The following is a 1,087,913-nucleotide window of genomic DNA, read 5'->3' as shown; positions in this document are numbered from 1 at the left end:
CTTGATTCCAGCAGAGCCCCAGGCCTAAATCTCATCGGCAGACGTGGGTCATGCGCTCCCCCCTGAGCCAACCACACGCCAAGCAGCTGGAATCCAGCAACTGGACAGGCCACGGTCACAAGCCCACACCCGGGCCGCGGATGAGTCCGCTGCCCTGACGAACTGAGAATGGAGGGGGTCGTTTCTCCAAAGAATATTGGGATGGTCTTACTACATGAAGAAGGGATGGACAATGGATGCTGGGCAGGCCCAAACGTTAGCTGTCTTCCATATGTTTGTTTCCTGATTAGGAGCATAGATGGTGAAATAAAGCGTTAACATATGCCAACTGGAAATACCATCATTTGTTGATATATAAATAGAAAAGGGAGACCTCGTTATTGCTGGGAAATATGTTTCAAAGTATTTTCTTTTTGTTTTCCGATTACGGTGTCTGATTTTGTCAAAAGAAAAACCAATTCCGGAAGCAAACGTTTCCCGCTCTGTTTCCCGCGGTGGAGCAGGTCCCGGGGTGTGAAGGCCCCCAGCCGTGCGGATTTCGGGATCTCCCGAGAGTGAGTGACTGTACCCGAGTGAGTTTACAGGGTCAAGAGCGAGGAAATGCGCGGCTCCGAAAACGAGGGACAGGAGGTGAGGACAGGGCGCAGGAGGTGGCGGGAGTCAGCGCGGGCTTCCAGGTGGAAGGGAGGTTGTGGTTTACTGAGCCCTGAGACGTGAGCAAACATTCGCTCAGACGGCAGATTGGGGCAAGAAAGAACGTCCCAGGCGGAGAGCAGAGCACACAGACCCCGCGGGCAGCAGCTCGGACAGAGGCCGGCGCGACCCTCGACCAGACAGAGCGGCAGCCCGAGGCCGCCAGGGGTGGCACGTGCAGGTCACCGCCTGCTCCCTCCCGGGGGTTCTCGGGCAGCACCCGCTTCTCTTTCTAGGGCGTTTCCTAGGTGGATGTCTTCTCTCTCCGGAAAACCCTTTCGCCTGGTTGACCCTGCGCCTCAGTCCTGCCTCTGTCTGCCCGGGGCCGGAGGAGTGCCTGGGGGCGGGGGCGGCTGCGTGTGACCCCCGGGTGCCCCGGGAGACCGCGCGCCGTGAGCTGAGCGCCGCCCCGCGATTCCAGACTCGCGGTCCTTCCCGGGCCCAGCTTCGCGGCCACATGCCCCTCGAGTTGGCCAGCAGATGGCAGGCTCTTCCCAAAAATGCCACGGAGGCGGGCCAGTTTCAGATGTAGCTTCACCAAGAATGCGCTCGGGAGAGCGTGGGCACCTGGGCCGGAGGGCGGGAAATCGAGCCATTTCCGACCGTCTTCAGGGCCCCATCACACCTTCCTCGAAACCGTTTCTCTTCCCGGAACACTTCTCAACCTTGACTGCATGCTGAAGTCACCCAAGGAATCGAAAATACTGATGTCCGCTCCTAGACTTCCTCACTTCAATGGTTTGGGGGTGGAGACTGAGCACTCGGAGTTTTAAAGCTTTAGGCGAATCTAATGTGCAGCCAAATTTGAGAACCATTGGCTCTAAGCAGCGATAAGCAGAATTTTTTGAAAAATAGTATTTGTTTTTTTAACAGTGTTGGTAATATTTTATTCCTTAAGCTGAGTGATGAGTATATGACTTTGTTTTCTTTAAATAATTCTTTATATGTCTTTGGGCATCTGAACTATTGGCTAATAAAATTAAAAAATTGATATTTGATGTTTTAAAAATAATGCAAAAACAATTTTAATGAGAGAATGTAGAACTTGGTTCTACTTTCTTATATTTATTTAATGGTTTGCTATTATTTGTGTTTTCAATTACATCCTGGTGGGAAAAGATCTTACCGTTTTAGTGCCCAGGGGTCTAAAGACCTTGATCTGTCCTCAGGCCCTAGCCCTCCTCCTGGTCAAGTGCAGGGACGACTTCAACACGAGCTGTGTGAAGTGGTCGGTAGGGACAGCAGGTGGATGTACAGAGCAAAGGAGGCAACAGTCTCACTGGCCCTGGCCCTGCCCTGCCTTTGTCTCCAGCTGTGGACACTCCATTTTAAGAGAAACATTGCTAGATAGAGGCTCTTCAAAGGACAACCAGTGGGGGGCTTGAAAACCATGTCGTGAGAAGGAGGAGAAAGGAAAAGGGAAGGGCTCAGATTCAGTCTTCACTTTCCTGAAGGGCTTCCAGCGGGCAGCCCCAGGCCCAGCAGGCATGGACATTCAGGTCATTGGAAAGGTCCCACTAGGGAGTGGCTGTCTTGGGGGGCAGGGAGTGCCCCATGGCTGGGAGCCTTTTGTGACGCTGACGTCTCTCCCTGGGTGAGGGGCACGGCTGATAGCCCTGGGCTCGGAGAATGCTCCCACAAGGTTGACGGATGGCTGGGATTCTGGTGTGTGGGAAATTGGATTGGATAACTTCCAGGGGGTGTGTGACTCTGGCATGCAATTATGAACATAATCATGCCTGGGTCCTTAAGCTTGAATGAGCATCAGCATCGCCTGGTGGGCTGAAGCACAGCTTGCCAGGCCCAGCCCATACTTTCTGTTTCTCTGGGTCTGGGGTGGGGCTTAAGAATTTGCCTGACAAGTTCCCAGAGTTGATGCTGCTGATCTTGAGAGCACACTCCAAGATCCCAAAGTTGGCCAAAATCGCTGTGTCCCACACGATCTAGACAGGAAGGGTTCAAACCCTCATTCTAATGTGATCCCCGAAGTTTCTGGGCATTTCCAGGGCACTTTTACTTTTATGACCTCTTTTTGTTCAGACCTCCTGAGCATCTCACGAAGCCATACAGACTTTCCTTTTCTCCATTACATTGGAGAAGGAGAAACCAGCACTTTCTCTTATTTCCTGTAATGTAGACAACTTCAGTGAAGATTTGGGCCGAAGGAGGGCTTTCCACCCTAGGAACTCAGCAACTTCCAAGTGAATACCAAGCACCCACCTTCTTTTGGAAATGGAGTCTCCATTTCCCCTCCTTCGGGCTCCAGGCTCTTCTGTGCTGTGTGCCATTACCCTCTGGGTTCTCCCTGGCCCCACTTCCCAGTTCCTGGACGTGTGTCATGCAGAGCAGTTCAGTTCTTGCTTTAGACACCTTTTCCTGTCAAACAAATCAGCGGGGTCTCACGGTCTTCCCCAAGAGATGTATCAAGGCAGTTCTCTCAACAAAAATGGGTTCCTCCATATGATACACTCTGCTGTTCAGAAGGTAAAGTTTCACCCCAAAGGTTAGCTGTCTGTAGATGTGTGGTTTTAATTCTTAGCTCTTATTTCAGTTCCATTTATCTGTGTGTCTTTTTTTCTGCCAGTACTATGCTGTTTTGATTACTGTAGCATTGTAGTGTATTTCGAAATCAGAGATTGTGATGCCTCCAGCTTTGTTCTTTTTTCTCAGGATTTCTTTGGCTATTTGGGGTCTTTTTTTGTTCCATATAAATTTTAGAATTCTTTGTTCTATTTCCATGAAAAATGTTGGTAGGATTCTGATTGGGATTGCATTGAATCTGTAGATTGCTTTAGGTAATAGGGACATTTTAACTAAATTTATTCTTCCAATCCATGAGCCTGGAATGTCTTTCCATTTCTTTATGTCTTCTTCAGTTCTTTCAACAATGTCTTACAGTTTTCAGTGTCCAGGTCTTTCACCTCCTTGGTTAAATTTATTCCTAGGTATTTTATTCTTTTTGTTGTGATGGTAAATGGGACTGTATTCTTGATTTCTCTTTCTGCTGGTTGGTTGTTAATGTATAGAACTATGACTGATTTTTGTATGTTGATTTTGTACCCTGCAACTTTGCTGTAGTTGTTGATTATTTCTAATAGTTTTCTGGTGGATTCTTTAGGATTTTCTATATTGTCTGCAAATAGTGATGGTTTTACCTCTTCCTTTCTAATTTTGCTAACTTTTATTTCTTTTTCTTGCCTAATTGCTCTAGGTAGGACTTCCAATACTATGTTGAGTTAAAGAGGCAAGAGTGGACATCCTTATCTTCTTCCCGTTCTTAGAGGAATACCTTCTAGTTTTTTACTGTTGAGTATGATGTTGGCTGTGGGTTTGCCATATATGGCATTTATTATGTTGAGGTACTTTCCTTCTATACCCATTTTATTGAGAGTTATTTTTTTTATCATAAACGGACGTTGGATCTTGTCAATTGCTTTCTCTGCATCTATTGAGATGATCATGGTGTATAATCCTTCTAATATATTGTTGTATTCAATTTGCTAATATTTTGTTGTGGATTTTTGCATCTATGTTCATCAGCAATATGGCTTTTATTCTGGTTTTGGAATCAGGGTAATGTTGGCCTCGTAAAATCATTTAGGGAGTGTCTCATTTCTTCAATTTTTTGGAAAAGTTTGAGAAGGATAGGTATTAAATCTTTTAGAGTGTTGGGTAGAATCCATCAGAGAAGCTGTCTGGTCCTGGGCTTTTCTTTTCTGGAGGGTTTTGATTACTGTTTCAATGTCTTTACTTGTGATTGATCTTTTCAAATTCTGTATTTCTTCTTGATTCAGTTTTGGGAGAGTGTATGATTCTAAGAATTTGTCTACTTCTTCTAGGTTATCCAATGTGTTGGCATATAGCTTTTTAAAGTATTCTCTTTTAATCCTTTGTATTTCTTTAGTATCTGCTGTAATTTCTTCTCTTTCATTTCTGATTTTATTTATCTGAGCCTTCTCTCTTTTTTTCTTAATGCGTCTAGCTAAGGGTTTTTCAATTTTGTTTATCTTTTCAAAGAATCAGCTCTTAGTTTCACTGATCCTTTCTATCTTTTTAGTCTCTTCCTCATTTATTTCTGCTCTGATTTTTATTATTTCCTACCTTCCACTGACTTTGGGCTTCATTTGTTCTTCTTTTTCTAGTTATTTTAGATGTAATGTTACATTGTTTACTGAGATTTTTCTTGTTTCTTAAGGTAGGCCTGTATTGGTATATACATCCCTCTTAGTACTGCTCTTGCTGTATTCCACAGATTTTGGTATGTTGTGTTTTCATTTTCATTTGTCTCCAGGTATTTTTTGATTTCTCCTTTGATTTCTTCATTGATCCAATAGTTGTGCCTTAGTGTGTTGTTTAGTCTCCGCATATTTATGACTTTCCTAGCTTTCTTTCTGTGGTTGATCTCTACTTTCATACCATTGTGTCAAAAAGGTGGTTGATATGATTTCAATCTCAAATTTATTGAGATTTGTTTTGTTTCCCAACATATGATCTATCTTTAAGAATGTTCCACGTGCACTTGAGAAGAGTGTGTATTCTGCCGCTTTGGATGGAATGTTCTCTAAGTCCATCTGGTGTAGTGTCTCATTTATGGCCAATATTTTCTCATTGACTCTATATCTGGATGATCTATCCACTGGTGTTTGTAAGGTATTAAAGTCCTTTGATATTGTTGTGTTGCTGTCAATTTCTCCCTTTAGGTCTGTTAATAGTTGCTTTATTTACTTTGGTGCTTCTATGTTAGGTGCATATATATTAATAAATGTTATGTCTTCTTGGTGGAATGTCCCTTTTATCATTATATAATGATATATATCTGCATATATATATATATAATGAGATATCTTTGAGCTCTCTAATTCTCCCTTCCACATGGCCTGCTCTATTTCCAATGCTTTCTACTTTATTTTTCATCTCGTTAATTGTGTTCTTCAGCTCCAGAATTTCTGTTTGGCTTTATTCTTTTAGAGTTTCCATCTCTTTGGTGAAGTGCTCTTCTGTGCATTAATCTTACGTCTAAGCTCACTGAACTGTCTTTCTGAGTTTCCTGTAACTCACTGAGCTCTTCCTGGCAGCTAGTCTGAATTTCTGTCGGTTAGATCACAGTCCTCTGTGGCTTCAGGTCTGGTCTCTGGAGAGGTCACGTTCTTGCTGTGCTGCTGTGTTACTGTAGTTCTTCATGGTGCTTGATGAGCGGATCCTCTGCTGGTGCATTTGTGCCAGTAATCACCTTTCTTATTCGGGTACGGCTTAGGTGACTCTGCTTCTGAGCTGCTTCTGGCTGTATTTGAGAACCTCCACTGCCTCTGCTAGAGGCAACTTCAGCGCCCTCCTTGTGCTGCTTGTGCCTCCAAGGTTGCTGGTCCTTGCTGCTTATGATGTCACTGCATCTCAGGTGTTGCCACAGGGGTCATCAGGCTGTGAGCATCTCTGCTGCTTATGGGGCTGCCTGGGTCTTGTGCTCCCCTACTGGCTCTCTGTGGGTTCAGATGCTGCTGCCACAGGCACTAACTGCACTGCTGCTTCCAGGTTATCTGAGGGTGCTGGCAGCACCACTGCTGGGGACCCTGTGTTCCTGGATGTCACTGCTGCTACCAGGTGCCCAGGGTCTTGTATGCAGCCCCTGGTGCTGGTGGGACCGGTGTCAGAGGTGCTGACAGTGGGGTCTGGGTCATGGTTCTGCTGTGACTCCTGAACTGTCAGGTCACAGATGCCACCTGTCACTGATGGGGGAGGGGTAGTGGCTAAGCTATGAGTGCTGTTGCGTTTCCTGAAGCCTCAGGTTGTGGGCACCACCCACCACCACTAAGGGAGGGCTAGGGGCTGAGCTGCCAAGTGTCGTTGCTGCTCCTGCAGCCTCTGGTCTCCGGCACCACTAGTGCACTTTTCAAAGCCTCAAGTCTGGGGCACTGCTGCTGCTGGAAGTATCTGCATCTTGGATGCTGCCCCTGCCACAGGAAGGGCCAGTGTCAGAGGCACTGCATCCGGGGGCGAAGGTGGGGCTGAGTCACAGGTATCCTACAGTTCACAAGTCTCCAGTCACAAGCCCAAAGTGATTCCTGCTACCTCCAGGAGCATGCGCTGCCTGGATTCCTGGGGCCTCCATTCCTGGGTGATACCTCACTTCCCAGGGTCTCTGTTTGCAGGCAGGGTCACCGATCCTCGAACCTCTGGTCTCAGGAGCTGCCACTGCTGCTTTCCTAGTTCCACTGCCTCCTGGGGGTCCAGTCCACCCACCTGCAGATGTATAGGTGTGTGGGTCTCTCAGGCATTCAGGAGTGCTGTGCAGCGTCCTCTGTTGGTGAATGGAAGTCCTACTAGTTGTAACTTAGAGGGGAGAGACAAAGGGAACAACTCACTCCATCAGGATGCTGACGTCACCTCTCCAGTTTTCTTTTATACATATTTTAATAATCGTGTTTCAGTATAATTGGTTTACTTTGCAATCCTGTGTACTTTATTTTATGCTTTAGAAACACTATTCTGAGAACACACTAGAAATCCAAAGACATCTATGGCACAAAAAAGTTAAGAACCCTCATCTAGCTCAGTTCTTTGATTTTATAGAGAAAAACTGAGTCCCAGACAGAGACGATGTCTTGCCCACAACTATACCACTGGCTTTTAACAGGCTGGTGGGGCCTCAAATCTGAAACAAGGAGGAAAAGAAGTGAGGAAGAAGAGCAGACAAGCAGCAAGCGCTGGGGATAAAGGCTTCCCCCAGCACTGTGACCAGGGGCAGTCTGCTCAGAGCAAGGGGCAGGCTGGCCCCTTCCCACAAGTTCTAGATCTGAGGCCTGGCCAGCCCCTACCCAATTCTTGCCCCCATTGCAGAAATTCTGGGTAGTTTCAGGGCAAAACTGTTTCTCATTACAGCAAACAGTAGTATAATTTTCTGATTTAACAGTGATGTTCATTGCTAAATCCTTGCTTCCTAAATGCTTTGTCTTCTGGTGACAACTGTACTAATCCAGAAGCTTCTGTTCCAATACAAGGGACTCAGTCCCACTCGGCATTCACTGAAATGCTCCCCACACCCATCCATGTACTTCACGATTCTGGAGTTGTCCTAATTCTACAAACATCATTTCACGTAAAATGCATGCCATGAGATTTTGTACCATTGCTAGAGATTGCTAACAGTTTTCACTCTGAGCTCCTTAACAATGTGGAGAAGGAAATGAGATGTGAGATGTATTACAAGATCTTCATGACCCAACCATTTAAAGAAAAATTTAATTGTTCACAATAAGCATAGTTTTCCTGGTCCTGAGAGTGGGCGGTCATCTTTTCCGCATGTAGGGCCGGTTTCTATTCGCAGGCTCAGCTCTGAGCCAGAGACCTTGCTCAGGTCCTCAAGCTGCAAATGGTGGAGCTCAGGCCAGAACATGTTTTCTGCCTGAGAGCGTGTTTGCTCTTTATTAGAGGGCTTGTTCTCTTATGGTTGCAGCATGCATTTCTGGTCCACTAATCTGTGTTTCTTCCACTTATTGCTTTTAAAGCCCATTCAAATTCCAAGTTACTTTCCAAAATCATTTGACATCAACTTCGTCCTCCTGTATCTCTCTCCTTGGTTCGTTAGGCAAACAGCAAAACTGAAAACCCGAACCCCCTCCTTCAGCAGACACTCTGTGTGCTTCTTCTGGACAGAATCCAAAAGCAACCCCCAAGGTAGAATTCTTATTTCTCGTAAGATCCTGCTAATTAAAAAAAATTATTCACGAATGATAGCTACCATTTATTGTGTTTACTATGTTTAAGACACTATGTTAAGAACTTCACTTACATTTCTAATCCTCAATTAATTTACAATGCTTTGAAGTTAATGTTCCCATTTTGTAGTTTGAAATGGAAATTTAGAGACTTTGAGCTCAGATTTGATTCCGGAGTTCCTACTCTTAACCGCTACATGCTATTGCTTCTGTGCAGCGCCACACACTGATTTTCGTGTGTGTCTTGGGGTCTTTGAGCCAGGTTTCTCTCTGTCCGTGTTTCTCTGTCCCTTCCCTTTCCCTCCCCTCTCTCTCTCTCTCTCTCTCTCTCTCTCTCTCTCTCTATTTCTACACACATGCGTATATATTTTTAAAAAATTATTACAATAATTTTTTGCGGTTGATTGAGCCCGTGTCTTTATGGTTTACTGAAGGTGTGTTGGTGAAGGGCAAGAATAGGGAGGACTCAGACAGAGACTCACTGTGGAGCAAGGGCCTCACAGAACCTCAGAGCTGGGCAAGTTCTCTAGAGGAGTGGTCCTGAAACCGTCCGCTGAGCGCCGCCCTTGTCTTCGGGCACACAGACTCCTGATGTTTGCACACGTACTTATCTACAAATGATGTACAGAGTGTACATGTATATCACTGTACTAAATATTTGTAAACAAAAAACAGAATTTTTCTAAGGATGACAACAAACATAGAAAGGATTTCTAATATTTTCTTCCTGTGCTCCAGTGGATTCTCTTGTCCCCCACTTCCTCCTGGAAGGTGTACACCCTGGTTGGACCTCAGTGCACTGGCCTTCCGCGAGTATATACCCTGTCTGGCACAAGACTTGTCTTTTCTTTTCTTAAGGACTCCCTTGGGCAGAGACTGCACAGCCCCTCTGCATCACTCACTCTAGAATCTGTTACCCAGTGGGCCAAATCATCTTTATATAGTGCCACGATACTGTGTGTCTCGGTAGACTTTCATCTCTGCCAGACCTTCCATGAACATGGAGAAAAACTGCTCAAAGTTCTCCTTCCGTAAACTCGACAGCATTTGAATCTGTTTGGAATCGTAACAGTGCATCTGTGCTGTTTCTGAGACATCCTGGGGTGGTTGTGAAGATCAAGTGATCAAGAACGAAGAACTTTGGCATACGCCAAGTGTTCTAAAAATGTCAAGTGATATTATTAGCAGTGATTTGCATTTGCAGAGGAATAAACTGGGACACCTTAGACATGCACCAGGAAAGCCTCTGCTGGCCCAGCCCACTCCTGAGGCCAGGGGACCTTCCTCATAGGACCTGTTTTCCCATACTGCAGGTGACTACAGGCCCTCCCCATTGCCCACCTCCCTTTTGGACACAAAGAGAAGTATCCCCTTGGGTGAGGGCAGCCTCCTCCGTGAATTACATCCCCAGGAAGTGGAGGAGCTAGAGACAGCCAGCAGGGGGAGGAATTGACTAGGATCAGAGCAGACAGAGCATGGGCAGGCTTGAACGACTACAGCAAAATTTGTCATGAAATCCACGTGAGTTAGGTGGAGAAGGTCTTCCAAGTTATCTAAATAATTCTTAAAAATGAATCAATATGTGTTATTTCTGAATTTAGAGATTTTGCTCCCTCCACCCATTCCCTGGCCACTCTGGAATCCTTCAGACAACTCTGAGCTTGAGCATGAGTTCTGAGCAAGCCACCATGGCCTGGCACTTTGTTAAAGGGACTCAAGAAATCGGAAAAGATCTGAGCTCCAGGGTGTGCAAAGTGTGAAGTGAGATGAACAGGCAACTTTTATATGCTAGCGTTAGCTATGAGTGCCAGTCCCAGATTTACCTTTGATTCAGTTCAGGAGAAACACAGATGGAACTCAGATTGCCTTTCAATTTTGGTTGAATAAACGGGGACTGAGGGAATGAGGTTATCTCTGTTTGTGTGTTGGATTCTCCTCCCATGCCCTGGCCTTTGAGTTTATTTGCCTTTGCAGGAACGCGGAGGGGAAATGCATGCCTTCCGGGAGGCGGGTGCCTGGAATGGGCCAGGGGACTTGGCTCTGCACGCAGCCCGGCCCCAGGCCATCATGGAAAGCCTTCTGTTCCTAGGCTTCCTTATCTGTAGAATGTGGACTGGAGGAAGATTTCCTCCTCTTATACAAAGCTGTGGTGGGACAGGCTGTGCAAACACATTGCATGAGCTCTGATTGTCGCCGAAGGAGCTGAACTGTGCCGCAGTCCCATCCTGAGGGGCAGGGCACTTTAATGTGGGCAGAGGGAATGTTGGCCCCCCAGAGTTCCTTCCGTGGGCGTGGTAGGAGTGGCAGTTGAGTAGGGCAGTTGGAGAGGAGGGCTCCACGCCGGTGCGACAAGGGAAGCCGAATCTGAGGTTTGTGGAGAGAAGGAGGCCCAGGCAACATGGCAGCAGGCAGTGCCCTCCCAGCCCCGTGGCTCCTGAGCCCTCCCCTCTCTTTCTAGTCCTCAGGCCACTAGTGTTTCCTCCCAGGGAAACCTGCTCTCTGCATCGATCTGCCCCAGGTAGTACTTGTGGACTTGGTCTCTAACCCTCAGGACAGGCTGTCGTAGGCGACACGGTGTCAGATGTGACTGCATGTGAACCTGTGAAAGGAAGTAGGGGCCTGGAGCCTCCCAGAGGGTGAGGGAGGCCCGGGCACTTCTGTTTGTGGAGCCCCCTGGTATTGCAAAAGAAAAAGTAGAAATGCCAAGGCAGGGTTTCCAAACCTGTGATACACAAAAGCTTACATTAAGTAAATGAAGCCTTTTCTCTCTCTCTCACACACAAACCACACACACACACACACACACACACACACACACATACACACACATACACACACACACACACTGTACTGGTTCACAATTTAATCAGAGGATTTTATTTTAAAGACACTTGAATTCCTGGTGCACCACGGTGTAGCTCACACTTCTGAAATGGGAGTTGTCACCTTTCTCCAATCTTGTCAGAACATCACTGCGACTGAATGGGTGGCCTCATTTGAAGACATTGTCTCAAGTCACCATTTAGGACCCTCTGGGGATGAGAGGACTTGACCAAAACTCCCCACTTGCCTTTCTGCACCCCCAGGCTGGCATTCTCTCACTAGCACTTGCTTCCCTCTGCCCTCTCTCCGCCTCCCTCTTTCCCCTCCAACACCAGCCCCACATCACTCATGGCTCCTTCTCCCAGGTCAGGCTGCCCACATGGGTGTGGACAGACAGGAGTGGACAGCTGGAGTGGACAGACAGGGGAGGAGAGGGGCGGGGGTGGAGGAATGCTCCCCACATCTTCTCCTCTGAGCTGAAGGCTGGTCAGGGGCTAAAGGAAGGGGCTGTGGGAGTGTGGGGGAGGGCATGAGATCATCAGATATTGGTAATTTTGGTGGCTTTAAATTAAAAGTGGATTTATTAAGAAGGGAACGGGGGCCATAGTCTCTTATCTGGGAAGAATTTTATGATTAAAAGTGATCTGTGTTTGCTTGACGCAGGGAACTCCTAAAGAAGGACTAAGGGCACCCAGGCAAACTGAGAACCCAATTGTTGAACAAGGCATTGTTAATTGCTAATTGTCTGGGTTAGAGAGGCAGACATGGAACATAAGTGAGCCAGGCAGGTAGGTGTGGAAATTATTTCTTCTTGAAATGCCTTCTAGATATCTTTGTTCTCTGTCTTTAGAGAGAGACAAGGATAGAGCAAAATGAATCTACTCTAAGGAGAACAGCAGTGCAGAGGTAGTGATAAATGCTAAGTCACCCAGAGCCCCAGAGTCAGGGAGACAATAAAGAGTGGTGGGGATTGTGGCTAACTAAAGCTAGTATGCCCTCCCAAAAGGGGTGACTGCTGCTCAGCATGAGCTGCGTGTAGCTCGTGAGCATACAGAGCTCCCGAGGTTTTGGCACCAGCCAGAGGTCTATCTTCTTTTAATGTAGTATCTCCTAGTTCAAATTCAAAAAATTTTAAAAACTTTGTAGGTCAAATCAAATGGACCTGCAGGGTGTATGTGGTCTGTAATCCACAGTTTGTGTCCTCTGCTCTAAACAGAGACCTTCCTGTTTCTGCCTTGTCCAGTCTACTGAGATCAGGTTAGGATCACCCCCCAGCAAGCAGAGAAATGCACCACGGACCTCTTTCCATCTTCTGCCGACCCTCAGATGCTCTGAGTAGAGACAGGCATGCCAGGAACAGAGTCCTGATGGCTGCAGAGGCCGTAGCCTCGTCAGGTTCTCACCCCTTCCAGCTCTCATCAGTGACTTCCTACCCCCACTCGATGACAGCCAGCAAGCAAATTTGTGACTCCAGGCAGCTCGTCACTCCTGGCAAAGGATGGCGTGACAGACGGGGACAGGGACGTTAGCCAAAGCACACTTCCTGATTTAAAAATTCTCACTTTCCTCCTGGGGCTGCCAAATTTAGCAAAGTGCCATTCCAGCTGCGTGCTTCCAAGCTGCCGTAGGTAATCGTAACTCTGCACTCCCTGTGGAGTGCTCAGGAAATTACCCCCAGCACAAGTGTCCTGTGCACTCTGACTACCCGAGCCTGGACAGGGAGGCCTGGTCTCCTGTGTTTGGCATCTTGGAATCTGGACTGCTTAAAATAAGCTGATGACAGCTTGCTGCCAGGACTCCTTGCCATCAGAAAAGTGATAAAAATAACAGAAGTCGGAGGTAAGGGTTCTCCAGGCACGGTGAGGCCCACCCTCTCGGAAAAAGGCTCAGGATCGGAGGGGTGGGGCCATTTAGCCTGGACAAGAGAGGAATCGCAAATGGGTTGCTGGGGTGAGCATAGGGACACGACAATGATCTTCAAGTATCCGAGGGAACATAAAGAGGGCCTGGGCCCTGGGAGCAGAGCAACTCTTAGAGGAAAATCACCTTCAGTCCCACAGAAGGAAAGCAATTCTTCCCCTTTAGAGCTATTTCCTTAAAAAGGGTTCATTTTTATTTTGGAATGATTTCAAACTTACTGAAAAGTAACAAGAATAATGCTAAGAAATCCTAACTACCCTTCTCGCTGATTTGCCAAATAACATTTTGCCACATTTGCTTTAACATGCTCTCTCGATGCATAATTGTTATTTTTCTGAGACATTTGAGAGTCAGTTGCAGACATTTTGCTCCATCATCTCTAAATACTTCGGTAGGTACTTCCTAAGAATAAGGACATTCTCTTACATAGCCATAATTATCAAAATCATTAGTTATCAAATTGTACAATTATCAAAATGAGGAAATTTTACTTTGATTTAATACTATTCTGTAACCTCCAGTCCATATTCAAACTTCCCCAGTTGTCCCATTCGCATCCTTGGTTTTGCTCCTGGTCCGGGATGCAGTGCAGGATTGAGCTGTCATCTCTCTCGTTGCCTTTGATCTGGAACGTTTCCTCACCTTTCTTTGTCTTTCATGATACCAACATTTTTGGAGGGCACAGACCAGTGGCTTTTGGATGTTCTTCTGGGCTTGTCTGATGTTTCCTCACGACTAGATTCAGGTTATCCACGGTTTGCGAAGATGCTGCATGAGGGCCATCCTGAGAAGAAGTGACGGGGGCCTGTGGCAGAGTGTGTTGAATAACAGTCTGGCTGGCCAGAGGGAAATGCCCACTTGACGTGCTGTCGGCCATGTCTGACGGCTTTTTGGATTCTTTTGATTCTTGGATGCTGGGATTCTTTCTCCTCAAAATGATTTCAGCTGGTTTCAGAACTTGGCGCGAGCTCTTTCTTCTTCATCGACTAATCTGCTTTCCTACGTCTGCTTAGACCAACCTGGGCAGCTCTTGGCAGCGCAGGCAGGGAAGCGGCCCAGGGGCAGTGGGAGGCCACGGCAGCTGCTGAGGGACCACAGCTTGGCTGCTCACAGCCCGTGTTGTGGCAGGAACAGGGAGGAAGGGAACGCGATAGGGAGACTCTGTGTACACGGCTGTGCCCGTGCCCAGATTTCCCCTCCTCCTGCCTCTCTGGTCAGGGGTGGATCTCATTTGTTCAGGGACCCAGGGACCCACCGAGGAGCAACAGGCCAGTTTCTTTACTTTTCTCAGTCTGAGTGTCCCTGCCGTAGCTCTCAGCCTTCCACTGTCTTCCTGCAGCAAATCCAGGAAAACCACGGGGCATGGCACTCTGGCTGGAAGAAGCTGTCATGGGCCCTCTGGTAAACGGACAAATGGAGGTCTTGTTGGGAAGGCTGGGGACACCTTCAGCAGGGCTGGGCCATGCAGGGGCCAGGGGACTGCTGGCTGCATAAGCAGGAGAAGATTAAAGGCCGTTCACCGCTGTTCCTAGCCTCGTCACTCTTGACTCTCTGGCCCAGGCCTCGCACACCTGGTTCCCTTAGGAGCCTCACTATACAGCAGCCACACACCCAGTGTCAGCTGAATGTCTCCCCTGGGCTTTCTCTCAAGCTCTCCTTCTTTCCTCCCGTCTCTCTTCCAACCACCCAGCTCTAGTCTCACTTCCCGTAAGAAATCCTCCCTAACTTTGTGCTCCTCCCAGGCCACACTGATCTCTCCTTCCTCAGAACTCGGGTGGCGCAGGTGGTCTGCACAGAGCACGGACAGCCTGGCTCCTGGGCGTACGTCCCCAAACATACGGTTCAATAGTACAACGTCATGAGACAATCCCTGTGTGATTTCCCAGAGTTCATTCCTCTACCTTAAAGAGGTAACCATCAGCTTGAAGTTGGTGTATATTTTTCTCATTCGTTTTTTAAAAATAAACTTGAATTTTTAAGGACAGCTTTAGGTTTACAAAAAAATTGTGAAAATAGTACAGAAGATTCCCACTATTATTAACAATTTGCATTAGTATGGTACATGTGTTATGATTAATGAACATTATTAACTAGCATACATACTTTATTTAGCTTCCCTTAGTTTTTACTTAATGTCCCTTTCCTGTTCCAGGACCCCATCCAGGACACCACATTACATTCAGCCATCATGTTTCCTTAGGCTCCTCTTGGCTGTGACAATTTCTCAGACTCTCCTTGTTTTTGATGACCTTGACAGTTTGGAGGAGGACTGGTCAGGTATTTTGCAGAATGTCCCTCAACTAGGGTTTATCTGATGTTTTTCTCATGATTAGGCAGCAGTCATGGGTTTTGGGGAGGAAGACCCCAGAGGCGAAGTGCCCTTTTCATCCCATCATATCAAGGGCACACGCTGTCAACATGACTTATCATTGTTCATGTTGACCTTGATCACCTGGGTGAGGTAACATTTGTCAGGTTTCACCACTATAAAGTTATTTTTTCCCCTTTTCCATATTGTGGTATCTCTTGGAAGCACCGTATTCTATTGGATTCAGTTATTTCTCACAGGGCTGTGTGTTGGCAGTCCTGATGCTGCTGTCTATGTTGACCGGAATTGAATTAAGTGAACGGCGGGTGGATGCTGAGAGCCGGGTTGCTCACGTTTGCAGTGGGATTTACAGATAGGCAAGGGAAAGAGGCTGGAATTACGATAGTTATAGTAACGGGTTACAGATGGAGAGTCAGTGGGAACTCATGTTTTAGACTAAAACAGATTCAGATCATTACATACAGAAATAATTTTAGGTGTGTCTATATATACTAGTTAATATAAACACGTATATTTCCTTGCTTTGTCAGCTGAGAGAACCTAGAGGCAGTAAATATCCCAGTAACAAAGGACACACCTAGTGCCCGGATCTTTGTTTTGAATACCATTCTCCAATAAAAGGAATCAGGGCCACTTGGAGAAATGAAATTCTACTACAAATATATTTATCAGTAAGTGAATATATTGTTCTGCAAGGATGTGAACTTTACGCAAATGGTGATCAGAGTGTATGAATTTTCCCACAACTTGCTTTTTCTCTCTCAATTTATCACGTGTGGTATTTACATAGGTTGATCTGTGGATTGAGTTCATTCATTGTTACTGTTGAATAGTAATATACTGTAATTATATTATACAATTCGTCCACTTTCCTATTGATGGATGTTTTTGATGTTACAAATAGAGCTGCTGCAAATGATCCTACAAAAGAGGCACAGAAGCATTTTCACATGAGATTCCATCCTCTGGATTATTTGCTTGTGTTTTTCTAGATTGAACTTCAGTGTTGACGCCCGTGAGTATGAGGGGAGAGAGGCTAGCAGAGGTAGGGAAAATCTGTGTGGATAATGGAAGGGAGCATGCAAGGTTTGTGCCCACTCTGCATAACTTCTTGAACAGGCAGAATTTGTTCACAGCATGTATATGCCTAAGGAGGAGAATTGCTGACTATGTTAGTAAGATAATTTTCAACTTGACTGGATAACATCAAATTGCTTTATAAATTAGTTGTACAATTTTTACTCCCATCAGCAGAGTTTAAGAGCTGCTGTGCTCCATACATGTGCCAAGACTTACAATTTTTAGGCTTTTAAATATCGCCCGTCTGAAGAATGAGAAATAGCTCTTACTGTGGTTGTGGTTTTAACTCACACTTCCCTAATACTCAAACATTGAGCATTTTTGTGTGTGTATATTTGGCTCATCTGTGAATCACTTGCCTGTTGGTATCTTCTGTCCACTTCTCTGATTGACTGTCCTTAGTTATGGATGTATTGAGCATTCTCTGTAAATTTTGTACACTAATTCTTTGTAGTCAAATGAATCACACTTATACCACCATGTTGCTTCTCTTCTTAATCTTAAATTTTTAAAGAATTTTGTAATCTTTGTAAAAATTGAGTCTTTGATTAATACAATTTGTCACTCTTGATGTTCACCTGATTGAGGTAATGTTAGTCAGGTTTCTCCACTGTAAAATTGCTCATTTTTCCCCTTTTCTGTCTTGTGCTATACTCTTGGAAGCACTATATTCTGGTTGATAAAGTTGTTTCTCAGAGGAGTATGGGCTGACAATTCTGATACTGTTAACATGGTCTTTTTTTCCATCCTTTTACTTTCAACCTATTGGTGTCTTTATATTTCAAATGCATCTCGTGTAGACAGCATATCACTGGGGTTTGCTTTTGTATCCAGTCTGACAATCTCTGCTTTTTAATTGAAGCATTTACTGCATTTATATTTAGTATAATTATTGATATGGTTGGGTGTAAGTCTGTCAGCTTGCTGTTTGCCTTCTATTTGTCCCTTCTGTTTGTTATTCCTGTGTTTCTCCTTGCCTACCCTTTCTGGATTAATCTACTATTTGGCGCTCCATTTTATTTTCTTGACTGACTTCTTCCTCTTGACTCTGTGTGCCTGTGTTCTCTAGGGCTAACATTATGCTGTGGTTTACATTTTCATGTGTGTTATTGTCTGCTATTTCTCCCTTTCTGGAAAGAGGAGTTGTAGCTTAGACTTCTCTCATACTCTTCACTATTCACTCATTTTTCAACATATTACTGTGAAACATCTACTATGTACAGGGACCATCTAGGTATTGGAACACACCTGTGAACAAGACAGACATGAAGCCACAGTAAGTGGGGAAGTTTTCCTAGAGGAAGAAATATCTGAACTGAACCTTGAAGCCCAACAGGAACCAGCTAAGTGAAGGGGGGATATTAGATTGTTCCAGGTTGTGGCAAGGGTGAGTACAAAGACCCAGAGGCAGAAGCAATTGGCAGTTTGTTCAGGGAGCAGTAAGACGTTCAGCGTGGCTGGGGTGCAATGTTAGGTGGTGCAAATGGAGTGTGGAGTGCAATGCAGGTTGCTAAGAAGCTTAGGGAATCCCTGTTTGGTAACTTCTGATTTTTTCATTGAATTGCGAATCTAGAGCCTAGTCTGTATTATTCATGTCATTACATTCATTAATTGAGTAATTGAAGAGATTTTGAGCAGAATTATTGCCTATAAAACACGTGCCCCCTCCAGCTGTCTATAATGCCTCAGTTTCCATTTTGGGGGATTTGTCTTTTAGAGATGAAGATGTTTTGCTTTTCAAATTCTGTTGTAAGAAAGAATATATTATTCCAGAGGAGCGCTTCCTGTAACATAATATAAGCAATAGATTTTCTAGGGTTGTTGGAGAAGAGAGGGGGACTCAGCTGACCTGCGTCTAGACTGTCTGGATGAGATGGTGCCACCCGTTTACATAGACTCTTTTCCCCAGCTTTATTGAGATATAATTGACATATGATATTGTAAAAGTTTAAGGTATACAATGTGTTGATTTGGTACATGTATATATTGCAACAATTCTACCCAGTCACATAATTACTATTTCTCTTTTGATGTGAGAGCATTTAACATTTACTCCTTTAGCAACTTTCAAGCATATAATACAGTATTGTTAACTATAATCACCATTACATTGGATCCCCAAAATTTATTCATCTTATCACTGGAAGTTTGCATCCTTGGACCAACATCTCCCCATCTCCCCCACCTGCAGCCCCTGGCAATCACCATTCTACTCTCTGTTTCTGTGAGTTCAGCTTTTTTAGATTCCACGTATAAGTGATATCATACAGTGTTTATCTTTCTCTGTCTGTCATTTCATTTAGCATAATGTCCTCAAGGTCCATCCATGTTGTCTCAAAGGGACAGATTTCCTTCTTTCTCATGGCTGAATAATATTCCATTATACATATGTATATAAATATATGTATGTATCTATATGTATGTATATGTACACACACACACACACACACACACCCCACATCTTCTTTATTCTTTCACCCATAGATGGACACTTGGGTCATTTCTACATCTTGGCTATTGTGCTGCAATGAACATGGGGGTACAGATATTTCTTCAAGATCCTCATTCCATTTTCTTTGGATACATGCCCAGTACTGGAATTGCTGGATCATATTTTAGATCTATTTTTACTTTATTGGGGGACCTCCATATTGTTTTCCATAGTGGCTGTACCAATTTACATTCCCACCAACAGTGCGCAAGATTCCCTTTTCCCCAAGTCCTTGCCAGCACTTGTTTTCTCTCACCTTTTTGATGGTAGCCCTTCCAATAGGTGTGAGGTGATGTCTGCTGTGCTTTTGGTTTGCTTTCCCCGATGATTAGTAATGCTGAGCACCCTTTCATGTATCTGTTGGCCGTTGTATATCTTCGCTGGAAAAGTGTCTATTCAGCTCCTCTGCCCATTTTTTAATCACATGGGTGTGTGTGTGCGTGTGTGGGTTTTGCTAGTGAGCTGTATGAGTTCCTTATATATTTTGGATATTAACCCGTTATCAGATATATTATTTAAAAATTTTTCTCCCATTCCGTAAGTTGCCTTTTCACTTTGTTGATTGCTTCTCTTGCTGTGCAGAAACTTTTAATTTGATGTAGTCCCTCAATTATTTTTGCTTTTTATTTTGCTTGTGCTTCTGGTATCATATTAAAAGAAATTGTTGCCAAGAACAGTGTCAAAGTGCTTTTCCCCTATTTTCTTCCAGGAGTTTTATGGTTTAAGGTATTATGTTTAAGTCTTTAATCCATTTTGAGTTAATTTTGCCAGTGGTGTAAGATAGAGGTTAATTTCATTCTTCTGCATGTGATTATCCCGTTTCCCCAACACCATTTATTAAAGAGACTATCCTTTCCCCATTAAGTATTCTTGACTCCTATGTGATATATTAGTTGACTGTATATGTAAAGGTTTATTTCTGGGCTCTCAATTCTGTTCTATTGGTCTATGTATCCATTTTTATACCAGTACCATACTGCTTTGATTACTATAGCTTTGTCCTAGACCTTGAAATCAGGAAGTGTCATGCCTCCAGCTTTGTTCTTTCTTAGGACTGCTTTGGCCATTCAGGGTCTTTTGTGGTTTCATACAAATTTTAGGATTTTTTTCTATTTCTGTGAAAAATGCCATTAGAATGTTGATAGGGATTGAACTGAATCTGTAGATGGCTTTGGATTGTGTGGACATTTTCACAGTATTTTTTCGGTCCATGAACATAGGATATCTTTCCATTTGTTTGCATCTTCAATTTCTTTCCTCAAAGTCTTGTAGTTTTCAGTGTACAGATCTTTCACCTCCTTGGTTAAATTTATTCATAAGTATTTTATTGTTTTTGATGCTATTGTGAATGGGATTGTTTTCTTTATTTCTTTTTCAGATATTTTGTTGTTAGTGTATAGAAACACAACTGATTTCTATATGTTGAGTTTTTATCCTGCAACTTTACTGAATTCATTGATTAGTGCTAATAGGGTTTTTGGTGGAAACTTTAGGATTTCACAATATATGTAAATCAAACCGTCATATTGTATGTCTTAAACTTATACAGTGATATATCAATTATTTCTCAATAAAACTGGAAAAAAAGAATATTTTCTATATATCATACACCTGCAAACAGAAACAATTTTCCTTCTTCCTTTACAATTTGGATGCCTTTTTTTTCCTTTCTTGCATAATTGCTATGGCTAAGACTTCCAGTACTGTGTTGAATGAAAGTGTGAGAGTGGGCATCCTTGTCTTGTTCCTGATCTTAGATGAGAAGTTTTCGACCTTTCACCATTGAGGATGATGTTAGGTGTGAGCTTGTTGTATACAGCCTTTATTATGTTCAGGTGCATTTCTTCTATACCCAATTTGTTGACAGTTTTTATCACGGACAAATGTTGTATTTTGTAAAATGCTTGTTCTACATCTATTGAAGTGGTAATATGATTTTTATCTTTTATCCTATTAATATGGTATATCACATTTATTGATTTACATGTAATAAACCATTCTTGCATCACAGGGATAAATCCCGCTTGATCATAGCATATGATCCTTTTAATGTGCTGTTGAATTCAGTTTGAAAATATTTTTCTTGAGAATATTTGCATCTATATTCAGAGATATTGGCCTGTGGTGTCTTTTTTTTGGCAATGTCCTTGCCTGGCTTTCGTATCAGGGTGATGCTGGCTTCATAAAATGATTTTGCGAATATTTCCTCCTCTTCAACATTTTGGAAGACTGTGAGAAGAATTGGCATTAACTCTTCTTCAAATGTGTGGTGGAATTCTCTAGAGAAACCATCAGATTCTGGGCTTTTCTTTGTTGGGAGGTTTTTGATTACTGATACAATGTTTTTACTAGTAATCGGTCTGTTTAGGTTTTCTATTTCTTCATGAATCAGTCTTAGAAGGTTGTATGTTTCTATGAATTTACCCATTTCTTCTTGGTTATCCTATTTGTTGGTGTATAATTGTTCATAGTGGTCTCTTATGATCCTCTGTATTTCTGTGATGTCAGTTGTAATGTCTACTCTTTCTTTTATGATTTTATTTATTTGAGTCTTTCTTTTTTTCTTAGTCTAGCTAAAAGTTTGTCAATTTTGTTTGTCTTTTCAAAAAACCATCTCTTAGTTCCATTGCTCCTTTCTGTTGTTTTTCTGGTCGCTATTTCATGTATTTCTGCTCTGATCTTTGTTATCTCCTTCTTTCTGCTAATTTTGGGCTTAGTTTGTTCTTTTTTTAGTTCTTTGAGGTGAAAAGTTAGCTTGTTTATTTGAGATCTTTCTTTTTTAATAATGTAGGAGTTTATCACTATAAACTTCGGTCTTGGAACTACTTTTGCTGCATCTCATAGGTTTTTTTTTTTTTTGAGTTCATAGTAGTTTACATCATTGTGAAATTTCAGTTGTACATTATTTCCTGTCTGTCACCACATTAGTGCTCCCCTTCACCTCCTGTGTTCACCCCCCACCTCCTTTCCCCTGGAAACCACTGAACTGTTTTCTTTGTCCATGTGCTTGTTTATATTTCCACATATGAGTGAAATTATCTAGTGTTTGTCCCTCTCAGTCTCACTTATTTTGCTAAGCATAATTCCCTCCAGGTCTTTCCATGTTGTTGCAAATGGGATGAATTTGTCTTTTTTATGGCTGAGTAGTATTCCATTGTATATATATACACCACATCTTTATCTGATCATCAGTCAATGGACACTTGGATAGTTTCCATGTCTTGGCTATTGTGAATAGTACTGCAATGAACATGGGGTGCATATGTTACTTTGGATTGCTGATTTCAAATTGTTTGGGTAGATACCCAGTAGTGAGATAGCTGGGTCATATGGTATTCCTACTTTTAGTTTTTTGAGGAGTCTCCATACTGTTTTCCATATTGGCTGCACCAGTTTGCATTCCCACCAGCAGTGTATGAGGGTTCCCTTCTCTCCACACCCTCTCCAACATTCATTATTTTTAGTCTTAGTGATTATAGCCATTTTAACAGGCATAAGGTGGTATCTTAGTATAGTTTTGATTTGCATTTCCCTGATGATTAGTGATGTTGAACATCTTTTCCTGTGTTTATTGGCCATCTGTATATCTTCTTTGAGAAAATGTCTGTTCATATCCTCTGCCCATTTTTGTTTTTTTATTGTTCAGTTGTGTGAGTTCCTTACATATTATGGAGATTAACCCCTTGTCAGATATATGATTTGCAAAGATTTTCTCCCAATTTGTGGGTTGTCTTTTTTGTTTTGATCCTAGATTATTTTGCCTTGCAGGAGCTTTTTAGTTTGATGAAGTCCCACTTGTTTATTTTTCCTTTTGTTTCCCTTGTGTGAGAGGACATGGTATTTGAAAAGATCCTTTTAAGTTTGATGTCAAAGAGTGTACTACACATATTATCTTCCAGGAGTTTTATGGTTTCAGGACTTCAAGTCTTTGATCCATTTTGAGTTTATTATTGTGTGTGGCGTGAGATAATGGTCTACTTTCATTCTTTTGTATGTGGCTGTCCAGTTTTCCCAACACCATTTATTGAAGAGACTATCTCTTCTCCATTGTATGTTCTTGGCACCTTTGTTGAAGATTAGCTGGCCGTATATGTGCCGTTTTATTTCTGGGCTTTCAGTTCTGTTCCATTGATCTGTGTGCCTGTTTTTGTACCAGTACCATGCCATTTTGGTCACTATGGCTTTGTAGTACATTTTGAAGTCAGAGATTGTGATGCCTCCAGCTTTGTTCTTTTTTTCTCAGTATTGCTTCAGCAATTTGGGGTCTTTGGTTACCCCATATGAATTTTAGGATTCTTTGTTCTATTTCCGTGAAGAATGTCATTGGGATTCTGATTGGGATTGCAGTGAATCTGTAGATTGTTTTGGGTAGTATGGACATTTTAACTATGTTTATTCTTCCAATCCATGTGCATGGAGTCTCTTTCCATCTCTTTATGTCATCATCTATTTCTTTCAATGATGTCTTTTAATTTTCATTGTATAAGTCCTTCACCTCCTTCGTTAAATTTATTCCTAGGTACTTTATTCTTTTGTTTGCGATTGTAAATGGAATTATATTCTTGAGTTCTCTTTCTGTAAGTTTTTTATTACAGAAATGCAACTGATTTTTGTAAGTTGATTTTGTACCCCTCGACTTTACTGCAGTTGTTAATTATTTCTAATAGTTTTCCAATGGATTCTTTGGGGTTTTCCATATATAAGATCGTGTCATCTGCAAATGGTGAGAATTTCACTTCTTCACTGCCTATTTGGATTCCTTTTATTCCTTTCTCTTGCCTAATTGGTCCCGCCAAAACCTCCAGTACTATGTTGAATAAGAGTGGTGATAGAGGGCATCCTTGTCTTGTTCCTGTTGTCAGAGGGATTGCGTTCAGTTTTTCCCCATTGAGTATGATGTTGGCTGTGGGTGTGTCATATATGACCTTTATTATGTTGAGGTAATTTCCTTCTATCCCCCTTTTGTTAAGAGATTTTATCATAAATGGTTGTTGGATCTTGTCAAATGCTTTCTCTGCATCTATTGAGATGATTATGTGGTTTTTATTCCTCATTTTGTTGATGTGGTGTATCATGTTAATTGATTTGCAAATGTTGAACTATCCCTGTGTCCCTGGAATAAATCCCACTTGATCATGATGTATGATCTTTTTGATGTATTGCTGTATTTGGGTTGCCAAAATTTTGTTGAGGATTTTTGCATCTATGTTCATCAGCAATATTGGCTTATAGTTTTTCTTTTTGTGTTGTCCTTGTCAGGCATTGGTATCAGAGTGATGTTGGCCTCATAGAATGCATTAAGAAGCGTTCCATATTCCCTAATTTTTTGGATTAGCTTTAGAAGGATAGGTATTAAATCCTCTCTGAAAGTTTGGTAGAATTCCTCAGGGAAGCCATCTGGTCCTGGGCTTTTATTCTTTGGGATGCTTTTGATTGCTGTTTCAATCTCTTTACTTGTGATTGGTCTATTCAGATTATCCATTTCTTCTTGATTCAGCTTTGGGAGGTTGTAAGAGTCTAATAATTTATTTCCTCTAGATTGTCCATTTTGTTGGCATATAATTTTTTGTAGCATTCTTTTATAATCTGTTGTATTTCTGTGGTATCCATTGTTATTTTTCCTCTTTCATTCTAATTTTATTTATCTGAGCTTTCTCTCTTTTTTTCTTTGTAAGTCTGGCTAAGGGGTTGTTAATTTTGTTTATCTTCTCAAAGAACCAGCTGTTTGTTTCATTGATCCTTTCTACTGCCTTTTTTGTTTCAATAGCATTTGTTTCTGCTCTGATTTTTATTATTTCTCTCCTTCTGTTAACTTTGGGCTTTGTTTGTTCTTCTTTTTCTAATTCAGTTAAGTATAGTTTGAGATTGCTTATTTGGGTTCTTGTTTGTTAAGGTGAGCCTGTATTGCGATGAATTTCCCTCTTAATACAGCTTTTGCTGCACCCCACATGTTTTGGTATGTTGTGTTTCCATTTTCATTTGTTTCAAGATATTTTTTAAAATTTCCCTTTGATTTCTTCTTTGACTTATTTGTTGTTCAGAAATGTGTTGTTTAATTTCCACATATTTGTGAATTTTCCAGCTTTCCTCTTGTTATTGATTTCTAATTTCATACCATTGTGGTCTAAAAAGATAGTTGGTATGATGTCGACATTCTTAAATTTGTTAAGACTTGTTTTTTGATCTATGATGATCTATCCTGGAGAATGTTCTGTGTGCATTTCAGAAGAATGTGTATCCCACTGCCACTGGATGGAATGTTTTGCATGTGTTTGTTAAGTCCATTTGGTCTAAAGTATGTTCAAGTCCAATGTTTCCTTGTTGATTTTCTATCTGGATGACCTATCTAATGTTGAAAGTGGGGTGTTGAAGTCCTCTAGTATTATTGTATTACTGTCTATTTTTCCTTTCAGATCTGTTAGTATTTGCTTAATATATTTCAGTGCTCCAATATTGGGTGTACATATATATTTACTATTATTGTATCTTCTTGATGAATTGACCCCTTTATCGTTACGTAATAACCTTCTTTAACTCTTGTTATAGTTTTCAGCTTGAAGTCTATTTTTTTTTGTTTTGTTTTAAGTGTGACTACCTCTGCTCTCTTTTGGTTTTCACTTATAGGGAATAGCTTTTTCCATCCCTTCACTTTGAGCCTATGTGTGTCCTTAAAGCTGAAATGAGAGTCTTGTGGGAAGCATATAATTGGGTCTCATTTTTTTAAATCCATCAAGCCGCTCTGCCTTTTTATTCAAGAATGCAATCTATTTACATTAAGAGTAGTCATTGCTAGGTAAGGACTTACTAATGTTGCCTTATTGTTTTCTGGCTATTTAGTAGTTTCCTTGTTCTTTTCTTCCTCACCTGCTGCCTTCCTTTGTGAATTAATGATTTTCTGTAGTGGTATGCTTCAGTTCCCTTCTCTTTATCTTTTGTGAATCTACTTTAGGTTTTTGCTTTGTAGTTAACATGAGGCTTACATAAAGCGTCTTATAGACATAATATTCTATTTTATGCTGATAACTTAATTTTGATTGCATACAAAAGCTATACCCTTTTAATCTCCCCTTTTATATTTTTGATATCACAATTTACCTCTTTTTATATCATGCATTCATTCACAAATTATTGTGGCTATAGTTATTTTTAATACTCTTGTCCTTTAACCTTTATACTAGAATTGAGTGGTTAAAATGCATTAGAGTATTCCGGATTTGACCATATACTTACCTTTACCAATGTGTTGGATATTTTCATATGTTTTTATGTTACTAATTGGTGTCCTTTAATTTCAACCCGAAGAACTCCTTTCAGCATTTCTTGTAAGGCAGGAACATGGTGATGAGCTCCCCCAGCTTTTGTGGGAAAGTGTTTATTTCTTCTTTATTTCTGAAGGGTAACTTTCCCAGATAGAATATTTTTGGTTGGCAGTTTTTTTCTTTCAACTGTTTGAATATATCATCCCACTCTCTCCTGGCCTGCAAGGTTTCTGCTGAGAAATTCGTGTCTAGCCTTATGAGGGTTCCCTTGTAAGTTACAAGCTTTTTCTCTTGCTGCTTTTAAGATTCCTTGCATTTGATTTCTAACAGTTTTCTTATAATGTGTCCTGGAGAGCAGCTCTTTAAGCAGCATTTGTTTGGTGACCTATGAGCTTCATGAACTGGGACATCCAAACCTCTCTCCAGACTTGGGACATTCTCAGCCATTATTTCTCTAAATAAGCTTTCTACTCCCTCTTCCTCTCTTCTCTTTCTGGAACTGCAATAATTTTAAAATTAATTCTTCTGATGGTATTCCATAGGTCATGTTGATTTTCTTCCCTCTTTTTCATTCTTGTTTCTTTGTTCTCCTCTGACTGGATATTTTCCAAGTTCTTTTCTTCTAACTCACAGATTCTCCTTGCTGTTGATACTCTTGATTACAGTTTTCACTTCATTTGTTGTATTCTTCAACTCAAGTATTTCCTTTTAATGATGTCTTTCTCTTTGCTAAACTTTTCATTTTGCTCACGTATTGTTTTCCTGATTTGGTTGAATTGTCTTTCCGTGTTTTCTTGTAGCTCATTGAGTTTTCCTTAAACAGTTACAGATCTTCCTCAGCTTATAATGGGGTTACATCATGATAAACCCATTGTAGTTGAAAATATCATAAACAGAAAGTGCATTTAATATACCTCACCTGCTGAACCTCATAGCTTACCCTAGCCTACCTTAAACATGCTCAGAACACTTACATCAACCTACACTTGGGTAAAATCATCTAACACAAAGCCTATTTTATAATAAAGTGTTAAATATCTCATGTAACTTATCAAATACTTTACTGAAAGTGAAAAACAGAATGGTTTTATATGTCCGAAATGGTTGTAAGCATATCAGTTCTTTACCCTGTGATCACATGGCTGGTTGGGAGCTGTGGCTTGCCATTGCTGACCAGCATTGTCAGAGAGTATTGTACTGCAAATCACCAGCTGAGGAAAAGATCAAAATTTGAAGTACAGTTTCTATTGAATGCATATTGATTTCACACCATCATAAAGTTGAACCATCGTAAGTCAAGGACCATCTGCGTTTTGAATTTATCAGGTGATTTCCATGTCTTTGGGATTGGTTAATGGAAGACTGTTGCTGTCCTTTGGTGGTGTCACGTTCCTTGAAGTTTTGCACTGCTGTCTTTGCGTCTGAAGTGCAGTCACCCCTCCAGTCTTTACTGACTGCTTTTGAGAGAGAAGTACCTACTGTCAACCCTGCTAGGAATTCTGAGGCTTCCTCAGACCTTCTATGGATTCATCTGCTCCATGCTTCTTGCTCTGTCTTGTGACAGAATTCTTAAGCTTGCATGATTTCTCTCCATCCTGCAACACACCAAGCCAGGTGCTGACAGCCTCCCTTTTGTTTTTCCAAAGCTGGCACTAAAGCTCAAGTTTATGGTCTCTCCCTGGCCCAGAGATTTGCACCAGCTTTCTGTGCATACTCACTAGTTGTCTGCCAAGGCTCACTCTTGCTGCTGCCATTGGGATGCTCAGAGGCAGCCGGTGACAGGGTGGGCAGCATGTGTAGGTGTGATGAGCAGAGTGCTGAGGGTGCCCATGGGCCAGTTTGGGGCATCCATGGGTCCAGTGGCTTGTGGGCAGGCTTCTTGATGGAGTTTGTGATGAAATTAGTAGAGTTTGTGTTTAATGCCCTCCAAGAGTCCTATTTGCCACTCTTCTAACCTCTTCTTGCTCCCCCCTGACTAGTCATGTAGCCCACAGTTCAGTTCTCTGGATGTGGTGAAAGAGAAATGGGCTTCTATGTCGGTGTCTTGCACAGCTGGGGAAGCTGGGTGCTCACTCATATGCTTTCACACTTCTCTACTGGAAGCTGGACTTCCCCAAAGCTTCTCTCATCCATGGGTGACTGTCTAAGACAGTGTTTTCTAGGGGCTCCTGGACCATGGCTGAGAGGGACTCGAGCCGGTTCATGGGCCACATCTAGGTCCACATCTGGGACTGAGGTCTGTATGCATATTACCTGATGCATGCGTGGGTGAAACTCCTTCCACGTCCTTTGGCATATGGTGTTGGATCCCACAGCTCCCAGAAAGGCACTTTTGTTCATGGATGGGTGCCAAATTGTAGTCATTGGGCATGGGTGGTGGGAAACGTGAATGAGGGAAATCTTAATCAGCCATGAAGCTGACGTCGCTACTACTCTTGAGTAAGTTTCTTTCCCTCTCTGGGCCTCTGTTTCATCTTCTGTACAATGAGGAGTTTGTAAAAGATTGCATCTGAAGACACTTTCAACTCTGACATGCCATGGGTTTATCAACCACTAAAATCTTTATGGGAGTTGGTTTATTTGATGTTTTAGCCATTAGGCCTGCAGAGAGAAATCACGGGATAGGACCCTCATTTATTTGTAATACTGAGGCCTCTGGTTACAAATGATAGCAACCAATTCAAGATAGTTTATGTAACAAAGCAGAATTTATCTATAGGATATGGGAAGGGTGATGTCATGGCACCCAGAGGAAAGAATAGAGCTGGGACTCAGGAAAGGGTTGGAACAAGGGGTAGGAAAACCTTTAAGGACTGTTCTCTCTTTTTCAGGTTTAGGTGATTTGTGAGTAGGGTGGTTGGTTTATGGATTGGACAGGTGCTCCAACAAATTTCCTCTCCACCTGGATTGTTAGTTTTCCTTTTAGGGGGCGGTCACAGAAGTGGGAGGAATGTGGGATTGTTCAGATGTGCCTTGTCCTGACATGCGGCCTCGTTGAAGTTCTCTGACCCTTGGGTATGGCGCAGGGGTATTTAGATGCACGAGTTCCTGGGTATCTGAGAGAATAAGGGAGAAAAAGTGGTGTGTGTGTGATGAAATTCACCCTGGATCACACTAAGACAGCAAATCCAGCTTCTTGGGGATCTTTTGCCAGACTTGGCCTTAGGCTTGGCCATGGGCTGGCTCCTGACAGGAAACCTATAATAGGCTTTTCTGCTCCCAGTCAACCCAAAAGGGGAAAGAAGAGGGACTGAATGTCTTTGCTAAAAAGGAAGTCTCATGCTGGAGTTGAGGGATGTGGCAGGGCTTCTGGCCACAGTCTCCCATAACTGTGGAAAGCTAATTGGTGAAACCAGCTCTGAGAGATTGGAGCAAGGGAGCTGGTCTGGATGGAGTAGAGGGGTCCTGATCCTACTCCAGAGTATCCTCATCTCTCTGCTGCAGAGTGAAGGTGTCCATAGTTCAAGAGCCCAGGGGTCCAGACTACTATCAGGATGGTGGGTGAAGGCCCCTACCTCATCTCAGATCTGGACCGGCGAGGCCAGCGGAGATCCTTTGCAGAGAGATATGACCCCAGCCTGAAGACCATGATCCCATTGAGACCCTATGCAAGGTAAGCCAGGAGGAAGATTGGAGGGAGCCCAAGGCAGAACCTCCAGGAATGGTTTCCAGTTTATCAGGAGAGTGGTCACTACCTCTGCTCCCCATGCTGCTGCTCTATATGCTTGTCCTTTTGTCTTTCCATGCATCCATCCATCCATTCAACCATCCATCCATTTATTCATTTACTGACCACACACTTCTTGACTCCTCCTGTCCTTTGGTGAGAGGGAGAAAATAGCTAATGCTTAAGGAGAGCTTTCCACGTGCCAGGACCTGTCCAAGTGCTTTATAAACGTCCTCTCATTCACTCCTCACAGTCACCCTGAAGGTACTGTTATTATCTTTGTCTTAGGGTAAGGAAGTGAGGCCCAGAGAAGTTAAGTAACTTGCCCAAAGTTACTCAGACAGATTTTGCTATATAACAAACCACCTCAATGCTTAGTAGCCTAAAACAATTGCCATTTATTTAGCTTACCATTTTATGGATGGGTCAGCAACTTGGACTTAGTCTAGTTGAGTGCTTCATCTGGTCTTGACCAGGCTTACATATGCATCTACAGGTCAGGAAGGTGGCTTTGCTTCTGAGGGTTGGCTGGGCTGTTGACTGGTACAGTGGGGGCAAGTGGACCACAGGGTTGTCACCCTCCAGCAGGCTAGCCTGGGCTTGATCATGTAGTAACGCAGCAGGCTGCCAAGAGGAGGAATCAAAGTACATAGGGCTTTTTGAGACTCAGGCTCATAACTGGTACACCATTTTTTCCCACTACATTCTCAGTCATAGCAAGCCACAAGTCAGACCAGATTCACGGTATGAAGAAACAGACTCGACCTCTTGATGAAAGGAGCTGCAAGGACACATTCTAAGGGCCCCGAAACAGACAGTGAGAAGAGGCACGGCATACATTTGAGATGGGGCGCTGTCAACATGAGCCTGAGCTTGTACAACACTGTCCTCCGTAGCTGAGATCAGAGGTGGATGTGACAGGAGTCTGTGACTCAGGGCATCTTGACACCATCTTTTACAGATAGAAAGCTCTTGCAGGGCCTGGAATATGATCAACACTCAGTAACTGAGTAGATAATACTCTGTGTCTCTGACTTTTATTCCATCTTAGGTGGTTAATTCCTCAAGGGCAAAAACATGTTCTTTTCCTCGTTCTTCTTTTCTTCTTCCTCTTCCTCCTATTCTCCTTTCCCCTTCCTTTCACCTCCCCCGCCCTCCTTCTTTATCTGCTACCTGATATTTATGTAGCACTTTACATGTATTAATCCATTCCACCCTCACAATAAACCGTGAATTTGCCTCCAGCTCTTGGCTCCTGGGGAAGCCTCACCCCCACTGTGGCACACCCTGCTCCGGACCTTCCGCATCCTCCTGAGAGCACACGACACGCACCCAACTCCTCTGACAGTCAGCACCCAGGTCTCCATTTCCTCACAGCAAATGGAGCAGGTGTCCTCTTTCCCATGGGATGGTCAGGAGTCTCCAACCTTGGTAAATGTTCTCCAACTGGCTCACTGAAAGAATTCCCTGGTTGTAGCATTTATCAGTTTTTAGGGGGTAAATACTTCTACCATGGCTGATTTTAAGCTACTAATGTGATGTCCCTGAGGGCAAAGTTGGGAAGAGATGCTCCATAGCACCCTATTGTATATGGTATTTCCGCCACACACGTACGATAGACTTAGATGATCAAAAGAGCATAGACACCAGTAAAATAATTAGGAAGTGATGAGTTTTGAGTATTTAATGCCTTTGTTTTTAAGATAATTTATCTGAATTTATATAATCTAGTTTGTAATATTGGCTGTGTTTAACAACTGATTTGCAAAATTTTTGAAAATTTAGCGATCGCCTCTTTCAAGCTGGTATGGCATGCTGCTGCTCGAAGTGCTGATGGCCGCGAGTCACAGGTTCTGAGAGCGGCTGTGGTTATTACTGCAGTTACGAATTCAAGTCAGGGACTCAGGGCAAGGACTCCAATGTCCTGGAACACTGAGCGTCTCATTTGTCTCAGGTTGGCGCCCAACCCCATAGACGATGCAGGGCTCCTCTCCTTCGCCACGTTTTCCTGGCTCACACCGGCCATGGTCAGAGGCTACAAGCACACGCTGAGTGTGGACACCCTGCCCCCGCTGTCGCCGTATGACTCATCTGACACCAACGCCAAAAGGTACCAGGATTTGCTTGGGTCACCTCTGGAGGGGAGCCCACCCTAGGTAGGGGCCTGTGAGCCCTTTTGTGTGCCCATTTCCCTGGTATGGAAACTGACACCCATGAATCCTGAGATGGGGGCAGGGCTGACTATACTTCTGGGTCCAAACTCTTGGGAGGTAAGGATTGGGGAGAGCTGTGGGTAGAAAGGTCTGCTTGTGAGCTATGGCCTGAGGCTGAGGACCATGTGGCAAGGCTGTGAGCAGTTTGTAGGAGCACTACGGCAGGACAGCGGTGGAAGGGTCTCACTCTGCTCGTGCTGCTCCGACCCCCCAGCTGCTGCACATGGTTCCAGGTGTCAGGTTTTGTTTCACTGTAAAAATCATTATTGGACTTTTATATTATGAAGTACGTCTAGAGTGAACCAACGAAACTGCCAACGTGTGACAATTTTGACCTGCAAAAATGTAAATTTCATTGGTTCAACCTAATTCACGTTCACTACAAAAGTGTTAGGGCAAGGGAGGTTCCAGCAGGAGAGTCCCCACCATGCTCCCACTCCACTCCACGGAAGTGGGCACCGTTAAATGCTCTGCGCTTCTGTCCAGAATCGTTTCTACTCTGATTAAGCGTATCCTGTGCTACCACCTTCAGCAGATCAATGCCTCTTCTTCTTCCGGCCTTCTCACAGGGTCATGTTTTTTTCCTTTATACAAAAAATGAAGTGTGCTAGATAATGGTTAACTATTTTGCTATTTTCAGTTAAGAGTTTATCAAGACTTTTCCATATCAGCACAAAGACATCAACTCCACTCTAACAGCTGTGTTAAACTCTGAGGTTCTGATGAACCACAATGTCTTAAACGCTGGAAGGGTCTCAAAGCCCTCTCCCTGTGTTTACTTCTTCTGGAACCCCTGTTCTTTGTCCACATGAGGTAAATAAAGTACAAGGCCTAGCCTGGAGTCTATGCTTAAAGGCCTAGGAGTTTCAGTCACAGTCTTGCAATTGCTTCCACGGCTGTGCTTCTGCTCCTCTGTGCCCTGCAGGAATCTCAGGCAGTGGCACTTTGTACAACGCACAGTCTGGAGAAGTTGGCAGTGAGCCTGGAGAAAAAGGGACCAGACCATTAGGGAGGACTGGATTTTCCTTCTACCTCTCTGGCCAGGACTTACTTCTCTGTCTGTTTTTAACGTTTCCTTCCATCCACCCCAAACAAATGAGGTCCTCTTCTCTTCCATGCTATGTTTTGCTCCCAGTGATCTTATCCACTCCAAGGCTTAAACACCAAACACATGCTGATGCCCTGAATAACACACTGTCTTCAGTCCATGCCTCCCTTCTAGACTCAGAACTCGTACACCCAGCATCCAACTGGACAGCTGCACTTGGATAACTCACAAGCATCTTAGATCTAAAGCAAATCTATGCACACAGTGGGTCAAGCCAGAAAACTGGGATCCTTGATTCTCCTTCTCCTTTTCTCCCCATCTAATTCATCAGTAAGTCCTATTGTCCCTCCGTCTGCCTTTCCTTAAATCCAGCGTTAAGCCACTGCCACTACTCACCTGGATGCCAACACCACCTACTGTGGTCGCCCTGCTTTTGCCTTGGCTCCTCCCACAATCCACCATTCTCACAGCAGCCAGAATGTTTTTTTAGATATGTAAAATGATCTTGTCACATCGGCTTAAAAACTTGCCATGACCTCCTTTGCACTCGGAATGAAATCTAAACTCCTTCCTGAGAACTACGTGGCCCCGTGAGATTCGGCCCTGCGTGGCCTCCGGTGTCACGCCAGCCCTTCTTCACCCAGCACACCCCTGTTACGCGGGCCTTTTTCGGATCTTTGATATGGACAAACTCCTCTGCGCTCTGCAGGAGAGTTTTCTTGTGATTTGCCTGTTGTCTCTGTCTTTTTCTCAGAACTGGTACTATGCCAGAGGTGGGCAGCAGGAGCAGGAAATGAAGGCCTGGAAGCACGCAGATGCCAGGTGCCAGCTCATGCTTGCGTTGGGGCCTTCCCTCCTGCTCACCGTGCCCCATCCACCCTGCGAAGGAAGAAAGGAGAGCCAACACTGCTCATCTGAAGCCACTGCTGCCCGGGATGAGGGTTGTGCTGAGCATCCTTGCAAGAGTCTGTCCCTTAGAGTAGCTTCAAATAGCAAATGGAAATTTAAGTCCTTTTCTTCCTTCTTGTTCTCTCATCACAGATTTCGAATCCTTTGGGAGGAAGAGGTAGATAGGATGGGTCCTGAGAAAGCCTCTCTGGGCCGCGTGGTCTGGAAATTCCAGAGGACACGTGTTTTGATGGATATAGTGGCCAACATCCTGTGCATTATTATGGCAGCTGTAGGGCAGGTGAGTAGGGGTAGCCCTTCTTCTGCCTTGTCTCCTAGGTCCCCAGACTGGCAAACAATGTCGTTAGTTACTTTCTCTACGAGCTGGTAGGTTTAGTACATTGTCATTATCTTTGAGCTCCTTGGGGGAGAATTTTCATAAAGCTAATCTTTGTCAAGCACAGCAGCAGCCACTGAAGTTAATTTCAAAGTTTGCCTCATAAAGTCAGCTTGCTGACATTATCTAGGGCCTCCGATGCCACCTCAAGCCCCAGTGGTCCTCTCCTCTCTCCACTGCACTGTTTTACAGACAGTTCTCATTCACCAAATCCTGCAGCACACCGAGAGCATCTCCAGGAATGTCTGGGTTGGCACTGGGCTCTGCATAGCTCTTTTTGCCACCGAGTTTACCAAAGTCCTCTTTTGGGCCCTGGCCTGGGCTATAAATTACCGCACGGCGATCCGCTTGAAGGTGGCCATCTCCACTCTGGTTTTTGAAAACCTGGTGTCCTTCAAGACGCTGACACACATCTCTGTCGGTGAGGTAAGCTGGTTCAGAAGGAGTCTAATTTTAGAAAACTGAATCCTGAGTTTTCTGAATATGTGTGAGATGTGCTTCCTGGATGAAGCATCTGCCTTCCTTTTCTTTGTCAACGTCCCGCTTATTATGTCCGAGCTTCCTGCTAAGTCACGTGGTAAAAACTCAAAACACCACAGGAATTCAGAGATAGCTGGAGAATTTGGAAAGGCTTCCCTGTTCCAGTTGGAACAGGGCTTAGGAGAGACCTCATCCAATCCCTTTCATTGTCCACGAGAGCACTGAAGCATACAGAACAGACTATAGGCATTTAATAAAATTGATTGACCCATGGATCTGATCATTCTAATTGTGTACTATTTGGGATGCCAAAGCCATAATAAAGACCCTACCTGTTGGACTTCAGAGTTGACATTTTCTTAAGCCTTTAATCCTTAGCAACAAAATCCTCACTGTTTATACAAGAAAATTTCCCTAGTCGAGGGAACCCCAGGCAGTGTGAGGTAAGAGAAAGGCTCGCTTCTTTCTTACAATTGCTCTTTCAGTACATTCAAAGCATCCTGCATCAATTACGATTAGATACAGTTGCATACAACAGAAGACCCAAAATAACAGTGGATTAAATAAGATGAATTTACTTCACTCTATGTGAAAGGAGTCTGGAAGAGAGCAATCCAGGGCTTGTGTGGGGACTTCCAAATCTTTCTATCTTTCTCCACCACAGTCCTAGCACCTGACTCCCATATGGTTCAAGATGGATGCTGGAGATCCAGCCATGCCAACCATGATTCAGTTAGCTAGTAGGAGGAAGGAGAGAAGAAGAAAAGGACTATGTCTTCCAAGTTGAGTTGGCTCCCTTTAGGCATTCATCCCAAAGCCCCATTTGACACTTTGGCTTATATCTCATTGCCCTTAACATAGTCACATGCCCACACTCCTCCCACAAAAGAGGCTGGGAAATGTAGTCCTTTAGCTGGGCGTGTGGCTGCCCTGACTAAGCAGAGTTGTGCTAGTAAGGAAGAAGGAGAGAGAGATACAGGATAGGCAGTAGCAGCCTCTCCAGCATGCTCCTGGATGGTAACAATACCCTTTATGTCTTTCTTCATGGATTCTCAGTTCTAAAAGACTGGCCTTTCCAAAGTCATACCAGAATGAGACCCACAAAACTTATGCTGGTGGTCTCCTGACAAGCCCCCTTCTCTCTTTAAGGCAGTTTTCCTCTTCTTTCCTCAGAGCCCTCAGCCATTCTGAAAGCCTTCGGCTGAGGAAATGTTTGGGTGATCTTTCTAAAGCTTGAACCTGTGTGCTTTCTTTCCAGGTGCTCAATATACTATCAAATGATAGTTATTCATTGTTTGAAGCTGCCTTGTTTTGTCCCTTGCCAGCTACCATCCCTATCCTAATGGTTGGTTGTGCAGTGTATGCCTTTTTCATTCTGGGGCCCACAGCTCTCATTGGAATATCTGTGTACATCATATTCATTCCCATCCAGGTAATGACAGGTCTTTGTAATTGTAAGTTCTTTACACTTGCATTTCTCACACACACTCTCGCTGAATTGGCTAGAAGGCTTTGTTTCCAGGGCATGGACCTGAAGCCTGTGCCCCCACCTTGTGCTCACAGATGTGCTTTCTTTTGCTGGCACAGTATAGTTTTGTTAAAAAAAAAACTTCAATTTGAATGCCTTTGGGGAGGGGTCATGCTTCTTCAGTTTGTCAGTGTCTCCAGCATGTCCCTTGCATCCTGGCAATTCTTGGATTTGTATCACCTGCTCCAGTGGTGTCCCCAGACCATATCAGCTGCCACAACTCATGGGGAGAACTTGACTGAGAATTTCAGGCCAACTTCTCTTAGAACTTTTCCTGACATTTATACTCTGACCTCTGGATTTTTAGGCCAACTGTAACTCAGCAATTCTCTCTGAACACAGTGTTTGTACCTTGATTTCAGATGTTTCTGGCTAAACTCAATTCAGCCTTCCGAAGATCAGCAATTTCAGTGACAGACAAGCGAGTTCAGACAATGAATGAGTTTCTGACCTGCATCAAGCTGATTAAAATGTACGCCTGGGAGAAATCTTTTACCAACACCATTCGAGGTAGGATGAGCAGCAGCTTAAACAACCACTTATGCTGTAGAATGTGCTCTTCTAAGGGATTCTTAAGGTTCCTGGGGCCAGGCATTCCAGAAAGGGCCTGAGAAGACCCCCTGAGCTGCTCTGCAGCCTTTTTGAAGAATTACGGAGATTTTATAATAAACCCAGGCATCTGCTCTGGTGAACCCAAGGGCTTAGCAGGTGAGCGACATATGGTCACCTTTACTGGGGCATGAGGATGCTGGTACTGACCTGTTACCTTTTACAAAAATAATCCACTAAAACATTATGAGCAGGAGAAGAACTGTCTCAAGCAATTTCCTTGTCTTAGAAGACGTCTGCATGTACACAATCATACACTCACACTTACACATATCTCCTCCCTGCCTGCCACAGCCTCACCGGGATTGGATGGCCCAAGGACTTGACATTCCTTGGGCAGATATGAGGATGCATATATAGCTGGATTTTTTAAAAGAGGATGTTAAAACTATTTCAATCAAATATAAATGCAAATCTAATTGAGGGAACATTTACATAATTGCTGACACAGACTCAGGTGGTTGGCCGGTTAATGATCTGAACCACTGTTAGAACTGACTCTCTGGACCCACAATTACACTTTTAGACCAGCATGTAATTGGGCCTGAAGTTGTGTATCCACGTTTTAGGGAGCGGCTTTAGAAAATCTTCTTCTGCGCTTGCCAAAGGAATTACCCCAGGTTGGGACACCAGTAGTCCTAAGGGACCCTCTTTGAACCCCAGAAATACTTCTTCACACACTGAACTCAGATCAATACAATTTATTTGACTTAATTAAATTTGACTCCATTTGACTTAATGCAATTTAACTCAAGTCAGTTTAATTCAATCAATATTTACCAAGTTCCTACTATGTGCTATGTGCAAGGCCATGAGACCTACACAAAATGATTAGGAAAAGGGTCTCTGCTTTTAAAATTAAGGGAGGATGCTAACTAAGCTCAAAAATAGCTGTAAGCTTCTTGGCTCTACCCCTAGAATATATCTGGAATCTGTCTGCTTCTCCTCATTCCACTGCCACCCTCATCCAAGCCAATTCTCTCCTTTCTGGACTGTGACAACTTCCAGATGCAACCCCTGCTTTCTTCCTTCCCCCCAAAATCCATTATGCACCCAGCATCCAGAGTGATCTTTTAAAAATGTCAATCAGATCCTGCCCTCCTTGCTAAAAAATCTTTAGTGGCTTCTTATCACATTTAGATTATTCAAATTTAGGACTTTTGAATGAAAGCCAAATTCCTTCATATGACCTGTTAGGTGAGCATGATCTGGCCCCTGCTGAGCTCTCTGACCTCATCACATCTTATCCTAACACTTGATAATGCCCCTTGAGCGACGCAAAACTTCTGCCTGTTTTTAGAACAGCATCCGTGCTCGTTCATGTCTCAGGATCTTTGCAGTTGCTGTTCCATCTACCTGGAATGCCTAGGATGTTCATGGTGGCTTTGTCTTGACGTTAGGTCTCCTCTGAATGTCACTGACTCAAATAGGGCTTCTTGACCACAGTGCTGAGGACTGTTTTCTATTTCGCAGATCTAAGGAAGAGGGAAAGAAAATTACTGGAGAAAGCTGGATTTGTCCAAAGTGGCAACTCAGCGCTAGCCCCCATTGCGTCCACCATAGCCACTGTTCTGACCTTCACCTGCCACGTCCTCCTGAGACGCAAGCTCACTGCCCCAGTGGTAAGAAGCACCCCGAGAGCCGGCCACTCTTGCACCCACACTTCGGCAAGTGCCCCTCCCGACTTTTGCCTGGCGCTGGCATCAGCACAGCCAATCACAGGGGCGAGGCCATGTCTCGACTTTTAAAAGGAGGCGCTTGGGCTGACAAGGAGCCTAGGATATCAGCAGTGATTCTCATTGGGTCTGTGGCAGGGCAGAAGTAGCAGTTAAATTTGGAACACAGTTTTACGTTTGGAAAACAAAATTGAAACCAAATGAGCACTCGGTTGTTTTACTCATACATATACTACAAGAGTGGGTGTTTGTAGACAGTCTCTGGGTGGGTGGAGTTGGAAGTATTGGGAGGGGCAGTGTGGTGTTAGGGTCAGAGCCCTCCCTTGTTTAAGTCCTGGTTGTATTACTTACCAGCTATGACTTACGGCAGCTCACGGAACCTCTCTTGCCTTGGTTTTGTTGTGTCGATGGGGTGACAGTAGTCCCTGCGGCTGGCTGTGAGGCCTGAAGGAGCTCTTTTATGTAAAGCACGCTGAACAGTGCCTAGTGTGCAATCAATGCTGTGGAAGTGTTTGCTGCTCATATTGGCCTGATGCCCACTCAGGCCAGGCAAATTTGGGTTGAAACCCTCGGAGGAAGAATTGGGATGAATATGAGGTGCTCAGATTCTTGACAAGGGGGCCTGTGCATTCAAAGGTAAAGAAACTCTGAGCTAGAGGGAAGCTGGCCCCTGGCTGAAATAAAGAACCAAATAACTAAGATATTAAACCCATTGTCTGAAGGGCAAGTGGTTGGAGGAAAGTTACCAAAGGCAAGAAAAAGAGAGAGAGAATGAAATAAGCAAGTCTAGGTATGCATAGGAAGAGTGCACCCAACCAGGGATCTTCTGGGCAAAGAGGGGTGGCTGAGAAGGCAGGATGCTCTTGCCCAGCATCCATTGTGGGGTTGTCTGTCCCATTACTGCTCTGTTTCTTCAGGAGGTGCCTTTGCCCTCTCAGGTTCGTCACACACAGGTTACTCCCAAGCACTCTAGGGGCTTGACCCCAGCCATGAACCAAAGCCAGAACGAATGGCAATGGTGTTCTGAAGGGGATGATACCTGATTATTGTGACTGTGTTCTATGGTCCAAAACAAACAAAAAATTTTTCCCCAGCAATACACCAAGCAAATTAATTTGAAACCAAATTGAGCACACACCATTGATATTTTCTAAATTGATGATTTAGAAGAAAGCTAAACCAAAAACAAATTCCCTGAATGCAAGTCTCATATTTCTTTAAATTCAGAATCCCTTGCAGTTGCTTCCTCTGCCAGGGCCATGTCAGTGGGAGGTCGGCCCTGAGACCCTCGGTCACATCAGGAACGCTGGGTGCTTTGTCAAACAAGGCCTGGGTTTTCTGAGCCAAGATGGTGCTTTGCGGCCTGGGGGAGCTGAGTTCTCTTTGGGGATGTATTTAGGATCAGATGTGATGAAGGGAGCATCCTTCATCATCCTCTTAATGAACTAACTAGGATCACTTGAAGCCTGTCCATGGGGCCTCTTCAACAGCAGGCCGGATCACTCTGGATTTGTCGATGGAAGTTGTGTTATTAATTTTTCAAATGGGTGGTTAGGGAGGTGCTGCTAATTAGATGTCAGACAGATGAGAAGATGAAATCTGAAAGATGAGGTCATGCACCCCTGGGGCACCAACAGAGCGTGGAAACTTGTCTTCATTGAGGCTATATGACGTTAACTACCCACCAGGCAGGGCTGAGTGAGGAAGACTCAGTGAAGACGGGAGGGGATTTTTTTGAAATGGCAGTTGAACGAAGGCTCTCAAATCTGCCCCTGGTGTGTGGGAAGGTAGGTCATGGAGGGCAGGCCTTGGGGGCAGGCGAGCCAGAGGTCACTCTCCAGTAGCCAGCATGGGCCAGGCAGGTCCAGGGAGCTTCCCCCTTCAACCCTGGGGCTGTGTGTGGTGTGGAGAAGGATGCTCTAGCTCTGAATGGTCAGACACCTCTGAAGCAACTGAGAGAAGGGGAGGATTAAGGAAAATCTGCATAGGATTTTGAGTGAATGGTCTAGGCCAAGTAAAGATGTAGCGTGGATGGAGATTTCCAAATGCATCCAGTTATCGACCTTCCTTGGGCCTTAAGCTCTCTGGATTGACAGGGACAGGAAGATGCATTTCCCACCATTTTGGTGAAAATCCAAAAACAAAATAGATTAATATGTTGCTATCCTTAATTTGCCAACCCATGATTTCTGAGCCATGAAATGCAAAAACTTGTTCCTCTGAGAATCCCAATGGTGCCACCATTTCTCATCTCAGCAAGTTTAATCCCCATGGATATAATGGTTCAGAGACAAAGCAACATCCCATCCTAAACCCTATACCTCTCTTTTGTTCCTCAGGCATTTAGTGTGATTGCCATGTTTAATGTAATGAAGTTTACAATTGCAATTTTGCCTTTCTCGGTCAAAGCAGTGGCCGAAGCCAAGGTCTCTCTAAGGAGAATGAAGGTATAACTAACACTGGGTGAGTAGGGAAGAGAGATCTCATTTTTGGGTGGAGAAATGCTCAGATATGGGGAAGCTGTGTCAACCCATCAGTGGGCTCGCGCACATTGAGAGAAGGCCTTCCATTCAGAGCTAGATTGATAAATGTTCATCAAGGATGATATAGGTAGAGTTTTATATGTGGTCTGCCCTTTCAGTAAAAATAAGATAGTCTGCATACATGAAGAGACAATGTTCCTGACCCTCTACTCTTTTTCCAAGCCACAAATCTTAAGTTGTTCCAGGAGTAGGGTTGGGTTTGTGCTGAACCATCCCCCCTTTACCTACCTAGTTTGTCCTATAATGGGTGTGGTGATGTGAGTGATGACGAGGGTGGTGGGGACACCACATTTACGCAATCAGTTAGTCATTTTATTCATTCATTAAAGATTTACTGTGTGCTCCCTATACTAAAGGCATTGTGGGAAATGCAAACATAAGGAAGAAAGAGTCTTTATTTTCAAGAGCCTCCCACTAGGACCAGTAATTGCTATACTCAGTAAAGTTGTAAGTGACATGCAAGAAGGGCAGATAAAGCGGTTTTGAAACTGAAGCAAGGAATGGTGACGGAGAAAGGCATTCCAGTCAAAAGAACAGCATGTTGAGACATCTGTGAACTGATTGAATGGTCTTCTTCACCCAAGCCAGAAATCTGGACGTTATCGTAATCTCCTAGGTGCCTGTATCCCTCTTCTCCCTTACCATCCACATCCAACCAATCAAGAGCTCTGTTGACTCACCTCCTGATCGCTGTATTCCCTCAATTTGAAGAGGCACTGTTTGTAAGATTGGATTGGAAGGTACACTGATGAGTTATCACTTTATCAAGACCATCACATTAATTGTATATGTTATGATGTCAGATATCTTAGACTAGAGGAACAATGCTATTTCTTGACTCCTCAACTTCCACTCTGTCCATATTGCCATCACCTTCATTCAAGGCCTCATCATCTCTCGTCTGAACTATCACAGTGGCTTATGAACCAATCATCCTTTTCCAACGTTTTCCTCCTCAAATCCATATTTCACTCAGCCCCAAGAGAGCTGTTGAAATATTGGTTTGACCACTGATACTCATCTGCTCAAAACCTTTGAATCCTTGTCCCCTCCAAGGCTGAGCCTGAGCCCTCCATCAGCAGGTCCCCAGTTATGTCTCCACCTCATTTCCTATCCCTGTCCTACCTTGAACGCTGGGCCTCAGTAACCCTGAATTGCTTGCTTCATGCTCCTCACCCAAGCAAACCATGCTGTTGCATGTTTCCTTGCCTTTACTCATGCTGTCCCCTCTACTAGAAAGCTCTCAACCTCTCTCCTCTCCCTTACCCTTACCTGCCCGGCACCAGTACAGACTCAGCTCAGGCATCAATTACATGGACCTCCAGGTTTGGGAGCCAAGTGTCCCTTTTCTGGTCGTTACAGTGTTTTGTCCCTATCACATTTTGCTGAGATGATCTGTTCATGTTCCCATCTCCCCCAAGACTCTAATCTCTTCAAAGACACGAACCATGCCTTATTTATATTTGCATTTCTGCTGTTTACCCCAGAATCTGGCACAGAATAGGCACTTAGCAAATGTTTGATTGAACTGAGCTGGGGATCTAGGAAGAGGACACAGTAGAGACTGAGCATGTGACCTTAGTTTCACAAACATTAGTGCTAAGCAATGAAGCCTACCACCCAAAGACTGGCAAAAGCTGACTATCTTAAGCATGAGGGTAAAGCGTAGCTGGGATCAGCACTCTCCAGTGTGGGTAACCCACATAGGCCTTGGGATTAAAGAAGCATCCGTCCCAGACAGTATGATCTAGGAGAGTATTTCTGCTGCAGCTTCCCTGGGGAGAATATCTTCAGAATATCTTTCTTGGATATCCTAGGTAGAATTGCCAAGATTATGATTTTGGGTCATTAGAACATATATTGGGATGATTCTTGCAAATGGATGATGTCTGCCAAGTTAATTTTGTTTCTTTGATCTTAGAAAATTCTCATAGATAAAAGCCCCCCATCTTACGTCACCCAACCAGAAGACCCAGATACTGTCTTGCTTTTAGCAAATGCCACCTTGACATGGGAGCAAGAAACCAGCAGGAAAAGTGACCTAAAGAAAGTACAGAGCCAGAAAAAGCATTTTCTCAAGAAACAGAGGCCAGAGGCATACAGTTTGAGTCCACCAACCCAGGGAGTCACTGGCCCAGAGGAGCAAAGTGGCAGCCCGAAATTGGTTCTGCACAATATAAGCTTTGCGGTGAGAAAGGTATGTGTGTGTTCTAAAGGTGTGGCCTCCATCCTATCTCCTTGTATTCATGGCTGTGGCCTTCTCAAGGTCTAATATATCTCAGTTTGAGCCGGAGGTGGTGGTGGGATGTCTCTAACCAGGCTGCTTTTCTCCCCAAATTTTAAAATTCTGTACATGAATAATAGAGAAATCTCCTCAAGCCTGAGAGAAGATGGTGGTTATATTAGTGCTGATCTTCAAATTCCAGAGGAATTGGGAGTCAGTTGCAATGTTGAATGGACAATCCATTTCAGGTGGCTATGCTCAAACTGACTAACTTTTGTAAATCTTTTCAGATTTGTTCTTAATTTCACATTGGAGTACCATTATAGGAAATAATAACCAACAATTATGAGCACTTACTATTTATCAGATACATGATTAACTCATCTAACCCCAATAACCCTCTGAGGTAGGTGCTATAGCTACCCCCACTTTATGATGAGAAACCTGAGGTGCAAGAAGGTGAAATGACTCGCCCGAGTTCACACAGCTAGCGGGTGGCAGAAGAGAGCTTCAGACCCAAGGTGCATGGCCCCAAAGTCTGCATTCTTAACCACCATGTGATACTGCTCTTGTAAAGAGCAAGACGAGATCAACAAGCAACCCAGTTAAGGAAGCAGCCAGAGTCTGTTGGCTGCTCTCCTCCCCTCAGGATTGGGGGATGGAGTCTGTAGACAGAGCTCTGCATTTAGAGGATGTTTGGTCTTCTCCTGCATGCGGGTCCCTTGCCCTGGGAACTTAGCAGCAGCACTCCCAGCTGGCAGTGTTAATTTTGCTGCAGCGGGCTCAGTATTAATCTTGTGCCCAGTATTTTAATCTCCCATCTGTTGACTCACCCCTTCCCCAAGTGAGTACCAGAGAAGGAGAGGTTCTTATTTATTATGTAATGCTAAGCTCACGAGCTGGCTTAGAGTGGTACCTCTCGTAGCTAACAAGACTGCAATGCTCAGATTGCTCCAACCATGCCTTCAGAGCTGCTTCAGAGAGGCCTCGGTGAACTGCTCACATGTTATAAAGAAGCTGCCTTTTGGCCCACCAATTGCTTTCCCCCTTTTCAGTACACTGGTGACTTCTGGACTTGTGCATCAAGGACATGGTTGATGTTTTGTGAAATAAGTTGAAAATATAACAGGGGCAGCACAGTGTCATGTGGATTAAGGGGATGTCTTTGGACCCTGGTGGACCTGGGTTCTAGTCCCAACCACTTACCAGCTGAGTGACCTTGAGTATATTGCCTAACCTCTTGAAGCCTCTGTTTCTTTACTTGCTCCATGGATATTTTAATAATAGTACCCACTTCACAAGGTAGGTGTGAGAACGGAAAGAGACACCATACACAAATGCTAAGCCCATAGCGAGTCTCTACTGATGTCACCTATTGGTTTTGCCTTTTTCCTCTGAAAGTCATGTCCAGTGTAAGTGCTGCCCTCAAATGTCCTAAATTCAGGGCATCCATATTTTTCCAAATTTAATCCTGTGATTCCATTAGACTGTAGCCTCCCTGAGGTCAGGGCCTGTATCTGTCTTATTTACAGTTGTGGCCTTACACTGAACACAGTGTCTGGCACAGAGTAGTTCCCAATAATGTTTTCTGAATGAACAAAAGAACAATCAGAAACTCAGGGGGTGGAGGCCTTGTGGATTTTCTGCTGAAGACAAGGATGAATCTAGAAGCCTCAGACCCAGCCTCAAGTAGTAGATTGGACTCAAAGGAGAGCCAAGTGCCTAGGGAGGCTGGATCCATACCTTTGGTCTCTTTGTCCCAATGTCCATAATGCCCCAGTTCCTTAAAGTCCTTTTAGTGGAATTAAAATGGATCAGCTTCACTTACCTGCAGCTTCAACCACAATGTGGGCTGCATAAGGCAGGGACCATGTCTGCCTTGATCACTGCTTTATCCACTGTGCCTAGCATCATGCCTCGTGTTCAGTAAAGTCTTGTCAAGGGCATTAATGATGACAGGCAGCAACCCTCAAGTGCTGGGAGTGGCAGGCTGATGATGGGCCCTTCTGGTTCAGCTCAGGTGGGAAAAGAGCCATATTTGACCCCATACTGGGCGTCTTTGCTCTAAGGGATTGCAAGGAGCAGGTGTTTATGAGAATGTTCTTACATGTTTCAACTGTAGCAATGCAATGTCTGCGTGAACCCAAGAGTGGGCATGGGCCCACCTCAGAGTCTCCATATAGACTCTTGCTCTGCCTACAGTGGCTCCCCCAGATATCCACATGGTCCACTCCCTCACCTCCTTCTGGTCTTACTCCAATGTCACTGCCATCTTCTGACTTCCACATCTGCGTCTGTGCCTGAGGGCCCTCCCTACCACTCACAAAGAGCCAAGATGTCAACTGCCAGGGGAGTAGCTCTCAAACCCTGACTGTTGGGTATTTATCCCGACTCCCTCAGCCATTCAGAGGGCAGAACTGCATTCAGCTCCCCAGTTTCCTTGAGTTTTACAGCAGGATTGAGCTCCATTTGCGCCTCATGGGAGCTGACCAAATAGTATACCTGTGATGGGCCACCTTTCCTTTCCTGTATAATTTCCCCTCTTCCCAGCTGCTGTTTCCTGCATCTCCCCAATGGACTACCTTCACTAAAATCCTTGATTCAGGGCCTGTGTTTGGGAGAACTCAAGCTAAGACATCTGCCTCTCCAGTGAGGCCCCGCCCCATCTCCTCCCTGCTTCATCCGTTTCCGTGGGACGCATCTGACATGCTCCTTATTTTACTTACTGACCTTGTTTTCTGTCTGTCTCCTTAACTAAAACATAACTCCATGAGGGCAGACCCAGATTTTTGTCCCTCATGTTCATTGCTATATCATGCTATTGCTGGTGCCCAGAACAGTGCCTGACACATAGAAGGCTCTGATTTGTTGGTTGAATGAATAAATCTGCAGCTGGGGGACAATCCATGATCCCAACACGTTGGAACAGCGTAACTGCTCAGTAATTTCAGATTGAGTTGTTATGATGGAAGGATACTTTTAAAATGACTTTTGAAAAGCATCCGGCTCTCCATGCTTCAGAGGCTATCCTTGTCCCCCTAGGTTGTGCAGCCTTTAGATTTGCTTTCCTTTAGGTTTGCTTTCCATTTGATTTCCATTAGATTTGCTTTCCTGGAGTCTGGGCACAGGACAATGCTCATGTCCAGGGCTTGTGTGTCCCAGACCAATGCAAGACTTTGTTCCTGCATCCTCCCAAGCTGTGAGGCAGGGTCGGGGTCTGAGGCTGAAGCTGCTATCTCATAGAGCCAGTGATGACCTGTTGGTCACCGCCTGACTTGGCCAGCATAGTTTGGGGGCAACACCTTTGGCTCCAGACCCTCTAGGAACTGGGAGAATGACTGTGCGGTTTTTTTGTTTGTTTGTTTGTTTCTCTGGCAGGGGAAAGTCTTGGGAATATGCGGGAATGTTGGAAGTGGAAAGAGCTCCCTCATTGCAGCTCTCCTAGGACAGGTAAGCTGTGTGGTGAGTGCTGTGAAGATGGAAGGCTAACGTGACAATGAAATGGTTCCCTGCCTGCTATGTTTGGGACCCTGTGAGGACAGTGGACCCATCAGCTGGGTTCGGTTGCACTGGACACTGTGCACACAGTTCACGATGATTCCCAGGAGGTTAATACACTTGGTGTCTCCAGGCCCCTTGGCCAGGCCGAGCTGAGCTTTTCACATATTCTTGGGTTTGCTTCCTGAGGACTGCTTCTTTGCCTAGAGCTCTATCTCGGTCAAAGGAAGAGACGAATCGTTAAATCCATGATTTTTCCGGTGACTTGGGCTGTCCTGATTGGCAAGGCCAGCAAAGTGGCTTGGCGGGGAAGGACCCAGGAGCTTGTGTCTCATGATGACTTTAGATATGTTTTCCCTCATCCACCTCCACATCCCAGCGTCTGCCCAGAGTGCTCCTCAATCAAGCCTCCTTTGATGAAGGAGAGGCTGAACGAATGCATGAAATAAAGCAGCGTGCCCCTAGTGCTCTGGAAACCTCACGGTAGGAGGAGGGAGGAACCCAGGATTCTTGTCCCCTGTCTGCTGTTTAGCTGTGTGACCCAGGGAAATGGTCAAGCCATTTACTGTATTCATAGGCCTCTAAGTTGCTATGGTTTCTCATCCCAAATGAGTGAGAAACTTTCTGGGGAAAAAATATTAAATCCTCTTTCTCCTACTCTGTGTTCCTAAAGAGAAGTTTGGGCACCTGTGAGTGCCTTTGCCTGCAGTGGGGAGAGCAGGCACCTCTGAAGAAATGAGGACACCAGGCTCAGAAGAGCCTCCCAGACCAGTGACTTCTTTTGACTTAGTCGACTCATTTGTAGAAAGAATGACAACTTCTGTCCCTGATGGCAGAGGTGGGAGCTGACTCAGGTGAACTCCTGAGGTCACCCATGCTCTGGGATTCTGTGTGTGCACCTCTGTGCTAACCCAAGAGTTGGCAGTTGTGTTACAGGTGACCAGCACAGTTCTCCACCTGTCAGTGTGAACCCTGTCCACAGCATCCTATAAGAGATGAGCCAACCTCTGCTCAGATATCTCCAGTGATGGAGAACTCATTATTGAACAGCCAGTTCCCTCTTTGGAGAGTTTGGATATATATGGGCATGAAATTTGCCTCCTCTTAACGTCTACCCTTTGGCCTGCTCTTTGGAACATCCCAGAGAAAATAGAGTCTATCTCCTGTGAAAGTGGTGGGATCAGGCCCCTCACTGTGGTCACCGGGGAGGCAGCGTGGCAGCTTGCTTAAGCAAGTGGGCTCTGAACTGCCTGGGTTCACCACCTGTCTCAGCCTCGTGCTCACTGATTAATCTTGGACAAGTAGCTTAACTTCTCTGAGCCTCAGTTTCTTCGTCTGTAAAATGGGCCTACGGAGGGTCGTGGTGAGGATTATGAGATAATGTGTGTAGTAGTTGGCTACAGGCTAATTCCCTGTGCCAGGCCTCGTGATCAGCTTTTAAACAATGCTTGGCATACACCCTATTCTTTTGAGCTTTTATTGTTCTTACCATTATTCGTATTATCATATTCTCTTCTCCACGTCTAATGTTCTCTGTCCCTTGGACCATGCCTGAGGTAAAATGGCATCCCATCCCTTGACCGCCTTGGCTCTCCTCCTTCCCTGTCCCGACACGCTGCTGCTGCCTGATGCGAGTCAGCCCTGAGCACCAAGGCTTGCCTCGCGTGTCCCCTCTCCTGACAGCTTTGAGTACGGCCTCACCATTGGTGTCTACCGTTATCTGTCAAAGCCCACCAAGTGGGGCCATCATAAATGAACTTGTGTACTCAGGGCCACAGACTGGAGCCCATGCATCTTTTAATTGGATTGCTCAATGTTTTAAAATTCCAAGAGTTCCACATGAAACTAGATTTTTCACTTCTCTTGAAAAATTAGAAACTCTGGCCACACCAGGCCAGCAGCCTTGCATGGCACCAAATGAGTTGAGGCTGCTTCCTTAAGATGGGTCCTGCAGGGCCACCATCCACAGCACTGCATACTATGCCCTGCCCCTGGGGCCGGCTGAGGAGGGTGGGATCCAACCAGTGCACCTGGAGGGAAAGGGAGCCTCCCCTGGAGGGAAAAGAGCCTAGAGGGCATCTTGTTCTCATTGTACAAAGTTGCCGTGTGTGGTGGTGGCAGCTCTGCAGCCTGTGCCTGCCAGCTTGTGGCAGGGCTCACCACTACCTCTTCTAGAATGTTCCTGTCTGACCCCTTGCCGATGTTTGACTTTGACACCCTTGATCTGCACAGTTGGGCTTTGCAGTGTGTGAACAAGACATCCTGCAGCCTTCTTGGACCTTCAGAATTGGTGCTCATGGAATAAGTGGGTGGCGAGGGTGCATTGGGCCCCTGAGGAGAAGTCCGCAAGGTTTGGCTTCTGAAGCTTCTCTGGTATTGTTGATCCAGATGCAGTTACGACAAGGGACCGTGGCAGTCAATGGGACTCTGGCCTATGTTTCCCAGCAAGCATGGATCTTTCACGGAAATGTGAGAGAAAACATACTATTTGGAGAAAAGTATGATCACCAAAGGTAATATTTATTTTGAAAGCATGAGGCACGTTAGTATTTGGTACACTGTCCTACAAAGGCTGGTGACACTGCTAATGATTGCTGAGTTTCCTTAAAGAGTTCTGATTAAACATTCATCAGATCCAAATGGGCATTGATTTTCTCTTCCTGAACCGAGTTCAGGAGAGGCACCTTCTGCAGACCTGCGATCACGCTCTGAGAAACGGATGGAATGGGCACTTCCTTCCCGGGGCAGACTAGCTATGTCATGAGGTTCTCTGAAACAGTGCATATGTTGTGTGACTGGAGAAAGATGAATCTGACAATTTTGCTTTAGGCCAAGTAACCAAAACTTTGCTTGAAATCGTGAGCAGCAAGTATGCAAATTAATCAGCTCTGAGATTATTAATTGACATCAGAGCTATCAGGATATATTGCTGTTAGTGTCCTCAATATGATTTAATGGAATAAAAACAAAATTCAAGTCATAATTTTTGGGTACACTTTGGACCATTACCTTTAAGCTCTGGAAAGTAACAGCTTCCTATGGTACTTTTCCGAGTTGGGTATGCTGCTATGTACATTCACTCTTTAGAATCCCATAACCATCCATTTAGGGAGATCCTGGAGTCATGTCCCCATTTTACAGATGAAGAGGCTGAGGCTCAGAGAGGAGAGCTGCCCCTCCTAAGGTAAAAGCTATTAAATGGCAGAGTTGAGTCTTGAGGTGTAGCCAGCATCATTTGCTTCCACTGGAGCTTCCTGAGAGTTGGGTCATCCTGAAGCCTCCTCAAGTGCCTTGATGCTGAAATAAAGAGAAATGGAGTTGGTTCACAAATCTGGCTGTCAGCTTTCCAGTGGTCTGGACTTTCACATTTTATTGTCTGAACACACAAACTCTGTCCTTGCTGGCCAGCACCAGCCAGCATGTGGCTTCCCAGCACGAAGTCCGTTACTTCTCCTCCTTTTCCCTGGCCATGACATCCTGTCGCCAGGAGGCTCAGGAGTGGCAGGAAGGTCTGATCAGTGCGGGAGTCCTTGGCACCAGCTGAACTGCTCTGTCTCCTGGCCTGCCTCTGCCTGTGCCTCCTCCCAGCCCCACCTGGAATGGCTTCTCTTTCTGTGGAAGCAGGCAAAAGGAGAGATTCCTGTCTTTATCAATCAGGTCATCAGTGGGCAAATATTTACCAAATACTTGCAATATGCAGGACTTGGGGGATGTAGGGGAGGCTCAGATGTATCTTTGCCCTCAAGGTGTTCAAGTCTAGAAAGGGCTGTGTGAGATGGACAGAAATGATAGTGCACCAAGAGGAATGCGCCAAGTGGCAGGAGACTGTGCCAGATTGTTGAGAAGCAGCAGAGGTCACGAGAGGGAAGAGAGGATGGTGCTTGAATTGGGCCTTGAAGGATGGATCGAGCACCCTCTGTACATGGCATCTCTAGCAGAGATTTTGCCCCTAGGGTGGACACTGTGGCTCTCAGGGCCACAGGAGGTAGGCGAGTGGGAAGAATTTTAAGATGAGGGATGATGGGGGCAAGGGGAGGAAGATGTGCTGAAGATTGATGAAAGTAATAGTATTGATATAGCTGCCACTGATGGCGAATTTGCAATGCACCAGACATTGTTCTGATGGCTTTACATCTGTGTTCCTGCTTCACTCTCACAACCCAGTGAGAGCTGTTAGCCCAGTTTTGTAGAGTGAGAGTGAGGATCGGGGAGGTACAGTCACTTGTGCAAGGTTGTCCAGTTGGATTCAAACCCAGATTGTTCTGATTCCAAAGCCGCTGATCTTAACCACCATGTATACCAACTCTGAAGTTGGCACATGAGTGTGGTGCTCAGGGCTGTGCCCAGCTTCTGCTCCAGGGCATTGAGGGCTGCCAAGGGCCAGCGTGCCACCTGAAGGGCAGCTACCCATGCTCTGCCTGCTCATTCTCTTGCTGGTGTCCTATCTTGCAAAGTCTGAGTTGTGATCATCATGCACTGATAAGAGAGGATCCCAGTGATGATAAGGATGGTGATGATATCAATCAATCAGCCAACCAATCAACCCCCATGGAGCCAGGCAGCCCATCAAACAGGACAGAAGGCTAGGTCCCGGTGGTGGGGCACAGCAGCCCCTTGGATAGGGCCACCAGGCACACCGGGGAATTCAGAGCAGGAGCCAGTTCCTGAGGTGGCTGAGTGTGGTACTGAGATGCCCTGGGGAAGATTTTGCTTACAGTGAGGGCTGTCTGAGTGGGATGGAGGTGCAGATAAACCAAGAAAGAAGGGTGTGAGATTCTCTCATAGCTTGGGACCTGGCCATCTCCGAGTTCCTACCCACCAACTCATTACTTTCCTGGATCACTTGGTGTCAGAATTCCCCAAGGAGTGGGACTGGGGTCATGCCCAGTGGGTCACAGTACTTACAACTCTGCTTTCCTGTGCAGGACAAGGTGCTGGTCCCAACAGTATGGCTGCTGAGAGTTGATTAGGGCCATGCCCATCAGAGTCCCCACAGACTGGCCTACAGAACTAGACAGTGGGGGATGCTGAGGGGCAAAACCGAGAGGTTGGGAGGTTCACGGAGCTGAGAGATCCAATTCCCGATTGGTCTCTCTGCCCCTCAGTGGCATTCTCTGTGCTTCGGTGTCCTCAGGTGTCTCAGGGGGAGAAAACCCTGTTCTCTCCAACCTGGTAGAGTGACTGGTGGATGGAGAAGCATCGTGGACAGATGTCAGGGTCACTGTTCATAATCGCCCCAGCCCTCTGCTGTTACCCGCCACCTGCACAATCTTCTCTTCCATTCACGGTCTTGCGTCCTCCGGGCAGCCTCCCCAGCATCCTCACCCCGCATTGGTGACTCCCTTCTCTGACTCCCACAAACAGTGCCAGGACTCGGCACCCTCAGTTTTTCCTTCAGGAGTTTCATGTACACTGATTTCATCTTTCTCGCATGGTGGGAAGCCTGTGAGGGGAGAAGCCATCCCCACGCCAACTTTGCATCGGTGGGGGGGGGGGGAGGCCCAGGGGTCCAGGGGAAACTGCCCTTGGACATCAAAGATGAAACAACTGGCCACCTCCTCACCTCGCCCCAGTGACACCAGTAATGCCTCTAAAGGCTACCCCGGTGGCCATGGCTGTGGGGCCTTTCTCACCGTGCTGACTTCTGACCCTTGTGCCCACAGGTATCAGCACACAGTTCGTGTCTGTGCCCTCCAGGAGGACCTGAGCAGCCTCCCTTACGGAGACCTGACTGAGGTGAGCAGAGCTGGGAGCTCAGCCCCACGGCAGCCCGACTGCCCAGGTCCAAAGGGCTGAGGCTCAGGAGGTCCCAGTCCATCCACATCCAGATGCCCTGAGGACAGAAAGGTCCAAGGAAATGTGGGGGGAAGTCAGCTTCTACCATCCTGAATTCTCCATCTTGGGCGATATCACAATGACGTGGCACCATCTCCGCTTGTGTTGGTTTCAACATGGTTACTCCTGGGCCACTCCCAATTTGCCTGTCATCTCAGGGAAGGTTTCTAGTAAAGTCTGCTTCCTCACCTCATGGGTCAGCTGTGTCTGCCAAAGACAGATGTCCAGGGGTGCTACATTGTGGCTGGAGTTTCAAGGGCCCCTTCGTGCCTTACTGGCTTTGCCCAGCCCAGGAGTGTAAGGGTCACTTCCAAACATTGCCCTGGGATGCTTGCTCAAAGAATTGGCTGGGTCCTAGGCTGAGCCTGCCAACTTAAGTGACCCAGGGAAGTCACCATGCCACCTTCCTGTCTCCCCATCCCAGTGTTCCCTCTGCACAGTCTTCCCACTTTGCCTGGGAGCCCAAGAGGAGACCTGAGAGCTAAAGCCTCCTGAAGAAAGGCCACTACGGAGCTCATTGCCTTTCTCTGTTTGTGCCCTCCATGTACCTGTGTCAAGGAAATGGCCACCACAGCCTTCCTGGCCTGGCATTTGGGATCCCGCCACTGCAGCCCCAGCCCACCCTTCCAGGGTTGATGTCTACCTACCTCTACCTGCCTGTCTAAGTGTCCACTCACTTCCCAGCCTCGAGATCTCTGCTCCTGCTATTGTTACCACCCTTCGAGTTCCAACCTCAAATCCACCCCCTTGAGGAAGACTCTCCCAAGTCCCACTGTCTGAAGTAATTGCCCCAAAGTACTCGGTTTATGCTTCTCAATTGGCACTTGTTAAATTCTGCTCTGTGCCATTTCTTGTATAACTAACCGGACACCCCACTAACAGGTGAGCTCCCAGTAGACGAGGACTTTTCTAGTCCAGCTCCATGTGTCCTGCCCCAGTGCTTAGCCCAGGCCCAGCTGAACATGATGGGGGCTCACTTTAGGGTGAGTGGATGGAATGACCTGCAGGAGGCAACGTAGGCTTTTCATCCTTTCAACAAGCACTTGCTGAGCCCCTGCTCTGGGCCAAGTGTGGGCCACGCCTCAGGGATGCAGTGAGGAACAGGCAGACATGCGTCCCATCTTCATAGAGCTTAGAGTCACCTAGTGAGGGTGGGGAGTTGATCCACAAGTAAGCAAGTAGAGAGCCCCCTTGTACCTCTGCTCCCAGCCTCTTCTCCCTCCCGTTCCCTTGTCCATTCTCCCAGAGCTTTTTCCTCAACAGTTCCCTTTGGTGTTAATGGTCAAGATGTAGCCCCTCCCTTCGGGATATGCACTGGGATGGGCTGTTGTGAGCCAGGAACCCCTCACTTGACACTGGAAAGAGCTTTTCCCTAGTTGCCACTGCCCACCAGGCTTCCTGCAGAAGTGGAGTCTTCCATCTCCCGGGGAACCTGATGGGGTCAGGGTGTCTCTGAAGGGGTAGAGGAGCTGGAACATGGTGATGATCAGTCTGCAGGAGTCTTGAGAAGCTTCGGGAAGCTCATGCTCCCTGACGACAGCAGGGTGATGAGTGGGGTCCGGTGATGGACAGTAGTGTCGTCCCTGTCCGCAGATCGGGGAGCGGGGCCTCAACCTCTCAGGGGGGCAGAAGCAGAGGATCAGCCTGGCCCGTGCCATCTACTCGAACCACGAGATCTATCTGCTGGACGACCCCCTGTCAGCTGTGGATGCCCACGTGGGAAAGCATGTCTTTGAGGAGTGCATTAAGAAGACACTCAGGGGGAAGACCATCGTCCTGGTGACCCACCAGCTGCAGGTGACTGGGACCAGCAGGACCTATGAGGTCAAGGCATAGGTGTGGGCCTGAGTCCCCTCTTCTGCCTAACCTGCATGTCCCAACCAAGGCTGTCCTCATCTGGACAGGTTTGGGGAGGGAGCAGGATATGCAGGAGACACTCATGATTCTCCCCAGCCATCCTGGCTTCCACATAGCCCTGCCTGCTGCTCTCTCTGCCTGGCCTCTTTTGGTCCTACCTTTGGCCTCAGTGGGGCCAAGACCTTTCACTGCCAGATGGTAGATTATCCAAGAACAATTGACCTCTATTTGTGGGGCAGACATGGGGCACCTCCTCCAGCTTTGGGCCACTGGTGGTGAGGAGATGGGAAGCCAGGTGGAAACAATTCAGACCCCACCCTTCCTCCAGCAAGGGCTGGGCACGCCTGAGGCCAGGGGTGCCTGGGCTGGGACAACAGAGTGATGGACTCCTTGGAGGAGGGACCCAGATGTCCCTGGGATCACTGCCCAGGGGAAAGGGACTCGAGGCCAGGGCTTGGGGCTAACACAGAAGCTTCTCCCTGCTCAGAGCCACTCTCTCAGGCTTAGGAACGTGAATCTTGCTGAGGAAAGTGACTGGGCTTGCCCTGACTGAGCTTGAGAATTTGGCGGGGGCAGTTCTCACTGCGTCAGCCTCACTTAAAAGGTTCTGAATTCCTGGTGGGAATCCAAGACCCCCCTCCACTTTGAGAGAAGCTCGATTTTCCCTGTCCTACACTGCCTCCACCTCCCCTCTCCACAATGAGTCCCCAGAAGTGTGCAGGGTGTGTGTGTGTGTGTACACGTACGTGTCTCTTGCTGGGGGAGACCCCATGGGACTGACCTGCATTGAGAGGGCTGTTGGAGCAGAGGGAGAAGAAGTCTTGTCTTCTTTACTCTCCTGCTACTTGTGGGGAAAATGTTAACCAGGGGCTTGGTCTGGGGGTCAGAGGCCAGTCTCATGGCCTTTGCAAGGGTAAGTCAAGCCAGAGGAGGCAGGCGGCAAATGAGATTGCCATGGCTACAGGATGCTCTGCCCAGCATTTTTAGGATCTTCGGTCAGTGGCCAGAAGAAACAGGCTGAAGAGAGGGAAGTTTCTTAAAGACCCAGGAAAAGCAAGTCTTCCCATCGCTGTGGCTCTGCCCCCAGCCTGTGCCTCCCCTTGCTGAAAGCTAGAGGTCTCAGAAGAAGCTCTAAGCATCGGAATTTTGCATGTGGGGACTGCCTGGGTTTCCTCTGAGTGGGCTCGATCACCTCCACGAAGCATCAGGCTGGGCTAGTGTCCGACAAGAGCTCCCAGTTCCTCTGCTGGCCAGGGGCCAGGGTGCAGGAGAAGGCTGGGTTTCTTCTGGACCCCCGTGAGGTGACTGGGGGGCTCTTGCCCAGTCAGGGTGCTCTGCACCATGAGGGTCCAGTCCCTGGAGACCACCCGCAGTGGGGAGGCCTGTCCTCCTGAGGGTCTCAGGGATCCAGAGGGGAACACCTGGCACCCGACAAATGTGGATCGGAGCCGTCCTTGTAGGAGTTCTCCAGGGGGAGAATCATAACCTCGGTCTGGTCCACTCTGTGAGCCTCACTAACCAGCAGTGTGACCTCAGGCAAGAACTACCTTTTCCCCAGGCCTCAGCCTCCTCAAAGATGCTACCTTCCACCAAGGTCATTTTCTCTCTTTTTGAGTGTTAAAAAAACGCAGGCAGCCACCAGATGGCACTGGAACCTCCCTCCAGCTCTCTGCTGTTGGGGTGGGGGGCGCTCAGAGCTCCAGATCTGGAGACGCTGGGCTTTTCCGGAACATGTCACCGCTGGTTTTACTCTCAGGCCCACAGGAAATCCGGATGCTTCCCAGTGCTGGGCTGGACAGTTACTCTTCTATTACTTGAGGAAACCAATGAAATGAGGCCTGCGGCCGCCACTGAAACCCACCCAGGGTCAGATTTTGTGAGTTTGCAGAACGAAGCTGCTCAAATCACATGGAGCCCCACCGGAGTGAGCTGGGGGCTCGCTGGCCAGAGGGGCTTCACCAGGAGCTTCCGGGTCTGGAGCGTGTGTCCACACAGCCAGAGGAGGCTGTGGGGCTCCCACAGTGCCTCAGTTTCCCCATCTGGAAAACGAGCTGATAATAAAGCTGCCTGGTTTCTTTACTGGGTTGTGGGAGATTGCGAGATAAGAGACAAGATCAGGCTTTGCAAAGTTAGAAGATGTTGTACAAAGTTGAGAGGTTATTTTCAGGAAAAAGGATCTGTCAGAAAGTGTCTTGACTGCACACTAAAAGCCAGGCTGTTCCTGCTTGGGCTGTCCAGGAGAGTGGACAGGGAGTGGGCAGTCAGTCCAAGGGAGGCAGGCGGAAAGGCTGGAGGTGTCCAAAGCCATCCCAACTTGTCATTTGGCCTTTGGGGCACCACCCCGCCTCCCCTACACCCCCATCAGGTGTTCAATGACTACGTGTAGCTATTTCTCTCGTCCTTCCAACCAAGAGCATCAAAAGTTGTCTTGACTTTGGCTGGACCCTGAAGTACAGGGCAAGACCTCTGGCCCCTACTACAAAGGCTTCTTTAGGTTGAACCATCTTAAATCTCACAGCGTCTTGTCCACTTCTAGGAGGGGGCTTCCTGTCCTTAGATAGGTCGATCCTATGGGGAGAACTCTGGCTTGCTCCAAAATGAAAGGAAGCCCCTCTTAGAAGAACTCTTCGAACTCAAGAAAGATAAGGAAATGAAGGGAATTCAAATGAGAAAAACAGCAGTGCTTTGGGCTAAACACGGAATACCGTGATGAAATTCAGCTTTGTTTTTATCATATAGATAAAGCTGGTGTAAACTCCCCAGGCCAGGCAGTGTGGCCTGGTGGCTGGGGACGGCACGGAGTCTACGTCTCCTGGGCTAGATGAGGACAATGAGGTGGGCTTGTAATGTTATAACAGAGAGAGGCTATTGCTGAGATATTTCCCCTCTCCACCAAATCTTGGCTATAATAACTGTCAATTTCATATTCCAAACCTCCACGGTCAGATTTCTTAGCAGGTCAGCTCATGTAGGGAGCAATAGCAGAGGAAGCTCCAATGTGCTTCACTGTGACAGCGAAAGGCCCCCTTTGTACCCATGAGATCTGTGAGTACCAGATCAATGCCTCTCAGTGGGGCCATTTTACCCCCTAGCAGGCATTCGGCAATGTCTGGAGGCTTTTTCGCTTGTCACACCTGGGGGAGGGAGTGCTATTGGCATTTAATGGGCAGAGCCTGGGGAGGCTGGCACACATCCTCCAGGGCCCTCCACAACAAAGAATGATCTGGCCCTCAATGTCAATAGTGCCAAGGTTGAGAACCCCTGTACTGGATTAGCCGGGAAGCTGCTGAGTGGGAGGCTGTCATGGCACTCTCCTCTCTTTTATCAAGGCAGAAGTTCATGTGGATCTCTCATATCTCCACAGCTCTTAGAGTCTTGTGATGAAGTCATTTTGTTAGAAGATGGAGAGATTTGTGAGAAGGGAACCCACAAGGAGTTAATGGAGGAGAGAGGGCACTATGCAAAGCTGATCCACAACCTCAGAGGGTTGCAATTCAAGGTAACTGCATGCCTGGGTGCGAGAGACTGGGTGCCCTCCCTCATGATTTCCAGCCTGGGAGACGTTCTGGCATTAGCTTCCAGAAGGAATTTCATTTTGTCTCTAGGATCCTGAGCATATTTGCAATGCAGCCATGGTGGAAGCCCTCAAGGAGAGCCCTGCTGAGAGAGACGAAGACGCTGGTACAATCAGAGTTCAAATCACGCCTCTTATTGCCCACGGCTCACGAGTGGACACAGATCTCTCTTTATTTCTCACCCTAGTTTTGGCTCCAAGAGATGAGAAAGATGAAGGAAATGAACCTGAAACAGACTCAGAATTTGTAGACGTAAAAGGTATTTACCATTCATCAGTTACAGACTCTTAGGGATTTGTTGGGCATCTCCAACTTGGGGTGGAGAAGTGTGGGCACAGGAGGTCCTTTCGGGCAGCTAGAATGCATGGTCTACTGTAGTGGCATCCTTGGCATTCAACTCCCTGAGTCCAAATGCCTGCTCCACCACTTAGTAGTTTTGTGACTTTGAGCAAGATACTTGGCCACTCTGAACCTTAGTTTCTTATTCTATAAGATGGGGAAATAATAGCCCAAAACTCATCAGTCCTTGCAAAGACTAGATGAGAAATTGTACATAAAGTGACTAGCACAGTTCCTGACATATAGTAACTCTCAGTAGTTATTATTTTCATTGGAAAGACCAAAGCAAGACACAGAGATCAGTTAGGGGCGAAGCACACACAGGTGTTTCCCACTCTTTATGGGGCGTGTGGGGAGAGGACTACGCAGCACTGAAGGGACTCAGGTGGGGTAAGGTTATTTGTTCTTCCAACAAAAAAGGATTAAGCATCCCACTATGTGCCAGGCACTAAGCTGAGCTGGGGAGAGAAAGAAAATATGCCCCTGTCCTCAGGATCTTATGGTCTTGCGGGGGTCACAGACAAGTGGATAATCATGGGAAACTGTGCTGAGAGTAATGGGGAGCTGGGATGGGAGGAACAAGTCAGGGAGGGCTTCAGAGGGGGGGTGACTTTTGGACTGGTCCTTCACGGATATGTAGGAGTTTGCCTGGGACCCCCGTGGTGAGACTGTGCGGAAGGGGGATATCTGGAGTGGAGGGCAGCGAGGAGCGACATGGGAGACGAGCCTGGGGAGGACCGGGCTGCTCAGCTGCCTCCTCTCCTGGGACTCTACCTCCCATCCCTTCACCCAGCCAAAATTTACTGAGCACCTACTCGGATTTTGCTAAGTGCGGGGCACTGAGAGGGCAGAGATCAAAATCCAGTCTTTTTCCTCAAAGTACCCACAGCTAGGTGGCTTTCCAAGTTTGAGTTCTGCTCCTCAATAATATAGAACTGAAAAAAAACCTTAGTATGTTTCTCAAATTTAAGGTACCATCCATTTTTGAGATCACTGTCATTGTTTTTTTTTTTTGAGGAAGATTGGCCCTGAGCTAATAGCCACTGCCAATCCTCCTCTTTTTGCTGAGGAAGACTGGCCCTGAGCTAACATTTGAGCCCATCTTCCTCTACTTTATGTGGGACGCCTGCCACAGAGTTGCTTGATGAGCAAGATCACCGTCATTTTATGAACCACTTAGAAAGAAAACTCTCTGCCAGTTAGATGATATGGCACACTACTCAATGGAAAGCACACCCTGATTTCGGAGATTAACATCTAAATGTGAAAAAAAGTGTGAATCTTTGTATTGATGAAACCTTGCACCATTGATAGTGCTTATGACAGATGCATGTGTGTTTGGAAAGACAACATATTTTTCTGGCTCTGGAGGCTGCCGAGGCTGAAGTGAGGTACCAGCCATCTCTTCCACGCTTCCCCAGAAAAGCTCCAGGCTGCCCAGGATTTGGAACCCTGTGAAGAGAGTAAACTCTGCCCCTCTTTTCCTCCTCAACCCCCTTCTCTGGAGAGGAAAGTGAAAGTGTGGCATGAAATGCTCTCAAAGCTATAGGAAGGGAATCTGTTGAAGGTGCCACTGCCAGCCATTCCCAGCACCAGGGCACTTTCTAAAGTGCAGCAAAGTTGAGCCCAGCATCAGCAGCACTCCTGACTGGGCTGGCGGGCTGCACAGGTTGTGACCAGGTCCTCTGGCGGTCCAGGACGCCACTGCTCACAAGGTGCTACCGGCCCGCTGAGGCGTCGCCCTCATTTTGCAGTCCCAGAGGAGGATTCAATGAGCGAAAGTCAGGCTGAACATTTTCAAAGAAGCACAAACGTTCCCAGGTAGAGGGTGTAGCAGTAGGTCTCTTTGTGGAGGCGCCTTTGAGGTGTGACAACGTTGGACAACCAGGACAGGGTGCAGAAAGCCCATGTGCAGGGGTGCCGCCTTGTCTAGCTCTATTTGTCTCTGCTTAGAAAAGTCGAATAGAGTTTGGAATTCTGCTTTGGAGCTGACATTTGATGCTTCTCCGCGGAGGAGAGGGCACAGACATGCATTCCGTCCTGGCTGCTGGGAGCTGCTTTACCCAGCGTCCCTGTATCTCTGAATATTGTTTCATGAGAACTTCATGGTAATTTTCTCTTCTCCTCCGGAAAATGGCAAGGGCTTGGGCAGCCACGTGGAGGGAATCAGGAATCCATGCAGCAGGTGACCTAGGAGGATGCCCTGGGTTTCTTCTGTGTGGTGTGAGCTCTAAGAGGACAGGCACCTCCTCCTTCTTGCTAACCCTGTAGCAGTAGGCCCTGGAGGTGCCCTCAGCACTGCAGGGCACGTGGCCCGACTCCCAGCTGCCACATGTGCATTCCTTTGCCTGGGGCTCTCTCTGGCAGCTGCCAGCCACAGGTCGAACTGGACGTTCTGGGGAACTAGCCCCCCAGGGAGCAGCCCTCCCCCAGTGGCCAATGGGAGTTGGTGTAGAAATAGCCAGACCCCTCTGGTCCTGTGGAACCTCTGACATGTGCCCCCCGCCCTACCTTGAGATTCCTCTGTGTTGAGTTGAGCTCCAAGGGTTCTTGGGGGTCCCTGGCTTGATGAGACGCCGTTCATGGTTCCCATTCCTTCCCGACACCCTTTAGCTCCAGAACAAACTGCATGCATTCCTATCCTCTTCTTAGGAGCTGCTTCTGGAGAACTAGACCGAGACAACCCCATGTCCTCAGGGCTGAGCACGTAGGAGGCGCTTAATGAATTTTTCTCAAAAGAACAAACGCCTCCTGCCTCTCAGGGCTGTCATAGGATCAAATAAAATGAAATGAGCAAAAGCGTGTTGGGAATTTTAAAGCGTGGGCAAATGGAAGGAAGGATGATAACTGCCCCTAGTGGGGGCATGGGGTGTGCAGAGGGGGCGCCCACCCACCCGCGGGTGCCCCAGGACCTGTGTTTGTCTCCACAGTTCCTCCGCACCAGCTTGTCCAGACTGAAGGCTCCCAGAAGGGAGCTGCGACCTGGAAAACGTGCCACACGTACATTCAGGCTTCCGGAGGTCCAGTATCAGGCCACGCATTTCTTGATTTAATTTGCATTAAAAAATCCTTTCTTAAACTGTTGGGTTCACATTTTACGATTTCTTTAACAATTGCTCTCTTTTTGTTAGGGCCATTTATCAATGCTTTTACTTTTTTCCCCTCTAAAAATCAAGGCTGATAATAGAGCCTTTAAATGGAATCGTCCTCTATCCCAAGTAAGGCTGCAGACTGTGTACTGAGACCGAGGGAGCAGCAGCACGAACCAGCTGTGGTGCTTCTGTGACCTCGCTCTCTAGTCACCAAGTTCAACAGCAGTCAGCTCATCGCCTGCCTTCAGGGCGAGATTCCCACCTCGGTGTGCGAAACACGCCTTCTAGATTCATTCCCTGTCCCCCCTCAGCGAGCGTTAAAGAATATTGAGTCGCTTCTATTAAAGTGTATAGTAGTTTTTCCAATATGTTGACAATTTGGACCAATTTTTCAACAAAGTGGAACAGATGTTGCCATTGGGTTTCAGGGCTCCAACGCCCAGATTTGTCACGTTAGCCTAGAAGGTTGTTCCCAAGCATGGGGGCCATTTTCCTGCAGGCTTTGAACTTCCCATCAGGGTTGGGCCCTGAGGGAGATAAGCCCACTGCAGCCCCCTCGCCCCTGTAACCCCCTGGGACCTCTCCCCTCCTCTTGCAGGGTACCTCCTCTCTCTCTTCACAGTGTCCCTCTTCCTCCTGATGATTGGCAGCTCAGCCTTCGGCAACTGGTGGCTGGGTCTCTGGTTAGACAAGGGTTCACAGGTGAGTTTCCCTTTGTCACTGGAAAATGCTGAGTCAGTTGCTGATGGAGCCTGAATGTGCCCAACACCACACAATGAGCTCATTTGCCTCCTGCAGCCCCTTTTCGTAAAGTTGAGGTCAGTTGCTTACAACACACGATTCAACTCCTGAAATCCCCTTTGATATTTCAAGACAAACAGGGCACCTGGATTTTTGTGTGCCACCTTCAGATTTTTAAAGGATTGGCTAGAAAGATTGTGCAGCGTGTCTGTGGGGTCAAACCTATGCAGGATAAGGTCAGTTTTGCCGCCTCTGTTGCTAGGTGCCTCCGAGGAGGGGCTGGGGACACCTAACAGATTTCTGTCTTCCCGCCTCTAAAGAGAAGCTGGCATCTTGTCGTTGACATTGTCTGATGTCAGAGACTTCCACCGGGCTCTGCTCCTCAAAGTCCCTCTACAGAAATGAGACATGCAAGCAACAGCCCCTGGATGTGCTTCAGTGCCACTGGGTGTCTCTCTGCCTCCCAAGGCTCTTTTAGGCCAGGGCCCCTCCTGGGAAGGACTGATAAGTCGGCTCTCACTAGAGTTTGCTGGAAGCCCTCCCAGCTTTTAGCCAATGATTTCAAAGCTTTCCTGGAGCCCCAGGGAATTCGGTGGGGTTGCCTGCCCATCCTCTAAGATTGCATTTTGGTACAATTCTGTTGCTATGACAACCAAAGTAAGGAAGCGCTGGGGGGATACGGGCAGGGGAGAGGCCACTACAGCTCTCTTGGAGTCTGGCACGGCTTCCTGAGACCATTCCCAAGGGGAGAAGCCAATGAGTGGCCTGCTCTGAACAGCAAGAGAGCCATCTCTGGCCTGTATGTGTTCTGCCAGATTCTCACTCGCTCATGAGGAGCCCTTTCCTCAAAGATCCTGAGGTTTCAGGTCAGGGTGGAGCCTCCTCCCAGGGGTGATGAGTCCCCAGGAGACTGGTGCCATTGGCTAACTGAGCAGGCAGCAGTGACGGCAGAGCCCTGTATTTGCCCCGCCCGCCAGACACTGTGGGCACAGCCTAAAGCACAGTAGGGCCCCCTCTGCTGCTGGGTCTCTCATCAACAGCTCCCCGGGAGGCCTGTGCTTTTGTGGATGTTCATCCATCAGCTGCCACCTCTGGTTTACATTTCTGCTATTGCTGTAATCAGCAAAGTGGCATTTAGAAGAAAGCTGTCTGTTTGCTCCCCAAAGGCAGTTTTGACTTTTAGCATATAGCACAGAGAAAAATGAAACAGCCAATTTCTCAGGAGGGGGAGATGGTTTCTCCCCAGAAACGGTGGCAAAACTGTCCGTTCTCCCTGGGTAGGATGGAGTCACATGTGGTCTCTCTGAATCTTCCCAGAGCCCCTTGGTCACTAGGCTCCCTCCTTCTCACCTGGGACTCCAGCACAGTGGACTACTGCCTCCTAGGTGGCCTCAGAAAAGGAAAGGAAGGGGGCTGTGGGCTGGAGCATCATACAGAGAAGCCCCCCAAGCCTCCCCAGAGGCCTTGTGGCTCCTACCAGGCAGCTCAGCAGGCTGGAGGCGGGTCCCCGATCCCTGTCCTATCTGGGCTGCCTGAGTGTTGCTCAGACAGCCTCATGGAATGCAAATTTCCTCTGCTTCTGTGTTTTTCCTGGCCCAGTATCACCCTGGTCTCCTGAGGCACAGTTGGCTTCTGGGACAGCTGCCCTGTGCCTGCCTGCTTTGTTGTCCCTTTGCTGTGCTGAGTCTTATAAGTCAGATGACCTTTGGGGTCATGGTGGCCCAGCAGGAGGACCCATGCAAAGCTCAGAGGCCCCCAAGGGGAACCAACTTGATTTTACCACCTGACTCCTTCTTTGCAATTGTGCACCTCTTTTTAGTCTCTTCTCTGTGGAAAGGTTTTCTGGAAAATTCCCATTCTCCTAATAGTACCAATTCTTGGTGCTTCTTCTTGTTTTCCTCCAAAGGTGACCTGTGGGACCCGGGCCAATAAGAGCACGTGTGAGATCGGTGCGGTGCTAGCAGACACCGGGCAGCATGTGTACCAGTGGGTGTACGCAGGGAGCATGGTGTCTGTGCTGCTGTTTGGCATCATCAAAGGCTTCATCTTTACCAAGACCACGCTGACGGCATCCTCCTGGCTACACGACCAAGTGTTTGACAAGGTACAGCCCCGGGGGCTGCATGTACAGCCAGTTCATCAGTCAACAGGGTTTCTTGAGCACCTGTGATGCGCCAGGCACTGTGCAGGCTCTGGGGACAGACACAGCACTCAGGGAGCGAAGGCAAACTCCAGGGAGCTGTGGGGGTGTGTTCCAGACCCTCAGGCTACCCTGGGGGTGATCAGAAAGGTTTCCCCGGAGAAACTGGAGCAAAGATGGCCTCTCCTGCTCCAGAGAGCCCTGAGTACCCCGACGGCCTCAAGAAGTGCTTGTGGACTCATCTTCACCCCACTGCTGTGGTGGGTGGCAGCCATTGGCTGTGAGGGGCAGCCAGAGTGCACAGGTGTGGCCCGTACCCCAGGGGCAGACAGACACAGTGGAACTTGGCTTCCTATTGCCCTGGGCACAAAGTCCATCCCTCCTCCAAACGTAGCCCAGGCTGCCTCCCAGCCTTCACTCTCACTCATGGCCGTCACAGGAATGGAGAGCACCCTCACTTTCCCAGCATTGCCTGGCACATCGTGGGGGGCCCTGGGAAAAGCCAGGTCCTGCACTCAGAATCCAGCCCCGGCAGGGCAGCCAGGGTTTACCAAACACACACCCGACGCTGACTCTCTGATTTTACCCACAGATCTTAAAGAGCCCAATGAGCTTCTTTGACACGACTCCCACTGGCAGACTAATGAACCGTTTTTCCAAAGACATGGACGAGCTGGATGTGAGGCTGCCGTTTCACGCAGAGAACTTTCTCCAGCAGTTTTTTATGGTGGTGTTTATTCTCACGATATTGGCTGCTGTGTTTCCTGCTGTCCTTTTAGTCTTGGCCGGCCTTGCTGTAGGCTTCTTCATCCTTTTATGGTAGGTTGATGCACCATTTAAAAAGGAGCAAACAAAACCCATATTTATTTGGTTAACTCTGCACAATGACCAGGTAGTATCAGGTGATATTGCAACCTTGCTGTCTTCTCTGAATAGTGGAGCACATTGATTTTTAGTGCTGATAGGAAATGCCGGGTGCTGTGCTAAGTGCTTTGCATACATCTGGCATTTGAGCCTCAGCGCAACCCTGAGAGGTGGATGTGATTGGGAGGCTAAGTCACTGGTCCCAGGCTAGGAAACTAGTAACCGTGGTTTAACTGTGGTTGCCGTCTGTCTGCTGTTATGTTCTCAACCATGGGGCTCTGCCACTGCTGGTGCTGGAGAAGAGAGAGGAGACCAGTCCTCAGTCATTCTGAGCTTGGAGAAGTAGCCCCACCCTAACCACTGATGTAGAGAATTAGAGAAGGGCGTCAGCTGCTCTGCACTAGGGTGTCCCTGTGTCTACCTTCACGCCCACCCTAGGGGAGAGCAGGAGGGAGCATTGATCTCAGCCTTCTGGGAGACCCATCTCCTTCCTGTTCCTGGGGCAAGCTGGAGTTCTCAGCAGGTGGCGTGGTGGGTATGGCATGAGGGTGAAGCATTGGAAATCAGAGAAATTTGACCAGAGCCTCAGCTCTGCTGCCAAACTACCTGGAGGACCCTGGAGAAGTCAGAGGAGTGCTGCCAGCCTCGGGTTGCTAATCTCGATAAGGGTAATCATTAACACAGATGCCTCATCTGTTCTGGAGGGGGTCCTATGAGGGTCAAATGAGACTACAGGATTATAAGTGTCATGTAAATTAGAAACGGAATATAATGTTATACAAACTTAGAGTTTCCATTCAACTCAACAAAGTGTTTATCACATGCTCCTATAAGTGCTCAGCCCTGGGCTGGACACTGAGGATCTTAAAGAGGGACTCCGCCCACAAATTGCAAAGGATTTAGCCTACAAATCTTGGCCTGCCTCCACTTGTAAACAGAGTTGTTTCTTTTCATCCAGGGACACCACACTCAGAGCCAAGCTTTAGAACTATTGCTTTGGCCACAGTGTGGAGGGTGGCTGGAGCTACAGAAAGATCAGGACAGGGCTACGGGATGGGAGACTCTTGAAATGTGGTCTGAGTGAGAGACGGTGAGGACCAGACACAGGCAGCGGCAGTGGGGACAGAAAAGGGAGGTAGATTTAGCAGGCATTTTCAAGATTGTCATTGGCATTGGGGGATGGGAGAGGCCAAGTGTGAGTCCAAGGTGGGGAGTAATGTGAAGAGATACAGGTGACGTGGAAGGTGGAGCAGCTTGGGTAATCAAGATTACGGGTTTGGTTTTGGATATTTCAAGTTTGCGGATCAAATCTGCAGGTGGTGCCAGCCGACAGTGGGAGTGGTGAGTGTAGGGACGCTTCAGGGCTGGAGAGCCAGACTCCGCATCCGCAGCCTGTGTGAGGGAGCTGGGGTGGCTGTGGGAGCTGGCACTGGTGCCCTGGGAGTTGGAGGAGCTGGGCTCTCACTTCACTCTCCTGCTGCCTCCTTGGTGACTCTGAGAAAGGACACATAGCCTCAGTGTTCAGTCTCAAGAGTTTATTGTGATGCCCAAATAAAATAATTTCTGAAAGTCCTTTCCAAAGATAAAGCAGGTCCCAGGGGCCACTTCCTACAGTAACTCCTTGGGCTAGTGTTCATTTCTTCAAGCCCTACATGTATCTGACCATTGTTCACGTCTGTTCTCTGTCCATGCTGTTGATTCACATGGCAAAAGGTTTTTCTCTGCCCAGCACCCCAACTTCCTGCCATAGCGACAGGCCAGATCAGGGCTGGCCCTGACTGAATGACCAGAATGTTTCCAACTGACTCACTTGAGATCTGAACAAACAAGATTTTCCCTTCGTCTCCCCTGGGTTGCTTTTAGCTGAGTCTAGAGGGCAGGTAAGATTCACTGTCATGGGCCATCCTACCAGTGTGTGCGCCAAGGGCAGTGGTCTCGCGCTCACCAGCATCCTGGAGCTTCAACACCTGGGGAGTTCATCCTGCAGAGGTTTCATTCTAAAGTCAGCTCCGGAGACTTTGATGACCTTTCTTCAAAATTACCTTTGAAAATGCCGTTAGAAGACCACGTCCTGGCAGTTAACACACCAGATTTTCCTACAGAATTGGAATAGATTACTTTTTCTTTGATTGGGTATGAAAAAGTGGTTGGTTTGCATTTAGGGGCTGTGCTATATGAGCAGTTCTGGTCTTCAAAGACTGCAATCACATCTTGTGCAGCGAGGACACTCACACTACAGGAAGCACCGAGAACGGAGACCACAGAAAGGAGTGGCTCACATTTCTGAGACTCACATTTATGAGACCCCCACCTCTCACACAACTGGGGTGGCCTCTCCTAGAGAAGAATGTCGGCCAACCCCTTCTCCCTAGTTAGACAGCACCCATCTGACCTAAACTTGGTGTTGAGTGCACAGTCGGATCTGCAAGTGCTGAGCATGAGCCCTCTGAGACCCTACTTTGCAGCCCTCTTGACACCTCTTGATTTCCTCACAGCATTTTCCATCGAGGCCTCCAGGAGCTCAAAAAGGTGGAGAACGTCAGCCGGTCCCCCTGGTTCTCACACATCACCTCGTCCATGCAGGGCCTGGGCATCATCCACGCCTACGACAGGAAGCAGGAGTGCATCAACAAGTGAGTCCTGTGCTGGGCCCCTGCTCCGGGGGCTCCCTACTTCATGTCTGACCCTAAACCTGAGGTTACAGGAACAGATGGCTTCTCTGGCCCTGAGAAGGGAAGTCTGGGCTGCTGGGAATTGACCATAGATGAAGAGCTGGCAGAATCAAGGAGGAACACTCTCAGACAAGTGGCCTTTCTTCCTAGTGTCTGAATGTGAGCTCGTTCAACAACAACCTTGGTATGGGGTTTTACATGTTTTATTTTTCACTCTAAAAGTAAAATGTGTTCAATCAGGAAAATAGGAGAATGCAGAAAAAAAAAATCACTCACAGTTTCCCAACCTAAATCCTATTAATATGTTCATGTATTTCCTTCCAGTCTTTTCTTTTTTCTATTTCTTAAGTACTTATAATCATTTTTGCCTGTTTTAGTTTTACATAACATTTTTCATGTTATTACATATTCCTTGTAAAAATAAACTTTAAAGGCCATATTGCATTCACTTAGTGGATAGACCAGTTTCTTTCTTTTTAAAATGTGGGCACTATATTAGTAAATTTCTCTGGAGTCTTCCAGCTACGAACTTCTAAAATATCGTATAAATTATATCAGTCACAGTAAGCTTACTGTGCTAACAAACAACCTCAGATTTTAGGGGCTTAACATAATCCATGTTTATTCTTCCTCAAGTCACAATTTAACGAGGATCCATGGGACAGGGATACGGGATTCTGCTCCACATTTGGGTGCACAGTCTCTTTCCATGGGGGGCTTTTTCATCCCGAGGGCCTTGGGGACTTCTCTAGAATCCTTTGTGTTTAACTGGAAGATAAGGGAAGAGAGGAAGGTGGAGGACGCCCTGGGAAATTTTTATGGGTCAACCCTGATGGAGACACCCATCATTTCTGCACATCCATTGGCCGGATTTCAGTCACGTGGCTCACCTAACTGCAAATAATGCTGGGAAAGGTAGACTAGCTGTGTCCATGGCAAGAAAGGAAAATGGAGTTTGGTGAATCTGTAGCAGTCTCTGCCACATAGATGTTCTTTCCCCCCCCACCCCCATCTTTTTCTTCCTTAAAAACCTAAGACCCACTTCAAAGTTTGCATCTAGTTTTCGCTCTCCCTCTGCCCGCACCGCCACCCAGGATCTCAGTGTTGACCTGGCATCACATCGTGTCTTTAGTTCAGTCAGCAGCTGGTCTTGTTACCAGTTTGATCTGAGCATCATCTGTCGAGAGTCCTAGAGCACATATAGATTCTTCCAGTGTCCTGGTGTGAGCAAAGGCTCCTGTCCGTGGAGCTATTTATTGACTTTCTCATGGCAAACATAACAGTTTCAAGCTTTGTCTTCCTGCAGATTCTCTTCCAAGAGAATCCCCCATGATCGAGGGGGGCTCCCCTCCTTTAACATTCTTTTTTCCTGTCAGGGACTTTCCCAAGGGCTTGGGCTTCTGACATGTGCTGCTTTTGCCACCAGCCGGAAATGCTACAGCATTAAAAAAAAGGTTTGAGGTTAAATTCCAGTTTGATCCCAGCCAATGATTTTGCTTCTGCATAATCTAACCAACCACACAGATAAGACCACAGATGACTTCTAAGTCACTTATGCTGCCAGTTGAGTTTGTCGGCTTTAAAGCTATGCGATAGAATATTTTTGGAAGTGTTTGGAAGAATATTTTAACTAAGCTCTGGGGAAATTGGTTAAGGTGGAAACAGATGGGAGGAAGGTGCTACAGAGGCCAGCCTGGCTGGCCAGAGGTGCTTCCAGACAGAATTCTTTGAGGAATTTTAGAACATAATGGAACAGCAATGCCTGAGGATGTTCATGACTGAGCCAGTGGACAAATCTTAACTCTTTAGGGGTTTAAACACTGAAAGATTTTCATTTTTTGGCAACAATTTCTACCAGTTGTAGATGAAGCCCCTTTCCCGGTAGGACAGGAGAACCTTCAGTGGCAATTGAGTCTGGTGTGTCTTGTGGTTGATGGTTAGTTCAATCCAGTTAAAATTTCAATCTTGCGTGTATATAAGTCACAGCCCTCTCTATCCCCTAGAGGCTTGGAGTGGTCGTGCTGTGCTGTGTGTATGTGTCTGGTGTTGGGGGCAGGTTTGCCCTTGGGAAGCACCCAGTCTGTTCTCTTAAACACCTTCTCCGTTTTCTCTGAGTCTGGTTCTCTGAGGCTGGTGCAGGGGAATGGAGGTGGAGAGGACACATCCTCAGGTGACTGCCTGTGTCTGGGTCATTCTGTCCTTTCTGTTGCTCATTCCTGCTGATCCCTGTGCAGATGGGGTGTGGCAGGGTGGAGGCCCCAACAGCACCAGATCCCAGCAGCTCTGCTAGGCATTGTTGATGGGCAAGGTCTGCCTGGGTCTTCCAGTGAGCTCTGCCTGGCAGCCTTGTACTGTGTTCCTTTGATGTGGGGCCTCTTTGCCTCATGCCCAGGAAAGTCTCATCAAGACTGTAGCCCCAAAGGTCGTCTTCCCTCTGCACTCTCAACTCTAAGAACTGCAAGAAGGGGCAGGATCCGCTTTCCATACATCTGGGGAACTGGTGGTGTCATCCCTCTGTCGCTCTGCCCTATCCGCCTTCTCTTCTTTGGCTCAATGGAATGCAGCAGGGGTACAAGATGTCAAATTCCTCTACTTGGAGAGACCCCTAGCTTTATAAGCAATTGCCTTGGATCTTCTTTCTCTGATTTGGGGAGGTTACTTGATTGGTACCCCTCCTCTACCACCACAAACATTGATTCTCCCTAAAGGCAACCGCCTCCACAATGCACCCCACCCTTTTTACAGATCAAGGGGGCCAACTGTCAGTTCCACAAGACCTTTGAGGGGTGGCGGACTCCAAGATAAGGATCCTTTGAAGGCAGAGCTGAGGTGCTCAGCACCTTTTGTTCTCAGCTGTGGGTTCCAGTTGCCAGCGCCGGGAAAGATAGAAAGAGCCCACACACCATACTCTCCTGCCACATGGGATTTCTCAAAATGTGTGCAAATCAAAGATGTCTATGGCGGCAGGTTTCCAAGAGCATGGATAAATGCTCATCTTTGTAAGGGATTCCTCTGTAAGAGCGTGCTGGCCCTTGATCAAACATTCCCCTCTCCTTATTTCTCCAGTAGCCCTAACTCTAAGGCTATGCAAGCACAACCTGATCTCCTGTTTTGTCTGATTTCTTAATTTTAGGTTTATGGTGCTAAATGATGAAAACTCCAGCCACCTCCTGTACTTTAACTGTGCTCTCAGGTGGTTTGCTCTAAGAATGGATGTCCTCATGAACATCGTCACTTTCATTGTGGCTTTGTTGGTGACCCTGAGTTTCTCCTCAATCAGTGCTTCATCCAAGGGCTTGTCATTGTCTTACATCATCCAGGTAACACTTAGTGTAAGGTTGGGCTTGGCCGGGAGGCTCTGGCGTGGAGTGTACCAGGGAGGTTGGGTGTAACAGAAAACCCAGCTTGCATTGGGTTTAAACAGTAAAGGGAGTATCGTGGCTCACAAAATTAAAAGATCTGGCGGTTGTGTGGGCTTCAGGCATGGTTGGGTCACGGCCCTTGGCTTTGTCCTCCCCCTGTGATGACTGTCTTCATGATTGTACAATGGTCACTGGCCAGCTCTGGGGGCTATAGCAGGAAAAAGGCAGGAGGAAAGCTCTTCCTACCCTAGCAACTGAACAAAAGCCCTGAGCTTTATTCTTACTGGATTAACTTAGGCAGGCCAGAACTAATCAGTGGCTGGATGAAACTGAGATGATTTGTTTAGGCCAAAGGATGGAGTCCTGCTGCATCCTACCCCAAAGTCACACAGCTGCCCCACAGTGGGAGGAGGGAAAGGATGCTGGAGACACAACCACGATGCCCATGACAAATACTTACTGACTTGTCTTTTGGTTGCTTTGGTGTTTTTCTTTTGAAAATAATTATAATAGGAAAATAATAATAATAACAATGGTAGGGAATAATAGTAATGGGGAAACACATGCCATTTTAGGCACTGTTGTAAGTTCTTTACGTAAATTGTTTCATTTATCTCCACAACAACCCTATGAGATAGGTATGGCCACAACCCCCATTCTACAGATGAGGGGACTGAGGCCCAGGATCACACAACTGCCATGTCTGAGAACGGGATCTGAACCCTGGTCTGCATCTCATTCCTTGATATATGCCTCACATTTTCTCTTTGGAAGCTTTTCCAATGCAGTCTTTGTCCTCGGTGCTCTGAAATTCTGGGACAATGTGTCTGAGTGTGGGTCATTTTTCATTTATTCTGTGCAAGGCTGTGGGTCCTTTTATATTAAGGTCAAATCTCTCTAAAGCTCAGAAAAATTTCTCCTCCTTTCCTTTCTCTCCTCTTGCCAATTTCCTCCTCTCCTTTCCCTCTCTTTCCTCTCTCTGGGACTCACTTTAGTTGAATACAGGGTTTCTTGGATCCATCCTCTGTGTTTTCTTTCCTTTATTTCAAAGTTTCCATGGTCTTGTGTTTTTATCTTTATTCTGAGAATTTTCTTTAGCTTCGTCATTCAACCATTCTTTTGAATTTTAAGTTTGGCAGTCTTATGTTCATATACTTAATTTCTACAAACTCTTTCTTAGTCTCTGAGTTTTTAAAAGAATCATTTTTAAATGACACAATATATTTTTTAATCTCTCTGAGGATGTAATTAAAGTCTCCCGTCCTTAATCTCTCCTCTCTCCTTTGGCTGATACCTGTTTTTTCCAGAGTTGATTTTTCACTTTGTCTACCTGATGCTTGCTCTCTCATGCCGTTGGTCTTGTTTGTATGTCTCTTGGTCCATTTGTGAGGGACCGGGCTGGGTTTTCAGGGTCTCCTCTGCCTTTGAATATGCCTTGCTAGGTCTCTCCTGCAGGGACGTTTTGTGACTATGGGTGAGGGGGTCGCACTTTTCCTCAGGCTGGCTTCACTTCAGGAAAACATCCTGGGAGCTGGCCTTCAGGCACCCAGAGGATTTAAAGGGGTTTTCACCTGGGGTACTATTCTGGAGCTCCATTTATCCCCAGGCAGTTCATTCAGTTTCTTTAGAGAAGTGTGTGTGTGTGTGTGTGTGTGTCTTGGCCTAGGGAGTATGTGCCCAGCTCCCTCTGGCTGGAAGAAAGCAGAGGGCTGTGGTAAATGGCTCCTCAGGAGTAGCTGTCAATTACTCAGACTGCCGGTTACTCAGTCTATTTGGGGCCCTCCTCACGCCTGGAGCCTCTCTGACTTCTGCAGGACAGAGGGCTCTCCATGCCCCCGTAGAACATTCTGCCTCCATTCTTTCAAAAGGCTTTCATCCTCTTTTCATTTTCCAGAAATTTGTAACTCTCTCTTTCAATAATATCTCTTCCCAATCCCCTTGCCATTAAAGGTCTATTCCTTTTGTCAAATCTCTCTGATATCATTTTAGTGGTATTTTGGGAAGGAAGAGGAATAAAAATATGTTCTCAGGACTCTAAAGTGGGAAAAATGAATTTTCCTTGGGTAGCCAATTTCCCACATTGATGGATGTTTTTATTTGTCGTTGCCTAATAAAATATAAAACAGATGAAGTTGAAGAGATTCCCTTACTTGATCCAAGTGAAACAGCGTTCCTCAACTGAGGGCATGCTTTCCGGGGATATCATCACCTTTCCATGGGTTGTTTTCCAACACTTCTGTGAGGCGGGAGGATTTGCACACGTGAGGTCTGGGGAATGCTTCTTCTCAGCTGGCTTTGTGGCTTTACTGAGCGTCAGCCCCCTTTTGAGAACAGAGAACTCGAATGACAGAGCTTCCCTGGAGAACAGGGGAGACTCCCCAGATGGATGAGAAACCGTGAAGACCCACAGAGCAGGAAGTGAATGCAAAGTAACATCACATGACATCACAGAGGAGAAGGAGCACCTACCGGGGCCAGCACTGTGCTGACGTGGGGATTCCAGAAGTGTGGAGGGCTGCCCAGGTGCTCAAGGCTTGACACCCTTGAATTTAACAAAACCTGGGCATGCCCTTCGCAAGGGCGGGGCTCATTTGCTCACTCACCAGATATGCACTGAACACCTACTGTGAGCCAGGAGCCAGGCCAGCAGTGAACAAGCCGGACAGGGCCCTGCCCTCAGGAGCTTATATTCTAGAGGGATATGAAGTGGGATGGAATAAATAAGTGCTCAAGTAAATAAAGAAGTCAGAAATTGTTTAAGTGTTATGAAGATAATAAAGCAGGGTAATGGGACCGTCAGCGAGGAAGCAATATTAGATCTGATGGTCAGAGGACGCATCTCTGGGAGGTGACTTCCAAGCTGACGCCTGAATGATGAAGGACGGGCCAAGGAAGACAGAAGGAAGAATGCTTCAGGCCAAGGGGCTGGGGAAAGGCTCAAGGGTAGGAGGAGCTCGGTGCATTTGAGGAACTCAGAAGTTCGTGTGGCTTGAGCAGAGCAGGAGAAAATTAGGTCTGAGGGGTCAGCAAGGACAGACTGCGCAGGGCATGTCGGGCACAGGCAGGCGTGTGCCTGTATTCTAAGAAGGGCTTCTCCACTGCGGGGCTGTGGACATGTGGGCCGGAGAAGCCTTTTTGTGAGGGGCTGTGCCGTACATTGTAGGATACTGGCAGCCTCCACGATCTCTAACCAGGAGACGCCAGTGGAACCTCCCTCCTCCAAGGTCACGACAACAGAAAATGTCTCTAGACATTGCCAAATGTCCCCTGGGGGCATAATCACCCAGACTGAGAGCCACTGCTGTGAGAGAAATGGGAAGCCAGTGACATCTTAAGCAGGGAGGCAGCAAAGGAGGCCTGCTGAGGGAAGCTCTCTGAGGGTCTGGAGCCATGTGGCTCTCCGCCTGCTCGGGCCACACTGCCTCCTTCTTGTTAAAGCCATTCCCTGCTGCCCAGAGCTTTCTTACCCTAAGTTTGCCTGGCGGACTTCTTACCAAAAGCGCCTCAGTGCGCAGTCTTCCCTAACCGTCCTAACTGAGGTAGCGCCCTGGCCTCAGACTCAGCCCCTCTTTCCTATCATCCTGCTTTATTGACATTGTTCTCATTCCTGGGAATTGCCTGTGTCTCATCCTGCCGGCCCACAGTCACGGCGTCTCTAGTGGAAGAAGCCTGGCCCTGCCTCCAGCCCACTCTGTGACTGAGGCAGCTGCTGCTCGTGCCCCACCCCTCCAGGGCAGGCCAGTTGGCCTCCTGCTGCAGGAAGGTGCTCAGTCCAAGCCCAAGGCCGACTGCAGGTGCGGGTTCTCCCAGCTGGGAGCGGCCCCAGCGATGACTGAAGGGAGTTGTGGAGGTGTAGCCCAGCTTCCACGGGACAAATCAGGCGTGTTCCGTGCAGTCTCCCAGAGCCCCAGCGGGAGTGAGCTTCAGCGGCCCACGATTGAACCTCTCCTGACTCACCTTGTCTTCCACGCCTCGCTTCTCCCAGCTCTGACTGGCCCTTTTTGGGTCTAGCTCCTAGATTAGATTCCTAGGGCTTCTCAAACTAATTACCTTATACTAGTGGTTAAAACCAGAGAAACTTATTCCTTCAGAGTTCTGGAAGTCAGAAGTCCAAAATCAAGCTGTTGGCAGGGCCATGTTCCCTCTGAAGGTTCTGGGGGAGAGTCCAGTCCTTGTCTCTCCCCGCTTCTTGGGGCTGTTGGCTTTCCTTGGCTTGGAGCTGCATCCCTCCAATGTCTGCCTCCGCCTTCACATCTCCTTTTCCTCTTCTCTGCGTCTTCCTCTCCTCTGTCTCTTGTAGGGACACTCATCATTGGATTTAGGGCCCACCCAGGTGATCCAGGATGATCTCAAGATCCTTAATTACACCTGCAAGGACCCTGTTGCCAAATGAGGTACCATTCACAGTTTGCAGGGACTTGAATGTGGACATATCTTTTGAGGGGACCACCAGTCAACCTGCCCTAATACACTGCTTGCCCTCAGATCCCATGGTTGGCTCCCAGGAGATCCTGGCCTACGGTGGGTGATTTTTCACACGCCCCAGTGTGAGCCTAGATTTCTCATTTCTGAAGCAAGCTGATGGGCTTGATGGTTTTCTCCCACCTCTGATGATCTGTGGTGACTGGATTTCAGTCGCTCCGTGGCTGTGGATGAGGTAAGTGGGGAGGGCATAGAGGTGCAGGACCCCACCAGGTGGCAGCAAGGGGCTGGCACCCAGCAGTTTTGCATCCCTTTGAGAATTCCTGCTCCACAGCACTTCCCCACCGCTCAAACCAAGAGGTGTGTGATGGAACGGTGCTGGCGGGATGACTCTCACCATCTGGAGTGCCAAGGAAGAATGTAATTATCATTTGTTTCTGAACACAAAGGAAGTGTTTAAAGGCAAAACACCGCACCAGGAGTATCTTTACTTCTCGGAACTTGGCTGGGAATGCAGCTTACTTTTTGTGTAGTCCTGAGAGAGACCAGGAGGGATAATGCCCAAGGGCTGCCCCTGCCGGCGGGAAGGGCTCTAACCGTGGCTGCTTGTTCCTCATCCACAGCTAAGTGGACTGCTCCAAGTGTGTGTGCGAACAGGAACAGAGACCCAGGCCAAATTCACGTCCGTGGAGCTGCTCAGGGAGTATATCTTGGTGAGGAATCAGTGCGTGCAACAGCAAGGACTGTTAGCTCTGGCAGAACCTATGCAAACATTTGATCTTTTTACGTTTGATCTTTTTTCTTTTAAAAAGAAAGGGATCTTTTTAAAAACCGAAATCAGACCACAATCCTTCTTCTTAAAACCCATATTTATAATACAATCTAAAGCCCTTGAATTGAGGGAGAGGTTCTTTTTAAAAAAATTTCCTCAAGGGCAGTTTCCATACACAGAAAAGAGAATTCAGTGGCTTACTTTAGTTTCTAAAAATTAATGTCTGATTGATTAAAATTGTAAATTGAAAAAAAGCCAGTCTAATTCTTCTTTAAAGGCTTTTATGTTCAACTTACAAATTCTGCTGTTCTTCAGAAAGATGTCTAGCCAATTCAAGCCATCACTTTTAAGGGCGTTTGATTAGCATCTGGCCCCATTTGCAAACTTAATTAAACACTTTCAAACATTTTAAACCGCATTTTAAAACTTAATACATTCCATTTCCTTTTTAAGTACCCCGATTATCTGATTTAACAAACAAACTTTCCTGAGGTTATATAAATCTAACAAATTAAACATATAAATATAGTGAGCTTTAAATTTGCATAACGATCACAATGCTGTATATAAACAGTAAGATTTTAACTTAAAATCATGTTTACAGAAATTATTCAATTATACATTTTAAATTAGAATCACAAGCTCAAATATTGCTAATATGATGAGTACTTAGAAGACCAGATATGCAGATTTCTTAAACTAAAAATATTACTGTTGCAATTCTACTTCTCTTAAATATTTTTATTATTAATTCTAAATCTTTTAGGGGTTAAAAATACTCATTGTCTAGGAATATAATTATTTTCTCAGCTACTTGTGTTGCCTATCAGCCAGAGATCCGGGCTGGTCAGCCACCCTAACAGGGCACATGTGAGCCCTGTGTCTCATTGCCAACAGGGACTTCATAGGGATTGGTCTTGTAATGCAGCCAAGTAGCTCTAGACATGGCATTTCTTGGGCTCTTAGGAAACTTAAATGTCTTTTCCACGTACCTCTAAAGACCTTTGAACTTGACACCATGCATTCTTGTTATTGTCCTACTTCTAACACCCTGGTGACTCCTGTAGATACTGAGATTGTATCTGATTGAATTCTGCAAATCTCAAGGATTGGTCTGGACTTGTCACACAGCTTCCAGCTCACATGCTGACACTTGCCCAGGCCCACAAGCCCTAGTTTAAGCTGTCCTTTATAGTTGTCCATCTCTCAATTCACTAAATTCTAGCCACGTGAATTTTCTTTCTATTCCTCAAAGAGCCCGAGCTTGCACTGGGCTTGTGACTGACTAAAAGGGCCTGCTGCCCAACATGCATAGAAATCAATACTATGCCACCGGCTTTTCTTGTTCTTTTTTTTTTTTTGAGAAAGTTTAGCCCCGAGCTAACTACTGCCAATCCTCCTCTTTTTGCTGAGGAAGAGTGGCCCTGAGCTAACATCCATGCCCATCTTCCTCCACTTTATACGTGGGATGCCTACCACAACACGGCTGTTGCCAAGTGGTGCCATGTCAGCACCTGGGATCCGAACCGGCAATCCTGGACTGCCGAAGCAGAACGTGCACACTTAACTGCTGCACCACTGGGCCGGCCTCTATGCCACAGGCTTTTGAGAAAAGAAAAGTCTTTATTATGAAGTCAATTGACAAGGAGGCAGGGGCAAGGCTCTCAAATATGTCTCCCTGATCCAGAGTTTGGGGTAAAATTTAAGAGATTAGAGAGGGCAGGCTGGTATGTGGAAGCACTGAGAGAGCCTTCCAGGCAGAGCGGACTGCTAGTGCAAAGGTGGGAGGCTGTAACCACAGGGCTGGTTTAAACTGACCCCATCTTATCAAGAACGAAATGCTGAAGCTGTCTTGCAGGGGCAGCAGGCTAAACCTGCAGGTCATGTAGCTGGAGCACGCACAGAGGAGCACACACAGACCTGTTATTTCAGGTCAAAATTTGATTGGAAGGACTCCAAACAAGACCATTCATGGTGAGGCACGGAAGGGCTTTGGCACCAGTCTTCCTGGATCACGGACCGCTGGCTTCTGAAAAGGGTCTGTCTTTTGAGTTCCGGTCATGTCTCAGTCCTTTTGGTTCCATGGAGGGGAGAATCTTTGGTTCCAAGTGTTATTTCAGGTCAAAGTTTTCTCCTCTGTGCGTGCTCCAGCTACATGACCTGCAGGTTTAGCCTGCCGCCCCTGCAAGACAGCTTTGGCATCCTGTTCTTGATAAGATGGAGTCAGTTTCAACTGGTGCTGTGGTGACAGCCTCCCGCCTTTGCACTAGCAGTCCGCTCTGCCTGGAAGGCCCCGGACTCAAGTCTTCTTGTAGCTGGCATCTTCTCAGCTTTCTGTCTCGGCTTGACTGTCACATCCGCATAGATGCCTTCCTCAACCCTCAATTACTTTCACTCCTCCTACCCCCTTCCACCACACACACTCAGATTCTGTTACAACACTCTGTTTTATTGTCTTCATTTCTGACTTCTTTTCTTGTTGATTATCTGATTTCCTCACTGGAATGCGAGTTTCTTGCCTTCAGGGTCCCTATTGGTAGTTCACCACTGAGAACACCAGCACCTAGAACTGTGTGAATGAATGAACGAATGAGTGAAGTGAATGGAAAAGCAAGTGACTATTAACCCACCATTGGTTATTCTGCTTTTCAGACCTGTGTTCCTGAATGCACTCACCCCCTCAAAGTGGAGACCTGTCCCCCTGACTGGCCGAGCCGTGCGGAGATAAGGTTCAGAGACTATCAGATGAGATATAGAGAAAACACTCCCCTTGTTCTCCATGGGCTGAACCTGAACATCCAAAGTGGGCAGAGAGTTGGGATTGTCGGAAGAACAGGTTCCGGTGAGGACCAGCTAGGATTGTGTTTCTTCCAGGTTGTTTCTTTGCGTTTCCAGTGGGTGTGGTAGTTAAGCCACACGAGAGGGCAATGCATGTGTGTGGCAGATTGGCTCTTGTTTTCCCCTCAAACCTCTTCACTGTGAATTAGGATTTCGGGTCGAACGGGTGTGAGGGGTTGGAAGCAAACACACGTCAGTTTTTGAATTAATTAAATGAGAATCCTTCTGGTGAAATGAGGCCCAGAGGGTGAGTCATGCGCTAACAGCCCCTGCAGGCATGGGCAGGGTAACTGTGTTAGGGCAGCTGAGGGCCCCTGAAGACTGAGGAGTTTCTGTCTGCACAGAGTCATTTTCATTGCATTAAAAATTCCCTTGATTAGACGTTGGGATATGATAGAAGTACAAACTGATGTTTGATTTGCTGTTGTTGCGTTTGTCATTCCCAGGAAAGTCGTCGTTAGGAATGGCCTTGTTCCGTCTGGTGGAGCCGGCCGGCGGCACAATCTTCATTGATGAGGTGGATATCTGTACTATTGGTTTGGAAGACCTCAGAACCAAGCTGACTGTCATCCCCCAGGATCCTATCCTGTTTGTAGGTACAGTAAGGTAGCTGTTTTTGATCATTGTGCATTCCTATTTTTGGTTAGTGAAACCAGAAACTTTGTGAGGCGCCCACAGTGCGACCGGCCTGGGGCTGTTCTTTCTGAGGGGAGCAACTCGGGGTGCTCATGGCACTGCCGGGACCTGTTCTGGAGGAAAACGTTGGGAGGAGATGAGGGCTAGAGCCCTGAACATGACTTGCATTTTATAAGCCATGTTACTAACACGCAACGTGCTTATACGTGAGGGAGCAGACATCCCCGCTGGCCCCGGAGAGCCCTGTGTCTCGGCATCCTCTCAGGTTTAGCAATGGCCACTTGCAAAAGCGCTCCAGTTTTCACAATAAAATAGATAGTTGTCCTTTGCATGTAGCCATCTATTGGGAAGTGTCTCGATTCATTCCCACGAAGGAGTGAACAGAAGCTGTCCAAATACAAGAACAGTAGGGTTGCAACTTCCGCAGGGCTTAAGATCCGACATCAAGGCACAAGGAGAAAACCACAGTTTCTCACTTAGTCCAGTGCAGTGACTGCCCCTCTCTTGAGATGGATGTTTCCCCCAGTCAGCACCAGACGAAGCAGGGGGCTGTATTTAGAGTTGGATGAAAACTACACTCTGTGTCTTGAAGTGCTAGACTCCCACCCCTCAAATGAGATGCTCACCGTCTGCAAGGCCTTGGGAGCTACAGCTGTACCTCCTGCTTCTCAAGGCAGACTGGATGCAATGGCAGATTGAATGGCTTCCTCTCCCTCTCTCTCTGCCAAGAATTTGCATAAGGTCAAGTCTACTCTGCTACACATAGCCACTGAGAGGGCCAAATGAGCCTTCCTGAGTGCCTAGCTCTGGCTGTCTCTTGGCAGCGTTTCACATATTCCTGCCTGTCTCGGTGGTCTCTGCACCATCATAGAGTTGTGGGTCCTCGGTCTCTTGGCCTGAGATTGGTATTTAATTAAGCCACAGGGTCCTCACGTACCACCTCCTGCTCTTCCCCACATGCTGTAGAAAACATGCCCCCCCATCTTCTTACCCTCAGAAATCCAGCTCCCTCTCCTTTCCTTCATTCCAGGTACAACTTGGATCCCTTTGAGAGTCACACCGATGAGATGCTCTGGCAGGTTCTGGAGAGAACATTCATGAGAGACACAGTAGGTCTCTGGGGCTGTCGAGGATGAGTCCATTTCCCAGCACCAGTGCCCCAGATACCTGACCCAGGTTTAAATTAGACAAGCACTGGGCCAGCGTTTGGCCAGGTTTATTTGTTGGCACCACATACGTTAGTAGAATACAATCCTTATTTAGTCTTTATTATTAAAAGCAACCATAGATAATATTTCCCAGGTCTTTGCAATGATGTTGTCAAGACCTCTATATGCATTATTTTACCTGGTCCTGACTACAAGCCTCTGAGGTTGGTACTCCTGCCCCCATTTTTAGAGATGCAGAGTTAAGACTCAAGGAAATAACACATGCAGGCTAGGGAGTGGCAGAATGGAGACTGGAACCCACGTCCATCTGACTCTCGAGCAGATGGAGTGCCCTACTGCTCTGCCAATAGCCTCATTTGCTTATCAGAACAGAGAAGCCACAGGAAGGTGAGGGATGTGGCCTGCTCCAGGAATGGCAAGTATGGCTGATTTTGAGTGCACTGAGCCATCTGTGAGATGGGGTCCTGTCCTGTAAGAGCTGCAGCTGGGGTCAACAGGTGAGCATGGCCCCCTCTGCAGCCCAGAGAGGATTTTTTTCCCTGGGACTTGGTACCGAGGTAAGCATCTGCCAAAGACACTTAGACCTGTGATGCTGGATCAGTCAGACCCTGTCTTATCTTTCCTTGATGACCAGAAAGCTCTCCCATCCCATCTCTATTTTGTCTATGGAAAGAGGGACCCTGGAAGCCAGTTACACTTGTTTGTGTTTCTCCGGAGCCATATGTGCATTATTTGTACTCTTTGGGTGAGGTGTCTATAGCGTTCTGTGAATCATACCGTGATTTTAAATTATTAATGTCCGCCCACTCCCTGGTCTTTCCCTGATGCCTGTTTGCAATTCTGAAATGATTATTGTTTTGCACTTTCCTTTCCACAGTAAGATAAAGCCAGCTGATGAAGGCAGGAGAAGAGGGCAATCAATACAGATGATGCAGGACAATTTTATAGATCATCAGCACAAATGCGGCATTTTCCGTGTTTTATAGATATTGAAACTCCCAGAAAAATTACAGGCGGAAGTCACAGAAAACGGAGAAAACTTCTCAGTAGGGGAACGCCAGCTGCTTTGTGTGGCCCGAGCGCTTCTCCGTAATTCAAAAGTAAGGAAACAGCACGGAAAATGGGTTGGTCAAATTTTGGATATTTCCCACAGTGCCGCTCAATCCAGGGTGTACAGCCGTGATGCATTTGCCTTTCAGCAAAGAGAGAGCAATTGAGCCATTTAAAAATCGATCACTTTCTCTTAAGACAAAGTTGTGAGGGGTAAAAATTGAAAAAGAACAGCCATTTACAGCGATAGCACCTGCCCCCCGGGCCCGCCCTTGGCCGTCTTGTTTACGTGTTCTCTCTATCCTCTTAAGTGCTCTGAGCTGGAGAAATCTTCCTCTCAGCTTCTTCCCTTTGTCCCAGAACAATCCTAGGCCTGATAAATAGTACCCAGGACTCTAAAGAAAGCCTTCAGAATGCTAGGATAGGACAACTGTAAAATGTATACTCATTTTTCTTAGTGACTTAGCCTCCTCGCTTACTGATTTCAAGGAAGGAATTGCTGTTGCTTTAGCAACCCCGTTCTCTGAACACTGATCAAAGCGTGGTCCATAGTGAGTGTTCTTTCAGGGGTGCCAACAGCAGGAAAGGGAGCCAGCACCACACCATGCTGACTGTGACACTGCACACTGCTAAGTGGTTTACGTGTTGTCTTTGCATTTCATGCTCATAATAAGATATAACGCTTTTACAGACAAGGAATTGGAGCCTTGGGGAGGTTAAGTAATTTAGCCAAGATCAAGCACAGTTAGAGCTGAGCTCAAGCCCCGCACTTGTAAATCAGCACTGTGGTAGACAGAATTTTGCGTCGTGTTCCCACCCCCCCACCCCCCCCGCCCCAACTCCACCCCCTGCTGCCAAAGATGTCCATATCTGGGTACCTGGAACCTGTGAGTGTGTTACCTTACCTGGGAAAAAGGGGCTTTGCAGATGTGATTAAGTCAAATATCTTGAGATGGGGAGATTATCCTAAGTTACCTGGGTGAGCTGCTCAGTGTAATCACACAGGTCTTTATGAGAGAGAGGCAGGAGAGTCAGAAAGAGAAGGAGATGTAAAGATGGAAGTAGAGGTTAGAGCAATGCCAGGAAGGGGCCACGAGCCAAGGATGCAGGCGGCCTCTAGAAGCTGGAAAAGGCAAGGAAACAGATTCTCCCCAGAGCCTCCAGAAGGACGTGGCTCTGACAGTCCCTTGACTTCGGGACTTCTGACCTCCAGAACTGTAAGATAATAAATTTGTGTTGTTTTAAGCCTCTAAATTTGTGCTAATTTGTGATAGCAGCAATAGGAAATTAATACAAGTGCTGTTATTATACCTCATGCTGACTCACGTTAGCACAGTAGAGAAATCCTGTGGGATGTTTCTTCCTACCAGCTTGTAGGATTAGAATAAACCACTTAGAAAGAGGAATAAAGGGGCTGACCCAGTGGCACAGTGGTTAAGTTTGTGAGTTCTGCTTCAGTGGCCCAGGGTTCGCAGGTTTAGATCCTGGGCACAAATCTACACACTGCTCATCAAGCCATTGTGGCAGTGACCCACGTAAAATAGAGGAAGATTGGCACACATGTTAGCTCAGGGCCAATCTTCCTCACCAAAAATAACCCCAAAAGAGGAGTAGAGAATATACAACCTTGTTTCTCTAGCCAGTCCCTCTGAAGAAGATGAAAGTGGTGTGATGTGGCTTTTATTTTGCTGTTGTTTTTCTAACTTTTTGAGATGGAGAATTAGTCATTACTTTTCAGCTCTTCTCTTTTTTTCATAGATAGAACTAAGACTATAAATTTCCCTCTAGATACAGCTTTGGCTTAGTGTGACTTTTACAACACTCCTTCCTCAACAGATCATTCTCCTTGATGAAGCCACTGCTTCCATGGACTCCAAGACTGACACCCTTGTTCAGAACACCATCAAAGATGCCTTCAAAGGCTGCACAGTGTTGACCATTGCCCACCGCCTCAACACAGTCCTCAACTGTGATCTCGTCCTTGTCATGGAAAATGGGAAGGTGAAGGAAGTTGCCGGCATCACCTCCCAGAGGCTTCAATGGTCTGGGCTCTCTGGTGGGTGGATATTTTTCTGACAATTTCAGCTCTTCTTCTCTTTCAGGTTGTCGAGTTTGACAAGCCTGAAGTTCTTGCTGAGAAGCCAGATTCTGCGTTTGCGATGTTACTAGCAGCAGAAAACAAAGTTCGATTATAAAGGTCCCTGGGGGGGCCACATCAGCTGATTTTAGAGGAGAAGGAGGATGCATGAGATGAGTGGATGAGCCTGAAAGAGGAGGGGCTGTCCTGTCTCCCACCCCTGATGCACAGATTGAGCTGGGTCGAAGGCTCCTTTCCCACCTCACCCAGCCCATGTCTCCTGACCTCACTTGGCGAGCTTGGGTTGGTTCTGGGTGGTGAACAGAGGTAGAAAAAACTAGTGGGTTAAAAACTGTCCCTCACCTCCTAAAACCCCGAGGGTCCCTCATGTGTCCCCACCAATACCATCTCCGTACCTGGGAATGGAAACATTGTAACCTTCAGTTAAAACTGGTCAAAGTAAACAGAATGGGAAAATGCCTAAGGATGGAGTTGGTGAAGATTCCCTGCCCTGTTATCAGAAGGAAAAACAGCAGAGTCTTCTTCCTGTTGAACTCCTACTCACATCTATTTTGAGTGTGTGACAAGCAATAACCACACAGATCTGTAGCATGAAAGATTGATTACAATGTTTGGCAAAAAAAAATTTTTAAATCATATTGCATGTTCCATTTGATCTATTACAATAACCAGGAAAACAAAGTGTAGTTTCTCTATAAATGACATTTTTATATCCTCTATAAATGGTCATTAAAATGCAGTAGGAAATTAAACTACCCTGAAATGTTGCCTTACAATTATTTTACTGAAGACATTCCAATTTCTGTACTTATTTCCTCTCACAGACCCTCATTGCTTTCTCCATTGACTCAGTGATAAACCTGCACAGTGTTTCCCCAATGAAAGGCTTTCTTTCCAGCCTCCAGGTTTGCTATGACAGAGGCAGAAAAGACATATTCCCAGTAGCCCAGGAGTGAGAACTGCTAATTCACAGCGATATTTGGGGGAAAAAAATAGAAAATTTGACAGGCTCCCGTGTAGTGTTTGCCAAGGAGACACCCACAATCTGGCTTTCTCATTCCTTAGGATCGAAGGGCCCAGAATGTTTCAGGGGTGTTTCCTGGACTCGCCTCCCGACCTCCAGGCTGAACTCTAGATGTGACACAGGGTGGTAATGGCCGGTAAAACTTGCATCCGATGTCTCCCACTTCCCTCCCCTTCTTAGTCTGGGTCACATACTTCTCCCCATCCTTCCAAACATGGAAGGCAGTGCCTGGCACATATTAGCACGTAAGAATGGGTGGTGTGAGTGCATGACACCATGATGAACTCATTCAAACACAGGCCAGAGCCTGACAGGTGTATTTGTATGTTGAGGGCTTAATCTGGAGAGGCTGAGATTTATAGCAGACAGGCTATCAGCCAGCATCTCAAAGGCTGGGCTGGTGGGCTTTGCTTCCCAAAAATCATCCTCCAGCTCTCCTCTGACCAGGCCCGGGCAGACGTCTGCAGGAGTGGAAATGAAGCAGGTACATCCAGCCACAGGTAGAACTCCCAGTCTGGTGAGTGTTAAGGTGCTGGCTAAGGCAGCTAGGCAGCGACTCTGCCATCAGCAGAGTGTGTACACTGTGAAGGACATGGTTGAAAAGGACATGAGTGAGGCGGCTCCTTTCGCAGGCAGCTCCATGCCAAGTTCAGATCGCCCTGTGAAAGGACACAGTGCATCTTTAGATGATTCACTGCCCTGACCTGAGCCTTCCTCCATCATGGTATGGGACCCTGATCTGAGGTCCTCAAACCCGCATCCAGTGGGCTCTGGAGCAGCCACCTCAGGTTGAGTGCAGCCATCACCTCAATGGATGTCAACGACTCCCCCGTGTGGCACCCTGACCTGGCAGGACTTGCTGGCCATGGGGAGAGGGGGAGAGGTGCTTTATTTTCTTTCAACTTGGCACCAGCCAGACAATCAGTCTATGATTCCAGGAAGCTGTCTCCATGAGGACAGGGGCGAACAGGGCTACATGATCCCCGTGGGTCATTCAGAGGTGCTGAAAGATGAATCACCTCCTACCACTGTTTCTGCCCACACTCCCTCTGGCTTGTACTGTCCAGGAGGGAATACCCAGCCTGCTACCTGGTGAGCCCCTGTGGCCAGCATTTTTCATGAATAATTTCACTGAATCTTCACCTCATCCCATGAGATGGACACTTTCATTATTCCCATTTTACAGAGATGGAAACTGAGGCTCATCGAGGTTAGTAACTTAGCTGCAAATGCACAGGAAGGAAGAGCCAGAGACAGGATTGGAACCCTAACCAGTCTGACTCTAGGGACCCTGCTCCTAACCTCCCCTCAATACCCCCCCTCACTCCCCTTTCCCTCTGCCTGTAGCAGGGACAGTGATGTGATGGCGGTCAGCATCACACATGGGGGACAGCTACTTCTGAAGGGATGGCTGTTGTTCGCATGTGCAATGACATGAAACAGTCTCAGTGAGCACCCCCACCCCACCCCTTACTGTCACTGAAATGTCAGCCAGGGAGAGACTATGTTGAATAATAACAACCAACGTTTAGCCGATATTCCTCAAAACACAGGCTTAGTTCACTGAATCCTCACCATCCCTGTGGGGTGGGTACTTGTGTTGTCCTTGTGTTACTGATGAGCAAACTGAGTCACTGGGAGTAACTTGACCAAGGTTACACCGCTAGTGAAATCTGAACCCAGGCGGGCTGCGTCTGAAATGTATGCTCTTCAGTTCCATGTAACAGTGCTGGAGACCAGAGATTGCCAGGTGAAAAAGAGCCCAGGGTTCAGACTTGTGAAGACTGTGTGTTGGTCAGGATAGACTCACTTGTGCTGTGAGCTCCAAATCCCAGCGGTGTATTTCCTGTTCGTGGGACATGTCCATCACGTCAGCTGTGCCTGTGCTTTCCCTCTTCCCTCTGTGGCCCAGACTGGGAGGGCACCCTCTGCCCAGAATGAGACTAGTGAGTCTTGTGGCAGAGGGAAGACAGACATGGAGATCAGAAGTGGCACATGCCACTTCTCCCACGTTTTGTGGGCAAAACATGGCCACTTCAAAATTCAACAGGGAGGGGAATACATACTCTGCCTGCATGGAGGGGTACCACAAGGCACATGGTCGAGCTTGTCACTGAAGGACGTTGTATATTCCACCTCCTGGGAGGAGTGGCAGATATTTTGAACAACACTACAACCTGCCACAGTTTGGGTTTGGGTGTTGGCTTTGCCACTGAGCGGCTATGTGATCTGGGGAATGTAGCTTGCCCCCTCTGAGCCTCTATTCTCCTAACTCTAAAATTTGGGGTTTGGACTGAGTGCTAAGGTTCTTTTAAGTCCTCAATACAGAAGAAACAAAAAGCAGATATGGAAATAGTTTCTAAAGCATCAAGGATGGAATTTAGACTTACAAGGGGATTATAATGAGCCCTAAATGTAACTGAATCTTTTCATAAATGTTAAATTTGTAAAGTAACTTGAACAAAGTTTGAGTTCTGAGTCTTCCCCGAGTGTCTACTTTGATACTCAGTAGGACATAAGAACTTCTTTGAAATTTTAGTCTCATTTTATTTTGATGCCCCAGTTTTGCTCTCTTCTTCTCATCTACCTGCCCACTCGGGGATCTTATGTTCAATGTCATGAATTAGAACCTCTTAAATATCCTTTGATAGGTGCCAGCAGAGAACAGAAGAAGCCACTAAAAACATTGTTAGTATAAATTAATAACAAATTGCCTGTGACGTGTTTCACAGTCAATTGTGTCCTGAAGCTAATTGTGAAGGTGGCTGATCTTGAGGGGTGGGCAAACTACAGCCTATGGGCCAAACCCAGCCTACCATTTGCTTTTATGAATAAAGTTTTATTGGAACACAGCCATTCTTATTTGTTAATGCCTTACCTATGGCTATTTTCACATTCCAATGACAGTTGAGTGATTACAACCAAATGTATGTCCTCAAAGCTAAAGGTATCAGTATCCTGGCTCTTTACAGAAAAACCCACTGACTCCTGGTTTAGGCATTGGTATGTGATGCAGTTCAGGTCAATGAGGTGTGAGAGGGAGTTGGCCGGGGGTGGGGGTGCGTTCTAGAAAGCATTCTCTCCCATTGCCTTGTGTGTACGTGGTGGTGTCTGAAGCTGTGGCAGCCATCTTGTGACCATGGAGGAAGTGGAGAGATGGACAGAGCACAGATCCTTGCTGGTGACATCAAGCTGCTGGGTTACCAACCCTACAGTCATCCCACCTCTTGTCATGTGAGAGCATGCATTTTCCTTATTGTTTGTGCCAGCTGGAGTTGGCTTGCTGTTACTTGCAGCCAAAAAAATCATAAACGATGCAGAAGACAGTGACGTCTTTCTTCCTGGGAAGATGCTGATACTGACCTGAAGAAAAGAGAACCCGGGGCCCTGCCCTGGGAGTTACACCCATCTCCCTCCACCTTAGATGTGGCCCAAATGAGCATTAGCTCACATCCAAGCAAGGAGGAGTTTCCAATTCTCATCTCCCCCCAAGGATTCATGCCATTTATGAATATTTCCCTCACCTTCTCTCCCTGCTGCTGAGGTCAGAAGGACTCGGAAAGAACTTACAGATTTTATTGTTGCTATTCAAGTGAACAGGTATGAAATTGGCCCAAAATGTTGGTTAAAATGTGAATATTCTTTGCTAAGAGTTGGAATCACTTTGGTCAGAACAGCATGATTTAAAATGAATTGAAAAACGCAAGAGGTCAGTTTGGGGTCAGATGGACGATCAAAGAAATCACTTTTCTTTTGGCCCTGTGTAGAAGGTCACCTCTGGGTGAGGCTAAATCCGACACTGAAACCTTCAAATAGATGCTGATTTCCACAGAGAGGGTCTGCCCGACTTCATCATGTGCACGTTCACGGCTCCTGCTGAAAAGCTTTCTCTCTGGGGGGACTGGCATTGAAGGGCCAGACCAAGTCTGTGTCTATGATTTCAGCACAAAACACGGCAGCAGGCAGGCTGAGCTCCACCCTCAGCTCCAGGAGCCTCCAGAGTGCTGGGCCTCCTTCACCTGGCAAAAATCACATGCAAAGAGACCTAAACTGGGTTTATGGCAATTGTTTTACATTTCTTAAAAAAAATTTTTTATTGTGTTAGACTATATATAACAAAGTTCACCATCTTAATCATTTTCAAGTGCATAATTCAGTGGCATTAAGTACATTCACGTTGTGCGACCGTCATGACCACCCACCTCCAGATCTTTTTCATCATCTCAAGTTGAAACTCTGTCCCTATTGAACAATAGCTCCCATTCCACTCCCCTGCAGCCCCTGGGAACCCCATTCAAGGTACCTCCTATAAGTGGGATCACGTGGTATTTGTCTTTCTGTGACTGGATCATTTCTCTTAGCATAATGTCTTCAAGGCATGTGTCAGAATTTCATTTCTTTTTAAAGGCCTCATTTTATAAGCGTGAAGTAGTATCTCATTGTGGTTTTGATTTGTCCCTGATGTTTAGTGACAGAGCATCTTTTCATGTGCTTATTGGCCTTGAATTTCTTTTAAAGGGAAATTTGCATGACATATAAGAATCTTGGGGCTGGCCCCGTGGCCCAGTGGTTAAGTTTGCACGCTCTGCTTCAGCAGCCAGGGTTTCGCTGATTCGAGTCCAGTCCTGGGCGCAGACACAGCACCGCTCATTAGGCCATGTTGAGGCAGCGTCCCACATGCCACAACTAGAGGGACCCACAACTAGAATGTACGGCTGTGTGCTGGGGAGATTTGGGGGGAAGAGGCAGAAAAAAAAAAGAAGATTGGCAACAGTTGTTAGCTCAGGTGCCAATCTCTAGAAAAAAAGAGTCTTAACCAAGAAATAGTGTTCTACAATCTTGCAAAGTTCTTTTCTCTAGTATAGCATCCTGAGGGAATCCTCTCACTGTGTCGGAATATGGACAGGAACTTAGAGACTATGGTTGTTAGCTATGGGCTAAGCACCTGACATATATCATATTAAGTCTTTAAAACAATTCATGCAGTAGAAATGGTTCTTCCTGTTTGCTCTGGGAGATTACGTAACATGCCAAAGGCTACCCAGATGGTAGGTAAGGAAACAGGATTCGCATCCCAGAGCTCACTCTCTCACTCCAATCCCTTCACTTTACAGATTAGGAAAGTGAGGCCCAGAATGCCTAAATGTGGTCCACATTCATCCAAAAAGTGGCAGGGGGAGGATAAGGGTTCTGAATTCCAGCTTAGTGCTATGTCCATGACGCCTCATTGATTGATGCACAGACTGTTCTGAAAAAGGCTGGCTGTGGCCCAGTTCTGTGACCCAAGCCATAAAGGAAATAAAATATAATAGTTCTTTCCTCCAGGGAACTTATAATGTTACTGGGGAAATGACTTAAAAGTGCCAAAGAGCATACAGTAAGATGCTGGAGGCTGGAGTGTAAGGTTAGATGTGAACTCATTCATTCATTCTTTCATTTATTTACTCATTCACTCACTCAGTATTTCACCTCATCATTCACTCTTTTGATCTTTCCTTCCATTTAAAAAAGGGAGAGGTGAATGAAGGTTGGAAGAGGTTAGAAGGATTCTGCAAACAACCAGCAGTCCTTGTAGGACAAGTGGGGTTGATGGGGACGGGGAAGGGTGTTCCTGGCTGAGGAAATCACCCAAAGCCTTGGAAGTGAGGATGAGCCTGGCTGAGGGAGACAGCGGGTGACTGCTAACTAGGGCTGAGAAGCACTTGGAAAATTGTCAGGTACTCTGCTGTCTGCCTCTCCAAACACAGTTGGAGACCACCAACAGCTCTCGGATACAATTGGTGATGGGAGAAGAGTTTGTTGTAGAAACAATTAGGACGGGCGCTGGGAAGAGCTCATTAGCAGTCAAGGGAGTGGGGCCAAGAAACAGCAGAACCTCCAACAATCCTGCTGCAGCGGAGCCATCAAAGTATGGGGGACAGAAATGGGTGGTTCTGCCGCATTACCTACCCTCCCGAGGGCAGGATGGGCGTCCTGAGGACAGACTGCCAGTGACATGTAAGGGTCACATTTGCCAGTCTGTAATGTGCACGCTGCCCCCACCAGCAGGAAGCTCTCTCCCGGGCATGAGGTGGAGGTGACCAGAGAGCCAAGGTCCCTCCAGTGCATCCGTTTCAATTGTGTGTCTCTCTGCTTCTGCGACTGGTAAATCAGAGCTCATCTGCATAGCAGGATCATTTAGGAAATGATGAGGCCACTCTGTGCAGAGAGCTCACTCGGCTTGGCAACCAGAGGGGCTCCTTGGGAAGTGGCTGTCACAACACTACAGCACTGATCAAGTCCTCAGTTAATTTTAGAGCCGAGCGTCCTCGCTCTGAGCAAAGGCAGCATGTTAATACCTGGACTGACAAACTGGAGGATATGGACGTGTGGCGCAGAGAAACAATCCCGCTCTGGGATTCTAGGAGACGCTGTCAGGACTCTGCCCAGAACCCCCGGTCACTCATATGTTTCAGTGTGCTTTTTGTCCCTACGTTTAACTCTTCTTCCCAGAATAACCTCAGGTTACTGGAGTCACTCTGTTCACACAGGGAAAGGCAGAGGAGCCTAGAAGTTTGCATTCCTCCTAGGCAGCACTGAGCTGACGTGCCCAGCTCCCTAGCCTCAGGGTGGGACCATTCTGAAGTTCCCACGTGGGATGAGGCTGACGGTAGCCCCGCAGGACTCTGCCAGAATCTGTATATAGGCTTCTCTCCTTCCTTGTCCTGCTTTCCTCTGGCCCTTACAGATTTTCCCGAGGAGCACTTCCTTGATAAATCACTAGCATAAAAATCCTTGTCTTGGGGTCTATTTCTGGGGAATCCTACCTAAGACAGGGGGTCAAAGAAATCTGAGCTCAAAACCAAACCAATCAATTCCAAGATCTGAGCACCCCTTGGAGGACCACCACCCACTCTGTTCTTAGCTCAGCCATGACGTAGGCGGTTCAGATGATGAGTCTCCCCTCCCCCACTGCAGTTGTCTCCAGCAGTGAGCCTAGGATGAAGACCAGGCCCATCAGAGACTCACACCTCTGTGGTGCTGTGAGAGGTTTGGGGTGGGAACATGACCCAAGTGGGGCTAGTCAGAGTCAAACCCAGGACTTTAGCTGGAACTAAGTTGGAGAAAAGGGGAGTTCTCTTTCTTGGATGGTAGGGACCACAGATCTCTTTAGCTTCAGATGTTATTTTAGATATCACAAGGAGAGCGTCTGCCTGAGAACGAAGCTAGCACAGAAGAAAGTGGAACCAAGAGAAGAAGATGTTACTGTGTGTCCTGGGCATTCCTCATCTCCTGCAACTAGCACAGTCCCCATTGGGGGATTTTCTGCAGGGGTTCTGCCGGCGGTGCTGACTCCTGGTGGTCCCAGAGCTTCCTAACCCCTAGAGTATCCAAATGTTCCCACCATGACAGAACCACACGGCGTTGTACTCTGAATGGGGAGAAGGCCCCTCACCAGATGGCCCCACTCCAGCCCATGGGGCCAGGCTGGGAGCGTGATGCTCTTTCAAGCCTAGGCCTCCCCTGCACAAAACCTCCTCCTGCAAATCAGTCTCTGAATCATGGCTAGGCCCGGGGATCCCCTGCTCTGCCACACTGTCCTACTAGCATCTTGAAGCACACAAATAAATAAAACATTTATTTAGTGCTTGTCATGTGGCAGACCCTGTTTTATGAGTTTTGCTGGGAGGGCCTCCTTTACTTCTCATAAGAGCTTGATGAGCACACGTGGTTGTCATCCACATCTTCCTGAGGCATAGGCAAGTGCAATGACCTGCCCAAGCATCATGCATTTTTAACTGCGGACCCTCCAGGACCACTTCAACTGACCCCATCTTAACAACAGAGTAATTACGAGCAGTTCTCAGGAACCAAGACCCCTTGTCCAGTTCAGGTCAGTTGAGACCACCAACCCATCAACTGGACCTGCACAAATGCCCAATAAGTGACCCTTTTGATGTCAAGGGGCTGAAAACTCCACCCTCAGATCATATTCACACTGCCGTTTTGTGAACGTGCATCCTCTGAAGTCGTGGAGCTTGACCACGCCTGTGCAGATCATTGATTACCTCACCTCTCCTCACCTGCAATCATCCATCTCCCCATGTCAGCCGTCCTGCCCTTCATCCCATAAGTTTTACCCCAGGCCCTGGATCAGGGAGACAGATGCCTCCTGTCTCCTTTCAGACTGATCTCACAAATAAAGCTAATTTTCTTTTCCCAAAGGCTGATGCCATAATAATTGGCTCTTTATGCGCATAGGGTGGCGAGCGCTTGCTCAGTAACAGTACTGTTAAGTTTTTCAATGATTATACATCTTTAATCACCTTTTATCATCACAACAGTTTCCTGAATTGGGATTATTACCTCTCATTTAGAATTAAAAAATAAAAACCCAACCCAAAGCGTAAAAAGTTGAAACAAATTGCCCATGGTCAAAAAATAGCTCTCAAGTCAGCATTCATTCACAAAACCGTAGAAGCTCAGACTCAGAAGGAACTTCAGAGACCACACAATTCCGCTTGCTCATCTAACTGGAGGGGAGACAGAGGCTCAAAGGAGAGAGAGGTTTGCCTAAAAGCAAGTTGGGATCTGGATTCTTAATCTTATCAGTTCTTTTATTCTACCATGCTCCTCGGAGAGTGTGTGACTCTCTCTCTCTTTGTCTCTCTGCATCTCTCTGTCTCTCTGTCTCTCTGTCTCTCTCTCTCTCTCACACACACACACACACACACATCCTGCACCTGCCAACCCCCTCAGAAACTACTCACCTCCACCCTCAACCCCCAACTCTCCACCCCAGGACAACCTCCCTCTAAGTTCAGAAGGAGCAGAGGGTCTGGGCTAGCCACAGTCCTCTGAAGTGTTTCAGCTCAAACACAATTGGCTGTATTTCCCCTGAGGAAAAGTCCTCAGAGTCTAAAGGACTTTCAAGTTTCCCTGAATTTTTAGGGAAAGACAAACTGAGGGGGGGCAAGTACGTGATGAAGGGACCAACATCCCTGACGGATGGTCAGGGCTTCCTGTGCCACAGGGCTGCTGTGAAGGCTGTGATCTTCTTCCATCACTGTTGACCGTGAGTGTCTGGGAGAGTGAAGTGGCACAGGATGGCAGAGGAGTGCTTGACCAGTCAGGCAGGCAGGCTGTTGAACAGCCATAGCCAGCAGGCCTGTGAGCTATCACCAGCACAGAGAAGACATGGAAGGAGACTTCAGCCATGGGGAATTCATGGGCAGAAAGAGAAACCCATGTAAATGAAAAGCATCAACTCTACTACAGAGGTTATGAAGAAGGCAAATCAGCAGAGGCAATGCAGACTCCGACTGCTGAGCCAAGCCGCTCTCTTCTCCTTTCCGGAAAGCTGACACGTACAGATTGATGTACTATATCTCTTGAGTTGAAGTTGGCAGCACAGGTAGAATTAATGAAGGCAATAGCATGGAAATGCATTGTGTTAATAGACCCAAGCAGAGAACAAATTAAAACGACTTTCATAAATGAGTCCCAGCTAGGAACAGAAAGAAGATGCAGAGAGGACAACAGAAGGTGTTGGCGGAGGGGGAGACGTGTTGCGGATGGGTGGGAAGACGCTTAAAATGATTACCAAAAGTTATTTATTTGAAGCCTTTGGTGTCGGCAACCCTAGAGATGAGCTATCTGATTAAACTAAAACATGAAAACATGGCGGTAATTCAAGGGACTGACACCAGACAGGAGAATGAGGATGAGAGCAGAGGAAAATTTGAAAATCAAGAAAGTGAAGAGCATGACTCCACAAAATTGTGTTTTGCAACTGTGTGCAAAGAAGAGTCCCTGGAGGCAGAACTCCATTGGACCCCGGCGGATGCAGTGTCAGAGGAGCACTGCTCAGTGGGCTTCCGGCATCTGTGCTGAGATGGAGAGCTCCTGATGGTGCCAGTACCCACACTGGGGAGGAAGGCCAGGGACCAGTCAGATCTGGGCAGTGCTTAGCATTTCCAAGGAAAGATGAACATAACTCGAATGTTTCCTAAGGCTTCAGGCTTCACAATTTCCTGAGGATTGACTGGAGCCAGGGCAATGGGATCTCAGGCCGGGCAATGTGGGTTGGTGACTTTCCCACAACGGTGCCTATTTTCCACATCTGGTGAAGAAAAGGCGGTGGGAATTTTAGTTTCTACCTGGAGCAGAATCAGTGGTCTCACCAAACATTCCATCTGCTCCGCCCTTACCCTCACCATGCCTAGCCCCCTTGCTTTTAGGGGAGGGATTTTTACAACTCCCTTGCAATTTTGGTTAATAGGCTTAAACAGGAGTGACACGTCAACATGGACTGATGCATGGAAGAGCCAATGCAAAACCCTCTAGATGTCTCTTCCACTATTTTGGCTACAGATGGCATTCCAAATGGTGGAGCCTCCATCATCTTGCGTTCCTGAGAAAGTATGTGAAGAGGAATTCTCCCTTCCACTCCCTACTCCTATTACCAGCTGACCTGAATAGAAGAGGTGGTACAACACGTAAGAAATAAACTTCTGGCATGTTAAGTGAAAGACAAATCTTCGTTGGGTTGATATTTTGTTACAGCATGGCCTAGCATACTCTGGCTAATACACTACCTAATAGGCACCAACCACTATACAAACTGACACTTGCAAAAGCACTATGATGCCAGTAAGCTGTCTTAAGACTTGATCATTTAAATTCAACAAGCATTTATTGTGTACCTACTAAGTCCCATTTACCTTGGGAGACAGGTTCATGGGTACATAATAAGGATGCAGTGGGAGAAGTTTTATTGTATTGGGTTCAAAAGTATCATGGGGAAACCAGAGAGCTGACTCCCAGGAGCTGAGTTGTGGGTGTGGGGTCAGGAAGATCCTACAGAGGTGGCGTCCTTTGACCTGGGCTTTGGAGGAAGAGTACAGATGCACTGGTAAAGAAGGCTGGAAGAGCACTCAAGTCAGAGAACTGAGGAAGACTAGAACACCTGCCTTCCTTTTGCTTCTCTATTGGACTAACTTACCTGCTGCCTAACCTTTAAAATGTTCTCAGGCACTGCCCCTTCCTGAGAGCTGTTCTCATCTCCGTCATCACCCACCAGCACACACAGAACCCCAACCCCAGGTTAGGTTGGGTGGCCCTCCTCTCCGCCTCTGCACCACTCCAACCCCATCACAACAGTATTTTGTAGTTCTCCAATGTCTTGTCTGTCTTGTCCATTATGTTGGAATCTCTTGATGTCAAGGACTGTCACTGTATTTCCAGAGCCAAGCAGGGGGTTTGACCCATAGTAGATAAAAACAGGAAAGGTGAATGATCCAATCAGAGACAACTCAAGATTTAATCACAGACCTAAGGAAATCTGGGTTCAATCTGGCTCCAGGTTCTAGGTGTAAGGAGGAGGAGGAGGATGGAGGGGAGAGGCTACACAAGGCAGGAGTCTACGCAGTCTAGGGGTCTTGAGAAAGTGCCATCCAGCTTGGAAAAACCAGCTGAGGCAGGAGAGGACCGACCTTTAAAAGCAAAACAACAGGAAGCAATTCAATGTGGTAAGGTCATGGAGGTGCCATGAGCTATTCACTTTGTTAAATTGTTAGTGTATTGGCTGTTGACCCAAAAAGAATACCTCTCTTGCCTATGATTTCTAATTTATCAATGAGCCTCTCTGGCTTTCTGGAATTTCTGTTAACACATGTAAGCATCTCAATGGTAAATTCCAGGTGTCACAGTTCTTATTGACATTTCTCCCAGGGTTAGACCTAAAGCTGATCCTGTGTCTGGACATCAACAAATACTTGATGAGCCCTTGCTCTGGATGAGACACAGGGCTAGGAGTGGGGAGGACAACACGATAGTACATAACTCAGTCTTTGAGTAGTTACAGTCTACCAGGGGAAACAGACACATTCTATCCTGTCTGAGGACCCCTCAGGGTGAGGATGGGGTATGGAGCAAGCCCAGCTAACAGCAGGCATCATGGTGGTCCAGGGACTGAAGACTGGCTGGGCTGGTGCTTACTCTAGAGGCTTAGGATAGGAGAGAGCCAGAAGGGGAAATAAGCTGTTTCCCAAGGTCAGTAAGAATCAATACCAGAGGAGCCCACTTCTATGCTCAAGTTTAAGGAGGAAGCACAGGGCCAAAATGGGAGAACTTTTGAAAAGTCAGAAGTCAAGCAAACTCAAGCAAAGACTGGAGTGCAGTAGACAGCGAGGGACAGAATGAGAGGAGAGAGAAGATCTAAGACACTTTGCCGTGAACTGGGCTGGAGGTCCCCATGCCCACTTTTGTTAGCCATTAGCCATACCTTTTGTAGGTGGGTAGATTTGTTTAAAGGCTCAGGGTCTGGATGTACATTTATGTAGTGCTTTAAGCCATGACCCAGAAAACCCAGTCCCAAGGTAGATCTGAGGTCAAGAGAATCCAGCAAATCCAGGGTAATTTCAAAGGAAGCACTCCTGGCCTTGATTTCTATTCTTCACACACCAAGGAGGGCACATATAGACCTCAGCCATTCTTAACACATTCCAGTTTTCTCTTCTATCCACTTTGCTCGCGGGCTGCAGCAGCTCCGAACTTGTTCATTCCCCAAACCACCGTGAAAAACCGCATCCTCTAAACCCTGCCTCTCAGACCTCGAATTTTCCTCACTCTCGTCTCCAGATTCTGTGCTTCTGAGTCTGCAGAGCTGGTCTGCTGAGTCGTCCCCTTCTCGGAGGGTGGGGGCAGGCACGGCCATAATGCTCAATAACGGGAAGGGGGTCAGGAGAGACTGGACACATTTCTCTTTTAAACATTATGTCCCATCACCTATGTAACAGACCACCCAAGCCGAACGTGAAGCAAATGCCTAGCAGAGGCCTAAAGCTGTGTGCGTGCAGGCTGAGCCAGCATTCCCCAACCTCACAGAGCTTTCCTGGCACGGTGCTGCGGGGTGTCCCAGAGAGGACATTTCAAGTCTTTCTAGGGCAAGGTCCAGTCTCCTGGTCTGTACTGACATTCGAGAGGCTGTCTCCCTGTGCCTCTGTGATGGTCTGGACTTCAAATGCAGGTTTGGTCTAGTGTTTCCCCGTTGATTTTCCTCCTCGCTGCTTCCATGTCCTCAACCAACATTATTAAATGCCTGTGCTTTGATGGTGGGGCACACCTTAGATTTTCCAACCATGAAACGATCCTATTCTATAACACGGCAGGCACTGCCTCGCTCAAACGCCTCTGAGTCCTGGAATCAATCCTGCCAAAGCCAAATTGTTGAAAAAAACCTCCCTAGCCATTTCCCATTCATCTCAAATGCTGAATTTCCTGACACAATTGCCCAGTCCTGGGTGTCTCGGCCGCTCTGTCTCACAGCTGGAGGAGGTTGGGATGATTTCCTCTCAGAGAGAAGCAGAGCAGGACCGACAGTGCCTCACAGGCAGCGAAAATAGAAATTTTTTGTGAAGTGTGAGTCCTTTAAGAATTAGCCTAATCCATAGACCGCACTTGAAGTGTGAGAATGGGAATTCAAAGTGGGTCCTGTAACGGCTGGTAAAGCCATTTAATGCCCACGTCAGCCACTTCCAGGCAGACCGGGCCTCCGAGAGGGCTCTGTCCCTGAGGAGTCCTAACCCCACAGATCTAGGGGGCTGAACATCCCCTAGCCAACATCGTCCCTGCCTCACACCCCGGTCAGCCATCCTATCCTTGACCTCTTCCCTCCCAACAACTCTGCGACAGGTCTGTGTCCTTCCCAGGAATTAGAGCTATGCTTCCCAAAGAGCTTTCTCCGGAACCCCAGTCCCTCAAGATGAACTGTGAGAAAAGGGTTCCTCAGTCAAATACATTTGGGAAAGGCCTCAGACTAGAACCCTTGTTTGGAGATTTATAGTGCAAGTTGGCTGTGTCTTAGTGTGGGTTTCCCAAAAGAATCTCTGAGATAAAGATTCTTGTTTCCTGAAAGATGTATTATAAGAGGGGGGAAGTGAGACAGTGAAGGAAAAGCAGCCCATAAAGGATGAGTTAGAGAGCCAGTGTACCACTGGGAACTGGAGCTTAATCCCACTGGGGAACTCTGCAATCAGTTAGAACACAGGCCTGCCGACCACCCCTGCCGAGGGCAGTGTGGGAAAGCCAGGGTGGTTCCATGCCACCTACTGTTGCTCTCTTGAGGGCTGCTCCCGGGGAACGTTCGTTCCTTGGCATTTCTTGCTTGCCTTGGGTGGGCACAGTGGGCTCAAGTGTCAAACCAGCCCTCAGGAACCGAAGTGCAGGTGCTGAGGATGGAAGCAGGGCTGCACGCTCTCAAGTGGGAAGAGCGAGGGGTGGGTGGACACCGACAGCGACTGCCAGTTTACTAACCCAGCATTTTCAGAACTTATTTGATAACAGAACTTTCTCTCCCCACCTGCCCTACAAAAGAACATCAGTTTACACACTGACAAATTTTGGATAAACCTGGCTCAAACACTTAGCAGGCAGACACATAAAACTAAAAGCTGGATGCGGTGCTTCTGTTATAAGAATAACAGGCTTTTTGGCCAGGGGAGAGGACACCTAAGGAGCGGGGTAAGTGCAGGAAGTGTTATCAGGCAGGGAGCCCACCAGCCCTTCTTTTCTTGGAAGCCTGCGGACATATTTGGCCCAGTAAAAGGAAGAAATGTCCTAACTGGCCAGCTACCAAGAGGATGGAAGGACAGTGAACTCGCAGCCCCAGACAAGTTCTCACAGCATCCAAGTTCTGGGGGAGGAAGTGCAGGGGACAGCATTAAGGGAGGGGATATTTGTTTGAAGGCCAGACATTCCAGCTCTGAGATTGTGTCATTTTAAAGTCTTCATTTTGATTCTTCAGACTCCAGGATCGAAGGGTAGGAAGAAGGGAAAATCCAGGGTTTTCTCCCCTATTGCTGGGCTTATTTGGCATCTCCAGCACTAGCTGTGGCTCCCAGCGCCCTGAGCAGCCTCTGCCGTGGTTTAGTTTCTGCTGGTAGGTACCAGCTTCCGAACTGCAGATGGAAGACGGACGGCTCACTTCTCTCACAGCAGAACTGCCCCCCCGCCCCCATTATGCATTTCCCCATTGGCTGAGGGGAAACCTGCCCTTTTCACAGAACCAGGGTGGGAGGAGGGTCCCATGTGGCAAAGGCCATTCTCTTTCTTCCTTCTTTTACCACTTTGTTAAAAGTCCCACAAGAAACTCAGCCTGTGCTGATTCCAACCTTGCCTCAAGCCTCTAGCTTACCAGGGAGGCAGGCAAACTCTGGGCTCTTAACTCAAAAAGTTGTGCCTTTCTGTTGGTAAGAAATAGTAGTTGTCCTTTGTTCAAAGAATCATAAAAATGGATTAGCCCCTTGGGAACCTACAGATTTGGTTTAAATTAATCTTCCAAAAATGTATGGGAGAACACAAAAGAAAAATCCCAGATTAATAATAAAAAAAACTGAGGCAGAAGAAAATTAAAGAAAACGAGCAGATTTAATTCCCTGATTCCAGCACCATTCCCCTGTCTGCTCTCTATAGTATTCTGTATCCTAACAGAGTGGCCCTGGGTATGTGGTGTGGTTCCAGGACCCTTCTAACTCAGTTTACTCAGTACCTTCTGACACTTCCCAGAGGAGAAATGCCCTTTTGCATTTTAATTCACCCAAAGAGACAAAGTTCTGGGCTGGCTCCAGGGGAGACAGTGCGTTAGGAAGTGGGGAGGAGGCTATGCTTGTCAACGACCTGCTTTTCTCAGATCCATTCCATGCATTTTTTCCCCCCTCGGTGTCATGGGAAAATGCACTTCACAGACTTCCTTGCTCCCTGGCTGGGATGAGAGGAGGAGAAAAGCCAACGTATTTCTTCCCACCTCCCTCTGTTTACTATGGCGTCTGTGGCAATGGCTATGTCTCCAACACTGCTTCAGCCTCCACCAGGCAGTCCCTCCTTCCATTGTCCCAGGTCCTTCCCGGCAGCGGTGCCATGGTTTTAGCTCCTACCAGAGGCCTGGCTTCTGGACGCTATAGACTCATCTCTTCCCACCGTCCTTCCAGCCATCAGGTGGTAGTGACTTCCTGCCTTTGCTAATTTTGTGCTCACCTCACTGTCCTTGGGTTGGCTTCTTGGCTCTTGCATTGCCTGTGTCACCAATTCCTTGTATTAAGCTGCTTCTCTTTGGAAGATCTAGAGTGATTTCTGCTTCTCTGACTTGATCCTAATTAAGATAGCGGTCTGTCCTACGGCTTGGGGACAAAAAAGTCCCTATTACCCTCCATGGGTCAATCAGATGAGAAGCTGACTGCCCCAAATGAGGAGTGTTCTTAACAGCAGCCAGGCTGCAAGAAGCCAGGCTTTGAGCCAACATCATTATCACACAACAGCTACAGAGGCCCCTCAGTGCCATAGTTTCCACAATTTCCCTCTGCCCTGACCCAGAACATTCTAGGATTGTTGCTATTACTTACTATTATTATCCTATTTTAGAAATATGGAAGTTGAAGCCTGAAGAGCTGAAATCAATTTCCAGAGGTCAGTGTGGGGTTTGAACCTGGGCAGTCTGTCTCCAGAGCCTGTGCCCCTGACCGCTATACTGCTTTGATCCCCAGACTGTGGGGGCTGCTTCACGGATAAAGATGCTCTCTCCAATCCAGCAGTAACGAGCCAGCCATCCTCCACACTCCCTTACCATCTATGTGGACGCTCTGAGGGCATTTGTGAGATGCTTGGTTAGGTTAGGGTGGGTGCCACTCACAGAATGGAGCAAAGCTCCTTACTCCATGAGCAGATGGAGCTGTGACACCACCCTCATTAGCAAATTCTCTGAACAATTGGTGACAACCATTGACGCAAACTTCTTTTCTTCCAAGAACGTTTTAGGCCATAGACTAAAAGGTATGTCCCTCCCCTTTCCCTTGGAGCCAGGCCTCATTAAGAAGAGAACTTAGTTGTGTCCAAAAGTTCATCAGAATGACAAATTAACTAAGCTTTTTATAAACTGTAGCCTCGGGAATGAGGAGGAACTGGGTTATTCCCCATGAGTCTGCTCCACTGACGCAGTTGTCTTGCAACAAGCCCTGTGTGGGGTGCCTGGGAAGGCACAAGGTGCCTATTAGGGAACAAGAGAGATGGAACTGAGGCTGACCTGATTTCTTACTGGGGAACTGTCAAGTGGCGTTGAGACTAGAAACACCAGAGGGAATTTGTTTCAGGTATTTATCATCATCACTATCATCATCAATGACAGCATCATCTTCAGCCCCACACAATATTTATTAAGTCTGTTGGGTTATACACTTTGTTATAGCAGTCAAATAAATTTGGGGTAATTAATTATGAAACTTGGGCCCACATCTGGACTCAAGTCTATCAATTAAACATCCATCAACCATTTTCTGAGCATGTGTGATATACTGGCTGCACATTAGAACCACCCAGAAAGATTTACAATAAATCCTGGGCCTAGGCCTCACCTCAGGCCAGTTACACCCAAATCCCTGGTCAAGGGACCTGGCGTTTGTATCTTTTAAAAGCCCCACTGGAGAGTCTAATGTGAAGCCGACATTGAGAAGAGCTGAGAGAATAAACGTGGTAGGAACTGTGGACAGATTAAATAAGCCCCTGACCTCTAGGTACTCACTGCCTCGTTTGGAAAACAAGATGCAGTTAAATAACAACGTACGTGTTAACTCATGAAACAAGACAACAACTCAAGAAGGGACAAACAAGTCCAGAGGGATGGAGATGAGAGCGGGTTCAAGTATTCAGGAGTGCTTTATGGAAGAACTGAGAATTGAGAAGGGACTGCAGGAGAGGCTGATAGCAGTTGGATCATGCCAAGCTGAGGCGGTCCCGTAGTTCTAGAAAAGAAGATTAAATTTGTTATGTCCTGAAAGTGGTAGCTAGATCAAGACCATATTAAATGGTGGGTCAGTAAGAGAGAAGATTAAAAGGCTGGTCATGGGCTGGATTGAAAATGGCCTTGACTATGTTGCACAACAGAGTTCTAGAACTTATTCATCGTGTATAAGTGAAACCTCATACCAACTGAACACAGTGCCTATAGCTAACACTACAGTATTGTGTACCCAAAAATTTGAAATTTGTTACCAGGGTACATCTCATGTTAAATGTTTTTACCACACAGACAAAAAAGGACACAAGGAAACTTTTAGAAATAATGTCTATTATCTTGACTGTGGTGATGGTTTCACAGGTGTATGCATATGTTCAAACTCATCAAATTGTATACATTAAGTATGTGTAGTTTTTGTGTATATCAGTTATACCTCAATAAAGCTGTTTAAAAAAAGAAAGAAAGAGATGAAAATGGTCTTTACTGCAAACTAAGATGCTTGGCTTTTATCCTGTACGTAATGGAAGACCTGCTGATTTCTGAGCAGGCAAGTGGCAAGATGCAGAGATTTTTGATTTTTCCTCATTGGTGGTTTGGATTTATAATATAATGAAGTTTGGTATGAACTGGAGTGGAAGAGAAGGACGTGGGGAAAGAGAGGGCATTTAGAAGGCTATTGTATTATCTCAGGAATGAGAACTTCGACCACGACAAAGGCTTTGCAGAGAGAGAAAGATGGAAGAAATGCTCTGGAAGAAGAGTCAATGGGCCCTAGTGACCTGCGGGTCCTGGCCTGGGTGACTTGGGGGTGGTGCTATTAACCAGACTGAAAGGCAGCCAGCCAGGCACAGTGGAAGATTTAGGATTTGGGGAAGCTGGCAGGATGTCAAACTGTGGCTCAGTCACTTACCAATCAAGTGAGCTTGGACTTTCAAATTCAGTTTTCATATCTGTATAGTGGATCTTATAATATCTGCCTTGCATGTTGGTTGAGAAGATCACAAATAATGTATATGTAATGCCTACTACAGGGCCTTGCACAGAGTAATAGCTCAGTTGGTGTTATTATTTCTAGTATTATTGTGAAACATAGGAAAAGATATTTGGGGGGATGAGGTTACGTAACAAGTTGTTCGTTTTTAAGACACGCTATACTTGCAGGATGTCTCAGCAGAAATGTCCAGAAGGCAGTAGGTAATATGTGCCCAGTGCTAAAGTAAAGGCCTGAAATAAAGACAGGAGGATCATCTGCATAGACGTGACCACAGAAACTTGAGGTGGATGAGAATGTCTGGGAAAGGTATGTAGAGTAAAGAGAAAGGAAGTTCAAGAATAAGGTTGGACTGTACGGAGGTTCCTCAAAAAATTAAAAAGAGACTATGGTTCAGCAACTGCACTTCTGGGTATCTATCCAAAGAAAACAAAAACACTAACTCGAAAAGACTTATGCATGCCTATGTTCACTGCAGCATTATTTACAACAGACAAGACATGGAAACAGCTCAAGTGCCCATCAATGGGTGAATGGATAAAGAAACATCACATATATACAGTGGAATATTACTCATGCATTAAAAAAGAAGGAACTCTTGCTGTTTGTGATTACATGGCTGGACCTCTTGAGGGCCAAGAGAAACAAGTCAGACAGAGAAAGACAAATACCATATGATCTCACTTCTATGTGGAATCTAAAAAAGAAACGAAAAGCAAAAAGCAAAAATCAAGCCATAGATACAGAGAACAGATTGGTGGTGGCCAGAGGTGGAGGGTGAGGGGTGGGCAAAATGGGTGAAAGGGGTCAAAAGGTACAAGTCCCAGTAATGAGACAGTCCTGCCACGTAAAGGGACAGCATGGCGACTATAGTTACCAATACTGTACAGCATATTTGAAAGTTGCTAAGAGAGTAGATCTTAAAAATTCTCATCACAAGAAAAAATGTTTGTAACTACCTGTGGTGACAGATGCTAACTAGACTTATTGTGGTGATCTTTTTGCAATATATAGACATATCGAATTATTATGTTGTACACCTGAAACTAATACAAAAAAAGATATGCTAATAAAAAAGAATGGGTTTGGATTTTGTATCAGTCGGGACTCTGGTTACGAGTGACAGAACTCTAACTCAACTGGCTTAAGAAAAGAAAATGTAGAAGGGAGGAACAGTTATCGACTTCAATAACCAAAGGGACAGGGGGAGACACATATGGCTTCATACATGGTTGCGTGGTTGAATCAAGTGCTCCAAGATGTTATGGATGACATGAGGATTCTTCCTTCTACTTTCCTTCAGGATGGCTTCATTATCAGGTGTGTTCTCCCTGTGTTATGGTAAAGATAGCCCCAGGGCTTTATTCTGTTGGCTTAGAATCCCAACAGAAAGAGGGCATGTCTTTCCCAACAGTTACAGCAAAAGAACCAAGTCTGTTTCTCATCAGTTCATTGGTCTTGGGCCCATCCCTGTGACAATCACTATGACTTTGCCCAAGTCTGGGTCACACAACCGCCCTCAGGCCTGAGGAGCGGGCTCAGGCCCAACCAAACATGAATGGAGGGTAGAGAATGGTGTCTGCCCAAAGGAACATTGGAGGTGCTGTTAGTCTACTAGAACTGGGGTCCACAGGCCAGATCCCTTCCTCCTACAACTCATTTTTGTAAATAAAGTTTTATCAGAACACAGCCACCTGCATTTGTTTATGCATTGTCCGAGCGGCTTTGAGCTATAGCAACAGAGCTGAGTGGTTACTACAGAGACCATGTGGCCTGCAAAGCCTAAAATATTTACTATCTGGTCCTTTATGGAAAAAGTTTGCCAACCGTTGCCCTAGGATCAAAGTCCAAGCTCCTTCTTTTTTTATTTCATTTGTCTGTTTGATTCACTCTTGTATCCCCTTTGCTGGAAGAATGACTGGTAGATGGTAGACACTTAGTGAGTATTTGTGGAATGAATGGATGAAGGGAAAGTGGGTACTGGGTTGGTATAAAGACTGGATGTCTGCTACCAAATCAGCACTTCATGGGGGATGGATTGAGGGACATGAGGAAGAGCAGAGGAGGAAAGGAGACTCACTCAGGAGCCACGTCTCTGGAGGCCCATGAGGAGAACAGCTCGGAGAGAAAGGTCAGCTGTGGGAAGGCCTGAGTGGTTTCATGGACCTGGCTGGTAAGAGGGCGTCCAGCATGCTGAGCTTCCCCGAGGCCGGTTCAGTGCACGCAGCCTGCAGAAGGGCTGGTGAGGAGGTGGAATCAGCTCATGTGTGCCACATCTGGGGACTAGGGAGGAGCAAAGCCTCAGCAACCAAAGGCCATGTGGGAAGGGGGACAATCTTTCACATCCAGATTGACAGGAGGGATGAAGGGAGAAGGCTCAGCTTCTTAAAATGCCTAGGTCCTTCTCTCCTGATCTTGGCTTGGAAGTTAAGCCGTGAGAGCCCAGCCTGTCTGCTCTGACACCCATCCTTCAGGCGGCTGAGAAGCAGACCACACCAAGTCCAGCGTCACACAGGGTTAAAAGGGTCTCCTGTCCGCCTACCGACTAACTCATGTTTTCCTCCAAGGTCCAGAGCTCTGGGCTTTTCCCGTGGGTTTAACAACTTCCAAGTCTTTGTAATAAGCCCTGGGGGAATTGTCCTGTATGCGATATTAAAATTTAAAGCAGGAAGTATAAGGGCTGGTCTTTCTTCTTTTTTTCTCTTGAACTTAATTCAAACACCTCTTCTGCTAACTTTATTAGAGTATATTAGTTGATCACCCAACATGGTTTCAGTTGTATTTGAATCAATTTTAACATTTGCAGAGAATCCTTAAAGGCAAGATCAAGAGTTACAATTCATTCCTCCAAGCGTCCATTCCCGCCCAGAGAAGTTCTTGACGCGCTGGTTTTCTCTGCGCACGTCTGGAGTGAACTAAGCTTAGTGAAAGCAGCAGCCAGCAGTCTCAGCACTCAGTAGGCGTTCGCAAATCCATTTCCCCTCCCTTCCCAGCCCTCCCAAGACGCGCCAGCGAGCGGGCTGGTGCTGCCCACCGGCCTTTGATGCTCAGAAGGGGAACTGCGGGGACTGTTTAGACTCCCAGAAAGGACAGGAGTCTTCGCATCAACTCACGGCCTGGGGTCAGGTATGCAAGGACTCCCCTGGGATGCTGTTTCAAATAAGCTTTTGCAGTTAGAGTTTGTTAACAAGGTTGTTTATGTTGTCATCCCAGGTAGGAGTTCGAGGTTTCGTTAAGTGATTGCCTGGGAAGAGAAGAGATATTCTGCCGCCTAATGGAGGGCTCTCTCTCAAGGGTGCTGTGGTGCTTTTCTCACTTGGTTGGTGGCAGCTGCTGGTGAGGGCATGAGGATAAAAGGAGGGATCGTGAGGCCCCAGGTGAGGTCTGCTCAGCCCACCCCTCACTCTTTGACAGTTGACTCTTCTGGACAAAAATCAAGTCAGAGCTGGGCCCCAGTTTCACAGGACACGTTGGACAAGTGAATTTGCTGAGTCACACCCTCTTCTCACCCGTCTCCAGCTCTGCACCTCCCACCCAGGGGCTCCCTGACCCGGCTGCCTCCCCCACCCCACACAGTGTCGGTGTGAGCCTACATTTGTGTGCATTTGTGTGTGTTGAAAACCAAAAAGCTAACTTCATCCTCCAAGAAGTAAAAATTGGATCAATGCAGGTGAGCAGGGAGGGAGGGATGGGGATGTTTAGGTTCCTATTCATGTCTAGAGACATATTTAGAACAGTTGAAACTCTTAAAGCCCTTCCTTTTGGGATCCTTTTGTGGTCCTGCATGTTCCAGCTTGCTGCCACTAGGGGCCGCTGTGGTCAGGGAGTAGAACCAAGAACGAGAGAGCTGTTTACAGAGAGGGAAAAAGAGAGAAAAGACAAAGCAACGATTATTTCAGTCCATGAATATTTTTGTGATTTCAGAGGATTTGAGTAGTGTGCTTGGCCCCTTGCCCCCATTTTGCAAGCATGTGACTCCTTTCTTGCAGAGTGGCCCTGCCAGGTCGGCCCCATCAGAAGTTCCCCTGCATTTGATCTGCAGGCCCTGTGTTGAAAAGGCTGCCATGGCTGCGATGGGCTGGGCTAGATGCCGTGCTTCATCTCCAACATGGTACTTAGGGGAAAAAGCTCTTCTGAGGATACAGAGAGGAGGTGGCTTCTCCATAGCAAGTCGGGAAACGATCGTGGCAGAGAGAAAACCAGATGGGGGCTGAGGGGAAGGTATGGTCAGCACCTCTACCCAGATTCTGTAACTCTCCACGGGGCTAAGACCAAGATAAGGAGCTGTCGGCACGTCTGTTTAATCCCACACAGCATTTATTGAGCGCCTACTACATACAGGACACCTTACTCTAGTTCAGCAATACTTATATGAGCCCTCTTCGGGAGAGCCAAGTTAGAAACGTGGAGGGATAGGTAGGGGAAGAGCTGAGAGGCTTTTGAAAACAGAGCTCACAGGAGCAAGGAAAGTAAGAAAAGCCTGTAAATTGCATCTATTTAATTTGCCAGGAAATAGAAACTGGATGGGGTAAATGGTGAATTAAAGGGTAGTGTGTGATGCTTCCTTTATTTCCTGCAGCTAAAAAGCAGGAAAGCTAGAAAAATGCATCCCTGCTGAGGGAGTGATTTCCTGCGTGTTGCTAAAAGGTCATGGTGGCATTGTTATTATTACTTTTGTCATTCTTATCTTGGACATTTTTTGCCAGTGTGAGCAATTGTCCACAAAGGACATGCATCATTGTTTATCAATTTAGCCCTTTCACTTTGAAAAAAAAAAAAAGCAAAAACTCATTTCTCCCCGATTGGAAATAGACCTGAAATCAGACAGTCTTCAAGTCACAGTATTTTGGTCTGGGCGTGGGCACTCATACTTTGGCACCTCAGGCTCCAGAAGAGGATCTGTAATTTCAGTGAGGGCAGCATCCTGGCAAGACGTCTGCGTTTGCTCTCTGCAGCCCTCCCCTGGGAGCAGATGGCTCTGGAGGGAAATAACACAGTTCGGAGCCATCATCCCTAGATTCTCCTCGTGTAGCCAGGCAGCCTTGATCTGGGCACGCTTTGGTGTCTAGCCTGGTCCCCCAGAGACAGTGGGAGATTTCTGGACATAGTCAAAGTTGGACCTGTGTGTAGAGGTATGGGGAGCACGCTGGGAAATGCTTACTCGTACTTGGTGTCTGTGCATATCAGTAAACTTCTGTTTCTATCTTCCCCTCCATTGCCCTCTGCCGATGGTACAAGAAGCATTAGGCAACATGTGTGCGACGAGCCTGGTCCATTGTCTGGCAGGTTTCATGTGCTCAACTTTGTGATTCTCTCCTCCTCTTCTCCCTTCCCCATCAGCTTGCACCTCCCCTAATCAGAAGCTGTCAATCCAGTGACCGCTGGTGAGGAAAGACTGGCCTCCTATCTGGTGAGTCAGGAATGGCCACGGCGGTCAGTTCAAGGGACCAGAGGACAATTTTCTCGGGCTTTCCAGGGCCAAGTGGAGGAGCATCATCAGGGTGAAAATCTGGATGGGAAGCTGATAACTCAGAGAAACAGACCTAACAGAGACACTGTGGGAGTCTGAGAGGCCTCCTTTTGCTGAGAGCAGAGGGCTTTAAGAGTCTTCTGGGCTCTGCTTGAGTTATGTGTCTTCTGCCTGTGAAGCATTTGACAGGTTTAAATGCGTTAGACTGAGCGGGTTTGTTGTGAAATGCAGTATACATATGCTGAGTATTTTAGCAGAATCATAGTCACCAGGAATGCCTTCTTCTGGTGTGAAAACACAAATACTTCCTCCCTCCTTTGATCACAATTCCCAGCACAGAGACCTCTGGATTTACATAAATGTAAAGATGAATTTGAATGTCTAGGAATCACACCCTACCAGATTTCTCAGTTTTGTCTTTTTTGTGGAAGGTTCAGCACTCAAGGACTCTTTGAGATGGAAGTGGCTACTGACACTAACGTCTCTGAGGACTTTCATCATTGTCCTCCCTGCCCAAAGGGTTACTCAGGAACAGCAGCACCAGCATCCCTGGAAGCTTGTGGACGAGCAGAATCTCAGCTCCAAACCAGACCCAAGGAATCAGAGGCTGCAATTTGACAAGACCTGCAGGTAGCTCACGAGCACGTGGAGGTTTGGGAAGCACTGTTCTTCAGCTCCGACATGTGCCAGCCACTTCCCCCAAAGACAGCCAGCTCTTCGAAACTTTTCTACTCATCAGCTATCATTGAGCTTTCTGAAGCAGCATGTAGTAAGTCAGCCCCTTCTTTTCCAAGGAAACCTATCACTTCACTCACCCCGTAAATATTTTTGGTGTGCCCACTTGGTGCTCAGTGTTTGCAGGGGAGGAAAGATAAATACGTGCAGAAGCAGTTCTGAATCCCATTATTCCTCCTTCAGGCTCCCGATTCAGTTGTTTCTCAAATGATACGGCGTTCAGACTCCTTTGTCAATCTTCTTCAGCTCATCCAGTTGTCAAAGTAATTCTTTCAACATTAATTCATTCAAAAAGATTGATTAAGTCCCTCTTAAAATCTGGGAGTTAAGACCATCCATTTCATTTTTCCTTTTTTCTTAACCATAAGATCCTGCAACCCCACTGCTGGATATTTATCTAAAAGAATTGAAATCAGGATCTTGAAAAGATGCTAGCATCTCATGTTTACTGTAGCACTATTCCCAATAGCCAAGATGTGGAAACAACCTAAATATCCACCAGCAGATGAACGGATAGAGAAATTGTGGTAGGGGGCTGGCCCAGTGGCGCAGCGGTTAAGTGTGCACATTCTGCTTCTCGGCGGCCCAGGGTTCACCAGTTTGGATCCCAGGTGTGGACATGGCACCACTTGACACGCGATGCTGTGATAGGAGTCCCATGTAAAAAGTAGAGGAAGATGGGCATGGAGGTTAGCTCAGGGCCAGTCTTCCTCAGCAAAAAGAGGAGGATTGGCAGTAGTTAGCTCAGGGCTAATCTTCCTCAAAAAGGAAAGAAAGAAAGAAAGGAAGAAATTGTGGTATATACATGCAATGGAATATTGTTCAACCTTAAAAAAGAGGGAAGTTCTACAAATGAACTTTGAGGACGTTGTGCTAAATAAAATAAGCCATCACAGAAGGACAAGTACTGCATGACTCCACTTGCATGAAATATCTCAAATATTCAAATTCATAGAATCAAACATTGGGATGATGGTTTCCAGGGGCTGGGGGTGGGGTTGGGGGGTGGGGGGTGGGGTGGGGAGATGGAAATGGGAAGTTACTAACCGACTGGTATAAAGTTTCAGTTAAGCAAGATGAATAAGTTCTAGAAATCTGCTGTACAACATTTTAGCTATCATTAGCAATATTGTATTGTACACTTAATTTGTTAAGAGGGTAGATCTTGTGTTAAGTGTTCTTGCCACAATAAAATTAAATTTAAAAATCATATATTTCTAATATAGCCTGAAAATTTAATAATTTAGAAGGACTTCTATTTCTGTGGTCTGGACAGAATTATCTGGGAGTCTCTAGTTTGAGTGCCATCTCTACAACTAACCAGCTGTGTGACTCGGTGGATGGGGAGGGCGCAAATTCTTTTACTTCTCTGGTCATCTTCATCATAAAATGAAGCCTTTGGAGCACATCACTAAAGTCCCTCCGTGGTCTACGTTTTATTCCAGATGCTAAGAAAATCAGGAAAAGAGACACTTTGCCACTTCACACCACTTGGTGCACACCACTTCCTTTCTACCGTATTTGTTGAGCCCCCCCTTTGTCAGGCACATTTCTAGGCCATGGAGAGGCAGCAGCAACTGGAGCAAACAGCCTCCATTCTAGGAAGGAAAGACCGAAAACAGCGGGGTCCCTCTCGTCGAACAGCTCTCTGGCCCACATACTGCGGCTCAGACTGAGAGTTGCTGGAAAGACAATGGGGGGAGTCAGGAGAGAAGCATTTGCTGCTTCTGTTGCTGTAGACCCGACAGTTGTTTCTCATCTCTATTTTGCAAGCAGCCTTCTTAAGAATGAAAGAATGAATAAAGTAAAATAAAAGCTTTTGGGTTTCGGCCAAATTGGCTCTTTCATTTAACACCGACTCCCACAAGGAGAACTATGTTGCTTTTCCTGTACAGCAAGAGGAGGAAAAGAGGAGAGAAGCAGAAAACCCACAGCATCAGGGAAGTGGTCGCCATTCATCCCGTGGGCAGCAGGAAAGAGCCTGAGTGAAGTGTGCTCCTAGGCACGACTTACAGAGGCCATTCCACTGAGTGCTCTGCAAAGAAAGCTCAGCCATAAGATGGAAAGTGCAGGTTTATGGGCAGCCCAAGGAGTGGACGCTGCCCTGGTGAAGGGTCGGGGGTGAGTGCTTCAGACCCAACTGGTTGACATTTCTGGGCAGGCTCTCTCAAGGATCTCCGCTGCACACAGCAGCAAGACTTGGAGGACAGCCTTTCTACAGGATGCCTGCCATTCTGCTGGTGCAAGGAATCATTTGCAAGAGCAAATGACACCTTGAACAAGCTTTGTGATGGAGAGGCAACTCCGGAATGTTCCTGAACAAAGCCTGTGTCCTTTCCCTCAGGCAATCCCAGCTTAATGCAGCCTTTTGTCCCAGAGTCCCCCCAGAACTCCTCTGTTTGGCCATGAATCCACCATCCTGGAAGCTCCAGGGTCCCCTCACTCTGATTCACCAGTGACTGCTGAATGTCTGCCAAACTCAGCATCTGCTCATCTGTAGCTGCATGGCCCAAGGAGGATCTAGTCCTCTCTACTCCTTTTACAATTTTTTGCCTGTCCATCTAGGGCCTCAGTGACCAAGTAGGGGGCTGGAACTTGGGAAAGATTATAAGCCCTGCCAAACCCTTTGTGTCAGTTAGGGTTCTGGGCAGCACGCAACAGAAAGCAACTTTGGCCTCTTGACACAAATGGAGATTTACAGGAAAGATAGAACAGGCAGGAGCTGTCCTCTCTCAAGCGTGGATGCCATGGCCACCAGCATCTCCACCACTGCCATGATGAATGCCCTTCAACCGTTTACACTGTTCCTTTCAGCACTTTTCCAGATTCAAGGTCTGGGGAGAGAGCACCTGTCCTATCAGCTATCCTGAAGTGGATTTGGCTTCCTTAGTTTTTGTACTGAAAAGCGATCACCTGGAATTATTTTTCACCAAGACTATCTCCAATGGGCAGAAGCAAAGGATAATTCCCCCAATAGGGAATAGGGAATCTTCCACAGAAAGGGATGGATGTAAGGCAGCCAAAGCTGATGGATGTTCACTACAGAATCGGCCCAGCCTCCAGCTTGCAAAAGACAAAAGAAAAGAAAAATACAATGGAAGGTGTCTAAAGCTCTTCCAGTTTTACCCGCCTTGTGTCTTTTGAATATACCAGGGGTAGCACATAGGAAACCCCACCCGGATTAGCACGTGGGGACCTAGTTCCAGCACCACCGTCTCCCAGCTTGGTGTCCTCGTCTGTAAAACAGAGCTAGTCTTGTCAACCTTGCAGGGTTGCTGTGAGCACTGAATGAGAAAATGAGTGTGAACGTTCTTCAAGAGCAGAGCTCATCCTGGAATTGAGAGATATTCAGCTTGCTGTGAATGGACCAGCTGTGCCTGATCAGCAGCTTTTCATTCCCTCCTACCCTCACCGCCTCTTTTCATTTGCTTTTGCTCCATTTAGGTAGCTGAGTTTTACGTAGCTTTATTCCTAAGGGGGTTTGGATTTCAGGTGGCAGAATTTCCTCCTTTGTTCCCTGGCAGGCTGGTTTTTGCTCACATCCTGTCCTGTCGTGGGGGCTTTGTCCTCTTCCTTTGGGTTCCATGTGCAGCTGATGGAAGAGCTGGGACAAGTACGGGGATCACCCTCTGATGGATAGCCTTTCCTCAGCAACCACAAAGGATCAGGGTACCTTTTCCTCATCCAGCTCCCAGGGAGTCATTCCAACCCCCTACCCCAGCACATTCTTCCTCCTTTTCCTTCTTTTTCTATATGTGACTGCAATGGGACCACTGAAACCCAACAGTCTGAGTGAGATGTTGCCAGCATCTCTGTCCAAGGCTTTCAGGGTCTGGATTTAACACACCTATTCTACTCCGACAAGATGTCAGTCAGCTGTAACAGTAACAGATTGAGATTCTCATTGAAAAGAACCATGGAAAAAACAATACCCTCAGTCCTCTGGGAATGAACACCCAACAACAAAATACAGCCAATTAAGAGAAGTCAAAATAAAGAAGTAGGGGCGGAGACGCCAAGGAAAAAGCACAGGTTCTGAACGTGAGAGTCACTTCAACACAAACCAAGACTAAATAAATTGGGAATTATAATTATACAACAGCCTGCAAATGTTAAGCCTTGAAAATTAAAAAAAAAAAAGCAAAACTAAAAAAATAGGGAAGGGTAGTACTGATTTCTAAATCTTCCATAGAGTGGAGTAAATAAATGTGATTTACAATTGACATAGCTAAAAAAAAATATGACATTTTCAAGTTTTAATTATCATTATTATTTTAATCTAAAAACTCTTTTAGAAATTAATACCCGTACTGGTACAGTAACTTTCACTTGAAATTCATAAATTCTTTTATGAATTTCTTTAATGTCATTTTTTTCGTACTAAATTCAAGTAAAACTAAATTAAACTTCTTTTTTAAAAATAGCATGAAATGTAGTTTACTTGATTTATCTGGCCTCCCATCTGTGTATATACAAAAAAGAAAGAGAAATTTGGAATGATGTTCTTGTAATTTTAAAAATATTCACCTTATTTTAATGATATCCATTTCTAGGGGTTAGATTTGGGGTAATTCTTTTACTTCTCTGTAGATTTGGCATTGCTTAAATTCTTTATAATAAACACAAACTGTTAAAAAAAAAAAAAGGCCCAAAACAATCATTACTCTCAAAATAAGCATCTTGAAGAAAAGGACTCTGGGTTAATTGGAAAATCAGCTGTAGAGATGAATAATTTAATGTGGATTCTTAGGATAACATGCATGATTATTCTTGTTTACATAGATTATTTGAACATATCTATAAATCCTGCTGATTTATAACTCAGATGCATATATTTTAAGCTTAAAGACTTCCAATTTGAAAATTTCTGTGTATATTAATATATGGCTATGTCATTGTTGACACCCGTGTTTTCTTAATCCATGTTGGGGGGCAGAGCTGGTGATATAGCTGGGGCAGAGGGTGAAGAATGAGCCCCTGTGTTAAAGGCAAATGCATTTATCATGCTCTGTGCTACCAGAGTGAAGCCAAAAGTCAAGACAGAATAAGGTGAGGATGTGAAAGAAGGGCTGAAAGGAAAGCCTCCTGTCAGTGACAGCAAGTTGAACACTGTGACTTAAGGCCCTCTCTTCATGCCTCCACCACCTCCAGTTTGGGCTTGTTATAGTGACAGCCCCATGCTTTAAGGCTTTCTCTTGTTCAAGTTATTTTTCCCTGGGTGGCAGTTTTTCTGTTCTCAATTCAGGGAGCATGAGCTCAGAACAAGTGTGTAGTTCGAGAGGCTAGCTTGTGGAAATCAGCGTGGTGATGGGCTGCTTTTCCCAACCCCCAGCCCCTACTAGGAAAAGACCCGGGGAAAGGTGATCACGTAGTACCCTCTGCAAAAGCGAATGGTTTTAAATTTTAATTGATCTAGGCAAATTATATTTCTCTAAATTTATGCCAACATTCTGACCTGAGCCCAGACACTGCTGCCACCTGAAGCACTGATATTTAACCATGATCTTCCACATTTATGCCCAAAAGCAAGGAATAAATGACCCAAGTAATGTTCATTTCTACTGAAACTGTGGGAAATTTTTTAAATTGCTTGCCATAAAAAAATCAGGGAATGCATGTATTTTTATCTACCAATGGAGAAGTATGTAGCCCTGTTTTGTGTGTATTTAATAAATTCCTCCAAGATGGTCTGCAAACCTCATCTCATAACAATGGTGGCCTTTAGAGAGAAAGGAGGGGACGCAGACCCGGCACAGGGAGCAAAGGGGCCTTAACACAGGGACGTCTGTAATGTCCTCACATCTCCTCTTCTCCCCTCTTCCTCTCCCTGCTTTTCTTCCTTTTGTTTTTCTTTTTAAGAAATCTAGTCATACTTTACTTCCATGACTAAACGTTACTTCTGCAGATTTGGGAATAGTACTCTCCAGAAGCGTCCAGTTATACACTCAGTGACTGCCCGGCGAGCCGCTTCTTCAGTTGTTCCAAAACTGATACCCGTGCTGTGTGATGCCGCTGATTCCATGTGGTCACTGGGATTAATTGAGATATGAAACAAATGGGTATATGATCTGATATTTTGTCCGAGGAAATATTATTTGCAGCTGGAAAGAGTAATGACACTGTTCATGTGAGGCACACAGTATTCACTCAACAAAATGTTTGTTAAGTAGCTGGTTGGCTGGCTGGCTGGACAAATGACTAATCCGGTGTGAGAGACAATCACTTGTTAGATTGAGCATGACCTTGAGCATAGGTTATAAATTTGAAGAACTTCGAAGAAAATGAAAGTTAAAACATTCTCATTCACTTTTGGCCAACAGCTGAATTTGGTAAAGGAAGTATTTCTTGACTTGAAATAATCAGCAAACTGAGAGTTTGGACAAGATGATCTAAAACTCAGCTAAGCTGAGACTCGGCGAGGATGCGACCGGGGAGCAGTAAACCGCTTCTTCCCTCTTGGCGAAATGAGAGGAAAACATATAAATGAACACCAAAATCATTGCGGAATGTAGCAGGGTGATCACACAGGCTGCAGGGAGGACAACTGTGCCCAGAGGAGCCGCAAAGCCGTCGGGAACACGGAATTGCTCCACAAACACGGGCTCTATTCCACAAGGGACGGCGGAAGGAGACAGCCAGCACCGCAGCCGAGTTTACTCTCTGCCCCAAGCGTGATAATGGAAGCAATAATCCCGGAAAAGGAAGCAAGAGACTCATCCTCTCAGGGGTGCTCAGTGAGAGGGGACTAGGAAGAGCCACTTTTGCTTGACCAATGTGATGTCTTTTCCTAAGTGATTACCTCCTACTCCCTCGCTTTCCACTTCCCAGCTCAGGGTCCGCCCTCTCCTTCCCACCAAAGCTCTTTATATTTTTTACAGCTTCGGATGTGGAGAAAAATGAACATTGGATGTGGAACATAAAACTTTCATCCTGTGTTTCCACTACTAGCCCATTCCGTCCCAGCCTCTCAGGGAAAACAAAATCTTTTCTCTAAGCTCTCAAAGTTTTTCAATAGGCATCTGGCTAGAAAACGCCTCCGGTTTATGCAGCAAAGACTCTCCAGAACTATATTTTGAAAGGCTCAGCGTTGTAAGATGCCCCGGGGCCCCTGGCTTTCCAGGAGCTGCTGGGCATTTTCACAAAGGGAATGTCAAGGTAGAGAGCGCCCTGGAAATTTGTGGGAACAAGAGGGAAATGGGTTTTCCTATTTCATGCAGCCATCTAAAGAGGGCAGACTGAAGCTCTGGGTGGAAAGAAGAAGGGAGAAAGAGACAAAGTCCCCCTCCCTCCCAACTCCCACCCCACACAAAGGCTGGCACTGATTGACTTTCAAAGTGCCATGTACCCATCTCTGCTTAAAACGCACACTGTCAAACTTGTTTTTCTGCGCCTTGAAAAATTCTGTCAAATGCCATAAGCCATTCTGTCAAGAAAACTCTTGTTTTTAACTGCCAGTTCCTTTGTCTTGCCTCTTTCTTATTCAAAGAATTAGCTTTCTTCATGGGCTGTTGACCAAAGATGATGGAGGAAACGGATGTTCCAGTTGGTCATCCCAGTGACTGACTGTGCTATTTGGTGACACACTAAGCCACTCGCCTCCAACTCAAATGCCTACAGGGATAAGGCAGGCCACATAAATGAGCAAAGCAGTCTTGATGGCAGCTTTGGCCAAGTGGACTGTCCTCATGCCACCTAAAGGGAGCGCCTGGTCCTCAGTTCCAGCTGACCGTTGACCTGCAAGTCTGGTGCTGGCAGATCTGTGGATCTGTTCTATCCACTTCAGGAACAACTAGAAAACTCAGAGAAATATAAAGGGTAAGATAACTGCTGTTCCTGAAGCTGTTCAGCTTGCGGTAATTATTCCGGTGGCAAAACTCTGCTCTCCCCCTTCTAGGGAATTGTCTTGTCTTTCTCTTATTCCACGACTCTAAAATGTGATTTGCCAGAAGCTACTTTATCTCTTACTCCACAATAACTTCTCCAAGGATGGGCGCTTAACCCAGGCTGAATGATCCTGGTACCTCACCCTCCTGGCCACAGTGACTGGTCCAGGGGCTGGGCATGTGACCCAATCTGGCCAGTCAATATCCTTTCCTGTTTGTTTTCTTTTTTTAAATTGGAGCATGGAGCTAAGAGCCTTCTTTTCACTGTGAAGCTGGGCTGATGTCAGCTAAGAAATAATTGGTAGCCCTGAATCCTGCTTTGCAGAAGAAACCAACCTGAAGGAGATATAGAAACACCTGGAGATCAGAGATAGAGTCCTGAGGGCAAAGTTCCCAGCCTCAGTTGTCTCAGAGAGAAACTCCCTTCTGGTTCTTTTCAAGGAGTGGTTGTATAAGCCCTTTTTGTGTAGCTAATTTGAGTTGAGCTTCTGTCACCTGTAACTCAAAAAACCCTGACAGATATGTGGACTCTGTGGCCAGACTGCTTGGGTTCAGTCTGACACTTGCCAGCTGCGTGATCTTGAGAAAGTCCATTAACCTCTTTGCCTCAGTTTGCTTATCTGTAAAATTGGAACATAGGGTTGTTGTGAGGACTAAGAGTCAATAAATCACCCAGAACATGTGTTGTCATCAAAGTGTGATCAAGTGGCAAAAAATAATTAAATACCCCAGATGAAGGGACTCAATTGTCTGCAACTGGACCCAAACTGTCTGTACTTCTGCTCAAAGAAAAATATAAAACCTGAAAGGTGAGTTGTCTTCTATCAGGTTCTTGCCCTTCAAAGAAGAATGGGAACTCTGCATAAGAAAGATGTTTCTCTTTTCCCTTCCCAAAGAGAAGGAAAAAAGAACCTTATAAAATCAAATTCCTATTGCATCAAGAAATTGGAAGACAAACTAGACAGGAACTCTAGAACAAGGTGGAATTCATTAATATTCTGAGAGGGATGGAAAGTTGGAGAGATAGGATAGTCATTATAAGACATTTAAACACCCACTACAAAGAGAAGTTACTAATGGATGAGTGTAGGTATAATTTAATGCTTGCATTTATGAGAAAATCCAGGAAATGACAGGCCTGTAATTTTTACTTTAGCAGAGGAGGTAATGGAAATGCTGTTCAGGCTTAGAGCAGCAGAGTGCTGTGAAAGTTATTATTTAATTAGGAACTGTAAGTGCACATTCAAACATGGCAAGAACTGTCACTTTGCATGCAGTAGGTTCCTTGGCATCTCGAAGAAGTGAAGAGGCAGCAGAGAAGCGAGCTACCAGCTTTCCAAGGGTGGATGTCTGAAAGGCAGCCCAGGAGGAGGATCTGGGGCCACGAGTCCAAGGAAACCTTCCCTGCAAGCTGCCTGTACCCTCGAGAGCCTTTGGTGCCGGTCGCAACAGAAACAGTGGTCATCTGCAAGAACGCAAGGAGAGGAACAAGGTTGAGCAGCCATTTCCTTGTTTTAGGGACTGACCTGAGAAAGGAAGAGAGTAAACGAATGTTCCAGGCATTACAGTTTTGGCAGGAGAATCAGCTTTGTGAAGGTCTAATGATAAAGCATCAGGTTGAGGCCACAGAGTCAAGGCATGGTGTGTCCCCTCCTGGACGTCTTCAGGAAGGGATGTGATAGCTATCTGAAGACAATGCCGGAAGAGTAAGTGGGACTGGTCCATTTAGGGTGGTTCGATGGCTCTTTTGCTCACCTCCACTGCCTCCACAACACAACATATCACCAATGGTTATGTTGACATTAACAGACTGTCATGGAAAATCCAGCCCCAAATCTCTTTGAAAGACAAACAAAGATTACATGCAAAGTTCATGATGTCTGGGAAGCCCTCTCTGTTAAAATGATGGCGGAAGGCAGGTTGCAAGTTTGAGGAAGCCCAGGGCTATGTTTGACATGACTTTTTTGCCAAGAATGGACAGCAGTCTTAAAAAAATGGTTATTTCCGGGCCAGACATTTTCTCTTGGAGGATCAGAAAAAGGGAGGCTTATCAGTCACAAAATTTATGTCATTCACTTGTGTTTGAAAAGGATGAAAAAAGAAAGCAAATCAGAGACTGACTTGGAGAGTCCATGGAGAGTGCTTTCCAAAGGTCAGTTTAATTGACCCCAAGACAACTGAGTTTGGTTGCAAACCCCAGGGCCCCATGACTGAAAGTATTCCTGGATTGTCTTAGGGGACATCAATCTTCATTCAGAGGGCCATTGTGTCTCTTCTTAGTGTCTGAAAGCTCGTGCTGCTGTGTAGTTGTCAGCTTAATCTCCAGGTTATACCCACAGGAGGTGGCCAGGTACAGAGAAGCCAGTTTACCCGAACCAGATGACACAGACTCTTCTTCCAGCTTTGGCTCTGATTCCAGTGACCTTAGGCAAGTCGCTTTTCCTGTGTAAGCCAGTTTCCTTTACTCTGAACTTGAAGAAATGAAGAGTAGTTGGTTTATGATGTCCCTTTCAGTGTTAAAGTTCTCTAAGATAAATTTTTCCTATGATAGAAAGAGAAGCTATAGTATGAACATTTGAAAATGTATTTTGAGAGAAGCAAATTTAATAATGAAAGAAATGTTGACTGAGAAAGCCAGACAGAGCAAGGCCAGTGCCAAGATTGCTGGGGCTCAAGAGGGAGGAGGAGCACATGTTATAGGGAACATGGTGGCAGAGAAAGAAAGCAAGGAACCTTGAAAAGCAAAGTGACAAGACAGAATTAAGAAACACAGGGAGCAGAGTGAGTGCAGATAGCAAGTGAATTCTACACCAAGCTCTGCTCTGAGGTTCATTCTTCAAAGTCAAGTTTCAGGTTCACCTCCTCGAAGCTTTCCCGGGCCAGTCCCACATGCAGTCCTCTGGACAGGTCACACTTCTCCCAGAAACCATCGGTGGCTCTTCATGGCCTGGAGAATAGAGTCTAAAATCCACATCCAGTCTCCAAAATTTGTTTACTAATTATATTTCCAGATCTCTCTCTAACCTGTCTCTGGCAAGGGCTGAATACTTTATCCTTTCTAGGCTGTTCCTGAACATCCTCCCACTGTTTGCCTCTTCTGGAAAGCCCTTCAGCCCCCTCTCTACTGGTGGAGATACCCTTTGCTTTCGAGATCTATGACACCATTCCTGACTCCAGGAGTATTTTTATCCATCAGGCTCTCAGGGTTTTCATGAGCCTATGACAGTGTTTGAGACCTGCAGTGGAGGGGAAAAAATAATGAGTTCCAAAATATGAAAACTGAAAAATCAAAATAATATTTTGAAAACAAACTTTGACAACAAAACATTCTATTTAACATGAGAACTGGATGTATTTTAATATGATTACCATGTCTTGGGGTGGGGTCTTCAAAGGAAAGAGGGCCTGCAGCTTACAGATGTCTCATAAGAGGAGACCCATGCTTGGAGGACTCCACCCTCCTTCTTGCTTCTTTGGGACTTTGGAGATGCATCTGTCACACCGCTCATCTCACTCTGCACTGTGTCACAGTGACTGTGTCTGCTGCTGCCCGCTCTCCTTGAGGGAAGGAACCCTGTCTCTACCAGGGGCTCCCAATTAGCAGCCCAGAGGCCAATAGACAGGCTTTCGAGTCAGGAGATTTCACCAAATGCCCAGGTTTTTGGCTTCTTTTAAAAGTTTAGATGATCTGGCCATACCACATTATCTTACCTGTGTGCCGGCTGCTAGGTAACGGGAGCTGAGCGGGTGGGGCCTGCCGCCTCCTGTTTGCCGAGCCCTCTCTTGCTCACCTCAGCTGTTCCCGTCAGTCAGCAGCTCAGCAACTGCACGTGCTGAGACTGCGGCCCTCCTGTCTTACTCCTTTTTGTGTTACTCCTCTGCCTTCTCTGCCTAGTGTCTTGTGTAGTGCACGGGATCAGTATGTATTTATTGAGCACATAAGTGATTACAGGGTTTGGCGCTTGATGTCCCCTGGAATTCACTGTCAAAATCAGACTCTGAGTTGCACAAAGCAAGCTTTAGCCATTAACTCATAACATGACACTATTTTCCCTCTTTCAGCTGGTGGAGGGAGAGAGGCTGATAATAAGCCATGTGGAATATAATTGGATCATTTTACTGAAAGTGATCAGAGCAGTAGCAAATTATGTCTGTATGATGGATCTCCAGCCTTACCGAATTTTCTGTCAAATTTGCAGACAGATTACCTTAACTCCAAAATGATGTATCTGAAGATTTTTTTAATGCAAGAGTGTCAGATGCAATGGAAATTCATAATGAAACATAAACTGAAAACAAGGTGACTGCCTCCCATCTAGTGCTTTTATTCTTCTTTCATTGAACAAAATTAGTCTTTTCCATAAATTGATAAAAATACCCTTTATAAGGTGAGAAATTCAGCTGAAAGGAAGGCCAGAGAGGCCTGCGCATTGCTGAGCAGAGATTTAAACCCATCATTTCAGAAAACAGAAATGTCTTCAAAATTTCAAATTTGCTTCTGAGACCCAAACTGCGGAGGTCAGGTTTGAGAAACATGTGCAAAAACATTCGTTCCATAGCCCAAACTGTGGAACGTAAGGTGATATTTTCTGTGACAGCCTGACCTGAGTCGCATGTACACTATAGGCTGGCAGGGCTAGTCTATGTCAACGTGGATGAGCATCCCAACTTCCCAGCCACACTCTAAGCCCCTTGAGGGTAGGGAGTGCCTCCCTCCACTCAGTCTGTCTTTGATCCCCTGCCACAGCACTCTGTGCATAACTGGCACCTGGATATTTATGATTACTTGGCTAATGAACATGCCAAATCCATTTGCCATTAAATGCAGCAAACCTTCATGCAACGCACTCAGAAAAGTAGCAAGCTCTAAAATCTGTGAAGGCCATGGAAAAGTGAGTAGATTTATAAGGAGAGCCTTTGTTGTGAATAATTCATGCAGGAAGAAAACTACAATTGGAGAAGAGTGCTCACTCCTGATGCTATGGGTAAGTTTCTTTACCACCTTGGTAATGGGAAATGGGATTTATACATTGGCTGATTGCATGAAATCAAATGTAGTTGTTCAGTTTCAGAGATGGGATTTGACTTTGTGAAATACTCAAATCAAGGAAGTAATGAACTAGAATGCAATAGAAATCTGTTGTAGCATTATTTCACAAATCAAGAATATACCCAGTATTATCCTTTAAGCATGATGTGTGTTTCTAACTTTGACCAAATAGTCATTGAAACCAACAGTCGTTGAGGCCCAGATAGACAAAGGAACACAGTAGATAAGATTGCTCTTAAGGAATATTTCCTCCTACCCACCTCATCCAGTCTCCCTGCCCCTTGACTTTGAGCTGAGCCATGTGACTTGCTTTGGCCAATGAGATGTTGGTAGATGGGACTACAAGCAGAGGCTTGAGGGATGCTTGAGGGATTGGTTTTACCCCCTTGTGCTCCTGCCATTGACATGAGAAGAACATGCCCTGGGTGGCCAAGGCCTCTTTGGTCAGGGTTCTGAGCTGAGATCTGTGAGGCAGAAGCACATCAGAGATCTTCATGCATGTGAGTGAGCATCTCTTTGGGGGCACTTTGTAATGCAGCAATAACTGACCGACACAGGTGGTCTACGTGCCAGGTCAGACAGCCGACAGATGGTGTTTTACGTATGTGTACCAGGAAACTTGAACATGCATGACATCTCAGCTCTCCATCTTACAGAAGGGCACGGAGAACTGGGAAGTGTTATGCTTGGGGACCCACAAAGCCAGTGATTGGACAGAGAGAGAAGTAACTATGGATGTTGATTCTAGAATTCCGGAACTGGGCTCCTGTCACATAGCTGTGCTCTGAAACAGAGCCCACCTTTACTGCTTTGAAAAATTCTAGTATCAAAGAGCTACACGAATAAACCAACGAATCACAGACCTCGAAACTCTCTCTGTCTCCCTCCCCACCGCTTTCCTCTCTTCGTCTCTTCCTCTCTTCCTCTCTCCGTCTCTCTCTCTCTCTCTTTCAATTGAGGGATAGAGACAGTGTGGTATAGTTAAAGTACACTGGAGAAAGGGTCAAGAAAACTATGTTCCACTGCTGACTCTGCCACTCTCCCTCTGAGACTTTGGCTAAGTTACTTTACCTCTTGGAGCTTCGCTTTCCTCATCAGGAAAGCAGAGCTGGTAATACTTCTGCCTCGCAGAGGAATTGAAGGGATTTATGAAATAACAATTCTAGAGCGCTCACGAGAACGTCTGGCTCAAGCTCTGCCTCTGGGGAGAAGCAGGTATCTCTTCCTTTTACAACATCCTGCAGCAGAAAAGTTTACGTATTTTCCCCCTCTGTCAGGTAAAAACGTGCTGAGCCGGCAGACTCTAGCATCTTCCTGTCAAGAAAATTGGCACATAGCAACATCCCTGGCTGAGCAAAACAGGTCAGGGTGCTGCCCTTCTTCTGTAGGAGCCCTGTGTTCTTCTAAGACCCTCTTGCGAGTTATCCTTAATGGGAGGCAATGGCGCTTACTCTCCAGGCTGGTCTTCTGACTTCTCTTCCCATTTCACACATCAGGCCCCGCCAGGTGTCGTTTCTGGAGCCTCAGTCAGGCATGCACCTCCCTGACGACCTTCATTCAGCAAACACATGCCATAGGCAGCTCTCGCCCTGCTTGAGAGTTGCGTACCCACACTACCTGTGAGGCAGACAGAGGGTCCCTGCCTTCTCCTCCAGGAGCTTGTGATCCCCTGGGGAAAAGACCTAGTAGGAAGTGTTTCTTTAGTCAACAGGTATTTACTGAGCACCTACGACAGACCGGGCTCTGCACCAGCCCTGGGAATGCTGCGGCAAATGAAACGACACTCACGGAGACATTTAGTCTGGAGCAGCTCTGTCCAACAGAAATCCAATGTGAGCCACATATGTAATTTTAAAGCTTCTAGTAGCTATATTGAAAACAAACAGGAGAAATTAGTCAATAATATATTGTATTTAACCCAATGTACCCAAAATGTTATCATTTCAACATGTAATCAAGATTTTTACATTCTTTTATTCACACTAATTCTTTGAAGTCTGGTGTGTGCTTTACACGTACGGCACATCTCGGTTTGGACAGCCACAATGCAAGTGCTGGATGGATAGTGTGGCTAGTGGTGACTGCACAGGCCAGCACAGGTCTAGAGAAATAGGTGAGCAGTAGGAGCGATGGGCACGTCTGTGAAGAGGAATGATGAGGGTAAGAAGGCTGCAGACGTCAGAGAGGCTTCAGGGGGAGGCAGGTGGAGCTGGGTCTCAGGGGTAGGAAGTTGGGAGAGATGGCAGAGGCACCTGCGGATGAAACATCACTGCTGTGCCAGGAGTGCAGCTGGCTGATGGGGGAGTATGGGAAGAGAGGGTGGATCAGAGGTCCTAGAGGAGTTCTAATTCTGGAATGGCACAGATCATCCCAGCTGATTATCTCTCAGCATTCTGAAGGGAGAAAAACCAGCCGGGAGTACCCTGGGCCTGAGCATGTGTTTTGGCTTCTGAACGTGAATTCATTTTTTTCCATGCATAAATATTTATTGAACACCTACTATGTGCCAGGGACTGTGAATATAGTGGTGAATAAGATGGTCCCTTCTCCATGGAAATCACATTATTCTGGGGGGAGGTAGACAGTAAACACACAATAGATGAATAAGACAGTTTCAGATAATGGTAAATGCACGATGGGGTGGGGAGAAACAAGGTGAAATGATAGACTGATGATAGACACAGTTTATGTTGGGTAGCGAGCTGGGCATTCTCCATTTGCCCCTGGAGACCCATTCTCCATCCTTCTCCACCCTGCCCTGTATCCCAGGAGGCTGACCTCTGTGGAGCGCAGCAGGCTTGTCCTCCAGCTCTCTGTTGGGTCTGACCAATGGGGAGCACTGACAGGAGATCAAAGAGTAGGAGAGAAAGGTTAATACACTCCAAGACCTACCACTGCCCCAGCTGGGACCACGGTTTGGACAGTGGTTGAGATTCTCTACCTGTGGCCCCAGCTCTTGCTAGCACTATTAACACTGTTTCCTCCTCTTGCCCCTTCAAGCCAGGGATTGGTAACAGCCCCTGTCTGGCTCCTCCTCAGCGCTTCACTCTTCCTTCCTGGTTCCCGTGAGCCCCTCCACACCTCTGTAAAATGTACCTTCATTAAACTCTCTTCATTTGCCCTTCTGAGTGTTCCTGCCACTTCACATGTGATCAGGGAGCTTTGGCTTGAAGGACAAGGAGTCAGCCAAGATGAAACCTGGGCAAGGATGCTGCTTGAGGCAGAGGGGATGCAGGAGCAAAGGGCTTGCAGAGAACAAACTAGATGTATCACAAGAACAAGAGGAAAGCCAAAGGAAGCCGAGGTCAGCAAGAAACAAGAGAGCGGAAAAAGTGAGATGGGAGATGTGTGGGGCCAAATCACGCAGGGACTCGTGCTAGAGGAGGAACTCTGCAGTTTATTCTAAGCACAGTGGAACCCCCTGCAGGGTTTGGAGTTGGAGAGTAACATGTCTGACTGATGCTTTCAAAATCCATGATCTGCACCAAAAAAGAGAAATAAAGCATAGCAAAACAAAACCAAAAACAAATGCCAAAACGATGGGGACATATTAAAAAGTCTCAGGAGCCAAGCTGAAAGAACTCTTAATGGCCAAACTGGAACGTTGTCAGCAACAAAATACGTAATGATGGTGTTGGATTATAACCAAAGAGGAAAATACATATTCATGAGCCTATACTCATAAATGATTGAATAAGTAAATAAATGGAGGGGAAAGGCTGACACTTCCTTACAGAAGAATTCCAATTAATAAATAGAGAAGGAATGAGGGAAATAGAATATCACAACCATCCTTGCTGAAGGCGAGGTCCCCCGATGAATGCTAACATGTGAGGGAAAGTTTAAGAAGAAATAGGATATTTGCATAGCCTCAAAGTATCTCCTTTCAAATATTTATTAATTGATAAAATTAATTATTAAATTTATTGTTTATGTACTAATTATATATGGCTTTAACATCTCTCTACAAGTTCTTTGACATGTCTTCTTCCTCCAGGAGGAGATTACCTCCCCTCCCCTGGAGTGTGGGCTGGATTCTGTGACTCACTTCTCTTTTCTTTTTCTTTTTATTTGGTGAGGAAGATTGGCACTGAGCTAACGCCTGTGCCAATCCTTCTCTGTTTTGTCTGTGGGATGCCGCCACAGTATGGCCTCATGAGCAGTGTGTAGGTCCACACCAGGAATCTGAACCAATGAACCCTGGGCTGCCAAAGTGGAGCACACGAACTTAACCACTACACTCCCGAGGTGGCACCTGTGACTCAATTCTAATGCCTAGAGTGTGGAGAGGGGAATATAGTAACTGTTCAGTGGAGAAACACAAACGACACCACATTAACCAAGTGATGGATGCTAGCAACAGCAGCAATAAGACATGCTGATCTCACCTACCCCCTGATCTGATGGGATGAGAAGTGTTCCTCTTTGTGGGTGTACTTCCCCAAATCTATAACCTCTGTCTGATCATCAGAAATCATCAGCCAAATGCAAATTGAGGGGCAGCCTACAAAATGCCTGACCTTCAAAGTGTCAAAGTCATGCAAGACAAGAAAGGAATGAGGCAGTGTCAGATTAGAGGAGATTAAGGAGACGTGATGACTGAATGCCATGTGGGGTCCTGGATTAGATTCTGGAACAGAAAAAAGAAATCCAAATAAAGTCTGTAGTTTAGTTAAAAGTGCTGCGTCAATATTAACTTCTTAGTTTTGGTCATTGTATCCAGTTATGTAAGACATGAACACTGGGGAGCCTGGGTGAAAGGTGTATGGAGACTCTGCTATCTTTGGAACTCTTCTATAAGTCTAAAATTATTTCAAAATAAAAAGTTAAGCTAAAAAAATACATAGCTGTATTAGCCAGGTTTCTCCAGAGAATCAGAACCAATAGTATATACATAGATAGAGAGAGAGATTATGAGGAATTAATTCACACGGTTATGGAGGCTGAGCAGTCCCAGGACCTGCTGTCTGAAACCTGGAGGCTGGGAAAGCCATTGGTGTGATTCAGTCTGAGTCCAATGGCCTGAGAACCAGGGGAGCCAGTGATGTAGTTCCCAGTCCAAGGGCAGGAGAAGACCAACGTCTCGGCAGTCAGGCAGAGAAGGGACAAATTCTCCATTCCTCCTCCTTTGTTCTGCGGAAGCCCTCAGTGGATTGGATGAGGCCCGTCCACACTGGGGAGGGCAGTCGACCTGACTGAGTCCACTGATTCTAATGCTAACCTCATCTGGAAACATTCTCACAGACACACCCACAAATAGCGTTTAGCCAAATCTCTGGGTACCCTGTAATCCATTCAAGTTGGGACATAAATTTAACTGCGACAATAGTCCAAGATGAAAATACATATAACAGCAAGAAATTTACATTTAGTCATATCCACAAAAGAGTCACTGAAAATTTTAGCATCATTTTTACACTGCAGGTTCTGGTGCTTGAAACTCACCTGTCCCGTCAAGGCTGTGTTGGTGCGGAAATGAAGTTAGCAGACCCTCAGAGCTCTCCCCTCTGCGCACACACTCGTCTGTGTTGAAGAGGCAGGAAGGGGCAGGAGGTTGAATCCAGTGCTCGGCACTGTTCTAAGCATTTTACTTGTATTCACTTACCAAACCCTCAGCATAACTATCATCGTCATCATCTCCATTTTATAGATGAGAAAGCTGAGGCACAGAGAGGTGAAGGGAGTTGCCTGTTAGAGGTACAGCTAGCCCTTGAACTCTGCATGATGGTACGGGGGCACATTGCCCTGTGCTGGAGGGGGCAGGATATGGGCATGGAGAAGACGATGAAGTCCTGGTCGGGGCAGGGACAGAGCCTGCCTCCCGTCCCAAAGTGGGCCCAGCGTGTGCCAGCTGGCGTCTGCCACCTCTGTACCCAGGACCGAGGGGCCACGTTCTCAGGCCAGGCCTGGCTCCTGGCACAGGAGCACATGGCAGAAGGAATGCCTTAGCAGCTTGCTCCCTCCAGAAGCAATTTGCTTTCAGCTGCCTCCCCTGGGGACCTGGGGAATGTCCATCTCTGCCATGGACCCTTGCCTACCTGCCCTGTGCCTCCTCCCAGGCTGGCTCCTTGTAGATGGGGTGTGCTTGCACATGCACGCAGGTCATTTATTTTGTTCCCTCTATTGGTTTTACAAAACTACAAAGTGGCAAATACTCACTGTAAAATATTCAAATGGCACAGACCTGTCTAACGGAGGAAGTGACAACAGCTTCCTCCTTCCCGCGTGCCCCTGGCCCGCCCTGCAATCCCCTCTCTAAGGCCGGCTGCTGTAAGTAGGCATTTTGTGAGGATGTGGCACTAAATTTTTTTATGCCAAAAATAGGCCCCATGAAAACCAGGACTGTGTCTCTTACTCACTCTTGTGTTCCCAGGAGAGGGCCAGGAGAGGTGGCCAATCTCACTTGTTGAATGCTGAATGAGTAAGTGATATGTTCTGCAACTTACGTTTTTTTCAAGAAACCGAGCTATGAACCTACTTCATTCTTTGTAAGGCCTGCCAAGCGTACCATAATGCAGGTGTACTTTAATGCATTTACGTCTCTCCTTATTGATAAACATGGGGGTATTTTGCAGCATTTCTATGACAAACGCCGTACAGCGAGCCCCCTTTGAAGCGCGCTGAGGCATGCAGGAATGAGCGCTTCAGCGAGGGACAGTCCCTTCAGTGGAACTGCCGCATCAGAGGATACAGAGGGTTTAAATTCTGTCCTAGAGATGTTAAAGGACCCCATAGGAGTCGGTCAGAGGGCATCTGAGGCCTGCAGAGTTTTTGAGGCCACAGCCGTTTCCGGCAGTGCGCAATCAGCATCTCCCTGCTCAGGCTTGGGTGGGGCTCCCAAGGAGAGTGAGTTCCTTCCCCAGGGCGCTAGCCCATCAAACTCGCTCTGGCGACCCTCAAGTGGCTGCAGGGGGCCGACAAGGGTCTCTCTGCCTGGACATTTAGGAGTCTTTCTTGTAACTCTTACTCTCCATGTTTGTAATTTTCAAAATACCTTCACTTGATTAGCTTCCCTGGATCTAACGATTCCCATGATGCAGGCTGGAAAGCAACATCATCCCCATTCTACAGGAGAGGTGACCGACAGTCCCAGGTCACACACTCGTCAGCAGGAGTGACAGCGACTGTGCTCAGGGACTAGTACGGGGACAGCTGGAACCTATTGTTTACCTAGAGTGACTTTCTAAGGATGAAAATGTCGTAATAAGGAAAAGAGAGTAAAACCTTTGTGGTGTCAAATCTGTAATAAGTTCTGTTATTACAGCTCCAAACGGCTCCTCGGAAGGGCCTGCACAGTTGGAGAAGAGCCTTCAGAAAATGGAAATGAGGTTGCAGAGAGCCCACTAAGAAATGAATGTCCTGTGGGTCTCCTCAGCTCGGGGCTCGGGGCAGTTAAAGTATTGCCTCACACAAAGAGACCACCGAGAGTGTAAAAATTACTCAATTTTGTCAGGTTGGCTCTCAATTCAGTTAAACCACTTCATTTAATTGTCCTCCTCAGAGGGTTGATAACAAGATCAACAGCGACAACAACAAAACATGCCTGAACTGAAGCCGTTCTGGACTGACGTCTGGGGAGCCCCCACCTTGTTCTTTATCTGAGATCACTCCTCAAGTCAGACCCAGGGCTTTGGCAGGGGTGGTCGACAGAGGCCACCCCCCGGCGCAGGGCTGCCGAGCTGATCGTTGGTCAGTCTGGAGCTGCTGGCAGCCCTCTGGCCACCATGTGGCAACAGGCTCCCTGAGAATGACGTCGATGCGGTAGGAAGCCGCCTGAAAGATGAAGAGGCATGGCCTCTGAATCCAGCTGTTCCTGAAGCCAAACTATTTCTGATCTTTCCAGCTAAGAGAATTGATAAATCCCCTCTTTGTTTAATCTAGTTTGGTCTCCATCACTGAAGGACTCCTCATTAAGGTTTATCTTAGGACACAAAATGTCCAGCACAAGTAGAATAATAATGATTTTTACTGGTAATTTTTAAATGATGGTATAGTTTATAAACAGTAAAATTCAGATCCTATGTATTCAGTTCAGTGAGTTCTGACACATGCGTGCACACTCCTACCAACATGTAAAACAATTCCATCAGCCTCGGAAGGTCCCCTGCGCCCCTTCCTAGTCCGTCTGTCCCCACCTCCCACCTCAGGGGCAACTGCTGCTCTGATTTCTTTCCTGGACTAGATTTGCCCGTCTGAGAACTTCCTCTCCGTGTAATCGTGCAGGGTAGCACTGTTCTCAGTGTCTGACTTCTACTCAACATAACCTTCCAGGTTCATCTAATTCTTACAAATAACACCCAACATTTTTGAGCCCTCACAGTGAGCCAGGCCCTGTGCTCAGCACCTTACCTTCCTTCTGTCTTTGCAATAACCCCGTGTTGTGTGGTTCTCATCCCTGTTTTGCAGCTGAGGAAACTGAGGCTTAGCGAGGTTAGGCCACTTGCTCAGAGTCGCGTTGCTAGTCAGTGGATCAGTCCGAATATGCGCTCCTGTGTCTGACTGCAGAGCCCGAGGCCAAAGAACCTGGCTCTGCGTGTCCTGCCCTGGGCAGATGGGACGCGGCAGAACATTGACCACCCGTGCACATCCTCCAGGGCCACTGAGCTGCTCCTGCCCACTGTGTTCTCACTCTCCTTGTACCCGGGCTGCAATTTCATCCTCTATGCCTCTCCGGAGGGGGTCACCTTCGCCCGCCCTCCACGTGAGCGAGCTTGGGGAGAGAGACTGGAGTGCGTGAAGGAGCCACGGCTGTTCCGGTGCGTTTCTGCTCCATCTTCATCCTCTGAGGGATGCCTGCGAAGCCTGACCCATAAATACAGCTACACTTCTGGGCTTGTCTGCAGAAAGAAAGATTATCTACAGTTGTGAAAGGGTAAGGTGACGTTAAAAGAAGTGACTGCCACCCAGATAACCCAAATTAAACAAAAACGTTTTCCGTCTAAGGTGACCCCTGATTCAAAATGGAAGTTGTTGTTTTTGCTAAGGAAGATTCACCCTGAGCTAACGTCTGTGCCAATCCTCCTCTCCTTTGTATGTGGGATGCCACGGCCACCCACGAGGGGTGTCAGTCCAGGCCCAGAACCAAACCCAGGCCCAGCAGAGCCAAACTTAACCACTAGGCCAGGGAGCCAGCCCCCAAAATGGAAGTTCTTTGAAGGGTGTGAAGTTCTTAGTCATGACTTACAGATAAGTCCTGGAGCTGTGCCCCCTGTGCACTGAGCCCTCAGACCAGTTGGTGCCTCCCTGCTCGGTGGCCGCCGGGTCACCCAGTGGCTGGCTGTTTCTCAGTGTGATGAGAAGTGGGGACAAGCGCAACCTTTAGGAGCCCTCTGCTCAGAAGAGTAAAACCCTTGCTGCTGGTCCTGCAGAGCGGGCTTCCTTCCACACCCTCTCCAGACACTTCCTGAACTCTTTGAGATCAGGGCCGAGAAAGGATCATTCGGGTTCTCTGGGAAGGGGCTGGGGTAGAGGGGAGAGCAGGCCGCTGTGGGCAAATGAAATTGGGAGGAAACTCAGCCAGTTAACTTGAGCAAATGAAACAGGGAAGGACAACAGCTCCTTTGGCCTTGAAGGACACAGAGCATTTCCTGGCTGTGTGCTCTTGAGCAAGTTGCTTAACCTCTCTGTGCCACTGTTTTCTCAACTGTGACATGGGGATAATAATAGTACACGCCTTATCAGGTTGTTACGAAGCATAACTGAGTTAATACTTTTAGCATATTTAGCATGGTTTCTGGTGAACAATAGGTACTCAATAAATCTTTATTATTTTGCTATTACTTTTATTGTCGTTGGAACTGTGGAAAGAGCATTGTGGACTGGGAGTTTGTCAATGTCAATTCTCATCTTGGCTCTGCCACTAACTTGCTGTGGCCTTGAGCAAGTCACTCTCCTTTCTGGGTCTCAGTTTCCTTATCTGCAAAGCCAAAGGGCCGTTCCCGCTCACATATTTTACAGTCTACACTTATGGGAAGGATAGCCTTCAAGCAAGCCATCCCGGCTCTCCTCCCTGTTTCTCCTCATTTGTCCCCAACGCCTGAACCTGTCTGAAGATGTCACCTACCCCCTGCATCTCAAGATGGAAAAGCTAGGTCAGCTTTAAGCCCAGCTTGGAAGACTGCCTTTTCCCAGATGGAAAATGCATCTATTGGCCACTTCTGTGAGGATGATGCTTTAAGTCAAACTGTCCGAGTCCTTGCTTGGCCACTGACCAGCTGCTTGACCTTGGGCTGGTTGCTTGACATCTCTGAGCCGCAGATTTTTCCTCTGGAAAGTGGGGGTAATAGTCACAGCTGTCTCACACGGTTACTGTGAAGAGCACAGGTGATTTTGCAACTAAGGAGCTTAGCACCATGCCCGGTGCAAAGAAGTGCTCAGCCAAGATTAGCCATTTCTCTCTTACTATGAGCATCAGCATGACTATTCCTTCCTTTCCAGTCCTGGTTTTTAAGTTCAAGCCACAGTCTGGGAAGAAGCCTCCTCCTTCACTGCTTCTGGGAGCTGTCTGTTTTTTACTGCCCTCTACTTGGCCACATGCGCACACACATTCACATTCCGGCGTGCACATCACGTGCACACCCGCACACGCGTCTCTCCCTTGACCATGTGGCTCTAGGAGTGCCTGGCCTGGCTGTCCTGTGGGGCAAGGGCATAGGTAAGGAGCCGGCGTGCCGCTTCTGGCCTGAACACAATGAATGCAGGACAAATGGGACTGTTTCTGCAGGTTCACCAGCACTTTGGGGAGCTCAGTAAACACCATGTGAGTCAGGAGTTGGGTGAATTGTGTGCTCAGACCCATATTTAAGATCATCCTTGGACAGCAGTTGGCAGTCAGAAAACCAAGTGTGCAATTTTTGATTAGTACGTCACAAGCTTCCAGGTTTGCCTAGGCCACAGCAGCCTCTTCTGGAATTTGTTTTGCAACTGGCTGTAGTCTAAAAGCAAATGAGCCCTGGACTGTTGCAAAGGAGGAAAATTATTTTGTACATGAAGATTTCTGAGGCTGCCCTCGCCCTCCCCACCCCCGACATGCACCCAGCCTTGTCGCGGGAATAGCGCCTCTTCTGATCCACGCTGGGGCTCCTAGCCTTGTTGCTCTCTGTCTCGGGGGCCCTTTCTTCCTTCTTCTTGCTTCCCTAGGGCACGTCCTCCTCTCTCTCTGTGCCAGGCTTCATTTCCACTGCTGCTTTATCCAGCCTTGAACTCTCAAATGTCCACAATTTGGCGAACACTCCTCCTTCTACATTCTTTAAAAGCAACCACCACCACCACAACAGTAATAATGATGATAATTATCACTTAGTGGCCACCTTCTATATGTCAAGCACTGTGCTAAGTGCCTTACAAGAATTATTTCACTTAATTTCAAAGCAGTCCTTGGGCCTAGGTACTACAGACATTCCTGCCTTGCTAATAAGGAAACGAGGATTAGAGAAGTGAAGTAACTCGGCTGAAATCTCCACAGCAGTGACTGGTAATCTGGGAGCAGACCGCAGGAGTCTGACTCCAGAATCCAAGTTCTTAACTACTCTGTGTCACCGCCTTAAAGAATGACGTGGTCATTGACGGTGTTCTTCAAATGTTGGCTTGTGACCCGTGAAGTCATTGCAGTGAATCACGCTCCCTTTAAAATAGACTACACAAGGCTACAATAGGGGACATGGGAGGGCACCATCCGTGTTAAGGACAAGTATTATTCCTGATGCTTTTATTTCAGTTTGACGCTGACATGTGTGCACATACCTGTTGACAAGGTACAGTGTGTCTCTTGAGTTTAGTCACAACCCAAATCAGTTTGAAGATCTCTGGTCTACAGGGTCCTCAGGAAAAGCTGGATGTTTCCAGTCGAGGCCCCCCGCCCCCCCCCTTTCCTGCCTTTCCTAACTGTGCTAACATCAAGGCAATGATTTCTCATGGCTCTGACGGGGTCAAATGGCTTAGCAAATCATAATATGCTGCACATTGGTAAGTTCCAGGCTGACTTGTACTTTTGCTGAGTGGTTTTGTTCACATGGCGGTTGGAGGGGAGCAGGTGTTCTGGGGCCTCATCACAGGCTCTGGGGAGTCCCTCTCCCCCTGCCCCGTGGCTGCCACCGCCTGCCAGGCCTCGCTCGGGGCACCATTTCTTCCGATTAGAAGCTCAATGCCAGAGGTTAGCTGCTTGGGCGACAGGGATGAAAGGCTTCCAGTCCTTTAGGCAGGGTTTCCAGCAGGATTTAGTTCTGTCAGCCTTTTCCCAGACATCTGAGCGCTAGCCAGGCCCTAAACTCACGTGTCCTGGCAGCTGGCGCTCAGCTTCCCGGGGAGCTGGGGCAGGTGTCTGCCGGATCCGCCCTCCAAGGACTCGGCTGGCTATCCTTTGACAGGTCAGAGAAGAGCTTTCGGACTTGATTCCCGTGATGATCTCAGACTGCACCATCAGTGCTGTGAATCAAACAATCCTATGGATCTACACAGGGCCCTTCTTCTAACAAGTTCGAACTAATTTCTTGGATGTTAGGCTCGTTTCTTCCAAGCTCACTATGGAAGGTGTGTTTTTTTCTGCCAGTGCTTGATCCAGGCTGGGGTGAAAGGATGACACTTCAGAAGTTCTGGCCTTGACCACCTGTAGAGGGTGTGGGCCGGGGTTGAATTTGCCTGTAGGTTAGCTTCCCAAACCTCGCCGTCTGATTTCCGATTCCTCAACCCTGTTTTCATTATCACCTCCCTAAAAAGCCTTTTTAGATAATATCCCTGCTTGCCTCAGCCCATGGAATAATTCCACAGATACACTGGCCCTCTGCGTACGTGCTGTATGTGCCTCTCTGCCCGCCTTGGGGGTGATTTTGCCCTGTTGGGAATGAATGTTCTAGGGAGATAGTACTGATGGGACCTCACCTCTCGAGAAGTCGGCTCCTCGTCTCTACACTAGCGCAGGATAACAATGGGACCATGCTGCAAGTAAAGTGCTAAGCACGCGCTCGGCCCCAGTGAAGCACTCGTAAGAGCTATCTCATCATTGTCGGTGATAACCATAAGGGTTAACAATTGTTGGGGGATTATTGTATGATGGGATTTAGAGCTTTTCATAAACTCAGTGATTTAACTCTCATGGCAACATTGTGAAGTAAGGACTATTAATTGTCATTTTACAGGTAAGAAAATTAAGGCACAGACAAGTTGACTTGTCCAAGGTCACACAGCCAGTAAGTGACAAAGCCAGCATTTGATTCCAGAGCATCTGGCTCCTGAGTTCGCTCTTAACCCTGATGCTATGTGTATTAGCCATATAAGTACAATGCTAGGAGAAACATCGGAATTAGTCTTTTAATTTTTTCAACAATAGCCTCCCTGGTAGTATGGCTTCAAATGGGTTCTGGCCCATATGGTCATCTCAGAACTTTGAAATGAACTTTTCTGGCTCTTCCATCCCAGGCAGAGCTGCCTGAATTAGTGATAAGTATCCGTTATTTGTGTTCTCACTTCCCAGCCTGTGGAAACTGCCCAGGCATCCCCTACAACCATTCCGCCCTCTTTAGAATCAAGATGGCACTGAGCGTGGGCTGCTGCTGTGGAGATGCGTGTTGCTATGGCAGCAGCTCATGCCTCCTTCTTACCCTCTCAGAGGTGCTCTGACACAGGCAGCTGTTTCTATGGTAACAAGCTGAGTGGAGGGTCCACGAAGAAAGGACTGTGTGTGTTCTGACATGGGGGGAATTGAAAATGAATCCTGGGCATTTGGAGGGCTACCCTGCCATATGTCAAAGGAAAACAGCATCCTCACTACAGGAATGGGCCCAGCAAGTGGAGTGTTAAAGATATCAGGATTTCTTAGCTTATTCTCCCCTACAAGTTCACCTTTTGTCTTTCTTTATAAGGACAATTTAAGGCTTCAGAAAATAAGACGGAGAGAACGAAATTGTCAGTGAGAGTGAATTCTCAGGGCTGCAGCATTCAATTACTATGCAGGCAACAGACCCGCAAATAAACTTTAAACGTGGTTCCAAACCCCTTGGAGAAGCTTCCAAGGAGGAAGGGACCGATCCTCTGTTCTATCTGAAGCTGTTCAATGCCCAGCCGCAGCAACCCTTCCCACCAACTGACAGCCTCCACCCTGCAGGCTGCTGTGCCCATTCAGAGCCCATGCCTTTCCTGCTGCCAGGAAGGCTGGGCTGCTCCACTCCCATCCCTGGGCCATGGCTGGCTGAACCCCAGGATCCAGGCAACACATAACACTCACTTTGTCCTTTGCATGCGTTCAAGGTAACAAGAGGTGTGGGAGGAAAGCCAACTTTGTGTCAGCCGGCATTCTAAGAGCAGGCTCAGCCAGGAGAGGCCATTTGGCAGCAGCAACTGTTTTGCATGTCTTCCTGGGTCAGCACATGGGATAAGAAATGCGACCAGTGAGCTGATGCTTATTGAGAGCTTACTATGTGCTAGGCACCATTCTAAGCTATTGACATCTATTGACTCATTTAATTTCCCCAAAACCAGGTGAGATAAATAGTGTTATCATCCTCATTTTACAGATGAAGAAATAAAGCACAGAGGGCTTGAGGAACTTACTCAAGGTCTTACACGTAGTAAATAGCAGAGCTAGGATTCAAACCACCCGCTAGGACCCTGGGTTTGGGTTGTAGCCATGGAAAGAAACTAAATTGGTATACTCAGGGAAAGCTGGGCAGAAGGTGAACTTGCTGCCAGAAGAGATGGCAGCCATATTAGGTCCTTTCAGTGACAGAAATCCACCTCAGGCAGTCTTAAGGAACAAAAGGAATTTAGAGGCTCACAATACAGAGATATCCAAGGATGCAAGCTTTAAGCACAGCTGACTCTAGCTAGTAGCTTAGTAACCCCAGGAGAAAGAGGGAACCTATCCCCCCATCATTCCAGCCCAGTCTTGGAGATGATAATGTTGGTGTGAATGGTCCAGTTTGGGCCAGATGCCAACCCCCAAACCAATCGTTTGGTAGATGCTGTATTCACATTAGCCAAACCTGGCTCATGCACCCAAATGTGGCACAATGTAATGGTGGAAAGAAGCTAAGCATTGGTAAGGAAAGTCCCCAGATGAAAATCAAGGTGCTGTGAGCAGAAGAGGGTATGGATGCTGGATAGGCAGGAACAGTAGCTATCTTTTTTAACCCTTGCTGTCTGGCATATACTGAGAAAAGTTGACCAGACACTCATCAGCCAAATCCTGCACCCATTGCTTCTGCCTACTCTTGAGTCCCCAGATTTATAAGGCACAGGTATGAACCAATCTCTCCACTCCCCAGAGAGGGAGTGGCCAGCCAGTGGCAGCTGCCAATCTGTGCTCCGCTAGGCACTGCCCCCTCTGATTTGTGGGGACACCCTGCTCTTTTGATACCTACTCTCCCCTCACCTGCACCTGCACTGCCTCATGACCTTCTCTTTCTGGATCTCTCATCCATCTCTTTTCACCTTCACCTCACTCGGGCTCTTTCATCAGAAATGCTTCAAGTCTTTCATCTTCCCCTTTCTGCCCCTCCTTCTCCTGGCATTCTCCCACTGTCATTAAAAACCAAAGCCCCAGCTTCTCCACTGCCTTCTGAGCTCTTCTCGTGGCCCCAGCCTGGGTACATAAGAGCCCAGACTCTTTTCTTGGTGGGTCTCTGAGCATTTTGAAGCATGTTTTCTAAAAACTGAGATTCAGGGAGATGAAGCATCTTTTGTTGGGGTTTTCATTGCTGAGGGAGGGCAGCAGCTGAGAGGTCTGGGATGCCAAGTTTGCCTCTTTCCTCTCATACATCAAACACTTCCTCCAGACTCAGGCCAAGCCAGCCCTCAGTGTGCATTTACTTCATCCCTTGTGGATCCCTTGTTTCTCTGAACTTTCATACAATCTCATGATTGCTTTGGATCCCAGGAACTATCTCCCTCTGTGGCTCCTAGGATCCTAAGGTTACAGACATTAAGGCACATGTGTTTGGCTGCAGAATCTTTTGGGGATTTTATTGTCTACAGTATCCTTTGTTTCAGGGGAATTTGAGATGTTTAGAAGTAAAGCTGGCTCTGAAAGACCACATGACAGGAGCGCTGCGATGAACTGAATGCTTGTGTCCCCCCAGATTTCCGTGTTGAAGTCCTCCCCTCAATGTGATGGCATAGGAGGGGGCCTTTGGGAGGTGATTAGGGTTAGGTGAGGTCATGAGTGTGGCGCCCTCACGATGTGATTGGTTCCTCTTATAAGAAGAGGAAGAGACACAAGAGCCCTTTCTCTCTCCATGAGCATGCACCGAGGAAAGGTGTGTGAGGACACAGTGAGAGGCGGCCAGGATCTTGGACTTCCAGCCTCTCGAATTGGGAGAAATAAGTTTCCCTTGTTTAAGCCACCCAGTCTGTGGTATTTCACTGTAGCAGCCTGAGCAGACTGAGACAGGGAGGTTATCAGCAGAAGCTGTATGTTGTCAGCAGGAGCAGAACAAAGTGTTGCTCCTTTGTTCAGAAAGCTCGGATAAGCTGTGAACAAAGTTCTTGGAGCTAATGCCAAACTTCCGAATCTTAAAGTCTTGATTTCATGTATCAGATAAGGGAGAAATGTACATTCTTTACCTTCCCCGTGTGAGGTAGTCTTTAGTGCTTTCAGTAAACATTCTCATTTCTCATTCTCCTAGTACAATGTAGGACTGTACTGCACTATCCCCTTGGAGTTAGGTGTGCACATGTGTCACTCCTTGGCCAATAAAATGTGCACAGTCTCTTCCAGGTAGAGGCTAGAAGAGCCAGTGTGCGATTGATCAAGGTCTTGCTTCCTCTTTTTCCCTTTTCCATGAGAAGTGGCACTGAGACATGGGCTGCTCCGTCAGCCTCAGTCCTGGGCTGAAGACATGAAGCAGACTCCCTGCCCTCTGTTTTCTGTGGACAGAGCACAGCAGATGGACATGTGGACACGTTCCATGAGCACCATGGAGGCCCATCTTGCTATAAATCACTGGTATTTGGAGCCACATTATTGTAGCATAACCCAGTCTGTTTTGACTGATGGTCAAATCCTTTTTACATGGGGGCTGTAAGTGGATCAAGGCCTGAAGTTAGATTTATTTAATGGAGATTTCCTAACTCCATTAGCCTAAAAGATTCTCTTCTCCACCTGCTAACTCTCCATACAGTTCAGTCCTTATGTTTTAGGTCTCAGCTCAAACATCACCTTTTCTGGGCGGACTTCCTTGACCAGAATGTATTAAGAAGCTCCTCCCAGTCACTTCATACCCTCATCCTTCATGGCACTGGTCACAACTGATAGAATCTTGTCTATTTGCTTCCCCGCCTTCTGGGGTGGTCGTCCTCAAAGGCAGGGGCTTCATCCTTGCACCACTGTATCCTCAATCCTTAGACTCCTGCCTGGAACCTAGGACTTCAATAAAGTTTGTTGAGTAAATAAATAAATAAGTGAATATGAAAGAAAGCAACAAAGAAGAACCTTTGTGTATACATGTGTCCTTTAAAGCCATTTTGGCTTAAGATGTCTCCTCCAAGTGCTTGAGGTCTTGGCAAAGTTTGAAACTCTTCTTCCCCCTTCAAACTCACTGTTAGTGCTATTTTGACATCACGCCTCAATGTAATTAGAACATCTCACGAGAATACCTCAATAGCAGTTAATGGGCCCAGCTTCCCCCCTGTGAACTCACCCCTCCCGTGTCGTCCCCTCTGAAAGGCTGCCTGGCCTCCGATGGGCTCATTATTTGCTTCATCGGGCAACCACAGATCTCCACTGCTACAGTTTACCACACTCTTTCAAGGTAAGTTATGTGTGTACAGCCCTTAGACCTGAGCCCCTGGAGGACTGGGACTGAGTCTCTATACCCGCATTTCCCAGGACCTCCACAGCACTGGTCTTACAGGAGGAGTTTGGCGGATGCTTGTCGAGGGCACAAACAGTTGTCTGCTGTCTGTAGTTATTTCCCAGGCGTTAGTTTGGTCACTCCAGCAAGACTGAGGTAAGGTTGCTGGAGGACAGGTCTTTGTTTTCTCCTTGCATCTCCTTTATTTTGCGCGTGTAGTAAATGTTCGACAAACATTGACTGATGTCCTTTGCCTTTGTTAGGGCTCACTGTATTTTGCCTTTCTCACTACACGCAGAGACAGGAGTTCACAGAGGAGCTGGAAAGCTTTCCGTAAACTCCATGAGCAGGGTCTCTGGGCTTCATAGAGGGAGGAGTAAGTTGGAATGGGGAGGCAGCTACCACAGGTGGATAATACAGTGGCTTTATTTCCAAAATTTCTAAATCCCACATTACAACACTCTGTCTGAATAAAGATTTTTGTGTCATGTTCAGGTGCATGGTGTAATTTTGGAGTTGAATTTCAGATGGCCAATAAACATTAGCCAAATGAGTAAATGAATGAATGACAAAAACTAAGATGAACTGAAAAATTAAAATTTTCTGTCTCATATGCAAATGGCATCAAGAAAATCACTTATACCTGGACAGGAATCTCCTCATTTCCAAAACTCTCTGGAACATCAAAATGTTCTTTTAAACAAATCTGAAACAAACTGATTCTGTTGGTTTGAGGTCTTGCTATGAAGCCCTTAGAAATTCTCATAAGATGCCAGAAGGATCCTGGTCACTTCTGTGCTGACATTACAGTCAAATACTCAATTCACACAAATTACACCCCACAGATGGGTGCCTGGGGTCAGTTGCCATCCTGTGTTAGTGTTTTGCTCACAGCTGAATGCTTCATTCCCTGCACAATGCAGACTGGTGGCCATAGGAGGGCCTCTGGTCTGATGGAATTCCTGCTCTCACTCAGGCAGCTGGGGAGAGAAACATGTAAATAAACACTGGTTATGAAGCTTGATGTTCTATCAGAGGAGGCTACAAGGTGCAGTGGACCCCAAGGAAGCAATAGGTAATTGCCTCCTTACAGTCAAGGAAGGCTTGAAAGAGATGCTTAAGCTGAGCGGTAAATGATAAACAGGAGAGGACATTCCAGCTAGTTGAGACTTGATTGCAAAAACAGAGGAGTGTGGAACAGCATGGTGCCTTGGAGCCTTTCCGGCAACAGAAAGCAGTTCAGCCTTGCTGGGGAACAGGGCGTTTCTATGCTGCCTTCAATCTGCTTTCACCAAGTTTTTATAGTCCTGCCAGCATATAGCATCAAGTACACACATAAGCACACACACACAAATGTGCACACACCACACTTGATGGCATTGACCTAAAATCCACTTTGTGTGCTTCTAGTGCTCCACGAAGTCTGCTTCAAAGGCTTAAGACTCACAGACACATGCACACACAAGCCCAGCCTGTGCCCCTCTCAGTACGTAGGTTGGCACCTCCATTCTGCCTGTGTAACCAAGGGAAGTAGACCCGGATCTTGGTCCAGAGAAATACTGGAGAATTGTCTCCACAGATACAGCAGACACGTAATTCCCTGAACAATACTCTGGGTTCTGCTGTTAAATTTAACAATCTACTCTCCTCCACATCTTTTCGTCATATCAAATAACGTAGCAATGTCAGCTGCCAATCCCAGACCTTCCCCGCTACCTGAAAGCCAGACAAGTGCTAACTCCATCCTCCTCCTCTTGGAACTAGTGATTGCAAGAACCATCACAGCACATGCTTTACCTTGCCAACAATCAGGAGTCATTTTGAATGACAGCTTTATGGTTTTTCGTATAAATTCGTGCCCTCCAGAAAGATTACAATTGTCATGGTCAGTGATACAGATCTGTATGTCACCTCAGCATCAAAAAGACAGGCTCTAAACTCCTTTCCTGGTAGGCTCGCTCCACACCGGCAGTCTAGAGGTGGACAGTGGAAAGACAACGGTGAGGCCACACCAGCTGGAAGCCAGGCGGGCTGATGGGCATGGTGGTCCCGCTGCACTGCTATCCTTGTGGTTAGAGGTAATAACGCTTGCCTTGTTTAAAATATCAAGCAGTTACTTTTGTCTTCAGCAAACCCATGAGCAGAAAAGTGAACCAGCATGGTCTGGAGAAAAGGAAGTCAGTCAAATATCAAGATTTAAACCTAATTCCAGGCCCTGGACAGAAATGGTGCCACGACACCCAACTGTGTCCCAATCTGCTATCTCACTGGACACCTGTTGTGTTTTAAATATTCTCCAATACGACTAGTTGGACTGTAAGGACTTTCTAAAAATGTACATTGTAGCTAAATTATGGATTTCTTCCCTTGAAAGGTAACCAAGTCGTGTTCATTATCTGGTAACTAAACCATTATTACCTCGTATTTCCTAGAAAAGAGAGGGATCTGAGGAACAGAATACACGTTTGGGAGAAGCTCTAGAGGTCAAAGGGTGCCAGAATGGGCTGTGGGAAAGAATACCAGGATGGTCATAGGAGGGCGATGCCGACGGGAGTTATGGTTAACGTGACTGAGACGTACCTTGTCTATTTCATAACTTTGTCTAAGTCCATTTGTAAAGATTTTTGTAAAGAGCAGAATATATATTTTATCAATTTTTCTGAGCCTTAAAAAACTTCTTCCAGAGCAATTGACTCTCTTGAAAAGGTGAATCATTTTCCAAGAAGCAGTTACAGATGAATTCCAGGGTATATGTATGTCCTTTGAAACAAAAGAAAGGAAAGAAAGACGAGCAAGGGCGGAGTAAGGGCTGGTCTGGACCCCACAGCACTGAGAGCGCTGAGCAAAGGTGACAGCAGCAGGACGGGCGGCTCCAGCAGAGAGAGCTGGCGGAGTTGCTACAGCATTCCAGTAGGAATGCTCAGAAGGGAACCGTTTTAATTTTTTTCACGCTGCACAGCCTCACGAATCTCGCCTTCCCTCAAAGTCCAGCAGCCAGCACCCACATGATGGTGATTTATTTCAATTCTGCTTTTATTAATAGCTTCTCATATTTGGTAAAACCAAATCGTTTTGCTGCCGCCCAGCATGTTAATGTGCAGCACAGGCAGCGGGGCTGGCTTGTCAGGGCATTCTCATGGATACGTACATGCGTCTATTTAAAGCCAAAGGACTTGGTAAAATTTACACTTTGCACTTTAAAACATCTTCTGCATTTAGCTCAGAAACAAAAATGTGTTTCGTTAGGCAGGTCTATTACCCCCCACCCCCACTGCTTCTTCCACGTCTTTTAACACTCAAACTCACCCTCTCCAAGGACTTTATAAAGATGTTTTCTATTTTCACCTCTGTGGGGAGATTTTCATCTCTACAAGTCAATTCCCTTTAAATAAGTTTTGAAGATTTTTGTATTTTTAATAGCATATGTTGAAAAGAAAGGGATTTCTTGGTTTGCGGATGAGAATATTATACACACAAATACTCACAAAACGTTTTGGGATCTGGAGGACGAAGCTATGCATTTGTGTTTGATAGAGCTTTTCAACAGGCACGGGGAAATCTTCTCTGGAGTTCTCTTTATTGAAATCCTGTCTTTGTTGATTGCTTTGCCTCTGGCTGAGCCCTTGGTGAAAAGCTCCTCAAAGTGGAAGACGAGCTGCTCTCCCTTTATCATCCTTGTCCAGCAGACTTGTTCAGGAGGCTGGCAGAGAGTGTGTTGCATGGATTGGGAACCAGATCGCGTCCATTAGAAACCACTCTCCCCAATTTCAGCCACACAAAAGGATTTTAAAATCTAGTGTGAGCAAAGCCTTTCTCTCATTCTTCGTGAGACCCACGTCTAGACTGAACACCTCCCTCCCACACGTGTGCATTGGCTCAGGCAACTCTTAGCTATCTGTGCCGATGGAGGGTGGCAGCAGGCTGAGGACCTCTCATCATTCCTACACGGCTTTGGAAGGAATTGAAAGAGCTTTGTTCTAAGGGAGCCAGTGTATTTTCTAGATTACTTGTTACAGCTTAGCATGATAGAATCTGTGTTATTAAAAGGAGTCATGCAAAGCAGGGTGACCAGCGATGGGATCTAGAAAGGGGCAAGGAAGGGTCAGACCGGGGTCCAAAGAGTTTCGAACTCAGTTGCAAAGATATGAAGAAAATAATTTGCAGCCCAAATCCACAGTAAGGCTGACCCTAGACTCAGATTTTTGGGAGGTAACAAAAACACACCTGTTCTCCTCAGGATCATTTTTTAAAAATTGTGATAAAATACACATAACATCGAATTTACCTTTCTAACTATTTTTAAGTGTATAATTCAGTTGTGTTAAGTACATTCACGTTGTTGTGCAACGAATCTCCACAACTCTTCATCTTGCCAAACTACTTCCCATTAAACAATTCCCCATTCCCCTCCCCCAGCCCCTGGCAATCACCCGTCTACTTCTTGTCTTCTCAGGACCATTTAAGTGCCTGTGCTGTTAGGGCTCTTTTAGCTGTAAGTAACAGAAGCCACTGGAAACTGCTGAAGCAATAAAGGAAACTTATAGGCTCAAGAGAATCCAGGGAAAGGTTGGGCAGTCAGCCACAGAAAGTCTGGGATGGGCCTCAGGAGAAGGTGGATCCAGGCCTCAAATGCCACCAAACTCATGCATCCCTGCTTCTTTCTGCATATCGGCTCCGTCTGCCCCCTCTGCAGAGGTGCTGTCTCCACACTGCAGAGAATGTGGCTACCAGCAGCTCCATGTTAACTTCACCTGCTACAGACATTGGAGTGATAAACTCTGTGCTTCCAATATAAATTCCTAGGGAAGAGGTTTATTGGACCAAGTGTATCAAAGGCCCATTCCTGGACCATCAGCCATGGACAGGATGGTAGGGATACTATCATTGGCCCAGCTTGGGTCAGGTGCCTTCCTCTGACCAATAAACTATGGCTAAGCGAGGGGCATGGAAGATCATGACAGATCCTATGGGTAACGAGAGAGGCTGAAGGAGTTCCAAGTAGAGAGTGCCAGTGGTGTTGGGCAGATATTCATTAGCATGCCCTTCATTTCTCTTCTCCACCAGATGTGCCTGTGTTTCAAAGCCACTCATGCACTGTTTTTCTCCCACCCACTCACTGCGATGAGCCTTTCCCAGGAGGTGCCCCTGTCTCTAGATCTTCCTTTCTTACTAGCAACAAGAGATAATGAAGCAATCATCTTCGTAGTGCCTGGCACACGTGCACATATGTTCTCTCTCTGTCTCTGTTTGGCTCTCTTTCTCTTTTCAACAAAAGTTTACTTGTTAGGATCTTAAAATACGATTCTTTCCAATAGTATTCTTGTACTCTAAAAAAAGAGAATGAAGACCAAAATCTTTAACAGTTCATTGCCCCAAATTCACACCTCGTGGTGGAATCCAAGGTCACCTAGTAGAATCATGGTGGAATCTGGTCACCTAATCTCCCCTCTCTGAGCCAGCTTACCAGCACTCCCTAGCTGGAACAGCCTCGGAGATGCTGACAAGAGGACATTCTTGTTATTATCCTAATTCCCTTACTTTGTGGCATTTAACCAGGTGGGCTCCATCAGTGTTTTTATATTGGTCAAATTATCCTTGCCTTTAAAGAATTATCTCGGCATTTGGGGTGAGCAGATTTACAGGCAGGGAAACACTCCTCCACAGCATATTAGCTGAAGAGCAAAACCCAACTGTGTCCTGGGAAGCCTTCTACCCCAGGCTGGCCAGGGCTGTACATTTGCTGCAGCAGTGCCCCAACAAGCGTCCCAGAGAAACCTAGTACTCATTGGCCCCTCGAGGTGGGTCAAAGTCCCTACACGGTATAGGCCTATTTAAAGTTATACCCCTTGGCCTGGCCAGTCCCTCATGTATTTAAAAGACCATTAACCCCATCTTAGAGTCCCCAAAGACACTTTTGAGGTCTGCTGCTCAGTCTGAGGCTGTCGAGTGCCATTCACAACCTTGAACAAAGTAAAAGAACGATTTTTTAAAGTATTTATGCTATATTTCTGGCAACAAGTATTTCCCTAGGGTTTTCTTCCTAACAACCAAGATGGAATCATAGCATTTAAAGTCAAGGAGCTTTTTATATGAGTCAGGCTTGGTGATAGCCAGGGTAAAGGAACAACTATTTCTTGAGCACATGCCATGTGCTTGTAGTGCCTAAGAGTGTGCTCAGAAAAACATGAGCTGTGATCTCTACCCTCAAGAGGCTCACAGTCTACCACAGGGGAGCTGTGTCCATTTGCCTTTATGCCACCCAAGGAAAACTGATTTCCTTTGAGGAACCATCTCTACTCCACTCTCAGATCATGTGGCTTTTCAGCACTGCCCCTTAAACTGGAATTGAGGATGACTTTTAAAAGCCCACTTGAACATTTCCTTACTACTTTGCACAATTAATATTGGAGACAGACAGCCCTGGACAAGACTAATCTGATCTAATATGTCCTCTGCACAGATGCCAAGCTAATCTATTATAAACACTGTTTCATTATAATTCTCCATAAATGTCTAGTGCTCAAAACTACACATGATGGGATCCACTCTCCTAAAGCAATCTCATTGCCAACTATTCCATCTGGGGTTGCCTCCTCAATTCTCCAAAGTTTTATGCTTATTTTCACCCCTGACATCCTCATCTCCTCCTTTCTACTTATTCCAAACATCCTCCATTGTTTAAAGCTTGGTTTGATTTCCACCTTTTTGGAGGACTACCAAGTGGCATAGAATATGCTAGTCATTTACCTTTTGTTCTTCAATTCATTGCCACCTTTCCCCTGTTCCGCTCTGTATGCAGCAAGCTGCACCCTGCAAACTCTGTTTCCCAGGCTCGCTTGGTAATTGGCTTCCAGGAAGATTCACCTGATAGGAGGTGAGAAGCTAGAAGACATCTATGAGAAGTGACATCTCTGGTAGCAACTAGTCACCTCCATGGTCAGCCCTAACTTCTGCTGTTACTAATGTCTAGGCTGCCTCACTAACCTTTTTTGGCTTCTCAGATCTTCCAAACGCCTTTGTGCCTTTGTAAGGAGTGCTCCAAATTAAATTCTCTTTATTTGGACACCTGTGTGGATTTAGTCTTTGTGACTAGACCTTTTCTGAAACATAGGACCACCTCTCTAATCTCTCTCTTCTTTGATTTCCCATAGTAGATATTGTATACATTGCTTGTTTCAATATATTTTTTAACTTTTAAAAAGTAGTACAGTTTGAATTATTTCAAACAGTACAAAATAATAAACAATGAAGAGTTTATTTCTCATTAGAGATGGCTAGTTCTTTGTTTAAAGTACACTAGAGTTAGAGCATGACGGCAGACTAGGAAGCTCCAGACCCTTCATCCCCTAGAGAAACAGTGAATTAACAACAATTTATGGACCATAATGCCTCTGTGAGAGTTCTAGAGACAGGTGGGAAGCAACAGTACCCAGGAAATGTAAAACCAAAAAATATTTCAGAGAAAGAGGTGGGAAAATTCATGGTATCTTGCACAATCCTCCATGTCCTTCCCTCTATACAGCATGCCAAGGCACAATACTCCCCCACGTATCCAAATACCGAGGATCCTTCACTGGGTCTGAAATAAAAGAGTGGACTGTGCATCCAATATTCTGGCTTGTCTCAGGGCTGCCTGAGAAACTGGTTTCTGTTTTGAGTGACTTCTGATTTGCCTGTTTTGCCTGAGCACTGACAGGACTGGAGCCAGAGTTTGGAAGTTGCTGAAAACAGAGGCAAGAATTGCAAGACACTACATCTACAGTTCTGCAGGCAGACATCAAGGAGACTAAGAGATCAGAAAAGGTTTTAGAGGTCCTAGAACCTCTAGCCAGGCTGATTGTGAAGGTCTTCCCCTGCACGAAGCCAGACTGTAAAAACTTGGAGAGGTGGATGCTTATGAAATGCCCAAGTCTCAAGAAAAGATCACAAGGCATACAAAAAAAGAGGGAAACATGGCCCAATAAAAGAACAAAATAAAACTCCAGAAACAGTCCTTGAAGAAATGCAGATCTATATAAGCTGCCTGACAAAGAAGTTAAAATAACTGTCATAAAGATGCTCAAGGAGTTACAAGAGAACACAGATAGACAACTAAATGAAATCAAGAAAACAATGCATGAACAAAATGAGAATATCAAGAAAGAGATAAAATCTATTAGGAAGAACCAAACAGAAACTATGGAGCTGAAAATTACAATAATTGAACTGCAAATTTTATTATAGGGGTTCAATAACAGACTTGATCAGGCAAAAGTAAGAATCACTGAACTTGAAGATAGGTCACTGGAAATCATCAAGTTAGAAGAGAAAAAGAAAAAAGAACAAAGAAAAGTGAAAAGAGCCTAAGGGACTTATGGGATATAGAAAGTAGATCAATATATGAATTATGGGGATCTCAGATGGGGAAGAGAGAGAAAAGGGAGCATAAAGCTTATTTTAAGAAATAATGGCTGAAAACTCCCCAAATATGGGGAAAGAAATGGACATACATATTCAAGAAACTCAAAGAACTCCAAATAGGATAAGGCCAAAGGGATCTATTTAGTGAGTTACATTGTAATCAAACTGTCAAAAGTCAACAACAAAGAGAATTTTGAAAGAAGCAACAGAAAATTGACTCATCATGTATAAGAGAGTCTCTATAAGATTATCAGCAGATTTATCAGCAAAAACCTTACAGGCCTGAAAGCAGTGGGATGTTATATCCAGAGTGTTGAAAGAAAAAAACTGTCAACCAAGGATGCTGTATTTGGTAAAACTGTCCTTCAAATGAAGGAGAAATTAAGACTTTCTCAGATAAAAAAAAGCTAAGGCAGGTCATTCTCACTAGACCTGTTCTACAAGAAATGCTAAAGGGATTGCTTCAAGATGTAACAAAAAGATGGTAGACATGAACACAAAGCTGTAAAAAAAAAATAAGATTCCCCAGTAAACATAAATACATGGACAAATATAGTAAACTGTATTATTATAATTTTGGTGCATAGAATTGGAGACAAAAACATAAAAATATAAATCTATGTTAATGTGTACAGAATGCATAAAGATGTAATTTGTGACATCAATAACATAAAGTAAGGAAGAAAGGGTGGAGCTATAAAGGAGTAGAGTTTTTGTATGTGATTGAAGTTAAGTTGTTATCAGTTTAAAATAGAGTGCTGTAACTTTAAGACGTTTTGTGTAACTGCAAAGGTAACCACAATGAAAATATCTATATAATATACACAAAAGAAAATAAGAAGGAAATCAACAATGTCACTACAAAAAGTCAATGAAACACAAAGGAAGGCAGCAAGAGAGGAAGGGAGGAACAAAAAAATTATAAGGTATACAGAACACAGTTAACAAAATGGTAATAGCAAGTCCTTCCCTATCAGTAATTACTTTAAATGTAAGTGAATTAAACTCTCCATGAAAAGGCATAGACTGGCTGAATGGAATGAAAAATAGTATCCAACAATACACTGCCTACAAGAGACTCACTTTAGATCTAAGGACACATAGGTCAAAAGTCAAAGGATGGAAAAAGATATTCCATGCAAACAGTTAGCAAAAGAGAGCAGAGATGGCTATACGAATATTAGGTAAAATAGGCTTTAAGTCAAAAACTATTACAAGAGACAAAGGAGGATATTCTATGATGATAAAAGGGTCAATTTAACAAGAAGACATAACAATTATAAATATTTATGTAGTAAACCTCAGAGCTCCTAGCTATAGGAAGTGAACATTGACAGAATTGAAGTGAGAAATAGACAGCAACACAATAATTGTAGGACTTCACCCCACGTTCAATGATGGATAGAAAATTACACAGAATATATTTATTGAAGAGTATATCTTTATTGCAAAGAGGATATGAACAACACTATAGACCAATTAGACCTAACAGACATATACAGGACACTCCACCAAACAATAGCAAAATATATATTTTTCTCAAGTGCACATAGAATATTCTCCAGAATAGACCACTTGTTAAACCACAAAACAAGTCTTAACAAATTCAAGAAGATTAAAATCATACAAAGTATCTTTTCTGATGATGATTAAATAAAATTTGAAATTAATAGCAGAAAGAAAATGTCAAAATCCACAAATATGAAAATTAAACAATAAACAACAAAAGGGTCAAAGAAGAAGTAATAAGAGAAATTAGAAAATACTTGGAGACAAATGAAAATGAAAATATAACACCAAAATTTATAGAATGCAGTGAAGGCAATGTTAAGAGGAAAGTTCATAGCTGTAAATGCAGACATTAAAAAAGAAGAAAGATCTCAAATCAACAACCTAACTTTACACCTCAAGGAACTAGTAAAAGAACAAACTAAACCCAAAGTTAGCAGAAGGGAGGAAATAATAAAGAGCAGAGATAAACAAAATAGAGAGTAGAAATAACTCAACCAAACTAAGAGTTGGTTTTTTGAAAAGATCAACAAAATTAACCAATACCTAGTTAAATTAACTAAGAGAAAAAGGAGATAAGAGTGATGTCAGCATCATGGTGGAGTGAATTGTCTCCTTTGTTTTTACTCTCTAAATTACAACCAGTAGGACATCCATTGACCAACAAAGAACTCCCTGCATAGCACAACAGGCACCTGAGAGAGCCATACATCTGAGGGTGGGTGCACTGGACCTCTAGGAGGCAACGGAACTAGGGGAGCAGCCAGTGGTGATCCAAAATGCAGATACCCCTGGCAGTAGTGGTGGTGCCCTGACCTGAAATTTCACGAAACACAGCAGTGCCAAGAAACAACCCCCTCCCCCTCCACAGGTAGTGACAAGTTTGACCCTGTTTTTTCCAGCAGCAAGGGCTGCCTCCAAAATACAGATACCCCTGGCAAGAGTGGTGGTGACCTGACCCGAGGGTTTCAAAAAGCACACCTGAACTGGAGACCAGAGGCTGCAGGAGAAGCAGCATGCATAGTGCAGCCCCTACCCCTACCTCAGCTATGGCAGGTGGCACTTGTGACCTGAGGCATCAGGAGCCACAGAAGAACCCATGACCCAGACTCCAGTGGCAGCACCCCCAACACCAGCCCTACAAGCACCAGGGTCTGTATACAAGACACCAGGCCCCTGGCAGTGGCAGCGACACCCATGAACCCAGCACCCTTGGTAGTGGTGATGCCAGCACCCCCAGATAACCCAGGAGCAGCACAGCACATGTGGTACACGGGGAAGCATAACCAGATCTCATGAAGAGCCCACAGAGACCCAGTGGCAGAACACGAGACCCAGGTAACCCTCAAAGCAGCAGAGCTGTTCACAGCCTGGTGACCACAGTGGTGACACCCATGACTACAGCAACACCATAAGCAGCAAGGACCAGCAACCTCAGAGGCACAAGCAGCACAAGGAGGGGACTGAAGGTGCCCCTAGCAGAGGCAGTGGAGGGTAAAGTGCAGGTTCTCAAATAACTTGAAGCAGCTCAGAACCAAAGTAACCAAAGGCTTATGCAAGTAAGAAAGTTATTTACTACCATGAATGCACTGGCAGAGGATCAGCTCATCAAGCACCATGAAGAACTACAATAACACGGTAGCACAGAAAGAAAATGACCACTTCCAGAAACCAGACTTGAAGTCACAGAGGACTGTGATCTAACTGACAGAGAATTCAGAATAGTTGTCGTGAAGAACACAGTGAGTAACAAGAAAACTCAGAAAGACAGTTCAATGAGTTTAGAAGTAAGATTAATGCACAGAAGAGCACTTCACCAAAGAGATGGAAACTCTAAAGAAAAAAACACCAAAGAGAAATTCGGGAGAGGACGAACAATTAATGAGATGAAAAATAAAGTAGGTGCTGGCCCCGTGGCCAAGTGGTTAAGTTCACATGCTCCACTTTGGCAGCCCAGGGTTTCACCAGTTCGGATCCTGGGTGTGGACAAGGCACCACTCATCAGGCCACGCTGAGGTGGCATCCCACATAGCACAACCAGAGGCACTCACAACTAGAATACAGAACTATGTCCTAGGGGGATTTAGGGTAGAAGAAGAAGGGGGAAAAAAGAAGATTGGCAACAGATGTTAGCTCAGGTGCCAATCTATAAAATAAATAAATAAATATAGTAGAAAGCATTGGCAATAGAGGATACAATATTGAAGAGAGAAATAGCAAGGTCAAAAATAGAAATTTAGAAATGATTCAGGTGGAAGAGTGAAGAACTAATATTTTTTAAAAATGAAGAAATTCTATGAGAAATACCCAACTTAATTAGGAAAAGCGACACAAGGATGGAGGGCATCCCAGAAGAAGAAGAGAAGGAGAAAGGAGCAGAGAGCTTATTCAAAGAAATAATAGCTGGAAACTTCCCAAACTTGGGGAAAGAACTGGGTATATGAGTACATGAAGCTAATATAACTCCTAATTATCTCAATGCAAAAAGACCTTCTCCAAGGCACATCATATTAAAATTGTCAAAAGCCAATGACAAAGAAAGAATAGTAAGGGTGGCCATAAAGAAGAAAATAACTTACAAAGGAAATCCCATCAGGTTTTCAGTGGATTTCTTACCAGAAACTCTACAGGCTAGGAGAGAGTTGAATGACATATTCAAAATATTGAAAGATAAAAACTATCAGCCAAGAATACTCTACCAGCAAAGTTAGTCTCTAGATATCAAGAAGAAATAAAGGCTTTCCCAGACAAACAAAAGCTGAGAGAAGTCACTGCCACTAGACCTGCCTTACAAGAAATGATGAAGGGAACCCTGCTATCTGAAACAAAAAGGCAAAGATAGACAGAATCAGAAACTTGCAGCTCTATGTCAGAAAAGGTTAGTAAATGCTTGATTACAACATAAAGGCTAAAGGGAAAGAAAACGTCAAAAATAACTATAACTACTTCAATTTGGTAACAAACTCACAACACACAAAAGAAGGATAATTTGTGACAACAAAAACATAGCAGGGGGGCAGCTCCATGCTGAGCAGTTAAGTTTGCGTGCTCTGCTTCAGCAGCCCAGGGTTCATTGGTTTGGATCCTGGATGCAGACCTACACACCACTCATCACGCCATGCTGTGGTGGCATCCCACATAGAAGAACTAGAAAGACTTACGACTAGGATATACAACTATGTACTAGGGCTTTGGAGAGGAAAAAAAGGGGAAGCTTGGCAACAGATGTTAGCTCAGGGCCAATATTCCTCACCAAGAAAACAAAGCATACCTTTAAAAACAAAAATAAAAAACATAGTAGGGGAAGAAGAAAAGGACAGAACCTGCATAGGCTAACAGAGATAAGAGGCTAATGGAGATAAGAGGCTAACGGAGATAAGAGGCTCTCAGCAGAAAAAGGATTATCTCATCTATGAGATCTTTCATACAAACTTCATGGTGAGCACAAAACAAAAAATTTGAGCAGAGTCACAAAACATTAACAAAGAGGAAACTGAGAAAACATCATAGAAAACCACCAAACTGAAATGGCAGACAGAAATACAAGGAAAAAGAAACAATGGAAACATAGAACAACCAGAAAACAAAAGATAAAAGATAAAATGTCAGTATTAAGCTCTCATATATCAATAATCACTCTAAATGTAAATGGATTTAATTCACCAGTCAAAAGACACAGAGTGGCTGGATGGATTAAAAAACAAGACTCAACAATACACTGTCTCCAGGAGACACATCTCACCTCTAAAGACAAACATAAGCTCAGAGTGAAGGAATGGAAGATGATACTCCAAGCAAATGGCAACCAAGAGAAAGTGGTAGTAGCTATACTTATATCAGACCAAACAGATTTCAAGACAAAAAAGATAACAAGAGAGGAAGATCCAAGATGGTGGCATGAGCGGACTTCTTTGTCTCTCCCCCTTTGAATCTACAACTAATTGGACATTCATCGCTTGACAAAGGATATCTATATAGCATCTCAGGACGTTGGAGAGACCCACACTGCTATACATCGAAAGGCAGACAGACTTCCCTCCGGGAGGAGGTGGAGATAGGTGAAAACTCTCCGACCCCTACCCGCGAACAGCCTAGAGCCTGCGGGTGGCTTTCTTGCAGCGGACGCCCCCAGAACATCGCCACATGCCAAGGGCAGGAGGGAGCACACACCAGAGGAGCGACGGTGGAAACAGGTGAACAGAACCCTACCTAAGCCCCCCACAATTACACCTGAGCCCAGAGGGAAGCTCCAGAGTTACACACAGGAGGCGGTGGGGAAAACCCCTACCCGCCATTAGCGGAGAGGTCCCACCCAGCATCCACAATGCGGGGGCCCCCAGAGAGAATCCCAAGCAGCGCGCCAACCCACCAGCTGCCGCTGCCAGCTCCTCTGACAGGGCTTTCGCCCAGGAGGGGATCGGGACTACCGGAGATCTCCTGGGAGAGGTCTGGGGCTGGGTGGAGCTCCAGCGGCTGTCTACATGGCCTGGAGGAGAAACTCTGAAGTCCCGTCCGGGCAGCAGGCAGGGTCTTTGCCTGCCATTATTGGAGAGGCCCCGCCCAGCACCCACAATGCCTGGGGGCTCCTGGAGAGAATCCCAAATGGCACACCAGCCTGCCAGCTGCCGCTGCCGGCTCCACTGACTGGGCTTTCGCCCGGGAGGGGATCAGGACTACCGGAGATCTCCTGGGAGAGGACTGGGGCTGGGTGGAGCTCCAGTGGCTGGCTACATGGCCTGGGAGAGAAACTCTGAAGTCCCGTCCAGGCAGCAGGCAGGGTCTTTGCCTGCCATTAGCAGAGAGGCCCTGCCCAGCATCCACAACACCAGGAGGGTCCCAAAGAGGAGAATCCCAGGCAGGGCAGCAGCTGACCAGCTGCCGCTGAACTCAAGGTATCCGGCTATCCCCCAGACAGGGCAATGGGCTCCCCAAGATCCTAGGGGAGAGGACTGGGGCTGGGTGGAGTTCCAGCGACCTGGCTCTGTGGCCCAGGGGGAAACTCTACAGTCTCACAGAAGCCTCAGCAATAGCCTCTGCACGGCAGTAGTAGAGAGCACCCATCTGGCAACCACAAGGCTGGAAGACTCTGGGACAAAAGTAGCATAGCTAGGCGAGCTAACCACAGACTGTAGAAAATGCCCATAGCTCTGCTGTGACCCATAGTGGACAAGCGAGATTTTGTGGGCACCGACAGTGACAGAGCTGCAAATATAAGTGATCCTGCCCCTAGCTGCTGGGAAAGCCCATAAAACCGCTGCAGAACCTAAGGAGGGAGCACGTCTAGGTGGTCTGCAACAGTAGGCACAAGCAGTCTGAAGCCCCCCTGTGATGGCCTCCACAGCTGAAGAGGGAACCCACAGGATCACTGTGACTGTGAGGAGGGGCCCAGGCCCAGTTAGCAACAGCTGATAGGGTTCCTGGTTGGAGCAGTATAAACAGCTGTCCCCCCACCACACCAGTAGAAACAAGTGGAAGCAGTAACTAAACTCTATCTCTATGTGGAGGCACAAATCTACACCATCAAGCAAAATGAAAAAATATATTAAATCTCCAGAACAGAAGGAAAATGACAAACACACAGAAAACAATCCCAAACACAATGAAATATACAACCTAAATGATGATGACTTCAAAACAGCCATCATTAAAAAACTCAATGAGTTAAAAGAGAATTCAGATAGACAACTCAACGAGTTCAGGAGCTATGTCACAAATGAGTTTGATACTATAAAGAAGAACTAAACAGAAATACTGGAAATGAAGAACACAATAGAGGAGATTAAGAAAAATCTAGACACACTGAACAGTAGGGCCGATAATATGGAGGAAAGAATTAGTGATTTGGAAGATAGGAATATAGAAATGCTGCAGGCAGAGGAGGAGAGAGAGCTAAGACCAAAAAGAAATGAAGAAACTCTCCAAGAATTATCTGACACAATTAGGAGATGCAACCTAAGGATTATAGGTATACCACAGGGAGAAGAGAGGGAGAAGGGGGCAGAAAGCCTATTCAAAGAAATAATGGCTGAGAACTTCCCAAACCTGGGGAGAGAGATGGAACTTCATGTGACAGAAGCCAATAGATCTCCAAACTTTATGAATGCAAGTAGATCAACCGCAAGACATATAGTAGTGAAGCTAGCAAAAGTCAACGACAAGGAGAGAATACTAAGGGCAGCCAGGCAGAAGAAATTAACCTACAAAGGAACCCCCATCAGGCTTTCAGCAGATTTCTCAGCAGAAACTTTACAGGCTAGAAGAGAGTGGAATGATATATTCAAAAATCTGAAGGACAAAAACCTGCAGCCGAGAATTCTCTACCCAGCGAAAATATCCTTCAAATACGATGGAGAAATAAAAACTTTCCCAGATAAACAAAAATTAAGGGAGTTCATTGCCACCAAACCTCCTCTTCAAGAAATGCTCAGGAAAACCCTCATTCCTGAAAAATCAAAAAAAGGAAAGGGACTACAAAACCAAGAGCAAAGGAGATAAGTAGAAGGACAACAACAGAGAGTAGCAGCTCTACATCAGAACAGACTAAACCATGGGACGAGAAACAAAGGAAATTGAAGAGAACCGGAAAACAAGACATAAAATGGCAGCGGTAGGCCCCCACCTTTCAATAATCACTCTAAATGTAAATGGATTGAACTCTCCAATCAAAAGACACAGAGTGGCAGGATGGATCAAAGAACAAGAGCCAACAATATGCTGCCTCCAGGAAACACACCTCAGCCCCAAAGACAAACACAGACTCAGAGTGAAGGGATGGAAGACAATACTTCAAGCTAATAATGAACAAAAGAAAGCAGGTGCTGCTATACTAATATCAGACAAAGTAGACTTCAAAGCAAAACAGGTAAAGAAAGACAAAGAGGGACAGTATATAATGATAAAAGGGACTCTCCACCAAGAAGACATAACACTTGTAAATATATACGCACCCAACACAGGAGCACCAAAATTTGTAAAGCAACTCTTAACAGAACTGAAAGAAGACATCAACAACAATGCTATAATAGTAGGGGACCTCAACACCCGATTAACACCAATGGATAGAACATCCAGACAGAAAATCAACAAGGAAATTATAGAATTAAATGAAAAATTAGACCAGAAGGACTTAATAGATATATATAGAACAGTTCATCCAAAAACAGCAGGCTACACATTCTTCTCAAGTGCGCATGGAACATTCTCAAGAATAGACCATATTTTGGGGAACAAAGCAAGCATCAATAATACAAGAGAGTTGAAATAATATCAAGCATCTTTTCTGATCACAATGCTATGAAACTAGAAATCAACTACAAGAATAAAGCAGAGAAAGGTGCAAAAATGTGGAGACTAAACAACACACTACTGAACAAACAATGGATTATTGAAGAAATTAAAGAAGAAATCAAATATTATCTGGAGACAAATGAAAATGAGAACACGTCATACCAAATCATATGGGATGCCGCAAAAGCAGTCCTAAGAGGGAAATTCATTGCAATACAGGCTCACCTCACTAAACAAGAAAAAGCTCACATAAGCAACCTCAAACGACACCTAACAGAATTAGAAAAAGAAGAACAAACAAAGCCCAGAGTCAGTAGAAGGAGGGAAATAATAAAAATAAGAGCAGAAATAAACGATATTGAAACTAAAAAGACAGTAGAAAGGACCAATGAAACAAAGAGTTGATTCTTCAAAAAAATTAACAAAATCGACAAACCCTTGGCCAGACTCACCAAGAAAAGAAGAGAGAAATCTCAAATAAATAAAATTAGGAATGAGAGAGGAGAAATCACAACAGATACCAAAGAAATACAAGGGATCATAAGAAAATACTATGAAAAACTATATGCCAACAAATTGAACAACCTAGAAGAAATGGACAAATTCCTGGACTCTTACAACCTCCCCAAACTGAACCAGGAAGAAATGGAGAATCTGAATAGGCCACTCACAAGTAAAGAAATAGAAACAGTAATCAAAAACCTCCCCCCAAATAAGAGTCCAGGACCAGACGGCTTCTCTGGAGAATTCTACCAAACATTCAAAGAAGATTTAATACCTATCCTTCTCAAACTATTCCAGAAAATTGAGGAAGATGGAGTACTCCCTAACACATTCTATGAAGCCAACATCACTCTGATCCCCAAACCTGGCAAGGACAACACAAAGAAGGAGAACTACAGGCCGATATCACTGATGAACATAGATGCAAAAATCCTCAACAAAATTCTGGCAAACCGAATACAGCAATACACCAAAAAGATTATACACCATGATCAAGTGGGATTTATACCAGGGACACAGGGATGGTTCAACATCCGCAAGTCAATCAACGTGATACACTACATTAACAAAATGAGAAACAAAAACCACATGATCATCTCAATAGATGCAGAGAAAGCATTCAACAAGATCCAACACCCATGTATGATAAAAACCCTCAATAAAATGGGTATAGAAGGAAAGTACCTCAACATAATAAAGGCCATATATGACAAACCCACAGCCAACATCATACTCAATAGACAAAAACTGAAAGCCATCCCTCTGAGGACAGGAACAAGACAAGGGTGCCCACTTTCACCAATCCTATTCAACATAGCACTGGAGGTGTTAGCCAGAGCAATTAGGCAGGAAAAAGAAATAAAAGGAATCCAAATAGGCAATGAAGAAGTAAAACTCTCGCTTTTTGCAGATGACATGATCTTATATATAGAAAACCCCAAAGAATCCATAGGAAAACTATTAGAAACAATCAACAGTTACAGCAAAGTTGCAGGGTATAAAATCAACATAAATAAATCAGTAGCATTTCTATACACAAACAATGAACCAACAGAAAAAGAACTCAAGGACTCAATCCCATTCACAATCGCAATGAAAAGAATAAAATACCTTGGGATAAATTTAACCAAGGAAGTGAAAGATTTATACAATGAAAACTACAAGACTTTCTTGAAAGAAATTGACAATGACATAAAGAGATGGAAAGACATTCCATGCCCATGGATTGGAAGAATAAACATAGTTAAAATGTCCATACTACCTAAAGCAATCTACAGATTCAATGCTATCCCAATCAGAATTCCAAGGACATTCTTTACAGAAATTGAACAAAGAATCCTAAAATTCATATGGGGCAGAAAAAGACCACGAATTGCTAAAGCAATCCTGAGTAAGAAAAACAAAGCTGGAGGCATCACAATCGCAAATTTCAAAACATACTACAAAGCTACAGTGATCAAAACAGCATGGTACTGGTACAAAAACAGGTCCACAGATCAATGGAACAGAATTGAAAGCCCAGAGATAAAACCACACATCTATGGACAGCTAATCTTCGACAAAGGAGCTGAGGGCCTACAATGGAGAAGAGAAAGTCTCTTCAACAAATGGTGCTGGGAAAACTGGACAGCCACATGCAAAAGATTGAAAATTGACCATTCTTTTTCACCATTCACAAAAATAAACTCAAAATGGATCAAAGACTTAAAGATTCGGCCTGAAACAATAAGTCTTCTAGAAGAGAATATAGGCAGTACACTCTTTGACATCAGTTTCAAAAGAATCATTTGGGACACTATGACTCCTCAGATGAGGGAAACAATAGAAAGAATAAACAAATGGGACTTCATCAGACTAAAGAGTTTCTTCAAAGCAAGGGAAAACAGGATTGAAACAAAAAAACAGCCCACTAATTGGGAAAAAATATTTACAAGCTACTTATCCGACAAAGGATTAACATCCATAATATACAAAGAACTCACACAGCTTAACAACAAAAAAACAAACAACCCAATCAAAACATGGGCAGAGGACATGAACAGACATTTCTCCAAAGAAGATATAAGTATGGCCAAGAGACACAGGAAAAGATGTTCATCATCGCTAATCATCAGGGAAATGCAAATCAAAACTATAGTAAGATATCACCTTACACCTATTAGAATGGCAAAAATATCCAAAACCAAAAGTGACAAATGTTGGAGAGGCTGTGGAGAAAAAGGAACCCTCATACACTGTTGGTGGGAATGCAAACTAGTGCAGCCACTATGGAAAACAGTATGGAGATTCCTCAAAAAGTTAAAAATAGAAATACCTTATGACCCAGCTATCCCACTACTGGGTATCTATCCTAAGAACCTGAAATCAGCAATCCCAAGAATCCCATGCACCCCTATCTTCATCGCAGCATTATTTACAATAGCCAAGATGTGGAACCAACCTAAATACCCAGAAACTGACGACTGGATAAAGAAGATATGGTATATATACACAATGGAATACTACTCAGCCATAAAAAAGGACCAAATTGCTCCATTCGCATCAACATGGATGGACCTTGAGGGTATTATGTTAAGCGAAATAAGCCAGGCAGAGAAAGACGAACTCTATATGACCCCACTTATAGGTGGAAGTTAACATATAGACGTGGAGAACTGATTGGTGTTTACCAGGGAAAAGGGGGTGGGGGTGGGGGGAGGGCACAAAGGGTGAAGTGGTGTACCCACAACATTACTAACAATAATGTACAACTGAAATCTCACAAGGTTGTAATCTATCATAATCTTAATAAAAAAAAAGAGTAACGTCCACAGAAATAAAAAAAAAAGATAACAAGAGATATAGATAGACACTATATAATGATAAAAGGACACTCCACCAAGAAGACGTAACACTTATTAACATATATGCACCTAATACAGGAGCACCAAGGTAAGTAAAGCAACTATTAACAGACCTAGAGGGAAAAACTGAAAGTGACACAATAATAGTAGGCGACTTTAACACCACTTGCACTAACGGATAGATCATCCAAACAGAAAGTCAACAAGGAAACACTGGCCTTAAATGAAACCCTAGACCAGATGGACTTAATAGATATATATAGAACTCAGCATACAAAGGCAATAGAATACACAGTCTTCTCAAGTGCCCCTGGAGCATTCTCAATGATAGACAATATGTCGGGAAACAAAACAAGCCTTAATAAATTTAAGAAGACTGAAATCATATCAAGCATCTTTTCTGACCACAAGGGTATGAAACTAGAAATCAACCACAAGAAAAAAGCTGGAAAAGTCACAAATATGTGGAAGTTAAACAACATGCTATGGAACAGCTATTGGATCAGTGAAGAAATCAAAAGAGAAATCAAAAAATACTTGGAGACAAATGAAAGTGAAAACACAACCTACCAAAACTTAAAGGATGCAGCAAAAGCAGTAGTGAGAGAGAAGTATAGAGCAATACAGTCCCACGTCAAGAAACAAGAAAAGTCTCAAGTAAACAATCTAACGCTACACCAAAAATAACCAGAAAAAGAAGAACAAATGAGGCCCAAAGTCAACAGAAGGTAAGAAATAAAAACCCAAGCATAAATAAATAAACTAGAGACTGAAAATACAATAGAAAGGAACAATGAAACTAAGAGCTGATTCTTTGAAAAAACAAACAAAATTGACAAACCGTTAGCTAGACTCACTAAGAAAAAAAGAGAGAAGGCTCAAATCAATAAGATCAGAAATGACTGGAGAAATTACAATGGATACCCCAGAAATACAAAGAATTATAAGAGAATACTATGAAAAGCTATATACCAACAAATTGGATAACACAGAAGAAATGGATAATTTCTTAGACTCATACAACCTTCCGAAACTGAACCAAGAAGAAATTTAGAATCTGAATAGACAAAGCACAAGTAAAGAGATTGAAACAGTAATCAAAACCTCCCCAAAAACCGAAGTCTGGGACAAGATGCCCTCTCTGGTGAATTCTACCAAATATTCAAAGAAGATTTAATAGCCATCCTTCTCAAACTCTTCCAAAAATCTTACAAGGAAGGGACACTTCCTAACGCATTTTACAAGGCCAACATTACCCTGATATGAAAACCAGACAAGGACAAGATGAAAAGGGAAAATTACACGCCAATATCACTGATGAACATAGATGCAAAAATCCTCAACAAAATGTTAGCAAATCAAATACAACAATATATGAAAAGGATCATACATCATGATCAAGTGGGATTTATTCTAGGGATGCAGGGGTGGCTTAACATCCACAAATCAATCAATGTGATACAGTGCATTAACAAAAGGAAGAATAAAAATCACATGATCATCTCAATAAGTACAGAGAAAGTATTTGGCAAGATCCAACATCCATTTATGATAAAATCTCTCAATAAAATGGGCATAGAAGGAAAGTACCTCAACATAACAAAGGCCATATTTGACTAACCCACAGCCAACATCATACTCAACAGTGAAAAAAGGAAAGTTACTCTCTAAGAACAGGAACAAGACAAGGATGCCCACTCTCACCACTCTTATTTAACATGGTATTGGAAGTCCTAGCCAGAGAAATTGGGCAATAAAAAGAAATAAAAGGTATCCAAATGGGAAAAAAATTAAAACTATCACTATTTGCAGACAACGTGATTCTATATATAGAAAACCCTAATGAATCCACCAAGAAATTGTCAGAAATAATTAACAAATACAATAAAGTTGCAGAGTACAAAATCAACATACAAAAAGCAGTTGCATTTCTTTACACTAACAATGAACTAGCAGGAAAAAAATCAAGAATATGATACAATTTACAATCACAACAAAAAGAATAAAATACCTAGGAATAAATTTAACCAAGGAGGTGAAAGATCTATACACTGAAGACTATAAGATGTTACTGGAAGAAATTGAAGAAGACATAAATAAATGGAAAGATATTCCATGCTCATGGATTGGAAGAATAAACACTGTTAAAATGTGCATATTACCTAAAGTAATCTACAGATTCGGTGCAATCCCAATCAGAATCCCAACGACATTTTTCATGGAAATAGAACAAAGAATCCTAAAATTTATATGGAACAACAAAAGACCTTGAATAGCCAAAGCACTTCTGAGAAAAAAGAACAAAGCTGGAGGTATCACAATCCTTGATTTCAAAATATACTGCAAAGCTATAATAAGCAAAACAGCATGATACTGGCAGAAAAACAGACCCACAGATCAGTGGAACAGAATTGAGAGCCCAGAAATAAGCCCACACATCTTGGACAGCTAATTTTCAACAAAGGGGCCAAGAACATACAATGGAGAAAGGAAAGTCTCTTCAATAAATGATGTTGGGAAAACTGGACAGCCACATGCAAAAGAATGAAAGTAGAACATTATCTTACACTAAACACAAAAATTAACTCAAAATGGATTAAATACTTAAATGTAAGGCCTGAAACCATGAAACTCCTAGAAGAAAACATACACAGTACGCTCTTTGACATCGGTCTTAGCAGCATCTTTTTTGAAAATATTTCCTCAGCTAAGGAAAACAGAAGAAAAAAATAAACAGCACTACATCAAAGTAAAAAGCTTCTGTACAGCTAAGGAAGCCATCAACAAAATGAAAAGACAACCCACCAATTGGGAGAAAATATCTGCAAATCATAAATCCATAAGGGGTTAATATCCAAAATATATAAAGAACTCACACAATTCAACAACAAAAAAAACAAGCAACAGACCAAAAACTAGGCAGAGGATAGGAACAGACATTTTCCCGAAGAAGATACACAGATGGCCAACAGGCACATGAAAAGATATCCAACATCACTAATTATTAGGGAAATGCAAATCAAACCCACAATGGGATATCACCTTACACCCGTTAGAGTGGCTGTTATTAAAGAGATAAGAAATTGAGGCCGGCTCGGTGGTGCAGCAGTTAAGTGCGCACGTTCTGCTTTGGCAGCCCGGGGTTTGCCAGTTCAGATCCCGGGGTGGGGGTGGGGGTGGGGGGGGACATGGCACCGCTTGGCAAGCCATGCTGTGGGAGGTGTCCCACATATAAAGTAGAGGAAGATGAGCATGGATGTTAGCTCGGGGCCAGTCTTCCTCAGCAAAAAGAGGAGGATTGGCAGCAGATGTTAGCTCAGGGCTGATCTTCCTCAAAAAAAAAAAAAAAAAAAAAAAAGACAAGAAATAACAAGTGTTGGAGAGGATGTGGAGAAAAGGGAACCTTGATACACTGCTGGTGGGAGTGCCAACTGGTGCAGCCACTATGGAAAACACTATGGAGATTTCTCAAAAAATTAAAAATAGAACTACCATATGATCCAGCTATTCCACTTTTGGGTATTTACTCAAAGAACATTAAAATACCAATTTGTAAAGATATATGCACCCTGGGGCCGGCACAGTGGCACAGTGGTTAATTTCATGTGCTCCACTTCAGCAGCCCAGGGTTTGCAGGTTCAGATCTCAAGTGTGGACCTACATACTGCTCATCAAGCCATGCTGTCCCACATACAAAACAGAGGAAGATTGGCACAGATGTTAGCTCAGGGACAATCTTTCTCACCAAAAAAAGAGATACATGCAACCCTATTCATTAGAGCAATATTCACAATAGCCAAGACTTGGAAGCAACCTACATGCCCATCAACAGATAAATGGATAAAGAGGATGTGATTTATACACACACACACACACACACACACACAGAATGGAATACTACTTAGCCATGAAAAAGACAAAAGCATGCCATCTGCAACAAGATGGATGGACCTTGAAGGCATTATGCTAAGCAAAATAAGTCAGAGCAGGAAAAATTCTGCATGATTTCACTCATATGTGGAAGATAAACAAACAAACATGTAGATATGGACAACAATTTGTTGGTTACCAGAGAGGAAGGGGGTAGGAGGACGGTGCAAGGTGAAAAGGACACATGTATGTGGCAATGGATGGAAATCAGACTTTTGGTGGTGAACACGATGCAGTCTATATAGAAGTAGAAATATAATGATGTACACCTGAAATTTATATAATGTTATAAACCAATGTGACCTCAATAATATATATTAAAAAATAAAATAAAAAGAGATGACTCAAATAACTAAAATCAGAAGTGAAAAATGGGACATTACAACCAATGCCACAGAAATAAAAAAGACTGAAAGAGAATACTGTGAATAATTGTATGCCAACAAGCTGGACAATCTACAAGAAATGGTAAATTCCTAGAAACACACAACTTACCAAGACTAAACCACAACAATTTATTTGATCACCTGCTGAAAGGTTCTTTAAGGAGGCAATATTTCTGTTGAAATACAAATGAATGAAATGTGAATGAAAGGAAACAGCCTGGCAAAGGTTTAGAGCTGCTCTGTCGAAAGGGGCAGCCACTAGCTAACCAAATTTAATTACTTAAATTAAATTTTAATAAGTTAAAAGTGTTTAATTAAATTTAAAATCCAGTTATTCAGCTGCTCTCGTCACATTTCAGGTGCTCAATAACTACACGTGGCTAGTGGCTGCTGTGTTGGACAGCACAGATATAAAACATTTCCATCACCACAGGATGTGCTATTGGATAGCGCTGACCTGAAGAAGCAACTTTCAGGGAGAAGAAAAAGTGGAAGCTAAGATGAGAGTGACCTTGGCACTCTGCCGGGTGTAAAGAAAGGTGGTGTGGGGGGAGGGGCTGGCGGCAGGGAGAAAGGTAAGTGCTGAGGCTTCCAGGCAGAAAGACAAGCTATGTAGGCGCATGAAGCCTGTAGGAAGAAGTCTGGATTTTTATTCCAGTAATTTTATTTTAGAAATCCGTTGAAGTGTTTTAAGCAAAAGGGTGACATTCTGATTGTACTTTAGAAAGATCATTCTGAAGGTTTTGAGATAAATAGTTTAAGTATCTTTAATCCCAAATAAATTTTAACTTCAGTTGTGATTTTTTCTTTGAGCAAAAATTATTTTAAACTTTCCTTTTAAATTTCAAAGTGGGATTTTTTTGGTAAGGAGATTGTGATTTCATTGATTTATCTTTCTACTGTACTATAGTCCAAAAACGTGGCCTAAAATATTTGTAGTTGGAGAGTTTATTAAGACTTTTATTTGTTTGTAACCAAGTAAAGGGCCAATTTTTACAAATGATTTATGGAAATAAGCAAAAGAAAAAGTAGGACCATGTATTCTCTATTTGTAGTATGCCAAATGTACTTCAAGTTTGTTGATTATGTTATTCATATCATTTATACCCTTCTTGTGTTTTGTTTAATTGACCTGTCAAATTCCAAAAGCTCTGGATCAAAGCCTCCCAATACTAATATAGTTTTATCAAATTCTTCATACATTTCTATTTTACATATTTCTGGTTTTACTTTTTTTTTTGGAACCATGCACATTCTCCAAAGCCCCTCCCATTCTGCTGTCTACCAGCTCTTCCTCTCTTTTTTTGGTGAGGAAGATTGGCCCTGAGCTAACATCTTTAGCCAATCTTCCTCTTTTTTTTTCTCTCCCCAAAGCCCCAGTACATAGTTGTATTTCCCAGTTGTAAGTCATTCTAGTTCTCTACGTGGGATGCCACCACAGCATGGCTTGATGAGCAGTGCGTAGGTCCACACCCAGGATCCAAACCGGTAAACCCCAGGCCACTGAAGCAGAGCACATGAACTTAAGCACTTGGCCATGGGGCTGGCCCCTATTATACATATTTCTTTGCTTATTTGTTGCATAAAGATTTATATCTATTATTTTCTTCTCGTATATTATAATTTTGCTAACAAAAAGTTCATCTACCCCTTTAATGCTTTGGACACATTGCATTCTCTCTAAGGACTGTATGTCCATAGCATGGGCTACTATATTTGTTTGACCAATTCTCTATAGATAAATATTTGAATTATGTCCAGTATTTGCTATCTTCAAGAATGCTCTTTATCCTAAACCTTCTCAGGCACATTACTTTCAACTCTGTTCTGTTGGTGGAGATTAAGAAAAAACATAAACCAATGTGTTTTCAGACATCATGAGATGTTTTCATTAGGACCCTAAGGGATATGTGTGATGCTTTCTAAAATCAAGCTTTCTTCCCTGTTGGTCTGGCTGTATAGTTCTTGACACTTGGGAATCAATTTCACTCCATGTTATGAAAACTAGAGGCAGCAAAATAAATTATGTTGAACAGCTTCCTTTAAGTTAGAAATTTAATACGAGTGAAAAATGCACAGAACGATTCACCAGATATCTGAGAGCAAATAAGAGTATTCAGAATAGAAGAAATCTTGCAGATGGTACAAAGACAACTTTGACATTTAATCCGACAGCATAAAACTGAACGAGTTCAGAGGGACTTTGAAATTACAGTTCCATATGGCTGCTGTTAAAGAAAATCACCAGGGACTGTTGTTGAGTTTGTTGAACACCACTTATAATAAAAAATTATTGTTGCCCAAGGAAGGAAGAAAATCATTGATTGCAAAGGTAGACAGTCCATTGCTGCAATTCAAATGAAATCATTGGCATATTTCTCACACTGTGGAGAACGCCATCTCCAGGCTTTTCCCATCGAATTATTAAGGGGGGATTGGAGATTATTTGATAAAAGGCTGAAAGGAAGTTACTTTAAGCAAAACAAGCATCCATGACACTCAGAGAAGCAGGTGCTGATGAATAAAACATGGGCGTGGTGGAGTACAAAGAGGTGTGTAGATGATTCGGACGTGCGGCGTGTGATTTGAGTGACAGCCCATTCTGGGTGAAGAAAAATAAAACAATCATAGGCTTCAAAACGGAGATTTCCTGCCAGGGAATCTTATAAACGAGTGTTTTTAGACATGGTATTTCTTTTATAGTGATTCCTGCCTTTGAGATGCATCTCAGGTCAACAAAGTATTTAAGATGAGAATAGAAATGTTCCTGGAGAAAGTACCTTCCATCCTTATATTCCGGGATAAAATACACTGAGACCCTCCCCGCCCCCCGCTGGTCAGAAATATCCATGGGTCCCCATGCTGAGAGCCCGTCCGCTTGTAGACGTCCATCAGGCGGGGGGAATTGTCTCAAAGAACAATTAGAAAAACTCACCTACCCGCCAAATTGTTCAGTGTCCAGTGCCTTTGGTGGGAAGATTTCTCTGAGTTAGTGAAATCCCTGTCATTTTCTCGTTGATGGATGTACATTGGCTCTTTTTCTTACATAGTTGATTTGGCAGTAATTTATTTGCCAGGCTTGGGTGGCTGTGATACACATTTAAACAGCAGACCATCACAATACAGGTACCGCCCCAACGCTAAGGCAGTCCCACTATCCTTGGAGGCCAAAGCTCCCACGTGTGAAGGACGCGTGAGCTGGGTGGACTCTAATGACTCTTGTGGCTTTTACAGTCAACCAGAATAAGGGGCGCCACACTGCAGCAATATCCATTTCTCTCAAACTCTGAAATATGAGTAAAAGCTCTTTTTCTTCTGTTCACTCTCAATGTTGAAAAATCTTGAGATACATTGGTCAAAAGGCCTTAACTTAGATTTAGTACCAAATATCCAGTTAACTAGTTCTTGTCAGCAGTATTAACATTGTTATTTTTCCAAGCAGAAATAACAGAAATGGCACGAACAGTAGTTGACCACGCACCTTCCTGTATACGTTATCTCATTTCATCCTTATAAAGCTCCTATTACCCCCATTTTTTTGCATTGACAACTTAAAACTTTTCTTTCTTTCTTTCTTTATTTATTGTGGTAAGAACACGACGTGAGATCTACCTTCTCAACAGATTTTTAAGTGTACAATACGGTATCGTTATCTATAGGCACAACGTCATACAGCAGATCTTTAAAACTTACACGTGTTACATAACTGAAGTTTTATACCTGTCAATTAGCAACTCCCCATTTCCCCCTCCTGACAGCCCCTGGCAACCACCATTCTGTTCTTTGCTTCTATGAGTTTACCCCATTTTACATATGAAAAAACGAAGGTTCTAAGATGTAAGTAATTTACCCAGACCATACGACCAACAAATGGAGAAGCTGGGATTTGAACCCATACCGATTCCAAAGGCGAATATTTCCATGACACCCCACCACTTACTAAGGGAGGTGGACTGCTGTACAAATACTAGTGGATAAGTTTTAATGAGGAGTTTCTATGTGCCAGAAACTGTGGTAGGAGCCATAATGTGTCAATTCCTTACCAAAAACTTATTAAGAAAGTAGTATAATTGGCCCCATTTTACAGAGGAGGAAACACACTTGGAGAGGTAGAAATTCAGAGCTGGGGATCAGATCACGCAAGTCGGCTCCTAAAGTCCAGTCCCGAAATCCTGAGAACGCTGCCTCCTTTCCCGGGTGAGGAGAAAGGAAGGAGCTTTACTTGCTCCAAAAGCACTTGAAGCCATGGTGTTTACACTAAATTATCACCAAAAGAAAACTGGCCTAAAGCCATGCCACTTTGGTATTGACCCTGAGGACACAAGGCTCCATTGAGGCTGCAATGCCCATCTTGGACCAGAGTTCCATGGCTCTCCCTTCTAAATGCAGTACAGAGTGGAGTTCACCATATCTCAAGGAGAAAAAAACACGATGGAGTTTAAGTTCCAGGGAACAGCAGAAACAGAAACCCAAATGATCACAGCTTATGGAAGGAGCCTGGTGTGTAAGAGGCCTATTCAGTCAGGAACAATGAAGGCTGTGCTGGATGGTGGAGGTTGCCTTATCACCAAATCCTGCTACAAGATTTAGGGGATCCGCAAAGAAAGGAATCTCACTGTACAATCTTGCCACTTTGGATGTATGTGCCTTCTAGCTGCAATACTCTCCATACCACTTTGCCACTCCCTCTGTTTCTCAGTCATTTCCAGCCTTATTCGTTGATGACTATGGTATTCAGCTCAAATGAGCCATCCTTTCCCATCGTCCACTCTATCAGATCAAAGGTTCAAAGAGCTCTCTGTACACGCATGAAGATCTATCATTTAAGCTGGTTCGCTCAACAATCCCTTAACCGCTCGCCAGACCTAATCTCCAACCTCATGGAAACTTTCAGCCATTGACTCTTATCTTTCTTCTCCCTCTCCATCAGTCTCCTCCTCTTCTCCCTAGGCCAGCTAGACCCTAAGGACCATAACTAGTGCCTAAACTTCCCTTCTTTTCTTTCTTTTCAAAGCACCTACCCTGACTCCTGCCCAAATGAATCTAACTGCTTGCTCCATGGCTGTATCTGGACTGCTGGACATCACTGGAGAAAATTATGTGAGGTGGCTCATGGTGCCACTAGAAACTCATGGTCACTGACCCCAACTGTGCAGGCAGCCTACTACATTTTCCAGGTCAGTTACTCCTATTATTTTCAAACTTTTCTCATCTTCTTAAATCTCAGATTCCCTTGCCTCCTCACTTGCTGTTTATCCTTGAAACCAAATATGCAAATCTTCCTGCACCAGCACTATAGCATCTGCTACTGGGGCTCCTCCGAGATCTCCTTTACAGGTAGGTGCACCCATTCCTCCGCTGCTGTGGGAGCTGGTTGCTAATGGCTCACACCTGCACCCTTCTCTGGATGATTGCCCTTGGATTAGGGAAGCTGCTTCACCCAAAGATGCCTGGGAAATTACGCAACCCATTCCGCTTCTAAGAGGACAGCCGATGGCTAACGGCTGAATCAAGGATATAGAAGTTCAGCCCCCTTGCCTCAAAGACAGACAAACTCAGTGGGAGCAGTTCACATGCCAGAGCTCCCTGAGGGATCACTTAAGGCTGGATTTCTGAAACCACACCTTTGCCTATCCTCTGCCCTGTGACATCCTGCTTTCTGTACTCCCTTACACTTTCTTCTTGAGAATACTCCCTCAATAAACCACCTGCACAAAAATCCCCATATCAGGCTCTGCTTCTGGGGAACTTGACCTAAGATACCCATCGGCTTTTTCTCTCTCCTTTCCGCCTGTTGGAACTGAGTGATCCCTGCTCCTCTTCAAGGCCAGTGCCTCCTCCTGTGTTCTGGACCCCACGCTGTTCTGTCTTCCCAGGAACCTTGCATGATCAATAACTTTATCTTTTTCTCAGCTCCTTTCCGTCAGGACTGACACAACCTCAGGCCTTTCCCTTCTTAAAAAAGAAAACTTCCCTCAACCCCACCCCTTTTTCAGCTACCCCCTCCCCCGCCTCGGCTCTTTCCTAGCCAACCTTCAGCAGTAAGTGGTTGGAGTTTATAAATAATTTTTTCACGGTTACGTTTCTCCCTCATATGTGGAATATAAAGGGTCTACATTACGGAAAGATTAGAGATTTTGGAGGACTCAAGATACGGCCGGAAGGGAGCCCTTCAAGGATGTGCCTGCTCCCCTTATTGTTATTTTGAGCTTTTCTGGCATATGAGCTGGTGAATGCTGCCCCATGGTGCTGTGTACATGTATCTCCTCCATTCCCTCACCTCCTACTCTGTTCTCCACCCACTTCAATCTGCTTTCTTCCCCTGCCACTTTACCTCCGACTTCCATGTTGCTAAATCTAAGGGACACCTTTCAGTTCCCATCCTACTTTGACTCCTCTCCCTCCTTTTTGGTACATTCTCTTTTCTTGGCTTCTTTCTCTTTGTATTCTCCCTGCCTGTCCAGATGCTCCTTTTAAGCTCCTTTTTCAGTTCCTCTTCTTTTCAACACCCATTAAGTGATGGTATCCCTCAAAGTCTGTCTGGAACCTAATTTTTTTCACTCCGCGTGCGCCCTAAGCAACTATATGCATTTCTAAAGCTTTAAGCACCATCTCTATACAATGGATTCCTAAATATCCAGCCCAGGCCTTTCCCCTGAACTCCACACTTTTATATTCAACAGCCATTGTCACATCTCCATGTAGATACTTTAAATATGCCTTAAACAGAATATGTCCAGAATTACATGCATGAGTTTTCTACCCAAACTTCTCCAACTCCAATCTCGGTAGCCTTAAGAAATAGCACCACCACCCACATAATTTCTAAAGTCAATAATTTATGCGTCAGTTGTTATTCCTCTCCAACTTTGTAGTCAATCAATCATGAAGTCCTATTAATTCAATCTCTTAAATATCTTTCATATATATCCCCTTCTGTACATCCCCCATGACAGTACATTGGTTTAGCCATCACTTCTTGTCTGAAGTATTGCAATAACCTATCTATATCTATAATCTCTATACAAAGTGAGAGTTGGTTGCAGGAAGTAGAAATCACTTTAGCTCTTAAGTATAAAAGAATTTAATACAGGAAACAAGGAGTTCGCACAATCCTGGAAGGACTGGAAAGCTCTGAGTTAGGCTTCCAGAAATAGCATCGAGAACAACACGACAGAATGAGCCCAGCAGGGGAACTGCTCTCCTACCACAGTCAGGAAGGTGGAGAATCAGGGAGCCATCACTGAAACTGCTGACTTTAAGAACGTCAATTTAGATGAGATCCAGGGATCACAAAGCCAGTGAAGCTGTCTCTTGTCACCATTTTGCTGATGACTGACGCTGGACTGCTGCTTCAGAAAAAGCCAATGGCCATGACCAATCTTGCCGGCTGAGACCATCTTCTGAATCTCCAAGATTCATGCAGCTCATGGAATCTTATCTGCTCCAGAAACTGAACTGGAACCTGATCTTCTGCAGTACAAGAAGGCATATTTGAGGGAGACGAATTAGACACTGAACATGTCAACCCCTCATATCTACCACAACCTTCTCATTGGCCTCTCATATTTCCTCTTCTCCTCCAACCCCCTTTCCTCTCAGCTGCCAAAATAATGCTTTTAAAAATACAAGATAGACCATATGGGAGCTGGCCCCATGGCATAGTGGTTGGGTTCAGCACACTCCACTTCAGTGGCCCCAAGTTTGTGGGTTTGAATCCCAGGCACAGACCTACACTACTCGTCAGCCATGCTGTGGCAGTGACCTTCTTACAAAGTAGAAGAAGACTAGAGAGATGTTAGCTCAGGGCTAATCTTCCTCACACACACACACACAAAAAGCACAAGACAGACCATAAAATATTTCTTAAAATTCATTGATGCTTTCCCATTGCCTTGAAAACATAATCCGAATTCCTCGTTGTGGCTATAAGACCATGCGTAGCATTTCTCGTGTGCTTACTATGTGCCAGGCACTGTGCTGAGTGATTTCTGTGGATCATGTCATTTAATTCTCAGAATAAGGCCATGAGTCAGGTACATCATCCTGGTTTTACAGATGAGCCAACCTTGGAGAGACTAACTTCTCAAGGTCACCCATTTGGGAGGCAGGCAATCAGACTTTCTGACTCCATAGCCTATGCACTTAGCTCTGTGCTACCCTGTCATCAAGGCAGGCCCTGGCAGTGTCTATAGCTTCACTTCTTACCACTGCCCCCCTCATTCCCTAGGCTTTGTCCATGCTGGACAGCCTCAGTCCTAGAAGATGCTGTGCTCTCTCTTGCCTCCAAACTTTTGACTTATTGGTCCCTTTTCTAGAATGTTCTTCCTCCTCTTTTTCCCTAGCTCATATCCGCTCATCTTTCAGAACAACTCAGTCAAATACCCTTTCCTCTGAGAAGCCTCTCCTGACCCCTTGGAGGATGATAAGTCTCCTGATTACCTCCTCCAGGCACCCCGACATCTCCTCTACTGCAGCACTTCACACATACAGAATCCACTAAATTGTCTAGTAATTCTCTTTTTTTTTTTTATTAAGGTTATAAAAGTTAACATCCTTGTGAAAATACAGTTGTACATCATTATTAGTCATGTTGTAGGTACACCACTTCACCCCTAGTGCCCTCCCCCCCGCCCTTTCCCCTGGCAACCACCGATCAGTTCTTTTTGTCCATATGTTAACTACCACCTATGAGTGGAGTCATACAGAGTTCGTCTTTCTCTGTCTGGCTTATTTCACTCAACATAATACTCTCAAGGTCTATCCATGTTGTTATGAATGGGATGACTTTGTCCTTTTTTATGGCTGAGTAGTATTCCATTGTATATATATACCACATCTTCTTTATCCAATCATCAGTTGCTGGGCACTTAGGTTGGTTCGATGACTTGGCTATTGTGAATAATGCTGCAATGAAGATAGGGGTGCCTGGAACTTCTGGAATTGCTGATTTCAGGTTCTTAGGATAGATACCCAGTAGTGGGATGGCTGGGTCATAAGGTATTTCTATTCTTAACTTTTTGAGGAATCTCTATACTGTTTTCCATAGTAGCTGCACCAGTTTGCATTCCCACCAACAGTGTATGAGGGTTCCCTTTTCTCCACAGCCTCTCCAACATTTGTCACTCTTGGTTTTGGATATTTTTGCCATTCTAACAGGTGTAAGGTGATATCTTAGTGTAGTTTTGATTTGCATCTCCCTGACAATTAGTGATGATGAGCATCTTTTCATGTGTCTATTGGCCATCCACATATCTTCTTTGGAGAAATGTCTGTTCATGTCCCCTGCCCATTTTGTAATTGGGTTATTTGATTTTTTATTGTTGAGTTGTGTGAGTTCTTTGTATATTATGGAGATTAACCCTTTGTCGGATAAATAACTTGTGAATATTTTTTCCCAATTAGTGGGCTGTTTTTTTGTTTCAATCCTGTTTTCATTTGCCTTGAAGAAGCTCTTTAGCCTGATGAAGTCCCATTTGTTTATTCTTTCTATTGTTTCCCTCATGTGAGGGGTTACGGTGTCCGAAAAGATTCTTTTGAAGCTGATGTCAAAGAGAGTGCTGCCGATATTCTCTTCTAGGAGACTTATTGTTTCAGGCCTAATCTTTAGGTCTTTGATCCATTCTGAGTTTATTTTAGTAAATGGTGAAAAAGAATGGTTGATTTTCATTCCTTTACATGTGGCTGTCCTGTTTTCCCAGCACCATTTGTTGAAGAGACTTTCTTTCCTCCATTGTAGGCCCTCTGCTCCTTTGTCAAAGATTAGCTGTCCATAGATGTGTGGTTTTATTTCTGGGCTTTCAATTCTGTTCCATTGATCTATGCATCTGTTTTTGTACCAGTACCATGCTGTTTTGATTACTGTGGCTTTGTAGTGTGTTTTGAAGTCAGGGATTGTGATGCCTCCGGCTTTGTTCTTCTTTCTCAGGATTGCGTTAGAGATTTGGGGTCTTTTGTTGCCCCATATGAATTTTTGGATTCTTTGTTCGATTTCTGTAAAGAATGACATTGGGATTCTGATTGGGATAGTGTTGAATCTGTGGATTGCTTTAGGTAGTATGGACATTTTAACTATGTTTATTCTTCCAATCCATGTGCATGGAATGTCTTTCCATCTCTTTATGTCGTCGTAGATTTCTTTCAAGAAGGTCTTGTAGTTTTCATTGTATAGATCTTTCACTTCCTTGGTTAAATTTATCCCAAGGTATTTTATTCTTTTTGTTGCGATTGTAGTAATTCTCTTTTTAATGTTTGTCTTCTCACAAAACTACATGGGGACAGCCACTGTGCCTGTTGTGTTCATTGCCCTCTCCTAGGCTACCTGCTACAAAATGGGCATTCAGTAAATATTTGCAAACTTGCTAACTGATAAAGGGAAAGAAATTTTAAAACTTTGTTATCTGAAAGAAGGGTGACAAACATAAAAACAGCTCAACAAAAAGTATGGACAAATTCCCCCTGCAAAAAGAAAGAGGATCGATCAAGGGAAGCAGGAGTGTTTGCAGACCTCCTCAATCTCCAGAGTTCATTTAGGTGCAGAACACAGGGAGATGGAAATGGGACTGCAACGTGACTGAATGCCTACGCGTGGCCCTGGCCCTCGCTCCATGGTCACCCTGAAGCAGAGCCCAGCTGCCACACTTCCAGATTAGATCCAAATCCACAGTGCTGTGTCACCAGATCCAAGTCCACAATGTTCTACTTCCAGGACGTGGAGGGGGCAGTTCGTGTTTCACACATGGAGCCACACTTCACAATGCTCCCTTTAAACATCTCCGCTCTGTCCTCAAAGTCCTCTCCTGTCGACAGCCAACTGATTTCCTCTTTCTCCTCCAGAGCAGCCCTTCCCACAACCTCCCAATCATGCCAGACCTGGCCTCCTTCCCACCCACAGCTACTCATGTTCTGTGTGTCCCTGTCTTCCTTTCCTTAGGAAGGGCAGTGAGAGTCATGCTCTCAGCTTCTCCAGGGAGCATCCTCACACTCAGCCCCTGCTCAGTGACAAAGCTTCCTCCTTGGGATTCATTTCCCCTAGAAAGTAAGGCAGATTGTAAATACAGTAAGGAGGTCCCTATGGGGAGTCATAGGCTCCCACATCAAGAACCACACCTGATAGGCTCAGATCATAGAATTTCTTCCATGGTGTAGCAAGGATGTTTCCCCTTCTGCTATTAGGTTTGCACCATGAGACTCAGGGACCTGGGAAATAGGAAAAGGACGTTTCAAAGAGAAAGTGTGAGATGAAACACTCCATCTACCATAGTAAAGTACGGGAAGAAGAAATGTGAAGATGTCACACGTGTCCCCACTGTCTTCCTCATTGGGTGGAAGCTTTGCTGAGGTTGGTAGAAATATCCTGATAGGCAAGGAGGAGCCAAGATCACCATGAGGCTGGGGGTTGGAAGGTAGCATATGTCAGTGGGCATTGCCTGGGGAAAAACTAAACATCCATGGCCACACCCAATGTGGCATAGGGGGATGCAGCATCTCAGAGTGAGGGGTCAGATAGGACACCCTGTGGTGGCATACCTGGCTCTTTCAGGCCTGTGTGTGGGCTGCAGGGAACCCAGAAGTTTCTACATGTTCTTTGAAGAAGAGAAAGATACAGAGAGGACTATTGGTAGAGCAGAGACCTGGGTTAGGAAAAGGAGGCCATCAAGGGTGGGACCTTGATGACTGGAGGCAATGACAGTGGTATCTAAGCAAATACCTGTTCAGCCATCAAACCAGCTCAGCCACCCAACAGCAAAGATCAGAGAAAGTGGAAAGCATGTGGACCTAGTGTCATGATCTCCATGCCAGGAGGACTCAAATCTTTCTCTACACCCAGAAGTAAGTCAGGAGGAGGAGGAAAGAGGAAATGGCTTTGAATTGACCAAATATTTACCCAATAGAGACTGTTCCAAACTAAAAGAGACTCTTTAAATGACTTGAGTTGGAGAAACCATTATTTGGCAAGTTTGAAGTTTGTTACCTGCCTTCTCCTCTCTCCCTACTATCTAGCGCATTCTCAGCAGAGAAGGTTGGAGAGCTCTTGGATACTTAAAGGGACCTCGTCCTTCAGGACTGAGCCATAAGTCATGGGATAAATCCCAGCATCCACACGGTCTCAACAGGGATTTGGAAGGAAGCCGCGGTGAACGAACACACAGCCCAACTTCACCTGAATGATCTGGTGATTAGCAAAACAGCATGGCCTCAGATCTCTCCATCTAGTTGCTGCCTGTAGCTGGAAGGCTATAAAACAAGAAGCCCAATTACATCTTGAAACACGTGTCATTGTTTTTATCAGTGAGCCCCCTATCCCAGGAGATGATGAGGGATGCAGTCAGCTGCCATTTCACATGGAGAACACAGCCAGCCAAAGACCCCCAGTGGAATGGGACAAGCATTTTGGAGGCCATGAGGTGGCAGCCCATCTGCACACCATCCAGTGAAGACAAGTGAAGCCAGAGTGAGGAACCCAGATATGGGCTTAGTTTTAACGCAGTTGCTGTGGTCTACTGTTGTGGTCTTTAAAAAATGGTAGGTGATGGTAGGGGAGGGAGAGGGCACAGTTGGGAAGGGCTGAGCTCTTGGAAGGACAAAACTTCCAGGAGCAGCAGCTTTGGAAGTGCCACTCCAGCTGTTTAAATGCTGTGGTTGGTTGTACAGAATGCGTGTTGTCTTGAGGCCTAAATTCTACTGATTCAATTTCTCTTATTTGGATTTTCGAATTATTCCTGACAAGATAATAAGTCTTTTTCAAAACATTAAATCTGATAAATCTCCCAGCTGGAGGTCTCCAGTTCAATTTAATTTTCTGCAGATATTCTAAGGATCTAATGAGAAATCAAAATGAAAGGGTTTAATTGGAATTCCTCTAACTCCCCAGCCCGAGGTCCCCTGTTAAAGGACTTGGATGCGGTCGTGCAGCAAGATGCTTCCTCTCTCTCTGTGTTTAGCTGAGTAAGTCTCACTCCTGACCTTTAGACCATCTTGTTAAACTTCACAGTCTACAGAAGCCTGAGCATTAATTACAGAGCTTGATTTTTGCTTGTTTTTGTGGCCAATTTTAACATACTTCTCAATTTTCTCTAGATCTATTTAAGGCTGCGTGTTATGTCTTCAGCTGAGCCACACAGACATAGCAAATAGGATGGGAATTTTCAGAGCTTCCATTCTGCAAAATGTGGAGGGCTGAGACTTGAGCTTGTGAAGCCCCCTGGAAGTGGTTTGCCAGAATCCATGTCTTTGATTCTCAGGGGTCCCTCGGAGAAGCACTTCTGGGTGTCGTTCCATCCACACTAGGTGATAACACTGTGCCTTACTGAGCACTGACTGTGGGCCAGGAACTTTGCTAAGCTTTGTGCATGCATGTTTCATTCCATCTATTTCCACACAGCATGCCGATGAAGTAGATGCTATGATTATACCCATTTTATAGATGAGAAAGTAAGCTCAGAGAGGAGAAGTCATTTATCTGAGGTCACACACTTAGTGTGTGTATTGGGGGATGGGTGGGGGGCACAGATTTGAGTCCAGATCTGTCTACCTCCCAAACTCACATTCTCATTACCCCAAGAATAGACCATCTAAGTCACATAAAAATCACTTTGTATATGTGTGAGGAAGATTGGCCCTGAGCTAACGTCTGTGCCAATCTTCCTCTATTTTATGTGGGATGCCGCCACAGTGTGGCTTGATGAGCAGTGCTAGGTCTTTGCCCAGGATTCAAACCTGTGAACCCCAGGCTGCCAGAGCAGAGCACACAAAGTTAATCATCATGCCACCGAGTTGGCCCCAAAAGTTGCTTTTTCTCAAAGATAGGCACCTGGGCTAACAACTGTTGCCAATCTTTTTTTTTTTTTTCCTGCTTTTATCTCCCCAAACCCCCCCGTACACAGTTGTATATCTTAGTCGCACGTCTTTCTAGTTGTGGGATGTGGGACGCCGCCTCAACGTGGTCTGACGAGCAGTGCCATGTCCGCGCCCAGGATCCGAACCCTGGGCCACTGCAGCGGAGCATGCGAACTTAACCACTCAGCCACGGAGCCGGCCCCCAAAAGTTGCTTTTAATGAGGATCCAGGAAAGCAAGTTATGTGTTTAGATAATAGAGCACAATCCTTGTCATATGTCCATCAACATATCCATCTGTAGAGACTAACTCTTCAATTGCTTCTAGGACCTTTTACAGAGGTGGACAATGAGGCAAGAGGAGGGAGAGAGCGATGTTCTTTCCTGGAGAATGGGGTACAATTTCCTCGATAACGAAGTCTGCTGTCACTCACATTGGGAGAGAGATTGAGGTGAGAGTAACTACCTTCACGTTCTCAATGTGAGACAGAAGACAGAGAAGTCTCAGCAGCTGTTCTTGGCAAAGCCCCCACCTCATTAAAGATGCTGTTGGCCACTTTAATGGTCCTGGGACGAATACAGAGAGAGTGCCTCACTAGAGAACCAAGTGGACAGACAGAAGAACACCTACCCACAGGCTTTCTTTTCTCTCCTTCTTGCTACCTGGACTGACAATTCCACCCTTCCCCTCGCCTCATGATGACAGATGCTCCTGTAGATGTTAATACACATATTAATGACCATCCTAGATTAATGGAACTAGGAGGGTAAAGACCAGTCAGCAACCTCTTTGAATGGTAATTTTCAGCGTGGAGTTCGCACTTGCCCTATCCCTTCTCCTCCTTTATCACCAGCCATGACGATACTGCAAAAAAGGATGCTCTGTCAAGGACACTCTTTCAGACTGGCCTTGCTCACAAAACTTCACTGTAAATATCAAATGGCCTGTGCCCCTTGCTGTTAAATCCACAGGGAAGATGTGCAGTGAGAATAGATGGAAGGAGCTTACTTTGGCTTAATCAACCCAAAACTTACAAAATGAGGAAATTTGCCAGGGACTTCAACTTAGGGGATAGTGGCTTCCTCATAAATGGGTGACTGAGACCTCAGAGGACTCAGCCCCAGTGTCTAGACTTCTAAGAGCAGCGCTGTCCCTGGTACCTCCCCTCCACCTGCAGCTCCTTCCCTCGCACCCTCTGCCCTGCACCCCGATTTTCACTCATGCTCCACTGGCTTCGAAGGCATTTGAAATGTAAATAAGTTAACAGACATCCCCTTCGAAAAGTTTGACTGCAGGGCCTAGAGTTTAAGCCCTTCAGTGGAGAGAGCAGGTTCTCCTACTTTTCTGTACCTATCCAAGAAGCAACCAGAATGAACGATTCAAATAGCAACCCCGCAGCCAGCCAGGAGCTCCGAGGGAAGGCACCGCATTCACGAGGGGCTGTGATGCTGTGCGTTAGGGCTGATGTTGTTGGCATTCACACCGTGCTGGGTCAAACTCCTTATGGACCATTTATTACTTATACCCCTGACTACTTTCCAAAAGATGTGACATAGCTTCCACCAAAAGACACATCCATTAAGCCCATAAAACCAAGACTCAAGGATAAGGAACAGACATTGAAAGAGACAAAACAGAAAATAGTATTGTAGAGGTCTAGACTATAGTAAATATGAATCACTACTTTGAGCTTCCTGACATCCAAGGTGAAAAAGGAACCATGTTAAGTTGCATACTTTCCAAAATCTGATTTTAAAAGCATACCACATTTGGCAGCGTATAGGGACTACTTAGTTTTACTCTGTTCCATGGCCCCCCGCCATACCTCAAGCAAAGGCCAGACAAAACAAGACCTGGGAGATGCATTAGGCAAACTCTCTGCCTTAAACAAAACAATCTGGCCACAACAATATCCTTTCTCAAAGGATATTGAGACATCCTCTAGTCATTTCTCTTATTTATGGGGAAGAAAGAGTATTTGTTCATTTCTTGATAAACTCTCAGTAGGATTCTGGATGGTAATTAATTTCATTAAAATACCCACTGCAGGAGTGGATAAACAGTTGTCTGGCAGCAACAGCTGAAGTTCATTTCTCTTGAGCCTTGTGAGAAGGGGAAAGCAGAGGTTAGTTACTATTGCCAAAGGTCTGGTTACGATAGGGCATGATGCTATTCCAGAGAACATTGACATGGGAGTCAGAACCCCTGGGTTCTTGTCCCAACTGGACAATCAATGTAACTGTGTGACACTAGGGGAGCTCCTTCTCGTCTCTGAGCCGCACTTTCCCCATCTGTGCCATGAGAGGGTCGACAGAGTTCAGAGGTTCTCAATACCGGCTACACATAGAATCACCCGGGGGAGCTTTCAAACATACACATGCACGGCCCCTCTACAGATAAACTTAGAATTTGTAATTTCCTAGTGCAGAGCCCAGGCATCAGAGTTGTTAATAACACCTCCAGAGATCTGCTGTGTGGCAGGACTGATAACACTGGATGGGATCTCCAAGAGACCTCTCTGGAGCCCTGCCCATGGAGATATGCCTCTTCCGAGGAATACCTTGACTAATGACTCCCTCGGCATGGAGCTCTTTCTCCTAGAGTCAGCCAGGTTCAAAGGAAAAACAAGAAAGATCCTTATAAATCATGCAAAATGAGCTGCCTGCTTATGCAGCTGCACGACAAAAATACCTTAGTGCCCAACGTCTATTTCTCCCCTCGTGTTGATGATAAACAGCAGCCCTCTAACGAAGAGCACAAGTTCCATCATCTGTGACCTCAGTCTACCTTTCTGGCTTCCTCCTCTCCCCACCTGGGCCCCATTACCTCACTCCAAACTCCAGGCCCTTCCTCCAGTAGATGCTGACAAGGAGCTGACAGCAGGCCCTATCCCTCAAGGACTGGCTGATTAACGTGGATGAAACACTAAACTGTTACTTCGACTTGCATTCCGAGTAAACATTAACTCAGCACCTATGTGGCCAAGACTGGGTTAGGCACGTCCACTGCCTCATTTTAAACGTTTTTTTGGCATTTGTAGAAAAGATGAGATATCCCCCCTCCCTTCTGACCATCACCATTAAAAGAATAACATATTGACAAGGAGATTTGATCGGTGGTTACCAGGGAAAAGGGGGGGTGGGGGGAGGGCACAAAGGGTGAAGTGGTGTACCCACAACATGACTAACAATAATGTACAACTGAAATCTCACAAGGTTGTAAACTATCATAATCTTAATTAAAAGAAAAAAAAGAATAGCAAGCATCACCAAGCAATAAGTTTAGGAGTAGACCGGATAACAACACCTCACAGGGCCCGCTCAGCTGGCCTTGAAGAATAGCCTCTTCCAAGGGACTTGGTGAAGTAGGTTGAGGATGGAGTCTACCAGATGGTCCTCTCCAGAGAATGTGGCAGCCAATGGCTTCTCCCAGGACCTGGAGCACAACGGGCCATGGCTGTGGTTGACCAGTAGGCCTGTGCTCATGCCCTCACCTGCATTCCTCAAATAATGTGGTCAGATTACATCCTAACCTCCCATCCATTGGCCCAAGGACTTTGTGTTAATATTTTGCGTCCCCTGGACCACTTTAAAATAATGTAATAGTATCCATATCCTGAGACTCCTGTCTACTGTCTCCCACAAAACTGACTTCTGATGAAACAGAATAAATACTATAAAAAACTTCTAACAAGATTTCACCAATATAGAATAAACATTAAGTTATTGAGGGGATTGTGGTTCCAGTATAGAATATAAACATACAACATTCTGATAAACTGAACCAACCAACCATGTAACCAACAAAAATCGAGTTGTGAAGGGAGGAAAGGGACAAAAATATAGCAGGATGATCAGCTCATTTTCTACATCGAGATCAGAGGCCAATTAATCGAATTAACAATAGAGTTAACTCTTAAAGTTTTTATAATATTTTCTTTACCATCAATTAATCTTTTAGAAATTAAGGATACCTACAATAAAAAAGCATTTAATAGAAGTTTGGAAATTCCATCAATTTTGCATCTTTCCCTTCTATTAAATTTATACAAAATTAAATATAAATACTTTTATTTTCTAAAAAGCATGTATTCTACAGATTTCTCTCTCTTGCTACATATATATATATTCATACAGAGATGTCTGGAAACGTTCACCAAGTGTCAATATCAGTTATTTCCAGGCAATGGGAGTTTAGTTAGTCTGTTGATTCAATATTTGTTTTTTCTGTCTCGTTTGCATTTTTTACCACGATCATGTACTTACGTTTAAAAAAATAAAATCACGACTTGAAAAGAGTCAATGAGTATGGGTCCAGGGATAGCTTCAAGACGAACTCTGAAGTTATAGTGCAACTTTTATGTATAATATGTATGTGTGTGCTTTTTGTTTTCCAGAAAGTGTGTCTTATTCTCTTCCAATGATCAGAGGTGTTTATGAACTCCAGAATGTAGCTCTGTGCCCTCTGCCTTTCTTATACCCTCAGTTTTTAAGCTTTTGGCTAATAATACAGTTGCTCTCAACTGTCAACTAAATACCAGGCATGGTACCAAGCACTTTATACGTATCATTTCTTGGGTTTTGCACAACTTTTTAAGATAGATATTCTAATTTCCATATTCTAGAGGGGAAGGAACAAGAAGGAAGAAAGGAAGGAGGGAAGGAGAGAGTTCTGAAGCCACACCCAGGTTTTTATCTGAAGCTGATTGCATTATATGTACGTGGGATCCTTTTATGATGTTATTCTAACTCACGAGCAACAAGTTTGGATTAGTCAGAGGGACACCAAGATCAGATTCACTATTTCCCACACTTTCCTCATTCCCGTTTACAATTTAGTGACTTTGGTAAGACAGAGAGTAACAATGTCCCTCCTTCATGACTTCTCTGATGCCTGTGAGAGCCCGTGAATGTGCTTACGGCCACTCTCTCTTGATTCTGGAATGCAGTCTGGCAGTACTGTTTGCTTTTTGCCATTCAGTTTTCAGGTGCTTGCTTGATACTCCAGCACGATGCAGCCCTGATAATAGATCAGATAAGGTACTTATTATGTCTAAACTGAGACAATCCACTTGCCAACATGCCAGAATTTGACTTAGAACTAAGGAAGACCAATGCTTTGAGGCCAGAGAATCCCTACTCACGCCAGAACTGTTTAAAATACTTTGCTCTGTATTTTATGTAGTTGGAAAGAACTTTAAAGATCATCTAGGTCAATCTCTAAACCAAGAATTAAGTACCAAAAAACAATGTCACTTTATCTTTTGGGGGGCCTTGGTTTCTTCATCCGTAAAATGAGAGGACTGGACAAGTCAAAGTCCAAGATTCATTCTGGTTCCAACAGAATGTCGTAAGTCAAAAGGAATATCTAAGAGCAGTAAGCAGACACAGACCCTCTGGTGCATGATGAAACATACTGATTAAGAAATGAGAATTATGGCTCTCTTCTTTGCTTCCAGATATCAACTTATAAACACTAATTTTAACTTGAAGAAAGACAAATAGCATTTAAAGGAAAACTGGTCTAGTCTAGAAGCTATGTCTAGATACATCTAGAAACGTAAAGACTTTCATTTCTTTCAGGATGGTGAAGGGTTAATTGTAGGCATTGATTGATAACCTTTTATTTTCATGTTTTTATCTCACCTCTTACCAAATGTGCAACCTCAATTGAAGTGTCAAAAGGGTAGTAAAGTTTCCAAAGCTAAAAAACAAAGGGCAGGTCTTCTCAGACTTCCACAAATGCTAATTACTCATAATGACAAGTCATTACCCAAATCCATTTCTGGAAAGTCACAAGAACTCGACAGGTCAAAGCAAAAATGTCATTTCAGGCTCCAGCAAGAGACTGCCAAATTAACCCTCACATACCCATATTTACACCCTCTTTTTCCAGGGAGAAACACAAATATTAAGAGAGGTTGAGTGCCTTGGAGAGAGGAAGCCAATTCAAGGTATACACCTGGGAGGTGGGGGCAGCAGTCGAGCCCCAGGGGTAGGCGCTTATATCAAGGGCGTCCTGCAGCACAACTGTCACTACGGGGCATAACTGCGGGCTTCTGCAGAGGATGGTTCTCACAACAGAACACAACAGAAATGCAGCTATCTGGAATTTGGAGGCCGGGATGGAGAAGGTCAGAGCTCTTTTGGAGGAACAGGGAGAGGCTGAGAGACTTTGCTGCTTATAGCAATGGATCTCGTAAACAAATGCTCATTCCATCTAGGTTCCTATTAATACATCTATTCGTTATCTCATTTACGCATTCAACCATGTATTCAGTCCACAACCATTTTCTGAATATCTACTTTTCGCCAACACTGTTCTAGGTTCTAGGAAGGGGGTGGCAAACAAGATAGATAATACTTGGAAAACAGTATGGAGTTTCCTCAAAAAAATTAAAAATAGAACTACCATATGACCCAGCAATTCCAATTCTAGGTATTCATCAAAAAAAACCCTACTAATTTTAAGATACATGCACCTCTATGCTCACTGCAGCATTATTTACAACAGCCAAGATATGGAAACAACCTCAGTTTATTGATGGATGAATGGATAAAGAAGATATGGTACATAAATATACAATGCAATATTATTGTCATAAAAAAGAAGGTAATCTTGCCATTTGCAACAACATGGATGGACCTTGAGGGTATCATGCTAAGTGAAACAAGCCAGACAGAGAAAGACAAAAATATGGTATGATTTCTCTTATATGTGGAATCTAAAAAACAAAACAAATGAACAAACAAAACAAACCCGACTCACAGATACAGAGAACAGATGGGTGGTTGCAGAGGGGAGGGGTGTTGGGGGGTGAGAAAGTAGGTGAAGGGAATCAAGAGGTACAAACTTCCAGTCATAAAATAAATAAGGCATGAGGATGAATGTACAGCATGGAGACTATAGTTGTTCATAGTGTATTAACTCTGTACGATGACAGAGGGCAACTACATTCACTGTGGTGATCATTGCTCAATGCATACAATGTCAAATCACAATGCTGTGCACCTGAAACCAATACAATGTTGTGTGTCAATTACACTTCAATAAAAAAAAGATAGAAAGTGCTTGACCTCCTTGAATTTCCAAAAGGAAAATGAACAGTAACTAAATAATCACAGAAATAATTAAACATAATTAAAGTTCACACTTTGTTGAGTACAATGAAGAGAATGATAAGAGCAGGATGAGCGACTTGGACACGGCCACTCCATCTAGTTAGCACAGAGGGTATGGCTAAGAAGGCAGGGTCACCCTAGCGGATAGGAGATAACAAGATCAAGAATAAGGAACCATGGCACTCCAGGCAGAAGGTCCGTTGTGTGCAGAGGCTCTGAGATGGGCATATAGGAACTGGAAAGAAAGGGCAGTATGGTTGAAACATAAGACAAGTCTAAGAGTGGGGAGAGCAGAGACTGGAGAGGTGGGAGGGAGCCCCAGAATTCCCAAGGTCAGTTAGGGACAGGAGAGAGGGAGCAGGAGAAGGTAGGAGACAGCACGTTCCAAAATCCACAGGACCAAGAGGCCAAGACTGGCCTGGAGAAGCAGATCCCTAGAATAAAGGAGGCTGCCTAAGGACTGCAAATACCTGAATGAATCACTGAGAGCCTTGTAGTGGAGGTAGAGAGTGCGATTTGCCCTAAATTCAGAGGGAGGCCGCTGAAGTATTCTTAGTCAGAGAGGGATATGATTTTGATAATTTTTTAAAGATCACACTGGGTATACGATGGTAAAAATGACAGAACAAAAACTATCCACAACAACATGTGTTGTTACACACAATACACAACAGCAGCTTAGAAAGATGACGAATTTAAAAAGCAACCTCAGAAGACCAGGCTGTGAGATACCATCTTTTTAAAGCTCAAAAACAAGCAAAACTAAGCAACATGTTATTTGAGGATATAGATGGGATGAAAGAGTACTTTTCTTTTTTTTTTCAAAAGATCCTAGGGTAAAGGGTTGTTTTCTGTTTTTTTTTTTTTTTAAGATTGGCACCTGGGCTAACAACTGTTGCCAATCTTCCTTTTTTTTTTTAAGGATTGGCACCTGGGCTAACAACTGTTGCCAACCTTTTTTTTTTTCTGCTTTATTTCCCAAACCCCCCGCCCCCCACCTCCGCCCGCCCCCAGTACATAGTTGTATATCTTAGTTGCAGGTCCTTCTAGTTGTGGGATGTGGGACGCCACCTCAATGTGGCCTAATGAGAGGTGCCATGTCTGCGCCCAGGATCCGAACCCTGGGCCGCCGCAGCGGAGCACGCGAACTTAAACTACTCGGCCACAGAGCCGGCCCCAAGGGTACTTTTTAAAGAGAACGATAGACATGACATTCAGGATGGTGGTTGCCTCTGGGAAGAGGAAAGCAGGGGTGTGGGTACAGGACACACAGGTAGTTACCAGGTTTGTGTTCTAGTCCTTAAGTGGGATGGTTGATTTTGAGTGCTCACTTAATTATGTTTTATCATACACACACACACACATTGTAAATATGTGTAAAATAGGTTATATATAATAAATAGGTTATATATATAATGTATCAAATATTATATTGAAGAGAAAAATAGACCATTTGGTCTGTCACGTGGAGAATGGAGTTGAGGGAAGCATGAGCAAGTAGAAGCAGTAGGACGAGTTAGAGGCTGTTTCAGTCCCCCGGACACTTCACACCTTCCATTGGGCACACTCCAGGAGGCCTGAGACGGGGCCCAGCGCCCACCAGTCACACCTGCTCAGCACTCGACAACTCTGGGTACAAAGGAGAGACTCAATAAAATTCTCCTTAACAATATCGTGAACAAGTACAAAGAGTGGCCAGCTATCTTGAAACTCAAGGCATGGACTCACAATGGTTACTGACCTATGGACTCCATGGCAATTACACGTTTACAAATCACCTTTGCATTCATTATCTGTTTTTACCCAGCTGTGGGAGACTCATATATCACATGGCAGATAAAGTGACGAGTTCCAGTTCCCACAGCAAGGTGAGTGTCAAGATGGAACTGCATCTCTCTAAATTGGTACGCTCTTCCCACTATATTTTGATGGCCCTTGAACACCAAATATAAACAACCACCTTGAATACTATGCCACCTCGGCCCCCAAACTATTCTGTTTCAGCTCTGTCACATTTTGTCAAGTATCTTTCAAACTCTGTAGCCTTTAGAGTTTGTTACTCGTATACATATACAAATATATACTGCATACATATTCTCTATATAATTATCTGATTCTTTTTGCCCATCCCCAACAATTTCATCAGCTTATTGAGGGTGATATGGAAGCGTTTTCTTTTTTTGCAACCCATAAAGTACTGGGTCTGTGACTATGTTGAGGCATTACCACCTGTCACCCCATGGGTCACCAACATTGATCCTGTTACTCTAGTGGTGAGGTGGGTCCCCTTCTCTCCTCGCTGCTGTAGGCTGAATGCTCTATTAGTGATGAAGACTTTCCATATATGAGGAGACTGGTCTTCAGACAAAACTATTCCAGACCAGCCATACATTCATGCTAGAAGCTAAATCCTAAAGCCCGACACCAGGCACACAGTAGTTGATTAACACATTTTCCTCTGCATTCTGGGGCAGCCAGCCCCAATTCACCCCATGCTCAGATATCTGATTTCTTCCTATGAGGGCCCTACATACCTTCCACAATCTTGTTAATTATAATACACTATACAGTTCACCATCAAGAATGACAGAAATTTATGGCTGAGCAAGGTAGCAACTAAGATTCAGAATCTAGCCCTGGCTCCAGGAGCAGAACCACAAAAATCAGGATGTAGAACATTGAAGTGAGTGGATGCAAGGATTAAACAAGGGCAGAAGCTTGAGACATCAGAGTCTGAATTACCAAATCCAGGTAGGATCCTAAAAGAGAAGCTGCAAGAGGAGTTGGGAAACGCCATATTCCAAAGTTCGCATGCTCAAACTGGCTAAGACTGACTGAAAGACGCCAACCCCTAAGGGAGAGGAGTCTTTCTGACGACCTGAAACACCTAGTGGGATCCCTTTTTCAAGAATAAAAACTGCTAATATCTGCTAAGCATTATGCACCAGGTACCACCATAAACTCTTTACATGCGTAGTCTCATTCAATCTGCGCAAAAGGTGATTTACCGTTATTCTCCCCATTTTGCAGATGAGGAAACTGAGGCTTAAGAAAATGAAGTGACTTATCCAAGGTCACACAGCTATTGGGAGATAGAAGAGCTATTGGGAAAGGGAGAAAGAGAAGGAGACAGAGGGACAGAAAGAGGTTGAGCTGGATTCAAATGTAGACAGTCTCACAAACCATCATCTTAGCCAACAATGGATACTACTCTCAGACGAACCTTTGCCTCACTTCCCTCTAAGATTTCCTGATAACATACATATATATTATAAAAATTAAAAGTGAGTTTATATTCATTTGGCTTTGACAGTTGAGCGTTTTTTATGTTTTTTGAGATGACTAGAGTGAGCTCAGGACTGAGAACCACTGCTTCAGGCTTAAGAAGACTTCACCGATGGGGAGGCTTGAATTCTCCTTGGAGAATTCAGTGCCTCCACCAGAGCTCTGCTTGGGGTCTCCAGCCTGCTGTCCGTGACTGTCATGGCCTGGAGTGTTAAAAGGTGGAGAGTGGGGGCAAATTAGAAGATGCACAAGGACAAGTCTAAGCGTTATAATTCCAACAAAAAAAATCAGGACACCATAAAAACTATTTCTGAAGATTTATATTCCACTTAATGCCATGAGGACTTGGGGTGGCTAAAAAATGTCTACTTGGAAAGCAAATGCAACTATTGGATTGTGAAGTTGAGAGCCATAAAATTTCAAACAATTTTATATAAAGCTTCAATTTTGTTGTATTTCAGAGTAACAGAGCCAGACAGCCCCATGTCAATTTGAATCCCATAAGGCTTAAGGACGCAAGGAACAGGGAGAGGAGTGAAAGCTTTCCCTTTGCTGAGCAACCGAAAGGCTGCCCTCAGTGGGAGGTGACTTCGGTTAAATGCCTGCTCTGGGCCGGAGCCTGAACTTGACCCTGATTTCTGCCGTATTAGATTTGCTCCTGGATCTCGCAGTGTCTGCAGGACCCTCCTTCTTCTTTATCCCTGTGGAAAGTCTGTTATGATTCTGTGCCTACTCCAGCCTCTTGGTGAACACGGCACCTGAACTTCACACTTAATCACGCCCTGTGAGGTATTATCTTCTCCTTTTTGCCCCTTTGTGTTAACTTTCTTTTTCCAGTTGAAGAGTAAGCCCTTTTGGTGCAAGAACACTCTTGGATGCTTCTCTCGTTTCCCCTGGTCTCGAGTGAGTGGCAGCTTAGTGCAGTGATTAAGATTTGAGTTTGAATTCTGAATCTGTGTGATATTGAATAGGTTACTTACCCTTTCCTTCTTCTGTGAATTATGGATTAAATGGACATAAAGTGCTCAACCCACTGCCTACCACATATTCATTACCCAACAAGCTTTGTTTACAATCATTATCCTTTACTGATTGAGAGAAATGGCTCCGGTCCCTGACACATAGCTGAGGCCCTCTAACGGATGATCTCCCCATTCCTGCCTCTCATTCCTCCCTTTTCAGGATTAGGAGCTGAACCCTTCTTTCACTGTAATAAGGAGCCGCCCCCCCTCCACTCCCACCGCCGCCACCACGGCTCCTCTCTATCTGATTTGAGTGTCTATTAACATCTCATTGAGATGCCACTTAGACAAGGTCTTAACATGTGGAGCTGTGGAGAGGGGCTGGGTGGAGGCTGGGATAGAGGACTGCCCCATTAACATTCAATCCACAGTAGAGAATATTATCCTGGCAGCAAAATACCCCAGCGGTAGTGATGTGAGGAAATGGGGGTGGGTTACCAAAGCAACAGAGACTTGAGCTGCACTGTTTCTATGGCAACGGAGAGCAGGCGCAAGCATTTTCCTAGTTGGAACGATGGTTAGTTAGACTCTTGCCAACAGTATGGGTGACTCATCAGGTGGATTGCATTGCAAAGGGTGGATTAGCACAGAGTTTCTCTTAGAATCTTGGCCAGAATGAAGTCCACAGTAGACATCCCAGCTCTTCAAGCTGGAGCCCAGACTCCTCTCTTAGGAATCCGTGTTATCTCTGGCTACTGACCGATCAATTACCTCCCCAGTATATCATCAATTCTTGTTTATGATCTGCAACCTCCATGAGTGGCCTGCTTGAACGAAATCCATTTATGGAAGTCCAACTCATAAGGTACATAAATGAAGTAGCAGGTAAGTAAGTGCCCAAGCAATTTCTCCCTTTGTCCTCAATTTTAATTTATCAAAGAAATACACTCACATCAGTAAAAATTAATTAGTACTTAAAAGCTTATGAGAAAAAACAGCAATCCCCCCAAGTATAATACTCCTGCCTCATCCGGGTCCCTCAAGGCGACCATTTTTAATCATTTTAGCTCTATATCCTTTATTTACCTCAACATTTCCAAATATTTTCATGTTCAATACAATTTCCTGTTAAAGTGAATAGATAAAACTCTCTCACGACCTACCTCTGTTCAACTCAACCTCCTGATACGACTCCATCACGACTTTTGAATAAATCCATATGAAGTGTTTTCAACACTAAGGACACATAAACATTGGCCCCCTGCTGAGTCAATTAGTGAACGACAATGACACGATTTCACCTGGCCAAGGGGCTGGAGGCGCTCCTGATGCAGATGCAGACCGTCCCCCAATCCCTGGTCTGGTCTGGTCTGGCACGGCACGCCTGCCCTCCTCCGCACCCGGGGAGCCCACATCTGGAGGTCGTCTCTTTACGTGCATAGTCTCAGTTTCACTCAGTCACACCAGAGAATTACCTGCTTCTTGGCACTAGGAGTAGAGTTCTGGCGGCTCTGCCTGTCCCTTACTCAGACTTGCAGATAACTCTCTCGTCTTCAGCTGCTGCCTTTCGCTGACCTTCAGCAGTAGCTGGTGCCTCGGACTGCCAACTCTGCCTTCAGGCATCCGGGTCTGACGCTCCTCCCAGGCCCTCTGCTGATACAACGGGGGTTCGAAGTTACAGGTGTCTTCTGCTATTGTCCAAAATGAAGTTGCGTTTTTAGTTCTTACTCCGTTCCTGTTTGGGGTGATTCTAAGAGAAGACAGCAGAAACGTACTTTTGCCATCAGCAAGCTGGAAGTTTTCTTGAAGAGCTTGGTTGCCTGGGAAGTGACCTTCATTGGAGTGATTTGGGGGTGGAGCTAGATTATAAGGAATGTCTTCTTGAATATTTTAGGTACTATTATTTTAAATGTTTGACTATCTAAACCCATCCAGAGAATGATTTGGTCCAAAAAAAATTTGGTTTGGAAAAAAATGTTTTCTGCTCTGTACATTGTAATCAAATCTAGGTGATTTTACCTTTTGTCTGACTGAGGCTTTATCCTAAGAAAATTTAAGACAAGCACTAAATGAAGTTGATCATTTGTGTGTTAACTATAATTGTGAAAAGTGGAAATTACCTAAATGTCCAATGAGAAGAAAACCGTGATACATGAATGCAATGGGATAGCGCATACAAGATGGAAAATACGCCATGGTGCTGAGAAGCTGGCTTTATGCTCTGGTACAAGTGTGTGAAAGATCCACTACAATTTCTTTGTGTTGCAAATCCCCACCTGTAAAATGGGCTAGTAAAGTAGCTACCTCATGGGGTTGCCACGAGGATGGAAGGAAAGAATGTCTCGAGTTTTAGTTCATGCCTGAGGCATAGCAAGTGTGCAATAAATGTTGGCTACCGCAGCTGCCGCTGTTGTGCAACACGATGGCACGTGTGTAAAGGTCGTGGGATTATGTGCATTCCATTCCCATTTTTTTTCTGGCATTATTTGTTCAACAAATTTAAAAAATCAAAACAAAAATTTACCTCCATAACAATAAACAAATATTTATAAACAAATTGTTGTATTATAATGGAATTTTTGTAAACATTGAGGTCTTCTGGCTAAATTGTTGGTTTAGGGCAGTGGTTCTCAAAGTGTGGTACCAGGATCAGCAGCATCAGCATCACCTACAAGGTTGTTAGAAATGCAGATTCTCAGGTCCCACCCCAGACCTTCTTGATCAGAAACTCGGGGTGAGGGGTGGAGTCCAGCAATCTGTGTTTTAACAAGCCCTGTGGGGGATTCTATTCTGATACCTGCTAAATGGTTCTCAATATTGGCTGCACATTGGAATCATTCTAGGGGCTTAAGAAATAATAATGCCTGGCGCCACCCAGATCAATTCAACCAGATGCTCCAAGGATAGCGCTCAGGCACCGGGAATTTTTGAAAGCTACCAGGTGATCCTAGTGTGCAGCCCAAACTGAGAACCACTGATTTAGAGAGATTACTATACAGAGAGGCCAAATTAGATGGACGGGGCAGGTAGCCTTACTGGCAACATTTTAACCTTATTCCATCATCCTTGGTTTCCACAGGACCCTGTTGTGCCTATTCTTAATTGATTCCAAATCCAGGAGAGAAGAGGGGTGATTGATAAGGCTCTTCCACGCCTTCCAGACACATGTGGATAGATCTTTAGATCAGGCAGAAAAAGAGAAGAGAGAGGTTTGATGTGGTAATGTGAGCCAGTAGGATATGATTCTCTCAACCTTTGAGAAAACTTCCTCTTTATAAAATGAGGTCTGGGTGCATTGGATCAAGGAAAATGTGGTATTTTCTTAGGAGCCAGACCAGAGAGAGTCCTGGATTCTCTCAATTTTCAACCCATACCCTCCTCTCCTTTGAGATTCGAGCTGGGTCTCATCAGAGGCCAAGGAACTTTCTACAAGTTTCAGTTCTTGGCAGATTTTCTGGGTTCATGTTGGCTACTTGCTGACAAATTTCTATCAAGAAATGACAAAGAAATAAACACTCCTGATTTGATTTGATTTCCCTTCACTCCAATTTTCTCACTTTGCTTTTATCCTGTCGAATCGTTCATATTTTTAAATCCTCCTCAAATCCTCTTTTAGAATTCAGTGGGGTAAAATAAATAAGAACTTATAAAAGCCAATCATTCATGTTCTACATTTGTTTTTTTTTTTTATTGAATCCTTCATTTATTCAACCAGGAAGCATTTATTCAGTTCATTTTAAGAAATTTCTATTGAGAACCTCTAGGTGCGCTCTGAAAGCCACAAAAGAAACACAAGTGGTAATACCCTTCCTTTCTTTAAGAAATATAGTTACCATTGTTATTGGATGGAAAGAGAAACACCTGAAACCAATAAGGAACAGTATGCGATAAAGTACTGAGCTGAGTACAAGCAAATGTGAGAGAACGAACGTATGTTGAGCGCTTACTGCAAACCAGGCATGGGCTAGTGTTTTCCGTACACCGTCCCACGTGTTTCTGATGCCACCCTCTAAGGAGTAATTAGGGCAGTCCAGCTTCGTGGGTCAGAACCTGAGCTCTGGGGTCTGCCCGAACAACTGACTTAACCTCTTGGTGCCTCACAGGTACGATGGGGGCAATGATAATCCTACTCAGTGGGCTGTCCTGAGTATCAAATTCAAGTACAGCCTGTGGCACAGTGTTCAACAAATGTAAGTAATCTTAATTACTTAACACACTTCAGTGCCTGGCCCATAGCAGCTGTTTACTATTGCTAGATGGCGTTTTAATTCCATTTTGAAGATGTGAAAACTGAGGTTGAGAGAAGTTAATGCTATCATGTTATCATGACATAGTTAGACACCAAAACCTGTGCGCTTTCTTCTCTTTTGCTTGTAAAATCAAGTGCTGAAATATTTAGCATAGGACCCAAGCAATTTACTGTTTTCTTTGCCTTATAAAAATACTTAACAAACTGAAGGTCAAACTCACATGGTAAGTTTTATTTCTTTCTTGATTTTTAGTAAAGGGATCGGTTGTAAGAAACATCCAGTTCCTCTGGTGACAGATCAACCCAGACTCCCCAGAGCAGGAACTCTAAGCCTCTGCAGGTGTGTTCACCGGGCCTCCAATGCTCCTCCCCTCCCACCAAGGCCAACTCCCTTCCTGCCTCTGAGCAGGAAAGCCCACTTCCCCCTCTCTTTCTTGTTCCTCCTCTTCCCAGTCCCATACCTCCCCATACTCCAAGGCCCAGCCCAGGCCCTTTCTTCTGTGACTCCATCTCCCCCACTCCTCCCTCTCCACTTCTCAGAGCCCACGCAGCCCCAGTCAGGGCTTGTAACTACAGCAAACCTTTGCTCACTGTGCACAGCACCCACTGTATTATCTCATTGAATCCTCAAACCCACCTTGATTTTGTGATCCCCACTTCACGGATGAAGAAACTTGGCCTCAGAGGGGTTAAGAAACGTGTTGGAGGTCCCATATCTAGAGACTGGAAGCACTGACCCTAAACCCGCTTCTCTCGCCTCGTGACGCAATGCCCGCATTTTGTGTTCATTTGTCCTGGCCCTCCCGCTAGACTTGGTTCCTTGATTTCAGTGAGCACAGGAATGGGACACAGTGGAACTACACATTTAGGACCTGACAGAGCAGTCCCGCTGACAGGGCTCTATGCTCTGACAGAACAGTCCTTCCCGTCACAAACCCAGCTTGTACAATTGAAGGAACCCCACTGGGCGCTGACATTGGGGATACTACAAAGACCTTCATGATAAAAAGCAGAGACCAGTGTCCCCCAGCCCCAACCCAGCCTTCTAAGTTGCCCCCTTTCTTCTCTACTTCTATCCAAAATCTGAGGTCTCATGAAGGCTTATCTGGTTTAATTCTTGAGCAGCACGAGTTCATTCTGGACTTCCTTTATTTATTTAAAAGTATTTAATGAGCATCTACTATGTGTGTGGTCTGTACTAGGTGCAACAACATAACGATGAGCAAAAAGAGACACACTCCTTGCCCTCCTGGAATAGAGCCACGTAATCAGGGAATCCCGCAAATCCATTATGATAAGGGCTGTGACTGAGAGGCACGAGGTGCTCTGAGGGGGCTCACAGAGGGACTTGGCTTGTCTGGGAGGTAAAGGAAAGCCTGCCTTGAGGGTGGGATAACTGAGCAGAGATCTGAACAAGAGTAAACATCATCTAAAACAAGGGAGGTGGTACAGAACGCAGAGCAAACAACGTGTGCAAAACCTTTGACGCGACCTCACACAAACAGGCTAAGGGAAGGCAAGGCAGGAGGTGTGGCTGGAGAAGCAGGCCGGATTGGGATCAGACCAGGAATGGCCTTATGGACATGTTAAGGATTTGGGTTCTTTTCTTAAAATCAATTGGAAAATCCTGAAGGTTCTTAGGCAGAGGGTAACATAGTTAGATTTATGTTTTGGAAAGCTTGCAACAATGAAAACAGATTGGGGCCATGCACAAGGCAGACCAGTAGTCTCAGGCAGGAAGATGATGTGGCCCAGGGTACTGGTGATGGGGTGCAAACAAGCAGACCAATGGGAGATATTCAAGTGATATAATTGCAGTGATTAATGATAGAGTGGATAGGAGAGGGCCCGGAGAAAGACTTGTCGAAGAAGACACCTGGATTTTTTGTTTGATTGTTGGTGGATGGGGCCACCATTCATGGAGATGGGAATCTTGGAAGAAGAAAAGCTTCTAAGGGGAAATACTGAGTTCAGATTTTGACAGGCTGCATTTGAGGAGCCTTTGACACATCCTCATGGAGATGTCAGGAAGGCAGTTAGGCATACAGGTTTGAGGATCTTCAAACTAGAGTTTGTGAGTCATCTGCCATGAGGAGGTAATTGAAGTCATGGGCATGGATGAAATTCATAGGAGATTAAAGACTGAGAATGGAAACTGGATTGGTCTAAGCCTGAGTTTCCTCAATATTTAATGGCCAAGAGAAACCTGTAAAAAGAGACATAATTCTTAGAGTAGTAGGAAGAAAATGAAGATGAGGAAGGGAGCATTTTATGGATGATCTCTTAATGCAGAGTCATTGGGGCCTTACCTGAGCTTTGCAGTGGAGTGATACCAAGAGCAGTAGAAACAGAATCTGTTGTCATCAGTGATTTTCATGGCTATGAATGTCAGAAACCCCACGTTGCAGTACCCACCAAACTCTAATAACCTTGGTCTTGGTATCTGAGTCCAAGCCAAGCTGTTTGAAAGAAAGCTGGTTTCACCTGACCTATTTCTAGCATTCCAATCTGGCAGAAGAGGAAAAGACAGAAGAATTTGAATTGGTTGATAATCTTTGATCTAAGGGTCAAGACAAGAAAGCGAGGAATTATCTGCAGCTGAAACGAAATCACTCTCTAAACCAAAGGTGGTGAGTTCCCAGGTAGATGCAATGTGTACACCTAATGAAGAGTCCATCTGTTACAAGATGAATTGTGGCAAAGCTCTGAGAGCATCGCAGCAGCCTGTGACAAGACCACTTTGTCCCTTCAAGCATGTTATAAAGACCTGGGAAAGGCTTCATTTTGCACCTGACATTAAAGCACCATTAAAGGATTCTGAATACAATCTCAAAGCCAGGCAATTCTGAGGATGGCAGGAGTCGCGAACTCATCCTATCACTCTTAGAGGGACAGAAAACATAAGAAAAAAGAACAAAGGTCTGTTTAAAGAACAGAAAGGTCCAGGAATGAAAGAGGAGGAATGTAACTGCATGTGGAATCTCAGCTTAAAATAGCACACAGTGTGCCTGGCATCCTGTGAAGGAGCAACAGGCTGAAGCATCTGTGCTCAAACATGCTGTCACGTGGCTGTGAGGATCGAGCCCCTCCTTCAACAACTCTGGGTGCAGGCAATTACCAGCAACCTGGGACAGGAAGGGGCTCTCTGTCAGCCATACTCTCTTCCTGGTGTGTTCTGAGACTCCACAGTTCACACCCAATTCATATAACAATTGGGCTGAGCACCCCTCCCTTTTGGATGGCTAATAAGTTCATCTCCCATCATGGAGGAAGGGCAGATGTCCCATGGTGGTGGTGAGAGAGAGAGAGGAGCAGGGCCATGGCTGCTCCATCATTAAGAATGGTGCAGTGGCTACCATTTATTAAGGGTCTACTGTGCACCAGAAACTGTGCCAAAGACTTTATATAGGTTCTCTCTAATCCTCATAAGAACCCTGAGAGTTAGGCACTATTTGCCTCCATTTTGCAGATAAGGAAACTGAGTCCAGGAAAGATTAAATGATTGTCCAAGTCTGGCTCCAAGGTCCAGCCTCCATGGACTGCACTCTAGATTGATATCTGTCTGTGGATGCAGTGTATAACATCAAGAAGAAGCATTAGAAAGTAAACCCAGTGGAGAGGATGTCCATTATTGTCTGTTAATTCAGCATCCATTGTCCCTTTTGGAAAATTGCCTCTCCCCCACTGGGTTAAATCAGGCTGGAATGGAAATCTAGTCACCTGCCCTCCACCATGGAAGCTGTAAGAGGAGTCTATAGGATCTGCCAGATCTCTCTTCCACTCCCCACAGACGAGGGTTAGGCTCGGGACCTAAGCGTGGCCAGCCAGGGTCTCTCCTCTGGGATATTGACTCCTGAGTTGAGGAGCAAGGACAGAGTCAGTTGTAGAGTTCATTCATTCCAGCAGTAGAACCCAGGTGATACTACTGAGCACTTCCTTGCTGTTCCAAGCCGGATTTCTCAACCTCTCCTCCTCCAATAATTTCTCTATTCCTTGCAACCAGTTTCCGTTGCTCGGTATCAAAGAGACCTAACTAAAAAAAACTTGGTATGTAAAAGAGTTTTGATGTTTTATAAAACAAAAGGAGAATTTTGGAAAACATTTCAGAGAACATATAAGGGAGTGGGGGGCATATAGGCCCTTGGTGGGAGGGCGCACCCAATGATTGCTGTGACCAATAGAATACGGCAGAAGTGATGCTGTGCCAGTTCTGGGCATTGCCCCTAACGGGCCCGGAATCTCCCATTTTTTGCCTTTCAGAACACTTACTCATGAGACACTCCCTCTTGGAACCTGGCCACGAAGCTGTGCAAAACCAATTCACACGAAGAGGCCATGTGAAGTCGTCCAGTCAACAGCCCCAATGGAGCTCCCGGCTGCCAGCCAACACCGACTGCCAGCCATGGAGAGCACCGTCTTGGATGTCTAGCCCCAGTGAGCCTTCAGATGGCCCAGCTGCATCTGACTGCAGCCATATAAGAGACTGTAAGTGAGATTCTCCTGGACAACCTACGGAAGTGTGAGCGATAATAATAAGTTTTTGTTTTAGGCCAATGGTTTTGGGGCGGTTTGTTATGCAGCAATAGATAACCAGAACAGAATGTTTAGAATCAGGATTGCTGGATGGAAGGAAAGGAAATCTTATGGTTTGACAGATACTGTCAAATCTCCTCCCTGAAGCCTGTACCAATTCACATCTCCACCAAGGGTAGACGACAATGAAGATGGGATTCTTTAGCCAAGTCCCTTGTCTTTATCATAGCTGTAAGCAACAAAGGGCACTCATGTATCACCTACCGGCACTCATTATTTCAAAACTCTTGTCAAGAAAAAAAAATGGAAGAAAAGATATTTGAAAAGAAGGGCAGGCTGTTCTGAATTCCTTTTAACACCTACAATATATTTTTGGTCCATCACTCAAGTTACTTGGGGTCCTGAAAGTAAATTATGCCATCATTTGTGACGAGGGTAACTAAGCAGTGGCTTCTAATAAACTCCATTTGATATGACAAGTGCTTGCTTGAGGGGCCATAGGGATGGCTGAGATAGGAATGGAGCAGAGTCGACAGTGCCTCCCATAAACAGATTAGGCCTGCTGCTGCTTTTCTGCAAACTTGGAGAAGCTCAACATTGCCTCCGCACGTTGATCTTAAAGCTGGGCCATTCCTGCACGTGCGTTTCTTTACTTACCAGCCTTTGTCTGTTCCAGGAGACTGCCTCCATCCCTGTTAACTTCAGTTCCCAGCTCCTTTATGATATGACTCTGCAGGAAGTAGGAGTTTTTCCTCCCTTCCTTCTTTACATCTCAATACACTTCCCAGATGGTTTCATTACCATAGTGTGTGTGTGTGTGTGTATGTCTTCATGTGTGTGTGTGATTTCCAGATGCTGAAATTCCTAGATCTCTGAAAGAAAACTGGAAATTAAAGTAGTTGAGGCAAGGAGGAGGGTGAAGTGGGGCCTGGGAATGGAAGGAAGGGGAGTGAAGAGAAGAGAGGTGACCCCCATAAGAGGAAGCAGACAGTTCCTTCATCCCAGCCGCCGACTGAGATAGCTAAGGAGAGAAGTCTTTCTTACACAGAATGATTAGATAATGTTGCAGGACCTGGACTACGACAAAGACTCCCTCCTTGACCAAACTTTAGGCAGGCTCCTCTAAGCCTTCTTTTCCACTCGGCCTTGACCCGGCCCCATCCTGTCTTTGGCCTGCCCAGACCAGTCTAAGCAAAGAATCCTGTTATGTCAACCCCCTACCCTTGAAATACGATCCAGTTCTTCATCCCCCACCTTTGATGTCTAAGTCCTTGGCCTACTTTCAGAAAGAATCCCACTAGGTCATTCTAGCAAGAGTCTCCCTGTGCTTCACGTCTCCTCTTAACAATTTTCCATCCGCTGATCCTTCACCCTGCTCCTTGGTTATGAATCCCCACTTGTCCTTGCGGTCTTTGGAGTTGAACCCAATCTCTCTCTCGCCTATGGCAATACTCCTATTGCAACAGTCTTAAATAGTCTTCTTTACTGTGTTAACAAGCATCAGAATAATTTTTTCTTTAACTAAACATTAAGGTGTGGAAGGTCCTGTGCCCCCTTGTGCACCTGGCAAAATTTCATTCATCCTTCAATTCCAAGGTCACCTTGTTTTCCTTCTTTCCCTGAGGACCCCACACCTCCCCCAACAGAAGGAAAAGCTCTCATTTTAGCACTTGTCACATAGTGCTATGGTTAGTTTTTTTTTTTTTTTTTTTTTTGAGGAAGATTAGCCCTGAGCTAATATCCACTGCCAATCCTCCTCTTTTGGTTGAGGAAGACTGGCCCTGAGCTAACATCCATGCCCATCTTCCTCTACTTTATATGCAGGACACCTACCACAGCATGGCTTGCCAAGCGGTGCCATGTCCGCACCTGGGATCCGAACCGGTCAACCCCAGGCCGCCGAAGTGGAACATGTGCACTTAACCACTGCACCACGGGGCCGGCCCCAGTGGTTGGTTTTTTTACAGGTCTGTCTCCTCTGCTGTGAGCTCCTGGAGGAAAGAATGTGCCTCTATGTCTTTGTGTCCCCAGCACCCAGCACAGGCCTGGCACAGAGAGTAGGCTCACTTCACGATTGTTAACTGAACTACTTTACTGCGGAGTCAAGACCTTAGGCTGTGCTATGGACTGAGTGTTTGTGTCCACCTAAATTTGTGTACTGAAACCTAATCCTCAGTGGAACAGCATTTGCAGGCAGGGTCGTTGGAAAGTAATTAGGTCATGAGGGTGGAGCCTTCATGAATGGGATTAGTGCCCTTATAATAAGAGACATGAGGGGGATGACCTCTCTCTGCCGTGCAAGGACAAGACAGCAAGAAGGCAGCATCTGAAAACCAGGAAGAGTGTCCTCCCCAGGAACCAAACTGGCCAGCACCTTGATCTTGGACTTCCCAGCCTCCAGAACTATGAGGAGTAAATTTCTGATGTTTAAGCCACATAGGCTAAGGCGTTTTGTTATAGCAACCAGGACGGACCCAGAAGGCTCAAAGCACAGGGAGACCTTTCTTGGTTGGGGGAGTAGCGGAGGGCTTCATGGACGATGCAGAGGGATCAGGTGGGCAGAGAGCAGTGAGAAGGACACCGCTGAAGTGGGGGCAGCATAAACAAATGGGAGACAGTGAAATAGTCATGTGGGGAAATGGCTCATCACACATCATTCAGTATCTACAAACAGCAACCCATTCAAGATTTGAGCAATTTGCTTCATATAAATTATAACAATCAAAAGTGGACCTATTATAAGATTATTTCCTGATATCCAAGTTAGGGAAACATGGTGGTTGTCATGACAGACAGAAACAAGGACCTGAAATGCTGGCAAGATTGTAGACATACGGCCTGTTGTCTCTGCACATGGTGCAGTCTGGACATCCTCCGCTCACCCCACAGCGCCCCAAGTCCTTAAGACCTTCCAGTCTAGCTCTGCAGCTAACTCAAGTCTCTGGGACCCCCCAGCTGGGTGTGGAAAGGAGACATCTACTGCAGGGATCTACTCCATGGTGGTGGAAGGCAGTTACCAGGCCTTGGCAAGGCAGGAACTCCACAGGTGTGTCAACTCCAGGACATCCTAAGGAAATCAGCTGGACTAGAAAAGAGGGTCTGTGTGATAAAAATTTGGGATGGGGTTGGATCACTGAGGTTGACCAGATGAAGGCCCAGCAGGGTGCCTGTACAAGATATGACAACAGCTTTCAGGCAGGAGAGAGCCTGTATTGGACAATTCCTTTAACTTGGGGCTCTGGGTTCCCTAGGGGTGTATCTTGCACCTCTGCTAGAAATGCCTTCCGAAGGAAGAGGACCAGAGAGAGCAAGTCCAAGCAATCTGGGGCTCAGTTGCAGAACCGCTTTCTATGCAAAGATGTGCTGTTGTGAGCAGTTTAATGACCTGCCTCCTCTCATTACAGAGGCTGCCCTTCCTCACCACCCAGAGGAGCAGAAACTTCAGCAGCTCCTGAGTACGGTGGCAGGTGCACATCAAGATTTCCAGGCCTCCAGATGGGGCTGTGCCGACTGGCCCTAATTGCCATTTTGAGAAGTGGAACAGACCTGTCTCATCTCAAAGGGCCTATGCTGGGCGATGGAACATGCGCCCCAGCTGCCTCTCCTGGCAATAAGCTATTAGAGCAGCACACAGGGGAGGGAAGGAAGGGGAGCTGGCAAAGGTGAGTGTTTAACAGTCACGCCAATCTCGTAGTACGAGATTTGTACGAGTTACAACTCTTCTGGCTGCAATTACTGATCCTCACTGGAGTGAGCATTGGCCAAAAGAAGAAACAATGGGAAGAATATAGAAGTGTTGTATGGAACCCACCGGATTTCAGGGACAGAACAGAGCCAGGGCCTGAAGCCCTGTAGGGAGCTCAGAGGGCCCTCTCTCTCTCAACCTCATCTCTGCTTCTTTCGGCATGTCTACTTTATTCTTTTTTCCCCCAACAGAGTAGCCAACTCCGCTTTCCTGTCTACAAGGCAGAGTGGCAGTCACCAACAGCTCCTCAGTTCACATGGCCTCCTTTCGACAGAGCAATCCAACTGAGCTTGCCCTCTCTTAGTCCCAGTCTGTGTTTAGAGGGATGCAACCGATTGGCCCAGCTAGCTTAGGCCACGGTGGACCAACCACCAACTGTGGCCTGTGGGGCGTGGCCATGCTATATGAAAATGACTCCTCTCACTGTGAAAAAGAAGCTGGGAGTGGGGAGGGGACAGTTATGAGAGAAGGGTCACTACACAGTGAACTGGGACATACCCAAGATTGTCCTCTATGGCCTCACCATGTAGGCACCTAGTACATAAAATCCTCTTCTTTGATGTCACTGGATGATTATCCTATATTTCCCAAGCTGCATTCATTCACAAACCACCTTGACAATTCTTGCCATCTCTGAGTCCCACGTCTCCTGTTATCTACATAATTTTTTTAAAAATTAGCTCTTGTTTTATTAAGTAAGTTTTGGCCTTGACCTAAACAATAATGGTCATAAAATTGTGATTTTGGTGTGTTTTAAATATTTTCTAGCATAAATTATAATAAGTGCACGCCATTAAAATAAAAAGGGTTTGTCCATGAATTCCTGAAATGGTCCCATGTACCCCGCCGACATGAGTACCACCCTTTGGGATGTTGCCCTCAGAAGTTCTCAGTAAGAGGCTAGCAAAGAATGGTGGTTCTTAGAGCCAGGCAGGCCTGAGTTCAACTTCCCTTTCTAGGCTATTCAATATTTGGCAAGTCACAAAACCACTGTAAGCCTCAATTTTTTCATTTCTTAAAATTCTTTTCAACTGAGATATAACTGTCATATACGTTGTGTAAGTTCAAGGAGCACAAAGTGTTGACGGGATACATCTGTACCGTGCAGTGTGATTACCACTGCAGTGTTAGCCAATGCTCCTATCACATCACATAATTATCTTTTTTTTCCTGTGATGAGAACATTTAGTTCTAGTCTCTCCGCAACTTTGAAGTACAATGGATGAATGGGTAAAGAAGATGTGGTAAATATATACACTGGAATGTTATTCAGCCATGAGAAAGAAGGAAATCCTGCCATTTTCAACAACATGGCTGGACCTCGAGGGCATTATGCTACCCGAGCAAGTCAGGCAGAGAAAGACAAAGCCTGTATGATCTCACTTACGCGTGGAATCTGAGAAAGCCGAACTCGAACGTGGAGGAACTGGGACAAGAAGATGGTTTCTGGGGCCTGGGGGTGGGGGAATTGGGGAGCTGTTGTTTAAGGGGACAAAGTTGCAACTAGAAGATGAGTATGTTCTAGAGAGTTCATGCACAGCACGGTGATTATAGCTTTTGCACTTGTAAAGCGAGGGCAAACAGTACCCACCTCAGAGGGGCTTATGAGGCTTAAACGGGCTGAAGCTTAAACGGGGCTCCAGCCCACTGCTGCTGGCAAGGGAACGCGGGCCCCTGACAGCTCACCACGGCTGGCTGCACCTCGGCACCATCCTGTGCCCACACCTCAGAAATCACCCCCCAGCCCTCAAGGTGAAGCCGACTCCGGGGGGAGAAAGCGCTCCAAGAGAAAGAACACTGGCACAGCAGCTCCGCGTGCTGGTTCAAGTGTTGGGAGTTGGCAGAGCCAGATATAACGACCAGTTCTGCCATTTACTGGCTGGGTGACCTTGGGAAAGTGGCTTCAGTTCTCTGAGCTTCTGTTTCTTCATCTGTAAAAACAATGATAATAACACCTACTCCCGAAAGTTTTTTGTGAGGATCAAATGAGAGCAAGCCGGCCCTCCACAGCCTCACACCTGCCTTCATGCCAGCAGGGTAGGCACAGTGGTCACCTGCCTTTGGCTGTCATAACTGTGACCTTCCTGTACATGCCTTGACAAGAGCTGCCACTTCAGGGACGTGACAAGCTGAGCCGGCTGCTGGGGAGGGACTCCATGGGAGAACAGGCCTGACCATCAGCTTCAGGAGTTCTGACAGTAATGTGTCTAGCAATGAAAACAGTCATCATTTTCTACAGCGAAAAAGGAAGGAAAAAAAGCATCTCCCAAACCTTTGTAAATGAGAAATAATTGATGCATGAAGAAAGTCATTCCAGGGCGATATTGTTAGAATTCTATCCTGTCTGGCTATCAGAAGAACAGAGCAGGCAGAGAGAACTGTGGGGGGAGGGGATTCTCTCCTCCATCTGTGGCTTCAAAATAAACAGGAAATGGCTTCTCTTTAAATTTTGAAGCTATGTCCCTTCTCACTCAGGACCAGATGGGGAGGGAAAGAGATGGGAAGGCTCTGACCTGCTCACAGGGACCTGTTTCAATATTTTATTCTTATTTATAAAACCACGGGGGTGAGGGTGTTCCTTTTCTCTCAGATGCAAAGCTGACGCTCATGGGTTTGCCTTGGTGGGGGTAGGGGTCGGGGGAGAAACTGTACAAGGAAGGGGCTGTCAGCGGGGGGGTCCCTCAAAGATCTTGGGATTGGGCAGATTTAAGTCAGGACTGCAAACTTGAACGCCAACAGGGCCAGGCAGGCAATTTAAATAAATGAGCGAAGAATGCTACCAACTGGAGAGTCCATTCTCCGTCCACAAGGGGCAGCTGGGGCTCAACTCAGCCAGCTCCTCATGTCAGAAAATAGGCCCAGAATTGTCAGATCTTCCGATCTTTCCAGAGAAGGAAAAAATCTGGATTTGTACTTGTAATCTCATTTTAGTTCACAAATCAAGTATTTTTTAAAACACTAAACTGGCCAAAAAAGAAAATAGAAATCCATGGGCAACATTTGCTCCGGGGGAAACCAGTTTGCCGCCTCTGATTTAAGCATTTTGTCCTTGGCCTACTCTCCTGCTCACTGGGGTGTTTCCAGACTGTTCTGCTAGTGCGGAGTCACAGAGTGTTTTTCAAGAAGCCCTGTCTTGTGAGCAACACACACAGCACTGAAGGACACCTGCCCCTGTGTCATTAATAGGAGGATCCACATCCATACCTGCCCACCAGTCCTCTCCAGAACACCGGCGCCTCAAACACGCTCCATTTTTTAAGGAGGAATATTTTTCAGTCTCAGATGTGTTTTCAGCCAGGGTGTTCTTTTTGACACCAGCATAATCTACTGTGACATCAGCTGTTTGCTTGACAAATGACAAGGCAGGGTGGGTTCCCAGCCACAGGCTGGCCCACGGCTCCCTGCGTGTCCTCTGGAGACGCCAGGGAGCACTGGCCGCCTCCTCCCACCCTTGCAGGTTGCCTGATACACGGCTCTGCCCAAGGTGAAAGCTTTCGGCTTTTTGTCATAAATCCAAGAGCTGTATTTTTCTGTTTTAGTCATTTAAACATGCAACCTTGAGACGGCTGCAGCCTCCCCAGAGGGTGATGTGTTTTGACATCCGTATTTAAGGCTGACATGAGAAGGCTCCTGAGAAATAGGCCTGACGTGATCTCCACTGGAATGGACGGCACGCAGCACACGGCTGCTCCCTGGCTCAGCTTTCCACCAAGACTGTTCCCCTGAGTGAGGGACTCAGGCGTCTTACAGACATAAGTGACTGGAGGCCACGAGCACCTCCATAACCGTAATGGTAAAATGGGGGCGGTAATGCCCATTCTTTGGGGTCCTTACTGGGGTTAACTGGAAAAATCTATGTATAATATGTGGTTTTACAAGAGGATATCAACCATTGGTTCCGTTCTGTTTCTTATCTAGAAAATTATATCCCCAAATCATGAAACAGATGGAGAAGGAAGAAGTATATTACATTTTAAACTTAAATATTTTAAACTTTAAACATTTTAAACTTAAACATTTTACACTTTATTATTAGAGTTTGTATAAATATCTTTTCATAAAATCAGAGTATCTTGGATTTATCCAACACCTTTCTTCATTAGGAACTCATAGTTTCCGTTTTGTTCGTTCGTTCATCCTCACACAGTCACGGCTAAGTATATGCCCTGGGGGGTCACTTCTCTTCTCCAGGTTTCAGTTTGCTTCTCTGGGAAATGGGATAATGTGGTGCTCTATCTAATGCCCAGGAGCGGCCTAGGAAGAAAAGTGTGGTAGGCTATGTGAAAGCACTTTAAAGGATATGAAAAACAACATACAAAGACAAGCTATTGTCAGTTTGATTCCCCGCGTCCATTTGAGATTCTGCACAGTATCCTGTCCTCTTACATGACCGGCATGACTCGGGCCCTGCTCATCAGAAGCTAAGGTTGAATCCTTCTCGGTAACAAGCTGACAGTGGGGCGGAGGGGTGTGAGCGCTGGACCAGGGGCAGAAGGGCTGGCCACAGGGCTCCCTGGGGGCTGGCCGGTGAGCACCTGTTAGGCTTGTCCACCCCGTAACCCACTCTTGGCTCCGCTCCTTCTCTTGAATCCGCACCACTCAGTAAGCTCTGTTGGCTTCCCCTTCAAAGGGGATCCCCTCCACGACCACCTCACTATCCTAGCCACCGCCGTCTTTCACGACAGCCTCCTCACTGGTCCCTGCTTCTGCCTTTGCCCTGACAGTCTGCTCTCCATGCAACAGCCAGAAGCACTTTTCCCAGCATAGGTCAGATGAGGCCCCTCTGCTCTGCTCACAGCGCTCCAGCGGTCCTCTGCCTCCCTGAGCACGCAGCCAAGTCCACCGAGGCCCTCACGGACTTGCCTGAGCTGACCCCCAGGCCCTCTCCACCTTCTCTCACCCCAGCTACACAGACTACCCACGCACCTTGTATTTAATCTTCACAGCAGCCCTCCCAGGCGTAGATTCTGATATCGTTTTACTGATGAGGAAATTGCAGCTCAGAGAAGTAAAGTAACTTGTCCGACGTCACACAGTTAGGAATAGATGAAGTAGAGATTTGAATTCAAGCATCCCTTTACACTGGTCTTATTTATCTTTACCCTGTGTATTTATTTTATAAGCCACTTCAAATCCATTTTGGAATAGACAGGGAAGAAAGGAAGAAAGGCAGTGTAGCAGGCACAATTTGGGGCCTCGGACGAGCCATGTCTCTAGACCAAGATTCTTCAGAGTCCAGAAAAACCATTAGCTTGGTAAAAATCAGTCTAAGTGTAACCTGGGTCTGTCCATTGCTTCGGGAATATCTGCAGTCACTTATATTTCAACCAGCAGAGAAATCCTGACTCAGCAGACCAGCATTCAAGTTAACGACACAGAACTTGTAGTTGAGCCATCAGAAAATTGTCTTAATGTCCAGATTTTCTGCTATTGCCCTGCCATTAATATGATGCTAATGAAATGTAATAACATGTGGCTTGGAAAGGAAATCCATCTGCTCTGAAATGTCAATTAATATGATTGAGATACAGTTCCTACACGACAACCTTGCATCTGACGCACATTCCGTGTGTCGCCGGTTACTCCAGCAGCGCTAACACAGTCACAGGAAGTTGAGTTGTGCCCAGTTCACACCTGCAGCCAGATCTACAGCCCGGGCCTCGCTGAGGAAGGGGGAGCGGCAGTGCTGTGGGCTTGACCGCCTCCCCGCGTGGCGCGTCACCTCTCCGCTCCGCTCAGCTCCTCAGGACAGAGCGGCACCCAGTCTTCTCCACCTTGTGCTCCCTTCCGTCCCATAGAGTCCAACACGGTCCTGCCCAAGAAAACAATGCAGGGCTCTGGGGCCGAGGGAGGAGTGCCCTCCCTGCTCTGACCAGAAGGGGCTGGCATTCAGTTGGCAAGGACTGCCTTTCTCTGCTTGTTTCCCTCAATATTCTACCATCAAATTCAACAAGTTTTTCTGAGCATCTACTATGTGTAAGTCACTGGGGGAAAGGAGAAAAGATACAAAGGGAAAAAAAACAGCCCTGATCTTCAGAATACATGGAGAGTCCTCAGGAATAAATACAGGCCACTATGAAAAACCTAATCTGGGTCTCGTGCTCTCCTCCTCCCTTCTTGCGAGTTCCAGCAGAGTTCACTGGGCACGGGTCAGACAGCGGACAGAGCAAGCGGAGAAGGAAGGCCAGCACTTCTCCTCCTTTGGTGGTGGGAAGGCGCTCCCCCCAAAGCCAGACGCTGTAAAGCCGTCTGCCCTGGGTTAAGTCCCTACTGTTTGGTGGGACTGATCCCACCCTGCCCTCTCTGTTTCCCAGGCATGGCCAAGCAGGGCTGTCCATAGCTCTGACCATGGTCATCAGCCCAGGGGTGTGCATGTGAGCAGGTCGGACCGGCAAGAATCAGGCCCAGGACTTCCTCTGGGAACTCTTGGAGAGGAAGTACACCCCTTCGGCTGTGAGTGCTAAGCTGGAGAAAGCAGGCCTGGGGCTACTGAGGGCTGTGTTTGCATCATAGGGGTGAGGGGAAGGAGCCTAACAGGACAGCAAAGCCAAGTCACAGAGCGCTGAGGACACGGTCAGAGCATCGAGATGCGGTTGTGCCTGGCGGCAGTTTATCCCCTACCTACCCAGTTGCCAAGCTTGTGAATTCATCTTTTGAAAGGTAGTTTTAAGTTAACAGTTGCAGCTGAGGAAGTCTTGCCTGGTACCAAAACACATGCCACAAATCTACCAGAATGTTCAGGGCTCCGGTGCTGCTGGAGGGGCTTCCACAGACACCACAGATGCTGCCGAACTGAGCTGGGGCCTCCGGGTATCCAGCTGACTGTGCTGGTCAGTGGGGTCTGAGCGGACTCCGCAGCGAGCCCCCCTTCTTCTTTCCCTCCCCCACCTGCTCCAACCTCTTCCTCAACTCTCTCCCGGGGAAAGAACCCATCGACCTTGAAACTGCTGCAGGGACTTCGCTCTGCTTGACTCACACTTTGTGAATCGGTGGGCCTATGCTCTCTCCCCTGAGTCACGTTTTCAGGAAGCTCGTGGCTTGTGAGCCCCAAAGCAGCACTGGCTGCCTTCCTGGGCTGAACTTGGCCCGGCTCACGGCCTAGTGTTCAGGACATCTTTCCAAGTAGGAGAAGGAGGAAAGCAGGGCCTGCTCGGCACAGCGGGGTGTGACTCTCCGCGTTAGCAGAGGGCGTGCCCAGGCCAAGCCCAGTTCTGCATTTGACAACAGGGTAGTCCTGGCAAGTTACCTAACTTCTCCATGCCTCAGTTTCCACCTCAGCAAAATGGGAACACCTTTATGGTGTCATTATGAGGATTCCCTGAGCTAAAGTTGTCTATTGGTTATCCCAGGACTTGACACATACTAAGCTTTCTGTAAACTTAGTTTTTATATTCCAACCTCAAGCTAGGAGTGTTGGCATGCTTTCTCATTCAATAAACACAAAATCCCTGTTAGGTAGATATTATTATTCTTGTTTAACAAGCAGGGGCTGTGCCAGTCAGACTGATGGCTGCAAAAAACAGAAACAGATTGGCTCTCTCAGGAAAAAGAGAATGTAATGAAAGGATATTAGGGATTCAAAGAATCACTGGGCCATAGGAGGACGAGGCTTGGGGCTGGGTGGCAACGAGGGTCATGCCGGAGGACCTATCTGGCCCACACGCCCTACCAGCATGGGCAAGCATCCGACCTCCCGATGGTCCCTCCAGCTTTTACCATTCGGCAAGGTCACAGAAGGGAGCAGCTGATTGACTGAGCTTCCATCAGCTGCCTGTCCGGTGGCTGGGATGTGGGATAGATGGGCGGTACAGAAAGGATTCACGCCCCTCCACTTCCATGGTAAGAGGTGGGCGTAGGAACTGTCCTACTTCAAAAGTATACAATGGGCCATTTCCCAGGTGGAGATCAGGGTGTTAACAGGATAAAGGGCGTTTGATTCAGAACAGCATACAAGTCCAGAGGATCACTCAAGGGAAATGGGCTTAGAGATCTTTAATGACCTGCTCAAGCTCTCCTCTCCCCACCCTCAATGCACACACATTAACACATTAGCAGCAGAGAATGAGGACTTCAACCCGTGTCTTTTGACTCCCAGTCCTTTATTTGCACCCTTCTAGGACAGACTCCTGCAAAGTGAGGGAGGTGTGGTGGGCAGAGGCACCAAAAGGGAAGTGGATATGGAATAGGGTGCTCAGATGAGCCTCACAGTTGTACAGAGGAGATCCAAGACAGGTCAGACCAGCCCAGCTGAAAGGAGGTAAGGCGGCTATGTGGGGAGGGTGTCTCCCCCAGAGAGAGCCAGGAAAAACGGAGAAATTCTGGAAGTGAAGTGGGTAAGGAGTGAGAAACAGAGCACTCCTGGGGTTCTGTGTCTGGACAGTGACTACACAGTCACTGCGAGGAGAGGCTAGAATATCAGGACAGCTGCCCTTGGGGTGCTGAGTTAGCACAGCCCGGACCAGCCACTCCTCCAAGCTCAGGAGCTCATAAATCACTGCTGACAGGGCGGGGGCTCTCTGCTGTGCACACCTTTTGTTTCAGGGACAGATGGCCACTGGAGCACGTATGTGGATTTTGTGTGGTTGGAGAACTGCATATGCATCCTGGAGTGGTTATTAGACCAGAGAGTTGAAATAAACAAAGAAAGAGGTTGGTTCTGTCCCCACCCATCTTGGGCTTCAAAAGTGTCTCCCAAACTGAAGCTATTGAATATCAATTGTACGATTTTTAATACTGTTGTCCTTTTATTCAGACTCACTTTTTAACACAAATAAATAAAAATATTTAAAAAAAAATTTTAGATTTCCATGCTCCTTCAAGCATGTAAGGAGCTTGAAAGTTGTCACTGCATTCCAACGACAAGTAAAAAGCTGAAAAGACAGAAAAAAGCAATGACTCTTCTTAGATCTGTCAGAGAAGTAAAGTCACAGGTCAAATCGAAGCCACCAAAATAGGAGGGACAGATAAGTGAACACAAGGAGTCACAGCTTGCTAGGGCAGAAACCTCCCTGGAATCCAGTGCCGGGGCAGGAAAACTTAAACTGTAACTGACAAACTGTTGGAGGTTAAGAGTGGACAAGGCTGAGAGTCAAAAACTCCAGGGGAAGCCAGACACGAGGGCCTCCACAGGGTTACCTCCAGGAGCTCAACCAAATTCCCACAGTAAATGTCAGAGAAAAATCCTCACCTTCTTCCAGCTGGGGGAGGGGAAAGGAATCATTTGGAAATAGGTCAGAGCACTCTGCTCTCCCTAACAGGGCCTGCCCTCAAGAGAAATCATTTTACCAGAGCCTAAACTATTGGGTCTTGTCAGACTAATCAACCTGGGGGAAGGGAAATAGCCAACTCCAGCCCACTCTAGCCATCCTGTCCCACTTAAGGGGGCAAATGCCTAAGAAGCATTTGTAAAGTTCACAGTCCAGAGGCACAAGCTCACCAAAAGACTGAGACCTAATCACAGGACTATAGGAAGATTCCCCTCTCCCCACACCTCACTATCACATTACTAAAGACCTGTTTACGATAGTTCCTTTTACCCAGTACGACATGTCTGGCTATGGAGAAAAAATTAAAAGGCACACTAAAAGGCAAGAAGCATGGTTTGAAAGTGGCAGAGCAAGCATCAGAACCAGATATGACAGTGATGTTGGAATTAACAGACCAGGAATGTAAAACAACTATGATTAATATGCTAAGGGCACTAATGGGAAAAGTAGACAACAAGCAAGAAGAGATTATTAATGTAAGTGGAGAGATGGAAACTCTAAGAAAGAATCAAGAAGAAATGCTAAAGATCAAAAACGTTGTAACAGAAGTGAAGAATGCTTTGATGGGTGCATTGGTAGACAGAACACGACTAAGGAAAGAATCTCTGAGCCTGAGGATGTGTCAATGGAAACTTCCAAAACTGAAAAGCAAAGAGAAAAAAGACTCAAGAAAAGAAACAGAATATTCAAGAACTATGGAAGAAGTACAAAAGGTGTAACATATGCGTAATGGGAATATCAGAAGGAGAAGAAAGAGAAAAGGGAAGATTTGAAACAATAATGACTGAGAATTTCCCCCAAATTATCCCTTTATCAGGGATAAAGAGGAACATCACATAATGATAAGTAGTCAATTCTCTAAGAAGACATAATAATCCTTAATGTGTGCTCACCTAACAACAGAGCAAAAGAAATACATTAGGCAAAACCTGATAGAACTGCAAGAAAATTAGATAAATCCATTATTATAGGTGGAGACTTTAACATCCCTCTATCAGAAATGGACAGATCCAGCAAGCAGAAAGTAAGTAAGGATATAGTTGAACTCAACAATGCCATACATCAACTGGATATAATTGATATCTATAGAGTACTTAATCCAACAACAGCAGAATACATATGGTTCACATGGAGCATTAACCAAAATAGAACACATTCTGGCCATAAAACATAGGTTAACAAATTTAAAAGAATAGAAATCATACAATATCTGTTTTCAGACCTCAATGGAATTAAACTAGAAATCAATAACAGAAAGATAGCTGGAAAATCCAAAAGTACTTGGAAATTAAACTCTATGCTTCTAAATAGCACATGTCAAAGAAGAAATCTCAAAAGAAATATAAATATATTTTGAACTACATGAAGATGAAAATAAAACTTACCAAAATGCAGCAAAAGCAGTGCTGAGAGGAAAATTTATAGCACTTAATGCATATATATATATATATATATATATAATGCATTTTTATATATATATATAATGCATTTATATATATATAAAATAAGAAAAAGATCTAAAATCAATAATCTAAGCTTCATCTTTAGGAAATTAAAAAACAAAGAGCAAATTAAATTCAAAATAAGAAGAATAAAAGAAATAATAAAAATTAGAGCAGAAATCAAGGAAACTGAAAAGAAATCAATAGAGAAAACCAGCAAAACCAAAACCTGGTTCTTTGAAAAGACCAATAAAATCAATAAGCCTCTAGCTAGGATAACTAAAAAAACAACAAGAGAGATAAGATACGAGTTATTGATATCAGAAATAAAAACGGGACATCACTACAGATCCCATGGACAAAAGTTAATAAAGGAACATCAAGAGCAACTCTATGCCATCAAATTTGATAGCCTAGATGAAATGGACCAATTCGTTGAAAGGCATAGTCTGCCAAAACTCACACAAGAAGAATAGACTATCTGAATACCCCTATATCTATTAAAGAAATTAAATCAATAATTAATAACCTCCCAACACAGAATGCACCATGCCTAGATGAGTTCACTGGTGAAGTTTACCAAACATTTAAGGAAGAAATTATGCCATTTCTGTAGAGAAATCTCTTCCAGAAGATAGAAGCAGAGGAAATATTTCTTAACTCATACCATGAAGCCAACATTACCCTAATACCAAAACCAGACAAATACATTACAAGAAAAGAAAATCACAGACTGATATCTCTCATTAACATAAATGTAAGAATCCTCAACAAAATATTAGCAGCTTGAATCCAACAATGTATACAAAGAGTTATACACTACAACAAACTGAGATTTGTCCCAGGTATGCAAGGCTGGTTGCATTGGAAATTCCAAGGCAATGTTGGAAATCAATTAATGTAATCCTTCACATCAACAGACTAAAAAGAAACATCACATGATTATGTCACTAGATGCAGAAATATCATTTGACAAAATCCAATACCTTGGGGGCCGGCCCCGTGGCCAAGTGGTTAAGTTCGTGCACTCCGCTGCAGCGGCCCAGGGTTTCCCCGGTTCGAATCCTGGGTGCAGACACAGCACCACTCATCAGGCCACGTGGAGACAGCATCCCACATGCCACAACTAGAAGGACTTGCCACTAAGATAGACAACTATGTACCGGGGGGATTTGGGGAGATAAAGCAGGAAAAAAAAAAAGATTGGCAACAGTTGTTAGCTCAGGTGCCAATCTTTAAAAAAAAAAAAAAAATCCAATACCCATTCACGATAAAAACTCAGTAAACTAGGAATGGAGAGGAACTTCCTCAACTTGATAAATAACATCTACAAAAACCTACAGGTGACATTATACTTAATGGTGAGAAACTAGAAGCTGTCCCACTGAAATCAAGATCAAGGATATCCCCTCACCATTCCTTTTCAGCATCATACTGTATGTCCTGGCTAATGCAATGAGACAAGACAGGAGATAAAAGGTATTCTGATTGGGAAGGAAGAAATAAAATTCTTTGTTCACAGATGACGTGATCGGCTATAGAGAAAACCCAAAATAATTGACAAAAATACCTCCTGGAACTAATGAGCAATTGAAATTGAAATTAAAAACACATTACTCATTACTAGTTATATTAACACTCCCAAAATGAGATATTTAGAGATAAAGCTAATAAAATTTGTCCAATATCTATACAAGGAAAACTACAAACTCCAATGGAAGAAATCAAAGAAGAACTAAATAAATAGAGACATGTTCCACATTCATGGATAAGAAGACTCAATATGACCAAGATGTCAATTCTTTCCAACTTGATCTATAAGTTCAATGTAATCACAAGCAAAACCCCAGCAAGTTTTGTGGATATTGACAAACCGATTCTAAAGTTTATATGGAAGGGCAAAATCCCAGAATAGCCAACACAATATTGAAGGAGAAGAATGAAGTCAGAGAACTGACGCAACCTAACTCCAAGACTTACTAGAAAGCTACCTGATCAAGACGGTGCCGTATTAGTGAAACAGTAGACAAATAGAGCAGTAAAACAGAATGGACAGCCCAGAAATAGAACCACACAAATATAATAGACTAATCTTTGACAAACGTGTAAAGGCATTGGAAAAAAGGTAGTCTTTTCAACAAACGGTCCTGGAACAACTCGACATCCACATGCAAAAAATTGAATCTAGACACAAACTTTACACCCTTTACAAAAATTCACTCAAAATGGATCATAGAATTAAATGTAAAATGCAAACCTATAAAACTCCTAGAGGGTAACAGGAGAAAATCTAGACGACCTTGACGTTGGCAATTACTTTTTGGACACAATGCCAAAGGTGTGATCTGTGAAAGAAATAATTTATAAGCTCGACTTCACTATGGTTAAAAACTTCTGCCCTGTGAAAAACAATGTCAGGAGAATGAGAAGAGAAGCCACAGACTGGGAAAAAAGTTTGCAAAAGACACATCTGATAAAAGATTGTTATCCAAACTATAGAGAACTCTCCAAACTCAACAATAAGAAAGTGAACAACCCAGTTTAAAAATGGGCAGAAGACCTGAACAAACACCTCACCAAAGAAGATACACAGATGGTAAATAAACATGAAAAGATGCTCCACACCATGTCACTAGGAAAATGCAAATTAAAGCAAGGAAATCCCATTACATACCTATTAGAATGGCCAAAGTCCAGAATACTGACAACACCAAATGCTGGTGAGGCTTTGGAACAACAGGAATTCTCATTCATTGCTGGTGGGAATGCGAAATGGCACAGCCAATTTGGAAGACATTTTGGCAGTTTTTTATACTACTGAACATATTCTTACCATATGATCTAGCAATCAAGCTCTGTGGTATTTACCCAAATGACTTAAAAACTTATGGTCACACAACAACTTGCACGCTGATGTTTATAGCAGCTTTGTAAGTAATTGCCAAAGAACTTGGAAGCAACCAAGACGTCCTTCAGTAGATGAATGGATAAATAGACTATGGTATATTCAGCAACTGGGTATCATTCAATGCTGAAAAGAAATGAGCTATTAAGCTACGAAAAGACATGGAGGAACCCTAAATGTGTATTTCTAAGTGAAAGAAGCCAATCTGAAAAGGCTACACACTGTATGATTCCAACTATATGCTATTCTAGAAAAGGCAAAACTACAGAGACAATAAAAAGATCAGTGGTTGCCAAGGGTTAAGGGAGAGAAAGGGATGAACAGGTGGAACACAGAGGATTTTTAAGGAAGTGAAATTATTCTGGATGATACTATAATAGTGGATACATGTCATTATACATTTGTGAAAACCCATAGAATGTATAAAACCAAGAATGAACCCTAATGTAAACTATAGACTTTGGGTGATAATGTGTTGATACAGGTTCATCAACTGTAACAAACATACCATCCTGTTGCAGGATTTTGATATTGGGGGAGGCTGTGCATACGTAGGGGTAGCCTATATATGAATCTATGTACCTTTCACTTAATTTTGCTCTGAACCTAAAACTTCTCTAAAAAATAAAATCTACTTAAAAAAAGAAATTTTATTCTATATATCCAGTAAATGAAAAATCAATGTTAGCCTTGAACTAACTAGTTAGCAGTAACTCTAGCTTCCTGCTTTCCTTCCTTCCTCCTTTCCTTCCTTCCTTTCTTCCTTCTCTCCTTTCATCCTGAAAAACTCAGTTCAAAAGTCATCAGGCGGTTCCAAGCAAGATTAGTCTGTATGGGTCATGAAGCAGCCTAGGGTAAGGTGTCACAAGTGAAGGGAAGAGGACATCCCTGCAGCATGGGGCAGAATGTAAGGGTCTGTGCTCAGGGGTCGGGGTCAGGGGTGGTGATGACCCAGGGGTGGCAGGTGTTGAAGTCTGAGAAGAATGAAGAATACATCCATACATAGGGAAGGGGGCAGTAACGGTGGACATCATGGGGTAATGGGTCGCAAGTGGGATGAAGAAGGCAGCTGTGTGACCCAATGTGGTATGTTGGAATTCCATCTGGGTAGAGAAGGCATCCATGGGGTGGGGTGGCAGCAGCCAGTACATGATGTCAGGTCCAAGAGAGATGAGGAGGGCAACTGTGTGTGTTGAGGGGTGATGGCAACAGCAGCTGGTGTGGGGTGTTAGAGCCTGAGCAGGGTAAGAAGCACAAATGCAATGGGAATGGAGGAGGTATGGCCCAGTGTGAGATGTCAAAGCCCAAGTGGGGTGAGAGAGGCATCTGTGCATGGGGCAGTCATGGTAATTGGAGACTGGCTATACAAAGGGTGGATTGCTGTAGAAAATAAATAGATGGATGCTAGTGGGAGTCAGTTTTCTCACATTTGGAGAAGAGAGTTATGCATATGAGAAGGGAAAAAACTAGAATAAAACCCATGGTGTTGGGCTGGAGTTAGTGTAAAGTCATACTAGGTAGAGAGACAGAGAGAGAGGAGAGTTAAAAACAAATAGCAACATTGAGAGGTCCTGGGAACACTCCAATAGCAATGGGCACATTCAACACCCAGATCTTGGTTTCTAAGACCATTCTCCACTAGAATTAAACAGAATCCCTCAGAGAAATGGCTGATTCCAGAGCTATGGCTGAAAAGCCTGGAGAATCTTGTGCCAGGAAGCAAGGAAGTGCTCAGAGAATGATAGGAACACATCAAAAGGAGAGAGGACAGGCTTTTACTGTCCAAAGTGGGGACAATTTGAATATCAAAATAATAATGATAGTAAGAGATTATAACCAAGTGAATAAAATAGGAATCTGTGAGTCCACGCAGACATAAATAAATAATTGGGAAAAAAGAAAGCTTTATCTCTCAGTAGAAGGAATGATAGAATGAGAAATTCACCATTTGGCAACCATCAGAGTAATGATTAATTCATTCAAGAAACATCAGTGGATGCTAAAACTAGTCTTCAAAATTTAATGAGAAACAGAATATTTACATAGTATCAAAGAACCTCCCTACAAAATGCTTACAGATTATAAAGGATAAAAGAGTAGCTTTCTTTACAGTGGTAAAACCTGGCAGACATCACCCTAATCAAGTTATGAGAGTTCACATTAGCAGTAATGGGACAAGTCAATATCATACGCCATTTGATAGGATGGGATGAAAGGAACACAACATCACTTCTGTGCTATTTTGCCAAAGATTCATAATCTGGATCTAATAATGAAGAAATGTCAGACAAATGCAAATTGAAGGACATTCTACAAAATAACTGACCTGAGATCTTTAAAATTGACAAGGTCGTGAAAGTCAAGGAAAGACTGAGAAACTGTTCACAATAAAGAAAATTAAAGAAATATGACAACTAAATACAGTGATCTTGGATTAGATTATTTTGCTATAAAGGACATTCTTGGTGCAATTGGTGAAATATAAATGGCATCTGTGGCTTATATGGTAGTTACATATCAGTGTTAATTTCCTGATTTGTGTGGTTGTATTGTGGTTGTGAAGAGCGTTTCCTTGTTTGTGGGAATTCCTTAAGCTTTTCTGTAAGTTTGAGGTTGTTTCAAAATAAAAATTATCCTCAGTATTTAAAAAGAAAGTAACTGTAACAGAAATGCAATGAAAACTAAATAATGCTTTAAATAGCTAGATTTAAATAGCCGGATTCCGTTGCCTCCCAAGGTCTGGAAGCCTGAGGTTTACTCTCTCTGTTTGAAATGGAGATTAGCAAGTGTTCAACATTAAAGCATGCTTACAACAAACTGAGACTTTATTCTATCAGCAGAAGAGCGAAAGAAATTAGAAAAGCAAATAACTTTCTCATGATATGTTTTCCTGTTATTTAATGCTATTTTTGTGTTTATCGAAAATCATCCCTGTACCACTAGAAGTGTTTGATCTTCACTTTAGGAAACATTGGCATGCAGTGGCCCAAATACACTCTTAACAAATGCTTATGCCTGAGTAGATGTATGAGGATAACTTGCTTCTTCTTTTATTAAAGAAGCACTAAATACTTCAAAATAGAGGAACGTGAGCAGAGAGAATATTGTTAATTGAAAGCCTCGACTTAACCTCTAGACTTGACTCTATTTCTCTCAAATTCGTTCATACCCAACCAATGTAATGTTTAGCCTCCTTCTCTTAATACTCAGTCTCTGAAGCTCAGAGTGTCCATAGAATGTTTCCTGAGCTCCAGGCTCCAGTATCCAGCAGTCTTTTGACATCTCCGTTTGTACATCCTACCAGCATCACAGTGGTTAAATATTCACAACTAAACATTTTCTGATCTGATCCCAACTCTCAAACCTGCCCCCCTTCCTCCCACCCTGTCCTGGTGATAGCATCCTTCCACTAGTTTTCAAACCAGAACATTGGGCATCATTCTTGACACCTCTCTACCTCAGTTTTTCTTGCCATCTTGACCCTCTCCATGACTGAGTCCTGTGATTCTATCCCAGAATATATCACAGATGCTTCCCCATTTCCCCATATCCATTGCCTCCATCCAGCCCAAACTCCTGACTGGCCGCTCCACTTCTATTCCTGCCCTCTCCAATTCATCCCCTGACCTGTAGCTAGAGTGATTTAAAAGATAAATCCAACCTTCTAACTCTCTTTCATAAAACTCTTTAAAGCTGCACTAATGCAATAGCTATTATCCACATGTGACTATTTAAATTTAAATTAATTAAAATTAAATAAAATTAAACATTCAGTTCCTTGGTTGCACTAGCCACATTTTGAGTGCTCAATAGCCACACGTGGCTAGTGGCTGCCATACTGGACAGCACAGATTATAGAACATAGAAACATTCAACTGGACAGTGCTGCTTCAGAGTCTTCCCACTGCTTTTGGATAAAGTCCGAACTTCTTGAGGACGTCCACAAGGCCCCTTTTGACTGGATCTGAGCACCCTTTTCGGCCTTCTTATGTGCTTCTCCCTCCACCAATCACCACACTCCAGCCACATGGGCCTTTTCTCATTCCTCAAATGGACTGAGCCCTTTGCCACCTTCAGGCTCTATTTATGGTGTTGCCCTGCCTGGAATATGCCCGCATTCTTTATTTCTATCCCTACTCATCCTTCAGATATTCTGAAATCCCCAATCTAAATAATTAACGTATTATTCACTCTTTTTGCACCCTGACTTTTAAAAATCATTTATTCTTTATTAGATTTTACATTATCACAGGGCCTATGAAATCATAGACAGTCAAGAAACATTTTCTAGAGAAGTTTAAGGTTTACAACAAAATCAAGAGGAAAATACAGAGATTTCCCGTATACCCCCTGCCCTCATACATGCACAGCCTCCCCCATTATCAACATCACTTGATACAGTTTTTCCAAGGATGAACCTACATTGACACATCACGGCACCTAAAGTCCCCAGTTGACCTTAGGGTTCACTCTGGGTACCTTTCATGGGTTTGGACAAATGTAAAATGACATAATCCATCATTATAATATCATACAGAGCATTTCCACTGCCCTGAAATCCTCTGTGCTCTGCCTATTCACCTAACCTCCATACCCCGGTTCTTATCTTTTTACTGTCTCCATAGTTTTGCCTTTTCCGGAATGTCATATAGTTAGAATCATACAGTATGAAGAAGATTGCTTTCTTTCACTTAGTATATGCATTTAAGTTTCCTCCATGTCTTTTCATGGCTTGCTAGCTCAGTTCTTTTCAGCACTGAATAGTATTTCTTTGTCTGAATGTACCAGTTTATTTATCCATTCACCTACTGAAGGACATCTTGGTTGCTTCCAAGTTTTGGCAATTATGAATTCAGCTGCTATAAACATCTGTATGCAAGTTGTCGTGTGGACACAAATTTTGAACTCCTTTGGGTAAGTACCACAGAGCTTAATTGCTGGGTCATATGGTAAGAGTATGTTTAGTTGTGTGAGAAACAGCCAAACCGTCTTCAGTAGGACCGTGCGCACCCACACCCGCTCTTCTTCTTCTCTGTTATTTACCATATTCACAATGGTGGTATGTCTACTTCCGTGTTTGCTTAATATCTATCTTCCTAACTCGGTAAGGAAAGATACCCTAATTTTTGGTTCACCACTCTATTTCCATTACATAAAACAGTGTCTGGCACAAAAAAATCCACTCAAACATTATTTTCTGAAGGAAAAAAGAGTGGTTTGATAGCAATTTAGCACTCTAATCTACAGGCCTCTTTGGGAGTTAGGCTGGGTGTGGAGCGGGTAGCAGAAATCAGGAACACACGATTTTCCACTCACGTTCCCTCCTTATCACTTCTTAACCATGCGTTCTTTGTCTTCAAGACAAATCTTTCTACTGAGACAATGCAAGAAAAGACGCTTTCTTCTCTCGGCTTCGTAATCCAGTATCAGTTCCTCATCTTCAAAATGGGGATGCATCTTCTCTGCCCCATATCTGGGGCCACACTAGAAAATCTCTTGAGAGGCACTCCTGCCCCAGACTATAATTATGTCATTTCCTGTCCAGATGGCTGGTTTCCCCTACTGGCAAGTTTGTAACTAAGTAGCTTACTATAGAGGTTAATTGCACAGAAATGTAATTTGTGCACCATCAACTTTTTTTCCCCTCTTCTGTTTCTGCTGTTAGGCTACCATGAATGCTTCGGTTAAAAATGTCATTAAAATACAGTAAAGGAAAGGAAAACTAGGAGAAATCTAATACTGGAAACACTCATAATCTGGATCATTCGCCATGTAGAAGGGAGAGTTGATGTTGCCCTGGCAGGAGAGTGCCTGCTGATTGGAGCCATTGCCACACAGCTGGACAGTGAAACAAACCATCTCTCCTGTAGCAATTCCCACCCCATGGCAGGGGAGAGGTTGGAGTCAGATAGGTCTCCTACTTAGATTCCTGAAACAGGAATCTGGGGGGGACTTAGCAGTCCTCAAGTCCAAGCGCAAGTGTTCGTATTCGCAGGAGCAAGCCCAAGCTCTGAGGACCTGAACTTAGGTCTCTGCACTTGCCATCTAGAGCCCCTTTAGGGCAGCATTGCCACAGCAGCAGATAACAGGGGGTTGGAGCTGATTTTGCATAACGTTTCTTTATTCTTACCCATACCCAAGTTTGCCCCATCAGGAGTGACAGGCAATGTATATATGATCATGATGCTGTCAGTAGCATGTCAGGGGAAAGCATCCATCCACATCCTCCCTTAGGACCTAACATTTGAATCTTCCTTTGAACCAAATAAGAGAGTCAGAGGTGCTCCATTTTTAAACCACACACCTACATCAAGTCCTCAGTCAGCAAGACCCCTCTCATACACTCCAGGACTAACTGTTCCTGTTGCAAATGAGTGAGGGTGTAGGATCCCCATTTGGTCACAGGTCTCCTCCGTCATGACGTATTTCATGCAGGCACAAACTCCTTCCCTCTACACTCTCAGGACCCTGACTTGATGCAAGGCGCAGGGCGGGAAAGCGGCTGGCTCTCTCCTGTCACCATATCCATCCAACGGGGTGAGTGCACTTTACCAGGTCTCTTACTTAGAGACAGAGGATAGGCAAAGAAAAGACATTTCTTTCTTTTCCTTCCTCCCCTGGGAGAATTGAGTTAGGCACTGGGGGTGGGCAAAGGAGTGGCTGGAACATGAGGAAATAAATATTGGAATAACTTCTCTACTGAGATCTCACCCATCTGCAGTCATTCTGATACAAATTAGAAAATCACTAAAGTTCCAAAAATATGGTTTGGGAATCATGGTCAAAAAGTTCCTGATTGAAGGATCACAGATCTGAGTGGCTAGAGGAGAAAAGTCACTAATGAACCAATCTCTCCTTCTCTCTCTATTTCTCTCTGTCTCTGTCTGTCTGTCTGTCTCTCTCTCACACACACACACACAAAGTTATTCTCACAGGACATGACAACCTAGGAAATGGTTGCTCCATTGAAGAAATCTAACCATTTTTCTCAAAAGAAATATATTAGGATGCATGAGCCATCCAGAAGGAATAAAGATAGCCTAAATTAAGCACAATGTGGTCAGCATCAATTCAATTCTACATGCCAGGGTCACTGGTTAGAGATAGACAGCTAGAATCCTTTATTCTGCTACATAAACAGCGGCTTCTCATTGGATTTCCTGCTGTCGGTTTGTGAAAACCATCACTTAAGCCACCAGCAGGGCTGCTAATGAAGAGCTGAGCAGGTCTTTCCGTAAAAGTCAGGATGACACAGTGAAACTGGGCACATTGCCTCCGCTCCTCAAGCATCCTTTGGAAAGTGTGCTCTTCTTCACAGAAATGAAACTTGCAAGGCACAGCAGACAGAAGGCTGAAGGTCAAGTGATAAGTTTCAAGTGCTAAGACATGCTTTACTAACTAACTGTGTTCCACCGTGCCTCTGCTTACGTGAGGCAAATCTCCAGTAGAGAGCAGAAATTCACAGACTTGGGAAGAACTGAAGAATTTACATCAGGATTGAGGAAAAGATGCTCCCTGGCTGGAAACTATCCACTATTTGTCGAACGCCTACAGCATACCAGATAGATAGATAGATAGATAGATAGTTTAATTTCACACAGTAATGTGTATATATACATATATATCTGTTTGTATGTGTATATGTGTGTGTTTGTATATATATATATATATATATCTTTCCCTTACTGATGAGAAAATCAAAACTCAGATAAGTTGAGTAAGTGTATTGACTTGTCCCCAAATCAGAACTTGAGGCAAAGACTTGAGTGCAGGTAGTTTATTTCAAGGACATCCTTGTAAACAAGAGTGAAGTTGTGGGGAGGGTGATTACAAGGAAAGACGAGAGAGCCAACACAAAGCACTTTATTGAGGTGATTACTGATATGGGCAACTGGGCTCAATCCCACCGGAGACACTTTGAGGATCTATGTAGAATGTACCTCAGAATTGTCCCTTCAAAGGATGAGAGGCTAAGCATCAGTCCCCTGTGCTTCTGGGCTGTACCTGCATGTGAGCTGAGAGAAGGCCCCTAGCTTTGGAGGAGACCTTTGAGGCAGGGAAGCTGATGGACTGATTGGGCTGGACTTTGAGGGAAATGTCTGCATGTATGGACCTGTCCACCACAATTACAGCTGAAATCAAAGGTGGGCTGAGTGAATGATGCCGAGCACAAACACCTCTTAGAGTGACCTATCTGCTCGACTCCAAACCCAAGCTCTCTGCATTCTATCATATTATTTTTCTCGACTGGGCTTCAGCAGTGTAAAGACACCCATTCTTGCTAGGTATCCAACCTATAGTTCATTCCTGCAGGTCCTTCCTCTTGGGTGGATGTCAAGCCTTAGTTGAAGACAACTTAACATTTTCCCCATGCCAGCAGTTCTTAAGTTTTAAGAGAGGTCTCTGGCACAGCTCTTTTGAGATACACTAAGTACACAGGTAATGAGATCTCCACCAATAAGATGTTCCATAAGCCCAGGGCGAATGATAGAAAGTCATAATGTTAATGTCTACACTGGATGGTGAATTAGACTTAGATACATGCCTAATGTATCTAAGGAAATGTTAAGGGAATATTAAAGGAAATTTCAGGATTAAATTCCAGTTGCAGGATTCCACTTCACTGTATCATGGGTAGATTCATATTTATGCTTGTATGTGTAGAGTCACGCGTCACTTAAAGGGCATACATTCTGAGAAATGCACTGTTGGTGATTTCCTTGCCATGTGAGTAGCACAGAGTGCACTTATACAAACCTAGATGGTATAGCCTACTACACACTTAGGCTATAATCTTATGAGACCACCATCATATAGGCAGTCCTTTGTTGACCAAAATACTATGTGGTACGTGACTGTATATATGAATGTTGACTTACATGGGAGCAAATTATAGTGTTCAATTTGCTTTTCATCCAACAATATACTTTACAGATTATCTTGGTCAATTTGGGCTGCCATAACAAATATACCATAGACTAAGTGGCTTAAGGAACAAACATTTATTTCTCAAAGTTCTGGAGACTGGGAAGTCCAAGATCAGGGTACCAGCAGATTCGGTGTCTGTAAGAGCCAGCTTCCCAGTTTGTAGATGGCTGTCTTCTCGTTGTGTCCTCACGTGGCAGGGTGCAGAGAAAGAGGAGGCTAACTCTCTCTGTCTCTTCTTATAAGAGCATTAATATCATCGTTTGGGCTTCACCCTGATGACCTAATTATCTTCCAAAGGTCCCACCTCCAAATAATGGGGACTAGACTTCAACATACAAATTCTAGGGGGACACAAGCTTCCAGTTCAGAACATAGATTAATCATTTCATAGCAACATGTATCTATTTTAACATTATTTCACTATAAATATTTTTATTATATTAAATATTAAATTAAATTACTGGTCAATCTATTATTTATTATTAGACATATTCACTATAAAGATTACTTCAGTATAAATAGTGCATGATTCATTTAATCAGGTACTTCTTAAATTTACATTGTTTCCCTTTTTTGCTTCAATGAACATGCTTACACATATATCATTTGTGAAGTATGTGTGTAGGATAAATGCCTAGTAGTTGTTGGGAAAATTTGCATATGATTTAAATTGATGAATATTGGCAAATTATCATCCAAAGATGTCATACCAATTGATAATCCCCATATAAATATATGAGTATGTATTTTATCATCTCCTCACAAAAAATCATGTCTCATCAATCTTTTGATTTTTAGGGAGCCTTCTTTTTAATCTGATATATTTCTACTTAATAATAAATGTTACAAATTGGATGAAGGCATTGCTAGTCTTTGTACTAAAAATCATAGAATATGATCTTCACCCAGTATTTTAACACTATTTCTATTTGCTTGTACATCTACTATGGTACCAGTTAGCTTTTGCTATGTAACAAATCACCCTAACTCAGTGGCTGAAAACGACCACCATTTATTTAATTCAGCTCTTAGGCTGACCACTTAAGATAGGCGTGGCTGGGCGGTTCTTCTACCCTGGGGGAGCTCACTCACTAGGTCATGCTAGGTTGGCTCATCTCTGCTCCACAGGGTCTCTCATCCTCCTGGAGGCTGGCATGAGCATGTGCTCATAACAGCTGGCAGGGTTCCAATAGAGAGAGTGGAAGCATGCAAGATTTCTTGAAGCTCAGGCTTAGAATGGGCACAGTGTCACTTCCATCACATTCTATTGGTTAAAGCAAGTCCCAAGGTCAGCCACTTAAGAAATGAGAAAAGATCTTTCCCACTGATCTTTTTATAGGAGAAGCTACAAATTCTTAATTTTAAAATGAGGACATGCATGATTCTCTTGAGCAAGTCCTTCATTTTATAAATGAAGAAATGAGATTCAGAGTGGATAGGCGACTTATTCAAGGTCACACAGCTTGTTAGTGCGTCTGTCCTATTCCCTGTGTGTGCTGATCCAACTTAACACTATGGTAAAGGAGTAAAACCAATGAGACAATCCATGGAGGAGGGGACGATGAGTCAGGGCTGCTGAGAATGATGAAAATTTCTCTTTTATCTGCTTGCCCAGGTAAGTCATGAAAAACTCCTCTGCCTACACTTCAAGCCACATTACTGCAGCATTCCCTCAGTAAGCCTACTCTTTTTTTTTTTTTTTTTTTTTTGAGGAAGATTAGCCCTGAGCTAACATCTGCTGCTAATCTTCCTCTTTTTGCTGAAGAAGACTGGCCCCGAGCTAACATCCGTGCCCATCTTCTTCTACTTTATATGTGGGACGCCTGCCACAGCATGGCTTGCCAAGCAGTATCATGTCCACACCCGGGATCTGAACCAGTGAACCCCAGGCTGCCAAGAAGCGGAACGTGCGCACTTAACCGCTGCGTCACCAGGCCGGTCCCAGTAAGGTTATTCTTTACTGAAAATTAAATGATTTATAGCACAAAGCCTGTAATTATAGGTATATTTTAAAGACCTCTTCAAGACAAATGGCACAGGTGTTGCAGTACTCTGCTAAGAGCCAATTTGGGTTTTTCAAAACAGAAAAAAGACACAAGAGACAGAAATTTTCAGTAAAATAGCCATTTTTCATTAACAGACCAAGAAGAATGCGCCAGTTCCTTGCATGCATTTCATCTTTGTTTTTTTGTATACGTTTTGATGAGCTTTCTCGAATTCCCTTGGTAAATAGCAAATATTATGGGCCTTTATTAAAACTTGGAAGCAACTAACCATAAGATGAAATATGGCTAGTTTACAGCAAGCCCAACATTACCCTTAATAGGAATGTTTCACCAGTACATGCTGACTTGTAGATTTTGCTGAGTTATATTTTTATACTTCACAGTTCTGTTTTGAGATAAAAAGAACAAGTACCCATTAGGCAGAGTACATAATTCAGAACAAGAAATAACAAAGGTCCTTTGTATTAGCTATTCTGCAGAAACTGCAGCCTTTGACCATCTTTGTAGCTAGCCTCGGGGTTGAAAATGAGTGTGTGAGCAGTTTACTGTACAAGTTTTGCCTTTTTTTGCAATTTAAAAATTTGCCTGAGCGCCGTCCCGGTGGCGCAGCAGTTAAGTGTGCACGTTCCGCTTAGGCGGCCCGGGGTTCGCTGGTTCGGATCCCAGGTGCGGACATGGCACTGCTTGGCTCACCATGCTGTGGTAGGTGTCCCGCATATAAAGTAGAGGAAGATGGGCATGGATGTGAGCTCAGGGCCAGCCTTCCTCAGCAAAAAGAGGAGGATTGGTGGCAGATGCTAGCTCAGGGTGAATCTTCCTCAAAAAAATAAAGAAATAAATAAAAGAAATAAAAATAAAAGAAATTTGTTATTAAAACAATTTGCCTGACATCTGAATTGTCAGGATAAAAATTAACAAAATATAGAAGTAGGAATACACATTAAAAATGACCTTCACCCCTATATTCCTACTCTAGCCACTTCAAATGCCACTCACCTCCTTAAAGGTAGCCACTATTTGCAATTTAGCATATAATTCCCTAGATATTTTTCTATGACTTCACATTTGTAACATAAACATAAAAAGGGAGTTTGTTTGTTTTTTGTTTTTACGTAAACAGCATTCTTCTCTTCATTTTCGTGCTTAAATTCACTTTTTACATTTAATCCTATGTCCTAGAGATCTTTCCATACTATTATATATAAATGTACATTATTTTTTTACTGATACACAGTATTTCATAGTGTGGAAATATCGTGATTTTATACTCTTCCTATTGATGGAACTATAGATTATTTCTGACTATTTTTTGCTATTACCAGCAATGCTACAGTGAATATTCAGGTGTGTGTCTTTGGGCCAATGCTTGAGTATTTCTGTAGTAGAACTCTTTGAAATGGAATTGTAGGGTAAAGGGAATAGGTGTGTTGAATTCAATAGATTTTGTCAAATTATGTTCCAAAAAGGCTGAATAAATTATGTTCTCTGTTTAGTGCAGAGAAGATGGGGCTCAGAAAGCCCTGGAGTCAGATAGGCAAAGCTCTCCTCCAGCCTCCACCACTTCCTAGGTGGTGACTTGGGAAGTTACTCAAGCTCTTTGTGCCTCAGTTTCCCCATTGCAAACACAAGACTAACGCACATCTTTAAAGGGTCTTTGAGAGTTTTAAATCATAGTGAATTGAAATAGAAGTTCCTAATCTGTGGCAGGCTTTTACCTTTTTCCAAAAGCAGTAGTCTAGTTTTCAAACTTTAACGTGAATAAAAAGCCCCTGGGGAGCTTGTTTGCAATACAGATTCTAGGGCACCGCCCCCAGAGATGTGACTGGGGTGACCTGAAATGTGGCCCAGAAGGTCATACTTTTTAACAAGCCTGTTAGTCAGTCTTTGGACCGCACTTTAAGAGTCACCTCTTTGCTAGATAAGTCCCAATTCCACTAATGACTTCTTCCCGCTGAACAGAATCTCACTTAATCTAGATACACAGACAATTTCCTGTCCTTATTTCTTGCTGTCTGTCACTGTCCTTGCCAGCATGAGAGAGTGAGGGAGCCAGGAGCAGCGGTGGGGATATCTGCGTACAAAGTTTGTTAACCAGGCCTTGGAACCCCATGGACTTTGAGATATTTTTGATTTTGAGACGGAGAAAATTTTACATAGTAAGTTTATAATAATAATAATTGCTGCTGGAGAGAAATAGCCCCATATTCAGCTATAGGAAATGCCATGTTTAACCAAATCTAAAATGTTAAGAATGAAAAATCTCACTTATAATTGTAAGATGTCTTCTATTGTATGTAGCATTCCAATTTCAGAGATGTTAAGATATGAGAAACAGTCAGTCTTAGCACTGATAAAATATGGAGATTTGTATAAGCTATTTGACGTGCAAGGAGGAAAATACCAAATCACGTGCAACTACAAAAATGATCACCAAGCCACCTTCTGAAGGAGAGGGTCCCAGGGAGGCCGTTTGATTTGCTGAGCACCTGCAGGAGTCTGGGGGTACAAGTTGGGGAATGAGCAGAATTGCTATGCTTCTTGGAGGACAGAAAAGAACGAAATTCTGTGAGGAAGAGCAGGAGGAGGAAGAGAAGAGAGGATTCTGGGTACTGCAGGGAGGAAGAGCGAGAGCCTTTAAACACACATGCACGCGAGCATGTGCACATTCACACACGCGCCCGCCAAACACACACGTGCGAGCATGTGCACATTCACACACGCGCCCGCTCAAACACACGCGTGCGAGCATGTGCACATTCACACACACACCCGCCAAACACACGCGTGCGAGCATGTGCACATTCACACACACGCCCACTCAAACACACGCATGCGAGCATGTGCACATTCACACACACGCCCGCTCAAACACACGCGTGCGAGCATGTGCACATTCACACACGCGCCCGCTCAAACACACGCGTGCGAGCATGTGCACATTCACACACGCACCCGCTCAAACACATACAGTCCCTTTGGAATACTCCTTAGATGTGGAAAGTGCAGTGAAATCCCTTCTCCTTCTCCTTACCAGATCTTCAGTGAAGTCAGCACGGCTCATTCATATTCTTCATGTGAGTGGGTTCTTTGGGTATATTTAGGTTTTATTTCCACTGTGGCAGTAAGCAAAAACAGAGAAATCTCAAAATGAAGGATCTGAAGGATGAGGAAATAGCTGGTTATCAGCATCGGGTTTCAACTTAGTTCAGAAGTAAGGAAATCTCATCAGAAGAGCTAACTGGCTAATCTGACATCGTTTGACATATCTGAACCCCAGTTAGAACGCAAGACCCCTTGAGTCCTCTCTGCTTCCATGTCTTGAGCTCCTTCCCAAATCAGGAAGGTAACTTCTGTAGGCTACAGCTAATGTTTGCTTCATTAAAATTAACTATGGGCTGGAAATTTCTGGACTCCAAGAGACCCAGGACATTCTGTGGGTTATTCTGCTGCCCCTTTCTCTGCTCAAACATTATACAACTTTCAGTCACTGATGGTGGCTGCAGTCCTCAGTGAGCTCTCTCCCCTTTTTCCATATGTCCACAGAGCTATGCTACCCATGACCCTGGCATAGAGGCATGTGTGGTCATGGAAACAGAGTTTTGCTCACAATTGAGTATCTGCTACAAAGAAGGGGCAGCATGTTAAACTCTTATGACACCTCTTAGAGGAGAAATGACTGGTCACGGTGAGGGTCAAGCATCAGTCCAGTTGTGACATCTCTGTGAGTGGACATATCACTCTAAGTTAGATGTGCCGCAACTCTTGGTACTCTGGGTGCCCCCAGTTTAAGATTCAAACTGTCTTAATAGAGAGGACAAGACCCATAGGTACTAATATGGAGTGTGATTCTCAGCATTCATCCCAAAAGAGCCAAGCCATCAAGAAAACCTGTTCTGCCTTTGCAAATTAAATGGAATGCTTAAGAGTTCACATGAAGAAAATACAAAACATGTAAACAGCTCTTTGAGGTTTAACAAGCTGAAGACTTAGCTGAATGTTTTCTGCAACTTGACAATCAGAAGTGACATCCACACAATAGAATGTCCTTCTTCTTAGCAGATCCATTGTTTCTCTGCTAATAAATGCAAGCGTCACATGAAATCCACTTCTCGTTTCATTTTCTGCAGCATAACGTAGAGCTAAACAACCAGCACTCCAGCAGACCTCCACCATGCTCCCACACGACGCGTAAAGTCTCTACAACAGGATATGCCTGCACTTACTGAGTCCCTTTTCTTGCTAGGAGGACAGCAGAGAGAAGAGTCTCTTTTAGACAGCCATCACTAGTAAGTCTGTGCCTGTTTGTTTGCTTTGAACAACGTGGCCGAGGTATAGTGTGCATTCAAAAGATTGCATCCATTTCAAGTGTCCAGATCAATAACTTTGACAGATGTATATACCCATGTAACCACACAATCAAAATATAGACCATTCACATCACCCCAGAAAGTTCCCAGCTACCTCTTTGCAGTTAACCCTTCACGATCCACAGCCCCAGAAAATCACTGATCTGTTTCTGTTGCTCTAAATTAGATTTCCCTTTTTTACAGTTCATATAAATGAAGCTGTGTCACATATATTCTTTGGTGATCGTCTATTTCACTCGGCATAGTGTCTGTGAGGTTTCTTTCTGTTGCTAAGTAGTGTGCCTTCATCGCATGGATGTATCACGGTTTGTTTATCCATTCATGGGTGATGAGCATGAGGATTGTTTCATTTGGGGCTATTATAGATAAAGCGGCTATGAACACTTGTGTACAGGTCTTTGTGGGAACACACGTTTCCACTTCTCTTGGGTAGCATCTGAGAGTGGAATGGCTGGGTCACACTGTGGTGCCTGTTTAACTTTATTTAAAATATTGCCCAGCAGTTTTCCAGCGTGTTTACACTACTCTCTTGTTCTATACTCTCACTAAACCTTGGGATTTTCACTCTTTTTAACCCCTTCTAGTGGGTGTGAAGAGGTATATCACTGTAGTTTTAACTTTCATTTCCCTGAGGACTAATGATATTGAGCATATTTTCACGTGCTTTTCGACCATTCTTATATAGTGTTCGTTCAAATATTTTGCCCTTCTATTTTTTAGTTGTGTCTCCCTATTATTGCGTTTTAAGAGTTCCTTATGTATTCTGGATGCAACTACTTTTCCAAATACATTTTACATAGGCTTTCTTCTGATCTGTGACTTGCCTTTTTAAATTCCTAAGGTTCTTTTTTTTTTGAAGGGCAGACTTTTTTAATTTCGATGAAGTCAAATTTGTGAGGTTTTTAGAAAACACTTGGGGAAGAGCATAAATGCCCAAGAAATCTTTGTCTATCCCAAGGTCATGAAAACTTTTTCCTACGTTTCTTCTAGAGTTTTCATAGTTTTAGCTGTTAGCTTTAAGTCTATGACCCATTTGGAAAACACTTTAGTAGTTTCTTATAAAGTTAAACCTACACTTTCCATGTAACCCAATAGTTCCCTCCTGGGTATTTATTCAAGAATAATGGAAATATACGCTACAGAAAAAATTGAATACAAATATTCATAGCAGCTTTATTCATAAGAGCCAAAAGCTATAAATAATCCAAATGTCTATTAACAAGTGAATGGATAAATAAATTATTTGTATATCCTCATGTATATTCAGCAATATAAAGGAACAAATGACTTGGAAACACATCATTGAAGAACCTCACAGATACTAGGCTGAGTGAAAGAAGCCAGACACAAAAGAGTACATGCTATATTATTCCATTTATATGAAATTCTAGAGGAGGTGAAAGTAGCCTGTGGTGACAGGAGTCGGATCAGTGGTGGCAGGCAGGATTTGGACAGCAGGAGGTTGACTAGGAAGATGTATGGGGAAACTTTTGAGGAGATGAAAATATTCTATATCTTAAGTGGGATGGTGGTTACATGAGTGGTTACATTTGTCAAAAATCATTGACCTGTACACCTAAAATGTGTGAATTTTATTGTGTAAAATTATATCTCAACAACATTGACTTAAATTTGACACATTAAATTTTGTGATTGTATTAATCAGGGTTTTCCAGAGAAACAAAATGAACAGTTAGATGGATAGATAGATAGATAGATAGATAGATAGATAGATAGATAGATGATAGATAGATAGACAGGTAGATAGATAGAGAAATATATGAGGAGATTTTATATAGCAATTGGCTCACGTGGTTCTGGAGGCAGAGAAGTCCCACGATCTGCCGTCTGCAAGCTGGAGACCCAGGAAAGCTGGTGTATAATTTAGTCAGAGTCTGAAATCCTGAGAATCGGGCAGCAGGTGGTATAAGTCCTAAACTGAAGCTGAAAGCCTATGAACCAGGTGCAGGAAAGTCCAAGAACAGGAGACGATGGATGTGATGGGGTTCAGGGCAGGCCACTCCAAGATGTGCCACTCTGGTATGCGGACTATTTCGAGCTGAAGCCAATAAACGCTCAAAAGACTCAGGAAGAGCGTCCGACCTTTCCCCTCCAGACTGCCTAAAAGACTTTAACATAGAAAACCTGTTCCAGGAAGGAGCTCGTACCACATGATAGCTATAGTATGATGCAAAGTGGGTGTGATAAAAGGACACCAACATTGGGTACCGGCCCAGCGGTGCAGTGGTTAAGTGCGCACGTTCTGCTTTGGCAGCCTGGGGCTCGCTGGTTCAGATCCCGGGTGCGGACATGACACCGCTTGGCAAGCCATACTGTGGTAGGCGTCCCACATATAAAGCAGAGGAAGATGGGCATAGATGTTAGCTCAGGGCCAGCCTTCCTCAGCAAAAAGAGGAGGATTGGTGGCAGATGTTAGCTCAGGGCTAATCTTCCTCAAAAAGAGGACACCAACAAACCAAAACCTGTTTAACAAACATTGGCATTCCATCTCTATGTACATTGTCTTCCTCCCCTTTGAAGTCCCAAATCACTGTCGCCAATGTCCTCCTTGTCTGTAGCTGAAGGTACTTAAACAGGTGGCCTCAGCCAGATGGCTAAGTTACTCAGTTTCTTCTGGGTTTCTCCCACGGACACATGCTCTTAAACTTTGCTTGCTAAACTGCCTCTTGAATTATTTGAAGAGCCTTAAGAAAAAGCGGGGGAGAATTCTCCCACTTCCCCAACAGACGTATCAGCTCAAGCAGAGAGAGGAGAATTCGCTCTGCCTCCACCTTTTTGTTCTTTTCAGGCCCTCAACGAATTGGATTATGTCCACCCACTCTGGGGAGGGCAATATGCTTTACTCAGTTCACCAATTCAACTGCCAACCTCTTCTGGAAACACCCTCACAGACGCACCCAGAAATAATGTATGCCAGCTATCTGGGCACCCCTTAGACTAGTCAAGGTGACACATAAATTGAACATCTATTTATTTGAGTGAATACTATTTATATGTCTTCCTTATTAGCCCTCAAGCTCCATGAGGCGAAGGACCAAGTCTACTTTGCTCTCCATTGAATCCCCAATGGCTACAAAGCCCAGTACGTAGCAAATGGAAGGTATTCAACAAATATTTGTTAAAAAAAGGAAAGAGGAGGAACTTACAATCATATTCAGAAGAAACAATGCAGGGAATTCAATAACTGAGTCCAGAGTCGAATTCATCAAGTTAAAGGACAACAGGAGTTGAGGGAGAAGAGAAATAAATCTGTGTGTTTTAAAGCAGTTAAAGAAGAAATTTTGAAATAAGTGAGTTTTTAAAAGTAAGATAACTTGAAGAATAGGAGAGATGGAATTCTTGGTGGAGAAACCTTTATGAATAAAGACATGGAGATAAGTGACTGATAAATGAGGAGGGAACAGAGCTTCATGAATTTTCATCTCACTCCCAGAGGATGCAGACAAAGAAACCCAACTTGCTACTCTAGCCCCACACCCCAAATCCAGGCCACTATCCTTCTCTGCCAACTTGTGCCATGCAACCTCCATCCCTACCCTGGAGGCTGCCGTGACAAGACCTGCCACCCATGCTGAGAGTGAGATGACCTTGAACCTTCTTGCTGATGCTTTGTGAGTGTCTGGTGCTCCATGGAGGTCCCCAGCCTGGGGCATGCAGCAAACGGGATTCAGAGAGAGCATCTTGGGTCTTCTCAGCACTGCGCACACCGGAGACAGCAAATTACAGGCTTAAATCACTACATTTGTGAAAAATCTGAATTTATTTAGACAAAAGCAGATGGAGAGGATGGATAATCTCGTTACATTTCAGCACACTACACTTTATTCAGAAGAAATGAAACATAACCCGTTATATATTCCTTTCTTTCCAGCTGCTTTCCCTTCCCTAAGTTTAGGTTTATTATTAATATATGAATTCATCTTGCCTCCCTCTCAATTCCATTAGCCTGTACTCCTAATTAAGTTTTGTTCACGTTGTCCTTTTTAACAGCTCAGAAACTCTCTTTCAATGTAGCTATTTTCCCCAGACCTCAAATCGTTTCTACATATGAACTGCTGCTATCAGCATTTGAAATGTCTTAATCAAATTATAATTTGTCTCAAATGTTAAGAAATTATCGTGGCCCTTCTGTTCCCTGAAACAGGTCTGACGGACCGAAGGACAGTGTCTTCCGAGGACTGGGACGGATTCTTGACTCGGGTGTTTGGGAAGCGGAGGGGGGAGTCGCCTTCCTCGGATTTCGAGTGTCTTGACCTTGGTCAGTTCACTATCAGCCAGAACAATAATTTCCTCACTGCCCCTTGGCCATTGCACTTTTTTCCCAAAACAAATGTAATGGGTACAGAAAGTCTCAGGAAAAGTCCAAGCTTCAGAGACAGTAAAGGCAGACGAAGGGTTTATGAAGCAGTGCTGAGAAAGATGCAGTGACTCAGAGACAAACCTCAGCGCTCCCTACACTCAAGCCCAGGCTTAAATAGTTTACGATTTCTAACGTTTCTGTTCCCAACTAAGGCAGATGTGTGTGTGGTATTGCCACCAACTGCTCTGGTCTGGGGGGTCAGGCACTTTCCAGACCCAGCGGAACATTCCCAGTCAGGCACCATCTGATCCCAGTGACCCTCAGCCAACATTCCTTTGGCTCAGGTGGGTCTGCCTGACAGGGGGTCCAGCCTGGGGGCTAAAATACCACTCCCTAGGATCAAGCTTCATGTTCAAATCCCAGCTCTGCCCCCAGCTACTAAAGTGAACCTGGTCAAGTTAGTTTGTGCTGGTTTCCTCATCTCTAACACAGAGAGAATGATTCAAAGCCCCTTTACAGAGTTATTGTGAAGATAAGATGTAGGAAAGTATGAAAAGCACACAGCACAGTGCCTGGCTCATGAGTGCTCAACGAATGTTGGCTGTCACAACTATGGCAACCACAATGACTCTGCTACCCTTCAGAGACATCTTCAGGTCTCCAGAATTTGACGCGAGCTCCTGCCTGCATTCTTATTCATGCACCCAAAGATTTAGGAAATCAACGTATATCTAAAACCACAGCAACTTACACCAAACATTAAGGAGACTAGCATTTCTCTCCGGGTTAGTTCCATCATCCATTCAACTGAGGAATTGTCCCTATGATGGGATTACGAGGGAGATTCAAATCTCATCCTGATTCTCTTCCTGGAAGCCAAATGGCAAAGGAAGTTACTCTCCGTTACCTATTTCAACCATCCTGAGGTTATTTATGGTTTTGGTCAGAACTGCCTTCTTGGCACATTGCATTCTTTAGCTGATAACACTGGGTAAGGCTGGTTTTCTTTTTTCTTTTTGTTCTAAAGCTTTAAGGACGGGTCAGGGAAGTCTGCTATTGGTTTCTGAAAATCGGCAAGTAAGATCCGTTCACCTGTCTTCACAAAGCTAGGATCTGGATCACAGAGAAGCCAGCCTGGCCTCTGGTCTTTCTTTCTAATTCACTCTGGGTCCCCCCATTGCTGACCTCTGAAGACGCCAAGCTGTGGCAGCCTAGACCTTGCAGGCTTGATTAACGAGCTTTGTGGAGGTCTTTTGTGGCTACCTGTCTTGTGCCTTGAGCATGACACCTCTCTGACCAAGTACTGCTCTTCCTCAAAGCAGGGGCAGAGCAAGCTGCCCTGCTGACCCCTGAGGCCAGCCGACCCTGCCATGGGTGAACCGCTGTCACTCTTGCCTTTTTTATTACACCCGTTGCAAGCGTCCAGAATGAACCCACATAAACCACTGCTTGTGGACAGGAGAGCGAGTTTTTTATGACTCTGCTCCAGGGCTCTTAGGAGAGAGCACATTTTCCAAAACTTACATCTTTTAAATTGGAGTTGTCACCTTTACAGGGTGAGCTGACCCAACATCTTTGCTGGTCCAAGAAACGTCTAAGTGCAGAGGAAAAATTAACACCTCCTTTTTCATATACTGAATGAGAGGTCACAGACAGGTCAGAACATTGGCTCAAATCAAATTGTTGAAGTAGCTGGAGTTTATTTTTATAGATAGAAAAATTGCAAAATATTGGTCTCTCTCTCCTTTCTCTGCCTAGGTCCCTCAGTCATCCATCAAGTGTCTATGCGCTGGCACCTGAGAGCCCTCCTGGATGGGCCTGCCCTCACCCGCAGCGGCAGACACAGTCTGGCCGCACTAATCCAGAAAAACTGCATGCCTGCAGGAACGTCAGGTCCAGAGACGACAGGGAGTAGGAACTAAGTCAGGACAGAATGTCACGATCACCTTTTACCAGCCCCTGTGCCTCTGTGTGCCCAGGCCTTGCACTCGCACAGTCCAGCCGGCTCCCTCGGGCCACAGCAGGTGTGAGCAGCACTGTGTGCTGCAGGAGGCAGAGAGAAAACGGAGGGACACCCCTGACCTGGGAGTGTGCCATCAGGTGGGGACGCAGGGCACAGTATTAGGGAAACAGCCTGAGGACTTGGAAGGCAAACTAGCAAGAGGTCCAGGGCTCTGGAGCCAGACTCTCTGGGTCCAGGTCCTGCCTGTGTGTGATAATTGTGTGACCTTGGGGAAGTCGCATACCCTCCCATCCCTAAAACCTCATGGGGTTGTTACAAGGACTGAAAATCAGAACATGCACAATGTTTTGTACCCGCTCGATTAAAAACTCTTTGAAAAGCTTAACCAGCTCCCATGAGTGCCCTGACAGCTTCCTGTCACAGAGGGAACGAGATCCACCCGGGCCTCAGAGCTGAAGGCTGCACAGCCTCACCCTGCCTGTCTCTCCAGCCTCAGTGCCCCCACCCCTGCTCACTCACCCCCAGGCCCACCGGCCTCCACGTTTTCCTTCCTCCCACCTCAGGGCCCTTGCCTGGCTGCTCTTCCAACTAGATTGTGCTCACCACCCACCCCACCCCAAGCTCTCTGGGGTAACTTTATTCAGTGTTGCCTTTCCCTGGTCACTTTGAAGTAAAACATTTTACCTTCTTACTCTGCTTCATCTTTTTTCATAAATATCCCCACCTGAAATTTACTTATTTTGTACCGTTCACTGTAGTATCCTCAGAGCCTGGAAGAAGATCTGAGAAATAACAGGCTCTTGATAAGTGTTCGTTTGTGAGCAAGTGAATGACTGACGTATAAGCACTCAGCATGTGTTAATCTCCTTTCTTACTTCCGTGGCAGGTGCCTTGGGCGACCCTCTTCCCAGTGCTGCCACCTCTGACTGCAGCCACAGCTGGGTGCTCAGTCCCATGGGCACCCTGACTCGCCTCCTGCTGGCTCTCACCTCAAGCACTCACAGATTTTCATTCTGCCCTGGGGTCGTCTCTGCTGCCCTGGGATTACACAGGGTCAGAACCCAAGTGTTGCCACTGAGTGGGAGGTTAGAGCGCCCAGGGGCAACATACAACCAGTGAGGCAGGAGCTTTCCTTTCTCCCTCCACCTACCCTTCAGTCAGACACCCCTGGAAGGAGTTCTGCAGGCTTCTCTGCAGGTCCTGGTAGAATCCAGGCCCGCCGCACATGACAGTGACCTCAGGAAACATCCTCATCTCCTATCTCACTGTCCCCAGCCCCTCACTTCTGCTCCCCAGGATCGCCCCCCAAATGAAGCACTCACTCCTAAGTCCTTGCCTCAGGCTCTGTTTTGGGGGAACACCTGACGCTGAGTCTAAAAGTGGCTTGAAGTGGGGTATACAGAGCATGACCAGAGTGCAGCAGACAAGCAGAGAGGGCTTCCTGGAGGAAGCAAGCTCTTGATTTAATTTCAGAAGAGAGGAATGTGATTGGTAACCCAAAAATCCCTTTTGGGCTGCGGGGTTTTGACTTCCAAAGACTTAGCAGCAAAGAGAGAGAAGTGAGTCCACACGGACCACAAGGATTTCCACCCTGGGAAGATGGCGACCACGGCTGCCAGGTTCTACACTCTGCTGCCTTCAGCCCTTCTTTATAGAGACAACTTCTAGGAATGCTTTTGCCTTCCTAACGAAAACTTAGCCTTTCAAGTCTTATAAACTGTAATAGGGAAAGAAATACTTCAATCTCTTTTTTTTTTTTTGGAGGTAAATCAATGATATTAAGTGATCCAATTTACCCATTTCTCATACCACTCTGATCACTAATGAAGACGCATCTGCGACATAACATGTGGTTCGCACACAGGGCATGACTGTTCAGATGGAGAGTGCGCGGGCCGATTGTGCAACTAGGAAATGGTGGATGCAAACTAAATATTTGGGAATCAGATATTGCTATTTGCATTCACAAGATTGTTTAAGAATCACCGTTTCTACTGGGCAGGGCCTCAGCGGAAGGCTCCCCAAACGCCACGTCTCCATGCTGCCAGGCGGCTGACAGCCGGGGGGGAAAACGTGCGCGAGGGAGAGCTTCTCTGTGACGCAGCCGCACGGAGGGGGAGCTGGGGCAAACGATAGAACTCCAAGCACTGTGCAGATAATTGCTAAATTAATGATAATCCCGAACATGCTGCATGCTTTGCTGGTAATCCCTCATCACAACAGTCTTATGACGTAGGTATATTATTACTCCGTTTTTATAGCTGGAAACCTAAGGCTGAGAGGTTAAGTACGTTGCCCAAGGTCCCATAGCTAGGCCATCTGAGCTCAGCACGTGGACAGCACACACGGGGTCTAAGTTCACTCCATTCTCACCATTAAACACTGAAAGAGTTTATGTTATCTTCCATTTCCTGTTCATTAATTCATTCGTCAAATAGGTCTTGAACAAGTACAAAATGCCGGGTGTTGGTATACAATTGTTACCTTTGACTGGCATTCTTTAGATGCCTCTTTATGTTATATGCCTTATCTCATCTAATTCTCACAATCACCTTACAGATGAGGAAGCAGATGTAGAGAGGATACATTCACGATCACAGTCACATAGCTAGTAGCTGAGGAGCTGGGGTTCAAACACAGCTTCATGGACCCCAGAGCCCCCTTCTTTACCTCAACTCTAAACTCTCTCCCAAGTAAAGGAATTAAAATTCAAACCTGAGTCTTATGGTTCCGAAACCTGTGTTTTTGCTAGTATGTTACGCTGTGACGTAAGATTCACAAATGGTATTATACCCTTAGATCTGTTCACACTGACATAGACAGTCACAGCTGCATTAGCAGATGCTCAGGACATGTTAAAATAGCAGCCACAATCTTCACAACTGGTCTTCCACACGGTTTAGTGCCATCAAAAGTGAGAATTCTGACCCCATGTTTTTTATGCCCCTTTGTTCCACTCATCCTGGAAGTGCGTTGAATAAAAATGAAAATAATGGTATAGGCAAAATTCTGGGAAAAATACCCAGTCCACATGAGCTAGGGGTATATACCAAAACTTTGACCCATTGGGGCATTGGCTTCCTAGAGAGAATTGTAGGGGAAGAAAACATTGCCTCTACTCACTCTGGATCCTTCTGGCCAGACAACAAATTAAATTCACATGAGACAGAATAACAGGAGAAAATTAAACAAAGCTTTATAATATGTATACATGGGAGAGGCTCAGGCAAACTGAGCAACTCCCCAAAATGGCGGAAGCTCTCACCTTAAATACCATCCTCAACTAAAGACAAAGGAGGATGTTGGGGGTTGGGGGAGACAGTTACGGGAGGTTACCAAAAAAGCACAGTAAACAAGAATAAGGTTATTATGCAGATTTAAGTCCTTGCCTTCTGCATTGATAAGAGTTTCTAGAGATAAGATCATCCCCCCTTCTTCCTGGTACAGAGAGGGAGACACCTGTACAGATGGAGATTTCCTTTGCAAATGTAAATGTCTCTTAACAAAGGGTAAGTAAGTTCTACTTTTCAGAGTTTCTCTCATGTCTGCAGCTTTTAAAAGTAACCAGCCCAAAATAATTCTCATGCCAAAGAGACGTACATATCTTGGGGTGGCAGATTCCAGTCCCCCACAGAATCCAATATCCCAAGAGCAAGGTAAGAGAAATGAGGCAGCTTCTTGAACTCAGGCCCTATACATTTCTCCCTGCCTCAGACAAATCTTGCTTCCATGAGGCGTCCAGCTTCCTTTGTGGTTCTGGCTTGCGTGGGAGCTCTGCATATATTCTTCTCAAATCTAGCGTCTGTGTAACAAACCCCAAGGGAGCACCATTTTAAATGCTGGTATGTGAGGTGAACAAATTAAAATAAATAAAGAAATTCATCTGAATATATTTATTTGTAACGATGCATGAAGTGTGGTGTTTAAGGGAAACAATTCTCTGAAGAGAACACTACCTACCACAGTGTGAGTTGTCAGGAGGCTAAGGCCAAAGCAGAAGAGGCACAGGGTATTTCTGCATGTTGCATGCACAGTCATGATGGTAATGATTGAAACTGACAGACAATTCCATTAAGTATAATCTTCAAATTGAGACTTTGAGGAACATCATGCAAGATGAGGGTATGTTAAAGATTTATTATGTTTGTGAACTATTTTTGTACAATTATTCAAAACAGACTAAGAGTAAATTATTTCATAAAATGTACTTGAAATGAGTGTGTACATTAGGTCTTTAGAGTGTATGCGTTTATTAAAGAGCTCTTAAAATCCTGCTATTTCATTTGGCAGGCAGTTTGTGCTTTAAAATGCCAGATAAGTATTTCTTTGTTTAGGGATATTTTTCAAGCATTTCTATGAGAAAAGGAAAACACAATAGGCTGTTAATTCAGTAAAATTTTGTCTGGAGTGGCAGTGAACTCTGGATGTGTGCTCAACCCATTTTGTAAATGGTGCCATAGGAAACAGTAGAGGCGGTTGACATATTTCAAATATGGATGGGAAATAAGTAAGACAGGCACTAATATCTTTGTATATTATTTATAATACCCTAATCGCATGCTTTCAGAGACTTTTATCCACACTCTTGTGCCGTAATTCAAGCTACACTTCATTCACTTTCATATCTGTCCTCCTAGTGATCTTTCTTGTCCCTTTGTTTCTTCAGACAGATTCTGACACTTCCCATTACCTCCTTCACTCCATCACTTTGATCTTGTAAGACTTGAGGGTAAGGGAACCTATTTCTCCTTCCTCTGAAGAGCTAGCCCTACAACATCTGGATGTGATATATATATAATTAGACTCTTGAGTCTGGTCCATTGCACACCTTCTGAGAGCATGTCTCTTTCATAGGGGAAGGCCAGTGCCAAGGAGAAAGGTGGGCTGCATGCTATTTCTACTGTCATAGCCAAGCAACATTTAAGAGTCTCTTGTATCCTTCGCCCTCCCCAGCTCCTGCACTGTCAAGGAAAGGGGGAACAGTTCTTATGAGTCTACCTTTTGGCAAACCTTCTGGAGGCTTACCACTAGCTATAAAATAAATTCTCCTAGAATCAAATATCAGCTTAACTAATAGAGAATGAAGAGGAAAAGTGAATTAGGGGTTGTTGTACATCAGAGACAGACATGAAGAATGAGCCAGATTATTAGTATTTTTTTTTGTTTAATATTTAACAAACCACAGCTCTCCCCTTGCCAAAACTACTCCCCGGGTATGAATCTGGCCCAGATGGAATGGAAGGTTTCTTTTCCCCACTGCAAAATCTGATTTTTATTGTTCTCTCTGAAGTCCTAGAAATTGTCATGTGCTCTGAATTTACTCTCTTCTCTAGCCATCCAAGTATACCGAAACTCAACTTGTCCTTCACTTGCCCTTGACTTAAGCACATTGCCAGTCATTAAAATAGTTCGGAGCATTTCCCACAGAACTAGAAAGTCTCCTGCTGTGTTTTCCTCCTTTGTCTCACAGTGACTTCAGAGGCAGGGAAAGAACAAGGGCTTGTGGCCAAATCAGAATGTCAGAGCTGGTGGAGGCTTTGTAGAGATCAGTCGGGGAAACTGAGGTCCCGAGAAGCAGTGAGCCAGGATCACGTGGTCAGCATGTGCAGATCCAGGCAGATGAGCCAGTGTGGGGAGGGATGGGTGACCCCTGCGTTCTGGCTCCCAGAGATCTGAGCCTGCTTCTGCCACCTGCTAGCTGAGCGTCCTCCTGGAGCCTCAGTTTCCCCACCCATAAATTGAGGGCAAGTGTTGACGTCTACCTGCTGTGAGAATTCTGCGGGATAATACAGGAATGTAAGAGGAGCCCAACCAGTGCTAGTGATTAGTTTTAAAGACAGAGTGACTACTCATCCCATAAAAAAATTCTTTCTTTACCCAAATATGGCTACTATAGAACTCAAGTTTTCTTCTTACCACCATGGGATTTAGTGAACCCAATTACTCTTCTGGCTGTAAAATTTGGGAATAAATGCTGGAGAGGCAATCTGCCATTCCTTCTGACCCAAGTGTTCTCAAAGACGTTCAGTAATGCTCTCTGTTGCTCTTAATGACTTCACAAATAAGGGGGCAACAGGATCAGGTCAAAGAAAAGGGGAGAGGGAAATGAACTTCGTGGGACAAGAAGGGCACAGGATGGGGAGGGGAAGAAAAAGAGGGCTCCACGGGAGCAGACAGAATTACCTCCTGGATAGCACTTAGGAAATCATCTAATCCAACCCCTTGCATTACATTTGAGGAAACTGAGGCACAGAGAGGAGATGGGTCTCCATGGTGGTAGAGGTAAGATAAGAACCCAGAACCCAATTTTCCTTCTGCCTAGAATGCTTTTCCTCCTGCGCTCCCCGCCATACTACCTTCTTGCCTACGTAATGCCTATTAATTTCAAAATCTCAGCTCAAACATCCTCTCCTCTGACAATTCTTCCCTGACCTTCCCCTACTCAACCTCACGTGATCCAGGCCCGGTTATATGCCCTCATAGCATCTGCCAGCATATTTCTTCCCCATCTCCTCAATCTCCACCCACCACACAGGGCTTTTAATCTCCACCCCATAAACACACCAGCCATCAAGGAGCAGGAAACATGGAGCGTGTGGTCCACGTGGGATGCTTTTCACCATAGCAGAGAAATGTCTCCATACAATTCATTCCTAAAGCAACAGACAGAAATAGTTTCCATTGACGCATCTTTCAATGGCAAGGTTCACCAGAATTCATTAAAGGAAACTTTGTTAATTGGGATGCTCCCTCCCAGAGGCAGGTGGCTCTTTCTTTCCAGCTGGCTCCGCCTTTCAAGGCAAGCAGTGCTGGAGAGGACAAGGACCACTAAGCAGATTCTCTCTCTTGTTCTAGTGCTTTATTTTTTTCTAACACTTGTTCTTATCACCCCAGACATACTTTATGTGGAACAAATTGATTAAAACATAAAACGAGGGTTCACTTTCTGTTAGGCTCTGCCATGTGTGGCTATTGGGATGTGAAAAGATCCAAGCAGCTTAACTAAATCCAAAAAAATCCATCTCCTACTGTCTTATCTTCGGCTGTAAAGTTTAAGCTTCTTGCTGAGAAGTGCAGAGGAAGAGAACTGACATTTATTTATTGAGTTCCTACTATATACCAAGCACTGGGTGAAATGACTCTCGTCATTTACTCGTTCAGCAAACATTTGAGTACTGGGCACTGTTCTAGGAACTGGGGAGTCAGCAAAGGAAAAAGTAAAGTCGCTGCCATCACAGAGTTCCCATTCCAGTGCGGGGGGACAGACAGTAAGCAAATAAAAAGACCGCATCATGTCGGATAGGAATTATGGCTATGAAGAAAAATAGAGCAGATTAAAGAAGTAGAAGTGATGGGAGATATTTTAGGTCAGGGGTCAGGAGAGGGCTTTCTGGGGAGGTGGCCCTGGAACAGAGACCTGAATGACGTGAGTGGCAAGGCTTGTGACTATTGGGAGGAAGACTATTCCAGCTGGAGGAAGCAGCCAGCGCAGAAGTCCTCAGGTAGAAATGTGTCTGAGCTGCTGGAGAAACAGCCGGGAGGCCAGCGTATTGGAAGCACAGGCAGCGAGGCAATGAGGCTCAGGAGCTGTGGACAATGGGGTGGACCAGGGCCGGACCACGACCTGCGAAGGACTTTGAACTCCATTCCAAACTTCACAACAACCCTTTGGGGGGTTCTAAGTGAGGGTGTGCCATGATCTGATTTACATTTAAAATGATTGCCTCTTTTAATCCTCGAAACGATCTTAAGTGAGAAGTATCATTAACCTCACTCTATAGATGTAGAAATTGGGGGACATCAACTATCTTGCCCAAGTTGATGCTGCTTGTAAATGGTAGATTTGTCCCTCCGGCTCAGGACTGCACAATTCCAAACCTGAGGCTCTTCACACCTCGCCTGCCATCTGAGCCACGACCGTGTCCCGCATGATACTGGCACATGGGCACAGCACCATAGCTGGCACCTGGTGGGTATTTTCTAAATGAATGCATAAGACTCAAACTCTGCCAAAGTCCTGCGATGCTTGGGTATTTGGGGGATTGAGGAGGTTGATATGGAGAATAATGGGATTTTTACAATCAGAAAAGAGAATGAAAAAACTTAAGATATTTTGACCTGCACTCTAATTTGGGCAATATGCTTCCACAGAAAAACATGATTTTATTTTCAATGCTTCAATTTTTACCTCATTTGATATTTAAAATTGTATCTTCTACATAAACAATTCTGTGCTTGCACACACATCAACGCTGAAATGGACAATCTGCTCACCGTTCAGTCGAAGGATCTATTGGAAATGACTTCCATTAAGATTTAGCTGAGTTTTGAGTTTACTCCTAACAGCTCTTCGCACACATAGATCATGTCAAGATGAGTAAACTGTGACGGGATCGTGTGCCCTTTCTTCTTTCTCTACCCAGATAACCCACCGTGTGAAGAGGCTCCTTTTTCCATCCTTTTTCCTAGGGGTGGACTGAAAGAGAAAAGATCATTTTCAGGTGCATACACATTACGTACCCCACCTCTGACTCAAAACCCCTTACGGACAACCCTAGGCTGGTCCCTCGCAGTGGTTCATGCCATAAAGATTAATAAGTCCAGTAACTCCGGGGTAAAGACCTCTCCTTGGCGCTGGAGTGCCGGTGAGCTGAGCCAGGCTGCCTGGCTCTCGGGAGCCCCTCTGGCTTATCCGGGGGACAAGGCCAAACACATTCACGCACAAACAGTATGTGGCAAACGTGGAAAGGCACTGAAGGAAACAAACCAGGAATTCTAAGAGCTTCCAGCAGGGCCTCCCCTGCCTGGGGTGGAGGTGCAGAGGGCTCGCTCACGGACTTGCAGAGGATGGATGGGTACTAAGAAGAGGAAGAGGAGAAAGGAGGAGCAGTCTAGGCCAGGAGCTTTCTCAGGGTTCTGAAAAGGGCAGAACTGAGGGACGCTCAAGGACCTAAAGAGGGCGAGTGTGACAAGGGCCCAGAGAGAGCACCGGAGGACTGTGGGAGGGAGGCAGGGACTTATCGGGTCTGATCTCAGCATCTCATTTGCCCCCTATCCTTCACCATACTGGGTGTTGACACAATCTTCAGATGAGACAGCACAATAAACAAGCAAAAACAGGCTCACGACTTCCTAGAAGCTCCTAGGCGTCTAGACATAGTGGTTCTCAATCCTGCAAAGAGACAGAGGGTGGAGAGGGACTTGAAAAGAAAACCACTAACGTCACCTCCTCAGGGAGAGGAGCTCCAGGCCAGGCTCTCAGGGAGCTGGCTGTGAGCACTGGGCAGTGTTTACATCCCCCGGCATCCAAGCAAGATGGGAAACAGTGATTAGCACATCAGGCAGCCCTCATCCTTCCTTCTCCATAATAACGCTGTCAACACAGGACAGAAGATTGCCCTGACGTCTCTCTGTCTCCAAACTGCACGTTGGAGACAGGCTGTTTAAGGCAAACGGACCCCCAGTGGAAACTTCCTGGCTAGACTTCCAAGCCAAGGACTAAGAAACAACCCTGAAATACACAGTCTGTCTCTGGCCTCGCTCTATAGCTCATGGCTTCTGCCCTACTCTCGGACCATGAATTGCAGGGCCTGACAGAGGCGTCAGAAAAGTGGTGTCTGCCGAGTGAGTTGAGGACCTGTGAACTAACCCCATGGTGGTGCTCTCAGGACAGGTCGGCCCGCCGAGGCAAAGTCTAACCTCTGAGAGAGGCGCAGCCTGAAGGCAAGGCATCCTGTCCAGGAGTCAACGCCAGCCCAAAAAGTGCGGAGATGGGACACCCGCGGGAATGAGGGCGCCCTGCGAAGCACAGGACCTGGGAAGGCAGACAGGATTTCTAGCGGTGACTGAAAACGCTCATTAGGAGAGAGCCTGTGTGGCATGAAGTGAACCCAATTGAGAGGTGTGAAATTTTCACAGTCTATATTTTTCTTTCTCAGTCAAAACCACCCTCGATTTGCCAAAGCACTTTTGCAATCGTTTGTAAATTGGCCTGCCAGGGTCTCCACTAGAATGTTAAATGGCGAGAACAGTCCATAGCTCATTGCTGCCCGCAGGGACAGGCGTCAGTGTGAAAAACAAGATTCAAAGCACTGACAGAAGGATGCAAGGATGTCAGTCTCCTGGGATGAAAACTACTTCAGCAAAAGGTGCCAAATGCCAAACTAGACAGATGATCTAAATAACTAATGCAAGGAAATCCAGCAGAAGGCAGCTATAGATGTTGAGGCTTTTTTTTTTTAATTTGCTTTTGTCAGGGACTACTGATAAGAATTATATCAAATTATATCAAATAAGATTATCAAGAATAAATTGAGTTGCTTAAGCAATGGCTGCCAAAAACAGCTGTGATGTGAATTATAAGGAACACGTGTGACGTGAGTAATGAAGAAAACACATGAACAACTGTGGGAATGGGAAATGTATGGAGTTGAGGACAAAGACTGCATCTTGGAAGAGACACTGCATTTGGGGGTGGGGGAGCCAATAATTGTTAGCATTTATCAGGTATTAACTACATACTGAGTACTATTGATGCGGGGTCGGTAAGCCAAGGAGTCGAAAGAAAGATTTCTTGGACTCTCAAGGTCTGGCAGTAGTGCTCTTTTATTTAGAGAATAGTGTAGAATAGCATGGGGACAGAACCCATGGGCAGTCAGAGCTGCTGCTGCCAGCACGGGGACAGGACCCATGGGCAGGCAGAGCTACTGCATGGGGACAGGGCCCACGGGCAGGAGGAGGTGCTGCTGCCCCCGCTACTGCTGCAAACATGGGTGAAGAGTAAGGCTAAATTTAAGGCATAGGTATGTGAGCCATCTCTTTACAAGACAAAGGAAAGAACATGTAAAAAAGTTAAAATGGTATCAGTTCAGGTGGGGTCTGGCCATTGGGTGGTCCCACAACTTTTAGATAAGAATCAAATCGGATTAAGTAAAGGCCAGAAGCCACCACTCTAAATCAGTTATATGAGGTTGCCAGACAGTAACCAACTTAAGTTTTTGCCTTTGGCATTGATTAAGAGTTTCTAGAGATAAGGCCATCCACCTTCTTCCTGGCACAGAGAGGGAGGCATCTCCACAGATGGAGGTTTCCCTTACAAATGTAAATGCCTCCCAACAAAGGGCAAGCAAACTCCACTCCTCGGAGCCTGCTTCTCCTCTGCAGTTTTAAAATTAACCAGCCTAAAATCCTCATCACTATTGTGGGGGTTTTTTGTTTGTGAATAAGCGGTTTTGGTGAACATTCAAGAAGCCCTATAAAGTATGAAGATTATTATTCCCATTTTGCAGATGTGGAAACTGTGGCATAGAGAAGTTATCTGTCTTATCCAAGATCACACAGCAAATTAGAGCTTTGATTTCAGTGTCAGTCTCAGAGAAGTTGTTATTTGGTTCTACTTTTTACAATTATCTACCCATTTGGCTGAGGAGAAAGGGAACGTGGGGGAGGGGAGACTACTGACATCCCTACAAGAACAAGAAGGAATTAGCTAGATAGCTTTACCAAGCAAACCTGTTTTCCGAGAAGAGACTGAAGTGGCAGCAAGAAGAAGGAAGACAGACGTTGCTTGAAGGACGGCCCTCACCCAGCCGTTTCCTCCCCTTGATGCCATTTCAGAGGTTTGAAGCTTCTGGCTGGAACTACAGAGAAATTTGGGGTTTTCTCTAAACACAGTTATATCTTGCAAAATAAACAAATAAAAATTGGGGCGCAAGAGAAAGTATTATTCTCACATGTTTTTCTCAAGCTCCTACAGGAAAAGGAAATTCAGTAAAGTAATCATTTGAAATATTTTTAAGTAATTACACAACAAGAAGCCAAAAAGCCAAAACATCTCTTCTTTTTCAAGATATTCTGACTCCTTTTGTGTTTCTGCTTCTTAGAGTAACAAACCATTCTGTTATTATTTCTTGTCTATTTTAGAAAAGCTACACAAACTCCTCTCAAGTTCATGTCTCCTGAAATTATCAGTGTCCCCTGAAATATTTTCCTCAAACATTGCAAGGCTGTGTAGGGGAGGAAGACATTTCCTCTAACCGCTCTGGGTTCTTCTGGCCGGACATCGAATTAAATTTATGTGCAACAGAATAACAGGAGAAAATTAAACAAAGCTTTATAACATGTATACATGGGAGAGGCTCAGGCAAACTGAGCAACTTGCCAAAATGGCAGAAGCTCTCGCCTTAAATACCATCCTCAACTAAAGACAAAGGAGGATGTTGGGGGTGGGAGGAGTCAGTTACGGGAGGTTACCAAAAAAGCACAGTAAACAAGAATAAGGTTATTATGCAGACTTGAGTCCTTGCCTTCTGCATTGATAAGAGTTTCTAGAGATAAGATCATCCCCCCTTCTTCCTGGTACAGAGAGGGAGACACCTGTACAGATGGAGATTTCCTTCACAAATATAAATGTCTCTTAACAAAGGGTAAGTAAGTTCTACTTTTCAGAGCTTCTCCCCTGTCTGCAGCTTTTAAAAGCAACCAGCCCAAAATAATCCTAGTGCCAAAGAAACCTATCTTGGGGTGGCCAATTCCAGTCCCCGACAATATGGAGAAGGCAGGCCTGCCAAACGGAGCCGACTTGGTGTCCTCTTTCCAACCAGCAGCCCACAGCCTCTTCTAGGAGGTCATGGCACACTCTCTCCTGAGGGTCTTTCTTTCTCCTTCTCTTTTGTTTCCTCAGCCATTTGGAAAACCTTTTCCTTCACTCCCCCCTCCCCTTTCCCACTACCTCTGTCTCTGTCTCCTTCTCTCCCATCTTCCTTTTGTCACTAACGTTTTATAGGAGGCCCTCCACTTGGCTGGTACTTTTTCCCCCAGGGAACTGGTGTTTTGTTCTTTCAAGCTGTTTTTGTTTCCAAGAGACTAAATACCTACTTTGTGTGTGTTCTCTTGTGTGTGACTAATGAAAGCAGAACAGTTATGAGCTGTATATTTATATTCTTAGAAAGGTTAAATTAGTACCATTTTTAATATAACAATTATATTAGCATAAATTGTTTGCTTCTAAAAAAACCAAACGTGTGAAAGCAAGTCATATGGCTGAAATTACAGATGTCCATTGACTGCTACGCCCTTAGACAGTAGAGCTGGTTTTCTCAGTCCAAAACGCTGAGTTATTTTTGTTGCCTGAATGCTTATAAGCTGACTTCCTCTGCCTCCTAAGAGCAAGAGAGTATCTGGGGAGGAGGAAACAGCAAATGTCATCAGGCCAATCATCTTCACCTGCTCCCGTTTCCGATAGCCACTTTCTATGCCGATTCTCTCCACGTTTTTGATACAGTAATTAATATTGGTCATAAGATAGAAGAATTTTAAAACTACAAATTTTGCCATAATTGAACTTTTTTTCTTTTTTTTAAAGATTTTATTTTTCCTTTATCTCCCCAAAGTCCCCAGGTGCATAGTTGCATATTTCTTTTAGTTGTGGGTCCTTCTAGTTGTGGCATGCAGGACGCCGCCTCAGCATGGCTTGATGAGTGGTGCCATGTCCACATCCAGGATCTGAACTGGCAAAACCCTGGGCCCCCGAAGCAGAGTGTGAGAATTTAACCACTCGGCCATGGGGCCAGCTGGTGGACTAACTTTTAATAAACTTCTCCTGGGGAATGAATGAAAGGATGAATGGTGGACTAGTAGATGGATGGATGGTGGACAGAAAGATGAATAGATGATGGATAGATGGATGGATGGTGCATCAATAGAGAGGCATGAATGGCGCATGGATAGATGGACATGTGGTAGTTGGATGGATGGTGTGTGGATGCATAGCTGGAGGGATGCTGGATCGACAGATGGATGAGGGTGGATGGGTGGTGGATGTAAGCAGACTCTTGTAGTCAAAGCACATCATCTGAGGCACGTTAGGTTTGCTTCTTTCCAATTAAGTAAGTGCCTGCTTTATGTAAGACATGAAGGTGGTGGATGTTTTGAGACAAAGAAGTAGACGATATGGTCCAAGCCCTCAAAAAAGTTGCAATCTAATTCAGAAATAAGACAATGTATAACTAAACATAAAATTATGTGGTACAGATTGTTCAGAGAAAATTCAGGTGGGAAAAAAAAGAATTCCAAGTAAGGAACGGAGTATTCAGGAAAGGTCCTATGGAAGAGACCTCATCTGAGCAAGCGTGTAAAGGACAGATTAGCTTGGACAGTGGGGAGGAGGGGCCATTTCTAGGGAGTAACAAATGCAATTTGGTGGCTCCAAATCACTTCTCTTTTATTATAGCTTTCCACTGTTCAAGGACTTTCAGCAAGAGGAATTATAATTTTATATTTTCTTTAATTGTACACTCAGGCCCTAGCACAATATCTTGCACAAATTAGGATCTCAATTAACAGGAAGTAAATGAATGAGTTTAATTAGTAAACGAAGAGTTAAGCCCAAAGTCCCTACCCAGACTGTGGTCTCTCCTGGAGATTGTTGGCGTCAAACAAAGTTCAGCTACCACTCTAGTACGGGTTATATCTGATTGGACTTTCCTGCATGAAAGAGCCCTGATAGCAAGTTTACAATATGCATTGGGGATAGGTTGATTAAATAAAATTTGTACCTTAGCAATAATAGAGACAAACCAGTTTCTTTACATTTTTTCCAAGAGGAATCCTTTCATATTTGGAATGGAAAGAAAAGGGCCAAAGGGGAAAAGAGAGTCATGCTTTGACACAATCTTAATTAAATAACTTCACTCCCAGCTTTTCCGAAAAATCAAATCTAATAATATTTTGCCCACGGATTGTTCTTCAAGAGGATAATAACAAATCACTCCACTGGCTTTAGCCTTGCAACCAGCAATGCACAGTAATTTAATTAGTGGATTGCTGCATCAGCAGTTTAGAGAATGCGAGTGACTATTCTCTGAACTAAACAGGCAGCTCCGTTGGGAAGTGGTAGCTGCCTCTAAAGGTCCAGGACAGTAAGTGACATGGGGAGTTTGCTGATGACTTCAAGTCTTCTTATGTCGTTGAGCCCTGGATTTCCCAAAGTCCATCTGTTCCGTAAGTCCTGGGTCATTGGAAACTTCTAGTCTAAGGCTGGAGAGAAAATTGAGAAAACAATGGAGACAAAGGAAGGAATGTTATAGTCTCCAAGAAGGTCCTGCCTCCATCAGGCCTTTGCATTTACTCTTCCCTCCATTTAGAATGCTTGCCCAGCCTCCTCTCACTTACTCACTTTCGTCTGGCCCATGCTCAAATGTCACCCCAACAGAGAGACTTTCCCAGGTCACCCCATCTATTTTAACACCCCCCCCCCACCTCTCCTGACCTCCTTTACTCTCCATTCCCTTACCCTGCCTTATTGTTCCACAGTCCTTATTACCACATGGTATAGATATTTGCCTGTTTGTTGTCAGTCACCTCCCATGAGAGCAGATGGTATAAGAATCTCGGCGCTTGTCAATTGTATTCAATACTTTACCTTTGCCCGTGGCCAGAATGGTGCCTGACACACAGAGGCACCAATATTTGTTTCATGAATATTGGGGTTTTACTTTGCATGTTTAAACTTAAAGAGCTAAGCTGAGAGCAAGAGCCCACTAAGACTTAGAGTTGGCATTTCCTGAAGATCTGTGTGTGAGGCATTGTGTTAATCGCCGCACACTCCTTAGCTCATCCAACCCTCACAACAATGCCGTGAAGCAAATATCATTATTATCCCTTTTGTAGCTGAGCAAACTAAGGCGGTCACTGCCGTCTGTATTTCGCGTTCCTGTAGAGGGATTCCACAGGCGGGGCATCATATTCTGGATCATTCCTTTGGCGGCCTGTATATGTTGAAAGTGAGGAACCACCTGAGTAGAGGGGGATGATGATGGTTGTCATACAAAGTACTTACTATGAGTTGGGTACCCTTCTGAGTACATTACCTGTGTTCGTTCATTCAATCCTCACCATAGCCCTGTGAAGTAGACCCTGATGAAGTCTTCATTCCGCAGATCAGGAAAATGAGCCAGAGAGAAGTGCTCTGTTCAAATCACACATTCAAGCGAAACGTCAGAGTCCGGCTCCAGGGTCATGTGGAAATGCCATTAAAGATAAGCAGTGGGAGCCTGAAGAAGAGAGCTGCTCGGGACTAGAACCCCTGCCAGCTCCGTAGATCCACCAGGTGGGCCTCAGCAGGCGCTGTTGTCGGCAGGGGTTATGGAGGATCCAGACGCAGGAGCATTACTTTGCCCTGAATAAGCATATGCAATATTGACAGAAAACTGCCCATTGAAAAGATTTTTAAAGGTGGAATCTCTTACCAAAGGGGATTTTGATGCCCAATAGTCATCAGAAAAGTGAAAAAATTCACGCTCCATGGAGCTAAAAACTGTCTCCCTAGGGAGATGGGAAAAGCAGTCCCCAAAATAAAAAAGGACACGAGGATAATCATTATGCTAAATAACGTACGTGAGAAAACAAAATTCACCCATTCCCGTGCTTCGAGCTGAGAACTCTTTTGTTTGAATGAGGCTCTTTCACGTGCATTTAAGCGATTTTGTTTTCCACTTGAACTGCCTCGAAAAGAGCAAGTCAAAAACAAAAGTTACTGGGGATGGAATGCAATAATACTTGGGGAAAAGTGAAGTTAAATATTATTTAATGCTCAATTCCCGGGTGGCCACACATAGTTCCCAGCAGGGAGCTCACTTAGCTAAGCTTCAGGAAGCATGTCCAATGGGTTGTGATTCTACACACACACACACACACACACACACACTCTCTCAATCACTCACGGGGGCGGGGGGGGGGGGGGGAGGAGGTGGGTGTAGTGGGAGGGGAGACACAGAAAGGAAAAGAACAAAAATCGTCTGAGTTCTCTGGGAGCTCCCGGAGTGCAGCTCAGAGACTCCAGCTCAGATGTGTCTGTGCTCTTACCACCTTTCTTCAGCCAACTAGAATCTCAATAATTTAAATATTACCAGTTATTATTTGTTGAGCACTTTCAAAGAGCCGAGAGCTATGCTAGGTGCTTTCTGCTTATTACATCATTTAAATTCTCACAACAAGCCCATGAAACAGAGGAAGGAATTAGGGCTCAGAAAGGTGACCAGGACTTCCCCAGCCTCATGGCTGGTAAGAGGTATGGCTGAGATGTGCACTGTGGCAGACCTCACTGCCAAACCTGTGTTGTCAGCCAGCCTACAGTAGTGGTTAAGAGCCCTTTGGGAGTAGCTTTACCTAGGTTCAAATCTCACCCCTGACAAATAGAAATGGCAAGCAATAGGACATATTGGAGTATATGAGGAAGCCATTTGGTATAAACCTAATCCGGCCTGACTGTGCTTTTTCCAAAAGGGCCTGACTGTGGGCATTGAGCACGCATTGCATATCTGCTTTAAACATTTACTATGGCCAGAACAAATGGCCTTAAGATAAAAGTGCAACTTGCCCCCACATTGGCATTTCCTTAAGGATAAGCATCTTTCCTTAATCTGGGAACTGATTGCTGTGCTCACCTGTGACCACCCAGCTCGAGACAACAGACCTGCCACCCTGCTGTGGCCACGAAGATAGCAGCCCTACCTGCTGTGTCCATCAATCACTGTGCCGACAGAGCAGTCTCGAGACTATTGTAAAAGGGACATTTCAATCATATGTGAAACATCCTCTTTGAGGGTATATAACCACTCTGTACACCCCACTTCTTCGGTGCCCTTTCTTCCTTCGTGAAGAAAGGCCCCGAGCCATGGTCCTCACATTTTAGCTCAGAATAAACTCACCCAAATTTTCATTTATAGATTGGTTATGGATTATTTTTGTCGTCACCCCCAAACATTACAGAATGAGGCCAGGTGAGAAATGATTCCTCAAAATGAAGAGGGGGCCTCTTGGAACAGAAAAGATTCGGAATGCTGGGCGAAGCGACAGAGCCTTTCCAGCAGCTGTTGTTCACACGTGGCATGGATGTGTTCAGCAGGGTGCTTTTCTCCTCATCACCAGCACTGAGATGCTTGAAGGCTAGTCAAGGGACACTGTCCAGATGTGATGGCCCCCTGAGAGTCCTGGGCCTTGGGGGTGACTATCTCAAGGCACAAGGACCCTAAAGACAAGTATGCTGCTCAGTGATGTCCCAGGCCACGTCTGCACTGGAAAGAGTGGGTTTTTGCGCATCACCAGAGATGTGATCTTGGGGATGCTGGAATAGGAAATACCAGGCAAATCAAGGAAAGTCAGCTACAGGGTCTTCTTTTCATTTCCTTTTTGGGATGAAGGCAAGCATACTGTCTTAGGTTGAGACCTCCCAGAAGCAAATCCTGAGACGATGATTTAAGTGCAAGTCGCTTATTTGGGAGGCGATCCCAGGAACACCAGGAGGAAAGGGAAGAGAAGGGAGTGAAGGCAGGGCGTGTTTGTGAGCAGGTTCCACTGGGGGCACCTGGAGTTCACTTCTGCTGAGGACCCCAGGGACCACCTAGACTGTGCCTTAGAGTCAGATACTTATCCACTAAGGCCCAGCCATCATTTTTTGAGAGCTACTCCCAAGGGCGGCTCGCTGACATTTCTGGCTCATGAAGAAAGCTCAGAGGGAAAGAAGGACAAGTCAGAGCAGTGTGGGGTATGTGAGGACTGGATGGGCCTGGGGGGTGGGCTAGGCACCAGCAACGCCCACCACACATACAGAAAACTAGTTCTCTACTATGACAAAGGCAATAGCTTTCACGTCAGTAAGAAATTGCTGCAGCTACTTAGCTCCAGCCAATTGTTGCCCGTGCAAGAATGTGGACTGAGTGTTCGAGAGAAAAATTCAAATCTAAGTTTTATTTGAAATCTCTCGATTTTCAAATGTGTTGGTAATGAATTCAAAAATTTTAAAAACACCTTGCAGGTTAAACAAAGTTCATCTGCCGGTCCCACTTTACAGTTTCTGCTACAATAAGTAAGGATGCCATTGCCTGGAGTTCGTAAAGCACTTGACCCTTTCTTCCATCTGTCACCTCACAAGGCCTTTATCACATCCTAAGGAAGACCCCGTTTCTGAGAGAGCTTCCTGCGTAGAGCTCGTCTCGGTGTTGTCCCACCTGAGAGGCAGAATTCAGGGTGAAGGTCTTTGCCGATACAAAGTTCTGCCAGCTCCACTGTCTTTTCTGCTAAGCCAGCCAATAGTTTTGTGACTCTACCACCCCTTGCAGGTGTGCCCTCTTCAGAGGGGCTGCCTTCGATCAGGGGCTTCTCAAGAGATGAAGTTTTCCTCCTTTTTCTTCACCCACCACATAGAGACGGGAATTTCTCAAGGGCAGATGGCAACCATCACTTGGTACCTCTCTAGTAGCTCTCACACTGGGAAATTCTGCTTTTGTAGCCTTTCAACAGCATTTTAAAAAGAAGGGTTTAACAGTCGCCATGTGAACAATAAAAATGACAGTATTGTTAAAAATGATTCTCCGAACACCCACAAACCACCTTGCACCTCTTTAAACGTCTGGAGAGCGCAGGTCAGGGACAGACTCATTCATTCATTGAACAGATAACTACTAGAGCCCACTGTGTGCTGGCACCGTTCTGGGCACCAGGCTGAACAAGATAGACAAGCCCTCTTCTCTCATGGTGCTTACATCCTTCAGGGAAACCACACCCACACTGGAGGAATTGAGAAAGTAGCCCCAGCTCAGCATTGACTGGCTATGGGACTTCCTTGACCAGAAGAGGGTAACATCCCCTGACCTGCCCATAGTCCATATCTGTGTCAAGTTCAGATGAGGTCACAGGTGTGGAAGGAGGGAGTCGGGAAACTGAGGTAGCCTTCAAGGTAAGGCGTGTTCATTACTTGCCCTGGCGGTCTCCCCAGCCTGTCCCAGGTGGAGAACAACGACAACTTCTAATCCCCAGAGAGAAGTGGTTAGGTGGCTCACCAGTGTCTGCCCAGGAGTCAAACCCGGATGGGATGTCTGCTTGATCAGTGTTTAGAGTTCATAAGAAAACAGACTCCCACCCGCAAAGACTCACTGTTTCACAGCAAATTAAGGTGATTTACCCTAAAAATTAGCACTGGGGCATCTAAATCAAAGCCTGCAGTCTTGTGTTTGGATGTTTCTTATAAAAGTGGGCTCAGTGAATATTAGCAGTGTTTAAAAAGGTGAGAGTCAGAAAGTGTCATCTTGGCCACTCTCCATTTTACAGCTGGGAGAATTGGGGTCTGGAGAGAGAAAGTGACTTGTCACAGACTGCCCAGCTGGTGAGAACAGAGCAGAACGGGAGCAGGACTTAGTCCCAAGCACTCACCACGACAAATCACAAAAATGACCTTCCATATGAATTGTCTGTCTCCTTCAGTACATTTCTACCAAGCACCTTTTCCACGCACCGTCCTTGGATAAGCACGTGGGACAAGAGCTTTCTTAAAATAAGCTTCCCAGGTGTTTTCAGGGCAATTCTGATTCAGGAGCTCCAAAGTGGGGCCTGGAAATCTGTATTCTAACTAGTGCCCCTGAGTTATTCTGGGAGCCAGGCAAGCTTGACAATACCAACCCAACCAGCCTGGGGTATAGTTCTGAACCAAAGCTGAGAATGACCATCTTAGAGCACACACCCCCGGGCTCTCCCCCAGTGACACTTCATAATCATCTCATTGTATTTCAAAGCCTTCCTGTGTGAGCCTGCTGCAGCTATGTGCTTGGGGACTTCGTAAGGCCACTGCTACAGAGGCCCCCACCGCTGAGCTCAAATCCCAGCTTCCCATGATAGCTGTGTCACCTGGGGGAAAGTCACTTATCTGCTTCAAACCACAAGGGGTCATGACAGTGGAACGACCTCAGAGGGTTGTTGTGAGGATTAAATGGGATGATTCACGTTGTGCACTTAGCACAATTCCCAGGACATGGGCACACAATGAATGTTCGCTATTGTTTTTATTATGTGCAGTCTGGCAAACCTACGCTTATCCAGCAGCCTAAAACTCCTTGTAAAGCTACAGTCCCATAGCTTAATGAAGGTAAATAATGTTGGAGTAGAGCATGTCATCAAAAGTTTGTACTAAGCCAGAAAATAAATGCTAAGAGCCCTGTAAATGTAGACTTCCAGTGTCAGACCCTAACAAAGGGAGCCCATTCCACACTGTGAAAACTTCACTCCCCTCCCCATGTCTACACTCCATGTCTTCCTGTATTACTCCCAACTGAGGGATGTTTCCTAGAACAAGCATTCCAGTAAAGGAAGAACTTGGAGTTACCCTTGCAAGCAAGACAAGGCACACACTGTGGATTTCTCAGACAACCCCCACATCTTCCAAGTCTATCCAAGAACCATGCTGAACTCACAGAAGTACTCTGAATCAGGCCACCATTTTAGCGATTTCCTTGGTTAGGGGTTACCATGAGCCATCAATTTTGGTGTTCTGCAAAAAGATTATTCTATTTCAGGGGGTAAGACTATTTCAAAGGAACTAAGAAAATAAACCTACTTTCCCTGTATTGAAGCCTCTGCTTTCTTTGAACTGCTCATTTTTAGAATATCTTCACTGATAAGGACAAATGCAATTTTCACCATCAGTGGATCTGAACAGACAATTACATTAAGGCAAATAAGACAGGGTGAAGCCAATGATGTAAATCACATTGTGTGCATCTAATGTGCAAACAAAACCCTCAAATGAAAACGAACCCTCAAAAAGCAGTCAACAATTATTGTCTTGTTTTTTTGCATCTAATCAGGACATACGTTGCATAAACATTCCTCTACCTACCCCTCCACAGAATCACTTGTTGGCATTTGGAGGTCTGCAGAGAGGGGAGAATTCAGCCAATTTTCAAAACGTTTTCCCTAAAGAAACTGCTCGACCCCCCCACCTTGGAAAGGGCTTACAGGGCCTAACAGAAAGAACGCCCTCATCATTACAGTGTTTCAGGTTACGAGTCTCCTTCTCCAGCTGGTCCTCACCAAAACCCTATGAGCTTGGCAAGAGCACAGTTTCTTCTCTTTATAATGGAGACAAACCCAAGGTTACAAGTGGTCTCAGCAAGTGGAACGACTGGAATTGGAGTCTTACTTCCCACTGCACCAGGCTGGGTTTGCCTCTGAAGTATTTGCCCAGGTGATGAATGAGTATTAGCCCAAACAGTGGATTCTCCAAGGCCTGATCCACTCTGACTCTGAGCTGCACAATGATTTAGAGCGAGCAGGGGCTTGGAAAAGGGGCAGCAAAAACTGCACTCAGCCTAGCTGAGATTTGCATTTTTCCAAGTGGCGTTTGAGCCAGCCAAGCGGGGGAAGCAAAAGGTCAGGCTCACAGAATGAACTCCATATTGAGCTTTTGTGTGCAGGAGAAAGGGAAAGAAATGATATTCAGGAAAGGAGTGTCGGGGAGACCACGGGGAGGCTAAGATGGAGTGAGGCATGAATGCACATGCAGAGAAAAGCAACAGCCTGCTCTTTAAAACTTCCCCAGTGCTTGGTATCAAAGAGAGTAGAGAGATCCAAGCTGATGTGCCTCTGAAAGGAAGCTGGTGGCCCGTAAGGGGTTATTTGCAGGCTTCTCACACATGGCTTTTAAAATCTGATAAGGCCTGGGGTGCTATCCTACGTTGGGGTGCACTGGTGTCACAAAGCAGAGTAGGCTCTCCATAGCCCACCCCACTGCTTGGCTTTTGCGAGCTTCTGCCTCCTCTGGCTGCCAGTGGGGCTGGTGGAGGACATGCATGCTGCTCCTCTGTAGAAGGGGCCAGCATGGGGCCAGCACGGGACGGAAGGAGGAAGAGACTCAGGGAGAGGTTTTCAGACCGGGTGTCCGGGGATATTTGATTACCTTAGAGAAACAAGGGAGAATCCGCGACAGGGTTCAGACAGAGCAGCCCTGTTTTTTGCTGCTTTATGTATCGTTTCCAGCTAAAAAAATAAAGAGTGGAGAGATGCCAAGAGGGTATCACTGGTGGGGAAAAATAGCTTGCAAACCGCTGTCTACATGCTTACTAAGGCCCCTTCTGGCTCTAAGGTTCTAACATTCCTCCCTTTCCAGTAGAAATGGGTCCGCTTCATTCTCTAACCCGATACTTTCCCAAAGTGGGATAAACTTATTGTCAGGGATTTAACATGGTACTTGGAAAGCATTGTTTAGCAATTACGCGTTTATTTTAGTGGTGTTTCGTGTTTATAGCAACTGATGCCAGTTTTGCATTTATGACAGTGACATGAAATGTCTTTTAAAGTTAATTTATTTACACCTTTAAAAAGCGAGTTGCTTCATTATTAATATTTAAGTAACAGTATGTATTGGACAGGAAGATGGCCAGGAGCACGCAGCCTAACTTGCAGCAGTCTGAAACTTGCTGTGCTGACCCCGTCAGTGTAGTCAGCCCAGCACTGTTAGGGAAACCAGCAGAGTGCCCAGCAGGCCCCCAGACCCACAGAGTCCTAGACCAAGTCACTGTGAAGCAGTGGCCACCACATGAGAATTCACAGGTGGCACTTCATGCCTCCCATTCTAGGGCCAAGGACAGGCTACAGAAGCGAGTCGGAAGAGGAGATGGTCAAGTTCAAGATCCTGCCCACAAAGGGTGGAGTCAGGGAGGCACCATGGGGGGAAGAAAGGAAGAACGACCTTTTGTGAGCTTGTGTCCAACACAAACTCTGCCCTCTAGCTGGGCCCATAACCCTACTATTAACTTTTACCCCCATATTTTTATCTTTTATGTTTTCCTGCCAGAAATGACCTCTGCTTTCCTCTGTCTTTCGGAGCTCAAGCTCTACCTTCTCCATGAAACCTCCCCTGGTCACCCCAATAGGGCAAATGTCCTGGTGCTCCTTTGGCATTTTCCATGCACTGACCCATACTGCTTTACCCTGTTTTTCCCATTGCAGGAAATACACCCCATTGATGAAGTGTGAGATGATATAAGGGTAAGCTGACTCAACTTTAAATAACATTAAATCATAGAGTAAGTCTCTCCCTTCTTGCTTTTACTTCAGCACAGCTGATCAAGTCAAGAAGAAAGTCTCAGGGCCGGCCCCGTGGCCGAGTGGTTAAGTTTGCACACTCCGCTTCGGCGGCCCAGGGTTTCACCAATTAGGATCCTAGGCACGGACCTAGCACCACTCATCAGGCCATGCTGAGGCAGTGTCCCACATAGCAGAACTAGAGGGGCCTACAATTAGAATATACAACTATGTACTGGGGGACTTTGGGAAGGAAAAAAAACAAAAATAGAGGAAGATTGGCAACAGATGTTAGCTCAGGGCCAATCTTTAAACAGAAAAAAAGAAGAAGAAAGTCTCAGTTTGGTACTAAAATGTCTTTAACAACTATAACACTTACTAATCTCCCTTTTTTAACAAAGAGAGTTCCGGATGAGAACCTTCATCGCATAATAATATCCATCTAGAATTTAATAACATTATTTTGTTTTCGTTATACCCATTTTTAATTAAAGTAAATCATTCTGGGGTTTTGCTTGAAATCATGATTTTTAAGTCAATGTATTTAAATGAAAATCTAATCAATTTAGAGAAAACTATGTGGTAGGTAGCACAGAATAATGCATTTATACATAAGGTACTGGGTGGACATGGCAAGTATTGGTAAGGTGGAATCTGACTGACTGAAGTTTAGAAAACACTGGTCCAACTTTTCTGGGTATGATTAATCTATTCAGCTCCATATGGCAGAGGTCAACCAGGAGGACCAGGAGTCAGTCTAGCACCAGCCTCTCCTGGCTTCTTGAAGCTATCCCTCACCAGGAGACTCCTTGCTCGCAGAACACCCCCTTTCCAGTCCCAACAACATGTCACTCCTCATTCTTCTGCTAGGCATAGTTAGGGTGGAAGTAACAGAAATGAGTACTATCTCAAGCAAAAACAACAAACAACAGCAACAAAAGACAAACAAACAGGGAGGTGAAACAAATTTACTGGAAGGAGAATGTGGACTCACAGAACCGAGAGGAAGCTTCTAATCAGGGCAGCTCCTGAGGACCAAAAAGAGGAAGTGCGAGTTGTCTGACAGGATGGAGCCATCAGTACGTGAAAGAGTCCTATTGGACTACCATCTGTGTGTCCCTCTGTCAAGATTCAAAGTCTGCTAGGGGGTCTAATTGGCTAATTGTGACCAGGTCACAAGCCGGTGTGCTGGCTGCCAGGGGGAGGGACGAGGAAAATCAGGGCCTCAGCGTCCAGAGCTGGAGGCAGGGCACTGCCTCCTGCAGGACCACACTCAGTGGGGATGGCTTCCAGCACAGGAGGGGAGAAGCTGAACCACTCAGACGTGACGAGTGTTCTTAAGCCCTCCACACCCCCAACTATGCTCTGCATCTCATCCCTGCCCGGCTTCCTAACGTTCCTCCCTCTCTCGATCACCCTCTCTTGCAGCTGTATTCAACCCCTCCTTCTCTGCCGGCCCTTTGCCTTTAGCCTGTAAACATGTTTGAATCTCCCCCATCATTAAACACCCTCCTTTATCCATACCCTGCTTATAACCTACCACCTGATCTTTCTGTACCAAGAGCTGAAAAAATGATCTTCACTCACCACCTACATTTCCTCGCCACCCACTCACTGCTCACCCCACGGCAGCCCAACTTCTGCCTCCCTCGCCCGGCACTTCCCTGAAACTATTTCCAAAGTAAGCAATGAACTTCTACTTATTCAATCAAGAAAGCACTTTCCAGTCTTGGCGTCTCTCAGGTGTTGATTACTCTGCTTTCCTGAAACATTTCCATCTTCACTCTGGTGCCCCTTCATCCAATGTTTCATTCAGTAACTGTTCATGAGTCATCATTACATACTGGGGTTCTGTGGGCAGAAGTGGGGATTAATAATAAGCAGGATGGCCAGCGTCCTGCCCTAAAGGCACTAAGAACCTAGTGGGAAGACAAGGAAAAAGGCCAAGGCCATAATATTTGATACTGATGTGGTGGATTGGACTGCTGTCCACACTTCTTCACTCCATTCATGCCCTCTGCCTTGTGAATTTGTGCAGCGGACTATGCTTCCCGGCCCCCTGACTCTGCGCTTGGCCGTGAGACTTGCTTTGGCCCAAGGACTGTGAGCAGACATGACGAAGCCAAGGCTCTAATGAGCTAACACAGCATGGCTCAGCCCCTTGCACTTCTGCCACCTGAAATGCTAAGAGCATGTCCTAGCACGAGAGACATGAGGAACAGAGCTGCCATCTGCAGCCTGCAGCAGAGCTGCCCCAGGTGATGCACCTACACGTGAGCAAAGAAATTAAATGTTTGTTATAGTGAGCTACTGATACTTGGCAGTTGTTTGTTACACAGCATTGTAGCAGAATCCTGCCTCACTGTGTGGGATCACCGACCCTGTGCGAGCAGAGAGGTTGGGATCTAATCTTACTGTGGCTGATCAGAGAAGGAGTGTTGATAACTCAGACAAATCGAGAAGGATAAGCAAGAGTTGGCCAAGGGAAAGTGGAATGCGGGGAGGTGGGCCTCTGGTGGAGGCAGTAATTGCACTGGGATGAGAGAATGCAGCAGGCTTGGAACGGACCCATTGTTCACTCTAGCTGGAGTGTGGACGGCAGGATCCTTTTCATCTGCTTTTCTGGGCAATTTCAGCTACCCCTGTGGCTTGCTTGATCATCTTTATCCTGACTTCTAAATCTACGTCTCCAACTGAGACTTCTCTCGAGCTTCAGGATCTCTTCTCTGATTGCCATTCAAGGGGGCTCTGGTAGTCAACACGTCCTGTGTTTACTTTCTCAGTCTCCTCAGACTTGCTCTTGCTGTGCCCCCAAGTTCACTAACAACCCTCCTGCTCTGCCTCTGCCTCTGCCGGGTGCCCAGAACAGAAAGTTTCACCTCATCTTAGTGTCACTCACCTCTCACCCGACCCGCATCCAATAGGTGATAAGGTTCTGTTGAGACCACTTCTTTATCGCCTCAATTTGCTCCCAACTTTCCACACTTCTCTCCACTACAAACAGTCACAGTGTTAGTGGGCATTTTTTCCCGTGTTCCTGATTTTAGTGAGAATCCTCTAATATATCACCATTAGTAGGATGCATGCTAGAGGTTTCTGATGGCTACTCTTTATCAAATTGAGGAATTTTCCTTCTATGCCTAGCTTACTGAGAGCTTTTTTTTTTAAAGACATGAGTGTGAATTTTATAAATTGGCTTTTTCCTGAATTATTTGAAATGATCAGATAGTGTTTATTTTTCAATCAGTTACTGAAGTAGACATCCTGAAGGCATTCATAATCCATACTTGGTCATTCAAGAACCATGCTTGACATGGTTTTCCTTTAACTTGATGCTTACCTTCATGGAGGAGTGGGTTCTGTCATCATTCTTGCATTGATTTCTCCCAACCAACGTCTCCAACCCTGACTTTCTGCATCTATGTCATAACTGATACTGACTTAGGTCTTCCATTCTTTGTATTATTATAAAACATTACACAAAATACTTTAGTAATACTATAAGCTCATTCCATGAGCTAGAACTCTTGGCATCATTTTCTATAATCCTGAAATTGTATGTATACTGGATACTGATCATTGTGTATACACAAGAATGGGTAATGAAAATTATCTATTCCTTAATGATTTAGTAGAACTGACTTATGAACTGTTTCTCAAATTGCTTTTAAGGCTATATCTTTTATTGCCTTTTCAATTTCTTGCATGATTATTGGTCTTCTCAGGTATTTTTTTAACCTTTAGTGAATTTGATTTTATTAATCAAGTTTAATTAGCTTATCTTCTATTTAATTAATAGAAATTAATCTTTGTTAATTTTATTTAGCTTATTTACTTTAACTTGTCATTTTTTCTAGCTTCCTATGTTGAAGATGAGTTCATTAATTTTTAATATTTCTCAGCTTCCAGTACGTGCACTTAAAGCTACACGTTTTCCTCTGAGTACCGTATTGGCCATCTCCCACTGGCTTTGATTTGTAGCGCTTTTATTATCATTCATTAAAAATGGCTTGTAACGTCAATTTGGCTATCTTCTAAGGCACGCCATTTCTCATTGTTTTTTGGCTAGTTTTGAACATGTTCCCCTTCCATATATGTAATAGACAAAACGTTTTAAGCTTCCTATTGTGATTTTAATTGGGATTTTATAATTGAGAGTTTACAGTCTAATTGAGAAGAATTAATATTATATTTCCTAAGAAGATGGTATGTTTCTATTTGTTTAGATCTCCTTTTATGTCCATCAGTAAGTTTTAGTGTTTCTTTTACATAGGGCTCATGTATCTTATTAGGTTTGTTCTTGCTATTGTGAATAGAATCCTTTCCCCTTTGTGTTTTATAATTCGTTATTAATGATATATAGGATAACTAACAATTTTTATTTATGGTTCTTGTATTTGACCACATTACTTAACACTCATGAGAATTAATAGTTACTTGGCTTATTCTCTTGAATTTTCTAGATAGGCAATCGAAACATCTGTAAACTATTGCACAAAACAAGTGCTCAATAAGTATTTGTGGAATGAATATTTGTTGAATTTCTGAGCTTACCTTCCAGGTAGTATAGACAATCTTGTGCAACTTGGATGGCCCTCCAGAATCTTGCCCTATGTGAATCTCTCAACTTTTCTGAATACACTCTGAATTTTCTCTACAAATTCTTCGTACCTCCGTCATTTATTTCATCACATTATACAAGCTCTACTCTGCTCTTAAATAATTTAGAAGAACTAGAGTGTAAAAATTCAAACATGTTCTCACAAACATTAGGACCTCGGTGGCAAATACTCTCATATTTCTGAACCACCTTCCGAATCAAACCTAAGCATCAGGAGTAGGAGTAGCCGTATCCTTCCAAAGCGCAAAAGGACGTTGTGGGAAAACACTTTGCCTCCTCTCAAAAAGCACAGACTGACTTTTTGGCTCTCCCTGCCCTTTCACACACAGACTCTTTCCCCAGAGAACGAGCAGAGAAAGGAAATGCTGAAACTTGCCCCAGCGGCAGCCCCAATCCAGAAGGACTTGAAAGATTTGAGAAATGCAAACTGTCCTTCAAGAGACAAATTTGCTTTTTCTATGTTTGATTTAAGCAATCCAAACTTTAAAAAAAAAAATCAATGAGGGCCAGGGAGGAGAACGGAGGCTGGAAAATGAGCCCTTTGAAAATTCCTCTAGAGAGCCAACTGCAGCCTATTAATATTAACACAAGGTACCGCTACCCTTGGAAGCATTTGGAGATTCACAGACTGGCTCTCGGGAACCCTGCTGTGCATGGCTCTTTTTGAATGTTAGGAATAAAACCCACAGACTCTGAGTTAGGCAGGAAAATGTCCATTTTCCTTTGTGCACACACTTTCATAGGAAGCTGCCTCGGGCATAAAAAAGAAGAAGGAAAATGATGAGCATTCTTAGCCACAGGCTGTTCCTTGGCCAGGAAAATCCTTATTTAAGAATCTTATGAAGTGAAAGATGAACAGAAGACAATGAAAATAAGCTCAAATTCACTGTGGAAAATTATTTCTTTCTGAGATAGACTCAATTACTGATACTGCTTGTGGCTTGCAACTATTTGTACCCAAAGTAGTACAGTGAAAGCAGCACCGAATCTCGGGCTCTGAACAGAAAATGACTGCAGAGAAGGAAGACTTTAAAAAGTTAGAAGAAAGGAAAATAAGTGCCTCAGCCATTCCCTTCGATACCTAAGGTTTCTTACTAGAAATTCAGACTTGACCTTAAACACAAAGAGATTCTCCCCACTAGGCAGTGAGAATGGGACAGCACTTACTGAGCATCAGCACACATGGCCAAACGGCTCCATCGTGAGTTGTCTCAACAAGGCTGCTTGTTTGCACATCTCTGCCTGCCGTGCTTCCGACTCCCTCTCAACCTGCTAACTCCTCCCAGTCCTTAAGATCAGCTCAGATATCACTTCCTCCAACAATTCTCCCCTTATCTTCCAGACCCTGCGACTGCTGCTACTGTAGCACCTATCACACAGGGTTATAACTGTCCATTTCATCATCTATCTTTTCCCTGTAGACTCCGTGTCGGCTGGCACTGAGTATAGTTCACCTCACACAGTGCCTGGTGCCTGTGAAAAACTCAATAAATATTTGTTGAATGAATGAACAGGGTATAGACCAGAACAGCATTTCTCGGGGCAAGAAGTCACCCTCTCACCCTAGGGCTGCATTTCTGTTTGAAATGAAAGCATTTTCAAGGTTAAATATATTCTTGGAGTCACATTTAATTGGCCAGCATCCCAAACACTAAATCGTTTAGTTCCAGGAGGAAGATTTTTTCCTCCCTAGGCAAACATTTCCCAAAGAAAAGTAGATGAGGTGACTGTCAGAAGGAAATAAAACTTTATGTGGAACTGCAAAGATATCCAAACCCTGCCAGAGGGGTCCCACAGGTTTGCCCACTCAGGGATATCTATAAATATTTTTCTCAGTTAGGCTGTTAAGACTAAATTATCTTGAAAACACTTTCTAAACATTGTCACAACTGTTTCCTAAGAATGTGTTGCCCTTCCTTCCTTACTCTCCTTTCCAACACAACTGGAGATAAAGGGTGTCCTCTACCTCAGGACTATGTTAGAAATCTTTGCCTTCCTTTTCATCTCTCATAAGAAAAGGCAAAACAATTAAACTTAAGAGTTTGACCAAAAGAATCTTTAACCCTTAAATCAGGTATATTAGTTTGCTAGGGCTGCCATAACAAAGGATCACAACAGAAATGTATTTTCTTAGAATTCTGGATGCTAGAAGTCCGAGATCAAGGTGCTGGCAGGATAGTCCCCTCTAAGACCTCTCTCCTCAGCTTGTAGATGGCCGTCTTTTCCCTGTGTCTTCACATGGTCTTCTCTCAGTGCTTGTCTGTGCCCAAATTTCCTCTTCTTAGAAGGACAGTCCTGTTGGAATAGTACCCACCTTAATGACCTTGTTTTACCTTAATTACCTCTTTAAAGACCCTATCTTTGAATACAGCCACATTCTGAGGTACTAGGGGTTAGAGCTTTCAGCATATGAATGGGGCTAGGGAAACACAATTCAACCCGTAACATCAGGAAATAGTTTATTCCCTCAGATGTTTGTGGGCAGAAATGGAAGACCCAGAAGCATAGACTTGTTGGCCACTTTTCTTCAAGAGTAAAAAGGGAAATGGAACCTGTCCATTCGACACAGATGGTCTCCAGTGGGAAGTCCCAAGATAGGAAAATCAGTGATCTGATTCTTCTGTGGTTTCAATGTTCCTCCTCCCCAGTGGAGCAGGAACAAGATAACTACAGACTTTCCTGGACTTCGATTTTGGTTTCCCTTTTCTTTTCCATTTCCACAGTAGCAGGACACTGAGGACTCGGGGATGTGAGGGCGGGCCTTTCCGGCCTGCTCCCCAGGACCTAGATGCCTCTGCTGTCAGTACATCACTCTCCTCTAGGATCCAGGGTGAGGGTGAGGGGCTGTTTCTCTCTCAGGGAGAGAAAGCAGAATGAAAAGTGACTTTTGGGGTTTGCAAATCGTGTCTTCCCTGACTTTGATTAAACACACTCCTGGCGGCTTTGAGCTAGCCCAAACACACCATCACTCTTCACCCAGACACGGAGATTTTTCTGAGCAGATGGGAAAGCAGTCTGTCAGGAACATCACTTACCCCATTTGATGATTCAGGAAGACTTAGAAAGAAATGTCAGAGATGCCCAGCACGTGGCCCTGCAGTGAACCTCCCTGGTGATTTCTCGTGCCCATCTCATTTCCACCTCTTATGTTCAGAACACCCCGATTTTCCTTCTGGGGGAAAACTCCTCATGTTCCTCCTACTGAGAAATTCCCACAGTTCCTGTCTTTTCCAAAAAGATTTGTTTTTTTTTCAGAATTACCTTGGATTCTGTGAACTATTTATATCTCCCACCCTGCCTTCTCTTTCAAACTTCACTCATATATCCAACTGCTATTTGATACCTCCACTTAAGTATTTAGCAGACACCTCCAACTCTTATCTAACTGCTGCTCTTCCCCCTAAACTTGCTCCAGCGTGGCCTTCCTCACCTCAGTGGATAGGAGCTCCATTGTGCCAGTTGCTCAGGCCAAAAACCTTGCAGTCATGTCTGACTCTTGTCTTTCCCTCACATCCTGCTGGCTCTCCCTCCGAAGTGCATTCAGAACCCAGCTCCTCACCACCTTCTGGCCACCACCATCTCTTGCAGGATTCACTGCAACTGCCTCATGCTGGGCCTCCTTGTTTCTACAGTCTGCTACCCGCGGCAGCCAGAGTATATCCTCCAAAATGAAAATCAGAGCGTGTCATTCCCCCGTTCAGACCCTTCAGACTCTCCATTTAACTCAGAGTAAAATCCAAATTCCTTGCCATGGTTGACAAGAGCCCGCAGGGTTTAGAGCCCGTTTACCTCTCTGACTTCCTCTATCGCCACTCTCCCCCAGCTCGCTCTGCTCCAGCACATGGTCCTACTTGCTGCTCCTGGAACATACCAGGCTTGTGTCTCCCCTCAGGAGCTCTGGCTGGCACAGCTAACCCCTCACCAACTTCGAGTCTCCCCTGTCACTGCGGCCCACCCCGCTCACACTATTGAAAGTGCTCCCTCTGGTGCTCCTGATCCCTTGCCTTGCTCTGCTTTCATTTGTCCCATATAACTTATCACTTCTCATATATCCTGTAACTTACTTATTTTTCTTTATGGTTTACTGTCTGTCTGCCCACCACTCTCCCCCTTCCTCAACAAGAGACTAAATTCTACAAGCTCAGGGATCTTTGTTGTTTCTCTGAACTATCCCAACACCTAGAATAGTGCCTGGCACATACTAGGTGTTCAATATATAGTTTTTCAGTGAACAATAATAAAGTATATATCCTTCCAATGAATCCCGTTTAATTCAACTAGCCCATATCTGTTACTGTTGCTTGCAAGCAAAGCACCCCAACTGAGACGATGCCCTGTTCTGAGCACCATGGCCCACAAGGAGAATCAGATATATTTTTATGCATTTAAGAAAAAGGATCAAAAACAGAAAGAAACAGCAAAGATACAGGCTTTCTGCTTGTCTCTGTATTGAATTCAGTTCTGGACCAAACAACTGGTGCCTTTTGTCCTCCCTGTTGGTAAAGCAGTGGGAAAGTACTGGACTTGGAGCCAGAAGTTCAGCTGGGCACCTTGACCCTGCTGTCTGTGGACGGTCTGAACTTGGGCATTACTCGAACTTCCTAGGCCTCAGTTTCCCCATCTGTAAAGCAGAGCTAATAATCCCCATACCTCAGGGTTGTTGTGAAACTTAAATGAGATAATGAGTGTGACTTGCCCAGCACAGGGCCTGGGACTGGGAGGAGGGACCCCTGCTCCTTATAGTCAGAGCTGCTCAGCATTGCAGGCGCGAGTATGGGCTCTGAGCCAGGCAAACCAATTCAAATCCTGCCTCGACCGCTCACTGCGATGAACCTTGTGGGCATCACCTGGCCCCTCTGAGCGTCCGTTGCCCCATCTTTAAAATGGGGTCATGAGAGCAGCCTGCCTCAGAGGACGAGTGGAGGAATCACTGAGTTCATGCCAGGGAAGTGTTGAGTACCGGGCCTGGCACATGCACAGTGCTCAAAAAATATTTGTAGTTGCTGTGTCTGGCACTCAGGAAATGTTCCTTTTCTTTCCTTGTGATGAAAGGTTCAGCTCCTGAGCCAGACCTGTTATTTCTTTTTCTCGGTTGATGCAAATAGTGACATACAACTAGCTCCAACAACCTGGCTCCCCTGGGATATTTTGATGAGATAACAAAAAATTTGTTTCTTGTGTTTCCTACAGCTACAGTCCTATGACTCCTGGCCTGGAACTGTCATAGCCTGAAACAGGCTTTATGCCCAGTCTTCTTTGAGAGGGAGAGTTTTAGCATGCAATCCTTCCTTTCTCCCTGCAGGCTCCCCCTGCCCCACCCCAGCCCAATTCTTCTGCTGCTGCACACTGTGTCCCCATGCTTGAGCGGGCTGCTGAAGCAAGGGCTTATTTTAGCTCCCTTTGGCAGAGCACAGGGCTGTGTATGGAGAAGGCCAGAAGGTAGAGACGCGTGAGAATGGCTCAGGAATGCCTCTGAAATGCTGGCAGCCTGCACCAGGTGCTGTAGGCAAAGGTTACGGCTGCTGTGCCCTCGTGGCTGACTTGGAGTCACAGCTCGTGAAACCCTGCAAGTTGATGAGGAGTCAGAGAGCTAAGGACAGACAAGGATCCCTGTCCATCTTGGATTAGGTCTTTCAGGCTGATAGGAGATGCCAGAGGCAGCAGTTGGCTGCCAAACCTTGTGGCAGCAGCATCATAGCTCCTTTATCACTTCTGGTTTTGATATGAATCTTGTAAAACAGAGACCCTCCAGCTTGCTAAGGTCTTGCAGTCAAGAATCTACAAAAACAATTTCACCTCAAGCTCATACAAACATACCATTTCCACAGCCTCTGGCCCCCTGTTCTGACAAGAAGCTTGGACTCTCATAGTCCTCTGCGTGAACAAATTGGACCCCTTTGAAAACCACTGTGTTCCATCCATCAGCCGTGCAAATGTAGATCTCTGATTGACACAGCAATCATTCATTCAAATCCCCACCAAGCATGTACTTTAAGAAATAACTCATTGTCTTCCTCAGATCCCCTTTCTCACTTAGAGAGGTTCATATAGTCAGGACTCTTGGGTGCGGGTGACAGAAACCCAACGGAAATTGAGTTAAGCGAAAAAGAAGACATAGTCGTCCTTGTGACTGAAAAGCTTAGTGGTAGTCCAGCTTCAGGCAAGCTGGATTCAAATGTCCAAAAAGCATTATCAGACATTGGTTTTTCCACTTAGGATCTTTCTTCCATGCCCACTTCTTTCCCAGTCAGGCTGTTTTCATGTGCTATGAGGGTAGGTCCCAGCAGCTCCAACTCCAAGCTTATATCTTTCCACTTTAGCCTCCCCAAGATAGAGAGGTTTTCTTTGTCAATATTTCTAGCAAAACTCCCAGCAAAGGATGGCCATGGCTCTGACTGACCCTGCGTGGGTCACACACTTACCCATGAACCAACCACTGTGGCTAGCGGCACCTAATGTTCTTGAGCAATCCACATTTTAATAGCTGTTATTAATTGTCTTCTACGTGCCAAGACTTTAACTACATTATCTGTTTATTATCCCATTTTCAGATGATGAAGCAGAATTAAAAAGATTAAATAATTTGCCAACTTCACATCCCCAATATGGAAAAACCAAAATTTTGGCCCAGTTCTCTTGTACTCCTCAGAGCAAAATCTCCCTGCTGCCCTAGAACTAGTGAACTTGCTCATAGAACATGCATCCATTCCACAAGCATTTATTAAGCACCTTCTGTATGCCAGGCACTGAGCTAAGACACCAGTTATGACTGGAAGAGCACAAGGGCACCTCAGCACTCCAGGAACTCACTTTCTTAAGCCCCACATGGGCCCCTCTGGAAAGTGACCTGGCAGTACTAGGATGACACGGCTCATCAGGTGCTCCAGGGGAGTAGAACGCTCCCAAACAGGACTATGTCATGTTGGCAGCTTCAGCTCCACCTTTCTGACTCAACCTCAAGGAGCTTGCCCTCTCAGGGAAGACAAAAATGAAGACAGCCTCACAAACGTTTTCCTTGTCTTATATGGTATGTTTTTTCTAAACTGGATTTGTTGCCAATATTAAAAAGACAGGACATTTCGCATTCAATGCCACATTTCTGGCTTCTCCTAAACAGATCCAAGGTGGCAGGACTGAGCCCATATTCCCACATGGAGACAGTCAGTGAGAACGGACAGGCGGGCTGGCTGCTGCTGCGGAGTGGGGCATGTGCTCACCAGTTTCCCTAGACCCCTTCATTCCCTATTGCTGCCGCCCGCCCCACCCCCCCCTCCCCCGCCGCCAGCCTGCTGTGCTCATTGACTTTACCTGCTGGGTGAGCAGAGTGAATTAAGCGGCCGAAGAGTACAAACATGAGTCTGTGGGAAGCAGAGAAAGAAGCAATGGATTCCCCGGGGGGAGAGGAAGGAGAAACCGAGAAAAGTTCCCAGGAAGAATTCGAATTTGAGCCAAGCCTTAAAGGATGGGTAGGATTTTAAATATAAAAGTCCTCTTCATATGCAAGGTGGGTTATTATTGTTAGAGTGGATGACATGGGGAAGGGGTTTGCCCAGGTGAATGAAGGGCCTGGGGAAAGACACAGGCAAAATGTTCAACTGAGATTTTGGGGAGCCCTGACTGCAGAGGTGGACAAGCAAGGTAGAGACCAGCTGGACGGAATTCTGCAGCCTGTCCGGAGTCTCAGAAGAATTGCAGGAGCTCCTGGGTCCAGAGATGCAACGGAGCCCAGCTGGCCAGCCCTCCGTGTGGGCGTTGGATGAAGCCTCAGTTTCGGGAGCTGTACTCCAAACTCAGCAGCACCCTCACTGCTCCCCATAAATATGAGAGTATCCTCAGCAGGCCTGACAAGCATCTTGACCAGTATTCTACTAGGATCAGGGCCTCTTGCTTCTTCTCCCAGCTTTTCTCCCTGCTGTGCTGGCTGCTTCTGAACCCTTAAGGCTCAGACATCCCAGCCAGACACTAACCTCCTCTCAGAAGGGAGAGAAGACCCCCAGCTGAATCTGGGTCCCCAGGGTTCTGTATTGCCGGGTGGGGGTCCAGGGCCAGCGAGGTAGATGAGGCAGGGCAGGGAAACAAGCACCAACGTGCCCAGCATGGTTGGGTGCTTCCTCCAGCCCCTTTGAGGGTTGGAATGATGATCCCAACTTTACAAGGGAGGGAGCTGGAACTTGGAGATGTTAATGACTGTGACCCTGGGCAAGGCCTCTCAGCTTCTGTTTCATCCTCTCTATAACGAGGATAATTTACAAATCATCCAGGGTTTTTGTGAGATTTAGAAACAGTGTGTAAAGTGCTGACCCTGTGCCTTGCATGTGTTCATTTGTTTAAAATAATTAGGGAATATCTTATATCCAGGCACGGTGTTGGGCAGAGTCACAACAAGATGGACACAGTTCCTGCCTGCAGGGAATTATAGTTGGTGCGTGTGTGTGCATGTGTGTGCGTGGGGCAGGGGGGACCGGGGAGAACGAGTGATAACCACCGACAGTGCGGGAGTGACTGTTGAAGGGCATCCAGGAGGGTGGCGGGAGTGCAGGGAGGATGCGCCATTCCAACGCCGGGGTTCAAAACAAAGAATTCAGTGTGACTGAAAGAACAAATGTGCCTGGGAGAGAGGCAAGTAAGGAGAATGGAGAGGAATGTGGGCCTAGAGGGAGGTCAGGTCGGGCAGGACCTTATAAGTTGTGTTGAGAGGCTGTCCATTCTGAGGGCGCTGGGGAGTGAAGTGGGTGGAGGGAAAGGGGAGTTCCATGCAATAACCTTCCCACTGCTCCTTTGGCCCCACAGTGGATCTCAACCCTGTAGGCGAAGCAGTTCCGTTAGAACGTCAGTCAGATCACATCATGCCTCCGCCCAGTAACTTCCAATGGCTCCGCATTTACCTCTGCATAAAAGGCAAAGTCCTCACAGGGCCCTCTGTGACCTGTTACCTCTCTGCTCATTTCAGACGACCCTCCTGCCCACCAGCTACAACCACACTGACCTCATTGTGTCTGGAATGGCACCCTTCCCCCTTAGGGCCTTCTCTCTGGCTATTGCCTCTGCCTGGGGTGCCTTCTCATCTTCCTCTCACCACCTCAAAACTTTGCTCAAATCTTACCTTCCCAGGGATGCTGACCGTGACCACCTATTTAATACTGAAACTTGCCACACACACCCCCCCCCCGTACCTACCTCTAACACTCCCCTCTTTTTTATACCTTGCTTTGCTTTTTCTACTGCACTATCTTCTAACAGCTGTCAATGCCCTCTGGCCAAAGACCACCAGGAACGCACCTGCAGTGGGACATGCTCAGCTAATTACTGTTGCAATGACAGATGACATATCAGGGGAACTGTGGGGCATCTCCTTCACTGCAATGAGCACTAAACCCAACTTGCTCAACTGCATCTGTGTTCCTAGTGGTCTTTGCCTGGAGGACATTGACAAAAGTATAGAAATTACTTCTTTGTTACGTTTATTTTCTGTCTCCTTCTTCTAGCTTCATGAAGGTAGGGATGCTTTGACTGTTCTATTAATGGACATATCTAAGTGCCTAGAACCATGTCTAATACACAGTAGAAGCCCAAAGCGTATTTGTTGAAGGAATTAATTAATCCAAGAGCTGACAGGACATGGTGATCCGTTGGGAAAGGGAGGCGAAGAGAAGAGTTACAGATGACCACCAGACTACTGGCTTTGCTAATGGGGTAGGTGGATGTGTCATTTGCTAAGATGGGGAAGACTGGAAGATGGGCAGGTTTAGGGTAGGGGTGGAGGTGGGGAGGGATTGACAAGCCTGAGCTATTTCCGGTCATAGAATCAGTAACTCATCTTCCTGTGCCAGCCTCACGTACCTCTCGGCTGCGTTCACAGCCCCGGCCCCCATCCTTTCTTACCTCCAGGCATGCCTCAGCCCACAGTGAACTGCCCTGCAGCAGGAATAATAATGTCATTATCACATATGCTAGGTACTGTCCTAAACACTGGACACAGATCATCTTACCCAGTCAACATCCTTATGATTTAAAAAATGAGGAAACTGAGGCATGGGATGGATAGGAAAGTCATGAGTGACCAAGCTGGGATTTGAAAATAAAGTTGTCCAACTTCAGAATCTGAAGTGCTGCAGGGCACTCAGCAGCCACGAATTCAGACGCCAGGAAACAAGGCCAGTTGAGAAGGTGACATGGCACCAAGACAAACTTGACTTTGGGATATAGCAAAGAAATCCATTTTTTGTCTGTTAGGAGGGGACTGTTTGCAACAAACACTGTTCTGTGTCCCACAGGGAACCCCAAAGACTGTTCAAAGCCCTCTCAGCCACCAAGTCCCTTTCAAGCCCATTGAGTCAACCCTGCTGAGTTACATAACAGGAAGGGACTGGCACCTCTGACATGATGCATCAGCTGGAAAATTCATAAAAATTTTAAGCAGATCCAAGCCCAGCACTTCTCTCCCCTCCAAAGGAGAGCAGCCGAGATCTGAAAAACATGGTCACTAGCTCCACCAGGCCCCCGAGTTGCCATGGATACCACCAGCCCAGGATGACGCTGCTTCTGCGCCTTGGTCCTGAAACTGCTTGCTCTTCAGCCCTGACATGCTGGCAAAGAGGATTTCTCTCCCTACCTCTCCAAAACTTGTCCTAAAAGTACAAAAGGCATTTGAGGACTCAGCACTGGGAGAGCTCATTCTGTTCTATGTCATCTTTTTAATCATTGATGTCTTTCAAACTCTGTTGCGCATCATGCTGCCTGCATTCACATTGACGTGAACATGTGTGTGCGAGCACAACTGTGCTGTTTGAAAGTCTGTATCTGTGTACCTATACTACAACTGAAGATTAAATACCTTGGAGGTCTGAAGAGAGGGAACTAAGAAGAAAATTAATGAGTTCAAGTGTCTGTGTCTGTGCCTGTTGCAGAGATGGTCACCGGTGATTCTGAGGCTATATTAGCACAGTAACATGAAGCCTGAACTTTGTCCTCACAGTGAAGTCCCCAAGTTCCTTCAACACCAGCACAGCCATTGATCTTTGTGTCCCCAAGACCCCATTCGAAACTGTGCCAGCCACTAACATTCTCAGTGAACATTTCTCAGATAAGCATATTTGAAGCTGTTTTAACTTTTTGAATATTCCTTATGTCATTGGAGCCTCACAACTACGTGTACAATGGTCCGGCCCAGGTCCAAATGAGTAATATAAATGACAATCGTTTAAAGCGCTACCGTGGAAGTTTACCCAAAATGCATCAGTCTAAAGTGGATTGAAGGTTGGACAGTGGGAAGATAGATGGAAAAAGATGTGAACAAGAACGTATAGCAGAATGTTGATGGTAAAATACTTGGGTTGGACAAATCTCAAACGTCCTTTCATTCTCCCAAATTCTATGCATATATATAGATTTCCTAAGCACTTATCAGATACTTACTATAAAATGAAAAGAAGTTAACGTTAGTCAGCTAAGATCCATTTAGGATTAAGCTCTGAGGGCCAGCCCCGTGGCCAAGTGGTTAAGTTCGCATGCTCCACTTCAGCAGCCCGGGGTTGTGGACCTACACATCGCTCATCAGGCCATGCTTTGGTGGCATCCCATATAGAAGAATTAGAACGACTTGCAACTAGGATATACAACCATGTACTGGGGCTTTGGGGAGAAAAAAGAGAGAAATATTGGCAACAGATGTTAGCTCTGGGCCAGCCTTCCTCACCAAAATAAATAAATAATCTTTAAAAAAAAAAAAAAAAGATTAAGCTTTGTAGCTATTCAGAATTGGCCCAAAGTGTATCAGTCAGGCTAGTTTATGCTGTAATAGCAAACATCACTAAGATCTCAGGGCTGAAAATCATAAAGGTCTGTCTCTCGCTCACACTCTGTGTCTACCACAGGTTAGTGGGGGCTTTGCTCCAGCATCGCCGTTTATGTTGTTATCTTTGTTGTTCTCACTCAGAGTCCAGTTGACAGAGAACCGGTGTACTTGCCAGAGGGAAAGAAGAGAGTCCAGGAGAGCACAGATGTCTCTTAGGCTTCTTCCCATTCTGTAACCACAGGCCCTCCAGAACCAGTGCAACTGACCCCATCTTACCAACAGAGCAATTAAGAGCAGTTTTTCAGGAACTGAGACCCCTTGTCCAGTTCAGGCCAGTCGAGACCACAAACCCATCAACTGGACCTGCATGAATGCTGAATAAGTGACCTTTTTGACGTCAAGGAGCTGAAAACTCCACCTCAGATCATGGTAATGCCACCATTTTGTGAACGTGTGTCCTATGAAGAGCCATGAAGCTTGACTATGCTTGCCCAGATCATCAATCACCTCACTTCTCCTCACCTCCAATCATCTGTCTCCACCATGCAGACCGCCCTGCCCTTCATCCCATAAATTGTGCCCCAAGCCCTGGATCAGGGAGATAGATCTGAGGGCACATGCCCCCTGTCTCCCTGCAGATTCATCTTGCAGAATAAAGCTGATTTCTTCTCCCAAAAGCTGATGTTGTAATTAATTGGCTTTTTTATGTGCATTGGATAGGAGAACCCCATTTTTGTGCAGTAACAATTTCATCTGCTAAAGTGAGTCATATGGAGTCACATGGGTAAGGGAGAGGAAGCAGGTACGTTGAACAGCAGTAGAGTCCTCAGGCAGAGTACTTCACGTGCTATTTTGTCATTTCCTTTTATTAAAGATTGACACCTGAGCTAACATCTGTTGCCAATCTTCTTCTTTTGTATTTTTCTTTCTTTCTTCTTCTTCTCCCCAAAGGCCCCTAGTACGTAGTCGTATATTCTAGTTGTGAGAGCCTCTGGTTGTGCTATGTGGGATGCTACCTCAGCATGACCTGACGAGCGGTGCCATGTCCGCCCCCAGGATCCCAACCAGCAAAACCCTGGGCAGCCAAAGCAGAGTATGTTAACTTATTTTTTAATTTATTTTATTTATTTTTTTTATTATTTCTTTTAAAGATTGGCACCTGAGCTAACAACTGTTGCCAATCTTCTTTTTTTCCTTCTTTTTTTTTCTTTCTTTTGTCAAATCCCCTCAGTACACAGTTGTATATTATAGTTGTGGGTCCTTCTAGTTGTGGCATGTGGGACGCCGCCTCAGCATGGCCTGATCAGTGGTGCCACGTCCGTGCCCAGGATCCGAACCAGCAAAACCCTGGGCCACCAAAGTGGAGCGCACGAACTTAACCACTCTACCACGGGGCCGGCCCCAGGGCAAATGAACTTAAACACGTGGCCCTGGGGCCAGCCCTTGTCCTTTCCTTTTAGACTGTAAGCTCCTTGAGGTCAGTCTCCATGGGGTTTTTTTCCCTAATTACGCAAACTGCTGTGCCTAGAAAATTTCCCTCTCTCTGACATTCAGTAAACATTTGCCATTGAAAACGATTGAATTTCTAGTACCCTTACCCTCTGAGAACAACTGCTCTTTTTTATGTGCAATACCCTGATTTTGCCAGCTCCAGGATGAAATCCCATGACTGTTTAGGTGGGTCTCAGAACCTGTGGAACAAAGGCCTTCTATGGTGTCTTTGCCTGGTTGAGACTCGAGGCTCAGAAGTAGGATAGTCTCTTTTTCTAGAAGCTCTCAACCTGACACTCTGCTACTGTGCTGTTGCAGCAGGCAGCAGGGAAAGAAGGAAACATTTAAGGACCCAGGCTCTTGTGGAATTTCCAGAAGATGCAGGTGGTAATAAAACTCAATGGAGTGGGATGATTGGGAGGGAGATAACTATTAGCAGTCTGGGTGGGAGGGGAAAAGGGGCTTGAAAGGAATGCCAAGGTTTGTTTCCAAGGCAAAGATTGCATGTCCTCACTTGCACAGCCCTCTCACCCCCATGCCCTCCCCTCCAGAGACATCTTTGAGGCTACTCCTTGCAGTGCCATACAAGGCCAAGGCCCCTCCCCAGAGGCCATGGAGCTCCATGATTCATGCTGTACAACCTGGTACGTTCTGACACAGGTTTCTGTGAAAGCCAGCTTGGCTCTAAAGCTGCACAATACAAAGCCCTTACAGCGAGAGCCAAACAGGTACCCAGACAGATCAATACTCAAGCACTCAGCACATTCACACATATTTGTGCAGAAACGCACTGACCCAGGCCCAATGCCTTGGCCCCTCACTGTGCTAGTCAATACCACTTGTCAATTAAAAACTAAAGGAGTTTTATCACTCCTCCTGACACTGCAGACTCCTGGCTCATAAAATGGATTTCAAGTCAGTGTAAATAGCTTACTTTGCCCAGCAGCTGTGTTCCTGAAAAGTTTCTTGTAAATCAAATCCTCTTTTGAAATGCATGAAACTTTCTGTTTAAAAGGAACCCTGTGATTAATTCTTTTGTAAGGCAAAGAATATTTCTGTAGCATAAAAATACCACTACCACGCAGGTCTCCCATCTCGTTCTTTCTCCCCTGCCCCTCCACCCCTCCTGGTGGCCACCTACCCCCACCCCCTCCATTCTGTATGGTCAGCTTTTAGGCATAAAGAACATTTTTAAAAGAGGACTGATATCTTTGTGACTTGGAAGCAAACCAAAGACCCATCTTTTTAACATGTATCTTATAAACATCCTGATGGAGAAGGCTGTGGAATATATATCACTTGTTTGCAGATACCACAATGCACAATCACCAGAAATGCTGATGAGCTTGGCTATGAAAGGAGCTGGCTGATGTTCTCTGTGAGAATTGCTCATGACCCCTCACTCAGAACAAACTGAAGACAGCATTGCGGAAGACGGATGGAGACACAGGGAGGATGCTTTTATTTCCCCCCCCACGGCTCTTCCCATGCCTTCCTGCTAGTGAAGACTGAAAAATAGAAGGAATGATTGAAAACACTGTTCTGCGAAAGTCACTGGGAATGTCAGACCATAATTTTGCCCAAGAGTGAGGCCAAAGACTAGCCCAGTGTTTTTCAGTCTTTAGCTACTTGGGATTTTTACCATGTCCACATGCTACCTGAAGTTTTATCTACTCAATAGTTCTAGTTAAATTGACTCATTGCTTTTTACTTAGCCTCATGAGAAGCCAGGAGATGCATGAAAGCACTGGTTTGAGATCTAGTTATATTTTTTGGACACATCAAAATAAACATAACTATTAAAAAATGTTCATCTAGGTGCCACCTAAAGTCATCCTGTGGGCCACTATTTATACACACACCACACTTTGCCAAGACTGGACTAGGTGGCCTCTCCAAATCTGATTGGGTCGTGATAGTCGCAATTCACTTACCATTGGTTACATATCTGTGCCTGCACTCATTCAACAGACATTATTGAGTAACTACTATACATGGGCATGTGCCAGGCATGGGTGACAAGAGAGGAAGAGGCTTTGTGCCTTTGGGAGCTTACAATTAGTCAAGGGAGTAGGCTGGGAGAAAGAGAGTTGTAACAGAATGGGTTGTACAAAGAACTAGGGGAGGACAGAAAAGAAACGAACTCTCCCTCAGGAGAGAGCTCTCCCTAGAAGAGAGCATTTTGGCTGGGCTTAGAAGAATGGATGAGATTCCATTCTTCCCCTCTGATGGTGAGAGTGAAGGAAAGACACTCTGGGAGAGCAAACAGCCATGTGCAAAGGCCCAGGGCCATGTGACAGGACAGCATGTGGTGTGGAGGTGTGAGTACTCTGGGTGGCAGGGAAGAGGGCAGACTTGAAGACCAAATCACAGGAGTGTTCTGTATAGGACATCAGGTGATGACGTCCTCAAGGGTCACACATATTGTAGCATGGGACAGGATTTCCTCCTCATTACGGCTGAATAATCTTCCATTCTATGTTGTTGTGGACTGACTTGTGTCACCCCCAAATTCCTACATTGAGGCCCTAACCCCCATGTGACTCTATTTGGAGATGGGGCCTTTAAAGAGATAATTAAGGTTAAATGAGGTCACAAGGATGGGGGCCTTGATCCAATAGGACTGGTGTCCCCACAGAAGAGGAAGAGACACCAGGCAGGCACAGGCACAGAGAAAAGGCCATGTGAGGATACAGCAAGCAGGTGGCCTCTGCAAGCCAGAGAAAAGTCTCAGGAGAACCAACCCTGCTGGCACTTTGATCTTGGACTTCCAGCCTCCAGAACTACGAGAAGTTAAATATCTGTTGTTTCAGCCCCCGTTTGTGGTGTTCTGTTATGTCAGCCCTAGGCAATTAATACATTCCACATTTTGCTTATGCATTCATCTGTCAATGGGGATTTGGCTTGCTTCCACCTCATAGCTATTGTGAATAATGCCAGTACGAACATGGGGGTACAAATAGCTCTTCAAGATCTTACTTTCAACTCTTTTGGATATATATCCAAAAGTGGAATCACTGAATCACATGGTAATTCTATTTTTAGAATTTTTTTTGAGAAACCTCCATACTGTTTTCCATGGTGTCTGCACCATTCTACAATCCCATTAATAGTGCACAAGTTCCAATTTTGCCACATCCTTACCAACATTTGTTTTCTGTTTTGTTTTCATAGCAGCCATCCTAATGGTCCTGAAATGATATCTCATTGTAGTTTTGATTCACATTCTTCTCACGTTTAGTGATATTCAGCATCATATGTTTTCAGGTTTGTTTGCCATTTGTATCTCATCTTTGGAGAAATGTCTACTCAAGTCCTTTGCCCATTTTTTAATCAGGTTGTTTCTTGTTATTAAGTTGCAGGAGTTCTTTATATATTTGGGGTATTAATCCCTTATCAGATATACGATTTGCAAATATTTTCTCCCATTCAATATGTTGCCATCTGATTCTGTTGACGTGTCCTTCGATGCAGATGAGTTTGAAGTAGTCCCATTTGTCTATTTTTGCTTGTGTTGCCTATGTTTTAGGTGTCCTAGCCAAAAACTCATTGCCAAATCTAATGTCACGAAGCTTTTTCCCTATGTTTTCCTCTAGGAATGTTATAGGTTGGGGTCTATGTTTCGGTTTTTAATTCATTTTGAATTAATTTTTAAATGTGGTATAAGTTAAGAGTCCGACTTTATTCCATTGTATGTGGATATAAGGTTTTCCTGACACCATTTGTCCTTTCCCTATTTAGTGGCCTTGGAACCCTTATCAGAAATCATTTGACTGTGTACTCAAAGGTAAATCTCTGGGCACTCTATTCTGTTCTTTGGTCTATATGTCTGTCTTTATGCTAACACCACACTGTTTTTGATTGCTATAACTTTGTAATATGTTTAGAAATCAAAAAATGCAAGACCTCCAATTTTGTTCTTTTTTAGGATTGTTTTGGCTATTCAGAGCCCCTTGAGATTCCATATGAATTTTAGGATGAATTTTTCTATTTCTGCAAAAAATGCCATTGAGATTTTGGTAGGGCTTGCACTGAATCTGTAGATTGCTTTGGGAAGCAAATACGAAGGTTCCCAGTCCGTAAAGAAAGGGTGTCTTTCCATTTTAGTTGTGTTTTCTTTAATTTTTTCCTGCAACGTTTTGTCATTTTCAGTGTACAAATCTTTTATCTCCTTGGTTAAGTTTACTTGAGTATTTTATTCTTTTTCATGCTTTTGTAAATGGAATTGATTTCTTAATTTCCTTTTCCTTTTTTTTTTTTAGAAGATTTTATTTTTCCTTCTTCTCCCCAAAGCCCCCCATTACATGGTTGTATATTCTAGTTGTAGGTCCTTCTAGTTGTGGCGTGTGGGATGCCGCCTCAGCGTGGCCTGACAAGTGGTGCCATGTCCGCGCCCAGGATCCGAACCAGCAAAACCCTGGGCCACCAAAACAGAGCACACGAACTTAACCACTCGGCCATGGGGCTGGCCCTAATTTCCTTTTCTGAGTGTTCATTTTTAGTGTATAAAAGTACAACTGATTTTTCTGGGTTGATTTTGTATCCTGCAACTTTGCTGAATTCATTTATTAGTTCTAACAATATTTTGTGGAATCTTGAGGGTTTTTGACATGTAATATGTCATCTGTGAACAGGGGTAATTTTACTTCTTCCTTTCCAATTTGGATGCCTTTTATTTCTTTTTCCTGGTTAATTTTTCTGGCTAAAACTTCCAGAACTATACTGAATAGAAGTGGTGAGAGTGGGCATCCTTGTCTTGATCCTGATCTTAGAGGAAAAGCTTTCAGCCTTCACCATTGAGTATAATGTTAGCTGTGGGCCTTTCATATACTGTCTTTATCATATTGAGCTTGTTTCCTTTTATTCCTGATTTGTTGAGCGTTTTTATCTTGAAAAGGTGTTGAATTTTGTCAACTGCTTTTTCTGCATCAATTGTAATGATTATTTTTTTTCTTCATTCTCTTAATGTGGGTATACTAAATGGATTGATTTTTATATGTTGAACCATCCTTGCACTCCAGGAATAAATCCCACTTGGTCAGGGTGTATAAACCTTTTAATATGCTGTTGAATTAGGCTTGCTAGTACTTTGTCGAGGATCACTATTCCTCAAAGATATTTTTCTGTAGGGGCTTTTTAAGGTTTGGGGAGGTTTTTGTTGTTTTTTATTTGTTTTTTCTTGTAGTATCTTTGTCTGGCTTTGGTATCAGAGTAATTCTGTCCTCATAGAATGAGTTTGGAAATGTTTCCTCCTCTTCAATTTTTTGCAAGAGTTTGAGGAGGATTGGTGTTAATTCTTCTCTAAATATTTTGTAGAATTCTCTAATGAAGTCGTGTGTCCTGGGTTTCCTTGCTGGGAGGTTTTTGATTACTACTCCAATCTCCTTACTAGGTGTAAGTCTATGTTCGTTTTCTATTTCCTCATGCTTCAGTCTTGGTAGGTTGTGTTTTTCTAGAAATTCATCCATTTCTGCTAGTTTTTCCAGCTTATTGACATTTGTCCATACTAGTCTCTTATAATCCTTTTTATTTCTGTGGCATCAGTAGTAATGTCCATTCTTTCATTTCTTACTTTATTTATTTATTTATTTTAGAGAGTCTTCTCTCTATTTTAGTTAATCTACATAAGGGTTTGTCAACTCAGTTGATCTTTCCAAAAAACTAACTCTTCGTTTTATTGATTTTTTCTATTGTTTTCCTATTCTCTATTTCATTTATCTCAGCTCTAATCTTTATTTTTTCCTTTCTTCCATCAGCTTTGGGTTTAGTTTTTTCTTATTTTTCTGGTTCCTTGAGGTATAAAGTTGGATTGTTGATTTGAGATCATTCCTCTTTTATAATGTAAGTGTTTACAGCTATAAACTTCCCTCTTAGCACTACTTTCACAGCATCCATAAGTTTTGGTATGTTGTGCTTTCATTTTCATTTGTCTTGAGATATTTCGTAATTTCCCTTTTTATTTCTTCTTTGACCTGTTGGTCACTTAGGAGCATGTTGTTATATTTTCACATATTAGTGGGTTTTCAAGTTTTCTTTCTCCTATTGATTTTTAATTTCATCCTACTGTGATTGAAAAAGATACTTGATATAATTCCAACCTTTCAAAATAACTTAAGATATTAAGATGTTAATTAAATTTTCAAAATTTGTTTTGTGGCCTAGCAGATGGTCTACCCTGGAGAATGTTCCATGTGCACTTGAGAAGAATGTGTATTCTGTTGTTGTTGAGTAGAGTTTTCTGTACATGTCTGTTAGGTCCGACTGGTTTATAGTGTTTTTCAAGCCCTCTGTTTCCTAACTGATATTCTATCTTATTGTTCTATCCATTATTGAAAATAGTGTATTGAAGTTTCCTTCTATTATTGTAGAAATGTCTATTTCTCACTTCAATTCTGCCAAGTTTGCTTCATATATTTAGGAGCTATGATGTTTGGTGCATATGTATTTATAATTGTTATATTTTCCTGGTATATTGACCCTTTTATCACTATATGATGTCCTTCTTTGTCTCTTGTAATAGTTTTTGACTTAAAGTCTATTTTTCCTCATATTAGTATAGCCACTCTGCTGTCTTTTTGTTAACTATTTTCAGGGAATATTTTTCTATCCCTTCACTTTCAGCCTATGTGTGTTCTTCGATCTAAGGTGAGTCTCTTGCAAACAGCATATAGCTGAATCCTGGGTTTTTTTAAATCCATTCAGCCAGTCTATGTCTTTCGTTTGGAAACTCTAATCCATGTACATTTAAAGTAACCACCAATAGGGAAGGACTATTACCATTTTGTTAGTTGTCTTCTCTATGTCTTCTAGCATCTATGCCCCTTCTTTCCTCTCTTACTGGCTTCCTTTGTGTTTTGTTGTTTTTTTTTTTTAAAAAACATAGTGACATCTTTGATTCTCTTCTTATTTCCTTTTTTGTATATTCTATAGATATTGTCTTTGTGGTTATTATTGAAATTACATAACACATCTTATAGTTATAATAATCTGTTTTAACTCATAACAACTTAACTTCAATCACACACAAAAACGCTCCTCCTTTACAGCTATACCCTTTCATGTTATTGATGTCACACATTACCTCTTTATATATAGTGCCCATTAATATAGATTTATTGTTATTTTTATACTTTTATCTTTTAAATTCTATACAAGAATTGAAAGTAGATTTATGCACCAAAATTACAATAATACAGATTTCTATATATGTACATATATTTACCTTTACCAGAGAATTTTATATTCTCATATGGCTTTACGTTACTGTGTAGCATCCTTCCTTTTCAACTTGAAGGATTTCCCCTAGCATTTCTTACAGGACATGTCTAGTGGTAATGGACTTCTTCATTTTTTGTTTATCTGGGAAAGTCTTAATGTCTCTTTCATTTTTGAAGGACCATTTTGCTGGACATAGTATTCTTGGTAATATTTTTTCTTCCAGCACTTTGAATATATCATCCCACTGCCTTCTGGCTTGTAAGGTTTCTGCTGAGAAATCCCCTGATAATCTTACAGAAGCTCCCTTATATGTGATAAATCACTTTTCTCTTGCTGCTTTCAAGATTCTCTCTTTGTCATTGGCTTTTGACATCTTGACTATAATGTGTCTCAGTGTTTCAGTGTGGGTCTCAGAGTTTTTCCTAGTTGGAATTCATTGAAACTATTGAAGTTTTATGACTATTTATTTCCTCAAATTTGAGAAATTTTCAGGCATTATATCTTCAGATAAGCTCTCTGCTCCTTTCTGTTTTCTCCTTTTGGGACTCCCATAATTCCTTTGGGACTCCCATATTGGTCTGCTTGATGGTTCCCCATAAATCCCTAAGCTCCCTTCACTTTTCTTCACTCTTTTCTTTTTCTGCTCCTCTGACTCAATAATTTCAAATGAACTGTCCTCAAGTTTGCTGATTATTTTTCAGCCTGGTCACATCTACTGTTGAACCCTTCTAGTGAATTTTTTAAATTCAGTTATTGTATTTTTCAGCTTCAGAATTTCTGTTTGTTTCTTTTTTATAGTTTCTTTTGGTTGATATTCTCATTCTGTTCCTGTATCCTTTTCCTGATTCCGTTTACCCATCTGTGTTCTCTTTTATCTCATAAAGCATCTTTAAGACAATTGCTTTAAATTCTTTGTCAGATAATTAAGAGATCTGTGTCTCCTTAGGATCAGCTTCTGAAGATTTATTCCACTCCTTTGATTGGGCTGAGTTGCCTTGTTTCTTTGTACGCCTTGTGATCTTTTGTTGAGATTTGGGCATTTGCATAAACAGCCAGCTCTCCAGTCTTAATAGGCTCACTTTGTGCAAGGGAGAACTTTCACTAATCAGCCTATCTAGAGGTTCCTGGACCTCTCAAACTTTTTCTTGGCATACGTCTTCTTTGGAATTGTGTGTGTGCTTTTATTTCAGTATATGTGGCTGCTTTTGACTATCTTAATTTCCCTGAAAGTCTCACCCCTGCTTTTTCTCAGAGCTTTTGGTTTCTGCTTTGTTGTATTCCCCTGCTCATAATCTCTTGCTTCCCTGATGCCTGTCTACCGAACTTCAGATTCTCTACTGCTTTAACATTCTGCAGTGCTTGCCTCTGTTTTCAGTGTGGCCTCCAACCTGGTATCTAAACTATGCTACTGTTGCCATTGGTGCCCCAAGTCACAAGACAGATGCCAGTACCTCAGGCAGCCACCAGAAAAACCAGAATGTTGAACATAAGTTCCACTCTTTCCTTCCTCTCCCAAAGGAGGAGCCAGGAATTTGGAGGTTTCTTCCCAGCTGGGCTGTGCCACACTGGGTAGGGGGAAGGACAAGGGTATGCAAAATGCCACAAACTTTCCTACCATTTTTAGTGGGTTTTTTTTTCTTGGCTATGCTTTCTCCTGGGTTCTCCACTTCCCAACTGATTTCTAGGATATTCACAAAGGTATTTTGGTTGATATATTGCTACGAATTTGGTGTCTCTGTGGGAATAAGGGCCTAGAGCTTCCTAATCTTCCATCTTGCCGATATCATCCTCATCCAAAGATAAAAAGGCAGGGCTGGCCTGGTGACATAGTGCTTTAGTTTGTGTCCTCCACCCAGGCGTTCCAGGATCCACCAAGGCACAGATGTAGCACTGTTCGTCAAGCCATGCTATGGTGGCATCCCACGTAAAATAGAGAAAGATTGACACAGATGTTAGCTCAGCGACAATCTTCTTCAAACAAAAACAAAATAAGATTAAAAGGCAATTCAATGGAGAAATTATAGTCTTTTCATTAAATTCTCTGGAATAATTGGATATACATATGCAAAAAACAAAGGAATCTTTACCCATACTTCATACCATATACACAAATTTGCAGGTTGGATTATAGGCCAAATTGTCAAACCTAAAACTACAAAACTTCAAGAAGAAATCATAGAAAATCTTTGTGATCTTGAGTTAGACAAATATTTTTGATACGATACAAAAAGCATGATTCATAAAAAAATTGATAAGTTGGACTTCATCAAAATTTAAAACTTCTGTTCTTCAAAAGATTCTGTTAAAAAGAAAAGACACTCAAGATGGCAATTTTTATGTTATGTGTATTTTACCACAATAAAACAATTGGAAATAAAAATGAAAAGACAAGCTATAAACTGGGAGAAAATATATCCAAAGCAAATATCTGAGGAAAGACTTATTTCCAGAATATATATAAATAACTTTCAAAACTCAATAATAAGAAAATATAGAACCCAAAGGAATGGCAAAAGATATGAACATATACTTCACCAAAGAAGATAAATTGTTGGCAAATAAATGTATGAAAAGATTCCCAATGTCATTAATCCTTAGGGAAATGCTGATTAAAACTACAATGTGATACCACTACATACTTATTAAAATGGCTAGAATTTGTTGTGTGTGGTTTGAGGAAGATTCACCCTGAGCTAACATCCATTGCCAAGGCTCCTCTTTTTTTTTTTTTTCTTTTTTTTCACTTGAGGAATATTAGCCCTGAGCTAACATCTGCACCAACCTTCCTCTATTTTGTATGTGGGATGCCTCCACAGCATGGCTGATGATTGCAGTAGGTCCATGCCTGGGATCCAAACCCATGAAACCAGGCCACTGAAGCAGAGCATGCAGAACTTTCACCACTCAGCCATGGGGCCAGCCCCTAGGATTTTTTTTTTTAAACGTAATATCAAGTGTTAGCAAAGAGGAAGAGCAAATGGAACTCTCAGACATTGCTGATGGGAATGCAGAATAGTTTAGCCAATTTGGAAAATAGTTGGACAGTTTCCTTAAAGTTAAACCTTTACCTACCATATGACCCAATACAACCATTCCTAGGTATTTACCCTAGTAAAATTAAAATGCTTGTTTACCCAAAAACATGTACGTAAATGTTTATATTGACTTTATTTATAATCATCAAAAACTTGAAACAACCCAAAAGTCCTTCAACTGATGAATAGATGGCCAAAGAATGATTAATCCATACAATGACTCAGCAGTAAAAAGGAATGACAATTGATTCCCACAGCATGGATCAATCTGAAATGCATTATGCTAAGTGGAAAAAGCTAAGCAAAGGATGTACCATTCTGTGTGCCTGATTCCATTTATATGACAAAAAATAGGTTGGTGGAAAATTGAGAAGTGGAATGGCATGAGCTTTGTTTTAGACTTAAGAAAGAGATTGGAGATGAGAGGCCACTTGAGAACTTACCACAGGGGAATGGCATGTGCAAGATGCTGAAGCCTGAGGAGGATGATGGGGGGCATTCTGTGGGGACAGACCAGCTCAGGGTCTCAAAGCCTGATGGGAGGGTGAGAAGGACATCCACACAGAAGACATCCAGGCACAATACGTTGGAGCCTGTGAAGGATGAGGAGGCTTCTGTGTGGTTTGAGGGAAGGGCAACCTGGGATGGAGTGTCAGTTGGACAGAGGAAGGTGTATTTTCACATGAGGCGGCAGCCCTGCCTCGGGTCAGATCCTGCTGAGTGAAGAGGCTGCCACGTCGGGGGCAGCAGGTCAGCAGCCCAGTGTGTGGTGTCAGAGATTGAATGGGGTGAGGAGATGTCCATGTTGGTGGGAAGAACAGCAGTAATAGGAGATTGGTGATGTTCAGAAAAACTGACCATGTATGATAAGAATAATGAGAGGTAGGTTTCTTTCTTAGGGTTTCCCTCTCTCTGCTTACACTACCCATCTGTTCTTGTATGCTTTCTACTTTATCCATTAAAGCCCTAGCATATTAATCATAGTTGTTTTAAATTCCCAGTCTGATAATTCCAACGTCCCTGCCTTGTCTCATTCTGATGCTTGCCTTTGTTTCTTCAAATTGTGTTTTTTGCCTTTTGCTATGCCTTTGTCAGGGAAGTGGGAGAATTTACCCCCCACCCTTTTCCTTAAGGTTCTTATGGCTGGTCAGATAATTTAAAAGGCAGGTTAGCAGGGGAAAATCAAACAAAGTTGAATAGCATGTATACAAGGGAGAAACTCAGGAGAAACTGAGTAACTCAGCCAACTGGCTGGTGAAGTCAGAAACCAGAAAGGCGTGACGAGTGTTAAGGGGGCCTAAAGACACTGGAGTGGGCTGATATGGGCGGTGAAATAGGCTGCCCAGGGACTCCAACAGCTTGAATAGAATCAGAGGTGACAGGTAGAGATAAATCCTTCAAATAGATAGAAGAGAAAGTCGCACCAGTATCAACTGAAATACCCAGTTTCCGATCCTGTATTTTAAGGTTAATGGTGGCTCAGGGGAGCGACTGAGGATCGGCTGACCCCATCATTTAAGGGGGAAATGCCCCTCAGGATGAGAAAAACAAGGCTTCTGGGGGTTCTGGGGGTTCTGGGGCCAAGCGGGGATATTTTTTAAACTTTCCCTTCTCTTAAGAGTGGGACATTCTCTTTCGCAATGCCCTGGTTCCTTGCAATGCCTGCAGTTGTCTGGAGGCCAATAGGGAGCTCTGAGCGAGCATTAGTTTGCTCTGAGTTGCTTTTTTGTTTCTCAAAGCATTCAACTTGTAAAGCGAGAACAGTTGTCTTTAATTCTCTTTTTCTTTTACTTTCCTGCTGACTATTTTCAAAGAATTGTGCAGTAGCCTCCATTATTATGCTTCATGGTTGCCCTGACCAACAACCACACTAGTTTGGAGGTTCCCCCTCATTCTGAGTGCATAATTCAATTTTTGACCAGTTAACTTTGGGAGGAAATGCTTCTAAAATCGCTCCTATTAAGCCTTGAATATGAGCCTCTAGTTGCGCCACTTCCTGCTCATTTGCAGGAGGGCCGGGAGAGGATCTGACCCTCTATCTCCCCTGTGAGGGGGGTTTTCTCCAGGGGGTTGTCTGGCCTGTCTGATAACTACAGTGTAATCATGGGCTGGAAGAACGCCCCTTAGCAGCCAGTCAAGATCTCTGTGGGTGGGGTTGTGAATGGCCACTAATCTTTCTAATTCCTCTCTAAACTGAGTGGGATCTTCTGACGATGAAGGCAGGAGAGTTTTATAGTTCAACAGATCGGCTGCTGTCCAGGGCACATGAATTCTCTGCAGCGGGGGTCCAGGAGACATCCGCAATGGACACTGCATAGGAACCCCTGAAGCTGGCAGAGCCTGCTCACAGAGCCCTGGAAAGTAGGAGGAGTTGTAAGGGTCAGCAAAACAAAGCTTTCTGTTTTCCTGGCTGCTTCTACTAAGTTCACTTCCCGGCTTTCAGCATTTACACAAGTGACCTGTATGCCTCTCGCTTGGAGGTCAGGCTTGAGTGCTGCCTGTTAGTCTTCTAGAGAGAGAGAGAAGTTTAAACAGGCAGCTGAATGCCCTTTGGAGAAGTTGGTGTTCTAGGATCTAAGGGAACTGGCTGAGGAGCTCAGTCCTGAGGGGGAGGGTGTGAACCCGGGGCCCAGAGATCCAACAGATCTGGGGAATCAGGGAGCTGGGGACACAGGCGAGCACAGGACGGAGAAGGGGAGTTTTCATCGAATTTACTTTTTAATCTTCACTCTAAGTCTGACTTCTGCTCTCTCAATTTATTAAGAGATTCCTTAAGGCTAGCCATTATACTTTTTTTGGGTTTTCTTTTCAATTTGATCTTCCCATACATACCAATGAGGCAGCTGCTTGTTATGAGAGCTCTCTAAAATATTTTTCAAATATAGAAGTTTTTCCAATTCAAAAGATCTGTCATCTGGCCGTTGATGAGTAGGATCTCCTTTGTGTATTTACTCCAACAGTGACTCAACGCAATGAGCCTTTTTTTTTTTTTTTTCAGGAAGATTAGCCCTGAGCTAACATCTGCCACCAATCTTCTTGCTGAGGAAGACTGGCCCTGAGCTCACATTTGTGCCATTCTTCCTCTACTCTATATGTGGGAGGCGTGCCACAGCATGGCTTGACAAGTGGTGCCTAGGTCCACACCCAGGATACGAACTGGCGAACTGTAGGCAGCCAAAGCAGAACATGCGAACTTAACCACTGCACCACCGGGCCGGCCCCCCAATAAGCCTTTTTAAAGAAAGATCCAGAGGTAGCTTTCCAGGCTCAGAATAAATCTTTACTATAGACACAAGAGGCGTCCCTGGAGAGGGCGCAGATGATGTAGTCCCATGATCCACAGATTCACTCCCAGAACTAGTCAGAGAAAGGAAAGACCTTCGTTGCACAGGCGGTAAGGACGGTGTAGTGAAAATGGTGTCTCCGGTCTCCCACAAGAGCGTGGGACGCCTCCAGTCACAGACCCGCTAATCTGTGACACCGGGCAGGCGCTACTGGAATGGGACTTCTCCAGCATTATCAAGCAATGAAGGTGGGGACAACAAAGCCCCTTATGGACTGGGCCCTTTATGACAAACTCCCCTGAGAGCTTGGCACAGCCGGACAAAGGGAGTGCTCAGAATCCCAGAGTATTTGACTGGCCACCAAGGTGCACCCCAGTAAATGCACCTTCTGTATAGTGGAGAGCAAGGAGAATATGCTCACTGGTCAAGAAGCCAAATTCTCAGGACACGGAACAAGACCGGATGAGGTTTTTTCTTATATTCACAATGACAGCTTTAGCTAAGCCTTGGGTCTCTTGGAGCCAGAATAATAGCTGGGAGAGAGGTGCTGCGGGGTTGGGAATCATGTGTGCTTTACAGAGTGCCTTGTCATTACACAGACATTTTCTTGAAGTTGGTGGGGGACCTGTGTCATCTACCCCATTCTGTGACCAACTTATGCTTTCAAGGGAGACTTCTTGAGGTGGTGAGCATACAGCTCATACAAATCCCTTGTTGCCAAATGTTCTTTCAATGGCCTGAGCAGTTGAAGAGACTGAATGCATTATGATTGCACAAATGTGTCCTTTGATTACTCATTATTTAGTCCCCTCCAAAAGGTAACTCATACCCCAATACCTTACTTGAGGCTCTCTCCAAGTGTAATTTTGAAGCCCCGTTTCTTCTACTCTCCTGCCTGATTCCCCACTCCAGCCAGCCCTGTCTCCTTTTCATTGTCAAAGCTTGTCATGCTCTTTCCCATTTTTGAGAGCACTCATCTTGTGAGTTGAAATTCAACGCACTGTGTGCAGAGGGAGGACCATGCTAGGCACTGTGGAGGCACCGAGTTAATTAAGACACGACCTCTGTCCTCAAGGAATTTGCAGTGACAGTGGAAATGGAAGGTGCCTCTATGAGGGAGATGACTCTTCTTTATGAAGGCAGAGGTGGGACGAGCAATAGGCGTGTGGAGCTCAGGACTGGACACATGCTCCCACTGCCTGTAGAGTACACACTATGTTTTGCCATCCTCACTGTCCCTTATTCTTCACACCTCAACTAAAAATAAACATTTCCCTTAGAGTGGCCTTTTGTGATCCACCCCTGACACCAACTATAGTGCAATGAGAAGGTCCACACTCACCCTTCCTTTCTATCTCATCAGAGAAAACAGCCAGATGATTACAAAGAATTGGAAGCAAAAAATCAGTCTCAGAATCTCAAAGTTTGAATAAACCTTAGCCAGCCCAGCTCCTTGTGTGGCAGATGAAGAAACTGAGGTTCAGCTAGGGAAAGTAATTTACCAAACATCACACAGCAGTTCAGATGCTTTTGGTTGCAAGAAACAGAAATCTCAATCCAAACTGATTTATGCAGAAAAAGAATTTACTGATTCATGTAATTGAGCAGTACAGAGGTATATGTAGCTTTAGATAAAAGACTTGATCTAAGACCCCAATGATGAGATGGAGATTAATGTGCACTCGCTCGCTCTCTTTCTCTCTCTCTCTCTCTTCTTGGCTCTCCCATTGTGGTACCAAAATGTGCCCTAAGACACTCCAGAACTACGTTTCCTCATTGGACTCAATTTCCCCAATAATTCAACCTAAGCTCCAGAAGTTGGTCTTGTTGGCCCTGATTCACCTGCCTTGGTACATGTACGTCTCTGACCCGTCACTGTGGCCTTTGGAAGGGGACATGCAGCCTGCATTAAGGCAAACAGGGCCTAGCCCTACAGCTGGAAGTATGATCAGTTCACCCAAATCTCATGGCTGAGAAATGTGGGATGCTCTTGTGAAGGGGAGAGGACAACGGATGCCAGGGATATAATCCACAGACAGTCACTGGCAAAGTCAGGGCTAAAATTCAGGTCTCCTGACTCTGGTTCAGTGGTTTCGTTACATTCTGGAAAAGCCAGCTAAGGTTCTGTGGCACAAGACATAGCCATTGGAGCTTTGCATTCAAACCATTCTGTGCTGACTCTGGAGTGGCAATGCTAAATTCACTATTCTTTAGGCAAGAAGAGAGGAACTCTACGATCTGAGTCAAGACAGAGATGGAGTGATGTGATTACTGGAATAATCTGTACATTTAAATCACGAATGAGAAGAAGAGAACCTGAGTAATAAGTGTCCCACATGTGCTGCCAATGAAATTGAATCAGCATAATTGATTTAGTCTACACTAAGTGAAACAGGTCTTCTGGAAAACTGCCCATGAGCAGATTAGCAAAACCCATAATTGGCATATTAAATGAAAATAAAGTGAGAACTAAAGGTGGCGTTCTTCCAACCTGCAATATCCAGAGTAATACAGGCTGGCTGGTTGGAGGAGAGGAGGATGAAGTCGGCGGGTGTGAGTTATTCCAAGGGAGCCATAGTTCAGAGCCAGCTCCTTCAGGGAGCTTTATTTGTGTACTGTATTAAAAGTGAAACTCATACAGAATACATTTTATTCTCAATAACATACAATTTAATATGTGCTTGATTCTTGATTTAACCACAAAAATATTGTATCTGCTAATCCTCTTGGGGTTTTCCCAGTTGCATAATGATAACCCCTCCTGGCACATAATACTGTCACCAAATAAGCAGGAATGACTTGAATCTTTTGATAATTTTCACCTCCATAATCCTTTTTTTTAAAGATTTTTTATTTTTCCTTTTTCTCCCCAAAGCCCCCTGGTACATAGTTGTGTATTTTTCTTAGTTGTGGGTCCTTCTAGGTGTGGCATGTGGGACGCCACCTCACCACGGCCTGACGATCAGTGCCACGTCCGCACCCAGAATCCGAACCGGTGAAACCCTGGGCCACCAAAGCAGAGCGTGCGAATTTTAACCACTCGGCCACGGGGCTGGCCGCCATCTCCATAATTCTTAAGGTGTTCTCTTGGAGAGAAGGACTGGAGCGTTACAGGACAGTTCTGCTTTGCAAGGACCCCTTTAGGGTACATACTCAATAAGCAGGGAAATTCAAATTCCTTGGCAAGGCTCTCTAATCTAGTTCTGGCCCACCTTTCAAATCCCATCTCTCATTTCTCCTTTTCAGTCCCTGTTGCAACAAGCCTGGAATAAAAAGTTTTTCTATACATGCCCATGCTAGTTTGATGTGCTGCTTTACACAGGCCGCACCCTTTGACTTCCCACACATCTACCGGCTAGATTCAGATGGTGGCCTCCAGTTTGTGACCTAGAGATTAAAATTCCACTTTCTTGGTGAAACCTTCTTTGATTCTCAACAAGATGAGATGACTACTCTCTCCTTTGGCCACTGCAGCAATTTGCTTCTCTCTCTCTTACACCACTCATTGTACGTCTCGCTTTGTATTATCCTGATTTGTGCATCCGTCTTATCTTTCATGTTGATCTCTGGATTTCCAACACAGAAATCACAGGTGATTCATCTCTTTCAGCCCATGATGTCTAGCCTGGATGGATTTCTTGAAGAAAATTCACAAGGCAGAAACTGTGCATTTTACTAACTACAGCACCTTGAACAAACATAGTCAGATACTTCAGGAAGGCTTTGTGGGTAAGAAAATTGGGAGGGATCCTGGGTTCATTCTCTGATGTGGCTCACTAAAACTTCCCTTTCATTGCCCAGCCCTGAGTCTTCCACTGGGGAGGCTATTTATCATCCTTAGCCCAGAAGAACCTTCATTTATTGAATTGCTGTGACCCTGGGCAGTTACTAATCTGTGAGGCAATTTCAGGCCAACATTCTTGGTGGCACTAGTCATCTGTAAAAGTTATTGTGAGGTGTCATCCAGCTGGTAACATGCCCTGAAGCAGGATGTTCCCAGGAAAGTTATCTAGATTAGAAAAATAGACCCTGAAACACCAGTCTTAGAACTAGATTCTGGTACTGGAGACTGTTTGGGGTTTTATTTTGTTTCTTTCCCCTCTGCTGTTGCTACCAACTTACCCCAAGACTCTAGCTACCCAAACTGCCCTTCCCCATCCAAGGTGATAGTGAATCTTCCAGGAGTCGATGGCGCACAAGAAGATCTGGAGACAAAAGACTCTTAGCTTCAGGCAAAACTAACCAACAACCCATATGTGTCATTAAAATTAAAGTAGAATGCAGTGTAGGGTTAACCACTAAAAATATGGGTGCTAGAGTTAAGATCCAAGGTTTGAAATTGGTTCCCTTAGTTGAGGGAGCTTGAGAAAGTAATTTGACCTCTCTGAGCCTCAGTGATGACAGCAATGGTGTCTACCACACAGGATAGTTTTGAAGATTAAGTGAGATCACTCAAGGGAAGGTCCTAGCACAGTACCTGGCACATAATGGTACTCAAAAATGTTATCTATTATTTTATCTACTTTATCATCATCATCAGTAAAGCTGCTTGTGCTGAAATTCCCAGACTAACAGCCAAGAAGAGCTATAAGACAGGCTCTTGACCACCATTCTTCTTGAAGCTGAAAACTCATAGGTTACCCAGGAACGTCTTCTGCCTGCATGAATGTCCATCCGCTCACATCTTTGGAAGAATGTTCCTCATCCTTTTGTCAGTCCCCAACTAGATCTTTCTTTCGTAGATCCCAAGAATCAGAGCGAGAACCATCGGTTGGAGTTTGGGAGGCTAATTTCAGCTCAGTGTAACAGAAGAACTTTCTCACAGGCAGGACTGTCTAAAATATGAGACTAGAGGTAATGAATGCCTCATCACAGGAGATATTCAGGTAAAAGCTGGATGAACACTGGCTGGAAACACTGTGAAATAATTCAGGTACCACATCCGAGAATTGAACTAGAACACCTTTGAGGACTCGACTAACCCTAGGATTCACTGCTACCTCTTTTTTTATTCTTTGCACTTCCTTACAGAAAAATAATTTGATAACATTGAAAAGCATCCAAAACAGCCATTTCAACTGGGGGCCTGCTTTGTGGAGCAGAGCATTTTGCAAAGCAAAGATCTCAAAACTGTTATCTTTGGATAATGAAAAATAATTTCTAGTAAACATGCTACCAACACCTAGAAAACTTACACTTGAGAAGTCAAAGAAAATTCTATTTGGCAAACTCTTATTTTAAAAAGGCATTCACTGAATTACTTAGCTATGTGCACCTTGAGTTGAATTAAGTTCAGGAACAAAATGTATTTGAAGATGTGCCTGCCTTCTCTCTTTTAGTACACCACCACACCTTCTGGCTTCAAAATGTGTCTTTTATCTCCTGGGGAGGATAGAATCTTTTATCCTAATCAAAGAGCACTTACTAGATGCTGTGGTATAATAAAGAATTTGTTTGATCTTTATCCCGCGTTCCCAGCAGGGAGCTTCTAAAATCCTTGGAATTTCTCGAGTGATAGAAGTGTCTCTGTTATGCTAATAAAGTGACTCATGGTGGGTCCTTAAATAGCTTCAGGATGGGGTCTGGTCACCAGAAAGACCAAACAGGTGATTAAAGGGTAGCTACATCAGACCAGACCAACTGCTGGGGAGGAAAAAGGGGCTAGAGATTGAGTTCAACCACCTGGCCAAGGATTTAATCAGTCATGCCTATGTGATGAAACCCCAATAAAAACTCTGGATGCCAAAGCTCAGTGGAGCTTCCTGGTCAGTAAACACACTGAAGCCCCAGGAGGGTGGCATGCGCTGACTCCATGGGGAGAGAGCGTGGAAGCTCCCCATTCAGGACCCTCCTAGGACTCACCCTATGTGCAATCTTTATAATAAAATTGTCATTGTAAGTACAGTGCTTTCCTGAGTTCTGTGAGTCATTCTAGTGAATGATCAAACCTGAGAGGCTTGTGGGAACCCTCAAATTTATAGCCAGTTCGTCACAAGCGCAGCCCGGGGACCCCCAAAGTGTGGCTGGTATCTGAAGTAAGCACAGTCTTGTGGAAGACTGAGCCCTTAAACCTGTAGAACCTGAGGCTAATTCCAGGCAGCCAGTGTCAGAACTGAACTGTAGTACATCCAGTTGGTGTTGAAGCAGAACAGATGCCTTTAACATAAAGTTATTTCACTAGATAGGCTGTATCTTGGCGCTCTCTTCAATTCAAAGAAAGTTTGGAAGAGATCAGATGAGAAAAACTGGGCTACTGGAGGATTGTGAGGAACACATGGGTTCTTGGGATGCTACCCCACAGGCAAGAAGACATAGGCAGAAAGATTAAGGCCTGGTCATGAAATTCAGGAAAAGTGAAAATGTGGACCAAAAGGAATGTTTTTACAAGTTCTTGTTTAATTCTCATAAAAGCTTAGAAGATAGTCATCACAACTTTCTGTATGCAGATAAGAAAAATGAGACCCAAAGAGGTTAATAGGACCGAGCTGGTACGTGTCAGAGCCAGGAGCTTTAACCCACTTCTGTTTGACTTTCAACCCCTTGCCCTGTGCAATATGCCACACTGCCATTCCCTGTAAGAGTGTGGGCAGGGTCTCAGCAGCACTGTCTGTGATAGGGAGTTTCTGAGCAGGGGCCTGGGACATGCTCACTCAGCTAAGACTAGGGAACAGGCCTTTAGTGGCAGGAGAGGGGAGACCTGGGGAGGGTTTTTGGAGAAATTGAAGCATGTGGCAAGGTTATAATGACAAGGATTCTCACTTGCGGGTGTCATATTGTAACTGAATGACAGGGAGGGCCTCCATCCCAGAACCAAGGCAGAAAAGAAGCAAGAAACACCCAGAAGCTTCTCAGTATCCTCAATGACGGACAACCCAGATTCCTCCTGTCAGAGGTCAGAATTAATCCCAAACCCCAGCTATAGGGTTAGACAACTATAGAGACAAGGATTGGCCAGACAATGAGATTGTTGGTCTAAAAGGAGCAGGTAACATGAGTTCAACAGGCGGAATGTGCTTGTATTATGATGAAGCCTAATACCAACTTGATTTATAAGGAATCAAAACTCTTCTTAAAATGCAGAGTAGGCCTAAGAAATGTATCCATAGTTTACCAGTGTGTGGTCCGAGGCCAAGTGGAAGGTACAATATTCATTTGGGGAAGAGAAGGGAAGTTAAGTGAGCTGATTTCTCCCTTCAGAGATGTTACAGGCAGATACAGACCAGCTTTTTTCTAAATTGAAATAAGAAGAACATGTACTGATATTACAATAGAAAAAGTTGCTTTACTGTCAAGGAGCTAAAGAGAAATGGAAGCTATATCAAGAAGACAACAAACAAGTCTACCTTTCTTTTGGTTATCAACCTTTCAGGAGTTTTGTCAAGTTCTAACATAACTTTATCCAGCGTTACAAAAACTCTCATCATATCAAAAACTCTAAATTAACTTATTTATCTGAATTTAAATTAAAGTCACTTCTAACCTCTTAAATAATATTGCACATCTGAGGTTTCATAAAATTGGAATCTAGACATTAATCTGTTCAAAGGCACGTCATAAAGCACCACTGACTTATTGAGTTCCCTTTCAGCTCTGTGATTCTTAACTTTACTTATTTTTCATTTTTTAACCTTTTTTATTGTGACATATATCCATAGGAAACTACACTATTTAGATTTTCTAATTTTTCTTGTGGTAGTTTTAGTGAGCTGCATTTTTCTGGAAATTTGTCTGTTTATCTATAGTTTTAAATTATTGGCATAAAGTTGTTCATAATATCCACTTCTTGACTTTTTTTCTATCTATGGGATTTGGATTCATGCCCCCCTTTTGTCACACTTGGCATGGGTTATTTGTGCACTCTTTCATTCGTTTCTTGCTCAGCCTCAAAAGAGATATCAAGGGCCGGCCGGTGGCACAGCAGTTAAGTGTGCACGTTCTGCTTTGGCAGCCCAGGTTCACTGGTTCGGATCCCGGGTGCAGACATGGCACTATTTGGCAAGCCATGCTGTGATAGGGGTCCCATATATAGAGGAAGATGGGCATGGATGTTAGCTCAGGGCCAGTCTTCCTCAGCAAAAAGAGAAGGATTGGTAGCAGTTAGCTCAGGGCTAATCTTCCTCAAAAAAAAAAATTTAATTGAAAAATAAATTATGATTTTGTTATTGGGATATTTCTTTCCATTTTATCTGTTATTGTTTGTATGTTATATGTTATTATACAGATAGGAGTAGATTATATTTGCAATTTAAAATCTTGACTTTTTTTTACCAATTATGCCATAATAATTTCTTTTTTTTTTTAATGTTCCATCTTGTGCTTTGGGAGCTACTCCACAAACTCTGAGCACAAATCTCAGAGTTGATTTTGATGGTTTGTTTTTTGTGGGGTTTTTTGCTGGGAAAGATTCATCCTGAGCTAACATCCGTTGCCAATCTTCCTCTCTCTCTTTTTTTTCCCCTCCCCAAAGCCCCAGTACATAGTTGCATATTCTAGTTATAAGTCCTTCTAGTTCCTCTGTCTGAGCCACCACCACAGCATGGCTATTGGCAGATGAGTTCTGCCCCTGGGACTTGGACCCAGGCTGCTGAAGCAGAGAGAGTTGAACTTTAACCACTAGGCCATCAGGGCTGGCTCAATATAATTTCTTTATTTAAAAAAACTTTGCAAACATCTTCAGTGGTTGCACAAAGGCTCATCTGTATAAGTATGTTATAATTTACTAAACCATTCACCCCTTATGGGTACTGGAGTTCAGTTTTTCTTCCTTGGAAGGAAAAATAACACTTCAAGGGACGTCTTTGTCAACATTCTGTGCTATTTCCTCAAGTTAAATCCTCAGAAGAGGAATTAATGCATTGGAAGGTATTAACATCGCTAAGGCTCTTGATACATTCTTCCTTACTTTCCTTCAGAAAGATTGGGTCACTTCAACCAGCAACATAAGAGAGCGTCTTGACAGTATTAGGAAGTTTTGTTTTTTTAAAAATTCTCTAATTTCTTTTTTTATGTTTCTCAGGAAGAATTCCATAAAACAATCCTTTAATTTGTCTAAAATATAGTTTCACTATAGGGAGAGTAAGGAGATGTCGGAGTAGGGGGAGATGCAGAGAGCGAGAGCATTGCTCTTCTAGCTAAAATATGGCAGTGGGCAAACACTGAGTGAGTCAGCACCCAGGAAAGGCAAATAGAACAAAATTAACTTTCTTCTTGATAGAAAACTGAGTTTTTCAACTGCTTATTGCTGCAGTAGTCATGTCGCTTCTCTTAATCCTAGGACCACCTTCTAAGCCCCAGCCGTATATAGGCAAGACTAAATGTCACTGGTAATAGCACCTGAACTTAGTCTGCTTGCTCGGTCCTGCAGAAGAGTGGCAGAAACTGGAGCTCCAGTCTTGCTCAGCAGAATTAACCCCTGTTATTAACCCAAATAACACAGGATATTCATTTCGTCTTACAATGAGACATTTCAGATCCCTTGAGAAACACTGTTATTAAACGGTTGAATTAAAAACATCATTTTATATTGCAAAAAACAGCTTTTTGCCCCTGGGAAATACACTTGCAGGTTCTTTTTGAAATATTCAAATCAAATTAAAACATAAAAAGTAGTCACATAAAACAATTCCTAATTCTAGAAGCTGGTGTTAAACACTGACCATAGACCCACTTTGCAAAGGTGGAAATGATCTGTGAGTTCCCTAATGAGAATTGTTTTACAATATTACTTCCAGTTTTTCTATGCATATTTTTAAGTTATTGAGATAATATCATATAAATAATTTTTATCATGCTTTTTTACTTAACTTTTTAATGGAAGCATTTTACCTGCCATTCACCACTCTCCATAGCATTATTTTCTATAGCTGCACAATATACTACAATTTTGTGGTGTACTGTACTATAACATACTAGTTGCCTTTGGTCATCTGGAGAGTTTTTATGAGGCAGATACTATCATTATCCCTATTTTACAGATAAGACATTCGCACAAAGTCTGGTACCTACTTCAGGCATGAAAAACATCACAACCTAAGTGCTGAGGCTTGGCTCACTGTGATTCCATAGAAACTGAGAGTCCAAATAATCACTGTTTTAAAACTTCAGTTACCTTGTTTTAGCTGAGCTGGCGTCCGCTGCCACGGAAACAGATGTAGGAGCAGCAGAGGAGTGAGCACTTGCTCTGATGAGCACCAGAAACCATTGCTGGCTGGGAGCGGGACTGTCGCTTCCTAAGTCATGCCTGCGCAGCCCAAGGCAGATGACCCTCGGCTGGAGCCTGACGATGACCGACTCTGGAAGGTCAAAAGATGAGCTCTGCCTGACCTGACACCCAGCTCCCAGCCAGGCCTCACCAGTCAGGCCAAATAATTCAGGCAAAGCTAGATTTTTTTCTTTTACCCAAAGTTTACAGAATGATTACCTAGTTGTCTCCAACCTTTTTTAGATAATTGCTGAATATCCTACTTTATTCATGCAGAAAAGGCTTACTTTTACCAAAATGTGATTGCCACTAAGCGACCTGTGCTTTGTGCATAGCAATAGAGGGTGAGAATTTTGTAACCATGGCCTCGCTCCTTAAGAAATTATCACATATAACTTCAAGCACAAATATTTTAACATTTTACTATGGAAAATTTAAAACATCTACTAAACTAGACAGAGTGAAACGTGGGTCAGCAAATCTAGGCCATGGGCCAAATCTGGCGTGCCACCTGTTTCTGTAAAGTTGTGTTGGAACACCGCCACGTTTATTCACTTACCTACTGTCTGTGGAACCCAGCTGCGTTTATCCACTTACATACTGTCTGTGGCTGTTTTCATGCTATCGCGGCAGAGTTGAGTGGTTGAGTGAGAGACCATATGGCCTGAAAGCGTAAAATATTTACTATCTGGACCTTTAAAAAAATGTGCTGGCCCCTGATCTAATGAACTGTCATATACCCATCACTCAGCTTCGGCAATTGCCGGCTCATGAGAGGCATACATTGGCAGGTGAGCTTTAGCGTTTCGTCTCCCTACGTGCCCCTCATAAAGCATTAAATGTTTTATAAAACGTAAATATCAACAGTTAAAAATAGTTGCAACTACGGGCTTGATAACTAAATCAAGCGAATGTTTAGATAGCAACAAGGTGTTGCTGTCCTTTCTCTGTCCCTCTCTTGGCTGTGTCACCCTGACTTGGTACTGAGGAAAAGACAGGAGAACAGAGGTCAGGGCTGAGAAGATGAAGACGGTGCTTCAGAAAGGTGTGTGGCAGCTCAGAAGAGAAGGGAGGACTGAAGGCTGACATGAAATCTCCACAATCCTCAACCCGCCACCTCAAGCCCTTGGAGTTCACCCAGCACACCCTGCTGGCACTGATTGCAAGATTTTCTTATACCAACACTTAGTTTAGGTGCAGTGAGACTGCGGGGTATGGAGAAAGAACACAGAGCAACAGAGGAGGGCTCTGCTCTGCCGCTAGGTGGCTGCACAATGTTGGGCCGCTCACTCACCAGTTCTGAGCAGATGAGTCCACAGCAGACTCAGTTTACCCAGAAATCAAAGGACATCATCCTAGCTCTCAAAATTCTGAAGCTCAGATTGGAGGATGTACATAAATATGCTTTTCAGAACACCAAAGTTCACCTCCACGGTGGGTATGAGAGAGAACTTGTTGAAACCACCCAAAAGACAAGAATTTGGAGTGAAACAAATGAACAAAAAAAAGACAAATGGGGAAAAAAATCCTTCCTTTCTTTTCCCCATATCTTTTAGCTTTTTTCAATATGCTTTCAGATTTATCCATTTATTTTATCCTCAGAAACTGCCTTTAAGATATGTAGGCAATTTATCTAAACCCACACTTTATAGATGAGAAATATGAGGTACTGAGAATTAAATGCCATTTCTCAAGGCCACATGGAGGCATAACAGTGCTCACAGCACCGTCGGTGGGAGGTAACCGGCAGGCTGAGATTTCTGATTTTAACACATGTCATCTCTGTCTCCTTGGACAAATTTCTTAGCCCTTTTTACTTCTTTTTTCTCCTTTGTAAAATGTGGGTAATACCTACAGAGTGTTTAACAAATGTTTTTTTCCCATAATGTGTCTCCTGGGGGGAAAAACCTCAACACAGTTTTTGTTTCTTTTGGGGGGCTTTTTCCAGGCAAGGTATGTAAGAGCGAGAGGAAAGCAGAGCCTGTCCTCACTCGGGTGGGGAGTGAACGTAGAACATCACTGTGAATGGCGGAGAAGGGTCAGTGCTCAACGTTTGAGAGAACGCTCGCGTTCTGTTCTCAGACACACTTTTCAAAACAGCAGCAGCTCTGAACGATGAGACTGCTGAGCCTGAGCTGTTAGCCTTGGCTATAGAAACTTAATCGTCACCCAAAACTTGAGTCAAATCCCTTTTGGGCTGGCTGAGTAAGGTGACATCTCCTCCAGAGGCTACTAGGGCATTAGGATTCAAGGATGTCCCTGCTCACTGGCTGCTGCCGACTGCGCCTCCCCGGCCGTGGAACCCTCCTTTTGCAAAGCAGAGATTCTGCAGGTTCCAACATGAGGATGCCCAAGGCAAGCAAAGGCTAAGATAGACACACAAGCGCTGCGGCACAAAACCAGCAGGGCTGCAGCCTGGTGCATAAATGGCTGAGCAGTCAAACCATCACAGTCATTCCTGTCACTTTCCAGGGTCACGCCTCTGCATTCTGTTTGCCAGGGTGAGATTTTCTCCTCTTGAGCCTGTTATCCTAGCATTCGTCTGTCCTGTCAACACATCATAAATTGTTTATAATGCATCGCTCCAGAACAACACTGAAGTAATGAAAATAAATAGATCCTGATAGACATATTACTACCCACCGAGATTGAATCATTAAACAGCTCATGAATATGTAATAGGCATTGACTGGCTTCTCACCTCATAAGACATTTGGGAAATTGTGCCACAAATAGGGGTCTTATGTTTGGGGAGCCGTGGAGAAGCAATGAATAGAGAGCTGTGAGTGGCGCATGTGCTAAGCCCTGTCACTAACTGGAGCAACTGGCTGTGAGTTTTTTTAGCAAGTCCCTTAAACTGTCTGGATTTTAATTTGCTTATGTGAAAAGTATCTCTGAGGTCTCTCCTTGGTTTGGCCCTCTGATTCTGGGGGAAATAGCAGAATCTTATACCAGAATCTTATGCCTCTTGCGTGTCACTTCCCTCCCCTCGGCCTCACCTACCTCAGGCCTTGGGCCGATTGTTCCACCTTGGCCAGCGCTGTGATTCCCAGCTCAGCCTGACTCAGCCTCAGCCTCCCATGGAGACGACCTGACAGCGTCTTGCCTCCAGCCTGCACCACCACCTGCAGCCTCTTGTCCTGGACTTCTCCATTTGACGCTGATGTATGAATGCCCACACTGCACGACCTGAAAGCACCAGGGCATTCAAGGCCTGCAGGTCAAACATTTGACTGATGGGAGATGCAATTGAGCAGAAATTCTCCTCCCTTCCTCAGCCAGATGGACTTTTCTGAGAAGCATCTTTTGATTTGACATTGCAGTGGATGGTCCCACAAGATAGAGCAACCAGTTATACTCACCAAGTGGTGGCCAGCTTATCAAGGCACCCTCACGCTGGCTTTTCCTCCTCTTTCCCACTCCCTTTGCCCCTCACACCTGCTCCCTGGGACTTTACTCCCTAATAAACAGGTAGCACATGAGCTTTGCCTCAGGCCTGGCTTTCCAGGGAAACGGAGCTAAGACACTGGGAATATTCATGGACCAAATTAGACAATGCGAAATTTATAGTCCAAAAGAAACACCCAAAGTCCTACACTTGACTCATGACTGTCTTTAGAAAGTAGAGTATCATTGGGCAATTATTTTTATCTATCTGCCTGTCTACCTAGAGAAAGAGATAAAAATTCCCTTTAGAAATGATCTTTAAGCGAGGCAAGAAAAAGGTAAGACATGGACCTCCCCAGCAAGAGGACTTCTATCTGAGTGGCGGAAAATAACCAACATTCTTTCTTCCATGGCTGCCTTGCTTGGCTTGAACCCAACAAGACAATAACTTCTACCACTGGCTCCCTGAGGCCTTGCCTGTCCTCACATATCTAGGGTTTCAATATTGGCTTTCTTCCGAAAATAATTCTGCCTGAAATTCTTATGCGTTTCCATGTGGTCTCAGTAGGGTCCTGGTCATGAGAGAAAATACAGGTTCTGAGAATAGAAAACTGAATTCTAAGATTCTACACAAAATGACCTTACTTCAGTACACTTTGGGTTATTCTCTTGGGCCCTGAAGATGCTCTCCGAGTTTGCACAAAGTCATGCTTGGGTGCTTTGGTGCCGTTGCTGTCATCTGCCCAGCATGCTTTCTCCTGCCCCAGTCCCCACCTTATTCTGGTTACAAACCTTGTTCCCTCAACAGGTTTGGGTAAATGACCCAGGCTGGACCAGTCTTAGTACCTTAACTTACCCCTAAAGCCGGAAATTGGTCCAGGGAAGGTACTTGACCCATCAAGGTCAATCAGAGGCGTTCACTGTTGGGTTTTTTCGTTAGCAGAACTAGCATGGAAGACTCCCTTTTTCCTTTGATAGAAGCTTCAGAGATGTGACTTCAGAGTCTCCAGTAGCGGTGGTCACTGCCACATGGAGAAAGCTTCTCCGGTGTACAAAAGAATGAAGCCAAGGCAGAGAGAAAAACAAAGATAAGAGAGGGACAGTGGGAGACGATCTTGGAATCAAGTCTCCAGTTCCAGTCTCTGAGCTTCACCTTTGCCTGTATCTCGTTTTCACTCTCTGAGATGCCCCAGTGTCAGGTTACTAGATCCCTTCTCTGCTTCAGCTCCTGGAATTGGGTTTCTGTCACTTGTAATTAGAAGAATCCTGGTTAATATAGATGTATACAAAAAGCAAAGCTCTTTCCCTACTTTAACATGCCTTACTATTCTTTTCTTCTCTGTGTTAAAGAATGAATTTGATGGGGAGATAAAGCAGGATGCTCCAGCCACCCTGGGTACTGGTTAGTGAAGCTGGATTGATGGATCATCTTTGGACCCTGGTCCATTGCTCTTTTTTTCCATGCTATAAAGAGGTTTTATTTGGACGTCTGCACAAACCAGAATAGGAAGCCATAGCTTAATATGACCAAAAAATGTCAACCAAACTAGTTTGTTCTACTGCACTAATGTTAAGTTTTATTCCTGTGTACAGCAGCTGGAGGAAAAACCCAAAATGTTTAAATTTTGTTGTGTCTTCTTCTGACACACTGTCAGGTAGGGGGAAAGCCCAGGTTCAGTCTTTGTGTGGAAGGGTTTCACCATGGACTTTCACAATCATTTGTTTCCTATCTTTCAGAAGCACAGATAGCTGAGTAATTATGCAGCATGGGGACACCTAATTGCATCCAATAATTACACAGGAAGCTGCAGTGTGGAAAATAAACAGTTACCAAAATAACACATTGTTTCTGATCAAATGAGAGGAAAGCATAGTTCTGGCTCCAGCAGGAACAGCTGCCCGACATGAGGCCAGTGCCCTTCCTCCTCATCAGGCAGCGCTGCCCCCCATGTGCACGGACGTGAAACCGCCCGAGACATTCTAGGAGCTGACTCTCGGGGCTGGCACGTGTCTTTCTCTGAAACAAATTATTCGGGCTCCTTTCATACTTGAAATAAGGCTGTGCTTCAAAAAATGGATTCTCAGGCATCTGCCATTCTAGCTTCTGAAATATTTTCTTCAAAAACGTAGTCATCTCAGTATGGGGCCTCACAGGGACACATCCTGATGTCTTAGTTATCGAGCTCTGGTGGGCCTGCCAACCAGGCCCTCTGGATTCCTGTGTGAGCCCATTTACTCTAATAAACAGCAGGAAATCAAAATCCTTTGCACTTACATAGCACTGTCTTCTTCTCAAAGTCCTTTCATTTTAAACTTGACTTCCACCCTATTAGGTTTATAAGGCAGGGATTATTATCACTGTTTGATGGAAAAGAAAACCGTGGACCCTAAAAAGGTCCAGGATGAGTTACGACTGATCCCAACTCATATAGAGAATATCACCTCCCTGTTGCTGTGCACAAACACACATGCACACACACACCAGTGGAAGGCGTGTCAATTGGTAGCGATCATCTGCTGCCTAATTATTTCCTCCTGGAGATATGAGACATTTCTAGTCCTTCCTTATCTTGACCATGGTTAATCCACCACTGGATAAAAGAATTTAACTGTATTAACCAAAGTAAGGATCTATCTATGATCTCCTTCTTTCTTGTAATCACCAGCCAATTTAGAGTTCATGGTGTGTCAATCCTCACATCTTTGTAAAAAGAAAAATTCATAATGCTGTACCATGCCAGTCTACTTTGAGTCTCAGGATTTCTAGCATCAGCGTGTTAATTCCACAAAAATTAAAGTACCAACAAAGACCTTTAGAAAATTCTTCAAAAGATGATATAGAGATGAGCAAAGATAATATAGACAGGACACTAAATGGTCACTGAAATAAGCAATTCTCTTCAATCATTCTTAAAAGAACACCAGCAAAATATCGCCAAAACTTTTTGCAAAAAAACTGCAAAGTCCCCTCTTCTAAAATGTTTAAAGTCATTATGGTGAAATCTATCAGGGAGAAAACCAAGGCAGAGATGGCAGTGGAAGGCCAGCATCCACGGTGAGGGAGAAATATACCCCGGAAGGGTCTTGACACCTCTTTGCGATTTTGTACAATCTGAAATATCACCACACAATAAGCGCACTGAAGAGGTGGTGTTCAGAGACATCCCTGCCTGCTCTGATGAGGCATGGTGTCCGCCCACCATGGTGTCCAGGGTGAGTCTACCGCAAAGGGTCTGTGGGCCGGGGAAGCGGTGAGAAACTAAGCCTGAGTTCATCAGACGGTGGGTCAGCAGAGGAGAGCTGTCCCCGCTGCTCAGTGTTCTGTAACTTTCTAGCTAACTGCTTGCTGTTCTTCTGGGCACTTAGGGAACACTTAGTAACTCTGAGAGGCACTTAGTAACTCTCTGACCTCAGAGAAAAAGGGAAAGAGGCTCTGAGTGATTTTGTGAAGAAAATGGAAAAACAGGTTTCTGCACATCGAAGACAACTTAAAAATGAGAGAGAGGGAGAACCTGCCTCTATTTTCTTTATATTTTTGGCACTACATTGTGCATATTCAGATTGTCACAGCTGGTATTTCAAGTCAACCCACACTGAGACAGAGGTGGCAGGACCATGCACAGATGAAGTAGGTGGATATCCACACAGTGTGGATTAAATTAAGGGGTGGGCCGGCTCCAGACCCTAAAATAGTTCTTCCCCCAGCGTGATGGGGCACATTAAATAGTGATTGCTTCAGGTTTCTCTATTTAAATGCAAATAACTCTGGAAAAGATAAGACATTATGAGAGTCATTAAGCATCAGTGTGATTAGCTTATCAGCTCACTTTCCCGCTAGACTCTTGAGATGCTGGCGCAGGATTTACCTTGATTTAAGTACTAGTTTGTGATCTTGGCCTCAATGTCCTCTGCTATGTAGATGCTGTGGTTTGCTGCATCTGCTTCTCAGGACACTTATAAAAACGGAATGAGATAATGTATAAGTAATAAAACAACACAGACACTAGTGAGTCATCGCAGTTAGAATTGGAACAGCACTGGGAGCCTGAGGGGGAACAGCCTAAAAGGAAAGGTCACATTACAACCTAAGGACCAGTCCCAGACACATGCCTGTTTTCATAACAGCTGCGCTTCCTATTTCAAAGACAGAGCATTGAATTTAGTCAGAGGACCTAGATTTCAAAACTGTCAAACAAGAAAGTAGGCAAAGATTATGAGAAGGAAGTTGAGTAAAGAGAGATTCAAATGGCCAAAAATGCTTGAAAAAGTATCCCATCTCACTAGTAATATAAGAAAGGCAAATTAAAACAGCAAGATGTCATTTTCACCCATAAAATTTTTTTAAATATGTTTTTAAATAATAAAACTCAGAGTGTATGAGTATAGAGGAAAGCAGGCTGCCGATGTTTGTACGAATTGGATCATTTGGGGGCTGGCCTAGTGGCATAGTGGTTCACGCGTTCTGCTTCGACAGCCAGGTTCGGACCTCAGGTGTGGACCTACACACTGCTCATCAAGCCATGCTGTGGCAGCATCCCACACACAAAATAGAGGAAGATTGGCACAGATGTTAGCTCAGGGACAATATTCCTCAAGCAAAAAGAGGAAGATTGGCAATGGATGTTAACTCAAGGCCAATCTTCTTCCCCCCCAAAAATAAAAACAAATTGGATTATTTAGCAATATGGATCAAAAGACCTTAAATTATGTGGTCCAGGAATTTCAAGTTCAGCAGTTTTCTTGAAGATATAAATAACAATATGCATAAACATTTAGCTAAAAGAGCTCTTATTACAATATTGTTTATAATAACAAAGACATTAGAAATTATCTAAACGTCCTACAAAAAAACTGATCACAGGGGCCGGCCCCATGGCAAGTGGTTAAGTTCACACACTCCACTTCGGCAGCTTGGGGTTTCACCGGTTCGTATCCTGGACGCGGATATGGCACTGCTCATCAGGCCAGGCTGAGGTGGCGTCCCACATGGCACAACCAGAAGTATCTACAACTAGAATATACAACTATGTACCGGGGGGCTTTGGGGAGAAGAAGAAGAAAAAAAAAGAGAGAGAAGGTTGGCAACAGATGTTAGCTCAGGTGCCAATCTTTAAGAAAAAAAAATTGGTCACAAATTATGGTACAAATTCACAATTATATACTAGTCACCTGTCTCTGAAACACTATAGAAGTATATTTATTAACACAGAAAAAAGTACCTGATAACCTTCTAAGTGGAAAATATCATTTTAAACCAGAATACACAGTATTAGATCATGTATTTTCTTTCCATCCGTTTATCTATCTACATTAAGGAATATTTATCAAAACGTTAATAGCAGTTCTCTCTGGGTGTGGGCCCATGAAGTATTTTCATTTTCTTCTTTATCTGTATTTCTGAAGTTTTCCATAATTAATGATTTTTACGTATGTAAGAAGTATTTGCTTTAAAAGATATCTATCAAAATGAGAGAAATTCTGATAGGCGTGAAGCTTTTTTGATTCCAACCAACGATTCTCAGTCTATAAAATGTGGGAAGAAGGAACCTCCTTCCCTACAAAATTTACAAAAAGACACAAGATACGTGTGAAAAGAGTTTTGAAACCCATAGATCTCTCTGTAGCGTCAAAATGAAAACGGCAGGAACGTTATTTCCGCTCAGTTGCCCGCTGTAAGGAAGATTGTTTCAGCACCATGGACAGCGAGGCTACCCAGTTAGTGGGAAAACTTGGCCCACAAAAGTAAATGAAAGGAAAGAAGTTTTAAACCAGCTTTTAAGTGCAGACACGTGTCAGTTAATGCAAGAACTTATCATTTCATTAAAGTGGCTGCAGAGTGATTAGTCAATCCACGCAGTCACTAAAATACCCCTCTCCATAAGTATCTGCTCCTTCTGCCTCTGGTGAGAATAGGTAACAACTGGGGAGAAATCCTCTTATCCAGGGCTTCCTGGGAGCTTCACAACAGAGAGGACAGAATGCCCTCAAGGGCATTGTCTGCTCAACAACGACAGCTACCCTTCCTGCTTTCTTTAACTATCTTTACCTCCTCAACAAAATTTAGCTCATTACTTCACATGAACACAACACAATGATGGATTCTAGATTACAACACAGCCACTGGTCTTGTACAACTCTACCCACTGAGGGGCCCTCAAGCACCTTTCAGGGAACAGCCACACAGGTATCAGCTCTCAGACTCCAACCATAACTCCAGGTCAGCGAGGGGTCTGGGGCCAGAGCCAAGAGAGGGTCTTCACATCTAGAGACTGGGAAGAGGTGCAGGGCTGCCTTCAGAGGTGTTCTCTGACCCCAAATCCCCCTCCCCATCCCGCTTCTATAAAGATCTGAAGTTGACCTTGGAAGACACTCATTCATTTTACAGATATTTAATGGGCACGTACCGTGTGTCAGGCAGTGTTCTAGGCATGAGGAATACCAACAATGAAGAAGGAAGATGAGGTCCCTGCAATCAAGGACTTCCCACCCTAGTGGTGGTGACAGACAACATACAAATAAATAAGATAATGGTAAGTTTTGTAAAGAAATTAAAACAAGATTATGGGTTGGAGAGTGACTAGAAATTGGGGGCAACTTTGGATTAGGTGATAAAGGAAGGCTTCTCTAAGAAGACCTAAAAAATGAGAAGGAGGCAGACATGGAAAATATCTGAGGGAAAAGCATCCCAGGCAGAGGGAACAGTGAATGCAGAGGCTCTGAGCTGTGAATGAGCTTGGTTTGTCCAAGGAACCACAGAGTTTAGTAATCAAGGAGAGAGTGGCATGAGATGGAGCCAGGGAGGCGGGCAGAGGCCAGATTACAGTGAGCCTTGCAGGCCGTCGGGTAGAACTTGAATTGTATTCTATGTGCAATGGGAGGCCAACCGGGAGATTTTAAGCTGGAGAGTGACACTTGGATTGTTAAGTGAACATACTTCAATGACATAAATGTCCATTTTTCCAGGTTCCTCATTTAAAATGCAAACATCCTTGGTGGGGGTAGCATCTTAATTGGAATCTATTGATCATACCCCTTTTTCCCATTCCTATTGCAGTCCCAGCAGGGTGAAAGCACAAGTATCTGACTTGGAGGCTCTGAATGCAGGGAGGAATGTTTCAAAAGGCAAAAACACACACACAATTGAAACCAAACAAAAGTACCAAGGGAAGACCATTAAAATAGATCCTCCAGCATGGTGAGAGGGAGAGATTGTAAACTTTGGAATCAAACAGTGCTAAATTCAAAATCTGGTTCCTCATTTCCTCTACCTACTAACCTTGGGGAAAATTCCATTCTTAGAAAATTGGTTACAAAAGCACATGGAATGGGCATTACTGGTCTTAGGGACTGAACGTTTGTGTTTCCCCCAAAATTTATATGTTGAAATCCCAACCCCCAATGTGATTGTATTAGGAGGTGGGCCTTTGGGAAGTAATTAGAATTAGATGAGGCCATGAAGATGTAGCCCTCATGAATGGGATTAGTGCCCTTATAGGAATCACAAGAGAGCTTGTTTCCTTTCTCTGTTCTCTGCCTGTGAGAACACAACGAGAAGTCGGCAGCCTGCAACCCAGAAGAGGGCTCTCACAGGAACCCGACCACGCTAGTGCCCTGATCTTGAATTTCCAGCCTCCAAGACTGTTTCAGAAATTTCATAAATTTATGTTGTTTATAAGCCACCCAGTCTATGATATCTTATTATAGCAGCCTAAAGTGACTAAGACACTTGGAAATATACTGAAATTTATCTCAGTCATCCCTATGAATTCCTGAATCAACTACTGCACTATAAGAACATATTAGGATTTAATTCAATATCACGACGACTGAGTATTTACAATATGTGCAGAACTATGCTGGGTGCTGGAGTTTCAAAAATGAACCAGACAGACGGTAAGAAAATCCACATGCTTCCAGGCACACTATTTTTCTCAGAAAGCAATGAAATTTTGGAAACAGACTTTGGCAAAGAGATCTCTTAAACTAAAAATAACAGGATAGATATTACAAGCATTTTTAAATGCCTATGTGACTCTCCACCAGTATGAAAGAGTACTGTTTTTTGGCACATCCTCTCATTCTGAATTAATTAGCAAGGTGAGTTGGAACCCACATCTAATTCTTGGGGGATTTGGCAAGACGGCAGGAGTTCTGCAGTGTAAATTGTTTACATCTGACGCTAATGCCTGCTCATGTGACTTAATGTGTGGTGTGCTACTCAATTGCTGCAGAGGAGGAAGGAAGGGGGGAGGATTTCTCCTAATAGTCAATCTTGTCCATAATCGCAATGTCTGCCTGCCAAATGAATTGACAAATATTAAAAAACATTTCTAATAAACAATGAATTGGGGAACCTGGAGAAAATTTGCCACAACACAAACAGGAATGTGGATGAAGAGGCAGAAGCTGCAGAGACTACTAGAGACAAGGCCCCCTGTTGGAGCCGAAGGTCCAGAGTGAGGACCAAGTCCCAAGAAGGATTGGAGACAAAAGAACTGAGGGCAAGTCCAAAGAGAAAGGACGAGTGGAAGAGGGCCTGGCCTTCTAACAAGAACTCTTCCACAGGTTCTATCTGCCTTCCGATGCACTGCCACCGCCATCCACATCCTCAAAGCAAGGGAAGGGTGTCGTTGGAAGGGAACATTCAGGGTCAAACACCACCATGGTTGGATGTCTGACCATCTCTACCTTTGCTGTTTCAAATAAACAACTGGTATCTCAGGCTATGAATTAAAAATCTCAAACATACTCTGGCCAGGTCTCCCAAACCACAGCCTTGTCTTAAGGGACTTTCACTGATCTTAAGTAAACAGACTCTCATCCTTCTAACTCAACTAACTAGGAACAAAAACACTTCTAGTTAAAGCAGTCCTTCCTTTAAAAGTTGGAGTTGTCCTTAAAAGTCAGCTAATAGAGAAGGGGATCAAAATTTCAAAGTGTTCTATCCCCTGCTGTTTCACTGATAAATCTATTCTAATTTCAGATACCTACATTACAAAATATAATATGACTTAAAAACTAAAACCTTATCAGTCATTACCAAAAAATTACTCAGGTCATGGGTGAGGAGGTGGGATCATTTGGCAGTAGCTTTGGGGCCACTAACAAAAATGACAGAAGGATCTTCAAATATCTAGGGAGTGACCTTAGTAGCTGTCTCAAAGGAATTATTTTCCAATCTAGGAAAACACTGGGATGAAAATGTAAGCCCTTGACGTATCATTTCTCTCAGGTCAGTTCTCTGGGAAACAGACTCAGAGATGGAGATTTGCGTACTGGAAATGTATCAGAGAGTGACTTAGGAATCAACACCCATTTGGGAGTGAAGAAAATAGAAATGGGTCAGGGGAGAAGCTGAACTGTGCTGCAGACACAAGAAAAGGCTGCATGTGCTCTGGTGCTGCAGGAGCTCTGGTGCTGGGATGACCCTTTAGAGTTGTCCAGTCTGTACTTCAGTCCTTTTTATGCCTGAGCAATATTCCATTTTGTTGATATACCATATTTTGTTTATGCATTCATCAGTTGATGGACATTTGGATGGACATTTTGGGGCTATTATGAATAATGCTGCTATGAACATTCATGTATAAGTTTTTGTTTGAATGTATGCTTTTAATTCTCTTGGGTATATGCCTAGGAGTAGAATTTCTGGGTCATGTAATAACTCTATGTTTAATGTTTTGAGGGACCACTACTTTTACTCTCACTTAACAGCTAAGGAAATGAAGGCTTGGATTGTCTGGGTCAACTAGCTATTGTAGCTAGTAAATTGCAGAGCTGGAACTCAGGCCCAGGGCCTCTCCAGAGCCCGTGCACTGAACCCCTCCATCACATTGCCTTAGAGGGGATGCTTGAGCTGGCTCCTGAAGGACTGCAAGTTATCCCGGTTGATGGGGTAGGAAGGGCATTCTAGGCAGATGTGTTAAGTCCTAGGAGTATGAGAGCTGCTTTCATGCAGGGAGAAGTAGTTAAAGACTGCATTTCTGTGGGATGAATTGCCAGGGGAGGAGTGGAAGGGGGGCCAGACCCTGAAGGGCCTTGCATACAATGCTCAGAAGTTGAGTGCAGAAAGATTTTAAGCTAAAGACTAAGTATGAAAAATGTATGCATGTAAAACAACAATAAAACCCACAACTCAAACGAAAAGCAAACACACTGAGAAAAAATATTTGTAGCTACGTGACATTGGGTTAATAGCTTTGTCATATAAAGAACTCCTAAAATGAATTATGAAAACATTTAAACCAAGCTAGATAAATGGGCAAAGGACACAAACAGAAGATTCACAAAATAAGAAATACAAAGCATTTGGAAATGTGCAACTTCCAGTATAATCAAAGACAAGCAAATCTAAACAACAGTAAGGGAACTGTTCTTCACCTATCAGATTAGCAAATGTTTGTTAAAATGATAATAGCCAATTCTAGCGAGAACGAGCTATGAGATGAATTCCTGCACATCCTTACTGTGTTCAAATCCTGTTTGCCAATTGCTCCTTTCCCTGTAACTCTGTAATTCCAGTTCTGGCAATCAATTCACCCAGAAGTTTCATCTCCTATGTTCACTGCAGCACTATTCACAATAGCCAAGACAAAATCTGAGGACAGATTAAATGAAGGAGAAGAGGATTATCTTCGTCCATTCAGGCTGCTGTCACGACAGACCTCAGACTGGGCAGTTTATAAACAACAGAAATTTGTTTGTCGCAGTTTAGAGGCTGGAAGTCCAGGATCATGGTGCCAGCAGATTCGGTGTTTGGTAAGGGCCCTTTTTCTGGTTTATAAATGGTGCCTTCTCACCGTGTTCTCACATGGTGGAAGGGGCTAGGGATCTCCGTGAGGTCTCTTTTATAAGAGCACTAATCCAATTCATGCAGGCTCCACCCTCATGACTCAAACACTTCCCAAAGTCCCACCTCCTGATACTATCATCTGTGGATGTTAAGATTTCAACCTAAGAATTTGCGGGTTGGGGGCAGAGCACACATTCAGACCACAGCAAGGAGGAAAGGAAGGAAGGGCAGCTCCTAGGTTTTAGCTTGGATTACAACTTAGCCAGTGGCTCCATTAAGGAAACATGAAAATGGATGTGGCAACGCAGATTCAGAGAAAACAATAAAGCGTTTGGCTTGGGGTGGTTCTGGAGCTCCAAAGAGAAGTCAGGGCTAGAGCAACCTCCCTGCTGTCTACACAGGAGTGATGTTCTGAACTTTGGTCACCTGTACCCTCTGGCTTCTTGTTTCCAAATTTTTCTTTATTGTAAGCAACATATAGATGTAACTATTATGACCTTGATAAAACTAAAAAACATACATATAAAAAAAGTGAGCTTTATGTTATATAAAATTTATCACAGTAAAACAAGTAGTACCTATGCCCTAGTGAGATCGTGCCACTAGAGGAGATGGTGTGCACCTGGGGCACATGACGTGCTCGGTCTCCTGCGTCAAGCTGACAGGGTGCTCGGCGTAGGGAATAGCACAGAGTATGTGCTCCCCCCATCTCACCAAGCAGGAGCTGTGCCCCTTTAGGCACCTTTTCCCCTCCTCTAACCCAGTGCTTACACATGTAGCAGACTTTGCTTTACCTGTCTGGGGGCTTCTTAGGAGAAGGGCTGGGTTATGATCAGCTATGTGTCCCTGGTGCCCAGCACAGGGGCTGGAATATACATTTATTATTGGGTAAGTTGAGAGTTGTCTGAGGCCTCAAAGTCAACTGGGAATAAACCTGTGTCTAAACCCCAGGAATGTAAATGTCTAGTGAGTATGAGTCTGGACCTCAGAATTGAGACACATCATAAACATCACTTTGTAATTCCACCTTATATTACAGGAGGAAACCAGGGTTGTGTAATACACTCACTCAGGCCACATGGAGGATGGAAGGAGAGGATGGCTTCAAGACATCTTTCTGTGGGCCCCTACTCAGTACCAGTAAGACTGTGATCACTGCCTGGGATGGAACTGTGTCCTCCCAAAGTCCATATGTTGAAGCCCTGACCCCCTAGTGTGACTGGTTTTGGAGACAGGGCCTTTACAAAGGTAACTAAGGTTAACTGAGGTCATGAGTGTGGGGGTCCTGAGCCAACAGGACTGGTGTCGTTATCAGAAGAGGAAGAGACACCAGGGGTACACACACACAGAGGAAAGACCACGTGAGGACACAGTGAAAAGGCAACCATCTATAAGCCAAGGAGAGAGGCCTGAGAAGAAATCAAACCTGCAGACACCTTGATCTTGGACTTCCAGCCTCTGGAACTGTGAGAAATAAATTTCTGTTGTTTAAGCCCCCAGACTGTGGTGTTTGTTACGGCAGCTGGAGCACACTAATACAGGCAGCAAGAGGCTGCCGGATGCCTGCTCAGAGCTGTCCTGCGCACAAGAAGGAAGAAGCCTCAGATGACGGATCAAGGTGAAGGTGAACACAAAGGGAGCTGAGTCTCCAGGCCTCCCTCCTCCCATCCCTCCCTCCCCCCTCCTGTCTTCGCCCACGCTGTGGCCTCTCCGGCTGCAGGAACGTTTCTCTGACCTTGTTTAACAACAGAAGAGCTGGGTCTGTGAAGAGCTAAGGAGGAGTAAAATCTGAAGGCCAAAACCAAGGTCTTGGCTTGTCATTCAGAGCAGCCTCCTCCTTCTCCCAGCCCCAAGGTGACCTTTTCCTGCAAATTAATCCGATGAATGGTTTAAGATACAGGCACTAAATTAAACGAGTCACTTTCTATTGCAAATTCTCCTTACTGTCTTAGTTACTTTATATGTCTGAAATTATTTTATTTTTAGTTAACACATTTTTTAAAAGATAGAATTAAATGCAAATCCTTGCAGAACTTGTCCAACTCCTGTAATATTCAACTACATGAAAATTTCAATGTATTATTTATACCCAGATATGCTGCAGCTGAATTTCACATGTGAATGTTCAGAATTCCAAGCTGCTTAACCAAAAAAAAAAAAACCTCTTCACTGCTACTTGCTTCCTCCCAGCTTTTATTAAAGACTCTGTTAACACTTTAAATGTGGCCCTCTTACACACCAGAGACCCCAAACAAAGTTAACGTCTTGTTTTAATTCACAAAAGAATGGAAATCCAATACATCTGGAAAATGTTCAACCTATTTTTAAACACTCTAAGAAAAATCTACAAGAAATGTCCTAGGTTCTGAATAAGTTCTCTCCTTGCATTCAGGGGACATAAGAGAAGCTTGGCTTCTTCTAATAGCGTCTATAATCTGTGAATTTGTACCTTAAAATCAATTATTTACTCCTGAGCATGTGGTGAGACTCAGAGAGAAACCAAACTGATAGCTCTGAGCCTCAAAATCTTCAGGCCAATTATGATCATGGAAGCAGTGATGGGCATGGGAGGCTAACCCAACTCATAAAGAAGCACCAGGATGCAGGGCAAGGGACACATCACGCCGCTAGCAGAGGCGGAGCCATGTTCCAACAACCAGCGAGCGGGGCTAGTGTTTCAGGGGAGGAAGTCAGGAAGTCCCCACCCCACCCCCACTCGCCTTCTTTGGGTTCACTCCATCAGCCTGTTAATGTCCCCGTTGCGTGTTGGACAGACTGACCCTTGCTTTGAAAGTGCTAGAGAGAGAGAGAAAGACTCTGAAAGAGAGAGAGAAAGTATCAAAGCCACACTACTTTGGAAGAACGGGCTTGCTCAGAGAGAAAGGCTCTTCTAGCAATGCTTCTGACCAGGAGGAAGAAGACTCAAGTCTGGTTCCTCTTTCTGCTCCAGCCATGTGACCTTGTGATGTCCACATGTCTGAACAACAATATGAGTCTATCTTCAGAGAAGGTAGGTGAGCATTGGATGCTGCTTGGAATTCTGAGTTCTAGGGTTCTAAGGACTTGCATGAGGACTGCAGAACATTACAATATGAAGGGGCCTGGGAGCCTCCTTCTCCCCCAACAGGTTATGGTACCCAACGGGTCCCAGGAGTTCCAGTCTCCCGAGGCAATTTCCTCCCCAGCCCACGAAGACAAGAAGAGCGAGTCACCTGTGAGTAGGTTGTGTCTCTGGGGAGAATCGTCACCATGCTGTCAACTACTCAGAGAACCTTTCCTGGCGGAGGTGGGCTGCAGGAGCAGGCAGCCGGAGAACTTTCCCTGGGTGAATGAGAAAAGCTGAGAAGTTACAGAGAAGCCTGAAGTTCTCAGGGGCTAAAGGGAGAGGACTTTTTCACAGATGGTAGAGAGGCTAAGAGGGATAGACACCAGCTACAGAGCGCGGCCTCTGGGGTCTCTGTGCCCTACACCCAGTGCAGGGCACTCCAGAGGTGCATGGGTTCACAGGAGCTGTTGATGTGTGGCCTGGCTGGTGCACAGAGGGAACCTTCAGTGCCAGGGTGGGAAATTATTCCTAAAGGAAGAGTGGAGACAGGTGTCTCACTCCCAAGGGTCTGGGCGGTGGGGGGAGGGAAAGAGGGCTGGAAACAGACCTTCCTAAATTGTCAAAGGTCATGGGTAAGGGGGAATGAAAGACCCTACAACTACAAATACTACTCAAACGGTAATAACAGGCATATCACAGCTCTTATTTGTTAAGTGCTTATACGTGAAGCAACACACTAATCACCTTACGTTTGTTATCTCATTTGATCTTCACAAGACTCCTAAGACACAGATATTATTACTCTGTATTTGAGATGAGAACCTGGAGGCATAGACAATTCAGTAACTTGCCCAAGGCAACACAGTTAGGAAATTGCCAGACAGGGGTCTGATCCCATAGGATCAAAGAAAACTTGAGTTTTAATCCGTTTGAAGATTCCTTAAGCTTATTATTGTTGTTACCTCCTACTAATAAGAGTGTATAGATGTCTGTCTTGAGAAACCAGAAGGTGGCAACCAGAGAGATGCTCCCTTTAGGCAGCCCTCAGGCAATGTGAGGTGGTAAGGAAAGCACTGGAGAGAGAATGGGGACATTGGGACAGGAGGCATGTTTGCAGTGCCTGGAAGCTGCATCCACAACACTCTTTCCTCCAAATAAGTCTTCAAGCAAAATGGCAGAGAAACACTGTTCCCGCCAGGCTGCTGTAACATACTAAGCCTGGGGATTTGGGGGTTGGGTCAGCCCTGGTTTGTTACGGGCTGAATGTTTGTGTCCCCTCAAATTTCATATGTTGAAGACCTAATTCCCAATGTGGTGGCATTAGGAGGTGGGGTCTTTGGAGGTAATTAGGTTTAGATGAGGCCATGAGGGTGGAGCCTCATGATGGGATTTGTGACCTTAGGAGAAGAGGAGGAGACAAGAGAACTCTCTCTCTCTCCACGTGAGGTCACGTGAGCATGCAGCGAATAGATGCCTTCTGCAAGCCAGGAAGAGAACCCTTACCCAGAATCAAATCTGCTGGCATCTTGATCTTGGACTTCCAGCCTCCAGAACTATGGGAAATAAATGGCTCTTGTTTAAGTCCCCTAGTCTGTGGTATTTTGCAGCCCAAGCCGTCTAAGCCTGGCTTCTCGGCTATGAGCAACAGAAACAAAGGGAATCTATTGAGGACATCAAGGCACTCATGGAGTTCCTGGGGCAGTGGACTTGGGAAAGGGCAGGAAACAAGAAGGCGTCGTGATGTCAGGAGATGGGCATCGGAAAGCAGAGCATCTCCTCACACTCAGACAACCTGCACTGGGCACTGACACCAGGGGTGGGGAGAGGAAGGCTGTGTCCTTAGTTTCTGCCGTGGGAAGCAGGACCTGGAACGGGCCTGCCCGTAAGGCAGAAAATGCTGGGAGAGAGGAAACTCCTGGAAGGAATCTGGGTGCTGCTGGACAGGGAGATGAATTCTGGGCGGGCAAGAGTGAGAATGCACATCTAGGTGCAGATGCAAAGGAGACTGAGACAGGAGAGTCTGCAGGAAGCAGGGCACCAGCCTCCCCTGGCCACCCCTACCAGCAAATCCCCCCTCCCGGGTGCTCTGGGACCACAGGAAATCCCAGCACCCAGGGGCACTGCTGTCTGTGCAGGGACAGATGGCCGCGGGGAGTGGAAGCAAGGGCCAGGGAGGCTCTGGTCTGCAGGAAGCAGCAGGCAGGTCAACAGAAACCCAAGGAAGGTTCACCAAGGTGGGGTGAATGAACCTACTCCGGGGGAGCAGAGTGAAAAGAAATCACCAAATTACCTTTCAGCCGCACCAGGCAGGGCTCCAGGAACTAGAGGCATGTCTTCTCAGGAAGAGTTCCATCTTCCTCCATTTGCATACATTTCTGTCCCTGCCTACCGGAGCCACTGATGCTTTTTTAAAGCTCATTACATTTCTGTTTTCACTCCCATTTGACCCCCTTTGCATCAATCTTTTTCCTTCTCTCTCTAAAGCAGTTGGATTTAGACAGCAGGGTCGGGGGTTACAGGCAGAGACCGAGGATAACTGACGGTGGGTAGGGACAGAGCGCATGGACAGTGGGTAATACAAAGGAGCTGCGAGAGTTTGGAGACCTGGCCTCTCTCCCAGCAATGCCACTGACCCACCTCCCTGCCCGGGGCCCTGGGCTGCCCCAGCCCAAAAGGTACGTTTCACAAAACAGGAAAAGGCATCCCTTCCCCCAGGCAGATGTAGCCCGTCGACAGCTTGGCTATCTAGCACTCATTTCTCTGCTGGCTTCCTTACACAGTGAAAAACCTGCACAACTGTATGTGGCAGCTCTGTTTAGTCAAATCAAATAATTTCTGTGCCTCTGTTTTTCCATCTGTAAAAAGGGAATAACACCAGCTGCCCTGCTTGAGTTGTGTGCATTCTTTTATCTTTTTAGTGTGAAATACAGTGTTTAAACAGAAAAGCGGATGAAATAAATGTACAATGTCCCAGGGTTATTTCAGAGAAAAATGAAATAATGACAGAGAAGGGACCTTGGGAGTTAAAATTGCGAAGTAACCTGACTGGTTATGAGTCAGAGACGAGGGTTTTACACCTTCAGAGGGACAGTCTAGGTTGAGTGTCTGCTTCCTGTTCTGAAGTGAGTTCCTTCTGGGCTTTCTTAGGTGACTCCTGTGGCTCCTCCCACCTTCAGGTGCTGCTCTGTGGTGCTGGGTTCAGGGAGGAGATGCTGCAAGTGTTGGCTGGCATCACGCCCTCCCGTCCTCCTCCCTTCACAACCCGGTATGACTCACCCTGAGGTGGGGAGCCTGAGTCCCTCGACCACCTACACAGCCAGTAACTCTCAGCTTTGCAGATAAGAACTTATTTGACGCGTCAGCTTGGCCTGACGCACTGCTTCCAAGCTGTGTGACCTGGGGCAAGTCACCTTAACTCTCTGAGCCTCAGTGTCCATATCTGTAAAATGGGAATAATAGGACCTATCTCATAGGCTTGTTGCAATTTTATATGAGACAAGCAGTTGACAGGTGCCAGCTGTCACCGTAAATGTGCAGGACTGGAACTCAGGTCTGTTGGCCACCAGGCTCACTGCTCTCCTGACACCACGTTACTCATTCTCCACCCTCTCTGAGGAGTGGTTCTAATGAAAGCTAGCTCCATACCCTGGCCCTGGGAGGAAGCCACTAGAAGAACTTCTCCCCCAAGTTGGAATGGTGATTTTTAATGGAAATCGTCAACATCTTGAGAGGGTAAGTGGCCACGTGCTGAGAAAAGCCACATCCTGGCGTCTTGGAAGAGCCCCCTTCTCCTTGTGACACTGAATGTGGCTGGGAAGAAGCTTGGCTTTAGTGGTTTTTTTTTTTATGAGGACAGGAAGCAGCTCAATTGTAAGGCCTGTATCCAGTGTCCATTGGGATCTGGCAGAAGTCAATCCCTTCCCAGGTCCCTGGGAAAAAGTGCCCAGGGCCTTGGGGCCGCTTCTGGAGAGAGTCAACTCAATTCCCTTCATGCCTGCTCCACGTGGGCTCAGACATCCCCTTCTCTTGAGGACGTGGGCACAGGGCCTTGCACATGACAGCCACATGGGGCACTTTCCCACGGACTGAGTGCACTCCACCCTAGAGAAGCGGAGGATTGCAAACAATCCTCCAAATCCAGCCTACCAACAGGGCTCTGAGATCATTTAGAGGAAGGGGCCCATGCACCTCTGGGAGAGGGTCATCCATGGATAGATCCAGAGTGTTTCTAAGTACCCTGAAATCCTATACAAAATTGTATCTATGTGTGATATGTGAGTCATTTTAGGAAAAGGGTAGAGACTTTCCATCGATTTTCAAGAAGATCCACATCTCCCAAAATATTAAGAATAAGTGAACAAGGATTGGGAATCCAGAGCACACACCCAAAGGGACCACGAAGCCAGTATGAGTGCATGACGCAGGCCAGATAGAGCATGCAAGGCAGGGTAGGGTACAGTGAGCTGGAAAGCACAGTCACACTTAAGAACATATATAGTGAAAGCACTTTTTAGGATAACAGGACATGCTGGGCCAGATCTGGTCCACTGGTCACCGATGTGCAAACCCTACCACCTAGAGAAAGGACTTACTTAAAGTCCCAGAGCCAGATGGGGCTACGTCATGCCAGACCCTTCAACACCCAGGCCGGGGGTATTTCCACAACGTCACACACTGCTCTCGTGTCCACAGAAGAAGAACAAGAAAAAGCCTGGGTTTGGATGGACATCCACCAGAAAAGAAGCAGGAATCAGGGTGGCCCGAGGGAGCCCATCACCAGAGGTGAAGCTTCAGCTGGATTTTGGAGGATAGAGAAAAACTATGTTTGGCCAAGAAAATTTAACTGAAACAGAGGCCTACAAGGCATTTGGCTAAAAGGGCTAAGAGTAAAGGTGAAAAATGCCATCAAAAGCTTTCACTGAAACCCGCCACTGGCTAACTAACACGGAAGGACAGAAAGGAAGTGCTTTAAGGAGAAGAGGCTTTTCCAGCCATCCATGCTCTCATGAGCATTGCATGGAAGGTCTGAGGCACGTGGGGTTTGGAAAACAGTTGCACCCAAAGATGCCAAGGCCTGCCCCACACCTGTGACCGACAGACAGCAGCCCAGGCTGAGTGTTAGCTCCCACAGTCTCAGTCAGGAAAAGAGAGGTGGATTTTATCCAGGGGAGAAGGGCAGGCCAGTTAAAGCCTTCCGCAGGGGAATATGGCCTTTTCATGGTACTCCAGGTCACTGGACTGGCTTTGGACAGAAGGAGGGGTGGCCTGAGGAGCAAGTGGCTGACAGCTGAAGGACGTCACTGAAAAGTTGATATCCCACTTAGCCCAGCCTTCGGAAGAGGGCAGGGATGGTGTGCCTTATTCAGGACTGCAAGGAATCTGTCACAAGTCACTGATGGTTTGGGTCACCCCCTCCCTGTGGAGGTGGGAGGCAGGGATGTAACGCAGAGACATTGATGCGGCTGCTCCATGAGTTACCTGACCGAGCAGGAGGAAGCGATTGTGGGATCCACCCCTGCTATGACTACTCCTCACACAGCGGCCACAAATAGTGTTCTTGTCCCCTCGCTCCAGTCTCTCTGTGCTGGATACACCGCTTTTGCCCTTCCGGGTCTCCTCTCTGCCCTGTGCTCTGTGCCGCGAGGCTGGCCTGCATGTGCCACGTCAACATGTCCTCTCAACCAGTGGGCGCCCCAGCAGGAGATGAGCAGGAGTGGGGAGTGGGGTCAAGGTGTTGACTCTCCCTCTCCGCTGGTCACCATGCTAGCTGCCAAGATCTAGTAGCCTAACTTTTATGTAAGAAACTGGTACATACACACATTTACAAATGCATAGGAAATGACTTGGAAGGATTAAAAAACTGGTGACAGTTAACTATGAGGAGGTTGGTAAGATTTGGGTGGAGTAGAAGGTAAAGATAAACCTTCTTTTTCCTTAAACATTCATATTTGATTTTTTTTTTCATTAGCATGCATTTGCAAATTCTTTTATAACTTAAACATTAAGTAACTGCATTGGACATTGCCGTTCTCTGATACCAACGACCAACCTCCTTCCAACATCTCTCCAATCGCCTTTCAGGGCACTGTGGCTTGCTCCAACCATTCCAAACTACGGTCTGGCAGAACTTCTCCTTCCTATATTGCAGAGATTGGAGACATCAAATCCGCTCCTTGCAACTCAGGGTTCTAGACATGCCGTAGGTTCTGTCAGTTAGATGCATTCACTTGAGACCAACTCGGAAGAGGGTTTATGTGGAGATGGAGTTTAAAGGAGCAAGGCACCCGTTTTACTTGACATAGGTAACAGCAGAGGACGCTGCAGCTTTGGTGGCAGCTTCCTGATTGTGGCAGGGGTGGTAGCTGCTTGGTTGTTCAATGCTACAATTTAGTTTTCAGAGTCATTCCTGGAAGCCTAGAGTCTTGTATTAGTTAGGGTTCACCAGAGAAACACAACACAGATACAGATACAGATACAGATATAGATATATGGTTACATGATCATGGAGGCTGGCAATTTCCAAGATCTGCAGGGTGAGTTGTAAGCAGGAGACTCAGGAAAGATGATAATTTAGTTCAGTCCAAGTCCAGAAGCCTGAGAACCAGGAGAGCTGATGGTGTGGCTCCAATCTTTAGGCCCTTGGACTGAAGACTCAGAAAGAGCCAATGTTTTACTTCAAGTCCAAAGGCAGAAGAAAGCCGATGTCCCAGTTTGAAGACAATCAGACAGGAAGAATTCTCTCGTATGTGGGGGGAGGGTCAGACGTTTTGTTCTATTTGGGCCTTCAGCTGACTGAATGAGACCCGACCACATAATGGAGGGCGATCTGCTTTACTCAGTCCCGATTTAATGTTACTTTCATCCAGAGGCACCCTCACAGAAACACCCAGAATAATGTTTTACCAATATCTGAGGACCTTGTGGCCAAGTCAAGTCAATGCATAAAATTAGTCATCATAGTTCTGTTCATTAAACCCTCTGAGATGTTCTGTGATCCACCTACAGCTCTTACTAAACGTCCTTAAACTAGCTTAGGCTAAGAATTTCAACCAATAGAGTAAACCACAAAAGTGATTGCTTTAAGACCAACAAGTCCTCAAGGCAATGAGAATATGGAAGTGGCGAACCGACACAGTCGGATCTGAAGACAGTGAAGATCTGATGACCATTAGGAGGCTGCACCTAGTGGTCCTTGGCTCCAAAGGTAGAAGTTATGTGATCACTTGGAATCCGGGACCTATTGAAGTCAGGACTTAGGTGGACAGAAAGGCTGACGGGCTGCATCTTTGTGTCCTCATGAAGAATGCAAGGCGTTTCTCACTTTAGGAAAACTTAAAAGAAAAACATTATAGGCTCTGAGCTGTAAATTTTTGGCTCAAGACATGATAGGAGTTTTTATAATTGGTACAAAAGAATCTTTTTTTTATATCCACAAGGCAGACATAAGCAAAAGTGAGAAGCAAAGGCCGACCCTGCGGACTGCTGAGTTCATACTCTTTTTCTAATCCTTTATGTGAAAATTGGGGCATTGAAAGGGGTTGGAAACGGCACCTTGAGAATTGGATTTGCAATATTTGGGAGGAGCAGTTGACTCTGGGTATTCTAAACCTTCAAACCCCACTGACACCCCTTGTGCTGCAGAAACGGCCATTCCTACTCCATCTGAAGGTTGTGATGCCTTGGTTGAAGAGTTCGTAATGGCCTCTCCTGAGGTATTTACATTGCAAGGGGAAATTAATTCTCCTCATATCCCATAGCCAACACCTCCCATTGTGTTTAGGCTGAACTCCAGACCTATCATATCAAACACAAAGTCAAACCCAGGAGAAGGCCAAAACACTAAAAATAATTGCAGGATTTTGCAAATTTATCAGCAAAAACCTGGGGGAAATGTATGAAATAGATTCTGAAGGCACTGAGCACAGGAGGCAGAAGCAATTTTCATTCAGGCTGCACCTCTCAATGTGGATGTGCTTATCAGAGGCTCTGGAGTCAGCGTGCCGGCTGCAGCTCAGTGGTTCTAAGTGTTTGCTTATTTGGTTGAGTAAAACCAGACTAAATGGTGACCTGCACTGAATGTAGTGTAAATGCCAAAAATTTCTTCTTATAATATAGAAGAAATCCACAGACATAGAAAAATAGGAGTGTTGGAATGGATTTAGCACGTGTGACCTGCTCACCCAACCCTTCACTACATTTTTCAAGAAAGCTCAGAGGACACTTCCTTCACTAAGGCATTGAGAAATATTGAGAAATACGTTATAGTTCCACATGCCCAGACCTTGAATCAAGCTCAGCTCCTCTTTCTCTCCCATCCCACATCTAATCCATCAGCAAATCATGTTGGCTGTGCCTTCAAAAAACATCCGTAATCCAGACACTCTTCATCACGGCCACTGCTGTGTCTCTCCTGGCTTATGACACACGGCTCCCTGCTTCGTCCACTGTTGATCCCCTCCATGCTGTCCTCCAAACAGCCAAAGGGATTCCATCCATTTTGAGTCTTTTTTCTAACGATAACCAATTCTCCAATTCTCTGACACCAGCTGGGTGTCCTACAATTCTATTCAATTCTGACACTAACTACCCAGAGTTAGCACAGAGCCTACAAGCTGGGGGTTCCGTCCCACAAGACTGTCCCCACTTCAGAAGACATCTATGAGTAGGGTCCCCAGGCTACATGCACTTCTGCCAGGCCAGCTACAAATTTGAGGGTTCCCATAACCCAACCACCCCTCTCAGATTTGATAATTGGCTGGAATGACTCACAGAACTCAGGAAAGCGATGTTCTCACCATTGCAGTTTTATTATAAAGCATACAACTCAAGAGCAGACAAATGGAAGACATGCATAGGGCAAGCTATGGCGGCGGGGAGAGGTGGGTTGGCGCAGAGCTTTCCAGGCTCTCTCCAGACACTCCACCTTCTCAGCACATCAATGTGACCACCAACCTGGAAACTCCCCCAGCCTAATTATATCAAAGGTTTTTTTAATCTTTTTTTTTAAAGGTATGCTTTTTTTCTCATTTGTTTTTTGGTGAGGAAGATTGGCCCTGAGCTAACAATTATTGCCAATCTTCCTCTTCTTTGTTTTTCTTCCCAAAGCCCTAGTACCTAGTTGTATATCCCAGTTATAAGTCATTCTAGTTCTTCTTTGTGGAACGCTGCCACAGCATGGCCTGACAAGCAGTGTGTAGGTTGGTGTCCAGGATCCCAAGGGAAGAACCCTGGGCGGCCAAAGTGGAGCACACAAACTTAACCCCTTGGCCACAGGGCTGGCTCTGATATATCAGTTTTTCAAAGATTTTATTTTTTCCTTTTTCTCCCCAAAGCCCCCCAGTACATAGTTGTATATTCTTCGTTGTGGGTCCTTCTAACTGTAGCATGTGGAACGCTGCCTCAGCGTGGCCGGATGAGCAGTGCCATGTCCGTGCCCAGGATTCGAACCAATGAAACACTGGGCCGCCTGCAGTGGAGCACACAGACCTAACCACTCGGCCACGGGGCCAGCCCCCCTGATATATCAGTTTTAATAAAGGTTTCATTATGTAGACATGACTGATTACATCATTGGCCATTGGTGAATGAACCAGTCTCCAGCTCCACTCCCTCCCTGAGGTGGAGGTGGAGAGGTGAGCTGAGACTGGAAGTTCTAGCCTTCCAGTCACACGGCAGCCATCCTCAGCTGTCTAGCCACCCCATTCCCGGCCCCACTCTCACCTCCCACCCCCACCCTGTGCCATGAGATGTCCCATTCGCATACAAAAGACACTTCTATCACTCAGGAAATTCCAAGGGTTTTAGGAGACCAAGACCAAATATATTTCTTATTATACCACATCCTTTTAAACTGCAAGCAATTCAGCTCACAACTCTGTTCAAAATCCTCATTTCTTTCAGAAAAAAAAGCCAAAGTCCCCACAAAGGCTCACAAAACAATATATTCTGGCCCCACCGCCCTTCACTTAATGAACTCCCTTCCGGCACAAAGGCCTCAAGTATGAAAGGCAAGTTCCCTCTACAGGCTTCTCCATAGTTGCTGTTTCCTTCGACCAGAATGTTCTTTCCTCAAATGTCATCTGAGTGGTGAGGCCTTATCTGACCTCCCTATTTAAATGTGACTCTCCCCCAACGCTCCATATTCGCCTTTCCTACTTTATTTTCTTCCAAAGCACGCGTCACCCACCTGCATCCTGTATGCTCCATTTTGTTTGTTGTCGGCCCTCCCTACTAGAGTGGATCTATTTTTCCTCCCAGTTCTTTTTTTTTTTTGCCTCATGTATTTCAACGCGTTGTTGTTAGGCACATACACATTAAAAATTGTTATATCTTCTTGGAGAATTTTCTCCTTTATCATTATACAATGCGTCTCTTTATCTCTGATGATTTTCCTTGCTCTGAAGTCTGCTTTCTCTGAAAATAACATAGCTGCCTCAGCTTTCTTCTTCTTCTTCTTCTTTATTTTTGTGGGGAAGATTAGCCCTGAGCTAACATCTGTTGCCAGTCTTCCTCTATTTTATATGTGGGCTGCTGCCACAGCGTGGCTTGATGAGCAGTGTGTAGGTCCATGCCTGGATCCAGACTTGCAACCTTGGGCCGCTGAAGCAGAGCTCATGAACTTCACCACCACACCACTGGGCCGGCCCCTCAGCTTGCTTTCGAATAGAGTGTTAGGTATATCTTTCTCCATCTCTTTACGTTTTTTTTTCCTTCTTTTTGATTGTGGTAAAAATACTTGACATGAAATTTGCCATCTTAACCATGTTTAAGTGTACAGCTCATTAGTGTTAAATATATTCACATTGTTATGCAACAGGTTTTTCATCCTGCAAAACTGACACTCTGTATCCGTTAAACAACAACTCCCCACCCCCTCCTCTCCCAAAGCTCCTGTCACCATCGCTCTACTTTCTGTTTCTATAAAGTTGATTCCTTTAGATACCTCAGATAGGTGGGATAGTACACGAGTTGTCCTTTTGTGTCTGGCTTATTTCACTTAGCATAATGTCCTCAAGGATCATCGATGTTGTAGCATGTGACAGAATTGCTTATCCATTCACAATTTCTGAGTATTTTATTCTTTTTCATTCTGTTGTAAATAGAATTAATTACTTAATTTCCTTCTCTGATTGTTCATTATTAGTGTACAAAACACAACTGATTTTGACTTGTTGATTTTATATCCTGCAACTTTACTGAATTCATTTATTAGTTCTAACAGGGTTTTTTGGTAGACTCTTTAGACTTTTTTACATATAAGCTCATGTCATCCTCAAACAGACAATCTTACTTCTTTCTTTCGAATTTGTGTGCTTTTTTTTTCTTTTTCTTGACTGGTTGTTCTGGCCGGGACTTCCAGGACTGTGTTGAAAAGACGTGGCAAGAGAAGCTTTATTGTCTTGATCCTGATCCTACAAGAAAATTTTTCAGTCTTTCACCATTGAGTATGATGTTAGTTGTGGGTTTTTCATATATGGTCCATCCCTTTATTTTTAATCTATCTGTGCCTTTGTATTTCAAACAGGTTTTTTTGCAGACAATATATAGTTGAGTCTTGGTTTTTTTATCCACTCTGATAATCTCTGTCTTTTAACTGGTATATTTAGACTACTCATATTTAAAGTGATTATTGATATAGTTTGATTAATATCTACTATATTTACAGCTGTTTTCTGTTATCCTTAATCTTTGTTTCTTTCTTTTTTTGTCTTCCTCTCTTTTCCGACCTTTTGTGGTTTTAACTGAGCATTTTATATGATTCCATTTTATCTCCTCTACTAGTGTATCAATTATACTTCTTTTTACATTTTTGACTGGTTGTTCCAGAGTTTGCAATACACGTTTTTGACTAATCCAAGTCCGCTTTCAAATAAGATTATACTAGTTCACAGTAGTGCAAGTACCTTCTAATAGAGCATTCCCAATTCCTCTTTCCTGTCTCTTATAACATTGCTGTCATTCAATTCACTTATCTACGAGCAATGATCACCAAACGCATTGTTGCTATTATCATTTTGAACAAACTGTTACCAGTTAGATTAAGAATCAGAAGATTTCATTTTACCTTTATTCCTTTTCTAGCACTCCCTCTCTTTGTGTAGACCTGTATCTTTTTCCTTTTCTCTGAAGAACTTCTAACATTCTTTTTACAAGGCAGGTCTACTGGCCACAAATTCCCTCAATTTTTATTGTCTAAGAAAGTGTTTATTTCTCCTTCACTGTTAAAGGATAATTTTGCTCATGCAGAATTCTAGGCTGGTGAGGGTTTTTTTATTTCAACACTGTAAATACCTCACCTCACTCTCTTCTTGCTTGCACGACTTCTAAGAGAAGTTCAATGTAATTCTTATCCTTGTTCCTCTGTAGGTAAGGTACTTTTGTCCCCTGGTGTCTTTCAAGATTTTCTCTTTTTTTTAACTTTTCTGCATTTTGAATATGATTTGCCTAGGTGTCACTTTTTTGGTACATATCCTGCCTGAGCTTCCTGGATCTGTGGTTTGACATCTGTCGTTAATTTTGGAAAATTCTCAACCATCATTGCTTCAAGTATTTGTTCTGTTTCTTTCTTTCTTCTCCTTCTGGTATTCACATTACACGTTATACCATTTGTAATTGTCCCACAGTTCTTAGATATTCTGCTCCGTCTTCATTCTCTTTTCTTTTTACATTTCAATTTTAGAAGTTCCTATGGACATATCTTTAATTTTTCCTTGCTTCTGCTTGATTTGGATTTATTTTGCTATTTTTTTCCAGTTTATTGAAGTGGGAAGTTAGATTATTGGTTTGAGACATTTCCTCTTTTCTAATATACATACTTAGTGCTATAAATTTCCCTCTTGGCACTTCTTTAGATTTGTTACACAAATTTTGAAATGTTATATTTTCATTCAGTTCGATGTATTTTTTGATCTGCTTAAGGACTTCCCCTCTTACACATTAATTATTTAGAATTATACTGCTTGGTTGCAAAATGTCTGGAGATTTTCCTGTTATCTTTCTCTTATTGATTAGTAATGGATTCTGTTGTGGTTGGAAACACACTCTGTATGACCTCAATTCTTTTAACTTTGTTAGCGTGTGTTTTGTGTCTCAGGATATGGTTTATCTTGGTAATCGTTACACAGGCACTTGAGAAGAGTGTGCATTCTGATGCTGTGGGTGGAGCCTTCTATAGATATACATTAGTTCCTCTTGGTTAATGATGTTGTCTAGTTTTTTAATCTGCTTACATATTTTCTGTCTAGTTTTCTAGCAATTGTTGAGAAAGAGGCATTGAAATCTCCACCTATAACTGCAGATTTTTTCTTTCAGTTCTGTAAGTTTTTGCTTCACATATTTTGAAACTCTATTGTTTGATGCATACACAGGATTGCTATATTTTCTTGGTAAATTGACACTTTTACCATTTTATAATGTTCTTCTCTGTCTCTGAAATCTACTTTATCTGATATTAGTATGGCTACCAAAGCTTTTTATAAATTAATTTTTACATGATATATCTTTTCCATCTTTTTACTTTTCACATGCCTATGTTGTTACATTTGAAGCAAGTTTTAGCGGACATTATATAGTTAGGTCATGTTTTTAACCCACTCTGTCAATTTCTGTCTTTTAACTGGTATTTACAACAGTTACTTTTATTTTTTTATTTGTTTGTTTGTTTGTTTGAGGAAGATTGGCCCTGAGCTAACATCTGCCACCAATCCTCCTCTTTTTTGCTGAGGAAGATTGGCCCTGAGCTAAAATCTGTGCCCATCTTCCTCTACTTTATACGTGGGCTGCCTGCCACAGCATGGCTTGATAAGCAGTGCATACGTCCATGCCCAAGATCTGAACCTGTGAACCCTGGGCTGCTAAAGTGGAGCATGTGAAGTTAACCACTACGCCACCAGGCAGCCCTTGGAACACTTACTTTTAATGTAATTCTTGATGTGTTAGGGCTTAAGTCTATTTATTTTTTTGTTTTCTCCTTGTTCTTTCCATTTATTTCTCTGTTTTCTTTTCCCTGCCTTCTTGTGGGTTACTTGAACATGCTTTTAGAATTCCATTTTGATTTATCTATAGTGATATTAACTTTATAAGTGTGTTACGCTCTCAGTATAAGTCCTTTAGTGGTTGCTCTCGGTGGTACATTCTCTCTATATCATTTCTCACAGTCTACTGGAGTCATTGTTTTCCCGGTTTCAGTGACATATAGAAACCTCACCTCCTTTTCCTTCCCTTAACCCCCCATGTGGAATAGAATTGTTTCAGATATTTCCCCTATATACATTTAAATCCACGTCAGACAGTGTTATAGTTTTTGCTTCAAAAGTCAAACATAATTTTGAAAACTCAAGAGCAGAAGGAAAGTCTGTTGTTTCTATTCATATGTTTCCTCCCTTATGCTGCTAGATTCTTGCTTATATCATTTCCTTTCTATTTGGAGAATTTCCTTTAGCCATTCTTTTAGAGCCAGTCTGCATGTAACAAATTCTCTAAGGTTTACTTTATCTGAGAATATCTTGATTTCCCCTTCATTCCTGAAAAATATTTTCGTGAGATATAGGATTCTGGGTTGATACTTCTTTCAGCTCTTGGAAAATATTGTGCCACTTCTTTCTGATCTTCATGACTTCTTTCGGAAATCTGCTGTCATTCTAATTTTTATTCCTTACAGTTAAGCTGTTATATTTCCTCTGACTTTCAAGATTTTTTCTGTCTTTAGTTTCAGAAGTTTAATTCTGGTGTGTCTTGGCATGGATTTTTTTGAGTTTATCCTGTTTGAGGTTTGGTTAGCTTCTTGAATCTGTAGGTTTATATCTCTTCCAAACTTGGGGAGTTTTCAGTCATTATTTCTTTAGGTACTTTTTCAGCCAGGCTCTTTCTCTCTCCTTCTGAGACTCTGATGACACAAATGTTAGATCTTTTATTATAGTTCCATAGACCCCTGAGGCTCTGTCCAATTGCTTTCATTCTATTTTCTCTTAATTTGTTGTTTAGATTGGGTGTTTTCTACTGTTCTGTTTTCACATATTCTTTCCTCTGTTCCCTTCATTTTGCTATTGATCTCATCCACTGATTTTTTTTTTGTTATTGCATCTTTCAGTTCTAAAATTTGCATTTAGTTGTTTTTTATATTTTCTATTTCTTTGCTGATGCTTTCTACTTTTTCCCTTATTGAAAACGTGTCTGTAATTGTTCATTGAAGTGTTTTTATCATGGCTGTTTAAAAATCTTTGTCAGATAACTCTAAAATGTCTGTCATTTTGGTGTTGACATGTATTGATTATATTTCCATTCAGTTTGGATTCTTCCTGGTATGATGAGTGATTTTTTATTGAAAATTGGACATTTTCATATTGCACTGTGAAACTCAGGATATTATTTTAAAATATTTCTGGTTGTATTTTCCTGACACTGCTCCAGCTGGGGAAGTAGGGGCACTGCCTTATTACTACCAGATGGGAGCAGGGGTTCCCCACTCAGCCTCCACTGACACCTGTGCGTTGAGGGCTCGTCAGTGCTGAGCAGGGGTGGGAGTTCCGGTTCCCCATGTGGTCTCCACTGACACTGTGGTGGAGGCAGGCTCATTACCACCAGGCTCTAGTGCAAGTCCTGACATTCCACTAATCCTGATTTGACACCCATGTATTATGAGGGGTGCCTCATAACTGCTGGGCAGGGTGGGAGTCTCAGCTCCCCACATGGTCTGCACTGATACCACGTAGGCTGGGCCTCATTACCTGCTGGCTGGCGTGAAGTGCCACATTCCTACTTGGACTTTCCCGACATCACCTCTTTGAGATGGTGTTGGGGTGCCTCTTTACAGCCTCACAAGGGTGGAAGTCTAGGCCCCCTACTAGGCTTCCCTGTCCTTTGATGGCATGGGTGGGGATTGAGGCCACAATTTTTCCTCTGGTGTTTGGCTGGAGTGGCGTAGTTATTACCTAAATGCTTTCTATCTTGCTGCCCCTTTCCTGGACTTTTGCTGGGAGTTTTTTTTGGTCTGCACCCCTTATTTTTTCCAGGTTGCCGACTTCTTCAGCTCCAAGTCTAGGGTATATGAGGCCAAAAGAAAACTCAGGGAATTCATCATCACATTGTTCACTAGGTCCAGAGGTCCCTCACTGGCCTGCCTTCTCCTCTCTGTGTCCCTGAGTCTTCTTGTGTCCCCTTTGTATATAACATTCAGAGACTTTGGCTGTACTTGAGAGAAGAAGAGAAAAAAGTACATTTATTCCATCTTCCCAAAAGTAGAAGAACCACTTTTGACCATTTAAAAAATTGAGTCTGTCTTATTATTGAATAATAATTTTCTGGATAACAGTTCTTTTTTTCATATTTTTTACTGCAAATTTTTTCTTTCACTCTGTAGTTTACCTTTAGTTTTCTCAAGAATATCTTTTGAAGAGTGGATGGTTTTAATTGTGGTGAAGTTTAGTTTATGATTTTAGAATTTTTTGGGTGTCATACTTAAGAAATTTTCCCAAACTCAAGGTCACAAAGATTTCTTTTTATACTTTCTTCTGCAATTTTATCAATGTAAGTTTTACACTTAGGTTCATAATCCATTTTGTGTTATAATTCATTTTTATGTATTTGTATATGGTGAGAAATAAGAATCTGGGGTCTGTGTTCCCCTCATCCGTGAGGACGTCTAATTCTTCCAGCACCTTTTGTCAACAGTTAGATGGTCATATGTGTTTGGGTCCATTTCTGCACTCTGTTCTCTATCATTATTCTACATATCTTCCTTTAGGCCACTACCATACTGTTTTGATTCCTGTAGCTTTCTAAGTCTGGAAATCAAGTAATACCTTTCTCTTTGTTCTTTTTCTTCAAAATAATTTTATTTGAGGCCCTTGCATTTTGACATATACTTTAAAATCAGTTTGTCAATTTCTACAGAAGATGCCTAGAGGTTTTGATTGCAATTGTATTCAATCTATAAATCAATTTGGGAAGAACTCATGTCTTAATAATGTTGAGTCTTCCAGTGCATAAGCATAATGTATCATTCCATTAATTTCTGTCAGCAATGCTTTGTAGTTCTGTACACAGGTCTTACAAATCCTTCGTTAATTTTGTCCCTAAATTTTTTCATATATTTTGATATTGTAAGTTGTATCAGTTTTTAAATTTCAATTTTGATCATTATATCTATACAGAATTACAGTTGATTTTTCTATATTGATCTTGTATTTACATCTTTGCTAAACTCACTTATTCTAATGGTTTTTTGGCACATTCCTTAGGATTGTCTGCATAGATGTCATGCCATCTTCCAATAAAGACAGTTTACCTCTTCTTTTTCACTCTGGATGCCTTTTATTATTACTTATTTATTATTTTACTATCTTACCTTTTTGTGATGGCTAAGACCTCCAACAAAATGTTCAATAAAAGGGATGAAAGTGGACATCCTTGCTTTGTTTCTTATCTTAGGGAGAAAGTATTCAGTCTTTCACTATTAAGTATGATGTAAATTGCATGTTTTATAGTTGCCTTTTATCAGGTTGAGAAAATTCCATTTATTACAACTTACACAGGTTTTTTTTTAATCATAACTAGATGATGGATTCTGTCAAATGCTTTTTTATGCACTTAGTGAAATGATTGTGTGGTTTTTCTTTTTTAGTCTGTTAAGAAATCATACATTGTTTATTTTCAAATGTTCAATGAGCTTTGCATTTCTGACATAAGAATATATTTATTTTTGAAAAAGGATATAGAAGTTGTCCTTTGCAGGCAGGAGATTAAGATGGAAAAGACCACCCTTCAAATGAGATCTTCCTTTTTCAATTAGGATGATGTTATCCAGGAGTGACAGAAGACAACTGGTGGCACTTATAAACCTGCTGCAAGCTGGGCATAGTTTCAGTAACAGCCAGCACAGCCCAAGTAGGAATTAGAAATATGTGAAATAATACTTATTGGAAGTCAATTAATCATTGGGGTCTCTGGGACCAAAACAGATGAGCAAATCTGTGGTCTTACCTGCTCTGTATGATTGATCATGCTATGGGTCTGGCAAACAGGACTTACTTAAAACATTATAAAAAGAATCACAACCTATTGCTCAATTCCAAGGCCTCAATCAATTCATAGACCCAGAATCCCCGGAAGAAGGGAAATTCACGTAAACACTGAGTAAGAATGTTGAGATAACACAGATGTGTACTGGAAATCTCCCCTCTTCCCATGGCCAATGGGACCAAAGGCCAGGGTAACTGATCATTATGGAAAAGAAAATACTAGGATCATTCAGGAATTACTGGACTCCAGCTGTTAGCCAGCACTAATTCCTGGGGACCCAGAACGTACTATGATCCAGCAGTCAGAGGGTGGACTAACAAAATTTTCTTCCCATCTCTGTAAGTTTGGACTTTGTTAATTTAGAGGTTTTAGAATTAGAGAAAAAAAGGCTTCTACCAGGGGCTTCCAACATGTTTACATTGAACTGGAAGTTGAAAGTTCTACATGATTATTTGCCACTGGGTAGACAACCGAAAAACAGTTGTGTTGGTTTGGGTGGTTGATCCTAAATATCAAAAGGAAATGGGGTGCTGCTACACAACAGGAACAGGAAGGAATGTTCAGAACAAGGGGGTCGTTTGAAGGAAACTCCTGACCAGTGCTGCATTGGGAACAGTCTTGGTGGGAATGTGAATGCAGGTACACAAAGAGGTTCCACCATCCTTCTCCTGCCTTCCCAACAGCTACCAATGGGGGCACACATGGCCTAAGCCTAACTGATCACAAAAACCTTCCTCTCCCTCTCTCATCTTCTGGTGGAAAGATACGTGGATGGAAGAAAGAAATTGTTGTAGCTCCGTCATTCCAGCCGCTCGAGCCTGCAGAGGAAACCACCAGCTGTCCACTAATATCCATGTGCCCATCTTCTGTAGTAACGGAGTTGAACGTAGGATGTAGCAGCCCAGCTTTCCGTATTTCCCAGCTCTCGTGGTGACAAGTGACTAAGCTCTCATAAATAGAATAAGCAGAACAATTCCTGTCTCACATATTAAGAACAAAAACCCCAACCTGGAACTTCTATACTTTCTCCCTTCATGATAACTAGAATGGCAATGAGAAGAGGAACCTTAGAAGCCACATATTGAAAGTAGAAGCACTATCATGAACCCGGATCCTTGATTATGTGCATAGAGTAAAGCTTCACCAACATTGGAACACGTATCTTGGACTCTTAGGTGAAAAAGAAACAAATTTATTTGTTCAACTAATCACTAAATTGGAGGGTCTTTGTTATAATCCTAAGACATACTCTAATGGGCAATTAATTTCTGTTTTGATCTCAGATCTGATGTTCAGTCTTTCTGTAAATTTAGTGATCTCTATAACTAGTATAGTAATTGCAGTTTTAAATACCCTTGGGGGAGTAAATACCATAATCAATCTTCAACCATTGCACTAACTGAAAGGCAATTAGTTGACAGTCCACTGAAAGCAACAGTCCGTTGGAAGGGATGCAAGGCATGACAGAGACCACTGGTTGTTGCCAGTGTCTGTTCTCCCTTCTCCCATAAGGATAGTTCACCCACTTTTAGCTGATCACATGGCTATCCAGCTTCTCTTGAAACCAAGTGTGGTCAAATGACTAGGGGATGTAAACAGAAGTGAAATGTGCAGCTTTCAGATTGTGCTCTTAAAAGGTGTGGGAATGTGCTCCCGTGACTCTGTGTGGAATGTGCAACCTCCTGTACTAGCCGATGAGGGCAACACAGTAGAGATGGCAGAAAAAGAATATGGAAACAGCCTAGGTCCCTGACACCATGGGCTGTGTTGACAGAGACACAAACTTCTATCTTATTTAAACACTTGTTTTGAGGAGGGATCTTGTTAGACCGGTCAAAGCAATGTCTTAATTGATCACAAATTATGCTCTTCAAGTAAAACTAAGACATTAAAGGGACACTGAAATGTGTGGATTGGGAGTCAGGAGAAGGGCCCTGGCTTCACAGGGCTACTAACTTGCTAGGTAACTGGAGCGAGTCAGCTCCCTTCTCGGAGCCTCAACCTCTCCATGTGAGGATGCAGCCCCTCCCAAGATGAACAGCCAGTGAATAACACGAGAACATGCTGTGCCAAACGCAACAATGGAAAAGAAAAAGAATAGACAAAATCAAGTCCTGCCAGAGGTGAAGAAATCCTGGGAAAATATCAAAAACAGAAAAACAAATATAAAAAATATTATAGGGGCAACTCTATACCCTTTCTTTTTTATTTTCCTTGGTGTTATTCTCTAAGACATTTGTGTTTTTGAATAAATCTTACAGATTAAGTGCCAAAATTCCATCTGCCTCCTCCTGCTGAGAAGTCACAATGCCTTGTTTATGACACCAGGCTCTGTTTCCATGGGGATGACTGTGTCAGTGTAATTCCAGCATTATGACTTCTGGGTATATTTGAGAAGATGGGTGAAGGCAATGAAAAATCTTTGAATACACACATTTGTTGTTATTCTGATAACTCGCAGCTACAGGAATGATGAAGCTGAAAATAGAGAGTAGGAACCAGACAGATGCCCATTAAAGGCTGAGATCATTTTTCTGACTGCTGAAAAGGACACTTAACCCTTCAGCCCTTCCTTCTTGAAGTTTTTGGTCTGCTTTATTTTCAATGGTTTGTTTAAATTTTTAATATAATATAATTTGCACGAGGCAGCTGCAAGGCTTTTATATGATCCCTTTCTTTGCCTAAATCTTTCTTCTGGGTGGGGACTGCTTTAAGCTCATCCTGAATAATGGCTTCTATTATTTAAATCCATCATTTAAATTCAATTTTGCCAAGAAGCTATTATGCCTACTCTATGTGCAAATATGGAAACTTAAGTGTAGAGTTTCCTCCTGAAATTTTCCATAGGGGAAAAAAAGTCATCCATTTAAATGCACTCTTTGAGTCCTGCAAATTCTGTGAGCAAACAACTTTAAACAACCTATTTCTTTTTCATGTCAAAATAGAGATTTTAAAAAATTTTGCTGAATATAAAAGTAATTTGTGTTTACTGTAAAAAAAAAAAAAAAATCAAACACCCAGGAATCTAAAGTAGAAAGCATTGTCTACTCAAAATTGCTGTGCCCCACAGAAACATTGTTTTATCTCTATATTTTTTCTAGATTTTTAAATATAAAGAAACATCAATATTTACATAAGTTGCATCATATGATACCGTGGCAGACTGCGTTTTCCAAAGACAGCGACAACAATATACCCATCCTGCATGCTATTCTGAAAGTGTCCTTGGCATTCTCTCGTCAAGAATTGTTATTTCTTCACCTCCTGGAATCTGAGTAGACTTTGGACACCTTCAACCAATAGGATATGGCTGCCATAATGTTATACTTGTTCTGTGCATAGCGCTTAACTGGCCTGGCAACTTCCACTTCCTACTTCTTAGAAGTTGACCACCCTGTAAGAAGTAGGACTATTCCGAGATCAACATGCTATGAGGAAGCCCAAGAAGGCCTCAAAGATGAGATTCCATGTTGAGAAGTGAAGAAACCAAAGTTCACCAAAACCCCAGACATGAAGAAGTCATCTTGGAAGTGGATCTTTCCAACCCAGCTGACCCACCCAATCTACACATGGGTAGTTCAAACACAAACCACCCAGCTGAGCCCTTCTTGAGTCCTGATCTACAAAACCAGCAGTAGAGTAAAATAGTTGTTGTTTTTTTTAATTATTACCAATAATTTTTAAATGAAATGGGAAAATAATAAGTATGGAATATTAAGTGAAAAAACTTAAGTCCCAAACCGTAAATACAACATGACGTTGCCCATGCCTTTGCTTGTCTCACTTAGTCATTGTGACAGCCGTCTAAATGGGCTCCCCCACCAGGTGCAACCCCTTCAGTTCGTTCTCCACACCCAAGCCAGAGATGTCTCCTAAAGTAAGATGGTTGTTTCAAACTCCAAAGTTCTGGGGTCGTTTGTAACATGGCAACAAATAACCAAAACATATTCTTTGAAAATTTTTTATGTTAAAACAAATTAAATCCACCTCATCTCTGTTAGTGGTTCTCATATTATATGCCTTTGCCATATGCTAATAACTCATCCCTAGTAGTTGTACTTTTAGACTGTTTTCCCTATGATTAGTATAAATAATGTGCAGTGAACATTTCTTTACACATGCACCTGTTTGATTGTTTTCAAGGGTGAATTCTTATACGTCGTATTACTGAGCCAAAAGGTAATTCAAAAATTACATTTTGATATGTTCAGCCTGATTATATTTCAGAAATGTACAAATTTATTCCATACCAGGAGTGTATGAGAATTTCACTTTTATCATCACTGGGGCTTATCAACCTTTTTAATCTTAGCTAATCTGCTAAGAGATACATAATTTCATTTTTATTGGTCATTTCTTGTATTTTGTAAATTGCTTGTTCATAAAGCATAAACCATTTCAAAACCATTTTAAAACTTAGTTTCTTTATATAAATAAATAATTTCATAAATGTATGTATTGTAGACATTATTACTGTTCACCAGTGTTTCCATTCCTCCTCCCCTTCCAGAGGAGCACAAGAGGAACCAGTTTCCCTAACTCTGTGAACTTGTGTATGGCTATGTGCCTTGGGGAAAAAAAGGATGAACATGACATGCATCAAACCGCTGGTGCATGAATCTCCGTGTTCTTTCTACCCCTGCTGCAGCAATCATGAAAACACAGGTTGGTAGGAAGATCCCACGAGATCTAAATGGCCTGGAAGGCTAAAGCAACCTGTTGAGAAAATTGTCTGGAGAGTCTCCCAGATGCTCAGGCTTTGTGTGAGCAAGAAGTAAGTGTTTTCTTTTCAGGTTAATGCATTGAGATGTCAGATTGTTTACTACTGAAGAATAACCTAACTTATCCTGACCAATACAATACAATCTGATTACAAGTACGCTTTCCAAATGCAGACGCTGTCATTGGGTTTGTTAGTTGCTTGGCTTCACCCTTATCTACACATATGGCAACATGCATAACTTGGGTCACCTTGGTAGAACGATTTAAAAACCTGGTATGTACCCTTCCATATTTTTCCTTCATGCTCATAATACTATACAAATATATCCATCACATATACATAGAAATATATGTATGTATGTAAAGCAGGATTTTAGCCTTTGTTTTCCAAAAATAAGAAAGTGGACTATTGTACACCCTTTTCTGCATCTTCATCTCGCATTTCTTACTCAGCAATAACTTATGGAATAAAGTCACCTTCTATAGCTCTAATTCATTCATTTTACTGATTGCTCAACAGAATGTAGTACGCACGCAATAGGATTTATTCAACCAGTCACCTCTTGACCAGCATCCTCTTTGATCTAGTTTTGTGCCATTAGAGACAATGCTGCAATAAACACTTTAGTGCCAAAGTCCACTAATCGTCTGCTTTTGTTTCTATTGGCATTCTTGGGAGAAGCCTAGTAAGGTTAAATGATACATGCATTTTTTTAAAAAATAAATACCACTTTTATTTTTGTTATAATAAATGGCTTTTCAAAGTTGAGTGAAAAAAAACAAAAAATGATCCAAAAACACCCCATTATACATATTTTCCTTAGAATTTATAAAGTTTCCAGTTTAACAAATAGTTTTTTTTTTCTTTTCCAGATGTACGTCATATTTCGAATTCTGTGTACATTACATCATGTTCACCACCCAAACACTAATTATAGTCCATGCCCTCACATGTGAGCCTAATCACCCCTTTTGCCCCCCCCTTCCCCCTTCCCCAATGGTAACCACCAATCCAATCTCCAATGCTATGTGGTTTTTTGTCATTGTTTTTATCTTCTACTTATGATTGAGATCATATGGTATTTGACTTTCTCCCTCTGACTTATTTCACTCAGCATAATACCCTCAAGGTCATCCATGTTGTCACGAATGGCCAGATTTCATCATTTCTTATGGCTGAGTAGTAGTCCATCGTGTATAAATACCACATCTTCTTTATCCATTCGTCCCTTGATGGGCACCTAGGTTGCTTCCATGTCTTGGCTATTGTGTATAATGCTGCAATGAACATAGGGGTGCAAGTATCTTTATGCCTTTGCATTTTCAAGTTCTTTGGATAAATACCCAGCAGTGGGATAGCTGGATCATATGGTAGATCTATCCTTAATTTTCTGAGGATTCTCCATACTGCTTTCCATAGTGGCTGCACCAGTTTGCACTCCCACCAGCAGTGAACAAGGGTTCCCTTCTCTCCACACCCTCTCCAACATTTGTTGTTTCTTGTCTTGTTAATTATAGCCATTCTGACGGAAGTGAGGTGATACCTCACTGTAGTTTTGACTTGCATTTCCCTGATAGCTAATGATGTTGAGGATCTTTTCATATGCCTGTTGGCCATCTGTATATCTTCTTTGGAGAAATCTCTGTTCAGATCTTTTGCCCATTTTCTAATTGGATTGTTCGTTTTTTTGTTGTTGAGCTGTATGAGTTCTTTGTATATTTTGGATATTAACCCCTTATCTGATATATGGTCTGCAAATATCTTCTCCCAATTGTTAGGTTGTCTTTCATTTTGTTGATGGTTTCCTTTGCTGTGCAGAAGATTTTTAGTTTGCTGTAGTCCCATTTGTTCATTTTTTCTTTTGTTTCCCTTGCCCGGTCAGACATGGGACTTGAAACTATGCTGCTCAGACCAATGTCATGGAGTGTACTGCCTATGTTTTCTTCTAGAAGTCTCATGGTTTCGGGTCTTACATTCAAGTCTTTAATCCATTTTGAGTTGATTTTTGTGCGTGGTGTAAGGGAATGGTCTACTTTCATTCTTTTGCATGTGTCTGTCCAGTTTTCCCAACACCATTGATTGAAGAGACTCTCCTTTCTCCATCGTATGCTCTTGGCTCCCTTGTGGAATATTAGCTGTCCATAAACGTGTGGGTTTACTTCTTGGCTCTCAATTCTGTTCCAGTGATCTGTGTGTCTGTTTTTGTGCCAGTACCATGCTGTTTTGGTTACTATGGCTTTGTAGTATATTTTGAAATCAGGGAGTGTGATACCTCCAGCTTTGTTCTTTTTTCTCAGGAATCCTTTGGCTATTCGGGGTCTTTTGTTGTTCCATATAAATTTTAGGATTCTTTGTTCTATTTCTGTAAAAAATGTTGTTGGAACTTTGATAGGGATTGTGTTGAATCTATAGATTGCTTCAGGAAGTATGGACATTTTAACGATGTTAATTCTTCCAATCCAAGAGCACGGAATATCTTTCCAGTTCTTTGTGTCTTCTTCAATTTCTTTCAACAATGTTTTATAGTTTTCGGTGTACAGATCTTTCACCTCTTTGGTTAAGTTTATTCCTAGGTATTTTATTCTTTTTGTTGCAATTGCAAATGGGATTGTATTCTTAAATTCTCTTTCTGCTACTTAGTTGTTAGTGTATAGAAACGCAACCAATTTTTGTATGTTGATTTTGTATCCCGCAACTTAACTGTATTCGTTTATTATTTCTAAAAGTTTTTTAGTGGACTATTTAGAGTTTTCTAGATATAAAATCATGTCATCTGCAAAGAGTGGCAGTTTCACTTCTTCTTTTCCAATGTGTATCCCTTTTATTTCTTTTTCTTGCCTGTTTGCTCTGGCCGGGACTTCCAATACTATGTTAAATAAGAGTGGTGAAAGTGGGCATTCTTATCTGGTTCCTGTTCTTAGAGGGATAGCTTTCAGTTTTTCTCCATTGAGAATGATATTTGCTGTGGGTTTGTCATATATGGGCTTTATTATGTTGAGGTATTTTCCTTCTATACCCATTTTATTTAGAGTTTTTATCCTAAATGGATGCTGTATCTTGTCAAATGCTTTTTCTGCATCTATTGAGATGATCATGTGATTTTTATTCTTCATTTTGTTAATGTGGTGTATCACGTTGATAGATTTGCAGATGTTGAACCATCCCTGCAGCCCCAGAATGAAACCCACTTGATCATGATGTATGATCTTTTTAATGTACTGTTGTATTCAATTTGCTAGTATTTTGTTGAGGATTTTTGCATCGATGTTCATCAGTGATATTGGCCTGTAATTTTCTTTTTTTGTGTTGTCTTTGTCTGGTTTTGGTATCAGGGTAACGTTGGCTTCGTAGAAGGAGTTAGGAAGCCTCCCCTCCTCTTCAATTTTTTGGAAAAGTTTGAGAATAGGTATTAAGTCTTCTTTGAATGTTTGGTAGAATTCACCAGGCAAGTTATCTGGTCCTGGACTTTTATTTTTTGGGAGGTTTTTGATTGCTGTTTCCATCTCCTAACTGGTGATCGGTCTATTCAAATTTTCTGCATCTTCTTGGTCCAGTTTTAGAAGGTTGTATGTTTCTAAGAATTTATCCATTTCTTCTAGATTATCCAACCTGTTGGCGTATAGCTTTTCATAGGATTCTCTTATATCTTTTGTATTTCTGAGGTGTCTGTTGTAATCTCTCCTCTTTCATTTCTGATTTTATTTATTTGAGCCTTCTCTCTTTTTTTCTTGGTTAGTCTAGCTAAGGGTTTGTCAATTTTGTTTTATCTTTTCGAAGAACCTGTTCTTGGTTTCATTAATTTTTTCTATTGTTTCTTTTAGTCTCTATTTCATTTATTTCTGCTCTGATTTTTATTATTTCCTTCCTTCTGTTGATTTTGGGCTTTCTTTGTTGTTCTTTTTCCAGTACCTTTAGGTGCACTTTTAGATTGTCTATTTGGGATTTTTCTTCTTTGTTGAGGTAGGCCTGAATTGCTATAAACTTCCCTCGTAGAACTGCTTTTGCTGTATCTCACACATTTTGACATGTCGTGTTTTCATTTTCATTTGTCTCCAGGAATTTTTTGATTTCTTCTTTAATTTCTTCATTGACCCAATCATTCTTCAGTAGCATTTTGTTCAATCTCCACATTTTTGTGGCTTTTCTGGTTTTCTTTCTGTAGTTGATTTCCAGTTTCACACTTTTGTGGTCAGAAAAGATGCATGGTATTATTTCAATCTTCTTAAATTTATTGAGACTTGTTTTGTGGCCTAATATGTGATCAATCCTGGAGAAAGTTCCATGTGCATTTGAAAAGAATGTGTATTCTGTGGTTTTTGGATGGAATGTTCTATATATATTCACTAAGTCTATCTGGTCTAATGTGTCCTTTAAGGCCAGTGTTTCCTTATTGTCTTCTGTTTGGATGATCTATCCATTGGTGTAAGTGGAGTGTTAAAGTCCCCTACTGTTATTGTACTACTGTCTATTTCTCCTCTTATGTCTGTTCATAATTGCTTTATATATTTAGGTGCTCCTATGTTGGGTGCATAGATATTTACAAGTGTTATATTTTCTTGTTGGATTGTTCCCTCTATCATTATGTAGTGCCCATCTTTGTCTCTTGTTACAGTTTTTGATTTAAAGTCTATTTTGTCTGATGTAAGTATTGCTACCCCCTCTTTCTTTTCTTTGCCATTTGCGTGGAATATCTTTTTCCATCCTTTCACTTTCAGTTTGTGATTGTCTATAGGTCTGAAGTGTGTCTCTTGTATGCAGCATATACATGGGTCTTGTTTTTTTATCCAATTGACCACCCTATGGCATTTGATTGGAGCATTTAGTCCATTGACATTTAAAGTAGCTATTGATAAATATGTATTTATTGCCATTTTGTCACTTTTTCTTTTTTTCTGGGTGTTTTAGTAGTTCTTCTCTGTTCCTTTCTTTTTCTCTTGCTCTCTTCCCTTGTGGTTTGATGGCTATCTTTAGTAATATGTTTGATTTATTTTGTCTTACTTTTTTACCTGCTTGTTATAGGTTTCTGATTTGTGGTTACCATGAGGATCCTATTTAATATACTATGCATATAATATTCTATATTGAGTAGATAGACTCTTTAGCTTGACCTCTTTCTAAAAGCTCTACTTTTTCACTCCCCTCCTCCCACATTATATGTTTTTCACATCATATATAGTCTTTTGTTTAGTGTGTGTCTATCCATTACCCTCTTATCATTGAAATAGGTGATTTTAGTACATTTGTCTTTTAACCTTCATATTATTTTCACAGGTAGGTGATCTGCTGCCTTTACTATATTTTTACCTTACAAGTGATTTCATTGCCTGTTTTTTCATTGCTGTTGTTTTGTTTTTTTGATAATTTTTTTTTATCTCTATTTGTGGTCATTGCTTTCCCACTTAAATAAGTCCCTTCAGCATTTCTTGCAGAACTGGTTTCTTGGCGATAAACTCCTTTAATTTTTGCTTGTCTGGGAAGCTCTTTATCTCTCCTTCCATTCTAATGACAACTTCGATGGATAGAGTATTCTTGGCTGTAGGTTTTTTTCCTTTTAGCACTTTAAATATGTCATGCCATTCTCTTCTCGCCTATAGGGTCTCAACTGAGAAGTCCACTGATAGCCTGATGGGCTTCCCTTTATTTGTCACTTGTGGCCTTTTTCTTCCTGCTTTTAGGATTCTCTCTTTGTCTTTAATTTTGGACATTTTGATTATAATATGTCTTGGTGTGGGCCTCTTTGGACTTGTCTTGTTTGGAGCTCTCTGTGCTTCCTGAACTTGGATGTCTATTTCCTTCCTCAGGTTAGGAAAATTTTCCTCTATTATTTCTACAAATAAATTTTCTGCCCCTTTGTCTCTCTCTTCTCCTTCTGGGACACCTATAATACGAATGTTAGCACGCTTGATATTGTCCCAGAGTTCCCTTACACTGTTCTCATTCTGTCTAATTCTTTTTTCTCTTTTCTGTTCTGCTTGGGTGATTTCCTCTAGCCTTTCGTCTAGCTCGCTGATCCATTCTTCTGCTTCCTCTACTCTGCTATTGAGTCCCTCTAGTGAATTTCTCATTTCAAGTATTGTATTCTTCACTTCTGATTTTTTTTTTTATATCTTCCAGTTCTTTGCTGATGTGCTCACTGTGTTCATCCATTCTTCTCCCCATATCTGTGAGCATCCTCATGATATTTCACTTGAATTCTTTGTCGAGTAGGTCACTAGTTTCTGTTTCATTTAGTTCCTTTTCTGGGGTTTTGTAGTGTTCCCTTGCTTGGAAAGTATTCCTTTGCCTCCTCATTATGCCTCTTTCTCTGCACTATTTTCTTTGTAGTAGGTGAGTCCAGTAAGTCTCCTGATCTTGGAGAAGTGGCCTTATGGATGAGATGCCTTATGAGGCCCAGCAGTGTGCTTCCCTCTCGTCACCAGTCCATAAGAACCAGGAGTGACCCCTTTGTGGGCTACTTGTGTTCTTTTGCTGTGGCAGGGTTGCTCCCACTGCAGGTACCCAGGGAGTCTGATCTTTCCTTCCCTGGTCAGCTGTTTGTAAATCCAGTTTGGGGAGCCTCAACACTGTTGGCTACAAAGTCTATCAGCACACTCATATTGCAATTGTAGTCTTAATTGGGTTGGTACCCAGTGTAGCTGTTTGCTAGGCTCAGCGGTGTGGAGTTGTGATAGGCCTGAGGCCAACAAAGTTGTTGTCAGTTCTCTTAGGAGTGCAGCTGAGTGGGGCTGGCCCTTGGCATGGGGGCACTCAATTGTTTCAGGTTTTGGAAGGTGGGGCTGATCCTTTTTATGGCTATTTGTGAAGTGCAGGTCTTCTGCTGCTGATAAGCCTCACCCCCCACAGGACCACATACACAGTCAACACAGTCCTAGTCCGTGCACACTTCTCAACCCCCTGGAGCGTACCCCAATGCCACACTGCAGAGGCCCCCATCTCTCCCCCAATGCCTCCCACAGTTCACCTGGTCCTCACACAGGCCCTGCCCCACAGAGGCAGACACACTCTCCTGCCTGTAGAGGATCAAGGCACCCAGTCAATGCAGGCTGAAAAGCAGCCTGAGGGCTTGGTGTTAGGTGGGGCCAGTCCCTAGGGCAGGTTGCCTGCTCTGGCTGAACTGGATTAAATCTGTGCTCTAGTGGGTGTGGCAGACCCCTGGGCTAACAGCCCAAGGGATGCGCCTCAATGGCCCCCACCAGTGTCTGTATCAGCACGCCTGGACCAGGTCATAACAGGGGCCCCCACCAATGTCTCAGTCTCCAGAGAGGTCCCTCCTCTCGCGAAGATGCCCCCAGGGCCCACCAGGTGAGTCTGGTTTCACCAAAGGACTGTCAGCCTTCTCTCTGGTGATTTTAGGTTGCTGCAATGAGCGAGTGTGTGCGTGAACCCTTTAAGACCCGGGTCTTTTTGGCTTTCGGCCGATAGCTTTTCTGGGGGTGTCATCTCTGCAGTTAATAGCCAGCAAAGCCAGACAGTAAGACCCCCATCTCAGCTGAGCTGAGTCTGAAGGATGGTTATAGCAGTATTGCCCCCGTTCCGGACCTCACTCCTCCAGGGAGGGCTCCTACCTTAGGGTGGCTCCCGCCTGGCCAGCTGAGAAGCTCCACTGCTCCCAAGATGGCTTTTTTCCTCTCCGGCCAGAATTACTGACTCTTCTGCCTTCCTCAGGACTGTCCCTTGTCGTGGGGGTTCTTTTTATCCAGTTTTCAGTTTTCAATCCAGGGTAATTCTTCCAAAAATTGTTGTAACGTGGTTGTGTTCATGGGAGGAGGCAAGTTCAACATGTGCTCACACTGCCATCTTGATGAGATCCTGCATTTTTATTTTTAATAAATTCTGCTAGATTACTTCTACCAAAAGCTGTAACATGGCACATTCCACTAGGAATATGGGAGTATTTCTTCCTTTAATTCCCCAGGAGTCTTAAGTGTGTAATTCTTTCTGATGAACGAACCTGCTATCTCATTGCTCCTTAAATTTGCATCCTCCTGGCTACCCGTGAATTTAAGCATCTTTTCATATATCTGTGACCATTTACCTTTGCTCTTCTATGACTTTTCCTTACTCAATTGTTTAACAGCGTTGTATTTTTCTTGTCAGTTTGGAGAAGGACTTTGAATAATATGGACAACTTACCCCTTGTCTGCCATTCACATTGGACTAATTTGTCCTCATCTATTTTGTCCATTGATTTTAGTTGTTTCTATAGCTACATAAAGGTTATTATCACTTCTTTCACCGCATCTAAGTTCCTGATCTTAGTTAAGAAGTTCTCCCTGACTCCTAACTTGTAAGATTTTCTTGCAAGAGCATTGTTTTTCAGGATTTTTTTCTTACACTTGAGTACTCAAGTCATGAGGAAACTATTTTTTTCTTTTTAAAAGTTAAGGTACTATTTCTATTTTTAAAAAATGCAGTTGTTTAAGTGTACAATTTGATGAATTGTGGTAATTATATATGATAAAGTAATCACAAGGAACAGTTTCATCAGCATAAAATGTTTTCTTTCCCTCTCTTACACCCCCAGCGCCAGTTCCAGGCAAACACTGATCTTCTTTCTGTTACCATAGTTTTGCAGTTTTCTATAATTTTGTGTAAATAGAATCATACAGTATAGACTTTTGTGCTTGTCTTCTTTCACTCAGCATAATGTTTTCAAGATTTATCCATGACGGTGAGTGCATTAATCTTTTATTACTTCTTATTGCAGTGTGGAATTCCACGCTATAGATAAACCACAATTTCTTTATCCACTCACCAGTTTTCGTCTTTATGGAATGTTCTGCTATAAACATGTGAGTACATGTCTTTGTGAGTATAAGTTTTTCTTTCTCTTTCGGATGAATATCTAGGAGTAGAACTTCTGGGTCATATGGTAGGTGTATGTCATACAGTCAGAGACATTTACAGACTGTTTTCCAGAGTGACTGTACCATTTTGCATTTCAATCAGCAATGAATGAGACTTACAATTGTTCTGTATCCTCACCAACACTTGTACTCAGTATTTTTCAATTCAGCCATTCTAGTAGGCATGTCGTTGAGATTTTTAATTGGCATTTCTCTGATGATTAGTGATGTTGAGAATCTTTTCTTATGCTTATTGTCTATTTATATATCTTCATTTGTAAAATATATGTTCACAAATTTGATCTTTGTTTTAGAAAGACTTTAATTTTTATTGGGATGTTTGACTTCTTATTCTTGAGCTATAAGAGTTCTTTATACATTCTAGATACAAGTCCTTTGTCTGATGTATGCTTTGCAAAACAATTTCACCCAGTCTATGGATTGCATTTTTATTTTCTTAACTGTGTCTCTTAAAATCCAAAAGCTTTTAATCTGAATGAAGTCCATGTTATCAAATTTTTTATTTATATTTTAAGCTTTTTGTATCCTGTAAAAGAAAATATAAACAAAAGTCACAAAAGTTTCCTATTTCCTATTCTAGAAATTTTGCAGTTTTCGTTGTTACATCTGAGTCTGTCATCCACTTGGAATTAGCTTTTTTGTATAGTGTTAGGTAAGGGTATAAGTTCATTATTTTGCATATGAATACACAATTATTCCAGCACCTTTTGTTGGAAAGACTATCCCTTCTCCATTGGCTTGCCTTGGCATTCAATTGACTGCAGAAGTGTGAGTCTATTCGTGGACTCTGTTGATCCATTGGTCTACGTGGCTGTCCTGATGCCAGTCTTGATTGCTATAGAGTGACAGTAAGTTTTGAAATCAGGTAGTGTAAGTCTTCCAAATTGTTTCCTCTTCTCCAAAAATGTTTCGGCTATTCTAAGTCCACTGCCTTTCACATAAACTTTTACGTCTGCTTGTCAATCTCTTCAAAAAGCCTATTGTTTTTCATCTTCTCAGACACTGGCGCATGCCAGATGCAGAGCCCATAAGTGGGGGATGTGACGACTGAGGGGGCCAGAGTAGATGGAGTAACAGGGAACAGGTTAGCCTTCCCGCCTGAAACAACTAGAAAATTGGACAATACATTAAAGAAAGTTTCTCAAGACATTGGACATCAAGTAATGAAGGACACTGACCCCTGAGAGATGAGAAACAAATGAAGTGAGCCCTAAAATTGCCCTGGCTATGACCTGGAGAGAATTTCTAGGCGGCAGCACAGGAAGGGGCAACCCAGGCGGAGCACAGCAGTCTCCCTAAGTTGAAGAGGAAGAGCTGGGAGCGAGGGAGGCTAAGGCAGCTAGAACTAGCAGGGCAGACCATTGAAGAGGACAGCACTATGAGAGTCCTAGTATCCTTCAGCACATGTGTGAGAGAACTATCAAAAGGATTAGAGGGGAAGGTCTTCAAGGTTTACAAAAGGCCAGAACAGTGCCTGCTCACACCATTTGGAGTGGAAAATCCTCATAATTATAAGGATTGGTAGAATACCGAGAAGAGATTTTCCTCAGCAGTGGAGAAAATTTTACCCTAGATTAAACATTGCTCTGTTCCCTCCTAGCAAAGCTTAAAGCAAAACCCAAATAATCAAATTGTTTCCAAGTAACTTAACTGCATCCCAAAATGAAGCTGAAGTCTATTTATAGGAATATTACAGTGTACAGCACCCAACAAGGAAAAATTCCTACAGCCTGTTATTTTTCTCTTAGAGTGTTTTAGCAGATAATGTTTTTGCCTAGACTTCAACTTCAAACTCATGTCTTAAGCAGTGGCTCTAGTCTAAGTTCAGATCTTTTGTCTTTACTTGCGCTGCTTCAAGTTTTCCGCATATGTGTAGTTTGAGAGTCAGAGATACGGGTGTACCCCATTTTCCCGCCCCCTGCCAACTCCCTTCAGTGGTCACAGCACTCCAGCTTCAATTTCCTGTTCCCACATGCACCACGACAGTTGCCGTGTGCACCTCGATGTGGAGACACAGAGACGGTACTTGTAGAGCTTCTTATCCTCCCTCCTCCTTTCTGTTCCTCACACTGAATAACCTCGATTGACCTATGTTCCATCTCACTGATTCTTTCTTCTGCCTGCTTTCATTTGCATTACATCTTATATTGAGCCCATCTAGTGAGTTTTTCATTTCAGTTATTATAATTTAACTCCAGCTTTTCTGTTTGGTTTCTTTTTATAATTTCTGTCTTCTTATTGATATTCTCTATTTGGTGACACATTTTTCTCCTGATTCCTTCTGTTCTTTAAACATGGTTTTCATTACCTCTTTGAACATATTTAAAAGAGCTGACCTAAAGTCTTAGTCTAGTAAGTCCAACGTCTAGGCTTCCTGAGGGATAATTTCCATTGGATTCTTACGTATGGGTCATGTCGCATAATATTTTTTGTTGAAAACTAGATATTTCAAATAATATGTATGACAATTTTGAAAATCAGATTCTCCCCACTACCCAGGGTTTACTGTTGCAGCTTGTGGTTTTTATTGTCTGTTTAGTGACTTTTCTGAAATAATTCTTTAAGCCTGTATTTTTGTCATGTGTGGACACTAAAGTCTCTACTTATGTAGCTTAGTGATCAGCCAATGATTGGACAGAAATTGGCTTAAACATCTAGAATCAATAAGTCTAGGGGTATTTGCCAAGGGATCTGTGTGCATGCTGGGGTATGTCCTCAACACTCAGCCAGGTGTTTATAGCTCTGCCTAAGTTGGCACTTGCTGCTTTCACAGAGCCTCAAAGTCAATCAGAAGGGAGAACTTAGGACTTTCCTCAAGTGTCAAGTGTTTCCTGAACATGTGTACAAGTGACCCTCAATAAGACTAATAGCTGATTTCTCATCAGAAACTCTCAAGGACAGAAGGCAATGGAATGACATATTGAAAGTGCTAAAAGAAAAAAAAAACCTGTTAACCAAACATTCTATATCCAGCAAAACTATCCTTCAAAACATGAAGAGGAATTTTAGACATTCTCAGATAAGCAAAAGCTGAGAGATTTCATCGCTAGCAGTCCTGCTCTACAAGGAATGCTAAAGAGAGTGCTTTGGGCTGAAATGGAAGAACACTAGACAGCAATCTGAATCCACATGAAGAAATAAAGAGTGTCAGTAAAGTTAACTGTGTAGATAATATAAATGACATTGAAAATACACTTTTTGCTTGTAACTCCTTTTTTCCCTCTTTGACTTAAAAGACAACTGCATAAAGCAAGAATTATAAATCTACGTTGATGGGCACACAATGTACAAAGATGTAATTTGTGACAAGAACAGCACAAAGGAGTAGAGGAATAAAGCTATATAGGAGCAAAATTTTTGTATACTATTGAAATTAAGTTGGTATTACTCCAAGTTGATTGTTATAAATTAAAATGTTAGTGGTAGTTTTCAGGGCAACTACTAAGAAAATAAAAGTATATAATAAAAGAAATGATAAGGGAATTTAAGTGATACACTAAAGAATCTATTTAACACAAAAGAAGGCAGTAATAAAGAAAATGAGGAACAGAAAGACATGACATATAGAATACAGATAGCAAAATGGCAGACAAATCCTACCTTATCAGTCATTACATTAATTGTAAATGGATTAAAATCTCTAATTAAATGTAGAGAATGGCAGAACAGATAAAAAATATATAATCCAACTATATGCTGCCTACAAGAGACTCATAATACATCTGAAGACACAGATAGGTCAAAAGTAAAAGATGAGAAAAGATACACCTTGAAAACAATAACAAAGAGAGTGGCAGTGGTAACATGAGACAAAATAGACTTTAAGACAAACACTGTTACTGGAGACAAATAAGGACATTTTATAATGATAAAGGGTCAATCCATCATGAAGATATAACAATTGTAAACATGTATTCACCTAAAAAAAGATCTCTAAAATACAAAAAGGAAAAAATGACAGAATTATGGGAGAAATAGACAGCTCTACAATAACAGTTGGAGACTTCAATATGTAACTTTCAATAATGGATAGGACAAAAGATAAACAAGGAAACAGAAGATTTGAACAACACTATAAACCAACTAGACATAACAGACATCTATAGAACACTCTGCTCAATGACAGCAGAATACACGTACTTCCCAAGTACTCATGGAACATTCTCCAGGAAAAAACATACGTTAGGCCATAAGACAAGTCTTAGTAAATTTAAAAGGGTTGAAGTCATGCAAAGTATGTTCCATGACCACAATCAAATAAAATTAAAAATAAGTAACAGAAGGAAATTTTAGAAATATGCAAATGTGTGGAAATTAAAAACACACTACAAAATAAATGATAAGCCAGGAAAAAAAAATATCACTAGAAAAATTAGAAAGTACACAGGGCTGGCCCAGTGGCTCAGTGGTTAAGTTCACATGCTCCACTTTGGCGGCCCAGGATTCACAGGTTTGGATCTCAGGCACAGACCTATGCACCACTCATCAAGTAGTGAGCTACCATCATGTGGTGGCATCCCCAATACAAAAATAGAGGAAGATGGACACAGATGTTAGCTCAGGGTTAGTCTTCCTCAGCAAAAAGAAAAAAAGAAAGAACATATTTTGAAGTAAATGAATACAAAAACACAACACACAAAAACTTAAAACTTTCATTAAAAAAGAATGATCTCAAATCAATAACCTAAATTTCTGCCTTAAGAAACTAGAAGAAAAAGACTAAACTAAACCCAAAACAAGCAAGAGGAAGGAAATAATAAAGTTTAGAGTGAAAACAAATGAAATAAAGAATAGAAAAATAGAAAACTTTGAAAAAATCAACAAAATTGAAAACTTTTAGCTAGACTGACCAAGAACAAGAAAAGACTCAAATTACTAAAATCAGGAATGAAAGAATGGACATTACTATTGCCCATACAGAAATTTAAAAAATGATAAGGGAATACTATGAACAATTGTACACCAACAAATTATGTAATTTAGATGAAGCAGGAACAGGTCTAGAAAGAGACAAACTACCAAAACTGACCCAAATCTGACCCAAGATGAAATACGAAATCTGAATAGGCCTGTAGTAAGTAAGGAGTTTGAGTCAGCAGTCAAAACACTTCCCACAAAGCAAAGCCCGGAACTGGATGACCTCACTGTTGAATTCTACTAAACATTTGAAGGATATTTCACACCAGTCCTCCACAGTCTCTTCCAAAAAGTAGAACAGGAAAGGACATTCATTAGTTTGACATCAAATCCAGACAAAGACACCACAAGAAAAAGAATACATGAAAATAGGTGCAAAAATCCTCAACAAAGTACCAGCAAACAGAATCCAGCAGCATATACAAAGGATTATCCATCATTACCAAGTAGAATTTATCCTAGGAATCCAAGGTTGTCTCAACATCTGAAAATTAATCAATACAATATACCATACAATAGAATAATTTTAAAAAATGATCATCTTACCAGATGCAGAAAAACATTTGACAAAATTCAACACTCTTGGAGGCCAGCCTCGTGGCCAAGTGGTTAAGTTCATGCGCCCTGCTTCGGTGGCCCAGGTTTTCGCCAGTTTGGATCCTGGGCGGAGACCCAGCACCACTCATCAGGCCATGCTGAGGCGGCATCCCACATAGCAGAGCCAGAAGGACTTACTCCTGGAATATGCAGCTATGTACTGGGGGGCTTTGGGGAGAAGAAGAAGAAGGGGGAAAAAAAAGGATTGGCAACAGATGTTAGTTAGCTGAGGTGCCAGTCTTTTAAAAAAAAAAGAAAATCAACATGATAAACTAGGAATAGAAAGGATCTTCCTCAACCTGATAAAGGCATCTGTGAAAAACACACAGCAACATAATATTCATGGTGAAAGGCTGACTGCTTTCCCAAAGATCGGGAACAAGACGCGGGCGACTGCTCTGCCATGGCTATTCAACACTGCATGGAGGTTCCGGCCAGGGAAGCTGGCCCAAAAAGAGAGAAAAGGCATCCAGATTGGAAAGGAAGAAGTAAAACCATTTCTATACACAAATTACATGATCTTTTAGAAAATTCTAAACCATTCATGCACACTAAAAACTAGTAGGGCTAATAAATGACTTTATCAGAGTGCAGAATACAAGATCAATATGCAAAAACAGTTGTATTTCTATATACTTTCAATGAGCAATCTGCAAGTGAAATTAAGAAAACAATTGTGTTTACAATAGCATAAAAAAGAGTAAAATGCTTAGGAATAAATTAAAAGAAATGCAAGACTTGTACACTGAAAACTATAAAATATTGTTGAAAGAAACTAGCAGTAGTATTTATAACAGTCAAAAAATAGAAACCACTCAAATGTCCATCACCTGATGAGCAGATAAACAAAACATGGTGCCTACAACAATAGAGTGCTACTCAGCCACAAAAAGGAGTGACGTGCTGATCCATGCTACAACATGAACAAATCTCGAAAATATTATGCTAAGTGAGAAAAGCCAGTCACAGCAAGTCACATATTATATGAGTCCATCTATATGAAATGTCCAGATTAGACAAATCTATAGAGACAGAAAGCAGATTAGTGATTGGCTAGTGCTGAGGGGACGGGGACTTTGGGGCTGATAAATAAAGGGAACAGATTTCTTTTAAGGGTGATTTAAATGTTTTAAAATTGATTGTGGTGATGGTTGTACAATCTCTGAATATACTAAAAAATACCAAATTGTACATTCCAAACAGGTGAATTGTATGGTATGAGAATTGTATCTCAGTAAAGCTGTTACCTCCCAAAATAATAAACTGTCGAAGTCATCCAAAACAAGGAAAGTCTGAGTAACTGTCACATCTAAGAGGAGCCTGAGGACACAAGTGACTAAATATAATGTGGTGTCCTGCATGGGATCCTGGAACAGAAAAAGGACATTGGGTTAAAAACTAAGAAAATACAAATAAAGTATGTACAGTAGTCCCCTTATCCGGGGGGGTACGTTCCAAGACCCCCCCGTGGATGCCTGAAACCACAGATAGTACAGAACCCTGTGTACACTATGTATTTTTTCTATACGTACGTAACTACCCATAAAGTTTAACTTATAAACTAAGAGATTAACAATATTAACATTATAAATTATATTATAGTATAAATTATTGTTATATTGTAAATTAACAAACAGTGAGATTAACAGCTAACAATAAGGTAGAATAATTATAACAATAAATTGTAATAAAAGTTACTGTAGATCTCAGCAATCTCAGCACACAATTTTTTTTCTTTCCTTGTTAAGTTGAGGACTTTCACCTTTTCACTTAAAGGAAGCACTTTACGGCTTCTCTTGGGCATATCCGAATTGCCAGCGTCACTACTCTTGCGCTTGGGGGCCATTTCTGAGTAAAATAAGATTTACTTGAAACACAAGCCCTGCAGATACCACGACAGTCCATTCACAACAGAGATGGCTACTGACTGGCAGCGGGTGGTGTGCACAGTGTGGGTACTCTGGACAAAGGGATGATTCACGTCCTGGGCCAGATGGAGAGGGATGGCCTGAGATTTCATCATACTACTCAGAAGCAGGAGAATTTTAGAATTCATAAATCATTTATTTCTGGAATTTTCCATTTAATATTTTCAGACTGCTGTTGGCCGCTGGTAACTGAAACCCAGGAAAGCGAAACTGTGGATAAAGGGTACTACTATATTTGATTAATAATAATACATCAATGTTTGTGAGTTAATTGTGACAAATGTACCATACTATCGTAAGATGTTAGTAATAGAAATTGCATGTGAGGTATATGCGAACTCTCTGTACTATCTTCACAAATTTCTTTTATCTGAAACTGTTCTAAAATTATAGCATATTTTAAAAACTAACTTTACAATTCTGAGAGAGTTGATTGAGGTGCCCACTTTAAATTTTTACCAATTCTCCCTTACTTTGTGTATTTAATTGCTATTGCTTTTGGTGCACACATGTTTTATTTGTCATCACACAATATTCCTTTTTATCTTGTTAGGTGCTTTTACCCTTAAATCCCGCTTTAATTTTAACAGGGCCATGTTAGTGGGCCCATGGCGCACGTGGTTTCTACGTGGCCACGGTACAGTGCGGTCTGTGATACGCTTTTACTCATCACCTTCACTCCCTCTGCAGTCTGCTCCATAGTCACCACCACTTTATGACTTCTGGAACTCGCTTCACCTGCATCTCACCTCCCAGCTTGTAAACTTGCTGAGTATTTATTAGAATCTCCCCATCATTACCCTTTGTGTTTGAAGAATTTTTGCCTTGTTGTCTCTTATTCCACAATGTTGATCTATCTATATCATTTACAGATATTCTGTTGTTCGCCTCATTTTCCTGGTTTTCCCCAACTTAAGTTCTTTATTCTTTTTTTGTGGTCAGTCATTTCCCTAGTATTTTCTTTAAAAGAAGCATGTGGGTGATATACTCCAACTTCTTGCATAAAAAGAAATATTTCTAGATCCAGTTGTAAAGCGTTCACCACTTCAGAAGTCAGAGGGATCTGAGTTCACGAACAATTTAAGAAGTCATTAATGAAGTGAGAGTGATTCAAACTCTCTCCAGCCTTGATTTCTTCAGAAGGGCAGGAAGACGCAAGTCCTGTCCAGGAAAGGGGGAGGCTTTCTTTTCCGCAAAAGACCCTCAGAAATCATCAGGTGTGAAAGCAGAAATGGGAGGTTGCTTGAATTTACCTGCCTGGAGCAGCCAGGAAGTATCTGGTGCAAATGTAAGTGCAGTCAGCATAACTGAAAGGGCAACTTGGCCTGTTGGCAAGGGAGAATTTAAGACAGAGCCAGTCGCACATGCTGGCAAAGGGAGCGAGCCAGCCAGCCAGCCCAGATGTTCTCATTGCAGAGGCCTCACCAAGCAAGATGTGGCTTTCCAAATAGCCTTCCTTGTAGAAAGAAGCTATGCCTCAATAAAGACAAATTCCTGGTCCAGGAGCACGCCGATTTACTTTAATGCACTGTTCCAAGGGCCTGATTCCACAATAAAGGACGGGGAAAGGAGGCAAGCACAAACAGAGAGCCGGGCAGGGGTTTCCGTGTCTGCCTCCGCGGGATCCACTAGGCCTTGGTAGGAATTGCCTCAGCTGAGGTTACTTGGCAGAAGGTACCACTTTTAGTTTTCCAGAGAGAATGGCCAGTAGCTGTAGATTTGAAAGAGTCAAAGACAAACAGATAAACTTTAGGTCCCCTGACAAGCCTGAAACTGAAGATTGTTCCCCAGGACAAGGGGATGAGTTCCTTCAATGTTTCCTCCAAGCACATTGACGTGCATTCTCTTGGCTTTATAAGGCAACTTTCAAGGACCACTGGACTGGGTCCCAAGGACTCAATGTAATTTATCGGTACAATCGCATCTTTTTGGATCTCAAGGAAGAGCCATAGGGTTTATTTTTAATTACAAGGCAGACTCAGCATTTGGCCTTATGTCTTATGAAACATCTCTGCCAAAGTCAGACAGTGAATCCCAGGACCGGGGGGGAGCGTTCAGATATTCTTCTATTAGGCACTTCAGCTCCTCTTATCCTCAAACCTGCTCTCACCTTGTCACTTGAATAGACGACATCTGTGCCATTGTTCTCAATTGAACTCTCTAACGGGAAGCTGTATGACTTGCTCGCTTACACATTATAGGTGTTTCATTAGGATTATCATTTAAAATGTGAGGAAAAGGCACACTCCAGGGTGCCACATATTAAACATTTTATCTTTTCTCTTTAAAACAATCAGAGCTAAATGTTTTTACAGATAATCCCAGATCTCATTATAGGGGAGTAAATGCACACTTTTATGAACCACTTTTAGATTCCTCAATAACCTGGCTTATTAACATTTTCCTCTTCTCTTTTCCCATTTTATCATTTCACCTAGTTTCCTCATCTTTTGAAATTCAGCTGGAGAGTCTCCGTCTTGTGTACCCTTGGCTGTGTTCCCCTGACTTAGCTTCCAGAGATGATCTCTGTGTGTTATTTACTTAAATCTGCCCACACAGTCACACTCTTAACACAAAAGTTTGCCTCTAGTAGGCTGTCAGCTGTTGATGGCTTCATGTAATTTTCATGCTTTGCATTGTGTTCTGGAGAGAGAAGAAATCAGTGAAGCTAGTCACTGCTGTCCTTGCCTCACTTTCAGGTATTATTATCGTTATTATTGAGAAACATTTGAGACTGCAATTGGACAGACTCTCCTCCTTTGGAGGGCAAAGACGCCTCCTGAGTGGAGGAGCCCGTTGATTTTCTTGTCTATCCTCCTGACTCTGGGATGGGCTGGGGTCATTCTAGAGCTCCACGGCGTTAGTTCTCCCTCCCTGCACGGGGGGGGCTCAACTTCATGCTCAACCTCAAGCTTCAAGAGTGTTTCCTTAGTGTGGCAGAGGCTCAGGTCACCCGCCAGCCCCCCAGGCTGAGCCATCGTAGTCCCTTCCTCAGGAATACGGATTGGGACTGCACAGCAAGATCCCTAGCGTGTAAACCCAGGTACTGCCGGTGGTCGTGCTTCCACCAGGTGACCTGGAGAACAGAGGAAGCAAGGTCGTGGGATGAGGAAGATGTGCAGAGAGGAGCTGAAGTGAAGGCCAAGGGAGGCTCCTCGTTGGGGAAACCCGTGTCCCTGGTTCCATTCTTTCTGAAACACAGATCCATGACGGACCCATGAGCTACTCTCATCCTTATGACGACTCCTCCTCCTCGCTTACTGTTTGCCTTAAACAGCTCTAATGGGCTTCTAATAAACATATGTAAGTTTTAAAGAATGATTTTTATTCTCCTCTCCTTTTACCCTTTCCCTCTTAATTGATTGACTTTTGCTGTCATGGTTTTTGCTGAGCATCCATATGTGCATGTGTAGATAGGTCAGTGCATGTGGGAAAAAGACACATTTATCCTATTCTCAGACAGGTGTGGAAAAGCATTTCAGAGCAGCCCTTTGTGAATCACCTGCGCCTCTTCTCAGGGCAGTCACTCTTCAGCACTGGTCCATGTGGAAATGCAAAGCTGGTGTCGTCGGATCTTTCACTTTTTTTATGAGAAATCAGAAATCTGGAATTTTACGAGAAATCTCTTGATTTTGAAATATTGACTCAATTAGTTTTTAAATTTGTAACAGACCAACCAAAAAAACCCCCACAAAACAGTCTGTGGGCTGCTGGACATCCTGGCTGTTCATAGTTTGCTCTGAAAGCCAGCAGCAGTGATGCTGCTCAGGAACTTACTAAAAATGCAACAGCTCAGGCCCACCCCAGACCTGATGAATCGGAATCCGTAGGTTAACAAGGTCTCCAGGTCATTTGTTTGCACATTATAGACTGAGAATCCTGGCTTAATTCACTAGTTCACAAACTGGGCTGCATATTAAAATGACCCAAGGAACTTAAAACAATACTGATGTCTGGGTCTCACTCCCAGAGATTCTATTTTAAATAGTGATTGCAGCCTGGGCATTTTTGTAAAACTCCCAGGTGATTTTAACCAGCAGCAAATGTCAAGAATGGCTGGTCGAGCACAGGACCCCCCGCCTCCTGTTGCCTCCCAGAGAACGTGCCCAGCGGCCCCCTGAGACCTTCTCCACCCTGGCCTGGGCTGGCGACCCCCCGGCTGGAGTCTGGAGAGTCTCACAGAAGCTGCAAATCAAAGGTCCACAGACATTTTCAGAAGACTTATTGGTTTTGGCCCAGAACAGTGTTTCAGAAAAATTTCAATTTTATTGTCTAAATTAGAAGACAGGATTTTATTAAATGCCGCAAAGAAACATGGAGTATGAATGTCTTAGAAAAATAAACTATTAGGGCCAAAAGGACTCAATTACACAGTACAGAGATCCCAAACACGCAGAGCTAGCTAAGGCCTGCATCTTAAATGGTCTCAGACATCTGAACATCCCAGTCCTTTGAAAATGTAGCCGAATGAGGAGAGAGGGCGACAGCAGCAAAGCCATCAAGGTAGAAACCAGAGAGAACGGACCCCTAATGTCAGAGCACAGGGAAGTGTCTTCTTTTCAATGTCAACACCTAATCTTGTACTCTGATCATTGTTCCTACATTCCAGCAGCTCAAAAGAGCTTTTTTTTTTTTTTACGGTGAGGAAGATTGGCCCTGAACCAACATCTGTTGCCAGTCTTTCTCCTTTTGCTTGCAGAATATTGTTGCTGAGCTAACATCTGTGCCAATCTTCCTCTATTTTGTATATGGGACATTGCCATAGTATGGCATGATGAGTGGTGTGTAGGTCCACTCCTGGAATCTAAACCCACGAACCCTGGGCCACCACAGCGGAGCATGTAAACTTAACCACGTGGCCACCAGGCCAGCCCCTCAAACAAAATTTTTTGTTTGTATCTGTGCATATGTATAAAATTCTCCCAGTGTGATAAACTGCAAACAAAAAACAAACCCACAATTCTTTACCCTCCCCGTATCTGTGCTCTTTGCAATGTGACTTTGTGGCTCCTGCATGCAAGCGGTAGAGTCCGTTACCCACCGTTGAGCCTTGGCCGGCCGGGTGCATCCCAGGGCAGTTCTAGAAGAGCAGAAGTGACCTGCAGTTCTGAGCCTAAGCATCAAGAGCCGCGTCGAGAGCCCTTGCTCCCTTCCTCTCTCTCGTTTGGAGCCCTGCTCCTGCAGCGCGAGCAAGCTGGGTTAGCTGAGCTTGGAGGAGACCCAAGGCCGCCCCAGACCAGCTGCCAGCCAGCGGACTCCCAACATTTGAGCAAGCCCAGCCAGCATATCTAGAGTCACCACCTGACCCACAGCTGAGCAAAGGCGTGCGAGCAAGCCCAGCCAAGACCAAGGACTCACCCAACCAGCCCACAGCACCATGACTCACATAAACGCTTCATCTGTTTTGGAGTAATTTGTTAGTCAGCAATAACTAACTGACATACCCGGCCTAGAGAATTCCAACTTAGACATTAAATTTCTAAAGAAACAACTAGAAAATAGTTACACTAAACTGGGAAAGACTAAGGAAGGAAAGGCCTCTTGTCAACTTTGTTCCTGCCACTGGGCCACATTGGGACTGCTGTGTTACTGTGCTGGGTCAAGCAGGTGAGCAAAACGAGGCCAGCAGGTTGGAGGTGGTGCTTATTCAGAGGATGTCTCTAATGACAAGCACCTGACAGTGATTTCCTATCTGCTTCCTCATTCTACCGCCACTGTTGCCCCTTTTCTGTTTCCATCCCAACGTTATTGAACATCTTAATCCAAAGATCAAATTTAAATGTGAACAATGGATCATGTTCTGAATAACACCAAGTATACAGATTCAGACTTAGATAATTCTCATGACCTAGTAAGGATCACCATCTGAACCACATCTGTTGGCAGGATTGATCTACACACCATTGTTCTCAGGTATGCCTATCTTATAAGATTCGTGTGATTTCCAAACGACAGCAGCACTGCACATCCTAAAGGTTTCTGCAAACTTCCTAAGAAAACTGAACTGTTTCAGAAAAAACCTTCTTCAATGTTCTTCCTCGTTCTGAATATCAGTTTAAAATTTACCTCAAATAGCAAAAGAAAATAGGAAAAGAAAGTCAGCATTTAAAAGCTACCACGTGCACCTCAGATTCAGTCCCCTCCCTCCTCTGACAAATGAGGAATGGTGTTCAATCACTCGGCAGTAGGCAGCTTTGTAGAAAAGAAAATTATTCTTCGTGTTGCTCCCTGTCACACAGGGTGAAGGCCAGATTTCTACCAACTCCTTCCTGCCCTTGTTGCTCACTTGAGTCTGCCAAGAAGGGAGCCACAGGCCCTCCACGGCTTTTGAGGAAGGTTGGTGGCTGCATACAGTAAGAAGCAGCCCAAAGATTAACAAGATCCATGTTAAGAAGCCAGATCTACACCAGTCTCACTTCCAGGAAAATAGAAGACTAAGGAAATTGCTTTTTACTTTTAATAGTGATGCCAGCAAGCTAAGTACGTGACATGTATGTGGATCTTTGTCCTAGACGTTATGAAGGCTAAAGAAGCCATCTCTCACATAGTTACTGCTGTCAAGGAGCTACCAGTCTGATTGAGGAGACAAGACGGATAGCGCTGACAACAATGGTGTGCCCATCACCGCGGCCAAGAGGTGTGGGTCAGATGGAGAACCGTGCCAGAGTTACCAGAGCCGGAGACAGAGGAAACTCTGTGAGCTGGCCAGTCAGGGAATGCCATGGAGAAATCAAGTAGCCCCCGATAGAGGGATCAAGGACCCTGTTTATTTAATTTTGACAGCATTATTGAGACATAATTGACAGATAAAAATTGTATATATTTAAGATGTACAACTTGATGTTTTGATATACATTGTGAACATTGTGAAATGGTCACCGTGATCGGACATATCCAGTGCCTCACACAGTTAGTATTTTCTATCTTTTTTGGTGTGGTGAGAACACTTAAGATCTATCCTTTTAGCGAGTTTCAACTATACAATGCCGTATTGTTAAGGATAGTCACCCTGCTATGCATCAGATCTCCAGGAGTTGTTCCTCTGCATAGCTGAAACTCTGTACCCCTCGAACAACATCTCCCCGTTTCCCCCTCCCCCAGCCCCTGCAACCACCACTCTACTCTCAGTTTCCATGAGTTTTACTATGTAAAACATGTAAAACACATGTAAGTGGAATCATGCACACTTTGTCTTTCTGTGTGTGGCTCATTTCACTTAACATAATGTCCTCCAGGTTCATCTACATTGTCATAAATGGTAGGATTTCCATTTTTTAAAAGCTGAATAATATTCCAGTGTGTGTGTGTGTGTGTGTGTGTGGTGTGATAAAACCCATTTATCTGTTGGTGGACATTTAGGTTATTTCCATATCTTGGCTACTGTGAATAATGCTGCAATGAACATGGGAGTACAGATATCTCTTGGAGATCCTGATCTCATTTCCTTTGGATATATACCCAGAAGTGGGATTGCTGGATCATATGATAGCTCTAGTTGTAAGTTTTTTGCAGAACCTCATACTATTTTCCATAACGGCTGTATCCATCTACATTCCCACCAACACTGTACAAGGGTTCCCTTTTCTCCACATCCTCACCAACACTACCTTTTGCCTTTTTGATGATGGGCATCTTAACAGGTGTGAGGTGATACCTTATCATGGTTTTGATTTGCATTTCCCTGATGATTAGTAATGTTGAGCATCTTTTCATGTATCTGTTGGCCATTTGTATAGAAGATCCTGTTTATTAAATACTCCTTTAGTAGTGTGTCCTGGATATCTCTCTCTCTCTCTCTCTCTCTCACATACACACACACACAGTGACAATGCTATATTTGTCTCATTGAATTGTCCCTGTGTCCTGAGAGTCTCAGGAGAGACAGCTGTGAAGTGGGTCACGGCTGTCATTTCTTCACATTATCTTGAACTAGACACCACCCAGGACAGGTGAGCTCACAGAGAAAAAAATGGTCCCAAGTGTTACCAATGAGACAAGAGCAACCCAGACATGTGAACTAGGAACACACAACAAAAGCATCTTCTGATAAGTTCCCATGAATAGCAATTCTTAGGAAGCTTTCTATGGGATGACATCTGGATGCCTAACCACCACCACGATAAAATAGCTCTTGCTTCCACTCTAGCCATGCACGTGTCTTATGATTATCTATACTCTCAAGTTTTCTGAGCCTTTATTTTTAAAAATTAAGGGAAACTTCATCTTTGCACATTTTGTTTTCAATACAATTGTAGCACATTTTCCAAAATGCCAAGTAATCTAAAAGTAATTTGCATCTGAGCTTTTGGAATATGTTGGAGTTTTAGGATATTTTCCTTATTGCTTCCCAAATTGTGCTCTGACTAATCTAGTAGTAAAATTAGTTAAATATTCAACTAGGCACAAACTGCATGATTAGAGAAGATAGCTATGAGGGCTGGAAGGAAACTAGACTGATATAAAATTTATCAAGAGGTCATTTAATTCCATGCAATGAGCATTTCCTGTCCTACCAGGGAACCAATCATCATTATTCATTAAGACACAACCCACATGGAGCCAGATTAAAGGGTGATCATTCAGAGAACTCACTAGTTTTTGCATCCAAATCCAACCCCACAGTCTTAACAGCACAGACCAGCCACAGACGGCAATTTCACCTTGTGGGTTGTTAAGATGAGCCTCTCCTTCGAGTTTTATGTGGCAGACACCTGCCCAGCCTTATTACAGCCAGCCTGAAATGTGCTGCAGGTTGCCTCTTGCAGCCTTAGTTAAAGTACACCAATCATCCAAAGACACTGCGTGATTTCTCAAGCCTCTCTTGAAACAGGCCCCTAGAAAACCAGGAGGAAAACTCAAACTGAAGAAGGAAGCCCCAGGATCTCAACAGGCTCTAACCACAAAGGCTTCAATTTGCTCCTAGGTGTAGAAGCGTAGGAACGAAACAAGATTCTTCATCTCCTGCATGGTCTTCACTGGGCAGGGGTCTCGGTTCAGCCAAAGAAGGTCAGCGTGAAGCTGCTCACCCCTGCCACACTGTGCACTCACATCTGGCCTCTCATTGTTTCTCTCCCTCGAGCTGACCACACTGGGTGCCCTCGTCCTGGCTACTGGAACATAAATCTTTGAAACAGCTACTTCGCTGACTGTGTCATTCACAAGCAAGACCATTCTTTATATTTGATAAAGGGAGCTGCGAAAGACATCTTCTGCAAAAGGCGTACATCCAAACATCTCTTCACAAACGAGAACCAAGTGTCCCCGTAGAGACTCGTCTGGAGAAATGTAACTGGGCCTTTCTGAATGCCTGCTCTGCGGCTGACACAACGCAGAGGACTCAGTGTACGTGACCTCAATCTTAACCACTCTGTGTGGAGACCTCGAAGTTCAGAGTGGGTCAGTAATTTGCTTACAGACAGGCAGGAGATAAGATGCAGAAAAATAAAATACTGTTGGACAATTTGAGACAACAAGTTCAGGCTCCAGTTCTTCCCAGGGGGCAGTGAGACATGGCTGGGAGTGTGGACTCTGGAAGCAGACCAACTTGGGCTTGAATTCTAATTTCACACTTTATAGCTCCATGACCTTGACAAAGCTAGTGACCCCCCTGAGCCTTGGTTTCTTCATCACAAAGATGGACGTACTCCCCTCTGCCTTATAAAGTCAAAAGGAGGGTTAGATGAGGTGACGATTCATGCAAAGTTCTTAGCACGTTATCTGACACTCGAGGTAGTCAGCCAGTGATGAGGATTATTATTTATTATACTATTTTTCTTGGTTTAAACTTCTTTCAATCCTTACTGGAGTAGCTTGAGATCTTTAGCTAAAGGAACTTTTAACAGAGGGATGTAAGAAGCAACCAGAGATCATTTGCCATCATGGTGATAAGCAGTAATTAAATCAGAATTACCACCCAAACTCAATCAGCCAGGAGGGATCCAGTAGGAAATCCGGTCTTTTTTTTTTTTTTTTTTCCTTTTTTTATCAGAGGAAGAGCTGTGCTCATGGTAATGCTGGAACTGGAGGCAGAGGAATGTGGAGCTGAGAGGAAGTGGGGCCCTCATCACCTGTGGCTTCGCTTTGATTAAGGCTCCCTTCCACGCGCTGTGCCCTTGAACAAGATGAACTCTGAGCACAGGGTAGGCAGCAAGAGACCCCATTTCAATCAGCTGGCTCCCTGGGTCAGCCATCTGCCACATCTGATTGGGGAGCAGAGGTGAAATTAAACTGCCGTGGCATCACTTCTCCACTTCCTAGGAAACCCAGTGAAGGATGGTAGGCTGCTGGCCGTGGCCTTTTACAGGGCAGGCTGTTCTGTGTTAATAGAGCAGAAATAAGCAGGACAGCAAAACCAGGAGAGAGGCATTTAGGTTTTTTTGTGGAGGGACCTCAAGGAAAGACAACATCTCATAACAAAGTGAGTCAAAGAAATCAGAACCATGTCGGTATGATGACGTCTCTATCAGCTCAAGATTTCCCAGACCAGAGGAGCATGGAAAACTTTGAAAAGAGCTAGGAGAAGAGCAGCTGGAAATAAGGAAAAGGACTTACGCGTGAGACCACCGCCCAAACGTAAAAGCAGCACAATTCACCCGCAGCGTGGCGATGAAAGGGTCAGATCGGACCCCAAAGCCTTCCTAGGGCCATGAGGCACGGCTGAACCAGGAGCGAAGGCGCCTGAGCGGTAGTCCTGCCCAGAAGCAGAGGGGGCAGGCGTGGAGATGGGGCACATTCTACAAAATCACTGAGCTTTTTCAGCAGTTTTTTCATTTTTTTCGTTGATGTAGATGAAACGACATGAGCGGGCATAAGTGTGAAAGCAAGACTGTGAGAGGCACAGAGGAAACAGTCCAGGCTCTCAGCCTCAGCCCCTGCCCTGGTGTCAGCGCCTGCTCACACCCACACCACCTCATCGCGAACCGACTAGCAACTCAGAGACTCACGCTCATCTCCCAGCTGGCGGCCGCTGCTCATTTTGCCTCTGAAACGTCGTGAGGTAGATTTGTTTAGGGCTTTTACAGAAAGGGTGTTGTCAGCGTGCTGTTCATCTCCAGAGAGGCACACACAAGAAACCAGCAAAGCCAGGCTTGGGAAATGAAGGCAGGATCATCTCACGCCCTTCCTCCAACCTCTTACAGGTGAGCCAACCACGGCTGACTGATTTCTCTAAGCTTACACACCAACATTGGGGTGGAACTAGGACTAGGGTTACGCAGGTTTAGAGGAATAAAACTTCTCATTGTTAGGAAGTTAAACACTGAAGTATGCCTGAATTAATGGGCAGCTCCTTTATTAAAGGCATGAAAAACAGGACTGATTTTCTTACAGTTGTGACAGCTCATGAGAAGCAAAATCCTTCCCAGGCATAAGAGTCCACAAACACAGGAAACAAAACAAAGGACAACTGAAGGACAAAGCCAGCCAGGTGTGCAGCACAGGGTGGACATGGGGCAGCGGGTGCAGCTGGATGACGTAAGGTAGCGGGCAATTTCTCAGAGAACACGGGCTGAGGTGGAGATTTTCCCACAGTTTGGCCTCATGCAGAGAAGTATGAGTTTCCAATATGCAAGGTGACCTCTAGACACCGCTGAGATGTAAGAAGGGGCTGGGAGGGGACTAATGCTGCAGTGCTGGGACCAGATCTGACGAGCGTCACTTTCAAGTGTGTTACCTTGCAGCAAGCCACAGCGCTCAGCAGTGCTTTTCCTGTTTTCCAGAGAGGAGCCTCACCCAGTGGTGGAGGAGTCAGTGTGATGTGTTTCTGCCTCCTCTCCCTACGCCTCCCCAGAATTGAGCTGGAAATGGGTAAAGACACAGAGAAACTCAGGTGTGTTCTTGAAGCTGACATTTCAATAGATCTAAAGATTGTAACATGGAAAAAGGAAATCAGCATTCTCTGGCGTCCGCACACTTTGCCGTGGCCGAGGGCAGTGCTGTCTTGGCAGCTCCTTTGCTCTGCTTCGGGACCCCAGGGGCTGCAGGACCTCCCACAGGCAGAGAGCTAGTCCGTTGCAGAGTACAGATTTGGGCCTTTTCCCTGGACACAGTTTGAGACGTCTGGACTCTATTCTGTAAGCAGTGGGGAGTCAAAGAAGGTTTCTGAGCAGAAGAGGAAGTGGATTGGATGCCATGCTTGTAGGGGAGCTGGGCTGGAAGGACAAAACTCAGGTTTGTGGGAAAAGGTACTTGGAGCCGTCAAAATGAAAGGTTACGAAGAGGTGATAAAAGTGGAAAGAGACAATGGGTCCAACCATTAGACAGCCTGTATGATTAACCATGTAAATGTGCTCATATGATGTGGTCCCTTAGTCAGAGCGCGCACTTAGCAGGGATATCCTAGGGATAATGGCTTCCAGCCAAAGGGCTGCTCCCGTTGGCCGTGCACCCGGGGCAGCTGGGGAGGGGTGCTTCTGGGAAGGGAGGCACCGGAGGCCCTGAAGCCTGGTGGAGCGCCTCTCGCTTTACTCAGCAGCGGGAGGCCCATCACCAGACAGCAGCTTTTCCAACCAAAGACTCCTGAGAAATGAAGAGAGAGGTGTTTTTGCTGTGCCATCGTCTGAGTCCTTGTCCTTTCCCCGTGAGCCCGTCTTTCGATACAGTGGTGGTGTTTGGCAGGCAAAGCCCCCTTGCTGGCTCTCTGGAAAATGGGCAGGGTCACGTCTTGCTTCCAAGAGACTATTATAAAAGGACCTTGATGATTGACTTTTTTTAGTGTGCAGAATAGGTTTTAAAATTGCCAGCCCTGTTACCTGGCCCTACCCCTGGGCTTCACTCGAAGCTTACCCTGTGCCCTGCTTCTCCACCTATCGCAAACATAACAGCTGGTTAAAGATCCATTTCCTCCTCCTGCCTCCTATTAGTATTACCTTAGTTCTAGCCGTGAGAGATCCTGCTAAAGAAAAGAATGCCATAACTCAGTATTACTCTACCCAAAAACACTAGTGGGAGTCAAAATCACAAGCAGGCAGAGGATAGAGGAGAGGAGAACCCAAATCCATCATGAAGCCATCTGGCCCCCGGCTCCACCGCGGCCAGACGATAACCTCCATGTGGGAAGGACGTGAAAACTTGCTCCCACACGTTGCAGGGAGCATGTGGTGATGGTTGCTTGCTGCTATTTTTTTAAGTGTCAAGATTGTCATTCTTCCCCTGAAAAAGAGCAATTTTAGAAGTTTAGAATTTTAGAAATGCTCTGATCTCTTATCTACAATCAGCAGAAAAAAATTATAATTTAGCTCACTTTAAGGAAATGATGTTTGGACTGGATTCCAAAAGCAGGTGACGTGGATGATTGGCGATTCTCTGCCTCCAAGACCCGTGACAAACGTGCAGAAGAGCCTTGGCCAGCACGTCAAGCAAAGGTCCCCCGGAAGCCCAGAGGTGCCTGCCCATCCCCGACTGGGAGGCACAGAGGAAGGCAGGTCTTGGAGGGAGACAGCTGGCTTCAGGCCCCCAGCCATTTGGTGACCGCAGTTTTAAAGGTGAACAGCTATCTCTGCTAATGTGGCCAAGTCATTGTGGTTAAGGCTGGAGCCTCTTCATGAAAAAGAAACAGCATTGAGTTTGGAAATCAAGGATAGGCTGCTTCAGTGTGTTGGGAAGAACGGAGGGCATGGCTAAATGTGTTGCTGAAGCCGCCTTTTCCTAAAGCTAGTCCCAGATTCAAGGCCAGTCAGATAGTCCCAAGGGAGGCAGCTCAGCGAGAGCTAGTGATGGGTGCTTGGCTTAGATGCCACACCAACCCCCACTGGCCTGGACCTCACCAGGAGCTGCCTTCTTTGTTTCCAGCCCTGCGACAAGTGCCCCAAATTCTTCTTCACTCCAAGGCATTCATATCACCCCCTGCTTAAAACCCTCCAATGTCTTCCCACTGCATTTAGACTAGCAGCCAACCCCCTAGCCAAGGCCTGCAGAGTTCCTGCCCTCCACACTCACACCTAGCCATTTCTGTGTTCCCTCCAGTCCAGCAACACTGGACTTTCTGTTCTGTGAACAGAACAAACTTGTTCCTGCCTCAGGGCCTTTGCACTTGCAGTTTCCTCCTCCTGGATTGCTCTTCTCTCTAATCTGCATATGGCTGGTTCCTTACCATCATTCAGTTCAAATGTTAGCTGCTCATAGAAGCCTTTCTGGCATTCCCTGTATGAAATATCCCTTCTTCCCTCCACAACTTTCTAATCACTGTCCTGTTTTTGTTTCTTTTTGTCATCAATCTCTGACATTACTATATTTCTTTACTTGTTTATTGTTCTGTCTCTCCACACTGGAATATAAGCTCCTTGAGAACAGACACCTCACTTCTCTGGTTTGCCACTCAATCCCCAGCCGCTACAACAGTGTTCAATCAATATTTTTGAACGAGTGAATGAATTTGTGAGGAGACTCACAATTGTTAAAAATCTAAAAATAAATCCTTAAAAACCTCAGCAGTCAGGTGACTATGTGTGCAAAGATGCCACCCTGGGCCTGCTGCCCAGGGACTCCTGCGCCCTCCCCATCAGAGCCACCGCTGCAGCCCCAGCCACCCCTTGCTCTGGGCTGGCACCAAAAGAAGAGGGAGGGGACTTGTAGGAAGTCACTTCACAGCAGAAACCAAAGGTCCTAGTTCTGACTCCCCAGAACCACTTACACTCATTCATGGGTATTTTTACCCAGAGATGCGTCCTGCAGTCAGCCCGTTAATATCTTACACAAACAAGCCACAAGGGGCATCCGTTGGAAAGTCTTTAAAATAATATCTCAAGCAGTCTGCACAGGAGTAGTTTCAGAGTCAGAGTGCCCCTGGCGCTGGCGAGGGCAGCCCGGGAGCAAGGGGCAGCTCGAACCAGGCTGGCCCTCTGAAGGCCACTTGCATACCTACTCTTCTCACACATCTACTTAGACGTTGTCCTGGGCGGCCACACGCCCCTCGGAAAACATAAATAAGGCAGTGTTCTGGCAATGATGCAGATTGTGGCATGCTCCCTGGAGCACATTTTGCTTCATCTGAAGTCAGTGATCCAGAAAGGAAGGCAGAAAGAGCTGGAACCAAATGGGGCCAAATTCACTGGTCGTGTTTGGTTCCCTTTAGAGTAATTCTAAATTACATAAAGTTCAATGCTTTGTAGAGAGAAGGGCATATGGTCTGTCTGAATTCTCCGCTGTGGTTCCCTCCATGACTAACTGATTTCTATTGGTTACAAAATTTCATCAGTGGTGACACAGGTATATGTGGCACCTCTGTGGAGCCGTACCAAACAACAAAGAAATTGCTCAGGAGACGTAACATAATGATGATGATAGTAATAATAACACGAATGCAGCTGTATTTCCCCAGGAACTGTCAGTAAGAACTCTAGGGCACAGAGCTGTGCACAGACCTCGCTGTGAGGACTGAGGCGCTTGGCGTCATTCGGCTGTATCTGCACGGATGGAGCTGGCCTAGTGCTCAAGAGGCAGGCTTTCAGAGGGAAGCTAGAAAACTCCAGGGTCTGGTGGCCTTGGAACCTCTAAGTTCAGGGTCACTGCTTCCTCTTGTAGCATGACAGAAGTCTAAAGGCATTTACATAAAAAGCATTAAAATAATTAGGGTGGAATAGATCAAAGTCAACCTTTCTTTCCCAAATCTAGGAAAAAACAAAACATTTAGAAGGTCAGACCCTCTCAGAAGGGCAGCCCTGAGGTTGACTCACCCTTTTCACCACCAGTCAACCAGTACTTGACCACCCACCGTGTGCAAGGCCCTCTGCTGTGTGTTAGGTACTCCCGGATAAACAAGATTGACAAGCTCCCTTCTGCCTCTGGAGCTCTCATTCTAGTGTTAGCCTGTCTTTTTTTAAAGACAACTTTATTGAAATATAATCCACATACTGTACAATTCATTTCAGGTGTACAATTCAATGGCTTTTCGTATATTCATGGGGTCGTTCAACCATCACCACATTCAATTTTAGAACATTTTCATTATCCTAAAAGGTAGTGTTGGGTCTTAAGGAGCTAATCACCTGGTCAATTTTTGAGATTCAATTGTGATCATTGCTTCCACATCTTTGAAAGGATGAAGCATGTAACATGAGGTGCTCTCTGGTCTTAGGGCTCCAAGAAGGCTCCCTGCAAAGTGACATTTGAATTGAGAGCTGATGGATGAGTAAGAGAGAGCCAGGCAGAGGGAATGAAGTGAAGAGGAGGCAGAAAAAAACAGGAGCAAAGGCTCTGTGGTGAATCTGAGGAACTGAGAAGAGAATTTGGGGTTTTATCTTAGAACACCTGGTTTTCTATTTTTCAAGACTTGTAAGTCTCCCTGCTCTCTCCTCATCCCCACTCCCCACCCCTATGCTCAGATTTTCATTTCAAAAGTATATCTCCTGCTACCAGCTGGAGAATGGGTCAGAGGGAGGCAGGCATGAAAGCGGGAAGACCACTTAGGAGCCCATCAGAGGGATCCAGCCACAAGATGAGGTGGCCTAAGTCAGAAAGTTGGCAGTAGAAACGAGAACAGTGAGTTGATTTGAGATTTGTTAGGACCTGAACTGAAAGACCTTGGTAACTGATTGACTGTGGGAGTGATAAATCCCAAATATGATGCCTCCACAGCTGGGTGTATGGGTTATGGAAGGAAAACTGGAAGAAAACTGGGATTTTAGGGGTTGAGAGAGAGATTATTACAGATGCAAAATTGGATAATGACAATAAGGTGTCTACAGACTGAGCTGTCAAGTAGGTAATTGAGTATGAGTCTGACGTCAGAGGTGAAATCTGGGATCATCTAAGGATGCAGACACAGGAGTCACTGTTGTATAGTAGGCTGTTGACCATTGATTGACGTCCTGCAAGCAGGCGAGACCACCAGAGTGAGACAATGAAGTACAGAGGGAGACCTCAGGCAAAGCTAAGGGGAGCGCCAGCGTTTCAGTGGTGGACGGAAGAGGATGAGCTGGTAAAGGAGGCTGAGAAAGGGCAGCCAGCAAGGAGGAGGTAACCCAGCAGGGCATGGTGGCCTGGAAACCCAGGGAAGACGGTGCTTTAAGGCGGAAGAGGCTGTTTGTTTAAACACTGCTGAGACATGAGGCCTAAAAAATGTCCTTTGGACACGGTGACATGAAAATTATTGGCGACTTTAGTAAGAGTCATTTTAGTGACAGACAGGGAGGTCGAAAAGTAGAACATGTGCGGATTGTTTTGAGAAATTTGGCCGTGAATGGGAGAAGGATGGTGTGATGAGGAGCCATGTGGGGTGAGGGCGGAAGGTCTGTTTTCAGATGAGAGAGACGTAAGCAAACGCTAGTGCTAATAGGAAGGATTCAGTGAGGAGTAGAAAGGAGAGGAATGACTGATGGGTAAGGCGCCTGAGAAGTCAGGAGCCAGTGGGATCCCAGCACAGCTGCAGGACCAGACTCAGCTGGCAGGGAAACCTGCTTCTGCCCTGAGGAGCCTGACGCAAACTCTGATCTCAGTTACAGCGCGGAATGAACCCATGCGGCAGTGGGAGCTGGGGCCATGTTCTCAAAGAGCCTCCCTGGGCATCGTTTGCTCTTCACTATGCACTGGGTGACAGATGAGAGTTCTTCTCTTCTTGTCCACCCCGCCCCCCAAACCCAAACTCACACACACACACTCACGCTTATTAAACACGCATTTTGGAAACAGGAACTGCACAGAAGGAGGCCCTACCTCTACTTCCTGCCTGAAGGCTTTCTCTTTGCCCAGCGGAGACCTCAGTTTACGCTTCACACATCAAAACACGCTGTCTCCATCCATCCTGCTCTCAGAGTTCCTCCTTCGTCTTCTCAGGGTGATAATGTATGGCCCAGTCCCATGGACAGGTCAGTTGAGACGCAACAAGAGGCAAAAGGAAAGTCAGAAGAATAACAGCTCTCTGGGGAGGTGGAGCCTGGTTCACTGCAAGACATTATTTTCCCAAAGGCAACAAGATCGGCACTAAAAGGAACAGGGGCGACAGAGAAGAGCGCTGTTGCCTGACGCCCTGCCCTGCTGACTGAGACAATTCACCAAGCCTCAAGGCTGAGATATGACAGAGGAAGCGGCCCCCATCTCTAGTCAGAGAGGGCAGACAGAGGGCCGTAGGTGCAGCTCCGGAGTGGTCAGCAGGGGTGAGGACAGGGCCTGGCATTGGGCCACTGCTCCAGGAGGAGAGGAACCACCCAGAGCAGGGACTCAGAGCTGTCAGGATAAAATGGGATGATGGCTGGGAAAGGTCCTTGAACAGGTGACTAGTATTATCATGAATCATTGATGTTGGAAGGACTTGGCGAAGATTCATGTGGACCTCTGGCCTGTAAGGGAGCTTTGAGTCAAAAGCCTGTGCGGTCACTGTTGTAACACCAGCATGGACATATTAAAGTCAGGCTCCCATATGTACAATAATACAATGCCTGTATATAGTTAAAGCTTCATTTTATACGTTGTGTGATGGAATAACTACTATGCAGATGCTTTGTTTTAGACCAAGCAGCCGTCAATAATGATATACTATATATTGAAGTGTTACGCTTTTCAGTGCTCTTTCTCATTTATCACCCCAGTTTTTCTTCACAATGACCCTCTGAGATGTTGTGGGTAACTACTGGTTTCCCTCATGCATCTGACAAGGAGGGGGAGCCAAGAGAGACCTCCAGAGGAGCACATCTTTCTTCCAGTTGATGCTGGCCCCGACATCAGTTCCCCATATTAAACCCAGGATATATGGGGTTAAAACCCAAGCACTCATCTCATATCTCCGCTTACTCCCTGGCTTCCTGGCACCAGAATCTCCTATCCTCCACGGAGACAACCAACCAAGGACACCCACCTGCAGATTTCCTCACAAAGCCAAATGCAGGTTGGTGGGAAAGCACTGACAAGCAAGGTCACAGACTCCCTTCTCCCCACAAGCAGCCACAAACTTTTAAAACCCCTGGCCTCCCATCTTTCGTGGAGATGAGACGAGATGAATTGGAGGGCTCACTCCCCCCTTGTGGCTGATGTCACCCTGTCCTTGCCGCAAGGCTGGCATTCCAGTTTTTCTTTGACCCCTCTTGTGTGGTGGGTAAAGAACCTGTGCACGTCGCTGGTAACATAGTGACTAGTAAAGCAGAGTGAGTAAAGGCAGCTTTGCTCCAACTAACACTGCGCACTGTCACCTCGGGTGCCTTCTTAGTTAAAGCAGCTAAGGAACATACCACTGGTTATAATGCATTTTGTATATTGTGTACGTTTTGTATAATGCATAAATTTTGTATAATGTATAATGTACATTGGTTATAATATATTTTAACCGAACAGTTGCCAACTAAACGCCTATCAAGGATTTGGGGCACTGGGCAGAAAGCAGAAGGAAGCGCGTTGGGACCATCCTCCGCCTCCACAACAGAGAAGATTAATGGCGCGACCCTTGATGCATTGAGAGACCCACTTAACTGCTGACTTTTCTAGTTCTAGTTATTTACTTCCCTGTTCAATAGAAGTTGAAAAATCACTTGTATTATTAATTTGCAAAAAACCTTCCAGCTTCAAAATGTGACTCTAAAGCTATTTTTTACAAAGCAAAGTTGGAATTCTCAGCTTTTTGTTTTCAAATGACTGAAGTCATTCATCAGTGGTTCTCACAAACATTGAGCTAACAATTTTTTTACCTTCCGTTTTCTAGACGACATGAACATGTACGAGTTTACTGAATTTCTCTAACTCTCACTGCACAGTACTAAATAAACTACCAAAACAGCCCTTCATCCCTTTCCTATTTTCAGACGACCAGACAATTACACATCCCTTTGGGGAAATCCCCATTCATATGAAATATTTATTATCCGCTGTCTTTTCTGTCAATCAACAAGCATTTATTCAGCTTCTGCTACATGCTCAGCACTGCAGTGAGCAGTGGGTGGAGATGCTCAATTTATTTAGCCTTTCTTGAGTGCTGGGCCTCAGCAGGCTTCTATTTCATCTAAAGAAAGCATTGGCATCAAGAAATAATGAATATACCAGTGGATATCCTGTAATTGCATGGAATTACATGGCATCCTTGGGCATTTGGAGACAGAGACTAGTAGGAGGAGGAGGGGACACGAGGATGGAAGTGCTGAATAAGAGAGAAGGATAGGAAGTACGTTTCAGGCAAGGGGACCATGTCTGTATCTGTTTTGAAGACCATGAGTAGCCTGGACTGACTCAAAAAGGCAGACACTAGGGAACATGGAAGGCTTATTTACAAGATTAACAAGAAGTTCAAACACATTGCTTTGCAATGGCTGGAAGGGAACAGATAACTAGACTTGCGTCCTGAACCGGATGGTGGAGGATGTGGTCAGACAAAGTGTTTGGCAGTGACATAGTTCTAGGGTCATAAAGGGACTCTCTTATCTCCCGCCAGTGGAGGAACCCATGAGGAAGAAAAGAACCCAAAAGGCTGTTTGGGGTATGAGATGGAGGGGGAAGAAACATATTAATTCAGAGCATTGTCACTGTGGAAGCAGTCCCACAGTTTGATTACCTTTTCCTTCAAGGATTCTTGACTCCCCAGGATAGCATCATTTTTCTCCCAAGGCAGCAAGAAATATATCTTGATAACCCCAGCAAGGTCATATTCTTTTTTTTTTGTTTTTTTTAATTTAGAAATTATTTATTTGTTTGTTCATTCATTCACTGGTCTGCTGGTATACAATGAACTTTATAAACCATACACCACAAAAGATGAAATAATAACAGAATTTCTCCCTTTAGAGATCGCTGCTCTAACACCTTGAAATACAAGTGTTCCTTCTCTTTTCTTTTATGAACGGTGAAGCAAAGAGGCAGACTCAAATGAACCACAACAACTGCTGCATGCCAAAAAATACCATAGTGTCTTTCAGGATTAGGAAATTCTGCCACGGCAGATGAATTGTTGCCTTTGGCACTAAGGCTGGTTCTAAGGTTGGAAGTCAGCATCTCCCACTTAGCAGCAAGAGGAAGGGATACCCTGTCTGAAAGAGGAAGGCACCTCCTGAGTCTATTTGCATATTATGGTGTGGATTAGGGATGTAGACAAATGAAACTCCCCAAACCTGAGAAAAACCACCCCATCCGCTTACCCTTCCCCCAAAACACACACATGAAAGATTCCAACCACTTCAGAGTAGTTCTTGCTTTTCCCTCCACTCAAGGCAAGTTCTTAGAAATTACCATGCCACTCTCTTGACTGATGCCCGATGCTGAGGGATGCTTGCCTGAGCCCAGCATCCTTGCAGGCAGCTATCCTTGGAATCTTGGAACTATCCAGGTTTTCCTGCTTACTCCAAATGCAGAGTTTCACACGTGTCTACATTATCATTGTGGTGACAATTATTTAGCTCATAAAAATGAGCAGAAATAAATAGGCAGGGAAATTAAAGAAGCAAGCGTGGACACAGGGGTGAGCGGGCTGCACAGCGACATGCAGAGAGCTTCCTCTGTAGTGCCTGACTGGGGGGCAGATTGAGAGCAGAATTGTCTTCAAAATTTAAAGATGTATTTCAGAGCATGGCAGGTGAGTTGTAGGCCGATTTTAGAATCTTCACCTGAAAGTTTCTAGAAAGTTTCATTCGAAGACCTATGACTTGTTTGTTCCCAAAGCAGGGAACCATGTTAGCACACATTCTCCGAAGCTTCCTTGTGGGTTAGAAATTTTCCAAATCAAGCACTTTGGATCAGAACCTTTCAGCACTTTGTCTTTGAGCCTTTTTTTTGTTATTAAGTTATGATGGTTTACAACCTTGTGAAATTTCAGTTGCGCATTATTGTCAGTCATGTTGTAGGTGCACCCTTCCCCCCTTGTGCCCTCCCCCACCCCCAAGGGCAGATTCTTTTTAGAAAGGAAGGTGTGCTGTGGCTATAAAGCGAAAGTAAAACGCGCCTTCCCTCACAGAAGAGGTGTGCGTCCAGGTAGTCCTGACCTGCTAGACCCTGCACCTCTAGATTCAAAAGACCCACTCCGCCTAAGTACAACCCATCCTGTTTCAAAAAACACCACTCTAGTCAACTTCTCCTACAATCTTGGGAGGTGGGCTAGAGACTGGGAGAGGCTCCTCCTGGGATCCTTCCAGGGCCTGGCTAGTCTCTGCTTCCCACCTCCCGACTCCTTCGCAGTGTCAGGAATTTGAGCTCCACGTGGGGCCTCCCCAGGATCAGGGCAGAGGCAAGGGTGGGAAAGCTTCTGTCCCATTGTTTCCTCCTCATGGCATACAAACACCACAGTTTAAACCAAATCCAGGGCTTTGCTTTGAAACCATGAATCTTAAGAGACGTTAAGTTTCAGATAGGGAGAGAGATTTAAAGCCCTACTGTCCTAGTCAATCAACTGTACTGTGTCCATGGGAATTCTAGCCTGGGAAGAGCCTGCCCAACAGACAAGCCCCCAGGTCTCCCGGGTTGTAAGGAGAGCTGTCCTTAACTGAGCTGGGGATTCCATTAAGGGCATGGGGGCGGCGGGAGGATGCAATGGAGCAGAAGCCCAATAAATGGAAGAGAGTTTCCATTCTTCCATGTTTAGAACAGGGAGGACTCACCTCTCAGGTTTACAATGGTGAGGACACTACTGCAGACTCGCTTTTTCTTAGCCACTATTGTCACTGAATAAAAGATAGACAGATGGTTAAAAAGTATAATAAACTAAAGCCAGCTGTTCAAGAAAGTGAGGCAAACTGGTGTAGTAAGAGCCCAGATCTGAAATCAGGCAGATTTGGGTTCTAACCCTTGCTCTGCCACTGACTTGGCACAGGCTGTTTAATTCTCAGCTCACTCAGTACCTCATCTGTAAAATAGGAGTAATGACAAGACCTTTCTTATGGAATTGGTGTTAGGGTTAAGTGAGATGAATCCTGCAAGGAGCTTAGCGGAGGTGGAGCCAAGACTCCTGAGGGGCCTGGTAGGAGGCGTCTCAGGCTCTGGGCAGGGGAGGGAAGTCTCTCGAGGCGCGTGGCTCCCTGGTTCTTCACTGACCCGTGGGGCGGAAGCCTCCTCTCTCCTGGGCTGAGGTCTGAGTCGTAAACCACATTCTCTCTTTGTCCCATTTGTGATTTTGTGATTACAGACAGTACGACAGGCAGGGAGCAATCTCCACTCCCTGCTGAGGAACTATCTCCTGGGTCAAGCCAGATATCAGGTGGGCAGATACAGAGAAACTAGGTGATCTGGGTCCTGCAGTGGGAACAGAGAGGAGATTCAGACTCTGAGGACAGGAGTAAGGAGACAACAGGCCCTGGGGATTGATGGAGAGGGCTGTTAAGTATGACTGCAGGTTTGGGAATAGGGGGTGCCGTAGAGAAGAGGCCTCGACGCCAGAACTGGGAACTCTCCACAGTGGGAGGGAAGAACAGATTCTACATAGTTTGGATAGGAAAGGGGTTTGATGGAAGATGGTAGGACGTAGGACAGGTAAGTGGAAATTTCCAGTGGATAACTAGAGATACACAATACATATATGTATATATGAGTTATGAGGATAGAGGTGATATTTAAGGCAAGAGAATGGAGGTGCTCTTTGAAAGACAGCACCTACCAACACAGGGGAGTGAAAGTCTAAAGGAAGGGGATGTGCACACTTGCATAAACGGAAGATGAATTGATAACATGGTAGAGTTGAAGGGAGCCTTGCAAAAATCGCACCCAGCTCCATCACTTGCGGGATAAAGAAACTGAGGTTCAGAGAACATCAGTGATTTGTCAAGCAGTTCACAACATCTAGAGAGACCTTGGGACGGAGACCAAGTTCCCAGACTCCCAGTTTTCGTCCTTTCCCACAGTTCTAAGCTGAACACCAGGAAATGGCTGTGTGCAAGGTGAATTCTAATTAATGTTGACCACCAGGATGAAAGTGGCCATTGGGAGCTTCTAAATTGGGGTAAAATAAACGTATGAGTCAAGGAATTGGGAATACTAAAAAAGTGAATATCCTTTGTCTTTTAATAGGTCAATAAAAAACAACAAGGAAAAAAGCCAAACCAGAAAACTATCTTAAAATGAAACAGAATCTCTTTAATTTTGTTTAATGTCTGTAAAAGAGGGCAGATTAATCATTTCAAAGCCTGGAGATTCATTCCCCTATGTTTTTCAGGATAAGGAAGTGGCAGAAAAAATCCATTCAAAACATTTCATTTCGGCTTGGATTCATCCTGCTCCTTTTCAGCCCAGAGTTGTGCGTGAAGTTGACCAGAAAGAAAATTTGATTGCACTGCCAAACTTCTGGGTTATGAGCTGTGCTTTTGTAATTTGCAATGTCTTCATCAAAAAACAATTGAGGTGCTGGCCTGGTGGCACAGCGGTTAAGTGCACACGTTCTGCTTTGGCAGCCTGGGTTTCGCCGGTTCGGATCCCGGGTGTGGACATGGCACCACTTGGCTCGCCATGCTGTGGTAGGCGTCCCACGTATAAAGTAGGGGAAGATGGGCACGGATGTTATCTCAGGGCCAGCCTTCCTCAGCGAAAAGAGGAGGATTGGCAGCAGTTAGCTCAGGGCTAATCTTCCTCAAAAAAAAAAAACAAAACAAAAACAATTGAATCTGAAGAGCTAGAATCGCATGTTGCACGAAATTCTGATTACAGCATCCACTCTCAGGCTCAGAAAACAAACACTTCTCTAAATGATCCGAACACCTTCTGAACCTATCATCTTCACTGGTGGCTCAGCCAGTATTTGAACCAAAATTGCCACTTACACCTGCCCCTGCAGTTCACTGTACTGAGAGCACAGATGGGAGAGTGAATACCCACCTCGCACTGTATTTCTCCAGCAAACACAGGAATGTGGCAGGGTGGGCACTTGGTGAGTTTCTTCATTCTCATTTTATTGTGGGCTCAGAAAAAGAGTGAAAGATACTCACACTGTGACTTCTGTGCTTATTGGGTACCTTCAGGGCTTTCAGCAAGATGGAACTGGCCTTTTGTGTCAGACGGATATGCCTCGGGCAGCCTCTGTGCAGCGGGGAGGGGATTGAGGCAGGCTCAGGGCCCCTGTGCTTCTCAGAGCGGCAGTGTTGCCAGCTGCCTCGTTTAGGAAACTGCTCTCTTGCGTCCCCATCGTGCTGCTCATTAGACGCCTACACATCGCAGAGGAACCAGTGCTGTAAAGTGGGCCGGGGCGGGGCACGGGGGAGACTCTCCGAGCGCTACCCCCGATTTCTCAAATCTTCAAAAATAGATGAGCTTGTTTCTTCATGAAGCATCTCTGAACCAGTCATGTTATAAGTTTGAGAATTTTCTAATAGTAACACATACTATTTAAATTTTAAATTTCCTCTGTGTTTGTGAAATGACTATCTCATCTTTCTGAGTTGTAATTTGTGATCTGGAAGCTGACTGTTCAGTCACTTAATATTTGTGGGACCTTGGATAAGATGCTTCAACTCTGTTCCTCAGTTTCCTCCTACGTAAAATGAGGACACTGACAGTCCCGGCCTCACCAAGTAGAGCTAACAGAGCACGGAGCCCAGTGCCTCCTATATTAAGGGCTCATTCAATGCCAGCTATTCGTAACCCTCTTTACCACTCGACTAGGCTGACTGGTGGGATCGCTATCTAATGTTTTTTTCCAAAAAAACAGCCCTTGGATTTATTCTGATTTTGGTTTTGAATTAATTGTTTCACTTTATCATTTTCTTTTTTGTACTTTCCTTATGTTTATTTTGTTGCAATTTAAAAATTTCTTGCAATGAGTATTTAATTCATTTATTTCCATTCTATCTTGTTTAGTACTGTTTGAAACTATGAATTTTTGTTGAATATGGTTTTAGCCATCTTGCTGTAGTAATTTGATTATAGTCTAGATATTCTGAATTTTCAGTTTTAGTTTCAATTTACAAAGGAATTTCAAAATTTCCAAGAGGTTGGCTTTTTTCCTTTTTCTTTTGGTTATTCAGCTGTAGGTTTTTCTTCTTGACATAAGAGAACGCAGTCATCACCATTCCCGATTTGAAATGCATGGAGGAGGCTCTCTGTGGCATCCAAAATATGGTCATCTGTGAAACGTTTCGGGGGACTAGGAGGTGTCATCATGGTTGTTTGGATATGGACTAAAATATTTATATATTAGTGATTATTGTACTCCCCATGCTGCATTATTTATGCTTGTGGACTTCATTTGTCACAATAAGTTGCTCTGATCATGTTTTTGTTTCTCCTTGCATTTTCAGACACTTGCTTTATATATCCTGATACTTACACAGGTTAGAGTAAACAGCTGGAATGAACATAATGGCTCATACACGCACACTCTTTCAGTTTCCTACTTTATCTCTGGTTAAACAATTATTTATATGACATTCTTTCTGTCCAAATAACTGGGCTGGCTTCTGTCTCCAGACAGAATGCTGGCTCAACAGCCAATGATGGGAGTTTGAGTAAGCAGGGGGGTGTGGAGGTGACAGAGTTAGTCAGGAACTGAGAATGAAGCAGTTTGGCCATCTTCAACACATGGCTACCACATTCACCTAGCTCACTGTCATCCCTGCCCACAGAAAGAGGGAAGAGCACAGAGGGGCAAGCAGGGAGATTTATGGGCCAGGCCTAGAAGTGGCACTCCCTACTTCTGCTCACATCCCATTGGAGAACATTCCATTGAAGTCACAAGGCCACACCCTAACTGTAAGAGAGAATACAATGTACGGTGTATCTGAGCAGTCACATGCCCAGCTGTAACTGTTATCATGGAGGTGGAGAACAGACTGACTGACAACTAGCAGTTTCTGCCACAATGCTGTTTTGTTTCGTATATAGATTTAGGCTACTTGATCCTAGTTATAGATTTGACATTTTCACTTTTAATTCCATGTTGTCTGATATTAAAGTGGAAAGTCATGGTTATAATGGATCTGGAGATTGCCATTTTTCTTTTTCTATCTTGTGCTATATGGTCAATTTTCTGAATATCCCCCGCCCCCAGCAACCTTCTGGTAATTTAAAATTATTTTCGTATTTCAAATGGTAAACTTTAAAAACCCTTATTTCCTGATTTACTAACTTTAAAAAATGAAGTAAATATTGACTTCTTGCTATGAAAGACAAGGAAATTAGCTCACTTCCTTCTCAGTACCTACTGAGCTTTGTCATCAAGCTCTAGGATTTTTGTCCCAGTCCGTTAATTATATTAAATTGTACAGTTTTTCTTTCAAGTCATCTTCACATTCTTTTCTGTAACTATAAATCACCTTGTTGTTACTATTAATTTTACATTTTAATGATTAATGGTTCATAAACAGTATTACGTTTTCTCCATTACTACATTCTTTACATTGATCCTCTTGGTTAACTGGATTTAGTCAAATACTATTTTCAAGAAAGGTTCACAGTTGTTATGATTCCTGAGTTACTGCATATTTAAGAATTCTTCATTTGCCTTTGTAACTGGTTGGGAAAAAAATCTTAGGTCACACTTACTGTGTGACATTGAACTGGCGTGGAGCACTGAGCCCTCTAAGATTGAAACACCTCCAAGGTGTTTCAATGTCGCTCATTCTGGAACAGTTTTCTGTAACATAATATGTTCTCTTTATCTGCTGACTGAGTTCTTTCTTATTTAGGGAACATTTTATCATATCTTTGAATTTTTTCTGAGCCAAACGTAGACTTCTCTCCCTATGGATACCAACTTTCTTTATGTTGGGTCAACCTTGTCCACGACCATCTCTATTCTTTTCCATCTGCATTCACTGTGATTCTCTCTCTGATCACATATCACCGTATCAGAGGCCCTTCCACAACCACAGGAAACCTAAGGACCTTTGTCACTCTTTGCCCCCAACCTGTCTTATTTTTCTTCACAGCATTTATTACTACATGTCACCTCATGTCCCCAACCCCAACTAGAACATGAGCTCCATAAGGAGAGGGAATTTGTCTCTTTTTTCCCCATTACTGTGCCAGAATAGTCTGGCACAGAATCAATGTTCAGTGTTTGAATGATCTCAAGCTTTCCTTGTATATTAGCAGTTCAGTTTTCAGCTGTGTATACTTTGTTTTTTGCTGTTTCTAAATTATGAAACTTGCTTGCTCAGCTCTATTTTTCTTATTGTATTATCTTGTCTTTGATTTTTTCTTTATTGATTCCTTTTCTTTTTAATTTTTTTTAGAGTATAGGGCATTTGTTGTGGAGGATGTCCTATTTCCTAAGTAAATTTATTTTCAGAATGAGTTCTGTATCTGTTTTTTTTTTGCTATTTTTACAGTTTACAAGCAATTTTCTTCCATCTTTCTCATGACAGGCACAGCAACTTTGTGGGTGACCAGATACAGTGTGGGTGGTCTTCTGGATCTTGTCCCAGCCTGAACTCTTTTGTTCTCTCCTGTCTGTTTCCAGCTGAGTCCCTCCCTCTCAGGCAATAGGTAAGCGCCAGAGTTTACCCTGTTTGGAAGAACAGTATCATATTGCAAGACACCGTACTTGGAAACAGGATATGTCCTTAACTAGACAGAGTGAATTCGAGTCTCATAGTTCTAAACCAAAATTATGTGCAGTGAAAAAAAAGGTAGTCATCAAATCCAAGCACTGCCCATAAGGTCCCCTCTCAGGCAACAAGTCATAGGTCAGGGGTCCCAGCTCTCAGACCGTCTATTGGAGATAACTAGTTCTGTGGGATCATGGGTACCCTTCCTCTTCATCTGCCTCCTCCCAGATGAAAAATCGAAATACCTACTCCCAACAGCTATTCCCTTCCTTGGGGAGCAGCACTGTGGCAGTGGTGCAGTTTGTGCACTAAACAAAGGTGCCAGTTGAGAGGGCAACAGGGGGCTGAAATACAGTTTATGCTTGGCTTTCTGAGCTGTGTGTCCTGGTATGCCGTTGTATCTGCTCAGAGAAAGGACCTTTTTCTTTGTACAAAGGTGCTAAACCTTGTGCCCAGTGGGCTGAGTGTGTCCAGCAAGGGGACCTTTTTCTAATTCACACAGGCTTCATGTGAGCTGGCAGTAGCCCCTGCAGGAGAATGACGTGTAATGGTGGTCTGTGTGGGAGGGGAAGAACTTCCACACTGGAAGGACACTTTCTGGCTTTTTCCCTTAGAGGTTGACTCAACGCTCATCTGACTCCCCTCAAATGCAGTAAGTTTTTCATCCTTTATCTACTGCCCTGTCCTCACCCTGCACAGCTTCGGGGAGGTTAGCGCACAGGAGCCAAGGACAAGTCCCAGGAGCCTTTGTGCGGCGCTCCAGTTTGTGGAGGCGGCTGTGCTGCTGCAGTTGTCTCGCTGATACCTTCTCCCTCATTTTTCATTTATGTTTTCAGTTTCTTAGAGGAGTTTTACGATCTGGCTGCATACTACTCTGCTACTTCCAGCCTCTCCTTGACTTTAAATGTGGTCTCTCTGTGCAGCTGTAACTGTGTCTTCACATTGTGTTGACTCTTCCACTTTTACACGCCACCTATTTAATATGCATGATCACGATGAGCTAAAAGCACATCTGGATCTACTCTTCAGATTTCTGGGGAAAAGTTACACTCATTCAGATAGCCTATAAATGTTACTTGGTGTCCATAAGGCATTGCAAGCTTATCACATATTGAAGGGGATTCCACATTCTGATTTTTAAAAATTGAAATATGACTATTTCAGACTTAAATAAAATGAAAAGAAACCTGGAAAACACGATGCTTCTTAAAATGATGCTCTGGAAATGTAGCTGAATTGATATTCAGTCAGGAGTTTCCAACAGACGTTGCTTGTACAATAAACTTACACAGTGAATCTGCCATTATGCTAGAGGAGCTTTAAATCAGATTTAAATCTTGTCATGCCTGGCTAAATGTGCTAATATTTTCAGTCAGTCTCTAGCACAGCTGTTAAAACATTTCGACTCTGTAGGCCAAGTAGGACTTCTAAAATTCATATGAGTTCGTGTTCTACTTCTTATTATTTTTGCTTTTCTGATTAGAAAACAGACTTTGGCTTCTGTAGAGGTGAACGTCAAGATTTACTGATCCTAATACATCTTTCAGAACAACAAATTTTTAATTTCATTAAAACACAAAGTCGATAGATATGTCACAGATTCTGAATGCCTTCAGCAGCACTGGAAAACTTTAGAATTCCGTACATGTAGCATTTAAGCAGGAAGCTTTAACACTCATTCAGGAAATATACATTTGCAAATGAAGGCTGATTTCAACTAAGACAGTGGCAGATTTCTGGTAACTTTGCTCAGCTAATCAGACTTTTTTAAAATTCTTAAAAATACAACACAGTTTACTCTCCTCCAGATTTCAGCAAATATTAACTATTTCAAGGATTCTTTTTCTCTTTCTTTCCAGTTTCCCCAGCTATGACGTGTCAGTCCTCAATACTCTCTCCATGGGCTTCACGTTTAACTTTTTTTCATGCTTGTTGTATAAACTAGCTTCATTATTATCTTTTCATAAACTTTCTAAATATACCAAGTCAAGTAATTATCTTCTTTGTCATACCCCTCTCCTTAAGATATTCTGTAAGGTCAGACTTTTAACTCATTCTTCTCAATTTTCCCAACCAGGACATATATGATTTCTTATGCAAGATCTAAGCAGTGTATCTCAAAGTTATAAGAAATATGCCCGAGCCTTCAGATTTTTCCATGTGCTCATGCATCCATTTATTTGATATCACTTTAACTTGTTACTGAAGCCACTTGTCCTTTCTTCCTTAGACCCTTGAGACCCTACGGTGGGTTGTATTTTTTTATGTGACAAGTCTGACTTCTCAAGTGAAACTCCATATAAGATTGATCAGAAAAATGACTCTCTTTGGGGCCAGGGCTCAAACTAATGGGTTGCACTGTAACATTCAGTATGAAATAAATTCATAAAATTTAAAAGTTTAATCTACTTCCTATTTTTATTAAAGTTTGCTTAAGTAGTAAATCTGGTAGCAAAATATGTGTAATGGTAGATACCATAGATTCTCTTCTATTCCATCTCCTGATCAATTAAATGAAAATATTCAGGAATAATATACTCAATATTGTGAACATGAACAAAGAATGTACCCAGATAAATTCATTAATTCAGAAATAAAATTTAATGACCTTTAATTTTGTTTTTACTAGTATAAACTAGGTTAACAGTCCATACTTAACAATCTTACACATGTCCAATTTTTTAAGAGCTCAAAGAAAATGTTTGATCAGGTATAGATTTATTACACTGTATTTTAGCCCAACCTCTACAGTTAGCACAAATACAAAACCATAGTCATGTTTACAAAGTAAAAATTGTACAATAGCTATACATACTAAAATATCAATAATGCAGTTTCTGAGAATCAAAATATCAGCTGGCTGATTTTGCCTTTATGATATATAGTAACATTTCTTCTAGTATGACAATGCCACTAAAAACGGTTCACCACTCTTTCAATATCTTTTCATTCCTAGTATGCATTACTAGTTGGCAAATTCATTTTAATGACAGTAAGGTGGGAATTTAGTCCAAAGAGCAAAGATTCATTTTGATGAGCTATTTGATGATAAAACACGCAGCAGTGAATTTTCAATTCATAAACTATTTCTATCATTCAGTAAAGATTATTATTGTAGCTGGCATACTCATGAGAACTTCTCTCCACTTGAGAAGAACTTCTTGCCATTAGATTGGCTGTGGCATGCAAGAGCCCAGTAGCTCTGCCCAGGGCGCGGCAGCCCTCACAGCACCACCAGCCCATGCACTAACGGCTGCCCTGATCAAGCTTCAGCACAAACCTTAACACACTTCTAAAAAGTGAGTCTCATCAGAGCCTCTTACACCTTCCTCACTAGCTAACCAGACAGGGGTCGTCATTGCTTGGCTTGACTTCTCCTTCCAGCAGCAAATTCATCACGACCTTTGTCAAATAGCTGCACGTTCCTCTTTTTCCCAGTGGGGGAGTGTTGTAAAAGGAAGTCATGTCATCCTACAAAGAAAAACAGTAAGCAAGTTGTTTGATTTTTTGTTTATAAAGAGTTGACAGGTAAAATCAGTGTCAGCCTAAGGGGAAAAATAAATTCACAGAAAGATTTCCTCATAGAAAATATGAGCTTCTTGAGCTTTTCTTTCATTTTCCTGAAGCGTCTTCTCAGCACATAAAACAAAGACAGGCATTTTTTAGAATTCTCTCTGCTGGTAATTTTTATTTACTTAGGGAACCTTTTTACAGACGAGCATAAAATATTAAACAGAGAGCCCAGAAGGGACCACATTAGGTAGTACACAGCACCAACGCAGTGTACTACCTATTCCTTCCCTCCTCAGGTTTTAATTTCATAGGCTTCTGGAATCTATGGCTCCTCTCTGGTACAAGACATTTTGACTGCCAACTGTATGAAAGAAACTTATCTCTTCCTAGATTTCTTTTAAGTCAAAACTTTACAGCTGAATTGACTAGTAATTAACTAAAAAGTAAGAATAATTCTCCAAATAAGCCAGACTTCCCTCCGCCCCTCGAGTACTCTCTTTTGTGCTCTGTAAATCTGTTTTATAAGTTAAATGATAAGAGACTAGGGATATATTGAAGAATTGAGACAACGAAACAATTCTACAAACAGCTATTTTTTCTACTTACTTGTTTTTCAACTTCCTTCAGTCGACTCTCGTCTTTCTGAAATTCATAAAAGGCTTCTTTCACGAGTTTGTCTAGATCTACTTTGTCTTGAAATCCTAGCTCAGGGTTTCTTTCCAGTACAATGGATACAACCATTAGTAACTAGAAGAGACAGATGTTGAAAGCAAATTATATGGACCACAAAAGTGACACTGTCTGGACATGTTACCATTCTTTATTCATATTAATAGATGATTCTCGTATTCCATAGTATGTTCTCTACAATGACACACTTTAGGATCATCTATGGATGGAATCTTCCTAATCTTGCAAATTAGTAGCATAAGTTCTGATTGGAAACTGCACTTTTTTTTCATTGAATGTATTGTTGGAGCTGTACAGAAATGTTTTTAGTCACTTAAATAAAACTAATTACTTAGAAAAATGACTTCCCTACTCCTCTCTATAGTATATAGTTGTCGTATTCACCCAAAGTGTCTGAACTCTTCCTGGCCTTTGGGCATTAATCCTGTTGTCAAGACACCAAAAACCAGAGGCTGCCCCAGAAAAGGCAATGGGCAACAAGCCAGAGAAGGTAGGTCAGTTCAGTGGAGACTCTGGATTCAGGCTCACGACCAAATGATTTGGAGCCCAGCACCCCAAAATGGGTACAATTCTGTGACATCATAGTAGTTTCTCAGGAGACGGATATGTTTTAAAAAATACATTTAACTCTGATCTCTTTATGACATAAGTATTATTTGGTCTATATAAATATCTTAGTTTAATGCATCATCCTATTGTCTGGCTATCCCGCACATTTATCCTAAGTCATAATGTTCATTTTAGATGACAAACTGTTATATGCAAAGATTGTGTCTGAGACTTTCTGACGATGATTATGACTCCAACTTTGTATACGCAACAGGAACAGGGCTTCATAATTCCCAATTTGGGAATCTCCTTGACTGTACTTTATTGAAATGCTTCCAAAACAGAACCTGAAACAACTAAACGTAACAGTCTCAGAAAAACCCCAGAGTCACAGTGTGGGAGACCTTGGAGTAGGGCTTCAGCCAGGTTAACACAAAGGTTTGCTCTAGTTCGGAAGGAAAATTTCTTCTGCAAAGGGAATGACCTCACTTTGGTCAATAAGAACTTCTACATCCATTGTAGGTCCCAGATGCTGGGCAGTAGACACCAAAAGACTAACAGCACAAGGAAGGCATTTACCCCTCTACTAACCCTATCTTTTCCTGACCCCAGTCTCTGCCTCATTCGCACATGCTATGAAATGGGTTGGCTAATCCTGTTTCCAAATTCTGGCACCACAGAGATAAGGCTGAATCTCATTCGGCTCCGACTGTAGCTCCAGACATGCTGGATTTCAGGAGGTGCCACATCCAGTTCAGCACTCACTGAGAGCTTCTGTATCTATGACACGTTACCCACCCTCAAGGAAAACAAAGTCTGGTAGAGACATTTCCAGAGAAAGAGGCAAAGTGAAGATGAGCTACATATTAAATCCATTCATTTGGGGAATTCTCCATGTATTTGGTACAATGTTTTAAAATGGCAAAACAGCACATGTATACATGTGCATGCATGTGCATGTATCTCAGCATTTCACTTAGTACAGAGCAATGATGACACAGCACAGAAATTTCATGTCTTCTCTATTCACAGAGAATGTTTGGAAAGATGTCCCTCAGAATACCAAGAGTGATGACTTACTGCTAGTGGGTGTGGGGAAATTGTTTTCTTTATTTTCTATAATTTTTTTGAGTTATTGAAACTTGCTACAATAGTCATGCATTATTAGTGTAAACATAAAAAACTGAAAATAAACAGAAAAAGATCACTTCCTCTCTTTAATGGTGGTTGTGATGCACTCACTATTGAGAGGTAGGTGTGTAGCTAAAAAAGTCAGACCGTCAGTCTTTCCGCCCTGAAGGACTGAAGATGTCTGAATTGTGCCTGTGCCTTGATTTGGGTCAAGGATGGTCACCTTCTCCAGAATGTGGCTGGAGGAGATTCGGGCTAGGTGAGGAGTGGAATTCCTGGTCTCTTTGGCAGTTTCCTTTACACTAGTTTTCAGGGAGCAGAGAGAAAGCACTTCTTCAGCAATCTACATTTCTAAGTACAAACCTCCACAACGATCTGTCTATACTGCGGCTGGTCAATATTTCCCAACATGTCTTCAACAAGGAGGGAGAAATTCATCTCATACATGGTCATATCCGACAGGGTTGGTTGCTGAAAAAAAGACCTCAGCGTTAACATGCTGCACTGTTACACTCCGGTTCCCACTTAACAAAGGAATTTCATTTTCTAATCAATAAACTTTCTCAGTTCCTATAAAACCTTAGAGAGCTTTTTCAGCTATATGAGTGGATTTTATATATGTCAAACTACTGAAGCCAATCAGCTGACTATTGTGATAAATTAAACCTCCTGTTTTTAGTAGTTATCTTCACTGTATTAATGTTTCTAGGAGAAAGGGACTATATTAGAACGCTACTTCAATACACAAAAGGAACAATCAAAAATTGAGACAATAGAGTACACACTGCTTTCATAATTAACATAAGAAGTTATGCTTGCTGTCAGACTTTAGCGTATAAGTCATTTGCTATTGAATTTACATCATTTCTGCGACAGGTCCTTTCTGAACTGGCAGCATAAAAATGCATACAAATAAGCAAAAACAACAGTATGTGGAAAAATGGCAAGTAAACACAGAAAAAAGCAAAACTAAGGATGGAAAACCCTCAAAGGATGGAAGAGAAGGCTCTAAATGTTGGACTTGTGTGGTAGAAAACAGATGGAGCCACCAGGTTTATTACCAGAGATGCTGAGACGATGAGTCATACCTATCTGCTTCTACTACCATGGTGATTTATAGTGAACTTAACCACGGCCTCAGAACAATGTGTGGCTACTTACTACTCAAAATGGGACCCAGCACGAATGTCCCCTTTCAATCAAATGGCAGCAAAGTTATTTTGCCCAGTATAATAATGCCTCAGCCCTATATTCAATATGGTCCATCTATTGTATTCTATATTCAACACGATCCAATATATACTAATATGGGGAAAATGAAGCCCAGTTGCTGAACATAGTAATTATAATTATTTAGATGTCTAGCAATGGGATTAATGGGGTTACAGAAGGAAAGAAAGACTCTTTCATGGTTTCACATTAATTTCCTTTTAATATATCTCATTTGAAAAGTCAACCTAGTTACTATGCAACTATGATAATTAAGCCTAGAGAAGAGACATCCAGCTTGCCTTGGTTGGCACTCTCTGAAACGACTCAGAATGGGCAGTGTAGTGGGGGAGTTAAGAGAAAAGGCTCAGAAGTCAAACTTCCAGGGTGGGGTGGGTCACACTCTGGGTCAACTACTTGTATGACCTTGGGAAAATCACTTAGCTGTGCTTGAGTTTCCTCATCTGTCAAATAGGAATAATAAAGTACCTACCTCAAAATTATTGCGAGGATTAAAAGAGCACTTGGAAAAGGGCCTGGGGCATAAAAATACTTAACACACATTGTTGTTATCAAAGAGAGGATACTAAATAAGTGGCCCAGGCAATCAGACGATTAAATGAAAATCTGGTAGCAACTAGAGGGGTCTGGGAAAGAAGCTAACAAAAGGTCACCCTAGGCCACTGTATGCAGAAGCAGCGGGACAGGACAGTGCAGGCCTGTGTTCTGCCCGCAGAGACGGAGCTGCCCACACAACGGGCACAGAGCATCTGGGAAAGGGCTGGAGCACCTCTACTGGCAACCAAAGAAATCCATTCAATAGTTTGTGAGCAGTAAAAAGAACACTTCCAAAAAAGTTTTTATTCATTTTTTTGAATAAGTAACAGATTGACAAAGTTCAAAATTTGAAAGGTTAAAAGGGTTTTTAGTGAAAAGCCCACCCTGTCTCCTAGACCACATTTCCACAATTTCTTGTGGGTTCTTCCAGAAACACTCTATGTACATATAAACAAAATGAGTATGGGTGTGTATATTTAAGAACACTTTATTTGTATAAAGACCTTCAGCAAAAATAATCTGGTTAATGCTTCAACACCAGAAACAAATACAGTACTCCACTTCCAAAAGGCCTAATTATTCACATCTGTGTATAAGCAGAATGATTTAGATGTCAGGATCAAATAAAATAATCAAATCAAAGAAGCAGGCTAGTTTACATAACGTGGGAAACCATCTGAAGGAGGGGGCATCAATTGAATCGAACCAAAAGGCGGTTACATTTCGAGTAAAATAAGTGATTGTCTAATGACCTAAAAAGTTGCTGCATTTTTTTGCATTCAGTGCAATGTATAAGCAGCAATTCCCTCAACCACAGCATCATTAAGTCACCTGCTTCTGAGGCCTGACTGGTTCTGTCTTTTGAACGTCCATTTTACTGTTGGTGAGGTCTCCAGCACTGGCCCCCAGCGCCTGGCAGTGGAGGAACACCACCACTCACAGTAATGCTAACATACGAACCCTAAGGTCACTAACAAGTAATAGAGGAAGGACAGCTTGCTGGGCAAAGGTTTGGCCATGTGGTTGATTTAAACAGAGCCCTTCCTTGAAATATTTGAAATACGATAATACAAAAAATTGTTGATTTTAAATACAACTTTTCAGTAAAATATCCATTTCTATAGAGGGAAGCTAAAACTTTGTATAAAGCCTTTGTATAGAGGGAAGCTAAAACTGAAAAGTAAAAGTAACTCAGATTGAGAAAAAATATTTCCAATCCAATTGATTAGACTTCTTATTTTCCAGTATTTTCTCCCTCCAGGTATCTGGACATCCCTTCTTTAAGTACTCTTACAAATTTGAATAAGCAGAGAGGTTATTTGCAATGCAGAGAGGAAAAGAATTCTCTACTCCTTTAGGTCTCTTTAGAAATCCCTTTTACTGACATAAAGTAAAGGCTGTACCTGTGGCAAATGCTTCCCAGCTACAATGATACCATTGGGTGTGCGCTCCAGGATCTGCCATACTCGGTCGTAGAACCCAGGGGGAGTTCTATTCAAAGACCCATCGATCTGACGCCTGTTCAGCCAACATCTGCAGACCAAAAGAAAATGCCTCAGATTTGAAAAAGAAGCTTGTTCTAGTAGAAAGCAGGGCTTTCAATTTGGATTAATTGTTCCAATAGGGGGAGCAATAAAAGCCAAAATCTATAAATGATGCATATCTACCATGTGTTACAGAGATTACTAAATATTCCATAAGAAAAACAGAGCTTGCAAGAAAGGAGAAAATCCCCAAGATTTAAAAAAATTTAATAGGCAAAACTTATTCTCTAGTAATCTATAAGGTTGCTCACTATGAGATCAAATGACTTTCTAATATGCAAAGCAGCTCCATTTAAAAACACAGGAGCAGCCAATTTCAAAATAAGTTTATGTGGTCCTTACATACAATAAAATGTAAGCTCCACAAAGGCATGGACACCATATAGGTTGACCACTCCTATACACCTCTCCCAGAAAGGTGCTTAATAACCAGTTCATAAGAGAATCAATGCTCAAAAAAGCATAATGTATCTAACGAAATTACCTTACAGTAGTCCTCCCTTATCTGCAGGGGATACATTCAAAGACCCCCTCCAGCGGATGCCTGAAACCACAGATAGTACTGAACCATGTATATACTATGTTTTTTCCTATACATACACACCTATGATAAAGTTCAATTTATAAATTAGTCACAGTAAGAGATTAACAACAGTAACTAATAAAATAGACCAATTATAACAATATACTATAATAAATTGTCAGCATCACTACTCGAGCTTTGGGGTCATTATTAAGGTAAACAAGAGTTACTTGAATACAATATTTATGAATTGTTTATTTCTGGAATTTTCAATTCATGTTGTTGGACCTTGGTTGAACACAGGTAACTGAAACCATAAAAAGCAAAAGCATGGATAAGGGGGAGCTACTGTATTTTAAACTTTATATTTTAATTTCAAACTTTATATTTAGTTTTATATTTAACTACAAAGTACCAATACTAAAAAATCAGCTACAAAATCTTTCATGTCATGATAATCAGAATGTAGTGATAAACTAAAATTCTTGATCTCTTATTGATTAAATATTAAATCTTAAAGATATAATACTAGGGTGATGTCAGCAACAGGGCAGAATGAGCTGTTCCCTTTGTCTCTCCTCCTTCAAACTACAACTAAATGGACATTCACTGATCAGTGGAGGATACCCACACAGCACCTTAAGATGCCTGGGAGACTTGGATGGACTACCCTCAGGGAGGTAGTGGACATATGTGAGCCCTCTCTGGCCCCCAGGCAGACCAGTACCCATGTGCAACTGCTCTCCCAGCTGAAGTGCTCATAGCACCACTGTGGCCCCAAGGATGGGAGCACACCTTGGTGCGACTGTGGAAACAGGTGACAGCAGCCCTGAACCCTCAAATGATTGCTTCCCTGTCCAGTGGGAGATTCTCCAGGGCTGTGTGGTCTACAGGGAGCAGCTCAGGCTTGGACCCAGTGGGGAGGCCCTGCCCACCAAGGACAAAGGCTGGTGACACCTAGGAGCAGACTGGGAGACCTAGGAGTGGTGGAGCTGTGAGTCTGGGCAAACAAGTTCCCAGATGCCTCAAATACCCATAGTACTGTTGTGGCTGCGAAGCAGGGAGCATGACTCTGGGGGACTGTGGGAGCAGGCGCCGGCAGCCCTGAGGTCCTCCATGATCACTCTCTGGTTTGGTGGGAGAGCCCACAGTTCCATCATGGTCTCAGGGAGTGGCTCTGGCTCGGAGCCACTGGGGGGTCCCCACCCACCAAGCACAACAGCTGATGCAACCTATGAGCCGACCTACAAGCAGTCAGCAGCATTTATCTGTAGCATGGACGGATGAGCTCCCAGTTGCCATGAACACCCACAGTATCACTATGGCCCCAAGAGGGGAGCACTTCTTGGCAGGACTGTGGGAGCAGGTGGCAGCAGCCCTGAACCCTGGTGTGATTGCTTTTCCATTCAATGGGAGACCCCACAGGGCTGCCAGGATCCCAAGGAGTGGCCCAGGCTCAGAAAAGCACAGCTGCAAGGGACTGCAGAAGGTTCATATATCACAGCCCTTGCCCTTCCCAGTGGTGGCAGGTGGAACCTGAGACCAGATACTATCACTATGCTATGGTACAAATCCACTCCATGAAATGGTATGAAGAAATATACTAATACTCCAGACCAGAAGGAAAAAGACAAACACACAGAAATCAATCCTGAAGGCAAAGAAATTTACAATCTAAATGTCAGAGAACTCAAACCAGCCATCAAAAAAACCTCAACGAGTTACAAGATCACTCAGAAAGACAGTTCAATGAAATCAGGAACAAAATTAACGAACAGAGGGAATTCTTCACAAAACAGATCAAAACCATGAAGAAAACCAATCAGAAATGTTGGAGATGAAAAACACAATGGATGAGATAAAGAAAAACCTGGAGTTCTTAAGTAACAGAGCTGATATTAGAGGACAGAATGGGCAATCTAAAGGATAAGAATACAGAAATGCTTCAGAAGGAAGAGGAGAGAGAAGTAAGACTAAAAAGAAATGAAGACATTCTCCGAGAAATATCCCACACAATTAGGAAATGCAACCTACGGATTATAGATATTCCAGAAGCAGAAAAGAGAGGGAAAGGAGCAGAGAGCTTGTTCAAAGAAATAATAGCTGAGAACTTCCCAAACCTGTAGGAGGAGCTGGAATTACATGTAAATGAAGCTAATAGAACCCCTAATTACATCAATGTAAAAAGACCTTCTCCATGGCATATATCAATAAAGCTGGCAAAAGTCAATGACAAACAAAAAATATTAAGGGGAGCAAGGCAGAAGGAAATAACCTACAAAGGTATCCCTATTAGGCTTTCAGTGGATTTCTCAGCAGAAACCTTACAGGCTAGGAGAGAGTGGAATGACAAATTCAAAATTTTGAAAAACAAAAACTTTCAGCCAAGAATATTATATCCAGTGAAGATATCCTTCAGATATGATGGAGAAATAAAAACTTTCCCAGATAAACAAAAGCTGAGGGAGTTCATTGCCATAAGATCCCCTTACAAGATTTGATGAAGAAGGCCTCCATACCTGACAAAAAAAGAAGACAGGGTTTACAAAGCCTTGAGCAAGGAAATAAATAGGCAGACAAAATCAGAAAATTGCAACTCTCTATCAGAACAGATTAGCAAACAATTAGAACTCTAAAGATAAAGTGAAGGAAAACGTCAAAAATAAATATAATCACTTCATTTTAACCACAAATTCACAATATATAATCGAATAAGTTGTGACAACAACAACTTGGAAGGGGAAGAGGAATGGGATGAAACCTGCTTAGACTAAGGGAATAAGAGGCTATTAGAGAATGGACTACCTCGTCTACAAGATCTTTTATACAAACCTCAAGGTAACCACTAAACAAAAATCAGAACAGGCACACAAATGAAAAATGAAGAGAAAGCTGAGAAAACTACCATAGAGAGGCACCAAACTGAATTGGCAGTCTGAAATACATGGGACGAGAAACAAAGGAAATACAAAACAACTGGGAAACAAGTGATAAAATGGAAGCATTAAGCCCTCATATATCAATAATCACTCTAAAGGTAAATGGATTGAAGCCCCTAGTCAAAAGATACAGAGTGGCTGGATGGATTGAAACAAAACCCAACAATTTGCTGCCTCTAGGAAACACACCTCAGCTCTAAAGACAAAGACAGGATTAGAGTGAAGGGATGGAAAACAATAACTCCAAGTTAATGACAAACAGAAGAAACCTGATGTTGCCATACTCATATCAGAGTAGACTTCAAGATAAAAAAGACAATGAGAGACAAAGAGGAGTACTATATAATGATAAAAGGGACACTCCCCTGAGAAAACATAACACTTTTAAATAATATATGCACCCAACACAGGAGCACCAAAGTACACAAAGCACTATTAACTGACCTAAAACGAGACATTAACAGCAACACAATAATAGTAGGGGACCTTAACACCCCACTGTCATCAATGGATAGATCATCCAGACAGAAAGTCAACAAGGAAATAGTGGAACTAAATGAAAAACTAGACCAGATGGACTTAATAGATATATATAAAACACTCCATCCAAAATCAGCAGAATACGCATTCTTCTCAAGTGCACATGGACCATTCTCAAAGATAGATCAGATGTTGGGAAACAAGGCAAGCCTCAATAAATTTAAGAAGACTGAAATCATATCAAGCATCTTTTCTGAACATAATGCTATGAAACTAGAAATCAACTACAAGAAAAAAGCTGGGAAAGTGACCAACAGGTAGAGACTAAACAAAATGCTACTGAACAACCAGTGGATCATTGAAGAAATTAAAGAAGAAATCAAAATTATCTGGAGACAAATGAAAATGAAAATACACCATACCAACTCAAATGGGATGCAGCAGAAGAAGTCCTAAGAGGGAAATTCATAGCAATACAGGCCCACCTTAACAAACAAGAAAAATCTCAAATAGGCAATCTTAAACTGCACACAAAAGAACTAGCAAAAGAAGAACAAAGCCTAAAGTCAGCAGAAGGTGGGAAATAATAAAAATTAGAGCAGAAATGAGTGAAGTTGAAACAAAAAAAAAAAAACAGTAGAAAGGATCAATGAAAGTAAGAGCTGGTTCTCTGAGAAGATAAAATTGACAAACCCTTAGCCAGACTCACTAAGAAAAAAAGAGAGAAGACCTAAATAAATAAAATTAGAAATGAAAGAGGAGAAATACACAGACACAACAGAAATACAAAGAATTATAAGAGAATACTGAGAAAAACTATATGCCAACAAAATGGACAATCTAGAAGAAATGGATAAATTCTCAGACTCATACAACCTGCCACAACTGAACCAAGAAGAAATAGAGAATCTGGAAAGACCAATTACAAGTAAAGAGACTAAAACAGTAATAAAAAACCTCCCAAAAAATAAAAGTCCAGGACCAGAAGGCTTCTCTGGAGAATTCTATCAAATATTCAAAGAAGATTTATTACCTATCCTCCTCAAACTATTCCAAAAAATTGAAGAAGATGGAACACTTCCTAACACATTCTATGAGGCCAATATCACTCTGATATGAAAGCCAGACAAGGACAACACAAAGAAGGAAAACTACAGGCCAATATTGCTGATGAACATAGATGCAAAAATCCTCAACAGAATATTGGCAAACCTACTACGACAATACATTAAAAGGATCATAGACGATGATCGAGTGGGATTTATACCAGGGATACAGGGACGGTTCAACATCCACAAATCAATCAATGTGATATACCATATTAGCAAAATGAGGAATAAAAACCACATGATCATCTCAATAGATGCTCAGAAAGCATTTGACAAGATCTAACATCCATTTATGATAAAAAAAAAAAAACTCTCATTAAAAAGGGTATAAGAGGAAATTCCCTCAACATAATAAAGGCTATATATGACAAAGCCACACCCAACACCAAACTCAACAGGGAAAAGCTGAAAGCCATCCCTCTGAGAACAGCAACAAGACAAGGGTGACCACTCTTGCCACTCCTATTCAACATAGCACTGACCATAGTTTTGACCAGAGCAATTAAGCAAGAGAAAGAAATAATAGGGAGTGAAGAAGAGAAACTCTCACAGTTTGCAGACAACATGATTTTATATATAGAAAACTCTAAAGAACCATCAGAAAACTATTAGAAATAATCAACAACTACAGCAAAGTTGCAGGGTACAAAGTCAACTTACAAAAATCAGTTGCATTTCTATACTCTAATAATGAACTAACAGAGAACTCAAGAATATAATCCTATTCACAACTGTAACAAAAAGAATAAAACATCTCGGAATAAATTTAACCCAGGAGGTAAAAAACCTATACAATGAAAACTCTAAGACATTATTGAAAAAAATCAATGATGACATAAAGAAAAGGAAAGATATACCATGCACATGGATTGGAAGAATAAATATAGTTCAAATGTCCATACTACCTAAAGCAATCTACAGTTTTCATGCAATCCCAATCAGAATCCCAATGACATTCTTCACAGAAATAGAACAAAGAATCCCAAAATTCATTTGGGGCAACAAAACACCTCAAATAGCTAAAGCAATCTGAGAACAAAGAACAAAGCTAGAAGCATCACAATCCTTCACTTCAAAATATACTACAAAGCTATAGTAATCAAAAGAGCATGGTACTGGTAAAAAATAGGCACACAGAGCAATGGAACAGAATGGAAAGCCCAGAAATAAAACTGCACATCTATAGACAGCTAATCTTCGGCAAAAGAGCCAAGAACATAGAATGGAGAAAAGATAGTCTCTTCAATAAATGGTGCTGGGAAAACTGGACAGCCACATGCAAAAGAATGAAGGTAGACCATTATCTTTCACCATACACAAAAATTAACTTAAAATGGATTAAAGACTGGAAGGTAAGATGTGAAACCATAAAACTCCTAGAAGAAAATATAGGCAGTACACTCTTTGACACTGGTCTTAGAAGGATCTTTTTGAATACCCTATCTACTAGGGCAAGGGAAACAAAAGAAAAAATAAACAAATTGGAGTTGATCAGACTAAAGACCTTCTACAAGGCAAAGGAAACCATGAACAAAACAAAAAGACAACCCACCAACTGGAAGAAAATATTTGCAAATCATATATCTGACAAGGGGTTAATCTCCAAAATATATAAAGAACTCATACAACTCAACAACAACAAAACAAGCTGATCAAAAAACAGGCAGAGGATATGAACAGACATTTTTCCAAAGATGATATACAGATGGCCAACAGGCACATGAAAAGATGTCAACATCGCTAATCATTAGGGAAATGCAAATCAAAACTACAATGACCTATCACCCCACACCTGTTAGAATGGCTATAATTACCAAGACCTAAAACAACAAATGTTGAAGAGGATGAGGAGAAAAGGGAACCCTCACACACTGCTGGTGGGAATGCACACTGCTACAGCCACTATGAAAAGGAGTGTGGAGATTTCTCAAAAAATTAAAAACTGAAATACCATACGATCGAGATATTCTACTACTGGGTATTTACTCAAAGAACTTTAAATCATCAATTCAAAGAGACTTATACACCCTTATGTTCATGCAGCATTACTCACAACAGCCAAATTAGTGTTTTCGTATTCTTCAGATAAACACCCAGAAGTGGAATACGACATATCAAAATCTACAGGATGCAGCAAAACTGGTACAAAGTAAGAAGTTTATAGAAAGACAGGCCTACCTCAAGAAACAAGAAAAAACTCAAACAGTCTAACATTATACCTAAAGGAGCTGGAAAAAGTAGAACAAAGCCCAAAGTCAGTAGAACAAAGGAAATAATAAAAATCAGATTGAAAATAAATGAAATAGAGACTAAAAAACAATAGAAAAGATCAATGAAGTCAAGAGCTGGTTCTTTGAAAACATAAACAAAATTAACAACCCTTTAGCTAGTCTCACTAAGAAAAAAAGAAAGAAGGCTCAAATAAATAAAATTAGAGATGAAAGAAGAAATTACCATGAAAATAACACAGAAACAGAGCGGGTTATAAGAGAGTACTCTGAAAAGCTATAAGCCAACAAATTGGAAAACCTAGAAGAAATGGATAAATTCTTAGAATCATACAACCTTCCAAAACTGAATCAAGAAGAAAGAGAGAATCTGAACAGGCTGATCACTAGTAAAGGGACTGAAACAGTAATCAAAACCCTGCCCCCAAATCAGAAGTCCAGGACCAGATGGCTTCTTTGGTTAATTCTAGCAAACATTCAAAGAAGATGGAATACCCATTCTTCTCAAAGTCTTCCAAAAATTCAAGAGGAGAGGATACTACCTAATTCATTTTACGAGACCAACATTACACTGATTCCAAAACCAGACAAGGACAATACAGAAAAGAAAATTACAGGCTGATATTGCTGATGAATACTGACGCAAGTCTTCAGCAAAATATTAGCAAACCGAATACAACAATACATTAAAAGAATCATATACCACGATCAAGTGGGATTTATTCCAGGGAAGGAGGAATGGTTCAACATCTGCATCAATCAACATGATACATCACATTAACAAAATGAAGAATAAAAATCACATGACCATCTCAATAGATGCAGGGAAAGTTTTTGACAAGATTCACCATTTATGATAAAAAGTCTCAAAAAATGTGTATAGAATAGGGACATACCTCAGAAAAAGACATTTTTGTTCTTGTGAAAGAGGACTAATGAAGTTTTAACACTAAGTGAGAGAGGCATCTTCTCTGGAGGTACAGTTTCTTTTGGGATACCCAGACTCTCGTGACTGGGTTCAGTGCTATGCTACAGAGAAGAAACCCAAAGGAGCAGGGTTCCTTGGTGATGTTTTACTTTGAATAATGGGTGTGAAAACTGAATATCCTACACTCTGCATTTTATCTTTTTTTCCTATTCCCTTCAAAAGATGTTTTCAGAGTTCTATAAAGTCATGATTAATACTATAAAAAGGAGATGTTTGCTTAGAACAACATAAAAGAAGAAATGTGTGAATACTCACAATGGAGGTGGAAAATTATTTTAGAAGATCTCTCTTTTATTTATTTATTTTTTGGCTTTTTATTTTGAAAAATTTTAGACTTACAGAAAAGTCAAAAAGATAACTCATAAAGGTCCTATATACTCTTTACTCAGCTTCCTCTACTTTTGTCATCTTACATAACCAACAGTAACTATCAAAACCAGGAAATGAGCATTGATACCATACTCATCTATGGACCTTACTCAGATTTTTCTAATTTTACCACTGACGTCCTTGATTTGGTCCCGAATCCAACCCAGTACCCCACACTGCAGTTAGTTCCCATGTCTCCCTAGGCTCCTCTAATCTGTGACAGTTCCTCAATCTTCTTTTGTCTTTCATGACTGGTACTTTAGAAATGTCAATTATTTTGTAGCATGTACCTTAATTTGAGTTTGTCTGACATTTTCTCATGATTAAATTTAGATTATGCATTCTTGGCAAGAATACCCAGAAGTGATTGTGCCTTTTTCAGTACATCACACAAGGGTATGTGATGCTGATATGCCTTATTACTGGGATGTTAACCTTGATCATTTGGTGAAGGTGGAGTAAACTGAGTTTCTTCACTGTAAAGTTACTATTTTTCCTTTTGCAACCAAAAGGTACCTTGAGTGGAAATACTTTGAAATTACGCAAATTTTCCAATTCTCATCATACTTCTACCCACTAAATTTAGCATCCATTCATGGTTCTTGCCTGCAACAATTATTACTGCTGTAATTGTCTAACAGTGATCTTTTATTTCCATCTTTCCACCTACACTTAGTAATTAGAATTCTACTGTAAGGAAGAGTGCCTACTCTCCCATTTATCTATCTATATCAGCATGGCCTTATGGGTAGTCATTCTATGGGTTATAATCCAATACTATCACTACTTATTTTTTTTGCTCAAATTGTCCCAGCTTTGGCCATTGAGCCTCCTTCAAGTTGTCTCCAGTATCCTTCTAAGACACCTCTGTAATTTTTTGGAGCACTTTCCTACTTTCTGGCAGCATAAGATGCTCCACGCTCATCTTGTATTCTTCTTGCCCCAGCTCTGGAATCAACCATTTCTCCAAGGAATGCTGGTTCCTTTTATTAGAAAATGGTATTTAGAAATCAATATATCAGCACTAAGTTTGCTCATTGCTGTTGGGGTTTCATTGCTTCTAGGTCCTCTCAGTGGATAGAGCTAGGGAAGATACGGATAAATACTCATATATACATGTACACATCCATATTCATTTCTGTATCTATCCATCTGTGTAAAAACCATGAATTCATACTGATAACTTTCAACTCGAATCCAACACCACAGGATAGTCTAGCCTTTCCCTCTTCCTCACCTGTACCTACACTCCCAACAGGGAGAAACCCAGCTCTCACTACCCACAATGCATTTACTTATGTATTCAACCTTTGTGTGTGTGTGTGTGTGTGTGTGTGTATTTAAAGCAATTTCAGAATTGCTAATACCTAACTCCGTGAAAAAAAATGAACTAGAGTACAGTATTTGTGTGTAGTCCTTTTTTTCTTTAGCTTTACAGTATCCAATGTTTTCCCAAGGTACTTCAGTTACCTATTCTCTTCCCGAACCCCTTCAGAGTAAGAATACTACCCATTTGTAATACAGCTAGGTTCATTTGTTACTGTTTGTATTCTCTTTTGCTTCCTTCCACATCTGGATTAATTTTAATTACTGACTTATGTTTTGGGTGTATAAAACATTCCCACAGTTTAAGAGTCAGAGCTGCACTAAAGGCCAGGCTCAGGGAGGGTGTACTGCATGCTCTCCTGCTCCACCCACTGCCCTGGACCTCTTTCTCCATTCTTTGCACCCTGTTCTCTCCCACCCCTGAAGGTAACCAAGCTCATTAGTTTCTGATTTATCCTTCCTGTATTTCTTTGACATAAATGAGCAGATATCCCCTTCTTTCTTACATGAAGAGTAGTATACCAGAGACGCTTTTTTGTACTTTTCTGTTTTCATGTAACAATATAGCCCAGAAATTACTTTATATCAGTTCATAGAGACCATACCCGTTCCTTTTTTTTTTTTAAAAAAACCATTTTTTGGTGAGGAAGATTTGCCCTGAGGAAACATCTGTGCCAATCTTTCTCTATTTTGTATGTGGGATGCTGCCACAGCATGGTATGATGAGCAGTGTATAGGTCCATGCCTGGCATCCAAACCCGTGAACCCAGGCTGCTGAAGCAGAATGCCTGAACTTAACCACTATACCACTGGGCTGACCCTTCATTTTCTTTTTTAACAGCGGTATAGTACGCCATTGTGTGGATGTACCACAGTTTATTCAAATAATCCCCTACATATGGGGATTTAGGTTATGGGCATTCCAAAATATGCAATTATAAACAACGATGCAATGAATAACCTTGTCCATATATATTTTCATATTATTGGAGCCATATCTCCTAAAATCTCCATAAATCCTAAAAGTAGGATTGCTGGGTCAAAGTGTAAATGGACAAGTAGATTTTTTTGGATGCTGTCAAATTCCCATCCAGAAGGGCTGTACCTTCCAGCTTATATAAGAGTGTCCATTTCCTCACAGCCTCAGCAAATGTTTGTCATACTGTTTAACTTTTGCCAGTCTGACAGATGAGAAATGGTATCTCAACATGTTTTAATTTATATTTCTCTAATTATGAGTTAGTTTAAACATCTTTTCAAATATCTGAGGTCCATTTTTTATCTTTTAAATGAACTGATTAATCATGTTTTCTCCCCATTTTTCTCTTGGGCTTTTGGTTCTTTGTCCCTCAGCTTTTAAGAATTCTTGGATATCAGCTCTTTGTAGCATTTTGTTCCAGTTTCTCAGCTATCTTTTGATATTTTCTATTTTTTGCCATGCAAAATGTTGTTTTTAATTTTTACATTGTCTCTTTAATCTTTTATTGCCCCAGGTTTGTGTCATGGTCAGAAAGCCTTTCCCATGCCAAGGTTAAAGAGGAATTTGGCACTATTATGGTTTCATTTTTTACATTTAGATTCTAATCTATCTGGAGTTTATTCTTGTGTATGGTATAAAGTATGGATTTGATTTTACCTTTACCAAATGGCTATCCAGTTGTCCTATCACTATTTATTTAAAAAGTCCAGTGATTTGAGATGTCACCTTTGTCATCCATTAAATTTCTATATGTGCTTGGGGTCTATCTCTGGACTTTCTATTCTGTTCAACTGGTCTCTCTGTCTGTTCATGTAGCAGCACCACACTGTTTTAATTAGAGGCTTTACAGTATGCTGGACTGTCTGTTAGGGCAAGTCCTTCTGTTACGTTTTTCTGATTTCTCTTGCATGTTTGTTTTTGCACATGAAGTTTGGTATTAACTTGTCTAACTCCATAACACAGCTTGTTGGAATTTTACTGGGACTGCGTCACATTTCTAACTGACATCTCTATAATGCTGAGTGGTCCTGTCTAAGAACAGGGATGCCTTTCCATCTGTCCAAATCTCCTTTTGTAGAAGATTTCTTTTCTAGGCATTTCTAAGCATATAACTATACTACCTTGGAAAATATCAGGCACATAAATAGTGCTCAATAAATGCTTGCCTAAATAATTATATTAAAGCTTTTTCTGTAATAAAAAATATTCTTCAATTCAATGTTATCGACAAGTATTTGTCTTGCTCTTATTCTAAGGTTAGCATTAGTTAAGTCTCGGAAAGGGTTTAGCCCCGAAGAAACTGACAGTATACTTAGGGAGACAGAGTAACAGGCAATACACTTAAATAATGTTCCCAAACCCAAACTTTTATGCCAAAATGTCAGGGGGAGACAGTAAGTGCTACAAAGATTCAGAAAGAGAACTGAACAAAGGGGTATGAAGTGCTCCATTCTGCACAGAATAGTAAAAATTAAGAAATGTTTATAAACTATACCTAAAAAAGGATAAAATTCAAATTAACACAACATCACAACTGAAGACAGGTATTTTAATTAGTATCTCTGCATACTGTTCATCTACTAGAGTGAACTCTGATGCTCTGCTGCATTTTATTTCTTGTTAATATCTTATTAAGTTCATATATGTATCAAAGTTATGATATTTGAATACATCCAGGTGTCCTGTAGGGAACAAACGGCCCTCATTACCTTCCATTCTGTTGAGGCTGGAGGATATCCAACAGAAGCTGTTTAACTTCGCTAGGTGACAGCTGATACAAGTCCACGGCTGGCTTGTTCCTGCCACGGATCTCTAGTTCATACTCCATAGCATGGATGATCCACCTGAAGCAAACAGGGGAAGCATGAATCAGTAACTCTTGAGATAAAATTACTTTGTGCTTCTCATGGCAATGCCCTTAACAGCACCGACCTATCCAAAGGGGAATGAAGAAAAGGCCATTTGAATTTCCTGAACTGTTGATATAATTACTTCTACCAAGGTTATATGACATGATTAGACTCTTAAAAATGAGGCCTGTTCTTGCCTATGTGGTTAGGTAGTAAACATGAAAACAGGTTGGTACTTAGGTTCCTGGCAAATGAGATTCTACCAATTCGGTAGGATAAAATAATGTACACAAACAGCTGTCACACCATTGTTTTCTTAATACTAGAATATGCAAAAAGCAAAGAGAACAAAAACAAATCATTTTAAGAAATAGGCTGAGATATGCCATTATAAATGCTCCTTTCCCAAGAAGGATAAGAAGTTTTCACCTCTTTCTTTTACTCTGCAGTCATTCCCTTGCAATTGGAGGGAACAGAAGAGAAGTACCTGCCTTTGACATACAGGAACACAGTTAGTTATAACTTAATTACACTAGTATGTTAGAGAACACACTTTAACCAACAGATTTCAGAATAATCTTCTTTATAGACATTCAAATACAGATATTTAAGTGCTGCTCATGTACCTATTCTTAAAGAATCAATTCTTTAATAGTATTTAATTGCTGCTCACAAAATAATTTTTTATCACAGAAAAAGCTTTAATATAATTATTTAAGCAAGCATTTACGGAACACTATTTGTATGCCTGGTATTTCCCAAGGTGGTATAGTTATATGCCTAGAAATGCCTAAAACATTAATTATTTTATGTGAAAGAAATTTTATTTTCTAATTTGAGAAACTTTTAATAAGTATTTTTACAACATCATCTCATTTCTTTCACTTACTGTGTTCTGAGGAAAGACTCAGATAAACTAGTTATGATACCAAAGAAAACTCGGGAAAAAATATTTTACCTTAGGGAAGCAGAACTCTACACACCATTAGGAAAAGCTAGGGAGTTAGCTCTACACAGCAGATTCCTACGCTTTATCCTTAAGTCCTTTGGTGAACACTGAATAACAAACAGAGACAGAACAGCTCAGCATCTGGAAAGAATGTGGCTTCATTTGCCCATGCCGCTTTGTCTCTCAAAGAGGGGCTGTGTAGCCAGCCCACTGGTAGAAAAGTCTAGTTACAGCAACTAAGATTTAAAGTGGCTAAGTTACTGCACCCAAATATGTCATTATCTTTCTCTTGATACACTTCTTTGAAAGACAAGGGACAAGGCTATTGCAGATACAGAGATTAAAAAGTTAGGTGGAAATAATCAAAAGATTAAAGTCCTTCTTTCTGCCAAGGCTAGTTTGCAAAACAACAGTGATGCATCCTCATGGGATGACTTTAATGTCTCTCAATGGAAAAGAAGGTGAGAAATGTTAAGCCTTTCCAGGTGAGCCAGAGGTGATAGCAACGAGACTTCTTTGCTTGTCAGGCGAGGCCATAGGCCACAGGCAAAGTGTGCCTGCTCTGTGTCTCTTCCAATCTCACTCCCCTCTGCTAAGGCAACTTGCTCTTTTTCCTACCCCCTCCTCTATTCTTTGTTATTCCCAATTCTAGAAGTTAGGGATTTAGTCTACCAGTCAATTGCAGGGTTATGTGTTGCAAAACACTGGAGAGATTACAGAGGTATGAGAGAGAGACGAGAAGGGAACATAATTTTTAAAATGTATAATCGTTATTACTACCACTGATAATACATAATAAATATTTCATAGTTGCTCATTGGTTAAGAAGAATAAAGACGACAAAGTATTTGCAAACAATAAAATAAATGTTTATGAGCTTCCTGATAATGTACAACAGAACACGTAACAAAATTAAGATTTACAATTTGTATTTCTCTAATCAGTTGAAAAGAAAAACTAGACGAAATCCGTGCTATTGCCAAAGACTAGAATTTCTTAATTGTTCATCATTATTATTAACTATATTTAGTCAGAATGTTATACAAGCATAAAATTCACAAAGATATAGTCCCTTTGGATGCTTTGATGTTAAAGTTGTTTATGAAATTAGCTGTTAAAGAAACATTTCAGTTACAATAAACTGCTCCATGGAACTCTCTTTATTTTTATTTTTTTTTGAGGAAGATTAGCCCTGAGCTAACATCTGCTGCCAACCCTCCTCTTTTTTGCTGAGGAAGACTGGCCCTGAGCTAACATCCATGCCCATCTTCCACTATTTTATATGTCGGATGCCTGCCACAGCATGGCTTGACAAGCAGTGTGTAGGCCCTCGCCTGGGATCTGAACTGCCGAACCCTGGGCTGCTGAAGCAGAACACGTGAACGTTATTAACTGCTGCGCCACTGGGCTGGCTCCATGGACCTCTCTTTAAACAAAAAATTTCTATTTTTAATTTTATAGGTTAGACAGAGTTGTCTCCTACTTATTCTTTTCTTTCTTTAACATTTAAAATTTATATTTGAGGCAGCTTAGTATAACAGAAGGAACACCAAATTAAAAAGCTAAAGAACTGCCTTTTGGTCTCCTCAGTGAGCCAATGGCATCAAAAAAAAGTGAGGGTAGGGGGTAGATTAAAAGTGACTTAAGAGACGTAACAACTAATGGCAAGTGTGGGCCTTGTTTGGGACCCTGATTTTTTTTTTTTAAATCATTTTAGGGACAACAAGAGAAATGTGAATAAGAGTTGGGTATCAGGTGGTATTAAGGAAGTATTGCCAATTTTTTGGGGTGTGATAACGGTGCTGTGATTACTAAGAAAATATCCTTTCTAAGAGATACATACTTACTAAAATACTGAGGGGCAAAAGTCAAAATGTCTGGAATTTGCTTTATAATCTACAGCAAAAAAGAAAAGCAGCAAATATGGCAAACGTAAATTACTAACAATTGCTTATGCTCATTAAAATAATGGACATTTGGGGGGCTGGCCCCGTGGCCAAGCGGTTAAGTTCGCACGCTCCGCTGCAGGCAGTCCAGTGATTCGTTGGTTCGAATCCTGGGCGCGGACATGACACTGCTCACCAAACCACGCTGAGGCAGCGTCCCACATGCCACAACTAGAAGGACCCACAACAAAGAATATACAACTATGTATCGGGGGCTTTGGGGAGAAAAAGGAAAAAAAAAAATCTTTAAAAAGAAAAATAATGGACATTTGGGAATTTACCAAATCATTCTATTATTATACATTTAAAAATTTTCATACTGAAAAGAAAAAACATGAAGACAGGCTTGAATATCAACTCTGTCACTTACCAATAGTGCCCCATTGGTAAGTTATTTTTCAAATGGGATTATTACTGTTATGTAGTCAGCTCATTTTATGGAATTATTTTGAGGAACAAATAAGACTGCCCGAAAAAAGGATTTTGAAATTACGGAGCTATAAAAATGTTAGCAAACTCCTTTTATTTGACTTCTCAGACTCAAGGTGGAGGAAAGGTAATACAGTATTTTAATTCAAGTCTTGGAGTTACTTACGCACGTGTTGCGTCCATTTAACTGCAGGATGCATCCTCTTCTAAAGTAAGTAACTTTTTCATTTTTGAAATGCTTACTTTTTAAAGTCCTCTCAAACTTGAGTTATTAAAACGAAGCATCATCTATTACATTTATCTTTTAAAATCTTCAGTATCATAAACAAAGATAGTTGGAGATTTAAAAATTCCCCCTCAGGCTTTTTCCTTCTGACTGTAAAATCTCAGCAGTTCTTTGAGCTAATTATAGAAAACACGGTACTCAACAGCAACCAAAGAAAGAGGAGTGTTTTTCATTCAAGCACAAATGAATATAACTTATCTGTCAGATTACTAAAACACATTTATTCATTAAAAAATATTGGCCAAACTAATATTTTTAGCTTGGAATTCTTCAAAAGACTAAAATAAAAACAGCAGGGGCGGGCCCCATGGCCAGGTGGTTAAGTTCGCGCACTCTGCTTTGGCGGCCTGGGGTTTCGCAGGTTCAGATCCTGGGCGCAGACATGGCACCGCTCATCAGGCCACGCTGAGGTGGCGTCCCACATGCCACAATCAGAGGCACTCACAAATAAAATATATAACTATGTAATGGGGGGATTTGGGGAGAAGAAGAAAAAAAAGAAGATTGGCAACAGCCATTAGTTCAGGTGCCAATCTTTAAAAAAGAAAAAAACCAGCAGAATAGCTTTACATATAAGCTATACTATACTATATAGCAGTCATAGAGACTTAGAGAAAGTAAGTTACCAAGTGAGTAACACAGTTAAGAAAATGAAAGACATTTTATGCATTTTTAGAACTACTAATACAAAAGGGCATGTCCTTTGTATTATCCCTTTGCATGGGAAAATCTGACCTCTTATCCTCATTCTCACTGACAAAGTCATCATATCTAATTTGACAATTCCAGAGTAAAAGCCCTTAAGGAAAAATGGGGAAATAAAGCAAGCAAGCAAATGTGGAAGGTCAAAAGAACGACGTTTATCCTTGGACTAGAACCTTACAAATTCAGGGACATGCTCTACTTGCCAATAAGCAAATGAGAACGTGGCAGATACACACGACTGACCAGATCAACCTTCAAATGTATCACGGTTTGGCTTAAGGACAATGAAGGCCTCAGCACTCCTGGAAGAGTGTGAAGAAGGGGACTAGGATTCCTATATAGTCCTGGGAATAAGCTTATCCTTCTAAAAACTCTCCGGTTGTGAGGTTAGTAAGCATATCGTGTAGATATTGGCATTTTTCTTTTCAACGTGCCTCAATCAAGGTGTGAAATATAAAACAAAGTGCAGGGAAATCTGACATCATTGGTAAACCAGAATGGCTGACATTTTCTGAAACAGTGCCATAAAGAATAGCACTGATCCATAGCAAGAAACAATTTTTTTAATAGTCACTTTGAGGCTATTTCAAGATACTAAGGAGAGGATCTTGTCAAAGTGATGGTGGAAACAAACTCTGAACTCATCTCCTCCTTTGAACACAACCAGGTTACAACTATTTTTGGAAAAATTACCCTGGATAGAAAACTGTACAAAAAGAACCCCCACAACAAGGGACAGTCCTAAGGAGGAAGAGGCAGAAATTCCTCCTGGAGAGAAAAAAAGCCACCGTCAGGAGCAGCGGAGTTTCTCAGCCAGTCAGGCGGAAGCCACCCTAAGGTACGCAGCCCTACCTGGAGCAGTGAGGTCCGGAGCGGGGCCAATACTGCTATAAGCATCCTTCAGACTCAGCACAACTGAGACGGGGGTCTTACTATCTGGTTTCACTGGCTATTAACTGCAGCGAGGATAATCCCAGAAAAGCTATCAGCTGAAAGCCAAAAAGACCCAGGTCTTAAGGGCCCACGCACAAACTCACCTGTCTTAGCAAACTAAAATCACTAGAGAGAAGGCTCACAGTCCTTTGGTGAAAAGAGACTCAGTTGGTGGGCTCTGGCTGCATCTCGGTGAGAGGAGAGACCTCTCCAGACACTGAGACATTGGTGGCGGCCATTGCCGTGACCTAGTCCAGGCGTGGTGACACAGACCCTGGCAGACGCCCCTGAAATTCTTCCCATGGCCTGTAAGCCCAGGGGCTACCACACGTACTACAGTGCAGATTTAATCCAGTTCAGCCAGGGCAGGCAGCCCACCCAAGGGACCAGCCCCACCCAACAGCAAGCCCTCAGGCTACTTGTCGGCCTGCACAGACTGGATGCCTTGATCTTCTACAGGCAGGTGAGTGTCTGTCTCTGTGGGGCAGGGCCTGTGTGAGGACCAGGTGAACTGTGGGGGGCATTGGTGGAGAGGTGGGGGCCTCTGCAGTGGGGCATTGGGGTATGCTCCAGGGGGTTGGGAAGTGTGCACAGATCAGAACTGTGTTGACTGTGTATGTGGTCCTGTGGAGGGTGAGGCTTATCAGTGGCAGAAGACCTGTGTTTCACAAATAGCTGTAAAATACATCAGCCAGGCCTTCCAAAGACTGAAACAATTGAGTGCTCCTGTGCGTAGGGCCAGCCCCACTCAGCTGCACTCCTAAGAGAACTGACAACAGCCTTGTAAACCTCAGGCAAATAGCAGCTGGAAAGCCCCTGAGCCTAGCAACCAGTCACACTGGGTACCTACCAAATTAAGAGGAAAAGTGCAACAGGAGCGTGCTGATAGACCTTGTAGGCAACAGTGCAGAGGCTCCCCAAGCCGGATTTACAAACAACTGGCCAGGGAAGGGAAGACTAGATTCCCTGGGTACTTGCATTAAGAGCAACCCTGCCACAGCAGAAGGACAAAGGAGCCCACAAAGGGGTCACTCCTGTATCATTAGGACTGGTGATGAGACGGAAGGACACTGCTGGGCCTCAAAAGGCATCTCTTAAATAAGGCCAAGGCCACTTCCCCAAAATCAGGAGATATAGACAACTCACCTAATGCATAGAAATAAGCGCAGAGAAGGAGGCATAATGAGGAGACAAAGGAACACATTCCAAGCAAGGGAACATGACAAAACCCCAGAAAAAGGACTAAACGAAACAGAAATAAGTGACCTACCCGACAAAGAGTTCAAACAAAAACTCATAAGGATGCTCACATATACTGGGAGAAGACTGGATCAACACAGTGAGCTCATCAACAAAGAACTGGAAAATATAAAAAAGAACCAATCAGAAATGAAGAATACAATACTAGAAATGAAAAACTCACTAGAGGAACTCAATAGCAGAGTAGAGGATACAGAAGAACAGATCAGCAAGCTAGAGGAAAGATTAGAGGAAATCACCCAAGCTGAACAAAAGAAAAGAGAAAAGAATTAGACAGAATGAGAACAGTCAAAGGGAACTCAGGGACAAAACCAAGCATGCTAACATTTGTATTATAGGTGTCCCAGAGGGAGAGGAGAGAGACAAAGGGGCAGAAAATTTATTTGAAGAAATAATAGATGAAAATTTTCCTAACTTAAGGAAGGAAACAGACATCCAAGTACAGGAAGCACAGAGAGGTCCAAATAGGATAAGCCCAAAGGGCCCACCCCAAGACACATTATAATTAAAATGACCAAAATTAAAGATAAAGAGAGATTGCTAAAAGCAGCAAGAGAAAGGCAACAAGTGACATACAAAGGAAAGTCCATAAGGCTATCAGCAGAATTCTCAGTCGAAACCCTACAGGCAAGAAGACAATGGCATGACATATTCAAAGTGCTAAAAAGAAAAAACCTACAGCCAAGAATACTCTATCCATCAAGGGTGTCATTCAGAATGGAAGGAGAGATAAAGAGCTTTCCAGATGAGCAAAAAGTAAAGGAGTTTATCACCAAGAAACCAGGTTCACAAGAAATGCTGAAGGGACTTATATAGTCGGAAAGCAATGACCACAAATAGGGATAAAAAATTATCAAAAAAAACCCCCAAAAACAAAAAACCCCAGGCAATAAAATCACTGATAAAGGTAAAAATATAGTAAAGGTAGCAGATCAACCACCTGTGAAGACAATATGAAGGTTAAAAGACAAAAGAAATAAAATTACCTATTTCAATGAAAAGAGTAATGTAAAAACACACACAAAACAAGAGATTAGATACGATTTCAAAAACAAAATGTGGGAGGAGGGGAGTGAAAAAGTAGAGCTTTTAGAAAAAGGTCAAGCTAAAGAGTCTATCAACTCAATATAGACTGTTATATACATAGAATATTATATAGGATCCTCATGGTAATCACAAACCGGAAACCTATAATAAGTAAGCAAAGAAGTAAGACAATAGAAATCAAACACATTACTAAAGAAAGCCATCAAAAAACAAGGGAAGAGACTAAGAGAAAAAGAAAGGGACAGAGAAGAACTACTATAACACCCAGAAACAAAAAGTAACAGAATGGCAATAAATACATATTTAGCAATAGCTACTTTAAATGTCAATGGACTAAATGCTCCAATCAAAAGGCATAGGGTGGCCAATTAGATTAAAAAACAAGACCCATATATATACTGCATACAAGAGACTCACTTCAGACCTAAAGACACTCACAAACTGAAAGTGAAAGGATGGAAAAAGATATTCCATGCAAATGGCAAGGAAAAGAAAGCGTGGGTAGCAACACTTATATCAGACAAAACAGACTTTAAAACAAAAACTGTAACAAGAGACAACATACATAATGATAAAGAGAACTACACTACATGATGATAAAGAGAACGATCCAACAAGAAGATATAACACTTGTAAATATCTATGCACCCAGCAGAGGAGCACCTAAATATATAAAGCAATTATTAATAAACATAAAAGGAGAAATACACAGTAACACAATAACAGTAAGGGACTTTAACACTCCACTTACACCAATGGATAGATCATGCAAACAGAAGATCAATAAGGACACACTGGCCTTAAATGACACATTTGACCACATGGACTTAGTGGATATATATAGAACATTCCATCCAAAAACCAAAGAATACACATTCTTTTCAAGTACACATGGAACTTTCTCCAGGACTGATCACATATTAGGCCACAAAAGAAGGCTCAATAAATTTAAGAAGATCGAAATAACACCATGCATCTTTTCTGACCACAAAGGTATGAAACTAGAAATCAACTATAGGAAGAAAACCAGAAAAGCCACAAAAATGTGGAGATTAAAAAAAATGCTACTGAAAAACAATTGGGTCAATGAAAAAATCAAAGGAGAAATAAAAAAATTCCTGGAGACAAATCTCAATGAAAATACAACATGCCAAAATCTGTGGGATACAGCAAAATCAGTTCTAAGAGGGAAGTTTATAGCAATTCAGCCCTTCCTCAACAAAGAAGAAAAATCCCAAATAAACAATCTAACAGTGCATCAAAAGGTACTGGAAAAAGAACAACAAACAAAGCCCAAAATCAGCAGAAGGAAGGAAATAATAAAAATCAGAGCAGAAATAAATGAAATAGAGACTAAACAAACAACAGAAAAAATTAATGAAACCAAGAGTTGCTTCTTCGAAAAGATAAACAAAATTGACAAACCCTTAGCTAGACTCACCAAGAAAAAAAGAGAGAAGGCTCAAATAAATAAAATCAGAAATGGAAGAGGAGAAATGACAAGTGACACCTCAGAAATACAAAAGATAAGAAGAGAATACTATGAAAAGCTATACGCCAACAAATTGGATAATCTAGAAGAAATGGATAAATTTCCTAGAAAGATAGAACCTTCCAAAACTGGACCAAGAAGACGTAGAAAATTTGAGTAGACCAATCACCAGTAAGGAGATCGAAACAGCAATCAAAAACCTCCCAAAAAATAAAAGTCCAGGACCAGAAGGCTTTCCTGGTGGAATTCTACCAAACATTCAAAGAAGACTTAATACCTATCCTTCTCAAACTCTTCCAAAAAATTGAAGAGGAGGGGAGGCTTCCTAACTCATTCTACAAAGCCAACATTACCCTGATACCAAAACCAGACAAGGACAACACAAAAAAAGAAAATTACAGGCCAATATCACTGATGAACATCGATGCAAAAATCCTCAACAAAATATTAGCAAATTGAGTGCGACAACACATTAAAAAGATCATACAGTGTGATCAAGTGGGTTTCATTCCAGGAATGCAGGGATAGTTCAACATCCACAAATCTATCAATGTGATACACCACATTAACAAAATGAAGAATAAAAATCATATGATCATCTCAATAGACGCAGAGAAAGCATTTGACAAGATACAGCATCCATTTATGATAAAAACTCTCAATAAAACGAGTATAGAAGCAAAATACCTCAGCATAATAAAGGCCATATATGACAAACCCACAGCAAACCTCATTCTCAATGGAGGGAAACTGAAAGCTATCCCTCTAAGAACAGGAACCAAACAAAGACGCCCACTTTCACCACTCTTATTTAACATAGTATTGGAAGTCCTAGCCAGAATAATCAGGCAAGAAAAAGAAATAAAAGGGATCCATATTTAAAAGAAGAAGTGAAACTGTCATGATTTTATATAGAGAAATGATTTTATATAGATGGCATGATTTTATATAGAGCAAACCCTAAAGAATCCACTAAAAAACTTTTAGAAATAAGAAATGAATACAATTAAGTCAAAGGATACAAAATCAACATACAAAAATCGGTTGCATTTCTATACACTAACAACGAAGTAGCAGAAAGAGAAATTAAAAATACAATCCCATTTACAACTGCAACAAAAAGAATAAAATACCTAGGAATAAACTTAACCAAAGAGGTGAAAGATCTGTACACTGAAAACTATAAAACATTGTTGAAAGAAATCAAAGAAGACACGAAGAAATGGAAAGACATTCTGTGCTCTTGGATTGGAGGAATTAACATCATTAAAATGTCCATACTTCCTAAAGCAATCTACAGATCCAACACAATGCCTATCAAAGTTCCAACAACATTTTTTACAGAAATAGAACAAAGAATCCTAAAATTTATATGGAACAACAAAAGACCCCGAATAGCTAAAGGATTCCTGAGAAAAAAGAACAAAGAGGGAGGTATCACACTCCCTGATTTCAAAATATACTACAAAGCCATAGTAACCAAAACAGCAGGGTACTGGCACAAAAACATACACACACATCAATGGAACAAAATTGAGAGCCAAGAAGTAAACCCACACGTTTATGGACAGCTAATATTCCACAAGGGAGCCAAGAGCATACGATGGAGAAAGGAGAGTCTCTTCAATCAATGGTGTTGGGAGAACTGGACAGACACATGCAAAAGAATGAAAGTAGACCATTCCCTTACACCATGCACAAAAACCGACTCAAGATGGATTAAAGACTTGAATGTACAACCTGAAACCATGAACCTTCTAGAAGAAAAGATAGGCAGTATGCTCTTTGACATTGGTGTTGGCAGCGTATTTTCAAGTACCATGTGTGACCGCGTACGGGAAACAAAAGAAAAAATGAACAAATGGGACTACATCAAACTAAAAAGCTTCTGCACAGCAAAGGAAACCATCAACAAAACGAAAAGACAACCTAACAACTGGGAGAAGATATTTGCAGACCATAGACCAGATAAGGGGTTAATATCCAAAATATACAAAGAACACATACATCTTAACAACAAAAAAACCAACAACCCAATTAACAAATGGGCAAAAGATCCGAACAGAGATTTCTCCAAAGAAGATATACGGATGGCCAACAGGCATATGAAAAGATGCTCAACATCATTAGCTATCAGGGAAATGCAAGTCAAAACTACAGTGAGGTATCACCTCACTTCCGTCAGAATGGCTATAATTAACAAGACAGGAAACAACCAGTGTTGGAGAGGATGTGGAGAGAAGGGAACCCTCGTACACTGCTGGTGGGAGTGCAAACTGGTGCAGCCACTATGGAAAGCAGTATGGAGAATCCTCAGAAAATTAAGGATAGATCTACCATATGATCCAACTATCCCACTGCTGGGTATTTATCCAAAGAACTTGAAAACACAAATGCATAAAGATACATGCACTCCTATGTTCATCACAGCATTATTCACAACAGCTAAGACTTGGAAGCAACCTAGGTGCCCATCAAGGGACGAATGGATAAAGAAGATGTGGTATATATACACAATAGAATACTACTCAGCCATAAGAAATGATGAAATCTGACCATTCGTGACAACATGGATGGACCTTGAGGGTATTAGGCTGAGTGAAATAAGTCAGAGGGAGAAAGTCAAATACCGTATGATCTCACTCATAAGTAGAAGATAAAAACAACGACATACAAACACATAGCAATGGAGATTGGATTGGTGGTTACCACAGGGGGAAGGGGGAGGGCAAAAGGGGTGACTAGGCTCACATGTGAGGGGATGGACTATGATTAGTTTTTGGGTGGTGAACATGATGTAATCTACACAGAATTCGAAATATATTACGATGTACATCTGAAAGCTATATAATGTTATAATCCAATGTTACTGCAATAAAAAATAAGTAAATAAAAAGATAGCAAGAAGTATTTGCCAAGTTTGCTGTTAAACAAGTGAAGGAATAACTCCCTGTGCAAGCATTTTACTAAAGCCATATAATAGGAGATGGGAAAGCCACATAAGGGACTTTTTTGCTTGATTCCTATTAATACAGAGAGGGTGACAATTTGATAAGGCAAACTGAGCTTCCTGTTTGGTAACTAGAGAAGAAGGACTCACTCACTCTACCCTCAATCTAATCATAACAGAATACAGGTAAGAGAGCTCCATCAGGGGCTGGCCCCATGCCTTGATGGCTAAGTTCACACGCTCCACTTCCGCAGGCTGCGGTTTTGCCGGTTCAGATCCTGGGCACGGACATGGCATCACTCATCAGGCCATGCTGAGGCGGTGTCCCACATAGCATAGCACAATCAGAGGCACTCACAACTACAATATACAACTATGTACTGGGGGGATTTGGGGAGAAGAAGAAGAAGAAGAGAAAAAGAAGATTGGCAACAGATCTTAGCTCAGGTGCCAATCTTAAAAAAAAAAAAAAAAAAAAAACAGAGCTCCATCATCTCACTTCCCTACCTCACATCAAATGTCAAAAACACAAAGCTTTGAATGAGTATCAAACTTTGCTAATGAACTCAGAACTGTGATAATCTCCTTTCCTAGACTGCACAAGCAATGTTATTGTCACAGTTCCTATGACACTAGCAGCCTTCTCTAAGCACTGGATATGTGATCCACAGACGCAGTTGTGGGCATTAAAGGACAAGACACGGCTGGATCATAATTGCTTACAGAGGATGTCTTGGCAGTATGGAAAGCAGAGATGAAAAAGGCTTGATAACACACATCCTCAGGCGTTATCTCCCACGAAAGCCTGACTGACAGACCCAGAGCAGAAAGCAGTTGATTGGAGTCTATAGTAATGGGCCTGTCAGAAACTTGATCTATTTCAACATGAGAGCTGGAGCACAAATCAATAACGAGACAGCAAATCAAATCATTATCAGACTAGAATACCATTCCTGTGAGCAGGTTAATTTTGTTCCCCACAGTGCCTGAGAGCAGTAACACTGAAGAAATTGCATTGGCGGGACTAACCTTTGAAACGAGAAAAGACACATGGTGGTATTGGTTTAAAGCAATGGAGGCAATAGGTGATATAAATAAATAAATTTTAAAAATCCAAAAACCTCAGAGAGAGAAGTTAAAACAGAGATAAAAGTATACATAGTACATGTACTTATGTTCTTATTTCTCATGTCCATTCAGCCTAGGGAATGTTGGCACTTCAGGAGGTATATGGTATTCAAAGCTGACCAAACTATCAATCTCTTTAATCATAATCAACATTTAAAAGAGAGAAACAATAGTAAAAAGTCAGACATGAGTAAGTCTAAAGTGCTTTAACCTATAAGGTAGTGAAAAAGGAATGTTTTCTATAAATCCCCTCCCTCCTTTCTTTTAAAATTATGCTACAATCACTACAATACACAAGAGTGACTTTCTAGAGCAACAAGTTTAACAATTTATAAGAAACTTAACATTCAAGGACTTTATAAATGAATAATCTGCTCATCAATTTTAAGCAAACTAAAACCTTCCAGGGACTAATTCAAGGTAAATTTTGTAAAGAAATATATTGAGGATGCATTTGCTGCTAGCAGTAGATTAACATGTAGGGAAGATATTCACTCAAGGAGCTGAGGTCTCAGTAAAATTTATCAAAAATTTATTAAGGATGAAGTGCAACAAAAATATATTAAAAAGATACAAAAATATATTCTTTCTTTTCAGAGGGACACTGTCACAAGCCCCATGGGCAGGACAACTGCAATTCTCTGAAACTGTCTGACATCCCTAGAGTGGAAACAGGGTTCCAACACCTTTTTGTTAATGTGCTGGAAGAGCACCAGGGGCACAGGTGTAAGGGGATTTCAGAGTGTCTGCCATGCGTTTCACGAGGTCCCACCAGGTGATGGAGGGGCAAGACCAGGTCAGATAGCAGTGGAGAATCCAAAAGGGTTTTGAATTAAGGTTTTTGTATGAAATGCTTGGGGATTATCCCACTGGGCCCTAAAGGAGACACAACCATAGCGCAAAGAGATACCTTCAGGGTGAACGTCTTTTGTGGGAGCAGAGGGTCTTTGCAAACCTAGGACCGGAAGACAAGAGTGAGTGTGTGTGTGTTTGTTGGGATGGGGGGAGGTTCCTGCTTCTTGGGATTTGTATTCTGTAAAAGGAAATCCCCAGAGGTACTTGTTCTCCAAAAGCCACAAGACAGGAGCACAATTTACCAAATTTAACAGCAATACTGTTGAAGCTTTATCCTTTGTAAAACATCTTCACATTCCTTACCGAGAATCCCCACAATCCAAGCGGGAAGCCAAAGCAGGGAAACCTTCCTTATTTGATAGACAAGGGAGCTGGGGGAGGGGATGAGGAAGCCTGAACTCTGGAGTCACTAACCCTAGGTCCAGATCCTGGTTCTTGGTCTTGTGACCTTGGGCAAGTTCCTTAACTTCACTGAATTTTCATAGTATCTTAATATATCTCTTGTAGTGTGCAAGGGGCTAACTTAGAATCAGTTCCAAATCATGCCCATTTCCTTGATCTCATATTGAATAAAAAGGGCAAAATCTCATTTCTTATGTTTGTTACCTTGTTAACTTCAGGCTCCCTGGTATGCCTTGCACTATGCAACGGTGATCCTAGATTGGAGGACTGACAAACACAAGACAAAAAAACATCTGGAGCCAATGCATATCATAGTTGTTACATAACACCTGAATACAAAATGGGTTATAAGTTGAAATCACATAGAAGGGACCATAAAGGTCATAGGGTTTAGAAACAAAACAGTAAGACTCCTTACCCTGAGAAAACAGTAGGAGTATACATAAGTGAACGGACACGTGCAAAGTACTTAAGATAGAAGAACAAGAACTTTGGAGTCAGGCACACCTGGTATACATTCCAGTTCTTTCATTTACTGGTTTCACTAAGACAGGCCATCTAAGCTCTCTGAGTCTCAGTTTTTTTACTTTAAAATGGGGTCCTAGTGTCTGCCTCAAAGTCTGTATAGATTAAATCAGATAATATATGTGAAATATTTTTAGCATATTGCCTACATAAAAATTGGTGTTCAATAAATATTTGTGGTTATGTTGATGGAGGAAAAGCAGGAGAAATAGTTTACCAGAGTAAACTTTTGAGCACAATAACTATGTGTTATTCCTATTTGCACACCAAGATCCTTCCTGGGAATGCTGCTTAGAGAGGCAGCATTGATAAGACACTCGTGGCACACTCTGCTATGATTATCTGCACTACTCCATTAACAAATGAACGGAGAAAAGTGCCACATCCTTTTATCCCCTTTATCCTTCATATAATCAAGGCCCTGTTTAACTTGGTCTTTTTCTGAAGGTCATGATTTGTACAAATGAAGTCCATTTATCAAAATTACAAGAGTCCTTTACTTCTCTTTCTAATGAGTACAGGATGGGCTATCTTTTGTTTTTCCTAAATTCTCAATTACTAGTTCAAGGCAAGCTACCTGAACCTGCTTATAACCTACAGATTAAACAATCTGTCAAATTTCATTGGGCAACTCCTGTGAGCTAGACACTGATACAGACAAAAAGATAAGATCTAGCCCCTACCCTCAGCAGAAGTAAATTTCTTAAATAAATTATTCCTTATTAAAAAAAAATTAGAATTTTCTCCAACCAAAAACATCCCAGTGTTTAGAGCTGACCCTGTGAGTCCTGGATAAGACAGAAATATCCATAATGAGTTAGGCAGGGACACTGTTAATACTCACAATGGAAATATAATGCCATAATTAATTCCAGGATGAGTTTCAGGACAGTGAATAATGAAAATTTCATGGAAAATTTCTTCATTAGGAGGTTTTTTTGCTATTGTTAAATACTAAGTCATATGCTGCTGTACTGACGTTCTTCTTTTGGGTGGCACAGTTTAAGGAAAAAGAGAATATTATTTCTCATAGAAGGCACTGAACATATGGAGTAGCAGATACAGAAACAGGAAGAAAACTATTTTTAGAAGAAACTAAACATACTTCATTCAGAGAGAAAGAAGCTTCAGGTCATATTTGAATTCAAGAAAGAAAATTACATTGGATTTTTGAGAGAACATAAATCTCAAGAAAACATAAAATGCTAAATAAGCAGTAAAGGGAAAACTACCAGGGGCTGAAAAACACAGCATTGTAAAATCCTGGGAAACTGTTAAATTTTACTCTAAGGCTTTGTTTAAATCTCTGCAAGGATGACTATCATTGAAAGAGGTTCTCATGAATAGAACATTTATTACAAAGAATGTACTTTGGAAGAGTTATATCCTACACTTCTCAGTCAGCCTGAGAGAAATGCCAGAGTCTATGACAATAGAGTACTTTCAATACCGTGGATGGATACGGAGAATCACATTTCTTTTCATTTAGAGATAACTCACATGAAAGACCCATTTCTGTATCCTCATATTTAGTCAAGAGGTTGGAGTTGAAAATACTAGAGCAGAGATCAAACAAATCAGGGTATGATTCAAAGTTCTTATAACTGATTCAGAATACCTTTAAATCTTTGCAAGTAACACTTTTAAGGGATAAAAATGAAGTTAAAGTTCCATGCGGAGTGAATTCACTTCTCGATCAAAAGAAAAAGAAGGTAAAGAATGGGAAATTCACGGGCTGGCCCTGTGGCACAGCGGTTAAGTTCTCACACTCTGCTTCAGCAGCCCAGGGTTCGCTAGTTTGGATCCTGGGTGCAGGCCTACACACTGCTTGTCAAGCCATGCTGTGGCAGGCATCCCACATACAAAGTAGAGGAAGGCGGACATGGATGTTAGCTCAGGGCCAATCTGCCTCAGCAAAAAGAGGAGGACTGATGGCAGACGTTAGCTCAGGGCCAGTCTTCCTCAAAAAAAAAAAAGAATGGGAAATTCACCTGAAATATACTATACAGTCATGTGCTTCATAATGATGTTTCGATCAACAACAGACCATATATACAATGGTGGTCCCATAAAATTAGTACCACATAGCCTAGATGTGTAGTAGGCTATACCACTTAGGTTCATGTAAGTACACTCTACGTTCGCACAAAGACAAAACTGCCTGACGACACATTTTTCAGACCCTATCTCTGTCATTAAATGATGCATGATTGCAGTTGAAATCACACAAATAGTTTAAAAAATAACAACCTCAACTAAAAAATTTTAAATAAAACTGAAAAATATAACTTACAAAGTAGACATGTCCTAAAGAAAAGAACTGACACCAATTTTACATATATTTTCAGACATTTTTCCACACATACATTACACCTATGTATGCACAGTATTATTATCATTCCTTTACAAAAAAAGGGAGCAACACATTTGCAACTTGTTTTCCTTAATCTGTCTTGGACATTTATAAATGTTGGTACATAGACTTCATCTTGTTTCTTGTAATGGTTGTAACCATTTTACTGTACTGCTGTAACAATTTAAGCTATTTCCTACTGATGGATACCTAGGCTGTTGCCAGTGTCTCATGATTTCAAACAATGGTGAAATGAAGACTTTTGTAAAACATGTCTAAATTCCTAGAATGAGAATTGCTGAAACAACAGGTATGCAGATACTGCCCAATAAGCAACTAGTTTTTTATATGTAATTTTTTGAAGGCAAAAATGGGTAGTCATTTCCCATAAAGTGTTTCATACATATGTGCAAAATTAAAACTAAAAAATGAAAAGAAAATCAATCCAGCAATAAAGAAGAAAGGAAAAAGGTAACAACAAGAAAGCATGGCAAATAGAAAACATAAAATGGTGGGAATAAAGTAAAAATAATAAGCAATGGTACAAATATGAAATATGTATTTCTATTAAAAGATCAATTCAGATTGGATTAAAAATAAATATAGCATAAATGCTGAATATATAAGATATAGCTATACAAAATGAAAAAAGAACATTGAAGGTAAAGGGATGGACGACAGTTTACCAAGCTAATAATGACGGAAAAAGAAAGCAGGCATGACTGTAATATTAGACAAAAAAATAATTTAATTGTTATATTTTATGCATTGTAATGGTGTCATGGTTATGTAAAAAGGCCATAACTCAGAGACACACACTGAAGTACTTACAGATTAATGACATGATGGATTTGCTTTAAATCTAGAGGGGGTGGGTGTTGGTGGGGGTGGGTAGTACTGGGGAGAAGAGTGAAATAAGATCGTCATATGATGACAGTGTTGAAGCTGGGTGACAGTATGACCACACAAGGCTTTATTATACTATTCTCTATACTTCTGCAAATGTTTGAAATTAAAAAAAAAATTTTTAGAGAATTCAAGTTGAAAAGGAATAAATGACACAAAGATATAGTGAAAAAACTTTAAAGTATCATGAAACAAAACGAAGCTTTAAAATATATAAAGCAAAACTGATAAAAATGCAAAGAGAAATGGACATCTATAATTATGATGAGAAAATTTTAAGACTTCATCAGCAATCGAGGATCAAGTAGAACAGAAATAGTAAAGATATGGATCCCATTATACAATTAGCAAGCTACACTTATTCACACTCACACACATTCACACACATTTGTTCCCAACAGAGACTGTACGTTCTTTCCAAACACTGAGGAACACCCCCAAATTGGCCACATGTTAGGTTACTCTATATGCTCAGGTATTGCTGACTCTTCGATAATTAGAACATATTCATGTGACACTTGTACAATCAAAAATATACTGAAAAAAAGAAAAGACTTTATCTGGTTGTGATCGGCTTTTAACGAACTTATCTCCCTTCATGTCACGTAATACGAGAGGGCTGGGATGAGAGTGCTGGGGAGAGGCTCAGCCACGTGTCCCAGGTCCCTGAGGCGGTCAGTTCTGCTGAACGCCAGAGCCTGGCCGACGCCCCTGACCACGCTGCCTCACGAGACCCTTGATCAAGAAGACGGAAGTCACCAGAGCCTTACAACTTCTTCTCCAAACACTCACAATTTTAATGATTAAAAATTAGATTTTGGTAGAAAATGGATGCAGCAGAATATTCTTAAAAGGACCAAATTTTTATCTGAGTGTGTCCTCTTGATACCCTTTTGACTGAAAAATCATTCTTAAGGCTTATCCAGTTTATTTACAGGATCTTTTACAAGTATCATGCTTAGACTTTTTTTAAAAATTTTACCAGAGAAAGAGTTACTTTACTATGTCTAACATAGGAGTTAAATAAACAGGAGGAATCTTTCAGGGCACTAGTATTTATTTCTTCATATCTCCAGACACTGCCTCTATGACTTAGGGGAAAGATGCACTTTCCTAAATACCCACCAGACCTGGGGCAGCACTTCACTTGGAGAGGCTGAGTCTGTTAGAGGACATCTTGAACAATTCTCTTCATGCAAATGCAAAGTATTTTACTTACCCAATTCGTATTTTCAGCATGCCATTGAATAACTCCGGGTTATTGGAGATGATCCAGCCAATATGGATAACCAGTTCTTGCTGAATGACTGCCTCCCTCTCATCATGGGTATTACACTTGTAATAGATGATGTTCTTAATCACTCTCGGAGACAAAGGATTAGAGATAACCTCTTCTTCATGCCCAAAGGCACCCAGAGTTACCTACAAGTGGCAGATTTTTATTGTAAAAATTTCCTAGTTACTAAAAGATAAAAGAAAGAAATTCAAGGCTCAGGATGACTGGCAGGTGGAAATTACTCTATGCGAGCTAGGGAATTAGCTAGAATAACTGTTCCTGCTATTTATTAAAATGGCTTTCAAAGCATGACTCCCACTGGAGTTCATGATGGTTCACAGTCTGGTCTAAAATATAAGGGCAGGTGAGGGTCCCAGTTAGGGGAGTGGAGGTGAGTAGATAAAAGCATGAAAGGAATATAAATAACTGTTAAGGTAAAACTATTCTGAATAACTTTAGTGCTACAAACTCCCCAGAGAAACCAGAATACTTTAAATAGCTTTACTTCACTGCACAGCCTACACAATTTAGTATTTGAGAGTATGTTTTTCACATCTTTATAGTTTCTCATGTGGAACTTCTTGCTCTTTAACAACACTGTGACCTTTTCAAAGGCAGGTGTGAGGTCACATGCTTGTAGGGCAGCCACTCCTCCTGGCCTAGTGCTGGTACCTAGTGAGGCTAAAATACTGTTGATGTATGTCTCACCTGTGGAGGGGAGTAAACACAGCTGCCTACAAGCCTGGGAAACGAGGAAGCACAGAGGTAAACGGCAATGAACAATTCAAAGCAGCAAGTGCAGCTGAAGCTGGCAAGAGGAATATCCTGGTCTCTCCCTCTCCTCTTTCCTTGGATTTCGCCTCCCAGAAGAGTCTGCAGCCCTTCCTTCCTCCTCAATATCCCCTCCCTCTCTCTTCCATGTACAGTGCACGTTTATAAGAAGCAGGAAAAAGAAGAGCATATAAAAGGGCCCTTGTGTTTTCAGAGACGAGAGGAGAGTGCAGAACATGGGGTCTTTTGCCCTAATTCTGTGATGGAGTGAAAACTGAGAACTACTGTTTATTATATCAGTGGTACCAACCAGTTAGTCCAAGTGCAATTACTTTTATTAAAATGTCAGTGTGTAAAGAAGACAACAAACAGAAGGCACATCATTGACTCTGGAAGCAATGATGACTAAACCACTCATTCATTCCAGAGAGCTTGAGCTGATTTGAAACTGCTCTGCAGAAACAATGTTACTTCAATTCTCAGGGCGGCATTTCACTAATGAGCAAATGCAAACTTTGAAGGCTCCGTTCTCATTTATTTTTTGTAGAGGGGTAAGATATGGTCAGTGAATGGACTTCATACACCTGAAGTGGAGCTGTCAGCCTCCCAGGCGTACCCAGCTCCCTAAGTGACTGTTTCCTTGGGAGATGTGCTGGTCTGATTGGCAATTGTCCAGCCACAGCCTCAGGACAGGCTTCCAGGATGTGGGGAGCAGAGTCTCAGGATCACAGGGTGCAAGCCCTCTTTAGACAGTGTACAGAATGGAGATGAACACCCTAACCTACTCCCTCTCCAAGTGTCAGGTGCCGGAGACTCCAAAGATCTCCAATGCCTTCTCATATGCTTATATGAAGGAGAATTAACTGTATTTTCAGACATACTACAGGGGCCTAAAAATCCAATAAAAAATAGCTTCCCAGAGCCTGTTTACTTTCTTCCAGAGGTGGCTCATCCAGGCAAACAACACAAAACTCTGAGCTGGAGGTGAGGATTGCGAGGAGAAAAGGCACTGGATAAGTTATCTCCTGTGCCCTGGTCTATTTAGCTGATGAATGAGGATGAAAATTCTACCTCTTAATAATTTGGAAAAAACAGAAAATAATTTAACTTTTTCTCAGGAGTTTATTAGTACTATCATTTTTCATTGTTATTAAACATTACAGGATAAAATAAACAGCTTATTATTCTAACATTTAAAAAGCTAGATGAAATACTTTTCATTTTAATGAATTAGGAGTCCTGAAATATGAGCAATGGGTTGATTCCATTAAAGAGGGTTAAAGTATTTCATATTATTAAAGCTTATTATCTCCCTAGGTTATCTGTCAGGAAGACACAATAAAGCACACATGTTCCCAAAGAAGAGAAAGAAAGCAAATAGGTTTTCATTCCAACCAAACGATGATTCAGCCAGGTAATTAGAGCTTATAGAACACAAAACAAAAAATGCACAGCCACATCCCACTCTGCACACCCACATGCACAGGCTTAATTCAACCAAGTGCCTATTTCAAGGCCCCATACTGGGTACACTGGGACAGGTGCTGGACAAGACCTGGGCCCTGACCTCCAGGGGTCCACAGCATACCCTGGGGTGAGAGACACACCTTCAAGTGAACTTGGATCCAAGGCAGATGGTGAGACGTGTCACAGGCCTATTATGAGAACCCAGAGGAGAGAGAAACTGCTAACTGGAGATGGCTCTGTGAGGAGGAGCTGACAAGAGCTGGCCCTGGTGGGAGGGGAGGAGCTAGAGGGAGAGCAGATCCAGAGGGTTAAGGATCTGGGGAGCCAATGCATTTCTAAGGGGAGAAGAATCTCATGTGGAGAAGGGAAAATGTGCCCTTAACTATTCACCTGTCTTTGCTCCTATACCTGTCTGGAGTACTTCAGCAGGTATGATTCCATTTTCTTAGCATCTTCACTGACCTCAAGTAAACAGAGGAGTTGAAAATCAAAGCTCTAAAGTGCAGCAGGAAAAGGGATGGTCTAGTTAGTATCTGTGCATCTTTAAGACTAAATTTTGCTTGGGGAAGGAGCCTTCTGTGGAAATGCCTGAGGCCCTGCTGATGTGCTTGTGAGAGGCCTAGGACACTGAGGCTAGTCAGATTTAAAAGCGAGGGGCTTACCCAGAAACCTTTGTGGCTGTGACCAAGTGAAAGTCTGAAAATTAGATACTTACCTGTTTGCCCTGCACTAAAACATTAGTAATGGATGGGGCCAGGCTGTCCACTAGTTTACTTAAAAGACTTGCTGCACGGCGCACAACCGACCTGGGGGCAAAGAACAAAGCAGGCCAGAGGTTGACAAATCTAAAAGATGATGAATGAACAGGGCCCCTGAATGGGGAGACTTAAAAATATATACAATCAGGTCCTCACGTGATAATGTGGAGGAAACACTGAGCCCAAGACATTGGACCCTGCAGCCAAAATCTCCTAGACTGTAGGACCATCCAGAATTAGGGAGGGGTCCCTTATCCTCACTTCCACACCAGCATTACTCCTGTCATTATTAACTTAAAGAAAAGGGAGCCTAACTATCCCTTTGATGGGGCGTGGGGTCAGAGGAAGAATTGAATACTCTGATTTTGCATTGAAAAATTGATTAAGTCTGTCACTGGTACATGTCACCTATTTCCATAGCCACGTTAAATCATGTTTATTTTGGTGCCTAGATAACCAGATCTCTGGATTAGGGGACTCACTTAATATCCAATTTTAGGAAGTGATACAATGAAATATCAGTATTTTTTTTCTTGATAAACCCAAAATGTTGGAGGAAGGAATTCACACCACTACTTTTACATTTCTGAAAAAGTCTCAGACTATAGGGAGAACAGAGTTTTTTTTTAAGCACAGCACATGCAACACATAGGACATTTTTTTCCCTCAAAAGTAAAAATTCATGTGGAACTTTTAGATGGAGAAAATACAATAAAAACGTAGTTTTAAAACTGTTTGCTTGTATTTCAGGATATCCATGGAAGCTGACCTATAAAAAACATTTATATTCCTTAATCTCAACATAGACCGACTAGTAGAAAATTAAGTCAATATGTGATAAAGTTAGTGAAACAAACACTTCCTGCTTTTAGAGAAGCTTTCACCCCAACACTGTAAGACCAAAACCATGTTTAACCCTCAGAATGCAAATAAGCCCACACGTTTCAAGCAGCTGGAGTTTCCACATTCTGTGCATGTTACCTGTTTCCCATGTACCAGAAAAGTAGTAATGTGTGGGGCTATAGAGGAAGAAAATTTCTGGGTAAATGCAGCCCCGTAGCGCACCGCCAACCTGGGTGTGTCAGTGGAAAGCCATAAAAGGGAAAATACAGTGAATGAAACTTCCAGGAGTCTGTTCTTTTAAACATAACATCACTCTACATGTCTGCTAGTTAATGGTTTATCTAAAATGCAAGTCTAATACATAAAGCAAAAACAAGTTTGCTTAGAAAAAAAATATGATTATAGACCACATTTGAAATTTACTGGTTAAAAAACAACATCTATCAGCTTGCATGCCTTACTGTGCTGAGAATTTACAGTGAAAATCTGAGATTGAATCACAGGATTATTACATTATTTCTTCTGGGTTGGAATGGTATACTTACTATAAATCACAGAGTTGAAATACTAATAAGAGATTGTTTTGTCTCATCCCCTTACTTCAGACAGTAGAAACCTGAGGCTCACTTGAGGTTAAGGGAGTTTCTCATGACCCTGTTTGAGACTTTTTTTCAAAATTAGATAATAATGGGTCATTTAAAAAGTATATATAACTCTTACTTTCAAAATGTTAGATTCTGCTAGAAAAACTGTTAGAATTGCTTCAAAATGCAGAGGGCCATGCACTTAGGCATACCTACCCAATTCCGAATTTCAACAATTTTATCTCAACCTACCTAATTTTTTTTCAATCTCTAGCAGGAGACTACCTCTGCAGAATATCAGTTATTTTTTATGAAGCAACTACAATCACTGGGATTCAGTCCACTTAAGTGGGAAGAGAACTACCTTCTAAGTATATTATTTTTTGCTTATGATTAAATTAACCATTGGTCTCTTTTCATGGCCTTATAACAGAACAGGTTTCCTGAATACAAATTAGAACCTAAAACACCTTGCTGGGACAGAGCGGGTGCGGGGCAGCAAAGAGCCATTAACATATATCGTTCCTGTGAAAACTCTCCAGGTTCTATTCCAGTGGCAGTCTTTATTCCCAGACATTTTAAAAATATCTTGAGAGAGCCATGATAAAAATGGAAAGTAGGCAGATCCTTAGAAAGTAGACAGAGTCACGGTGCTGTAACCTTGGAGTTTAAAAGTAAAAATTAGGATGAATAATCATCTTTAAATTGGCCCATTATCTTTAGGCTATTAAACATGACAACACAAAAAATAAAACATAATGACAACAACACTAATACGAACCAAAGTTTTTTGCTGCCAGCTCTTCTATAGACTCTCTCAATGTGATCAGAAACGGTACCTAGACATTGGATAATAGAGTCTTTGTTGAAAAAAGCTTTTAATTAAATGCATAACATTTATTCTCCTTTAAAAAAATGACTCTTGAATTTTCACTTTTTTCCACTAGAGTTGATACATCCATCCATTAATGTTCTGAACCACCTGACATATTTCAATATATAATCCATACATATAATGTGATTGCCCTCAGCCCTTGTTATTATTTAGTTTGAGTATATGATTTTAGGAAGTACTTTATTTCTGGAAATTCATTCTTTTCTTAATTAATATGCAATCTAAGTTTTCAACAAATAAAAATGTCATTTTAATCTACTGCAGAAAAGAAAAAATAGAATATAGCAAACTGAACAAATACTGTAGACTCTGAATATATATGATTCTTCATCTATTTGTTCAACAAAACTTTGTGGGCACACTGCTATGTGCATGATCATCCCAACATACACTAGTGGGCAAAAGACATCCCTGGGCTTCATTCTTTGGCAGCAATTTACATGCGATCTGGCCTCATGACTGGTTTGTTAATAAACTAAGCCTGTGACAGAACAGAGCACCAAAAAGGAAACAAAGGTAAAGAACAAGGTCTTTATCATTTTACCCTGAACTTATTTTTATAGCTTTATAACAAATTGGATAAAATTGTATTCAAATTCTGTTAGATGCTTATGATTTTCAATGTATCATAAAGTTTTACAGATTTAAAACATTTAAAGTCTTTCAAATATCTAAGTAAAAGATGAGTATTATTCCCCAGTTTAGAAAAATGGTTTAAAAATTAATTCTTTCAGCATTTTCACTATAAACTATTTTATATAAATTTTATCTTAAAGCACTACTAAAATAACCATTGTGAATTCCAGCTTCCTAATGAAATGTTTGATTTTTAAAAATCCTATTGTTTTAGTCAAAGCATAAATTGCAATGAATGTTCTCAATATAATTGGGATTCTGCTTATATTTATAGTTTCAAGACTAATTAGAAACATGAAGGATTCTGTCAGAAATTTGCTTAGAGTTCTTCTGCCTTTAATCAGTTAACAAAATTAAAACTATTCAATCCACATGTGTAATACTGGATTGAAGGTTATCTCTTAGCTATAATAACGCAAAACACTAAGTAGACCTTATCTGAATAAACAATTTTGTCTAGTTTACTATCAAAACTATAAATCTTATAAACGACATTACTGTTTAGAATACTAACTTAATTTCCAATTCTAATCAAATCAAATCCCTCTCTGGACAGAGGACTTTCAGTTGAGCCAAAAACTCTGAGTAGCTAGACATTAAGTACTTGAAAAGTATTCTACATTATTCTGTACTATAAAATGCCAGAAGCAGGCCATGATGCAGAATTCAAAGATTCCTCAGAGCAGTGACTCAATACACAAGCGTGGATTTCAGGGATAACTGGGTTTCATCCTTAATGCAGAGTGGACATGGATGCGAATACCAATGATTTATTTTTGTTAACAATCTATAAAGCACAATTCTATTAAATACCACGTTCCATTCCAAGTGACTGCTACAGACCATGAGGGAGCTAATTTTCATAGCTATAATGATTCAATATTGTTCTCGAAAACGTACAGAAAATAAAACTGGAAACAGAAACTGTCAATAAAAAACTAGGGCGTTATCAGAGGTTAACGGTCACAAGCAGAATCCAGGCTCCAACACTATTCAGACAATCAGAGAAACAATCAAGCATCATTGCACAAAGGCAATTAGGAGTTCAGACATCAATCTATTCCACTCTAGGGGTATGAATGAACATTTTCCATTTAAAAGTTAAAAAATAAAAGAGTTTAACGAAGGAGAAAATAACTTGTAGTATTTTAGTGGATGTTCATGATGCATATTTGATACATGTTCAAGAATACTGAGGTCTTTATTATTTAAAAATGTTCTCTTAGACACGAACTCTTACCTTCCTTTGTGATAAAGTTGGGGCCTTCTCTTTTGAGCAGTATACCCAGCAGGATGGCTTGGCTAGCCAGACAGCTGCAGTCCTGAAAATATACATCACTGTGAATAACTGGAATGAAATGGGTACGAAAGTCACCACAGTGGGTAAGTAATCACGAAATTACATGGTGCAGAGAGGAAATATTCTGCTGTGGAACTGAGGAAAGACAAATGCCACTGAGATACTACCAGGAACAAGATGACATTATACAACCATTTATCTTAGATATCTCAGAGACAGAGGGTAGGCAAGCTGGCTTCTTGGGGCAGTAGGATTTAATAATCAAATTTTCCAGGAAACAAGGTAAGTAATGGATAGAAAATGTGTTGTCGATAAGCATGAATACTGATTCTGCTACTCTGAGAGATTTGGCCAAGTCATTTAATCATTCCCTTCTTGACTTCACTTATTCATGGGAGACCATGCTGCTTTCTACCCACTGTGGAGAGATGGATGAAAGGAGGGGACATGAGCAGAGTGCTTATTATATATTAGGGCACTGTGCTATGTGCTTTATGCCTTTATGCCTCTATATCATCTTTGTGCTTATGTAGATCAATAGATAATATCGATCAATAACAAGGACCGATGGTGTCTGGCAGGATATATATTTAGACTATATGCTCAAATTTTTATGGCACAACAAGATGTCACCATGCTTAGAATTTCATTTCCTTGGATAAGTACTACTCTCTCCACCTCTCCTCTTTTAAAATGCAAATAACCTTAAGGAAGGTAAAATATTAGTTGCCAAGATAAAATATTCACATGGATGTGGTCATAGGATTGCGTTCCTCAGCGACTGGTGAGACTTAACACTATCAGTCCTAAATACAGGGTCAGGAGAGAGGATCCGAGCTGGGAAAAGGCACTGAAAGAGAAATCAGGAGACCTCAAAGGCAACTATCACTGGCTTCACTTCTTTAATGGTCCAGACAATACTTCCATGCCTAAGACAACCCAATTCATCCGCACTCCTTAACCAACCGTAAGACATCCATGCTAATGTTAGACCGTGAGAACCACCTCTCATTACTGCCCTGCATATAGACAGGCCATCTACCTCCAGGTTAACTGCTATCTTCTCTGAGAGGACAAAAAGAAATATCGCTTGCCCCTGGGAGTTCCTGCTCTGCCAGCCTCACTCAGGGCCATGTGGGAATTGCATCTTCCTCACATTCAGTTTTTGAAGAATTTCATGGGTGGGTTTGTTTTTCCACTCAGCAATGACCACATCCGATTGCTGTTCCACTTCAGGAGCACTGGCGGTACTGCTTTGTCGTTTGACTTTTGAATGTTTGGGAAGTTCTAATTCTTCAAAACTCTTAAATTCTGGAAGCCTAGAATTTAACAGAAAAACCGTCAGATTTCCTGCATTTCTAATGTATAATCTCAAGAAACACAATAATAACTCAAAGGGACTTACTCTTCTGTGTCACTGATTCGTAGGAAGTCAAGTTGTTCGACCACAGCTCCAGATATTAGCGTCTGAAATGTGATTGAGAAAAGGTTCACACCTCTTAAATTTATCAAGCCATACCTTTATGATCTGTGCATAAACTTTTCTGTAAGTACACAATACTTCAAAAAGAAGAGTTTACTTACAAAATATACACAAGTCTTAAGTTCTTAAACGAGCATTCTGAAATCAGACAGGTTTTCACATACAACAAAACTCCCTGAAACAGAGCATACACATCAAGTTCCAAGCTCATGAGTCATAATAAATGTGAGATGAACTGTATATTCTCTCTGTTCTTAGAATCGTGGGTATTTATTTTTAAGCTGGAATTAAAATTCAGTACCTATTAAAATGTTAAAAATTATTTTGAAATTAAAAAAACATGAAATACTAAAATTGTTTTGGGTAAAGACAATGTGAAATCGCACTTAGGGTTCTGCTACCAGAGTGTATTTCAGGGTTCTCCAATAATGGGATACTGCCAAGTCTCCATTTGTCAGGATCGTGAAGGTGTTGATTATCTAGGCCAGGGCTTTCTACATTCTGGAAACCAATTGGTCACTTTATTTTCCCTTAGTTCCTGATTATAGGTTGAGCAAACCAAATGAGGCCAAACTCATAGTTTTTGTTTGTCAGTGGTTCATGATGAGTAATAGAAATGAATGATAACCCACAATGATTTTTAGCAGTATGTGTCACTTCTAATTACCTGATGAATTGTCAGATAAAACTAAGAAATGTACTGCATAAAAACTAAGCCATAAATTATTATTTTAAAAATAAGTCAATTCTTCAATCAAAATTGTCTTACATATATTACTTTTTCTGTTTTCTCACTGTTCATTTCAACTGTGAAGTGACAGGACAAAGGGAATGGTGCTCTTGTTGGCTAACCACCCAGAGCTATGCTGCCCTCTCCTCTTGTGGAAACTCATAAACAAAGTGGATCAGCAACAAAAATACCTACTACAAATGGCAAGATGGCCATGTTACCAGCAGTCACGCTAAAGCCTCCTTGCAGAGTTTGCGTGAGGAAGGCCAAACATGCAACTGATGTGCACATTGTTATGTGGCCCAGCCACGGTCAGGGTGTGAGAGGAGTCTGTGCCTGGGCAGACAGCAGTGCTGAGCACAGTAAAAGCCCACTGAGTGATGTTTCCCAAGATGTAGGCTCACATCTACACATCTGGCTCTTGAGTTATCTAATTTGTTAGACAAATCTTTACTGAACACCTAGCATAGGCCAGGCACTATATTAGGTATTGAGGATCCAGCATGAACAAAATACACAAAATCCTCGCCCTCTTGAGACCAACTTTAGGTGTGTGTAGGAAGTGGACAATAAACAAACAGAAACCTAAACAGTTATGTCAGATGCTTATAAGTACAAAGTAGAAATAAGAAAGATAGGGGATAGGGAGTGCTAGGGCAGGAGAGTAGGAGGAGGCAGACGTGCAATTTTATACAGGTGATCAGAAAAGACTTCTCTAACAGGGAGACATGTAAGTAGAGACTGAAGGAAGGATTGTAGTCAGTGATACGGATCTAAGGGAAGAGTATGCAGGGCTGAGGAACAGCAAGTGCAAAGGTCCTGAGGCAGGAGCATGCTTGGTGTGCTTTAGGAGTAGTAAGGAGGACAGTGCAGTTGAAGTAGAGTAGACTGAGGGAGAGTGGTAAAAAGATGAGGTCAGAGAAGAATGTCGATATCAGGGACAGCATGTAGACTACTGGCTTATGGTCAGTAGGAATTTAGGAGACTACTATAAAAATCTAGGTAAGAGATGATGGTAGCTTGGATCATGATGTTAGTGCTAGAAGTTTCAGGAAATGGTTAGATCCTGGATATCATCTGAGGATAGAGAAAACTGGATTTGATAATGGATTATAATGTGGGGTATGAAAGAAAGAGGAGTCAAGAATTATTTAATTCTCAAACTTGATAGCTAATACTGAAAACATTAAAAAAAATTTTGATTTAATATTTTCTACTTTTATTAGCCTACCTACTCTTACGTACTAATTCAGTCCATAAAGTAAATGTTCAATCTGAGTTAACAGGCAAATGCTAAATTCCATTAATAGTCTCTAGAGCTTTTGATAAAAAAATATTCAGTTGGTTGCAGAGGCTCCTAAATTAGTTTTATAAAAAACATGATACTTATGATTAATTTGCTAGGCATTAATACCTTATTCCTGATGGTAATTAAATAAGTTAATATTGTAATATATGTGGCAAATGCAATATAATATTCAAAAAGGTACCCTGCTCTCTGATACTCAATCACATCCCTCCAGGCCCTTTCCAACTGAGCACCCCACCTGCGCCTGCACGCCATCTCGTCAGTCTGCACCTGACCTCGCTTGGTTTGGGTTTGGCTCCCCAACCAGAATAAGTTCCGTGAGACCAAGGACCTTGTATATTTTTTCACACTATATCCCCAGTGCCTAAAGGGAGCTCAATAAACGTTTGTTGAGTCAATACACTAATATTTATATATGTCCCACAGAGAGAACAGTAGTGGGCAGAGTACTCTGGGAATACAGAGATTGTAAACCTTGGCCTGAAAAAGTTTTCAATCCACTGAGAGAAGCAAACACAAGAAACTAACCACACCTAAAATAAGAGCTTCAGCAAAGGTTCAGTAAAAAGCCACAGAAGCACACTGGCAGGAGAAATTACTTTCAGTCTTGGAGACTTCACTAAAGAGGTGACATTGACCTAAGTTATGAAATTAAAGTATGACTTAAAAGGAAAGAAAAAGAAAAAGGCAACTCTAGAATAGGGTAACAGCATGAGCAGGAAAAAAACTCCAATTACAATCAGAGATTTTCAAGTATGCGGTATACTCGGGGAGTGGAAAGCAGGGCCAGGAATGAACTGCATGGAAAGAGTCCTGGGTGATGAAGCTGGGAAGGGAGGCCGAGGCCCAGTGATGAGAGAGACTGCGGATCAGGGGCTAAAGAAATTTGAAAGGGCTTGAAATAAAATCCAAAGGAAGCATACAGCTGCCATTTTCATTGCTATATTAGAGAGAAGATGAAGGCTGGGGTGGGGGAGGAGGGCTGTTGTTTAATGAGTATAGAGCTTCAGTTTTGCAAGAAGAAAAGAGGCTTATTCTCTGATTGAAGACTCGGTACTCAAGAGTGCAGGGTGCAGCAGAGAGCAGGAGATATGAAGATTAAACAATGGATTAAGCGAAAGACTGTAATACAGTGCAGTGGGACCCCTGGCTCCCTTCCCTGACCTTGTTCTCAGGACATGGAGACAAAATGCATGTCTTTCAGGCTGGAGGTTAGATGTTCATTTTCTGGGAAACTGAAGAGCCCAGGAGAAAAAATCTTCAGATACTGGCACTGAGGTTTCCCCCAACAAAAGGCCCTTGCCACCAGACCACCTTATAAATGAATTCATCATGGAAAGAGTCCTTATTCCTAAACACATAGCTTCCAACAAACTTTTTACTCTTTCATTCTTGAAAATGAATGGGTAGCTAAAGATTACTATACATCTGACAAATGCCTCCAACATGAAAGACTGAGGCCAAAAAAACAGAGAAAAGAAACCTAAAGGAGATAATGCAGAGAAGAAAATTTCAAAAACTGTCTTGTTCATATTCTCAGAAAGATAAGATAAAATATAATACCCAGAAAATAAGAACATGATACTATGAAAAGTGAAAATTGAAAACATGATAGCTAAAATACAAAACTTAATAGAAGAGCTGCATGATAAATATCAAAGAAATTGCCCCAGGAAGCATTACAAAAAGACAAAGCAATAGAAAATAAGGGGGAAAAGATAAAAAGCTCACATAAAAATCAACCAAATATGCAAAACACAAGCACTAGTGAATGAGTATATAAACATGCCATTTATAACGTTGCTGCGTAAGTCTCTCTATACGAGTTTTCTTCTTTCTTACTCAATATTGAGCACTATCTACGTGAGAGACTGTATGGGATGATCACAATTTTTTGAAGGAAATAAGGCATTTAAGTCCATGATGGACTACAATCTGAGCAGCTCACGTCAAAGGTCACAAAAAGATGTCAAAGAAGAAATGTGTCATTTCTGGTCTGGGTGATTTTGTAGAATTGGCCCTTAAAGTCTGGTAAGACTTCAAAGCCGAGATCGTGAAAGAAGGAAGGATATTCCAGGCAGAGGAAACAGTGTGAGAGGGGCAGAGCCTCACAAGGTTCAGAACGCAGTAATCAATTTGTATTGGCAGAAGGACAAAGAGTGTTTAGTAGGCCATAACTGTGGGCAGAAGTTGTTATAGCTAACAGGGAACCACAAAGGGCTTCTGTTATTAGGAGCTGTGAAGACAATGCTGTGAAGTTCTAAATGGAACAAGGATTATTTCCAGGTTAGATGTTACTATGGAGCAGGGAAAAGAGCACTGGACCAGGGAGTCAGGCCACTTAATCTGTACCTACCAACTCAAGATTATACAGTAGGTCACTTCACCACTCTGGACCCAAGCTTCCTCAAATGCAAAACTGAGATTAGAGATGAGCTATTAAAGTCTAAAATTCCGGGTGGGAAACCACTGCGATTGTTCAAGCATCTGATTGGAGGGATCAGATAAACAGGGTGGTGACAACAGGAATAGGTAGGAAGGTACAGAATAAACCTTAAGACAGAAATCTTAAATAGAACATATATTTAAAAACACAGCTATATCTGTGGATTAACTGTCCTGAAAACAGAAACACACTGAAATTCAGAAGATTACCTGTAGACGATCAACATGAACTTTGACTCCTCCAACTATTCCTTTTTTAAAGGCTGCCAGCATATCTAACACGGGGGTGAATCGGCTACCTCTAAAAAATATAAACAGATAAACAAAATGTGCATATTAACAACAGAATGAGAAATTAATAACCTAACACTAAGTGCCCTTTCACATATGCAAAGCACTCTGCCACACGCTGAGAGGGATACAAACAACGCAACACCTTGCTTCCAAAAGGCCCACAGTGTGAACTTCTCTCATCAACCTACCTTATATTGTCTTCCCGGATGAGAACAAGGAAAATTGGACGTCCATGCATTTTCCAGTATTGCTTAATGAACTGCAGTGCATTCTATCAAAACATAAGAATGAGGTAGGAAGTAATGGCACAGTATCTGAGCTGATCAGGATACTTAAGGGTTTGTTGGCAAAGAGCCAACAAAACTCATATACATTAAGATAATTCAGAATCAAACTCTGGATAATATAAACTACTTAGGGTAGAAATGTTCTAATACATACAAGTTAAGCTAGAAACCATTTTGATTTTAAACTTTGTTCTTAAAACTAATCAGATCATGCATATATTAAGGCTGCTTTTTTTTTTTTGGTGCCCTAATAAGTACAGTTCAAGAATGGTCCCAAGGAGGAAAAACCAACCTGGGGTTATCATCCAGGAGATTAATTCTCACTCAACGTTACTGAGGATTTATATTACAGCAGGTAAAAGAGAATGGACTGAATCTATACAGACTATTAGAAAGGTGGAGCGATTTCTTTATTTGACTCAGTTTCTACTGCTGTCATCATCATCATCATCATCATCATCATCATACCAAAGACTTATATAACACCTCACCATGTGCCAGGTGCTACTTTGAGCACTTTATAAATATTAACTCATTTAATCCTCAGAATAGCCCTATTATTATTCAGTTATACAGATAAGAAAACAGAGACACGGAGAAGTTAAGTAACTTGCCCACAATTACACAGCTGGTAAATAGTGGAGCCAAGATTTTAACAAATACAGTCTGGCTCCAGAATTCATACTCTGGACTATGACTCTAAGCTTTTGTACTCTGCAAATGGAAAAGGGAGTAGAGGAGAATTTAACTGACTGAGAGTTATGAGTTAGCTGAGGTTTTACTTGGCATTCTTCATAAATAAAGTTATTTTGCTAACTCAACTTTTATTCAAAATGAGATAAACTATTGCTGTCATATGAACATGGTTTACAAAATGGTTCTCCCTCTGCTTTTACAAACTAGATCCTTTCATTCCATTCGTAGAAAGGTATATTAAGCAAAGTCATACAGCTTTATATAAAACACACTCCATCTGTTATTTCAATGCTGCAAGTAATTTAACTCTTTCTCCCATGCAGATGTTGTTTTACTTTCATATTTTACACTGTGTTAACCCAGTGTCACAGACACCCAGGAGCACTCAAGTTAGTAACACGTGATAAAATCAGTAGAAACAAAGTCATGCCATTTCAGTAAAAAGATGTTCTGAAGCTACCTTTATGTCATCTATCAGCAGTAAAACATCTTGAGACATGTAGAAATCACTTAGGTCGAAGATGATAGGGTAACAAACCACAGTCTTTCCTAAAATGCGATAAATCTGTAAGGGATAATTAAAAAATAAATAAGTACAAAACAGACCAAAGGCAAAGGAGCGTAAGTCTTAATAAAAATTAAAACTCATGTTTTAATCTGAATAAACAAATAAAATAATATCTTGTGAAATCTGCCTAATATTAAGAAATTTCAAAGTTTCTTGATTGGATCAGTATGCTAATAAACTTAAAGTAGTCCTCCTCTACTCTGATGGAAAAAGCCCCTGATTGCGTAAATACTGTTATAATCAAGTATCTTAGAATGCTTAGAACTGATACAGCAGTGGGATGCGTATTCATTCCTAGAAGATGTCTGCAATATTACACAAGACAAATAAGATTCAGTTGTAGAAAATAATAGTTCAGATAATTAGTCCAATTATACAATGAAACATGAGAATGGATGAACAGCAGGTCAAACACCATTTCAGTCTGTGTGTCATAACCAGAACACTGCTCTACAAGGACGTTTCGTGAGCACCTTTGATGTACCGAGGCAGCCAATGGGCCTATCTGGCCTTCCGGAGAGTCCTAACTTTTCATTGATACCCAGATGGAAATAAGCCTGTAAGACACAAATTTGTAAACCAGAGTTAGGCAAGAATCCATGCTTTTCCTTTTTTGCGTCTTTTTCCCCCCGACTACTGCCCTGATAACTTCTGATCTTTCCAGAGAAAAAGAGCCTAGGGAAACCTTATTCAGTGAACTTGTAGGGAAACAAGCTGGCCAAAGATGTCAACTAAGATTTTTGGGGCCCTGAGAGATTTTAGAGGAAAGCTTTTGCAGATCCACTTAGCAACATCTTAAAATTTGACATTATTCTTACTCTGTCATAAATGTACAACTTGGATAGCTCTGTCTGATTCATAAAAAAACAAAAGGAGATAAATACTGTGTGATAAAAAATCTGGCTATTCAAAGTTTTTAAAAAACAGGGCCACACATCTCCTACTAGATTCCCACCTTCAAGTATTTCCCACCAAAATGGAAATTGTCTTTATTGATTTTTCTGATTAGAAGAATTTTATGAAAAACTTAAGCCATATGTTACAAGTGAATGCTCCCATTTACTCTCACAACACCTTAGGCAACTTTTATATCACTTTGGTGTTATGTTGAAAGGACTGTTAATTTATTGTGTGATCCTTAAGAAACACCAAAGTATAAGACAGAGTTACAGATTTTTAAAAGTACATAGTTAAATATTTACATAAATGGGTTCATACACTAATCTGTTTGGTATTCCATTTTTTAAAACTTTTTAAACCTAATACTGCCGTGTTCCAGTTTCAAGATGGTAAACTGAGACTAAGCGTTTACTCTATATTTCAATGTTGAAATGACTGAAGAAATATAAAGGCTGGAAAAATATCTTTAGAAGTATCAGAAAAAGGGGAAGGTACCACCGTGGAACAGAAACTTCTAGAATTTCTATAAGGTAAAAGCAGACAGACTTGGAATGAATTAGAAGTTAATCAGTGCCAGAGCTGAGCACTTAATCCAGTCAGGAAGGCTCTTTACCCTATTTAATACCTATTCCCTGATGAAGGCAGCTCCCGATATTTTGTTATTTCAAAACTAATTCAATAAACACCTTTGAACAGTATAACATTATTTCTGCAGGATAATTTCCTAGACTTCCTGGATCAAAGAGAATATACACTCCTTCTGAAACATAATGCCAGGTTGGTCACCCTCTAGAAATAATGGACCAATTTATATTGACATTAATAGTGCATAGGCCCTTTCTGTCATTCTCTTGGGTCAAAATGATATTTCATTCCAGTTTTATACTACCATATTCAAATGTTTTCTGGTTGACCATTTTCCCATATATTTAATGGCTATTTGTATGTTCTATAAATTTTTTCATTTGTTTCCTTCTCTACTGGGTATTTATTATTCTTTTTGATTTGTAAGAGATCTTGGTATATTAAGAACATTACCCTTTGTATCAAATATTTTACGCAGTTTGCTCATCTTCAATGCTGCTATGAAATGTGAGAATGACTGCACAGGAGGTCAAACATAATTTCAGCATGTGGTATTTCAATCTAAACATTTTTCTACTAGGAAATTTCACAAGCAACTTTGATATGCTAGGTTGCTTATGCCATCTTCAGCTATATTTAGTTAAATTTGTTAATCATTTCCTTAATGACTTTCTGACACTGGTATTATTCTAAGAATGGACTTCTCCTCCCAACAGTTATAAACTGTTCTCCTACTTTTTCTTCTAGTGATTTTATAGTTAAATCATTTAAAAAAATATTTAAAATTTTAATCTGTCTAGAATTTATTTTTGTGTTTGATGAGAGGTAGAAATCTAACCTAAATTTTCCTAAGTGGAAAATCCAACCATGTCTACACAATCTACTGATTATGATTTGAACTTATTTCAAATATCAACCTGATCATGCACAAAATTACTGTCATCACCAGAGCTCTCTATTTATTTTGCAATGGTGTACACATCTATGATAGAGTAAGCTCTCTGTCTCTTCCTTCTTCTGCATTGTATGTGCCTAGAGAACAGCAACCCGTCAATTGGCACTGTGCCTAGCATAGAGCTTGATGGATGAATGAAGGAACTGAATGTCCTCCTGAGCCACATGTGCTGTGTGAATACTGATTCTAGAACAGCAGTGGTTTTAGACAGAGTCAACTGGCCAGAAAAGTATTCTATGAGCATTATATTATATAGCTGCCCGGAAACTACAGTGTATAACACTAGATAGAACCCACTTTCCTTCAAATATTTTCAATTTTTCAGAAATAAATGTATGTCTAAACTACATAAGACTTCTTCTTTTAGACAAGTGATTATATTAATCCACCATGCACAAGTTAAAATGTACAGATCTAGGTAGATTCCTTTAAATATGACTCCATCACAGTAAAAGGATTTTCCTTAAATTTCTGAACCAAGGTACAGCAAGTCTATGACAATTAAGTACTCAGACATGGAATGCTCCCTGCATTTCAGGGTGCAGATAATACTGTCCTCACGTTGTACCCATTCACACCATTCAATGCACTGAAATATATAGTAGGGACCAAACCACCCAGAAGTACAGAAATACTTCATTCCAGATCTGCACTTACGCAGATCTCCTATGAGGCAAATCACATCACAGTCACGTCATGCAACATTAACTACAGACAGTAAAAGCCCTGCTCTCAGCTGTCTGCCCTCACGTTCTCTTCAGTGGGCTGAAAAAGGGTGTAGCTTCTCAGAACAGAATCAGCCACTGGCATAAGAATATGTGTATTAACTAAGATTTGAGGGGACGCTTTCAAAAGACAGACTTATAAGAAGCAGTATACTAGGCAGTGTATCTTAGAGGATGAATCCCAAAGAGCAGCTAGCTTGGAACACAGAGACTGTAGCCACAGAGAATCTTCCATCTTGACATATGTACAGGGAAGCTGGGCTCTTGGTCATAAATCTTTGTTTTTAGCCATACCACACACCTAAACTGTAAATCATTTGTTAACACCATCTTTAAAACAACAAGATATGAAGTAAGTAGGACACGTTATAAGTCTTCACCTTACTCTGTAAAGAAATGCTTCCTACCGCCTCTGTGATTCCACAGAGCCTTGTACAAATGTATACAATAGCACTTATCAAAGTGGATTGCAATTAAGTATTTTTTCTGTCACACCACTAGACATGGAGAACAGGGACAGAGTCATTGTATCTGAGGGCCCCACGTAGTGCTCTGCACATAGGAGGTGTTTGTTGATAAATGAATGAATAAAATGCCACATTCAAGTCATCTGGAACCACATTGGTCTTTTAAATCTTGATTGCATGTTGTCTGGTAGAGTAAGGCCTCACCTACCACAAAAAAAAGTTGCTAAGGAGGAGAGGGTAGAGGGAAGACAAGAGGGATAAGAGCACACATGAATGGTGACAGATAAAAACTAGACTATTGGTGGTGAACATGATGCAGTCTATCAGAAACTGAAATATAACAATGTACACCTGAAATTTACACAATGTTATAAACCAATATGACCTCAATAATAATAATAAAAATAATTTTTTAAAAAGTTGCTATTGTAAATTAGGACTGAAAAAATAGATTTGGGTTAATTTTCTTTGAGAGTATGTTCATCAAAGAATAATAACCTTTGTTATCATTTTCTGGAGCTTTCAGTGAGAGACCATAAAAGTGTATCAGCAAATATAGCCTGCACCTGAATGATAAGTGCACAGTATTAGAGCCTTCGATTTTTGCCCCTTCCATGCTGCCTCCTTTCCTTGCCTTGTGGATCATCAGTTCCTTCTTGGTGTCATTTACCCTTTTCTACCATAAAAACCAATCATTTATGTCTTCAGTGATTTTAAAGTGTTACCTACTCCAGGGATCCTTGCATTTTTAGTCTTCTCTCTTTAATTGGGAGAAAAAGAGCTCTAAATTTGATAGAGGAAGTTTAAGTACTCTTGAAGAGCTGGTGCTCTGGGTGACCCAACACCCAGGTGCTGGTTTGGTTGCCAATGGGTAAGGTCCAGTCTGATTAGCAGCACTCTGAGGCCCTGCAGTTTCCCATGCACTGTACCCCTCACTTCTCTAAGCTTTTATTCTTTGTTGTAGTATCAAGGCTTTGACCACAACATTTACACCAATCTAACCAACTTAATCTTGATCACTTGAGAGAGACTATTCTGAACACTTCTACCAAACACCATGGAGTTTGCGCCTATATTGAATAATTACTAAATAAAAGTGGTAGTTTATAAATAACCAGTGAAAGTCAACAATTTCTTGTCCCTAATGAGCAGGAATACTCTTAAACACAGGCACTTTCGCACCTACCTGCAGGCAGTGCATGAAAAGGCCTCAAAAATCACCTTTTAAGCTAATCCAAATAGGTATGTAATTGTACCAAAGATAAACTCAGATGTTACTTTATAATTACTTGAGACTCAGCAAACTGAAGGGGTAGAAATTACTTTAGATTCCAAATAGTAAAGGTAAGGGAAAAAGGGAAGCAGTTATTACCAATACAGAAATATTTAGATGAGAAGGTTACTTTAACAGCTAAGAAAAGGGAAAATAATCAAATCAAATGGAAAGGTTAATTTTATACACAACTACTAAAATTAAGGCTAATTTGTTACTTAAGTGCTCAGTCCAGGTTTTAGCAAGGAGTAAAAATCAAGACCTATGAATATAATATATACACCACAACGCAGTCTTTTTTTTAGTAACAACGTCTGATAAAGCAGGTTTCTCAACATAATTAGAAAGACTTTTGGATCAATGACCCTACCTCAGAATTGGATTGGCTATGCTTCTGACTGTAAACTAAGTCTAATGAGCCTGCTCTAGGACCTCCACAAAGTAGACAGTAAAATGGCAGAACCACTTACTTTCACAAGCTCCTGCTGAGCCCATATCTGGATGGGTTCTACCTGCTGAGGAGTCTGAGTCTGAATACCATACGTGTTGAGGAAAACTTGAAGGCTAAAGAACATAGGGAAAAAAAGAGAGAGACATTTTGAAGCAATGCATTTATAGTTTGGAAAATGGTGAAGGAGGAGGAGAAAATGGAAGAAACTATGCTAACTTGGAGCACATTATTGATTGTTAATGTCAGCAATATGCCTTCTGCCCCGGAATCCAGAGGCCCTCCTGGCTTCTTCACAAAGCATTAGATGGGCACCGTGGGCGCTGGGAGAGAGGGTAAGCACTGATTTTTGGAATCCCTATAATTTGTTTGCACTAATTTCTCAAAATTACACCCCAGGCAACACTGGTACTGGTCACAGTCTCTAACATTTATTTCAACTAAAACAAAGTTATTTTTAAATATGAAAAGAATGTTGTTCTGGCACTTAAAGTGACATTAAAGACTTCTTTGAAACCCTGTCAAGGGGTCTATGAATTAATCTCTACTACCACACTTAATATTGTAAGCGTAAAGCAATCAGTCCCCATCCCTTCCCCACAAAAGAACACACCACCATCTGGATTTCATACCGTTGGCTTTCTGCTACGAGTGCTACATGAACTACCAGATCATTTTCCAGTGGGCCCTGTAACACAGAATAAGGGAGGGGAGAAAATATTTTAAAGGATCTGGTCATCACCAGCTACAAAGAGAATCAAGGACAGTATTAACCATCTCTAGGCAGTTCATTAAAATGATGGACACCAGCTGGCTCTAAGCAGTTGCCTCTCTTTCTTTGCTTTCCATTGCCTACTAATCAATTTGATGGTGTAGACAGAGTAATGGAACACCAAGGAATGGAAAGTCATAAATCTCATCACTACCAGAGAGGCTAGCCTGTCAGGGCTATTTTGAATGATGTGTAAGAGTAGTTTGGGGACTGAGAGTCATTTTCAATCATTTAACTCTGAAGGGAAGAGGAAGAACTAAAAATAAAAACCCAATTTATGTATTCTCCGTAAAAAATGATTGTGAGTTAAAATTGTTCATTTGACATCTTAACCACATATAAGGCTATTCCCTTTCTTGTTAGCCAATTTTCCTTTGGCACCTTATACATCAAAACAGCTTTATTTGAATATATAGTTCCTATGGTAGAGAATGAACTACTCAGTTGACTATATAATTAACACTGTGTTCATTAAATACAAGCTGTTGGGCTTAATAGTTCTAATCAAAGATAGTGTTGGATTATTTGCTACTCTTTTTTCTTGTGGAAAAGATTCACAATGGCATATATTATACATTGTTAAAATGAACCAAGTTTTGAGCCTGTATATATAATTAACAGAGAACATTAATAAATTACCATATTAGGAAGCTCTCAAAATACTGAAAAAAATGTAATTTCTTTAGAGTAATGAATCCAACATTCCCAACAGTATGCTGTAAAATGTTTGATTTACCATCAACCAGTTCTGCTCAATGGTATTCAACATGCCACTAGAATTTATGTATGATGAGAGGCAAGAAACACTAGAATACATGTATCAGCAATAAATATCATACAGTCAAAGGGGAGAGTTCCCAGAATTATCGTGAAAATGCCATTTCAGGCAGAATTCCAAGTGATTTAAGTGAATATATAGAAGAAAATATGATACAACCACGCAAGAAAAATAAATACACGCTAAAACTACTATAAATTCTATTTTTATTTGATAAAGACTTTAAAGTTAATGTTAACTCAAAAGTCTGAGGAAAAATCAATTATTCAGTCTCATCAAGATTTTTAACAACAAATGAAAACATTAAGCCTTATTTCTTTTGGATGAAATCTAGTATTCTAGCACTCATCAAAAGGACGAATGGCCCTTAAAGTGGTCCATTATCGAAAATCTTCAGGACAATTAGAGATCCTTAAAGGAAAAGCAAGTGAACACAAATATCAGAATGCAGATGATATTTCAATAACAATAAATGAGGCAGCTTATAGATCCTAATTGGCAAATTGGTATCTTCTTTTTAAATCATAGGCCTGTTTAGGACAATTTCGTTTCCATTTGTATGACAGAGTATTCAGATCTAAAACGTCCACTACACATGCTGAATCATAGTGAGCATCTGGTTAGGGGACTATTAGATGGCTGAAGAACTCTTTCATCGTAAAAACAGCATTTCACAAAGTCCCAATTCACAACTACCTACCATAATGAGCTTAGGCTTTCAACCACAGCCCAAGCGGGACCCTCCACCCCATTTCCACCCACAGAAAGAATTCAGCATGGGCAGTCAGACCCCAATAATTCTCTTCCTTTCACTGCCAAAGTTAGAACTAGCTTTTCTCTATTTTCACCATTTTCTTCAAACCAACAACATTGTTGTCTAAACCCATGAAGTCTCTGAAAACTTCCTAATAGTAATTAATACCTTCTATTTCTGACTAGTATTTTCCTTAAAATATCGTAACATTTTCTGCTTTTAGGTTCACAAAGTACACATATGCACATATATATACATATACACACTCAAGCCCTGTGTGGTACTAGTACTGTCCATTTTATGCATTTATGCACTCACAAATTTGACCAATAGTTAAGGCATACTAATCCACGCTACACCCTGATGTTTGCAAGATGAATATGATCCAGTCACACTCCTTGAGGAGTTTAGAGTCTACTGGGACAGATGGACACGACATAAGTTTTCAAATATGTGTTTAATATCATGTAAACGTATTTCACTGATATCTTTCTTTGGCAGTATCACTCTATCTCATTTGAAAAACATGGCTGAAGGGCAATACATTGTAAGGACATACCATAATTTATTAAAGGAATGTTTATTTTGATTTGACACTTCACTTCTGCAGAGAATATAACTGTCCTTATCTCAAAGAATTCCCAAGGACTGAGGGAGAGAATCAAGTGCTAAGCACAGTATTTGACACGTAATAACAATCATACTTGCTGCAGTTGTACTTACTATTTTCACATGTACCCTAGGACAGCTGCTCCTCTCTTCCTTGTTCAGATTTGCTGTAATACCTATGCTGCCCTAGATGCCATTAGCTTTGACCATTCTAAGACATTGGGACCATCCATTATTCCATTTTTTATGTGCTAGTTAGTTCTTCCCCAAAGAATTTCAAACATCTTTTAAAAGAAACCTTCAAGTGACTTACCACCTTCCTAATTTTCTTCCTTTTATTTCTCAAACATAGACTATTACTATTTCCTCACCTTCCCCGCCTCTGCAGCTCTGTACTCTGCCCGCTGACCTGCTTTGCCTTTAGAGATGGAAATCCTCACACTTAAGTCCTTGGTCTCCTATTGATCCTACTATTTCTCTTTCTCTCTCACCAAATGCATTCACTCTGGGAGCTACAATTCTTGCCTCTAAGCAGATGATTCCATGTTTATATCTCTAGTCTTGAACTTCCTCTTGAGTTCCAGTTCCCACATTTTTAAGTGCTTTCTGGACATTTTCTCTTGGCTATTTCCAAAGTTAATAGTTCTAAAACTCAATTCCTCAACAACCCCACCTCCACCTCAAACAGACTCACTCCAGCTCAGAACCTCAGAATCAGCTGTGCCTCTTCCCTTTTAGCTTCTATAATGCAATTTGTCACCAAAATCCTGTTAATCCTTCCTTCATAAAGTATCTTGAATCTTCTTTTCTTTTCATTTCTACAGCAACATTAGGATTGAAAAGTAGCAACAGCAGCAACAAACACTTTACATATACCTTACATTCTATGTGCGAAGCACTGTTCTCAGGGCTTTAACAAACCATTATCCTCATTTTACAGATAAAAATGAGGCACAGAAAGCACACATAACCCATCCAAGGTCATAGAGTCAGCAAACAACAAAGCTAGAATTCAGATGCAGGCAGTCTGACTGCTGAGTCTGTGCTCATAATCACTCACTTATTCCGCCTCTCAGAGAGTGGAAAGAGGGCAGGTTTTAGAACCAAAAGACCCATATACAAGTCCCATCTTGTCACTTCCTCCCCACATGATCCTGGTCATCTAAAAGGTACCTTAAACTTATCATGGACAAAACTGAACTACTGATTTCTATCCTTAAACCCACCCACCCTCAAAGTATTTATCTCCTTAAGACCCCACACTATGTACCCATTTGATCAGGCCAAAAATGTGTAAGTCCTCCTTATTCTTCTTTTTCCTTCAAATCTCATAACCAATAACAGTTAAAAAATAGATAGCACTTATTGAGCATCATGTAGCCATATTAAATTTACTCATCAAAACACTCCTATTAAGCAGGTTACTATAATTATTCTCATTTACTGATGAGAAAACTGAGGCATGGAGTGGCTAAAAAACTTACCCAAAATCATACAGCTAATAAGTGGCAAAGTAGAGATCCAAACCTGGGCAATCTAATCTATCTCCCTCTGGTAACCACCAATCCAACCTCTACCTCTCTGTGTTTGTTTGTCGGTTTTATCTTTGACTTATGAGTGAGATCATACAGAATTTGTCTTTCTCCCTCTGACTTACTTCACTTAGCATAATACCCTCAAGGTCCATCCATGTTGTCGCAAATGACGAGATTTCATCTTTTTTATAGCTGAGTAGTATTATTGTGTATATATACCACATCTTCTTTATCCATTCATCCCTTGATGGGCCCTTCGGTTGTCTCCAAGTCTTGGCTATTGTGAATAATGCTGCATACACAGGGGTGCATGTATCTTTATGCTATGTGTTTTCAAGTTCTTTGGATAAATACGCAGCAGTGGAATAGCTGGGTCATATGGTAGATCTAGTCTTGATTTTTTGAGGATTCTCCATACTGTTTCCCATAGTGGCTGCACCAGTTTGCACTCCCACCAGCAGTGTATGAGGGTTCCCTTCTCTCCACATCCTCCCCAACACTTGTTATTTCTTGTCTTGTTAACTATAGCCATTCTGATGAGTGTGAGGTGATATCTCATTGTACTTTTGCTTTGCATTTCCCTAATAATCAGTGATGTTGAACATCTTTTCATGTGCCTGTTGGCCATCCATATAGCGTCTTCGGAAAAGTGTCTGTTCAGATCTTTTGCCCATTTTTTAATTGGATTGTTTGCTTCCTTGCTGTTGAGATGTATGAGTAATAAGCATTTTTTTTAAGTATAAATCAGACCACCCCATCACCACCCCACCCCACACACATGCATATACACAGACACTCTGTTTAAAACTCTCCAGTCGCTTCCTATGGCCCATAGAATAAGAACCAAACTGCTTACCATGGCCTACAAGGCCCTACATGATTTAGCTCCAGCCTAACTCTTCTTGCTCATTCTCCCTCTCCTTCTTCACCATGTGTCAGCCACACGTGGGTTCTCTCTGTCCCACGAACATGCCAACAGTGTTCCCATCACAGGGCCTTTGCACTTGCTGCACTTCTGTTAGGAATGTTTTCCTTTAGATGGTTGCACGCACGCCTTCTTGTTATGCAGGTCTCAAACTATCATCCCTTCCTCAGAAAGGCCTTCCCCCTCCATCATGGCCAGCCCCTCTCTACCACTTTACCTTATTTTGTCTACTTCATAGTACTTGTCAGCTCCAGAAATTATATTACATTATTAAATTGTATGTTCATTGTTACTCATTCCCACCAGAGAGTAACTCCCTAGAAGCAGGGACCTTGATCTATCTCGTCCACTGCTGTGTCCCCATTGCCTAGAAGGGTGCCTGGCCCATAGTCGGTACTTCCTATTTGATGAATGACTGTCCAGGCAAGTTTCTCAATCCTGTATTTATCTGTAAAATGGGAATAGTAATAATTAGTCTGCAGTTGCACAAGGGGAAGAGCAGACAAAAGAGGGCATATAAAATACTTACTAATTTTGATCTGCTAAACAAATAATTTTTATACTATTATTTGTCGTGTGACTGATGTCAATAAACCTTGCGAAGCCTCAGTGTTCTCACCGGTAAACTGGGATAATGAAAGTATCTACTTCATCAGGTTATGAGAATAATACATAACATATATAAGCATTTAATACAATGTCTGGTATAGATGCTTCAGTGTTCAAAAAACATTAGCCTTTTCAGCAACTCCAGTAACACAACCACAACCCTCAACTGCTGTGATAGGCTTCCTTGGCTTTCTGCTCCACATCTGCCTCTGCTCTTCTTCTGTACTTTACAGTTAGGTTAATTTTCTTACACCAGTGATTTATACAACACAGGTGGTCAAAAAATTTATTTGTTGAATGAATGAAGAAAAGGGAGGGAAGGCAGGTAAGTAAACACATACATTTATGTAATGTTTAAGACTTTAATTCTCTACTCCAGGACCAGTGTTTCCCAAATAAAGCAGTGTTTCCCAACTTCTGAGGACCTTAAAACTTCACTGCTACATGCCGTTCCCTATTTGTCTCCCATCTGTTTGCCTTAGAACATTCACTAAACAAACAGCTCACTCACGTCCATCTCGTTTCTGTCCACTGCCCTTCCACATTTGTGTGCTCCTCTGTTCCTTTTTGTCTATCCAGTTCCTGACTCACTCTTTCAACTTCATCTCCTCCATAAACTCCCTCAAACATCAGAGTGTCTAGATCTCTTCTGTCCGTGTCAGCAAGAGCAGGCACGGTCTGCATGAGTCACTCAGGAATACTCACACCAACTCTTTGCAAGGGCTTTTTGCATGCTTATGAGTGGTCTGTATAACCAGAGAGTGAGCCCCTTGGGTTCCTCATGCTCACTTTCTCACCTAGCACATACATAGCACCTTATACTAAAAGAAAGGCAACTGGTTCTCACTTGATGGTCTGGAAGAAGAATCTTTTTGTTTCTCCAGTATTGCTGATTACATTTATTAGCAACACACAAATCTTTCCCTGAGTAGAGATGATAAATATTTTCAAATACAAACAGGATATTTTTAAGAAAGGGAAAGAATCATAATTAAATGCATACCTATTTATATAAGCTATCAAGTAATGTACACAAGTCATTTTAATCACATGATTGGGGACCAACAATCTGTAGTTGAAAATATTCTGATTTAAAATTTTTATTTCTACAAGTTAATAAAGTAAGATTGAGGGGTTTTTTTACGTTATTTTTTTATTGTGATTAAAAAACCACGTAACATAAAATTCACCTTCTTAATCATTTTTAAGTGTACAGTGGACGGAGAACTTTTATAGCATAACTTGCCCATAAACTGGGCACTACCTGTATTAATCTTGCAACTTACCTTGCTCAAAATGTAAAATATGGTAACTAAAACACTGCATGTACAACTGTCTGGATTTTAGTTTTTAAATAATCCACATCAGGACAAAGTAGCAAGGCGAGAAGATTTGGAGCAGGGAGCTATAAATAGTGTGCTACAACTATCAAAGGGTATACAGAGAAACTCAAACGTGAATCTGCCTTACTGGTTTTCCTTCCCCTTGTTCTTCTTTTAACTTAATTTTTTCAACAGATAATTAATTCATATAGTTCAAAAATTTAAAAATTATGAAAAAGTTTTCAGTGATGTCTCTCTCCCACCAGTCGTCCCTGTACGTACTCAGTTCCCCACCGTCTACCAACGAGGCAATTGCTAGGATTATTTATGCTTCTTTCCAGAGTTTCCTTTTGCCTATAAAAGCAAATAAGAATCTATATTCTTACTTTCTCATATTTTTAGACAAAATGCAGCACACTAAAAGCACTTTTTTCCATTTAATAATTATATATTCTTGTGTTCTTTTCATATATATTAGTATACAGAACACATCCTCATTTTTGTAATAACTGCTTAGTCTTCCATTTTGTAGATGTACCACTTATTAATGCCATTTTTTCACATCTTTTATCATTTAAGGCTAGTCAACCTTTTGTACTGAAGTCTCTGGACATGGTTACGGTTATACGGTGAAACCATTAAACATCAGGTTTTAATTTTGCTTATAAGAGTGGAACAAATACTCAACCTAAATCATTCAGAGGCATTACTACCACTGCATTATGTGGGTCATTAGAAGACTGTTATCAGAAAAGATTAGTAGGATTGGATTTTGGGAGGGGGGCAGTGAGAGGAATCTGAATCTTTTCTAGAAGAATAGCACAGAAAGACGCACAGATGTCCATTTACAACTTATTCATGGAAATAACATGACAGCTTATTAATAAGATTTATATTATTTTATTGATTACATTTGTTTTGTAGTCCAGTTTAAAAATATTAAGGAATTAATATATCTCAAGAGCCTGCCATGTGCCACATATTATTTAAGCACTATGTTATATGTACTGTCCCAAGAACTCCCATTTTTAAGGATCAGGAAACTGAGGTGAAGAGAGATGGAATCATTTTGAAGGTCATACATCTAATCAGTGGTAGAACTTAAACCCGACCGCAGGTATGTCTAAGTCTAAAGTCAAAATGGCACATGTCATAGTACACATTCCATTCATTATGTGCTGGTTGCTGTTGTGGTTTGTATTAGTCAAGGTTCTCCAAAGAAACAGAACCAAAAGGATGTGTGTGTGTGTGTATAAAGAGTAGAAAGAGATTTACTATAAAGCATTGTCTCAGGCAATTACAGAATCTGGCAAGTCCCATGATCAGCAGGGTGAGTTGGCAAGCTGGAGACCCAGGAGATGGTACAGTTCCAGTCCAAAGGCCAGGAGGCCGACACCCAGTTCAAATCCAAAGGCAGGAAAAAGCTGATATGAAGGCCATCAGGCAGGGAGAATCCTCTCTTGCTCGGAGAATGGTCAGCCTCTGTGTTCTATTCAGGCCTTCATGGATGAGGACCACTCACATTAGGGAGGGCGATCTGACCTACTTGATCTACTTATTCAAATGTTAATCTCACCCAGAAACACTGTCACCCTCATCCAGAATAATGTTTGACCAAATATTTGGGAACCGTGTATCCCAGGCAAGTTGACACATAAAGTTAAGCATGACATGGTTGGAGGGACATGTTACAAGCATAGAGGGTACAGTGGTTAGCAGAAGTCTTGTGTCCCAACAACAGGCCAATCTTCATCCACATGAGATCAGGTTTTAAAAAAGCTCAACTCCAAGTGTTGTCTATAATACACCTTTTTTCTTATCTGTTTTTTGAGAGAACCTAATTCTTTAGTTCTTGGCAATTAAATTTAAAAATTACCTCTTGTATTAAATAACGTATTATTTCTGCAACACTGTATTGAGCCCAGGTCTAAGTAGCTTTATTTTTAATATGCCCTATGCTGCATAAAATAATATACTGTGGTTGGCTTGAATAGGTCTTTTACAGAAAGAAGGGCAAGGGAGGAGGGAGAGAAAGAAAGAAAAAAAGAAGCCAACAAATAAATGGATCACACCACATCGGAGGCTGGTCTCGCCTCCAGGCCGGGGCGTCTGAAACATTCCATGCCTCTGCTTTTGGGGCCTTACAGAAGCTCATTTATGCTCATTAGCCTTCCTCAGTAGGTCCTGCCAACAGCCAGCATTTTCTCATTACGTTCATTTTTCAGAAAAACCTCATTAGCTGAAGAAACCAGGCAGATGCTTTATACATCTCAATTCCAATTGGAGACACCACACCCGCAGTATTTCTCCTGTAGGAGCCAAGTAACAGGCTACAGCAGTTTGAACACAGGTGCATCCTGACTGGAAAACATTGGCATCTTGTTCTGACATTTTCAACCAGGCCAAAGAAGCAACACGGAGAAAATTAATAGAGAAGCAGAGGAAAGGTAAGTGGAAATATCTAAGGAATAACAACATCAAGCATGGGTAAAAAGCTAAACTTGGCTCAAGAGCAGAGCTAGCCAGGGAGAAAATGGCCCTTTAGGAGGCTTGTATTTATAAATTGCATTAGTGTTTATATAAGCTTTCATTTAAGGAGGAAAACAAATGAATTTTAAAAAGTATTCCTGACCTCAAACACATAGTTTCAAATGCCCAAATGAAAAACTCAGGCAATGTTTTCTGACAGCAGTCCTTTCAATGACTGCAAATATCTTGGAAGAAAAACACTGATCATCACTTTGTCACAACATATTGATTTGCAAAGCTGTTCTTATCTCTTTCTAAGCACTTGCTGTAACTGGATGTTTCTATATTTTTGTCTTAAAGAAATGGCAGTGCTAAAGGTCTTGCCTACTTCCTGGAAAGAATGCTAAAATGACTATATAGGTCCAGGAGAATGTGACCATAGTGTTCACACAGCTTTAATCACAGCCAAAGGGAAGAACAAATGATGAAAAACTTATGTAAAGATAATAGGAAAGATCAACATCTGGAAAGATTGGTAAACTGAGGGTGAGACAGGCAAAGAAGAGGCAGAAGGGGAACTACGGTTTCCAAACATCTAGTCATTTCACACTCTGGGTTTCTGTGTCATTTCAAAGGACCTCAGGTGGTGGGTTACAACCAATGAAAGGCCTCTAAAGGTAGATGAAAGGAAACCAGCTAGTTAGAATTACAGGGAAAAGGAAGCAAGTCAAGTGAGCCAACTTGTGTTTGGTTTTTCTCCTTTGCGGGCTTGTACTGACTAGCTCAGTCTTGTGGTGTCTGAGCGGACAATGTCAGAGATGGAAGAGGACATTTTTATCATGTGGGAGTGCATGGGTAATGGAAAAGGTGTGAAGAAGTCTATGTGAGAGACTGGGTGGCAGGACTCCACTTTAGCCAGAGCAGCACAACTTTGAACTATTTTTTATGCTGAAATTCCACCTGAGATTTTGTCTGAAAAAAGGATTTCCTTGATAAAAATCAGTAATCTACTTGATGAAGAGACTGATGCCCAGACAGGGGAAATGATCCAGGTCCTGTAGCAAGTTAGTGGCAGATCCAGAAGCAGAATCCAGGTCTCTAAACTGACTTGGTCTAGAGTTCTCTCTACCAAGGCAGACTGACTCATCTTACAGGCTGTAAAAATCTCAGTACACTAGAGAATTGCTAAGTGTGTGACTCTATTTATGAGTGGAATTGAATGGATAGGTCACATATGCAGTTATTACAAGATGAAAGCCACCTGAGAAAAGTGTCCTTGAAGGGGGAAGAGTACAAAAATCTGTGCTACTTTCTCTTTCAGCACTAGGTCCTCATGCCAAGGACAAAAAGACAGGGCTGGTAAGACAGTGCAAGGGAGAACTTGTGGCAAGATGCATAGCTGCTGGGTTAGACCAAACAGCTACAGAGGTTCCCAGCAAGCTCTATAATCCAACAAGCCTTTAACTATTCATTGGTTGAGACCAAACTGCTCCCAGTATGGATTCTCACAGGGAACCCCACAGTGGAAAAGACACTCTACCATCACTCTTAGCAGAGTAAACCTAAATGTTCCATATTGATGAGCTCACAATTCACTAGTTTTGTGTACTAGAAATGCTCCAGGCCTTAGAGGGTTTGTTCATTTGTTCATTCATCCAGACACCACGATAGGCACTAGGGATGGCAGAAAGATGAAACATTATCCCTACTATAAGAGAGAAGAAAAACTATATATGGAGTTCAGCAGGACACTAAATACAGTGCTCTTAATGGGTGCTTTGAGGGCAAGGGAAGGAGCATCTAATTGAGCCTCAGAGAACTGAGGAGGATTTTATAGAAAAGTGAAGAAAAGTATAATAGAGTAACTGAAGATAGAAGTTACTTTAGATTGACGGTCGGAAGAGAATTCTCTTGGGGGTGTCATTGAAAGGAGCGAGACCTGGTAATGAGCACTTTAGGCAGAAAGAACAGCACGTGCAAAGACCCTGAGATAGAAAGACTTGAAATCTTTGAGGCGATCAGTGTGTCTGGAGCATAACAGGCAAGCAAAAGACTGATGACAGATGAAGGTGGAGAGGGTTAAGGCCCAATAGGGCCTTATAATGCAACAAGCCATTTGTGGAATGAAAAGCTACTAAAAGAGTTTCAAAAAAGGATAAGATTCAATTTAATTCACATTTAAGAACAATAGCAATAAACACATAGATAGTATTTACTGTGGGCTAGGCCCTGCCTAAGCATTTTATATACAGTCATGCATACTTAATGATGGGGATATGTTCTGAGAAATGCATCTTTACATGACTGCATTGTGTGAACATGATAGAGTGTACTTACACAAACCTAGATGGTACTACACACCTAGGCTATATGGTACTGATCCTTATGGGACCACCGTTGTATATGTAGTCCGTGGTTGACCGAAACACCGCTATGCGGCATATGACAGTATATATTAACCTATATTATGATGGCTGCTATATAGACATGGTTTGCAGAGGGCAGAGTAGACACAAGGAGATTAGCTGGCGGTTACAGTTGAGAGATGATGGTGTCCTGGGCAGTAGTGATAAGAAGGAAGAAGGAGCAAGTGAAGAGATTTCAGGAATATTTAGGAAATAAAACTGACAGGATTGGATTTGGAAGGAGAGAAATAGTGACAAAGGCAGAGAGGAATCAAAGATTACTTCTATGTTATTACAGAGTTTAAAGGAAGAGGTAGTGTTCAATGGTGCTGAATATCTTTGAGGTCTAAAAAGAGATCATTGGATGTATCACTTAGGAGGTCACTAGTAACCTGCTGCATGTGATTTTAGTAGAGTGGTAGTATAAGCAGCCAGACTGGGTACAGTAAGGAGTGATGGGGAGCTGAGGAAATGGAGATGGTGCAAGTATCTTCCAAGATGTCTGAAAGGTGAGGAAAGAAGGGAAGTGAGAGAGGACCTTGAGAGAGGAGCACAGAGGAGAAAATATTTCTTGTTTTCTAGGTCAGGGGATAATTAAACATGTATATAGATTCAGGAGAAGTAAGTAGAGAGAAAGAGGGTGAAATATAGAAGAATGGGTATCAAACCAGAAAGCTTAAAAGTGGAGGGGAAAAAGTTGGGTGAGTTAATGCCTGGGAATGGGGTTTTTCTTATTCTTCTGGGATTCAGAAGAAAAGATTCATTCATAATTAGAGGCAAGGATCTCAGCATATACTAGAATCCTTTAGTCTACTTTTAATCTTTATGTTTATAGATCCCCTGAGAACTTAAAACTCTATCTCCTACTTTTAACAATTTTGACCTAGTACAAGGAAGGAATCATGCTCTGCTAGAAAGGAGTATTCATTCTTCATTGCCACATTTAACTCATATTCTTGGACTGACTTTATTAGTTTCTTCAGTCTCTGATTAACGATACGATTAGAAGAGTCATAATCAGTATGCAGTTATCTGACCATGCCACAGTGCCCTTTTCAAGTCATCTTCATAAACCATCTGGCTCCAAAAGCACAGACTCCCATGATGGAAGATGTTTTAAATAAGGTAGGGGAAATAATAAGATTCACACAAAAATAAATAAAAAGGATAATAAAATATGAAGATTTGCTCATGAAAATTTACAAAACTTATAAAAATTATCTATGAAAGTATATGAGAATTCTATGCATTATATCAATGTAGCATTTTCCTAGCTTCTGAAAGTGATTTTCAAAAGATACATTTCTTGAGCACTATATTCTGACATTTCTAATTCAATATCATTCTTAAGAAGTATGGGATGCAACAGGATAATGTAACCTGAGTAAAAACAATATACAATTAAGTTGTTTCTATACCAAATAAAAACTATCAATTTATGGCTATTTTTTTAATGGAACTATATTCCAAATTAAGAAAAAAGAATTAGCCCAAATTAAAATACTGCTTGCATATGTATAGGGACAGTCTAAATTAGAGACATACAAAGAGATAAAAGGAATTTAACAGGTCAAATACTCAAAATTAATTTTGTCTAAGTTGAATATAATCTAAAAAATATATTCAAATGACTCCTTACTTAATAAGGCTAGTGATTCCTTTACACTAGAATTCCTTCCCAATTCTTCCAAAATTCAAATCTTATCTTCTGCAAAATAGCCCAACCATAATGTTTAATCAATAGAAATTATAAAAGTTTGTACAAGAAATATTTTAATATATAATGATCATCAATAAGGTCAAACTCTCTAAGTATTCAAGAAACAAAAATAAATGAGAAATTTCCCAACTTAGAAAAAAGCAAAGGAATGAGAGAAACTACATATTGGTTTCATATTACTGGTAAGCAAGTGGTTGATAAATGAATATTTGTTGGCCTAGCTATAGAAGCACTGTGCTAGTTGTTGGTGTTGGCGATGCAATAATATAAGACATGCTGCTTATGACTAATGTAGTTAGTCATAATTAAGGGATGATGAGAATATAGGAAAAAGGCATTAATAATATAAGCCCCACTACAATGATTCTTTGCTCGACCAAATTTTAGTCAGGCTCCTAAACCTTTTCCTAGGCTCATCTGTAAGTTTCCTTGTAAAATTCAGTTTTAGGAAAAATCTGCTAACTGAGTTTAACCAGAATCTCCCACCCTCAATATCTGATCACTCTCAATATCTGATCAGGTTCCTCACCCTCCACCATCCCCCAGGTGATGCCTGACCACCCTGGCCTGTCTTCAGCACAGAATCCTGTTAGGATTGTTTAGCCAGAACCCTCCTTACCCATGATGTTTCCGCTTAGTAGTTTTCCATCCACTGACCCCCACCTTGCTCCTTGGCTATAAATTCACACTTGCCCATGGTATTCTGAGTTGAACCCAATCTCTCTCCTGCACTGTAAGATCCCAGTGCAGTGGTCCCTATACCTATCATTATGGTCCTGAATAAAGTCAGCCTTATTATCTTTAATAAGTGTCACTGAATATGTTTTTACTTAATAGCATGCAGTAAATGCAAATTTTTCACCATACTGTACCCACCACGTACACCACCATTTACCCATGGTGTACATGGCTCACCAGGCCACACTTTTAGGACATCTGGTTCCAGTTTTGGATCTGCACCCGTGTCATCTCAGACATGTCACTTCTCTTTGAATCTCAATTTCCTGCTCTATAAAGTGAGGGGGTTAAATAAGTTTGCTCTCGATAATCTTAATATTCTCTTAATATTCTAAGATGTATGTGAGGTACAGGCAATAAATATAGGGTGTGGCAAATGATTTTGAATTTTATCAGTGTGCAACAAGAAGAAATCAGCTCCTTTCTATTACAGAGCTATAGGCAGTTTTATAGCTTATACATACACATTTGATTTAAAAAATAAAACATTACCTGGCAACCAAAACAAAGCAGGTGGAGTCATACTTCGATCTGACAAAATAGACTTCAATCCAAAAAAGATAACAAGAGACAAAGATGGACATTATATAATGATAAAAGAGGCAATCCATCTAGAAGACATAACATTTATTAATATAATGCACCTAACGTAGGAGCACCAAAGTATATAAAGCAACTATTAACAGACCTAAAGGAGAAATTAACAGCAACACAATAATAGTAAGGGGCTTTACTATCTCACTTAGATCAATGGATAGATCATCCAGACAGAAAGTCAACAAGGAAACACTGGCCTTAAATGAAACACTCGGCTACATGAACTTAATAGATATACAGAGAGAACATTTCATCCAAAAGCAGCAGAAAACACATTCTTCTCAAGTGCACAGAGAACATTCTCAAAGAGAGAACAAATGTTAGGAGACAAATCAAGTCTCGATAAATTTTGGAAGACTGAAATCTTATCAAGCATCTTTTCTAACTACAATGGTATGAAACTAGAAATTGACTACAAGAAGAAAGCTGAAAAAGTCTCACATATGTGGAGACTAAACAGCATGTCACTGAACAACCATTGTGTCAATGAAGAAATCAAAGGACAAATCAAAAAATACCTGAAGACAAGTGAAAACGAAAACACAGCATACCAGAATCTATGGGATGCAGCAAAAGCAGTACTAAGAGGGACATTTATAGCAATACTGGCCTACCTCAAGAAACAAGAAAAATTTCAAATAATCAATCTAACACTAAACCAAAAAGACCTAGAAAAAGAAGAACAAATGAAGCCCAAAGTCAGTAGAAGAAAGGAAATAACAAAAATTGAGAGCAGAAATAAATAAAATAGAGACTAAAAAGGCAATAGAAAGGATCAGTGAAACTAAGAGGCGCTACTTTGAAAGATAAACAAAACTGACAAACCCTTAGCTAGACTAAGAAAAAAAAGAGATAAGCCTCAAAAAAATAAAATCAGAAATGAAAGAGAAGAAATTACAACAGATACCACAGAAACATAAAGGATTTTAAGAGAATACTATGAAAAGCTATATGCCCACAAATTGGATAATCTTGAAGAAATGGATAAATTCTCAGAATCATACAACTTCCCAAAAATGAACCAAGAAGAAATAGAGAATCTGAATAGACCAATCACTAGTAAAGAGATTCAAACAGTTATCAAAAAACTCCCAAAAAACAAAAGTCCAGGACTAGATGGCTTCTTTTGTAAATTCTAGCAAACATTCGAAGAAGACTAAATATTTATACTTCTCAAACTCTTCCAAAAAATTGAAGAGGAAGGGATGCTTCCTAACTCATTTTACAAGGCAACATTACCCTGATACCAAACCAAGAAATGACAACCCCCAAAAGGAAAATTAGAGGCCAATATCACTGATGAAGATAGATGCAAAAATCCTCAACAAAATATTAGGAAATTGAATACAAACAATACATTAAAAGGATCACACACTACGATCAAGTGGGGGATTTATTCCAGGGAAGTTAGGATGGTTCAATAACTGCAAATCAATCAATGTGATACATCACATTAACAAAATGAAGAATGAAAACCACATGATCATCTCAATAGCTGCAGAAAAAGCATTCAACAAGATCCAACATCCATTTATGATAAAAACTCTCAATAAAATGGGTATAGAAAGAAAGTACCTCAAAATAAAGGTCACATATGACACAGCCAACATCATATTCAACGGTGAAAAACTGAAACGTATCCCTCCAAGAGGAACAAAACAAGCATGTGAACTCTCACCACACTTATTTAACATAGTATTGGAAGTCCTAGCCAGAGCAAATAGGCAAGAAAAAGAAATAAAAGGGATCCAAATTGGAAAGGAAGAAGTAAAACTGTCACTATCTGTGGATGACATAATTTTATATATAGAAAATCTTAAAGAATCCACCAAAAAACTATCAGAAACAATTGACAAATACAGCAAAGTTATAGGGTACAAAATCAATATACAAAAATCAGTTGTGTTTCTATACACTAACAATGAACTAGCAGAAAGAGAAATCAAGAACAGGATCCCATTTACAATCGCAACAGAAAGAATAAAATACCTATGAATAAATTTAACCATGGAGGTGAAAGATCTAAACACTAAAAACTATGTGACATTATTGGAAGAAATCAAAGAAGAGATAAAGAAATGGAAAACCCTGATGGTCTAGTGGTTAAGGTTCCACGTTCTCACTGCTTTGGCAGCCTGGAATTGCTTCTCCAGTCACAGAACAACACCACCTGTCTGTCAGTTGCCATGCTGTGGTGCTGGCTCACAAAACAGAACTAGAAGAACGTATAACTAGGATATACAACCATGCACTGGGGCTTTGGGGAGAAGAAAAAAAAAAGAGGAAGATTGGCAGCAGATGTCAACTCAGGGTGAGTCTTTCCCTGCAAAAACAAAAACAAAAACAAAAACAGAAATGGGAAGATATTCCACACTTCCACACTCATGGATTGGAAGAATGAACAGTTAAAATATCCATACTACCTAAAGTAATCTACAGATTCAATGTAATCACAATCAAAATCACAATGACATTCTTCATGGAAATAGAACAAAGACTTCCGAGATTTATATTGAACAACAAAAGATCCCGAATAGCCAAAGAAATCCTGAGAAAAAAGAACAAACTTGGAGGTATTACACTCCCAGATTTCAAAGTATACAACAAAGCCACAGTAATCAAAACAGCATAGTACTGACAAAAAAACAGTCACACAGATCAATGGAACAGAATCGAGAGCTCAGAAATAACTCCACATATCTATAGATAGCTAATCTTTGACAAAGGAGCCAAGAACACACAAAGGAGAAAGGAAAGTCTCTTCAATAAATGTTGTTGGGAAAACTGGACAGCCACATGCAAAAGAGTGAAAGCAGACCATTATCTTATACCATACACAAAAATTAACTCAAAATGGATTAAAGACTTGAACATAACACCTGAAACCATAAAACCCTAGAAGGAAACATAGGCAGTACACTTTTGACATGAATCTTAGCAGTATCTTCTTGAATACCATGTCTCCTCAGGCAAGAGAAACAAAAGAAAAAATAAACAAATGGGACTACATGAATCTAAAAGGCTTCTGAATGGCAAGGGAAACCATCAACAAAATGAAAAGACAACTTACAAATTGGGAGAAGACATTTGCAAATCATATATCCAATGAGAGGTTAATATCCAAAACATACACGGAATTCATACAACTCAACAGAAAAACAATCTGATCAAAAAATGGGCAGAGGATCTGAACAGTGTTTCAAAGAAGATATACAGATGGCCAACAGGCACATGAAAAGATTTAAAACATCAGTAATTATTAAGGAAGTGCAAATCAAAACCACAATAAGATATCACGTCATGCCCGTCAGAATGGCTGTTATTAAAAAGACAAGAAATAAGTGTTGGAGAGGATGTGGGGAAAAGAGAACTCTCATACACTGATGGTGGGAAGGTAAATTGGTGCAGACACAGTGGAAGATAGTATGGAGATTTTTCAAATATCTATGATCCAGCTATTCCACTTCTGGGTATTTATCCAAAGAACATGAAAACACTAATTCAAAAAGATATGTGTATCTGTAAGTTCACTGCAGCATTATTCATTATCATCAAGACTTGGAAAGAACATAAGTGCCATGAACAAATGAATAGATAAAGTAGATGTGGCATACATACATACATACATACACACACACACACACACACACACACACACACCAGAATACTATATACAACAGAATACTACTCAGCCATAAAACAGATGAAATCTGGGGCCGGCCTGGTGGCGCAGTGGGTAAGTGTGCAGGTTCTGCTTCGGCAGCCCAGGGTTCACAAGTTCAAATCCTGGGTGCGGACATGGCACCACTTGGCAAGCCATGCTGTGGTAGGCGTCCCACAAATAAAAAGCAGAGGAAGATGGGCACGGATGTTAGCTCAGGGCCAGTCTTCCTCAGCAAAAAGAGGAGGACTGGCAGCAGATGTTAGCTCAGGGCTAATCTTCCTCAAAAAAAAAAAAGATGAAATCTTGCCATCTGTGACAACACAGTTGTACCTTGAGGGTATTATGCTAAGTGAAATAAGTCATACGGAGAAAGCCAAGTACCGTATGCTTTCACTCATATGTGGAAGATAAACAAACACATAGACACAGAGAACAGACTGGTGGTTACCAGAGGGGTAGGAGGTGGGGCAGGGGGCAAAAGAAGTACAGGGGTACACTTGTATGGTGATGCATGGCAACTAGACTTCTGGTGGTGAACATGATGCAGTCTATACAGAAGTCAAAATATAATGATGTACACCTGACATTTATATAACGTTATAAACCGACATCACCTCAATAAAATTTTTTTAATACAATAAAATATTCCCAAATCAAGATCTGTAACAATATGTTTGGATCAAGTATGTCTTAGGGAAGGAAAGTTTTTAGAAAGTGATTATCATTTTTATGATTTTTATATAAGTGTAAACTTAAATTGCTTATCTTATAGTCTCTTGCCTCATTTTCATTAGCTAATGAACACTATGGAACATAAAATACTTCAATGAGAAACAGAAAAGCTTTGAGTAAGGAGAGACTTTTTAATGAAAAGCAAGTTAGCCACATCAACAGTCTTAAAACTGCTATAACGCTGCAGTAAAAATATCAAATCTTAATTGGCTCTTATTAGGATAAACTTCTAGAAAAGAAATCATTATATTAAAGGGTGTGTGGTAAAGGAAACTCTGGTATAGCCTAATGAAGAAACACAATAGAGACATTTAAAGTAATATTTATAGAAATAATATGAAAAATAACTATGATAGTATGAAGAAATGTTAGTGAATGCGAAAGTGAGTATCCAATAACGGCTGTAGCCACATAATGAGAAAGCCTGTGACTGTTAGGAATAGGCCGAATGTTGGAAATACCATGTTTTCCTGCAGACTTTTCAGGATTTTTCATATTCTCTTTAATGAGAAATTACTATTATTTATAAAATGTTATTTGGAATAAAATAAAAATAGCAATAATATTTATTTAGCTCCTATAATGCGTCAGACATTTTGTTAAGAGCTTTACATATATTATCATTTAATCATACAGAACCACCATGAGTTAGGAATTATTATCCCTATTTAAGAGATGAAGAAAGAGGGGCTTAAAGAGATTAATTAAAGTGTCCAAGGTCACACAGTTAAGAAGCAGAAGAGACCGGGCCTGTATGATGCAAAGCCACTATAGTATATCATCTTCTTAAAAATAAAAATTTATTACTTATATATGTGGTCCTCTTTAATCTTCAGGAAAATAATTTGTGCAAAATTTTGTGGACCTGTATTTTCACAAAACAAAGTACAAAATCCTGTTTTCTTTATTAATTTGAAAAATACGACATCAACGAGGGTATATGTTTTTAGCTCAGATCTGTATAAGTATGTACATGATTTAGTAAATAAGTACTGACTTTCATCCTAAATTTATCATCTTTGCAGCTTGGAAAATAAGCTCTCATTAATAAAAAGCATCACTTTCATATTAGCCTTTTCTCCAAAGACTGTCAAAGTAGATCAATCCATTTTAATTGGCATATTAAATGTACTAGTCTGCTTCTCAGATTTAAAGCTTGGGTTCACTGAAAATGACAAATGTGACACTGAATTTTCTCAAGCATGCTTCAACACACATGATCTGCTCTATCACAATAATTATGGCATAAAGGTAAAATATTGCTTTAAGTGGCTGACCAAAATTACTCATATTGTATTCACCAGTACGATGGCAAACATACATAGAACTCTCCAAGAACCTCACGAGAGAACATCACTCCTCAGGGCAGTCGGGTTCCCAAAGCCCCATCCTCTGATTTACAAGAGGGCAGCTCCTTGTAACACAGCTCAGCAAACAAGAGAGGTCAGAATAAGGCTAAAGGATAGGCTTTTCTTCAAAGATCAACAGACCTTTAAAGACTGTTAATAAATTCAAAATAAGAAAAAAAAGCAGGGGAGGGAAGCAGGGAAGTCCCAGGTAAGTTCATAAATTTATTTATATTTACAAATACATATGATTTTTTTCTTAGAGCAAAATGCCAGGAATACAGTTAGGCTCAGTGGGTTGGACCAGAGCAGGGGCACAAACTGAGAACTGAAGTAGATTCATTAAAACAACAGTAGATCATAATAATCCTTGTACATCTTTATTCTGGACCATAAACCTTGCTTTCTTACTTGGATCTATTTTTCCTCTTTTACATTTCAGCTGTGACTAGAAGAAGTCTTCATCTTGTAGATGAAATATTTCATTATCTCTCATGACTACTACTGGAACTTTTAATTTTGGTAAGTTCCATGGGTTAATTAGAACGATGCTATTAAATGTGTATAAGCTCATTTTTTTACTTCCAGTTTCACTTTTCTCATTTCTGGAAATTGTTGATCAAGGCATTTAACTTTCATTGGCTCTGGTATAAACACCAGTTGACAGGAGACTCTCATTTCCCTCCAAGATTGCAGACAGCATTACCTGAAAGATCCTCTGTGCAGCCGTGGGATGTGCAGGCTGGGCTTCCAGAAGCAGTTTCGATGCCTTAACTATGCATTCCATTTTATTATGATAATCATAAGAATGTCTGTTCAGCATTCAAATTCACTCCCACACTTGTAGATAAATTTGGCTTTTGGTTCCTCAAACTTTCTTTCTTCGCCAAGCTAATGAAGTAGAGTTTGTTTTCAATCCTTTAAGTAGAAATTATGCCTCAAAAGGGTTAATCTATTTGAGAGCATTAGAATGAACTGAACCAAATAAAACTGAGCCATATGCAAAATTTCCTTAAATCACCTGAGATTCATAAACCTTTAAGAACCGTGAACAGATATGAAATAAGAATAAAAAGGGAAATAGGTATAAATTCATATTGTAGGAGTGCTATACAACAAATCTACTAAATTTAGGAGAGGCTTATAACCTTTCTTCAATTGCAGCAAACTCACTTCCTGAACAGATGGGCTTCCAACATTTAATAGCTCTTTACTCCCTACAATCTGGCTTCTGGGCACACTATCCACTAAAATCACTCAAAGGTTACCAATAACCTAGATCATGGAAGCCAGCAACAGAAGTGCTAGAAAGAGATTTACGCATCAAACCCAGCCAAATAATTTTATAGATTAGAGAACTACATTCCATACATGTTAGGAGACCTTCCCCAGGTTACACTGCAGGTGAATCACGCAAGGTCTAAAGACCAGCACCTGCATTTCTGCCAGTGCTGTGCTGTTCCTCCCAGCCAAATAGGTAGTCAAAAGCCTTCTTGAACCACTGTCTCAAAGTCAAAATTCTCCACACTTTGACATCCATCGACACTGTCTTACCTTCTCGTGAGATTCCTTTGTCCTGCCCTTCCTTTCACATCCCTTTACTCTAGCATGTGCATCACCCACACCCTGGCAAAGAACTAAGCCTCAAGCCTGGCCTCCCAAGAACTGTCTGCTCACTGTTTCAATTTCCACCGTGAGCCATGTTCAACAGCAACATGACCTTGTACTTTTTCTTTTCATTATCTGCTAGGGACCTCAGTTAACTACCATGTCTGCATTGGAACGATCAAAATGCAAATATTAATAATAGTTAACATTTGTTGAGGGCTTGACTACAAGTTAGGAGCTGTTGTTTCAAGCTCTTTAGCTGTGTTAACTCATTTAATCCTCACAACTCTATGAGGTGCTATTCTGATTTTACATGTGAGGAAACTGAAGCATAACAGAGGATAACCCACTTGCCCAAACTTGGATTCAAACCCACATAGTGTGCCTCCAGAGGGTGTGTTCTTCACTGTTTTGCTAGGCAGAACGTCCAGCAACATGAAATCTCTATTTATATTCTTGAATATTAAGACAGCATTTTCACATCAGAGTGTTTTTTTCTGTGACTCTTCCTTTGATATTAGAATGGCTTATTTACGTAAAAACTCTGTTGCATTCAACATCTCTTTCAAGAAACAATATCAATTTTTCACAAGTTGGTTTAAAAATGAAGAAACAAAACCCAATTCCTGGCTGGTCTTATGCTACTGCCTGTTAAATATGTGAGTTTCAGACAGAATCCAGCAAACATTTAAAAAGGTATCAAGTGTGTTTTCCTCTTTAACTAGGAATCTTCTGTATTTTGATTAGTGTAATACACATTTCAAAATAAAGTCCATTTGCTATAGAACTCCAGAACCCCCTCCCCCGCCCCCAGTTGCTATAAGTGGGTGTCCTCTATAGGGTCACCTTATCCCCAGTGGACAACTGTAATATAGAATCCAAAGAATCAGTGAAATGTACACAGTCAGCTGCTTACGGTTTCTGTACCAGTCAGATCTCTTCCAAATATGAATGAGCAACAAAAGCTGGCAACAAACGCAGTCTTCAAATGACTATTATCTCACACTAACATGGCAGAGGCACTGCAGTGAAAGTCTCATTCACACATAATCAGTAGGTAGCCAGCACCAGAATTACCTAGGCAACAGAAAATGACGGACACCTAACAGGAGCAAGTTAGGGTGAAAGGAGAGGGAGAGTAAACACTCAAATAAAGAAGCTTGCTAGCCTCCTAAAAGTGTTTTCCTTTGGATAAGGAGGAAGAATATCCCTAAAAAAATTACTAATTATTAGACTTGTGGTCTTGGTCTCATCCTAACAGGGAAGAAGAAAGAAGCGAACAATCAGACCCTTTTAACATGATCAATCCCATCACACATTTTGTACTGATGTGACACCTTTGCATTTGATTTTTCAGATAACTTCCACAGGCCTCCCAGTGTTCTAAGGCACAGGTACAACTATTTTTCTGTGATGTGATATTGAGCCAGTCTGTTCAGTTAATAAGCTCTTTCCTTTGTTAATTTCTTCACACCATTATGAAAATCATTGCTTTCAAATGCTTGATATCCCCTCCTCCTTTCCTTCTTCAGGTAACACCTTCATATTGGTCCTGCCACTTGTCAACTGTGTGACCTTGGAAAAACTACTTAACCACTCTGAGACTCACATTATCTATCTGTAAAATGAGTATGATAATATTTATTTCAGAAAAGTGTTAAAATCAGATATAATACATATAATACATATAAAATATCTGTACAGTAGGAGCACAATCAAGAGTAGCTATTCTTATTTCTCTCATTTCCTTTCTCTTGCCCTGACAAATACCAAACTAGGCTGACTGAAGACAAAGAACAAGACACATTCTCTGACTCTGAGGACCCTTGCCAAGCAACAACTACAACAGCATGACAAGTGCTGTAACACGGAATATGTGAAGAGCGATAGGAAAGCAGGCTTAGTGGGACAGCTTCTAAACCCACATGACTTGTTTTTAGGGAGTAGTTTATAGGATGACTGGATAATCTGGTCTTTTGTAGAATTTATCTTCTCTAAATCAAATGCAAGATAGGAAAGTGGGAGTAAGAGGAGCAGGCATTGTTACCCTACTTATAAGAATATAGGACAGATTAACAGTTTGGGGTAAATTATTTTCTTTCAAATATTTCTTTGCCAGACAATATGAATATTTTTGGCATTTAATTTACCTGGTTTGCATCTACTTGGGGCCATCACAACTGTTTAATGAACATCTATTCTACTTAAATCCCAGTGTTACATTTATCGACCAACATCTGTAGAAACATAGAGTGTAGCTGGAGAAAAGACACTTAACAGAAACAATGAGATAAGACTTAACTCTAGGAGGTGAAGCCTAGGCTTCCAGTTCCAGAGAGAAAAGTGAGCACAGGCACTCAATTCTCATTTCTTCTCAGACCCCACAGAAATGACCATAAAGATGTTAAAAATAAATAAAAAAGACTAAAGCCACAGCATTGAAGAGAAAACATCAAATAAGATATTTCAGCACATTTCTAGTATGAAAGATGGCAAAAGGAAGTGCATTAATGCATAAAGCAGAGCAGAGGAAGCCCATATATCCCAAACTATGCCACTTACAGTATCACCAAAATGCTGCCACAGGCGTGGTAGCTGCTCCACTAAATAGAGGGGGACTCCAGAGGGGCACTTGGTTTGCAGATACAATGGAGGGCAGATGGGAGAAGTGGGGCGTGACACACAACGGATTAAAGGCCACAGTGGCCAGCCCCATGCCCCACGTAGAGAATCACAGTCAGCAAGAAAACAGAGTTTTTCTCTTAATACACTGACCAAACTGGCTGGGGTGAGTTATGCTTCCAGCGGAGGCAACAGCCTCCTCAAAGTTCTCCCTTCACATCTGGCATTTGGCAAGGGTGACGAGGGTCTAGTCCGTTTTCCACAAGATCCTGAGAGACGAAACTGCTCACTGCATCTCCCTAACCCTTGTGGAGCTGGTGGGGAGAGATCACTTGAGACACTAAGAATAACCGCACCATTTCTCACACTGATACGACTGGACAAAGGAGGATCATCAGGTAGGTGACAGAATAACCAGCAGGAGGAAAGAGAAACACCACCTTAATGAAACACAAAAATTACTTTGGATACTATGTTTAGTGAAATAAGCTAGACACAAAAAGGTAAATATTGTATGATTCCACTTACATGGGGCACCTAAAATAGGCAAATTCATAGAGACAGAAAATAGAATAGAGGTTACTAGGACGTGGAGGGAGGGGAGAAGGAAGAGTCATTGTTTAATGGGTACAGACTTTTTGTTGGGGATGATGAAAAAGTTTTACGTACAGATAGTGGTGATGGTTATACAACATTGTAAATACATTTAATGCTGTGAATTGTACACTAATGAGTGGTTAAAATGATAAATATTATGTTATGTATATTTTGCCACAATAATAAAAAATTAAATTACTTTGGAGATTTAACAAATGGTATTATTACAACTAGACATCCATATGCAAAGAATCAAATTGGATCCCTATCTCACAACATATACATAAATTGACTCAAAATGGATCAGAGACCTAAATGTAAGAGACAAACCTATAAAATTCTTAGAAGACAATATCAGCATAAATCTTATGATCCTGGATTAAGCAATGGTTTCTTAGCTATGACACCATAAACATAAGCAACCAAAGAAAAAATAGATAAATTAGACTTCATCAAAATGGAAAACTTCTGTGTTTCAAATGACACCATCAAGAAAGCAAAATGACAGTCTACCAAATGGGATAAAACATTTCCAAATCATGGGGCTGGCCCCGTGGCCGAGTGGTTAAGTTCACGCACTCCGCTGCAGGCGGCCCAGTGTTTCGTTAGTTCGAATCCTGGGCGCGGACATGGCACTGCTCATCAGACCACGCTGAGGCAGCGTCCCACATGCCACAACTAGAAGAACCCACAACGAAGAATACACAACTATGTACCGGGGGGCTTTGGGGAGAAAAAGGAAAAAATAAAATCTTAAAAAAAAAAAAAAAAAAAGGGAAGAGGAAAGGAGAATGATTTAAAAAAAAAAAAAACATTTCCAAATCATATAAGGAACTCATACCTAGAATACATAAAGAACTCTTATAATACAATAATAAAAAGACAAATAACCCAATTTAAAAATGACATAGACATTTCTCCAAAGATAAATATGCAAATTGCCAATAAACACATGAAAAGATGCTCATCAACATTACTAACTAGGGAAGTGCGAAAAAAACCCCACAATGATATACCACTTCCCACCCATTAGAATGGCTATAATCATAAGACAGATAATAACAAGTGTTGACAAGAATGTAGAGAAATTGGAACCCTCATATGCTGCTGGTAGGAACGCAAAATAATACAGTCACTTTGGAAAACAGCCTAGCAGTTCCTCAAAATGTTACAAAGAGTTAGCACATGATTCAGCAATTCCATTATATCCAAGAAACATGAAAACATGTCACAAAAATTTGTACACAAAATTTCATAGCAGCATTATTCATAATGGCCAAAAAGCGGAAACCACCTAAATGTCCATCACCTGATGAATGGATAAATAAAATGTGGTATGTACATACAATAGGATGTTATTTGGCCATAAAAAGGAATGAAGTACTGATACATGCTACAATGCTGATGAATTTTGATAACATTATGGGAGTAAAATAACCCAGTCAAGAAATATCACATATTATATAAAACCATTTATATGATATGTCCCAAACAGGAAAATACACACAGATAGAAAGTAGATTAGTAGTTGCCTAGTCTTGGGGTAGGTAGAGAGAGACAGGCTGAGGAAAGTGGAGAGTGACTGTTAAAGGATACAGGGTTTCTTTTAGGTGTGATGAAAATGTTCTAAAATTGATTGTGGTGAATATACTAAAAACTATTGAATAGCACACCTTAAATTAGTGAATTGCATAGGATGTAAATTATATCTCAGTAACGCTTTTATAAAAAATAAATGTTCAATAAATGATAGCTATTACTGTTTTACAAAATTACCCTGGAGAAAAAAGATGCTTCAAGGAACAGAAGAAATCTTAAATCTAAACTTTACTTATGAAAGACTTATGAAGATAAATTATCCATTAAAAAAGGGAAGTGGGAGGCAGAAGGATCCAAGATGGCGCCGTGAGTAGTCCTCTTTGTCTCTCCCCCTTCGAGTCTACAATTATTTGGACACTTATCGCTTAACAATGGATATCCAGACAGCATCTCAGGACGTCTGAGAGACCCACACAACTATACATCGGAAGGCGGATGGACTTTCCTCCGGGAGGATGTGGAAATAGGGGAAAACTCTCCGACTCCAACCGAACAGCCTAGTACCCACAAGCGGCTTTCTTCCAATGGACGCCCCCAGAAGATCAACACACATCTAGGGCAGGAGCGAGCACACAACAGAGGAGCCACGGTGGAAACAGGTGACCAGAACCCTACCTAAACCCCCCGCAATTACTCCTAAACGCAGAGGGAAACCCTAGAGCTACACACCTGAGCCCGTGGGGAGAGTCTCTCCCCGCCATTGGCGGGGAGATCCCGCCTAGTGTTCACGGCGCCCGGAGGGTCCCAGAGAGAATCGCTGAGGGTACGGAGGTCCCCCGGCTGCCACTGCCTGCACGGTGGGGCTAGGGATTGCCGGAGATCTCGGAGCGGACTGGGGCTGGGTGAAGCTCCAGAGGCCAACTCCGCGCCCTGGAGGGGAAGCTCCAGAGTTCCGCCCAGGCAGCAGACAAAACTCTCTGTCTGCCATTAGCAGAGGGGCCACGCCTAGCATTCACAACTCCGGGAAAGTCCCGGAGAGAATCCCAGAGGGCGGGGCGACCCCCAGCTGCCGTTGCCCGCCCCGTGGGGCTAGGGATTGCCGGAGATCTCGGAGAGGACTGGGGCTGGGTGAAGCTCCAGAGTTCTGCCCGGGCCGCAGACAAAACTCTCTGTCTGCCATTAGCGGAGGGGCCATGCCCAGCATCCACAACTCCGGGAAAGTTCCGGAGAGAATCCCAGAGGGTGAGGTGACCTCCAGCTGCCGTTGCCCGCCCCGTGGGGCTAGGGATTGCTGGAGATCTCGGAGATCTCGGAGAGGACTGGGGCTGGGTGAAGCTGCAGAGGCCGGCTCCACGCCCTGGAGGGGAAGCTCCAGAGTTCCGCCCGGGCAGCAGACAAAACTCTCTGTCTGCCATTAGAGGAGGGGCCACTCCCAGCATTCACAACTCCGGGAAAGTCCCGGAGAGAATCCCAGAGGGCGAGGTGACCTCCAGCTGCTGTTGCCCGCCCCGTGGGGCTAAGGATTGCCGGAGCTCTTGGAGCGGACTGGGGCTGGGTGAAGCTCCAGAGGCCGGCTCCGCGCCCTGGAGGGGAAACTCCAGAGTTCTGCCCGGGCAGCAGACAAAACTCTCTGTCTGCTATTAGTGGAGGGGCCACTCCCAGCATCCACAACACCAGGAGGGTCCCGGAGAGGAGAATATCAGTCAGGGCAGCAGCTGATCAGCTACCACTGAAATCAGGATCTCCGGCTATCCCCCAAGACAGGGCAAAGTGCTCCCCGAGTTCCTGGGGAACAGGACTGGGGCTGGGTGGAGTTCCAGTGACCCAGCTCCATAGCCTAGGGGGAAACCCTACAGGCTCACAGCAGCCTCAGGGAAAGCCTCTGCACAGGACTAGTAGAAAGCACCCATCCGGCAGCCACAAGGCTGGAAGACCCCGGGACAAAAGTAGCATAGCTAGGTGAACTAACCACAGACTGTAGAAGATGCCAATAGCTCTCCTGCGACCCATGGTGGACAAGTGAGATTTTGTGGGTGCCGACAGTGACGGAGTGACAAATATAAGTTATCCTACCCCTGGCCACTGGAAAAGCCCATAACACCGTTGCAGACCCCAAGGAGGGAGCACGTCTAGGTGGGCTGCAACAGTAGGCACCAGCAGCCTGAAGCCCCCCTGTGACGGCCCCCACGGCAGAGGAGGGAATCCAAAGGACCACTGTGACTACGAGAAGGGGCCCAGGCCCAGTTAGCAAGTGCGGACAGGGTTCCTGGTTGGTGCAGTATAAACAGCTGCTCCCCCACCGCAGCAGCAGAAACAAGTGAAAGGAGCAACTAAACTATATCTCTATGTGGAGGCACAAATCAACAACATCAAGCAATATGAAAAAATACATTAAATCTCCAGAACAGAAGGAAAATAACAAACACAAAGAAAACAATCCCAAAGAAAATGAGATATATAACCTAAATGATGATGACTTCAAAACAGCCATCATTAAAATACTCACTGAGTTAAGAGAGAATTCTGACCGACAACTCAATGAGTTCAGGAGCTATGTCACAAAAGAGTTTGATACGATAAAGAAGAACCAAACAGAAATATTGGAAATGAAGAACACAATAGAGGAGATTAAGAAAAATCTAGATGCACTGAACAGTAGGGCCGATAATATGGAGGAAAGAATGAGCAATTTGGAAGATGGCAATATAGAAATGCTGCAGGCAGAGGAGGAGAGAGAAGTAAGACTAAAAAGAAATGAAGAAACTCTCCGAGAATTATCAGACACAATTAGGAGATGCAATGTAAGGATTATAGGTATACCAGAGGGAGAAGAGAAGGAGAAAGGGGCAGAAAGCCTATTCAAAGAAATAATGGCTGAGAATTTCCCAAATCTGGTGAGAGAGATGGATCTTCAGGTGACAGAAGCCAATAGATCTCCAAACTTTATCAATGCAAGAAGACCAACTCCACGGCATATAGTAGTGAAGCTAGCAAAAGTCAACGACAAGGAGAAAATACTAAGGACAGCCAGGCAAAAGAAACTAACCTACAAAGGAACCCCCATCAGGCTATCAGCAGATTTCTCAGCAGAAACTTTACAGGCTAGAAGAGAGTGGAATGATATATTCAAAAATCTGAAGGACAAAAATCTACAGCCGAGAATTCTCTACCCAGCGAAAATGTCCTTCAAATACGATGGAGAAATAAAAACTTTCCCAGATAAACAAAAATTAAGGGAGTTCATTGCCACAAAACCTCCTCTTCAGGAAATCCTCAGGAAAACCCTCATTCCTGAAAAATCCAAAAAAGGAAAGGGGCTACAAAACCAAGAGCAGAGGAGATAAGTAGAAGGACAACAACAGAAAGTAGCAGCTATTCATCAGAACAGATTAAACCATGGGAAGAGAAACAAAGGAAATTGAAGAAAACCAGAAAACAAGACACAAAATGGTAGTGGTAGGCCCCCACATCTCAATAATCACTCTAAATGTAAATGGATTGAACTCCCCAATCAAAAGACACAGAGTGGCAGGATCGATCAAAGAACAAGACCCAACAATATGCTGCCTCCAGGAAACACACCTCAGCCCCAAAGACAAACACAGACTCAGAGTGAAGGGATGGAGAACAATACTCCAAGCTAATAATGAACAAAAGAAAGCAGGTGTCGCTATACTAATATCAGACAAGGTAGATTTCAAAGCAAAACAGATAAAGAAAGACAAAGAGGGACAGTATATAATGATAAAAGGGACTCTCCACCAAGAAGACATAACACTTATAAATATATATGCACCCAACACAGGAGCACCAAAATTTGTAAAGCAACTCTTAATAGAACTAAAAGAAGACATCAACAACAATACAATAATAGTAGGGGACCTCAACACACCATTAACACCAATGGACAGAACATCCAGACAGAAAATCAACAAGGAAATAATAGAATTAAATGAAAAATTAGACCAGATGGACTTAATAGATATATATAGAACACTTCATCCAAAAACAGCAGGATACACATTCTTCTCAAGTGCACATGGAACATTCTCAAGGATTGACCATATTTTGGGAACCAAAGCAAACATCAATAAATACAAGAGAGTTGAAATAATATCAAGCATCGTTTCTGATCATAATGCTATTAAACTAGAAATCAACTACAAGAAAAAAGCAGAGAAAGGTGCAAAAATGTGGAGACTAAACAACACGCTTCTCAACAAACAATGGATCATTGAAGAAATTAAAGAAGAAATCAAATTTTATCTGGAGACTAATGAAAATGAGAACACGACATACCAAATCATTTGGGATGCAGCAAAAGCAGTCCTAAGAGGGAAATTCATCGCAATACAGGCTCACCTCACTAAACAAGAAAAAGCTCACATAAGCAACCTCAAACGACACCTAACACAACTAGAAAAAGAAGAACAAACAAGGCCCAGAGTCAGTAGAAGGAGGGAAATAATAAAAATAAGAGCAGAAATAAACGATATTGAAACAAAAAAGACAATAGAAAGGATCAATGAAACAAAGAGTTGGTTCTTCGAAAGAATTAACAAAATTGACAAACCCCTAGCCAGACTCACCAGGAAAAGAAGAGAGAAATCGTAAATTAATAAAATTAGGAATGACAGAGGAGAAATCACAACAGATACCAATGAAATACAAGAGATCATAAGAGAATACTATGAAAAACTATATGCCAACAAATTGAACAACCTGGAAGAAATGGACAAATTCCCAGACTCCTACAATCTCCCCAAACTGAATCAGGAAGAAATGGAGAATCTGAATAGGCCAATCACAAGTAAGGAAATAGAAACGGTAATCAAAAACCTCCCCAAAAACAAGAGTCCACGACCAGACGGCTTCTCTGGAGAATTCTACCAAACATTCAAAGAAGACTTAATACCTATTCTCCTCAAACTGTTCCAGAAAATTGAGAAAGATGGAGAACTCCCTAACACATTCTATGAAGCCAACATCACTCTGATCCCCAAACCTGACAAGGACAACACAAAGAAGGAGAACTACAGGCCGATATCACTGATGAACATAGATGCAAAAATCCTCAACAAAATTTTGGCAAACCGATTACAGCAATACATCAAAAAGATTATACACCATGATCAAGTGGGATTTATACCAGGGACACAGGGATGGTTCAACATCCGCAAGTCAATCAACGTGATACACTACATCAACAAAATGAAAAACAAAAACCACATGATCATCTCAATAGATGCAGAGAAAGCATTCGACAAGATCCAACACCCATTTATGATAAAAACCCTCAGTAAAATGGGTATAGAAGGAAAGTACCTCAACATAATAAAGGCCATATATGATAGACCCACAGCCAACATCATACTCAATGGACAAAAACTGAAAGCCATCCCTCTGAGGACAGGAACAAGACAAGGGTGCCCACTTTCACCACTCCTATTCAACATAGTACTGGAGGTGCTGGCCAGAGCAATTCGGCAGGAAAAAGAAATAAAAGGAATCCAAATAGGTAACGAAGAAGTAAAACTCTCGTTGTTTGCAGACAACATGATCTTATATATAGAAAACCCCAAAGAATCCACAGAAAAACTATTAGAAATAATCAACAACTACAGCAAAGTAGCAGGGTATAAAATTAACGTGCATAAATCAGTAGCATTTCTATACACTAACAATGAACTAACAGAAAAAGAACTCAAGAACTCAATCCCATTCACAATCACAACGAAAAGAATAAAATACCTTGGGATAAACTTAACCAAGGAAGTGAAGGATCTATACAATGAAAACTACAAGACTTTCTTGAAAGAAATTGACAATGACATAAAGAGATGGAAAGACATTCCTTGCACATGGATTGGAAGAATAAACATAGTTAAAATGTCCATACTACCTAAAGCAATATACAGATTCAATGCTATCCCAATCAGAATCCCAAGAACATTCTTCACAGATATTGAACAACCAATCCTAAAATTCATATGGGGCAACAAAAGACTGCGAATTGCTAAAGCAATCCTGAGCAAGAAAAACAAAGCCGGCGGAATCACAATCCCCGATTTCAAAACATACTACAAAGCTACAGTGATCAAAACAGCATGGTACTGGTACAAAAACAGGTCCACAGAGCAATGGAACAGAATTGAAAGCCCAGAGATAAAACCACACATCTATGGACAGCTAATCTTCGACAAAGGAGCAGAGGGCCTACAATGGAGAAAAGAAAGTCTCTTCAACAAATGGTGCTGGGAAAACTGGACAGCTACATGCAAAAGATTGAAAATTGACCAGTCTTTTTCACCACACACCAAAATAAACTCAAAATGGATCAAAGACCTAAAGATTAGGCCTGAGACAATAAGTCTTTTGGAAGAGAATATAGGCAGTACACTCTTTGACATCAGTTTCAAAAGAATCTTTTCGGACACTGTAACTCCTCAGTTGAGGGAAACAATAGAAAGAATAAACAAATGGGACTTCATCAGACTAAAGAGCTTCTTCAAGGCAAGGGAAAACAGGATTGAAACAAAAAAACAGCTCACTAATTGGGAAAAAATATTCACAAGCCACTTATCCAACAAAGGGTTAATCTCCATAATATACAAAGAACTCACACTGCTTAACAACAAAAAAACAAACAACCCGATCAAAAAATGGGCAGAGGACATGAACAGACATTTCTCAAAAGAAGATATGAATATGGCCAATAGACACATGAAAAGATGTTCATCATCGCTAATCATCAGGGAAATGCAAATCAAAACTACACTAAGATATCACCTTACACCCGTTAGATTGGCAAAAACATCCAAAACCAATCGCGACAAATGTTGGAGAGGTTGTGGAGAAAAAGGAACCCTCATACACTGTTGGTGGGAATGCAAACTTGTACAGCCACTATGGAAAACAGTATGGAGATTTCTCAAAAAGTTAAAAATAGAAATACCCTATGACCCAGCCATCCCATTACTGGGTATCTATCCTAAGAACCTGAAATCAGAAATCTCAAGAGTCCGTTGCACCCCTATGTTCATAGCAGCATTATTTACAATAGCCAAGACGTGGAACCAACCTACATGCCCAGAAACTGATGACTGGATAAAGAAGATGTGGTATATATACACAATGGAATACTACTCAGCCATAAAAAAAGACAAAATTGGCCCATTCACAGCAACGTGGATGGACCTCGAGGGTATTATGTTAAGCGAAATAAGCCAGTCAGAGAAAGACGAACTCTATATGACTCCACTCATAGGTGGCAGTTAGTATATTGATAAGGAGATCTGATCGGTGGTTACCGGGAAAAGGGGGGGTGGGGAGAGGTCACAAAGGGGGAAGTGGTGTACCCACAACATGACTAACAAAAATGTACAACTGAAATCTCACAAGGTTGTAATCTATCATAACATTAATAAAAAAAAAAAAAAAAAAGGGAAGTGGGAACAAGATGCCTAGACTCAGTTTTCCCTGCTGCTCTAAATACAATTATTTGCCCCAGAAATAATCAATGAATGACAATTAAAGGACTCCGAAAGCTGTAAAGAAGAAGGCAGACTGGACTGGCTAAGAACCTCAGGACTTGAAGAATGGCAATGGAGTGAGACTCCTGAGATCCCACATATGCTGGGCTGAGCACCGGAGAGGCCTGCAGCCGAAAACAACCAACAGGCATAGACAAAAAAAAAAATAAACAGAAAAACAAGAAAAGTCTGTTCTCTCTGATGAAAGGACTGGGAAACAGGAAGCACAACAGTGACCCAGTGGGGAGGCCCAACCCTAGCTCCTCAACTGAGGTACTTGTGGGTCAATTTGCCTTTAGCAGCAGCTTCAAAGCCCTAGTGGGCCCACCCAACCTCTGCTTCACAACCAGGGCACTGGTGAGCCAATTCAACTGTAGCATCAGCAAAGAAGCCCCAGTGAACTGTCCCGACCCCTGCTCCACAAATTAGGCTTCAGTAGGCAGTCCAATTCACTTGCAGTAGCAGCAGTAAAGTTCCAAGAGCCATCCCAATCCCCACTTCACAACCACTGCACCAGCAAGCAGTCTGATCTGCCAGCAACAGCAGCTTCACAACAGTGACAAGCCCACCCAACCCCTGCTCCACACCTGGGGAAACTGTGAGGGGGCCAAGCCACCCACATCAGCTGAGCCCAGCTGGAGTCAGGCCAGAGAGAAATGGCGTATTACCCATAGAAGAACACAAATTTGAACTGACAAGGGATTTCTCATCTGAAACTATGGAGGCTAGAGGAAGTGGCACAATAATTCTTACTGCTGAAAGGAAACAATTATCAATCAGGAATCCTATATCTAACAAAAGCACCCTTCAGGAATGAAGGGGAAATAAAGACATTATCAGACAAAGGAAACTAATAAATTTGTTGCTAGCAGACCTATTCACAAATGATATCTAAAGAAAGCTATCCAAACGGAAAGAAAATGATAAAATGAGGTATACACTTACAATGGAATGTTATTTGGCTGTAAAACGAATTAAGTACTAATATATGTTACCAGATTGATGAATTTTGAAAACATTATGCAAGTGAAAAAAGTCAGCCACAAAATACTACATATTATATGAAATCATTTTCCCAGAAGGGTGAGATATTCAGACAGGAAAGAATAATGGAATGGTTAAGAGTTGAGATAAGCACAATAGACTCTCCTTTACCTTATGAGTTTCTTTAATCAAATTTTACAGTTGAAGCAAAAATTTTCGCACAATCTAATGTGCTGGTCAATGAACGCAGAGGAAATACTTAAGAAAATTATGCTTAAAAAGTGAAAAAAGGAAAGAAAACTAAATGGAAGTAAAGTTTCTACACTTCACTTAAAATGGTAAAATTTTGATACTAGTAGGCTTTTGATAACATTAACTATGTACATGGTAATTCCTAGAACAACCACGATGAAAATTTAAGAAAGCAATATACTAAAAAATAGTATAAATAAATCAAAATGGAATTCTAAGAAATGTTCAAATAATCCATAAGATGTCCTTCAATGGACGAATGGTTAAACAATGGTATAGTCATGCCATGAAATACTGCTCAGCAATAAAAAGGAGCAAACTTGACAGCATGCAGCAACTTGGATCAATCTCATGGGAATTACGCTGAGCAAAAACACTCAATCCAAAAGGCTATATACCATATACTTCCACTTATCTAACATTCTTGACATGACAAAATTATAAAAAAAGAGAAGAGATTAGTGATTGCCTCGGGTTAAAAATGGGGGTGAGGGAGTGGGTGTGGTTAAAAAGGGTAACACAAGGAAGCCTTATGATGATATGGTGATGGTACAATTAAGTATCTTGACTGTGGCAGAAGTTACAGAAAGCTACACATGTGATTAAAATGGACAGAGCTCTACACACACATGCACACGTGAGTGTGTGCGTAACTGGTAAAATCTGAACAAGTTCCACGGATTGTACCAACGTCAGTTTCCTGGTTTTCATGCTGTACTATGCTATATAAGGCATTAACATTGTAGGAGGTTGTGTGAAAGATTAACAGACCATCTCTAGACACTTTGAAATTTCTTGTGGATCTGTACTTATTTTAAAACAAAAAGTTTAAAAAAAACTTTTTATTCAATTGATACCTCAAAAATTTTTGACTCTCCAAATCTGTAATATTGTGATAATTTTAAATAAAAAACAAGGAAGCTTAGAAAAAATAATTAGAGAACAAGAATGAGCTATTAGATATTAAAATATGACTTTCAAAAGAAATTCAACAGAAGAGCTGGAATAAAAGTTAAGGAAGATTTCCTGAATGTAGAACAAAACACCCACAAAGAAATAGAAACCATACGAAAAAGAGGGAAGAGATTCAGAGGACCATTCCTATAGGTCTAAGATCTCACTAACAAGAATTCCAACAGCTGGGGCTGGCCCTGTGGCATAGTGGTTAAAGTTCAGTGCGTTCCACTCCAGCAGCCCGAGTTTGCAGGCCCAGACCTACACCACTGATTGGCCATGCTGTATAAAGTGGAGGAAGCTCAGGGCTAATCTTCCTTAGGCAAAAAAACCAAACAAACAAACAAAAAACACACACACAAAAAAACAGCCCTAAGAGAAAGCATAGAGAAAATAAAGAAAATTATCAAATAAATAATTTTAAAAAGTTTCTCACGGCTGAACAAAGTCACAAAATGAAAGGGCCCACTACATGTGTAAAAGTAAAACATCAAGCAAAAGAGTTACATCTACATTATTCAGAAATTTGGTGAAAACAGATATGGAGTTAAAAAAAAAGGCTTTTCTGGAGATGGAGAAATGGCAGACTGGTTAATGCTTTCAATGGACTGCAACGCAATTGCATCGTAATCTCATCTGTATTATTTCATTTTTTACAATATGCATTTATGTAACATTTATTTGTATTCAAAGAAAAAGGCACTGCATGGCGCTTGGATTTTAAGGATTCTGACTAAAAAGGAAGCCCAGGTTTCAGGACAGAAGTTGCACTAAATGTAGAGGTCTGGGGGTGGTCGAGGGCAGGGTGTGACATTAGATCAACAAGTCTGTGGAGACTGTAGTACAGGGAGGGTTGGGAGAAAATGCAGGATTATAGGTGAAAAACAAGGAATTGAGGTGATTGTAGAGGGCTGTCAACGTCAGGATACGGAGTTTAGAATCTATCTTGTAGGTAGTTGAAAGTCAGGGAAGGTTTTAGGCAAAAAAATAACATGAATTGAACCATGCTTTATAAGATCATGTGTCCTCAAGCACAAAGAATCGACAGGAGGAGAGGCTGAAGACAGAGAGATTATAAAAATCGTCTCACTGAGGAGTAACACAGTCTGAGTGGTACGTGGCAGTGGGGATGAACATGAAGAGACAAAGGTAGATGTTACCGTGAAGACAAAGCCAATGTGACCATCGACTGAATAGAGAAGCTACTGGCCTGAGAAGGAACTAGTGAAGACTGTCCCTATCCAAGACAGGGACTATGGAAAGGAGGGCAGGTTTGAAGAGAGAACATAACAAACTTGGCATTAGAAATCTTGGGTTTTATTTTTATTTTATTTTTTAAACCACTTTATTGAGATATGATTGACATGCAAAAAACTATACATATTTAATGGATACAACTTGATAAGTTGGAGATAGTACACAACCAGAAATATCGGGTTTTAAATACTAGATTTGTGGAGAGATGATCACTAGGTAGTTAGAAATTCAAGTTTAAATATTAGGAAAAAGGTCAGGATTAGAGAAACAGATTTAGAGATATTTGCATAAGTTCACTATTTTCCATAACATACCTTCCTCCCACACATACCTTCAAGTACACTCAAACATTCAGGTTAAACATTGAGTACCTCCTCTACAACAGGTGTTATGGTACTACGACAGGTACGGAAGCTATAAAAATGAATAAAACATAGCTTCTTATCTCTAGGAGCTTACATTCTAAGATCTCTGAAAGGTTTTTTTTTTCTCTTGGTCAGAATCTCACAACACTGTATTTCACCAGTCCATGTCACCCAAAATAGCAATGGACATGGGCATGCCAGGTCTTGGCTACTGCCTAAATGGCTGAGAAAGTGACAAGGGCACCTCACCATTTTATACACCACCACAACCAAGCTGCCAGCAGGGTGGGGCATGACAGCTCCCAGCAATTTTCTGCTGCCAATCCTCCCCATCATCTTCCTCTCAGGAACCATATGCAACTCTGCACAGATATAATGTACCACATGGCTGCAGGAGAGAAGCCCATGTCTTTACCCTAGAGCAAGTTTCTCAGCTGGGATGTGGCTCCATCTGGAAGGCATGTCACAGATAATTTAATAGCAACATCAGAAAATGATTTCAATATGAAAACAATACATGTAGAGTGAATTCTCTATAAATTTCACTCTCACTTATACTCTGATAAGCTTTCTCAAGTGGGAGAGAAAAGAGTTGCAAGTATATTATCTGTTCAAAAATAAACACAACCCACAGCCTTCCTTATATGTGTCAAGCATTAAAAAACTGCTTATACTGTTGATTTTGCTAGCCATGGGCTTTGATGTTCTCTGGCTCCTGTCCCCACACCTCAAACCTGTGACCTATTACTTTATTTTCTAAGAAAAGGCTTTGAGATTTCATCACCCTAGAGAAGTAGATCACACATGTGAAATGCTATGTAAATGATACATGCTAGTCTTAAAATGGCTCAGAGTCACAGCACTGGGTAGTATGAAGTTAAACATATTCCCTATTTTATCATTTCTTGAAGTGAAACTGCGTATCTCAAATCTGTACAGAATGTACACTTGTACTACACTGACCCGAGTGGTAACTAAGATAAAGGTTAAATCCTCATCTTATATAGGAGCTAACAGGCCAGTGAAAAATTTCTATCACATCTTAACATAGGGATTTTATGTTCTTGAGAAAATCTTAACATTTATTTATAAGTCTTCCAAACAGCTTCCCATCTAACCACTCAGTGTAATTACATGTGTTGTTGAAGACCAGCAAAAGACTCAGAAATAGTGATAGAACCTAATAGAGTTGGTTGGCTCTCCTTTCTCTCATTAAAACAAGCATCTATTTGCATGTGTGTGTATGTGTGTTGAGTGTGTGCGTGGTATATGTATATATACGTTTTTTAAAATAAAAGGAGGATTTCAATTTTGTAAGCATATTTTCTCTAAGTGCTGATGCTATTCTTATTAAACAAATGATAACTGCTTGGAATCCCAGCCACACATTCAGGTTCATTCTCTTTCTCCTCAGGCAGTTTCCAAAATTCACATTTTCATTTCAACAGCCCTCATTACTGGTATCATTTAATAGTGGAGAGTTTCCTCAAGTCAATACCAATCTTGCTGATCCTGCAAACACTTAATGTTGTTGACATAACACAATCTGAATCCATAGCTACTAAATGCAAAAAATTAAAAACCATTCCTTCATCCGACAGGTATCAAGTACTAAGAACAACTCTGTCAGTCACTTAGCCTTGTCACGGAGACACAGCATTGGAGAGACATCAAGCACAGGGCCTTTCACGGGACCCCACTCCCTTCAATAATAGTGCCATCTCATCTATCTCCTGGCCACCCATATATACTGCATCTTCTCAAAGACATTTGACACCTTAAACTCAACCACTACGAAGACGAAAACGTGTACCTGGAAGACATCTTGTTGGACATATCTGGCTCATACTTCCTCATTAACAAAGAGCCCTTTACCACAGGTAAATCTTAACTAACCAGAAGAGGGAGAAACCTTGCCCTCAGAAGGAGCAATAAAAACCCAATCAGAACTAAATTATTCTTCAATTAAGCTTTTAATGCCTTCGGCTGAGTCTAAATTAAGAAATAAAATATCTCTTTACCTGATTGGAAAACCTCATGCTCACATTACGTTGATTCTGTAGTGGGACATAGCGTTGGACAGGATCAATATCTTTAGGACTGATTAATTCATCAGCTGAAAAAAAAGAAGGAAAATGACATTATCAAAATTACAACTGTACAACACAATAAACCAACTAGACCTAACAGATATCCATAGAACATTCCATTCAATAAGAGCAGAATACACATCCTTCTCAACACACATAGAACACCTTCCATATGCTAGGCCATAAAACAAGTTTCAATAAATTTAAAAGGATCAAAATCATAGAAAGTATGTTCTCTGATCACAATGGAACAAAATTAGAAATCAGTAACAGAAAGAAGTTTTAGAAATTTACAAATATGTGGAAATTAAACAACATACTACTAAATAACCAATGGGTCAAAAAAGAAACCAAAAGAGAAATTAGAAAATACTTTCTGATGTACTTTCTGATGAGATGATTGAAAATGAAGACATAACATACCCTAACTTATGGGATATGGGTAAAGCAATGCTCAGAGGGAAACTTGTATCTGTAAATGCCTATATTAAAACAGAAGAAAAACCTCATATCAATAATCTATGCTTCCACATTAAGACAGTGGATGAAAGAGAGCAAACTAAGTCAAAGTCAAGCAGAGGAAGGAAATAATAAAGATCAGGGTAGAAATTAATGAAGTAAAGAAAAACAATAGAGAATATAAATGAAACCAAACGTAGATTCTTGAAAAGCTCAAAAGTTGACAAACCTTTAGCTAGACTGACCAAGACAAAAAGAAAGCTTTGACTCAAATTACTAAATCAGGAATGAAAGAAAGAACATTACTACGAACTTTAAGGAATATAAGAGAATACCATGAACAGACATATGCCAACAATTCAGATAACCCAGATGATATGGACAAATTCCTAGAAATACACATATTACCAAAACTGACTCAAGAAGAAACAGAAAATCTGAACAGATGTATAACAACTGACTGAAACTTCCCACCCAAAAAAAGCTCAGAACCAGATGGCTTCATTGGTAAATTTTCTCAAACAGTTAAAGAAGAACTAAAATCAACCTTTCACAAACTTTCTCAAAAAATAGTAGGGAGAACACTTCCCAACTCATTCTAAGAGGCCAGCACTACCCTACTTCCAAAATCAAAGACACCACAAGAAAAGAAAATTACAACCCAAAATCTCTTCTGAATATAGACACAAAAATCCCCAACAAAAATACCAGCAAACCAAAGTGAGTAACATATAAAAAGGATTACACATTATGACCAAGTGAGATTTATCCCACAAATGCAAGGATGGCTTAACATCCCCAAATCAGTAATTCTAATACACCATTTCAAGAGAATAAAGGACAAAAAACTACATGATCATCTCAGTAGACACAGAAAACACACTTGACAAAATTCAACATCCTTTCTTGATAAAAAGCATTCAATAAACTAGGGATAAAAGGGAACTTCCTCAACCTGATAAAGGGCATCTATGAAAAACCAATGGCTAATATCACACTCATAGTAAAAGACTGAATGTCACAAAGATTAGGAACAAGACAATGATGTCCACTCTTGGCACTTCTATTCAACATTGTACTGGAGGTTCCAGCCAGTGAAATTAGGCAAGAAAACGTAATAAAAGGCATCCAAATTGAAATGAGGAAGCTACAGTAATTAAGACAGTGTGGTCCTGGCATGAAGACAGATATAGAGATCAATGGAATAGACTCAGGAATCTGGAAAAAAACCCTTATATTTACAGTCAATTGATTTTTCACAAGGGTGCCAAAACAACTCAATGGGGAAAAGAATAGTTTTTTTCCCCACAAATTGTGCTGGGGCAACTAGATATCCAAATGCAAAAGAATGAAGTTGGATCTTCATTCCTCACACCATCTACAAAAATTAACTGAAAATAGAGCAAAAAGTTAAACGTAAGAGGGGCCAGCCCTGTGGCCGAGTGGTTAAGTTTACGCACTCTGCTTTGGCTGCCCAGGATTTCACCACTTTGGATCCCGGGTGCAGGGCTAGCACTGCTCATCAAGCTGTGCTGAGGCAGTGTCCCACATAACACAACAAGAAGGACCTGCAACTAGAATATAAACTATGTACTGGGGGTGGGGGTGCTTTGGGGAGAAGAAGAAGAAGAAGAAGAAGAAAAGAAGACTGGCAATAGATGGTTAGCTCAGGTGCCAATCCTAAAAAGTAAAACTGTTAAAATATGTTTATGACTTTGAATTAGACAAAACTACGACATCAAAACATAAACAACAAAAGAAAAAATGAGATAAACTGGATTTTGTCAAAATTATAACCTTTTGTACCTCAAAGGACACCATCAACAGAGCAAAATGACAGCCCACAGAATGGAAGAGAATATTTGCAAATCATATATGTTGTAGGAAACTTCTATCTTGCATATGTAAAGAATTCTTACAACTCAATACTAAAAAGACAACCTAATTTAAAAATGGCCACAGTAACTGAACAGACATTTCTCTGAAGAAGATTTACAAATTACCCAATAAGCACATGAACAGATGTTCAACAACAGTAGTCATTTGGGAAATGCTTATCAAAACCACAATGAGATACCACTTCATACCCATTAGGATGGCTATAATCAAAAAAACAGACAAAAACATGGGTTGGAGAAAACGTAGAGAAATTGGAACCCTCATACATCACTGGTTGGAATGTTATCGCCACTTTGGAAAACAGTCAGCCATTGCTCAAAATATTAAAGGAAGAGTTACTATATGTCTCATCCCTAGGTATATACCATACATTTCATCTATTTACAGTTTACAGTTCAGTGCATTTCTATCCATAGGTATATACCCAAGAGAGAGAAAAACATGTCATTTTAAGAATGAAACAGCAACTTCTACAAGAAAATTCATAGCCATATTCTTTATAATAGCAAAGAAGTAGAAACAATCCAAATGTCCATCACCTGATGAATGGATACATCAAATGTGGTGTATACAAATAATGGAATGTTATTCGGCCATAAAAAGGAATGAAGTGTTGATTGATACATGGATGAACCTTGAAAACAGTGAGAAAAGTAAAAAAAAAAGCCAGTCACAAGAGGCCACACATTATATGAGTCAAGGTATATGAAATGTCCAGAATAGGAAAATCTATAGAAAATAAGAAGTAGATTAATGATTGTCTAGGGCTGGGGCGGGGAGCCAGTGCTGGTGGTCTAGTGGTTAAGATCAGGTGCTCCTCTGCTGTGGCCCAGGTTGCTTCGCCAATCAGGGAACCACGCTACCCATATGTGGGTTGTCATACTGTGTGTTGCTGTGATGCTGAAAGCCACGCCACGGGTATTTCAAATACCAGCAGGTGGAGAGGTTTCAGCAGAGCTTTCAAACTAGGACAGCTATGAAGAATAACCTGGCCACTCACTTCCAAAAAATCTGGCCACGAAAACTCTATGAATAGCAGCAGAACACTGTCTGATACAGCCATGATGCTGGGGGGGAGAGAGAAAAGGTGAACTGATTAGGGGGAAGTGAGCAGTGACTGCTAAAGGGTATGAGGTTTTGGGGGGGATGATGGAAATATTCTAAAATTAATTGTTTGTAGTGACAGTTGCACAAATCTCCGTGAATATACTAAAAACCACTGACTTGTAAACTTTAAGTGAAATGTATGGTATGTAAATTGTACCTCAATAAAGTTTTAAAAAAGAATGCATTTGCCTTCTCAAGGAAGGAAATCAGTTCACTAAGGGGAGTCAAAGTGTTTCCTGACGCTACATTATAAGAGACTTCTGAGACAGGCGTTTCCTCTGGGGCACTGATCGGCACGAGGGTAATGTCTTGAACTGCTGCTGTACGGTAAACATGGAAGCTCTTTTCATGTGGTAGTTCCTGGTGGCAAATTTTGATAAAATCCAAGGATACCACAAGGAAGGCCATTTAGATTTTGGGAGGGCAGGGTGAGAAGAAAGTCCTAAGTTGTGGTTCCTTGCTGTCTTCTGCTCTAACACACCTCAGAGAGACCCATCGGCACCCGAGGCTCACTAAGGCAGGGACTCTCCGTGAGCCTGGAAGAAATTAAGCTGTGAGGGGTGGTGGTGGGAAAACCCAACTCAAACGTAATTCTACATATCTCATCAGAGTACAAACTGGCAGTATTACACAAATTTACAGCAAGCATCCTCTGACCCAGCATTTGTATATCTATAAAGTTATCTTATTATACTCAGACATGTGAAAGTTAATTAAATAATAACAACAAAAAGGGGATCCAACTCTTCTAAAGTGAGTCAGCACACTTTATTTTTACTGCACTTAAGTGATGAAAATGTGCTCATTTCATTCCTGATCTTCAATTCTATACTGACCATATAAAAACAACACCATGCTGAGTTTTGTATAAATTTACCTGTGTGTAGTATTTACTAAAAAAAAGAAAAAATACTACAACTCACTTTCCATATCTTTTTAGGTACCATTTTTAGGCAGTGAATAATTCTAAAACACAGAGCAGGGAGTTAACCACAAAAATGCTTATAAAAGTCTTTGCAGCTTTGGGAAAGTTTCTCATTATATTTCTATTCAAGGGTAACTTCAGGGCACATGTGCAATGTTATCCAACAGACAAAATCACCAAAGGCGTTTATTGTAACTCTTGGAAGATGTTTTTAATAATAATAAAAGTGATATTAAAATAGAATAATAAGAAAGAGGAGGAGTGGCAGCAGCCACAGAGCCACTGCTGCCTCTGCAACAGCAGCTGTAGCAATACTGAGACGGTGCTCACGACATTTCTGCCGCTGTTTAAGCATTTCACATATAGTAATTCATTAATCCTCACAATAAGTTTATCATTTTACAGATGATGAAACGGAGGCACTGAGTAGTTAAGCAGCTTTGCACACAGCTATAATTACAGAGCTTAGATTCAAACATAGGCAGTCTCTCTCTGGAGTCTGGGTCCTAAACCACAAACAATCCTGTCCTTTAAGAACACTGACATTCTATACAACACAGATGGAACAGATAGCAGGAGGGAGAAACAATAAGCAAACAATTTAGACCTTGATACCTTATATTTTCCTACCCAAATCAGGGAGCCTATTACAGAACATTCTTCTCTCTCTCTGAAAAAAATACACTTTCACAAAATTTAAAACAAACCAATACAGGCTTAATTATGGCAAATATCCACATATAATTTTAATTTACTAATATCTGTTTAGCTCATGATGCAAGGTTGACGGTCATAGTCTAAAGAGCAGCAAATTACTTCTCTGTCTCATTTGTCTGATCATTGAGATGTGAAAAAAATTTCCACTACCAACAAGCATTTTACATAATAAATGTTTCACTGTCATTCTATAGAAATGAAATAATATATTATTTTGTTATTTATAAATTATGACAGATAAATTAAGAAATCTTATATCCTTGGAAAGCATAAATGCTAATCTATTAAAATTGATATGAATCAAACAGTTAACCAAGTCTTTTGAAAAAGTTTATTTCTTCACACTTCCTTCCTATTTCTTCCTTTGTACTGCACCTGCATATCTGGCTTGATGTTCCAACTTATACCATGTACTTATCTATGACTCCATGGGCCGGATGCTTCTTACTCATGGCTGCACCCCACTACCCAGCACAGCATCTGGCACAAAGTAGGTATTCAAGAGACTTATTAAACAAAATAATAAATTGGGGGTTAACAAATGGAAACATTAATTGCCATAATCATTACATGAATTCCCATAATGGTAAAAGTGACGAGCACCTTAAAACGTCAAGTTAATAGACTTTTTTTTTTTTCACTGCATTGATTTTTAGCATTCAGAAGGCAAAAACAGAGCACCTCATAGTGCTAATTCCATGGTGCTGGTTTTCTGGTGAAGAGTGACGAGCCTGAAAGAACTTATACCCAACCAATTACAAAACTGTTAAATGGAAAATGAAAGAACAGGATAAAAGAGCAACTGGCTTTCTACATTTCACAATACAGTACCCAACTGCACAGATAATCAAGCATTTCTATAAATGGGGATAGCTGACTTTAAATCCTTAGAAGACAGATTAGGGTCACTAAGATTTGCATTTTTTATGCACAGAAAGGCTTACAAAATATACCCTGAGTTTACCTCTAACAATAATTGTTGAGAGTAAAAAGAAAATATTAAGGAGTATTTTGGTTTCTTTAATCAAATGACAATTTAAAGGAAATTTAACAGAGTGGGAAATTTTTTTATCATGACACAAAATTACATAGAACACACTAAAATAGGCTCAGCAGCTAATTTACAGAGAAAGATTACGTGATTCAAAGCCTAGTTGATTCCCAACTGCAGTGACACATATTAGAGACACACGTATTAAGAGAAGTGAGCTATGGAGAAAAAGAAAACATAGATCTTCAACGTCATACCTTATACCAAAAAATCCCAAATGTATGTTTTTAACTCAATTGATTAACAGTGATGAACTTTCAAAGATTAGATGTTAAATTCTATGGCAAGAATTTAAATATAAAAACAATGAAAGACCTGAATATATAAAGACTGTAAATTTCGTTCATCAAAAAACAGAACAAGCAAAGTTCAGAGGCAAACAAACTAGGAAACTGTCAGAAAGGTTTACTAATATATCTAACATATAAAACATTTATGCAGACTGATAAGAAAAACTGTAAAACCAAGGTTAAATGGGCAAAGCAAATAACTAGACAATTCACAGAGGACACAGAAATGACTAAGAAATATGTTTTTAACAACCAATCAGCATGTAAATGAAAACAGGATACAAATTAATTCTTACTAGCTTACCAAAGTTTTTAGTTTTTATTTTTATTTTTGCTGAAGATTTTCCCTGAGCTAACATCTGTGCCAATCTTCCCCTATGTATGTGGGCCACCAGCACAGCATGGCTGGTCACAGAGTGGTATAGGTCTGTCTGCACCTGGGAACCAAACCTGGGCCACTGAAGTGGAGCATGCTGAACTTAACCCCTAGGCCACCAGGGCTGGCTCAAAAGTTTTCAGTTTTTTTTTCCCCCTGCTTTTTTCTCCCCAAATGCCCCCAGCACATAGTTGTCTATTTTCAGTTGTGGGTCCTTCTAGTTGTGGCGAAAGTTTTTAGTTTTAATAAGCATATTTAATGCCACAAAGGTCACAGGGTGACACAATCACCTTGCAGACTCCTGAATAAATCAATAAAGTCTCTGTCAGTCTTGGGCTGAATGACCTTGGGTGAGTTGCTAAACTCTTCTGAGCTTCAGTTATGACACAGAGTACCCATCTCATAGAGAAGTTAGCAGGATTACTTAGGATATTATTTGTAAAGGGTGGAGCACAGAATCTGACTCGTTTTAAGGCAGATATTATTAAAATTTCTGGGAAACAGTTTGACAATACATATGCTTTTATATTTAATTTTACTAACATATTTGAGGGTGGGATCACAAATTTTTTATACAAGTTTTCTAGCCCTAGTAGTAATTCAACTAAAAATCTTAGTTTCAAGAAAGCCAGTCGTTTACACAATGAAAGAAGATCTTTCTAGGTGAAGCTTTTTTGAAGAAGATTTGCCCTTAGCTAACATCTGCTGCCAATCTTCCTCTTTTTTTTTCTCCCCAAAGCCCCCCAGTACACAGTTGTAGTCCTAGCTGTAGGTTCTTCTAGCTCCACTATGTGGGACGCCGCTCCATCATGGCCTGATAAGCAGTGAACCCCAGGCTGCCGAAGTAGAGCACGTGAACCTAACCACTTGGCCATGGGCCATGGGGCCAGCCCATAGGTGAAGCTTTTAAAGTAATACTGTATTACATGTGCTCTCAAGGTGTTTATAATGCCTACTGCACAGAAATCCTACCGTAGGTCACTAGCAATCACATGAATACCACAAAAAGGATGACAAAAGTGCTCAGAAATTGATGTCTTTCTGCTTGAAGTTTCCTGAAGTGTAACAGCTGGGAAATCTTTTAGCAACCACAATTTAGAAATTTATCTGTACATTCTTATCTATTCATTTTGTCTTTGAGTTAAAGACTGATTTACTGATGCGTTACTGATGAGTATCAGTAACAAAACCACGTGCTATACTGAGTAATTGAGTCAATTGCATTTGGAGTCAACAGATGAATGAAAATCAAGACCTCAGTTTCTTACGACCTCATGCACACTAGAGGGCACTTGATCACTAATTGAAAAGCATTAGACTTTCAGGCTTAATCAGTGGCTTTTATATTTGAGGTCAATTGGGCAAGAAATATCATGAATGAAATCAAATGCAAATGGACTTATCTTAGTTACAAACACTGGAATTAGGAGGTAGTACATCAGAATAACTATGCTGCCCTCAGAGGGCAGAAATATTTCCCAGATTGTCGCATTTCCTGCTTGCTGTAGAGTGACTGGCTATCACAATGACTAGCATAGAGCAGGCCTCTACAAATAGTAGCTGAATCATCGAGTAGATTAACGGTTAGGGAGCAATGAGGGAAGCATTTTCTTCCAGTGATATTTTGTGGCTATGGGAGTACTGGCAAGGAGGGTCCATGAGCATCCTGAGTTGCCAGATTAACAAGAACTATGAAACCTATTTTCACAAATACTATCTCCTAAATGGTGTCTGAGAGAGGGAGGGAAGGAAAAAGGAAGGACAGGAAGTAGAAGAATCATTTAAGTATGTATTTGTCCCACAGTAAATGCTTTATGTGTATTTCCTCATCAGTTTATCCTTCTTACATAAAAATAAAGAAACTGATGATCATAGAAGTTAAGAAAATTCTTCAAGTCATATAAGTAGTAAGTAGTAGAACTTGTATTCAAACCCTGAACCGCTTATTTCCTGAGTTTATAACTAAAACTCTTGATCTTTCCACTACAGTCCAAGAAAAATATGAAGAAAAAAAAGGAAGAGAAACCAGGGGAGAAGGAAGTGGAGAACAAGATGATCATGTCCAAGAAATAACCTATATCACATGGCTACAAGTTTGCCAGGTATTAATACTCACTTAAAATACGGTGTCTATTGGAAAATAAATTGAGTTCCAAACAATGACTTACCAAAGAAATTTAGGGACCCAAGAAATTAAACTGGGAACCGTTTTTGTACATAACATTTTGGATATTTTAAAGTACTTGCATATCTATTTTATCTTAAAGGTCTCTGACTAAAACTCCCAGAAAATTAAATAATACCCATGCCAAAAAGAAAAAATTCTTTGTAAAATTCTAGAAAATATTTTGGGAGTTTGTGTGTATTGGAGAGAAAGTTGTAGTTAATTAAAATTGCTCAATAATTCAAGCTTAATCAAAGAACATGACTTTAACTCCTGATGTTTACTAATAATGTTTTCAAAGTATTCATTCTAAAAAAATCCTTCATTCACCTGTCTTAAGTCATACAGTATGTAAAGCTCTAATCTTTAATGATTTGGGATCTTACAGTAGTACCTAAATGAAGGTCATCACCTTGAATGTCTGAGGTACAGGGCAAGGAAAGTCAGTTGCATGTACATTGGAAAAAAAAGCTAAAATCTACAAGTCAGATATGTTTTAAAGCTAAACAACCGATCTGTTAGTTTCTCTTTTAAAAAATATTAAGTAAGAAAATACGTTAAAGTTAAGTAATGGCTTTGGGAAAGTTTTAGAGTAAAGTTATCATTAATCTTATGTTATCTCATATTTCTCTAGTTTTCTTAACCTCAAAAAAATCAGAATCCAAAGATCATGATTTTCAAACAACGTATATATGATAAATACTTTTATAGTTATTTTTGCAAAGAACTCAAAAAGTACACTGCTTTCTACAGACTGATCATTTCTTACATGGATAGTTTCTAAACTCCCAAATTTAAATAATAATTGATGATGTAACAAATGATCACTTTATTCTAAGACACGTCAAATGTTATATCTTAAAATATGTCTCTGGTTTAAAATAAACAAGTTTATAATTTATACACCTAATTTATAGCAAATACTGATTTTCTAAAAGTCTAAATTTTCCAAAGGAAAAGAAAAATAAATACTGTAATAATTAACTATTTTCTAAGAACACAATGGGTAGTTCAGGTCTTGGGCCAGGAAACAGCATATTGAGTCTTTTTGCTCTAACAATGGAATAAAAGCCACATAGTTCTGTTGTATAATTATTCACTAAGGCATACAAAGAACAAAATATTCTTAGTAGATTTCACTGGACACAAATTGGCCTGAATTAGTGAAAGACATATATTACAGAATATTTTTAAAAATTGAATGTTCTAATATTTTCACGTAACTCCAATTAACTGCCCACAAAATTACTGAGGCTTCTTTAATGAACAAATAAGACTTTGTCAGTAAATGTGGTGTGTGGACTCCTGATGAACATCCATAGAAGTTTGCAGGTTCTTGGGGCAAGTATACAATAGTTAAGAGTGAGTTGTTAACCAGATGACACAGCTAGGTCAGAGCGCTAACGAACACGCAGCCTCTCATTTTTCAGTGGGAGACAAGCATGTGGTCTCCTAGTTTGCAACACACCTTCTGCATGTTCTCTACTGCCTTTGCAGAAGGCTCAGCAGGGAAAAGAGAAACTGACTCTTTCTTTGAAGGCTCACTCTTCCAGAGATCAAGAAATGACCTACACTATTTCTGTTCATTCTGGTCTTAATATAAGAAAATGCTACCTACCACAAAATCTGTCTACACCGAATACATTTATTTTGGAATAAGGAAGGTCCAGTGCTTTTTTACCGATGGATATTGGTTCAGTCTTTTTCTTTTTTTGTTAAAGGTCAATTTGCTTATGTAGAGTATAGTCAATTCTGCATTCCCAATTCATCAGCCTTCTCAATTGTATCCAGAGGCTTTGTTCAAATAGCACTCTTTCTAGCTGTATCAACCTCAGGCTGAACATAGAGCAAAAAGCAAAATGAAGAAGGTTTAGATCTCAAATCCCATATCCCAGGTACCAGTTTTCAGCCTCAGAATCACAAAAAGAATTTCATTATGATCATTTGTAATTTCCAAGTGTAGTACGTAGGATTCTGATGTTAAAATTCTTGCCCTTAGATAGGTTAGCTAATCCTCTACTGTAATATGTTTTATTTAGCTATGAGTATCAACAAGCCTTTTTCGTATTCACGCTTAGTGAGATGGAAATAACATTCTAACCAGAGATAACCTCACCATCATGGCTTGATTCTAAGAAAACTACTTCATCTCATATTTTTGTCTTTTGGAAAATCTAAAAGCAAAATCTGTGTAAGTAACATCAACTCCTTATCAAAAAACTGTCCCTTTAAAGGAAGAACATTTTTCTAGAGTTTTTAAATTGGTATTAAGTTTATATGGAGACCCAGAAAATGCAGTTAGGCAAAGAGCAAATTGAAAACAGCATTAAGCTAATTTTCTCTTCTTTGGTTAGCTTCTATTTGCTCTTATATATCACCTGTGAAAGGCTTGAATTGGAAATCTGGAATTTGAAATATTCTTCCCTAATGGAATGTACAAAGAGAAACCCAAGATTACTACTCTTACAGCACAAACAAATTTGGCATTTATGCAGTACTAAGAACAACAAAGACAGTAACAGTATTTCACATAGTCAGCAATTCTTTTAGTGCAGGTACAGTATTTACAATCAGCCTGTTTCATAATCTTTTTGCCATAAAGGAATTCTGCCTCTAATAAGATAGACTTTTTGATGGAAATGCTAATAATATTTGAAATTTTAGCAAGGAATGGCCCAGGAAAATGCGTAATGCTTCTTTGTGTTCATTAAATTAGGCTTCGTTTCAATGAGTCCAAAGAGTACTTTTATTTGGCTGAAGTTTTAGGAGAAGCTGAAGAAAAATTCTTCAAAGAATTATGAATAATAGTCTCATTAAGGCTCTAGATAATTGAGTAAATTGCCAATATGTATTTATTGGAAAGAAGAAAACTTTGGGATAACTAATCTCTTTTGGCAAGTGGCTTACTAAAGCTATGACCAAACATGATTGTTACATTAAATCAGAATTTTACTACATTATATAAAAGTAAGTAAAGTTCCCACTGGCTTCTGCTAGAAACCTATCCACTAAGCTGAATGCAGCTCTCTAAATTATCAAAATGGTACCCACACCTATCTGACTTTCTTCCCAGAAACTGTCCATCATCATTCAGTGAAACAGACATGTTAATATACATTTACACACTAAGAAATTCTCCCAAGACCTCTTAACAACATGAAACACCACCCAAATCCAAGAAAAATGTCTGCAAAGACATATTTATTTCTAACGGTTTGATAACAAGAGAAAAAACTGTTCCCAATCTTTTCTACTTACCCAAGAGTTTTGCAATGATATAAAGGGCTTGTCCCCAAAGAAACAGTTTTCCATCACGCCCACAGTTGCTAGGAAATCGCTTTTGACTACCAGGGTTTCTTTTTTCAGATTCTACAAAATCAGCCGGGACATAATAGTACTTTGGTACAACAGGATAACCTATGGAGTTTAAAAATAAATATTTAAAATATAACAAATCAGTGTCCTTCCTGAATTTTCTCTTTGAGAAACTGCAATGATTAGAAAGCAAAGGGAAAGGTATGTAGCAGGTAACCAATTTGATAGACTATAGAAAATTGGATATTTTGCCTCCTTTCAGAAATTGCCAGTGCAAAATGTGGAAAAAGTTTCTTGACTTGAAAACACTAATTGGACAGCATATGCTATACTTTAGCCGACAATGTGTACATAATCTCCTTTAACAACATTTAATTTCAACAACTTTAAATGAATCAACAAATATACAGCATGCAAATATTTAGAGTCATTGAAGAAGCTATTTTTAAGACGATTAGTCTGTGGAAGCTTTGCAAAGGAGACACTGAGTAATCTTAAATGAAGAATTATAACCCTGAGCCATTGCTTAGAGCAAAGAAACCCTCATTTTAATCATTAAGCCCATTATCTACCATTCAATATCACTGAAGAGAACAAATCCATCTTCCCCTGTGAGCAACCTGTTTAAAAATATTACTTGGTAGGAACTAAAAATTATTATTTAAAGACTAGAATCTTTGTGGATGATATAAAGGGGGAAAAAAAACCCGACTCTAGTAGAGTGCTACAGAAGTCTTTTTGCAATATCAGCCCACAGTAAACTTAATTTTCCTAATAATATTTCACAGATTTCCCTAAAATTTGCTTCCTTCTTCATGCATCAATTGTGCTATCTGTGTCTAAAACTAGTAAAAAGGCCTATATTCACAGGGAATACTTTGAACACCACTCTCTGAATGCGATGAAGCCTAAAGTCTGGCACACTAAACTACCACCTCAATGCATTAATGATCTACCACTGAATACTGAAAGATCTCATTCAAGGGATTTCTATATCATATTCATCACAACATGCATTACACTACTTCCCACAGTGGAAAAGTAATTATTTAGAGTGTAAAGACATAACTGGTTTAAAAAATTAGTATTTATTTCAAATTCAATGTTTATCCATAAACATATCACTACTTTAACATTAAAAGTATTTTAAAGGGTGAGCACATAATGTGAAGTATTTACTCTAGGGTACTTGTGGAAAACCCTAAAGAATATTACAAACTTCACATGAGATAGGAATGGGCTCAGTGCTGTAACTGTTAGTGGATGGACTGTGTCCATAAGACCCTCCATTTTTTTTTTTTTTTAAAGATTTTATTTTTTCCTTTTTCTCCCCAAAGCCCCCCAGTACATAGTTGTATATTCTTCGTTGTGGGTCCTTCTAGTTGTAGCATGTGGGATGCTGCCTCAGCATGGTTTGATGAGCAGTGCCATGTCCGTGCCCAGGATTCGAACCAACGAAACACTGGGCCCCCTGCAGCGGAGCGCACAGACTTAACCACTCAGCCACGGGGCCAGCCCCAAGACCCTCCATTTTTACCAACACATAATAATTTTGTTGTTGTTGTTGTTGCTGAGGAAGATTAGCACTGAGCTAACATCTGTGCCAATCTTCTTCCACTGTTTATGTGGGTTGCCACCACAGCATGGCTGACGAGTAGTGCAGGTCTGTGCCTAGGATCCAAACCCACAAACTTGGACTGCCAAAGTGGAGTGCACCAAGCTTAACCACCATGACACGGGGCCAGCCCCAAGACATCATTTTTTAACTTTCAGATAAATGTTTTCAAAGCTGTTCACTCATGAGAAAATATTGTTATTTTATTAATATTTCCAAACCCAAAGATACTTGGAATTTCTCCTTTGGAATTCCTTTGATAACTGGTTTTCTAGTCATACAGAAAAATCAGTTATGTTCTTTTATGGGCCCTGCCAGTGTTTAACTGAAACCAACATCCTACTCATAAGACAGGGCCTTTTGACCATTTCTAAAATATTAAATCCATCCTCAAAGGATGACATTTTAGCTCACAGCTGATCTTCAAAATAAGATGCTAAAAGCCCTAGAGGCAGGTCCAGAAGGGAGGCCAGAAAGTTCTTGACCATGAGAGTCCCTTTAGGCTAAGGAGAGCCACTAGGTGACCCTCTGGAGGGGCAGCAGTCACCTGAACAAACCATTTCTGGTGAGCTGAATAGAAATCAGTCACTTTATATACCGTCACACTACACAGAGTGAAGAAGTTACATAGCAGCTAACGGAGGAAGAACCTCTGCCTATCTGCCAAACTATTTTGCAGTTACTATAGCCATGACCACTGAAACTCATCTCCACCCTTCTACTGCCTAATGAACTCCTTTTAGAAAAACAAATTTACGATGAAAAATTAACAATTATTCTAATTCATTCAAGATCCCACTCATTTTTTAAAATTTAATATAAACTGCTCTGTTTAAAAAGGAATCATTTACACATTTCAAAGGAACATGAAGGAAATACTAGTAGGAAGATTTTCTTGAGAAAACAACTGTACCTTCTGTGGTCTGATGGAGTACTGGAGTCAGAAGATCCTGATATTCCTTTACTTGCTTGGGATTGCCTCTGAAAACTCCTAAAATGTAAAATATAAAATCCAATAGTACCTGAGCTCAATAAGCAACATACAAATTTTACCATAGGAAAGTCTATTAGCCCAGTTATAATTATTTTGGTAATTTTCTACGTAAAAGATAAAAATAAAATGGAAAAAGGTAACACAAATGTGTGTGATATTTTTTCAGGAAATCGATTTTACAAGGTCATGTCAGCATTTAGAATCGAAAACTGAATTTTAGTCAAAATTTCTCTATTCTTAAGTGTAAATGTTATGGATATTCATAATGCTATGGATTACAGTATTCATGATTTCTATTCATAGAAAAATTCTTTGCAAATGTGAAAATATATTTGTATTATTTTTTAAATACTTAAAGTTTTTAAAAATTCTTCTATATTAAATGATTTAATATTCACTCGGAAAGCAGAAGAGCAGCATAGGAAAATGCAGAGCAGTTAACATCACGGTAGTGCAGTCTATTTTGCTAGCTGAAAGGAGCCATATTTCATTTCTCTCTTCTTTAAACCACTTATATCCTATAGCTTAAATTTCAGGAGAAAAGCTCACTTACCATCAATCATCATGTAAAGGAAAAATATGGGAAATTCACATTCAATGCCATCAAATAGCTAAAACAGAAAATAAAATATTGAAAAGTTCACTAACAGAACAATTAGTACAATTATATGACTTAGAACAATTATATTTAGGATGTACATAAAAGATTCATTTATAGTAATAACAAAATTGGACTGATTTACCAGAATTTTCCTTATTCTTTTTTCAAAAACTTTCTCAGAACTCATTCGAATGCTCATTCATTTAATCCGTCACACAGTAGTTATTCATTCAATAAGCATTTACTAAGTACTTAGCAATACCTAGCACCAACCAGACAGAGGGCTAAAAAGACAAGAGAACCTGCCCACAAAGGCTCACAGCCTAGCGGGGAGGCAGGCACGTAAACGAACAACTGCAGCACCTGATGAAATCTATACACACAGCATATCAGAAACACAGGGAAGGAAGGACCCGAGTCTGCCTAGGGGGTCAGGAAGGGTTTATAGGCCAGGAGATGCTTTAACTAATGCTTGACGGATTTCTCTATGGAGATGAGCTAAGGAAACTCTACACAGAGAAAGCAACTACAGTATAAACTACAGATGTATGGAAGCACAAAGTTTCTTAAAGAAACTACCAACAATTCAGTATTTCTGGAACAAGCAAGGAAGAAATAGTGGAAGCTGAAGCCCAACAGTAGGCCAGGCCAGCCAGATCAGGAAGAGCCTGGGAGGGCACGCTAAGAGACTAAGACACTGATTTGGAAGCAACAGGGAACCACAGTTGAATACTCAGCAGGATCAGATTTACTCATTAGATTTACTTGCTAGATGGACAGTTTACTGAAGAGACTTTTAGGGCAAGAGATGAGACCATTTGGAAGGCTGCTGGGAATAATCTAAAGAGAAAAGATGATAGCCTAACCAAGGCTTTTCAACTTCAGCACTTATTGATTATTTTGGGCCAAAAACTTCTTTGTTATAGGGGCTATCCTGTGCATTGCAGGATGTTTAGTAGAATCCCTGGCCTCTACCTTCCAGATGCCAGTAGCACCCACCACATGGTGACAATGCAAATGACTGCAGATATTGTCAAAGGTCCCCTGGGGACAGTTCTTGGTTATGAATCGTTAGCCTAAACCAAGGCATTAATAGAGAGGAAAGCTAAATCTGTCAGCCCTGGGGAATGATAAATAGAGTTGAGTGAGAGTGAAGCACCTAGGATGACTCTCAGGACTGGGACTTGGGAAGAAGGGTAGGAGATGAACATAAGCAGACTGCAAGGCATCCAAGTGAGGATGTCCGAAAGGCAGTTGGATTCATGGTAGGGCACTCAGGGGGAGAAGCATGAGTTAGGGATAGAAACACTAGGGTTAACAGTGACAGCTGAAGCTATGACTGTGTGAATAGCAGAAGAGAACTGAGGATGGAACCCAGGAGAAGAGTAATATTTAAGAGGTGGAAGAAAAGGAACCTGCAAAGGAGACTAACAAAGACAGTGAGAGAAGTAAGCAGAGAGTCAGGAAGAGAACTGGGTCACAGAAAACGTTTCAAGAAAGAGAACTCAGTTAAGACACTCAAATGCCAAAGAAATAAGTGAAATAAGGTCAGAAAAGCATCCAGGGTGACCAGTGACCTACACTGACTGAAGCCAGCACAGCTACCAGAAGTACTGGGGAGAGGAGCAGGGTTATAAAGTGAAGAGTAAGCAGGAGGCCAACAAGGCACTACACCAAGAATAGACCATGCTTTTCAGAAGTGTAGCCACAAAGACGGAGGCAATGGGAGGCAGAAAGAGGTGAGGGTTGAGGGAGGGTTTTTGTTGGTGTTTATTTTTCTTAATTTTTTTCATTGTAGTCATAATAGTTTATAACACTGTGAAATTTCAGTTGTACATTATTATTTGTCAAACACCATAAAAATGTGCCCCTTCACCCCTTGTCCCCATCCCCCACCTCCTTTCCCCATGGTAACCACTAAATTGTTCTCTTTGTCCATAAGTTTATCTTCCATAAATGAGTGAAATCATATGGTGTTTGCCCTTCTCCCTCTGGCTTATTTAGCTGAACATAATACTCTCAAGGTCCATCAATGTGGTTGCAAATGGAATGATTTTTCTTTTTTTATGGCTGAGTGGTATTCCATTGTATATATATACCAGATCTTTTTTATCCAATCATCAGTCAATGGGCACTTGGGCTGTTTCCACAACTTGTGTATAGTGAACAATGCTGCGATGAACATAGTGCACAAGTCTCTTTGAATTGTTGATTTCAAGTTCTTTAGAATACCCAGTAGTGGGATAGCTGGGTCATATGGTATTTCTATTTTTAATTTTTTGAGAAATCTGTATACTGTTTTCCATAGTGAGTACAACAGTTTGCATTTCCACCAGCAGTGGATGAGGGTTCCTTTTTCTCCACAACCTCTCCGACGTTTGTTATTTTTTGTCTTGGTGATTATAGCCATTTTAATGGACGTAAGGTGATATCTAAGTGCAGTTTTGATCTGCATTTCCCTGGTGATTAGTGATGTTGAACATCTTTTCATGTGCCTATGGGCCATCTGCATTTGTTCTTTGGAAAAATGTCTGTTCATATCCTCTGCCCATTTTTTGACTGGGTTCTTTGTTTTTTTGTTGTTGAGTTGTATGAGTTCTTTATATATTATGCAGATTGACCCCTTATCAGATACATGATTTGCAAATATTTTCTCCCAGTTGGTGGGTTGTCTTTTCATTTTGTTCTTGGTTTCCCCTGCCTTGCAGAAGCTCTTTAGTCTGATGAAGTCCCACTTGTTTACTTTTTCTTTTGTTTCCCTTGTCCGAGTAGACATGGTATTCAAAAAGGTCCTTTTAAGCCTGATGTCAAAGAGTGTACTGTCTATATTTTCTTGCAGAAGCTTTATGGTTTCAGGTCTTACCTTCAAGTCTTTGGTCCATTTTAAGTCTATTTTTCTGTATGGCAAAAGATAATGGTCTACTTTCATTCTTTTGCATGTGTCTGTCCAGTTTTCCCAGCACCATTTATTGAAGAGGCTTTCCTTTCTCCATTGTATGTTCTTGGCTCTTCTGTCGAAGATGAGCTGTCCATAGATGTGTGGTTTTATTTCTGGGCTTACAATTCTGTTCCACTGATCTGTGTGCCTGTTTTTATATACCAGTACTGTGCTGCTTTGATTACTATAGCTTTGTGATATATTTTGGAGTCAGGGATTGTGATGGGTCCAGGTTTATTCTTGTTTCTCAGGATTGCTTTGGCTATTTGGGGTCTTTTTTGGCCCTATATGAATTTTAAGATTCTTTGTTCTATTTCTTAGAAGAACGTCAATGGGGTTGCACTGAATCTTTAGATTGCTTTAGGTAGTATGAAGATTTTAACTATGTTTATTCTTCCAATCCATGTGCATGCACTATCTTTCCATTTCTTTATGTCATTATCGATTTCTATCAGTAATGTCTTATAGTTTCCCTTGTATAGGTCTTTCACCTCCTTGGATAAACTTATTCCTAGATATTTTATTCTTTTTGTTGCAATTGTAAATGGGATTGTATTCTTGGGTTCCAGTTCTGTTGGTTCATTATTAGAGTATAGAAACACCACTGATTTTTGTAAGTTGACTTTGTACCCTGCAACTTTGCTGTAGTTGTTGATTATTCCTAATAGTTTTCTGATGGATTCTTTAGAGTTTTCTATATATAAAATCATGTCATCTGCAAACAGAGAGTGTTTCACTTCTTCAGTGCATACTAGGATTCCTTTTATTTCTTTTTCTTGCCTAATTGCTCTGACCAAAACCTCTAGTACTATGTTGAATAAGAGTGGAGTGGGCACTGTTGTCTTGTTCCTGTTCCCAGAAGGATGGCTTTCAGTTTTTCCCCATTGAGTATCATGTTGGCTATGGGTTTGTCATATGTGGCCTTTTTCATGTTGAGGTACTTCTATATCTATTTGAGAGTTTTTATCATGAATGTATGTTGGATCTCGTCAAATGCTTTCTCTATGTCTGTTGAGATTATCATGTGCTTTTTGTTCGTCATTTTGTTAATGTGGTGTATAACATTGATTGGTTTGCAGATGTTGAACAACGCCTGTGTCCCTGGTATGAATCCCACTTGATGTATGATCATTTTAATGTATTGCTGTATTCGGTTTGCCAACATTTTGTTGAGGATTTTTGCATATATGTTCATCAGCAATATTGGCCTCTAGTTTTCCTTCTTTGTGTTGTCCTTGTCTGGCTTTCATATCAGGGTGATGCTGGACTCATAGAATGTGTTGGGAAGCATTCCACATTCCCCAATTGTCTGGAATAGTTTGAGAAGGATAGGTAACAAATCTTTGAATGTTTGGTAGAATTCTCCAGAGAAGTCATCTGGTCCTGGACTTTTACTTGTTGGGACATTTTTGATTACTGTTTCAATCTCTTTCCTTGTGATTGGTCTATTCAGATTCTCTATTTCTCCTTGATTCAGTTTTGGGAGATTGTAAGAGTCTAACGGTTTATCCATTTGTTCTAGATTGTCCAGTTTGTTAGCATATAGTTTTTCATAATATTCTCCTATAATCTTTCATTCTGTGGTATTGATTCTAATTTCTCCTCTTTCATTTCTAATTTTATTTATTTAAGCCTTCTCTCTTTTTTTATTAGTGAGTCTAGCAAAGGGTTTGTCAATTTTGTTTATCCTCTCAAAGAACCAGTTCCTTGTTTCATCGATCCTTTTTGCAGTCTTTTTTGTTTCAATTTCATTTATTTCTGCTCTAATTTTTATTGCTTCCCTCCTGCTGAGTTTGAGCTTTGTTTGTTCTGCTTTTTCGAATTCTGTTAGATGTAGTTTAAGATTGTTTATTTGAGCTTTATCTTGTTAATGTGAGCCTGTATTGGAATAAACTACGCTCTTGGGATTGCTTTTGCTGCATCCCATATGAGTTGGTACTATGTGTTTTCATTTTCATTGGTCTCCAGATATTTTTTCATTTCTCCTTTAATTTCTTCGATGACCCATTGGTTGTTCAGTAGCATATTGTTTAGTCTCCACATTTTTGTTCCTTTCCCAGCATTTTTCTTGTAGTTGATTTCTAGTTTCATAGCACTATGGTCAGAAAAGATAGTAGATATGATTTCTATCTTCTTAAATTTATTGAGGATTGCCTTGTTTCCCAACATATGGTCTATCTTTAAGAATGATCCATGTGCGCTTGAGAAGAATGCATATTCTGCTGTTTTTGGATGGAGTCTTCTATATCTATCTATTAAGCTCATCTGGTCTAGTTATTCATTTAATTTCCCCTATTTCCTTGTTGACTTTCTGTCTGGATGATCTATCCATTGATGTAAGTGTGGTGTTGAGGTCCCCTACTATTATTGTGTTGTTATTAATAGCTCCTTTTAGGTTTGTTAATAGTTGCTTTATGTACTTTGCTGCTCCTGTGTTGGGTGCACATATATTTATAAGTTTTATGTCTTGGTGGAATATCCCTTTTATCATTATAAACTGCCCCTCTTTGTCTCTCTTTACTCGTTTTATCTTGAAGTCTACTTTGTCTGATATAAGTATGGCAACATCTGCTTTCTTTTGTTTGCCATTAGCGTAAAGTATCATCTTCCATCCCTTCATTCTAAGCCCATGTTTGTCTTTGGAGCCGAGATGTATTTCCTGGAGGCAGCATATTGTTGAGTCTTGTTCTTTAATCCATCCCACCACTCTGTGCTTTTTGGAGAATTCAACCCATTTACATTTAGAGTGATTATCGATATATGAGGGCTTAATACTGCCATCTCATCCCTCATTTTCTGGTACTTCTGCATTTCCTTTGTTTCTCGTCTCATGCATTTTGTACTACCAATTTGATTAGGTAGTTTTCTACGTTGGTTTTCATGATTTTCTCCTTGTTTATCATATATGTCTCTGTTCTAATTATTTGTTTAGTGGTTACCATTAGGTTTATATAAAAAATCTCATAGATGTGATAGTCCATTTTCTGATAGCCTCTTATTTCCTTAGACGATACTGATCCTATCACTTACCTCTTCCCCTTCTAAGTTATTTTTGTCATATCTTATTCCATCTTGTGTTGTGAGTTTGTGGTTAAAATGACGAACTTATTTTTATTTTGGTGTTTTCCTTCTCTTTATCCTTAATGTTAAAATTAAGTATTTACTAACCTGATCTGAGAGACAGCTGCCATTTTCTGATTATTGCCTACCTATTCATCTCCTTGCTCAGGGTTTTGTAACTCCTTTCATATTTTTTTTTTTTTCAGGTATGAGAGCCTTCTTGAGGTTTTCTTGTAGGGGAGTGTCTTGTGATGATGAAGTCTCTTAGGTTTTATTTATCTGAGAAAGTTTTTATTTCTTTGTCACATCTGAAGGCTATTTTCGCTGAATAGAGTATTCTTGGCTGAAAGTATTTGTCTTTCAGAATTTTCAATATATCATCCCACTGTCTCCTAGCCTGTAAGGTTTCTCCTGAGAAATATGCTGAGAGTCTGATAGGGGTTCAGTTGTAAGTTATTTTCTTCTCCCTTGCTGACCTTAGTATTTTTTCTTTGTCATTGACTTTTGCCAGCTTTACCACTATATGCCTTGCAGTAGGTCTTTTTACACTGATGTAATTAGGAGATCTATTGGCTTTGTTCACTTGTATTTCCAGCTCTTTCCCCAGGTTTGTGACATCCTCAGCTATTATTTCTTTGAACAAGGTTTCTGCTCCATTCTCCTTCTCTTGGCCATCTGAAATACCTATAATCCTTATGTTTCATTTCCTAATTAAGTGAGATATTTCTCTGAGACTTTCTTCATTTGTTTTTAGTCTTAGTTCTCTCTTCTCCTCCATCAGAAGCATTTCTTTATTACTGTTCTCTATGTTGCTAATTCTGTCCTCCATACCGTCAGCTCTGTTGTTTAGAGAATCCAGAATTTTCTTTATCTCATCCATTGCATTTTTCATCTCCAAACAATTCTGACTGGTTCTTCTTTATACTTTCAATTGCTTTTGTGAAGAAGCTCTAAAATTCGTTAATTTGTCTTTCTGTGTTTTCTTGTAACTCACTGAGCTTTATTATGACAGATGTTTTGAATTCTTTGTCATTTAGGTTATGAGTTGCTGTGCCTTCAGGGCTGGTTTCTGGGTAACTGTCACTTTTCTTCTGGTCTGGAGATTTAATATACTTTTTCATACTGCTTGATGGCGTAGTTTTTTTCCTTCCACATAGTTATTATCTGGTTGCAGCTGCCATGTGCTGCAAAGGAGTGGGGATCAGGCGCTGTGTATTCTGGGCCTAGCATGATCCATGGTTCCTCAGCTCAAGCCGCTGACTCCTTTTCTTTCCAGGCACAGGGATGGGTGCTTTCTTTCACCTGTGCTTCCCCAGGCCTCTGCTTTTCTCTCTGTATGGACCTCTGGGTGATCGAAAGGCTGCAGTGCTGGGAAGGGGAAGGGGCACCTTCTTACACCTGTGTGCCTCCTGCAGCCACTTCCTCTCTCTCTGTGGAGTGCGCTGGGTGGTCAGAGGACTCCACCAGTTGCCACCCCTCTCTCCACGCCATGCTCTCGGTGATCCCGGGGCTCCACCAGTTGCCACCTCTCTATTCGCACAGTGCTTTCGGCAATCACATGGCTGCCCATCTCCCCAGCCAGCAACTCTCTCTCTGTGTTGTGCTCTGAGTGATTGCGGGGCTGCAGTGACAGGCAGAAACGGGGTATCTTTCTTCATCTGCACACCTCCCCCAGCTGCAGCCCCTCTCTCTGTGTTGTGCTCTGAGTGATTGCGGGGCTGCAGTGACAGGCAGAAACGGGGTATCTTTCTTCATCTGCACACCTCCCCCAGCTGCAGCCCCTCTCTCTGTGTTGTGCTCTGGGTGATTTGGGGGCCAGAGTGCCAGGCACAGAAGGACCGCTTTTTCTCGCTTGTGCACCTCCCCCAGCTGCTGCCTCTCTCTCTCCATGGAGTTCCTGCCAACAAGTTTCCACTTCCCCCAGAGGATCTAGTCACACCACCTTCAGACATATGGCTGCTTGGGTCTCTCAGACATCTTTGGTGTTGTGTGAATGTCCTCTGTTGGTGTATGAATGTCCTTTTAGTTGTATTTTAGGGGGGGAGAGTTCAGCCTGCCATGATGCTCATGTCACTCAAAACTTGTTTGTTTTTTTAAGGATGAACATCAATGTGTTTCCGAGAAGTAAAAGCAGCTGATTTGAGTTGGGGAAGCAAAACAGAGGGAAAGAAGAAGTGGGGAAGATATGGAGAAAAAAAGAAAGAGATAAAAATAGACATCCATCTATCAGGGAAGAAAAAAATGATACAGCAAGAGTCCTAGGAAGTAAAAGAGAACAGGATGGGGTGTACTTATCGAGGGTTAGGCTTAGAATGAAGAACAGACAGCAACTTCTGTGAGGCAAGAGAGATGGAGGTAAGTATGGATGAAGGATAGATGCAGTAGATGAAGCCAAACAGGAATGAAAGGCTATCAAGTAGAAAGTAAGAAGTCAAGTCTGGGAACTTGAGGACAAATGGAAAAAAGTCAGAAAAGCTTGTAAGAGGAGTCCCTGGCAGAGTCACATAACAGAACTAACAACAGTGAAAGCAAGGATGAGGACTGAACCAAGATGGATGTCCTAAATCTGGGGTGGCATCAGTTCACACTGCTTGTGACTTTCCTCAGTGCTGCTCCGGTGCAGAAATACAGAAAGTCTACTGGACTTACATAAAGTTGAAAGTATATAGGGTTGTAATTACAGGAGATCCAGTTCAAATATAAGTGCTATAAATCAGCACAGGAAATGGATTATATACAAAAGAAACATCTGAAGGTGTTTAAGAGATAAATGGATCTTTTGGCCCAATCTAAGAGACTGTTATAAAGTTTCAAAGATGCCCATAATAAAATGGCTCCTAATGCTCTGAAATGATAGTCAGTTGTCAAATTAAATAAAATGATAAATAGCATGTCTCATTGTCCTGGAAAAGTAAGTGTATATTAAATTTTAAAGGAGTATTTAATTGTCAAACAAATAACAAGGTACAATGTTGCCTAGACATTTTTTATACATAGATTCATGGGATTCAACCTATCTACAGTGAGTGAGTCAAAATTATAACATAGATTACAAAAATAAATTTTCAATCTACCCCACTAAAGCAAAATCTTCAGCAATGTGGATGGATGCTTACCTTTTTTGGGGAGTGTTATCGTTTTTTCGATAGCTTAAAAACATCAGATATAGAGTGATGTCAGCAACATGGCAGAGTGATCAGTTTTCTCTGTCTCTCCCCTTTCGAACTACAAACATTCATCGGTCAACAAAGGATATCCACAGAGCATCTCAGGACGCCTGAGTGACCTGTGCTGCTATACATGGGAAGGTGGACGGACTTCCCCCCAGGAGGACGTGGAGATAGGTGAAAACTCTCCGACCCCCAGACAGCATAGTAACTGCAAGCAACTTTCTACCAGCGGACATGCTCATAGCATTGCCACGGCACCAAGGGCAGGCGTGTGCATGCATCGGAGAAGCAATGGTGGAAACAGGTGACTACAGACCTACCTAAGCCCCCCACGATTGCCCCTTAGCCCAGTGGGAAAATCCACGGTCCCACAGCAGCCGCAGGGAAAGCATCTACTCGACATTAGCAGAGAGGCCCTGCTCAGCATTCAGAACACTGGGAAGGCCCGGGACAGGAGAAGCCCTGCCCAGCACAGAAACCTGGCGGCTGCATCTAACACACAAACTCCTGCTGTGGCTCAGAGGGGGCAAGGGAGACCCAGAGAGACCACGTGAGTGGGCAGCAGCAAGTTGGAGCCCCAGCGAGCCTGCTCCGTGGTACAGGGTGAAAATCCACAGTCCCATAGAAGCTGCAGTGAAAGCCTCTGTGCAGCGTTAGTGGAAAGGCCCCACCTGGCAATCACAAGGCTGGAAGGCCCTGAGGCAGAAGTAGCACAGCTGGGTGAGCTAACCACAGACTGCAGTAGATACCCATAGCTCTGCTGTGGCCCATAGGGGACAAGTGAGATCTTGCAGGCCCTGATTGTGACAGAGCTGCGAGTCTAGCTGAACCTGCTCCCGGCCACTGTGAAAGCCCATAACACCGCTGCAGACCCTAAGGAGGTAGCACATCTAGGTGGTCTGTGACAGGAGGCACCAACAAACTGAGGCTCCCCTGCGACTGTCCCCACAGCTGATGAGAGACCCCACAGGGCCACTGTGACCACAAGGAGGGGCCCAGGTCCGGTCAGCAATTAGAAGGTGCAGCCCTTCCACTCAAGTAGAAGCAAGGGGAAGCAGTAACTAAACTCTATCTCTATGCGGAGACACAAATCAACGCCATCTAGCAGTATGAAAAAATATATTAAATCTCCAGAACAGAAGGAAAATGACAAGTACCCAGCAAACAATCCCAAAGACACTGAAATCCATAACCTAAACAACAATGAATTCAAAATGGCCATCATTAAAAACTCAGTGAGTTAAAAAAGAATACAAATACACAACTCAACCAGTTCAGAAGCTATGTCACAAGAGATCTTGATAGTATAGAGAATAACTAAAAAGAAATATTGGAAATGAAGAACACAATGGAGGAGATTAAGAAAAATCTGGACTCTCTGAACAGTAGGGTAGATACTATGGAAGAAAAAATTAGCAATTTGGAGGATAAGAATATAGAAATGCTGCAGATGGAGGAGGAGAGAGAACTACGAATAAAAAGAAATGAAGAAACTCTCCAAGGAATATCCGACTCAATTAGGAAATGCAACATAAAGATTATAGTTATCCCATGGGGAGAAGAGAAGGAGAAGGGGGCAGAAAGCCTGTTCAAAGAAATAATGGCTGAGAACTTCCCAAACCTGGGGAGAGAGACAGAACTACATGTGACAGAAGCTAAGAGATCTCCAAGCTTTGTCAATGTAAAAAGACCAACCCCAAGGTATATAGTAGTGAAGCTTGCAAAAGTCAATGACAAAGAGAAAATAAGGGTAGCAAGGCAGAAGAAAATAACCTACAAAGGAAGCTCCATAATGATGTCACCAGATTTCTCAGCAGATACCTTACCGGCTAGAAGAGAGTGGAATGTTATATTCAAAACTCTGAAGGAGAAAAACGTGCAGCCAAGAATACTCTATCCAGCGAAAATATCCTTCAATATGATGGAGAAATAAAAACTGTCCCAGATAAACAAAAGTTAAGGGAGTTCATTGCCACAAGAGATTCCCTACAAGAAATGCTCAGGAAGACCCTCATACCTGAAAAATCAATAAAAGGAGAGGGGTTACAAAACCCAGAGCTAGGGAGATAAGTGGAAAGACAAAATCAGAAAACTGCAGCTCTCCATCAGAACAGGTTAGCAAAGGCTAAGTATAACATTAAAGATAAAAGGAAGGGAAACACCAAGAATAAATATAAACCTGTCATTCTAACCACAAACTCACAACACTAGAAGGAAGAAAAAAAAAATCTGACAATAACAACCTAGAAGGGGAAGAGGCAAGGGATGGAACGGGTTAATCTAGGGAAATACGAGGCCATCAGAAAATGGACTATCTCATCTATGAGACGTTTTATACAAACCACATGGTAACCACTAAACAGATAACAAGAATAAAGACACAAATAACAAATAAGAAGAAAGCCAATATAGAAATCTACCTACCTAAATTGGCAGTCCAAAAATCATAGGAGGAGAAAAAAAGAAAATGCAAGAGAACCGGAAGACAAGTGATAAAATGGCAGCGTTAGGCCCCCACATTTCAATAATCACTCTAAATGTAAGTGGATTGAACTCTCCAATCAAAGCACACAGAGTGGCAGGATGGATTAAAGAACAGGACCCAACAATATGCTGCCTCCAGAAAACACATCTCATCCCCAAAGACAAACACAGACTCACAATGAAGGGATAGAAGACGATACTCCAAGCTAATAATGAACATAAGAAAGCAGGTGTCGCCATACTTAAATCAGACAAAGTAGACTTCAAAGCAAAACAGATAAAGAGAGACAAAGAGGGGGACTTTATAATGATAAAAGGGACACTCCACCTCAACACTTCATTAACACCAATGGATAGATCATCCAGAAAGTCAACAAGAATTATAGGAATTAAATGAAAAATTAGACCAGATGGACTTAATAGATATATATATAGAACACTCCATCCAAAAACAGCAGGTTACACATTCTTCTCAAGTGCACATGGAACATCCTCAAGGATAGACCATATCTTGGGAAACAAAGCAAGCCTCAACAAATTCAAGAGGGTTGAAATAATAGCAAGCATCTTTTCCAATCATAATGCTATAAAACTAGAAATCAACTACAAGAATAAAGAATAAAGCTGGGAAAGGAGCAAAAATGGAGACTAACCAACATGCTACTGAACAAACAATGGATTATTGAATAAATTAAAGAAGAAATCAAATATTACCTGGAGACAAATGGAAATGAAAATATGCCATATCAACTCATTTGGGATGCAACAAAAGCAGTCCTAAGAGGGAAATTCATTGCAATATAGGCTAACCTAAATAAACAAAAAAAACTCAGATAAGCAATCTCAAATGACACCTAACAGAATTAGAAAAAGAAGAACAAAAAAAAAACCCAAAATCAGTAGGAGGAGGGAAGTAATAAAAATTAGGGCAGAAACAAATGAAATTGAAACAAAAAAACCAGCAGAAAGGATCAATGAAACAAAGAGTTGGTTGTTTGAAAAAATACACAAAATTGACAAACCCTTAGCAAGGCTCACTAAGAAAAAAAGAGAGAAGACTCAAATAAATAAAATTAGAAACGAGAGAGGAGAAATCACAATGGATACCACAGAAATACAAAAGATCATAAGAGAATACTATGAAAAACTATATGCCAACAAATTGGACAACCTAGAAGAAATGGATAAATTCTTAGACTCTTACAACCTCCCAAAACTGAAGCAGGAAGAAAGAGAGAATCTGAATAGACCAATCAGAAGAAAAGAAATTGAAACAGTAATCAAAAACCTCCCCCAAAATAAAAGTCCAGGATCAGAAGGCTTCTCTGGAAAATTCTACCAAACATTCAAAGCAGATTTAATACCTATCCTTCTCAGACTATTCCAGAAAATTGAGGAAGATGGAGCACTCCTTAACACATTCTATGAAGCTAACATCACCCTGATCCTCAAAACTGAGAAGGACAACACAAAGAAGGAAAACTACAGGCCAATATCACTGATGAACATAGATGCAAAAATCCTCAACAAAATTTTGGCAAACCAAATACAGCAATACATTAAAAAGCTTATACACCATGATCAAGTGGGATTTATACCAGGGACACAGGAATGGTTCAACATCTGCAAGTCAATCCATGTGATACACTACATTAACAAAATGAGAAACAAAAACCACATGATCATCTCAATAGATGCAGAGAAAGCATTAGACAAGATCCAACATCCTTTTATGATAAAAACCCTCAATAAAATGGGAACAGAAGGAAAGTACCTCAACATATTAAAGGCCATATATGACAAACCCACAGCCAACATCATACTCAATGGACAAAAACTGAAAGCAATCCCTCTGAGAACAGGAACAAGACAAGGGTGTCCACTCTCACCACTCTTATTCAACATAGTGGTGGAGGTTTTGGCCAGAGCAATTCAGCAGGAAAAAGAAATAAAAGGAATCCACATAAGTAATGAAGAAGTGAAACCCTCATTGTTTGCAGACGACATGATCTTATATATGGAAAACCCCAAAGAATCCATTGGAAAACTATTAGAAATAATCAACAGCTACCGCAAAGTTGCAGGGTATAAAATTAACGTACATAAATCAGTAGCATTTCTACACTCTAACAACGAACTAACAGAAAAAGAACTCAAGAACTCAATCCCATTCACAATCGCAACAAAAAGAATAAAATACCTTGGGGTAAACTTAACCAAGGAAGTGAAAGACCTATACATCGGAAACTACAAGACTTTCCTGAAAGAAACTAATGATGACATAAAGAGATGGAAAGACATTCCATGCACATGGATTGGAAGAACAAACATAGTTAAAATGTCCATACTACCTAAAGCAATCTACAGATTCAACACTATCCCAGTCAGAATCCCAATGACATTCTTTACAGAAATAGAACAAGGAATCCTAAAATTCATATGGGGCAACAAAAGACCCCAAATCTCTAACGCAATCCTGAGAAAAAAGAACACAGCTGGAGGCATCACAATCCCAGACTTCAAAGCATACTACAAAGCTACAGTAATCCAAACTGGATGGTACTGGTACAAAAACAGGTGCACAGATCAATGGAACAGAATTGAAAGCCCAGAAATTAAACCACACATCTATGGACAGCTAATCTTAGACAAAGGGGCTGAGGGCCTACAATGGAAAAAACAAAGTCTCTTCAACAAATGGTGCTGGGAAAACTGGACAGCCACATGTAAAAGAATGAAAATTGACCATTCTTTCTCACCATTCACCAAAATAAACTCAAAATGGATCAAAGACCTAAAGATCAGGCCTGAAACAATAAGTCTTCGAGAAGAGAATAGAGACACTCCACTCATTGACACCAGTATCAAAAGGATCTTTTTGGACATAATAACTCCTCAGATGAGGGAAACAATAGAAAGAATAAACAAATGGGACTTCATCAGACTAAAGAGCTTCTTCAAGGCAAGGGAAAAGAGGATTGAAACAAAAAAACAACCCACTAGTTCGTAAAAAATATTTACAACTTATATATCTGACAAAGGATTAATCTCCATAATATATAAAGAACTCACATAGCTCAACAACAAAAACTCAAACAACTCAATCGAAAAATGGGCAGGGGACATGAATAGACATTTCTCCAAAGAAGATATACAGATGGCCAATAGACACATGTAAAGATGCTCATCATCACTAATCATCAGGGAAATGCAAATCAAAACTATACTAAGATATCACCTTACATCTGTTAGAATGGCAAAAGTAACCAAAACAAAAAGTGACAAATGTTGGAGAGGTTGTGGAGAGAAAGGAACCCTCATACACTGTTGGTGGGAATGCAAACTGGTGCAGCCACTATGGAAAACAATATGGAGATTCCTCAAAAAATTAAAAATAGAAATACCATATGACCCAGCCTTCTCACTACTGGGTATCTATCCAAAGAACTTGAAATCAGCAATTCCAAAAGTCCCAAGCACCCCTATGTTCATCGCAGCATTATTTACAATAGCTAAGACATGGCAGCAACCTAAGTGCCCATCAACAGATGATTGGATAAAGAAGATGTGGTATCTATATACAATGGAATACTACTCAGCTGTAAAAATGAACAAAATCGTCCCATTCACAACAACATGGATGGACCTTGAGGGTATTATGTTAAGTGAAATAAGCTAGATAGAGAAAGACGAACTCTGTATGACTCCACTCACAGGTGGAAGTTAAACATATAGACAAAGAAAACTGATTGGTGGTTACCAGGGGAAAGGCGGGGTGGGGGGAGGGCACAAAGGGTGAAGTGGTGCACCTACAACATAACTAACAATAATGCACAAGTGAAATTTCACAAGGTTGTAAACTATCATAATTTTAATAAAAAGTTAAAAAAAAACAGATATAAACCTAGATATAGGGTATGTATGTGTGTTTGAAATATAAAATATTTTGAAACTAATTATTTAGAGGACTGTATTTCAAAGGGAAGTGTCTAAGCGAAACAGCAAAAAAGAGCATTTGCTTAATAGATTGAAAGCTGGATCACAAATAGATATTTTCTCTTATATGAGACAAATGGTACGAGACAGGCAGGCAGAGTACTGAAAGTGCAAAGGAAGAATCATTCACCTGATGAATAAACACAGCCCCACACGAGCAAATGGGCTTCACTAGAAGTAAGAGCTAACACTTATCAAGTGCTTATGATGTGCTTGGAGCGATGTAAGCACTCTTATATATTAACTCATTTAATCCTCACAAGAACCTCAGTAATAGGACCAATAATAGTAGGTACTATTACTTTACCAATGAAGAATATTAAACACAGAGGTTAATTAACTCGCCCAAGTCCAGACAGCTAATAAGTAGCAGAGCCAGAATTCAAACCCAAGAAGTCAGTCTCCCAAATCGGTCCTTTTGATCACTCTCTTATGCTATGTGATATGGAATATTTTTTGATACCTTAATTTCAGCTGGTTTGTAGTAGCGTCTGTTGGGATCTTCCAATGATGTTCTATAGCCATCTCTCAAGAAACGCTTAAATCCGTATTTTCCTTTTAATTTTCTAACCACTTTATCAAGTGTCTGGCTAAAGAGAACTTCATCATCCAGGGCAAATGCAGGATAACTGATGCAGGGGAGCAGGGCAGCATCTGTGTTCTGGTGGCAATAAAAAAACGAAGGAACTGTAAGTGCCTGTAGTGATATGATCAACACAGCCCAAGGAGAATCATGGAGATGAAAAGCCAATAAAAATAAGTCAATAAACAAGGAATAAATAAGTAAATAAGTAATAAATGAGTCAATAAAAGTCACTAACTGATGGAGAGATCGCTGTGCAGCAAAGCACAGATAGACGTTTATATGGTAAAACCTCACAGAGAGGATAAAACTTTATTCAGCAATAAGGAGTATTTTCAAAGTTCAACACTGAACTCAAACTTTAAGATATTAATTAAGGCAGAGTGTAAAAATTTAACACCAATAATTAGTCATTACAACTTAGTTTATCATAACAATTTGTTCATAATAGTGGAAAACACAAAACAATCTAAATGTCTAATAATTAGCTGAGTAAATTAGCAGCCATTAAAGTTGTAGAAGAAACTACATACTGAAGAAACATTTATTGATATGGAAACATCCACTCACAGAACCAGGTTATCAAACATTATGAATAATATTCTCCCAGTTTTACAAAATTAAAATCCTATATACATATATAAAAATATATACAAACATATAAACACAAATGTTGTCACCCTAAGATTATAACTGAGTAGTGGAATGAGTGGATATTATATTATTATTATTTGGTCATTTGTGGATTTTGTTTTTCTTTTATCATAATCTCACATAACTTCTATAAAATACTTATCTTAAAATAATTAAATTATTCCATTTTGGGTGTTTTCTAAGAATAGAGCCACATGTAACCACTAGAAAAATCTGCAATTGAGAACTATAGCCATATAAAAGTTTATCTGACAAAAAAAAAAATGGTGACTCAAATGAGAGAAAAGAAGCATGAAAAGTATTTTTATTCAAAAGAAATACAAATTATGAAAAATATTTTTCTAATATTCTATGACAAAATAATTCATTTTGGTATAATGTTGCTATTCCTCCTAAAAAATATACATCTATCTTTCCATTGTTCTACCAAAGACTCAAAGAACAAAGCAGCTTTGTCCACAGTTCCGCTCACATCCTGAACAAGACATCCACAGACCAGGGGAGTGAGTGGCAACATCTGTTCTCTGTTCTCATCTCTTCTGGCAACCTCTAACATTTTAGAGCACGTTCTTAGAAAAGTAAACAAAATTACGTAACAATCATAAATGATAGCTCATATTAATTTATTATAAAAATATCTCACATGAGATCTTGATTCTCTGGGTAACAGTGAGCACAAAGTTTGCCTATTGCGATTATGAGCATCGAGATCCACAAATATAACCGACCAAGAACAGCCCTGGAATGAGAAAGAGAAAAATATTTCCAAAATTAAGAAAAAAGGACTTGTAGAATATTGGGCATTTTGACTGTAAGAAATTACACAAAACTACAAACAATGGTTGCATTTGAGAGCGGCATTACAGAAGATTTTAATTTTTTATACTTTCAGTATCAAATTTCTTACAATAAATATTAATTTTATAATCATAAAAAATGCTATTTTTACATTTTTCCTATTTCTTAGTTTTCTTATAAATCAAAATGTATTGATTATAACTAATCAATTAAGGATATTTATGTTAATAAAAATACAAATCGCTTACTTACATTTTTGACAAGGAATAAAGAACTAATTTGAATTCACAAAATCTGAACTGTACAGTCCTGATAAAGAAGGTTGATTATATGATCAAACTAAGCAAATTTAGATACAATCTAGAATTATAGATATAAAAACTACTTGATTAAAACATGGAGATAGGAGAATCTCAAATAATAAAAACGCAAATAACATTAGCTAATATTCACCATGTGTTAGGTACTGTGTTTTATGCTCCACATGAGTTATCTCATTTAACCCCAATATGTAGATTATTAATACCCCATTGTACTGAAAAGGATGCTAAATCTTAGTTTACAGAGCATGGGTTCAAAATCAAGTGTCTAACACAGAAGCCCACACCTTAACCATTTAGTTATACAATTTCCCACAATAAAAAATATTTTTCAAGTAACAGTCAAAAACTTGAACAGAAAAATAAGTATAACAAAAAATGTCAATTGGATTGCTAACCAAGTCGAAAACAATTTACTATTTAGCCATTAGTGCATTCCATATTCAAGAGCATAGTCCTAAGTAAACATGTCTTTGTTCTTTTATTGGGGAGCTAAATATTTCGAAAACAGAGAATGAAATTGGAATACAAAGGCTACTTCCATTACAAGAGAATACTGAGAAAAAGACAAGAGGAAAGGAAGAAGAGAACTATTATCCCAATTTTCACCAACTTCAAAGATGCATTCGCTCTGAAACTAAAATACCTTGAATCACCCAATCACCTAGACTGAAGTTCAAAGTCTAGTAGTACTAGACCCTAGATCCAAATATCAGACTCATGATATGTACATTTTTCCTGATAACTCATGTTCATACATGAGTATTAGCTCATAAAATAGAAGGATTTCTCATTCATAATGTCATCTCTTAAATCTCTTTTAACTCTGACAAGTAAATTAATAAATGAACAAGGAATGAGGCTGTCTCTTAACAACCAGACTAATGCTAAACTGTCCTTTCTATTATTTGAAATTTCCTACTTCTCATCTCAACTCACAAAATTGAACTCAACAAAGCTTCATGCAGTATCTGCCAGTGTCAGAGTAATGTGTTCTCTGCTTTGAGGAAAACAAGACAGAACTTGACCTCTGCTCTCAAGGAGCTGACCTAGGCGATATAGTCCTAACCAGATGACTATTAAACAACACAAAAAGACTGCACACGGCAATACATGACTATGTACCAACAAACATGATTATGTACCAAGTGAGTGGCTTAGATGAGAGAATAATAACGATCATGAAAAAAACAAAATAGGAACCTGGGATACTTCAGAAGGTGAGGATCAGAGCCAGGGATCTGAATTTTTGGGGAAAGGGGAGTAGGTAGAGTAGTCGGAACAAAGAGCAGAAAAATGAATAGGTACAAGATGTTGGGAGCCTGTGAATACACAAAATAACAGACTTATAATTTATCCTTAGGCTGATAATTAGTAAAGTTAATTGCATGCCAAATCAGTCTGCCTTGAATTGAATTTTCAAAAGATATAATCTAAGTAGGGTAATTTATAAATAATGAAGTGAAACAGCAAATTTGGCAATTCTTACCATTATTTAATATAAACAAGCCAACTTCCATTTTCTGGCCACAAATGAATGGTTTTATTATCTAAATTCATGAAAGTATTAGTTCAGGTTCTTCCTCTGTCAGCCTCTAAGAAATATGTGCAAAGGGAAAAATAATCTCATAATATTACTGTATTTTAACAGAGAGCAAAGGCTAGTTAACTTACATTGTGAGCCTGTGCTCTTAAAAAAATATCCCATGCTTGGGGTCGCCCGGTGGCGTAGTAGTTAACTTCGTGTACTCTGCTTTGGTGGTCCTAGATGCGGACCTAGCACCGCTCGTCAAGTCACACCATGGCAGCATCCCACATAAATAGAGGAAGATTGGCAACAGATGTTAGCTCAGGGCCAATCTTCCTCACACATGCGAAATATATATATACACCATGCATTAGGCATATGGCCCAGATTCGCAGGAAGATAAAATTCACCCAAGGCCATGGGCACTTATTCCTATTCATAAGCAAATTTTTAAAAAAGTCATCAAAGAGAACCTACATATGGAATTAATTATCACCAGCTTCAAATCATCAGACATTAATTTTAGGCCTGCAAATTTCAAAGGAAGTTAGATATATCTGCATTGCTTCGAACGCTTTGCATAACATGAGCAATTTCTCTAGTCATTACCTTTTAGATTCTGGCCTCAGCTCATTTGTCAGTATTGTGATTTCTCCAATTAAAGACAGGCATATCAAAGGATGTTTCATATGTATACATCACTCCAGAGTATCTGATTAACTCTGTATATTTTATTTTCATCTTCCATTTCCTGAAATCATCACAACTCTACCATAATATCCTGAGTCCACCTAAAGAGCATACTTTAAGACTGCCAGCTCAAATTTTACTCCCAAACTGAGTTACTATGACTATTTTCGAGTAAACACACTAGAAGATGATTCAACCTGACCACTGTCATGGGGCCTTGCATTCCTATGGTGGGGAAAAGCTGCACTGAACCATCTACCCCAGTTTCCATAACCACAACAAACACTTTTGAGATGGTACCTAAGGCCAAGGGTGATTTCTATGACCATAAGACACTGCTGATCTCTTTAGTCTCAATTCAAAGTGAAATGATTTGAACCATTGTCTGGGCCTTTCTTTTCCCCATTAATCACTTTTCTGAAACTGAGCTAATGGGCTTGCTGCCTTCTAGCATCAAAGAATAAAACAAGATGAAACTAGTCAGTTTATCTACCATATACGATCTTTTCTATTCTTCTGAAAGCAAAATCATACCACAAAACTATGATCAGGAGACTTTCTTCCCCAGTTCAGCATTAAGCTGTTCTTTAGCTCTGCGGCAGAACCTGGAGAGCAGTATTCTTAAAGAAAGGATATTTACTGATGGGAATTATCCCTCTGCACCATGGCTGTGGTAGCAATGGGCACGTAAATAGTCAACTTTTACTTACTGACCCAACAGTAGCTTCCAGCAGCCCCTCTCACAAGCCATGCTTCTCTTCTCTACAGAAAATCCTACTGGAGTACTGTTAAAGGAACTTTCAAACTACACAGAGAGATGAACCTGAGTGGTAATTCTCAGGATTTCAGAAGAGCAGAGCTGAGACTCACACCCAAGAACCACAAAACTGTTGCTGAGCATGTCTATGACATTTGCTGAGTGTAAAGTATAATTTATTTAAATATTATTTAAATATTGTCAAATATCACTTAAATAACATTGATACATGTCACTATATTTATAGAGAATATATTTGAAACCATGATGAAATATGTGATTCTCATATCGAGGATTATATGAGTATGTTTCTAAATGCTCCAAATTAGCCTTTATTATAGACATTGCTGAAGAAATCAGGCTATTTTATCACATTTTCTTCTTAGATATTTTCTGCCAAAGAAAATAACTTGTGAAAAATAAGTTGGTTTCAAAGCAAAGATTTAAATGACAAGGTTTTTCCCTTGAATAATAAGGCAAGTCTGATATTTAAAAAAAAAAGAAGAAAGGAAGTGTAGGAACACATAATCATTATCAAAGCTAAAGGCTTATTCCACCCAACAATTTTCCATAAAAATAAAAATTAACATTTGTCTTATCTCATACACTGAAGCACAAAAACGACAAAAGGTAAGCCTTTCAGGCTGTTGGTCAAGTGGATACCTCCTTCAGAAGTTCAGCAATTAAAAAGAAAATGGTGTGGTCAAAAGGTACAAACTTCCAGTTAGGAAAGAAATAAGTCACGGGGATATGATATTCAGCAAGGTGACTACAGTTAACAGTATCATATTGTATATTTGAAAGTTGCTAAGAGAGTATATCTTAAAAGTTCTCATCACAGGGGCCCGCCAAAAGTGGCATAGTGGTTAAGCTCGCACGCTGCACTTCAGCGGCCTGGGGTTCACTGGTTTGGATCCCCAACGTGGACCTATGCACCATCTCACACAAAATAGAGGAAGATATGCACGGATGTGAGCTCAGGGACAATCTTCCTCAGCAAAAAGAGGAGGATTGGCAGCAAATGTTAGCTCAGGGCTAATCTTCTTCAAAATTAATAAATAAATTTTAAAAAAGAACTTAACAAAAGTTCTCATCACAAGAAAAATAAATTTGTAACTATTTGTGGTGTTGGATGTTAACTAGACTTATTGTGTTGATCATTTCGTAATATATACAAATATCAAATCATTACGTTGTTTTAAAAAAAGAAGAAAATGGCTTAAAAATTTTCACAGAAAATGCACAGTTCTAAAGGTAGAATTCATTCAAGATCTAAGATTTCCTGTATTGACTGTTGATATTCCACATTCATTACCAAGTGGCTTTGATTTAATTCTTGTTCTGCCTCCTTGTTGCATGACCTGTGAAAAGACACCTCAACTCCGTGACCACTCATTTTGAGAGAAGGGCCCTTCCAGCTCCAAAGATCTAAGACTCTTTGAGTTGCCACCAACAGGAGATGAACTTTGTCAAAGCTCTAGATTAATTTAGTTAAAGATACATGATCGGGTCTTCTGAAACACTCTATCAACAGTCTTCAGAAATAACAGAATACTCATCTGACCTAAAATCCCTCAAATCTTCAGGAGGTTTCTTTGGGTTTTCATTTGAATAAAAACATTTCCTTGTTATATCAGTTCTTTTCCAAGCCACTGACTTTTAGTGAGACCACAGCCCATTGAAGTACATAGAGCAATATAATAAAATGATTAAACACTAAAATGATCATATGCACTTGTAAATGTGCTGTTTAGCAGGTACATTTTTAATTTAACTGCTGTAGAGATGGGAATTTTAACATTTTCAAAGTCAGGTTTCTGTAATTCTCCACATCAGAAACAAAGATCAAAGGGAACTGGTAAAACTAGGATACTCTTGACATTATCCAAAAAAAGGGAAAATGGAGAGGCTCTACTTGCAAGATGTGACACCCGTGTGGCTAAAGGACTAAGACATTATTTGTCCATATTTCTATCTGAAATACTCAAGGAATAGTCAACTCAGCAAACATTTGGTACATAGCTCTGCTGGAAATGGATATGAGCTAACCAAAGTCAATATTGACTCTGCTTAGAGCAGTTGTTCTCATCCTTGTCTCAACCTGAACATTACACTTCCTGGGCAGTCTGGAAAAATCTCAAGGCTAAGGCCTCCCCCTAGACCAATTAAATCAGAATCTATATGGGTAGAGCCCAGCTATCAGTACTGCAAATGCTTCCAATGTGCAGCCAAGACTGAGAAATCACGAAGGAACAATTCCAGCAGTATATTTATAACTCAGAATCAGAAAGCACAGTAAAGCAATTCAGTGCTTTTAGAGTTATGGCTAAGAGGTCTATGAAAGCTTCCCAGGAAAAGCAAGCTGAAGACAGAGCCCTGAAAGATGGGTAGTTAGGAAAGGTACCATATATATGTGTGGGCATATATGTATGCGGAGGGAGTGCATAGTAGATATGTATGCACACTAAGACTCAGGTACATTTGAGCAGAGGGCACAACTGCAAAAAAGAGCTGACCACTACTTTATAACATCTAACCTAGACACGAAACTCCACTCAGCTCACTATATGGTGTGCCACGGAAGGCAGAAGGACAAGACCTGCATCTTTCCAGACTGCTGCTGTAACACTACTGATTTGGTCCGTGACTCCTCTCAGTCCCCTTGAGATACTCTAGAGGTTTTTCAGTCCAATCTCTTCATTTCCCTTCTTTAGTATGACTAGTACTTCGTTAATAATAACAAGTAATAACATTTATTGAGGGCTTAATCTTTGCCAAGCACTATGTTAAGCTTATTTGGGTGAAAACCTTCTGAGTTAGGTCCTAGCATCATTATCTCTATTTTTTTAGATGAGGAAGCCGAGACAGGTATATAACTAGCCAAAGTTATAGAACTCATTGGTGGGAGTACAGAGCATACAGTGGGTGTCTTGGCTCTGAACACAATGCCATTCTTCTTTTTTTAATTGAAGTATAATTGACATATAACAGTATATTAGTTTTAGTTTCAGGTGTGTAACATTAATGATTTGATATTTGTGTACATTGCCAAACGATCACCACAATAAGTCCAGTTAACATCTGTCACTGTACATAGTTACAAAATTTTTTTCTTGTGATGAGAACTTTTAAGATCTACTCTATTAGCGATTTTCAAATATGCAACACAGTATTATTAAATATAGTCACCATGCTGTATATTACATCCCCATGACTTATTTATTTTATAACTGGAAGTTTGTACCTTTTGACCCCTTTTTCCTATTTCCCTATCCTCCACCCCCCACCTCTGGCAACCACCAATCTGTTCCCTATATCGATGAGCTTGGTGTTTTGTCTTTTTAGATTCCACATGTAAGTGAGATCATATGGTATTTGTCTTTCTCTATCCGACTTATTTCACTTAGCATAATACCCTCAAGGTCCACCCATGTTGTCATAAATGTCAAGATTTCATTCTTTTTTAAGGCTAAATAATGCTCCATTGTACAGTCATGCATAGCTTGATGGTGGGGATATGTTCTGAGAAATGCGTTATTAGGCAATTTTGTCATTGTGTGAACATCATAGAGTGTACTTACACAAACCTAGATGGTACAGCCTACTACACACCTATGCCATGTGTTACTAATCTTATGGGACAATCATCATATACATGGTCCATTGTTGATCAAAACATCGCAACAGAGTGCATGACTGCACATATATGCAGCACATTTTCTTTATCCATTCATCCATCAATGGACACTTACATTGTTTCTGTATCTCAGCTATTGCAAATAATGATTAAAACACCATTCCTTTACGCCATGTCACCCTCATACTCCTTTTTTTCCTTCCTACCTACCTCTCTCTCTGATACATGTATATTACATACACACATACACACACACACACACATTCACACATACACATATACATGCACATTTAAATAAATGTATTGAGAGTGAGGCAGCGGTGAAAAGGAAATGAAAAGTACTGAAAGGTAGATGTAGGATTTTCATGAGTATGTTGACTTTTCCAGTGAGAGAGAAACGTTGATATAAGCCAAGAGATCAGTGCCAGAGGCACCAAGAATCTCCAGGAGAGGCATAAGATTAATAACCATGAGTTTTGACAGGCTCATACTCCCCAAATCCCCATGAGCTCTTTTCTCTCCATTTCTCCAGTTAGAGGTCTTGAGAGAGGAGGAAGAGTGTGAAGTGGATAATTTAGTCTTGGGCACCCAAAATGAGGTACTGCTCTCCTCTTCCCAGTCTTTTCATGTCTATGGTCATTCTCTACTCTTCATGTCATGGATGGAACCAGAGTCCGTGCTCCAAAAGGAAGTTAGAGTGAGAAGAGAAGAGAGTTTGTGGACGTAAGGAGAGGAAGAAAGGCAGTTGTTCTATGATACTCCAACTTGAAACTCTTAAATTCAAGATTTGAGGTACATAGTACATACAATTCTTTGGCTGCACACATTATACAAATTCCCTTCTACATGAAATATACGTTGATATACATTAAATTGAAACCAACATGAGCACTAATAAGGAAAATATATGACATATAAGGTTAGGAATATTTAAAATTGTGAAAGCTCAACAAAAGACTTGAGGGAAAAATTACTGACAAAGAAAATGAGAATTCTTTATCAAGACATTTTTTCTCTTAAAGGAAGCAATGTTTTTCTGTTAGAAAACTAAAATTTAACTGGCAAATCACATTCAAAGGAAAGTTTGCTCAACCATGGGCTGCTACATAAATTTCAGACATTCTCTGATCATCAGGAGTGATTTGGTTAATGAATGGCCAAATTAATTAAAAACGTAATTCACTAAAATAATCAAAGTTGTTGTTGCTATTGCTGGTTTTTTTTACCTGGTTGCCAAAGAGGTTGAATCCATTAATTGCTTCCAGAGCTGCTTTCGCTAAGCCAACAGAGCTAAAAGAGAAAAGGAAATACTTTATAATTCTGATACAACTGGCTACAAAATAAGAACAATTATCTGATGAATATTCACAAGGAAGTCTTTTAATTAACACTTATAGCTAGTGTAAGAAGAATAATGTCTAAGAGCCTTCAGTCTGACATTTCACTATTTTAATTTTTCTTTTTCATAGTTAGTGATCTTCCGGGAAAAATATTTCTAAGTTCACCTTGATCCAGGCAAATGGTCATACTATTGATGGGAGTAGTTTTAATTCCAGCATCATTTATATCCACTAACTTAAGGAGAAAAAAAGATGAACTTTAGAGGAAGGTATAATTATAATGATATGTGCACAGTAATAATCAACTTGGGCATCATTAGCTCAGATCAATGTAAAAGAGCTTTTCTGACGTCAATCCTGAACCTTAAAAAAAGATCTCACACATCATACGCTTACCACAGAGTGTGGTTTAATATACTCGTTCAAATACTCTTTGCTTAGAGTCCAATAAAATAGGCATTACTTTATGCTCACAAAACAACTGATCATCATACCTCTCATTTTTTGCTATATTCTTCTCTTTGTAATAAAATGTATACTCCTTTGGCCTCTCAAATGCCACATACAATAGTGCTGGAAAATGGGAAGACCCAAATTTCATTAAAAATATGACACAGGCATCTTCTCAACCTTTAAATATTTTAGATCTAATATCCAGTTTATTTTATTTATTGCAATATTTTGTTTTTATTAAAAGCAAATGCATATGTCATTAGCATCATTTAAAATTAATGCTCTGTCATGATTTCAGCATTTCTTTAAAGGAGTGATTATCAGAGTGTGGTCCCTAGAGCAGCAGCATTACCTGGGAACTTGTTAGAAATGCCAGTTCTCACTCTTCTCTGGGAATGGGGGCCCAATAATCAGTGTTACAAAGCCCTCAGGGAGTTGCATGCACTTTAAATTCGAGAACTACTGTTCTAAGCTATTCAAATCATTGTTATCTACATTTTCAATGAGTTGTTTACATGAAATGTTCTCAAGTAAGCATTACTTTTATTACAGGATAGTAAAGAGATGGGAAACTTATTTTAAAATACATGGATGGGGAGGTAGAGTGACATAATTTTCCCTATTCCTCTCACTAAGTACAACTAAAAACACTAGATATTACATAAACAAAAATAAAAAGGCTCAGAAAGATAGAAAGGTAGACTTTCTATTAGGTTAGGAACCTTAGGATTTTAGCAACAATACTGTGGTAAGTTTCCTGAGTTTCCTTTTTGCCTCCTATATACCAGACTCAGAGCTGAAGAAGCCAACAACCAGAAAATGCCAGTAAGCGCACAGAAAAGCCCTAATAAAAGCCTGCTTTCTCTAGCCAAAGGACCAAGAAAAGGGAAGCCTAGCAAAATGCGACAATAGCCACTCAATATTTAGACAATTTAAAATTTAAACAATAACCACTCAAAAACAAAAACACCCTGGGCCCCTACCCCCACCCACTCCTGAAAGGGTTAAACCTAGACTTCTACATTCCTGAGTCTATAATAAGGAACTGCACCCAACCTGCAACCCTCTCAGCTATGGTGTGGTGTCAGATAAGTCCAAGGAGGAACCAAGACCTTCATTCCCAAGGAATGGTAAGAAGTCTCCCCCTCATACCTCAGTGTCAGTGGAGATCACATGGAAAGCCTAGACTTCCACCCCTGCTCATCAGCAATGAGTGAACCAACCCTTCCTGCTGCGATGGCATCAGAGGAGGTCGAATGGGGCGTCAGGACTTTCTCTAATGCCCAGCTGTAAAGAGGCCATACCCTGGGGCCGGCCCTATGGCCGAGCAGTTAAGTTGGTGTGCTCCATTTAGGAGGCACAGGGTTTCGCTGCTTTGGATCCTGGCACAGACATGGCACCACTCATCAGGCCATGCTGAGGTGGCGTCCCACATAGCAGAACCAGAAGGAACTGCAACTAGAATATACAACTATGTACTGGGGGGGCTTTGGGGAGAAGAAGAAAAAAAAAAGGCAACAGATGTTAGCTCAGGTGCCAATCTCCAAAAAATAAAATAAACAGGCCATACCCTTTCCCTGTTATGTTAAGTAGAGGCCAATTGGGAATCAGTAATGAGACACTCCTATCTTTCCCAGCCAGGCAGGTATCAATGGAAGCCTACCGGGGAACTAGACATCCCAACCAGACCCAGCAGTAATGAAGAGTCTCCATCTTGGGTGTCAACAAAAGACCCAGCCTTACATTCCCACCTGGCAGTAATGGGGTGATGCCCCTGTCTGCTTCCCCTCCCACAGTGGTGCCAAAAAAATTCAGCTAAAATAGAAAGTTAAAGTAAGTTTCAGGGTCTTATAACATAATACTCCCTTGCATTTCCCTGTGAATTTTAGGATTAGCTTATCAATTTCTGCAAAAGAGATAGTTGGGTTTTTGATATACATTACACTGAACAAAGATATATTTCCATTTTTGCATGTCTTTAATTTCTTTCAACAATTTTTTGTAGTTTCCAATGTACAAGTCTTGTACTTCTTTTGCTAACTCCCTCTACTTTTAAGATGAGGAATCTAAAGTCCCAAAAGATGAAGTGTAGTGGATTTCAAATGCATCCTGACCTTCTCTTTGGTGAAAACTCTGTTCCCTACTAGAATCTATGCTGACCGTTTTGCCCTGATTTTCAAGAACAAACGAGCCAATAATACGGGTTTAAGATATTGGCCTACTGCTTCAAATCTGCAGCCCTGCATTTTACTGGTAGTGAACAAAGTGCCTGATGCTTCCACAGGTTAAACAAATTCCATGACAAGTCAGCTGGTACTGCTAGTATACTCAAGACAAGGGCAGCAGTCTCTTTTCATATCCAAAGTCATTTTAGAGAAACGATAAGGCCTAGAACCTGAAGGAATCAAGTCCAAGTGAAAAATATATGCCAGTTTAAAACATGTCTGCAAATTCTTTGACACTTCTATCAAGAGGTGGAGTCTTATTCCCCTCACTAGAAGATGGCCTGGTCTTACTGACTCTAACAAATAGGATGTGGTGGAAGTTATACTGCACGACTTCTGAGGCTAGGTCATAGCAGGGCTAGGACATAGCCCCTGGCTGGCTCTCTTTTTTGTGACGCTGGACCTTGGAACCCAGCCACCACGTTGTGAGGAAGTCTGTATGAAAAAACTTCATCTAAGTCTTCTGGCAGACAGCTCCTGCCAAGGCTCTAGTCAACACTCCAAAGCCAGAGAGAGGAAGCCTTCAAGCTGACTCCAACGCCAGCTACAACTGATGGCAAACACATAAGAGACACTGAGCATGAACCACCTAGCTTAGCCCAGTCAACCCTCAGAACCATGAGAGCTAATAATAGTAAAATATTGTTGGTGTTTTATGCCTCTAAGTTTGGGGTGGTTTATTTGCAACAATAGGTAACCAGAAGAGAACCTAAGTCAGGTTCCTAACTCTATCACGTACCCAGAACAAGCAGGGCAATCATAGTTAGCCTTACATACTCCAAATGGAAACCAAATAGTACCTGCACAAGAACTCTAGACTCTTGAACCCAAGGGTTAGGAGAGCCCATAGGAATCATATATTCTGACAGTTCATGCAAAAAATTCACTGTCAACTGGTTTTCTTGCTTAAGAATGTGTTCCTGATGTCCTAGGAGTTCCCCTAAAACCCCCAATGCACAAACATTTATCTGCATTTAACTGAGTAATACCAGAAAACCTCCACTTACAGTATGAGGTACATGTATTATGAAGACTGTTTGTAGTATTTTGAGAAGTGAGAAGAAATAAATTATTTAAAAGGCAAATACATAAGAAATTCTGTACTGGAGGAGATACCATGTAGCCCACTCAAGGCTCTGTCTTTAAGACACGTAAGGAAGCAATTTGGAAATTGCCTTCTAAATGAAGTGTTACAAAAAACCGAACACTGTACCTGGACTAGAGTAAATGTGGCATTCTTTCCATTTTAACTTTCTTTCCCAATGCAATTGGTTAAATAATTGGACTTAATTGAAATTCATGAATACACTGGTTATTTAAATCTCTGGCAACAGCAAGCTATTTAGAAACTCAAATACACTCCTAATGTGATCTTATATTTTACTGGCAAATATAAGAATGTTGTAAGAATTGAAAATATTTATTAGCACAGGACATTCTCAGAAAATTACATTATTCATACTTAGTTATTGAATATATTAATATTAGGTGACTATTATCAGTAGAACATTCACCAATTTGATTCTTGCAAGGTGTTACCTCAACATTCACTTAAGAGGGCTAAAACAAAGCAACGTTTGCTAGGGAGATAGTTTGTAATAAAAGTGATTGATTGCATAAATCAAAGCTTTTCTAGAAAGATGATGGGTTTGGACCAGATGATTTATAACTCACCATGGAATTGAAAAAATTAATTGGCATGCATGGGAACTAAATTCACAATCTCCTGCTCACTAACACTATGCTTTAACTCCCTGAGCACCCAATCATACTTCCTGAAAGAACAAAGTCTTTACAGTACTATAGTTTTCATGGATGTTCAGGAACTGTTCGGTATGGCAAAAATATATAAAATGAAGCAGAATGGATGGATAGTTGCTTCTATCATAATTCAATGACTGGAACATCAAAAATGACTTAAGAAGACTATGTAGTTACTTCAAATAACAAGCAGTGTATGGAATAAAATGGTCACTAAAAGCATCTTAAACAGTGACATGATGGTTACTTATCTGATATTTTAGTGATGCCTTTCTTTATTGAAAAAGGCAAGATAATAGAACATAAAACCATTGGAAAAAACCATGAAAAATCAGATTTAAATTGTCTTTGTTTCTATAGTCTTCTTTACACTGCAAATACAAGATTTAACAAAGTAAAAAAGGAAATTATGCTGTTAAATGGAAAGTTCTATTTAGGAGTTAACATTTCAGAAACTTTTCTTTCCATTTGAGCATATAGCCACATTACTAAGTTATTAAGTACCATTTTCCTTTTTGCTTCCCAAGAGCCAAAAAACTCAAAGTTAGGCTTGGCATTCAATTCACAGTTTATAGAAGACTCATCTCTCCTCAAAAACAAAGAGTTTTGGTTTACAGGTAGTCCCAAGGTGTATGAATATCCTTACACAAATGAGGAAGGGGAAATATAAAGACTAAAATACTTTAATTAAACTTGGAGCAGCTGAGAAGACTACTTGAATACGTAATTTTGGGAGTTAAGAATTAGTGCTACAATAAATAGGTACCAAAAGGATATATGGAGGAAAATGTAATTAAATCAAATAATATAGGATTTTAAAATATACTGGCATTTATTAAAAGACTTAGAGACTGAACATTGTCCTGAAAGAGGACAATTATCTGACAGTTCCAGACACCCTGGGAGAAACTGAAACGAGCGTGTTGCTTGAGGAAAGTCAAGTCAACAGAAAAATCAGCAGAACAGGGAACACTTGCTCAGGAAACATTTCAAGAAAATCACAGTGAGCTTAGAGCAACAGATCCTTTCACTACAGCCCTGAAAAGCATGAGGCTGCTGCTAGAATTGGGCTCAGATAAATGTAATGAGATCATCTTTCAGAAAAAAAATTCTAAGACTTATCTAAGAAATACTAAATAATTCAAAAACTTGGACTAAAAGGGATACCAGCAAACTTGGGGCTGAAAAGGGCAGATCAACAAGGTCTGACCAAAGCATTAAGCTGAATCAAGCTGTACTGAGTACTAAACAAAGATACCCTTGAAACTTACCACAGTTTCACAGAGAGCATACACCCTACTGTTCTTTCAAACTTTAGAATAACTTTTTAAGACTCTAAAATACAATGTGAGGGGGCCCTGGCCCTCTGGCTGAGTTGGTAAGTTCGTGTACTCCTCTTCAGCAGCCCAGGGTTCTCCACTTCGGAACCCGGCACAGACCTACACAACCCTCACCAAGCCACGCTGTGGTGGCGTCCCACATAGAAGAACTAGAATGACTTATAACCAGGATATACAACTATGTCCTGGGGCTTTGGGGAGAAGAAGAAAATTCAGCATGAAAGAGTAGAAACTTTCCACTTTCAGCGGTTGGATTTGGAGGCCAACCACCTGGAATCTAGTTCCAGTTCTACCACCTACTGGCTTGTATCATTTAAGGGCAGGGTTGGGGGGAGAGCACTAAACCTTCTAAACCTTAGTTTCCTCCGGTATAAAGGGCAATGATGTTCCCTGCTTGACCTAAATAAAATTTATTCTGTAACTGTACAGTGCCACAGACTGCAATTATTGCAGGGCCACTGAGCATGGATGCTGAAAAGGGAGCCTCTGACCTCAGAATACTATGTGTGTGTTTTGGGGGACCCGGGTGGGAATCTTCTTTGATCAAGTTGCAGCTTAGAAGGGATGTGCCCAGTGTGGTAAGGGAAGAAAGGGACATTCACCAAGCCAGTTACTTTGGCCAAAGCCCTAGTGAGCACCAAGGCAACAGTCAGAGTGTACTCTGTCCCTTCTCTGACTCCTGCTAAGCAGGACTGCATAGTATAGAAATAGAAGGAGAATGGCAAAGAACGTCAAGAAGGCAAACGGCGTACTTATAGCAAGTACTTATAGCAAGAATTATTGTACACTACTTCAGGCTGTCTGAAATTATGAGAACAGCTTAAAGATGTAACAAGGATACTGCATTAAGCAATAAAGATCAGATCCAACTAGGCACAGATAGTTCTGGGATGTCTTACAGCAGCAATAGATTAAAAGGTGTGACTTAATCCCTCACTGGTAGCAGCTCTACATTCTACTCCCCAGGCCTAAGCAAAGAAAGATACTGGCCTCCCACCACCACTGCTATCACTGTGCCCATGAGCGCCGAGTCCTGCTGCAGTTTCAAAACAGACTCCTTTGGCACCAGAGGTGACAGACCCAAAAAGGCTTGTGGAGATCTGAGCTCAGAAACATTTGAAAAAAAAAATGTTTAAAATTCTTTTGGGGAATTGTAAAGTGTTATACCATGGAAAACTAGAAGATCAATGTTAAATGTATAAAACCCATCATCCAAATCTAAACGGCAAATTTCATTTCCCATCCATTTGAATATAACTGATCTGCTACAATTAAGATTAATTTTGCATGCAAAAGGTAGCAAAAAACTTCATATCCTCCAAGCCTTGAAATAAAATCCTTAATGATTCAATCTAAAGATTAGCATCTTAGTTACAAGAAAACAACTTGGAGACTCTGTTTTTTTCACTAGAAACCTTCCAACACCTTAACTTTCTAGCATTAATGGTATCTTTTACCCAAGGCTCATTCTGAGTTTAACACAGTTTTTATAAACAGAAAAACCCCTACTCCAAATATTTCATACTGAAAATAATGTCAGTGGGATAACAGTGGCATATATTAAATGGTTATTAAAAAGCAGATAAGAGGGGTTGGCCCCACGGCCTAAGTTAAGTTTGGCACACTCCACTTCAGCAGCCCAGGTTTGGATCCCGGAGTGGACCTACACCACTCAGTGGCAGCCAGGCTGTGGCAGTGACCCAGTGACCCACATACAAAATACAGGAAGACTGGCATAGATGTTAGCTCAGGGTGAATCTTCCACAGCAAAAAAAAAAAAAAAAAAAAGCAGTTAAGAGGTCTGATAAATCAGAAATGCTGAAAAGGTAAAATCACCTTTTCTAATCAAATCCACTTTCTTTCTTGTAATTTGACTGATAACTTGGAATCTTGAGAATGTAATTTGGATGATGGCTGAAATATAACATTATCTTCCTATTTTTAATATTTGTCAGAATTTGTTTAATGTCTGCTCTGAACTTTCCCACAAATTATTTCTCCACTTCACTGACTGCTACTGTTCTGCTGTGTATTATAAAAATGCCTCATATGAATCATAAAACTTATAGAAAAATGTTTGTATTTTAGTTAACCAGAGTTAACCAAAAAGTCCTTTTTGTTTCAAGCTTTGTTATCAAAATAGTCTTAAAGAGTACATTTGTATCCTAGTGCTTACTTATGCCAGGTATTCAAATGCTTTACAGAAATATTAACTCAATCATTATAACAACATTATAAAGTAGAAACTATCATCTTCATTTTATAGATGAAGAAACTGAAGCATAGAAAGGATACATAGCTAGTGATCTGGAGCCAGTTTTTCGTTTACATAACAACTAAATTGGCCTAATTTTTTGTGTGTGATTAGTTCTTCTATCCAAAAAAGTAGAGAAGTGTAGATTCCTCTTAACCAGTGTTTTCTAAACTGTTTCTCCACTTCATTTAAGTCTCAACGACCTAAACTGACCTATAGGTAATCACCTTTAAATTCTTAAATCTTTTAGTGTGAAATAGATAAGACTAATTGAGCTACACTGTTTAGTTAAAAGATCACCTCCTGGGCAAAAACTTAGAATATCTGAAAGGTGCAATTAGTCACTAAAGCTGTTTCCCTAACCCTAAGGAGTAAAGGAAAGTGATAAACTACTAACATCAGTCATCAACTATTGCTGTTTATTCAAACCCCCTAAACCACAGCTCAAGATGTTGACCACACCTCTTACAGAAAACAATGAATGTTGCGTCTTATAGGAAGGGTATAAGTATCTCTGAATAGGAGAAAAATCAGCTCTATAACTTGGAAGGGAATTTTACATGCAATGTATATACACTGGTGTTTGGCAATTTTAATGTACTTCATTCTTCAAAGAGCATCACGGTAAAGGGGAAGAAGAAAACCACGTGGCTGAGCAGAAAGTCCAAGCCGTGGACTGGAGGCTGCTGCACGTGGACTGACACCTGGGAGGCTGGGAAGGACACTGTGCCTTTCCTGCATCTGTTTATGGGCACTGAGAGCACACCCTTAGCTTTAATTTTAAGTGAATTTCATCTGCATCATATAGAAAAAAAAAGAGATGAAAATTAACATAGAAACCATAGTTCCAATCTAATACTTCTGATTTTTATTCATATTCAAATTCTACACATTTAAATTTTTAAAAAAACACTCAGAAATCAACAAATTACCTCGAATGTAGCTCTGTGCTGCCATTATTATATTTGCTTCCTCTTTCCCAGACACCAAAGTCAGGCACACGGTAAACTCTTTCTACACAAAATACAAGGTTTTGAATAAAAGAGACCTAAAAGAAAATAAATGAAACATAAGGACACATGCAATAACAGGATCTTTTGATACTGATAAGAATAATTAGATACTATTTGAAATCCAAATACATACTTGCCTACCAGCACTTTTTTACCATGTTGAAACTCTTGTGATTATTACATTACTATGAATATTTTGTTATACCTGGCTTTTCTAATATAAAGCCTAAAATGAGAACCTAATATTATACTGTACAGAAACAAAATTTAAATCCTGTCAATGCTCCAACTATAATACTTCAGTGATATACCTATTACTGTTCACGAGGACTGTGCATCTTAAGAAGTAAGAAAAATATAAAGCACTCTTGATACTGGCTCAACACAAGGTTGACACAGGGAAGCCATATTACAGAAAAGAAACCACATTGTAACTTTGAATGACCGCTGACTAACTAACCCAGCTGGGTAACCACCCTCCAGGAGATCCAACTGCTCTGCGGATTCTATAACCCCCGCTTGTACACATACCTCCCAGCTGCGATAAGACAGTAACTTCGTTATTTTGAGCTCCTTAGGACTGTGATGACCCCCGAACAGAGAGTCTATGCTGACAGCCATCATCAATGACAACTGAAAGATCTAGTGCAGCCATTCCCAGTCTGCAACACCAGAGGGTCAACATTCCTAACTCCCTCCCCTGTAACCCACTGGCCTGTATAACTGCTTCAAGATTCTGTGCCCACTTAAAATGGTTCTTTTGGACATTAGTTGGCCATCTTCCCTCTTGCTGGCAAGCTGTGATAAAATGCCCTTTGTCTGCCACCAACTTGCCTCTTGACGACTGGCTTTTGTCTTGCAGCAAGCAGATCGTGCCCTTTGTGTGGTAACACTGTTTTATATTAGATAATAATATTTCGAATCTAAAATGTCCATATGAAATGTTAAATAAGTCTAAAACTTCAGAGATAAAAAGCTGTTTCTCAGTTCTGTAACAAGCCAGTCCCATGTTGAATCAACCTGGAGTCTTGAGTCTATTACTCCTGGAATCTAATCTTCCTCCTGCCTTTTCGATAGCTATAGGTACCCATTCTTATGACTCAAAGCTTACACTTGGAGGTGGGCTCCCAACACTAGGCCAGGAGTCACAGCTTCCATGTAAAGATTTCAAATACTTGATGAAATTTACACTCTCATAAGGAACTATGGAAAGCAAAGATTATGGTCAGTTCTTATTTAATAAAACTTTATTCATTTTAATGAAGGCAATTTCTTAAGTGGGTTAGGGTCCTGATTACAGGATTTTTAATTTAGTCATCATGTTTGGTTCCATATGACAAATTGAATAAGTCTATCTAGCCTACCCTTCATCTCAAGATCCCTCTCAAGTGGCAATACACATCCCCAACCTCTACCCTACACACACACAATTAATGTAATGTGTATACTTTTAAGATTGAAACAATAACAACACTGAAAACCAAGGTAAGGTTCCATCAGTAGACCAGAAACTTTGAGAAATTACAGAAAGACAGAAAGCAGTAGAAAGAAATTGATCAAGAAAATAGCAGAGGAAACCACAGCCTCTCAAAATGTTTCTTTGTAATCTAGGGTCTCTGGAAAGTCTCTAAGGCCAGAGTCAACATATACATTGATCAAGAGTTGATCAGGGAGGTGTCTACCCAGATTCTCTTACAAATGATCAATAGCTGGGGCACTTGACATCTGACCTTTCCATTATCCATCCCAACAGATATATTTGCCCTTGGGGCCAAGAACAACTCACACACTTCAGTGGATTAAAAAAGCAACTAGGGTGTTGGGGCCTCCCAGAAAAAGAGCCGAACATAACATAATTCCAGGTTTCCACAAAACATGCATGTATCCCACAACTTCTCTAGCCAAGAGTGGAGCAGTACATACCTACAGTAAACTTTTGTTTTTACTTTGAATACTGGTGATGGTCTCCCCAGCTTTCCCAACCTCTTGCTACCTTGCCCATAGACCCTAAGGAAAACCTGCCTGTATAAAAACCCTGGTCCATTTTCAGAAAACCTAGTGTGTTTGGCTTCCATGGTCCATACAGTTATTTAGACTCTATAATACATACAGGACATACACTATACTTTGTTAGGTCTCCAAGTTTAAAGCTTTCAAATGATTCAGATCCTTCTTCCTTTCATGACAAACGTCTCAAGTGTATAACCCATAAACGTCTTTCTTACTCCTCTTAGAAGAACTTTAGGACCAGGGCTAGGCCCAAGTAAGGCAGTCTGGTCACGCTGTATAACTGGTATAATAGGTGACTAAAAAGGTATTTTTGGCTAACAAGCACTGTGGGGAAAACTAAAATAACATTTACATTACAAGTAACTGCACCTGACCTGCTGGGCTATTATCAGAGCCTAACTGAACTGGGGAAGGGAAATACCCAATGCCAGCCAGCTTTAGCCATTCCACAAAAGGAACGGAAATACTCAACTCCAGCCCACCATACCCATCTTGTCCTATCTAAGGGGAGAGAAAAAAAGCTAAGAAACACTTGCAAAGTCCACAGTCCAGACATAAGGTAACTAAAAGACTGAGACCTAATCATAGGACTATAAAATGCTTTGCTTCCCTCCCCATCACACCTCACCACCAGAATACTAAAGGCCTATTGACACCAGTTTCTTTCACTTTGTCATTGTGTCTGGCCATCAAGGCATACAAAAAGGCAAAAAAAACACAATTTGAAGAAACAAAGCAAGCAGAGCACTATACATGGCAGAGATGTTGGAATTACCAGACTTAATTTTTTAAAAAACTATGATTAATACAATAAGGACTCTATTGGGTAAAGTAGACATCATGCAAGAACACACGGTTAATGCAATCAGAGAGTTGGACATCCTAAGGAAGAATCAGAAGAAATGCTAGAGACAAAAAATTGTAACAGAAATTAAAAATGGCTTTGATGGGCTTATTAGTAGACTGCACACAACTGAAGAAAGAATCTTTGAGCTAGAGGATATGTCAACAGAATCCCTGAAAACTGAAAAGCAAAGAGAATGAGGACTAAAAAACCCAGAATAGAATATTCAAGAACTGTGGAACAACCAAAGAAGGTGTAACATACATAATGGGAATACCAAGGGAAAACATAAAGAAAGAAAAGAGAAGAAATATTTAAAATGATAATGTCTGAGAATTTCCCCAAATTAATATCCAACACCAAACCACAGACCTAGGAAGCTCAGATAAAACCAAATATGGTAAGTGCCAAAAAAACTACATCTCAGCATATCATTTTCAAAATATAGAAAATTAAACATAAAGACAAAGTCCAGAAGGAAGTCAGAGGAAAAAATTACCTTACTTGTAGAGAAACGAAGATAAGAATTACATCTGACTTGTTCTCAGAAACCATGCAAGTGAGAGTGGAATAAAATATTTAAAATGTAGAGGAAAACACCGTCAACCTAGAATTCTGTACTCTGTAAAATTATCCTTCAAGAGTGAAGGAGAAATAAACACTTTCTTAGGCAAATAAAAGTTGAGGGAATTTGTTGCCAATAGGCCTGCTCTGCAAGAAATGTTAAAAGTTCTTTAGAGAGAAGGAAAATAATATAAGACAGAAACTAACAGAGCATCAAACTATGTAAGGCAAAAACCAACAGAATTGGAAAGAGAAATAGATGAATACCCTATCAGATTGGAGACTTCAACTCCCCTCTATCAAAAATGAGCAGATTCAGCAGAGAATTAAGAGGACACAGCTGAATTCAACAACACCATTAATCAACTGATATAACTGACATCTATAGACTATTTCACCTGGCAACAGCAGAACACAATATTCTCAAGCTGACACGAAACATTTACCAAGACAGACCACATTCTGGGCCATAAAATATACCTTAACAAATTTAAAAGAATACAAATCACATAATATCTGCTCTCAGACCACAAAATTAAACAAGAAATCAATAACAGAAAGATAACTGGAAAATCCTAAAATAAATAGAGATTAAACAACACACTTCTAAATAACACATGGGTCAAAGAAAAAAACCTCAAGAGTAATGAAAACATATTGAGATAAATGAAATATAACTCTTCAAAATTTGTGGAATGCAGCAAAAGCACTCCACAGCAGGAAATTTATAGCACTGAATGCATATATTAAAAAAGAAGTGAGATCTAAAATCAATAACCTAAGTTTCCAAGTTGGAAACTAGAAAAAGAAGAGCAAATTAAATCCAAAATAAATAGAAGAAAAGAAATAAGAATTAGATAAGAAATCAATGAAATTGAAAACAGAAAATTAATAGAGAAAATCAACACAACCAAAAGCTGGTTCTCTGAAAAGATCAACAAAACTGATAAGCCTTTAGCCAGGCTAACAAAAAAAAAAAAAGGAAAGGACACAAATTACTAATACCAGAAACAAAAGAGAGGACATCACTACAGATCCCATGGAAATTAAAAGTAAATAAAGAAATATTATGAACAACTCTACGCCCACAAATTTGATAGCCTAGATAAAATGGACCAATTCCTTGAAAGATACCATCTGCCAAAAGTCACAAGAAGCAACAATCTGAATAAACCTATATCTATTAAAGAAATTAAATCAATAATTAACGACATTCCAAAACAGAAAACACCAGGCCCAGATGGGTTCACTGATGAATTCTAACAAACATGAAAGGAAGAAATTATACCAGTTCTCTACAATCTCCTTTCAGAGGAAAGAAGCAGAAAGAATACTTCCTAATTCATCCTATGAGGCCAGCATTACCCTAACATAAAAACCAAAGACATTATAAGAAAACTACAGACTAATATCTCTCACGAACATTGATGCATAAATCCTCAACAAAATATTAGCAAATTGAATCCAAGAAAGTATAAAAAGAATTATACACCACAACTAAGTGGAACTGATCCTAGGGATGTAAGGCTGGTTCAACATTAGAAAATCAATTAATATAACCTATCACATCAACAGACTAAAAAAAGAAAAATCACGATCATATTAATAGATGCAGAAAAGCATTTGACATAATCCAACACGTATTCATGATAAAAAGTCTCAGTGAACTAAGAATAAAGAGGAACTTTCTCAACTTGATAAAGACTATCTAGAAAAAATCTATAGCTAAAATCATACTTATGGTGAGAAATTCAACGCTTTCCCACTAAGATCAGGTACAAGGCAAACATGCCCCTCTCACTACTACTTTCCAATATCATACTGAAGGTCCTTGCTAATCCAATAAGGCAAGAAAAAGAAATGAAAGGTAGACATATTGGGAAGGAAGACATAAAACTATCTTTGTTCACAGATTACATGATCATCTATGTAGAAAATCCAAAAAAATCTACAAAATAACTGGAACCAATAAGTGAATATAGCAAGGTGACAATACATGTTTAATATACAAAAGTCAATCATTTTCCTATATACAAACAATGAACAAGTGGAATTTGAAATTAAAAAGAGCACCCCTCAAAATGAAACTTAGGTATAAATCTAACAAAATATATATAAGATCTATATAAGGAAAATTGCAAAACTCTGATGAATGAAATCAAAGAACTAAATAAATGGAGAGATATTTCACATTCATGGATAGGAAGACTCAATAGGGTCAAGATGTCAATTCTTCCCCAACTTGATCTACAGATTCAATACAATCCCAATCAAAATACCAGAAAATTATTTTACAGATATTTACAGACTGATTCTAAAGTCTTTATGGAGAGGCAAAAGACTCTAATAGCCAACTCAATATTGAAGAAAAAGAACATAGTTGGAGGTCTCACACTACCCAACTTCAAGATTTACTAGAAAGCTATGGTAATCAAGACAGTGGTATTGGTAAAAGGACAGACAAATCAATGGAAGAGAAGAGAGAGCCCAGAAATAGACCCCCATAAATACAGTGACCTGATCTTTGACAAAGGACCAAAGGCAGTACAATAGAGTAAAGATAGTCTCTTCAACAAATGGTGCTGGAATAACTGGACATCCACACACACAAAAATGAATCTAGAGAAAGACCTTACTCTCTTTACAAAAATTAACTCATAATGGATCATATTCCTAATCTAAAAGCAAAACTATAACACTCCTAGAAGATAACATAGGAGAAAATCTAGATGACCCTGGGTCTGGTGATGACTTAGATACAACACTAAAGGAACAATTCATGGAAGAAATAATTGATAAGCTGTACTTGAAAAAAATTAAAAACTTCTGCTCTGTAAAAGACAATGTCAAGAGAATGAGAAGACAAGCCACAGATTGGGAGAAAATATTTGCAAAAGATACTCTGATAAAGCACTGTTATCCAAAATGTACAAACACCTTTTAAAACTCAATAATAAGAAAACAATCAACCCAAGTAAAAAATGGACCAAAGATCTTAAGATGCTTAACAAAAGAAGATACACAGATGGCAAATAAGCATATGCCAAAAGATGCTCCAAGTCATGTCATCAGAGAAATGCAAATTAAAACATCATTAAGATACAACTACACACCTATTAGGATGGCCAACATGTAGAACACTGACAACGCCAAAAGCTGACAAGGATGTGGAGCAAGAGGAACTCTCAGTCACTGCTGGTGGGTAGGCAAAATGGTACAGCCACTTTGGAAGATAGTTTGCAGGTTTCTTACAGAACTAAACATACTCTTAACGTATGATCCAGCAATTGCACTCCTTGCTATGTACCCAAAAGAACTGAAAACGTATGTACACATAAAAACCTGCATTCAGATGTTTATAGCAGCTTTATTCATAAATGTCAAAACATGGAAGCAACCAAGATGTCCTTCAGTAGGTAAATGGATAAACAAATTGTGGTACATCCAGACAATGGAATATTATTCAGCAATAAAAGGGAATTAGCTATCAAGCCATGAAGAGTCACGGAGGAACTTTAAATGCTTACCAGTAAGTGAAAGAAGCCAATGTGAAAAGGCTATAACTGTGTGATTCCAACTATATGACACCTGGGAAAGGGAAAATCATGGAGACAGTAAAAAGATCAGCGGTAGCCAGAGATGGGGGGAGACGAATAGGTGGAGCACAGAGGATTGTCAGGGCAGTGAAAATACTTTGCATGATATTATAATGATGGGCATATGTCATTTGACATTTGTCCCAACCCACAGAATAAACAACACCAAGAGTGAACAGTAAGTTAAACTACGGACTTTGGTGATTACGATGCGTCTCTCTAGGTGCATCCTTGTAAACAAATGTAGCCTTCCCTTGAGTGATCTGATAATGCGAGAGATTATGCATGTGCAGGGACAGGGGATATATGAGAAACGTTTCTACCATCCTTGCAATTTTATTGTAAATCTAAAACTGCTCTAAAAAAATAAAGTCTAAAAAAAAAGCATTTACATGTTTGTTACTTTATCCCTTTCCCCATGTAAGCTCCATGAGGGCAGAGACTTTGTTCTGTTCACTGCTATATCCCAAGAAAACAGTGCCTGACATATAGCAGATGCTCAATGAACATTTGCAGCTTGACTTCCACCCTCATCACGCCAGAAACTGTAGTTGTAAAATTTTCCAAAATAACTCTCATACAAGTCTAATCATCCATCCTCATCTACCTGTTCTTAGCCCTATGACGTTTTATATAACTGATCACTTGTTTCTTCTTCAAAGTTCCCATCCCTTTGACTGACACCACATCCTCTACTTGCCTCCTCTTCTTCCTTCCACCCTTACCAGTGGATATTTTACAAAGCTCTGTCTTGTTCTCTCTATACTCATATCTCATGCCTCCAGCAAGCTCATTCACTATCAATATTTTATCCACAGTTAGCAGTATGAGACAGTACAATGTTTACAATACATGTTTACAACACTGTGATTTTTACATCCTAGCCCTGAATACTTATAATTCATACCTTTGTTTCTATACCCAATTATAAAATATTTCCACTTGGATTTCCCATTAAATGCCATGTTCTGATCTCTTTCATGACTTGTAAATACGCCTCAATTGTGTTTTTCTTCATGAGACCAATGGTTTTCCATGCCCTCAGTCTAGAAATCTGGAAATTATCTTTGGTTACTCTGTATCCTTTATCCCCAATATCATTCTGATACCAAGTCCTGTTTCTTGGGTCAAAAAAGTTCCCTGAATCTTGACACAGTAGCACAACTCTCAGGTCTAACATTCAAATTCTTCATAATCTTTCCACCCCATCCTCTTATGTCTTTACATACTTCACAGTCTGACAGGAACCGTAGGTTGCTCATTTTCAACTGAAACGCTTTTCTATGAATCTTCCTTCAGTCCCAGTTCAACTTCGCCCCTTGGTGAAGCCTCTGACTTCTTTCTCTTAACTCAAATTGCATTTACAGCCAAGACCACAGCTCTTAATTTTTTTTTGTTTCATGTTATTTTTTCCCCTACCTCTAATTAGTATATAGGTCTACCATCCCTTATTTGCAATATGAAAAGCCCGCAAACTCTGAAACCAGTTGTTTTTTCTTAACTCATTTGTCAGCAAAACCCAGAATTGACATGAGGTTATCTGCTTTATCTACCCTTTGTGTGAATATGCATGTCTTATGCAAAAATATTAATATGCTGATTATGGGGTTTTGTGCTAACCCTGCTGGGGTTATTACATAAACAAACAGTATATCCTTTGTAAAATCAAAAAACTCTGATATCTAAAACATATCTGGTACCAAAGGTTTCTTTAGACAAGGAATTATAGACCTGTATAACTTCTCTGAACTCAGAAACACGTATTTCTTGTATTATGCACACAAGCAATACCGAGGTTTAGTAAGGGACTGGGCACGTGGGGGAAATATAAGATTGCTATAATTATGAAAATAAAGATCACAACCATTTCCAAGGTCAGGGTATTTTGTGTAATAACTTCAATTCTGACTCTAATTTGTGTGTCCAATGTTGTTAACCCTTTGTTCTATCTTTATACCAATTCCTAATTTGTGTTACTTTGCTTTGAAGACATATATCTTTGAAAGTCACTTTTGGAAAAAAGACCCTAAGGAAAGATTCCTAATCTGAAAGAGCTAGAACCATCAGAATCAATGTTGTCTGCAGTATTTTCTGGATATTTTTAGTTAAATCTATAAAATAATAATTCAAATATCTGAAATAGTTTTAAAGTAGAGTTAAATGCCAATGAAACAATCACATTTTGGGAGATAGTGAATTGGAGTAATACTGTATTAAAAAACAAAATCTTAATGGATTTCATAAACCATGTGTAATAACAAAAACAATGACAAATTAGAGATTAAGAGGATCTCATATTGAATAAACAAATATAATTTTAACTAGTTTATCATAAACTCCAAAGGCAAACAATAATTTAACTCTCTCTCTACATAGAATTGAAAACATCCAGTATAATAAATCAGTGTTAACCAAATAGTACAGTAACCCCTTCTCAATATAACAAAAAGTAATTTTTATCGTATTTTATTAAATTAGTAATAATGAGTACTATGGAATAAATTTCTATTTACTGTTCCTTTCCCATATAGAACATTTCAGGATCTCTTTCCCCATGGTTTCAAAGATATTTGTAAAGTAATTTTGTGCAAATGAAGATAAATGCATATTTGAAGGGCTTTGTTTCCCCTGCATCTGGTATTCACCTAAATGTTTAAGGCTTTTATGATTTCACACACTCTTTAGCAGGACTGAGCCCTACCTTCAGTCAATGGTTGCTAGGGAAGGAAGAAGCTGTGGAGTAGTGTTAATTTACTTCGCAAATACCCTCCCTGATACCCAGGGCAATGTGGTTTTCGTCCTGGCACAATAGCTACCGGCCAAAGCACATGTACCAAACCGCCCACACAGCAACCCCCAGCAATGGATGCAGGCCTGGGCGTGAAGGTGTGTTTCCATCTGGTTCTCTCTCTTTTGCAGTACTTTCAAAGCAAAAGCCTCCATTCTTGCTTTGACTTCTGTTTCCTCTTTCCACTTTTTCTAACCTTTAATTCCTTCTTTTGCTAAGTATCCTCAACAGAAGTGATTCGCAATTCATGTTAACTAGAACCCCAAATTCTCACAGCAAAAAAAGAAAAAAAATGTTAGAGACTAAATTCAAGTATCTTAGAATTTCCTATAACAGTAACTTGATGCTGGGTAGGAGAATCTTGGCAAAAGGCAAGTCAGCTTTCTTTTTTCAAGAGAATAATAAACATTCTAACATACAAATAATACTTTTCCCTTGAATTAGCCTGGGCTCTATGCACTGAACAAAAGGTTAAAGTTCAGAAGAAGAAAGAACTCTACTTTGGGGCATGGATTTTCCAGCAAAATTCTCACTCCTCAAAATCTTCACTCTAACGTACTAGATACGTAAAATTTAGCTATGCAGTTTCTTGATTGCTACAGGGAACTCAGCTGAAGAAGTAAATTTTTTAAATTATGCAACATTACACACATGCAAAAAGTGCAAAAAATAAGTAACAGACACCCATGAACCATCAACTAAATTTAATAAATGTTAACATAGTGCATTCTCTGTTTTAGATCCTATTTTAAAGGCATAAAACAGAAACATCTGAAGCTCTTTTTCCACAACCAAGTTCCCCAGCCCAAGGTAACAACTGACAGAAATGCTTTCTGTCATTCCCATCCACTCCCATTACTTCTTGTCTAATTGCTTTGGCTAGGTCATCTGTACAACATTAAATAAAAGTTGGTATAATCAATATCCTTACCTTGTCCCTGAACTTAAAGTTAAAGGGTCTTCTTATAACATTTCACCATTAAATAGGATATCTGCTGTCGATTTTTGGCAGATACACTTTGTTGTTGTTGTTGGCGCCATCAAGCCAATTCTGACTCCTAGAGACTCTGTGCACAGCAGAGCAGAACCCAGCCCCATCTTTTTGCACCATCCTCTCCTTCCAGTGCTATATCATACCGTGTTGTGCTGTCATTCATAGGGTTTCATGGCAAATTTTTTCAGCAGTGGGTGGCCAGGTCCTTCTTCCTAGTCTGTCTTAGTCTGGAAGCTCTGCTGAAACCTGTCCACCATGGGAGATCCTGCTGGTATTTGAAATACCAGTGGCATAGCTTTCAGCATCACAGCAACATGCAGCCACCACCATGTGACAACTAACAGACAGGTGGTCTGGTTCCCTGACCTGTAAATGAACCTGGGCCACGGCAGCAAGAGCACAAATCATAACCACTAGGCCACCAAGATACTTTTTATTGGGTAAAGAAAATTGCATTTTCTACTTATTTTACAAGAATGTTTTTCAAGAGTAGGTGATGAATTTTTACCAACTATCTCTTCTGCATCTATTGAGATGAACATACGGTTTTTCTACCTTAACTTGCTAATGTGATGAATCAAATTACATGGATTTTTTCATTTTAAATCATCTTTGCATTTCTGGAATTAAACACAACTTGGTTCCAGCACATAATGCTAGTAGATCACCAATATCTACTTTCACTTTCCTTCTTACTAACAAAACACTGATTTTAACTTCACAAGCAGCAGGAGTGATCATGCAACCAACTTCTGGTTGATGATATTAAGCAGAAGTCACTGGGTCAGGCTTCTAGAAACTATTTTTAAAGTCCCTTCTTCTTTCTCAATTCTTACTTACTAGTGTAGACATAATACCTAGAAGAACAGCATCTATATTACGATTATTTGGATAAATGTCCCATGCTAAAGATGGCAGAGTAGGAGAAAAGGAGTCTATATCCTCAATGACACCCAATGATCAGACACTGTTAAAGCCCAGGACTTTGAAACTCCATGAAGAAGAAATAACACTTTTAAATATCTACGCACTCAACAAAGGAGCACCAAAGTCCATAAAGCAACTATTAACAAATCTAAAAGGAGATATTAATAACAACACAATAATAGTAGGCAACCTCAACACTCCACTCACATCAAGGGAGAGACCATCCAGACAGAAAATCAATAGGGAAACAACAGAATTAAATAAAAGGCGAGACCATTTGGACTTAACAGACATATACAGAACAATCCATCCGAAGAACAGCAGAATGCGTATTCTTCTCACGTATGCCCGGTACACTCTCAAGGATACACCATATGCTGAGAAACAAAGCAAGCCTCAATACATTTAAGATGATTCAAATAATAACAAGCATCTTTTCCAATCACAATGCTACAAAGGTAGAAATTAACTACAAGGAAAAAGCTGAGGGAGGGACAAAGATGTGGAGACTAAACAACATGCTGTTGAACAAGACTGGAGCATTAAAGTCTAATTAAAGGACAAATCAAAAAATATCTGGAGACAAATGAAAACGAAAAGATACCATACCAAATCATATAGGATGCAGCAAAAGGAGTAATAAGAGGGAAATTCATGGCAATACAGGCTCACCTTAACGAACAAGGAAAATCCCAAATAAGCAATCTCAATCTACACCAAACTGAATTAGGAAAGGAACAAACAAAGCCCAAAGTCAGCAGAAGGAGAGAAATAATAAAAATCAGAGCAGAAATAAATGCTAGTGAAACAAAAAAGGCAGCAGAAAGGATCAATGAAACAAAGAGTTGGTTCTTTGAAGAGATAAACAAAATTGACAAACCCCCAGCCAGACTTACAACGAAAAAAAGAAAGCTCAGATAAATAAAATTAGAAATGAAAGAGGAGAAATAACAACAGATACCACAGAAAAATCAATGGATTATAAGAGAATAATATGAAAAGCTATATGCCAACAAAGTGGGCAATCAAGAGGAAATGGTTAAATTCCCAGACTCTTACAACCTCCCAAAGCCGAATCAAGAAGAAATGGATAATCTGCATAGACCAACCACAAGGTAAGAGACTGAAAGAGTAATCAAAAGCATCCCAAAAAATAAAAGCCCAGGAGAATTCTACCAAACTTTCAGAGAGGATTTAATATCTATCCTTCTCAAGCCCCCAAAATTAGGGAAGATGGAACGCTCCTAACGCATTCTATGAGTCCAACATCACTCTGATACCAAAGCCTGACAAGGACAGCACAAAAAAGGAAAACCACAGGCCAATATCGCTGATCAACATACACACAAAAATCCTCAACAAAACATTGGCAACTCGAATACAGCAATACATCAAAAAGATCATACATCATGACCAAGTGGCATTTATTCCAGGGACACAGGGATGGGTCCACACGCACAACTCAATCAACGGGATATACCACATCAACAAAATGAGGAATAAAAACCACATGATCATCTCAACAGACACAGAGAAAGCATTTGACAAGATCCAACAGCCATTTATGATAAAACTCTTAACAAAAGGGGGCTAGAAGGAAATTACCTCAACATAATAAAGGCCATATATGACAAACCCACAGCGAACATCATACTCAATGGGCAAAAACTGAACATCATCCCTCTGAGAACAGGAACAAGAGGAGGATGCCCACTCTCACAACCCTTACTCAACATAATACTGGAAGTTTTAGCCAGAGCAATTAGGCAAGAGAAAGGAATAAAAGGAATCCAAAATGTCCATACTACCCAAAGCAATCTACAGATTCAAGGCAATCTCAATCAGATTCCCAATGACACTGTTCACTGAAATAGAACAAAGAATCCTAAAATTCATATGAGGTAACCAAAGATCGAAAATTGCTAAAGTAATACTGAGAAAAAAGAACAAAGCTGGAGGCATCACAATCCCTACTTCAAAATGTACTACAAAGCCACAGTGATCAAAACAGCATGGTACTGGTACACAAACAGGCACATAGATCAATGGGACAGAACTGAAAGCCCAGAAAGAAAACCGCACATCTACGGACAGCTAATCTTTGACGAAGGTGCCAAGCACATACAAGGGAGAAAAGATAGTCTCTTCAATGAATGGTGTTGGGAAAGCTGGACAGCCACATGCAAAAGAATGAAAGTAGACCACTATCTCATACTATACCCAAAAATTAACTCAAAATGGATCAAAGACTTGAAGATAAGTCCTGAAACCATAAAACTCCTGGAAGATAATATAGGTAGTACACTCTTTGACCTCGAACTTAAAAGGATCTTCTCAAATACCATGTCCTCTCAGACAGGGAAATAAAAGAAAAAATAAACAAGTGGGACTTCATCAGACTAAAGAGCTTTTGCAAGGCAAGAGAATCTACGATCAAAACCAAAAGACAACCCACCAATTGGGAGAAAATATTTGCAAATCATATATCCAACAAGGGGTTAATCTTCATAAAATATAAGAAATTCACACAACTGAACAACAAAAAAACAAACAGCCCGATCAAAAAATGGGCAGAGGATATGAACAGACATTATTCCAAAGAAGATATCTAGAAGGCCAATAAACACAGGAAATGATGTTCAACATCACTAATCATCAGGGAAATGCAGATCAAAACTACACTAAGATACCACCTTACCCCTGTTAAAATCGCTATAATCACTAAGACTAAAAATAACGAATGTTGGAAAGGGTATGGAGAAAAGGGAACCCTTATACACGGCTGGTGGGAATGCAAACTGGGGCAATCACAGTGGAAAACACTATGGAGATTCCTCAAAAAACTAAAAATAGAACTACCATATGGCTCAGCTATCCCACTACTGGGTATCTACCCAAACAACTTGAAATCAACAATCCAAAGTAACATATGTCCCCCTATGTTCATTGCAGCACTATTCACAATAGCCAAGACATGGAAACAATCCAAGTGCCCATGGACCCATGATTGGATAAAGTAGGTGTGGTATCTATATACAATGGAATACTGCTTGGCCAGAAAACAAAGACAAAATCATCCCATGTGCAACAACATGGATTTACCTGGAGGAAATTAAGCTAAGTGAAATAAGCCAGACTGAGAAGGACAAACACCATATGATTTCACTCATATGTGGAATATAAACAAATATGTGGACAAAGAAACAGTTCAGCAGTTACCAGGGCAAGAGGGATAGTGGATGGACACAGGAGGTGAAGGGGAGCACGTACGTGGTGACAGACAAGGAATAGTGTACAAATGAAATTTCATAATGATGTAAACTATTATGAACTCAGAAAAAATCTTTAAATCTTCTTAAAACACAGGTTGGTATGGCAGATTAATTCTACAATGTCATTTAGCAACCCAAGTTTCTTCTCTCACTTGACCTATAATTTCCCAGGGGTTTCCCAGTGAGGGATGCAGAGGGGAGGGGTGGCTGGAGTGGAGAATTTTGTTATCTATTCTGCACAAGGACTCCTGTTTTCCTCAATTAAGATTATGAGTCAACTACTGCCTTTTCCTAATTCTATCCTTTTTTCCCCGTGAAACATATTTTGGATGTTTTCATTCTATCCTCAATTACTCTTAAACTCTTTCATATTTTCTATCATTTTACTTCTCTGTTCTATATTCTGGCTAATTTCCCCAGGACTATCTTTCAGTTCATAAATTTGTTCTCCAGCAATGTCCAATCTACTCTTTAAAATGTCCAATAACTTTTTAGTTGTTTATATTTTTATTTCTACTCATATTTGGTTCTTTTTCATTCTTTATTTTGTCTCTATTAATATTTAAGAATTTAAAAATTTTTATCTTAAGAGTCTCTTTCAAATAGTTATTCTATTATCTAAAATCTTGGAGTGACAAGCTTTTCTATTTGCTGTATCTGGTTATTTGCTTTGAATAACGTTCTTATGCAATTTGTAATTACTATTTGTATTATTTAACTGATTTTCAGCAAAGATTTTCATTTGTGGATATGTACCTAAAAAGCAAGTTTATCTTTGTTTCAGACCCCACATCAGCATACAGCACAGGTTTTAGGTTTCAATCTAGGGTCCTAGACAACAGTAGCTTCCTGTTCTCTAGGCCAGTGGGCTGAAGTGTTTTTGTCTTCCTTCCATAAGGAGCACAATTCTGTTTAAATTTATGCACAGCACTCACAGGAAATACCTTATTTTGAGTAAGCCCAAGAGAACGTGTCTTATTCCAATGTGAGCTTTTTGAAACTCGAGCTCCTGGCCCATAAGATCTATGGTACAGTGATCACAAAAATGGCCTCAATTATCCACCTGTCTCTCTATCCACATGCTTTGAAACATTATTTAACACTTTTTTTCCATCAAGAGGTCAGAAGCATGATTTTGCTTTGGCCAGCAGAATGTGGCAGAGGTGAGCATGTACCAATCCTGAGGTGAGGCCTCAAAAGGCCTCATGTGTATCTGTCCCCTCAGATCCCTAACTTTACTATAAAAACAAGGGTAGCTCCTTTCTGGAGGATGACAGACTATGTAGAGCAGAGATGGCTTATATTAGTCAATGCCATCCTAAATCAGCTGTCAATCTGTCAAGTGGCCACAAATTGCGTGAGCAAGCTGAGCCAAGATCAGCTGAGCCTGGTCACAGTCAGCAGAACTGGCCAGCCCTTTTATAGGCTAGGAGGGGGAAAAAAGCTGTTTATAAGACATTAATTTGGGGGTGCTTTTTAAAGAAATTATAATACCTAAGTGATACAATATCAGTGAATCCATTAGGCGCCTGGTCTTACCCATAACACCAGATCCAGTGCTAATTTGCTAATTCTCTCTCCATTGCTGGCATCTAGGGATTTCCTTTTCTTTCACTTGTGCTTGGTTACTTAATTGGTTTCTTAAAATAAATTTTGTTTTAGTTTATCTAGTATTCCATATTTTTGCAGTGAGAGAGGCTAAACAATAAGCTTATTTGGTTTTATTGTCAGATTTACAGAAAGTTGAACAAATTTCTGTTATGGCGGGTACCCCACTAAGTTTCTGGTTGCCTCCAAAAAGTTAGAAGTGAAGCTTCTTCCAGTTCTTGGAATAATCTATACTCTCTCCCAAGTTTGATTATTTCTACATACCTCTTCCTAGTATGCTCTTATTCCACTGCTTCACCTAGCTAATTCTTTCGCTGCCTTCAGAAAACAACCTGGATGTGGAAACTTCCTGAAAGAGAAAAACTTCCTTGATTCCCCAAGTCTAGATGAGATCGCTATCTTATTCACCATTTTATCCTATCACCTATCATAGTTTCTTACACATGGAAGGTCCTCAAATGTTTGTTGAACAAATTGGAATACATTTACACATCTATAAACACTGACAGAAAATCCACTTATCCTTGTAATACTCTGGAATTATTAAAAAAAGACATCCCCATCCTAAAACAGTGATCATTTGTATGCATAAATTCCAGATATATTAAAAATCAAAGAATAAGTCTTTTCTTGACAGAACTACCTCCTGTTTTTTTCCCAAAATATTAAAATAATTTGTCCTTGATGAGGAGTTATTCTTCTAACTCTTTCATACTGTAACAGGTGACAAGTGCAGGTGTGTTCAATTCTAAAGAATTTTCATATCGGGATTTCAGGGAAAAAATTAATTATTTATGTCATCCTAATAAAAATTCTACTAAAAAAAACCCATAAACTTTGCCAGATCCAGGATACTGCAACCAACAGAAAAATAATACCCATTTTTCAATATCATTAAATACTAAATAATACAACTTGACTTAAATGCCCATAAAAGGTGTTTACAAATTTTTAAGTAAGCCAAGTGAAATTTTCATGATATAGTAAAAAAGAAAAGACTAAAGTCTTCCCAATCAGACAACGTGGGGACACTGAATAACAATAAAGAATTTCAGAAGTGGACAACAATATCCTCAAAGAATGTTATGCTAGTTCATTACTTTGCCCCCCCTCCAACAGATTAAGTTAGTTTTCTCCATTAGTAGACAGAAGGACTAACTTAGATGAACTTTATATTTAAGTAATATAAACAAATATTAACTATATAATATTTATAAACTTATACATATTTATAAACTTATATTAAAAATAAGTATATTCATATATTCACATATACATAATATATATTTATATTTACACATAAATATTTATATTTTAATGCCTATATATTTACAAACTTTTATTACATAGACAAATATATAATACATACATAATATTTCTAAACATACATATATAATATTTATAAACTTATATTAAAAATGTTTAAGTTTAACATATATTATGGGTTTCTCTCCAGATAAAAAAGAGAAAGCAAATAACAGCATCAGGGCAGAACTAGAGAACTCTGTCTTTTTCACAGTTTTTAATAAAAAGACTTTTTATTTTTAATAAGAAACCACTATCTGTGCATTGCACTACTTTCAGACACCAATGCAGACATGAAACATGATACGTGTGTGGAGGAAAGATGTTTGAAAATGAGTGTATACTACTGTTCCTGCCCTTAGGAAGTATGTTCCCCAGCAAGGCTCATCCGCACAAACACTGGCACTCAATCTGTTCACTGCACCTTAGGGAGGTTACACACGACTGTTAAGACAAGGACCTTTTCCTTAAGAAACTACAATGTGGGCATAAAGTTTACAAAAACAAGAGAATCAGTGAAGATATGATCAATTGTCAAAAGAAGGAAATGGCTCATTGAAAAACTCAAAGTGCTGACAATATAATATGTATATAACATTACATGTATGTGTGTGTGTTACACGTGTATGTATATACATATATCCCCAAACTCTGTATTTTCCAATCCTAAGAAAAATAAGGATTTTGGCAAATTACAACTTTGATAGTAAATAGAAAAAGAAATGAGCGGTAGCCCCACTTCCTTCCCAGGCCCTTAGATTCCCCTGAGATGTGAGTGTGGTTGTGAAGTGAAGAACAGAGATAGGACTAACAACTTCCCATTCCAGGGCATAAGATACAATTAGGAAAGAAAATGGTTCCAAGTCACATCACCTTTCAGAGGATTCATTTCTCTGAAATATCTTGATACAAGGAACTTCATTTACTGAAAGAAAATGCAGGCCCATTTACTGCCCTTCCATGTGATTCCTGGCAAAATATATGGAATCTCAAAGAAAAAGCTAGTGAGCAGCAAAAACATATTTTATTATTCCAGGATTTTAAGTGTACATCTTGAATTCCTATTGATATTGTTTATATAAAAATTATATATGTACCAAAGAAAACCTATAAGGTCAAGAAATAACAAATAAGAAAAAAATAGAAAATACCAAAATTGCCTAAGTACAGTTAAGCAACAGAAAACAATAAAAAGGTTAAAACAATATCCTATTTATGAAAAAATGTCAGTTGACAAATGAAGATTTAAGATGAATATGGTAGATACTGAGAAAGCAAAAAATAAATGCTAAAAATTAAAAATGAAAATGAAATACCAAACAAGACAAAGGCACCACTAGCCAAGGCGATTTTACCACTACTATTAGTAACACCAATGGGAAATCACTTCCAACCATCAACGTTAGTTGCTACTTATTGTAAATGGTTCTCATACTGTGTTCTGCTGGGACCTGGGATACTTCTCCCAGTGCTCTGAGGTTTCTATGGGTGAAAAGAAATGAGAAGCTAAATGAGCTGGTTCTGGGAGCTCTCCTCTCCCCAGTCAGAGTAATGCTTCTTTTATTTGTCTTACATTTTCAGATGTCTGGTTAAGATTGGTCTGAAATAGAAGTCTCCCAACCCCACCTCTACCCAAAATATTTGAATACTTGTATTTCATAAAAGTATAAAAACTGAAATGAAAACATGTAATTCTTTGATGAATCAAACAGAAGAAACCTTAAGTGGGTATTATTAATTTCTTCTTATCATTGTTTCTTCTTTATGTTCACTTCTAAATAGACTTTACTTACTGTATTTAAAAAGCACAACTGGAAGGACGCACAAGACTATAAACTACTAGACAGCAGGACTACAAGTACCAATTTCAAGCACCCTCAATCCAGTCCACTGACGATTGTGGTGTTTGATATATGATACAATTATTCTCCTGCAGGGATCACAGGACAGGAATAATAACAAGTATAGACAGCATGCCTATTCTTTGACAGAATTCTCATTGTATATACCATCTCAATAATAAAAGCTTTTCGCTTCCACTGTGACACATTTCAAAACATGTCAGCATGTGCGTCTGCACATTTGTTCAAGCATTAGTGTCTATGAAAAAAAGTCTCTCAACTTAGATATGAATTCTTTTCAAATTTCCTAATAAGAATAAAAACACAGCATTTATCTTTTAAAAAACATCAAGAACTCTACTGAGGTCCCACAAATAAAAATAATACAATATGATAAAAGTATATTTTTACTTTTAAAAGGATGGGTTACAAAAAGCAATGATTTGAAAAGAGACATCATAACTCCGAGAAAATCTCCGAAGCTATTTATTTTCATCGTTACTAAAATTTTCAGAAAATTACAAGCTTTTATTTCAGATAACCTGAAATAGAGCCTTTTCATAGGAGTAAAGTTTTACAACTTGTTATATATTTTGTTCATTTTTAAAGTGCTTTGCTTTGAAAATACAAAGACTTTTTGATCCAGTCTCAGATTATACAAATTTAAGAATAACCCATTTTTATGAAGCTAAAAATGTTTTAAAAAGTAAAAAGAAAAAATATGTTTTCAGAGATTAAATTTGGTGCTAAAGAATTTGAGGAAATCATACCTCATCAGTGTTGTAGATAATCTGCAGCCCCGAGGAAATCATTTCCACAAGGTAAAGGAGATAGAGTGACACTGCGTTTATCTGAAAACAAACACTAATGTTAAAAGGTTAAAGGAAACAACAAAAATATTATGTTATGAAATTAAACGTAAAAGTTAAAATTACAAGTCATTTGCTCTAATACAGCATAAAAAACTATTTCCTTTTCTATTGAGAAATAAAGAAGCTGTGGATTTAGTTCACAATAAAACCCTAGCTTTGCATATAAAACTCTAAAATCTTCAAATTCATCATAATGGTTAACACCTGATTAGGAATACAGCTGCAGTAGGACTGTTAGCAGGTGTGTTGTAACATTTGTTTTCAAAGATTTCTTTCTTTTTTTTTTTTTTTAAAGATTTTTTTTTTTAATTTTTTCCTTTTTCTCCCCAAAGCCCCCCGGTACATAGTTGTGTGTATTCTTCGTTGTGGGTTCTTCTAGTTGTGGCATGTGGGACGCTGCCTCAGCGTGGTCTGATGAGCAGTGCCATGTCCGCACCCAGGATTCGAACTAACGAAACACTGGGCCGCCTGCAGCGGAGCGCGCGAACTTAACCACTCGGCCACGGGGCCAGCCCCCAAAGATTTATTTCTAAACTCTAGGTCTAAAGTACTCCTACTCTGGAACAGTGCTGCCCCACAGGCAGGTACGCAATGTTAATCCATCTCAAACGTATGTAAATGAAAAACGTATTTGGCAAGTAAGGCGATAGAATGATGCCAGGACACCATAAATAAGAGGCAGTGCATCTTGAAAACAGTCTTATTTTCAGAGAATACAGAATTTATGAAAGGAACTACAGGGACACATTACTTTTAAACAATGGTATAGCATATAATTTAAAATATATTTATTAACAAATGAGTTTTATAAACAAGTGAGTTATTTTCTTCTTTTAGTATACTAGTCTATTAAAGATAGACATTATATGACCTAAGCAAACAAAAAAAATGAAGACAATAATATCCACTTTAACAAAAAAAGATTCTCACAGGATCCTGAATGGGATGTGTAAATTGTTTCAAGTAAATAGGCAGTGAAAGATACATTCTACGACATGGACAAACCTTGAAAACATTATCCTAAATGAAAGAAGCCAGTCACAAAAGATTATATATATATTGTATGATTCCGTTTCTATGAAATGTACAAAATAGGCAGATTCATAGAGACAGAAAGCGGACTGGTGATTGCCTAGGGCTGGGGTCTTGGGGAAGATGGGGAGTGACTGCTAATGGGTGCAGGATTTCTTTATGGGATGATGACAGTGTTCTAAAACTGATTGTGAGAGTGGTTGCACAAGTCTATCAATATACTAAAAATCACTGAATTGAACACTTTAAATAGGTGAATTCTATGTCATGTGAACTTTATCTCAATAAGGCTGTTATTAAATAAATAAATACAAAGTAGTGAAAATGTTTCATTTAGGTAGGAAATTGCTAACAAGTTAAAAACAAAGAGAAGGCAAGATGTAAATTTGCTTGTCTCCCTTGACTCTCCTCCAATCCTTATTGAGTAACTGACAGAAAGTTGGGGCACAAAATTATTTGTGCCTTAGAGCCCTTGGACAAAGCAGCCCTGTGCCACCAGGGCCTAGCGTTGCTGGCAGCTCTCTCAGGAACCAGGACTATGCTGGACATCTCCTGACTTCCAGCACTCAAAGTCCAGTGGGTATCAGGGTCTTATTAAGATCCAAGTGGGGCACAAGATAAGATATAGGATTCTGGTTTTAGGTTCTTTAGACTGAATATACTTTTCAGTGACCTTCTCAGAACATGGTGGAGAAGTGCATCATCCCTCTGCCAGGCTCACCCAGATATTTCTTACAGCAGTGACACTGGCCTGTCAGAGTGATTTCAAAGAAATTTCATTCCTAAGGACAGCCACTGAAAACTACACCTCCAAGCCCTCTGCTCTGACTTTGGGGATGCTTCTGTGAGAAAGCATCAGTAAGCGGCAAATTGTAAAGGGACAGCCAAATAACAGGGTGACCAGCATGTACCAAACACCTACTATGTGCCAGGTACTGAGCTTAAATCCTGGGATACAAAAATAAATGAGCTGTTATCTTCTGAAAACCCTATTTCAGACAGTAAACATATTTGTCAAAGCAAAAGGTACAGAAATTCTAATTATGTGATAACTAGAAGGAGAAGGTTAAGAAACTACCTATTCACATAACACTAATTCTCCAAGGAACTGATTACAAATAAGAATGAGTTTCCGCTGTATAAAAATGGGGACACTGCACTCTCTGTGCATGAAGGAGTCATACTAAATTAAGACATTTCAGATCTCTAGAGAGAGGTAGCATAAAAAGGAGACACTCTTATTTTAGTAAGGAATATATGAATAATAAGTAGTCTGTCCTAAAGATCACAGAACCAAATGCAGGAAGAAAATCCATGAAAGACAAATAGCATGTATAATATTTGTATCCCGGAAACGCAGCTACAGGATCTCCAGCTAAAAGCAGTACACAGATGTGAGAGAAAAAAAGTAAAAACATGAAATCCTACAGTGTATTCTTAGCATAGGATACAATTTAATATGTTAAATAAGAGAAAATTTATAGACTCCAGAAATGCCTTTTGGAATTTCATTTTACTGGTATGCTTTTAGCTTTATAGAAAGTTGATAATATTAAAAATGAACAGTCATGTAACAAAAACTTCTGATTTGCTGTTACATCACTGTCAACTGTCTTTTATTCCCTAGTTCCTAAGTGTTGAAATTCTTCTAAATTTGATAACAAGTACAAGCTTTTGTCATTGAAAGAACTGTAGGATTCCTTCTTCTAGATAGTAATACTATAATCTATCCAGTTGCCCTTTTTGCTTGGAGACCAAGAACTCAGTCAGATTTAATGTTCACTCACAATGACTAATTCAGCCCTGGTGCTTGGCATTTCACACCTTCATTTCATGGTTGATTTCCTACTTCTATTTTGAACAATCTATGAAATCTACTTTTTAAATAGTAAGTAGTAAATAGCCTCAAATCTTCCATGACGTAGAGTGTAGAGAAGAAGAAAACTTGTAATCTTCTCTTTTTACCTGAAGATGACCATAGTCCTCATAGGAGAGGATCTCATCTCCTGTATGCACATTGAAAACGGAGTGAAGACACGTTGTTGGGCGTGGATCCTGCTTAAACTGCTGAACCTAGAATCAAATATAAAATTTAAATAATGCTAGTAATTCACATTCTCATCCAAGATTAGAGATTATAAATTATTTTTCATGAAACTTTTTAATGAGGAAAGCTATAGCTTATAGGCAGACTACAGAACAAAGCAGAAATGTTACTTTTTCTAAAGAAACAGAACACAGATAAAACTCGTAACTACTAACTTCACAGAGTTAACATGATTGTTGAATACTTAATTGATATTTCACAAACATATCAACTCAAGTGTAATAGAGAGCATGTTAATGGAGTAGCAATGGCTTTTTCAATGTTTTGCATTTTATTTTTGAGTCCAATAATGGTTTACTCTGTGGGACAGGATTTCAGAGATTGTACCCACTGTACTGCTATCGGGTCATGTTTACAAGACATTCAGTGAAAAAGTGCTTTAGGCCACATTCTAATCAAGTGTTCAAACCTCAGGTCTATTTCTTTCTCTAAGGATCACAAATTGTAACCTATGCTCTTGTCAACATGTTTTCATTCCTTTTCCACATAAATTCTCAATTACTAAGGCATCAATTCCAAGAGAACCTAGGCCAATCCTTTACTTATTAATTGAACATAAAATTTAACTATTTTAGAATACTAAGTAAATAGTAAACAATCTAACAGATAAACTCCAAGGACAAAAAAATCCATTTACTCTTTTAGGTCCTACTCAATTCAATTTGGCAAACATTTACCGACACCAAGTGTATGCCAAGTACCGTGCTAGTCTCTGGAAGTATGAGATGAATAGGATGACACATAGCTCTATAAAAGGCAATGATTTTCTTCTCTCTTTGAAAAGATATAAGCGATTATAATATCTGGGTGGTTATGATCTTGCCTTGCTTCACTTGGCTAAGAAACCACATAGAACCATATTCTCTTCTCTATCTTCAAAATTCTTCTCATCCTTAAAATCCCATCTCAAAAAACCTTGTCTTTTATAAAGTCCCTTCTGAACTCCCACTGAAATTCCTTTCTCTGGACTCCTACATCAGGGTGCTTATCCCTCAATTACTTCTCCTGTCTTTTATTCTTGTTAGTTGTCTGTATCTCCCACTATCTTATAAGCTTCTAGAAGCTAAATTATGCATTATAATAGCCACTAGCTACATGTGTCTAATTAAATTACAATAAATAGTTAGAAATTCAGTCCTTCAGTCATACTGACCACATTTCAAGCGCTCAACAGCCATATGTGACTACGGGCTTCTGCGCTGCTCGACACACTAATGTAGAACACTTCTGTCATCACAGAAAGTTTACTGGGCAGTACTGTGCTGAAGGATTAATGCAACTTTCCACCCTCCAGGAGCCCAGCACAAACATACAGCCCTCGCTATGACTGAAGTCAACAAAACGAAAGTTGGGACCCATGACTAGGTAATCAAGTGTGAGAGAACAAGGGTAAAAGTAGGGATGTATATCCTCTGTCTGTAAAGTGACCAAGCCATCCAGCGTTAACTCAGAGAAGGAGAGAAGGCTATCTTTCCCACTATCTGAAACTGCTGGCAACAGTCTTAGACTACACGCATAGAAATCACTGTGGTCACTCCTTTCACACTACCACAATTATTATCTCAAGGTGTTGAACATTATTCTGTAGTCTTAGACAAAAATACATTTTGCCCATTCAATAAGGTTATAAAAGGATAAGGTTTTATTAGTTTAATAAAGTGATTGCTGCAGTTGACAAGGCGGTATTTGTCATTTGTCTTCAAAACATGCAAGTACCCAGCAAGAGAATTTATATTCAATCACCGTGTCAGGGGAAAGGCAACTACTAAAGATGCTCAAATGGGGGAATTACATAACTATGTTCTGGGTCTTAAAGCCGTTAAAAGACAAATAATATAAAATTTCAGAAAAAAATAAGACCTAAACTCTGTAAGTTTTGAAAATTAATGGGGCGTGTTATATGTGAATTATAGACAAAAAGTACTCTTAAAAGCAGTAAAAACAAGGGGACAGTGATTCGTATTTTATATGATGTCTGGCATCTGATAAGTAAAAATAAAGAATAATTAAAGCAAAATTTTCTAGACTAAAAAAAATCCTGAATAATGTTTTCTCTGCTTGTATGTTATTTGGACTTTTCCTGAAAATTTTAATCATTGTGAATAAACAGCTAATGATTTAGGAAAAGGTAAGTGAGTATTTATCATCTATTCTTGATTTATAGCCTTAAAATAGGTACTTAGGTGGGAAAAATCATCTCATAAGGGAATCCTGAAAGAATACATTTTATAAAAATTTAGTGATTTCTCATGAATTAGAAACTACTTAGGAGCATTTTAAACAATTTTTTTAAGTAGATAAGTAGGGACAGCAACATTCATAGCCTATTGTAAAGCATATCTCTGCCCTCCAAACTCCTAACGGCAGATTGAGTCAATTTTGAAAAATTCTGAGTACTTCTCCTTAAGGAGTATTAGAAAAGAGAGTAAATGAGAGAACAGGTATACGAAGATTTAGAGGTAAAAAATACATAACATTAATAAGTAGGAATTAAGACAAGTGGCAAAACAGTAATAGAAATCAGACTGCTATACATTCTGCAAATCAAGGACAACTCTATTCAAATCCATAATAAATTAAAAATATCTCTTTTAGGTAGGATTTTTAGAAAATATGTCAGGAAGCATGTTTCACAATGAGAAATCAATAAAAGCAAGGAGCCTTAGACATTCTAAGTCATGGTTTTACTTCAGAAGACACAGAAGATGAGCCTTCGGTTCATAAATGAACACTATAAATATGCCTCACTTCAGTCTAAGGAAAGGCCCACAGATGTTTCACATTTTAAAGTATGCTAACATTCTCTATTGCTAAGGAGTCATGAAGGAAATGGTGAGCACCAATAAGAGTGAAGGTTTGGTGGGAGGCAGTGAGAGGGTGCATGGTTCAATCTCCCTGAGTCAAGCCCTCTCATTCATATGCGGATTATAGTAATATCCTCCACTCTGACTCTAAAAAGTTACTGGTATGAACAAAGATTATAGCAATGAAAACACTTTAAAATTTGTAAAACCCTACATTTTGTGGTATGCATAAATACCCAATCCTAATGTGATCCATACCTTCTTTCAATTCACACTTGTTTTAATGGTCAACCACTGCACCTACATAAGCAAAGAAATGCTAATCCTATACTTTAAGAAATTCAAGACAGCTTAAGTGAAACTCAAGACAGCTTCAGACACATTCAAAAGAAGACATAAGTGTCAAGACTGTTTAGTAAGGTTGAATAATATTTAGAAAGGGACATTAACAATGGGCTAAACAAGCCACCAAGAAAAAACTTCATATTACATCATTTCCTTCCGTCTGAGAAACAACTCTAATTTAAGTCTGTCTGCTTGTTTGGCAAACACATGAAATTCACGGCTCCCACAATGTTTCCTTGAAAGAAAAGGTGAATTCACAGACATTAGGCATTCATGAAATGATAAATGTGAAATAAATAGTAAACTTCTCACACTTAGGAAAAAATAACTTTAATCACAATTACTTCAATATATATGACATACTAATTTAATTCAAGTATGTCAATGTGACATACTACTTTTTTTCAAGCATTGAAAAACCTCTATAATGATTTACAAAGTCAAATCTCAGTAGACAAATTATAGTTTTGTCACACATCTATTATCAGCTTGTGAATAAATTTACTTTTTCTGCCAACTAACATTTTCTTGTTGCCATAGTCTGGTGCAGAATATAAATGATTTTTTTTTCAGTTTTAACTTTTAGATACAGATCTCAAGAAGAAAATGTGCTATCACAACTTTTAGATCCTTTTCAAGCATAAAATATAATATGCAATGACAAAAACATACAAGATATTAGGTGATCAAAATTGCCTGCATAATTACCAGTGTGCATCTTTGCTAAAGAATCATCAAACCTGGGGGTTGTCCTGGGGACCGTAGACACAGTGATGTAAATATATGGATGCATTGTATTAGGATCAGGGGACACAGAGATGCAGTTAAGTAGGGGGAATATCATATGTATATAGAGCTTTACAGTTTAAAAGATTTTATTATGTATATTATTTCTTTAATTTCCACAATAATCCTGTAACTGTAATAATGCTGTTAACTAACTCTATAATTGCTGAACTCTTTACATTTAAATAAATGATTATATTTTTTAACTAAAGTTGACTTAAGCCAGAGCATTCACATGTGCCAAAGGAACTTTGATAAGGATTTCCTTAAGTAATATAATAATAGTTAGAATTATGAATATTGTGAGGTTCCTGAGAAACTGAGTCTTTATCAAGCAAACACCAGATGCAAAATACAAACAAATTCAAGCCTATATACCAATTCTCAATCACCTCTTGCTTAAAGTATTTCTTCAAATTTCAGTATTCAAAACCCTGAACTAGGAAGGCAGAAGCTGTTTTAACCTATCTAGACTGCCCTAGGATGTGGTTTTACCTTTTGCAAGTAAATTCCTCCTCAGAAAATTCTATTGCTATACTGGTTAAATTAATCCTTCAGAACGAAATGAGAATTCCAGTCCACACCACAGTGTTTTACCTTATCGGCCTGACGCATATAGCAGTACAGAATTCCTCTCATACATTTTATAGCCGAGTGCTCCAGCTCATGGGTCCTTCCCTTGTCATCATCAATGCGCCTGGGTGAGAGAGATAACTCATGAAACAAATTGGAAATGCATTTGAAAAGGAAGCAGAGCTTTTGATAATTAAGTATTTAACTATCTGGCTAATCCTGAGTTCTGGCAACATCTACTAATTGTGCAACAGTGAAACTCCATTTTCCCGGCAGATGTAGAAATGCCGCAGTAAAAAAAAAAATCCTGTGATGAAACTTCTGCAGATTCTTCCTTCTTGTAAGGAAGTAAGCCAATTTCTTTAAAAATAGCATACAATATTTTCTACATTGACTTGCCTGAAATTTTAAAGGATATTTCTATATTGGAAGAATCTACCAAAAGATTTTTAAAATTCACTGTTACAACAAAACGGCAATTTTTAAAATCAATCCCTTTAGGTTACAGCAATACCATTTCGATTCAAGGAAGCACAGATTAAGGTAGCCACATGCCTGCTTTGCTCTGCCACGTGTTTAATGATGCCAGGGTGGGCACACGGTCAAGGAGGCCTTCAACTAAACACACACGCAGTACGAGACATGATGGATTTGGGCGTGAAGTTTTGTACTCTCAGATCTTAGTTTAAAGTCGATTGACGATTGTTTAAATCTCTTGCTTTTAAAAAGAAAGAACAGCTAAAATCTAACTATCAAACTAGGTTAAGATATTCTTCTCTTCTTAAGTTCCTTTTTTATTATGGATCAGTGACCTTCAAAAGGTGGATGATTATTACCCACTACTGAAAAATAAAAGTAGCTTATCCATTGTTTCACTAAATCTTAACTAAAATATCTGGCAATCATCCTCACTTGATAAAAAGCATAACCTGCCGCCTTAAAAAGTATACTATAATTACCTCCTCTTCTAACTGCAGGCCTCATACACCACTACTAGGAAGAATGATGATCATTTTAACATAGTATGGTGAATGTCAGTAAAAAGTAACTTATTCAGCCCCGTGGCCGAGTGGTTAAGTTCGCGCGCTCCGCTGCAGGAGGCCCAGTGTTTCGTTGGTTCGAATCCTGGGCGCGGACATGGCACTGCTCATCAAACCACGCTGAGGCAGCGTCTCACATGCCACAACTAGAAGGACCCACAACGAAGAATATACAACTATGTACCGGGGGGCTTTGGGGATAAAAAGGAAAAAATAAAATCTTAAAAAAAAAAAAAAAGTAACTTATTCATCATCAGAATATAATTCCTCCTTTCAAATACAGACAATGCAGCAAAACGAGCATGATTTTGCTCTCTGCTCCATTATACCCCCTGTTGGGAGACACAAGCGTTTTCACAGGCAAATTATGGTATGAATAACAGTGGACCAAGCATTGATATAAGGAGTAAATACCACAACTGGAGTATAATGAACTCACTGAAATGTTCTATGTACATTTCCTACTTCATCTAAAAACAAAAAAATAATTCAGACAAAGACGAAATCAAGTCATTAAAATAATTCTCTACCCCTAATGTCAATAAGTATTAGACCACAACTAAAATATTCTAGAATCTTCCAATTCCAATAAATGATCTTTCTATTTTAAAGAAGTTCTGCTGTTTGTTCTTTCTTCTGCAAATAATACAGTAATCAGAAGAATATGTCTCTTCTAACTGAGAAAATAAAGGAGCAGCTGCATTTTAGTAAAAACATTTAGGCCATTAGGGTATATTTATTACCTTTCCTAAGATTAAAGTGAACCTTGTGACTCAAAATAATTCCTCTATTTTCTACCAGGAATTGGTAATATTCTACTCTCTTTAGGAAGTTCTATGGATGCAAAATCAAATTTTAATATGATCTGAAGAATACTTTTAACTTTAAAAAATAAATGAAAACTTTAATTTAATTCTAGACAACGTATTGATACAGGCTATATGCAAGTGTTGATCTGATATTCCTATAATATGAACTCTTGAATTTATATCTAAAGCAGAATTCCATAATTAAATAACAAATGAAGAAACTAGACATGTGAACCCTATCATTGGTGCATTATTTCCCCACAGGCAAATTTCAAGGTAAATAAAACCAGAATATTGTTTGGTATAAATAGCTAGATGACATAATTGTTTACTCGCACTAAGCGAGGACCACCTATTTTGTTCAACTCCTAAAATGGTGATGAACCTAGCACTGGAAGGGAACGGGTTGATTTCTTGGGAGAAAGCATCCTTTCTCTCCATTGGACAGTACTGCAAGGTATCTCATACACATTTGCCTGGAGTTTTTGTTTTTCCAGTATGTACATTTAAACACTCTGAAAATAGTCTTTCAAGTCAATATTCTGTTAACAAATGAATTGCTATTCTCAAAAAAGAACAAGCCTGGAGGCATCACAATCCCTGACTTCAAAATATACTACAAAGCTAAAATAATCAAAACAGCATGGTACTGGTACAAAAACACACACACAGGTCAATGGAACAGAATTGAAAGCCCAGAATTAAAACCACATATCCATGGACAGCTAATGTTACACAAAGGAGCTAAGAACATACAATGGAGAAAGGAAAGACTCTTCAATAAATGGTGTTGGGAAAACCAGATAATCACTTGTAAAAGAATGCAAGTTGACCATTCTCTTACACCATACATAAAAATTACATCAAAATGGATCAAAGACTTGAAGGTAAGACCCGAAACAGTAAAAGTTCTAAAAGAAAACATAGGCAATACACTCTTTGACATAGATCTTAAGGATCTTTCCAAATACCATGTCTACTCAGGCAAGGAAATCAAAAGAAAAAATAAACTAGTGGGATTCATCAGACTGAAGAGCTCCTGCAAGGCAAAAGAAACTAGGAACAAAATGAAAAGATAACCCACCAATTAGGAGAAAATATTTGCAAATCATATATCTGACAAGGGGTTAATCTCCAAGATATATAAAAAATTCACACAACTCAACAACAAAAAAACAAACAAGCCGATCAAAAGATGGGCAAAGGATATGAACAGACATTTTTCCAAAGAAGATATACAGATAGCCAATGGGCACATGAAAGATGTTTGACATCATTAGTCATCAGGGAAATGCAAATCGAAACTACACTAAGATATCACCTTACATCCATTAGAATGGCTATAATCAACAGACAAAAAAATAACAAACGCTGGACAGGACATGGAGAAAAGGGAAACCTCATACACTGCTGGTGGGAATGCAAACTGTTGCAGCCACTATGGAAAACAGTATAGAAATTTCTCAAAAAATTAAAAACAGAAATGCCATATGACCCAGCTATCCCACTAATTAGCATTTATCCAAAGAACCTGAAATCAACAATTCAAAGAGACTTATGCACCCTTATCTTTATTGCAGCATTGTTCCCTATACTCAAAAAGTTGAAGCAACCCATTAAGTGCTCATCGACTGATGAATGGATAAAGATGTGGTATATATATGCAATGGAATACTACTCAGAAAAAAAGTGAGCTATTCACAACACGGATGGACTTTGAAAGTTATGTTAAGTGAAATAAGCCAGACAAAGAAAGACAAACACCATATGATTTCACTCATTTGGAAGATAAATTAACACAGACACAAAGAGAACACTTTAGTGGTTAGCAGAGGGGAAGGAGGTTGAGGAATGGGCACAATGGTTGTAGGGGCACATTTATACGATGACTGACAAATAACAATGTACAACCGAAACTTCACAATGTTATAAACCATTATAACCTCAATAAAAAAATACATTTATAATCAAGCTGATAAATATAAATAAAAAATGATTCATCCTCAAAAACATAAAAAAGACTCTTCTCAAATATTAAAAGCAAAGAAAAGGAAATTCCACCTTTAAACTCTCATTTAAAGTCATGTTTGTCTCTAGAAGTCATATTAGAAACAAATAAAAACTGTAAAAAACCTGCACAATACTTTTTAATATGACATGAAGTATAAGTTCAACTTTCTTTTAACAGATTTTACATAGTTGAGTACATTCAGAAACAGTTTTAACTTGAACCATGTAGGTCAAAATCACATAATTATTTCCAAAATAATATAATCATAATAGTTGTAATTATATAACAACAAAATGTAAATATATTACATTTGTTTATCCTAATTATAGTAAGTAGATAATTATACTGCAATACAATTACAAGTAATGGTGCATTTGGAACTACAACCTGATACATAAACATTTTAAAAACTCACACATATTAGTAAGCTTTTCTTCTGTTCTTTAAATTAAAATAAAATGATTAAGTAGAACTGAATATTACATTTTAAAAAACAATTTCAAAAGCCAAATTATAGTGATGTCAGCATCATGGCAGAGTGAGTTCTCCCAATGACCTCTCCCATCCACAATACAATGAAAAAGACATTCAAACTCCAACAGAGGACATCCACACAACAAAAATGACATCTGAGAGACCCACACAGCCACAGGTCGGAGGGTGGAGAGGATGAAGGCCACGTCGAGGAGGTGGAACAGGGTAAGAGAAAAGTGTGCTCCCTCCCCAAAAGACTGCGATGCAGTACTGCACGAAGCCTCCGAGGGGGAAGGAAGGAGGGAGCACACATTCGTGGGAACATCAAAGATCCCCAACGGCCCTCGAGCCCAAGGTAAAGCCCCTACTGAGGTGAAAGCTAACACGGCAATGACCTCATCGAGCCAAGACCCCAGTGGAGCAGATAGCAAGGACAGAGCAAGTAAGCACAGAAATGTACACAGAAGAAAGCGTCTCCTCACCGAACTGCCTAATACTGGCTGCAGCACCTGGGATCCCAGAAGATCACAGATGGCTCAGATACGTGGCTCTTAACCCCCAGCCAATGGCGATAGGTGGGAACTGCAACCAAATAATACCAGGATGTAAAAGAATAAAGCCACGCCATATAGTAGTATCAAAAATTATATTAAATCTCCAGACCGGACAGAAAAAGACAAATTCACACAAATCATTCCAGAAGACACAGAAATCTGTAATCTAAATGACAGGGTATTCAAAATAGCTATCATCAAACATTCAAGTTTTTAATTTAATTTAACATCAAGTTAAAAGAGAAAGTACAGAAACAATTTAACAAGCTCAGGAGCTACTTCACAAGAGAAACTGAAATTATAAAGAAGAATCAAACAGAAATACCGGAGATGAAAGACACAATCAAAGAGAAAAAACAAAATATGGATTCCTTGAATGCTCGAGTGGACATCAGGGGAATGAATTCGCATAATCGAGGACAGTCATATTAAAAAGCTCCAGACAGAGGAAGAGAGAGAAAAAGGCTAAAAAGAAATGAAGAAAGTCTCTGAGAAATATCTGACTCAATTTGGAAAAGCAACATAAGAATTGCAGGTATTCCAGAGGGAGAACAGAAGGAGAATGGAGCAGAAAGCTGGTGCAAAGAAATAATAGCAGAGAACTTCCCAAAGCTAGGGAAGGAGATGGAAATCCATGTGGAAGAGACTACCAGATCTCCAAAATACGTCAACGTGAAAAGACCTACTGCAAGGCATATAGTAGTGAAACTGGCTTAAGTGAATGACCAAAAAAAAAAGGGCAGTGAGGCAAAAGAAAATAACTTACAAAGGAACTCCTATCAGGCTTTCAGCAGATTTCTCTGCAGGAAACTTACAGGCTAGGAGAGCATGGAAGGACATATTCAAATCTTAGAAGGACAAAAACTTTCACCCAAGAACACTCTATCCAGCAAAAATATCCTTAAGTTATGATGGAGAAACAAAAACTGTCCCAGATGAACAAAAGCTAAGGGAGTTCCTAGACACAAGATCTGCACCCTACAAGAAAGCCTGAAGATGGCCCTCACGCATGAAAGAAAAAAGGGAGAGGAGGGTTACAAAGCATGGAGTGAGGAGATAAACAGGTAGACAAACTCAGAAAAGTCTGGCTACACATCAGAATGAATTAGAAAATATTCAAGTATAACATTAAAGATAAAGGGAAGGAAAACACCAAAAATAAAGATACTCTCAACATTTTAACCACAAACTCACAACACAAGATGGAATAAGACGTGAGAAAAACAAATTAGGAGGCAAAGGGGAAAGGGACTGAATCGGTTTAGTCTAAGGAAATAGGAGGCCATCAGAAAATGGACTCCTGTCTTGAGATTTTGAATACAAACCTCATGGTGACCACTAAACTAAAAAGCAGAAGAGAGACACAAATAATAAATAAGGAGGAAACAAAGATACACGACACAAAAAACTACAGAACTCAATTGATAGACCCATAACACATGGGACGAGAAACAAAGGAAATGCAGGAGAACCGGCAAACGAGGCATAAAATGGCAGGATTACACCCTCATATATCGATAATCACCCTAAATGTAAATGGATTGAATTCTCCAATAAAAAGACACAGAGTGACAAGATGGATCAAAAAACAAGAACCAACAATACGCTGCCTCCAGGAAACACATCTCAGCTCCAATGACAAACACAGGCTCAGAGTGATGGGATGGAAGACGATACTCCAAGCTAACGGCAAACAAAAGAAAGTAGGTGCCACAATACCTATATTAGACAAAGGAGACTTCAATATAAGACAGGTGAAGCGAGACAAAGAGGGGCAGTATACAATGATCAAAGTGACACTCCACCGAGAAAACATAACACTTATAAATATCTATGTACCCAACACAGGAGCACCAAAATCCACAAAGCAACTATTAACAAACCTAAAAGGAGATATAAATTACAACATAATAAAAATAGGGACCTCAACACTCCACTCACATCAATGGATAGGTCATCCAGACAGAAAATCAACCAAGAAACAGTGGAATTAAATGAATGGATAGATGACTTGGACTTAACAGACATTTATAGAACACTCCATCCAAAAACAGCAGAATACATATTCTTCTCACATGTGCCTGGAACATTCTCAAGGATAGACCACATGCTGGGAAACAAGGCAAGCCTCAATAAACTTAAGAAGATTCAAATAATAACAAGCACCTTTTCTGATCACAATCCTAGGAAGCTAGAAATTAATTACAAGAAAAGAGCGGATGGGGCAAGCCCCGGGGCCAAGAGTTTAAGTTCGCACGCTCTACTTCAGTGGCCCAGTGTTTTGCCAGTTCAGATCCTGGGCGAGGATGTGGCACCACTCATCAAGCCATGCTGAGGCAGTATCTCACATGCCACAACTAGGAGGACCCACAATGAAAAATATACAAATATGTACCAGGGAGCTTGGGGGAGATAAAGAAAAACAAAATCTTAAAAAAAAAAGAAAGGAAGAAAAAAGCTGAGACAGGAACAATGAGGTGGAGACTAAACGACAGGCAATTGAACAAGAATGGACCATTGAAGAAAATACAGGACAAATCAAAAAATATCTGAAGACAAATGAAAATGAAAACATCCCAAACCAACGCTACAAGATGCAGCAAAAGCAGTACTAAGAGAGAAATTCATTGCAATACCAGGTTACATTAATAAACAAGAAAAATCCCAAAAAAGCAGTATGAATCTACACCTAATTGAATTAGAAAAAGAACAAAGCCCAAAGTCAGCAGAAGGAGAGAAATAATAAAAATCAGAGCAGAAATAAATGCTACTGAAACAAAAAAGGCAGTAGAAAGGATAAATGAAACAAAGAGCTGGTTCTTTGAGAAGATAAACAAAATTAACAAACTCCTAGCCAGACATACAAAGAAATAGAGAGAAAGCTCAGATAAATAAAATGAGAAGTGAAAGAGGAGAAAGAACTATGAATACCACAGAAATATAAAGGAGTATAAGAGAATACTATGAAAATCCATATGCTAACAAAATGGACAATCTACAGGAAATAGATAAATTCTTAGACTCTTACAACCTCCCAAAGCTGAATCAAGAAGAAATACATAATCTGAATAAACCAATCACAAGGAAAGAGACTGAAACAGTAATCAAAAGCATCTCCAAAAATAAAAGCCCAGGACCAGATGGCTTCCCTGGATAATTCTAACAGACTTTCAGAGAGGATTTAATACCTATCATTCTCAAACTACTCCAAAAAATTAGGGAAAATGGAAAGCTTCCTAACACACCTAACATGTTATCCTTCTATGAGGCCAACATCACTCTGATACCAAAGCCTGACAAGGATAGCACAAAAAAAGAAAACTACAGGCCAATATTGCTGATAAACATAGATGAAAAAAATCCTCAACAAAATATTGGCAACCCGAAAACAGAAATACATCAAAAAAATAATACATCATGATCAAGTAGGATATATTCCAGGGACACAGGGATGGTTCAACATCTGCAAATCAATCAATGTGATACACCACATTAACAAAATGAGGAATAAAAACCACATGATCATCTCAATAGACGCAGAGAAAGCATTTGACAAGATCCAACAGCCATTTATGATAAAAACTCTTAATAAAAGGGCACTAGAAGGAAATTACAACACAATAAAGGCCATATATGACAAACCCACAGCCAACATCATACCCAATGGGCAAAAACTGAACGGCATCCCTCTGAGAACAAGAACAAGACAAGGATTCCCACTCTCACCACTCTTATTCAACATAGTACTGGAGGTTTTGGCCAGAGCAATTAGGCAAGAGAAAGGAATAAGAGGAATCCAAATAGTGAGGGAAGAAGTGAAACTTTTCAGTGTTTGCAGATGACATGATCTTATTATAGAAAACCCTAAGGAATCAATTGGAAAACTATTAGAAATAATTAACAACTGCAGTAATGTTGCAGGGTACCAAATCAACTTACAAAAATCAGTTGCATTTCTATACTGTAGTAACAAACTTACAGAGAGAGAACTCAAGAATACAATTCATTTACAATCGCAACAAAAAGAATAAAATATCTAAGAATAAATTTAACCAAGGAGGTGAAAGACTGCTACAATGAAAATTATAAGACCTTATTGAAAGAAATAGATGATGACATAAAGAAATGGAAAGAGAGTCCATGCACATGGATTGGAAGAACAAACTTAGTAAAAATGTCCATACTACCCAAAGCAATCTACAGATTCAAGGCAATCCCAATCAGATTCCCAATGACATTCTTCACTGAAATAGAACAAAGGACACTAAAATTCATGTGGGGCAACCAAAGATCCCAAATTGCTAAAAGAATACTGAGAAAAAAGAACAAAGCTGGAGGCATTACAATCCCTGACTTCAAAAGGTACTATGAAGCCATAGTTATCAAAACAGCATGGTACTGGTACAAAAACAGGCACACTGATCAATGGAACAGAACTGAAAGCCCAGAAAGAAAACCACACATCTACGGACAGCTAATCTTTGACGAAGGTGCCAAGCGCATACTAATGGAGAAAAGACAGTCTCTTCAATGAATGGTGTTGGGAAAGCTGGACAGCCACATGCAAAAGAATGAAAGTAGACCATTATCTCACACTATACCCAAAAATTAACTCAAAATGGATCAAAGACTTGAAGATAAGTCCTGAAACCATAAAACTCCTGGAAGATAATATAGGTAGTACACTCTTTGACCTCCAACTTAAAAGGATCTTCTCAAATACCATGTCCTCTCAGACAAGGGAAATAAAAGAAAAAATAAACAAGTGGGACTTCATCAGACTAAAGAGCTTCTGCAAGGCAAGAGAATCTACGATCAAAACCAAAGGACAACCCACCAATTGGGAGAAAATATTTGCAAATCATATATCTAACAAGGGGTTAATCTTCATAAAATATAAGGAATTCACACAACTGAACAACAAAAAAACAAACAGCCAGATCAAAAAATGGGCAGAGGATATGAACAGACATTATTCCAAAGAAGATATCTAGAAGGCCAATAAACACAGGAAAAGATGTTCAACATCACTAATCATCAGGGAAAAGCAGATCAAAACTACACTAAGATACCACTATACCCCTGTTAAAATAGCTATAATCACTAAGAGTAAAAATAACAAATGTTGGAGAGAGCATGGAGAAAAGGGAACCCTCATACACAGCTGGTGAGAATGCAAACTGGTGCAGCCACAATGGAAAACACTATGGAGATGCCTCAAAATATTAAAAATAGAACTACCATATGGCTCAGCTATCCCAGTACTGGGCATCTACCCAAACAACTTGAAATCAACAATCCAAAGTAACACATGTACCCCTAGGTTCACTACAGCACTATTCACAACAGACGAGACATGGAAACAATACAAGTGCACATCGACTGATGATGGATAAAGAAGAGATATGATATATGTATACAATGGAATACTATTCAGCCATAAAAAAAGACAAAATCATCCCATTTGCAAGAACATGGATGGACCTGGAGGCTATTATCTTAAGTGAAATAAGCCAGACTAGAAAGACAACACTATACAATTTCGCTCATATGTGGAAGATAAACAAACATTGGGACAAAGAGAACAGTTCAGCAGTTACCAGGGGCATGGGGGTGTGGGGTGGGCACAGGGGGCAAAGAGAAGCACTTACTTGGTGATGGACAAGAAATAATGTACAACTGAAATTTCACCATGATGTAAACTATTATGCACTCAATAAAAAAAAACCATTTAAAAGTGCATTTTTAAAAATAAATTACTTCAGTCTCTAATAATAAAATAGAATATATCTAATCAATAAAATAACACCAAATTATACTCCTAAATGTGTGTGAAATATAATTGTGCATAAAATAATCGTTTTAAGCTCTCAGTACACATACACACAGACAAATTCAAACAGATGTCAGGTTTAATGAGATTGCTGACAAGACTGACAGAAAACTAATGCCAGCAGAAAAACTAAATTACTCATAATTTTTAAAAACTAATAACTTTATATTATGCATTCCTTACCAAAAAGAGATACATATAAATTCCTAAAGAGAAAATATTGACAGCTTAATTTTTGGGAAATTCTTCATAACGTAATCTTATATGATTTCACCGGCATTTACAAGTAGAATTAGCAACAAAAATTCTATTAATTTTACAACATGAGAATTCTCTAAACAAATCATCACAACTTAATACTGTGAAACTAAAAAGGACTTCATTATAATTCTGTGATAAGTACCCTTGCATTTCTCCAAATGGGAACTATTTCCCTTGCTAGTAAGATGAAAAATCTGCTACTTTAACCACATAAGAAGGTAAATTTCCCAGGGAGTTTGTACATAGCGTGCCCAGCAAAGAAAGGACTTTAAAATCTCCATCATATGTTTAAAGGCTTCTGTATTTTTTAAGCGATTTTTCCCACAACATTTTATTTAGAAAAATTTCAAACCTCTAGAAAAGCTAAAAGGATGCTCCAATAAACCTTTTACTCTCCACCTGGATTCACCACTTGCTAAAATTAGCTTGCATTCTCTATTCATAATTTACTTTCTGTGCTATTTGAAAGTAAGCTACAAACATCACCATCCCTAAACACTTCAGAAGTATCTCCTATAAACAAGGACATTCTCCTACATAACATCATCATTATCACACCCAAGAAATTTAATATTGATTCTATATTATCTAAGATATAGTCTATATGTAATTTATCCAATTATCCTCAAAACATACTTTATGGTGTTTTTTAATGCATGGTCCAATCAAGGACCATGCAATGCATTAGTTGTCATATTTCTTTAGTCTTTCTTAATCTAGCGATCTTCGTATCTATTTTCTAATCTTCTTTGATAGCTACGTTTTTTAAGGGCCCTAGTAAGTCGTCTTATAGCAGCCACAATCTGGCTTTGTCTGATTGTTTACTCACAGGTAGATCCATCTAAACATTTTGGTAAGAAGTCAACATGGGTGATGGGTACTTACCATTGTGTCACATCAGGAGGCACCTGATGTCAGTCTACCCCATTACTGGCTTGACCACTTGGTTAAAGTGCTATTGCTGCTCCTTGTACTCCTAAGACATTAGTAGCTTCACATTTAATGGAGGCTATACTGTGCTTACATAGAATATGTAAAGAAAGGCTTGTAGTGACATTAGGAAACAAGCATGCTGAAAGTGACTACTCAGTCAGTAGTATTTGATTTTCTTTTACAAATGCAACACATCAATGATTTAAGACAAGGAATCATGTTCATCTGAAAGATAGAATTTTCAAATCAGAAGGATACGCATGTGTCACCCTCAGAAAATTAATATTCAGAAACCCAATCTTAATAATGGTTCAAATGTGTCACTATTGACTGATGTGTCAGGACCCACATTGGATGTTTTCCATATATAATGAAATTTAAAAAGTAAGGAGAAATTTTGTATAATGAAAGAATTTTTTTTTACTTTATAAAATAGTTATTTGACTTACAACCAGATTTAACAAGTGATACCCAATGAAGTGCAATGGGCAAAACACTAAAGTGGAGAGAGAAAAAAAAAGGAGCCCAGGGGCCGGCCCAGTGGCACAGCGGTTAAGTACACACATTCTGGTTTGGCGGCCTGGGGTTCGCCAGTTCGGATGACAGGTGTGGACAAGGCATGGCTTGGCAAGCCATGCTGTGGTATGTGTCCCACATATAAAGTAGAGGAAGATGGGCACGGATGTTAGCTCAGGGCCAGTCTTCCTCAGCAAAAAGAGGAGGACTGGCAGCAGTGAGCTCAGGGCTAATCTTCCTCAAAAAAAAAGGAGCCTTGGCCCTGACTCTATCATTAACTAGTTGCGTAATTTTGAACAAATCCTTTTAACTACTCTATGCCCCAGTTTTATCATCTGCAAAATTCAATCACCATCAATTCTCTCTATGATTGAAACCAACCAACTCAATGAGAATGGTCAGTTCATTCTGCCAAAGTCTAATGCTGATTTACAAGCCTAGAGATGAAAAGTTTTGGTCACAAAGTCATAAAATGTTAGAACTAATCTCACGTAAACCCTTAGGAAAACTAAAAGGTTTAGAGGCCTAAAAGGAGATGTGAGCAGTCACAGGTCACACAGTAAGTCAGCAGCAGAACCAAAAGACGGCTGCCCAATTTGTCTTTGGCGAACAAAACCCTCTTACCTAGACGTGAGTTACCAGTAGCGCACACACCAGCTCACCTGTAGGCAAGAGCCAAAGCCCACGCACCGGCAGCACAGTACAGACTGTCCTGCACCTTGGCCTTCTGGTCATCACCACACGTTTTAGTAGGAAAGAGACCTGTGGTTGGACTTTGATACAGCAGCAATGTTGACTTGACTGAAATTGAAGACAAGAAAAAGAAGGAATTGTACAGCCATTCATTCTCCTTAGGTTTCCTCATCCTCATCCCACGTCCGATAATTTTGTTGTTTCTCAACTTAGCTGTAGTAGAAAACTTTATAAAGATGTAGAAACAATGTCACTTAAGTTACTCCAGATGAAGTGGGAATCCACCCTGCACGGAGGAGTCTCCCACTTTTGAGGAAAGGTCTCAGCTAATTAGAACTTTAAGCCTTTAGCATACCCTGGTTAATGCCAGTAAGAGCTGTAAGGCAACATCAGGTACAAAAGAAAAGATCAGCCAAAAAACCAAGCATATTTTCAACAAATCAGTTTAATAAGGAAACATAAAGCAAATGTACAACAAAGACTGGTACACATTCACTCAACCCAAAGCCAATTCAATTGGTGAACAGGCCAGAATCCTGTTTTTCACAGATGACTATTTTGTGCCTGGTCTTCAGAGGAATATATTCATGTTACATATTATATTGTACAGGTTAGGGATATGTTTAACATTTCAAAACTGAATCCCTTCCATATACGACATGAAAACAGCAAGTAAACTATTTTTGGAATGTTTCACTTAAATAAAAGATTAATGTTTTATGAACTTTTATAAAAGAGTAATAAAATAGAAAATTAAATACACTAAAACTACATTTCCTAAAAGCTATCTTATTCTTGTCTATACACAGATGAGTAATGTTTTTCCTAAAAATATACTAATCTAATCTGGATTGGCATGTGTCAACTACTTTTAGGACAGTTTTTCAAAGGTCCAAAGCAATCTGGTCCTTCACAGAGATTAAAGAATTAAATTTAACTTATTTTTCTTTTTCTCAGACTGAACTGACATTATCATTACCATTTCTTTCAGAATATGAGGGTATTTGCTATTTTTCCCAGAGTAAAGAATTGGTCCTCATAGTCTGAAGTAAACAATTGACATCTCTAAAAAGGTAGTTAAATCTCTTTAGCTGGTTATGGCTACAGAAATAATAAAAGGGCAACATATGAATAGAATATATACTAGAATCTTGACCAAAATAAGCTGAATTACAGTTTTACATGAGGTTGAAACAAACAAAAAAATCCTTATCTCAGGGGAGACAAATAAATCAAATTGTCTATTATTTTCCATAGTAGGCCAAGTAAATGGCACAAGAAGCAAACTGACAAAAAATTAATAGGTCTTTCCAACTTACAGTCTCATGAACAAAGAGAAGCCCTATACACACATATCTCAAAGCTGCTTACTCATATCGAAAACCAAAATTTGCCAGGCTGATCTTGGCAAAAACAAAACAAAACAAACAAACCAAAAATATCAGGGGCCTGATTTTAGTAACAGTAATCTGAGATTACTTTCTGTACCTCAATGAATGAGAAATGGATATAAAAGCTTCAGAACCACCTAGGAACCATGTATAGGTAAATGAGCAATGAATACTGCAAAATCTTTGTCTGTGTAAGCATTAATCAAGAATAGCCTCTGGTTCCAAATCTGGTGATGTTTATGAAGGCTAAAAGGACACAGAGGACACTGGTGATAGTTTTAAAATTATTCAGGGACAGATATGACTTGCTAGATTCCTTTTATAGTCCCCGTATCAATATGCAATTGGAATATATAGCTGCCAAGCACTGAAACTACCCCAACATCCAAATGAGGGACCAACATCATCACCTAATGTGCGCAATGTAACGAAGGCAGAGTAAATACTAGTCACAGCTACCTAAGGACATGTTTACCTCAGGTTTTGCTTACCAATTCTGTAATAATGATCCAATTTATCCCACAGAGTTTCATTATCAGGTCTTGGAAGATTAACGCTTTTAAGAGGTTCATAAACTGAGCCTAAAAGAAAGATGAAAATCCATCAAATTCAGTCATTTTCATCCAGATAAACAAAGAAAACCAAACAAATGAAGAAGTACTACTTAGCAAACTAATTTTCATTTTTATACGTAAACTATCATATTTCCCACTGGTCAAATTTTTGGTGGGGGAAGGAGAGAGCAGAAAGCACTCTTGTACTAAGTACAGAGGGTTCTAAGTGCTATGAGACACCCCTACCCTTACCCCCGGCAGTCAATCCAACTAACTCACGTGTACGCTGGTCCTTGCAAGTGAAATATCACTAGTACTCAGGTGGTAGTCACTAGCTCCATAATTTCAGTTCCCTTTGAAAAATATACCTAGTTACATGCCCTGCAATCCAGACCTTATTCCTTATGCTCATGCTTCATCAGGCAATTTTCTGTCAAACGATCATACCCCAAAAGTCTCAAGGAAAAAGATAATGCTGACATGTTCCAAAATCATCCACTTCACGAATATTCAGATGGTTTTCACACTGAAATTCTGCCAAGTCTCCAATTTCTCCTAGGTAGATAATACTCTTGCCTTATTATCTGGACTATAAGCAGAAAGATTTCTACTTCTCAGCCATGAAAACTACTCCAAGGTGTTAGCAGAGCACAGTGCTCCAAAGCTACAGAACACATACTAATCACGGTAATTTGCCACAAAATGGATACAGAAAATTGTTCACTTGACTAGTGCACTTCTCGACTGCGGACTGAAAAGAAGACATCTGAACCTTCAGCCATCAGACTAAGTACTGTCTCTCATTCTGGCTAAAAGCACCCAGAAATCATAAACATCTCAAGGTCACAATTAATCCACCTATGGATTCAGGTAATGCGTGTCATATAGTCTAACAACACAGCACAAGAGTGAACCTATAATTTACCTGGAGGGGAAATCATGTTGGCATGCTTTAAGCATCTGTTTTTAAAGAAAATTAAAGTATTTATGTTCGTAAAATTATGACCAGTATGGTAGTTTGAAGCCAAGGTATTAGGAATCCCTTTATGCTTAGGGAGATAAACATTACAAAGGAAGTAAGAAAAGGATCCACACATTCAGGCAATACTCCCATTATCTTCGGTTGGAAAGAGAGATGATTTGTGGATAAAAACAAGGAATACAAAATGACCTGCTCTGAGTGAAGAGATTTTTCTAAAAAAAGAGTCTTCACAATGACAACAATCAGAATGACCCCATGGTGAAGAATGGGGAGCCCTATCAACACAGACAGGAAAGCATGAGGACTCCCGTACAGGAGGCAGACGCCCAGCCACGCCCTCTGCCTCCATGCATCCACTCAGCTCTGGGTGGGTATGAGTATCTGGGCAGCCTGGCAGTTGGGAAGAACAGTATGGCCACGACTTGCACTTTAGGTATCAAGTACTGGGAATTTACAAATTCTCAGTGAAGCTCATCTAATAATTAATAAAATAAAATCAGGTACAAATCTTCACAGTTTTTAAATTGTACATACATATATACAAAGATTAAAGTGAACACCTTTGCTGGTGTGGAAGGGTTGTAGATGAATAATATTTGTTTTTATTTAGAGCTCTATTAGTAGAGCTAACATTTTGCTTTCTATAAGAAAAATAAAATCACCAAAAGTTGCATATATACTTTCATTACAAGTAGGAAAACAATAATGTGCATACGGATAAAGATTGAAATAGAATATGCAAAACTGAAATCCATCTGCATTATAAGGGTGGGTGAATTTATTTTGCAAGATTGTTTTAATGACATTGTATCATGGTTTCCGGAGTGAAAAAGTATTTATTTTTCAAAGTGCTATTACATTAAGGTGATCCTCCCCTCCCAAAAAAGATTTAAATGATTCTGTCATCTGCTTCTCAATAAAAATCGCCAATGGAATGTCTTAGAAGCAACAATAAATAAACAAAAGGAAAACCAGACGTTTCAATAAAATAAATACCTACTTAGAGCTAAACAAGATGTTTAAAGCATAGGAGAAAAGCATAAAAGTAAAATCACCTAATTCACCAAGAATCAATATTTTCTTATACTTTCCTGTATCTTCAAAGAAAGCCCATGGTGAATTAAGAACAGCCTGGCTAGATCAACGGTAACATTTTAGTGATCACCATTGCACTGCTCCTGAAGTAACTGCATACAATTAAACAAGGATGTTCCACACAATTTATGGTGAACAGTACCACAAACCTGAAGTCAAAGGAAAAGTAATCGATGGCAACATTTTAAACAAGAATTGGACATCTGAAAAGCATCAATACAAATAAAAATGAGCAGGAGAAAGCAATCAATGGAGCATGATTTCCCAAAAACGGGGAAAAAGACGCAAAATGACAGAAAACTCTAATGTTTAGAGTTCAAAATGAAATGAATTTTTAAAATGTAAGTTTTTCCTTCTATGTTTTCCCCATTTGAATTACGCCTATATCCAAACATCACAAAGTAAAAGGAAACTTACCAGCTATCAAGTTTGTAAAATGAGTTTAAATATGTCAACCTTATACCTGTCAGTTCCCTTGGTATTAAAAAAAAACAATCTACATCTTCATTTCAGAACACATTATTGTCAAAGAGATACAGTGACAGAGAACAATACAAAAGAAGCAGTAGCAGAAGTTGCTACTTGAGAAGAAATATTACAGCTTTGGAGGAAAGGGCTATTTTCTATCAAGATTAAAGAAAGAGTTTCCGAAGACATTTCTATGAGACAGAAACAATATTAAAAAAGAGTATAAACTTGAGGAAGATGGGCACGGATGTTAGCTCAGGGCCAGTCTTCCTCAGCAAAAAGAGGAGGATTGGCAGTAGATGTTAGCTCAAGGCTAATCTTCCTCAAAAAAAAAAGAAAGAGTATAAACTTAACAAAGGCATAAATTTTCTGAATTTTGCTCTATAAAACACCAAGAAGGTTTCTGAGTGTTATGGGGGGGGCTCTTAAGAAATAACAACAATGGTAATTCAAACACCAACTGTTAGAAGAATAAAAAAAAAGATCCAAGAGGAAATTCAAGGTAGAAAACTGATCAGCAAACCAAAACATCAATAGTCTATTATTTTGGCGTAGTACTTTTCCTTACATGATTCAAAGCTCTTTAATACATATGAAAATGTTATTAATCAAGACTTCGATGATCCTGGAAGTAGTTTTATCATTTTTCCACGTATGATGATAGACTAAGATAAATACTATTATTTATTCATTCAATTAATACATACACTGGGTGCATAAGACTCTGGACCACACATCTAGGAGGTTACCAATGCCTACAGATTAGAAGGAAAAGTAGGGTTTTGAATAAGAGTAACACAAAGTAGAGTGGCAAGTTCCTTAAAAGACAAAGGACATGAAAATTCACTCCCCCTGTGGGGCTTGGAGAACAGGTAACTCATGCACTGCAATCTCTGAAAACAATAGTAATTTCAAAAAATGAGTGCCATTTAAATATGAAGATAACTGAAATCTAGGAGGACATGAAGTCATATACATATGTACATACATGCACACATACTTAATATCATAGTTGTAAAACTTATACACGTCTTATGAAACAAGATGCTACCTATTAAGATTTTTTTGAAGTGATACACATGAAAAGGTCTAGGTAAGAAAGTGTATCACCAACGGTAAGTTTTATTAAAGCACTGACCCAAGTATGCCCTTTCACAGGATAGAAATTTTATTATAAATCTAAATCCTTAAAAGTCCTATAGGATGTTCATTTTCTCATTCAATTAAAATAATTTATTTTCAGATTACAAGAAAAAAGACATGGGGCTGGTCTCATGGCCAAGTGGTTGAGTTCACACACTGCTTTAGCAGACCAGCGTTCGCCGATTCAGATCCTGGGCACAGACCTACACACCGCTCATCAAGCCATGCTATGGTGGCATTCCCACATAGAAGAACTAGAAAGACTTACAAGTAGGAGGTACAACTATGTACTGGGGCTTTGGGGAGGGGAAAAAAAAAAAGGGAAGATTGGCAGCAGATGTTAGCTCAGGGCCAATCTTCCTCACCAAAGGAAAAAAAAAAGGACAAAATTTCATCACCCTAAAACAGGCATCATTAACATTTTGGTACATTACTCTCAGGCATTTCTTTAGGCAGTATATATAAACATACATAAAATTTAGCACACAGGGAATTCTAACATACATGCTGGTTTTATCATAGACATTATTCTTTTTTTCCCTTACCTCACCTCCTGTCCTCTTCTGTCCTCATTCCCAGGTAACCGTATGTTTTTCCATGTTTATATAATCAAACACATATGCATAAATGAGGAGAGAGTCTGTCATTGCTTGTTTTATAAAAATGGCATCATGAAATAGACTCATCCTTGCAACTTGCTCCTCTCATTTAACAATACATACGGACAGCACTAAAGGCAATGGTTCTTTCTAATGGCTTCTATATATTGCAGGGTGTTGATACAGTATAACATATTCAGCTACTCCCCAACCAGTAGATACATAATTTGTTTCCTAGTTTTGCCATTATAAACAATACCACAAAACATCGTTACACATAGATACAGCCAGTAGTACACTACAGCCAGATGGTACCAGCTAGAGAGAGTCAACTGTGAAATTTCAGGAATTTGGGGAGCTGGTTATGAAACAGTCATAACTGAAAATTAAATTATGTAAATTTACAACTAAATAATTATTAAAAACAAGGATAATAAAGATTCAAAACATTGCTTCCTAATTTATTTTACTACAGGTTACTATTAAATATGCTCTTGAATTTATTTATATCTATATCTATACGTTGGAAATATCCTATAACAGCATGCTACAACACATCTCTTCCCAATTCTGCATTCAGCGACGTCACACAAAATTGAGCAGTTGTGACAAAAACATATGGTCTGCAAAGCCTAAAATATTTACTATCTGGCCTTTTGTAGAAAACGTCTGCCCACCTCTGCTCTAAATTCCCAGAAGCAGTATTGAATTAGACGATAAATGTACTTTTTACAAAATAAGGGGAAACGGCATTTTTTAAAAAGGCTAAAGCAACTCACATTCCTACCAGAAATGTAAGTGCTCCATTCTTTTAAGAGTTTTCCCCACCTGACAGGAGTCAGGCAGTATCCCATTTTTACTCACTTTTCACTTCCCATGCTGTTGGTGAGCTTGAGAACCTTTTCATACTGGCCATTTGGATTTGCCCTTCTGTGAACTGCCTACATCCTTTTGCCATTTGCTATTGCTTTCTTAGTGTTTTTGTCATCAGTTTCTAAGAGCTCTTTGTATATTTTGTTTGCTATTTAAGATTTCTATTTCAAATATTTTCCCAGGAGCTTTCATTAGTATACCAATGTTACAATATAAAAACTTTTAATAGTCAAATATATCTATCTTTCCTCACTTGGTTCACATTTTCCTTTCTGTTTAAAAAGGCAACCCCTCGATTACACATACAGTCACCTCAATTCTCTGCTAAGTTTTTTATTATGTAAAAAATAAATTTTCCCATTTAGGTATTTAATCCATTAGAAATTTGCTTTCTAAACTGCTTTTTTTTTTTTGACGAAGATTAGCCTTCAGCTAACTACTGCCAATCCTCCTCTTTTTGCTGAGGAAGACTGGCCTTGAGCTAACATCCATGCCCATCTTCCTCTACTTTATATGTGGGACGCCTACCACAGCATGGCTTTTGCCCAGAGGTGCCATGTCCGCACCTGGGATCTGAACCGGTAAATCCTGGGCAGCTGAGAAGCGGAACGTGCGAACTTAACTGCTGCACCACCAGGACGCCCCCTAAACTGCTTTTAAAGTAAGTAGTGATTTTCATACTTTTTAAAAGATCCAATTGGTCCCATCATCTTTTTTCTTTTTTTTTTTGGTGAGAAAGATTGGCCCTGAGCTAACATCTGTTGCCAATCTTCCTCTTCTTGCTTGAGGAAAATTGTTGTTGAGCTAACATCCATGCCGATCTTCCTCTATTTTCTATGTGAGACACTGTCACAGCATGGCTTGATGAGCAGTGTGGGTCCACACCCGGGATCTGAACCCACCAACTTCAGGCTGCTGAAGCAGGGTACTTGAACCTAAGCACTACACCAGCAGGCCAGCCCCTACCCTTTTTTTTTTTTTTTGGTTACCAAGTATTGACAAGAAAGATCCATTTATCCTAAATTATAAGCATGGAACATCCAAAATTATGTGATTCAATAGACTATTTCCTCTTGAAATAATACAACAATTTTTAAAAGCTACATAAAAACTCTAGTATCTAATAATGTAGCATTTGGCCTACTTATATTTTCTCACAGATATAAATTTTATGCAAGATTTCAAACCTATCATGGACATATGACGTTTACAAATAGCTTAATCCTCAGTTTTATGTGTGGTTACACTAATGTCCCTAAAAATCCTCATTGCCTGGAGTAACACAGATTCATTTTCTTAGAAAAGTACTCTATGTAGCACTCAACACTGGATATTGACACAAAGTTAAAACATAAAGTAAACAGCATACTTTCATGTTTCTATGGGTCTTGGTTTCTAGAAGAAAAATACTTAAAATTTGTGAGAGTAGAATCCTAGCCCAAGGAAAGAATCACTCAGTATCCCCGCTGCGTTTACTAGCGGTTGCCTAACTGGGAATCGAGCAGGTTGAAGTCCAGCAGTTCTCACGACCGCGACTTCAGAGCCTGCTCCTGCCTCAGCTCTCAGAGAGCAGCTGGTTTCACAGACGGGGCACATGTGAAGAGCTGTGATTTTCAGTCAGAAACCAGCCTCTGAAAGCCTGAGGAGTCCAGCTTTTGAAGGCTGAAGTCCAGCGGCTAATAAACGAAGAAGAGAGTATGGACAAGGAAGCAGTAAGAACCAAACTCCCTGAGCCAACATAGCCCACACAAGATTCTCCGGAACTAAGCAGAATCTGAAGACTTTGTATTGTGGAAAGTCAAACAGCCCCACAGTTTCACGAGGTGTGTATGTTCCTTGTACTCATATACGCATGCAGAGAAGGTGAGGCAGGCAGGAAGGGTGCCAACCAGGTAGGCATGGGAGAGCAAAGACACAGCCTTGTATATGAACATACAAAATATATGCAAACCACATCTGTGGTTTATCAGTATTAAAACATTAATTTTTGAGTTGCTAAGATAGCAAGTGTTTCCAGAATATAATCTATATGTTTATCCTACGTATCATCTAAATATGATACAATATATTTTCAAGCAACTTGGAATTTAAATTACATCATTAACGTCAGATAATAATTTCTTCATCTTAAAATTCCCTTTTATTCCTCCACCTATAAAAACTAGAACGACACTACTATAGAAGGGACAAGGTATTCCAATACATTCTCAACTTTGTATCCCTAATGCTGGCACCAAGAGGTTCTCAGTAAATATTTACTGAATTGAACTAGGTGATGCACATGACTGGGGGTAAGCCTTCTTGAATTCCCACAGGCAGACTTAATTGTCCGGTCTTCTGCAACCATATAGCACTTCGCAAATACCTCGATTACAGCTCTTGCTTATCACAACGCATTTTATCTTCACTATTTGATTTGTGTGTTATACTACACTGGAAGCTGACCAGTAACAGGGACCATATCTAATAATAGTAGACGGCAGTCAATGTTTGGTAGGAAGGAACGCAAAGAAAGAGAGAAGCTGACAAAAATAAATTTCAGGAACCTTCTGATAACCAGTTTTCAACTTGATTCTCACAGGCGATCTCCTGATCCTACCCCATCCACACCCTCTGTTTAACGATCAAGCGCCACTTCTTCAACTTTCACGATCAGACAAACTGAAAAACTTATCTTACTAACTTTAGAATGGATATAAGTTAACTTTTATAGTTAAAGATATACGCTATACATAACGCAGCACTTTGAGGATCTTCAAGATCATATCTCCTAACAAAAGAAAGAAAAAACACTTAAACCATGATTTTCTATACTGTTCAGTTCCACCATGCACAAAAATTTAAAACATTAAGGAATAAATGTGCCTCCAATGCAGGAACAAATAAATTATGACACCTCCACTCAGTGAAGTACTTTGAAACAGTTAAAGGAAGGAGGTAGATCTATTTGTAATATCACGAGAAACCAAAAAAAATAGTGTGAAAAAGTAATGTCATAAAACAAGGCATAGAGTATACTATGTGTTGCAAAACTAAGTAAAAATAACTATGCATGTGTGATGTTTATAAATGTATATGCATATATGGATAACTAAGTACTTTAAAAAGCCTAGAAGGAGTCATGCCAAACTTTTAAAAGTAATTACTACTAGGGAGAGCACAGTGATTTTTACTATATATTCCTGATATCTAAATATTACATAAGAAGGTATTCATTTACTACTTGTATAATTCTTTAAAATGGGAAAGGTTGAATGCCTACTCCTATGCGTTATACAAGATTATACACTGTCTCATTTCATCATCATAACAAAGTTAGGAGGTTGGCAGTAAATTGAGGCACAAAGAAGTTAAGTTGTGAAATATTGGTCTGAATTTGAACACGGGCCTCTCTGAAAACAAACTGTATATGTGCTCTTTTCCCAATACCATGAAACCTCATAGAAATGCTTGGCTGAGAAGAGTTAAAAGCCCTTAATCCTTGCTTTCATTTTCTGCCTTAAACAACAGACTGCTCCAAAATTATACGTACATGTACATATACACAAACATATACTTTTACTCACTTAACCATAATTTATGATCACAGTTCATCTGAACCCTTAACTTTTTAAGTCTGTAAGTTTCTCCATAGCAAGCTGGGTAAAAAAACATTTTAAATGTAAAATATGAAATGGCAAATATGAAATAACTTTGTAAAAATGAAGTAAAATTTGCCTATTCAACTTATACAAATAAGATGTGAAAAGGCCATTCACTGTTCCCACTTTATTTTTAATAAAAAGGTATTAAGTTCTTCCAGTGACCTTTAAAGAAGGAGTATGGCCTATAAAATCTATTTAAAGATATTAAATCTGGTTGATGTTTCATGTGCTGACCTTATGAATACCAATCACTCAATTAGCTGTTTCATTTTCCTTTCTTATTTATAGTCTAGTTGAGTACCTTGCCACAATGTACCATAAATCTGTATTTCTGTGAAGTCAGAGCTGTATTCCAGCAATTCTAATCTTTCTAAAAAGTTTTTGGAACTCCTCTTTAAGGAAAAAAAATGCATTCAGAAACAGTACAAGCTATGAAATGTTCTCAGTAGCAGTTGTTTCATTCACTGCTATAACCCCAGTGCCAACAGTGCCTGCCTGGAACACAGTGAGGACTTAATAAATATTTATTGAACAAATGGAATTAATACCCTCTGACAGCTAAAATTTGCCAAAAGTTACTCAGAATCAGCTGCAATGACTAAGATAATTCATCAGGGCAGATGACGTTAAGTAAGACTCACTCATCAATAACATAGGCTATGACTACAAAGTAATTTAACTTGTTCTATTCTATTTTATTCTATTCTGTTCTGTTTTTCTATTGTTCCTTTATGAGTGATATTATATTTCATCATATTATATTTATAATTATATATTTATATTATATATATTATTATAAATATATATTTCTATCGCTCATAAAGGAGCAACAGAAAAACCTGAATGAAATCACAAAAGGATATTATTAACAATGATTTGATCACGAGCATAAATGTGTAGAGCCTTACACGGGGCCACTTTATAAAGCATAATACTAAGCTGAATATATAAGATTTTTCAAGAGAAACCCAGAGTCATTATTTGATACCTATACTACAGTGAAAATTTTAAATTCCAAACTTCTAAGACTTAAATGATAGAGTCTTAGGTTAATATCAACTGAATTACATGGAAGGGCAAAAAAATTCACTATACATCATTGCCAGTTTTTACAAGAAATATTTAATTTTTTTATGTCTTCTGTTATTGTAGTGATGAAAACATGTGACATTAGGCATACATTACTCTACACAAGTCCTACAGAAATAATACTTTCAATCCATTCAGCATTTGAAAAATGGAACTGAACCATTTCCATTTATCATCTACACTTTGATGAAGCCTGGTCTGTATTTCCTTTCTTGGCAAAGTTCAGCAATGTATTTAATATGAATGTTATTACTACTAATTAAAAATTGCCCTGATGACACTCTGTAAAGTAGGCATGAATAGAGGAAGTCTTGAATGTTAATCAAAAAAATCACAATAAACTATGCATTAGCAAAGTAAGCTGATCATAGGAATAAAAATATTCCCACCCAAAATAAAACTAGAAATACTTCTGAAAGACAGCATAAAGTTTGTAGATCATGAATGCTAGCTAATTTTCTTCTCATCAAAATGCAGTGAAGTTTAGCATACTGGCTAAGTAAAACAGGGCAGATATGGCGTTGCCGTTTCCTGCCCTCTACCCTCAGACTTCAGATATGGCGTTGCCGTTTCCTGCCCTCTACCCTCAGACTTCAGATATGGCGTTGCCGTTTCCTGCCCTCTACCCTGACTTCAGCAGTTTGCTCGAAGGCTGTCCTGAGGGTCTGTGTGGATGACCTGCATTCTGTAAAGACCCACCTACAATAAATTCATTAACTGACCAAACTTTCTTGCATAGAATTCCAGCTACGTCTTTTACAAGCCATCTTTCACTCTATAGTGAGTATCGTTAAACCCAAGCTTCAATCAAGTAAAAGAGAGGCCTCTCTGCTCTCTCCCACCGTCTCCATCAACCCCCGGAGGGTAAAGAAATTCCTGGATGGAGACTGTCTTAAAACCTAAGAAGCCGTGAACAGAACATGGGTTCTGAAGACAGACAGCCCTGGCTCAAAATCACAGTGGTATCACTTCCAGGACTTGGGCTCTCTCTGAGCTAGGTCTGTTCATCTGTAAAGTGGGGAAAATTATATAATCTCACAGGGTCCTTTGAGACTTAAATGAAACATTTTAAGAAAAGAAACTAACACAGGGTATACTAGATACTAATTGCCTCCTTCCCCATTCTTAAACTTTTGAATCTCCTCCAACACTTAGCATAGGTCTGGTCACAAAGTAAGAAATCAAGGAGTTCTTGATTAATTGATTTTTGTCAGGTTAACATCAGAATCCTCTTGATCAAAGCAAGAATGGATGCCCCACATAGTGATTTTAAATCAGCAATTTAAATAACGAGTAATTTTTAAGAAACAGAAAAAGACAACTGAGTGGAATTTAAGCTATACGTGTGATATTAAAGTATCCTAGGGCTGCTATACATAGCTTGGTGCCTCCGTGCAGGAGCCGTCAGAAACCAAGATCACGGCCTTCTCTAACCCTGTCAGAGGAAGGATCTTGAGGGTAGAAGGGGGAGGTGGCACTGAAACGCGACCCTGCGCTAGACAGGAGTGATGCTGACAGGTCGTCAATCAAATTTCATAACCAAAATGGATAATTATTTCTGAAGCATGACTATTCAGAGCTAACCTTAATTTCACTGACAAGTCACTAACAATCTCCACGCCTAATCAGGCCCAATTGTGAAACATCTCAGAAAAGCGTGCTGTCTCTGTGGGGAGACAAAGTAAACTCAAGAGCCCTGGGGGGAGAACCGAATCTCTCATTAAGAAGTATAGCATAGGTATTAGGCTGCCACACTATGCTAAATTGAAAAGATTAAAATGGAAATTAATCTACCTTCTAATAAATACATTTAAGATTGTAGAAGTGGAATACTATAATAGGCATTCTTTAAGGTCTAACTACGTCATTCATCAAGCAATACACTACCCAAACCATCGAGTTTGGCTTAAAAAATTTTCATGTCTATTCTATGTGTAGCTTAACTTCACCATATTTTTTATGGACTATCAGTTTTTTTATGTAATACAAAACTGAAAAAATGTAACTCTGGGTGAACACTAAGACTACTAAAATTTTGCTGTACTAATTTGCATTATAATTTAGTCATAAGGATTTTACTAGAGCAAAAAATTGAAATGAAAACTAAAGTCACGACAATGGATATTTAAGGTATTCAGCTTATACTATTGCACATGAAACTAAACTACTACTGTAACAGGAAACCATAATGGAAATCAGCCTTGAACTTGCTAGATCTTCGAAAGACTGCTTGTTTCCCCTTCTTTTCACACAAAATTACATTCTACTACTTGAAGCACCTATTCTCATTTTTATGTTCATTCTATAAGATGGCTGAATCTTACCTGACAAGGATGACTAGGACAGAAAGACTTGTAAAACCAGTCTTTACTAGCATCATTCAGATAAGGTGCATGAGATATGAGAGGCCAGATTCTTCAACCCCTCCCCCCTGCCCCCGGCCCCACAAAGATCTTCAAGCAATCAGCACTTCAGTTTCTCAAAGAAATACTTGCGGAAAATAAACTCGGCTGGGGGCGGGGGCGGGGAGGAGCAGCTTAACTTCTAATGCTGACCAATTATGCCTCTCAATTCCATTCAAATGGCTAGGCAACTCCTTGAAAATGGAGGCAGTCGTCACGTCGTGGAGCAGAGCTGCCTACTGAAATGGAGACTACATGATCCTCTAGACATAGAAAGGATCACTAAACATAATTACTGAAATCATGTATGGTAAAGAGACTGGAAGGAAATGTGAATAATATGCAGCCATTTCTAATAACATCTGTTGGAAAATTTAACTATTAATATACAGCAATGGCCTCAAAATGGAAGCCCTAAACTGGCAACCCAACTGCAGTGGCTCAGCTGACTAAAAGGATTTGGTCCAGGTGAATTCAGGCCAGAAGTCAGAGACTGCAGTAGACCAGCAAACTGGTACAGAGGCAGAGAGCCACACTAGTGAAAGGCAGCTTGCAGAAACAGCCATGGTCACACACAGAAAGTGTGAGATTGTGCCTAATGGGAATCGGGGATGCCGATAATGACATATTTATCCAAAGGCTAAGTTCAAGATTGGGAACATGAGGAAGCTTAATTTGGAGCCCAAGATCTAGGGTCTAAAATTCAAGACAGAGAAGAGATGAGGATGCTACAAAGGACTGCTGCTGTCACAAGTACGGTGCTATAGATAGACTTTTGCTCCTCAGGGTGCAGTCCATCCACCAGCAGGAGGGCCTTGCATGGGAACTTGCTAGAAGTGCAGACTCTCAGGCCTCATCCTAGACCTGCTGAATCAGAATCTGCATTTCAAGGACATCTAGGGCTCTACAGAGGTAGTAACTCCGTCTTGTAAAAAATGAGAGAGGGAAGGGGAAGGGAGGAAAAGAGAGGGGATCAAAATCAAATAGCAGCTTTGTTGTCTTAGGAAAATCCAACTCTATAAACCACAGAAGGTAAAACTGTGAATAAACCAAATAGCTTAACATCAAGACTAACATCTTCTTCATCGAGGCTTGCTTCAAGACCTTAAATACTGTAACAATCCAAAGATAACATGTCATCAACTCTCCCCAATCCCAACCAGTTCCCGTCTTGTAAGATCTGCCTTAAAATCACACAGCATAGGCCCTAAAACTCTATAAATATTCTCCTCTGACTACCCCGACAGTCAATGGTCAAGAGCCATAATATTCTGAAGCAGAAAGGAAGATGAATAAGCATCTGTCCAAGAGCCTTAACTCATGGAAGAAATTCACAATTTGCTCAGGAATGCAGAGCTATTAAGAGCAGGATTAACACCAGAAAGGAGATCTCCTGATTCCCTCTTCAGGGGTCTGATGGTTTATTTTAATTTACCTCATTATTTTGTCCTTTATGTCCCAGAGAAGGACACAGCTCAATGTTAATATAATTTACCAGTACACCCAGACCACCACACTTAATGGGAGCTGTCAATATACAGCAGGCCAGATTGAACATAAACATGTAAATCCACTTTTCACCAAAGAGATCAAAAGGGAAAGAACAATATAACAATCTCATTATTACCCACATCATAATAAAAACAGCTAACATTATCGAGGCATTTACCATGTGTAAAGTACTGTGCTGAGAGCTTTATATGCATGATTTCCTCACAATCCTATTATGTAGGTACTATTATTATTCCCATTTCACAGATTTAAAAAACTGAGCTTAAGTGACTTATCCAAGGTCACACTGCTAACAAGTAGAAGAGCAAGAACTTAAACACTGAAGAATGCCTTTTTTGTTTTTTGATTTTTTTGGTGAAGAAGATTTGCCCTGAGCTAACATCCATTGCCAATCTTCCTTTTTTTTCTCTCGGGGAAGATTAGCCCTGAGTTAACATCTCTGCCAATCTTCCTCTATTTTGTATGTGAGACGCCTCCACAGCATGGTTGATGAATGGAGTAGGTCCACACCGGGGATCTGATCCCCCAAGCCCTGGGCCGCCAAAGAGGAACACACAGAACTTTAACCACTCGGTGACAGGGCCAGCCCTGCTTTGTTTTTTTTTTTTTTGGTCTCAGGTAAAACAAACAAAAAAAAAGAATGAGTATATAGTTATTATTTTGGGTCTTCTCTTGAAAGTTTCATTTCTTATTATGAAAACAATGTAGATTCACAGCAACATATAACCTGCTTCCAAGGTTACATTTAAATCAGCAATATTGCTTTAATGACAATTGTCCCCAAAATACTAAGTTGTTTTCTAAGCAATTCTAGTATTGCTTACTGCACTCTGTCCACGTCAGCAGTGTAAATGAGGTGTTTCTGCCATCCTATACTTGATAACCTGCCCTTTACCTAGCTTCCACTTCCTTTTACTTCTATTAGTTCAAGTCAACTGCAAAGCACAAGAATAAGAGCTCTCATCTATAAATTAAATATGCAATAACTGCTAGTCTCTGATCTGAAGAGGTCTAACACAAACACAGAGATTTTTCTCTAGTGCAATATTTAGCATTGTATTTAGGACTTTTATAGAAATAGATTTTATATCATTTCTTATTCTGAAAAATTTTGAACTTTCTCTACATGGCAAGATTTAGGAAGCTAATTTTTTATCACTTCATTTAAAAGTGTATCATTTTACTCTCCTTCATTACCATATTCCTGAAATTTAAATGCCAAGTTCAAATTTCTTGGTATCTTAGGTAAAGTCTATCCTGTGATAGACAAAGATCTTTTAAAATGTGTTGACCTTCTCTATGTGTGAAAGACTAAACATGTTACTGATAACTTACATTTTGATAACAATGTAGATGACTAGTCTATGTGATTTCCTCCACTTTCCCTTCAGGGAAAGCAAAAGTCAGTACACAGATCACTGGAGCAGAATAAAAGATCACGGGAGTGCACCAAGCTTACAGAGAAAGGCTATTTAACACAGGGAACCTCACGATAAAGGTGCAGAAGGCAGAAAGAGAGTGACCGGCCCATCTGGGAGCTGCAGATAGCTTAGCAGCACTGCAGCAGAGAACGTAAGTGGAAGATGAAGCTAGAAAGGTATCCAGAGGCCTAACAGAAGAGGATGCTGAACAGCAGACTCCAGGTCTTCATTTCATCCTTTGAACGACAGAGATCCACTGGGGAGGCTGAGGCAAGGACGTCATATGATCCAAACTTTAGAAAGATAATTCTGTTAGCATCGTGACGGACTGCTAGAAAAGTGGTGAGTCCTAGGCACAAGAGTCCACTTTTGGTTAAAACATTCATCATAGGGCCTTGAATTAAGATAGTGACAGCAGGGACACAGAGGGGAGGGAATACTAAAGAAATATTTAAAAAGTAGAATAAATAAGACTGAGGAGAGGCTTAAATTTGGTACCATCTTTGGTACAAATATCAATATCGTATAGTGTAATGCAGCAGAAGAAAGAGTCCAGTGATAATTTCTAATTCTCAAATAGTTTTTTATTCCTTCAAATTACAATAATTAACTATACAGCCTGCTAGTCTATTTTTTTAATCCTTGTGGTCAGTGAGCAAATGACTATCATCAAAGCTACATGACTACTGAGAATTGGGATTAAGTGGATATAACAAATTGAGCTGCATTGTGTATTCCCACAAAAACAAGATAACATATCCAAACATGAGGATCTCTGAACTGATAGAAACAACTTTAAAAACTCATAGAAAGATTCCACAAAGCAAAGATAATTACTCACAGAAATATGTAAATTAAGAAAACATGCTCTTATTTTAAATATCTCTTCGCAAATTATTCCTCAGAAACAGAATGGTCAATCTGCCACTTCAAATATGAACAGAGATAATTATAATAATATAAGATATAGATTTATAAGAATTTGCCATATATACACACAGGAAATTTTCCTCTGTTGACTGGGCCACATTTCAAAGTTAGTCTGTAGAGCTGAAGATACGTTAGAAATTTTGGATAGATTCTAATGCGTAATAAAGGTGGCCACATTTTCTAAATCCAGACAGATGACAGAGTCATTATCTGTGCTTTCACAGACATTCATTATTTAATATGAAACATGGATTGAGTGCCCCTGTGCCAGCACTGGGCACCGTGCTAAGTGTTAAACATAGAGACAGAGACATGTAACACATGGCTTCTGCCATCAGGCTACATCCTGCCTTCTCACCACTTTCCAATTTATTTTCATAGTAGTCAGAGGATCTTCATAAAATATTACTCAGGTTTATCACTCCATTACTTCAAATTTTCAATGGCTTTCCCTTCCATTTATAATAATATCTAAATATCTTTAAGGCTCCCAATGCCCTGCCCATCCCAGTCATCCTCTCTCTCCTAATCCTGTCATTCACAATGCTTTCTCCTTTGGCCTTCTCAGTACTCCTCAAATATCCAGCTCTATCTATCCCCAAATGCTAGCCTAGAACTTTCCTCACTCCAGCTTCTCACTTGACTCCTATTTCCTCCATCAGCTCAAATGTCACTTTCAGAGACGCTTTCCGTTAAGTCACACCCTAATCCTACAAGAGACAGGGAGCTGACAAGTGGTGTTAAGCAAGGAAGTAACAGGATTAGTTCTCTTAGAAAAATCACCCAGACAGGAACTTGTAGAATGGACTGGCTAGAGAGGTGGTACAACGGGAGGCGATGGCTATAGGCAGGAAAGTTACCTAGGAAACAACTGGAAGGAATACAGTATGTATGTGAAAGTACTGAAGTCACCTCTAGCTCTGCACGAAGTTCCATCAGGCTACGAGCTCTCTAAGACCAGTATCATATATTACAAACTTCCTACGACATCAAAGAGGTCCAATAAACATTAATTAATTTGAAATGAGTGAGAGAAGAGCAGCAAACACTCCCAAGATGCAAACAATCACTGCCATTCGTTTATGGAACACCAGGCACTGTACACGATGAAGGGGAAGGCAGCTGTGGTTAGGAGCAGCGGCTCTGCCTGAGTCTGCACCCTAGCGATGGGACTTTACGTAAGCTACTTTACTTCTCTGGGTTTCCATTTTTTTCATCAGAGATAGTCAATAGCACCTATAGCATAGGATTATTGTGAGATTTAAATATAAAGCACTGAGAACACTACTTGTCTTATACTATGTACTCAACGAAAATTAGCTACTGAAATTGTCACTGATGTCATCATCAACCTTATAATTGTTATCATTAGTACCACTACTACAACCAGTAGGTACTTCTCAGACACTATTTCATCTTCACACTAGAACTTACAAGGGATATACTATTATCTCCACTATATAATGAGGGAAAGTAGGTGCAAAAGTGATTCACACAGTTTGTAAGTATCATACTGGGATCTAAGCCTGGCTGTATGAGTTCACAGTCCATATACCAACCACATTACAACACTCTTTCAAAAGGGGTGGGAAGGAGTCAGACATGATAAGAAATAGGATTTAGTGAGCATTTATTATGTTCCAGGCACTCTTCTGAGCTCTAGGGATACAGGAGTAAACAAAACTGATGAAGTCTATTCCATCATATGGGACAGGGAAGCCAAGAGAAAAATATCAAATAATGAGAAGTATACGACAGAGAATTAAAATCAAGAGTGATGTGTCTGAGGGCCACTTAGATTGAGCAGGAAGAAAAGGCCTTTCTAAGGAGGCTAAGTTTAAGATGAGAACCTAAAAGACAACCAATAGGAAGAAGCTCCCCAAACAGCAGGATAGAAAGCTTTCCAGGCAGAAGAAAGAGCTACTATAGAGAGGCCAAATGAAAACAAAACTGTGTCTTAAGGAACCAAAGCAAGTCAGCATGGCTGGAGAGCAGTAGGGGAGGAGACGGGTATTCCATGAGGAGAAAAGAGACGCAGGCTTAGGGTCATCCAAGGGAGGGAATTGTGGATTTTATGCTAAAAGCAATGAAGGATCACAGGAAAGTGACATGATCTGACTTACATTTTTATAAGATTCTTCCCACTGTGGGGCAGAAAACAGACTGCAGTGAGGCAAGAATGTGATGACAAGAAACCAGGCTATTTCAGTAGTTTAGACCAGAGATGAAAGTGGCTTAGACTAGGGAGGTAGGAGTACAGCTGGAGAAAAACACAGAGATTTTGGTATATGTTTTTGGAGATGGAGCAGAACAGATTTACAAAAGAACTGAATAAAAAGGGTAAAGTCATAAGGAATAACCTCTACATTTTTAGCTTGAGTAGCTGGAGGAACAATGGTTTAGTTCACTGAGGTGGAGAAGATTTAGGAAGGCACATATTTGGGGTAGAAACAGGATTAGAAAATAAGAGTTTTGTTTTGGCCAGGTTACTTTTGAGATGCCCATCATATACACCCATTTGGAAATGTTCAGTAGCCACCGGGATCAGAACCAGGAATTCTGGGGAGTTCCTCTTACTATTTCTCTGGCTTCACAGAAGACTGAAGATAAAACAGCAAGAGGAAAACAGCTTTCGAGATGCACAAGGTGAGTCTTCTGCAGCAATCTAAAGCAGTGAGACAAGCCACGGTACTCTTCACGAAACCATTTCACTTACAAGATCTGAAGCATTATCTTTTCTGAGGATAATGACACAGAAAGAAAGTAAGCTTTAAGGTCAATGAGATTCATACCAAGGGAGCTAAGCCGTATCATATGGCTTCTATTTCCTAAATTTTATAAGATTATAGGGCAGGACCTAGTAAGAAGAGATCAGAGCTCCCAGCAGGATACAATTTACAATTGCTTCTGAAAATTCCATTCTAGTTGCAAGGAATTCATCGCATACCCAATATAAGACAAAAATATCTTCTAACTATACATAAAATAATGACTGCTCTTCCTGCTGTCATACAGAAGTTTCCATGGAAACTACAGAAACAATTTCTTTAGACTTGCAGTGATTATTGATAACGAAACGGACTTAGCGTAAAATGAGAGCTAGATTCTGGGTAATCTGATTCTAGCTAATTATATTTTAGCATGACAAGTTTTCTTAATCAAATGGCTATTTTGAGGGTAGATACCAAAATGAAAGAAAGAGATAAGCAACCATGTCTGTTTTTGTATAAGCCCTACTCCTAAATATATACCAGCAATATTGTAAAAGACACATTTTTAGGAAAGATAAGATATAAAATTTATTGGGCCGCTACTAAATATCAAGTGCTTTACCTACAATATCTTATTTAATCCTCACAATAATCCCTCCAGGTAGGTTTTACTACCCTTATTTTTACAGAGAAAGAAATCAAGTCTCAAAGATATAAAGTAACTTGCTCAAGATCAAACAGGCACTAAACAACAGAGCCAGGATGAGATTCAGGTATAGCGGAAAACAAATGTGTACTTTTTCCGTAGGCTCTTAAAGGAGGCCAAGACACACAACAGTCCAGAAGCCTCGGGCCTATGGTCTCTTTAACCCACAAGAACCTTTTTGATTACCTGAGTGTTAAATTAGGGTGAAGACAAGGCTGCTATATAAATGCCTAAAAAGAAGAAATTGTCAGTCACATAAAATAAAAAGTTGAGTTTTGCCCAGAATAGACAACAAAACTTTACCAGGTATTGATATGTCCATCAAATCAAAGAAAATTAATCAAAGAACCTAAAAAGAAATAAGGAAAAAACTCAAGTCACATGCTGATAAACACAGAGAGATGCTGATAAACTTACAGAGCCAGCATAGAGATAAGCTGATGATTCATTTTAAGAAGGAGTAATTTTAAAAATAATCATCTAAGAATAAACGTGAAAATGCCGAGACATTTCTTACCTCACCACAAAAATGCTACAATTACTATAAATAACTGAACTATAGTACCAATGTGACTGGTATAGCTGACCAACTCTGCTAACCTAATATATTACATAACTGTAGTAGTCAAATGAGAAATGAAAGCGATCTCAGGTACTGGATGCTACACTCCTTCCCTAATAATTAGTTAATTCATTTTGGTTGTGGAATTTGCCTATAAGTTGATTGTCTTGTACATTTTACGTCAAGGTTCTTTAAAGAAAAACCTGGACATCCAGATCTCTTTTTGGATTTAAGCAATCAGAACTGAAGAAATTATATTCAACCACAGCACATACCGACACAGTAGCAGTTAGAGCACAGCTCAAGCATGCACGCATAGAAACGCAGGACACACACTAAATTCAAGAAAGAGTAGAAACAAAGAAAAAACAGCAGAATCAAATCTAGGAGGAAGAAAGGGAGTTAAAATCCATAAAATAATCTGGGTACTTTGGAAACTAATTTTCCATAACCAAGATACTGGCTTTCATTTTTGGTAACACTGGATAGTTTCTAGCCAAAAGTACCAGGGAAAAGCTCAGCTGTGAACCCAGCACACGCTTTAAAATGACTTTGAAATGAAATTACACCATAAAACACTCTCTTACAATGATAATGTCCAAGGAAACACAATAGAAGAAAACAAATCATTTCCAACATAAATGCAGTATTTCCAAATTAGTAAATAAACTATATATGCAAACCCCTCTGAGTATTTATTTTAACAGATAAAAGTTTTAAGTATTTCTTTATAGTCATTACTAAATTTTTAGTTAGAGGAACACAAAAGTATAAATATTGAAAAGTAGTATTTAAGGAATCAGTCTTTAAAATGGCTTCAACATCAAGTTTGGTATTTTTCTATTTTGTTTCTTGAGGCATTCTATTTTGATTGAATAATATGGTACTGGAAAAGTTCCTTGTATATTCCTTCAAACACTCTATGTACTGTTAAAGCACAGTGCTTAAATTTTGAAATTTTCAGGACTATTGGTGCATCACAGCATATCTTTAGCATTCTATTTCCCCATAACTGCTGAAGGACTTTGCTAATGCTGAAAACCCACTGAGCCCTTATTATGAAAGCCTAGATGGAAAAGAGCCTGGTGCTCAAAAGAAGAACAGACTGCCTAAAGTTTTCTGCCCTTGTTTTCTCTCAGTTTAAAGATCAAACGAGAAATCACTGGGCAATGTTACATATCCTATTTTGTCATTTAGCAGATGACAACTAAAAACAAGGATCATTTTCACTTCTTAAAGTGTAAGCTTTGTTTTCTCCTGTTGAACTGTATTCTTCTTTAAGCTATTTCCTATTTCTTTTCTTCAAGATTTTCCTCCTCCAACTTGCCAAAAAGAGGACTTGAAATATAAATGAAAATAAAGGGGAGAACCAATTCTGAATGGTTATGGTGAAGCTAAGAGATTTTTCACTGTCACTGTTTGGGCTGGCTCCTCTCACATTTACCTGTTCATGAGTTCTGAGATTGAATATTCTGCTTAAGGCACATTAGAGTCAAAGCAGCCTCTTGCCAACAGTCTTCTCCCTGAGTGCTCACACACACCACAGGTTTTAAATGGCCCAAGGTGGGTCACGACTTGCAGAAAAAAGCCCTAAAGACTTCAGTCTTCAGTTCAGCTCTGTGGCCACTTAAGGAAGCCTTTTCTTCCTCTGTAAAGCAAAACTGGACACATCCACAGGCCCGGGTTCCTAATGGGAGTCCATACATGGTCTTTCCTGGATGCAGGAATCTCCTCAAAATTGTTTTCAAAATCCTGGGCACTCCTCTGGGGAGCAATTCCACAGCTTTCATCCAGCTTGCAAAGGGTCCTACCAACATGACAGTGTAAGAGCCATTGTGCCAACATCCCCTCCAGCCCTTACACCAGGAAGCCATGGGATTGAAGACCAAGCACATGGCCTTGAAACACAATAGTCTCAAGATTTGGGGCAAATTGCTTCACTCTGTGAGCTTCCCTTTCCTGTCTACGAAAATGTACATAAAAATATCTACTTCACGGGGAGTTGATGAAGAGTAAATAATTGGGATGCTGACCAAAATTTCTAATGTATAAAAGTTATTTCCATTATGCATGAAGACAAAAATAATTCAAGAGACTTTTTATGTACCCATTTGACAACTGAGTTTCCCAGACACTGAGAAACTGCCCCTTGTCAAACAGAGCAAGTACAAAGGCACGGACTCCACTCTGAACTTCTCATGACCCACATAACAACACAACAGGTCACATTCAACATACAATGCAAATTGGAGCCTAATAATAGCAGAAATGATGCTCAGGCTTGGGCCCACCAAAGAAGAAATAAAACCAAAAAGATATCATATGGTGACAAGAACTTTCAGAAACAAAGGTATTTAAAATTACCAGTGACCCTTTTGGGGTCTACACACTTACCAGACCTTAAGAAAGCTGGTGGAGAAGAGACGACCGCATCAGGTGAGCTGGCCATTTCAAATTGTTGACTCTAATCATAAGCGTCGCGGGCTAAACTACAGCAATTTTCAAAACTGTTTAGTGAGGGTTAGAGCAATCAGCATTAGATTAATTGAAAGCAGTGTGAGTAGTTATTAAGATGATGCAGTGTGCAACAAAGGCAATAATTGAGGTTCATTATAATTTTATTTTCTCTTTCATGAGTTGAAAACTTGATTTTCTTTTCTTTGATAAATTACATTTGCTTATATAAATGAGACAGGAAATATATCCGCTTACTACACATTACATAAGAGTGACATCCTTTATTGAGCAGGGAAGCGATTATGCTACTATGTAACAATGCTCAGAATTTTGCAGCAGCATCTGCATCAGAGTTAGCTTAGTCCAAGTTTAAAACAGCACAGTGTATATACTCTTCCAAAAGTAACAGGAATCAGGTTGACTGTTTTTAATGACAGTCAGTCAATGATTCACTCAAGAAACCTTACAGTCTACACCTCAGTTACCAAGGAAGAATCTGAAATCTCAACTCACTTGGAGGGATGACTTCAAACGGTCTCTCCTTCTACTGTGATGTGAACATGAAGGAACACCCCACATTTACACCATGCACTTAACTACTTTGCGCGTGAAATTGCATTTAAGTGACTGCAGTCAACAATAGTTAAATAAAATTTCAATTTTTTTCTAAGTTAAAAAGAGAAGGTAGGTTTTCAAAGCTTACTGTTATGACATGCATTTCAGAGGAAACAAAGACTGGAGAAGAAAATGAACCAATGTGCTTATAGAGGAAAGGAGAAATTGCTGTAAAAATATATGTTGAGGGCAGAATTCAGTTCCCTGTAAGAAAACTCCAGTTACTCTCTTTGACCAGATATTATCAATCCAATAACACTTTTTATAGCCATATTGACACACTGTTAGTGGTCAACTCAAACATGACACAAAAATTTCAAGAAAAAGTGTGAAATAAAAATATATGTGACCACTCCAAGTAACTGTATTGACTCTAAAATGTACTAGGGACTATTTTTGAAAAATGCTCTCATACTTTTGTGGTAGTTTTGCTATAATCCTACATAAATAAATGTAAAACTTTTTTTAAGGTTTAAAAATATTAGCAACAAAGATTGGGTGAATTTCTTCTGTATGATTTATGAAATTAGATACTTTATTCAAAATTCAACCAAAAAAAAGGCAGAATGCAGAAGAGACAACTAAGAACTTCATAAATGGGAAAAGTCCAAAATATAATGGGGGCATATTAGCTGAGGGGAAAAAAAAACCCTCTTAATATCAACCAAATGCAGAGAGAATTTTCCTAGGCCTAAGCTTTCCCGTGTTCTTAGATTAGACACATAGACATTAGCATCTCTCAACACGGACATATAGTAACATCAATCCTTTAAAAGAGAAGAGTCTTAGCTGAAGACTTTTCATTCCACCATCTTTCCTGTTTACAGGCACACTTTGAGCTCAAGATTATATCCAGCCAGCCAGGAATAAGGGAAGTTTCAATCCTGTCTCTCAGAAGAGTTACCAGCTACAAGCGCTAACTTCGAAGTCGTGACTTTGCAATTTGAAGAAGTCAGTTTAGGACACTTGAAGTGTTCTAACTGCCTGCGCAGCGTCTTCTGACCTCGGCGGCCTTGGGTTTGGGAGCCGCGACCGGGAACTACGCGTCCCGGGGCCGCTTGCCCGGGGAAGGGCCGGCTTCCTTCTGAGCCCTGACTATGCTCAATGTGACCCACTGCGTGGCCTGACGCCCTGTCCCCCTCAACTTCTGCCACACAGATAACTGGCTCGGGCTCAGAACTTCTGAGAAATGTAAAAGGGAGAGATGAAATAAGGCAAGGAGCAGCGCCGGTTTTCTAGGACCAGATTATAGTCACAGCTAACAACGAAGCTACCTGACTTTTGAGGAGAAACACAGGGAGAACACACTCTTTCCTAGGGATGTGGCCGCCGTCTGATTTCTAAGACGACGACTCCGGAGAAGTCGGCATCACTGCCATCTTTCTAGGGGGAAACACACACGGAGTAAAGTTGGGGTCACTGTCCAATTTCTAAAGGTATGGGAGTCAGCAGGAGGAAGGCCGGGGCCGCCGCCTGCTTTCCCAGGCGGTACACGCCAGCACAGCTCCATCGCAGGGGCTGCACCTGCCTCCCGCCCGAGGCGCTTGAGGAGGAGCACTACCCACGGTGCAGGGGAAGGGGTGGCGCCCCAGCCAGCCAAACCTGAGCGCTTGGTCCGGGCTCTTCGCTCCAAGACCTTCCAGCTGACTTCGGCCATGAGCCCCGCCGCCCCCGCCATCGCGCTCTGGCCGCCGCCCCCGGGGCCGCCCGTCAGCCCCGGCCGGCCCCGCCCCCCCGCGCGACACTGTCGGGAGGCGCGCCGGCCGGAAGTGAGCGCGAGGGCGGTCTTCGACCTAGCTCCACGGCCTCCCAGGCGTCAGAGCGGCAGCCCCAGCGGAGAGCCAGCGGGGAGCCGGCGGCGGCTCGTACGAGCGCCGGGGCTGTGCCATTCTCTCTCGGCCGGCGGCACAGTGCTTTCCGGCTGCCGTCAAGCGCGGCACCGGGCCGGCGGGCGGGGGCCATGGCGGCGGCGGGCCGGCTGCCGAGTTCCTGGGTGCTGCTGGCGCCGCTGCTTGGAGGGCTCGCGCTGCTGGGAGTCGGGCCGGTCCCCGCGCGGGCGCTGCACAACGTCACGGCCGAGCTCTTTGGGGCCGAGGCCTGGGGCACCCTGGCGGCCTTCGGAGACCTCAACTCCGACAAGCAGACGGACCTCTTCGTGCTGCGGGAAAGTCAGTGCTTGCCCGGCCCTCCCTCTGTCCACTGTCCCCGTGCCCCTCCCGATGTTCCCCACACCCCTTGCTCGGATGGCCAGTGCTCCTGCGTTTCCCGGCCCTTCTCTCCCAGCCCTGTGTCTCTCCCTTTATCTCCAGCATCCTTGACAGCTTGCCGGTTTTCTCCATCTTTTCCAACGCCAGGGCCTGGCCTGGCCATCCCACTGTTTGACCTAACCCCCAAAAGCAATGGAAACACCCCAGTTTTTTTCCTAATAAGCTCTAGGCCTTCACCCACGCACCCCCTCCTCCCCATAGAATCACCAGCCTTCCAGAGTCCCTCCTGATTCCCAGGAGTCTTTGTAGCTTGCCTATACATTCCCTCCCGAGGTCTCTCCATCCCCTACCTCTTTGCTTCCTCCAGTATTCCTTCCCATTGATGAACTGATGCAACTTGTCAAGTTCTTCTCATGGGAGACTTCTCCCTGCCTCGTTTGTCTAATTCACCCCCTACTCCCGCTGTCAGCGTCCCAGCTTTCTCTGAAGCTCCTGTGCCCTCCCAACGCCCTGAACACTCCACAGTTCACACATGCATTTTGCAGGGACCACTGATAAACCCATTGTCTCCTTGGGAAAGGATTCTCAAACTGCAGATTCTTCTCTTTCCTAAGCTGACTAGTCTTTTGTGTGCACCTGATCCTTTCTAGCTTTGGTCACCACCCTAGTCTTTCACATCTCTGCTTTCTTTGCCAACTCGTGGTTCTTGAGAGTTCCTTTTCCTAACCATCACTAAACAAAGTTTTTTGTAAATCTTGATGCTGACAATGGGCTTAGAGGGTCTTAGTGTTCTTGAGTACCCACAGAAGCAGGTACTGTTTAAGGTCAAGGCGGTGGAAGGAAGGAAGAGATGTGCTTATACAGACCTTGAATGACACAATTCTGGCTCAGATATCTTGGGGTCTTTGCCTGGACCCCAGAGCCTCTTGTGGATCCTGAATATTGTTCCTCTGTTTGTATGACCCCTTGTATTGCAAGACGAGTGCATACTGCCAAACTTGGAACTACTGTATAGAGAGACTTAACTTTAAAGGTGGATTGCGTGTGCTTAAACAATTTCAGAAGTCTGTCCCAGTGAGCGCTTACTGTGCTCCAAAAATGCATCAACCTGGGGAATGGTTCCACAGGAGCCACAAGAGGAAGGTCTTAGGCAAGCAATTCAGGTTTTTCTGATTAAATACATAATCATGTCCTTGTTGCTAATCCAATACCCACAGTGGGTGTTCCTGTGTCCTTGGTGTGATGCATCTGTGTGGTGAACTAAACAGTCGTATAAGGGGCTGCATTCTTAGGTTTAGGGAGGACAAGGCTTGATATATAATATAGTTATAAGGTATGTCCTTTATGTGGTTCTTTTAAGTCAACCGATCTGACTCCTGGCAGAAGCCATTGGCTTTAATTTATCTTGACCTACTAGGTTTTCCATGTTCATCCTTCCTGTTTCTCTGCTGCTTTGAACATTGAATTTGTGATAGAGTTAGAAATTCCCATTCCATAGATTAGTAGGACTAACCTTGAGAGGGCAGATGAACTGGAGTAAAATAAAAGTTTTCTTGTTGAGAAAAGTACCTGGAAAACTTCTTGTGACCACTGATTGGATATGTTACCGGGAAACATTTTTCTAATATCATGTATTTGCTTTTTTTAGGAAATGATTTAATCGTCTTTTTGGCAGACCAGAATGCACCCTATTTTAAACCCAAAGTAAAGGTATCCTTGAAGTAAGTACAAATACGTTTCTGTAAAATAGTAGTCATTAGTGTAATAATGGTATGCAGTAGCTAGTTGGATTGGCTTTGAAATCAGTTTTACTCAACTGTGGTATTGACACAAAACCACTAGTTATGAGCTATGAGTAGCAGGCATTTTGTTAGGAAAAATACTAAATGTGCCAAAGCTTTAAAGTGATTTACTTTTTAAAAATATAAATAAATTTGAGTGGATCCAGATGTGTTCCTGCATAAACACCCTTTATTCCCTTGCATCAGATATGCTTTCTTGAATGTGTTAGGGATTGTCCCTCATCCTGAGTGTGCTGTGGGAGCAGCTCACTTATGGGCTCGTCAGGTCAACTGTGTGTTTTGTATGAGGTGAGGGAGAGTAGTTTGCAAGAGGGGAGAAGGTCAGTGACTTCTGTTCTGATTTTTTGTTGTTTATTGACTGGTAGATGGTGAGTTTTTATGGTTGATTTTGAAGAAATTCAAATCAAGCTGAATTTTTTAAATGTTCAGATAATAGTTGTTATTTTTCTTTTATGTAACTAGCCTTGCTTGAAACACAGTGACCCCTATCAATAGTGAGCAACACAGTTTTGAACCTACAAGAAGCAAGTATTGATTGTTCTCTGATTCAAGGAAGAAGAGATGAGTCCGTGCAGGCTAAAGTGGCATAGAAGGCCATGAGACTTGAGCTTGACCTTAAGATAAGTAAAATTTAGGTGAAGGCTTTCAGCTTTAGGATACAGCATTAACAAGAGATGGCATTAAAAACAGTATATTGTGGAAAGGAGGCCGAAAGATTTGCCTAACAAAAGTGGAGGGTACGCTTTGGTGAGTTATGGACTAGGAAGAGATCAGTGCAGACTAGGAACCTTCATAAATATCAGAAAGAGTTAGAACTCAATCCCATGATAAGTGGAGAATCATTACAGGTCCTTGTTTAAGAGAGAGATGATAGGGCCGGCCACATGGCAGATTTGTTAAAGTTCCACGTGCTCACTTCCACAGCCCAGGTTCGTGGGTTCAGATCCCAAGCACGAACCTACTCCACTCATCAGCCATGCTGTGGAGGCATCCCACAAGCAAAGAATAGAGGAAGATTGGCACGGAAGATAATTCAAGGCAAATCCTCCACAAGCAAAAAAAGAGGAGGATTGGCAATGGATGTTAGCTCAGAGCAAATCTTCCTCACCAAAAAAAAAAAAAGAAAGAAAGAAAGAAAGAAAAAAAAAGATGATGAAAATGGTATTTAAAATTGATTTACTTGTTAACCCCGTGCAGGATGAATTGCTATGTAGAAAGATCAGCAATTATTTAGGAAATGGTTTGAAACACTTTTAAAGTCCCCAATGAGCTAATGAGTGCTCAGATTCTACAATATTTAATTTAAACTCAGACATATATTAAAAAAAAAAAAATTGGCCTTGAGTTAGAACATTGAGAGGAAAGTTATAAATGGATAAACAGGAACTTATCCCTCTTGAGAAATGTTCCTGGGTATTAGATGTCAGCATGCTTAGAGTGGAAAGGGAACAGAAGTTGATAAATATTATGTACAAGAATTGAACTATCCAGAAGTGATTTTTTTTTGGAAGATTAAAAGTTAAGGAAATTTGTGGTATATAAAGGACTTGGGTTCCACTAAGTTAAAAAATAAATAAATTTCTTTTTCTTTGATTAATGCAGTCTTGTTTTATATACTTTTAAATTTTAGAAACTATTGTTTTTATTTATTTAGAATATTTTTCAAAGTGAAAATAATGATTCTTCACCCTTTTCTCCCCCCACTCCCCTGTTCCTCTCAGATGTAACCACTTTTAAAACTTTTAGCTGTTTCTTCTGGTGTCTATTTCCATATTTTAAAATAAGTTTTTACACTGTAATTTCTTAAGTTATTATTTCATCTCTTGAATTTTTTTTGTTGGCATGGATAAGGATTTAGCATCTTGAAATTATCTCCATCATTTTCATATAGTTATATCACATTTTTTACTTGAATCAGTAGTTGTTGCTTACATTTTGACCATGTAGATTCTGTGTACTTCAGAACCAAGCAGTATACAGTATTTAATTTCTGTACAGTTTTTCCCTTCTGGAGCAAATGATTGCTTTTTAAAAAATAAATTGCCCAGTTTTCTGTGTACCTATCCTTAACTTCTTTGCAGATGTTCCATCGTATCTGCCATATACCTATTGTGCATTTGTGTTTTCCGTTGAGACCTCTGCACTCCTACCCAATCTGGATTCATTCTCTAGGCCTTCTACAGAGCTACAGTTTGGGGCCTTGCCCTTTGCTGTTCTTTGTTTGATCCCTGTTTCTTGGATCCAATGCCATTTTGTTCTTTGCTTCTTCATTTACTTGACTGGAGCGCATCCTTCAGTAAATTCCTGAGAAGGATACACAGTATGTCCTTCCACGTCCAAAAACTTTCCACTCACCCTTAATGCTTTGGTTGGCCTGTAGTCTTCTAGCTTCGTGGGTTGCTATTTTAATCCAATGTTCTTTCTCCTAATCCTTCAGATGTAACTTGTTTTATTTTTAATTTGGGAAGCTATGAGGGTCTCTTCTTTATCTCTTTTGCTCTGAAATCTCATGATGATCCATCTTGGTGTAGATTATTTTTCATTTATTATAGTGGGCATTAGGTGGTCCCCTTCAAGCTACAGGCTTCTATCTTTGGGGCTTTTTAAAATGTTTCATGTTATTTCTTTGATAGTTTTTTTTGCTCTCTTTCAGTAATTCCTGTTAGTTGTTTATTGGACTGCCTGGGTCCATTCTTTCTTTCTTTCTTTTATCTATGTTTTTGTCATTTTGTTTTGTTTTCCTTTCCAGGAGCTTTTCTCAATTTTATCTTAAGTTTTCTATTGGATTTTTTATGTTAGCTGCCATATTTTTTATCTTCAGGAAATTTTCTTTGTTGTCTTAGTGTTCTTTACTCATAGCATGCTGTCATTTTTTTTTATGGACATACTTTTTTACATCTTCAAGTATAATTTTAAAGTTTTATTCTGTTCCCTCTATTATCTCTGTTTTCTTCAGATTCCTTATTGCCATGTGTTTTGGCTCTCTTTAGTATTCATAGTTTTCTTCCAAAGGGAGGTGTCTGTTCACATTTAAGATTTGAGTAAGGCACTCAAGAGCTGACTAGAAACTGCGTGCTGGGCCTTGCCTCCTGCCTTTAGCCCCGTGGGTGTGTCCTGGCTGGCTGGCATCCTGGGAGTAGGGTAGAGCTGGGGGAAGGGTCACACTGTTTCTTGTGTAGACTTCCCATTAACTCCTTGTTTTTAGCTTAAGGCCAAAACCTTACCCTCTGCTGCAACTTAAATCTCTAATGCCTGAAACTTGCCAGAAATAAACTTCTTGGTTCTTGCCTTGGGAAGCAAGAGGAAGAAGGGACCATCACTCACAACACAGACTTAAATTAAACCTCTTTTCAGCCTTGTGCCTCACTCTTGTCTTCCACTGTTTCTGATGACTCCAAATTCTGAGGCTCTCAGGGGTTCTTCAGGGCAAAAAACGTTCCTTCTTGAGTCTTTATCTTCAGGCACTTCAGCTTACAGTTTCCTTGCCCTTCTGAGTCGATTAGCATCCCTCCACCTGCTATCTCCTTTCTTAGCTTTTTGTCTTTGAAGGTTATACTTCTTGTTTTTAATTCATTCCATATCATTTGAAAGAAGAGATACGTGCATGTGTCAATCTGATGTTGTTAAAAGTTCTGCTTCCTATTTTTAAACCGTTAAGAAGCTGGGCAATTGTAGGAGTAAAACCTGATTAGATTAAGTTCCTATCTAATCCTTTGTAAGAAATTCCTATCTATTTCAGAGTACTTCCAGCCCCCAAATCATGAATGTTTTTGGACAAGTATGACTTCCAAGGATGTACAGTTTGTGTTACTGTACATCCATATATACACACATACACATGCGGAGGCATGCACGTTAGGTGCACTTTGCGGCATAGTAGTCTGTGTGATTGCTATATCATCATTTCTAAAGACCAGGTATTTTTCATAGAAAGGTTAATGTATTGTTGGAATTCTTTGAGGAAACTGACATTACCAAAAATATTTTATTGTCATCAGGATCAATTTTAGAGGCCAGCACAACTGAATTTGAATTCCAGCTATTTCATTTAACTAGCTCTTTAAAGTGTTAACACTGAGAGCTACTTAATCACTCCAAACCTCAGTTTGCTGGTCTGTTCATGGAGAATAACAATGTCTGTTCCTGGTGATAAACATTAAATTATCAGATAATAGCTTTTAAGCACTTGGTATACTATCTGGGACACAGTAAGTAGATGCATTATGATAAAGCTATTATTGTTTTTCTTCACTATTCTTAACCTTTTCTGTATTTTCTTCATTTTCATTTCTTATTTTGAAATAAAACATAGATTTCTATAGTCTCAATTCCATTTAGAAAATAATTATTCATAGTCTATTTGGAAACTTGCTGTGTTGCTATTTGCTCTAAGTAGAATTAAATATAAGTTGAATTTAAGACCTATTTTCTGGTTAGATCACTCAGATGACATTATGACAAGACTCCAGAATGTTTTTGTTAAGTTTTCAACGTTAATAATTTTAGAATTATTGTTAAAAATATAAAATTAGGTATGTATGATTTGATAGTATATTGCCAGGTTTGGTAAAAGAACTTATATTCTATTGCAAATCTTGAGTAGTTTCCAGAAATAACATGATTACTTAGTTTTCACTGTAAATTTCAAATCTTCATTAAAATCCACAATTAAATATTTTATGTACATCGTTTAACCGTTAAAATGACAGTGATACTCGTTGCTGCTTTAGCAATTGGTTACGAGCCTCCCTTCCAAATGTCCTGGTGTCCTTGACAAGAGAACTAAGTAAAAAGACGATATTAGCCAAAGCTTGAACATAAAACTGAGCTTTCTCTTGATATATGTCTGCAATTTTTCTTGTTTCTGAAGACTACTCTGCATTCACCCTGAGTTCTTTTGTAAACCAAAGAAGGCTACATACATAAAGGATGATAAGATATTAAAGAAGAGAATGAAATTAATCAGTTCTGTGAAATTTTAAATTTTGTGTTTTTTTTGTGTGGTACAAATATAGAGGTGTCCTTTTTTATTATAACTTGACCGACTATCTTAAAATGCTTGTTTCTTTTAGGAATCACAGTGCACTGATAACAAGTGTAGTCCCGGGAGATTATGACGGAGATTCACAAATGGATGTCCTTTTGACCTATTTTCCCAAAAATATTGCCAACAATGAATTAGGAGCTGTTATCTTCTGGGGACAAAACCAAACATTAGGTGAATTAGTTTTAAGAGTTTTTAATATTCGTCATTGGATATTAAAGGAAAAATTTGCCTGGTATTCTTAGGTAAATGTAACAAAAATATTTCTCTGAAATCAGTTCAGAAATGCAGTTCTTGAGTATCAGTAATTGTCTGTAAAAACTTTTTTAAAGGTTGATTTTTATTTTTCAACCCAGAACTGGTCTGGGATCAATTCCAGAGAACAAAATCCACTCTTTCTAGCTTGAGGAAGAGAGAGATTTATCAAAGGGTTCTTATGGCTTACAGAATTATTGGGATGGCTGAAGAACTCTTTAGTTCTCTGGGCTGAACTTTCAGGAAGCCACTGCCTTTTCATTATCAGCAAGTGGCCAGTTGCACAACTGCTAGAAGGACACTGTCCTTGCTGTGATTCTCACCAGCAAGATGAGTGCCCCGCACCCTGCCTCCTGATGCTCACAAGGTCAGCCATCCGACACTGAAGCAGAAATGGCGGCAGCACAGCCTTCACCTCGTTCCCGCCTTCCAGAACTCACAGGATAGCTGATTGGCAAGGCTTACATTTTCTCCAAAAGCTCAGATGCAAGGATATCTGAGAAATGCTGTTTTTGGTTTCTAATCTTCCCAGTGCAGGCAAACACAAAAAAGTTAGAATGAGGTTGAGAATCAGTCTATGACATCCACTCACAAATCTTCAAGTCTTATCTGAAAAGCCAATTAATTATACCTAAATAGACAACTTTATTCATGGAGCCAGATTTCAAGGCCAGGATGGGGGAGGCGGGGGCAGGGCATGGACATTTTAGAGTCAAGTATTTTTGTGTATCTTGCCTTCTTTACACCAAAACCTTAATTGTCAACTGCTCTAGTACTAAATTGGATATAAAGAAAACTAACCTAAGTGATTTTCAGATTGAAGCCTCAAAAAGAAGTTATTATAATGCTAGTCTTCACTGTGGAATGAATTATCCCGATATTTTATCTTTACAAACTTGATGTCCATTTAAGTTAGATTCATAGTATCTCATTAATGGTAATAGTTGGAATTAATTACAGATAAATCTTGAAAAGAGTAAAAGAATATCTTTCCCTAAGTGTTGATTTCAAAAATAATATAAAATGCCTGCTAATTTATATATTTTCTTTCTTCACAGATCCTAACAATATGACTATACTCAATAGGACTTTTCAGGATGAACCACTAATTATGGAGTAAGTATATGCTTACTTCCCTTTGAATGATTTAAAACTTAGAAGCATAAAATAAAATCTATCACTTAAGAAACTACTTTGCTAAGACAGTAAGTTCATTCTCCCTTTAAAACTGATACTCTTGATTATATTATATTAGCCATGATGGAGAATAGAGGAAAATGAAATTCAATATTTTGGAATGGGGAAGAAATTTGTGTTTTTGTTTTGTTTCACTAGCTTTGAATGTATCCATTATGGATCTATTTTGATTCTAGCCATGTTATTACTCAGAGAATTAAGATAACTCTTTTTTGGGTAAAACTATTAGTGCTTGATTAGCAGATATGAAGGCTACAGGGTTTCCTCTAGAAATTTAGAAAGATTTCTATATTAGGGAGAAGCTTTTGGTTTTTTTTCACAATTCTTCCTTAGTGTTATCATTTTTTTCCTCAGAATAGACTCATGTACCAGGATAAACTGAATCCACATTTCTGTCAGGAGTTTGGTAATGAGGTAGAGAGATCATTTGGGGACTAAAACACTGTGCAGCCACCTTCTCACTTCCAGGGCTGCCTTTTGTACGGTTACTAACATAATAGTCAGACTTCAGTAGGTCAACGGCCGTTAGAAGTCTGAACTATAAGTCCATGGATTAGTCGTCTTAAAGATGTTCAGCTTGATTTCTTTCATAGTTGGGTATTTTTTCATTGTTGTTACAATATTCAAAATTCAAATGTGACTTTTTTATACCAGGTAGGGATTATTTTTGTGGGTTATTTCTCCTAAACCCATCTAACTAAGCAAGTTGGGTTATGATTCTGAAATAAGTGCTGTCTCCTTATTATTCAGGAATAGTCTAGGTTATGCGCAAGTTACAGACAACCCCAAAATCTCACAACAAAAGTTTATTTCTTCCTCACACTACATGTCCAGTGTGGGTCAGTGATAGGCTCTGCTCTATGCCATCACTCAGAGTCAGGCTGTTGGAGCCCCATCATCTGTGGAGCTGGCCCATCTGGACCACATACTCTTTTCATTACCATGGCAAGCTTAAAGAGGGCTGGAGAGTGCAGTGACAAAAATTAAACACTTTAGCCTGGAAGTGACACGTGTCACTTCTGCTGACATTTCATTGACTACAACAGATACTAGTGAGCGTTGTAATGTCTACCACATCTCTCAAAAGTTATGTTTCTTTTAAAGCTAAGTTACAAGGGAGAATTTAATAAAATAGTTGCTTAATGTTTTTAATGTTTCCTTTTCAGCTTCAATGGTGATTTAATTCCTGATGTGTTTGGTATCACAAATGAATCTGATCAGCCACAGATACTATTAGGAGGGTGAGTAAATATGATTATAACCATGTAATTAATGGCACATATTGCTGCTGCAAGGACTGGGTGTCTGTGTGATTTGATTGCTTTACCCATTGGGAAGAATCCCAGCTCAGTGGAAATCTTTGTTGGTAAAGATTTTTAAAAGGGCATTTGATCAACATAAAAGCTTTCTCAAATGGTTGGATTTCATCTGTAACTGCTTTCCATGTAGAGCCAGCTTAATCCGTTTATCCCTCTGGAAATTAGAGATACAAACTTTACAGGTCCCCATCTAAATATTAGTTCGTTAGATGTTTTTAGAAATGGAATGATTGAATTTAAATAGGATAGATAGCTGAGTATCTTGGATGGATTTTCCACCTTAGTCATGTTAGCTCTCAGACTTTTGTTAATAAGTCTTGTTCCTTCTTTCCTTTATTTGTTCAGTGAGCAATCACTAAATGCCTGAAAATGTAGACATTCCTTCTGTAAGCTCTGGAAACTGTTCTGTGTATACTTTATCCTTGACCAATATGTGTGCTGGGATTCTTATTATCCAAGCATGGCGTTCTTAAGAAAAACTGCCTGGAATCTTGCAATTCAAAAATCTCAATTATAATTCTTCTACATTTAAATAGAATGGTCCTCCTAGCACAGGAATTCGTGGTAGCAAGATACTTTCACGAGCTACCTTCAACTTGGTTAATTTTCTCTGTATTTGATAAGGCAAAAATTTAGTTCAAGAGTACAGAACACATTTATTAACTTTTTTGACTTTCCAGCATGTGCAGGGAGCCATTGTGATCAATCTGCCTTCCCCAGGTACTTGAAAATCTAATGAATTTTCCCTCTGTGTTTGGAGAAGTAATGTATTTTTATGATTGGTTTTTGAAATGTGATTCACAGGCACACGGAAGAGTAAATTGTTAAAACTTAAGGTATTCTGTGGAGAAACTGTCGCATTTCCTATTACTTTCTCTGAAGGTTTTCCATAAAGAATATGGGTGTTTTGATGCTAGTCATGGTGACCTCTGAAAGAGTTATTGTGAATCTTAAATGAGAAACCTGTTTTTTCCCTAAACTTTGAAAAATGCCTGGAAGAGAGTCCTGCTTTGGAGACCAATTGGATGGAGATCCTGCTTTGCGTTTGTGGCCATCTCTAGGAGGAGCTGAGTGCGAGCAGCATTGGGGAAACGCACAAGCCACTCCTACAGGGGCAAGCCCTGCGAGTTTTGGGGACTACTTAAGAAATCCTGTTCTTTCCTTTCATCTCCTCCTTTAAAGGCAGTCATGTGATTGAGAATGTGATGGTGACTTCTGGCCTGGTTCATTTCATGGTAACCTCCATTTTAGTCAGAGAAATACTTCAAATATCTTTAATATGATATAGTGTGATCTTTAGAAATTAAAACTTGTGAAATAACTATAATTGGTAATTCAGAAAAGTAAAACTAATATCTTTATGGATTTTCTACTTAATCTACAAGAAAACTATTTAGAATATCATGTGATAGTGTCATAGACATGTTTGCTTTTATTTTTTATACATTATACTCTGGTATATTTAAGTATACTGGACTAATATTCTGGTATTTTATGATATTTTTCATTTAAACTTCAGTTATAGATTGAACAATAGTAGCTAACCACACTGTACATGACAAGTTTGTATTCTGGATTTCGACATTCTAGTCTGGTATACTTCAGTATACTGGAGTAATACTCGTATTTTATGATATTTCTCATTTAAACTTCAGTTATAAACAATTGTAGCTAACCATATTGTATGTAACAAGTTTGTATCCAAGATTTGTTCTGATGCCAATTTAAAAAAATAAGTTAGAAAGATTGACAGAAAAGAATCTCTGTCAGTTGCGTTGTTGGATGACTGTGGCCTAGTGTAGGGGAGACGACAGTTCCTCTGCCCCTGGTCCTTCTGGCTGCTCTAAGAATTAAAGTGACATGAGTCAGGACAGCAGGAGAAAATAAAATGCAGTCTAATAACATGTACATGAGAGAAACCCAGGAGGGCTGAGTAACTTGCCAGAATGGCTAAAGCCACCACCTTAAATACCATCTTCAGCTAAAGACAAAGGAGGATGTTAGGGGTAGTGGTTTGGGACTTCAGAGGGTGGAAGACAATTTTCATGAATATGGAAATGTAAATGTTTGATAAACTAGTGTTTGCCGGGCTATCTATCAACAGTGTGACCCAAGAGACAGGACTTTGATAAAAATGGGCTTGCCGGTGACTTCCTGTCTATCATACCTGTTTTACATTATACTATAGTTACGGCGTTAGTTCCTTCCTGGAACAGGCCTTCTGTCTTAAATTCTTTTAGGCAGTTAAGGGAAGGTCAAAGTTTCTTTCATAGTCTTTTGTTCTTAAAAACAATCAAGCTGAAGAGACACATTTCAGGGTGGCCAGCTCTGACCCCCCACACTAGCAATATCATGATTTAGACTGCAGAAAGCTGAATATTTCCTTAGGGGAGCAAGCATTAATATGTTACTAAAATAAGAAAAATAGATTTAGGCCATATCAGTTTTATAAGTTACAGACATATGCATAGGTGCATAAGTGAAAAAGTTATCAGCGTTGACATTTTGGACTATTCGCATGACCTCTGATTGGCAGTCCAATCCTATTTATCAAAAGATTTAACCTACCTTTTGCAACTTAAATATTATGCTTTATGGGTATGCCAGACCCAAGATTATCTTAAATTTAATTAAATTTGGCCAGTACCTTAATTTTATGGGAAATTTGCAATGATCTTTAAATAGAGTGCTGAATGCTCCCATAGGATTGTGCTGGAAAGCCCAGGGCTGTAACCTGGCCCAGTACAGGCATGGAAGTAGGAGATTGCCCACAAGTCGAACTAGCATGACCAGTTTGGCTGGAGTAAAGGTGCAGTTGTTCAGTCTAAGCAGGCGGTGGTAATAGGCAGAAGAATCCCTTTTATTGGTACAGTAGGGGTTATCTGACAGGGGCAGAATGGGTGCTAAATCTACTGAGGCGCCAGAGATCATTGAAGTGTGTTAAATGGTCAAAGGTGAGGCTTCAGTTTGTGCCTCAACCTCACTTTATAATGATGTGAAATAATATAATAATGTGCTGCAATACTTAGAAATAACACCTAGCTAATAAGTGTTAGAAGAGCTTTTGCAGTGATGTGAGGTTATCATTAATGAGCATTTTCTATAAAAGGATGTTTGAAACTGGTGTTGCATAAGCATTCAGAATATTGTTTTTAGTATTGAAATGAAAACACTTGTACCTGTAGCTCTTATCAAAGCCAAATGTAATGTTGCTCTGCTCAGATTTTTTATGATTCATATGCTGAGTTCAAACACAGTTCTGGGTCAGGTCCAAGTTGTGTATACTTGGGAATGTTAATGTAGCTATGGGTATGTGACAGATAAATATTTTGCCATACTCTGTTTACTTCATGAGTGATCATGAAACTTTTTTTTTTTTTTTTTGGTGAGGAAGATTGGCTCTGAACTAACATCTGCTGCCAGTCTTCCTCTTCTCACTTGAGGAAGATTGTCACTGAGCTAACATCTGTATCAGTCTTCCTCTGTTTTGTATATGGGATGTCACTACAGCATGGCTTGATGAGCGGTATGTAGGCCCACACCCAGGATCTGAACCTGCAAACCCCAGGCCACCAAAGTGGAGTGCGCAAACTTAACCACTGCGCCACTGGGCCAGCCCTGAAAATTTTCTTTGTAATATTATTGGCACTGAAAGCACTCATTTTATCTGTTATGCGGGTGGGTATTTTTACCAGAAAAAACTAGATCTTCTATTTAAATATAGTTAGCTACTCTTGACCCAGAAGGAATAAATCCCTGTTCTTCCATGTAATCTTCTGTCTTTTCTTACATTATAACCAATTATTGGTTTATTAAACCACCCTTCATTCTTACTGCTGATTTTGTTAGAATTATAGAAAATACTGCAAATGCCTATCTTAATGAAATATATTGTATCACTTAAATCTGTTGTTTAGAAAAATATGAAAATTCTGATGAGATTTATAAGACAAAGGAAAACCAAATAATTATCAAGTCGACTTTTAATTTTGTGATCAGCCTTGTGCTCATAATCTTAGCAGAAACAGGTGGCTTTGAGATGATTCACGTTTTCTAGAATCCTGCTAGCGAGCCCCCTTCTAACCTTGTACGCCATTTATGCTTTGAACGTTGCTCTTTAAAGGAATCTGTTAGAACTTGAGACATAAGTTTTTTACTGGTGTTTCCATAGAATAAGTGCGTCAGTTTTCTAACTTTTCTCTTTTCCTAAGAAAGCTTTGCTGTTGGGGATAAAGTCATTTATTCTCCCATTGTTGCTCACCTTCAGCTTTTTCAAAACTCAGCCACAGAAATAGTGAGCGGCTTTAGCAGAGGACTGAACATTGCATGTGCTGTGATCATTGTGAGTGGCGTGTTACTTAGGATCTGTAATTTTATTTTCTGGAGTCCCACTGGGAGCTTTTGAGGGGTCAGTGAGACGCCCGGGAGTCCCTGGTGGTGTCTCGTACTGCTCGGTTTTGGGTTCTGGCTGGCAGTATTGGATGTAAGTGAACTTTTGTTTGTTTCTTAGTGAATGATTTAACATGTTATTCTCAAAATTTACTCACTTTACTTTTAGTTAAATCTTACAATTTTTAGATATGTATTCTTTGTAGTAATAAAGATAAGCTTTTGAGAAAAGCATAGTTTTATAGTTTCTGTGCAAAGAAATTTGACAGTAACATTTCATCATAAATGTTGATGATATTTAAAACTGTCTGAATTCAGCATATTTCTATTAGCATGTATCAAAATTTTATTTCATTCTTTGAGGGGAAGGTTTTGTCTTGTTTCATTACTATTTGCATATGTATTGAAAAAAGTCCATTTTAAAATGAACGTAGAATACCACTGAACCCCTTAAAATTGTTAAGATGGTAAAATTTATGTTATGTATATTTTACCACAATAAAAAAATTGCAGGGGCCAGCCCAGTGGCATACTGGTTAAGCTTGCATGCTCCACTTCGGCGGCCTGGGGTTCACAGGGTCGGATCCAGGCATGGACCTTGCATCGCTCATCAAGCCATGCTGTGGGGGCTTCCCACACAAAGTAGAGGAGGATTGGCACAGATGTTAGCTCAGTGACAATTTTCTTCAAGCAAAAAGAGGAAGATTGGCAGGGATGTTAGCTCAGGGTCAATCTTCCTCACCAAAAAAAAAAAAAAAATTGGAAAAAGAAAAACAAGCATAGTTAGAGAAGCTGTGTATACAGAAGAGTTTGAGTAAGATTAGTGTACATTATCATTTCCATTTAGAGTAAGATGAATCATAAGACTTTATAATTCCTGAAAATACAGGTTAAGTCCTCTTTCATTAGACTCCTCTTGCATTTTTTAGAAATATATGTGCTTTTGAAAATACCCTGAAAATACTTGGTTTTTAGCAGTCTGGAGGCCCAGGCTCTGAGCTGCAGTTCCTGAGCTCCACACTAGTCCTGAGCAGAGGTGTGAGTTGAACAGAGGGACCCTGTGCTGCTCTTCAGACTGCCTGCTCTTCTGTTAGGTCTGCCTGCCACAGGAGCCAGTGCTGCCAAGCACGTCTTAGGTGTAACATTATTGTTGTACACCCTGTGGAGGTAGGAATATTGGGACAAAGTAAGGATATGACTCAAAGAAATCTCCACATTTTCTCTTATGAATATGTTGTTTCTGAGAGGTCCTTAACGTTTCTGGTCCATCCCACACCTTTGAGTTCTAATAAGGGCCCAGATTGAGTGAGTGACCCATCAAGTGTTTACCAGGGTGGCTTTTCTTCTCCAGTGAGGCTGCTTTTCCCGCTCTTCTTCGTATATGCCCCTCTTCACTGTGCCCCTGCAGAAGAGCCATACCACAGGGCTGCACAGCGGATCTGTCCTTTGAGGCACAGGGTCGGATAGGGAAGGAAGAGAAGGAAGAAAATCTTAAGACTTTTTGCTTTTTAAACAACTACTGAGTAACTTTGGGGTTGGCGCTTTATATCAGTTCTCTCATGTTTTTTCTCATAACAGTTAGCTTGTATGGTTAAAGATTTTCTCTCAAGGAGATGGCTTAAAGAGGCTAATTCAGAGGTGAAGTGACCATCGCAAGCTTGCAGTGTATAAATAAATGGTGGATCTGGACTTTGAATCTTAGTCTCCCAGGGTCTAAAGCCTGTGCCCTTGCCTTCAATTCTGTACAGCCATTACCATTGTTGTTGTCACAGAGGGCCTTTGGTGGTGCTCCTATGTGGCTAGCTTGGACTTCCTCGTAGCGTAGTGACTGTTTTCCAAGAAGGAGCATTCCAAGAGGTGTAGGCAGAAACTGCAGATCTCTTTAAGGCCCAGTCCTGGAAGTTAAACAGCATCACTTCTGCTGCGTTCTATTGGTCAAAATAGATGGAAGAACTAGCTAAGACTAAAGGGAATTAGAGGATTACAGACTCTCCCTGTCGATCTGGGCACAACAAAATCAAAATGCAAAAGAGCATTGGGATGGGAAATAATGTGGCCATCTTTGCAAACACAACACAGTAGGCTGTGTTTATTTCCTTTACCACAAGCAGAGACTTACAAAGGAATATGCAAACACAGATCATTTAAGGAGATCACCTTCTGGATCCTCAGGTTTCATGGGCACTCCTACCTAAGATTGACATCCCTGAGAATGTACCTGTTTTCACTGTAACTTTCTCCTCCTTCATATAAGAATGCCATATTCCTTACCTCCCTAAATCTTACTAATGATGCATTTCCTGGAGAATAAAACCCTGCAGGGCACCGAACACAGACATACTAAACTAATAGAATTTCCAATCTTTCTCTTTCTTAATACATATTTCTTTTAAGATGAAGCTTGCCTGCACAACGGAGCATTTTGATCCACATTGAGATATTCTGAATTCAGATGTGCTAGAGTGCAATTGTGGGAGTAACCAGTTTTTGTTTTAATGACTTTGCCTCTCCATTCCTTGACTATTGTCAAAGAATTTGTTATTGTTGAAAGAGGGCCCTGGGAGAGCAAAGCAAAGAGCATCCATAAGAAACACCAAACTCCACAAAGCAGACTTTTCATCTATTTTTAGTACTCGATCCCTGGGACACATCATGAACTAGAAAGAAGATACCCTTTTGTGCCAATGTAGTTTTGGATGATGACAATGATTGTTCAAAATGTGACTGGAATGTTCTCTAGAACTACCAAACCCATACATCAAACTTTTACATAATTTCTTTCATATTTAGGATGTGTTTTTCTATAATGTAGATAAAACCTATTTTATCAAATTGCATTGAGAAAATTTCATTTAAAGTCAAGCATCTTATTTTTTTCTTATGAAATGTTTACTATTTTTTTCTTCTATTACTAGAAAATAAAATTATACACTGTCTCCTGAGCCAGATAATTTCTTACAGTATATACCTTTCCCACTTGTTAAAGTCATTGGAAAAATTCATTATGTCTAAAGAAATAAGAAAGAAATGGTGTTGTTTCTCATTTATGTAGTCTATTTTTATTTAATTACTCCAAAAGTCAGACACCAGAGTTCAATATTCACTGCCGATGAGTGGTGTAGGTCTGCGCCTGGGAACCGAAGCTGGGCTGCTGAGGCAGACCGCGCCAAACTTAACCACTAGGCCACGGGCCAGCCCCAGACTGTTATGTCTTTTATCATACTATTTGTATTGTAAATTATTTTAGCTGTATTACATTGCATTGCTATAAGTTCATTAGTGATAAACAGCATGTTGCTTTACTAGCTTGGTTTTATAACCTATTTTATAAAAATAGATAAATCAATTTTATGAGAATTGCATTATTTTATTTTTTTTAAAGAAAGTAACATTTTTTTTAGTGATTTTTATGATATACTTTTTTTTTTTAGATTTTATTTTTTTCCTTTTTCTCCCCAAAGTACATAGTTGTATATTCTTTGTTGTGAGTCCTTCTAGTTGTGGCATGTGGGATGCTGCCTCAGCGTGGTTTGATGAGCAGTGCCATGTCCGCACCCAGGATTCGAACCAACGAAACACTGGGCCACCTGCAGTGGAACTCACAAACTTAACCACTCAGCCACGGGGCCGGCCCCAAGAATTGCATTATTTTAATCTTAACTGCTTTTAGTGATGTGTCCTACAAAAAATAGTATACTTTTCTCAGCAGTTTTTATAATATTCCTTGAAACACATATTAACACATTTCTTGAATTGGAAAAATGAGGGCAAACTCTTTCTGACAGAAAATAGCTTTCATTTGGAGATTGGTTTGACAGTGAGGACTAGCTTTGCTAATTGGATTATGTGGCAGACATTTTCCATAAATTGAATGAGCTAAAACAGTAGCTCTACTTTTTTTTTTTTTAACTTACATTCTGGAAAATTTTAAACATATGCAAAGATAAAGAGAATGGGACAGTTCATTTGCACATAATGTATCTGACATCCAGCTACAATGAACAACTCTTGGCCAGGCTTATTTCATTCACACCCTGTTCCTCATTTCTCTCTTCTTCTAGCACCTCTCCAGACATTTTTAACCTATAAATATTTCAATATATGTCTCTAAAAAATAAGTATTTTTAAAAATAAATAATCACAATATATTTATCATACCTGAAAAATTAAGGAAAAATTTTTAATATTAAATTTCCAGGGAGATTTTAATGAAAATATATGAACAAGATTTCTTAGCATTTATTTCTATAAAGATGAAGAGTAGGAATAGACTTTCTGCAGAATCCTGTCTCATTGCAGCAGTGTCATATTCTAAGAATAAATAAACTAGTATATTTTAAAGCTCCTTTTATCTCTTCAAAAATGCGTTTTCAATAAAATTTTACCTTTGGTTTAGTAAGTTATTGAACTATATAATATGTGTTTTCATCAGTTGTACACTAATAGTTAAAATAACCCAACCTCAAACATTTTTTTAAACACTTGGATACATAAACAAAAGCAATTTAAGTATCAATTTTAATTTATATACCAATTTGTAGTCATACATTTCTTTGGAGACATATGATCGAGTGATCACTAAAAAGACTTCAGATATAAAAACATTTTACATCATGATAAAGTTCTGTAAGGGAAATTGATATCGAAACTGAAGTGGGTTCGTTCACCCATTGTGCAGCAAGCAAATCTCTGAGATGGGGTGTAGTGGAAAAAAGTAGGATTTTTTATTGCAAAATGCTAAGCAAGGAGAATGGGCATCTAAAACTGTAATCCCAAACTCCCCAGAAAGCTACAAACAGGGATTTTTATTTAGGGTTTTAGGTAGGGGAGTGGGGCATGTAGCCTTGCTGGCCAGTGTTTTCCTGCCAGCCTACACTTGACCTTGAGAGGCTGCTTGCAGGAAGGAGGAGATAAGGAATTCCACAGGTGGCTGCCCTTGGTGGATAGTAGATTCCAGTCCCAGGAAACTCTGGGAAGCTTCAGTTTCTTGATATTCTCTGGACATCAGTTTCCCTGTGATAGACTTCAGGGGCCTGTGATGAGTCGAAACTTTAGTGTGAGCCCCATCTGCAGCCACCTGGGCTTTAACAATTTGTATCTTCTATTTAGTTGTAAAGCTCAGGGTAAAGGTTAAAGAAATGTATTTACATATGAGTGCTTTTAGGTTTAACCCCATATATGCTGGGTTTAATGTAGGGGAACTGATATCAGGGCTGGTATCAAAATGGAACAGGAGTACAAGTTCAAAGATGAAAGATGTACAATTAAAGAAGAGCTTGTTCATGTGGTTTTTGTGTGTATGCAGATGATGGTGGATAACAACTCACTATGGTATTTATGTTCCACTGGATACATTTTTTAAGAGTAATCATTTTATTTTAAAATCTCAGTAATTCTAATAGCTTTGAAGATTACATATTTTGTGGCTATTTAAGCTGATGAAAACATTTAGGTTACTTTCTTAGAAATGAACTTAAATGTGTTGAGGGATAAATAGTTCTTCATAATTCTTTTAGCACCCATCTAAGCAAAAATGTTTGAAGACCACTGGATTAAAGAATTAGGCAGCTTGGCAAGGCATGCTAGACCCATGTTCATGCTAGACCATCTCCTAGTAATTGCTTGTACCTGGATATCTTAAATAATGATAAATCAATATAGGTTGATCATTGAAAAGTGGGTGGATTAGCAGTCAGTTCAAAGAGAAGTTACCATAGGCAACCAGAAGCTACAGTTGACATTAATTACATTTAAATTCATCCTTTGATAAATGCTATTCTTTGAGATTAAGGTGATGATGCCCGCAAATTAGAACACCTTTACATAATTATGTTTCCTGTGGGAGGAAAAGCTAATAATTTGAATTTTCTACAGAAGTCAAGAAATGTCAACAAATAGACTCAGCATGGCTCAGAATTGCCCACTTTTTCACCTCTGCTGTGTCTTCCTTTGTAATCTAGAGCAGTTTGTATTTGTGACCTTGGCCTTCAAATGGAGTTGAGCATGTATATGGGAAGATTATTGTTTATATGAGTATACTTGCTTGAAAAATATGGTTGTCTGCTTATTATTGAAAAACTATGATGCGTACAAAGAGCAACATTCAAGGTAGAAGGAGAAATGAATTTTATTTTCAACTGTGAATTTTTAAACAATTTAATCCTGATAGACAACTGTATGTATGTTCAATTTTCGACCATCTTAAAATGCATCACAAAAAGAAACAACAGCTCTCTCTTTCACCCAACTTCGGTAAGCGTCAGAATAGTAAATAGACACTGTGTGTAAAATAAACTATAAGGATCAGCTAACTACCTTTTAAGAGATGTTAATGTAAAATAGCAGACTATAGATAACAAGTATAAAACTTAAAATACTGTGACGAACTTGAACATTGATTTAAAATGTTCAAGAAAGCAAGATTACAGTTAATATTCTGTTAGGAGTTGCAAACTCAGATGTCTGCAGGGGCCCATTAGGAAACCATAGCGAGTGAAGCAGTTGGGGAGACTGGGACTTCAGCTGCCTGCAGGCACTAGATCTGTCTGAAAAGAGCCACTTGGTTCCCAGACATTCAGATATTTCAAGAGAAGCTGGAAATCCAGATTTTCATGTGAAATCTGATTTTTTTATTTAGGTTTTACCAGTGAATTCAGAATTTTCAAAACAATGTGTGGGTCAAATAAAACACATCATTATGATGAATTTGGCCCATGGTCTGCCACTTTATGACTTCTGCCTTATCACTATTCTAGATTTCTTCATTTGAAATGTGCATCTTGTTAAGTAGCTCCTAGGATAAAATGTCACAAGTTAGTGGAGATTTTCCAAAATTCCAGATGTAGCTTATTTCAAACTATAAAAAAACTCTAGGGGCCAGCCCAGTGTCATAGTAGTTAACTTCATATGTTCCGCTTTGGCAACCGGGATTTGCAGGTTCAGATCCCAGGCGTGGACCTAGCACCACTCATCAAGCCACGCTGTGGCAGAGTCCCACATAAAATAGAGGAAGATTGGCACAGGTGTTAGCTCAACAACAATCTTCCTCAAGCAAAAAAACAAAGAGGAAAATTGGCAACAGGTGTTAGCTCAGGGCCAATCTTCCTTATCTGCCCCCCCAAAAAAAATTCTACAGGGAATGAGATCAATAACTGTTCAGGTAGTAATTAAAGACAGCCGCATGATTAACTTCATTGAGCCGAACTCTGTAAGAGCTTGTGTTTTTTTACTCACTTTTGACCTGTAATTACAAATTTGTTGGGAACATTAGGAAACTTCTGAAATGACTTTGGGTTAAACTTGTCATAGAATCTCCAGGGTGAGTCTGATTATTTTGTTAATAATTAAAAATACTTTAATGCATAGAATTTAAAAACTGATGAATAAATGGCCTGTCTTAAAAAGAAGTCAACCGGCCATTATTAAATTGGACTTAATTGCAATTATTTTAAGCATTTCTAACCTTGCATAGTATGAGAGAAGAACATGACATGAATGCTTGGCGTTGGATTACTTTACAACAAAGACTAAATACAATTTCTCAATTTATTTTAATATCTTATTGTGGTGACCTAAAATTATGGGGTTTGGGTTAAAATAATAAAATCAGGTTGTATAAATACTGCTTGGTTTTGTTTTTACGATCTCGTTTAGGTTACAGATCAGGCCCAGTGAGTGCTGGAAAGAGTGTGGAAAAAGGTTATCGAGAAGTTAGTGTTTGTAGAACATGGACCCTTTGTGTAGGGAAAATTTTCTCCTGATGAACGCTTAATCTTTTCTCAGATTCCAACTGCCAAGAACAAATTAGTTAATCGTTTCTCTCCACTTTCCAAACACATCAAAACCAAATTCAGGAATAAAGTTTGTTTGCTGTCCAGTCAATTGGATACTACGTTCACAATTAAACTGGACTTAATGAGCCTTAAATTGCTCTTCAGAGGTGACATATCTGTGCTTTCATATTGGACTGGAACATAGTACTATGAAAAAAATAGCAAATTCTAAGCAGAAGTAGAGAAGAGTAGGACATTCTGCTTGAGAATATAACTCAGTCCAGCTAGTATTTGCTCACAAGACTGTAATTCACGTCCACCAGTGTTTGGGAGCCAGGTTCTGGTTAGACATTGTAGATACAAGTATCTGTGAGTCAGGGGGCTCTAAAGGAGCTTACGCTCTCGGAGATAGTTCCTCAAGTGACTTTAATGCAAACCACAGTGCTGTCAGTGAGAAAAATGTTAATAGGAAAACAGTAAGAGAAGAGCAAAGGCCTTTTAAGGAGGAAGCTGATGTGAGTAGGGTCTTAATAAGTGGGAGGGAGTGCCTTTGACACTGGAGTGTTCTCTACTCATGAGGAATTGTGGGGGAATGATTTTATTTAAAGTTGCTCTTCTTTCTATAGTTCATAATAGTCAACCAGTGTGACCTTCCTAGTATTTATAATTGTACTCTGGTTATCTTAGATGTTAACGTTAGGGGAAACTGGATGAGGATATATGAAAACTTCGTACTATTTATTTTTTTAATGAGATAAAATTTACGTATCATAAAATTAACCATTATGAAGTGTACAGTTCAATGATACTCAGTACATTTACAGTGTTGTACAACCCTGTCACCTAGTTCCAATAGCTTTTCATCTAGTTGCAATAGTTTTTTATCACTCCAAAAGGAAACCCTGTACCAATTAAGAAATCACTGTCTCTTTACCCTACCCCATCCTTGGTAACCAATAATCTTCTTTCTGTCTCTATGGATTTGTCTGTTAGGGGTATTTCATATAAATGGGATAATACAGGATGCGACCTTTTATGTCTGACATCTTTCACCTAGCATAATGTTTTAAAGGTTTATCCGTTTTATACCATGTGTCAGTACTTTGGTCCTTTTTCTGGCGGAATAATATTTCCATTGTATGGATATATGATATTTATCCGTTCATCCCTTGGTGGATGGATATTTGCATTATTTCTACTTTGTGGCTATTGTGAATAGTGCTGCTAAGAGCATTCAGGTACAAGTATTGTTTGAATACCTGTTTTCACTTATTTTGGTTATATAGCTAGGTATAGAAATGCAAGGTCATATGGTAATTCTATGTTTAGCTTTTTGAAGAACTGCCAAACTGTTTTCTACAACTGATGCACCATTTTGTATTGCCAGCAGCAATATATAAGAGTTTCTGTTTTTCACATCCATCCAATACTATTTTCTGGCTTTTGCTTATTGCCATTCTTGTGGTTGTGAAGTGGTTTCTCATTGTGTTTTTGGTTTACATTTCCTTAATGACTAGTGGCGTTTAGCATCTTTTGATGTGCTTGGTAACCATTTGGATATGTCTAGTCCTTTGCCCGTTTTTTAATTAAGTTGTTTGTCTTTTTGTTGTTGAGTTGGAGAAGTTCTTTATATAGTCTGGATGCTAGGCCCTTATCAGAAATAAGATTTGCATATCCAAGGTCATGAAGATTTACCCCTATGTTTTCTTCTGAGAGTTTTATAGTTTTAGCTTTATGATCTGTTTTGAGTTAATTTTTGGTATACAATGCAAGATGGGATCTAAATTCATTCTATTATATGGCTTAAAACTTTGGAATTAATATTCCTAGAAGATAATCGTTGTCATTCTCCACAGACTTGGAAAAAACCATCAGTGATAATATTAAATCATTTCTTATACTTAAAACAAAGTATTGGGGCCAGCCCCATGGCCTAGTGGTTAGGTTCAGCATGCTCTGCTTTGGCAGCCCAGGTTCGGTTCCCAGCGGGGACCTACAGCACTTGCTGGTGGCCATGTTGTAGCAGCAGCCTACATACAAAATAGAGAAAGATTGGAATGAATGTTACTTCAGGACAAATCTTCCTCAGGGAAAAAGAAAAGAATCAAAGACATAAATATAAGAGCTAAAACTATAAAGCTTAGAGGGAAGCATAGGGGTAAATCTTCATGCCCTTAGATTTGGAAATGGATTCTTAGATATGACACCAAAAGAACAGGTGACAAAAGAGAAAATAGATGATTCAGGATCATCAAAAATAAAAACTTTTGTACATCACAGGACACTACCAGGGAAGTGAAAAGACAGTGTACAGAATAGGAGAAAACATTGGCAAATCACATATCAGATAAGATCTAGTATTCAATCTATATAAAGAACTCTTACAACTCAAAAATAAAGCAATAAATAACCCAATTTAAAAATAGGCAAAGGATTTGAATAGACATTTCTCCAAAGAAGATATATAAGTAGCTGATAAGCACATGAAAACCTACTCAACATCATTAGCCATCAGGAAAATACAATTCAAAACCACGAAATACTATCATACTTTTTAGGATAGCTATCATAAAACAAATGGACAGTAGTAAGTGTTGACAGAGAAATGGAGGTGTTGGAACAGTACTACGTTGCTAATGAGAGTGTCAGATGGTGAATCCACTTTGGAAAAGTGTTTGACAGTTCCTCAGAAAAGTGAACATACGGTTGCCATGTAACCCAGCAATTCCACTCCTCAGTGTATACCCAAAACAATTGAAAACATATGTCCACAAAAAACACGTACATGAATATCCATAGTAGCGTTACTTATAATAGCCAAGACTGGAAACAAGCCAAATGTCCATCAACAGATGAACAGATAAACAAAAAGTATAGTCATACAATGAAATGTTATTCAGCCATTAAAAGGACTGAAGTACTGACACATGCTACAACATGGATGAACCTGAAAACGTTATTCCAGGTGAAAGAAACCAGACACAAAAGGCAATATATTATGTTACTGCGTTTACACGAAATGTCCAGAGTGGGGAAATCTATAGAGACGGAAAGCAAATTAGTGGTTGCCAGGGGCTCCAGGGAAGGGAGAATGAGAAATAAGTAATGGTTATGGGATTTCTTTTTGAGGTGACCATCGTGTTTTGGAATTAGATAATGGTGATGATTATACACTGTGAAAGTACTAAAAATCAACTAAATTATACACTCTAAAAGAGTGAACTTTATGGTATGTGAAATATCTCAGTAAAAGTAAATGAATTTTAAAAATACCTTGCATGCACAGATTTTTCTGTTCTAGAACAATGGTCATTTTTATGTTTGCCTTAATAAAATGATTTTTTTTTTTTTTTTAGGAATTTGTCATGGCATCCTGCATTGACCACTAAAAGTAAACCTCGAATTCCGCATTCTCATGCATTTATTGATCTGACTGAAGATTTTACAGCAGGTGAGTTGCACATAAATATATTTCTTTTAAACTGCCAAAGAATTATGAGATTTGATTTGATTTGATTTCTTAGTAGTCATTTGCTATTGAATTGAATGTTAAAACTAAAGGGTTATAAGGAAGTCGGTGATATTGGATACATATAAAAAATACTGGATATAAAAAATAAGTCTTTAGTTGTGGTTTTTGGATTCTCCACTTATTGTGAATTTACGGTAATTTAGACACATGTTGCCTGATGTTTCTTTCTCTTTCCATTTAAAAATTTTTGACTAATGTGATAAACTTAATTATAAGAAAAATATTTGGCTATGTATTAAAATATTTCAAAGGCTTTTTAAAACTTTTTAATATGGAAAATTTTAAACATAGAAAACTGGACAGAATAGTGTGATATATGCACTTTTGATCATCACCTAGCTTCAACAATTATCAGTAAATGGCCAATCTCATTTCATCTGTACAGCCACCCACAAGCCGCTCCCACCCCAGATAATTTCAAAGGAAATCCCAAACATAGTGTCATTTCATTAGTAAATATTTCAATCTATATCTCTAAATGATAAGGACTTTTTTATTTTTAACAATCACAAGATCATTTTCAAAACTAAAAAAATTTAACAATAACTCCTTAATATCATCAAACATTTATTTACTATTGAGAATGCCCCAGTGTTTTTATCAAATCAGGAACTAAACAAGGTACGTACATGGAAAAAACATTATCTGTGTGGTAGAATTTCTCAGTCTGGATTTTGCTGATCCATCCCTGCGGTGTTAACATGTAACACTGTCCCCTGAATTTCCTCTAAACCAGGAGTTAAATTTGGAGCCTTGATCAGAATCAGACTCTTTTTTTTTTTTTCTTGGTCAAAAATACTTCCTAGATGTTGCTGCTTGTTTCAGCCAATTATGAGACACATGATTTAGGTTCTCTCTTTTGTGATGTTAAGTCTGATCAGACTTCAGTTTTCCTCACCGTGGACCATTCGTTATAATGCTCTCCTAATCGTTTTGGCAACTATTAATGAGCATTGTAAGATCATTTCAAAAGGAGTTATTTCAGTAGGAGTTACAACAGGAGTTACAAAATTGTGGCATGCTAAATCTCTCAGTCCTCTGTGTATGTTATTAGCTGCAATTTTCTATTAAAAAAAAAAAAATAGGGGGCCCGGCCCCATGGCTGAGCGGTTAAAGTTCCTCATGCTCGGCTTCGGCAGCCCGGGTTTGCGCATTCCGATCCCAGGTGCGGGCCTGCTCCACTCACCAGCTACACTGTGGAGGTGTCCCACATACGGAAAATAGAGGAGGATTGGAACGGATGCCAGCTCAGAGGGAGTCTACAGGGGGCGTTGGGGAGGGCATGGGGTGGGGAACAGGACACGGACAAATGGACTTATATCATTATCTCTTTAGTCACCTAAAATACAGTTGAAACAGGGAGGTTAAATGCTTTATTTCTTTCCCCTCCTTTTCCCCAGTTTTTTCCCCACTTTCTTTTAATGTGGTAAAATATACATAGCAAAATTTACCATCTTAACGATTTTTCAGTATACAGTTCAGTAGTATTAAATACATTCATAATGTTGACCTACTGTCTAACACTTCAGCTTGTGAAACTGACACCCTACACGTATTAAACAGTAACTCCTCATTCTCCCCTTTCCCGCAGCCACTGCTAACCACTGTTCTACTTTCTCTCTCCGATTTTGACTGCTCTAAATACTTCAAATAAGTGAAATCATCCAGTATTTGTTATTTGTGACTGGCTTATTTCACTTAGCATAATGTCCTCAAAGTTCATCCATGTTGTAGTATGTATCAAAATTTCCTTCCATTTTAAAGCTGAATAATATTCCGTAGTATATGTGGCACATTTTGCTTCTCCATTCATCCGTTGATGGGCACTGGGTTGCTTCCACATTTTACCTCTTGTGAATAACGCTGCCGTGAACATGGGTGTAAAATGTCTCTCGGAGACCCTGCTTTCAGTTGTTTTCAGTATATACCCAGAAGTGGAATTGCTGGATCGTATGGTAATTCTCTTTTTAATTTTTTGAGGAACCACAATCACAGCAGCTTTACCATTTTACATTCCCACCAACTGTGCACCGGGGTTCTAGTTTCTCCGCATACTTGCCAACATTTGTTATTTTCCATTTTTTTCATGGCAGCCATTCTGATGTGTATAAGGTGGTATCTCGTAGTTTTGATTTGCTTTTCCCTTCTGTTTAGTGATGTTGAGCGTCTATTCATGTGCATATTGGCCATTTGCTTATCTTTTTTGGAGAAATGTCTAGTCAAGTCCTTTGCCCATTTTTTAATTGGATTTTTTGTGTGTGTTGTTGAGTTTTAGTTGTTCTTTATTAAGAATGTTACTCCCTTATCAGGTATAGGTCTTGCAAATACTTTCTGTCATTCTGTGGGATGTCTTTTTACTCTACTGATTGTGCCTTTAGATGTAAAAATTTTTTTAATTTCATAAAGTCCGGTTTGTCTGTTGTTTCCTTGTTGCCTGTGCCTTGGGTATCCTATCCAAGATATCACTGCCAAATCCAATGTAATGATGCTTTTGCTCTATATTTTTTATAGGAATTTTATTCTTCACATTTAGGGCTTGATCCATTTTTAGTTAATTTTTATATACAGTGTTAGATAAGGGTCCAACTTCATTCTTTTGCATAGATATCCAGTTTTCCTTTTGTTGAAAAGACTTGTCCTTTCCCCATTGAATGGTCTCAGCACCCTTGCCGAAAATCATTTGACCATATATACAAGGGCTTATTTCTGGGCTCTTGTTCTGTTCCACTGATCTATATGTCTGTTTTTATGCTAGTACCACACTGTTTTGATTACTGTAACTTTGTACTAAGTTTTGAAATCAGGAGTTATGAATCCTCCAACATTGTTCTTTTTCAAGGTTGTTTTGGCTTTTGGGGATCACTTGAGATTCCATGTGAATTTTAGGACAGGTTTTTCTATTGCTGCAAAAATTCCCATTGAGATTTGTGATAAGGGTTGTTCTGAATCTGTCGGTCACTTTGGGTAGTACTGCTTTCTTAACAATATCAACTTCCAATCTGTGAACAAGGAGTGTGTTTCCATTTGTTTATGTCTTCGTAATGATTTTTTTCAGCAGTGTTTTGTGGTTTTCACTGCACACGTTTTTCACCTCTTTGGTTAAGTTAATTTCTAAGTATTTTATTCTTTTTGATTCTATTGTAAATGAAACAGTTTTCTTAATTTCCTTTTTGGATTGTTCATTGTTAATGTATAGAAACGCAACTGAGTTTTGCATGTTGGTTTTGTATCCTGCTATTTTGCTGAGTTCATTTGTTAGTTCTAATAGTTTTTTGTGGAGTCTTTAGGGTTTTCTGCATATCAAATCATATCGTCTGTGAGCAGTGATCATTTTATTTTCTAGTTTTCATGTCTTTTTTTCTTTTTCCTATTCCTCCCATTTTTTACAAGTTTTCAAACACTTCTAATCTGCTTTTGCAGTTACAATTTTATACAGTGTATTAATTGCAGATGAGTAAAGCATGCCTGGTGGCTGCTAACAGTAGTCAAACTTCCTTCCTTTGCAAGTATTCCATGATTACACATCTAAACTTTATTTGAAAAACAGGTAACAAATAATACTGTATAGTTTAAGCATTTTATTAATTCTGGATGATTATGGATTTCACCAGAGCATTTTCTTTATTTAGATAGAATTTGCAAAGTTAAGAAGATTTTAGTGCTCAAGTTTACTTCAGATTTTACTGATTTAAAACAAAACCACAAATGGTGCCTTTTGTCCAATAAGATTTTTTTTTTTAAGATTTTATTTTATTTCCTTTTTTCTCCCCAAAGCCCCCAGTACATAGTTGTATATTCTTCGTTGTGGGTCCTTCTAGTTATGGCATGTGGGACGCTGCCTCAGCGTGACTTTGATGAGCAGTGCCGTGTCCGCGCCCAGGATTCGAACCAACGAAACACTGGGCCGCCTGCAGTGGAGCGCGGCAACTTAACCACTCGGCCACGGGGCCAGCCCCTTGTCCAGTAAGATTTTTATGGTTCTAAGAGTTAAGGTTCCTGAGTATTTGTTCATGTTGGAAACAGAAGAGAGAGTTTAAAGAGAGAAAAGAGGTTATTTTTAATGTGGCTTACCTGGTATGCTAAATCACGTGAAAACAAAATAATAAGGTTTTGAGGACATTGCCATTGAAGTTGTCTTAAAAGTTTGTTTTTCAAGATAAGGAAATTCTATAGTCATAGGCTCATTTTCTGTTATCTCATTCCATATATATGGACACACACACAGAATTATTTTTTACAATTCCTATCTGAGGAAATTCCTATCTTATGAGGTTTTAGAAACTTAGTTTCTATTAGTTCAGTATTAGACTTCCTTAAACAACACTGACTTTGCATTTACATAATGTTTTAAGAATTTGGGGGTATGGTTTTATAGTTGGCAAAATCTACCTTAAAAGTTTTGTGATGAAACAAATCAGAGCCATTTTTTCATAGGAGTTGTCATTTTGAGGTAGGTAAACCATCTGTTGTATAAAATGTAAAGTAATTCTCTTTGATGAGTAATGTTTTGGAAAATAACTTAAAATACTTGGAGGAAATATTAGAAATTGTAATTGTTATTATTTTTAATCAAAATGCTCTCTCTGCTTTTGAAGTCATTTCCACACACAGTGAGTACCTACTCTGTGCAAAGCCCTCTACTCTATTATGTGAAGCACAAAGATGACAAGAAGTGCTTTCAGCCATTACAAGAGCATTTAGTTTACTGGGAGAGGTGTACAAGTCCAGCCGTGATGTGTAGCGGAATGAAATGAGTGCGCATGAGTTACACACTGCTGTATGATCACGAGGGAGGGCGAAGGAGGAGGCAGACTCACATTCTTGGGACTGCAGAGTCCTGCACAGCTGAGCTGAGCGTTTGGCCAAATGAAAAACTAGTAACTTCTGTGCTTCTCATTGTTCATAGTATCTCATGCCTTAGAAAGTAAAAAGTTTTCCAAACAATAAGCTCTACAAGAAATTCTCTTTTTTTTTTTTTTTTTCAGAAAGATTAGCCCTGAGCTAACATCCCCTGCCAGTCCATCTTTTATATGCCTTATTTTGTATGTGACTCTCATAAGTTCCTCAAGGAGAGTTCCTGGAAGTAAAATAACTGGTTTTAAGGAGGGTCCGGCCCCGTGGCTGAGTAGTTAAAGCTCCGCGCACTCTGCTCAGGCAGCCCAGGTTCAGGTTCGTGGGTTCAGATCCTGGGTGTGGACCTACTCCACTCATCAGCCGTGCTGTGGAGGCATCCCACATAGAAAAAGATATAGAAAAAGATTGGCACAGATGTTAGCTCACGGCAAATCTTCCTCACAAAAAAAAAACAAAACTGGTTTTAAGGAGGTGAAACATTGCCACGTTACCCTCCAGAAAGGCCACGAGCGTGCTTATTTCCCCAGCCTTTGCCACTCTTGAGTATTACCTTTTTTTAAGTCATTGTTATTTTGATGGGTGAAAAACATATTTCATTATGATTTTAATATGCATTTCTCAGATTACTGAAATAGAATTTTTCCTTTTCATAGGTGAGTTGACCTTTTCTGTTTTCCCTTATGTGTAGCAGACAGTTGTCAGTTAATTAAGGCTGTCTCTTACAGAGTGAAAGCTTAAAAAACAACATGAAACTAAATGAAAACTAAAAACATAACACGAAAAACCAACTCAATGAAAGCAGTTCTGCAGGAAAACCAAGTCAGTAGCAATCCATGTTATAGCCTAGACCAAGGACCAGCCTTGGAAGGTCAAGAGAGAAGAATGGTCCATGTGTCCTCAGTCATTCGCCTGTAAATTATCTTCTTTCTCAACTGGACTTTTGATACAGGTTTCATTTTATAACAAGGACCTGGATTCTGATATTTTTCTTTATTTTTGAAGGCAGATTCCTTTTCTTTAGTTATCAAATGAGGTGAGCAGATGGTAAACAGATGGTAAAATTGATTTTCTTCTTTAGGAATAAATGACTGTAACAGAGTCCACTCTAGGTGATCAATAGCCATTTCTGCTGTGCATGGCGGGGTGGGCCATGAGACTAAAAGCTAGACTTTATTTTCTTAACATGGATTATTGAAGAAAATGAGATTATCAGAGTAATGTGTTAAGATTAATATGCAGAATGTTTTGGAGTACTGAACTGGAACCCTTGAAGACTATTTAGAAAGCTGTAGCATTCATGAGTTAGAATTGCCAGTGGTGTGAAAGTCCCATGGTTGACAGAATAACAGAACTCTAAGCCAAAGTAGAGAATTTAGGAAGAGCATTTGATTTCGGAGAATTTGACTTTAGACAAAAATGCTTTTGAGGCAATGGGTGGGAGATACATACAGGCAACCATTGTCAATTTTGCCCTAGAGCTTCAGCAAACAAGTCAAGGTCAAAGCCTTGGTTTTGGGATTCTTCTGCATTGTAGAGGCCGTGGAAATGGCTGAGCTCAGAAAAAGTGAGCTTGGAGTGATAAGACAGAGGACTGTGAACTCATTATTTATCTTATTTTCTTTTGTTTGATTGTTTACTCATGTGTGTATTTGTATCCCTTTTAAAAAAATTATTTAAAAGTAACATGATTCTAGTAAGAAGCTCAAACAGTTCAAAAGTTTATAAAGCAGAGGCAACCACTATTTTCAGTTTCTTCTGTGCCCATCCTGAAATGTTTTGTACAGATACATACACACTTTCCTTTTTCACCCAAATGGAAGAAGGTTTTGTATATACAGTAGTCCTCCCTATGCACAGTTTTGCTTTCCACAGTTTTACTTACTGTAGTCAACCACAGTCCAAAAATAACACTATGTCACAGTACTTATGTCATTGACCTCACTTCATCTCATCACGTAGGCATTGTTTCATTCCACATCACAAGAAGGGTGAGGACAGTACAGGAAGATACTTTGAGAGAGAGAGAGAGACTACATTCATGTAACTTATTACAGTATATTATTATAACTATTCTGTTTTATTATTGTTAATCTCTTACTGCACCTAATTTATAAATTAAACTTTATCATAGGTGTGTATATATAGGAAAAAACATAATGTATATAGGATTTTGTGCTGTACACAGTTTCAGGTGTTCGCTGGAGGTCTTGCAGTGGATAAGGAGACTGTAAGTGTGACTCTGTCTTAATTCAGGTGTGTTGGCGTATCAGCACGTGTAGATCTACCTCAGGCTTTTAATACATTCGTGGTATTCCAATATATATACTATAATTTGATTAAATATTCATCTCAATGGACACTTGTATGCCGCTCTTTTCTGTTTGCAACAGTGCTCCATTAGACATTTTTGCACGTACATCTCTGTGTTCTGTGCAAACATGGGGGTATTTGATATTTCCAGCGCTTTAATTAAGGTTGTGCATGTGCATTTCTTTCCCTTAAATATTTTTAATCATAGAATATTTCAAATATACTGAAGAGAACAAAGAATAAACTAGAATAAACAAAGAAAACTTTTATTTTTAATTCTAATAAATATTGCAATTTCCCTTCAGAGGCTATAGTGATTTATGTTCCCACAAAAGGTATTATGGAAGTGCTTGTTCTTCCCAATATTGAATATTTTCTATCCTTTGTTTTGTAAAATGTATATTTATTAATTATGGGTTATTTCAGGAATGTAGAAAAATTAGATTAAACATTTCATATTTTAAATTGTTCACATTTTTGCAAGTCAGGTAAAAATTCATATTTTGTTATGATTTGCATTTCTTGAGGTCTTTATTAATGTTAAACAGCTTTTCATATAATTATTAGCCATTTATAATTCTTTTTTTTTTGGAATTGTGTGTTCATATACTTTGCCATTTTTTCTGTTAGAGTTTTTCTATGTCTTATTTTAAAATTTATGAAAGTTCCTTGTACCTTAAGGAAATTATCTTACTTTGTGATACATGCTATACTATCTCCAGCTTCTTGTATAACTTTTTATTTTGTATATTGTATTTGAGGAGGGGGGGTCATAGAGAATTGTTAAATATTTACTAGTCAAATTTTTCTTTCATGGTATCTGTTTTGTGTCTTGCTTGGAAAATGCCATTTGTATGTAAAATTTTTTTAAACAAACGAGTTTTTAAAATGTTTTTATGCTTTTATGATTTTGTATTTAAATCTTTGATTCAGTTTCCTGTTGATTTTTTGGGGGGGTTTTTTTGGTTTTTTTGGTGAGGAAGATTGGCCCTGAGGTAACATCTGCGCCAGTCTTCCTCTATTTTGTATGTGGGACACCACCACAGCATGGTTGATGAGTGGTGTGTAGGTCCACACACAGGATCTGAACCTGCAAACTCCGGGCTGCCAAAGTGGAGCGTGTGAATTTAACCACTATACCACCTGGCCAGCCCCTCTTGTTGATATTTTTGTTATACCTTTAGATATACATCTGCCTGTATTGGTGGCCCCTGAAGAGTCCTTATTCAGCAGCACAGACGTCCTTATAATTCCTGCCATGCTATTGAGGAGTTAATTCCTACCCTTATTGTTTACCTGTGTCTTCTTTTATAGAGCATTTGGGTCACCTTTTCCTGCTATAAGCAGGAAAGGTTTACCATAAATAAAAGGAACTCTCCCAGTCATGGGTCATTTAAACAAGAGATTTATTATAATAAAACCAGACTCACTTTAATATCATAAATAGTGGATTTAAAATTTTAATAAATTACAACATAGATATACACAGCAAAAGTAGCCTCTTTATTTTCTAAAATCAAAGCTCTGTGCCTTGGGTAGGTATGGGAGAAAGGGAATTTAAACTTCTCAATTAAAATTATCTTGGTCTCTTTAAGATTATAATTTGTTGGTTAAATTTTCAGTTTTTGTGGATCTTGTGTCGTTTCTGCTTCTTCTAGCAAAAATGGTAACTGGCTGAGCCTAAGGATAGGCTTATATGTCCTCAAACGATTGGAAGGAGTTCTTTGTATCTGCCCTGAGATCCTTGTGCCACCACATTGATGACCCTTGTGTCCTATGTCCTCTGCCGGCATTTGCTGCTGAAGTTGGCAGCTGGAGACTTCCTAGTCTCTCTTCCTGGCTCAGTCAGAGCCTCATGGTCTGCCCTGTCTGACTTGATCCTGCCTTGAATCTCCCGTTCTGATGGATTCTTCTGAAGCTCCACCTCCTCCATCCAACCGTCTGACTTGGACTGTCCATCGCCCATCCTCTACCATGGGGTTCATTTGCCTTGTACCGTAGCAGCTCATGGAAGGTCCATTGGCCTTCAACTTGGCTACCTTTTATGTTTACCACAGAGGATCTTCAGTTCCTTCTCTACGTGTAAAGCTCAAGGGAAGTTTAAGAATACTGGGTTAGACGATCTGCACTGTCTTATGTGTGTGTCACTAAGGATAACCCTTGTATGTAGCTATCATCTCAAAAGATAGGCTCTGCCTTAAGTTCCAACGGGAAGCCAGGCTCTTTGTGCCATGTTTCCCTTTACTTCCCCAGCTTCTGTATTCTCAGTGTTACCCCCTTCCAGGTTGAACCCTGAGACTGAGACCGGGAAGGATGCTTGGGGAAACTGGACTTGAACCACTTCCATCTTCTAATAATCTGCAACTCCTCCTCTTTGCACTAAGCCTTCTCATTGCCTCCATAGGTAGCTGACATCCAGACTTGAACTCTTTCTCCCTGTGACTTAAAGTAAAATTTGTTCAGATCCCAAGATTTTGCTTTTTGTTTGTAAATAAAATTCTGGGGATTTAGGAATCTTTTCTCATTCTCAATAAAGCCTGACTTTTAATACTTTTTTCTGAGTAGAAACTCAAAAACTGCTATTTTGGAAGCCAAAAGCTGAATATTGACTCTTTTTTTCAGTCCTGCTATAATAATCCTAATCTTCCCATAGGCTAACAGTTCTGAAAGTGTGGTGTGGGATTCCTGGGGGATCCCAAAGACCCTTTTGGAGGGTCCATGAGATCAAAATAATTTTCGTAAAAATCGTAAGACATTATTTGCCCTCTTCACTCTTATTCTCTCGCGTTCTCTTCACTGTCGTTCTCTTTGCTCTCCTTCTCTCACAAGTATACAGTGGAGTTTTTCAGAAACTTTAAAATATGTAATAACTGCACTGCTCTGGTATCTTATGTCTGTGCTTATGTATTCTCGTGTTTTAAAAACCAGCTTTAATTTTTAATATAATAAATTATATCAGTATTATATCAGTAGATATTGCTCATATAAACAAAAGCTCTTTGAAGTCCTCAGTAATTTTTAAAACTGTAAAGAAATCCTGAGACCAAAAAGCTTGCAAACTGCTGCCCTAGGCAAATGGATGCCTCTGATTGGCTCTGGTCACTGTACAAAGTCATGAGAAAGAGCAGTATAGTAGCCTTGATACATACATAGATTGATCAAGCAAAGATAAGATCTCTGCAGTGACACAAGTCAGATAGACTATAACAATCTCTGTAAGCACCGCCCTCACCACCCCACCACCCCTTTCTTGTTCCTGCCACATAGTTGTCATGGTTCTGGCATCTAGACCTGAAAGGCAACCAAATGAGCAAACTTAGAGGCTGGTCTATTGGTGAGGTGGTATAAAACATATAGCCCTTGACTCCAGGGACCCTTTACCATTTTCTTTGTGAGGTCACTTGTCTGCTTATTACATAACTGGAAGGCTATCACTTTACATGGCCATTAGCTATGTATTTTACTTTTAGAACTTGAAAGTTCACACTGAGAATGCCTCCCTAGTCTCTTCACTGAACATGGTGGATAGAGCTTGTTAGGCATTTCAGGGGCATGTGTTATGACATTGGGATGGCGAGGGAAACATGACCTGAAAATGTCTTTCCTTTATTTCTCGTTTTATTGAGATGTAACTGACATACAGCCCTGTGTAAGTTTAGGGTGTCCAGCATAATGACTTGACTGACAAATATCATGAAACGATTACCCTGATAGGTTAACATCCATCATCTCCTATAAATATAGAAAAACAAAACAAAAACACACACACACAAAATATTTTTTTCCTTGTGATGAGAACTCTTAGGATTTACTCTTTTAACAACTTTCATATATATCATACAGCTGTCTTAACTATAGTCATCATATTGTACGTTACATCCCTACTATTTATTTATCTTATAACTGGAAGTTTGTACTTTTTGACCAGCTTCATCTAATTCCCCCTTCCCCTACCCCCCACCTCTGGTAACCACAAATCTGATCTTTTTCTATAAATTTGGTTGCTTTTGTTGTTGGTTTTTCTTTTTTTTTTTTTTTTAGATTCCATATATAAGTAAGATCATACAATATTGGTCTTTCTCTGACATATTTCACTTAGCATAATGCCCTCAACGTCCATCTGTGTTGTTACAAGTGGCAGGATTTCCTTGTTTTTTAAAGCTGAATAATATTACATTGTGTATATACATATATATGTACCACATCTTCTTTATCCATTTATCTATCGACAGACACTTTGATTGTTTCCATGTCTTGGCTATTGCAAATAATGCTACAGTGAACATGGGGGCGCAAATATCTCCTGAACATAGTGTTTTCATTTCTTTAGGATATATTCTCAGAAGTGGAATTGCTGGGTCATATAGTAGTACTTTTTTAAAATTTTTTGAGGAACCTTTATATTCTTTTCCATAGTGGTTGTACCAATTTACGATCTCATCAACAGTACCCAAGGATTCCCTTTTCTCTACATCCCTGCCATCATCTGTTATCTCTTGTCTTTTTGATGCTAGCCATTCTAACAGAGGTGAGGTGATATCTCATTGTGGTTTTGATTTACATTTCAAGATAACCTGAAAATTTCTTTAATATCACAAATGCCTCTCCACTCATTCATCAATTTCAGTAATTATTTACTAAGCCTCTCCTCTGCAAGGCATTATGTTAAAAACCAAGTGTTCAAAAATGAAAAGCAAGATAGACTCAAGAGTTACAGTAGCATGAATCTCAAGGATGTCATTATACCAAGACATCACTCTATTTATGCTATATTTAGAAGTTTAAGCTTGATTTTTAAATACACTGGTTCATATCTTAAATGTTTTAAAATGCAGCAGAATTTCAGAACCAGGTGTACATTAATACTCAAGAGTATCATTTGTAGTGCATTTGGATGGAGCTATAGAAGATTCTTCTCTTTCTTTCCTTACACTCCTGTCCTCTCATGGCTTTAAGCATCATCTACATGCCAAAGACCCCCAAATTTATATATCTCCAGGCTGGACCTCCCTTCGAGTTCCAAAGTCACATATTCAGCTGCCTACCAGCCATCTCGACATCTCTGTCTGTGTCTGATAAGACATTTCAGACCATGTTTCCCAAACTGCATCCTTGATCTTTTCCTTCAAATCTCCTTAACCCATAGTCTTCCCGTCTCCCTAAATGGCAGTCCCATCCTTCCAATTCCTCTGTCAAATGTTGGAGTCATCCTTGCCACCTCTTTCTATCATACCTAACATCAAGTCTGTCAGGAAATACTATTCATTGCTTTCAAACTGTATCCACAGCCTGACTACTTTTCACCACCTCCGCTGTAACCGTCCTGGTCTAAGACAACGTCATTTCTCACCTGAATTATTCCAGTTACCGTTCTCTGCTTTTGCTCTTGTTCCCCTATGGTCTGTTTCAACACCTGAGCTGCTGTGATCCTCTGACAGTGTAAATCAGGTCATGTCACTCTTCTCAGAGTTTTCCAGGGGCTTCTTTTTTATGTTTAGAAAACTAGCCAAAGTCTGTAAAATGGCCTCCCAGGCCCTGCATACTTTGGCCCACCATTACCTCTCTGACTTTCTATTCGATTTTCCCACTTGATGTTTTGCACCAGCCACACTGACTTCCTTGTTGTTCCTTAAACACTACAAAGCAAGGTCCAATCTCAGAGTTTGGGTCAAGTAACTATTTTCTCTGCCTGGAATATTATTCCTCCAGATAACCATATCACCTCTTTCAAGTTATTTCTCTAAATATTTTCACTTCCTTCACATCTAACCTCAAATTTCATCTTATTTCTCATTGATGCCTGCTGTATTCAAAATTGCCACTCTCTAGCACTTCCCTTTGCCCTTGCTCTGCTTAAGTTTTTCTCCAAGGCCCTTTAACTTGCTGAAATACTGTATACTTATTATTTTTATTATAGCTTCTCTTACTATAACACAAACTCCATGGGAACAGGGATTTTTGTTCTGTTCTGTGTCATTTCTCCAGTGCCTAGAGCAGTGCTGGCAACAAATGGGGACTTGGTGGATATCTACTGAATAGTCAAGTTTTTTGACATCAGAACAGAACCTGAAGACAGAACATGTTTTTAAGTGCTCAAACTGTCCCGAATGGATAGGCCTCTTTCAGGTAAAGATTTAACAGCTAACAAAGGTAGCTCCTGATGAAAATGGTGTGTGTTTGTAGACGTTCCAGCATGTATTATTGAGTGGATTTTCTTTAAAAAATCCACAAGAGGGTTCTCAGAACTGTATACAAAGCTTAGGAACTTTGGCTGTTGGCAATTTTATCTAAGCAGATGTAGAAAATAATGGAGACTTTTTCAAGAATTCTGTCCATTTTTCTAAAAATACAAATTAAACCATTCCAACCCTTAAGATATCATAAGGTTATCTTATAAATCCCTTGTAAATGCATTCAGTTTGAACTGATTCAAATTCTGTTGTAAATAATAGTTGATCTCTATCAGCAAAGATGAAGAGACCTGTTTACTAAAAACTGCTGTTGTTTCTGATGTTATCATTCTGTTCTCTGATAAGGTTAGGGCTCCAGGGAGACAAAGTGATAGGGAATATTTTTGTAAGCATCCCATAACTTCTCTGATACTTATACTTGTTTATTCCTAAAGACTTCTGAGAGAAACTTTACAGAGATATTAGTCTGTTGTAGCAATATTACACTTGCTTATTTCATAGCTGTTAGTACCCATTATTGGTACCTGGGCTTAATCCAGGGATGTCCAGTCCTTCCTCAGTCCCTCCCCAAAAATGTAGTGAATCTGCCATAAATTTTTCAGTCTTTATCTGAAATAGAGTCAGGAATTAATAGTAAGAAGAATCGCTACCATTTATTGAGCACGTAGAGGAGCCTGGACCTGTTCTCAGTAGTGTATATCCATTCACTTATTTATTCCTCACAACAACCTTATGGAACAAGTTCTTTTATGAACACCATTATGCATGTTGTGAAGCCAACATACAGAGCTTAAGTAACTTCCCCAAGGTCATGCCCTGGAAACTGAGAGCCTCTCTGCCTCTAAACTTTCAGTGTATTATACATTTTACATAACTGTGTAGAGCTGTATTCTTAACATTGTTGTGATCCCAAACACCTTTGAGAATCTGGGGGAAGTTATAGAACCTTTCCCAGGAAAAATGCCCATAACAATTTTATGTTCATGAACACCATGAAACCTCTCCATAAACTCCCTAGGATGTCCCCCAGTGAAGAGTGAAGTAATATAGCTCGTTTTAAATACATAAACATTACAGGCATATGTGATGCAGAAAACAAAGTCGCACATTACCTGAGACCCTAGATATTAGAAATCAGAGAAATTAAGTAAAAACCACAAGATAGCATTTTACATTCATCGGATTTGCCAGAATTATTGGACTGCTCTTATTACACAGTGAAAAAATTAAAAAACTGAAGCTTGTATATATTAACATGAATGAATCTCAGAAACAATGTTGAGCAAAAACAAAGTCTCAGAATTGTGATAGCATTTAGGTAGAGTTTAAAAGTATACAAAATTAAATAATTTGTATTGTGTACTTGTGGGTGTGTGAAGTAAAACCATAGAGGAGTAGGGAAATAAACAGAAAGTAACCTTTGTGGAAGAGGAGTTAGAAAAGATTCAGCAGAGAACGCTGGATTTGAGTTGCAGAATGGTGATCTGTTCAGGGAGCAGAGGATATTTGAGTGTTTATTTTATTATTCTTTATATCTTTGATAGATTGTTTTTGTTGTGTGAGTTATTTCACAATTTTAAAAATGATTCCTAAAATAGAGGGTCCAACTATGCATCCATTTTCTAACTTTTTTTCACTTAATTTCTTAGAAACCATTCTATCTCAGTACTTAGATCTACCTCATCTATGTCATAACTAAATTATATTCTCTTATGTGAACATATATTTCTTTTAACGTACTAATTCTTGCCACTAAAAAAAGAGTGGAAGGGTCCCCAGTAGTAAATACGTACTTAACATATTCTGGTTTGTGAACGGATTCCCTGCATTCATGAGGATTTTGTGTATTGTTTTTATAGATATTACTAACCATCAGTGTATTTAAGGCTGTTACTTTGTTGATTTAAAATTTAAATTTTACCTACAACTGTGTACTGGAGGGCTTATGGGAAGAAGAAGAGGAAAAAAAGAAAATTGGCAACAGATGTTAGCTCAGGTGCCAATCTGTAAAAAAAAAAAAAAGGAAAGGAGTCTTGAAAAATTTTAAATTTTGTTGGTTTAAGCTTTATTTAAACTTTAAGGAAACACATGCTGTAAGGCTAGTATACCATTATATGTAATACTAACTCTGCTTTTGGTTTGCTTGTATTTGACACAGCACTCTGCATTCAGCACTGACTTCTTTTTTCTTTTCCCTACTTTTTATTCTGAAAACTTTCAAGCATTCAGAAAATGTTTAAAAGATTATTAAAATACTCTTCACGCAGATGGAACAATTTTTAGCATTTTGCTGTATTTTCACATATGTACATACATGTGTGCATGCATTCTTATGTATGTGAAGAGAGAACGTTTTCCTGAACTATTTAAAAGTGAGTTATGGACATTTTGACACTTCATTTGTGAATACCTTAGCGTGCATCTTTGAAGAATAAGGATGTTCTCCTACGCAACCACAATACCATTATTCCATCTGAGAAAATTAATGATTATTGTACAAAATCATTTAATAACCAATCCATATTCACATTTTCACAGTCATCTCAAAAATACCTTTCATTACTGCTTTTTTTTTCCCTATTTAGGACCCAATCAGAGCTCACGTATGCATTTGGTAGTTATTTCTTTATGATCTTTCTTTATCCAGCTGTATATACCCTTACTTTTTTTTTTTTTTTTTTTTTGGATATTGATGTTTTTGAAGTGTCCAGGCCACTTGTATTATAGAATATCCCACATTCTGGATTTATCTGGTTGTTTCCACATGGCTTTAACTTTTGAGCACCAACTTCTTATAGTAAAAAATAGAATAATAAGCTCCAATAAGCTCAGTGTTGTTGGCTTTGTATGTTTTGACAAAATAGATGAACCCTTTTTGTTTTCATTATGAAGAAAGAGAAGGAACAAATGGTAAAAGTACCACAAATATTGTCTTTTTTAAGAAAATCGAAGTATCAAATATAATAAGTGCTTATTATATCAGTTGTATTTCCACAGAGAAAACAGTATATTGGCCATAAGCAATTACAGAGTCTCGTAATCTTTTAAAAAATATAAAATATCTCTGTTACTTTTTTTCTCATTATATTAGTGCAATATGTTAGTTATTGTATAGAAATAACAGCATGGTATTTCCTCCTTTGATTCAAATAGTTTGTGGTATTTGTTACATGAAGTATGACTTTTTTCCCCATGTATTAAAAACCAGCTATATTTCAGTACATGAGATATTTGTATTTTGTACATCTCTTCTTTGGTTCCATGCAAAGATACTTGACATTCATGTTTTATGGTTCTAGAAATAAGAACATAGTCTCCTTATGTGCATAATCAATTTAGTTATTTAAATCACTAACTAATACATTGTGTTTATGTAAAAGCTATTGAGATCAGACAAGCAGTTGAAGTCAGTTGGGCATTTGGTACCAAATGGAAATATATTCCAGATATTTGTAATCACAGAAAGGTGAGTGAACGTTATTTAACACCATGCACATGCCTCTGGGTGGCAAGAGCCAAGGTTCTGTAGGGGGCGTTGGCTGTGGCATTCAACCAGGTGAGGCTTTGGGTTCTGTCCCTCACAGCTTGGGTTTTGGGTAAATCCCGTTTGTTCTTTGAGACTCTGTCTCTTCCTTTGTAAAAATGGTGATAGTTCACATAGCCTGATGCAGTGGCTTTAGAGTGTGAAATATGGATTTGTGAGAATGTGAATATGGATTGGTTATTAAATAATCTTATGAAATAGCTATTAATCTTCTCAGATGTAATAGTGGTGTTGTGGTTGGGTAGGACAACATCCTTATCCTTCAAAGATTCATTTTAAAGTATTCACAGGTAAAGTGTCAAGATGTCCATAACTCACTTTCATGGAAAAGATGATTGTATTTGAACATGAATACTCTTAGATCAGTTTGCTATAAATATTTTTATAAGACTTCGTGTATGCTTCAGAAAGTATGTCCACTTATATTAACAGCAATGGGAACAGTATAAAAAGAAAATCATTCATTTATTTTCTAACATGAATGAAATTCAGGTTATAAGTTTAAAGATAATGTAACTGGCCAATGTATGTGTCAATTTTATATTATTTTATTATTGTTCAATTTTAAAGACATATGACGTGGCTAGAAAAAGTAAACTATGTATGTATATATGCTTTTCATTTCATTATTTATAAAATAATGAAATTTATGAAATTATTTCATTTCATTATTTATGAAAGCTACTATTCCATTACATTTGTTTCATTTATAATGTTGTTTAATTATGTTGAAATACGAGTTAAAAGTGGACAAATGAACTCAGTATAAACACAACCTGGTTATTTAATTTTCAGGTTTTTTTGTTTTTCTTTTTTTTTTACGCCATCCCCTCACATGTGAACCTAATCGCCCTTTTTGCCTTCCCCCGCCCTTTCCCCTCTGATAACCACCAATCCAATCTCTATTGCTGTGTGTTTGTTTGTCATTGTTTTTATCTTCTACTTATGAGTGAGATCATATGGGATTTGACTTTCTCCCTCTGACTTGTTTTACTCAGCCTGATACCCTCAAGGTCCATCTATGTTGTCACAAATGGCCGGATTTCATCATTTCTTATGGCTGAGTAGTATTCCATTGTGTATAAATACCACATCATCTTTATCCATTCCTCCCTTGATGGATACCTAGGTTGCTTCCAAGTCTTGGCTATTGTGTGTAATGCTGCAGTGAACACAGAGGTGCATGTATCTTTATGCATTCGTGTTTTCAAGTTCTTTGGATAAATACCCAGCAATAGGATAGCTGGATCATATGGTAGATCTATTCATAATTTTCTGAGGATACTACAAACTGCTTCCCATAGTGGCTGCACCAGTTTGCACTCACACCAGCAGCGTACAAGGGTTCCCTTCTCTCCACATCCTGTCCAACACGTGTTGTTTCCTGTCCTGTTAATTATAGGCATTCTGACCAGAGTGAGGTGATACCTCATTGTACTTTTGATTTGCATTTCCCTGATAGCTAATGATGTTGAGCATCTTTTCAGATGCCTGTTGGCCATCTTCTTTGGAGAAATCTCTGTTGAGATCTTTCGCCCATTTTTTAATTGGGTTGTTGGTTGTTTTGCTGTTGAGCAGTATGAGTTCTTTGTATATTTTGGATATTAACCCCTTATCTGATACATGGTTTGCAAATATCTTCTCCCAATTGTTAGGTTGTCTTTTCATTTTGTTGATGGTTTCCTTTGCTGTGCAGAAGCTTTTTAGTTTGATGTAGTCCCATTTGTTCATTTTTTCTTTTGTTTCCCTTGCGTGCTCAGACATGGTACTTGAAAATATGCTGCTAAGACCAATGTCAAAGAGTGTACTGCCTTTGTTTTCTTCTAGAAGTTTCATGGTTTCTGGTCTTATATTCAACTCTTTAATCCATTTTGAGTTGATTTTGGTGCATGGTGTAAGGGAATGGTCTACTTTCATTCTTTTGCATGTGGCTGTCCAGTTCTCCCAACGCCATTTATTGAAGAGACTCTCCTTTCTCCATCGTATGCTCTTGGCTCCCTTGTGGAATATTAGCTGTCCATAAATGTGTGGGTTTATTTCTGGGCTCTCAGTTCTCAATTCCATTGATCTGTGTGTCTGTTTTTGTGCCAGTACCCTGCTGTTTTGGTTACTATGGCTTTGTAGTATATTTTGACATCAGGGAGTGTGATACCTCCAGCTTTGTTCTTTTTTCTCAGGAATTCTTTGGCTATTCAGGGTCTTTTGTTGTTCCATATAGATTTTCGTATTCTTTGTTCTATTTCTTTAAAACTGTTGTTGGAACTTTGATAGAGATTGCTTTGAATCTGTAGGTTGCTTTAGGAAGTATGGACATTTTAATGATGTTAATTCTTTGAATCCAAGAACACGGAATATGTTTCCATTTCTTTGTATTTTCTTCAATTTCTTTCAACAATGTTTTATAGTTTTCAGTGTACGGATCTTTCACCTCTTTGGTTAGCTTTATTCCTAGGTGTTTTATTCTTTTGGTTGCAATTGTTAATGGGATTATATTCTTTTTTTTTCCTTTTTTTTGAAGATTAGCCCTGAGCTAACTGCTGCCAATCCTCCACTTTCTTCTGTGGAGGACTAGCCCTGAGCTAACATCCATGCCCATCTTCCTCTACTTTATATGTGGGACGCCTACCAAAGCATGGCTTGCCATGTGGTGACATGTCCGCACCTGGGACCCAAACCGGCAAACCGCCGGCTGCCAAAGAAGAATGTGTGCACTTAACCGCTGCGCCACCAGGCCAGCCCCTGGGATTGTATTCTTAATTTCTCTTTCTCCTGCTTCATTGTTAGTGTATAGAAACGCAACCAATTTTTGTATGTTGATTTTGTATCCCATGACTTGACTGTATTCCTTTATTGTTTCTGAAAGTTTTTTAGTGGATTCTTTAGGGTTTTCTATATATAAAATCATGTCATCTGCAAAGAGTGACAGTTTCACTACTTATTTTCCAATATGGATCCCTTTTATTTCTTTTTCTTGCCTGATTGCTCTGGCTAGGACTTCCAATACCATGTTAAATAAGAGTGGTGACAGTGGACATCCTTGTCTGATTCCTATTCTTAGAGGGATAGCTTTCAGTTTTTCTCTATTGAGAATGATATTATCTGTGGGTTTGTCATATATGGCCTTTATTATGTTGAGGTGTTTTCCTTCTATACCCATTTTATTGAGAGTTTTTATCATAAATAGATACTGTATCTTGTCAAATGCTTTCTCTGCATCTATTGACATGTTCATGTGATTTTTATTCTTCATTTTGTTAATGTGATATATCATGTTCATAGAATTGCAGATGTTTAAGCATCCCTGCATTCCTGGAATGAAACCCACTTGATCATGATGTATGATCTTTTGAATGTATTGTACTCAATTTGCTAGCATTTTGTTGAGGATTTTTCCATCGATGTTCATCAGTGATATTGGCCTGTAATTTTCATTTTTTTGTGTTGTCTTTGTCTGGTTTTGGTATCAGGATAATTTTGGCTTTGTAGAATGAGTTAGGAAGCTTCATCACCTCTTCAATTTTTTGGAAGAGTTTGAGAAGGATAGGTATTAAGTCTTCTTTGAATGTCTGGTAGAATTCAGCAGGGAAGCCATCTCGTCCTGGACTTTTTTGGGGGGGGATGTTTGATGGCTGTTTCGATCTGCTTACTGGTGATTGGTCTATTCAAATTCTCTACTTCTTCTTGGTCCAGTTTTGGAAGGTTCTATCTTTCTAGGAAATTTATCCATTTCTTCAAGATTATCCAATTTGTTGGCATATAGGTTTTCATAATATTCTCTTCTTATCTTTTGTATTTCTGAGGTGTCCATTGTCATTTCTCCTATTTCATTTCTGATTTTATTTATTTGAGCCTTCTCTCTTTTTTTCTTTTTGAGTCTAGCTAAGGTTTTGTCAGTTTTGTTTATCTTTTCAAAGAACCAGCTCTTGGTTTCATTAATTTTTTCTATTTTTTTTTTTAGTCTCTATTTTGTTTATTTCTGCCCTGATTTTTATTATTTCCTTCCTTCTGCTGATTTTGGGCATTGTTTTTTGTTCTTTTTCCCGTACCTTTAAATGTGTTTTAGATTGTTTTTTTGGGAATTTTCTTCTTTGTTGAGGTAGGCCTGAATTGCTATAAACTTCCCTCGTAGAACCGCTTTTGCTGTATCCCACAGATTTTGGTATGTTGTATTTTCATTTTTGTTTGTCTCCAGGGATTTTTTTATTTCTCTTTTGATTTCTTCATTGACCCAATCGTTGTTCAGTAGCATTTTGTTTAATCTCCACATCTTTGTGGCTTTTCTGGTTTTCTTCCTGTAGTTGATTTCTACTTTCATACCTTTGTGGTCAGAAAAGATGCATGGTGTTATTTCGATTTTCTTAAATTTATTGAAACTTGTTTTGTGGCCTAATATGTGATTAATCCTGGGGAATGTTCCAGGTGCATTTCAAAAGAATGTGTATTCTGTGGTTTTTGATGGAATGGTCTATATATATCTACTAAGTCCATCTGGTGTAATGTGTCATTTAAGGCCACTGTTTCCTTATTAATGTTCTGTTTGGATGATCTATCCATTGGTGTAAGTGGAGTGTTAAAGTCCCCTACTGTTATTGTGTTTCTGTGTATTTCTCCTTTTATGTCTGTTAATAATTGCTTTATATATTTAGGTACTCCTCTGTTGGGTGCATAGATATTTACAAGTCTTATATCTTCTTGTTGGATTGTTCCTTTTATCATTAGGTAGTGCCGTTCTTTGTCTCTTGTCACAGTTTTCATTTTAAAGTCTATTTTGTCTGATATAAGTATTGCTACCCCCACTTTCTTTTCTTTGCCATTTGCATGGAATATCTTTTTCCATCCTTTTACTTTCAGTCTGCGAGTGTCTTTAGGTCTGAAATGTGTCTCTTGTATGCAGCATATACATGGGTCTTGTTTCTTTATCCAATTAGCCACCCTCTGCCCTTTGATTCAAGCATTTAGTCCATTGACATTTAAAGTAGCTATTGCTAAATATGTATTTATTGCCATTTTGTTACTTTTTGTTTCTGGGTGTTTTAGTAGTTCTTCTCTATTCCTTTCTTTTCCTCTTGCTCTCTTCCCTTGTGGTTTGATGGCTTTCTTTAGTGATATATTTGATTTCTTTTCTCGTGCTTTTTTGCTTACTTATTATAGGTTTCTGATTTGTGATTACTATGAGGATCCTATATAATATTCTATGTATGTAACAGTCTGTGTTGAGTTGATAGACTCTTCAACTTGACCTCTTTCTAAAAGCTTTACTTTTTCACTTCCCTCCTCCCACATTTTATGTTTTTGAAATCATATATAGACTCTTGTTTAGTGTGTCTATCCGTTACCCTCTTATCATTGAAATAGGTGATTTTAGTACATTCATCTTTTAACATTCATATTGTCTTCACAGGTAGTTGATCTGCTACCTTTACTATATTTTTACCTTTACAAGTGATTTTATTCCCTGGTTTTTGCGGGGAGGGGGTGGAGTTGATAATTTTTTTATCTCTCTTTGTGGTTATCACTTTCCCACTTAAATCAGTCCCTTCAGCATTTCTTGTAGAACTGGTTTCTTGATGATAAACTTCTTTTTTTTTTTTTTTTTTTACACATTCATTCATTTATTCAACAGATATTTATTGGTCATTTGAAATGTCTCAGCCACTTTCCTAGGCACCTGAGATACTTTAGTGAACAAAACTGAGAAATTGCCTGCCCTCATTTAGCTTACACTTTAGTGGAGTGAGACAATAAATGGAAAATATAATCAGAAAGTTATAAGATGTGTTCTAAATAGAGAAGTACTAGGAAATACATATACCTGTACAGATTCGTATACATTACATTGGCACTGTACCCGAGGAAGCATCTGGTGTGGAGGGAACACTTTTGAAAGCAATTTTCTGGTGAGTCCTCAGGTGGCGGTGGTAGGTGGATGACTGGTGGTAGCTTCTCTGGCAAAGGGAACACACATAGGGCTTCTCCCCTGTGTGGATTCTCTCATGAGCCCGAAGGTTGGTTTTGTGGCTGAAGGACATTTCACATGTGCTGCATTTGAAAGGTTTCTCTCCTGTGTGAATCTTCTGTTGCACGCGTAGGTCTGATGCCTGGAAGAAGCCTTTGTCACACTGGCCACAAATAAATGTCCTCTCATTATTGTGTCTTCTTTGATGGGCTTTTAACCGAGACAGATACCTAAAGATCCTGGGACACTTCTCACATTTGTATGATTTGGGGGCTCTGTGGGATCTTTCTTGGTGTCCCCCACATGCTGAGTTTCCCTCAATGCTCTGGTGGGTAGGAACACACTCAGGCATAACCTGGTTTGCCCGGGAGAGAAACCCTGGTCCCACCTCTATAACGACATCTTGATAAGGGGGTCCTTTCAGGGACTCTTCCTGGGACCTGCAGGTGCCTAGACCTGCTCTTCTGGAGCTGAGTGGATTCTCCAAAGGAACACCTCCCTCTCCAGGCCCAGGCCGGTTCTCTCCCTGGATGATGAGTAGGGAAGGCGTTTGATTGTCTTGACTAGTCATACTGTCATTTACTTGACAAGTTTTCAAAGAAATGTTGCCACCATTTTCTTTATCTTCATCTCCTTGTTCTGTTTCCAGGGAATGATCTTTGGGAGTCCCGAAAGGGGTCCCCATGTTCTCTCCAGTTGGGGTTCCTGTTAACAACTGTTTTGTGAGGTGAACGATGACTTCTCTTAAGGGCATGTTCTCAGAAAAGAGAGCGTCCTGCCCCTGCATGCAGACGTGGACTAAGCAAGGTGGCTTCATGCCATCATCGGTCAGATCTTCCATGAATTTCTCCAGGTTTCTGCCACTTGATTCCCATTTCTCTTTCAACATGGACCTGTCACTGCAGTAGCCATTGATCATAAATTGTTCCAGGACCAAACAAGAAATCATTTCATCCTTGCTTTGTTTTTCTGGCTGTAGCCAGGAGTGAAATAACTTATAGAGTCTTTGCAGTTCCTTCCTTGTACATGAGTTCTTGCCAATTTGAAATAAGCTGTGTTGAGTGCTCGGGAACTCAGAGATCCCCTCCCCCTCTTGGACAGCAGGTACTTGACTGGGATTAAACTCGTGATTTTCTAACCCAGGATCATTCCTGGATGGTTCACCTTGAAATGAGATTCTGAGATCTAAAGCCATTCTCAAAAGAATTCTCGGAGAGACACAACTTCAGGCATTCAGTCTCTGATGACTTGTTTCTCTGGGAATCTGTTTCAACAACTAGCGGATGCTTACAAACTCCTTGAATGAACGTCAAAGCAGGGAATCCTGGGCTGAAGGCGGAACTGCTGTGTGACTGGCTTTCTGTACTGGCTTCATCTGGTGATAAACTTCTTTAATTTTTGCTTGTCTGGGAAGCTCTTTATCTCTCCTTCCATTCTGAATGACAACCTTGATGGATAGAATATTCCTGGCTGTAGGTTTTTTCCTTTTAAAGTCCTTTTAGCACTTTAAATTCATCATGCCATTCTCTTCTCGCCTGCTGGGTTTCAGCTGAGAAATCCACTGATAGCCTTATGGGCTTTCCTTTGTATGTCACTTGTTGCCTTTCCCTTGCTGCTTTTAAGATTCTCTCTTTATCTTTAACTTTGGACATTTTAATTATAATGTGTCTTGGTGTGGGCCTCTTTGGGCTTATTTTGTTTGGAGCTCTCTGTGTATTCTGTACTTGGATGTCTGTTTCCATCCTTAGGTTAGGAAACTTTTCATCTAGTATTTCTTCAAATAAATTTTCTGCTCCTTTGTCTCTCTTTTCTTGTTCTGGGACACCTATAATACGAATGTTAGTGTGCTTGACTTGTCCCAGAGTTCCCTTAGACTGTTCTCATTCTGTCTAATTCTTTTTCCTTTCTCCTCTTCAGCTTGGGTGATTTCCTCTAGTCTTTCATCTAGCTCACTGATCCATTCTTCTGCATCCTCTACTCTGCTGTTGAGTCCCTCTAAAGAATTTTTCATTTCCAGCATTGTATTCTTCATTTCTGATTGGTTCTTTTTTATATTTTCCGCTTCTTTGGCAATGAGCTCACTGTGTTCATCCAGTCTTCTACCAATATCTGTGAGCATCCTTATGAGATTTTGTTTGAACTCTTTGTCAAGTAGGTCGCTTATTTCTGTTTCATTTATTCCTTTTTCTGGGGTTTTGTCCTGTTCCCTTGCTTGGAATCTATTCCTTTGTCTCCTCATTACGCCTCTTTCTCAGTGCTTGTATCTATGTGTTAGGTGAGTCGGCTATGTCTCCTGATCTTGGAGAAGTGGCCTTATTTATGTATGAGATGCCTTATGAGGCCCAGCAGTGTGCTTCCCTCTCATCACCTGTCCAAATGATCCAGGAGTGACCCCTTTGTGGGCTACTTGTGTCTTACTGCTGTGACAGGGTTGCTTTTACTGCAGGTACCCAGGGAGTCTAATCTTTCCTTCCCTGGCTAGCTGTTTGTAAATCCGGTTTGGGGAGCCTTAGCACCGTTGGCTACAAAGTCTATCACACACTCCTATTGCAGTTTTCCTCTTAATTGGGTTGGTGCCCAGTGTAGCTGGTTGCTAGGCTCAGGGGTTTACAGTTGCCATAGGCCTCAGACCTACAAGGCTGTTGTCTGTTCTCTTAGGAGTGCAGCTGAGTGGGGCTGGCCCTAGGCATGGGGCACTCAGTTTCTTCAGGCTTTGGAAGATGGGGCTGATCCTTTTTATGGTTATTTGTGAGGCACAGATCTGTGGCTGATAAGCCTCACCCCCCATAGGACTACACATACCATCAACACAGTCCTGGTGCATGCACACTTCCCAGCCCCCTGGAACATACCCCGATGCCCCACTGCAGAGGCCCCCACCTCTCCACCAATGCCCCCCACAGTTCTCCTGGTCCTCACACAGGCCCTGCCCCACAGAGGCAGACACACTCTCCTGCCTGTAGAGGATCAAGGCACCCAGTCAATGCAGGCTGACAAGTAGCCTGAAGGCTTGCTGTTGGGTGGGGCCAGTCCCTAAGGGGGGCTGCCCGCCCTGGCTGAACTGGATTAAATCTGTGCTCTAGTGGGTGTGGCAGACCCCTGGGCTACCAGGCCAAGGGAAGAACCTCAGTGGCGTCCACTGGGGTCTGTGTCAGCACGCCTGGACCAGGTCATAGCAGTGGCCCCCACCAATGTCTCAGTCTCCAGAGAGATCACTCCTCTCACCAAGAGGCCCCCAGAGCCCACCAGGTGAGTCTCGTTTCGCCAAAGGACTGTCAGCCTTCTGTGTGGTGATTTTAGGTTACTGAAATGGTGAGTTTGTGCGTGGACCCTTTAAGACCCGGGTCTTTTCAGCTTTTATGTGATAGCTTTTCTTGGGGATCCTCGCTGCAGTTAATAGCCAGCGAGGCCAGACAGTAAGAGCCTCGTCTCTGTTGCGCTAAGTCTGAAGGACGCTTATAGCTGTGTCCGCCCCTACTCTGGACCTCACTCCTCCAGGGAGGGTGGCTCCCGCCTGGCCAGCTGAGAAGCTCTGCTGCTCCCAAAGGTGGCTTTTTTCCCCTCCAGCAGGAATTTCTGCCTCTTCCACCTTCGTCAGGACTGTCCCTTGTTGTGGGGGTTCTTTTTATCCAGTTTTCAGTTTTCTATCCAGGGTAATTTTTCCAAAAATAGTCATAACCTGATTGTGTTCGTGGGAGGAGATAGTTCAGAGTCTGCTCACGCTGCCATCTTGACGAGATCTCCTCCATAACTCACTTTCAAATAGTTTCTGACTGAGAACTATAGTAAGAAAATATTTTATCTCATAACCTGTACACAAATAGTTACACCATATATGTTTATAGGTGTATACCTATATGTGTATAAACATTTTTACATAACAAGGCTTACTTGTGTGTGGGGTACACTTTACTTTAAAATATTAATGATACTGATTTTATGAGCCACTAGAGGGTAATGACTCTTGGTTTGAAAACACTGTATAAAGATTCAATCAGTTTCGGATTCTACTACCAAAATGATTCTGCCACTTTGGTCATTCAATCAGCAAACATTTATTGAGCGATTATCTTGTACCTGTGTGCACAAAACTGGCAGTCCCTAAGCTTGTGGAGTTTGTAGCCCTTGGGGAAGAGAGAAAAATAAACAAGAAAATGTGTCATTGTGAACTCTCATCTAAGCCACAAAGAAACTCCTAGGCAAGGTGTTTCACATGGGCATGTGAAAGATACCAAGGAGAATCAGCTTTAGATCCGGCATAGGAGCTTGCACAGTGTGAGTTCAGCTGAAACTGGAAGGAAAGGACTCAGATAACCAGAGCAAGAATGAAGGAAAGCTTCAGAGGGGCTCTTGAAACTTGTCTTGACTAGACGAGTTTGAAAATTGTGCTTTAAGTTGTGCCTCAGAGGTCACTGATTATTTTTTAATGAACTAATTGTAATTAACCACATAAATAATGCTTTGCATAAATCATTTTCCCAAATGATTTTAATCTTCTTTCTGTTTAGTAGTTATCCCCATGGTCCACCACCCTCACCAGATTTCAGGCTTTGGTCGCATGGACATACCTAGTCCTTGTCTCCCAGAACTCCCGACCACAGCTCCTGTCCTCTGGCTCTTATTTAACCTCTTGGCAGCATCTGACGCAACTTTTCTGTTCTTATAACGCTTGCTTTCTTTAGCCGCTGTGAAACCTGGTTTTCTTTCTTTCAGAACCCTCTGTGGGCTCCTCTTCCTCTATCTAACCCATAGATGTGGGTAAAGCTCAGGATTTTGTCCTCAGCCCTCTCCCTTTTTGCACTAAACGCTCTCTTTGGCCACTTCATTGATTTGCCTACTTCCACGGCTGACATCACTTACGTTAGTTATGCCACCAGCTCCCAAATTTCTCTCCTATCCCAGATCTCTTTTATGGATTTTAACACTCCTGTAACCCACAAGCATTTCAAACTCGACATGTCCAAAAGAGAGCATGTTCTCTTTCCCTCAAAACCTCATCACCCTGCTTTTCTTCCTCTCACAGTGGGTGACAGCATCATCACCCCAGTTGTCAAGCCATTTACAAGAGTTACTCTTATTCGCCCTCTTTCTCACTCCTCACATCTAGTCAGTTCCAAAATCGTCATGATTTTGCCTCCTGAAAACCTTTTGAAACCACTATTTCAACTACTCATGTTTAGACCATTGTTAGATCTTGCTTACTTTACTGTGGCTGTCTCCTGACTGGTCTCATCGCCACCAGTCTCCTCCTCTTCATAACGTCTAACATAGAGATTTGATCTTATTACACCCTTATTAAAATCTTTTAGTGGCACTTGATTACCAACAGGAAGAATTCCATGCTCCTCATCATGTCACACAGGCCCTTCCTGGTCTGGTACCTGCCTGGCTCCAGCCTTAGCTCTCTCTCACCCTCATCTCTTTCTCTGTGCTCCTGCCACATGGAACTTACATGCTATTTCTTCTGCCCAAGACACTCTGAACTCCTCCACCTCCTTTCCCCTGGCTGACTTTTACTTATCCTTTGGCTCTCAACTGAGACTTCTCTTTTTTCTGGGAAGCTTTCTCTGACCCCCCAATGTAATGGATACTACTCTGTTATAATTGCTCATTTGTCTTTTCCCTCCAGTACAGTGTCAGCTCTTAAGGAGAGTGGCTCTGTCTGCTCTGTTCACCGTTTTAGCACCAGCTCCTGACACAATGCTGGTGCCTAGTGATACCTATTTGATTGACAAAGGAAGGAATGAAAGTGAGAGAAAGCCAGTTACAAACAAAGACGTGTACCGTTGTGGTTAAGAATGCAGGCTTTGGAGTCCACTGGATCTGGGTTCCAGTCCTGGCTCTACCACTGACCAGCCAAGCAAATTATTTCACCTAAGCTTCACTTTCCTCATCTGTAAACATGAGGATGTTAATACTTTCTACCTTGCTGGGTAAGTAATAAAATTAGAGAATGCATGCAAAGTACCTAGCACAGTGCCTGTAGCATAATTAGTATACAGTAAGGCTAGCTATGATTTCATTCCATTCTAATATATGAACAGAAAGAAATAAGAAGGAATCTGATTATCACTGTATTCTTTTTGACGATAAAAGCACGCATACGTAGAGGGCTACATGACCCCACAGCCAGAGATTGCTTGGTTAATATCAACAGACGTGATGCAAACTATTATGTGTGGCCCTCAACCCCTGAAAATACTAGTAAAAGGTAACTGTCTTCCCAGTTGGATAAAAATACAATTATCGTATGAGGTAAAACAAAATCTTTACTTGTTTAAGGATCTGTGAGCCTAACTACAGTATATTAAAAATGTGCTTTATACATGTGTGCTGCATGAAATAGAAGGGCAACTTCATTATAGCTGATAACAGATGGAAAAGATGTAAGGTTTCTGAACTTTTTCTCATGGAAACTACTGCCTACTAAGGTACCTCTAAAAGTGTTCTTTCTTTAAAAAGGAAAATAAAATGTAGATTTCTGTTAAAATTCACTGAACAGTATTGCTCCATTTACCCTTTATCTCATTTTCACTGAATTATGTATTAATAGATGATACTGATTAATTTACTTACACCTTGGTAACATTTCTTATACTCTTGCGATCTGTCAGAGAAGGCCTGGCCTACTCAAAATTTCATCTCTGTAGAGAGGGAAACACTTACCTGAGCTGACTCAAAGCACAGGGAGAGAGGCTCTCTTTCTCCTTCCTGATGTGGAAAGTTCTTCCCATTATGGGTTTTATCTAGTCTGATCCATGTGTGTAGTTTGGAGAATTGAGCTTCTCTCTCTGATTAATGTTAACTAAAACATTGTCTGGTGAATAAGTTTTCCCTGAGTATAGAAAGAGCACCATTGAAATAGTACTAGCTCTTTAATGTCATTAGGGCCCTATTTAGTTTGCTGGAGGAAGGAATAAGTGACACTTTGGCATTATGGTTATCATTCTGAACAGTATGCCTGCCAGTGGATTAAATCTTTACCTGTCAGAAAGGATCTGATTTATTTGGGGGCATTATTGCCTTGGTGACCCTGTTTGGTGTCTAATTTGTTTTTGGAGAAGAACAAAAAAGGCAACCTGAATCAAGTTAATATTTTCTTCTTAGAAACAGATTGCCTTGGTTATATTCAGGCTTTTATAAATTATCCTCATTTTAGAAAGTAACTGCTAACTGAAGCGAGCCAAACAAACTTGTTGAACAGCTAAAAACTGATAGAAATTCAGAAGCTTGAGTTGTTAATGATTTCCTTCTTGAAGAGATTGAAGAAGTTTAGTGACCCATGTTTTAGTTTTCATGAGTATTTCCAGAATTCAGCAGTACAATTTGCACTCAATTTTTCGGGAAAGATTTAGGTGCTTCTTACATTAATTCATGCCTTTTTTTCTTTTCCTGCCTCATGCTTCCTTCTATTTCATTGTTCCTCAGCACCCCTAAATAGACACTGGGAATGAAGAGAGGAAATTCAGGTTTTTTGTGTTTTCTCTATTTTTAGTGGTTGAAGGGTGCATGTGGCAATGCTGTTAAAAGCAGTCTAGCTTCAAGTCTGAATTTCAAGCTAGCCTACCATGTGTGCCTAGTCAACTGTGGAACATGCCGTCTCTATCCAGGGCCTTACTGTTCTGTGAGGTGAGACATCAATGAAGCATTCAAAAGTGATTAAAGTCATGCTTAAGTGCTGGTAAAGTGAAAAGACAAATTATTGGTAAGACTCTAATTGTAAAGCCTCCCAACTTAATGGTGTTTGTGTCCTTTCTTTGCTCAGAGACCTTCAGTGGTTCAGAGGATGAAGATCCTCTAAATTAGATGCTAGGTCCTTGGCCTGCGTACACTGTCAGCCTAGCCTCCTTTCCACCTTTATCTCCTGAGTTGCCCTGCTGGTATCGTATGCTTCAGCTGAGCTAAGCTGCTTTTGCCTGAGTGTGCTCTAGTTTTCCTCCTTGCTGTGCCTTTGCTTATGCTGCTTCCTCCACCTCAGGGTTTCTCAACCATGGCATTATTGACATTTTGAGCTGCATAATTCTTTGTTGTGGGGAGCTGTAATATGCATTGTAGGGTTTTTAGCAGTATTCCTGGCCTCTACCCTCTAAATACCAGTAGTAACCAAAAATGTCTCCAGACATTACCAGATGTCCCTGGGAGGCAAATTACACTTACAATTATTTCTGCCCTATCTTTCTGAAAATCTCCTACTCCTTTGAGGGTTCTGTCACCAAGCTACACCAACCACTTTTCATTTTTTATTACTAACACCTACCAGTTTTCTAGACTATTGGAGATATAAAGCCTCCCAGACAGTTGTCTAACTCCTGCCATCATTTTAGATGATTTCATTATCCCCACAGATGACCCACCCCAGCACCATGACCTGTTCGCCTCACCTACCTCAGTTCACTCACTGTACCTTGTAGGTACCAGAAAATATACCGTCCCAAAAATCACTTATCAAATATCCCACTCGTCTACCACCACCTGCTATCCTTCTAGGCTGCCTGCTCAGGTGCCTTCCCTGCAGCGCTTCTTAGACTTCTTTGAGACCTCCAGCCCACTGAAACTGACTCGCTCTGCTACTTTATGTCCACTCCAACCCTCCCGCCTCCAGCCTCCACTTCCCTCCCTATCCATGGTGCGTCATTATAAACAGTCTCTTGCAAATACACTTGACTTCTCTCATTCTCCCACACTCAGACACTCTACTCACTGGTAAACCCAGCCACCTACAGTTTTTCTCCAAGAAAACCACATTATAATCATTGAGTTCGAAGTCTATCCCTGATCTCAGTCTCACAGTCTAAAGTCAAGCCTCCGTTTTATTCCATGTCATAGTTTCTGAACTTCTTCCTCACTTTGTCACAGTTTGAAATTAAAGTCTCCTTTCTCATCCTGATTTATGTCAGGTGGTCTATCTCACTCCCTTCCCCTCTTCCCTTCCTGCTAAACTTGGAGAAGAAAACAGTGCACACATTTCAACAGCCATTAACAGCTGGACCTGTTCTGTTTTGGCGTTTAGCAATGTACTTGCTCTGAGTGGCTTCAGAGACAAATGTAGACCTCCCACCCCACCCCATATACTTGATAACAAGGGAGATGTGAGTGTTTTCTGCTACTATCAAGGAGACTAAAGTAATGAAATATCCTTTGGATAACTGAGTAGATGTAAATTGGGTCATCAGATATCTAAAACTTTAGGCAGTCTTTTGCCAGGAGACTGATATGACATTTAGTAGCAGGTTGTGTTGCATGGTTTGATATTTCTTCACACCTGCTTTCTGAATATAGTTATGTTCTTAATCTGATACCCAGGGTTGCATACTGCTGACGATAGACACAAGGCAATAATACTGTATTTTCCACATAAATGGAAGGAATTTTTGGAAACTCAGCTTTTTTGACGTTTTGAAATTGAGTATTTTTATTATTAATTGAACTGTAGAATAGAAACTTCATTTTAAAACGGTAATTGGTGCCCTTAGATAGCCAGCTCTTACTGACTGTATAATAATGAAAATAGAATTACATGTTTTGCTTGTATAATACAGTGTTTTCCATATATTAATGTACCCCAAACAGTGATCTTAATCACTAAAGATTACTTTCAATCTTTGTCTATAATTATCAGAATTGTGCCGACATTTTAACTGTTACTAGTTACCTTTGCATTGGTTTAGATTGTAATACAGACTGTTAAATCAAGTTTGTATGCCTGGGCACTTTGCCTGAATTAGAATGTGACACCTGCTATGTTTTTTAATCTGAGTGACAGCTTATGGCATCCCTCAAGCAGCACACATTCTGCCAATAAACATAAATGATTATGATAGCTCAGCATATTTTTAAAACCCAATGTGATGCATATAAAATAAGTAGCTTAAATTGTTTGAATTATTATCTAGTCTTAATCAACATGAACTAGGTCAGGTTCTATCCATTATAGTTGGTTTACTATGAACTTAAAGTCTATAAACATTAAACACTCTGGACCTTGAAACTGTTACACTGGGTACAGCTAAGCAGAATATAAAATTAACATGTAACTTAAGTCATTCAAAAATGTTTTGGCAAGATGTTTACATTTCTCTTAGTAGAAACTGTCTATAGTCATAACACACTCTCACTTCATGTTGTATATTGGCCTGCAAAATAAAACTGTCCAAAGGGACATATTTAGTTGCACCATTCTTAACCTTCCCCTAAAACCAAAAGAGTTAATTTTCCATTAATGTTTTTTGAAGGCTAGCTGAAATCATGGAGTAAGAAGAAACTTTAGCTTTTAATGACCGGAGATCTCATTTCCACTCTTTTAGCACCAGAGATCTCAGGTATCGTTCATGGAGCTTGGGCACTTTGAGATTTTTGAGAGTGCTTTTAATATCCAAAGTTATTAAAACATGGGGTAAAATGAGCTAAAAACATACAGGAGGACTTTTTACAAATTAAGAGATCATCTTTTTGTTTCCATTTGATTTTTGAAAGAACCTTTGTTGCAGTGCTTCTATCAACTAATGGGACCTGAGCCCTTGCGCTCTAGGAAAGTGCATAGTGCCTGGGACATGGCATCTGGTCATAATTCTTAAAAGTGTGCTTTTTCTTTCTGTGGCCTCTACCTAAAGTGAAATAGAATTTTGTTTCTGAAATAAACTTTAAAGTGGAATTAATTTGTGTCAGTGAGTCACTTCAAATTTTAAAACAAAGCTATCAGGAAGGGCGGAGCAAGCTGAGGTAGAGGGCATTTTTTGACTCCTGAGAGTTGTAAGCTATCAGCTGACTTAAAAGTCTATAATGTTTCCCATCAATTTAGTAATGATGATCAGTATGCCAAACACACACACACGCACACACACACACACAGTTTTTTCCCTTAAAAGCAGCACAGAATATATCTGCAAAACAGTTCAGTTAGATCTAACTTTAAATTTCTCTATCCTGTTAGACCAGAGTTAATTTTTTATGATCATTAGAAATAATACAGATGAAGGAAATAAATGAGTTCTCTTACAAAAACATTTAGAGTATGAACTACTAAACATAAAATGAGTTCTTAAATCCTGCTTCTATTGAGTACATCCTTTCCATTGCTCACAAAAGCATTTCTAGTTGTTGCTCTTAGAATAAATGGAAATTCCGGTGTACATAGCAAAGTATGGTATGTTACATGAAATGTTTAATAACCCAAAGGATAAATCCTAATCTATTTTCATAATTGATAACTCAGTGTACCTAAAGAGACTTAAATTAAAAGCTATATATTTTAAGTGACACTGACCTGTTAATGTGTTATGATTGCCTATGGTTTTATTAATCCCCAAAACATAAAACAGCGAAATGTTTGATGAAGTTTGTTGTGATTCCATGATCTTGTATTTAATGACTGAGTTTACATTTATGGTGATATAAGGTCGCTCTTCTTTTTGTTTATAAGAATTTTTAAGATTTTATTTATTTTTTACTTATACAGCTAACAAGATTTACCACCTAATCATTTTTAAGTGTACAGTTCAATGGTATTAGATACATTCATAGTGTCCTACCATCACAACCATCCTTCTCTATAACACTTATCATCTTCTAAAACTGAAATTCTTTACACGTTAAACAGTAACTTCCCATTTTCTCCTTCCTCCAGCCCCTGGCAACCACCATTGTACTTTATGTCTCTGATTTTTTTTGAGAGGTGGGGGGTGTGTGAGGAAGATTGGCCCTGAGCCAATCTGTTGCCAATCTCCCTTTTTTCCCTTGAGGAAGATTATCACTGAGCTGCCATCTGTGCCAATCTTCCTCTGTTTTATGTGGGATGCTGCCACAGCATGGCTTGATGAGTGGTGCTAGGTCCGCGCCTGGGATCCAAACCCACAAACCCCGGGCCATTGAAGCAGAGCACTCGAACTTAACCACTTTGCCACCAGGCCAGCTCCTATGTCTCTGTGATTCCGATTACTCTAAATACCTCATATGATTCATAAGTGAATCATAAAGTATTTGCCTTTTTTGTGACTGGCTTATTTCACTTGCCATAATATCCTCAAGGTTTATCCATGTTGTAGCATATGTCAGAATTTCCTTCCTTTTTAAAGCTGAATAATATTCCGTTGCATATGTACCGCATTTTGCTTCTCCATTCATCCATTGATGGACACTGGATTATTTCCACATTTTAGCTCTTGTGAATAATGCTGCCATGAACATGAGTGTACAAACATCTTTTGGAGACCCTGCTTTCAAATGTTTTGGGTATACACCCAAAAGTGGAATTGCTGGATCATATGCTAATTCTATTTTTAAGTTTTTGAGGAACTACCATCACAGCAACTTAACCGTTTTACATTCTTTGCAGTAGTGCACAACGTTTCCAATTTCTCCTCATATTTGCCAACATTTATTATTTTCTGGTTTTTTCATAGTAGCCATCCTAATGGGTGTAAGGTGGTATCTCATTGTAGTTTTGATTTGCGTTTCCCTAATGGTCAGTGATCCTGAGCATCCTTTTATGTACTTACTGGCCATTTGCATATCTTCTTCAGAGAAGTGTTTATTCAAATCCTTTGCCCATTTTTTAATCAGGTTTTTGTTGTCGAGTTGTAGGAGTTTTCTATATGTTCAGAATATTACTCTCTTATCAAATACATGATTTGCAAATATTTTCTCCCAGTCTATGGGATGCCTTTGTAGTCTGTTGATATTGTCTTTTGATGCAAAAAATTTTTAATTTTTATGATGTCCAATTTGCCTATTGTTTCTTTGTTGCACGTGCCTTTGATGTCCTATCTAAGAAATCATTGCCAGATCCAATGTCATGAAGCTTTTGCCCTATATTTTCTCATAAGAGTTTTATACTTTTGAGTCTTACATTTAAGTTTTTGATTCATTTTGAGTTAATTTTTGTATATGGTGTTAGATAAGGGTCCAACTTTTATTCCTTTGCGTTTGGATAACCAGTTTTCTCCGCATCACTTGTTGAAAACATTTGTCATTTCCCCGTTGAATTGTCTTGGCACCCTTGTCAAAAATAATTTGACCACTTATACAAGGGTTTATTTCTGGCTTTTCTATTCTATTCCATTGGTCAATATGTCTGTCTTTATGCTAGTACCACACTGTTTGGTTACTGTAGTTTTGTAGTAGGTTTTGAAATCAGGAATATAAGTCCTCCAGCTGTGTTCTTTTTCAACATTGTTTTGCCTATTTGGAGTCCTTTGAGATTTCATGTGAAGTTTAGGATGGGTTTTTCTGTTTCTGCAAAAATTGCCATTAAAATTGTGATAGAGATTGCACAGAATCTGTAGATCACTTTGAGTGGATTCACTTCTTAAGAATAGTGTCTTCCAATCCATCAACATGGAATGTGTTTCTATTTATTTATGTCTTTTTAATGATTTCTTTCAGCAATGTTTTGTAGTTTTTATTATATACATTTTTCCCTCCTTGGTTAATTCCTAAGTATTTTATGCGTTGTGATTCTATTGTAAATTAAATTGTTTTCTTAATTTCCTTTTTGGATTAATCATTCTTAATGTATAAAAATGCAACTGATTTTTGCATGTTAATTTTTTATCCTACTATTTTGCTGAATTCATTTATTAGTTCTAACAGGTTTTTTGTGCAATCTTTAGGGTTTTCTACATATAAGATCATATCATCTGTGAACAGAAATAATTTTACTTCTTCCTTTCCAATTTGGGTGCCTTTTATTTACTTTCCTTGCCTAATTGCTCTGACTAGAACTTCCAGTATTTTAATAGAAGTGGTGATAGCTCTCATCCCTGCTTTGTTCTTGGTCTTAGAAGAAAAGCTTTCAGTCTTTCACCTGTATGTTGTTCATTTTGGGTTTTTCATGTCTAGCTTTTATTATGTTGAAGCAGTTTCCTTCTATTCTTAGTTTGCTAAGTGTTTTTGTCATGAAATGCTATTGAATTTTGTCAAATGCTTTTTCTGCATCAATTGAGATGATCATGTGTTTTTTCCTTCATTCTGTTGATGTGATATATTTTATTGATCAATTTTCATTTGTTGAACCATCCTTGCATTCCAGGAATAAATCCTAGTTGGTCATGGAGTATAATCCCTTTGGTATGCTGCTGAATTCTGTTTGCTAGTATTTTCTGAAGGACTTTTCCATCAATGTTCTTACAGGATATTGGTTTGTAGTTTTTTTTTCCTTGTAGTGTCTTCATCCAGTTTTGGTATCAGGGTAATGCTGGCCTCATAGAATGAGTTAGGAAATTCTCCCTTCTCTTAAATTTTTTGAAAAGTTTGAGAAGGATTTGTATTAGTTCTTCTTTAAATGTTTAAGACAATTCACTGGTAAAGGCACCAAATCCAGGAATTTTCTTTGTTGTGAGATTTTTTATTACTGATTTTAATTCATTACTAGTTATAGGTCTACTCAGATTTTCTATTTCTTCATGATTTAGGTTCATAGTACTCTCTTACAGTTTTTTCTTTTGTTTCTGTAAGATCGCTACTAATGTTCCCATGATCATTTCTGATTTTAGTTATTTGTGCCTTCTCTATTTTTCTTTTGGTCCATGTAATAAAGGTTTGTCAATTTTTGTCAATCTTTTCAAAGAACCAACTTTTGGTTTCGTTAATGTTCTCTATTATTTTTCTATTCCCTATTTTGTTTATCTCTACTCTGATCTTTATTATTTCCTTCTGCTAGCTTTGGATTTAGTTTGTTTTTCTTTTTCTAGTTCATTAAGTTGTAATATTTAGGTTGTTGTTTTGAGATCATTTTTGTCTTTTGATGTAAGCATTTACCAAAAGATTTCCCCTGTAACACTGCTTTTGCTGTGTCCCATAAGTTTTATAATATTGTATTTTTGTTTTCATTCATTTCTCAGTATTTTCTAATTCCCTTTGTGATTTCTTTTTGATACATTGGTTTTTTAAAAAGTCTCTTGCTGGATTTCCACAAATTTGTGTATTTCCCAGTTTTAATTCTGTTGTTGATCTCTAACTTCATCCCATTGTGGTCAGAGAAGTTACTTTTTATGATTCTATCTTTTTAAATCTTAAAAAGGAGTTAATTTGTAGCATACCATATGGTCTGTCCTGGAAAATGTCCCATGTGCACACAAGAAGAATGTGTATGCTGTTGTTGTTGGGTTAAGTGTTCTGTGTATGTCTGTTAGCTCTAGTTGGTTAATTTTCTTTTTTAAGTCCTCTCTTTCCTTACTTATCCTCTGTGTGTTTGTTCTATCTTATTATTAATAATGATAACAGGGAATTGAAGTCTCCAACTATTATTGTAGAACTGTCTATTTCTCCCTTCAATTCTGTCAGTTTTTACTTCATATCTTCAAATATGAAATATATTGTATCGTTCTTTACATTTTTTGCTCTGTTATTACGTATGTAAATGTTTATAATTGTTATATCTTCTTGCTGTATTAAATTCTTTATTAATAGATAATGTCTGTCTTTGTTACTTGTAGCCTTTTTTGATATAAAGTCTATTTTGTCTTGTATTAGTATAACCACCCTGCTTAGTTTTGCTTACTATTTGCACAGAATATCTTTTTGCATTTTTTTACTTTCAATCTATTTGTGACTTTGGATCTAAAGTAAATCTCTTATAGACAGCATGGAGTTGGGTCATATATTTTTATTCATTCTGCCAATCTCTGCCTTTTGATTGAGAGTCTAATCCATTTACATTTAAAGTAATTACTGATAAAGAGGGACTCTTGTCGTTTTGCTATTTTTTTTCTATATGAGTTATACCTTTTTTGTCCTTCATTTCCTAAATTACTGTCTTTAGTGTTTAGTTGATTTTTTGTAGTGAAATGTTTCAGTTCCTTTCTCATTTTCTTTTGTGTATATTCTTTATCTATTTTCTTTGTGGTTGCCATGGGGATTACATTTAGCATCCTAAAGTCATACACTCTAATTTGAATTTATATCAGCTTAGCTTCAAAAACATACAAAAACTATGCTCCTTTACTGCTCTGTCCCCACCCCTTTAGTTTTTTGGTATCACAAAATTACATCTTTTTTCATTTTGTGACCAAAAACATAAATTAGTAATTCTGTTAAATGCATTAGTATCTTAAATTATGTAGAAAACAAAATATGTTATTACAAACCAAAGTTGTGATAATACTAGTTTTTAGAAAAATTAGTTTTTTAAATAATGTGTTCTTCTTTTACATCATGTAGAAAACAAAAAAGTAGAGTTACAAGCCACTGTTACAATAATATCAGTATTATAATTGCCCATGTATTTAGCTTTATCGATTTCTTTATTTCATGAGACAACTTCAAGTTACTGTCTAGTGTCCTTTCATTTCACCCTGCCAGACTCCTGTGAGCATTTCAGGGCAGGTCTAGTGGTCACAAACTCCCTTAGCTTTTCTTTACCTGCAAATGTCTTGATTCCTCTCTTACTGTTGAAGGACAGTTTTGCTGAATATAGGATTCTTGGCTGACAGGTTTTTTTCTTATAGCATATTGAATACATGGGTCCACTGCCTTTCGGCCTTCAGGATTTCTGATGAAAAATCTGTTTTGAATCTTATTGAGGATCCTTTGTATGTGATGAATTGGTTTCAAGATTCTCTCTTTGTCTTTCAAAAGTTTTCATTATATTGTCTTGGTTTGGGTCTCTTTGAATTTATCTTTTTTGGAGTTCACTGAACTTCTTGGATGTTTAAATTCACGTCTTTCATCAAATTTGGGAAGTTGTCAGCCATTAGTTTCTCAAATATTCTCCCTGCCCCTTTCTCTCTTCTGCTTCTGAGACTCCCACAGTGTCCCACAGGTCAGCTAGACTCTGTTTACTTTTCTTCTTTTTTCTCTGAGTTCTTCAGACTCAATCATTTCCAGTGTCCTATCTTCAAGTTTGCTGGGCTTTTTCTTCTGTCTTCTGAAATCTGCCTTTAAATTCCTCTAGTGAATTTTTCATTTCAGTGATTGTACTTTTTAGCTCCAAAATTTGTTCATGATTTCTTTTTAGATTTTCTTTTTCTTTGTCAATATTTCCATTTTGTTCGTGCATTGTTTTCTTGACCTTCTGCACATCTTCCTTTAGTTCTTTGAGCATCTTTAAGACGATTTGTTTTAAAGTCTCTCTCTAGTAGATCTGCCGTCAGGTCTTTGAGGGAGGGTTTCTGTTGATTTATTTTTTTCCTTTGGATAAGCTATACTTTCCTTTTTCTTTCTATACATTGTGATTTCTTATTGAACATTGAACATTTAAATCTAATAATTTGATAACACTTGAAATCAGATTCTCCCTCTTGCTCAGGGCTTGCTGTGTTTTGTTATTGTTTTTGTTTATTGTTTTTGATTGTTGTAGCCTCTCTTAATACTGAAGATCAATCTGAGGTCTAAATTTAAGGTCTTCTCAGGTCTTTCTGGGCTATGGCTTTCCCTGGGCATGTACAGTCACTTTCTAATTTTTCCATATATACAGTTGTTTTTTAAAGAACTAGTCTTTATGTCTTGCTCCTAAATGACGAAAAGGAGAAAAATGGTAGGGGTGAGGCAACTGGCCTTTTAAATCCTCCAGAAGTCACTTCAGCTGGAAGGGAGGGTTACATCAATGGGAGAGGTACAACAACAATGGCTATCTTCCTCTTTGTCTTCTCTTCTCTCATCAGAAGAAGCAATCGGTGATCAGAAAACAGATCCCCAATATTTGGAGGCCAAGGTCCTTTTTGCTTACCTTGACTCCTGCAAACTGTGTTGATGCTGTTCCAGGAACATGTGCATGGCTGCCTTCCACGGAGCTGGGGGTCAGGGCTGGGTAGCTGATACTGTGCTAAGAACTGAATTAGATCAAAACTAACTGCAGTTTATGATCCACACCTTCCCCTGGAAGTTGCAAGCCCTCAATAGGCTACAGAATTCCAAAATAATTGCATCAGGCAGACTCTGCCAGTGCAGTTGTTGTCTTGGTAGAGAGACAGATTCTTGGTGCTTTCTACTCCACTATCTTCTCAGAATCCTCTCCCCTAAAGTCACTCTTGACTGTGAGAAACTCAAAAAGATCAATCCTGTAAGCACTGTAAAAAAAAAAGCCAAATTTGCCCGTTATCTCTTTGCCACTCATTCTTGTAGGATCTCTCCAGTCTACCACAGACCCTTTCTTGAACTCCCAGAGCACTTCAGTACCAGTACAGCCCCTTGGATAATGTGTTATGCATGCTGCATACCATTACACTATTAGTTAGCTAATAACACCAGAGGAATAGAAGCTCAGGCACCCTCAAGTGTGATGTAGTCAGAAAAGGAGCAAATACGTTAGGTGGTGTCCTTGGCTATTATTAGATATCCAGGAAATTCTGGGGACCTGGTAACCTTCCTTATTTCTTCCTGAGCATCTAAGCTCCAGTTGTCCTAAAATGGCAGTACCAGTGCCACCACTGTTCTAGCTCTGCTTTTCTATATATATTGTTTTGTATTTCCCTCTCCTGGTTGGCTGATATTGCTCCTCAGAGGCTATAGCTTTAGACATGTGCACAGTCACCCTGGGCTGACCGTGGTTTTAGCAGGGTTCGCTTTGTCTCTTTCCCTGATCACACTCAGCTGTTAGGCTTCAGTAATTGCCAGCGGATTGCTCTATTATTAACAATACCTTGGGGCATAAATTTCTCCATACTCTGATATACTTAAGTTCAGACTCCTTTGCAGGTTAGTTTTTTAGTTCAGTGTTTTAGGTTGTTCAGACCCCAGAAAGGCTCATCTTATTTCTTCTTTCCCTGGTCCTCTCTGGTAAGCTATCCAGCCTGTGCTTTAGGTTGTTTCTTTCATGAAGCTGACATCGTCTGCTTAATTGCTTTCCCTCCAGTGGTTTGGAGTGTGCCCTTAGGCTTGACCTTCCTCCCTTTCTGTTTCAAGTGAAAATCAGTTTCTTGTACAAGAGTTTTGGAGCCGTCTTTGTTACAGCCTGCCTCTCCTGTCCAAAATCTCTGAGCCATCACTCCAGAGCTGGGAGCCAGGATAATGATGTACTTCTTCTGAGTGACACACCTGCTTTAGGAGCAGAGTACAAGGTGAGGGTGGTAGCTTTTGATCCTTTTGGCTTGCCTCTCCAGTGTAGAACCAATAGCCTATAGATGACCTGGGGTGCAGGTATTTTCAGTGGGCCCCAGTATTTTCAGTGTGTCGTGCCTGAGGTTGATCTTCCACCCTATGAGTGGGGTCTGATTTAAAGAAGGGATTCCCTGACATCTCAGCTACACTTGCTTGGAATTTAGCCTCTGCAGCACGTTGCTGGGGGTGATGAGAAATGCTGGTGCCTACCACTCCCAGGAATATATTATAGCCCTTGATTGTACTAGAGGAAGATAATGGTCTAGAAAAATAGCTTGATTGGTAGCTAGGGAGAAAGGGAGCCCTGTATTTTTGGCTACACCTGTCTGCAGCAGAGTTTCCATTGCACTGAGCTTGGAAAGGAAGGAAGAGAGCTTGTTGTGGTTCAGATGCCACAGACTCTCACTATTCTTCCTCAGTTTTAGTATATTTTCTTGAATAAATAGTTCTTCATTTGCCATAGGCTCTTAGAACAATTTCCAGAGGCTTTAAATGGTGAGATTTTTTTTTAATTTTCCCCGTTTATGCTTGTTTTGCTGGGGAGCAGGTCTGCAGCACTAGCATCTCACTGCCATTCCAGAGATGGAACGTTTGCATTTAGTAGGCGTCTGCTGACCTAAAAGTAGTCCTTCATAATGCCAAGTGGTGGTTTTTGTTTAAGCCTACGGTCTTGAATTTTCTTGTTCACTCTTTTTAGTGGAGCTTTTTCAGGAGGAAGGTTTATAATGGATGCTGCATGGGATTATTCTGCCATGTTAGAGATTATTCTATAAATTCAATATGATAACTTTACAAAACATCATTAGAACTTTCCTATCTGGCTGAACAAGCCATTCCTTTCTTATATTTGGTACAATATTTTAATTAGGTTTTCAGTTTTAAATGATGAAGTGTTGATTCTTGTGTAAGGCCCTTGGACATTAAAAAAAAAAAAGGTTAAGGGCCAGACCCAGTGCTGTAGTGGTTAGGTTCATGTGGTCCACTTCAGTGTCCCGGGTTTCACAGCTTGGGAACCCTGGCTGTGGACCTAGCACGACTTGTCAAGCCACGGTGTGGTGGCATCCTATGTAAAATGGAGGAAGATTGGCAAAAGATGTTAGCTCAAGGTGAATCTTCCTTGCAACAAAAAGAAAGGTCTCTTCTTCTTGAAGTGAACACTCTCCATTTTTTTATCAATTTCTGGATAGACTTCATCCTGCTTGCCACCAGTAGTCTAATTTTTGTCCATCACCCATACATATGTCCCCCTTTATCCCTTTCACCCAACCCCCAATGCCCTTCCCCTCTGGTAAACACTAATGTATTCTCTTTATCCATATATTTATCATCTTCCACATATGAGTGAAATCATGCAGTATTTGTCTTTCTCTCTCTGACTTATTTTGATTGACATCATACCTTCAAGGTCCATCCATGTTGTTGTGAATGGGATGATTTTGTCTTTTTTTATGACTGAGTAGTAGTCCACATCTTCTTTATCCATTCATCCACAGAATGGCACTTGGGTTGCTGCCACATCTTGCCTATTGTGAATAGTGCTGCAGTGAACATAAGGGTGCATAAATCTCTTTGGATCAAGGATTTCAAGTTCTTTGGATAAATACCCAGTAGTGGGATAGCGCAATCATATGGTTTTTCTATTTTTAATTTTTTGAGAAATCTCCGTACTGTTTTCCATAGCAGCTGCACCAGTTTGCATTTGCACCAGCAGTGCATAAGGGTTCCCTTTTCCCCACATCCTCTCCAACATTTATGTATTTTGGAGATCAACCCCTTGATGGGCAAATGATTTGCCAAAATTTTTCCCAGTCGATAGGCTGTCTTTTCATGTTGTTCATGGTTTCTGTTGTTCTGCAGAAGATTTTTAGTCTGATATAATCCCATTTGTTAACTTTTTCTTTTGTTTCCCTAGCCTGGGTAAACATGGTATTTAAAAAGATCCTTCTAAGACCAATGTCGAAGAGTGTACTGCCTATGTTTTCTTCTAGGAGTTTTATGGTTTCAGGTCTTACATTCAAGTCTTTAATCCATTTTGAGTTAATTTTTGTGTTTGGTGCAAGATAATGGTCTACTTTCATTCTTTTGCATGTGGCTGTCCAATTTTCCCAACACCATTTTTGAAGAGACTTTCCTTTCTCCATTATGGGTTCTTGGCTCCTTTGTCAAAGATTAACTGTCCATAGACGTGTGGTTTTATTTCTGGGCTCTCCATTCTTTTCCATTGATCTGTGTACCTGTTTTTGTACCAGTACTATGTGGTTTTGGTTACTATGGCTTTGTAGTATATTTTGAAGTCAGGGATTGTGATGCCTCCAGCTTTATTCTTTGTTCTCAGGATTGCCTTAGGTAGTCGGGATATATTGTTGCCCCATATGAAGTTTAGGATTCTTTGTTCTATTTCTGTGAAGAATGTCATTGGGATTCTGATTGGGATTGCATTGAATCTGTAGATTGCTTTAGGTAGTATGGACATTTGAACTATGTTTATTCTTCCAATCCATGTGCATGGAATCTCTTTCCGTTTCTTTATGTCTTCTTCAGTTTCTTTCAATAATGTCTTATAATTTTCAGTATATAGGTCTTTCACCTCTTTGGTTAGGTTTATTCCTGCATATTTTTTTCTTTTTGTTGTGATTGTAAATGGCATTCTATTCTTGATTTCTCTTTCTGCTAGTTTGTTCTTAGTGTATAGAAATGCAACTGATTTTTTAAAATTGATTTTGTGCCCTGCAACTTTGCTAAAGTTGTTGATTATTTCCAGTAGTTTTCTGTTGGATTGTTTAGGGTTTTCTATATATAGAATCATGTCATCTGTAAACAGCAAGAGTTTCACTTCCTTTCCAATTTGGATTCCTTTTATTTCTTTTTCTTGCCTAATTGCTCTGGTCAATACCTCCAGTACTATGTTGAATAAGAGTGGCAACAGTGGGTACCCTTGTCTTCTTCCTGTTCTCAGAGGGATGGCCTTCAGTTTTTCACCATTAAGTATGATAGTGGCTGTGGGCTTGTCATATATGGCCTTTATTATGTTGAAGTACTTCCCTTCTATAGACATTTTATTGAAAGTTTTTGTCAGAAATGGATGTTGGACCTTGTCAGATGCTTTCTCTGCATCTTCTGAGATGATCATCTGGTTTTTATTCCTCATTTTGTTAATGTGATGTATCACATTGATTTGCGGATGTTGAACCAGCCTGCATCCCTGGTATAAATCCCGCTTGATCATGGTACGTGATCCTTTTAATGTATTGCTGTATTTGCTTTGTCAATATTTTGCTGAGGATTTTTGCATCTGTGTTCATCAGGGATGTTGGCCTGTAATTTTCCTTCTTTGTGTATTGTCACTGTCTCGTTTTGGTATCAAGGTAATGTTGGCCTCATAGAATGAGTTAGGAAGGATTCCATCGTCTTCAATTTTTTTGAATGGTTTGAGAAGGATAGGTATTAAATCTTCTTTGAATGTTTGGTAGAATTCTCTGGAAAAGCCATCTGGTCCTGCACTTTTGTTTCTTGGGAGGTTTTTGATTACTGTTTGAATCTCTTTACTTGTGGTTGGTCTATTCAGATTCTCTATTTCTTCTTGATTCAGTTTTGGAAGGTTGTATGAGTCTATGAATTTACCCATTCTTCTAGGTCATACAATTTGTGGGCATATAGATTTTCATAGTATTCTCGTATAATCCTTTGTAGTTCTGGAGTATCTGTCGTAATTTCTTCTCTTTCATTTCAGATTTTATTTATTTGAGCCATCTCTCTTTTTTTCTTGGTGAGTCTGGCTAAGGGTTTGTCAATTTTGTTTATCATCTCAAAGAATCAGATCTTAGTTTTAGTAATCCCTTCTACTTGTTTTTTAGTCTCTATTTCATTTATTTCTGCTCTGATTTTTATTATTTCCCTCCTTCTGCTGACTTTGGACTTTGTCTGTTCTTCTTTTCTGGTTCTATTAGGTGCAGTTTAAGATTACCTATTTGAGGTTTTTCTTGTTCGTTGAGGTGGGCCTGTGTTGCTATGAATGTCCCTCTTAGGACCGCTTTTGCTACATCCCATAAGAGTTGGTATGTTGTATTTTCATTTTTCTTTGTCTCCAGGTATCTTTTAATTTCCCCTTTGATTTCTTCATTGATCTAATGGTTGTTCAGTAGCATGTTTAGTCTCCACACATTTCTGACTTTCTCAGTGTTTTTCTCATAGTTGGTTTCTAGTTTCATAGCATTGTGGTCTGAAAAGATGGTTGTGATGATTTGAATCTTCTTAAATTTATTGAGCTTGCCTTGTTTCCCAACATATGGTCTGTCTTTGAGAGTGATCCATGTGCACTTGAGAAGAATGTGTTTTCTGCTGTTTTTGGATGGAATACTCTATATATATCTATTAAGTCCATCTGATCAAGTTTTTTGTTTAAATTTACTATTTCCTTCTTGCCTTTTTGTCTGGATGATCTGTCCATTGATGTAAGTAGGATGTTGAGGTCCCCTACTGTTATCGTGTTGCTATTAATTTCTCCCTTTAGGTCTATTAATAATTGCTTTATGTACTTCAGTGCCCCTGTGTTAGGTGTTATATGTGTTAATAAGTGTTATGTCCTCTTGTTTGAATGTCCCTTTTATCATTATATATTGTCCCTCTTTGTCTCTCGTTATCTTTTTTAACTTGAAGTCTACTTTGTCTGATATAAGTATGGCAACACCTTCTTTCTTTTGTTTACTATTAGCTTGGAGTATTGTCTTCCATCCCTTCACTCTGAGCCTCTTTAGAGCTGAGATGTGTTTCCTGGAGGCAGCATATTGTTTGGTCTTGTTTTTCAATCTATCTAGCTACTTTGTGTCTTTTGATTGGGGAATTCAATCCATTTATATTCAGAGTGATTATTGATATATGAGAGCTTAATACTGCCATTTTGCCTCTTATTTTCTGGTTTTGTGTTTCCATTGTTTCTCTTCCTTTATATTTCTGACTAAAATTTAATTTTGGTGGTTTTCTGAGGAGATTTTCTTACTTTTTGTGAATTGTGGCTCTGCTCTGATTTTTTGTTTAGTGGTTATGAAGTTTGTATATAAGATCTTGTAGGTGCAGTAGTCCATTTACTCATAGCCTCTTATCTCCATTAACTTAAGCATGTTCCATCCCTTCCCTCTTCCCCTTCTGAGTTATTGCTGTTACAAATTATTCTGTTTTTAATGTTGTGATTTTGTGACTAACCTGAAGTGTTATAGTTACTTTTGATTCTTTCTTTCCCTTTACCTTTTAATTTATAATTGAGTATTTGCCTCCCTGTTCTGATAGAGAGCTGTAGGTTTCTGATTATGTCTATCTATCTCCTTGCTCACAGCTTTGTAGACCTTTGCCTTTTTGTTTCCAGTGTGAGGGCATCTTTAATTATTTTTTGTAGGGGAGGTCTAGTGGCAATGAACTCCATCAGCTTTTGTTTATCTAGGAAAGCTTTTATTTCTCCATCATATCTTAAGGAAAGTTTTGCTGCACAGAGTATTCTTGACTGAAAGTTTTTGTCTTTCAGAATTTTGAATACATCATTCTGTTCTCTCCTAGCCTGTAGAGTTTCTTCCAAGAAATCCTCTGAAAGCCTGATAGGGTTTCCTTTACAGGTTATTTTCTTTTGCCTTGCTTCCCTTAATATTTTTTCTTTGTCATTGACTTTTGCCAGTTTTAGTATTAGATGCCTTGGAGAAGATCTTTTAGTATTGATGTAATTAGGCATTCTATTATCTTCGTGTGTTTGTAAATCTGCTCCTTCCCTAGGTTTCGGAAATTCTCATCTATTTCTACGAAGAAGCTCTCTGCTCCTTTTCCCTCTGGAATACCTATAATCCTTATGTTGCTTTTCCTAATTGAGTCAGATATTTCTCAAAAAATTCCTTCGTTTTTTTTAAATCTTATTTCTGTCTCCTCCACCTGTAGAATTTCTGTATTTTTATCCTCTAAATCACTAATTCTTCCTCCCGAACATCAGCTCTATTTCTTAAGGATTCTTGATTATTTTTTATTTCATTAATTGTGTCTTTCATATCCAGAATTTCTGCTTGTTTTTTTTAATAGTTTCAGTCTCTTTGGTGAAGAGATTCATTTTATTCCTGAGCTCATTGAAATGTCTGTCTGTGTTTTCTTGTAAATGTCTCAGTTTCTTTATCACATCTATTTTGAATTCTCTGCCATTTAGGTTGTAAATTTCTGTGCCTAGGGTTGGTTTCTGGAGAATTGTCATTTTCTTTCTAGTCTGAATTGTTGCTGCAGTTTCATGAACTAATCTTTTGTCAGGGCATTTGTGGTAATGTTACACCACAGATTCCACTTTTATCACTATGGGGAAGCAGGGACAGAGTTTCTGGTCCCACCCTGTCTTCTAGAAGCTGTGGGGTACTATGGGTGCTTGCACAAGTCTGGGGAGTGCTCAGGTGCTTGTGTGGACTGTATTTGATGGGCGTGGCTTCCTTGCTGGGACCAAGCCAGGGCCACTCCTTGGGGCTGCAGGGGCAGCATGGGTTCCCCTCTCACCCCGGCCAGGAAAGCCATCACAAGCAGGCTAAGGGCTGCTGCCACCTCTTCCTACTGTCGCTCCAGGGCACATTCCCACTTTTGTGGTTCAGCAGTAATATGGGCACTCATGCAAGCCTGGAGTGCACTTCCCCGGCCGTGTGGATCTGCTGCCATGAGTGCTGAAGTGAGCACTCTTAACATGACATATAAATAGCATTCTCCTATTATGACAGAGTTAAAAGACTAATTAGAGGTTCATTACTCACTATAAGGTTTACTGTTTGCATTACAACCGTCTGCATACTTTCCACATCAATAAAGATGTACTTTTGGAGTTAATGTTAAGTTTCTTAAATTATTTCATGTAGCTATTTGAAAGGAAGCTTTAATGCATTTAATATACACTTAATTTTCATGCTTAATCACTATTGTACTTGTTTCTGCTTCAAGAGAAATATATTTTTAATTTTACATGTAAAGTTTAGGTACTACTTTAATCAAATTCCATAATCTTGAGGAAATTATTTACTTCTCAGAATTATCACTAATTTCAGATTTTGTACAGCTGGACTGGGCATTTGAGCAATTTTTGTTATTGTCAAGTGTACTCACTGTGTATATTACATTAATAAGATAAGCTTTACCTAATATTTGTTTTTGAATGAGTTAGAGGCCATGAGTATGTCTTATTATTTTAATAAGTTGCTTTAACTTGATGTTTATTAATGATCTGATTGTTTGGTTTTAACTTAGTTCATATATAAAGAGCTTTATACTATAAAATGTCATGTGTTGGTAGTGTTAGCATTTCACTAATGTGAGTATCATAACTTGTAAAACTAATCATCTGTTGAGTTTCTGACCAGCACAAATGTCACCTTCTCAGTGATGCCCTCCCCAAATTCACCCAAAACTTGAGTACCTCTGCCAACTCAGTTCCCACAATACATGTTCATAATTCTGGCTGAGCCATTGCCAGGTGGTATTTGTCTGTGTCCACATCCCTCTTCTCCAGAGATGCAAAGCTCCTCAAAGGCAAGGAGCACGCCTCACTTGTGTTCAGCTAATACCTAACTGAGTGCCAAGCACATAGCAGGTGCTTAAAAGATGTTGAATGAGTGGGTGACTATGACATTAAAGAAATCTTAAGGATCATTTCATCTAACCAGATCGTCTTATACACAAGGAAATGAAGCCCAGAGAGATTAATGCTTTGCTGTATTTTTTCTAAGTTATTTGAATTCATTACACTTCAAGGATTTTATCACTACAGTGCTTTAGATTCAGCAAAAATATTCCCTTCCAGTATGTACCGGAAATGGTGCATAGAAACCATGTAGATAAATTATCTCATTAAGGCCACTGTTAGTCTAGTCTGCAGAAAGTTCCTCTCTGGTGTTAGAAAGGGACCTGAGACCAGTTAAAAAGAGGAGACAGTACACAAATCAAAAGTTCTTTGACTAGATGGGGTATAACTGCCTACTGTTAGAGATTTGTTTTTGAGTGACTGTGAGTTTAAATCATTCCAAATAACTCATTTTGTATATTTAACTGTCCTGCCCTTGGATTTAGAAGAGGAATAATCTGCTAAACTTTGCTTACCATATGTATTGTGTTTTGCATTTCAGTCTGACATAGCAATTATCAGAGAGACTGACATCTTCTACTCATAAATTTTATTTTATCATTTTTTTTTGAGGAAGATTGGCTCTGAGCTAACGTCTGCCACTAATTCTCTTTCTGCTGAGGAAGATTGGCCCTGAGCTAACGTCCGTGCCCATCGTCCTCTATTTTATATGTGGGACACCTGCCACAGCATGGCGTGCCACACAGGTCTGCGCCTGGGATCTGAACCAGTGAACCCCAGGCCGCCGAAGTGGAGCACATAAACCCAACCACTATCCCACAGGCCAGCCTCTACTCATAAATTTTAGAGCATTCATCACCTTAATTGAATCTTGCCACTTAAGAAATAAATTACTTTCAGGTTGAATTTGATTTTAAATGTCTAGCCATTATTTTTGTGAGCAAAATTGAGGTTTCTTCTCTAACTCAAACCCCTTGAGTAGGAGCCCATGATATAGTAAAAATTAAGAATTCTATTCAAAATGAAACAACTCAGGGGGCAGAAATGCATAAAAGATACATTTGGGGGGAAGTCCTTTAACATCTGTTTAGACTAACACACAACCTAGACTAACACACAATCTTTTCATTCAGAGAAAGTAAGCACTCAGAAGTCCAGCCTGCTGTGTTTCAGCTGCCAGAAGAACAGTGTTTGGATGGCAGTGCTTGTGTAGGCAGCTGTTGAACAGTTCGCAGGGATGATGTCTTTATATGTTTGTAAATGAACACATAAGTGGACATGATAAGAAAGGATCCGGATTTGGGCATGTAAGGGACTAATGAATACACTAATGGAAGCCTTATTATATAAACCAAATGGATGCAGACTGACTTCATTACCTAAGGAAAAAAATCAGGCCATATATGGTTCTAAAATTTGTATTATAAAACCTTCATTTAAATAAATTTACTATAATGAGAGTTGATGGAAAATCTGAAAATCTTAGTGATGATTAATGCCAAGTTCTTGTTCTCCACTTCTTTCTGTCATTAAGGCTTATCATCTCTAATGAATTCTTTACCTTCTGGAACATAGAGGACTCTTCTAGAAGATAGAAGTCCTCTTCTCATATTGGAATTTTGAATTATAAAGTCAGTTAACCCATAGAAACATTACAAGATTTAAAATATTAAAACTGCAAATTCCCTCAGATTCCTTAAGAACCTAATCTCATAGGAGTAGAGGAAATGTGTAACTTCAACTGAGATATACGTATAACACTAGAATTCAAAATATTGTTGTCTTTGAAGATCATTAACTTAAAATAATTACCTTGAATATATTTCTCTTAAAAATTCAACATACAAGTTATGAAAAATAAATTCCCTATGATAAAAATGTAGTAATTAAAATATAACCGTTCCTTACTTGTTAATAATCCTCCTCAAATGAAAATCATAACCCCTTCCACATTCAGTTTCAGGACAGTTAGGTTCCCATCATCATTTGCTGCCAGCAACCTGTGACTTGGATTTGATTGTTTTCACCTGAGATTTTCGTGTGCATACACTATCTGAAATAAATAAATCCAACCTTTTTTTTCTTACAACAAAAGTGCTTCTGATAATGATTTGCTTGCTGAAGGAAGGCAAGGCAGGAGTATGTTTGTTGTTTACCGAGCACTAACGGCTTTCAGTCTTGTGATAGTGTGTGCCTGTGTTATGGAATATGGTGTCTGAGTCTCTCTGTATCTTGTGTACACTCTCTGAAGTTAGAGGTGGTCAGAGCTCTCTGCTAAGCATAGTGAGTCTTCATTTGGGACCCAATGTTTCGGGATAAGAAAGAGAAAGAAAGGAAAGGGAAATTTAGATGGAAGGTTATGAACTTAAATAGTGAAATTTTGAAATGATTCCTAGAAATTTAGATTTCTTCCTAAGAATAGTATCTTGTGAATGGGGACCCATTCAAACAGCTTCCTCGTGTCCTCTTACCAAATTAATATTATTTGGCAGTATTATTGGTTATTGGGAAATATAGGAAGTAGGGTTGGTTCTCTGCGAACAAATATGTAACCAAAGCAATAATCTATCAGATACCTGTGCCTCAAATTGAGTCTGCAGACATATATTTAATTTTTTTTTGCCCATACTGCTTAGAATATTTTAATTAGATTTCAGTATTTTTTTAAAATGTGATTTTTCACATTTACAAAATCACGTTTCCATAATAACAACGATTGCCGGGAGCTAATTAGTTGCTGTCCTCTTTGGTCGGTGATGAGCTCTTTTTGGTTCATCTGAGTCCCTACTTCCTACTATCTCCTCTATCCTGAGACCCTTAGTCAGTTTGCGTGCCCTGCACCCTTTTGCTATCTGATCATCTTGGTTGTGCCAGGACCTCTTAACTTATTTAAGTTAGGGCCTCATGCCTGACAGCGTTTGAGTTGACCTCTGAGCTACAGAATGCAGTTAAACTGCTGCTGCGAAGGGCAAGAGTTGTTGGCATTAGCTGGTTCATCTTAATGATTTCAGCAGTCATATGGCCCTCAGTGTACTTTTTCTGAACAGATGGAAGCAGGTGAAAGATATTTTTATTCTGCACTCTTATGCTGCTCTTTCGCTAATGTAACTAGGCCTAAGCAAAACTGGGCTGTACTGTAGAACAGACGTAAACATGAGCTTGGCATCTCCTCCTGGCTCAAGCATAGAAACAGTACAGATTATGATACTGCTTTGAATCATTCTTTATGGAAATGTCTAAAGCTTCCAGAAAACACTACAAAGGTTTTATTAACTGTATTTTCCAAAATGAACCATAGTACTCCTTTGGAAATACAGTGACTATCATCATTTAAGGAGAATTTCTTCGTGCAGGAACTCTAAATGACGTTATGAATGCTTTTTAAAAATTGTCATCAGAATATTTTTCTTAAAATGTCGGGACTTCACACTGAAATGATACAGTACCAAAAATCACAATGTTTAACATCTTTCTTCAGACTATAGTATATCAAAAGGGTGTTAGGTACCCATTATCATTAAACTTTAAACTTTGATCATAATCATAAGACTTTGTTTTGTTTTTCCTAATATGGTTTAGTTCACATAGTCCAACTTCCAATTTAAGTTTCTAAAACTCCTAAAGCTTCCTTTTGATTCCAACTTTAACCAAAGGGCTCTTCTCTTGAAGGGAAAGCTGTACTGCACTTGGCAACAATTAAAATGCCTTACCTTAATCCTCTCAAGCTATGAATGGAAATAATTGAAGTATAAAGTTATTTTTGTAAACATAAACATTTACTGTTTTTGTACACACTTGACTATGTGTCTGCATTTTCTGGGGAGGAAACTCCTTGCACATTGAATATTTTCACTGTTCTACTTGTTAGAAGATTCTAATGAAAAAGGATTTAACTGAGTTTGGGGTTTATATCCTGAATATTTTACTAACTCAGAATGTTATCTTTTGTTAAGGATTATTTCTTCAAAGAAATACCAGTGATCTCAGCTATCATCATAGTGTTTCTATTAGCATTTTTAAAATTAGTTTTCAAGACAGGAAAGGCAAACCCATGTACAGAATATGTGTCTACTCCTTAAGATGAATTGCTGCCACTTCTAGGGTGGAAGAGAACCAATGTAATCACCTTGCCCCCAACTCTTTATTCTCCTCCACGCTGCACCCCATCCTTCCTACCCCACCCCTTACCCCCTGCCTTGATCAAGCACCCTCAGAATGTAGTCTCATGCAGACTTTCCTGGCTCCTGCCAGTCAGTGTTATCTAGAACCTGGGCTTCCTTTACATGTCTGTCACAATCCTGGTCAGATTATTTTGTAATTTAACCCCACTTTTTGGCATGGTAGCCAAGAGAGAAGGTGAGGCAGACTCTAGGAAGTGGGAAGCATGTTGCCTAATGGGAGCAGAAATCTGTCATCGTCAAACGAGAGAGAACACTAGCCTTCAGAAGAAACTTCTCCATCATCTTCCAACAGGAGCAAACACCAGCCTTTAACAGTGAAGAGTGGGCCACTTCTGCAGGCTCTGAAGGTTCAAGTGAATCTGGGGATTCAAAATTTTCAGGTTCCTCGGCAGGTGTTCCTATCCCATGGGTCAAGTATCATTTTTTCCCAACTGGGGCCCTAACCTTAGCACAGCAGACCTGCTTAGGTTGAGAATTCAACCTTCTTGGGAGCTCTTCTACTCTCAACATTATTACATCCTGGTCTTGACCCTCAGCTTTCTTTGCCCTCCTGCTGCAGGAGATGAGAACTTCTTTATGTGATGCCCAAGAGGCCCTCTGGCTTTCACACTTAGCTTTTAATTTCTGATCAATCATGCTTAGCTTTTGTGACTTTTCTATATTTCCTCAATTGAGCTTAGCAATAGCCATCTAATTCCACTATCCTTATCGTTAGTGTTTACCTTTTACTTCTCAAAAATCTTAAAAGCACATCCACTACTACATTCCCTTCCACCAGAATAGCGCCAGTAAAACGTTTTGCAACTCGCTGTGCACTACTTACCCCCAAGGAACGAGTCCTTAACGCCAGCCCCATGTTAGGTGATACAACTCCAAAATCTTAGTGTCCACCTTCTCTGATCACTTTTGGTATCAACTGTTGTAGACTGGGTTCCCTGGCAAGCAGACTGAGGTGGAGATTAGTATGCAAAAGTTTACTTTTAGGGAGTGCTCTTATAGTCAATACCACTGAAAGGGAAGGGAAGGAAGGAGAGCTGGGCTATGATTCAGTGTCGGTAAAAGCCTCAGCTGACCCTAGGACCTCTGTATGCGGGATGGCCCTGCGGCGTTTTCCTGAGTTGTGGTGAGGGGGTCTAGTTTTTATTCCTCTGAACTGACCAGTTATTGAATACAGGTTAGTGCAGAAAGAAATGCAAGCTTTGGCAAGGTAGCTCTGTTCAGCCAAAGCTGTTCCGAAGAGGGTGACTACTTAGGGCTGTCTGCCAGCAGCATTTCCAGCAGCTGAGGGAATAAGTCCTTCATTCCGAAGAGGGGATCTGGGTGGCATGTCACAGCACCCATTACGGTTTCATTGAGTACATTTCCTTTAATTTTATTGTGCGAATTACTCTTTACCATGTGGGAGGGTGAGAACTTTATTGCTTTGTTGACTAAAATTTTTTTCTTGTTATTCTCCTTTCATTCAAAATCTGAGGCATGATTCATCGTATTGGATTGTTAATAATTGTCTCTTTTTATTTCTCTACATAATGAATCATTTATTTTCCTATAACCTCTTTACCTCTTTACATTACATACATTATATAGTTGAATTCAAACATTACATAATTGAATAGTGAAATGAAATTTTTTTAAATCTGTTTTACAAGGTACTTCCAATCCCTTATCTCACTTTACTATTTTTCAAAGTCTTAATAATAGTTAGTGAAACTATGAAAATAGAATTCAGCAAACATTGTGTGTTATAGTTCTTAAATTTTCTAAATATGAGTGAAACAATAGGAAGCTCATTATTTATCACCTTTTATGCAAATATATTGAGACTAATGCAACACCGATAGAAAAAAACATTTTGTGTTGTTTTTCCAGGAATGGTGATAGATGGCTGGTAGCCATCTACCTCTCCCATCTAACTATCCCTACTTGGTCATTTGTGATAACAGACGAGCTCTTGCAAATCCATGAAGCTAACTGGCTTATCAAGGCAATGAGCCTTTGATCCCTTGTTGGAAAGATGCCTTCTCATTTATTCTCAAATGGGTTAAGAATTTCAACAGTGTAATGTTTTCAGTTTAAACAAATTCACCTGTTATATAATTGCATAATTGCCCCTTTTCTGGATTTTGCTTCTTTCGAATAGCTCAGAGCTTACATTGACGTGGCTCTCAGTGATTCTTAGAAATTTCTGAGGCTATTAATCTGTTATCACTTTCTTATGGTAATTATCCACATTTTCAGGTAGTATAAAAAGATAAGAGCATGTTTAATGCTTAATACAGTAGTCACTGTGATCAGTCATATTTATTTTGAATGAAATGCTTTAACATAAGACTTTTCTTTTCCCTAGACTCTGTTTAAAGATGCAATATATTGTATTTTTAGACAGTTCAAGCAAATTTGCAAAAACCACAGTATATATAACATGGTATCATTTAGTTATTCAACAGTCATTTAAACACATACTATTTTCAAGCACATAGGAACCACAAGGATATAAAAATATTAGGCATGACTCCTCCCCTCAGGAAGCTCAGGAAAGACAGATGTGAAACGAGAATATCATGGTGTATTGTAATAACTGTGACGATAGAGATATCATAGTGGAATAACAATGGAGGGAAAGATATTAGGCATAGGGAATGGAAGGGCCTCAGGAAAGATGGGAACGCTTGAGCTCATTTTGAAGAATTAGTTCACCAGGTGACTGTGAGTTAAAAGGATATTACAGAGAGTAAGTTTCTTGTGAAGGAGTAGCAGGAAATGAGCCTGGAAACGCAAGTAGGTAGGTCTTCATATAAGGAAGAGAGATCCTAGGAGAGAAAAAATGAGGTCATATTTGCACTTTTGTTTTTTAATCATGCTGATGGCAATGTGGAGAAGACGCAAGAGAAGGAGAGGAGATTGGCTAAGTTACACCATCACGCAAATCTCAGATATTGTTTGGGAGTTTTCCTACATAAATGTGGAAGTAAACACTTCGTTGGTAATGTGTGTTTGACAGAGTAAGGAAATTATCTTTGTCAAAGGCTACATTTCTATATCTATAGGCAAAGTATCCTTAGTGTGGGGGAAATAAATGTGGAGATATTTGTACATTGACATAAAGAGTGGTTCTACCAACTCGGAGTCAGGAGTTTTGAGTTCAACTAATGATAAAATTGAACAAATTACTTAGCGCTCTGGGGATTCTATGAAAATCTTTATTATTATAGTTATAAATTAGCTTCAATTCATATGAAACCTTTACAGAAAACACATTAAAACGTGAATGAGAGTGTTCTAAACATATATAATGGGGGGAAAAAACCCTTTTCTTTAAAATAGACATGGCATTCACATCACTGAGAATAATTTCTATTTTTTTAAAGCATGAAAGACTAATATCATGACTCAACTCATCATTTTACAACTTTATATATTCCCTAAGTAAAATTGCCATTATGCGAACATCATAAATGCCGCTACTAGAATAGATTTGCAGTTCACCTGGCCTTTGCATTAATAGGATGTTTGATTTGACTGTCAACCTATTGTTTTTCAAAAAATTCTATCAAAATTCTTGCGCTTTCCAATAAAACAAACTTTCTTTATTTGGAATATCTAAAGACAATTCTGCTACTCAAAATTTGAATATAATTTATTGTTCATTCAACATGAGTTCTAAAGATTCTAGATGCTGTAATACTGTGATTTAAAATTATGCTGAAACTTGACTATGATATGTAGGTTAAGTGTAGCTTTTAGGGTGAGAAAGCAAAATGTGATTATAATCAGAATGTATTTTTTTTTAAAAATGTGTAAGATAAAAAAGTAGTGCACCTAATTGTTCTTAAAAATAAAAAATGCTTTTGAAGGACTAATACCAAATGCTCTCCTTAAATACATTTTCCTTCATTGCGCTAATACAGGATCATCGGCTGTTTTTTCTTTGATGGATCAAGCTTGTTAAAATATCATTTAAAATATGTTTAAGTGCAACTATATTAATAACTATTTTTATGTATTGCATTTCTTCCTCTTTTTACAAGTACACATCAGTAACAAAAATTTAAATTCTATTATTTTCCTTCTAGATTTATTCCTTACGACATCGCCTACCTCTGATACATTCCAGTTTGAGATATGGGAAAATTTGGTAAGAAATCTTATCTTTGAAGCATTTTTAACTGATGGCTTTCAGTAAAAGCACACAATTTTAGAAAATAAAATGAAAGTAATCACTTGGTCGGTTGGTTTCAGCAATAAATAGAACAGCTTTAAGAATCTTTGGTTGCATTGCTGCATTCAAACTGCTGAATATTACTGAAGAAAATGATTTATTCAGCATCAATTCCTCTGCAGATTTTTAGGCATGACTGCAAATTAAACCAATCAGTCTGCCCTAATGCACATGTTAACAGGGCCCCCACCAGGCTGTCAGCTGTTGAGAGAGGTTACTGTCATTTAATTTGTCAGCATGATGGTTTATTGAAGAAAACCCTTTTAGAACAACTAATTTTTTTCCTTGACTTCAGGCTTATCTAAAAAAATAAGAACAACATACACTAAGGTTCCTGCCAACTTGACCAAAATTAAGGAGTCTTTCCCAATATGTTTTTTTAATTGCAAGTAGAAGATTCCCAAACTGATGTCATGATTTTATTTTATTTTTAGCTTGATATAGATTATATGAAAGATTAATTAATGAAGAATAAACCACTTGAAATCTTAAAGTTGAATTTCAGGCTACTCAGTAAAGGACAGGATTTGAAGACAGGCCAAATTGGCCAACTGATTGACATTCGTCTAGTAACGGTCAAGTATTAAGCCTCACTAAGAGTGTCTGCCTCATAGAATGTTTCTGAAGCTTAAATGAAACAATGTGGGTAAAGCGCCTGGCACACAGTAGACACTTAACCAAATTTTAGTTTTAGATCTCTTGATTTCCCATCTGCTTATTCTTGATTGTCTTTTATTCAGTCCACATTAAACTTATAACATAATAGGTTTTTATTAAAATATTGATGAAAATTAAGCAGATTTTTAAAAATGTAAAGCACAAGCTTATGGAAGGAGATTATTATCAGCTATCTCTTATAGCATAGTCAGTGATGTTGGTCATGACTCAAATTTCTTCGTGGAAGGAAACTAGGATGAGGGGAGGAGCTTTGTTTAGACAAGATCAGGGTTTCTAAATACTACTACTTCTAAACTAAGCAATTTGATCTTTTTTTTTCATTTAATGGGGCAAGGAAAAGGAAGAAAGACATCTAAACCAGAAAGATTTATCTTTCTTTAATGCTCTACTTTTTAAAAAAATATAATTACATTTGTTTTTCAGATGATGCAAATATGATTGTTATATTCTTAATGATTACATAAATTAAATCTCCTACTGCTGGAGATATTTGTTTTCAGGTGGACTTGAAAACAATACCTCAAGTAGATCTTGACATATTAGAAAATTAGAAAATAAGAAAATCATTTTGATTGATTAACTGGTATCCATCTGGGGGAAAAAAGCCTCATTACAAGTAAATATAATGCATATATAAAATTATGAAACACTTTTAAGTATATAATGTCCTCTCAGCCTAGGCTAATTAAAGGTAATAAAATGATACAACTCAATAGGAGAAAAATCTTCATGAAGAGACTAGATTTTGATTGGGATCTTTTTTCCTTTTATTATTGTTTTCTTTAAAGAAAATTAATAAATTGGCTATTGGACAATAGAGACTAAGAGTTGTACTTGCTATAAAACAACTGGGTCAGATACCCACATTCACAGTGAATAAGTCATTAGTACAAATTAAGGATAATATAGACTCAAAGTTAACTAGTTCAGATAAAATGTAGGCTTTGTAAAATGGAGGATCATTTTCAGTTGGAGATTGGGCAACCAATTTGCAGTAGCACACTAATTGACAAAAAACCCTCAAAACCTATAAAACATGTTAGCTAGTAGAAGAATGAGCTGCCACAAATGTTTTCAGAGTGTCAGTTGTGTGCATAGCCCCACAGTGGGTGCTCTGGGAGATACAGAAGTGAATAGAGCTTCCGGGGCAGGAGGAGGGCTAGGAAGTGAATGTGGGCAACTCCGGCGATAATAATGAGAGGCACAAACCTCATGCTACAAGCAATTAAAAGACAGAACAGTTGCTTCCATTTGATGTGCCCAGGCTCATCAGGCAAGGCTTCCAGAAAGATGTGGTATTTGCAATGGCTAGTAGAGATGAGCAGGATTTTAGTGATCGAAATTAAGAAAAAGGAAGAGAAGGGCAAGGAAGTGCACAGGGAACACAAGGTATATTCAGAGTAGAAGTGGCTGGCTTGGGCCAGAACATGAAAAGATAGTGGAAGGTAAGATTGGAAGAATTGGTTTAGATAAGATCAGCAAAGGCCTCAACTTCTAAACTAAGTAAGTTGATCTTTTAAGAATTTATTGAGAAGCTTTTAAAGGTTTTAGGACTGAGGGTGAAATGAATAGAGATTTCCTTAATTGCAGTTAATGTGGCTACTGCATATCAGATAGGTTTGCATGGAAAATCTGGAGGTGGGGACATAGGTGGAATTTACTATAACCCGGGAAAGAAGTGAATGATTAAAAGAGTAAAATGTTGGAATGGACAAGAAGGGATAGATATGAGAAGACAGGATGACCATTACTGCAAGGGTAACTTGTGTTTTATACTGGTGACCAGTAAGAGAAAAGGCAAAATATCTAATTTGGGGCAGGAAAAAAATCAGGTAAGAGACACATCAAGGAATTGGTTAGAAATGGAGAAGGTAGAACTCTAGGAAGAGAGTAGATAAGCATCATGAAGGGAAAGAGTAAAGAGAAGAATCGCAAGGCCAGAGCCTTGGACAACACCTGTGACCCTTTACGTCAGAAATTTTCAATCTTAGACTATTGCCACTTGGGGCCAGATAATCCTTTATTGTGGGAATCTGTCCTCTGCGTTGTAGGTTGTTTAGCAGTATCTCTGGCCTCTACTCACTTAGATGCTGGTAGCCACCCCCTAATTGTGACAATCAAAAATGTCTCCAGGGTCTAACCTGGTGGCGCCCCAGTTAGGTTTGCACATTCTGCTTCGGCAGCCTGGGTTCACCAGTTCCGATTCTGGGCACAGACCTAGCACCGCTTATCAAGCCATGCTGTGGCAGGCGTCCCACGTAGAATGTAGAGGAAGGTGGGCACAGATGTTAGCTCAGGGCCAGTCTTCCTCAGCAAAAAGAGGAGGATTGGCAGCAGATGTTAGCTCAGGGCTAACCTTCCTCAAAAAAGAAATGTCTCCAGACGTATATAAACAAACTTATGGACAAGAAGAACAATTTAGTGGTTACCAGAGGGAAAGGAGAGGCAGGGGAGACACAAGGGGTGCAAGGGCACATTTATATGGTATTTGACAAATACTAATGTACAACTGAAATTTCACAATGTTATAAACTATTTAAACCACAATAAAAAAAAATTTTAACAAAACATGTCTCCAGACATTGCCCAATATCCCCTGGAGAACAAAATCACCCGCAATTGAGAATCATTGCTTTACGTGAATAAAGACGTGGACACGTGATAGTTATTGTAATTGATTCGTGATCATTTTTTTAGCATTATAAATACAGCAATTTTAACATGAAATATTAAGACACGCAGGCCAGAAAAGGCAGTCATCCGTGAAAAGATACTTGTTACAACCTAGCGCTTGTGGTTAGAATTCAAGTCGAAAGTGGCAGACAGTCTCCTCTGTCCATGGCAGTGGGTTAGCTGCTTCAGTGGTGCTTGTAGTAGTTGTGGTAGCAGAAATAGTATTGCTACTAGTGTTCCTACTACTACTAATAGTTAATGTTAACTAAACACATACTGTGTGCATATACTGTGCTGAGCACTTTATATGGCTATCTCACTAATCCTCACAAAAACCTTGTAAAAATACATTTTAGAGATAAGTGAATGATGCTTAGATTAGAACGAACTGACTCAGACCTTACCGCTAGCTGGTACTTGAGCTAGGAAATCTGGATCTAAAACTTATACCCTTGTCATTGTACAATCATTCCAGAAACCAAGTAGGCAAAAGAAAAAGTGAAGGACGTAGCTGCAGCAGAACCCCAAGTGAGGTGGCCCAACTCTGGACTGCAGGAGTCCCGTGAAGGCCAGTAAGAACAGCGTGGTAAGGAGTGGGCCAGGCTAGAGTGGATGAGTCTCAGAAAGCAGCCCATGAAAAAAGTGCTCGCAGCTAGTAAGCACAGGACTGCCATTACAAAAGCACCTTGTCATTGCCTGATAACTTTACATTTTGCAGAACACTTTCTGATCTATCATTCCATCGATCCCCTGCAGAACCCTGCAAGTAGACAGTTCATTTATTCCCTTGTAACATTAAAAACCAAGACCCAGAGTAAATGGCTGTTCCAAAGTTTTACAACTTATCAATGAAAGCAGGACTGGAACCCATGTCATCTCACTCCATGTCTAGTGCCCTTTCTTCCAGTCTGTTCTGCTCTCTCAGTGTAAAGAAGCATTGGTCACATGTTTATCTTTCCTACACTAAATGGGTATATAACAGCTTCATCTTTGAAAGTGTGTTGTCATGCATCACTTTAAAATGTGTTATCTAGTAAGAGTAATAACATTGATGATGAAGTTTATTGAATCATTTTTAAATGACACTAATCCAATTGGAAATGAGCATATAGGTTTGTACTGCCAAATGAAGTAAAGAATAAGTAATAATAATGATGGGAAGCTAAATTTAATAAAGTATTGTCTTTTCCCCTATATGTCATACATATAATGTATTCTGCATGCTTTCACTCTAGCAAGAATATATTCTCTTTCTCCAGCAATTAGAAGGGGGTATTGCTTTTCTTCTGTTGAGGTTCACGGTGAATGTAGCGTCTTAGAGATGGGAGGCCATCACCTGGAAAGTACTCATGTTTCTTTTCTTTTCTTTTTCTTTTTTTTTTTTTTTTGAGGAAGGTTAGCCCTGAGCTAACTGCTGCCAATCCCCTCTTTTTGCTGAGGAAGACTGGCCCTGAGCTAACATCCATGCCCATCTTCCTCTACTTTATACGTGGGACGCCTACCACAGCATGGCTTTTGCAAAGTGGTGCCATGTCTGCACCCGGGATCCAAACAGGCAAACCCCAGGCCGCCAGGAAGCGGAATGTGCGCCCTTAACCACTGCGCCACCGGGCCAGCCCCCAGTACTCATGTTTCTTGATGGAGATGCTTCATGAGGTTATATCTGGAAACATTTCTAGATATATTTATTAAGTTTAACAGAACTGCAGTGGGGTAATTTGTTCATTTGAGTCAGTCTAATAGGTTGATATTCAGCTGTATGTTATATGAGGCTGATGTATTTTAAGAGAGATTTTTCCATTCATTCTAGAATCCTTCTGTCCACTCTGTACCAAATACTGTGATCTTTCTGAAACACAAAAGCACCTGATACTTCAGTCAGAAATTTGTCAACTTTGATACATCTGTAGTATAATCTCAGGTACTCAGTAAGACTAGAGAAGATCCTAAGGTTCAAGACACTTGTGTAGATCAGATTTCTATAGAAAAATCATTCAAAAGCTACATCATGTACTTTAATAATGACAGAGGAAACACGTTTCTGCATGTGGATAATGCAGTGTTAAAATGGTTGGAAAATTGCCTGTCACAAAACAAGGCTTACTCTCTTCCTCATGGTCCTCAAGCATTTGGTCTGCATGCTTTCAATGTAGCACTGCCTTTCTCTGGAAATGTCAGGCATGATTTCTTAGAAATTAACTTGCAGATTTGCAGTATCCTTAGAGGAACAAAAATGGGGAAATATCTTAAAATTTTTAAATATTTAAAATATATAGGGATTTTATATAAAGTATATAGGAATCAGAGTCAGTATATCAAATAGTGAATAGATGTGTCAATGATAAGAAGAGAGTACTATATAAAACTGAGAGGTCAAAATCTTAAATTCGGTGTTTTGGTTTATTTTTCTTGTGTAATAATCTAAAATTATAGAAAGGAAAGGCAGTAATTTAAAGAAGTACATATTATTTTTGTAAGTCAGATGTGTACTACTACATTTTGGAAAGAGTAACGGAGATGAAGAATGTCTAATGGGTTCTCCTTTTTTGTTTAACTTAGCTGCTTCTGACTAGTACATGCCAGCTGTTGTAATCTTTTGCTCCCCTTCTCATTGATACATAAACTTGAGTTAATAATGCATTGGCCCTTTAAGGATCAATATAATTCTCATCTCACTTGAATATCTTCTTACCTGTCCCCAACAGACTCTTCTTCCCTTGAAATGTATAAAACATAGTGTCTTTGCTACTTACTTGTACCACTTACATGTTACCTTCAGAAATTCTATTTTCCTGACTTATATCTTATCTCCCAACTGGACTGTAAGCCCTTTGACAGTGGGAAATATTTTTTATACTTCTTTCCATTTCCAAAACCTTCCATGGTGCTTGAAAGTAGAAGACATGCACTATGTCTGAAATTATGATGATAATTTAGTAAAGGATATCATACCAGATTTGAGAGCAAGGAAAACATTCCAGATGCACATCTTCATCAACTCACAGCAGTTTCTTTTGTTTTATGGTAAAAGTGGAACAGGAAATTAGAATAATTTTTATGCAGTACAACAAAAGCCTCAAATTATTAATTTCCCTGCTTCAGTTAAAATGCTTTGTTTCACACTTGACAAATGACTGAATTATGATGGTCTAATCCAAAATCTTCTGCCTTTAACAGGATGGAAATTTCTCTGTCAGTGCTGTATTTGAAAAGCCTCCCAATATGATGGTGGTTGGACAGTCGGCATTTGCAGACTTTGGTAAGATTGTTTTCATCTTTCAAATTCTCCCCCTCTCTCTGACCTAGTGATATTAATTCCCCATATTAGAAAATAACGTTAGTGTCTTCAGAACTATTATAGATTTAAAAGATGCCTCTTCTAGTAATCTATATGACATGTGGTCAATTATTTGATACAATAAGGAGCAATGTATCACATGTATGTTAAATTATAGTTTGAACTTAAGGGACTCCTGTTTGCAAGAGTAACATGTAAAACAGGGAAGACTACTGAGGCTGTTCTAGAGAATACCAAATAGTAATTATTGTGGTGTCTCCACCACAACCATATATCCAGGTTATGGAACAAAAATAATTGTAGCAGTTAACCTAACCTCTTGAAACTTAAATACTAAAAACCATTTTTATTTACATTTAATTCCAAAGGAGATTAACATGTATTATGAATTCGCCACAAGAGAACATGTGAATCTGTTTTCCTTAAGATTCTACACAGTAAACAAGTTCACATTGGTTAGAAATTTCCAAAACAATGTATGTCTCTTTCATTGTTTGTTGGGGTTATTATTAAAAGGCTTTCGGTATTAGACAGGAATGTAGTCTAGATGGCCACCACCTAAGAGGGCCAAGCTCACTCCCAACATGCTTTTCCTTCATTCTGCCAATAAACACCTCAGCCTGTCCCTCAAAATGCAGATGACATTCCACCACGTCCAGAGACCTCAGTTTCCTCATTTATAAAATGATGATGATGATCATATCCACCTTAAAAGGCTATTTTGTGAATAACACAATGTGAGTAAAGCATGATGTCAAGTACATAGTAAGAGCACAAGAAATTATTGTATAGTTTGAGTCTTTTCATTGCTACTGCTCTTTGCTCAGTTGAATAAATCAATACATCATTCAGTGTCATAGAGACGATCCCAGGGCAGATAAGTAGCAGGTTTGATAGTGTCATTTGATGGAAATTTCAGCATGAATCTCTATGTTGTAGTGTATTTTAGTTTTGTTACATTGAATATTACTTTGATTTTGAGCAGATTTCTGGTGCCTGCTTTATAGTCTTTAATGCGAATAGTCAAGTGATGGACTACCATATGAAATTACTTTTTTTTTAATTTGCTGATTGACTTGATTAGCTGGATTAATGAGAAATCTCATGCAAGTCTCTCTCTAGGAAAAAAAGTGTGTATACGTTATATAATTCTCAGGGAGCTCTCAGACCTCCCCTAACACCTGGCTAAGAACCTCTGAATTAAAGTTACTTCTTTTGTGACTGTGTGTTTTGTATGATAAAGTACCTTGCTTTTAACAAAATTATTAGCAGCGTTACTTAAATTTTTTTTTAATTATGCTGACCATAACCGTAGACATTTACTTGTTGGGATTTTTAAAATGTGCACAATATAGGATATAGTCAATTAAGAAACATGACTGTATTTTCTCCCCTATTTTTGATAACTTTAGGTAAATATCAGTAAACTTTTTTAATATATTAGTAAACCTTAAATAAATGTCCTATGTCTTTTTAAAGTCCATGTATTTTTAGTTGAATATTATCAAAAAACAAGACTGCTAATGAGTCCAAAAAAGTAGATTGTATTCAATAAGGTTATGAATATTAATATATACAAAATATACATTTGAATACATCTGTGAATTGCATCCTGCACTCCATCCTCCACTCATCCTACTCCCTTTGAAGCAAGTCACAGGAAGTGACTGACAGCCAGGAAGTCAGCATGATTTCAGAAATTCACCATTCATTTGGTAAAAAAGCACATGCGTGAATAAATGATATAGCTCACAGGAAGAATCCTGTACCAAAAAGAAGCATTGAAATGGCTCACAGCTCCCCTAAGTTGTCTTGGAACAGAAGTATTTTACAGCTGTGATGAAGTTTTTAGCTGCTAACTCAAAATATTTTTTAAAAGATAGCAAAAAAATCTACTCTAAACTTAGGCTGTTCTGGTATAACCAAAGAGAACTAGGTAGGGTGGTCTGAAATCAAACATGTCAGGAACGTTTAGCAAATAAAGCAAAGAAATCTTATTCAAACAATTATAATGTTATTTATTTTTTATAAGACAAAGAAATACTTTCCTGAAAATCAGCTAAATAAAACTCCATGGAACGTTACACAGCCAATAAAAATGATGGTTATGAAGATTTTGCTGGAGAAAAGAGCAGAACAATATGTTGTACAATATGATCATCTTAAAAAAGCCAGACTATAAAGAAGTATATTGAAATGATAATGATGGCCATATTAAAGTAGGATAATAGGTTATCTTGTTCCTTGTTTTCCAAATTTTCTGGTACTTAGATTACTTTAATATTCTGATTTAATAATGAAAAAGTAAGTTATAGAAGAAGTCAACAATGGCAAGAAAAAACCAAAGTGTGTATTTCATGTGATGTTGGATTTTTCTTGTTGTAGTGCTTCTAAATTCATATATAATTGATGCTGTCTTCTGAGTTGCGTGAACAACTCCTTTGGAGAAGGTGATGTACTTTCGCATGACCTTTAACTCTTACGAACAAAATGCAAAAGTTAGACCTCTGTTATGCTTAAAATGTGCTGAATAACATGTAAGAAAGCAGAGATTTTTAAGGTAAGGTTCTTGCCTTTGAGAAATTCACAGTCTAGTTGGGAAGACAAAAGACAAATATATAAAAAGTACAAGAATAAAAAAAATAACTGCCACAGTATAAAATAAACCAGACTAAATTTCATTGTTCATTATGAAATTAATGCCATAGACCAGGTGCAAAATCTTGTGGCAATACAGATCAGTCTAGGTTAAGAAAGGGTAGGAAGCCTCGTGGAAGAAGTGAGATTTTAGAGGGCCTTTGAAGCCATTTTGAGGTTTGGCTAAAAATATCTGGAGGTGTGAAAACAGAGTATGATAGGTAACTAGTGAATAAACCAGTTTGGCTTGAATAGAGAGTTACTATAAAAATGTAGAAACATAAAAATGGACTGTGAACACATTGAATTACCAAATGAATAGCAGATAAACAGATGTTCATTTTATTCTGTGAAAGTAGCGGGAAGTAGTAGAACAATTCTGATCAGCTCTTTATGAATACCTTTTTAAATTAATTTCTGAAAGTAAAGTTAAACAGAATCTTCTGATCTGTTGAGATATGCAGAAGGTAATGCTTCTTGGACATGGAATAGGAATTCAGAGGAAGATTGTTAGAATCTTTGAGATGCTCAAGATTTTTATATCAAAAGAGAGGCAGATTTAAACAGTTTTAAAATACTGGATTTTCTAGGAATGGAAACCATTCAGGGCATGAAGTGGTGAGAGCGTGAGCTACTTACATCAGTAAATAGAGGGACAGGTGTGAGTAACTTTGCAAAGACAGAATCAATAAATTTAGTGATTGGTTTGACACTAGAGAAAGTAAGAAAAAAATTTGCCTCTGAATTACTAAAAGAATCATTCTTTTTTCTACCATCTTCCGTAGAGATAGGTAATCAAGCGAGAAAGCTGGTTTGAATATTATTTGTGTCTTACCCTGCTATATCATCCTTTTAAACTATATATTAGAGTTGAGTCTTTTTCTAGGTAGGCTTAGAACGTCAAATTCTAGAATGTCTACAAATAAGGTGATATCTCTTTATTAAATTACATAAGACAAAAACATCAAGAAAAATAAAATGCATTTATTCTATCAAAAAAAATTACATACAACCAGACTTAATGAAAACATTGATTTTGTATGCAATGTGAGATGTAGTGGAAATCAATAAAAAAACTACAAAACTGAAGGAAGGACAGAAACCTTAACAGAATGTCAGCATTTTCTTCAGTTTGAATCATATTTTAAATCTCATAATACGTAAATTTACATATCCAAAACAGAGGGTAACTCTCATGTATCAGATCATTATAAGATCACATTTTATTCTTCAAGTGAAGGAAGAATACCTGGTATGTTGGTGAAGCCTGAGAATTGCCAATCAGATCTCCTGAATAATCCTATAAAAAATAAAGGAGCTAATGAAAACAAAACTTTGTCATCCATAAGAATTATTAACATATTGGAAAATATCAAACTCTTTAAAGATGGTGTCATTGATGGTTGAGACCAAATTTTGTTCAATTGAGTATCCCCATTGCCTAGCACAGTAGGTAATCAATGATATTTATTAAAGTGAAGGATAAAGGGAGGGCAACCTCACAATCAGGTTATTTTATGAAGTCTTTATGATGCTTGATAAAAATTCAGATTTTAATTCCAAATTAACCCTGGTAGAGCTGAGTGCTTGGTTCAGAATAACTCAGCAGTTACGCTTCCTCTTATTTTACAGTTAGGGGTATTCAACAACAATCTGACAAGTTAAAATTCTTTCTTGTTAGTGCCTGATCTAGAAATAAAAGTCAATCAGATCCATGTATGGAAATTTAAATTTTATATTTAGCCTGAATGCTAATGGATAATTGAATGTTCATATTCTCTTCTACAAAAGAATTTTAAAAGTCTAATATCTTCAAATAGACAGATGATTATATTAAAAGAGACTGTATAAGGGAAAGTTCTAGGTGTTAGGATTTCTGGACTTAGTCTTGTTATGTGAGTCATTTAAGGCCGTCTTTTATTCCAAAGACTTAATAGTGGACTTTTGTTTGTTTCTTATAGTTGAAAATTGGCTTATTTTTTGTTAAGTAGCCTTATTTATTTTTTCCATTAAAAAGGGACACTGAATTCCAGTTGAGAATAACCAATAAAACAGAAAACATTTCAGGTTTCAGATATTCTCCCTTAAATGTACTATTATAGTACCTTCGTCGCCAGTCAGAATTTATTAAGCTAATACCAATACAAATTCCTTGAATTTGAAATATAATATTTGTATTTCCTTTGACTTAGTTTTATGGTACAGACATATCAGTTCAAATAGTTTGATCTATTTTTTAAAATTGTTTAATGATCAGTGTTTCTTCCATTCCGTTTTATTCCTATTTTGTACTGAAAGATGTACCAGATGTTAATTAACCTATTCAAAAAATACTTTTTAAGTGCCTACTGTTAGGACTGCTTTGTTCTAAATGCTTGGTATATAGCTATGAATGAAGCGTCCAAGAACCCTGCTTTCATGGAGTTTAAATTCTGTTGAGGGAGGAAAGACGACAAGAAGTAAATTGGTAACTTATTTTTAGAAAGTGGTAAGAACTTTGAGGAAACAAAACAAAATACTGTAGTGGGAAGTGAGAAGAGCTATTTTCTGCAGCTGATTGGAGGTCATAGTTGACCTGACGCTTGAATGAAATTACAGGAGGTCTCAGGAGAGTGTTCCATTCAGAGAGAATACTTAAGTGACACGTAAATGTTCCAGGAACGAAAGGAAAGCTGGCACTGGGCCAGGTCTTTGGGGCCTTGTGGACCAAGGTAGGGAGTTTGGATTTTATTCTAGATGTAATTGGAAGCTTTAAGGAGACTTGTTAAATAGGATACGCAATTTACCATGCAAAGGCTGTGATAACTTGGACCAGGGCAATTGCTAGGAAATGGAGAGAAGTGGGCATGTTGAGGATATATTGGAGACAAAGTTGACGGGACTTGCTGATAGGAAGAGAAAAAGAAGAACAAAGGATGACTTCTAGATTTGGGGCTTGAACAACTGTCTGGATGGTGACACCATTGAGGTAGGAAAGGAGTAGGAAGAGAAACTTTGGAGTTTTGTTAATTAATAGCTCTGTTTTGGATATGGTACGTTTGAGATGTCCATTTGACACTAAAACGAGATACAAGCTCTGAAGAGACATAGAGCTGGATATCAGTATATCCTCGTTTAAATGCTTTTTAGAAGATAATGGGTAAACGAAGGAATACCTGCCCCAAGTATCCCACCTTTCTTTTTAACGTTATAAATGTAACTGCATTCCAGTCACACTGGCCTCTTTGGGCTCTTCACACGCTCCAGGCACAGTCCCCCTGAGGGCTGTTGCCCTTGCCCCTTCCTCTGCACGGAATGCTCCTCCTCCGGGTATTCCTCAGGGCTCCTGCCCTCACCACCTTCTAGTCTTGCCAAAATGTCACCCTCTCCAGGAAGCCTTTCCTGGCCGCTCTGTGGAAAATTGTAACCCCTCCCTCCAGCACTCTTGACCCCTTTCCCTCTTTTTTTTCTCCATACATTTATCATTGATGTACTGTGCATTTTACTTTTGTGTTGTCTCTAGAGTATTCTCCATTGGTTGTGTTTTGTTCACTGCTATAGCTCATCCCTGGAGCAGTGCCAGTCACACTGCAAATACTCAATGAGTAATTTTGAATGAATAATTTCATTAAGTGAAAAAGTATTCTAATTGATTTAACTAACTGGTTTTTAAGAATTGAGCCCAAATTTAGGACATGTCTTAAATGTATTCAATCATAATCCTAAACCAAAACTTCTGAGTGTCATTCACATGATGAGAACTGATCTAACATTACTTTTGCTCATTTTGATTAAAGTTAAGTGATTGAACTAAAAATTGTTCTGAATCTGTAAAATAGATGGATGCTGATTTCAGTAGGAGACATACTGAGTCCTTATAAATTGTAATTCTTAGTGTTCATATTTCCATTTTTCTAATTCCTGAATTCTGACAACATGCGTTATCTAGAGTATTTATGTTATTTAACATTTAAACAGACCACTGTATCTGTACAGCTTCTCAACATCTTTTTGAATCTTTCTAGTGCTAATTTGTTATGATATGATCAAAGTAAAAGCAACCAATTTAAACAGTTCTCCTTCTAACCTGCTGGAACTTTATCTTCCTCAGCCTGACCTGTCCTTGTCACACCAAAGAAGGACAGTACTATTATAAATTTTTGGTAAAACTGAATTATTTTATAAGCACACATTGCCATATGGCATGTAAAGTGATTAGACATTCTTTGAGTATTCTTCTAAGTCCAGTTCGTGAGTGTTTCTTCTCCATTCCATGTCACTGTGGCAATTGCACTGCAGTGGTGCCCATAGCAAAAGTGATTAGTCCCTGAGTTTTCTGCTTTCTAGCAAAGACTGAGGCATCTATCTTGGTGAGTCATGGATGCCAGATGTGATTCTGGGAAATTTTTTGAATGTTTTTTTATTCGAAATGGTAATTTATATACAAATTACAAAATTGTTACTTTAGCATCTTGGTTTTATACATACTCAGCATTTAAAGTAGACCAGGCTGCAGTCATTTCTTTTGAGAAATACAAATATAAGGAAAAACTAGGATCCTAAATTCCTGAAGCCTTTAAGTACCGTTTTATATATGATAGATTCTTCCCTTTCTAGGTAAGAGGTTTTATTAGTAAAGCTATACCTGTGACATATTGTATTCTCAAAACTATGCTATTCTTTTAATTTTTTAATGGTGCATGGTATTATGAATGTATAATTAGCCCTTTGAATATTAAATTTGAAGTACTCAAAGATTCTACAGGATAATGTTATATTTTACATTATTACATTGCTATTTTATAATTTAACAAGTGATAGTTTTAAGACTTTAATATAACCCACAACTTAATCAGGACACTTCTCTCTCTAAGCCTGCCTTAATTAATAGAATGGATCTGTGATAAGTGAAGCAACTCATATAACTGCCCTGTGAACTTCACCATGCGTTCATCTCATTATTATTTGATCGCCACAATACAAGGAAAGTGATTATTGCAGGATCTTGCCTATTCTTAGACCTTCCAGATGCATACAGCCTGAGAAAGATTAAAAGACAGTGAAATTTATTCCTGTGTTACATTATACCTGAGTGTAATTCCCCGCTATCAGTCAGAGCAGTATAAAAGCCTGAGAATAAATTATGAAGAGCCCAATGTCACCCCCTTTCTAAATGTCCTGCTTCATTTTCAGACAACTCTGACTTTCACTTCAAGCCCATTTTCTTCCATCTGCAACTCTGCATTTTCATTCTTTGTAAATGCCCCATCCATTGATAAGCAAAAGCAAAGATGTACTTCTTGGATGTAAAGAGTTAAGTGATGGATTGGGTAGCAAGGAGGATGGTGGATGGGTGGTGGATGGATGGAGGAAAGTGCTCTTTTACTTATCCCTTTTCCAGAGCAATCCCTTCCCTCAGTGGCTCTAACAAAGCAATCCCATTTTCCTGTTCTTTTCCACAATAGCAAGGCAGTTCCCTTGTATTCCCTGTTACACATAGAGACAAGTGGACATTATATACTTAACCTGCTTAACCTGCCCCTGCCTATTATCATATTACCCCATATAACTAGTGTATTCTTAATTTAATCAATAGTAGAGTTTGTGTTATTGGTGCCATTTAAGGATTTAGGGGTTTAGTGTTTTCCAAATGTTTGTTTGCTGCTTTTTCATGATACTTAACAGAACTTATATTTGGTAGGAACTCTTTTACAGGATGTGTTTTACATTTATCTTAATTAATCCTCCCAAAACTCCCTGAAGTGAGCAGTGTCATTTATCTTTATTATACAGATGTGGTAACAGGGATTCAGAGAGGTTAAGAAACGTGCCCCAAGGGCACAGAGCTGGGAAGTGGCAGAGCTGGAACATGATCTTGGCTGTCTTTCTTCCTCTTTCCTGCCCCTGTACTCCTCCAGCCACCAAATGCCGTGGAGTCTTCCCTTCTTCCTCCTCTTACAGCAGTCCTTCCCCACGGGCACTCGTTTAGCTCGTCTCTCTCCTAGCTCACTGAAAGATTACTGATCTTCTGACTCTGCTCTTGTGCCTCTCCAAACCATCCTCCAGTCTGTAGCGCTGCTTCTACAGAGAGTAAACCTGAAATACTCAACTCCTGTAAGAGCTGCCTGTGCCCTTAGGGACAAGGTCCAGTCTTCACTGTGGCACGCCAGGCCCTTTTAGATCTGGCTTCTCTTTATGTATCTACAACAAGACTTTACCGATAAGCTGATTTATGTACAGTTCTCCAAATATACTCTTTTTTTCTATTTCTCTTCCAAGCCTTTGTGTGTGTAATTCCCTTTGCCTGAAATCCCCTTCTTCCTCTTTTTACTCACCTAATCCCTACTCATCTTTCAGGTCTTTCAATAGTTATTTTTAACAACAGTAACTGACCACAGTAACGGCTCTCTGGAAGTGTTTGCTGGATGGATAAATAAACTGCTTACTTGATTGATTAGATGATTATGTCAGGTGCGGTTTCAAGTTAGACTGACTTGCCAGTTCCCTTTTGTTCTTGTCTGCCTACTCTGTTTTATTGCTTGCTGTACTCTGTTGCAATTATTTATTTACTTCTATTTTTCTCACGTACCTAAGAATTCCTTGGAGATAGAGAGTGTGACTTTTCACATTTATATTTCAGTGTCTAGAATAGTGGTTGCACATAATAAATGCCCAAGAAATGTTTAATGAATGATTCCTTTGAAAAGAGTATGCTTAAATAAATTCTTTTACATTTTTAACAATTTTATTTGCAGTATAATTTGCATACCATGAAAGTCTCCTATTTTAAGTGTACAGTTCAGTGAGTTTTGATAAACTCCGAGACAGTTGTGCAGCCATGACCATGGTCCCAATTTTGGAACTTCCATTAACCCAAAAAGTTCCCTCATGCCCTTAGGTAGTGAGTATCCCCTCCTACCCCCAGCCCCAAATAACCACTAATCTACTTTTTAAAAACTTTTGGTTAAAATATATATAACATACAATTTCCCATTTTAACCGTTTTCAAATGTGCAATTGAGTAGTGTAAATTACATTCACACTGTTGTGCAACCATCTCCACTATCTATTTGCAAAACTTTCATCATCCCAAACAGAAACTTTATAACTGTTAAGCAATTATTCCTCTTTCCTCTCTTTCCCCAGCCCTTGAAAACCTCTAATTTGCTTTCTCTCTCAATGAATTGGCCTATTCTAGGTACTTCACATAAATAGAATTGTACAATATTTGTCCTTTTGTGTCTGGTTCATTTCCCTTAGCATAGTGTTTTCAAAGTTCATCCAGGTTCTAACCAGTATCAGAACTTCCTTTTTGATTATCCATTCATCTGTTGAGAAACTTTTGAGTTGTTTTCACCTGTTAGCTATTGTGAATAATGCTGAAATGAACATTGACATACAAGTATCTGTTTGCGTCCCTGCTTTCAGTTCCTTTAAGTGTATACCTAGAAGTGGAATTGCTGAGTCATCAGGTAATTGTATGTTTAACTTTTTGAGGAATCAAAACTTTTCCATAGCATGCTATGCTGAACCATTTTACATTCCTGCCAGCTATGCGCAAAGGTTCCAGTTTCTCCACATCGTCGCCAACCCTTGGTATTCTTCTTCTTCTTATTATTATTATTATTATTATAGCCTTCTTAGTAGATGTGAAGTGGTATGTCATTGTGGTTTTCATTTGCCTTTCTCTAATGGCTAATGATGTTGAGCTTCTTTTAATGTGCTTGTAGGCCATTTGTATATCTTCTTTGGAGAAATGTCAATTCAAATCCTTTGCTCATTTTCTAATTGGGTTGTCTGTCTTTTTATTGTTGAATTGTTGGAGTTCATTGTATATTCTGGATATTAAACCCTTTATATGGCTATTTAAACATATATATGTTTAAATATGAAAATCTGATTTGCAAATATTTTCTCTCATTCTGTGGGTTGTCTTTTCACTTCCTTGATAATGTCCTTTGATGCACAAAAGATTTTAAATTTAATAAAGTTCAATTTGTCTGTTTTTTCTTTTCTTCCTTCTTTTCATTGTCATATATAAGAATCCAGTAGCAAAGTCAGGAAGATTTTCCCTTGTGTTTTCTACTAAGAGTTTTATAGTTTTAGCTCTTGCATTTAGGTTGATCCATTTTTAGTTAATTTTTTTACATGGCGTGAGTTAGGAATCCACTTGATTGATTTTTTTTTGCACTTGGAAATCCAGTTGTCCCAGAACCATCTGTTGAAGAGACTGTTCTTTCCCCATCGAATGGACTTAGGACCCTTGTCATTTGTCCATAGATGTGTTGTTTACTTCTGTACTCTCAATTCTATTCCATTGGTCTATATGCCTATCCTTCTGCCAGTACCGTATTGTGGTGTTTTTTGTTTTAATTGAGATATAATTGACATATAACATGGTATTAGTTTTAGGTGTGCAACATAATGATTTGATACATATATATATTGTGAAATGATTACTACAGTAATTTTAGTTAAAATCCATCACCACACAGTTACCAATTTTTTTTCATGCAATGAGAATTTTTAAGATCTACTCTCTTAGCAACTTTCAAATGTACAGTGCAATATTCTTAACTATAGTCACAATGCGGTATATTACATCCCCGGGACTTATTTATAACTGGAAGCTTGTACCTTTTGACCCCATTCACCCATTTATTCCAACTCCACCCCCCCGACCCCCTGCCCCGTGCCTCTGGCAACCACTAATTTGTTCTCTGTATCTACGAGTTCAGTTTTTTTCAGATTCCACATATAGGTGGATCATATAGTATTTATTTGTCTTTGTCTGACTTATTTCACTTAGTATAACACACCCAGGTCTATCCATGTTGTCGCAAATGGCAGGATTTCCTTCTTTTATATAACTGAAAAATATTGCATTGTATGTATACATATTTTTTATATATATATATATATATATATATATATATATATATATGTATATCACATTTTCTTTTTCCATTCATTCATCAATGGACATTTAGGTTGTTTCCATGTCTTGGCTATTGTAAATAATGCTGCAGTGAAGATAGCAGTGCAGATAACTTTTCGAGATAATGATTTCATTTCCTTCAGATAAATAACCAGAAGTTGAATTGCTGGATTATATGGTAGTCCTATATTTCATTTTTTGAGGAATCTACATACTGTTTTCTATAGTAACTGCACCCATTTACATTCCAACCAACAGTGCAAAAGTGTTCCTTTTCCTCTACATGCTTGCCAACACTTTCTTGTCCTTTTGATAATAGCCATTCTAACAGATGTGAGGTGATATTTCATTGTGGTTTTGATTTGTGTTTCCCTGATTAGTGATGTTGAGCACCTTTTGATGTATCTGTTGGCCATTTATATGTCATCTTTGGAAAAATGTCTATTAAGTTCCTCTGCCCATTTTTTAATCAAGTTGTTTCTTTTCTCGTGAGTTCTTTATGTATTTTAGATATTGACCCCTTATCAGATGTATGATTTGCAAATATTTTCTCCCATTCTGTAGGTTACCTTTTCATTTTATTGGTGGTTGCCTTTATTGTACAGAAGCTTTATAATTTGATGTAGTCCCATTTGCCTATTTTTGTTTTGTTGCCTTTGTTTTTGGTGTCAAATAAAAAACAATTATTATTCTTGATTATTCATTGCTGGTATACAGAAACACGACCAGTTTTTCTCTATTGATCTTGTACCCTGTACCTTCATTGAATTCATTTATTATTATATCTATAATAATAGACATATTTCTTTTTTTCTGGGATTCTTTGGGGTTTTCTCTGTATAGGATCATGTTATCTGCAAATAGAGACAATTTTACTTCTTCCTTTCTAATTTGGGTACCGTTTATTTCTTTTCTTGTTTAATGGCTCTGGCTAGAACTGCCAGTACAATGTTGAATAAGCAGTGGTGAAAGTGGGCATCTTTGTCTGGTTCCTGAACTTAGCTGGAAAGTTTTCAGTCTTTCACCATTGAGAATGATGTTAGCTGTGGGTTTTTCTTAAATGCCGTTTATCATGTTGAGGAAGTTCTCTTCTATTTCTAGTTTTATGAGAGATTTTATTGATAAGATAAACCCTTTCTTGAGAAAAGGTATTAGATTTTTGTCAGATGCCTTTTCTGTGTCACCTGAGATGATCATGTGGGTCATTATTCTTCATTCTATCGCTGTGATATATTACCTTGATTGATTTTCTTATGTTGAATCACCCTTGCCTTCCTGGGATAGATCCTACTTGGTCACAATGTATAATCATTTTAATACTCCATTGGATTCAGTGTATTAATATTTTGTACGGGATTTTGCATCAGTAATCATAAAGAATATTGGTCTATAATTTTCCTTGGATGTCTTTACTGACTTTGGTATCAGGATAATGCTTGCCTCATGGAATGAGTTAGAAAGTGTTCTCTTCTGTTTTTGGAAGAGTTTGAGAATTTGGTGTTAATTATTATTTAAATTTAGTAGAATTCACCAGAGAAGCCATCTGCTTGTACTTTTCTTAGTTGGGAAGTTTTTGATTACTGATTCAATCTCTGCTTGTTATACATCTGTTGAAATTTCTATTTCTTCTTGAGTCAGTTTGGATAATTTGTGTGTTTCTAGGAATTTTTCCATTTCATCTAAGTTATCTGATTTGTTGGTGTTCAAACTGTTCTCTTATCCTGCTTTTTATTTCTCTAAAGGTGGTAGTAATACACCCACTTTCATTTTTTTTTTTTTTAGGACGATTAACCCTGAGCTAACTATTGCCAATCCTCCTCTTTTTGCTGAGGAAGACTGGCCCTGAGCTAACATCCATGCACATCTTCCTCTACTTTATACGTGGGACGCCTACCACAGCATAGCTTTTGCCAAGCGGTGCCATGTCCGCACCCGGAATCCCAACTGGCAAACCCAGGGCCCCCGAGAAGCAGAATGTGTGAACTTAACTGCTGCGCCACCGGGCCGGCCCCCCACTTTCATTTCTGATTTTAGTGTTTTACGTCGTCTTCTTTTCTTTGTCAGTCTAACTAAAGGTTTGTCAATTCTTTTGATCTTTTCAAAAAAGTCACTTTTACTATCATTGGTCCTATTTTCTAACTTGAGAGTATAGTCTTTACTATTTTTTCTTTTTCTTGCTTTGGGTTTAGTTTGCTTTTTTTCCTAATGCCTTGGGTTATTGATTTGAGATCTTTCTTCTTCTTTAATGCAGGCATTAAATTTACAGCTAAAAATTACCTCTGGGCACTGCCTTTACTGCATCCCATAAGTTTGGGTATGTTATGTTTTTGTTTTCATTCATCTGTTAAGTAATTTGTTTTCCCTAGTGATTCTTTTTTGCCCCGTTAGTTGTTTAAAAGTGTATTGTTTAATTTGCATATATTTGTGAGCATTTCTGTTCCTTTTGGTATTGATTTCTAGCTTCATTCCATTGTGGTCAGAGAAGACAGTGTGTATGATTTCAGTCTTTTTAAATTTATTGAGACTTGTTTTGCGGCCTAACATACGATCTACCCTGGAGAATTTTCCATGTGCACTTGAGAATGTGTATTCTGCTGTTGGTGGTTAGAGTGTTTTACACATGTCTATTAGGTCTAGTTGGTTTTTATTGTTAAGTCCTCTATTTCATTTTTAATCTTCTATCTAGATGTTCTATCCATTACATAAAGTAGAGTATTGAAGTCTCCAACTATTACTGTAGAACTGTCTGTTTCTCCCTTCAGTTCTGTCAATGATTGCTTCAGATATTTTGGGGCTCTTTTTTTGATGCATGTATGTTTACAATTGTTGTATCTTCTTGGTGAATTGACCCTTTGTCAATATATAATGTCCTTTTTTGTCTCTTGCAACAGTTTTTGACTTAAAATGTATTATCTCTGATGTTAGTGTAGCCTCCCCATCTTATTCTGGTTACTGTTTATGTGGACTATCTTGATCAGTCCTTTCACTTTCAACCCATTTGTGTCTGTGGATGTACACTGTCTCTCTTATAGATAGCATATAGTTAGACCAAATTTTTTTTAAAATCCATTCTGCCAATCTCTGCCTTTTGATTGGAGAGTTTAACCCATGTACACTTAAAGTGGTTTCTGATAAAGAGGGACTTTTTATACCATTTTGCTATTTGTTTTGTATATGTCATTTAGCTTTTTGTCCTTATTTCTTCTTTCTTTTGTGTTTGCTTGATTTGTAGTGAACTCTTTTGATTCCGTTCTCATATCTTTCTGTATATATTCTATAGATTTTGTGTTTGTGTTACCATGGGGATTACATTTAAGTACCTAAAGTTAAAACATTCTAATTTGCATTAAAACCAACAACATAGCATACAGACATTTTGCTGCTGTGCAGCTCTCCTTCCTTATTTTGCTGTCGCAAATTACATCTTTATACAATGTGTGCCCAATAAAAAAGAGGTATAATTATTTTTATGCATTTGTCATCAGTCATAGAAGAAATAAAAAGTAGAGTTACAAAAAAAAAAAAAACCAATAATACTGGCTTTTATATTTGACCTGGTATGTACCTTTACCAAAAATCTTTTTTCTTTATATGAGTTTGAATAACTGTCTAATGTCCCCTCATTTTTCTCATAGGGCAGGTCTAATAGTAACAGACTCCCTCAACCTTTGTTTATCTGGGAATGTTTTTAATTCTCCCTCACTTTTGAAGGACAGTTTTGCCAGCTATAGAATTCCTGGGTGACAGTGTTTTTCTTTTAGTGCTTTAAATATGTCATCCCACTGCCTTCTGGCCTCCTTGGTTTCTGATGAGAAATTGAGTGTTAGTCTTCTTAAGTATTGCTTGTTTGTGATGAGTTGCTTTTCTCTTGCTGCTTTCAAGATTTTCTTTTTCTTTGGCTTTCAACAGTTTTATTATAGTGTCTTTCAGTATGAGTTTCTGAGAGTATCCTACTTGGAATTTGTTGAGCTTCTTGGATTTGTAGATTCATATCTTTCCTCAAATTTGGGAGGTTTTTGGCCATTATTTTTTCAAATGTTTCTTCTCTCTCTTTCTCTTCTTCTGGCACTTCTGTGATGTATATATTGATCCACTGATGGTATCCCACACATCCTTTATGCTCTGTTTACTTTTCTTCATCCTTTTTTCCTTCCATTGTTCAGTCTCAGTAATTATTGTCAATTGTCCTATCTTCAAGTTCACTGATTGTTTCTCCTGCCTACTCACATCGGCTGTTGAACTCCTCTGGTGAACTTTTCATTTCAGTTATTGTACTTTTCAGCTCCAGAATATCTATTTGGTTCCTTTTTATAATTTCTTTATTGATATTCTCATTTTGTTTATACATCATTTTATGGATTTCCTTTAGTTCTTTGTGGGTTTTTTTTAAGCCAGCTGAGCATATTTAAGACAGTTGTTTTAAAGTCTTTGTCTACTAAGTCTCATATCTGGGTTTCCTCCAGGATGGTTCAATCAGTTAATTTTATTCCTTTGAATAGGCTCTCCTTTTCTGTTTCTCTATATGCTTTGTGATTTTTTTGTTGTAAACTAGACATTTGAATACTATAATGTGTTAACTCTAGAAATCAGATTCTTATCCTTTCCTAGGGTTCTGGGCTATGGTAGTCCATTTGTTTGGGTGTTTTTCCAAACTGTTTTCTCCAAGGTGGTATTCCTTATCATGTACACTCACTGAAGTCTCTCTTCTTTTAGCTCCTGTTCCACTAATGTTTGACAGAGATGTCCTTGACTACCAGGAGCATTAAAAAAAAAGCATAGGAAAAAAAGCACCCCTTATACTTGTCTGTATCTTGACTCTGCACTGAGTCATTCCTTCAGAACTTAGCCCATCTTCCACTGAGTCTAGGGAGTGATCCAAGGTGAAACTTAGGGTCTTCCTGGGTCTTTTCTGGCATATGTCTTGCTCTGGGCATGTGGCTTCCTAAATCAACCCCCTCATCCATCCTCATACACAGGTGTCTTTAAATGTCCTAATTGCCCAAAGAATCTCCCTCAGCTTTTCCTCCCATGCCTTAGGCAGCCAATTATATGTCTTGACTTATAATCTTTTGTCCTAAGCATCTGTGAGCCTTGCAGTGTTTTTGAGCAATGCCAATTGCATTTCTGGCCTGAGTTTCAAGTTAGCTGGAGAAAACACAAGCACCTTGCATCTGTTTTTCAAGTAACTCCTAGAAAAGAAATATACACTAATTTGCAAATAAGGTCTGCTCTGTTCCCTCTGGGTCCGGGGTCTCACACTGAGAACACAGGCCATCATTGTTTTAGCACTGCTATCACGCCTGAGAGGGGTAGGGCAAGGGCACATACAAGTGCTATAAAGTTTTCCTGCCATTTTCAACTTGCCTTTTTTTAGTTCAACATTTGCTTAGTTGCTACAGACCTTTGACTGTTTTCAGAGTTCTGACAGAGTTGTTTCTGTCAGTTTCTGCTTGGTTTTTTTTTAACGTCTGTGAGGGAACCAAAGCCTGAGCTGCCTAGCCTGCCATTTTGCTGATGTCACCTGATGTACTTTCCTCTATAGTTTTGCCTGTTTTAGAAATTTTATATAAATGGAGTCATACAATATTCCTGACTTTTTACAGTTAGCATTATGTTTCTGAAGTTCATTCAATTTGTAATACCTATTAGTAATGGTTTCTGTTTATTGCTGGGTGATATTCCATTGTCTGAGTATACCACACTTTGTTACACATTGATGAACATTTTAGAATGTTTCTAGTTTGGAGCTGTTGTGGATAATCCTGCTATAAACATTTGCTTATACAACTTTGTGTAGACATATGGTTTCATTTTTCCATGGTTTTGACTAGGAGTGAAATTACTAGGTCTATGTAGTAAGTCTATGCTTAACATTTTATGAAATACCAAACTGTTCCCCAAAGTGGCTTTTTAAGTTATTACCAGCAATGTGTGAGGATTCCAGTTTCTCCACGTCCTTGTCAACATTTGGTATTGTCATTCTTTTTTATTATACCCACTCTGTTGAGTGTATACTGATATCTTAATTTGCTTTTTATTTGCATTTCCCTTATGACTGATGGTGCTGAGCATCTTTTCATGTGTTTATTTGCCATTTGTGTATTTTCTCTCTAGTGAAATGTCTATTTTAGTTATTTGTCCATTTTTTTAAATTGGTTGTGTGTCTTCTTATTATTAAGTTCTATAATTCCTTGTGTATTCTAATTATAATTCTAATGTAGAGTTCTAGTTCTTTGTATATTCTTGACATAGATCTTATATCAGATATGTGACTTGCAAATTTTTTCTCTTAGTCTGTGGCTTGTCTTTTCATTTTCCTAATAGAGCCTTTTGAAGAGCAAAAGTTATAAATTTTTATGAAGTCCAGTTTATCAGATTTTGCTTTAATGGATTGTGCTTTTAGTGTAATGTCTAAGAAATCTTTGCATAACCCAAGAACAGGAAGATATTCTGCTATGATTTCTTCTATACATTTTCTAATTTTAACTCTTACATTTAGGTCTATGATCCATTTCAAATTAATTTTAAATAAGTTCTTGAGTGTTATGTGTTATCAACAACATGTATTTTTTCTCAACTCAGAGCATTGTATTATTTAGAGTATTTTCTACTTGTAATATTTGTATGTAAGGAGAGTAATATCACATAAAATGGAACATATTTAAGAGATTATACTAATATTGACTGATGGTTATTTGCTGTAGCTCAGAGTGAGGAAGAAGCTGCAGGAATTTCTCAGTTGTCAGAGTTGAAATTACAGACTCAAGTGTCAGTATTATAATATAGCTGACAGTTCTTCACCCACATAAAGATGTATAATTTGCATAGAAACAAGACTTTAAGAAATGAATCATAGACCAAAGAAAGAAAATCTCTGAAATTACTTGCTGTAGGACTTTTTTTAAGTTTCTTTGCACCTAGATTCAACTGTTTGTTTAATATAGAACAAAATGTATTTTCTGTAACCTTGACTCATCATACAGGGAAATAACATGATTTATCAAGGAACTAAGAAAAAATTATACTCCTGTGTTAAGGAGATGGCCTTTGGATGAGAGTAACATTAGCAGATTTTATTGTACTTAGCAAAAATGGTGATTAACCAAATGAAATGGAACATGATTGAAAGCTTTTTCACATACTAACACTATTATTTTGCAACATTTACTGGTAGGCCAATATAACAATATGGTGAATGGTATGTCTTAAATGTTTTTGTGGATATCTAAATTAATAAGGCACTATTTAATCTGCAGTGAAGCCACACAGATGTGAATATCACAGTTCATTGACTTTTGAAATGTCAATTAAGGCCTTTGTGTGATAAAGAATACATTTGTTTTCCTGTTGGAGGAACACAATAAAGAGAACCATTTCCTTAAAGCAACAGGGAGGCCACTCTACTTGTTTTGTGCATTAGAAAACTGAGCGTATGGACTAAAGCAGCTTGCCTGTGGTCCTGAAGTTAGACCGTTCTTGGTATGAATCCAAGCTCATCCCTAACTAACTTTATGAACTTATGAAAGTTACTTGACCATTCTATATCATGGTTAGTAAATACAGTGTTAATATACTTTGCTAAACGAAAAATTTTAGAGTGAATGTTCACATTTCTCACACTTGAACTGATCAACTCAGAATAAGATAAAAAGTCCTATTTGAGGATATATTCTTCATTACTGCTTACTCCCTTTAAATCCAGAGGAAAACGATATTCTCCAGCTGTTTGCTAGCTCTCTAATTCTAGTTGAACCCTTCAAAAACACATGTCAGTTTCAATAAGGGAAGGAGATAGCCTTGGATAATAAACCTAGAGAGACCTGAATTCAAAGCCCAGGTTTACCTGCCACTTACTGGCTTTTCACCTAGATGATTAATATCACCAAGCATCAGTGTCCTCATCTGTAAAATGAGAATAATATTATTTACTTCATGGTTTTTGTCAGAATTAAATGTGCAAGTGTGTATAAAAGAACCTCTACTAGGACTTAGCAGATGTTAAGGAATTACCTGTTCTCTTCTTCCAGCCCAAGTCATCCCCCTCCTGTGTATCAGACTGGAAAAAACTTGAGAACCGCAGCTCTAGGTATCATATATTTATTAAAATTGAGACAACTCCATGTCTAGATATTTCCTCCCCTTTTTCTTCTGTGATTTTTTTTCAGTGCTTATGAACACAATTGAAATGTGTTGACGAAAATAATCCATAACCAATCTATAAATGAAAATTTGGGAGAGTTTATTCTGAGCTAAAATGTGAGGACCATGGCCCAGGGCCTTTCTTCCCAAAGGAAGAAAAGGCACCAAAGAAGTGGGGTGTACAGAGCGGTTATATACCCCCAAATAGGATGTTTCACATATGATTGAAATGTCCCTTTTACAATAGTCACGAGGCCGCTCTGTCAGCGCAGCGATTGATGGAAACAGCAGGTAGGTCTGCTGTCTCGGTGACCACAGCAGGGTGGCAGGTCTGTTGTCTTGAGCTGGGTGGTCACAGGTGAGCTGGGTGGTCAAAGGCGAGTGCAGCAATCAGTTCCTAGCCTAGGGAAAGATACTTATCCTTCAGGAAATGCCAATGTGGGGGGAAGTTGCACCTTTATCTTAAGGCCATTTGTTCTTGCCATAGTAAATGTTTAAAGCAGATATACAATGCATGCTCAACGGCCATGGTCAGGCCCTTTTGGAAAAAACAAAGTCAGGCCGAATTACGTTTACACCAAATGGCTTCCTTGTATACTGCAATATATACTATTGCTTGCCATTTCTATTTGTCAAATGTCTATATAAATGTGATAGTAAATGATGTTTCAATTATTTTGTGGATGAATAACCCTTTAAATCTCTCTGGTATCCAGAGATAAACTGCTGCTCTAATGCAGGAGGTGGTTGGAAAGCCTTACATCAGTACTCTGACGTTGTGCAGTGACTTATGCCTAACAAACTGAATAATTACCTGGTTCTGGCCATTCCTAAATGAGAACCATTCCTAAATAGAGCCGACATGGTTGAAGGAACATGTGACTGGTGTCAAGTTTTGGTTCTTCCTCACCATGTGATCCTGGACAAATAATTTAAGCTTTCTGGGCCTGAATTTTCTATCTATAAAATGATGGCGGTAAGGGACATAATTTTTATGGCCCTTTGTATTTCTAACATTATATAATTTGAAATCAGTGAGAAATTAATGTAATCAAACCTGATTGTTATGTTTTGTTGACTATTTAAAATAAAGGGATTAATAGTTAGGAAAGTATGTGAAAAAAACACTAGTATTAGGAGAGATCCTTATACTTCTTTAGGTAGAACATTTTGTTTTTAATTAATGCCCATGGAATAATTGCAGAGATCACAGCTGCCTTAGAATTCAGTGTTCACTTTGCTTATGAACTTAACAAGTTCATAAAGTTCCATTTCCTATTTCTGCTTTGAAAAGGGTAGATAATAAAGATTTTAATCTTGAAAATGAATATCTTGTAAGAGTGATGGTATTATCACTGTTACCAGCTGTTTATTTCATCCATCCCCGTCCTTCTGACAAGAAGTTCACAGCCAACCAGTGAAACAGAATTCAGCCAGAGCTAGAAAAAATGAACACTCTTTCAGACATTCCGTACAGAAGAATCTTCTATTAATATTTTGAGAGAGGAAATGCAGTTCTTAAAGACAGGGAGCTGATACCTGAGAGCTTGGTGTCCTAATAACTCGTTGGGTATTTGTAAAGTTGCACATTTGGTTGTTTAATAACTGACCTAAGTAAATTGTCACCCCACTGGAAATTATGACTACTCTACAATTGTGAAGGGAATTAAAGATGTTTAGCTTCTGAGAAAAAGTGCTAATTAGCTCATTGATTGTACAATCAAATGCCTAAAAACTTCTAAAGTACTTTTTTCATGGAAATTTTTAAATTAGCACTACTAGAATATTTACTTTTCAAAAGAATATTTCAAATTAGTCTACATACTTCTGAAATTTGTCCTTTTTTTAATACTTTTAAATAACCCATGTTTATTTAAAATGTTGCCAATTATAAATGGATCTCAAAGTTGAATCTCCCAAAGCTACATATTTCAACAAAAGATGAATATAGGCAGAAGCTGTAGGAAAACCCTAATTAGTGGTTATTATCAATGTCCATTTTTTTTTTTTTTTTTTAAGATTTTATTTTTTCCTTTTTCTCCCCAAAGCCCCCCGGTACATAGTTGTGTATTCTTCGTTGTGGGTTCTTCTAGTTGTGGCATGTGGGATGCTGCCTCAGCGTGGTCTGATGAGCAGTGCCATGTCCGCGCCCAGGATTCGAACTAACGAAACACTGGGCCGCCTGCAGCGGAGCGCGAGAACTTAACCACGGGGCCAGCCCCTATCAATGTCCATTTTAATTCTGGTCGTTTTCCGCTATCTTTGGAGGTAACACCCTCATTCGTGCTCTTCACAGGAAACTAAAGGACCACAGCCCTTCCCTGCTCTTTTGGAGTGGCCACTCTTGGCTTATGTAAATACAGCTATCTTTGACATCATAGCATCACATTTGACAACTTTGAATATTCATCGTCCTAACAATAACTACTATTTATTAAGCTTGTATATGCCAAGCACGATGCAAAGGGCAGTGGTAGAATGTAGGTTCTGGAGTCAGGCTGCCTGAGCTGTATTCTGGCTCTGCCTCTTACTAACTCGGTGATTATGGGCAGTTACTTAACCTCTGGGTGCCTTTGTTTCTTCTGTTAAATGGGGTAATAGCATAGGATAATAACACAATAGGGGTTATTATGAAGATTAAAGGAGATAACACATGTATAAAACATAACAGTTTTTGAACATAGTAAACACTCAGTGAATGCTTCCTAGTATCATCATCATCATTCAACATTGTCAAGATAATGTTGGAATGCTGTGTGCATTTTACAGATAAAGAAACTAAGGCAAGAAATGGAAAGTAACTTGCCCATGGTCAGACCGCTAGCAAGTGATAGCTGAGATTTGAACTCAGGTCCTTCTGACACCTCAGCCCATGTTCTAAAACTGTACTGTGGCCTTAGTAGAAGTGGACTCTTGATAGCGTTTTAGAATGATATATGTGGAATCTTGTCTTTTCATTTTATGGATGGAAAAACTGAATTGACCGAACACCTTAGTAAGTGAACAGTTCAAAAGCACAATCTTTCCCATTCCTGATCCACTGGCCTTTCTCCTGGCCCCAGACACATGCACATATCCTGAGAATTCTTTGGGACAGCTTTCATGATATCTGTATTGATTCTGACCTCTGCCAAAATATAAAATACTGGATTGTTAGCATGTAATTAAAGCTTTTGAGTCTAAAGATTTCATCCTTAAACTAATTTTACTTGTACTGTCATTTTATGCTTCCTTGTTCTTATCAAATAAGAGTTTGAGCCATTTTGCTGCCCTTTTTGCTTAAATGTGGATTTTCCTGTTTAAATACCTTTCTGTTCTTTTGATGTTACAGCCTTATTTTGGATGCAAGATTGTATTAACGGAAAGAAACTAGCAGCCACTTTTCCCTACCCTGTTGGGTGGATATTAATAAATGTATAAAGCAAAAAATAGGATTTTGTTTTAGCTTCTTGTTTATTTTGGAATTCAGGTTATGGATTTAACTTAGCTGGTAATTTGTCTTAATAGGTTACTTTACTAGTAGGATTAAAGACCACTGAAAGAAAAAAATTTAGTCTCTTTCATTGAGATGAGATAATCTTAAAATGATCCCACACACAGTTTCATGTTATATTGAGTGCCCTCAGCAAGCAAATACACAAAGTAATACTCTTTGACTATCACTCAACTCTGGAAAATAAGAAGGGTTTCTAAAGTAAGCTAACCAGTTGCACAACAAGTAGAATAGACTTAAGTCTTTTTTTGCTGTTTTACCAACATGGTCTTAAATAATGTATGGTTTGATTTTTAAAAATGTGTTCAGAAATTTTAAAGCATTGTTAATAGAGATATTTTCTGTTCATTTTATATGATAGATGAACATTATATAAAAATTATATCCATGCATAGTGAAATAAACATACAGTGTTTATTTTTGGTAAGGAAAGCTAAAAGAATTATAATTTCACAGCACATTTGATAATTAATAAAAAATAATAGACATAGAGTTTTAGATTTAATCATAAGACTCTTAAGAACGTCTAGTCCAACCTTCCTCTTCTCACCCTCTTCCCAGCTTCAGAAAGTAAGACAGACAAGGCCTTTGCCATGTAGAGTGTGGAGGAGACATTTCCACCACCATCTGCCCTACTGGTGCCTGGGCTGGATTTGGGCCTCTTTCCCCCAGTATTTCCCAGCTCACGGAAACAGTTGGCTTTTGCCTTTATTCACATAGTAGAGAGAGCAGGGAAAACTCAGAACGCAAAGTTGAATAGGTCATTACTTTGCTTTGTAAAATTCTTAATTAGGAAAAAAATCATTAAGACATAGTAGTCAAAGAATCAGTATATTCAGCAAAACAGAAAAGCATCAGCAGGTAAGTATCCTGGAGACATTATTGAAGCCTGATGGATATTTAGGATTGAAATGACAAGAAAAAATATTTCATCATTTCAATAAGAACAATAAATAGAATTGACAATATAAAAAGAAGTCATCGTGAAAGTCCTGTTTCATGGCCTGCTACTCACAAAGCCTAAACTTATGTGAGTAAAGCAAATTTGGTTAGCTTTCTATATCCTTGGCCCCACCTCGCACTTTCCAGGATTACCATGTCTGATAGTAACCAGCAGCATCTTAAAGAATTATAGTTTTTCTCTTCTGATCATGTTCATCTTCTGTGACAATATGTGTTTCTTGTCATTGAAATCTGTTAAGGCCCTGACACTTTGTAGACTTGTCTTCAATGGCATTTGTTTATTCATACTATATTTATATGGGTATAACTTAAAGATCAGCCTGTGTGCTATTTAATATCTGAAGCAAAATAAGTAAACTGATGTACATATTCATAATTCTGTCTTTGATGTCATTTAAAAATGAATATTGTGAAGAAATTAAGTTTATCCTTTCCACATGATAATGTGATAATATATTCTTTTTCCTTTTTTTTCTTGAATTTCTAATTGATATAGCACCTGTTTCTCATTGTCATAATTTGGTTTATGAGCATTTTAAAAAGCTAAAGAAATCTAAATATTTTAAGGCATGCCCTCTATTTTTTATACTAATCATCATTTATTTTAAAATTATGAATTTTTTTTTTCCTAGAAAAACTAATCTGGCTATTATATTGCAGTAGTTTTTATATCATATTTAATTAATTTTTGTGCCATTTAATTCTCTTATGTTAGTGATGTGTTCTTCTGAAAAGTGTAAAGTGATATACTTTATATATTACAGTGAAAGTAAAAGTGAAGTGGATTTTTGGTAAATTTTTTTTATTTTAGTGTGTATATTTCTAGCTGTTTATTAATAATGAATCACAAAAAAATGTAGTTTTATATGTGAATACATTATCTGTCATATGTCTTACATATCTCTTGACAAATGTGATGGGAAAGCTGTTACTTCTACGTATATTCTGGGTCTATTTTAGTGAGAAATGAAGTTTTAGAAATCCTGTGTAGAATTCTTTTAGTCTTTGGTCCTACATGTTAAAAGAAAGCCTTGAATTCTGTTTAGAACTTTCTACTGTTAATTAGTTATGTCACTTGTAGTATTTATATCTTGTATATGCTATAGCCACCATGAGTAAATTTTCCAGATGGTGGAAGGAGGCATTTTGACTTATTCCCCATGTGAGCTGTCATGACATGTTCTACTCTATAATTCAGAAATCACTGATGTATTTTTGTTACTGAACTCGCAGTTCCAGGTTACAGATCAAAATATTTAACCATTCTACTTACAATAGTTTTTTCTCCACCTATGGAGTAGCATTCATCAAATCCTAAATTGTTGCTTTCATTTTTCATGACCAAATGTTTCAGTGTTGCCTACTGGAAGCACTACAGTGGGTCCTGGAAGTGAGAACTCTGAAGAAAAAGCATCCTGTCTTTCTGGGAGTTACGCATTTTTTCACTCTATTGTCCACCTGCTGAGCACAGTATAACGCTCTCTTAAGTACATACAGCAGCATACCACAGTGATGGAGGGGATATACAGGGATAATGAACTGCTTTACAATTTTTTCCAAATTCTTTCCCCCACATTTAACTTTCACAGTGCCCCCTTGCAGTAGCCAAATTATGTTCCTTTTGATCATTTTACAGGTAAAGATAAATAATACAGGACATATTGAATTTCTTTTCTGAAAACTATGGATCAATCATTCAGTAGTGGTGTGGGTCAACTGGATATATGCATCTGTAAAAAAAGTACAGTTAGGATCATAACTGACATCTTATGCTAAAATAAGTTCCAGGTGAATCCAAGACTTAAAAGCCAAAACAATAATAATATCCCAAAATACTGTGAATTGGAAAAGCCTTTATAAGTTATAAGCAAAACCTAGAAGCTGTAAAGGAAAATATTAATAAATCACAGGCAAAAGAATAATTTACTTAATGTAGAAAAGACTCCTACAAATTGATAAGAAAAAGATCCACAATGTCATTAATAAGAAAACTAAAAATTAAAACCACAGTGACATACCATTTTCACTTATCAGAGTGGCAAAAATTAAAATAACTTGATAATTCACTTATTGATGCAACCTCTCTGGCAAAGATTCTCAAAAGCATGGTCTAAAGTGTAGACCCAGTGGGGGCGGGAGGGCTTCCTGCAACTCTTTCAGGGGGTCCACAAGGTCAAAACTATCTTCATAATAATGCTAAGATACTATTTGCCTTTTCCACAGTGTTGACACTTGCTCTCATAATGTAAAAGCAATGATCTGTAAAGCCGCTTGCCATTTAGCACAAATCAAAGCAGTGGCACCAAATTTTATTAGCATTTGTTGTATTCTTCACCACCATAGTGTTATTCTTCACCACTCACAGTGTTAAAGAAGAAGAAGGAGAAGGAGGAAGGAAATAAGAATAGTTTCACTTAAGAATGTTTTTGATGAAACAGCAAAAAACAATGATTTTGTTAGCTCTCAGCCCTTGAGTACACACCTTTTTAAATCCGTGTTGGGAAATAAGAAATATGCCTAAAACACTTCCGCAGAGTATTGTGGTTGTTTTGATGAAAAGCACTGGTGTGTCTGAGTTGCCAGCTGAACTAACCACTTTTTTTTTTATGTAATACCATTTTTTACTTGAAAAAACAACTGACAGCCAAACTATGATTATTCTGACTTGGGGATTTGGTAGACATTTTCTCTAAAAGGAACAAAGTAAGCTTGTCAGTTCAAGAAAACAACTGACAAGAAGGTGCCAATGATAAAATTCGATCTTTCAAGCAAAAATTGGAACGTTGGAAAACTTTTATCTACTTCCATGAACTGAAAGCTTCCCACTACCTAAAGACTTTTTGGGTGGGATTGGTGGTGATATTAACAAATGTGAATTTGTGATATTGTGTAGTGAAATGTTTCAGCATTTGGAAGATCTACATAACTCGGTGAACCAGTATTTTCTAAGTCAAAGTTGTAATTGCTAAAACACTCACTCAAAGTGTAAGACAGACTACTGGATTTTAACTAGCAGAGTAGAAAAAGTTCGTTGATATGGCTTTAGATTCTTCATTGCTTTCTTCATTAACCTTTAAGGACTTACCACTTACTGAGTTTTGGTGGTAATATGGAAGAATATCCAGAGTTATCTGAAAAGACTGTTAAAGTACTACTTCCAGCTATATATTTTCATATTTCTCAACCAAATCAACAAATTGAATACAAAAGCAGTATGAAAATCCAGCTTTTTTCTATTAAGCCGGATAATACCACACTTCTTGCAAAATGTTTTTGTTGAGAGTATAAAGGATTCTTGAGACTAAAAGTATGAGAACTACTCTTCTATGGAGATTAAACTAAAAGCTTTAAGTTCATATAACTATTGAAACAGTCATTCCCACTTTAGGAATTTTTACTACAGATATAATCTCACAAAGATGAGATAACGCATGTACAAAGTTATTCATTGTTGAATTGTTTGCATTACTAAAAGGTTGGAAACAACCCGGTGAATGCACATCAGTTGAGAATTGTTTGTATTGAGATATATCCATACAACATAATGCTATATTATATATGAAGCAGGTGTGAATTTATCAATGTGGAACAATCTCAAAGATATATTAAATCAAAAATTCAAAGGGCCAGAAAATGTGTAGGGTACACTACAGTTTGTGCAAAATTATATGTAGTGTATGTATGTGCATAGACTACGTGTTGAAGGATATACAAGAAACTGCTAAAGTGGTTGCCAGTGTGGAGGGGAGCTGTGGGTAAGACTAGGAGGAAGACATTTCTAAAAATCTGAATACCTCTTGAGCTGTTATAAAAAATACAAAAGACAGCTGTATCTGTTCCCCCAAAAAATCCTAATATTTTAAAAATTATTTTTTTATTTCTTTCCTAAAATTAGATGGCTAATTACTTAGTAGGAGCTAAACCAGGTTAAAAATCCAAATCTAACTCATCCTGGTTCTACCTTCTTTCCATTACATTAAAATTGCCACACGCTCTCACGGAGTGGCAAGACATTCACAGAAAACAATTGTTTTATGTAGTGGTAATTGTTTTGTTGCCGTAATGAGATGACCTGCCCAGGAGACCCAAGAATTTGCAGATGACTGGAGTCAGTCCCAAGAGGCTGGAGCAAAGCTCCTGAGGAAGGGGTACACTGAGTTTTAAAGAGGTAGTGAGAACAGTTTATTCTAAATGGAGGAGCGTGATCAAGACAGAAGTAGGAATACATACAGCACCCCTGCCATCAGTGGGAGACCAGCATACAGCATGGTCCCCACACCTTACCATGCATCTGAATCAGCCAGAAAGTTGATGAAAATATAGATTGCTGGGCCCACCCTTAGAGGTTCTGGTTCATTAGATCTGGACAGGGGCCTAAGAATTCACATTTCTAACAAGTTCTCAGGTGATGCTGAGGCTGTGGGACTGGTGACTACACTTAGAGAATCAATATATTGAGAAATTGTGGTTAACAAAGGGATTTTAGCCTGCAAGAAAACTTGAGATATGTAATATACTGAAGTCCTGAGGAGAGACAGTCCGAAGTTATTAGTTCCTGGGCCTTCTTTAAGGAATGTGTGCCAAGTTCACAGATTGGTACCTCCATCAGCATTAATTTCTTCGTAGTCTACTCAGAAGGTGACATTATTTCCAAGAGAATTTTCTTAAATGAATCCTAGTTCCTAGCCTTGTGCCTCTGGTTCACGTGAAATTTATTTTTCTGAAACTACTTTCTTCCCTAGGCATAATAACTTATTAGAAAGTAAGATTCCTGTAGTCTGAGGTAAAAAAGATATGCAGATTTTTATAGACAAAGAAAGGCTATGGAAATATTCTAGATTAAAGGAGGCTAAAGATTAAAACTAAATGCAATTCCTACCCCTAGACTGGATCCAGTGTTAGAGGGGCAAAAACGCTATAAAGGACATTATTAGGTCAATGGACAAAATTGGTATATAAATAGTACATTAGATAAAAGTATTGTATCTGTGTAATTAATGAATTGATTACTGTGGTTATGTAAGAGAATATCCCTATTCCTAGGAAATACACACTCAAGTATTTAGGGGTAAAGGGCCATAATTATGTGCCTAATTATGTGCATGGTTCAGAAAAAAAATTGATTTCATAGAGCACGTAAATGGTAAAACAAATGGGATAAAATGTTAACAACAGGCAAATCTGGTTAAAGGGTTTGCAGGTGTTCCTTGTACTACTTTCATTACTCCAATTTTAAGTTTAAATTTTTTCAAAATGAAAAGGTTTTTCAAAAAACATGCAGAAAAGTGAAACAAGTAAGATGTAGAAGGTTGTTTTCTTTAAGAGAGAGAAAATTTCCTTTGGGCATGAAGTTGTACTCTCAGAAAGCTTTTCTATCACTTCCCCTAAATATCAAGAAATAGCCCTTAGAGTCAGCCTAATGAGCACATTCTCTGATTGAGTTCTAGATTTCTATGACAATGTCTGTAAAATATTACTGATAATTTATACTAAGAGGCATGATTATGATTTTATCATGAGTTGGTTATATTTTTATTAGATGATTATTGCCAGTATTAAATATCAGCTGGGTCTTGATCGAAATGCTTGTGGGAAATAGGAAACTACTTGGAAGAAGGAAACTAGGGGAAATGAAGAGTAAACCAGAATCTAATCTGAGTATTTTGCCATTGGGGTAAAAATAAAGGGCAGAGACTTAGTAACGTTCTTCTAATTGGTCCCCCATTAATTTGCAATCAAATGGTTTGGCTTTTAATGAAGTCTGTGATGTTACTAGAGTCAGCTTATAAATCGCATTTTGCATTTAATTCTTTCTTACTTGGCTAGCTCTTTTTTATTTACCTTTTTGACCGTGATATATGTTGATGCCCTTGGAAACCGTTCTCCTTTCCAAGTATTCCTGCCTAGAGTTGCATCTCTCTCTCAGCTTCTTTCTCAGTAGTCCAAATTGATAGACTGTCAAATCACAGATGTCCTCCAACTTTCAGTTATTAATTCGGCTATTTCATTTAATGTTATTCTCCTCTAAGTAAGAGTTTATTATCACAAATGATTTTAATAATGAAGGTCATAAGTAATTAAACCATGAAATTAAATGAAAGAAATTAATTTTTCTCCATGCTGTGCCTTTTACTTCACCTTGCTAAGGTCAACTTCCATTGGCTAAATTTTCATCCCACTCAGGCTAAAATTCTTTTTTTTCTTTTTGAATACATTATTGGAGACTTGATAGGCTTATTATACTTATATATCTCTATTGTGTAAACCTGCTCAAGGAAGAATATTTCTTTATTGTTAATTCTATTTTTCTTGCCATCTGAAGTTCATGCTATATAAAAGACACAAAATTATGTGTAAAGATACATTTCAAATAAGCCCTATAATAATAGGTTGCTATTAACCTGCTTACTTTCTTCTATGAGAGCAATGATTATTAAGTAAATAAGTCAAAAGCCACATTTTTAAAAATTGATGATTTTATTTTATTTTTTTTTCCTTTTTCTCCCCAAAGCCCCCAGGTACATAGTTGTATATTCTTAGCTGTGGGTCCTTCTAGTTGTGGTATGTGGGACGCCACCTCAGCGTGGCTCAATGAGTGGTGCCGTGTCCGCGCCCAGGATTCGAACCGACGAAATCCTGGGCCACCTGCAGCGGAGCGTGCGAACTTAACCGCTCGGCCATGGGGCCAGCCCCAAAATTTATTTTAACATTAGAGCCTGAAATGGGCTCTTTTTCCAACATTGGATACATATCTAACCATAGAAAAGTGAGCAATTTAAAACAAGACGTAGTCCGGGTAATAGGGCCAGAGTAATTTTTGTAATGAATCACGTTCATTACAAAGCCGTACATCAGATTCTTCAGTTTACCCAGATTGATGCACACTTTGAACACATAGGAAATTTAATCTGCCATGCAAGGACACTTTATTTTGTGGCTGTTATGGACTCTTGAAGTTTCTTTTGGCAGATGGAGATGGACACATGGATCACTTACTGCCAGGCTGTGAAGATAAAAACTGCCAGAAAAGCAGCATTTACTTAATGAGATCTGGAACAAAGCAGGTATATCAGCCTGTGTTTTGTTTTTTACAGGGGAAGATTTGTGCTAAGCTAACGTCTGTTGCCAATCATCCTCCTTTATTCTTTCTTCTCCCGTCCCCCAAAGCCCCAGTACATAGTTGTGTTTAGTTGTCAGTTCTTCTGGTTCTTGTATGTGAGCCACCGCCACAGCATGGCTACTGACAGACAAGTGGCATGGTTCCACACTCAGAAACCAAACCCAGGCCACCAAAGCCGAGCACGCGGAACTTTAACCGCTAGGCCATCAGGGCCGGGTCAGCTTGTTTTTAATGTAAAAAGACTTGAGTGCTTGAAAAACATCTTCAGAGATTAGAAAAGGTATCTGAAGAATCAGAACAGAGAGAAACCAAAAATAATTTATTGGCTTCTTCATTTTAACTTAATTAAATCTATTTTTTATTGCTTTATAGATGAAAAAAGTACTATTATGATCATTTCTGGTGAAGAAGCCCATTCTTGGTCTTGTAATTAAATATCTGTTAATCATTTATGGGCTGTGAATATGGTAAAACACACTATAACTATAATAAAGGGTTATGTAGAAGGACATTGTATCCATTTTCAAGGCTAATGTTGTTTTTATTTGGGGTATCTAGATCTGTTTCATACTCTCCTGCTAACTTTTTACCTGTATCTTGTAGGTAAACAATGTAGAATCCGATACACACTGTAAAAGATTAATATGGGAACAATAGATTATGACATTGAGAATTTTTCCATGTTGATAACACCTAAAAGGAAACCATTAATATACTAGTAGAATTAATCAGTTTTATTTTCTCTTTTGGGATAATAAATGATAGAACAACATATTGACTTCTATAGCCCTTATAGGTAGGAAACATCACATGTTACACTAAGACACTAAACAAAACACATCTTCATACAGTCAGCATTCTAAAAACATTTGAGTAATACACTCGTAAGTTTTATTATCTTGAACTTTTAAGTTTTGCATCACTGAAAACATTAGGTCAAATAACACTTCATCATTGTTTCATAGGTATAAATAAACCTAGTAATTACAGCCTGTCTTCAAGTGACGGACTACTGAAAGAATATTTTCAAATTAGACAGTCAGCTCTCTCTGAGAAGATAAATGTCACAGCTCCTTGGTGACTGTTAAGGATATCATATTAATGAGAAACCTTTTTACTTTTTAGACCTTAGTACATTTACCTTAACAGGAATACTTTATCCTCATTAATATACTGTCATCCTATTCAGAAATTTGTGATAACTTGACATTTTGTAAAATTTCTTATCTTCTTCTAAAACAAAACCAACAGTTTTTTTTCAAAGTCAAGTGAAACATTAAAACATTTTGATGATATATAGTACGTACTTTTTTGCTTTAAGAAAGATTGAAAAATTGATTAAAGATGCAGATGAGTTTTTTAAAACAGCCCATTTTCTGTAAATATATTTTTATCATTAAGCTGTTTTTTTTCTTTTTGCCTTGGCAAATTATGCTTTCTTTGGAAACCTAGAAAGTGTTCGGGATACCTGTGTTCTAAACTCTTTTCAAGAACCCATTTTTAATATGGTTCGGCTTGGGACCATGTAAACGATTCACCTGCTTATAAGAAAAAACACATCTGCAGGCATATTTGGCATCCTGTCATTTCAAGCCAGCTGCACCTGCTTCTGTTTGGACATCTCCAGGTTGTGTCGCAATATCCATACTCTTAGCTAATTATGGACACATCTATAATTTTAATGGCATATTTTCTGCTCTTTCAGATTTTCAGTTTGCGTTAGGTTATTAAAAGTGAAAATTCAGGGCCGGCCCAGTGGCGCAGTGGTTAAGTTCACATGTTCCACTTTGGCAGCCCAGGGTTCACTGGATCAGATCCTGGGTGCAGACCTACGCACCACTTATCAAGCCATGCTGTGGCAGGCATCCCACATATAAAGTAGAGGAAGATGGGCACAGAGGAAGATGGGCGCAGATGTTAGCTCAGGGCCAGTCTTCCTCAGCAAAAAGAGGAGGATTGGCTGCAGATGTTAGCTCAGGGCTAATCTTCCTCAAAACAAAAACATACTGAAGATTCAGGCATTCAGAAGAGAAAGGGATTTCCAAAAGCTCATTTTGAAATTAACATAGTCTCTGTTCTTTAGAATCAACGTAGAAAGAGAAAATTTACTAGAAATGGAGCTTCTGGCTGTTTTAGTGAAAAAGCTTGTTCTCCTGAGGCGGCCGAGCTTGTCAAGGCTGTTATCATTTGGAAAGCCTCAGAGCTTCTTGCCTCTGAGGATGATGACTCAAGTCATCATCATGTATAGGAGGCACAGCAGGAAAACAAGGGAGATTGTCATGTTCTAACTTTCTTCCTAAGCTGGTCCTCCTGAAAGGACATGAGTTTAGATGATATTACACTTTGCTTTAATTTTTAAAAATATTCATTTGAGGTTATATGTCCACTCAACACAGATTTTTTTTTAAAGATTAGTTTTTTTGTTTTTTGCAGGGAAAGATTCGCCCTAAGCTAACATCTGTTGCCAGTCTTTCTCCTTTTTCTTCCTTTTTCCCCCTAAAGCCCCAGTACCTAGTTGTGTATAATGGTAAGTTCTTCTGGTTATTCTCTGTGAGCCGCCACCACAGCATGGCTACTGACAGACGAGTGGTGTGGTTCTGCACTCAGGAACCGAACCCAGGCTGCCAAAGGAGAGCACACTGAACTTTATCCGCTAGGCCGTCAGGGCTGTCTCTCAACGCAGATTTTAAAATGGGAAATTCATCTATGTGATTATTAACATCAGTTCATCCTAAGATTCTGTGATTCCATGAAGAACCTTGTAAGGCTCCTTCTACCAGTTCAAGGGAAGATGACTAGTGATAAATTTCAAAGGAGACTGTTTTTTTTCCCGGTGTTAGTTACCTATTCATCAAAGTTAATTATTATAACATCCTACCATATTGTAGAGATAAAGAAGTAAGATGCTGCTTATCTTGAAGAGTTCTAATGGATCATCTGTTTTGCAAATGGTGAATTCTTTTTCTAAAAGAACTGTAAAATCTAATTTTTTTCCTCTAAATCCATAGTGGGTTCCAGTCTTACAGGAATTCAGCAATAAGGGCACCCTCTGGGGCTTTGTGCCATATGTGCATGAAGAAGCAACTGAAATAGAAATTCCAATTACCCTTCGTATTGGAGACTACAACATGGATGGCTATCCAGATGCTCTTGCCATACTGAAGAATACATCTGGAAGGTATGGAAATTAAGTCAAATGAGGAATATTTTTAAAATGTCTTCACTTTGACACTTTGTAAATGAATAGCAGTTAAATATGGGTTAGTCTCTTAAATAAGGAACACGATGAGCTCAGTTCCATACATGGTTCCTGAACTTTTCATAACTGCTGAGAATACCTGTTCTTTTTCACAGAATTATTTTCTGTAGAATGAAATGAACATCTAATCTAAACTACAAAGCTTATTTTTCATTCAACAAAACCTGATCTTTAAAAGATCAAAATCTTTTATTAGCAAATGGCCCAGTTAGATTTTGAGACTGAAGACCATGATGCTTAAGAGCTGAGCCTAGGCTTCAGTCTCAGTCTCGCCACTTACCACCTGTGTGACCTTGAGCAAATTACCTAAACTCCTCATCTATAACATGAGAGTAATGTACCTCTGTTGGAGAGTTGCAGTGAAGATTAAATGAGGTAAAAATAAACGAAGCGATTAGTAAGGTACTTAGCACGTACTGACTTTACTCTCAATGAATGCTACCTTACTCTTGCTTGTTTTGTAATGGCATTGAAAATTCTAACGTGATTATTGATATTGTTGGTATATATAAAATGTATGAGTACATTGATTGCGTTATTTGTGATTTTGAATGCTGTAGATACTTTTCTTCCCTTAAGCAGAGGTAGATAAACCAATATAGTGAAATTCAGAATTAGCCTGAATCTTGGGATATTCCATAAATATGACTCTTCCTAAATTTTAATATCGGATTGTTTTATTCATATCATGATTAGTTGTATTTCTTGGTCCTTATTCCTTCTTGCCTGCTGTATCATATCTATCCATAATTTTTATTCTGAGCATTAATTCATTTGTTGACCCTGGAATTAATGATGATTCAGCTCCACATTTACTATCAGGCTTATGATGCAATACAACTTCTCTGGAAAAAATCAGACCTGTTGTTGATTTTTAACACCAAATTGTCTAGAAATCTGATTTTTAGAGAAACATACATTATCAGTGAGTATCCCTAAGTATTTATGGAAAATGATGGACAGTCTGTACCTAAACTTTTCTAAAGACCTTGATTTGAAATTATAATTGCTCTGAACTGTGTTTGCAGACTTTTCCAGGGACGTAATTATCATGCTCCGTAATGCAGAGTGTATGTACTCACAACCTGTGTGTGTGAAGCAAAGCTGACGTAACCAAAAGAAATCTTTGACTTGAATGTGACTGTTGTTCCTTTTAACTTTATAGTGACACATAAAAGAAATGTAAAATTGCTTTATTTGGGACATTAACCCTATTCAAAAGAATAAGAAATTACATCTTAAATTCATTTAAGTCTATGATTACTCATCCTTAGAAGAACATGCAATTTTATTTTTGTCATAAAAGTTTATCAATATTTTCTCTTCTAAACCTTCACATATTTGACTTAAGTTTCTTCACCATTTAGTAATAATGATGGTACCAACAGCTAATTCAGCAGGGAGCACTATAGCTCTACAGGAAAAATCAGACAAGAGGCAGTCATAGACTCTTGATGCTTTTATAGAAGCAGTTGTTTAAAACCCAGGGTTTCTTTTTTGTTCTTCTGAGATAGAAGAGAGGTGAAGGATAGATTTCAGTGCATCTGAGTGTTCGTTAAATCACTAGATGAGAAATGGGCCTATACTTGAAAAGGAGATGTGTCTAGGAGAATTCAGTGTAATAAAATTTTTGAAACATAGAAGAAGGAAAAAGAGACATACTGTGCATTATAGTTCTTTCCTACATGAATTCACTTTTGTTGAGAAAGCATTTTATAATTTTTAATTGATTTCAAGACTGCTACATTGCTGAGAATTAGTTCCGGGTTGATGTTTCTAATTTGAAGCGTTGCTATCTGGAGAACTCTGTCTCCTTTTTTCCTGCAAGTTTGAAAATCAGGTAGAGATTAACTATGCCGATGAGAATAAACTCCGCAACATGTATTTCATAAAAAGAAATTTTGAAGCCATGGTTTGTTAACTTGTTTTGTTTTTTTGTTTTTGTTTTCAGAAGATAGCTGTTGTTTGGGTTTCTATTTGTACTTTATTTTATAGTAAAAATCTAATTTGTCTAAGTTAACCTTTAAAATCATGTTACATGAAAATCATCTCTATTAATGGCATTTGAGAGAGGCAGCAAGTGGTGCTAAACAAAACAACGTGGTTCAAGATCAGCTGTTTACATCTGGGCCACCACTAACGGAAAGCCTGTTTTGTTCCTTGGCTGTCCCATTGCTACTCACTTGCCCTGTGTTTAGTTATGTTGTCTTAATTCTCTGAATTTTCTTTTTTTTTTCAGAGAAAAAAGGCAAACTTAACATGATATTGTTCTAATCGTGTACTCTTAAGCCAATAATAATTCTATTTTTAGAATTTTTTAAAATTTCATTTATAAGGTAACACTGAAAAGATGTTTTATGTCCTAAGCCTTTAGTATAGAACTGAAAAACTTTTTAAAAGAAACTGAAGGACAAATTATAATAAATAGGATATCTAAGCCTAAAATTAGATTTAAAAAATTTAAAACAAAGGGTTTCAGCAGCAAAGGGGCAGATTCTGAGTATCAGCCATAATAGCACCCAAAACCTGTTAAATGGTAAGCAAATCAATTAATGTCCAAATTCGATATATTCCTTGTTAGTTAATGCCAGGAAGAAACAACTTTAGTTATAAAGTGATTTTCATACATATTACTTGACAGTAACTTTTTATAGGGTGGTATTATCTTTATTTTATAAATATGAAAATAGTCTCAGATAAGTCAGACAATGTGTCAGAGATCACACAGTTGCAGTCAGGACTTTAAGCTCACGAAATCTAAATCTTTTTTCTTTCCCTGTAAGAAAAAAATTTAGAAGGAAGGAAGTAGTAGATAAGCAAAAATAACATGTTTTTGCCAGAGGTTAAAAGTGATAATTTGGTCAGATAGTAAATATCACTCTGACAAGAGAAAAAAGGAGCAAGCTGGAGACAAATAAAATTCAGAAGTTTTGTGAGCCCTGAAGAAGAAAAAATAAGTATCTGTCTATATATTCCGTGGCAATAGTTCCTCACCACAACTGCTTGCTGTCAAAGGAGATTATGTGCAAGCAAGTGGTCTCTTATGTTAGTAATTCAGAAACCAGAAACCAAACTCTTGTCAGGAAACTAATTGCTGGGGACTTCTGCTGAAGGTGTTAGCTACTTATCCGTTCAGTATAATCTGCGTTTGCATCTTCACCCTTGGCTTTATAGAATAATTTAGCTTCACATTGATACACTGACTCACCAAGAAAAGTTTACGTTATGTTCCAGATGTTCTGCTTTAGAAAGCAAGGAGAGTCATAGTACAGGAACCTATATCTACTGGAACATTTCTAACCACTGTTTTTTTCATTTTCATTATGAAATGTATCAAAGGGTTTCATCATCATTTTAAAATAAATCAACCCTCTTACCAATTTTATATTTTATACTTCAAATGATTCACCATAATTTTTGTTTAAAATAAAGTTATTCATCATCTCTTTCATGGAGGTAACAATGCAGCAGACTTCCTAATTTGCAGCAAAAGAAAAAAATGTCCCGTGACTATTCTACCTGTGAATGTTTAGTGGTAGTTTGCAAAATAAATCTTGATTTGCTGTGTCACATACCATATCAGTGCTGCTCTCTCTTCAGATGTTACTGGAGAGGATTGCCTGTGTCTCACCTTATAACCTTATCATTGTCTTGTGACCTAAATCATTAACTAGTCTTTAGTTAATGAAGGTAACTCTGGGTAGGGAAGTTATCTGCATTCATAGGTTATTGAAGACAAAAGAATATCTTTGCTTAGAGTATTTTAAAATTGCAGGTAGAGGTAGAGCAGGGTTGTTTTTGTAAAATATTTGTTTTCAAAATTGAAAAGGGTGTTGAATTCAAGAATCATAATCATTTTACTGCTTGGATTTAAGAAAATTCATTGCTTTCTCCTCTGCAAGTTATCGTAAAGCCTCTGGGAGTTTCAATATGTGATTTTTTAGTATCAGTTTTTACAATACAGAATATCTTATCAGGCTTAAATTTGCTTTCATTTTTACTCTATTTATGATCACATGTCTTGTTCAGTAGTCTTGAAGAACTCATACTGTCTCATCATTGAGGAGCTCACAGTGCTGTGTTAGCTCACCTTCACTCGCCGACCAGCTCCAGCTTCAGTAGTTGGAGTATGTAACAATCATATTTTTTCTACAATAAGGTTGCCTATTCTTTTGTCCTGATGAATCCCATATTAAAATCCTTAATCCCCTACTAAAATGAGAAGAAAGACCTACTAGTCAGTTATGAGGGAAAAAATTATGTAGTTATTGAGCTAAAACACTGGCAAGCTCTGTTAATTCCAAAAGGAGATATATTAAATATTATTTACTCTATCACCAATTTTTAATCAATCTATTAATAATTACTCCTGCACACTAAATTCATTGGCATAACATTGCATTCTTCTATAATTTTTACATTCCTCTGAATGTAGGTATAGCCCCTTCATATTTCTAATGTTATTTGCCGTTTTTGTTTCATTCATCAGACTTGATAAAGGCTCCATTTTATTGCTTCATTCATGTCTTTGTTTTTATTGTTATTATTGTAGTTGCCCAAAGAATCACTTGTACTTTCAATTATAAGGTGAATTTTTCCATAAACATTTTACCTCTGTTTTTATATTTAATTCCTTCCTGTTTTGCTTTCTTTAAGTTTATTTTTTGGTTTTGTGTTTTGGTTTATTTCACTGAATGCTTCGTTAATAGATTTTTGCCCTTTTCTTATTTTCTAATAAGCATTTTTAAGACTAAATATTTCCTATATACTTGGCTTTATACCACATATTTTGATAATTGGAGCTTTCTTTGTTCTTTTTTTTTTTTTAATTTTAAGTTTCTCTTAACCTAAGACTTATTTAAAAGATGTTTTTAAATGTGCACATAAATATGTTTGAGGAATTGTTTTGTATTGTTTTGAGGTTTGAGTCTGTATTTTTATTGTTTATTCTTAAAGTTATTGCATTGCAAACATAAATGTGTCTTGTGCAATACCTTTCAAAACTTGTTGAGATTTTTCTTGTAGTTTTAACAGATAGCTCAATGAATGGTTATTTGAAATATCATTCATGTTAATTATGTTATTTAAATCTTCTATATACCCTTACATATTTTTTGTGTTCTTTTAAGGGAATCCTTCACTATGAATGTAGACAGTTGGTCAGCTTCTCTTTTTTCATTTATTTGCTTGCAACCTTGATTATTAGGTGCGTAAGGTTTTATGACTGTTTTGTCCTCCTCACTTCTTTTATTAATCGTGAAATATCTCTATTTTTCCATTTAATTCTTTTTGCTTTGAATTCTTTTCCTATAATATTACAATTTCTACACTGTTTCTTTTCTCAGCATTTACCAGGCATGTATTTCTATCCCTTCATTTTCAACTTTTATGTGATATTTTATTAAGGAAAAAATTGCATCTAAGTAAATTGCAAAGATTTTAAATATATAACTTGTTGAGTTTTGCTAGTGTTTATCCCTGTGTAACTAGAACTCCAGTGAAGATATCACACCAGAAAATTCTCTCATGCTTCTTTTCTTATTAATCCCCAGCCTTATAGGTAACCAGTGTTTTGATTTCTGTCAGCATAGGTTGGTTTTGCCTGTGCTTGAACCCCAGAACACTGCTGAGAGTAATTAAAGAAGATCTAAAAAAATAGACAGAGATACCATATTCATGCATCAAAATACTCAGTGTTCCTGGAAGGTCAAGTTCCCTCCAGCTTGATCTACAGACTGAGTGCAATTCCAATCAAAATCCCAACAAGCTGCTTGTAGAAATTGACATGCTCATTCTAATGTTTATATGAAAAAAACTAGATTAGCTAGATTAAAAACTTAAAAGTCAAAATTATCTTGAGGAAAGCAACAAAGATGGAAGACTCATGCTACCTGACTTGAAGACTTACCATGAAGCTGCAGGAATCAAGACACTGTAGTATTTGCAGAAGAATACACACAGAGATCACTGGGACAGAACAGGGAGTCCAGAAATAGATCTATATAGATTATGGTCAACTGAGTTTTTTACATAGGTGCCAATACAGTTCAATGTGGAACATATACAAATGACCAATAAATATACGAAAAGGCATTCAACGTTATTGGCAATTAGGGAAATGCAGTTAAAGCTATTATGATATAATGGCTTTCACGCCAACTAGAATGGTTGCCAGCAATTAAAAAAAACCCAATAACACCAAACGTTGGTAAAGATATAGAACAACTGGAACTCTTATACGCTTTTTGATAGGAATGTAAAATTGTACAACTATTTTGAAAAACTCTGGCAGTTTCTTATGAAGTTAAACATGTACCTCCTGTGATCTAGCAATTCGATTCCTAGGTACTTATGCAAGAGAAATGAAAACTTTTAAGTTCACAAAAAGACTTATAAAAGAATGTTCATAGCATCTTTATTCATAATAGTACCAAATTGAAAGCAAATCAAAGGTCTCTAAGAAGAAAATAAACAAAAGACAGTATATTTATACGATTTAATAATACTCAGCAATTAAAAAAAGTAAATTACTGAAGAAGGGTAGTTGGCAATATGGATGAATCTCAAAAAATTTAGGTTAAGTAAAAAAAAGGAGTACCTGATGAGAGTTTTAAAAACTGAATATATGAGTCTCTGTCTCTTAATAGTAGAATTTAACCCATTCAAAGCAGTATAATTTAGTGGTTAAAAGTTTGGACTGTGGAGCCTAGATTCAAATTCTGGCTCTACAGTGTATTAGCAATGTGATCATGGAAAGTAACAACCTCTCTGTGTTGCAGTTTTTAATATCTGCTAATGAGAGTAATAATAGTGCCTCCCTCATGAGGTTATTGTGAGGACCAATGAGTTAACATATGCAAAGGACCTAGAACAGCGCGTGGCACAGCATGTGTTCTATGTGAGTGTCTACTATTATTTTGATTATTTAATAATAATATTTTGTGGTCACATGGCTTGATTTATTCTTGCCAATTTATGTTTTGTATTCATTGTGTTTTTTTCTCAGTTTTTTCCCCTCTTTTCTGCCCTCTGTTGGATTGTTCAAATTTTTCTTTTTTCATAGTTTTGTGTGTGTGTTTTGTTTTTTGTGTTTCTCTGTGAGGAAGATTGTCTCTGAGCTACCGTCTGTGCCAGTCTTCCTCTATTATATATGGGATGCCACCACAACATGGCTTGACAAGTGGTGCTTGGTCCACACGCGGGATTGGAACTTTCGAACCCTGGGCCATCAAAGCAGAGCACGCGAACTTAACCACTGGGCTGGCCTCTTCTTTTTTATAGTTTTAAGATGATTTGTATATTATAAGTTTCATTTCTGCTGTGGCGGTTGCACTTAGATGTTTAGTACATATGTTTAAACTTTATTTTTTAATGAACTGTTAGAGACATGGTAGTACCTAAGACAAGAATCTAGGATGCATTCAGTTCTCCCCCGACCCCAGTCACTCCCCATTCAGTGATCTCACCACCATGTTGATATCATCCAATATTTATTTATTTATGTACTTATTTTTACATTTTGTTGCTATAATTGTTTACACTTGGGTACAAAGTTCACTAGTTTCTTTGATCACCATTGAACACTGTCTTCCATTCTTTCTTTGATTTGTGTATTATTTTTCTGGATACATTATCAAATAATTCTATCATAGAGAGAGTCTGCAGACTCTTTCTGTTACCTTGCATGTCTGAAAATTTCTTTATTTTTCTCCAGCGGGGATGCTAACTTGGCAGAGTATAGGATTCGGGGTTTAAAATGATTTTGTTTTACATCCTTAAAGATACTTCGCCATTAAATTCTAATACTCGCTTTTGCTAGTGGCAAGTCTGATATTAGTCTGATTGCTCCTTTGCAGGAACCCTCTTTATGTTCTAAGATACGGCTTTGTACTTTATCCACAGTGTTCTAAAATGTTACTAGATTGAGTCTAATTGTGGCTCCTACTTCTATAAATTTCTTTTTGTTCTTTATGGGTTTTTTTAATTCTCTTAGGTTTTTCTTGTTTGTTCATTTTTTCTGAAGCTTATGTTAGAACAAACAAGAGAGCTTCTGGATCTGTCCTCTTTGTCTCACCCTCTCACCCCCTCCCTTTTTTTTATCTTTTTTCTTTTGTGCTACGTTCTAGAAGAATATTTGGGTCTACTCACTACCTTGATTATAGAACTGAATAAGATAGAATTTTGGGTTTAATCACTATAAGTTACCTGTCATCACTGTGAAAACAACTCAGAAGATATGACTTACTAGCAGTGGGTCAGGAGCATCATCTTTGTAAGCATTTTGTTTGTATAGGACAGCCCATCATTAATTACAGAGAAAGAGTAGTGAATGAAATATGAGTGTATATGCTAGTCTTTCCAAACAGACTATTTTGATAAATTTCATTACTTGTACCCTGTTGCTACCAAGATAAATTCCAATAAGCATTTTCTGTATAATTGATGAGTGCTTTGCTAACTTTGTTTTTGCATAAAATTATACTGTTATAAAGTAAACTAAGCTTTTTAGCTGTTGATTCATCAGCATATACAGTTAGCTTTTGTAAATGGAGGGGAGATGCTGGGAAAGGAGAAAGGCATTCTGGAATAGTATGATTAAATCCATTTTATTTCATTTTAATCAACTTTCTTACAAAGTTTTATGGACTCCCAGGAACAGTGACACTGTTCCTTCAGAAGAACAGTAACATGGAAGATTTTCAGCTTTTATTTTTGTAATTCTTACCAGCTGTATGAATCAGACTAATGATGTTAGAAACTGGCTTTATGGAATCTATTTCCCAGGATGACAGAGTGGAAAATGGGTCTCCTAACAGTCCATGAACAAGACAAGACTTAGATTCAGACCTCTGTGTTATGTGTGTACTTGCAGTAGGTATGTCAGTCAAAGAAGAAATAAAACACAAATGGAGTTGAGGTTTTTTTTCCCCAAATTTTTGGACAGCATTTATGCCAAAAAGAATTTAAGTGAGAGTACATTGTGAAATGTGTTTCTTCCACTACATTATATATCACATAAGATTAAAAGAAATGTTTATTTCTAAATGCAGTTTAGGAGAGAAAGAAAAGAGCGTGGACTTCGGACTTGAGTTTAAATGCCCGTGCTGCCACTTAGGAGCTCTGTCTCCTTCAGCAAGGCATTTAGCCTATTTATATATCTATAAATCTATAAAATAAGAATGGTTATACCTACTCTGCAACTTTCTTGTGAGGTTGAGTGAAATACTGTTCCTTCCCCTTCCCCCTCAAGCTTACCTTATTAAGAAACCTATGCGTATTTAAGCTAGACTGTCAACAGCATGAATGTTGACTCTAGTTCCAAGATATCTATGACAGCCAGGTGACCTCTGACCACCTGTAGACCCCACAGATTATTGTCAGGGAAAAGTCCGATGGCTATTTTATTCCTGTTACTTTTGAACCCCATAGAGCAGTTTATTTATATGTTAGAAAATTTAAAACATATCAATCTAAGCATCTAAGTATTTTGTTCAAACCTAAGTAGTTTAGTCAGATTGGAATTTTTTTTTTTGAAATACAGCATATTTATTTGGAAAATAGTAGTTTCAAAAAAATCCCACAGATTGGAATATTTTAAGTAAGGATGGAATCAGTTGACACCTTCCAAAGGAAAATGAGTAACACTAAAAGAGAGAATTAAAAGATAATTAGCCAAAAGTTTTCTTCTATTGATTTCAGGAAGCAACTTAAAATTTTCCAAGTATTTCCAGACCCTCAGTTTGCAGCCTTTTTCTCTCTGAGGCCGATAAATTAAATGCTGTAGCAGATCACTGTCCAGTGTTGTTACACATGACTTTAAAAAAATAATAATAATAGGTCTGTGGTAGCAAGATCTATCTTTTTATGTATGTCTGTCACATTTTCTCACTTTATCAGCAAAGAGAGAGGGACAGTCATAAAGAATAATATATATAAAGAATACATAATGAAATTATAAATTAATTTTATCATCCATTGCCTTTTTATCTTTGTCACTAAATTAAATATAAATAGAATTTTTAAGGGCTCGGCTGTTTTTTACACAGGACAGTCTTGATTCGGAATAATTGTTCTCTTCATCCTCAGTATCCACAATATGCAAACATACCAAATAGAAACGAGGTAGCAGGGCAGTATGGCACAGTGCAATGAGAATTAGATTTGATGTAAAAAGATTTGCCTTAGAGTCCTGACTTTCAGTCATAAGTTTCTCACCTGTAAAATGAAGCAGATATTTGTGCTGCATTACAGAGGAGTTGTCAATAAAATGGATGACATATGCAAGAGGAAGCTTCCAAGTATTTTATTAAATTAAGCCTCTATTTTAATCTTTAATTTCTTGATAACAGTTTTTGACCACTCAAAGTATTTACAGTGATTAAATTTACTACACTTAGAGATTACATTATTGAGATCTTGCGTATAGTATGATCTCCTTTAAATATACTTTATATTTGGCATTAGCATTGCTGAAAAGAAATAAGACCAAGAAGATAGGTCATAGCTAAAGAAGAGGCCTGTTCCTTGGTGTAACACTTCTATTAAGTGAAATATTTGGGAGAGATGCTTATGAGTTGTTTTAAAAGAAAAGATTCAGATTTCTCTAGCCTGATAAATATGAACACAAGTTTTGACTCTAACACTTCTGTTAATAGGAAAAAAAATTAACACAACTTCCTGAAGAGCAGGATTCTTAATGAATCAGAATAATAACCTATATATTTTAGAAGAGGTTGCCTTTTATTTTATTTATTCTTGTGCTTCCTTTCCAATTTTCTGCACCACAGCATTCTCTTTTAACCAAAAGAAACGTTATTTTTTTTTTGAAGAGTCACTTGGAGGAAGTGGACATGATCACATCCATATGGTTGGCTGCCTCCTCAGTGTCTGGCATCCATGTGAAAATACCTAATGAAATAAGTTGAGAGTTAGGGCAGTTCTGAGCTTATCAAATCCTATAATCTGTTAATAAAAACTCTGGCTGATTCTCGTCAACCAATAAAGTGAGACCTAACAAACAAAATTTGAACTGAGATCTTTGAAAAGTTTGTTAGAAACATGCAGCAGCAGAAGATGAAATGGTTCTCTGATACTCTGTCAAATCATTCAGTCATTCTCTAAATTTTTATCATTTATCATTTGTCAGTTTTATAAAATATTTGGCTAGGGACCAGCCCGGTGGCGCAGCAGTTAAGTGCGCACGTTCCACTTCTCAGCAGCCTGGGGTTCACCGGTTTGGATCCCGGGTACGGACATGGCACCGCTTGGCACACCATGCTGTGGTAGGTGTCCCACGTACAAAGTAGAGGAAGATGGGCACGGATGTTAGCTCAGGGCCAGTCTTCCTCAGCGAAAAGAGGAGGATTGGCAGGAGTTAGCTCAGGGCTAATCTTCCTCAAAAAAAAAAAAAAATAGGCTAAAGAAATTAGAAATATCACTACTCCCTAGTAGAATTTATTTACTTTTGCTCTTAATTTAAAACAGACTCACTAAAGCATTTATAGATTTGACTTTATTTTAATGTATTAATCCCCATTTTCTCCAAATCACGTTTGCAATCTCACTTCTAGATGTGTATCCAATAGAATTGAAAACATGTTTATGCAAAAATATGTGTATGAATGTTCCTACGTATTATTCATAAGAACCAAAAGTAGAAACAACCCAAATGTCCATCAACAGATGAATGGATAAACATACACTGGAATATTATTCATCTCAAAAAAGGAATGAAGTACCACATTGATAAATCTTGAAAACGTTATGCTAAGTTAATGAAGCCAAACACAAAGGCCACATATTATATGATTCTACTTATTTAAGATTTCCAGAATACCTATGGATACAGAAAGATTAGTGGTTAACAGGAGGTAGGAGCAGGGAGGAATTAGGACTGACTGCTAATAGGTATGGGGTTTCTTTTTGGGGTGATGGAAATGTTCTGGAATTAGTGGTGATGGATGCACACCAGAGTGAATATACTAAAAACCGCTTAATTATACACTTTAAAATGGTGAGATTTTATAACACTTGAGTCATGGCATGGATTATGCCATGCACATGAATTTTTTTCAAAGAAATATATCAAAAATAGTACATTTGTTTCTCTCTTGGCTCTCCAAGGAACACAGAAAATAATGAGAGCAGCAATGAGGAAAGTGATCATAGTTTACCTGTCCGCTTCTGAAATGATCTGACAGGCAGTTGAAGACTCTGATGAAACAGCTGTTCGGGTTTTGTTTCTTTGTTTGAAGAAAAAAATTATTATAAGAACATTTATCTGTTATCTCTTTAGATGATGGCTACACTGTAACTGAAACAGATATTAGAGAAATTAAAATTGTTTCATCTATCCGCATTAAAATGCTTGTGAATATGAGAAAAGAGTACTGTTTTCTAAGGTTACTATGTAATGAACAAAGCTTCTGCTTAAATAAGTTGTATATATCTGTGACTAGAGAGAAGCGGTGTATCTTACAGGTGCTCTGTTTCTTGCTAGGATATTGGAATACTTTTGTACTACTTCATAACTAATTTTTTTATAAATGTATAATTCTTTCACACCCTTGAGATATAATACACATACCATAAAATTCACCCATTTAAAGTTTACAATTTAATGACTTTTGGTATATCCACAGAGTGGATCCCCAGTTTTAGAGCACAATCAATTTTTGTTACCCGAAGGAGAAACTCCATACCTCTAAGACATCACTACCTCTAAAACCCCCAACCCACCCCCAGCCATAGGCAACCACTAATCTACTTTCTATCTCTATAGATTTTCCTGTTCTGGGCATTTGACATAAATGGAGTCATACAATACATGATCCTATCTGGCTTCTTTCACTAAGCATAGTGTTTTTAAGGTTTACCTATGTTGTAGCATGTATCAATACTTTTTTCTTTTTATTGCCAAATAACCTTCCACAGTATGGATATACCACATTTTATTTATCCAAGCTTCAAGTGAAGAATGACACAATATGACACCAGAAATGACATTGGATTATTAGTGTACTACTACAGACATAGTATCTTATAAAAACACAAATACCTGCTGTTACAGTTCTGGAGGTCAGAGTTTGAAGTCAATTTCACTGGGCTAAAGTCATTGTGTTAGCAATGCTGGTTCTATCTGGAGGCTGTAGGGAAGAATCTGTTTCCATGCCTTCTCCAACTTCTGAAGCCTGCCAACATTCCTTGGCTTGTGGCCCCTTCCTCCATTGTCAAAGCCAACAGTGTAGCATCTTCGTATTAGTCAAAGTTCCCCAGAAAACCAGAAGCAATAGGACGTATATAGAGAAACATTTAGAGAGAGAGATTTATTATAAGGAATTGGCTCACATGATTATAGAGGCTAAGAAGTCCTAAGATCTGCTGTCAGCAAGCTGAAGACCCAGGAGAATCAATGTGTAGTTCCGGTCCTAGTCTGAAGGCCTGAGAACCAGTAGAGTCCATTGTATAAGTTCCAGTCCAAATTCCAGCAGACTTGAGACCCAAGAAGAGCCAATGTTTTACTCTAAGTTCAAAGGCCAGAAAAGGCCAGTGTCTTAGCTCAGCAGTCAGGTAGGAGGAGTTCCCTCCTACTCAGCCTTTTTGTTCTATTCTGGTCTTGCATTGATGGGCTGAGGCCCACTCACATTAGGGAGGACAATATAGTTTACACAGTTTGACAATTTGAATGTTAATCTCATCCAGAAACACCTTCACAGATAGACCCAGAATAATGTTTTAACCAGAGCCAGCCCTGATGGCCTAGTGGTGAAAGTTTGGCTCTCACCACTTTGGTGGCCCAGGTTCGCTTCCCAGTCACGAAACCACTCCACCCATCTGTCAGTTGCCATGCTGTGGCAGCAGCTCACATAGAAGAACTAGAATGACTTACAACTAGGATATATAAACATGTTTGGGGGCTTTGGGAAGGAAAAAAAATCAACGGTCACAATCTTCCCTCCTTTCTGACCTCTGCTTCCATCCTTACATCTTCTCCTCCTACCCCTGCTCCCATCTTCCAACTTCCCTTTTATAAGGAACGTTGTGGTCTTCTTTGGGGGGCCATTATGCAGCCTACCACCATCTGCCCTCTGGCTTCCCAAAGACTTACCCTTATCCTGCATGCAAAATCCATTTACTCCATCTCATCATCCCCAAAAGTCTCAATCCATGTTAGTATCAACTCAAGTCTAGAATGTCATCTAAGTCTATCAGTTCTAAAGTCCCAAATCTCATGTTGTAAATTATCTAAATTAGGCACATGTAAGGCTGTCAGTATGATTGATCCTAGGGCAAAATCACTCTCTCTCTGTGGGTCTGTGAAACTAGAAAACAAGTTATTTGTTTCCAGAATACAATGGTGGGACAATCATGGGATAATAATTACAGGCATTCCCATTCAAAAAGCGAGAAAACTAAAGGAAAAATGGAGTTACTGGTCTCAAGCAATTACAAAATCCAACCAGGCAATGAGGTTTCAAGGCCTGAGTTTAATCCTCTATGACCCTCTTCTCCATCTGTGGGCCCATGGCTCATCCTTGGAGTCATCCTTTCCTTTCCTTAGAGGGCACCACATGTATGCAGTTGAGTAGTTTCATCAGCCTATTTCCTACATGTAGAATTTTGAGAGTCTAACAGCTTTCTTTCATTTAATCCTCTCTGTCCAAGTTAGCAGTGTTTCTGCTGGTATAACCTTCTCAAAAACCTTGTGGGTCTCCTGTGTGTGTCTAAGAGATTCTCTCCATTAGACAAGAGGCTTCTCCACAAATCTTTCTTGGGTAAACCCATCTCGATTTTTGGCTTCTGAGATGGTTAAAGGGATACATGAGTCACATACCTAATCTTCAAAGAGCCCTGTTTGTGATGGAATACTTTTATCTTTTGATCCTTCCAAGACACTAACAAAATATTGTCCAGTCATGACCTTGACATTTCTCCAGAGCATGCTTTCCTGACGGTAATCTATTACTCTTTGTGTCTTTTGCAACCTGCATAGGCAGAAAATTTCCCAAATTATCATCTTTTTTATTAGCAGTTCTTCTCTCAATTTCTCTCTTTATCCAATTTGTCATTTTATCCTCTCACATGTTACTGTAAGCAGTAGAATGAAGTTTTACCTTCAAAACTTTTCTTCAAAACCTTCTCAAACATCCACATTCATCACTTATAATTCTGCTTTCATGTAATTGTAGGACGCAAGTCACCTAAGCTTTTTGCCACTTTAAAACAAGGTTTCTCTTTCCTTCAGTTTCCAATATGTCCCTCATCTCTCTCTGAGCCCTTACCAGCAGAGCTTTTAACATCCTTATTCCTACCAACAATCTGTTTACAATGATTAAAGTATTCTCTATGATGATACAGATTTTCTTGATCATGTTTCTCACATCCTTCTGAGCCTTCACCACCGGTCTTTAACGTCCATATATTTACAAACAGCAGTCTGTTCAAGGCAATTTAGGCTTTTTCTATCATATTTCTCAAAATTGTTTCATCCTCCACGAGTTACCCAATTTCAAAGCCACTTTCACATTTTTAGATATTTGTTATAGCGCCACCCCACTTCTAGTGCCAAAATATGTATTCGCTTGATATTATAACTTAACAAATTACCACGAACTTAATGGCTTAAAACAACACAGATTTATTCTGTAACAGTTCTGGGGGTCGACATTTCTGTATCGGTCTTTTTAAGGCTACAACCAAGTTGTTGGCAAGACTGGTTCCTTCTGGAGGCTCAAAAAATTCATTTCTTGCCTCTTTCAGCTTCTAGAAGCTATCCTCCTTCTACTGAGGCCCACATGAGCAAATCTGCTGGCCCCACATCACCATTTTTTCCCTCTGCTTCAATCCTCACATCACCTTCTGGCTCTTACTTTTCATTTCCTTCCCCCTCTCGTAAGTACCATTGTGATTACATGGGGCCCTCCCACACAACACAGAAGAATCTCCACACTTCAAGGTCCTTAACTTGGTCACTTCTGAAAAGTTATTTTTGCCATATAAACTACCATATTCAGAAGTTGTGGGGATTAGGGTTTGGGCATCTTTGGGTGGCCATTATTCTGTCTCTTACAGGTTGTGTATTGATGTATTTTTCTCAGAATAGTTGCTAATATTTACTGAGCACTGATGATGTGTCCTGGTGCTTTGCAAAAAGTTTTAAATATGATATTTCATTTAATCCTCACTACTATCCCAGTAAGCTGGTACTGTTTTTACCCCGTTTTATAGATGAACAAACTGAGGTTGCCGTATAATGAACTGAACACAAATGACAACATGTAAGAGATGGTGGAGGGGGTTTAAATGCTAAACTTTGGAACCCTTGTGAAATAGCCAAAACAATCTTGAAAAAGAACAAAGTTGGAGGTCTCAGACTTCCTGATTTCAAGACTTACTACAGACAATAATAATTAGAACAGTGTGGTACTGGCATAAATACAGACAATAGAATAGAATAGAAAGCCTAGAAATAAACCCTCACATATATTGTCAAATGATTTTTTACAATGGTGCCAAGACCATTCAGTAGGCAAAGGACAGTTTTTTTCAACAATTAGTATTTCCCCATGGAAAAAAAATGAAATTGGCCCCCTACCTTAAACTATCTACACAAATTAACTTGAAATAAATCAAAGAACTAAACATAAGAGCTAAATCTATAAAACACATAGAAGAAAACATAGAGGAAAATCTTCGTGACTTGGGTTTTAGCAATGATTTCTTGGATATGACACCAAAAGCACAGGCAACAAAAGCAAAAATAGACACATGGAACCCCATCAAAATGATAAACTTTTGTGTATTAAAGGATGCTATCAACAGAATAAAAACACAACCCACAGAGTGGGAGAAAATTTTTGTAAATCATATGTCACATAAGGCATTAATATCCACAATGTATAAATAACTCCAACCAAAGAAAATTTTTAAAAAGAAATTTTTTAATGGACGAATGACTTGGATAAACATTTCTGCAGAGAAGATATACAGATGGCTGATAAGCACATCAAAAGATGCCTAACATCCCAACCACTAGGGAAATGCAAATCAAAACCACAATAAGATACCACTTCACACCACTTAGGATGGGTATTATTTGAAAAGAAAGGAATGGGAAGAAGGAAAGGAAGGAGGGAAGAAGGGAGGAAAGTGAGTGTGGCTGGAGGGAGTGTCCAGAAAATAATAGGAAATGAGGCCGGAGAAGTAGCCAGGGGCCAGGTCATTTACAGCTTTATGAGTCATAGTGAAGACTTCAGATTTTACTTGAAGTATCATAGGAAAACTTCAGAGGGTTTGAACAGAGACAGGATTTCAATTTTTAAAGAATCATTTCTAGTTATTCTTGCTGCTGTTTGGAGAATGGGTTTGGGCAAGATTTAAGTAAGCGAGGCCAGTTAGGAGGCTGCTGCACAGTTCGAAGCAAGAGATAATGGTGACTTAAGGTGATAGCAGTGAAGGTGTGGGAAAGTGGTAAGTTTTGCTGTATATTTGAAGGTCAATCAATATGCTTTCTTTATGAGTTGAATGAAGAGTCCAAGAGACTGAGAGGAGTCAAGAATGACTCCATGATTTTTGCCCTGACTAGCTGGGTGAATGGGGCTGCCATTTCCTGAGATGGGGAGCACTGGGGGGAAGCAATTCAGGCACTGGAGAAAGGAATGCATAGAATCTGTTTTGCATATGTTTTGGTTGGGATGTTCATTAGCACATCAACACCTCAGATGACTTGTTGTATAGATAGTTGGATATGTAAATATGAAGAGAGATAATGTAAAGCTGAAATGAAAAAATGAAGAAGGGTCAGCTTATATATAATATTTAAAACCTTAAGACTGAATGAGATAATTTAGGAAATCAGTATAGATAGAGAAGGAGTCTGATAACTGCTATAGGGCACTCCAACATTTAAAAGTCAGGAATAGGAAGTAGCCGGCAAAGGAGACTGAGGAGATGTCACTGATGAGGAAAACCATCACAATGTAGCTTCCAGAAGAGTTTCAAGGAGTAAGAAGTGATCACCTATATTAAATGTTGCTAAAAGTCTGGATAAACTGAAGACTGAGAATTTACCATTAGACAGTAATACAAAGCTCTTGTTAATTTGGACAAGAATGTTTTCAGAAGATTAAAATCCAGTTGGAGTGAATTCAAAACTAAATGGAGGCTTCTAATTTCAGAGAAGATAGACTAATCAAAATGGACCTTGTTCCTGCTAATTATAACTAAAAATGCATAAAGTACATAAAACAATTATCATAAGACTCTTAAAGAAGAAAAAAAAAGAAGGTGGACTGGCTGGGGACCTCAGGACTAGAGGGACAACCCAGTGATGAGTTCCCTGGTCTTTTTTAAATATTGTTTGGCTAGTTAGCTGGGTTTTTTTGGGTTGATTGATTGTTGCTTCTTATATATCCCGGCCTGGACAGTAGGGTAGCCTGCAACTCTGAAATGAAGTTGAGCAAAGACAAAACAAAAAGCCCTAAGAAAAGACTTTGAAGCTGGAGGACTTTGAAGATGGAGAACTATTGTACAACAAAAGTCCTTTTGACCAAACCTGCTGTTATTTCTCACAGTTTGGGAGTTAGAAGTCCAAGATTAAGATTCAGGGTTGGTTTCTGGTGAGACCTATCTTCATTGCTTATAGACAGCCACCTTGCTCTGTTCACACATGGCCTTTCTTCTGTCTCGGGTGTCTCTTCTTATAAGGACACCAATCTCTTATCAGATTAGGGCCTCACCCTTATGACCTCATTAAGCCTTACTTACCGTAAAGGCTCTATCTCCAGATATAGTCACACTGGAGGTTAGGGCTTTAACATAAGAATTTGGGGAGGACACACTTCAGTCCCTAGCACCTTCTCTACTCTAAATGAACACCCCCACTGGGTGCCATGCAGACTGGAGAGTGGAGCCTTGCGGAATATGCCAACTGTGCATTAACAGGCAGAGGAGCACTCTGCCCCTCCTCACCTGGTAACGAGATTGAGGCAAAGCTGACTATTCCCACCCTCCACTAATAAAGTGGCATCGCACCCTCTCCCTCTTAAGTGCTTTGCAGACTGTGGGAATGGAGAATTGTTGACCATCTCCACCCTCCTATAAGCAAATGTCAGCAGAGAGCCAGTGCCCTACCACCTATCAACAAGAGAATGCAAAGAGGATTAAGGAGAAGAGGGAGCTAGAGAAAGAGATTGTTTAAATCTGTTTTGGAAGTCCTGGGTGTGCCCTTAAGTGGGCCATGCATGAAAATGACCAGGGTCAAAAGAGGATAGCTTTTGATAACGGAAGTACGTTGTGGAATACTGGCTAGGTTTCAAAATGGCCTCTGGTAGTAAACAAGTGAGGCAACCAGAGAGCATTGCAAGGGCTTCAGAATCTAAGTTGACATTCAAACTGAAGTCCACAAAAGTGAGTTGGGATGTGCATTCTGATTGACTCCTCTAAAATAAAAGATTTAAATAGAAACTAGAGTCTTGTAACATAAAATGTCAAAGATACAATGCACAGTTGCTCATCATACCAAGAACAAGGAAAATCTCAACTCAAATGAGAAAAAACAGTTGACTGGTGCCTACAACAACACAGATATTGGAATTATCTACAGTTTAAACTGCTACTATAAAAACACTCCAACAACAATTACAAACCCTATTGAAATAAATACAAAAATAGCAAAGAAATATAAGGGAAAGTAAATCAAAATGGAAATATTAAAATTGAAAATTATAATTGAAATTAAAAACTCACTGAATGTCTCAAGAGCAGAATAGAGATCACAAAAGAAAGAATCATTGAACTTTACAAATAGAAATTATCCAGCCTGATAACAGAGAGAATATAGATTGAAAACAGAATGAACAGAGCCTTAGAATTCTGTAGGACAATAATAAAAGATCTAGCATTCATGTCGTTGGAGACCCAGAAAGCAAGAAAAAAGAATGCAGCATTGAAAAATAAGGAACAAAGGCTGAAAACATCCCAAATTTAGTGAAAGACGTAAACCTACAGATTGAAAAAAGTGAACAAACCTCAAACAGATCAAACCCAAAGAAATCCATATATCATAATCAAATTTATGAAAACTAAAGATGAGGAAAAAAACCATGAACGTGATGGAAGAAAAAGAAGCATTGCCTTTAAGGGAACAGTGATTCAAATGACTACATGTTTCTTATCAGAAACTGTGGAGACCAGGAGAAATGGACACATTTCTCAAGGGCTGAAAGAAATTAAGTGTTAACCCAGAATTCTGTGCCTAGCAAAAATATCCATGAGGAATGGAGGTTAAATAAATACATTCTCAACAGAAGCCTGAAAATTTATAGTCAGCAGACCTGCTTTAAAATCATTGTTAAAAGAAATTCTTCAGACAGAAAGAAAATGATACCAGAAAGAAACTTGGAATATCAGTAATAAAGAAAGAACAATGAAAAGGGTAAATACAATAGATTATTCTTTTCTTCCTGAGTTAAACTATGGGATGGTTGAAAGAAAATAATGTAACATTTTCTGATAAGACTCTCAATGTATACAGAGGTAATATTCAAGATAATCAAGGGTAAATAGACCTAATTGATAAGTTTTCTACATTGCAGTTGAAGCAGTAAAATGATACTAGTAGATGGTGATATATGCTGTGTTGTGTGTGAATGTAATCCGTGGAGCATCCACTAAAGAAAAAAAACTATACATACAGAGATTCTCAAAAACATAATAGATAAATTAAAATGCAATATTTTAAAAATATTCAAATAACCAACTTGGAGACAGAAAAGGGGATAAGAATGAAAAACATTAGAGACAACAGAGGAATTAAGAACATAGCCAACTTAAACCTTATCTTATCAATGCTTACGTTAAATGTAAATGGTTGAAACAGTAATTAAAAGACAGATTGTCAGAATGGATTAAAAATTATGACCCAACAGTATGCTTTACAAGACAGTCACTTCAAATATAAGGATATATCAAGTAGGTTAAAAGTATAAGGATGGGAAAAGATACCGTGGCAACAATAGTCAAATGAAAACTATAGTAGCTATTTTAATATCAGTAAAGTAGACTTCAGAGCAAAGAAAATTACCAGAGACAAAGAGTGATATTACATGATTATAGGAGGGTTAATTCACCAAGAAGATATTGCAGTCCTAAATGTGTATGATCAAACAACAGAGCTCCAAATAAGTGAAGCAAAAATTAATAGGACTGAGAAGAGAAACAGACAAATCCACAAATATAGTTGGAGACATCAGTACCCCCTCAAATAATAGAACCACTAAACAAAAAGTCAGCAAGATTTAAAAGAACTAAGCAACACTATTAACCAAAAAGATCTAATTCACATTTACAGAGCGCTCCACCCAGCAACAGCACATGGAACATTTATCAAGATAAAACAAACCTTAACGAATTTACCTGTACAATATATTACTGCAATTAAACTGAAAATCAGTAAAAGATAACAGGAAAGTCTCTAAACACTTGGAAATTAAACAACACAATCTAAATCATATGTGGGTAGAAAGTCTCAAGGAAAATTTTAAGATAATTGAACTAAATGAAAATGAGGCAAGACTATATCCAACTCTGTGGGATACAGATAAAGCAGTTCTTGGGAGAAAATTTCTAGCACTAAATATTTACATTAGAAAAGGATAGCAGCCAGCCCCATGGCCGAGTGGTTCAGTTCTCGCACTCTGCTTCAGCAGCCCAGGGTTTCACCAGTTCAGATCCTGGGCGCAGACATAGCACTGCTCGTCAAACCGTGTGGGATGGTGGCATCCCACATGCCACAACTAGAAGGACCCACAACTAAAATATACAACTATGAACTGGGGGCCTTTGGGAAGAAGAAGGATACATACATACATACATACATAAAATCTTTTTAAAAAAAGAGAAGAAGAGAATAGCTGTATCAAATCAATAATCTAGAAAAAGAAAGCAAAATAAATTCAAAGCATTCAGAAGGAAGGAAATAATACAGATAAAAGAAGAATTCAATGAAATTAAAAATAGAGAAACAATAAACAAAGTCGAATCAAAAGCTGGTTGTTTGAAAAGAACAATAATTGCTAAACTTCTAGCAGAACTGACAAAGAAAAAAAGGAAGAAGATAAAAAGTACCAATAAGTGACAAAGAGGATATCACTGCAGACCTCACAGACTTTTAAAGGATAAAAGTCTACTGCAAACAACTCTACATGCATAAACTGACAGTTTAAATGCAATGGACCTTGAAACCACAAAATACCAAAATTCACCCAAAGTGAAATAGATAATATGAACCATCATATAACTATTTTAAAAATTAATTATTTTGGTAGATACCTTCTGAAAAAGAAATCTCTAGACCCAAATAGTTTCACTGAAAGGGTCTACCAAACATTTAAAGAAGAAATAATTTCAATTCTACATAATCTCTTCCAGAAAACAGACAATGAACAAACTCTTCTCAACTCAGCTCATTTTAAAAGGCCTGCATTACCTTCATATCAAATCACACAGAGTACAAAAAGAAAACCACAGACCAGTATTTTTCCTGAAGAGAAACAAAATTGCCAAAGTATTAGCAAACTGAATCTCTCTGATTCTCCGACACTTATTGGGTGCCCACCAATTCAATCCTGTTCTAATACTAACTGCCCGGAACTGGTGTCAAATTCCACAGGTTTAAGGGTTTAGGCCCACAAGAATGCCCTCACTCCAGATTCCACTTGCAAGTCCAGCTCTCCAGGCCACCTGCACTTTCGTCTGACATGGCTGCAAATTCAGGGGTTCCCACAGTCCCGCCTTTCAGGTTTGATAATTTGAGAGAACCACTTACAGAACTCATGAAAATGTTGTACTTACTATTACAGTTTATTATAAAAGATGGAAATGAATAGCCAGATGAAGAGGTACATAGGTCAACATCCGAAAGAGTCCTAAGCTTGGGAGCCCCTGTCCCTGTGGAGTTGATGCACACCACCCTAATGGCACATGGATGTGTTCACCAACCTGGAAGCCTCCTGAGCCCTGTTGTTTAGGAGTTCTATGGAGGTTTCATTGTGAGGCACGATTGGTTAAAGCATCGGCCTTTGGTGATGGAACTCCAGCTCCTGTCCCTCTCCTCTCCCGAGAGGTTCCAAGGCTTGCTTGGTCTCTCTGGCATCTGACCCTCATCCTGAAGCTGTTGAGGGGCCCAACAAGTCACCTCATTAGCATAAATTCAGATATGGTTGAAAGGGATTTGTTTTGAATACCAAAAGACACTTCTGTCAACAAGAAATTCCTAGAATTTTAAGAGCTTAGTGCCAGGAGCTAGGGACAAAGATCAAATGTATTTCCTATTATGCCACATAAATTCTTTTGAGACGACCACTACCAAGGAGAGTTTACTCTATGAATGCAAGATTAGTTTAATATTCAAAAATCATCATATTCTTCCATTTAATACTCTAAATTAAAGGACAAAATCATATCAATTAACACAGAAAAGTCATCTGACAAAATTCAACATCCATTCATGATAAAAACTTTCATAAGTATGGGAATACACGGAATTTCATCAACTTGATAAAGAACTACAAAAAAATCTACAGCTAATCTTATACTTAATGGTGAAAAACAAACTATTGCTTTCTCCTTAAGACTGAAAACAAGGCAAGTGTGTATATTCTCACCACTCTTACTAAACATAGTACTGGAAATCTTACACAGTACTGTAAGGCAAGAAAATAAAATACAAGAAAATTGGAAAGGAAGAAATCAGACTTCCTCTATTTCAGATGATTTGATTGTATAGAAATTTCAAAGAATGTAGGAAAAAAAGTAGTAGAACTAATAAGTGAATTTGGGAAGATTGCAGGATACGAGATCAATGCACAAATCAATCTTATTCTATGTACTGGCAAAACAATTGGGAATAGAAATTAATAACACAATACAGGTTAAAATAGAAAAATGAGATGTTTAAGTATAAATAAAACTTGTATCTGTATGCCAGTAACTCCAAAATGCTGATGAAAGAAATCAAAGACGAGTGAATGAAGAGACTACCACATTCTGAATTGGAAAACTTAACTCAGCAAACATATTGTTCCTTCTCCTCTGTAGATTTAATGTCATTCCTATCAAAATCCAGTAGGATTTTTTGTAGATATACACAAACTGATTTTTATAATTTATGTAGAAAGACAAAAGAACTAGAATAGCTAAATCAATTTTGAGAAAGAAGAATAAAATTGTAGGAATCACACTACCTGAGTTGAAGACTTTACCATATAGCTACAGTGGTCAAGATAGTGTGGTATTGGCAAAGCTCTCTCAGTGGTGAAATGATGGTCTTCTCAATAAAAGTAGTGGAACAATGGTACATGCATAGGCAAAAAAGAAGCACCTCAACTTAAACTTCACACCGTATACAAAAACGAACTCAAAATGGAACACAAACTTAAATGTCAAATGTAAAAGTATAAAACTTTTGGAAGAAAACAGAAAATCTTTGTGACCTAGAGTTAATTGAAGAGTTCTTAGACATGACGTCAAAAACATAGTCCTAGTAAACAAAATAAATTGAAAATTTTATCTTTATCAAAATTCAAACCTTTTACTTCTGCAAAAAACATTGTGAAGGGGATTTAAAAAAAAAAACCCACAGACTAGGAGAAAATACTTGCAAGTCTCATATTCAAAGAGGACTTGTGTCCATAATATATAAAGAATTCTAAACTCAACAGTAAAAAAATAACAAGATTCAGAATGTAGCCTGGTTTCTAAGTTTTCATGAGGGTTAAATTTGGAATAAACAAGAAATGTGAGAATTTCAAGGTTTCATAAATATTCACTATTTCTTAAGTTACTTTCTTTTCGTAGATTGTACATAGCTGTGCTGTCAATGAGTAATACTTAGTGTGATCTTAATTCCTATTAGCTGATAATCACTATTTCTACTCTCGTTGCTAAGTGATTTTCTCCTCACATGTGATGTCACTTGCCTTTCTTCCTCATTGCCACTTCTGGTTTTTCCCTGCAATAGCAGCGTCAAGTATTCCAGAATATCCGTTTCACAACTTTTTTCTATGCACAAGTATTTTTTATCTAAGCCTGAGTGTGACAGGCCTGTGAAAGAATGGCAGCCAAATCGCTGTCCAGGCAGAGGTAGGAAAACAGGTCTGCCTTCCTCTCCTTCCTCCTCTTTTGTCAGTCTCTCTCCCATCACGTCTGGGCCCTGGGCGTTTGTGCATAATGCTCTGCCGTCTGAAATAGGGAGTGAAACAGCACTACTTGCCTGGTCTGTTCCTGAACCAGACTGACTAAGCCAGTTCTGTTGTCTGGAAAGAAACGTTTGTAAATGACTTCTTCCATTCATCCTGCAGGCCTCCACCGCCCTAAGAAGTCCTGACTCCTTGTTATGTTTGCATCACATCCTTCAGACATAACTGAGACCTCTGTGAATCTTGTGTTGCCCTCTCATCTTTGTATCTCTGTTTTTACATGAAAATATGTATTATGCACTGCCACTTTTATGAACAGAATCTTCATTTGTAATCTCTCTTAAATAAATTTGTTTGCTTTAAACAAAGACTAGAAACAGTACTCAGGACCTGCGAATGGATGGATGTAAACTTTAGCTCCCTTTTATACAGTTAAGAGTATCAGGAAACAAAGAGATGAAGATATTTAAATAAATATTTGGTATAAAGTTGAAACAAATTTCTCCTACCTTATTCATTATATATAATTTTGTGACATACTTTAAAGGTGTGCCTCACTGGCTAGAGGCAATTCTGAGCTTGAACTGGAAACATCAGCTCCCTCCCAAATCTATGAGCTAAAATAAATATGCCTGCACGTCACATGCAACCATCTCTTGCAGAATAAGAAATATAGATAGCATATTCTTCAAAGTATAGTTTTATTGAAGTATGTATTTTATGTATGTGTACTAATTCTTCAAAATCTACTGTGTATTTTACACTACAGCACATCTGAATTTGGTCCAGCCACACTTCAGTTGCTTAGTAGCCACATGTAACCTAGTGGCTACTGTATTAGATAGCGCAGGTTTGGACTAAGTCATCTCATTCTTAACAACCTGAAAATTCAAATTTGTGATTATAAATTTAATTTCATATGTTGTTACCATTTAAAACTGCATATTAAAATAGCCAATATCTAATTTTCTCTTTAAATTTCCAGCTATTATGTTCATTGTAAATATATTTTCATAATTTGGAAATAAAAATGCATGGGTTGTATTTCTTTCTTTTTTTTTTTTTTTTAAGGATTGGCACCTGAGCTAACAACTGTTGCCAATCTTTTTTTTTTTTTTTTCTGCTTTATTTCCCAAACCCCCCTGATACATAGTTGTATATCTTAGTTGCAGGTCCTTCTAGTTGTGGGATGTGGGACGCCCCCTCAACGTGGCCTGACGAGCGGTGCCATGTCCGCGCCCAGGATCCGAACCCTGGACCGGCACAGCAGAGCGCGCGAACTTAACCACTCGGCCACGGAGCCGGCCCCTGGGTTGTATTTCTAATAAAATAAGAAAACTGGTTTTGGGGGCCAGCCCTGTGGCCAAGTGGTTAAGTTTGCGCACTCCGCTACGGGGGCCCAGGGTTTCGCTGGTTCGGATCCTGGGTGTGGACATGGCACCACTCATCAGGCCACGTTGAGGCGGCGTCCCACATGCCACAGTTAGAAGGACCCGCAACTAAAATATATACGACTATGTGCTGGGGGGATTTGGGGAGAAAAAGCAGAAAGAAAAAAAAAAAGATTGGCAACAGTTGTTAGCTTAGCTGCCAATCTTAAAAAAGAAAAAAGATTGGCAACAGTTGTTAGCTCAGGTGCCAATCTTAAAAATAAAAGAATCAGTTTTAAAAAAAAACTGGTTTTAACATAATTTTATCTTTTTTATGTCCTATGTAGCTCAATTGAATATATGATCTAGAATGTTTTTATATATCATTGCATGTAAGCTACCACAATGTTAATGATAACCACTGGCACACACAGACTCTTCTCATGTGACAAAAAATTACAGAGAATAGAGATCATTATATCTAATTTAATATCAGAAATACATACGTAGAATAAATACAGATTAAACTTTCTTAATCTTGTTTTGGTAATACCGATATGTCTTGTGGTCATAACAATACTTTCCTGTATTTTATCATAAAAGTTTTAAATTTTTCCTTTTCACATCTAGACTTTTAATCTACCTAAAATCTGTTTTTGAGCAGATTTTTTTTTGAGGAGGAGGATTAGCCTCTGAGCTGACATCTGCTGCCAATCCTCCTCTTTTTGCTGAGGAAGATTGACCCTGAGCTAACATCTGTGCCCATCTTCCTCTGCTTTGTATGTGGGATGCCTGCCACAGCATGGCCTGACAAGCAGTGCCATGTCCGCACCCGGGATCCAAACCAACGAACCCTGGGCCACCAAAGTGGAATGTATGAACTTAACCGCTACACCAGCAGGCTGGCCCCCATAAAATCTGCTTCTGTATATTACATCAAAGGGATTTGATTATATTCTTTTCTTCTTGGATAGCTAATTGTCCCTGTGTTTATCGAATTGTCTGTTTTTTCTCCACCGATTGTAATGCCGCCTTTGTTCTCTATTTTTTCCCCACTGATTGTAATGCTACCTTCTATTCTGGTGACTTATCTTGTTTGTCAGTCTGTGTATTGATTTGATGTTGTGTTAATTATTATAGCTCTAACATAAGTTTTCATATTTGGTAGAGAAAATCTCCCTCATAACCTTTTCCTTTAGAATTATCTTGACTATTCTTGTCCCTTTGTTCATAAATTTTAGAATTAATTTTTGTTATTTGACCAAGAAAACCTCTGTTGGACCTTTGATTGATTTCATTAAATTGTATTTAAAGATTAATTTGTGAGGAGTTGGTATATTATTATGTTGAATCTTCTAGTTCATGATTTCTTTAAATATTTTTTAGTAAACATTTTGTCATTGTTTTGTCATTATCTTCATAAAACTCCTAATGAAGTATCTTTCATTAGATTACTCCTTGATAACATGGAGATTTTGTTGTTGCTATGAATGAGATTTTTCTGTTAATTTTCTAATGATTGTTATTGGTATGTGAGAAGACTGTTGTTTTGATATGTGGATCTTGTATTCACCAATCTTGCTTTATACTCTTATTCTAATAGTTTGTATATTCTCTTGGATTTTCCATGTATATACTCACTTCATTTGAAATTAAGGATAGTTAGATCTCTTACTATATGATTGTTATAACACTTCTTTCTTCTGCTCTCATTGCATTGGCCAGGACTTTCATTACAATGATGACTAGTAATGGTGTTATCTGGCATCACTGACTTGTTCGTGACCACACATTATGTTTTTATTCAAAAGAGTCATTTATTTTTTAATATATAACAGAAGCTGGCATGATTTAATAAGAATGAAAATATGGTGTAGTATATTTATGTTTTTCTAATAAACACAAATTGTAGAAATTTAGAAGTATAAATGAAAAAATTCATTAAAATCACCCATAATCACATCACCCAGAGATGATCACTGTTGCATTTTGGTGTATGGCTGAATCACAGTTTAGGTTGCAAAATCAATCTAAAAATGGCAAAATTACTCTTAAAAATCTATTAAATCACCCATAAGTTAAAAAATTTATGTATGGATTTGTATAAACCTCCCTATACATATAATATATACTGAGAAGTGAAATAGAGAATACGTATGAAAATACAATTCTCTAGCCTTTTTACTATACTTCTGGAGTTATTAAACAACAGATTATATATTATTCTCTCACAGTGTGCCAAGCATTATACATAGAGTTGAATTCAAATGCATATGGATCAACTCCAATATGTACATGATTTTCACCTTACTGGCTTGAGCACCTATACTTGTGTAAGATGCAACTCGCATGTAAAGTGTACCATATTTTGAAAATACCTATATTTGTGTATTTACTTGCTAGTATTTTTCTTAGGCCCATAATTGGCCTTTCAAAAATGGTGCCCTTTGCAATACAAAAACAGCAGTTGCAGAAATTTAGTAACAAGGGAGTGACCTGGGATTCTCACATTCCAAGAAGATATATTTTTCATTCTAAGACCTTTAAGGAAGTGTACAACTAGTGTCAACTAAACAGAGTAGAATAACAGATTGATAGATGCTCAGGCACATGTGGGAAATTTAGCAAAAAATTTGTGAACATGAATCCAAGCAAGGGAAACTGTAATAATAACAGAAATCTGATAGATAAAATCCACGTTAGCCAAGCTTTTAAAATGCTGTTGTTCATAGGTCTTAGAAACTCCTTCCCTCCCTTCTCAATAAGTGAATATAAGACTAAGTAGAACACCAAAGTGAGGCAGACTGGTGCATAACTGTCATTTTTCATATGCCATAGAGTTTGAAGTAGACTTCTAAAGAGTGGAGGAGGAGTCATGGACTGACTGAATTCAATCTCCTCTTACATTATAGCTGGGGTATTCAAACAGACTTACCAGGGCTTTTTTCCCACAGAATGTAAGTTGAACTCATGGTCTTTCCCGCTTGTAGTTCCAGTCTTTCTACATCTTCAACAACTTATTATTTGTTAGCATGAGTATCCTAACAGAGGAGTCATGATTTATTAGTGATATTTTCTATAAATTTTCATTGTCGTAAGTGTGCCATTACTTGGCATTTTTGAGGCCGTTGTTACCCCAAGAACAGAGAGTTTTATCTCATCTTCAAGTAATGGTAGAAAGTAATTTAGGATGATGAACTCAAATCTTAAATTGACTTAGGGTCACTCAAGGCCAAGAAGGACCTGACGAGGAAAAAGTTTCCAGTTTTACAGAAGCACTAATTCTATTACATCTGCTTTTTGTTTCAGAGTTTCAGTTAATTACCTAAATGTTTTGGCCTCTACTTAGTAAAGGGTTTAATAGGTGATTATGTATGCATTCCTGGTTTGATCTTATTTTAATGTATTTTCATTAATGGGATAATACCCTTTTTTTTAAGATACATAATTACCTTAACTCAGCATGTTGTCAAGCTTTTCCCAAGAAGATAAAATTGAAACTTAAATATGCTTAGTTATTTTGTCTCACAGGTATTCAAGTACATAGGATTTCATAGCTTTCATGAACGAATGAATATTTCATAGAAGGTGGTCTTAGAATATGATGTAAAAACAAAATATGGCTGGTGAGAAAACAATTTGTTTTCCTTGATTGAATTTCACTAGTATTTCCAATTATAAATGAATATGATGATATTTATCTAAAAATAATATATACAGATGAATCAGTTCTCCGCAAGAGTCACCTTAGTAGAATAGGTATTTCTCTAGTAGTATTTAAAACACTTTAGAAATTCTTCTGTAAATTGTATGGGGAGTGACTGCTAATGGATATGGGATTTCATATGAGGGTTATGAAAATAATCTGGAATTTAATAATGGTGATGGTTGTACAACCTTGTGAATATACCAAAAACTGCTAAATTCAACACATTAAAATGGTGAATTTTATGGTATATGAATTATATCTCAATAAAAATAAGCCATTTAAAGAGTCAGACTCACGTAAGTCTCACTGCTTAATATATACTTTGATTTTGTACAAATGTTGTACTGACCAGCCTATTTACTTAACTTAGCCATAACACTTAAGTTCACATTTGCTGCTCACATTGAAGGTTTCCATCACTGAGGATATCAGAAGACCCAGCAGCTTCTGAAGGCATCCTCAAAGAGGAATCACAAAAATACTGTGAGCAGCAACATTGAAATAAGTATGGACATCACAAGGAGCTGGCTTGAGGACACAAGATTTGTGTGTGTTCTCGGATTATTCTTTTATAAAATGAGTCATATCAACTGGTTGCACTCAGTCTTTTCTTGTGCAGCAGTGCAGGACTGCTCTGGGCCTTGTGATGTGTCTCACTAGGCTGCCCAGAGAAGTAGGTGACCGTCCTCAGAGTCAGAGTCTGTTGGCCTCTGTGTGCTCATGAGTGTGTTTATGAGTTCTTTGTGATGTTCTGTTTGTATTGCAAAACAAGATCGTACCATTAGTACTGTTTTAGGACCTGCTTTTTTCACTTAACATATTATGAACAATTTTATGTCAGTAATATTACTTTTATGATATCATTTTAGTAATTGTAAAATATTCCATTATGTCAATTTAAGCAATCTTCAATTATTGAGTGCTTAGACTGGCTTATAGCATAACTCAAAAAACTCACATTGGGGGGCCAGCCTGTGGCACAGTGATTAAGTTTGTGCACTCTGCTTCAGCGGTCCAGAGTTTGCAGGTTGGATCCTGGGCACAGACCTAGCACCACACATCAAGCCACACCGTGGGGGCATCCCACATAAAATAGAGGAAGATTAGCACAGATGTTAGCTCAGCGACAATCTTCCTCACAAAAAAAAACAAATCACATGGGAAGATGTCATATTTAGCTAAAGTTCACATATTCAAAAAAGTCATTTCTAATGTCAGATGACACAATTTTCTCTCTCTCACTGTGAGATACGTATTTTCATGCTTCTAACTTGTTGTTTTAGTTTTAAGTCTTTTCTCTGCTCCCTGAGGACATTCCACAAGGTAGAATCTTCAGCTATTGCTAGTTTTTCCTTTATTTCGTCCCTCAGCTATTTCATTCAGATTTACAGCACAAGTTGTCTTAACTTCTAGGTGAATAACTCCCAGATCTTTATCTCAAACCGTGTGTTCTCTGCCGTGTGGATGTCCGACCATCTCCTCAAAGTTGCCTTGTCTAAAACCAAACTTAATCATACCTTCCCCTCTCTTCAAATCCGACTCTTTCTCCTGGTTTTCCTGTTTACTACAAAGAGGCCCAATCATTAGAGCCTAGAAGGGTTAAATTACCATTGACTCTTCTCCCCCAAGCAAGTACAATCCGTTTTAATAATGTGATTTTCAGTCTTCTTTTCCATAATCCTGCCACATCCCCAGCTGAAGTCACTTCCTCCTTACCCTGAATTATTGTAACAATTTCCTCCTTGATTTCTCTGTCTCTACATGAAACCCTCTCCATTTCACTTCTGCCTCTATCATCTGGATCTTGCTGCATCAATTATCCCCTCTCCTTTGCCTTCAAAATATTCTCATTCCACTCTTGATTTAAATATATGCAAGTCTCCCCAAACTTTAAAAAAAAAAAATTGTGACTCTGGACAGCTGTCTTTACTTTGTTACCTCAAATTCACCGTTAATCTGCCAGTCTGGCTTCAACCCACTCCACCCTACTAAACCTCTCATTCACTCCCGGAGACTTGTAACTGGCAAATCCCGTGGACACGTCACAGTCTTCATGTCACCAGATTCTTGCCTATATTTGGCTATTGATAATTTACTCCTAAAACTCTTCTAGTTCCCTCTGTATCCTCTCTAACTGTTCCTTTACCGTCTCCTCTGAGAACTCCTTTTCATCTTGGCCACCTTAAACGTTGCTGTTTCTGAGGGTTCCATTCTCATCCCTTTGTCCTCACTCTGGTTGTTCTCCATCTACTTTGGCTATTTTATAGCCACTGGTAAGCTTAGGACTTTGAAATCACTGTATCTGGGCCTCACACTTGTGTATATAACTTCCCCTGGATGCTCTACCTGTGTCACCCCAAACTTAAAAGTGTCTTCTCTCTCCTAAGCCTGTTCTTAGTGTACTGTGTATCTCAGGTGGTGTGCCATCATTCACCCCATAACTCAAACCGGAAATGTGGACATTGGCCTTCATTTCCATGTCTCTTTCATCATTGCTTCTCTCCCTTTCCCCTTATCCAACTCATGACTGCATCCTACAGTGATTAACAACTGAACGAGAATGAGTGTAATTTCCTAACCAATCTTTGTTCCTTCTGCATGTGTACTTTATAAGTTGTGGTATGTCCCTGAATTTCTCACTCTAAAGTCTGAATATCCTGTTTATACCATTATCCAACTAACAAATAAATGACTGTTATATTTCATTTTACATAATAAAAAACATATTATAATCCCTGGAAAGAAAGTGTTGGAGAGGCTACCAAATTGGCCAATGTAAGGAATACCTTTGAATAAAGATAAATTAAAACCTGACAAAATCTTTTCTAACCAGTTATTTGACAGGACCTTTTAGCATCCAGTCTTTCATCTAAGTTTTGCCTTTCAGTTGGCCTTGTTCTACAAAAGATGGCTAGCCTCCTCCTTTTATTCAAGAAATATTTACCACCAACTGAATCTTAAATCCTAGATACTGTCTAGGGAATAAATGTATTGCTTTTGCCCAGAGCTCAAATGAAATTTATTCTGGATATCAAGTTTATCACCTTTTTGAACATTTCTAATTGTCAGTAGTCTGTATTACAGAAACACTTCAGTAATTTTTAGTATTTCAAAGTGGAAGTTTTATTTTGTTATATTAGCTTGGCTGAGAATTCTGCATTTACCAATAGCTGGCAGCATGGGTTTTAAAGCATCAATTCAAACAAAAACTGTTTCATTTTTAGAAGATTCCTAATGGACTGACTTGTGTTTCTTCTTAATTTGTTTTTCTTCTGTGTGTAAAACTGCCTTTCTAAGGTTTACACAGAAAGATAGACATATCCCCAAATTGAAGCTCTTCTCCTTCAATTTGAGCCTAGGCTGATAATGAAATTGGGGAATTAAGAGGAAGAGAGTTAAGGACAATCTAGAAGAGCACAACTCACTGGAGATAGAAATGACTAAAGTGGACACACAAGCTCTAAGATCAGCCAGGGAGAAAATCAAACTTCAAGTTAAATGATCCATCAGCTACCTTTCTTAACGAGAAATAAGACAGATACACATAGCATATTAACCTAGAATAACCCAAACTTTGTCAAGTGGTAGTGTACCGAGAAACAACACTTAGTTTATAGCCTTTGAAGAGAAATTAAAACCAGCCTAAAAAGGCTGCACGCTAGGTCTTTAAATACTGGCCTACTCAGAGAAGAGGCATTTGATACATGCATTTTACATGTTATGTCACTTAAGCATTTCCCATGGGGTTTTCTTGTCACTTAAAATTTTCTGCAATTACTTCTGTTTTTTTATTAACAGCTTTTTTAAGATATAATTCACACACCATACAGTTCAACCATTTACCATATACAATTCAGTGGCTTTTAGTATATTCACACAGTTGTGCATCCATCACCACAATCAATTTTAGAACATTTTCATTACGCTAGAAAGAAGCCCCACTCACCTTAGCTATCACTCTCCAATCTCACCAGCCCTAGCAAACCACTCATCTACTCTCTGTCTCTGTAGTTTTGCCGTTTCTGGCCGTTTTATGTAAATGTAATCAAACAATACACGGTACTCTATAACTGGCTGTTTGATTTAGCGTAATGTTTTCAAGGTTCGTCCGTATGGTAGCTTGTATCAGTACTTCATTTCTTTCTGTTGGTGAGTATACTCCGTTGTAGAGATATACCACATTTTCTATCAGTTGATAGATGTTTGGGTTGTTTCTACTTTTTGGCTATTTTGAATCATACTGCTGTGAACATTCACATACAAGTTTTTGTGAGGACATGTTTTCGTTTCTCTTGAGATTTACGTAGGAGCGGAAAATACTTAGGAATGGAACGCTATGTTTAACCATTTGAGGGACTGCCGGACTGTTTTCCAAAGCAGCTGCACCATTTTACATTCCAGTCAGCTATGTATGAGGGGTCCAGTTTTTCCGCATGCTCAGCAGCGTTAGTTATTACCTGTCTTTTCTGTTGTAGCCATCCTAATGGGAATGAAGTATTATCTTGTTGTGGTTTGCAGTTTCCTGATGAGTAAATGATGCTGAGCTTCCTTTTATGTAATTATTGGCCATTTGTGTATCTTTCTTGGATAATCGTCTGTTGAGATCCTTTGCTCATTTTTAAAATTGAGTTATTTGTCTTTTTATTATTGAGATGTAAGAATTCTTTGTATATTCTAGATACAAGTCCCTTGTCAGATATAATGATTTGCAAAAATTTTCTCCCATGCTTTGGGTTGTCTTTTCATTTTCTTGATGCTGTCCTTTGAAGCACAGATGTTTTTCATTTTGATGATGTCAAGTTTATTTTTTCTTTTGTTGCTTGTGTTTTTGATGTTTTTCTTATGAAGGGGTACCATATATTTTTAACAGCTTTGTTGAGGTTTAATTGACATAGAGTAAACTGTGTATCTTTCAGGTATGTACATTGATAAATTTTGACATATACCACCTATGAAAATATCACTGCAGTCAAGATAAGGATAAGATATCCATCACCCACAGAAGTGTCTTTTTAACCCTTTGTAGTCTGCCGTTCTCCTCCTTCCACCTGCTCCTCATCCCACAGGCAAGCGCCAGTCTGCTTTCTGACACTGTAGGTTAGATTGCATTTTCTGCTATTTTATGCAAATGGAATCACGCAATATCTGCTTTTTTATGTTTAGATTCCTTCACTCAGCATTATAATACTGAGATTCATCCATGTCGTTATATGTATCTTTAGTTCATTGCTTATTATAGCTGAGGACTATTCCATTGTATGGATATATCACAATTTGCTTATTATGCCCATTTATATATTGATGGACATTTGAGTTTTTATCAGATCCAGTTATTACAAATAATCTGCCATGAACATTCCTGTAAAAGTCATTGTCTGGACATAAGCTTTCATTTGCTTCGGGTAAACCTGGGAATGGAATGGCTGCGTTTTTGGAAGGTATATGTTTAACTTTTTAAGAAAATGCCAAACAGTTCCACTTGCTTCACATTTTCTTCAACATTGGTATGGTTAGTCTTCTTTAATTTTAGCTATTTTGTTTGTAATGTAACTCTTTGTAGTTTTAATTTTGATTATTTCTGTAATTGATGATTTTTGAATATCTTTTTATTTGATTATTTGGCTCTCACACATCTTCTTTGGTGAAGTGTCTGCTCAAGTCTTTTGCCCACCTTTTATTTGGGATATTTCTTTTCTCATTATTGAGTTTTGAAAGTTCTTTATATACATATTCTTTATTAGATATGTTTTTTGCAAATATTTTATCTCATCACTGACTTGTCTCTTCATTGAACAATGTCTTTCAAAGCTCAGAAGTACTTAATTTTGAAAAAGTTCATCCTGGGCATTTTCTCTGAATTCTAGGATGAGTTTGTCAATTTCTGCAAGAAAAAAACATCTACTGAGATTTTGATTGAATCTGTAAATCAATATGAAGATAATGACAACTATGTTGAGTCTTTGGATCCATGAACACTGTGTGTGTGTGTATCCTTTTATTTTATTTTTGGTCTTTAATTTTCTGAGCAGTGTGTTATAGTTTTCATTGCTCAGGTCTTGTACATCTTTTGTCAGATACCTAAGTATTTCATTTCTTTTTTATTTTATTAAGGTCACATTGGTTTATAACATTGTGTAAATTTCAGGTTTACAGTACTATATTTCAGCTTCTGTATAGACTGCATTGTGTTCACCACCAAAAGTCTAGTTTCCATCAGTCACCATCACATGTGCCCCTTTACCCCTTTCACCCTCCCCCTGCCACCTTCCTGTCTATTAACTACCAATCTGTTCTGCTTATCTATGTGTGTGTTTGTTTATCTTCCACATATTAGTGAAATTATATGGTATTTGTTTTTCTCTGACTTGTTTTGCTTAGCATAATACCCCTAATGTCCATCCGTGTTGTATCAAATAGCATAATTTTGTCTTTTTTATGGCTGAGTAGTACTCCATTGTGTGTGTGTATATATATATATATATATATCACTTCTTTATCCATTCATCCGTCAATTGGCACTTGGGTTGCCTACAAGTCTTAGCTATTGTGAATAATGCTGCAATGAACATAGGGGTGCATATATCTTGTCGGATTAGTTGTTTTCGTGTTCTTTGGATAAATACCCAGAAGTGGAATAACTCGACCATATGGTGTGTCTATTTTTAATGTTTTGGGAAATCTCCATACTGTTTTCCATAGTGGCTGCACCAGTTTGCATTCCCACCAGCAGTGTACGAGGGTTCTCTTTTCTCCCTATCCTTTCCAACACTTGTTATTTCTTGTCTTTTTTAATAGCCATTCTGACGAGCACGGGGTAATGTCTCATAGTAGTTTTGATTTGCATTTCCTTAATGATTAGTGATGTTAAACATCTTTTCATGTGCCTACTGGCCATCTGTATATCTTCTTTTGAAAAATATCTGTTCGTATCCTGTGCCCATTTTTTGATCGGGTTGTTGAGGAACTTGCAGACTGTCTTCCAAAGCACCTGTACCATTTTACATGTCCCTCAAAAATATGTAAGGGTTCCAATTTCTCCACGTTGCACCAACACTTGTCATCTGTCTTTTTTTAGTATAGCCATTTTAGTGGATGTGAAGTGGTTTCTCATTGTGATTTTGATTTGGACTTCATTGTTGGCTAATTATGTTGAGCGTATATATGCATGTTGGCCGTTTGTTTCTCTTCATTGGAGAAATGTCTCTTCAGTCCATTTTTGAAAATGGATTGTCTTTTTATTACTGATTTATGAGAGTTTTTTATATATTCTAGATACAAGTCTCTTATCAGATACATGATTTGCAAATTGCTATTTGTGTCTTTATATTTAAGGTGGATTTCTTTCAGAAAGCCACAGCATATAGTTTGGTCTTTTTAATCTAAGCTGACAATCTGTGCCTTTTTATTTCATGTCAATATTGATATGGTCAGGTTTTAAGTCTAGGGTCTTGTTATTTATTTTCTTCTTTGTTGTCTTTTTCCTCTTTCTGCTTTCATTTAAATTAGTTGAGCATCTTTCATTATTCCATTTTATCTTTTTTGCTAACATATTAACTGTAAATCTAGTTATTTTAGGGGATGCATCTTTAACTTACCCTAGTCTATCTTCAAACAATATTGTACCACTTCACTTATAGTTTAAGAACCTTACAGCATAAGCGTATTTCTGTTTCTCCCCTCCTGGCCTTTGTGCTATTATTTCACACATTTTACATCTACTTATATTGTTAATACCACACTCTGTTGTTTAATTATCAATTATCTTTAAAGAGGTTTAAATAATAAAAAATATCTTTTGTGTCTGCCTACATATGTAACATTTTCACTGCTTTGCATTTCTTTCTGTAACTGTAGATATTCATTTGGTGTTATTTTCCATCTGCCTGATGGACTTCCTTTGACATTTCTTATGCGCCATAAAGAAAAATATTGTTATAAATGGCTATATAAATATTATAAACCTTCTCTTGAAGGACACCATAAATTTTAAAAACAAAAGGATGGGGCAAAATTTTTGCAACATATTGGAGTAATAGTAACAGCATATATAATAATAATAATAATAGCAGATATTGACGCTGTGCTGTGCTAGTACCAGGCACTATACTAAATGCTTTACCATGTATTTTCTCATTTAATCCTTAGAACAGCCATTTGAGGTAATTTCCACCCCCATTTTACAAATAAGGATATGATAACAACAAGTAGGGGGCTAATGTCCATAACAATCAGAGATGTCCTAAAAAATCAATCAATAAACAGAAATCTGTGCCAATTCTCAGAAGAAACACGAATAGCCGATAAATGGAAAAGTAATTCTCAGCTTCTGTCGTAATCAGGAGAATGAGATCATTTTTTAAGCTACCCAACTGGCAAAAATAAGAGGCAGTGATACTAATATTGGCAAAATATGAAGAAGGATGTGCTCGTACACTACTAGAAGTATTAATTGGTGCATTTTTTAGAAGGCCATTTAGCTTTACCTGTTGGTATTTAAAATATACATATCCTTTGCCCAGATGACTGTCGTCTGGAAATCGTTTTACAAATTCCCAAGGAAAAATGACTTTTACGTGTGTGTGTGTGTGTGTGTCTGTGTGTGTGTTTGTAGTGGAGAACAATTGAAGATAACCTGACTGTCAATAACATGGTGTTAAAATGAACGATGGCTTAGCCATATAGTAGAGTAGCCGTTGAAAAGAATGAGTGTGTGGGGAAACAGGCAATTTGATGGGCTGCTGCTGAGAGATATAAATGGGTACAACTTCTCTGGGGAGAATTTTCAAAACAGATATCAAAAGTCCCCATTCAGACTATATGCCTTTCCCCCATGTGTATGCTAGATTATTGAATGGAAAGAAAAAAGTTACAGAAAAATATGTTGTAAAACCCAATTGGGTGTTTTCTTAATGATATGGGTACTCATATATTTGTACATTCCTAGAAGAAGGTTTAGAAAGATGCACATCAAATCTTTAACAATAGTTATCTCCGGAAAGGAAGGATTTCAACTTTTTAAATGTCTCCCTTACTTGAATTTTACAACTTGTGACATAGTTTTGAAAAAACAATCTTAAAAAAGATATATTGGTTGTAATTGCCAAGAACACATAGTGAAACAGACTCAAAAGAAGCAAGATTGGGGGCCGGCCTAATGGCAGCGTAGCAGTTACGTTCACATGCTCCTCTTTGGCAGCCCAGGTTCGCTGGTTTGGTCATTGTCACGGATCTACACACTGCTCATCAAGCCATGCTGTGGCAGGCGTCCCACATATAAAATAGAGGAAGATGAGCACAGATGTTAGCTCTGGGCCAGTCTTACTCAGCAAAAAGAGGAGGATTAGCATTGGATGTTAGCTCAGGGCTAATCTTCCTCAAAAATAAAACAAAAAAAAGAAGCAAGATTATTTCTCCCCATGGGTCTCCAAGCCAGATCAATCAAGGTTCTTCCTTCCTAGGTTTAAATGGAATTTTATTTTTAAAGCTAAGTGTTGGGCTCTAGCTGTAGAGCTCAGTAGAACTTAAAAGAACTGAAATTTTACAGACCCCAAGTTCCACAGTGCAAGACTAAGCTAGTTAGTGAGCAGTGAGACGAGAACCATGGCACATGGCATTTATAATCTTTACAAACTCATATCAAAATTAAAATATTTTAAATTGCACAACTGCAATTAAAGTTCTTGTTCTAGGTTGTACATTGTGAATTTGAAATTGTGGTCCGAGTTATAATATGGTAATGAGATGCACACATTCCCCTTTACAGGGAAAGCGGCAGCACACACCCACTCAGAGGGCTGGCCAGTGCGGGCCTTGCCTGTAGGAGACCATTGGAAGGCTGCCTTCGCCACCTGTTGCCCTGCTTCCATATAATATCCTAATAACAAAATAGAGTGTTCTTCATTTCTGTGAAATATGTAGTAAAATTGTTTAGCTAAAAATTTCCTGGAAAACACTGTAACTCCTCAGATGAGGGAAACAATAGAAAGAATAAACAAATGGGACTTCATCAGACTAAAGAGTTTCTTCAAAGCAAGGGAAAACAGGATTGAAACAAAAAAACAGCCCACTCATTGGGAAAAAATATTTACAAGCTACTTATCCGACAAAGGATTAATATCCATAATATACAAAGAACTCACACAGCTTAACAACAAAAAAACAAACAACCCGATCAAAAAATGGGCAGAGGACATGAACAGACATTTCTCCAAAGAAGATATAAGTATGGCCAATAGACACATGAAAAGATGTTCATCATCGCTAATCATCAGGGAAATGCAAATCAAAACTACACTAAGATATCACCTTACACCCATTAGATTGGCAAAAATATCCAAAACCAAAAGTGACAAATGTTGGAGAGGTTGTGGAGAAAAAGGAACCCTCATACACTGTTGGTGGGAATGCAAACTAGTGCAGCCACTATGGAAAACAGTATGGAGATTTCTCAAAAAGTTAAAAATAGAAATACCCTATGACCCAGCTATCCCACTACTGGGTATCTATCCTAAGAACCTGAAATCAAGAATCCCATGCACCCCTATGTTCATCGCAGCATTATTTACAATAGCCAAGACGTGGAACCAACCTAAATGCCCAGAAACTGACAACTGGATAAAGAAGATGTGGTATATATACACAATGGAATACTACTCAGCCATAAAAAAGGACCAGATTGTTCCATTCGCATCAACATGAATGGACCTTGAGGGTATTACGTTAAGCGAAATAAGCCAGACAGAGAAAGTCGAATTCTATATGACCTTACTTATAGGAGAACCGATCCGTGGTTACCAGGGAAAAGGGGGGGTGGAGGGAGGGCACAAAGGGTGAAGTGGTGTACCCACAAAATTACTAACAATAATGTACAACTGAAATCTCACAAGGTTGTAATCTATCATAATCTTAATAAAAAAAATTTCCTGGAAAGGGTAAATTTCCAGGAAAGAATATTACAAATTAGAATTTAAGCATCAGTTATTAGACAGGAGACAAGAAATCATTGCTTCTAGTGAAAGAATACTGTTGTGTGTTAGGTCTTAAGCAAAGTCACCTCAAAGTTTTCCAGGTAAATGTTAGAACCTGGGAGGTGTTTTTCTTTGGTAAAGAATTGTTGTTATAAACTGTTTGTGTTGGAATTTTTTTATCTAGAAAAGTCAATCATATATTTAGTACATCATGCAAATTGAATATTTTGTACATAGGTATCCTTACTATATTGAACACTTAGAAATTTTCCTATCTTATAATAGGACTTTTTTTTCTTTTCCAAATTGCCCAGACCCAGAGTAATATTTTCATGTGGAAAAAAAGAAATCTGTCTTTATCGTTTTTTTTTAAATAATTATTAGAGAAAATTGAATGTAATGAAATTTAAGCCAGTTAGCCTGTTATTTTCTATGTACATAGAGGAAAATGAAGGAATGTATTTCTTGGAAAATGCCTATAAATGGAAGCCATTACATAAAACTACACTATTTACCAAAGTTACTTCTATCTCTAAAGGAAATCTTTTTACATGGCATGATGTTGCACTACATAAATAAGAAGGACGATAGTACAAACACTTCTCCTGAGAGCTAACAGGATAACAGGAATTATTCCAAGTACTTTGCATTCAGTATTTCATTTCATTGTTGCAACAATCCTATAATATAAGTATTCTCATTACTCAATTTACAAATAAGGATCTGAGTCTTCAGGAGGTTAAATAACTTGCTTAAGGTCACAGAGCTTCTAAATGACAGAGCCAGGGTTTGAATCCGTGTAATCTGGCTCCAAAATCTAAGTTCATAAACTCTCTGTCTGCAGAGTAGGATTCAAGAGGGAGGACTTGAGAGCTATACAAATACAACGCTGCTTTTATCTGAAGGGTGCCCAGCAATGTCTATTCTACTGCCTGGCTGGGAAGCTGAAATTCTGTCATTATGGATTCACTGCTTTGGGTTTACAAGACTTGGGGATATGAGGGGTCTCCAGTTAAAATGCAGATATTCACTTGAGGAGTTATACACATCTAAAGGGATAATGACAGGGTCCAGGAACACAGTCATGGAACACAGGGCTGATCGCTGTAGAGCAGCAAGGGAGGAAGGAGATAGGGACTTGGAAACTCCACATGAGGAGAGAGAGGCCAGCAGCCAACTAGCCTCAGAGGATTTTTGCCAAAGGCTGACAAAAGATAGCCAACAATTTAAGTTTTTTATGACACAGTACAGTAATCAATAAGATGTGGAGTTTGTAAATATCATTTCACTATATACCATTTACCATCTCTTTGATTCTAGGAAACAGCACAGCTGATGCCACACAACACTGACGTGTTATATTAACTAAAAGCCTTTCCTTTGTCTTACAGCAATCAGCAGGCCTTTTTACTGGAGAACGTCCCTTGTAATAATGCAAGCTGCGAAGGGGCACATCGTATGTTTAGAGTCTACTGGGAGCTGATGGACCTAAATCAAATCAGGGACGCCGTGGTTGCCACCTTCTTTGACATTTACGAAGATGTGAGTACAGAGCTCTCCTGTGTGTTTGGCTTCTAATTGCCAGCTACCTCATCTCACTTTCGCTACACCCTGTTTGACCAGGAAATGTAGACGAGATAATGAAAGCAAATGAGTTAAAGCAAGCCCCTTTTACGTTAAATGGCAGAGGGAACAAATTTATTGACACCATTGGCTGATCAGTACAGTGAAATATGAAAATGCCTTTATCTCATTTTGTGCTTATTTAGATTAAACCTCTAGAGAATCATCTTCTGAGACTGCCAAATGTACATGTGCATCAGTAGACAAAAGCACAGCCAACAGGCAAAGACCCTGCAAAGAGCAAGGAGCATGAGTTCAGTGCTCTCTTTTAACTTTGTGAACTAGAGGACAGATTCTTGTGACTCTGTCTTCATGTGCCAGGTGCCCTTGTGAAAGGCACTCAGGGCCCAGGTTTCCACCTTTCTAATGTGAAAAGCCAGTCTACCACTCAGAAAAATAATAAATTCTAATAAAAATGTGTTAAATTCCAGAGTTAATGTATCACAGTATATCCTTGTAAAATAACTTGAGTATTTTAAAAAGTTAAATATCCATCAGGACATTTATGTCTGCCTCAACCCCGTTTTTTATTTTCTTTTGTTTTTTATAAGAGGCCAATTTTCAATTATATGAATTATGCAGGTCCTTATTTTCTTCTGTCTCTCTGCTACAAAATCTTATATTATTTCACTTTTTATTAGCAGTTTCCAAGCATAAAATTAATTGGCAAAAATATCACCAGGAAAAAATCAAGAGAATTGACTACAGATCAATTTTTAATTTCTGTACATAAAAAAATCATAAATGAAATTTAAAATTGTTTTTAAATCTGGGAAATAAAGTTGCTATGAAAGAGTCAAATAATTAATATCCTTAATATAAAAAAGGGTTTATACAAACTGATATAAGTCACCAAAAATTCCCTCTGGAAAAACAGAACATAGTCAATTTAGAGAAAAAACACAAGTGGCTAACATTTGAAAAAATACCATAAATGATCAACCTCATTAAGAGTCAATGGAATGGAAATGAACACACCTTTTTTTCCCACTGATAAAATTAGCAAAGCTTCCCCGTTTTTTAGGAAAAAGAAAATGATAATATGCTGTAGTAGCCAGGACAGATGAAAAGATACTCTTCTTTCTCTGATGTTTGGAAATGGTTTGGCAGTCCATATCATAGGCCTATAAAAATTCATGCAAATACGAATGGAAGGAAATATGTTAAAATGCTAACAATTATCTCCAGAGATTAAAATTACAGATTTTTTCATTTTATTTATATTTTACTATTCAACTTTTTATATATTTTGAATGTTGAATTGAATAAATAAGGTTTATATTTACATGATAAACATGCCATGCTTTTTCATCATTTTTTCTCAGTCAGTTGAGTAGTTTCTTCTTACCTTTTTTATGTTTTTTTCCAGGGAATCTTGGACATTATAGTACTGAGTAAAGGATATACAAAGAATGATTTTGCTATCCATACACTAAAAAATAACTTTGAAGCAGATGCTTATTTTGTGAAAGTTATTGGTGAGTATTTGTTTTATATATTTTATTATTAAATATTAACCTTAAGTTTGTATTCTCTCTCTGTTAACACAAATTTTCCAAAGAGTGAGGCACACTCCTACATAACCTATTTACGACTCTCCAAATCAGGAAATCAACTTCAATACAACGCTACCGTCCTGTGCTCAGACCCTGTTCAAATTTCAGCAACTATCCCAACAATGACTTTTTTCTTTCTGGTCCAGGATTCTGTCCAGGAATACCTATTGCATTTAATTGTCATATCTTTGCAGACTTCTTCAATCTGGAACAGTTCTTTTTCATGTTCTTATCAGTTTGAAAGAATACAGGGCTTACATTCTGTAAGATAACCCTCTTTCCTCATTACCCGACTCAGGTCGTCCGTTCTTTGCAGAAATTCCCCTTACAGAATTGCAGAACCAATGCTGTGCACTTCTCCATGCATTATGTCAGGAAGCAGGAAGTGTGATGTTGACCTGCCCTGCCACCATGTTGTTGACCTTGATCATCTGGTCATCTTGATGACCACCAGGTTTATCCAGCTTAAATTCAATATGTTCCTCCTTGTAATTGATTAGTGTTTTTTGGAGAGGTATTCTGATACTACTTTAATCTTTTTCCTCCTCAAATCTCTACCTACTAGCCAGAGTCCATTGCCCGCTTCTGCCTAAATCAACCAATATGATAGTTGTCAAAGAATGTTGTCTATTTCCAACATTCCTTCTACATTTATTAGTTGGCATTCTACCATAAGAAGATCTTTCAGGGCTGGCCCCATGGCCGAGTGGTTAAGTTCATGCACTCCACTTCAGTGGCCCAAGGTTTCACCAGTTTGGATCCTGGGCATGCACATGGCACTACTCATCAGGCCATGTTGAGGTGGCATCCCACATAACACAACCAGAAGGACCTACAACTAGAATATACAACTATGTACTGGGGAGCTTTGGGGAGAAGAAGAAAGAAAAAGAAAAGATTGGCAACAGATGTTAGCTCAGGTGCCAATCTTTAAGAAAAAAAAGAAAAAAGAAGATCTTTCACTTCTCTCCCATATATTTATGTATTCATTTATCAGTATAGATCTGTGTATTCATATTTTATTTAATAAATAAAATCTTTTAATTTTCAAATTGTTCCCTATGGAGGCAGTAGGAGCTCCTTTAGGTTGGCTGCTATATCTTTTTGACATGTTTTCTGGCATAGCAAGGTACACCAGATTCATCCTTTACCTCCCTTGCCCTAAGTGTAGAAGTGGATCTTTTTCCAAGGAGCCCTGCTTTCTTTTAGTAGAGGTTAATATTTAAAAACCAAGTTTTGCATAGTCATTGTGCTGGTTGCTACTGGGTTGTCCTTTCTTCTAGGTTCTCTCAATGGACAGAGCTAGGAAATACAAGTATGGCTTCACTCAGATACAACACACAAATACACACATCTATATTATTTATACACACACACACACACACACACACACATGCATATACATATCCTATAAAACCATGAATTCATACCGTTAACTTCCATTTCTAATCCAACATCACATTTCAAGGGTTCTTTCTAATCTTTTCTGTTTGTAGATATCTTTGCTAGCACTGAGAAACTCAGCTCCCATTTTCCTCAATATATTTACCTATTTGTTCATTGTTACCTGTTGCCAACCATGCTAGTCATGTCCTCCACCTGCCACCCATGTTCATCATAGAGACCCTGCACATGTTTTATTAACTGTATCCCTAAGTATTTTATTTTTTTGAAGTTATGTGTTACTGTGTTTTTAAGTTTGGTTTCCACATGTTTGTTTTAGTATATAGAAATGCAATTGATTTTTGTGTGTTGATCTTGTATAATGCAACCTTGCTCAACTCACTTATTGGTTCTAGGAGGTTTTTTTAGATTGCATGCAATTTTCTACGTGGACAATCAGCTCATCTGCAAAAAGGGACCGTTTTATTTCTTCCTTTAAAATGTATGCCTTTTTTTTTTCTTTTTCTTTCTGGCTGGAATTTCCATCACTGTGTTGAATAAGATTGGTAAGAGTGGACATCTTGTGTTGTTTCTGATCTTAGGGGGAAAGCATTCCGTCTTGCACCATTAAGTATGATGTTAGCTGTGGATGTTTTGTAGATACTCTGTTTTCTGTTAAGGACGTTTCCCCTATTTCTAGTATGCTGAGTGCTTTATCATGATTTGGTGTTGGAAGGTAACTTTTTGGGTTACTCTTATTATAGTTGACATCAAGACAGTCACATCAGTTCATCTGTTAATGAGATGACATGTATTTCATATAAATATTACCATTTTGAAATGGGTACAAGTAGCTGAACACAGAAAAGCAACAGAATAATGAAAGATTATTGGGAGATTTATTTGAGAAATAAAAATGGCAGAAAATCTAATTCTTTCTAACCAGCAAATTCACTCTTACTTGAATGAACTAGGAGTAACTCTTGTCTTCATTACTGTTGCAGCCACAGAATAGATATTATGAGTCTAACCATTTCTATAGTTTTTATCCATGTGACTCTCTCCTTCTCTTTGCCATTTGAAGGAGGTATTATTTGACTGTTTTACAGCTAAAAAAAATTTAAATATTCTATATATTTGGTATGCTATTAGCTTCTTTAGTTTGAAGTGTGTTTTTTTCTCAGTGGTTTTCCTTGAACTTTTAATTTTCCAGATAAGAAGACTAGGAATCCTTAAAACTTAGCAACCCTAAATGTATATGTAATTAGAAAAACCTGGTTCGATTCATTTAATTGATACAAGGCTGTTGGAGTAACAGTTTGGAATTTGATCCCTTCCGATAAATACTAAGTACAGCCATTGACTAAGGCAGGCTTTGGTTGCCAACGGGAGATTCAACAAAAGCAAACATCTCAACATCTGCTCTGTGCCCTTGGATCACTAGAATCATCGTCCTTTGTGATGACAGCACGCTCTTAGTTCCCATATATTTTAGTGTCACACATAATCGTCTCCCCTCCCTGCCTCCATCCATCCCAGGATATTTGAGAAGCACTCTGAAATAATGTATTTATTTAGGTCATTTGCTTACCATCTTTCTCTCCGAGTATATTGTGATAGTCTAAGCAGCTTGGGGGTTAGTGTCTATGTCTTATTTGTCTGTGATTCCCCAGTACCTAACTCAGGGCCTGGCATAAGAGGAGGCATTCAGGACATATGTTAGACAAATGACCGGCTACTTTTTGAGGCACAGATTGATTGGCTATCTTGATTTAAAAGTGTTTCCTCTAGTACCAAAGCAACACTTGATGCCTCTCACCCCATGTTCTGTCTCTAGGAAGCATTCCACCAAAATATGAACTCTAATTCAAGGACACATTCCACCTTTACCCATTTTCTGATATCAGGGACACAGCTAGTCAATACTTTGTTTCTTAAAAAGAGAATTTATTGAGCCTTAGTGAATGAATTAACCCTGCCCTGGTTTAACTTCTCAAGTCTACCCATCTTTTCAGACTCTCTGTGACTGGAAACTCTAACTTAATTTCCCAGGCTTACAACACCAAAAGTACACAGAAAGAATAACGTGTAGTGAGTAAGAGCAGGGTTCTCTCTAGTTACCTTAGGAGATGCTGTGAAAATGACCATTTGCTCCAACCTAGAATAAATGTTATTTGTTTCAAAAATGCATTTTGAAATTCAAGTTAATTCTCTTTCAAAGTATCTTCTTTCTGTTTAATGAGATAGCTGTAAGATTTGTAGCTGTAGGAGTTTTGCCAGTGTGCTTTAAAGAAACTATTTTCTCAAGTTTGAAGCTTTCAAAAAAACACAGATTTATTACTTAGTTCATCTGAATTTGGTGTGTCCATGTGTCTATCTGTATGGATTGAAGATTAGTGCTTTCTAGAACAGGTGTTAGTCATTGAGGGGTAAGGAAAAATTCAGGTGAGAGAGATATTAATTTGTATGTGGTTAAGACAAATCAGGTTCACCCTGCACCCTTTTATTCAAGCCTTAAAACTACTTTTCTACTAAATATTCTTTGTTTTGTACTCTTAAAAAATTTGATTGTCTTCATACTCTACTTATCACAGGTTTGTCAGCTGCCACGAGGGCGTGCAATGCCGCTGTGCCCTGCTTGAGTCTGCAGGCCCTTTCCGAAGCAGAGGTTGTCAGTCATGGGAGGCAGAAGTGAATCAGAGCATAGGGTTTTCCTAACTGAGAAGGGATTCCAATTCCCAGCTGTAATAATAATAATAATAATGAAATGCTAAAGAGAGAAGGCCGTTCTCAGTGTGAGGCAGAAGCCAGTCTCACCTTTTTTGTTTTTAATTGATCATTTGGAAATTGTCCATGTAGAAAAATGCATACATATAATTTAGGATCCTCAATCCTTCCTTGGTATTTGTTCATTTACATTTTTAAAAATTACAAAAAGATGAGGGAATTTTAGAGATGAGAAAGGCCTCAGAAGGCATCTTGCCCAAGTCCAACCCAATGTGCCATCTCAGCCAGCTTCTCTTGAATGCCTTGCAGTAAAGCTCACCTCCTCGGACAGCAGCACACACTTCTTCTGAGTCAGTTTAGTTGCTGGAAAATTTGTTCTGTATGAAATCAAAATGTGTATATTTAGTTACTTCTGTCTGTTGACACTAGTGTCTGATATGTTGTAGACCCTTGATAAGTATCTGTTGAATGAAAAACAATTAGTCCTAATAAAACTATGAACAGTTTTTGTCCTTAAAGCAGACCATAAATTCTAACTGTAGTAACAGAATGCTTATAAACACATTATGGTCCTGCTTGGGGATAAAGCAAACTTACTTAAAGAGTTAAATAATGAGACAACAGACTACTTGAAAATGAAAAGACGTGTCTGAGGTGTTTCTTTAAAGTAGTCCAGGGATGTAGGAAACGGAATATAGATGTTGTTGACAAGTGAAGTCGTGTGAAGTGTGAGTGGGGTTCTTTATACTGTTCTTTCTGATTTTGTATATGTTTAAAAAATTTCATGTAAAAAGTTTAAAATCCACAGAGTCTCTTGAGAATCTGTGGCCTGTGACTTCCTCGTCTAAGTCAGGATGGGTACCAATGGGCAGCACTGCCCTCTGAGTAACAGTAGCCTAGGGAAAGTTTTCTCACGTCTCCACACTCAGACCCAGAAATAGCCAAGTTGGTGCAGGAGGTTTTAGTTTTAGAAAACAAGTAATTATATTTCCATTATATATATTATATATAAATTTTACATTTATATAAATTATATTTGCATTATAAAGATGTTAACATAAATAACATACTTTACAGAAAGGTCATGGGGAGTGAGATACCAATTTAAAGCAGTCATTTGGGAAAAATAACCTTCTAGCTGTTTTGAGGTACCGTTCCACTCTTCCTTTCGATTAGTAGTTGTTTGCCCTAAGTCAGACAGTTACTAGTATGTAATTACCCTTAAAAAGCTGTCTATGATGTCCAGGGTTGATTTTGATCTGAAATTATTCTGTTACTCTAATGCTTAAACCAGCCTGTGCTAAATGTCAGTGTTGTTCAGTTGAGGAAATTTGGGTACTTAAGCTTTTATATGTGGCTGGGGAAGGGTAAAATTATCCTTCTGCCTGTTTCCCTGCTGATTCCCGCAACGCCACAGATCACAGAACGGTTTCCCAACACTTGTGTGAAGACAGGGGACCCTGTGGACTGCAGAATTGTGGGGTTCCCTAGCTCCCTTGAATCAGAACTAGTTCCTAGCTCTAATTTTTTTCTCATTCCTGCCAGCTACACTTGGAGGTTCTGCATTCTAATTCTATCTTACTAATACTGAACTCAAATTTCTAAGACGCGTATATGAACCTATATTTCCCTGGCACTTTTAAAATTGTAACTGCATCTTCACCTTTTACTTCCCAAATAAGATGAGACCTTTAAAACATTTTATTCTTTTGCCTGCTTCCAGATTTTATTGAAACAATGTGGAAGTTTATTTCTGGATGATTTATTTTGTTTTACCTTTTGTGACTTCTGTTTTGCAAATCCTTTTTGACAATTCACAACCATATTTTCAGTGGTTATTTAAACTTAACAAGTTTTACCAGCTTTATTGCCACCATTTCACTTAGATACCACATCTTTTCCTTTCTTCATTCGAATTCCTGCTTCTTTTAGTGGAGTGCTTCCTCAAGTGACTTTCAGAAATTTGTACGTAGGTTAATATATTTCTGAGTACTGGTATGTGTTAAAATATCTTTCTCTTGCCGTTACATATCAACACTAATTTTGCTATATAAATATAATACTGTTCCATTTTCTTCTTGCAAATAGTATGATAGTCTTGAAATTCTCTCCTTTTCCCACATATTGTCCTATTTAGGTAGGGACCGTTTATCTGATTACTCACTTTGGTCTTCCTTCTTTTAAGCTGTTGAGTTTTTTTCATGTGTCTGAGAATTTTTCTCTGCTTATATTTGTAAACAGAATCAGTGTTGAAGGGTAATGTGGGTAGCAAAAGCACTTGTGTCACATGCAGTTCTGCCCAGCAGACAATTCCCACTACTCCTTTTCTCCCCTGCCCGTGCAGGAGCTCCTCAGGGCATGCAGGCTGGGAGCTGAGCAGAGGTGGACGTATTTGAGCAAAATGGTGGCTTTGAGGTTCTCACATAACACAGCAAAGTGATGCCTTGGTGCTGAACTGCAGCCACTCTGTGAGATTCACTAGTGATGGGCACCCCAAGAGCACCTGACTTACCCACGCCCATGGCCTCAGCGTGGGGCGTCATCAGACTCTGAGTCTGAGCAGAGTTGTGCTTTCCAGTGGGAGGAAGAGGAGGAGAGTTACGGGGGGCACAGTTTATTAGGCAGTCTCACTGCTTTGCTGAGCCATTTTGTATTATTGCACCATACGGGTTCAGAGGTTTGGTTTTTTTGGCAATACTCTAAAATTATTTAGGACCCTATGTATAAGTACCAGCAAATTACCCATTTTACTTAGCTAGCAAGAACCTCCAAGTGACAAATGTAGCTCCCCCGTCTATGAGCCTCGGCACAGTTCTGGGAGTCCTTCGGCTCCGCTGTGTTCCCCTAGCCCCGCCATGGCTTGCTCTCAGCTGCCGCAGCTCCGAGGTTACAGGCTTTCAGTGGTCTGCTGGGAGTCCAGCCACTGTGGCCCCGTTGACTCTCTGACCTGCTCAGCGCTAAGCGGCTGTTTTCTCAATGTTATTTACCTATTTAATAACTTTAGAAATTACTTAAAATATCTGCCATTGATGACCACACACTTTTATTTTCATGCTTTTTTAGTCATTGTAGTGATATTTAGAGAATTGAAGTAAATATTTATGTTTTGCATTAAAATGCAGATTATTTACTAAAAGTTTTTCAAGTATATTTACCATGAACCAAATATGTTTTTAAAGGTCAAGACTCGCCCGAATTTAGCAAAAATTTTAACATTATATGTGTATAAAAATATACTTATGTGTATAAAAAATTATGTGTGCATACAACATATACCTCTCACATTTAATATTTGATGTGTTTGCACATGAAGAGAACAGGGTCAAAATTACTTGAAAGCTGATCCACTTTTTGCTTCATATGTTTCTGTATTTGTTTTTTACGATGAGCATACAATTTTTTAATTTAGAAAAATATGTGAAAGATAGGTAATCAATAACAGACAAAAAGAGGTTTCCATATAGTGTCTAAAATAATGTCTAAATGACAAGAATGGGGGGCTTTATTTCACACATATTTGATTATGATATTTGCTTTGTATTCATGTGTCTTAAGGAAACAAAAACTAAAAACGTTTTCAGAGAATGAATACGAAGAGTGACCCATAATCCAGACAAGGATTTTTTATTTTAAATGCTCCTAAAACCATTATACAGTATTGACCTTTACTACTTTGACTTTCTTCTACTCATCTTTTTCCCAACCTGCACATTGGCTTGGTTTTTACAGTATTTATGCATGATTATTGCTATTTTTTGGTTCTGGCATTTGTGAAAAGTAGCCAACGTAAACTGAATGACAAAGCTGGACGTACTTTAAATATCTGTAAGAATACGTGGGCTATAATGTATAGTGTGGTTTAACATGAAATGTCAAGATTCTAAGCTTTGTCACTTTAAAGAAAACTTATGAATTGCACATCCCAGTAGTCATGTTTTAAACTAATGTAATCTACTAATAACCGGTAATTCACATAGCTCATTAAGAATTTTAATTACAGTTTTTCATTTAATTCTGTGAATAGCCTATCTTCTTTTATTGTGTAAATCTTTTGAAAACAACTTTGTTTTTCAAAGTCTAGGAGTATTAGAAATTACTTTTTATAACAGTTTATTTAAAAGGATATTATAAAATGTTAAATCTATATAGAATTTTGAATATGGTTACAAATACTAATAATTTACAAAAGTTTATGAAATGGTTAAAAATCTTTAAACTTCTAAAAATTAGACTCTGGTTCAACCAAAATCAAGTAGATAGTAGGAAAACATTTATTGATACTTGAAATGAGAAGCATAGAGGAAACTTAAAAACCAAACAAATGAAAACAGTTCTTGACTTCAAGAAACTCACAGTGGCAAAAAATCCAAATAGTGGAAGGCTGGAATTGTATACTGGTATCCGCCCCATTAAAGTTCCCTTTTCCATATGGGCTCTTTATGCATTTCAGCACACCTTCCCCGTTGTTGTTATAGGTGCTTAAGAAAAATGTTTTACTTCACTCACAACCATATGCTTTTCTAGAAAAATGTATAACTTCCCACTTCTAGGAGGTGAGCTTTTGCTGTAAAAATAATAAATTCTGTCTTAGAGCGTTTAGTAGTGGGGTCTTTCCTGACTAAAGCACAAAGGATGGAATGTTTACTCTGATGTCACTGGGGAAATTACATTCTTGCACTGATTTAATAGACTGCCGGTACTTTTTACTTGTTCGTAAGTTTAACATTACAGGGTATTAAAATTGTAATTTCAGGGGGACATTTGTAGAAACGCCATGACAGTCTACCCTTTTACTTCTTTGATTATGCGAGAGAATTTTAAACCATTATTCCTTTTTTTATTGGTAAAGTTTTGGTTTGGCATTTATTTCGTTTTGTCTTCTGATTACAAAAAAAAGGGCAGCCTATTGCAAAGCATTTGGAAAATCTGGAAAAGTATTTTAAAAATCTGTACCCTTTGCCAATTATTAGATATAAATGCAATAAGCACTGAGCATTTTCTGCTTGCTTCTGCTGGTTGCCAAAGTTTCAAGAACACCAAAAGAAGCTGCAGCAGTGAAAGCTGATAGTTTTAAATCCTGGAATCCAGAATTATAGAATCCATAGTTTATTTCAACAACTGAACAACAGGAGCTAATATTTATCATATTTCCTGTGCCAGGCCCTCCGCCAGGTGTCTACGTGGGTTGTCTCATAGAGTAGTATCTGTATTTGATAATTTTGAAATGAAAATATGTGAGAATGTGTAACTTTTAAAAATAGTATAATCTTACATTTTGTGTACAGAGAAAGGAGAAAATTAGCTTATAAAATAACAAGTTATACTCCTGGTTCTCCTCTGCATTTCTGACTTTAGAAAGTATGCATCATCCATGATCCAGCCTCATTCATTCAGACCCTGCCTATTCAAGGCTTCCACTTTTCCAGATAATTTTGTCATATATGAGCAAACTTACACAAAAGGGCCCTTTAAAATCAAACCACTTCCCTCTGTGCTAGGGTGGATGTGAAGTGCCTAACACTACCTAATAGCAAGATAGATCCCAGTTCGGAATTATAGGATTTGGGAGTTTGTGTAAACCTTATAAATCATTTTATCCAACCACATTGTTTTAAAGATTTTTCTAAACTGTAAAACAGAGAGAAGTGAAGAATCTCATGCCCACCATGCCCACACTTCGCGTTGGTTCACACAGCAGGAGATGGCCCTAGATAGAATTTCCTGTCTCCTGTATGAATAGGGTGCCAGAAAGGAGCTAAGCATATGGTTTTTAGCCAATGTTGGTATCAGATAGTCACTTTGGGATTTATTCTTGATGAACACTCATGGTCTGTAGACTTAGTATAATTAATCTAATATGAATAGAAACTAACAGAAAAAAACTATTAATAAGATGAACTAACGCATCTATAAACACATATATAAAATATATGCTATATTGTGTTTCTCAGCAACGTTTAGTTCACTTCTTTCTTTTTGAAGTTGTGTCTAATTTTAGTAAGCTGTGATTTAAACTGTACTGATAAGCCTGTCACATTAATGCACTGAAAAATATGAGAAGTGAAAATAAAAATTTTCTTTATACAACCTGTACATTTGAGGAAACCTAACACTTTTCAGATTTTTTTTAATTTTGTTAACTCAAGAGGGGAAGAAAATAGTAAGAAGTGCGGATGTGCCCCTTTTTTTCCGATAGGAAAACTAAAGGGTGAGTCACAGGGAGATTTAGGGATAGAGCCAAAGCTAAAAGTCAAATTCTGCTCTTCTGTAGTATTCCCTTAAAGAGCCGTGTAATTACTGAACACAGCTAAAAATGTTCTTTTTCTGTCTTATATCTAATATACACAGCTAGTTGAGCCCAGAAACCATGCAGTCTGAGTCCGCCTCACCTGCTGCGGCAGCCACGCCAACAGCGCTGGGAAAAGTTGGAGTTGTCTGTGGCTGAAATAATAATTTCAGGCTAAGAACAGTTTAACTTTTATGATAGTATTTGGGAGTTCTGAATTCCTAATTAAACAATATTATCAACCGGAAAATTAATTAAGCTCAAGGATTAGTATCATTGCTTCTTGCGTCTGTGGTTGCAAAAACCAAGGAAATGCATATTCTATTTGTATTATGTAGACATCTCTTTTTATAAAACATATATTTGTATAATATATATGACAAAAATGTGTGATATGTATATATGTATGATACATTTAAGTCTTATCATTTTGATTGTATTGCTATAATATGAAACTTCAAATTTGACAGAAGAAGTCTTGTAAAAAACAAAAATAGACACAGGAAACCAATTTTTAGCTTGCTATATACAAACTGAAAGACACTGTTACATAATTTTGAGTAAATACTCTCAACTATGCTAAACAAGACACAGACATTTTATCTTACACAGAAAATAAAATAATCCAATGGTTCATTGATTTCCCATCTCCCATAAAAGTAGGGTAATATGTCTTTTTAATGAGTAGTGGCCACATGGTCTTTCAAAAGAGTTCCATTTGCTTTGTGACTTTGAATAATGTATGGGCCCAAGCTTCAGTTTCCCCTTCTGGAAATAAAACGAGGTGCGGGGCAATATACATCCAAAAGCTTTAAGATATTTCTATGAATTTATCTCGAGGAAATTATCAGAGATGTGCCAGAAATTTGTGTATAATGCACCAAAGATTTATCCATAACGTACCATTTCTATAAAGGCGATCTTTCAGTGTTTTTAAGAGGAAAAATTTAAGTTGACTTATAGAATGGAGGAGAACCTAAATGTCCTAATGAGGAGAATGGGCGTGCGTATATGTGTGTATGTATCCATCCATACATACAATGGAATACCATGCAGTTATATGGTAGAGTATATTTAATGATATTAGAAAAGTTTGTTACATTAACCAAAAAGATTACAAAATTGTGTGTAGCCTGATTTCATTTACTTAAAACTAAAAAGAAACTAAGTATGTGTATTCGTCTACTCTGCCTGTCATCACAAAGTGCCACAGACTGGGGGGCTTAAACAACAGAAATTTATTTCTAACAGTTCTGGAGGCTGGAAGTCCAAAATCAAGGTGCCTGCAAGGTAGATTTCGTTCTGAGGCCTCTTCTCTTGGCTTGTAGATGGGCACCGTCTCGTTGTGTGCTCTTTGTGCATGTCGGGAGAGAGCAAGCATGCAAGGACACTAATCCTTTCAGATCCCTTATGATCTCATTTAACCTTACTTTCTTCCTTAGAGGCCCCACCTCCAAGTACAGCTACACTAGGGGTTAGAACTTCAACATACGAACTTTGGGGAGACACAAACATTTAGTCTATGACAATGTGATACTTACAGCAAATTGATGACAATATCTGAATGGTTGGATCACAAGTGATTTTTATTTTCTTCCTTTTACTTATCTATATTTTTTAATTTTTTCTACAATGACGTACTCAAAATATTCAGAAAAGTATATAGACACAGTAGGTGATTAGTAGATTAGTGGCTGCTTTGGGCTGGGTATGGGAATGGAGGACTGGAGCATGACAGCTGAAGGGCACAAGTTTCTTTTTTGAAGTAATGAAAATTGATTCTGGTAATGGTTGCACAACTGTAGGAATATACTAAAAACCCTTGCATAGGACACTTTAAATGGGTGAATGGTATGGTATATGATTTATATCTCAATAACGTTATAAAAAGTAGGTGTGTGTGTGTCTGTAAAGGGGATTTTGGAAACAGATCCATTTCTTAGCACTTCCAGTCACTAGATCCAGTATGTTCTCCCACATTGCACATTATTGTTTTGGCTTTTGAACATTAATTACTCAGTTTTTCTCAGTGAGGATCTACCCATTTACGTAGCAGGCATTTATTACTATCAATAAGCATCTGTCTACTTGGAAGAGGAAGATGTATGCATGTAAAATAGCTAAAGGACAGTGAAAAGTGCTTTGTACTCAAATGTTGAAATGGAATTATATCTGCTATAAAATTATTAAAGTCAAAGAAGGCTTCTTTGGAGATGGTAGGTGAGAACCTATATCCAGAAAGATGATTAAGAGTTGGAATGACCAAAATGGGTAGTGGCGTAACATTCCAGGTGGGAGGCCATGATCACAGTAATAGAGAATGAGCAGATGGTGAGAAGTAGAAACTCACTTTCTTGCACTAGGTTGAAGATTACTAAGGGAGAATATTGATGGTATCCATTGCTGAAAGGGCAGCTATGGCAAAGAGAAGATTTTGTCAGTGATGCAATAACTGCAAATACTTACTGTACTACAGAATCAATAGAGGAGAGAGAGAGAGATTTATTTTAAAGGATTGATTCATACAGTCATGGGAACTGGCAAGTCCAAAATCTGCAGAGCCAATGTCCCATTTTGAGTCAAAAGGCCATCAGGCAGCTATGGAACCAGGAAAAATCAAAGTGCCAGTTCATCAAGCAGAAAAAGCTGATGTTTCACTTCGAAAGCCATTAGGCTGGATAATTCTTACACAGGTCTTCAACTGATTGGATGAGGCCCACCCACATTATGAAGAGCAATCTGTTTTACTCAGTTTACCAATTAAATATTAATCTCATACAAAACAAGCTCACAGAAACACCTAGAATAATGTTTGACCAAATATCTAGGCACCCTATGACCCAGTCAAGGTGACATATAAAATTAACCACCACGATTTACTGTTTAAGTTCTTCATAGAGAGAGCCTGTGGTCAACTGTGTGGTTTAAGAAGATGACTTTTGCAGCAGTGTTCAAAGGGAGAAGCTAGGTGTTCGTAATTAAGAGGTCGGCCCTGGGGTGACCACCTCGGAATGCAGTCATCCAGGCATGAGGCGATGGGACAGTGGAGAGAAGGTGGTAGCAGTGGGTGTACAGAGTAAATAAGGTAAAGTATACAGCTTGGTGCAATTTTAAATAAAAATTTTAAATAAAAAATCACAGCCACACCCAGATCAAGATATTTACAGTACCTCAGAAGGGTCCCTCATATCCCCCCACTCAGTCAGTACTCCCTACCAAAGTGTAACCACTATTCTGATCTCTGTCACCATAGATTAGCTTTCCCTTTTCTGAATGTCCTGTAAAAACAATCACGTAGTATGTACTCTTTGTGTCTGGTTTCTTTTACCTAATTTTATATTTGTGAGATTCATGCAACACATACATCTGTAAATAGAATCTTACTAAACATATTTGCCTACGTCTTGTTTTTTCACCTTAGCAAGAGAGTATAAACACCCTTTCAAGTCATGACTTACAGGTCTCCCTCCTTCTTTTAATCGCTCCATGTCATTCCATACTACTATAGATGTTCCACAATTTGTTTAGCATTTGCTCTTTTGGTGGACACATAAGTGGTTTCCAATGTTTCATAGACATGAAACTGATGAGTTGAGGGGCTACGTTCTTTTTCTTAGGATTTTATTTTTTCCTTTTTCTCCCCAAAGCCCCCCGTACATAGTTGTATATTCTTCGTTGTGGGTTCTTCTAGTTGTGGCATGTGGGATGCTGCCTCAGCGTGGTTTGATGAGCACTGCCATGTCCACACCCAGGATTCGAACCAACGAAACACTGGGCCGCCTGCAGCGGAGCACGCGAACTTAACCACTCGGCCATGGGCCAGCCCTGAGGGGCTATGTTTTTAATGTTAGTAGATAATACCAAATTACCTTTCCCAGAAGTGGTAGGCATTTATATTCCCACCAGCGTATGACACTGTCTAGTCTGCCACATGTTCAGCTGAGAGCTCTAAATTTTTCTCAGTAATTAGTTTTTAAAATAGGTAGTACATGCAAATGATGAAAACAATACAGAAGAGTATATAGTGAAAAGTATGTCTCCTTTTCATGCCTGTCTCCCAATGGTCCAATTCTTCTTCCCAAAGACAACCTTTTCTTAGTGTCTATCCAAGATATTTTATGAATATACAAGCATATATGTGTATACAATTTTGTTTTACATAAATGACAGTTCCAGACCTTGCTTTCTACACTTAACAACATATCTTGGAGATTATACCATAGTAATATAATCTAGAGCCGCCTCATTATTTTAGCTACTGAATAGTATCACGTAGTATGGCTACATTATTTTAGCTACTAATAGTATCACATAGTATGGATACAACACAATCTAATAAGTTCTTTATTGATATCAAGATTATTTTCAGTCTCTTGTTGTTATAAATAATGCACAGTGAATATCCTGTAGGATAAATTCATAAAAATGAAAGCATTAAAAATAAATGTGCATTTTTAAAATGAACATATTATTGAAATATAACATACAGAAAAGTACACATAAGTACACAGGTCTATAAATTTTCACAAAGTAAATGCACCCATATTATTACACCCGGATCGAGAAACACGTGTTACCAGCAACCAGAAGCTTCCTCATGCCCTCTTATTTGTTACTAACCCACTTCACATAAAGGTAACCACTAATTTCCAACACTGTAGATTAATTCTGCCTGGTTTTGAACTTTATAGTATAAGTATTATTTGTTTTAACAGATGTCTCTTTGTAGACATCGTGTCACTTTACACATCCACCTGCAGTATAGTATGACAGTGCATGTTTCCTAACACCTTCACCAACCCAATGGGTTATTAAACTTTTTGATTTTTACCACTTACCCAAGTGGAAAGTATTGTCGCTTTTATTTTGCATTTTTCTTATACTGAGTAAAATTCAGCATCTTTTCATATGTTTAAGAGCCATTTATAGTTTTACTTCTATGAATGATCCTTGTCCGTTTTCATTTTCTTATTGATTTATAAATGCACTATAATATATATTAGGGTAATTAATCTTTTGTGATATATGTTGCAAATATTTTCCCTAGTTTATCATTTATCTTTGATTTTATTGTTTTTCCTACAGACATTTTTATCAGTCTTTTGTTTTTTGCCTGTTTGTTAGGTATAACACTGATTTTTTTCGTGACTAGTGAGATTGAGTGTCTTTCTTCATGGTTTTTGATTATTTGCATTTTATCTTCTCGATATTGCTTCTTTGATATCTTTTGTTTTCTATTGGATTATCATCCTCTAACTCATACCTAGAAGCTCTTTGTATATTAGTGATAGTATTTCTTTGTAATGTATGTTTAAAAAAGTTCACCCCCTTGGGGCCAGCCCCACAGCGTAGTGGTTAAGTTTAGCACACTCTACTTCAGCGGCCCGAGTTCATGGGTTCGGATCCCAGGCACAGCCCTACACCACTCAGCAGCCATGCTATGGCGGCGACTCACATATAAAGTGGAGGAAGATTGGCACAGATGTTAGCTCAGAGCAAATCTTCCTCAGCCAACAAAAAAAATAGTTCACCCCCTTGTCATTAGTTTTTTTAAATTTTATGGTTTCTTTTTTATTTTGTAACAGCTTTGAGATATAATTCACATACCATACCATTCACCCATTTGAAGTAACCAATTCCATGGCTTTTAGGATATTCACAGAATTATGCAACCATCACCACAATCAATATTAGAACATTTTCATCACCACAGAAGAAACCCTGTGCCCTCTAGCTATTACCCTCAGTCTTCCCAGCCCTAAGCAACCACTCCTTTCTGTACCATAGATTTGCATATCCCGCACATTTCATATAAGTGGGATCATATAATGTGTGGTCTTTTGTGACTGACTTCTGTCACTTAGTAAAATGTATTCAAGGTCCATCCTTGTTTTAGCAGACATCAGTGCTTTATTCCTTTTAATTGTCAAATAATGCCCCATTATATAAATATACCAACATTTTGTTTATCCATTCGCCAGTTGATGACATTTGAATGGTTTCCACCTTTTGGCTATTATGAAAAATACTGCTGTGAACATTCATGTACAAGTTTTTGTGTGGACATATATTTTAATTTCTCTTGAGGTATACCTAGGAATGGAATTGCTGGGTTAAATGGGAACTCTATATTTATCCTTTTAAGGAATTGCCAGATACTTTTCCAGAGCAGCTGGACCATTTTACATTCCCATCAGAAGTGTATGAAGGGTCGAATTTCTTAACATTCTCACCAGCATTTGTTATTATTTGACTTTTTTATTATACCCATCTTAATGGGTATGAAGTGGTATCTATTGGTTTGTTTTGTTTTTTACCAGTGTAACCATTTTTTTTTATTGTGGTAAAAAACATGTAATATAAAATTTACCATCATTAACCATTTTTAAGTGTACACCTCTGTAGAGGTGAGTACATTCACATTGTTGTGAAACAGATCTCCAGACTTTTTCATCTTGCACATCTGAAACTCTGTACCCATTTAACAACAACTGCCCCTCCTCCCACCCCAGCCTCTGGGAACCACCATTCTCCTTTCTGTTTCTATGAATTTGACTACCTCCTATAAATGGAATTGTACAATATTTGTCTGTTTGTGACTGGCTTATTTCACTTAATATAATGTCCTTAAGGTTCATCCATGTGTAACAGGTGACAGGATTTCTTTCCTTTTTAAAGCTGAATAATATTCCATTGTGTGTATATACTACATTTTGTTTCTCCATTCATCTGTCATTGGACATTTATTTGGGTTGCTTCCAGCTCTTGGATATTGTGAATAGTCTACATTTCATTGTGGTTTGGTTTGCATTTCCCTGATTACTGATGATGTTGAGCTATTTTCGTGAGCTTTCTATATCTCTATATCTTCTTTGGAGAAATACCTATTCAGATCCCTTGCTCATTTTTTTAATTGGGTTGTCTTTTTATTATTGAAATATAAGACTTCTTTGTATTATTTGTGTCTTTCCCAAATGTAATTTTTATGTTATGAGTTAAAGTCTAACTTCATTTTCCTCCATATAATAAATTATCTCATACCATTTATTGAATAATCTATCTTTTCCCTTCTTTAACAAGTATTTATTGAGCAAATGCATTGGGTTAGGCCCTGAGAAAATAAGGATAAAATGATGCAGAGCTTACATATAGTTCAAAGGCAGACTTGTGATTAAGTAATTACTGTTCAGCAAGATAACGGTTTAAATGAAAGTTCATGAAAACCATTTTGGGACAAGTGGAGAAGAAGCACCAGTCTGCCTAGAGCTGAGAGAAGAGGAGCAAAGGAGAGGGCAAAGTCAGGTCATGGACAGTTTGAGAAGGAAAGGATGAGAACCAGACACTACTGGGCTAGGACACTTAAACTTTGGAAGCCGTTCTTGCAAGTGTAAAACGTTTGTTTCACTGTGTCCTCAGTTGTTCATGTAAACATGCTATGGTAAAGGAACAGCTTCTTCTTTTGTGATGATATGCCATGCTCCTTTCTTGGTGTCTGTACTTTATGCTCTGCCCAGGTATAATATTTCTATTAGAATGATTGTCATGTCACATTCATAGACTATAAATAAGAAACCATTTTCCTATGGATATATTTGAACAAATATTCATAATTATTATTGAAATAATTCATGCTTGAGCAGAACGGTCAGCTGTCTTTCTTTAACTTGTAACATAGCATATTTAATAGCACATAGTGTCCACTTTCTTACAAAGGTCTCACTTCACGGGAAGTGGTGGTAATATAGCTATGTTTTAAAACTCATGTTGCTTACATAAAGAATGTTCAGATATTCTGTCTTGTTTCTTTGTTGTGATTATAGAATAAATGTGTCATTGTCATTTTTGTATATTTGTTGTAGACCCATCAATTATTTTATAGTTATGTTTTCCATAATAGTTATCAAGGGTGGCCAGAATCTTTGACCCAGAAACTGACTAGATAAATGGAAAAGGTTTAGTTTGAGATATAAAGTGCTAAATGTTCGATTTGTTTTTCTCGGTATACTTTTTTTTTTTTTGGTGAGGAAGCCCTGATCAAACATCTGTTGCCAATCTTCCTCTTTGTGCTGAGGAAGATTGTCTCTGAGCTAACATCTGTGCCAATCTTCTTCTATTTTGTACGTGGAATGCAGCCACAGCATGACTTGCTGAGCAATGTGTAGGTCTGCACCTAGGATCCAAACCTGTGAACCCCAGGCCACCAAAGTGGAGTGTGCAAACTAACCACTACTCCACTGGGCCAGCCCCCTCACTATACATTTTAATTGGCGCTTTTCTGTTAGATTCTAAGTCATCCTTGGAATTTAGCTAACCACTTAGAAAATAGAACCAACAGTAGGTATGGTATGATGTAACTATCAGTAATTATCTCACCTATATATTTCACAAAATAGCATCTTGACTGTTTCATAAAGGCTTGTGAAATATTGGTATAAAATGAACAACAGAAAACTTAATTTACTCAGATCTAAAGAAATCAAATTGGTTTCTGCTTGTGTTCATGAATCAACAGAGCATATTAACAGATTTTAGGTGAAAAGATAGAACTCACTTTAAATATAGGCTTACATTATAACAGTAATAATAGCCTTTTCTTTATTTTTCCACAGTTCTTAGTGGTCTCTGTTCTAATGACTGTCCTCGTAAGATAACAGTAAGTAAACTTAACTCTTAGTTGTAAATATTTCTGTGAAAATTCTCTGCATGATAAAAGATATACACAAAATAGTTGTTATAGGTTATAATCAAATTGTTTTTCCTCTTTAGAAATTATTAAAGTATCCTTCAGGGCTCAAAAAAACTTTACTGGGAATAAGGTACCTTGCCTAAAAACTTCCTCACCTCACAGTTCACCTCCTTTATGAAGCCTTTTCTGATACCCTTCAAAAAATGACTACCCCTCCAATTATATTTGTACATACTACTGCCATTTTGGCATCTGTAAAACTTGATCACACTTACCTGTTTATATTAAATGCCTCTCCACACTAGACTGTAATTCTTTGGGGGCAACCATGCCATCTTTGTATACCTGTTACATAGCACAGGGTCAAGCATATAGTAGACAATTATTAAATTTTTTTGGTATAGTCTTGATATTGACTTGCCGTCTAATAGAATTTTTCAGTGAAATAACAAAATGTGAAATGTGAAAATAATTAGGCTTAGTTTTCAAAATTGCCAGTTCATATAAATTGTAATAAGAATATTACATTATATTTGAAAGCGTGTGTGTGTTGGTATATTCCTGCTTGGGTCCTCAAAGTAACTCTTGTTTCATAAGGAATTATCCCCCATTTAAAGATGAGGAGGGGCCGGCCCAGTGGCGCAGCGGTTAAGTTCGCACATTCCGCTTCCTTGGCCCAGGTTCTCCAGTTCGGATCCTGGGTGCAGACTTGGCACCACTTGGCAAGCCATGCTGTGGCAGGCATCCCACATATAACGTAGAGGAAGATGGGCATGGATGTGAGCTCAGGGCCAGTCTTCCTCAGCAAAAAGAGGAGGATTGGCAGCAGACGTTAGCTCAGGGTTGATCTTCCTCAAAAAAGAAATAAATAAAGATGAGGCAGCTGAGGCTCAGAGAAATTCATTTATCCAAAGTGATAGAGCTTTTAAGTAGCGAAACTAGAACACAAAGCTAGGTGTTCTGATTTTAGTCTCGTATTTTTACTCTCCCATTAAAGCGTTGCATTACCAACATTTTATGTATGGTTGGGAAACTTCCCATATTTAAGATGTGTGGGAACAGATCCTGACCCAGAGATTTGCATGCAGAGATTTACTCTGGACTTGGGAGCAACACCTCTGAAGTAGTGAGGAAGGCAGGATTGGCAGGAGAAGTTGGTCTCTGATGCATGGAGAGCTGTGAAGCTAGGATGGTCCTTCAGAGATGGCCCAAGTTGATGGAAAGGAGCCATGCCTCTGTATTCCTAACATCAATCAGGCATTGCCTGGAGGCAGTCCCCAGGGAGGGGTTATGATTCCTGAGAGCCCGCTTCCTTGGCTGAGAACAATTTCTAGGTAGGAACCTAGCTGGGAGCTATCAGCAGCAACACTTGGAGCGACTCAGGGAATATGTGCCTCAGTCCTGAAGGGAAGTTCTGGACAGTGCGTCACCACCTTCACTGGGAACGGCAACCCCATCTGCTCTTATGTCATAAACGTGGATGTACGGTGGGGGAGGCTGTGAGAGGAGTGATGCAGAGGATATATGAGAACTCTCTGTACTTCCCACTCACCTTTGCCGTGAATCTAAAAAATAAAGTATTTTTAAAAATTTTAAAGTGTAGATGGGATTAATTGGAGGCTAAAGGTTAACTTGGTTATTCAAGTATTGTCCACCCAGCTTGTGAAATATTCAGACCCTTTGTTCCTCTTCCTTGCTCTTACTGACCATATCCCCACTGTGTGGCTCTTTCATTACATGATCAATCAGAGAACTTTAAAACATTGAAATTGAACCCACTCATTTTACCCACAGAAATTTTTTTTACCCGCAGAAATTTTGATAGAAAGGCTATATGATTAAGGCAGATTATACTTCTAACATGAATAAAGCTCCCATTCTTTCTATCTTAAAATAAAAGCCACCTCTATCATATGGAGAACAGAATCGTGGGAAGTCCCATAAGTGGAATCCCGCGTGCAGAGCTGTTGTTACAGTGGTTACTCTAACGGTCCAGCAGCTTCGGGCTTTTCTGCAGGTGATACGTCTGCCTCCCATTCATCTATTCATTACTTTCTTTGAACTTCAGATTCTCTTGAATTGCCCCTCACATATTCATTTTCATTCCCCACTGATATGATAGATCACAATTTTATGACAACCTAAAAGAAACGAATGCACGCTGTACTTCCCCAGTTTTCCATATATGAAATGTATGTCCACTTGTGAAATTATTTCATGAAAAAGTGGATCTTCTTCATATTGTTTTGACATCAGATCCATTTGATCATAATAGAAGTGTTATCATGTTAGTTATGACCCAGTGTGAGACTGAGAGGGAAAATGTAGTTATTATACGACATTCTCTACCTCGAGTTAATGTAAGAGTTAAATAGCTCTTCTGCTGCCTATGTGTTCCCACCTGATGCAGGCAACCTGTCTCATACATGGAGAGAGGAAAGAATTATTCAGGTCAGCAACTAATCCCACCCAGATTCTTTCATCTCCATTTCAAAAATCCCAGAGTTTTTCATTCTTAATCAACTTTAGCTGCTCAGTCTCATGGCCATACTCTAGACCTTATATACCAGAATTGTTTTACTTTTGAAATCTCAGTGCCATCCGTTCACCTCTCTGACCACAGCCTATTTTTCCAGCCCTCTCTCTTATTACTCTACCTGTTCAACGTTAAGACCATTAGTATCTTCACCTGTATCAGGCCCCTCTTGTCTTTACCTCCCTCCTTATTTAGCTACCATCCATCAACCATCACTTCTGCCACTACCTTTAACTCTCAGAAAGCATTCTCCTTCTACTGCACCTTCCTGGCAAAATTACAACCCTGGGTTAGTCGAGCTATCCCTCTTGTTCACTCCTAGACCTAGGCTACTGGGCATTTCTGAAGAAAAAGATATATACAGCCCTGCATATTGGTACCACCACTGATTCATACTCTTCAACCTCAAATCAGTATTCATAATTATAGCATACTCTTATATGGACCTCTGGTCATCTTTTCTCCCATTCTTTTTCTCTGGTTACTTTCAGGATTTTCTCTGTCTTTGATTTTCCACTGATTGACTATGACATGCATAGGTTTAGATTTTTAGGTATTTTTCCTGTTTGGTGTTCTCTAAGCTTCCTGGATCTGCGGTTTGGTGTGGAGACAGGAAGCCTAGAGGGTGTTGAAGGTGGGTGTTTCCTTTCTGCCAGGTTGGTTAGGTTTTGGTAAAACCCAAGTCACTTAAGCTCTGATAAAATAGTTTTCCTTGAGGGCGTTTGTTAAGGAGAACAAAGAGCTCTGGGCATATTTCAAAATGGTTTTTTCCCTTCCTTGTGCTAGAAGCTTGAGAGTTGTATTGTTTGTTTGTTTGTTTGTTTCCAATCTTCCCCCTGAGAATCTGTTGCACTTCTGGAGGTAAAACTCACAAAAGCGTGGGGCTCCTCTAAGACTGCCTCCCCCCTCCCCCCAAGTTTTGAGCTAACTAGTTCACACTGATCCTCTAGCAATTTCTCAATTACAGTTCAGATGTTCCAACCAGCACTGGCTCCAGTTTCAGTCTTCTGCTCCTGGGCTTTTGCTCTCAGGAGGCTCTGACTCTGCGCATCTGCCTTTCTTGCTCCAGTTTGGGAGTAGTTTGCCCTATGACCTCAATTTTCTGATGAATCTGAGAAGAGTTGATTTTCCATTTCTTCTGCTTTTTTGTTGTTGTTGTGAGGATAGGACTGATGATTTCCAAGCTCTTTACATGTCAGACCAGAAAGCAGAAACTCTCCTTGCATTTTTATCAGTATTGCTTTATTTTTCTTGTTTATTTTTGCACCTTTATTGCAGTGCAATTGACGTGCAGTAAACCGCACATATTTCATATATTCAATTTGATGTCATGACATATATTGTGTGTGTGTGTGTGTATATATATATATATACACAATATATTTTTAATGGCTATATATATTATAACAAACAATATATCATATCCAAAAGTTTTTTTGCACCCCTTGGCTATCCCTCCTTCCGATCTTCCCTGACTGTACCCCACTGTTCCTCAGGCACCACTGAGGTTCTTTGTCAGTGTTGCTTTATCTTAAAAGTTTGTGTCCATGTTACTTCAGGGCTTTTATCAATGTATCATCCTCCATGTCATTTATTGCTCTTTACCTTGAATTCTTCCTTTAACTTCTTTTTTGCAAAATTTTAAGCATCTGTAAAAGTATAGACTAGCATAATAAAACTCCTTGTGCCCGTACTACCACCCAGCTTCAACACTGTCGTCATGTACCCAATCTTATTTCACCTATACCCCCACCTCCTGCTTATTCCACTCACAGCCCCCCTTAGATTATTTTAAGGCGAATCCATCATGTCTTATATTCTATAGATACTTCAGTGTGTATCTCTAAGAGATAAGTAAGGATTTTATATTGTTGACCTTAAACAAATAGCCAGTTATTTTGCCAGCAAAAATGGGTTTATTTGAGATCAGTAAAGACTTGCAAATCAGGATGTGCATGCTATGGTGAACCGCAGGCAAATCCAGAGGGACAAAGGAAGGGACTTGCTTTTATGGAGCAAAAGGGTGTAGGGTGGGGCTGCTCTAAATGAAAGTTCTTTGAGGGAAAATAACGGTTCAGGGTGACAACAGCTTCTCATTGGATGAGCTGTAGCACTTCTCACTGGCTGCGCTATTGCCAGGAGGGGAGAGAAATCTTCCTTCAGTAGTAAAGTAGTTGCACTTCCTACCAGAGATGCGCTTTGAGAAAAATAAAGTCCATACTGTAAGTCAGCTATTTTTCTGATATTTTAGAATCATAAATTTATATTGCATAATTAATATTTATTTTATCTAAAATAATATTTCTTATAAGTTCTTCCAATTTTGTTTTACCATCCAGAGCCAATGTTGTAGAATATACTTGGTCTTCATTGTAGGAGCCCCAGACCTTGAAACAAATCGTTAGATAATCAGGTACTTGACACTGACATAAAAACCACCAAGATTTGTCCAAGCTATTGAAAAAGATAGTCTCTGAAGAAAAAACAGGTATGCCAACCCTGATTATATATAAGTCAACAGGCATACAGGGGACAGTTGGTTAAAAAGAATCTGTATAATACAACACCTAAACTGCATTAAGTATGACACAACCTAGAATAGAAAAAAAGGAGCCAAATGTAGTCCCTTTTTTACTTACAGTGTGGAAAAATTGAGAGATTACTAATTTTTTTCATTCAACTTTTCTGAATTCTTTCAAACAAATATTAGAAATGACATTTAAGGGGCTGGCCCCGTGGCCGAGTGGTTAAGTTCGCGCGCTCCGCTGCAGGCGGCCCAGTGTTTCGTTGGTTCGAATCCTGGGTGCGGACATGGCACTGCTCGTCAGACCACGCTGAGGCAGCGTCCCACATGCCACAACCAGAAGGACCCACAACAAAGAATAGACAACTATGTACTGGGGGGCTTTGGGGAGAAAAAGGAAAAAAATAAAAATCTTTAAAAAATAAAAAAAATAAAGAAATGACATTTAAAAGGAAAGGTAGACAATATGTGAGAGATTTGTACTCAGATTTTCACACAGAAAGTGAGCTTGCTAGATGATGTGGTATAGCGCTCGGCATTCCATGGGAATAGCTAATGTCTTAATCACTTCTTACCAAAATGTATTGTCATTTTACTAAATGTTTTCCATGGAAATATGTTTCTGCTTCATTAAAAAAAAATTCAGAGAGGGGCTGGCCGCATGGCCGAGTGGTTAAGTTCACGCACTCTGCTTTGGCGGGCATGTGTTTTATTGGTTCGGATCCTGGGCGCGGACATGGCACAGCTCATCAGGCCATGCTGAGGTGTCATCCCACGTGCCACAACTAGAAGGACCCACAACTAAAATATGCAACTATGTACTGGGTGGGATTTGGGGAGAAAAAGCAGGGGAAAAAAAAAAAAAAGATTGGCAACAGTTATTAGCTCCGGTGCTAATCTTTAAAAAAAAATTTTTTAATTTAAAAATTTAAAAAATTCTCAGAGAAAACAGTTCATTTTATAGAAACTCTAGTATGTGTTCACTTCATTAAGCAAGAACTCTTTGCACTTAGACAACTAAGATTACCATACCAGTTACCATAGGTTGTATCCTCAAAAGTGGGTCTGGAAAATTCAAATGAAGCTAAGGACCACAAGAGCAGCACCAAGTCCGTGCCTAAGCACCTTGACATGCCTGTTCCCACCACTTACAAGCCAGGAAAATAACCCTGTGCCTTTTTCTGTTCAACTCAGGGACTTAGATGTCTCTGTATAAAGGAGGAAACTGTGTCATGACTTTTTGAAGAACTTCATAATTATTCACTTACTAAAGGAAGTTAAAAGAAATTTCTTATTTTATATATTATTAAAAGTATCCCTGTGTATATTAAGTACCTTTTCCTTACCCCATGTATGTGGAAAACATTTCTAAACATAAAAACATATGATCAGCTTATTAGCCTTGTGTAGAGGGCTAAGTCTGTATCAGACAAACTAGTTAGAAGGTTATAATTTCTGCCTTATTGCTTCTCCTGTTGGATAGAATAGGGGCTAGAAAACTCCAACCAATGGGCCACATCCAGCTTGCTGCCTGTTTCTGTGGGTAAAATGTTATGGAAACATAGCCCACTATTTATTTATTTACGTATGTATATGTTTATTTACACATGTATATGGCTGCTTTCATGCTACAACATCAGAGTTAGGTAGTTGCAGCACAAGACCTTATGGCCCACAAAGCCGAAAATATTTACTGTCTATCTGGCTTTTTAGAGAAAAAGTTTGCCAACTCCTGGGCTGAAATAACAACTGCAAGAGAAAGTAAAATCTGCTTCATCTTTCTCTGATCTGCTACGTGTTCGACTAGCGCACCTGCCTTTTTAAGCCAGCACCCTAATTATCCATTTAATCAGATAGGTTCCTTTTCTGAGATGTTCCCTCTAAGTTGTTTTTAAACAGTCTTTTGTGATACTACATAAACTACAGAATTCTTTCATTTGAAATGCTCTGTATTTATTGCTCAAGGTAAGACTGCCCCCCTCTTCATGTTTCTTCCCTTTCTCTGAATTTGTCACTTGCAAATTAAAATTTGCTTGTAAATTTTAATGAAGCCTATTTAATGCTGAAATATCTATATTTTCTGGTGTATTCGACTTGCCTCTTTGCTTGTCAAGGCAATTCTGCTCCCACACCTAATCCAACAAGATCCTACAGCTCACTTAGATACCTACCTAGCTGATAGACAGCCTTAAGTTTGCCCTTAAGAGGAAAAGATCATGCTGTTTTATTGTGTAGTTAAGAATGAAAAATGAGTATGCTGATGTTATAATAGTATAGAGCATGTGAAAACAGTTATAGAATAAATGCTTTTAAGAGCATACCTTTCAGAGGGAAATAAATTAAAATAAATCTAAACATTGCAGATGATATCTCACAATTCAGAAAGCTTCCTAATGATCCCAACTTGAATCTCTCTCTAACTGCCTTCCAAATCTGTGAAATTTCAGTTCTGTGAACCCTCATTTCACTCCTTTGCATTTGTGTTGGTTGACAATGGAGCATTGCTACTAAGACGACAGTTTTCTGCACCACTAAAATCAACTGAAAAGAATGAAAAGTGTTTCGAACATTGTTTTTTGTGTGCTCAACTGAATTAATGGTTTTATTCTCTTGTATGTAGTCAAATCTAATCATTATAAAAATATTTCGGTTACACTGAATATTCTCACAAGCTGCCAATTTTTATAAAGTATACAAACTGTCATCCCAATAGATAGTGGGTCTTACAAAGGGGTCCCCAAACCAGCATCAGCATCTCCTGGGAACTTGTAAGAAATTCACATTCTCAGGCTCCACCAGACCTACCAGATGAGAACATCTGGGATATAGCCAGTGAATCTCTAGTTTAACAATCCCACCAGCTGGATCTGAGGCATGCTAAAGTTCGAAAACCAGAGCACTGGACCTCTAGAAAAGGGCTTTGCTGTAAGCTACAACCTTGTCTTCTTACACAGCGATTGTATATACTCAGAAGTTGGATTTCATTCTAAACATAAAACATACATTCATGCAAATAAATGATTCCTGTAGTTTTAGAATCCTCCAATACATTAAAGAAAACGAGAAGGTAAATGTTTCTGGTTTTGATCGAAATGATTTTGCTCACTCAGTAGTTCAACAAAATTGAAAATGAGATTTCATTACCAAAAAAAGACATTAACTTACTTTGCCAAAATAAAAAAATAATAGTGCATATATATTGAACACTTACTACGTGCCAGGTACTGTTCTACTTATTTTACACATTTACTCAGTCTTCACTCCAGTCTTATGAGATAGGTAATGTGATTATCCCTAATTTAAGATGAGCAAACTGAAGCAGAAGAAGTTAAATAACTTGCTGAAGGCCACACAGAAAATAAGTGGAAGAGGAGAAATTTGAAGTCAGATTTTCTGACTCTAAAAACTACATTCTTATTTTCAGAATTTGGAAAGCTAATACCTAAAATATTCTCATGACGTGAAATATATGGAATAACTCATAGTCCTTAGATTATTGTACTAGTCAGCTCAGGCCACCATTACAAAATACAATCCAAGTTTATTTTCTCACAGTTCTGGAAGCTGGAAGTTCCAGATCTAGGTGCCAGTAAGGTCAGGTGCTCATGAGGACTCTCTTCCTGGCTGGTCGAAGGCCACCTTCTCACTGTGTGCTCACATGGCCTCTTCCAGGTTTGTGCACGTGGAGAGAGAGCAGAGCAAGCTCTCTGGTGCCTCTTCTTATCAGGGTACTGATGCCATCATGAGAGCCCCCCTCATGACATCACTAACACTGCTGACTTTCCAGATATCATCACATTAGAAGCTGGGGCTTGAACATAAGCATTTTGTGAAGACAAACATCCATTCTATAACAAATAAGTAAATTATTTCAGAGAAGTGTGAGAAAGATGTTACATGAAACTTTGACAGATGTGTTGTCATCACTGCTGATTGATACCATAGTTTGAGTCCTGGCATATTAGTATTTCAGGTTTCACATAAAGGAATTTAAGATGTGTGCATAAATACTTAACTAGAGGAATTAATTGTTTCAGAAATTCTTAATCCTTTTAAATTGAAAATTCCTCAAGGATAGAAATAATCACTCCCCAAATTATAAATTTCTAAAAATTGAGATTTTCTTTGGAACACACTAATGTAACCCAGGTATGTTAGAGGTATTAAAGATATGGCAGGGGCCGGCCCCATAGCCAAGTGGTTAGGTTTGTGCGCTCCGCTGCGGCGGCCCAGGGTTTCACCAGTTTGAATCCAGGACGCAGACATGGCACCGCTCATCAAGCCATGCTGAGGTGGCATCCCACATGCCACAATAGAAGGACCTACAACTAAAAATACACACCTATGTACTGGGAGGCTTTGAGGAGAAAAAGAAAAAATAAAATCTTTAAAAAAAAAAAGGATACAGCAATACTCGTAGCACCCCAACTGTATTAGAAGAGACACAAAGTAAAAATAATTCTACATGTCTTGGCACTTGGTGTAAGCATCACCATTTTTAGTACATTTTGTACTGGACATTCATAGGGAAATAAATGGCACTATTTGGGGGGGTAAAAACAAACTCTGAAAAATGTAATGCTATTGACATATGGGGTAAGAAACCAAAAGACTTACAGGTACAAGTACCAGTCATATCATTTCAGTTGGGAAGGGCAAAGCAGGAATCAAATTACTCATTATGTACATGGTACAGGGCAGCAGTTCTCAAACTTCTGGGTCTGAGGACCCCAAAGAATTTTTCTTTATGTGAGTTATGTCTATCAGTATTACTCTATATGAAATTAACACTGAAATAATTTTAAATGGTTTTATTAACTCTAGCAATAACAATAAACCCATTACATGTTAACACAATCTATGTTTTATTTTAAAAAGCCCTGTATTTTCCAAATTAAAAAATTAGGGAAGAGCAGCACTGCTTTACATTTTTTCAAATCTCTTTAACACCTAGCATAATAGAAGACAGAAGATTCTTACATCTCTTTTTACATTTAGTTTTTTGTTGTTTGGGTTGAAACATATGGAAAAAAATCTAACTTCACACAGATGTATAGTAGAAAAAGGGAAGATTTCATATCCTGTTCAGATAATACTATAGCGAAACTCAGCAAGTGGCAGTTACTTAAAGGTTAGTTGTAATGTGAGATCTGAAACCTTACCAATGAACTTTTCCTTCTCTAATACATTATCCCCTGGTTATTTAGAAGTCTGTTGTTTCATTTCCATACATTTATGAATTTCTTAGATTTCTTTCTTTTGTTGATTTGTAATTTAATTCCATTGTGGTAAGAGAACATACTTTGTATAATTTCAGTACTTTTACACCTATTGGAGCTTGTTTTATGGTCTAGTATATGGTTCCCCCTGGAGAATGTTCATGTGTGCTTGAGAAGAATATGTATTCTGCTGGAGTTGGGTGTGCTGTTCTCTAGTTGTATCTGCTAGGTCTAGTTGATTTATAGTATTGTTCAAGTCTCCTAGTTCCTTGTTGATCATCTGCCTCATTGTTCTATCCATTAGTGAAACTGGTATATTGATCATTAATAATGATTTGAGGCTGGCCCAGCGGCATATTAGTTAAGTTCATGCACTCCGCTTCAGCAGGCTAGGGTTCGCAGGTTTGGATCCTGGGCATGGACCTAGCACTGCTCATGAAGCCATGCTGTGGTGGCATTCCACATAAAATAGAGGAAGACCAGCACAGATGTTAGCTCAGCAACAGTCTTCCTCAAGCAAAAAGAGGAGGATTGGCAACAGATGTTAGCTCAGGGCCAATCTTCCTCACAAAATAATAATAATAATTAATAATGATTATAATAGTATCCAACCATTATTGTTAAATTGTCTGTTTCTCCTGTCAATTCTTCATGTATTTGGGGGCTCTATTGTTAGGTGCACTTATGTTTTATGTTTTTGTTTTTGGGGGTTTTTTACTTCCTAGATTATTGGTTTATTATAAAAGGATATAGCTCAGGAACAGCCCGATGGAAGAGGTACATAGGTCAAGGTCCAGAAGGGCCCCAAGTGCAGGAGCTTCTGTCCCCAGGGAACTGGGGCTGCATTTATGTTTATAATTGTTATGTCTTCTTGATGGATCGACCCTTTTATCATCATTAAAATGTACTTTTTTGTCTCTAGTAACAATTTTTGTCTTAAAGTCTATTTTGTCTGATATTAGTATGGCCACTCCAGCTCTCATTTGTTACTATTTCCATGGTATATTTTCCATGCTTATACTTTCAACCTATTTGTTGTCTTTGAATTTAAAGTGTGTCTTTTATAGACAGCATGTAGTTGGATCATATTGTTCTATCCATTCTGCTAATCTCTACCTTTTGATAGCAGTGTTTAATCCATTTACATGTACTATAATTACTGATAAGGTAGGATTTATGTCTGCCGTTTGCTATTTTCTTTCTATATATCTTACATCTTTTTTCTTCCTCTGTTACACCATTACTGTTTTCTTCTGTGTTGTATATTTTCTAGGCTGTCATTTTAATTCCCTTGTTTCTTGTACTCTATTTTTTAAGTTATTTTCTTAGTGGTTTCTTTCAGAATTACAGTCTCCATCTTAACTTAGAAACAATCTAGTCATTTTAATACCAACTTAAGGGGCCGGCACAGTGGCACAGCAGTTAAGTTCACGCGTTCCACTTCTCGGCAGCCCGGGGTTCGCCAGTTCAGGTCCCGGGTGCGGACATGGCACCGCTTGGCAAAAGCTATGCTGTGGTAGACGTCCCACATATAAAGTAGAGGAAGATGGGCATGGATGTTAGCTCAGGGCCAGTCTTCCTCAGCGAAAAGAGAAGGATTGGCAGTAGTTAGCTCAGGGCTAATCTTCCTCAAAAAAAAAGAATACCAACTTAATTTCAATAAAATAAACAAACTTTGCCCTGATCTACCTCAGTTTACCCCCCTCCTTTGTGCCTGTATTGTCATACAAATTACGTCTTTATGCATTATGAGCCCAATGACATGATTTTTTAATTATTGCTTTATGCAGTAGTGTTTTAGATAGCAGAAAAGAGCTACAAACAAAAATACATTTATACCATCTAGTATATTTACCTTTAGTTACCTCTACTGGTACCTTTTTTTTTATTTGTGTGGATTTGAGTTACCAAGGTACTTTCATTTCAGCCAGAGCTCCCTTCAGTATTTCATGTTGGTCAGGTGTGTTAATAAGAAATTCTCTCTGTTTTTATCTCACAATCTGTTAATTTCCCCTTCATTCTTGAAAGATAATTTTCCTGGATTTTAGACTTCATGGTCGACGGTCTGTCTTTCAACACTTTGAATATCCTAATGCCTTCTGGTCTCCTGGGTTTCTGATGAGAAATCAGCTATTAATCTTATGGAAGATCCCTTGTACATAATGAGCTGCTTCTCTCTTCCTGCATTTTAAATTCTCTCTTTGGCCTTCAACAGTTTGACCATGATGTGTTTGGTGGGGTTTGACTGTGATGTGTCTTGGTGTGGATCTCTTCAAGTTTATCCTCCTTGGAGTTCATTGAGGTTTTGGGTGTTCAGATTGATGTATTTAAAGTTGGGCAGTTTGAGTCATTATTGCTTCACGTATTCTTTCTGCCACTTTCTTTTTCTCCTCTCCTCTGGGAATCCCATTATTGTTTGTATTCCTCATGGTGCCCTGTATGTCTCTGAGTTTCTGTTCATTTTCTTTACGTTCCTCATTATTCTTTCTGATCCCCAGGCTGGATAATCTGAATTGACATATCTTCAATTTGTTGATTCTTTCTTCTGCCAATGTAAACCTCCTGGTGACCCTCTCTAGTGAATTTTTCGTTTCAGTTATTGTAAGCTAGAATTTACTTCTTTTTTGTGATTTCTACTTCTTTATTGATGCTCTGTTTTGGTAAGACGTTGTTCTTATAATTTCCTTCAATTCTTTAGACATGATTTCCTTTAGTTCTTTGAACATGTAAGAGCTAAATTAAAGTCTCTGCCTAATGAGTCAAACATCTAGGCTTTCTTGAGGGCAGTTTCTACTGACTACCTTTTTATGTTTGACCCATACTTTCCTATTTGTGTGTGTGTCATAATTTTTTGTTTTGAAAACTGGGCATTTTAAATAATGTTTCAACCCTGGAAATCCCTTCCCTGAGTTTGTTGTTGTTGCTGTTTGTTGTTGTTGCTCCTGTTTTTTGTTGTTTTTGCTGTTTGTTCAGTGACTTTCCTGGACTAATCCTGTAAAGTCTTTATTCTTTACTGTGTGTAGCCATTGAAGTTCCTACTCAGTTAGCTTAGTGGTCAGCTATGATTGGACAGAGGTTTCCTTAAATGAGAGATTAGGTGAGAGACTAGGGCCTTCTTAGGTCTTTTGTCTGAAAACAGTGTTGCACATGTGTGGCTTTCTAGATTCCCAGGAATATGTCAGAGCTTTTCAAAACACCCCCTTTGAACATCTCGTTCACATTTTTCTTTTAAGATTTGGTCAACTGCTTATTAGCCCGAATTGATACACTACCTCATGCAGCTTCAGTGTAAACAGTTGCTAATGATTGTTTTTAACAAATGTTCCAGTTTGATAGAGCTATTCACACCGAGCAAGCTCTCAGTCTGGCCAAATAAAGACAAATACTAAGGATGGAGCTTTTCAGGAAACTGCCAGATAGATCAAATAGTGACAATTCTCTGGGGATGGGGCTTTGGGGAGCTCTCAACCTATTCTGCACCCCCACTGGCTGCTAGGCTATTCATTTTCATAGCTTCCTGAGTTCAAAGCTGTTGGCTTTCAAGGTTACTTCAGAGCTAGGGAGAGCATTATAGGAATAGGGCAAATTAAAACACAACAAAGTGCATGACAGGAGTCCCTGCTTAGTCATGGGGGATACATTCTAAGACCCCCAGTGGATGCCTGAAACCACAGATAATATTGAACCCTTTATATACTGTGTTTTTTCCTATACATACGTACAATAAAATTTAATTTATAAATCAGGCACAGTAGGAGATTAACAACAATAACTAATAAAATAGAATAATTATAACAATATACTATAATAAAAGCTATCATAGATCTTAGCATATTCATCGTATGATTTTTTTTCTTTCCTTATTAAGTCACAAACTTTCACCTTTTCACTTAAAAGGAAGCTCTTTACAGCTTCTCTCTGGCATTTCCAAATTACCAGCATCACTACTCTTGCACTTTGGGGCCATTATTGAATAAAATAAGGGTTACTTCAACACAAGCACTGCAATAACATACAGTTGATTTGATAACCAAGACACCTGCTAAGTGACTAACAGGCAGGTTGCATACATGGCATGGATACGCTGGACAAAGGATGATTCATGCCCTGAGCAGGATGGAGTGGGACAGCGTGAGACTTTATTACACTACTCAGAATGGTGCGCAGCTTCAAACTTATGAATTGTTTATTTCTGGAATTTTCAATGTAATATTTTTGGACCATGGTTGACCACAGGTAACTGAAACTACAGAAAGTGAAACCATGTTTAAGGTAGGACTACTATATTCTTATCAAGATTCAGTTGTTTTTCTTCAACAGATATTCCTCAGATTCTTGCAAACCTTTGGCTGATTTCCAGAATTCTGAAAAAATTATTTTGAAAATTTTTGCCAGTTTTCTCACTGCTTTTATGAAGGAGATTTTTTTGAGGCCCTTACTATACCATTCCATTCCAGAAGTGCTTCTCCTCTTCTCTGTTACTTGAAAACTCACTGGTCTATCTTGTACTTTAAATGGTCTTTTATCCATGCATGGTTTTGTAACATCATGCATTGGTCACTTGGAAAATATTGGTTTACTGAGGTGTGTAGATCTTCCTAATGTTGACACATTTCATTATATAATATTTAAAAACACATTTGTTAATATCACCACTGATCTCATCAAAAAAGGTTTTAAATTTTTAATGTGTCAGTCTCACAGTGGTGGATACAAGTCTTCCAAAATTCCAATTTTCGTTTGGAAGCTCAAACTTTATTATTAGAAACAAATACTGTCAGTCATTTTCCTAAAGTGACAGACTCACTTGTCATTCTCAGGAAAATGTTGTCGAAATACCCAAGTCTGAATAACCGCAGTTTAGTGCTGCTGCTGATTAGTCACCCTTTCTACAGTGGGGTTTTGTGACCACCCCCATGGATCCTTGCCCCACACTGAACCACTGTGTGGAGGAATCAAATCTGGATGTTTGGATCTTGTCTTCAAATATTAGAGTCACTGGCCCATGGTGAGAAGTGAACTTCAGCTTTAGGACTCAGAAGAGAGACTTGCTTGACCTGATTTTTTAAATTGAGTATAGGGGAAGAAAGGTAAAAATTGCCTAAATAAATCTGTAAAGTAAGATACTGTGGATAATAGTATGAAATTCTCCAAGTGTGAATTAGAAAAAATATTCAAGAATATAATTGGGAAGTTGCACCGAAAACAGTGCTGATAGCCCAAGATACCAGTCTTCCGGTACATAGACTAGACTATGGATAATAAAGTAAATTTGAGATGATAGCAGAGTAATAAACGTAGCCTCATAAATGTTATCTCTCAGCCTCACTGGAATGAGACAAGTTTAAAGAATAAAAGAGCATACCCTATTCCAAACAAACAAACCTAGGACAGATGACCTCCTTTATGTTAAGTATATAGTACATTAGCAATGTTTCTTGCTAAGCATGCAAAGCAACAAATATATTTTAACATATTGAAATATATGATAAAACTATAAAGGAAAAAAATGAATATTTGCATGAGAAAGATAATTCCATAGTTTAACTTCTAAGCTTTAAAACTGCTTATCTAAAGAACAGTGCTTTCTCTTGCAAAACATTAATACAGATATAGAATTTTGGTAACTTTCATGGAAATAGTATGTTTTACAAAGTGTAATATTCTGCTTTCTACATAAAAATAATTTATTAACAAGTTTGTTTTTATTACTTTTGTGATATTCTTCATGAGTCTTCATTCAGTTAGTAATGTCTTATGAGTAATTCCTCTTAGAACAACCTGTTTTCTTATGGTCATTGAAAGCATGTGGATTTCTAAAGTTCTTACAATATCAATCAGATAGTTGTAGTACCAGTGAAATTAATTATTTCTTGCCTGTCATCCTAGAGGAAAATCATTTCTAGTGTATCATTAGACTATCTAAATGTCTTTATGAACTTTTTCCTACTTCATTGAGAACAGTAGAATTTTGAATTCTATGCAGTGTTTACAGCATCTCTTGACCATTTTGTCGTCTCTTTTTCATATACCTTTTGCAGATATTGGTTTCTTTATACCCTGTTTAAATAGACTTGATTTCTAAAGAGAATAAATCATCCTGTCTAAGTGCGAGGAATGCCCCAGAAATATGGAACAATATACAAGTTGGAGATAAACCTCACCATTGTGACTAGGCTCTGCCAATGATGTTTTTCTTAACTGAAAATAATGTATTCTCTAAATCCAGTACAGGAGATTACTGTGGTAATCTACTCATCAGTATTTTTCATTCCATTCTAATTATTATGGATGGATTTTATTTATTTTGCTATTTTAGTGGGAAAATGTAATCTATGTCCAGTCCATCCCAGAAGGGGAAAGCAATGCTGTAATCAACAGAAATGTCATAGTAAAACTGTCACAGCTCTATTCTACATAGAACCAAAAGTAGTGAAGAAAATTTTCCTTAAAATATTCACCCTTATATAGTAAAGAAGAGATGATATTAAGTCTTAGAAATATCTATTAAAATTAATGAACCATAGAAATGCAATCATCAAATCATTTAAAATATTAAGAATTTTCTACTAATACAGGTTTTCTTTTAAAGTATTATCTACTTATGGAAATGTTCTCTAAGTAACTGCCATTTATGTAAGACTTAGATGTAAGAATGTCTTACTTTATTTGTAATACATTTGCCTGAAACTTCAAATGCTTCACTTATTTTCCAAGGCTTAACTATTCATTTTTTATTGCAGCCCTTTGGAGTAAATCAACCTGGACCTTATATCATGTATACAACTGTAGATGCAAATGGATATCTGAAAAACGGTTCAGGTAAGACAAGATACGATATCCTTAATATGTAAAAGCACCTTTAATCAATATATTGGCCAAATAAACTAGGTAACAAAAATTATCATGTTTTCATGCCCTTTATAAAATGTCCACTTTTTATATTATACTTAGCCTTTCCATAGACTTACATTGGTAGATGACAAAAGGTCTTCATGACAAATAGTAATTCCTAATATATCCCTCTTATGATGGAGCCAAATCATTGCCTTATTTTTCAGTTGAAGTAACAGAGATTGGGAGAAATTACTTGAGTTATCTTCATCAAAGTGTGAAGTGGTAAATTAGTTAATAAAACTCATCTTAGAAGAAGTTAAAACGTAGGAATCCGGCTTAGACTAATCCTAGTTTTTTCATATGTGGAATAGAAGCTGGAATATTACATAGAGGGTTTTTGTTTGAGTTGGGGTTTTTTTTGTTGTGGGGTTTTTTTGGTTTGTTTGTTTGTTTGTTTGTTTTTGGTAAGGAAGACTGGCCCTGAGCTAACATCCATGCCCATCTTCCTCTACTTTATATGTGGGACACCTACCACAGCATGGCTTGATGAGCAGTGCTAGGTCCACGCCTGGGATCTGAACCAGCAAACCCCAGGCCACTGAAACAGAGTGCACGAACTTAACCACTACACCATGGGGCCGGCCCCTATATAGGGGGTTTTTTGGTATATGATTATAAAGAAAAGAGTCTAGTTATACATTTGAATAAATAATAAAGGGAAATGCAATCAAGACAAAAAGGAAATAAGACTAAGCAATTATGTCTGCTTTTGACAGATGAGATCCAAATCACAGTAAATACAAGTGGGACTGTTTCAGTTCACTAAATCAGAAAAGGAATCCTAACATGTTATATGCTTCTTTGAGACTCCTAGAGTCCTAATCATGAAGAAGGATAAACAGAGTTGCTGTTATTCCTCCATTTTTATGGACCAGACAAAAGGGAAGAACTCATTATAGGGTCATTCTCAGTTTATATAATGGCCAAACATAAATCAAATATACTAGAGTGAGTTTCCTTTTTGGCTAATTGTACACGTTTAGAACTCTCAGTCATACCACTGCCTCAGCACAGAAACATACCATAAAACAAAATGGTTTAAAAAATTCAAGGAGAAATTGACAAACACAGTTATAGTCTAATACTTCAGTATACCACTGTCAGGCAAAGAAATTTAAAATAAATAAGGATATAGACTATTTGTACAAATTACTTATGCTTTAATTCAGATACATAGTAAACTGTACAAAAAAGGTTCAGGACCAGCTGGTTTATCTTTTGTCAGTTAGTTCTCTTACACTTTCAAAATGCAGATAATTTCAGTGCTAGGTAAGATATTCCAGAACATAGGAAAAAAAGATGAAATTACTTATTTCATTTCATGAAGCTACTATAACTTAGGCAGAGCCAGCATACTCAAAACCAAAAACTTAGCTCAATGAAAAATTCTATCTAAAATACTAACAATTTAAATTCATCTCTATTTTGAAAGAATTGCTTACTTAACACCGTCAATTAGGTGATTATCTCAGGATTGCACTGATGGTTTAAAATGGGGGGAATCTCTTTATTATCATAATGAGATCAAATTTTTTAAGACCTATCGTCTTATTTTTTCGTATACTGATAGATTGTGTAAATCTTCCCATGTCTGTCCGCATAGCTAGTCCTAATTTGTTTTGGGATTGTTTTGAATGCTGATACAATAACTAGTCTAGACAATCTTCTATTGTTTACTTTTTTCAATATAATACAACAATACAACAGCAAAGATCTACGTGCATTTATTTCTGTGCAATTAAATGAATAATTCTCACTTCATAGAAAAAAAATCTTGGAGAATATTCATCAAATTCTTAACGTTTATCCTGGACCAAGAATTTAAGAGATTCACTTCCTACTTGGTACATTTCTATAACTATATACTATGTTAGTCCTTTTAAATTTGATTTTTAAGAAAGATAAATTTTATAGCAAATCAAAGCATATCAAAACTATTACTTTTAAAATTAGATGTCAGAAATATTTTTTAATTCTGTGATTGGTGATTCGCTAAAAAAAATATTTATTGAACCTCTGCTACAAACCAGACATTGACGCCTAATAGGATATTTTACAAGAAACTGAAAACCCATTCTAGTAATATTCACTACTCATTAGTATTTTTTTAAGTGAATGGAAGATTATTTCCTTACCATGATTTCTTTTTAATCTACCCCAAAACAATAAGGGAACATTGGGTTTATTCTTACTAAATTTATCTTTACTTCTTCCCTGGAGTGGAAAGGAATTTGTAAGCATAAAGGGAAAGGAGAGATATCTACCAAAACAATAAATGCAATTGAATTCACAAATCAAACGAATGCATAAATTTCATGTTAAAAAATCATAAACAAAAATAAAAGGCAGTACCAAACTGGGAAAATCTAAATGTCTAACAATAGAGAAACAATAAACTGTGCCATTTTATAATAATTTCTAGCCTACAAAATATTTTAAAGTAATGGATTTTTTCCTGTTCTCTTGTTAATGGACATTTATGCCCAGTGTTTTTTCTTTTTTTTAATTGCAGTAACATTAGATTATAACATTATATAACTTTCAGGTGTACATTGTAATATATTTTGAATCTGTGTAGATTATGTCATGTTCACCACCCAAAGACTAATTACCATCCATTCCCACACACCTGGGCCTAATCACCCCTTTTCCCTCCTCCGTGTCCCCTTCCCCTCCGATAACCACCAGTCTAATCTCTGTTGCTATGTGTGTGTTTGTTGTTGTTCTGGGTTTTTTTAAAAGATTGGCACCTGAGCTAACAAACATCTGGTGCCAATCTTTTTTTTTTTTTAATTCTCCCCAAAACCTCGCAGTACATAGTTGTATGTTCTAATTGTGAGTGCTTCTGGTTGTGGCATGCAGGATGCCACCTTAGCATGGCTTGATGAGCAGTGCCATGTCTGCACCCAGGATCTGAACCAGCGAAACCCTGGGCCGCGGAAGCAGAGAGCCCCAACATGACCACTCGGCCATAGGGCCGGCCGGCCCCATGTGTGTTGTCGTTTTTATCTTCTACTTATGAGTGAGATCATTCGGAATTTGACTTTCTCTCTCTGACTTATTTCAATTACCATAATATCCTCAAGGTCCATCCATGTTGTCACAAATGACTGGATTTCATCATTTCTTATGGCTGAGTAGTATTCCATTGTGTATGTTTACCACATCTTCTTTATCCATTCATCCCCTGATGGGCATTTAGGTTGCTTCCAAGTCTTGGCTATTTTGAATAATGCTGCAATGAAATAGGGGTGCATATATCTTTATGCATTCGTGTTTTCATGTTCTTTGGATAAAGACCAAGCAGTGGAATAGCTGAGTCATATGGTAGATCTATTCTTAATTTTGTGAGGAAGCTCCATACTGCTTTCCATAGTGGCTGCACCAGTTTGCACTCCCACCAGCAGTGTATGAGGGTTCCCTTCTCTCCACATCCTCTCCAACACTTGTTTCCTGTCTTGTTAACTATAACCATTCTGAGCAGAGTGAGGTGATATTTCATTGTAGTTTTGATTTGCATTTCCCTGATAGTTAATGATGTTGAACATCTTTTCATGTGCCTGTTGGTTATCTGTATATCTTCTTTGGAAAGAACTCTGTTCAGATCTTTTGCCCACTTTTTAATCGGCTTGTTGTTTTTTGTTGTTGTTGAGACGTATGAGTTCTTTGTATATTTTGGATATTCACCCTTTACCTGAGATATGGTTTGTAAATATCTTCTCCCAATTGTTAGGTTGTCTTTCATTTTGTTGATGGTTTCCTTTACTGTTCAGAAGCTTTTCAGTTTGATGTAGTCCCATTTGTTTATTTTTTCTATTGTTTCCCTTGCCCAGACATGATATTTGAAAAAATGCTGCTAAGACCGGTGTCAAAGACTGTACTGCCTATGTTTTCTTCTAGAAGTTTCATGGTTTCGGGTCTTACATTCAAGTCTTTAATCCATTTTGAGTTGATTTTTGTGCATGGTGTAAGATAATGATCTACTTTGATTCTTTTGCATGTGGCTGTCCAGTTTTCCCAACACCATTTATTGAAGAGACTTTCCTTTCTTCATTGTATGTTCTTGGCTCCTTTATCGAAAATTAGCTGTCCATAGATGTGTGGGTTTATTTCTGGGCTCTCGATTCTGTTTCATTGATCTTTGTGTCTGTTTTTGTGCCAGTACCATGCTGCTTTGGCTCCTATAGCTTTGTAGTAGCTTTTGAAATCAGGGTGTGATACCTCCAGCTTTGTTCTTTTTCCTCAGCATTCCTTTAGCTATTCGGGATCTTTTGTTGTTCCATATAAATTTTAGGATTCTTTGTTCTATTTCTGTGAAAAATGTTGTTGGAACTTTGATGGGGATTGCGTTGGATCTGTAGATTGCTTTAGAAGTGTGGACATTTTAACTATGTTAATTCTTCCAGTCCAAGAGCACAGAATATCTTTCCATTTCTTTGTGTCGTCTTCAGTTTCTTTCAACAATGTTTTGTAGTTTTCGGTGTACAAGTCTTTCACCTCTTTGGCTAAATTTGTTCCTAGGTATTTTATTCTTCTTGTTGCAATTGTAAATGGGATTGTATTCTTAATTTCTCTTTCTGCTACTTTGTTTTTAGTGTATAGGAACAAAACTGATTTTCGTATGTTGATTTTATATCCTGCAACTTGACTGTGCTCATTTATTATTTATAAAAGTTAATTAGTGGATTCTTTAGGGTTTTCTACATATAAAATCATATCATCTGCAAAGAGTGACAGTTTCACTTCTTGTTTTCGAATTTGGATCATTTTTATTTCTTTTTCTTGCCTGATTCCTCTGGCTAGGACTTCCAATATTATGTTAAATAAGAGTGGTGACAGTGGCCATTCTTGTCTGGTTCCTGTTCTTGGAGGGATAGCTTTCAGTTTTTCTCCATTGAGATATTTGCTGTGGGTTTCTCACATATGGCCTTTATTATGTTGAGGTATTTTCCTTCTATACCCATTTTATTGAGAGTTTTTATCATAAATAAATGCTATGTCTGTTCAGATGCTTTCTCTGCATCTATTGAGATGATCATGTGATTTTTATTCTTCATTTTGTTAATGTGGTGTTATCACGTTGATTGATTTGCAGATGTTGAACCATCCCTGCATCCCTGGAATAAATCCCCCCTAATCATGATGTATGATCTTTTTAATGTATTGTTGTATTCAATTTGCTAGTATTTTGTTGAGGATTTTTGCATTGATGTTCATCAGTGATTTTGGCCTGTAATTTTCCTTTTTTGTGTTGTTCTTGTCTGCTTTTTGTATCAGGATAATGTTGGATTTGTAGAATGAGTTAAGAAGCTTCCCCTCCTCTTAAATTTTTTGTAAGAGTTTCAGAAGGATAGGTATTAAGTCTTCTTTGAATGTTTTGTAGAATTCACCAGGAAAGCTGTCTGGTCCTGGACTTTTATTTTTTCACAGGCTTTTAATTACTACTTTGATCTCCTTACTGGTGATTGGTCTATTCAAATTCTCTACTTCGTGGTCCAGTTTTGGAAGATTCTATGATTCTAAGAATTTATCTATTTCTTCTAGATTGTCTAATTTATTGGCATATACCCTTTCATAGTATTCTCTTGTAATCTTTTGTATTTCTGAGGTGTCTGTTGTAATTTCTCCTTTTTCATTTCTGATTTTATTCATTTGAGCCTTCTCTCTTTTTTCTTTGGTGAGTCTAGCTAAAGGTTTGTGAATTTTGTTTATCTTTTCAAAGAACCAGCTCTTGATCTCACTGATATTTTTCTGTTTTTTTTTTTTTCAGTCTCTATTTCATTTATTTTTCCTCTGATTTTTATTATTTCCTTCCTTCTACTGATTTTGGGCTTTGTTTGTTCTTCTTTTTCCAGTTCCTTTAAGTGTACAGTCAGATTGTTTATTTGGGATTATTTCTTGTTTGTTGAGATAGGCCTGACTTACTATAAACTTCCCTCTTAGAACTGCTTTTGCTGTATCCTACAGATTTTGGCATGTCGTGGTTTCATTTTCATTTGTCTCCAGGTATTTTTTGATTTCTCCTTTGATTTCTTCGTTGACCCAATTGTTGTTCAGTAGCATTTTGTTTAATCTCCACATTTTTGTGACTTTTCTGATTTTCTTCCTGTAGTTGGTTTCTAGTTTTATACCTTTGTTGTCAGAAAAGAGGCTTGGTATTATTTCAGTCTTCTTAAATTTATTGAGACTTGTTTTGTGGCCTAAAATGTGATCAATCCTGGAGAATGTTACATGTGCACTTGAAAAGAATGTGTATTCTGCAGTTTTTGGATGGAATGTTCTGTGTATATCTACTAAGTCCATCTGATCTAATGCGTCATTTAAGGCCAGTGTTTCCTTATTAATCTTCACTTTGGAGGATCTATCCATTGGTGTAAGTGGAGTTTAAAGTCCTCTACTATTACTGTGTTGCTGTCTATTTCTCCTTTTATGTCTGTTAATATTTGCTTTATATGTTTAGGTGCTCCTCTGTTGTGTGCATAGATATTTGCGAGTGTTATATCCTCTTATTGGATTCTTCCCTTTATCATTACATAGTGCCCTTCTTTGTCTCTTGTTACAGTTTTTGTTTTAAAGTCTATTTTGTGTAATATAAGCATTGCTACCCCCACTTTCTTTTCTTTGCCATTTGCATAGAGTATCTGTTTCCATCCTTTCACTTTCAGTTTGTGATTGTCTTTAGATCTGAAGTGTGTCTCTTGTATGCAGCATATATATGGGTCTTGTTTTTTATCCAATCAGCCACCCTGTGGCTTTTGATTAGAGCATTTAGTCCACTGACATTTCAAGTAGCTATTGATAAATATGTATTTATTGCCATTTTGTAATTTTTTTTCTGGGTGTTTTAGTAGTTCTTCTCTGTTCCTTTCTTCTCTTTCTCTCTCCCCTTGTGGTTTGATGGCTTTTTTTAGTAATATGTTTGATTTCTTTCCTCTTATTTATTTGTTTATTTATTATAGGTTTATGGTTTGTGATTACCATGAGGTTCATATATAATATTCTATGTATATAGCAATCTATATTGAGTTGCTAATCGCGAGTTTGACCTCTTTCTAAAAGCTCTACTCTTTTATGCCCCTCCTCCCACATTTCATGTTCTTGAATTCTTATTTTGTATTTGTCTATCCATTACCCTCTTATCATTGAAATAGGTAATTTTACTACTTTTGTCTTTTAACCTCATATTATCTTCATAGGTGGTTGATCTGCTACCTTGACTGTATTTTTGCCTTTACCAGTGATTTTGTTGCCTGGTTTTTTTGTTGCTGTTGGGTTTTGTGGGGGTTTTTGATAATTTTCTTATCCCTATTTGTGGTCTTCTCTTTCCCATTTAAATAAGTCCCTTAAGCATTTCTTGTAGAACTGGTTTCTTAGTGATAAACTCCTTCAATTTTTGCTTGTCTGGGAAGTTACTTATCTCTCCTTCCATTCTGAATGATAACCTTGCTGGATTGAGTATTCTTGGCTGTAGGGTTTTTCCTTTCAGCCCTTTAAATAAGTCATGTTGCTCTCTTTTAGCCTGTAGGATTTTGGCTGAGAAGTCCTTCAATAGCCTTATGGGCTTTCCTTTGTATGTCACTTGTTGCCTTTCTCTTGCAGCTTTTAGGATTCTCTTTTTATCTTTAATTTTAAACATTTTAATTATAATGTGTGTTGGTGTGGGCCTCTTTGGGTTTGTCTTGTTTGGTGCTCTCTGTGCTTGGATGTCTGTTTCCTTCCTTAGGTTAAGAAAGTTTTCAGCTATTATTTCTTCAAATAGATTCTCTGCCCCTTTGTCTCTCTCTTCTCCTTTTGGGACACCTATAATGTGAATGTTAGTGTGCTTGATATTGTCCCAGAGTTCCCTTAGACTGTTCTCGTTGTTTTTAATTCTTTTTTCTTTTATCTGTTCAGCTTGGGTGATTTTTTTCTAGTCTTTCGTCCAGCTCACTGATTGGTTCTTCTCTATCATCTACTCTGCTACTCAGTCCCTCTAGTGAATTCTTCATTTCCAGTATCATATTCTTCATTTCTGATTGGTTTTTTTTTTATATTTTCCAATTCTTTGTTGATATTCTCACTGTGTTCATCCAGTCTTCTCCCAATATCAGTGAGTATCCTTATGGGTTTTTGTTTGAACTCTTTGTCAGGTAAATTGCTTACTTCTGTTTCATTTAGATCTTCAACTGGGGTTTTATCCTGTTCCCTTACTTGGAACCTATTCCTTTGCCTCCTCATTATGCCTCTTTCTCTGTGCTTATATCTCTGTATTAGGTGAGTCAGTTATGGCTTCCTAGCTTGGAGAAGTGGCCTTATGTAACAGATGCCTTTTGAGGCCCAGCAGTCACCAGTCCAAATGTTCCAGGAGTGGACCCTTTGTGGGCTACTTGTGTCCTTCTGCTGTGGCAGGGTTGCTGTATTACAGGTACCCAGGGAGTCTAGGCTTTCCTTCCCTGGCTGGCTGTTTCTAAATTGGGTTTGAAGAGCCATAGCACCATTGGCTACAAGGTCTATTAGTTTTCCTGGTAAATGAGTAGGCACCCAGTGTAGCTGGTTGCTAGGCTCAGGGGCTTACAGTTGCCGTAGGCTTCCGGCCTGCAAGGCTGTTGTCAGCTCTGTTAGGATTTCAGCTGAGTCAGGCTGGCCTCAGGCACAGGAGCACCCAATTGTTTCAGGCTTTGGAAGGTGGGGATTGATCCCCTTTGTGGCTTTTGTGAAGCACAGATCTTCTGCCACTGTTAAGCCCCACCCCCCACAGATCCACATACACCATCAACACAGTCCTGGCCCATGCACACTTCCTGACCCCCTGGGGCATACCCACTCGCCCCACTGCAGAGGTGCCCACCTCTCCACCAATGCCCCCCACAGTTCACCTGGTCCTTACACAGGCCCTGCCCCACGAGGCCAACACACTCAGGTGCCTGTAGAATGTCAAGGCACCTAGTCTGTGCAGGCCAGTAAGTAGCCTGAGGGCTTGCTGTTTGGTGGAGCCACTTCCTAATGTGGGCTGCCCGCCCTGGCTGAACTGGATAAAGTCTATGCTCTATTGGGTGTGGCAGACCTCTGGGCTAACAGACCAGGGTAAGAACTACCAATGGGGTCTGCCAGCCCCCCTCTACTAAGTCACAATAATGGCTGCTGCCAATGTCTCAGTATCTGGAGAGGTCTCATCTCTCACCAAGATGCGCCCAGAGCCTACCAGGTGAGTCCCTTTTCACCAAAGGACTGTGCACCTTTCTTTCTGGTGATTTTAGGTTGCTCTTCTAGACAGGTGAATTTGTGCATGGGCCCTTTAAGAGCCGGTTTTTTTCAGCTTTCGTCCATTGGCTTTTCTGGTGGTATTCTCTGCTGCAGCTAATAGCCAGAGAAGCCAGATAGTAGGACACTCGTCTCAGTTGTGCTGAGTTTAAAGAATGCTTATAGTGGTAATGTGCCCCCACTAAGGTCCCCACTCCTCTAGGGAGGGCTCCGTACCTTAGGGTAGCCCCCACCTGGCCGGCTGTGAAGCTCCATGGATCACAAAGGTGACTTTTTTCTCTCCAGAAGGAATTTCTGCCCTTCCACCTGGGTCAGGACTGAACCTTGTTGTGGGGGTTCCTTTTATCCAGTTTTCACTTCTCTCTCTGGGGTAATTTTTCCAAGAGTAGCTGTAACCTGGTTGTGTTTGTGGAAGGACGTGAGTTCAGAGTCTGCCTATGAGATCTGACCTTAAAATAATTTTTAATGAAATGACTAGATCTTTACGGTATAAATTTTGGGAGGGAGGCACATCTATATATATAATCCAAATTCTGTGTGTGCGTATGTGTTTTTAAGTCTACCTGTGTGTAGGAAAAATATAAAAACAAAATGACGTATAGAAATGTTACTATGATTATCTCTTGGGTGTAGGGTTTTCGTTTTTATATATTTTTTGCATTTTAGTTTACTACACTGATCACATATTGCTTTTAATTTAAGAAATACAAACTAATAGTGATAAAATATTTTATATGTACACCATATTTCATGCATAAATGTATGTTCTAAACAGGGAAGTGGCACTTAATTTATTTAGGAAGTACTATAATGAAATCCTGCCCCAAATCTTAAAAGGTTGAAAATTCCTAGTTTAAATATTAAGCATGTTGAAGTCTAAAGAAATATTACATGGTTAAACCATATACTCCAACCCATCCAGCCCCACCAGTAGAGAACTTTCCACTCTAGGAAGAGAATGACCACATATATGTACTTCAGAAGCTGCAACCCTGGTTCACTTACAGAACAGCTAAGGGTCACTACTCATTAATGGGTCACAAAATTAATGTAGTGGCTTATGATAAGCACTTTTTATTTAATAGAATAAAAGAAAATGGTCAAAAGTATCGAGTACACCAAAGATATAATTTTAAGTATTGTTTCATGAAGGTTTTATTTTAGCAGTTTGTGTATGTGTTCATACTGAGTGATGATGTAAAATGTAGTTTTTATTATGGGTTGTGGTCAAACAACTTTGAAAGCCACTGCCAGAGACAATAACCAGCCTTAGTGTTATTCAAAAAGGCCTGGCCTAATTATCCTCTTGCTTATAGATAGATCTTATCATTGTTACCAAATACTCTCTGATCTTACTCCACTTCCTAGCAAAGCCTGAATAGCCAAATGTTATTAGATAGTTACATTACAGAGAAGTCATTAATTTTCTCAATAACTTATAGTTGCTGACAGATCAAAAGAATAAACTACATTTGTCATGAGCATTTTAGGAGCTAAACTCCTCTAGTTTTGAATCTAGGATTTTGTTTACTACCCTTGTAAATTAGCTGGAGATCTACAATGGGGATCCATAGTCTGTAAACAATATTTGATATGAACTTAGAAGATTGGAGCACATTGGCAAAATTGTGTGAACAAGTGAGTTGTTGGTTTTTTTGTGAATAATAACATTCTTAGACCAAGAATTGTTTTTCTACCCCTTAGATTACCTATTTGGCCCTGTTATTTAAAGGTTACTCTAAGGTACTATTTGTGAACGTATCTGAGAAAAACATAAGTAACCCTTGCCTACTGTGCACCCTTCATTACATGCCTCAAATCAAAGAGCCGTTGAAATGTATGGCAGGCTGAGAGCACAGCATGGCAAAGGGCAAGGAAGCATTTGGATGAACAATATAACAAAATTCATATTGACAGTAAATAGTAGATTACTGAGGAAAAGGATTTGTTGTAACACATAAGCACATTGTCTTTCTATAATTTTAATTACAACCTTTCAGATTTCTTCATTTAATCAATTGTAAATTACATCTTCCAGTGTCAAAAAACATTTTATTCTTCATGTTCATTTCTCATATACACATTTTCTGAAATTATCGTCAAAGTATAGTCATGTTCCATTTATCCACATGTAACTATCCATAAAAGAACTTTTTTAGTCCCAAATCATTTTAACTACTCATCACATTTTAAATTGTCATACTCATAACAGCCAAAAATTTTATCTTGAGCAGTCCTCAACATTAAGGCCTATTTTTGTGTCAAAATTCATAATTCATAACAAAAGAACATGGCAAGAGTCGTTATGCCCTCCTGGATTATCCATGACATTCTTCTCTGAAAGAATGAATTCTTGCAAGAGGAGTCATTCCCTTACCTTAATCTCACATCAACTAAAGATCTGGCAGGAATAGCAAAGTCAACAGAGATAAGGATGAGGGACTCAGGTTATGGTGATTTTCTTTTATTGAAATGAAAGAAAGAAACAGAGGGAGGGACGGAAGATAGGGAATAACTCTAAGCAGTAACTGATATATCCTCTTGATAGCACTGAATGAATCACAAGAAATACAGAAAGTCTGAGAAACTGTAAGAAACAGCAAATTATTCTGCTGTTCACAATTAGAAATCCTATCTGCACAGATGCAAATGAGTCAAAGTCATATTCTGGAAAATCAAAGGAAAGAAAGCCAGAAATTATAGTACCAACAAAAACGAAAGATTGGCTTCATGAAATTCTATTTACAACCTGATTTCCAGCATAGTATTGCAGTTAATGTAGATCTTAATACTGAAGGAAAAACTGCCAATAACAGCTTTGGGAACAGAAAGTGGGAGAAAAAATATTATTTGTCTATTCTGTGGTCTTTGCTAGCAAATGTTTTGTCATTCCAAAAGTTGTAAATAATCCAACAAACCCTGTCTACTGCGCAAGTTTATTTGGTACAAAGGAATTTGATTAAAATCTCATTCCTTACCCAGTAATACCACTGATGTATTCCTTCTCATTGCCTTAATCTTACTTAAGGACTTAACTATTTTCAATATCCGTGCTTTCCTCTAACTTCATACATAACACAAACCATAGAAGACTATTATGTGCTACAATAAAAGTTGAAATTCACACATATATTATGTATACAATGCCTGTGACAGAGGAAGCACTCAGTACACACTGAACAAATACAAGAAGGAAATAAAATTCTTGAGATGATTTTCTCATGTATGCTTAAGTGAAATATTGCCGATACAAGGAATAATTTACCGTAAGTTAAGTCTAAAATTGAAATAGAATAGTATTTGAAAAAAAACTAGATTCTGCATCTGCTTAATTAATTTTTCACTACTTCCTATCTTACATTCATTAGAAGTACAGTATCAAGGAAAGTAACAAAAGTAAATTTAAGGAAGAGATGTACTGATTTAATTACCAATTTTATTTTTAGCAATTTACTCATAGGTATTTGCTTTTTTAAGCTAGCTCTACCATGAAAAAAATTCCAAATTTTTATTCTCTCATATGCATTTTCCATTATTAATCTAGACTTCCTAGACCAGAAAAACAACAGAAGAATTAGAGGCCATGAAAAACAAATATATGGTACAGACTCATAATTAGATTGTGCCTGTTCAACATAATGCCTCTAGCTCCCCACAAATACCTAAATCATGGATCAGTATTTTCTTGTGTTTCCATAACCCCTAACATTGGTCATTGCAAATTTACATAACAATTGTCTGAACAGTTTGTCCTCAATAACATCAGAGATTAGCTTCTAGAATGTTGAGATCTCTTAAAAACCTAGTTGTAGACATTAATCTTGCTAAAGCACAGCTCTTTTTATATCCCTAAGTGGTTTCCTACTGCCTGAGAATCAAGGACTTCAGAATTGAGCCCTAAAATATCTACCAGCCTTATCTGTCTCTAATTCCCTTTATGCATCCTACATATCTCCAGCTTTGTTTCCAGTATATCTTGCTTTCTCCACTTCCACGATCAATGCCTTTGTTCACCCTTCCAATGTCTACCTCTTCCCCATCCCTGTATATCAGAACTTCCAAATATGACAATACTAGCACTGTGCCATCAGTCTGTCACTAAGCCCACTCCTGAAACTAGAAATAAACTCTCTTTCCACTAAATGGCTGTGTCATTCAGCTGTTAATAAAGCTGGATTAAAACTCTAGACTATTTAATTACAAAGCTAGACATTCTTAACACTACTCCAGTATTTTTAAATGTCATCTTGTGAAAGGTTAAGGTATTCTAAAAAGAGTAAATTATCCGTAATAGTTTTGTTTCATTTCTATTTAAACCATGGTAACTGTGTAAAGTGAAGTGATAACTATAATTTAACAAACACAAACTGTTGTTTTATGATGTTTCTCTGTCTTTTTTATTGCTGTAGGGTTATGGTTTTTGTACTTCATCATCTTTTTTTTTCATAATGATTTCAGAAACAGGACTTAGATAATGGTTATATTCCTTGGCTTTCTGGAAGGTTGCTGATCCTACTTTATTTATTTAGTAGTTGAGTGATTTGTATTTCCCTAGTGATTAATGATGTTGAACATATTTTTATGTATTTATTAGCCATTGGGCTATATTTTTTGGCGAAACAGCTATTTAAGTTCTATGCCCACTTTCTAATTGTTTTTGTTTTTCTTATTGTTGAGCACACCCATATGATTTAAGAGTTTTGCTTTCTTATTATATTTCATTTAATAGTTACAACTGCATAGCAGCCTTTCAAATAACTGATTAAAATGACTGAATTTAATTATAATCTTAACTGTTAAAAATGTAACTGCTTTGTTCTTAAATGAAGAATGTTAGAAATATTAGATGTTTTAGGGTGAATCTATTGTCTTCTTGAGGTTGTATTAGGAAAATGGAAATCTATCTTCTTTAAATCAAGGAAGAAAGAAATGCAGAGCAGAACACCAGGATCATAACTTTAACTTATTGTCCTGGGAAATTTTCTCTTCTTCCTATCTATCAGTATATGTCCTATTATGATACTATATTTTTTTATTCTTTTGTATTTTAATTTTAAAAACTGAATTGGTAGTCCAAAGTACACGAGATGAGAAACAAGGGAAAACAAGTGACAAAATGGCAGCATTAAGCCCTCATATACCAATAATCACTCTAAATGTAAATGGATTGAATTCTCCAATCAAAAGACACAGTGTGGCAGGATGGATTAAAAAACAAGACTGAACAATACTCTGCCTCCAGGAAACACATCTCACCTCCAAAGACAAACAGACTCTCAGGGTGAAGGGATGGAAGATGACACTCCAAGCTAATGGCAAACAAAAGAAAGCAGGTGTCACAATACTTAGATCAGCCAAAGTAGACTTCAAGATAAAAAAGACAAGGAGAGACAAAGAGTGGTAGGATAAAAGGATAAAAAAGGGACACTCCACCAAGAAGACATAACACTTATATATGCACCCAACACAAGAGCACCAAAGTACATAAAGCAACTATTAACAAACCTAAAAGGAAATCTTAACAACAACACAATAATAGCGGGAGACCTTAACTCCCCACTTATATCAGTGGATAGATTATCCAGATAAAAGTCAACAAGGGAATAGTGGATTTAAATGAAAAACTAGACCAGATGGATTTAATAGATATATAAACAAGATTCCATCCCAAAACAGCAGAATACACATTCTTCTCAAGTGCACATGGAACATTCTCAAGGATAGACCGTATGTTAGAAAACAAAGCAAGCCTGAATAAATTTAAGAAGATTGAAATCGTATCAAGCAACTTTCCTGACCATAATGCTATGAAACTAGAAATAAACTACAAGAAAAAAGCTGAGAAAGGGACAAAGATCTGGAGACTAAACAACATGCTACTGAACAACCAATGGATCATTGAAGAAATTAAAGGAAAAATCAAAAAATATCTGGAGACAAATGAAAATGAAAATACACCATACCAACTCTTAGGGGATGTAGCAAAAGCAGCCTAAGAGGGAAATTCATAGCAATCCAGGCCCATCACAAAAAAAAATCTCAAATAAGCAATCTTAAACTATGCTTAACACAATTAAAAAAAGAACAAACAAAGCCAAAAGTCAGAAGGAGGGAAATAATAAAAATTAGAGCAGAAATAAATGAAATTGAAGCAAACAAACAAAAACAGTAGAAAGGATCAATGAAATAAAGAACTGGCTCTTTGAGAAGGTAAACAAAATTGACAAACCATTATCCAGACACACTAAGAAAAAAAGAGAGAATGCTCAAATAAATAAAATTAGAAATGAAAGAGGAGAAATTACAATGGATACCAGAGAAATACAAAACATTTTAAGAGAATACTGGAAAACTGCCAACAAATTGGACAATCTAGAAAAAATGGTTAAATTCTTAGACTCATACAACATCCTAAACTGAACCAAGAAGAAATAGATAATCTGAATAGAGCAATCACAAGTAAATAGATTGAAAGAGTAATCAAAAACCTCCCCAAAAATAAAAGTCCAGGACCAGATGGCTTTTCTGGAGAATTCCACCAAACATTCAAAGACTATTTAATACCTATCCTTCTCAAACTGTCCCCAAAAATTGAGGAAGATGGAACACTTCCTAACACATTCTACAAGGCCAGTATCACCCTGATACCAAGGCCAGAAATGAACGACGTGAAGGAAAATTACAGACCAGTATCACTGATGAACATAGTTGCAAAAATCCTCAACAAAATATTGGCAAACCAAATACAGCAGTACATTAAAAAGATCATGCACCAGGATCAAGTGGGATTTAAACCAGGGACACAGGGATGGTTCAACATCAGCAAATCAGTCAGTGTGATAGACTGCATTAACAAAATGAGGGATAAAAACCACATGATGATCTCAGTAGATCCAGAGAAAGCATTTGACAGGATCCAACATTCATTTGTAATAAAAACTTCAATAAAATGGGTATAGAAGGAAAGTACCTCAACATATTAAAGGCCATATGTAACAAACCCACATCCAACATCACACTCAATGGGGAAAAACTGAAAACCATCCCTCTGAGAACAGGAACAAGACAAGGGGTACCCACTCTCACGACTCTTATTCAACATAGTACTGGAGGTTTTGGCCAGTGCAATTAGGCAAGAAAAAGAAATAAAAGGAGTCCAAATATCCAGTGAAGAAGTGAAGCTCTCACTGTTTGCAGACGACATGATATTATATATATTGAAAACCCTAAAGAATCCATGGAAAACTATTAGAAATAATCAACAACTACAGCAAAGTTGCAGGGTACAAAATCAACTTAGAAAAATCAGTTGCATTTCTATAATAACAAACTGACAGAAAGAAAACTCAGGAATACAGTCTCATTTATACTCACAACAAAAGAATAAAATACCCAGGAATAAACTTAACCAAGAAGATGAAAGACCTATATACTGAAAACTATAAGACATTATTGAAAGACATCGAAGCTGACATAAAGAAATGGAAAGATGTTCATGCATATGGACTGGAAGAATGAATATGGTTAAACTGTCCATACTACCCAAAGCAATCTACAGATTCAGTGCAACCCCAATCAGAATCCCAATGACATTCTTCATGGAAATAAAACAGAGAATCCTGAAATACATATGGGGCAACAAAAGACCCTGAAGAGCTAAAGCAATCTTGAGAACAAAGAACAAAGCTGGAGGCATCACAATCCCTGACTTCAAAATATACCACAAATCTACAATAATCAGAACAGCATGGTACTAGTACAAAAACAGACACACAGATCAATGGAACAGAATTGAAAGTCCAGAAATAAACCACACATCTACGGCCAGCTAATCTTAAACAAAGGGGCTAAGAACATACCATGGAGGAAAGAAAGTTTCTTCCTTTTTTTTTTTTTTTTTGAGGACGATTAGCCCTGAACTAACTACTGCCAATCCTCCTCTTTTTGCTGAGGAAGACTGGCCCTGAGCTAACATCTGTGCCCATCTTCCTCTGCTTTATACGTGGGACGCCTGCCACAGCATGGCTTTTGCCAAGCGGTGCCATGTCCGCACCCGAGATCCAAACCGGCGAACCCCAGGCCGCCGAGAAACAGAATGTGCAAACTTAACCACTGTACCTCCAGGCCAGCCCCAAGAAAGTTTCTTCAATAAATGGTGTTGGACAAACTGGACAGCCAAATGCAAAAGAATAAAAGTCTTTAACCATACACAAAAATTAACTCAAAATGCATCAAAGACTTGAAGAGAAGACCTGAAACCATAAAACTCCTAGAAGAAAATATAGACAGTAAACTCTTTGACATGGGTCTTAGAAGAATCTTTCCAAATATCATGTCCACTCAGACAAGGGAAACAAAGAAAAGAAAACATAAGAAAAAATAAACAAGTGGGACTTCATCACACTAAAGAGCATCTGCAAGGCAAAGGAAATCAGGAACAAAACAAAAAGACAACCTATCATCTCGGAGAATATAGTTGCAAATCATATATCCGACAAGGGCTTAATCGCCAACATAGATAAAGAACTCACACAACTATACAAGAAAGAAAACAAACAGCGTGATCAAAAAATGGGCAGCAGATATGAACAGACATTTTTCCAAAGAAGATACACATGGCCAATAGGCACATGGAAAAATGTTCAACATCACTAATCATCAAGAAAATGCAAATCAAAACTACAATAAGGTATCACCTTACACCCATTAGAATGGCTGTTATCACTAAGACAAAAAGTAACAAATGTTGGAGAGGGTGTGGAGAAAAGGGAACCCTCAGACACGGCTGGTGGCAATGCAAACTGGTGCAGCCACTATGGAAAACAGTATAGAGACTTCTCAAAAAGTTAAAAATAGAAATACTATATGACCCAGCTGTCCCACTACTGAGTATTTATCCAAAGAAGTTGAAATCAACAATTCAAAGAGACTTAATCACCCCTATGGTTCATTGCAGCATTATTCACTATAGCCAAGAAGTGGAAGCAACCCAAGTGCCCATCTACTGATGATTAGATAAAGAAGACGTGGTATATATACTCAATGGAATACTATTCAACCATAAAAAAGACAAAATTGTCCCATTCACAACAACATGGATGGACCTTGAGGGTATTATGTTAAGTGAAATAAGCCAGAAAGAGAAGGAAAAACACCATATCATTTCACTCATATGTGGAAGATAAACTAATGTGTGAACAAAGAGAACAGATTAGTGGTTACTAGAGGGGAAGGGGGTTAGTGGGTGGACATGGGGTGAAGGGGCCCATTTATATGGTGACTGACAAATAATAATATACAACTGAAATTTCACAATGTTACAAACTATTATGACCTCAAGTAAAAAAACTGAAAAATAGTCAAAGGATCTGAACAGACATTCTTCTAAAGAAGATATACAAATGGCCAACAGGTACATGAAAAGTTGCTCAGCAACACTAATGATTAGGGAAATACAACTCCAAATCACAAGATATCACCTTGTGCCTGTTAGAATGGTTATCATCAAAAAGATAAGAGATATAAATGCTGATGAGGATGTGGAGAAAAGGGAACCTTTGTACACTGTTGGTGGGATTGTATAATGGTATAGCTGCTATGGAAAACAGTATGGAGGTTCCTCAAAATATTAAAAACTAAAACAACCATATGACCCAGCAATTCCACTTCAGGGAATATATCCGAAGGAAATGAAAACAGTATGTCAAAGAGATAGCTGCACCCCTATGTTTATAGCAGCAATATTTACAATAGCCAAGACATGGAAACAACCTAAGTGTCCATCAACAGATGAATGTATAAAGAAGTAATATGTGTGTGTGTGTGTCTGTGTGTATGTATGTATACACACACACACACACATATAGAGACATATAGACACAATGGAATATTATTCACCCATAAAAAAGGAAGGAAATCCCGCCATTTATGACAACATGGATGGACCTTGAGAGCATTATGCTAAGTGAAATAATCCAGACAAAGACAAATACTATATGATCTCATTTATAGGTGAAATCTAAAAAAAACTCCCCAAACTCATAAAAAAGAGATCAGATTTGTCATTACCAGAGGTGAGGGGAGGTGCATTGGAGAAAGGTCTTCAGAAGGTACAAACTTCCAGGTTTAAGGTAAATAAGTACCAGGGATATAATGTACAACAGAGTGACTATAGTTATCACTTCTGTGTGGTATATTTGAAGGTTGTTGAAAGTAGATCCTGAGAATTCTCACCACAAGGAAAAACGCTTTTTTCCTTTATCTTGTATCTGTATGAGATGATGGATGTTAATTAAACTTAGTCCGGTAATCATTTCACAATATATGTAAGTCACATAATTATACTGTACACAGTAAACTTAGTGCCGTATGTCAATTATATCTCAATAAAACTGGCAGGGAAAAAATGTCTCCACACATGCTCTCCCCACCTAGTGTCTAGGGTTTTTAGTTATACTTAGCTGGAAGAATAGGGAAACGTGTATCTACTACTGTAGTCTCTTCCCAGAAGGGAAAGTTCAGCCTGAGTGATTTTGATCCGGAAGAAAAACTAGTGGGAAAAACTTTCTGCCCTATGTTTTGTCCTTCTGAGTTTGACCATGCCAGTTTCTGTTGCCACAGCTGAGGTTTAGATTTCAAACGAGAGAATGGCAGTGGTAGACTGGAGGGGTTGGGAAGGTACAACAGCCTCAGACTTGCGTTTCTTGGCATTAGTCAAACACAGTTTATTCCACAATTTCAGGAGAATTCTATTGAATCAATGTTCCAAAATTCGTTTTTAAAAAAGTCTTAACCTTACTTTCATGACACAGCAGCCTTGGTTTCTTGCACTTGCATCTTGCACTTTCTAAACTTCCAGAATAAAATAAATAGTCATCTATCTAGTAAAATTTAATGTATGCACTGCTACCAGCAATTTGTTTATTGGTTCATTCATCTCATTCATGTATGTGTGAAGGGGAACATGATAATGTACAACGATTATGTATCATGGGGCCAAAAATGAAGGAATTTCTGATTCACGAGCAAAAGTACTTAAGTTTTATAGTATTCACAGTTTCATGTGAAATCTATTAATTGTGTGGTGGGATGTTTGGAGTTGCAATGAATTAAACTCATTTTATCAGGAGCAGTACCTGAAAATGCAACTGGTTTATCTTCTGTGATATACTTTCAGACCAGAATGTTTTAACATCATTATTCCCATATGATTATTTTGACTGAGTAAAGTAGAAATATGAATATGAGCATAGTACAATTTTCAGCTAATTACCTAGGATGAAAAACAAGTACCTTTATGTATGTAGCTGTATCACTGAGACCCATGATTGACCCCTAAATTAAGTGAAAAAAAATTAATATAGTATATCAAAAACAATGGAAATTATTTTACCAATTAAAATGGACAAATGGAATGTCTACATGGAGAACACCTAGGAAAAGATATGTACTATTTTATTGTTAGGCATGTTTTATGCATGAAAGTATTTTTTTACTCTATTCACATAAACTAGAGTTTTCTCATTAGCCATATGTTTTTAAAAAGTTGAAATAAATGGCTTTGACTGTAAGGCAGATTACTAATATATAAACTGCAACTCTTTCTGTTGGCTTTTAGCATAATTACTGCAACTTTGGTGTTGTAGTTTACTTAGCAGATCAGAACTACCGTAAAATCCATCAATCTTAATCTACAGCCTAAAAAGTACAAAATTCTTAAGAAAAATGTCACCACAACCCAGCTGTAAACATTAAAGGATCACTTTGAGAAACTTGAAATAATTTCAGTTAGTTGAGTGCATATTTTTAATTCCTAACACTGCATTCAGAGTACTGGGTCAGACCCCTAGATGAAGATACAGAGATAAACAGCAGGTCAGCCTTCTCCCTAAAGGGCTGGGGGTTTACTGCTGAGACTTATTGAAAACTTTAAACCATTGTCAGAAAAGATTACAACGTGATTAATTATGAGGTAAAATGTACTGAATATTCATGTGAAATACAGTTAGGGGAGTTTATTTTTTTGCTGACTGATAGGTTCGTTAAAATAGTATTTCACAGGTCCTCAGTTCATTCCACCATGCCGTGTTTGGCTCCTTATTCATGTTGTCCTACCGTCCATAAACCGTGAGACTGAGGATTTGGTATGAAAATAAATTCAGTAAAAATATTCCTAGATTTAAGTAGTATGCAAAATGGAAATTTATTCCTAAATGTAAATTTAAATTCTCTTCCTTTTCATGAAATTCTGTAATTTTAGAAAAGGTGATATATTTATTCTGAAAATGTATTTGATAGTTACAGATGTCATTGTCTCGCTATTGCAGTGGTTCCCAAACTTTGTTGCTTTTAAATATCCCAATGTCCATTTTTACTATCTTTTAGAGCTTTTGAAACATATTGTAAGGAACATAAGCCAGGAATTTGGTAAATTTGTGATGTATTCAATACATCTGTTTTCTCTTTAATACATATACAGTCATGCACCACATAATGACATTTCGTTCAATGACGGACTGCATATACAGTGGTGATCTCATAAAATTAGTAGTACCATATAACCTAGGTGTGTAGTAGGCTATACCATTTAGGTTTGTGTACGTATACTCTACAATGTTTATACAACAACAAAATCGCTTAACAATGCATTTCTTAGAACGCATCCCTGTACTTAAGTGATTCATGACTATATTGTGTTTTTCTAACATGTTTTTGGTTTTGATTAGAGCAATGGTTCTCAAACTGTAACATATTGAGTCACCTAGAGAACTAAATTAAAACACAAATTGCTGAGTTCCACCACCAAAGTTTCAACTCAGTAGGTCTGGTGTAGGACTATAGGTTTTACATTTCTAACAAGCTCTCAGCAGGTGGTCCAGGAGTCCAGGGACCACATCTTGAGAACAGTCAATAAGACTTTTCACAGCTAAGAATATACCCAAAGTTTGAAGTGTAAGTATTGTATTTTTCCTTTTTCCCTGGTATAAAGTTTAATAGATATTTAAGGACCACTGACCTAAATGACCTATAATAATTCATTTATCTTCTCCATATTCCCACAATTAGAAGTTTTTATGTCAAGTGTAATGTTAAGAAGACAATGTGGGAAATAATTTATGTTGTTACTGACCATTGTCATTATCACTTTTGTTATTATCTGTTTAAGGCATATCATTTTCCTGGCAGGGAAATCATCATAGATTACTTACTTGTAATTTGTAGCCTCTCCTATGTGGAAATGTGCAAGTAGATAATTAGCATTACCCCTCTGAGGTTGAATTACCACTTAAATTTTTTGTGTTCTAAATGTGAAACTTTTAAGTTAACTCAATGTGAAATTCTAATACACAGGTAAATTTGAAAACTAATATTTTATCTCAAAGTTACTCATCTGTAACTATTTCAGATAAATGTATGGAAACATGAGAGAGTTTTATGGTTGATGACTGAATAATTTTGCTATTTTCTTTATAATACGTGATTCATTGTAACAGAACAAATATTTTATGTTTTCTTAAAGTTAAATCAGTAACAACAGTCTAATTCTACTACCTACCAAAATGTAATCCCTGAGCCCTGTAGGAAGAAATTATACTACAGAGCTTATCATATCTTGACTTTCCCTAACTCAAAATACAAAACCACGGGGGCAAATATGCTGAAGTAAAATCAGAGAAAATAATTTTTTCATGCATTTATTAATATTGGCTCCACACATTCATGGGTTTTACTTCCACGAGTTTCTCATGATGAAGAGCCAAAAAATATCCCCTCATATGCTCAGAGCATTCTCCATAACAAAAGCCTACTCTCCAAAGAAAAAGACTTTTCCTGGAGGAATGGCATTTACCTGACACCAGCCCCCTCCAGCCTTCCTGTCTCACCTAGGGGTGTGGGGGTGGGGAGTGGATGGAAAACTAAGGACCACTTCTGAAGCTCATAGCGCAGGAACACAGGCCTACTAAAAGACTGAGATTTGCTCATAAGATTACAGAATTCTTCCCCTCCCCAACATCCTACCACCACACATAGTGCTCCAGTATAACAATAGTGGATTACAGTTGAACAAGCTGCAAGAGCAGACTCTATCTCTAGAGGAGTTCTTAATGAAACCGGAAATAACAAGGGAGACAAAAACAAGGACACTAATGGGATTTGAAGGCTCTGGCACCAACAGCTATAGCAGACATTAAACGTGGTCCAACTCATAACCAGAGTAACATAAAACTTCACACTAAAGGCCTTGGTTCCTATAACGTCATGTCCATCATATCTGGTGCTCAGTGAAAAAGTACAAGGCAAGAAAAAATATAGTCTAAAGAGGCAAAGCAAACATCAGAACCAGACTTAGATATGTCACAGATTTTGGAATTATCAGACAGAAAATTTAAAATAACTGTGATTAATATGTTAAGGGCTCTTATAGAAAAAGTGGACAACATGTAAGAACAGATGTGTAATGTTGGCAGAGAGATGGAAAGTCTAAGAAAAAATCAAAAGGAGATGCTTGAAATCAAAAACACTGTAATGGAAATGAAGAATGCCTTTGATGGGCTCATCAGTAGAACAGACGTGGACAAGGAAAGAATTAGTGAGCTTGAAGACATGCCAGTAGTAATTCCCCAAAATGAAATGCATAGACAGGAAAAGAATTGGGGGGAGAAAACCCACAACAACAGAACATCCAAGAACTGAAGGAATAATTTCAAAGTGTGAAATATATGTATAACTGAGTCTCAGAAGGAGAAGAAAGAACAGATCAGAGGAAAAATTTGAAGTAATAATGGCCAAGAATTTTCTAAAATTAATGGCATACACCAAACCACAGATTCAGGAACCTCAGAGAACACCATGCCGGATAAATACCAAATCTACACCTAGGCGTATCATAATCAAACTGCAGAAAACCAAAGACAAAGAGAAAATCTTGAAACAAGCCATAGGAAAAAAATACCTTACCTTACCTATAGCAGAATAAGGATTATAATTATAGCTCACTTCATCAGAAACTAATGCAAGCAAGAAGAAAGTGAACTAGTTAAAGTGTGGAAGTGTTGAAAGAAAAAAATCACCAACCTAGAATTCTATATCCAACAAAATTATCTTTTAAACATGAAGGAGAAATAAAGGCAGGGAGAAGGAATATGATAGGTCAGAAACATATCTACAGAAGAAAGGAAGAGCATCAGAGAAGAAATAAAGAAGATAAAATAAGACCTTTCTTTTTTCTTAGTTGATCTAAAAGGTTCCTGTTTAGAGTAATAAGAGTAACAGTGTACTGGGGGATTATAGCATATGGATAAGTGATATGAATGACAACAATGCCATAAGAGATGGGAGGGAGGAATTGGAAATACTCTGTTGTTTATTTAAGTTAGTCCTTTTCTGGAAATGACAACCAGGAGTCCTTCCTTACCATCAGCTTTGTGTGATAACCTCTTTCAACAGTAGTCGGCTATAAAACTTTAATACACTGTATCTTCAAAGAGGAGTGACTTTGCAGCACCCCCCCCCCCCAAATCCATAGAGAACTAAAGAAGACATGAGGTTAAATAAGGGTAGGGTATAGTAAGAATAAATCAGAAAGAAACTTATAAGGACAAATCTATGAAATAAGTATGAGCAAGTGAGAAAGACACAAAAGCCAGAGAATAGAAATTGCTAAGTGAATGATTGAAAATTGACAAGAAAAAAGGTCAAGAGTATGAGAATCATTTGTAATGTATGTGTGGTCTGAGGGTGGCGGCTGTGCATGTAGACGGTAAACTCCACGGTGATTGTGGTTTGCTCTAAGAAGATTTATTATTTATTCAAAAAATATTTATTGGATATCTAAGTGCAAGCTGTAATCCTAGGCACTTTAGGAAATATGAAATATATTCATTGTCCTCAAAAAGTCTACAGTTTGGAGAGAGAAAACAAGAAAAAAATACCATGATAAGCCACTAATGAAAGATTTAACAGAAGACTAATAACTTCCTGTAAGATGATTTGCCCCTTCTTCTAGATTTAGGTGTCTAGAGTGGAGTCTTCACAAAGAACTAGGATTCCATGTCATTACCTCCTAGAAACGTGATGCCCTTGACCTTATTTGCCTGGATAACTGAGCATGATGCATTGCCCAGTGCTATGAAGGTGCAAAAGTATTAAGACCTGGTTACTGCCATCAAGAACTTTATATTTCAGGAGCTAGACATATATATTTTTTAATATCTTCTTAAATAGTGATTACAAAGCAATAAGTAAGTGTCACATTGCTGGCAACAATAAGTGCTATAGGAGTTCACAGAAGGAAGAGACCATTGTGGGCTGATTGATAGGAAGTCTTCATTTGAAGGGTTGGTACAATATGGGTCAGAAGAATTTAACAAGACGAAATGTAGAGGTAGCATTGGCAGATCAAAATATGAGAAATGCAGCTATGTTAGAAGCAACACAAAAAGGGAGTAATTTGACAATCAAAGACAATCTTGCTCTGGTTTTTGAAATCTATACTATACACAAAAGCTATATATATCTTTGAATATTTCCTTTTTCTTAACCACATTGAGGAAAACTCCAGTATCCTAGATGGATGTTCCCATTGGTTTTAGTTGTTCTAGTATTTTTTCCTAACTTGACAAATGACCTGGAATTTAGTATAGTCATTGTTCTTTATACAAAATATTTATTTTTAAATTTAATTTAGTGAGCAGTTTACTAATCATTATAACACATTTTACTTAATTATGTAATTCACAAAACATAGTTATTGAAAATATGAATCCTACTTAATTTATTTCAAGATTTTATATTTTTAAAGGAAGCGATAATCTAAAATAGGCCTGGTTGCCCATTTCTTGAAATATATTTTAAGATAAAGAAAAGAAAGAGAATGAATGAATGAATAAATGAATGAACAAATGAAAGAAAAACCTCCTTTTCACAAGTACAATGTTGGGGACTTCCAGTTTCCAGTCCAACATGTAAAGAGCTTGGAAGGCATACTCTCATCCTCACCCCCCCAGAAAAATGAACAAAATGAATACCAACAACTCTTAGATCCATCAAAGAATTGAAAACACAGGCAAACCACTGCCCCCCAAAGTGGAAGGACAGGTAAGCACAGAGAATCACAGCTTACTAGGACGCAGAGGCCACAGTAGAGGGCAGTCACTGGCAGAAACACTTAAAGGGAATTGACTAGTTGCTGAAGACTGAGTTTGAGACTAGTCGAAGAGATTAGAAACTTCTGGAGGCCCAGCCTTAGAGGACCCACACTTTCACGGGTTTATCTCTAGGAACCATACCAGGTTTTCAAGGTCAAAGTCTGAGAAAAATCCCCTTGTGCTTCTGTCAGGGGAGGAGGAAAATAAACATTTTAAAATATTCCCAGAGCTACTGTTCTCCTTGACAAAGGCATGCCCTCAAGGGAAATTATTTTACCAAAGCCTAACCAACTTGGGTTTTACCAGAGCCTGAATGACTTGAGGGAAGTGAGATACCAACTCTGGCGCCCTCTACTCTTGTCTTGCCTATGGGGATACATGGAGGGTGGAAGGGAAGGGACCTGAAAAGCACTTGTGAAAGTCACAGCCAGCGTGATAGGCTCACTAAAAGACTGCGACCTTATCATAGGACTCTAGAACACTTACCCTCCCCCTACAGCCTACCACCACATGAGTCAGGCTCCTGTATAACAACAGAAGATTACAGCTGAGCAAGTCTCAAGCCCTATTTAAAAAGGAGGCTCTAAGGAAACCCAAAGATAATAGAAGAGACAAAAACAAGGACACTAGAGGAAATTTTAGCCTCTGACTCCTACAGCTACAGTGACCAGTAAATGTGGACTAACTCATAGCCAGATAAACATAAAACCTCACACTAAAGGCCTGTTTACCTTAGTTCCTGTTATTTGCTATGGCATGTCCAGCTTTCAGCAAAAAATTACAAGGCATGCTAAAGGAAAAAAAAAATGACAGTTTGAATAGACAAAGCAAGCATCACAACCAGATTTGGTTATGACAGAGATTTTGGAATTATAAGACCAGGAATTTAAAATAACTATGATTAATATCCTAAGGGCTCAAATGGAAAAAAGGAAAGACTAGAAATCAAAAACACTGCAACAGAAATGAAGAATGCCTTTGACAGACTCCTCAGCAGCTTGGCCATGGCAAGGAAAGAATCCGTGAGCTCGAAGATATCAATAGAATCTTCCCAAACTAAGAAGCAAAGAGAAAAGGAATAAAAAATAGAGTTTACCTTAGTGAACATTGAGTTGTAAATTGCTATACTACTGGCCCCCAATGATTCATAATATATTCCCCTCCCACATGGACTCTGCTTAACCAGGGACATCAGCAAACATGTCAGAAGTAGAACCTTGATAAGCTCTTAGACTTTGAGACTTGCCCTCCTGGGATGCTACCCTGAGATTGCATGTGAAGAAGCCCAGTCTAGTCTCCTTGAGAATGAAAGACTCTAAGGAGAAATGCCTACTCAGACATCCCAGCTGACCTACCAGCTGAATGCAGCCACGTGAGTGAGCCCAGTCAAAACCAGCAGAAACTTCTCAGCCAACCCATGGCATCATGAGAAATACAATGATTATAGTTCTGAGCCACTAAACGTTGGGTTTGTTTGTTATACAACAATGATTGCTAAAAGGAACGTATTCTGCTTTGCTTAAGAGCCAAATATGAAATAATTTACAGAGATGGACCTGTCAATGTTAATAAAAAGGTGTGTTTGGGAAGTGCAGACTTGAGTAGACAGGAAAGCAAAAGAAATGCACAGAAGCAGAAGGTGAGAATTTAAGGCTTTAAGAGAATATGGTTACTGACAGTCACAACTGTAAGCACATCCTCTAGAAAGACAGTACATGTGAAAGAAATGACTTTGGTAAAGGAAAAATTATAAGATATTTTGGTGTTTTATGTCTGTTGATAGCAAAGTAATTGCCTCCAGGTGTCTCCAAGTTGACTAACATGTGACAGCTTCCTAGTCTAATGAGCATTTATTTTAAAATCGCGTTTCAGCAAAAATAACCTATCTTGAAATTTGGGACTAAAATAACCTCCTGTCACCTTTGGTTTATAAAGTACCTATGTGTCTTTCTCCCTGTTACGGAACTAAGCAGTTTTTCTCCCTTGCGCTTTTTGTCGGTACTAAAAAACATAGCTTATAGCAAAATGCCACGGCCCACTGGTTTGCTCTCAGAGAGGTATCATCTCCAACATGGAAAATAAAGTGCACTAAAGCATAAACCGAGCCAGGATTTCCCATTTAGCTCCTTTATACCATATTGTCCACTTTGGAAACCAAAGTTTACCTTTTTAATCCAGAGAATGATAACTGAAATATAATTGCACATAACCTCAGAAAAGTGTACATCCCTAATGCAGCTCGGTAAGGAACACTGACCATCGAGTTAGGCCTCCACAGGCAGTGGCGTCAGTGCACCGAGTTGGGCCTCCGCAGGCAGTGGCGTCAGTGCACCGAGTTGGGCCTCCGCAGGCAGTGGCGTCAGTGCACCGAGTTGGGCCTCCGCAGGCAGTGGCGTCAGTGCACCGAGTTGGGCCTCCGCAGGCAGTGGCGTCAGTGCACCGAGTTGGGCCTCCGCAGGCAGTGGCGTCAGTGCACCGAGTTGGGCCTCCGCAGGCAGTGGCGTCAGTGCACCGAGTTGGGCCTCCGCAGGCAGTGGCGTCAGTGCACCGAGTTGGGCCTCCGCAGGCAGTGGCATCAGTGCACCGAGTTGGGCCTCCGCAGGCAGTGGCATCAGTGCAGTTTGGCTTGATGAGAATTGCAGATTTATTGCTTCTCTTTGCATCATTTTTACATGCATTGGCAGGAGCTTTTATCATTCCTTCATCAGATCTTCATATGGATTAAGCTACAGAGAAGCAGTTATCAAATTCACACTACTCAGTTCCTCAAAAAGTTAAACATACAGTTACCACATGAACCATTAATTCCATTCCCAGGTATATTCCCAACAGAATCAAATATATATGTCACACAAAAACTTGCATATGAATGTTCATAGCAGCATTATTCATAATAGCTAAAAAGTAGAAACAAACAAATGTCCATTAACTAATAAATGGATAAACAAAGTGTGGCATATCAATACAATAGCATGTTATCCAGTTATAAAAACATGAAACATGCTATTACATGGGTGAACTGTAAAACATTATTCGAAGTGAAAGAAGCCGGACACAAAAGGCCACATATTATACAATTCCCTTTATATAAAATATCTAGAATAGGCAAATCCATAGAGATAGAAAGGAACTGGGGAGGGCATTACCAGAGCCTAGGGGAGGAAGAAATGGGAAGTGACAGCTAATGGGTACGGGTTCCTTTCTGGGGTGATGGAAATGTTCTGGAATTAGTGATGACAGTTGTCCAACTTTGTGTCTATATCTAAACCACTGAATTGTATACTTTAAAGTGGTGGACTTATATGTTGATTTAACAGAAAAGAAAAGAAAAAAAACCCACTCACATTCTAAATTTATAATTGGGAAGCAAGTTGACAGGTAAAGCTTGAACCAGGGCTCCAAGCTTCCTGATTTATTCTAAAAGAGAAATTCGAAAAACTTCCATGAAAAATTGGTGTTACGCTACTTTTCAGGAAATAATGTCAAGTTGAAATTCAACCTAAGAAAAAAACAGAAACTATGAAGAATGATTATATAGTAATCAAAATGACAACTAACATTTGTATACTGCTTTGCCATTTCCCAAGCACTTTTTTTTTTTTTTTTTTGGTGAGGAAGGTTGTCTGAGCTAACATCTGTGCCAGTCTTCCTTTACTCTGCATGTGGGACACTGCCACAGCATGGCTGGACGACCTGTGTGTGTAGGTCCACACCCAGGATCCAGACCTGTGAACCCCGGGCCACCAAAGTAGAGCGCATGAACTTAACCACTACGCTACTGGGCCAGCCCCCCAAAGCACATTTATATACTTAAAAGTTAAGTACTGTTGTAATTGCCTCATGAAATCCGTGCAGTAGGTGGTATTATAATTCTAATTTTATACATGAGGAAACATTCAAGTTATATTTTTCTGTTGTATTTTTAAGCATCTCCAAGTCAAGATTTTTCTCTTTTTCATCTCTATATAAAAGGCATACAATGTGCAGGACCGACCCCGTGGCCAAGTGGTTAAGTTCACACACTCCACTTGGTGGCCCATGGTTTCCCTGGTTCAGATACTGGGCACAGACATGGCACCGCTCATCAGGCCAGGCTGAGACGGCATCCCACATGCCACAACCAGAGGCACTCACAACTAGAGTATACAACTATGTACTGGGGGGCTTTGGGGAGAAGCGAGAAAAAAAAAAAGAAGATCGGCAACAGATGTTAGCTCAGGTGCCAATATTTAAAAAAAAAAAGGCATACAGTGTACATTCAATAAATGTTTAGGTGAGTGAATAGACAAATAAATTAAGGCTTATGAAGGGCAAGAGAGTTTCTAAAGGTCAAACAAAGCAGTATTAGAATACTGTCTTTGGCATTCAAATCCTCTGTGCTTTCCATAATACCACATCACAAGTCTCCTGTATTAGGGAACACAATTATTCAAGTTCTGGTCTTTAAGCTGGTATCATATTATTCAAAGCCCAAATGGATGTCTTCAACAGTAATCATTGATATCGCATATGATAAGACCTCAAGGAAAACTATTCTACAAATTATACTTTGTTGTTTACTACCAAACCTTCAGGGTAGTACAACAGACATTTACCAAATGCCTGTTGTGTGTCAACCGCTGTGCTATGCCCTAGGAATAAGCATAAAAATGAGTAAGTCACTAGACTAGAAACACCAAAACACGCCTTTGCATGGAGCTATTTTCAGTCTAGTAGGAGGTTCTCCCACACATTTCATCACTTAATCCTTGTCAGTTATCTGAAGCGGAGTTCAGATGTAGTTCAAAATATTCTGAAGGAATAATAGTCAAATGTCAGTGGGTTTTTATTTCTCCATTATAAGCCACCCATCAACTACCAGGAAAAGAGGCCAACCATATTTTTAAGAAGTTTTCCATAAATACCTACAGACCTAACTTCTGAAATCTAAGAATTTAGCATTTGAGCATGTAGCCTCACAAATTCCCTATGTGCTGTTCACGTAGGATAATGCAGGATCCTTATTCTGGATCCACAGTCCAGAGCACCTAGTAATAACAGCACATACTGTTAAAAGATAGGAACCACTTTCTCTGCATGGATTCTGCCTTTCCATGAAGACAGCCTATGTCTTGTTCTTACGCTGATTACTAATTAGGACTATTAATAACTAGGAGTATTTAAACCACATTAACAAAATGAGGAATAAAAACCATGTGATCATCTCAACAGATGCAGAGAAAGCATTTGACAAGATCCAAAAGCCATTTGTGATAACTCTTAACAAAAGAGGGCTAAAAGGAAGTTACCTCAACATAATAAAGGCCGCATATGACAGACTCACAGCCAGCATCATACTCAATAGGGAAAAACTGAACACCATCCCTCTGAGAACAGGAACAAGACAAGGATGCCCACTCTCACCACTCTTATTCAACATAGTACTGGAGGTTTTGGCCAGAGCAATTAGGCAAGAAAAAGGAATAAAAGGAATCCAAATAGGGAGGGAAGAAGTGAAATTCTCACTGTTTGCAGACAACATGATCTTATATATAGGAAACCCTAAGGAATCCATAGGAAAACTATTAGAAATAATTAACAAGTACAGTGAATTTGTAGGGTACAAAATCAACTTAGAAAAATCAGTTGCATTTCTGCACTCTAATAACAAACAACAGAAAGAGAACTCAAGAATACAGTTCCATTTACAATCGCAACAAAAAGAATAAAGTACTTAGGAATAAATTTAACTAAGGAGGTGAAGGACTTAATACAATGAAAACTATGAGACATTATTGAAAAAAATACATGATGACATAAAGAGACGGAAAGAGATTCCATGCACATAGATTGGAAGAATAAACATAGTTAAAATGTCCATACTACCCAAAGCAATCTACAGATTCAATGCAATCCCAATCAGAATCCCAATCACATTCTTCACAGAAATAGAGCAAAGAATCCTAAAATTCATATGGGGCAACCAAAGACCCCAAATTGCTAAAGCAATCCTGAGAAAAAAGAACAAAAGTTGGAGGCATCACAATCCCTGACTTCAAAATGTACTACAGAGCCACAGTGATCAAAAGAGCATGGTACTGGCACAAAAACAGGCATATAGATCGATGGAACAGAACTGAAAGCCCAGAAATAAAACCACACATATACGGACAGTAATCTTCAACAAAGGTGCCAAGAACATACAATGGAGAAGAGATAGTCTCTTCAATAAATGGTGTTGGGAAAACTGGACAGCCACACGCAAAAGAATGAAAGTAGACCATTATCTCACACCATACACAAAAAGTAACTCAAAATGGATCAAAGACTTGAAGATACGTCCTGAAACCATAAAACTCCTGGAAGATAATATAGGTAGGACACTCTTTGACCTCAAACTTAAAAGGATCTTCTCAAATACCATGTCCTCTCAGACAAGGGAAATAAAAGAAAAAAAAGAAAAAAACAAGTGGGACTTCATCACACTAAAGAGCTTCTGCAAGGCAAAAGAAACTAGGATCAAAACCAAAAGACAACCCAGCAATTGGGAGAAAATCTTTGCAAATCGTATATCCAACAAGGGGTTAAACTCCATAAAATATAAGGAATTCACACAACTGAAAACAAAAAAGCAAACAGAGCGATCAAAGAATGGGCAGGGGATATGAACAGACATTTTTCCAAAGAAGATATCTAGAAGGCCAATAAACACAGGAAAAGATGTTCAACATCACTAATCATCAGGAAAACGCAAATCAAAACTACACTAAGATACCAACTTATGCCTGTTAAAATGGCTATAATCACTAAGACTAAAAATAACACATGTTGGAGACGGTGTGGAGAAAAGGGAAGGAACCCTCGTACACGGCTGGTGGGAATGCAAACTGGTGCAGCCACTATGGAAAACAGTATGGAGATGCCTCAAAAAATTAAAAATAGAACTACCATATGACCCAGGTATCCCACTACTGGGCATCAACCCAAACAACTTGAAATCAACAATCCAAAGTAACACATGTCCCCCTATGTTCACTGCAGCACTATCACAATAGCCGAGACATGGAAACAATACAAGTGCACATCGACATCGACTGATGGTGGATAAAGAAGATGGGGATACACACACACACACACACACACACACACACACACAATAGAATACTACTCAGCCATAAAAAAGGACAAAACCATCCCATTTGCAACAACATGGATGGACCTGAAGGGAATTATGCTTAGCGAAATAAGCCAGACCAAGAAAAACAAACACCAGATGATTTCACTCATATGTGGAATATAAACAAGCACATGGAGAAAGAAAACAGTTCAGTGGTTACCAGGGGAAGGGGAATAGGGGGTGGGCACAGGGCGTGAAGGGGAGCACTTATGTGGTCACAGACAAGAAATAATATACAACGGAAACTTTACAATGATGTAAACTATTATGAACTCAAAAAAACCAGGAGTTTTTATATAGTAACATTAAATTAATACACATCTTAGATTTGTAATTTGATCAGAGATTGATTAAAGTGCTCCTCTCGTCAACACAAGGCCTGATAGACAGTCATAAACAACCTAACAACATACCAGTGAAAGACAGACCACACATATGATGGTACTCCCATAAGATGATAGTGGAGCTGAAAAATTCCTATCACCTAGTGACAACTTAGCTATCGTCAAATCATAGTGCAACACGTTACTCATGTGTCTGTGGTGATGCTGATGTAAACAAACCTACTATGCTGCCAGTTGTATAAAAGTACAGCACATACAACTGTGTGCAGTACATAATACTTGATAATAGTGCAAAAGACTATGTTACTGGCTTGTGTATTTACTATACATTTTATTGTTATTTTAGAGTATACTCTTTCTACTCGTAAAAAAAAAATGATTACTGTAAAACAGTATGCTGGGGCCAGCCTAGTGGCATAGTGGTTAAGTTCACACACTCCACTTCAGCAGCACAGGGTTTGCAGGTTCGGATCCCAGGCACAGACTAGCACTGCTTGTCAAGCCACACCGTAGCAGCATTCCACATAAAATAGAGGAAGACTGGCACAGATGTTACCTCAGCGACAGTCTTCCTCAAGCAAAAGGAGGAAGATTGGCAATGGATGTTAGCTCAGAGCCAATCTTCCTCACCAAAAAAAAAATATATATATATATATTATATATGCCATGTTATTGCCAGTAACAGCCTCATTTAGCTTGTGTTTGCTGCATCTCTTGATTGCATCAGTTTCTCTTGTGTTTGATTTAATCTCATGTTGGTTTGTTCATCACAATCCCTAAACGTACAAAATCCACTACTAATGTTGCCTGTAAGAGGCCACATCGAGCGACTGACCTGGAAACAAAATTGAAAGTTAAGGACTATGAAGGTGGAAAATCTGTGATGGTTATTGCTCGCCAGTCAGGCATGTCCCATTCCACCACAGCTACGATCTTGAAGAACAAGAACAAAGTGGCAGAAGCTGTTAAAGGGTCTGATCATTGCAGGCCACGAGACTAACAAAAATTCGAGAAGGGCCTACATCAGACATGGAGAAACTTCTCATGACCTGGATTGAAGACCAGGCGCAGAACTGTATCCCTCTCAGCACCGTGACATCACGGCCAAAGCAAAAGCTTGTTTGTGATGTTGAAAGAAGACGCTGGACCCCACTGTGATGTTGAATTGACTGTGAGGCTTGGGTGGTTTCCACGACTCAGGAATCCTTGTTCATCACATAACGTGACAGTGAGGGGCGAGTCTGTGAGTGCTGCTGTGAAGGCGGCTGAAGAACTTTTAGAAACTCTAGGTAAGCTGATTGTGGAGGAAAACAATTTGCCAGAGCAAATACTCGATATGGATGGAACCTCCCCACTCTGGAGATGGATGCCTGAAGGACTTCCATCCCTTAGGCCGCCAAGTCAAGGCCAGGTTTCAAGGCTTTTAAGGACAGGATAACAGTCTTGCTTGGGGGCAATGCCCAGGCTACAAATTGAAACCCTCTGTGACCTGGCACAGCGAGAACCCAGGCCCTTCAAGCACATCAAGAAGCCCACAGTGCCAGTGGACCCCAGGAGCAATAAGGAGTCATGGATGACTCAGCTGCTCTTCCAAGATGCCCTCCTGAATTGCTGTGCCAGAGAAATGGAGAAGTGCTGTGTGGAGAGTAACACATCTTTCAAGATGTTGCTTCTTGTTGGTGATGCTCCTGGCCATCCTCCTTTGACTGGTGATCTTCGTCCCAATATCAAAGTGGGGTTTCCTCCTCCAAACACCACCTCTTTGCTCCAACCAGTGAATCGAGGAGTTAAGCAGCTTTTCAGGCCCAGGATCTGAAGAGGACCTTTGCCCAGGCTCTTGCTGCAACTGAGGCAGACACTGACGCAATTCTGGCAGGATTACAACATCTCTGACTGCATCAAGAACCTTGCTGGGGCTTGGGGTGATGTCACTGGGGAGTTATGAACGGCGTCTGGAAGAAGACAGTCAGGAGGTTGATCCATGACTTCAAAGGGTTTGCCAAGGATGAGGAGGTTGCAGAAATCAACAGGCTGCGGTTGAGATGGCAAACAACTTTACCCTGGGTGTGGATGAGGATCACACTGAGGAGCTCCCAGAGGTGGTTCCTGAGGAATTGACTCACGAGGAGCTGTTGGAACCGAACAGGAACACACAGCTGAAGAAGAGGCAGGACAAAAGGAAATTGCAAGGGAAGAAAAAGAAGAACCCTCAAGAAAATTCACAGTGATGGCTTAGCAGAAGCTTTTGCAGACCTCAAGAAGCTCCTTAAAAAGTTTGAAAACAAGGACCCCAACACCAAAAGGTTTTCAGTAATAGAAAGGAATGTTCATGGTGCATTATCTACTTAGAAGCAAATCTACAATGAAAAGAAGAAACAAGCCAAGCAAACCACCACAAAGAGTGACTCCTCCTCAAGAAGCTCAGCCAGGTCCTTCAGGAGGTGTTCCAGAAGAAGGCATCATCATAGGAGACGACAGCTCCATGTGTGTTATTGCCCCTGAAGTCCTTCCAGGGGGACAAGATGTGGAGGAGGAAGACAGTGATATTGATGACCCTGACCCTGTGTAGGCCTAAGCTAATGTCTGTGGGGTTTTTTTGTTTTGTTTTGGTTTTTTGGTGAGGAAGATTGGCCCTGAGCTAACATCTGTTGCCAATCTTCTTTTTGCTTGAGGAAGATTGTCACTGAGCTAACATCTGTGGCCATCTATTTTGTATGTGGGATGCTGCCACAGCATGGCTGATGAGTGTGTAGGTCCGCGCCAGGATCTGAACTCGCCAACCCTGCACTGCTGAAGCAGAGTGCATGAACTTAATTACTACACCACTGGGCCAACCCTGTTAATTTTTAATAAAAAAGTTTAAAACAATAAAACTTTTTTAAAATAGAAAAATGCATATAGAATAAGGATATAAATATAATACTTTTGTACAGCTGTACAATGTGTTTGTGTTTTAAGCTGTCTTATTATGAGTCAGAAAGTTAAACAAATTACAAAGTTTATAACATAAAATCGTTGCACTAAGCCAAGATTAATTTATTATTAAAGAAAGAAAGGATATGTTTTATAAATTTATTGTAGCCTGAGCATATATTGTTTATAAAGTCTACGGTAGTTTTCAGTAGCGTCCCGGGCCTTCACCTTCACTCTCCACTCACTCACTGCCTCACCCAGAGCAACCTCTAGTCCTGCGGGCTCCGTTCATGGTCAGTGCCCGAGACAGGTGCACCATTTTTTACCTTTTATACAGTATTTTTACTCTAGCTTTTCTCTGTTTGGATACAAAATACTCACCACTGTGTTACAACTGCTACAGCATTCAGTGCAGTAACACGCTGTACAGGTCTGTAGCCTAGGAGCAATAACAGGCTACACCAACAGGCCAGGTGTGGAGTAGGCCGCACCGTCTAGGTTTCTGTAAGTACACTCTCTGATGTTCGCACAACGACGAAATCGCCTGACGACGCATATCTCAGAACACATCCCCATCATTAAGGACGCATGACTGGATAGCAAGTGCTTCATATCTGTGGAACAAACTAATTAATCACAAACACAGTAAGCGATTAGCAAGAATCTACTTACACTAGAAACTAGATTTTCCCAAAGTCCAAGGAAAGTGATGCACCTTAGTCATCGCAGCCAGTAGATTTTGACCATCAAGCAGAGGACAACTGCTGTGCTTCTTTTTTTCTGTGTGCATAGCGATCTATTTAATTAAAATTCATGAATTTTAAAACAAAAAATAAGATAAGCTATGATTTCATAAGTGTTTTAAATGTCAAGTGACTGTAGCCTAAAAGTTATCCAAATTTTAAAATTCAATACAAATATTTTTATTATTCTCAGTGAAAATTTGTTTTGGCTTCTCCTCACCTTTCAAATCTGTTTCGTCCTCTTTTTTTCTTCACTTCTGAATTCTGGTGTCAGGTGACAATGTGCTCTTGAGAAGAACAGGTTAGCCTGTTGACAAGTAGCCTTTCCACAGTTGCTGTTTTATATGTAGGAACTGGCTGTCTCTCCCTGCAGCTGGCTGAACACTTCAGCAGGGAATTTAAATGTCAAAACTGATCGCTGTTTTAATACATTTTATTACTTGCTTACTTTGGCTACTATTCTCTTAGTTGATTATTTATTGTTAAAAAAGTGGTCACTGGTATCTTCCAAAAATAATCCTACTATAACAGCTACGATAGTTTATATTATCAGAAAATTGAGGGCCGGCCTGGTGGCATAGTGGTTAAGTGCGCACGTTCCGCTTTGGTGGCCCCGGGTTCGTCGGTTCGGACCCCAGGTGCAGACATTGGCACTGCTTGGCAAGCCATGCTGTGGTAGGCGTCCCACATATAAAGTAGAGGAAGATGGGCGCAGATGTTAGCTCAGGGCCAGTCTTCCCCAGCAAAAAGAGGATGATTGGCAGCAGATATTAGCTCAGGGCTGATCTTCCTGAAAAAAAAAGAAGAAGAAGAAGAAAATTGAGGGCATTGAGCAGGGGCAGTCCTCAGAGCAAATCAAATATTTTGATAAGAAGCCACTAAGGTCACCTTGTATTTTTTATTATTTCCACAAAATTAGAATACATAGATATAGTATCTAACCTACAGCTTCATTTCTATAAATTGTGCAAGTTGTTTGAAACTTGGAACAATTTTTTTAAATATCAGGAAGAAGATTATATTATCAGAGTAGACCATAAACACCACTTTAATTGGTCGACTTTTTCTGGCCCGGATATCTGATTTTATAAATGTTCACAATGAGCCGTTTCATATAGGATAACACAGCTTATTGCCCGAGGTTGCATTTAGGTACAAGGGGCCATGAGAATTGTTAGAGCTAGGAAGATTTTAATCATTGTGTCAGAAACTTATACTGTCAGCAGTTAAAATGGACTAGCAGCAAAGGAAAGCAAGTGATAATATATCTTTAAAATTTTAATTTTATAATTTATCCAAACTTTTTAAATCCATGATTTTAATAAAATCCTAATCACTCTTGATAACTTTTTATGAGAAAAAAATACATCAGTACGTGTAACAGTCTTTTTCTCCATTCCTTTCCCCCGCCAGGAAGAGAGATCAGGTATCGGCCACCTAATGAGCAAAGAGCACATTGATTCAGGGGCTGTCCCTCACTCAGAGTGAAGAGACACACAGCAGACATGACAATAGAGTCGGAGCGTGAGTCTTTTAAGCAGTTGAAAATTGGAAAACAAACTATTAAAGAGTACAATGCCAGTTAGTAAGAGGAAACACTACTGGCCACATCATTTTTATATCTGAGTCCCTATATAATGAAATATAGTTAATATTAAATCTATTTATGAACATATTTTTCTTACGTCTTTGCATTATTTTTCTTTTTTTTTAAGATTTTATTTTTCCTTTTTCTCCAAAAGTACCCCGGTACATAGCTGTGTATTCTTAGTTGTGGGTCCTTCTAGTTGTGGCATGTGGGATGCCGCCTCAGCACGGCTTGATGAGCGGTGCCATGTCCGCGCCCTGGATCCGAACCGGCCAAACCCTGGGCCGCCGAAGCGGAGTGCGCAAACTTAACCACTCGGCCAGGGAGCCAGCCCCATTAACTTTATTTCTCTTAAGCTCTACCATTCATGTTATTATCCAGCTTGACACGCTCATATTTCCAAATGCTCCTCACAGAGAAACATTGTGCTCTACGCGATATTCTCACGTTGTTTTCTTAAGGAGAATATAGTTTAACATGTATACCACATGGAACGAAAGCATGATGAGATTTATTTTAGCATCCTCTCACTAGCAGTGAGAACACTCAAGATTTTCACTGCCAGTTCTAACCCTGTTAACTATTGGGAATGAGCCAGAGAACCCAAGCTTGTTCTGGTGTAAGTCAGGGACTAGTCCAAATCCAGAGCACCATCTTTTTCATGATCATATCCTGCAAGGATATAAGTGGATTAAACGCTTCCTCAGCAAGTTAGTGCCTGTCATGGAGGAGCAGCAAGGTAAACCAGCCTCATGTCCCCGCAGAATTAAATAGCCCAGGCTTTAAGTATGGAAAGGGAACACCACGAAGCCCAGAATATGCTCAGTGGGCCCAAATGCCACAACCATGTGTATGGCCCTACGGCCTGGACTTGCCAAAATTGACAAATGCCATGTTAACCAGAATGACTGCATGTGAAATGTTACAGATTCCCAGATCACAGCCCAGGACCCCACCAATATTATAGAGATCCAAACAGTAAAAGAAATGAACAACTGGCATTGGAAGGGGTTTTTCTGTCTCATTAGAAGTCCTTTTTATAGAGCAGTAAGACAAATATCACACTTTTTCAGCAGAAAACAAGCTCACCCGTGATGATAAAGAGTGCAGGATTTGGAATTTGGCTGCCAAAATTAAAACCCCGTCTCCGCCATTTAGTAGCTAAATATTTTGGCCAAATTGCTTAACCTCTCAGTTTGCTCGTGATAAAGTGGAGATAACAGTAGCACCCACCCACACGCAGTCATTGTTAACAGTAACTGCGATATTGTGCAAGAAGCACTTGCCACAGTTTCTGATTGACCATAAGTGTTCAATAGCTGTTAATGCTTTTATTATTGCTTATGGAAGGCATTCGTCTAATTTTTATACTTTGTCTTCCTTTGGTATGCTTCATCTCATTTTAATTGATGACAATGTAGTGTTGTTTCAGAGCTATCAATAACAAATATTTTTCAGAGCAATTTTCTCTCCCGAGAAGAGACATGTTTTTCCATAAAGTTAAATTAAACATTGGTTGTTTGAATGTGTCATTTTATCTCATTTTTATAGAGATGCTATTTTTCCTCAAGCCAGGGCAGTGCCAGAGGAGTTGCAGACATTACTGTTAGATGAAAATTCCTTGTGGCTTAAAGTCTTGCAGGGAGATAGAATTCAGTGTTCTTTCGACTCAGAGTAAAACACACACATGCACACATTCATATACCAACAAAGATAAAATTTCAGTGATTTTTCTTCCCCTCCAGCTAGTGAATTTTCCCTTTTTCTCTTCCTGCCTCTTATGTTAGCATATATACATGATTTAAGTGTTATTTTTGACCAACAGACATCAGAGCTACAGTTAGAGTTCGTATCTAGCATTCTTAGACAATGAAGTTGGCTTCAATATCTTACCTAAAAATAGAGTGGATTGGAATCATTACAGTGGAGTTCATCTCCTGTGCGGCCTTGTAACTTAATTCAGGATCTTAAGGTACAGCATAACCTGTTTTACAGTGGTGCTAACCAGTCAGAATTGGATGTCAGCATAGTGTTCTCCTGGAGAATAAGGACAGATCAACTTTAAAAATTGTTTTGTTTTTTAAAGATTTTATTTTTCCTTTTTCTCCAAAAGCCCCCCGGTACATAGTTGTGTATTTTTAGTTGTGGGTCCTTCTAGTTGTGGCATGTGGGATGCCTCCTCAGCGTGGCCTGATGAGCGGTGCCACGTCTGCGCCCAGGATCCGAATCGGTGAAACCCTGGGCCGCCTGCAGCGGAGCACATGAACTTAACCACTTGGCCATGGGGCCAGCCCCCAGAAATTGTTAATTTTTTTTAATTATATAAATAAGGTGTACTTGAAATATTTTGGAAAGTCAGACTAAGATGCAATCATAAACAAAAGAACATACAGGCATTTGAATCTGATGGTTGGTGTATCTAATTTATATCACAAATGCCATTTATGTACTTATTATAAATTTCTTGAAATTTTTATTTATAACTGCGGCTTTACCTTTAGGTAGATTATCTTTCTGTAATAATACCTATGTGGTATAAATTGATGTATTATTTTTGAATTGGAATATGTTACAAGTCTCAGATCTGACATGTTTGAAGGGTGAAATATCTTTTATTCTTTCATTCACTCAACAAATATGTACTGAGTACCTAATACATGCCAGGCTTTTTCAGGCTCTTAATATATTATAGTGAATAAAACACACCAAAATCTCAGCCCTCATGGAGATTACATTCTTCTAGTAGGGGAAAAGAGGAAATTAACATAATAAGTAAATTATTTTATACTCTGTACTTGTTAGGAAGTGTTAAGTACTGTGGGGGGAGTGGGACTAGAGCAGGGTAAGAAGGATCGAGAAGGAGTCATCAGTGTTATGTAGTCAGACTGCGCCTCTCTGAGGAAATGTCATCTGAACGAAGATTTGAAGGAGGTAAGAGAGTTAGACATATAGTTATCTTTTGAAGAATATTCCAGGCAAAGAAGGAGCCAGTGCACAGGCCCTAAGTATAAGCATTCTTGGAATTTCCGAGGAATGGTGAAAAGGCCAGTGTCCTGGGGCAGAGTGAAAGACGGGGTTTAGGAGTGGAAGATGAAATCGAGCTAAATGAGGGATGGGAAGTATAAACCAGGTACAAGTGTTTAGTCTGATGAAGCAGTAGACTGTGGGAAGAACAGCAGTTAAAACAGGGAACCCAAGCAGAGAACTGTTAAAAGAATTCGGGCTAGAGAGGATGGCGGCTTGGACTAAAGTGACAGCATTGCAGGTAGAAATAAGTGTTAGGATTGTGGACGTTTTTGGAGTGTGGATATATTTGACTTCTTGGCAGACTGAATATAGGGTATGAGAAAAAGCATACTAGAACTATAAGGTTACTGAGTAAATAGAAAGACTGAGTTGCCATAGCTGAGATGGAGCAGGTATAGGAAGGAAAATCAGGGGTTCTGTTTTGAATATATTTCATTTGTAATGTTTTTTAGACATGGAAATAGAGATGTTGAGCATGCAGTTGGAAACAGGAGCCTAGAGTTCAGGCATTGGAATTCTAAGCTGGAGTTAAAATTTTGGGAGTATTAGGGACTGACCTAAATTAACTTGGTCATACACAACTCTTAGGTTGGAGAGATAATTGTAGTCCACAAGGAAGTTACAGTTGCCAAGGATTAGTAGCTCCTTTCCTTACTACTAGGAAACATGAAAGAAAATCTGAAATCAAATTTTGTGCAAATAAAGACATTAACTAAATATACATTCAGTAGCAAGCAGACACAGAACTCTTGATATAATCTATTTTATACTACTTTGTATGAATGGTTCACTCAAGGCAAATGAGACTATGTATTAGTGAAATTAGAAGATACTTTGAGACAAATGAAAACAAACACAGCTTTCCAAAACTTAAGGGATGTAACAAAAGCAGTATGCAGAAGGAATTTTATGGCTGAAAACACCTACATTAAAAAACAAGAAAGATCTCAGATCAAGAGCATAACTTTAACCTTTAAGGGACTCGAAAAAGAAGAGCAAACTAAACCCAAAGCCAGCCGAAGGAGGGAAATAAAGATTTCAGCAGAGAGAAGTGAAATAAAAAAGAGAAGAACAACAGAGAGAACCACAGAAAGCAAAAATTGGTTCTTTGAAAAGATCAACAAAATTAACACTCGATTAGCTAGACTGAATAAGAAAAAAGGAGAGAAGACACAAATAACAAAAATCAGAACATTACTACCAAATTGGAAGGATTATAAGAGAATACTATAAACAACTATACATCAACAAATTAATCTAGATGAAGTGGACATATTGCTAAAAACACACAATGCCAAAATTGACTTAAAAACTTCTCAACAAAGAAAAATCAAAGCCAGGTGGCTTCATTGGTGATCTCTACAAACCAAATAAAGAAAAATTAGCATCAATCCCACTCAGACTCTTCTAAGAAATATAAAAGGAGGGAAGACCTCCTAACACATTTTATAAGGCCAGCATTACCCTTATATCAAGTCAAACAAAGAAGCCACAAGAAACAAACTACAGACCAATATCTCCTACAAATATTGATGTAAAAGTCCTCAACAAAATGCTAACAAGCCAAATGTAACAGCACATTATTATACACTGACCAAGTGGGATTTGTCCCAGGAATGCAAAGGTCGTTGAACATAAGAAAATCAAGCAATGGTAATACATCACAGTAATAGAACTAAGGGAAAAAACCGCGTGATCATCTTAGGAGACATAGAAACACCATTGACAAAATTCAACACCTTTTCATAATATAAACCACTTAGCAAACTAGGAATAGAAAAGAACTTACTTAACATGATAAAAGGCATTTATGAAAAGCCTACAGTTAACATCCTAATGATGAAAAAAAGAAAGCATTCCCCCTCAGATCAATAACAAGACAAGGATGCCCACTTTCACTACTGCTGTGACTAGAATTCCTAGACACAGCAATTAGGCAATAAAAAGAAATAAAAGGCATCCAAATTGGACAGGAAGAAGTAAAACTATTTGTAGTTGCAATTGACATGGTTCTATACATAGAAAATCTCATAGAACCCATGCAAAAAGCCTTTCAGAGCTAATAAATGAATTCTGCAAAGTTGTAGGGTACAGGATCAACCCCCAAAATTAGTTGTATTTCCGTATATCAGCAATGAACAATCTGAAAAGGAAATTTTTAAAACTTCGATTTGCGACAGCATCCAGAAGAATAAAATACCTAGGAATAAATTTAAGGAAGGGAAAGACTTGTACACTGAAAACTACAAAACATTGCTGAAAGAAATTAAAGACCTAATAAATGGAAAGACATCCCATGTCCATGGATTGGAAGACTTAACAATGTTAAGATGGCGGTATTCTTCAAAGCAATCTGTAGATCCAGTGCAGTCCTGTCAAAATTCCAGTGGTCTTTTTTGCAGAAATGGAAAAGCCAGTGCTCAAATTCATATCGAATTGCAAGAGGCCCAGAAAAGCCAAAACAACATTGAAAAAGAAAAACAAAGTAAGGGGGCTTATACTTCCCAAGTTCAAAACTTACTTCAAGGGGCTGGCCTGGTGGCGCAGTGGTTAAGTTCGCATGTTCCGCTTCTCGCCGGCCCGGGGTTTGCCAGTTCGGATCCCGGGTGCGGACATGGCACTGCTTGGCACGCCATGCTGTGGCAGGCGTCCCACGTATGAAGTAGAGGAAGATGGGCACGGATGTTAGCTCAGGGCCAGGCTTCCTCAGCAAAAAGAGGAGGACTGGCAGTAGATAGCTCAGGGCTAATCTTCCTCAAAAAAAAAAAAAAAACTTACTACAAAGCTACAGTAGTCAACTGTGTGGTGCCAGTATAAAGGTAGACACGTAGACCAATGGAATAGAATTGAGAGTCCAGAAATAAACCCAAACATCTCTGGCCAATTAATTTTTGACAAAGGTGCCAAGACCATTCAATGGGGAAAGAATAGTCTCTTCAACAAATCATGCTTGGACACCTGGATGGTGACATACAAAAGAGTGAAGTTGGATGCTTATGTCACTCCATATAAAAAAAAATTAACTCAAAATGGATCCGTGACCTAAACATAAGAGCTCAAACTATAGAACTCTTAGGAAAAAATAGGTGAATCTTCATTTTTTTGGATTTACTAATAGATTCTTAAATTTGACACCATAAGCCCTAGTAACAAAAGAAAAAATAGATTGGACTTCTTGAAAACTTAAAACTTCTGTGCATTAAAGAACATTTTCCAGGGGCCGCCCTGGTGGCGCAGCAGTTAAGTGCGCACATTCCGCTTCCACGGCCCGAGGTTGGCCGGTTCAGATCCCGGGTGTGGACATGGCACCACTTGTCAAGCCATGCTGTGGCAGGCATCCCACATATAAAATAGAGGAAGATGGGCACAGATATTAGCTCAGGGCCAGTCTTCCTCAGCAAAAAGAGGAGGATTGGCAGCAGATGTTAGCTCAGGGCTAATCTTCCTCAAAAAAAAAAAAAAGAACATTTTCCAGAAAGTGAAAAGGCAACTGCATAGAATGGGAGAAAATATTTGCAAATCTTATCTCTGATAGAATTCTAGTAACCAGAATATATAACGAACTTTTACAACTCAACAACTAAAACAGAAACAACTCAATTAAAAAATGGGCAAAGGATATTTCTCCAAAGAAGATACACAAATGGCCTGTAAGTACATAAAAAGATGTTCAGCATCATTATTCATGAATGAAATGCAAAATCAAAACCAGAGTTACCACTTCACAACCACTAGGATGACTTTAGTGAAAAAATATAGAAACAAGTGTCACTAAGGGGGTGAAGAACTAAGCACTCAGACGTTAGTGATGAGAATGTAAATGGTGCAGCTGCTGGGAAAAACAGTATGACACTTCTTCCAAAAATTAAACATAGAATTACCATGTGATCCAGCAGCTCCACTTCTGGGTATATACCCAAAATAGCTGAAAGCAGGGTGTCAAAGTGATATTTGTAAATCCATGTTCATAGCAGCATTACTCATAACAGCCAAAAGGTGGAATCAACCCAAATGTCTACCAATTGATGAATGGATAAACAAATCAAAGTACATACATACAAGGAATATCATTCAGCCACAAAAAGGAATGAAGTGCTGATACTTGCTACAACTTCTATGAATCTTGAAAACGTTATGCTAAGTGAAAGAAGCCAGACATAAATGTTCACGTCATGGATGATTCCTTTTATGTGATAACATGTGGAGTAGATAAACCCATAGAGACTGAAAGCAGATTAGAGGTTGCCAGGGGAGAAGGGAATGGGGAGCGATTCCTCATGGGTGTGGGGTGTCTGTGGGGTGGTGAAAACGTTTGGAGACTAGAGAGAGCTCGTGGTCGCACAACATTGTGACTACACCAAAGGCCACCTAATTTTATCCTTTAAGTGGTTAATTGTACATTATGCGAATTTGACCTAAAAAATAATAATAGAATGGAGTGAAATGGGTGCTTTCACTGAAAACTAGTGGAAATGTAAAGTAGTACAACCTCTTTTTAGAAATCAGGTTTTCTTTTATATGTCATTATCCAGGTGTCCTAGCAAAATTTGTTGGAGAGACTATTCTTTCATCCAAGTAATGGTCATCCTCCTCCTTGATCCAGTATTCCATCTCTAGGACGTAAGAAATAATCCGGGCACAGACAAATATTGATATGCAGAGATGTTCATTAGACATCATTTATAATAGTGAAAGATTAGGAAAAATCCTTAATCTCCAACAGTAGGAGATTAATTTTTTTAATAATGATATAAGGATATTATGTAGGCAATAAAATTATGTTTTTGATAATGTGTGTATAGTTTTAGAAAAATAATTTTAAAGGGTAAATGTAATAATATGTGTCTTTTAACTGTGTTATCCTTGGTTTTCCCTTAATGGGATTTCAGTGTTGCAATCATCTTTCTCTCTTCTTATCTATTTTTAAAGAATTTTAATGACATGAAAAAATACTCAGGAAATAATGCTGAGTGAAAAGCAATAATACTGAAGTATGCTAACATGTTTATTTGTGCATGCACATACCTAGCGGAAAATTACACGATTAAAAGTATGCTAAAATATAATAATTATGTCTTCCTTTTGATATTTTGGATAATTTTATTTTCATTATTGTTTTTAATAGTTTTCTTATTAAACATATAATTTTAATTTGGAATTTATGCTCTATGATCTTAATAGAGTACTATTGATAAATGTTCTTATTTTGGTTCTTTTCAGGAAAGTAATTATTGGAAAATAGTTTATAAGTCTAGTTTGGTGTCACTTAAGTCAGTCATTGCTGATAGTGTAATGAAATCCATATATATTTAATTTTTAGTTCAACTGTATAATAAATTTTAATAAAGACAGCTAACATGTATTGAGTGTTTACTGCATGGAACACTCTTCTTTTAATCATTATCATTCAATCAGCATAACTCCATAAGGTGGACTAATTGTACAGCCCATGCAATTCACTATTTTGCTTTACAATATCATAAACACAACTAAAAAATATACAATTATGTACTGGGGGGATTTGGGGAGGAAAAAAAATGCCTAACTTATTAACATAAGAAATATATAAAGAATCAGATATATACTTTCCAATGATTTCATATTTCCAGGTAACATTAGTGAGGTTTAGCAGAGTCCCAGTGAATATTAAAATATGTAGGGGCCGGCCCCATGGCCAAGTAGTTAAGTTTGCATGCTCCGCTTCAGCAGCCCAGGGTTCACCGGTTCAGATCCTGGGCACAGACCTGTGCACCACTCATCAGGCCATGCTGAGGCAGCGTCCCACATAGAAGAACTAGAATGACTTACAACTAGGATATACAACTATGTACTGGGACTTTGAGGAGGAAAGGAAAAAAAAGAGGCAGATGGGCAACAGATGTTCACTCAGGGCCAATCTTCCTCACAAAAAAAATGAAACTTCACCCTTCATTGACACACGTAGATTTTAAAACATTTTTTAATTAATTAATTAAAATATTTAGATACTAATTAACCTTGTATTTAAATCTTAAGTATGTAGCGAACACCATAATAGGGAGAGATTGACTGTTCAAATGCCAGTGTGAGGACTTCATGAACCTGCTCTCCCAAAAAACAACAAAAATACTGGCCAGACACTCATATCAACCATTTCAGAACTCTGGAAATTAGCCAAAGCCACAGAATGGACTGTGTGTCGTCTGTCCAAGAGAAACTACTAATCCTCGATGAGATAACAGGGTCTGTGCATTTTAACTTGAGGCTGTTCCCATCCCACCTCCTTTCTCTCCTGAGTGGACAGCAGCCCTGAAAAGCAAGCAGCCTCACAGTCAGTGGCCAGGACTGACCTTTGGAGCTCTATTAAAATTCCCAACTGCACAGCACTGTCAATATTTTGTCCAAACTAGCAACTCCCTGGAAAATCTCCATCCTCAGGATGTAGGGGCTATTTGACTTGACTCAGAGTTCAGCCCAGCAGGAGAAGAAAAAAAGAAAAGCCCTATCCCCAGGGCATTACCAACAAAAACAACAATCTACTGGCAAAATCTCAGCTGCCTAAGCCTATGGTGCAGTGAAGAAAAGCCTGGCCAAAACATAACAGGAAGTCCTGAGGAACTAGACAACCATAGTCAACTTTGAAAAGCTACAACATATTCTTGGGGATCCAGAAGACTGTGAACGTGCCTAGAAGGGAAACTACCTCATTCACATACTCAGTTCCCTTTTGCCTGACCTCAAGGCCCTGTGTCCTGTAAACTCCCTGAAGTTTGAAGGCATGCCTTCACACATAAATCCCCTTGACAAAGGCTGGAAGACATATAGACAAGATATTTAAGGAAATCTTATGACCAATCATTGGCTGACCCCTAAGTTATACTGCCTCAGGTATGCCCCCTAGGAAGCCAGGCTTAGAATAAGACCTTTAAAAATAAGAAAATAAAAGAACTTAATGGCAGGCACTGCAGGGAATACAGAATCTATAGCATTCATCCAGGAGAGTCACTAAACAAATGAGCATCAACAACAACAACAAAGAAAAAACTACAAACCCTTGGGGGGAGATAGATAATATAACAACTGTGGTACTACCTAAGTCCAGTTTTCAACAAAAAATTATAAAGCATGCAAGGAAAGAGGAGTATGCCACATACACATTTAAAAAAAAAAAAAAAACAGAAAACGTGCTGGAAGATCAATATCTAAGTTGACAAACACTATAAATCAGCTATTACAAATATGTTCAAAGACCTAAAGGAAACTAGCATTAAAGAATTAAAGGTAAGTATGGCAACTATGTCTCACTAAATAGAAAATACAAATAAAGAGATAAAGATTATTTTTAAAAATCAAACAGAAATTTTGGAGTTGAAAAGTACAGTAACTGAAATGAAAAATTCAATACAGGGCTGAACAACAGATTTGAGCCAGCAAAAGAATCAGCAAACGTGAATGTAGATCAAGTAAGAGTACACAGTCTGAGTTACAGAAAGAAAAATGAACAACCTCAGAGGCCTGTGGAGCCACCATCAAACACAACAACATATACATAAGGAGAGTCTTAAAAGGAGAAGAGAAAGAAAAGGGCACAGTAAATATCTGTAGAAATAATGGTGGAAACCACCCAAATTTGATGAAAAACATTAATCTGCTCATCTGAAAAGCTCAACAACTCCAAGTAGGATAAACTCATAGAGATCCACACTAAGACACATAGTCAAACTGTCAAAAAACAAAGAGAGATGCAACTCGTCACATACAAGAGAACCTCAATAAGATTACAGCTGACTTCTCATCAGAAACCATAGAGGCCGGAAGGGAGTGATGAAAGAAACAACAATGTCAAATCAAGAATTCTATATTGGCAAAGCTATCCTTCAAAAATGAAGACATTTAGACACCCCTAGATAAAGAAAAAGAGAATTCATCACTAGCAGTCCTGCCCTACAAGAAATACTAAATGGAACCCGTTGGGCTGAACCTGAGAAGACAACTAGACAGTAACTTGAACCTACACAAATAAGTAAAAAATACCAGTAAGACTGTAGATATATAAAATATGTTGCATGTGTTATTATTATGTAATGCCTCTTCTTTCCTGTCTGATTTAAAAGACTGCTGCATAAAGTAATAATTAGAAACTTGTGTTCATGGGGTGATAATATATATAAAAATAAATTTGTATAACAATAGCACAAAGTAGGGAGAGCAAAGTTGTCATATGCCCTAGGAATTAAGGTTTTTTAAAGATAATATGCTAATTGTAATCCCCAGTGCAACCACTATGAAAAGAATTCAAAAAATATATAACAAAAGAAACAACTAGGGAATTAAAATGATATACTAGAAAACATTTAACAAAAGAAAGCAGCAATGAAAGAATAGAAGAGTTAAAAAGACATGACATATAGAAAACAAATAGCAAATGGCAGACCTAAATCCTACCTTATTAGTAATTACAGTAAATGTAAATGGAATAAACACTCCTATCAAAAGGCAGAATGGATAAGAAAATATGACCCACCTAGGTGCTATCTAAAAGAGACACACTTTAGATTCAAAGATACAAATAAGTTGAAAGTAAAAAGATGGGGGAGATTATACCTTGCAAAGAGTAACCAAAAGAGAGCTGGAATGTCCATTCTAACATCAGATAAAACTAGATGTTAAGACAAAAATTGTTACTGGAGACAAAGAAGGACATCTTATAATGACAATAAAAAGTATCTCCATAGGAAGTTATAACAGCTATAAAGACATGCATCTAACAGCAGAGCCCCCAGAATACATGAAGAATTGAGGAGAGAAATCAATAATTCAACAATAAATAATTGGAGACTTTAATACCTCACTTTCAATAGTGGATCAAACAACTAGGCAGAAGGTGAATAAGGAAAGAAAAAAATGACACTATAAACCAACTAAATGTAACAGACATGTACAGAACACTCCACCCAACAACAGCAGACTAAGCATTCTTCTCAAGCACACATGGAACATTCTCCAGGGTAGACCATATGCTAGGTCCATAAAACAAGCCTCAACAAATTTAAAAGTATTGAAGTCATCCCACTATGTTCCCCAAATATAATGGGATGATACTAGAGATCAGTAATAAGGGGCCGGCCCCATGGCAAGTGGTTAAGTTTATGCACTCCGCTTCAGCGGCCCAGGGTTTCACTGATTCGAATCCTGGGCGCGGACATGGCACCACTCATGAGGCCATGCTGAGGAGGCATCCCACATGCCACAGCTGGAAGGACTCACAACTAAAAATATACAACTATGCATCAGGGGGCTTTGGGGAGAAAAAGGAAAAAAAAAAGAAATCAGTAATAATTTAGAAATTCACAAATATGTGGAAATTAAACAACACACTCCTAAAAAACACACAAAGAAATCACAATGGAAACTAGAAAATACTTTAGGTACATGAAAACAAAAACACAATATACCGAAATGTATGGGATGCAGCTACAGCAGTTCTTAGAGGGAAATTTATTGCTGTAAATGCCTATATTCAGGAATGGGAACAATCTGAAATCAATAAGCAAACTAAACCCAAAGCAAGCAGAAGGAAGGAAATATGAGAGGAAATAAGTAGGGAATAGAAAAACAGAGAAAACCTGTTAAGCCAAAAGATTTTTTAAAGATTAACAAAATTTTACAAACCTTTAACTAGACTGACCAAGAAGAGGAGGAGACTCAAATTACTAAAAGCCAGAATGAAAGAGGAGACCACTACCAACCTTACAGATATAAAAAGGAAAATACACAAATGGCCAATAAGCACATGAAAAGAAGCTCAACATCATTAGTCATTAGGTAAATGCAAATAGAAGCCACAATGAGATACCAATTCACAACCACTAGAATGGCTATGATCAAAAAGACATGGTGCTAGCAAGGATGTGGAAAAACTGGAACCCTCATAGCTTACTGGGGGGAATTAGAATGGTGCGGCCATTTTAGAAAACATGAGTTGACACAAAACTTGTATGTGAGTGTTCACAGCAGTGTTATTCATAAAAAGACCACACATTGCATGGTTGCATTTATATGAAGCTCCAGAATAGGCAAATCCAGAGAGAAAGTAGATGAGTGGTTACCTACAGCTAGAAGGGTACAGGTTAGAAATAGGAGTAACTGCTAGTGGGTATAGGGTTTCTTTTTTGGAGCGATGAAAATGTTCTAAAATTTTATTGTGGTTATGGCTCAGCAACTTTTTGAAAATACTCAAAACCACTTAACTGCACCCTTTAGATGGGTGATGTTTATGGTGTGTGAACTATATCTCAATAAAGCTGTTTTCTTTAAAAAGTAAATCTTTAATGTTACTGAACTGGACATTTCATTTCACATTTTTATCTTTAAAGAATAAGTTCTAGCACATACATTTTTAACATTTTATCATTTTAATATTTGATGAGAGCAATGTTTCCAAAGATTTCTTCTTCCTTTTTTTTTTTTTAAATAAATTTAGCTGGACAACTCAGCCAGTCGGCACATTTAGCTCTCCAGCTGCCATACAGTGTACTTGGGTTAGGTCGAAGTGCAAATTTTCTTGATCATCTTTATGTTGGTATTCCCCGTCCATCTGGAGAGAAGGTGAGTAAAAATTTGTATACAATTAATCTGTGTGTTAATATTAACTATTGAAATATTTTGATTCAATAATTTGAGTTCAAATACAGTAGCTCCCCCTTATCTGCAGTTCACTTTCCGCAGTTTCAGTTACTTAAGGTCAGCTGTGGTCCGGAAGCAGATGATCCTCCCCCTGACGTATAGTCAGAGGTCAGTAGTGGCCTCATACTACACTGTCACAGTCCCACGTCACTCACCTCACCTCCTCTCACCACGCAGGCATTTTATCATCTCACGTCATCACAAGAAGCAGAAGGGTGAGTACAGGTCAATAAGTTATTTAGCGAGAGGCCACATTCACATAACTTTTATTGCAGTGTATTGTTATAATTGTTCATTTTATTATTAGTTATTGTTGTTAATCTCTAACTGTGCCTAATTTATAAATTAAACTTTATCACAGGTAAGTATGTATAGGAAAAACATACTTTATACAGGTTTAGTACTATCCATGCCCCTTATCCACTGGAGGTCTTGAAAAGTATCTCCCACAGATAAGGGGGGACTACTGTAATGCAATTTTTTTAGGCCCTTTAAAGAATTTTTTAAAAATGATTGGTAGTGACCTATCCAAGCCTGTCTTACATACAGCACATCAAAATTTGAAGATATAGTTTCCACACCTCTCCCATACATCTCACCACTTCCTATCCCTCTTTCCTGCTTTTCCTCCTCATTTTCACCATCTAATATACTATAAATTATTTATCATCAGACTCCCCCCCTCAACTTGAATTTTAGCTCCAAGCAGCATTTGTAAATAGCACTTTGCACAGTGCCTGCTGCATAAGTGTTCTATAAATATTTGTTGAATTAATGAGTCCATGAGACAGAAATATACTCCTTCCCTGAAAAGATCAAAAAATTTTTGCCGAGAGGGCACAGGAGTCCTATTTTGGGCTTATTATATGGAAATTTAATTTAATCCATACATAGGATTTTAGTTAATCAAAGAGTACTTAAGTTTTTCTTTATTTAGAATAATGATTGTTTTGAAAGCGTACTGATGTAAAATGTTCTTAAATTCTTTTTCTAGTCTATACGAAAACAGGAGTGGACTGCAATCATTCCAAATTCCCAGCTAATTGTCATTCCATATCCTCACAACGTTCCTCGAAGGTAATACCCTTGCTTGAACTGAATTTGGCAGAAATCTTGTCAACTCTGAATCATAGACACAGTTACATCTTTTAAAAACTCTTATTCCTGGGCCGGCCCAGTGGCATAGTGGTTAAGTTCACACCCTCCACTTCGGTGGCCCAGGGTTCACCGGTTCTGATCCTGGGCATGGACCTACACACCACTTATCAAGCCATGCTATGGCAGGCATCCCATGTATAACATAGAGAAAGATGGGCAGGATGTTAGCTCAGGGCCAAATCTTCCTCAGCAGAAAGAGGAGGCTTGGTGGCGGATGTTAGCTCAGGGCTAAGCTTCCTAAAAGAAAAAAAACAAACTTTTTCCCATGAGTGCCATCACTTAATTTGCTTAAAGCAAACTTTAACATACCTACACAGAAGGTCCCTGGCATTTTTCATGAATAAATTAAACCTTATTGGAACAACAAGAGGTTAACTAATTAGGGATTTATTCCTATTCCACTTAAATAAACTGGTCTTCAGTTTGCTAGCTATAAATTCTAAAATTTCAGGGTGCTAAATTTTTTAATAAGCATCAATCTTTTTAATAAATGCTTTGAGAAGTAGTATATCTCCCACAATGGTTAGGCAAAAATTTTGGAGTCAAACAGACATAGGCTAGAAACTCCGATCCACTGCTGACTAACTGAGATTGGCAGCTAGTCCTTTGTCCTCTCTGAGGGTCAATTTCTGCATCTGTAAAATGGAAGAAAAAACACCTACATTAGAAGGATGAAGATGCAATACAGTGCCCAGCATGTAGGAAGTTTTCAGTGAATGGTAGGGTTTTTTTATCATTTTTAGCAGAATATGTTCCTTTCATAATATAGCATTTAACTCTAAATCCTTAATTTATCTTTGTTCTTTTTCTTGAAGTTACTAGAGTGATTCTATCTTTTTTAAAAAAAATAGGTGATGAAGATATTCACTAAAATTTAAAATCATTGGGAAGACTATAACTTGTTCTTAAGGCTAGTCTGATAGCAATATGAAAAAATAACCAAAGAGAAACAGTGTAATCCATCTCTGAATATGTAACCAGTGGGGTCCTACTTTTTACATTTCTTCTCAAAATACAGACTGTATTGTTTTTATTAAATTTTTAGTTGGGGTGTATTCGGTGGTTTGCTAGAACCAGCTCAAGCCACCTCAAGACCTAACTGTATGCATCTCTTTCCAACTCTGTTGAGTGAGTCACATTAAAATCAGCTATGATGCGAGTATTTACACTGTGAAAATTGGCAAGTGCCAATCAGGGCTTCCCCACCCTCTCAACACCCCCCCCCCCCTCCGAGAGCCAGTTTACCAGTACACCACTGGATGTGTTTCATGGTGGATTTCTGGGCTGTAGAGCCAAACTACTTAAGGAAACAACTTTCTTAAGCATTATGCTCATTATGCTGGAAATAAGATAACATCAATAGAAACACCTACAGTCCGAGTTCAGATTGTTTTAATGAGTCTGTATTGTGTGTTTGTTAGTTTTCTATACATGAAATTTATAACAAAACTAGAAAATCTGTACCATAAGTAGGAAACTATATAAATTATGATGCTTCTGTGTGGAGTAATATCATGACCTACCAGGACAATATCTTAAAATAGAGTGGTAAGCAAAAGACAGTAAAGGGAAAATGCATTTAGAGTATGCATAGTAAGCACCCATTTATGGTTTTAAAAAGAAGATATCTGTGTATGTATGTTTACATATGTATAAAATATCTCTGGAAGGACGTGCAAGAAACTGTTAAGAATGACTGCTTTCTGAGTAAGAAACTGAGGATTGGGCTTTTGCCCAATTTTTTTTCTTACCAAAATTCCTATATGCATGGGTTTAATTAATTTAAAAAGTAGAACCACCAAAAATACTCATGAAAAAACTTTTTTTTAAGTATGAAGGTACTGAGAATAACTAACCTCAACTTTAATTAACAGTATTTGTTTTCTTACTCTTGAAATTCTGAAAATTCTGTTATAGCTTTCTTCTATAATCTTAATATTTTTCATGTTTCTCTTGCTTTTTCTGAAGAAATATTCTTTTCAAATTTACGTATGTAATAAAAACCCAAATTGATTTTAGGTTGAGGTGTATTTTGAGATCTATTGACTAGGGGCTAATTTATGGATCAATAAATTTTTATTATCCCAAAATAAGTCAATTGCTACTTGGTAGTCATCAGAATGATCTTACCTTTATTAAACTTTTAAAATGGAAATATATCCATTATTTATTTTCAGAGAGAACAAAAACTTCTTTGTGTAGACCACCTGCAGTGTTGGGGATGCAGACCTCAGTTTTAGGCTTGTCAGGGTTTGTAGGAGCTATATCATGTGGACTGTTTGAGAAAAAGAGCTAGTCCTACTTATGCTAAAGTCTGTATGTTGCCATTAACACTGAGGGACTAAAAGTGATTTTGTAAGAAGTTACATCATCACTGTAGTATGTAAACCCTACAACATGACAAAGAAATGGTAGAAGTTTTGCACAAACCATCTGTCTACACCCACTTGGACATATGGTCGTTTTCATTGGTCAAAATACATATGTGAACAGGGGTAAAAAATAAGCCAATTATAGAAACCTTACCAAAATCTTGTGATTACATAGCCTTAGAGTTCAAGGTTTCAAACTCAGCAAGTCAATCAAGATGTAAAAACAATGTCTAAGATTACCCAAAGTACCCTTGATAGGTTTACTTAAGAATAATCCTCACACAGGATCAATGAAAAATATTGAAGCATCTCATCAAAAATTCTATTTCAGTTCTCTGGGTAAAATGTGAACTCTGCAGGATCATCAATATTTTTAGCCCTATCTAAGTTTAATTGCCTTTTTATTTATAATGAATAGATGGGCGAATGAATTAATGAATGAATTGATTGATTCTTTAGTAAGCTGTTTTGCTTTTTGATCTCAGTAAAATTTTGTTATTTATAAGTTAAAATGTGTAATTTCAGCTCTTCTGTTTTCATCTACAGCTGGAGTGCCAAACTGTATCTTACACCAAGTAACATTGTTCTACTTACTGCTATAGCTCTCATCGGTGTCTGTGTTTTCATCTTGGCAATAATTGGCATTCTACATTGGCAGGAAAAGGTTTGTTCATTTAAATGGAACATTAGCTTTGGTTAATTTATAATAGTAATAGATTGCTCTTTAAAAACTTTATTTTAAACTTTCTCACATGACCAAGAGTTTCTGATTTTTCAAGTTCTGTCCATAGTGTCATCTTATAGATGATAATTTCTTTTACCCTTTTAAGTTACTAAAGTCTCAGCAATTCATACAAATCATAAGAGAAGACTATTTTAAAACTCTCATGTTGTTCATTAGTAATAAAGTGATCCCCCAAAAATCACCAGGTATATAGAAAAACTTAATTAGAAACAATTTCATAATAGCTTGGAAAATAATCATTTTTTTAAATGAGCCTCTGTTCATGTCACTCATAGAGCCATGGACACTTTTTTCCAGGAATAGCACCTATCTCTTTATAAAGAATTAGAGCACAGAGAGGTTAAATGATTTTCTCAAGGTTTAGGTTGGAAGTAATAACTAAAGTAAAAAACGTCTTTTCCGTCTATCGAGTATTCTTGCACTAAACTAAACTGATTTCTGTTCTTTAGTGTAACACCCTAAATGATAATTAAAGACAAAATTCCAAAAATGTAGATTTTTTATACAATGTTTATGAGAAAAAGAAGCTACTACATAAATTTATCAGCAGTTTAGATATAAATTGAAAAAGCTAATTTCTATTTGTATATGAACATATATTAAGTACATAACTAGTAGGTTCCAACAAGGTTCCCTAAAAAAGACTTCTTTGTGTCCCAAAGGTTTTCTTTTTTTGTACCTACTCTCTTTGGATTGTCATGCCAATCATCATCATTTTTTGTTAACTAAAATTACTGTCTGTTTTATCTTAGCTGTCGTAACTCATGAAAAAGAGAACATGTTAATTGTTCTGATAAATGTTCATAGGTTTGTCTCTCCAAAAAAATTGCTCCTTTACATATCAAAATGAGGACATAAAGTTACATATTCACTTACTTTTAAGATGGCAACTTAAGAGATAAGCTCAGACCCTACAGACTTTGTAGAGAAGTGTCAGGACGTAGTCTGGAACATTACATAGCTCTAGACCTAGGAAGGAAAGGAAACTAATTCATTAACTTCTCAGGGGATCTGATTACAGTATAAACATAACAACAATAATGATGCAGTGGCTAAAGATTAAAGTTTTCATTACAAATATGGATTGGACCGTGTAAACTGCCTCCCCTGTGGTGCTGAGTTTCTGTCTCTCTGACCGCTTCTCTTTCACCTGCGCTGTCTGCTCCTTTCTGCCATTCCCCATCCACAGGGTCTGCCCTAGGCCCTCTTCTTTCTGCACTTTCTCTGCCGATTTTATCTAAAATCATGGCTTCAGGTATTACCTCAAATATCCCCAGCCCTCATCTCTCTCTAAAAGTCTCTTCCCCCATTTCCAACTGTCGCCAAACGGCTCTACCTGGATCACGGACAAGCACCTTAAAACCCGTACAGTGCTGTGTCCCTTAGCGACAAGGATATGTTCTGAGGAATACGTTGTTAGGCGATTTCATCGTCGTGTGAACATCATAGCGTGTATGTACGCAAACCTAGATAGTACAGCCTACTTCATACCCAGGCTTTACAGACTCACCTTATGGGACCATCATCGTACATGCAGTCCATCGTTGACCGAAACGTCATTATGTGGTGCATGACTATTCTAAAGCTCCGTCTCTCTTCTTTCTTCCTTTCCTACAAGATTCAATCAGTTGCCATATTGATTCTGCTCCCTACGAATCTCTGCAGCTGCCTCCACTTCTTCTTCCTACTGCCAGTGCTTGAAGCTCAGCTCCTTGTGTCCTACCTGGTCTCGCTGATTCCGTTCTCTCTTCTCTCCCTTCCATTTAGCACAGTGCTGCCAGATTACTCATCAATAAGATTAGACTTAATCCTGTCACTCCTCTGCTCAGAAACCTTTCATGACTACCACTCCTAATTAGTGTAAGCTGCTTGGCCTCGCCTTCCTGGACTCCCATGGGACTCCACCATGCACCTTTCCCACCTTGTTTCTTCCCAGTTGCTTTCACATGTGCCGCGCTCCTGCCGGACTCCCCGTGATTGCTCCTGTTCTACCCCAGCTTGGAATGAATGCCTCTGTCTCCATTTCCATAAATACTATCTTTTCAAAGCTTTCCCTTTCCTCACCCCAACCTAGAAATAATCTTTCTCTCAGAATATTGGTAACATTCTTCACTTTTTTATCCCAAAACACAGTTATTCAGTATGTTCTGCTTTGTCCTTTCTAGGGTTTAAGTTCCTTGAGAACAAGATACAAAACAGGTTTTTCTAAGTCCCTCAAAATACCAAGTGCAGTACTTTGCTGGTAGCAGAGGGTCAATAAATATCTGCTAAATCAATAGCTTAACCAAAAATAATTAATGTACTTTAATATAATTCACTTAGACTTGTTTATTAACTAATGGGGAAAATGTATTGTTGATTCCATCCTTACAGAGTCTAATGTTTACTCCTACTTTCACATAAATAATAAATGACAACAAACTAAGTATTTAAGGAACATTTCTTGTTGGTTTTTAAATTCAATTTAGTGGATCATTAGTTATAAAATAGCTACTGTAAACTACAAAAATATTTCATAAGATTATTGCATAATAAAATCACACCTTTAATCTATTAATTGCTGAGGGCTTTTTTTTAATTAGCCACTTTATATTTCAGAAATGAGTCTTTTCTTGACATTTTCCTATCATTTATAAACTAGTCTCAAATTCTTTTTCAGAAAGCAGATGATAGAGAAAAACGACAAGAAGCCCATCGGTTTCATTTTGATGCCATGTGACTTGCCTTAACTATCATATAAAGGCAACAGAACAGCTATTTGCTTGATTAACTGAAATACTAATTTGGATTATAGAAGAAAGTAGGAGATTTTGAATATTATTTATAAATGATGCATCTCTTGGTAATTATTGGAAAGTATTCAAATAAATATGGTCTGAATATGTCACAAGGTCTTTTTGTAAAGCACTTTGTATATAATAACTTGGGTTCTTTATTCACTTGTGCTGTGCATTTGTGTTCCTTTGTGGAATGTGTTGCATGTTCTCAGGTGTTCATGTATTTATAATCTTATTAGAATAATGATGTTGGGGAAAGACGTGTGAATAAAAATATTTAAATGAGCAGGGTCTCTTGTGTTCCGCTGGAATTGGTCTTGCTTCTTATTCTAACGATGCCAATTATAATTCTGTGAATGTACCACAGAGCTACTGATTTCCTCTTGGCCGTCGCAGGTCGGGGGCGCTCGCGGGGGGCACACGACGTAGTGATTGGGTGCGCTGGCTTTGGGATGGCAGTCAGGCAGACTCGCCTTACACTCCTGGTTCCACCACTTAAAAGCTGTTTGAACTTAGCTAAGTGCTTAACCTCTGTATGCCTCCATTTTCTTGTTTATAAACAGAGTTAACACTACTACTCGAGTTATTGCAAACATTAAATGGGATGATGTATGTAAAGTGCTTAGCTTGGTGTCTAGCACAAAGTAAGTGCTCAATAAGTGGTAGCTGTCATCTATTACTATTTTAGATAATTTTTGTACAGACTTCTAGAACTAATTGTCAAAATATATAGACTCGATAGAATTTTATTTTCAGGCGTAAGGAAATAATGTTCTTTGGAAAGCCTAAATTCTCGGTGGTTGACATCTTATATAAAGATTTATTACTTGTTCATAACTAAAAATTATAGTGCCCTCTAAGAATTAATGTGCCCTAAAATTTTCATTTGAGCACTGATGCTTACCATGTGGTGATGAAGAACATTTGATTTCTGGAGAGGAAACTGCTTTGGATAGCACTGGGAGTACAGATGCTCAATCACACTTGCATTCTTCAGAGCTTGCAGGAGTCTCTGATTTACATTCAGACTTCAATGCAAATTTTTGTGAACTTCACCTCACCAAAAAGTTACTTTAAGACTTCATCTAAGATCTGGAAAACAGCTTATATATCAGTGTTAATAATTTTCTAATATGCAAATGGCATGTGATAGCTATAAACTACAAAAACTTCTCAGAGAACATTTAATCTTGTTGTTCATGTTAGTTTTTCTTTACAGTTCGCTGAGAATGGCGTGTATAAGTGGTTTACTCTGTGTATCTGAGCATGTTAATATGTCTTCTGAATAAATACTCTGTATTGGAACCAGGTATTCTGGTGAGTCTGTAAATCGTTATTTTGGAGCATGAAGAGGCCTTAGAGAATCCAAGGTCTAAGTCACTTCTCTGGACTGTGAGACAAGTAAAGTGACTTGCCGTTGCCTCCTTGTGAGCAGGGCAAGATTCCTGACCACCGCGCTTAGACTCACTACACAGTTATCCACCCGCGCACTGTGCCGGGCCCTGTTCCACACTGTTCCTAAAGATAGTTAGGGTTAGTGTCTCTCAGCTGACAATAGCATGAGTTTTAAAACTCACTTGGAGTCAGGGTCTTCGAGGAGTAGTGCTATAGGCAAATAAAACGTTAATGACAATTGAAAATACAATTAGTGGTATTATACTATGTTTCTGCATCTTGATACTACCTCCAAATGCAACATTGATGTCATTTATTAAGGGGCAACAGGTGAAAAATATGTCACAACATTGAGAATGAAATAGAAAGACCTTTATATTAATTTTGAATATTTTAGTGGAAAAAGCACAAGACTTTGACATCAGACAAATCTGGATTCAAAGCCTAACCCTCCCATTTTGTTACTTTTAGTCACTTTCCTTCTTTGAGCTTTGGTTTCTTCATCTGTAAAAGAAGTACCGTGAGTGATACCTTCCTTTAAGGATGTTTTGAGTCTTAAATAGCTACGTGTACACAGAAGGTGCTTGATTAAGTGCTGGTTCTTTTCTTCCCTCCCATTTCCCACTGCAGTGACAACAGTAACTTAACATTTTCTGACTCTCTTCCACTGATCTATACTTCTATAATCCTCCTTCTTTGGGGAACAAGGAGGACTAATTAAGACTTAACTTTGAAGATAAAAATTATGGTATTTGTAAATACTATAAATACATTGTTGGTAAGACACCATTTATTTGGACTAGCCTTTTATATTTCTCCATCTACCACCCAAAAATCTTTATGTATTTTCCGAAACTTAATTCCCAAAATAGTTTCTCACTCCTAGAAGGCCTCAAAATTAAAGGTTACAACTTTTAAACATACTTTCCTTACCATTCCCACTCTTAGTAAGGAAAGATAGGGCCCTATTATGGGTAGAGATACCTAGAGATGCACCCTCAGATTATTGAGCATCTTTACAAGTCTGTGAAGAGCATCTCTACTCGGGCTGTGGTTACTAAAAGGAAAAGGATCTTGGCTTCATAGCGTTTTCATGGAGAGAAATGCTACAGCAAAATGTTTCAAAATATAGGAAAAATAAGATCGATAAGATTACATAATAAATCTTAGATTTATACAAGGGTCCAGTGGATACATATGGTAATTGCAAGAGAGAATGAGTTTTATTCCATATTTTAAAAAATAATTTTCCTTTTGTTCTTTAGAAGACCTCTAAGAAATAATAAAAGTCAGGACATATTAATCCTTACAAATAGCTAGAACTACTCAAAAAAGAAACTCAAAAACTTGAATTGTGTCCGGCAGACCCTGATGGTACACCAAGTATTAAGCTAGGATACTTAAGGGCTAACTCCTCAGGGTGAAGGTGACCTGAAAGTTAAGCAGCCTTTGTGATGACTTGCAGCCTGGCTTTATGTCCCCTGGCCAGGCGATGGAGTCTTTATTAGTGTTTATCTTTAAAGACTAATAAAACAGATAATAGATTACGGAGTGCTGTTGATCAACACCAGCATAGAAGAAGGGAAGGAAGGAATATTGGGCAGGGAGAGAAATTGAGTTGTGATCCATTCTCAGTGGAATGCCTCATACAACCCTATGTTGAATTTTGAGATAGAATGACCTCTCCTATCTCCTAACCTGTCTCAAGTTAGGGTAAGAAGACTAGGCCTGTGTACCCCCAAGTTAATCACTTAAATGGCTGCCAGCTGCCCCAAGAGCCTCTATCAAGAAAAAGAAAACAAGCACAAATAACCAATACCAGAAACGAAAAAGGAGAGAGAACTACAGATAATGTATATATAAAACAAAAACTGGAAGACGTTAATTTTAATACCAATGAATTTGAAAGTTTAACAAAATAGACCAATTCCTATGAAAACATCATTAAAACACTCAAATAGAAAACCTGATTACTCCTCTGGTAGATGCTGTGATGCAGTGTCCAGATCCTCCTTCAGGAATAAAGGATTTCTCCTAATTTCTGGGAGTGCCTTCAGTAATCAGCTGTCATCCCCCTTTGGAGATTGTCTCAACTGAACAGAGCAGACTCACCCAAGATCACTCTGCTCTTCTTGACATAAAAATCCTAAATGCGTATAAACTACATAAAGCAAAAACAGACCTGTAAGGAGAAATAGACACACCCACAATTTAGGTTGGAAGTGGCAATACTCTTCTACAGTGACTGACAGAAAAAGTAGGCAGAAAATCAGAAGGCTTAGCAATGAAAAGCACAGTCAATCAACCTAACCTAATGGGTATGTATAAAATGCTCCAACCAACAACAGTGAAATACAGGTCTCATTAAGTGTACATGGAACATTCACCAAGACAGACAGTATTCTGGGCCATAAAGCAAACCTGACCAAATGTAAGAGAGTAAAAATGATACAAAGATTTTCAGACTAAAATAGAACTAAACTAGAAAGATACCTGGAAAGTATCCAAATATTTGGAAATTAATGTACTTTTAAATAACCTTGGGGTCAATGAGGAACTCTCAAAGGAAATTTTAAAATATTTTTAACCAAATAAAAGTTAAAATGCAACATAAAATTTGTAGGAGACAGAGAGCAGTTCTTCGTGGAAATTTATAGCGTTGAATGCATATACTAACAAACAAGAAAGATCTAAAATCAGGAACCTAAACTCTGACCTTAGTCAACTAGAAAAAAGATCACAGCAAACCTAAAGCAAACAAAATACAGAAGGAAATGATTAGAGCAGAAATCAATGAAATAAAAAGGTGGCTCTTCGAAAAGATTGATAGATAATATGGATAGACCTCTAACTAAGCTGACCAGGAAATAAAAAGAATAGACATAAATAACCAATATAATGAATGAAAGAGAAGACATCATTACTGATCCCACAGACATTAAAGGGACAAGAAGGGAACGCTATGAACAAATCTATGCCCATGAGTTCAGTAAGTTAGATTAAATGGATCAATTCCTTAAAAGATACAAACTACCAGAACTCACCCAAGAAGAAATCGATAAACCTTATCAACTTTTATCTTAAAAAATAAACCTTCCACAAAAGAAAACTCAATGGAACAGATGATTTCACTGACAGATTTTACTAACACTTAAGGAAGAAATAATACATACTAATATCTACACCGTCTGTTGAAGAAAAAGAAGAGGAAGGAACACCTCACAACTCCTTTTATAAGGTATTTCCCTAATACCAAAACCAGACAAGGAGGTTACAAGAAAATAAAACAACAGGCCAATATCCCTTATAACATGGATGCAAAAATCCTCAATAAAACATTAGCAAATTGTATCTGGAAAAATATAAAAAGATATCCTGATCAAGTGGGTGTCATCCCAGAATGCAAGACTAGTTCACTATCTGTAGGAAAAAAAGTAATATAATTCACCATATTAATAAATCAGAAAAACCATCTTATCCTCTCAATAGACACAGAAAGATAATTTGACAAGATCTAACATCATTCCTGATTTTTTAAAAAAATCTAAGCAAACTATGAATAGAACTCCCTTAACCTAATAAAGGGCATTTACAAAAAATCTACAGCTATCACAACATACTTAGTGGTGAGAGACTGAATGGTTTCCCCCTGAAATTAGGCACAAAGCAATGATGTCCTCTCCCACTGATACTTTTCAACATAGTACTGGCAACCTTTTTTTTTCTTCTTCTTCCCAAAGCCACACAGTACATCACTGTACATTCCAGTTGCAGGTCCTTCTGGTTGTGCTATGTGGGACCCCGCCTCAGCATGGCCTGATCCAAAAAATGAAATTCTTATGTAGAAATATAACAAAGCATGCATAGGATCTGTATGCTGAAAACTAAAAATGCTAACAACAGAACTCAAGGAAGACTTAGATGGAAAGACACTGTGTTCATGGATTGGAAAATGCAACCTAGTAAAGATGTAAAACTCCCCAAAGTGATCTATAGATTTAATACTGTTCCGACCAAAATCCCAACAGTATTTTTTGTGGACATAAACAAGATTATGTATATGAAAGAGTAAAGAAACTAGAGCTTAATTTTGAAAAAGAAGGCAAAGTTGGAGGAATCAAACTACCTGATTTTAAGACTTATTGTAATGCTATAGTAATCAAGATAGTGTGATGTTGGCAAAAAGATAAACAAATAGATCAATGGAACAAAATAGAGTCCAGGAAAAAACCCACAAAAATATAGCTATTTGATTTTTGACAAAGGTGTAAAAGTGATTCAGTGGAAGACGGTCTTTTCAACAAACAGTGTTAGAACAAGCGGTCATCCATATGCAAAGAAAAAAAAGAACCTTGACCTAAACCTCGTACCTTATACAATAATTAACTCAGAGTGGATCATAAACTTAAATGTAAAATGTAGAATTATAAAACTTTTAGAAGAAAACACAAGAGAACATCTTCACGAACTGGGCAGAGTTCTTAGAAATGACACCAAAAGTATGATCCATAAGAAAATATTGATAAATTTGACTTCATCTAAATTAAACACATTTTCTTTGCCAAAAGCACTTTCAAGAGAATGAAAGCAAGCTACATATGCAAAGAAAATATTTGCAAATCACATATCCAACAATGGACTTGTATCCAGAATGTATAAAGAACTCTTAAAACTCAACAATACGTAAACAAATAACGCAATTTAAAAGTGGGCAAGAACTTGGGCATTTCACCACAGAAGACATACAAATGGCAACTAAGCACATGAAAAGATATTCAACATCATTAACCATTAGGGAAATGAATACTAAAGTCATGAAAAGATACCACTACCACACCTATTACATACATATTGTAAAAGCTAAAACAAAAAATACTGACAATTCCAAGTGCTAACAAGGATGAAGAACAATTGGGATTCTCATATATTCCTAGTAGGTATACAAAATGGTGAAGCCACATTGGAGAACAGTTTGGTAGTTTCTAAAATCAATTTCATTTTTACGTATAAGCAAATCAGTTACAAAATGGACTTAGATTAACACTATAACAGCATCAAATAAAGTCAAGTACCTAGGAATCAATATAACACAAGATACACCACATCTCTGTGGGGTAAATTATAAAACTTGCCTGAGAAACATTAAAGAAATCTTCAATAAATGCATATGTATACCATGTTCATAGATAGAAGGACTAAATATTGTAAAGATGTCAAATCTTCCCCAACTCCACTCAATATGCAATGGGTTTTTGTTGTTATTGTTGCTGAACTTGATAAGCTGTTTCTAAAACATATATGGAAATACAAAGGACCAAGAATAGCCAAGACGAGCTTGAAAAAGAACAAGAACTTGCTCTGTCAGATATCAAAACGATATAAAGTTACAATGATTAGTGTAGTATTAGGGAAAAGACAGGTGGATGTGAAATGCAAATGTATAAGCTTTTAGTATTTAATATACATAAATAACTTCATGATCAAGTCACAGGTACACTAATCCCTAAAGGAAACTTTTGATGTATTGGAGTACATTAAAATTAATAACTTCTGTTCATCACAGACACTCTTAAAAGGGTGAAGAGACAAACCATAAAATGAAAGAAAATATTTTCCATACGTATAACCGAGTAGTACCCAAAATAGAGAAATTCTACAAAATGATTTAAGAAGACAGACTGGTAAAAAAATGGGCAAAAGTTTTGAATAGGTCATCCACAAAAAGAGGAAATTCAAGTAGCCAATAAACATATAACAAGGTGTTCAAACTAATTAGTAAGGAAAGTGCAAATTAAAACCTCACCACACACCCGCTAGCTTCACACACGGTGTTAACAGCTGACAATAACGAATGTTGGCGTAGATGTGGAGCAAGGGAAGTCTCACACTCTGGGCGGGACTTCATAAAAAGGGGTATAATTGCTTTATAAGCAGTGGTTGCTTTTACTTTTATTTATTGCAGTTGAAGATACGGATATTTTCATTCCACACAGCAATTCTACTCTTAATAGAAATTCTTGCACATGTATACCAGGATCTAGGTATAAATATAGCAGCAATGTTCCTAATGGCCAAAAGCTACAAATGCCTAAACGTCCATCTACATGGATTTTTAGACAATGAAATACTACACAGCCATGACATTTAATGAAGGAGAGCTATACATAACAACACAGATTAATTTTCCAAAAGTAAGCAGAAAGCAAGATACAAGCGAATACATACACCATGATTCTATTCATTTAAAGTTCAAAAATAGGAAAAACTATATTGTTTAAAGATGCATTTAGAGGTGGAAAACTATAAAGAAAAGGGAGGAAATGATGAAAGTCAGAATAATGATGAACTCTAGGGAACTGAGAAAAAATTATGACCAGGCACAAGCACGTGGCGGCTTCCAGGTGTAGATGAAGTCTTATTTCTTGATCTGGGTGGTATTTACATGGCACTCAGCATTATAAACAAACTGTACATTCATATTTATTTTAGGCACTTTTTCAAATATGTATTATATTTCACAATTTTTTAAAGATCCTATCAAAGTTTCCCAAAGATCTCTTTGTAGATCACATATCTAGAAATATGTTTGCATCACAAATCTTAGATTATATATTTTATAATGCAAAAAAAAGTTTGAGATTTGGTGCTAATAATCGCAATAATTTAGACACACGTTCCTTACAAATATGAGAATTTAACATGGACATGTAGTTGAAAATATGCATTCTACTGACACTGGTAATAATAGCATAGGTATATCAAGCAGCACAGATATTCACAGTCCGTCTAGCTCTTAAGTTGAACATATAAGAAAGTTCTATTATCTAGTAAACATTACCAAATAACCAAGTCAAGAATTTTACACTTTAATCTTATGGTTTCATATTGTACCAATAAACAAGCATTCATTTCAGCTTGTAGTAAAGAGGTTTAAGCATAAAGGAAACATCTGCTTTCAAAATGGGATTGGGGCTTTGTAGGGCCTGGGCCTTGCTTGCTCAGCAGAAACCCCCGGGCCCGTTGCAACCATGTGTCCTTCTGGCCCCTTCTGGGCAGGCCGCCCAGCTGCGGGGATTTCTGACAATCTGGGCCCGGCCAGCCCGGACCCTCCCTAACCCCACAAGAATAACAGCACGCCTTACAGGGACGCAGGGCCCTCCATGTGAGCTACTGTTCTGGGAACGCTGGTCGTACCAAGGACAGCCCTTTGGCCAGTGTGCAGCTTGGTTCCTCTGCCTACTTACGCAAGCTTCTCTCCGCCGGTTCCGGGCGGACGCGTTCTTCCATCCAGCCGGTGGCCGCTGCACTCGCTCTAGTATGTAGGGCCCAATAAACCCATACGCCTCGCTCGCAGTCTCCGGTTGTTTCTTCGGTCTCTCGGCGTGATATCCCCCTGCCCTAGCCCAGCTGGGCTTGCGGCCTAACAGGCTTTTAAGAAAAGCCCAACATACTGTTATATGTTAGCAATATTATTCTGAGAAATATAATCAGGACTTTTGTAAGTTTTTCACAATCAAATGAAAGTAACTGGATGCCAGAAATTTTCTTGATAAAGTTGAAATACTTTAGTACTGGTAGTAGGCAATCTTTCTTAAATATCTTTTTGCTTTGGAATTAGACTAAGCACAAATTTGGACACAAGTCTAGGTGACAGGGTTACTGAAAGAACTGGTTTTGACTCCCTGGAGGCAGTTCTTCTTCAATATCATTAACAGGAATAATTTTGGTTCATGGGTGTGTGGACTGAATTGTGTCCCCTCAAAGTCATATGTTGACGCTCTAACCCCCAGTGTGACTGTATTTGGGGACAGAACCTTTAAGGATGTAATTAAGGTTAAATGAGATGATAAGGGTGGGAACTTAATGCAATCTGATTGGTGTCCTTATAAGAAGAAGAGACATGAGCTGTTTGCACACACAGAGGAAGGGCCACCTGCAGACACAGCAAGAAGGCTGCAGTCTGCACGCCAGGAAGAGAGACCCCACGAGAAACCAACGCTGTCAGCATCCTGACCTTGGACCTCCAGCCTCCAGAACCGCGAGAAATAAATTCTACTGTTTAAGCCATCTCATTTGTGGTACCTTGTTATGGCAACCCAAGCAGGCTAGTACAATGAGTTAAAAAATTAAAAATTTTCCTCTTTTTCCTTTCCCGTGGCCCAGCGGTTAAGTTCTGCGCGCTCTGCTTCCTCCACCCCCGGGTTCGCTGGTTCAGATCCTGGGCGCCGACATGGCACCGCTCATCAGGCCATGCTACGGCAGCGTCCCACACAGCACAACTAGAAGGACCCACAACTAAAATATGCAGCTATGTACTGGGTGGGGGCTTTGGAGAGAAGAATATTTAGGGGGAAAAAAAAAGAAGAAAAAAAATCCCTTACAGTTGTATAGTAACAGTGAAACCTTCATACACTGAGATCCTATATGATTTTTTCACTCAATTTCACCATCATTGTAGCCATATCTGCACACAGTACAGAAAAAGCAGTGTGAGATCCCTATTTTACTGTACACCAGTTTGGCTGTGTGTGACTTCCTCTGTCTTCCTGCCTCATCTCTCCGTATGAGTCTGTTCGGGATGCCACAACAAACACCATAGACTGGGCGCATCCAGCAACATTTCCTCTCTCCGGGTCCTGGAGGATGAAGGTCCGGATCACGGCTCCAGCCGACTCCGCCCCTGGTGAGCGCTCTCTTCCGGTTTGCGAACCACGCCTTCTCACCGCTTCCTCACACGCGTTTGCTCCAAGCTCCCTCCCGGGCCTCTCTCCTTACAAGGACACTAATCCTATCAGATTAGGGCCCCACCCTTAAGGCTGCATTTACCCTCGAGGCTCCACCTCCAAATGCAGTCACACTGGGGCTTAGGAATTCAACATACAAATTCCGAGGGAACACAGCATTCAGTCCATAACAATCTCAACATAACAGCCTGCCTTCCTAGGCTATCGTTTAATAAGATGTTAGAGCTCTCAAACTCTAGCAAAAAAGACAGACAACAAAATCTGTTTGGTACATAAACACCGGGATAAAATGCATTTTAAATGATTCATTCTAACAGTAAGTCAATGCCACACACCATTCAAGCGCTGCAGAGGACTCAGAGAAAACCAGATTTCAACTACAGGAAGGATTCTGTGAGGAGGCAGAGACACCATCACGTCCGGAAGATCAGGCGGGAAGCAACAGAAGCGGGGTCCTCGTCACCTGGGAACCGCCAGGTAACCTGGGGACAGACCGGGAGTTACTGGGGGCTCTGCTGGGGGAAGAATCATTCAAACACAGAGCTCCCCAGCTGAGAGCTTTGCAAACTGCTTCCCTTTCGGTTTAGTTAACATATGGCCACACAGTAGTCTCAGCTATGATCTGTGCTTTACCACATTCCTTGAAAAATCTGCTCCAGACAATTACACCAGTACATCCAAAAGATAGGTGTCTTACAAGGGAGCCACAAAATGAACATCCCCAGTCTGCTCCTTGGGAAGCTGCTCCCCAGCCAACACACTAGAGGAGAAAAGACTTTCTAGGTTTCATCAAAACGGCACTGCCAATAAAAGCTACCAGGCTAACTGAAAAAGTGCTGCATATATACTATTTTTTTTTTTCTTTTTCTCCCCAAAGCCCCCCGGTACATAGTTGCATATTTTCAGTTGTGGGGCTTTCTGGTTGTGGCATGTGCGACGCCGCCTGGTGAGCGGTGCCATGTCCACACCAGGATCCGACCCTGCGAAACCCTGGGCCCCGAAGCGGAGCGCGGGAACCCGACCACTCGGCCCAGGGCCGCCCCCATATACACTTTCTGAATCCCTGCGGTTGCTCTAATCTCTCCTCTTTTATTATAGCCTCAACTCAACTGCCAGATTAATCTTCCCAGAACTCCACTGTTAAAACTATGCCTCCGGCCTCCTGAATTGCGCACAAACGCCTCTGCCTAGCGTTCAAGCGAGGGTCTCCACGGTCAAAGCCCCCATACTCAGGGTTGTCTCTACCTCCCACCAAAGACAGCATTTGCCCCAAGTGCGATGCCCGTCCCGGCTCCTTGCCTGGCGTGAAAGTTCGCCCGCCCTTGCTCCTCTCCACCCGCCGTCCACAGCCTTTCCATTCTTTGTGTCACCTCCTTCAGGAAGCTCTCTCTGATGACATCACACACACCGCTTCGATTCTTCAAGTCGACCACGCACTAGGAACCTATTACGTTCCGGAAGCTGAGCGGGCTCCTTCCTCGCAGCCCTTTTTGTGCACCATTGTGACTTAATTTAGTATTCTTGTTATTACTGTCCCAGCCTCCCAGCATGTCCCTTTATTATATTTGTGGAAATGCTTTGAATGTTTTATTTCCTAGTTGCTTCTTTTGTGCAATCTCGATTTAAATAGGTGATTTGTCCTTAGGAACCCAAAGACACACCTCTTTTATACCTCCCATCGTACATGGTAAAGGGTGAAATACGCTGATATTAATTGGTGTTAAACACGTTTTCACTTGTAAACCGTGTGAATACTTGCCTTTGTGCCTTTCTTGAAGGGATATAAGAAAAGGGAGGAGAGCTTCACATCCTGGAAGATTTGTTTTAGTTGCCTGACGTCCTTAGCTCAAGTTGTTAGACGAATATTTATGGGGTTCCTAGGACGGATCAAGCACCGCATATATGTTCTGTTACGGTAGGGCTTTGTCACGGATGCTCCCAGCACCTATCACCGTTTCTGCACACAGCTGACACTGAGTGAGCATGTGTTGAGTGACTCTGTCAATGCAGCCTCGTGCCCTCAGGCAGCTTCTGTGTGTGGGGGGGGGGGGGGGGGGGAGGCGGGATACAGATGATGCACAAACACGTGGATGAGCAAGGCGATTTCAGGGCGTGATAATCACCATGGAGAAAATGTAACAAGATCATTAATCCACATAGGACGCAGTGGTTTGCGATTTGGAGATTTTTATCCGCCGAGTCTAGCGACCACATCAGCAGGCTTAGTGGTGAAGAGGGCAGTCTCTGCAGGCAGATTCGTGGGTTCACAACGCTGCCTCCCGCACTCGCTGTGTGGCTCCGGGCAAATCACTCAAGCTTTCTGGCCTCGGTGTTTCCCCTTCTCCCGCAGCACCCACCGCACGCGGCGCGTCTGCGGTGAAAACGAGCAGATGGTCACGGGTCGGTGCCGTGCGCGCAGCCCCGGCAGCGCTGAAGCAGGGGCTCCCGGCCGCCGGGCGAGGGGGCGCGGGGCGCGCGGGGCGGCGCAGTGACCGGCGCCGAGGGCCCGGCAGGCCGAGGGGCGGCCGCCCCGTCAGTCCGCGAGAGCGCGCGGGGAGCCCCGGCCCGGCCCCTCCCTCAGGGCAGGCCTCGCGGGCTCGGCCCCGCGCCCCGCGCCCCCGGCCCGCCCCGCCCCCGGCCGCGGCCAGGCACCGCCCACCGGGGCGCGGGGCGGGGAGCTCGCCGGCGATTGGCCGGGAGGCGGCGCGGGGCGGGGCGGGCCGGGCGCGGCGCTCGCCGCTTAAATGGGCCGGGCGCCCGCGCCCGCCGCTTCGGGGGTCCCGCGGCCCGCGCTGCTCGGCCGGCCTGGTGGGCAGGCGGCGCCCGTCGGTGGCGGGCGTGGGCGCCGCGGCCCCGGAGCCCCGCGCGCGGAGGCGGCCTGCGGCGGGCGGCGGGCACGGAGCGGAGCTGAGGCCCCCGGCGAGCGCCGGGCCGCCCGGGAACATGGCCCTGGAGCAGCTCTGCGCGGCCCTCAAAGGTAAGCGCGCGGGGCCGCGGACGGCGCCCCCTGCGGGCCGAGGCGCGGCGCGCTGCCCGGCGCCTTTGTCTGCGCGGAGCCCGCGCCCTGGCCCCCGCGCTGCCGGCCTGCGGCTCCGCCGGCTGCCGGGCGCCGGGGACGGTCGGGCGGCGGCCCCGCGGCCCCCCGAGCTGCGCCCGCGCGCTGTCGCTTAGCATCCCGCTCGTCGCTCTGCAAAGTTGTGGGGTTCGCGCCAGCGGGGCGGAGGCTGGTCCTTGCACCGTTGGGTAACAGAGTCGTTGCACGCGAACAATGGGAGCCCCGGGAGGCGGCCTGCCCGCCCGGCCGGCTCCCACCTGCTGCGGCCGCCGAGGCTGCGGCACCACTGCGGGCGCCCGGCCCGGCCGGCGGCTCGGCTGCGCCCGGCGCTTCCCGGGACCGCAGCGGACCTGCGCTGGCGCCTCTCTCTTTCTGATTTGTTGTACCGGGAATTGAAACGGCTTGCCAAGTGCACAAAACCCAAAAATAGCGGCTTTGCATTCCAAGAGGTTATTTTAAATTAAAATTTATATACATCGATCATTAAGGTTGTGATACAAAGTTGCTTCCGAAACTCAGACTGAATAAATGCTTTTTTCAGTCCTCAGAGGAAAACAGCAGCACCAATAAAGGGCTTCCTTCCCCCGCCCCCACTGATTTAAATTGAAAACCGAATAGCTGCGTATTTGTAATGTAATTAAGTATTCTTTTTCATGTTGGGGAAGGAGTTAAGGCATTGTATTAGCTGTCGCATATCGCTTATCATTGTGTCTTGATATTTGTACAATGACAAATAGTGTTTTTTCTCCACTCCATGTTAACACTTTTTTCAAATTTGTTTTATTGGAAAATTCAGTATAATTTTGCTTTTAGTTGGACAAATTGTTTATTCTCCAGATAGTCCTAAATTCATAATTCGATTTCAGCAGTTTAAAATGTTTGACTACCCAACTGTGTACTTCTGTATACGGTTTGCGCTGAGGGAACCTGGGACTTTGTGGCTGGTGAATATTTCATAGTTCTCTCATAAATTCTTAGTCACTTCCTCATGATACTGTATTAAAATTTAAAACTCTGAAATTAATTTCGTAGTTTTTCCTATCTGTAACTTCTAATTGATACAGCCTTTCCTTGGAAATTAAGATTTTATTTTACTCTCTCAAAATAAACCATCTGCACAGTAGGATTTCCTATAGTGCCCCTTCTCTGGATTTTCTCCGTTGTTCTGATGGTCGTGTGGTTGTCGACATCACGACGACAGTTCATCCGAGTGGACCCCTGGGGACAAGGCCCGTGGACATGTGGCAGCTTCACCTGCACAACTTGGCGGCCCCGCGCCGGGTGGACAGAAGCTCCGACGCCCGTGCAGCGCGGTCCTCCGGCGCCGCCTCCGCCCGGTGGGCGCGCCTCCCGGGGAAGGGCCCTGGCGCTGGCCGAACCGCGGTGGAAACAATGTAGTATCTGGCTTTTCTTTTTTTCCTGTTACCCAGCCTACACTATTTTTACATGCGGGAGTATTTTTAAAGCTAAAACTAAATTGTTGTTGTTGTCGCCTTGCTAGAGAGAAAGTAAGCTATTTTTAAGTCTTTCAAGTTTGTGTGTATGTGCTTGTAAATATGGGGAATTTCCGGAGTGATTCAAGAAATTAACAAAAGTTGATTCTGAGAAGAGAATCTGGGAAACTGAAAGACAAGAAAGAAGGGGAGACTTACATTTCACTGCATACGCATTTGTATCACTTGATTTTTTTTAACCAGATGCCTGTGTTACCTATACAAAACTTAATATTTTTACATGTAAAAAAATATCTTTGAAAAAATACGCATTTTCCCCGTGCTGCCGTGCATCAAGGCATGAAAAGCTATCCCTTAGGTATCCTGGAAGGTGGGTTACTTGAACATCGAAAAGGTTCTTATCAGAAGCAGTCATTTATTATTTGCGTAGTCGTAGATATCACCTACCAAAAGCCTTGTCTGGAACATTACAGTCAGTTTCTACTAACACAAATCAGCCGTAATGAGTGTGTGCGACTTTAAGTACCAAGTACTTTTCTTTAGGATGCCGTGTATTCTTTTTGTTTTACTTCCAGCGGTGGAGAACAAAAGGCTGTTTAAACCTTTCATGTATTGTTAAAACTGAGTGATTCACTTTTAATTAAAAGTGTTTATGATCACTCCAGGTCTTATAAAATTTGACTTACCTTCTGTCAAAGTTAAGGAAGCATCATAGTCACACAAAAATATTACTTTAGGATTATAAACCTATTTTTTTTTAGTGTTCTTATTCATTCTGTGCACTGGCTTCAGGAGAATCCTATTATATTCAGTTACATTTAAATCTGTAAACTGTGGTCAAATTTATGGTGTAATAAAGCATAAATATCTCTTGCCTGTATATTTTAAAAATCTTATCTGAGACTGTGACAAATATTAATTCCTGTCTTTTATCCTTAAGCCTCATCCAAGAAAGTAAACTATACAGAAAAGGTATAATACTGAAAAGCTGTCCCTTTACTACTGAAGTTTCTTAACCCAGCCTTGTTAAAAATTAACTTTTTGGCTTTTTCTCCAGGAGTGGGAGGAAATGTTTTAATGCTGACAATTGAAAAGTCTGATTAAACAATGGTCTTATTACAGTAAATCCTCAACTAGAACCCCGTTTACGCTTTGAAACCATACTCACATTTTAGGAAAAACATGCAGTCCTGAAGTACACACACATGTATAGTACAAAACAGGTTCAAATCAAAGCCGCTTTCAGTCCTTTTTGGAATAAAATAGATAAAAGATAGACTAGAAAGCTCATATCTAAAATTTTTAAATAACATTCCAACTTCTGCTCTTGGTTATTACCTATTCAGCACAATCTCCTATCATTTTTAAATTTATGCTCCTGCAGAATAATTGACATTGGAAAAAAAGTGTCCCTGAGGCACTTTGAGATCCTGGTTATTCAAGCCTTTGAGTTGGAAAGGGGATCCTGAGAGCTGACCTAATCCAGTGCCTCCCCCAAAGGCGCCCTCAGGAGGCACTAAAACAAAGCAGAACGACAGCTAAGAGCAGGGCAGCTCTGGATGGGGAGGGGCTTGCCTTCTCAGTCCTCTTCAGAGTGGTGACAAAAATCTGACACTTTTTAAGATATTTGTTACAACACTCACAAAATTACAGAGTGTGCTAAAATAAAATGAAAGTTCATTTCTTCCTAGTCAAAGTGATGTTAAACTGTGTTGGTTTACGTATTCCTAGAATAATATATTGGAAGTTACAGCACTAGCGTGTGAGAAGATAGCACGTCCTCTTCACAATGTGACTTAGTCGTGGTACAGTTTGGTAGTAGTTGCTGTGGATGTCTGAGGAAGACTCCTGTGTAATTGGAACCCGCACCGCCACCTCGGGAGCATGTGGCTGACAAGGAGATTGTCCCATTCTGCAGGAAAGAGCAAGCCCTGCCGCAGTTCCTCTTTCTTCTAGGCGTGATTGGCACTGTGATGAGCCCGCGGAGGCGAGAGTGGTCTGATCCCAAAGGCCACCAAGACCCATCTGGTTTCTTCACTAATAAGTAAAACTGAGTTTGATTAAATTTAGGTAGGCTTTTGCTCTTAGGAACATAGTTTATAGAAAACAGGTTGCTGCTCCCTCGAGGAGTGTGTAGACGCTCATCCAGCTGCGTTCTGCTCTCCCTAGAAAATAGCGCGGAGCAGGCAGACCAGTTAGCTGGTTGTCACATTCTGGCGTCTCCTGACTGATTGGACAAACCTTATGTTTACCACTTAGATGCTTAAAACAGGAAGGCCCAGAAAGAGGCGTGTTTAATTACTAACAGAGGTAAACTGAGCCCGCTTAAGAAAAGTGAGAGTAGTGGCTGGCTATCTGAAAGGAAAAAACTTCCCTGATTTGTGCTGCAATAAAAAGAAGCTGGGTCGTATGCATGGCTGCCGTTAACCAAGATGTGTGCCTGTGTGTGGTCAGTGCAGGGCTCTCTGGACTGTGTGTGTGGTTTCGAAGAAGGGGAATCAGGATCGTGCTTAGCCACTACAGGGGTTCCTCCAGTTTTTATTGAGTGCTGTTGTGGGCCAGGCAATCTTCTAGTCACTAGAGATGCATCAGTGAATCAGACAAGGCCCCTCTTTCTAGCAGGAAGAGGATCATGATAAGCAAGAAAATGTCAGGTAATGTAAGTAATAACTAAAATGTTATTTAAATAATAAAAACAGGATGAAGGAGAAAATGAGGAAGCCTCACAGGACCTGAATGACAGGAAGGGACAGCCATGCAGAGAGGTTCTCGGCAGAAGGAATGGCTAGTCCCTAGGGCAAGAATTAGCTGGGTGTGTTGAAGTAATGACAAGGAGGCCTGGGTGGCAGAGATGGCAGTTGGAGGGTCAGAGAGGTGGTCAGGCGCCAGAGGGCGCTGGCCCCCTGAAGTCGGAATGAGGAGTATGGGTTTACTCTAATGCGATGGGGCTCGACTGGAAGATTTTATGAAAAGCTGTGACGTGGTCTGATTTCTGTTCTGAAAGGATCCCTGACAGCTGAGTGCAGAATAGACTTTAGGGAACTGTGGCAGAAACTGTCATTTGTCTCAGCATCCATTTTACCCTTGAGAAATTCTCTGACTTTTAGCTAAGCATACGGTCACCAGCTTTCCTTAGGGTTAGATGTGGCCATGTGACTAAATAAATCTGGCCAGTCAGATGTGTGTACACCTTTGTGGAAGTGGTGTTTTTGTTATTTAGTTAAAATTTTTATCTTGAGATCACTGTAGATTCTGGGCAAGTGTTTTTAAAGGAAAGAAGAATGCCCTGCCATTTGTTCATTCTTGCTGACTCCCAAGGCTGGCAGCATAGTTGTAATGAAGATATAATAGCTGACACTCCAGCGTTCATGTTGGACCATACAATGACCTTGGAAATGAAAGTCATACACAGCCCAACTAGAAGGTAGCGGAAACTTAGATCCCTAGTGATGACGGAGCCTTCACTCTAGCCCCTGACCGCTTACCGCCCGCTTACTTGGCAGAGAAATACACTGTATCTACTTTAAACTGTTAGTTTAGGTTTTCCTATTACTTGGGCCAAACCTAATGCTAACGTCATAGGAGTGTGCAAAATCAGTGAAAGAAACAAAACCAGAGATAGACAGCTGTGGAACAGTCACAGAAGTGAAAAGTCTGGATGCTATCCAATAACATTAATCTTGAAAGAAAAAGCAGGTTTTGGACAGTGTGAAAATAATTTCGTAGAGGCAAGGGGAGGTCCATGGCAAGTGCAGATGCTCAGAAACGAGTATTTGTACGGACGTTATGAGAAGAAGTAGCGGAGCATTCAGCAACATTTCCAAAACTGGCTCGTCAGCTCCTGTTTGCCCACCCTCCACCCTGCCCCATCCGTCTGGCCCAGCGTGCCCCTCCCATCACCAAAGGAGGAAGCAGGCAGGCCCTTTCTGCTTCTCTCAGTGTCCTGTCCTCCTCCTTTTGCAGTGGTCCTCAAAGTGTGGTCCCCGGGCCAGCCGCTTTAGCATCACTAGGAAACTTGTTAAAATGCAAGTTCTCAAGCCCCATCCCAGACCTACTGGATCAAAGTCTCTGGTGGTACCCCCGCCCCAATTCTCTGTTTTCATAAACCTCCAGGTGCGTATGGTGCACACTAACATTTGATAGCCACTGTCCCGGTGATGCAGGTCCCAAACCTGAGGGTAGACTTGCTGGGTGGGATTTGTAGATTTTTAGGCTGTGATACATGTTACCAGAATAACCTCCAAAGAGCTGTGCCAGCTTATAGTCGAATGGCAGTATGTGTCAGTTTCCTATGTCTTGACCAACACTAGAATCTGCTGCTTTTCTTTTTTTCATATTACTACGGCTGAATTTTTGTGTTGTTTTGTTTCCTGGCACATTTTTCTGATGGCGTAATCTTTTTTTCCCAGTTATTTGTGGTTTTTGTTTATGTTTCTGTCTTTAGTAAATGAACATGTTCTCCACCCAAAAGTATATGCATAATTCAGCTTTTTTTCAGTCTGGTATTTATTTTTCTATTTAGCTGGGAATGAGGATCTACTCCCCCCCCAAATAATTAACAAGTTATCCCAGAACCATTTATTAATAAAACCATCCTTTCAAAAGAGTTTCAAATACCACATATATCTTAATAAAATTTGGGATATATATGTGTTTCTGAGCTTTTTCTTTACTTCCCTTTTCTGTTCTGTGAGCTCCCTGAGAATAAGGACCATGGCTGCTTGACTCATTGCTGTGTCCTCAAGGACTGACTCACTGCCTGGACACAGTGGGGGCTGGATGTGTTTACTTGGTCAAGAGGAACAGCGGTAACATTTCAAGTCCCCCCGAAAACTAAGATTTTCACTGAAGTATCATTAAATGTATGACTAATTGGGAAGAACTGTTAACCTTTACAATGTTTTACTGTTCAGTGCATGTTACTTCTCCATTGTATTACATTTATTTAGTTGTTTGTTTATTTTAGTCTTACTCTCTTCCCTGAATACGTATAATAATTTCCCAAGTAATTCTCTTGGGACTTCTAGGTTTTAAATAACATTATCTAGAAATAATAATTTTGTCTCCTTTCCAGCATTTAGTGCATTGGCCAGAGTTGCCACTGTTAAGTAGCAGTGAAGAGAATAAATCTGACCTTGATTTTTGCTGTGGGAAGTTGGGCCTCTCCGCTAGAAAGCCTGGGCACAAGACTCTGTGGAGAGCTAACGTGACGGTGATCCCGGGTAGAAGGAGTAGGCTTGGGGATTTGTATTTAACACCTTGAATAGCACCTGTCTTTATCGTTTAAGCCTTCATTTTGAAGTCAGATCTGTGCACGGGTTGTCACAAGGCCTCAGCTGGACTCCAGACCCAGAGGTGAGGGCGGAAATGGTGGGCAGGCACGGAGCCTCGGGCAGCTCTGCGTAGTCAGTCACACTGTTTGCTTGTGGATTAGAATGTTCACTGGGCGTGGGTTTCTGCCTTACAGAGTTAGTGCCTCTCTGGGGACATTGTCTTTGAATTCAAAGTCTGATGTGTTTCTGGATTTGAGAGATTATGGGTTCTTTTGGTCACAGGGAGATGGGGTCTAGACAGGACAGAGCTCCACGGCGCCACTCCGAGGCTGGGCGGTAATGGAGTTTGTTTCGGTATCTCAGTCTGAGTATAACAAGTGATTTACAGAGGTTCTGTCACACGGCTTGGAGGAACTGTGTTTACTACGATACAGAAGTTAGGATGATCAACAGTCGCAACTGTGTCGCCAACAGCTGCATCACTGCACATTTCTGTCCTTAATTATTGTGCAGATTTGCCCTATTCTTTATATGTCATTTTTATATTCAGTGGCACAGTTCATTTGGTTGATTGAGTGGTGAATAATTTTTTAAACATTTGGGAAAAAAGAAAATTGTGAGCCGCCCTCTAAAGTAGAAAAGAATAATAGGTTTATTTGGTGGTGTAATTTTATTTTTAATATGATTGTTCTACCTTAGTTGTATATTCAGTGCAGATTTCATAAATCAGATATCTACGCAGCCAGAGTTTTATTGATCATTATTTAATTTTCCTGGCACAGTTCACCTTTTTGCTATAGTTTTACTATTCTCCTGGTTTCAGATTGTTGATTTCTTACTTGCCCTGTCTGCCTGGCTTTGCATTACTTGCTTACGTACTGTGCGTATTAAATGTGAAAACTGGTAAATTGTCGTGCCTGTGATTCAGAAGGAAAGGTGATACTGAGCACAAAATTTTGACCAGTTGTGTATCATCTGAATGGTATGCCTTGGAAAATAGTGTCCTCTAATGAGATAAATTGATACAAATGGCTATTTGCTAATTGATAGGTATCTAATATTACCCTAGGTTTTCTTTTTTATCCTAAATCTTCTGTTTTTAAAAATATGTCTTTTGAGATTCCATTCCTCTAACTCTGATCCAGTGCAAAGATGTGAAGAGTTTGAAGGAAGGATTGTTCCTACGTAACGTGAGATCTTTAACACTACTATCAACCAAGGAAAGGAAAAGGGGTGTTAAAGTTGTTGAGAGAAGACAAAGGAGACGAAAGTCAGCAAGGACACCGGAAACCAAAGATGGAGAAGTCAAAGGATTAGATTATAAGATGTAAACAATGGAATGGCAAGAATAGTCTTTGTACATTGGTAACTTTGGGTGGTAGATACTCAGTACATGCTATTGAGTGAACAATGGCATGACCATCTACCAGTCACTTAACTAGCAACCTCTTCAATGCGTCCATCTTTCTCACTCCTGACGTCTTCTAAGTCACCAGTTGCACTAGACGCTACATCTGAATCAGGCTGTGCATCTCTCCTTTCCAGTTCTGCTGCCACTGCTCTGCTTCAAGACCTTATCACCTTTGCTTCCTAAACGACCTCTCTTCTCTTCAAAAGTTTCGACTCCACACAACCATCAGGATTGTTGGTCTGAAAAACAAATGTGATAATGTCACATTCTAATTTCAAAACCCACAGTGGCTTCTCATTATAGTGAAGAGTCCAGACTCTTTAGCATGGGATTCAAGACTCTTTACCCTCAGATCTCATCCTCCGAGTTCTAACCTGGTAGGGCACTTCAGACCATCCTGTATCACTGAGAGTTTGCAACCCGTCCCGTCCGTAAGTGCTCGTGCCTCCCTGTTTTTGTCTAAGTATTTCTTTTTCCCTCTCCTGGACTGAATCCTGTAAGGTCCAACTAGAGTATATGCACTTTCTTTTTCTGAAGTTCTTCTCGCTCTATTCCTCTTAACACCCGCAGATTGGTTCCCTTCTCTGCTCCCATTATGCTTTCTGTGGAGCCCTGTTGAACTCCTTTTCACCTTGTATTGTAGGTTGTCCTTGACAAGAGAGTGACTCCTCCTTAAGGATGGTAGTTTGTCCTAATATCTGTCATTTATTTAGCAGAATGTGTAATACATAAAAATTGCTGTGTGCATCCTCTCTTTTAATCATCACAACAACCTTATGAGGTTGGTCCTATTAATACAACATCCTCATTTTACAAAAACGTAAACAGCTAAACAGGCCTCACAGCTGGTACATGGCAAAATTTGGATCCCACCCTAGATCCATCTGATTTGTCAAGTCCATGCTCTTACTATTTTGCTGTATTTCTCCTCACACATCTGTGTATCCTCAGTGCCTCCTATCCAGCAGATACCTGTGACTGCTAATTGACTGAATAAGTAATGACTCCAGGTCACACAGGAGTTTGGGACAGTGTGCTGGTGTGATTTCCTTTGAAAGGGAGAGTGAAAGATGTCAGTGCACAGTTCATAAAAATAAAATGTTTAAAGGAATCTTCAACACACACAAAACAGTTCCGTCTGTTGATTGGGTCTCGGAAATGTTCACCCTGGAACGAAAAGCTTCCCTTTCTAAGTGTGCTGGCTTTTGCTCCCCAGGACCCAGCTCAGCACTGCACAGTACGCAGTGTCTCCTGTTGATCTCTAGGAGACTGCTGCCACCTGGCTGCGCGCTGTCTCGCTCATGAGTGTCCTCGCGAGTCAGATAATCGAATTGGACTTTAGGTGGCGTAGGACGTCGTGGAGCTCACCATAATGCATATAAAATTTGGAGATATGGAGTACAGTTAATCTAAGAACTGGGGTCAGCAAATTTGTTGCAAACAGAATTATGCTTTTTTAAATCCATCATAAATTGAAAAATGCTTTAACTGCCATGTACTATTAGTGCTTGTAGAACTGTGTACAACATGAATTATGCTTTTTTCCTTAGTTGTCTTAAGTGTAAAATAGTAAATCAGAACAGAACATTTAACCCTTAAAAATCTTGAGAGTGAATGCTAGTAAGAAATAGTGGTTTTAGTTAATCTTTTTTTGCCGTCTGATTTTCCTTATAAACTTAGCAAAATGAATTATGGATTCAATTTTTTAACTTCTCTTTTCTGTTGTTTTTCCAGTGTTGTTAATAACAGTACTTGTAGTGGAAGGGATTGCTGTGGCCCAAAAGACCCAAGGTAAGGTGTTCACAGCAGTAACTAACCGCATGTTCAGGACAGTGGATGGTTTATTTGAAAGGACTGCAACTTTCGAATACTATTTCCGTCATCCCTCTGGGGTGTTTCAATGACCTAGGCTTTCTGCCAACCCATCAGCTTCAATTTAACTGCATTCAGCTGCAGTTGACTAGAGTAAAGTGTCAACGAAAAGTCTTGCCCTGATAAATTTTAAAAATTGCTGTCACTGGTAGCTCCTGGCGTGCCGTGGATTTTGTCCAAATGTTAAATGAGATTCATGCTCTATCACTAAGCAAAAATAAAAAGCCGTTTTTCCATTGGAGACAAATGAAACATTTCCATCAATATCTTGTTCAGGGCCCTTTGGACCTGTTCTCATTGTCCTTGTTTAGGAAGGAAATTAGCTAGTGTGATGTTTGAACCAGATTTTCATGTCAGAGTTTAGAACATTTCCTAAATACCTGATTTATCTTTTATTTTCATCAAAGTTCTACATACCCATGACAAGAGTCAAAGCATTCTGAAGAAGTTAATTAGGAAACTCAGTCCCCCGTCCCACCCTCCCCTGCTTCCTGCTCCACGGACATAGCCGCTCTTTTAGCTGATTCTTTGGCTATTTCCCTGCATATTTATAAACAGCATACTAGGCTGTTCCTGCTTTATTCTTTCAGTTTTAGGTAGTAGATAATGATTTCCCAGCATGGAAGATGAGAATTGAGCTCCTTCGTGTCCCTCCTCTTTACCCCCAACTGATAGAAGTGTTTTTTACTTTCCATCTGTACCCCCCTTTTCAGCAGTTAGACCGTAATTCTGGTTACGTCTGTATTTAGGGTTTACATGAAGTCACTCAGTGGGCTTTTTCAATATGAAAATTTTGTCTTTCAGTTTAGGAAGTTTTCATTTCCTTTTTTTTCTTGTTTAATTTTTTAAATTCTCTTTTCTCTGTTTTCTCTGTTCTGTCTTTCAGGAACTCCTATTATTGGTGTTTTGTTTTCTTTTATCTTTTCTATTTTCCATTGCTCTTTTTTTTTTTTTTTTTTTGAGGAATATTAACCCGGAGCTAACACCTGTGCCCATCATCCTCTATTTTATGTGGGGCGCCTGCCACGGCATGGCTTGATAAGCCGCGTGTAGGTCCACAGCCGGGGTCTGAACCAGTGAGCCCCGGGCCACCAAAGGGGAGTGTGCGGACTTAACCACTGCGCCACTGCGCCAGCACCTTCCACCTCTCTTTTTGCTCTGTTTTCTTCTCAATAGTCTCTATTGAGACTTCCTCAATTTTATCCTCTAAACCAGGAATTGGAAAACTTTTTCTGTAAAGGGCCAGCTAGTAAATATTTAAGGCTTTGCAGGCCTTCCAGGGTCTGGAGCAAGTGCTCAGCTCTGCTGTGGTGACGGCAGCAGACAGTGTGCATTGAGTGGACGTGGTCTGTTCCAGGAGAAGCGTGTTCACAGTAGCAGGCAGCAGGCCAGGTTTGGCCCAGGGCCACAGTTTGTGGACCTCTGCTCTAAGCTGTCTACTGATTTTTGCATTTCTCCTGTTCTTAGAAGCTTTCTTTTGTTTCCTCAATATCCTCTCTTCAGAGTATCCTCGTTCGTGTTCTATGGATATACTACTCTCTCTTTGTCTGAGGAGATTAAATGATAGTTTTATGTAGTGTTGTTGTTATTGGGTTTTTTTTTTTTTTACTGTTTTTTCTACATAATCTTCATCTCCTCAGAGTTGCTTTTTTGTTTGCTTTTTAATCTGTTTCTCATACTAGAGGCTTTCTCAAATTTCTGGTGATGCTTGAATACTCATATTTGTGCGAGGAGCACTAAAGTCTGATCATTAGCTGTCTGCAGGTATAGACAGGGCCTGTTTCCTGTAGCCACGCTGTTGAGTGGCTGCCCTTGGAGAGCCCGAGTCTGCATCCTGGGGCCGTCTTCTTTGGGCTGGTTGGATTCCCCAGGGAAGAATCTTTGCATTGTCTGTTTAGAGGCTCCACATCTGAGCAAGAGGCCTCCTGAGGAGGTGCGTGCAGGAGAGACTGGGCGCATCATTCAGTATGTTAACATTCACCCAGTCTCCCTGTCTTCACCCTCAGCTGGGCCTGGTGTCCCCTAGTCCTGGAGCCCTGTTTGACCTTCTCCAAAGAAATAGTCTCGTTTTTTGGTGTGGCGATAGAACAGAGAATACCTGGATTTGTGGAGTAGGGGTGGGTATCAGAAATCAAATTGATACTAAATAGACTTTTAACCAAGCCTCCTGTTTTTAAGAAAGCCCCACTCCACCGCTCTCCCCACCTCCAGAGATAGCTAGTACTGCCAGTTGTTACTATTGTATCTGCCTCTTTGTACTTCCAGATTTATGCCCTTAAAAAAAAAAACTGTACTATTGTTTAAGTGGAGTTTGAGGAGGAAGCAGAGAGAAATACGTGCATTCAACTTAGAATCTTTAAATCCCCTTGTAACCTCTGAATCTTATTTGACTTTTGTGTTAAACTAAATATTGAGGTACTATCTGAGGTAAACTCCTGGGATCCTTTTATTTTTATGTCAGACTGAATTTTATAGAGTTTTACTGATTTATCAGATTCTTCCACATGGTTTTGCCCTAGTTAAGTCTAAGCATTTTGTTTCCCTGCTCTCTTACATGGCACACTTGTCTCCAGCAGCCACTTTTCCAGCAAGCACACCATACAGTCTCACCTTTCTTTCACTTCTGCTGGATTCAATTTGTTATGCTAAATTTAACAGTGGTTCTTAGAAAATTATGTATGTGTGTAATGTAGAGTGGGCAGTTGTTTGAGGAAGTTGTGGGGGAAGAGAAGAACGGTGTTGTCTTTGCTGTAACTAATATTTTAAATGCTATTTTTCCCTAAGATGGACAAAATATTGGAATGAAGCACATTCCTGCAACCCAGTGCGGCACTTGGGTTCGAACCAGCAATGGAGGTCATTTCGCTTCACCAAATTATCCTGACTCATACCCACCCAACAAGGAATGTATCTACGTTTTGGAAGGTATTTGACCAATTTCTGTCTTTTGTTGAATGAATTTTTACTTTCTTGTAAAACTAAATACATTGCTAAAATGCCCTGTTTAAACCAGTTTGAACAAAATTTAAACATGCATTTCAATCAAACTCTAGTAATTATAAATATTTCTAAAGACTGGACACGTTAACAAAATAATAGTTGAAATTTTATAGGAATTTTGAATCTCCTAAAACATAATTCAACTAGATGCATCAGTGTATATGAGAAACTTCTGGTAAGAAACTTAAACTTCCTGGCGTTTCTTATTAGGCCTTATGCACACTTATGTCCATAGTTCCGTCAGTTGCTCCTTTCATTTCTTCTGTTCCTCATGGTGCATCGTCTCTCAGGTACTGAGCATTGGCTTCTCAACTCTAATTTTAATCATTTGCCTACATTTAACTAATTTACTATGTAGCATATGCCAGAGGAAAGATTACTGCAGTTCTGCAGACAGCAGTGTTACCAGTAATGTGAAGTGTGGGCTTCGCATGACTGCGCGCAGCGCCCCCGTGGCCCTCGTCTCTGAGGGCAGCAGCACGTTTGTTTTCCTTTCTCACTTGTGTCGGGATGTTTGTACCTTTCTTGTTCCCGTTGCCCTGATCTACTTCCTTTTATTTTCCAGCTGCCCCACGTCAGAGAATAGAGTTAACCTTTGATGAACGTTATTATATAGAACCATCGTTCGAATGTCGGTTTGATCACTTGGAAGTTCGAGATGGGCCATTTGGTTTCTCTCCACTAATAGATCGTTACTGTGGGGTGAAGAGCCCCCCGTTAATTAGATCAACAGGGAGATTCATGTGGATTAAGTTTAGTTCTGATGAAGAACTGGAAGGACTGGGATTTCGAGCAAAATATTCATTTATTCCAGGTAATGAAGTCATCTTTTCAGCGGTTAGGGCATACTAGTTTTAGAATCGTAAGGCTAGAAAAGAGATAATTTAATAGAGTTAACCAAATCAAGGCTTTAAAGAAATTAGCAAAGTCAAAGGGAAGTCAGTCCATGAATAAATGAACACTTCACAAAAATTAGAAATAGAACTGTATCACTTGAATTTTGAAGCATATCATAGATGGTATCACGTTTTCTTAGATTTCTTTGTTTCATAGCATATATCAAGGCCAAAAGCATCCAAAGAAATACATTTTAAAAAGTAATTGAAGTAATTAGTTTGGCAGGTTTTTCCATTGGAATGATTGAATTAACTGCTCATTTGAATAGTCTCTAGAAAATATTAAGCAATAGAAAGAAAACTGCTCTACACTTGGAGGCGAGAGATCTGGGTTTGAATCCTTTCTCTGTCACCTAATAACTGTGAGGCTGTTAAGCACAGTGTGGTGCCTAGGGGTTGCTGTTGGTGAGATGGGAACTCCTGCTGTGTGCATCCCCTGGGACTGCCAGAACTAACTACCACCCACTGACAGCCGGAAACAACGCAAATTTATTCTGAGCTCTGGAGGCCAGAAGTGCAAACTCCAGCAGGCCCCTTTCCCTCTGGAAGTCTGGCAGGATCCGTTCCTTGTCTCTTCCAGCTTTTTTGGTGGCTGCCCCAGCATTCCTTGGTTCTGGGCCACATGGCTCCAGTCTCTGCCTCCATCCTCACATCACTTCTCTTCTCAGAATCCTTGGCTTCATCACATCTTTCGCCTCGTAATGCTCACTGGTTTTCACTATATGAAGTAGCATCCACAGGTCTTGAGGACTAGGGTGTGCACATGCATTGGCGGAGGAGACTCCGTGCAGCACACTCTGCCTGTCTTCCCTGCCCCGTGGGGTGTGAGAACACCTTAAGAACTGCAAGGGCCTGTCGCATGCAAATGTGGGCGTATCCCCAGGATGGAAACACTAAGATAGGCAAGTTGTTGCTGCTGTCTTCAGAGAGCTTACAAACTAACAAGATGAAAAGTGACTTAGTGGAGCAACTGTACAATCGTTTTGCTTTTATGTTTTCATGCAAGAAATTTAGTTGAAAAAAATTAAAACATATCCAAATGAAAAGAAAATATCCATAATCTTACCACCCTATATATAAAAAACCAGTGTTAACAATTTGCTGTGTATCCTTTCAGATGTTTTTCTCTGTCTATTTTGTTCCACTTAGCTGATACCATGCTATACGTACAGCTGTGATACCTGATTTTTTGCGTGAACAATGTAGTCAACATTTTTCCTGTCAGTAAACATATTATGGAAATTTTTAAGTGTTGCTTCAGTATGTACCTTCTCAATGCCAAAAGGATAACATTTTCAAAAAGGAAAATTTGTCTAATAGACCTTATTTTTAGAACAGTTTTAGATTCACAGCAAAACCTAGTAGAAAGTACAGTTGCCATATACTTCTTACCGTCCCCCCCCTACACACACACACACACAACTGCCTCCAAAATCAGCATCCTGCACCAGAGTGGTACATTTTTACAATCGATGAACCTCCATTGACACATCATTATCACCTAAAGTCTGTGGTTTACATTAGGGTTCACTCTTGATCTTCTATGTTCTCTGTGTTTAGACAAATGTGTAATGACGTGTATCCACCATTACAATATCATACAGATTATCTCCACTGCCTGAAAAACCCACCTGTTCTTCCCTCCCTCTAAACCCCCAAGGGCCGCTGGTCTTTTTACTGTCTCTGTAGTTTGGCCCTTTCTAGAATGTCCTATAGTTGGAGTCGTACAATATGTAGCCTTTTCAGATTGGCTGCTTTCACTCAGTCACATGCATTTAAAGTTCCTCCATGTTTTTCATGGCTTGGTAGCCCATTTCTTTTTGGTGCTGAGTATTACGTTATGTGGTTGTGCCACGGTTTGTTTATCCATTCTATTGAAGGATATCTTAGTTGCTTCTCAAGTTTTAGCAATTGTAAATAAACCTGCATCCATGTGCAGGTTTTTGTGTAGACAAGTTTCTAACTCATTTGGGTAAATACCAAGGAGTGCAATGGCTGGATTGTATTAAAATTTGTCTTTTTAATTTTTGGTTAAATGGATAGTGGTGATGCTTGCACAACATTGTGAATGTACTTAATGCCACTGAATTGTACACTTAAAAGTGATTAAAAGGGTAAATATTGGTATATGTATTTTACTACAATAAAAATAAATTTTAAAAAATTACAAACAGGTATCTAAAAAAAAAACTTAATTTGAAAGTTCAGATCGAACCTAAATATACCAAACTGGCAGAGTGGAAGCTGCCCGTGTAAAATGTCCCAGCGCCTTTCCTCAGCCGGCAAGACCTGTTTTCAGTGCACACTCTTCTTTTCTGTCACTCGGCACTCAGTCTTGTTCCAGTTGTTTGTAATTCCAGACGCTTTAACCATGGTTATCCAAATTTCATACTGGAAAGGTAGAGGGAAAACTTTAGCTCAATTTACGATACGTCTCAGAAACTTGTTTTTTTGAGGGAGGTTAGCCCTGAGCTAACTACTGCCAGTCCTCTTTTTGCTGAGGAAGGCTGGCCCTGAGCTCACATCCGTGCCCATCTTCCTCTACTTTATATGTGGGACACCTACCACAGCATGGCGTGCCACGCGGTGCCATGTCCACACCCGGATCCGAACCGGTGAACCCCGGGCCCCCGAGAAGCGGAAGGGGTGCACTTTACCACTGCGCCACCAGGCAGGCCCCAAAACTGTTCTTTTTTAACTTAATAAACTAAACCCAGCCTTGCTAAAAGGGAGTAACAACACTTCAGCTCTTTTGCAGAGAAATGTCAAAGAGAAATTTAAATCCTAAACAGCACTGGAGTAAAGCCATGCGAGCTCTCTGGCAAACGAATCTGAATTTCTTCATATGTAGGCGAGACTTTTAGGATATCGTTGTTACTACATTAAAATTCCAGAATTATCCCAGTGACTTCCAGGAGCTAACAATCTGTTAAGAGCCTCTCTGCCTCAACAGATATCACCAGGAGCTTAGAGGATTTCATTGAAAAGATACTAATTTCTCAGCATTGTTAGCAGGCTTCTTCTAGGTTTACCAATCCCTAGACAAACTTTATTTTATAGATATGAGTTTAAGTAACTAGGCACATCCATAATTTAGTTAATTATGCTTGTTTATTTTAACGTGATTTTTTTCTTTTAGTGGTAAAATTGTGGAATCCTCACCCACATTACAAAGGCAACATGGTAGCGTAACAGAATTCTAGAGAATTGGCATCTAGTCCTGACTTTGCCATTGTATGATCTAAGAAAATAATCTCTCTGGTTCAGTTTCCTCCTCTGTAAAATGGAGTATTATATAATCCTGCCGATGTCACTGTCATTAGCGTAATATTAAACATTGGTTGATCTTTTAACTGTAAGCCTTATAAAGTTGCTCTCATGATACATAAAACTAATAGAGGAAAAAGAGCTACTTTTCCTCAAAGTAAGAATCTTTATGTATAAAATTGCCTGATTTTGGTTTTTAGTATCTAAAAACATTCAAATAATTAAGAACATTGTTTTTGATGTCTGTTTTTTCTTTCAGATAGTATACACTTGTTTGCCAAGATCTGATTTATATATAAGATTTTGTAACTTCTTTTTGACAATAAAAGTATTATTTACTCCTGTATACCTCTTACTCATCTTTCTTTTCTCCTGCCATTATGAAAAAACCACTTACCAGCTACCACGTTTTGTGTGTATGCAATAAATTATACATAACATAAATTCACTACTTTAACCGTTTTTAAATGTGCAAGTCAGTGGCATTAAGTACATTTACAGTGTTGTCCAACCATCACCGCGATCCATTTCCAGAACTTTTTTGTCATCCCAAGCTGAAACTGTACCCATTAAACACTAACTCCCCGTTCCCTCTCCGTCCAGCTCCTGGTACTTATTGTCTCTGTGAATCTGACTGATGTAACCTAGGTACTTCAGTAAGCGGAATCATGCAATATTTGTCCGTTAGTGTCTGGTTTATTTCCCTTAGCATAATGTTTCAAAGTTCATCCATGTTGTGGCATATGTCAGAATTTCATTTCTTTTTAATGCTGAATAATATTCCATTGTACTGTATATGCCACATTTTGTTTATTCATTCATCCATCAATGGACTAGCTACTGCTATTGATGGAGCATTATGAGTTTTCAGGTAGTATAGATGAGCATTAATTTGTGATGGGATCAAAAGTGTAAACATTATTTTAGAAACATTGATCCTGAAGTGAGCACCTGAATATGCTCATAAATAACCAGTGGTCTGCAGTCTATACCAGTGGAAGCTTTCTCTTGCTTTGTTGTTAAATGTAGCATTGGATATAACTTAAGACACTGAGCCTTAAAGTCATTCTACAGTATCTCAATGCCAATGACTTTCTTCTTTCTTCTGTTGCAGATCCAGATTTTACTTACCTAGGAGGTATTTTAAACCCCATCCCAGGTTTAGTATATCACCTCTTTTTCCTCATGGCGTTTTTATCAGTCTTATTTTCCTTTGAACATCATTCATCTATTCTTTCTAGATTGCCAGTTTGAGCTCTCAGGAGCTGATGGAGTAGTGCGTTCTAGTCAGGTAGAACAAGAAGGAAAAACGAAACCTGGGCAAGCAGTTGATTGCATATGGACAATTAAAGCTACTCCAAGAGCTAAGGTATTATTATGCATTGAGTCACTTCAGAGAAGAACATAATAAGACGTGATTTGTATAATATGTTATTTTGGTTCATGGAGATACTTATTGATTATATAAACTGATATTACAACTTTTAAAAAATTAACTTTATCTCAGTAACATTATCAGGCACCTCCTAAGATCTCAGCCTTGTTATAGTTAAACTACACTATAAATTTCAGGAATATCACACATATGTTAATATTCTTATTTTAAGAATTTTAAGATTCTTGAAATCTGTGTATTCCTAATTAGAGAGTGCAAGTATTGGTCACTATGATCATAGATTCATAAAAACTTTATGAGGAGAAAAAATAGGCAACAGGAGGTTAAGGTATGTTGTCAGACATCTCAGAATCGGTCCTGGCAGTGTCAAACCCAAACACAGACACGTTGAATCTCAGGGCTGTGTTGTTGCCGTGCTGTCCTCTGCTAATCAGGCAGGGCTTTCACTGGAATCCGTCACAGGGGAGAATGTTTGAAATGACTCTGCCAGATTGAGACTGGTTGCTAACTACTTAGGCTTTTTGCTTTTAATTTACACTTCTAGGGATATTAAGAGAGTTAAGATTATATTTAATATGTAAGAAGAGAAAAGAGAATGAGGGTGGGAGAACAAACCTTTGAAGAATTATGAAAATCAAATTTAGAGTTATGATAATATGATGGATAGATTACCTGAAAATATACCTTTTGCCTTTTACAAAACACCTGGAAACATTGGATAAAATATAACAGGTGTCCTTTTAAAAGCATATATAAGCTCCAAAAAAAGGAGATGATTATTTTGGACTAAAAATAAAGAGAACTATAAACCAGAGTGATAAACTGAAAACTGAAATTGATGATACAAATGCCCCTTGCTGATTTCAGTAGTGTATGACTACTCAGGGGTAGACATGCCAGGAGCTTGGTATTAATACCCACACTGAGACAGAAAAAAAGGCCTAGGGCTCATGTGACCTTTGTGAGATCCCTCACATAGAGCTGGAACCCTCAAAGGGAGAATATTGCCATGAAATGGTAGAATAGAAAACATCTTCCGCTAGCACAGGTTGATAACAAGAAGCTTATTTTTCTGGGCTGTCTTGGGATAGGAGTGATGCTGGGGTTTCCCCTAAAACTTTATCCATAGAAAGTTTGGGATGTGAATTTACATTCCCTGTTCAATTCAGGAACCACTTAGCCCAAAAATTAACAAAATGGTTCTGGGCTTGTTAAGCCATTTGTGGCACCTAACAAAAATGAATACCAGGGGCCACCCCAGGGCCAAGCAGTTAAGTTCGAGTGCTCATCTGTGGAACCCCAGGGTTTTGCCAGTTCGGATCCTGGATGTGGACATGGCACTGCTCATCAGGCCATGCTGAGGCAGCGTCCCACATGCCACAACTAGAAGGACCCACAACTAAAAATATACAACTGTGTACCAAGGGACTTTGGGGAGAAAAAAGGAAAAATAAAACCTTAAAAAAAAAAAAAAGAATACGAAATAACCATGGAGGCTGTGGGATCATGGTAGATAAAGCTGAGGTAAACGCACAGCCCACAGTTAGGAAATGCACAAGTGAGCAGCCCACCGTGAGTGAGTGAGCAGACACAACAACGGCAGGGGCTTCGTAGAATGGAAGTGTTTTAAATATCCTACAAGAAGGAATTAGAAAGATGAGAAAGAGCAATGACCAGTTACACTTTAAAAATAGTCAAATAGGACTTATCCAAGTAAAAACTATGGTTATTGAAAGATCTGAGAAAATTGCCCTGAATATGGCTTGAGAGTCCGGGGGGGTGGCAGCTATTAAGAAAATTTTCAGTTGACAAAAAGCATTGATACAAAGTGACTCCCAAAGCAAGAAAAAAAATGTTTTAATTGGCACCCGCTTACATTGGGCACCACAGACAACAAGAGAATCTTCAAAACAAGTAGAGAGAAAAAGAGAGATTGCATACAAGGAGTGACATCAGAATCATCAATCTCAAAATGGAAGCCAGAAGACAATAGAAAAATGTCTTCAAAATGCTGAGGAAAAATAAATCACAATCTAAAATTCTAAAATTCCATATCCAGCTAAACTATCATTCAAGAATGAAAGCAAAATTAAGATATTTGTGGGCAAAAATATTAAATGGATAAAATGCTACAGTGAAAATCCAAATATATCCTGTTTTAGGATAACCACAGGAAATTTTGGAAATACAAAAACAAGAAAGAAATACCAACAAATACCGAAAGAGAACTGATACAGCGATTAAAATAGAAGTCAAGAAATAAACTAATTCACAAGGAAGAATGATTTTAAATTTTTATGTATTAACCTCAAAATGTACAAACTATGAACTGACAATTGCCGAGGAAAACTGACAAATCCACAATTATAGTGGGTAATTTTTTTTCACCTCTCAGTAGTGTGTCAGTCATACAAAAAAATTAGTAAGGCTCAGAAGATTTAAACAACACAGGCTGCCTAATGAGACATGTTATCTTGCTCCCAAGATCCAAGGAATACACATTCTCTGGGAGCATGTATAAGTGAAACATTTATAAAAACTGATCCATATGCTAGGCTAAAAAGAAAGTCTGAAATATATACCAGTGCTTGCTATCATGCAGAGCATCCCCTGACAAAAAAAATACAGTTAAGTTAGTAACCAGCAACCAAAAGATAACTTTAAAAAGTCCGTATGTTTGGAAATTTAATAATATACCACTTAGTAATTCATAGGTCACAGAAGAAATCAGGATGGAAATTTGAACATGTTTGAAACTCAAAAATAATGAGGGGCTGGCCCGTGGCCAAGTGGTTAAGTTTGCATGCTCTGCTGCAGGCAGCCCAGTGTTTCATTAGTTCGAATCCTGGGCACAGACATGGCACTGCTCAGCAAACCACACTGAGGCGGCGTCCCACATGCCACAACTCGAAGGACCCACAACGAGGAATTTACAACTATGTACTGGGGGGCTTTAGGGAGGAAAAGGAAAAAAATAAAATCTTTAAAGAAAAAAAAGAAGAATGGAAATACTACATACAAAACTTGTGGGATGCAGTGAAAAGTACTTTGGGAGAATTTATAACTGTAAATGCTTCCTTTAGAAGAAGAAAAAGAGTTAAATTTAATGAGCTAAGATTGAACTCAAGAAGTTAGCAGAGGGACCAGCCCCGTGGCCAAGTGGTTAAGTTCATGCACTCCACTTTGGCTGTCCAGGGTTTCGCTGGTTGGGATCCTGGGCGCGGACCTGGCACTGCTCATCAGGCCATGCTGAGGTGGCGTCCCACATGCCACAACTAGAAGGACCTACAACTAGAATATACAACTATATTCTGGGGGGCTTTGGGGAGAAGAAGAAAAAAAAAAGATTGGCAATAGATCTTAGCTCAGGGCCAATCTTAAAAAAATGAAAGGGCTGGCCTGGTGGCACAATGGTTAAGTGCGCACGTTCCACTTCGGCGGCCCAGGGTTTGCCAGTTTGGATTCTGGGTGCAGGCATGGCACCGCTTGGCACACCATGCTGTGGTAGGTGTCCCACGTATAAAGTAGAGGAAGATGGGCACGGCTGGTAGCTCAGGGCCAGTCTTCCTCAGCAAAAAAAGGAGGATTGGCAGCAGTTAGCTCAGGGCTAATCTTCCTCAAAAAAATAAAGTTACAGAACCAAAATATCCAAAGGAAGTGTAATAATACAAGAGCAGAAATAAATGAAGTCTAAAACGAAGTTACAAAAAGAAAGAAGCAACAGACTAAAAGCTGCCCCTTTGTAAAAAAAAATGATAGACATACCTCTGGCGAGATTGATCTAGAAAAAAAGAAATATTAGAAACAGAAAAGGTCATACATAAATCAGCTAGAGCTGAGACTGAAAACTCGTGAGACAACTAGGAAGAAGACCTGCTGAGGAGAAGAGAAAACCCGAGCGTTTCTTCCAGAAACAAATGACAGAAGGAAGAAGGAAGACGGTAGGGGAACCTGCAGATCAGGGAAATGTAAAAGTCAAGGAAACTTGTGGATTCGAAGGAAACATGAAAGGAGGGGAGCGCTAAGAGACAGTGAAAAGTCTACACGCCAACCAGTATTTGATATTAAGCAATTACTCATTTGTGCAGTTGGAGAACACTACTGAGGTTATTTTTGTAAGTGGTCTTTAGCAGTATGTTTGGAACTATTTACACATGAAATCATATCTCTGGGATTTGTCTCAGAAAGTGAGAGGCAGAAGTGGGGAGGGTTATAGATAAAGCAAGACCGACCGAGTTATCTTCGTTAAGTTTAGGGGTGGGTACATGGGTTTATATACTATTTTGTCTGTTTTTGCATGTTTGAAATTTTCCACAATGAAAGTGTTTTAAACTATAAGAGAATATTATGAGTAATTCTTTGCTAATAAATTTGTAAACAGTCTCAATGGACAATTTCCTTAAATATATATTTGTGTGTGTATATATATTTGTATATATATATAATTTACCAAAATTAAATCAAAGAAATAGAAAACAAGAATAAACTTTTGCCAAATTGATGACATCGATTTTATACTTAAAATGTTACGAAAAAACTGGCTAGGGGCCAGCCCAGTGGCACAGGGGTTAAGTTCGCACGTTCCACTTCGGCGGCCAGGGGTTCACCGGTCCAGATCCCGGGTGCGGACATGGCACCGCTTGGCACGCCATGCTGTGGCAGGCATCCCACATATAAAGTAGAGGAAGATGGGCACAGATGTTAGCTCAGGGCCAGCCTTCCTCAGCAAAAAGAGGGAGATTGGTGGCAGATGTTAGCTTAGGGCTAATCTTCCTCAAAAAAAAAAAAAGAAAAGGAAAGAAAAGAAAAAACTGGCCAGATTAGATTTTACCAAATATTCAAGGAACATGTTATATAAACTGTTTCAGAAAACTGAAGAAGAAAGACCATTCCTCAGCCTGTTTCTATGAAAATTAAATAGAAAGCATGAGAGAATTATAAACCAGGATTATTTATAAAATGGAAGGCAGGGGGAGGGGGGTGACCCATAAAACTAGAGTAAGCAATAAGAAACTAAACCTAACAAAGTTTTTTAGAAATCACCACCAACGTGCGTTTATCCTAGAAGTTCTTGCATAGTTTAGTATTAGAAAATTGAATGATGTAGTTTACCATATTAACAGATGAAAGGAGAAAATCCAGATATATCAATCGATGCAGAAAAAATATTCAATTAAACTTAAAACCTATCGATAGAAAAAACTCTCAGTGATTCCAACATAGGAAAACTCGACTTCAGGCTGACAAAGAATATCTACTAAAACCCTAAAACAAACATTGTAATTAATGGTGAAAGCTTAAAAGCATTTCCTTGAAGCTCAGGAATAAGTCAAGGATGTCTATTGTCAATATTTTATTTGGTGGTGTTCAGAAATCCTGGTCAATACAACAAGATGAGAGAAAGAAAAAGTTAATCAGTTATAAAAGTCAGTGGTTTTTCTGTACTACAGCCAAAAGCAGTTTGAAAGTGAAACTTTTTAAAACACCATTTACAATAGAAACAAGCCATAAACTACCAGGAAGTAAATTTTTAAATTACAATGAAATACATAAAAGAAGATCTACAGAAATGTTGGGAGAGAGATCATTGTCACGGGTGGGAAGAGTCAATATCACAGATATGTTCATTGTTCCCTAATTAATCTATCAATTTAGAATAATTCCAATCTAGGGCCCGGCCTGGTGGTGTCGCAGTTAAGTTGGCACACTCTGCTTTGGCGGCCCGGGGTTCACAGGTTTGGATCCTGGGCATGGACCTATATGCTGCTCATCAAGCCTTGCTGTGGTGGCATCTCAGATACAAAAGAGAGGAAGACTGGCACAGATGTTGGCTCAGAGTCAATCTTCCTCAGGCAAAAAGACAGGGCTGGCCCCGTGGCCAAGTTGTTAAGTTCGCGTGCTCTGCTGCAGGCGGCCCAGTGTTTCGTTGGTTCGAATCCTGGGCGCGGACATGGCACTGCTCATCAAACCATGCTGAGGCAGCATCCCACATGCCACAAATAGAAGGACCCACAACAAAGAATATACGACTATGTACCGGGGGGCTTTGGGGAGAAAAAGGAAAAAAATAAAATAAAATCTTTTTTTTTAAAAAAAAAAAGAGGAAGATTGGCAACATATGTGAGCTCAGGGCCAGTCTTCCTCACCAAAGAAAATAATCATAAATAACTCCAATCCTAATCCCAGTAGGGCTTTCGGAGGCACGTAGAAGAGGAAAGCATCCAGAAGAACCACAACAATTTTGAATAAAAACAAAGTGGGGTGACTTATCCTTCAAGATAAAGTTGTGGTAATTGGACAGAATGCACTTGTTACTGGGATGTACAAACTAATGAAAGTGAATAAAGTATCCTAAGGGAGAACTTCACATGTATGGGAGCTTGCTATGCGGTCATGCATCGCCTAAGAACTGGGATACATTTTGGGTTATGCGTCATCAGGCGATTTCGTCGTGCGAACATCAGAGAGTGTACTTACAGAAACCTAGACGGTGCGGCCTACTCCACACCTGGCCTGTTGGTGTAGCCTGTTATTGCTCCTAGGCTACAGACCTGTACAGCGTGTTACTGCACTGAATGCTGTAGCAGTTGTAACACAGTGGTGAGTATTTTGTATCCAAACAGAGAAAAGCTAGAGTAAAAATACTGTATAAAAGGTAAAAAATGGTGCACCTGTCTCGGGCACTGACCATGAACGGAGCCCGCAGGACTAGAGGTTGCTCTGGGTGAGGCAGTGAGTGAGTGGAGAGTGAAGGTGAAGGCCCGGGACGCTACTGAAAACTACCGTAGACTTTATAAACAATATATGCTCAGGCTACAATAAATTTATAAAATATATCTTTCTTTCTTTAATAATAAATTAAGCTGAGCTTACTGCAACTTTTTTACTATATAAACTTTTTAATTTTTTTCTCTTTTTTCGGGGGGGGGGGGTAGATTTTGCCCGACACTAACATCTGTGCCAATCTTCCTCCTTTTTTCTTCTCCCCACCCCCTACCCCCAGTACATAGCTATGTATAGTTGTAACACTTTCTGGTTCCTCTCTGAGAGCCACCACCACAGCATGGCTACTGAGAGACAAGTGGTGTGGTTCCACCCCAGGGACTGAACCCAGGCTGCCAAAGCAGAGCACACAGAGCCATCAGGGCTGGCTCTTAACATTTTCACTCTTGTAGTAACAATGGCTTAAAACACAAACACAATGCACAGCTGTACAAAGTATTTTCTTTCTTTATATCCTAATTCTATAAGATTTTTTCTGCTTTTAGATTTTGTATTGTTTTTAGCTTTTTAAACTTTTTTGTTAAAAATTAAGACAGAGACACACATTAGCCTAGGCCTACAAGGGTCAGGATCATCAATATCACCGTCTTCCTCCTCCACATCTTGTCCCCCTGGAAGGACTTCAGGGGCAATAACACACATGGAGCTGTCGTCTCCTATGATGATGCCTTCTTCTGGAACACCTCCTGAAGGACCTGCCTGAGCTTCTTGAGGAGGTGTCGCTCTTCATCGTGGTTTGCTTGGCTTGTTTCTTCTTTTCATTGTAGATTTGCTTGTAAGCAGATAATGCACCATGAACATTCCTTTCTATTACTGAAAACCTTTCAGTGTTGGGGTCCTTGTTTTCAAACTTTTTAAGGAGCTTCTTGAGGTCTGCAAAAGCTTCTGCTAAAGCCATCACTGTGAATTTTCTTGAGGGTTCTTTTTCTTCCCTTGCAATTTCCTTTTGTCCTGCCTCTTCTTCAGCTGTGTGTTCCTGTTCGGTTCCAACAGCTCCTCGTGAGTCAATTCCTCAGGAACCACCTCTGGGAGCTCCTCAGTGTGATCCTCATCCACAACCAGGGTAAAGTTGTTTGCCATCTCAACTGCAGCCTGTTGATTTCTGCAACCTCCTCATCCTTGGCAAACCCTTTGAAGTCATGGATCAACCTCCTGACTGTCTTCTTCCAGACGCCGTTCATAACTCCCCAGTGACATCACCCCAGGCCCCAGCAAGGTTCTTGATGCAGTCAGAGATGTTGTAATCCTGCCAGAATTGCGTCAGTGTCTGCCTCAGTTGCAGCAAGAGCCTGGGCAAAGGTCCTCTTCAGATCCTGGGCCTGAAAAGCTGCTTAACTCCTCGATTCACTGGTTGGAGCAAAGAGGTGGTGTTTGGAGGAGGAAACCCCACTTTGATATTGGGACGAAGATCACCAGTCAAAGGAGGATGGCCAGGAGCATCACCAACAAGAAGCAACATCTTGAAAGATGTGTTACTCTCCACACAGCACTTCTCCATTTCTCTGGCACAGCAATTCAGGAGGGCATCTTGGAAGAGCAGCTGAGTCATCCATGGCTCCTTATTGCTCCTGGGGTCCACTGGCACTGCGGGCTTCTTGATGTGCTTGAAGGCCCTGGGTTCTCGCTGTGCCAGGTCACAGAGGGTTTCAATTTGTAGCCTGGGCATTGCCCCCAAGCAAGACTGTTATCCTGTCCTTAAAAGCCTTGAAACCTGGCCTTGACTTGCCGGCCTAAGGGATGGAAGTCCTTTCAGGCATCCACCTCCAGAGTGGGGAGGTTCCATCCATATCGAGTATTTGCTCTGGCAAATTGTTTTCCTCCACAATCAGCTTACCTAGAGTTTCTAAAAGTTCTTCAGCCGCCTTCACAGCAGCACTCACAGACTCGCCCCTCACTGTCACGTTATGTGATGAACAAGGATTCCTGAGTCGTGGAAACCACCCAAGCCTCACAGTCAATTCAACATCACAGTTGGGTCCAGCGTCTTCTTTCAACATCACAAACAAGCTTTTGCTTTGGCCGTGATGTCATGGTGCTGAGAGGGATACAGTTTTGCGCCTGGTCTTCAATCCAGGTCATAAGAAGTTTCTCCATGTCTGATGTAGGCCCTTCTCGAATTTTTGTTAGTCTCGTGGCCTGCAATGATCAGACCCTTTAACAGCTTCTTTCACTTTGTTCTTGTTCTTCAAGATCGTAGCTGTGGTGGAATGGGACATGCCTGACTGGCGAGCAATAACCATCACAGATTTTCCACCTTCATAGTCCTTAATCACTTTCAGTTTTGTTTCCAGGTCAGTCGCTCGATGTGGCCTCTTACAGGCAAGGTTAGCAGTGGATTTTGTATGTTTAGGGACCATGATGAACAAAACAACATGAGATTAAATCAAGCACACGAGAAAAGGATGCAATCAAGAGATGCCGTAAACATGAGATGTATGAGGCTGCTGCTGGCATAAACAGCATGCTCTTTTGCAGTAAACTTTTTATAAGTAGAAAGTATACTCTAAAATAACAATTAAAAAGTATAGTATAGTAAATACATAAGCCAGTAACAGTCGTTTATTATTATCAAGTACTAGGTACTGTACATAATTGTATATACTGTACTTTATACAACGGGCAATGTAGTAGGTTTGTCTACACCGGCATCACCACAAACACGTGAGTAGGACATTGCACTATGACGTTAAGACGGGTATGGTGTTACCAGGGGATAGGAATTTTTTAGCTCTATTATAATTTTTTGTGACCACCGTTGTGTATGTGGTTTGCCATTGACTGAAACATCGTTATGTGATGCATGACTGTAATTGACCTTTTTATGGAGATACAACGACAATACACTGAGAAAGGATAATCTTCAACAAATGCTGCCAAACAATTGGACATCCATATGCAAAAAAAAAATACCGACTTTGACCTATATCTAATACTTTGTAGAAAATTAACCCAAAATGGATCATAAACATATGTGTAAATTATAAAACTTTTAGAAGAAAATCTTTATGACCTGGGGTTAGGCAAACAATTCTTACTTAGATATGACATCAATGGAGAATCCATAAAATAACATAAATTGGACTTTATTAAAACTTAAAAGTTTTTTTCTGGGAAAGACACTATTGAGTGAAAAGAAAAGCCACGAACTGGGAGAAAATACTTGCAAATCACTGGTCAAAAGACTTTTAATCCAGAACTGAAAACAATAAGAAAACTAGCCAATTTAAAAATGGGCAGAAGATTTGAACAGACTCTTCACCAAAGATGATTTAGTCATTACAGAGATGCAGATTAGAACCACAATGAGATGGCATGATACATCTGTTAGAATAACTAGTTTAAAAAAACAGTACCAAGTGCTGGAACCTGTGTAGAGCAACTGAACATCTGATAATACTCCTGGTGGGAATGCAAAATGCTACAGCCACTTGGGAAACAGCTTGGTGGTTCCTTATAGAGTTACCATGTGACTCAGCGGTCTCCTGATGCCCAGGTGAAATAAAAACATGTTTATACAGAAACACCTATACATAAACGTTTGTAGCAGCTTTATCCATAATAACCAAAAACTGGAAACAGTCCAAGTGTTCTTCAGCTGTTTTAAAAGAATAAACTGTATTACATCCATAATGTGAAATCCATTTGGTAATAAAAAGGGACAAACTGTTGGTACCTGCAGTAACCTAGAAGAATCTCAAATGGATCATGCTATGTGGAAGAGTCCAGACTCATACGGTGTGGTTTTGTTTATATGAAGTTCTAAGAAAGGTAAAACCAAAGTGCAGCCAAAGATCATCGGTTGCCTGGGATCCAGACTGGAGATGGGTTTTGACCGCCAAGGGGCAGCACAAGAGAATTCCGGGCGGGGTGACGGAGCTGTTCTTGGTTGCTCTGGCTGTCACGTGACTGCATTTGTTGAAGAATTTTACTGTATGTTATTTGACATGACCAAGTGTCAGCAAGGACTGAGTAATGGAAACGCTCTTCACTTGCTTTAGAAGGATAAATTGCCACAACCACTTTGGAAAGCCATTGGGCACGGGCTGGTAAAGCTGAAAATGGTCACCTCCTGTAACATGGCAGCTGCACTTCTAGAAACATACCCAAATGAAATCATCATACATGTGCATGATGAGAATTCAAGAATGTTTATAGCAGTATTATTTAATATTTTAAAAAATGAGAGCAAGCTGAATGTCCAAAAGGAGAGTGAATAAATAAATAGTGATCTATTTCTATAATTGGTAAAAGATGTTAAAAGTACGGAGCAGTACTGCATATTTTTATAGATACATAAATATGGAAATATAAAAATATGCATGAGAATTATGAAAATCAAACTCAGGATAAGGGTATGTAGGAAAGAAGGAGAACACAAGAGGCTTCAGCTATATTTGTAATATATAGTCTATTTTTTTATTTGACAATATTTAATAAATATTTGTTTAAGTGAAATTAAATTATATTTCCTAGATCTTGTTCTTTATTGAAATATTTCCTGAAGAAATAATTCTATATTCATAAATTTCTCAGGAGTATTACCTGGAATATTGGAGAATGTTACTTTTAGTAAAAGTAAATCAATTTTTAAAAATTAAAAAATATTATTCACAGTTGATATGGGAATTGGATCACATTTCTTAAGTGTTAAATGAGTAACCAGATGGTTTTGTTTAAGAAATTTAAAGGAAAAAATTTTAAAGACCACCATAACCCTTGAATACTCAAAAGGGGTAAACTAGTTAATGGGTGATGTTCAAGAAAATCCACTTATAAATATATGCAAAAGAAGTTGTTGGTGTTTGTTTATGCAAGTAGTGTTTTAGTCCACTTTCGTCAGTGGCCTTTCCATAGATATAGTGGCTTTCTGGAGATTTCATTTCTGTTAAAGCCTTTGGGGATTTCAATAAATAGTGTCCCTTTTTCCCACTGGAGTTTGGAACCAGTTGAGAATGTGGAGATTCAAAATAGCCCCTTTATTACGATGAAGGCTAGGGAAGCAGCTTGTGAGAGTCAAATTAGACTTGCTAATTCCTCTCGCGCCAATTCCACCTCCACAAGAGTCTACCCTGGCCTATCCCAATCCAGGGAAAGTTGGCATCTGCAGAAGAGGTGCACTTACTCAGGTCACTGTTCCCGACTCACTTGTCCAGGGAAAGAGGAAAGGAAACAGACCAAATTCCTCACCATCCAGGTAACACACTCTGCGTCCCTGGAGAGGGGCGTTAGGGTAAGAGAGCACGAGTGTTGACTAGAAGATCTCTTCTCATTCATTCTGGGGGAGAGAGGAGGAGTTTGTGCCCTCCATCTGTTTCAGTTTGTCAGGTTCATATTGTTAGGTGTATTTTCTGAAAATTAGTTGAACTAAACTACTACAATATTTAGCTTTTTCAACAATAGAGAAGAATGTCATTCTTGTCATATGACATCTTAAAACTTTTGACTTTTAAAAAATTGTATCTTTAAAGAGCATTTACTGTGGCCTTGTGCAATACCATGTTTCTTTGGATTAAAAAAAAGCGGAGAGTAAATACTTCAGACTTCTTGAATGTCTTCCTGATGTTTAGCTCTCCCGATTCATAGTTTTATCAGCCTCGTCGTTTATTCCTCACTCGCTATGAGGAAGGATTATACTGGATATGGTTAGCATGTGATCTTTTCCTTGGAAGACCTTACAGTCTAATGGAGAAGACAGATAATAACAGAACCATGGAAAGAGTGTTTTTGTTATGTAAATGATGGAGAAATTCATGAGAACAGATGATTTATTGGAGAAAACATTGCTTCTGTGTCAAAATACATTTATGAAGATTCTGTGAAGTTTTGAAAATGGAAATCCTATTTCTTTACCAATTTTCTACCATTCTCATGGAAGTGGTAAACATTACTTGGTCAAAATTTAACTTTTTAAGTATAATTTTTTAGTTGTTTGCTCTTAGTTTTATGCCATCAAAGTATTTTGGGGGAAAAATTCTGACATTACATTTTTCTTTTATGAAGCCCTTTTAATTAAAGGATGAGTGGCATTATACTGCTACCTTAGAGTTAGCAACTAGAAAGTGAATATTCGTTAGACGTCTTCAGTGGCAAGCAAAGGAAGTCTTTATTCATCACTCACTAAAATTTTATTTTCATTAATGAGTCACATATGAGCAACTACAGGCTAAAAGCGAACTCTGTGTGTGTGTGCACATACAGACACATAGAAGGCATCCCAGGCAGTGGGAATAACACACTCTTTAGTCAGACCAGCCTAGGTTCATATTCCCCCTCTGAGTAACCTTGGGCAAGTGCCTTCATCTCTCTGACCCTTAATTTCCTCCCTACCTATAAGTGATACCTACTTCATGCAGTTCTTTTAGAGAAGATGCTCACAATCTTTCTAAGTCCACAACCTAAAGATTAATCCTCAAGGTCTTTTGAAGCCTAGAATGTAAAAGAAATCTTCAAAAAAGAGTGGGCCAAGCATATTTTAAGAAATAACTTAGTGCCGGGTAGCAAGCTGCCTATAAAATGTGAAGAACAAGGATAATAAAAATAGGATACTAATAGTATTCTAATACTAATTTTGATACTATGGTTCAAGTCTTCCTGACTGAAAATGCAGAATTGTTATTTATGGGGTAGAATCTTAAAACCACTTAAGTCTACAATAATAGGATGGTGGGTAAACAACAGGACATTATGGGAATGATTATGGTTGTGAAGAGTATAGATAAAACAGTTCACATGTTACAGCAAAAGCAGACAGTATGTATCTTGTAAGTAAACTTGGGTTTTAAAAATGTGAAGGAGAACTGAAACTCACCAATTAATCCCAATGATTGTTAGAGTAGTAGAATTATGAGTGTGTTTCTTTTATTTTCCCAATTTGTCTGTACCATGAGATTGCTTTTATAAGAAGGGAAATATGCAATATAGTCATACCTCATGAAACATAAAGTTTCTTCTCTGTAGACAAAACACAAAGTTTAGGTTTCTTGTTAATGCTTGGTTGCGTTATTCGGACAACCAAAGAAACAGACCGTTAGTCTTGGTTCTTTGAAATACGTACGCGTCGGCCTTTGTTGTTTTTCTGTCAGCTGTCGTAACTCGACTAAGTCTACCATGTTGACTGGATAAGAGAACTAGAAAATTCAAATTAGTGTATCTTTTTTAAAGCAGTGTTTTTCTTCGTTTTAATGTTACAGATTTATTTGAGGTTCCTAGATTATCAAATGGAGCACTCAAATGAATGCAAGAGAAACTTCGTTGCAGTCTATGATGGAAGCAGTTCTATTGAAAATCTGAAGGCCAAGTTTTGCAGCACTGTGGCCAATGATATAATGCTGAAAACAGGAGTTGGAGTGATACGGATGTGGGCCGACGAAGGCAGTCGGCTTAGCAGATTCAGAATGCTCTTTACTTCCTTCGTGGAGCGTAAGTAAATGATTCCTATAGCACTGAGATCGTTTACATAGTTTTCGTTCATTCAGAATACTATCTTGATTGTTTCTTTTTGACAAAGACTGCGAGTCACAGATGGAGAAATAACTAAGTCTTAGTCCCTATTCTCAAGGAGTTGACCTTCATGGGTGAAAAACATGTTAATACATAAATTACACCACTACGTTATTATAAAGGTGTAAACACATGACAGGCAGTGCAGAAAGTGGAGTCTTCTCTCAAGATTTTCAAAATTATACGTAATTATCAGTAGTATTAATTCAGCTTGGTGACTAATTATGAATCCACCAAACCATGCTCACCAAAAATTTAGGTAGGCTATTTTTTTTTGTTTTTATTTTTTAATAATTGTAAGTTTATAGAAAGTTGTAGAAATAGTACAGAATTCTCATATGCCCTTCACTCAGATTCCCCCGTTACCGTCTTACACACCAGGTAGAACTGAAGATTAACACTGATGCAGTATTATTAACCGATTTAGAGACCTTATTCAGATAGCACTAGTTTCCCCATTAGTGTCCTTTTCTGATCCAGGATCCCAGGTTGCGTTTGGCTGTCGTGTCTCCTTTAGTCTCCTCCATCTCAGACCTTGATGTGTTTGAAGAGCGCTGGCCTGTTATTTAGTAGAATGTCCATCAGTTTGGGTTTGTCTGATATTTTCTCATGGATTCAATTGAGGTTATGCATTTCTGTGAAGAATGCCGGAGAAATCATGTCATATCTTTCTCAGCGCATCACACCAAGGAGGTAGGGGTGCGTCGTGTTCTGTCTTGGGTTAACTTTGACCACTTCTTTAAGGTGCTGTCTGCCAGGTTTCTCCACTGTGAAGTTACTAATGTTTTCCTTTCTAATTAGTAAGTCTCTTTGAGACCACTCAAATATCCTTTTGCTCACTAGTTTTAGCATGCTTTAATGGTTTCTGCCTGTCATAATTATTACTGTAGTGTTACCTAATGATGGTTTTCTGTTTCCGTCATTCCCTCTACATTTAGTAATTATAATTCGATTGTGAGGAAGAGTTGTTCTTTTTCCTCATTTCTTTATTCAGTTTTTTTATCAGTATGAGCTCATAGGTATTTATTTTATTCCATTGTTGTATATATATTCTATCATCCTGTATTACTGATGTCCTTTTGTTGCTGAGTCTCAGCTCTGGCCATTGGGAGCCCCTTCAGGTTGCCTCCTCTATCCGTTTCATGTGCCCATTATTTTTTTTAATCACTTCCTTACTTTTTGTTACCACACAATGAACCAGGCTCAACTTTTGTTTTCCCTGCCCCAGTCCTGGAACCAACCGTATTTCCAAGAAGTCCTTTTCCTTCTCTTACGGTGAGAAACCTGGCTCTAATTATCCACGATAGATTTGTCCAATCGCAGTATACACATAAAGTAATTTTAGAGTTGCTAACACATATCCCTGTTAGAAATTTCCTAACAGAGACATTATTTGTGTACAGTTCTTTTTGTCTTTAGCCTTACTGTCAAAATATGGGTTTCCAGTTACTTAGGTTGGTTGTTTTCCTCTCTCCTTTCCTTCTTGTTATGTCACGCATTTGTAATACACTTAGACTCATTTGTGACTTTTTATTTCGTGTTCCCCCCACATCATGGTTACTTTCAATTGTTCCTATTTTTAGAATCCCTGGAATATCACCATTGTTTCCAGAGAGCTATATGAAAAAGCTGTAGTCCAAGTACCCTTGGCTCGTGTCTCCGCTGTCCTGGCCCCCTTCCCCCATCCTTTGTGCTCCATTCCTGCCCATGTTTTGTAGGCAACCGATCACATTGGTTCCTGCTGTATCCTCCTTGTATTCCTTTTTGCATAAATGAGCTGCTATGTGTGTATTTCCTTATATCCTCTTTTTTCTTACATGAAGGAAAGCAGATTATACTCTTTGCACTTTGCTTCTGTCACTTAACAGTATATCCTGGAGATTCCTCCATATCAGTTCATAAAAATCATCATTTTTTTTTTTTTGAAGAAAATTAGCCCTGAGCTAACATCTGCTGCCAATCCTCCCCTTTTTGCCAAGGAAGACTGGCCCTGAGCTAACATCCATGCCCATCTTCCTCTACTTTATGTGTGGAACGTCTGCCACAGTTCACTTTTTTATGTGGTAAGGTATAGGCCCAGCTTCGTTCTTTTGCATGTGGATATACAGTTTTCCCTGGACCATTTGTTGAAAATACTGTCCTTTCCTCAGTGGTCTTGGCACCCTTGTCAAAAGTCAACTGACCGTACACATGAGAGTTCATTTTGGGGCTCTCCTTTCTATTCCGTTGGTCTATATGTCTGTCCTAATGCCAATACCAACTGATTTGATTGTTGTAGCTTTGTAGTAAGTTTTGGAATCAGGAAAGGTGAATCTTTCAACTTTGTTCTTCTTTTTCAAGATTGTTTTGGCTGTCAGGGTTCCTTGAGATTCTATGACTTTTAGGATAGGTTTTCTTATTTCTGCAGAAAACATCATTGGGATTTTGGTAGCCGTCACAGTGAATCTGTGGATTGCTTTGAGTATCGTTATCACCTTAACAATATTACGTCTTCCAATCTATGACCCAGGATGTCTTCTCGTTTATTTGTCTTCTTTAATTTCTTTCAGCAATGTTTTATACTTTTCAGTGTACAAGTCTTGCATCTCTTTCATTAAATTTACTGCTAAGAATTTTATTCTTTTTGGCATAAATGGAATTATTTTCTTTCCAGTTGTTCATTGTTAATGTGTAGACATGCAACTGATTTTTGTGTGTTGATTTTATATCCTACAACTTTGCTGAATTAGTTTATTAGCTCTGTGTGTGGTGGGGGGTGTGTGTGTGTGATCTTTAGGATTTTCTACATATAAGATTGTGTCGTCTGCAAATAGAGATAATTTTACATTCTCGCTTCCAATTTGGATGCTTTTTTGTTTCCTTTCCTTCCCTAATTGCTCTGGCTAGAACTTCTAGTACTATATTGAATAGAAGTGTAGGTGAACATTCTTGTCTTGTTCCTGATTTTAGGGCAGAAGCTTTCAACTTTTCAGGCTGGCCTGGTGGTGTAGTGGTTAAGTTCACGCGCTCTACTTCGGCAGCCTGGGGTTTGATGGTTCAGATCCCAGGTGTGGACCTGCACACTACTCATCAAGCCATGCTGTGGCAGCATCCCACATACAAAATAGAGGAAGACTGGTGCAGATGTTAGCTCAGGGTTGATCTTTCTCACCAAAAAAATAGCAATAATAAGCTTTCAACGTTTCGCCATTGAGTATCATATTAGCTGTGGGGTTTTCATATATGGCCTTTATCACGTTGAGGAAATTTTCTTCTATTCCTAGTTTATTGAGTGTTGTTATCATGAAAGGGTGTTGAATTTTGTCAAATGCTTTTTCTGATTCAGTTGAGATGACCATGTGGTTTTTCCCCTTCGTTCTGTTAATGTGGTGTACTACGCTGATTGATTTCCCTATACTCATGTTCCAAGAATAAATCCCACTTGGTCATGGTGTATAATCCTTTTTCATATGGTGCTGTATCTGGTGCTGATAATTTTTTGAGGATTTTTACATCAGTATGCATGCGATATGGCCTGTAGTTTTATTTTCTTGTAGTATCTTTGTCTGGCTTTGATATCAAGGTAATGCTAGCCCATAGAATGAGTAAGAAGTGACCCTTCCACTTCAACTTTTTGGAGAAGTTTGAGGATTGGTGTTAGTTCTCTGTAAATGTTTGGTAGATTCACCAGTGAAGCCATCTGGTCCAGGGGATTTATTTTTGTCAGGAGGTTTTTTGATTACTGCTTCAGTCTCCTTGCTAGTTGGAGATCTATTCGGATTTTCTACTTTTTTATTCAGTTTTGGTAGATTGCATGTTTCTAGGAATTTGTCTATTTCATCTAGGTTGGCAGTTTGTTGGCGTACAATTGTTCTTAGTATTCTCTTCTAAACTTTTCTATATCTGTAAGGTCTACACTGATGTCCTCACTTGCATTTCTAATTTTAGTAATTTGAGTCTTTTTATCTCTGTTTCTTTCTTTTTGTCTTAGTCTAACTAAATAAAGTTTTGCCAGTTTTGTCAATCTTTTCAAAGAACCAATTTTGTTTTTTTTTATTTTCTCTGGTTTTACTGTTCTCCATTTTACTTATCTTTGCTCTAATCTTTATTATTTCAATACTTCTGACAAAGGCATAGAACTTCGAGTTTAGTTTGCCCTCCTTTTTCTAGTTCTTTAAGTTATTGATTTGAAATCTTTCTCCTTTTTTAACGTAGGCATTATAGCTACAAATTTCCTTCTTAGCACTGCTTTCACTGCTCCCTGTAAGTTTTGTTATGTTGCGTTTTCATTTTCATTTGTCTCAAGGTATTATCTGATTTCCTTTGTGATTTCTTCTCTGAACCACTGGTTGGTTAAGAGTGTATGGTCTAGCCCCTGGGGCTAGTGAGAAAACCCATGGTCCCACAGTGGCCACAGGGAGAGTCTCTGGTCGGCCCTCGTGGAGAGACCCCAACCACCAAGCACAAAGACTGGGCAACCTAGGAGCAGAAGTGGTGTGACTGGGTGAGCTACCTGCCAGCTGCATTAAACACCCACAGCTCTGCTGCAGCCCCGAGGGGCAAGTGAGATCCAGTGGGACCATGCAAGTGGGCGGAGACAATCTGGACCCCCAGCATGACTGCTCCTTGGTCCAGGGGGATAGTCCAGAGTCCCACAGCCGCCCCAGGGAGAGTCTCTACTGGCCTTAGTGGAGAGGCTTCACCCACCAAGCACAAAGGCTGGGCGACCTAGGAGCAGACGTGTCATGGCTTGGTGAACTAGCTGCTGGCTGCATTAGGTGCCCATAGCTCTGCTGCAGCCCAGAGAGGGCAAGTGAAATCCAGCAGGACCAGACGGTGGCAGAGCTGCAAGTCTGGGCAAACCAGCTCCCAGCTGTCGTGAAAGCCCGCAAGACCACTGCAGTCCCTAAAGAAGGAGTGTGCCTAGGTCGGTCTGTGGGAGTAGGCACCAGCAGCCTGAAGCCCTCATGTGCTTGTTCCCACAGTTGATGGGAGACCCCACAGGGCCACTGTGATCCCAAGCAGAGGCCCAGACTCAGTCAGGAACAGCTAACAGGGATCCTGGTTGGTGCAGATTCCACACCTGCTGCTCCCTCCCACCCCACCCCTGCAGTGGCAGCAAGTGGAAGCAGTAACCAAACTCTCTATGTGGAGGCGCAAATCCACGCCATCAAGCAATATGAAAAAAAATATATTAAATCTCCAGCGCAAAAGGAAAATGACAAGTACCCAGAAAACAATCCCAAAGACACAGAAATCTACAACCTAAATGACAAAGAGTTCAAAATACCTATCAATAAAGAACTCAATGAGCTAAAAGAGAATACAGATAGACAACTCAACAAGTTCAGGAGCTACATCACAAAGAGCTTAATACTATTAAGAAGAACCAATCAGAAATGTTGGAGATGAAAAATACCATGGAGGAGAGTAAGAAAATTCTGGACTCCCTGAACAGTAGAGCTGATATTATGGAGGACAGAATTAGCAGTTTGGAGGATAGGAATGTAGAAATGCTTCAGATAGACGAGGAGAGAGAACTAAGACTAAAAAGAAATGAAGAAACTCTCTGAGAAATATCCGACTCAATTAGGAAATGCAATGTAAGGATTATAGGTATCCCAGAGGGAGAAGAGAAGGAGAATGGAGCAGAAAGTTTGTTCAAAGAAATAATAGCTGAGAACTTACGAAACCTGGGGAGAAAGCTGGAAATCTATGTGACAGAAGCTAATAGATCTCCAGACTATCAATGTAAAAATTATCAATGTAAAAAGACCAAGGCATATAGTAGTGAAGTTTGCAAAAGTCAATGACAAAGAGAAAATACTAAGGGCAGCAAAGCAGAAGAAAATAATCTACAAAGGAACCCCTATCAGGTTGTCAGCAGACTTCTCAGCAGACACCTTCCAGGCTAGGATGGAGTGAAATGATATATTCAAAACTCTGAAAGACAAAAACTTGCAGCTAAGAATACTCTATCCAGTGAAAATACCTTTCAAATATGATGGAGAAATAAAAAATTTCCCAGATAAAAGTCAGGGGAGTTCATCACCACAAGACCCCCCCACACACACACACACACACACACACACACAAGAAATGCTCAGGAAGGCCCTCATACCTGAAAAAAATAAAAGGAAAGGGGTTACAAGAGCCTGAGCAAGGAGATAAGTAGAAAGACGAAATCAGAAAATTGCAGCTCTCTATCAGAACAGGTGAACAAATGCTTAAGTATAACATTAGAGATAAAGGGAAGAGAAACACCAAGAATAAATATAATCATGTCATTTTAACCACAAACTTACAACACAAGAAGGAAAAAAGATGTGATGGTAAGAACCTAGAAGGGGAAGAAGAAAAGGTTGGAGCCAGCTTAGTCTACGGAAATCACAGGCTATCAGAAAATAGACTATCTCATCTATGAGATGTTTTATACCAACCACATGGTAACCACTAAACAAATAATTAAAACAGAGACACAAATTACAAACAAGAAGAAAACCAACATAGAAAACAACCTAACTGAATTGGTAGTCCGAAATTCACAGGATGAGAAACAAAGGAAATGCAGGAGAACTGGAAAATGAGCAATAAAATGGCAGCATCAGACCCCCACTTTTCAATAGTCACACTAAATGTAAATGGATTGAATTCTCCAGTCAAAAGACACAGAGTGGCAGGATGGATTAAAGCAAGACCCAACAATATGCTGCCTCCAGGAAATACACCTCAGCCCCAAAGACAAACACAGACTCAGAGTGAAGGGATAGAAGATGATACTCCAACATAATAGTGAACATGAGAAAGCAGGTGTCACCATACTTACATCAGACAAAGTAGACTTCAAGGCAAAATAGGTAAAGAGAGACAAAGAGGGGGCAGTTTGTAATGATAAAAGGGACACTCTACCAAGAAGACATAACACTTGTAAATATATATGCACCCAACACAGGAGCACCAAACTACATAATGCAACTGTTAACAAAACTAAAAGGAAATATCAACAACCATATGATAATAATAGAGGATCTCAACACCCCACTAACACCAAAGGATAAATCATCCAGACAGAAAGTCAACAAGGAAATTATAGAATTAAATGAAAAACTAGACCAGTTGGACTTAATAGATATATATAGAACACTCCGTCCAAAAACAGCAGGTTACACACTCTTCTCAAGTGTGCATGGAACATTCTCAAGGATAGACCATATGTTGGGAAACAAAGCAAGCCTCAACAAATTTGAGGATTGAAATAACATCAAGCATCTTTTCTGACCATAATGCTATGAAACTAGAAATCAGTTACAAGAATAAAGCTGGGAAAGGGGCAAAGATGTGGAGATTAAACAACATGCTATTGAACGACCAATGGATCATTGAAGAAATCAAAGGAGAAATAAAATGTTATCTTTAGACAAATGAAAATGAAAACAGACCATACCAATTCGTTTGGGATGCAGCAAAACTGGTCCTAAGAGGGAAATTCATTGCAATACAGGCTCACCTCAATAAACAAGAAAAATCTCAAACTACACCTAACAGAATTAGAAAAAGAAGAACAAACAAAGCTCAAAGTCAGTAGAAGGAGGGAAATAATAAAAATTAGAGCAGAAATAAGTGAAATCAAAACAAAAAAGACAGTAGAAAGGATGAAACAAAGAGCTGGTTCTTCTTCAACAAAATTCACTAACCCTTAGCCAGGCTCACTAAGAAAAAAAGAGAGAAGCCTCAAATAAATCAAATCAGAAATGAAAGAGGAAAAATCACAACGGATACCACAGAAATACAAAAGAGTATAAGAGAATACTATGAAAAACTATATGCCAACAAATTGGACAGCGTAGAATAAATGAATAAATTCTTAGACTCTTACAACCTCCCAAAACTGAATCAGGAAGAAACAGAGAATCTGAATACCTATCACAGGTAAAGAGATTCAAACAGTAATCAAAAACCTCCCAAAAAGTAAAAGTCCAGGACCAGGCGACTTCTGTGGAGAACTCTACCAAACATTCAAAGAAGATTTAGTATCTGTCCTTCTCAAACTATTCTAGAAAATTGAGGAAGATGGAGCACTTCCTAACGCATTTGACAAGGCCAACATCACCCTGATACCAAACCTGACAAGGACAACACAAAGAAGGAAAACTACAGGCCAATATCACTGATGAACATAGATGCAAAAATCCTCAACAAAATATTGGCAAACCGAATACAGCAATACATTAAAAACATCATGTACCAGGATCAAGTGGGATTTATACCAGGGACACAGGGATGGTTCAACATCCACAAGTCAATCAACATGATACACCACATTAACAAAATGAGGAACAAAAACCACATGATCATCTCAATAGACGCAGAGAAAGCATTCAACAAGATCTAACATCCATTTATGATAAAAAAAAAAAAAGTCTCAATAAAATGGGTATAGAAGGAAAGTACCCCAACATTATAAAGCCCAGATATGACAAACCCACAGCCAACATCATACTCAATGGGGAAAAAACTGAAAGCCATCCCTCTGAGAACAGGAACAAGACAAGGGTGCCCACTCTCACCACCCTTATTCAACATAGTACTGGAGGTGTTGGCGAGAACAATTAGGCATGAGAAAGAAATAAAAGGAGTCCAAATAGACAGTGAAGAAGTGAAACTCTCTTTGCAGACGACATGATCTTATACATAGAAAACCCTAAAAAATCCATTGGAAAGCTACTAGAAGTGATCAGCAATTACAGCAAAGTTACAGGGTACAAAATCAATTTACATAAATCAGTAGCATTTCTGTAACGAACTTAACAGAAAGAGAACTCAAGAACACAATCCCATTCACAATTGCAACAAAAAGAATAAAATATCTTGGAATAAATTTAACCAAGCAAGTGAAAGACCTATACGATGAAAAGTACAAGACTTTTCTGAAAGAAATTGATGACAACATAAAGAAATGGAAAGACATTCTATGCACATGGATTGAAGAATAAACATAGTTAAAAATGTCCATAGTACCTAAAGCAATCTACAGACTCAGTGCAATCCCAATCAGAATTCCAATGACATTCTTCACAGAAATAGAACAAAGAATGCTACAATTCAGGTGGGGCAACAAAAGACCCTGAATTGCTAAAGCAATCCTGAGAAAAAAGAACAAAACTGGAGGCATCACAATCCCTGACTTCAAAATGTGCTACAAAGCCATGGTGACCAAAACGGCATGGTACTGGTACAAAAACAGGCACACAGATCAATAGAACAGAACTGAAAGCCCAGAAATAAAACCGCACATCTATGGACAGCCAATCTTCGACAAAGGAGCTGAGAACATATAATGGAGAAAAGAAAGTCTCTTCATCAAATGGTGTTGGGAAAACTGGACAGCCACATGTAAAAGAATGAAAATAGATCATTCCTTTATGCCATTACAAAAATAAACTAAAAATGGTTCAAAGACCTAAAGGTAAGACCTGAAACCATAAGGCTTCTGGAAGAAAATATAGGCAGTACACTCTTTGACATCAGTATCAAAAAGATCTTTTTGGATACCATGTCTTCTCAGACAAGGGAAACAATAGAAAGAATAAACAAATGGGACTTCGTCCGACTAAAGAGCTTCTACAAGGCAAAGGAAAACAGGATTGAAACAAAAACGGAACCCACCAACTGGGAAAAATTTTTGCAAATCATATATCCAACAAAGGGTTAATCTCCATGATATATAAAGAACTCACACAACTCAACAACAGAAAATCAAACACCCTGATCAAAAAGTGGGCAGGGGATGTGAACAGACACTTCTCCAAAGAAGATATATGGGTAGCCAATAGGCACATGAAAAGATGCTCATCATCACTGATCATCAGGGAAATGCAAATCATAATGCACTGAGATATCACCTTACACCCATTAGAAAGGCTAAAATAACCAAAACAAGAAATAACAAATGTTGAAGAGGTTGTGGAGAAAAGGGAACCTTCATATACTGCTGGTGGGAATGCAAACTGCTGCAGCCACTATGAAAAACAGTATGGAGATTCCTCAAAAAATTAAAAATACCACGCCAGCAGCAGCAGCTCTGACTGCCCATGGGTCCTGTCCCCATGCTGTTCCACACTATTCTCTAAATAAAAGAGCACTACTGCCAGAAAAAAAAAAAATTAAAAATAGAAATACCATATGACCCAGCCATCCCACTAATGGGTATCTATCCAAAGAACTTGAAATCAGCAATTCAAAGAGACCTATGCACCCCTGTGGTCATTGCAGCATTATTCACAATAGCCAAGACCTGGAAGCAACCTAAGTGCCCATTTACTGGTGATTAGATAAAGAACATATGGTGTATATATATATGTACACACACACACACACACACACACACACACACAATGGAATACTACTAAGCCATAAAAAAGGATAAAATTATCCCATTCACAACAACATGGATGGGCCTTCAGGATATTAAGTGAAATAAGCCAGATAGAGAAAGACAATCTCCGAATGACCCCACTCATATGTGGAAGATAAACAAACATGTGGACAAAGAGAACAGATTAGTGGTTACCAGGGGAAAGGGAGGGTGGGGAGGCGGGCACAAATGGTGAAGTGGTGCACCTATAATGTGAATGACAAATAATAATGTACAACTGAAATTTCACAAGGTTGTAAACTATCATAACCTCAATAAAAATAAAATAGAAAAAAAAGTTTGTAGTTTAATTTCCATGTATTTGTGAATTTTCCACTTGTCTTCTGTTATTGGTATCTAGTTTCATTCCATTGTGATTGGAAAAGATACTTTGTATGATATGAGTCTTTTAAAATTAAGATTTGTGTGTGTGTGGCCTAACATATAGTCTATCCTGGAGAGTGTTCCATGTGCACTTGGGAAAAACGTATACTCTGTTGTTGTTGGGTCAAGTTTTCCATATATGTCTGTTAGGTTCAATTGGTTTGTGGTGTTGTTCAAGTCCTTTATTTCCTTATTGATCTTCTCTGTGGTTGTTCTGTCCATTACTGAAAGTGGGGTATTGACGCTTCCAACTATTATTGTAGAACTATCTAATTCTCCCTTAAATTCTGACAATGTTTGCTTCTTATATTTTGGGGCTCTGATTTTCCATCCATTGATATTTATAATTGTTATATCTTCTTGATGAATTGAGCCTTTTATCAATGTACAGAGTCCTTCTTTGTCACTTGTAACAGTTTTGACTTAAGTCTATTTTTGTTTGATATTTACATCACCACCCCAACTCTCCTTTGGTAACTATTTGCATGGAATATCTTTTTCCATCCTTTTACTTTCAGTCTGTACTGTTTTTACCTTTAGATCTAAGGTGAGTCTGTAGTCGCACAGTATATAGTTGGGTCTGGTTTTATCTCGTCTGCCCATCTCTGCCTTTTGAATGGAGAGTTTAGTCCATTTGCATTGAAAGTGGTTACTAATAAGGAAGGACATTCCCTTTCTGCTATTTGTTTTCTATATGCCTGATAGCATTCTTGTCCTTTATCTCCTTCATTTTGGCCTTCTTTTGTGTTCAGTTGATTTTTTCCAGTGACGTGTTTGAATTTCCTTTTGTGTGTATTTAGATATTTTCTTTGTGGTTACAATGGACATTTTTGTCTTTTTATGAATTGCTTAAGTCTTTAAAAATCATCTTTGCTATTTTGTGAGCACCTGGGAACTTTTTCATATTAAAAGACGTTGTAGGTCATGTGTAGACACTGACCTAGCTTAAAAGTAGAGAAACTTTCATGAGAGATTTTAGGAGTCTTCCCTTAAACTCCTGATAATTCTTACAAGGAGAAGTTGGTTCTGCTGCCTGTGTCCTATAAAAGTCCAAGTGACTTGTCAGTACCTCCTAATATTTTGTTGATTTTGCTTATCCTAAGTGCAGATCATATTACGTTAGCTTTGACAAAAAACCTGCTTTCAAAAATACCACTGTATTGGGCCCAGCCTCATGGCCTGGTGGTTCAGTTTGGTGTACTCCATGTCAGCGGCCCGGGTTTGGTCCTGGGTACAGACTTATACTACTCGGTGGCGGCCATGCTGTGGCAGCAACCCACATACAAACTAGAGGAAGATTGGCACAGATGTTAGCTCAGGGCAGGTCTTCCTCAGCACTAAATAAATAAAATAAAATGCCATCATGTTTTTTGCTTGGTTTGAATGACTCTTAACTGTGATCTACATTTGGGTAGAGCTGATTAGCCTCTCTGGTCTCTTTCCCATATGGTCATCTCCCACATGGAGAAGATTTCCCTTTATTTATTTATTTGGAGAAAGATTACCCCTGAGCTAACATCTGCTGCCAATCTTCTTCTTTTTGCTGAGGATGATTGGCCCTGAGCTCATCTTCCTCTACTTTATATGTGGGACACCTGCCACAGCATGGCTTGAGTGGTGTGTAGGTCCGCACCTGGGATCCCAACCAGCGAACCCTGGGCTGCCGAAGCAGAGCGCGTGAGCTTAACCATTAGGCCACTGGGCCACCCCCAGAATTTCCGTTTAAAGAGTCATCCAAACGGCCCAGGTGTAATTGAGTGTGTATGTTTGCATCACATGTATTCTAAAAATAAGTGGTATATCTTACCTATGGTCCACGTGAGAGAAACAAATATTTTAGCTTTTGTATCCTGACTGATGAATATGGTATAATGATAAGCTGTGTGATTTTTGCAAAGCCAAAGTTTGTAAATACAAAGGTATGACAGTAGGATATTATCTGACATTTTTCTTGAGAAATTTGAGAATTAATGATTTTTCAGGTCCAGCCCCGTGGCTGAGTGGCTAAGTTCGCGCACTCCACTTCGGCGGCCCAGGGTTTCACTGGTTAGGATCCTGGGCGCGGACATGACACTGCTCATCAGGCCACGCTGAGGCAGCATCCTACATGCCACAACTAGAAGGACCCACAGCTAAGAATATACAACTATGTGCTGGGGGGACTTGTGGAGAAAAGTGGGAAAAAATAATTTTTCCCTTATAAATTCAAAATACTATATTATTATGCCATGGATTCTATAAAATCCTGATTGTATGTGACCGTGTCCAGGCTTTTATGTCCAACTTGATGAGTTGCCAGAAGGTCGGTTGGGTTATGCAGCCTATCTAGCCAGCCAGCCTTTCTCCCTGCCTTCCATTCATTTGTTGAACGTTTATCATACGGGTACTAGGTCTGCTGTGAAGATACAAAAATGGATGAAACAGTCCCTGTCCCAGAGGATCTTATGGTCACTTAGGTGAGATGACATATGCAAAGAAGGCAAATACAGGATTCTCTATGACAAAGACCATTTGAGACAGAAAACAGAGTGCCTTCTTATTAAATATCCTAGTCAGTTCTAGCAGGTGCATCAATTATGGAGGAGTCGTCCTTGAGGGTAGGGCCTTTGAGTTTATCCTTGAGGGTAGGTGGATTTTAGAAGGTGGAAGTGTTAAGTGAGGTTGTTATCTCCAACAGAGGCAATAGGATGAACGAAGGCATCGACCCAGAGCTGATCTGGGCCACAAGGAGTAGTGGGAGAGGGAGCAGAGAGTTGAGCCAGGAAAGGCACATCAAAGCAGAATTCGAGGGCTTTTCGATTAAAGGCTGTATCAGACTTCATGTTACAGGCGTGGGGAGTTCTGCAAGGTTTCCTGCTACAAAACGCCGTGGGCAGAGTTGGGCTTTAGCTGGAGGCTGCTCCATAGTCAAGGTGGGAAGTGAGGAATCTCTGAACCACAGCAGTGCCAGTGAGGGTAAAGAAGGGTTGCAAGATAGAGTCAGCAAGATTTAGTGGTTAATCAAGAATGGAAAGTAACAGAATGTGTCAAAGATACCTACAATTTTGGGTCTGACTGACTTGGGGAATGAAAATTGCACCGATCAGAGGGAAAAAGTGTTGGGTTATTTTGGATAAAGTGAGTTCCTGGGGCAGTTGGAAGTGTCAAGAGCTCAGCAGTGGTGTTTGCCGTGAGTAAACTGTGCTGCTGCTGCTTGTTACCCTGTGGGTATAACCTCAGTTTATTTCCAATTTTTTTTTTTTTTTGAGGAAGATTAGCCCTGAGCTAACATCTGCCACCAATCTTCCTCTTTTTGCTGAGGAAGACTGGCCCTGAGCTAACATCCGTGCCCATCTTCCTCTGCTTTATATGTGAGATGCCTCCCACAGCATGGCGTGCCAAGCTGTGCGTAGATCCACACCCGGGATCCGAACTGCTGAACCCGGTAGCCAAAGTGGAACGTGCAAACTTAACTGCTGCACTGGGCTGGCCCCTAAATTTTTTTTCTTTCTTTTTTAAATGGGGGAACTTTTCAAATCTGAAAAATAAAAAAAAATTGTGCAAAGACTGTTTCACTATTTCTAATACTATAAATCAGTGCTTGATGCAAAGATATAGTTAGCAAGAAAGCCTTTTAGCCATCTTTTTCCTCAGTTTTTTTATTCCTAACATCTGTACCTACACTGTCCAACACAGCATCCATCAGCCACATGTGGCTACTGAGCGTTTATAATGTGGCCAGTCTAAATTGAAATGTGCTATAATTATAAAAATATATCCCAGATTTCAAAGGCTTGGTATGAAATAATGTACAATGTCTCATTAATAATGTTTTATGTTGACTACATGTTAAAATGAGAATATTTTGCATATTGTTTCAGGGCTCCTCAACACCACCCACATGTTAGGTGGTTTGCTAGAAGGACTCAGCGCATATTTGTACTTAGAGCTAAGAGTTATTACAGTGAAGAGATGCAAGGTGGGATCAGCCAGGAGAAAAGCCTCAGTCTGAGCAGCCCTTCTCCGGGCTTCCTTATGCTTCCTCCCTCCTGTCGGGGAGCAGTGAGCACGTTCATTTCCCCAACAAAAAATGCAGGAATGTGTACAGGGTTTCTGAAGCCCGGTAGAGATCCAGCGCCCAAGCTTCGTATGGGGGCTGGTCACATGGGCATTCTCTGCCTTGCATGTAGCAAAATACTCGACTCACAGAAGGAAAGCAGGTATTTGGCAAAGTGACATTGTTAACACACACTCTTGGCACTGTGACCCTCCTCATCAGTCAGGGAGTGAAGGAAAGCCTGGTTCCCAGATGCCCGCTGCGGGCCAGCCTTGCACACAGACCCTTCTGAAGGTAGCTGCCTCAGTCCTGCTGTAGGAACTCTTTTCTGCACAGGTATATTGGGTTAAATAAACTATTAGTAAAATTAATTCCACCTGTTTCTTTTTTAAAGCTTGGCACCTGAGCTAACAACTGTTGCCAATCTTTTTTTTTTTTCTGCTTTTTCTCCCCAAATCCCCCCAGTACATAGCTGTATATTTTAGTCGTGGGTCCTTGTAGTTGTGGCATGTGGGACGCCAGCTCAGCCTGGCCTGACGAGCGGTACCATGTCCACACCCAGGATCTGAACCGGCGAAACCCTGGGCCGCCAAAGCGCAGCGCGCGAACTTAACCACTCAGCAACAGGGCTGGCCCCCACCTGTTTCTTTTTAAAGACCTTTTTAACATAGCTTCTTGCTCGTATCTTTGGCTCGCATGTTTACTTTGGACAGCACTGATCTAATATACTTACATGAAAAATTCCTCTCTAGTATGTTTGTTATTTTCTCTGTATATACTAATGATTTCTCCATTAGCACAAATCTGATAAGTAAATAGGTGAAAAGCCTCCTTCAGGAGACTCTCCACACTCACCACTAAATGTAGGACCAAGTTGAAGGCTGCAGTAACCTTCACTCCATATCCCAAATTCAGCTTTATTACCCAGGAACAAGAAGAAAGCCACCCTCCAAAAGAGCATGTGTGAGATCAAAATATGAGATGTCATGAATTTTTATAAAACATAAGTTCCAGTTTGAAAAGCTCCGTTTGATAAGCGCATTTGAGAGCTCCGAACAGTACCTTTTACGCGCCTATCATTAATTCAAATTGTTAAACTATTTCTTCGTCTCTGAGCTTTTCATGATTTGTAACTGTTATGAATCCATCCATGAAAACAATCTTTCAGAGGAGGTGCATATAAATGGACTATTTCTGCTTGAGAGAGTCACTTCATGTCTACCCACTGTAGATTGAGAATGTGACTAAAATAGTGTAACTCGGCTAAAATGGATGCTACAGAACAGCAGTCAGGGTATGTTTGACTTCCTCCCGAGCACTGAATGCTAATATAGACCTCACTCTTTAAGAAAGGATATGGTTTTAGGAAAATGCTTTCTAGGACTGGCACTGTGAAAGCAGCAGAAGGTGTTTTGTTAGAATGAATCCAGAATGCGAAGTTCAGTGTCGTGTTGCCTCCAGGCCCCTGCAGGCTTAGTGAAGGGGACAGAACTGTCTTTCAGCATCATTGCCGCATCTCTTCCAAAGTCGAGGGGAGCTGAAATCCTAACCCCCCTCTTGCCCACACTGTGACCTGATAGTGAATAAAGGGGAGAAGCAGAGAGTCCTTAGGCTGTGAATAGAGAGCAGTTCATAACTGGCACTAATTTTGGCTGTCATCTTTGTCTTTTGCTTTGGAATTCAGCCGTTTTCTGTAGTTTTGAATCGAAGTGTGTCGCTGGCATCCCAGGTCAGTTGCTGATACTTTGATTCTTATTATAAACAGCTGTGCTTGTCCACTGAAAATCCATAAAATTTAATAGACTTGTAATTATAAATACAATTCGCGTTTCTACAAAACAAAATCTGACAATGTCAGTGCTGCTTTCTAATTGCTTTAAAGAGCGAGGGGAGCGGTTGTAAAGACTCTATAACTGAGGGTATTTTCCATTCACTGTTCAATCAATGAGAAGCACTGAACACTCTTTTTTCCTGCTTTTGAAGCTATAAAGAGCCATCAAAATGCAGTCACAGAATGTTCTATGGATAAACTTTAAGAGCTAATGATAGTTGGACTCAGAAAATCAGAATATCTAGAAGCTACAGTGCTGTTTATAACCTCACTCAACCTGTCTTGAAAATAACTTCTCTTCCCTATATTCTCACTTATGAACTGGATAAAAGAGGTAAAATTAGAATTCAAAATGGATTATGATATAGTAAGTAATAGAATTATGGTATAGTATAGAAATAAAAAACAGAAAACTCCAGTTTTTAGAAATAAGAAATTAAAAAATGCTTTGTGTTCTCTAGGCCATTTGTTACATTTTAAAATGCACACATTTGTGTAATACACAACTGAGGTGGGTACACTAGCTAATTTTATGCTTAATAAAATACCGCCATACATCTTCATTGCATTTTCTGTACTTAATCTAATGGCTTATTTATGTAACCAATACTTACTGTCCTTATGATGAGCTTTGAAGCCATCAAGCATTTTTTGAGTCATGAAATACTTATTTTAATAGTTTAATTGATGCCATTTTGACAAGTTAACAGTCTCTGAGCAAAATACTTCTTAGATATATACATTGTTTTGCACTTGGATTAAGAACAGAAGTATCAACATGATTGAGACCACTAATTTCATAATCTCCTCAGATTTTAGCACCCTATAGTGCATACCAGTCACTTAAAAAGAGGAAGCTGGGGCCAGCCCCGTGGCCGAGTGGTTAAGTTTTACCGCTCCACTTCGGCGACCCAGGGTTTCACTGGTTCGGATCCTGGGCACCGACCTGGCACCGCTCATCAGGCCAGGCTGAGACGGTGTCCAACATGGCACAGCCAGAGGCTCTCACAACTAGAATCTACAACTGTGTACTGGGGGGCTTTGGGGAGAAGAAGAAGAAGGAAGAAAAGAAAGGATTGGCAACAGATGTTAGCTAAGATGCCAGTCTTTAAAAAGAGGAAGCTGAGGGGGTGGCCCGGGGTTCGCTGATTCGGATCCTGGGTGCGGACGTGGCATCACTTGGTAAAAGCCATGCTGTGGCAGGTGTCCCACATATAAAGTAGAGGAAGATGGGCACAGATGTGAGCTCAGGGCCAGTCTTCCTCAGCAGATGGTAGCTCAGGGATAATCTTCCTCAAAAAAACAAAAAAAAAAAAAAAGAGGAAGCTGAGACCCAGGGAGGTTAAATATCTTCAGGTATACCAGTGAACTGATAACAGAACCGTTTCAATTAATGAGTAGTCCATTGTTTGTTGCACTCTCTGCTTCACAGCACTGGCTCCCCAGTTCTTCACACCTCTTGGCTATTTTAGACTCCAGTCATGAGAGCCGCCTGGGGATTATTCCCCTTGAGCTGTGGTGGGTGAGCGCTCAGCAAACTAGCGAACTGGAAAGTTTAGTGTGAGAATATGCACTCGTATGTAGATAGAAGTCATGCATAAACTCAGTTTGGCTTGCAGTGGGGTGGGAGGAGGGACAGACAAATCCTACTTCATAATGATTAACCTGCGGCACTGGGGCGTGGGCGAATATTACCTTTTTGAGGATTCTGCCTCAAAGAGAGGGTATGTTTGCTCTCTAGTAGCAAAGCAATTTTGGATGTTCTCTATTCACCTGCTTTTATCAGATTATGTTTTGGGGCTTTCTGGGGACCCAATAAATAGTACCTGTTTTTCCAGCCCGTGTTCAGTACCAACTGAGAAGTAGACAAAGGGGCCCAGGCAGGTGGATATACCAAGCTGTCAGTTTTATTACTGACACTGTAGCTGGAGAATGGGGTTAAGTATTTCAAAGCTTCCCATGACTGTAATCTGAAGAGAGAGCCTTCTCTTTAGAGAGAAGAAAACACTAAACTCATGGCTATCATTTTAATGAGGTTCATTGTATATTTATAAAAAGAAAGTATTTAGGGGAAAAAAAACACACTTCTTATTAGTCCTGTAAAATTTTTAGATTTGTTTTCATCCCAAAAAGAAACATTTGAAAAGATATAAAAGATACTTGAGGCCTGTTAGCATAACGTAGAGCAATAGTCAGTTCTCCTTCCTTGATTAAACGTGTTTTCTGAAAATAAAAAATGTTGAATTTTAAAGTATCATAAACTCAATAAAAATTAACTTAAAAAAATGTTGAACTTATTAGGCAGGAAATGCATTTTGTTTCCTTATTTTTTTTAAGTCAAAATGGTTAGTTGACTTGGGGAGGGCCTCTGTCTTAACCTCCACAATCTTTTTTTAGTGGGGAGGGTAAATAAGCCGTCCTCCATCTTGACTTTCAGATTTTTTTGTGTCTTTACCCTGAAATACATGATATTACTATGTTGGTACTTCTGTCTCCAATCTAGCACTGTATTTCCTAACAGAAGTAAACACATTGAATCGTAATCTAGTGTAACGAGTGTCCACACATACAGGGAGAAGTGCTAATTAGAAGAATAGATGGAGTAGGGCTGGAGTCACTAGCCACCTCGGGGATTGCGGGGACTCTTTACAGGGCAGCACTTGGGATGGTCTTCACAGATGAGTAGGTGGCCACCAGAAGGAGAAAGCAGCAGACATTTCAGGCTGAATGAACAGCTTTTACAAAATCGGAAATTACATGGTGTATACTCCATATATCTTTATTGTTTTTTAAAAATAAATTTAATCCCAAAGAGTGGGGTTTTTTATTGCAGTAAAATCTATGTAACCTAAAATTTATCATTTTAACCATTTTTTTAAGTGTATAGTTCAGTGGCATTAGGTTCATTCGCATTGTTGTGCAACCATCACCACCATCCACCTCCAGAACTTTCTCTTCATCCCAGACTGAAGCTCTGTCCCCAGTGAACACCAACTCGACATTCTCCTCTCACTCCATACCCTGATATCCTCTATTCTACTTTCTATCTCCATGATTTTGACTTCTCTAGATACCTCATATAAAGGGAATGATACAATATTTGTCTTTTTGTGTCTTCATTTATTTCACTTAGCATGATGTTCTCCAGATTCATCCATGTCGTAACGTGAGAATTTCATTCTGAAATTTCAGTTGAATAATATTCCGTTCTCTGTATATACTGCATTGTGGTTATCCCTTCATCCATCGACAGCCATCTGGGTCATTTCCACCCTTTAGCTCTTGTGAATAATGCTGCTGCGAACACTGGCATACCTGTATCTGTTCAAGTCCCTGCTTGCAGCTCTTTGGGGCGTAGGCCTGGAAGTGGAGTTGCTGGAGCATGTGGTAATGTCTATAAACGTGAGGAAATGCTGTGCTGTTCACCACAGCAGCTGCACCATGTTCCCTTCCCACCCCCAGTGCACAAGGGTCCCAGTATCTCCACATCCTCACCAACATTTTGTTTTAACGTTTTGAAAAAATTTACCAAGCTATATACTAGTTCCATAAGAACCATGACAAATATATTCATATTGTCATTATTAAAAATGACATTTTGGTGCCCAAATGTAAGTAAAAGTTTACAAGTCATCATCAGAGAATATTGGCCTTTGTCTTGTTGTTTGTATAGTACGGAGTGTATTCATGGAAGGCCTTTGAGGTAAGATACTGATTTTATAAGAGCAAGTGTAACATAAATCAAGATGAGCTCATGATTTGTGTGCTTTCCATTCTTGGCAACCCAGTGTTCTCTCTTCCCGCAGCCCCCTGCACGGGGAGCACCTTCTTCTGCCACAGCAGCATGTGCATCAACAACTCCTTAGTGTGTAACGGCGTGCAGAACTGTGCGTACCCCTGGGATGAAAATCACTGTAAAGGTGAGTCTGCTGGCCAGGCCTGCCTTTTGAGAGAAGAGTGGCCCTTGCTTTTCATTTAAGAAAGACTTAAAAATGTCCTTTTCTACAACTGTGCTTAGCAGAGCTTCCTTGGCAGAAGCGGAGACGTATAATAGAATGTTCCTTTTAGATGGATCATAGACCTCTGGGATGTGGCAAAAGCCAGTAAAAATACTTATTCTCAACAAAAGCATTTTTCTTTAAATTATATTTTTTAAGTTGTTCAAAAGTCCATCATGATATTTCCTGCCCTTATTTTCTTGGTCATTTGTGTTGTAAAGATACCTTATTCTCAAAGTAATGTAGAAAATAACCTAGAGTATTGTAATTTTTTAAATTATATGAAAATACTATTTAATAAAAATCAGCTGATGGATTCAGTCTTACACTGTAAAAGCAGACTCATTGTAAGAACTGCTATTTTTATTTCATAAAATTTCCTCTGCTGTATTTCCAGTGCATGCTCCCTGGCAGATGAACATGGCTGTGGCCATCATTGAATGTCTGCAGGCTGGTTATCATGTCACTGTCTCAGTTCTAAGGTTTCTCTATTTTTATTCTCCAAGGTTTCCATAAATACCTTACTCTGAAAAGTCAATGTAATCTGATATGGCTGCCTCAGGTACTTGTCGTGAAGTATTTCAGGTCATCAGTCAAAAACAGTGGACCGTGATAACATCCCTGAGTGGGTTAGTCCGCTCATTTCAGTTGTCTCTTACGGATGGCCCCCAGTAGAAATACTGTGGATTTACTTAAACGCGGCAGTTGGTCAAATCTACTGTACAGCAGAAAGCTACACTGGATAGAACCAAGAGTAATGGTTTTGGTATTTTCTATATTTGTGTATTTAATTTGATTTGCAAAGTGTATGTATTCATGATTCATGTACCTTCTGAGTAAAGAAATAAGACCTTTATTTTGTCATCTAGCTATACTATGATTGCTTAGTTTAACCAGAAATCGTAGTAGGATTGTGTTCTTTAAAAACCTAATGTTAAATTGCATTATCTGTGGTGTGTTTGACCCGTGTGTCCTGCTTTACCTACAAATACCTTACCAATTTGTGACAGGACTCATTAATGAATTTTGAAAGCCTCAACATTTCTCTTTTTCTTTCTGCAGAAAAGAAAAAAGCAGGACTGTTCGAACAAATCACTAAAACTCACGGCACAATTATTGGCATTACATCAGGGGTTGTTTTGGTCCTTCTCATTATTTCTATTTTAGTACAAGTGAAACAGCCTCGAAAAAAGGTCATGACTTGCAAAACTGCTTTTAATAAAACTGGATTTCAAGAAGTGTTTGATCCTCCTCATTATGAACTGTTTTCTCTCCGGGACAAAGAGATCTCTGCAGACCTGGCTGACTTGTCGGAGGAACTGGACAGCTACCAGAAGCTGCGGCGCTCCTCCACGGCCTCCCGCTGCGTGCACGACCATCACTGTGGGTCGCAAGCCTCCAGCACCAAACAGAGCAGGACCAACCTCAGCTCCATGGAACTTCCCTTCCGAAATGACTTTGCACAACCACAGCCAATGAAAACGTTTAATAGCACCTTCAAAAAAAGTAGCTACACTTTCAAACAGGCACATGAGTGCCCTGAACAGGCCCTAGAAGACAGAGTAATGGAGGAGATTCCCTGTGAAATTTATGTCCGGGGCCGAGAAGATTCTGCACAAGCATCCATATCCATTGATTTTTAATCTTTGACTAAAGATGACGTTAATTATTAAGTGTGTACATATGCAGCCTGCAGGGTGGCCGCACTGTTTTCAGCGGCCAGCCCTTTTCTCCTGTCACAACTAGGAAGATTTCCATCTCCCGTTAACCTATTGTAATGGTGAAGCTTTATTATCTCAGGCAGTCTATATATGTTAAACCAACCAAGGAACTTTTTCCAAAATTCACTGAAAAAAATAATCATCATCTAACGCTTGGTGTCATGTAAACGAAGCACCGGGTGAATGGCATTTGAGAAGAGGAGGGTTGTGCTGAGCAGGCTCAGGCTGCCTGTTACTGTAGCAGAAACACTGCTCTTGACTGGGATAGCTTTGTCGATATTTTGACCCCACAGTAAGCTTAAAAATAAGATTTTTCTTTACATTCCTTTTATTTTTCTTTTCTCTAAATTTAATTTGTTTTATAAGCCAGTAATTTTGCCATTTCAGTTTCTTAAATAAATATGAGTGGTTAATGTACTACACATATTTCAATATAGGCATTTGTTCTAGAATTTGTCAAAATAAAACTAGTTACTGTGGTAAGTGCCAATTAAGACCCAGAGTTATCTTTTGTCCATCTGTTTCTTCTTGAGTAATTTCTATACTGCTGCCTTTTAATTGCTGGATCCTGAGTCTTTATCTTTTGGGAGAAGTAAATGGTATGATTCACGTTTCAGTCATATTTTGTCTTAAGTTGTATTATACTAGAAAGTTTCATAATCCTGGGATGTATGCACCATTGCCAGTTATGACTTAAAAACTTGAAAAAGGTGAAAACTTCTGGAAATCCTTTGAAATTTCCGAAATTTGGTTACATTCAGTGATAGCCCATTCGTTCTTATGAGCAAAGAGTCGTTTAATTTATTTTTAGGGAGTTCTATAATTATGTTTATTTCCAATGTTTGTTATCACCAGATCTGTGTTTCCTATTATTTGTATAAAAAGATTATTTAGCTCCCTTTGTATTATTGGTTTTTCTTATAGCATATGGTAACCAAGGTTGTATGAGAGTTAAAGGAAAATTCCTAAGAAACTGTATAAGCCTTTAGATTGCTTCTTACTTGGGACAATACATTTTTCTAGTTCTTACCAAGAATGACAACTTCCACTTTTTTTTAAACTGCACTTTTGACCTTATTTTCTTTTTTATGGTATACAAACAATAATTTATAAACATGATATAAAAACCCCTTGTGTTTTTTTAGACTTTTGATATTATTTGATACTGTACAAACTTTATTAAATTAAGATTAAAGACCTACATGGCGGATTTCTTTCAGTGTTCACATTAGCAGCTCTGTATACAAATATGCTGTGATGGAACTGTACTCTATAATTTATTGTAAAGACCTTGGTAATGTGTACATAAGCTTTTTGTTTCCTTTTGTTATTGCATTTAGTTTATGATACATTTTCCACTGTGTGATATTTATTGTTCTAAATCACTACACAAATCTTATATTAAAATATGCATTGTTACATGATTCTTCAGTCATATTATTTATGGCACTATATTTTGGATCTTAAGATATTACATGGAAAGGAATATGTTTATTGAATTATAACTAATACAGACATGCCATTTAAGAGATAAATTCTAATTTTCTCTATTTTTTGTTGTAAATTCTCAATGAAACGAGAAGTTGAAGTTTCACTGGATTTCGTTAATTCTTTTAAATATCACATCTATGTGTTTTCTCAGATTAGTGAAAACTGTGACTTTAAATATGATATATATCATACTCCTTCAAAATGTTTTTTTCTTTTTTTAAAAAAATATTTTGTCTTCTATTTTTATTTTTTTCCTTTTTCTCCCCAAAGCACCCTGGTACATAGTTGTATATTCTTAGTTGTAGGTCTTTCTAGTTGTGGCATGTGGGACGCTGCCTCAGCGTGGCCTGATGAGCGGTGCCATGTCCACGCCCAGGATCCAAACCAGTGAAACCCTGGGCCACCTAAGCAGAGCCCACGAACTTAACCACTCGGCCGTGGGGCTGGCCCCCAAAATGTTTCTTATATCACATTTTTTACTTTTTGAAAAGTATGCAAATATCCAGGAGACAGGAAAATCTACACGTAGTACATTCATGATTTAAGGGGTTTTTTTTAAGTCGGCATAATTTCCTGTTTTAAAAATACAACTTGGGAGGGTAAAAATGAGTGTATTATTCAATGAACTAATGAACCAGAGCCAGATTAGACACCTAAATCCTTTCAACAGCTGTGTTGAGTATGCATTTTAGCAGGTACCTGCCAGCCAGCATTTGAACAGCATAGTAAAAATACAAACTTTATTAAATTAAGATTAAAGACCTACATGTTAATATAATAACAACTGTGATCTTGTTCTTCATCATAATGAAAGGAAAATTAGCATATTTTCTATGTAAAATTATATCCATTATAAACACAGCTGTTAAATCCATCTTTAATATCTAGATTATGGTAGGAAATAATTCGGCATGCTTAACCACATTATCTATTGTCTCTTAACTATATTTTTATTTTTTAAATTTTTATCCTGTTTTCTTTTAAAAAGGTGTGAAGAGGCCTACAAAATATAGAGCCTTTAAAGAAGACATTTAATATTCAAATGGCACGGAAGTACATGGTTTCCTGCAACTCAGCAAGTTTGGACAACAAATTTGGTTTTAAGTTTTCTGGCTGCTAAAACATGTGAAATAGTTTTTGTTTTTCACAGTGGGAAACCCAGACTTATCTGCAGAAGCCAGTTTTCTCTTAAACTAAAGAAAGAGAGGTTCTTTATAGACGACAGCATTTCCTCAGAATTTAAAAAAGATGGAAAATGCAGAGAGCAGCCATGACGGTAAATCTTAGCCCAGTGAAGGTACATCTTCATGTAATCAAGGAACATTGTTCCTGCTCAGGCTGTCTGCAGGGGCGGGACGAAGGACCCAGATGAGCCAGCCTCAGGCTGCATAATGTTATATGTCTTGATTGAACTATAAATGGGTATTAGATCTCATTTATTTCTGAAACATTTAGCAGTATACTATAGGAAGAAAAGAGAATGAATCTAATAAATTTTAGGCATTACTACCAGCATAATGCTAATGGCTGTATATATAGTCTTTCATCTTTGAGGTCAGTGAGAAAACTTTACAAGTTGTTTACTAAAGTGAAAGCCATAAATTTTAGTAATGAAAGATGAAATTTAGCCATCTGTGGAAGTGATTACACCCTTCACAGAGAATAAAGTACCCAGTGTAAACAGATCTTATAATGGAAAATGCACGTCTGGAGGGGAATAGCTTCTATTCAGGATCAGCATTCAGGACAGCTCTACAAGACTGTCCCGCTGTCTTATCTGTGACACAGTTGATCCCGAATTTAACACAAGATAGCAGTCCCCAAGTGCTCCCAATTGCAGGAACCCTGCTAATCCCAACATCTAGAGTGTTGTCATAAGGCATGATGCATCCTTTGTGGGGGGAGATGTTCAGCCTAAAGGACGGAAAAGAAGCAAAGGATTTGCCACATTTCACATCACAAAAGGGATTAAAGAGGCTCCTTTCCCTTTGACTGGTTAACAGCTCTTGTGTCAGCATCTTCGTCACGTTTCATATAATTATTAGGCATTAAAAGGTCCTTGTAAATGTCTGCGTCTGAACATTTTTATAGTTCTGCCATTGTCTGATGAGGAGGATGCTTCCTTGTTTCAGGAGTGTGTCAACTGATGAGACAGGATAGGGAAAGCCTAACTGATTCCAGAAATAATTCTCAATCCAAAAAAGATTATGCTTTCTTGCAAAATGGTATCTGCTATATTGTTCATGTTACTTTATTTCAAGTAGTAAAAATAAAATGCCTTGGATCAGACTGATTAGAAGGAACCTTGAGTTTTTGATCTTTTGAAGATCCAAGAAAGATTATCTGGTCCAGCTGTTAATGAGAAGACTGAAGCCCAGAGAGAAGTGAGTACCCACATCTCAGAACCAGCCCAGTGCGCTCACCTTGCTGTTTGCCGTCTCCTTGCTGTAGCTGGCTATACGTTTAAAGTCAAGTGGTTCTAAACAGCAATCCAGATGTTCCATGTAAGCTTGTCAATCATTCTGAGTTAAAATGTAATTCATTCTATAGCAATTTTTTTAAAGCATTATATTTTACTTTTTCTTCTTTATGTAACTCTTTGTTATTCTACAATTTTGTTGCCATGATTTCTTGGCACCTGCAAACTCTGCAAGACAACTACTGTGAATTCTTTTTTGTTTTTCTCTTTTACGCTTTTTCTCCCCCAATCCCCCCAGCACATAGTTGTATATTTTAGTTGTGGATCCTTCTAGTTGTGGCATGTGGGACGCTGCCTCAGCATGGCCTGACGAGCAGTGCCATGTCCCTGCCCAGGATCCGAACCAGTGGCCGTTGAACCCTGGGCGGTTGAAGCAGAGAGCGTGAACTTAACTACTCGGCCATGGGGTGGCCCCTACTGGGAATTCTTAATAAACAATGTTCGTTAACAGTTTATGGGCTTGACACTGGAGAGAAAGAGCTTCAGTGGTTTGCTTTTGTGATGTTTTTTAAGTCTAAAGGAAACAATGTATACTCTAGAAATTAAACATTTGTGTGCTGGATCTCTCAAGTTTAGAGAATGATTTGAGTTCTGAGCCATTATAAGTAACAAGTTGACCTCGGATATCTTCTTTAGCTCCCTGCAAAATCATTTGTCCATGTTTCATTTACCTCTACTAATAACAAATTCTAAATTCTGAATTTGCTTTTTCTTAGTATCTTTCATGTATTTCTGTGATTGGTTTAATGACTACAAAAGCCCAAAGAAGCTAGTGAGTTGGGTGTGGGTTTAGTACGTGCTGTTTTGAGTAAATTTTTTTTTTAAAGCAATGAATTTTTCTGTCAGACATGAACTTCCAAACCACATAGGAATTGTCATATGCTTATTCCTGGATTTGGCACCTCACGCTAAAGAATTTGACCCTTGAGCTAGAAATAAAAACTTGTGTTTTGATTTCCTTGCTTACCTCAATTTCCAAAGTCTCTAGTGATGTGGGGTCGGTGAGCCAAGGAGTCAAAAGAAAGATGTCTTGGACTCTCAAGATCTGGCAGTAGTGCTCTTTTATTTAGAGAATAGTGTGGAATAGCATGGGGACAGGACCCATGGGCAGTCAGAGCTGCTGCTGCAAAAATGAGCTGAGGGTAGGGCTAATTTTAAGGCATAGGTATGTGAGCCATCTCTTTACAAGACAAACGAAAGAACATGTAAAAAAGTTAAAATGGTATCAGTGCAGGTGGGGTCTGGCCATTGGGTGGTCCCACAACTTTTAGATAAGAATCAAATTGGATTAAGTAAAGGCCAGAAGCTACCACCCTAAATCAGTTACAGGAGGTTGCCAGACAGTAACCAACTTAAGTTCTTGCCTTCCCCATTAAGAGTTTCCAGAGACAAGGCCATCCCCCTTCCCCCTGGCACAGAGAGGGAGGCATCTCCACAGATGGAGGTTCCCCCCACAAATGCAAATGCCTCCCAACAAAGGGCAAGCAAATTCCACTCCTCGGAGCCTGCTTCTCATCTGCAGTTTTAAAATTAACCAGCCTAAAATCCTCATCATCTAGCAGCAGCAAAGAATCCTTATTTCCTTCCAAGGAAAAGTTGACATTTCTTATCCAGTAGCTTCCAAAGTAAAATCATAGTTATGATTAAAAAAAGAAAAAGCATCCTCAGGCTATTACACTTAAAACCATTTTAAGTTTCCAGATTAATTAATCTTCAAGTGAAGATGAACTGAAAAAAAAAAAAAAGATGACTTTAGTCCTAGATGCCTGCAGGATCCAGAGTTGCATCCGGTCACTGAAGTGTCAGTGAGGACTTCCACAGAGTGGGCTGTTGGAACCTGCTCTCCTTCTGAGATGCAGAATGCATCAGTCACAGCCACACATCAGTAGGGAGGGAGGAAGAGATGTCACAAAAGGGGTACACTGAAGAGAACGCAAAGGAAGGCAAAAACTCCTTTGAGTTTTACAGTCACAGACACAGATCGAGGAGCAAAGGAAGAAGAAAGAAAAAGGTAGCTCCCAGTGGTCTGTCTCTGCAAATAGTTACAGAGCAATTTTACTTTGTGTTATTTAGGATCAAGAAACAGCTTTCATCTAAAAGTGCTCTCACCTTCCAAGCTTTGTCATACCCTGTAACATCTGGTGCCAGCAGGCCACTGAGCTGCTACATCCTTTATTGAAACATTTTGAGTAGCTGCTGATTGGCAGAAGGAATTTTCGTCGGGTATTGAACCATGCTTTCAAATCTTGTTCTCTTCTTCCATTGATGATTTTGTTATATTATGTTAAGTGGTGTTTCAGAGAAGGATTCACAAATTTTAAACCAAAAAATAATCATGTGACTCATAGGAGAGTTCTTTCTATACCCTTGAGTTATTGTATCACTGTGTTATGTGTAACTTCTCGGAAAACAAGTTAGCTCTGAAAATGTGCACAAGTAAAGAGTGAACTTGCTGCAACTGGCTCAAATGTATAGCCCCTGCCTTTCACATTCATAGTCTTACTTCCTCAGTCGTTAGTTTTTAATATTAAAAAACAAAGCTTGAGTAGGAGGCTTCTAGGGTGGCATGGGGCGCTCCCTGCCTCCTGGTATTCACAGTCTTCCATCCTCCCCACCCTGAGGTGTGACCTGCTTCTATTGAATAGAATACAGCAAAAGTGACAAGTGTCACTTCCAAGATTAGGTGACAGACTCTGGCTTCTGTCTTGATCACTGCTCTGTGCTTTCTGGCTCTGATAGAAGCCAATGGCCATGTTCTGAGATCCTCTATGCAGAGGTCTGTGTGACAAGCAATGGGACCTTCCAGCCAACATCTAACATGGCTCTGAGGCCCTCAAGCCAACCACCTGCAAAGAACTGAATCATGCCAGCAGCCCGTGAGCGGGTCTGGAAGGGGATCCTCCCCTACTGGAGCCATGAGGCCACTGCAGACAATGATTGCAGCTTGTGAGCGACCTTGAGCCACACCCAGATTACTGACTCAGAAACCCAAGATAAAATGTGAAGTTTGGGGCTGGCCCAGTGGCTTAGTGGTTAGGTTCTTGTGTTCCGCTTTGGCGGCCCAGGGTCCGCAGGTTTGGGTCCTAAGCGTGGACCTATACACTGCTCATCAAGCCTTGCTGTGGCAGGCATCCCACATAAAAAATGGAGGAAGATTGGCACAGATGTTAGCTCAAGGACAATCTTCCTCACCAAAAACAAACAAAACGTGAAGTTTTAAGCTGCTAACTTTTGGGGTTGTTATGCAGCCTTAGATAACAAAGCTAGAAAAGGACAATGGCTTATCCCAACTCCACTCCTGGGGTAAAAGTACTTGATAGAGCTCTAACATGATGTTTTCTGTTTGCAGAAAAACTGTCAAAGCAGTGAGCATATCATGCTGAATCTGGCAGCACAGAGTTAGGAGAGCCGGTCTTCCTCCTGTGTGAGTACCTGTCTGCTATCTTAGCCTTCCTAGCCACCAACAAAAACACTTAATCCATTCTCTCTCTCAGGTACCGCAAAAGAGACTGAAATCTGATTCTGCATTTGAAATGTAAATTAGATTACAATGAAATCTCAGCCCTGGAATACTGTCCCTTTTAAGTCATTCGTCAAGTCTCCTTTGAGTAAGATGAAATTATCTAAAAATGAATAAAGGATAAAATTCTATTCAGATTCCATATGGCATTCCCATAATTCAGTCAACATCTCTCCCATTTCCAGTCACGTTAGCACTCAGTTTCCTGGACTGCAGGGCTGGGTACAACTCTATCACTACCTGGAAAGGGTCAACTGGGTCAAGTGATTTAGAAAACAATGGAGTCCCCCTCCCCCCAAAAAAGATGGAGGGGCCTGTCACCAAGAAAAGAAATACAAGCCTTTCGTGCCTAGAACCCACCCTGCCCCCAAAATGAGAAGTGTAACCAAGGCATTTCCACACAGAAGTTTTTCTGTTGTGATGAAAAGTAGATTTCCTGGAAGAGAATGGTTTTTTGGCTTTGCTTTGCTTTGCTTTCGTCAAAATGATCGAAAGACAAACTCTGGAAAGTTTTTCTTTCTGAAATTGTTTTCAATAGCTGGCTCACAGCCTTAGCTACCTGCTGTAAAGATAAAATTGTATCTTTAATTGTGTCTGTATATAAATTTTCCCTTGGAATTTGAAGCTGTTATTGCTGACAGTGTTTTGCCCTCTGGGTAGAATTGTCTCCCAAATGCTTTTCTCTGACTCTGTCTGACCTGAGCCTCTCACAGTACCCGTTGTTTTGGAAGCTCCCCTGTGTAACCTAATCTTTTCAAGAGACGCACCAAGTGAATCCAGTCTTTCCATCCTGCCATTGTTAATTGCTAAGTGGTGGTCTGTGACAGTGTTGCTGGAAGCTTTTGCTTTTCTCCTGAAGGATTGGAAGAAGTGCCTACCTGTCCACTAGAAGTCTTGTGGATATCCTCTGTTATTTTTAAATAAGCATACCAACACCCTCACTTTCCAAAAATCTTCTGGCCTGCTACTCCTTTCTTGAGGATTCGGTGTTTTGTTTTGTTTTCCCATTACCCACAAATGCTCACAGGCTTTTTAAGGAAATACTACAACACCAAACCAGGTTCTCTGAAGGAACTCCCAAGTTTGTCAATGAAAATGAGGGCATTTCCTTGAGTGGTGCAGGTCAGCAGTAGGCTGAGAGATATGTAGAGAAATTTGCTTTATCAAAAGCCATGTCTCAAAGGATGTGCCAGGGAGTGCTTCTATTTTAAGCCAGCATTCTCACCTCCCACCTGCGAAAAGAGCTCGCCTCTCTTCCCCTCATCAGGTCGGCAAAGAAAGTGATTGCACGCTGCTTTTAATTGCAGGTTCACATAAACCCGCACAACGAGAGCATTGATTTGTTGGACTGCACTCAGCGAGTTCACACACGCGGCCGCATTTAGGCAGCATGCCAGATGTGTAAAATCAGAATTTAATGATGGCATTTCAGCAGCAGCCCCGGAATTTAGCACAGTATCACCGTTGAATACTAATGTGCCCCTAGCAAGAAAACAAGAGGACAGAAACAGCTTTTTTTTTTTTTTTTGCACCTTTCTTGGAGATGGAGAAACGGAAAGCAATTAACTGTTTCATGGAAACTTCATCTCATAAAGAAACTCCAGTCAAAAGCAAACCCATGGTAGTTGTTCTTATATTCATACCACTTTATCAATCAAGCAAAGGTAAATTACTTTTTAACACTTTAAAATATTAATTACACCGCCTATTTAGGAAGTTCATGTTTTTCCTGAAGACTTTATTAAGCATTTTTACTTTCTGAAAATAAATATGTACATGAGAAGTACTGTGAATGAAGTCACCATGTGATAAAATCATTTCTGCTTCTCATGACTTCAAAATGAAGTTCCATTTCCCTTTAAATAGAAGGGAGAAGGAGAAAATCTAATTTTTGAAAAAACAAATCTTCTTATCCTAAAGAATGGAATGTCTCAAACTCGGCACTGTTAACACTTTGGGCCACATAATTCTTTATTATGGGGGCTGTTGTGTGTGTTGTGGGGCGTACAGCAGCAGCCCTGGCCTCTACTCGCCAGATACCAGCAGCGCTGCCCTGATTTGTGACAACCTAATATGTCTCCAGATGTAGCCAAACGTCCCCTGAGGGGAGAGAGTCAAAATCAACCCCTTTTGGAAGCCACTGCTATAGAGAGATGAAAGAGATTTAAAAAAAAATAACCAAAAGCCGTTGAATTCTATTTTAAAGAAATATTTCAGACTTGTGAAGAGGTATAAAGAATAATGAGCACCCGCATACCCAGAACCCTGCTTAATATCTCCCCGTTTCATCCCTCAGAGGTCCTGAATTTGGCTCAGCACCCCCGTGTGTGTGTTGGTCAGAGGTCCTGAATTTGGCTCAGCACCCCCGTGTGTGTGTTGGTCAGAGGTCGTGTACTCTATTTCTCACTTTTGTGACTGACTTTCATATTTCTCATGTATGCGTCAAGTTGAAAATTAATAGTTCTACTCTCCTTCTGAACAAAACAAGAATCATATAATGCCTTATCTCCAGTCACCCCTCTTCCATCTTGTATATTATTTTAGTTCTAACTTGTTTTTTATGTCTCCCCCAAATGGTCAATATTTTTGTTTTTATAGTGAATATTTAGACTTCTCTCTATGCTTATCGGTTCTTTTGTTCTTTTGCTCTCACACCCCAGACCTTACATCTGGGATCCACTTTCCTTCTGCCTTCCTTTGGAAGTTATTTATTGACACCCTGCATAGTGATCTGTCCAATTTTTGGTTTTCTGAAAAATCTCTGTATTTCCTCCTCATTATTATATGATAGTTTATGTGGGTATAAAAATCTACATTGACTTTTATTCTCTTTCAGTGTTTATTTCATGAAGATCTGGCTTCTTTTATAAATCTAAATTCCTTTACCTATAATCAGTCTTTTCCTCTTAACTGATTTTACAATATTCTCTACTATTTTGCCATTTCATTACAATATGTCCACATATGGATTTATTTTTATATTATTTTTGTGACTCCATATGCTTTTTGAATCTAAAGATATCTTTTATCAGTTTTGAAAAATTCTTTCACGTTTCTTGGTCTCTCAGTATCTCCATCTCTTCATATTTTTCCATGTGCCATATCTCTTTACATGTTCTTTTTAGCCATATCTAACTTCTATTTAACTCATGACAGTTAGTTTTCTTCAGTTCCAATGAGTTCTTAACTTGAATGATTGTGTTGATTATTTCTAGAAATTCTGTTTAGTTCTTTCCCAAATCTACCTGCTCTATTTTGTGATATGTTTTTCTTTTCCTATTTTTTTATTCTATTTTCTCTCTTTAATGATTCTATACATGTTTTATATTCTGTATTCCATAATTCTCTTACCTAAATTTCTTTAGGGTTTTAGTTATTTTTCATCTCTGAAGACTCATGCACATGGTAGTTGGTTTTCTTGGGTGACTGTTAATTTTCTTTTTATTGTGAATGCATCTATGAAAAGCTTTTATGTCTGTGGGACTCTGATAAAGAATTGTGTGATTATATTCCCTCTGAAAAAAATTTCCATTGGCTTATATGAGATACTCCCAGACTAGTTTCAACTCAGGATAACTTTAGATTAATTTTCATATTGGAATTTTCAAAAACCACAGCTTTTTTAAAATTCCATGTTAGTTTTATTGAAGTATAATTTACTTTCAATAACACCCATACAATTTAAATGTCTAGTTGGATGAGTTTTTATAAATATATACATCCATTGAATTAACATGCCAATCAAGATATAAAACCTTTCCATCAACCCAAAAGATTCCCTTGAGCCCTTCCCTTTGCCCCTAGCAACCACTGATTTGCTTTCTGGCACCATAGTGTAGATTCATATTTCCTAGAGTTTCATATAAATGGAATTATATGTTATGCACTCTTTTGTGTCTGGCTTTTTTCACTCAAGATAATGTTCCCATTAATCTATGTTGTCATGGGTATCAATGGTCCATACCTTGTTACTGCTGAGTAGTATTCCATGGTTGAGTATACCCCAATTTATTTATCTATTCCTTTGTTGAACATATTGATTGTTTTCAATTTGAATGCCTCTGTGTACATTCATGTACAAGTCTTTGTGAGGATATATATGTTCTCATGTCAATATCAAAGAGTGGAATTGCTAGATCATCTATAAGTACAGATTGAACATTCTAAGAAATTGCCAAATTGTTTGCCCAGAGTTTTTGTACCATTTTACAACCTCACCAACAACGTATGAAAGTTCCATTTCCTCTGCATGCACACCAACACTTGGTCTGACTCATCTGTTTTAATTTTGACTGTATTACTGTGATATCACATTGTTTCAATTTGTATCTCCCTGAGGACTAATGATGTTGTATACCTTTACAGGTGCTTATGTATCTTCTTTGGTCAGGCTTTTATACAAATTTTTTTGCCGAGTTTTTTTTAACTGGGTTGTTTTCTTATTATGGAGCAATAATAGTTCTTTGTATATATATAAAACCACAGGTATTATAAAATTCTTATTAATTTTATTGGAGTATAAATTATATTCTGTAAAATTCATACAATTTAAGAATATATATAATACACATATATGTATTGTGATGTTCTCCTAGTTTTTATTCTTTCTTTCTTTAAACATTTTAAACATATTTTATATTCTGTATTCAATAATTTAATTATCTAAATTTCCAATTGTTTGTTGCTGATAAATAGAAACACAGTTGGTTTTTGATTACTGACTTTATACACAAGCATGCTAAACTCATTTATTCTCTTAGCATTTTATAGCTTCCTTTAGATTTTCTATATATGCCAACATAACATCTGTGAATAAAAGCAGTTTTATATTATATATGTATTTTATTTCTTTTCCTTGCCTTATTACACTGGCTAGGGCCATCAGTAAGGTGGGGAATAGAAATGGTGAGAGTGGATATCCTCTTATTGTTCTTGATCTTAGGGGGAAAGCATTCAGTCTTTCACCACCTAGTATTATTTAGATATACATTTTTCATAGATGCCTTTCATAGGGTTGAGGAAGTTCCCTTCTATTCCTAGTTTGCTAAGAGATTTTATTACATACAGGTGTTGAATTTTATCAAGTGCTTTCTCGGCATCTATTGAGATGATCCTATGGATTTCCTCTTTTTTATGTGGTAAATTACATTGATTTTTCAAATGTTAAACCAATCTTGCATTCTTTGGAGAAATTCACTTGCTCATAGTGTATTATACTTTGTATATACTGCTAGATTTAAGTTCTAATACTTTGTTAAGGATTTTTTACATCTGTGTTCGTGAGGGATATTGGTTTATAAGCTTTCCTGTGAAGTCTTTGATGTTGGTGAAAGGGCAATGCTAGCCTCGTGAAATGAGCTTGGAGGTAATGTACTTCCTCCTGCATTTCCTGATTTTGCATCGTATTTGGTATTATTTCATCCTTAATGTCTGATAGAATTCATCAGTGAAGTCATCTAAACCTGATTATTTTATTTATCTAAAGATTTTTAATAGGAAATTCATTTCTAAAAATTGATACAGGGCTACTTAGTTTTTCTGTTTTTTTTCTTGAGTCCATTCTGGAATTCAAGGAATTTGGGCCCTTCGTTTAGGTTGTTAATTTTATTGGCCTAAAATTAGTCATAATATGTTGTTATTCTTTAAATAGCTGTAGAATCTGTTGTGATATCTCCTATTTCATTCCTGATATTAGTAATTTGCATCTTCTCTCCTTTTTCTCTTATCAGTCCAGCTAGATGTTTACAACTTTTTTGATCCTTACCCAGGCCCAGCCTTTGGTTTGATTGATTTTCTCTATCATTTGTCCATTTCCTGTTTTATTGATTTCTACTCCTATAGTTTTGTTTTCTTCTTTCTACTTTATTTGGGCTTGTTATTTTTCTAGCCTCTTAAGATGGAAGCTTCAATCATTGGCTTTAGACTTTTTTACTATTAGCAACGTTTCTATTATTGATTTCTAACTTAATTCTTTTGTGGTTAAAAAACACACCTTGTAGATCTCTGTCATTTAAATTTATTAAAAGTCATTTTATGGCCCAACGTATGGTCTCTCTTGGTAAACATTTCACATTAAATTCAAAAGAATATATGTTCTGTCATTGTTTGGTGTAGTGTTCTATAAATATCATTGGGTTCAGTTGGTTGATAGTCTTCATTTCTTTAAATCTTCTATGTGTCTATTGCTTTTCAATCAGTTATTAAGAGAGGTGTTTTGAAATCTCAAGCTATAACTGTAGGCTTGCCTATTTCTCCATTCACCTCTGTCGGTTTTTGCTTCATATATTTTGAAGTTCTTCTATATGCATACTCATTTAAGATTTTCTTCTTACTGAATTAATCCCTTTGCCATTTTATATAATTACCCACTTTATCCCTGACAATAGACTTGTATGTTGTAACCCAACAAGGTAGACCATTAACGTTTAACATAATTATTAATCTGGTTCGGTTTTAATTTCCCATCTTGCTGTTTGTTTCCTGTGTGTCTCATCTGCTCTTTGTTCCTTTTTTCTTTTCCTGCCTTCCTGTGTTGGGCTTTTTCCCCATTATTTCATTTTATCTTCACTTAGTGGTTTACTAGGCATTTCAGCTTTGCCTGTTTTTAAGTGGTTGCTCTGGGGTTTTAATACGCGTCCGAAACTCACACAGGCCACCTTCAGATACCTTTATTTCACCTCGCATGTAATGTAAGAACCTTACATTAGTAGCTTTTCTCTCTCCTTCCATCCTTTCCACTATTATTGTTATACGTTTTACTTCTACTTATGCTGTAAAGCCCACAATACATTGTTATTACTTTTGCTTTTAGCAATCAATTATCTTTTAAAAAAATGTTAATTAAGGGAAGTCACTTACATTCACCCACATTTTTACTATTTCCTACAGTCTTTCTTCCTTTGTGAAGATCCAAGTGTCTATCTATATTGTTTTCTTTCAGCCTGTACCATTTGTAGTACAGATCTCATGGGGTTTGTTCGTCTGAAAGAGTATGTTTGGAAAATGTGTTTGCCGATTATGTAATTCTAAGTTGACAGATTTTTTTCTTGTCTCTCAGCATTTTAAAGATACATTATTATTGTCTTCTGGCTTACATCATTTTTGACAGGAAGTCTGTGACCGTTCAGTTTCTGCATATAACCAGCCTCTCTTTCTGACTGCGTTTAAGAGTTTCTCCGTATCGCCACATTATGGCAGGGTCCACAGTTTCTGCTTCTAGACCCCCTGGAGCTCTAGAAAGGCCCAGTGGAGCATTGGTTGGAAGTCTTGGTTACTTTTTTGTTCAGAAATTACTGGTTGATTGTAGTGAAATTATCACAGTAGCATTTATATTTACAAATGCTGACAAATTAAGCCAAAAAAATCTGTGTGGGCACTTGCACATTTATGTGTATCTATGTGAATATTCAAAAAACATCCTCTTCCCAAGGTTAAAGAAAAACAGAGCCTGACGATAGTTAAAGCAGTAAAACCAGATTTTCTTCAGGAACTATTGCAATATAGGAAAAGAGACTTCAGCATAAAACTGGGCTCAACTCCAATCCAGCACAGACAAGTGGAGATTTATAGTCAAGGAGCAGGATGGGGGTAAATGGATGGAAAATTACTAAAAGGAAACATCAGGGGTACGGGGAAATTCTAGTTAAGGACACTTAACAGGATTCTTGCTGAGGGCAGGCCACGGTGATCAGACATCAGCTGGGTGATTGTTGGAGGTAAGGAATTTGATCAGAGATTGAGAGGGATCAGATATCCAGGGTGGAGGGATTCTCTCTAAACGGGCTTAGCAAGATTCCTGCTACAACTGGGCAACACAGACCCAACAAGGATAGGCCCCAAGGCTGAGGCCTAGAGTACCTGAGAGGAACCTGACTAAAATTTAGGCAAAGAGGGAGCCCTTGTCACCAACAACAGAAGAATACACATTCTTCTCAAGTGCACATGGAACATTCTCCAGGATGGACCACATATTAAGCCACAAAACGATTCTTAGCAAATTTAAGCAGATTGAAGTCACATAAACAATCTTATCTAACCACAATACGATGAAACTAAAATCAATGGCAGAAGGAAAACTGGAAAATCCACAGAGATGTGGAAATTAAAAACACACTCTTTTTTTACTCAAGTATAGTTGACATAGAATACTATATTAGTTTCAGGTGTACCACACAGTGATCCAACATTTCTATACATTACAAAATGATCACTAGTAACCATCTGTCACTGTCCAAAGTTACTACAATATTATTAACTATGTTCTCTGTGCTGTACATGACATCCCCATGGCTTATTTATTTTACGACTGGAAGTCTGTACTTCTTAATCCCCTTCACCTATTTTGCCCAGCCCCGCAGCCCTCCCTCTGGCAAACAACACACTCTTAAACAACCAAGGGGTGAAAGAAGAAATCACAAGGGAAATTATAAAGTATCCTGAGACAAATGCAAATGAAAACATAACCTACCAAAATTTATGGGATGCGGCAAAAGCAATGCTAAAAGCAAAGCTTATAGACAAAAGCGCTTACATTAAAGAGGAAGAGCTCAAGTTAACTACCTAACTTTACACCTCCAGGAACTAGAAGAAGAACATACTAGACCCAAAGTTAGCAGGAGGAAATAAATAATAAAGATTAGAGCAGAGATAAGTGAAATAGAGAGTAAAAAAAAATCCTTTTACTTCTTATGAATTTTGTGAAACTGGAAACCCTAAATGGGTCACAGCTCTTTCAACCTTTCTTTTTTTTTTTAAAGGTTTTTTTATTTTTCCTTTTTCTCCCCAAAGTCCCCTGGTACATAATTGTGTATTTTTAGTTGTGGGTCCTTCTAGTTGTGGCATGTGGGATGCCCCCTCAGTCTGTCTTGATGAGCAGTGCCATGTCTGTGCCCAGGATTTGAACAGGAGAAACCCTGGGCCACCGAAGCAGACTGCACGGACTTAAACTTGGCCACAGGGCCGGCCCCTCTTTCAACATTTTTATCCTAGAAAGTACATAGCACACAGCATACTCCTTCCAGTTCTGTTTCCTCACTTTGAAGATGAAATGCTAGACATGCCCCAGTATCCATTAAACTGCCCTCGAGCCCCTTATTCCTTGTTTTTTCTGTGATTTTCTTAAAGGAAATCTAAGGATACATTATTCTTGCCCCCAAGTAAGGTATTGAGTGCTCAAAAAAAATTAAAAGGACGCATAGAAGAAAACAAATGCTGGGTTTACTGGCACTAAAAGGAATCAAGTTAGAAGGCTTTCTGAAGTGTTCAGAGCACTTCTCTGAAGAAGAGGAAGAGCCTGATAAGAAAGTGGGCGGACTTTGCAAACAGTGGGAAGACTCAGATCGCAGGGGATTCCTGAAGCCAGCATAAAGTGGGAGCCTGACTTGTCTCTGACCAAATGTGACCTTCCTTCTTCCTTCACCACCAGACAGGGAGGCCTGCGTACACGTCCCCCAGGGATGAGCCGTTCACCCAGGCTGTCACGATAAAGGGAGCAGAATGTGGATGCCACATTATTGGTTCTGAGTGCTCAGATTATATCTGTATCCTTTCATGCACATCCAGACCCCCGGATTTCATGCCATTACACCTTTCTGTAGGGCTGAGCTGGAGATGAAAGAGGAGAGAACAAGCACGAAAGAAACGAGAAGAGATGAAAGGACCACAGCTTCTTCAGACAGCTCCAAAGACTTGAGAGACTCAAGCTCTGCTTGATAGATTGAATGTTGCAGATCATAGCAGCAACCAGCAAGACGGAGGACAACTTGAAGGCTTGAATAGGAAATCGACAAGCTATAGCACCGAGAGATTGGGGTTCCCTTGATCTTGGTCAGTCTGCTGGGAGTACCACCAACTTGGGGAGAGAACGTTCCTTCTTATCAGAGTCAGAGTGGACAAAATTACAAATGGTTACACGACTGCCTTCCCATCTTTATAAGCAAAGCATTTGTATTAGTCAGGACTCTGACTTGAAATAACAACAGCCTGACACAGTTCGGTGGAGCAAAAACTGGAAGTTTCTGTGGCTCACACAGCTGGAAGAATACTGGGAACACTCACGTAATTCCGAAGTTCTGCAGGAACCAGGGCTTCAGGGGCTGGACCCTGGGACTTGACAATCCCGGCTCACCCCAGCCGGTGTCTCCTTCTCTTGGCGTTGATCTCATTCTCTCTCCCTGCGAGGAGGCTTCCTCCACATGGTTGGGAGACGTACATGTTCACATCCCTTCAGCACTTTCATTCCAAAGACAAAAAGTCCCAGGAAGAAGTCTCCTGGGCCCGGCCGAGTCACTTGATGATTACTGAACCACTTTCTGAGGCCAAAGGCTTGGGGTACTTGATGGACTAGGTCTGGATCCCTTATCTACACCGATGGCTCGGACAGGCGGCGCCAGATAATGTGACTGACAGCCCCATTCAAATCACCTGGGGTAGGAGAAGACTTCCCCAAAGGACAAGGTGCTACTCCCGGAAGGGGAGAGGAGACAAGCTGAGCTGCTGTGGCGAGCATGGCGCTCAGTCTGCTCTTGCACGCGCGTCTTTTATACCCCGCACTCCCCACGCAAATGGCTCAATACAATCCCCTGGATGCTGGCTTTGCTTTTAGGGCATGGAACGGGTGAAAAATTATTCCCAAAACCAATGGGTGGTATCCCAAAAGCCCAGAAGTTAGATGAGAAGTTGCCTAAGGAATTTAGCAGGGAAAGAGTTGGGACAGGCAGCATGACAGCATCGAAAGGGCGTAAGATGTTAATAAAATTTAATATTTATTGAGCACTTACCAACATTTACTAAGCACTTAATATATAACAAACATTCCTCTGCCCTTTCTTCCCCACACCACTGTTTTACAGGTGATCACTGGAGGCTAGAGAAGTTAAGCCACAATGGGAGGCCAAACAGCTCGGACCTGGCAGTGCCAGTGCTCCAGAGCCCATTCTCTCAACCAATTGGCTATATTGCCTCCTAAGCGAAACTAGGTGTCAAATGATTGGGCTTAAAATGTAAATGGGTGGGTGTATTGGGGTGGGTACTTTTTACTTTCATATATTTTCTGGATTTCCTTTTCTGAACATATATTACTTCTATAATTAAAAACAAAAATATAGGGGCTGGCCCCGTGGCCGAGTGGTTAAGTTTGCGCGCTCCGCTGCAGGCAACCCAGTGTTTCATTGGTTTGAATCCTGGGCGCGGATGTGGCACTGCTCATCAAACCACGCTGAGGCAGCATCCCACATGCCACAACTAGAAGGACCCACAACGAAGAATATGCAACTGTGTACCGGGGGGCTTTGGGGAGAAGAAGGAAAAAATCTTAAAAAAAATACATATATATTGTACAGAAAACAGAGAAGCCTGGGCTGTGGCTGGGAATCTCCCCTTAACTCACTCACTGACCCTGAACACCTTTCTTTTCCACCTCTAGGCCTCCGAGATCCAGAACACATGGTTATCCTTGTCTGGGATAACCTGGGATCCTTGTCTGACCTCCCCTTCTAGGCAAGTAAGGGGACCAGCTTTTAGAACTAAGGGTGGGAAGCCTGGACCCATGGATGCAAAATGCAAAACAAAGGCAAACTGGGTCAGGTGGCCCAGGAAGCCAAAAAGTTCCAGGCGTCTAGTCCAAGGCTTGGGGAAAGGACAGCAACCTGGTGTGAAGGAAGAGTTAACAACAGAGACCAGGTGGGACAGCCCAGCCAGTGCCAGGAGACTCCCACTCAGTCGGCACAGGGGCTGAGAGAGTGAACCTGTATGGACTTTGCCCTCCCTCCATCTACACCTCTTTCCTTTAGGGACTCCCCCTTACCCACTGCATGCAGACTTGATGGGACCGTCAGTCAAGGGGTCTGCCCCTCCTGAGCAGAGTGTTAGAAGGACTAAGGACAGATGAAGCAGATTCTTCCTGATGGCGACACCTCACTGATTCCAATGTCACATTCCCAGAGCTGTGCTGGTTCCTGTCTGTCCCAAAGACTTCTTCCATTTTTCCTTCAGTTAAATGTTTGCCTAAGTTAGCCAAAGTCAGTTTCTCTTGTTTATAATCAGAGAAACCTAAGAGATACAACTCTTTTTCTTTGGTTGGATAATATAATTTCGCTCTTTCAATTTTAGAGTCAATAATCATTTCCTGAGTCCTGCTGAGTTTCAAGATCTGTGCTGAGCACTTCCATCCTCTCCAGAGAGAAGATCCGCGGGTACAGACTCAGTCACCCAGGATCCAGTGAGTAACTTCTGGATGACTGTCCGAAGTGCTTGACAACAGGGAGGCGAGTGTCCGGCTGGAGTCTGTGTCTCTAAGGTGGCCAGCTTACCAAGCCCTCACTCTGATCAGATCCTAGCACCCTGCCTTGCCCGCAGTTTATGGCTCAAACCATGGTTGCCCGGTACCGCCTCCCAGCCCATGCCCGCCTGTGGCCCCCATCCCTCACGTCCGCTCTGGCGTTTGGTCTCAGGCCTCTGCTGGAGGCTGCTGCTCTTCCCGGACTGCCTTCTGGCTTACCTCTCCAACTGTGGCTTAATTTTCATTCCAGCTGCCAAGACCCCATCCTGAATAAAATGGACATGGTCCCTGTCTTCACAAACTTAGAAGCTCTTAGAGAAGGCTAACATTAAACAAAAAGTTAAAATAAAATAAGATGAGTCATGTAGCGCAGTTAGAAGGACCTGCAGGAGCACATGGCAAGGCCCTACACCTGGTGCAGTGCTCAGGGAAGTCCTCCAAACAGAAGTGAGCTTAAAGAACAAATGATGAGTTCAAAATGGAACCTGTTGAGTCTGCAGGACCTAGGGGACATCCAGGTGACTCTCTTGCACTTTGGCTTGTGTGGGCTTCTGCTGCTCTGGGCAAACACGCTCCCACCCAGACCAAGCCCAGTGGCCAGGATCCCAGCAACACATGACTGAGGGCCCCATCCGCATTAAGTTTGAAGCCGGGTACCTGAGGGTGACTGTAAATATTCGATAAGAACATGATCAACCTTGTTGCCAACACAGGGCACAAGATGAGCAGACACAGATGAAGAGAAGTTAATCTTGTTAATTTGCTGTTTTCTTGTTTAACCTGAGGGCTGATTCAAGCTCACAAGGATTTATGTGCTTGTTTTGCAGAAGAAAGAAAATGCCTTTAAGGACAGTATGATCACCAGATCACCAGCCCCCAGCTGCTGCTGAAGCCCAGAAGTCTGGTTGCCCAAGAGGTTATCTGAAGTAAAAGAAACAGATTTCCCCTCTGTTTTCTCTGAAACTCCTCCTCCCAAGCCAGTTAGCTCTTTAAAGACCCCCTGCTTTCTTCTTTCACGAAGGCGCATTTGAGAAGGCCTATCCTGGGGCCTTCTCTTCTCATTTTGACCAATTTGAATAACCCTTTCTCCATCTCCAAGCACTGCTGTCTCAGTGACCGGCTTACTGTGCATCAGGCACAGGAACTTGAGATTAAGAGGTCAGGTATCAAGTTCGCTTTGAATGTGGAACAGACACATGCAGATTTGTTATTCAGGAGGTCCCAGGCCAGCTAAAGAGATGAGAGTGCCCTGCCCCACAAACAAGAGAAGCTTACTGGAGGCCAATAACCATGCGCTCTGCTGGTTGGCGCTTCAGGATATTAGAAAAGGTCAGCTGAGTTGTCGAAGCTTCACTCTAGCACCCAGCAAATAATAAAGGACCAGTAAATATTTGTTGATTGATTGATGATTATTCCCAGGGCTGGGCCACACAAACAGAACCTATCTTAACTGAGGCAGGCTTAACGCAACACGGCCCACCCTCAGACAGCACTGGACCACAGAAAGGGGTGAGAGGCCCAGACTGCGCGGACAGAACCGGAGGAGCCCTGGCACGTGAAATCTGCTTGAAGACCCCTCCTTCTCCCCCTGGCCTGGTTTTAACTCAGTTTGTCTCCTGTTTCTCTCCACTCCTCTTCCCTCAGGACACAGCCTTTTCTCCTCCTAACGTCAATGCTGATTCCCCATCCTCTTAGCTCCCTGGAAGACAGGCCTAGGCCCTCCCTGAGTCCTTCCCTTAAGGGTGACACCACCTCCTTGCTCACCTGAGCCTCCAGGTGGGCTCAGTCCACAAGGAGGGAGTCTCTGAGAAGTGCTTGTCTTCCACTGAGGGCATTTAAATGTAACCTCCTGTTTATTTATTGCTGAGAAACTGTATTCAGACTGAAAGCGATGCGATAAGAGGGAAAAAGGTTCTTAAAAAAAGGTTACAAAAATATCTGAACTGATAGTTGCACACTCGAAAGGGGTAAAGAAATTTAATTTTAGATGTAACTCAAAGCAATACTCAGGGGCCAGCCCCGTGGCCAAGTGGTTAAGTAGTGCACTCCGCTTCGGCAACCCAGGGTTTCACCGGTTCGGATCCTGAGCGCGGACATGGCACTGCTCATCAGACCATGCTGAGGTGGCATCCCACACAGCACAGCCAGAAGGACCTGCAACTAGAATATACAACTATGTACTGGGCGGCTTTGGGGAGAAGAAAAAAGAAAAAGAAGATTGACAACAGATGTTAGTGCAGGTCCCAATCTTTAAAAAAAAAAAAAAAAAGCAATACTCATGTTTCCCCACACCAACAACAGAGCTGGAAAATGAAAACGGCATGCCGCTGTGGTCATAGACAAAGCTCCAGGGGCCCTAAACCAGTGACCAGCCCTGCCCGTCCCACCAGCAGGCTGGCCTCATCTGTTATCCACTGGGAATTTCCCATCAAATGACCCATTTTCTCAAGTGCCACACAGCCTAAGACTGGAACAGCCAGTGGAGGAGGTGACACTTTTGGGATTTTCATCTCACTCACAGGGGCGGGAGGAGTTGGCCCCTTTTCCAGGCCACTACCCTTCTGGATCAGAAGGAGGCCCACCTTTTCCTCTGCCATAGGCCTTTATGAGTTGTTTTAATAATCTTTCATTACAGAAGCAAAATGTGAATTTTAAAAATGAGAAAATACTGACAAGCAAAAATGAAAATAATACTTTTTTTTTTTTGAGGAAGATTAGCCCTGAGCTAACATCTACTACCAATCCTCCTCTTTTTGCTGAGGAAGACTGGCCCTGAGCTCACATCAGTGCCCATCTTCCTCTACTTTATATGTGGGATGCCTACCACAGCATGGCTTGCCAAGCGGTGTCATGTCTGCACCCAGGATCCAAACCGGGGAACCCCTGGCTACCGAAGCAGAACGTGCGCACTTAACCACTGCGCCATGGGGCCAGCCCGTAATAATACATTTTTAAGCACTCAGAGATTACCACTTAGTTCCTTAGTGTATATCCTTCCAGATTTTTTCTGTGTATATATGTACATGTATTGTTTTTACCAAAATGAGGTCATACTACACCTATTGATTTTTTTCTCTCTTTTACTTATTTATTTTTTTAAAGATTGGCACCTGAGCTAACATCTGTTGCCAACCTTTTTTTTTTTTTTTTCCTTCTTCTTCTCCCCAAAGCACCCCAGTACACAGTTGTATATTTTTAGTTGTGGATCCTTCTAGTTGTGCTATGTGGGATGCTGCCTCAGCATGGCCTGACGAGTGGTGCCATGTCCACACCCGGGATCCGAACCGGCAAAAGCCTGGGCTGCCAAAGCAGAACGTGCAAACTTAACCACTCGGCCATGATGCCAACCCCCCAACTTTTATTTTGAAAAATTTCAAACCTACAATGAGTCGAAGAACTAGTATAATGAGCATCTGTACACATTTCATCTAGCTTCCTGAATTGGCACCATTTTGCCACATTCATTTAGTCTCTATCTCTGTCCCTGATATATGTAGATTTCTATGTAGACATGTATGTATCTACATTCAGATGTAGTGTCCATGTATCTATATCCAGATATTCAAATGTCTGTGTAGAGAGATCTGTATAGATAGATATAGCAACACAGGTACGTGGGTGTATAGTAACCATTTGAGAGTAGGTTGACCCTTATCCTCTAATATCTTAGCATGTTTCCTAAGAACGGGACAGCCATCTGCAACCCACCCCACAACGACCACGCTAAAGAAAGTTAACAGTGATACAATGTTATCATCTAATATACAGTCCAGAGTCAAAGTGCCCTCATTGCCCAAGACTGTCCTTTACACTTGGTGTCACAGGTTAGGCTCTCCAGAAGCACACGGAGAGATAGAGTTTGGGGTGCCAGAGGTTTATCAGGCATCTGTGAAGCGGGAGGAAGCAGGACTGGGCGAGGAAGAAGCTGAACCGCCACACAGGCCTGACGAAGTCTGTCTACCCGATGGGGAAGCTCGGGAGGGCACTTTGCCCATCCAGCTATCCTGTGTGGAGCAGAAACGGGCTCTATAGCCCCCGATCAGTCCCGCTGTGGCTCTGCTCTGGGAAGAGCCTCCCTGGGCCAGCGGGGCTCTCCAGCTGAGGCAGCTCCGAACGTCTCTGCAGTTGGGCAGCAAGTCTTGAGGGGAGAGCTGGGTGGTACACATCTGCATCTTCCAGAGCCAGACTTTTTTTTTCCCTTTAAAATCTGGATCTAATCAAAGGTCACTTGTTGCATTGAGTTGTCATGTCTCTTCAGTCTCCTTTTTTCTTCTTCTTCTCCGCAAACCCCCCAGTGCATGGTTGTATAGTCTAGTTGTGAGTGCCTCTGGTTGTGCTATGTGGTTGTGCTGTGTGCTATGTGCAACGTCGCCTGATGAGCGGTGCCATGTCCACGTCCAGGATCTGAACCGGCGAAGCCCTGGGCCACCGAAGCAGAGCGCGCAAACTTAACCACTTGGCCCCTTCAGTGTCCTTTAAGTTATAACATTTCCCCTGCCTTTTTCGTCCTTTATGATATTAACATTTGGAATGACCCAGTCAGTTGTTTTGTGGAACACCCTTCAATAGGATTTGTCTAATACAGAGATCCCACCTACTTTGTTCAGTCAGCAGTCTCCCTCCCACCTGAATGCATGCTCATACCATGGAATACACACACAGCCATCAGCCAGGGCGTCCAACCAACGTCCAACCCAGGACCACACAGTGCACGTGGTAGTTCTGTCCCAGGTCTCTTTGAACCTAGTGCAGTATTCCTTTATGTGAGCATACAGCGGGGAGAGGCTGGACCACTGGTCCTGCAGAGCGCCCCGTCCTCTAAGTTGTCTGGTTGCTTTCTTGTGGTGTCGTTTAGTTGGGTCCTGATCTGACAAATTCAAGTGAAACGCTTCAGGCTATCACACGTCACAAATGGTGTCGTAAACTTTGTGAAACACACATGATCTGATTAATGTACACCAAGGGCCTTGAAACAGGGTCTTTTACTGGGTTTCAAATGCTCGCTGCTACCCTCTGGTATGTTCACTATCGCTGTCCTCCTCCAGTTGCTCGTGGAAGGGAATGTGCCGCGTGCTCCCCAGCAGGGGGCATCAGAGCTGGGACCAAGGAGAAGAGGTTGCGGGAAGCCGCTGGAGGCAGAACTGTGGTCTCGCCCTGACTCCGTCCTGCCTTTCCTTTGACTTTAGGAGACCCCCTGGACCTCTCCTCTCATACCGAAAACGCGGGTATAACATTCCTCGCCTTGCCTCGATTGGAGCTGTGACCAGGATCCCGTGGTGTGTGGACGTGGAAGTGCTTTTCAGACTGGAACACATACGGGTGAGGGACTCTGCCAGGAGGGCAGGACAGGGCAAACTGCCCCTGGCAGAGAGGCCTGGCACTGCAATCAGGCCGGGCCATCTTTTGCTGGATAGCGCAGGGTCAGAGGGAGCACCCCACACATGCTGAGGATCCCACCCAGAGCCAGCTGCTCTCCCCCAGGCAAGGAGGCCTGGACAGAAGCCCAGTCAGAGCCCAGCAGGCCAGTGCCTGTTCACACACTGGGCATAAAATGGCTGGCGGGAAGCAGCAGCAGACCTTGGGGCCCAGAGGAACGTTCCTTCCTCCCTCTACTCAGAGTTTTACGGAGTGGGGAAGCTTGAAATGGGGAGCTGCCAGGGTCTCACTAGCAAGCCTTCTGGTGGTTAAATATGGTGAATATTATTCCTGCCTGGAACAGCTCTTTGAGGGGTTGCAAACTAGTGATCCCCTGGCCTGGTCAAACCTGTTTCATTTAGCCAATATAGTGTTGTTGCTTTCAGTCGAACTCGAACGCCAATAGGCATTCTCCAGTTTGCCATAGGCACCACCACTCCCTATTGTCTCAATTCAGTCCTGCGCTCAATTTTATTACCTGTCAGGTTGTCCCACCTACTCAGCCCCAGGAAGAACTGAGATTGCAGTCCCCAAGGGAGGTGCTCCTCATTTCAACTATTGCCCCCCAGGCCAGCAGGTGTGATGGCCCCAGTCTGAGAACTGAGACCCTGGTCCCCAGTAGAGGGCTGCTACTCATCCTAAGTGCCTCTCAGCTGTACTGCTGCCGCCTGTGGGCCCACTGCTGGGGATTCATCCTTGAAGTTAAATGCAAACTCCCTTGGGAAAGGAGGAGGCGTATTACTTCACTACCAGCTTGGTACAAATTGGTAATCAACTATCAAAAGAGAGAAAGGAAAGAAATTGGCATCTCCTAAGAGTTTGCTCTGTCCCAGAGTTTGCTCTGTCCCAGGTACTGGACGTACCATCCCTGGCAGCCTTGCTGACACCTCCCGAAGATAACGTTCTCTCCATTGTAAGATTAGAAAGCCAAGACACAGTAGCTCCCCCTGAGTTGCACACACGGTAAAGCACAAGCCAGTTTTGCTTGTTTTTGTTTTTGTTTTCTTTTTTTGAGGAAGATTAGCCCTGAGCTAACATCAGCCACCAAGCCTCCTCTTTTTGCTGAGGAAGACTGGCCCTGAGCTGACATTCATGCCCATCTTCCTCTGTTTCATATGTGAGATGCTGCCACAGCATGGCTTGACAAGCAGTGTGTAGCTCTGCACCTGGGATCCGAATCGGTGAAACCCCGGGCAGCCAAAGCAGAGTGCATGAACTTAACCGTTACGCCCCCAGGGCCGGCCCCAACAAGCCAGTTTTTTAACTCATTTCTGAATGCGAAGTTGTGTTCTTCCCTGTACCCACACCGTGTCACCCTGAGCACCCACTGTGTGCGGGGCACAGGACTAGACACAGCTCTGTCCTCACCTGGCTCCCAGCCTGGCATGTGCACGGGGTGTGCACTCTCACGCCATATCCTTCACCCAAAACTCAAGCTAAGATTTTCGAAGAGCGGCAGCTACCACTGGCAGGACACAGCATGCTTTTAGGGGAAACGCAACATGACCTATTTTGTTTTAATAGCTACATATTTAATATAAACATATAGCTAGTTCATCAAATGCTTGGTTTCACAGACATTGCTTCAGATGAGGCCGCAGGAGTTGGCCATGTGAAGGACTGAGTGGAGGCCAGGACACAGGAGAGGAAATTGCCCTGTGTAACCCAGCGGGGTCCCCATGGTCCTTCTGAGCATGAGCCCGGGGGCAGAGTGTCCCTACTCCGTCTCTTCTGGGCGCCTGCCCCCTCCAGGTGTTGCTGAAAACAAGAGCTCTTCTTCAAGTCCAAGGCACCTCTGGCTCACTCCTGGCCACATCTGGTGACCTTGCCTCCAGGCCTGTCTCCCAGCCTGTGTCTCTGGCCAGCTGATGTGGCTCAGGAGGGCCGCCAGTGTCTCAGACACCACTTCAGACACAGCACAGAGGCCGAGGGGGAGTGAGGGTGCAGGCAGCACCTGCTTCTACCCTGTCCCCTGTCCAGAGGGGCCACCAAGAGCTCCCCACCCAGTCCTGGAATGCTGTCAGCAAGTACACACACAGCCCTGCCCATACCATCATCGCGTCCTCAGTAGCCACAATACAATTAGGGCAGCATTCTAGGAATTAGACAGTCATTGGAAAGGAAAATAGCTATAAACGATTAAGACCAATTTTCTTGGCAAGAACTCATCAGGAGGCAGAGATTTCAGTTAATTAAAAGAAGAAAGCGGGGCCTTCTCTGGGCTGGGGCATCACTACCAAGCCAACCCCGGGCCTCCACAACTGAGATTCCCAGAGCCATTTGCAGGCACTTCCTTTCCCGAGTGGTACGTCCCCCAGGAGGGGGGCCAGGCTTCAGGAGGGGAGGAACAAGGGCCAGAGAGACGGAGGCAGAGAGAGAGGCCCCTTACAAAGTCAACTCAGAGGAGAGGCCACGTAGTCAGAGTAGGAAGAGCTAATGTTTCTTAGGCACTTGCCTCACAAGCACAGGCCATGTTCTAAGCTCTGTACAGTTTCAATCATTTAACCCTCCCCAGGACCCCGTGGGGTAGGCTCTGGCCTTCTCCATGCCCGTTTTACAGACAAAGGAACTAAGGCTCCACTGAGAAAAATTATCTGCTCCAGGTCCTACTGGCGAGAGGCAGAGAGAGGGTCTACTTCCGGTTGAGATCTTGGAAGCTCTGAAAAGGGACTGAATAAACATGCCCACTTTTGCCCGAATTGCACCATTAAGAACCCCATTCCTTTACTTTAAGACCAAACTCATCAAAAATATCCAACTAAAATAAAAACATTAACGTCATTTTCAGTCCTGAAGACCTCCAGGCTGAGCGTAGGACGGAGTTAGGGCACAAAAGCAATTGGGACTCACACTACACAGGCCGCCACATAATCCTGGGACGTCACCTCACCTAGGGAGGGCAGCCTGAGAATAAGAGATTCTCAGAGTTGTGGAGGGCACTCAAAGGGAAGGTGAGCCAAAGACTCCCCACAGCCCAAGATACCACAGCTGTGGCCTCCAGGGACCACCCAGCATTTGCAGGAGTCTCCCCCCTTGGCAGCCTGCATCCTTGCAAGCAAATGATACTCCTGCAGCGCACAGGGAGGGCACCCAGAAGAAACCCCAGAAGGTGTGCATCAGTCACGAGCATGCCCTTTGCTCCCTCCCACTTAAGGAGGACAGAGGCCCTGTGCTATGCTTCTCTATGTTCCTTGTGCCAAGTGTAGGGTGTGCTGTGGTGTGAAGTGGGGTGCCCCCAAAGATGGAAAAACAAGGAAGAAGGTCACTTTCTAAGAATTAAACTATGGGGGCCGGCCCCATGGCCGAGTGATTTAAGTTCACGCCCTCTGCTTCAGTGGCCCAGGGTTTCAGCAGTTTGAATCCCGGGTGTGGACATGGCACTGCTCATCAGGCCATATGAGGCGGCATCCCACATGCCACAACCAGAGGCACTCACAACTAGAATATACAACTGTGTACTGGGGGGCTTTGGCGAGAAGAAGAAAAAAAAGAAGAAGATTGCAACAGTTGTTAGCTCAGGGCCAATCTTCAAATAAAAAAAAATTAAACTATGAAATTAGCTCAGAGCAAAGGCGAACCATGTGTTGTCACCCCAGAGAGACAGATGGACTGTCAGCCAGCCAGACCAACCATAACCTGATTACAGGTACTGAAGACAAAGTGTCTGTCACAGGGGGCTGGCCACCTCTGAAAGCATAGGAAAGGGGGAGTCAGCAGCAGAGACAGTGTCCAAGGGAAATGGCGGCCCCATTTCAGAGAATTAAAAGAAAGAAATGCTTGACCTGAGGGGTTTGAGAGGAAGCCAGGACCAGATTGGGGCCTGCCTTGGCCACCATTTCCCAATGCACAAGTCACCGGAATCCCTAACTGACCCCCTGTCACTGCGTGCCCACCATGACCCCTTCTGACAACCAGCCCCACCACATTGCTGGCCAGCAGGGAGCGAAGGTGCTGGTGAGGCCACACAAACCTCAGTCCAGTAGTTGTAATTCTCGCGGGTGATTAATCAGTGGATATACAATTCTGCCTCAGTCTCCCAGGGTGTTGGAGGTGTGAGCCAGCTTCCCGGAGTCCCATGCGCTGGGAGATGCTGACCAGGTGGGGACCGTGAGCTTCGGGGCCTGGGGGCCAGCCCAGCAACTGTGGTGAATCCACCAAGGAAAGAACCACCTTATGGATTCAGCCTCTCCCCTTGGTGTTTTAATACACTTTCCACTAGAAACTTTCACCCGACTTGGGTGCTCCGTGTCGGATGGATGAGCGCACAGGTGGACAGACAGGTGAACAGAAGAGTTACTGCAGGACTGAGCCTAATTCCTGGCCTCCAGAGCCGACCATCTCTTTGGCTGTATCCCTGGCCCAAAGCTGGCACAGGGGCTGCTCCCCAAGTTCTCACTGACCATTTGAGCTGGAGTCCAGCAGCAAGGATGGGTCCAGGGAATTCATGTAGGGGGGAGGGCCCTGTCCTCCTCTCTGGGGGGCCCTACCTGCCCTTTCCAGCTCGGGTAAGTGGGCGGGGATGGCATCAGGGACGCGTCGCTGAGGACTGTGCCTGACTGAGAGCCCCACTCCAGGGGCAGCCCTCTTCTGAGCTGTCTGTGGCTTCACCACACCAGGAGATAGGAGCTTTTTAGAATTTATTTGTTTAGTAAACAGCATAAAGAAGTCTCCAAGCTCTGGGCGTTGGCTCGTCAGTACGGACAGGCACGCAGCACGTGAGCTCATCCTCCCCGCAGCCGTTCTCAGTGCGTGCCTGACGGCGCCTCCCAGGAGCATCCACCTTCTCAAGCCACGCCCGCCACCCTTCCCCGTCGCCGTGGTGCTCCCGCCCTTCCCACGGCCCTTCACTGTTCCCAGGGCTGCTCTGGGGTGGGAAGAACTGGGCCTTTGGAGTTCAGAGACCCTGGTGTGAGCCCAGCCAGGGCTGCTGGGTACATTTGTGTGCCTTGTACCCCCAAACCCCTGGCAGATGAGGTTCTGCTGTCGGCTGTGCGCCCGCAGGACTAAGTTCACCCAAAGGTGCGGTCTGGGCTAGGGGGTCACGGCCCTGCCATTACTCAGCGCTGCGAGCCGGGGAAAGTCGTGGCCTCCTCTTCCAACCTTGGCTTCCTCGCCTGTGAAATGGGGGTAATGGTGATTTTTCTCTCCCAGCCAGCAGTGCTGTGTGATCCAGGAGACCTTGGCGGGTTTGGAGAGGCATCTCCAAGGCTCGCCCGCGCCACGCCCTGCCCGGGATGCCAGAGCCCCTGCCGGCTCCTCTCCCGGCCCTGGCGGTGCTTTGGGACCCCTGCCCCTGCCATGTCTGTCCCCCTTCATCCTTTTATTTCTCCTTCAAGACCTCTTCTCAGGTTACTGCTAAATTTTCTTTATTGATTTTTTTAAAAAATTACTGTCAAATAATCAATAGTCCTGGTTAAAAAAAAATTTCTTTAACAGCTTTCTGCGGTAGCAGACGTCAAGGAGGGGTTCCCGTCCCCGCGCCCCTCGGTCCCGCGCCTCGGACGGCAGCCCGGGCGGCCGGGGAAGGAAGGGGCGCGCGCCACACCCCCGGCACGGAGCTCCCAACCCCTTGGCGGTCCGGGGGCAGCAAGGTCGGGACCGGCCCCGCCCGCTGCGCACCTGAGACGGCGGCCCGCGTCCACGGCTGGTGACGGGCGGGCGCACCGGACGGGACGCGACACGACCCAGCTCCTGGCTGCGCCCGCCAGGGAGGGGGCCGACTGGGGCAGGCCGACGGCTTTCTCCGATGCGTCAATAAATCACCCATCTCCGCCTGACTCACCAGGAGAGACTCGGTCGCTTTACAAACAAAGCCTCTCCCCCGCCCAGCGCCATCCCTTCCCTCGGCAGTTGCCAAATGTAGAGGCCCCTCGCCGGCCTGGGCGCGGCACTGCTCTCTGGTCTTTCCAGGAGGTAAACCTCTGGTCAGGGGCGGCCGGCTGCTGGTGCAGCCCCATGCCGACTGCAGTGAAATCCCGGGCAAATCACTCTCCTGCTCCTGACCTCGGTTTCCCCGTCTTTGCTGATCAACACTGATTGCATTCACTGAGCTCTGCCACGCACTTGTAATCTGTCTTTGAGGCCTAGCAATCATCCTAAGTAGGTACTTACTGTCCTCTTTTTGTTACGGATTAGAAACCTGAGGGAGGGAGAGGTCAAAGAATGTCCCTAAAGGTCACAAGACTAGTGATGGCAGAACCAGGTTGGAGCGCCCTACAGTCTAACCTCAGCCTCTGTGCAAACCGCCTGCTGTGCATGCCTCGGCCGCTCGGGAGACTGGAGGGGGTTTCCGGCCCAGTAGGAGCCTGAGCCTTCTTTTCCCAAGAGACTCAGGGAATGGGGAGGAGAGAGACCCTAAAGACACTTGCTGGACTCCTGATATGCATTCGGGGAGGCCCAGGTGCAGGCAGCTGTCTGCGTGCTGATTCACGAGTGAGCGCCCTGGGGCATGAGAGTCCGGGCACAGGCTGAGGCCCAGGGGAAGGCCAGGGGCGGCCTCAGGGACACTTTGCCTCCCCGAACCCTCCAACACAAGAAGGATGCTGTCTCCTCTCTCTCAAAAATTCAAAGCCGCAGAGAGCCAGCCCTGCCAAGCCTGCCCGGAGCAGGGAGTGGCGTGGTGAGCTGCAGCACACTCACGCCAGGATTTGGGGCTTTAGCCGAGGACTCAGCTTCAGCAGGAGTTGCCCTTCAGTGGGGTTCCTCCCCCAAGCCGGGGGACATCAAGAGCTAGAGGCCTGCCTGGGCTGCCCTCTGTCCCCCTAGACATGTCCCAAGACAAGAGGCTCAGGAGGCCCTGGTGGAGAGGGAAGGAGATTCCAGTCCTTGCGACACTACACACTTCCTGGGGGACCCCGGCAAGGTCCTGGCTTAGGACTCATGGTTTCAAAAGACAGAAACCTGAATCCAACCAGCTCCAGAAAAAGGGGGTTTACTGGGAGGATACCAGGGCTTCTCACTTCCCACGTGCCTCAGGGACAACTAGAATGAAAGATTCAAATACCAGAGCGTCCTGCCCAGCCCTTCCTGCCTTGCTGCATCTCCCTTCCTGACTTTCTCCATGTGAGAACAGGGCTGCCATGGCTCCAGCCATCACCAGAAGAGGACTGCTCCCTTGCCTTAGTTCCGGGCCATCAAATCCCAGAGAGGGGTTTTGTTTGTTTGTTTGTTTCAGAAAAAAATTCTGACAGAAGTCTTTTTATTAAAAACAAACTTTCTTGCAACCACAAGAGACAAATGGAACTTTTCATTCTACACAGTTAGTTTCCACTGAACTTCACCTTAAGAAAGAAGCTTAGTAACCTGTACTGTCAGTGCATTTACATCAACCAGTACAATTTTTTTTTTAATTTTTATTGAGTTAATGATAGGTTACAATCTTGTGAAATTTCAGTTGTACATTATGGTCTGTCAGTTGTGTTGTAAGAGCACCCCTTTACCCTTTGTGCCCACCCCCCCACCCCACCTTTCCCCTGGTAGCCACTAATCTGTTCTCTCTGTCTACATTTTTAAATTCCTCATATGAGTGGAGTTATACAGAGATTGTCCTTCTTTATCTGGCTTATTTCACTTAACATAATTCCCTCAAGGTCCACCCATGTTGTCGCAAATGGGATGATTTTATCCTTTTTTACGGCTGAGTAGTATTCCATTGTATATATATATACCACATCTTCTTTATCCAATCATCTGTTGATGGGCACTTAGGTTGCTTCCACATCTTGGCTATTGTAAATAATGCTGCAATGAACATTGGGGTGCATGGGACTTTTGGAATTGCTGACTTCAAGCTCTTTGGATAGATACCCAGTAGTGGGATAGCTGGATCATATGGTAGTTCTATTTTTAATTTTTTGAGGAATCTCCATACTGTTTTCCATAGTGGCTGCACCAGTTTGCATTCCCACCAGCAGTGTATGAGGGTTTCTTTTTCTCCACAACCTCTCCAACATTTGTTACTATTTATTTTAGATATTTTTGTCATTCTAATGGGTGTAAGGCGATATCTTAGTGTAGTTTTGATTTGCATTTCCCTGATGATCAGTGATGATGAACATCTTTTCATGTGCCTATTGGCCATCCGTATATCTTCTCTGGAGAAATGACTGTTCATGTCTCCTGCCCATTTTTTGATCAGGTTGTTTGATTTTTTGTTGTTGAGCTGTGTGAGTTCTTTATATATTATGGATATTAAGCCTTTGTCGGATGTATGACTTGCAAATATTTTTTCCCAGTTAGTGGGGTTTTTTTGTTTGTTTGTTTCAATCCTGTTTTACTTTGCCTTGAAGAAGCTCTTTAGTCTGATGAAGTCCCATTTGTTTATTCTTTCTATTGTTTCCCTTGCCTGAGAAGACATGGTGTCCGAAAAGGTCCTTTTAATACTGATGTCAAGAGTGTACTGCCTACATTTTCTTCTAGAAGCCTTATGGTTTCAGGTCTTACCTTTAGCTCTTCGATCCATTTTGAGTTTATTTTGGTGAATGGTGAAAAAGAATGGTCAATTTTCATTCTTTTGCATGTGGCTTTCTGGTTTTCCCAGAACCACTTGTTGAAAAGACTTTCTTTTCTCCGTTGTATGCCCTCAGCTCCTTTGTCGAACATTAGCTGTCCGTAGATGTGTGGTTTTATTTCTGGGCTTTCAATTCTGTTCCATTGATCTGTGCACCTGTTTTTGTACCAGTACCATGCTGTTTTGATTACTGTAGCTTTGTAGTATGTTTTGAAGTCAGGGATTGTGATGCCTCTAGCTTTGTTCTTTTTTCTCAGGATTGCTTTAGCAATTCGGGATCTTTTGTTGTCCCATATGAATTTTAGGATTCTTTGTTCTATTTCTGTAAAGAATGTCATTGGGATTCTGATAGGGATTGCATTGAATCTGAAGATTGCTTTAGGTAGAATGGACATTTTTAACTATGTTTATTCTTCCAATCCAAGTACATGGAATGTCTTTCCATCTCCTTATGTCGTCATCCATTTCTTTCAGAAAAGCCTTGTAGTTTTCATGGTATAGGTCTTTCACTTCCTTAGTTAAATTCACCCCAAGGTATTTTATTCTTTTTGTTGCGATTGTGAATGGTATTGTGTTCTTGAGTTCTTTTTCTATTAGTTCGTTATTAGAGTATAGAAGTGCTACTGATTTATGTAAATTGATCTTATATCCTGCAACTTTGCGGTAGCTGTTGATTATTTCTTAAGTTTTCCAATGGATTCTTTGGGGTTTTCTATATATAGGATCATGTCATCTGCAAACAGCAAGAGTTTCACTTCTTCCCTCCCTATTTGGATTTCTTTTATTCCTTTTTCTTGCCTAATTGCTCTGGCCAGGACCTCCAGTACTATGTTAAATAAGAGTGGTGATAGAGGGCATCCTTGTCTCGTTCCTGTTTTCAGGGGGATGGCGCTCAGTTTTTGCCCATTGAGTACGATGTTGGCTGTGGGTTTGTCATTTATGGCCTTTATTATGTTGAGGTAATTCCCTTCTATCCCCATTTTTTCCACAGTTTTTATCATAAATGGCTGTTGGATCTTGCCAAATGCTTTCTCTGCATCTATTGAGATGATCATGTGGTTTTTATTCCTCAGTTTGTTGATGTGGTGTATCACATTGATTGATTTGCGGATGTTGAACCATCCCTGTGTCCCTGGTATGAATCCCACTTGATCATGATGTATGATCCTTTTGATGAATTGCTGAATTTGGGTTGCCAAAATTTTGTTGAGAATTTTTGCATCTATGTTCATCAGTGATATTGTCCTGTAGTTCTCTTTTTTCGTGGTGTCCTTGTCAGGGTTTGGTATCAGCGTGATGTTGGCCTCATAGAATGTGTTAGGAAGTGTTCCATCCTCCCTAATTTTTTGGAATAGCTTGAAAAGGATAGGTATTAAATCCTCTCTGAAAGTTTGGTAGAATTCCCCAGGGAAGCCATCTGGTCCTGGGGTTTTATTTTTTGGGATGCTTTTGATTACTGTTTCAAGCTCTTTCCTTGTGATTGGTTTGTTCAAGTTGTCTGTTTTTTCTTGACTAAGCTTTGGGAGATTGTAGGAATCCAAGAATTTATCCATTTCCTCTAGGTTATCCATTTTGTTGGCATATAGTTTTTCGTAGTGTTCTCTTATAATCTGTTGTGTTTCTGCGGAGTCTGTTGTTATTTCTCCTCTTTCATTTCTGATTTTGTTTATTTGAGCTTTCTCCCTTTTTTTCTTTGTAAGTCTGGCTAGGGGTTTATCAATTTTATTTATCTTCTCAAAGAACCAGCTCTTTGTTTCATTGATCCTTTCTACTGCCTTTTTTGTTTCAATAGCATTTATTTCTGCTCTGATTTTTATTATTTCTCTCCTTGTGTTGACTTTGGGCTTTGTTTGTTCTTCTTTCTCTAATTCAGTTAGGTGTAGTTTAAGATTGCTGATTTGGGATTTTTCTTGTTTGTTAAGATGTGCCTGTGTTGCGATGAATTTTCCTCTTAATACAGCTTTTGCTGTATCCCATATGAGTTGGTATGGCATGTTATCTTTTTCATTTGTCTCCAGGCATTTTTTGATTTCTTCTTTAATTTCTTCAATGATCCATTGCTTGTTCAATAGCATATTGTTTAGTCTCCACATCTTTGTGGCTTTCTCAGCTTTTTTCTTGTAATTAATTTCTAGCTTTATAGCATTATAATCAGAGAAGATGCTTGTTATTATTTCAATTTTTTTAAGTTTGTAGAGGCTTGCCTTGTTTCCAAACATATGGTCTATCCTTGAGAATGTCCCATGCGTGCTTGAGAGGAATGTGTATTCTGCTGTTTTTGGATGAGGTGTTCTATATATGTCTATTAAGTTCAACTGTTTTAGCTTTTCATTTAGTCCACTGTTTCCTTGCTGATTTTCTGTCTGGATGATCTGTCCATTGATGTGAGTGGGGTGTCGAGGTCCCCTACTATTATTGTGTTATTTTTGATATCTTCTTTTAGGTTTGTTAATAGTTGCTTTATGAACTTTGGTGCTCCTGTGTTGGGTGCATAGACATTTATAAGTGTTATTTCTTCTTGATGAAGTGTCCCTTTGATCATTATGTATTGGCCCTCTATGTGTCTCTTACCTGCCTTATCTTGAAGTCTGTTTTGTCTGATGTAAGTATTGTGACACCTGCATTCTTTTGTTTGCTATTAGCTTGGAGTATTGTCTTCCACCCCTTCACTCTGAGCCTGAGTGGAGCTGAGGTGTGTTTCCTGGAGGCAACAAATTGTTGGATCTTGTTCTTTAATCCATTTTGCCACTCTGTGTCTTTTTATTGGAGAGTTCAATCTGTTTACATTGAGGGTGATTATTGATGCATGGGGGCTTAATGTTATCATTCTGTTGTTCATTTTCCAGTTTTCCTGTGTTTCCTTTGTTTCTCATCCTGTGTGTTTTAGCCTAGGCATTGACTTCTGCAATTTCTTATGGTGGGTTTTTCAGCTTTTTCCTTATTTATGTTTTGTGTCTCTTTTTTTTTTTAGTTTAGTGGCTACCCTGCAGTTTGTATTCAGAATCTTGTGTATAACATAGTCCATTTTCTGGTGGCCTCTCACTTCCTTAGCCTCGACTGTTTCAATCCCTTTCCTCCTCCCCTCCTAAATTATTATTTTCATCTTTTATTCCAACTTGTGTTGTGAGTTTGTGGTTAGAGTGATAAGATTGTCTTTGCTTTTGTGATTTCCTCCCCTTTATCCTAATGCTATAGTTGAATGTTTGCTATCCTATTCTGGTTCTATCTATTAGTCTCCCTACTCTGTATTTTGTCACCCCTTTCTCCCTTTTTTTCTTTTTTCAGGTATGAGAGCCTTCTTGAGGATTTCTTGTAGTGGAGATCTTGTGGCTATGAAGTCCCTTAGCTTTTGTTTGTCTGGAAAGGATTTAATTTCTCCCTCATATCTGAAGGATATTTTTGCTGGCTAGAGTACTCTTGGTTGAAGATTTTTATCCTTTAAAGTTTTGAATATGTCGTTCCAGTCTCTCCTAGCTTGTAAGGTTTCTGTAGAGAAATCCGCTGAAAGTCTGATAGGGGTTCCTTTGTAGGTTATTTTCTTCTGCCTTGCTGCCCTAAGTATTCTTTCTTTGTCCTTCATTTTTGCCATTTTTACTACTATGTGCCTTGGAGTAGGTCTTTTTACATTGACAAATCTAGGAGATCTGAAAGCTTCCTCCACACACACTTCTCACTCAATCCCTAGATTTGGGACGTTGTCTGCTATTGCATCGTTGAGCACACTTTCTGCTCCATTTTCCTTTTCCACACCCTCAGGAATTCCGATGATTCTTAAGTTGCATTTTCTCATTGAGTCAGCTATTTCTCAGGGATTTTCTTCAGTTTTTTAAATTCTTAGTTCTCTTTCTTCCTCTGTCTGGAGCCATTCAGCCCGTCTATCTTCGATTATGCTAATTTGCTCCTCTATGGTGTCTACACATGCATTCAGGGAGTCCGTATTCTGTTTTATCTGATCCATTGTATTTTTCATCTCTAGTATTTCTGATTGATTCTTCTTTATAGTTTCAATCTCTTTTGTGAAGTAACTCCAGAACTCGTTGACTTGTTTCTCTATATTTCCCTTTACCTCATTGAGTATTTTGATGATAGCTATTCTGAACTCATTTTCACTTAGTTTACCTATTTTCAACTCCTCAGGACATAATTCTGTGTTTTTATTGTTTTCCTTTTGGACAGGAGCTTTTATAAATTGCTGGATGGTAGAGGAGTGGTTTTTGCGCGTAATGCTATTATTCGGTTGCAGTTACAGCCTGCTGCCACTAGATGCGGGTCAAGAGCCGTGCATTCTGAGCCCTCCTCCTTCAGCCACGATGGTGATGTGCAGCGTGAGTTGGGGGAGTAGGGGCACTTTCTCTCGCGCGCCGACCTGGATTCCCATCAGCTCTCGCTCACTGGTTTCCTGGGGGCCTGGCTTGATGGGGTCTCTGCTGCACGGGTAGTGGGAGTCCTAGACAATCCCACAGATGTGCGTCCCCTCCCCCGCTCCTTCCCTCACCCGCGGCAGCAATCCCAGTCTCTAGTGGAGGGAGCAAAGTTCTCTCTTACCCTGTTCCAGCTCTTCTGAGGGCCGCCCCAGCCTCTCCGCCCTCCATCGTTTGGCTGCTGTGGGTCTCTGATGATTTCTGTGTTATTAGGATTCTTTTGGTTGGAATTCAGTTGCTCCTTTTGGTTGTAATTTGGAGGGGAGAGAGTCCCGGGCAAGCTCAGTCTGCCATGTTGCTGACACCACTTCCCAGAGAGGGGTTTTGATTGACCAAGCTCAGGCCCAATCAGGTTTGCCAAGGGGCCAGGGCCACATGACAAAGGCAGACCCACTGGAGTTCACCTGTGTTTCCAGATCATTCCCAGAGAGAGACTCACTGGGGACCAGGCAGTCACTCTGATTGGTGTCTGTTACACCTCTCTGAGACTTGATTTCCTCCCCAGTGAGTTGCGGCGATGTTGCTGCCTACTTCGTGAGTGGCTGTGAGCTATTGATGAGATAGTATATATGTAAGGTGTTTGGTGCCTGCAAGTACTCAGCAAATATTAGCTTTATTATTGTCGCTGCCATTGTTAATAGAAGAATTTTCTCTAGCCAAGTGAGCACTGAGGTTCCCACAGAGAAGGCTGTGGGTGCAGGCCTTGCTGTTGGGTCCTGCCTGAGCCCTGACTTCCCCGAGGTCACTCACCACCCAAGTTCAGCAGGCACACAGACACACCCGAGGTAGGCAGAGGACAGCTGAAGAAGGCAGCTTCCAGGACAGCTCCCTCCCTTGCTGTACACACCTCCCCAGGTCTCAGTTTCACTGTCCATCAAATGGGACAATAATCCAGCCTTGCTTTCCTCTGCTGCAGTTGTGAGGAACAAGCAAGAAAATGTAAGTGGAAGGAAAAACTGTGAAGTCTTATTAGCACTTCATTGTTGTTTTTAATTATCATCTCCAGAAAACTGCTGAGCTGCTGAGCCTGTGGTTTCCTCACGTTTTCTCTGATGGCCATTGCAATGAGGGAGGCCAAGCAGACTTAATTTGCTAACGCCAGCTACTAAATTATGCAAAACCGGACCTGCTAGTGAATTTTGCCCCTCCGGCTGCTGGTGCTGACTTTTTCGGGTGCCTTGTTGGAGGGAGCACGAGGGAAGGGCCGGGTGGTCACTGTCTCTCCTCCACGCCCAGCAGCCATCACCTGCACATGCCCCCTGGACAAGGCCCTCACATGTGACTCCCATCCTGAAAGGCATCAAGGGGTCTGAATAGGTTCTTTGGTAATTCAAGATGGTTTTGTTGTTTTCAGTTTGAATAGAATCAAATTGTCTCAGAAGGAAGGAAAAGGCCACCACTGAACTAAACGTAAGCCCACAAATGACTTCTCTGTGTTCTATTTCAGACAACTATTTATAGATTCAAGTCCAGTCATTGCAAATTAGGGGCACTTTCCTCTTCCCCCGTCCTCCCCTGCTCCCACCTCAGCTCCTTGAGAATAATGGTCATTGGGGAAGCTCAGATGAGGCCTTGGGAGCCCACGCCCCTTCTTAGCATTCCCACACCTTTGCATCAGCTTCCTTCTGAGGACAGCTGATTCTTCCCCTCCTGACTATGAGCCCTCTGAGACATGGGCAGGGTCCATGTGCCCCGGCTGGCTGAGGGTTGGCACAGGGCAGGCCTCATTGTAGTCTGTTAGTTGGCAACTTAACTTCTTGGCAAGTTAAGAAACACCTTTGGATTGCTTAGGCCAAAGAAGGTAATTTTCCAGAAGGATCCAGACAGCTCACAGAGGAAGAGAAAGGGCTGAACACACTTTCCCAGCCTTGGAAAGGGCAGGAGCTCCAGCAGCCTGGGAACCCAGGTGCTAGGAACTGTATTTTTAGGGCACAAATTCTCCCTGGGTGTTTTAGGACAGGTGGATTCAAATCCCACAGCACCACACTCACTGTGTGACCTTGGACAAGTTTCTTAATCTCTCTGGGGTTAATTTATTCTATGAAATTGAGATTGCAAAGCCTTCCTCCCCATCTCTCACAGTTGTTGTCGTATAACCCAGATGCCAGCTGTACTCACGCTGTTCTTCGAAATTCAAATTAAATTAGCTGGGACCTCAGATCCTTGTCAGCGGGAAATCCAATATTTTCCCTCAAGATTTCTGTGACTCCTTGGGGATGGCTGCACTCAGGGCCACCTCCCACCCCTGCTGGTGTTCTAGCTCACTCATGTCTCACTTCCATGACTGTTCCTGTGTCTCTGCTGAGTGCTGACGCCACAAGCAACTCAGCCCCTTCCCAAATACTCCCACAGGCATCTAGATGTGAGGGGTGTTTACTGAAACGGGCTTGGGGAAGAGACGGTTTACCCTGCCTATCACAAGCACCCAGGGATGGCATATTGGACTCTGTTTCAGAGACACAGGGAGGCGGTGTACCTAGCAGTTAGGACTCCGAGAGCCAGTGTGCACCACCACTCACCAGGCGTGTGACCTGGAACAAGCTGCTTCAGGTCACTTTCCTGCTGACTGGAGGATCAAATACTTTTGTAAGGGGGGTGGGGGGGGTGGGTGTGTGTGTGCACTTGTGAAGGAATTTAGGACAGTGCCCAGTACAAAGTGAGTCCGTGTGAGGGTCACTGATCCTTAAGATCTCAGCCTCCGCCATCTTGCATGCGCCGCCACCCACTCCGCCTCCTCCCGGCTCTCCTCTGCCCCCCTGCCACACGTCTCCTTACACTTCTTATGTGAAGCAATCAGAAGACCTCTTTGCTTCACTGTCACCTTCCAAACCAGGACATTACCTTCCGCCCCCAAGTTGTTTTATCAAAGAATTTCCTAAAGTTGATGTCCTTCTTTAGAAGTGCCAGCCAAAAAATAATAATTTTTTCATACTCACTGCATGATGATCAGACAAATGTGAAAGTGCTTTGAAAACTACACAGTGCAGCCCACATCGAGGGTTAGTAAACCTGTTTCTCTTAGTAACCCACTGTGGACAAGGCTTCCTTGAACATACCCAGGCTTCTCTTTTTGTTATTGGCCTCCATCTCTTTGAGCATTGTCTTGTGAAAAGTATAAGATCTTATGGATTTTTCTGAAACAACCCTTTTCAGGCTCAAAAAGAACTCAGTCCTATTATCTGGAGTTAAACAAATCCCTCCCCGACCATCCCGTCCCATGTTTTAGACTTCATATTGGAAAATAATTTACATACAGAGAGACATATCATTATTTTTCACACCTGCATCATTGGTCCCCAGTGCAAGACACAGAGGTGACCTGCTCCCAGGAGCACCCCTTGTGTTTCCTTCAGTCACTGCCCCCAAAAGGTAACCTGACCACTGACAGCATCCCTCAGTCGTGCCCGCACTGTAATTCATGTGAACAGAGTCCTATATCATGGACACTCTGGTGTGCCTGGCATCTTTCCCCCAACGTGACGTCTGTGAGAGTCATCCATGTTATTGCCTGTGGCTGTAGACCATCTCCCTGCTCGCTGCAGACTGTTCTGTCACGTGGAAATGTCACAACTTACCCATCCACTGTTGACGGACATTTGGGTAGTCTCCAGTTTGGGGCTATCCTGACTAGCACTGCTTTGGACACGCTAGTAGATGTTTTTCAGCACACATGAGGATGTAGTTCTGGTGTCTACCCAGGAGTGAAACTGCTGGGTCATAGGGTATTCATATGTTCGTTTGTGTGTGTGTGTGTGTGTGAGGAAGATTGTGGCTGAGCTAACATCTGTCCAATCTTCCTCTACATTATGTGGGACACCTGCTACAGCATGGCTTGACGAGCAGTGCTAGGTCCATGCCTGGGATCCAGACCTGCAAACCCCTGGCTATGGAAACAAAGCACGCAAAATTAACCACCTTGCCACTGGGCCGGCCCCTGTCATATGTTCCTTTTTTTTTTTTTTTTTTAAAGATTTTATTTTTTCCTTTTTCTTCCCAAAGCCCCTCTGGCACATAGTTGTATATTCTTCGTTGTGGGTCCTTCTAGTTGTGGTATGTGGGACGCTGCCTCAGCGTGGTTTGATGAGCAGTGCCATGTCCGCGCCCAGGATTCAAACCAACGAAACACTGGGCTGCCTGCAGCGGAGCACACAAACTTAACCACTCGGCCACGGGGCCAGCCCCCATATGTTCCTTTTTAATAGAAATTACCAATTGGTTTTCTTGCCCACCTCTCTTTTGAGAGTCTGCTCTCAAATCACATTCTATACAGAAGTGATCTCAAGCAGCTTGTTCCAGGTCGCATGCCTATGGCACGTGCTACAAGGTATCACTGGGACTTGAGCCCACACTAGGAGTCTGAGCTCTTAATGACTAGGCTACACTAGCTCCCTGTGTTTCTGAGAACAAAGAGTCTAACATACTATGTGAGGTTGTGTGTAGTTTGCAATGCAAACCTCCAGAAGAGGAATCAGAGACTTAAAGGAACAGAACAGTTTATAATGGGCAGTGGGCATGTCTGCTCTTTGCTCCAGAAGGAAACACTGTTGCTTGAATCTAAGGTTGTTTGTCATACAGACATCCTAGAAAAGGTCATCCGGAACAAAGGCGGTCAGCGCCTCCGTCTCTGCTCACGAGATGTGCAGAAATCCAAGAGATCCACAGAGGGCTGTCTCCTCACACTCAGCTGCTCTGGCCTGGAGGCTGAGCTCTGGCACGTACAGCACCTGCTGCCTCCATCACCAGCAGAGATGCTGGGGCTGCCCACAGAGCCAGAGGACCTGGGAAGCGTGGCTGGAAAAGGGATTATGGTGCCATCTGGAGGTGGCCCATGAGCAGCTGCGAAGCCAATCGGTGCCAGGCCTGCTGGCCTTGGCCAGACTGTGGGCTCTCCGGACACCAGCTGCTGCCACTCTGGGGGTCACATTAAGGCCTCAGCCCAGGCCTCCCACGGCACCCCATCCTCTCCTCTGCTCTTGCCTCTCCCTCTTTCACTCTCTGCACTCCTGTGCCCCCCTCCTTCTCATTTTATTTTGTTCTCTCTTCCCTGCCTCTTGCCCTTTCCCGCTTGCTTTCTGCGGGTCTCTCCTACTTTCTCCCTTCCTCTCATGATGATTATATTTCTGGGGCTGTAGGCAGACTTTAAAAAACAAATTAAACAAATACAAACTACAAATGTGAGGAAAGAAGCAACTGAGGCTCACCCACAATTCCCCGCCCAGAAATAACCACAGTGAACATTCTGGACGACATCCCCCAAAGCTTTCTTTACACCTATGTCCACATATACCCACAAGCTTCCCACCAAATCAGAGCCTCCCCAGATGGAGTGCACACGGCCCAGCTACCCTGGGGAAGGAAGACCTGCCGAGGGGCTGGAGGAGGAGCTTTCTTCCCCTTCAGAAAAGGAACAAGAGAGAACCTGGGGCTGCCCAGGGCCTTGGTTGTCCAGACACCCGATGACCCTGAATCCCCTCTCCTGACCCATTCCGGTCAGCAGGGTCAGGCGGAGGGGCAAGTTAGAGAGAGATCTGACCTGTGAATGTCCTTGGGGATGGGGCCTGGGCCAGGGACCACATCTGCTCCCCTAGCCCTGAGCAGGCTTCCAAGAGGAGGCAAGGCCTGCAGGCACACGGAGGACCCTCTGGATTGTGAAGCAGAGGGCAGGTTAGAGAGTGCCTGTCATGGGGGACGGGGTGATATGTCTGTGCATACGTGTGTGCACACTCCCATAGACTTTCAGCTCTCATCCCGGCAGCCCCTGGGGGCCCTGCCATAGCCGCCCAACTGTCTTTTCTTTGACTCAAATCTGGACTGATTCCCATTCTTGGATGTGCTCCAACCCTCAGCCCCATCCCAGGCTGGGCTAGGAGGGCAGCCTGGCCTGACGGACTGGGAGGAGTGACGGGGTTGGTGGCGGGCATTTAGGTTGTTTCCAAATTTTCACGATTACAAAAAACACATTTCCAAGGTTTCTAAAGTACAAGGCGTCTTACAAGAAATTCAGACCGTAGCCAAGATCATCAAATAATGTCTGACACCTAGCTGCACTCCAATTCCACTCCCCACAGAGGTGACCACTGAGGATAGTTTGGTCAGTATCCTCTCGGAGTTATTCTTCACATAGACAAAAATATGAGCCCACATGAAATTTTCTTTTTTAACACACCAGTCTTCAGAGTTCTGTAACTTCCTTTTTTTCCTCACTCAACAAGGCCTCATGGGCATCTCTCCAGGTCAGTGCCTACAGAGCTGCCTAATCAGTAAGCAGGGCCACTCAGAGAGGAGAGCCCGGTCAGTGGAATAAGTCTCGGCGGAGTGAGAACCCATCAACCTTTGCACAAACCCCCTGAACACCTACAAGAGCTGAGCATGTCTCACAGCTGTGATCAAGAGAAGGCAGGTCCCAGAGTCAGAGAGGCCTGTGCTGAGAGCCGCCCCAGCACGCCCCGCTGTGGCCGCTGGGCCTGCCTGCTGCGCTGGTGTGAGGCTGAAGTGATGAACAGTGCGGAAGGTCGGCGGAGTGCCTGGTGCACAGAGGGCCCTAGTCAGGCAGGCCTTGAAGAGGATCTCAGAAACAAACAAGCAACAGGGACAAGGCACTGCCTTCCATCGTCCGGAGGTGAGGAGCCTCTTCCCCCAGTGAAGAAGGTACAGCTTGTTCCTGATTTTGCCACAGTTTACTCACCTATTCCTCAGACAAGATCCCTTTCTCCTGCTGTTTTTTCAAATCACCGCGTTTGAAGCATTTGACTGAAAAGAGGCCCCGCCGACCCACTTGCTGTGGTCACCTCAGGCAGCACTCGGGGCCTCCAACCTTGCCTCCGTCTCTAAAATGGAGAAAAACTAATCCGTCTCTGCACCTGCCCTCAGTTGCCTAGAGGACGAATGAGAAAGTTTCTGTAAAAACGCTCCGCGAACGCTGACGCTCTGCAGACCCTCGAGGGAACCCGGCGGTGTACAGGCTGAGGCCCCACAGAACGTTCCCCTGGGGAGGGGAGAGCTATGGGCTCAGTAAATGCTTGTCGAACAATGAGTAAACCTTCTTACCTGAAACCAAGAAAATTAAAGCCCTAGGGTCTGGAGCGCATCTAGCGCGGGCCGAGGGGGGAAGAGGAGATGCGGACCACACGCAGAGAGCGCTGTCTCTCGTCTTCTCGCCTCCCTCCTTTCCCTCCTTCCCACCTTTTACTCAACATTATTCTCTCTCCTGGTTTTCAGGGGAAGGAGAGTAACAATGACACTGACACCACTCTCATTTTTGCACACACTTCACGGTTTACAAAGCACTGTCACACGATCACGTCTGTTTTCTTTTTTCAACCACTGAAATTAAAATTGAACTGGGCTGTTGAGTGTTTCATCTGGCAACCTAATACCCAGCCTCTAGGAGACCTCCCTTGGCACCTGCAGGCCCGGGCCGTCCTCCCAGGCCCTCCCAGTGATGCCTGCTCTGGTTTATCTGAAACTCATTTATGCATCCTTCAGAAATGGCCTGAGCACCCGCCGTGAAGACAGCCCTGCCCTGTGCCATGCTCCTTGGGGATGAGACTACGTGGCAGGGTCTGCCCTGGAGAACCTCTGTTCCGTGGGAGGGAAGGACACCTCCGCAGTAACTGTTACAAGGTGGCAAGCGCAAGAACACTCATTTTACAGATGTGGAACCCGAGGCCTAAAAAAGTTGCACAATCTCTTCAAAGTCAGACAGTACATTTGAAAGCCGTGGGAATACTCCTCCGCCACTTGCACCATCCCTCTCTCTTCCTGAAGTGTCCCCCTTCCTTCCTGTCCTCTCTGACCACTTCTCCTTCCCAGGTTTCACTCTAGACCAATGATAGATACCCTGAACGTCCGGGAGGAAAGGGTTCTAAGAACTGCCCTTCCTCGGGACCGTTCATTCTCTTTCTCAGCCAGTATTTCATCAAGTGTCTTTCTGTGTGTCAAGCCCTGGGCTCGAAGCTCTGAATCATCCAGCAGGTCACTCCCCTGGCCCAGCGAGGAAGACGCGCCTTCCTCTCTCCCTCAGTCGTCTCCCCCTTCCTTCCTCCCTCCCTCCCCGCTTCCTCCCTCCCTCCCCGCTTCCTTCCTCCTCCCTCTCCTGCCCACCCCCTCCCTCTCCTCCGTATTTCCTGAATACCCCCTGAGCCCCAGGCCCCGCCTTAGGCGCTGGGGACCCGCCTCTGGCCTAGGAAGGCTCGGTCCTGCTCTCACGGGGCTTCCTGGAAGCCCTCCGCGGTCAGAGGAGAAGGGACGTGCCCGCATTTCCTCTTATCTTTGACCAGGCTGCAGAACAAAGAAAAAGGGAACCTGCCCCGTGGGAAATGGTCCGTTTTGCTCCCCGTGGCGGAGGAAGATCGTTTCACTGGCCGCCCGCCCTCTGGTGGCCAGAGTCGGGGACGGCTCTGCTTGTTTCTACTGATAACACCCTTCCCGCAGAGAAGGCGCCAGGACGAGCTGGAGGCTGTAAGTCGCCTGAACCCAGCCGCACAGCGTCGCTCTCCCGGGCTCCAGGGGCAACCCTTCCCTCAAGATCCCCCTCCAAGACTACCTCCTCCTGGCACCCTTCTGCCCCAGCCCACAGCCGCTCAGGATCCTGGGCGGTGCTTGGCGCTTCCCACCTTGTAACAGTGTTACTACCGATGTGTCCTTCCCTCGCGCTGAACAGAGGTTCTCCAGGGCAGACCGTGCCATGTCATCTCATCCCCAAAGAGTATGGCACAGGGCTCTCTTCACGGTGGATGCTCAGGCCATTTCTGAAGGATGCATAAATGAATTTCAGATAAACCAGAGCAGGCATCACTGGGAGGGCCTAGGTGGACGGCCCAGGCCTTCAGGTGCCAAGGGAGGTCTCCTAGAGGCTGGGTATTAGGTTGCCAGATGAAACACTCAACAGGTCCAGTTCAATTTTAATTTCAGATAAACAACAAACAATTTTTTATTCTTTTATTTTTCTTTTGCTGAGGAAGATTCACCCTGAGCTAATATCCACTGCCAATCTTCATGTGAGCCACCACCACAGCATGGCCACTGACAGATGAGTGGTGTAGGTCTGCACCCAGGAGCCAAACCTGGGCCTGGAAAGTGGAGCATGCTAAACTTAACCACTAGGCCACTAGGGCCAGCCGAACAAGCAATTTTTTTTTTAGTATAAATATGTCCCAAATATTGCTTGGTACATACTTAAACTAAAAATTTTTTCCATTATCTGAAATTTGAATTCAACTGACATCCTGTACTTTGACTTGCTAAATCTGGCACCCTACTGAGGGGAGTAATGGCCATAAGGAGCCCACCTGGGCAAGGCAGGGAGTGGGGTAGGGGGAGGCTGGGCAAGGAGGTTCCAGAGAGGCTGGGGCAAGGCAGAGGGTGTGGGAATAAATCCAGCATGGGGCTGGAGAGAGGAGAACAGTAGTACGAGCTTCACATTTTTAATCCACATCATGGGGGCGGGTGAAAACAAGGAGAACCTTGCTATCCTCATGGCTCTGCTCAAATGTCCCACCTCCCAGTCTTCCCTGGGGCCCTTCAACCACAGGGGGCCTGCCCTCCAGTGTCTTCAAACTTGTATCTGCGGGACACATTGGCACTGCCACACCCTCAAGGACAGAAGTTGGTCTCCTTCCATGTTTCCCCCAGGGTACCCAGAAGGTATCAGTATTGGTGTCAAATGAACGCATTTAAAGAGGAAGAGTTGTAAGCTGGTAGCGCCTGCCTGTGCTATTTGCCAGCTCTTTCCTCTCAATGGAAACTCAAATGGGACTCATCTCAGATGGGACTGATAGCCTGGCCTACCTCACACGGCAGTTACCGGATGTGAAGTCCCTAGAAGGGGGCCTCGCAACACGGTCAGTGCTCGATCAATGTTAGCTCTCACATTCATGGTTATTGTAGAAACACTGCTTCCTGAGCGGTATCACCACTGATTTTTCTCCTGTAATAGTCTCGTGTTCCAGTTCTTTCCCTCAACTAATGCCACCTGTAACAACCACAAAACACTTTGGGGAGATTTCCTTCACTTCCCGAGCACGAGCTCAGGCTCGTCCCACGGGCGTGATGTGGTGTCACATTCCCTCCGCAGAACAATCTCGTGGCCCCATTTCCCGAGGACCATGGCTGTGTGTCTGTGTCTTCAGCAATGTTAGAATCCATTTATAAGGATTTATGGTGATGACACTGGACAGGAGTTTGATGGCTATTAGGCCTCTTTATTGGGCTGAAAACATTTGAAGCATGAAGCTGCAAGAGGCAAGCAGCGCCAGCACATTATGAAACATCCTTGTGTTTGGAACCAATGTGGAGAGTCATTTTTGATATCTTGGATTATCCATCTTCAAATTCCAAGTCCATGGTGTCTGTGTGCTCCTGCTGCACTATCATGACAGCCAGCGGCAGCAGGCCAGCCTTAGGAGTGGGTGGCCAGGCAGGCGCCAACCTCCATGGGTTGAATTCCCGGGGCACACGAGCGTCACCTAACACTCAGGTTTTTCACCATTGTCATTCCACCTCCTGTTTACAGCAGGCTACTAGGACAAATGGAGATGCCGTCTAGACTTCTGCCTTGTTGTCCCCTCTTCTTCCCTTCAGTCTCAGAGTGAACAGGACAGCTGGGACTGTCATGGGCCCAGCACACACCAGGACCATAGACAGGCTGGTTTCGACTGGTGTTTATGCTGAACTTGATGTTCCATATTTGAGTATCACCCCTGAGTAAAACAGCCATGAAATTATAATAAATAAGAATCTCTCAAGCTGTGACTTTGCCATGCCAAAATAGCTGGATTAAAAAGTAAAAAATTGGGGCTGGTCCCGTGGCCGAGTGGTTAAGTCTGTGCGCTCCGCTGCAGGCGGCCCAGTGTTTCGTTGGTTCGAATCCTGGGCATGGACATGGCACTGCTCATCAAACCACGCTGAGGCAGCATCCCACATGCTACAACTAGAGGGACCCACAACAAAGAATATACAACTATGTACTAGGGGACTTTGGGGAGAAAAATTAAAAAAAAAAAAAAAAAAAAAGTAAAAAATTAACTAACAGTCCAGATGTTTAACTTTCCACAATGACAAATAGAACACATCTATCTGCATTTTTTCCACTTTCCGTCTAAATGTTTTCGAGTAGGTAGATACGCACTCTGGCTCTTTTTTGGATCACTTCAACCTGACCACACTGCAACCTAGGACACAGTTCCATGTATTTACATTCTTTATAAGCACAGGGAAAGTAGAAAGTAGAAAGATTCTGCCCAGGAAGACCTGAAGTAAAGCCGTGAACGCGCAAGGCTGACCCACAGCCTGAGCTGGCCCAGGACTGCCCCTGCGGTGGGCTCACGGGTCCCTCCACTATCCCCAGGGCCTCCTGGAAGATTTCTCTCTCTCTCGAAGTGAGAACAGCAGGGGCCATGTGATTCCTTTGACCCTTGTTTTAATGAGAAAGACCAATAGGGAAGCAATTACTGGGCGGAGGAGTCCAGGGCTGCCTGAGCCTGGCAGGTGCGATTCCTATATCCTCCTCCTTGTTTGGAAACCTGCATTGACTTTAGTGATGAGAAATAAAGTGGGTTCCAGGAGGCTTTCTTGGCACTAATGGAGCCTGGGCACCCTTTCTTTAAATAGACACTGAAATATGCAAGAGCACCTGTGTCATCCCAAGGCCCACGCACTAAACTGTGGATACTTTAACTGCTTCTGGTAATTAACTTCTGTAAAACTCCAGCCATTTCACTGTCTCCATTTGGGGCGGAAATTCATTGTTTTAATATCCACTAGTAAACTGAGGGTTTTATTTGCAAAGAAAAACTCCATAAGGCAGAAACTGGAGATAAGGATGGGAAACTATTTCAGTGTTTGTACATGCGATTTTAGAACTTCCCTCTCCCTCTCTTTCCACCTCTGCCTTGGCTCGGGGAGTGTGCGAGGCCAGCCTGACAATGATGGTTTCAGACCATCTGCTCTCTGCTTCTGCCAAGGCCACCACAGGAAGCCGTTTACAGGAGCCTGGGGGAGTGATGGCTCCAGCCTCCCCAGGGAGAGATGGCACAAACCTGGAGGGCCTTAAGGGCGAGCATCCACCTGACTCCCTGGTCCTGAGGCTAGGGCCTGAGGAGGAGGGGCGTAAGGGAGCAGCTTTCTGCTGTAGTTACCTAAGTGCCCTCGGTGCTGGCCAGTGACCTGGCCCCAGCCTGCGGACAGTGGATACCAGTTGTCTCAGAGCCCTCTGCACACCCTCCTTGGGCACTTTCATCCATGCCCATAGCCAGGCATTTCCTCCAACTGCCTTCTTCTTCTTCTTCTTTTTTTTTTTTTTGAAGATTGGCCCTGAGCCAACATCTTCTGTTGCCAAGCTTCCTCTTTTTTTGTTTCTCCTCAAAGCCCCAACACATAGTTGTATCTCATAGTTAAAAGTCCTTCTAGTTCTTCTATGTGGGACGCCACCACAGCATGGCTTGATGAGCAGTACATAGGTCCTCACCCAGGATCCTAACCAGCAAACCCCGGGCCACAGAAGCAGAGCACGTGAATTTAATCACTACTCCATCGGCCCCACCAACTGCCTTCCTGCCATCTCCAAATGGATGAGTCAAGCTCAACACATTTAAACCAAACTCAGGGGCTTCCCCTACCTGCCCCCACCTGCTCCACTTCCAGTGCTCTCTGTCTCAAGGAAGGATGCTCTGACCTCCCAGTGCATAAGCCAGAAACCTAGAAGTCACCTTGTGTCTCCTTGGAGACACTCCCTCATCCTCAGCCCCTATAGCAGATGCTGTTGGTGTCTGGCCCATGTCCCAAAGGAGAGACCACATCTGTCGGTGGCACTGGCACACTTCCAACTGCCAGGATCTGCATGAAGAAGCCATGGAAAGCCATTATTCCTGGGCAAGGCAGGCTGGAACTACCAGGGAGTTGGAACGCCCCAAGAACAGCCTTCCCCATGACTCATGCTCCCTCTCCCCCTCAGATGTCGATTCACCCCATTTCACTGAATTTCCCCTCAGGACTAAGCTACAGGTGTCCAAAGTGAGGGCAGGCTTCATGGCATGCAGCATGTACAGCTGCAGAGGGCCCCTGTGCATACAAGGCCAGTGCTTGGCTGAATACTCTGCTACCATAATTTTGAAATTTTTAAGCAAAAGGCGTCCCATTTTCGTTTTTCACTGACCCCCGTAAATTATGCAGCTGGTCCTGCCCAAGGGGTAACTGGTTTGAGAAGGCGTTGGCTGCCTGCCCTCCTTCCTTCACCGTCTCTCTGTCACGCCTCTCTGTCAGTATTTCCTGACCCTCAAATAAACGACTTGAACTCAAATCCTTGTCTCAGGGTCTGCTTCTGGGGAAAGCAGACCCATGACCCCTCCATACCCATTTCTCCAGAATCCGTCCACTGCCCTCAGTCTATCCTCACCTTGCCATGACACTCACTCTCACCTGGACCACTGCAGTGGCCTCCCGACTGTTCTCTCCGTGTCCACTTTGCTCCCTCCAGTTCCTTTTCTGCAGGAGCCATGGGCTGGTTGGTTGGTTGATTTGAACATAAAGCTAATCATGTCACTTTCCTGCCTGAAACATTTCAGGGGCTATTTGTTGAAGCTGGGTGATGCTACATAGGGATCTGTTATCTTCTTCTTTCTACTCCTGTATATGTTTTTTAAATTCCATAATAAAAGTTAAATTAAAAACAAAATCTCAGTCACTTCCCATTGCTTTTATGATAAAAGACAAAATCACCGTGGCCCATGAAGCCATGCACAATCTGGTGGCTCTATCTTTTTTGCTCTCTGCACGTTGGCTATTCTTGCCTTTCTTTTCTTCAGATGCACTGTGTTTCTTTCTGCCCCAGGGCCTTTGCAAAGGCTGTGCCCTCTACCAGGGATGCCCTCTCTCCTTTTACTCCTCACTCTCCTCCAGTACCTCTTTGTCTAGTTATTTAACCTCTCTGTTTCTCCGTTTTTCCTCATCTGTAAAACAAAGATGATAATAGTACCTACATTTCAGGGTTTCCTCATAGGATTGTTATTAGGATCAAATAACATGGCTGGCACGAAGCAAATGCTTCATTAACACTAGATATTATTAGTGTAAAAGTAATGCTGCTCCCTCTAGGATCAGAATAAAATTACAATCCCCTGGCTGTGTTTATCCTTTGGCTCCAAATGCCCTCGAGTTCCCTCAGTTTCTGCGCCCGAAGAAGGTCCTGGGCCAGCAGGCTGGGGGACAGAGCCCGTAGGCCACCCTCCACTCAGTTGAGAATCAAGTAAACTTTGAAGACACTGAAAGTGTGTGAGCATGAAGCATGATTGCCGCCTGCGTGGGGGATCCAAGGCAAGCAACGTTCCTCAGTGAATGAGAAACCTTGAGGCTCATGCCTGCCTGCTCAGCTGGTTCCGTCCAATTGCTGTTGGCCTTCGATTGGCCGGCCACGCATTTAATCAGGTTCAACCTGAGGTTATCAGAATTATCCTGGATGTCAAAGACTTCCTCTCTGTGATTCAGCCAGCTTCTTGACCTGCTATGTGGCCATCTAATTATGGTTTAACTGAGTATCGTCTTGTCCGCAGAAATCCAAAAGGGCATCATGTGCTGGAGTTAGGAAGGAGAGGGCAGCCCATGTTTACTCCCAGAGACCGAATGTTTGTGTCACCACAACATTCAGATGTTAAGATCCTAATTCCCAGTGTGATGGTATTAGGAGGTAGGGCTTTTGGGGGGTGATTAGGTCATGAGAATGGAACCCTCATGAATGGGATGAGTGCCCTTATAAAGGAAACCCCAGAGAGCTCCCTTGCCCCTTTGGCCATGTGAGCTCACAGTGAGAAGACTGCTGTCTATGAACCAGGGAGCAAACCCTCTCCAGACACAGAATCTGCCGGCACCTTGTTCTCAGACTTCCCGGACTCCAGACTGCGAGAGAGAAATTGTTCAAGCGCCAGTCCATGGTGTTTTTGTTACAGCAAAATGCACTATAACAGTTACCAAATAGCAAATGGACTGACAGTTACCAAATGCCTACTAATGTCCAGCCTCTGTACCAACCCTTTGAGACCTTTGGCATTTCATTGATTCACCCCAAAGTTACTCTTTTTAGAGGTTCTGAGGCTCAGAAGAGTCTAGAAACTTGCTCAAGTTCACACAGGCAAGATTCACAACCAGACTGCCTGGCCCTGAGCCTGAGCTCCTTCTCCAAGTCCCACTGGTTCTCAAATTCAAGATTCCTGGGCCCCATTCTCCCACCCCAACTCAGTAAATCTGGAGGCTGGCCTGAGAATTTGTTTTTTTGTGTGTTTTTTTGAGGAAGATTAGCCCTGAGCTAACTGCTGCCACCAATCCTCCTCTTTTTGCTGAGGAAGACTGGCCCTGAGCTAACGTCCGTGCCCATCTTCCTCTACTTTATATGTGGGATGCCTACCACAGCATGGCTTGACAAGCGGTGCCTTGTCCACACCCGGGATCTGAACTGACGAACCCGGACCCACCAAAGCGGAACGTGTGCACTTAACTGCGACACCACCGGGCCGGCCCTAAGAATTTGTATTTTAAAAGTTTCCTGGGTGACTCTGAAGATCAGCTGGGTTTGAGAACCATCGGGAGACACTGTATTTCCCCAAATCGAAGCAAACTGCCCCCAGGGCCAGACCGGTGGCGCAGTGGTTAAGTTCACACGTTCCACTTCAGCGGCCCAGGGTTTGCCGGTTCAGATCCTTGGTGCAGACATGGCACCGCTTGGCAAGCCATGCTGTGGCAGGCGTCCCACATATAAAATAGAGGAAGATGGGCACTGACGTTAGCTCAGGGCCAGCCTTCCTCAAAAAAAAGAGGAGGATTGGCAGCAGATGTTAGCTCAGGGCTAATCTTCCTCAAAAAAAAAAAAAAAAAATGCCCCCATGAGGCTCAATTTGAGACCCTGGCCCAATTTCACGACTTGCTTTAATCAATGAGTTAGCCAGTCTATTTTAAATCATACTTGTCTTATTTCAAATCAAGGCTTTTAACATCTCAATATATAAAGTCCTTCATTTATTGACTCAATCTCTGTCCCAAGACAGCGTTGATTCTGTGACTAAGGGCATGTGGGCCTCTCTCGCCCCGCATCCTCTCACGCTGTGACCTGCCAGAAGCACAGGGGAGCGTCTGTCATCTCACCCCACACAGGAGGACACTGAATGCACGCCTCGGTCCAGCACACGTGGCTGGATAGAAAAAGACGTCCGCCTCGTCGTCCTCCAGTTTTACAGCAACAAGCCTGGCTCCTCGAGCTCTGTAGGCTCCTTTCTGGCAGAAAGATTAGACCAAGAGCTGCAGAAAGACACAGTTCTATGTCCTCCAAGGTATTAATAGACTGGAATCACGCCGGAGCTTTCTAGCGCAGAATCACCTCTGCAGTCAGAGCTGCGAGTCTGAACCAATTTGAACGAGAAGTTGCCGCGTGTGAAAAGGAGACTCACTCAGCTTCTAAATGACTTTTTTATGAACTTCTTGCCCTCCTTCTGATTTCAGCACTGGAGCATGCTAGATTATGCTTTTAACAAATGCCTTTCCCAATTCAAAAATTGGGCTTACAATAGGAACCATTTTTAGTAAGTCAAGGAGTTTATCTAAATAGTAGCTTATTTCATATATACTGTGTTTCTCTCTATTCAAACAGAATAACCCTCTTGTTCCACTACCGTCCAAAGAAAGTCTTAGGGAACAAGAACTAACTTAATAGCTAAAATGTTTAAATCCTGTTTAAAAAATAGCAATATAGCCTACTTAACCATTTAAAAATAGACTGCTGTCTCTCCTGATGAATCTCTTTCCTTCAGAATTGGCCAGAAAAGATATTTAAAATGTCCAACAGAATTTAAAAAAAAAAAAACTGCTGGGAAAGGCAGATAAAATGATTTGATAGTATAAATGATACCCAAACATTTTAATGAAGAGCAGAACTTAGTCAATTAACTCTTGTCTACGCCACGTCAAGAAATCTGTTTGATCTGTTCCCACTGAACTGTGGTTTTTCTTAATAGGTTGATTCAATTTGCCTGCTTGGCATTAACACTGCATATGTATCACCTTCTGTTAGAGCAGTTGACTTAGTCCCTGCACACATAGCAGGGATAAGCAACGTGTGGAGTGTGGTGACCTTGCTCGTCTAGACATCCCATCATTTGACCCCAGGGGCCAAAGACCCCAGGGGTCACTGCCCAAGGATTTAGCCACTGTGGCCTTTTTTGTTAGAGTTACTAGACAGACACCATATGGACTTGAATCAAAGGTACATTGAGGGAGGGGCACACCCGAGCCTGGGGTGGGGACAGGCAGAGAGATTTTTGCCAAAAGGGGACTTTGCAGCCATGTCTTGAAGGATGAACAGGAGAACAAGTGGCTGAGCGTACTGTTTCAGGGAGCGTGTTAACCAGCTAGCTGATTCGCTTCATTGTATGCTGCAGAGCCTGGGCGGGGCTGAGTCCTCTCTCCTTGCAAAACTTCTTCTCCTCTTGAGGAAGGTATGATTGGCAGGAGATTTCCCCTGGCACACACTCTTAACTTTCTATTTCTCAGTTTCTGAGATTGCCGTTGCTAAGCCAGTGGTCTGGTCTATGCCCCACAGGACTGTGCGGGCAGCTGTCTTGTCAGCACAGCTATGTCACTCCATCCAGCACTCGTTTCCAGCCCCTCTAGTCTTTCCTCCTATGTCAACCCACAACCTTTTAATCCAGTGTCCTGAGCAGACCTAGGCGAGAAGACATCCTGTGGCCGCCAAGCCCTGGGGGCCCGGGCACTGCTGAGGACCATTCAGGGTAGAAAGAGTGTCTGTGGCCTGAGTCTTTGTCCAGGCATCTGGAAAGCGGTGACCTCTTTTGTCAGGGCTGCCCAAAGGCCTTCCCAAATCCTTCCAGATGGCACTCACTGTGTATGGTGGGCTCCACTTTAAGAACACTCGATTTATGAAAACTTGAATTGACAAAACAAATACTTCAAGGGCACATCTGGTTTACTCATCCTGTTCAGCATTCAGGGTCCTTCTTCCATCTGGAGATTCATGTATTTCATCAAGTCTGACTGTCCTTTTTCCATAGAGTCATTTCTCATACTGCTTATCTCAAGTTCTCAGGGGCACTAATTCTTTCGATACTGTGTCTACTGATATTCTCTGATGATGTAGCAATCTCCCGTGTGAGCTCATCTTTCCCAGGCGTATGCGTGTGTGTGTGCGCATGTGCATGCACACACACACGCGTTCTGTGAGGTCTAGTGTGTGGAAGTGGCCCCACAGAGCAGATCTGCATTTGCCTCTGCTAAGCACTCCAATATCTCACCTCTCTGTGGTCGGTTTTTACATTAATTTATTGGCTCTGTATTGCCACTAGTAGGGAGAGTAAATTTGGGTTCTGCATTCATGTGTGGAGTAGGTTTGGGGTTCCAACTTCTTAAGGAGGTCTTTTTTTTTTCACTCAGAGCCCTGACAAGATAAACTCTCATGCTTGAGTAGGCAAGCAATGTTTTTGGTTCCCTAATCACAGAGGAGCAGCCATTGTAGACCCCAGGCTGATGCAGGAGCCAGTTCCAGTGCCCTGCCACTTGTGGCTGGAGGCATGTCTCCTATTCCAATGTGGCCAATGAACTGTGTGGGCCGGCGTCCAGGCCCACTGTTTTCTGGGCCATCGTGGCGACTTGCATGGGCACCACTCTGGTGCGAGCTCCCGTCATTGTTGGCACCTGGGAAATTCTCTGTCTTTATTTTTTATTTTGTTTTAAAGATTGGCACCTGAGCTAACATTTGTTGCCAATCTTCTTTTTTTTTTCTTGTCCTCCCCAAAGCCCTCCAGTACATAAGTGTACATTCTAATTGTAGGTTCTTTATTTTGAGCTTGACTTTGGATTTGAACTTTTTTACAAAAACTTTAATCTACTATTTACAGCAAGAGGGAGGTCCACGTTAGTTCACTGTATCATATTATGAAACCGAAATTACAGTTAATATATTTTTTTCTTTTAGTTGCTTGGCTGTTTTTTTTTTTTAATTTTATTAAGACTATGATAGTTTACAACCTTGTGGAATGTCAGTTGTGCATTATTGTTAGTCATGTTGTAGGTGCACCACTTCACCCTTTGTGCCCTCCCCCCACCCCACCTTTCCCCTGGTAACCACCAGACAGTTCTCTTTGTCTATATGTTAACTTCCACCTATGAGTGGAGTCATACAGAGTTCGTCTGTCTCTATCTGGCTTATTTCACTTAACATAATTCCCTCAAGGTCCATCCACCAAATTACAGTTAATATTTTATAAGTAAGATTTTGACCAAAAAATATTAGCATAGGCCATAAGGACCTGTGCAGTTGTTATACTGAGCTTCCTGACAGCAAAGGGAAATGGGAGATACGTAATGTTCTTTTTATAAATAAAAGAAGAAAATGTATCAAGTGTAAGGAAAAGTTACCTTTCACCTTACTAAAATTAAACTCTGATCTTCCAGTATTGGACATGGAGGGAGAAACTCTGGTGGGGAGGTGTAGCCAGCTACTGTTATTCAACATATGTATACTATGCTCAGAGTTTTTGCTTAATATAAAATTAATAGATACTCATTGTAGAAAATATGGCAACTCCAGATAACCAAAAGGAAAATAAAACTCTTGGTTACTTGATGTTCAATAAATCCTAACCCTGGTTTGTGGCATGTCCAGGCACCTGCAGAATACTTAGAACTGACACAGAGTCAGGACTCCACATTGTCCTCTGAACCCTCAAAGACAGACAAAGCTTGCTACGGAGGTATAGCACGGTGGATTCTGGCGGCTGCTCTGCCACTCTCTATATAACACTAGGCAAGTTCACTTCTCTGTACCTCAGTTTCCTCATCTGTAAAATTGGGATAGTAGCAGGACCTACTTGAAGGGTTATGAAGACTAAATGTAAAGTGACAGGCACATAGTAACTACAATACAAAGATTTGTTATTATCTATAGAAATCATTTTAATGTTATAGCCCAGTTCTTGGAAGATTGATAATATGCTTAAGTTACATTTAGTAATGCTCACTGATCTAGGCAAGTTAATCAACCAGGGTACTGCCTTCCTTGACCATGTCAGATAACAGGAAATTTGCTGTACTTGGTGTTGTAGAGGCATACGTTAGAAAGGATGGTTAACATCAGCATGAACTCATGTGCAGCTTAATATAGACACGGATGGATAGATACAGAAGTAATTATAGAGTGTGTGCACACATGGGTTAGTACACATCTATATTTTTCCTAGCTCTGCCCACTGAGAGGGCAGTAGCAATGATTACATCCTCCCTCAGTAGCAATGAGCACTTCCAACATTGAGCTCTTGGTTTCTAAACACCATTCTCCAACAAAAGAAACCAGGGTTCCTTGGAGAACTGGCTGATTCTAGGTCTGGAGCAGGAAAAATACAACATAAGCCTGGAGCATCTTGTAATGCCAGAAAGTACTCAAACAAACAAAAGGACAGGAACATGTCAAAGGGACCCAGGAGTCAACCTGGAAGAGCTCCCAATAGCCAAGGCTGCAACAATGTGAGCAACAAAATAAATGATCGTATTGAATTATAACCCAAAATATAAAATAAATATGTATGAGTGCATACTGATATAGATAAACAATTGAATAAATAAGTAAATAGGGGAGAAGACAGAAATCTTTCTTGCAGAAGAATTTATATTGATAACACCCCACCAGGAAGTGAAGCTCAACCTCCTCCTCAACCCTAGAATGGGCTGTACTTAGTGATTTTCTTCCAAAGAATAGAGTATGCGGCGGGGGGGGGGGGGGGGGGGGGGGGGCACAGAAGAGGAACTCCACAGTGGAGAAACCTGGCAAACACCAGCTGAGCCAGGCGATCAAGGTCGACATCACCAGTGGTAAGTCACGCTGATAGCACGTGCCCTGAGAGGATGTGCTGACAAGGGCACTTCACCTCTGTGATGTTCTCCCTAAAAACCCGTAATTCTATAACTGAGAAAAGCATCAGACAAACCCAAATTGAGGGACAGTCTACAAAATACATGACCAGTGATTCTCAAAACTGTCATGGTCAGGAGAAACAAGGAAAGATTGGGAAACTGTCATAGACCAGAGGAGAGTAAGGAGGTGTGATGACTAAATGTAAGTTGATATTCGGGATGTCACTCTGGAACAGAAAAAAGACATTAGTAGGGAAATCAGAATAAAGTCTGGAGTTTAGCTAAACAGTAATGTACCACGTTGGTTTCTTAGCTGTGACAGATGTACCACGGCAATGCTTGTATTGTTAACAATAGGCGAGACTGGGAGAGCAGGTATGGGGATTCTTTACTATCTTTGCAACTTTTCTATAAATCTAAAACTATTCTAAAATAAACACTTTATTACCCAACCTCCTCCCAAAAAAAGATGGCCGAATACATGTTTCCTTCGGGGTCTCTGCTCCATTAGAGACCCAGCATGGTCTAGTCCTCATTGCAGTGTCTGCGTCTCTAACAAAGACTGTGGGAGGATCGACCAGGCCTGAGCGCCCCTGTTTTTCACCCTTTATCAGTGTCCTTCCATTTATGCCTTTTTGGCCGTTTTTCAATTCCTGTAAGCATTTTTATCTAAGTTTTATTAAAATAATTAAAAAAATAATTTTGAAACATCTATCAAGTGCTTAGGTACAAATATAAATATCTTGTTTCCTTCAAACATTTTTTCATACATTTTATAATTCTAATGGAAAGAACCTTATGATTCTTCTCAAGTGGCTCGAGGCTGTATAGTCCTACCGTGTATGTAATGCACAGTCCCATTGTCTTCCAGACTTGAGCACAAGATTCATTAGTCTGCTTTTAAAAAATGGAAAGTGGAACGCAGCCTCCCTCATTCAGCAGTTCTTGAAGAACAACTGAGATGATCGTGAAGCACCTGCAAGTTTGAGGTATGATGGAAAGACTGATAATAAATCAATACTACATTTGTTAACTTGCAAAGATTTGGAGTGGATTTTTTTAATTAAATGGAAATTATAGAGAAAAAAAATAAATCCCCTTAGTACCTCAGGGGCATTTCTTCTGCACTCAGTGGCTGGAATGCATTCAGATTTTCTAAGAGCTCCTTTAGTAGCTTTTGTCATATCCTTTTCTAAAAGATACTTTCCCCATATGCAAATTCTTTTAGTGCAAATTTTTGCTCTATTCTTATTCTCTGAAGAAAGGTGTGAATGTTGCCACCATTTGGAAGGAGTTTTAACTTCTCACTCTTTTTCCTGGATTAAAAATAATTTCTCTACTGTCTGTATCGATTTGATATATGCTGCCAAAACTTGTCTCTAGAGTCTCATGGTTTCATTTTTATAACAAAAGGAATGTGAACCAAAAATTCTAGAACAGAAGTTGCAACATGGTGACCCAAAGACCAAATTTGGCACACAGGTTCGTTTTGGTAGGTCCCATAAAACTCAAAAAAATCAAGCAATTTCACATGAAAATCTAGATTCCCATCTTTTCTTGAAACAGTATTCTGGCAACATGGTACCCACACTTTCATCTGGCTACGATTAGCTGGACTTGAATAGTGGCTTCCTCATTTAGTTGACAGGAGTCCTCCAGAACACCGCAATCCTCATCAATCCAAATTCTAAGACCTTCAGTTTACCCCATTCACGCTGCTCTGCAGCTAATTGAATTTCCAAGTTCTGATCTAGAATATCAGACACCTTCTTGGTCTAAATGGTTTTCTTCAAAGTATCATAAAGAGAAAGAGAAAATAACTAAAGATATGAAGCAAAATGAACCTCGTACAAACCTTCTGTAAAACCAGCTTAAATTCATCACTTTATACATTTTTAGAATAAGTAATAAAGAAATTAACTACTTTTTTTTTTTTTTTGAGGAAGATTGGCCCTGACCTAGCATCTGCCACCAATCCTCCTCTTTTTTCTGAGGAGGACTGGCCCTGAGCTAACATCCATGCCCATCTTCCTGAGCTTTATATGTGGGACGCCTACCACAGGATGGCTTGCCAAGCGGTGTCATGTCCGCACCCGGGATCCGAACCAGCGAACCCAGGCTGCCGAAGCGGAATGTGCGAACTTAACCGCTGCGCCACCGGGCTGGCCCCTACAACAACGTTTTATTTTAAGTGTATTACTGTTGGAATAACACTCTTGAAGCCAAAATTTGGGGTTCTTGGTACTCAAGCCAAGAAACAGTCACTTCCCAACCAGTACCCACTTTTGCAGTTGCCGTGGGAGGCTATGCAGTCCCAGGGACTTTAAATTACATGCTAAGCATTTTCTTAAACTTGAAGTGTGATTGTGACTGGAAAACATCGCTTCTCAGGTGATGAAGCATGATCACTGGTGTTGAAAGAGGGAAAGAGATGAGTGCCTTTTCTTTTACCATAGTGACAGCACATTCAGAGAGATGGGAGACCTTGCTACTGAGATGACAGAGCCCCCTCAGGGCAAAGCAGCACAAACGTGACAGAGATGCATATCGTCACCCCCAACTTCTCAGACTATGCTGAACATTGACTTTTTAAAGTCTATGCCATGAACAAAACTATACATATTTTTACTTTGTTTCCTAAAAGCTTAATCTATAATACTATACAGCTAAAAAAAAAAGGAACTGACTGCTTTTTTCAACCTAAGAGAATGTATATCCTGCCCTTTCTCTGTTGATTGTAATAAAATATATTTTGTCTTAAACGTTTTTAAATTATAAGCCACATTTTAAAGCCCTGAATCAAGAGCCCTATACACTATGAATATGGACTGTGGACTATGTATATGCACTATGTATGTGGACTATGCACTATGTGTATGCACTATGTATATGGACTATGCGCTATGTGTATGCACTATGTATATGGACTATGCGCTATGTGTATGCACTATGTATATGGACTATGCGCTATGTGTATGCACTATGTATATGGACTATGCACTGTGTATGCACTATGTATATGGACTATGCGCTTGTGTATGCACTATGTATGTGGACTATGCGCTGTGTATGCACTATGTATGTGGACTATGCACTTGTGTGTGCACTATGTATATGGACTATGCACTGTGTATGCACTTTGTATATGGACTATGCACTGTGTATGCACTATGTATGTGGACTATGCGCTGTGTATGCACTATGTATGTGGACTATGCACTTGTGTGTGCACTATGTATATGGACTATGCACTGTGTATGCACTTTGTATATGGACTATGTGCTATGTGTATGCACTATGTGTATGGACTATGGGCTATGTGTATGCACTATGTATATGGACTATGCGCTGTGTGTGTACTATGTATATGGACTATGCACTGTGTATGCACTTTGTATATGGACTATGCGCTATGCATATACACTATGTATATTGGACTATGCGCTATGTGTATGCACTATGTATATGGACTATGCGCTATGTGTATGCACTATGTTAATGGACTATGTGCTGTGTACACACTTTGTATATGGACTATGCGCTATGTATATGCACTATGTATATGGACTATGCTCTATGTGTATACATTATGTATATTGGACTATGCGCCATGTGTATGCACTATGTATATGGACTATGCACCATGTGTACACACTGTGTGTTGGACTCACGATCTCTTACGTCCCTCTGTTTAAAGACAGCAGCAGTTGGAAGAGATATATCTGGAAAGTTGTGTTGAAAGCAGGAAACCACAAAGGCCAGTTGTCTAGAAGGCAGAGAGATCCAGCACGAGCTGGGGAGACATAGGTGGCTTCACCTCCCACCCCGAATTTTCCGTCTCCAGGGACCAAAGACTTGATCCAGGCTGTTTTCTGGGCCTGGCAGCTCAGCCTCCTGCCTGGGCCGTCTCAGCTGTTTTCCTCAGGACTTCTCTCCTCAGGAGCAAACAAAAAACATTCTATGGCCCTCTGGTTCAGCCTTCCTAAGTCCCCTGCCCCTTTTAACCCTATGAAGTGGGATAAAAAGAGGAAGATCAAACTTTAGCAAATGGATGCGTCTGGAAAATTTAGTGCAGACCAGGTGGAGCATTTCTAATGAATTTTTCTTTACACAATGTAACAGGGGGCTCATATGTAGGCGGAGGGGAGGGTCAGCTGGGTGAACAGAAACCCAAAAGAAACGCTAAGAGAGTAATAACACTGTAGCAGAACAACGGCCCCTTTTACCTCTTTGCTCATCACCCTCTTCATCTCCATCTATCCCAGACTAAGGCAAAAGACACCTTGACTAAGGTCTGGTACCCTGGGTGGGGCAGAAAAGAGAGGTGGAGGGAAAGTGATGAGGGTTTAGACACAGTGGAATCTGGATAAAGGGGGCCCAACGCAGAAGGAAATACACTGAAACCTGAGAAGCTGAGAGCAGACATGCTTGTGTCCCCCTGCGTGGGAAAGCTGAAAAACCGCAGAGAGGAAATGGCCACAAAGGGGTCTAGGGAGATGCAGCTGAGGAGGGACGGTTATTCCCATCCCCGCCAGAGCAGCGGAGGCAGCAGCAGAACGGCCCTGGCGCCATTCACAACAGTGAGCACCCAGCCATGCGACCTGAAGGGGCCAGGCAGGCGGGGAGAGGGAGGGCTTCAGGAACACCTGGTAGGCAACACAGACGACACACCCCAACTTCCTGGGGTGACGAGAGCCCCTAGAGCTCAGACCCAACCACAGGAAAGGGAAACTCCCACATTTCCACAACCTTAGTCAAATAAGATCCTAAGTAGAAAGTGAGTTACAGAACAGTAGAAAAAGTTTTTCTTGCAAACCTCAGTTGTGTGCTCACTACAAAAGGAAAATTGATTTGATTCTTGCCAAGGATGACAGCACTGTGAAGCTGAAATCCTAAAACATTCCCGGCCACACACAGCTGTGGTCAACATGTCTGGAATGAATAATGCATGGTGGTGTATTGCTTATTGGGAATGAGTGACTTATTTTATGATCTAAAATTTAAACCTTTTAATATGCCTCCCAAGGGTTCATCTGATTTGGAAAATTAAAAAGGAAAACTAAATAATGAATAAGACTACAAAAAAAGCAGAAACTTTCACTGAATTTTTTTCTGAACTCTGCTTTGGTCAAACATGGTAAATTAGTAAACCAATCTGTTTCTGGGTGCAATTTTTATTCAAATTTGGTGAAAATGGGAAACTGTGCATTCTATGCCCATAACTGTGTATATAATGGGGATATATATGTTTATATGTGCACAGAAAATGTCTGAGATGATGCACAAGAGATTGTTATTAACAGAAATTGCCTCCCGGGGAAGAAGGCTAGGGGTCGAGAGTGGGAGAGAAATAATTCTTTACTCATGAATGTATTACTTTAACTTTAAAAGGAACATCGGCAACAGGTGAAAACAAAAAGCCAAAGCCATTGGTAAGTCAAAGTTGTTAGAGGAGTGGTTAGAGGCAGCTGGTGAGCGAGGAGAACAGGATAGAGTCGGGCACCAGGATTGGGGGCGTGCAGCTCCCACAGTACCTGGTTCCAGATTTCTGGTGGTGGTTCCTAGTCTTGGATCCCAGGGGTCAAACCTTGTAAATGTTTATAACAAAGTCTTCTTTATTTAAGTAAGCTCAAGGGGATCTCAGTTTCTTGCCACCCAAAGAGCTCTGACATCACCAATCTCTCGAGAAGGAAGGCTGATTTAAAAACAAAACGTCTAGATCAGGCACTCCCAGTTCATCTGTTTTCCTATTAGCAAGGGAAAGGAGTCTGATTCACGTTTTTCACCCTGTGTTCTTAACTTTTTGTGACTAAGGCAACAGAGTTGCCTCTCATCTGCCTTCTCTTGGCCGCGGTTCTAATAGATGGACTGAGTTCTGTATCAAATGGCTAATTGGCTCTATTCTGGCAGATCTTTATAGTTATTAATATGGTGATGCATTTTGTTTATTAATATATTTCAACTGAAAGTGGATTTTGTGATCTTAGTGATCCATTTAAACCTTTCTTAAAAGAAGGTAGAATGTGTATGGTAACTGAGTGAGGATTACTTGCTGAAATATCAAATGTTTCAATGAGACTGTCAAAAGAAGCTGCTTTCCTGAAAAAAACAAACAAGCAACCAACCCACCAAGCCCACTAAACACATTCCAGTGCCAGGGCCTCTGCACCTGCTGCTCCCGCTGCCTTGAAGATTCTTCCTCAAAGAGGAGCGTGGCCAGTTCCCTGCCCCTCCCTCTGGTCCCGCTCAGTTGTCTTCTGTCCAGTGGGGTCTTCCCGGCCACCCTATGTAAAACAGCTTCTCCCACTCTCAGCCCCATGCCTTCCCAGCATTCTCAGTCCCTTTCTCAGCTTTATTTTCTCCTTAGCTTTTAGCCCTATTAGATATTCTTTAATTTGTTGTTTGTATGTCTTTCCCCAACTCCTAAGTGAAACGCAAGCTCTCCGAGAGCAAGGAATTTTCTGTTTGATTCGTGAATGTATCCCCAGCCTCGAGCACAGTCTGGCACAGAAAGTGTTCAACAAAAACTTGTGGAAAGACAGAATGAAATCACAATGACTGGATGTTGAAAAGAGGACACACCAACAGGTCTGACAAAATCGCTAGACATTTTCCACACACATTCCCTCCTGTGCATCTGAGATAAATCCTTCTGCTATATAGACGACACTTACAAAGGCAAGTCAAGCGGCCACACGTTAGGAGGGATGCTAGGCTTGGCAAACACAGATTTTACCTGTATGTACACGGTATCCACAGGTCCCACTGAGATGGTGTTAATGCCACAAGGGCTCTGCTCTTAGACCACATTTGAATCCGCTACATGTCTTTCCAGAGAAAGGTGATTGATATTTTTTACAGCACAGCTGATGTTACAAAGATTAAGATAATGTTACATTTTATAAATATGTCTTCTCAGAATGATCTGTTTTTTAAATACTCCACATATTTCCTGGGGTGACAAATGATTCAAAAGATTTCGGAATATTTAGGAAGAAACTTGTCTGCTGGGCAGAGTTCAGTTCTTCGGCAGGAGAATCTGGAAAGAAAACGAGGGAAGGGGTCCTGCTGCTTTTACATTATCAGGTGTTCTAGTGGAGGTGGGAAATGAGAGAGGTCCAAAAAAATTTATTTAATTTTATTTTCCTTCAAAGTTGGTATAACTCTGGTAACCAGCCACCAAGTTGGATTTGACAGGTAGGTGAGAAGTCACTTCGTCTGCCAGCTTGAGAGCAGATAGGCACTAAATGACAGGAGTGGATGGAAATCAAAAAGGGGAGCTCAGGGTGAAATAGAGAGGTTGTCTGTGACGGGAGTGACTGGCAGGATGAGAGCTTTACAGGATAAAGGTGGGGGTGCTGGGGCAAGGGGGAGGTGAGGACCTGAGTGTCTTGGCAGGGCCACTTTTGTACTTTACAAACTTCTTAAAAAGAAAGAACACAAAACTTCTCAGAGAAATCAAACTTATTACAAAATAAATCCTCAAATGCACAACTTTTAATTGATAGGGGATATATTAATAACACAAGTTCAATAGGAATCTAAAAAGATTTTGATTGAATTACAACATATACAGAAAAAGTACAAGAGCAGATGTTTCTAAACGGAACCCTAGTATCATTTGCAATTTGTACATTTTTTTTAACACAAAAACCTTTGTGCTTTATGAACAAAAAGATTTTTAAATAAACTCATATGGAAAATGCTCGGGAACATAAGACGCTCAGAAGAATTCATTGGCTCAGGAAACACGTATTCAGTGTCTACTCTATGCCAGGTATTTTGTGAGGAAATAGAGAAAGCCACAATCCCTACCCATTAAAAACCTAAAGTCAACTGGGTTAGACATGTAAGAAGCACATAATCCAGTGCAGTAAATGCTTAGTATGCACATGCACAAAAGTCAAGAGATTGGTTGGGGCATGCCACTTTACATTATCTTTTTTCAGGGAGTTTTTTGTTTGTGTGTGTGTGAGGAAGATTAGCCCTGAGCTAACTGCTGCCAATCCTCCTCTTTTTGCTGGGGAAGACTGGCCCTGAGCTAACATCCATGCCCATCTTCCTCTACTTTATATGTAGGACGCCTGCCAGAGCATGGCTTGCCAAGCGGCCCATGTCCGCGCCCAGGATCCGAACCTGTGAACCCCGGGCCACCAAAGCAGAACGTGCGCACTTAACTGCTGAGCCACCAGGCCGGCCCATCAGGGAGTTTTATATTTTGCTTTACATACATGAACAGTGTTTCAATGCAACATATACGTTTGCAGAAACAACTCAACATCAACTGTATGAGCATTTGCCCACATTGGTCCTCACCCTTCACTCATTTCTTTCACACTTCACAACAGACCCATGAGCCATTACTTTCTGTATTGCCTTCAAAATCAACCCAGAATTCAGCTACTGCTAAACTTCTGGCACCAATAACACCCTGGACATCTCTTGCTTAGATTGTTGCAATAACCTCCTAACTTCTGCCCTTACTCTTCTTCAATCTATTCTCAATGCAGCGGGGTAACCTTTGAAAATGTCCACCCCGTCACATTCCTTCCCTGCTCAAAATCCTCCAGTGTCTTCCCATCTCACCCTGGGTAACAGCCACAGTCTGCACAACAAACATAAGGCTCTATGTGTCCTGTCTAACTTTACCTTTCTGATTTTGTCTCCTGACTGCTCACAAGATGCACATTCCTGCCTCAGGGTCTGTACACCTACTGATCCTTCTGCTTGGACTAGAATGCTCTTTCCCCACACAGCTGGTATCTCCCTCCTTCACTTCCTTCAGGGTTTTACTTAAATGTCACCATGTTAGAGAGGTCTTCTCTGGCCACCACATCTAAGATTTCAACATTCTACCCCTCGCTTAGCATTTCCCATTCTCCTTTTCTGCTTTTTCTTCTGCTTAGCATGGATCACTATCGCACTTTATATTTTACTTATCTTGTTTACCAACTAGAATATAAGCTCCATGAGGGCAGGCATCAAATCTGGGTGGTGTTCACTGATTTTTCCCCCCAAGTGCCTAGAACAATGGCTATATAAATGTATCACTTAATATATATTTGTGAAATGAATGGATGAATACATGAATATTTTATAGAAAGAATTCATTCATTCATCCCACAGATATTTGACTGCTTACTACTGACAGAGATTCTCTCATTGATCAAGTTCTACTCAGACTCTCCTGAACTCTTTCAACTAGGCCTGACTTTTGGACTTCTGTATTCATATCTGCACTGTCCAATTTAAACAAGAATCCTGGTAAGTCAGTTTAAACAAAATGCCCCACCCTCAATATCTGATCACCCTCGATATCCAATCAGGTTCCTTATCTTCCACCATCCCCCAGGTGATGTGTGATCACCCTGGCCTGCCTTCAGAAAGAATCCTGTTAGGTTGGTGTAGCCCGAATCTCCCCTTACCCCTGATGTTTCCGCTCAGTGATCTTCCATCCTCTGGCCCCTGCCCTGCTCCTTGACTATAAATTCCCACTGCCCACGCTGTACTCGAAATTGAGCACAATCTCTCTCCTTCACTGCAGAAGTCCTTTCCAGTGGTCCCTATACCTGTTGTGATGGTCCCTCCTTGAGCAAAATCTTCCTTAGCATGCTCTAAGTGTCATTTGTATACTTTTTTCTTTAACACTATGTATGAAGCACTTTTTAAAGTAGAGGGAATAAAACAAGCAAGAGAGATATAGCCCCTGCTCCCATGAAACTTATCAAAAAAGTGGAAGGAATCTTTAAATGACTTTCACATTCAGAAAACTTACTGCACAACAGGACAAGAGAACCATGGTTCTCGGTCTGTGCACAAATCTACAGATGACACTTCCTTTACCCTTATAGAGCACACTGTAACCTAACAATTATAGTATTGTTTATCTCCTATCTCCAACCTTCACATTAGTGGTAAACCACAATCACTTCTCAATGTCCATCCAATTCTGGAATTCAATTGCTAGAAAACCTAGGCAGTGTTGAAGCTGTCTTCATGGTGTGTGGTCTTTGAGGAAAGAGGCTATGCCCATGTACAGTACCTTGCCAGAGTGGGTATTCAATAAGCTAGTTGCTGTTGTTACTAATGACCACCTCGGCAAAGGAGAACAGCTACAACTTGTGGCCTTTCCCAGAGCAACTTTTAGAGGAGTAGTCACAACCAACATTTAGAACTTCACTAATTCTGCTAAGAAAAGAGACAAAAGAACTCTTTTTTTTTTTAAGATTTTATTGTTTTCCTTTTTCTCCCCAAAGCCTCCCGGTACATAATTGTATATTCTTAGTTGTGAGTCCTTCCAGTTGTGGTACATGGGACGCCACCTCAGCGTGGTTCTATGAGCGGTGCCATGTCCGCGCCCAGGACTCGAACCGATGAAACACTGGGCTGCCTGCAGTGGAGTGTGAGAACTTAACCACTCGGCCACAGGGCTGGCCCCGAGACAAAAGAACTCTTAAGAAATTTTTGCAGTTCAGGTGTGGCACTTCACTTCAGGCCACCATTGAAATGATGACTTTCTAGATAAAGAGGGCTATTCATTCATGACCCTTCTTAGTCCGCCAGTTCACCAATCTGGCAGGAAAAAAAGTATTTAAATGGCTTATCTTTGGTTTGCTGAAAGAAAATTTCAGGACCAGCCCAGTGGCAGAGCAGTTAAGTTCATGCCCTCTGCTTTAGTGGCGTGGGGTTCATCGGTTTGGATCCTGGGTGTGGACTTACGCACTGCTTACCAAGCCATGCTGTGGGAGGCGTCCCACATATTAAACGGAGGAAGATGGGCATAAATTTTCACTCAGGGCCAATCTTCCTCAGCAGAAAGAGGAGGATTGGCAGTGGATGTTAGCTCAGGGGTAATCTTTCTCAGAAAAACAAAAAAAAGGGGCCAGCCCATGGCCAAGTGGTTAAGTTCATGTGCTCCACTTTGGTGGCCCAGGGTTTCATCGGTTCAGATCCTGTGTGCGGACATGGCACCACTGATCAGGCCATGCTGAGACAGTGTCCCACATGCCAGAACCAAAAGGACCTACAACTAGAATATACAACTATGTACCAGGGGGCTTTGGGGAGAAGAAGAAAAAAAATGAAAAAATAAGGATTGGCAACAGATGTTAGCTCAGGTGCCAATCTTTAAAAAAAAAAATTTCAGAATGGGATCTTCTTCACAAGAAGACACAGACTTGAACTGCAGTCATTTCAGTGAGTTCCATCCCTCGTGGAGACTGCCCTAAAGAGTATTTTACCATGGTTTATTTTAGAGGAAAAGAAGGCGTCCATTGCCAAGGCCAATAGTCCTCTGGATTTCTTCTGTGTATTTTTCCAGTTAGACTTGAGTGGCTTATTTCTTTAGTAGGGAGAATCTGCTAGTCAAGTTCACAGCTAAAGTAATGTCTCTATTCCATTGACCTAGAAACTGTAGTTCAAAGCGTTCTTACAATTTCGAGATATCTTTCCTTGAATCACAGGAGAAAGCTAATGACTTTGAGCTCAAATGTCAAATGCTGATGCCGATGGCTGTTGGCTTTATATAGTCCCCGGGAGTTCTTCAGTTCCAGGATATTTGATGTTAATGCCTAATGTCATAAAGAAAATTTGAAACTCCCTTTTGATTAAAACAACTTCCTTTAAAAACTAAACTATCACAAATAAATTCAGAGGCTGGCCCCATGGCCAAGTGGTTAAGTTCGCGCACTCTGCTTCAGTGGACCAGGGTTTCACTGGTTTGGATCCTGGGTGCGGATTTGTCACCGCTCATCAAGCCATGCTGAAGCAGCATCCCACACAGCACAACCAGACGAAGGACCTACAACTAGAATATACAACTATGTACTGGGGGCTTTGGGGAGAAGAAGAAGAAAGGGAAAAAAAAAGAAGATTGGCAACTGATGTTAGCTCAGGTGCCAATCTTTAAAAATAAATTAATTAAATAAATTCAAAACTTGATTCAGCCTTCTAGAATGCCCCTGAAGAATTAGATCCTATTTTCTAAAAGTTGGGAAATAAAGAATAACTTTTAAGGCATTATTTTTAAAGATTGGCACCTGAGCTAACAACTGTTGCCAATCTTTTTTTTTTCTGCTTTTTCTCCCCAAGGCCCCCCAGTACATAGTTGTATATTTTTTAGTTGTGGGTCCTTCTAATTGTGGCATGTGGGATGCCACCTCAGCGTGGCCTGATGAGTGGTGCCACGTCTGCAGCCAGGATTTGAACCAGCGAAACCCTGGGCCACCAAAGCAGAGCGCGCAAACTTAGCCACCCAGCCACGGGGCCGGCCCAGTAAGGCAGTTTTATCTCTGGCATAAACACATATTTTAATTACCAGATAACAAGTGTCCATCAACACAAAACTAATTAAATGAGTCATGGTACATCCTCACAATTTACGTTGCTACGAGGAAAATCTCTATGTACCAACATGAAAGGATTTTCAGGATTCGTTAGGTGACCAAAGCCAGTGCAGAGCACTGCATATAGTATTCTACTTTTTATATTAACAAAAAGTGGGGATAAGAATATAAATTCGTGGCCAGCCCCGGTGGCCTAGTGGTTAAGTTCAGCACACCCTGCTTCAGCAGCCTCAGTTCAGTTCCTGGGCATGGACTTACACCACTCTGTTACTGGCCATGCTGTGCTGGTGGCCCACATCCTAAAAAATGGAGGAAAATTGGCACAGATGTTACCTCAAGGAGAATCTTCCTCAACAACAACAACAACAAAAAAGAATATAAATTTGTACTTGCTTGACTTGTATAAAGAAACAATGGAAGGACAAGTGAGAAACATAGGCGATGAGAGTGAGGTAAACAGGGATAGAGAGGACAGGGGTGGAAGCAAGACTTTTCTTCACATAATTTTTATATAGTTTAAACTTTTGAGTTACATAAATATATTAATAATTTTTTTTAATCTTAATTTTCTTGTAAGCAAGATGTCTACTTGCATGGACTCATAGGTCTAAGAAACATTCAAGTTAAGATAGAAAAAACTGTGAAAAATAAGTTGTTTCTGAAAGTCATTTACTGAAATTTTTCTAAAGTAGATTAAATCAAATTCTTCTTTTTTCCCTTTTTCCTTTAAGAAATTGGTCAATTCTTCAGATGCAGAAATTTAGAGAGAAAGTATTAAGACTCCTGATTAGGCTAGAATTGGAAAAACAACTGATATCTTTTAATACAATTAAAGTTCTGTAATAAATCATCCTAAGGTTTATGCAGCCAGATCACACCAGATTTGAAACTGTTTCAAAGCAATATTGGCTGGTACTAGAAAAAGTTTAAATTCCTGTGGATTGGGTCCAAAATTATCATAAGCCTGAAATCCTTCCTCTGTGCCCTCTGGAATTCACTAACCATCAAAATTCCCATAGCCTCAACTCCTTCTCTGAACATTCCCTTTGCCATCTTGGCCAAACGGAAATCTGCAACCCTCTCAAACTGTGGCTATTTCTTATCCTCACCCCTGAGCCTAGAGGGTGACTTCAACCAATCCCCAGACTCTGAATGCCACCACAGAGTAACTGCTGCCAAGTTTCTGTCCCAGCCCTGACCTCTTGCCTGAACTCCAAGAGATTAGGTCTGATTCCTTAGTCTCCATCTCTAGTTAGATACTGGAATGTCAAATTTAACTCTGCCAAATTACAATTCTTGATTCACATAACCACCAAATCTTCTCCTTTCTTAGCCTTCTTCGTGTCACTAAATGACTCTACCACCATCTTAGTGCCTCAAGTCAAAAATCCATAAGTCATCCTGATGTTTCTCTTCTTTCCAACATCCATATCAAATCCATCAGCAAGTCCTATAGGACCAGGACCCATAATCCATTGATAGCACCACATTCTCACTAAAATCCCACTGTTAAATATCATCAACTCTCCCCTGCACGCCCTCAGAGTCCTTGCTCCATTCTCACTAACGTTCTCTACTTTGCTAAATCTGATCCTGTTGTGTTTGAAAGATGGTTGGAGTCGGAGTATTAGAGTGAATGGAAAGACAGGCAGTTGCAGTGAATGGGATTAAGGAAAGTTTGACAATGACAAAGTCATAAAACCATGGGAATGAGTAGCTCCATGGGAGTAGAGGACAAGATCACTGGATGTGAGTTCTAGTAAGTGAGAAGCCAGGGTATTGGAAGGATCATTTATACATCTATTTCAAGGAAAGAATGAAGATAGTAGTGGAGTTGGAGAGTGAGCCAAGAGCTAAAATTTTTGAGAAATAAGGGGGAGTGACTCTAGGGGTCAATAAGTTGACAGTGCAATGTAGGGTCGTAGGTGATATACTCTGGTGACTGGAGAGTAAAAGCTTTTTCAGGAATGTGGAAGAAAGCAATATCTGGAAACAGCAATGAGGATCTTTTAACCCCACTCCCATTTCCACCTAGTGTTTAATTATATCAGCTCCAAGTTCAAAATATATCCAGAATCCAACCCTTCCTCAACAACTCCAGCTTCTCTACCTTGGCCCAAGTCATCTCTCGCCGGAGTTTTACTGCAATAGCTTCTTAACACAGCTACCTGAGTGATCACTTTAAAATGCAATTAAGTTTATGTCTCTCTTCTAGTCAAAACCCTTTTAATGGCTTCCCATCTCACTCTGAGTGAAAGCCAAAGTCTTTATAATGGGAGCTGACTGGGTCTCCCACAATGTCTCTGACTTCACAACCCCTCATTCCACCACCTCCCTAACTTGCTGTTACCCAGCCATAATTGCCTCCTTCCTCGAATAAATGAAGCATGTTCTGCCTTAGGACCTTTGCAGGCCCACTGCCCCGAAAGTTGTCTCAAATATCCTTCTGGTTAACTCCCTCACTTCCTTTAGATTGAAGTTCAAATGTCACCTTATCAGTGAAGTCCTCCCCAAATACCCTAAATAAAAATGGTATCCAACCCCAATACTCTCTATCCCTCTTTTTCTCCAGAGCACACATTACCACCCGATACACTATATATTGACTTGTTTGTTTACTGTCTGTCTTCCCCACTAGGATGTAAGTTCTGTGAGGGTAGGGTTTTGTTTCGTTTATGACTGTATCCCCAGCTCTGAACAATGCCCAATACAGAGTGTGTCCATAATACATCTTTGTCAAATAAATGAATATATAGACATATTTTCTCCATTATTTTTTTCCCACATAAATGGTTAGGTAGCTAAACTTACCCAGCTTCTTTGCTTACTATAACATTGCAATTTATAAGCAAATTGAACCTTTACAATGTGCTAATTGACATGGAAGGGTTTGCCATGACAGAATTTGACAAGTTAGCAGTGGGGCTATATACCATATATAATCACATACACCTTATGTATACGTATATATGTGTATACATGAATGTATACGTATATACGTGTATATGTAAACATCCTACACAACCATGCCGCGCCATCACCCAACAGTCTAGTCCAGGAACCTCAAGGAATTTAGAGATTATCCAGTGACCCAAACCCCACAATTTTTTCTTCCCAGAGTACCAACGATCATCAGTTCTGAGGTTTGAATAGCCATTAGCAACTTCTGTATCCCCTGAAAAATATTTTAACTAGCATCACCTGCTCTGTACATTCAAAACGAGTTAGATAAAAGGCAGAAAATAAAACTACTGTCTGAACTGCCTCAATCATATATAGAGAGCTGTCTAAAGTAATGGATTACATGGTTCTGTATTCAGTTAGTTGTGAAGAGCATGAATAGCGTTAAAAATATTGTAGTTCATAACTCCCTCCCTAGTCCTTATCCACCTCCTCCCCAGCTACCCGTACCCCCCCCCCCCACGCCCCGCAGTCACGCAAGTACACCAAATTTTCAAAAAAGGAAGTGAACAACAATATAAGCCTGGTGGAAATCTGCAATGACTCCAGCCTTGAACTTTAAATCATTTGCCTAGTAAGAGCAGCCCTCAGTTGCACTGTGACTCAGCATTTTATGGTGCCTGAGCCATGAAATGAGATAAAGGTCTTATTCTCCTCATGGCATTAGCTAAATCTGGAGCTAAAATAAATGAGCTAATACCTTAAAAACAGAAAGTTAGTGGCTGAAATGTTACAGTGCCCCCAATGATACAGGTTTGACTCAACATGTGATGATAGGGAGGAGAGCATCTATCAGTTGAATCACACAGAACTGTTCTAAAATATCTTGTTGACCTATAAAATTAGCAAATAACAATGCTGACTACAGTTAACATTCAGAAGTGGAGAAAATGTTATAAATGAAAACAAAATAAAAATATGAACTGTGGTGACTGATGTAGTCAGGTAAAAAATAATTTAAAGCTAGGGAGGGAATTTACCCGGCTACTGTTTACTAGAATATCAAAAGCTAAAATCGAACCAAGTGAGGATTTTCTTTTCTCCCTTTGCAAAAAAAAAAAGAAAAAAATTGAGTAAAACTGGAACAGACAGAAAAGTCCAGCTCTTTTTGACTCTTTATGGGCAGAAAGAAATAAGATAAAAATAAGAGAAACTATCTGAAGGTTGCAATGAAGACAAAGTTTTCAGTTCATATTCTCATGTGGAGCAGGAACCGATGGAGGAAGAAGAGAGTATGGAAATTGTCAAGCAGGGACATCTGGACAGGTGAGATCAGGAGGAAAGACTGAGGGCATTCCACACAGGCCGTGGAGGAAGCTGGGGAATCCCACTAGAAAAGCCAGTAATTTAAATGAGTAAAGACAATGAACAGCGATGTGGAGACAGCCTATAGGCAAACAGGCAAAAAGCAACTGCTAATACTTGGTTTTTGCTCCTGTGCTAAGTACTTTATATGTATTAACTCTTTTAATTCTCAGAACAAGTCAATGATATAAATACGATTAAATCCCATTTTACACGTGAGGAAACAGCCTCAGGAAAGTTAAGTACCTTGTTCAAGGTCACACTGTTACTCAATGGCAGAGCCAGGCCACCCACACAATCTAACGCCACCACAACTTGATGCTGCCTCTTAGGAACATGTCAAAACGTCAAAAGGAAGCGGGGAAACGGAAATTATTGAGGCCTTGACTGCATTCAAAACCAGACGTTGTGGGGCACAGAAGGTGGTATTTCCCCTAAGGCACCTACAGCCTGTTAAGGAAGTTCAGACTCACACCAAAATACCATTCAAACTGCACGCTGGACCTGTCTACAAAAGGCAGCGGCCCGGAGCAGCGTTCACCAGGTTGTGGAATCAAGGGAGACTTCACAAAAGAGCGGCTTTTGCCACAGAGCTGGAGGAAAGGGGAAGAGTGAGGCGGCAGAGGCAACTCCACATCAACTCCTCCCCAGGGTGTCCAGAATACATTTCAAACTTGTTGGCATGGTACTCCAGGCCCTGCACAACCAGGTCTGCAGGAACGCCAAAGGAGAGTGCTGGGAGACGCGCGCGCCGGAGCCCTCCCCGCCGGCTCAGGCCCGCAGGACCAGCACCTCTCAGCCCGCTGTCCCCGCGGGTCCTGGGAGGGCGGGAGGCAGGCACCAGGCTTGTCCTTTGCGACCCCCCTCGCCCGCCCAGGCGTCTGCGCATCGGCGCCCGCGGTCGGGGCCCAGCGAGCGAGGTCCGAAGCGAACGTCACCCGGGGGCTCGGCCGGCCTGGCGCCCGCGGGCCCGCCGACGGTGGCCAACCGCGCAGCCGTCCAGCGAGCCGCTCCCGGGCGGCGGCTGCCTCGGCGCGGAGGCGCACGCCGCAGACCCCGGACCAGGCCTAGCCGCGGCCTGGGAGATCGACGACGGGGTTCGCCTCGTCACCTGCGATGCTGTGACGACGCCTTGAAAGGCCTCTGTTAGAGAGACACCTGAGGACAGAGGGAGCACGGCGCGCAAGATGCGGCTCACTGTCGTGCTCTTGGGGGTAATAAGTATGCAAATACGCTAACACAGAACACCCCGCCCCCCGCTGCTGTTTCTCTTCGTAAGCCCCGAGGGAGCCGGCCCCAGAAGGTGCGCCGACGGCGTCTCAATCTCCGAGCAAGACCCCGGCGGGCCGAGCGGGCCTCCTGCAGGAGCCCGGCCGACGTTCTCTCCCGCCGGCCTCGAACGGACCGACGGGGCCGCTTCTTCACCCCCGGGCGCCCGCCAGAAACGCCTCTGGAGAGCTCAAGTCCAGGCGAGCGCCGCGCACAGGGCGCCCTCAAGTGCTCCGGCCCGGCCCTGCCCGGCCCGCGACCCCGAGGACCCAGGTCTCCGGCGCCGCACACGACCCCGACGGCCAGGGCCTGGAGCTCGGGGGCGTGTCCGCGCAGCGACGTCACGGCGTGCCGTGCGCCGGGTCAAAGTTCAGCCCCGCCCGCGCTTCCCCCTCGCCGTCTCCCTCGGCCTGCGCCGCTGCCGACGCCGCTGTGGGCCCGGCTGCGCTCCGTCCGCTCCGCCGCTCCCCTGCCCGAGCGCTGCCCGGCCGGCCGCCATGGCGAACGTAGCCGACACGAAGCTGTACGACATCCTGGGCGTCCCGCCCGGCGCCAGCGAGAACGAGCTGAAGAAGGTACTGGGGAGCGCGCTGGCTAGGGGCTGTGAGGGACGCGGGCCTGCGCGGCGGGGGCGGCCGCTCCGGGCCCGGGCTGGGGGCGGCGGCGGCGGCGAGACCGGCCCGCGGGGCCGCGCACGCCGGCCCGGGCTGACCTTGGGCCCCCGGCCCCGCCCGCCCGCCGGCCGATGCAGCAGATAAAACCCACCCCTGCGCAGACACGACGAGAACGCTTCCTTCCTGCCCCCGCGGGCGCCGGGCGCGCCCGGCCGAGGTCACCAGCCTGGAAAAACAGGTCAGGCCGCGGCGTCCGCGCCGGGTTGGGGCCGCCTCCGCCGGCGCCCGGGTGGCCCTGCGCCTGCACCGCCCGCGGGCCGGCGCCGCGGTGAGCCCGGGCCGGCCGAGCGCCCGCCGACTGAGGAGCACGGCGGCCCGGCCTGGCTGCCCGCCGCGCTGCGCCTCTCTCGGCTCGGGCTTCGGAGCGCTGGAGGCGGCCGGCCGAGCCCCAGCGTCCTCCCGGCGCTCGGCTGACCCGGGTTCGAAAGTGAGAGGAACGAGCGCGCTCCCCGGGCGGCGGGCCGGGCGGCCGAGCGTGCGGTGGACTTCCTGTGAGCCGGCCGGAAGTGCGGGGCCGCCTTATGCAATCGGCGTGTCCGCGAGCGCCGCGCGGCCCGGGGCCGCGGCTGCCGGCGCGGGTCGCCCGCCGTGTGCACGCGGAACCGGCCTGGGGCTTGTGGTGCGGCCCGATGGCGCAGTCAGCGGGCGGGCAGGGGCGGTCCCGCGCGGCGAGGGGCCCTGCGCTCCGTGTGGGTGGGAAGGCTCGGCGCTCTGCGAAGCTGCAGCCGCTTCCTCGGAGCTCGTGGCGCCGTCTTGGTCTAGTTGCTGGCCGTCGGAAACCTTGGACGATGGTGAAGATGCGGAATGTGTCAATGTTTCCACAGGGAAAGCTGTTACGTTGTTTGTATCGGATTTGAATGTAACCAATTTTCAAGTGTAACTGCTGTCTGCCTTATTATATTAAAGTAGTGAGCAAACAGTATTGAGATGGAAGGATGCCAATCGCAGGGAATAAAAGGTATCTTTGGAAGGTTATGATTTTAGAATACTGCTGCTGAGAAAAGTGGAGGTTCGGTTAGTCCTCTCAGAGCTCTAAGCCGGTCTTTGTATCTAACCTTTTCTTATCATCGTTCCTACAGGCCTACAGGAAGTTAGCCAAGGAATACCACCCTGATAAGAATCCAAATGCTGGTGACAAAGTAAGTTGAGATTTTGTTCCATGAAGTTTCAGGTTTCAACTTAAATTGCCCTCCTTGAAAAAAGAACTGTGAGAAAAGTCCATCTCTGTGCACAGAGCCAAATTTTTATGTCAAGATTATTTTGGTCTTGTGATGGGAATACTGACATTCTGGGCGCTGGTGGGTGGGAAATAAGCAGAATCAAACCAAAGGGGGCTTGTAGCTTTCATTGGAATTAAGTGGGTTCTAGATGCTTGTAGCCTTTCCTCACGCTTTTTTATTTGAAAATTCAGGTGTTTTCTTTTTTCCTTTTTCTTTATAGTTTAAAGAAATAAGTTTTGCGTATGAAGTACTGTCAAATCCTGAGAAGCGCGAGTTATATGACAGATATGGAGAGCAAGGTCTTCGGGAAGGTAGCGGCGGCGGTGGCGGCATGGATGACATTTTCTCTCACATTTTTGGTGGGGGATTGTTTGGCTTCATGGGCAATCAGAGTAGAAGTCGAAATGGCAGAAGAAGAGGGGAAGACATGATGCATCCACTCAAGTAAATATCTTTTTCTTTTTTAAAAAATACTAAGTACTGTGTTTTCAAGTAGTAATACTCAGTAAAAGAGAAGGACATTAACAATGTTCTATTCTTCATAGGAAAAAATCTTCTGTTTGTCTTATTGTCCTCATTGGGTGACTAAGTTGAATTTGATGTTTGTATTTTGCTACAGATCTTGAAAGATTATTGGCATTTTTGCTAAGTATGAAGATGGTTTTGTTATATGCTTCTGAGGCTACTTGTTACCATTTGATTTAAAATTTCATTTATGAAGTTTCTTTTCTTTGACGTGTTTAAATCTTCCACGTTATTTTATTTTTGAGGAAGATCAGCCCTGAGCTAACGTCTACTGCCAATCCTCCTCTTTTTGCTGAGGAAGACTGGTCCAAGGAACGTCCGTGCCCATCTTCCTCTACTTTATATGTGGGACACCTACCACAGCATGGCTTGTCAAGCCGTGCGAGGTCTGCCCACCCCACCCCCCATCCAAACTGGCAAACCTTGGGTTGGGCCACTGAAGTGGAATGTGCGAAGGCAACTGCTGCACCGCTGGGCAGGTTCCGCTAGTTACTTTTTATTTAAAAACTTACAGAGCGAGTGACTGTCTGGCTAGTTTGTTTACATGTTACAGTCAGTCATTACTTGATCCTCAATGTGAACTCTCCTAAATTGGTTTCCATGGAGCTTGCTGGCTTCAAGCCTGACGTGAACCTGCCAGCATATGAGTAGCATCTGACCTTGATCTTAGACTGCAAACCCCTGAGCCCTCTACAGTATGAAAATAGCTATTTCACTTTGCAAAATTTGTGAGGTCTTTTATCCTGTTAATTTTTTCATGAACCAGTGATGATTTTACTAGCAAATGCCAAAGACTGAAGATCAAGTGTCTATTTAAAATAATTTCCTATTATCTAGTTTATACATTTGAGATTAGAGGAACCTAAAGCATAATGTTAGTTACATTGTTTGAGTCTCATTCTTAAATTTGTTTGTATTTTAAGAGTTTACCCTCAGAAATAAATTATCATTTGGATATCATTCCAAGAGTGGTACTCATGCTGTGTGGGTTAGTTCTTTTGTTTTTCTTTGATATAGAAATGGTCTAAGAAGTAAATAGGATTGAGAGAGTGTTTGCTGTACCTTGTAATTCTTCATGTTCTCCTTAAAAGTTTTTTCATATGGTACAGTAAATAAGGTTTCTTTTTAACATTATTTAAAATTTCCCTGTTGTTACCTTTCACTTTGGGTGGCTTTACAGTATTCCATTCCATGATTTATTTAATCATTCACCTTTTCTGTGTGCTTCTGATGTTGCCAGTTTTTTTCTGTAATATTGCTGCTTTGAGTATCTTTATATCCAGTTTTGTCTCTTCTTGGCAGAGATTCTCAGGCAGGCATCAGTGTTTTAAGGCCGATAAATACAACTAAATTGCCTTGTAGAGTATTGTGCCAGTTTAGCCCCACTGGTGAAGAATGCCAGCTTTGCCAGACTGTTCACCTCATTTTTCCTCCCTTGGCCATGTTTGTTGAAATGAGGATTTTTCTGGCCTCTTAGATAATGCTTTTGCATACTAGTTGTAATTTAGTATGTAAGTGGTAAAAGACTTAGGTATTTTCTGTAAATGATTTGGTTAAAGGTTCTTACTAGGAGTATAAAAGACAGATGCAACCAATTGTTTTTGTCTAAGGTTAAACTGTTGATATGTCATTATTTGGAAATGTTGGTAATATTTTGTCCATAAGTGTTCTTGTTCTTATGATACCTAGAATGTATAAAAGTTTTAGCTTAAAATAACAATTTTGAGGGGCTGGCCCCGTGGCCGAGTGGTTAAGTTCGCGCGCTCCGCTGCAGGCGGCCCAGTGTTTCGTTGGTTCGAATCCTGGGCGCGGACATGGCACTGCTCATCAAACCACGCTGAGGCAGCGTCCCACATGCCACAACTAGAAGGACCCACAACGAAGAATATACAACTATGTACGGGGGGGGGCTTTGGGAGAAAAAGGAAAAAATAAAATCTTTTAAAAAAAAAATAACAATTTTGAGAAAGTTTGAATATTACAAAATAGTTAGTGGGTTTGCAAAATACTTTTAACTATTTTTTGTTTCTCTATTTTAAAGTAAAATCTTACTACTAAAGAAGATTTTAAAACACAATGAGAAGGGTAAAACCAAATTAAATACGTTGCTGCGAGATCTTGAATGAATAGTATTTGTGAGACTTTTGATAGACATAGATCTTTTTTGAGGTTAGTTTGGAAATGATTGGTCCTGTAATTCAGATATGTTATATGAATAAAGGTGAGTTGGGTTTTATCAGTTGTATATGTTTAATAGGCTTTTTAACTCAACTTTTTTGGGTCATAAACCCCTTTGAAAATTTGGTAAAAGTTGTTCAGATAGACAATTTTGCTTATAATTCAGTGAGTTCTTCAGACGTCTAAAACTTATTGTATGCTTGTTATTGAAAACCTGTTCTTTTCCTCCTCTCTGTCATACTGTAGACAAGGCCACTTGTTTTTGAGACGTATGCAATCTAAATGCCTCCTATACTTGTAATATAACTTTGTGGCCTTTCTAAATTGTCCTTGGAGAGAGCAGGGCCTCATAGAGCATGGACTCTGGAGCCAGAAGCCTGTGTGATCTTGAGCAAGTTACTTAACCTCCCTATGCTCAGTTTTGTCTTGTAAAATGGGGATAATAATTGTACCTTTTTCAGAGGGTTGGATTACGTGGAGGGCTCCTGCCTGAGGCGAGAAGAAGATTGTGAAGCTTGAATTTGTGCAATTATCAGCTTTGTCAGAAAATGTAGTACAGCAAATTGTTGGCCTGATCCTGTAGGTTCTGGCTTTGAGCACCATATATACTGTCCGTAGCCATGAAATGTTTCTGCTGATTTGAGCCACAAAATAAAACCTTAGTCAAGTTGACAGTATAAGGTGTTTTTTAATTCTTTGTTTTAGCAGATTATAGTGAAATTGCTGTATCAGCTGTCATTTATGTTTTGTATTTAAGAGAACTTGGCAAAATGTGATTGAACCTCATTCTTTTTTCCCCAGAGTATCTTTAGAAGATCTGTATAATGGCAAAACAACGAAACTACAACTTAGCAAGAATGTACTCTGTAGTGCATGCAATGGGTAAGTGTTTTGGTTTATGATATAAATTTTATCTGTTCTTTCAGTGGCACATTTAGTCTATACCAGGTGAAAATTGTTCATGATTTAGAACTAACTACCCAGCAAAGAACATTTTGTGATACCTCTGAAAGCCAGTTTAAGTACCATTCATCGAGTTGAAAACGAAGGTGAAAAGCACAATTCCTGTTTGTCATGGCTTCTTGGAATGGTCTATGGGCAAAATCTAATTTATGCTTTTGATTGCTTTAGCCAAGGTGGAAAGTCTGGAGCTGTTCAGAAGTGTAGTGCTTGTCGAGGTCGAGGTGTACGCATCATGATCAGACAGCTGGCTCCAGGAATGGTACAACAGATGCAGTCTGTGTGTTCTGACTGTAATGGAGAAGGTATGCATGCCAGTACTTCTCTGGTTCTATGTTGAAATGGATTGGGAATGCAGAAATTGGAGAGGCTTACAATTTTTCTTTTTTAAAGTGTGTTTGTATTCACTTTATTAAAGAAAAATGTCCAGGGGCTGGCCCAGTGGTGTAGCGGTTAAGTTCACACAGTTTGCTTCAGCGGCCTGGGGTTCACCAGTTTGGATCCCGGGTACAGACCTAGCACTGCTTATCAAGCCACACTGTGATAGGCTTCCCACATATAAAATAGAGGAAGATGGGAACGGATGTTAGCTCAGGGCCAGTCTTCCTCAGCAAAAAGAGGAGGATTGGCAGTAGTTAGCTCAGGGCTAATCTTCCTCAAAAAAATGAAAAATAAAAGAAGCTCAGAAAGTTTATTTAATGAATAAAGGCATTATCAAGACCTATCTTATTTAAGACTGCGGTATGGTACTCTTGCTGAAAGTTTGAATGACGTCTCTTTCCAGGAGAGGTAATTAATGAAAAGGACCGCTGTAAAAAATGTGAAGGGAAGAAGGTGATTAAAGAAGTCAAGATTCTTGAAGTCCACGTAGACAAAGGAATGAAACATGGACAGAGAATTACATTCACTGGGGAAGCAGACCAGGCCCCAGGAGTGGAACCAGGGGACATTGTTCTTTTGCTACAAGAGAAAGAACATGAGGTAATTTCCTTTTTGTTTGTTTTATTCAGAAATAGGTCTTGCATGCAAGATTAAGGCTAGATCTTTTGGGTTCCATGCAGTAACACTGGACATAGATGAAGCTGTCAAGTAGTTGGGCTGAGTTCATGAGAATTGTCTTGTTAATTTAGTACAAGCCTTTTTCAGAGATAATGCAGGTTCGGTGCCAGACCACTGCAACAAAGTGAGTCACACGAATTGTTTGGTTTCCTGGTGCATATAAAAGTTATGTTTACACTATACCATAGTTTATTAAGTATGCAATAGCATAATGTGTAAGAAAACAATGTACGTATTTTAATTTAAAAATACTTTATTGTTAAAAAATGTTAACCATCATCTGAGCCTTCAGCAAGTCGTAATCTTTTTGCTGGTGGAGAGTCTTGCTTCAGTGTTAATGGCTACTGACTGATCAGGGTGGTGGTTGCTGGAGGTTGGGGTGGCTGTGGCAATTTCTTAAAATAAGACAGCAGTGAAGTTTGCCACATTGATTGATTCTTGCTTTCATGAACAGTTTCTCTGGAACATTTGATGCTGTTTGATAGCATTTTACCCACAGTAGAACTTCTTTCAAAATTGGAGTCGCTTCTCTCACTCAAACCCTGGTTTATGTAATATTCCAAATCGTTTGTTGTCATTACAAAGTCTTTGTAGCATCTTCACCAGGAGTAGATTCCATCTCAAGAAACCACTTTCTTTGCTCATCCATGAGAAGCAACTCCTCACCTGTTAAAAATTTTATCAAGAGCTTGCAGCAATTCAGTCACATCTTCAGGCTCCACTTGTAATTCTAGTTCCCTGGCTCTTTCCACCACAGCTGCAGTTACCTCCTGCACTGAAGTCTTGAACCCCTCAAAGTCATCCATGAGGGTTGGAATCAGCTCCTTCCAAACTCTTGTTAATATTCATATTTTGACCTCTTCTCATGAATCATAAATGTTCTTAGTGGCATCTAGAATGGTGACTCCTTTCCAGAAGGTTTTCAATTTATTTTGCCCATCTCCGCCAGAGGAATCACTATCTGTGGCAGCTGTAGCCTTACAAAATATATTTTTTAAATAATAAGACTTGAAAGTTGAAATTACTCCTTGATCCATGGGCTGCAGAATGAATGCTGTGTTAGCAGGCATGAAAACAACGTTAATCTCATTGTCCATCTCCATCAGAGCTCTTGCTTGGGTGACCAGGTGCATTGTCATTGAGCAGAAATATTTTGAAAGGAATCTTTTTCTCTGAGCAGTAGGTCTCAACAGTGGGCTGGAAGTATTCCGTCTACCATGTTTTAAACAGATGTGCTGTCATCCAGGCTTTCTTGTTCCATGTATAAAGCACAGGCAGAGTAGATTTAGCATAATTTTTAAGGGCCCTAAGATTTTCAGAATGGTAAATGAGCATTGGCTTCAATTTAAAGTCACCAGCTGCATTAGCCCCTAACAAGAGAGTCGGCCTGTCCTTTGAAAGTTTGAAGCCAGGCGTTGATTTCTCTCCAGCTGTGAAAGTCGTAGGTGGCATCTTTTTCCAATATAAGGCTGCTTCATCTACAATGAAAATCTGCTGTTTAGTGTAGCCCCTTCGTTAATGATCTTAGCCAGGTCTTCTGGAGAACTTGCTGCTTCCCCTTGCACTCCTATGTTATGGAGATGGCTTCTTTCCATAAACCTCATGAACCAACCTCTACCAGCTTCAAGTTTTTCTTCTGCAGCTTCCTCACCTCTCTCAGCCTTCGTAGAATTGAAGAGAGTGAAGGCCTTGCTCTGGATTAAGCTTTGGCTTAAGGGAATGTTGTGGCTGGTTCAATCGTCTAGCCAGACCACTAAAACTTTGTCCATATCAGTAATAAGACTGTTTTGTTTCTTATCATTTGTGTGTTCACTGGAGTGGCACTTTCAATTTCCTTTAGGAACTTTTCCTTTACACTCACAACTTGGCTGACTGGCACAAGACATCCAGCTTTTGGCATGTCTCACCTCTCAACATGCCTTCCTCACTAAGCTTAATCCTTTCTAGCTTTTGATTTAAAGTGAGAGACGTTGGACTCTTCCTTTCACTTGAACACTTAGAGAACATTGTAGGGTTATTAATTGACCTAATTTCAGTATTTTTATGTCTCGGAATAAGGCCCAAGGAGAGGGAGAAAGACGAGAATGGCCAGTTTGGCTGGGTTGGTGGAGCAGTCACAACACACACATTTATTGGTTTAAGTTCACTGTCTTAAATGGGCACAGTTTGTGGCACCCCAAAACAATTACAGTAGTAACATCAAAGATCACTGATCACCGTAACAAATAGAATAATAAAAAGTTTGAAATATTGCAAGAATTACCAAACTGTGACACAGATGTGAAATGAGCAAACGCTGTTGGAAAAATGGCACCAAGAGACTTGCTCAAGGCAGGGTTGCCACAAACCTTCAATTGCAATAAATCGAAGTGCAGTGAAGCAAGGTATGCCTGTGGACCAACAAGGTAGGTGCAGTCAGAAGCACTGTAGAAGCAGTCACTTTTGGTCACAGCTCAGCCATTGCACTGGAAGCTTAAGTCGTCCCGTTGACTCTATCCCAGTTTCCTTGTTCATGAAAGTGAGGGCGTTGGACCAGGCCATCTAAGGCCCCTCATTTTTCACTGTGAAAATCCTTTGATGGGTGCTAAGTGGACAGGGCTTTAGTCCTCAGTGCTGCTCTGTTGATTTATTTTACATATTAGACATCCAGGTGAGCTTTTCTTGAAAGAAAATCTTCTACAGTTTAAAAAAAAATTTATTTTTTAAATTTCTGATGAATACATATTGTATCTGTTATGTACAAGGCAGAATGAACTGGTCTGACTATGTGGTCTAAGGTTATGTTATTTTGCTTATACCATTGCACCTCTATTTTTAACGTGCTGTATAATATACTGTAGATCTTTATTCATGAAGGATGTATCTGGAGCTCTTCACGAAACACCCCTGTAGTATAATCACCCGGATTCTTGAATAGAGAAGCATTTGGCAGAGTTCTGCTTTGTACTTGATCGCATTGACTCAGGTTCCTCTGAAAGTGTTTACATCACAAGTCAACCACTTTTTTAGTTTACATTAAAATTTTCTCCCATTTGATGATGATTTCTACAAATAAAGTGAATTTTAAAAATCAATTATCCAGTAGAGAATAAAACCATATTGAGATGTAGATTCTGGCGATTTGATTAGATTCATTCCCTCACTGGGTTGTGACTTGCTCTCCTACAGTAGCTTTTCTCAGGGTATACTAGTCAAATTTCTTGCCTTAGCAAAGCTATAAATTACTGTGTGTATCTTGGCTCTTCGCAGATGTTGCCGAAGCTACAAATGGCAAGAGTCTCCTAAATTGCTAAAAAAAATAGGAGTAATTTCTAGAATTCTGCCTTGGGGTCTTGTAGGTTGAAATATTTGTAACTCCGTACAAGATTTTCTATTAACTGGCATTTTAGCCACTTCTTTCTTTGTTTAATCTTGCCTTCCATGCACAATACTGTACAAGGCATAAAAGGCAGAAAGATAGAAAGACAACCAAGTAATTGAGACGTTTATAATCTGCTCAAGTATAGAGTAAAATATATTGTAAGATGGTATAAACAGGATGTGAGTGTTTTCATTAATCTATCATTGAAACAGTTTGAGGATAGTAATCAAATGATGTCTGGCAGTGCAGCAGAGGGAGGGTAGTGAGGAAGTTAAGAAGTAATGCTTATTTGGAGGAGAGTAGAGATGACGTTTTTGAGTTGTTGGTACATCAAACTGATGGTGAAACCTTTTTTAACCACTCAGTTCAGTCTTTAATGTTGCCATATAATTAAATTGAGATTTTCAAAATAAAGACCACTGGATTTGGAGACAAGGGACTTAAGTTGTGACTCTCTAGCTTTGGCCTCCTTGGGCTTAGGTTTACTTGCTAAGAACAAAGGTGGTCCTCCCTTGGAAGGATATTGTAGAATCAAATAAGAGAATGAATAAGCTGCTTTTCTTTCTGGGGCTGTGGGGAGGCATTTGAAAGTAAATCACCTCTTAAAATTGTTGGCAGCAGTGGAATTACATGGAATTTCCAACAGACAGCAAATGTAACTGGTTGTCTAAAGTAGAAAATAGAAGATAGTAAAGGTTAGAATGGAAGTTCATCTAGTAAGAGGTCAAAGGTTGTTCCTTGGTTTTATTATGACCAGTAAAATAAATTTGAGCCCGAGATGAAATTTAGGCATCTTATTTAATTTATACCACTGAAAATATTAATCCTCTGAAGAAAACTAGTTTGAACTAGTTCATGAAAAAGCTTGTTATTTTGTTTTTGGCTTTTTTTTTTTTTTTTTTTAATCCCAACACACGTGCTTGTGAAGGAATTGTGAGGCCATGAGATTAGGGTGGGTGCTGGTCTAAATCTTCTGGTCTAAAAACATTCACTTTTGAGAGTGGTGTGTCTTAATGTGTATGCATCTTTCAGTACAGCTGTGTGCGTGTTTTGGTGATCTGGCTACCGTTGTGCATTTGCACAGCAGAGAAGCACAATATTTGGTGATGTTAGTCCCTCCTCTATACTCTATACTTTTGTTTTTCAGAAATTATCATAGCTTTTACTGGCTTAGTATTACTGATTGAGCTTTTTATGTTGAACTTGGACCCTCCCCTTCCCCTGTTAAGACCATGTCTGGGGAGCACTCTAAGATGAACCTGACCTACGGAATCCCACTGGCCTGCTACACGTTTTTGCTCAGAGGCAGGGTCAGGAAATGGGCCTTAATTGCAGAATATACCTCGTTCTGTTTTTGGAGCCTCAGCTGTGCCTTATGAGCCATTGTTTTCCCAATTCCCTTGCTTTTCTGATGGAAGTTTCTAGCATATTACTTGAGATTAGCTAGGTTTCCTTACATAAATTTAGAGAATTAAGGGTGGTGGCAGTTTGGCTTTTGCAATGAATGGTAGAATTAAGGTTTGGAAATTGATTCAGGGAACACAGCACAAAAGAATATGGCTCCATAATTTAAAAAAAAAAGTTTTTGTGTGTTTGATTTGTAGGTGTTCCAGAGAGATGGCAATGATTTGCACATGACATATAAGATAGGACTTGTTGAAGCACTCTGTGGATTTCAGTTCACATTTAAGCACCTTGATGGACGTCAGATTGTGGTGAAATACCCCCCTGGCAAAGTAATTGAACCAGGTAAATCTTGATTTTTGTCTGATTCAGGACTTTTACCATTTGTAATTTTTTATAGTAGGCGACTCTCAATATTATCGAGCATCTTTCTTCTTGGGTAAAATTCTTAATAGTTTTCTCTTTACTTAATAGGATGTGTCCGTGTAGTTCGAGGTGAAGGAATGCCACAGTATCGTAATCCCTTTGAAAAAGGTGATCTTTACATCAAGTTTGATGTGCAGTTTCCTGAGAACAACTGGATCAACCCAGATAAGCTTTCTGTAAGCATTCCCTAAGTTTGAGCAGCGGAAGACTTCAAGTTTCATAATGGTTGTGTTTCTTTGTCATTTTTCCGTTTGTTTTTGGTGCTGAGATCAGACCACACAATTTATAACATTTTGCTTTTCTAGTATTCGAGTGGTTAATGGGCTGTCCTGGTTCTTAACTAAGATGAGGATTGCTGGTATAAATGTTTATAGGGCCAAATAGGGCATGTAAAAAAAGGAGTGCAGTGGACTGGGTGTGGGAGGATTGGGACGCCCTGGAGAACAGATCCCTCACCTGAAGATCAGGGCGACTCCCCAGCCTAGCATGTCCTGGTTGTTCCATGCAAGAAGGCATGTCTTCTGTGAAATTTTCCAATGTTTAAATATTGGCAACTAACCCCAGTTCTTTTGTTTTCTGAGTACTAGATGGGTTGCATAAAAGATGTCTGCAGATTTTGCCTGTGGGTCATCTGTTTGTGATCTCTGGCTTAAAGTGCAGACTTATCTATTTAAACTCTCGAGGAAGCATACACCTTCAATTGTATCAAAAGGGGAGTTGATGAAGATATCTTACAACTAGCCTTGTTTTTGTTTGTTTTCATGAAGGAACTAGAAGACCTTCTGCCATCTAGACCAGAAGTTCCAAACATCATTGGAGACACAGAGGAGGTAGAGCTTCAGGAATTTGATAGCACTCGGGGCTCAGGAAGTGGTCAGAGGCGTGAAGCCTATAACGATAGCTCTGATGAAGAAAGCAGCAGCCATCATGGACCAGGAGTGCAATGTGCCCATCAGTAAACTCTACAAACGAATTGCACAGGTGGATTTTCTTTCCACGTTTGCCTGGTTTGTCTCCAGCCATCCAGCTGGAGTGTCTGGTCAATCCAGATGAACTGATGGACATCTGTTGGTCTGTGTGTAACTTTTAAAATTGGTATAGTATCTACAGAGTGTATAATTTAAACTAACCACAAAGCTTTACATCTTCATTTCGACTGTTCTGTAGCAGAATAAAGCACTTGAAAGGAAACAAGACTCCCTTTCACACGTGGGTTATAAGTTTCAGTCCTGGTATCTGTGCTTGATTTTTATCAGTTTTGTGTAGATTTTATGTTTCATATTTTAAATTCAAATCCCACATTGTAAAGTTTGTGTACAATTTGTCCTGAAGCTTTGTGTTTGGCTGCACCTGCATAAGCTGCTACAAATAGAATAAAGAATTTCATAGCCTGTATCTATCATTTAGATGCATGGAAAAATGGGCTTTGCACACAATGGGTTTGGAGCTGACTGGGAACAATGGAAAAAAATAACATTAGCTGTGGTTGTAAGCTTTCTTTTTCTTTCCTTTTCTTTTTTTTTTTTTTTACCATCTTGTGAAAGGTTTCTGAAACTCGATAATAAAAAGCAGTTGGTGTAAATTATTCTTTGTGTCACATTTTTAGAAGAAGGCATATTTTGAACTGTAAAATGTATCCTTAAGCAGAAGAATGTATCCTTAGTTCTGGTTCTTGAACAGCCCTTAAAAACCCATTGGCCTGAAGCTTATGCTGCAGGCACATGCCCGTTCTGTAGTTTTAAAAGGCAAAAGAAAGTTTGATATGTTGGTAGAAACAGGCTTTATTGGCTTCAATTGATGCTTGTAGAGTCAAGGACATGTGAGTTATATACTCGTAAGTTAGGATCCTGAGCGTTTGGGCCAGGTTAATCTAGCCTCTGTATCTCCCCACCACCCTTTAAAAATAAGGTAACAGCAAATCAACATGAGAACCATGTCTGCATAGAACCTGTTAAAATGCTCTGTTTTCATTAAATGTTAAGTTAAAGATTCTCTGTCTCCATTAAGTTCAATATTTGAGATTGGGGGAAGCATTGATTATTACTTATGTTTTGTAGAAAAGTAAGACAGGCTGATAGGAAAAAAATCAGGTAAAACTACTATGAAAAGGATGTTGTGTTGCACTTCTTTCCATCTTCTATTATCTTCTTTTCATTCCCAGGGTATTTTTAGAACACACTTTAATTTTAGGGAAAAGAGACCTCAGTTGTGAAAGAACAAATCGGGGGAAACTGAAAACTAAAAACTGAAAATGGATTATGCCGTCCCTGAGCTTAAATATAATTCTTGTAGTTTATTTCTAGGTCTCCCAGAACCTGAATGGAAAAAAAGGGTGTCCTGGCATTAACCCAGGCCTGAGGTTTAAATCCTTGCCCTGTCCACTCTACCTCTGTTGTACGAAAAGTAGTTGACAACCAGCCTGGGCAAAATTCAGCAGCAGAGTAGCTTTGTCTCCATGGTTACTGCCCCACAACCACTTTGAGCGTAAGAGATGCGGTGGCGATACAAAGTTTGTAACCTTCCCAATAAAGGTTTCTGAAACATGAGAGTTGTTCAGTGTAGTCTTTCTTTCAGTCCTTCTACCCAGGTTTTTTTTACTGTAGCAAAGAGAACCGTATGGAAGGGGAGTAAAACCTTGAGAAGATCTGTCCCTTCATTCAGTCTACTTGCTCTACTTAATAGAGCCCCTGTCTGTAGAGAATAGGCATATTTAGTAGAATCACAATCTTATATAACAGCTTTATTGAAATATTCATATACTATTAAATCTGCCTTCTTAAAAATGTTCCTCTTGGCTGTGACAGTTTTCAGATTTTGTTTTGATGACTTGGATGATTTTGAGGAATACTGGTCATATTTTGCAGAATGTCCCTCTGGGTATTACATGTGTCGAAGTTGTTTCTAACAGTACTAGTTACAGGAATGAACCAGTATAATGTTTAAAAGAAAAACGTTTCGTCTGCTCAACAGTCTGACACGACGTGGAGTTAGCACAGGCCCCACAGGTGAAGGGCTTGCTTAGTCCCGCAAGATGCCCCAACTTCAGACACCAATCACAAGCCCCAGGCTGTCTCCTGTACTAAAACCAACCGGTTATAAATCAGGGCTCCCCGCAACCCCTTGTCAGATTTAATAATTTACTAGAGTAGCTCATAAAACTCAGGAAAATAATTACTAGATTGCCAATTTTTTAGTAAAGGATAAGACTCAAGAACAGCCAAATGGAAGAGGTGCATAGGGCAAGGTACGGGGGGGAAGGGATGCAGAGCTTCCAAGCCCCCTGCCAGGTCACTCTCCCAGCACCTTGAGCTGTTCACCTACCCGGAAGCTCTCCAAACCTCATCGTTTAGGGTTTTTATGGGAGTTCCTTTACATAGGCATGGTTAATTAAATCATTGGCCACTGGGGATTGGCCTCGTTCTCAGCCCCTCCCCCCTTCCTGGAGGTGGAGGGCTGGGGCTGGAAGTTTCAACTCTCTTATCCCTTGGTTGATTCCTCTGGTAACCAGTCCCCATCCTCCAAGAGTCATCCCACTAGTATAAACTCAGATATAGTTGAAAAGGGCTTATTATGAATTAAAAAAGACACTCCTCGCACCCCATCATTCTGGAAATCCCTAGGGTTTTAGGAGCTCTGTGCCAGGAACTGGGACGCAGACCAAATACATATTCATTATTCTATCTATCACAGTATCACAGTGTTATTTCAGTGAAACACTTCAGCACACATGCAGCATGTTAAAAACCACAAAGGCACATGTATAAAAGTTGCTTCTAACGTTCCCACTTACATTAATGAATCAGTATAGTGTTATTTCAGTGAAACATTGAGAAACCTGGCTCCCGCCGTCTGCCAACCACCCGCTTAGTTGTTCGGTTCCAGTATCCATGTGCAGTGGCATCAGAATTGTTAACCCAGGCCCACGTGGGAAGCAACGTTACCAACCAGAGTGCAGTGCTGTATATAGTTTCTCTTCCTTTAATTGTACAGACTCCATTTCCAAAGTCACGAAGCTCAGCACCTTTTCCCTCACCACCTTCAGTGAGATTGTTTCATATGTCTGTGATAGATTGTGTTGTTGCACTCCACATTCCATCCTAGGACACCCCCCCCCCCCAATGGCTTTTAAAAATATTCATAATTAAGGGTCACTGTGCTGTAACATCAGTCTGTTTTGACAAATGCATAGTGTCGTGTATCTACTATTACAGTGTCATACAGAATAGTCTCACCACCTAAAAAAATCACTTGTGCCTCACCTATTCAACTCCTCCCTTGTCTCCTCCTGAACCTGTGACAACTGCTTCTTAGTGTTCTGCCTATTCTCGAATTTCATATAATTAGAGTCACGTAGTATGTAAGCTTTTCAGAATGGCTTTCTCTTGCAGTATGTATTTAAGATTCATCCATATGTTTTCCTGGTTTGATAGCTCATTTCTTATTATTGCTGAATTAAATTCCATTGTATGTATGCACCACGGGTTGTTTATCTCCTACAAGACATCTGATTTGCAAATATTTTTTCCTATTCCATGGGTTGTCTTCACTTTCTTTACAGTGTCCGCTGAAGCACAAGGATTGTTAATTTTGATTAAGTCCAATTTATCTATTTTTTTTTATTTATATATTTTTTTATTAATGTTATGATAGATTACAAGCTTGTGAGATTTCAGTTGTACATTTTTGTTAGTCATGTTGTGGGTACACCACTTCCCCCTTCGTACCCTCCCCCCACCCCCCCTTTTCCCTGGTAACCACCGATCAGATCTCCTTCTCAATATACTAATTTCCACCTATGAGTGGAGTCATATAGAGATCGTCTTTCTCTGACTGACTTATTTCGCTTAACATAATGCCCTCGAGGTCCATCCACGTTGTTGTGAATGGGCCAATTTCGTCTTTTTTTATGGCTGAGTAGTATTCCATTGTGTATATATACTACATCTTCTTTATCCAGTCATCAGTTTCTGGGCATGTAGGCTGGTTCCACGTCTTGGCTATTGTAAATAATGCTGCGATGAACATAGGGGTGCAACGGACTCTTGAGATATCTGTTATCAGGTTCTTAGGATAGATACCCGGTAATGGGATGGCTGGGTCATAGGGTATTTCTATTTTTAACTTTTTGAGAAATCTCCATACTGTTTTCCATAGTGGCTGTACCAGTTTGCATTCCCACCAACAGTGTATGAGGGTTCCTCTTTCTCCACAACCTCTCCAACGTTTGTCGTTCTTGGTTTTGGATGTTTTTGCCAATCTAACGGGGGTAAGGTGATATCTTAGTGTAGTTTTGATTTGCATTTCCCTGATGATTAGCGATGATGAACATCTTTTCATGTGTCTATTGGCCATATTCATATCTTCTTTTGAGAAATGTCTGTTCATGTCCTCTGCCCATTTTTTGATCGGGTTGTTTGTTTTTTTGTTGTTAAGCAGTGTGAGTTCTTTGTATATTATGGAGATTAACCCTTTGTCGGATAAGTGGCTTGTAAATATTTTTTCCCAATTAGTGAGCTGCTTTTTTGTTTCAATTCTGTTTTCCCTTGCCTTGAAGAAGCTCTTTAGTCTGATGAAGTCCCATTTGTTTATTCTTTCTATTGTTTCCCTCAACTGAGGAGTTACAGTGTCCGAAAAGATTCTTTTGAAACTGATGTCAAAGAGTGTACTGCCTATATTCTCTTCCAAAAGACTTATTGTCTCAGGCCTAATCTTTAGGTCTTTGATCCATTTTGAGTTTATTTTGGTGTGTGGTGAAATCTATTTTTTCTTTTGTTACCTGTGCTTTTGGTGTCATATGAAGAATTTTAACCAAAATTTGTAACATGGGAGATGACCTGCAGTGCTCACTGTGGTGTAGTAGCTGCTTTACGTACAGCAGTCATTTGGCTCTGGGAGTAGATAGGACATGGTGTCTGGTATCTGATGCCATCTGGCAACTGATAATTTCCTTGGGAAGCCCACATGAAGTTACTGTTCAACAATTCTATCAGTGAGGTCTTGTGTATTTTGCCCCAAGTATTGATTATACCCACTCGTTTTCTTGCCTCTCCTTGCCAACCATTTACTTATGCCACATTAAGTTAGATCCATAAACCTAGACTTCCTTTTTCTAGCATGCCACCTTGGAAGCTTTACGTTCTTTCAGTGTTAAGTAAACACATTTTGTATTAATATAAATAGCTGGAGTTTGCGTATAATCTAATAACTACTCTAAAAGTGTTGTGATTAACTCATCTCCAGTTGCAAGGGATTTGATAAAATTCTGAAGCCCACATAATCTGGCACAGACTTATAAGAACATTGATAGTATGATTCTTGTTTGTCATTAATTTCTGAAAGTTCAGTTAAATCTCTGGTCAAAGTGGACCAACCAGACCAACCACCATGAGTCTGGCTGAAAACACTGGAAGACCTGACTTCTCAGCCATAGGAAGAAAAGGACCCGAGAAAGCTCTTTGGCAGTGGTAGGGTGAGAAGCTTCAATCCGTGATGCATTTTACCAGTCTGTGTGAACAGCTAATCCCCTCTTGTGATCTACAAATTATTTTTTCTGTTAGGAAGGCAGTACATGGTCATTAAAAAACCAAACGGAACTATATGACTTGGAGAAATGAATAATCCATTCTCCCTCAAATCTCACACTTATGAGTCTATCAAGAATAACAGATTTGTTTTTACCAATTTCTCATGTGTGGGTGTGTAAAACTAGGATACAACTTATTCTACAGCTTTTCTTTGGTTTTGTTATTCCTTTGCCATCTTCGCAGACTGATACTCAAAGATCAATGTCTTCTTTTTAACGATCTCAAAGCTCTGTTTGGATGAACCATTGTTCAATCTTCTATTGATATTTGGATTGTTTCCAATTATTTCTTATTATGAACAAAGAAATGGATAACATCTTCACAAATATGTCTTTGTGCGTTTGTACACAATGCACAGATTACAATGTTAAGCTTCTAATGCACAGAACACTGGCACATAGTAGAAAATAAATAAATATTTATTGAATGAAAGAAGTACCTCCTGATCATCCAAATGTAAGATCTGGAGGGTCTGAAATAATGACCTGTATCCCTGAACAGGAACTCTACGTACATACATCATATATGCCTATTAGTATACCAGAATCGAGGGACAGAACCAAAACGTGTTTAAAATGAACATAGTCCAACAGTTAGACACCAGTGATTTCTCAACCTCTTTACCACCAAGGACCACATGATGAAATATTTTGCTTGCCAAACAAGTTATGATTACAATCATTCATCACTTAACAATGGTGCTACGTTCCGAGGAATGTCTCGTTAGGCAATTTTGTCATTGTGTGAACATCATAGAGTCTACTGAAGGGGTATAAAATTAGCCACCCCAAAATGTGTCTCCTTAACATGAGGATTATTTTAGGCTGATTATTTTTAAGAAACAAAAGACTCAGAAAGTTTTTCTTGTTACTTCCCCCTTAATTGCCTAAAAGAATTCAGATAAAAAACCTGTCTCAGGAAGTGAGCTGTCGCCTTAGCATAACATGAACTGGATGGTAGATAGGGAGGGACCTAGAAAAGCCTGTTTGTTGGGCTCTCCTCTGTGTCCTTCTGTTTCTGTGTGACCAAACAAACGCTTGTTTTCCAAATGTTTGCTCCTTTTCATCTACCTGTGAACTGCCTTCCTTCCCTTTGAAGTCCCTCACTCTCCCCACCCCCAACATCTTCTTTTCTCTTTAGCTGAGGATGGTATTTAGGGTGAGGGCTTCAGCTATATCGATGAGTTACTCAGTTTTCCTGGGTTTCTCCCATGTATGCACATTAGTAACTTTTGTTTGATTTCCTCCTGTTAATCTGTCTCATGTCACTTTAAGTCTTAGACCAGCCAGAAGAACCTAGAAGGGTAGAGGAAAATTTCTTCCTCCCCTACAATGCTTACACAAACCTAGATGGTGTAGCCTACTACACACCTAGGCTATAATTTTATAGGAACACGGTCGTATATGTGGTTCATCGTTGATCGAAACATCGTTATGCGGCGCAAGACTGTGCTTACATTTTTACTTTATTGAGCCACAATTTTCAGTCCTGAAAGCTATGACATAACTCACAGTAGAACCAAAGCCATAAAATGGGGATCTATGTTGAAAGTAGTCTACTTAACTTCGGAAGACACAAGATTCAGTCAAGGAGAATGTCCTTGCAGACCACCTCCTAAGACACTGCAGGTACTTTTGCAGTGAAGCACCCAACTAAAGACAGCCCAGTACCCAGCCTCATGTACTAACCCTGATGTCACTGGGAACTGAGCTTCCCTCATGGGAACTGATGTCAGCTGGGCTCAAGTCTCCAAGCTTCTGGCTTTGTTCAGGCAAGTAAAGGTGGACTCTTCAGAGCTCACCAGGAGGGTTGAGCTATTCCTTCAAGGCCATAGCTAATCCTCTGTCTCCAACCCTCTCGATGACCAGGGTCCAGGACAACGTGGTGACACCCCATCGCATTTTCTTTCTCACCTCATTGATCCAGGAATGTCTTACAGCTAAAGCTCCTTAGGTCCTCTCTGGCTTGATCCTATTTATCAGTCAGTAGCTAGATACCCAGATCATCATCCTAGGAAAGACAGACAGTGTTGGATCTCCCCTGTGCATCCTCGCAGGCTAGAGATGTCCACTGTAGTGGGCTCACTATGAAAATTTATGCTTTGAATATTTCATTTTTTGCTATCAAAGAAGAGATTCAATTATTGGTTAGGCTCTTGTCATAGCTGATGCTTCAGAGGTGAGAAAGTTCCAAGACTTCAAGGAGAGAGAAGCAGTGCTCCACGGGCCAGCTCTGCCATTGCTCCTTTAGAAATCCTCTGGCTTCTTATTTTTAGGATGGCTTTGATCTCAAAGAGTTTGTCCACAGAGTTTCCTTGTTCTTCGTCATATTTACTCAAGAGGACTATTGACTAAATTTGTTCAACATAAGATTCCTCAAACTATTTAATATTCAGTCCACATAAAATCTTTAGAATGCCTTTGCAATTGGTATACATTTTTTATCTGACCAAGACATTCTAAAGCATGAGTACATAGTGGTTGATTAACGTTCTGCTAACACTGACCAGTCTAAGACATCTTGGGATTACAATTAACAAAAATACACCAGAATTCATAAGAAGAAGTGAGGCACATCTGAAGGGGGAGTAGTCCATAATACGCTATCTAGTATCATTGAAAGTCCAAGAGTCTTGATCCATGGACAATCATGGGTCCAGAGGTCTGCCTAAGAAGTTACAGTTGGAGGGCCAGCCTGGTGGCATAGCGGTTAAGTTCGGGCACTCCGCTTCGGAGGCCCAAGGTTTGCTGGTTGGGATCCTGAGCATGGGCCTACACACTCATCAAGTCATGCCTTGGTAGGCATCCCACATATACAGGAGAGGAAGATGGGCACAGATGTTAGGTCAGGGCCAGTCTTCCTCAGCAAAAAGAGGAGGATTGGTGGCGGAGGTTAGCTCAGGGCTAATCTTCCTCAAAAAGAAAGAAAAAAAGAAAGAAATTAGAGTTGGCACGAAGGAAATCAGCTTATAAAGAAGTAAAACCTCGGGGCCAGCCCCGTGGCTGAGTGGTTAAGTTCTTGCGCTCCACTTCGGCAGCCCAGGGTTCCCCCGGTTCGGATCCTGGGCGCAGACCTAGCGTCGCTCATCAGGCCATGCTGAGGCGGCATCCCCCATAGCACAACCAGAAGATCCTACAACTAGAATATACATCTATGTACTAGGGGGCTGTGGGGAGAAGAAGAAGGGGAAAAAAAAAAAAATAAGAAGCAGAACCTCAGCACACTAGCTCCCCAGCATGCAGCACGTCCTTCTTTAAGGTCCTGAGTTTGAACTCCTGGTATAGCAAATCCACAAAAAGAAAGAACCTCTCTCTGTTCCAGCCACATAGACAGGATCCTTGGTCCAGGCTAGTGACTTCATTTGCTTGCTTGAAGAGGACAGAAAAAGCAGACTATGTCAGGCGTGTTAGGGGCTTATAATGGGCATCTTTTGTATTTTGACTACCTTCATTCAATCCCCTCTCTTTGCGTACTTATCCTCTGGTTGCCAGGGGTCAGCAAATTCCAGTCCCCGGGTCAAATCTAGCCTACCACCTGTTTTTGTAAATAAAGGTTTTTGGAACACAGCGAGGCTCATTCTTTTACATATTTTCTACACTGCTTTCCTGTTTCATTGGCAGGGTTAAGTAGTTACAGTAGAGACCAGCAAGGCCTAAAATATTTACCATCTGGCCCTTTTCAGGAAAAATTTGGATACTTCTGCTCCAAGGAACCCCCACCTTCCTTACTCTCAGTTCTTTTGAATTACAGCTAGTTGGAGTTGGGTTTTCTTTCACTTGGTAACAAGTTGAGTCCTACCTAGCACAAGGGTGCCCCAGCACAAATCACTGTGTCTCCTGGCATGGCTTAAAACACATGTCCAGAGCAAGGGTCCACTCTCATCACAGATGTACAGGAACTATGTTCCTTTGACCAGAAGCTGCCATTTGTTTTCTGTCAACAGGATCAAATATTCGAGAATTTCCCAGAAAATCCCAGGTGTATCGTCACCATTTGGTAATGCCCAATTTATAAATATACTGATAGTGGAAAAGTACAGATATATAAATACATACTTGGTGAGAGAGCAATAGTGCTGTGGACTAACAGGCTTAGCTACTTGGAAGCTTGCTGCCTCCACATCTCAGGGTGTGGACAGTGTCATAACCACCAGCCAAGGTCGTGGAATGATTGATATGTGCCAGGCTCAGTTGGCAGTGTTTTACATCTGTTGCGTTATGTGACACCCACAATCCCATCCTGTAAAGTAGAATTGTTATCACCTCAGCTGATAGATAAGAAAGCCAAATCTCAGAGACACTAAGGAATTTCAGAAAGGTCACGTGGCCAATAAGTGATGAAGAGAGGATTCCAATTCAAGTGCAAACTCCAAGGCCCACGCTCTTCCGCTTGATGCTAGCCAACCACGTCAGCAACCCTGTAAAAGCAGCTCCTCTTTCTCCACGATTCCGGCAAAAGTCCTGGGAGGGACTGTCATTGGCCTGGTGTTGGTCATATGCTATCCTTGAACAAATCACTGTGGTCAGGGTCACTAGGCCTGGGTCACTTGCCCAACTGTGAGCCTGAGGTGGAGCCATTCTCACCTAAATTACATGACCTGGGCAATGCCAGTGTCAGCATTTCCATATAGAAAGGCTTGAGACTGGAAGTTGACAGCATGTTATGTGTTTGAGTACCTTCAGTTGCCCACCTTTGGCAGGGGGAAGGTGGGCAGGGAGAGGCATGGAGTTGGTGTTGCCTCTACTCCTGGCCTTGGTGCTTCTGTCCTTTTCCACTGTCATCTTTGACCAGCTGACGTGTCAGGAGGTCACCCCTAGAGCACCCCTTCTGACAAAGAAATGTATATCTATCAGGGAAGTGACTCGTGGGGCAGCTCCTGGGCCCAAGGAACCCTCAGGTAGGATCTTGACAAACTCTGAGGCAAGTCAACTGTTAAACATCTCGATTTCCTTCCCTGCAACCTTGTGAAAGAGTCTGAGAGAGATCTCAAAGCCAGTCAAAGAGTCAAATAACCATAAGCCTTCATATAAAATGAGAATGTTCCAGAAAGAATCATCTGATGGCCAAAACCTGCCCAGTGAGCAATGAAGAAGCAAACAGGCTCTCCCTGGCTAGACTCTACTGCGCATGTCCACCCCCGCCCGTTTCCTCCTCAGTTCACAGATTGATTGCATACAGCCGTATAACCGGCATGTGTTCATGTCTATTTAATCCACCACTGTCCATCTGAGTAAGAGGGCTCAAAGACAAGGGGCTCTGTTTAGTGTTCCTGGGTATCGGGCGTTGCCCAGGAGCTGTGTGCCAGATGTTTTGGACTTTCATCTTACAAAGCTGAAATGTGACATTTGAGATGGGCTTGGCTGCTAAATTAGCGGGCATTTGCTTTAAAACAAAAACAAAAACAAAAAAACACTGCCCGTGGGGATCCCATAGGAGACCAGCTCCCCCCGGGGCTTAAACATTTTTTCAGCTGGAATTTCCCCTTCTAGGCCTTCACCTGAGGGGAATGATGGCTGAGTGACAACACCCAACAAAAGAATGTTGGTTGACAGATTGTTTATGATGGCGAGAAATTTGAAATTACCCGAACATCTCCCATTAAATTTTGTTACATCCATTAGGTGCATAGAATGTAGTTATTAAAAAACAATGTTGTAAAGAGTGTTTTATGACATGATGTTAATTATCTCACAGAAAATGCATTCAACATGATACTGTTTTTAAAATATATGCCTGCACAACTCCTCAGATAAGGTATACACAAAGTTGGAAATAATGATTTTCTTAGCGTTTGAGGTTTATAGCTTCTTAAAAATGTTTTTATTAGGAAAATATACACAAAAGTAGAATAATGTAATACATACATTGCCCCAATTCATTAGTTATCAATATTTGGTCACATTCACACCATCTATTTTTTTTAACTGACCGCTCATTCACCTGAAGTTTTTTTTGTTTTTTGAGGAAGACTGGCCCTGAGCTAACATCCGTGCCCATCTTCCTCCACTTTATATGTGGGACGCCTACCACAGCATGGCTTGCCAAGCGGTGCCATGTCCGCACCTGGGATCCGAACCTGGGAACCGCAGGTGGCCGAGAAGCGGAAAGTGTGAACTCAACCACTGAGGCACTGGGTCGGCCCATCTCCTGAAGTTTTTTAAGGCAAATATCAAACATCACTGAATTTTATCTCTACATACTTTGATATGTATCTTTACAAAGGACATTTCTTACATGTTTGCAATGCCATTATCACACCTAACAAAATTAACAATAACCTTTTGTATTCTGTACTTCTCACATTATATTCATATTTCCATGAGTGATATTCTCTTCTTTTTTCTTATCTGTGTTTTCTAACTTTTTTACAATAAACATAACATCTATTATTAAAAAGCAACAATTAAAAAATTTTAAATCCTTTGACTTACACATTTTTTCCGGGAACACACTGATTACATTAAGCAATTAAATACTAAATCTGATGGGTCCAGCAGTGCTCTAAAGACAAATAAGGGCTTGCAACTTTTTAGCACCTTAATGATTCTTAAGAATTCGTCTTAAGGATTTGCCAGCTTAAGTATTTTAGGACAAAACAACATTAAGGGGGAAAATCTTTTGTCTTTAAGACAGGACAGAGACACAGACTGAGAGAGACAGAGAAAGTGAGAGAAACTGATTTCCGTAATCAGATACTATTTCGGTACAATGCAATCTCAAGTTCACCCGGCAGGCCCCTGCTCCCTGCTCCAGAGCCACGCTGCCATCTTCAAGGAGTCAAAACCAGCCCCGCCTCACCCAGTGCTCTGACCAAACTGGCAACAGCTGTGGGTAGCTGGGGTCACACTGTTTCCGCCTCCCCTTTTCTAAGAATCAAGCTGAGCCGTTGGTTTGAGCATCTATAGACCAGCATCTCTCGATGCATATACCCACACATGCTCTGTAAGCACAGAAACTTAACTCCAGCTAATGCTGGCAACAGGGAGGATTTATCAGCTCTTGGAATCTAGGAAATCAGACAAGCAAGCCACAGGAAGGACAGGGGCGGAGCTGGGGACTTTCAGATGAGCTGAAGAATTTCAGGGCAAAGCACGTGCAGGCCCTCCGGCCACGGACTCTCGTTGGACTCTCCTTGAATGTTGGTTTTGTTGTCTTACTGAAGACCCCTTTTCCTCCATGAGCGAGATCCATGTTTGTCTTTGGGGCTTGAGTTTCATGTTTTTGGTTTTTTTGTTTTTGTTTTAATAATGTCAGCCTTTGGAGAATGAGACTCGGTTTCATGTTAGGAAATCCTGGGAATGGACTTACTGACGCACTCACAGACGATGGGGTGCAGACTCACCTGAGAGGAAGGCGGCTCCCCGGCTGGGAGGAGGGAAGAACGTTTCAGGAGACGGCCAGGGTGAGTGTGGGCAGACAATACTGCACACGTCCGCCTCTACTGCACTGCACACGGCAATCGCAATTGCTGCTTCCAGTTGGACGGCTTTTCATGTCAGTAGATATCAAGGTACTCATCTGGATTAACAGTTGCATGGTATTCCTTTGAAGGATGCACCAATCCCTTATTAATGGCTACTTAGGTTCCCCCCACCTTTTGCTATGGCCTACCATGCTGCCAAGAACATTCTTGTTCACATATCTCTCAGATGTGGGAAAATATTCTAGGATAAATTCTTAGAGGTGGAATTTCTAGATCAAGGGATGGGCATATATTCCCCCCACTTAACTCTGTTGAGTTATAATTTACAGACAGTGAAATACACAAATCGTAAGTGTACAGTTCTACAGGTTTTGACAAATGAATCCACCAGTATAACACACAGCCCTCTGAAGACGTGGAACAGTAGACTTTTGCTCCAGGCCAAGATGGAGTAACAATAACTGGATTATTCAACCACCTTAAAAAACAAGAAACATATGAAATAGTTTTCAGACATTGGACAACAGGCTGCACAAGACTCTGTTCCCTGAGAGACGGCAAACAAATGAAGTGAGCCATAGGATGGCCCCACCTTTCTGCCTAGTGTGAGTTTCCAGGCCACAGCACAGGGAGAGGGAACTCAAACACAGTCTTCTTCTTCTTCTTTTTTTTTTTTTTTGAGGAAGATTAGCCCTGAGCTAACTGCTGCCAATCCTCCTCTTTTTGCTGAGGAAGACTGGCCCTGAGCTAACATCCGTGCCCATCTTCCTCTACTTTATATGTGGGATGCCTACCACAGCATGATCTGACAGGTGGTGCATACATCAGGGCCTGGATCCAAACTGGCGAACCCTGGGCCTCTGAAGCAGAGAGCACGAACTTAACCGGGGCACCACCGGGCCTGCCCCTCCCTTGTTTTTTAATTGGGTTGTTTGTCTTATTGTTACTGATTTTTTTAGGTTCTTTATATATTTTTGATACAGGTCCTTTATGAGATTTGTGTCCTGAAAATGTTTTCTCCCCGTCTCTGGCTTGTCCTTTCATTTCTTTTTTTTTTGAGGAAGATTAGCTCTGAGCTAACATCTGCCACCAATCCTCCTCTTTTTGCTGAGGAAGACTGGCCCTGAGCTAACATCCATGCCCATCTTCCTCTACTTTATATGTGGCACGCCTGCCACAGCATGACTTGCCAAGCTGTGCCATGTCCGCACCTGGGATCCGAACCGCCGAACCCCGGGCCACTGAAGCGGAATGTGCAGGCTTAACCGCTGTACCACCGGGCCAGCTCCAGTCCTTTCATTTCTTAATGGTATCCTTTAAAAAGGAGAAGTTCTTAATTTTGATGTAGTTCAATTTATCACTTTTTTCTTTTATAATTAGTGCCATTTTGTCCTGAGAAATATTTTCCTACCTCAAAGTCACAAAGATGTTTTCTTCTAGAAGATTTACAGTTTTAGCTCTCACGCTTCAGGTCTGTCATCCATCTCAGATTTTGCATATGTGCGAGGAAGGAGTAGTTGAAGTTCATCTTTTTCCCCATGTGGATGTCCAGGTGTTGCAGCATCATTTGTTAAAGACTTTCCTTTCCCATTGTATTGTATTGGCATGCTTGTCAAAAATTATTTGGTCAATACAGGTGTGTTGAAGATGTATATGTATATATGTGTGCGTGTGTATGTGTGTGTAGTCTATTTTATGCCAAAATGCTAAATGGATATGAGTCTGTTTCTGAGCTCTGTTCTGCTGTCTGTCCTTTCAGCAATACCATACTGTCTCGATTACTGTAGTCTTAAAGTAGGCGTGTGTATATTTAATGTTGGCAGTGCCAAAATGCCCTCCCAAAAGATTGTACAAATTCACACCCCTACCAACAGTGTGTCAGTGTTGGTTTCCCCACTCTTACTAGCATGGGGCATTATCAGCCTTATAACTTGTGGGACCATGTCTGATTCACTGCTGTTTCCCCATCACTGGGCACTGTGCCTGGCACGCAGCTGCTCTGCCAGGGCTGAACAAATGACAAGAGGCTTTCACACATCCACGAATGTTGCCAACACTTATTAAGCCGCCCTTGTAGGTAACGAGTTTGAGATGATCAATCTAAACTCGAGGCAAATGTTCCTGCAAGCCCAAAAGACTGCGTCCTTGGGATTATGTTGGAGTGCTAACAACAACAAAAATAACAGCTAAATCTTACAGTGTTTACTGTGCGCAAGCATGTGATCTTTGTTGTCATGGTTTAGATGCCTCCCATGGCAGCTGTGTTCCAAACAGCTAGAGGAGAGGACAAGGAAGAAAAAGGAGACAGGGTAGGTTTCTTCTAAGGGAAGTTCCCAGCAACTGCCACATGACACTATTTATGTCCCATTAAATTTATGGCCACACATAGCTGCAAGGGAGGCTGGGAAGTGTAGGTCTGATTTAGCTAATTCTTCTTGACTTCTCAGGTTTGGTTTTCTATCACGTACAATCAAAGGAATCCTAACTTTACACTCTACTTCCTTGAGTGGAGTTTTGGCACCCAAGGTATATCATTGGGGGCATCTTGTTTTTAAAGTTTTAAGTCAGAAATGGCAAACAACAGCTCATCTTAACCACAAAGGGACAAAGGCCCACAAAGGTCCTATATGGGGAAGGACATGATCCCATGTAAATACCAGTGAGTCCAAATGATCCCAGTTCCTAACCAGCACCAGTGGGTCAAGATGGACCTGCTCCAAAACCAAACATCCATTTACACCAAAGTTGTGAAAAGTGATTTTTAAGTTGGACCTACCTCATAAAGACTGTAGCGTAACTGGACCCATGCATTTTTTAGAAACTGTGACAAAAAAGTTACCACTGACAAAAAAAATAACCAGTGTGCTTTGCAGAGCAGAGTATGTTCAGAAGTGTTGGGAAATGGTTCTCACTACCTGAAAATGTCACTCATATTATATCCAGCATATTGAAGGCAGTCTTCCCTTCAGTTTCAATGTTTATTGAACCTGCATCGCATATCCACACTGCTCTAAATCAGAGAGAATCACAGAAAGTGCTCAGCAAATGAGGATCCTTGCCAGGAGCTATGCTAAGTTACACATATGCACATTTCCCCCCCATTTAATGCCTACAATGATCCTATTATTCCACGAGTGGGTATTATTAGCTCCATTTTACAGATGATAAGCCTTGAGGCTCAGTGATCCTACAGCTGGCACCATGGTCTGCCCAACTTTGGACTCTGACCTGAGGATGAGTCCCTTGAAGGTTACAGAAAATACTCCTAAGAATGTTCCACACGAGCCTGCACTCAAGGGGGAGGGAGGGGAACACTCTCCTTATGTAAGGATGTTTCTTATGTGGCATTATCCTTAAAAACCAAGAACCGTTTACAATCCAAAAGCTTGAGTGCAGTTAACTACACAACTGTTCACCCGGAGAACTCATGGAGTAGCCGTCCACACTGCTCACCAGGCACCTTTACCACCATGTTCGAATGTAGAAGGGGAGTAAGTTAGGATCCAAACCACACACACATACACATCTCCACCATGTAAAAGTATTCTCAGGAAAAGGAGACGATCTCCCAGAATGTTAGGCCTGATTTACTCTGGTTGGAGGACTACAGGGGATTTCAAATTCTCTAGACTTTTATTTTCTAGCTTTTCCACATGAACATGCTTACTTTGATAATATTGTTTGTATTTTACACTTTTGTGTAATGTGCACTTGTGCTCTGACCTTGTTCTAAGTATCTCTAGGATTCTGGATGTCTTTAAAGTTTTGAAATTTAATATCTTCAAAAGGACTTCAAGGGGATGCCCCAATATTTGCATTCAGAGGAAAGGCAGACGAAACTGAGGAGGAGACAAAAAATATGTCGGTTTTTTTTTAAGTAGGACAATGAAATCTCAGTGTGAAACTCTAGCTGACCCAGGACTCTCAAGGAAGAGAGCTGGGTGGGTGTCTGGTAGTAAGTTTCATCTTCCTTTTTCCTGGGGAGGGGGATCCCCTGGCTCAGGGGCAGGATAAAGGCCAAAGGCAAGACATCTGGCAGCCCTCAGAGGGCAGTGAGAAGAGGTGGGTGGGTGTGCTCCCCACAACTTGGTAGAGAAGAGCATCACTGCCTTCCTCTGGTGTCTCACCCAGACTTCTCTGAAGCCCAGCACCACTGCGCGCATAGGATTTGAGCACTGAACTGTCTCGTGGCCATTCCATCTAAGTTTTTTGTTTTTTAAAGATTTTTTTTCCTTTTTCTCCCCAAAGCCCCCCGGTACATAGTTGTATATTCTTCGTTGTGGGTCCTTCTAGTTGTGGCATGTGGGACACCACCTCAGCGTGGTTTGATGAGTGGTACCATGTCCATGCCCAGGATTCGAGCTGACAAAACACTGGGCCGCCTGCAGTGGAGCACGCAAACGTAACCACTCAGCCACGGGGCCAGCCCCTCCATCTAAGTTTTTTGAGGACAGTGATCACATCTCGACTCCCCATCCCCCAAAAGTTCATGGCTCATATTGGGTCCTTATTAATATTTGCTGAAGTCTTTCTAGATGTGTTACAGAAAAGCCTATACCAAAAATAATCTAGAATAACAACTCTTTCTCAAACCCCACCTACTTAATTAACTCCATATATAATAAACCACACCAAGTTTAGCTCCCAGACAAGATGTGTATGTTCCCATGTGTGCGTGCACTGTCAGGGAGGATGCAGAGAGCAACTCCAGTCCCCTCGGATTATCAACAGTAACGACTCAACCCACCTTGAACACCGCATTCCCCCCTCATCCCTCTCTAAAGAGCCACCTGTGGTAAAGGAGGTTTGCTGGTGCAGCCCCACCTCCACCCCCCTTTCCTATAGGGAACAGCTTTTCCTCCAATAGCGCTGATGTGGCTGGTGATTCTAAGCCCCCTTTCTCCCTCCCACTCTGCACACAGAGCCAACCAAAGGACTCTATTCTCACGGGCCACAGAGACCGGGTGAGGGAAGGGCACATGGACCAAGGCAGCCAATCAAGGTCGTTCTTTGGGATCTTCGATGTGGAGCTGAACAATGTGGCTTTGCATTTAACAGGGGGAACAGGAGAGCTAAAGCCAGCTTGAAGCCAGTTTCCCCCCAGGACTTCAATAAATTCCTCTTACACAAGGCAATAAATTCTTCGTTTCTACTTAAGCTACTTTGAGTAGGTTTCCATTTCTTCCAACTGAAACAGTCCTTTCTTCTTTTTATATTTTCCAAATTTCTTTAAAAACTTTCTCAAAAATTTTAGTTTTAGGTGAAAAGTACAGTTTTGAATTCCAAAACCCTACGCGAAAACTGATGTGCGTCTGGGAAAGCCTGGGGAAAATGAACACAATCCCTGCATAGGTGACGTCCCCCTCCCCACTGGCCCCAGGGCTGCTTCTCCACTCCCCTCCCCCATGAAGCAGCTGTTAGTTCTGATTTCACCTCCATGAGAAAGCCAAGGTCTGTGTTCATTTTAACAACATTCCATTTCAATGAATCCACAAAGTCTTCCCACCTCAGCGACAAAAAGCAGCTCAGGGTCATTGGAGTTGGCACCTAAAAAGAAACAGAAACTGAAAAGCTGTGACTGAAGTTTACAGTATTTGGGGGGAAAGGTTCACTATTGTGTTAGGAATACAAGTTACAAAGAGTGAAGATGTACAATCAGTGAAGTCCGCGTGATGTTTAGATCTAAAGTACAAAAGTTAAACACAGTTACCATTTTGGACATGTACTTTATTGTTTAGAAATTTCCAGCAGAGCCATCATTAAGTACCTCTGTCAAGAGATGCCTATGAGAACCTAGATTGGAAAACAGCCACAGGTGGGCCTGGCAGCTCTTCCCGCAAATCCACACACCATTGGACAACAACCAGCCTGGCCTGGAGGTGCGAGGTGATGGGCCACCAGCCCTCAGGCGTGGATCAGATGAACGACAGAAAACCCCATAACTGTAGATTTAAAGTGCGACCCAAACGACAAACGGCTTTCTCTGGCGGCCCAAATGAGCTATCAGAATAGAATCTGAAGAACAGCACAGCGGTCGTGATGAGCATTCCTGCCTGAAGGAACCCAGCCCCCAAACCAGCTGACCTTATCATGTTTTTAGTCATTTATTCTAAAAGCAAACCAATTGTATATGGCGTCTTTTAAAAACTCATGTAAACGTTTGCAAAGGTTTTAGGGGTTATTTATAATCTAAGAGATTTATAGAAAAACTACTGGACTTGTTAAGACTACAAATACTAACCCTGTCTCCCCCCATGAAAAAAGCAGTTGTTATAAAAATATAAAAAATAAACTAGCTTCTACGACTTAACCTTCCCACCAGAAATCTCACGACTCTGGGACACATCCTGGTTCATCCACCGTCACCAAGCACACGTGCAATTCTCTCCACTTTTTAAGGAAGGAAAAGTTCCAGAACATTCCCTTTGTTATTTGAGGCTGCTTACTTCACAGAGACGGCAATGCTAGCGAGTGGGGACAGTGTGAAGCTTCCTCTTGCGTCCCCTGCACGAGCCCAGTGTGGATACTACAGCACGGGAGGCCGCTGTCAGAGCTCACACCTGCAGCTTCTTCAGCTTTCTCGCTTCAGCTCCTTCAGTATTCCTTGGGACTCGCTGGGACCCTAGACTCCTGACCTGGCCTTGGCTTCCCTAACTGCCCCTGGGGAAGGCCAATGGCAGGAGGGGGCTCTTGGTGGAGGATAAGAGGGCACTCAGCCTGCTGCTGCCTGTAGCACCCACTTTCTGGGACTGTGGGCAAGGCCCCACCCAGGTTTGCTAATGCCAGGGCAGCCGCAGGCTTGGAGGACCATGCCCCTCTGGTCTGGAGAGGCGACTGATGCCACAGGAGAGCCTGCAGACTCCAGGAGGGCGACTAGCAGCAAATGTGGAAGCAAAACACTTGGCATTAAGTGAAAACACTTCTATAAACGTTGACTCAGATCACATGTACTCTTCCACAGCAGCCGAGCCACCAAGTACTGTGACCAATTAAGAGCTGGAAAACGGACCAAATGCAGGTTGAAAAACTCCACAGACACTACAGGAGGACGGTGGGGGGCATTTTCACCGTCAAGTCCTTGAGGATGCCCCTCCTTCACTAGGACGTTTTCAGTGTTTCCTTGTCCCTGCTGTCGCCATCTGGGGGCGTTGTGTGTTCAATCAAGCTCTTGGGAGAGACCAGTAGCTGGGTAACAGTGGGATGGAGCCACATGTCACCAGGCAGGATCCCTCCACGTGACTGGGATATTCTTGGGCTGTACCCTGAGTCCCTGGACTCCAGGGAGGCGTCTCAGATGGGGGTCGCAACCTACGCATGCTTGGGAGAGCCCTCCCCCTAGAGCCCTCACTCCCTGCCGCCTGCTCCCAGGAGCAGACCTGCCTCACCTGGAGCCTGGCTGACACCAGTCTCCCCTGTGGGACCCTCTGACCTTGCTGCAGCCCCTAGTGCCTGCCACAACCCAGCCTGGCATCCAGTCTAACTCGCGTGCTGCTGCCCTCACCAGTCTTTAAGGGACAGGCTGTCTGCCTCCAAGCCAGAGGGTGGGCCCCCTCTGAGCCTCCAGTGGACTTCCAGGCTCTCCTGGTGGAAGGAATAGATTTTTACAACACTAAGGGTTTTATTTTACAGATCACATGGTGAGTTTGAGATTTCCAGTCCTCACCACGGTTAAATCATACATTTCCCGATACTCTCGTGTTTCTCCAGATCTGAAACATCTCACCCAATACACCCTGGTTATTTTAAACCCCAAATGAACTTTCCAAAAGCAACGATAAGAGACTCAGAGAACGCCAGCCACATATGCTGAGCAAGTCCCCTCTACTTTGGTTGCATCAAAAAAACAAGGCTTCTGAGACATCCCCAATTCACATTTGCTCAGAAGAGAAGTGGTCCCACATCAAGGCACAAAAGAAAGAAGTCTCCTGGGGCAAAATGACCATGAAAGCGACCAGTGACCTGTGTGAGGCCTGAGGCGGAGTCGCTGGGGAAGGCGAGTTCAGTCCGGTCTGGGTGGGCGTCAGGAGGAAGGCCCGAGGACCAGTCTCCCTCTGAGGCCTGAGGAGTCCTCACGCATACTTCTCCAGGAACTTTATGTGAAACTCTTTCACCTTCTGTAGAACTGTCCTCAGCTTCTCCACTGGAGGGAGAATGGTCATTCTGTCAGGAAAGACAACAGCGTCAGCCTGGGCACAAGTTGCTCTGCAAGAGGGGAGAGGAATGAACCCAGCAGCTCATTCCTTCACCTGTAGTTGCAGAGACAAGAAGGTGTGGGCAACTTGCGTGGGGAGGGCGGGCCTGTGTTGGCCGCTAGGATAGCTCCAGCCCCTGGGCGGCATCTGGCACTTGTTGAACCACTTTTCCCCCCATTCATACATTTCTTTTTTACCCTAGTAATTCATGCGAACAAAAGCAATAAGCTGGCGGCAGCCTTTAGGCTAAGACACACCACCCATTATCGCAGCAGGCCTGCACAACATTCTGACCAGTGAAGAGAACTTTCTTTAGGGGCCGCCCCGTGGCCGAGTGGTTAAGTTCGCACACTTCGCTTCTGCAGCCCAGGGACATGACACCGCTCATCAAGCCATACTGAGGTGGTGTCCCACATGCCACAACTAGAGGGACCCACAACCAAAAATACACAACTATGTACTCGGGGAATTTGGGGAGAAGAAAAAATTTTTTAAAAAAGAGAACTTTCGGGGCTGGCCCGGTGGCGCAGCAGTTAAGTTCACACGTTCCATTTCGGCAGCCCGGGGTTCACCGGTTCGGATCCCGGGTGTGGATACGACACTGCTTGGCAAGCCATGCTGTGGTAGGCATCCCACATATAAAGTAGAGGAAGATGGGCATGGATGTTAGCTCAGGGCCAGTCTCCCTCAGTGAAAAGAGGAGGATTGGCAGCAGTTAGTTCACGGCTCATCTTCCTCAAAAATAAATAAATAAATAAAGAGAACTTTCTCTAGTTCATGACTGTCGGTATTGCCTGCAGACACACAGCGAGACTTCACTCCTACTAGACGGGCCTTTTTTATCTCCACTAGTCGGTCTCTTGCAGTGAGAGCCTCCAGTCACAACTCTCCCTCCAAAGGAATTCCCAAGTTGCCATGGTAACTAACCCCTCCCTCCAATACTGTCAACATGCTTCGCAACCCTAAGGGCTGCCCTTGAGGTTTAACTGTTTTCTGAATGCAGGAGTCACCGAGGTGAACCTAGCTAGAATGGAAAGGCCACCCACGTTTGTCCATCCAGGGCACACTGCTCATGACCTTGACTGAGTCAAAACTTGGCTCCAGGTGTTAACTAAGCTCATGACATTTCTTTTTTTAGCATCTGCTTCAGGAGACATCTGAGAGCACTGTGCGCGGAGAAGGTGCTGTACTCCACAGAGCTGGCCTCCGTGGGGAAAGTTGGCTGAGCTGGCCCAGCTCACTCATCCCGAGAGTCCCCATGTGTGAAGGCACCGAGTCGGCATGCCCAGGGAAATGTGTCACAGTGAGTGGAGCTAATTCCACTGGGTTTTGGATGCAGTATCTCGGCAGGCTTTTGGTGCCGCTACTGAGCTCCTGGATGCTGTATGCTGCCATTATGGAGTTGAAAAAGGACAGGGAAAAAGAAGAAAACACACCACTGGGAACATTTCAGATGGTATGTGATAGACAGAGGCAGTTCGGGGGGAGACAGAGTGGTCAAGGAGATGGGCTTGGAGTCCACACACAGTTTACCTGAACCCCTGGGCACGGGGTCTCAGCTTTGCTCTGCAGCAGGACACAATGGGGGTGGGGGATGGGATGGGTGGGGGTGTCTCTCAGGGGAGGACTGGGGCTGCACACACCTCAGTCTCTGAAGCAGCCTGCGCTCTATGTCAAGAAGCCAAGTTTCCCAAAACACATCTGGGACCAGCCCTCTGTGCAGAGAGGAAGTGGTACCTGAAGTGGTAGGTGCCTTCTCTCTGCCCGAAGCCGCTGCCAGGCACGACGCAGATGCCCGTCTCCTCTAGGAGCTTCATGCAGTAGAACATGTCAGGGGCCATTGTGTGGGCCTGTGGGAGCAGGGCAGAACTTAGGACTCAGTCCTGGCTTTGCACTGCACAAACACACCATTAAAACCTCAAAGCCAAATACCACTGAAACAGTGGCTTCTTTCCCACGGCAGGCCCTCCCCTTCCCGCAAGGACCAAGGCAGGACGCTGGACACTGCTGCGAGCTGGTACAGGGAACAAGGACCCAAAGGCTGCTGCAGGGTGGCCTCGGGTGGGAGGCTTCTGATTCTTGTCTGGAAGTATCAGCCTATTTCCTCTGTACCCCAACCTCAGCAGTGGTTCAAGCAGCACTGACAGTGGCCTCCTACAGGCCAAGACACATCACCCTCTAACAACGGGGCCCCGAGGTCTGCAGCCGCCGGGGGCTGCCAGGGCACCAGCTTCTCAGGGGCACTGTGGACAATGCTTCTCACACCTGGGTTTGCACAACCCGGGGAGCCTGTTAAGCAGAGTCTCGGTCCCCAGCACCCGGGATTCTGATTCAGTAGGTCTGGGCAGGGCCAGATTTCGAAGGTTTAACAAGGTATTGAGGAGGTCTGGGGGTGTGAGGACACTTTCTGAAATACTGCTCTGGCCCTTGATCCTCAAAGTAGAGTCTGTGGCACCGTCTGACAACTTACTGGAAATATGAATCTTGGGCCCCTCTGCAGGCTTCCTGAACCATAACTGCCATTTAACAAGACCCCAGGAGGCCCCACTGAAGTTTGCAAAGCGATGCTCTCAGGCACGTGGCTGGCTCCTCCAGAGGCAGCTCTGGCTGCTCCCCCAGAGTCCGTTCAGCTTTAAATGCATCACCTTACACTGGGCACCTGCCTTCGGTGCAGCCAGCTCCCCTGGGGCTGGCCTCCCGTCTGCCCCCTCAGCACAGCACACCATGTGGGCTGGGCCTCTGGGAGCCTGCCATCTTTACACAGTAAGCACCAACTGGCTGAGGGGGCCTCTAGGACCAGCACTTTTGCTCCCCAAGGCCTGAAGTAGCCCCCAACCCCACAGTCCCACGTGACCCTGGTGAGAGAGCCGGCCCACCACGCCCCAGACCTGAGCGGCCTCCACGGCTCTGGCGGGGAGGAAGATGCGAGGAAAGGCGTACATGGCGCCCTGCAATGGGTTGCATTGAACCCCTGGGACCTGGTTGAACAAGTCTTCTGTCAGCTTAGCTTTCTTGGCCAGATCACCCAGCACGGACTCCTTCTCCTGACGAGACAGAGAGAACACAGGAGTCAGCATCTCTGGACATCACAGAATGGCTTCAGTCACCAGAACTTGTCCCTTTCATGCTGGGGTAAAAGGGCAGATGAGAAAGGCATGTTTGTGTGCACATGAGCACAGCGAACCAGGGCAGTGGGTGAACCGCACGCCCCTGCAAGGAGCTTCCTGCAGACAGGCAGAGCGAGAGGCTACATTGTGCCCTGCGGCGTGGGGCGCACGAGCACTCAGGGAGTTCCAGGCCACAGGTAGGTCCTGAGGAGCCTGTGTCATGGGTTCTATTCTAGTACCAGGATGTCATTCCTGAACACAAGAAAAGTCAGTCCCTTCCCAGCAACCTGAATGCACTCGGCCCTGGACAGAACACCCCAGAACATGCTTCTAGTGGACAGCCCCACCACTTCATTTTAGGGGGCTACTCCTCCCAAAATCCATGTGGTGTGCATGGGGCACGTGACCTGGGCAAAGCAAATCAGTGACTGGCTCAGAGGTGGCCATGTGTCCAAAGCTAGAACAGAGTCAGTCCAGGACTTTTGCAAGTACTGCTGGGAAAAGGGAGCAAAAAGGTGTGGCCTTCAGGTGAATAGATAAAGAAAATGTGCCATATGCATATAATGGAATATTCTTCAGCCTTAAAAAGGAATGGAGTACTGACACTCTCTACAACATAGATGAAACTTGAAGACATTATGCTAAGTGAAATAAACCAATCACAAAAAGACAAATACTGTCTGATTCCACTTACATGAGGTACCTGGAGTAGTCAAATTCATAGAGACGGAAAGCAAAATAGAGGTGACCAGGGGTGGGGGGAAGGGGGGGGGAGCTAGTGTTCAATGGGGACAGAGTTTCAGTCTGGGATGATGAGAAAGTCCTGGGGATGGGCGGTAGTGATATGAATGTACTTTATGCACTAAACTGTACAGTTAAAAATGGTTAAAATGGTAAATTTTATGTTCTATGTATTTTACCACAATGAAAAGAAAAGATGTGAACCTATGAGCCTGGAACAGGTAGGAACTGACTTCTTGGTTATATGACCCATAAATTCCTTTTTTGTTTAAACTAGTTAGAGTCGAGTTTTTGTCACTTGCAACAGAAAGGGGTCTGGCTGGACCACTCTGTGCTGCGGGGACGTCCCGTTAGGCCAGAGCCAGGCCCACGGCCCAGAATCAGTGTGATGCCTACGCATTTCCCCTCTTTAGTTTAGTAACAGAACCCCCCCGAGGTGTTCTGGGGACACAAGGCCCTACCCCGTGGGCGCCTGATCATCCACGGTGCTCACAGGTGAGGAAGAGGAAGGGGCCCCCATCACACACAGGCACAGTCCTCCCACTTCAAAACACAGCCCAGCAGCTTCTGCAGACTGAAACGCAGAGGGGTGGCTCAGGCGCTAAGAGGAACCATGAGCGCTTCCTGGAGGCCATCTGGAGAGAGACTGGCCATGGCGACCCTGAATACATCACGAACACTCGTGACCCTGGCTGGAGCAGTAATGCAGACAGGCCGCAGGAAACAGCAGACTCACCCTCCTGAACTGCTCGAAGGACTCCTCTCCTGGCACCGGGGGGTTCACGACGATGTCCATGGCGGCCTGCCCCGACACTGGTGGGCAGAGACGTACCGAGAGTAGCTTCACTAGCTGGCCCTTGATCTCAGGGTGCAGATTGATCACCTCCATGTAGCCTCCTCTGTAGCCACACCTGTCGGGTTGAAGAGGGGGAAAGGACCCACTAATTACGGAGAACCTCAGCTAAGTGCAGTGCAGCTGGCCGGAATCTTCTCTAACCATCTCCATGCCCAACACTGAGCAGCCAGGTGTGGCTGAGTTCTTGCCAGCGGAAGGCAAATGGAGGGATATGTGGACATCCTACATGACTTCCTCACAAGGAGAAAGCATGCTCTCCCCTTCCTTTTCCCCCACTTCCTGAGAACTGGAGAACTGGAGCAGCAGCCTCGGCGCTAGAGAGGGATGCCATATGTTGAGAAGACAGAGCCACCCCACCAGCCCCAGTCTTTGAATGACCCTGCGGAGCAGAGCCTGCCCTGGACTTCCCCTGCCTTTGAACTGTTGTGTCAAAGAGAGACATACTTCCATCCTGTCTGAGCCACTGTACTTTTGGCTCTGTTTGTTATAGCAGCTTAGCCCAAACCATACCTAATACACTAGCCCCCGCTCCAAAGGGGCACATGACTCAGGCCTGGCATTCCCCTGCACAGGCTCCAGGGGTGGGCACATGATTCACAGGTGTTAAAGAGCGTCAGCCTGAGGACTTTTGCTGGAACTTTTTGCTGCCTGAAAACAAAGCCAACGCAAAGGAGAGCAGAGCTGAGAAAGAAAATGAGAAAAAGCAAGAAAGCAGAGACAGCATCCCAGTGACTTTTTCTTTTTTTAGGAAGATTAGCCCTGAGCTAACATCTGCTGCCAATCCTCCTCTTTTTGCTGAGGAAGACTGGCCCTGAGCTGACATCCCTGCCTATCTTCCTCTGCTTTATATGTGGGACGTCTACCACAGCATGGTGTGCCACGCAGTGCCATGTCTGCACCCAGGATCCGGGCCGATGAATCCCGGGCCACCGAAGTGGAATGTATGAACTTAACCACTGCGCCACCAGGCCGGCCCCCCCCGACTCAGTCACATCTTTAAGTCTCTGACTCAACTTTACTCCTGGACCTTTTACCAATATGGATTAAAAAACAAAAGCCTCTTTGACTGGGCCAATTCAAGCTGAGTTTCTGTTACTTACCACCAAAAGGATCCTGACTGATACAGACTCTAATTACATGAAAACAAGCTGAGATCATGCAATGAGTTAAAAAAACAACTTTCGGAACCAAATCAGCTCCATCAGCCACCCTTCCTGGAGCTGGGCCTCCTCTGGGCTGTGAGGACAACGTTCAGACTAGCAGTTGCAGGCACGCAAGCACCCTGGGGCGGGAGCCTGGTCCCACCTTCCTCTGTACACTGCCGCCCCCTGAACCTTGGAGCACCTCACACGATGAGACACTCAATCCAGCACTTTTGGGGTCAGCCCGCCGAACTAAACTGGCAAAGCAGATCCCCATGTGATCCCACGACTGGACTCTCCAAGGCAGAAAGATAAATTCCGGCATCTCAAAAGCTTTCCCGTTACAAAGACTGAAAGAAGGAACTTTCTGCTGAATCCTCTGCTGAGAGCAGAAAATCCAACGGAGCACAGCAGCCGAATCCTGGGTGATCAGGATCTGAGGGCACCAGGCCAGGACTCAGGACACCAACGTCCAGGGGACTGACTGTTAGAAGAGTAATCAATAACCCAGATGGAGAGATGGATAGGCACGTGATAAACACACTTGAGTTTGAAAAGTGAGTTAACAGAGAACACATTTGTTTAGGAAAAGAGTTACATAGTACATGAAAATCTAGCAAGGAGCCGGCACTGCTACAGGCTAGACCAGAAAGACCAGCGTAAATTAACCCCTGCCCACACCAAATAAAGCCAAGAACAGTTGGGCAATCATCCCAAGGGGCAGCTCCCTCAACCTCAACAGCTCCTCTTCCAGCTTCAATTACACTGGCCTCCAGCTTAACAAGCCGGACCCTCCCCCAGCCTGATGCCCGGCACAGGGCAGCATCCCAACAAAGGTGAGGAAGGAACGCTCTTAGCTGGGAATGCACTGGTTTTTCCTTCTCAGTCTCCTTTGCAGGTTCCTCCTTTCCTCCTCCAGTTTCTGAGCAGTGAGGACCCAGGCCCAGCCCTTGGACCTCTTCTCTACCTATAACCACTCCTTGCACGACATCTAGGCTTAGAGAACTTTCTAACAGCTCATACACCGACATCTCCCAAACTTAAATCTCCAGCTGGATATCAGCTCTGAGCTGAGACTCACACATCCATCTCTGTCTGGACATCAACGGGCACTTGCAACATTACCATGTCCCAAACCAGCTCCTCAGAGTCCCTTCCCTCCCAGCCTTCGTCTACTGATGGCAACTCCAGCCTTCCTGTCGTACAGACAAAAAACTTAAGAATCATCCTTGACTCCTCTCTCTCACATCCATCTTTTCCATCAAGCAGCTCCTGTCAACTCTATCTTCAAATATATCCAGGATCCAACGTCTTCTCCCCATCTCTACCCTGGCCACGATACCTTGCCTGGATTGTAATAGTCTCCTGACTGGGTTCCCACTTCCGTCCCCATTCCACGGCAATCAGAGAGGGTGTAGTAAAACATAAGTCAGGTGAGATCATGACCCTATTAACACCCTCCAATGGCTCCCATCTCACTCTGAGCAAAAGTAAAAAATAACTCAAGTAACCCAGGTGATCTGGCCTCCTACGACTTCTTTGGTCTTAAGTTATTCCACTTACCCCTTCACTCACTCCTTTCCAGTCCCCTTGCTGCTCCTTGAACATGCCATGCATGCTTCTACCTCAGGGCCTTCACACATGCTGTTCCCTCTGTTAGAATGCTCTTCCCTCAGATATCTGCATAGCCCCCTCCCTCAGCTCCTTCAGGTCTTACCTCAAAAGCCAACTCAGTAAGCCCACCCCCAGCTTCTGTTCTCTAATTATTTTTGTCCACCTGACACCCAATTTTTCTAATCTGTCTATTGCCTCTCTCTCCTGACCAGAACATAAGCCGTGTAAGGGCAAGTCTGCTGTGGTTTGCTCACTGCTACGACCTCAGTGATCAGATGAGTGCTGGACTCATTGCAGGAGCTCAACAAACCTTAGCTGAGTGAACAATCTAGGATGGAAGCTGACTCTTTGGCCCCTGTGGTCATGCACAGAGCTTTTGCACAGAGCTTGGCTCACTGGCCTGACAGCACTTGTCTGCTCAACCTGCCTTCTTTGGCCATTTCAGTCAACGTCAGAGTGACAGGGCTGGCAGAAAACACTAGTGCCGGAAGCTGCTTTGAGGTCCTCTTTTCATTTCATCGTTTATCCACAGTCTGATTTCCTCCAAGCTTCACCTTATTTTATTTGAGCCCTTGCACGAGGGCTGTCCTCACCCCACTGGGCTCCCCTCGCAGAGGGGTGGCCTCGCTCCTCCTGCTTCTTAGATCAGCAGAGGCCACAGATAAGGGTGGCCTTCTCTGTCCAGTGGGTCGCCTGTGGGGCGGGGCAGAGGAGCACTGGGACCAGCAGACCCAGAGGCAGTGGGAGGGAGTGGAAGCGGACATACTCGCCCATGTAGCCCTTGGAGGTGGAGTGGAAGGAGGCGAGCTCCACGTTGCTGGAGTACTCGGGCCCCATCTCGTGAAGCACCTTCTTAAAGGAGTGGAACCTGCAGCCGGGAGAGTACACGTTGTCCTGGTATACCTGCAGGAGAGGACAGGACAGGGACAGGCCCAAAGGCCCTGAGAGGCTGAGCCACGCAGGCGCTTCCGCGGGAGGCACAGTGCTCAGGGCCAACCTGCAGTCAGGCTGCATCGTGTGAAGCCCAGCTTCTGAGGACGCTTCCAGGCACGAGCCAGAATGTGCCCGAAGAAACTTTCCAGAACAAGTGAGGAGGAAAGGACTCGGGCCGGACGTCCACTTGATTTCTCCCACATTCACCCCACCCAGTCTCCAGATCTCTTTTCTACTTCATCTGACCAGCGGCTGTCAAGGACTCCCAGCTGCCAGAGCGAGTGTTCTTCCTGAAGTGCAGGCTTCACCTCCTTCAAGAGGAGTGAGGAAGGCAGTTCCTGCACCTGTGCTCTGGTCTCCCTACCTGACGAGCCAGCGTGTGGCTCTCAGCCCTGGGGACACCTGCCTGGTTGGGACTCCTTCGTCCTCTGTCTGCTCTGTCAGTCTCTCCCACCACTGTGGACATGCTCCTCCCTGGCCGCATGGCACACACGCAGCAGGCAGCGCCCTGCTCTGCCCTGGAGATGAGCCTCCCACCCCACGGGGATCAGGGCCGAGGCTCTCTGGGGCACCGTGGGGCTGCGGGAGGGTCAGCCCAGCGCCCGCTTCAATAAGCCAGGAGGAGTCCAGCTCCTCCTCCCCCTCCCAGACCCAGAGGGGAGGGGCTTGCCCAGGTCAGGAGGAAAACCCTGGGTCACTCTGCTGCCCCTTCTCTCCTCCAGAAATGAAGATTTTAGGCTCATCTGCTGGTAATTATGACAACACTTTGCTGGGTAAGGGTGTGTGTGTGTATCTGTGTGAGTGAGTGAGTAGGGGGGTGCTAAGGAGCAAAGAAAGGTAGTGTGCCAGAAGCTACGGCTAACCAGAAATCACGCAGAAGATGAGATGAAAATGGGATTTGACAGGTCTTCAATTTCTTCCTTGCAAAGCAGGAAAAGAAAGGGCAGACCTTGGCTCCAGAACTGGGGTTCAAGCAGCAGCAGCTATGGGGTTAATTAAGATCCCCTTCCTCACAGGCTGCTGTGAGAACTAAATGAGACGATGGTTATGGAAGCACAAGGGGACACAGGATCACAGCACTGTGCCCATCCAGCACCCCCTCCCTTCTTAAGAGCCCCTTGACTTGCCCTCAGGGAGCACCCCTCCCCTGCTCTCTGTCCCCAGGTTTGGGATGGAAGGGCAGATACCCCACCCCTTGCTCAGGGCCAGTTTGCATATTGCAGCCACCAGGCTACAGTGATTGGTTCAGCAGTGGGAGCTTGACCCAAGCTGCACCAACGAGGCCCAACTCTGAGACTGCTGCCGGAACTCCCAAGAAGAAATGTTCTTTCTAGGCTGGGCAGCTGGTAGGCCCGTGCGTGACGCCAGTGCAGCAGGATGGAACGAGATAGAATCTGGAAGATACTGTTTGAGGCCCTGGGTCCAGCCCCACACCTGTGAGCCCACCACTTTTTTTTTTGAGGAAGATTAGCCCTGAGCTAACATCTGCTGCCAATCCTCCTCTTTTTGCTGAGGAAGACTGGCCCTGAGCTAACATCTGTGCCCGTCTTCCTCTACTCTATACATGGGATGCCTACCACAGCATGGCTTGCCAAGCGGTGCCATATCCACACCCAGGATCCAAACCGGCGAACCCTGGGCCGCTGAAGCGGAACATGTGCATTTAACCGCTGTGCCACCGGGCTGGCCCCAGCCCACCACCTTTTAATTTTTCTTTTTAAGTTTAAAGTGGTTTGGGTTAGATTTCTGAAATTTATAACCAAGAGCCTAAACCAATATGGGGATGATTTAGGTCACAGTCTCATAGGCTGTAACACTGAACATCCTCATCCTCACTTAGAATCTCTCCTCCAACACCTAGAAAGCTCTCTGGCCAGAACAGTCAGGCCTGGCCTCTCCCCTGGAAGAGAAAGCGCGCCCTCTCTGAAGGCTGGGCTGCTCTTACCTCGTCGGCCAGGAGAAAGAGCTTCTCCTCCCAGGCGAAGTGAATCACGTCTTCTATGCACTTCCTGCTTTGCACCTGACCTAGAAAATCCCCAAACAAAACCAGAATGCAGGTTGTAATGCTGTTTAAATTGTCCCCAGGCAAGAATCCCACCCAGAATCACTCAGGTGTCCTGTGTTCCCTCATGACCCTAAGGGCCCACCCTCCCTAGCTGCTGTGCCTGAGGGGGTGTAGTTAACCTCCAGGGATAGCTGGAGGGTCAGCCCCCTCCTTCTGCCTCACTAAAGCCAGGTAGGCGGAGAGAGTAGTGTTTCCCACCCAACTTCCTTGTCATTCTTATGAGAGGCGTGTGGGGAGAAGGGTGTGTTTGTCTGTCTGTCGTCCTGGAGGAGAAGAAGGCAGCGAAGCACCCTAAAGAGCAGGCCAGTAAAACCAGAGGAGTGCCATCGATCAGCTCAGCTCCCCTCTTCCCACACACCAGTAACTGCCGAGGGAGGGCCGCGTCTCCCCAGAGAGGCACACGGCTCGGCAAGGCAGGGACAAGGCCAGCACGGCCCACGGGCTGCCCTCACAGCCAGCGCTCAGCAGGTGCTCAGTAAACATTTGCAGCACAAGCCCTGCCGCGCTACATGAATGAGCCTGCACACCAGCTCGGGGGGGCTGCCAGCGGCTGTGTCTGCAGTTTCCCTTTCAGGGGCTCCCCCTTGACGGTGACTCAACACAGACAGTGGAAACACTCACCACCCATGTCAGAGAAACGAGTGTAAATAGCAAAATATTAATCCATCAGTTCACAGGAAATGCCACGGGTTTAGATGGGGAAAGGAACAAATGCAAACAGGTGGAAATGGAGCCTTTGCCCAGTATTTCCTGAGACCGTGTCAGCGTGGCCCTGGAGATGTCTGAGGAGCTCGCATGTGCTCTGGAAAAGCACCACTACAGTCAGACTGGCTGACCTCCTCATAAAGGCTGTTTCTTTCCTACACATATGCGTGTATCTAGGGACATTACACATGTCTACGTGTGTATATATATGCACACGTATTATTTATATATACATATATACACATCTTTATGCAGAGCAGTATGTAAAGTATGTTACCTTTTTGTTAAAAATTAAAACACCTATATTCTTGTCTAGGCAAGAATATCAAGAATGCGTGAAAAAAAAATATATAGAAGTGTCTTCTAAGAGCATGGTACGATTCAGCCAGGATCTCAGACTTGAACTATCCAAGCAATGAACCAATTCCTTTACAAAGGGATCAACTTTTCTCCTGCCATGCAAGCACTAGCCAGGCTCCCCAGGAAGCAAGCTCAGGTTCTTGGATTCCGGAAGGGCAGTAGCCCTGGATTCTACAAGGAATCAGCCACTGTTCCCATAGACAGACACGGGGTGGCTACCCAGAGGGCAGAGCCTGCCTGCAAACGCTCCTGGTCTTGCCCTTCCATGCCTGTGATCCCTCAAACTATATCTTGTCAGAATGAAAGCAAAGACTGGAGCACCGAGAACATCAAAGCCATGTGCACATGATGCCAGGGGGAGTGCAAAGAGGAAACGAGCAGGGCCCAGAGCCTCAGAAAGCCAGCAGCATGGTAGAGGGAATGAGACCCACTGTACACAGCTAATTTCACTGATGTGTGCAATGCAAGCTTGGGGACAAGGACAGAGCTTATTTCTCGCCAGTGCCTGGGACGTAGCAGTCACTCAGAACACCCCTGCTGAGCCAATGATGGACAGCATATGCAGTGGTGTAGAAGGGAGAGTCATATATGGCTTTAGAGGGGCCAGGGCACAGCTGTGCCCAGCAGGGGGAGACAGGAGACCACCTCAGAGAGAGGTGGCTTTGCTACAGGCCCTGAAGGCTGGAGAGGGGTCTCCCAGGAGCCTCTCACCAGAGGCTGGGCCAAAGGAATTTCCCGCAAACTAGCCAGAACATCTGTTGCTTTTGCCTGCCCAGCAGGCTCCCCTGGAGTAACAGAGCTCAGCCGTCCTATGGGGAACTCCCTCTCTCTGCACTCCAGCATGGGGCAAGGGACACAGACCCAGCCAGAGTCTCAGTGATTTGACTGGTTCAGGGATGGGCAGGTGACAAGACTTGAGCCAAAAAGAATCTGGCCTGGGACTTCTGTTGAAACCATGAGAGGCTCTCTGCTGGGGATGTTCAGCTGATGGGCAGTGCTGGAGCTGCCGAAGGCCACTCCAAGGACGGATGCTTCCTGAGAAGGGAGCAGGGAAATGGACTGAGGTTCCTAGCGACAATGACACTGATTCAGGTGTGCTGCTTTGCCCCTGGGACTGTACAGTTCCATGAGCCACTCCCTTCAGCCTTGAGCTGGGTTTCTGTCTTGAAACCCAAAGAGCCCGGGCTTAACATACCAGTCCATATTGACACCTTTTAGCCAAAGTGGTCAGTGAGCGGTCCAGACAAGGTACGTGGTCATCACAGGTCAGTTTCTATTTTCTATGCCCCATCTTCTAGTAGCTGACTCAACTTTACACATTAAGACGGAGCAAAACCAGCTGCCCCCTCATCAAGTTACTCTTTAAAAATGAATTATATTAATATGCACGCTCATGAATGCTTTGCCTAAAACAGAAAGTCTCTGGTGTGGTTCTTTCTTCCCAGACAGCCAAGTGAAAAGATTTATGTAAACACCTGGCCGAGAAGTCACCAACTCTGATATAAAGTAAGCATGCAGAGTATCTCCTAAGATGGCAGACTTCCTCCTCCAAGTGTGGGACAGCAGCATCAGCATCACCTAGGAGCTTGCTGGAAATGCAAACTCTCAAGCCCTCCCCCAGCCCAATTACATTTGAATTATCTGGGAGTGGGGCCCAGCAGTTGTATTTTAACAAGCTAGAGTTTGAGAGCCTCTGTCCTGGGGCAGTGCTTCTCATCTTTAGCTGCACAGAATATTGACACCTGGGCCCCATCCTCAGATTCTGGGATGCGGCCTGGCCTTTGGCATTGTTAAAAGCTCCCTTTGAGATTCCAATGTGCAACCAGGATTGAGAACACAGCTCTGTCATTTTCCTACTGTATCATGGTTAGAATCTTCACCCCTTCCCCCAAGCAGCTGGTGTAAACAAAGCAGTGTCACAGCCAGCTGCACCCATTTTCTGCACTTGGGAATTCAAGCGGTGCTTCCAGCTGACTGAAGCATCATTTGATGTTCCCAAGAAGCAGATTCTATAATCAACTCCAAGGCATTTTGGCCCTGACCCAATTTGTCTCAACAAAGGAGGAGAGAGGAGCTCTTGTTCTCAGCATCCAAACAGCACTGTGAGCATATAAAGCCAGCGGCCTGGAAAGATCAAAACAGGCAGGACTGTGCCCTTTTTTTTCTTTTAAAGAAAAATATGCAAAATTAGGAGGGCTTTTCAACTTCTGGAAATAGGTTTTTTGGTTTGTTTGCTTTTGTTTTTAATACAGCATTTCCTTTCCAGGCCTCAAAGTACATGACAATGCTGTGTCAAAGAAAACAAAAACGCACAGGCCAGCATTCTGAAAACTGGTTTAGGAGGAAAGGTAAAATGAGGCCTCTGATTACTGGTAATGCCTTGTGTGTAACCTCAAGGAGGAGATTCTTCACAAATACAAAAACAGGAAAAATACTGGTCTTAATAATAATACAACCCTGCCCAAGAAAACGCCTGCATTTGCTCACCTCCTAAGTGGCCTGTGGCAAATTTTACAGCCTTACGTTAGCAAATCTGGAATTGGATGGGGAAACTGGGAGCAAAGAGGACTCCGTGTTATTTCTTAACTCTTTCGAGTCCAGACATCCAGTACACCAGGGGCTCTGCCCGCCCGCCCAAGAAACTGGCGAGGAAATGAAGCGCAGACCTGTGGGGTTCCCGGGGTTGATGATGCACAGCACCTTGGGGTCACAGTGCTCTTTGGCCTCCCGCACGGCCCGCCGGAGCTCGTTCACATTCAGGGCCCAGCAGTTCTCCTCATCCAGGTAATAGTTCACCTGGACGGCATCGAGCTCGGAGATGACTGCTGAGTAGAGGGGGTACTGCGGGATGGGGATCAGCACACCCGTCCGTGACTTGCCGCCCCCGGAGACCAGGATCTTCAGGATTGTCTGCAACCAAGAAGTCACATCTCACAGGGCATGGCCACTCCCACCCCTCGCGGCGGACGGGCAGACAAGCCGGAAGGCCCCAACTCCAGCCTTTCCCCAGCCACCCACTGGCTGCTTCCAGTGCAACCCCATGTGAGTCACTCAACTTCCCCGGGCCTCGCTTTCCTCATCTGTAGAATGAGGGTGCTGTGAGGAACAGGCAAAATAAAATGCTTTACAGTTCTCAGCACAGTGCATGGCCCGTAGTGAAAGACTTGATTGATGCTAGTGGGTATTTTTTTACAGAGGTCTTTTAAGGCAGTCTGCAAACTGGCCCTGGCTCAGAATTATTCTGACCTCAGCCCTGAAACTCATTCTGTATGTCTGGGGTGGGGCCAGAAGTCTGTCTTGTCAGGGGCTGAGGCCAGACAACGAAGGGGTTGTTGAAATGGGATAAAATACCCATCTACTACCACCAGGTGGCGCTTCAACCTAGCTGTTTCCAAAACTGAGTGGGCCCCACATCCGCAGGGTTCCTGAGAAACCAGCCATGGGAACCCTGTGGGGTACTGGTGGAGGTGGCAGTAATTCATTGACTTAATAAGCTAAACCCTCTTTTTGGCGAGTCCCCGCCAGGGACTTAAGTCATTTCTCAGACTCAGTGCCTTGCTGCAAGAACGCCACTGTATTCAAAAGCACCATGACTTCATTCTTTTCATTAAATCTTGAGGGCACCTCCCTCCCCTCCTCCAGGACCTCTGTCTGTACCTGGGCTGCTCGAGCAATCGAGAGGGGCCACGACAGCAGAACACCATGGGATGTGCCATGGTTGGGGGGCCTGAGCTCCAACACTAGAATCCCAAATGCCACAAGATGCTGACTTAGAGCAGGCAGACCACTTAATGTCTCTGGGCCTCAGTGTCCTCACGGGCTCCAAGAAGAGTTTAATGCATCTGAAAGGCTTTGGGGAAGGATTAAAGCCCCCAACAAGTGTCAAAAAATAACAGCACTGGAGGCCAGGCGACAAAGACAAAGATAACCCCATTAAAGGAAGGGCTCAGACAGCACACGCCCCCGAGTAGGGTGAGTAAGTGAGCTGAGGGCACCTGGCACCGCCGAGGCGCTGGGACGAGCATACGGGCTGGGGACGGAAGGCAGCTCTCAGACCCAGGGTTTCAGACTCCTTCTGTTAAGTAACCACTGCTACCAGCCCCTCTTCACCCCGTCCACAGCTGACACCACCTCTTCTCTCGCCTCCAATACTCCCTCACATCTACTATGCACCCCCCCGCCATAGTTAAGACTTAAGAACATAAATCTAATTATGCGCCCCCCGCTTCAAATCCTTCAGTGGCTCCCTACTGCTCTTACGAGGACAACCCAAATCCTCAGTGTGGCCTCTAAGGCCCCATCCACCTCTCCAGCCCATTCCTGGTAACGGGCCCTCACCCTCCATTTCCAAACAGGCGGCCTCCCTCCAGCTCAAGGCCTCCCCACTGCACTCCTGCCCCCGCCTTGCCGATCTGCCGGGTCTCCATCTGCTCAGCCTTCCCTGGAGAAACCTTCTGCCCCTGCCCCCAGGTCAGAGTCCCTGCTGCTCTGTCTCGTAGCACTCTGTCCTCTTCACCCAGAAGAGGAACGGAAAGCTTGTGATGTGACACTTAGTTATATGACATCAATGCCAGTCTGATCCAGCACTAGTGTGTGAGCAGAGGTCAAACATGTTTGGTTCCCCACGGTCTCCCAGCACCTGGCACAGTGCCTGGCAGAGGAGGAACAGCAGTACGTGCTGAGTGATGGAAAGGCCAGTGACGCCAGAAAGACGGGCACCCTCATGTGCCCTCAGCTGGACCTGTTGGTGTGCACTCTGGGGAGACACTAAGGCTGCAGTCATATCTAGGTTCATGAAGAGTGAATGCGGTAAGGGCAGCAGGCTACCAGGATGGGGTGGACAGCAGGGACCAAAGGGTGGCCAATCCCTCCTCCCAGGCCTGTCTCCCTGCCAGTGGGCTCGCACGCTTGGCCCTAACATGCAAGGCTGTTTGCCGTGTGAGTGATCACTGGACAACAATGAGCCACCCTCTCACGTACAGAAATGCCGTCACTAGCTCCGGTGGTCAGGTAAATGTTGTCTGGGTCTGCAGGCACACCGCCATCTCTCCTGGTGATGTAGGCAGCCACATCTTCACGGATGCAGTTGACACCCTGGCTAGCACTGTAAGACCCTGTAAGACAGCCAGCAAGATAGTGACTAGAGGCAGGGTGTCTGGCTCCATAGGGTCCGTGATATCCATATAATTAACTGGGGGAGGGAGTTGGGGAGGTCTCGGATAGGGCTCTGGAATTGTGGCAAGCTGCTTAACCACATGTCCGGCTTCATCCGCCCATCCTCTCATCCACCATCCACCTTCTTACCTACCTACTCACCATCCATCCGCCCATCCATCCATCCACCGCCCATCCATCCATCCACCCAGTATTTACTGAGAACCTACTATACGTCAAGCAGTATCCTAGGCCCTGGCTTCTAATTAGTTAAATGGTGCCCGTCGCTATTTTACCCCCTCTTGGGACTTATACACGGGCTTGACAGTAGAAATCATTAAAGCTGGGCTTGCTATGCTTTTATCACCATTGCTTCCACAGGGGTCCACAGAACTTGAGAGAATGGGTCAACCCAAAACGGCACCATCTGCCAGCCCCGACCAGCACTAACCACACATCCCTGGACCTGCTGGGCATGACCCCCTACTCCCACCCCATGTCAACAATATCCTCAGGCTGCCATTTAGGATTAAAATCCAGACCACCATTTTTATGAAGTTCAAGAAAAAGGCAAAGCTAATTTACAGTGCTGGCAGGTAGAACAGTGGTGGCCGTTGAGGGGGTGGGGCACTATCAAGGGCACACAGGGGCCCCCGCAGTGCTGGGGATGTTCAACATCTGGGTCTGGGTCAGGGTTACACAGGTGTGTGCAAAAATTATTCAAGCTGTACATTCATATATGTGCATTTTACTGTTTTGATAAAATGTTTTTTAAAATGTCAGGCCACTACGTTTTCAGAAAGAAATTCAAAATAGGTCCTCACGCCTGCACAAAATGTCTCTGGAAGAAGACAAACTGGGGAGGCGAATTCTCCAGGGAAGCGCACCAGCAGGCCGGGGTCAGAGGAGGCAGGCAGATGTTTTACTCGATATCCTTCTACACTATTGACTTTTAGCCCACGTTTAAAGAAAACTGGGGGCTGGCCCCATGGCCGAGTGGTTAAGTTCACGTGCTCTGCTGCAGGCAGCCCAGTGTTTCGTTGGTTCGAATCCTGGGCGCGGACGTGGCACTGCTCATCAAGCCACGCTGAGGCAGCGTCCCACATGCCACAACTAGAAGGACTCACAACTAAGAATATACAACTATGTACCAGGGTGCTTTGGGGAGAAAAAGGAAAAAAATAAAATCTTTAAAAAAAATAAAGAAAACTGGCCTGTTCCTTCTAAGGCTACTGCAAAACAGCACCAGGAGGCAAGCTGGGCTCCAGAAAGGAGGCCATTTTCTCCGGGCCTCAGCGCAGGTCAGTCCTGGCCCTGCACCAGAAGGCGCACAGTTAAGGCTCCCCCTGCAGAAGCGCCAGCCGGGCTCTGCCTCAGCCTCTGCACAGCACTGGGCTTGCCCTGCCCCGCGACAGCTGTAAAATGGGTGGGCTGGACCCCTTCTCTAAGGGTCAAATGACAAACATTAAGTGTATCAAGTCTGGGTGGCGGGTGCAGTCTCGTGCTACATATCTCCAACACGTTTGAAATAGTTTGTAAATTTACAAAGTGGGAGGTGCGAATGCTGGGCCTGCCGAGCCTCCTCCTCTTCCCGCCTCTCACTCACTCGAGGCCTTCCCCCAGGCAAGCTCCCTGCTCCTGCAGGCTGCAGACCTTCCCCCCTTTTCCCTTAGATCTTCTGTTTGCTCCAGACCACACTGCTCCTTCAGAGCTCAGATGCAGTCTCTCTGCAGAGGGCTTATCCTCAAGACACTGCCCCAGCCCAGCCTCTCTCCACCTATTTTATTTTATACAGATGAAGCCCTGCCTCCCCATGTTGAATGTAAGTTCCTTGAAGGCAAGGACCATTATCTATTTCTTCTGTGCATCTCTGCTATAGCATCTATCCCCCTGCTGGGCCCCATCCACCCCTCTGGGTTAGGACCCAATGCCCCAAGACTGATGGCAGCCTGCCTCCCTCCCACAGCCTACAAAGTGGCATCATCACCACCTCCAAACTCCCTGGCCTCACTGCATACCACCTCACCCAGACCCCTTCACTCTATCACACTCAGTTCTTAAACCTCAGGGCCTTTGCACACACCATTTCCTCCATCTGGAAAGCATTTGCAGGTTCTCTGTTACTCATCTGCCACATGAATTTGAATACCACTTTCTCCTTAAACCCTCCCTCTACATTAGAATCCCTTGTTATAACCCCACAACTCTCTACTCTTTCCCCAAGAACTCATGAAAACTAGGGGTTATGTTTTTGTGTGAATTCTTTTTAATGTTTGTTTCTCCCAGATCTGACAGAGAGCTTTGCGAGCACAGGAACTCCATCTGCCTTGTTTGGGAAGTGTCCTGCAGTGCTGGGACAGAGTGTGTGCTCAGGGAGGGGCTGGATGAGGTCACAGATCTCACACCTCCTGCAGGTGTGTCTAGGTTTTACCTCAACACCTGATAACTGAACTACCCATTTTCAAACAGAAAATAAATGAAGGCCCGGAAATAAATAGTTTTAAAGGGCATGATAAAAACACATCTGGGTGAGCTCTGAGACTTCGTGCACTCATTTAACAATCCCCACTTGGGTCAGGGTGGCCCTGAGGCACGATGACATTTTCCATTTCCTTTCCTTTGACGGGCAGGTGTTCAGGCTGCCCAAGGCTTAGCTGGCACAGAACACCAGCTCCCACTGTCCCGGCAATGGGCAGGGCCTGGTAGTGACCCCTGGGCGGGGCTTCTCCATATTTGACAAGGGGCTTCAGCACAGGCCAACCTTCCTCACAAGCCCAGGAGGTGAGGACAAAGTCCTCCTAGTTCAAGGACGAGGAGAGAGGCCCAGAGAGCACCTACCTCACTGTCCTCAGGAGCTCCTGAGAACTCAGTGCGGGCCCCAAACCCCAAAGGCAAACAGTCCTCTTGCTACAACACCCAGAGGGGCTCATGGACCTGGCCTCCCAGCCCCCCTCCCGCAGCACTGGCTGACACCGAGTTTCACAAGCTTGTTGATGAGGCTTCATAGGTGGAACAAAGATCCCCTCCCCCTTCTCCAGACGGTCACGTCAGACACGCAGGCGGCAACCGCCCTCTCTCCCCCTCTCAGCTGCGGCTTCCAGGAGTCTCAGGCCCAGAGCCACTGGGTTTTGAGAAGCACCTTTGTTCTCAGGGCCGGGCAGAGGGTGCAGGAGGAAAGGAGCCTGGAGGCCAGGCCTCTGGGCTATTGGGCTGCTGTCTGCCAGCTTGTGGTTTAGGCCTTGCCACACAACGTGTTGGCCCACACCCCATCCAGGGTGGCAGGCAGGAAAGCAAGGGGCGGCTGGCCCTTTCTTGAGAGGGACGCCACTCAGGACAGAGCCCAGACTCGGACAGGGGGCTGGTGGGGTGACCACAGCCAGGAAAGTAAGCATATGCTTACTTTACAATGCTCTTTACAATGCTCTTGATAAAGGGACAGAGGAGAAAAAGGGGAGGGGAGAGGCAGGGAGACGACAGAGAGGCCAAGGGTGGCTGATCCCCTGCTGAGAAAGCCACAAGAATCCCTGTGCCACATTCCAGAACATTCAGGTGTGTGTCCTAAAAAGCTCTAAGAAAAACTGTTTTCCTCTGGGCAAGGGAAGCTGGATCGCCTCTGTAAAGTAAACAGAAAAGAACATGAAAGGAGAACAAAGAGCACGAGACCCAGAGGCTGGAAATCCATCTCAGCAGAGAAGGGGAGAGCATACCATTTTCACATCTAAGGGCCAGATCCTGGGGCCTCCCTCCACGGAGCCCTCCGGCGCTGGGTGTGCTCCCACCGTAGGAGGCAGAGGTGGGGTGTGGGCTCCCAGCAGAGAGGAGCAACACAATGAAAGGGAGGGTGGACGGCACAGGCAGAACGCAGGAGGCCACCCACAGGGCTCAGAGGCATCTCGCAGTGCTTGCCCTCCCCAGCAGCTGACCGCCACCAGACAATGTGGGCATGTGTTTGGAGCTGGGGACCACAGAGAGGCAAGAAGGCTAGACAAAGCTGGGCACTGCGCTTCCACTCGGCCTCCTGTCGCCAAGGCCAGTCACTGGGTTAAAGCTTCTGCTCTGACGGAAGGCTCGGCTGTTGAAGCTGGCTCTCAGGTGTAACCAAGACCCAGCCAAATGCAGGCACTTGCACCTGAAGTGCCCTAACTCACCGAAAGATGGCACCTTCCTCATCAGCTCAGCAAACAGGAGGCTACCAGAGCTCGGGCCAGGAGAGGAACACTATTTCTCATCTACTCTGCATGTCAGCCGCCCCACACACATTTGCACACTCACTCACAGGCATAACCCTCTGCAACGGCGGGGGCCGGGGCCCAGACTGAGAACATAAGTTTGTTTCACGCCGTCTAGGACCTGGCAAGTCAGGGCCTCACCTAGGCTGTTCCCGCCACAAGCCTGTAGGATCCGCCGGGCTCGTTTCTTAGCATCTTCTGGAAAGCTGGGGCTGTCCAACAGGTTTGGGTAGGTGCAAAGTGCCATCACCTGGGGGAACAGAGGTGCAGGCTGGACTCCCAGCGCTCCCCACCCTGGAGTCCCAGGAGGAGCACGAGGACACTGGTCGGGAGATGGCGTGAAGATGGTGACTCTTAGGGACAGTGCTGGAGGACCATGGGGTGGGCGGGGAGGAGGACAGTGGGCTTTCTGCAGCAGATGGGGAGATGGGGAGAGGCGGGGTACATCATGACCTGGGCTTGAAGCCCACGGGTGGGCTGCCAGAAGAGGACCCAGGGAGCAGGAGGCTGGCTGCTCAGCCCCTGGCCCCAACTATTCCACAAAGGACAGCAGCTCACACACCCAAGGCAGCAGGGCCCAGGGCTGAGCAGGAAGGTGACTCCCCAGCTGACAGGAGCAGGACTGCACAGACCCCCTCCTTACTCACACCCGAGCTCCCTCCCTGCACCCCGGGCCCGCCTCCTCTTTCCTCACCATCACCCCCTTTCCTGGTCAGACCCTGTCACCGTTCTTATCTCTGTAACAGAGAAAATCACCCTAACCTCACAAATTAAGAGGATTAAGCAAGGAAATGTTTGCAAAAGTGCTGGTAAAGCCCAGCTCACCGGGCAAGTCTAAGCTGGCAGCTTAGGAGCCATGCCAGGGCACTGAGTGGGGGCTGGACTCAAGGCTCTGACATCAGCTTGGTGCCTTTGGGCAGGTGCTGGCTTCTTGGAGCCCATCTTTTCTTCATCTGGACAATGGGCGGTGACCTGGCCTGCCCTCCTCCCAGGGGCACTTGCGCAGGTCAGAGGAGATGGTGAAGGCTGGAGGAGGCCAGCACCAAGTGGAGAGGCTGCGCCTGCGGTGGCCAGTCACAGGGCTGGATTTGGGAATGCGCCAGCCAGTCAGAAGGGGCTGAGGCAACAGGAGCCTGCTCGTCCGAGGCCAGGCACATGTGGCTGAGAGGCCACTTTCCGCCCCTCCCTCGAAAGCTCTGTGCTTCCAGGACAGCCAAGGCCCCCCGACCTTCTCCCGCCTCTACTTCGCTGGCAGAACCCCTCTGTTTGGTCTCCTTTTCTCTGTTTGCTCTGACCCATTTCCCCACCCTGGGCCCAGCTTGGGGCCTCTGATATTCAGGGGAGCCGGCCTGCTCCTGAGGTCAGCAGCAGTGGCCATGGGAGTGAGGCGCAGTGGGCATTCCTCAGGTCAGTGCTAGCCTCAGTTCTTCTCCCGCAGACCCTGTGTGAACTCCCCGAGGGGCTGCAGACTGAGGCCTCGGCCCCCCGACACCCCCCGCCCAGATAGTGGGGCACGGTCACCCCTCCTTTGTGCCAGCCTCTGCAGCAGGAGACACGGGCAGGGAAAAGGGGGCTGGGGTGCTCAGCTTCCCTGCTGGCCCGGCCTAAGAACCTGAGCCACATACAAGAACCATATTTCACTCCAAAACGGGCCTCAGTCCTTCTCCCGGAACAAGCTTTCCCCATAGCTGGTCTCCAGCCTCTGTTCAGGCAGCCCTAAGGCATTTTTCCAGCCTTTTGTTTTTCCCCTCCAGTCCACCAATCCCACAGTGTCAGCCCATGCGGCATCCTTGTAGTTGGTACTCAAACTGAAACACTGAAATCTGCCTCCTGGAGACCTCGTGGGTGAGCTGGGTCACGTTGGCAGGCAGCCTGGAGAGCAGCAGCTGCCAGTGGTTGCCCATGCACACTCTCCTGCTGGCCACGGGCAAGGCCTTTAGGCTCACCATCTCACGAGGCCCCCAACAGTGCTCTGAGGCCGCGCTCTGGTGAACCCACTTGTTCAAACCACCCAGCGGGTAAGCAGCAGAGCCAACACTCAAACTTGGGGTGTCTCACTTGGGAATCTGTATCTGGACCTCCATACACCACCTCCCAGCCCACTGGGCCTCTACTTCTCCTGCCTACCTCTCTGGTGCCCTCACCAGCCAAGCTCTGAATGTAGCATCCAGGACCATGCACCATGGAAGACCATCCCTGGGCCTTGTACACTAGAGCAGCCCCAAAGTGGATTTAGGACAACTTTGGAAGGGGAGGAGGCCGAGAGAGAGAACCAGGGGACACCAGGCACTGGAGGGGTCTGCTACCTCAATGGCACCTCCCTTTGGGATTCTGGTGCCTGCTGTGTCCTGAGGGGGCCTGACAGGCAAGGAGGCAAAGGTGAGAGGAGATGGCTGGCCCTACCACCTCCGGCTCCGTGCGCTCCCAGCAGCCACTGCTCCCAAGGGCCAGCTTACCTGTCGGAGGAAGGTGATTGGCTGCTGGCCCATGGCCTGGGCGTCCCCAATGTTGGCACGGATGACCTCAGTGAACGGTTTTTTGATACCCTGCGCAGACAGAAGGCAACAGGTGGTTAGAGACTCTCAGACCCTGGATTCCAGAGGTCATGCAATGCTCCCACGGGATATTAATAAGCAACCCTATTTTGAGCCTTATCAGGCGTCAGACATAGTGCCAAACCCTTAACATGCCTGACTGCATTTAACCTTCCCAACTACCCCATGAGGAAGAACCAATTTTAATCTTGTTTACAGATGAGGAAATTGAGGCTTCAAAAGGTTAAGAAACTTGTCCAAAGTCACATAATTGATAAATACAAGTACTAGAGATTTGAAGCCAGAATCCAAGATCACTCTTCTTAACCACTATGCCCCACCGTCTCCCACTTTCTGAAAAGGCTGGAGGAACTTCCCCAGGCCGCTAGGGCACCCTGAGGCAGCTGCAGGTCCACAGCCTGACCGCTGCCTCACAGGGGTATCTAAAGGGGGGCCCTGCTGCAAACGTGGTGGGAGAGAGGAGGGGTCAGCAGAAGCCAGCTGTCAGGGAGAGGGTCCCACACCCCCTGCCACCACCCCGAAGGGCAGCTCCACTTGATGGCCTAAGGAAACGGCTAAGGGCACTGTGGCCACTATTCCCTCCAGAAGATACATCAGCAGGGACCTCTCCGTCATTCCCTTGCAACCTTGGCTTTGAAGAATGAAGAATGTGGGCTGATTTTCACATTTTCTTAAAAAAAGCATACGGGATGAAAAGACTGGCTGAAGAGTAAAATTGAGGTCACTATCTGAGTACTGTGTTTAGCACAGAAAAGAGATGACAGGGAGAGGAGGAACTCAGAGACCCTGGAGACAGCGTCACCGTGGAGGTGACTGAAGGACACCCTGGCTGCTGCAAATGAGAAGATGCAGTTTGGATGGAGGATTGTGGGGATCTGGAAATGTGGGAGTTCCACACAGCTGCCTGATAAATCCAGCATTAGCCACTGGCAGAGTCAGAAGCAACAGTGGGTTCAAGGACGTCCCAGGGCAGCTGAAAGGATGATCTGAGACAAACAGTATGGAAGTGCTTGGCAGAGTACAAATGTCACCAACTGACAAACCCACACGAGGAAGGAGGTCACAGGGTCACGGTGGAGGAAGGCAGTGGGGCGAGCAGGCGGCAGTGCCAACAGTGGCCCGGGTAGAAGGCCCAGCTACCTTCCCGTCTCCAGCTGCCCCTTCCCCAAAGGCACCCTAAGTACAAGTTTTAAAGATACAATTCTATGGTTTTGACATTTGTCTTTTTCTCCATTTCACACAATGTGTGAATGAAAGCAACTTTAGAAAACTTAATCGTTTTTAGATCAGTAATATACACCTTAAGTGGCTTAAGGGAAGAGAGCAGCTGCCAGACAGGCCCCCGGCCCTCGTGTGTCCCCTCCGTCCCTCCGCACAGAAGCTCTTCAGCTGCTTCTGCAGCCAGGAGACCTGGGGGCTGAGGGGGGCACCCCAGAAATGGCCCTGCACCTCCACAAACAGGGCCTAAGTCTCCAAAAGCTATTCCTGGGGGGAAAAGAGGCCTTTTAATTCCCTTCTGCCCCCCCTACCAAGCTCTTCAGGGCTGGCCGATGTGGAAAAAGGTCCCTGGGGGCCCCGTGAAGCCGCTGGCGTCCAGAGGGCCAGTGCTCCCACTGCTCCGGGGCTAGGCCTGGAGTCAGAGCAGGCACCCTGTAGACAGGCTGTGGGGTATGTGGCCTCAGGGCTCATCTCAAAGGCAACAGCCAAGAAGGCTGGGATGTGGGAGTGACCCAGGCCACTGTGTACAAAGGGACAGACTGACCCACCCCTTGACACTGGCCCAGGCTCCTGGCATGGAACCCTCTGTTAGCCTGACTGAACCACCACAGCCCCACAGGCCTGGTCAGCTGAACACAGGTGATTTCCAAGGCGTGACACAGTCCATTCTTCAGTAGGGAGTAAGTCTGTCACAGTCGAGGGTCAGGAACCAACATACAGCTGGGGGCCCTCGGCTAGCTCAGTGCAGGGAGAGAATGATGCCTGGAACGGAGCCCTAGGTGTTCCTTCCCGTGCTCTCCCGCTGCATGACTCAACCAACCCAGGACCTGCTGACAAGGAGCCTGGGAACGCTGAACATCCCCTTTCTTGGATCTGGACTCCCGCAGACCCCAGACACTGCTCTGATGGACGAGCTGTGGGGGTGGGAAAATAGCGCCCTTGAATGGGCAGGGGACCAGTCTACCCAGCCAAAGGCCACCATACAGAGGAGGCTGTTCTGGGCAGACTCCTGCATCTAGGCACTTGAGGTCTACGTGGGCTGGGAAAATACCAAGGAGCCAGAGGCAGACTCCTGCCTACCGTGACTCATCCAGGCCTGGCAGGCACACCCAACGGTGACCTTGCCTCAACACAGCCCCTAGGAGCCTGCCAGGTCAGCACATAGCATCCTAGTTCCCTCTCACAGCATCCTAGAGCTCTCCTATCTAATCCACTGGCACACATCCCACCCAGAGCTGCCTCCCTGTGGGGCAGAGATGAAGTCCTAACCAGGGGTGGCTCCCTTCCCACCATTTGGCTCAAGTAGCGATCAGGGCAATAGGTCCCCAGGCTCTGGGGATGGCATATTTCAGAAAGTATTACTGGGGAGAAGGAAAAAAGACTTACCATCGTCTTGCCCAGGATCACCATGAGAGTCAAGGGGTGGTGGATGATTCTAATAGGCACAGGCAGTTTTGAGCAAGAGACGGCTCCTGTCATTACATGTGACAAGTGGGGGGAAGGTCTGGTAGGAGGGTTACTCCCCAGAGAACCTCCCTCTCATTCAACAAATACTTATGGATTACCCATGCCCCGTGACAGGAGTGAGATAGGAGGGGCCATCCCCCTTCAGAGCCCAGGCAGGGCACAGGGGACGGAGAGAGGGCCCCATGTGAAAAGACCCCAAGGCAATGGACGGGACTGGGGCAGGCAGAAGTCCTACAGAGAGCTCCAGAGCGAGGGCCCAGAGACAAACTCCAACTAGCCCTCACGGTCCCCGCAAACTGGCACATTACACAGCTGAGGAAACCGAGGCTGCGCACAGGGCCTGGCCCCGACCACACGGAAAGACAAGCAAAGCCAGTAGAACCCGAGCCCAGGCTTAACAAATGAGGTGGGAGCTCCCAGGGCTGAGTTCCCAACCAGCGCAGCAGGGAAGGCTGGGTGTCGCCCTTGGGCTCGAGGGCTCCGTGGGAGGGCCAGCCCTGGAAGCTGACATCTGCAGAAGCAGGGATGACCTCGAATGAGCTCCCAACAGGATAACTCACGACAGCAAGGCTAAGGCCCAGGGAGGAGAGCCAACTCCGCGGAGCGTGTCCCCAGACCCAGGACGCAGGAGGAAGGCCAGGGAAGGGGGCCCTCAGCGCTTCTCCCCAAGGAACGCTCATTCACTTGAGAACAGACTCTTAAGAGTTCTAATTGGCTTCCAGCTGCATCATCGCTAACATCTCAAACTAGTCTTTAGGAGAGAGAAATTGGCCCCATTTTGCAGAGGAATAAACTGAGGCCAAGGTGCTCTGAACAACTTGTCTGAGGCCCACAGCACATGAAGGCGAAGCTCAGGGCGAAGGTCCATGGTGACCTGGGCAGGTGGGAGGTTCATCCCATTGGAAGCCTACACTACAAATTGCTTTATTTTAAAGCAGCATCTAAATTCTAAAGAAAACGACCAATGAGCTTTCACCGCCTGTGCTCAGCACACCCAGGGTTCCCAGTCTTGGCTCTTGGCTAACCGGAACCAGGAGCTCTAGCATCCTGTTTTTTCCTGTGTTTAGAGGCAGCACACACTGATGTTAACCGGACAGCCACGTGTTGCTTAACGACAGGGATACATTCTGAGAAATGCACTGTTAGGTGATTACGTCATTGTGCAAACACCCTAGCGTGCACTTACACAAACCTAGATGGTATAGCCTGCTGCACACCTAGGCTGTGGTACTAACCTTATAGGACCTGTCACATATGCAGTCCGTCCTTGACCGAAAGGTGGTTATGCAGCACATGACTGTAGTAACCAGTTTTTCCTATTTATGAATGTTTGCTCTGACAGGGTGTACTTTCACAAACAGAAATAAAGTCATCCCTCTGTCTCCACTTGTGCCAACCTCCTCCCCTGCCCCAGTAAAGCCAGGGAAAAAGAAGTAGGTTGAGGGAGAACTGACAGATCTTTTCCAGACTCCTACTAAATTGCAGCTTATTTTTAAGTGCTGCTCCCAATGAACATCAGGGCTGAAAAGCTGATCAGTTCTCCCTTTTGGAGCTGTGGTCAGGGAGAAAGAGGGCTTCCCTGAGAGCACGCAGACCAGGCTGCAGGAGGCCCCCGGGGATGGCCCCTTTCACACCTACTTACCCAACTTCCCCTCCTCCTTCAGGCTCTCCTGAGCATTCTCCACTCCTCCCACAGAAGCAAGAAGGATGGGACTCGCCTAGCAAGCCACCCCAAAGTCAAACACCAGAGCCACGTGTCCAGCCAAACAGCCGGTACTATTTTCAGAGCACCTGGCAAAATGATTCCATAAGGCAGCATAAAGGCCTTGGTACCACTGGGGGCCATCCCAGGTTCCTCAGGACACCTTCAGATGGACAAGGAGGCACAAAAGTCATGGCAGGGGGGACCCTGGGCCCACCAGGCCACCTCCCTCCTTTTATACACTAGGGAAATCAAAGTCCAGGAGGATATGAGACTCACTCCAAGTCACCCTACTCCCTACAAATCCTTGCCCAGCCCATCTCTAACCAAATCAAAGCCTTTATGATATCAGTCATTTTGATCAACACAATTCAAAAGAGAGGTAGAAAAACTGAAGTTGTGCAAAGTCAAGCCAAGCCAAAAAAAAAAGAAAGAAATGACTGGGAAAATATGGCCCTCTCAGAGGGGCACTGTTTAAGTTCGCAGAGTGGGGAGCGGCTGTCTCCTAAGAATGAAAGGTTTAAGTGAGGCTCTGTCGGCCTGGCTGGGGCCAGATCTCCAGCACCTAGAGCCGGGCAACTGAGACTCAACAAGCGAGGAGAGAAGGCATGAGCTTCAGTGAAAGCACCAGAGAATGCAGGTGGACAAAAAGAATGTCTCAACTGACTCAGGGCCAGGATACGGGAGTGTGGGGCATGCATCTCAAAAATCTCAGGGGGTTTCCGGCCCAAATGACCAAGAAATTTGTCTTCCTCAATCATCGGGCCATACCCTGCTGGAAATCCTTCCTTGTTCTCCACTCCATACCAAAACTTTGCACCATCAAGTCCTGAGCCTGGCACACAAGACTCCAGTCCACTTTTTCCATCTCACTGTCTCCCACATGCCCTGCCACTACTCTCCAGACAGCACCAGCCCCTTTCCACAAAGGCCTGGAACTTCCCAACCTCCTGTCTTTGCTCACAGTCCTGCTCCAACCTGGATTGCTCTCACATTTTCTCTGCTTGCTAAAAAAAACCCCACCAATCTTTAAAGAATTGGGGGAAAAAAGGCTCAGGCCCAGAGCAAAAGATGGCAGTCAACTCCCTGAAGGCAAAGATAGTGCCCCTTTCTGTCCTAGTCATCCTCATACTTCACGGAGCCCTACACCCAAGTTGCTATTTAGCAAAATGTAGAGATAATTCCCAGAACCTGAGAAATCAGCTGTAAAGTGATAACCTGGGAACAATTTAATCTCAGCTTTGTTTTCACAGGGAGACTGTTGTCTCAAGGAGGGCCCACTGTAGTCTGCCAGATATCAACAAGGAGCAAACCAGCAAAAAACAGTGTTCTCTGCCCGTGGACCACCACTGGGCCAGGAAGGCACAGAAACCCAGCCAGCCTTCTGCGGGTCAAACTTTAAACTTAGCCCTGCAAGAAGTCAGAGGGAGACACTGGACTCTGACTTGTCTAGCTCCCTGAGTCAGCAGAACTGGTTGTCCCACTGAGGTCTCAGCAGGCCATGAGCTCATCAAACTCCTAAAGTCCCCGTGGGAATGGGGACCAAGTGTCATGGTCCCACCATGACTTCCTCCCATGCATTCAAGGGACACTAAGTGAACAATCCACCCCTGAGACCAATTCTGACGCCTCTGAGGGCAAGATCAAGGAACCCTCCCCCACCCCCTTTGTGGGTCAGAACTATCTTGAGCAAGCAGCTGGGTGACTATTTCACCAGTTCTTACAAATCTTAGGAGTACTGACTTTTTTCACATTTCTGCCTTGACTCTGCCTCCTGAATCCCACTGAGGTTATAACTCTGATATCCTACAGGGGCATCTCTTACACCCCCCAGCCACCTTGGTCGCAGGGGGCAGAAATCACCTCTGGGTGTGTGGTCATCTTACACACAGCTGTGAACTCAAGCCAAGATCCCAGCCAGCCAGCCACCAAGACGAAAAAAGTCCCAGGGCCACCCCACCAAGGCCAAAAGGTCCAAGCCTCTGACTACCCACTGGGGGTGACTGCGTCCTCAGACAGAGAACAAAATGTGGCTGTCAGTCAAGGTTCCAGAGAAGGCCTAAAGGAAGGAATCAGCAGGATCCCGCTCCAAATCCCCACTCTTTACTAACAGAATGACCCAAAAGGTCTCAGACAGAGAGCGAAAAAGCTTCGGGAACAAACCCAACTCTCCTCAGAGGCTTCCTCCCTCCCCTCCTACCTACAGCGGTCTCCTTCCCACCACAGCCCTCCAGCACCCCCATTTCACGGCTCCTCCATTTTACTTCCTTCGAAGCACTCACCCACTATCTGAAATTCTCTTGTTGATTTCTTTATTGCTTGTGGCTGTTCCCCCCGCCCAGTGGATCTCGGTTCCACGCGGGTAGGATGGGCACATAACAAGCAGTGCCTGGCACTATGGGCCGCTCAATTAAAATTGATGAATTCAATTCAACAAGTGAACCGTATCTGAGGACCTTACTTCGTCCCAGGTGCCGGGCACTAGTGGGTGAAGGGATGGGAGGAGGGCGTTCTCCTGTTTTAGCCAAGCTTGGCCGAAAGAAAGCTGGCCACGGGGGTGGAAGGCAGTCCCGCGGGCGGACCCCAGAAGGGGACAGCTGTTGCTTTTCCCATCAGCGTCCCCTGATCCCCCGTGGCCCTCCCACCCGGCGGTCCCGGCGCCTGCGCTCACCCGCTGCAGCTCGAGCTCGAGCTCGACGGCCTTGAGCACGATGGGTCCCCGCACCGCGTACTCCACCGCCTTCACCTGCGGGTTCATGGACTCGAGGGTAAGGATGCGCTCGCGCCGGCTCCGCTGGGGCCGCACCTTGAGCACCGCGGAGGCCTCGGCGGCCGCGCTGCTCTGACTACGGCCCCAGGGTCCGGGGGTCCCCGGGCAGCAGCCCCGCCGGACCAGCGCCGCTGCCCGCTGCATAGCGCGCCCGCCCAGAGAAACCCTGGCACAAAAAGAGAAAGAGAACAAATACGTCGCGCACAGCCCAAAGCCGGCACCTGTCCCCCAAGCCCAGCCAAGGGCTCTTTCAGCAAGCGGTGCCAGCCTGGCTCGGGGCTGGGCGCCCCTCCCCCGGCGACTCAGACACGCCACCGCGCCACTGCAGAGCCAAAGCGCTGCACAACCGAGTTTTGCAAAGGCTGCGCCCAGTGCATGCACGCTACGTGCCTGTCGCCGCCCGGCCACTCCTCACCGCGCCCGGCTAGCGCGCACGCCTGGAGCTGCTCCCGGGCTCCGGCGCCCCCAGTCGCATCTCAGCGCCCGGAGCCCGCACCGCCTGGCCCCCTGAGCTCGCACACCCACCGCCGGCGAGTCCGCCCCGCGCCTGCCCGCTGGCTCCTGGGCCTTGTAGTTCCCCAGTCTGTTTCCGGAGCAGGGGTGGAGAGGTGGCCGAACTACAAGTCCGATAGTGCCCCGCGCTGACCCGCTCCGGGCCGGGCAAGAGGCGGGAGCGGTGGTTTGGCTCTGCCCGGGCTGGGCGGGCTCTTTGTCCGGGCAGAGGGGCTGGAGAGCCAGGTGGGGGCCGGGCTGGGGCTGTCAGCTCAGCCTTGCTGCGGAGTTCGAGCTATTTGCAGCTTCTCCCTGGAGGCGCCTCCCGCCTCCCCACACTCCCTCCCCCGCCCCCCGCCCCCCACACCTGCAAGGACGCAGGCTGCGAGATGGTGCAGTCCTCGCGCCGAGTTTCATCATCCAGGGCCTGACGGCGGCAGCGGCCGCTCAACGGGGGCTGGTAGGAAGTAGGGATCAGGAGTTTGGGACTTGGCTGCCACCCTTAACCCTTTGAACATCGATTTCCTTGTCAGCAAAACGGAGATCTGCCCAGTCTCTAAGGGTCGCTGTGAGAATTAAAGGACCAGCACCTGGCGTACCCCAAGTGGTCAGGCTTTTCCTGACGACTCCATCTGAAGCCCTCCCTCACCTCCATTACCTCTTTTTATTTCTTTACAAGCATCCGAAATTATCTTGTTTGGATACTTTTTACTGGCTTGTGGTCTACCTCCCCCATGAACCATATAAGCTCCAGAGGGCAGGGACAGCGTTATTCCTGCTCCTCGTACTCACAGCACCTCAGGCTCCCTGCACGTAGTAGGCAGTCAGTGAGTATTTGTTGAAGATAGGATGCTCAGCACAGGGTGGCTGTTATTTTTGGCAAAGCTGTCTCCAGACAAAGGCACTGTGGCTCAGCCAGAGCAGGAGTAGGCAAGCTTAGGCTTGGAAGACCCCAGGCCGGCAGGATGTGGGGAAGTCACTCTCCCTCTCTGGACCTCGGATTCTCTATCTGCAAAATAAGTTGGATTAAATGACCTCCAAGGTCCCTTCCCATCTTGGAAATTCTGTGTCTAGGTGTTTTCAGGCAGAAAAACAGCCCAGGGCTCCCTGACCCCAACAAATACACTCACATTAGATTTATGAGAGTAGGGGGCAGGAGGCACTTAAAAAACAGCAGTGTAGGGGAGAAAGTACTGGAAAATCTAGGTTTCATCATGTTACTTAGCCTTTCTAAGCCTAGTTTTGCCATCTGTAAAATGCGGTAACATATGTATGTTCTGGCGCTGGGGAGAAAGTTCACTGAGGGAGCTGTGTAAAAGCCGAGTTTGGAGCCTCTTGTGTGGGTTGCTCTCATTCATCCTTGTCAAGAGAATGCCATGTACTTTGATTAAATAAATTGACTACCGATAAAGGGAAAAAGAAGATGGGGAGAACAAGGGAAACCAAAGACCTCTCTGAGTCTTCCCGGGTTAGCGAACTGGTTTGACCCACCGAGGGCCCTGGAAAGTTATTTGGGCTTCTTATCA

The 1,087,913-nt window shown here is 41.1% G+C and overlaps 7 protein-coding genes and 6 long non-coding RNA genes across 87 annotated transcripts; 5 read left to right on the top strand and 8 right to left on the bottom strand.

Moving 5' to 3' along the window:
• Positions 1 to 10,678: 10,678 nt before the first annotated feature.
• ABCC12 (ATP binding cassette subfamily C member 12) lies at positions 10,679 to 85,316 on the top strand. Of its 24 annotated transcripts, none has more exons than XM_070262900.1 (31): positions 10,693 to 10,774; positions 11,892 to 12,016; positions 29,752 to 29,920; positions 31,929 to 32,084; positions 34,277 to 34,424; positions 34,713 to 34,946; positions 36,259 to 36,432; positions 36,891 to 37,038; positions 38,611 to 38,759; positions 41,153 to 41,260; positions 43,278 to 43,553; positions 46,959 to 47,030; positions 49,467 to 49,591; positions 52,742 to 52,814; positions 54,507 to 54,710; positions 58,135 to 58,269; positions 58,376 to 58,451; positions 58,533 to 58,604; positions 61,615 to 61,704; positions 62,375 to 62,478; positions 64,424 to 64,621; positions 65,250 to 65,476; positions 68,017 to 68,154; positions 71,327 to 71,513; positions 76,601 to 76,690; positions 79,402 to 79,591; positions 80,034 to 80,193; positions 81,254 to 81,332; positions 82,379 to 82,492; positions 84,279 to 84,443; positions 84,545 to 85,313. In XM_070262900.1, the coding sequence occupies exons 3-31, from the start codon at positions 29,802 to 29,804 to the stop codon at positions 84,635 to 84,637; spliced, it is 4,104 nt and encodes a 1,367-aa protein (XP_070119001.1). In that variant the 5' UTR covers positions 10,693 to 10,774; positions 11,892 to 12,016; positions 29,752 to 29,801; the 3' UTR covers positions 84,638 to 85,313. The 24 variants fall into 24 exon arrangements, 23 of the variants coding, with proteins under 23 accessions (XP_014593984.3, XP_014593985.3, XP_023492685.2 ...); XM_070262905.1 differs by having other exon boundaries at positions 10,711 to 10,923; positions 34,740 to 34,946; XM_070262901.1 differs by having other exon boundaries at positions 10,711 to 10,923.
• Positions 85,317 to 107,319: 22,003 nt separating this feature from the next.
• LOC138923555 (uncharacterized) lies at positions 107,320 to 109,798 on the top strand. Its single transcript, XR_011437289.1, has 3 exons — positions 107,320 to 107,448; positions 107,536 to 107,992; positions 109,663 to 109,798. It is a non-coding gene; the product is annotated as an uncharacterized lncRNA (long non-coding RNA).
• Positions 109,799 to 119,493: 9,695 nt separating this feature from the next.
• LOC111772737 (uncharacterized) lies at positions 119,494 to 121,574 on the bottom strand. Its single transcript, XR_011437291.1, has 3 exons — positions 121,435 to 121,574; positions 121,270 to 121,357; positions 119,494 to 120,881 (listed from the first exon to the last, which is right to left on the bottom strand). It is a non-coding gene; the product is annotated as an uncharacterized lncRNA (long non-coding RNA).
• Positions 121,575 to 125,414: 3,840 nt separating this feature from the next.
• LOC138923557 (uncharacterized) lies at positions 125,415 to 125,794 on the bottom strand. The gene is made up of 2 exons (XR_011437292.1): positions 125,713 to 125,794; positions 125,415 to 125,599 (listed from the first exon to the last, which is right to left on the bottom strand). It is a non-coding gene; the product is annotated as an uncharacterized lncRNA (long non-coding RNA).
• Positions 125,795 to 168,247: 42,453 nt separating this feature from the next.
• LOC138923556 (uncharacterized) lies at positions 168,248 to 192,939 on the bottom strand. Its single transcript, XR_011437290.1, has 2 exons — positions 192,784 to 192,939; positions 168,248 to 173,575 (listed from the first exon to the last, which is right to left on the bottom strand). It is a non-coding gene; the product is annotated as an uncharacterized lncRNA (long non-coding RNA).
• Positions 192,940 to 391,757: 198,818 nt separating this feature from the next.
• Positions 391,758 to 610,599, bottom strand: PHKB (phosphorylase kinase regulatory subunit beta). 42 transcript variants are annotated; one of them, XM_070261730.1, is made up of 35 exons: positions 610,459 to 610,568; positions 608,945 to 609,060; positions 608,179 to 608,291; positions 605,526 to 605,571; positions 604,383 to 604,543; positions 585,585 to 585,674; positions 583,672 to 583,810; positions 570,603 to 570,702; positions 565,929 to 566,036; positions 562,830 to 562,910; positions 542,230 to 542,345; positions 533,151 to 533,214; positions 524,838 to 524,933; positions 523,421 to 523,618; positions 507,262 to 507,319; positions 506,628 to 506,705; positions 504,043 to 504,201; positions 491,728 to 491,822; positions 451,654 to 451,709; positions 451,044 to 451,137; positions 446,142 to 446,225; positions 445,561 to 445,665; positions 444,306 to 444,388; positions 444,034 to 444,124; positions 439,262 to 439,323; positions 439,013 to 439,175; positions 437,797 to 437,878; positions 435,807 to 435,864; positions 433,556 to 433,646; positions 430,546 to 430,748; positions 411,020 to 411,154; positions 398,229 to 398,358; positions 395,422 to 395,529; positions 393,295 to 393,435; positions 391,758 to 392,646 (listed from the first exon to the last, which is right to left on the bottom strand). In XM_070261730.1, the coding sequence occupies exons 8-35, from the start codon at positions 570,642 to 570,644 to the stop codon at positions 392,509 to 392,511; spliced, it is 2,919 nt and encodes a 972-aa protein (XP_070117831.1). In that variant the 5' UTR covers positions 570,645 to 570,702; positions 583,672 to 583,810; positions 585,585 to 585,674; positions 604,383 to 604,543; positions 605,526 to 605,571; positions 608,179 to 608,291; positions 608,945 to 609,060; positions 610,459 to 610,568; the 3' UTR covers positions 391,758 to 392,508.
• A 66-nt stretch (positions 610,600 to 610,665) lies between these two features.
• On the top strand, positions 610,666 to 877,282 carry ITFG1 (integrin alpha FG-GAP repeat containing 1). The gene is made up of 18 exons (XM_005608247.4): positions 610,666 to 611,024; positions 612,712 to 612,784; positions 617,938 to 618,083; positions 619,223 to 619,280; positions 620,528 to 620,602; positions 636,198 to 636,292; positions 694,094 to 694,155; positions 700,768 to 700,849; positions 732,007 to 732,101; positions 735,166 to 735,335; positions 778,050 to 778,200; positions 779,651 to 779,759; positions 798,843 to 798,886; positions 815,942 to 816,020; positions 868,716 to 868,840; positions 869,913 to 869,995; positions 872,995 to 873,112; positions 875,853 to 877,282. Exons 1-18 carry the CDS (start codon positions 610,817 to 610,819, stop codon positions 875,910 to 875,912), a joined length of 1,833 nt encoding a protein of 610 aa, XP_005608304.3. The 5' UTR covers positions 610,666 to 610,816; the 3' UTR covers positions 875,913 to 877,282.
• Positions 659,104 to 660,423, bottom strand: LOC102151065 (zinc finger and SCAN domain-containing protein 4-like). The gene has a single exon (XM_005608516.3). The coding sequence runs from the start codon at positions 660,421 to 660,423 to the stop codon at positions 659,104 to 659,106; it is 1,320 nt and encodes a 439-aa protein (XP_005608573.1).
• On the bottom strand, positions 870,537 to 874,805 carry LOC138923553 (uncharacterized). The gene is made up of 3 exons (XR_011437284.1): positions 874,704 to 874,805; positions 874,070 to 874,162; positions 870,537 to 870,711 (listed from the first exon to the last, which is right to left on the bottom strand). It is a non-coding gene; the product is annotated as an uncharacterized lncRNA (long non-coding RNA).
• Positions 877,283 to 879,219: 1,937 nt separating the features above from the next.
• LOC111772735 (uncharacterized) lies at positions 879,220 to 887,542 on the bottom strand. Of its 2 annotated transcripts, XR_002806735.2 has the most exons (3): positions 887,409 to 887,542; positions 886,445 to 886,591; positions 879,220 to 884,793 (listed from the first exon to the last, which is right to left on the bottom strand). It is a non-coding gene; the product is annotated as an uncharacterized lncRNA (long non-coding RNA). The 2 variants fall into 2 exon arrangements; XR_011437283.1 differs by lacking the exon at positions 879,220 to 884,793 and having other exon boundaries at positions 886,374 to 886,591.
• Positions 887,543 to 888,828: 1,286 nt separating this feature from the next.
• Positions 888,829 to 945,803, top strand: NETO2 (neuropilin and tolloid like 2). 2 transcript variants are annotated; one of them, XM_023636906.2, is made up of 9 exons: positions 888,829 to 889,086; positions 899,037 to 899,093; positions 901,959 to 902,099; positions 902,740 to 902,988; positions 907,452 to 907,496; positions 907,579 to 907,706; positions 921,707 to 921,935; positions 942,467 to 942,580; positions 943,721 to 945,803. In XM_023636906.2, exons 1-9 carry the CDS (start codon positions 889,053 to 889,055, stop codon positions 944,299 to 944,301), a joined length of 1,578 nt encoding a protein of 525 aa, XP_023492674.2. In that variant the 5' UTR covers positions 888,829 to 889,052; the 3' UTR covers positions 944,302 to 945,803. The 2 variants fall into 2 exon arrangements, with proteins under 2 accessions (XP_023492674.2, XP_023492675.2); XM_023636907.2 differs by having other exon boundaries at positions 888,919 to 889,086; positions 907,452 to 907,475.
• Positions 945,804 to 1,020,322: 74,519 nt separating this feature from the next.
• DNAJA2 (DnaJ heat shock protein family (Hsp40) member A2) lies at positions 1,020,323 to 1,035,624 on the top strand. Its single transcript, XM_023636904.2, has 9 exons — positions 1,020,323 to 1,021,846; positions 1,023,025 to 1,023,084; positions 1,023,386 to 1,023,609; positions 1,026,670 to 1,026,750; positions 1,027,000 to 1,027,133; positions 1,027,613 to 1,027,809; positions 1,032,853 to 1,032,997; positions 1,033,127 to 1,033,254; positions 1,033,846 to 1,035,624. Exons 1-9 carry the CDS (start codon positions 1,021,769 to 1,021,771, stop codon positions 1,034,035 to 1,034,037), a joined length of 1,239 nt encoding a protein of 412 aa, XP_023492672.1. The 5' UTR covers positions 1,020,323 to 1,021,768; the 3' UTR covers positions 1,034,038 to 1,035,624.
• A 17,167-nt stretch (positions 1,035,625 to 1,052,791) lies between these two features.
• On the bottom strand, positions 1,052,792 to 1,086,756 carry GPT2 (glutamic--pyruvic transaminase 2). 9 transcript variants are annotated; one of them, XM_070262898.1, is made up of 13 exons: positions 1,086,421 to 1,086,659; positions 1,085,797 to 1,086,061; positions 1,081,343 to 1,081,428; positions 1,078,640 to 1,078,729; positions 1,076,325 to 1,076,433; positions 1,071,781 to 1,071,914; positions 1,069,467 to 1,069,710; positions 1,065,616 to 1,065,695; positions 1,063,504 to 1,063,640; positions 1,059,862 to 1,060,036; positions 1,058,166 to 1,058,321; positions 1,057,015 to 1,057,127; positions 1,052,792 to 1,055,245 (listed from the first exon to the last, which is right to left on the bottom strand). In XM_070262898.1, the coding sequence occupies exons 3-13, from the start codon at positions 1,081,364 to 1,081,366 to the stop codon at positions 1,055,155 to 1,055,157; spliced, it is 1,353 nt and encodes a 450-aa protein (XP_070118999.1). In that variant the 5' UTR covers positions 1,081,367 to 1,081,428; positions 1,085,797 to 1,086,061; positions 1,086,421 to 1,086,659; the 3' UTR covers positions 1,052,792 to 1,055,154. The 9 variants fall into 9 exon arrangements, with proteins under 9 accessions (XP_070118999.1, XP_070118996.1, XP_070119000.1 ...); XM_070262895.1 differs by having other exon boundaries at positions 1,086,286 to 1,086,451; XM_070262899.1 differs by having other exon boundaries at positions 1,085,797 to 1,085,871; positions 1,086,286 to 1,086,433.
• Between the last annotated feature and the right edge of the window lie 1,157 nt (positions 1,086,757 to 1,087,913).

Source organism: Equus caballus, chromosome 3 (assembly GCF_041296265.1).
Source record: "Equus caballus isolate H_3958 breed thoroughbred chromosome 3, TB-T2T, whole genome shotgun sequence".
Lineage (NCBI taxonomy): Eukaryota > Metazoa > Chordata > Mammalia > Perissodactyla > Equidae > Equus > Equus caballus.
The sequence above is the reverse complement of the archived record's forward strand: the minus strand, read 5'-3'. Positions and strand labels throughout refer to the sequence as shown.

Bases quoted from the DNA above. Each gene is read 5' to 3' on its own strand.
- LOC102151065 (XM_005608516.3), bottom strand. From the start codon at position 660,423: ATGGCTTTAGATCTCAGAATCTCATTTCAAGGTGAACCATCCAGGAAT.
- GPT2 (XM_070262892.1), bottom strand. From the start codon at position 1,086,039: ATGCAGCGGGCAGCGGCGCTGGTCCGGCGGGGCTGCTGCCCGGGGACC. The intron at 1,063,641-1,065,615 runs GTAAGAGCAGCC...CCTCTCCTGCAG, and splicing joins TCTTTCTCCTGGCCGACGAG to GTATACCAGGACAACGTGTA. The intron at 1,060,037-1,063,503 runs GTATGTCCGCTT...TCAACCCGACAG, and splicing joins TCCAAGGGCTACATGGGCGA to GTGTGGCTACAGAGGAGGCT.
- ITFG1 (XM_005608247.4), top strand. From the start codon at position 610,817: ATGGCGGCGGCGGGCCGGCTGCCGAGTTCCTGGGTGCTGCTGGCGCCG. The intron at 636,293-694,093 runs GTGAGTTGCACA...TTTTCCTTCTAG, and splicing joins GACTGAAGATTTTACAGCAG to ATTTATTCCTTACGACATCG. The intron at 816,021-868,715 runs GTAAGACAAGAT...AAATAAATTTAG, and splicing joins ATATCTGAAAAACGGTTCAG to CTGGACAACTCAGCCAGTCG.
- PHKB (XM_005608231.4), bottom strand. From the start codon at position 610,534: ATGGCGGGGGCGGCGGGGCTCATGGCCGAAGTCAGCTGGAAGGTCTTG. The intron at 451,138-451,653 runs GTATGAAATCCA...TATGTTCTTTAG, and splicing joins CTCGTAGCAGAAAGCCAACG to CCTTCAAGTTTTCCTCAACA. The intron at 439,324-444,033 runs GTAATCTTCTGA...ATCACATTTCAG, and splicing joins TTCATGTTGATCGTCTACAG to ACGCTAATATCTGGAGCTGT.
- DNAJA2 (XM_023636904.2), top strand. From the start codon at position 1,021,769: ATGGCGAACGTAGCCGACACGAAGCTGTACGACATCCTGGGCGTCCCG. The intron at 1,026,751-1,026,999 runs GTAAGTGTTTTG...TGATTGCTTTAG, and splicing joins CTCTGTAGTGCATGCAATGG to CCAAGGTGGAAAGTCTGGAG. The intron at 1,032,998-1,033,126 runs GTAAATCTTGAT...TTTACTTAATAG, and splicing joins TGGCAAAGTAATTGAACCAG to GATGTGTCCGTGTAGTTCGA.
- NETO2 (XM_023636906.2), top strand. From the start codon at position 889,053: ATGGCCCTGGAGCAGCTCTGCGCGGCCCTCAAAG. The intron at 889,087-899,036 runs GTAAGCGCGCGG...TTGTTTTTCCAG, and splicing joins GCTCTGCGCGGCCCTCAAAG to TGTTGTTAATAACAGTACTT. The intron at 921,936-942,466 runs GTAAGTAAATGA...CTCTTCCCGCAG, and splicing joins CTTTACTTCCTTCGTGGAGC to CCCCCTGCACGGGGAGCACC.
- ABCC12 (XM_014738498.3), top strand. From the start codon at position 29,802: ATGGTGGGTGAAGGCCCCTACCTCATCTCAGATCTGGACCGGCGAGGC. The intron at 29,921-31,928 runs GTAAGCCAGGAG...CATTTGTCTCAG, and splicing joins CCATTGAGACCCTATGCAAG to GTTGGCGCCCAACCCCATAG. The intron at 34,947-36,258 runs GTAAGCTGGTTC...CTTTCTTTCCAG, and splicing joins CACACATCTCTGTCGGTGAG to GTGCTCAATATACTATCAAA.